Source organism: Dromiciops gliroides, chromosome 4 (genome assembly GCF_019393635.1).
Source record: "Dromiciops gliroides isolate mDroGli1 chromosome 4, mDroGli1.pri, whole genome shotgun sequence".
Lineage (NCBI taxonomy): Eukaryota > Metazoa > Chordata > Mammalia > Microbiotheria > Microbiotheriidae > Dromiciops > Dromiciops gliroides.
In genome coordinates, this window is record NC_057864.1 from 338,924,002 (window position 1) to 339,929,915 (window position 1,005,914).

Below are 1,005,914 nucleotides of genomic sequence, written 5' to 3' on the forward strand. Positions count from 1 at the left end.
CTCAGGTCCTCCTGAATCCAGGGCTGGTGCTTTATCCACTGTGCCACCTAGCTGCCCCTACTTTATATCCTATTGAAAATGTTTTGGGGGTGCTCTGCCAACCTTATTTTCCATAATTTTCAAATTCCACTCGGTGGCCCGGTGGCCCTTCAAAGGAATTTGGAGTGTCCAATCATGGTTCATTTACACTCCACTCATCAGAATGTTTGTTGAGTAAGACAATTCTATGTCAAGGAAACCCTCTAGGCCAGACACTGCCTGGAAGCAACCAGTTAGTTGCAAAGAAGAAATAGTCTTGAAGCCCACCCTAAAGTGGGTGTCTAAACCCTGAATGGACAAAGCTTTGGATTTCTGAAAACCGGATCCAAATGAGTTCTCCTCACAGGCTAGAAGAATAGGAAGAGCTGCCTTCTACAACCCCAGACAGTGCCCCTTCCCAGCCCAGCTGACAGAGATAGAAAGTGTCCATGCCAGCCTCAGGGATGAGGCCTGGTGTCCCGAATCATTGCTGCCACCCCCCCCACCCCCAACCTCCTACACACACACACACACACACACACACACACACACACACACACACACACACACGAGTCATGAAACCCCCAGATGGTACGAACAGAAAGCAAGAGAGAGCTTCACAATTTACACTCTCCACAGGATCCAGAGCCTTCCTGCTGTTCACAGGTGACTGGATTTTATTTTGTCAAACTTGGCTTCCCAGCAGAACTGGGCGCCTCCTTTTGCTTCTCAGCTTTTCTCCGTCATACCCATCTGCCCATCCTATACCCTCTGCCAAGCCCCAAGGACAGCTGCCCTCCTAGACCCTTTGCTGAGATGGAAGGGAGAGGAGAAGGGAAAGAGGGAAAGGTGGTTCAGAAGGGAGGGAAGCTAGAATTACAGGATTTGGGACTTCATGTTTCAAAAAGATAAACTTTTGATCTTAATGAAATATTACTGAGGGGAGAGTGGGCAGGTATTGGAGCCAGGGAGTACCCCTCAGACATATACTGGTTATGTGACTTGGAAAAAGTCACAACCTCACAGGAGGCCAGGCACCTTTCAATTTCATTCTTGCCAGTAACTCCCGGTGAGAAAACTCCCCCTATAAATGGAAGTTGGCATCTTTTCTGCAAGAGAGTTGCTTAGACCAGAAGGGTTGGGCCCAGCATCCCACAGTCAGAATGCGTTAGAGGAGACCAGAACCCAGATCTTACTGTCTTCTGAAACAGAACCTTGTGAGAACTGGGAAGGCTGGCGGAGCAGAGGTCCCCTGAGGGGAGTACGTGGCAGAGAATGTTGTAACTGGCCAGGGAAGCAAAAATGACCTGCTTAATGAACCCAACCCAGTTGCAGAGGTGCCTTAAGTGGGGGGCGGGGATTTATCCAACTGGTGATGCCACATTCAAAAGAGCACTCAGTGGGGTGAATGTTTACAGTAGTTTGAGTGAAATCACCCAAGGGACCAAAGTGATAAAGGGAAATGTGCTCCCTGCTTTGGGGGGGAGGGGAATTTTAAAATATACTTCTGTTCTTGTTATATCATATATATGTGTGTGTGTTGTATATATGACATATACACATGTTATATAACATGTGCATCACATATATGACATATACACATATACATGCTATGTAATATGTGTCCCACACAACAATGCATTATAACACATGTACATACATGTACACTGTGTATGTTCATGTATATGTACACGTTCATGTGTGCATACACACAGAGAAACTTTTTTTAAAAGCTACCTCTACAATCCAGGAAAGAGCTGAGTTTGAATCCCAACTCCTAACATTTTCCAGTTGTGTGACCTTGGCCAAGTCATAGCCTTCCCCAATCATTCGTAATCATTTGTAAAATGGAAGTAATAATAATACTTACTTGACCTACTTCACAGGGTTGCTCAATTAAAACCAAAAATAGTCCCTGTCTTCAAAGAGCTTATGTTCTACTGACCTGAGGAGTAAAAGATGACTATAGATAAGCACACAAAAAAGTACAAAATAATTTCAAAAGAGAGAGAGAGAGAGAGAGAATGTGTGTTAATACTCTCTGGGGGAGGGCTCTGGGATCTGTAAAGGGTTCCTGTAGGATTTAGCCCCTGAACTATATCATAGAGGAAGTGAGGGATCTAAAGAAAGAGAATTAGGAAGGAAGTACACTCCAGACACCAAGATAATGTTATACACAGGCTCTGCAGCCTCTCTTCTGCTTGGTCTGGCTGGGGCCTCCATGTCATGAGTTGCCCAGGTCACACTCGCTTCATTCCTGGATCCACCCGAGTCCCCATCAATAATAGCCTGGATTCACCTTGGGTATCATCCACCACCACCCCTACTTTCCAGCTCCCTTTTATTTGTCTTCTCCCATTAGAATATAAGTTCCTAAGAACTGGAAACTGTCTTTTTAAAAAATTGTATTTGTAACTCCAGTGCTTAGCACATAGGAAAGCATTTAATAAGTGCATTATCTATCAAAACAATGACATTTTCCCCTCTTTCTTTTTTATTTAATTTCAAATTTAATAAACACTAAATAAGATGAGCATTTCCATAAATAATGTAGAACTGAGAGGATTGAGCATGAAACAGCAAATCTCCATTATGTAAAAAGCTTGCTTTTCTTTTTAAAGAACATAATAAATTCAACATGTAATGCTGAACACTGCCCTAATTGTCATTACATAGTGATGATAATGGAGGCACATTCTGAAGAGATTCCCTGGAGACATGAATGCCCACTGACCTTTCACTTGAGGACCCGAATTTCCAATGCACTAGGCTAATGCTGAATGTTCCCCCTTAAGGCTCTCCAGGTGATTCCTCTAGAAAGATATCCCTCCCTCCCTCTCGCTCTCTCTCCCTCTCTTCCTCTCCCTCTATCACCCTCTTTATCCCTCTTCCTCTCCCCCCTCTCTCCCTCCCTCTCCCTCCCTGTCTCCCCTTCTCTCCCTCCCTCTCTCTCCCTGTCCCCACCTCTCTTCCCCCCTTCCCCTCTCTCCCCCTCTCTCCCTCCCTCTCCCTCCCTGTCTCCCCCTCTCTTCCTCCCTCTGCCTCCCTGTCTCCCCCTCCCTCTTCCTCTCTCTTCCTCTCTTTCTCTCCCTCTTCCTCTCTCCTTAACTTTCTCTCCCTCTCTCTCCTTCCCTCCCTCCCTCCCTCCCTGTCTCTCCCTCTCTCCCCCTCTCCCCCCTCTCCCCCTCTCATGCCCCACTAAGCTCAGTAGCTGTTATAGATGGACAGATACCTCTCTGAGTGGACAGCAAAAAAAGCTGAGTCACTTACTGACCAGTCTATCTGGGAACCTGCCAGGAGGAAAAATTGAGAATAAAAGGCACAGACAAGAGTCATCATTTTGCAGCTGTGTGGTCTATGGCAATGCCCCATCCCAATCACTGGCCCTCAGTTTCCCCATCTCCAAAACAAGGGCATTGGACTATTTTATTTTGTAAGTAAATTACTTTGTAAACTGTAGAGTGATATAGAAACATGGGCAGTCGTTAATTTTCCCACTCCTATTTACCATGAAGAAATGGGTCATCCTATCTACACCTGAATATTTACTTGGTCATTCTCCCAAACCTCTTATCTCTATGGGGTAAGAGAGGCTGGTTTCATTATCCTCATTTCATACATTCAATTCAGCATTTATTAATCATCTACCAGGCAAAGACCGCTATGTTAGTGGATAGAGGTCTAGCTTCAGAATCATTTAAGACCCTGGTTCTGGGCTTCTCTGACACATTCTGACTGGGATGCTGGGCCTATCTCTTTACTGCTCAGGCCTTAGTCTGAGTTCAAAAGACATGCTAGCCTACATCTTTAATTTTTAAATTAAAAAAAATTGGGGGGCAGGGCAATGAGGGTTAAGTGACTTGCCCAGGGTCACACTAGCTAGTGTGTCAAGTGTCTAAGGCCAGATTTGGACTCAGGTCCTCCTCAATCCAAGGCCACTGCTTTAATCCACTGAGCCACCTAGCTGCCCTCTAAGTTACATCTTTAAGCAGAATTTTCTCTCTGGGAGTTATCTGTACCAATGAAATCATAAGTTCCCTTCCCCTTTCCAAATAAGAGTGTATCAGATGCTGTAATATGCCCAGGATATACAATGATAAAAAGGACACAGTCCTTGCTCCCAAGGCACCGAAGGGATATGACATGTTCACAGGTGAATAAACAAAAAAGTAATTTGAAGGGTGAGAGAGCTCTCTCTAGCAATGGAGGGAATCAGGGAAGGCTTCATGTAGGAGGTGGCATCAGAGTCTTAAAGGACTCTAAACACAGAGGTGGGGATATAGAGAGGTTTCATTCCATGCCTGGGGAGTGGCTGAGAGAGTTACAGGGATGACATAAACCTTTACTGCCAGCCCACGATGAGTTCACTGGTTTACCAGATTAGAGCTTTTCCCACAAAATTCTCTTTCCAAAAAGGGATGTGCAGGGAGAGGTAAAACTATCTTTCAGGCTCCTTTCTGGTACACGGTGGGAGGAGGCCAGGCTTGTCTATGCTCCCGAAACACAGTCACCTGTCTGGATATTCCAGGGCCTGACTATAGGGCATTTAGTTATCTTATCCGGACATGGATCCTTCTGCCTTTTTCTCTTAACCAAAGAAATTAAAGGGTCATACATACTACCTCACAGCCTCACTTTGAGCCAAAGAAAATTATAGACTCTGGGAACATGGGGACCCACAAGTTTCCTCTGAATCATTTCTAAGGTTTCACATTGCATCTTGGAGGACTGAAAGGGAAAGGCCTGCAGTAGATGTGAACCAAGTCCTCTCAGAACAACCTGAAATACAGGCAACCAGAGAAATGGGGAGGTGGGATCTGCAGTGGAGTTACCTCTTAAAGATCCCATTTGGGAACAGTTTTGAAGGCTGAGTCCAACTCTTTCTTACAGATGAGGAAACTGAGGCAGAGAGAGATTTGACTGACTTGCCCTGGGTCAAAGAGCTAGTAATTACCTACACCACTGTATCAGCTAGCTACACAATTCAAGACATTGCCATTGTGATGTCTTTGGTCCTCTTTGAGAATGAAGGACCAATAACAACTACTACTACCTAGCTACCTGGGGGAGTCATGGATCTAGAACCAAAAGGGACCTCAGAAACTGTCTAGTATAACCTCTATATTTTACAGGTAAGGAAAATGAGGTCTAGGACTAAATAGTTTAAATGACTTGTTTAGGGTCACATAGCAAGCTTCTGAAGCAGGCATTTGAACCCACATTCTTTGACTCTAGAGCCCATGCTCTAGAATAGAGTTTCTTAACTATTCTCATGTCATGGACCCCTTTGGAAGTCTGTGGACCCATTATCTAAATAACGTTTCAATCCATAAAATAAAATACATACATGCATCATATATGTGCACAAAATAAAAGACATAAAAAGGCAAAGATTAGTAAAAAATAAAGATGTAATTTTTCTCTATCAAAATTCACAGACCCCCTTGAGATCTATCCTTGAACCCCGGTTAAGAACCCCTGGTCTAGAGAGTTACCTAGAGCCCAAGGTCACACTGCTAGTATGTGTCAGAGTCAGGACTTCCTAATTCTGAGACTCTCTCTACCCACTACACTACACTGCCTTAATGTCACCTTCTTATAATCATTATTATTATTTTCCATCAAGATGCCTAGGGAAATAAGAGGTTAATGCGGCTGTGGTTTCTGGCACAGCTGGGGATCATTAGTACCAACGGGCAGCTGTGAGGTGGGGCTGTGAGGACTGTGTGTTACTGGAGGAAATGGGAAGGGAACGTTGTTTTTCTTATTTACAACCTTGGTTTGGTTTTCATGCTCCAGAGAGGAGCTGTGAGCTCTTGCCTGAACGTGGCTTCCCAGCCCTGGTACCAGCAGCACCCACAGTAAATCCACTAAATCGCCCGCCACCCCTTGTGTGGCACGACACAGAGCAGGGCTGATGCTGGTTCTTGGCCAATTATCTGGCTTGGGTAGAAGATGGGATTTTCCAGCCTGGGATAGGATGTTTTTGCTTCACTGGGCTGTGTCCCCACAAGCCAAGCAGAGAATTGGGACAAATACCCAGGTGAGCCCTCCACTTTCTCTTCCCCCGGCATTCCTTGGAGCATTGCCTCAACTCTCCCCTTTGTTCTAGACCTAGGGGTGAAGGATTAGATTTGTTATGGCTGGTTGGGCTCAGAAAAGACAAGGGAGGTCTTCAGAACTGGTGCTCTTTAAAAAAGAAAGAAACCCAGAGGACAGATGCCCTTTGGCAAAATCTATCCCTCAACTTCCTGTCTTCCCACCACAAGCACTCATCTCCCCCCCAACCCCCACCCCTCTTATGAGAACTGCCAGGGAGGAGAGAAATAATGAATGGCAGGATCTAGATACTGTCTAGAGAAGAAAAAAATTTGGATAATCCTCTACTCAACTTGCCACATATTTTTTTTAAAACAAAAGGCTCATGTTTTTATTTCAGAACAAAGCACACAGTGTAGAAATTCCATCATCTCCATCATCCCTTCCTCTCCCGCCCTTCCCCCACCCCACCTTCCCCCAAAAGATAACAGCAATACTTTGCTTAACAAATGGAAGACGAATGCATCCTAGATAACAGGTAGTTCTCCAGGGCAGAGTACGAAGCGGAGAGTGAGTAAGCTCTTTGGTTACACGGCTCTCCCCTCATCATTCCTGCTTGGTCCTCTTAAACTAAGCCCCTTCCTCCACTTACTAGCCAGTGTCCTCTCCTGCCCACTTTCCTCTCTCCTCGGGACTGAAAGGGCTCCTCAGCGACTGAGGATGCGATAGGGTACGCTGTGCTTCTTCTGCTTTTGGTATCAGACTTGTCAAGGATGCCAGCTCCTGCCGGCCCCCTTCAGGCAAACAACTTGCCACATATCTTATGCATTTTTTCATGTATTGCCTTTCCCATTAGGATGTGAGCTCCTTGACGTCAGGGACTATTTTTTTCTTCTTTTTTGGATCCTCAGGACTTAGGGTAGTATCTGGTACATTGGAGGGCAATCCAAATTTTTCTCTTCTATGGAAGGTTTCTAGATGCTGCCATTCACCATCTCCTTCCTTCTCCCTGGCATTTCTTTCTTTTTTTTTTTTTTGCCATGGCAATAAGGGTTAAGTGACTTGCCCAGGGTCACACAGCTAGTAAAGTGTCAAGTGTCTGAGGCTAGATTTGAACTCAGATCCTCCTGAATCCAGGGCTGGTGTTTTATCCACTGTGCCACCCTTCCCTGGCATTTCTTACAACTCAGGGATAGAACCATCATTTGTAGTGGAGAGATGATATGCCAAAACACATTCTTAATAAATGTTTGTTGAGGATGATTTCAGAAAGCCCTGGAAGGACTGATATATAGTGAAGTGAACAGAACCAAGAGAACGTTGTGCACAGTGACAGCAATATTGTTCGATAAAGAACTGTGAATGACTTAACTATTCTCAGCCATACAATGATCCAAGACAATCCCAAAGGACTAATGAGGAAGCATACTATCTTCCTCCAAAGAATGAATTGATATAGATTGAACATAGACTGAAGCATGCTATTTTTCACTTTAGTTTTTTCTTTTATTCAAGTTTTCTTATACAAAATGACTAATATGGTAATGTTTTACATAATTGCACATGTATAACCCACATCTGATTGCTTACTGCCTCAGGGAGGCATTAGGGGAGGGAGGGAAGGAGGGATAAAAATTGGAATCCAAAACTAGAAATAAAAAATCTTTATTTAAAAAAAATAAATAAATGTTTGTTGACTGGATGGGAGGTAGACTATTAAATGAAGGGCTTCTGTCAGTAACACCAGTCCACTAACTACAACAATGATAAATGACAATTGTATTATTTATATAGCAATTGCAAATTTACTTGTAGTTTAAGATGCTGGGTATGACAAGTTGGGTTGTAACCTTTGGTTATCTGAGACACACAGAGGTGGAAAAAAGCGGCAATAAAACATTTTTTAAATGTACCCCTCAAAATCCCAAAGGATAAAAATGAATAGAGCAGCTATTTACTACCTTGTTGAATATTTAAAATATATTAAATATATATGGGGCAGCTAGGTGGTGCAGTGGATAAAGCACTGGTCCTAGATTCAGGAGGACCTGAGTTCAAATCTGGCCTCTGACACTTATTAGCTGTGTGACCCTGGGCAAGTTACTTAACCCTCATTGCCCCACAAAAGAAACAAACGAACGAACAAACAAAATATATATGTTAAATATATATATGCATGTGTTTATTGTATATCTATGGCTGTATATATATGTATATTTTGTTGTTGTTTTTGCTCAACTCTTTGTGACCTCATTAGGGATTCCTTAGTAAACATACTAGAGTAGTTTATTTTTTTTCTCCAACTCATTTTACAGATGAGGAATTGAGGAAAACAGGGTTCAGTGACTTGCCCAAGGTCACACAGCTAGGAAGTATCTGAGGCCAGATGTGAACTCATGAAGATGAATCTTCCTGACTCTAGACCCAGTGCTCTGTACATACATATACACATATACATACTTGTACAGAGAGAGAAAGGAAGAGAGGGGGTGGGGTGGGGCAGTGTATATGCATACTTCTTAATAAATTTTACTTAACAAAATTTCATTGTTTCCTATGAAAATTTATCATTCTTTGTTGTACAGTATATCAAAGTGTTTGTATTTGTTGATAGTTGTTAAATTCATAATTTAAAAAGGAAATTATATTTTTTAAAGTTTTTTTTTAAAGGATCCCTTGGCTCTTGCCCATGTTTTTGGTTGTCTTCAGCAGGATGTCTGGTAGATAGAGCATTGGACTTGAAATATGAAGACCTGAGTTCAAATCCTTCCTTTGACAGCTACTAACTGTGCAACCTCTCTAAGTCCCAATTCCTAATCTGTAAAATGGATATAATATTTCTAGAACCTAGCTTATGAGGTGGCTTTGAGGATCAAATGGGATGATCCATGTAAAGCACCTTGCAAACCTCAAAGTGCAGCATACATGTCAATTTTAATTATTGTTATTCCCACCTCACAAAGTTCTTGTGAAAATTGGTCAAGAGAATGTATGTAAGATATTTTACAGAGTGTAGTTATTAGCTATACATCAAAGTATAGGGCCAAAGACCCAAGTGCAAGTCCCCACTTCTACCATTTACTAGCAGTGTCTTCACAGATCACAGAATTTCAGTGTCAGAAGGGTCTTACTGTACATCTAGTCTGTTGTCCTTCGTTTTCAAAGAGGACGGATGACATCATGGGGTGATGCCTTGATTTGTGCATGAATGGGATTGAAACGAGGCAGAGCTGCTCAAATTCCTTAGCTTCACTCTCTCTTCCAGAGTCATCAAAGTCCAGTGGCAAGACAAAAGTCAAGATGACTGGCAATGGATCGAGGTGCAATGGATGGCCTTGGCATCTTTGATGCCTGACATAGCTCTAAGTGCTGCCTTCATGGCCCATTGGAACAAAGTGTTTTCATGGGCCTGTATGATCCTAGAAAAGCCTCAGTTTTCTCACCTCTAAAATAGAAAAATAATTCCTGCCCCAGGACTATTGTGAAGAAAACACCTTGTGAACTGTTAATATTTCATTGAAAATACTTCTTCAGACCAAATTGTACAATTGAAATGACCAATCTTATCCTTGCAGAGGAAGAAATGAGAAAACGTACCTTCTTCCCTTTATTCGTGTGGAATACTGCAGATGTGTATACTGTACAACTAAGTTAATATGTGTGGATTACCTTTTTTGAACTTTCTCTTCTCTCCTTTCCCTTCTTCCCTTTATTTTATTGTAAGAAATAGCCTCTTATGTGATGGGATTGGGAGAATATATTCAGAAATGAATACTGTAAAAAAAATAAATTAAATAAAACAACAAGAAATCACTTCCCTGAACAGGAGGTCATGTTCGTTTATGTGTTTATGATATTTATCTTGCTTCTCAGATTCTGGATGGAGAACCCAAGCCTCACACCAATTCTGCATGATCCCCTCTGGGCTGATGGGGAATGAGATGCAATATCAGCTCATGGTCGATGTGTTCACTGACCTAAAACATCAGTGTGTTACAGATCATGATTGTATGTACTGACCTTCACTCTTCAAGGGTGTCAGACAACTCGGAAAAGTAGAACATGGTATAAGCTGAACAAGGGCTGGTTTGCTGTTATTATGATATAGGATGCTGAAGAAGACTACCCTGGATGACCCAAGCACAGGATCCTCTCTTTCCACAAGTTTATGGTATCTTTTCTCATCATAGAAGGGCACTTACTGTATACCTAAGGGAATCAAGTTGCTATGTGGTGATGTTCGATTCTTTGTTACCCCATTTGGGGTCTTCTTGGCAAAGATACTGGAATGGATTGCCATTTCCTTCTCCAGTGTGTCCCCATTTTATAAATGAGGAGATGAGGCAAATAGGGATTGTGACACATCCAGAGTCACACAGCTAGTAAGTGTCTTGGGTCAGATTTGAATTCTGGACTTTCTGACTCCAGGCCCATTGTTCTATACATTATACCACTTAGCTTCTCCCAGGGCATCAAGTAGAGACTTCCATTGACTGGGTTCTTGCCCACCGGGAGATTATAGTCTAAGAAAAACACCAATGTAGACTTGGGTATGCTGCATCATATCCAAGAATTCAATTCCTAGAGCAAATTAAATTGAGGGGATTGCAGGTAGAGGAAGACGAGGGACTCTGAGAAACTAATAAGAGCAGCTAATATTTATATAGTGCCTACTATGTGCTAGGCACTATGATAAGTGCTTTATAATGATCACATTTAGTCTCATAACAACCCCGAGAGAAAGGTGCTGCTATCATTCCCATTTTACAGATTAGGAAACTGGAGCAAAGAAAGGTAAAGTGACTTGCCCAGGGTCACACAGCTAATCTGAGGTCACATTTTAATTCAGGTCTTCCTGACCCCAAGCCTTTCACTGTGCCACCTAGCCCCTCCAGCCAGGTGGCATGTAATCCCTAGTTGGGTAGTGTCTGCCTAGTATGACCGTGGGAGTGGAGATGGAAACTTTGGGTCACCTGAATCCAATACACCCCAGTATTTCCAACATCTCCCAATCCTGGTGGGGAAGGAGCATGCCACAACTATTGGGAACCCTGGGACAGAATCTTTGGTTGCCCTCATGCCGGTTATGACTTTGTGAAGGGCCCACAGCACAGTAACATAAATGGAATTTGTGAATGGACACTATCCCCCTCTCCCTGTGCAAATGCATTGCCACCCCCTCTCCAAAGCCCATCAGATTCACCCTTGCACCATCCTCTTCTCCAGGTGACAACACTCCTAGTTCCAGAGCTTGAAATAAGGATCACTTGGAGCATCACAAGATCTTTAGAGACCGTGTAGGCCAATCCCCTTCATTTCCTAGGAGGTTGCAAATTGAGGCCCAAAACTTGTCAAAGAGCCCACAACTAGTAAATGCTCTGTACCAAAATGCCTCTCTGAGCTGGAGAAGTTTAGCCTGGAGAAGACTCAGGGGGTCTGTGAGAGTTGTTTTTGAGGTTTTGAAGGGGTGTCACATGAAAAAAGGATTAGATTTAGTCTATTGGGCCCAAAGGGACACAATTAGAGGCCACAGGTAGAAGCTACAGAGGGACAGATTCTTTTTTTGTTTGTTTTAGTGAGGCAATTGGGGTTAAGTGACTTGCCCAGGGTCATACAGCTAGTAAGTGTTAAGTGTCTGAGGCCGGATTTGAACTCAGGTACTCCTGATTCCAGGGCCGGTGCTCTATCCACTGCACCACCTAGCTGCCCCCAGAGGGACAGATTCTTGTCTGACAAGAGGAAACACTTAAAAAAATATTAGAGCCAGGGGCAGCTAGGTGGCGCAGTGGATAGAACACCGGCCCTGGAATCAGGAGTACCTGAGTTCAAATCCGGCCTAAGACACTTAACACTTACTAGCTGTGTGACCCTGGGCAAGTCACTTAACCCCAATTGCCTCACTAAAAAAAAAAAAAAATGAGAGCCATAAAAATATCAAATGGTCTGCCTAATAATAACAGCTAATATTGATAGAAACTTTTAAGAGTTACAAAGCACTTTATCTCATTTGGTTCTCACAAAAATACTGGGAAGCAGGCGCTATTATAATTGCCATTTTACAAATGAGGAAACTGATACTGAGAGGTTAAGTGATTTGCCCAGGATCACACAGCTAAGCCTCTGAGGCAGGATCCAAGTTCAGGGTTTCCTGACTCCTAGTCTAGCCCTCTATTCGCTGCACCACCTAAAAGCAACTTACTAGTGAGGGAGCTGGCTCCCCTTCATGACTGTCTTTGAGTAGAGGCTAGATGATAGTCTCATCCATTAGATTATAATTTCCTTGAGGTAAGGCACTGTCTTTTGCCTTTTTTTTGTATTCCATAGACACCCAAAAGGTAGGTACCTAATAAATGTTTGTTGATTGACCGAAGATAGAGTACAAGGCGTTCCTTCCTAGCTAAGGTTGGACTAAACTGGCTACTGAAGTCTCTTTCAATCCTTAGAAACTGTGAAGTCCTGTGTTAATATTCTCTATAAGAGGACAGCTAGGTGGCGCAGTGGATAAAGCACTGGTCCTGGATTCAGGAGGACCTGAGTTCAAATCCAGCCTCAGACACCTGACACTTGCTGGCTTTGTGACCCTGGGCAAGTCACTTAATCCTCATTGCCCTGCCCCCCCCAAAAAATCTCTATAAGAAAGACAATGTGGTATTATGAAATATGAAACCTGTATAGGTCCTGAAGTCAGAAGAGATCTGGGTTAACTCTAACCCTAGCACTTAATATGTGTGTGACTATGGAGGAATCACTAACCCTCTCTAAGACTCAGTTTCCTCATCTGTATAACAGGTGGAATAACACTACTTACCTCATTAGGTTCCTGTGAAGATTGAATCAGATGATGTATAGAATAATGTATGCAAAGTGCTTTTCAAAATCCTTAACTTATTAATTTAAATGAAGTAACATCCACTCAAGAAGGAACTGATTCTTGGCCTCAGGCTAACCCCCCTGGGAAGGAGAGCCCCCAAAAGGTAGCATCTTTGTTCTTTGGCCACCATGGAATCCTAATCCTGTGTCTGCTATTTCCAGAACAAAAATTAAAAGTTATGGTTTTCTTGGCGCTGAATGTGGCTGCGCTACCTCATGTAGCTGAATTATATTCACCCACAAGCTTTAGGAGAAAACTGGGTAAAGTCCTGACCAGTCTATTTAGAAGTTGACAGTGGGGGCAGCTAGATGGCGCAGTGGATAAAGCACTGGCCCTGGATTCAGGAGCACTTGAGTTCAAATCTGGCCTCAGACACTTGACACTTACTAGCTGTGTGACCTTGGGCAAGTCACTTAACCCCCATTGCCCCACAAAATTAAAAAAAAAAAAAAGAAGTTGACAGTGAACATTCAGACAGACTAAGTCGTAGAGTATTTTTGCCATGTGGGGAGGTCTGGTGAAAGTAATTACTTGACTTGGTTCCAGTTAAACTAAACTTGACTAGGAAAGAAGGGGGAAAGGGAAGCAATCAAAATTATATTAGCTTTCCTTCTTTTGAAGTAGATTTTTTTTGGGGGGAGGTGAGGCAATTGGGGTTAAGTGACTTGCTCAGGGTCACACAGCTAGTAAGTGTCAAGTGTCTGAGGCCAGATTTGAACTCAGGTCCGCCTGACTCCAGAGCTGGTGCTCTATCCACTGCGCCACCTAGCTGCCCCTGCAGTAGATTTTTTTTTTTTTTTTTAGTGAGGCAATTGGGGTTAAGTGACTTGCCCAGGATCACACAGCTAGTAAGTGTTAAGTGTCTGAGGCTGGATTTGAACTCAGGTCCTCCTGACTCCAGGGCCGGTGCTCTATCCACTGCGCCACCTAGCTGCCCCTGCAGTAGATTTTTAATCTATGATGTTGATAAGAAACATGTTGAGGCAAGGAGGAGAGAGGAAACCATGAGTGGAAGCAGTGAGATTATTAGCTGGCATTCCATCAACAAAATTTACCCAAAGACCATTCAACAGCTGGCCTCATATAGGATCGCAGGATTTAGAGCTGGAAGGGACCTTTGAGATTAGCTGGTCTAATTCCCTCATTTTACATGTAATCCTGTGTCAAAGTGCCTGGTGAACCCTTCAGGGGATTTCCCTGCTCATTGCTTCTTTTGCTTATTGCTTCCATCTAGACAATCTAGAAACTTCATACCTACATGCATACCTAGCATGTTGACATTAACTCTCTTCACAAGCACATAATTCACAATGCTCAAAGAATAAACAGGTTTATAAGCAGGTCAGGGGAAACAAACAGAATCACAATAGAGGTCAGAGAAAATAATAACACCCATCTATGAGCAATGCTCCTCCAGTCCTTCAGTCACTAGCAGTCATATCCTGGATAGGACTCCCAGTGAGGTGACATCTGGGTCCATAGTCCTGGCAGTCACTTCCCATTGAAAATCGACATATCTGGGGCATCTGGGTAGCGCAGTGGATAAAGCACCGGCCCTGGATTCAGGAGGACCTGAGTTCAAATCCAGCCTCAGACACTTAAACACTTACTAGCTGTGTGACCCTGGGCAAGTCACTTAACCCTCATTGCCCTGCCAAAAAAAGAAAAAAGAAAAAAGAAAAAGAAAAAGAAAAGAAAGAAAAGGAACAAAAGAAAAGAAAATCTACATATCCCATCTCTCCATCTGCCATCTTGAACAACATCACTCTGTTTGTGGCTCCTCAGCACCATCTCTTCAGAATCAGAATCAGAATCACAGAATCTCGGCATCTGAAGGGAATTCAGAAGTCTAATGTGCTTGCACAGATATCTTCTCTATGACATCTCCACCATTTTGCCTTTGCTTGACAACATTTAGAAAAGAGAAATTCAAGACCTCCAAGGGCAGTGCACCATATATTTGATCTAATTGCTTTAAACAAGCTTTTCCTTATATATATTAAAGTGAAATCAGCTTCTCTGAAGCTTACTTTTACCTATTGCTTAGTTCTGCCACATAGAAACAAGAATGAAGCAAATCCCTCTTCCATACAGCAGCCATCCAGCTATTATATTCCCTGAAAGTCTTCTATTATCCAGGTTCAATATTCCCAGCTCCTTCAACCTGTCATTGTGTAGCTTTGTGTACCTGGTTTCTCACCCGTTTCTTTTTTCCACTCTAGTGCCAATGATTTAATACTCTTTCTTTCTTTTCTTTTTTTTTTTTGGTGAGGCAATTGGGGTTAAGTGACTTGCCCAGGGTCACACAGCTAGGAAGTATTAAGTGTCTGAGGCCAGATTTGAACTCAGGTACTCCTGAATCCAGGGCCGGTGCTCTATCCACTGCGCCATCTAGCTGCCCCCTCTTTCTTTCTTAAAACTAAGATCTCCACGTTTCCCCTTGAACTTCTGTTCTCCTATTCCCTCCAAGAGCTTGTTCCAGTGACCATTCCCTCTCTCTCTCATCTTCAATTCAATCTGTTACCTGTAAATATTCTCAGGTACCCCCATTCTTAAAATAGGGTGACTGTGACTATGGCATTCCTATTTTTTTCCCACTAAACTGCGAGAGGGAATGGTATATACTCAATGTCTCCAATTTCTCATTTGCTCACTCCTCAACCCCTTATAATCTGGCTTCTGGCTCTGTTACCCTAGAGAAAATGTTCTCACAAACATCTTCACATGTGATCTCTTAATGGCTAAACTCAATGACATTTTCCCAGGGCTTGTCTTCCTTGACTTGTCTATAGCTTTTCATACTGTTGACTACTTCCTCCTCCTGAATACTCTCTCTGTCTCATTTTTTCCTGTCATTGAATGAGACAAAAACTGCTGTGATATACTGGTTAAAGGAAAAGGATAACTTTCTTCTCTCCCTCCTAGACATGTTTTTGAGTTCACTTGCTAGTCAAGACATCATCCTCATGATGTCTTTGGTCCTCTGTGAGAACAAAGGACCAAAAATAGCAACAAGAAGCATAAAGTATGTTTCTTCTGTGTTTCATCTTACCTGGTCTTAGGGCACTTGGGGGCACAGTGGATAGAGTGCTGGTTCTGGAATCAGGAAGACTTTAGTCCAAATGTGGCTGCAGATACTTACTAGCTGTGTGACCTTGGGCAAGTCACTTAACCCTGTTTGCCTCAGTTCCTTCATCTGTAAAATGAGCTGGAAAAGGAAATGGCAAACCACTCCAGTGTCTTTGCCAAGAAAACCCTAAAAGGGATCATGCAGACATAAATGAAATGACTAAACAACAACAATGATCTTAAGACCCTCAGTTTCCAGAGATGGAATTGACCAGGTTACAACCCTGAGAACTTCAAAAAGTCAAAAAGAACAAGGAGAAGTCACACTGGCTACCAGAGTTGATACAGAATCCACCAGAAGTGACTGTAGGGGCCATTGGAAGTACTACTCCACTTTTGGATGGGTCTAATAAAAAGGTTTTCCCAATGTGGACAGTGAATTGAATAAAGACATAAATGGCTTCAAGTTTTCAGATATCACAAAGCTGAGAAAGGTAACTAACACACCAATGACGAGTGAGAGAATCCAAAAAAGATCTTGGCAGACTATCAGAGGGATCCATTTCACAGCCTGGCATGTGACCTGCAAAACTCCCCAGTGTGTCCAAACCAGATTAAAATGTGATTGGGAAATATTTAACAAATTAAATAAAAATACAATAAAAGCAGGGGCAGCTAGATGGCGCAGTGGATAGAGCACCGGCCCTGGAGTCAGGAGTACCTGAGTTCAAATCCGGCCTCAGACACTTAATACTTACTAGCTGTGTGACCCTGGGCAAGTCACTTAACCCCAATTGCCTCACTAAAAAAAAAAAAAAAAACGACAACAATAAAACATAAATAATGTTAATTTGTGGTTTTCTAAGTGCATATGCAGCCTTGATGCCACTGGGCCAGAACACTGGATTGAATCTACTGAGATGAAATTCAGTAGGGATAAATGTCAAATCTTACACTTGGGTTCAAAAAATCAGCCACCTATATGTATCTATCAAGGCAAATTCTCCATAGGGCAGCAAAACTGAAACAAACTTCACAAGTAGAAGACCGGAAAAGTATCATCAGACAGCAATTTGTCTGAAAAAAAAAAGATCTAAGGAGTTCAGTGGACTTCAGTCTCAATCTGAGTCAGCAGTGTAATAATTGCTAATGCAATCATGGGCCAAATTAAGAGAGACAGAGAGAGCTTTTAGGAATAAGGAGGTGAGAGTCTCTCTGTACTTTGCCTTGGTCAGATAACAGTTTAAAAACATGGATAACCTGGAGAATATTCAGAAGAGAGTAATTAGGATGGTGAGGGACCTTGAATCTAGGTCATATTAGAATCACTTGAAGAAACTGGAGATGTTTAGGCTGGAGAAGAAAAGACTATCTAGTTGATTGATTGATTGATTAAACTAATGGGGTAGCTAGGTAGCACAGTGGATAACGCACTGGCCCTGGATTCAGGAGGAACTGAGTTCAAATCCAGCCTCAGACACTTGACACTTACTAGCTGTGTGACCCTGGGCAAGTCACTTAACCCCCATTGCCTGAAAAAAAAAAAAAGAAAGGAAGGAAGGAAGAAGACTCTGAAGGCATAATAACTGTCTTCAAATATTTAAAGGGCTATCATGTGGAAGATGGGAATTAATTTTCACCCCAGAAAACAGACCCAATAAGAGGAGGCAAATTTAGGACTGACTTCAGGAAAATCTTCCTAACAATTAGAGCTATCCAAAGGGAAGTTGTCTGACTCAGAAGATAGTGAGTTCTTTGTCATTGAAGGTTTACTTTTTTAAAATAATATTTTATTTTCCCCAATTATAGGTAAAAACCATTTTTAACATTCATTTTGAAAAATGTTGAATTCCAGTTCTCTCCCTCCCTCCCTCCCCTGCACCCCCTGGGGCAGTAAGCTATTTAATATAGGTTATATATGTGCAATTATGCAAAACATATTTCCAGATTCATCATGTTGTGAAAGAAAACACAGAAGAAAAAAAAAAGTGAAAAATTCACTGAAGGTTTTCAAGTAGATGCTCAGTGAGAACTTGTGGGTATGTTATAGGAGAAATCCCTTTCCAGTGTGGGTTAGACGAGATGCCTCACTTAAATCCAATCCACATACAAGTCAAGACATCACCCTGCGATGTTATCGGTCCTCTTCGAAAACAAAGGACCAACAACAACAACAGACTAGATGACCAGTGAGATCCCTTCTGACACTAAAATTGTGTAATTTGTGAAGACACTGCTTTTTACAAATTGTTTCAGATCAGTCTTGTCTAACCAATTTCAGAATGAGTTGAGTCCCATACCAAGTAAGAAATAGATACTAGTCTACCGGGCTAAAATTGTTTCCCTTGATAAATTCCACTTAGTATTGGACAAACAGAATAAATAGCCAGGCTAAAACAGGTTCTCCAGAACTGGAGAATAACCATACGAATCTCAGTCTTACCCCACTGACCATAAAGCTATCCATGATTATGAGCATAAAAACGTTTTCTTTTGTATTTTTTTGCTAAGCAAGTTTGTCCGGTCTCCTGCCCTCTAGTCCATATGGTTCTGTGAAAACAACAGTAAACACAGTGAGTTCCCTTTCCCTTTTCTGTCTAGATAGAGTGTAGTATTTTCCAATCCAGGTTCTGCCTCTGTTGATCTTCACCCAAATGCTTTCCACTTCCAACTTATAGCTCATTAGGTATGCACCATGCTTCCTTTATCCAGTTCCTGAATTTCCTCACAAGGGCATATCTTTTTAATATGCAATGCTACGATTATACCTCAGCCTGTTTTTACTTATCCTTTCCTTTCTGAACAACGCATATCCTGCCACAGCAATACTCCAGCCAACGATCTCATCCTGCCTATGTTTGGTGATTTATGCGGTCAAATTTGCATTTTTGTATTCATGCTGCTTGTGATCCATACCTCGTGCATTTGTGTTTGGACCTCTGAGGCCCGGGATTTTATGATTATGTTCTTTCCAGTATTTTGTCTCCTGTGAATTTCTAGGCATCTTAAATGTTACTCTTTTTGCATTCCAGTTACTCTCTATGGCAGGGGGTCTTAACCTAGGATCCATGAACTTGGTTTGAAAAAAATAGATATTTTGATAATTGTATTTCAAGATAATTGGCTTCCTCTCTCTTTCATTTCATGCATTTAATAATATTATTTGGGGAAGAGGTCCACAGGCTTTACCAGACCCTCAAAGGAATCTATGAAATAAAAAAGTTAAGAACCTTTGCTCTATGGCATATAAATAGGATATATTAACAGACTTAATGTCGTTTAAACAGTCTTAAACTATTAAAGCTTCAAGCAGTACTGAGACTTTCGGGACACCCTGTATTGCTTGGTAGATTTGCGTAGGCAGTTTTTATCTTTCTTCTTCCTTTTCAACATAAAAACTCTTTTGACTAGTTTGCAAATCTCCAAGCAAATATATTCATCCTAACCCTCATTAGGTATGCTCCATCCCTGGCTTGTAGCCTCTCATGTCTATATTTTGATGTTCGATGCAGAAAGCCAAATCTTTTTCTCAGAAACCTTCTTAGCAAGCTGTCCACTTCCCAAATTTGCCTTTCTTTTCTGAAGCACTTTTCTTCAATTAACAGCAGTGATTAAGAGGGGAAAAAAAAAACAACAAAACCAACCCATCCATGTCCCAAAGGTTTTTTGTTTCCTGCCCAAGACTGTGTATCTTTAGCAATGCTTTCCGTATTCCTTCTGGTAGTATCATTGGTGCCCATCTGAATTTCCAGGAGTGGGTGGTAATCATCTGGTTTGACAAGTCTCGGGAGATTTTTTGTAATTTCCTGGATCCATGCCCTGCGGAAGACCAAAGAGGTCCCTATTGTTGTTTGTTATTAGGTCAACCGATAGATACCTCTTCAGAGCTCATCAGAGGGTCATCCACCACCACCATAGGTCAACAGATAGATACCTCTTCAGAGCTCATCAAAGGGTCATCCACCACCACCATTCCACATCCCGTCCTCTGACCTTTACTGGTTTATCTCTCATCTGATAGCACCTGGGGATTCACAGTCATTATTTGGGGGGAGGGTGGGGAGAATAAGCAGTTGTTTCCTCCTCAGAAGGTTGGCTTCTTTCCTCTTCGGGGAGATCTTCATATCTGTCACTTAGCTCCAGTTGCTTGATGGTCTCCTCTTTCTGTCCTTCTTCTATCTTATTGTTGTTGTTCAGAAGCAGCCAACTCTTTGTGACTCCATTTTGTGGTTTTATGGGCAAAGATACTAGACTGTTTTGCCATTTCCTTCTCCAGCTCATTTTATAGATAAGGACACTGAAACAGAGTTAAATGACTTGCTCAGGGTCACACAGCTAGTAAGCGTCTGAGGCTAGATTTGAACTCATGGCTCTCGGCCTTGTACTCCAGCCACTGTACCACCTAACTGCCCTTTTTATCTTCTAATCTGTTGAAAAAGACAAAGAATCCCTTTTTCTCCTATGGACGCTTTTCCTCTTCTGTTAGGAGAAAAGCATGACATGTCTAAAACAGAACTGATTATCTTTCCCCTCCCAAATCCCCTTTTCCTGTTGAGGACACCACCATCCTCCCAGGCACATCAGCTCACCATCTCAATGTGATCTTCAGTTCCTCACTCACACTTTTTCCGTATAGTCAATCTGTTGCCAAGTCTTATCATTTCTTCTTTTTCAACATCTCCCACATATGGCTTCATCTCTCCACTCACACAACCACCACCCTAGCAAGGCTCTTATTACCTCACACCTGGACTATTGCCTTCTGGTTGATCTCTCAGCCTCAAGTATCTCCCTACTGGGGGGCAACTAGGTGGTGTAGTGGATAAGGCACCGGCCTTGGATTCAGGAAAACCTGAGTTCAAATCTGGCCTCAGACACTTTGACACTCACTAGCTGTGTGACCCTGGGCAAGTCACTTAACCCTGATTGCCCTGCCAAAAAAAAAAAAAAGTATCTCCCTACTCCAATCCATTCTCCTTAGCTGACAAAGGAATTTTACTCAAGTTCAGGTCTGCCCATGTAGCCATCCTACTCAATAAACTCCACTGGTTACTTCTTACCTCCAGGATCAAACATTAAATGTTCTGTTTGGCATTTAAAACCCTTTATAAATTGACCTCTTCCCACCTTTCAAACTACTTACCATGAGCCCTGCCATCTAGCTACACAGGTCTATTTGCTATCCCTTCCACATGACATGCTGTCTTCTGTCTCTATTCCTTTCCAATGGTTGGATCCCTCTCCCCTTCCTCATCTTCACCTCCTGTCTTCCTGTAAGTCTCTCTTTTTTTTTTTTTTGGTGGGGCAATGGGGGTTAAGTGACTTGCCCAGGGTCACACAGCTAGTAAGTGTCAAGTTTCTGAGGCCTGATTTGAACTCATGTCCTCCTGAATCCAGGGCTGGTGCTTTATCTACTGTGCCACCTAGCTGCCCTTTCTCTTAAGTCTCAACTCAGATCTTATCTTCTGCAGAACCTCTTTCCAGGTTCCCCACTGCTGGTGCTTTGCCTCTGAGAATACCTTCCACTTATGCTGTCTATATCTTGCATGTAGATAGTTGTTTGCATGTCATCTCCCCCATTCAACTGTGAAATCCTTGAGGGGAGGGACTCTTTTTTTCCTTTCTTTATACTCCCAGGGATTAGCGTAGTGCTTGGTATATAGTAAGAGCTTAAATATTTGCTTACTGATTTTATTTTCACATTCAGACCTTTCTTCCATTTTTGAAAACACTTCATTCTTTCTGATAATGGAAAAGAGAGAAATGTTTTTCAGTTCTCTTCAAGAGAAATTCTTCCAGAAAAGAAACCAACTTGCATAGGCAAGAGCCATTTGGTCGTGGCAAAAATATAAGTATCTTACACTCTAGTTTATCACAAAATTCTCTCTGCTCTCCATACTTGCTAAACAGCTCTCACTTAGCCTGGATAACTTCTTTGCTTTTTTTGGGGGGGGGGGCGGGGCAATGACAGTTAAGTGACTGGCCCAAAGTCACACAGCTGGTAAGGGTCATGTGTCTGAGATCGAATTTGAATTCAGGTCCTCCTGAATCCAGGGCCATTGCTTTATCCACTGCACCACCTAGCTGCCCCTCCTTTACTTTATTTTTACCTTGTACTTTGACTCCATATAGTGTCCACTTATGGGTGTCTTCCTGCTTTTATATCTGTATCACTATAAGTCAGATATTGCTATAGCACAAGAGTATACACAAGACTCATCTTGTACTGCATCATGTTCCTTGCTGGAAACCAGTGAGCCATTGTCTTCTGTTTGGAAATCTTTTTGTTATATGGAGAATGTTGGTGTAACCATATCTGAGCTCTGCATACATTCTTAGAGATGTAAGCCCAGCACCATGGATGACCAGGGTTCTCTAACATGCTATTTCTATTGTCAATTAAGACAATTCAGCCTCTCTGCTCTTCCTACTCCCCCAACATAACAAATAAAAATAAACTACTGTTTGATGGCATCCTAAAGGAAGCCCATGCTTATATTTCTTTAGAAGTGGGGGTGAGATACACAGTACTGAATGTATGGCTCTTTATGCCTATTGAGGAAGTTTTTCTTCCATTGAAAAATCTTTCCCTGAAAGCAATCTAACCTGTAATGAACCTATAATGATGAAGCTATTGCTAGGAATCCATAAGGTCTAGTTTCTCTAAGAGCTGATACAAGATAAAAATATACTTTACTTTGCAAAGAGGCAGTCATGGCACAGTAGAGTGAGCCCTACTCTTGGAATTTGGAAGACCTGGGTTCAAATCCTTTAAAAAAAAATACTTTTTCTTTTTCTAGGCAATGAGGATTAAGTGACTTGCCCAGGGTCACACAGCTAGTAAGTGTCAAGTATCTGAGGCTGAATTTGAACTCAAGTCCTCCTGAATCCAGGGCTGGTACTTTATCTACTGTGCCATCTAGCTGCTCCCTCTAGATTCAAATCTTGGCTCTGATACATATTAAGTGTGACTTTGCTTAAATCACATAAACTTTCTTAGCTTCAATTTCCTGAATTTATGGAGTTCCCATTCTATAAAATGAGAATTTTAATATTGTTACCACCTATTACTCAGGGTTGTTGTGGGAAGTGCTTTGTAAACAGCTATTAGAAGGGAACAGAAAAGTAAACTTGATTTAAAAAAAAATTTTTTTTAATTAATATATTTTTGACATTACCTTCATTTCCAAATATATTCTTCTTCCTCACCTTCACCCAATTAGTTGTTTCTTGTAACAAGGATTTTTTTTTTGTAAGAGAAAAAAAAAGATCAATTCAGCAAAATTAACAAATCAACTCTCTGACCACAGATGCAATATTCTATACCTATAGCCCCTCTCTTTTGCAAAGGGAGGGAGATGCTTCTTCTCAAGAGCCAAACTTGGCCATTATAATTAATTAAATACCATTCACTTTGGTTTTATTGTACTTTTTTACTTGCATTATTGTAGTTATTGTGTGTTTTGTTTTGTTTTTCTGGTTCTATTTTTTTTTATGTAATAAACATTTTAAATTATAGTTTGGAGTTCCAATTTTTATCCCTCCTTCTCTCCCTCTCCTGCCTCCTCCCTGAGGCAGCAAGCAATTATATATGGATTATACATGTATGATTATATAAAACACTAACATTTTTGTTATTTTGTACAAGAAAACTTGATTTAAAGAAAGTGATATAGTATGTTTCATCCATAGTCCTTTAGGATTGTCTTGGATCATTGTATTGTTGAGCATAGTGAAGTCATTCACAGTTCTTCATCAAGCAATATTGTTGTCTCTGTGCACAATGTTCTCTTGGTTCTGCTCACTTCACCATGCATCAGTTCATATAAGTTGTTGTAGGCCTTTCTGAAGTCATCCTGCTTGCCATTTCTTATAGCACAATAATATTCCATTACCATCATATACGACAGTTTGTTTAGCCATTCCCCAATTGATAGGCATTCCTTTGGTGTCCAATTCTTAGCCACCACAAAAAGAGCTGCTATAAATATTTTTGTACAAATATGTATTTTTCTCTTTTGGGGAATGTCTTTGGGATATAAACCTAGCAGTGTTATTGCTGGATCAAAGGGCATGCACAGTTCTATAGCCCTTTGGGCATAGTTCCAAATTGTTCTCTAGAATGGTTCGATCTTTTCACAATTCCATCACCTGTGGATTATCATCCCATCTTTTCCACATCCCATCCAACATCCAATATTTTCCAGTTTTGTTATATTTGCCATTCTTATAGGTGTGAGGTGATATCTCAGAGTTGTTTTAATTTGCATTTCTCTGATCAATAGTGATCTAGAGCATTTTTTCATATGATTATAGATAGCTTTGATTTCTTTGTCTGAAAACTGCATGTTCATATCTTTTGACCATTTATCAATTGGGGAATGACTTGTATTTTTATAAATTTGACTCTTCCTGGTTCTATTTACATCACTTTGTGTCAGTTCATTTAAATCTTTTCATACTTCTCTGTTTTCTTGAAATTCAGCAATTATTACAGCACAGTAATATTCCATCACATTCATATACTACAATTAATTTAGCCATTCCTCAATGAATGGGCATCTACTTTGTTTCCATAAACTGGGTATTTTTGTTATTATTTATTAAGGTATAAATGTATGTATTAAAATAAATTATAGAACATTTAGAGTTTATGGTTTTATGCAGCATCTTTTTTATTGTTTGTTCACTTGAAGGTTTATTTTTGTTGATAGTTCTCAGCTTAGAATTTAGAAAACTAAACATTCAAAAATAAATATAAACTACCGTCATCATCATCATGATTAGGAAGGAAACAGGGCAGCTAGGAGGCGAAGTGGATAAAACACCGACCCTGAATTCAGGAGGACCTGAGCTCAAATCCGACCTCAGACAATTGACACTTACTAGCTGTGTGACCCTGGGCAAGTCACTTAACCCTCACTGCCCCGCAAAAAAAAAAAAAAAAAGGGAAGGAAACAAGCATTTTTTAAGCATTTGTGCCAGACACTGTGTTAAGCGCTTTACAGATATCTCATTTGATCGTTACAACAATCCTGAGTGGTAGGTGCTATTATTATTTCCCTTTTACAGTTGAAGAAACTGAGGCAGACAGAAGTTAAGTGACTTGCTCGGGATCATTCAACTAGTAAGTGTCTGAGGTTGGATTGGAATTCAGTTCTTCCTGACTCTAGGCTGAACATTCTATCCACTGTACCACCTAAACTCATCTATTATTTTCTTATTGATATTTTACAGGATTTATGATTTTATTATTGGCAGTAATCCATTCAGCTAGGTTGCCGCCAGTCATCTTGACATATGTTTTGCCACTGGACTCTGATAACTCTGGAGGAAAGAGTGTAGCTTATGACTTTGTGCAGCTCTGCCTCACTTATTATTTTTTTTATTATTTATTTATTTATTTTTGCGGGGCAATGAGGGTTAAATGACTTGCCCAGGGTCACACAGCTAGTAAGTGTCAAATGTCTGATGTCAATTTTGAACTCAGGTCCTCCTGAATCCAGGGCCAGTGCTTTATCCACTGCGCCACCTAGCTACCCCTGCTCTGCCTCACTTAAATCCAGTTCACTCAAAAGTCACAACACCACCCTCATGATGTCATTGGTTCTCTTTGAGAATGAAACTCCAGGGTTTTTTGTTGTTGTTGTTGTTTGTTTGTTTGTTTGTTTTTAGGGCTATGGGGGCGCAGTGGATAGAGCACCGGCCCTGGAATCAGGAGTACCTGAGTTCAAATCTGGCCTCAGACACTTGACACTTACTAGCTGTGTGACCCTGGGCAAGTCACTTAACCCCAATTTGCCTCACTTAAAAAAAAAAAAAAAGGATGAACAAAAAACAATTTTCCAGCAATCTTTTTTTGAAAAAAGTTATATTGATATCTTCCCTCACTAAAGTCATTTCCCCTTAATGGTACCCTACCATTATAATTGAATCCTCCTTTGTAACAAAGAAAAAACAACAACTTAAGGAAACCCAACCAGTTCAGAAGTCTTGACTGACAACATGTAGCTCTTTCTGCCTCCTTACCCTACAGAGAGAAGGGAAGTGTATGCTTCATCATCAGTCCTCTGGGGAGATATTGGTCATCCCAATTAGTCAGAGTACAATTGCCTTTTCATGTTATTTTCATTTAACAAATGAATTATTCATTCACTAATCCTGCCCTGATACCTCATTTAGCATGGAGGTGACCCTTGATTTTTAAAAACAGTCTGCATAGCAGGAACTCTGGTAGGTCTTATGAGACTGACACAACTTTGAATATGGGCATGGGGATGGTCTGTGCATCTCTAGTCTGAGGGCCAGTCTAACTAATTGTCTTCATCAAGGTTAATCACCACTCTGCTTATGAATTTTTAGATCTCGGCAAATGTTATCAACCATCTCAAGGTTAGTTGAGGACATATTCATGGTATAAAATAAAAAATCCTTGAAGTAGTAGTAGTAGTAGTAGTAGTCGTAGTAGTAGTAGTAGTCGTAGTAGTAGTAGTAGTAGTAACTAGCATTTATATAGATAGCATCTTAAGATTTGCAACAAGTGGGGGCAACTAGGTGGTGCAGTGGATAAAGCACTGGCCCTGGATTCAGGAGGACCTGAATTCAAATCCTGCCTCAGACACTTGACACTTACTAGCTGTGTGACCCTGAGCAAGTCACTTAACCCTCATTGCCCCACCAAAAAAAAAATTAGAAAAAAAATTGTAAAGAGCAAGTTTTTTTTACAAACTTTAAAACAATTTTAACAAAAATTTCTCATTTTTGAACATCACAACAACCCGGGAGGGAGGTGCTATTATTATACTTATTTTACAAATGAGGAAACTAAGGCATAGCTCTAGAGGTTATGTGACTTGCCCAGGGTCACACAGCTGGTAAATGACTGAGGGCAGATTTAAACTCATGTCTTCCTGACTCAAGGTCTAGCATTCTATCCTCTGTGCCTCCTACCTGCCTTGAAGTAATCAAGCTATATGAACTTTAGATCTTATAATATTTTATAATTTTTAATCACTTTCATATGAATGGATTCTTGTGATAGGAAAAAGAGCCTCTGAATCCAGGGTTTTAAAAAAATTTTTCCAAGAAGGTCCAAATTAACCAGAATGGAAAGAATGAGGGTTTCTAGAATTAGGAGGCCAGAGTTCAAATGTCACCTCAGTTCTATTCTCCAAAGATAGAAGAAAAGATCCTATATATGAAAAATATTTATAGAAGCTAATTTTTGTGGTGGCAAAGAACTAGAAACTAAGGAGGTACCCATTATTTGGGAAATGGCTAAACAAATATGGTGTTTGAATAAAATGGGAAACTTTCTAGGCTATTAAAAAAAATGAAGGAAAAGGAAGCTCCTGGAAGACTAGTATGATTTGTTGGAAAGAAAAGTCAGCAGAGCTAAGAGAATAATTTATACTATAAAATTAATATTTAGAAACAAACAATTTTGAAAGAGTTAAGGAACTCTGATAAACTCAATAAAACCCCATAATTTTAGAGAACCTATTGTTGTTTGTCCTTGGTTCTCAAAGAGGACTATGACATCAGTGTGATGTCATGACTTTCGGTGAATTGGATTTAAGTGAGGGGGTGCTGTGCAAGGTCACCAACCTCACTCTCCTCCAGAGCCATCTGGGTCCAGTGGCAAGATATATATCAGGACGCCTGGAGATGGCCCTGGATGTTTAAGGCAATTTGGGTTAAGTGACTTGCCCAGGGTCACATAGCTAGTAAGTATCTGAGGTAAGATTTGAACTCAGGTCCTCCCAACTTCAGGGCCAGTATTCTATCCATTATACCACCTAGCTGCCCCTTTTCAGGAGTCCTATGGTGATGAATGCTACCTATCTCCTAACAGAGGTGATAGACTAATATGCAGAATGTAACACACATTTTGGGGCATGGATAATATGTGAATTTGTTTTGCTTGTGTATGTTTATTAAAAAGGATTTTCTTTTCTTTTTCTTCCAGATGGGAAGATAGAAAGGAGAAAAAGAAATGTTGGATAAGTGAAAAAAAAAATCTGATTGAAAAGAATCCTGCTTCAACCACATATTAACGGTGTGATCTTAGGTAAGTTACTTATTTAATCTTTTAGGGACCCAGTTTTCTCATCTGTAAAAAGAGAATACTAATACTTTCACTACTTGCATCATGAGTTTCTTGTAAGTTATTAATATTATTGTCACCAGGCTTAGCTGGCCTACATCCTGTGGTATTAAAAGAACCAAGCTGAGATGTTGGAGAGATAAATTTTTAAAAACTGTAGAGAGGAGACTTCAGGGTCATGTAACCAAAGGATAGAGGACTACATTTTTTTTTCTCCACTCCTCAGGACCTCTCCTGTGTCTCTCAAATAAGAGTTATGCAAACGAGATAGTGCAATTCCAACTGTCTCCATGGTCTAGGACACCAAGAACTCAAAAGAGGTACAAGTCAATAAACTAACAGGAGAGAAGGCTACTAGCTGACCCCTAATGTGTTCACTTAGCACTCCTTCCCCCAGAACCCACCACACTCAGGGCTATGTAAGCTGGCTTGCAACAGAACTTAAATCTACACCATTCCCCAACTCTCTCCTCCCAGTGACTTGAAAAATCAAAGGTAGAAGGTTGCTCAGAGTACAGCAACCCTCTGTTCTGCAACAGGACTCAGGCAGAGAGAACTAAGGGGACAGAGCAAAGTAGGGCAGGGCACACATGAGTGGGGCTGTATGGGACTCCACTAAGCCTGAGGGAAAGAGTCCAGGCGGCAGCTAGGTGGCACAGTGGATAAAGCACTAGCCCTGGATTTAGGAGGACCTGAGTTCAATTCCGGCTTCAGACGATTGACACTTACTAGCTGTGTGACCCTGGGCAAGTCACTTAACCCTCATTGCCCTGCAAAAAACAAACAAAAAAAAGTAGATTGAACCTTGACCTTTGGGGGCGGCTAGGTGGCACAGTGGATAAAGCACCAGCCCTGGATTCAGGAGGACCTGAGTTCAAATCTGACCTCAGACACTTGACACTTACTAGCTGTATGACCCTGGGCAAGTCACTTAACCTCCATTGCCCCCCCCCCCCCAAAAAGTCCAGCATCTAACTGGGGCCACTTCTGTTACCCAGAAAGTCTCTATGTGCCAGGCACTGTGCTAAGTGCCTTACAAATATTATCTCATTTGATCCTCACAACAACTTTGCTATTAATATCTCCATTTTACAGATGAAAAAACTCAAGTAGACAGAAGTGACTTGCCCAGAGTCACATAGTTAGTATGTGTCAGAAACCAGATTTGAACTCCAGTCTTCTTGACTCCAGGCCCAGTACTCTATTCACCATGCCATCTACTTGTATTTATATATGTAATTTAGAAATTATATGTAATGTATACATTATAATATATAATATATAAATTATATGCATTATACAAATTATATATTTTATGTTTGCTTATTAATATTCATGAATATGTGTTCACATATATTTTAACAGACTGGACAAGCTGTAACAATGAAAGGCAGAAAGTGAATGCTTTGATTTAATTCAAGCACCTAATCTATGAAAGTTACTATTCTAGGTGCTAGTAATACAAAGCCTCTGTCCCTGAGGAGATCATGCAGTCTACTTAGGGAAGGGATGGAAGACACCACAGGGATAGCTAAGAATAAGACAGGATATGATGGGTGCAAAAAGGATCTGTTCTAGGAAAACTGGTTGAAGAAGAGAACACTTTTAGCTGTATAATTGGGGCTGAGGGGAGGGGGCGAAGCAGTAATACTTTGTACACTGGCCTTAAAGGAATTTGGATTTGGACAGGTAGAGATGAGAAGAGGGTGTGTTCCCGGGTACAGAGAGTGTGGGCAAATTCATGAGGCAGGAGATGGTAGGTAGAGATAGGGGAACAGCAAGTAACCCCATTGGCTACTGCAGAGCTCATGGAAGGGAACAACGTGAATTAAGCCTGGAAAGAGAGGCAGTCAGGTGAAGTAGGTAGAGGCTTGGCTGCAGGAGTCCAGCCTTTGAAACCTACTGACTCAGTGACTGGGCAAGTCCCTTAACCTCCTAGTGCCCCAGGTGAGATGAAGACTGTAGGTTGTAATCTGCATTGAATCTTCTTCCTTACAGGGAGCACCCTACACAGGTTCAATAGAACATGTACACACACAAAGCTAGAAAGCCCAAGTTGGATTTGTATTGTAAAGGGATATAAATACTGGACTAGATCATTTCCTTTGGGCTTTGGAAGTTTGAATGAAGTGGATCATGGAAAAAAAAAAAGTCTTATGATGACAGGGCAGCTGACTCACCTTCCTAATTATGTCTCACTTAAGCTAATTACATTTGCATTCTCTTAGCACACTCTGGCCTGGTGGTGGGAGTTAGTTGGCCCAGGTGTTTGCTAGATGGAGGAATAAGCCAACAAAAGATTAAAAATAGCCTTGCATAGTCCACATGCTTTTTACTGAGAGCTGACCAGGTCAGGAAGCTGAAAACCCAAAGCCCTCATTGGTGCTTCTGGTCACACTCTCCACTAAGCCTGTGTGTTACGCACAGATACTTCCATATTATTAGAGAAGTTGTTGGCACAAACCACCAAGTTGGAGGTCATTTCTAAACAGGTTTGGCTGGTTCTTCACACTAGAGTTTCCAGCAGAACCTACACCCATTGAGACTAATAAGGACCAGGGAGCCTAATTGCCTGGAGCCGCCTGTTGGCCTGCCCATTGACTCAGTCTTGATCCCAACAGCTCCTGTAGGCCCAGCTCAAACTTTCTGGCAATTAGTTTCTTGATAGTGATGATCCACCATCAAAGCTTCATATCCAGTTTTACAGGTTGATATGCTCAGACAGCTGGGGATGAGGTCTCCATATTTAGCTGAGTCCTTAGACAGCTGACATGGCTTATCACTGGGACTGCACGTGGGAGCCTGCTTTTATTCCACTCTCTTGGCCTTTGAGAATTCAGAGTCACTCCTATATGGGTTTTCTATATGAAGGTTTCTCTCCCCTGTCTCTAAACTGGAAGCATTTCTCCCCAAGTTCCCTGCAAAGAGAACATTCCAACCCCCAACCCAACATTAAGTGTCCTCCTCCAAAGTAGCAGGATTCATGTTACTCTTTGGTTCTATAATTCTCATAAGTCACTGCAGGCTCTGGAACCTGGTGACATCAGGATTATTGGTCACAGGATTGGCCCAGGATGATAGATTTAAAGTTAGAAGAGAGTTTAGAGGTCATCAAATTCAACCCTTTCATTTTATAGATGAGGAAAATGGAGCCCAGAAAGGATAAGTAACTTGTCCAAAGTTATACAGCTACTAAATGTCTGAGTAGGGATTGAATCCAGGTCTTCATGACTCCAAGTCCAGTATTCTAATACTGGTAGAAGGGGCAGGACCAGAAATTGAATGCAGGTCTTATAAGCCAGTGAGCTTGGGAAAATTCTTGAAAAAAATCATTAAAGGGATGGTGGATAAACATTTAGAAAGGGAACCAACAATTCCAAAGAACCAACATGGATTCATCGAGAACAGATTAACCTCATTTCCTTTTTTGACAAGATTACTAAACTAGAAGATGAGGAGAACACTGGGGATATAATCTGCCTAGATTTTGGCAAAGCTTTTAATAAAGTATTTCATGTTATTATGGAGGAGAAGATGAAGAAATATGAATTAGACAATAATACAATACAGATGTGTAAAGAATTAGCTGTATGGCCAGATTAAAAGAAAAAAATTTAATGGATCAATATCAGTATGGTCTCCAGTGAAGAACCACAGGCATCTCTGCTTGACCCTTTGGTGCTTACCATTCTTATCCATAACTTGGACAAAGGCACACGTGGCATGCTCATCAAATTTACTTATCACACAGTGATAAGCAACAATGAGTGATAGCTCAAAGAATATGGTGGAGTCAGAATCCAAAATAATATTGAAAGGCTAGAAGATTGAGAGAAACCTATTATCATGAAATTTAATAGAAATAAAGCCAAAGTCTCATACTTGAGTACAAAAAAATCATCTTCATAAGTATAAGATGGGAGGTAAATTGGGGGGTGGGAGGAACACATGAATGGAAAGCAGTTGTGCTAAGACAGACCTGGGAGTTTTAGTGGACTGCAAGCTTGACGAATTAACAGTGTAAAGTGACAGCTAAGAAAAGGTAATGTGAGTTTGACCTTCATTAAGAGGGATATAGCTGGGGCAGCTAGGTGGCACAGTGGGTAAAGCACCAGCCTCGAATTCAGGAGGACCTGAGTTCAAATTCTGCCTCAGACACTTGACACTTACTAGCTGTGTGACCCTGGGCAAGTCACTTAACCCTCATTGCCCCCACACACCCCGAAAAAGAGGGCCATAGCTTCCAGAAAAAGAGAAGTAATAATCTCAATGTTCTTACCTGGAGCATTGTGTTCAGTCTAAGATGCACAGTTCAAAAAGATTGTGGGTTCCTTGAGGAGAGGGATTGTCTTTTGCCTCTGTATCCCCAGCCTGGTACATAGTAGGTACTTAATAAATATTGATTGGGAATTGAAGGGATGCCCATCATTTGGGGAATGGCTGAACAAACTGTGGTATATGATGGTGATAGAATATTATTGTGCTATAAGAAATGATAGGCAGGACGATTTCAGAAAAATCTGGAAATACTTACATTAACTGATGTAGAGTGAAGTAAGCAGAACCAGGATAACCTTATACACAGTAACAGTAATATTGCATGTGAACAACTGTGAATGACAGCTATTTTCAGCCATACAATGATCCAAGACAATCTCAAAGGACTCTTGAAATGCTATTCTTCTCTAGACAGAGACCTAATAGCATCTGAATAGACCAAAGCATTCTTTCTTTCTTTCTCCCTTCCTTCCTTCCTTTCTCTCTCTTTCTTTCTTGTTTTCTTCCACAAAATGACTAATATGAAAATGTTTTACATGATTGCACATGTATAACCTATATCAGATTGCTTACCAGCTCTGGAAGGGGATGGGTAGGAAACATAGAATTTGGAACTCAAAACTTGATTAAAAAAAACCACAATGAATGTTAAAAGTTGTTTTTACAGGTAATTTGCAGAACATAAAATACTTTAAAAATGAAATATGAGTCACACTGCTGAAAAACAAATAAATAAATATTGGTTGACTGATTAATTGATAAGTTGGAGAGTGTCCAAAGGAGATCAGGACAGTAAAGAACCTTGAATCCATGTCATATAAGGATCCATTGAAAAAAAAAAGAAAAGATTGTGACTATTTAGCCTGGAGAAGACTTGATACATGGAAACTCTCTCCAAGTGTTTAAAGGGGTGCCGTGTGGAGTCAGTTTGTTCTGTTTGACCTCAGAGAACCAAACCAGGAACAACATGAGGAAGTTGCAAAGAAGCAAAGTTAAGTTTGATGTGAGTAAAAACTTCCTAAGAATTCAACTGTACAAAAGTGGGAAGGGCTGCCTCAAGAGGTGCTTGTTTCCCTGTTGGAGGTTTTCAAGCACAGGTCGGATAAACACCTGTCAGGTATGTTATAGTAGGGATTTCTTTCATGTTTAGGATAGACTGGATGGGTCCTTCTGCCTCTCAGATTCTGTGATTTTCTCCTCTGATTCCAAAGCCTGAATTCTTTATTCTATACTGCTCTGACTCTCAGAGTAAGACTTGTTTGAAGTTGTGTACCAATAAACTTATTTTATTTTATTTTATTTATTTTTGTGTGTGTGAGGCAATTGGGGTTAAGTGACTTGCCCAGGGTCACACAGCTAGTAAGTGTTAAGTGTCTGAGGCCAGATTTGAACTCAGGTCCTCCTGACTCCAGGGCTGGTGCTTTATCCACTGCGCCACCTAGCTGCCCCCATAAACTTATTTTAACATCTAATTCAATTCAGTTTGGTTCAACAAACAAATTTGTGATGCTCCTAACAAAGGCAGCTGGTCCTGGTAAAATGAATAATTAAGTGAAATTTGACTTTGCTACCTCTCCAGACCTTAAAGATGCCCCCAGAAATAGTGATGAGAGTACCCAGGTTATTGGTTGGTTGAACTTATCAATCAATGGGTTGTCCAGGTGGCATTTTCATTGGTTGTGCTGGCTGTTCTGATGTTAATTGATGGTTTCACCAACCAGTGACAGTGAATGTAGGAATATTGGAAGGTGCTAAAAATGTCCCCCTCCTCTCTTGCCCATGTACTGACAATCCAAGAAGGTGGTCCCTGAGTGCAGGCTGAGGTTATGGTGTTTCTGAGACACTGGGGCAACATCAGAAGAATGAATGAATGAATAAAGCATTTATTAAATGCTTACTATATGGAAAACTTTGTACTATTAACAGAACAGTAACTGGATAATAGAATATTAATGTACTAATAGAAAAGTTAGAGAGTCCCTTCTCTTAAGGACCTCAAATTATGATGAAGAGACAACACATTTGGGAGGTTTCAGCTACAAGTCACATCCTAAGCACTCACAGTCCTTAAGGGATAGTGGCAAAACAAGTGGCGATGTCTCTTTTATGTCATTCACTTCCCCTAATAAAATCCTATTGTTTTGTGATGTTGGATTATTGGACACTGGATGGAAAGCCTTGCTGTTCCAAAGGTTCTTGGGTTCAGGGGCCTGTGAGGTCTCAGAGTCCAAGAAGAGACAGCAGTCAAGGTAGCCGTACTGTTGTTTTGATCTGCCCTGCACAAGGTGCCTTCTCAGGCACCTATTCTCTCTCCCAGGTTGCCTTGCTACTTCAGAAGAAGACACATAGTGAAGACATAGTCGAGTGCTCAGGTTACTTCTGGATATTTCCCTTGTTACCTTGTAAGGTGACGTGGACTTCAGACCCAGGCCTTTTTGTCCCTAAATGTTATAATAATTTTATATTATGACCCTGTAGCTTCTAGTCACTCATTCTTAGGGCCCTGGTGCTGGACCCTCAAGCTCCTACTCAGTCTGGTCCACTGTCCTCTATTCTGAACTCTTTACTGTCCTCTCTTTTCCTACAATTAGAGCTACCCCCAAAGTAGAATGGGTTGCTTTTGGAAAGTGGTTTTTGGCAGCCTAGTGACATAGTAGATAGAGTTCTGGGCATAGAGTCAAGAGAACTTGAGTTAAAACCCAGTCTTAATGGGAGCAGCTAGGTGGCACAGTGGATAAAGCACCAGCCCTGGATTCAGGAGGACCTGAGTTCAAATCTGGCCTCAGACACTTGACACTTACTAGCTGTGTGACCCTGGGCAAGTCACTTAACCCCCATTGCCTAGAAAAAAAAAAGGAAAAAAACCCACAGTCTTAGACAATTACTAGCCATGTGACCCTGGGCAAGTCACTTAACCGCTGTCTGCCTCAGTTTCCTCATCTGTAAAATGGGAATAATCATAGCACCTATCTCTCTGGGTTGTTATGAGATAATATCTGTAAAGTGCTCAGCAAGTACTCTGCACATAAAAGGTACTTGTTTCCTTCCTTCCTTCTTTCCTCTCCTTTCTTCCTTCGTTGCTTTCTTCTTTCCTTGCCTCCTCACTTCCTTCTTACCTACCTTCCTTCCTTTGCCTTAGAAGCCATTTGATTCAACCTCTTCATTTACAGACTGAAGCCCAGGGAGATTAAGAGACTTGTTTAAAGTCACGCAGGGAGTAAATGTCAGAAGTAGAATTTGTTTTTATTTTTTTCTTAATAGTCATAAATAGGATTTGAACCCAGATCCTTTGACTCTAGAATCAGTGCTCCTACTGTGACATTCTGCCTGCCCCTGTTCAAGCACAGGCCAATGTATTGAAGAGGGAATTTTTGTTCAGGTACAAGTTGAACTAGGTGGTTTCTGAGGTATCTTTTAACTCTGAAGTTCTTTGATTCTATGACAAATGGGAGTTTGGAGGTAGTACTACTTTACTCCATATCAGAGACTCTAATGAGAGGAATTTCACTTTTTTGGAATAGGGAGGTCATGTTGTTGATGTTGTCATTCAGTTGTTTTCAGTTGTGTCTGACTCTTCATGACCCCATTCTGGGTTTTCTTGGCAAAGATACTGGTGTGGTTTGCCATTTTCTTCTCCAGCTCATTCTACAGATGTGGAAACTGAGGCCAATAGGGTTAAGTGACTGGAGCACAGTTACACAACCATCAAGTCTCAAAGGAAACAAAATTTGAACTCGTCTTCTTGACTCAAAGTATAACATTCTAAGCACTCTTTCTTGCTAACTTTCCCTTTGGCAATCCTCAAATCACTGAAATACTGCCTATTCTGCCAACTGCTAGAATTGATCCTAATGAGAATTTAAGGCAGTCTGGCTTTCATTTAACATGTTTCCAGAAAACTGGAGTTGAAAGAATCCTCACTGAGCCCACCCTATTGTCATTCATTCTCCTTAAAAGAGATTTAAATTGTCAGACATAATGGAAATCTGAGCAAGATTGTTTACCATTTTCTAAAAGTAAGATGTAGGAGGTTGAAACTGCCTCCTGGAATTGAAAAAATATAAAGAATTGCTCCAGTTACCATCTATGAGAATCTCTACTTTCAGCTACTTTAAATCTTTTTATTATTTTTTTTTTTTGCGGGGCAATGAGGGTTAAGTGACTTGCCCAGGGTCACACAGCTAGTAAGTGTCAAGTGTCTGAGGCCAGATTTGAACTCAGGTTCTCCTGAATTTAGGGCCAGTGCTTTATCCACCGTGCCACCTAGCGGCTCCCCAAACCTTTTTATTTTTAATAGTTAAAAAACTCTGAAAGGCTTTCCTCTGGCTTCAAGTTTATATATCAGATGAACTAGGATAGGGGGGGAAAGGAGATAAACTTATTAAGCACTGATTACATGCCAGGTATTATGGTTAATGCTTTTAAAATATTATATTATTTGTGCTTTATTTAACATTTAACAAATGTTATCTTATTTGACCCTCACAACAACCCTAAGAGCTAGGTGTTATTCTTATTATTCCCATTTTATAGATGAGGAAACTGAGGCAAACAGAGATTTGTCCAGGGTCACACACCTAGTGTCTAAGACCATATTTGAACTCAGGGCTTTCTGACTCCAGACCAGTGCTCTAGCCACTAGCCAGCACCTAGCTGCCTAGGAACTACAGAAGACAGAAAAAATAACAATGTGACAAAGTAGAAAGAATATTGGTCTGGAGTCAGAACACCTGGGTTCAAATGCCCCCTCTGATGCTTACTACTTGTGTGGTGTGACCTTGAGTCATCCATTTAATTTCACTAGAACTCAGTTTCCTCATTTATAAAAATGAGTGTTCTATGGATAGAGCACTGGCCCTGGAGTCAGGAGTACCTGAGTTCAAATCTGGCCTCAGAAACTTAACACTTACTAGCTGTATGACCCTGGGCAAGTCACTTAACTCCAATTGCCTCACTAAAAAAACAAAACAAAACAAAAAAGAGTGTTATAATGGGAAGGTTTGACCCCTATTAGTTTAGGTTTGAAATGGGAACAAAGACACTCATAGGTCATATAATAGTAAACAAAAGGTTTACTTTGCTATATCATAGAAATTGATATGGCTATATTGATATATAGCCATCTTAGAAAGAATATTCAGGAAGGATACTGTAGCACTTAGTGGGGGTAGACTCTACCCTCCCACCTCCGTATGGGAAATTGTCTTGTTGTCAGGGTGATTTGCTCACATAGCTCACATAGCCTTGGGACATGTGCCAAGTCTGAAGGGCACCAACTCCAAGTGGGTGAGCCATTTTATGTCCTTAGGTGACAATGAAACCACATTAAAATGGCCAGAAGCCACAAGAAGCTACATCAAGGGAGATAGGACTTGAGCCTTGGTCCCCTGGGCTAATCAAATTATAGGGACAGCTTCCTTACCTTTTTTGTTTTGTTTTGTTTAAGTCCAATAAGTTTATTTTTGAAAATGTACACAAAAATGTTGAACCATTTCATGCATCTTCAGCAGCTGGAGCATCTCCACCCTTGGTGTTCCTAGTATATATCACTTGTGCTCTGTGTTTGGAAACTAGCTTAATCAGACCTTTACTAAGCAGTTCTTGGAGGGCTGCCCAGGCTAGAGAACTTCTAATCTTCAGTCTTTCTGAGACCACTGCAGGGGTGATAAGTTTATAGTTGGGGACCTCCTTGCAGAGTTTATCATATGTTGCTTTGTCAAACAGAACCAGATTGTTGAGCTTGTCTTGCACTTTTCCCTTGGATCACTTCTTCTTCTTAGCTTTGCCCCCAGACTTGTTCACAGGGTCCTTGTCCTTCTTGGCCGACTTGCTAGCATCTTTATTCTTCTTATCGTCCTTGGGCGGCATGGTGAGGCTCCAGGAACTCCTGCTGCTGCCGTCTTCAAGGTAAGATGTCGGACAGAAAGGCCTTACCTTTTAGGGAAAGAACTAATCTAACCTATATTAGTAGGGTGAGAGTGTGATATCCTGGTAAATAGTATTCCCATTGTAAGATGTTTGGACCAGATGTACTCTGAAGTCTCTTCTGCCTCTGATTTATGGGGACCTTTCTACAGTAGAAGCAACACGAAAGCCTAGGAGACAGGAGAATAGTTTGCATGTAGTTGGCATAGCTGATAGAGCACTGAACCCAGAGTCAGGAAACTGTTGTTCAGTTGTTTTTTAGTAGTGGATGACTCTTTGTGACCCCATTTGAAGTTTTCTTGGAAAAGATACTGGAGTATTTTGCTGTTTCCTTCTCCACCACATTTTACAGATGAGGGAACTGAGGCAAACAGGGTTAAGTGACTTGCCCAGGGTCACACAGCTATTAAATGTCTGAGGCCAGATTTATACTCAGGAAGACGAGTCTTCCTGACTCCAGGCCCAGTGGTCTATGTGCTGCATCATCCAGCTGCCAATTTCATCTGGTTCAACTCCTCTCCACAGTTTTATAGTTGAAGAAACTGAGAACCAGAGAGCTTGAGTGACTTGTCCCCAAAGATCTATAGTGTTGGGAAATGTGGGTTTTAGAATTTCTCCCAATGGGCAGTGCTCTTTGGAATCTAAGAGGCATAGGAAATAAAATACTCTGGTCTTTTTCTTTGAACATGCCCCCTACAGAAATATATACTAAACTGAACTTTTCATCCCTTCATATGAAATTAAGACATACCACTTAGAAGTTACAAGTGGGTAGACTTAATTGTCTCAAGGATCTCTAGTGCAATTAAAGACCCCTTCACCATCACCACGGTGATGTCTGAAGTGAGGGCCATCACCAGTCATCCTGACTTAATGTCTGACCACTGGACTCTGATGACTTTGAAGGAGAGAGTGGGGCTGTTGACTTTGCACAACTCTGGCTTACTTAAATCCAATTCACTTGCAAGTCAAGACATCACCTCTTGGTGAACAAAAGACAAACAACAACGTTAGAAGTCCTTCTTCCAAATATTGGAGGCCATTACTGTACCATATTTTGGAAGGGTAACTAAACTATATTTTAGTCTCTAGGATAAAAATCTCTCCTCCCATAGGTGCCAGCACTTCTGTTCCAGAAAACATAACTGAAGCACCTACCACTTGGAGAATAATTTTTATTTGGCACTGGTGATTTTCCATTTTCCCCTTCCCTTTCCTTCCCTTCCCTTCACCTGTTAGTGTCCTCGTTTTCCAGAATTGTATTTTTCTTGTGTCCAACTTGAAATTTGTATTTGATACTAGAAGTTTCAGTCTTATATGTCTGTGGACACAGAGTGATAGCTTCAAAGCCCTGGGGGCCTCCTGAAAATCTTCAATATCCCCAGAAAACAAAGCACCTTTGTCCAGGGATCTCAAAGGTCTTTTAAAGTTTACTCATTAATTCCCTTACTCCTAACTGCGAGGGAGGTAGATTTGCTACTTTCTAGGTGTGACTCACATGCACCTGTTCCTTGTTGGCCCTTTTGGAGAACCCTGCACCTGTCTCTCGCCTTCTGTTTGCCTCTGATGGTCTTGCTGTCTCTAGGTGGATGCATTTATTTTGCTAGTAATAAGGAGAAGCATGGGTAAAAAGAAGGGATTAAGCCACCTTCCTAAACTCCTAACTTTCTATCAGTCAAGGACTGGAGGATCGAGTTCATGTTCTCCATTTCTAGTGCATTTTCCCAGAAGTTTAAAATAATTCAGCCCTTCCACTGGCTTTTCCATATGTTCTTCAAGCTGATTAGATGGAGGTAAGGGGAGAGGGGAGAAGAAGAGGGAGAATGAGGCACAGAGACCTTGTGTGGTCTGTTCAACATGACACAGAAAGACCAGGGCAGGACTGAGATGCAGATCCTAATCTCTTGGCTCCCAGGGAAGTATCCTCATGGCTGGAGAACACCAGTGAACTAACTACCCTAAGGAAAGCTCTTCAAACTTCTTCTGACTCCCCCTTCCACCACCCTCCCAGCTGAGAACTTTGCATCCTATTTCACTGAAAAAATTGAAACCATTCACCAAGAGCTACCTTTTCTCTCCTCCTCCTATCTGCCATCACTCAGATGTCTTTCCTTACTATCTCCCCCTTTATCCCTGTCTCACATGAAGATGTGACCCTTCTCTTTGCCAAGGTAAAACCCTCTACGTTGCCCAAGTGATCCCATCTCATCCCATCAAACAGATTGCCCTTTCTATCTTCCCCATTTCCCCACAATCTTCAATCTCTCCCTACCTGTTAGCTGTTTCTCTACTATCTACAAACATGCCCATGTCTTCCCCCCATCTGCAACATAACCTTACTTGAACCATCCAACCCTACTAGATATTGTCCTATATGTCTCTTCACTCTCACGGCTAAACTCCTTGGGAAGGCCACTTACAACTGGGACCTTCATTTCCTTTCCTCTTTATCTCTTAACTCCCTGCAGTCTGGTTTTCAGCTTCCTCATTCAGGTAAAAGTGTTCTCTTCACAGTTAACAGTGGTGTTTCTTTTTCTCAATTCTCATCCTTCTTGGCTTTCAAATTTTCATACCATTGATCATGTTCTAGATACTTTATTCTCTCTAGACACTCTCTCTAGATAATCTCAGTGATGCTGCTCTGCCCTGGTTCTCCTTCTATCTGTCTGACTGTTCCTTCTCATTAAAATGTCCTTTAATGGCTATTAAAACAAGTCACACCCAGTAATTATGGGTGTCCCACAAGGTTCTGTCCTGGGCCTCTTCTCTTCTGCCTCTATGCTATTTCATTTGGTAATTACATCAGCTCCCATTGATTCAATTTTTTTTTTTTTTGCGGGGCAATGAGGGTTAAGTGACTTGCCCAGGGTCATATAGCTAGTCAGTGTTAAATGTCTGAGGCCGGATTTGAACTCAGGTCCTCCTGAATCCAGGGCTGGTGCTTTAACCACTGTGCCATCTAGCTGCCCCACCATTGATTAAATTTTCATCTCTTTGCAGGTGATTCTCAAACTTGTCAAGTCCTAATCTCTCTCCTGACCTCCAGTCTCTCAGCTCCATCATCTTGAACAGGAATTCCCAGAGACATTTTAAATTCCACATATCCAACACTGTATTCATTATTTTCCCTCCCCCTCCAAAAGAAGAGCCCTTCTTTGTTCTAAATTTCTTTATTACCATCAAGAATCCCATCATCACATAGTTGATCATCATACAATGTTGTTACAGTGTATAACAGTCTCCTGGTTTTGCTCACATCACTCAGCATCAGTTCATGTAAGTCTTTCCAGGGTTTTCTGAAATCTACCTGCTCATCATTTCCCCAGGCTAGATGTCACCCTCAATTCCTCACCCTCTCCCACACTATATCTGTTGACAAGTCTTATTGATTTTCTTCACATTATTTCTCATCTGTACCATTTTCTCTCCTCTGACACCGCCATTACCTTGGTTCAAGCCTTCATCACAGTAGTCTCCTGGTGAGTCTCCCTGCCTCTCTATCTCCTCTCCAATCCATCCTCCCTCAGCTATCATGGTGATCCTCCTAAAAGATAAATTTGATAATAGGACTCCCCTATTCAATAAACTCCAATGGCTGCCTATCATCTTCAGAATCAAATATAAAACCCTCTGTTTGGAATTCAAACCCTTTCACAACTTGACCCCCTCTTACCTTTCCAGTTCTTCACCTTAGTCCTCTCCCTCTACCACATATACTCTGTGATCCAGTGATACTGGTCTTATTATTCTTTGTATGAGACACTCCATCTCCAGACTTAAGGCATTTTCACCTGTCCCCCATATCTGGGATGCTCTCCTTCCTTGCCTACCATTGCTCCTTGGCTTCTCTGGATTTGTTCAAATATCAGCTAAAATCTTTTCTTATGCTCACTGTTAGTGCCGACCCTCTGAAATTATCTCCAATTGATCTTATGTAGCTTGTTTGTACATCATTATTTATATGCTGTCTACCTCCTCTAAATTGTGAGATCTTTGAAGTCTGGCACTGTTTTTGCCTTTCTTTGTATTTCCAGAGACTAGTGCACTGCCTGGCACAGAATAGGCCCTTAAAATCTGGGTAATACATATGTATAACCTAAAAAATATATTTTTTTAAAAATCTGGTTGACTTGATTTAACTTGATAGGAGTCTTTAAAAAAGAGGGATAAAAAAATGAATCTCAATTCCAAAATGAGAATATTTCACAATGCAAATTGAGCCATTGTGTCTAAATTTTCTAGGTTTTGTACCTTTTTGACGGATGTTCAACTACTTAGCATCTAGCAGCTAGGTGGCATAGTAGATAGAACCCTGAGACCTGGAGTCAGGAAGATCTGCATTCAAATCTAGCATCAGACACTTATTAGCTGTGTGATCCTGATCACTGTCTGCCTCAGTTTCCTCATCTGTAAAATGGGGATAAGAATATCACTTACTTCCCAGGGTTGTCATGAGGATCAAATGAGATGATAATTGTAAATTGCTTCATACAATGCCTGTCACACAGTAAGTGCTAGATTAATGTTAGCTCTTACTACTACTGTTGTTGTTGTTATAATTTATCAGCATGGTACAGTGGAGAAACAGCTGGTGTCAGAGGTCCTGGGTTCAAATTCTTGCTCTGCAATTTGGAACTATCCCCAAAGGGCTATAAAACTGTGTATACCCTTTGACCCAGCAAAAAAAGGGAAAAGGACCCACATGTACAAAAAATATTTATAGCTGCTCTTTTTGTGGTGGCAAAGACTTGGAAATTGATGAGATGCCCATCAATTGGGGAATGGCTAAACAAGTTGTGGTATATGAATGTAATGGAATACTATTGTGATGTAAGAAACGACGAGCAGACAGATTTCAAAAAAACCTGGAAAGACTTACATGAACTGATGCTGAGTGAAGTGAATAGAACTGGGAGAACATTGTACATAGTAATAACAACATTGTGTAATGATCAACTATAATAGACTTAGCTCTCCCGGCAAAATAACCATCTAAGATGATTCTAAAAAGCACATGATGGAAAATGCTCTCCACCTCCTGAGAAAGAACTTTCGAATCTGAGAGTGCAGTTAGAAGGATACTATTTTTACTTTTATTTTCTTGTGGTTTTTCCCTTTTGTTCTGATTCTTCTCTCACAACATGACTAATAAAATTCTAAAATACAGTTGCATGTTAGCATTTGAGGTTTTTTTTCTTCCCCCCCCCTTTTTTTTTTGGTGAGACAATGAGGGTTAAGTGATTTGCCCAGGGTCACACAGCTAGTAAGTGTCAAGTGTCTGAGGCCGACTTTGAACTCAGGTCCTCCTGAATCCAGGACCAGTGCTTTATCTACTATGCCACCTAGCTGCCCCAGCATCTGAGTTTAACTAAAAGAAAAATAACTTTCAGATTTGTCTATCTTTTTTTTTTTTAGTGAACAAAAGGTTTGGCTGGGTTGTAGCTTTGGCTTTGCCACCAACTAGTTCTGCGACCTTAGACTAAGATGATTTATAAGGTCCTTTCCAGTTCTGTGAGTCCATGTCTCCTTACCTAACCCTCATCTACCTTACTGATATTCTAAAGGATTAGATTTTATCTGTCTGTTACTTGGGCTGGTCTTTTATGGGGAAAAGAGGTCAAGGATATGATGGATTCACTCATTAAAAAATAAATTCTGGGGGCAGCTAGGTGGCACAGTGGATAAAGCACTGGTCCTGGATTCAGAAGGACCTCAGTCCAAATCCTGCCCTCAGACACTTGACACTTACTAGCTGTGTGACCTTGGACAAGTCATTTAATCCTCATTGCCCCACTCCACCCCCAAAAATCTAAAAAATAGATTCTTCATGATATTCTATAAGGATGAATCCCAGGAAGAGCTGGGAGGTGGGTAAATTCTATCTATATCCATCTGTAAATCTAACCTCACTCTCCCCCACTGTGGGAATCAGGAAAGCTTCATGCAAGGGAGGCAGCATTTGAACTGAGCCTAGAAGGGAGCTAAGAACTCTAAGAGGCTAAGGTGAGGAGAGAGAAGCAAGAAGTGGAGTCCCCTGTCCTGGTAACAAGTTAAGCCAATTTGTTTAGAATGTAGAGGACATGAAAGGGATTAATTCAAAATTAGTCTGGAAAGTTGGATCCAGATTTGAAGGACTTTAAACGCCAGCTTCCTCATCTTCAAAACTAGGATAATAATAGCACCTACCTTTCAGGGTTATTGTAAGGATCAAATGAGATAATATTTATAAAGCACTTGGCACCATGTTTGGTATATAGTAGATACTATAGAAATGCTATTGTTATTTTTATTATTAATATTGTTATTTTTAAACACCGAATCCAGATCAGTCATGCCATTTGTCTCATTTATCTTGTCTTTACAATTTTCTAAACTACTGGGGAAAATCCACTTGTAGAAAGAGGATGTTATAGAAACTCCCCTTCAGTTAAAGGTGGCATGGGTTCCCTGGATCCATTCCAAAAAGGCTGTGATACCTGGGATACTGATGCCACTGCTTAGGGAGGAGGTGCAGGGGAGGGATGGTGTGACATCTCCAGTCTGAACAATACTCTGTTCAGCTACTATTTTGAAAAAAAAAATTAGGTGGCATTTATACAGCCTTTTAAAACACAGTGGGGGGAGTGGCTGACTCTGTCTATTCTAAATATTATTTACATTCCCAAAGGCGATGTCTCTTTCAAACACTTTTAAGTTGTTGGGGGAAACCTACTTAAAGGCTGTCCACTGGAGAGCTCTGACAGAATCTGTTAAATTCGAATAGCTTTAATTTGGTCCAATTAACCTCATACTGGGCTGACTTCTGCCCTCAGTTATGCATTCCCAGCTGCTGTTGACTTCCTCTCCAGTGGTGGGCATGGAACTAACAGGAACCTAACTTGGCTGTATTGAAGAGAAAATGAAATCAAATCAGTGAGCACAAACTATGTGGTTCAAATGTGCAAAAAAAAAAAAAAGGCATATTCAGCTCACCTGGAAGATCTTCTCTTTTTAAAACTTAAGCTGTAATTTCATTGGTATAGAGCATCTCAATGAGGCTTTTCCCTCAGTCAGATCAATCTTAGAGAGCACCTTGGACAGTGAGAGATTCATTTGAGTTACTCAGGCTCACAACCGGCACGTGTCAGAGGGGAGCTTTTGAATTTGAGTTCCCACACCATCTCTCAATTCACTATTCCACATTGCCCCTCCTCAAATATTCACAGGACTTTATTTGTTGTTAATCAAGTCATTTCAGTCCTAACTCTTTATGATCTCTGGGAGTTTTCATGGCAAAAATACTGCGGTAGTTTGCCATTTCCTTCTTCAGGTCATTTGACAGATGAGAAAACTGAGGAAAACAGGGTTAGAAGGATTGCCCAGTTACACAGCTAAGTAGTAAGTGTCTGAGGCCAGATTTGAACTCAGGACAAGACTTTATTATTCACAAGAGGGAAGACAAGTATTTGAAGGGTTGTATGTAGAATTGGGATATGACTTTTGTTTGGCCTTTGCATTGTACCAGGAACACAGGTGAAGAGTATGGAGAAGACTGGTTAGGCTTGATGTCAGAAGAGTGTCTAACAATTAGATCAGCTCCAAAGTGCAATGGACAGTTTCCGGTAGCATGAGTTTTACCCCACACTGGTAGTCTTCAAGCAGAAGCTAAATGACCACTTATTTGGTTTGTTTTTGTGAGGATTCTCTTTTGGAAATGAGTTGGACAGGATAGGATAGCACCAAGGAGCTCTGAAATTGTATTACTCTATGATTACCTACTAAAGAGTTGGAAAATCAATTTAGGGTATGTTTATTTGGTTTGAATGTTGTAAGTTTCCTCTTATCTCCCAAGCCTATTGAATGGGCATCATTTCCAGCTTCCCTATCATCCCCTCATTCACACTTGGGATGGCTTGCCCCAACCAATTGCAATTTAGATGCTAGGATCCTTCTGTTTGTGTTTTTCCCTTGAGTCCTCACTGCGCAGGGTTGGATTAGCCACAAGGGAAACTGGGCAGCAGTTTTTCTGTGACGAATTTTGGCATTATTCATTCCCTTCTCTTTTGTACATCTCCTAAAAAATCACTGCAATGCCCAAGAAATTACTGTCGTCATTATATCTGTTCCCACAATGGCACATAACTTAGAGGTTTAGGGTCAAATTGGGGGAAAATGTTTATGGAATCATGGAATGTCAGGGCTTGAGAGGAACCTCAAGAAATCACAGACTTAGAGATGGAAGGGACCGTAGAGGTCCAGAGAGGAGGAATAACTTGTCCAGGGTCACACAGATAGTAAGTAGAAGAGGTAATATTTGAACCCAGGTCCTCCAACTCTGGAGTCAGAATTCTTTCCTCTGTACCATGTTGCCTCCTAGTCATATGATCATCTAAATCCCTCTGAATATATGGGCAGAATGATAGCTCTTTAACTATAGCTAACAAAAACAGGCAATATACCTTTAGCCCAATATTATGGTGTGTGCTTTTTTCATTTTTAGATGCCTTAGACTTGACAGAGATCGAAGTCCCCTCTTCCAAAGAACTATCTGAATTAGGATTAGGATTAGATGACTCAAATTTAGCAATTTTGTAAATGCATTGGAGCCACAACAAAGAAAAGCTAAGGAGGCAAGATCATCATGCCCAGCACCTATTCTTGCCTTAATTGTTTTGGGGCTGCATTTTAACGGGGGGGGGGGGGGGGACAACAACTCTTTGTGTCTTAAAATCTTTGATTTTGTGATCCCTCTGCAGCCTACTCGTGTATGTTGGCATTCCCTACTAGTCTCTGGGTGATATGCAATCTTTCATTCCTTAGAAACTACACTGCTCCATGATTTATAGTCAAGTAGCATACCTGGAAGAATTTTTTTTTTCTCTTTAGTTGGGACTTGCAATTTTACTGGTAAAAGGATTTTCAGTAAGGAAATCCTGTCTACTAATAATGCACATTGATACCTTTTCTGTACCTTATATACTTAGAAAGTTGCCTAAGAGGTTAAGTAACTTGCCAAGGGTTCCACAGGACTTAAAGGCTGTCCCAACTCTAAGTCCCTTTCTGTATTCACTGTGCCACAATGCCCAGTTGCACTATATGACAACTGTCTTGGAAGAGAAGCTCTGGAAGATATTGGTGTTAAAAAGATGTGTTTTTAAAATTCTTTACAATAAGGTTCTTTATAATAAGGTTCTCTGGGAAAGGCATGAGGGAGGAATACAGGGGAAATCTAGGTCAATAAAGAAAATATCTCCATCAATGTTTATTTTAATAGATTTAAAAAGATGGGTTTTTAGGGGCAGCTAGGTGGCGCAGTGGATAGAACACCGGCCCTGGAGTCAGGAGTACCTGAGTTCAGATACTTGACACTTACTAGCTGTGTGACCCTGGGCAAGTCACTTAACCGCAATTGCCCCCCCCCCCCCCACACACACACACGCACGCACGCACGCGCTAGGTTTTTATATCAAGGAGCAGTTTAAGGTCACCGAAAGTGCCATGGCTATGTCCCAACTTTAATCTATCCTGTTCTCTTCTTCCCATTCAGTCTTGATGAGAATCTAAATTTGGAAAAAATGCCATGGTTCCAGCTTTCAAGGAATTCACAATTGTTAGGGAAAAATCCATCCTCTTCTCAATAATTCTCAGGAACTCAGCAGTGAAGTGACAAAGGCTTTATTTTCTTCTCATGAGAAGGAAACAACTCTAGTGTGCAGCTAGTGGGTGCCCAGAAAGGGGGCTCGAAGGCCCTGTTTTATTCCCTAGTCCCTAACACTAATGGACCCTCCCCCTTTTCATCACTGGTGGGGTTACAATCTACGGGCAAAAACTAGCTAATCGGAAGGCAGTATTCCCACCCCTCTTCCTTCTATGGGCATAACTCAGGAGTGGACCTTATACTTCCTTATATGGACACAACTCTGGAGCAGACCTTATTAAGACCAGGGCTCCTTGAACCATGTGACCTTGCTAACCTGAGGGGGAGGAGGGGATCTGAGACCTTTGTCCTACAAACAGGTCAGGGGGAGTATGACTGACTGTTATATCCACATTGAGAGGAGACAACTACCCATTTCTCACAATCCCTCTTTATTTTTGACTATTTGGCTCCTCTCATTCCATTTATTGAATATCTCCTCTGCGTTTTGGTCTAAATCTGTGAATCCTATGCTCTCTATGCAGATTAGAGCATCAGATGACCCTTTTTGCCCCTCTGGGCTGTGTTTTTTTCTTGATTTAGACTCAGATTTGGAGAAATGCTCAGATGCCATGGTAAAGGGGGTGGCCAGGGATGAAAAATCTACCAGGTTGTTCTCAGTTACTTCCTATGTTTGGACACAACTCATATTACCCAAGACCAGAAAACCTCTCACCCATCTGGAGAGACAGGCAGGATGATTTCCTGGGACTCCAACAAAAGTGGGTATGATCTTTTCTGCTGTCCTTTTTATTACAGGGAAGAGTAGCTCCAAATCCCTGCAACTCTCACCCTTTGCCAACCCGTTCTGGTATAATTGAAGGAGACACCAGAACCCCTCCAGGCTAAAATGTGGCAGCTAGGACAGAAATATAGTCAGTAAGCATTTATTAAGGGTCAGCTAGCTGATGTAGTAGATAGAATACTAGGCCTGGAGTCAGGAAGACTCATCTTCTAAATCTGACCTCAGATACTTACCAGCTGTGTGACCCTGGGCAAGTCACTTAACCCTGTTCGCCTCAGTTTCCTCATCGGTAAAATGAGCTGGAGAAGGAGATGGCAAACCACTCCAGTGACCCAAATGGGGTCACAAAGAGTCAACTGCAAAACAACATAGGAGAGTAAAAGGCAGTGTGAGTTGAGAAGAAGGGGATTTTAGTATGAGTTTTTGTGGAGGTAGAATCAGTAGAAGTCTTAGACTTGGTGATTTGGGGTTTTTGGTTTGTTTTGTTTGTTTGTTTGTGCCTAGTATTGTTTTCCAGATTTGGGGAGGAGGAGTTTTAACATTTTGTTTTCCTTTATGCTCTGGGTGGAGCTTCTCCCACAGGGCTCTGGTTCAAGCAGAGTAAGTAGAAAGAAGCTTGCTTGGTCCTTCAGTCTTGCTTTCTCATTTATAACCTAATTAGGTTTCCTATAAAATTGCCTAGTACACAATAACCAAACTCCTGGGTTCCAGATCCCAGTCCTTCCTGCTGACATCAACAGGGAGTGCTTGCTCCAAGAACATCAGAGGGAGGGACAGAGGAAGAGAAGGTGGTAATCCCTTCTCCTGACTTCCTTGGCCAGACCCAGCCTTTTTGCTCTCCTCCTTCACTGGGCGTGGAGCCCATTTCAAACCCATTTTCAACAGGAGGAAACTCACGTGCTTGCAGTTAACAGGGGTGGAAACAAAAGGTCGGGACAAAAAGCTTGGGAGTAACTGGTTGTACCACTCAGCGGCTGCGGAGGGGTGGGGCTTTCTGCTTATTAGAGGTGAACTATGCACCTTGGATGACAAAAGACAGCCCTCCAGGAGTGTCCTTATTAAATTCAAAGGAATCTGACCTGCTCTTATTACCAGGATGCTTGCTCTGGGCCATTCTCTGCAAGCCTCTGAGTCATCTCCTGGAGAACATTCCAAGAGCTTGCAACCCTCGGAGAGATTGATAAAATCAGGGTGGGGCCAGATTCATCTGGGGGCGTTTGACGGAGACAAATGCTGTCGTTCGGGCTCTGCCCATAGGATGGATTTAGTCTAATCTTTAATTACTTCCCTGACCAGGCCTTTTGCTCAACTGATAAAAACTGGGCAATATATGACTGTCAAAGCTATCAGGTCATGGCTGGGCTATTCTAAGAGGTTTTTTTTTTTTTTAGAAGAGTTTCCCCAGAATCAGCAACTTCCCATAGGGGCATGACCCTTCTTAACCGTTGGGGAGATGTGCCCAATTCATTCCAACAACCAGGTTATGCTACAGACCCTTGAATTCTCTTGATCAGTGAGCTCTTTCTAGTCATCCTTGAAAGTTTAACTCAAAGGACTGCCTTCTCCATCACACCTTCCATGATCCCCTTTGGAGAACAAGATTGTTAAGTGGACTGCCTGTGATCTCACTGCTAATAAGTGTCTGAAGTAGGATTTACACCCTGGCTCCAAGTCTGCCACTCTCCATTCTACAACCCTACCTCTCTCATCAGTCAAATGATGGTGACTAGCTTCCAGAGGTGAAGCTATTGTGATACTGTGAAGCCTGAAGGATAGGAAGTCATTTGGGAAAACAAGTCCCCACCGGAGAGTGGAGTAGTGCATTCACAGAATCTACTCATGGGCTGCCAAATACCCCTGGGCTCAAAATATCTGCCACATCTCCAGGAGTAAGGAAGCTTTCCTTGTAGATGCAACTGCTTCTCAAAGGAAAGTTCACTGCATTCCTAAACCAGCATTTCTCTGGGCATAAACGGAGGAAAGCCTGAAAAGTGTCTAGTCAAGTCAACAAACATTTACTAAGCTCCTACTCCATGCAGAAAACATTACTAGGTATTAAGGAGAGATTAAATTGAATTGATAAAACATAGTCCATGCCCATATGGAACTTAGTCTAACCACCCTCCTGAAGGCAATAACAGCTTTCCTAAAAGGAGACTATGAGCAGAACTGAAATTAACACAGGTTCATCAGGGCTTTGAACCAGGCCACTGAAGATGAAGCACAAAGAAGATTAATCAATATACATTTATTAAAAGCCTACATTTATTAAGTATCAGGCACTGTGCTAAGCACCAATGATACAAAAGAGGCAAAAGACAGTCTCTTTACAAAAAAATAAAAATAAAAAAAGACAAGTCTCTTTCCTGAAGGAGTTTATAATCTGGGGGAGACAATGTGCAAACAAATTTATGTGAAGCAAAGTATATAGAGGATAAATAGAAAATAATTAACCGAGGTAAGGCACTACAATTAAGAGGGGTTGGAGAGGGGCAGCCAGGTGGTGCAGTGGATAGAGCACCGGCCCTGGAGTCAGGAAGACCTGAGTTCAAATCCGGCCTCAGACACTTAGCACTTGCTAGCTGTGTGACCCTGGGCAAGTCACTTAACCCCAATTGCCTCACCAAAAAAAAAAAGAAAGAAAGAAAAAAAAAAGAAATAAAGATGCCATTTTTTTTTTTAAAAGAGGGGTTGGAGAACGCATATGGCAAAAAATGGGATTTTAGTTGGGACTTAAAGGAAGTTTGCCAGAATAAACAACAGAATCTAGCAGCTAGTTAGCAAGGATGAGTTAAAATAGCTACGAGATTGCTGCTTTTCTCCCAACCCCTGACATCTGGCCACATTCCAAGTCAGTTCTTCCCTAACCTGAGTAGGGAGTCCACAGCCCCAAGGCTTCACTGGGGTCTCCTCCCATAAAGGTTGGTGCCGGAGACTGAGAGCATGCCTCATTTTAGTTTTGCTGTCTTAGGCACAAAAGGAGTTATGACTCTGGCAGTGAAAGTGAGCAGTGAGGGCAGCTAGGTGGTGCAGTGGATAGAGCACAGACCCTGGATTCAGGAGGACCTGAGTTCAAATCCATCCTTGGACACTTGACACTTACTAGCTGTGTGACCCTGGGCAAGTCACTTAACCCTCATCGCCCTGTCCTTTCCCTCCCCAAAAAAGTGAGCGGTGCTTCTGGGACAAGGATGTGATCAGAAGAATGAAAGGTAGACACTAAGGAATGCTCCTTATAAAATGCCACATACTAGAATGTGGCGTGGGGCAGCTAGGTGGCACAGTGGATAGAATGTCAGGCCTAGAATCAGGAAAACTCATCTTCCTGAGTTCAAATCTGACCTCAGACACTAGCTGAGTGACCCTGGATAAGTCACTTTGCCTCAGTTTTCTCATCTGTAAAATGAGCTGGAGAAGGAAATGGCCAACCACTCCAGTATCTTTGCCAAGTAAACCCCAAATGGGGTCACATTGAATCAGAGAAAGTGAACAACAACAAAGAATGTGGTGTGTGAAGAAAAGGCTTCCCTGCATTGGGTTTAGTCCTCTTCTTTTTGGAGTACTAGTTAGTGGCCATTATGATTCAATTTTATTCTTTTTTTTGCAGGGCAATGGGGGTTAAGTGACTTGCCCAGGGTCACACAGCTAGTAAGTGTCAAGTGTCTGAGGTCAGATTTGAACTCAGGTCCTCCTGAATCCAGGGCTGGTGCTTTATCCACTGTGCTACCTAGCTGCCCCACAAATTTTTTTCATTTTAATAAACTTTTATTAAATATCTGCTATATTCAGAGCTGTCCATGAAGTATTAATGGAGATACATAGTTTAGTTCAGTCTCTGTCATCATTAGTATTCTACTCTACTTGGGGGAAGTGTAGAGAAGATAAGGCACCTAAACAGATAATAATATGAGCTAAATGAACATTAAATGGTAGGGCTACAAAGGGACCTTAAAAAACATCTAGTTCAGTCCCACTGGCTTTTGTTTTTAATTTTTTTTTTTGATTAGCAAGCTTTTAAAAAACAAAAAAACAGGAGGACCTGAGTTCAAATCCAGCCTCAGACACTTGACTCTTACTAGCTGTGTGACCCTGGGCAAGTCACTTAACCTTCATTGCCCTACAAAAAAACCCCAAAACAAACAAACAAAAAACCCCAATAAAATTAGCAAGCTTTGATTTTCTCTCCCTCTCAGTTTTCCCCTCTGCACTGGAAACCTCCCCCAAATCAAAACCAAAACACAGTAAGTAAGGCATAGTAGAGCACAATACATTTCCATATCTAAAAGTATGTGCCCTGTTCTATATGTTCAATCCTTTACCTCTTCAACAGGAAGAAGTTGGCATCTTTCATCAGTCCCTGGAATCATTGTGTTTATTAGAATTCTTTCAAAATTGTTTTTACAATTAAGTTGTTATAGTATAAATTGTTCCTTTGGTTCTTCACTCTGCATCAGTTTGAAAGCAAGTCTTCCTAGATTTCTCTGAAACTGTCCCTTTCATCATTTCTTACAGTACTATGTTCAGCCACTTCTCAATTGAAGGGACTAGTAATGGCATCACTAGATCAAAGGGTACCTTTGGGCATTGTTCCAAACTGCTTTACAGAATTCGTCTACCAATTCACAGCTCCACCAACACTGAATCAATGTGCATGTTTCCCCACAGCCCCTCCAACATTTGTCATTTTCCTTTTTTTACTAACTTTGCCAATCTGATGAATTTGAGGTAAAACCTTAGAGTCCCTTTAATTTTCATTTCTCTCATTATTAGTGACTTGCAACATTTTTCCCCCACAACTTTTTAACATATAAGTAAACTGATGCTCAGAGAGATGAGTCAACTTGTGGAAGTCTGTACAAGTAATAGGTATTGGAGATGGGATTTAGCCCTAGATTTCTTCTAGTTCTCAAGTCCTGTGCTTTTTCTAATCATGTTCCTTCTCACATATTGGACAACTAGGACATATAGATTGAAGGGACAGTCTAGTTGTTCGTCCCTTTATGTATGTGTATGTAAGTACATATATGTATGGGTACATACACACATCTTGTATAGACAACTTCAGATTGAAAATAAGCTCAGGGGCAGCTAGATGGCGCAGTGGATAGAGCACCGGCCCTGGAGTCAGGAGGACCTGAGTTCAAATTTGGTCTCAGACACTTAACACTTACTGGCTGTGTGACACTGGGCAAGTCACTTAACCCCAATTGCCTTACCAAAAAAAAAGAAAAAGAAAATGAGCTGAATCCAGAGTGAAATAGGAGATCATAGGGCTTGACCAAATTGGGAAAACATCATAGTATTTTCAATTACAAATAACAAAAAAATCCATTTCTTTAACACCAGTATTCTAGCAATAGGTTAGGATTGTGAAACAGAACAATACCATCTTGAAAGTCAGTCATTCAGTCAATCATTTATTAAGGGCTTATTATGTACCATGTGCTGTACATTGGAAGAGTCAAAATTACCAGTGATCCAAGGGACAATGGAAAAGACTCGTGGCATAAGTCATCTATATTTAGCATGAACAGAAGTGACCAAAAAGACATCATTGAGGCCATGTATGACCAGAAAAGGAGTCTGGTCACATAGTAAAGAAGAGAATCAATAGCTCTGAGTATCAAGCTGGCATCCCCAAGACATTCCCACAGAAGAATGAAATTCCTTCAGTGCCTTGGGTTGGTAAAGATATGAACAAAAATTATATGGTAAAATTGAAGCATAATTTTTTTGTTAGTTTCTTTTTCTAAAGGTTTTTTTGTCTGTTTTCTTTCACAACCTGACTAATGTGGAAATGTTTTGCAGGACTATACATGTATCACTTATATTGAATTTCTTCAGTTCTTAAGGGGGGGGAGGGGGAGGGAGGAAGAAAATTTGGAACACAAAGTTTTAAAAATCGATGTTAAAATTTGGTTTTACATGTAGTTTGAGAAAAAAATCTAAATAAATGGGGGAAAATTATATAGTATAAGAAGGAATGAAGGGCAGCCTGTTGTAGCAGAGAGAGGGCTGGCTTTGGTGACAGAGAGACCTGGGTTCAAGTCCAAACTCTGACACATACTGGCTGGGTGACCAGTTCATAGCAAGCCATTTAACCTCTCAGTAGCTCAATTAACTCACCAAGATTCTCAGTCACAGAGCAGATGCATTCATAGAGGAAGTTTCTCATGAGCAGCTCCAGATAAAATCACAGGTGCAGTTAAAAAACACCAAAAAACCCCCCCAAAACCCAACAAGTATGCTGAAGAGGCATCGAGGTGGTACAGTGGATGGAGGGCTAGTCCTGGAGTCAGGAAGACCTGAGTTCAAATCTGCTGTGTTACAGTGGGCAATCATTTAACCCGTCTCAGTTTTCACAACTTTTAAATGAGGCCTGAGAAGTAATACCTACTTCTCAGAGTTGTTGTGAAGATCTGATGAAATAATATTTGTAAAGTACTTAACATAATGCTGGGCATATAGTAGATGCTTAATAAATGCTTGTTTCCTTCCTTCCTAACCAGACTGGGAAGAAGTTTGGACTCAGGGAGCAAGATAGAGGGAAGAAAAGTTCTTGAGACACTGGAAAGGCAGCTTGTCACTGAGAAGTCATGGGGGAAAAAATCTCTATTAAAAGATATATTTTTGGGGCAGCTAGGTGGCACAGTGGATAGAGCACCAGCCCTGGAATCAGGAGGACCTGAGTTCAAATCTGGCCTCAGACATTTGACACTTACTAGCTGTGTGACCCTGGGCAAGTCACTTAACCCCAATTGCCTCACCCCCCCCCCCAAAAAAAAAAGAAGAAAAAGAAAAGATATATTTTTGTTGAGGACATGGAAATCAGTTTCCTCTTCTTGCATATTAACGAATTTTAGGCATAGCTGTTGCAACTCAGCTGTATGGGTGGCAGAGAAAAAGAAATTGAATTTTATAGCCAGGATGTCCATATAGCTTTGAAAATGTCAAAGCCACAATGAAAGGGTTTGCTTCTCCAGCCACAGAAGCATCCCCTATAATAATGTAGTACTGGACTTCTGATTGGTAGGGTCTCTTTGGTTTCTTTCCAGTCATGGATATGCAGAATTATGAGCTCACCTCCATTGTCTAACTATAAAGTAAGCCACATTCTCCTGTAAGGGAGAAATTGAAGACAAAGGCCTTCAGCACTTTCTCTGTCTCTCTTTGTCTCTGTCAGTCACTCTGTCTCTGTCTCTCTGTCTCTGTCTCCTTCCTTCCCCACTTAGCATCCATACAGAAATACATCTGGTCAATAGTATATAGTTACTCATGTGGTTTTTAGAAATCCATCAAGCTGGAGGAGCCTTGTCTTTATCTGGTGGGACTTTTTATGCCCTTAAGTGAATCAAGGAAAACAGAGTGGGGTGTCAGGGTGGGGGAGCAAATCTAAAGAACCTAACTGCCATTGTTTCATCTCATTGCTGTGTCAGAGCAAAGTAACCCTCCTTTTGTTAACTGTTCAATGACTTGCTAATGCCTTATTTCATCCCAATGCCAGATCTGAACTAACAGGGTGCTGTCATTAAGTCTTCCCTTAAAACCATCCAAACCCATCTCTTTTCCTAATGTCCCTATTTCTGTTGAAGTCACAACTATCCAACCATCTGGGTCACAGAGAAAAAAATGTACCCACAACACACTTTTAAGTTTAATTTGTCTTGACAATCAACAAAACCATAAATCAAGCCATTATTTGTAGCATTTCAATGCCATTAAAATGACTTAGTTGTGGCTCTTGCAAAGTTTTCTTTGAACTGGTTTTATTCTCTACTGCTTTATGAGTCAATATTGCTAATAATCTTTTACCATCCTTTTTAAAGACAAATAAATGAACAGTCTAAATAGATTTTAAGTGTATGGATTGTGAAGGCCAAATTTAATATATGGAGAGTTCACTGAGTGGCTCGCTGTAATATCGGGGTCCCGGAAATAATGAGAGACCTCTAGATCCAAAGCTCCCTCCTCTCTGAAACTGCCTTTTTAGATATTTCTCCCAGGCCAATAAGAAAAGAGCCTTACAGCCTCTTTTCCACAAACGGATCAGATTTTATTAATTGGGAATAAAATAAACAGCACAGGTGAAATGAATAAAAATCAAAGCTAAGGGAATAGGGAAAAAGAAATACAGATAATCCTCCTAGTTTTAACCTAAGTCTATACAATCCCCAACCCGCTTCCAGTTCAGCTAATTCAAAAGAAAGCAGGGATTTTATGTTAACTCATCACCTGGGGTGTTTATTCCTGCTGCTTGTACCACTGGAAAGAGAGAAACTCCAGAAGAGACCCAGACTCCCCTCAGTGAGCATTTAATCTTCCTCCCCCAAAAGGGGAGGTCCTTCAAAAACTGCCTATGGAGAGAGGTTTTCTCCTTCTGACATCAGTAGCATAAGTCACTTCAGGGCAGGCCAGTTGTGGCCCCTTCCAATGAGTCAGCCAAATTCCAATAATCTTACCATATTCCCCCCTTTGTTTCTTTGAGGAACTGGCCCTGGATTCAGGAGGACCTGAATTCAAATCCAGCCTCAGACACTTGACACTTACTATCTGTGTGACCCTGGGCAAGTCACTTAATCCTCATTGCCCCACCAAAACCAAAACCAAACCAAACAAAAAAAATTGATGTAGTTCAATTCTTCCAATAGAATGTCTACTGTTTGGTCATTGGACATGGATCCCTCACCTAAATTGCTGGCATTTACATTAATGTTTATGGACAGGCTCAAGACAGTTCAATTCTTAGTATGTTCTCTCCCATTTTCCTCTGTCACCATCTTTGGTGATGAAAGAGGAGGCCACTCAGGACTGAAAGCCATTTTTTTTGTTTATCTCATGGATTGCCAATGGTCTGCCTACTAGTGATTAGCCTTTCTTTGCTTAACTAGGCACTTCCTCAGAGAACAGACACAGGCTGTTCCTCCAGCTGTACTTGAAGCCTTTCCAGCATGGAAGAACATCCTGGGGTTTGCACTTTGCTGATGCAACCTAGGGAAAATCAGGGTCACTTCCATACTAGGATGAGCCATTGGAGCAGGACCATGTAGAAGACTTTGCACATAGTAGGTTTTAAATAAATGCTTACTAAATGCAATTTAAAACGGAGATGAAAGAGATCCCAAGTAGAAATGGAATAAATGAGTCATGATTTTATTAAGTTCATTTTTTAAAAAATAAAAATACAATTTGGATTTTATGATTTTATATTGGATTTCAGAGATATAGGTGTTGTAAATGGATAGAGAACTGGCCTCCAAGTAAGGAAAGAATTAGGAATCAGTTCCATCTTTGGCAAATACTGGCTGCATGGCTCAGGACAAGTCAACCAACTTTATAGTGTCCCAGGCAATTCTACAAAACTATAAATTGCAGAGCATATGTGGATCTGCATTAATGGAGGGAGTTTCCTCACCAGGAGTTCCCTTAGCCAATGAAACCCCAGGTCCAGTGGCCATCCCCCCCCCCAATCTTGCATTTTATTTTTTATTTTGCTTTTTGTTATATTTGTTGTCATGGCTATTAAGATGGCCAATAGATGACTTCTAAGGTTCTTTTAGGCTTTAAGATCTATGATCTAGGTGGCACAGTGGATAGAGTGCCTGGCCTGGAGTCAGAAGGACTCATCTTCATGAGTTCAAATTCTACCTTAGATACTAGCTGTGTGAACCTGGGCAAGTCACTTAACCCTGTTTGCCTCAGTTTCCTCTTCTGTCAAATGATCTGGAGAAGGAAATGGCAATCCACTCCAGTATCTTTGCCAAGAAAACTCCATATGGGGTCAGGAAGAGTTTGGACTTGACCAAAAGGACGAACAACAAAAAAAGGAAGAGTCCAAGCTTTATTGAAGCCACAGTAGCACTTTGTCGATACAACACTGGAGAAGCCAAGGTCACTTCCATGCTAGGATGAGTCTTTGGAGTAGGACATAGTAGGCATGATTTAAAAAAAAGATAAATAATTGTTGAATATAATTTAAATGGAGATGGAAAAGATCCTAAAGAGATACTGAATAAGTGAGTTGTAATTATAAGTTTTTATATTTTTAATAAAAATGTCAACAGTTTGGATTTATACTTTTGCGAGACCCCTGACCAATGCCTTTGCCTGGACGCTTTTAAGATTGTGTCTTAAGGTTCATTTGTAAAGTCCTCATTATTAGAACCCAGAGCTTGGTCCACAGCAAACTTCCGATTTTTAAATATTTAGTGACTAGTATTTTTATTTTTTATTTATATTTTTTTTTGCAGGGCAATGGGGGTTAAGTGACTTGCCCAGGGTCACACAGCTAGTAAGTGTCAAGTGTCTGAGGCCGGATTTGAACTCAGGTACTCCTGAATCCAAGGCCAGTGCTTGATCCATTGCGCCACCTAGCTGCCCCCTATTTTTATTTAAAACATTTTTTTTCATCTACTTTTCTCTCTCCCACTCCCTCCCCCCAAAAAAAAGAAAGAAAAGAAAAAGAAAATCCCCCCCCCTTTTTTTTTTGGTGAGGCAAATGGATTTAAGTGACTTGCCCAGGGTCACACAGCTAGTAAGGTGTTAGGTGTCTGAGCTGGATTTGAACTCAGGTCCTCCTGACTCCAGGGTCGGTGCTCTATCCACTGCGCCACCTAGCTGCCCAGAAAACTCTTTTAACAGACACGCAGAGTCAAGTAAAACACATTTCCAGAGTGGCCATGTCTAAAAAATGTATCTCATTCTGCACAGTGGTTAGTATTTTCAACCCCTACTTTTATCCAATTAGCCAGAGCCTAGGAAGAGAGTGGCCCTCTTCCAACTGACTCTAAAGTGGGTTTTAAAGATGAAGAAACAAAAAGTTCGACCTTTTAAAACCCAGCTTTTAAAGTATCCTCTCTTCCCGGTGATCAGCGCCAGGGATTCTAATTAGCAACTGAATGCTGCTTGCAACAATGGTTAACCTTTGCGGTGAAATTGGGAAAATTAAGCACGAGTGTGTAAGTGGGGAGGGAGAGAGGGAAGGGAAAGTGTGTGGGGGTGGGAAGGGAGGAAGTGTTCCGGACAACTTTTGCACATAATTCCTGCTCGTACATAGTTTCTGCAAATTAATAGAACAAAAGCCTTTATCCCCAAGAAAAGGTTTCTAGAAGAGTGAGGGCCCATAGGGTGAAGAAAGGTAAGTGTGTTCTTTCCTGCAGTCGGAATTCTAAGGAAAAGGGGTGGGGGCCGGGCGAGGTGAGGCCTGCTTGCTTCGGGTCAAAATAAGGCCCCGGGGCATTTTAATCCTTCCGAAGCTACGGGTGCTAAAGGAGGGGAGAGATGTCCCAGAAGAAAATGGTTTAGAAGATGCGGACTGGGTAGGGGTGGTGCTACGGCGCCCCCCACATGAGCCAGTCACAGTTTGCACATTTGGCAGCTTTTTTGCCCAGCTGCTGTTTAGGGGACTTTGATGATAAAGTGAATCAACAAGCATTTCTTAAGCATTCACTGCGTTCCAGGAACTGTGTTTCAGAGCTCTGGGTTGTACCTAGGGCAGAGCGCTGGACGGGGATTAACTGGTATTTGAGCACGCGGGTAAACTAATTCCCTTGTACCGATGTATGGGGAGGCAGCGTGGTTGATGGAGTATAATGAGCCCAAGTTTGGAAGCCAAAGATATGGGATTACATTGCTGCTCTGATACTTAATAGTTCTGCGACTTGAATCAAGTCCACCTCAAGTTTCCTAGCCTGTAAGGTGAGGGGGAAGGCCTAACTCGAAAATCCTATGATTATAGCTATTCATTTATTGTCTTAGTTTGAATTTTGGAAACCTCAGCTGGAACAGGTAAAGGCTTGCCGCCTTTACAGTTATTCCTTCCAAATCACGGGGGAGGGGCGGGGTTAGGGGCGTGGCGCCCCAATCCCTCCCCATCTGGAAAATCAGCATAAAATTTTTTGGTCCTCCCTTCTTACAAGAGAGGTCGGGGGGAGGGGGGAGATAGCTAGGTGGTGCAATGAATAAAGCACCAGCCCTGGATTCAGAAGGACCTGAGTTTAAATTCTAATCTCAGGCATTTGACACTAGCTGTGTGACCATGGGCAAGTCACTTAACCCTCATTGCCTCAGGAAAAAAAAGAGAAGGCTAGGGTTTTTTCTTTTTCTTTTATAGGGTATTTACAATACCTTATTGTAAGATTTGATTAAGTGTTTGGTAGTAGACTATATTATACAATATTATCTGTCTGTCTATGTCTGTCTGTCTATCTATCTTATACATTTCTGAGTTTCTAAACTTTTTCTGTGTTCTCTGCTGGCCTTTGGGGCTTCTGCAAAACTCCAAAAAAAAAATTCCCATTTAATTTCTTATGCCTACCTGCAATATATTGAAACCAAGATAGGGAAAATGGAGATGTGGAAGGGGTAACTACTTATTGGGCCTTAACCATCAATCAGTAATCATGTATTAAGCACCTATGATATGCTAGGTACAATGCAAAGAAAATTAAATCATCCCTTTAAACTCCAAGATTCTATGAATTTTACTTCTATTCATGGACTATGTTGTCTTTTTTTTTTTTAATTCAGTTCAACACACATTTATCAAGGTCCTCCAATGTCGTAGGCAATGGGGATACAAAGACAAAAGTGATACAATCCCTGCCCTCAGTGGGCTTATATCTACCCTTTGGGAATCAAATAGTCTTTGGGAAATAATTCTCCTGAACAAAGCTTTGCCTTTTCCTAAGATCATAGATAGTAGAATTTGAAGAAACCTTAAAGCTCACCTAGAAGCATTTTACATGGGGTTTGGGGAGATTGGTCAACCAGTCAATAAGCATTTCATTAAGTGCCTACTATGTGCCAGGCACTGTGCTAAATTCTAGGGATACAGAGAAAGGCAAAAGATAGTCCCTACTCTCAAAGAGCTCAGTCTAATGGAGGAGACAACATGCAAACTATGTCCAAACAAGATATGCAGGTTAAATTGGAGATGATAGAGGGAAGGCACTAGCATTACTGGGGAATCAGAAAAGGCTTCTTATAGAACATGGGATTTTAAGTGGAACCTAAGAGAAGTTAGGAGGTCTAGATGAGGAAGAAATCTCTTCCAGGCATTGGAAACAGCCAATGAAAAAAGGTCCAGAGCCAAGAGATGGAGTGTTTTGTTCATGGAATAGCAAGGATGCCAGCACCACTGGATGGAAGAGTAGGAAGATGGAGATTAGGAAGGTATAAGAAAACTGGAAAGGTAGGAAGGGAACAGCTTGTGAAAGGATTTAAATGGCAAACCAAGGCTTTTATGTAATAGGTAATAGGGAGCCCCTGGGGGTGGTGGTGGAGGTTTAGGAAGCTCAGTTTGGAGGATGGACTGGAGTGGAGACTTAAGGCAAGGAAACCAGCAGGCTATTTTAATAGTCCAGTTGAAAGGTGATGAGGGTCTGCCCAATGGTGGTAGCAATGTCATCAGAGAGAAGGGGGCATGTTCAAAATCTCACTAGTGGTAAATAGCAAAACCAAGATTTGAACCCAGGTTTCCAACTCCAAACTCAGCACTCTTCTCATTGTACCACCCTGATTCCCTTCACATAATATACAAATGTATATTCATGAAAGGAGCTACAGGAAGGCACGTTCTAGGACAGAAAAAGAACATATTTTTTTGCCAACATGGTGGCCTTGTTATGACTCAATGAGTGCCTCCCAACCCCAATGCCAGGCCATCTGCTGCGATTTACTAACCTGTGTGACCTGAGGCAAATTACTTTACTTGAACCTTAGGTTTTCTCATCTGTAAAAAATACGGGATAGCCAACAATTCAATTCAATAAACATTTATTGAGCATTTTTTATGTATCTGTGTACAAGGCACTGTTGAATTAGCTGATCTCCAAGGTCTCCCTCGATTTAATTTAACTCAGCAAGCAATTATTAAGTCTTCCAGGTCTTAGGCTCTATGTGTGCTAATCCCTGGGGGTACAATGATAAAAATGGAACAGTCTCAGCCTTCAGGAAGTTGATACTCTACTGATAAGATACAAGTCCACAAGTAAATAAAAGTAAATACAAAGTAATTTGAAGAGGAAATGAGTGCTAATAAGGGCAGAGGGAAGGATCTGGAGTAGCCCTTTTCATTTAGAAGGTAGCAGCCAAGTTGTCTTTTTAATCATTTGAAATGACAACCATTTTGACCATTTTTGGACATGTGTCCATCTCTCTCTCTCCTCTCTCTCTCTCTCTCTCTCTCTCTCTCTCTCTCTCTCTCTCTCTCTCTCTCTTTCTCTCTCTCTCTCAGTCAATTAGTCAATAAGCACCTAGTAAACAGCATCTTTGTGCCAGGAGCTATTATTATCACTATTGTACCAATGAGAAAACTCAGGTTGAGAGAGAGAGGTTAAGTGATTCACCCAAGGTCATAAAACTAGTGGGTATCTAAGGTAGGATTTGAACTCAGGTATTTCTTAATAAGTATAGAATGCTGCTTACTCATGATGCTGGCCTGCTCCTTTAGGGGAAATTTTTAGATTGAAGCTGCATTCTTGATTACTATTCCTTAGTGGCCAAGGATTGTTCCAAGCTATATTTCCAAGGTTCCACTCTCTTCCCACCAAATATAATTTATACAGAGACCACACTAGAAAGTAGCAAATAAACACATTTATTCAAGATCATATTAAGTAGAAATCAACAAAGTTAGACGGATGAGATTATGCCCAATGATACATACACAGAGTGAATAAGCTCCCACTGCAAGGGAGATAGCTTAACCAAGAGGGAGAATCCCAGATCTCACACACACTAACTACTCTAGAGTAGTAAGCTGGGGATAAGGACAATGATTGAGGTGTTGCTTCCTCTATGTGTTGGCTTTTTCCCATAGTCTTTTCTTCCTTCAGGGACAGAATCTGGAACGGAGTATATCTTTTCTTTAAACTAGTAGCTTGAAGAATATCTCTTAAGATCTCACCAGCTATGCCCTTCCTACAGGGAGTAATCAATCTCCACCAGTGAGGAGAGTTTATGCAAATTAGCCTTGAGTCTGGTTACAGACAGTATATGCAAAATAAATACAGGTAATTGAAGGGGGGTGGTACTAGAAGTAAGGGGCTCAGGAAAGCTATTTGGGGAAAATGGCACTTGAGCTGAGCCTTTAAGGATATTTGGGATTCCGAGAGTGAGAGGTGACAAAGGAGTATGTTTCAGGGAAGGTAGATAATCTGTGCAAAGGTACACAGATGGGAGGTGAAGTGTCATTTATGATGAACAGCAAATGGGCCAGTTTGGCTGAACTGAGAGCAGTCATGTTGTTGTTGTTGTTGTTTGTCTTTCACTCTCAAAGAGGACCATGACATTGGGGTGATGTCACGACTTGCACTAAATTGGATTTAAGTGAGGGAGGGATGTGCAAGATCACTAACTTCACTCTCCTCCAGAGCCATCTGGGTCCAGTGGCAAGATATATATCAGGACAACTGGAGATGGCCCTGGATGTTTAAAGCAATTGGGGTTAAGTGACTTGCCCAGGGTCATATAGCTAGTAAGTGTCTGAGGTGAGATTTGAACTCAGGTCCTCTTGACTGCAGGGCCAGTTTTCCAGCCACTTCGACAACTAGCTGCCAGAACAGTCATGTATAATAAGACTGGAAAGATAAGTCAGAGCTAAGTTGTAAAAGACTTTAAATGCTAAACAGTGGAATATGTATTTGGTAGTGAGGTAATAGGTGGTGCAGTGGATAGAGTGCCAGGCCTGGAGTCAGACTTATCTTCCTGAGTTCAAATCTGGCCTCAGAAATTTAACAGCTCTGTAACCCTGGGCAAATCACTTTACCTATTTGTCTCAGTTTCCTCATCTGTAAAATGATCTGGAGAAGGAAATGGCAAATCATTCCAGTGTCTCTGCCAGGAAAACCCCAATTGGGATCATGAAGAGTCAGATATAACTGAAAAACTACTGAAGTGAGGTAATAGGGAAGTCATCGACTTTATAGTGGCATTGTCAGACCTGTGCTATGAAAGATCACTTTAGCAACTGGATGGAGGAGGGATTAGAAAGGTAAACGTCTTCAGGCTGGGAGGACAATTTGGATCATGAGATCCTTCTGAGAAGACACAGGGCTGTATGTTCTAATCTGATTTGTGTAACTTCTTTTTTTTTTTTCTTGTGTACTTCCCCCCCCCCCCTTTCAGGGCAGTGGGGGTTAAGTGACTTGCCCAGGGTCACACAGCTAGTGTCAAGTGTCTGAGGTCATATTTGAACTCAGGTCCTTCTGAATCCAGGGCTGGTGCTTTATCCACTGTACCACCTAGCTACCTCTCTTGTGTGCTTAAAAAAAAATCTTTTCTCTCTCTTTTTTTGGTTATATTTTAAGTTCTGAACTGTCTCCCTCCCCTTCTCCCCACCCCAAACTAGAGAAGGCTACCATTTAACACAGATTTATAAATATATGTAAAACCATACTATGCTTTCTTCTATTTATCAGTTCTTTCTCTGGAAATGGATAGCATCTTACTTCATAGGTCCTTTGTAGTTGATTTGAATATTTATAGTACTCAGAATAACTTTGTTATTCACAATCATTCTTCAAACAATATTGCTGTTACTGTATACAACATTATCTTGGTTCTGCTTATTTCACTTTATTCATTATTTCCTGCAAGTCTTTCCATTTTTTTCAAAATTGACTAGTTTATAATTTCTTACAGTGCAGTAAGTATTCCATCATAGTCATATACTACAACTTATTTAGCCATTCCCCAATTGATGGGCATCCCCTCAATTTCCAGTTCTTTGCCACCACAAAGAGAGCTGCTATAAATATTTTAGAACACAAAGGTTATTTTCCTTCCCCTACCCACATCACTTTGGGAAACAGACCTTAAAGTGGTATCACTAGGTCAAAAGGTAGAGAGTTTTATAACTCTTTGGGCATAATTCCGGATTGCTCTCCAGAATGGTTGAATCAGTTTAGAGTTCCACCAACAGTGTACTTATGTCCCAATTTTTCCACACCCCTCCAACATGTCATTTTCCCATTCTTTCATTTTAGCCCAATAGGTGTGAAATGATATCTCAAAGTTGTTTGAATTTGCATTTTTCTAATCAATAATGATCTAGAGCATTTTTTCATACTACTGTATAGTTTTGGTTTCTTCATCAAAAATTTCATGTTCATATCCTTTGACCATTTATCAATTGGGGAATGATTCATATTCTTATAAATTTGACAAAGTCCTCCATATATTTGAGATATGAAACCTTTTAACTGAGAAACTGTCTATAAATCCACCAAACCCCGCCCCCCAACCATTTTCTGCTTTCCTTCCAATCTTGGCTGCATTGGTGTTATTTGTACTAAATCTTTTGTTTTTGTTTTTGTTTTTGTTTTCTTCGGCAGGGCAATGAGGGTTAAGTGACTTGCCCAGGGTCACACAGCTAGTTAAGTGTACTAAATCTTTTAAACTTAATGTAATCAAAATGAATCCATTTTATATTTCACAATACTCTGTATGTCTTGTTTATTCATAAATTCTTCTCCTAACCATAAGTCTGTTGGGTAATATATTCCCTGTTCTTCTAGTTTTCTTATGCTATCTCCTTTTATATCTAGATCATGGATCCATTTTGACTTTATCTTCGGAAATGGTATAAAATATTTATCCATGCACAATTTCTCCCATACTGGTTTCTGGTTTTCCCAACAATTTTTACTGAATAGTATATTCTTATCCCAAAAGCTTAAATCTTTACTTTTGACAAACACAAGGTTACTATAATCATTTACTAATGTGTATTGTATGTATGCTCTGTTCTACTGATCTACCTGTTTCTTAGCCAGTACCAGTAGTTTTGATAATTATGGCCTTATAACATAGCTTAAAATCTGGTATTGCTAAACCTCTTTCTGTTACATTTTTCATTAATTCCTTTGATATTCTTGACCTTTTATTCTTCCAAATGAATTTGATTATTATTTTTTCTAGCTCAATAAAATCATTTTTTGGTAGGATAATTGGGATGGCATTGAATAAGTAGATCAGTTTAGGTAGAATTGTCATTTTTATTATATTGGCAGTGCCCACCCCTGAACAATTAATTTTTCTCTAATTATTTAAATCTGATTTTATTTGTATAAAAAGTGTTTTATGATTATGTTCATTTACTCTCTGGGTTTGTCTTGGCAGATATACTCCCAGGCATTTTATATAGTTTATAGTTAATTTAAATGGGGTATCACTATCTTTTCTTCCAGGCTTTTGTTGGTAATACAGTGTAACTTCTTTATAGGAGAATCTATGCTTTGTTGGTTAGTCTTAGAATTAGGCCTTTATTGAATTGGTATACAATTGGTATACAAAAAAACTCTCTAATCCTTTCTGATTCTGACCTCAGCAGTTAATAGTTATAATAGCTAAGGTCAATTATCTTCAGGTTGAAAGGACTAAAACAGATTCTTTATTATGTAGGTTCTTGACTGCACAAGAAAAGGGTCCTTCTGCCTTGGAGAAGGGGTTAGACCCCCTGTCTTTATTTCCTTTTGTTGTTGTTATGTGAATTTGACAGATATGAACAAACATCATCTTTTCCAGGTAGAAAAAAAGAACCCCCAAATTATATTAAAATTATGTATAATGATATGCACATTTTTTATATATATGTGAATTTCTATTACATATAGCTTTTTGAAAAGTATATGATAAACTCAATGTAGTTAATTGTAACACCATTCTACTTGTCTGTGTCTCTTTCTGAACATCTTTTGCATATTTTATAATTATTTCATTGATCCTACTTTTTTTATTTAGAGGAAGGGTTATTACTATTATTACTCCTTTCAATCGATAATTCTCCCCCAAACCAAAAACACCTTCCCTTAATAATGGTAGTTAGCATTTTTTAAGCATTTCTAATCTTATCCTTACACCAAAACTTTGAGGTAGATGATATTATTCCCATTTTATAAGTAAGGAAACAGAGACTGGTTATGTGACTTGCCCAGGATTATAAGAGTTAGTATCTGAGGTAGATTTTGAACTCATGTCTTCCTGACCCCATATCCAGCCACATCTATTGCTCCATCTAGCTGCCTCCCTTCTAAACTATGAATACTTAAGCAAAACAACCACACTTTGACCACTTCAGAAAAATTTATGTTTTATCCATTACTTCTCTGTCAAAAATATCCATTTTCTGGAGTCATAGCTGTTCATTTTATGGATGAGAGTTCTTGTCTTATAAAGTTGTTTTCTTTATATAGTAGTCATTGTATAAATTGTTTTCCTGATTCTACTTACTTCACTCCATATCAGTTCATACAAGTGTTCCCAGCTTTCTTTATATTCATCCCTTTCATCATTTCTTATGGTATAATAATTTTCCATCATACTCACTCATATACCATACATTCCTTAGCCATAACCCTATTGAAAGACTCCTTCCTTGTTTCTAGTTACTTGCTACAACAAAAATATGGCTCTAAACAATTTTGTTCATGAGTCCTTTCCTTCATTATTTGATTTTTTGGGGGTAATAGCCTAGTAGTAGTATCACTAAATTAAAGAATACAAAGTGCTTAGAAATTTAAGGGGTTCCAAACAGCTTTCCAATCTAATTAGACCAATTTAGAGCTTTACCAGCATCACATGATTGTGCCTATCCTCCCTCAACCCTTCTAACCATTATCATTTCTTTTTTGGTCATCTTTTTCAATCTGACAAACATAAAGTAGAACCTCAGCTTTGTTTTAATAGGGATTTCTGTTACCTTTAGTGATTTGGGATATTTTTTCATTTAGTTGTTGATAACTTACTTTTTTTTCCTTTTGAGACCTGTCTGTTCATATCCTTAGATTATGTATTGTGGAAATATTTTGATTTACTAGCTTAATTTGAGGGGACTAATCTGAACGGAGGACTTAATCTGGGGACTTTTGACTGACTGGCTATGGACTGCTATTAACTTAATGTGGGCCGTTTATAAAGTTCCACCACACTGCTCCCAAATTGATAAGCAAAATATTAAGAAGCCTCTTAACTAAATAATCAAAGCAGAGTTTATTTATGAGATACAATTTAGAATTAAGAATACAGGGAAATAAAATGTACAACCTGACTGCATTCTGGTGCTTCCACCTGCTGCCCCTGGAACTTTTTTAATACAATAAGGGCTGTTGCCACCTCTTACCTTAGGGTACGTTCCACTTTCCCTGCTCAGTTACTTTCTAACTCCATGCCCCTTTCACTTTGTAAATCCCCCTGCTTCTAACTTCCCTCTCCTTACTGCCACCACTGAACCCCTGTGTTTCTCTCTCACCGACCTCTCCTTCCATTCTCCTAGTGCTCCAGTGTCCTTCTGTTCTCTTAATCTTCACTTTCTCCAACCTGTACTCTGTGCTGACTGCTTTTGTGCTCTCCGCTGCCTCCTGTTCTGTCTGTCTGCTCCGTCAGTCTGCCACCTTTGCCGCCCCGACCTTCTCCATTCTTCCAATCTTGTCACTCCTCCTGAGTCTAGTCCTTTGGCCTCCCCCTGTTCTAACTCCCAGGTCGATATGCTATATCTTTCTTTTCTCCACTCAAACCTTGGGGCTTTTTTTGCCCCCACACACCAAGCTAATCCGCCAGCCAGGGCTGCGGCTGGGGGCACTGGGGGATGCTCGAGTGTCTCCTGCATACCACACCCAGGGCTCCAGGGGCTGTGCCCTATGCTGTGCACCCAGGGACCTCTGCATGGGCTATGGCAGAGGCTGGTCTGGAGGAACCCAGGATCTCTCAGATAGATTCTCTCAGGTTGGAGGGAGCTGGGGGCTTCCCCCCCCCCCCAGCTGTCTGACCTGGTGTCTCATACAGCCCATGGGGCTTTTGGGCTCAGCTGAAGTGGGGGGGGAGGGGCACCAGCACCTCCCACACAGAAAAGACCCTGAGGGCCTAAGGCTTTCTAATCTCAGCCCAAAGGTTGGGTCCCCAAATCAAAATAAATTTCCACAGTATCATGGAATAGCTCTTGTTCTAGTTTATTTGAATCAGTTCCCTGCATATCTTGAGAAACTTGCTGCAAATATTTTTTCCAGTTTAACTGCTTCTCTTCTAATTTTAACTTATTTTGTTTGTGCAAAAACTTTAATTTTGTCATCAAATTATCCATTTTATCTCTTGTGGTTATTAATAATACTAATAATGGCTAGCATTTATATAGCACTTTAATATTTTCCAAGCATTATTATTCCCATCTTACAGATGAGAAAATGCAGCAGACAGAAATTAAGTGATTTTTTCCAGGGTCATACAATTAGTAAAATATCTGAGGCTGGATCTGAACTTAGGACTTTCTGACCAGTTCTATTGCACTATCTCTACTCCTTCTTTGGTCAAGAACTTTTCCATTATCCATGGTTGTGAAAGAGATTTCCTTCTTTGTTCTAATTTGTTTATTATATGACCTTTGATGTCTTGGTCCAGTATCTGTTTGGATGTTATTGTGGTATATTGTGTGAGATATTGATCTAAACCTAATTTCTTCCAGCTTTTCTGCTTTCCAGTGTTCCCAGCAGTTTTTGTTAAATATTTAATCTTTAACCCAATATTTGGGGAGCTTGGGTTTATTGAATACTATGCTACTATATCCATTTGCTTCTGGATCTTGTGTATTGAATCTGTTCTACCAATCAATTTTTTCTATTTTTTAATTAATATCAAAATAGTTTTGATAATTGTTGCTTTGTAATATAGCTCAGGTGTAACGATTGGAATGACGCCACCTGCTGGAGACTTACTGTAGAAGAGTTCTGCCCATGAAGCGAAGGTCTTTGAAGGCAAGACCAGGAGTCTTTTCTTTGGCGTCAGGAAGTGACGCAGGCTAGTGGGAGGAAGAAGGAAGAGACTGGCGCTCGCTCGGGGGCTCTTTCCTTTGGACTCTGGTGGAGAGCAGAGCTAGAAATGTGCTCTCCCTTTAATAGTTAGAAATCTAGGCCTTTCTCTCTTTACCAAATTCTTATTCTCCTTAATATATTCTTAAAAGTCTAACTCTTGCTAAAGCTTATAATTTATTGGCGACCACTCATTAGATATTTTAGACAGTTTAGCTAGAATTTTAGCCCTTAACATAGGTCAGTGAGGTGGTATAGTGGGATAGAGAACTGGGCTTGGAATCAGGAAGACTCATCTTTCTGAATTCAAATCCAGTCTCAAGCACTTACTAGCTGTGTAACCCTGGGCAAGGAATTTAGCCCCTTTTGCCTCTGTTCTTCATTTGTAAAATAAGCTGAAGAAGGAAATGGCAAACCACTCTGGTATCTTTACCAAGAAATCCCCAAATGGGATCATGAAAAGTTGGCAACAACTGAAATGCCTGAACAAAGTAGAGTTGAAGATCTGGTGCTGCTAAGCCCCCCTCATTTCCTACCTTTTACATGATTCCCCTTAGGATCCTTGACCCTTTGTTTCTCCATATGAATTTTATTTGGTTTTTTAAAACTTTTATTAAGCAGATAGATACACTAGTAGTTTGATTTTTATAGCCCTGAATACATTAATTTAGGTACTATTATAATTTTTATTATATTGGTAATGCCCAACCATGGTCAACTAAAATTTCCCTATTTGTCCAACTAATAGACTCTGAAAAATAGAATAGAAAAAGTAGAAGTCAGTGACTTCAGGGAGAAAATAAGAAATTTTAGAATAAAATCAAAAGATGAGTGAGGCTTATATATGAATCTCACATAAGTGGATTGACTCCCCCCACCCCCAATTTGATATAGAAATACATTACAATTCAACAATGAAAAAAGCAGAGAAGATGGTTGAAAAGGGAGAGTAGAGAAGGAACAGTGATGAGCAAAACAAACCAGTTTTGGAAAGTAGATCATGGAGGATTTAAAAAGAGAGATTTGTTGCTTTGCTGATATTTCTAATTGTTTCCCCGGTTCATCAGCATACTCTTTCTCTCTTTTGTTGATCAAATGATTTAGAAATAAAAAATTTCCCCCCAAGGGTGGTTCACCAAATTTTCATCATGTTGTATCACTGTTGTCATTTTTTAAAAAATGATATCACTGGGGAAGCTAGGTGGCACAGTGGATAGAGCACTGGCCCTGGAGTCAGGAGGACCTGAGTTCAAATCCGACCTCAGACACTTGACACTTACTAGCTGTGTGACCTTGAGCAAGTCACTTAACCCCAATTGCCTCAAAAAAAACCCCAAAACAAAAAGAAAAAATGAAATCACCTACTGTTCCCTATAATTTGTTGAGGTTTTGGGTTTTTTTTGACCCATCAATTATTTAGGATAAACTAATTTCAGGATCATAGGTTCATAGATTAGAGTTTGAATTATTTTGTCAAATACCTTTTATTGATTATAATTTTATTGCATTGTAGTAGTAAAATACTATTTCTCCTTTTCTACATTTGTATATGAAGTTGTTAGGCACTAATAAGTGATCAATTATTATAAAATCGCCATGCATAGCCGAGGAATATGTATGCGCCTTTATATTCCCATTTCATAATCATCAGAGAGTTACTCTAAGTAGATTCTACTCTGTCATTTTCCTTCTATTTTATCCCCCTATGGAGTTGGTATTTTAATTCCAGTTTTATTTTTTACTTCTTGCTTTATTCCTTTAAGCCACTCTTGTGGTCCTTATGGTCAAGCCATTCTTTTTTCTCAATAGCCCTGCTGATGCGTTTTGTGGAATTACTCTTTTCATCAGGGATTACCTCCTGGGTTTTACTTAATCAACATTGTGTGGTAGAGAGAGAGAGTTCAAGCTCTGGAGTCAAGGTCAAGTCAACAAGCATTTATTAAGGCAAAAGAGTCAAAGGACTTGGGTTCAAAGCCCAGTACTGACGCTTTCTCTCTATCTGACCTTAGGCAACCACTTCACTGTCCTGGACCTCAGTTTCCTCATGTGTAAAAGGAGAGGATTGGACAGGATGGTCTCTAAGGTTCCTTTCAGCTCTAGGTCTATTTATTCTTTGTGCTTGGTGTGGGCTTTTGTTTACTTATATTTTCCCTGGCACAGATCCTTTTTTTTTTTTTTTAAACCACATTCACAGGCTTCAGGTCTGTTTACCTTAGGCTGACTTCCCGGGTGAGAACTCTTTCCCAACCTCTGATAGATTCTGACTGTCTCTTTGTTCAGTTCTTTAATCGAAGGGGGCAACTTAACTCTATCATTCTTTGCCTTTCTTTGGCTGGGGTATTTGTTTGTGAGAACCAGATTTCTTTGCCATTTTAACTCCTCCAATCTCTTAGCCACTTCCCTTCTGGCTCTTCCTCAAGAGGTTAGCGTGTGTGGGGGGCGGCTAGGTGGCGCAGTGGATTAAGCACTGGCCCTGGATTCAGGAGGACCTGAGTTCAAATTCGGCCTCAGCCACTTGACACTTACTAGCTATGTGACCCTGGGCAAGTCACTTAACCCCCATTGCCCCGCAAAAAAAAAAAAAAAAAGAGGTTAGCGTGTGGGACATATCTCATGTCTTCTAGAAAAATATAGAAAGGACTTGGTTAAGGCCCAGTGCAGAAGCATCCCTGTCTAACAATTGATTTTGTAATCAAGTACTTATCTGTGTAGATAAGTCACAAGTAGATAAGATCTGCACATCCACCCAATAGAATGCAGGCTCCTTAAGGGTGGGAACTGTTTCTACCTTGTCTTTGAATATACAGTGTCTGGTACCTAATAGGAACTTAATAAATAATTTTTAAACTTAATTGACTGGGAATAAAAAACAAAGTCCCCCTTAGAGGAGGGCTGTAGCACCTTTGAAAATACATTAAAACACACACACACACACACACACACACACACACACAGACACACACACACCACAAAACAACTTCCTGGGGGTGTCAGCAAGCAAATAAACCCTATTCAGTATAAGAGAAACCATTCATGAGAAAGGAGGTAGTCATGATACTTGCTTTTCCTCACACGTGACAGTCCATCTCTCACCTTTGCCAAAGCTTTCCCTATTATGCTTTCTTTCCTTCCTCATCCCCACCCTCTTAGAATCCCTAGCTCAGGAGTTCCTAAACTATTTTGTTTGTTTGTTTTCTGTATCATGGACCCCTTTGGCCATTGCAGGTACTGATAATAACCCTATGGTTTTTGTGATTGCAGAGGACAAATGATGAAACGTGCTACTCATTTCCTGACAGAGAAGCAAAGGACTCAGAGTGCAGAATAAGACAATGTTTTCCTCCAATGTGGTCAATATGGAAATTTGTTTGAATAATTGTACAGATTTGTCATGGATATTGTTTTTATTTTGTTTTCAGTTGGAGGGGGAGGGGGAGAAGGTGGATATTTGCTCATTGAAATAAATAAAATACATTTTTTAAAATGCTGTGGTTTGTTGCCTACATTCATAATGGAAAGAAATGCCAAATTTCAGTTACAGGTTAGTGAAAATAAAGAGATAATTTCTTTCCCTTCTAAGTACAGGCATCCAATGAAGTCTATTCAAAGGAGAGGTGCTAAGTGACTCAGTAGACAGAGCTCTGGGCCTGGAGTTTGGAAGACCTGAGTTCAAATGTAGCCTCAGACCCTTAGTAGCTATGTGATCCTGGGCAAGTCATTTAAACCTGTTTGCCTTAGTACCTCATCTGTAAAATGAGCTGGAGAAGGAAATGGCAAACCACTCTGGTATCTCTGCCCAAATACGGTCACAAAAAGTCAGACTGAAATGAGTGAACAACTTTTCATGGATCCCTTTGGGGTTTATAGACCTAAGATTAAGAACTCTTTTTTTTTTTTTTTTTTGGTGAGGCAATTGAGGTTAAGTGACTTGCCTAGGGTCACATAGCTAGTAAGTGTTAAGTGTCTGAAGTCGAATTTGAACTCAGGTCCTCCTGAATCCAGGGCTGGTGCTCTATCTACTGCGCCACCTAGCTGGCCCAATTAAGAACTCTTGTACTTCCTCTAGCTAAAGCCGAACTATAGTTTCACCTGCCACAAGGGGCCTTTCCTGTTCCCCAGTTGTTATTGTCCACCCCCCCCCCCAACTACTTTGTATCTATTTACATGCATTGATCCCAACTCCTGCCCTGCTGCAGTCAGGTGGTAGAGATTGCCTCCTTGTTGTATCCCCAGAGTCTAGCACAAATAGAAGCCACTCAGTGAATGCTTATTGAATCGAATAGTGCTTTGAAGGCTACTAGAAAACCAAAGGGGGCCAATAGGAAGTTAAAAAAGTAAATCTGGAACAGTTTCCATTCATTTTTTTTTCCCATTGGTGTGACTTCAGATACGCATTTTTTCATGTGCTTCATATAGAGAATTTGAGCCTTTCCATTTGAATCCAACAAGCAGTTAATTAACACCTCCTCTGTGCCAGACAGGGATACAAAAACAAATTGAGAAACAAAACTTCATTGGCATCATTGATATTTGTATATAAAACCCAAACCTAGTCTGGGGTTTTTGACTCTTCTCGCCCTTTTCTCCTCCTCAGTAAGCTTGTTGCTTTTCCCCCTTCAACAATTCCGGCCTTGTTCTCATTTTTCCTTGGGATCTGTGAAAGCACTCTCAGGAAATAGTCTTGCCATTCAGAAAGTTCTGACTGTGTCCTGGAGCCTCAATTACCCATCAAGGATGCAGTCATTTTCCTTGGAAGCCACCTGAATCTGACTAGAATTTCTTTTTTCTTTTTCTTTTTGCTTTTGACGTTTGCTTTTGCTTGGAGAAAAAGCTTTGGGAAGATGCAATTTTCTGTGCTATTTTTCCAGATTCAGTGTCAGTCAAAACTAGGTTTGTCGTGAAAGGGATTTTAAGACCTCCCCCTTAATTTATTTAGAAAAACAACCCCAAAACCCAAAACAACCACCAACAACAGCCCAGGACCCAAATGCCATGCATCATTTCAATTGCCTTCCACTGTAAGCCTGAAATAGCATTAAGAGATGAAGCCCACAGAACATAAAAAAGACATCCTTTGGCATCCCTTGTAATATTCTGAACAAAACCTCGAAAGACATTCTGACTTTTGGAAACAGGAGCCCTGAATATGCTCGATTTGGGAAGCTCTTTCTACTTTGTGCTGAGAGGCTTTACCAAAGAGAATAGAACCCACAGAAGGGTGCCAATGGAAACAAAAGCAGTGCCGCCCTGAGCACAAAGAGGGGAGCTTGCCGATGGGCTGCTTGCCTGGTATTCTGGAGGACCGAATGACAAAGCTGGCATGTCTGATGATTCCATATGGTGAGGGAGCTTTAATTCGGATCCTTTTCTAGCCCAAGCAATCTGTCTTTGTTCAGGAATGGCACGAGCCGAGCACCACAATTTTTAACAATAAGTGAACGTGTGCTGAAGTCCTACTGTGTGTGTGCTAGACACTTTGCTAGGCACTGAGAGAGATGGAGATTTTTTTTTTAAATGAAGGATTTGCCTGCCCTCCTGGAGTCTACACTACACTGGGGGAACAATATATGTATGACTAAGCAAATAGCAAAATAAATACAAAGTAACGTAAGGAGAGGGGCAGAAAGGAATGCCTGACAGTTGAGGGAATTAGAGGAGGCCTCTTATAGGAGATGGTGCTCCTAAGAGAAGGAGCTCTGAAGGAATCTGCATATTCCAAAAGTGAGAGTTGGCTTCAGGGTTTGGTAATGGTTTCCTAAGGGGTAATACAAGTAAAGGGGGTATTACTCTTTCACATCTTCCTTGAAATATTAGTGTAATTCAAGCATGCACATAGAACGGGTAGAACTAAAATGGATTTTTTTTTTTTTTGGTGAGGCAATTGGGGTTAAGTGACTTGCCCAGAGTCACACAGCTAGTGTCAAGTGTCTGAGGCCGGATTTGAAATCGGGTCCTCCTGAATCCAGGGTTGATGTTCTATCCACTGTGCCACCTAGCTGCCCCTAAAACAGATTAAAAAAAAATAATGGGGCAATTAGGTGGCATGGTACTCCAGCTACTCCTTATGAGGTAGATACAACACGGGATGCGGCAGTTACTGGTTATAAGTCACTCAGGAGCTGCGGCTCTCACATTGGACTGCACAGCCACACTGTAGCCTGTGGCTCTTCAAGGCACTGATCCATGGTCATCCTCGATTGGTGGAGGCCTACTACTACTACCAGAGGTCTAAGCTCAGAGTCAGGAAGGTCTGAGTTTAAATCCTTCCTGAGACACTTACTAGCTGGGTGATCCTAGGCAATTTACTTATCCTATCTTGGCCTCAGCTTACTCTTCTGTAACATGGAGATAATAGTGACACTTACCTTACAGGACTATGGTAAAGATCACATGACATAACATGTAAGTTTGTTTTTTGTTTGAGTCATTTTTCAGTCGTTTCAGACTCCTAGAGTGGTTTGCCATTTCCTTCTCCAGCTCATTTTATAGATGAAGAAACTGAAGCAAACAGGGTTAAGTGACAGGGTAACATAGCTAATCAATGTCTGAGCCTGAATTTGAACTCAGGAAGATGAGTCATCCTGACTTCAGGCCCACTACTCTATCCACTGAGCCTCCTAGCTGCCCCGGTAGAACATATGTAAAGCACTTTGCAAACTTTAAGTCTCCATATAAATAATAATAATTATTATTATACCTTATGAACACAAGAAGGAGCCAGGTCACTTTCTAGATATTAAGGCAGTGGGTCTTAAAAGATGCAGGTTGTCTGTCACAGCCTCTCCTCTGCCATCTTGGCTGTGACTCCCACAAGCTCCAGATAAACCCGTCCATTCACGCCCAAATAATGCGGTAAAACAAAACCCAGAACAGCCTAATGCACATAAGAACAGAGTGAGGCTGTTTCTCCACGAGAGGGCAATTCTGATCACCTACTGATCAGGCTGAACAGCTCAGCGCGCAGTCCGGACCCAGCCAGGGACACTGCTTCCAGTGCATGTCAGAGTCTTCAGCACCAGCAGCTTCTGAGGCTCCAATTACGGACTGGTGAGGGGGTTTGGCGGTAGGCCGGGGTGAAGTGGAGGCAGTATCTACTGGAGTTGGAGCAAAGCTCCTGTAACGATTGGAATGATGCCACCTGCTGGAGACTTACTGTAGAAGAGTTCCGCCCATGAAGGGAAGGTCTTTGAGGGCAAGACCAGGAGTCTTTGGCATGAGGAAGTGACGCGGGCGAGTGGGAGGAGGAAGGAAGAGACTGGCGCTCAGTCTCGCGCTCTTTCCTGGGGACGCTGGCGGAGAAGGGAGCTAAAAATGTGCTCTCCCTTTAATAGATAGAAATCTAGGCCTTTCTCTCTCTCTTTACCAAATTCTTGTTTTCCTTAATAAATGCTTAAAAGCCTAACTCTTGCTAAAGCTTATAATTTATTGGCGACCACTCATTAGATATTTTAGACAGACCAGCTAGAATTTTAACCCTTACACTCCCTGGGTCTGAACCAGTGGGCTGAATCGAGTGGTGGTGGCCCAGTGAGGGAAGGGTAAAAGCATGCCAAGCTTCCGACCATAGAGAATCAGAGTTCAATCAGACTTCTGTTTCCGGGTCAAAGAGAAAGCGGCTGTGATTACTCACAAGCCAGGCAGGCTGAGAAGAAGCCCAATCACCCCCTGGGCCACGCTGTAGCACGAACAGTGTGTCCTGGAAGCAGCGCTACACTTTAAGGAGTAAAAAGCCAAGAAATAGTAAGCTAGGATGAGTAGGCAGAGAAAGCAGAAGACCATCAAAAACTTCTTTGGGGGAAAGGTAGACCACAATACATCCTCAGAAGAAGAAGATAATAATAGGGTCAAAGCTCCAACATCCAAAGCTTCCAAGAAAAATATGAACTGGCCTCAGGCCATGGAAGCTCTCAAAAGGAACTTTGAAGAGAAAGTAGGAAAGATAGATCGAAGATGTAGAGAAAGAGAGGAAGGAATGGAAAGAGAAATGAGAGCAATGCAGGAGAGTCATGAGAAAAAAGTCAACAGTTTGAAAAGCCAAATGGAAAAGGAGATTAAAAAACTGTCTGCTGAAAATAATTGCCTAAGAATTAGGATTGAACAAATGGAAGCTAGTGACCTTATGAGAAACCAAGACACAGTAAAGCAAATCCAATTGAATGAAAAAATAGAGGGCAATGTGAAATATCTCCTTGGAAAAACAGCTGACCTAGAAAATAAATCTAGGAGAGATAATTTGAAAATCATTGGACTACCTGAAAACTATGACCAAAACAAGAGCTTAGACACCATCCTCCAAGAGATTGTGAGGGAAAATTGCCTGGATATTCTAGAAGCAGAAGCTAAAATAGAAATTGAAAGAATCCACCGATCACCTCCTGAAAGAGATCCCAAAAGGAAAACCTCCAGGAATATTATAGCCAAATTCCAGAACTCCCAGGTCAAGGAGAAAATATTGCAAACAGCTAGAAAAAAGGAATTTAAATACTGTGGAGCTCCAATAAGGATAAAGCAAGATCTAGCAGCTTCTACATTAAAGGACCGGAGGGCATGGAATATGATATTCCAGAGGGCAAAGGAACTGGGACTACAGCCAAAAATCACATACCCAGCAAAACTAAGCATCATCTTTCAGAGGCAAACATGGAATGTCAATGAGAAAGAAGACTTTCAGGCATTTGTTATGAAAAGACCTGAACTGAATAGAAAATTTGACTTTCAAATACAAGACCCTGGAGAAGCATAAAAAGATCAACAGGAAAAAGACTTCATGAGGGATATTAAAAGATCAAACTATATTCCTACATGGGAAGATAATACTTCAAACTCATAAGAACTATCTCAGTAAGGATTTAACAGAGGACATGGGTCTGAACTGAATATGAAGGGATGTTATGTTTAGTTCTTTGTGGGGTGTCTTACGTCTGGGGCAGGATTTGGGCTTGGGGCCTCCTGGGTCCAGAGCTGGTACATTGTCCACTGTGCCACCTAACTAACCCATAATGACATCCTTAAAATAGGGTTGAGGTGTAGGAGAAATAGACTGGGGGAGGGGGAAGGGGAGAGATGGTCTGGGGAGAGGTTGTTCACATGAAGGAAACAAGAAAAAAGCTTATGGAGGGGAGGGGAAGAGGGGGAAGGAATTGGGGAGTGAGTGAACCTTAATATCATTAGAATTGACTCAAAGAAGGACTAACATACATACTCAAGTGGGTATAGTAATATATTTTTGCCCTGAGGGGGGGGAAGGGGAAGGAGGGAAGGGCAGATTGGGGAGAGAGTAGTAAAAAGCAAAATACTTTTGAGGAAGGTAAAGATGTTCTGCATAACAGCACAAGTATGACATTGAATTGCTTGATTTCATAGGGAGGGTTAAGGAGAGAGGGAGGAAGAAAATTTGGAACATAGAATTAGCTCAAAGACCTTAACCTCATCAGAGTTGGCTCATGGAGGGAATAACATTAACACCCAGTTGGGAGGAGTAATCTATTTAACCCTACAGGAAAGTATGAGGGGAAGAGGATAAGGAAAAAAAAAAAGGGAGTGCAGAGTAGGGGAGGGGACAGTCAGAAGTAAAACACTTTTGAGGAGGAATAGTTTAAAAGAAGATAGAAAATAGAGTAAATATCATGGGAAGGGAATAGGATGGAGGGAAATAGTTATGATGATTGAATATAATGGCAAAACATATGGTACCTACTTAGCTGGGCTAATATGAAGAAAATTCTTTGTCAAGTTTAAGGTACTTTATTTAGGTTATGATGAACAGGATACTATCAGAAAAACCTGGAAAGACCTACATGAACTGAAGCAGAGTGAAATGTACTGTATACAAAATAACAGCAATAGTGTAAGATGATCTGCTGGGAAGCATGTGATTATTTTCAGCAAGGCAATGGTCCAATAAATCCCGAAGGATTTATGAAAATTGGCAACCCATCTATAGAGAAAGAAGTGATAGTATCTGAAAATAGATGGAAACACATTTTTTTTCTTCTCTCTCTTTCTTTTTTTTTGGTGAGGCAATTGCAGTTGGGTGGCTTGCCTGGGGTCACACAGCTGGTGGGTGTTGGGTGTCTGAGGCCGGATTTGGGCTCGGGTGCTCCTGGTTCCAGGGCTGGTGCTCTGTCCACTGGGCCACCTAGCTTCCCCTGGAAACACATTTAAAAAAAAATTTTTTTTCTCTTTGAATATTCCTCAGTCTGAAGTTTTGGGAGTTTTTTGACTGTTTTCTCTCACAACCTAGCTGATGTGGGAATGTTTTCCATGACTACTCATGTATAACTTATTTTACTTATTTTGAAATGCTTGAGTTCTAGTGGGTGGGGGGTGAGAATGGAGGAGGAAGAGAAGTTGGAACACAATTTTAAAAAAATTGATGTTAAAATTTGTTTTTACATATATTTTGGAAAATAAAATTCTATTCATAGTGGAAAAAAAAAGATGCAGGTTGGGGCAGCTAGGTGGCGCAGTGGATAGAGCACCGGCCCTGGATTCAGGAGGACCTGAGTTCAAATCCAGCCTCAGACACTTGATACTTACTAGCTTTGTGACCCTGGGCAAGTCACTTAACCCCAACTGCCTCACAAAAAAAAAGAAAAGAAAAGAAAAAAAAAGATGTACCTTGAGTTTAACAGGTATGCTATAAATTGTATAGACCTTCCACTTGCAATTGTATAACCAAGTGTCCCAACTCTTCTGCAGCATGCCACAATTCCATGGATAATTAAGAAAAATATTGTACTGTGAGAAAAAGAAAGTTTGAAAACTACTGTATTAAGGAATAATGAGAGGAAAAACTTCATGTGTGTTGAAGCTAAGCTAGGTCTTGATAGTGCAAATAATGAATCCCTTGAAGCACTGGCATTATTTGAATTGACACTGCATGTTTTCATTGTATTGGAACCCATGACTGTACTTGATATCATTATAACTTTGAATAGTGTAAATTTGAATATACAAAACCACTTCAGGGAATTCATTATTCATACTAACTGGGACCTAGCTATATTTGAAAGGTTATTGTTCCCTGAATTGAGCCAATTGACAGGAATTAGGGCCTTTTGCCTACTGAGTCCACTGTAGGAGAATTCTGCTTTGGTGGTAGTAGGTTATTTGGTGTTTATGGTATGGAAACAGAGGTTATTTAAAATCATATGTGTTTATGGTATGGAAACAGAGGTTATTTAAAATCATATGATAATAGACTTAGAAACAGAAGGGACCTTAGAGTGCAATCCTCTTCTTTTGTAGATAAGGTAATGAGTTCCAGAGGAGTTCATTGCCTTTCCTAAGGTCGAACAGGTAGTAATTAGCAGAGATGAGATCTGACTCCCAAGCCAAAACTTTCCTTCCCACCATACTTCTCAAAACTAGAAAGGGACCTGTCAGGTCAGTGGAGAGAATGCCCAGCCTGGAATCAAGAAGACTTAAGTTCAAATCCAGCCTTGGATACTTACTAAGTGTTTAACCCTAGACAAGTTACTTAACCTCTGTCTGCCTTGGTTTTCTCAACCGTAAAATGGAGATGATAATAATAGCACATACCTCACAGGACTGTTGTGAGGATCAAATGAATTATTACATGGAAAGCACTTAACACAGTGCCTGGCACATAGTAGACGCTATACCTCTTCTTCCTCTTCCTCCCTTTCTTCTTCATCTTCTCCTTCCCCTTTTCCCTCCCCCTTCCTCTTTTTCTTCCTCCTCTTTTTCTTCTTCCTCCTCTTCCTCCTCCTCCTTGGCATTGCTGGCTTCCTTCAAGTCCTGGTACATAGTATATGTTATGTAAATACTTCCTCCCTTCCCTTTTGCTGTATTCCCTTCTCCATCCCCAACAAAACCAAACCAAAACAAACAAACCAAAAAACCCCAATAACAACAACAACAAGACAAAACAAAACAAAAAGCTTCGACCCTTTAAAAAATGTTTCATAGTTAGATTCCAGACAAATGTAGTGTGATGCAGAAAGAAAGCTGAGAGTCAGGCCAGTCAGCTTCAGGACTTGGCTGTACCATTGACTTACTGTGGGACCTTGAGCAACTGATTTAATCTCTCTTGCCTCTTATCTATGTTCCAGAGGGTTAATCAGACTTGCCCCTACCTGCCTCAGATAAATTTTATCAGGTCACATGAGAAGACAGATGTGCAAACACTTAGGAGCTCTTCAGGGGGGAAAAAAAGACATGATCTAATATTGAAGTGTGATTTGTGTGTAATAATGTTATTGTTACCAATGGAGCCTGTGGACTCCACTGGTATCCATGCAATTTTCATAAAAGATGAGGAAGGACCGCAGAACATTAGGTGAATTCCTCTATGGCAGATTTATGAGAGAATATGGCAAAGAGGCCAGAATGGGGTGATATAGATGTATTGCAATCTTTATTCTTGAAAGCAGTAACTTCATTGATTCGATGGCACAACCATTGGCCCATTATATTAACATGCTATTATTGGAAGGAGGTGTCAATGTAATCATAAAATGTTAGTACTGGTCTTTAACTCCCTGTTACCTCTACTGAGACACAAATGCCATGCTAATTTTGGAATAGGCAGTTTCAGCCAGAAATCATTCAACTATGTTAGACTCTGGAGTAACTGAGTAACATGCCAGGCCATGAATTCGAAGGCATCCATTTTATGATGTTTGATGCAGATTGCAACCCTTTCATGAACTGCTGTTGCCAAAAACAATCATTATTTGGTGGTCAGCTTATGTAGGTAGAGTATATTTAACATTTACAATCATCTAGGCTGTTTTATACCTTATAGAATAGGCTTCCTTATCCCCATACTTATTTAGGATGATATTACTGCTAGGTATCTCACTTTCTAGGGCAATGGACACCATCTCTAGTAGGTTCCCTGTCACCATCAGCATTTTACAATATTGGGTGAGGTGGCAGTGAGCAGTCAATTTGCCCACTGTCCTTCCTAGAAGCCAGGAGTAACTACAGGTGAGTCTTATGCAGCCCCTCTAATCTTGGGCTCTTACTAACCCATGGCCCAAAGAGGGACTAGTAATCAAGCTCTGGGAGGCATCCTAGAGATGTAGCTATTGAGCTCCTGCTTCAGAGACCCAAAGTAGAGAAATAATAACAATAACATTGATAGCTGATATTTATGTAACTCTGTAAGGTTTGGAAGCTATTTTACATCTATGATCTCACTTGACTCTCCTAACAGCCCTGTGAATTAGGTTCTGTTGTCACTCCCATTTTATAGATGAGGAAACAGACTAAGAGAGGTTAAGTGACTTGCTCGGGGTCACACAGCTAAGAAGTATCTGAGTAAGAATTTGAACCCAGTTCTTTCTGTTCACCCATCTGGTGCTTTCTTTTCTTTTTTCTTTTTTTTTTTGTGAGGCAATTGGGGTTAAGTGACTTGCCCAGGGTCACATGGCTAGTAAGTGTCAAGTGTCTAAGGCTGGATTTGAACTCAGATCCTCCTGACTCCAGGGACGGTGCTCTATCCACTGCGCCACCTAGCTGCCCTTGGTGCTTTCTTATATTTCTTTCTCTGCCTCTTTTTATACAAATTATACTGTGCTCTAGATGTACCAACAAGTACAAGTCACTTGGCTTAGTCTTCTGAGCTTTGTCAAAGCTGGTTTATATCTGGCATTCTAAGAACTGAACTGCTGCGTTATGATGCTCCCACATGAGAAGGAAGAATGTTCTAGTGGGAAGAATACTGAGATTATAGGAAGAAGAACTAGGTTTGAATATTAACTCTGTATGATGTTGGGCCAGTTAGTTTATCTCTCTGGCCCTCAGCTTTCTCAAATGTAAAATTAAGAGGTTGAACCAATTGATCATTCTAACACCTTTTTCAGTTCTATATTCTATAATGTATGATCATACGTACTACAATGATAACATATATAATCTCACAGTGCCTTGCCCAGAGTAGGCATTTAATAAATGCTTGTTACTGGATTGATGCTTATAATGACAGCCTGAAGATGTTGCAAGATCCAAGTGCCTTTTAAGCCATTAACAGTTCAGCTGTTTTCAATATGGGTTTGGTGCCTAACCTATTCTATTGCATTCTAAATATTTGAAGAGTACAATTACATTTTAATACTATGTATATATATTACACACACACACACACACACACACACATAATCTTTGTTATATGTGGCACCTCCCTTTTATTTGAATGCCTTGAAATATCTGTGATTTCATTGTTGTGGGTAAACTCTCCATGATGCAGATTGCAACTCCTTCATGATTTGCTGTTGCCAAAAACAATCATTACTTGGTCAGCTTCTTTAGGTGGCATACACAGTCTATATCCAGACCTATAGTTCACACTCATATCCTTTCCAGCTAGTAACCTGCATTTATGCTAGTTTTTCAAAAGGTTACAAAGTGCATTACAAATATTCTTTACAAGCACTTTACAAATAGCTCCTCTTAAGCTCACAACAAACCCAGGAGGTAGGTACTATTATTACCTCTACTTTACAGATAAGGAAACTGATGAGGTTGAGAGAGGTTAATTAGCTTGCTCAGGGTCACATAGCAATCAAGTTCCTGAGACAGGGTTTGAACTCAGGTCTTCCTGATTCCAAGTCCATCACTGTTCATTTTGCCACCCAGGACCTGTCAGAGCTCATGTACCACTGGCATAGCATTTGGGAGACTTTGTTGCCTCTACCCCATGAGAAGGCATTGAAGTCAGACTTTAGCAGAAAAGGGCATCACTCCATAACCACCATGTTTGACTGAATATATTACTTCATTCCCAAAGAAGCAATGTAATGTAGTAGAAAGAGCATAAGCCTGGGAATTGGTACTAACTTGGGCTTGGTACTTGGGCTTGGTACTAACTCATGATGCGTCCCTAATCAAAAGACTTCAATTCTTTGGGTCTTTTTGTTTCTTTTGTTAACCAATTGGCCTCCAATTTCTCCTTGGAAATGACTTTACATGTTTTGTATTTACTCATATCTACATGTTGTTTCATGCTTCCCCTGCTATAGAACAGAAGCTTTTTTTTTTTTAATGGATGCTTCTTGAGGGTGGGGGCTGGTTTATTTTGTATCCCCAGATTCCACATGATACCAGGCATATATGCAGTGCTTAATAACCATTTTTAGAAGTGAATTGAATTGAATGAGGGTTTTGGACTAGAAGACCTAAGAGGTCTTTTCAATTAGCACTTTGGTCTTGTATTAGGAAGACCAGACCTGGAGTCAAGTCTTAGCTTACAAACCTAGTAATTGTGAGAACCTCAAGCAAGTCAAAAGTCATCCTTATGCTACATATACCACAGAGCTTCAGGGCAGCTAGGTGGTGCAGTGGATATAGATCGTTGGTCCTGGAGTCAGGAGGACCCGAGTTCAAATATCACCCCAGACACTTACTAGCTGTGTGACCCTGGGCAAGTCACTTAACCCCAATTGCCTTAAACATCTGGGGCCATCTCCAGTCGACCTGATATATATCTTGCCACTGGACTTAGATGGCTCTGGAGGAAAGAATGAGGTTGGTGATCTTGCACAGCCCTCCCTCACTTAAATCCAATTCAGTGCAAGTCATGACATCACCCTGATGTCATGTTCCTCTTTGAGAACAAAGGACATACAACAATACCACAGAACTGAAACAAAGTATTTTGTAAATCTTCAAGCCTCATAAAAATGTGATATATTAATTATTAATCATAACTAAGGGAATTTGGGGATGTATTTATCATCCAGTTTATTAGGTGGGATTTCCCAGCCTTTTGTCCCTCTTCCAAAGAAAGAAAGCATGAAAATGGCCACCTCTTCTGGCTAAATTGATAACATTCAACTCGAGTGTTCTCTTTTGATGTTTAACTTTAATGGGGAACACCACACATCTCTTTTTTTCTCCTGATGCCATCCGTTTTCCTGGCTCTGATACTTAAAATGGATTCAATTTAGGATCTTTCTGACTTGTTTCTGAAGTCAGTTTTGAAGCATTTTGGTTTCATGGGGATTTTTTTTTTGTTCACCTAATTAAACTGACAGTGTAGATGAGAAACTTTGATCTCATTTAGGGAAAAGCACCAGGCAATCTTCATTGTTGCCAACTATTATATTAACAACAACAAAAAAAATCCTTCCTTTCTAACCTCAGCTCCCCGATGTAATATATAAATCTCGTTAACCTTATAAATGTGATTATCCAGGAGCAAAAAAACCCTTTCCTTTCTTTATTATGTCTAATTTGCATACTAGCACAGAGTCCAAGTGTTGCTAGATAATAATATTTTAAAGGGCACTGAAGTATGAGAATAGCTACTATACTTGCAGATGTATTAGGGAAGGTATCCTATTAGTCACTTTATATCTGAAAAGCAGGAAAATAGGCACCTAGCAACAGCATGTTCTCATTCAGGATTAAAGAAAAGCCATTTCACAAGCAGTAGATTTTTTTTAAAAAACCTTTTTTCTTCTTCCCTTCTCCTCTGTCTTTCTCTATGTGTTTCTTTTTCTCTTTCTCTGCTTTAGCTGTCAGAATAGAATGCTTAATGGTAGAAAAACCCTAGAAAGGAGCATTTGCTATTGATTGCCTGCGCATTTAGGATGAGTGGTGATAATAGCATCCAAATAGGATGCATTTTGGCAGAGGACAAAATTTGGGATTTATTCAGTCTTACAAACCCATTCAGTGCAAAGAGAGATGTACAGTCTGAACATACTGGACTGAAAATGGAAGATTCAAGACCACTCTTCTCAGATCTCTCATTAAGTTGTTATGAGTTTGGGGAGGTCATTAACTCTCTTCTCCAGCCTCTTTCCTCTCCTCAAAATGGCAGTTACACTGGGTTTCTTCAAAGGGACATTTTCCAGCACTACAGGGATGGAATGAGATACTTAACCATTGTCCTGTGTTCCCTCTAGATATTGTCACCATGCTGCCCAACCCTTTCTTCCTGAAGATTATTTTATCTGCTACTTTACTGAGAAAATTGAGAACATCCACGCATAGCTGACTCAGTACCTTTCCCATCTCTTTCCCTATCCCCCTCCAAATGCCTATGGATCTCACTTTGCCCCTGATCAGAGTAAACGGATCTCCTCCCTAAAGCCCAGATACCTTAGTTGGCATCAGTTTAACAGTTTACCCCTCTAAAAAATACATACCTTTGAAAAGAGTATTTATTTCAAGGAGAACAAGGAATCTCTAGTGATAGCACTTCAGATATTCGTGGGTTGGAAGGACTCTAGAGCAGTAGAAAAGGCCATTAATATGTAAAGAATGTGATCTGGGTGTGCAGCTAATTGGATTCATAGGTAGCTGATTAGGCAACTTTACTCATAGAGTATTGATAAATGGACTAATGTCAACCTGGAGGCTGAGTTCTAGAAGTATATGTCCTTAGCCTCAACCTGTTTACCATTTTTATCAGTGACCTAGATGAAGATTTAAAAGACATCCTAGGGGCAGCTAGATGGTGCAGTGGATAGAGCACTGTCCCCAGATTCAGGAGGACCTGAGTTCAAATCTGACCTCAGACACTTGACACTTAACTAGCTGTGTGACCTTGGGCAAGTCACTTAACCCTAATTGCCTCACACCACACCCCCCAATAAAAAAATAAAAGACATCCTAATCAAATATCTGTATGACTCAATGGGAAGAATAGCTAAAATGGTAGATGATAGACTCAAGATTTAAAATGATCTTAATGGGCTGGAACATGGACTAAAACCAACAAATCAAAATCAACAAAGACAAATTTGAAGTCTAACATTTCTAATACAAAATAGTCACTGTTTTTGACAGCTGTTCAAGTGAAGAAAGCCTGGGGATTTTAGATGATCATAAACTCATTATGAGCCAGTGGTGTGAGATGGCTGTATCAAAAGTAATTTTAGGCTAGCAGTAGTGTCCAGATTATGGGGGGTGGCAGGGACTAATTTGTGCACTGCTCAGAGAGCACAACTGAAATATTGTGTTCACTTCATACACCACATTTTAAGAGGGATGTTGACAAAATAGTGTGATCGGAGGAAGAAAACAAGAATGGTGAGAGTCCTAAAAATAGGATCATTGATGAACAAACACATGAAGGACTTTGGGGTCTGTGGACTGGAGAAGAGAGGGGTGAGAAACAGTCACTATCTTTAAAATAGTTGAACAACTGTATTCTAAAAAAGTAGTAGACATTATGTTATTCAAAAGGGCAGAACCAATGGATAAAAGTTATAGAAAGGTAAATTTTGACTTGATGTGTAGGGCAGAGAATTTTGAATTCAGAGTCAGAAGATCTGGGGTTGGGTATTAGCTCTACCACATACTGTATATGTGAAACGTTTGTCAATTAATGGACTCTCAGTCTCAGTTTCCTTACCTATAAAATGGATATAGTGATACAATGGAGGGAACACTTGGTCTGGAATCAAAGAAGTTGTGTTTAAATTCCTTCCCTGATACTGATTACCTCTGTGACCTTGAGCAAGTGGCTTCATGTTCTAGGTTTTTCCTTTCCTCATCTGTAAAATGAGGGGGTTAGACTAGATTGCTTCTGAGGTGCTACTGTACCTTCCTGTCTGCAGGGTAAGTTCTTGTGAGGATCAAAAGAGACAATGTATGTAAAAAGTTATATAAAATTTAATATAACTTATAAATGCCAGTTATTATAAGGAAGAACTTTCTAACAGAAAGTTTCTTGTCCAACAACAGAGTGTTGACGTGGTGAGATCCTCAACTTCTTGTTGCTTAGTAGATGACCATATTTCAGGGATATAAGTAGAAGGGAATCCCAAATCTAGGGCTCAGTTGGGTTCAGTGGTTCTAAAAGACTCTTCCCATTTTAAGATTATTTGAATATAAGTGGCTTTTCATGTATCATCTCCCTATAATAGAATATAAACAATTTATTCTTGTTTAGGACTTTATGATTCTTTACTCATGCTTATCTTTTTTGTATTTCACTTGACTCCTGTGTTCATATTTCAGAATTTGTACACTGCTCTGGTATTTTCATCAGGAATGCTTGAAAGTCCTCTATCTCATTAAAGATCCATTTGCCCCTTATAGGATTATACTCAATTTTGCTAGGTAAGTTATTCTTGGTTGTATGCATGTCTCTTTTTCTTTCTGGAATATCATTAGCCAAGCTCTCCAATTCTTTATATATAGTGTTGACTGTTAAAATGTATCCTACTGACTGTATCTCCTCAGTACTTAAATGTTTCCTTTCTGGTTGGTTGTAATATATTTTTAGCCTGAAATTTCTGAATTTTGAATATAATATTTTTGATAGTTTTCATTTGAGGGTTTCTTTAAGGAGGTGAACAGTGGATTCTTTGCATTTCTACTTTGCCTTCTGGTCCTTAGAGGTCTGGGAAATTTTATGATTTCTTGAAATGTGTCTAGGGTATTTGTTGGTTATGGTGATTAGGTATTCTGATGATTCGTAAATTATCTTTCCTCAATCTGTTTTCCATATCAGTTGTTTTTGCAATGAGATAAATGTAATTTTTTTTGGTTTTCATTCACTCTTTTGACTTTGTTTAATATTTCTTGTTGTCTCATGGAGTCTTCAATGACCTTTAAAAATTCCTTTGCAACTTTATTTTCATAATCCAAAAAGTATACAGAGTAGAGTTATTAACTATAAACTAGCACAAAACTGCTTGCTAGGAATCTGGAAGTATTCATCTGAGTCCTTATCACAATTCAAGATTTTTTTTTCTTTACAGAGCATTATCACATGGGAAGGAATAATAATCAGAGAGGGAAGTGGTACTACAAGATACCAGAAGGAATACTACCTTCTTAGAAACAAAACAGTTCTCCTATGCTTCCCTGAGCTTGAATCAGCTTAAACTGGTTCTGGGTTAGATCACACTTATCTAGATCTTCAAACCCATTATTTAGGGAAAAGTTGGTATGAAACTCCTGCATGTCACAACATGTAGCTTGTCTTGTAGGATGCTTGGGAGACCTTGGACTTTAGGCATGAGGTCCATGAGGACTGTAATTTCAGGACAACACTATGGGACATGCCCAGAGTCTGGGTTTCTAGGAGTTGTGTATCACCATCTGCATTTCCTGACTGACTTCTATCCCACTTGATCCATAGCTGGTACAAGAGTTCTCTGATGTTGCACCTGGCTCCTTTGATACTTTCTGTTCCCCCCAATTATAATTCCCCCCCCAATTATATATTAAAACAATTTTCAACATTTGTTTTTAAAATTGAGTTCCAAATTCTCTCCCTCCTTCCCCACCCCCCTCATTGAAAAGGCAAGCAATTTGATACAGGTTATACACGTATAGTTATGCAAAACATATTTCCATATTAGTCATATTGCCTACTTTTTTTTTTGCAGGGCAATGAGGGTTAAGTGACTTGCCCAGAGTCACACAGCTGGTAAATGTCAAGTGTCTAAGGCCAGATTTGAACTCAGGTTCTCCTGAACCCAGGGTCGGTGCTTTATTTTATTTTATTTATTTTTTATTTTTTTCCACTTTTTTTTGCGTGTGTGTGAGGCAGTTGAGGTTAAGTGACTTCCCTAGAGTCACACAGCTAATAAGTGTTAAGTGTCTGAGGCCAGATTTGAACTCAGGTCCTCCTGAATCTAGGGCCAGTGCTCTATCCACTGTGCTACCTAGCTGCCCCTCATATTAGTCATGTTGTAAAAGAAAACATAGGCCAAAATAAAACCCCAAGAAAAAAATAAAGAAAGTAAAAACTGTATGCTTTAATCTGTATCAGATTCCATCAGTTCTTCCTCTGGGGAGGGATAGTATTTTTCATTATAAGTCTTTCAGAATTGTCTTGAATCATTATACTGTTGAGAATAGATGAGTCATTCACAGTTGATCATCTTACAATATTGCTGTTCCTATGTACATTGTTCTCCTGGTTCTACTAATTTCAATTTTCATCAATTCGTGTAAGTCTTTCCAGGTTTTTCTGAGAACTTCTAGTTCATCATTTCTTATAGCACAATGGTATTCCATTACAAGCATATACCACAATTTGTTCAGTCATTCTCATATTGACGAGTGGAAAGAGCTGCCAAAAATATTTGGGTATAGTTCAAAATTGCTCTGCATACTGGTTGAATCAGTTAACAACTCTACCAAAAGTGCATTAGTGTTGGGGCAGCTAGGTGGTGCAGTGGATAAAGCACCGGCCCTGGATTCAGGAGGACCTGAGTTCAAATCCGGCCTCAGACACTTATCACTTACTAGCTGTGTGATCCTGGGTAAGCCACTTAACCCTCATTGCCCCACAAAAAACAAAAGCAAACAAAAAATGCATTAGTGTCTCAATTTTCTCATATCCCCTACAATATTTGTCATTTTCCTTTTCTGTCCTATTAGCCAATCTATAGATGTGAGGTTGTACCTCAGACTTGTTTTAATTTGCATTTCTCCAATCAATAGTGATTTAGAGCACTTTTTTTGTTTGTTTTGTTTTGTTTTGTGGGGCAATGAGGGTTAAGTGACTTGCCCAGGGTCACACAGCCAGTAAGTGTCAAGTGTCTGAGGTCAGATTTGAACTCAGGTCCTCCTGAATCCAGGGCTGGTGCTTTATCCACTGCGCCACCTAGCTGCCCCCCTAGAGTACGTTTTTTTTCTTTTTTCTTTCTTTCTTTATATTAATAAAGTATTTAATTTTTTTCCCGTTACATGTAAAGATAGTTCTCAACTTTTGTTTATACAAGCTTTCCAATTTCAGATTTTTCTCCCTCCCTCCCTTTCCTCCCCCTCCCCTAGACAGCAGGTAATCTGATATAGGTTTTATATATATATATATATATATGTATATATATATGTATATATATGTATATATATGTATGTATATGTATGTATGTATGTATGTATGTATACACACACACATAATAACATTAAACATATTTCTGCATTAGTCATGTTATAAGAGAAAAATCAGAGTAATGACAAAACACCTCAAAATAGAAAAACATCAGGACCAAAAACAAAAGAAATAGTATGGTTCATTCAGCATCTACTCCACAGTTCTTTTTTTTTTTTCCTGGATTTGGAGATCCTCTTCTATCATGAGTTCCCTGGAACTCTTCTGTACCATTGCATTGGTGAGAAGAATATAGTCCATCACAGTAGATCAACACTGTACTGTGTACAATGTTCTTCTGGTTCTGCTCATCTCACTCATCATCAGCCCACGCAAGACCCTCCAGGTTTCTCTGAACTTCCCCTGCTCATCGTTTCTTACAGCACAATAGTATTCCATTACATTCATATACCACAATTTGTCCAGCCATTCCCCAATTGATGGGCATCCCCTCAACTTCCAATTCCTTGCCACCACATAAAGAGCAGCTATAAATATTTTTGTACATGTGGGTCCCTTTCCCCTTTCCATAATTTCTTTGGGCAAAAGACCCAAAAGTGGTATTGCTGGGTCAAAAGTAGAGCACTTTTTCATATGGCCATAGATAGCTTTGATTACTTGATCCAAAAACTGACGATGTTTTTTAAAAATCATTTTTCAATTGGAAAATGGCTCTTATTTTGAGAGATGAGGCCTTTATCAGAGAAACTTGCTTCAAAAATTTTTTTCACAGTTATAACTGCTAACTGTATTAGCCTCTATCCTATTTGCCTCCCTGTTAATTCTTTCTCTCCTTTCACCTTGTCCCTCCTCGAAAGTGTTTTGCTTCTGACTACTGCCTCCCACAACCCACCCTCCTTTCTATAAGCACACATCCCTTCTCTTATCCCTTTCCCTTCCTATTTTCCAGTATATTAAGATAGATTTCTATACCCAATTAAGTGTGTATGTTGCTTTCTCTTTGAGCCAGTTTGGATGAGAGTTGCTTTCAAGCTTTCCCTGCTATCTTTTCTATCTACCCCTTCACTATAAAAGCTCTTTCTTGTCTTTTTTACGTGAGATAATTTACCCCATGATACCTTTACCTTTCTCCCTGTGTATTCCTCCTTCTCAACCCTTAATTTTATTTTTTTAGATATCATCTCATCATATTCAACTCATACCTGTGTTATCTATCTATTTATACTCTTCTAACTGTTCCAATACTGAGAAAGTTCTTATGAATTACAAATATCATCTTCCCATGTAGGAATATAAACAGTTTAACCTTGTTTACCTTTTTATGTTTCTCTTGAGTCTTGTTTTTGTAAGTCAAGTTTTCTATTCAGCTCAGGTCTTTTCAACAGGAACACTTGAAAGTCCTCTATTTCATTGAATATCCATTTTTTTCTCCTGAAGTATTAATACTCAGTTTTGCTGGGTGGGTGATTTTTGGTTGTAATCCTAGATCCTTTGCCTTCCACAATATCATATTCCAAGCCCTCAGATCCTTTAATGTGGAAGCTAAAGTGATCATGGCTCCATAATACTTGGATTGTTTCTTTCTGGCTGCTTGCAATGTTTTCTCCTTGACCTGGGAGCTCTGGAATTTGGTTATAATATTTCGGGGAGTTTTCATTTTGGTATCTCTTTCAATTTCTGTTTTACCCTCTGGTTTATAAGGGCAGTTTTCCCTGATCATTTCTTTAAAGATGATGTCAAAAAAAAAAAAAAGCTTAAGGGGGGCAACTAGGTGGCGCAGTGGATAAAGCACCGGTCCTGGATTCAGGAGGACTTGAGTTCAAATTTGGTCTCAGACACTTGACACTTACTAGCTATGTGACCCTGGGCAAGTCACTTAACCCTTATTGCCCTGCCAAAAAAAAAATAGAACAAAAAAAGAGATGATGTCTAGGCTCCTTTTTTTATCCTGGCTCTTAGGAAATCCAACAATTTAAAAATTATTTCTCCTAGATCTATTTTCCAGTTCAGTTGTTTTTCTTTCTTTCTTTCTTTCTTTTTTTTTTTTTGCGGGGCAATGGGGTTAAGTGACTTGCCCAGGGTCACACAGCTGGTAAGTGTCAAGTGTCTGAGGCTGGATTTGAACTCAGGTACTCCTGAATCCAGGGCAGGTGCTTTATCTACTACACCACCTAGCTGCCCCCTCAGTTGTTTTTCTAATGAGATATTTCATAGTCTTTTATTTTTCCATTCCTTTGGTTTTGTTTGGTTGTTTCTTGATGTCTCATAGAGTCACTAGCTTCTACTTACTCAATTCTAATTTTTAAGAAATTATTTTCTTCAGTAAGGTTTTGTACTTACTTTTTCATTTGATCAGTTCTATTTTTTTTTTTTTGGTGGGGCTATGGGCATTAAGTGACTTGCCCAGGGTCACACAACTAGTAAAATGTCAAGTGTCTGAGGCCAGATTTGAACTCAGGTCCTCCTGAATCCAGGGCTGGTGCTTTATCCACTGCACTACCTGGCTGCCCCGGTCAGTTCTATTTTTAAGGAGTTCTTTTCTTTAGTGGATTTTTGTGCATCTTTTACCATTTAGCCAATTCTGCTTTTTAAGGAGTTCTTCTCATTGGATTTTTGTACCATTTGGCCTGCTCTGTTTTTTAAGGTGTTGTTTTCTTCAGTTGTTTTTTTTTATGCCTCCTTTACCAAGCTGTTGGCTCTTTTTTTCATGATTTTCTTTCATTGCTCTCATTTGTCTTCCCAATTTTTCTTCTACCTCTCTTACTTGATTTTTTTTTTTTGCGGGCCAATGAGAGTTAAGCGACTTACCCGGGGCCATGCAGCTAGTAAATGTCAAGTGTCTGAGACCAGATTTGAACTCAGGTCCTCCTGAATTCAGGGCCAGTGCTTTATCCACTGCACCACCTAGCTGCCCCCTCTTATTTGATTTTTAAAATCCTTTTTGAGCTCTTCCATGGTCTGAAACCAATTCATGTTATTCTTGGAGGCATTGGATGTAGGGATTTTGACTTTGCTGTCTTCTTCTGAGTATGTATTTTGATCTTCCTTGTCACCATAGTAACTTTCTGTAGTCATTGTAACTTTCTGTTGCTTGCTCATTTTTCCTTTCTTCTTCTTCTTCTTCTTCTTCTTCTTCTTCTTCTTCTTCTTCTTCTTCTTCTTCTTCTTCTTCTTCTTCTTCTTTGCAGGGCAATTAGGGTTAAGTGACTTGCCCAGGGTCACACAGCTAGTAAGTGTTAAGTGTCTAAGGCTGGATTTGAACTCAGGTCCTCCTGACTCCAGGGCCGGTGCTCTATCCACTGCGCCACCTAGCTGCCCCTGCTTGCTCATTTTTCAAGCCTATTTCTTGACTTTTAACTCTTTACTAAAGTGGGGCTCTTCTTCCAGTGTGGAGGGCACACTGTCCCAAGCTTCAGGAGTTTTATGCAGCTATTTTTAGAGATAGTTCTAAGGACTTGTAAGTTTTCAGTTCTTCTAAGGTAGTATGATCTAAGGAGACATGTATTTACTATCTTCTTGTCTGTATTCTGGTCTGTGAGTGACCACAAATATTATTTTCTGTCCTGGAATTGTAATGAGGGTCCCTGCTTTACTATAGCCACAAACTCTGGTGTGCTGGTGCTATTCCTCATGCTGGGACTGCCACCCAGGACTGTGACCCAGATCTGAATATAGGCAAAGCTGTTAACAGTGTTCTGCCCCCAATTCTAGCAGAGAGACCCCTGTAATCTCTTTCTGACTAGTCGTTCAACTCCCTTATCATCTGTGGACTGATAGCTCCAGAAGCTGCCACTGCTTATTTAGTGACTCCCAAGGCCCTCTCCTGGTTTGCTAATGGCTGGTCTACACTGGTGTGGCCTGCACTGAATTAAACTCCGCTTTCACCCTAGTGTGACTGGACTTTCGTATTGACTTTCTAAGTTGGCTTCATCTGGAAAATTGTTTCAATCCATCCTTTTGTGGGTTCTGCCACTCCAAAATTTGTTTTGGGGCAATATTTAAAGGTCTTCGAAGGGGTTTTGGGAAGAGTTCAGTCAAGTTTTTGCCTTTCCTCTGCCATTTTGGTTGTACCCCTCACCTCTGATATTTTCCATAACATTCTTATATATGCCTGGAGTTGGAGGTTGCTTTACAGAAAACCTAGTTTTGTGAAATAGCCTTTATCTCTTGAAATGTCTTCTCTAAGATAATCTCCATTTTCCTCTGAAGATTCTTGGATATTAGCCACATCTGATGAGATTAGGAGTTAGTTGTCCGTAGTCAGTTTTAATTCTTCTAGTGTTTGTTTCTCCTCTTTGAGTTCAGACAAAGATTTTCTTTTCATCAGACACAGATTTCATACCATTGGTGCTTGTGGCATCCTCCTTGCTTGAGTTACAACTGTTGACATTCATTAATAAATCAGGGGTTTTTTTTGATGGCTGAGCTTTGTCAAGTATAAACTCCATAGATCATACTGTGGTACCTGTGGTTTGCTTATTCTTTCTTGCATTTTAGGCTCACTTGAAGATTTGGAATTGAGCTCAGCTGCAGTCTGTTTTGCATCATTAAGCATCATATCAGAGACAGTCTTCTCCATCTGTGATGGAAAATCTTTTTGCCAATAGTATATGCATGGTCTATGCAAGCCTCCTTTGTGCCAGTGGCAGTTATATGGCTAAGCTATACCCAGTTATTTTTTCTTCCCATTCCAATCCAGTGATAATCCCTGAGGATACAGGCACAGAAGTTACTTTGGCACATTTTAATATTCATGGAATTTGTTGATTGCATAAGGTTTTATACCTCTTGTTCCAATCTACTAATTCCCTTTCCAAATCTTTTTTTCAATAGCTCTCATTTCTTTTCCTATTTTTCCCTCTAGCACTCTCATTTGACTTTAAGAATCATTTTTAGATTTTTAAAAAACTCTTGCTTCATTTCTTCCAGGAATTCATGTTGGATTTGTGCCTAAGCTGAGTTTTTCTTTGAGGTTTTAGATGTTTTTTGAGATGTTTTAGAGTAATTTCCTTCTTCTGGGCTTGTTTCTTGAGCATCCTTGTCACTTTTTTATGTTAGCTTATCCTTGTCAGGGTTTTTATGGGATTTAAAAAATTTACTCATTTGTCCAACTTCCTAGGAATTTCTTTAGAATTTTATTTTAGCCTCTGCACAATTCTAGGGGGTTAATACATCTAGTCTAAGCCTTTGTCTTCTTGTGTCCTTCTGCTATTTTCTTGGACCATTGAGTATTGTGTTATACACTGATATAAGAGAAGCCTTTAGACCTGCTAACTTTCAGAATTCCCAAAGTGGTTTGATCCAGGCCAAAATCTGATTATTACCTTTCTGCTCTGAAAGTTGCACAATACTCATATGGGCTTGTTTCTGGTTAGAAGTTCCAGTATGCTGCTGCTGGACTCTACTACCAGCCAGCTGGAAAGCTTTACAGGTTCAGAGTGACAGAACCACAGGCTCCTCTTTGATCAGGAATTCCTACTCTGATTATTCTGTTGCAGGCTTTGCTCCTCTCTATTTGTTTCTGAACTTTTTCTTCTCTTAGTACATCTCTTATAACCCATAGCTGTCAACCTAGACAGTTACCCATTGGCATAAGTTCCCTCCTGAATCTAACCTGGATGTGTGACCTGGAACTGTGTAGTGAATGAAAGAGATGTTTATTGGTACCTTTCCCCACATTCTAGACAAGGTCAGGGACCTCTTCTATGACTGTAGGACCTCTTCTTGTTCTGTTACCTCTTTTAGTTCCTGTGCACTGAAATGTCCCACATGGCATGCTCCACATCCTCAGTGTCTGCATACTTCTCTGTCTCTCTATGCTGACATGGCTTAGAAATATGATTCACTGATTTCCCCCCCTTAGATTTCCCAATCAAAACTAAGTCTAGTGTGTTTTCTAGATCTTTGTGGAGATGTTGTGTTGGAGAGTTAAGCTGTATTTCCCCTACCCCACCACCACAGTCTCGTTATTCTTGCATATTGCTTCTGCTTCCTTCTTGCTTTTCCTTCCTTCATTCCTTCAACAGGCATTTATTAAGTATCTTCTCTGTGCAAAACATTGTGCCAGGTGTTGGGCATAGGAGACAACATGAAAAACAGTCTCTGACTTCAGGGAGTATATATTCGATCAGAAGATATAACATTTGAACCAATAACTACAATACACTTTGAAAAAGGGGAGAGCTCTAACAAATAGAAGGAATTGGGGGGGGGGCTTTCTGTGGGCATTGGCACCTGAGCTAAGCCTTGAAGAAAGCTAAGGATTCTAAGAGGCCAAGGAAAGGTTGCAGACTTGTTCTCTCTAATCTTCTTTTTTTAATTCTGTTAGCCAATTCTTGTTCTCTCCTTGCGGGTCTGAAGGTTAATCTCCTTAAAAGAGAAAGCGGAAGGAACATAAAAATTCAGCAAATTAGCCTTCTCACCACCCTCATCATTCTCATCCATCCCTAACAGCAGTTGTCCCTTTGATCTTTCCCTTGTTCCTAACCTAGATTTAAAAAACCCCAAAGAACAACAAAGAACAAAGAACAGACATATCCTCCTCTCCCATTTTGTTTTTCTTATTGTTCATGGCTAGCCTCTGCACAGTCTGGATCTTAGCTTTTCTACTACTGTCCTTTAAGGACTCTGGCCCTCTTTTTTTTTTTTTTGGTTTTATTTTTAAACTTTTATCATTCTTCTATTCCCTGTCTTCAATTTTAGCTTCTATGCATAGAGTTATAAATTCAAAGTTAGAAGGGAATTCAAGTCACTGAGTCTGTCCACCCATTTTATGGATGAGAAAGCTGAAGCACTGAGAGGTTACATGACTTTTCCAAGGTAATACATCTAGTAAGTGTCAGGGGCAGGATTCAAACTCGTCTTCCTGACTCTAGTTAGCCCACTATACACTGCACCACCCAGCTGCTTTGAAGTAGAGCACTTTCTAAACTTTGAAATTATGATGGCACTTAAAGACCGGGCCCTTTTGGCAAATCAAATACCTCAACTGGTATAGTGGTCAATGCTACTTTTTTTTTCATGATTGCTAAAATCATGCACTCCTGTGCCAATGTTTGTAGATATTGTAGGTAATCACTGAAAATAGTATGTCTCTGAGCACAGACAATCAACTCCTGATTATTTGGGGACTGGTTATCCAGGTCCTTTGTAGCCCTTTCTCCATCATGTTGTTTGCTTTGGGGCTATTTCCCTGCTTATTAGCATTTTTGTCAGGAGGACAGAGAGGAAATGAACCTGGGTTGATTTTGTTCTCAGCTCTTCTGAACATATCAGGTTGATGTGGGAAGACTGTGAAATTCAGGTTGAAAGTGGTTGCTTATTTGTGTTTGTTTTGTTTATTGGTGGTTTCTAATTAGCTATTCTATTCTTACCCTTCCTGACTGGTGCTATGAGTAATCTAGGGAAAAGGGAAACAGGTTTTTATTCTTTTTTGGTGAGGTTTAGTATGTACAGGATCAAGCCACCTGTGTAGAATAGACAGTTGGTGGCTGCTGGATAGGTAGCTCAATGGATAGAATGGTAGACTTGGAATCAGAAAGACCTGAATTGGAATGTTACCTCAGACACTTTATTAGCTAGGTGACTGAACAAGTCACTTAACTACTCTAAATCTCAGTTTCCTCATCTGTAAAGTGAGGGGCTTAGATTAGGTGACCTCTGAGATCTCTTTGGCTCTAAATCTTTGGTCCTAAATCTTATGATGCTATGTATCATCAATAGACACAGTCTGTGACCTGAAGGAGAATCTAGTTGGATGAACAAAATAATAACAGCAGCTTGTTCTAGAACTGAGTTGCAGTATGTCTCTCAGTTAGGACCATCTGGATGTAAGTTTAATCTCAGCCATATTCTTATTGTGGTACCCAGAACAAGTCACAACTGCTCAGGGCTCCAGGAAATTATCTAAGAATTTGCAGAAGAGTTCCTGATCTCCATTAGTAGAGGGAACTTCCTCACCCAAGATCATAGGATCATAAATTTAGAATAGGAAGAGACATCAGTCCAACACCCTTATTTTAGAGGTGAGCAAACCCAATAAGATTTAAGTGACTTGTCTGAACTCATAGCTGTAGTAAGTGGAACTCCCTACAATGGAAAAAATATATACATTTAAAAAATTCAGATAGAAATGATAATATAAACTGCTCTATATCATACTTTTAAGGCCCATTTCTCAAAATCTCCCTGCTTGATAGGCAGTATTAAGTATTATTATCTTTATTTGACAGATGGGAAAACTAAAATTCTACTGGTTACACAGCTAATAAGCATTGGAGCCCAGGATCTAAATCCAGGTTTTCTTATGTCAAACCATGGAATCATTGATTTAGTGCTGAAAGGTACCTTAAAGGTCTTCTCATCCAACCCTCTAGCTTTACAGAAGAGGAAACTGAACTCCAGAGAGGTCAAGTGATTTGTCCAAGGTCACAAGAGATAGCAATTGGCAGAGCTAGGATTTGAACCCAGGTCCTCTGATGTCAGATCCTGCATGCTACCTTCTCTTTCTGTTGCCTCTTCACTACACCATGCTCACTTGAAAGCTTGAACACTTAGAAAGTTACAGAAAGCAAATACAAGATAGAAACTAGGTAATACTTACTGAGGAAAAAGAAGAGAATGATCAGATTTTGCTACAGAAGAACTTACTACAATTCACATGGCTAAGCTGTATGATTACAGAACAGGGATATTTCTTTTTTTTTAAAGTAATGGGGGTTGGGGTGGGTAGGTGGCGCAGTGGATAAAGCACCGGCCCTGGATTCAGGAGTACCTGAGTTCAAATCCGGCCTCAGACACTTGACACTTACTAGCTGTGTGACCCTGGGCAAGTCACTTAACCCCAATTGCCTCACACACACACACAAACACAACAAAACCAAAAAAAATAAAGAAATGAACATTTTTATTTATAGTTTTGGGTTCCAATTTGTATCCCTCCTTCCCTTCCCCCCTTCCTGAGGCAGTAAGCAATGAGATATGGGTTATACATTACCATATTAGTCATTTTGTACAAGAAAACTCGAATAAAAGAAAAAATGAAATAAAATGAAAAATAGCATGCTTCAGTCAGTGTTCCATCAATATCAGCTCTTTTTTTGGAGGTGGATAGTATATTTCATCAAGAGTCCTTTGGGATTGTCTTGGATCATTATATTGTTGAGAAGAGTTAATTCATTCACAGTTCTTCATCAAACAATATTGCTGTCTCTGTGCACAATGTTCTCTTGGTTTTGCTCACATCCCTATACATCAGTTCATACAAATCTTTCCAGGCCTTTCTGAAATTGTCCTGCTTGTCATTTCTTATAGCACAATAATATTCCACCATCATCATATACCACACCTTGTTTAGCCAATCCCTAATTGATGGGCATTCCCTTGATTTCCAATTCTTAGCCATCACAAAAAGAGCTGCTATAAATATTTTTTTTGTACAAATAGGTCCTTTTCTCTTTTGGGGGATATCTTTGGCATATAAACCTAGCAGTGGTATTGCTGGATCAAAGATCACAGTTCTACAGCCCTTTGGGCATAGTTTCAAATTGTTCTCCAGAATGGTTGGATCTTTTCTCAACTCTACCAATAGTGGATTAGAGTCCCAGCTTTACCACATCCCCTCCCACATCCAATATTTTCCTTTTTTGTTATATTTGCCACTCAGAACGGGGATATTTCAAAAACTTAGCCATAGGAGAAGTGAATTTTGGAGCCAAGAAAATTCCTTGACTTCCTTGAGAGTTAATATAGTAAGAGAACGATTCTGGTGATTTTCTCTGCAAATGTTATTGAGCCCCAGAGTAAAGAATGCATAGTTCATTCTTATCACTGAAATCAAAGATGAAGCCATAACCTTTATTTGTACATTCATTGTTAATCAAGGAACTCCAACTAGATGCACTAGGAAATGAGCAGAGGTGTGAGTTATGGCACATCTAGAAGTGTACAGCAGTGTCAAAATCTGTGAACAGATGGTAGCTGCTGGGAGCATGGAAAAGCAGTGAAAAATGTAGGAAACCTAAAAAAAAAACCCCACCCCTCCTACCTCCCCAGGTTGCTGTCTCTCTTGTCCATGGGCCTAAGAAGGGAAATATCTTGTTGGTCAACATGGCCACATGTCTTTTTCATTTCTAGAATTTCAGGCACATAAATCTTGGCAGAGGCACAAAACTGTCTCCTAGAGTCTTAAAGCAAAATATTCAACCCAATCCAACAAACACCAGGGGGAGAGCATCATGTTTTATATGATATGAAGGGTATGGAAACTTTTTTTCTTTTAATCCTCTCTCCAACTTCCTCCCCACACTCCCAGTTCAATTAAATTTAATTCAAAAAAGCATTTGTTAAATACCTCCTGTATGCCAGGCACTGAGCTAAATGTGGCGCATACAAAGACAAAAATGAAAACAGTTCTGCCCACAAGGACCCCAACACTCTACTGGAAAGAAATATAGTGTACTTAGGGAATAGATGCAAAATACTGTGAGAATCAGGGTGCCACCCCCTTCTGAGAAAGATGTGAGAACCAGGGTGATGGCCCTCTGAAAAGAAAGCTTATGAATAGCCTCCAGAAGCTGCCTGGCATCTAGAAGTTACATCTATTCGTAGACCACCTGTAAGTCATGTCAGTCAATGGACCGGCCAGTTAGCTTGGAGCTTCCACAGGAAGCTTCCACTGGGATGCAGGGAGGATTGGTTCTTTTTGTTTGGGAACTGGCGTGTGGTGGCATGTTCTCTTTGGAAGTGTGGATAGCTAGGTGAAGGTAGATTTCTCTCTCTCTCTTTTTGCTAACCCCTAATATAATTTAATAAATGCTTAAAAGCCTAAATTGTTGCCAAATTTATCAGTAAACTTAGCTAGTTCTACCCCCCACCCCAACACACACACACTGGGGGTGGGGAGGGGCAGATAAGGCAGCACACATTAGGTTTTTTTTGTGTTTTTTTTTTGGTGAGGCAACTGGGGTTAAGTGACTTGCCCAGGGTCACAAAGCTAGTAAGCGTTAAGTGTCTGAGGCCAGATTTGAACCCAGGTCCTCCTGACTCCAGGACTGGTGGGTGCTCTATCCACTGTGCCACCTAGTTGCCCCCACACATTAGATTTTAAACATCACAATATATATGTAGAGATGATGATGGTAACTCTACATATAGCAATGAAGATGGATCCTCATGACATAAGGGAATTAAACCCATCACTTAAAGTAGGTAGGTAGAAGGAACAGAGAGTTTGCTGTCCCACATTTCTTTTTCAGGGTAGGCGGGGAATTTTTCCAACTGCAGCAAATACTTGCACTCCTCACCTGGGTGCAGGTTCATCTAGGTTCTATCTCCTCTGAGTTTTAAAATGGAAAATTTTGATCAATCAGTAAGGTACTAGGCCAGTACTCTGGCAGACACTGTGGCAGAACCCTGAGGGTAGGAAGGAAGGAGGGAGGGAGTGAAGAAGGAAGGAAGGAGGGAGGGAAGAAGGAAGGAAGGAGGGAGGGAGGGAAGAAAATGAAAAAAGAAGGAAGAAGTGAGGGATTAAAAAAGGGAGAAAACAAACATTTGTTACAAAGAAAAAAAATTTTATCAGTCCCTGCTCTATAGGAGCTTGCATTGTAAGGTGGAAGACAATATGTACACATATAAGAATAAATACAAGGCAGTGATGGAGATAGGGCACTAACAGTTAGGGGTAGGGGGATCAGGAGGGACTTCATGTAGAGGGTATTGCTTGAGCTGTATTATTCTCATTTTACAGATGAGGAATAAGAGTCTTGAGAGGTGAAGTGATCATCCAGGATTAAAGAGTCAGGAAATGTCAGAGTCAAGATTTGAGTCCAGATCCTCCAGATCCCAAATTCTACAGGCTCTGCTATTCAGACTCACAATCAGTCGGGAACCAATAGAGGATTATAGAAGGTAGCAGTGAAAAGAACACTGTCTCTGGAGTCAGATGTCCTGTGTTCCAACTCCATTTCTTTCTTTTTTCCCCTAAGGTTTATTTACAAAGTTAATGAGAATATGCACATTGAAAAGTAATATAACAGGGCAAAAGAATTTGAGAAATACAAAACAAACAAAAAAAACCCTCAACCCCAAACAAAACCCAAACCAAAGAACAACAGGGGTGGGTGTTGGGGAGGGAAGATTTGTTCAGTCCCAACTAAGAAACTCAAACAATCTTAGCTACTTTATCTGGCTTTTGTCTCCTACACCCAGTTTGGATGGGTCCAATTGTGTTTCTAGGCTAGAGTGTCTAAAATCCTCCTGATCCTGATATCTTCAATCTCTGGACAGTCTCCAGTAAATTTTGGAATAAATACAAGTAGATGGATTTTATTGGTCCACATGATCATCTCAGGCTCACAAGAGGAAACCGAATCAGGAAGCCTTCTGATAACATTATGAGTTGTGGGTCCTCTACCTTCTTTTCTTTTCTCTTCTTTTCTTTTCTTTTCTTTTCCTTTCTTTTCTTTTCTTTTCTTTTCTTTTCTTTTCTTTTCTTTTCTTTTCTTTTCTTTTCTTTTCTTTTCTTTTCTTTTCTTTTCTTTTCTTTTCTTTTCTTTTCTTTTCTTTTCTTTTCTTTTCTTTTCTTTTCTTTCTTTCTTTCGTCTTTTTCTTTGCCTACTTTTCTTTGGAATAACTTAGCTCACTATTTCTCCACCACCCCACCCCCCAAGAGAAAAATACAAAACAAGTACACTGTTTCCATCACCTTAAAAATGAGAAAAATTTTAAGGGACATTCAGATTGACCCCAAAGCCTACCTACCAGGCATGGGGGATAGCCAGTGTCAGGGCAGGGAAATTGTTGATGGAGTCTTACTTGAAGAACACTCTACTTATGAAGGTGCTGGCCATCATATTATTTGAGGAGGGTGTGATCCAGGTATGGACTATGTGTACCCACTGTTGAACATCTCCACCGTTGAAGATCTGCCAACTTGTCTATAATGTATAGTCTTAGAAAGTTGTTAGGGATGCTGAGAAATTAAGTTACTTGTCCATGGTCACAGTTAGTGTGTGTTAGAGGCAGACCTTGAACACACATCTTCCAGACTCCAATTCTGGTCTGCTATTTACTATCCTGTGCTGCTTCTCACTCAAACAACAAATGTTGATTCAACACCTGCTATGGCCCAGAGAAAGTGTTGGATACAAAGACAAAATTAAAATTATCCCTTCTTTTACTTTGTGAAGAGATCACATTTATATAGAAGTATATACAGAATATATGTATGAAATAACTCCATTTCTAATATCTACTTCCTGTGTGTAAACTCCATTTCTAATATCTACTTCCTGTGTGAGCTTAAGAAAGTCACATCACCTTCTGGGGGCCTCAATTTCCTCATTCTTAAAATGCTAATAGCAAGTATGCCATTTTGTCCCTTTACATACAAGAGAAGGATTAATCTGAAATAACCAAACTAGTCTGAAAAGATAGCTTAGAGCCAAAGTATGAAGGGCTTTAAATGGCAGAGAAGTTTGTTTTGGAAGCCCCTGTAATATAATGGAAAGAGTGCTGGTTCAGGAATCAGGGGACATGGGTTCAAATCTTAGCTCTAGAATTTCCTGTCTGAGGGATCTTGGACAAGTCACTGAATCTTTCTGAGCCTCAGTTTCCTTACCTACAAAATGAGAGGATTGGACCAAATAACCTCTAAGGTCCTTTTCAGCTCTGATTCTCTGAATACCTCTAGAATAAAATAGGAAACTACTGAAGCTTCTTAACGCAGGCCTGTGTTGAAGAGTATCAATTTAGCAGCTATTTGAAGAATGAATTGGAAAGGAGGGGACCTGAAAGTAGGAAAATCAAATGCACAGCCCTAGGAAAGTCCACTGATACTTTGATACTTCCATAGATCTATGAATCTGTGAGCTCATTCTTGTGGGTGTGCCCTCCAGCATTGCAGAACACAAATATCTTTAGAAATGTGCTGTTTTTATCCAGATCTCTCTTCCCTCTCCCTCTCCCCTCCTTTCTCTCTCCTTTTCATTCGTTCTTCAAAAAGAAAGTTATATGCTGCTTATTGTTTTTTAAAATAGAGATTTTTAAAAACCCTCTTCAATAAATAACCTTTACCATCTGATTTCCTTTTATGATTTAGCATCTCACTAGATGCCATGACTGTCCTCTGTTCTCATACTTCCTCTAAGAGCCAATAGAGTAAGGTCAGAATTGTTAAGCTCTGAGGCTGATTCAAAACAGTCCCCTGGTAGTTTAGGTTCAATATTGGAACAAAATGAAACACTCATAGATCACTTAACAGTTAACAAAAAGAGATTTATCCAGCCATTGCTGGAGAAGGATATTCAGCAAGGATAGTCATTGAGGACCTCTTGAATTGATTCAGTTGAACAAAGCTCCCTTACCTGACCCAGCATGATTCACTGGCCAAGCATCAGAGTTCCTTTTGGCGCTTTTTACTCAAGTGATAAGGATGTGAGTCAATTGTCTTTTAGTACCCTGAGCCAAACAAGTCTTGAGGAAGCTGTCAATACCTTTCAAGGAAAATACATTCTGACTTGCATGGGGGAAGGGTTTGGGATATTGTTCCTAGCACAATGTCCAATCCACCTTCATCAAGAAATTATTGAGAAATACTTGCTGTCTTTCCCCAACTACATGACTAAACTCTACCTGGCATCAGTAGTGGTTTATGGCTGTGACAAATGTGGATCTATGGACCTGTAGGCTAGAAAGGGACACTTTAAAGTATATAGCAGGGTAACTAGCTCCCCAGTAGCAAGGGAAAAACATTGTTTCCAACAAGGCTCAACTCTAGCCAGGGAAAGCTCCACAGGGATATAAAGTAACTCATCATGGAAATATTGTGTCTGTGACCTGGAGAACGGATTCCCCGCCCCACCCCCATACTAGCAACAAAGGGTCGTGTTAGAGATGTCCTAAAGGCCCAATTTTATTATAAGGAGTTTTGAAAATATATATAAGGACTTAATAAAGATCTGTGTATGTCACTCTGTATATATATATGTGTGTGTGTGTGTTTAGTATATATGTGTGTATAATACATATAGGTACATGTGTGTATGTGTGCATATATAGAATACATATAGACATATATATGTCTATATATGTGTGTCCTATATATACTTTATATACTGACATAGAAAGAGAGAGAGAGTATGTGAAAATAAGAGAGAGTGACTTAATAAAGATGAGTGTACTTATCAAGTCACCTCAAACCTTTGCTGATCTATATTGAGAAAAGGGTTTTTAAAAATTCACTATTCATTCTAAGGGGAAGGCCAATTCGAGGAGGCCTGGATGAGACCCTGGTGTTAGGAATGAAGTCTTTCTTCTCCCCCTCACCTGGGGAAATCTGGAGTCCCTACCCACCCACTCTGCCTCTTTCTAACAGCCTGATTTTTAAAAGTTCAATCTCTTGAAGAACATTGCTGATAAAGAGATAGGACTAACTTTCTTCTTCAGATCCCACCTGGGTAGGGTAGCTATTGCATCCTGCCCAAACACAGATGGGGCATAAATTCTTTGAATAGATTGCCCAAGGTAGGGATGAATTTAAGAAATAAATGACTTGGGGCAGCTAGGTGGTGCAGTGGATAAAGCACTGGCCCTGGATTTAGTAGTACCTGAGTTCAATCCAGCCTCAGATACTTGATACTTACTAGCTGTGTGACCCTGGGCAAGTCACTTAACCCTCATTGCCCCACAAAAAAAAAAGAAAGAAAGAAATGACTTAATCCAAGTTCAAGTCCAATCCCTCATTGTAATATTTATTCTCTCACTAATTGTTGGTTTGGTGTTTTTTTTTTCAGGGCAATGAGGGTTAAGTAACTTGCCCAGGGTTACACAGCTAGTAAGTGTCAAGTGTCTGAGGCCGAATTTGAACTCAGGTACTCCTGAATCCAGGGCCAGGGCTTTATCCACTGCACCACCTAGCTGCCCCCTCTCTCACTAATTGTTAACCAATCAGGGTTGATTCCCATCCTGGGCAACATGTACTCTTTAAATTTTTTTAAAAAAAATTTCCATTTATTTTATTTTTTCCAGTTACATGTAAAGGTAGTTTTCAACAGTCATTTTCATAAGATTTGGATTTCCAAATTTTTCTCCCTCCCTCCCTTTCCTCCCCGCTCCACAAGACAGCAACCAATCTGACATAGGTTATATATGTACAATCTACAAGTGCTTTTTTTTTCTTAGTCTGTATTCAATCAATATCAGTTCTTTCTCTGGAAGTGGATAGCATGCTTCATCATTAGTCCCTTGGGATTGTCTTGGATCATTGCATTGCTGAGAGTAGTCAAGTCATTCACAATTGCTCATAGAACAATACTGCTCTCACTGTGCACAGTGTCCTCCCAGTTCTGCTCACTTCACTATGCATCAGTTCATATGAATCTCTCCAGGTTTCTCTGAAATCATCCTGCCTGTCACAATAACACTCCATTACAATCATAAACCACAGCTTCTTTAGTCATTTCCCAATTGATGGACATTCCTTCGATTTCCAATTCTTAGCCACCACAAATAGTTGCTATAAATATTTTTTGTACAATTTTCCCCCAATGTGGGCTGGAATTTGGGGTCAAATTGTTCATGACTCATCCCAAAAGAATTACAAGGCTCAGTGACTCAGTTTCCCAAGTTTTATTGCAATATTGTGAGTGATCACAGGGAGAGAACCAGAAATGTGGAAAGGTATCTCTCGAATAGTGAAAGAAAAGACAGTTATATTTATAGTACGGATAAATTGATTTATCAGTCTCATTATAATAATCTCCACCTTAGGGAGGTACAGGGGAGGGCCTATCCTTCTCATTATAATATTCTCCACCTTTGGGAGATATAGAGGAGGGCTTATCCTAATTTGGAGTCCCTGGGGTCCTAAGCCAACCCCCAAGGTGGGTACCTTTTTCAGCGGAGGTGTGTTTTGGGGGTCTACATGTCATAAAGTGAATCTGGGGACAAATTTGGCCTTTTCTGCACATGTCTCTGTTTCCATGGCTAGTTTCATTTTTTTCGTTAGAATTTCTACACCCTGTCTTGTGTCTTATTGTTATATGACCTGACCCTTTATGGTCTTGTTATGGGTACTGATCACTGTGGGTATGATAACCTAGCATCCTGACTTGTAAGTTATCCATTAACTGGGGTCTGACTCCCTTTTGGACCTAATATCTGAATTAGAGCTTGGATCTTAAGTTTTTCTGTTAACCCCTTTTTTTCCTCCTACATCACCCCTTTTCTTTTTTTCACAATTACTATTGTTAACTGTTTCCTTCCATCCTATTCCCTTCCCCATGATATTTACTCTATTATCTATCTTTTTTTACCCTATCCCTCTTCAAACAGGGTTTGCTTCTGACTTTCCCCTCCTCTGATCTACCCTCCCTTCTTTTACCCCTCCCTCTTTATCCCCTTCCCCTTCTATTTTCCTGAAGGGTTAGATAGATTACTCCACCCAATTGAGTGTGTATCTTATTCCCTCCTTGAGCCAATTCTGATGAGATTAAGGTCTTTGAGCCAATTCTGATGAGTGTTAGGCTCATTTACTGCCCAGTTTAAATAGATTACTCCACCCAATTGTGCGTGTGGGTGTCGTGTGTGTATGTGTTAATCCCTCCTTGAGCCAACTCTGATGAGATTAAGGTAGTTGAGTCTATTCTGATGAGTGTAAAATTCATTTACTGCCCTGCTCCTCCCCCATCTCTTCCCCCACTCCATAAACCCTTTCCTATTTCTATCATGTGGGATTTCACCCCATGATACCTCTGCTCTTCCCCCTCTCCCAGTGCATTCCTCTCACCCCTCAATTTTACCCTAAAGATGTCATCATGGGGCAGCTAGGTGACACAGTGGACAGAGCATCTACCCTGGACCCAGGAGGACCCCAGCCAAAACTCAGCCTCAGACACAAGACACCTACCCACTTTACAACCCTAGGCATGTCACCCAACTCCAACTTTTTATGGTTCTCTAGGGACTTGTATTTGAAAGTCAAATTTTCCATTCAGTTCAGGTATTTTCATCACAAATACCTGAAAGTCTTCTTTTTCATTGAAGTACCATTTTTTCCTCTGAAAGATTATACACAGTTTTGCTGAATACATGATTCTTGATTGTAATCCCAATTCCTTTGCCCTTTGGAATATCATATTCCATACCCTCTGATCCTTTAATGTAGAAGCTGCTAGATCTTGTGCTATCCTTACTGGGGCTCCACAGTACTTGAATTCTTTCTTTTTGGCAGCTTGCAATATTTTCTCCTTGACCTGGGAGCTCTGAAATTTGGCTATAATATTCCTGGGAGTTTTCCTTTTTGGATCTCTTTAAGGAGGTGATTGGTGGATTCTTTCAATTTCTATTTTACCTTCTGCTTCTAGGATATCAGGGCAATTTTCCCTGACAATTTCTTGGAAGATGATGTCTAAGCTCTTTCCTTGGTCATGGTTTTCAGGTAGACCAATAATTTTCAAATTATCTCTCCTGGATCTATTTTCCAGGTTAGCAGTTTTTCCAAGAAGATATTTCACATTGCCCTCTATTTTTTTATTCATTTGGATTTGCTTTATTGTGTCTTGGTTTCTCATAAAGTCACTAGCTTCCATTTGTTTAATCCTAATTCTTAGGCAGTTGTTTTCTTCAGAGAACTTGTATCTCCTTTTCCATTTGACTTTTCAAGCTGTTGGCTTTTTTCTCATGTCTTTCCTGCATCACCCTCATTTCTCTTTCCATTTTTTCCTCTACCTCTCTAACTTTATCTTCAAAGTCCTTTTTGAGTGCCTCTATGGTCTGAGATCAATTCATATTTTTCTTGGAAGCTTTAGATATAGGGGCCCTGATGTTGCCATCCTCCTCTGAGGGTATACCTCCATCTTCCCTGTCATTAAAGAAACTTTCTATGGTACTCACCTTTTTCTGTCTGCTCATCTTGCCTTTCTTTTACTTGACTTTTAGCTCCTTAAAGTGGGGCACTGTTTCCAGGCTGCACTGTCCCAAGATTCAGGGGATCCCAGGTGGTATGATTTAAGGAAGGGCAGGTTCTTCACTTGCCTGGCCTGTTCCCATAGATGATCCCAGGATAACTTGCTAATCAACCAGCTTTGTGTGCTGTGGTTGTCAGCTCTGACAAGCCTGTGTCCTTCCCCCACCTGGACCACTGGTACTGAAGCCTACCTCCTGGTTTCTAGCAGGGGTGAAAAACCCAAGTTCTGCCTTAGCACCATCAGAGACCCCTGTAATCTCCCCCCGCCAGGGGCTCAGCCCTCTCACCAGACTGTGAGCTTAGTTCCAGATGACACTGGCACTGCAGCTGTTACAGAGGTTCTGGGGGTCTCTTTCTCTGGCAAGGCCTTCATGGGACTGGATCTGTGTCAGGGTGACTGTGGGGTTGGGCTTCACTCCTTTCTTGGCACCACAGCTCCCACCTTCAGACCTTCCAAGCCGTCCTTAGTTGAAAAATGATCTCAGCATGTTCTTCTGTGGATTTTGCTGCTCCAGGAATTGTCTTATGTCATTATTTGGAGGTTTTTTGGGCCCATACACACACACACACACACACACACACACATATATATATTTAACATTGTCTCTCCCATTAGATTATAATCTCTTTGAGGACAGGGACTGTCTTTTTTTTGGCAACATGTACCTTTTTTTTTTTTTTTGGCAGGGCAATTGGGGTTAAGTGATTTACCCAGGGTCACACAGCTAGTAAGTATTAAGTGTCTGAGGCTGGATTTGAAGTCAGGTCTTCCTGAATCCAGGGCCAGTGCTCTATCCACTGCGCCACCTAGCTGCCCCAACACGTACTCTTTAGAAGGGTATATAAACTGCGAGCCTGTCTACCATGATTATCTTTAATCTAAGAGAGAGATGGTCAAATGACTACCCTTCTATTAAAATGCTAGTATTATTAATAATATGATTAAATTACCTAGAAATTCTGTCTCTTGAACCTTTTTAAACACAAAAGTTATGGCTAACCATGAATGGATTAGAGCTTTGCACTCTAGATTCTTAGCAAAAAAATTCCCCTATCTTTGGCCCACATGGAGAGTTCTCCACAAGGAGAGTTCTTTGTTAGGACTCTGGCTGTGAACTGTCTTTCCCTTTTACCAGTAATTACATTTTATCTGGGTAAATTTATATGCTTTGTGTCTATTTAAGTGTTTTTAATGCTGCAGCTCTCTGATTTTCACTCTCACCAGCATGGGGTCCTCTCAAACATGCTTACAGGGATAAAGTGTGAGCAAATGAAAGCTTCTGCTGAAGAGGAGTTTGAAAAGAAGTCCTACTTTTAAATTGAGTTTTTGGGGTGGGGATAATCCAGCAGAGATGTGGAGAGCCACCTGAGAAAATTTGGTGTCCTCATTTGGATTGGAAGTCTGGCCATTCCAGTTCTCTTATTAATTTTAAAAAGTTAATAAGCAGTGATGATGAGTGAGATGAGCAGAACCAGAAGAACATTGTACACAGTATCATCAACATTTTGTGTTAATCAACTGTGATGGACTGGATTCTTCTCACCAGTGCAATGGTACAGGAGAGTTCCAGGGGACTCATGATGGAAAGGGCTCTCCAAATCCAGAAAAAAAAAAAAAAAGAACTGTGGAATGTGGATGCTGATTGAACCATATTATTTCTTTTGGTTTTGGTGCTGTTGTTTTTCTATTTTGAGGTTTTTCCTTATTGCTCTGATTCTTCTCTTATAGCATGACTGACGCAGAAATATGTTTAATGTTGTTATGTATGTGTGTATATATTTATTTATAACCTGTATTGGATTGCCTGCTGTCTGGGGGGGGGGGGCGGGGAGGGAGGGAGAAAAATTTGAAACTGGAAATCTTATGTAAACAAATGCTGAAAGCTATCTTTACATGTAACTGGAAAATAATAAAATACTTTTGTTTTTTAAAAAAGAACAAAAGTTAATAAGCAGGCATAGCTCCATGTTTCTTGCCCTAAGAGGGCTTGATGAAACAGGCAAGCTGTGAGAGTACCAACTCTTGTTAAAGCTACGAATCTTGGGGAGCAAATTAAAATTCTGTTTTCAGGCAGAGGTGTGTTGAAGGAATTAGGTTAAATGTAGGATTGGGTATGTCAATGGGGGAAAAAAATCTGCTCTGAGCAGAAGCAAGAGGCAGACAGGTAAGTAAAAAAGCAGGGTAGAAAGTTTTTCTAAGCAAGTAGTTTTTATCTCAACTTTGATTTCTATATGTTTTTGTCTGTGTTTTGTCTTTGTCTTTAGGATATGGCCTGTATTTGCTAGGTGTGGGGAAAGTGAAAAAGCAGATTTTACAGTTTGGGAGTTAGAAAAGGAATCTCTCTCTCAGTAATAATTCCAAGTTCTTTTTCCTTTGGATTAAGTAACTGATAAAGATATAGACCAAGCAGTCCAAAGATAGCAAGGACTGATGAGAAAAAGGTAAATTAAGAAGCCACTTGGCAAAATGGGTTGGTTTTTTTTTACTCTAAAATTGGATGAATTTAGTTAAAGTTTGTAGATTATGTTTAAGTTAAATCTAGAGAACTGTCTTTGCCACTATGTCTGACATCGGAGCAATGTGTTTAAAGTGGAAAAAATAAAGTTTTTTGTCTTTTAAGACACATTCGTCGCAGCTTTTCTACCACTTTAGGATTTCAGTAATTTGTTTAACATTTTAAAAGCTGTTTTTATAAGTAATGTTGCTGAAAAGTGTGAGAGAAATAAAGCTCTCTTGATTTCTAAATTATTAATTGTTAACTCTCGCTAGATTCTAAAAGGTGAAGAGTAGTAAAACACAAAGGAAGGTGAGTATGAATTAGAATTTGGAAAACTCTTTCTGTTGTTAAGTAGGCAGTCAAGCCTTTTGTAAGTCAGTTTCTGTTACAGTGAGTTAGGAGGAATAAAAATGGAGGACACCCCTCTTGTTCAGTGTTCTTAAGAAGTAAAGTTAGATAATCATGTAGTTAATCATGTCCGCCCACCTTTCAGGATAAATCTGTAGGAAGCCCTTATTAAATCTAACACCATATAAATGTTGGATATGGTAAAAATATTGGTTATTATGATCTCTCATTATTATATAAAATCTTAAATGTTTCCCTACTGTTCAGTTATTCAATTATTATTTAATCCAACTAATTTGCTCCCTCTGAAAGCTCTTGAAGGTTTCTCCTAGGGAAACTGACCATGCTCTGACAGCATTACATTACATTCCTTAGGTCTCTTTGCCTGGGCCATAAGCCGCAGTTCAACTTAGAATCTTAGGATATTTTAGTCCAGCACACTTTAAGCTAACCTGACCATAACAGGTATGATTTCAAACTGTTTGTAATTGATCCAGCTTTTTAATGAAGTGGAGAAAGAGATTGATTATATGGAGCTATTAATTGTCACCACATATCTTATTTTTTAAAAAGGGCAATATATGAATTTATGGATAATGATCTTTTTTTAAATAATAAAGTATTTTATTTTTTCCTGTTACATGTAAAGATAATTCTCAACTTTTGTTTATACAAGCTTTCCAATTTCAGATTTTTCTCCCTCCCTCCCCTCCCTCCCCCCTCCCCCAGACAGCAGGTAATCTAATATAGGTTTTATATACATGTGTACATATATATACACATGTACATATACATATATGTAATAACACTAAACATATTTCTGTGTTAGTCATGTTATAAGAGAAAAATCAGAGCAATGACGAAAAACCTCAAAATAGAAAAACAACAGCACCAAAACCAAAAGAAATAGTATGGTTCATTCAGCATCTATACTCCACAGTTTTGTTTTGTTTTGTTTTTCCTGGATTTGGAGATCCTCTTCTATCATGAGTTCCCTGGAACTCTTCTGTATCATTGCACTGGTGAGAAGAATATAGTCCATCACAGTAGATCAACACACAATGTTGATGATACTGTGTACAATGTTCTGGTTCTGCTCATCTCACTCATCATCAGCCCACGCAAGACCCTTCAGGTTTCTCTGAACTCCTCCTGCTCATCGTTTCTTACAGCACAATAGTATTCCATTACATTCATATACCACAACTTGTCCAGCCATTCCCCAGTTGATGGGCATCCCCTCAACTTCCAATTCCTTGCCACCATGTAAAGAGCAGCTATAAATATTTTTGTACATGTGGGTCCCTCTCCCCTTTCCATGATCTCTTTGGGAAAAAGACCCAAAAGTGGTATTGCTGGGTCAAAGGGTATGCACAGCTTTATCGCCCTTTGGGGATAATTCCAAATTGTTCTCCAGAATGGTTGGATCAGTTCACAGCTCCACCAAGAATGCATTAGTGTTCCAATTTTTCCACAGCTTCTCCAACATTTATTATTTTCCTTTTTTGTTATTTTAACCAATCTGATAGGTGTCGGGTGGTACCTCAGAGTTGTTTTAATTTGCATCTCTCTAATCATTACAGATTTAGAGCATTTTTTCATATGGGAATAGATAGCTTTGGTTTCTTCATCAGAAAACTGTCTGTTCATATCCTTTGACCATTTCTCAATTGGGGAATGACTTGGATTCTTATAAATTTGATTTAGTTCCCTATATATTTTAGAAATGAGGCCTTTATCAGAAGTACTAGCCGTAAAAATTGTTTCCCAGCTTTCTGCCTCCCTTCTAATTTTGGATGCATTGCTTCTGTTTGTACAGAAATTTTTTAATTTAATGTAATCAAAATCATCCTTTTTGTATTTTATAATATTCTCTATCTCTTGTTTGGTCATAAACTGTTTTCCTTTCCAAAGATCTGAAAGGTAGACTATTCCTTTTTCTCCTAATTTACCTATGGCATCACCTCTTATGTCTAAATCATGTATCCATTTTGACCTTATTTTAGTATAAGGTGTAAGATGTTGGTCTATGCCTAATTTCTGTCATACTGTCTTCCAGTTTTCCCAGCAGTTTTTGTCAAATACTGAATTCCTATCCCAGAAGCTGGAGTCTTTGGGTTTATTAAACACTACATTACTAGTGTTGTTTACTACTGTGTTTCCTGTGCCTAGCCTATTCCATTGATCCTCCACTATTTCTTAGCCAGTACCAGATAGTTTTGGTTTTTTTTGGTTTTTTTTGCTGGGCAATGAGGGTTAAGTGACTTGCCCAGGGTCACACAGCTAGTAAGTGTCAAGTGTCTGAGGCCGGATTTGAACTCAGGTACTCCTGAATCCAGGGCCGGTACTTTATCCACTGTGCCACCTAGCTGCCCCCCAGTACCAGATAGTTTTGATGACTGCCGCTTTATAGTAAAGCTCCAGGTTTGGTACCGCTAACCCACCTTCCTGTGAATTTTTTTTCATTATTTCCCTGGATATTCTTGATTTTTTGTTTTTCCAAATGAATTTTGTTATTATTTTTTCTAGCTCTATAAAATAATTTTTAGGTAGTCTGATTGGTATGGAACTGAATAAGTAAATTAATTTAGGTAGTATTGTCATTTTTACTATATTAGCTCTGCCTAACCATGAGCAATTGATATCTTTCCAATTATTTAGATCTGATTTGATTTGTGTGAAGAGTGTTTGGTAGTTGTTTTCATAGAGTTCCTGGGTTTGTCTTGGCAAGTAGACTCTCAAGTATTTCATATTATCTACTGTTACTTTAAATGGAATTTCTCTTTCTATCTCTTGCTGCTGGACTTTGTTGGTCATGTATAGAAACGCTGATGATTTATGTGGATTTATTTTATATCCTGCTACTTTGCTAAAGTTAATTGTTGCAAGTAATTTTTGAGTTGATTCTCTAGGATTCTTTAAGTATACCATCATATCATCTGCAAAGAGTGATAGTTTTGTGTCCTCCTTGCCTATTCTAATTCCTTTAATTCCTTTTTCTTCTCTGATTGCTGAAGATAACATTTCTAATACAATATTTATAATTTTTTTTTTGCAGGGCAGTGGGGGTTAAGTGACTTGCCCAGGGTCACATAGCTAGTAAGTATCAAGTGTCTGAGGCCGTATTTGAACTCAGGTACTCCTGAATCCAGGGCCGGTGCTTTATCCACTGCACCACCTAGCCACCCCCCTAGTACAATATTAAATAATAGGGGTAATAATGGACATTCCTGTTTCGCCCCTGATCTTATTGGGAAGGCCTCTAATGTATCTCCATTGCATATAATGCTTGCTGATGGTTTTAGGTAGATACTGTGTATTATTTTAAGGAAAGCTCCACCTATTCCTAAACTCTTTAGTGTTTTTATTAGGAATGGGTGCTGTATTTGATAATGATCTTTTTTTCTTTTGAAGTACTAAGGGTCCTGGGCTTGGAAATTCTGGTAAATTATCAGCAATTTCTCTTATGGTCCTCAAGGCCCATACCAGTTTTGAGGCTGTTATTACCATGAATCTCATGGCAAATTTCTATTATCAGGGTAGGTGAACCATAGAAGTTTGTCATTGCTATATTGACTCTCTTAGTTACTAGAGTAATATTAAGGCATCTGACTTACTGTAATAAGCTGCAAGTGGGAAGATCTTGCTATTTTGACCTGAATTTGTAGTTATTCCATGGCCTAAACAAGAATTAAACTAATGCTTGACCTTGGCATATATATAAGATTTAGTTCCTGAAGTATCTCATTCTTTTAGAATAATAGTAGTATAATTAGACAAAGGTAGAGAAGTCTGTGAAACAAAGATTTAAATCTATTAAGTTGTGACATTGAAGCCAGAAACTTCTTTTATTGTTGTTGTTGTTGTTGTTTTTATGGAATAGGATTTCAGTTCAGTCAGTTATATTACTGAAGAGTAGTAACTGATGAGCTATCTTGTGTAACCTTAAGGGGAAATCTGATTTTATTTATGTTTGTTATTTAATCTGGCTTTGGAACATGTGTAGAAATGCATACAAACTACTTAAGAGTTACTTTAAAGATGTTTCCATTGTTTAAAGGGATTCTGAAAGCAGTAGTCTATGTTTATGTCCATTTGAACCTGGTTAATAATAGAATATGTTTTACTGTAGATAACTTTTGATATAATCTGTTCTCTGCATACAGTTTGGGATTATTGTATTTATACATCCCATCACAAGTCTTTTAAAGTTGTTATTAAGCATTGTAAAGCAAAATCATTTGTGTAATGTTGAACTTAGGGATGAGAAAACATCTTTTCAGTATGAGTACTAGTTATATCAAAATAAGTTGTGATTTTTCTGTGATGAATCTTTTATTGTTACCAATGTGAGATGATAGTCAATACTTGCTATCTAGGATATGGGATCCTTGAAAGCTCAATCCACCTGAAATTCTGATTATTGGAACATTTCTATTTAAGACCTTATGGGAATATAACTGATATTATTTTGAGTTCGACTCCAGGTATGACCATTAAGAAATGCTATTCATAGAACTAAAACCTATAAATTACAGTAGAATTGTCATGGGAAAGGCTGGGAGTATGACTCTTGGCATGGGCTAAGATAGGATTATATTGACTCAATTTCCCCAGTATGACATTTCCTCTTGAATGGAAAATATCCCACCTGACTGACCTTTAAGCCTGACTCAATGCAATTGGCTATCTATATTACTTCTTCCTGGAACTGACAAGATAAGGGACCAATTTCCTTTATGTCTCTATTCTTTTATGGCAAATTTCTATAATCATGTCAGATGATCAGTATAAACACAATATTAAATCTTTTATCCTATAGGTTAATACTGGAGCACATCTGAGTCACCATAATAACATGGTGGTAAAAGATTTGAGATATTTGTCCTAGAATTTTAATCCTTTCTATATTCTGAACAACTAAATGAATTAAGTATCTAACTTTGTCATCTGCTGTTACTAATTATATATATTTTTGAATAAAATAAGGTTCTTATATGTTTCAAAATATGTAAGGATGGTAAGGTACTGATTCAACAGTTTATGAGACCAAGCTGTATTCTACTAATTATTAAGACTAAATCTCTTGAAGGACATTGATGATAATGAGATTGGACTTTCTTTTTTCAGACCATACCCAGGTAGGGTAGCTATTGTGTTCTGTTCAGACTTGGGTAGGGAATACATTTTTTAAATAGATTGCCACAGGCTGGGGGTTAATTTAAGAAGTAAATGACAATCCAATTTCAGGTCCAACCCCTTCTTGTAATATTCATTCTCTCAGTAATTGCTGACAAATCAGGGTTGCTTCTCACCCTGGGCAACATCTGTTCTTCAGAAAGGTATATAAACCGTGAGCCTGCTTGCCATGATTGTCTTTAATTTAAGAGAGAAATGACTGGGGCAGCTAGGTGGCACAGTGGATAGAGCACTGGCCTTGGAGTCGGGAGTACCTGAGTTCAAATCCAGCCTCAGACACTTAACACTTACTAGCTGTGTGACCCTGGGCAAGTCACTTAACCCCAATTGCCTCACTAAAAAAATTTTTTTTAAATTAAAAAAAAAAGAGAGAAATGACCAAATGACAAACTTTTATTAAAATGTTGGCATTGTTAATCAAATGATTAAATTATCCAGAAATTATGTCTCTTAAATCTTTTAAAACACCATACTAGTTATATGATCCTGAGAAAGTTAACTTCCCAGAGAACTCCCAAGGATCATGGAATAATGGATTTAGAGCCAAAAGGGACCTCAAGATTTATCTACTAATCTCTTTGTGCTTCTGTTTCCTCATCTGTTTGCAAAATGATGGTGCTAAACTCTAAGGTCCCTTCCAGATCTAAATCTATGATCCTATGAGTTCAATATCACATCATAAGGAGAATATTAGTATTAAAAGATGACCTTTGTGATTGGCAATACTTTGGGATTATTGAAAGTATTCTATACCCATCAGAGCAAGTTTTTCTTTTTTAAAAAATTAAATTTTTTTTCCAAAAAATGATCCACCTTCTCTCCCTCTCACCTCCCCTTTCCCCCATGTAGAAAGTAAGAAAAATAAGATGCCTTTTATTAAAACGTGTATAGTTAAGTAAAACAAATTGCCACATTGGCCATGTTCAAAAATATATGTCTCGTTCTTTCACCTCTCTATCAGGAGTTGGATGGCATGTTTCATCATAAGTCCTCTAGAATTATAGTTGACCCTTGTGTTGATGGGGGAAGGGAGCTAGGTAGCACAGTGGATAGAGTGCCAGGCCTGGAATTAGGAAGATGAGTCTTCCTGAGTTTGAATCTAGCCTATAAGGCTATATATTATACACTTACTAGCTGGGTGACCTTAGGCAACTTAACCCTGTTTGCCTCAGTTTCCTCATCTATAAAATTGGCTGGAGAAGGAAATGGCAAACTACTTCACTATCTTTGCCAAGAAAACACCAAATAGGGTCACAAAGAGTCAGACATGACTGAACCAACTGAACAACAGTAACAAATTGTGTTGATCAGAGTTCCCAAGACATTCAAAATATTTTGTCTTTAAAATACTGTTGTATTTTATCACATTCATATACTATAACTTGTTCAGTTTTTACCCAGTTGATGTGCATTCTCTGTTTCTGATTCTCTGCCACCACAAAAAAGAAAAAGACGTCTTTCTAATTATTTATCAGAAGTTAGCATTTCAGTTCTCAGATGTACTATTTTAATTGACTCTATCATCGAGTCATTTCAGTCATGTCCAACTCTTCATGACCTCATTTTAATGTTTTCTTGACAAAAATATTGGGAAGGCTTGCCATTTCCTTTTCTAGCTCATTTTACAGATGAGAAACTGAGGCAAACAGGGTTAAATGACTTGCCCAGGGGTCACATAGCTAGTAAATGTCTGAGGCCAGATTTAAATTCATGAAGATGAATCTTCCTGGTCCCAAGCCCAGTACTCTATCCACTGTGCCACCCACCTGCCCAGCTTCATCTGTTTAATTCAGTAAACAATTGTTAAGCACCTATGATATACAAAGCACTGTCTTAGGTACTGTGGTAATTCCACATGTGAAGGGAGTGTGTAATAGAAAGGAATGCTGGATTTGGAATCAGAAAACCTGGATCTAAATTCTGATTCTGTTGCAAACTATCTCTGTGACTTTGTACAAGTCACTTCAATTCTCTAAACGTCAATTCTCTTATCCATCAGAGGTTTTAAACTTTTCATATGTCATGGTCCTCCTTTAGCCGTCTGTTAAAGACTATGGACCTCTTCTCAGAATAATGTTTTTAAATGCATAAAATATATAGGATTATAAAATTATGTTGAAGTTACAGTTATCACTAGGTAAAGAACTCTTGGACTACATAATTTCTCCAGTCCCTTCCTGCTCTAAATCCTAAGAATCCTCTGCATGATTCCTGCCCTCTTGTTGCTCACAGTCTAGTAGGAGATGGAACACACACACAATTCTTATATAAGATAGAACTTGCCTAATGTAAAAAAGAAATGTAAATATGTTTAATGTTATTATGTGTGTGTGTGTGTGTGTGTGTGTGTATATATATATATATATGTATATATATATATATATACATATATATACATATATATATATATAAAACCTATATCAGATTACCTGCTGTCTAGGGGAGGGGGGAGGGAGAGAGAAAAATCTGAAATTGTAAAGCTTGTATAAACAAAAGTTGAGAATTATCTTTACATGTAACAGAAAAAAAATACTTTATTAATTAAAAAAATTAGTGTAAAGTTAGGAGAAAGAATAAAAACTAGAAAAATAAAAAAAATTTTAAAAAAAGAAATGTAATTTAGAATAGGAAAACTGTTTCTGACTGGGGAGATCAGGAAAGGCTTCATGGAAGAGGTAGGATTTTAACTTGATCTTGGAGGGTTTCTATTTGGACTGTGTACAATTTCACCTCCCTGAGTAAAGTTGATTACTTTTTGTAATCCTGACCTTATCTTCCCTTATCTATGCAACATTGGGAAAGTCATCAAATCCCTCCATACCTCAGTTTCCACATCTATAAAGTGAAGGGGTTGAATGAAATGACTACTGAGGTCCCTTCCATTCTAAATCCATGATGCTATGACCCTCCGAGGATATACCATCACTTGGGGGCCACCCTCTATTGAAAAGCCTTAGTTGGTAAAGGAAAGGGTAAGGACACAGGTTGCTGAGTTTCAGCCCAACATATGGGCATGTAACGATTGGAATGACGCCACCTGATGGAGACTTACTGTAGAAGAGTTCCGCCCATGAAGCGAAGGTCTTTGAGAGCAAGACCAGGAGTCTTTTATTTGGTATCAGGAAGTGACGTTGGGTAGTGGGAGGAAGAAGGAAGAGACTAGTGCTCTGTCTGGGCTCTTTCCTGGGGACTCTAGCGGAGAAGGGAGCTAGAAATGTGCTCTCCCTTTAATAGATAGGAATCTAGGCCTTTCTCTCTCTCTTTACCAAATTCTTATTCTCCTTAATAAATGCTTAAAAGCCTAACTCTTGCTAAAGCTTATAATTTATTGGCGACCACTCATTAGATATTTTAGACAGACTAGCTAGAATTTTAGCCCTTAACAGGCAGTTCAGTAAAGTTGCTTGAAGCCATCCAGGGAATAGGGCTCAGGGTAAAACTATAGAGATCAGCTCAGCAATCAGCCTTCCCTTGGCAAGCTATTCCTAAGGGATTTTTCTTCACATTAAATAGGGATCTTCTGAGCTTTCCTTAAGTTAAAGTAAAATGTGAAAGCTGCCCAGCTCCCTGCCTAAGAGCAGCTTCTGGAAATCAATTCATTGTTTCCCTTTAAAGCCTGGTCACCTGTACCCACTGCTGCTGATATTGTGGGGATGAGCTAAAGAAAAATGTTCAAATTTCCCTTAACATCTGGCAGCTGGGCAACCTCTTACTATTTTCAAGAGAAAGAAAGAAAAACCAAGCATTCAAATATTCCCAATTTAGCATCTTAAACATTAAGTTGGGTTCCTCCTTTACCTTTGCTAACAGCTGCAAGCATTCCCCCCCCCCTTCCTTCATCCCTCTTCCCTCTATTTTTTCTCTCCATTTCTGTCTCTCTCTTCCTCCATATCTCCCTTTTTGCTCCTTATTTGTCTCTTTTCTTTCATCCATCTCTCCTTTCTCTCTCCCCCTCCTCTTTCTGTTTTTCTTTGTCTTTCTCTTTTCTTCCATGCATCTCCCCTCTCTCCTTTCTTCTTTGTCTCTTTTCTTTTACTCTGTCTCTGTCTCTCTTTTTATTGGACTGGAATGTAGAGTGCATGGGGAAGAATAATATAAAATCATCCTGGAAAGGTAGGCAGAAACTAACTAAGCTTTAAATGCCAAACAGAAGAGTTTTTACTTTATCCCAGAGGCAATGAACAGCCTTTGGAGCAAGTGACATGGTCAGTCCCTAGCTGCTTAGAGATGGGCCCTGTTGTATCTGACTACTGAAAATGGCTTCTCATTTGGGCGCTTCAAGAAATGGAGAAAAGCTGACTGAGGAGCTGGGTCTGGCTCTTACTTATCTGCTCCCTCACTTAATTACACTCCCCCTCCCAGCCTCTTTCCAGAATTTCTTCCAATATGCATTCAAGTCCTGTGTGTACATACTTATTAAATATATAAACGTTTTTATGTGAAAAGGACAATTAAAGCCATAGAAAGAGATGAGAATCATATAGTGCACATTTATATAGCCCGTTTAATTTTTACTGTGTCCATTTTACAGATGAAACAACTGAAGTTAGAGATAAAGTGACTTCCAATGGTAAGTGTCAGAACCAAGTATTTGAATCCAGGTCTCTTAATGCCCTGCCCAGTATACTTTACATAACATCATACCACCTTTTCCCCCAAATCCTTCTGTTCCTCTTCTCCTACTCCAGGCTAAAGCTTATCTTAGACCTTTGCATCCTATGTACATGTTGCAAGTCAAATGAGGAAATGGGGAGGGAAGATCTCCATAAGCAAAACTAGTATTAGACAAAACTATGAAGTGGGTGAGAGTTGTCTTTGGCTCTTTCAAATTCTGTAGTCTACCCTGCCTCCCACAAGCTTCCTCAGTTCATGCAAGCCACTCCACCCATTCATAGACTCTTTTCTTCCCTATTGGTGCTCTTCTCCCTCTCCCTCAGCTTTGGACAATCAAGCCAACCCCTTGGTAGTACCTACCACTCAGTTCTATTGGTAATTAATTAAACTTAATCTGCCCATTTTCCTACGTTTCCTCAGGACTTTTGCCACCTCCTATAGACTTGCTTGTCTCAAGTAAACTGATAACCTTCTAGGAGTCAATACACTTAAGGTTTTTTGGATTCTATTAATAGCTTAGTGACTAAACTACTGAGGAAGGATTTAATGTGCCCTCTCTTAGTAAGATTGTTTAAATTATAAAAGGAAACTCAAAATAATGCTATAGGATAGATACCATCCTCTGATCCCTTAGTTTGTATCAAAGCAAAGAACAGAAACAGATGGTATGAAATCCAAAAGTAGTTCACTTCCGTATTTCTATCAATTGCCCCTTTTCTGTAAAACTCAATTAGAGAGCTTTTGGGTCAATTCAATGAGAAGTCAGAATATTTAGATACTTGGAGATAGAGCCAGCCTTAGAACCATGGGATTTTTGGAATGCTAAAAAGCATATGCATCCTACCCGCCCCCAAACTCCCTTCCCCTAAAGATCCCATGATGCTCTGAGAAGAGTGCTAACTCCAGAGGCAGAGAAGCTTATTTAAAATCCTAGCCCAGCTACTTACTACCTGGGCCTCAGTTTCCTCCTTGGTAAAATAAGGATGTTGGACTACATAATCTCTGAGGTCCCTTCCAACTCTTAGTCTGTGATCCTACCATTCTCACTATTTGGCCTGCTATGGTGCTCTAAAAAACATTTTTTAGAAATTTAATCAGCAAAAATCTGTCCTTTCTCCCTCCCTTCTCATCCTGCTCAACTGAGAATGAAAGAAAAAACCCCTGTTACAGACAGGTATAGTCAAGCAAAACATATTTCCACATTGACCAAGTGTGAAAGGAAAAGAATATATATACACACACACACATCTATGTTTGTTGTTCAGTTGTTTCTGTTGTGTCCAACTCTGTGACCCCATTTGGAATTTTCTTGGCAAAGATACTGGAGTAGTTTGACATTTCCTTCTCCAGCTCATTTTACAGATAAGAAAACAGGGTTAGGGGTAGCTGCCAGGTGGTGCAATAGATAGAGCACCAGTCCTGGAGTCAGAAGGACCTGAGTTCAAATCCAGCATCAGACACTTGACACTAGCTCTGTGACCCTGGGCAAGTCACTTAACCCCAATTGCCTCACCAAAAACAACAACAACAACAACAAACCAAAACAGGGTTAAGTGACTTGCCCAGGGTCACACAGCTAGTAAATGTCTGAGGCTGGATTTGAACTCAGGTCTTCCTGACTCCAGGCCTGGTACTCAATGCATTGCACCACCTAGCTGCCCACACATGTATGTACATATGACTCATTCTACACTCTGAGTATCTCACCTCTCAGGAAATGAACAGCATGGTTCAACATCAATCCTTTGGAATCGTGGTTTGTCACCAAGCTGATTCAAGTTCTTATGTCTTTCAAAGATGTTTGTCTCTACAATTTTGTTGTCCCTGTAAAAAATTGTTCTGGTTCTGTCTATTGCATTATATCTGTTTGTGAAAGTCTTCCCAGGTTTTTTCTGAAACCATACCCATCATCATTTCTTAAAGCACAAGAGCACTTCATCATATCCATATACCAAAACTCATTTGGCCATTTCCCAATTGGTGGCTGCCTCCCCTTAGATTCCAATTCTTTGTCACCTTAAAAAGAGCTGTGTTTACTTTTGTACATTCTTAGTGTTTGTTTTGCATAGAACTAATCTCTCCCTTAATCTGCCCTCTCTCTAACTGCCTTCTGCCTTCTCCCCCTTTCCTCTTGAGTTGCCATACTATTTTGTAAATATATGGAAGAAGCACAGAGCTTGGAGTGAAGAGACATGGTTTTCATCACTTTCCATAACTGTGAGAACATGAGCAAGTAATTTCACTTCTCTCACCATCAATTTCTTCATCTGTGAAATGGGGATAATAGCCTTGTACAACCTACTTCACAGGATGGTTGTGAGGAAAGTATTGTGCAAACCATAAAGTATAATAGAAATATGAATTATCATTACATAAATGTAAGCTTTTGTTATTGGGATCATTGATTTATTCAAGAAGCAGTTATTAAATACATACTATGTGTCATGCAATGTACTCATTGCTAGGCCACAAAGATAAAAATGAAATAGTTCCTGTCTTCAAGTAGTTTATATTCTCTTGGGAGAAAAACAATATGCATATGTACAGAGAAAATTAAATACAAAGTAATTTCTGGGGCAGCCAGGTAGTGCAGTGAATAGAATGCTGAGTGTGAAGCCAAACTCATCTTCCTGAGTTCAAGTCTGACACTTACTAGCTGTGTGACCTTGGGCAAGTCACTTAACCCTATTTACCTTAGTTTCCTCATCTATAAAATGAGCTGGAAAAGGAAATGGCAAACCACTCCAGCATCTTTGCCAAGAAAACCCCAAATGGGGTTACAAAAAGTAGTATACAATTGAAATGACTGAACAAAGGGGGCAAGATGTTAGCTACTGGGAGGATAACGATAGCTTTCCTGTAGGGGGCTACATTTTGGCTGAGATTTGGAGGATGCTAAGTATACTATGAGAGGCAGGTGAGAAGGAAGTGCATTCCAGGGATGGGAGACAGACTGTGCAAAGGCAGAGAGATGGGATGTCATGTACAAGGAAAAAGCAAGCTGTCTGTTTTGGCTGGAACATCGCATGTGTGAAGCAAAATAATGTAAAACAGGGCTGAAAAGGTAGGTTGGAGACAGATTATGAAGGGCTCTGAGAACCAAATAGAAGAGTTTGCCTTTTTGAAATGATTTTTTTCAGTATTTTTCTCCTTTCTCTCCTCCCTTCCCCTCACACTGAGAAAGAGATGAAGGGGGAAAAATTTATGAAAAATTTCATGTAGTCAAGCAAAACACATTCCAGCATTGGCCAAGTTCAGAAACATATGTCTCCTTTACCTTTAGTCCATCACCCCTCTGTCTGGTGAGAGGTAGCATTCTTTATAATTAGTCCTCTGGAATGAATTAGAATTCTTAAAGCTTTCAGAATGATTCATTTTTAAAAGTCAGAACAAGTGATTAATGCATTAATAATGTCTGAAAACAAGTACAACGTAAAAATTTTTTAAAGGCAATAGGGAGCTAATGGAAGTTATTGAGCAGTGGAATGACTTATGTGGTCAGACCTGTGCTTTAGAAATATCAATTTTGCGGGGCAGCTAGGTGGCACAGTGGATAAAGCACCAGCCCTGGATTCAGGAGGACCCGAGTTCAAATCTGGCCTCAGACACTTGATACTTACTAGCTGTGTGACCCTGGGCAAGTCACTTAACCCTCATTGCCCTGCAACCCCCCCCCCCAATTTTTTTTAATTTAAAAAAACATAGAAGAAGCTTCTAAACATAAGTGCCTGTCACATAGTAAGCACTTAATAAATACTTGTTGATGGACAAAAAAATAAGTATTCATTTTTACAGTATTGATGTTATGTACATTGTTCTCCTGATTTTGTTTACTTCACTCTGAATCAGTTCATGCAAGTTTTCCCAGGTCTTTCTGATATACTTTCTGAATTTCTTACAGCACAATAGTATTCCTTTATATTTACTTACCATATTCTGTTCAACCATTTCCCAATTAATGGGCACACCTTTAGTTTCTAGTTCTTTGCCACCATGGAAAGAGCTGGGCAGAGGAGAACTAAATTTTGGTAGGGGAAGAGGAATGAGAGGAAAAGGTCCTGAGATGGAATTACAGTTTGGGAAGGCAGGATTTAGAGGCCCTGAACTTCTGGTAGGCATGAAGGCTGCACGGAAAAGAAACAGGATGTTCCTTCTGCTAAAAAAGGAAAGGCGGGGTAGCTAGGTGGCGTAATGGATAGAACACCAGCCCTGGAGTGAGGAGGAGCTGAGTTTAAATCCTACTAGTCGTGTGCCCCTGGGTAAATCACTTAATCCCAATTGTCTCCCCCCCCCAAAAAAAAAATCAAATAAAGGAAAAGAGAGGAAACCTTGGGAGAGGAACACCAAAGATAGTTTGACTTATTTAACAATTTTGCCTGTTGCTGCCCTGCTTAATAGGTTACTTGTATTGTTATGCAACCCCTGAGATCTTTGAACCTACTGATGGGCTTATAAGCCCCAAACATGCAGTAGTTCACTCTTATAAGGTCAATCCTTCTTTGGCATTCAGTGGGACTGCTTTTATATTTAATATCTCCTGGCACTAGCCTAAGAAAAAATAACCACTCCTGAATTATTCCAAGAGATCATTTTCTATGATCCAGAGGAAATAATAGTGCTGCTATAAAGTCATCCATTAACAAAGTAAATTTGTTCCTCAAGAGTTATCAATATGGTAAAGGCCAGTCTTATGCAATTGATTATAGGCTCAAAGGATCCTTAAAGGATCAACTCACCCTGGTAGGAAGTCATCACCTGCTTGTAAGTGCTCCAGACCTTTCCATTCTCTCCTTGTGACTTCACAAGATGATAGTCAATGATGAGCTCAAACTTTTAGAAGATGTAGAAAAAAATGAGTCTTTCTAGATCACCCCAGTTGTTACTGGTCCCCACTCACTAATTTATCCACCCCCTATTATTTGGTATAGTGTAGTGGATAAACCAGCTTCAAAATCAAGACGATCTGGGTTCCAGGCCTACCTCTGACACACAATCACACAGAGTAGTTAAGTGACCCTGAGCAAGTCACTTAACTACTCTGTGTTCTAGACAATGTTAGAAGATTCTAGGTTGCAGAGAAGGGACCTGACCTGCATTGGTAAAGAGGATTTCCTTGCCTGGGAGTTCCCTATATCAATGAAATCAAAGGTCTAATTCCTATTCCTGTCCCTTAATTTGTATATATTTTATATTATCTATTTCCCCCTCATTTGTCCCCCACCTCTCACCCCCTCAATAGAGTGTAAACTCCTTAAAGAATGGGGTTGTCTCCATGTTGTCAGCCTAATTATCCAGTTCAGTGATTTCTAAAATGGGGCCTATGAGGCTTGTGACCCTAAGGGGTATATGATCAACCAGTGGCAAGGGAGGAAGATGGATTAGTAGTGTGCCCTGGCTGTGATATCATATGTGGGACATATCTCCAATATAAACATATGTTTTCTAATCCTTCAACACCCTCCCACACTGTCTCTCCCTCTGCTATTCATGCTGCTAGCTTTAGACAATATATTGATTAGTTTCCCTGAACTATTGTCTTTTTGAAATTATTCTTTGTTATAAGGGATGGCTCCCTGGTAGGGGAAAGGGGAAGAATACATGGGGAAATGTAGTTGGCATAAAAACAAAAGATATCAACAAAAATTTATTTTTTTTTTAAGATTTTTTTTTTGGTGAGGCAATTGGGGTTAAGTGACTTGCCCAGGGTCACACAGCTAGTAAGTGTCAAGGGTCTGAGGCTGTATTTGAACTCAGGTCCTTCTGAATCCAGGGCTGGTGCTCTATCCACTGTGCCACCTACCTGCCCCAAAAATTTATTTTTTAAAAAAATTATACTTCAAAGGAAAGAGAAGGATCACCAATAGTCTTGCTCTGCAGTTGAAAGCATGACCTTGATAATCCTCCATAGTATTGCTGCAAGTTGTTTGGATGATGCAGATCTGAAGTAAGTGGGAAATATCTATTTGTCAGTCCCACAAAAGGTCTTTACTTTCTGGAGTGGGGGGAGGGAAATCTCATGAGTAGGAAATGCCATTTGAGTCTTTTATGTTTCTAGTTTGTTTATGGATACCTGGGAAAACTTTGAATCTTATGAAATTTTTGTGACAGGTGGAATAAAAGCTGTCCCATACCTGAAACCCATATCATAAACATTAAGAGCCCATGTGTGGGGGTAGCTAGATGTCACAGTGGATAGAGTAGCAGCCCTGAAGTTGGGAGGACCTGAGGTCAAAAGCAGCTTCAGATACTAGCTGTGTGACCCTGGGCAAGTCACTTGACCCTGATTACCAAGAAAGAGAGACAGAGACAGAGAGAGACAGAAACAGAGAGAGAGAGAGCCTATGTAGCAGGGGACCCTGCTACCTACATTAGGAGAAACCTATACCAGATTCATATCTAAGTTTTAGAAATTTCTCTAGAGTTTTCCTCTGGATTGGGGGCATAATGAGCCAAGGAATAGATCCCTTTGGGTCAGCCCCCCAGGATTATATTAGTCTGTGAGCCCAGAGCTTTTGGGAGACCCTGGTGGTATGGGTGATGACATCAATGCCACCACCACCATCATCATTATTCCCACAGAAGGTAGGTTTCTAGATATAACAAGTGTCCTAGTGATTGTTGAAAATATATGGAACCTCTCTGATATTTGCTTATTTGCACTAGACTGTCTTTGCCCTAGACACTGGCTGTGCTACCTATTTCTGCTGATTCCTTTGCTCTCTCATGTTCTGGGGACTTCTGGACTCCACACCCATATTACCTGTTTGGTTCAGCCAAACTTCATCCTACCAATACCTAGTTTGTGACACCAGAGACTAGAAACTAAACCCTTACTAGACATGCCTGAAAGAGAAGCAACCCGTTTCCCTATAAATTTCATGCCCTTTAGCTGCCATAGTGAACTATCTCAGTGTGCGTGTTGCTACTGAATCATTTTCTGTCGTTTCCAATTCTTCATGACCCCATTTGAGGTTTTCTTGGCAGAGATACTGAAGTGGTTTGTCATTCCTTGACAAACAGGGTTAAATGACATGCCCAGGACCACACAGCTAGTAAATGTCTGAGACCAGATTTGAACTCAGAAAGATGAGTCTTCCTGACTCCATGTCCTACACTCTACTACTCACACCCAGCTGATACAGCTTGTGTATTCCATTTGACTGGGAAGGGGTAATAGAAAACTTGTTGGATCTTGGTTTGCTGAGTCCACGAGTGGCATCTCAGAAGAACCAATGCTCATGTCCCCTCTAACCCCCAACTCAAGCCATCATATTTGACCCCTCTGGTGACAACCGACAATCTCTTGTTACCTTTGCCCCATACCCTTTTCCACTGTGATCTGTCACAATCCTGCTCCTAGATGTTTTGTTTTCAACTGCCTTTTGTATGAGCTCATAGGATTGCAGGAACATAGATTGAGAATTGAATAGGGAACAGACACTAAGAAGGCACAAGGATGGGAGACAGAGTTTCTAGTATAAAGAAGAACAAAAGCAAGAACAAGGTTCTTGGAGTAGATGGAGGGCCACAAAATGTAAGAAGATTAGAAAAGTGGGAAGGCATTGGGTTATATAGTTCTTTAAAATGACAGGAACTTATATTTGATTTTGGAGGTATTAGGGATAGGAGAAAAATGCTAAAAAGGCACAGGGATAGGAATAATGCAAGTAGAAAGGAGAGATATTTAAAGGAGAAATGCCGTGAAGGTAAAAATGACCAGATTTGGCAACTGATTGGATATGTAGGGCGGGTGACAGTGAAAAATCAACAATGACACTGAGATTGCAATCCCAGGTCACTGGAGGATGGTATTACCTTCAGCAAAAGCAGGGAAATTTGGAAGAGGGAGAGGTATGTGTGTGCGTGTGTGTGTGTGTGGGGGGGAAGATAATGAATTCTGTGATGGACATGTTAAATGTGAGTGAGATTGCTACAGGACATCCAATTTGAGATGTCCAGTTGGACAATTAGAGTAGAGATCAGGAGAGAGACTAGGGATGGATGTATAGATCTGGGAATTATCCTGCAGAGATGATAATTGAACAGTGGAAGCCGAGGAGATCACTAAGTGAGATAATATAGAGGGAAAAGAGGGCAAGGGAGAGATCTGTGGGGGACACCCAGGATTATTAAGTGTGACATGGGTGAAGGACCATCTAAGGAAATTGAGAAGGAGCAGTGGTACATGTAACGAGAAGAAAGTATTATGAACAACTAGAGAAGAGTTTATCCAGGAGAGGGTGATCAACAGTGACAAACATTGCAGAAAAGCCAAGAGGAATGAGGATTGAGAAAAGTCTATTAGGTTTGTCAAAGTCAATTAAGAGAGCATTGGTGGGGCAGCTAGGTGGCACAGTGAATAGAGCACCGTCCCTGGAGTCAGGAGGACTCGAGTTCAAATCTGGCCTCAGACACTTGACACTTACTGACCCTGGGCAAGTCACTTAACCTCAATTGCCTCACCACCACCTCCTTCCCCTCAAAAAAGTTTAAAAATTGTGTTTAAATGTAATTGAGAAATAAAATTTAAATTACATTTAGGATTTTTTTTTAAACAAGAGAGCATTGGTAACTCTGAAGAAAGCAGTTTCAGTAAGAGGATGATGTCAGAATTTGAGCCTGACAACAAGCCTGCTTTTATTATCCCCATCTTATGGATGAGAAAAATAGGGAGAGAGGTTGAGACTTGCCCAGGGTTAAACAACTAGTAAGTGTTTGAGTCAGGGTTTGAACCTAGATTTCTCTAAGTTCACTATGTGTATGGGGTGTTTAGGGAAGACTAGCACCTCCGGTGTTTGCCTAGTTAGTTCTTTTCAGGGCTGCTCATCCACTTTTGGTGTCTACCTGTCACTCAACCCTCCTCTGTGCCTCCAAGAAGCTGTCACATGTGCAGTGTACTCATCCCAGTAAAACTGTCTCTGTACACTGGCTAACTGACATTTTGAGGGTAACCGATAGGCATCAAACCTATCAGTGAACTAGTGGCTGGGTGTCTACCCTGAACATGTGAAGGCTCTTCTTGGCAGAATGAATGGATGAGAACACTTTGTTCCAATGACCATGAAGGTGGATAAAGCAGGTGCTGTGGAGCACTTAGAGCTTGAGCTTGGTCAGACATCTAAGTTGCCAAGGTTATCCACTGCATCCTGTGCCATCACCAGTCATCCTGATTTTTGTCTTGCCGCTGGACTTTTTGATGACTCTGGAAGAGAGAGTGAAGCTGATGACTTTGTGCAACTCTGCCTCTCTTCAAACCAATTCATATGTGAGTCAAGATGTCCCCAGTGATGTTATTGGTCTTCTCCAAAAGGGAGGACAAATATGTCACATGCTGCTTTGAGTATGCAGCACTACATTTGAGAATTTTCTTGGTGGATTGGGAGAAGGAAAGAATATGTCAGTTAGCCTCCAGCACTCTGCCAGTCTCCCCCTTCCCCCTTATGCTTTTTTATCTATCTATCTATCCATCTATCTATCTATCTATCTATCTATCTATCTATCTATCTATCTATCTATCTATCTATCTATCTATCTATCTCTATTAATTAATCAATTAATCAATCAATTAATTAATTAATTGGTTTGTTTGTTTATTTATTTATTTACCCTTATGCTTTCCCCACCCAGGACTTAGGATCTTAGTTTGAAAGCAGGGAGGAAGCTTAGAGGTTACCTAGTCTAGTTCCATCATTTTTCCAGATGAGGAAAAGGGGGCCCAGAGAAGTTAAACTCGCTCAAGATCACATAGCCTAAATCTTTGAGTCCAGATCATCTGATTCCCAATCCACTGCACAGCATTACCTCCTTACATTTGTAATCACTATTGGCACTAAAAGAAGTGGAGATGTTTGTTTTATTTCTGATATTTTATTGAAGTTCCTATTTTTTCATTCTCACTATAGCCCCACAGAGTACCCTGAGTGGTGAGTTCACATGACACGTTCTGCCTATTTGGCTCAGGGACAAGTCATTTACCTGGTCTAAAGCTCTGCCTGGCTCTTGCACTTCTCACCACTGATGCCCCTTAGGCATTTCATTTAATATCTGTATCTTATATTTAGTCATTCCTCCACTTGGGCATACTAGCTAAAATTAAAATCTGCAAATGTTCTATAAAAGCAACCCACCGCTTTATACACAATTTGCTAATAAGTGAAATCGCTATCGATGGGGCAAGGAGGACAGGCAACCACGGTGGAATAGGGAGTATTTGGAAGTCAGGACACTTGAGTTTTAGACCTGGTTTTTTTTTGTTGTTTCTTTGTTTCATTTAGACCTGGTTTTGTCTCTAATTAGCTCTGTGATCTTTTTTTATTTTATTTTATTCTTTTTGCGCGGGGCAATGGGGGTTAAGTGACTTGCCCAGGGTCACACAGCTAGTAAGTGTCAAGTGTCTGAGGCCAGATTTGAACTCAGGTACTCCTGAATCAGGACTGGTGATTTATCCACCTAGCCGCCCCCAGCTCTGTGATCTTGAGGCCTCAGTTTCCTTAGATGTAAATGAGGGAGGGGGTGAACTCGATAGTCCCTGTGGTTTCTTCCAGTTCCAGATGATGAAATCTGGGATGTGGAGTGGTCATAGGATTATGACCACTGATGACTCATAACAGAAGTTTTCCATCATTTAATTATTGCCCTAAATCCTTTGAATGGAGCAGGAGAAAACAGCTGATAAAAGCAGGCATGACAAATTTTATTCTTTCAAAATCAGATATTTTAAAGTTACCCATCTCTGACATCAGCAGCCTTAACTGCAGAAGAGTGTGTATGTGTTTGTTCATTTTCTTCTGTTTTATGAAAAATGGAAAAGGGCCTTTTGGGGATGTTTTTGCCTTCTGGTCTAGAATTTAAACTTTAGCTGCCCCTCAGTCCTTTTTTCACACTAGGCTCAGTCAAGAGGGTTTGAGAACAGTGTCTGAATGGACTAGCCTCTGTCTCTTAACCCTGGGGAGGAAGCTAATCTTGTCAGATGAGTCCTGTGTTCAGGCTTTATTTCTGGGGATCCCCTTCTTTTCTGGGCAAGACAGAATCCTCTTTGCTATTCCCAATGGATTTCTGTGTGAGGGGTCCTTCCTTCAAAGCCTCCCATTCATCCTCTTTTGGACCCTACTGGGGAACTTGTCCAAGAGAAAAGAGGTGGCCTTTATGAGTGAGGTGTTGGACATGGGCTGACTAGCTTCCTCCATGAGTGTGGGAGAGTTCTGTCTACACAATCGATTCATTCCCTCATTGCCAGGTGCTCCATTGTACAAGAGCTAATAGCTTCTTGCTGCTACATCCTCCCTTGGCAAGGGACTCTCAAGTCCTGGGCAGAGAAAACAAGGGGCAGGTTTGAGCTTTTCTTTTGCAATGATAAGGAAAGTAAATCATGATACTTTGCAAAGACAGGATTATTGGTTTTCAGGGTGCAGGTGCAGCCCAGTGCCTGGCACATAGTTCAGTGCCTAATAAATGTTTGTTGACTTGAGGTAGGGGAGGTCCTGTTACTAATACTAATATTCTGTTAGTATAGATGGGAAATGTAGGAGAGTGAAGAGGCATCATGGTGGAGTGATTAGGACACAGGATTGCAAGTCAAAATCAGGGATATAGAGGTGGAAGGGATCTCAGAGATCATTTTTAACAGATAAGGAAACTGAGGCACAGAGGTTACGTGACTTGCCAAAGGTCACACAGGCAGTAAGTCACAAAACCAAGATTTGAATCCAGGTCCTGTGACTCCAAATCCAGCACTCTTTGTACCATGCCAACAAAGACCTTGGTTCAAATCCACTTCAGACTCTAACTAGCTGTGTGGTACTGTAAATATCACTTCTCCCAGCTTTAGTTTTCTCATCTGCAAAATGGAGTGCTTTCTTTCTCTTCTCTTCTCTCTTCTCTTTTCCCTTATCCCTTCCCCCTTCATTTTGTTATAAGAAATAGCCTCCTGGGTGAGGGGATTGGGAGAATATATCCAGAAATGAAGATACTATAAAAATATCGATGACGATGATGATGATAATGATAACTTACCCAATAGGGTAGTCGTGAGAATATAGTGCTTTGCAAACCTCAAAACATTCTATAGATGTCAACAGTGGGAAGCAAACCGGACTTGGAATCAGAAGACCTGGGTTCAAATCCTGAGTCTGCCACCACCTAGTCATATGCCTATGGGCAAATTGCTACAACCCTCTCTGGGCTTTATTTTCCTTGCCTATAAAATGGGGGTGATAATACCTGCTATACAGGGTTATCATAAGGAAAACACTTTTTTTAAACTGAAAAGGGTGATAGGCAGCTTAGCAATTGTTATTACAACAGAGTTTTAGGAGTTTAATACAAATGGGCAAGGGTTCCATCAAAACTTTCTACTTCATGCCTGGTCCCTGTTGCTCTTGAGAGGGACAAAAAAAGGAGGAGGGAATGGAGGGAGGCATTGTCCATAACTAATACATTTTCACTGGGAAAAAATCGTTGGAACCAGAAGACATGCATGCCTGCTATTGAAGAAAAGCCTGTTTGTTCCTCGCACATTGGGGACATTGTTCACGAATAGTTCATCCTTTTGTAAATATTGCCCCTGTAATGGTGCCAAGGTCACTGCCGGCTCGGGGTTATCAGCTGAGTAAGTGTTCCCTGTGCACAGGACACTTTAATCTGGGTCCCACATTTATCTTTATTCTAAAGAACCTTACTCATTTGTATTCAATGCTCTCCTGGTGGACATTTAAAATATTTTCTAAGTAGGGTTTTTGTTTTTTTTGTTTTTTTCTACCTAACGGTGGAAAAAAGAGAAATCAAGAAATAAACTAAACTATTTGGCTTAGCTTGGGCCAAGCTTGGGCTGACTTACAAAGTTTAAGAATAATAGTTTGGGGTTCTCCAGATGCTGTCCACAACAATTCTATTTGTATGATAGAGAGCCAGAAGGGACCTTGGAGGTCATCTTATCCAACCCTCACATTTTATGCAGGAGGAAACAAGACAGAGCATTTAAGCAACTTCTCCAAGAACACACAACTAGTAGATGGCAAGCCTGGAGTGTGAACTGAGGTCTTCTGGCTCCGAGACTTATGCTTTTCCCATTGAATGGAAGACACTGCTTCTCAGTGCAGCACCTGACTCCTTTCAAAGGGGCACTATGGTTGGGGGTGTGGGGGAGGGCTGTGGGGAAAGAGGGTTGAGTTTGTATTCAAGAGACCTGGGATCAAGTCCAACCTGGGACACTGGCTGTCTATGTGGCCATAGGGAAGTTATTTCGACTTCCCAGAGCCTCAGTTTCCTCATCTGTGAAATAAAACTAATACTACTTCCGTATTGGGTTAAGAGGAAAGTACTTTGTGGACCTTAAAGTGCTCTAGAAATGTGAGTTGCTTTATATACATTATCTCACTTAGTACTCTTAACAACTGTGGAATTGCATGCATTTTATTTTTAAAACTTTATTCATGTCTTTTGCTTTTATATCACTGTCATTTCTGCATATGCCCCACTCCCTTTCTTCTCCCAATGAGCCTTCCCTTGTAACTAAGAAAAATAAGAGTTAAGCAAAGCCAATTGACACATCATCTATATCTAGCAGTATATTTAACATTCTACAGCCACAATCTCCCATGTCTCCATAGGAAGGAGGGAGGAACATGTCCTCATTTCTTTTCCAGCTCCAATTTTGGTCATTATAATTATGCATCATTCTGTTTTATTTTGTTTTTCTCATTTACATTGTCACAGTCATTGTGCAAATTGTTCAGTTCAAACAAGTCTTCCCATATTGCTTTGAATTTCTCATAGTCATTGTTTATGATGATGTAGTAATATTCCATTCCATTCATATTCCATAATTTATCTTGTCAATCTCCAATTGACTTGCACCCAATTTATTTTTAGTTCTTTTCCACCACAAAAAGATGACTCTGAATATTTTCTTGTACATAGGACCATTCTTTCTGTCCCTTATATACATGCTCACATGTGTATATACACACACAATATATTGTAGCCGTGAGAGCTCTTGAGATCAAAGGGTATGGACATTTATTCACTTTTTTTTTTTTCACAGAAATCCATATGTATTGGGAAATGGCTCTTGGTCCTGTATATTTGTGTTGATTTTTTCACATATCTTTTTTATACTAGTGCTTTATCAGAAATTTTTATTTAAATACCTTTTCCTTAATTCAAAGGTTTTTTTTCTAATCCTATGTTCATTGACTTTGCTTGTTTGTTTGCTTTTTTATTTCATGTAATCAAAATTGTCTCTTTTTGGTGATCTCCTCTATCCATATTATAGTTAAGTATTTTCTCCCAAGTCATAGTTGTAAAAGGTAATTATTCCATTTCTCTCTCTGTCTCTCTCTTTAATGATACTAGCATTTATATTTAGGTCTCATTTTCATTTGGAACTTATCCTGGAATATGGTGTGAATTGCTGGTCTAAACTTATTTTTTGACAAAATAGTTTTCTGTTTTCCAAGCAATTCTTATTATTTAAAAGCGCTTTTCCTAAGTTATGTTCTTGAACCATTGAATTTGGTTGTTTCTGATTCTTGTTCATCCTAGTCTGTTCTGCTGATAGACTTTTCCATTTCTTTTTTGTTTTGTTTTGTTTTTTGTTTTTTGTTTTTTGCAGGGCAATGGGGGTTAAGTGACTTGCCCAGGGTCACACAGCTAGTAAGTGTCAAGTGTCTGAGGCCAGATTTGAACTCAGGTCCTCCTGAATCCAGGGCTGGCGCTTTATCCACTGCGCCACCTAGCTGCCCCCTACTTTTCCATTTCTTAACCAGTACCAAATATTTTTCATGACTGCATCTTCATATATAGTTGGGATGGGCAGCTAGGTGGCACAGTGGATAAAGCACCGGCCCTGGATTCAGGAGGACCTGAATTCTAATCCGGCCTCAGACACTTGACACTTACTAGCTGTGTGACCCTGGGCAAGTCACTTAACCCCCATTGCCCTGCAAAAACAAACAAACAAACAAAAACCCCACATATATAATTGGGATTTAGATTCTTACTTTTTTCAATTGTTTCCCTTGGGATTCTGAACTTTTGCTCTCTCAAATGAATTTTGTTTTGTTAAAATCTGTAAAGTAACATACTGATAGTTTGATCACTATAGTGCTGAATTTGTAAATTAACTTAAGTAGTATTGCCATTTTTATTATATTGGAGGAGACGAACCATGAGAAGTAAATATTCTTCCTATTATTTAATTTTTCCTTTATTTCTGTAAAGAGTTATTTAACTGGGCAGCTAGGTGGCCCAGTGGATAAAGCGCCAACCCTGGAATCAGGAGGACCTGAGTTCAAATCCAGCCTCAGACACTTGACACTTATTAGCTGTGTGACCCTGGGCAAGTCACTTAACTCCCGTTGCTTTGAGGGGAAAAAATTATTTAACTGAATTTATATAAGTTTGGAATGTGTCTTGGTAAATTGGCTTCCAGATATTTTGTATATTTTAAAGGTACTTTGAATGATATTTACTTTTTATACTATTTCCTCTTTTTGTTTTCATTTGTATAGAAATGCTGATTATTTTTGTGGATTCATTTTGTACCATTCTGTGTTATTGATGCTATTGTTTCAGTTAGTCTGTTGATTCCCTGGGATTTTTAAGTCAACCAGCTTGTTTCCTGCTTTTAGGATAACACTGATTTCCTTTTGTTGGCATTTATGCTTTTAATTTATTTCTCTTGTCTTACTGACTGCCATTGTTACCATTTCTAAAGCTATGTCAAATAATAGTGGGGAGAAGGGGCATCCATGCTTTACTCCTATATTGCTTGGGAAATTTTCTTGCATTTCTCCATTGCAAACAATGGTAGTTTTTGGTTTAAGATTATATACATGGGGGCAGCTAGGTGGTGCAATGGATAAGGCACCAGCCTTGGATTCAGGAGGACCTGAGTTCAAACCCAGCCTCAGACACTTACTAGCTGTGTGACCCTGGGCAAGTCACTTAAACCCCATTGCCCTGCAAAAAACAAAACAAAACAAGATTATATACACACACAGTCATATATATATGTGTGTGTGTGTGTGTGTGTGTATACATATATGTGTATATATATACACATACATATTTATTAAAAATGGATCTTTGATGTCTATGCTTTTTAACAAATGAGTTCTGTACTTCGTCAGAGATTTTCTGCTTCTGTTGTAGTATCAGGTGTTTAGATTATTTTGATATGATTAAGTATGCAGATTGTTTTCCTAATGTCGAACCATTATTATATCTCAGGTATAAAATCGAACTTGGTTACACTTGTTAATTTAAAAATATGTATTTCTGTAGTCTTTTTTGCTGGGATTTTATTGAAAATTTTTGCATCAATGTTCTCTTTCGCTTTCTCTTTCTCTGATTTCTGGTTTTAGGATCATAGAGCTAGAGCTCAAAGGGACCTTGGAAACCATCTAGTCCAAACCTGTCAGATAGGGAAACTGAGATGCTTCCTTAAGAGACTATAGTTGGATCTCATAAAAGGAGCTTAAGTAAATGCTTTCTTTCTCAATTAATGAGAATAATTTGTGTAACATAGGTATCAAACAGTTGATAAAATTCATATGTAAATATGCCTCAAGTATAGTTTCTTTCTTTGGCAATTCCTTTGTGGCTTGTTCAATTTTACTTAAGGGTAGATAATTTAAGACTGCTACTTTTTGGTTAATTTTGATGTTTTATATTTTTGTATATAATCATCCATTTTCTTTAAAGTCTTAGTTTTACTAGCTTATAATTGTGTATGGTCAGTTCCTTTGTTTTGAAATAACTTTTTCATATGTTAAAAATTTTGGTAATTGGATTTTCCTCTCTTCTCCCTCTTCCCTTCCTCCCCCCTCTCTATCATTACAAAATTTACTTCCTTTTTCAAACAGTCATATTTTCTTTTGTTTCAAGTAACTAGGAGCTCTGAGCTTACTCTCTCTCTTTTTTTTTTTTTACATATAAGGTATTTTATTTTTTCCGTTACATGTAAAGATAGTTCTCAACTTTTGTTTATACAAGCTTTACAATTTCAGATTTTTCTCCCTCCCTCCCCTCCCTCTCCCCTCCCCTAGACAGCATGTAATCTGATATAGGTTATATCTATATATCTATATACATATACATATATACATACACACATATATATATACACATAATAACATGAATCCTATTTCTGCATTAATCCTGTTACAAGAGAAAAAATCAGAGCAGTGATGCAAAACCTCAAAATAGAAAAAAAAAACCCAACAGCACCCAAAACAAAAGAAATAGTATGGTTCAATCAGCATCTATACTCCACAGTTCTTTTTTTTTTTTTCTTGGATTTGGAGATCCTCTTCTATCATGAGTTCCCTGGAACTCTTCTGTACCATTGCATTGGTGAGAAGAATATAGTCCATCACAGTAGGTCAACACTCAATGTTGATGATACTGTGTACAATGTTCTTCTGGTTCTGCTCATCTCACTCATCATCATGAGCTTACTCTTAAACACATGTTCTCTGAGTTTCAGCTCACTCTCTCTGTGGACCTTGTGTATACAAGGGGAGAGTGTGTCCTTGATTTGAGGAAATGTTTCTATAAAACTGTCTCTCTCTCTCCAATATATATACACACACACACACACACACACACATACCTTCTTAGTAAATACACTTTGATTAACTGTGGCTAATTGATAATCAATGGTGAGCATTGGTAAGGGCTCATTTCCAACAGTACTGAAAAATCCTGTGACCCCTCAGGGTTGGAATCCTGAGTGGATTAAGTACTGGTGAGTAGCCCTTTGGGGACTATAATCCTGTCATTATGAGTGAAAGTTTGGAATATGGCTTCAGAAAGGACATCATATATGTCTAAGACAAATGATAACATAATAAGATAGTTGCAAATCCTGCTTTTCTGGAATCACCTGACAAATAGTAAATTTTATTCCAAGATCTCATTTTCATCATATATGTGTATTTTTTTAGATATGTTTCATTCATGCAGTAACTGTTGAATTTTGTTTTCTTCTCTATTCTCTCATTCTCTTAATTTTGTTTTGTTTTTTGTTTTTTTGCTTTTTTGCAGGACAATGAGGGTTAACTAACTTGCTCAGGGTCACACAACTAGTAAGTGTCAAATGTCTGAGGCCAGATTTGAACTCAGGTCCTCCTGAATCCAGGGCTGGTGCTTTATCCACTGTGCCATCTAGCTGCCCCCATCATCTAGCTGTTCCCCCATTTTCTTTTATTAAATTCAATGATCTAATCCATTAATTTTTAAGGTTATGATAGGTTTGTGTTTTCTTCCATTTAATTGGAGTATTTTTGTAATTTTGTTTAAATCACCTTTCTCTTTTAAGTCAGAACTTTGTAATTATTTTTACTTGTACTAATTAGATGCTAGACTTATCCCCACAAACTTCTTCTCTATTCCACCCCATTCATATATTCCTGCCCTAATCTCATTTCCTTCAATGTACTTAAATTGTTAATTTCAATTTATTTATTTGCTTATTTATCGATTTCATCCCCATCTTCCTTTTTGGCCCTTTCACTGACAAGATAAACAGGTAGTTTTTAAGGTTGCCTTACAGCATGAGTTCCTCCTTCTTCCTCCCATTCCATCCAATCTCTTAGCTTATTTTGTGGTGCCCTTTTCCAAGAAGTTTTTGTTTACTTTGGTCTCAGACTTATTTCTATCCCCTGATAGTCTGAATTCTATTCTTCCACTCTGGTCTATAATATTAAGTGTTCCTTTTTTCTTTTCTTTCTATGTCCCTTATAGGAAGGAATTAGACCTTCTGGAATGCAAAATTTGAATTCACTCCTCTACTCTATTTCTGTATTTGTAACTTTGTAGATCTCATCTCATCCTCCCACCTCATTGTTTATTTTATTTTGTTGGATCCTGTTTCTGCACTATTCTCTCCTAGAAGTATCAGTTCATGAAAGAAACAATGACATTTTGGGGGAGTTACTATGAATTCTGATTTATTTAGCCTAATCCTAGCCCTGCCTTTTTCATGATCACAGTTACCCCTTATAAAGCTAATTTATCTCATCTTTGTATCTTTGTTCCCTAGGAATTTAGATATTACATCTTTGGGGGTGGGGGGAAGAAGAGACAACCCTTTCTCAGAGAAAATGACCTGCTAACATGTCCATTACCCCTAGATGAAATCTTTTTAGGAGTCCTGTCTCTCACCACACACACACATCATTCCCATCCCCTCTACTGCTGACTTTGTGAATATCCTATAATATTCTCATTTCATTCCCTGTAATTCTCTTTCCTCAGTCCTTCTTCTCTTCTGCACTTATTCTACTATTTCACACTTGTTAGAGACTGAAGAAATTAATGTCCTTTCTCAGTTCATTTTCAGAATGGATAGGGGTACATCTTTAGTTTTCTTCTATTTGTCTCTCATCTCCCCACTCAATTGGCTGGATACCGTGTTACCATGCCTCCTCCTTCAAAAGATACTGATTAATTTCTGGGGTAGTCCATGGAATTTTGTTTTTTTTTTGTTTTTTGTTTTTTTGGTGGGGCAATGAGGGTTAAGTTACTTGCCCAGGGTCACACAGCTAGTAAGTGTCAAGTGTCTGAGATTGGACTTGAACTCAGGTTCTCTTGAATCCAGGGCCAGTGCTTTATCCACTGTGCTACCTAGCTGCCCCCTAGTCCATGGAATATTAATTCAGTTCTTCCTCCTTCCTGTCTCCTGGTTTTTTTTAAGGTTGCCTTAAAAACATGAGTGGGCAGCTACATGTCTAAGAACGAGGAAGATTCATTTTTTTCTTTTCTTTTTTTTTTTTTTGCGGGGCAATGGGGGTTAAGTAACTTGCCCAGGGTCACACAGCTAGTAAGTGTCAAGTGTCTGAGGCTGGATTTGAACTCAGGTGCTCCTGAATTCAGGGCCGGTGCTTTATCCACTGTGCCACCTACCCGCCCCATGGAAGATTCATTTTTGCTAGTTCAAATCTGGCCCAGACATTTACTAGCTGTGTGACCTGGGCAAGTCACTTAACTCTGCCTCAGTTTCCTCATCTGTAAAATGAGTTGAAGAAGGAAGTGGCAAACCTCTTCAATATCTTTGCCAAGAAAGCCCCAAATGGGGTCATGATGAGTCAGAAATGACTCAACAACAACAAATAAATCATGAGGTCTTTTATGTATTCAGTTTCTTTTTTTGTTTTTAATAATAATAATCTAGAAACATACGATAATTCATTTCATTGCTTAGTCTCATTTTGCTAATTGTACTTATTTACCTTCCCTATGTTCCTCTTTTTTGTAAGTTAAATGCTTCTCTTTTGTTGAAAGTCCATATTTACTCATTGATGAATAGGCTCTGCTTTGCAGTGTCTATTACTTTGACTTTTATCTCATGCTCCTCTGCTTTTTGGAATAGGCTATTTCATTTTTTCCTTTGGTCTTTTTTGGGTGGTTGCAGAATAATCCAAAGTTATCTAAATTAATATTCCTTCATAGTTGATGACCTTTCTTTTGACTGAAAAAGTTGGGGGGGGGGTCGCACCAAAGTTCTGAAATTTAAACAATACATGCATTGTACTGTTTCAATCATAGGTTTTGCTCTACAGAAAACCTGAATTCTATCAATCCTTACTTTTTCATTTTATTTTTCTATTTTTAAAATACTTTTTAAGTTTTTTCATATTATTTTTATGAGGTGGAACATTTACATTTTTTAATTTATCATAATTTTCTAGGACACCTATGATTTGAATGTACCGTTATTGGCTATTCCCACAACTCCAGAGAGACTCAAGGGAGGGAACTGGTCTGCTACACAGGTGGTTACTCAGGCTACTTATATTCACCCCTGATCCTGACCTTGAGGTTAATGGGATCTTAACATGATTTCACAATAATCCTGGGAGTTAGGCAGGGTATGATAACTCCCCAACCCCCAGTTTCATAAACTCTTTAAGATTCTCCTCAAACCCACTTCCTTCATGAAGTCTTCCTTGTTTTCCTCCCTTCCCCACTCCCCCAGGTGGGTATAATGTCTTATGCCTTACACGTTACATAGGTACTTTGTTTTTAATAAGATTCAGGAGATCTGGAGAAGCAGAAATCTAGTACAAGTGAGAAGCAGGTAGGAGTCTTCATAAGCACAAAAAGAGATGTGAAAAAGGAGCTATGGGGAACATACAGCAGATGTTGAGCCAGGATGAGTGGTTGTGGTAATTCATGAGCTGGGTCAGGAGGGACAATCGGAGCATTTAACTATGACCTGAGCAAAATCTGCATTGCTGACCAAGGTTAGGTCAGGGAGTGAGATGATGACATGCATTCCTCCTTTTTCTCTTCTCTTGGATAGATGAATAAATATGTCCTCAGTATTCACTTTAAACTTTGAACTTCCCTCTGGGACTAAAACTCTTGATCAATATAAATCCCAATTGGTTTTGAATGCTTAGATACATAGGTGAAAAGAGAGACAGACAGACAGACACAGAGATAGAGACAGAGATAGATAGAGAGACTAAGACTACTCCCCTGTTTTACAGATGAGACATTTGATTCGGGCATAAGGTTTAACCTGGAGGCCAGAGACAATACAGTAAAGTAGAGAGGAGAATGTTAGACTATCACAAGCATGGAAAAAAATAGAGTATTCAGACACAAGATCATCAGAGAAGTCTTCCTTTTCCTTATATGAGAAAAGCAATGGTAAACTCATGTGATGAAATAATGGGACTTAGCAGATACTCAAAGACCCACCTGGAGATTAATCTAGACTGATTGAATCAAGTGAGAGTGATTGACTGCTGATTAGTTAACTGGATTGTAATCACACCTGGCTATCCCTTAAGAAGGTATTGTTCTCAGAAGCTAGACTGTGAACTCAACTTGAGAACACCTTCAAAACCAATGGATTTGGAGGACAGCAACCAATCACCTTGAAGCAGTGTGTTAGGACCACCTCTGTTCCAGGCCTATAAAAAGCTTCCACAATCAGCTTGCTGGAGAGTTCCTGATTAAAGCAGGCTCGTGGAGGAGGACTTGAGGAAGAACCCAACCAGGCTGGAACTCTAAGATAGGTAGGACTTCTTTTTTTCTTAACTTTCTGAACTCCTTGTGAATATCTGTATGCTTTAATAAATGTTTAATGCCCAAAGACTGGTGCTGAAGCTTTTTTATTTAAGGCGATCACACAATATAGATTTTAAACATCACACTCAGAAGGTCTGTGCGATGGATAGAAGGGAATAGATGTTTTAGGTCTCAGAGTGCTTTGTCCTTTTGCAGATTTCCCAAAATAAAATTGACTTTAGAGGGGAGAGGGAGGATTGGTCACACATGTCTGGTGGACCAGCAGAAAGGACTCCAACACAATATGTGTGGTAGACCTAGTGATAACACTTTAGTGCCCTATTGATATCTCCAATGTCTAACCTCAGCCATAAGCTCCTCATTGTGGCTAGCCTAATATCAAACAATCAATAAATATTTTTAAATGCCTACTATGTGCCAAGTACTGTGCTAAGCACTGAGGAGACAAAAAAGAGGTAAAAGACAGTCCCTGCCCTCAAGGAGCTTACCATCTAAGCAGGGAGACTACATGCATGCAAACAAACACCAAGCAAGCTGCATACATTATAAAAGGAAATAACAAAAGGAAGGCACTGGAATTAACAGCTCTACATTTTTTTTTCTTTAAGACCAATTGCTTTGTTTTATATAGAAGTTCCATTTTTATTGTCTTTCACATTTCTTCTGATAAATTTTCTTCTTCTTCCATATATTTATTTGAGTTCTATATCTATCATCCTTTTCTTTTTCAGTCTCTACTACTTTGAAGATTCTTCATGGTATTTTCCAAGTTGTCTACTCTCTTTTTGTCTTTGTTATTTTAATTTTGAGAGCTCTTCTTTCTAACTTAATTTTCATCCTAATATTGTCTTTTAAATTTTTTATTTTTCTTTTCAGCTATTCTGGAGTCTCTTTCTGTTGTTCTTTGATCTCTGAGGAAACCACTGAATACTCTATTTCACTGGGGATTTGGGGTTTATTTCCTTTCATAATATAATGCTTATTTAATTTTTATGGTATTTAAAATTTTAATTTAAAAATATCTCTATGAACCTCCTTCACTTGAACATGTTTGTCTTTCAGTCTTGTTTGTGTATTCCCAGTAGCTTGTTTCTCTTTTTCCTTACTCTTTGGCTTCTCCTCCTTCTCTGCTGTGACTTGTAGTAGGTACCCTTATCTTCTTTAAATTAGAGACTGTGAAGATCCAGATGGTTCACATTGCCTAGAGTAAACTCTATGGGGAGAGAAAGGATCCCAGGTAAGTTTTGAATACCCTTTCCCTTGGACACAGAAGCTTCTTCCTTTCTAGCCCACTTATGCTGACCACCACCACCACTACCATCTTACTCCTTACTCCCATTCTTTTTTTTTTTCCTTACTCCCATTCTTTTTATGATGGAGTAGAATATTTCCTGCCTTTTACTGGGTAAGGGTTCAGAATGAGTCACTGGCATGGTAAGCAGCTAGGTGGCACAGTGGATAGAGTGCTATGCCTGAATCAGGAAGACCTAAGTTCAAATTCAGCCTCAGACACTTACTAGCTGTGTGACTCTAAACAAGTCACTTAATCTTTGTCTGCCTCAGTATCCTCAACCATAAAATGGGGGTGATAATAGCATCTACCTCCCAGGGTTGTTGTGAGGATCAGATAAGATAATAAGGACTTAATAAGCCCTTCCTTCCTTCCTTTTTCCCATCCTTCCTTCCTTCCTTCCATCCTTCCTACCTTCCTTCTTCTTCACAGTGGGACCCTGAAAATGATTTATACTGTCAGGACCTAGGTGGATGAGTTGGATCTTTAAGTATTTCAATTGTCCAATATTATTCCACAAGAATTTTACCTAGTACATTATTTTTATCTTCTGATCTTCCGTATTCAGGGTTTTTTTTTGGGGGGGGGCGGGTGTTGGCTGGGCAACAGGGGTTAAGTGACTTGCCTAGGGTCACACAGCTAGTGAGTGTCAAGTGTCTGAGTCTGGATTTGAACTCAGGTCTTCCCGAATCCAGGGCCGGTGCTTTATCCACTGTGCCACCTAGCTGACCCCGTATTCAATTTTAATTACTTTAGGCTTACTGAAGATTTCCTTCTTTTAAGCTTATTTTATTGGTGAGTTATAAGGAAACCACTTCACCATCTAACTGATCATGTGACTACCAGTTACCTTCATTTTAACAACCCCATGGAGAATCATACATCTTAGTGTTGGAAAGATGCTCAGAAGTACAAATCCTAGCCCAAATGTATCTTGTCTGCAACAGCCCCAACAAAAGGTCATATACTACCTCTCATTTTGTTTTTGTTTTTTTAATTTAATTTATCTTATTTTCCAGTTACATGTAAGGGTACTTTTCAACATTCATTTTCATAAGATTTAGAGTTCCAAATTTTTCTCCCTCCCTCCCTCCCTCTCTTTCCTCCCCCTTCCACAAGATTGCAACCAGGTTATATATGTACAATCCACAAGTGTTCTTTTTATCAGTTCTTTCTATAGGGGTGCATAGTAAGTTTCCTCATTAGTTCCTTGGGATTGTCTTGGATCATTGCATTGCTGAGAGTAGTTAAGTCATTCACAATTGCTCACTGAACAATACTGCTGTCACTATGCACAATGTCCTCCCAGCTCTGCTCACTTCACTATACATCAATGTTCATTAGGCTTTCAAGGTTTTCCAGGGATCATACTGTTTGTCATTTCCTGTAGCACAATACCATTCCACTACAATCATATAGCACAGCTTTTTCCATCATTCCTCAATTGATGGACATTCCCTTGCTTCTCAGTTCTTAGCTTCCACCAAGAGTTGCTATAAATATTTCTTGTACAATTTTTCTATTGTTAACAGTTTACTTCCCTTCCATCCTATTCCCTTCCCCATGATATTTATTCTATTATCCATCTTCTTTCATCCAATCACTCTTCAAAAGGGATTTGCTTCTGTCTGTCCCCTCCTTCACTCTGCCCTTCCTTCTTTTGCCCCTCTCTCTTTTTTTTTTTTAGTGAGGCAATTAGGGTTAAGTGACTTGCCCAGGGTCACACAGCTAGTAAGTGTTAAGTGTCTGAGGCCGGGTTTGAACTCAGGTACTCCTGACTCCAGGGCCAGTGCTCTATCCACTGCGCCACCTAGCTGCCCCGCCCCTCTCTCTTTATCCCCTTCCCCTCCTATTTTCCTGCAGGGTTAGAGAGATTACTCTACCCAATTCAGTGTGTACATTATTCCCTCCTTGAGCCAATTCTAATGAGATTGAGGTCTTTGAGCCAGTTCTGATGAGTGTTAGGCTTTTTCTGAGGAGTGTAAAATTCATTTACTGCCCTGATCCTCTCCCATCTCTTCCCCCACTCCATAAGCCTTTTCCTGTTTCTTTCATGTAGGATTTCACCTCTGCCCTTCCCCCTCCCCCAGTAAATTCTTTTTACCCCTCAGTTTAACCCTAAAGATGTCATCACCTAGCTAAGTGACACAGTGGACAAAGCATCACCCCTGGACCCACGGGATTCCCAGCCAAAACCCAGCCTTAGACACAAGGCAGTCGCCTGCCGTATGGCCCCAGGTATGTCCCCCAGCTCCAATTTTTTATGGTTCTCTAGGGTCTTGTATTTGAAAGTAAAATTTGCAATTCAGTTCAGGTCTTTTCATCACAAATATCTGAAAGTCTTCTTTTTCATTAAAGTCTCATTTTTTCTGCTGAAAGATTATGCTGAGTTTTGCTGGGTAGGTGATTCTTGGTTGTAATCCCATTTCCTTTGCCCTTTGAAATATCATATTTCATGCCCTCCAGTCCTTTAATATAGAAGCTGCTAGATCTCATGCTATCCTGACTGGGGCTCCACAGTACTTGAATTCTTTCTTTTTGGCAGCTTGCAATATTTTCTCCTTGACCTGAGAGCTCTGGAATTTGGCTATAATATTCCTGGGAGTTTTCCTTTTGGGATCTCTTTCTGGAGGTGATCGGCAGATTCTTTCAATTTCTATTTTAGCTTCTTCTTCTAGAATTTCAGGGCAATTTTACCTGAGAATATCTTGGAAGATGGTGTCTAAGCTCTTTCCTTGATCATGGTTTTCAGGTAGACCAATAATTTTCAAATTATCTCTCCTGGACCTATTTTCCAGGTCAGCAGTTTTTCCAAGAAGATATTTCACATTGCCCTCTATTTTTTTATTCATTTGGATTTGCTTTATTGTGTCTTGGTTTCTCATAAAGTCACTGGCTTCCATTTGTTCAATCCTAATTCTTAGGCAATTATTTTCATCAGAGAGCTTTTGTATCTCCTTTTCCATTTGGCCAATTTGACTTTTCAAGCTGTTGACTTTTTTCTCATGTCTTTCCTGCATCACCCTCGTTTCTCTTTCCATTTTTTCCTTTACCTCTCTAACTTTATCTTCAAAGTCCTTTTTGAGCACCTCTATAGCCTGAGACCAATTCATATTTTTCTTGGAAGCTTTAGATATAGGGGCCCTGATGTTGACATCTTCCTCTGAGGGTGCCCTTTGGTCTTCATTGTTACTGAAGAAACTTTCTATGGTCCTCACCTTTCTCTGTTGGCTCATCTCGGCTTTCTTTTACTAGACTTTTAGCTCCTTAAAGTGGGGCACTGTTTCCAGGCTGCAGTATCCCAAGCTTAAGAAGTCCTAGGTGGTATGATTTAAGGAGAATCAGGTTCTTCACTCACCTGGCCTGTTTCCTGGTCCTAGATGACCCCAGACCAACTTGATAATCAACCAGCTTTGTGTGTTGTGGTTGTTAGCTCCAATGAGCCTGTGCCCGTCCCCCACCTGAGCCACTGCTACTCAAGCCTACCTCCTGTTTCTCAGCAGGGGTATAAAATCCAAGTTCTGCCTCTGCACCAGCATAGACCCCTGTAGTCTCCCCCTCCCCAGGGCTCAGCCCACACACCAGACTGTGAGCTTAGTTCCAGACAACACTGGCGCTTCAGCTGATTCAGAGGCTCTGGGGGTCTCCTTCTCTGGTGAGGCCTTCCTGGGACTGGATCTGTGTCAGGGTGACTGTGGGGTTGGGCTCAACTCCTGTATCAGCACAGCAGCTCCCTCCTTCTCTACCTCTCATTCTTAAAGAGAAATTCTATTATTCTCATTTTCAGATGAGGAAACTGAGTTTCTGAGGGGTTATGTGACTTGCCCAAGGCTGTGGACCTACTAGATGATGGAACCAAGACTAGAACACAGAGTTCTTAAATCCTATTACAAAGCACTATGTAAAGTTCAGGGAGTTAAAAAAAAAAGTTATATCCAACTTGGAGAGTGGGGAAGGGAGGAAATCAAGGAAGACTTCAAGAAGGAAGTGGCTTGTGAGTTAAATCTTAAAGGAGATAGCGAATGAAGAGCTGGGTATTGATCTCTGTCTTGCCTAACTCACAAGGTTGTAGTGGGACCAAATTGTTGATCAATGATTTATGTGAAAACAGAATACATACTTATTAAATTTTCAGATGACATAAAATAATAATAACTGATACTTATATGACACTTTAAGCCCTACCAAATACTTTATAGATATTGTTTCATTTGATCCTTTTAACATCCCTGTGAGGGAAGTATTACAGGTATACATACACCTATATATACACATGTATTTTGTATGTATATATGTATATTTGCAATTATGCGTACATCATCCTTATGTTACAGATGGGGAAAAAAAACCCAAGGCTCAATGACTTGCCCTTTGTCACATAGTTAGAAAGTGTGGAATACATGATTCAAATCCTGATCTTCTCTGACTTTCTTCCCAACATTTTTTTCTACTATGCATGATGCCTTCAAAACCTAGAGGAATAGCAGAGCTAGATAACTGTTTGAATTTTTTAAAATGTTGATAGGACATAAAGATGGTAACATGGCTCAAATTAACAAGATGAAATTCGATAAAAATAAATGTAAGGGGCAGCTAGGTGGCGCAGTGGATAGAGCACCGGCCTTGGATTCAGGAGTACCTGAGTTCAAATCCAGCCTCAGACACTTAACACTTACTAGCTGTGTGACCTTGGGCAAGTCACTTAACCCCAATTGCCTCACCAAAAAACAAAAAAAACCCAACCAAACAAAAATAAATGTAAAATCCTCTACTTGATTTGAAGAGTATTGGACACAGAAGTATAGAGTGGAAGAGACCAATTTAATGAGAAGTCATAAAAAAGACCTCTGAACCAGCAGTGTAAGGGCTTACTAGCTGTGTGATCCTGGGCAGGTCACTTAACCCTGATTGCTTAAAACCCCCCATACGGACATGGACGTGGACATACACATGCAACCTACATGTACATGTATACATACAAATAGATGTACATGTAGACAAACACACATGCACACATACATATACATGCAGAAAGAGAGTTCAGTTAGGTGAAGGCAAATTCTGTATGCACTTTCATGAGGTCACTATATTATTAGTTTAACTCAACTGTTTTACCTTGCTACAAGAGACTTCTAATGAAGTCAGAGTACTCTGTGTATGTGTGTGTGTGTGAGAAGACCAATACCACCTTTTTATTTAAATGACTCTAAAATGTGGCATTTGCTACAGCAAAAAGGACACTCTAGTTACATTGTGTTTTTTTCCAATTTTAAAACATTTTTTAAAAAGTTTTAAGTTTGAAATTCTGTCCTTACCTCCCTCCCTCCCCTCCCCCACTCCCCCTCCCACAGATGGTAAGCAATCAGATATAGGTTATACATGTGCAATTATGAAAAACATTTCCATATAAGAAGACTTGAATAAAAGAAAAAAAAAGAAAGTGAAAACTAGTGTGCTTCATTCTGTATTCAACCAATATCCATTCTTTCTCTGGAGGTGGATAGTATACTTCATCATTAGTCCTTTGGGATTGTCTTGGATCATTGTATTGCTGAAAATAGGTAAGTCATTTACAATTCTTCATCAAATAATATTGCTATTACTGTGTACAATGTTCTCCTGGTTCTGTTCATTTCACTATGTATCAGGTCATGTAAGTCTGTCCAGGTTTTTCTGAAATGATCCTGCTTGTCATTTCTTGTAGAATAATAATATTCCATTACAATCATATACCACAGCTTGTTCAACCATTCCCCAGTTGATGGACATCCCTTTGATTTCCAATTTTTAGCCACCACAAAAAGAGCTGCTATTAATATTTTTGTACAAATAGCCCCTTTCCCCCTTTTTTGGATATCTTTGCAATATAGACCTAGCAGTGGTATGACTGGATCAAAGAGTATGCACTGGTTTATAGCCCTTTGGGCATAATAGTAGGAGTAATTTTTAAGTATTTGTAATATAAAAACAAAACACACCATAAAATAGAAAATGACGGGGTGGCTAGGTGGCACAGTGGATAAAGCACCGGCCCTGGAGCCAGGAGTACCTGAGTTCAAATCCGGTCTCAGACACTTAACACTTATTAGCTGTGTGACCTTGGGCAAGTCACTTAACCCCAATTGCCTCACTAAAAAAAAACAAATAGAAAATGACACCCCCCCCCCACAAAAAAAACTCCAACTGCTCCCTATTATCCCTAGGATCAAATATTAATTCCTCAGTCACTTAATGCCATTGACAACCTGGCCACAACCCACCTTTCCAACCTAATTATACATTACACCCCTTCAGGCATTCTCAGCTTGTGCCAAACTGGCCTTGACGCTATTTCTCCCACACTCTACCTCAAGCCTGCATGCCTTCACACTAGCTGTCTCCCATACCTGTAATATACTCTCTTCCTCACCTCAGCCTCTTAAAATCCTTCATTTCCTTTAAAGCTTAGCTCAAGCAACACCATCTGTATTAGATCATTTTTTATCTCATTTTTTCTTCCACCAAAGATTTTTTTTTTTAAGTTTTTGTTTAGTCGTTCAGTCATGTCCGACCCTTTGTGACCCCACGGACCATACAATGTCAGTACTAATTATGAGGTTGTAAAAATATTTTGATGACTATGCCTAATTTGGGGGGGCTAATGCTGACTGGAGGACTAATCTGGGGACTTTTGACTAACTGGCTATCTGACTGCTATTAATTTAATGTGGGCCGTTTATAAAGTTCCACCACACTATTCCACTCCCAAGTTGATAAGCAAAATATTAAGAAACCTCTTAACTAAATAATCAAAGCAGAGTTTATTTATGGGATACTATTTAAAATTAAGAATACAGGGAAATAAAATGTACAACCTGACTGCTTTCCTGCAGTCTCTTTCCACTGCGTCTCTTTCCCACCTGCTGCACTTCGAACTTTTTTTAATACAATAAGGGCCTTAGCCACTGCTTGCCTTAGGGCACTCAGGTACTGTATTCTAACTCCAAGCCCCTTTCACTTTGTAAATCCCCCTGCTTCTAACTTTCCTCTCCTTACTGCCACCACTGCCACCTGGGTTTCTCTCTCGCCGACCTTCTGTCTATCTGCTCCATCAGTCTGCCCTTCGGCCTCTCTTTTCTCTGCTCCTAGTCCTTCTCGTCTTCTCCTACGTCCTCGTAGCCCTGTCTCGTCTGCCCTGCTCCAACCTTTCTAATCTCATCAGCCACCTCCTGACCTCTTCTCCGCCTCGTCTCATCCCTCCGTCTCTTTGTCCAAACCTCTTCTCAGCCTCTCTCATCCGTCCTTGTCCGACCCGTCCTTGTCCTCCCTCTGAGTCTAACCCCCAGGTCTATATATACCTTTTCTTCTCTCCACTCAAATCTCGGGGCTTCCTGCGCCCCCACAGACCAAGCTAATCTGCCAGCCAGGGCTGTGGCTGAGGGGGGGGGGGGCTGTGCTCGAGCCTCACGTGCCCCAGCACAAGTCCCAGCACAGGCCACGCCAGAGCCCAGAATCTCTCAGATACCTCCGCTCAGGGCGGAGGGAGCTGGGGGCTTCTTCCCCCCAGCTGTCTGACCCAGCTTCTTGCACAGCCCATGGTGCTTTCTGGCTCAGCTGAAGCAGAGGGGGAGGGGCACCAGCCCCTCCCACACAGAAGAGACCCCGAGGGCCTAAGGCTTTCCAATCTGAGCCCAAAGGTAGGGTCCCCAAATCAAAATAAATTTCCACAAGGTTTTCTTGGTAAAGATACTAGAATGGTTTGCCATTTCCTTCTCTAGTGGCTTGAAGCAAACAGAGGTTAAATGATTTGCTGGGGGTCACCCAGGTAGTAAGTGTCTCAGATCAGATTTGAACTCAGGTCTTCCTAACTCCAGGCCCTGCATTCTTTTTTTTTGGTGGGGCAATGAGGGTTAAGTGACTTGCCCAGGGTCATACAGCTAGTAAATATCAAGTGTCTGAGGCTGGGTTTGAACTCAGGTCCTCCTGAATCCAGGGCCAGTGCTTTATCCACTGTGCCACCTAGCTGCCCCAAGGCTCTGCATTCTAAAAAAAGTTACCTTTCATTTATTCTGTATATTTTGGAGATTTTATATGCACATATACATACATACACATATATGCATACATATACACACATACTTACACACATACATGTAATATTGTCCCTATTAAAAAGGTAATCTATTTGGGGGCAAGGATCTGTTTCATTTTTTCCTCTGTATTCCTAGTGATTGGCAATGGAGCAGGCACTCAATATTACTGATTGTTTGAAAGAGTATCTATAGGGGCAGCTAGATGGCACAGTAGATAAAACACTGGCCCTGGATTCAGGAGGACCCAAGTTCAAATCCTATCTCAGACACTTGACACTTACTAGCTGTGTGACCCTGGGCAAGTCACTTAACCCCCATTGCCCTGCCAAAAAAAAAAAAAGAGGATCTATAAAGACTTGCCCAGGCCCCTCCACCCTAGTCACCCCCTTTACCCACTGTCTATGCCTAGAAGATCCTCTTTGGAGACTGGATGGCCTTTTAGGTTCAGCCTCTTTGTTCTCCCTAGCTTTCTGAGAATGTTCAGATACCACTTGATAAGACCGAGAAAAAAGAACAGATGGGGGGAAAAAAACCCTTAAAATTAGCATCCCTTTGTTCTGAGCTTTCTGAATCTGACACATCCATTTTAGAGCTGAGGAAAGCAATGCATAGAGGATTTCTCTACAATGACCCAGTAAATCATTACATCAGTTTAAGAGGTAGATTCCCTTCCAGAAGAAAGGTGGAGAACAACCAGGACAGAACATTGTTTACGCTGCAGATGACGTTTCTATATTAGATGTTTTCGCTTCATTATTTTTCTTATCCACAAGGGAAGGTTTGATTGGGATTAGGGAGATTGGAAAAAAATGTATATATATTGTATAAAGGAAATAACTATGTTATCAAGACAAAAAGCACCAGTAAAAGGGACTTTAAAAAGATAATATCAAATATTTATTAATGTTTCTTTTTAGTTATTTATCAAATTGATTAATTTATGCTATAAATAAATCTAAATGATTAATGTATCCATTTAAACCATTAATTTATTAATTATTCTAATAAACTTATTAATTGGAGGTTCACAAAGCTCTCTCATATTATCTTGTTTGTTTTTGACAACAACCCTGTGGGGCAAGTGCTATAACTCATCCATGGGCTATGTCAACCCCAGAAGAGAACTTGGTGAGAACTCTGCAAAGGGTGTAAAGGAATCTCAAGACAGGGAGGTGCCCCTTGGCCATATGTGTTCCTACATGAATTTTGTTGTTCGGTTGTTTTCAGTGCTGTCCTACTTTTCATGACCAGCCCCATCCATTGGGGGTTTTCTTGGCAAAGATACTGGAGTGGTTTGCCATTTCCTTCTCCAAATCATTTTACAGATGAGGAAATTGAGGCAAACAGAGTTCATAACTTGCCCTGGGTCACACTTAAGTGTCTGAGGTCAGGTTTGAACTCATCAAGATGAGTTTCCCTGACTCCAGGCCCAGCATTCTAGCTACTGGGCTGCCTGGCTGTACCTCCTACATGAATACCTCTCTCATTTTTTGTTTCCTCCTCCTAGGGACATAGGAAAGAGTATGCCCCCATTTTAGGTAGGTGGGAATGTTTTTGTTTTTCTGCCCTTGCTATACCTTCCCAGTAGATATCTCTTTGTAAAAGCAATTAATATTTCAGAGAGTATACCACATCACTCCCAGATCTCTGAGGGAATGTAGTAAGTCAGCTGTCCTCTGGGGACCCAACCTACCTCTGTGGGTAGGGTGGGAGAGGTAAGTCCACAGAATGTGCCATACTTGGTTGGAATATATAGTAGAAGGGCATTGATTGGATGGAACTAACTGAAGGAGAGCTTTCAGACAAAATTACAAAGGAGTGTCCTGTCTAACAAAGCTATGGGGAATGTGATTTCAATCAATGTATTTATTTCTTATAAAATCACGGTTTGGAGGGTCTTAGGATTTCTCTATCTATCTATCTGTCTATCTATTTTTGGGGGGCAGTGAGGGTTAAATGACTTGCCCAGGGTCACACAGCTAGTAAGTGTCAAGTGTCTGAGGCTCGATTTGAACTCAGGTCCTTCTGAATCCAGGGCCGGTGCTATATCCACTGCACCACCTAGCTGCCCCGAGAATTTTTTTTTTTTTACCTTTACCTTAACAGGAAAAACAGTGACCAAAAGCAGTGAGCTAGAAGTTTAATTTCACAAACAGATTTTGACCACTTAAATAACTTCCAATGAGCCACTGAAGAGGACTTGAGATTTGGAGTGAGAGTGCCTTGGTTTGAATCCTGTTTTCACAACTCACTACCTGTGTGATCTTGGGGAAATTACTTCACATCTCTGTGCCTCAGTTTTCTCCTCTGCAAAATGAGAACTTTGTGGTATATAAGTTTCTTTCCAATTCCAAAACCTATGACTCTATGATCTGCTAAGTCATAGGAAGGTTTTGATCCAGGATCTCTACTGTTGGAGGGAGTTTTTATACCAGGAGTTCTCTATGTTTCAGAAATCCCAGCTAGCTTGAGCATTCACACCACAGTTTAAATTCTCATTGATTTTTTTTTGGGGGGGGGGGTCAGGGCAATGAGGGTTAAGTGACTTGCCCAGGGTCACACAGCTAGTAAGTGTCAAGTGTCTGAGGCCGGATTTGAACTCAGGTCTTCCTGAATCCAGGGCAGGTGCTTTATCCACTGCGCCATCTAGCTGCCCCCTCTCATTGATTTTTTTTTTTTTAAATCAGATCTATTAAAAGAGAGTAGGTGGCACAGCAGATAGAGCACTGGGCCAGAAGTCAGGAAAGCTCATATTCTGAGTTCAAATTCTGGCCTTAGACATTCATTAGCTGTGTGATCCTGGGCAAGTCACTTAACCTGTTTGCCTCAATTTCCTCATCTGCAAAATAAGATGGAAAAAGAAATGGCAAACCACTCCAGTATCTTTGCCAAGAAAACCCCAAATGGGTCAGGAAGAGTAGGACCTGACTAAAATGACTGAACAACAATAATAACAAAGAAGTTAAAATTGGAAGTTATAATCTTGGGCTAGGCTAGGGATTGTGACTTTTAATTATATAGTATTTAAGATAGTATGTGAGTTAGACTCATCTTTTTTTCCCTCCTTTTTTTTTTAACAAAATATTTAGAAATTATCTATGGTCTGTATTGGGGAATCATGCCAATTGGCACTACCATCAAGGAACTTGAAAGTAACATTTATGCAAATAGTTATCATGAAAATTAGAATATGATAAGGCCAAAGAAGTGGTTCCAAACTTGTTTGCATATGGGGGCCCACTTTTATTTATGTCTGAACTATTTTAAAGGCATATTGGTGTCTCTAGTTTTTATATCAAAGACCGTCTGGAAATGCCACTATCTCCATCTAACCCTTCAACAACAACAGACATCAACAACAATTGAAACTTCTCATGTAGAAAAAGAAACCAGTTAGACACCAATACCCACCATAGCTACCTTGTCTGACAATGTACACCACATCCTGCCCTAATGTAGTTCATTATCAGTTCTCTGCGATTGTTACTGATATTTCACTTAGTCAGAGTTGTGGTTCCTTTTAGAGATCTCTTCATTCACACTCTTGTAGTCATTGTGTGACTCTTGCTTATTTCACTCTGCATTAGTTTGTACCCATCTTGCCACATTTCTACAAACCGAGGATTCTTGTTACCATTAAAAAATTCATTGGAGCTACACCATAGTAGTCACATCATTAATTCCTTCTATTGATTGAGAAAATAAATAATGCCCCCCAAACTACTCTGAATTCAGTAATGATTTTAAATAGTTTGGATTTTATTAATCACCACAGCCTCTACATACATTTGGGGGTTGGGGGAGAGAATGGGGAAAGTTGTACATATGTGAGCAAGACATATAATTTACACTGAATCACGCCGCATATTTTTCTGGAGCTAAATAAAGATCAAAATGACATGGCTTGGTGCACATGTGGATTATCAAACCCCTTGCTATAATTCTGCAACCTCCCAGGGGTCCATCACCCACCCACCAGTTGGGGACCATTGGTCTAGACAAAATGCTACAAAGAATTTGAAGAGGGAGAGAACCTCCTTTAGGCACTGCTTTTTATAGAAATGCTACCAACTATTATTTTTGCCTTATAATTAAAAGTTTATTTGCATGGGAATGCATGGAGATACAGCTAATTGTTTCATGCTGTAATAGGAATACAGTTATCTCTTCCACATCACAGGGGTTACGGGTTAGGGGCACAGTGCCCCTGTGATCTGGAAAATCCGTATAAAATTTTTTGGCCCTCCCTATCGGAGAAGAATTCTGATTTTTCCTTTTTCTTTTATGTGGTGTTATTGTAAAATTTAGGTTGATATTATACAATGTTACATATAATATTTTATGCATTTTTAAACTTTTTCTGTGTCATCTGCTGGTCTTATTGTCTTGTCTGTGATTTCCACAAAACTCCCAAATAATTCTCATTTTAATTTATTTTTTTATATGTTGTTATCTTTTTTTTTTTTTAATTAGTGAGGCAATTGGGGTTAAGTGACTTGCCCAGTTAGTAAGTGTTAAGTGTCTGAGGCCAAATCTGAACTCAGGTACTCCTGACTCCAGGGCTGGTGCTCTATCCACTGCGCCACCTAGCTGCCCCCTTTTATTTTAAGTAATAGTGGCAAATTCAACAAAGCACATAATGAAAGTCATCTAAATTATGATAACATTGTTAAAATGATACCTCATCCATTTTAATTTCTTATTCTGACCCATGATATATCGAAACCACAGTGGGAAAAGTTGTCATGTGAAAGAGATAACTGGAATAATAATAATAGTAACAGTAACAGCAGTATAACAGTGATAGAGATAGGGACTGGACCTGATTTCATCGGGAATTCCCAGGTGAAGAAACTCCCTCTACCATTTCAGGTTAGCACATTTTCTGCAATTTTTAGCCCAAGAGTTGCCTAAAACAGTGGTGTCAAACTCAAGTAGAAAAGAAGAATCTGCATATAAGGATGCCTAAAAGCACATATTAACTTTTTTAGGGGGGGCAATGAGGGTTAAGTGACTTGCCCAAGGTCACACAGCTAAGTGTCATGTGTCTGAGGCTGGATTTGAACTCAGGTCTTCCTGAATCCAGGGCCGGTGCTTTATCCACTGCACCACCTAGCTGCCCCCTTGACTTAGTTTTAAAATGTATTGTTATCTATGTGTAGCAATGCCCCCATGTGTAGTATGTGGACATCATCCTGTGGCTCTAAGGGAGGCAGAGTAGACAGCTCTATCCTCTTCTCCCTTCATCCCTTGCCAGGAGGGGAAGCAGGAGGTTGGGGCTGCAGGCTGCTCTGTTCTCCTCAGAGAAAGGGGTACTGGGCTAGTATTATATCTGTTTGTTCCCTTAGATAGTTTTAGTCTAGGGGATATGGCTAAAGTTCAATCTAACTTCTGATCACTGTGTCATTATTCAGGAACAAGGAGGATCCCGAGCTTTCTGTCCAAGACTTGACTCCCTTCCCAAGACCAGTTCTACAATGAACACACATAGTGAATAGCAAAGAAATACATTTATCCAAATCATCACCGAACAAAATGGAAAAAATACAGAGAGGAGAATATGTACCAGACAATATAGAGGGAAGGAGCTCTTCCATCAGGAGTGAGAGTCTTAGATTTCAACCAAGCAGAAATTCCCCAAAGTCTCTACTGTAGCAAGTTGGGATAGGGACATGATGTGCCAGCTCCTCTCATGTCTTCCTAAAGTCTTAACCTTCAACATTCTGAAGTGGGGTTGGCCTCTTTCTTCTCCCCTGTTGAAATAGCTGCAGAGTCCCAAAGTAATTTGAAACTTTAAACAAAATTTTGAGGGGGGTGACTGTGCAGTGAGGGTTAAGTGACTTGCTCAGGGTCACACAGCTAGTAAGTGTCAAGTGTCTGAGGCTGGATTTGAACTCAGGTCCCCCTGAATCCAGGGCCCATGCTTTATCCACTGCACCACCTAGCTGCCCTGTAATTTGAAACTTGAAGAGCCTGAAGAAGACTGGAAAGACTGGTCATGGAATAGCCAGGAGGCTAGTGTCCCTGGATTGAAGAGTATAAGATGGGGAGCAAGGTACAAGAAGACGGGGAAAGTAGGAGGGAGCTGGGTTATGAAGGGCTTTGAATGCCATACAGAGCATTTTGTATTTGATCCTGGAGACAACAGGAAGCCATTGGAGTTTATATCAGACCCAAATTTTAGGAAAATAATTTTAGGGGCTGAATCTTGGAGGATGGATTGAAGTGGGGAGAGACTTGGGGCACCAGCAGGTTATTGCAACAATCCAGGCATGAGGTAAAGAGTGAACTAGAGTGGAGGCAGTGTCAGAGGAGTGTTCTGCACCAGACCTGCCCCAAGTCAGTCTAGCAGTTCTGGAATGAGATGGGAATGAAATGAAACCCTTGTAGCTTATCTAACATTTAACAAAAAGTTTACTGAACAATAGCAGGGTGTTCTGGCCTGGACACAGAAAATTTTCCTTTAGGCTAGTTATTCCCCTGGTAGTTTAGGTTTGATACTGGAACAAAATGAGATACTCATAACTCATTTATCCTTCAGCTAAATTACCTAAGTTACCCAGACAAATATCAGAGTGCCCTCAGAGCATCTTATGGTTACCCAGGTGATGAGAAAGTGACTTCAACGGTCTAAGTGCTGAGTTCCCTGAGCCAACCAAGCCTCAAAGATGGTCTCAGTACCTTTTATAGAAAAACTGGCCAAACTTGCACGGGGCAGAGAAGAGTTAGGATATAGCTTTTGCCACACATGGAAAGGATATTCAGCTAGGATACAGCAGGATTCAGTTGGGAATAGCTCCCAAGCCTCCCCTTTTGCTACCTTTAGCCAGCTTGATATATCAGGCTTCTTGAGATCTTTTCTTTCATTTTCATAGAAATATTGAGAAGATTAGGAAGCTACAAGAGTGGTTCAAGTTTGATTTCCCTGGCTGGTAGATCACGATGGGTAACTTAGGTAATTCAACTGAAGGATAAATGAGCTACAAGTTTCTCATTTTGTCCCAGTATTGAACCTTAACTACCAGGGGAATAACTAGCCTGAAGGCAAACTTTCTGTGTCCAGGTCAGAACACCATGCTATTGTTAAGTAAACATTTTGTTAAATGTTAGATAGTCTACAAGGATAGTTTCCATGACTTAAAAATTTTTTTTTGGTGGGGCAATGAGGGTTAAGTGACTTGCCCAGGGTCACACAGCTAGTAAGTGTCAAGTGTCTGAGGTCACATTTGAATTCAGGTCCTCCTGAATCCAGGGTCAGTGCTTTTATCCACTGTGCCACCTAGCTGCCCCTCCATGTCTTTTTAAGGGAAAACTAGAGTAGCCTTTGGGGAACAAATGTTGCTTCTTCCACATCCCCTTTTGGAACTAATTACCAATTCCCATCAATTACTTCTTCCTAATATCTCTTGACTCTATTCATTCCTTTCCATCCCCATGGCTACCACTTAGTCCAGGCATTCATCATCTTGAACCTGAGTTATTGCAATTACCTCTTTTTAAAAGTTTTTAAGATTGCTTTTTAATTTTGTTTTTTATTGTAAATTTAAAAATCATCACTAAGCATAAACCATTTCAAGAGAAAAAGAATGGGGAAGAGGATTGTGGCAGAAATTGCAAACTGTTATGGGCAGTTTTTGGGTAAAGAAATATACATTTATAGCCACATATATAATGGTAAACAAAAAATTGGTCTATTTGAGTCTCCTACAGTGGCTTCTTTTTTTTTTTTTCCGGGGCAATGGGGGTTAAGTGACTTGCCCAGGGCCACATAGCTAGTAAGTATCAAGTGTCTGAGGCCAAATTTGAACTCAGGTCTTCCTGAATCCAGGGCTGGTGCTTTATCCACTGCACCACCTAGCTGCCCCTACAATGTCTTGATTGGTTTCCTGCCTCTGTTTTCTAGCTATCTCCAATCCTTGCATAACATGGCTAGAGTAATCATTCTAAAACATCTTCTTTCATGTTCTCCTCCCCACAAAAAAAATTCACCACATTTTAATGGCTCCCTGTTGCCTATAGTAGGTATTGACAACCTTTTCAAAGTAATATGCCAAAGGTTATTTTTTCTCTTCACTTTGTTTTAAGCTGAAGGATGGAGGCAGGGATAATAGGGGTGTGTGTGTGTGTGTGTGTGTGTGTGTGTGTGTGTAAGAGAGAGAGAGAGAGAGAGAAAGAGAGAGAGAGAGAGAGAGAGAGAGAGAAACAGAAACATCATCAGGTACATTCTTTAAAGACCCTGTTTAATTGCAAGGTGGCTCCTCAATTGAGTCAAGGTTAAGGACATCTAAAGGGTGATGGGGCTCTGAACCTGGTATTTCTGGTAGAGGACTGATCGGTTGATCTGGAGGACGGAGGGGAAGCAGAATGGGGTAGATGTTCCTATAAAATGGCATGGGGTGGGGCTCCTTATTTTTTCCTAAAAGAAAACTTTCAACCACAGACATCAGGTGACACAAGCTAGTTGAGGTGTCGGTGACAGGAAGTGTTTTAGGATCAGCATATTTCTATTCTCAAAAATGTGTTTCTATAAAAACCATACTTCTGGTACTAAAATTGGATCATCTTTGCTACTAGAGTGTTTTTAAACCTCCCTGATGGTAGTTGGGGAGTTAGATCTTTTACTTGCTTGCTTGTGACTGTCTGAAAGTAGGTTTTAGAGTAACATAACCAAAATTTTTCAAGATATTAGGGTCATAGTTCTAGAGCTGGAAGGAACCTTAGAGGTCATCTTGTTCAGCACTCATTTTACAATGAAGAAACTGAGGCACAGAGAATTTAAGTGACTTGTTCAAGGTCATAAGGGTAATAAGTAGCATAGTTAGGTCAAACTCAAGTCTTATGGTAGAAAAGAAGGGAACAAGTATGTAGTAAACGCCTACTATGTGCTCACTATTGTGCCAAGAGCTTTACAAGTACTATTATCTCCTTTGATCCTTATAACAACCCTGGGAGGTAGGCACTATAATTTGCCCTGACAGTTGAAGAAATTGAGATAGACAGAGGTTAAGTGCTTTCCCCAGGGTCATACAGCTGATAACTGTCTGAGGCTAAGTTGGAATTCAGGTCTTCCTGACTGTGTTTTCAAGTGTGACATTCTTTTCTCTGTACCACACTAAATGTAATTTGTTAATAGTATGATTTTTTTTTTTAAATTGTAAAATCTAAGAGTTAGTGGAGGGTGGGCCAGCCTCAAAGTAAGGAAGAAATGTATGTGCTCAAGTCCTGCCTCTGACCGTGTGCCCCTTTCAGTGCCCCCAGGTAACTCTCTAAGACTCTAAGTGACAAATAAGTTTCTGACCTGCTTCAGCAGTAGGAGTTTCCTACAAGGATAAAACATAAGTCGACCAAAGTTTAAAATATATATGTATAGGGGCAGCTAGGTGGCGCAGTAGATAAAACACCAGCCCTGGATTCAGGAAGACCTAAGTTCAAATCTGGCCTCAGACACTTGACAGTTACAAGCTGTCTGACCCTGATCAAGTCACTTAACCCTCATCGCCCCACCAAAAAAAGAAAATGAAAAAGAAATAAAATATATATGTATATAAAATATAAATCTATATAAATATTCAATGTATATGAAAAATATAAACAAAAACATGTGATGATATACTAAAATACAAAAATATAAATATAATATAAACAACACATAATACATAAGAACATATTATATATAAACGTGTAAGATAGAATATATGGGCAGCTAGGTGGTGCAGTGGATAAAGCATTGGCCCTGGATTCAGGAGAACCTGAGTTCAAATGCGGCCTCAGACACTTGACACTTACTAGCTGTGTGAGTCTGGACAAGTCACTTAACTCTCACTGTCCCGCAAAATAAATAAACAAACAAATAAATGAACGAATGAATAAATAAATAAATAAGAAAAAAATGAATAAAAAAATGAGTGAATGAATGAATAAGCAAACAGATAAATAAATGAATGAATAAGTAAGTAAATAAGCAAATAAATAAATAGATAAATAAATAATATAAACTATGATATATGTTCCCTTCCCCCCATTTAAACATTTATTTTTATTGGTTTTGTTGTTGTTGTTTTGGTGAGGCAGTTGGGGTTAAGTGACTTGCCCAGGGTCACACAGCTAGTAAGTGTTAAGTGTCTGAGGTTGGATTTGAACTCAGGTCCTCTTGAATCCAGGGCCGGTGCTCTATCCACTGTACCACCTAGCTGCCCCTAAACATTTATTTTTTAAATAAAATTGGAAGACACTGGTTCCAAAATGGAAACTTAACAAACACCTTGTATACTTGATTTTCATATTTGTATGTGTGTGGTATGGCCACCCCCAATAGATGTCTATGCAGGATCTAATCTAATAGTTTTTCTAATAGAAAGACAAGGAAATTTGTCGAGTCTTTGCCAATACAAAGCACACCTGATTTCCCTGACCAAATTCATGGTGTTTGGTTTGTTTGTTTTTTTCATCATCACAGTTCATGTATCTCAGGCAATTTTACAGAAGTTTGTTCTCTGTGAGGGAAATCTGTTATGCAAATCCATTTGAATCCTGGCATCATTAATAGTTTGATCTTTCTCAGCTCATTTCCTCAGGGCTGAATTAGCAAAGATGCTGATGAAATAATTCTAAATACCTTTATTTTAAAAATAGATTTTAGTGATATCTTTTCTTTTTTACATTGCCCAGATTTTCCCAGTTTATTGTTCCCTCTTCCCTTCCCAAGAACCATCTCAAGTAACAATGAATATTTGTAAAGAAAAAAGGAAGAAGAGAAAAAAAATCAACAAAACATATCAATACATTGGACAAAAATCTGAAAACATACACAATATCACCCACCTGTGGACCTCCTCCCCTCTACAAGGGAATTGGGGGAGATGTCTTCTCATATTTCTTCTTTGGGTCCGTGTGTGTATGGTTTGCTTTGGTTTTGTTTTTATAATTGTGTGTAAAAATAAATTTTTATTGATCGTTTTTTTACTCCACCAAAATTTCTCCCAGTGTCTCTCCTTCCTCCCAAAGCCATCCCATATAACAAATACTCTTGTGAAATAGAAAAAATGAAAATAAGAGAAAAATAAGCAAAACTAATCAATAAAAAGCAAAAAAAATCTGAAAATAGGTGAAATGTACCATACCCACTTACCTCCCACCCCTGCAAAGGAGTAAAGTAGGTGTGTCTTCTCATAGCTCTTCTTGGAGGGCCATCTTTGTTCTTTATAATTTTGTAACATTTGCTTTTGATTTTTGTTGTGGTGGTTCTTTCCATTCCATATTTTGGAGCTAACTCTAATGGAAGGAGAGAGACAATCATTAAATTTTCAGTGTGAGCATTTATCCCCCAGGAATTGGCAAACTACAAACCAGGGCTTGCCAGGGCATATTTTGATTGTCCAGACCAGGAAAATGGAGAAAATGTTAACAATGCAGATTTAAACTTAAAAGTGTGTCTCATGTTTTGGGAGCTGTTTGTTAAATGTTTACCAACATACCTCTGCTTCTCGTTCACTTTAAAGTTGGGGAAACGGAAGCTAGGAAAGGTCGAATGACTTGCTCAGGTCCTCACAGATAAAAAGTGACAAAGCTAGGAGTTGAAACCAGGACCTATAACTCCAAATCCAACACATCTTCTACTTCGCTAGATGATATTATGTGTCAGTCAGCAATAATAGGGCAGCAGTCAGGAAGACCTGAGTTCAAATCCAACCTCAGATACTTCCTAGCTGTGTGATTCTGGGCAAGTCACTTAACCCTGTTTGCCTCAGTTTCCTCATCTGTAGAATGAGTTGGAGAAGGAAATGGCAAAGAACTCCAGTATTTTTGCCAAGAAAACCCCAAATGAAGTCATAAAGAGACAGACATGACTGAAAAATGACTGAATAACAACAATATCAATGTTAAGTAACAAGACAAAGTAAAATTCTGGGCTTCTTTCTAAGGTCTTCTTTGTTGTCTGGGTTCATTAACTCTTTTTAGTTTTCTGGTTTGGAAAAGAAAAAGTGAACTCACCTTAAAATCCCAAAATTATTTATAAAAGACTGTGTGTGAGGTGTGCATATGTATGATCATACATATGTGTATATAGAGAGATATATTTATTTATAATATGTAGTGTCCTAAAGTCAGTATAGTTATGCTTGAAATGGCACTAAGATGTTGAGATATTCTGTATATTTATATTTATTTACATGTATAAACATAGAGGCATATGCAGTTCTATAATACTATTGAATGTATAGATATATGCATACCTATAACACAATGATATGTACAGGTATATTTACATACATGTGAATATAGAGGCATATGCAGTCTATAACATTCACACATACACATATGCATACATGCATAAGTCCACATATAGGTATGATATGTATGTGCACATATGTATACATGAGACATGTGTGCACATACGTGCAGATTTATAACAATATTGTGCGCACATGCATGTGTATGAGTATTATAGTTTACATGGCTTTCTGTGCCTATATGTAAATATATACATTTGTATGTTATAAATGTTATATATATATTTATGTATTATATACACATGTGTGACACACAAATATGTATTGTGAGATATATTGTCATGGATGTGCATACGTTCATGGAGAGGCAGCATGGCGTATTGGATAGATGGCTGGTCTCTGAGTCAGTGAGACCTGTGTTCAAGTCCCACCTCTGATACATAAGTCTCTGTGACCCTGTGTAAGTAACTCAACTCTTCAGTGTTCTAAGACTATACATTTTATATCTGAATTGGTAGAAGGTATTTCTTCACGAGGAGTTCATAGTATCATAGATTTAGAATTGGATGGGACTCCAGCAGCCATTTAGTCCAATCTCTTAATTTTTACAAAACAAGTAACTGAGGCTCAGAGAACTTAATTTGATTTTCTCAGCTTCACGTGATTAGTAAGAGCCTGAAGTAAGAGCTGAACTCAGCTTTTCCTGATTCCAACTCCAATACTCTGCTTACTATACCATGTTGCTTCTCTATATCAATGGAATCACAGGTCTGATCCCTCTTTTGCACTCCCCCCTCCAAAAAATATTGCTTACTGGGCATTGGAAAACTATTGTCCCAGCAAAGATCTGCTATGATAAAATAAGGCTACCATCCATGATTTGGAAAAAGTAACATAATTTTTACATGGTGCTGAAAAGCAAACAGGGAGTGTAGGATTCAGCTTGTCTGACACACTGTTAGGTGGGTCCTTTTGCATCTGGGCTGGTGTTCCCTCTGAAATCCCCCAACTGGGATTCCATGTAGTTTCCTGGACTCCAGCCTGTCTTACTCTGGAGGCACAGTCAGCTTTGCACCATTTGGACTCAAGACCAGTCATCACATAGGTCAATGACCCTCTGGGTAAACAGCTTTCACTGGGCCACTGGGGAGCTAAATTTGTATAGTGCTCCTGGAGGATTGGTCCTTTCAAACACTACTTCATCTATTTGTTGCTACAGTTCACATTGTGCTATCTCTATTGTGCACTATACCCCTGGGCACTGTGCCCAATATTGGTCTTAGGCAAAGCTTGGAGTTAAGTGGCCTCTGCTGAAGTATCAACCCAGGCTCCTGTTTTATTTCATTCCTTTGGACAGTGAAGACTTTTCTGTCTTCAAGTGTTCCCCTCTTAAACACGTATGTAGCCCTGAGACAGGAGACTGGCTTTAAGCCATTATCAGCTAATACTTTAGCTATCAGAGCATATCTTAGCAAGGGATTGACAGCCAGTTCAAAGCTAGAAGAAAATTCTGTCTTGGTAGGTCAGTTTGGCTCATGCCATGCTGATAGAAGAAGGCACCAAAGATACCTGACACCTGAACAATTCTGTCCATGTTTGGCCCCACTCTGAATCATCTTATATGCCACTTATGAACAAAGAATGTCAATGTCTTGTCTGGCCTATAGGATAAAATTCAGATCCATTAGCCTGGATTAAAAGACCCTCCAAAATCTGGCTCCAACCCAATTATTCAACCTTATCTCCCAGTATTTCACAACATGAACTCTCCACTGGTTGAATTTCTCACTTTCATCCATAGGAGTCTTATTCCTTTTTCATTCCACACTGTAAAATCATAGAGTCTAGGAACTAGAGAGAATCTTAGAGGTAATCTAGTCTAGACCAGGGGTACCTAATCTTTTTGTGTGTCATGGACTCCTTTGAAAGTCTGAGGAAGCCTATGGACCCCTTCTCAGAATAACATTTTAAAATAATTTAATGAAATGATCGATTTCATGGGGGGTATTGAAAAAAAGGATGTAATTTTTCTCCATTATAGTTCATTGGCTCCCTGAAATCTTTTCATATACCCCTTGGGAGCTTGAGGATCCCAGGTTAAGAACCCCTGATCTTGAATAACCTCTGCCCAAATAATGAATCCTTTCTGCCATATCTTTGACCACTGGTAATCTAGTTGCCACTTGGGATAGCTACATGGTACAGTGGATAGAGTGCCAGGAAAACTTATCTTCCTGAGTTCAAATTTGGCCCCAGATACTTCTTAGCTGTGTGACTCTTGGCAAGTTGCTTAAACCCATTTGTGTGAGTCTCCTCATCTATAAAATGGGCCAGAGAAGGCAATGGCAAACCACTCTAGTATCTTTGCCAAAAAACCCTAAATGGGGTCATGAAGAGTCAGACAGGACTGAAATGACTGAACAACATGTTACTTAAAAATTTCCAATAATGAGGAACTCACTGCTATTAGTCTTCACCTCTCAGTCCATTCCATTTTGGTACAACTATCTATCTATCTATCTATCTATCTATCTATCTATCTATCTATCTATCTATCTATCTATCTATTTATTAATTTATTCATTTTGGGGGCAGGGCAATGCGGGTTAAGTGACTTGCCCAAGGTCACACAGCTAGTAAGTGTCAAGTGTCTGAGGCCAGATTTGAACTTGGGTCACAACTATTTATTTATTTATTTATTTATTTATTCATTCATTCATTCATTCACTCATTTATTCATTTATTTTTGCGGGGCAATGAACAACTTTATTTTTAAAGGTTTTTTTAAACTTGCATTTTTTTTTCTTATATCTACCTCTCCATAACTTCTATGCATTGCTCTGGGTACCACCCTCTGGGCCCAATCAGAATAAGCCAGATTTCTCTGTCACATAATGATCTGTCAGATATTCGAAGATAGGTATCATGTGCCCTCATAATCTTCCCTCAAGTTCTTCCAGTTCCACGATTCTGTGATCTTAATTGTGGAAGTAGGAAGGAGCAAGGCTTGTATAGGGAAGAGAAAGGAGAACCACTAACATGGAGTGGAGAATTGAGTGTATAGTGGTTTAATTGGAGTATTCTTCATGGAGTGTTAAGCCGGAGTCCTGGCTACTAAGAAAATAGCTTGGTGCTTAAAAGGCTTGAGAGATTCACAATGGTGATGAAATCCGGGATCTTACCAATATAGTGATTGTATTATCATTTCAAAGCATCCAAATCCTTCACTTGAGCTATCTTCCCTTAAGAGGCCAGGATGCAAGCCCCATAGCCATCTAACCCCCATACTGGGGTTGATAACTGGGAGATCAATTTGAATAGTTGTGTTGGGGCCAGATTGTAGAGTCTTACAAATCAGGTAGAAGAGTGCTTCGGTCTTTACTTCATATGGTGTCAAGTCCCTTCATATTTAGTCTCATCTGTTTGTCAATGTCCCCATGATATGTGATGATAAAACCTGGTCACAGTACTCTGGATGTGGTCTTCCTCTCAGCTTTATTTTCCTCATCTGTAAAACAGGGATATTAATATCGCACTGATCTCGAAGGGCTATTGTGAATTCCAGTGACATAGTACAGGTAAGATGCTTTGTAAACCTTAAGGTGCTATGTAACTGTTTGCTACTCTGATAATAGTGATTATTATTCCCATGCTTCTTTGTTTTGTTTTGTTTTGTTTTAGTGAGGCAATTGGGGTTAAGTGACTTGCCCAGGGTCACACAGCTAATAAGTGTTAAGTGTCTGAGGCTGGATTTGAACTCAGGTACTCCTGACTCCAGGGTCGGTGCTCTATCTAATGCGCCACCTAGCTGCCCCTATTCCCATGCTTCTTAATGGCTACAACCCAAGGCCATGTTAACTGTTGGTTGCCACATCAAACTGCTGTTTCCTAGGTTCTTTTTACATGAGCTTCTTTCTGACTTCTTCTTGGCAATATTCCCAATCTGGGTTTGTGTGGTTGATTTTTTTTTATTATTAAGGGAAGGGAATATGTGGGAAGGGAGCAAGCATTTATCAAATGACTACTCTGTGCCAGGCACTGTGCTAAGTGCTTTACAAATATTATCTCATTTGGTCCTCACTCCAACCCTAGGAGGGATTATTTTCCCTCTTTATGGGTGGGGGTTAAGCAACTTTGTCCAGGGTCACACAGCTAGTAAGTATCTGAAACTATATTTGAACTCAGGTCTTCCTAAATCCAGGCCCAGTGCCCAGTGGGCATTGCCTATTTACAAGTTATAACTGAAGCTGGGCAAGGTTTGAAGTCTCTAGCTGCCTCAAGTATAGTACTTCCTATTTACTCCTATTAAATTGCATTATGTCAGGTGTAGCCCACTGATCTAACCTGTCAAGATCTGCTTGGGTCCAAACTCTCCTTTACTCAGACTGGAGATTCTCCCTCTTCCTCTCTCCAGTGCCCACCCATCATATGCTCTTCTATGAGGCCAGTTTAGCTCATTACCAGTCCACAAGGACAGCTTCTTCCTCTGGACTTCTAAAGAACTTCTTAGTACCACTCCCGAAACAGGTGACTACACACCTGACTTAAGTTCTTTAACATGTCAAAAATACATGTCTTCTTTTACCCAGTTGGGTTGTAAGTCAAGGAGCTTGAGTACAGGGATCATATCTTGCTGTGATGGGGGGCAGGGCCAACACATTGCTAGATGTTGAAATGATTAAATTGATTCTATACCTTCTTTTAATTGATCCGATTTATAGTTAATTGATTTTGTTCTGTAACTGCCTAAGTCATTGTTCTTTGTAAGGAGTTAGGTTTAGAAATCCAGTTCTCCTGCTAATCACTGTTCCACTCTTGCCTCAGGGAGATATGTTATCTTTGGGTAATGTTGGTGGACACAGGGGAGTCTGGTCTTATATCTTTACATCACCAAACTATCCTTCAAGGATGTCTGGTTTACTACCCAAAGATAGATGTCTGACCCACTATCTCTAACCTTCCAGGTGGACTCAGTGAAAATTTCTGAATTGGAAGAAGGAAAGAGGGGGTTGTTGCTAACTCCTCATTTTCAATTTCCAACCAGTCATATTGTCACCCATGCCTCAGCTCTGTAACCAGTCATGTTAATTTTGCCATTCATTATGTTGAGCTCTTTTAACCAATCATAACTTGTTTCCTTCTTATGAAATCCCCAAAACTATAACAGAGCTGTCCTCCTCATTTGGGGTCTTACCTTTGCTGAAGAAGCTGAAATCCTATTTATTAGTAAATTCAAGCTTTGTTAATAAATTGATCATGTTTAGAACTTTGTGCCTCGTCTAATTTTTTTTTTTTTTAGTAAGGCAATTGGGGTTAAGTGACTTACCCAGGGTCACACAGCTATTAAGCGTTAAGTGTCTGAAGCCAGATTTTAACTCAGAGACTCCTGACTCCAGGGCCAGTGCTCTATCCACTGAGCCACCTAGCTGCCCCCTCAGTCTAATTTTAACTGCTACAACGTGTAATGGGAACTTAATAGCTTTTGACTGAATTGATGAGTGAGAAAATATGGTGAAAGTAGTGATTAGAATGCTAGTATGAGGGGCAGCTAGGTGGTGCAGTAAGGAAGCCCAGTCAAGGGGACTAAGGAGAGGAAAAAATGCTAAACGAATGTAGGGCAGCCTGTAGCAGAAGGTAAAGTCTTGGTACCAGGATAATTAGCGCCTTCTTCGGGGTTCTAAGGGAAAGGGTATACCTGTGAGTATCATGGTGGATGAAGATGACTTCAGAGTCAGTACGTAGAAAAAAGAACAAGGAAGCCCGTGATGGAGGTGAGGGGTTGGGACACTAAAGAAGAAGCTGACCTAGGGAAGCATGTATGGTGGAAAGAGCCCTCATCATGGAGTCAGAAGGTCTGAGTTTAGATCCTGTCTCACCACTTACTATGTAACTTTTGTCTCCATTTCCTCCCCTGTAAAATGAAGGTGTGGCTAAATGGCTTCTGAGTTCCCTTCTAGCTCAGGCTCTATGATACTCTTAATCTTAGTCAAGTGGGAGGTGACTGGATCATGCCTATTGTAATGGATAAAGATGAGTCGTAGAGATAAGAAAGGAATGTCAGGATTCATGACATGTGTAATGTCATAATATGACTTCCTAATCTATGAAATAGGAGACTTCAGAGGCATAGGATTTATGGGTGAAAAGGATCCTGGAGGTCATTTAGGACAGGGCTTCTTAACCTAGGGTCTCTGAACTTAAAATTTTTTTGGATAATTATTTTTTCAATGAGATTGGTTTCCTTTGAAATCTTATGTATTTTCTTTTTTTTCTTTTTCTTTTTCTTATTTTTGCACAGGGCAATGAGGGTTAAGTGACTTGCCCAGGGTCACACAGCTAGTAAGTGCCAAGTGTCTGAGGCTGGATTTGAACTCAGGTCCTCCTGAATCCAGGGCTGGTGCTTTATCCACTGCACCACCTAGCTGCCCCCTATTTTCTTTTATACATTTTAAAATATTATTCTGAAAAGGGGTTCAAAAGTTTCATCATACTGCCAAGAAGGTCTATGACCAAAAAAAAAAAAAGGCTAAGAACTCCTGATCTTGATGGTTTCAGAAACATCTGGGAACATTTATATGAACTGATGCAGAGTGAAGTGAGCAGAACCAGGAGAACATTATACACAGTAACAGCAATATTGTAATGATGGTCAACTATGAAAGACTTAGCTATTCTGTTTGTTTGGTTTTTTTTTGCAAGGCAACGAGGGTTAAGTGACTTGCCCAGGGTCACATAGCCAGTAAGCGTCAAGTGTCCGAGGCCAGACTTGAACTCAGCTCCTCCTGAATCCAAGGCTAGTGCTTTATCCACTGTGCCACCTAGCTGCCCCCCGACTTAGCTATTCTGATCAAGACAATGATCTAAGACAATTCAAAGGACTCATGATGAAAAATGCTATCCACCTGTAGAGAGAGATTTGATGAATTCTGAGTGAAGATTGAAGCATCCTTTTTTCACTTACTTTATTTTTCCTTACTTTTTTCCCCCAACATAGCTAATATGAAAATTTGTTTTCCATGACTTCACATGTATAATTGATATCATATGATAAATGATAACACTGCTCATGGGTGGGGAAGAGCTGGAGGTAGGGAGACAATTTAGAATTTTAAAATGTTGCAAAATGAATGTTTAAATAAAGAATTTTTTAAAAGAACTGATTTAGGCCAGTATTCCCATTTTCAGTTGTATCATACTGGACTGGGGGTTCAGGGGACTTGGGTTCAAATCTCACCTCTGACATTATCTTTGTGACCTTGGATCTTAACTTTCCTGGGTCCAAGTTTCCTCAGCTATGAAATGAAATTGGACTAGATGATTTCTGGAGTCTCTTTAAGCTTCATATCTATCAACCATATTGAGAGGCAGCTTGGTGTAATGGATAGAATCTTGGACTTGGGCATAGACTCAAGAGACCTGTGTTTGAATCCTACCTCAAGCACTGCATAACCCTGGGAAAGTCACTTAACCTCTCTTAGTCTCATTGTTCTCACCTGTAAAATGGTGATAACATTTATAAAACCTACCTTTACCTCACAGTATTGTTGTGAAGAAAACTACTTGAAAACCCTAACAAGCTATACTAATCTGGGTTATTCTTACAAATAAGAAAACTGAGACCCAGAAAGTGAAGTGATTTGCCCAAATTCATACCAGAACAGAATTATAAATTATGATTTAAAGATGGTTCTGAGGTTTCTTGCTTGTGAGATAGGCAAGAAATGTCAAGGCATCTTTCAATATGAGTATTTGGGGTTTGAAGAGGAAAGTTTTTGGATAAAAAAAAAGGAGTGTTTGGTTTTAACCTATTGATCTTGAGCTTCTGGTTATATATCTAGTCAGAGATCTCTTATGGAATGAGTGATATAGGGATTTGCATGGTTGGGCAAAAGTCAAGCTTGGCCAGGAACGGTTGGGCGTTGCCTGCTTACAAGTTAGAACTGAAGATGGGCAAAGTTTGAGGTCACTAGGACATTGAGCAAAAGGGAAGTCATCCCTGAGCAATGAATTGTATGACAATCCAAGATAGTCTCCTGTGGTTCTTGTCAGATCAGAAAATCACACTTTCTTAATAGAGCTTTATTTGGTTTCCATCCTGAAATCACTGGATCTCTGGGAATGTGATAGAAAGAGAATAGGACCTGGGCTCCAGTCACATACTTAATAGCTTTATGACTCTGGGCAAATCATTCAATCTCTGAGTCTCAGCTTTCTCATCTGCAAAATGAGGAAAATAACACTCACCCCACCCACTTCACAAAGTTATAAGGAAAGCACCTTCTAAACCTTAAAGTACTATCAAAATGTGATTTGAATTATTGTTTAAAAAAATTCTTTTGCCTCCTTCGTTATTTTTGATCTAAAAATAAATTCTAAGAGGGTGGTGACCACATTTGTTTAACTTCCTTTCAAATATTTAGTACAAGGAATATTCTGGAGCCAATTGTTAAATTTTCAATGTGAACATTCACACCTCAGAAATAAACAAAAACTATAAACCAGGGATTGACTTATTGCTTATTGTTAATTCTCTACACCTAAGAAAGTGATAGGAAGAAATGTTAATAATGCAAATTAAACTTAAATATACATTGTGTGTGTATATATGTTTGAAAAGCTGGTTGTTAAATATTTGCTAGCACACCTCTATTCAGCATCATACCAAAAATACATTTAATAGCACTTCTGATTGGGGAAATTAAACTGAATGAATTTGAATTTCACCTCTGACACTTAGTAACCTTTAACATGTTAGCTGTGTGATTATTGGCAGGTCACTTAATTTCCTTGAGATTCAGCTTTCTTTTCTTATAAAATATGGATAATGATACTTTCAGTACTTCACAAAGTTGTCACGAGGTTCAACTGAGATTGTTTAAGTAATGTACTACAAAAACCCTAAAACGTTGTAAATGACAGTGACCATTAACTTGTTCTCATGGTTTTTGCTAGTGCTCAGATATAAACATTCCTAGGACAAGTCATTTTCTTTCTATTACCCTTTAATATTCAGTGTTCTGTGAACTATTATACAGGTGGCTAAAATGTCTACCTTTTGTAATTGAATAAGACTATTGGAATATAAGCTTACTAAGAGTAAGTTGATATCCCAAAGTTGTTCCAGAAGTAGGCGTTTTGAGGAAAATTCCAAAAGCAGATGGAATGAAATATACTTCATCTCGTTTTCATATTGTTTTGATTTCTCCTCTAGGTGACTATATTTTGAAACCCTTTCACACTAGGTGGTTAGGAGATTATGAATATTTGGAATGAGGACATCTTTTAAATAGGGCAGCTAAGTGGATAATGTGCTGGGCCTAGAGTCAGGAAGACTCATATTCCTGGGTTTAAATCTGGCCTTAGACACTTACTAGCTGTGTGACTCTGGGCAAGTCACTTCACCTTGCTTGTCTCAGGTTCCTCATCTGTAAAATGAGCTGGAGAAAGAAATGGCAAGCCATTCCAAAATCTTTGCCAAGAAAACCTCAAATGGGGTCATGAAGAATGGGACTGAAAAACATCTATTAAATACATTGTTCTTTCAAACATCTATTAAATTGTTCTTTTGAACAATTGTTTTATATATTTATATACATATATACTAGTATTTACATTTGAAATATACATATTTCAACTTTGGCAATTTTGCTGATTTTAAGAGACAAAGACAAAAGAGACTTCCATATGAAAATCACTAAGAAAGCATTCCACAGAGACAGTATACTTATCCAGAGCAAAGACTGGCCTTGGTGCTTTGTTTTCTGGATGATCATTTGCATATGACCCATAGGAAAAGTCTAGAATTAATAACTGAGGAACCCTGAACCTTAGGGGTTTTGTGACTGTTGGACATTTCCTGCACATTGCCTGATTATGGCTTAGCCAGCGAAGGTGTGGATTTGGTAATGTACCAGTTAATAATCATAAGCTAGAATGAGGTTTCTCACTGTAAGGACACTGATGAGAAAGGGGAAGGGTTGGCTTAAGAAAAAACCTCAGAGTTGTGTGGAAGAGAGGAGATACTTCTCTGGACTGTTAGCAGCTGCCAAAGATATGGAAGTTCCCCAGAACTCAGCCAAGAGAGCAGTACTTATAGAAGCTTCTGTAATCCTATGTGAAAAGTCTTTCTCTGTCTTTTCTTTTTTCCTTTCCCTTTCCTTTCCTTTCCCTTTCCTTTAATCAGTTCTATGGCAATGTACATTTCATTCCACTTTTTTTGTGTGTGTGTGGGGGGGGCAGTGGGGGTTAAGTGACTTGCCCAGGGTCGAACAGCTAGTGTCAAGTGTCTGAGGTTGGATTTGAACTCAGGTCCTCCTGAGTCCAGGGTCAGTGCCCTATCCACTGCGCCACCTAGCTACCCCCAATTCAATGCATTTTCAATGTGTGCCTTCTACCGTTGAGGTCAAGAGAAAAACTGCAGATATAGGAAGGGAAAAAATGTGGAATTTTAATAGACTGATGAATAATCCAGATAAAAGAAATTTCACTTATATCATATTCTTTTGTGTGGTGTTTTCTTTAACTGAGCCTGTTATTTATAGTATCCTTGCTATGTTGGTTTTAATCATTCAACTCAAAGTCTAATCAAATAGAATAGGTCAGGTGTAGACCAACAGGAGGCCCAGCAGCATGCCTCAGTGGGTTCTGTCTGGATAAAGTAACTGGACTTCATTAACTTTTGTAGAAGTCTGTTAATTTCAGCAATCTCACCCTCCTTAGATATCTTCTGGGGTGTGATCTGAAGCAAGAACCATAAGAAGCCTATACCTTTTAGCATGAGGCAAATGCTAATGTTCATAGAAGGCAAACAATATAAAATTCTAAATGCCCTTGGGGATAGCCTGGCCATGTTAGTTGGGCTCTTCTGTGAGCTCAAAGCTCCCCATAGGATGTTACGATTTAATTATCAAAATTACATTTTGAAGTGGGTTTGTATTTGACCTTCCTTCACCCCCTACCCCTGTGTAAATTATATATTGTATTTATTTTTCATTTATATTTTCATGCACCTCCTCCCCCTCCTGTAAGCTACATAAAGTCAGGAACTGTTTGGTTTAATTCAGAGTCTGGCATACAGAAGGTGGTTAATGAATACTTCTTGAAAGGAATTATTCAAAACAAAACAAAATAAAAAACCTCCTAACCTGTCACTAACACAATACCTCCAAGTACAAATTTGATTCCCTATGGGACAGTGGTTCTCAAACTTTTTGGTCTCAGGACCCCTTTACACTCTTACATTTAAAATTATTGAGGATCCCCTAAAGAGTGTCTTATATGTGTCAGTATTTACCAAATTGGAAATTAAAATGGCTTGGTATTGTTAGAAAAATAGTTTTGAATTTGTAGACCCCCCCCTGAAAGGAACTTAGGATACTTAGACCATACCTTATACTTTGAGAAATACTGAAGGAGACAAGTGGTCACCGAGATCAGTGGTTTCTAAAGTAAAGGCTAAGGGCCCCTGGAGAGTCCTGGCATCAAACCCAGGGATGTGCAACCAGAGGGTGGGAAGACAGCTTGCTGTTATAACCAAATGTGGGGGGCTTGTCTCCAACATGATGGCACCTGGCCTTGTCCCCTAACCCCTCCCCTCACTTCAAACCTTCCCTCAGCCTCTCAGGGCAGTTATAACCTAAAGTAACCATTACCCCAAACAGTTACTTCTGTCCCTAGTCCTTGGCACCTTGTGGCAGTGGCCGATACATCTAGGAAGGCAGGCTCTGCACTTAGAGGCAGTGACCAGTGGTTAAGAGCCCCAATTTTCCCTACATTTTCATTTTGGGTAGGGCAGAGTGAATCCCACAGGATCAGTAAACATGGATGTGTCATGATCTTCTTTAAAGATATAGTTACATTGGGGCAGTTGGGTGGCTCAGTGGATAAAGCACTGGCCCTGGATTCAGAAGGACCTGAGTTCAAATCCGGCCTCAGACACTTGACACTTACTAGCTGTGTGACCCTGGGCAAGTCACTTCACCCACTTTGCCTCAGTTTCCTCGTCTGTAAAATGAGCTGGAGAAGGAAATGGCAAACCACTATAGCATCTTTGCCCCAAAAAAACACTAAATAGGGTCATGGAGAGTCAGTCTGAGTAACAACTTGGATTACTGCAGTAGCACTCATGTTTTTCTTCCTTAGTTTAGTCTCTACCTTTTCCAATCCATCCTCCTCCATACAAATGCCAAAGTGATTTTCCTAAAGTGTAGGTCGGAATATGTCACTCCCCTACTCAATAAACTTCAGTTGTTCCCTGTTGATTTTAGGATCAAATATCATTTCATCTGTATCTCATTCTTTTAAAAAATTATATTTTAGTACAGAAGTATATGTAAGGGATAGTGACTGAACCAATGACTTTATTGATATAATGAACTCCTAGAAAAGGAAACTTTCCACCAGTGCAGGTGAGAATTTGTTTGCTAGTCACAGTTTTAGCAGTTTGCTTAGAGCAGTGGTGTCAAACTCAAATAGAACCTGGGTCTTTAAACTACACAGAAGGAGCCTTGCAGGCCAAATTTCTACTTAGAAAATCACACACTAACATTATCTATGTTTTGTTGTAATTTTATTTATTTTGTTAAATATTTCCCAATTACCTTTTTTTTTTTTTTTGGTGGGGCAATTGGGGTTAAGTGACTTGCCCAGATTCACACAGCTAGTAAGTGTCAAGTGTCTGAGGCTGGATTTGAACTCAGGTACTCCTGAATTTGGGGCTTGTGCTTTACCCACTGTGCCACCTAGCTGCCCCTCCCAATTACATTTTTTTTTTTTAGCGGGGCTATGGGGGTTAAGTGACTTGCCCAGAGTCACACAGCCAGTAAGTGTCAAGTGTCTGAGGCCGGATTTGAACTCAGGTACTCCTGAATCCAGGGCCGGTGCTTTATCCACTGCGCCACCTAGCTGCCCCCCAATTACATTTTTTTTTTAATAATTTTTTTTTTTTGCGGGGCAATGGGGGTTAAGTGACTTGCCCAGGGTCACACAGCTAGTAAGTGTTAAGTGTCTGAGCCCGGGTTTGAACTCAGGTACTCCTGAATCCAGGGCTGGTGCTTTAACCACTGCGCCATCTAGCTGCCCCCCCCCAATTACATTTTAATCTGTTTGGAGCCACTCAGGAGTGTTGGGGGGAAGCATGCAGCCTGCCTGCAATGTTTGACACCTAGAGTGCAGAAATCTTAAGTGATTTGCCCAAAGTCATACAGTATGTGCCAGAGGTGGGACCTAAACCCAGGTCTTCTTGGCTCAAAGATCAACTTTCCATTCATCATGAAACCTTTTCTCCCAATATATGTATATAATTTATAAGTGAATAAATAAACACCCATATCAGAGGAGGTGATTCTATCTCTCTCTGTCTTTTCCTCCCTCTATTTCTGTCTCTGTCTCTGTCTCTCTCCCTTCCTCCTTCTTCCTCTCTCTCATTTGGCTTTTGCTGATGGGGTACAAAAAAGCCCTGAGAAACAATAGGGGGTAACTTTCAGCTCAACGTTTAGATCCTTTTTCTTAAAGCCTGGGTACTCCAGGGGAGGCATCTCCTCAATCTTGGAGCTGAAGGACCATCTTGTACCCAGTCTGCAGAGGTGAAAGCCTGGAACCAGGATGCATCTCTTTTTCTTCATGGACCAGGTTAAACTAGAATGCTCCGCCCCCCCCCCTCCCGCCCCCCCAGCCAATCATCCCTTTAGAGTTGAAGGAGATCTATTATTCTGATGGTAATCCCGGTGGAATAAATAACAATAAAAGAAATAAAACAATAACATTGATTTGTGGAAAGACTTGAGTAGAGATAGTTTTTCTTGAATGCTAATGACCTCCTAGTTTGGGGTATAGAGCACAAATCCTCAGGCATTTTTGACACTTGCTAATGAATTTAAACTCCCTCTGGTTTCTTAAACAGTAGGAGGTCCAGATGCATAGCTCTGGTTTGTTAAAAACCCACCCCAGAGGGTTTTCTCCCTGGGCTGGGGGAGGTGGGGCAGGGCAGGATGACTTTCCCAACTATAGTACCTTTGTCCCATCTTTCTCTCTTCTCTCCAGCTCCTGAAAGGAACCTGGTATATAATGGAAGAGTGTCATTTATATGAATGGGGTGTCCGACTTTTTATTATAAGGTCTCCCCTGGAGTAACCATCTATAACATCTTTCTTCCTCACACTTTCTTTCTCTTAACCAATTTCTTAGATTTTATTTTGCAAACTAAAGTTTCTTCTTTTCAATTTTTAAGCATTTAAATGTTTTTCTCCCCTTCTTCCCACAGGAAAAAAACCTCTTCTAATAAATAAGAATTGTCAAACAAAGCAAATCCCCACACTGTCCGTGTCCTCCGTCAGGAGGTAGGTAGAATTCTTCATCATCAGTTTTCTGGAATCATAATTAATCCTTGTATTATTTCAAAATTCTTCACTTTTTTACAATGTTGATTTTATGGTATAAATTGTTCTTCTGGTTCTGTTCATTCACTCTAATTCTCTTCATACAAGTCTACCTGGATTTCCCTGAATCTGTCTCTTTTTTCATTTCTTATATCACCATAGTATTGCATTATATTCAGATACCGTAATTTGTTTGGCTCTTCCACAACTGATGGACACTCCCTTGGTTTCCACTCCTTTACCATTACAAAATGAACTGATATAAATGATATATACATCTGTGTATGTGTGTATATATAACCATTTAGGACTTCTTTCCTCTTTCTTTGATCTCTTTGGGGCTGTAGGCCTAGTAGTGGTATTGCTAGGTCAAAGGATATAGACAGTTCAGTTACTTTTTGGCATAGCTCCAAATTGCTTTCCAGAATGGCTGTACTGATTCACAGCTCCACCAATGGTACATTGATGTGCCTGTTTTCCTGCAGTTATTTTATTTATTTTTTTTTTTAGTGAGGCAATTGGGGTTAAGTGACTTGCCCAGGGTCACACAGCTAGTAAGTGTTAAGTGTCTGAGGCCAGATTTGAACTCAGGTCCTCCTGAATCCAAGGCCAGTGCTTTATCCACTGTGCCACCTAGCCGCCCCCCTGCAGTTATTTTAACGTGTCATTTTCCTGTTTTGTCAACTTTGCCAGCCTGATGGGTATGTAATGGAATCTCAGAATTTTTTAAATTTGCGTTTCCTAAATTATTATGATTTAGGGCATTTTTTTTTCATATACCTATAGATGGCTTGGTTTTCTTTCTTTGAGAAGTGCCTGTTTGTATCCTTTCACCATTCATCAATTGATAGTTTTCATTCCCATACATTTGTATTACTTCCTTATAACCATTCATTATACAGAAAGCAAAGGCAGCTAAGGAGAATTTTGACAATTCAATGGGGGAGGAGAGGGGCAACAGCCAAGCCGACATTCCGACCATAGGTTAGGGAGCAAAACTAATCCAGAGAGTCTCCCCTAAGTTTTAGGGGAAATATATACTGGAGAAATAGGCAACAAATAGGGTAATGGAGATGCTGGGATGGCTGTTGGTGCATGTCCCTTTTGGAAGGAGTGTGCTTCTCCCTTGTCTACATCTTGGAGCAAAGCCCCTATCTACCTTTGCTAGTTATGACCGACTCCCCCAACCCCAAAGATGACTATAGTGTGCTTTTTGGGGAGGGAGAGGGTAAAATAAGGAGATGGAAGACATGTATAAGCCTGCATTTGTATAAGGTCTTTTCCTTTGAAAAATATAACACTGGGGAAAAAAATTTGTTTTTCAATAAATGTTGATTTAGCACCTATTGTGTGAAAACACATCACTTTTATGTAACAATTTTACAGGTTAGTTTTACTGAACTTTCCCTATAATTGCACATAGCAAAAATGATTTGTTTGGCATTCAAAGCCCTTTGTAACCTTAGCTCCTTCCTACCTCTCCAGTCTTCTTACACATTACCCCTTAACACGCACTCTTCAAACCAGCAATACTGTCTTCTGACTATTTCATGAACAAGACACTCCCTCTCTGCTCCGGGCATTCTCTCTGGCTGTCCCTCATACTTGGAACATTCTCCCTCCTCTGCTCAGACTCCTGACCCCCAGCTTCCTTTAAGTACCAGCTAAAATGCCCCCTTCTACAGGAAGCCTTTTCCTCTGTTAATTATTTCCTATTTATTCTGTATCATGGCTTGCTTTGTGTCTATTTGTTTGTATATCATCTCCCCCATTAGATTGTTATCTCCTTAAGGGCAGGATCTTTTGCTCCAGTGCTTAGCATAGTGCCCAGCACGTTGTAGACACTTAATAAATGTTAATAGATTAATGTAGAAATAACAATGTATTTCTCCTTATAATGTTAATTCTCCAGATTTCAGCCTGTCCCAGAAGTGTCTTTGACGGGTCGCTCAGTTCTGATCTGTCAGCCTTGAAAACCCCAGTATATGAAGTCTAGCCAACAGTCTCCCTCCCTGAGGGCTTGACTGGAGGAGATTGAGTAAGGACGCAGACAAAGAAAGAGAGGACAAAACAAGCCAGTAATGGTTACCCACCCCCACCCCACCCCACCCCACCTCCAAAAAATCACAGTGACCTGTTAGTCTTAGAGCCGTTTCTATAACAGTGAAAGGAGAGTGCCACCTATGGATGAAAGTCTGTATTAACAAGCAAACCGGGACCATGGTTGGATTCCTTTCTTGTCTGAGATTGTATTTAGAGATAACGGCCAGGAAATCACGAATCTGAGAAAACTTGAGATATTGTCTAGTAGTGTCATTTTTTTTAAAAAAACAAACATTCAGGACAGATGAGAATCTAGCCTCTGCAGAAAAAATTCCCCTTTTACTTTTCATGTAGAGAATGGCATTTAATTCCGCCAGTTTTGATTTTATGAGTTTACCATATATTGAACATCATCTAGTATTTTATGGGCACTTGTAAATATCAGTTAATGACATAAAAAACCAATCCAGCAGAATCACAGAATATCCATGTGGAAAGGAGCCTCAGATAGAGAGCATCTAATCAGAATAGTTGATATTTAGATAGGTCTTTAAAGTCTACAAAGCACTTTTTAACGCATTCACTCATTCAAACCTCAAAACAGCCTTGTGAGTTAAGTACTACGTAGAGGTTCTTAACATGGGGGAATGAACTTAAAAATTTTTTTGATGCATTTAAAATAATTGTTTTCCTTTGTAGCCTACATGCTTTATTTTATGTATTTTAAAAACATAATTCTGAGAAGAGATTTATAGGCTTCACCAGACTGGCAAAGGAGTCCATGACATAAGGTTGGGGGCAGCTAGGTGGCACAGTGGATAAAGCACCAGCCCTGGATTCAGAAGGACCTGAGTTCAAATCCGACCTCAGATACTTGACACTAGCTGTGTGACCCAGGGCAAGTCACAACCATCATTGCCCTGCCAAAAATCTAAAGAAAGAAAGAAATAATAAAGTGGAGGTCATAAAAAAAGGTTAAGAATGCATGGACTAGATGGCACAGTAGATAAAGCACCAGCCCTGGTTTTAAGAGGACCTGAGTTCAATTTGAACTCAGACACCTGACACTTACTAGCTGTGTGACCCTGGGCAAGTCACTTAACCCTCATTGCTCCCCCCCCCAAAAAAAAAGAATGCATGGAATAATAGCATTATTATCCCCATTTTTACATATGAGGAAAAATGAGACCAAGGGAGATATTGGTAATACATCTTGTAAGGTTCAGAGTCAGGATTTGAACTCAGTTCTTCCTCCTTCCAGATCATGGTAATCCAATCTATAACTGGAATTTTATTTTATTCATTTAATCTAATTTGATAAATTTATTTAGTTTAAAAATATTTTATTTTTAAGAATATTTTATACAACATCCCTGCCAAATGGTCATCTAGCCTTTACTAAAAACTTACTTTACTAAAAACTTCCTGAGGCAGCTCATTCTACTTTGGGAAGTGTTTCCTGATACCAAACTGAAATAGGCTTCTCTACAATTTCCACTCATTGATTCCAGCTGTGCCTGCTAAAGCCAGTCAGAATAACTCTCACCAGCTTCTATGTGATACTCCCTTGGATACTTGAAGACAATTCTTACATCCATACATCTTCTCTACCCTCAACCCGGACCCTAGTTCTCTTCTCTACTTCCTTTCAAATGTTTCTGTCATCTCATCATCTTGGTTACTGTCCTCAAGATGTACCCTTAGTTTCTTAGTCTTCTTAAATCTGATGGCCCAAGCCAATTGAAATACTACAAATGCAACTTTGTTGTCTGTCAGCTGTCAATATGGCCTCTCTCCTGTCTCTAATATCCCTTTCTCTCTTTGCTCCCATAGCCCTGTGTAGGGATTTATCCCAGGACAGGGCCATCCCTACTGCAGCAGCCCCTAAACCTCCTTCCTCCACTTCTCTTTGCAGTTGTACTTAAGGAGAAGAAGGAGGGGGAGGAAGCAGCTGAGGAAAACTTGATATAAAAGTTGAAAAGAACTGGTCAAGGACAGATGCCTAATGGGATGCTACAGTAGAAAAATAATAGAATATAATTTTGTGTGGTGAATTGTGTCATACTAATAATGTAAAAATCATTGACATAAAGAATATAGTGATGTTTTTGAATATCAAATCCTTTCTTCCTGTTGCCTTTCATTTTTGGTTTTTTGGTTTTTTGCAGGGCAATGAGGGTTAAGTGACTTTCCCAGGGTCACACAGCTAGTAAGTGTCAAGTGTCCAAGGCTGGATTTGAACTCAGGTCCTCCTGAATCCAGGGCTGGTTCTTTATCCACTGCACCACCTAGCTGCCCCGCCCCCCTTGCTTTTCATTATAGAATAACGTATTAATTCTAACTCTGAAGTTTTGTATGTTGGATTACTAGAGGCATCTGGTGGCATAGCAGGTAGACTACTGGGCCTGGAACCAGAAGACCCCAATTCAAATCTGACCTCAGACACTTATTAGCTGTGTGAGCCATGGTAACTCACTTAACTTCTGTTGGCCTCAGTTTCCTTAACTATAAAATTGGGATATAATATCACCTACCTCATGGAATTATTGTAGGGATCAAATGAGATAATATTTGTAAAAGCACTTAATATAGTGCCTGACAAATAGTAGGAGCTCTATAAATGCTTCTTTCTGTTTTCCTTCCTTTGCTATAGCTCATGAGATTGCTGTATTTAGTTTAAATTTTACTGTCATTAATAATGATAATCATTGCCATAAAAATATTTCACATCTGTAGAGTACTTTATAGATTTTCTTATAATAGCTTTCTTAGCTAAGAAGTAGAAGCATGGGTTATTATCCCACTATTTTACAGATTGGGAAACTGGAAGACCAAAAAATTAAATGAGTTATACAAGGTCATACAGCTAGTAAAGGGTGGAACAGGGACTTGAACTTTCACTTCAATTCGATTCAACAAATATATATTTATTAAATGCCTGCAATGCTCACTGCATTAAGTGCTAGGGATAAAGAGAAAAAACAAAACAATTCCTATTGTCAGAGGCAGATAATTTGTAAGCACCTACTATGTGTGAGGCATTATGTTAACCCCTGCAGATACAAAGAAAGGTAAAATTCAGAAGACTTACATGAACTGATGCAAAGTGAAGTAAGCAGAACCAGAACACCCTAACAGCAATATTGTATAATGATCAACTGAATGGCTCAGCTATTCTCAGCAATATAATAATCTTAGACAATTCCAAAGGACTACTGATGAAAAATGCTATCTGCCTCTAGAGAAAGAACTGATGGAGTCTGAATGCAGATTGAAGCATATTATTTTTCACTTTCTTTAGTTTTCTGGTTGTGTGTGTGTGTGTGTTCTCTTTTGCAACATGGCAGATGTCGAAATATGTTTTGCATGACAGTACATGTATATCATGTATATCAAAGTGCTTGCCTTCTCAAGAAGGGGGGAGGTGTGGGAGGGAGGGAGGGAAGGAATTTGGAACCCCCCAATTTTTTTTTTGGTGAGGCGATTGGGATTAAGTGACTTGCCCAGGGTCACACAGCTAGTAAGTGTGTAAAGTGTCTGAGGCCAGATTTGAACTCAGGTCCTCCTGAATCCAGGGCCGGTGCTCTATCCACTGCGCCACCTAGCTGCCCCCCAAAAATTATTTTTAAAGAATGTTAACATTCTTTAAAAAAAAAAAAAGAAAAGGAAAAGACAGTTTCTGCCTTCAAGGAACTAACAGTCTAATGGGGGAGACAACATGTAAACAACTATGTAAAAACAAGCTATATATTGAATAAACAGGAAATATTCACAGAGGGAAGACACTAGAATTAAAAGGGATCAGGAAAGACTTCCTGTAGAAGGTAGGATTTTAGCCAGTACCTGAAGGAAGTCAGGGAAGCCAGGAAGAGGAGATGAGGAGGAAAAGGATTCCATGCTTACATTTTACTGGTGAATTTTGACATTTAAACAGACAAGAGATGTAAGTAATCCATTGTAGTGGACGGATTACTGGATTTAGTCAAGGAGTCTTGGTCCAGTTCTACTGTGTGACTTTGGTCAAGTCACTTATTGGCTTTAGTTTCCTCAGTCCAGAATTAAATTTAAAAGTATTTATTAAAAGCCTACTATATGTCAGGAACTGACTCCCTTCTGGCAGGAATCCATGTCTCCCTTGGCTAAGGTTTGAGGGGAAGAGATTCTAGAGCTATCTAATCCTTAAACCACACAAGCCACATTTAGACAGACCCATGTGGACACACCAATATGGGCAAAACACAACAGTATATGCCACTCCCTAGCTGTGTGACCATGGGCAAGTCACTTAACCCTGTTTCAGTTTCTTTATCTGTAAAATGAGCTAGAAGAGGAAATGGCAAACTACTCCAGTATCTCTGCCAAAAAAACTTCAAAAAGGGGTCACAAAAAATCACACATGACTGAAATGACTAAACAACAACAAAAATACCTAGTATAATACAAGGTAATTTGAATGAATGAAAAAGCATTTATTAAATGCTTGCTATGTGCAAAGTGCCACCATAAATGCTGGAGACACAAATAGAAAAGCAAGACTGCCTCTTCTTCTTTTTTTTTTTTTTGTGAGGCAATTGGGGTTAAGTGACTTGCTCAGGGTCACACAGCTAGTAAGTGTCAACTGTCAGAGGCTTGATTTAAACTCAGGTCCTCCTGACTCCAGGGCTAGTGCTCTATCCACTGCGCCACCTAGCTGCCCAAGACTGCCTCTTCTTAAGGAGCTCATATACTGATGGCAGAGACAACACATATGGAAGGGTTCAGTTACAAGTCAGATGGAAAAGTCCCATGATCCTTATTTAGGGTGCAACACCATAACAGATGGCGATGCCTTCTCTTTCATGTCATTTCCTTTGATAAAATCCTATCAGTTGCAGATGTTGAAGCCTTTGACAGTGGCAAAGTCTTTAGTGGCAAGAACTTTTCTTTGTGGATCTTCAGTAGCTATGGCTCTAGTAGCTGCAGGAGCAGAGGTCGGGCTGCATCTCCACAGGGTTTACTTCCTAGAATGATGGCTGAGGACACTGGGCTATTCCCAAGATCCTTGTTTTCAATGTTCAGGTTCTGAAGGGGGTGGTGATGATTGTGAGGGTTTGGCTTACCTGACACATGCAGCCTCCCGTCTCTCCTTCGGGGTGCCTTCCTGATTCAGTTAGGCTGGTTTGCCTGACGTATGGGTAAGCAGTTGTTGGCTGTAAAATGGGGATGGCTGGCCCCTTCTCCATTAGAGTTGCTTCCCTGTATTATAAACCAAGGAATGGACTTGGGAGGACTAGAGAGATAGAGGACTGACTGGGGGTTGGGGTAGTGCTACCACTGATCTTGTAGTTATCTGTCTATTAGTGGCAGTTGGTTGGCAGTTGTTCCTGGTGTTGCTGAGGAAGGGGGGGGCTCTTTGCCACAATGATTTCTGCCCTTAATGATGGTTCTGGGGGCTGAGGTGGAAGAAGGTCTGATGGTTTGGGTGGGGGAATGGGGGTGGGGGGAGAACTGCTATTTCCAAGGATCTTGGGTTCAGGGTTCTAGGCTCTCTCCATTGGGATCTAAGTGGTCATGATGGTGGTGGTGGTTTGACTTGCCTGACATATGCTACCTCTTTGTCTCTCCCTTAGGGTTCCTTGATCCTTGTTTCTTGACCTCTGACCAGGTTCAGGGGCTCACTACACTACACTGTCAACATAAATTCAATTTTGGGGGTACATTTTTCTACAAAATAAAATAGCCTTCCCATTACTAGGATTAGTTTTAGACTGAATCATGGCCCTAACATTTTGCAATTTTTATATTCAATGTTGTCATGGAAATCTTTGTCTTACTTTTGAATTTCAAATAGCACCTAGTATAGGAACAAAAAAAAGCAAGTGCCAATTTTTCAAATTTGGCTACTGCTGATATTCATTCTCAGTAAACCCAGAGGAAAAGAAATGACTGAAAGACCAGTTTAAATGACAGAGGGGTTGTTCATGAGGCACTTGATTCTGGTGAGAGTTTGTATGAGATGGCTTATGGTTTAAGTTAAAGAATGATGGAAATAGTCAAACTATAGCTTTGTTGCATATTGCAATAAAATGGGAGCCCTAATAAGATGTCTTAGCCCCTAACAGGAACTTCCTGGCAGGGTTTTTAAAAGATGAAATTATGGAAATGAGACACACTAGTGCAATAATGTGTTCATTATAAACATTAAATTTTGTGATGAGCAGGAAAAAGTAGGAAGAAAGTGAATCTCTTAAGAAGAAAAATTTAATATTAAAACAAAACAAAAAAGGCCTAGGTTTGCCAGAGAAGGTAAAAATAAAGTTCTAGATGAAAGGTTTTGTTTCTCTGTCTCTGTTTCTCTGTCTCTGTTTCTCTGTCTCTGTTTCTCTGTCTTTCTCTTAAAAAGACACTTAACTGTGTCTTCTTTAAAAATACATGATTGGTGCTAGGCCTGATAAGAATTCTATTGTTGTTTTTGACATGCATATTTGTTGAATAAATGAATATCACTGAAGAAACATTTCTAAAAATGATGAGGAAAAGATGCAGAATTTCACACTTTTATCACTTTTTTTCTCACCTGACAGCCCATTTCTACCTTTTCTAACTCCTTCTGATACAAGAAATTTCAATCAGAACTGATATCCAGTCATCTTGGGTGTTATCCTCATTTATTATTTGAGAACTTACTGTCAACAGTGTCCTGTCTCAGCTTTGGCTTCTGAATATTATTTGCCTAGAGAATGTTTCCATGTCAGAGAGTGACTCCTAATTAATCCAGATAAAATTGATAATCAATCCAGGTAAATCTAAGAACAATTCCCTGTAGCAGTGTTTGTGTGCCCATGCTATGCTAATGCCATCTCTCCTCCACTGCCTCTTAAGGAGTGACCTTGAACCCTTACCTGAAGGCTGAATTAATAGACTAATAACACACTAAGCCAGACATTCCATGGACTGGAGAATTTTTCATTCCCTGAAAGTCTTTGAAGTATTTAACAGGTAAAGATATTTTTTTAAGTTATTGAGTCTGACAAAAAGAAAGGCTCTAAAAAACATTAAAATATTTGTAGCAGCACTTTGAAAAACGCATAAAATTTTATTAAAACCATTTAACACCCTAAATTTAAGTCTTTAATGTAGCCACACTTTTGATAATTGCCCACCTTCTACAGGAGGGCAGTTAGGTGGCACAGTGGATAGAGTGCCAGGCCTGGAGTCAGAAAGACTCATCTATTTGAGGAGTTCAAATCTGGCTTTGGACACTTCTTAGCTGTGTGACCCTGAGCAAATCACTTAAATCTGTTTGTCTCAGTTTCTTCATCTGTAAAATGAGCTGGAGAAGGAAATGGCAAACCACTCTAGCATCTTTGCCAAAGAAAACCCCAAAGAGGGTCATGAAGAGTCAGACAGGACCAAAAATGACCAAATACACAAAAGAAACCTTCCCAACCTCTACCATCTCTCAGTTAACTATTTCCTATTCATACTATATATAGCTTAAATTAATGCAAATGGAAATAACCATCACAAACCAATCAAAAATTAATGTTGCTGAATTATAAAGAACAAGTTTGGCTTCCTCACCCTTCCTTCCAGAGGTAGAAGTTCCATAGATATGGAACATTGTATATGGTGTCAAATCTTTTCAACGTGTTGATTGGTTTTGCTAATGTTCCCCCTTTCCTCATTATTTATTTTTTTAAAATCTTTTTCTTTTCTTTTTTAAATAAGGGAGTGGATAATAGGAGGAATTCAGAGGGATATCTAGGGTATGTGAAAACAAAAATCTATTTTTGAAAAGTGATTGGATCAAAGCTGACATATTATAAACACATTTTGCTCGGACATTTCCAAACTAATATATTTCATTCTGTTCAATAGATCCTTCTAAACTGAATTAATATTGAGGGCCTGACACTATTATAATGGCAATAGCATGCATAAAGAATAGTATATAATTCTGATGCAGGAATTAAGAGCCCTTTAATTAGGGCTTTCCAAAATCTTTAAGTTGTCTTTTTCTTCAGTAATTATAAAAGGAAAGGGTGTTTTCCAGTGACAATACATTTCAGTAACTAAAATATATTTATGTAGAGTTCACACAGTCCTTTTCTTCAGGTGTACTTAATTATCCTGACATCATGAATGTTGAATAAATGGCCATCCCTATGAGCAAAACAGTTATCAGGGGTTTAAGGAGTGTCTAGAACTCTCCGGGTGCTATGGAGTATTCAAGAAAAGTCATCCTCTTCCTCAAGAGCACACAGTTCCATCGGAAATGCAAGGTGATATACATATATGTGTATAATATAGAAATCAAACAGCACTATTTCTCATTCTGGACCCAGCCCTTTGCACTCTCTCCCAAGCTTTGAACATGCTCCCTCCACACCTAGGAATCCTTGGGAATCCTTTGTTTGCTTGAAGACCTAAATCAAATGTCACCTTCCACTTAAGGCCTTTCCAGGTTCCCACTCTTACTTCCTATCCCTCCTATCCTACCATCCCTACTGCAATGCCTTTCCTGACAAGATTTTTTTTGTATCTGTTTTGTATGTGTTTTATCTAAACCTGTGCTTAGAGCCCTTTAAATAGACTAGTACTTATGTTCTGAGAAAAGTTTAGGATTGTTAAATACATGCAAAGCAGTTGGGGTTTGCTAGAGCTGAGATGTGTTTGCATATCCTTAAGGGAGGAAAACCCCCTTCCAACTGTTAATTTTAGATATGTGAACTAAAAAATATTAAGTAATGATATTGCCCTTCTAAGACTGGCATCAAACAAGCATTATTTATTATTTATTAAGCATTATGAATAATAGGGTTCCTGCAGGGCAAACTGAGATCTGGGAAAAGATGTTAATTTTTTTTTTTTTGCAGGCAATGGGGGTTAAGCGACTTATCCAGGGTCACACAGCTAGTAAGTGTCAAGTGTCTGAGGCCGGATTTGAACTCATTTTAAAAGACCAAGGTCATCACCGCTTCCTGGGCCATTGCCAGTCATCTTGACCTTTTTCTTGCCACTGGACTCCAATGACTCTGGAGGAGAGAGAAGCTGATGATTTCGCACAGCCCTGCCTCAATTAAATCCAATTGATGAGAATATCAAGACATCACCCTCATGATGTCATTGGTCTTCTTCAAGAACAAAGGACAAACAACAACAGCAGGATACAGAGGGACTGTGCCTTCTAAATTTAAAAAAAGTGGAAGGACTTGAATAAAATTAAAAGGAAATTGTGAACATGATATGGAGGGTTTGGGTTTATGAAGAAGTCCAAAGATTAGATTTGGGAGAAACTGAGGAAAAGTTGAAAGAAAATGAGCTTGAGGTCCAGATCCTACTTCTAGCTTCAGTGTGTGAAGTCTGCAGAAGGAAGGGCAGAAGTGGAGACAAAATCTTAAGTTGAATAAAGAGGAAAGAAATTGGGATGGTGAATTTGAGGATTTAGGCTTGTAAAGATGGCCAGAGATTAAATTGGGGAGAGTTGAAATTTAGAAAAACTTGAGGAAGAGCAGAAAGTGAATGACTTGAGCTAAAGAAGGAGCTCAAGAAGGAAGAAAAGAAATAGAGAAGAAGAAAGAAAAGAAAAAAAATGAAAAGGTTTGAGGAGCAAGGGCCTGAAGGAGAAAGTAGTTGGGCAAAGCAAGGCAAGTAAGAAATAATAAGGAAACAAATTAGAAAGGAAAACAAACTGTTGAAACAAATAAATGGCTAGTGAGAGAAAGAACCTAAAGTAGAGTATGACCCTTAAAGTCAAAGGAAGGAAAGGAAGTTAAGTTGTGGCTGTGAAGTTGTTAAAAAATTATGAGGGGGGCAGTGAAGTGGCACAGTGGATAAATCACTGGCCCTGGCTTCAGGAGGACCTGAGTTCAAATCTGGCTTTAGACACTTGACACTTACTAGCTGTGTGACCCTGGACAAGTCACTTAAGTCTCATTGCCCTACCCCAACCCCCCCAAAAAAGAAAGAAAAGAAAGTATTTGGGGGCAGCTAGGTGGTGCAGTAGATAGAGCACCGGCCCTGGATTCAGGAGCACCTGAGTTCAAATCCAGACTCAGACCCTTGACACTTACTAGCTGTGTGACCCTGGGCAAGTCACTTAACCCTCATTGCCCTGCCCCCCCCCCAAATTATAAGAGGTTATAAAGGTCTTGATGGAGTGTCTAGGAAGTGAGGTATAAACACCCACAAGTAGTTAAAAAAAAACATACAACCAAACCAAAACTGAGAATTTCAGTCTACAGTGGTGGCTGGTGACTCCCTTCTCATCAGTACTGAAGCAGCTATTTGTCAGCCACAGTCTGTTCTATTCTAGGGGGAATGTATCTAAGACATAAGGTAGAAGCTATAAGACATGTCAAAATGGATGACTCTCTTCTGGCTATTCACATGGGTGCATAGGATTCTTTCAAAAAGAACCTAGAAACTACTGCAGAATATCACAAAATCTTGTTATGAAGATCATAGGAACATAGACTGAATTGTCTTCACTGCTATGTTTTGAAAGAAAAGTCAATGCAGAATGAGACACATATTTTTGCACAAAGACAATGTGGAAATTTGTTTTGTTTGACTATGCATATTTGTTAATGAGGTTTTGTTCATCTTTGTTTCCAGTGGGGGTAAGGGGGAAGGGATAGTTGATAGGGTTGCCAAAAGCAAAGAGAGTCACTGAAGCATTTTTTAAAATGCACAGAAGAGAATAGAAGAAAAGTCAGAAGAAAACCTAGACAAAGGACAAATTTGAAAGTTACATGTTGGGTTTATGATATACCTAAAAAGAAAAATAAACTACATAACAGGGATTCATGGGTTTAGGTACAATCTTTTTTTTTGCTCTAGTGTATATGGAAATGCTAATTTTATTTGGTATTTGTTAATTTCAGAATAAAAATTTTTTTTGAAGAAAGCAGAAGACAAAAAAGAGAAAAATTGATTTTGGAAGTGAAAAACTAACTGAGAAGAATGGCATCAAAAATAGAATATGGATTTCTGGACTCTGACTCAAAATATAGGAATGACATAGACTTCTGGTGAGGAATCCTGGTGAGATAGTATTTGCTTGATCTAATCAAAAGGGCTTTAAAGTAAAAGGGATAGGATAAAGAAGGAAAAATATGTATACATGCATACTATACACATATATGTATGGGTATATATATATATATACAGGCAGCTACATAATACATGTATATGAGCACACACAGGTACATGTACACATATACATATATGTATGTATATGTATACATATGTATCTATATGCCCACCAAGAAAAACACCACAGTTACCACAGTATAGAAAGAAGAATAGCAATTGAGATGCCCAGAAATTCACAGAAAACAAAATTCAAGTGTAAGGACATTGTTTTTTTTTCACAGACCTAGTCACAGAAAAGGTCTGGATAATGATTTATAGACAGACAGACAGATGAAAAACCTGGATGGATGGATAGATCATAGATATGGAAATAGATAGGTGATAGGGAGACAGAGAGAGCATTTATTAAGTGATTCATTTGTGCCAGGCACTATGCTAAGCACTGAGAATACAAATATAAGAAGCAAGTCAGTCTACTCTCAAAGAACTTCCATTTTAACAGGGGAAGACAACACATAAAGGCAAGGTGGAAAGGGTGAGGGCACACACATGGCTGCATGGTACATAGATAACCAGGAAGCTGCATGGAGGGCTTGAGCTCCCTTGTAAAAATTTAGCCAAGCTAAGGATCCCTTTATGAGATGCAAATTAGTCACTTGAGTGATTCAGAAAGGAAACAACTCAATAGAATAAAGAATGATAGGGGATGCTGCCATGTGATCCCTAAAAGTCAATTCTCTGAGTTCAGCAGATTGACTTGAAGAGGAACTCAGCTTTTGAAAGGATGGGTAGAAAACACATGGAGCTCAAGAATGGGAAGCTGTAAAGAAACAATATAGAGATGGGAGAGAGGAAGCACAGGCAGAGACGACTGTTGCAGACAAAGGGAGCCAGGACCCTGTGAGAGTGAGGCTGCTCTGGCCAATTGGGTACAAGGTATGTGCCAATGGAAGCTGTATTCCTGAAACTCTCCCTGGATTCTTGATCTAAAAGTAGTAATCTTATATTTCCATTCTTCTCTTGAGCTCCTCCATGGGAGCCTGAAGCCTTTTCCTTTAGGCATAGGGAAAATATGTTTACCTTTCTTTGTTTTAAATGTTTACTTTGTCTTTGTAAACATTGTAAACCAACAGTAATTTTCTAATCAAATATAATTACTGGAAATACATTTAAGATGAGGTGGAACAGATCCCCAGAGAATTAACAGAGAAGTATTTTGCCAGAAGGTCTATCTCTGGCTGGGGGCTTGAAGCTAACAAAAAGATAGTTACAAATCCTTTGATAGTATTTCTTAGACTGGGATAATGAATGTTTACATCAGGAAACCTAACTGAGAAATAAGTTAGTAGTAGGACAAGGGGCAGTTAGGAGTGGTTGAACAACTTCAATCTCTACTCCGTCCCCTTAACTTTGCTACTCAAGAAAGGACTCAGTAATAAAATTTATGTCCTCAAGTGTCTATATTTGTGGTTGTAGTTTAGTGACCCTATTTGGGGTTTTCTTGGCAGAGATACTGAAGTAGTTAACCATTTCTTTCTGTAGCTCATTTTACAGAAGAGAAATTGAGACAAACAGGGACAAGTGACTTGGCCAGGGTTACACAGCTAGTAAATATCTAAGGCTTGATTTGAACTCCCAAACAAAGATGAGTCTTCCTGACTCCAGGCCAGGTACTCTATCCACTTCACCACCTAGCTACCCACGAGACAACTTAAGTCTCTTCTAATTCTAAAAAGTTCTGTGAGTCTGTGAGTCTCACTTTCCCAGGGAGTAGTAGGTAAGTGGTAAAGACAGGGAAAAGGATGTATGTTTTTTAGCTCCTAGTCTAACGCTCTAATTCTCTGAAATACATTTTAGAAGGTTGGAAATATAGTTCAGAAAATATGATCTTGGTTTTTACTCATATATTTGCTTTCAAAAAACAAATCACACTTTAGGATTAGGCAATGGCTCTACAGCCTGGAGCACTGTTAAGTAGGTCAAATCGACAAGTATTTTTAAGTATTACTGTGTATTGTGGACAGAAGTATAATTATACTGGGGGCATATAGGGATATTGCCCTATTTGGGGCTGGAAGGTTACCTCTTAATAAATGTTTGTTAACTGACTGACTATTGACTGAGTGCCTACTGTGTGCCAGACACTGCTGAGTGCTTAGGGTACAAAGAAGGACAAAAAACAGCCCCTGCTGTCAAGGAGCTCACAATATAATGGATGGAACAACATGCAAACAACTATACAAACAAGATACATACAGGATAATTTGGACATAAGCAACAGAAGAAAGGCACTAACACTAAGGGGGATATGATACTATATATAATCAAATGCTAACCTGACAGTTATAACCAGAAACATGGTGACATTTTGGAAAGCTCAGAGGTAAGCATTTTAATTTCATCAACTTCTTCCTTCCTTTGTAACTCATCCATATTGCTCCTTGTCAAATTTGTTCTCTCCACCCATCATTCTGACCATGCCATGTCACTCCTTAAGGAATTGAGCCCCAGGTGTTTTGTTTAAATAGGGACCAAAGCCTGCTGATTAAGCTGACATAGAATTTGTACCACTTATGATAAGTAGAGATTCTAGTTCTTAAGTTCCAGAGGGGAAAACAGACAATGCTAATATAAATTTGTTACACAGCTTAGTTCTTTATCAGGGATAGAAATTTTGGACCCAGGTATAAAATGCCTCCTTCCTCCTTGTTTTTGTTAATTGAAAATTAAATAGACCCTTCTTCTCTAAGTGACTACCTCTCTCTTCCCCCCCCCCACTTCAAATGTACCTACATTTGAAAATGCTTCTAGAAAGATGTCTAATGGTAAGATATGTCTCTCTCATCCTCATACTTTTTTCTTTTATTCATTATTGCCTTTTGATATTTCCTTAAACAGACTCCATGTGATTTATTTCTTTCCATTCTTTCTTTCTTTATTATTTACTTTTATTTTTAGAAGTTGAATAGCTAGTCTTACAAAAGTGAGCATCATCTCCTGCAAGGTTGTGGGTTTAGCTGAAGATTTAGTGTCCATAAGAATATTATTTTAGAAAACTTAGAGGGTCTTAATAACTCTCTGCTATTTTATTGAACTTGTTCATTCTTCATTTGGAAGAGGACCAATGACATCATAGGGTAATGTCTTGCAAGGGCACATGAATTGGATTGAAGTGAGGCAGAGCTGTGCAAAGTCATCACCCTCACTCTCTTCTTTGGAGTCGGTGGGAGTCCAGTGGCAAGACGTAAGTTAAGACGACTGATAATGGCTCCAGACATCCTCCTAACTCACTGACAGGTGAGCTGATGACATTCTCAATTAGGTGAGGAAGAGATCCCTAATATTTCTATTTCCAGCTTGAACTTCAGATACTCTTAAACCTTTCTGTGTTGCTTAGAGGGATAATGTCCTTAGACTTTAAAATTTATTGCCCTTTGTTGACAAGAAATAAAATAGAACATCAGTACAATCAGGAGAACAGATGGTTTACATGGAAAAACACAATAAATCAAGGCATTTCATTTATGAAATATTTGGAAGTGCAAAATTACCAATAGAAGAGGTCATTTGGGGTAGTGGGAAGCTGTAATCAATGGCTTTGTTTTTGCATGCTGTCTGGGCACTATGGTGTCCTTTTTATTGAAATGCTGAGAAGACTGTCTTTACCTGTCTCTTATTTGCTTGAGAGGAGACAAGGTTCCATGCTCTGGATTTGGAGTTCAGGGGACCTGGGTTGGAATCCCAACACTGTCACTTACTTACCTTCTCTGTGCCTCAATTTTCTCTTCTGTAAAATGGACAATTATAGATTCGGTGACCTCTAAGTTTCCTTTCTGCTCTAAAATTATGATCCTATGATTCTATGTTTATCTCACTTGGTTGGGGGAGGAGACACTGGAAGATTAGAAGTGCAGGGATTTGGTAGGACTGTGAGTGCAATCAGGCGGCTAATTATTTGACTGAAGGTAAATCTGAGATTGTAGAAAGGTAGTGAGCAAGACCTAGAGGATCCCAAGTTGGCCTGAAGGCATTCTACTGCAGAAGATGCCATTCTCTTTTGGTGGAGAAAGTTAGGAATCATAGACTATACATCTGGGCAAGAGAGTTTCATGAAGGCTTGAGTTTAGGCCTCAGGAATTTTAATTAAAAATGACTGGGGGGGGGAGCAGCTAGGTACTGCAGTGGATAGAGTACCTGGCCTGGAGTCAGGAGGACCTGAGTTCAAATCTGGCCTCAGACACTTAACACTTACTAGCTGTGTGACCCTGGGCAAGTCACTTAACCCCAATTGCCTCAACTAAAAACAAAAAACAAAACAAAACAAAAAACCAAAAATGACTCTGGGAAGCTTAAGTACCACTCAGCCTAGGTAGTTTTCATATGCACATTTCTAATTGTTATTATTTGAAATAGGGCTAAAGGCTGTATCTGTCATTTCACTGGCAGTGAAGACACTCTTGTGTGGTTTGTAGGAGGACATGAATAGATCTCTCTAGCATCACCTTCTCCCCCCTCCCTTTTCTCTTTTTATTTCATTTTTATTCTTTCTCAATTACAAGTAAACAAATTTTTTAAAAATTCGTTTTAAAAAATGTTGAGTTCCAAATTCCCCCTCCCTCTTGCCCCCCTCTTTGAGAAGGCAAGCAATTTAATATAGATTATACATGTGTAGTCTTTTAAATTTAAATTTTATTTTATTTTTTCTCAATTACACATAAACAAAAAATTTTAACATTCCTTTTTTAAGATTTTGAGTTCCAAATTCTCCCCGCCCTTTTTGAAGAGAGACTAATTCTCATTGGAAGGGAAAGCAGGAGGATGAAGCCTGAAGCTGGCCCTTCTACTCTTCTCAGAGAGAGGAGGTACCAGGCTAGCATTATATCTATCTGCTCCCTTAAGTATTATTAGTGTAGAGGAAATATCTTTAAAGTTCAGGCTAAACTCTTGATTGCCATTTCTTTTTTCTTTTTCTTTTTCTTTTCTTTTTTCTTTTTTGGTGGGGCAACGAGGGTTAAGTGACTTGCCTGGAGTCACACAGCTAGTAAGTTTCTGATGCCGGATTTGAACTCAGGTCCACCTGAATAAAGGGTCGGTGCTTTATCCATTGTGCCACCTAGCTGCCCCATTGATTGCCATTTCTAAAAAGAGGAAGGAGGAACACAAACTTTATATCCAATGTGCCCGTTCCACAAAATGAACATACACATAGCAAAGAAACTCATTCATCTAAGTCTATAGCAAAACAGAAATCAGGGAAAAAAATACATATTAGGATACATACCAGACAATACAGACTGAAGAGGCTCTCCCATTGGGAGTGAGGCAACTTCAGTTCATCCAAGAAAGAGAGTCCCAGATCTCACCCAAAGGGAAAAATTCCTCCCTATTTTAAGTCTCTATTTTAACAAGCTAGGGATAAGACCATGATAGGGACTGCCAGCTTTTCTCATATTGGCTTCTTCCCAGAGTCTCTCCCTTCATCAACCTGAGGAGAGCTTGGCATTGCCATCTTCTCTCTTGAAGCTAGAAGCCATGAGGACATAAAAAGACTGAACAGAGCAGATCTTTCTTCTCTGCTATTCTTGCCAATTCCACCCAGCTCCTCATACAGGTATGGGTCATTGATTTCCACCAATGAGAAGAAAGTCCTATACCAATAAGTTTTGGGGCTTGGGTCATAGAGCCTCCCAGTGAAGGAATTCCCTTTACCAAAGCAGGTTAGCACCTTCTCTGCACCTTACAGTCTTAGAGAGTTGACTACAGCATTCAAAGATTAAGCGGCTTGTCCAGGGTCCCATGGCCCCAGTATGTGTCAAGGTCTTCCCAGCTGGGGCTATGGGACCCTGGACAAGAATGTAGGAAGCCTGGTAATTCCAGTTAGAATGAAGAAATCAGGGAAGCTTAGAAAGCAGTGGAAATAGGGAGCTCTGGAGTCAAGTACAAGATCCCCTGGATTGCATCTGAGGAGGAACTGGAGTATCTAAGATCAGCAGGGCCAAATGCCCTAGGCTGGTGTGTCACAGCACCAAGATTTTCTAATTGTGTTTTGAAGATGCAAAGCTTTACATATAGTTAAAAGTATCTTTGTGAAATATATCTTGTGGTCTTACCCATATTCTGAATCTATTTTATCCCTATCCTATAAACACCTATGTGTTATTTAATAATTAAATCTCACACTTTTACAATGCTTTAACATTTGCAAAGTGCCTTCCTTCCCAAAGACCCTATGAGGTAAGGAGTACAGTTTTCTAGCATAATTGAGTGTCTTTGGGAGGGTCAGTCCTGCAAAGACAGTCCATGGGCTGTGAAGGAGATGTTTTTAAGTTCCCAGGCTAATAATGCCTGAGCTGTTCTCTACTGTAATCAGCTCTCCTTGTTGGTGGCTTCATGAGCATTAGTTTTAAAGGAAATTTCATAAAACAAGAATGTGCTTTCTCATTTGCATGTATTTCTTGAATTTATTTTTGGAGGGATGCCTTTGTAAAGCAATTTTTGAGAAAGAAGCAAACCAAGGGCTGCTTCTTTCTAAGGCTTTCAATGGAAAACTTCATCTGGGGGCTGATTTTTCAAACAGGAAATGGAATGGTAGGGCTCTTCCTGTTTTTCCCTTTTCTCCATCACTGTATGTTGGGTCTTTGTAGGTAGCTAACATACTTGTTTCACCTTTTCCTCTAGATGCTGAAAGACATCACAACAGCAACAGCCCCCAGCAACTTTCATCTCATGACATGTTGAGTTGACTCTCCACTGCTGTCAAATTGACTTAATTAAAATCCTGGGATGCTGTGATTCCAATGGGTTAATGAGTATGTTCCTTTTCCTCTTCCCTCTTCTTGCTAGTCATTTTTCCTCACTGTTATTTTCTTTGCTAGAGATTTCCTATTGAAAATGAATCTATCTTAGCAAACTGCTTAACCCACAAGGCATCCATCAAAAAAAAATTGGACAAAAATAATTAAAAGCTCTTGTTGAAGAAGCACAGTGGAGTTAAACTCAGTTTGATATTTATGCCCCAAGGATGTAGCTGCAGTATCCTTAAAAATGAAAGGGAAAGACTGCAGTTTCGACAGATTTACTATAAATCTTTTATTTTTTTTCTTTCCCGGTTCCTGGGTACAGTTTTACAAGAGTCTTGGGAAGTGAAAAGGAAAGAACAAAGAATTTCTACTATCTTTTCAGTTGGTGCCAAAAACCTAGTAAGATTAGCATAAAATAATTCACTGCCCGGGCATGCAAATATTACCATACACACGACAGACCTTTTATGCCTCTATGTATTTCCCTCCCTTAGTGAGAGAGAAGCCGTTGGACTCTAGCAACATCGGAGCCCTTGCATCCATTGGGCAAAAGGAACCAACTTCTTCCTTTTGGTAGGTAGAGGCTAGCTGATGCAATGGCCAATCAGGTGGTTTGTATCTAGGAGAAACATGGCACAGATAGCTATTTAAATCCAACCAGAATGATGTAAGCAAGTGTGGCTGCTGTAACCAAGCTTGAGGAAAAGGGGGTGGGGAGGAATGGGACAGGGAAAGGTTAGTAATAAGGCAAACGGAAAGGAAAAATCTTGTCAGGCTGAATTATTTACAGTATGTTGGGCTGAATCCAAGAGTAGAAAAATCCAAGTGACCCATCATACCTGGAGTCTGATCTAAAATATTAAAGTTTTAAGACTGCCTCCTTCTGTCCAGAAGGGAGAAAGAAATGAAAGACTGCACAGTGTTCTCAAATAATGAAGCCATGTTTTGTGTTTTTAAATAGAATTTCTTTAAAGGAGGGTTGGGTTCTTGTAATGCTAGATTAAATGGAAACCTGCTTTGCTTTTTTCATAGTTAGGATTTTAACTGAAAGCTGGGCAGCCTCTCATATGTAATTATATATGATGATGTTAATATATTATAACAACATATTTACAATATAATAATTATGACATCTCACTATTATTTTCATAGCACTTTAAGGTTTGCAAAGTGCTTTATATAATATCAATCAATTAACAATATCAATATCAATCAATTAACAAGCATTTATCAAGTACCAACTGGGAACTAGGGTCACAAATACAATGAATAAAACAGTCCTTATTTGTAATGAGCATACATTGTAAGGAGGGAGACAAGAAGTAACCATATAAGTTGTGGTTGTTCAGTTGTGTCTGACTCTTCATGACCCCATTTGGGATTTTCTTGCAAAGATTCTGGAGTGGTTTGCCATTTCCTTCTCCAGTTCATTTTACAGATGAGGAAATTGAGGCAAACAGGGTTAAGCCACTTGCCCAGGGTCACACAGCTAGTAAGTGTCTGAGGCTAGATTTCAACTCAGGTCTTTCTGACTCCAGGTCCAGAGCTCTATCCACTGATCCACTAGTTGTTATATAAGTATATACAGTATAAATACAAAGATAATAAATGCAAATAAATAAGAAAGAGTTTAAATGCAAGGTAGTTGGAGCGGGAAAGCACTGGTATTTGAGGGGTTAAAGAAAGGTGGTAACAAGTAGTATTTGGAACTATGTCTTTAAAGGAAGAAAGGGATTTTCTGAGGCATAAGTAAGGAGACAGTGCATTCCAGGCATGGTACAGTCTGTGCAAAGGTACAAGAAAGAAGGAATGTGTTATGTGTGAAGAACAGAGACATCAATTTGACTGGATGACTGGATGCAGGAGGGGGAATAATTTACAATGAGGCTGGAAAGATAGGTTGCAGCAATCTTTAGAAGGGCTTTAATCCAGGAGTTTTCGTTTGATTCACTGGAGTTTAATGACTAGGGGAATAACCTGATCAGATCTGTGCTTAAGGAAAATCATTTGGGCAGAAATGTATTGAAGTAGGGAGAAACTTGAGGTAGGGAATTCTATTAGGATTCCATTGCAACAATCTAGGCAAAAGGTCTATGATCATCTAAGCTAAGGTGGTACCTGTGCGAGGGAAGAAAAATGGCCAGATATGAGAGATGTTGTAGGATTGAAATGGTAGAAATGGCAATAGTTCACAACTTATTGAATATGTGGGACGAAGGAGAGTGAGAAATTGAGGATAATGTTCAAGTTACCAGTCTGGAAGATTAGGAGAAAAGACATGCCTTCAAGAGAAAGTTTAGAAGTAGGTTGGATTGTGGGAGAGAGATAATGAGTTTTGTTTTGTACATGTGGAGTTTGAGATACCTCTGGGACAGCCGGTTTGACATGTCCAAGAGGCAAATGGTAATGAAAATCTTATGCTCAGAGCAGAGATTGGAGCTAGATAAATAGAGAGATAAATCTATATATACAGATATCTACAGCTCTCTATAGATATAGATAAATGAATGCATATATATCCAATATTTAATATCTCATTCCCAATATTTATCCATATAACTATAGAGACAGATATAAATCTATATACAGATCTATCTATATATATTCAGCATATATATGTGTATGTATAAAATTAGATATAGATCTATCTAGAGATCTATATGGAGAAATAGATTTCTCTCTTTTTCCATCCATCCATCCATCTATTCATCCATTTATTCATATCTGGAATAGCTAGGTGGCACAGTAGATAGAATGCTGGTCCTGGGGTCAGAAGGACTCATCTTCCTGAGTTCAAATCTGGCCTCAGACACTTACTATCTGTGTGACCCTGACCAAGTTACTTATCCCCATTTGCTTCAGTTTCTTCATTTGAGTTGAAGAAGGAAATGGAAAACCACTCCAGTATCTTTGTCAGTAATACCCAAAATGGTATTACAAAATGTTGGACATGACTGAAAAGACAACAAAAAATCTATATATTTATATCTATATCCAGCCCCAATCTCTGCTCTGAGCATCTTACCTTTATCACCAATTGCCCATTGGACATGTCAAACTGGCTATCCCAGGGATAACTCAAACTTAACATATACTCCTAGCTAGATCTAGGAATCATTGACATAGAGATGATAATTCAACCCACTTAAAACAACCCTAGGAAGTAAGTACCATTATTAGGATCATTTTTATAGATGAGAAACAAGGCTGAGATGTTTACTGACTTGCCTAGGATCACTTTTTCAGAGCCAAATTTACATCCAGGTGTTCCTGATTCTGATCAATCCATCCACTATGCCATTAGGTAAGAAACTTGCATTTGCCCCAAGTTCTACCTATTGCTTTAGAAATATCAGATGAAATTTGCCAAAAGAAATAAAAACTTAGAACCACTTCTAATAACACATTTTCAGGCTGAAGAAAGTTATTTTAAAGGTACATTCAGTGAAAACCCCCCACTATTAATAGCTTAAAATTCCACTAAGATTTGGGGGACACCCTGAATTACTAGAATCAAGGAGGTAAAAAGTGGTCTGCAGAAACTCATAGGATCATAGATCTGAGCTGAAAGAGACCTTAGAAGTATTTCATTTTATAGATGAGGAAGTGACTCATCCTAAAAACCCTAAGTGGCAGTCTAGGATTCCAACTCAGGGCATCTGGTGCCAGATAGGGGATTTTTCCCTTGCACCATATTGAATGTTCCCTCTATTACAGAAAAGAACTGATGAGAATGAGAAGGCAAATGAATTCTCATTTCATCTTGGTCTGGGCAGGAAGAAGGCTTTTCTCTAACAACTGCTAAATTCTTTGATAAGGTGGGGCAAAGACAGACCTCAGCATCTATGCAACCTGGGCAAACTCTGAAAATAGCACCTTTTATGCATCCACCAGTATTTTAGAACCTTTGTTGTTCAAATGAGATGGTAACTGTAAAGTGCTTAACACAGTGCCCACACACAGTAGGTGCTTACTATATTCTTGTTCCCTCCCTTCCCTTCCCTGTCATAATACATGCAAGTTGAAGAGAGCAGAATTTTCTGGAATTAAAATATGTGCATTTACCAAAAAGCAGTATTAAAATTTTGAACCTACATCATGTTGTGCCTTAGTCTTAGAACCACCTCCAAAAGTAGAATTTGAGGTGCTCGAGATGGGGAGAAGAAATCTTTCACTGAGTAATAGGAAGAAAGTTACACTGCTATGTATCAGGCATTATGCTAAGTGCTGTTCAAAGGATTATGTTAATCAATTCTAGAGTTTTTACCTCTTCCTACTGGAATACACATGTGAATATGTATGTATATAGCTATAGCTATGTATGTATACATACATATGTGTGTATATATATAATATATTGTGTGTAACTCCTTAGTGTCCAGTTTTAAAGAGTGCTAGATATTGAAGGACAAGAGTTGTGTATATGTGTGTGCATTTTAAACTAATTCTGTATAGTTCTTAGTGCAGTGGCTCATATACACATATGCTCAATAAATATAAGATGATGAGAACAATGATGATTTTTATAAGTGATACATAAAAGCTTGATTTCAAGTATGCCCATTCTGAATAGCAAGGACTTACGTACACACACACACACACACACACACACACACACACATCCCGAGGAGAGTTTCTTCAGTATTAATAATAATAAGTGACATTTATGTAGCACGTTAATGTCTTCAAAGGCTTTTATGTGGATTATTTCAGCTAGGCATAGAAAGTTTAAGTGACTTGCCTGTGGTCACTTGAGTGATCTCATTTACTGGGGAACAGAGGTGAGACTTTGGGGCACTGGGTGGGGAAATCAGCCACACAGTTAATATCACCCATCTCATAAATGTGATCTGAGCCCAGTGACAGATCATTGCTTTAGAGCTGGAAGGAACCTTAAAGGCCACCTAGTCCAGTCCCCTAGTTTTACAGGTAAGGAAACTGAGGCCCAGAGAAATTAAGTCACTTGCCCAAGGTCACACAGCTGGTAAATGACAGAGTTGGGATTTGAACCCAGGTCCTCTGATTCCACTTCCACTGCCCTGAACTTCCAAGCTCCAAGCCAGACAAGTTTTTCTGTATACCATTTTGTACTGGACTTACGGCCAAGCAAGTTAGATATGAGTCCAGTTCTACAACTTTTGAGCTGTGTAAACTTGGGCAAGTCATAGCATCTCTACCTCAATTTCCTCATCTGTAAATCGGGGGAAATAATCTGAGGGCTGTGTTTCTCACAGGGTAGAAATGAGGATGGAAAGAGGTAATACATGTAGAGTGCACGAAGCATAAGACCTCATGTGGTTCTTAATAAATACTCTTCAATGGATCAATTGATGCAAAGTGTTCAATCTATTAAAAATCCCAAAGCCACAAAGGAGCAAATACAAACTATTATTAATCCAGATGATCATACTTCTTGGTGTCCAACCAACGAAGGATTCTCCTGACAGTATGGACTCCTCAGTCCTTTTTCTAGATTAAGAATTCATTTTCACTTGTCCTCTTTAAAAATTAGGTTAAACATTAAAAAACTTTCTTTGCGGATACAATGGAGCTTTTCAATAAAATTCTGAGAGTATTTTATGTGTGTGAGGTATGGATGGAAAGTCCTTCTCTAAGATAATTAGCAAGTGCTCCAGGCACCAACTGCATATTTCATACTTTAACCATTGGCATCAATCTGACAGCTGCATTTTTTAAAAAGATGAGCCACTCTTTATTTATTTAGTGACTTTCATGGGGAAAAGGCAGGGGGGAGCCTCAATGATGATATAGTTTTAAAATAATTTTACCACCTCATTTATTTTTCTTCAACATTACCCTTTCAAGGGTAGGAAAGAAGGCTGGACTTAATGTTCATTTACCTTATGGTGGTGGTTATTTTAATGAGTCTATCACCCTAAGAAATTAATCTGACATGAATCCTAATGGGGTCACCAGATTTCAGTAAGATAAATGAGCTGATCTAAGGAGGGATGTGAAATACACTCAGAGTAGAAAGCAGGAGAACTCTATTGTACCCAAGAGTGTGGCATACAGCACCAGTCATCTTCAAAGCAACTCCTGGAGCAGGACTAGCTCAGACCAATCTCCATGGTGCCACACCTTTGGGCACAGTATCCAGATGTAGAGTGTTCCATCATATCAAATTACAATTCTCTTTGGAACTCATCTGAAACCTGGGTCAACTAATGCCACTGTCTGGGTGAATGACTGAATTTAAAGGACTACGGTTTTCCCCATTGTCACTCTGGCTCACTCCCTCTTAACATTGAGGACCTGTAAGTGAACCAGTATGGCTGCTCTCCTCCACCAACACAAATTTTAAACTTTCTTTAATGTTACTACATGGTCTTTGAGAGTCGTGGCTGAAAAATCTGTCACACTATGGCCAATGGTGGTGAACCTCTCCAAATGTCTCTAAGTTGATCCTCCAAAATGTATTAATTCTTTTTGTTTTTGTTTTGTTTTTGTTTTTGGCAAAGCAATTGGGGTTAAGTGACTTGCCCAGGGTCACACAGCTGGTAAGCGTCTGAGACTGGATTTGAACTCAGGTCCTCCTGACTCCAGGGCTGGTGGTCTATCCACTGCGCCACCTAGCTGCCCCAATGTATTCATTCTTGAAGCATCTCTAGTTTGATAGGACCTACTAGAGCTTGTTATCCCCTGGTATAGCCTTTGAGAACTCGTGGTCTCCTTCATGCCAAAAGTGAGGCACCAAGATAGGGCTACAGTGAAGGCCCTTTGTACTTATAAGTATTGATTAAATACCTATTGGTCAGTTTGGTCAGAGGTTAGTCAATCCACTCAGTCAATCATATAGCTCTTTTATTCTTCTTTTCCTACCTGTCTGTCCTCTCTTTCCTAGATTCATCTTATTCCCACCCCCTACCCACCCAAAAGTAGGTATCTCCCAAACTCTGTCCTCAGTTCTTTTCCCTTCTCTTTATACACTTTTTTCCTTGGTAATCTCATTCATTATCATGGCTTCAATTATCAGCTTCCTGCAGATGACTCCCAAATGTATTTATTCAGAATTCATCAACCAGTCAATCAACACACATTTATTATTTGCCAAATCACCTGACTTTTCTCCCAATCCTCAACCTTTTTTAGCCTAGAGGCAATAGGGAGCTACTGGAGTTTGTTTGTTGTCCTTTCTAGAAGAAGACCAATCAATGTCCCTTTTCAATTGTTATACATGATGGCCTTTCCTCAGTCTTGACATTTTTGGAATTTTCTACTCCTTGACAATATCTAATCCTTTGGCTTCAATGATAGGATAACTATCTACCAGGGTCCCCCATTCCTCATGTAAAGCTCAAAGCCAAATCTCTGTATGTTGATCTAGTTTCCTAACGACATAAAAAGGCCCACTCACATGGAATCATAGCTCTTCAGACTTGGCAGATGTCCCAAGGCTCAGGGAGGCACCATACCCTACCCTGCTGACCAATCATATTTCTATATTGAGGTGAGGAGCTCTAAGTACTACAGAATTCTTATTGAATATTCTTTCCATGCAATTGCTAAGTAAACCTCCTTTTGTTAACTGCTAAGCTGGATGACCTGTGAGTGTTTTGTTTCATCCCAGTACCAAACCTAAACTAACGGAGGATTGGCCTGAGTCAGGCCCATTCTTTTTTTTTCTTCAGAGCAATGAGGGTTAAGTGACTTGCTCAGGGTCACACAGCTAGTAAGTGTCAAGTGTCTGAGGCTGGATTTGAACTCAGGCAGGTCCTCCTGAATCCAGGGCCAGTGCTTTATCTACTGCGCCACCTAGCTGCCCTCCAGGCCCATTCTTTATGGCTCTTGAGCCAAGTGGCTCTTTTCTTCTCCTTTTTCTACCTGTCTGACCTCTCCTTCATTGATTCATCTTATTCCCACCCCTCTCCCCCACCCCCTCCCCCCACAAGAGTGGGTTGGTCTCAAACTCTAACTTTGTTCTCAGCTCTTTTCCTTTCTCTTTATACAGTTTCCCCTTGGTAATCTCATCCACTATCATGGATTCAATTATCAGTTCTATGCATATGACTTCCAATTATATTTATACAGAACTCATCAATTAATCAACACACTTATTATTTGCCAAATAAGCTGTTTTCCCCCTTCATTTCTCATCTTTTTTTAGCCTAGAGGCAATAGGGAGCCACTGGATTTTGGTTGTTTTGTTACTGTCCTTCATTTTTTTTTTTTTTTTTGGTGAGGCAATTGGGGTTTAAATGACTTGCCCATGGTCACACAGCTAATAAGTGTCAAGTGTCTGAGTCCACATTTGAACTCAGGTCCTCCTGAATTCAGGGCCGGTGCTTTATCCACTGCGCCACCTAGCTGCCCCTATTGTCCTTCATTCTTGAAGAGGACCAAAATGACATCACTAAATCGGAGTCAAGGTACAGTGTTTCTGACTGTGGCTGATCAGACCCATATAAGGATCTTCCACAGGTTGGACAGAAATGGTCCACATGAACATTTGGAGTGAAAATGTCTCTAAATTTGCACATCTCACATTTCTTTTGAGTTACTGCAATTCTGCTTCACTCATAGAGGACAGTGACTTCTTTGATGCAGGCATGCCATGTAGGGCAGTCCTTTGCTAGTGTCTCCCATGTCTCACAACTGATACCAAGGTTTCTTAAAAAGACCTTGAGAATGTCCTTATAGCACTTCTTTTGACCTCTGTGTGAACTCTTGTCTTGTGTGAATTCTCCATAAAGTAGTATTTTAGGTGAACACATGTTTGGCATTCAAATAATGTGATCAGCCCATTGGAGTTCCACTCTTTGCAGTAGAGTCTGAATGCTTGACAGTTTAGCTTGAGAAAGGCCCTCAGTTTCTGGTACCTTACCAGGTGATCTTCAGCATCTTCCTAAGACAATTCAAATGGAAGTGATTCACTTTCCTGGCACAGCACCGATAGGCTGTCTAGGTTTTACAGATATACAACAATGAAGTCAGCACAACAGCTCTATAGACCTTCAGTTTTGTAGGCAGGCTAATATCTCTTCTCTCCTACACTTTCCTTTAGAAACTGGAGTTTATTGAGTAGAGGAGTGACATGGTCAGAACTTCCCTTTGGGAAAATCACCTTTCCTGTGATTCTTGATCTGTCTGCAATACTTGATAATGCTACCAATCTTCTCTCCTGAATAAAAAGCTTCTTCCTCCTGCTTTCCCTTGGACCCTTCCTTCTCAAGTCTCTTTTACTGGTTCATTGTCAATGCATATCACACTCCCTAACTATGAGTGTACCCCAAAGCTTTGTTCTGAGCCTTCTCCCCCTATACTCTCTCACTTGGAGACCTTGCCAGTTCCCACAAGTTTAATTGTCATATCTATGTAGATGACTCTTAGAAATATATAAATTCCTTGACCTGACATGTTAATAACCTCATCTAGAATTTCTCCTCAGCTCCTGTCCTTGATCCCTAAATGTCGTTTAGACTCATCTAGACACCCATATAAGCATCTCAAACTCAACATTTCCAAAATAGACCTAATTATTTTTCCTCCAAACAAACCCATCTTCTTCCAAACTACCCAATTTCTGTTGAGGACACCACTAGCCCTTCAGTCATCAACCTGGTATCATCCTTGATTCCGCACTCTCCCCTATATATACTATCAGTTGCCAAATCTTGTTTCTATTTCCACAGTTTCTCTCATGCATCCCCTTCTTTACATTCGCACAGCGACTATGCCTTAATCACCTCTTACTTGGACTATTGCAGTAGCCTCCTAATTTTTCTCCACAAGTCTTGCTTTTCTGATCCATCTTTCACAAAGCTGCCAAAGAGATTTTCCCAAAGGTAATGTCTAACCAGGTCACTCTCTTACTCAGTAAACTACAGTGACTTTGTATTGTCTCTAGGATAAAATAGAAATTCCTTTATTTTGGCATTTAAAGCTCTTCACAATCTGGCCCTGACCTATCTTTCCTGCCTTATTACATATTACTTCTTTTCCTATATTCTACAGCCCAAGCCAAATTGACCTTCTTACTGTTCCCCATACATGACACCCTTCCATGTGTCTCTGCCCTAGGTGTCCTCATGCCTGAAATGCTTTCCTTATTTCTGCTTCTTGGAGTCTCTTTTATCTACCAGAACTCAGCCAAATACCACCTTCTCCAGATCCTTTTCCAAGTGTTCCCATCTGCTACCCTACCTGATAAAAATTACCTTCTATTTATTTTGAATATGCTTACATATGCACATCTTATTCCCCATAAATTCCTTGAGGACAAGAATTGTTTCATTTCTCTCTTTGTATCCCCAGTGCTTGGCACAGTTCTTGGCACATGGTAAGCACTAAATAAATGATTACTGGTTGGTATTAAGCACCTATTGTATACTAGGCACAGTGCTATGCTCTTCCCTGCAGCTCTAGGTCCACATTTACAATTGCCTGCTGGATATCTCCATTTGGATATCCAGTTAGTACATCCAACTCAACAAGGCCCAAACTGAATTTATTACTTTGCCCAGCCCTGAAAACCTATCTTCCTCACTGAAGACCTACCATTACTCCCAACTCCCCTGTTTCTTTTCATGGGACCATCATTGTCCTCATCACCCAGTTTTGAAACTTCAAAATAATCTTTAACCTTTCCTTCTTCCTCATTGCTAAGGTGTGCCACATTCATTGTTGTTATCTGTATTAATTTGGTTTCTTGTATCTGTCTCTTCTCCTTACTCATGCTACCACCCTCATTTATGTCGGTATCACTTCTTGTAGACTATCTTAAGAACTGCTTAATTGGTTCCCCTTCCTCCAGGCTTTCCCCTTTGTAATCCATCCTTCATAAGCTGCCAAATGAATCTTCTCCATGAACAAGGTTTACCAGGCCACTGCCCTAACCAAAAACTGCAGGGTTTCCTATTGTCTCTACAAAAAATTCAAACTCCTTGGTCTGACATATTAGACCCCACCTTAGATATTTGCTAGATGTATGATCCTGGACAAGTCACAACTTCTCTGACCCTCAGTTTCTTCACATATAAAACAGGTACAAGAAAATAGGTACTTATTTCCCAGGGTTGTTGTAAAGCTCAAATGAAATAGTATACTTTAAACATTTTGCAAACATCAAAGCATTATACAAATGTTAGTTATATTATTAGATTTTGCCTACCTTCCCAGGCCTTTTTTCCATACTATTCATGTATGTAATCTATGCTCCTTCATGTAATGTATGCTGCAGCCAAACTGGACTGATTGTTCCCCAAGATTGCCATTCCATGCATCCCCTCCACACCTTTTCCCCTTGGCCTCCTTTAAGGCTCAATTCAGGTGTTGGCATCTTCCATAAAGCCTTTCCTGAGTCCTCTGACTGGAGTATGTCTCTGTCTCTCTCCTCAAATTTTTTTTTGTTAAATTATCTGAAAATGGGTTTCCCGTCCCTTCTTCCCATCTCGCCACCCCCATCCTGGTCTGGCACCTGGTAGAATTTAAACTCCTTGAGGGCAAGTTCTCTGTCTCATTTTTGCCTTTGTATACACAGGGCCAATCACTCAGTGCCTTGCACCCAGGTGTTGAATAAATGTTTGTTAAATTATTAAACTCAATGTTCACACTCTGTATTTCAGCAAAACTGGAGTATTAGCTGTTCCCTGATCTCATTTTGCCCCTCCCAACCACGTGCCTTTAGCCAGGATGTCTGGCATGACTGGCACAGACTCCCTCCTCCTCATCACCCATTAAAATTCTTCCCTTTGGGGGCAGCTAGGTGGCACAGTGGATAAAGCCCTGGATTCAGGATGACCTGAGTTCAAATCCGGCCTCAGACACTTGACACTTACTAGCTGTGTGACCTTGAGCAAGTCACTTAACCCCAATTGCCCTGCCTACAAAAAGTAAAATCTTCCCTTCCTTAATGCTCGGCTCAGATGCCACCTCCTTCATGATTGTAACCTTTCTTGGTCTACTTTTCTGTGGGGAAAAAACAATATGAAATCAAGGGTATGGATTTTCAAAGCTATTATGACCCTTTCTACTTGGCAGAGCACCTGCTTCCTAAATGTAAGGGTTGGTGACAAAGTAGAGGATCAAATAAAATCCAATGTAACCAAGCACTTTTATAGGGTCATACATTTAAAACTCAAAGGGGCCTGGGGAGCGGCTAGGTGGTGCAGTGGATAAAGCACCGGCCCTGGATTCAGGAGTACCTGAGTTCAAATCCAGCCTCAGACACTTACTAGCTGTGTGACCCTGGGCAAGTCACTTAACCCCCATTGCCCTGCAAAAAAACAAAAACAAAAACAAAACCTCAAAGGGGCCTGAAAGGTCATCTAGACAAACCTTCTTATACAGATGAGGAAACTAAGGCCCAGAGCCTTACCAAAGACCAAGCAGATAGTCAGTGGCAGAGCCAGGATTTGAACCCAGGATGTCTTATTCCAAATCCAAAGCTTACTACATACTATAGACTACCCTTCCTCCAATGTCATTTTCATGTGCCATTTGTAACTGATGTATTTACCTATTAATTTAGAACACCCTGTGTATCAATGATACATTCTTTAAACCTGGAGAATTTTGCAAATGTTTAAAATACTTCCTGTTGTGAAGCTGCCTGCACATGTACTAATTAATGTGGGTAAAGCAATAGTGTCCTGTCCTGATTAGAGATCTTGGCCTACAGAAAAGTGTTTAGAAGGTACGTCCTTTCCCTGTTTGAACAGGTTTCTTTAAACCCTGGATTTCTATGTCTTCAGTAGACAGTTTGTTTTTGTGCCTTCTGGGTGAACTTACTTCTTTTAAAATGCATCTTTATTTCTGGTAGTTAAACCCAAATCTAACTAAAATATGACCAAGCAGAGGGAAGTTTGGTGCTTGGCCTAAAATACAGCTGGGCATGCCCACATTTAGATGCTAGAGAAACATCCAGCTGGAAGGACTAAATTTTGCCCAGAGCCTCAAATAAAGCCAGCTCATACATGTCACAAACTTCCAATGCTGTCTTCTTGACCCCCCAAATCTGTAAGGAATAAAGAATTGTAATATTTGTACATGATGTTTACTTTTAAAAGCAATTCTCTCGATCTGTTGTTATAAATAATAAGTGAAGAAATAGTTTCCCTATTTCATTTAGATGAGATCATTGGTTATGTAAACAGAGGCCCAGGACCCCAAGCTCTGGGGTTAATGGACTGGGCTGGCCCCTCAAAATCATAATTATTTGGCTTGTTTCCTCCCACTCTGAGTTTTTTTTCTGGGAAATCTCAGAATATAACTCATGTTTAGGTTGCTACAGATGTTGGTCAAAGAATCCCAGATTTTATGTGAGTACTCAAGGTAACAATTTCTATTTGGCCTTTATCTCATCTCATGGAATGTATAAAATTACATAAAACTCACAGAAATTATTCTCCTCCTCAAATGAGTTCCAGCTTCCCTTCAGGGTCCTTATACAGTCCTTCTGACACATAGTACCACCCTGTGGTTTGGACTTCCCTTGAAAGGGAAATGAACTTGGGTTTGCTAGCAGCAATTGCCTTGCTATTCCAATAAATCCCACCTTGACCCCAGAGACCTAGAAAGGCCTTATAGAATCTGTCACCTTTGTCGCCCCGCCCCCCCACATAAGGAACAGAAACTTGGGGTTGCTACTGGGGGCAACCAATATATAGCAGTGAAGGAAATGCTGAATATAGAGTCTCAGAACCCGAGTTCAAATCCCAATGACCATGGTTGGGTCTCAGTCATCCCATTTACCTCAACTATAAAGTCTGGGCCTTTACAGACCAGGCTACCTCATTTACCTCAATTGTAAAATGAGTAAATAGGACTAGAAGACCTCTACATTTCCTGTGAATCTATGTTCCCATTAGACTTGAACCATGTAAATAACTCATGATAGTAGCAAAGGGCAAGGCCCAAGTCTTTTACTCTCAATTATTGTGGCTCAGTCCTTTGTTTCTCCTCCAGGTACAGGGGACTTGTGCATCATCTTTTTCCCCCCCTAAGGGATTACCTCCCCCTAAATCTAAGAAAATGATGGAGGAAATCTTAATAACACAAATTAAATTTAAATTAAAAAAAAATTTTTTTTTTTTGCAGGCAATGGGGGTTAAGTGACTTGCCCAGGGTCACACAGATAGTAAGTGTCAAGTGTCTGAGGCCGGATCCGAACTCAGGGACTCCTGAATCCAGGGCCGGTGCTTTAACCACTGCACCATCTAGCTGCCCCCCACAAATTAAATTTAAAAGGCTGTCATGGATACATTTTAATTTTTCTGGAAGGGCAGTTGTTAAACATTAATCCTCATAGGCCTGGACACAAAACAAATGCATTTTGAGGTATGGAGATACTTAGGAAAGTTCTAGTGCCCTCTGTCTACATTTCTCTTGTTTGCACATAGTTGTTTGCAAGTTGTCTCCTCCTTTAGAGCAGGGGGGTATCTTTTGTCCTTTCTTTGTATCCCTGATGTTTAGGAAAGTGGCCTGGTATATAATAGGGTATACAATAACCTCCATCTACCTCAGTTTTATCATCTGTAAAATGGGGGTGATGATAATAGCACTTAGCTTCCAGATTTTTTTGGTAAGGATCAAATGAGAGAATTGTAAAGTGCTTAGCATAGTGCCTAACACATAGTAAGGGCTATATAGGTGTTAGCGATGATGATGATGATATTAATAAATGAGATCATGTCTGTAAGGAGCTTTGCACACATTTAGGTGCCATAGGTGACATAATGCTCATCCTGGAGTCAGGAAGACCTGAGTTCAAATCCGGCCTCAGACACTTATGAGCTATGTGACCCTGGGCAAGTCACTTCACCCTGTTTGCCTCAGTTTCCTCATCTATAAAATGAGCTAGATAAGGAAATGGCAAACCACTCCAGTATCTCTGTCAAGAAAACCCCAAATGGGGTCACAAAGAATCAGACACAACTGAAAGGACTCAACAACAACAACAACGGCAACATTATTATTTCTCAGAAACAGACTAGAGGGTAGGTATTCCAAATTCAAGGCTTTTGGGACCACTGGTAATTACAATGGCCATGCTGGCCTTGGTGTTATGTGTACCAGAAAACTGACTATATCTATCTGTGGCACTATCTTCCTGGCCAAGCTATCCATCATGGTTACTGGTGAAACAAGATAGACAAACCCCACAGAGTGCCCTGCAGTGTCACTGGAGTTGGAGATTGAATGTGGTGTGCCTGTGATCCTGCTTTTGGATTGGGAATTCTTAACCTTTTTGTGTTCAATAACCTTTAGCAGTCTGGTAAAGTCTATGGGGTCCTCAGAAAAGGAGTTTTAAAATACATTGGTTTCCTATAATCCTATAGGAAGCTGATTATATTGAAATAAAAATGTGTCTTTTTTTCAATCCAGGTTCATAGCTCCCTGAAATCTATCTATAGATTCCTTGGAGGTCCATAGACCCCAGTGAGAGAAATGATGATTAATTACTAATGATTGGGGGGAGATTCAGAGTTTCCCTTTCTTTTCTTTTTTTTTCAAGACCTTAGTCTATGGAGGTGTAGCTAAACTTCTCCTCTATCCAACCCAACCCAATCTTACAAGGAATTTTAAAGTTTCAGATGAATTCCATTCAAGCTTGGGTGGACAGAGATCCTTTTGTATAGATAGTCCAAGTCTAGAGGTAGTCTGGATATAGAGATTGTTGTTTGTCCTTCGTTCTGGAACATTGGGGTGATATCACTTTCAGTGAATTGGATTTAAGTGAGGGACGGTTGCGCAAGGTCACCAACCTCACTCTTTCCTCCAGAGCCATCTGAGTCCAGTAGCAAGATATATATCAGGATGTCTGGAGATGGCCTCAGATGTTTAAGGTGATTAGGGTTAAGTGACTTGCCTAGGGTCACACAGCTAGTAAGTGTCTCAGGTGAGATTTGTAGTTTCTCTGTCTAAGGGTGACATGATGTCACTTTCAGCCCCCCTTTTTTAAATATAACCCACCTCCTATTGTGTTAACCAATCAGAGTTGATTGCTACTCCTTTTCCAAGAGAACACATAAGCCCTTCACCCTTCACCATGATGATCTTTGGTTTAAAAGAGATGGCCAAATGACCATTCTTTTGTTAATAACATTCTGACCTTATTAATAAAATGATTAAATTACCCAGAAACTTTGTCTTTCAAAACTTAAAATCGTCACACCAGATTAATAACTCCTTCCCTAGGGATGTTGGCATTGTCTCAGGTCCTGTGCCTATGAAGCTACTGATAGCCAGAACTGATGTCTCCTACATTTCTGCTAGGGGCTATATTGCTAGTCTGGGCAACTTTGCTAAAGCTACCTTTGATGCCACCTCTAAAACTTACAGTTGCCTAACTCCTGATCTGTGGAAAGAAACTGTGTTCATCATCTCCCTATCAGGAAATCAGTAACAATATTATAAAGTTGCACACTTGAGTGTCTGTCCAGAGAATCCAGGCAGTTGCTATGGCTTCCACACAAATGTTTTTGTATGAACAAGAATAAAGTGAACTAGGCCCAATTAAAAAAAAAAAGCTAAGGAATAACAGCAACTCTTGGTGAGCACATCAATAAACTGATTTCCTGGCTAAGCTAAGAATTCTACTCTTGACCTTCCTTGTATCTTTCTCTGCCATCATGAAGATGGTATAGCCTCATTCTCTCTGGGCATAAACTTTCTCATCTCCATGACACATTGAAATATGATCTAGATAAGGAGGCTGAATCATTTTAAGAACTGTCAAATACAGAATCCTGCCCCCCCCCAGAATGAAGCTCTTTTAATGTGATCTCATCAGAGTTTAAAAACAAAACACCACCACTACCACCAGAAGCTACAAAACAAAGTCATGAAAAACTAAATTCCTTCTTTTGTAGCTGCATAACAAAAATAATTCCGGGGACTACTTCCATTTATTCTGGTTGGTTGTTGAGACATTCTAGTTGTATCTGACTCTGTGACCCCATTTGGGATTTTCCTGGCAAAGATACTGGAGTGTAAACCACTTCTCCAGTTCATTTTACAGATGAGGAAATTGAGTCAGACAGGGTTAAGTGACTTGCCCAGGGTCACACAGCTACTAAGTGTCTGAGACCAGATCTGAACTCAAGAGGAGGAGTCTTCCTGGTTCCAGGCCTGGCACTCTATCCACTGTGCCACATAGCTGCCCCTTAATTCTGGTTCAGTTGAAGGTAAACAGGGGTCACAGCCCTAGAAAAAGTGAAAAAGTATTACAAGTTGGTCCTCTGGCCTCCATCTCCTTTATGTACTATTTTTTTTCACTCACTGGAAACTCCTGCTACCATCTCAGAATCCACAAGCTTGGCTGTTATCATTGTGCCCTCTCCAGAAAGCAAAGGATTTGATGATCAGTTCTTTATGTTTATAGACTGACTACATTTTAACTGGTACTCAAATTTTTACCTCTAGCTTTTTTATTCTGCCATTATAGGAACTTTGGACATTAGCAAGCTTTTTTTCCATTGGGGAGGTAGGGAAAGGGAGTAAGAAAACTTAAAAGAGGACCTACCTCGATGGCCCTGACTTGAGGCACTAGGGCAATTGACTGAAGTTTAAAGCCTAGTGTTGGCTGTATTGGGAAGTATCTCTACTGTTCCTTTTCCTGCTTCACCACAGTATGATAGTTTAACTGAAAATTAGACTTTACCTCTTCTTCCCCCCCCCCACCAAGATGCCTAGATAAACTGGACAGCTTTTCAATCACACCATTTATTAGAATACTGAATGATACGAATAGGGTTTAACACCCAACTCTCTCCATACATACAATTTTTGTCCTTCATTCTTTTTTTTTTTTTTTTGTAAGGCAATTGGGGTTAAGTGACTTGCCCAGGGTCACACAGCTAGTAAGTGTTAAGTGTCTGAGGCCGGATTTGAACTCAGGTCCTCCTGGATCCAGGGCCAGTGCTCTATCCACTGCGCCACCTAGCTGCCCCCATACATACAATTTTAAGTTTAATATGCCTTATTAACCTTTTCTCCATCATTTTCTTAAGTCTAGCCAATCAATAAGAAAATAAATCAAGCCATGATTTGTAGTGTTTATAAACACCTGAAGTGTAAATGCAGTACTGGAAATTTAACATTCAGCTCTTGGGAGCCAGTAGGCTCTGGTTCCAACATACTCCTGATAGGAGTTCCATAAGAAAATACCGATGCAAAAAAAAAAATCAATGCTAGTGCTATTTTTCCCTTGCAAATGATAACTATAAAACCACTGTGTATATATTATACATTATATATATATGTTACATGTATACATTAAAATAACTATAAAACCAAAATGTATACATCATACATTATGTATACAATTTATATCTTATACAACACATATACATCATATACACATGTGTATATAAACACATTACAGGTATATACTATATGTACATATATTTGTATAAACACTTGTGGAAGTGTAGTGTGTATATACTTAAGAGAAGTAGAATGACATAATGGGCAGAGAGTGGACCTGGGATCTAGTCCTACCTCTCACACATATTGTCTATATGACCCTAGCCAGGCAACTTTGTAAAACTCTAAATTACAGAAGGGTTACTTCTCTATATGGACAGCTAGGTGGCACAGTGCATATAGAGTGCTAGGCCTGGAGTTAGGAAGACCTGAATTTGAATCCAGCCTCAGATACTTACTAGATATATGACCCTGGGCAAGTCACTTAACCCTGTTTGCTTCAGTTTTCTCATCTGTAAAATGGGTTGAAAAGGAATTTGGCAAGTCACTCCAATATCTTTGCCAAGAAAACTCCAATGGGGTCATGACTAAAATGACTGCATGTCAAATACTTCTGCATATGTGTCCATGGGGGAAGTTTCTACATCAAAATTTCTCACACTGATAAAATTGTAGGTCTAGACCAGATCTTCTTCCCCGCAAAGTACTTATTGTAAACGACATTTTAAAAAAAGATCAAATAAACTAAATCTCCTCTTTTTTGCTTCAAAATTTCTCCTCTTCTGCCCATGGTTTTCCCATAACTCTAGACCAGCATTTAAAGGGTTCCATTAATACATTTCAAGCCCAGAATTATCCTAAGGGAAATTTTGTTTGGGAAACACTGCTTTAGGGAAAAAAAACAAAACCATACTAAATTCTTTCTAGATATGAAATGTAATATAAATGATAAGGATGGAGCAAATGGTTTAAGTTGCCTTTGAGGCCAGGAAAGAGAACTTGGAAACTCCTGTTTTTTCCCCCTAATTTTATACATTAGAGAAACTATGAAAACAATTTAAAATCTATCCCTGAGAAGGAATAGTGCATGGTCTAGAAAGCAACAGATCACAAGGAGAGCTTGGTAAACAAAAATAAAAAGGAAGCTTATTGTGTAACAATACTACCAAAATGTCAATGCCATTCCTGGAGGTGTACACAGGCAATAACATGTCAAAAGGAGAGAGGTTATCTTCCTTAGCCAAAGGGATCTGCCCTTCTGAATGTGACATTTGATTTCTGTCTATTTATCTGCTGCACACAAGTTGTTTATGTGACATATAGAATGGGACAAGGTCATAAGACAGCAGGAATAGCCATGTTCATTCTTAGGGGTATTGTTTTAGGACTAGTTTAGGAATATAATCAACTTTGGGACTATCCTCATGACTATTTCAATTTTGGAGGAATAAAATTTCTTCCAAAAACATCACTATGTTTTCTCTCTTCCAGTAGTAAATTAATCGCATGTTGTGACTGATAAGTTTTATTTTGTTTTTTTTTTTAAACTATGGTTCCTATTTGTTGGAGTTGGATACCCTATTTTGCTAATGCAATGTTGACATTATTTGACATAACAACTACCATGGAACTACAGAACTGATTTCTAAGAGGTCAAGTAGCACAAAGCCCTGTTGCTAGGACATATTCCAATTAATGAGTCACATCCTATCTACTCTTGACTGTCCAAGACCACACGTAAGTTACATAGTCAGATTTCTTGAAAACCAATTTGACTCTTTTTCCATCATATCATACCTTCATAGGACAAGGACTGAAATAATGCTTTCAGACAGGCAGTGACACACAGGAATCTATTGAGAGCCTGGTGTGATGGAAAGAAAGAATGCTGGACTTGGAGATATGACAGTTGGGTTCCTGGCACTTGGAGATATGACAGTTGGATCTGGCACTGGCTGGCTATGTGACCTTGACCAAAGTCACTTAAGAATAAAACAACAGGGGGCAGCTAGATGGTGCAGTAGATAGAGCACCGGCCCTGGATTCAGGAGTACCTGAGTTCAAATCCGGCCTCAGACACTTAATAGCTCTAGCTGTGTGACCCTGGGCAAGTAGCTTAACCCCAATCGCCTCACTAAAAAAAAAAAAAAAAGAATAAAACAACAGCTCACATTTTTGTAGTGCTCACAACAACCCTTCAGGATTGGTAATATAAGTCTTATACTCATTTTACAGATGAGGAAACTGAGGTTCAGAAAAGTTAAATGACTTGCCCATAGTGAGATGGTACAATATAAAGAGTGTTTCACTTGGAATCAGGAAGACTGGAGTTCAAATCCTGCTTCAGATACTTACTAGCTATGTGACCCAGGAGTCAAATCGCTTTACCTCTCTCAGCCTCAATTTCCTTATCTGTAAAATGGGGATAATAACACCGACTTAACAGGGTTATTGTGAGGATCAAACGACATAACACACGCAAAGTGTTTTTGCAAATCATAAAGTACTATAGAAAAGCTAGCAATAGCTATTATTTAACCTGAATCCCACAGCTAATAAGTACTAGAGATTGGGCTCAAAACTATGTCATCTAACCCCACTCCAATGGTCTTTTCATGACCCCATGCTGAACCACTGCCTTCTCATTTGAAAACTGTGGTTAACAATCCTTTCTTTTTACTATCTACCTCTCGTCAATATTACAAGAATAAAAAGAAATAACATAAGCAACTTTGTCCTTAATAAAACTTAAAGCACTATATAAAATGTAAACTAATATTAAACGTGTCTAATGATCAACCAGTACACACTGCCAAGGCAGTCTGAAGGTTCTGAAACAGTTGTCTCCTTCACCTTGCCTTTTTGGAGCTCAGTTAGTAACGACGACTCGAGTCAATTCAGTTGCACAAATATTTACGGCCTGCTTTGTGCAAAGCATTGCTATGTGCAAAACAAGACCATAAATATATCTGTAGGTTTCTTTGGATTAGCGCCCAGGACTTGCCTTAGTCTGTTCCACAGTTAGCTTCCAGATATATACAGCTCTTGGGTAACTCAGAGGAAAAGTCCAATATAATAAATGCGCGCGCGTGTGCGCGCACGCGCGCACACACACACACACACACACACACACACAAATAATAATAATAAATTCCTTTTGACAACAGCAAGCCCCACTGCATATTACCTAGTATTTTGAATTAGCGGGAGGTTAAAAATTAGGGTATGGGAAAAGAAATTGTAGAGAATCTATCTTTAAATACATTTCTGTTCATTTGTTAAGTGTAGTTTTCATTTATTGCCACATTTAATAATAGACTAGTGAAAAGCAATGTAATATGTGCTCTCAATACAGGGCTCTGCTATTAACTCTTTGCTTTTGAGGAGAGCCTTCTTCACTGAGGTATAACCATAATGGAGCATTTAGAGGTAGTGACCCCATTTGAGGATGCACAGGTCCTAGGTGGAACTTCCACCCCACTCTCTAGCCCTCTCATTTACTTACATTTAATTTTATTCTTTTATTTTATTCTTTTGAGGGGCAATGAGGGTTAAGTGACTTGCCCAGGGTCACAAAGCTAGTGTCAAGTGTCTGAGGTTGGATTTGAACTCAGGTCCTCCTGAATCCAGGGCTGGTGCTTTATCCACTGTGCCCCCTGGCTGCTTCCCCATTACTTACATTTTAAATGCCCCTATCACTATTTGTGAAATTCCAACACAAGATGGAACTTCTACCCCACTATCTAACCTTCTTTTTTACTTAAATTTTAAATGTCCCTAACACTATTTGCAGAATTCCACCAACACAAGATGGCTGCGTAGGGTCCTGTTGCTAAATTTACATGGAAAAAAAACCCTCAACTTTTTCATAAATGAATCCTAAAATTTTCAAGGAGGGCAAATTGTCTCCACTCTACTGTTATATTAGGGTATAATTGCACACTGAAAACATGTTAGGGTGTCTCTTTTTAAATGAAAGAACAAAAACCTTCCAGCAATGTTCGTCTCTCTTCCTACCTTACCCTGGAAAGTCACAGGGTACCCATTATTATAGTTCAGGGAAACGATACACACATTTGAAAATTATTGTTAAAAAACCCCCAAAAACCTTTCTCAAGCTCTTAAAAAGCAAATATCTGTAAAGCCATTACATTCCTCTAAAATATACAAAACCATTCAGCCATGAACACAAGCCTCAAGAACGGTTCGATTCCTTAATAAACATCTCTATTGTTTAATTTAATCATCTTGTCTTGTTTCAGTTACTTGGAATTAGAATTTTTAAAAACTCCTTTCTCTGGGGGCAAGAGGTGGAAAAAAAAACATTCCATCTGCAGAGAACCTGGGTGAAAATTCACTGAGCGGATCCTTGGAGAAAGAGAGAGAATGCCAGAACTGGATTCTCTCAAGGTTTTAATTTGTGTTGCCTTCAGATTTACAAACACAGTCCCTTCAGCCAGGGCTCTTCTTGGGACTGGTTACTAATGGAGGCTGTGCAGGAGGAGCTTTCTCTTGGGGAAGGGTGACTTTTGAAATGGAACAGATCCTTGTTTGCCTGGAAGAGTTTAGATGTGGCTCTTCAGACAGCAAGGGAGTTAGGCAGATTTTCTAAATGTTGGTGTTCTGGAACCCTTCCATTTCGCCTCCTCCATACTCTGGTGTCATATTGGGGTAAGGTCTGGATCATGGTTCTGGCCTACAAAGAGAATATGTCTACTGTCACGAAGACACTTTATGGCATTTCTAGAGCTGACTTTTGGAATAGTTAGGTTCCATGGGCAAACATTCATTCATTCATTCATTCATTCATTCATTCATTCATCCATCCATCCATCCATCCATCCATCCATCCATCCATCCATCCATCCATCCATCCATTTATCCATCTATCCATCGACTTTCCTGCTCATTTATTTATTTATTTGTTAATTTATCTCTTTATTTATTTACATATTCATTCATTCATTTATCTGTTGATTCAGTCATTCACCCATCCATTTATTTATTTATTCACTCATTTATTTATTTATTTATTTAGCTGCCTGTTTGTTCATTTATTTGTTTGTTCATTCAGTCATTCAGTCATTCATTTAACTGGTGTTTTTTTAAAATGACAAAAATACTCACACTGCTAATGATGACTTCTCAAGGTCTCTTTCAGCCGTGCTATTACTATGTTGTATATTACAGGGTTCATTACCTTCAATATTTTTTTTTTTTGGTGAGGCAATTGGGGTTAAGTGATTTGCCCAGGGTCACACAGCTAGTAAGTGTCAAGTGTCTGAGGTCAAATTTGAACTCAGGTCCTCCTGAATCCAGGGCTGGTGCTTTATTCACTGCGCCACCTAGCCACCCCTGGGTTCATTTACTTCAGAAGAAATAAATTTGCTTATAGAGGTTTTGGTGAACCATGGCAAAAACCCATCTGCCCATAATCTGGCAGTACTACCCTACCTATCTGGCCAGCTAGATGGTACAATGAATAGGGTTCCAGACTCATCTTCCTGAGTTCAAATCTGACCTCATAATATTTACTAGCTGTGTGACCCTGGGCAAGTCACTTGACCCTGTTTGCCTCAGTTTTCTCATCTGTCAAAGGAGCTGGAGCAGGAAATGGCAAACTGCTCCAAGTGTTTTTGCCAAGAAAACCCCAAATGGGGTCACAAAGAGTTGGACATGACTGAAAGGACTAAACAAATGTGCTGGGCAAAATTGACTCCTAATTAGCTATCAATGTATCTTTATCTCCTCAGTAGAGTGTAAGCTCTGTGAGGGTAAGAATTTCTGTTTTATTTCTAAGAGTCTTGTTTTCTGGTCCACATATGGATTCCCTGCCTCTGAACATGCCAAATTTTCTTTCCCCTTCCATTCCCTATCTACAGTAAATTCTTCTTATGCTTCAAGGTTAAGTTAGACTTCTCTTCCTCCATGAAGGAGTTAGTTATTCCATCAACCAAAGAGCATTTATTAAAAGTCAGGCACAAAAAAAAAAAAGAAAAAGAAAAAGGAAAAAAAGCCAGGCACTCTGCAAAGTGCTGAGTGTACAAAGAAAAGCAAAACCAAACTTGTCCTCAAGGAGTTCACATTCTAATGGGGGAGACTACACTCAAACAACTATGCATAACACATACACACACACACAGAGTAGATGGAAAGCAATCTCAATGCTATATACACACATGCTAACTATACACATTATATATATATATATATTATAGATATACTCTGCTATCTTGTATATAATACTATATACACTATACCATAGACTACATAATACTATATATAAACTATTTATATACACTATACTATATACTATGCTATATATTATAATGATACTAAAGATTCGATTCTATAGTATACATATATCATACACGTTATAGATACAATACTATGCATGTCATACTTTATACATACCATATACCATACTATTTATTATATACTATAATAGCTATATTCTATCTATGTTATATCATACATGCGACTATATTATATAGTATACTATAAAGTATATCATGCTATATATGCACTATACCATACTATATATATATATATATAGTGTGTGTGTGTGTGTGTATACAGAGTACATGGAAGGTTATCTCAAAGGAAAGACACTGGAGATGGATGGTGATAGAAGGGAGGGCATGTAAGGAATGAGGAACAACTAGGAGAAGCCTCTGGTAAAAGGTGGGATTTGAATCTAGAGGAAGCCTGGAAAGCTAGTACATGGAGGTGAGGAAGGAGAGTTATTCTGGGTATGGAGAGCAGTAATTGAAAATTCATGGAGTCCTGAAATGGAGTGTTGTTAAAGGAACAGAAAGAAGTAGAATGGAATAATGGAATAATCATACTGATTATTTCAGCCCACACTGATGTCCTCCTTCTCTGAACTACACTTATGTAGACTACTATACAGTTTAGCACTATGCAGTTCTCTAAACATTTCAAGATGTTATTTTTATTTCCCTGATTATATTGCAAGCTGTTCAGAATCAGAGACAAATATCCTCCAGTGGGTGTGATGGCCTCCAAACTTATTGATTGCATAACTCTATCAGTAAAATTGTGGGGGCAGTCACCCACATTTATATGCATACACATTTATAAAATTATATACGTGTACCCTGAAACTAATATAAGTGTTATAAAACATACACAAAAGTTATATTTGAAAGGATGAGGTAAGGATGAAGTAAACAATATTTAGATTTTATTTTATGGTACTAAAATTTTTCTTTAACCAAAATATTATTATCAATAATTATCTTTAATGAAAACAATATGATTAAGTAATTATAATTAAATAATTATGAATTATTTCTAAAAATTTTGTTTTATTGCTTTGTGACATAGTAAAATTTTGAAGGCCTAAGTTACTTTATCACTTGCTTTACATTTGTCACCACTGAAATGGGAAGAATTTACAGATAAAAATGTCCAGAACCTACATAATACCATTTTTAAAGGCAACAGAGACAGCTAGTGACATATGAATAGAGTGTTGGGCCTGGAGTTAAGATGACTTGAGTTAAAATCTAGCCTCAGACACTAGTTGAGAAACATTGGGGTAAGTCACTGAACCTTTATTTCCTCAAATGTAAAATTGGGATGATAATAATAGTACCAATCTCCCAGGGTTCATTGTGCGGCTCAACTGTAATAATATTTGTAAAATGCTTAGCATAGTGCCTACCACATAGTATCTATCTATCTATCTATCTATCTATCTATCTATCTATCTATCTATCTATCTATCTATCTATTTTTATTTTTTTGTGGGGCAATGAGGGTTAAGTGATTTGCCCAGGGTCATACAGCTAGTAGGTGTCAAGTGTCTGAGTCTGGATTTGAACTCAGGTTCTCCTGAATCCAGGGCTTTATCCCCTTTGACATCTATCTAGCTGCTCCCCTACCACATAGTATTTAAATGCTTATTCCCTCCCTACTACCTTTCTCCCTCAAGACAATGATTGGTAGGCAAAAACTCATTATTTTTTTTTAACTCTTCATCTCATTACATTGAGATTTCTTTCTTAACCTTGAAAAAATCATAACAAAAAGCCCTTAATTTCTGAAAGTGCCACCTCCCAAAAGAAAGCCTTTATTTAAAAAAGAAAGGAAAGAATAAAAGAAGAGAACAGAACAGAAAAGAAAAAGTTGTTAGTACTCTGGCTCTAAACACCTGCTAAAGGAAACAAAACTACTTTGTATTTCTGTGGGCATATAGGTGGCACAGTGGGTAGAGCTATGGCCCTGCAGTTAGGAAGACTTTCATCTTCCTGAATTCAGGTCTAACTCTAGACACATATTACCTGTCTGACCTTGGGCAAATCAGTAACTCTGTTTGCCTCAGTTTCCTCATCTGTAAAATGAGCTGAAGTAGGAAATGGCAGACCTTTCCAGTATCCTTGCCAAAGAAAACCCCCAAATGGGGTCATGAAAATGGGGGAACGACTGGATTTAAAATTTGTTTTTTTCTATGCAAGCAACAGATGGTGCTGTTTAGGTGGGCTTGGCTGTATAAGTGAGGGAGAAAACCTAATTCGTTAAAATGTGGGGCTTTACCTCAATGTATAATCACTTTTCCCAGAGTACACCTTCCTCCATCTATTGGGAAGGCATGACCCTTCCTTGGTCCATACCCCTCACTCCATGGACCAAAAACTTCCCTGAAATGCCTGAAGCGCCTAGCCACTTGAAACTGACTTTTGAATAATTCAATAACCTAGAGGTGAATGATCCCGAGTCATGTAATTCATCTATCTCTGCTATTTAGGAGCTAATAAAAGCTGTTAATAAAATCAAAACCATGATATTCTTTCTCAATTGGCTTATACCACCCTCTCCCCTTCAGGCAAGGGATGGGAGGAGGGAAGAAAAAAAAAATCTCTCTGCCGGCTGCCACCCCTGATGTTCAGACAAAAGTTTGTCCTCTCCCTTCACTAGTTTCTTCCTTGCAACTCTTATGTTTCCATTTCCCTCCTTATGCAATTAATTAACAGGCATGAGTCACAAAGAAATTGTGATCAATCATAGTTTTATGTGAAACAAATGAAGAGTTAGAAACAGTTTAAGGAAACAGAAAGTGCGGTCCAGCTGCAGACATAAAAGGGTCAGAGGGAGGCGACTTAAACCTTAAAGGTCCTTTCGATGATCTCAAAGGAATGACGACAGCCAGCAGCCTCAGTCCATTGCATACCCCCTCCCCGCCCCTCCCCCTCTTCCCGGCTCCCCCAGGGTTATTTTTCTAACCTTCAGCCAAGCCTGCAAAATGCCCAGACTACAGTCTTCGAGCCCATAATGTATTGCAAAATCTCTGAAGGGGGTTTTCTCTCTCTCTCTCCAACAAACCAATCACTCCTGTCCCCAAACTCAGTCCTCTACAAAACCCAACTCTCACTCAACCTCATCCTCAGCCTCCTCAGCTCAGCCTCCTCCCAACCCGGTATGTCCTTGTACAAAATGACGCTATGGTCCGGAACTACGATTCCCTGAATTCCCACTGTTATATTTTATAGCTTTTCTCTTCCCACAGGGAAAGTCTGAACAACTAGTTACGTTCTTAGTTCATATTTACTTATCTGGGTACATATCGTTTTTCCCCTCCAGAAGATGGAAGTTTCCTGAGGGCAGGTATTATTTTGCTTCTGTCTTTGTAGCCACAGCGCCTAGGCTTAATCCTTAAGTCCTTGATAAATGCCTATTGCCTTGTACATCCCCTTTCTCTTTTGGGCACAGCCCTTACCTGCATTTCCACTTATTGGAAAAGAAGTGACAGCAAGCTTAGTAAAAGAAGGTTCTGTGGGGGCAGCTAGGTGGCACAGTGGATAAGACACTGGCCTTGGATTCAGGAGTACCTGAGTTCAAATCCAGCTTTGGACACTTAACACTTACTAGCTTTGTGACTCTTGGCAAGTCACTTAACCCCCATTGCCCTGCCAAAAAAAAAAAAAAAAAAAAAAAGAAGGTTCTGTGAAGTAGCACAACAATAAAGCCAAATAAACAAAAACCCACCTTAGGCTGAATTCTGGTTCCAAATTTGTTTCTTGAATTTTTTATTTGCTACTCATCGATGTTAATGACTATCCCACTACTATTCCCTATACTCTAACCACAGCCTCTTCAGTTTCCAGTTGTGGCCATCTGATATATGGACCGAATGATGACCATCTGTTTATTAAATATTAGTAAAGCTTAAGTTATTTCTTATTTCTAAAAAGATTATCTATGTCTATATAAATACATCTATGTTTTCTAATATTTTCTTCCTATAACCCAATGGACTATTTTAAACAGCCTACTTTGGAAACCACTACTCTAGGGACCTGATATTGACACCAATTATAAAAGGGCAGCTAGCTGGCACAGTGGATAGAGTATTTGGCTTGGAGTCAAGAAGACTCATCCTCTGAGTTCAAATCTGGCCTCAGACACTTACTAGTTGTGACCCCAGTCAAGTCATTTAACCCTATTTGACTCAGTTTCCTCATCTGTAAAATGAGCTGGAGAAGGAAATGGCAAACTACTCTAGTATCTCTGTCAAGAAAACTCTAAACGGAGGTCATTAAGAGTCGGACACTACTGAAAAATGACTGAACAACAACAAAAAAAGAAGTCAAACTGATAAAAATCAACTACTGTAACGAGGAGACTAAAAAGCCTAGAAATAGTCTTAGCCAACATTTATTTGATCTCGTTGCCAATAGGAGAGATTTGGTAGCTAAGGGCAACTCATTTGGTAAACCTTACAATCAATCAATAAATCAACAAATATTTATTAAGCACCTACTCTGTACCAGGTGCCTCTAGGTGGTGCAGCGGATAGAGCACTGGGCTTGGAATCAGGAAGATTCATCTTCATGAGTTCAAATCCAGCCTCGGATAATTGCTAGCTGTGTGACCTGGGCAGAGTCATTTAACCCTGTTTGCTTCAGTTCCTCAACTGTAAAACGAGCTGGAGACAGAAATGGCAAACCACTCCAGTATCTTTACCAAGAAAACCCCAAATGGGGTCATGAAGAGTTGAACAAGACTGAACAACAACAATGTGCCAGGCATACAACCCCTACTTGCAATAAGTTTATATTCTAATATGCAGACTATAAATATATTTATACACATATACACATACATGCATACACAGATATATAGAATAATTATAAAGTTAAATACATATTTACATTCATATATTTACAGATACATATACACAGAGTAGTTAAATACAAGTAATTCCAGAGGGAGGGCACTAGCACTTGGGTGGAGGTCTGGAAGGAGCTGTAGATCAAGAAAGGTTTTATGCAGAAGATGAACTGAATTTGAGAGACCTTAGAGAAGCAGTGGGTGAGGTTGGATTGGGATCTGGGTGGGGTTGAGTTGAGGGAGATGGTGGTGAGAGAACATCAGTCAGGAGCTGGGGAGAGTTTTCCCTTAACTGGTTGGTGATTAATTATGACAGGGATAGAGAGAATCAGGAAAAACCATAATAGTGGGTAGCATATGAGCAAGGAAGTTCACAGTCTCTGTGGGGAATTGAAGAGAGAGCTAGGCTAGTTTTGGGTCTGTTCCTTTACCCTCATGGTTAGTGGAGGGGGTAAGGCATTGGGGGACAGTGGGCAGAGGGTGCTAGTCAGCAGTCAGATTCGGGTCAGGGTTTGTTTTGGGGTCTGTTGGGTACAGAGAAGCAGTGGAGAGAAAATTTTAAAAAATTTACCTTGGCAATTGACCCAAATAAGCAAAGTCATCAGGAGAGCATTTAAGGATGAAACTAGGAGAAAAACAAACAGATGAAAAATGGAAAAGATCTATATAGTTTTTTCTAACACACTTTTTCTACCATCAAGAACAGTGGAGCCACACGTTTCATCTCTAACAATAACATCCCACTGTGTTATATAAGGAAACAGAAACAGCACTGAAAAAAACCCATAACGATGGGGAAAGCAGCTGGACCAGACCATACAGAGCAGATCTATGTTGCAGGTGGCACAACTTGAAGGCCCTGAGAGCTTGATTCTCAAAGTATATAAAAAAGAAAAAAATACCAAAGGTTATGGGGAAGAGAGGAGAAAGGGAAGAAAGCAAGCATTTATTAAGATAAATATTATATCATTTTACAACAACTCAGAGAGGTAGGTGCTATTATTATCTCCATTTAATGGTTGAGGAAACTGAGGCAGGTTAAGTGACTTGCCCAGGATCATACAGTAGGTATCTCAGGCTAGATTTGAACTCAGGTCTTCTTGACTCTAGGCAAAGTGCTCTATCCACTCTACCACCTGGCTGTCTCTTGGACCTTAATGTTGCCCCAAAAAGGGGGACAGAGAAAATAACATTAATTACTAATCCATGTATTTACTTTCAGATTTATACAAAAATGTCATAAGCATAATTTACATTACTCTATCAAGGGCATCATTGATGAAGGCATTATTAGATGGGAAGATGCAAGCTTTCACAAGGGGCATTCCACAGTAAGTCACATCTTTATGGCCATACAATACAAAAGTGTAGTGAATACAAGATTCCCCTGTGCTTACTGGTTGTTCACTATTTTTTAAAAAGGCATTTGCTTTTGGAAGGCTCTCCTGCAGTAAGGTGTCTCTCAAATCTAGTACTTGTGGCACTACCCAGATGGTGTGATTGGCGAGATGCATGGGGGGCAGAGGTCATTGTGGCTGATTTGTCAGGGAGGATGCAGAGAGCAAATGAGGAGTATTGGCAAAGAATCCTGAGATTAGGGGAGGATTAATGTTGATTAGGCCGAGCCAGCCTGTTCATCCCCTTCACGCTGTTTGCCTATGGAAGGGACTCTATTATCTGGGACAATGCTACCTCCTTGTGGAGAAACCCAACAGAGTTTGTTCCAGTACTGAGGAGAGAAAGGGATTGCTTCATACATAGGTCTGAGTCCTGAGGAGGAGCTGAGCAAAGGTGAAATTGAGGATGGCGCCAGGAAAATGAAATTGCTTCTGGAAATTTTGGCGGCCTGCTTATTCATGACAGCATCAGCAGTGTCTAAGACCCAGCAGATGCCCTGTGGTTTCTGCATTTTTCGTCACAGGCTGAGTGACCGAACTGATCTAAGTGGAAATGAAGTTGATCAGCTCTTGGCTGGAAGCATTCGAGAAACAAATTGACTGGGTTTTGCTCTCCTTGCTGCTCAGGGGGTTGAAGTGGCCACTGAATTAGCATTGGAGGGGATGCCCTCACTGCGTTTTCAGATATTAAAATGGTATTGATTATTTTATCATTTGTTTAAACACTTTCTAGAAATGATGACCTTGGAAGAAAGTGCTTCACAGTGAGACACAGTGCAACAGTATGGAAGGGGAGGGTCCAGTAAATGAGGAGCTGGTGTCTAATGATTTGATTGGTAGAGGGACATGTTCTTAATACGGATGTCAGAAATGCAGGTGCAGCCCTTATAGGGGATGGACCTAATCGGTGAATGAATGACAACCTGCTTGCTTGGAGAATTGGCCAGATTGTGTTGATGCTCACAGTGTCTTCTGGGGTCAAGTAGTCATTATACATGTGCATGCCAGAATCACATAAAATTCCTTGAAATGTGTCAGTTAATCAACAAGCATTTACTATGTGCCAGGTTCCAGGTAAGGCGCTGTTTAACAATAAGGACAAATTTACTTGACAACCCTCTGATTATTAATTCTAAGAGAAGATAAAATAAGGATGTAGGAGGTCCAGTGCAGAGTCATTGAGCTGATTGTATTAAGCCCTACAATATTAGACGATCTCCTAAATGGGATCCCTAATCACTCCAGAAAAAGTTTGGCCTTATTATCTACACAGGAAAAACCAAGTGAATGAAGAATGCCTATTCCTCAAACTACAGTTTGAATTGACAACACTGAGCTCATCCATCAGTGCCTATACCTTTGACAGACACTGGATATAGAAAATGAGCTAAGGCAAGAAATGAATAGAGGGAGGAGAGCAGGCTGAGTTGCCTCTGGGAAACTACCAGTGTCTTTTAATTACCCCAAGTTTCTCTTTTGAAATAAAGGCCTATTACTTTTAAAAATATCAAGCCTTCTGCGGGGCAGCTAGGTGGCGCAGTGGATAAAGCACCAGCCCTGGATTCAGGAGGACCTGGGTTCAAATTCAACCTCAGACACTTGACACTTACTAGCTGTGTGACCCTGGGCAAGTCATTTAACCCTCACTGCTCCATTAAAGATAAATAAATAAATAAAATATCAAGTCTTCTGGTAATGTATGGCTTTGAATCACTGAATGCCAGTCTTCAAAATAATGAAACTGAAGATCCTCAAAAGGGATAATGGAGAGATGTATAGGGATTATGAACAGCTTGTAACACATTACATTTGGGGAATTATGCAAAAGTGATATAAAAGATATATTCAGAGAAATGTATGACTAGAAAATATAACAATCCAACCATGAATCAAGAGGGAACAAATTGGGGGCAACTAGGTGGCACAGTGGATATAGCACCAGACCTGAATTCAGGAGGACCTTAGTTCAAATTTGGCCTCAGACGTGTGATACTTCATAGCTGTGTGACCCTGGGCAAGTCACTTAGCCCTCATTGCCTTACCAAAAACCAAAACCAAAACCAAACCAACAAACAAAAAAAGAGTGAACAAATTGTTTTATTGGTAACCTAGTAATAGTAAGACAATGTAAGGGAAGATTTCTACCACTTTGAGTAGAACCTGAATGGGCATGGATGATTGTTGCATAAAATGAGAAGGTATGGATGATTTGCCATGTGTTGTTTTATTCAATTCAACACATGCTATGTGTAGCACACCGTGCTAGGTGCTGAGGATACAAAGAAAAAAATTGAAACAGTTCCTGCCCACAAGGAGCTTATATTTTACTGAAGGGAATATCCATATCTATTGGAGTAATGGAAGGAGCCTGGTAAAGAGAAGGACACATAATAAATGCTCAATAAATACTGGTTAACTGACTCATCCACAACTAAACTATGCTTCTCTTCTTCCCTTAACCAATTTTCCTTGTGATGACTTGAGAGGTGTCATCAACTACCAGAAGGAAGCCCAGTCCTCCCCCCTCAACCTTATAACCCTTTGAAGATTCTAGCACTCAGCACAATGTCATGTATGTAGCAACCTCTTAATAAATGTTTGTTGAGCTAAATTAAATTGAACTGAATCTAATGGTTTAATATTATGAAGTTATTTTTAATAGTAGTTTGACCATTCCCAGAAAGAATCACAGACCTAACTATTCAATACAAGTGGGTCACAAAACATAAAATCACAATATGAATAGCGAAATACTAGATGTTTGATTTAAACAAAAAACAAACCCCCAAATAAGTAAAAGCTAATGTAGCTTCCACATGACTTTTATACTGACAGAATCCCTTGTTAAGCATTATAAGTTGTCTCTGGACAGAATCAGGGTCATATACTGTAAATATAATAAAGATGTACATATTATCAAGAACCTTTTAGATAAATATAGTGCCATATGTTTTTCCTGCAGGAGCTGGTTTGAGGCAGTTAATCCTTTTAGAGGGTTATTATATTAGATTGTCCTAGTTATGTCAAAAGATGAAGCTGGGGGCTTCTTCATTTGTACAAATATTGTTGAACATTTAATTTTACATTCTCAGTCTAGTGCATAATGAAAAATGACTGTCCACTGAACTTGGAGCAGTAAATATAAACTATATTTTTGGCAGCTGAAAAATCTGAAATAGATTAATGACACCGCTCTGGTTCTCAGTAACATCTCTTCTGGAAAATAACGTTGCAATTCTCTTCCTTCCCCCTCTCTCTTCTGCCTTACTACTTTAACCCAAAATTACATAATCAGTTTTTAAAATAAAATTATTATTAGCTATTAAAATAAATTACATATTTGGCAAATATGGACTACTTTGGAATGAGCAAAAAGTATTTCTCAAAGAAAGCTGAGGTGTTGGGAAATGAAAGATTCATACTTGACTTGAATATTTAAAAAAGGAAAAATACTGAAAACAATTATTTTAAAATGTGCACAGAATGGAAAAATATGGGACTGGGTGAGGGGAAAGCAAGAGTGAAGAAAATTGGGTAGGATGGAAAGTTGGTGAGTGGGGAAGAAGACTATGCCAAACATATTGAAATCACTTCAAAAGCCTGAATGGTTGAAATTCTGCTCAGTGGCATGGAACTCTGAAATTGACCAGTTCTACTCTAAGAAGGTTGTTTAGTTTTGCTTCCCCAGCCCACCAATGTTAACAGTAACTTGACTGTGATTTTTTGCTTTTATGTCAATACTTCAAAGACAGGTGATTTTCACCAACAGAGGCATTCCTTCCATTGATACAGGTTGTTGGGGTGTCTATGGAGGACTAGCACCTCTGGTGTGAAGGCTTCTCAAGCCTTTTCAGGGCTGCTCATCTACCTTTGGGGTCCACTTATCATCCAATTCTCACCTGTGGCACCAAGAAGCTGTAAAATGCGTGCAGCAGCAATAAAATGGTCTCGACAGACAGGCTAAACTAGATGGAGGGTAACTGATAGGACTCAAGCCCGTCAGTGAGTTAGGGGGATGTCTACCCCAAGCATGTGAAGACTTCCTCCAGTGGAAAGGACAGATGAGAACAATTTGTATCAATGGTGAAGAAGGAAGCTGAAGCAGGCACTGTGGAGTGTTTAGAGCTTGGTTAGATATTGAAAACACCAAGGTCATCCATTGCATACTGGGCTATCGCCAGTCATCCTGACTTTTGTCCTGCCACCGGACTTTGATGGCTTTGGAAGAGACAATGAGGCTGATGACTTTGTTCAACTCTGATTCACTTAAATCCAAGTCACTCAAAAGTCAAGACCCCATGATGTCATTGGTACTTTTTGAAAATGAAGGACCAGGGAGACAGCTAGGTGGCACAGTGGATAAAGCACCAGCCCTGGATTCAGGAGAACCTGAGTTCAAATCTGGCCTCAGACACTTGACACTTACTAGCTGGGTGACCCTAGGCAAGTCACTTAACCCTCATTGCCCTGCCCCCCCCCAAAAAAAAAGAAAGAAAGAAAGAAAATAAAGGACCAACAACAATGATAACAACACAAGGTTGTATTCCCTCTCTGACTTATTAGATGATCTATGAGAGTTGCTGGGACTAAAGAATTGGTAACAATTGGTAACATCTGGTCCCTGGACAAGAGGCATAGGGTCCATCAGTGAGACCATAGTTGGACATCTTTCTAGCTTGGAGGATCAGCCAGAACTTTCACTCTTAATTTCAGTTTAAGAACCAAACATTATCTGAAATGGAACAAGGTATTCAGTGGAGATTTGAATATATATATATATATATATATATATATATATATATATATATATATATATATATATAAATTTTAAGAAACTCACAACCTTTATTTTGTTAACAGTATTAACAACTGGTGGTGCTAATTAGGACTAGTGTCTTCTTTGCCTTCATTTATTCCAGAAATAAAGCCAACCATGCTACAGCACTGCTTGGACAGTCATAATGGTTTGTGGACCTTCAATTTCTTCAGAATCTAAGGTAAATCTGTGCTCACGAGTAATTTTTCTCTAAGCCTTGACCCAGAGATTGCAAACTCTTTTAGTTAGCAGATCCAACCTGCAAATGCAGAAGGTAAAGCAGATGGAAAGACTTTGAGCTTATTTCTCTGCCCATGAAGAAACACAAAATGCCTTATTGAAGAAGAGGGCAAAGCTGCTCCTTTTAAACCCGGGCTTTATTACCTGCTATACATTGAGGGACTCTCTCCATGCAGCACCAGCCTCACTTCTCCTGCTGTCTCTGGAATACCTGGCATTTCTAAATATCCAGATGGGCATGGAGCTGAAGCCTAGCTTACGTTGATGATGACAGACACTTGTGGCTTGGGCAGCAGTCAGCTTGACCAAAAGTGCTTTTTCAAAGTTACTGATGATCTCTTAACTGTCCAATTTTTTTTTTTGCAGGGCAATAGGGATTAAGTGACTTGCCCAGGGTCACACAGCTAGTAAGTGTCAAGTGTCTGAGGCCAGATTTGAACTCAGGAACTCCTGAATCCAGGGCCGGTGCTTTATCCACTTCGCCATCTAGCTGCCCCTTAACTGTCCAATTTGATGGCCTTTCTTTTCAGTCCTCATCCTTCTCTTAGCAGCTTTTGATACTACTGTCCATTCTCTCTTCCTGGATACTTAATCTCTCTTGTGTATTGATGAAAATGATACAAGTATATCAACTATAAAAACTCCTATATCTGAAAACTGGGAAAAGGTCCCCTAAAAAGGAATCAAATTTTTAGAATCACTTTTTAATCTATTAGTCACAAACAAGTATGTAACATTATGATCCTCAACAAACATTTATTGGGCATTCACCCATTGTGTGAGACTGCAAGGCACTTTGGGCAATGGAAACATGAGAGCTATCATATTTAAATGTTTGGTAATATCATTAAAATGAAACTATAAATCAGGGACTAATTTTATCTTTTTTTTTTGTGAGGCAATTGGGGTTAAGTGATTTGCCCAGGGTCACACAGCTAGTAAGTGTTAGGTGTCAGACCAGACTTGAACTCAGGTCCTCCTGACTCCAGGGCCGGTGCTCTATCCACTGCGCCACCTAACTGCCCCAGGGACTAATTTTATCCTCTGAATTGTCTGAAAAAAGTATCTTCATGTGTTGGTTTTTTTTCAGTTTGTGAACTGGGCTAAGCACCTGGAATAGTACAATTGCTTGAGAGGTACAACTTAAACAATGTAGGCTTATGGGGTTAGTGAACATTCACAATGGGGGAAAAAAGGAGTGTTCTTTATATAAATTATAGTTCAATATATTCCTATGTAGCAGGTAGTTATCACTCCTTAATCATTTCTTCAACCTTGAGGCAGGACCATTTGACCATTCCTGACCCCATTTTGAGTTTTCTTGGCAGAAATACTGGAGTGGTTTGCCATTTCCTTTTCTAGCTCATTTTACAGATGAAGAAACTGAGGCAAACAGGGTTAAGTGACTTGCCCAGGGTCACACAACTCATAAGTGTCTGAGGCCGGACTTGAACTCAGGAAGATGAGTCTTATCCATTGTGCCACCTGACTCCCCCGCCACCTCCTCCCTGGAGTTGATTAAAAGAGTATAAAGGCTATGACTCCCACAATGCCCTGTGCTGAAGTTCCATGGGAGAACACCTGTAACATCAGCAGGCAGTGCTTGGAGAATGGAAACTGATGGGAGAAAGAGGCAAGCCACACTATGTAAGTAGAGAAAACGTAGCTGAGAATGTAGAAATGGTGAGCACTAGCCATGGGCTACTGGCTCAGTGCTTGAGCTAAAGCGGACTGTGAGAATTGTGGTACCCTCCTTGGTCTGTGTAAATCAGCAATGGGCTAATGGATATAGATCGTGTATATAGAAACAGTTCTAATTCTACCCATACTGTCTGGATTTCCTTGTTGGTGTGGTAAGTTTATCCCTTTTTATTGGACCCTAGCCTGAGCTGTATCTGTTTTGGGAATGAGCACATCAGTGTATCTTAACCTCTGTTTGTCTGTTTCATCAATTATAAAATGGGGATTATTACAGCACTTACCTTCCACACTTGTTGGGAGGATCAATGTGATAGTCTTTGTAAAATTCTTAGCACAGTACCTGGCATATAGTAAATGCTATATAAATGTCAGCAGCTATCCCCATTACTACTATTATTACTATTATTAGCCTAAGAAAGGAAGTGTGTTGTAATGGATTGAGAAGGAGCCTCAGAATCTTGCCTCTGACACATATTGGCTGTGTGACCGTAGGAGGTCACCTCTCAGTGATCCAGGTGATTCTTTATAGCTATAAATAGTGGAGCAGTTGCCCATCTTCAATGGTAGAAGATTCCTCACTGGGGCTTTCCATGGGCATGGTTTAAAAACAAAAATGTATGTTAAAAATGCTTAACTGATTGCCTTAGTCACTAGCAGGTAAATTGACTTAAAGAACATAGCAGTTAGCTAGATTCTGAGGTTCCCAAAGTTAAAACAGAGAGACCCTTTGAGTGGGACCAAGACAAACCGTATGGTTGTCTAATTATGGAGACATGTCCAAGATTGAACCTGGTCCGAACTTCTTCAGTCAACCCACTGGTTTAAAATTAGCAGGCAAAGATAATGTGATCTGATTATTTTAAAACTAATTTCTTACAGGGGATGATTAGGAGAATTAGATGCACCTGGACTGTATATTAACAAAAGCCAAATGCATCTTGAAGTATTCAAATTGTTATTTTAAAATAATTGCATGTTAGAACCACTGTTTCCCCGCCTGTGGAGCCACATCTCTGAAATTATTAAAAAAGACAATGGGGGAAATATGATATACAGCTATTCAGTTTATACATAACTTTTTGAGAATACATAAAAAAGCTATAATTATTGAACACTAAATTTATGTGATGTGGATTGTACAAACTGTAGTTGAGAGGCACAAGGAGAGGGCTGTTTGTGAGCTGATAAGCTGCATTTTTTTGCACTTAACAAGCCTGTGCTTTTTATTTTTATTTTTTTTAACAGTCTATCTTTTACAGCACACTGTGAATGGTAGAAAGAACCTTCAAATGAATATTAAGATTCTCAGGTCCTCAACATATATAATTCCCAAGTGAGGCAGTTAACAAAAAACAAATTAAAAAAAACAAAACAAAAAAAAACCAAAACTTTATCTAATGGAATCCATTCCTGGGGAATCGTAGTATTGATGATATAGGGCAAGTCAAATTTTGGCTAAAAAATTCTTCAACCTAGCTTTCTTCTTGTCTGACCTATGTAATCAATCAACACGGAAATTCTGTGTCAGAAATGTTGCCGCTAACAGAGCGTAACAATAAAGACAATGACATTCTGTTTTAGTCCTCCGGTAACCATGGAGGAAGAAGTACAGTAGGTCAGTATAATTTTCTTTTGCTGTTATGCCCTAATTATTTCCCCACACTGTGTACCCCATTGAGATAGATGGGGTAGTTTAATTGCTTCAAATGTTTTCTGTCACTCATACTTTTCGATTGTTTGGATTTTCCTGATATTTGCTCTCAGAATGAGTTGGCTAGATAAGGTTTCCAGTAATCATGTATTTACCTAATAGGATCCCAGGAAGCTGGGGCTGATTTTGTTTTGTACTCTTGGAATTTGAGAATGTCTTCGTGTTTGGGGGCTGATTGCAGAAGGATGTGATGATATAAGCAGGGCCACCTTGAACTAAAAGGCTTGACTGAAAGTGATAGTTCATTAGGATGTATGATGAAGAACTTCTTAAGTCAGTTAACAAATGTTAAGGGCTTCGTTCAATTAACAATAATTTATAATATGTTATGTACTCAAAACTGTGTGGTCTGTGGAGTTTAAAAAAAAGGAGTTTCTTCTTAAAGAGAGTGCCATTTTAGGAAGACAAGATATACATAAATACACAATACTATTATTCCAAAAGGACTTGGTTGTGCCCATTCTGTTCAGTGGCCAGAACAGATGACTCTACATGAAGGTACTTAAAATATTTAGCTGGTGGCTAAGTCTTTGTAAATGATGACAAAAGGAAGGTCTGTGACATCCACATGACAAAAAGATGATAAGTAAATACAGGCAATTAAGTTTCTTTGGGTAAAGCTGATATGATTTAATGAGTCTTGGTCTAAGTGTAGGGTTTAGGGTTAAATTTTCTAAAGTAAATAAACAGGATTATAGAGATAGGCAGTTAATGATTGAATCTACCAAAGATAATATGCTAAGACCTGTTGCTTTCTACCTACTGTTGCTGACGGTTAGCAGGTCAATGGCTTTTATGATAAAATGGTAATACATACATCTTGTCATTCATCATCAAAAGTGTTACCATCAGAACATGATGAAGACAGAAGAATTTTCTAATAGAATGCCCTAAGTTCCTTCTATTATGTAAGAGATGGATTACAAATTCAAGACATTCTCAGTGATTTCAGAATACCTATTGCCACTAGAGATTTAAAGTTTTCAGAGGCAACACATTTGGGGAGAAGTTATTAAAACTGAATATTAAATCAAGTACCTGCTTTGTACAGAGCACTAAGATAGATATAATCTAAGGATTCAAGATTTTGCTGAAAAATGGCAAACTTGAATGCTTTTTGGGAGACAAATGGTATGCTCTTTTGGGTGCTAGCTAAGTTTCTTTTTTCTTAGCATTCCAAAATGATTTGCTGTTGATCTTTTGATCTAGTAAGTCATTTAGTATCCCTTGGGCTCAGTTGCTTCAACTACAAAATGAAGGTTTTAGATGAGGTGGTTTCTAAAGTTTTTTCCAGGTCTAAATGTAATGATATAGGATTTCTTTCTTGTGGGTATTTCCTCCACCAGTGGATACTGTAAAGTCATCACACTTTTTCAGTCTGGTTGTCTTTTCCATGTTCCAGGACCTATAGATTGTTCCAGTGTTGGAGAGGAGAGGCAACATTTTATCATTGCTTTATTATACTAATAACTATGATTCCAACTCATATAGAGAACTCAAGTTACCAAAGGCCTAGCTTAATGGAACAATGTTAACTTTGTAATTGTTTTCTTAGGAAGATTTTGTGGTTAAAAATCTTCAGCATCTATTTTTACCATATTTTATTTTTCTTTTGTTCTTTAAGTGAGCTATTAATATCCTTACCAATTATCTTCTAATTAATAGTGTATTCCCTTTTGATTTAAACTTTTACTGAGATCCCTTGTCAATCAGCTCTTTTCTTGTTAATGCCTTGTTTCTCCAACTAGCTAAGTTATTGCAGTAGTGACTCCATTTCTTTCTATCCTCCCCGTCCCTAATCCAGTGTTAGTGAGATCTAACACTCAATTAAGTGATAATATTTATACCTGTTGTTTAACACTAAAAATGTTCCTAAATCGTCTAAGTAACATGAGAGGAATATTTTTATTTTCTTTAACCAGAAGACTATAACCGAGTTAGCTTTAACTAACCTTTAACTGAGCTACCAAGGACACTCGTTGGGCACTCAGTAAGTGATGATGATGAAGAAATTATAGTATTCAATTCGGTTCAATTTAACATTTATTCTACTGGGGAGGAACAATATATATCAATATCCTCTAAGTCTATAGATAATACAAAAGGTATACTAAACAAATATAAATTTTCCAACCTTTCTTGTCTTCCTCCCTACGCCTTACCTAGGTGTCCCGATTGCTATAGCCACTTGGCCTATGTTCCCGCCTCCCTCCTCCCTCCTCCCCGCTCCCCCTCCCGCTGAGTCCACGTATGCGCATGCGTCAGGGTCCTCCGCGCATGTCCAGTAGCCCTCCGGCGCTCTAGAGGTCTTCCCCCCTCCGCTCTCTCCAGGCTTCCCCGGCCTGTCTGTGCCCTGGCTTCAGCTGCTGCCTCCGCCTCCGCTGCCGCCGCTTCCGAGAGGCTGGAAAAATGAGCTGAGCCTTAGTCGCCGACGTTTCCAGCGCTGACTACAGGTGCTTCTGGTCAGAGTAGAGCCTCCTCCGTGGCGTCCCTTCCCTCCGCTCGGGCCGTAGCCGCCGTGTACTCCCGGGGACCACGGGCTCCAGAGATGGGGAAGCCGGGCCTGGAGGGCGGGGCGGGCGGGAGGAGGCAGTTTGTGTACGGTTACCATGGAGACGCAGTGCAGGCCTCGCAGCTGCTACCTGCTGCCTGCACAGACTGGGAGCCCGTGAAGGCAGGGAGCGCGGGCCGGGGGGGGGGGGGGGGGGGGGGGGGGCCCCGGGTTAGTGTAAAGCGCTGAGCGACTTTAGAGAGACCTCCTGTCCTGGTGTGCTGGGGATAACCCCATGGACTAATTGATCCCTTCTTTCTACCTGGAGGCTGTCTGGGGTTGGAAGGACTGGGCGGGAGCCTCTGAGGGTTTTCCTGCCCTCTCTTCTCTCTCCGCCCCGCTCTCCCTCTCCCCCCTCCCACCCCCCCCCATCTCGCAGAATACTGGGGAGACTGAGGCAGGAGAGACATGGGCCAGAAGTGGTGCCTTGACTCACCTCCAGGCTTAGGCAGAGGAGGAGACCGAGGCAGAAGCAGGGAAGGACTGTAACTAGGCTTTCCAGCTAGATCATGCCTCCCGCTTCCTTTCATAAGGATCTTTACTAATAGACGAAGAAATCAGAATGTTAGCATGTGGTACTGTCATTCACCAAGAGGTAATAATACTATTACTACTAATTCCTAATAACTCATATTTAAGTAGCACTAGCATTTAAGTAGATTAAGGTTTGCCAAGCACTTTACGTACAGTATCTCATTTGTTCCTCACTTTACCGTTTTTTGGGTGGGATGTGTGTTCATATTGTCTCCATTTTACAGATGAAGAAACAGACTTTGAGAGCATAAGTGACTTGCCCAGTTATATAATATAACGGCATGTCTCTCATCCTTATTGATTTTGTTAGTTTGTTTTGATAAAAACCCTCTATAAAAACTAGCCAGAAAAAGTTTGTTTTGTTTGCTTTGCAAATCTTCCCTTCCACCTTTGCTCCCCCTCATCTTAACGACCACTTAAAAAAAAGAACTACATGAGTCAGGTCCATTTTCTAATAGAGCATTACTAATGATCCCCATAATACTTGATAAAAATTCACTTGCTGCATGAAAACACAAAGCTAAAGACATATGAAATAGATGCATTAAAACCATTCTGAACAAAATAGCAACATCTCCCCTACCTTTTCTGTTTCCTTAAGGTGGTAATTTTTTCATATACATCAACAATTTTTAATGACTGCCTTTTTTTTTTTTTACTTTGTGGGTAATCTATTTCTACACCTTAAAAATATAAAGTTGTTTACTATCACTATAGCCTTTAGGTATTCATTTCAAATAGAAACGAAGAATATGGTACTTTACTAGCCCTTAAATTGAAAAGCAAAATAACTTCATTATATAGAAGGGGATTTCATAGCCACCTGTGGAACTATTCAGCTTTTTCTTTATTGTTAAAAGTATGAAGTTATAAAACTGCATTAGCAAGAGTGTTTTGTCCTGAGCATCTATGTCTAAATTTGGAGAAACAATTTTTTAAATAATTGGAACTTAGGTTGTATAAGATTATAAATTAACACTTTGGATTTCTTCCAAACACCAGTAGGAGATATTTTGACTAATATTGCCCAACCTATAGCATTTTCTGCATTTGGCAGGAGAGTTTGTGAAAGGTTTAAAATTTCAGTCTTTATGTCATCTTATATTAGAGATGTACTTTCCAGGAAATGTGGAAGGCCTTAGAAAACAATTTGAATTTTAAAAAATTCAGTATAAGGCCATAAAAGCAGTGTACCATAAACAAAAATGATTCTATCATGTGCTTCAGTGAATATCCTAAAGTTTCACTGTACTTTGGGTTTTTCTTTTGTTTTGTTTAAGTAAGTACCTCTATGAATATACATGTCTTCCCTGATCTATGTATAATCTGTGCAAACTCATATTATAAAGCAGTTTCTAGTGCATAGTGTAGTAGATACTTAATTCATGCTTGTTGAACTGGATTTGGAGTTACGGAATCCCAATTCAAATTTTATTCCTAATGCATACTAGTCATGTGATCTTGGGCAAGTTTCTTTATCTTTGGACCTTGATTTTTTTTTGTCTGTAAAATGAAGGCATCTTTGAAAGTCTCTTATAGCTCTTAAGTCTTTGCACCTATTCTCTCTCAAAAAGTTGTACTACTTGAGGAGCTATAATAGATCCTTGTGACTGTGTACTGTTCGGTAGTATTTAACCTTTCTAGTACAACTATTGGTAGATGAAGGTGGCTATATTTTAGCAAGGCATTTAACAAAAAACCTCTGATGCTGTATTTCTGACCAAGATGGAAATATGTAGACAGATGAAAGTACAGTTAGGAAAGATCAAAAGTGACTGGACCCAAAGAGCTATCGATGAGTTGATGTTAACTTGGAGCACATCTCTAATTGAGTTTCTCAGGGTAAGGATTTTTTTTCTTGGGCCTGTGGTAATCAACAGTTTTATCAAGGACTTGGAAGGAGTAAATGGCATGCTTTTCATATTTGCAAATGACAATAGTTGGATGACAGAGAGTCTAGAAAGAACCAGCTGTGCTAGACAGTAGACTGAATTTCATACAGTGATGTTTATCAGAGGTAAATGCTGCAATTGGCAGAAAAGATTTAACTTGGTTTAAACAAATTAGCTTCACAGATACAAGACCAATCAATTAACAAGTATTTTCTACTCTGTCAGGTTCTGGAGACTAAAAGACAGAAAGGAAACAGCCCTTGGTCCTCCAAGTAGCCCTCCTCCTTAAAAGATTCAAGAATCCCTTCAAGTCCAAGCATTCCCTTCTTCCAAAGCTGCTAATGTGTTCCCCTCAAATAAATTTACATCATTTTCCCCCCTTAAATATGAAACGTATTGGGTTAAAAGCTAGCCTCGGAGTCAGGAAGTTTAAGACCTACCTCTGACATATACTGGCTTTTTGAACCAGGTCCAATCACTTGACTTGCTAGTGCCCTAGATAACTCTCCCTCTTTTTTAAAATTTGATTTATTATTCATTTTTTAAATGTTCATATTGAAAAAATTTTGAGTTCCAAATTCTCTTTTTCCACTTGCCCTTCCCACGCCCATTGAGAAGACAAGCAATGTGATATCAGTTATACATGTGAATGATGCAGAACATATCTCCATATTATCTATGCTTCAAAAAGAAAAGCAAGAAATATGAAGTGAAAAAATTATGCTTCAATCTGTACTCAGACTTCATCAGTTCTGTCTCAGAAGGTGGATAGTATTTTTTTGTCATGAGTCCTTTGGAATTGTCTTGGATCATTTCTTGATAAGAGTCACTAAGTCTTGTTATAATACTGCTTTTACTGTGTACGGTGATCTTGTTCTCATTTCACTTTGCATCAGTTCACATAAGTTTTCCCAGGTCTTTTCTGAAACCATCCCTTCCATCATGTCTTATAGCATAATAGATAACTCTTTTAGGACCATTAAGTTGTGGAGATACTGACCTTGATTATTAGAGGTAATTACATATTAGTGTCCATTCTTTCTCCCCTGATAGAATGTAACTTCTTTGAGGGTGTGGACAGTTTGTATTTTTGCTTTTTTCATTCCCATCATGTAGCACATGATAGGTGCTTAATGAATGCTTGTTAATTGAATAATTAACATAAGAATATAGAAATATATACAAAGTAAATTCTAGGTAATTTGATAAAGCAGGGAGGTGTTAGTAGCAGCTGGAGGGGAAATCAGCAAATGGTGCACAGGGAAGGTAATACTTGAGCTCTGTTTTGAGGGGAATGAGATTCCAAAAGGCCTTGATTAGGAATTGGTACATTCCAAGAGCTGAGTACAGCCAATGGGGATGCACAGAGACTGGACATGTGAAGCTGGGTGTGAGGAATGACAAGAAGTCTAGTTTGTTTGGATCCTAGAGTATATGAAAGGGAATGATATAAGACTGGAAAGATAGCTTGAGGCCAGGTTGTGAAGGACTTTAAATGCTAAACAGAGGAGTTTGTAGATGGGGGAAGACATGGCTAATTAAGTTTGTGAGAAAATGATCTGAGGTTTTTTTTGGTGAATTGCAAACTCACTGAGTTATTGTGGAGGTAAAGAACATTTTTAAAAAGCTAAGATCTTTGGCTTCCTTTAAGAGAGGTGTCCAGAATGTGGGAAGTGCTTCCCTGATCAGATCAATTCTGTAATATTGCATTCATTTTTGAGAACCGCATTTTGAGAAGGACATTGAGGAGAACATTTAGAAGATGGCAGCCAGAATCACAAAGGGTTTTTGAAACCATGACATGAGAGTTGGTTTGAGCAATTTGAAATGTTTACCTTACAGAAAAGAAGGCCCAGAACAGCTCTCTTAAGGGCTTTTGAATGGAGGATTAAATTTGTTCTGCTTGGCTCTGGAGGGTAGGACTAGATTGGTCTAAGTTTCAGAGAAGCAGATTCAGATTTGACATAAGGAAAAGCTTTCTAAAAAATGTTAGAAATGCTTCTAATGGTGAAATGGGAGGCTTTGGAAGGTTGTGTTTCCCTTTCCTGGAAGTCTTCAAGTACATATTGGATGAGGACCACTTGGTGAGGATGTTGTAGGGGCTATTCCTGGGGTTTTTTGTGTGTGTTTTGTTTTTGTTTTTGTCTTAGAGGCAATTGGGGTTAAGTGACTTGCCCAGGGTCACACAGCTAGTAAGTGTCAAGTGTCTGAGGCCAGATTTGAACTCAGGTACTCCTGGCTCTCCAGGGTCAGTACTCAACCCACTGTGCCACCTAGCTGCTCCTGGTTATTCCTGTTTACCCTTAAACCTTACCGTGGATGTCCTGTGTATCTGTCTCCAAAATACCCCATCCTTTCCATATGAAAAAAAAAACCAACATTTTTTTTGTATTTTTCATATGGTTGTTTTTCCACCTGACACACAAATTAGAAAGTGGGACCTGATGGTAGTTGAAAGCCATATGTTCTGGATGTGGTAGGCAGAACTTAAGTGTTTAGAGTCACATTGTGGCACGTACTTATTTCACCATCCACTGATATCTGCCTCCCTAAGGGAATACAGTAATATGCATTACAAACCATTCATTTTTGTTTCTAAGTAAGTGGGTTTTTTTGGCAGGACAGTGGGGGTTAAGTGACTTGCCCAGGGTCACACAGCTAGTAAGTGTCAAGTGTCTGAGGCTGGATTTGAACTTAGGTACTCCTGAATCCAGGGCCAGTGCTTTATCCACTGTACCACCTAGCTGCCCCTAAGTGTTTTTCTTAAGTTAAAAAAACAAAATGCTGATTAGCTGATACAGTTTTAGTAAGGTCTCCATTTGTTTGCGTATATTTTAGTTCAGAGAAGCTTTTTTTGGTGACCATTTTTTTCTATAGTTTAGAAATTAGTGGTTAATTTTAAAACTTAGAGATTTAATTTTTAAAGTACATAATAAACTTGCCTCTGACATCTAACCTATGCAGTGATAAAAAGTAGAAGTATATTAAGAATCTGCATGGTCATGACCTGATATATTAAACATTATTCTTCAGGGGTTCTTGCCAGGAGCTGTCTAATAAAAATCATAGCAGCTTAGAGCTGGAAGGGATCATAGAAATTGTCTAGTTCAACCCCTTTATTTTATAGATGAGTTATCAGTGTTCTTATACCAGTATTCATAATTGCCTATTGAAATTTGATACATATTTTCTGGAACAGACTTCTAGAACTAAATATGATTTGTAACTCTGCTTAAGCATATTATAGACTGAACTTTGCTCTGAAGTTTGTTGAAAAGATCCATATTTTGGGAAATGTTTCTATCCCTTGTATTTATATTAGTCATTGTTGTAATTTTCAGTACAGGGAGGACAAAGTCAGGTAATGGGGAGGAAAGCAGATGTTAGTTAAGAATCCTTCTTAGCAGAATCCTTGAAGGTTGGAGGAGCAAAGGATTTATGGTATTTGGAAAGCAGCATTCATTAAAATAAACAAATGAATGACAAATCAGATGAATAAATGATAAATATGAAGAGGAGGGAAGAGAATATATCTAAAAACGATTTTTCTTTCTCACATGGCTTATTATGCTGTAATTTCTACTTTTATTTCCTTTAAGACAAGTTAATGTCATATCTTAATTCTCTGTATCTAGTGGAACATAGGATCATGGTGGGATGGAGAAAAGTAGTTGGATTATCCATACATTTAACTGCATCTCTGTCCCTATTATAAGCTGTAGTACTTAAATCCGAATATATCTTGTCCTGTGGAAAGGGGGCCACGGGTTTCTGTTATGCTTGCTATACAGATGGCATGGGGATATGATGCAGTCTCGGTTCTTTTCTACTTTTGTAATGGTAACATTCTAGGATATAGGATAATTATGGTTTGGGTTTTTAAATGTAATATTCATTCAAAATGATGTCTCACTTGAAATGTTTATTGTGATTTTAAATATTCATTAACATTTAGCATTTGAAAGTATGGTATAGAAAAACGTAATATAGATTATTTAAGCATTCACTATTCCTTTAATTATATGTTGCTAACAAATAATTGATGTGCTGCTATCTATCTGCAGTGTGTGGTGTGCTTCCCGAAGGGTACTTTGCCTTAAAAAAGAAAGATGCAGTCTTCACATGATAAAAAGTTAGAAAAACTGGACCCATTTTATAGACGTTCATTATCCAAGCAGAAGACCAGTGCAGAGATCATCAATGAAGCACGAAATGCATTAAGGACAGTTAGAACTCAAAGACCATTTACACCACGTGAAGATCAAAGAAAACTTTTTGGACCTGCATCTTCAAGAACAGCCGATAATAGACCTCCTTCTTCTTTTAGGTACCTGGCACTTTTGTTTCCATGTAGTTTTAAAAACTCATGAAACCAAGTGGCCTTTTTCCTAGTCTTCTCTTTAGGGGTAGGTGTTTATGAGTTTGATTACTGCCGATGAATTCCTTACCATTTCCTTAGTGATCCTTGTCAATGATATTGAGCTTTGTGACTAGGAGAGTCTTGTGCCTTAAAACTGACAATAGTGGTTTTAAAGTCTTTTCTTTTTTCTTTTTTTTTTTTTGGTGGGGCAATGGGGGTTAAGTGACTTGCCCAGGGTCACACAGCGAGTGTCAAGTGTCTGAAGCTGGATTTGAATTCAGGTCCTCCTGAATCCAGGGCTGGTGCTTTATCCATGCGCCACCTAGCTGTCTCCAGTCATATTTATATAATATTTTTTATGCTATGGATGTGTCATTTTGTTAATCAGTGTATTTTATCTCACCTGAAAATTATGAAAAGGAGTTCATCATTGAGTGTTCTCAATTGATTCCAAAAATTAATTTTCATGCTACATATGTATTATTTCATTAGTCCGTGCTCTTTATTTACCTTACCTGAAAATTGAAAGAGTTTATCAATGTTCTTAATTTTTTCCCAATTTTCAAATTATCCTTGTCCCTAAAATGTAAAACCCAAAGTACTTAACACATCTTTTTTTGTTATGTTTACACATGTTAACCTTTAATAGCTGAAAGTAAAATGTATCCTAGAAACAACATAGTTAAGTATGCAGAAGCTAATGTGTCTTCAATGTTTCTTATGCTAGCCTTCATGCTTCCAGCTTTGAATCATCTGATTCAAGACCAATTTCTGGTACTCGTCTCAGTCCACTAGAGCTTGTAAGTATCTTTTTTTTTGGGGGGGGGTGAGGCATTTGGGGTTAAGTGACTTCCCCAGGGTCATACAGCTAGTAATTGTTAAGTGTCTGAGGCCAGATTTGAACTCAGGTCCTCCTGAATCTAGGGCCGGTGCTCTATGCACTGCACCACCTAGCTGTCCCGTGAGTATCTTTTGTTAACAGTGTTGTATAATAGCATTGACACAAAATACTTAGAATCAGCACTTCTCTGTATCTTAGGAGGACTGGTAAAGAGGTAGACAATAACCTAATTATAATTTCATGTCTATGGGTTACATTATATTAACTACAGTGGGGCATTGAGTATGTGACAAGACAAGACATTTTCATGATAATGTTCTTAAAACGTGATAGATCTTTTTTTGTTTTTGTTTTTGTTTTTATTTTTTTTTTTTAGTGAGGCAATTGGGGTTAAGTGACTTGCCTAGGGTCACACAGCTAGTAAGTGTTATGTGTCTGAGGCCGGATTTGAACTCAGGTACTCCTGACTCCAGGGCCGGTGCTCTATCCACTGCGCCATCTAGCTGCCCCCAAAACGTGATAGATCTTAAAGAAAGGAACTTGGTAAAAAAAAAGTTTCTATATAATTATCTAGGCCGATCATAACAATAACCCTGCAAGGAAGATTAGAATTTTTAAAATGTCAATTTATGAAAAAAGTAAGATGCTAAGAGATTAAATATGAGCAAACCTAACAAATATAGGCAAGTTCTTGATAGTATATCACATAACAGTTCCCTAACCCTGGGGGGGGTCATATTGGCTTTGGGCCAGCTACAACAGTCTTAACTAAAGTGAACTTAATGGATCTGCTTTGCTGTAGACTGAGTAGGCCAGGGGAGATTTGATTCTAGCAATCAGTCAATCAATAATCACTGTTTAAGCAACTACAAAGTGCCAGACATTGACAAAGAATGGAATCATCCTGGACTCTCAAGGACCTTACTTTCTGCTGAAGGTCTAAGAGTCTGGGGCCGGAAATGTAGCTTTTGGAGTCATCTGCATAGTGATGGTAATTAAACCCCTGGGAACCAAAGAGGTCACCAAGTGATAATGTGTAAAGAGAGAAAAGAACTTGGCTCAGGACAGAGCCTTGGGGACTGCCGATGGTTAGGGAGTGTGAGAAGGATAGATAATGAACCAGCAAAGCAGATTAAGAAAGTGTAGTCTTATAGGTAGGAGAAGAAGGAAAGAGAGAAGTATTATAAAATCCAGAGAAGATATACTATTCTGGAGGAGATGGCAGTTAGCAGAGTTAAGCATGCAGCAAAGAGGTCTAGGATTGTGACTACTGAGAAAAGAGCATTGGTTTAGTCAATTAAAACAGAGAGAGAGAGAGAGAGAGAGAGAGAGAGAGAGAGAGAGAGAGATATGAGAAAGAAAAAAATACGTGCAGTTTGAGTTGAATGATGGGTTTGGAAGCCAGATTGAGAGGGAGTGGAGAAAATAAGGGTAAGACAACTTTTTCAGGATGTTTGATAAATGGAGGACAAATATAGGACCAGAAGTGCACATGGGACTTAAGGAGATTGAGAAACTAGGTGCTTAGAGTTTTTGAGTGACCATCAACACAAATGTTGAAAGCCCCTGGGAGAGAGAGGAAGGTGGTGGATCTGGTGCTGAACTCTGAGTAAGAAAAGGAGAATAACCAAGGGGCTTGGAGACAGCAGCCACAATAATCTGTATAAAAGGGGAAAAGTTTTAGTAGAGTGAATGTCAAAAGAACTTTACACAATGAATTACAGTAAGTTCTGCAAATATCTTGGGTGCCCTCCCCAAATGACAAAACTAATTTGTAACAGTTTACAACATTTGGGGCTCTAAGCAAAAATTCCCTGTTACCTATTTTTTCCCTCCCTTTTGTCACAGGGGATTTGTGGTGGTCTGTAGGTATTCTTTAATAAAGAATTATACTGTCATACACAGTCCAATTAAAATAGTCTTTTATTTGGTGCTAAGAAGTCAAAGACTTCACCCTTGGGGAGGAGGGCTTAGAAACATTCTCCTTCTTGAATAGAGGGAAGGCAAAAGCTTTTTATAGAGGATAGATGGGGTGTGCACTTGAAAACTGAAAAGTTCCCTTTTGGGGTGGGGGTGGGGAAAACTTGGATGCTTGTCATATTCCTGAGAGTTGAGGGAGATTTTTTTTTGAAATGATGATCCTGCCCTTTGGGGTTATCTCTGTTTCCTAGCTCTGGTCAGGTAGTAGCCATGCCTACTTTCCTGCTATAGAATTTTATCTCCCCATACTTCTTAGGTATGTCTACAGACATTGTAATTTGACTACTTTTAGCTATATTTGTAGATCTAATGAGTAGAAGGTAGCATTTTAAAGTTGTTTTAATTTGAACTCTTATGATTATTAGAGAATTTGAACAACTTTTCAGGTGGCTATTACCAATTTGAATTTTCTCCTTTGAAAAGTGTCTGCCTGAATCCTTTCATTTCTTTCCCAATTAGAGAATGGCTGTTATTCTTACAGATTTATATTGGTTTTGAATGTCAAATTTCTAACCAGATTTATTTACGATAGAGAGGTAGCATGGCAAATGTGTAGAAATCTAGTGTTGGAATCAGGAAGACCTAGGTTCATGTTTTGGCACATACTACTTACAGTCCCAGTGCTCTAGGCAGCTGTGTAAGACTAGAAGTTACAAATGAGTTGTTGATTTGTGTTGGTAGGAGTTTCCTCACTGTCTAGACCAAAAATATGTATCATAAAAATAAACTCTGCAATATGCTATATTCTTTACCTTTTCTTTTTAGACAATTATGTTACAAAGATGTGTGAATTTGTTGCCTAACAAATTGGGACCAGGCCCCTTCAGCTGGCTTTGGACCCCAAATATAGGCGGGGGGTTGACGGATTTTTATGCATTAAAAGCAAACAAGAGGATATTAAAAGCAAACCAGGATATAAGATTAGGTAATATGATTTCTAATTGGAGAAAAGATTAGGGACTTTCTGAGTTGGGAAGGATATGAGGGAGTTTTGGGAATTGGGAATGGGGAGAGTGAACAAGTGGACTTCGCCAGAGGTGAGACAGGATGTCACTTAATTCCCATAATTAGCAAGTAGGTGGAATTTACAAGAACATGAAACTTAAGTCTCAAAATGCAGCTGGCTTTATAGTATGGAGTCAGTTTGGTTCACACAATTCTCTCAGTAGGGAAACTGCAATCATTGATCCTAACCTGCTTCCAGACACAGAAACCCCTTAAATAAAAAATGCTAAAATTCTCCCATTGATGCCATATGGCCTTGACTCTCAGAATGTGAGAATCTCAGAAGAAATCAGAGTTGGGAGTGATCTAAGGGGCAGTGGAAATGTGAGTGCAAGTAGATTGCAGCAAGTTGCCAGTGATGACCACTGTACAAAAAGTGGTGTGAGATAGATCATCTAGTGAAACACCAGGAAAGGAGGTGAGCCGGTCATATATTGGGAGGAAGGGATGATGGACAGGGAGCCTTAAGCTAGCAGCTGTAGAGGACACTTCTAGTCCATTGATTGGATAGAATGTTTATGGAGGATTCCTGGGAGGACACAGACAGAAATGACACAGTGGAGAAAGCTTGAAAGGCATAATTATTATAATTATTGATTAGATCCCAGGTCCCTTGAAGCATAAATATTTAATTATATTTAGTGCACATATTTTTCATCTGTTCCTTTTTATCTTGTGGGTATTGCCCTTTGTTGAACGAATCATATTTTTGCATAATAATTTTCTTTCTGTCATTTTTTCCTGATTTTGTGGGTAATAGAGATTTGCACATGGCACCGGCAGGGTTTTTTTTATAATTTTATACAATGTTAAGATCACTTATTGACTCAGTTTTTTGTTGAATCTACTGGATTTTCTCAATACCATCCCAATAATTTTCCCCGTTGAATGTAAGTTCCTTTGTGTCTCCACATCTAGCACAGTTCTTGGCATAGGCATCTATTTGGAATGGTAGATAGAGGAAAGAAGGAAGCAAGCATTTATTATTTGCCTACTATGGGCTAGGCATCGTGCTAGGCGTCTTGCAAATATTATCTTATTTAATACTCACAGCAACCCTTTGAGGCAGCTGCTATTATTATCATCCCCCTTTTACAGTGGAAGAGATTGAAGTAGAGAGAGGTAAAGTGATTTTCCTACGGTCACACTGGTAGTAGTCAGGATTTGAATTCAGGTATTCCTGACTCTTTTGTTTCAGTCTCCGAGGAAGAGGTGGCCCTTCTTGCCAGCTCAGTGCCCTCTACTTATCCCTTGGTCCCTCACCTTCTGATCTCTTCTGGCAGTTTCCCACTTTGATAATTCTCTCTTCTCTAACTTACAGTTTTGTCTTATCTCTTGATTCCCTGCCTGTTGCCTATAAACATATTCAGGATTGTCCTTATCCTTTCAAAAGTCATCAATTGAACCTTCCATCCCTTCAAGAAGTTGTTGGTTATCTCAGTCACTGAACAAGCATTTGTTAAGCCCTTAAATATCGGGGATATGAAGAAAGGCAAAAGAGTTCTTGCCCTCGAGGAGTCCATGTTCTAATAAGGGAGACAGTGTGTGAAAAACTATGTCTATTCACGATTGTGTTGATATGGAGAGGGAGAGAAGAGAGGGGGACAGGGCAGAGGGAAGAGGATATAAAAGGAAATCTCAGAAGGGAAGGCATAGCAACTGAGGGCCCTGGGAAAGGCCTCCTGAAGAAAATGGGACTTGAGCTAAATCTTGGAGGAGACTAGGGAAACTTTGGTGAGAAAGCACAGGCTTTGGGAATGGGCAGCACACAGGCAAAGCTATTGGGAGGTGGAGTGTTGTGTTTGAGAACAGTAAGTACAGCAATGGAGTTATATGGTAGAGGATATGGAGTAAAGTGTTGGAAAGCCCAGGTTAGGAAGCCCTTTAAATGCCAAACAAAAGACTTTATATTTTATTCTGAAGATAGTAGGGAAACACTGGAGTTTATTGTAGGGAGGTGGGTGATGACTGGTCAAACCTGCACTTTAGAAAAAAAACAAACACTTTGTCAGTTGAGCAGAGAATGATTTTGAGTGGAGAGACACTTGAAGTGGGGAGACCAGTCAGAAAGCTGTTGGCAGTGGTCAGCAGAGAGGTTCTGAGAGCCTGAACTAAGATAATGGCTGTGTGAGTGAAGAGAAGGGGAAATATATGAAGTAGTTGTGAAGGCACATGTGGCCAGCTTTGAGAAGTCTGGGTTCCCGGGAGGATGACATCAACAGTAATCGCCAAACTCCTTCAAAAGGCAGTACAAGGAAAGTGACAGCAAAATTAAAGAAAGGAAGGAAGTAAAGAAAGAAAGAAAGAAACTCATACACTCAATTATATGCTTTACCTTCCCTTTTCCACCTCTTACCTACCTTTAAATCTGGCTCATGACTCTATGGAGACAGCTTTTTCCAAAGTTAACTAAGGCTCTCTTAATAGTAGCTGAAACGAATGGAATTTTCTCAGTCCTCATGATGGCTCAGTCAGTTGAATTGCTGTGAACTAGAAAAATTAGCTGAAGGTTTTCTTGTAGGAATGTCAGTACTTTTATTTTCAGGTAAAAATATTGGAAGATGGAAAATCAACTGTAGTTAAACTGTTTCCTTAGAGATTCCACAGATCAAAGGTGAAACTAAAACTAACACATATTAACTATTTTTCCATGGACATAAAACCTCTCAGTTCCTCATCATCTCATTAAGACTACAGTTGAAGAGGTGCTGATCTGCATGGATGGAGAGAGTTTCCAGGCGTGGAATTCCTTTATATGGATAAAATTACTAGGTCCTAAAATTACTAAAACAATCTTAACAAAACAGTGCTTAACAAAATTCTTATATCTTAAGTGATTACATTGTATTACCTTTGGACCCTGCCTTTGACAAAGATAGAAGCTTTTTGTTAGTATTGAAATTACCCAGAGTTAGTGCCAACTTCTTTCACCCCTTTTCCTTTTTTGTCTTTATCTGTAACATTCTTCTATAATATTAAGTAATTTTAGCCGATAGAATACTGTAGTTATTTTTATCTCTTAATGGAGACACGTTTAGATAACAGCTAGTTAACCTCAGTTAAAAGGATACCTTGTTCTTAGTACTCTGCTCTTCAGCACAAGTGCATCTTTTGTACTTTCCTAAAGGCTATTATGAAATACCTGTTCTTATTTTATAACAACAACAAATGGTATTTGTTGGTAATGCTTGTTTTAAGGTAATGTTATTATGCAAATAGGATGCCTACATCTCTACTTATGGACTGTAAAAACTGGCAAAAAAGAGCCCAACCGTTATATGAATAAATGTGGTATCTTATCTAGTGTCTCAGGTTGTTTTTGTCTAAACTGAATTTTGCTTGATCCTTTTGTACTCACAGAGCCTAATTATCATAAACTCTGGGCATTTTTCAAGGTGAAGCAATATTTAAAATATTAGGGTAGAGAGCAAGGGATTTGAGGAAGGAAGGATCTGGGAATTAAAAAGGAAATATTTTCGGCTTGTAATTAAAATATTAGTTCTCTGCTCTGTCCTTTAACCCACAGAGTTAACCTCTTTTAATGTGAATTGTTTTTGTTTTGTTGTTGACATGATTAAATAACTCCATAGCAGTGCATTTATACTGAGAGTACCACAGCCACACATGTAGTAATGAGAGCACAGAGAATGGCAAGATCTCAAAAGTTTATGTTTGGAAGAAAAGCCTTTGATTTCTGACTTCCACGAGGCCATTTATGTCTTATTAACATCAAATAGTTTTTAGAAGTTCATAAATTCATGAATGATTATTATCCCTTTTTAATGGGACAGTATCGATTTTCTTTTTTCAAATTATTGCCAGTTACACTAAATTAGAGAGTGGATCACTGCTTTATAGTATAGTAGCCCATCTAAGACTTCTTAGACTTGAGTAATGCACATATGCCACTATGTATCATTAGGGTAAATGCATTTGATAGTATAATTTTTAAAAATTCTACTGTGAAATGCTTCATCTTTTTTTCAGGTTTTCCATTAAATAGTCTTTTCGTGTATTAATTGCCCTTGAAAAAAGTCTAGAAGGAAAATCTGCTTTTCTAAAACTTGATTATATTATTTGAGATTATTAGCTAGGATTTCATAAAATGTAAGCTCGTAGGAATGGAGTGGAAAAATATTAAGTGTTTACTATGTACTGAACACTCTTACTAAGTCCAGGGAATACAAACAAGATCAATTATAATCCCTGCTCTCAGGGAGCTCACAGTCTAATTGAGGGAAACAAAACATAAAGGAGGTTCTCATATTCGTTTTCAGTTCATGACAGATGGAAAGGCCACAGACCATCTTGGTTTTCTTTTTGTGTCCTCATTATTTACTCCAGAGCTTTGCATATAGCAGGTGCTTAAATGCTTATTGACCGATAAAACACAAGGGAAATAAGCTTCTTAAGTTAAACATTTAATATGCTTTTTCTTTTTTGCTTTCTCTGAGTTTTAAAATAAAACTAACTTCCATCAGAAAATACATACTGAAATCTGTCCCTCAGATTTAGGAAAAAACTGCTCATGAAATCTGCCTTGTTCTTCAAAGACAGAAGATTTTATAGGACCATCATGATGTTCATTATGATGTCTTATATAGATCCTTTCCCTGGAAGAACTCATCATCTTACATACTTAAAATTGTCTCTTGAGGAAAATAAATAGGGTAAATGGTTTTTTTTTCCCCTTTGTTATGAAGTACCTGGGACAGTTTCTGGCACATAGTAGACTCTTAAATATTCATTGATTGATTACTGAACTACTAAACCAAGGTCGAAAGAGGGTCAGTCACTTGCCAACAGTGGTCTCAGAACACTACATTATTGGTAAGGATGGAATGAAGTTTCTACTGGGCTTCTCACAATTTTAATAATTTTCTAGTTATATCATACTGCCCTGGTATATACACTCTTAATTTCTTAGACCTTATCTTGCTGTTCAGAAGTGACTCAGCTGCTCACTTTTTGAAGGGTTATTACCTTTCCTGGTCACAAGAAGCATCATGGATCAGTAGAAAGAATACTGGATTTGGAACCTAAGAATGTGGGATAGAATCCCGACTCTGGCACCAGTGTAACATTGGGCACGGCCTTTCACTTAAGTTTTCCTTATTTCTAAAATGAGGGGATTGGGCTAGATGAACTTTAAGGTTCTTTCCAACTCTAAATCTTTGATCTTGTTAAGGTTCTATGTAGTATAAGTCTTCATTTAATACACCTGTGTGTGTGTGTGTGTTAGATCATGTGCACTGCTTTAAAATGTATCTTTGTGGTTAATAAGAGTTGATGCTTCTAAAAAAAGTGAAGATTTTAATCAGTACTGTTATTTTACAGAAATTCAGTTTCCCTTTTTGTTGTTAAGTACTGGGTAAAAAAGGAAATCAAGAAAATTAGATTGCTCTTTGGATTGCAAGTCTACTTTCTATCATTAAAATATTTTAAACTACTAACTGGATGAAAACCTCTCTACTAGGCCCTGGGGATACAAAGATAAGACAAACAAAAAAATCCTTCCTAAGAGTTGGAGGTGAGGAGGGAATTCAGTCCATGTATGGGGGAAGAGCCTTCTAAAGGCATTGAGGCTGGAAATGGAATGTCAAATCTGAAAACTGTAAAGTGACTGGAACAAAGATTTTATGAAAGGGAGTAGTTTGAAATAAGTCTTAAAGGGTAGGGCTAGGATGATTGTGGAACTCAACTGTACCATTAACATTACTTTTATAACACTAAAGTTTATAAAATGTCTTCCTTATGATAAGATGCTGAAGTAGGAAGTACAGGTATCCCCAGTTTATATATGAAGAAACAGGATCAGAGTGAGTAAAGGACTTGCCCAGTAACACAGCTTGTAAGTGGCATCGACAATTCATTATTATTTTGGCTCTGCCATAGATAAAACTGTGATACTAGTTATTGGAATAATTTCTTCCGATCTAACGAACACGTATTAAGCACCCACTATATGTATACACATTATATCTGTGATATAGGGCATTAAGATTATCTTTCAATAATATATCATCTTCATTATTATTTATTGAAGCTAGTTCTTTTCCTTAGTGGTTTTTTTTTTATTGTTGTTGTTTTTACCGATTGCTTCAAGGTCTAAGTCACATTTTTATGTATATTGCCCCACATTTTAAGGAGCTAAAATAATAGAACTGATTTTTAAAAAAACTGGCTATACCAGTCTGGTCCCCTTCAAAGTAGACATCTGGGTATGTGTACTGGGGGTGAGGGGTGTGAGGGGAAGGCTGGGTACTTAATCCAATAATGCTTCTGTTTTTCAAAACAATTTTTAAAATTTCTCTTTTGGAATTGTCTTAAAAGCCAACATCACATTCTTTTCTTTTCTTCTTAGTATATACGTTGTTTATTTAAAATTTTTCTTGATTACATGTAAACAAACATTTTTATCACTCATTTTAAAAAAAATTTGAGTTCCAAATTCTCTCCCTCCCTTACCTATCCCTCCTTGAATAGGTAAGCAATTTAATATACATTATACATGACAGCACATTCTTTTAAATATTCTCAGTGGTGCAGAATTTTTGTCCTGTGAGAATAGATTTGCTTTTTTGGGGAAATGATCAGTTCAGAGCCAAGTCTGGTGAATAATGTGGGTGACCAAGGTGGGTGATAAAACTGGATTTTGGAGTCAAAAATAAGATATAATGTAAGTAATGAGACCAAGCCTCTTTTTTCTTATGTGAAAGCCATTCCAAAAGAAGAAACCAGAAATGTTTTGAATAACAGGAGCAATGATTAGATTAAGTTTATCACCTTTGAAGGTTGACCCTCAGTTCACTTGGATATGTAAGTTTTGCTTGGATTTTTTGAGGAAGGAACAGGGAAAACAAGGACAGTTTCAGTACTTTCTGTTCATTCACTGTTATATAACTATTTCTGACAGTGTTCTTAGACTTCAATTTGTGAACTGTAGCTATAATAATTATTGAACTTAATATTGGAGAAAATTCCCCCAAAACTTGGTGATTTGTATTAGCCACTAATATTCATTCAAATAGTGGACTTGAGTATAGAGCAAAAAGGGAAAGAAAAAGTTAAAGACTGGGGCTCAAGGGATTGTGCCCAGACATCCTGGTGCTGCTATTTCCTGGGTTGTGAAACCTGGACTAGGGTTGTGTATTACATATTTTCCAATACAGCTGTCATTTTCTTCTTTTAGAGTGTTAGAGGCTGTTAATTGTTCTCACTGATTTCTGATATTTTGCCAGCAATGTTGCCCTTCCAAAACTTATAAGCATAGAACTTTAGAGACCTAGAAAAATGCTACATGATGCACTTTGATGACTGAAATGCTAGTTAATGGAACTACTTCTTCCTGTTTAACAAGCATTTATTAAGCACCCACTATATATACAAGGCATTCTGCTAAGTGCTGAGAATACAAATATTAAATAATAAGTCATGCCTTGTACTTAAGGAGCTTATAGTCTATTGGGGTAGGAAGGGGAATACAACATTTACACAGATAAATTAGCAAAAGATCATTTGAAGAAGGAGGGAATACTAATAACCAGGGAGATCAGGAAAGGCTTTTTTTTTTTTTTGATGAGGCAACCGGGGTCAAGTGACCTGCCCAGGGTCACACAGCCAGCAAGTGTTAAGTGTCTGAGGCCGGATTTGAACTCGGGTCCTCTCGAATCCAGGGCCAGCGCTCCATCCACTGTGCCACCCAGCTGCCCCAGGAAAGGCTTTTAATAGGACATAAATGCATGAGCTGAGCCTAGAAGGAAACTAAGGATTCCTAGAGGCCATGGTTGGGTACGAATGAATTCTGTATTGGTCTAGAGGAGCAGTAATGAGCATGTCAATTAGACTGGAATCTATTTGAGTGGAGGAAAATTGATGGATGGATATGAGATTTATTGTGGAGGTAGGAGAAACAAGATTTGACATTTAGTTGATTGAATATTGGGGGTAAAGGTGTGGTGAAGATGACTGAATCCAAGTAACTAGAAAGATGGTGGTATCCTCAACAAAAATAGGCAAATTTAGATGAGGATTTGGAGTGTGGGGGGGGTGGAATCCTGAGTTCTTTCTTAGACATGTTGAATTTGAGGTGACAGTTGGAGATGTTTAACAGGTAGTTGGTGCTGGATATATAGATTTAAGAGTCATACATAGAGATAATAATTGACTTCATAGGAACTGATCATCAAGGGAAGGAGGGTACAGAGAGGATCCAGGACCAAGTCTTGGGCAGTCACCCCTTAGGAGGTAGGACATAGAATCAACAAAGACCACTGAGAAGGACAAGTTAGATAGGAGCATCAGGACAGAGCATTGTCACAAAACCCCAGAGGAAGGTATCCAGGTAGAAGATGTGGGTGGTCAAGAGTTTTGAAAAACTACTGAATGGTCAGGAAGGACAAAGATTGATTTGGTAATTAAACGATGTGTAGTAACTTTGATCATATTCCAGTGAATCTTTTCATCTATAACTGAGATATTGTTAAGTATAAAATGTAGATTCTATAAACACCAGCAAAAGTATATAATTAAGTTCTCATGTAGTGCTCATCTGTATTTTCAGATATCCCATGTCTGTATTTGTATCCCATGTTTTATAATTACGATATTTGGTATATGAGTAAAGGTTGACAAAACAATTCAATAAAAAATAAAATATGCAATGTGTCTAGGCAAGAATGGCCTGTGGGTAATAGAATTAAGAAATTAATTCTAGAATTAAGAAATTAGCTCTTTCGGGTAAAAGAGAAAGCATCCATGGTACACAGGTGCCAACCATGTACTTTTAGAGTGTTTTTGGCTACAGGATTGTGACTTGTATTTTGGACAGAGAGACTTTAGTTAGTCTTTTTTTTTAATCTTCTAGAAACCTAAAGTTCTTGCATCTCTATCTAAAGAAGATGAAGCTTCTATTTCCTTTCCTAAACCTCCAGTGGACCCCGTGAAGATTAGAAGAGTAAGCAGTGCCCGTGCACGTTTATTCAAGGCATCCTCTCAGGGAAATCTCCTTCCAGACAAACTATTTCATCTTGATGAGTGTAAGAATATCTAAATATTCTTTAAAACTTAAGGACAGAACTGTTTCTTAAAAAGTACGTGGAATCTGTTTTTAAAATGAGAATTTTCCTAGTCCTAGATGGTGTGGGGAGCCTCAGATTCTGTTTATATGATAGGAAGTTGTGATTTTATTTAGTCTGTGTGTTTTGCACACATGTAGCATAGGCTATTCATAACCCTGAATTTGGCACTGAAAGCTTATAGAATTATAGAAACTTAAGACCTGGAAGAAATTTCAAAGGTTATCTAATATGCCCCCCTCCAAAATCATGAATCTTACCCAGAATTTAGACTCAACATGAAGATCTCTAGTGAAAGGGGACTTGGAACATATCAGAGCCAGCCTGTTACATTTATGGACAAATCTAATTAGTATAATTTTTCCCTTTGTTGAGCTTGATTTCCACCTTTCTATAAGTCCCACACATTGGCTCTCATTCTGTCCTTTGGAAAGGAAGTCTAAACCCTCTACTATGTGAGTCTGGGTCCTTCCTATATTTGAAGATGGCTTTCATGATTGTGTCCTCTTTTCAAACTTAAATATCCATAGTTATTTCAACCCTTCTTATGTGACATCATTTCTAGTCCACTCCCCATCCTAGTATTTAGCCAACACATATTATTCTAGCAGTCAATGACCCTTTCTAAAATTTGGTGCCCAGAATTAAACAGAAGCTGACCAGGGCAGAGTAGAGTGGACATGTCTCTTCCCTTGATCTGAACGTCTTACTTCTGTTAATACAGCCCAGGTTTAGTATTAGTTCTTCTGCCTGTGACATTATTACTAATTCAAATTTAGACCCCTATGTCGTTTTGTTTTTTTTTTTTGAGAGGCAATTAGGGGTTAAGTGACTTGCCCAGGGTCACACAGCCAGTAAGTGTTAAGTGTCTGAGGCCGGCTTTGAACTTGGGTCCTCCTGAATCCAGGGCCGGTGCTTTATCCACTGCGCCACCTAGCTGCCCCCCACCCCCCCTCCCGTGTCTTTTTGATACAAATTATTTTCTAGCTGAGTCTTCCTTCCATCCTCATTTTTGAACCAAGTACAGAACTTGACATTAATCCCTATTCAATTTCATCTTTTCAGAGTCAGCCAAAGTCTTTTAGCTTGTTGAGATTCTTTGTATCCAACTCTCATTTATCATGGTAGCTATCTTTCCTAGCTTTGTTATCTTTAACATTAGCTTTGTCTTTCAGCTTTATGTCATCCACATAGTTAATAAAAATCCATTTATGCCTTAATTAACAAAAAAGTTGAATAGAACATTTCCAAATACAAAGAGTGTTCCATCAGAGGCCTCTTTTGAGGTTGAAAAGATCCATTAAATCAACAATCTGAGTCCAGTCACATAATTTGTTCTCAATCTCCTTAATAGAGCTCTGAATTTAGAGTTAAGAGAGATGTGGGTTCAAATTCTTCCTCTGATACTTTAGAACCATAGGCAAATTACTTGAATTCTGTGATACCAAGTTTCCTTATATACCAAATGGGATTAATTACCCAAATCCTCTGATACCTACACACAAGATTATTGTACTCGTCAAATCAGATAATTCATTCCATGGCATCTGTTAGGTACCCACTATGTGCAAAGCACTGTACTAAGCAATAGGGTTTATGGTATTACTACAGATAAATACACACATGATAATTTGAAGAGAAAGAGAGCACTAACAATTTAGGGAGATGAAGAAAGGCTTGTCCATAGAGGGTGACGCCGGAGTTAAGTCTTTAAAGAAAGCTAAGGATTCTAGGAGGTGAAGGTGAAGTGGGAGTGCATTTTAGGGAGAAGGCACAAAGATGGGAATGAGATGCTAGGTTTGGTGAACAGTGAACAAATCAGTTTGGTTAGAAGGTAATGTGTGTGAAAGGGACTGATGTGAAATAAGTTTATAAAACCATTTAGTCTTTGGTGACTCCGTGTTCAGGAAGGAAAAGGTGAGGGAAATACCTAGAAAAGCATGGTTCAGGAAGGAATGAGAGAGGTTGAAGATGTGTACATTACACAGAAACCTCCTGCCTCTATGCCATAAAAACTTTCCTCGAGAAAAGAATTGGTAGGCTTGGACCATGGGGAATATCAAATAATATCATGAACAATAAAATAGGTTACATTTTAACAAACAGCAAAAGACTTGCTGTGGGTATGGGAGTTATCCCTCAGTCAGCTGTCTTTGTACATTCAGATCATCAACCTGTCAGACTTAACATCAAAATTAGTAAAAAAGAAAAAAAAAGAAAGGACAGTAATGAGAAAACGACATGGCAGACAGTTTAAATAACCCTGAATTATTTACAAAAGTAATCAGAAATGGAAAGTGGACAAGATAAATGTCCAACTATGGTTTTATCCAGCAGTTTAATCAATGTAAATTAGTTGCCACAATACCTTAGTCAGCATATATCTATCTTACTTGCCAAATGGAGACAGATGGTTGTCAAAGGCAGCACCAGGTTAGAATACAAATTCATATGTAGATTTTGTTTTTGTTTTTGTTTTTAGTGAGGCAATTGGGGTTAAGTGACTTGCCCAGGGTCACACAGCTAGTAAATGTTAAGTGTCTGAGGCCGGATTTGTGACTCAGGTACTCCTGACTCCAGGGTCAGTGCTCTATCCACTGCGCCACCTAGCTGCCCCCCATATGTAAATTTTAAATAAATATGATGGTTGTTTTAAAAATTTAATTTAAAAAAATTTTCCCAATTACATGTAAAAACAATTTTAATATATTTTTTTCAAATTTCAAGTTCTGAATTCTCTTCCTCTCTTCCCCCAATTGAAAAGGCAAGCAATTTGACATAGGCTATACATGTGCAGTCATGCAAAACACATTTCCATGTAAGTCATGCTGTGAAAGAAAACACATACCAAAAAAAAAAAAACCCAAGAAAAGAAAAAGGTATCTTCAATTTGCCTTTAGGCCCCACCAGTTCTTTCTCTGGAGATGGATAGCACCTTTCATCATAAGTCCTTCAGAATTGTCATGGATCATTGTATTTCTGAGAATAATTAAGTTATTTATGGTAGATCAAATGATGGTTGATGATGAGCAGGGAAAAACAATGGAGGATAAAACTAATTTTTCAGAAGTTTCGAAAAATAACGAACTAAACAAAGCTATTCAAAGAGTTCAAGGACAAAAATGGAAGGACTACAACCAAAAGAAAAATGGAAAAGATTTGCGACAGTCAATAATCATTTTAATGAACTGTTCTCTCCATTAAGGACAATGGAACTACCACAAGTGAGCCTTAGCATCACATTCCTGCATGTTTCTATAGTAACAGAAATGGCTCTAAGATATGTCAGTAAAAGTACTAAGATTAGGGGCAGCTAGGTGGCGCAGTGGATAGAGCACCAGCCCTAGCTAGATTCAGGAGGACCTGAGTTCAAATCTGGCCTCAGACATTTGACACTTAATAGCTGTGTGACCCTGGGCAAGTCACTTAACCCCAATTGCCTAACACACACACACACACACACACACACACACACACACACACTAAGATTGGATTAAGTGTACATGGAAATCAGTGCTGGAGGTATCTCAATAATGAGGACATTGAATGCTTGGCACACAAGGTATCTGAAGGAAGAGAAGATAGCAAAGATATAGAAAAAATCTTTTACCTAATTAATACTGAAAAATGACAACTAGGATAATATCAGTAACTCCTGACCTATACTTAATTTCCCATCTATATAAAATCTTTAGGAGAGACATCTGTACATGAATTAGGGGTATCCTGGCCAAGGATATTAGTAGCAAACAGACTTATATGAGTGATTTTTCACCAGTGGACTACATCATAAGCATTTCACAATTAGGTGAAAGATGTAAAGATTATAAGAAATCCCATTATGTTCATTGTTTGTTGATTATAAAGGAAGATTTAATTTGGTAGATCAATATGTCATATGCACGCCCTTTTACAAGATGTCTCCCATTTTTACATCAGAATCATTCAACATTTCTTAGACTGTATATTAGCAGAAATAGCCATGTTTAATAATAAATACTAGAAAAGGCATCTATAAAACAGAAAGACATGCTTAACCAAAAATGTTCACTTTGATGGAGGAGATCCAGCATAAACTCCTGATTAAAGAGGGATTCCCTGTGAATAATGAGGGCCTCCTGATGCCCCTGTTAGAGAATGACATCCCACAGAAAACATCAAACACTTGAACATTACAGATTTTCCTATGAGAGATTTATAATCCCTTAAAGGAGTTTGACCTAATCATTCATTTAAGGAAAGATCAAATGGATGAAGAATGCAGTTGCCCAAATTTCTTTTAAAATTTTTTCCTACTTTATTTCTCTGTTTGTTAAGAAATTAGATAATACTAAATAAGCATTTCCATATACAATGTGAAAGAGAAAAGGAGGCTTGTACATTAAAACTGAAAATCTTTATGATGCAGAGCATGTTTTTCTTGTTTATTTTAAGTGAATAAAAAAATCAATATACAGTGTTTAAAATTGCCTTGCTTGTATGATGTTATTCCTCCTGGCCACCTCCATCTTCCAGCCTGAAAAAAGAGGGGAAAAAAATCCCACTTGAAACAAATTTACACTTTTAAGTAAAACAGTATCTCTCATTAGTCATGTCCAAAAATGTATGGCTATTTCTGCCTCCTGAGTCTGTCACCTCTCTTATCAAGAGATAAATGGCCATCTTTGTCACTGGTCCTTTGGAATATTGTTTGATCATTATATTGATCACAGTTCTTTTAAATTTTTTATTATTTATTTGTAACATTCTTTTCTTTTTAAATTTTGAGTTCCAAATTCTCTCCCTTCCACCCACCTCCTTCCCTGTCTACTGAGAAGTCAAGTAATATATCAGTTATACATGTGAAATCATGTAAAATGTATTTCCATATGAGCCATATTTTTTTAAAAAGCAAGAAAAATAAAGTGAGAAAATTATACTTCAGTTTGTGTTCAGAGTTCATTGGTTTTCTCTCTGGAGGTAAATAGCATTTTTTCATTATGAGTTCTTTGGAAGAAATTTGCCTCATGGTATTGATCAGAGTAGCCAAGCTTTTCACAATTGATCATCATTACAACATTGTTGTCACTGTGCCCAGTGATCTCCCAGTTCTTCTCATATCAATTTGCGTTAGTTTATATAGGTCTTGCTATGTTTTTCCTGAAACCACCTCCCCGTGTTATTTCCTAGAGCACAATATTACTCCATCAAAATCATATGCCACAGTTTGTTCAGCCATTCCCCAATTAATGAGCATCCCCTTGATTTCCAATTCTTTGCCATGACCAAAAAAAGCTGCTATAAATATTTTTTGTATGTAAAGGTCATTTTCCTTTATCTTTGATCTCTTTGGGATACAGAGCTAGTAGTGGTATTGCCCAGTAAAAGGTTATGCAGTTTTATAGCCCTTTGGACCTAGTTCTTTTGTTCTATAGCTTGGTTCAACCAGTTCACTACTCCACCAGCAGTTCATTAACATACCTATTTTTAATTCATCCCCTTCAGCATTTGTCATTTGTTTTAGGTGTGAGGTGGTACATCAGAGTTGTTTTAATTTGCCTTTCTTTTCTTTCTTTCCTTTTTTTTTTTTTGCAGGGCAGTGAGGGTTAAGTGACTTGCCCAGGGTCACACAGCTAGTAAGTGTCAAGTGTCTGAGGTCGGATTTGAACTCAGGTCCTCCTGAATCCAGGGCCGGTGCTTTATCCACTGTGCCATCTAGCTGCCCCTGCCTTTCTTTAATCAGTGGTGATTTAGAGCATTTTTCCTCATGACTATAAATAGCTTTGATTTTTTCTGAAAACTGCCTTTTTCTATCCTTTGACCATTTATCAACTGGGGAATGGCTCTTATTTCTACAAATTTGACTCACTTCAATTATTCAATATATATTTGAGAAATGACACCTTTATCAGAGAAACTAAAAAAATTTTATGTTATTCATTGTCTATGGTAGGGCTTCTTAAACTTTTTCCACTCATGATCTCTTTTTGCCCAATAAATTTTTATTTACTCTGGATATGTTGTTATATAAAATAGGCATATAAATCAAACATTTATTGCCAAATTTTATGTGACCCCATATGGGGTCATGACCCACCGTTTAAGAAGCTTTGGTCTTTTAGCAAAATGTAGTTTTCCTAATTATCCCTTTTAATTAGTTCTATTTTTGCTTTTGTTTTTATCTGAGATCATGATTGCTACCTCTGCCTTGCTGAAACATAACAGATTCTGCTCCAGCCCTTTATTTTAGCTCTGTGTATGTATCTTTCTGTTTCAAGTGTGTCTTTTATAAACAACATATTGTTGGATTCTGGTTTCTTCTGTATTCTATCTGCTTCCATTTTATGGATGAGCTCATACCATTCACACTCATCATTATTATCACTGCGTATTTATTTTCCTCCATTCTATTTTCTTCTGTTTATCCATTTTTTCTTATTCTGTTCCTCCTCAAAAGTCTATTTTGCTTCTAACCATTGCCTCCTTTAATATACCCTCCCTTTTATCCTTTCCCCACCCCCTTTTCTTTTATGCCCCTCCCCTCCTATTTTCTGATTGAGTAAGTTACATTTCTATATACAACTGAGTGTGTATATATAGTCTTCCTTCTTTGAACTAGTAAAGTACAAACATTGCCCCTCTTCACTGGAAACATTTGCCCCTTCACTGGAAAAGCTCTTTCTTGCATGTTTCTTATGTGAGAAAAATTTCCCCATTCTACCTTACCTCCCTTTTCCCAGTACATCACTCTTTTTTCATCCCTTAAATTTTTTGTATATCATTCCAACATAATTGACCCACATCTATGCCCTTAAAGTCCAAAAAAATAATAATCATTTTTATTTATAGTTTTAAGTTCCAAATTTCATCCCTCCTTCCCCTCCCTAAGGTGGCAAGCAATCAAATATGGGTTATGCATGTGCAATTATGTAAAACATTAACATATTAGTCAGTTTGTATAAGAAAACTTGAATAAAAGAAAAAAATGAAAGAAAGTAAAACATAGCATGCTTCAATTTGTGCTTAGTCAATATCAGTTCTTTCTTTGGAGGTGGATAGTCTGTTTCATCATTAGACCTTTGGAATTGTCTTAGATCTTTGCATTGCTGAGAATAGTTGTCATTCAGTTCTTCATCAAATAATATTGCTGTCTCTGTACACAATGTTCTCTTGGTTCTGCTCACTTCACTATACATCCTTAAACTCCTTTTAACTGCCCTAATAATGATAAAGTTCTTAGGAGTAACATGTATCATCTTTCTATATAGGAATGTAAACAGTTTATCATTATTGAGGCCCTTATGATTATTTCATGTTTACCTTCACTTGGCTCTTGTGTTTAAATATCACATTTTCTATTCAGCTCTGGTCTTTTCATCAGAAATGCTTGAAAGTCCTCTATTTCATTAAATGTCCATTCCCCCCAAAGGATTATACTTACTTTTGCTGGGTAGGTTATTCTTGGTTATATTCCTAGCTCCTTTGCCTTCCAGAATATAATTTTCCAAGCCTTCTACTTCTTTAATGTGGTAGCTGCTAAATTTTGTGTGATCTTGATTGTGGCTTCATGGTATTTGAGAGGTCTCTTTCTGACACCTTGAAGTATTTTCTCTTTTACCTAGGAGCTCTGGAATTAAATTATAATATTCCTGGGAATTTTCATTTTGGGATCTCTTTCTAAAGATTGGTGGATTCTTTCAATTTCTATTTTACTCTCTGGATCTAAGATATTAGGGCAGTTTTTATGATATTTTCTTGAAATATAATGTCTGGTCTCTTTCTTTGATCATGGCTTTCAGATAGTCCAATAATTATTAAATTATCTCTAGTTGGTATATTTTCCAGATCACTTGTTTTTCTGATGATATATTTCACATTTTCTTCTATTTTTTCATTCTTTTGACTTTTATTGTTTCTTGATACCTCATAGAGTCATTAGCTTCCATTTGCCCAATTCTAATTTTTATGGTATTATTTTCTTTAGTGAGATTTTGCACCTCTTTTTCCATTTGGTCAATTTTGGTTTTTGTTGTTCAGTTGTCCAGTCTGGTCTGACTCTTCATGACCCTTGTGGACCATAACACCCCAGTCTCTTCTTTCCTCCACTTTCTCAAAGTCTGTCCAAGCTTATGTTTATTGCTTCCATGACACTACCTATTCATCTCATCTTCTACTGTTCCCTTCTTTTGCTTTCAATCTTTCCCAATATCATGGTATTTTAAAAGTTTTTTCTTCAATGAATTTTTGTGCCTCTTTTATCTAGCTGTTAATTCTCTTTTCATAATTTTCTTACATCACTCTCACTTCTTGTCCCAATTTTTCCTCTGCTACTCATCTCTTTCTAGGAATTCTTGGTTTTTATTGCCACTATTCCAGGAATTTTTGTTGGGCTTGGGTCCAGTGAGTTTTTTTTCTTTGAGGCTTTCTTTGTTTACAGCTGTTTTCACATTCTTCTGAGTTTATATCTTGGTCTTCTCTGCCACTGTAGTAAGCTTTTTATGGTTAAATTCTCTTTTGTTTTTGTTATTTGCTCATTTTTTTCCAGCTTATTTTTTGACTTTGAACTTTATGTTAAAGTTGGGCTGTGTTTACCTGGGGGTGGGAAGGCAGTGTTCCAAGCTTCAGACTTTTTCTTGCTGCTGTTTTGAGAAGTAATTCTGGGGGTCTACAAGTTTTAGGTGCTTCCAAGGTGGTGTCATCCTGGAAGAATTATGGGCAATGATGTCCTGATCTCTTTTGTGCTATTTACCCACTTGGGCTGGCCTTGGTGCCCTGCAGCCACAAATACTAGTGCCCTTTTTGCCTTGAAACTGTGACCAAGGCCCCTGCTCTTTTGTGACCACTCCCCCTGCATATGGACAATAGGGTTGCCAGCTCTACGCAGTGCTAATCAGGGGGTCCCCTGTAGTCTTTTTTTGACAAGTTGTCCGGTTCCCTTTTCATTTCAGGGCTGACAGCTCCCAAAACTACTGCTGCTGCTGCCACATGCAGTGTTGGAGGGAGCTTCTGAATCAAAGACACCATGAATCTATTTGCATATTATCCAGTCTATACATCTCCATCTTTCCCACAGGGATATCATGAGAGACCTAATCATATATTTTATTGAAATCTATGGCAATGTCACTGTCTACATACCTATATGCATATTCTGGTTATATGTACATATACATACATCTATGCATTATATCTTAGTTACCAAGATGATAAGCCTCTCATTTCTTCTGAGTCAGCTTTTCTTCTGGTGCAGGGATTATTAGCCTTTTTTTGTGTTATAGATTCCTTTGGCATTCTGTTACACCTAATGATATCTTCCGAGAATCATATTTAAAACCATAAAGTAAAAACATATATGATTACAAAGGAAACCAACTATATTAAGTACATTTATCAAATTATTTTTAAAAATTCTCAGTTCCTAGGTTAAGAAACCCCAATCATCTAGTTCAACCTCTTTTTTGGGGGGGGGGGGTGAGGCAGTTGGAGTTAGGTGACTTGCCCAGGGTCACACAGCTAATAAGTGCCAAATGTCTGAGGCTAGATTTGAACTCAGGTCCTCCTGAATCCAGGGCCAGTGCTCTATCCACTGTTTCACCTAGCTGCCCCTTCAACCTCTTTATTTTGTAGAGGAGGAAACGGACTGAAAGAAGGGAAGAGAGTTGCTCAAGATCACACAGGAAATAAACAATTGGGTTGGTGTTTTGAAGATCCAGGTCCCCTAATTCCAAATCAAGGCCTTCTGGTAGTATACCATGCTTTTGCAGCTGTTGTTTCCGCTTTCCTACTCAGAGCCATCACAAACCTTGTAACCTTCCCTGACACCATGATGCTTTCTCCATCTTCTCTAAGCTCTTTGACCCCCTTAAAGTCTAAGCTACAGAACTTGGGCCCCAGCCCTTTCTTTGTCCCTTGCCCCAAGCCTATAAGTGGAGAGAACAAGGATTTTAAAATTTTTGTGTGTGTCATTGACCCCTTTGGCATACTGGTGAAGCCTATGTATCACTAATCAGAAAAATGTTTTTAAATGTACAAAATAAAATGCATAGGATTGCAAAGGAAACCAATCAATCATATTGAAATAAAGATGCAATTTTTTTCCCCATCAAAGTTTATGGAACCCTGAAATCCAACCATGGACTCTCGAATTAACATTCTTTGTTCTATGGGGCAGCTAAGTGGCACAGTAGATAAAGCACCAGCCCTGGATTCAGGAGGACCTGAGTTCAAATCTGGCCTCAGACACTTGACACTAGCTGTTTGACCCTGGGCAAGTCACTTAACCCTCATTGCCCTGCACCAAAAAAAAGGGGGGGGGAGCTAGGTGGCACAGTGGATAGAGCATCAGCCCTGGAGTCAGGAGGACCTGAGTTCAAATCCGGCCTCAGACACTTAACACTTACTAGCTGTGTGACCCTGGGCAAGTCACTTAACCCCAATTGCCGCACTTTAAAAAAAAGTCCTTGTTCTAAAATATTAGTGATGGAATCTTACCTAGGCTATCTCTGAACTCTTTGAAAGTTTTCCTAAAGACTAGGGTACATACAGACTGTGTCCAACATTCCCTTCCTTATATATGCTAACTTCCAAAATGATGTATTCATTGCCTTTTAAGGTTTCTATCATCTCTCCTTCACCAATAAGGTCTTAGTTACTGGTTTGAATCATGTCCAGAGTAGAAGCACCCCATCATTCTCCCCTCTTCTAAAGAATAAACTCATCTGCAAGGCAAGGCAAGCATGTTAAAATTATTCTGTTTTTTTCAGAGAGGGAGAGACCTCTGGAGGACATGCAAATAGTTGCAGTCCCATATCACAACTACTTTCCTTTCTCCTTGCTGTCTGTATCAGGATTCCGCCTTCCAGTTCTTCTGCCCTGGCACCCTCTTGTAAATACCAATAGGTATATTGCCTGTTTCTCCTTGGTTTGATCTTTTTTCGAAATATGGCCTACCACTTCCAGGACCAGTCCATTATGTGCAGAAAAGTAGACTTGTTAATATAATTAGTGCTTAGAAAAGGATCAATTTAATTAAAGATATTTTAGGTTAATTTAATTTACACAGAAACTTATCAAAAATATCTTTCTGAATCTCTTCCATCCACCCCATATATATCTTTGTGTATGTAGTTGTTTGTGTGTTGTTCTTCTATCAAATGAATGTGAGCTTCTTAAAGGCAAGGACAGTGCTTTTGCCTGTTTTTGGTTTTTTTGTATCCCCATCCTAGGGATCTGGCACTGTAATAAGGGCTTAATAAATACTTGTTGAGTGTGCTGTTTTCTACTTCGATATTGATTTCTTTTGTCATGCTTGTTCATTGATACCATCAATCCCTTGTTATTGGAAACAGCACTGCTCTTCGTGTATAAGAGAGATCTAAAAGAATTACTCAGAAGGACTCAGTGTCTTTATGTGATTCTGTAATTGTGAGAAAACCTCGAGGGGGACAGACTTGTGACGGAGCCATCACAGAAGAGATCCTTGGAGTCATGTTTCTATTTTTTAAGAAGCTCTGAGGATAGAATGAGGGGTAAGAAATAATTAAGCAGAGAGAGGAGATTTTAATATGCAAAGAGGATGTAAATAAGAACAGGATATAAGACAGAAAAGGAGAAAAAAAACTTCCTCAGAAGAGGAAGAAATAAGAATGAGAAGGAATGAGGGATAAAGAAGGAAAAAATGTCTAACCCTCACTTCTATATTAATGAACCAGTGCATTCTTGGAGTAATATAAGAAGAATCATAGTGGGGCAAGCCCAGTTTCTTCTTCTGCTTTGGGGTGTGTGGAAATGTTGATTATCAGCACTAGAATGCCATGGTAAAGTTACCAAGAAGAGAAGGTGTTTATTGGGCTCTTTTAACTGGACCAGTGTTGAAATTGAAGCATCCAAAAAATAGGCAGTGATTATGAGAAATTTCTGGGTCCCAGCTAACTAACAATGCTTTGCCTATCCAAATACAGTGAATTTCATGAAACCCATGCCCATTCAGCATTTATTGGCGATATTCACCTTTGAATAAGAAAGGTAGAATATTGCAATAGAAAAAGGATGCATAGTCAAAAAGCCTCTGTGGTACTTAATACTTGTGTGGCTTTGGGCAGGTTATTTTGACTTCCTTGGGTTTCCTCATCTATGCAATGAGAGATTGGACTAGGTAACTTTAAAGGTTCCTTTCAGCCGCAGAGCCTAAAATTCTATTAGTCTGAGAATGTGGCCCAAGAATCAGACTTGCCCAAATTGAAACCTTCATTCCACTTATTAGATGTATAACCCTAAGCAAGTCACTTAACTTTTTCCTGCCTCAGTTTTCTCATTTGCAAAATGTATGTAATGACTGCCCCACCTACCTCAAAGTGCCGTAGTGGAAATGACCTGTGAACCTTGCCTTGATGTCAACCCTGGGAGCATGGAAGGGGACGGGGGCATGGGCATGGGCTTGGGCTTGATGCTCGGCTTTAATCTCATCCCAACCTTAGAGAGCTTCCTTCTTGAGAGTGGGAAGGGAAAGGAGCTTCTCCAGCCCTTGAAAACAGCCTTAACACACTAACATCCATGCTCACGCTCAGCTCCAGGAGGCTCATTGTACAGACTTCATCCTCTGGGAGATATGTTCCTGCTTCTCATTGGACCTCATTCCCTTTTCCATAATTGGAGGAAATCACCATGCTACCCACTGAAATTAAAATCTACTATTGCCACCCCCCAACCAGAGGGAGGGAGGGAGGGAGGGAGAGAGAGAGAGAAAGAGAGAGAGAGAGAGAGAGAGAGAGAGAGGGAGGGAGAGAATATGGAAAATGAGAGAAAGGATGTAGAAGTACCTTTTGGATTATAAGGTCTTAATGAAAAGAGGCAGCAAAGCATTGTGAATAGAACTAGCAGACCTAGGAGCTCAGAAGACGTGGGTTCAGGTCACATTTCTGACATACTTGCTCCGTGACCCTGAACAAGTTACTTAACCTCTTTGTGTACTAGGGACCTAAGACTAGAAGTTGCAGAGCAGGTGCCCATTTGTATTGCTAGAAGCAGTTTCCTCCCCGGGAGTTCCCTATATCAGTGAAATCATAGTTCTCATTGCATATCAATGCAGAACATTATTAAGTGTGCTCTAGGGACTGATAGAATAATGGAGGACTTCCTTTTATGCTGATGCCTGAGTGTGCTGCTTTTTTAAAAATAGGGCTGACGGCGTTTGGCATTCTCCTTACAGGACTGGTGGGAAGATGATTTGGGCTCCTATTATTTTTGATCTCTTCAGATAGCGTGCTGTATAAAGTGCTTATCTCATGTACTCAGAAATGCTCCAGGTGATGGTTAGTACACTTTGTCCGAGTGTGCCTGAAAAGGCACCTGTGTTCCTAACTGACTTTTTTTTTCCAGGAAGCGATTTGTTCTCCGGTTAGTGACTCTGTTGGAAGGGCCTGTTGTTTTGGGTAGCTCTGGTCCTTCATGTCCTATTTTGAGACACCACGGTTGGCTGTACTCCAGGCTGGTCTATTTGCTGCTATGATTTCACAGCCCTTGAAGCTCCCTCTGCCGCATGCCTTGAAGTTATAGGGAGACATGTCATCAGAACCCTTTGACTTTGCAGGGGCCTCCATGTTCTGCATCCACAGGTGCTGTGCTGGCCATCAGCTGGCAGCCCTGACACTGACCTTCTCTGGACTTGCAGTGTGTCAGCACTCAGTAAATAATAGGAGTGAAAAGGAATTGTGATTTTTGTGAGCAGAAGAAAGAGATTACGTTTGAGTAACTAGAGCACAAAAGCCCCTCCTCTTCCCTCTCCCTTCCCCCCATCTCCTTCCTTCTCTTTTCCCCTTCCCTCCTTCTCTTTCCCCCTCCCCTCCTTCTCTTTCCCTTTCCCTCCTCCTTTGCACGAGACTTAACTTTTTTCTTGTACCACCCTTCAGGCATGGCCATGCGTGGGGTCGGGTGGGGGTGGGGGGCACGGTAAATTTGAAACCCCTGGATTAGGAAAACAGGATTGCAGACAGCACTAATTAAAGTAGGGACAGCTGCTTCATGTCTTTGTTTTCAAATATTTTTGTTGGCTGATAGTTGGCTTTAAGTTGCCAAAAAGAAACATGCATAATAGATTGTTCCTAAACTGCTGTGCTCCTAATTATTATTTTCAAGTTCCACCCGGAACTTAAAAAAAAACTTAATCAGCAGCATTGAGAGAAATCTGTGGACGGCGTGGTCGTTCTGAGATCAGGGGCATTTTGTTCAGTGTGACGCCTTGAGTCCATTGAGAATCACATGGATATCGATGGACAGGTTTCTCCTCCCTGTAACAAGTGAAAACCCCCTTGTGATAGAATGCAAAGAACGGCGTCATTGAACCCTTCTTTTCTCTTGCTTCTTTCTGCTTCCTTCCTCAGAACCACCAAGTCTAATGTGACATCTAAACCCAGTATAGTTTAGGGGTTCTTTGGCTGTTCCAAAGCAAAATTTGCCTCTCCTTAGTTAAGTGGCTTAGAAACAGCAGAGTATGACTGAAGAGGCCAGGAAGTCTGATTGTAGTAGTTGTCAGGGGGCATGCTGGTAAAGGGTTCACAACTGGCTTGGGGCTGGGGAAGAGGAGGAGCTGGACAAACTTTTTTTTTTTTTTTTTAGTGAGGCAATTGGGGTTAAGTGACTTGCTCAGGGTCACACAGCTAGTAAGTGTTAAGTGTCTGAGGTCGGATTTGAACTCAGGTACTCCTGACTCCAGGGCCGGTGCTTTATCCACTGCGCCACCTAGCTGCCCCTGGACAAACTTTTAAATTTAATCTGCATTAATACATATTTTCTGTCACTCTAAATCTAGAAATCAACAAAATAATCTAAGTCTAGTCCTGTTCTGTAGCCTTCGCTGAATGGCCAGGGTGTAAGTGCTCACACTGAAAATTGAGCAGTTTACTCACTGGAGCTGGCTCCAGCATATCCCTGCTTATAAAAAGCCTGCTTCTTTGATTACCTTGAGCAAGTCCCTTAAACTCTAAGTTTCCTGACCTAAAAAATGATGTAATCAATGAGCTAAAATGAAAGAAAGGAATTAAAAGTTGTTTTTTTCTCCAGTCTTAGAATTTGATGTTAATAAAATAGTTTTGGGGGGCAGCTAGGTGGCGCAGAGGATAGAGCACTGGCCCTGGAGTCAGGAGGACCTGAGTTCAAATCCGACCTCAGACACTTAACACTTACTAGCTGTGTGACCCTGGGCAAGTCACTTAACCCCAATTGCCTCACTAAAAATAAATTAAAAAAATAAAATAGTTTTGGGTACAGTTTGACATCAGATGTTTCTTTAAAAAAAGAAAGAAACTTGGGACTTTCTGAAGGGGGAAGATGTGGCTAGGTAGCACAGTGACCAAAATACTGGACTTGGAATTAGGAATACCTGCGTTCAAATTCTGCCCTAGTCACTTGCTAGATATTCAACCCAGGGCAAATCATTTAACCTCTCTCTGCCTCAGTTTCCTCTTCTATGTAAAATGGGGATTAAGAATAGCACCTATATATGTCAGGGTTGTTGATGACAAAATGAGAATATTTATAAAGTGCTTTGCAAACCTTACAGAACTGTATAAATGCTAATAGCCATTCTTTAGCTAGCTATTAATTTGAAAATGGTTTAATGGAGAATCATCTATTGCCATTTTTCCTTTAGAAGAAAATTTGGGGATATAACATTTCTCTATGAGTAATAAATACCTATTCCCCTATAACACACAGGTATATTTTTGAAGGGGCTTTGCTTTTCCTTTATCACTTGTGGAATGTATTACCACAAACTGGTATGTAGTGTTTGGTAATTAAAATGTGGGACAGGGGCAGCTAGGTGGTGTAGTAGATAAAGCACCAGACCTGGATTCAGGAGGACCTGAGTTCAAATTTGGTCTCAGACACTTGACATTTACTAGCTGTGTGACCCTGGGCAAGTCACTTAACCCTCATTTCCCTGCAAGAAAAAAATAAAGGGGCGGGGGAGGACTTATTTATACTAGGCATTTTGGAGTCAAGACAACCTGCATTTGAATCTGATCACTACCTGCATGGCATCAGTTAAGTAACTTAATTACTGTGGGCCTCAGTTTTTTTTTTTAACTATAAAACCAGGTCATTGGACTAGATAATCTAAGGTTTCCTCGTACCTCCAAATCTCTGATCCTGAGCTTCCTTATTCCACAGAGGAGGAAAATGGTACCCAGAGAGACACAGAATTTGCCCAAGGTCAAGGAGGTAACAAGTGTCAGGATCAGAATCGAAATCCAGGTCTCCTGATTCTCAGTCCAGTGTTCTTTTTATTATAGCACACTTTAAAAATCAGACTTTTTTCTTCTTCTTTGTTGATTTGAACTCTTTTGGCGAACTCTTTACAAATGTTATGGGAAATATTTTCAGAATAAATATTTTAATGCCTATTATATTTTTCTTTACTTTTGTCACCTGTGACTAATTTCAAGAAGATTTATTAGCAACTGTTAGTTAACATTCAAATGCTTGTTACTTAATGAATTAGGTATGTCACAAAGTTTCAGTAGCTGCCTTCAAGTAGGCTATTAACTGAAGAAAGGACAAATAGCTCGTTTCTATTGGGTAGAATGATGATCTCATACTTTAATAGTGAAGGGGTTATTTTTTTGTACATGCTCAGAGAGGCTTTTGACTTTACAATTTCAGATGTTTCATAAGTAACATAACATTTAAAACCTGTACATCTTTAGACCAAAAAATGTTACTGGTTGATATACTAACATATAATATATATAATATATAACATATTATATATACTATACACACTGTATACTAATATATAGGGGGTTTTTAGTAAATTTTGTAACAAAAATATTTTTGGTTATTTGCAGCAAAGAAGAGACTGAAATCTGAAAACACCATTATCACCGGGGATTCTTCATTTAAAATAAATGGAATTTGTCTGACAGAATTAAATTCCATTGGTCATTTTAACACCCATAACCCTCAATTAACACATGATGGAGACCTAAATGAAACCAATGAACAGGCTATTTTGAAAGGGAAAGCACCATCAACAGCAGCCCATCTCAGAAGTGGAGGGTTAGTATTACTTTTCTATTTGTAGTCCTTTAGCATCACCACTTTGCCTTTAGCCATTGTCTTCTTAAATTTAGTTATTCATCCTATCTCAATGAGTTTGTTAATTAGCTAGTTGATTGATTAGTCTTTGCATTTTTCCCCTTCTATGCCAATAAATGCTAAGGTAATGATTCTTGAGAAAGTATGGGATTTCTTGCTCTGTTTAGTCCATGGGTAGATGTGGGGTTGAATTTACATAATTTCATATTTATTCCCAGTAAAACCTTTATTGACACATACCAAAATAACTCATTTAGTAGTATCAGACAAAGTCAAGTTATTTTAGTTATAGTCTTGGTTCCCTTTGGAGTATTGACTAGTCATCTAGTTTGTGGTTTATCCAGGACTACTGCTGGACTTCCTTTTATCTCCTACTACTTCCTTTTTGGCCAATTCTCTCTTTGTTGGTAGTGCCACAAAAGATTGGGCAGGGGCAGGGAGAAGGGACTGCTGCTTTAATTATTGTATTTCGTTTTGAAATAGAACTTTTGTAAAAACAAAATTATTATTGTAGAAAGTTTTAAACTATTGACTAACGAGTTGGGGATTTGAGAATTGGCTTGAGATTTGGAAAATTCTTTGGATTTCAGTTATCTATGTTATCCCATATTAAAATGAATAATTGAGAGCTCCTTGTATTTTATACCATCTTTCTAGGTAGGGCACCCTTCAGAAGCAACACTCCTATCCACATTAAACATCTGAAGGACAGAAGAGAAGTTAAATTTGGGGACTACATACTGAAACAGCTTTTAATTGAAAAAATAAAAAAGGGTCCTTGTGCTCTTCCGTCTCAGCCATTGTAATATTAAGGCAAACAGGTTCTGGACTGTGTGGTGTCGATTAAAGACACTTTGACAGGGTTTTCCAACGGGTCATTGATGAACAACTGCTTTGTTTGAATTTGCCTAACAAAATTAAATTTCATTGGCCATTTTAAGACCAAGCATGTGTTGAGTTTTCTTTAAACTTCTTGATCTGATTTTGGCTGTGTGTACACACACATGGTTTAACTATTTTGACTCGATTGATTGGCTCATCATTTTGAACTGGTTTTGCCTACTGCTCCAACCTTTGCCAGCATGGCCGCACATAGAATTTATAGTAGCATAAGTAGCCTTCTAAATGTTATTTTTCATTTGGAACATTTTTAGATTAAAACTAGTATAGAGCACTGACCCTGGATTCAGGAGCACCTGAGTTCAAATCCGGCCTCAAACACTTAATACTTACTAGCTGTGTGACTGTGGACAAGTCACTTAACCCCAATTGCCTCACCAAAAAAAAAAAAAAGTAGTAGTTATGTTAAGAGAAGGTACTGGGATTTGGGGAGGTTCTTAGGTTTTCTAAAATCAGAATTTCCAAGGGCACCTTAGTTTACAAATTTTTAATGTTAAGCCACAAAGAACAAATAGAAGAGTTTGTTCATGATATACAATAAGATGTTAACAATTGTTATAATTATTTTCTCTTTATTAGAATTTTTGTATTACATATCGATTAGGTATAGGGGTATACATTGGCAAACTTCACTTTCAACATGACATTTTTTGCTTTATCTTTTTATTTTTGGATTAGGAATGTGTAGAAGAGATGGCAAAAACATTCAGTGCAGTGAAAACAAACAATGGAATAGATAACAATTCTTAACATTTATGAATTAGAAGCATGTTAAGAATACTTGTTGATGGTTTATCTTAAATGTTTAAATGAACAGTTTTGAGAAACAAACATTGCTATATGATGTGACATTTCTAGCTTTGAAAATAACATCATTTAACATATTTTTACATCGAGAACATTAATGGGTAATAAAAAGCATTTTGTTGGAGTGTAGAGGCAAGTAGGCATAAGGGAAGGAAGGAAATTCTGAATTAGGAAAGGGGCAGGCAGAAAATAGAGAAAATAAGATATTTAAAAGTACAGGTTTAGGATAAGTAGTAGGCTAGGCTTCTCAACTAGTTAAAAATAATAGTCATGGGGCAGCTAGGTGGCGCAGTGGATAGAGCACTGACCCTGGAGTCAGGAGTACCTGAGTTCAAATCCGGCCTCAGACACTTAACACTTACTAGCTGTGTGACCCTGGGCAAGTCACTTAACCCCAATTGCCTCACCAAAAAAAAAAAAAAAAATAGCCATGTTAAACAATTCCATTTGCAGAAAACAAGCAATGGCTCTAGTAAAAATCTATTTAATTTGAATTCCAGAAATTTCGTTATCTGATGATTTAGATAGCATATTCCCTATGATTTTTAACCAAATTACTAGTGTAAGTAGGATTTGATGTTTAATCTGCTTAAAGAGAGGAAACTTAAACACAGTATCATTTTCATGTAAAAATAACATACTAATTTCAAAGAATCTTTATTCATTAAAGTAGATCTAGAACCCAGCTCTGTTCAATAAACATTAAGGGCCCAGTAAATGCTACAGTTCACGTTAGGCACTGAAGAAAAGAAAGACAGAAATGAAATAGATCCTGCATTCAGTGAACTTATATTCTGCTGGTCGTGGTACAATATGTACATAAATAAGTAAATAAGAATATACAAAATTATATGCAGTAATTTAAAGAGGGATAGAACACTAACCTGCCTGAAAGATCGAGAAGGATTTGGGGTAGGAGGTGGCACCTGACCTGTGCTTTGATGCAATATTAATTAATATTAATTCTAAGAGGCAAAGGTAAAGAAGGAAGGAGTGCATTCCAAACATGGGAGGTTGAGGGGGACCCTGTACAAAGGCGTGGAGGTAAGAGGTACAGTGATGTAAGAATTACTTAGGACAAACAATCATTTTTCTATGTTTTCCTTCTCTGACAACAATCATCTTGAATATGTGCTTCTGCTGAAACTAGGCAGACGCAAAGCAAAACATCTGACATTGACAAGATGAAGCCAGATTAAGCTGGTTTTTCTTTCTTTAGTTCTCTGTTAGTTGAGTGCTAGATTGTGTGCCATATACAGAGTAGGCCAAAAGTCACGAATATTTAATAATTCTTTTATTTTGTATTTTTTATTTACAATACCATAGCATCAAATACAGTGTATACAGGAAATGAATTTACATTACATGTGAAAAATCAAATCTTGTAGATGGCAAAAAAATGAAGAAAAAATAATTTCCAAAAAGTTTTTAATGCATCAGACCCCTTTGTGACTTTTGTCATACATGTGTTTCATTGCTCTCTTGTGTGTTTTTTTATTTGTTTGTTTTGGGGTTTTTTGGAGGGCAGCGAGGGTTAAGTGACTTGCCCAGGGTCACACAGCTAGTAAGTGTCAAGTGTCTGAGGTCAGATTTGAACTCAGGCCCTCCTGAATCCAGGGCTTTATCCACTGCACCACCTAGCTGCCCCCCATTCTTTAGTTTTTAAGAATGGGTATTACTTCAAAAAAACATGTAAAAGGTGTAGCTATTAAAGAAAACCCTTCAGTGACTTAGAGATATTGCAGTGGCTGTTGGTTTGGGATAGTCGAATGTTTTAAGGATCATTCAATATCGTAATGAAATAGAATCAGTCACACTGAAGCTAAGAAAGTGCAGTAAAAAACAAAAAACAAGAACTTCCAAATCATTGCTATAAAACTGCCTAACTAAACTTCAAAAAAACAAGCAAAGCCCTTCAGAAGGACCTGGCAGCTGTAGGGGTTGTTATTGATTCCTCTACAGTGAGATATATGCTTCTGAAAGTTGGAAAAACAGGAGGGAGACAAATTTTTTTAAAAGCTGCCAACTATTGTTTGAAGAAAAAAAATGTTTGTCATTGGAAAGACAATACAAACACTGGGGACCTGAAGATTATCAAAAGGTAAATTTTATTTGTGAAACGTTTTCATTCAAGACTGTACCAAAACCATTGTCAGAAGAAGACCAGATGAGCCTGTAAGATATGGGCAACTTTATCACACTATAATGCAACCACTTGAAAAAAAATATGTGGGGGATTTTTTATTTCCCATGGGCCTAAAAGTCTTGTCTTTGTCGAAGGAATGATGAATGTTGACAAATCTATTGCTATATTGAGAAAGCAGAATTATTTTAGAATTACAGAAATTCCCAAATGGAAATGCAATCCTACAACATGGCCTTACACCATTCCACATGTCATGAAAAGTTAAGAGATAGAGGCAAACATACTTCTATGGCCTGAGAACTCACCTGATTTAAATTTCATTAAGAACCCATGGGCTGTAATCAAGGCTAGATTCATCAAAAGAACACAGTACCCAATGTAATAAGTGGTTTTGTGATGAAGAATTGGTATATTTCAAAAATCTTATGAACTCAATGCCAAATTGGGTAAAACAAGGAAAAGAAAAGGACATATTGCATATTTAAAATTTTTAAGGGTGTAAAAAGTTGTAAAGTTTATTGTATAAATAAATAAATTTACTCATTTTGTTCCAAGGAATTCACATACCACTGAGGTTTGTGTATGAGGAACAGCTGAAGCAGGTCAATATAACTATGACAGAGACTACTTGAAAGGGAAATAAAAAGGAGATGGCCTTTGAACGTTAGGTGGAATCTAGGTTAAGGGTTTTAAATGTGAAGATGAGGATTTTGTATTTTACCCTAGAAGCAATAGGGAGCCACTGAAGATTTTTGAGGAGAGGAGTGACATAGCCAATCTGTGTTTTAGGAATAGCAGTTTTGTAGCTTCTTAGAGGACAATTTGGAGAGGAAAGAGATTGGAAGCAGGGGAAAACAAATTAGGTTATTGAAGTATTTTAGGTGATGAGGATCTGCCTCTCTGAGAATAGACAAAAGCAAACAGGTGTAAGAAATGTAGTGGAAATGGAATCAGTGACCTTCTGTAACTGATAAGTTTTAGGTGGGGAATGGAAAAGGAAAAAGAAAAAAAACTTCCTAGGAACTCAGGTAATGAGAAAAATGGTAGTGCTCTTGACAGAAATAAGGAAATTTGGGGGATGAATGGATTTAGGGGAGAAATGTGAATAGTCTCTGTACATGTTAAATTTGAAATAAAGGACTTGAAAGGACCCCTATTTGGCAGAACTTTATAAATTATTAATGTTAGCATATGTAATTAATTGAAAGCACTAAAACATTGTTTCTTGAAAAATGTTCTGTTTTATATATTTATAAACCTTATTATATTTGTGTGACATAAATACAATAATCTTTATATACACACATATTTATGTGTATATGTGTGTGTATGTGTTTAAAAACCTTATAAACTTTCTCTTTAAATGTTCTTCAAAATGTAATGGTCTGGCAGAGGGCCTGGCCCTTTTTGGAAGGAGTTTCTATATAAATTTGGATTTGGGTTTCAGAAACAAATATTGATTGCCAAATGGAGTGTCATATCTCCATCTCAAGCAAACCTTCCTTTAATGGGAATAAAGCTGCCTTAAAAGATTTTTTTTAAAAAGCAGAGAAAGTTTCTTTTAATTGGAAAGGATAGTCATTGGGATTGGTTTTTGTCATGTGCTCATTTAATACACTGTTGTGTTGTCCCCATGAATTGTCAAAACATGCCAGAAATTCCAGTATTTCAACAAAGTATATTCGAATGAATCTAGGCAGTAACCATTGTAGTAAAAATAAACACAAGTCAAAAAATAAAGAACCATGAAAAATGAGTAATAGACCTGAAGATGATTTCATTGCCTGCTAGGTAATATTAAACATGTTTATATTATTTGTAGCTCTACATGTAGTATGTTTACATATAGCATGTGCCAACAGAGCAAACGTGGTGATTGAAGTATCTCACTAATAAAGCTTGCAGAAAACCTTATTTTATAGTTGCTAATATAAAAGCCCAGGCAATTATGACCTGATTCTGGGTTTGGAAAATATGGTCACATTACCTGGCACATATTTGGTGCTTAATCAATGTTTATTGATTTGAAAAAAAAGAAAAAGAAAATATGATCACCAAAACTATGTGAATATGAAGTTTTTTATTAATGGGTATGTTTCTAGAAAATCTTCTGCAAACATCTTTAAAAGTACAGTGTGGGGGCAGCTAGGTGGCACAGTGGATAAAGCACTGGCCCTGGATTCCAGAGGACCTGAGTTCAAATGTGGCCTCAGACACTTGACACTAGCTGTGCGACCCTGGGTAAGTCACTTAACCCTCATTGCCCTGCAAAAACAAACAAACAAAAAACCAAAACAAAAAAAAAATAAGTACAGTGTGCTAACCGTTATGATGAATTCTGTTTTTATACCTGAAGATAATTTTGTAGAAAATAGTCCTGATACCTCTCTTCACACCTACATCCCAAGCCTGGCAGAACAAAGGCACTACCCTCTCTCTTGGCATTTAAGTACGGTCCACAAAAGAACTTAAAAGAAATAACCTCTTGAATGGTTAGCTTGTAAACCTAAATCTACAAAATGACAGTATTCCAAAATTTTCACTAATTCAGACTGATCTTCCTTTCATTTAGTTTAAATTAGTGAGTTTTAACAATGTATAGTAAGGTTGAAGGGAAAAAATGTAAAGGAGATAGAGAATCTGAAAAAGAATATTAAGGGAGAATGCTTAGTCCAACTCTCTCATTTTTACATTTGAAGATAAGCCTGAAATGTCTTCTCTAGAGTCTATCCAATGGCAAAGCTAGTAGATGTTAAGAAGGTGAGTTTATCATCTAACACAGAATAATTTTAAAATGTGTGTGTACATATATCCACTTTGAGATCTTGAATAATTCTAAGTCCTCTTCAGACTTCTTTATTGTAAGTGAAATTAAGGATATCTTTTTTGTAGCTTATTTTTATTTTTTGATCTTTGTGTAAAATGAACTGTACATTTTAATAAAGAGGCATTATTCCTTAGGAAAATATTTTAAATTGCTTTAATTTAAATGAAATAATTGTAATTTATATCTTGTAACTTAGCTCAACCATTTGCTTTAAAAACAAGATGTTATTATGTTAATCAATGCCACAAATTGAGTTTAGTTCTAATAAATGAAGTGTCTGTTTTCTGGGGCAGTAGAAAGTTTTGGCCAACATTTTCTACATTTTTTCCATCTAATCCTAAATGATCTCTTTTATTCCCTTTACCCTTTCCTTATTTACATTATTTTATAGTAGTCCTTCTGTTAACATAGTAAAATCTTAGTATTCAGACTTAATTCAGAGGCTAAGAGGCAGTATAGAATTGTGGAAAGAATACTGTATTTGGAACCTTGAGACTTCTATTAGAATTCTTCAACGATTACTAGCCATATGACTGACCACGAGCAAGTAACTTGCCTATACAACTTCCTCACTGGATTGTTGCAAGGAAAGTGTTCTGCAAACATTAAAGTACTATATAAATCTTATTTGTTAGTGACGATTATGGGATTTTTAAAAAAAGAAATCCAGTTTTATTATTTTTAATATATATAACTAGATCTAGACTCTTAACAAAATGTTGCTTCTCACAGGACCTTAAGGAAATAACTATAACTAAGTGGATAACATTAATTAGTTAGTAATTTGGTAAATAGACTCATTGTTTGGATGTAAATATTCACTTCTAAAAGAATTTGAAAGTTTGAAAAAAAAACCGTTTGCCCTTTTCAATTACTTGTATTCCCATAGCAATAATTTACATAATTAATTTACTTAATATAAATCTTTTTGGGTATAAAAGTAAAGTTCAGATCAGCTCCTATCCAAGTTATCAAAAATTCCAAACGGTTCCCATTGAATGAAGCTTTCCTTTTTCCTACATTTTCATCCTTTTACTGGATGTTTCTCTTGGCAGGAATGAGTCACTTCATCTCTGTCCTCAGAGGGTAACTTTATTTTCTAATACAATGTTTACAACTTGCTTTGATGGTACTTTTCCAAGATGGTAATAATCTGTTTATGAGTAAAGAAAATTGGAAAAGCCGTTTTAGGGGTTTGAATATTTGTTACATGTACTCTCAAGTCATGTAGTACACTGAATTAGACCATCTGGTTTGTCTGGGTAGAGTTTCTGTGCCTTCCAAACCATAAATTTCTTTCTAAGTTAACATCTTTGTAACTCCAGTGTCTGGTTCAGGGCATTGTAATTACAAAGAAATTCATGTTTGATTTGTCACTTAGCTAATTGGATTGATTTGAACCTAGAGAAGTCTTTGGTATGGCATATGACTATTTCTGTTCTATTCAGAGACTTTATTAATGAGTTGAATGAATAGAAGCCACAATGATCAGATTTTCAGGTGCTCGAATCAGTACCTTGTGGAATTAAAATTGTTCTGGGTAGCTTTTGAACCAGGGCTAGAGAACTTCTAAGGGCTTTTCCAGCTCCAATAATTTGTAACTTTACATTTCAGCAGACTATCGGGGGAAAAAGTTCTTCACTGAGCTATTGAAATAATGGAATAGGCTGCTTTGTGTCAAAATAAGGTGAGGTTTCTGTCATTGGGAACATTCAAGCAGAAGACAGATGATTATCTCTCAGGGGTGTTGTGTAAGGGACTCCTTCATGGAGTGGGTGGCTTGCCCTAGATGGTGGCCAAAGTCTCTTGTGCTATACTACTCTGTAAGATAAATTTGAAAGACACTAAGGAAGGTGTCATTGAAGAGCTTTCTTTTTAATAGGTGGAAGGGAAGGAGATGCTTTTGCACTGCATGCTATAGCAAAGTGTTTTCTGAAGTATTCATATTTTTCCATGATTTTTAAATTTTTTTGTCAAAGTGGGGCAGGATGAATACCTTTGACCTGGTGATAATTAGGGAGGCCTAATCTTTGTATTTCTGTGCACTCCAGTGTCCCATTCCCTCTAATCTAAACCTGGTTGGAGTATTTAGGATGGGTTCTTAGATGCTTTCTTTGAGCTCTGTTTTAAAACTTGCCCTCTTTTCCTGGTTTGCTAAGCGCAGGAGCCTCATTTGCCCCAGGCCATTCCAAGATAGGCCCTGACTGTACTTTTGTTGAATTTTTTTTTTTTTTTAAACTGGACTGATTTCTTTCTGCCTTCTGGAAGAGTGAATCCCACTTCTCACCAAAGATTACTCGACTCCCTATTTCCTGGGATTTTGATTGGTATTTCTCCTAAGGCAGTAGCTTATTGCTACCAGAACTGTGTTTTAATTTGCACGTTAAAATAAAGTGGTTATTCCTGAGCCAAAACATTTTTTTACAAGATCAGCACAATCTTTTATGTCCCTTGCTAGAAAAGAAAAATGAAGTAGGAAATGATGGTATGTGTGTTTTTATAGAAAGCCTGAGGTTTGAAGGGACATCCTTGCAGACAGAAATTGAGGAAGAGGTCTTTGATAGCCAGGGAACTATCTGGAGATGATCCAAAAACTAGAGCAATTCCTAGTAATATAATTAGGGGGAAGGGAACCAGTATTTATTAAATGCGTGCCATGTACCATTCATTGTGCTAATAAGCATTTTTTATAAATATTCTCAGTTTGATCCTTGCAACCCTGTGAGGTATGTGTTATTATTAACTCCAACTTTATAGTTGAAGAAATTGAGGCAAACAGAGGTTAAATGACTTGCCCAGGGTCACACAAGCTAGGAAGCTTCTAAGGCTGGATTTGAAATTGCCTCTTTCTGACTTCAGACTCAATGCTCCAGCCACTGTGTCACCTAGTGGCCTGATAGTGTTCAGACTTGTGTCTTCTTTTACTAGAAGTCGGGATAAGGGGACAAGATACTACATGTGTTGGGGAAGGGGTATATGCTTGTGAGTATACATCTATATGTTATATTTATACATATATATACACTGCCAGCACCTGTGGCTGGATTCGACTGGCAATATGGGAGGGAATACATAAGAATAAATATATCTTATGTCATTTGGGATAATGAATTTCATGGCACAAATAAGTTTTGTTACAAAATAAAACTTCAAAGAAGATTCTCTTGTTTTTGATTTTCCACTTTTTACATTTGCAGCTGTGGGATGCTGATCTCAAAGCCAGAAAGACCTGAGTTCAAGTCCTTCCTCTGTATGACCCTGGACAAGTCACTCACTTCATCTTTCAGTATTGTAATTAACTCTTTTTTTTTTTTTTTTGAGGGCAATGAGGATTAAGTGACTTGCCCAGGGTCACACAGGTAGTGTCAAGTGTCTGAGGCCACATTTTAACTCAGTTCTTCCTGAATCCAGGGCCAGTGCTTTATCCACTGCCGCCTAGCTGCCCTGTAATTTAACTCTTAAGACTCTAAGTTGTAGAGAAGGTACCAACTGTCTTCTGTAGAAGCAGTGACTACATGCAGGATCTCCTTAACTCAATATAATCACAGATCTAGTTACTATCCCAAGCCTGTCACATTTTTACATAATTTTATTAGTCAATAAACCTTGATTAAATACTTTGTGCCTGGCCTTGGGCCAGTGCTGGGGATACAATGAGAGGCAAAGATCAGTTCTTGCCCTCAAGGACGTAGGCTTTGGAAGCTGCCCCCCCCCCCCCAAAAAAAATCAAAACCCATTAGTTTCTGTATAGGGCACCCACTACCTCAGAACACCTATTTACATTCACCCATATGCACAGAGAATAGTTGCTGCACTTTTCTCAAGAGTCCATAGCCATTGCCTTTGAGGGCTGGTCTCTCTCTATGCCTGTGCCCTGCTGGAAACCACAGGAGCATTCTTGTAGGCCTCACAGGCTCGCCCCAGCTAATCTGTTTTTTGTTTTTGTTTTTTTTTTGTTTTTTTAGTGAGGCAATTGGGGTTAAGTGACTTGCCCAGGGTCACACAGCTAGTTAAGTGTTAAGTGTCTGAGGTCGGATTTGAACCCAGGTACTCCCGACTCCAGGGCTGGTGCTCTATCCACTGTGCCACCTAGCTGCCCCCTGGCTAATCTGTTTTTGATCAATGTTGTCTCCATGGAAAAATGGGCAAGTTCTGGGTTCCAAACAATTTACTTAACAAGTATTTTTGGAATACAACCAACATCTTCATGTGTTGATAACCACACAGTCTGGCATGATTTTTTTTACATTTATAAAAATTTCCTTTTAAAAAATATTAACTTCATTAGTTTTGAATTTTCCTTATCAAAACAAGGAGAAAGTAGGGTCCAATGGGAAGAACATAGGCCTGGGAGTCAGGAGACCTGGCTTTGCTGGTGCCTAAATGTGTGATCTTGAACAAGCTACTGAACTTCTTCTTTGAGCTTCATATGTCTCAAATGAAAAAAGTTGGACTAGATCTGTAGCTCTCTTAAACTTTGTGGTCTCAAGACCCCTTTACACACTTAAAAATTATTGAGGATCCCAAAGACCTTTTATTCATGTGCATTATGTTAATATTCATCATATTAAAAATAAAAACATATATTTAAAATGTTTACATTTTATTTAAAACACATTGATTTTAAGTAAATATTTTAATATTTACATTTTAATTAAAATTTATTTTAAATGGTAAATATACAAAATTATAAACTTATTATATTCTATTTTTATAAAAGATGACTATTTTCCTCTAAAATTAGAAAAGTAGCATTTAAAAAATATGCATATTTTCTCATATACACATATATACATACATATATATTTCAAATCTCTAATTTCTGGCTGGATCGAGACAGCTAGATTTTCATATCTACTTTTGCATAATCTATTGTGATATGTTGTTTTGGTTGAAGTATACGAAAAAAATTTGATCTTACACAGATCAGTTAGAAAGAGAATACTCATATTTTAATAAACAATGTTATAGTATTGTTTCTTTTTTTTCTTTTTTTTTTTAAGTGAGGCAATTGGGGTTAAGTGACTTGCCCAGGGTCACACAGCTAGTAAGCATTAAGTGTCTGAGGCCAGATTTGAACTCAGGTACTCCTGACTCCAGGGCCGGTGCTCTATCCACTGCGCCATCTCGCTGCCCCCTATAGTATTATTATGAAGATTATTTTGACCTCTAGGACCCTCTGAAAAGGTTTCAGGGACCACCAGAGGTCCAGACTATACCTTGAGAACCACTGAACTAGATAATACCAAAGATCACTGGAAACTCTTTAAAGAGGAAAAAAAAAAAAAGCCTGTGCTTCTAAGTGAATTAAGAGTTCTTTCACTGCCATAATAGTGACCTCTTGTGGGGAAGACTGTAATCTCTGAGATTTACTAAATTTGGTTTTATATTTAGTAGCTTCCTACTCCTGTTTGTGGTTTTGACCTGTTGCTTTTCATAATTCATAAAATATAATCTAACATTTATTAAGAACTGTGGAAAGATACTGTTTAGTTGTGATACTGTGTATGGGAATGTGTTGTACTTTACAAGTAACTTTTGTATTCTTTCTTCAGATGCTTCACACCAAAGCATCTACTTTTAAAGAAAGACATTTTTTGGTTTCTGTCCCTGAGTCTTTTTTTTTGTGTGTGTGCCTCTTCTTCTTAGTGACCCTACAAAAAGACGTGCCAGGGCTTCATCATGTCCGGTCAGTACTAACAAGAATACATTGGAATCAAACAAAGGTAGGTATCTTGTATTCCAGAAAATGTATCATTTTCTCATTTGTCATTCACCCACCTACCCCTCAGTTGTGGAGTCATTTAAGTTTTCTTAAGATGAAAGAATGATGTTGAAAGAAGTACTTTAGTTTTAAGAGCCCAGTTGTTGTAATCTGTAAAATGAGAGGGTTAGACTCAAATCATTTCAACAGTTCCCTCTAACTGTAAAACTCTGGTATATGCTTAAAATGGAGATAGCTTTTGATTTTTAGGGTTAGTTTGCTGTTTGGAAATTCTGAGAACTTTGCATACTATTTTCTCAGGCTCAAATTTGCTATACTTCCATTATTTACAAAACAATCTTTTTCTTTTCCTGGATAGGAATTTAATTTCTCCAACCGCTACAATCACTAATCTTGATCATTTTGCAGAAGTGATTTTTGAAAATATAAAAATTGGGAAGAACTTCAATGGTGCCAACTTCGTCATTAGCAACAGAAATTAGAAATTTTTTTATGTGAAAGGAGAATTAGCTAAAGTAAAAGCCAGCTGAATCATAGTCTTTGTATTTTATGGCTATTGAATATAATGTTAAATGAGATAATAATGTAATTGATAATATAAATCACAGGCTAGAAATAGTTAAACTAAAATAACATTAAGCTAAAATAAATATTTTCTTTAAACTTATTTTTCTTTGGGGAAGAAGTCCATTTTTATGATTAACAGGAATTTCACAAAATGTCTAAGAAAATGAGTTGGGGATGATACTGCTTTCTGAAGTCCCATTGTTGCTAAGGTTTATTACACTTGCATGCTAAAAACATCAGCCAATAAGTGTAATATCAATTTTTTGTGTCCAAGATGCAGAATTGTGGTTTAAAACTGTAACCACTGAGACAGCAAAATCATAAAAAACATGCTGAACTTTTTGCTTGACTTACCAGTTTCCTGTTGAATCATAATTGTTATATTTAGAGAACTCTGTACCAAGATGAAAGTATTTTTCTAAAGTACTAGGTTCTTCCCCAAGACTAAAACAAAGATTTAATTTTTGGTGGGTTTTTAAAAACTCTAATGATTGTATATTTCAGTCCTTAGAATGACTATTCCACTTGAAAGGTTATTGTATTGAACATTTTGGGGAGGGAGGGAATTTGCCGCACAGTGGTAAAGCACAAGTCTGACACAAAAGAGTCCTTGGGAGAAGTGAAATAAGCATTGTTATTAGAACACCTTGTTAATGTTCAGACCAAGAAGACAGAAATTTCAGGGAGGGTACACAGAGATAGATCTAATCCCACTCCAATAAGTAACTGCTTTCTAATCTCTTCCTCAACCTACATGAAGTTATTATTTTTAGTACTTAAAGATACTGTTCACAGTGGGGGCACTGAGAGTAATTCATTCATAGCATTTTATGTTGTATTTAGTTTTCCTTGATGAACAGTTCACTTATCCAAGTTTTCCTTGGCATCATTGGATTTACATGGAAGGCAAAAAAAGCTTAACTGACATTTTGGTCTTAAAATCTGTATTTCTGATGATTTTGAGTCATCTCCTCTTACATTTTTGCTCCATTAAAATACTTCTCTGGCTTTTGAACTGTGGTGGTGTGTTTGCTTGGATTTACTTTTTTAAATAGAAGGGATTTTGAAAATGACACTGATCTGTCAAAGTGTACAGCCAAGTTTTTTGTAAAGCTTGATATTTTTATGTTTGTTCTTTGACTCCATTTAAAATCTACTTATAAATTCATAACGTTACGATAAAGTATACATTATGATGTAACAAATAAACAGGTGGCACTTCATTAAGCAGCTTTAAAAAATAAGCTCTAATACCATTGGAAAGAGATTTCCTCCTGAAGGCAACTTCAGTGTAATGTTTTATAGTTAACTCTTGTTTATGGAATGTGTTACCTGGACTATTGCTGTGCAGGTTATTGAAGGTACCTAAACTAAGTATCACTTTTTGACAGCTCCACTCCTGTTTATTTCTGTGGACAAAATGATCCTTGATGCCCGTTAATAACTTTCCCTGCTACTAAGGTTGGAGAAAGTTTATGTCTTGTGTCTGGGAAATGAAGAGAGAAGGTGGTTGGAGGGTAGCAATACGGTAGGATGGGACACTTGTTGAGATTTCTGGCTGCCTCTGATAATAGTATGAATATGCTTTAAAATAAATGGAAGTGTGGGGCAGCTAGGTGGCGCAGTGTATAGAGCACCGGCCTTGGAGTCAGGAGTACCTGAGTTCAGATCCAGCCTCGGACACTTGACACTTACTAGCTGTGTGACCCTGGGCAAGTCGCTTGGCCCCAATTGCCTCACTAAAAATAAAAAAATTTTTAAAAAAATAGGAAGTGAATTCCTAAAACATCAGACCCTCCACATTCATATGTGAGTACAAAACTATAATTCAAATTAATTTTCATAAAGATGCTATTTTGGATTATTCATACTAGAGTTCGATTTCATTCATGTGCATGATTAAGAGTTGACTCAATTTAATTGTTAAAAAAAGTCGGGCAGCTAGATGGCACAGTGGTTAGAGCACCGGCCCTGGATTCAGGAGTACCTGAGTTCAGGTCCGGCCTCAGACACTTAACACTTACTAGCTGTGTGACCCTGGGCAAGTCATTTAACCCCCATTGCCCTGCAAAAAAAAAAAAAAAGTCATTGTAGCTAGGTTAACAAAGCAATATTACATGAGTCATTGATCTCATGGGAATATTTTTGGAATTCTTAGTAGTGAGGTTTGAGATTAGTCTTTCATTGAAAGATTTTCTCTCTTTCTCTCCTCTCACTGTCTCTTTGTCTTTCTTACTACACACACACACAGACTGTGCGTGCGCGGCGCAAGCGCCCGTATATTTGTGTGTTTGAGTCATTCTACATAAAAAATGGTAGTTAAACACTTGGGAACTGATATGGTTTTCAAAAGAATGTATAGAGTAGGGGTTCTTACCCTTTTATTTATGTCACAGATATCTTTAATAGTCTGGTGAAGTCTATATATCCCTTCTCAGAATAATATTTTAAAAGGATATCATATAATACTTAGAATTAAAAGGAAACCAATTATATTGAAATGTGTTCAGTTGTTTCAGTTGTGTCCGACTCTTTGTGACTCCATTTGGGGTTTTCTTGGCAAAGATACTGGATGGTTTCCATTTCCTTTTCACAGCTCATTTTATAGATGAGGAAATTGAAGTAAATAACAGTAAGTGACTTGCCCAGATTCACAAAGCTAGTAGATCTTTCTGACTCCAGAACTGGTGCTCTATCCACTGTGCCACCTAGTTGCCCATATTGAAATACTAAATGTTTTTTTTTTTGTTTGTTTTGTTTTTTTTTGCGGGGCAATGAGGGTTAAGTGACTTGCCTGGGGTCAGCTAGTAATCCAGGGCTGGTGCTTTATCCACTGCACCACCTAGCTGTTCCTAAATGGTTTTAAAAGGCAAGTCAGGGTCCCCAGAGTTAATCTTTCTTATAGAGAGAATCGAGGGTTTAGGACAGAATCTTGGGAACAAGCTACCCTTAGGAGACATGATATGGACGATGAGCCAGAAAAGGAGACTGAGAAGGAGAAGGTCAGGGAGGAGAACCAGAAGAGAGGAGTGATATAAAAACCAGGGAGACAGTAGGCATCTCAGTCAAATGCAGCACATGATCAAAGGGGGATGACCATCCTTCTTGAAAAAAGACCATCTAGGGGCAGTTAGGTGGCACAGTGGCTAAAGCACTGGCCCTGGATTCAGGAGGACCTGAGTTCAAATCCAACCTCAGACACTTGACACTTACTAGCTGTGTGACCCTGGGCAAATCACTTAACCCTCATTGCCAAGGAAGGAAAAAAAAGACCATCTGATTTTGGCAAGTAGGACATCAGCAATAATTTTGGAGTGAACAGGTCAATTGAATTATGAGGTGGAAGCAAAATGTAGGGGTCATGGAGTAGTCAGAAGAAGGGAAGTGAGAGCAAGTGTGGACAGCTTTTTCTAGGAGTTTGCTGAGAAAGGCAGGGACAATACAAGATACTAACCTTGATGAGATGTAAGGTCTAGTGATGGTCTCTTAGAGATGGGGAAGACTTGTGGTGTTTGAATGGCAGTATGGAAGGAGTTAATAGATAGTGAAAGACTGAACATTTGAGAGTGAGGGGGAGATGATTGAGAATGCCTACATGTAGAGAGGGTCACCTTGACCAGGAGAAGGGCCTGCCTCTTTGTTAGACATGGGGAAAGGAAAGTAGGAAATGGTGTCACCTATAATATGTAGGACAATTGCTGATCTGTATCGGTAGAGGGAGTTTCCTACCAAAAATTCCGTATGCAAATTAAATCACATGTCCACAAAAAACAAAAACAAAACCAAAATAACCCCAACCCAGACCTCTGGCTACTCACTGTTCATGTTCATAATGCTTTGCACAGCATCACAGAATTGGAAAGGATTTATTTCCACCTGTAACTAAACCAAAAACACTTCCATAACAAATCCATGTAGACAACTTGTCCAACCTCTAGTGAAAGGGAACCTACCTCACTTATTACCATTCCACTCTTTCTTTTAGAATTTTTCTTTTTATTATGAACTTGACAATAACAAACATGAACAGTTCCATATGGAAAAGAGAGAAACTCTGAATTTCTATTCATAACATAAGAAAATAGGATATTAAATAACACCCCCCTCCCCAGATCATCAGCTTTTCTGGATATTACCAACAAAACCCAGCCGAAAAATGTAGACAAGAAAATTACATTCAAAATCACTATAGAATGTACTGGCTATCTGAGGGTCCAGTTACCAATACACATACAGGAATTATATGAATACAACACGAGAGGCAGACTTAAATAATTTTAAAAGATTTTAAAAGTATATTTTAATACAGTAGTACCAACATTGCCCTGCTTATCTATGACCCTTTTTGAATTCCTTCCTGCTCTCTTCTGAATATTCTTTCTTTTTTTTTTTTTTAGCATCTAAGTTATTTTTATTAGTGAGACTTTAAAAAATGGGGGTGGGTTGCAGAGTCGGCAGGCCTGCTGCCCCTACTGATAATAAAGCTCCAGGTTCATTCTATCATGGATCTCATAGTCACCCAGGGAAACATGGTCCTTGAAGATTGTGTACCATTTCTTAAGGACAATCTTGTTCCAGCAGGTGCCTGTCTGAGCCGCAGTCAGTTTCTTCAGGTCTCCTATAGTGTCATCCGTGTTGCATTTCACACGGACCTTTTTGCCCAGCTGGTCGTTACACACAACCTCAATCATGGCTTCAAGGATTCCCTGCCTGGGCCCCTTGACTTCCCTGAATATTCTTAAAATGTTTCTTTATGACATTCTTTTCTTCAAATCACTCTCCCCTATCCTCCCCCTTTCCAGAACACTAATACACCCCAATCCATTGATCAGTTTTTCTGTTTCTTATAGTCAGTACCAAGTTGTTTTGATTATAGATTTGTAGTATAGCTTGAAATCTGATAATCCTATAGCCCCCTCCTTTCATTCCCCCCTTTAAAATCTTTTTTCATTTCCTTTTCTTGGCCTTTTGCTGTCAAGTAATCCTTGGTAGTTCGATTAATATGACACTGAATCTGTAAATTATTTTAGGTAATTTTTTTTTGTTTTGTTTTATTTTGTTTTTTTTTTGCAAGGCAATGAGAGTTGAGTGACTTGCCCAGGGTCACACAGCTAGTTAAGTGTCAAGTGTCTGAGACCAGATTTGAACTCAGGTCTTCCTGAATCCAGGGCTGGTGCTTTATCCACTGTGCCACCTAGCTGCCCCCTATTTTAGGTAATTTTACTATAGCAAGGCTCAACTATAAATAAGTAATGTCTAGTTATTTGTTTTTCTTTATCTCTGAAAAATATTTTATAGTTTTATTCTTTTAAAATGTGTATATTGGTAAATGGATTTCCAAATTGTTTCTAAATTGTGTCATAATTTTAAATGGGTAAAGGGAAAGGAGGAGGGAATAAGCACTGTGTTAAACATTTTTTTAAACCAATATCATCACGTGGGATTTTCTTTCTGGATTTTATTGGTAATATCCATAAAGGCTAATGATTTTTATAGTTTTGCTATCCTGCTATTTTACCAAAGTTTTATTTTAATTAATTTTATTTTAATCCCTATCTTTATTTACTCTTTGACTATGATTATTCCCTCAATTACTTTTTCTTGTATTACTGATATAGCTAACATTTCTAGAACTCTATTGAATAATAGTGATGATGAACATTCTTGCTTTAGCCCAATCTCATTGGAAAGGCTTCTAGCATTTATTCTTTACAGATATTACTACTTTTTGTTTATAGACAGATACTGTTTGCCATATTGAGGAAAAGTCCATTTATTCTTAGGCTTAAAAAAATTTTTTTTAATTTTTTTTTTTTTTGGTGGGGCAATGAAGGTTAAGTGACTTGCCCAGAATCACACAGCTAGTGAGTGTCAAGTATCTGAGGTCGGATTTGAACTCAGGTCTTCCTGAATCCAGGGCCAGTGCTTTATCCACTGTGCCACCTAGTAGCCCCCTCTTATGCTTTTTAATATTTTCATATAAATGGGTATTGTATTTTGTCAAAAGCTTTGTTTGTATCTATTGGTATAGTTATATGATTTGTAAGGGCCAAATTCAGTATGGGAGAGTTAATTTGGCGACTCGCCATAATATTGGGGTTCAGAAAATAATGGGGGCCCTCCAAGTTCAGAGTTTCCCCTTGTCCAAACTGTCTCTTTTTCAGTTATATCTCCCAGACTAATAAGAAAGGAGGTTAACAGCCTCTTTCCCACAAACAAATCAGGTTTTATTAATGGGAACACATTTTAAAACACAAGTGAAGTTAATAAAGCCAGGTACAATGAGAAAGGGGATAGAGAAAGGGAAAAAAATGTCCCACTTCCCACATAGTTAGAATTTAAACCTCCAGGGTAAAAAGGCCCCCACGTACCTCAAATAAGCTGTACTTCCTTCAGCTACTCAGAACAGCTTGGGTCTGGCAAAAACTAATTCAAAACCTAAACTTGTTTCCAGCTCAGCTGGCCTAATGAGCCAGCCTTGCTTCAACAACACAAACTCACCACCACCTGAAATCTGTAGTTCTAAGGAGAATCAGCTTTGCAGTCTCTCCTGGTTAGTTCTGAAGATCAAACACCACTAGCTCCTCTCTCTCTCTCTCAACCTCCCTTCCCCATCCCTCTCTGAGAGTACTCTCTCTCCCCCTTCCTGCCTTTCTCAAGGAAGGGTGGTTCTATAGCTAGGCTGAGTCTCCAATTGGTTTAACATACCCCCTGGGCTGTCTCCAATATAATTTGACCAGGCCCATGTGGGTGTGGGGGAACTCCTAGGTGGGGGTTAGGTACTTTGACTTAATAAATGCTCTTTGTGTTGTTTTTTCTATAATTTCTTAAAGTACACACCCATCTTCTTTTAGGCTTTTAAAGGTTGCATATTTTCAGTCTGACCATAATAAAAGCAAAAATCCAAAATCACAATTAATTTCTTACAGATTTAAAAAATCTTAATGCCACCACAAAAAGAGCAGCTATAAATATTTTTGTGCATGTGGGTCCTTTTCCCTTTTTTATGATCTTTGAGATATAGACCTAGTACTGGTAATGCTGGGTTAGAGGATATGTATGATTTTATAGCCTTTTGGGCATGGTTCCAAATTGTTCTCCAGAATGGTTGGATCAAATCACAAATCCACCAACGGTTTTCCCCTATCTTCTCCAATGTTTCTCCTTTTCCTTTTTTAGTCAATCTGATAGGTATGAGATGGTACCTCAGAGTAGTTTTAATTTGCATATCTGTAATCAGTAGTGATAGAGAACATTTTTTGTATGTCTGTAGATAGCTTTAATTTCTTCATCTGAAAACTGCCGGTTCATATCCTTTGACCATTTCTCAATTGGGGAATGATTTGTATTCTTATAAATTTGATTCAGTTCTCTATATATTTTAGAAATAAGTTGAGGCCTTTGTTCTGGCAATAACTAAATTTTGTAGCATCAGTGCGGATCTCCAAGTTGACACCTCATGACTGATAGAGCAATACCAAAACAGAGGTAGAGAGAAGAAAATCACAGACACAGAGGAAAAATCAGTTGTCTGCTGTCCCAAAGACAACTCTTTACACAAGAAACTATATGTATATATAATCTCTGATAATGTACATTACTTAGAGAAGTGGGTTTTAAAAAATAATTACTGTTGCCATAGATATCAGTGTTGGGTAAGCACATTATTATTTATTAATATTATACCAGTAAAGGATTGACCACATGTCTCCCTAACTTCTCAAGGTCTCAGGCCATATGGTAGAGAAAGCATGCCAGTTAGCATGAGCAGTAGAAAAGCCCCAAAAGACCCATGCTGTCTCCTAGAGACCTAGGAGATCTCAGAAGACTTCTAAAACGCAAAAGAATCTTCCAAAGGTTTTTACCTTCTTTTGATAGAGGCGGGTCATTATACATTGATCCAAGCTAATTGGTTAGCATCATTCAATTCCATTGGTTGACATGACTCGAAAGTGGTCTACATTAAAATGAACTCTACAAGGGAAAGAATGCAAAAAGCCCTCACTTAAGTTGCTCAAGGCAAAGTCCATTATCTAGGTATGGTTTACTTCCATCAGTCCTTCATTGAGCTAGACAAAAGAATCTATCTCCATTTCTTTTGTCCCCTTGGGTTTGTCCCAGAGGAAGGAGAATTGACTTTATGGACTGAGGGGTGAGGGAAAGAAAGGGTTGAGAAAATGATCTCTGGGTTCCCCCCAAGAAATCCATTAAATTTTTCTATTTTGTTTGCTATTGGGTCAAACAAGACTTGTTCTATCTTCTTTGTCTCATTAGCCTTAATGCTTACAGGTGTAATGATTGGAATGATGCCACCTGCTGGAGACTTACTGTAGAAAAGCTCCGCATGAGGTGAAGGTCTCTGAGGGCAAGACCATGAGTCTTTTCTTTGGTGCCAGGAGGTGACATTTGCTTGTGGGAGGAAGAAGGGGGAGCCTGGCACCCTGACTCTCTCTCTTTTGTGTGGACTCTGGCAGAGAGCAGAGCTAGGAATGCTCTCTCCCTTTAATAGATAGATGAATCAGGCCTTTCTCCCATTACCAAATTCTTATTCTCCTTCATAAATGCTTAAAAGTCTAACTCTTGCTAAAGCTTATAATTTATTGGCTACCACTCATTGGATATTTTAAACAGTATAGCTAGAATTTTAGCCTTTACACAGGGAAGCCCATATGGCCCTTATATAGGGAGAATAAAGTGAGCCAAATTCTCAGTTCTCCAAGGAAACCCATGTCTGAGAATATGAATAAAAGGCATCTTTGAGAGACTTTAAGGTCACAGGATAATGGCATGAGAGTTGGAAAGGAACTTTGATTTCTTCACATTTAGCCCCCTTGATATTAGGTGAGTAAATTGAGGCCCAGAGGGGTCACATGGCCTACTTCAAGGTCATACGAGTAGTAAATGGTAGAGCTGAAATTTGAATCCCACATCCTCTGACAACAAATTCAAATGTTTTTCTTTCTCACTGTCACTTCTACCCCCAGTACTCAGGTCTGCAGGGATATTGGTGAAGACAATACTGCAAGTATGTACTGACTAGGGGACTATATAGTGTGAGACTATGTCATTGTGTCCTTTTAAATCATCCTGCATCTTAACTATCTACCTTCGTTTGTGCCACATGCATATTTGATAAGCTTAAACTGTGGAGAGTCAGAAGGACTTAAGTTCAAATCCAGCTCCATGTGACCTTGGGCAAGCGACAACTTTTATTTTCCTCTGTTTCCTGAATTATAAAATGGGCATAATAGGGGGGCAGCTAGGTGGCTCAGTGGATAGAGCACTGGCCCTGGATTCAGGAGGACCTGAGTTCAAATCCAGCCTCAGACACTTGACACTTAACTAGCTGTGTGACCCTGGGCAAGTCACTTAAACCTCATTGCCCCTCAAAAAAAAATGGGCATAATAATAACATTTATCTCCTAGGTTAATTGCAAGGATCAAATATAAAAAATTATAAAGTGCTTAGCACAGTGCCCGAGAGCCATGACCAAAAAAGAATGTAGGTATTATATTTCAAGAAATCATAAGAGAAAAATGCCTAGATCTCTTTGAACCAGGGGCAAGGTCCTAAAAGAATTCCCAAAGTAAAAACTCCCAGTAACATTTTAGCCAAATTCTAGAGTTTCCAGGTTATATTATATTGCATACAGCCAGAATGAAGGGTCAACGGTCAGGGAGCTACAGTCAGGAACACACATCATTTAGCAGCCATGACTACAAAGGAGCAGAGAGCTTGGAATACCATATTCCAGAAGGCAAAGTGTATAGGTTTACAGCCAAGAACAATTTACTCGGAAAAACTAAGTATGATTCTATGGACTAGGGGTGAGGGAGTAGGAGGATGGGAATGGATCTTTAATTAGATAAAGAACTTCCAAGTATTCTTGATGGATTGAGTAGAGACTGAAATATAAACATAGAAGTCAAGAGTAAAAATAAACATGAGCAAAGCAGTCATAAGGAACCAAATAAATTGAACTGTTATATTCTAATAGGAGATGATTTGTGTATTCTCTCAGGTTTATCACCATCAGGGATCATTGAGGGATCCTAATTAGAGAGGCTGAAAGTAGGTCTTTTATGTTTAATGATCATAAAATAAAGAATGGAAAAGGGAAGAGAAAGAAAGGATAATTACCTCGCATAGTTATGATTAGCAAATAGAAGTCTCTACAAACAAGGAAGGAAGGAGTGAAGTGGGGAGAACTGGAGACACCTGACTCATTTTCATCTGAACTGGTCAGAAGGATATACACACACAAACAGATGGGGAAAGAAATACATTTCACTCAATTGGGAAACAGGAGAAAAAGAGAGAAGGAGCAAGGGGCATAAAAGGCAGAGTAGATTAAGGGAGGGATTAGTTTCAAGTGAAAGGCACCTGCAGGAACTACATAAATACAACTATAAAACACTCTCTATGCAAATAAAGATAAATTTAAATAATTCAAGAAGTATTAATTGCTTATGGGGAGGCCAAGTCATTTAAAATGACAATACAACTTAAACTACCAAATTTAATAAGGTAAACTAAAAAAGGGTAAATGTGGAGTTGGGGCTAAAAAAAATTTTTACATTTACAAAGTGATGAGGGTATACCTAGATGGCATTACATCTGAAGAAACTCTGAGGACTTTAGTGGCTATAAATACATTAGTCAATAGTGTGGCACGAGAGCCAAAAAGACTAATGTGAAATTGGGTGGGATTAAAATGGTATAGTTTTGTAGATTAGAGAGGTGACAGTTGCATTGTTCTCTTCCTTTATCAAACCACATCTATTGAACATTATGTTCAATTTTGAGTAATACATTTTAGAAAGGATATTGATAAATTGGAGAATTGTCCAGTTGATAAGTTAAAAGAGGGTGGACAGAATGAGCCTTGAGATCACTCCATATAAGCATTGAAAGGAACTATGAGGATGTTTAGTTTGGGGAAGGAAGGATTTATAAGTGATAGCTGTCTTTAAGTATCCAATGACCTGTTATGTAGAAGAAGGAGCGGGTATAAATGGCCCTGGAGGGCAGAACCAGGAACTTGGTGTGAAAATTGCAAAGAGGCATTTTTTGGGATTGATAGCAAAAGAACTTCCTTATATATGGTATAGTAGTAGTTGCGTCATAGTCATCGTCATCTAAAAGCTGACTGGTCTGCCTTTGGAGAGAGACCTCACTAGAGGTCCGTAGTGACAACATAGTTTTGTGGTTGGGGGAGGGATTTATGTTCAGGTAAGGGATTAGATGGGTTAATTTGTAACCGTGAAATTCTGTGATGCTGTGACATTTTGATTGGTATCATTAAATTTTAAGTAAATTTGTGAAATATTGCCAGTTCTACTATGTGGCAACACTCACCTATTTAAATATTGTTCTAATTAATTGTTTTTTAGATTGTCCTGTATGGTATTTCTTTGAATTGTAGTTGGTGTAGTTATCTAAAGGTTATCTGTTAGTTTTGTAGTCATCTAAGGTTTATCTGTGTTAGTTCCTAAATTTTATTTAATGGTGGAATTTTTGGTTATTGTATATGTTGTAATTGGAGGGACATAGTGTTCTTTTTACTATATATTCTTTGTCTTCATTGGCAAAATAGTGCAGATATTTTTATAGGTTTATATTGTATCCTGCAACTTTGCTGAATTAAATTCTTTGCTTCTGTTAATTTTGTGTTTTGTTTATTCATTGAGTCTCCTGGCTGCAGAATTACCTACATTTTCTAATATTTTATTTTGATCTCTTCCTTAGGATGGTGATCTTATATCATGATGAAGTTGCTCACATTTTCTATACTGTGAGAAATGATTTGTTGAAAGTGGGTACCTTTGTTTTCTACTTTTTTTTTAGTTGAAATGTGTCTGTCTTTTCATTGTATTTAATATTGACTTGATTTCAAGAAGAAACTTTTTGTTTTGAAGAAGCATCATTTTTTTGAGCCTTGGTTTTCTAGTTCTTTTTTAGTTGTCCTTTTTTTTATTAAGAACTTGACAAACATTTACAAAAATAAACATTTACAAAGAAAAGGAAAAAGGATTATATAGCAACCTTGAATCTCTATTATGTATAGCTTGTGTTTTAAAAGTACATATTAAAACTGGAAAGACTAATGAACATCGATGTATAGTGAAGCGAGCAGAGCTGGGAGGACATTGTGCATAGTGACAGAGTATTGTTCAATGAGCAATTGTGAATGACTTAACTACTTCAAGCAATGCAATGATCCAAGACAATCCCAAGGAACTAATGAGGAAGCTTACTAGGCACCGCCCATAGAAAAGAACTGATAAAAAGAACACTTGATGATTGTAAAATATATAACCAGGTTGTGATCTTGTGGGAGGGGGGGGAAGAAAGGGAGGGGAAGGGAAGGAAGAAAAATTTGGAACTCTAAATCTTATGAAAATGAATGTTGAAAACTACCCTTAACACATAACTGGAGAAAAAATTAAAATAAAATGAGGGTGGCTGCTAGGTGGGCGCAGTGGATAAAGCACCAGCCCTGGATTCAGGAGTACCTAGTTCAAATCCGGCTTCAGACACTGGACACTTACTAGCTGTGTACCCTGGGCAAGTCACTTAATCCCCATTGCCCCTGCAAAAATAAAAATAAAAATAAATGTTTGTTGCTAAAAAAAAGTATATATAAAATTTTATATAGTAGTTCCAAAGCTTTTGTACTCTGAACTCTTCTGTGCTTTTAAAAACATTTCATTGACGTGCTGACTCCTCTCCTCCCCCCAACTCTGCTTCAAAAAGGCCCTCCTTTATAACAAATAAGCATAGTCAATGAGACATCTAATCATTCCCTATGTCTGAAAGAGATGTTTCACTCTGTACCTCTAGTCTGGGTCACCTCTCAGTTAAGAGGTAGGCCCTGATTCATCTTTGGTCTTCTGGAGTAATGCCTCTTTCACTGATCAGAATTCTTAAGTCTTTCAGGGTTGTTTTCCTTTACAACTTTGTGGTCATTGTTGTTTATGTTGTTTTTCTGATTCTTTCCAATTCACAAAGTTGTCCCAGGTTTCTTTGATTCCATCCTTTTCATCATTTCTTATGGTGTAATAATATGCTATTCCATTCACCATTCCTTTCATTGGAGTATTTTTTTTTATGTATAAGGTATTTTATTTTTTTCCGTTACATGTAAGATAGTCTCAACTTTTGTTTATACAAGTTTTACATTTCAGATTTTTCTCCCTCCTTCCCTTCCCTCCCCCCTCCCCTAGACAGCAGGTAATCTGATATAGGTTATATCTATATATCTATATACATATACATATGGATATATATATACACACACACACATATATATATTACACTAATAACATTAATACTATTTCTGCATTAATCCTGTTACAAGAGAAAAAATCAGAGCAGTGATGCAAAACCTCAAAATAGAAAAAAAAAAAACCAACAGCACCCAAAACAAATGGAGTATTTTTTTTAATATAATGAATGGAGGTTGTATTTTATCAAAGTCATTGTGCTATCACACTTTATGTTTTTAAAAGTGGGTTCTTTTCAGTTAGACTGTTAACCGTGAAAAATATGTGGAAGATGGAAAAAGGTAATTCTGTTTATTAAGCTTAGTTCTGGCCACAAAATACTTGTGATTACCAAAGCTGTGCTTATAACTTATATCTAACAGATTTTTCCTCCGAATTTCTTTCTTTCTTTTTTTTTTTTTTTAAGTTTCAGAGGTTCAGAGGAGCTTGGAAGAAATTGAGACAGAAACAGAAACGGAAGAGGAAGAAGCCTTTTGGAGTACAAGAATCTTCCAGATCTTACATGAATTAGAGAAGGGTAGGAAACAGTTAAAATTTTGTTATGTACCGTATTTGTCAAAGGGAAAATTTTGTGCCCTCCCCATTGTCATGCTATTTTTAATACACTCTGCCCATCAACCAATACTTGTGCCTTTCTTCAATATCTCACCACAGTGTGGAGGTGACCCTACATACCTTCTCAGAATGTATTCTAGCAAAATGCAAATTCTCAAGGGTCCAACCAAGCTGGAAATCCCATGAGTATGGACCTGTTCACAGACTTCATCTTTTTTTTTTATTTTAAAAGAACCATTTCTGAGAGGCCTAATTGTTAGATGGGTAGGTTGGCTTCAGATTGATGGAATTTTCAGACAGGGCAGCTCTTGAGGACCTTCTGATATGTTATAGAGGTTTGGGATAAGTGTCAGTAGAGAGAGGGATTACCTCCATGAGCAAAATCAGAGATCTTGTGAAATGAGTATTCATCAGAAACATCAGTAAACATGTACAAACATATGTAGGAACTCACTTCATTTTAACCAATAGCTTTGTTTCTGTAAGTTGCATATAAATTAAATTCTTGGTAAATAAAGGCTCACTTGAACTATACTACGGGGGCCTACTATTAAAAAGATTCCTGTGGCGAATCATTTTGTAAAAAGCAAATAACCCTTTCCTACTGTGAATAATAATCCTTTAATTTGTTGGTTTTGTAAATTAAGATTTTTCATATTTTAGATTTTCATAGAGTTGTTCATGCTATGATGTCTCACACTGCCACATTCCATATCATAAAAGGGCCTTTAAATGTATTTAGCTCCTTGTTCTTTGTTTTTTTTTTTTTAATTCTAAAAACAAATTTGTTTTAGTTTTTCTATTTGACATATTCAAATAGAAAAAAGATTCAAAGTAATTTTTAAAATAAGCAGGCAGTTAAGAGATTGATAATTAAGGGATCTTAACCATTCAGACTTATTAAAGTATAGTGGTTTAGGTATTTCAAGGTAAATAGCATGCAGATTGCTCAGGGTATCTTCCCCCCGCCCCTCCCCCCCATGCGCGCGCGTGCGCGCGCGCGCGCGCGCACACACACAGAATCATACTGAACCAGGAGAAATGACAAGAACCTGGCTGTGACCTGAGTGTGCCAGGGAAGAGTAACCTTTTGTAGGATCAATGAATTCCCTTTCTCCTCTTGCTGTGGCCAAAGTTCATTATATCTGAAGCCCCAGCAGTGTTCCTGTGTCAACTGAGACAAGGATTCTTGTGTCTCTCATCACTGAGATGAAGGTGTTGTATCCTTTGGCGTGAACCTCTCTTTTTAAATTAAAAAAAATTATTGTTATTATTATTATATTTTGCAGGGCAGTGGGGCTTAAGTGACTTGCCCAGGGTCACACGGCTAGTGTCAAGTGTCTGAGGCCGGATTTGAACTCAGGTCTTCCTGAATCCAGGGCCAGAACCACCTAGCTGCCCCCTGGCCTGAACCTCTCTTTCATTCTCCATCCCCCTGCCCTGGGAGAATCTCATTTTGGGGTTATATTCTTTTCTTTGTTGAGTTAAAACATGCCTGTGTTATAGAGCTGTAGTTTTTAGCATCACTGGCCCATTTACCTTTTCTGTGAAATCATCTTAAATCCCCAAATTTGCTGTAGTGGATTGGGACAGATAGGCATTAACAGTTCTTTGTCTCCACTGAGGATAATCCAAGAGGAAAAAGGCTTTAAAATTTAACAAGACAAAGTGAGGTTTTTACATCCTTGTCCCCTGTCAAGGATGGGGTATTAAATACTAGAACCAGTTGCCAATAGAGAATGTTGCATCTACACACATACATATCATCAACACATAGATATCTTGAGTGACTGACTACCATTTAGAGGCAGGGAATGTGTTAGAAGATGTTTTTAGGTTTCTCTTAGCTCCTGGATTCTATGATATGATGAAGAGCAACCCTTGGAGGTGAGATGGATGCTCCTTGATAGTTTGAGGATTTATTTTTTTACAATCTTTTTTTTTGAACAATGACTCTCAGGACTTATTTTTTCCCCTTTGGGTAAAATTATGATTCTTTGAAGGTAGCAAATAAAAAAAATGTGTATGTGAAATATCTGGGGAAGAAACCTACTGAAGACAACCAAGAGTGGGCAGATACGTAGGGTTTCAGGAGAAATTGCCAATCACAGAAGAATCAGATAACAAAAACATTTCTCATAATAGAATGTATATCCCCCCTTTAAATATAGTCTCAGCCATTTCCCACCAATTCTTTTATTTAAGTGCATAACTGTTAGGCATTGAAGGTTACTTAGCTATTGAGGTTTAAATGTTTTTTCTCGATGTTATTGTTGAAAAGAGCTAAAAATGGACTTAGTCATTTCCTTCTGCAGTTGCATACTTCCTTTATGTGGGCTTTTAAGGGTACATTATATTTATTTCAGATTGGTTTCATACCTTTTAATTTAATGATGAGATTTATTAGTAATGCTATTTATTTACAACTGAAGAGCTCATGCTTTGGATTCTTTTAGGTTACTCCTTGGGCTCAGTTTTATGTGCTCCATTTTTTTTCCCATTACTTAGATAAGATGCCACTTTCAAAAATTGTACTTCCTGAAGAGTCTAAGAGTAAAATAAAACCTTTTCTTAGCTTTCCTGTCAACCAAAATATTTTTCGATCCTCATTTATCCTATCTCACCCCCAAATGTTATTACATCAGGTAAGTTAAGGCCCACCACAGAAGTGATAATATTTTGAGATTCTTGTTCTGCTTAAGCCATGTTTCTCCCAGGTGATGAGCATTTTTTTTTATAGTGGAATAGTGTGATATGGCATTCAAAAAAGCAAATGCAATTTTAGACTGCATTAAGAAAGGCAGTGTCTAGATTTTGAAAAAAAATCTTAAACCTAGGCAAGAAGTGGACAATTCTTTCTCTCTAGAGATGAGGAAGACTTCTAGAAAAGGCTAGATGACCACTTGATGAGTGAGTTCTAGAAGTGATTCTTGGTCAGATTACAGGTAAGGCAAAATAGTCTCTTAAGCCCTTGAAAATTTTGAGATTCTCAGACTCATATGCCACTAGTAAATTTGTTAAACATATGGCCTACACACAAAAAAAAATGAACATACCACAAAGGGGCAGCTAGATGGCACAGTGGATAGAGCACCGGCCCCTGGATTCAGGAGGACCTGAGTTCAATCCGCCTCAGACACTTAACACTTACTAGCTATGTGACCCTGGGCAAGTCACTTAGCCCCAGTTGCCTCACCAAAACAAAACAAAACAAAACAAAGTTTTATAGGCCTCATGTGGAGGTTTTACTGTATTGTTTGTGTTGACATACTAAAAGATTGGTCTTTGATGGTAAGTGATGCTTTCTTCTCTTTGCTCTCCTAACAGAAGACAATATTGAAAATTTTTGTGCCGCCTGCACCCAGCTTCATCAAGCTTTAGAGGAAGGAAGCATGCTTGGAAAGAGATTTAAGAAAAGGAGTGTACTTCTGAAGACCTTATATAAACTAGTTGACGTTGGTTCAGACCTTACTCAGCCCTAAAACTTGCGAAAATTATTCTAGCTGTAAAGTTTTCTTTCTTGTGAATCAGTAGGTTGCTTTAAAAAGAGGTCATTTTTCCTATATATTTACGAATGCCACAGTGTTAGAAGCAAATTTGGAGTCTTAGATAAATAGTTATACAAGAGTGACTTCTACGGCTATGGAGCAAATCTAACATTAAAGAGATAAAATTTTAAGACTGATACTTGATTAAGTTTTATTCATTCTGGAACATTCTGATTAGTATTCAATTCTCATATATTCTGATCTGCCTTCTGATTAATATCAGTAAGATTCAGTAAAAAGAATTCTGCCTTGTGATTTCATCAATGACAAGATTTTCTGGTCCAGTAAGAAATACAGCAACTTGCTTTATGATATAGTTGTAAAACAGTGACAGTAGACATACATGTGAACTTGGAAATATGAATTCCATTACGGTTTTGTAAGGTGCTTAGATCCTAGAACAGTTTGTAAGTAGAAGGAAAAGACAGACATCAGGATAGAAACCCTAGCTTAAATAAAATGATATGAATGCTGGAAAGGAACACTATATTATAAGAATAATTTGATCAAAAGATGACATATTTTATCAGCTAGCCCTTTAAGAGAATCATTAAAACGAACAGAGTTGTATTCACTTATAAAGGTAAAAACTTATAGTTAGCACCCTAAAATTAACATCATTTTAAATCTGAGTATATACAGAGTGATTGTTAATATGGCTATTAAAATGAATTTCAACACATCCCATCGGTCTCATCTATTTTACATTGTCTTAATTGGAAGCAACAGTTACTACATGTTTCTTCTTTAATTTTTGATGTGATACTTAATATTCTAATCTAGAATGTATACCAAATTTCAATTTTATTCAAAAGAGATATGCAACATACAAAAGAAATATTTGTTAAATTCATGTTCTCTATGTTGGTATTTTTGTTATGAATATGAGAAAAGAAGAGGGGGCAGTTCTTAACATAGAAAGTTTAAAAAGCATTTTTGAAAAAAATTCTTTATCTTTGAAAGTTTTCATGAGGCAAATAGTCTAAACTTAATTTTATAGGTAAATTTTAGAGGAATTATATTCTTAATTATGTGCTATCTAAAATATCCAACCTACTTTTGGTTGTATGCTGCCTGTAGTCAGGAAGACTCATTTTACTTATTTCAAATCTGGCCGAAGACACTTATCAGCTCTGTGACCCTGGGCAAGTCTCTTAAACCCTGTTTGTCTCAGTATCCTTTTCTGTAAAATGAGCTGGAGAAGGAAATGGCAAACTACTCCATTATTTTTGCCAAAGAAAACTCCAAATGGGATCACAAAGAGTCAAACACTGAAACACTGAAAAACAACTGAACAACAACAAACAAAATGGTTACCCTGTGAAATCAAAATATTCCCGGAGTTCTTAACTTGGGGCTCTCATGACCTTGATTTCTAAAAATATTTTGATAATTATATTTTGATATAATTGGTTTCCTTTGTAATGCTACCTATTTTATTTCATGTATTTAAAAGCATTATTCTAAAAAAGAGGTCCATGAAATTTCACCAAATTGCCAGAGGTTCATTTCATACCTTCTTTTTCTAGAAGAATGCTTATAAAAATGTTTTTTTTCTCTTACTAATTTGAAAAATAAAAATGCCACTAAGAGTTGTAATGGTACATTCCTGACTAACTGGAAGCAATGCAACTTGAATTTCCTTAACTAAAGGAGATCCTTTCACCTAACAATCTTCCCACTTTAAACTGAAAGTAGCAAAAGATAAGAAAATAAGGTAGAATTGAGAATTCAGTTAAAAATCAAAAAGTCAAGAAAGTATCTTCCAGGGTGTGCCTACTGGGCAATATGTGTTTAATCCAGTGTCCTATAACTTTTTAAATTATTTATTTGTTTATTTATTTATTCATTCATTCATTCATTTATTTATTTAATTTTTGCAGGGCAATGAGGGTTAAGTGACTTGCCCAGGGTCACACAGCTAGTAAGGGTCATGTGTCTGAGATCGGACTTGAACTCAGGTCCTCAAAAGCATAAAGGCGTTATTAAATATTGAAACTCCTTCATGACTGTGATCTTTGGCCCACCCTATAGATCATAGATTGAGACCCAGAATGGAACTTGGAGGTCATCTGATCTGATCCCTTCATTTTGAGGAAATTGAGGGCACATTTCTAAATATTTATTGTCAGATATTTGGTGTCAGAGCCAGGATACAATCTTCAGAGTCTCTGAATCTGAAACCATTATTATTTCTGCTGTACCAGACAGGGAGATTTCTCTTGCAAGAGCTTAGATTAAGTTCATTTAGATAGGTATAGACTTTTTGAGAATTATTTTTTCTTTATTTTCTCTTTATTTCATATATATGTGTATATATATCCTATATATACTGTATATGATGCTATGGTATTGTAAATTAAAAACAGAAAATAAAGGCTCTTGTGCACTAGGGAGAGGGGTTAGACCATATGGTGTCTAAGGTTCCTTCCAGCATAAAAATGGTCATGCCTCTGTTTATCAAAATTGCCTCCTAGAATTTTGAAGTGTGGCTGATTCATTTTCAGGACTCTCAATTTCACCTTTAAAAATAACCTTTGCAGCACTATTTTTAATGTTGTTTTCTATATTGTTTTTCCCTAAAAGTATAACGTGTTTTAATTTTCCACCAAAGTAGATGTGTGAATTTTTTTTTCTCGGCAGCTTAAAGTAAGTGGAAAGAATCTTCTCAATGTCTGCAAACTCATATTTAAAATTAGCAGGAGTGAGAAGAATGATTCTCTCATCCAAAACGATAGTATTCTTGGTAAGTGTCATTCAGCATTACCATTTGTCATGTACTTTTCTTAACTAAGTATTGAATTTCTTTTGAGGGAAGGGGGTGAAAGTTTTGGTTAGTGGTTGCCAGAATGAAGCAAATATATAATATATATATTGTTTGCTTTGTCTTCTGCTTGTGCACATTTAACTTAATATTTCCCTTGCTGAGTTCCTTTCAGAGGGCACTATACCATTTAGATGCTTATGGGGACTATTTGAGACCACAAAAATGTATACATTTGTAAATGTTCATTTTTTTTTTTTAACTTGGATGATCAGTTTAGTTTGAGGGTAGTTCACTTTTTAGAACATGAGTACTTGAATCTTAAATCTTTTTTATATCATGCCAAAAATTATGGAAAAGTAGATGGTAGCATGAATAGGTTAAAAAATAGTTATGGTTTCAGAATGTATTTTACTGTGTTTTTGCCAAACATGGAGAAAGCCAACAAGTGATTATTATCTGCTTTAAAAATCTCTTTGGAACAATCAGAGAAAAGAAAATTCTTGAAGTGATGGCTCTCCCCCCAAGTAATTTGAGTTGCAGTTTTGTGGTTATTATATGAATTGGGTTAATGTAAACTATGTTGGAACAACACAAGAAAATGGAAAACAATTCAAAAGTCTCTTTTGAAAAGAAGGGGAAAGTTTATCTTTTCCCTGCAATGGACAAATAAAAATAAAAAATGTTTAACTTTTAATCAATTAAGAATGTAGGGGTCATGGGGCAGCTAGGTGGCATAGTGGATAGAGTACTGGCTCTGGAGTCAAGAGGACCTGAGTTCAAATCCAGCCTCAGACCCTTGACACTTGCTAGCTGTGTGACCCTGGGCAAGTCACTTAACCCCGATTGCCTCAAAAAAAAATGTAGGGGTCAAAATGTTGGAAGTTAAAAGCAACTTTAAACAAAATAGGAAATTAAAATAGCATTATTTTATTGTGGACTTCCTCCCCCCCCAAAAAATCTAGCTTTCTTACAGTTACAGGATCATAGAGTCAGAGCTAGAAGGGACTTTCCTGGGGACCTAGCTCAACCCCCTAATTTTCTAGATTGTGGTTAAACGATTTGTCCAAGTCCACATAGACAGGATGTCACAGAGCTGGGATTCAGACTCCTCTGTGTTCTTTGTAGTCCCCCACATATCACTGGTCCTGTACTTGAGACTTTGCTAGCTTTGGCAGGAAGGACCTGCTTCGTATTGGAGAGTACAGGATCACCTCTATTCTATGATGAAGAATTGCTTAGGCGTACTGAAGCTATAATCCAGTACAATAATGCTTTTTGAAAAAAGTGTCTTTTCGTCCCCTTGTCCCTGGGCTACACTTAACTACTTCCTACTTCAGCCTCTCATTACCTTGTCCTTCTTAGGCCATAAGCCGTTCAGTTTACTACATGGACAAGGTCATTGTTTCCCCAGATGCCCTCCTGACCTTGGCTCAGCTAAGGATGGATCTGTTCTCTTTGATGGTGACCGTAGGAACTTGAGGCTGACTTTTGGAATCCAGGATCGTCATCCATTTATTTACTCAGACTGGTGAACCCCAATTTTCCTCACCCCAGGGAGATCTCTGAATCCTTTTTAGATCAGGACTTCCTTGGAGAGAGACTTCCTTGGGAAATGGAAGAGCATTTCCAAACCCTCAGAATTTAGAAAGGCGTGGTGCAGGCACACAATTGTAGTAACTGACCCTACCATATTATTCTTTCTTACCATTTTCTATCATGTTTCTGGCCTTTGCTGCCTTGATTAGGAACAAGGTTCTACTTGCTTTAATCCTTGATTCAAGAACATCTTCTATCCTGAAACCTTTTTGTCTCCTCAATCAACAAGCATTTGTTAAGCACCCACTAGGTGGCAGGTGCTGTTCTTGGTTTTGCTGATAGAAAATAAATAAAACAGCCTCTGCCTTTAAGGAACTTAGGCTGTTGGAGGAGACAAAATGCTATACTATCCATTTAAAGAAGTATTTCAAAGCATATACAAAAGAAATGCAAGGACATTTTGGTTGAAGGGAGAGGTGGAAGGGGCCCTCATGTCTTAAATGATGTTTCTTTCTTTAGATCCTGGGTCTGTGGCTGATGGAAATACTGTTCTTAAATTTTGGGTTTACAACAATGCCCTCCAGTTTGCTACCCATGGCCAGTTGGGGAATAAGAGGCAGCTGAAAATTTCCTTTTCATAGTGATATCTCTTCCGTGTATCCTCTGTGCATGTTAGGGCTCCCCTTGTTCAGCATTGCCCATTTGCTCATGAAAAATACTCATGACCCAAAGAGATTTTCCCCTGCCTTTAAAGCTGTACCAATATGACCAAATGCAAAAAGGTTTCAGCTTAGCATTTGTCAAATACTACTCCTAATTAATTCTTACTCGCTCATCTGAATGAATTCCAGTGTAAATCCTGGTACCTAACCCAATTCTGAAAATATTATCCAAATTCTGCTTCCATTTTTGTAGTTATCAGCCTGTTTTTCTTCTTGACTATGTTTTTGTGCCTAGAAGGATTTCTGCTTAGTAACAAATAAGTTTTGTTGTTGTTGTTTTTTAAAGAAGGGATTGAAATTTAATTCTGAAATTAGCTTTGATGTTAGATATTCTCTGTAACCCCCAAACTAGATGAATTTTGGAAAGATCATTAAGAATGGCATTTAATAGCCATTTAAAAAATACATGAGTTAATGGGGTCAGCTTTTTCCTTAGCATGTTACTAGCTTGAATAATCGGTTTAGCTGGGCAGGTAGAAATAAATTTGTTTTTGTTTTGTTTTTCTTTGCACTGTATGAATAACAACATCAAAAGCATTTGCCTGTGGACTCTGACTCATCACTAATAAGTTTTATTCTTAGTATGCATATGCAAAAGTACATCCATGTGCTTCAAAGTAGTTATATTTTTTCAGAATTTGGAATGTGTTAAAACAAATTTGAATGATACAAAATGAATCATATTCCTTCTAATTAGATCTCTTTTCTCCAGATTCGTTGTTGGAGGTGCTGCGAGTGGAAGACCTTCAAACTAATAATGAGGCCTTTTTGTACTGCATGGGAGCTATTAAATTCATTTCTGGGAATCCAAGATTTCTTAATGAAATGATCAACAAAGGTGCTGTTGAAATACTGTTACATTTGATGAAACAGATAAATGAGAACATGAGGAAAACTGGGACATGTTCCTCCAACTCAGGACACTTGTTAGTGCAGGTAAGTGTTTTAACCTCTAAAACAGGAACAGTAAATACATATAGTTATTACATTAAGATATATAAACTATGTTATTAAAACATACATTTTTATTAATTACTCATTTTTAAAATATAACTTTTTTCAACTTCGTGGTAGTTACTAGAATATTCTGTCCAATCCCAGGATTCTCTTCTTTGTTTTAGAGAGTACTTGTCTTGATGTTTAATAAATCACTATTTAGGTTAGAGGTTCCCAATGGTAAACCATTCTGAACTTTACAGGTGACCAGCCAATCATCGTATTCCTCCTGGGAACCCCTGATACACATCTGGTAGGACAAAACAGCATATACGCAATATATAAAAGTAATTTTTATGACATACACATACATACATACACACACACACACACACACACACACACAGAGGCACATTCACATCCTTGCTTGGAGTCTTGAAATTCCCTATAAAAAAATGGAAACCGAATGCTATGTAATTATAATGACCAACCATGGCCCTAGAGAAGAGATGAGAAAATGCATCTCCTACCTTCTCTGCAGAGGTGGAGGACTATGGGTGTGGACTGTGGCATATATTATCAGATTTTACTGAGTTTTTAGTTTTGCTGAACTGCTATTTTCTCTATGTCTTATTTTTTATTACTAGGGATGATTTTGGGTAGGATGGCACTAGTTAAAAACACAAAAGACTAGTAAAGTAAGCAAAAACAGTAATATAGGGCTTGATAAAATTAAGAACATAAATTATTGGGAAAATGCTAGGAAAACTAGAAAGCATGCAGAATTCAAATTTAGGTCACCATCTTAAGCCATATATGTATGTATGTATATGTATATATGTATACATATGTATTGTGTGTGTGCATATATCTATAATAATAATAATAATAATAATATCTGAAAATAAAAGGTCACACCATGAAATTTTTGACATACAATCAAGTACTTTTCTTAACAATGCTAGAATTCTTAACCGACCACAGGATAAAGATTGTGGACAACTTTGACAATGTAGAATTAGAAAGTTTTTTCATGAATAAAATTCGTAAAGACAGAATTAAAAGATAAATAGAGAAGTGGAAAAATATTTGCATCAAGTATCATTGGCAAAAGTTGTTGTCCAGAATATGCAGGTAACTGATGACAGTAAGAGCCATTCCCAAATAAGGAACTGGTTAAAGGATATAAAAAGTTTTCAAAAGAAGATTAGCAAACTATAAATGACCACATGAAAACATGCTCCAGATCACTAATAGTAAGAGAAATTTCAATTAAAACAAGCTTAATGTTTTTACTTTACTCCATGCATACTGTCAAAGATTGGGCGGGGAGATGGAAATGGTCAATGATGGAGGAGCTGTAGAAAGGCAGGAACACTAATGCCCTCTTGATGCAACTATGAAGTGATCCTGCTGGTCTGAATTTCAGTATGGAATTATGGAAGAAAGGTGACTAATCTGCACCATACCCTTTGACCTCACAATCCCACTACTGTCCTAAAATTGTCAAAAGCAGAAACTGCAGTCCAATATATATCACAATATTCAAAGCAATATTCTTTGTGGTAACAAAGAATTGGGAACAAAATGGGTGCCTATTTATTGGGAAATGGCTGGAAAAACCTGTGGTATGTGATTGTAATGGAATATCACACAATAAGAAATGTTGAATATGAAGAAATGAAAGAAACATGAGAACATTTGTATGAATTTATGTACATAAATAAATACATTTCATGTACATAAAAGTAAGCAGAACTGAAGGAATATGTTAATATGTGATGAAAACAACAGTGTAAATGAAATGATCATAAAAGGGAAGTTAAGCTCTAAGAATTGGGTTGGGGGGACAGGGTCCCAGAGAAGACATAATGAAACTACCCTTCTTCCTCATGGCAGAGAATTGGAGGGCTACTAACTAAAAGGGATGTTGTCTAAATTGTCAGTCTCTATCAGATGTATTTTGCTTAATTTTTTTCTTTGTTGCAACAAAGGAAGATTCAGTCTTAAATTGGGGTGGGAGGGTGGGGGAATTGACTGTGCTGTAAGTACATAAAAGGCTTCGACAAAATGTGTGGTTTTTTCTTAAGTAAAATCTAGGTAAACTCTATCTATAGAATTTACCTGATCTACCAGCTTAATAATCCTGTCAAAAAAAGAAATGTTAAACCTTCTGTTGATGAAGACTTGCTGAATCATGTTAACTAACCATCCCCATAATACATTTTAGAATTTTATCAGGAACCAAAGTCATCACTTTCACTGGCTTATAGTTTTTAGGCTGGGTGGTTTTTTTTGTTTTGTTTTGTCTAAGGTATATCACTTGTCTTTCTTCAATATTGCAGTTCATTCTACATAGCCCTTGAAAGACTCTTGACAATAGTTCAGGAGTCACATCAGCCAGTTTTTGTTTGTTTGTTTGTTTGTTTTTTAGTGAGGCAATTGGGGTTAGGTGACTTGCCCAGGGTCACACAGCTAGTGTTAAGTGCCTGAGGCTGGATTTGAACTCAGGTACTCCTGACTCCAGGGCCGGTGCTCTATCCACTGCGCCACCTAGCTGCCCCCAGCCAGTTTTTTAATCCCTGATAGAGTTTATATGGACCTGGTGGTGAGTTGAATTCATCCAGGGCAGGTGGGAAAATATCTCATCCATCTTTAGTAGAGGTCTTAGCTCCAAGTTTCGTCTTTTCCCTAGTGTGGCTAAAACCCCCCTTATTATTAATTTTTGAGGGTCCTCAGATTTCTTTGCCAGCCTGATCTCATCTTTAGTTTTTATACTCCTGATACTATTTTTTTTTTTCAGAGGGTTAAGTGACTTGCCCAGGGTCACACAGCTAGTAAATGTCAAATGTCTGAGGTCAGATTTGAACTCGGGTCCTCCTGAATCCAGGGCCGGTGCTTTATCCATTTCACCACCTAGCTGCCTCCTCCTGATACTATTCTTATAGAACTCTGCTATGATTTTATATATCTCATGTTTCCTGGCCTTGCTTCCCCTGCCTTTGCACGTTGGTTTAAGTTGGTCAGTGATTTTCCTGTGTATCAACATCAGTCTCTTTTCACAACTTCTCCTTTTCCTTCTTGCTGCTGTCGTTTCTTGAAAGTTTCTCCCCTTTCCTGGGTTGCCTTCTTTAGAATTTTAGGCCATGGGATTCCACCCATCTTTGAACCTTTTGAAATCTCTTCTCCATAAAACTAATGTATATGTCAGACTGTGCCTAACTTTCTTTTTCCTGTCTCTGTCATCATTTCTGAGATGGAGTGGTCATTTTCACCCCCAAAGATCAGATATAGAAGTTCTCATTTCCTTCACCTTTTGAAATGAACTTATCATTAAGCCCAATACAGACAATATTAGCTCTTCTGCTTTTGTCTTTGAGGAAGAGCCAGCTGGTATCTAGATAACTGAAGTCTCCTACCTCTACTCTATGGACAGCTAAGGTGTTACAGTGAATAGAGTGCTGGTCCTATAGTCAGGAAGACTTGAGTTCAAATCCGACCTCATATACTTCCTAGCTGTGTGATCCAAGGCAAAATCACTTAACCCTGTTTGCCTCAGTTTCCTCATCTATAAAATGGCAAACTAGTCCACTATCTTTGCCAAAAAAAAACCCCAAAACCCAAAAGGGGTCACACAGAGATGGATACGGGCAGCTAGATGGCACAGTGGTAAAGCACCAGCCCTGGATTCAGGAGTACCTGAGTTCAAATCCGGCCTCAGACACTTGACACTTACTAGCTATGTGACCATGGGCAAGTCACTTAACCTTCATTTCCCTGCAAACAAACAAACAAACAGAAAAGCCAACAACAAAGAGATGGATACAACTGAAAACAATTCAACAACAAGCAACAAACCTCTGCTCTAGCATGAGTCTGTACTGGGTTTCTGGTGTGTTTCTTGAAAGCATCTGTTTCCCCCTTTCTAGCCAGGTGATCTTTAGCATATTACAATGACTGATTCTGTTGATCTGTGTCAAATGTATCACAATTGGGGCAGCTGGATGGAGCAGTGGATAGAGCACCGGCCCTGGAGTCAGAAGTACCTGAGTTCAAATCCGGCCTCAGACACTTAACACTTACTATCTGTGTGACCCTGGGCAAGTCACTTAACCCCAATTGCCTCACTTAAAAAAAAAAATGTATCACGATTCCTTCTTTTGGTTCTTCACATGAGTTTAGCATCTTAATAGACAGTGCTATTACCCCCACCTCCTTTTTTTTTTTTTAACCTTTCCTACTTCTGTTGAATAAGGTATGTTTTTTCAAGTTACATCCCAGCCGTGGGTTCTGTCTTAGGAATAACTGAGTCTTAGGAATAACTTTTTTTTTTTTTAGTGAGGCAATTGGGGTCAAGTGACTTGCCTAAGGTCACACAAACTAGTAAGTGTTAAGTGTCTGAGGCCGGATCTGAACTCAGGTCCTCCTGACTCCAGGGCCGGTGCTCTATCCACTGCGCCACCTAGCCGCCCCAACTTAGGAATAACTTTGAGGTCAAATTGCATCTTTCTGGTAGAGCATCTAGTTCTTCTTGATTGTCATTAACATATTGTGAATTTTTACATAGCTCTCTGAGCTAAGTATCATTGGCTTCTTTGTTGGATTTTTCTTCCTGTTAACATCCGAGTATCCTCATTGCTTCCCCTACCTGTGTGGCTAGCCTAATACACACACACACACACACACACACACACACACACACACACACACACACAATTTTCTCCTTTCCACTTTCTTTTCTATTTAAAACTTTTTTGATTAGATTTGCAACATTCTAGTCTTCCTCCTCTGAACTGTAGTCCCAGGGCTGAGCTTAAATTTTGAGCAAATAGACCTAGGACATTTCATTTATGCTTTAACTGGAGTCGTTTGATTTGAAATAAATAGAACCTAAAAATTTTTTTTAAAAATTTTACTTTTTGGAGGACTTTGCTTTATTCGCTTAGAGCAAAAGTCAGTTTAACTCCTTTTATTTTACTCCTTTATAGTTAGAAAGAGGAAGAAATTATAGTTCTTTCTCAGCATCATTGGAAGTTCTATTGACCAATACGGTTAATAATTTTTAAGATTGTATTCATTTAACAACAGATATTTATTGAGAGCCATATTACGTATGTATAAGGTATTCTTTTGAGTTACACATTAAAATATAATACCTGAATGTCAGTTAATGACTTAAAATTTATTGGCTCTAAATATGAGAAACTTTTCCATATTTATATTATTTCTCTGCCTAGGCTTCTCCTTTTAATGGACCATGTAGAATTCATAGCTATAGTGTAAAAAGATCAGTTTGTACAGGATGGGCCAAAAGTTACAAAGGGGTCTGATGTTTTAATCACTTTTTGAAAATTATATTTTATTTCCTATGTATACTGTATATGATGCTATGGTATTGTAAATTAAAGACAGAAAGTAAAGGAATTATTAAATGTTGAAACCCCTTCATGATTTTGTGACTTTTGGCCCACCTTGTACATGTAGCTTTGAGAATCATTCTCATTACTTTATAACAACAACAACAACAAGGATATCTAGCATATGTATAATGCAAAGTGCTTTCTATGTTATCGCCTGTGGTCCTCTCAGTTACGATGTGACATGGGTGCTGTTTACACCTGCATTTATTAATGCATTATCTTTGGGACTCTTCATGTCATTTTCCCTTTCACCATATTTTGTTGAATTGGCTTTGCAGATCACATTGCTACTCCATATGTCTACCACTCATTCTCAAAAATCACAATTTGGGAAATTCTATTATTTATTTATTTATTTATTTATTTTGCTGGGCAATGAGGGTTAAGTGACTTGCCCAGGGTCACACAGCTAGTAAGTGTCAAGTGTCTGAGGCTGGCTTTGAACTTAGGTCCTCCTGAATCCAGGGCTGCTGCTTTATCCGCTATACCACCTAGCTGCCCCTAATTTGGGAAATTCTAGACAGAAATGTTTCACTAAAACACTGTGAAAACTGAAAGCATAGAAACAATGTTAATTTAGGTCAAGATTTCAGGCAGTCTCCATGTAGTACATTTGGTGGCATTCAAAGTAATAAGCATTTCAGGTTCAGAGATGACAAAGGACAGCAGATTTTAAGTTAAGTAAAATTGAAAGTACAATAGATTGGGAACTATAGGTAGGTATCTGGTTTCGATTTGTATGGCTCAACCATAAAGCATTATGGCAGAATTGTGAATGAATGCATACTTTTTATTTGCCTACCAGTACTCTCTAGTAAGCTGCTTAGAAATCATAATAATGAGGGTTTCATATGTATAGTGGGATCTTGTCATTTCTATTTTGTTGGCCAGAATTGTGCTAATTATGTCAGACGTTATGAAACTCTTTGGGTTGCCACATAGGTCTATGATTTGGCATATACATGGTCTCAGTTGGGCGCTGATCCAAAATATACATATGGTTTTGTGAATAGAAAGAGATGATTTTGCCGAGGTTGAAAAATGATGTGGCTTTCATCTTTCAGTCTTATGACACTACACTGTTTGTGGTCTCTGGCAATTGTGTTTATTTTTTCATATCACCAGCAGGAAGTAAAGTATTTTGCAGTTGGCAGTAAAGCATTAGGGAATATGGTTATGGATTCTTCAGCTGATTGAGAAATAGAATCAGTGTTTTTAATGTAGTGTGATTGCTTGATGTTTCTGAAACTTCCATTTTCGTCATCATCTTCATCTTCTTCTTCTTCATCATCATGCTGACGACGATGATGATAATCTTTTCATGATTGCTTAACCAGGAGTCTGTTTTCAAATGTTTGACTCTTGTGAAATTATTTTTTGCCTTTTCTTTTAGAAAGAAGGAGAAGTGAGGGACTGTAATAGATTTTCAGATATTTATGCTAATATGATACAGCCACTGACCAATGGATGAATGTGTTATGCTCCAAAAGTTCATTTGTTAATTGGTTAACTGAAGCTGACAGTGGTTTTTCCATAGAAATAATGTTACATTAAAAGTGATCATGAAGTTCTTAGGCCAGCCCACAAAAGCCTGCTTAGCCCCAAACACTGGAAGTAGATAGTTCTAAGGAAAGCCTGAGCCCTTTTGAGCCTTAGATCATTAGATAGACCCCAAACCCTTTGAGGATCTCTGAGCCTGGTGCTGAGAGAATTGGTTTCTGGGTAGTTCCTGTAATTGTGTTGGTAGGGATGAATGGGGAAGTTGTAAATTCTGTGTCAGCAGCTCCAATAGAGCCAGACTCCCAGCTGGCAGGCTGAATTCTCTTTGTTTTCTGCTGCCAGTGTTTGTGCCCCTTAGAGGTTCAACCACTGACCATCTCTTTGACCTACTCCCTGCTAGGTTCAGTGTCTGCTCCAGAGCATGAACCTCTGTTTTCAGGATGCCAAGTCTTCTAGTAAAGGCACTTAGGAGAAGGCAAAGAGCAGTCCCCTCTCGAGCTCTGTTCTTTCTCTTCCTTCTCTCCCTTCCTCCTTTTCTTTTCCTTTCTCCTCTTCCTCCCCTCCTTCTCTTCCCCCCCCACCCCCGCTATAAAGTCTCATGCTCCACAGTTTACTCTTGCCTCTGCTGTCTCCAGAGCTAGCACTTTTAGTCGATTTTTAATTTAATCGATTTAATTTAATCAAATTTTAAAGGCCACCCAGGTGAAATTGATCTTTGGTCAATTCATAACAATGACAAGTTCTCCAAGCTCTCCTTAACATTTTAGTTCTAGCTGAACTCTGGGCAAAAGCAACATTAAATGTGGTCGGGTCTTATGTTATAACAAGACAGACTCTGGTATAACATCTTCATGATTCATGAACTTTCTTATAATACTTCTTTATTTTTTTAGAGGCCAATAGGTAGTGTGGTAAATGGAGCACTGGATCTGCAGTCAGGAAAACCTGAATCCAAAAGCCTCACTCACCACTTTAGTTGTGTGACCCTGGGCTAATCATTTTAACTTGTTTGCCTCAGTTTCCTCAACTATAAAATGGGGATAATAATAACCTTCCCAGAATTGTTGTATGGATCAAATGAAATCGTATTTGTAAAGCGCTTAGCACCATGCCTAATATATAGTGGGCGCTATTTAAATGCTAGCTATTATTATTTTTATTATCTTTAATTTCATATCTGGTACAGTCCCTTGGCACATAAATTGAATCAGTGGAGTAACATACTAGTAGCTGGGAAGATGGCATAAATATTACCAGATATTTTGTTTTACTATAGTGAGTGCCACAATTGTTTGGCAACAAAACAGCTTTGTTCTCTTTCTGTTTGTCAATTGCATGGTCAATATGGAATTAATAATAATATATATGTAAATACAGGCATGTATTACAAATAAAAATGTATTCATGGAGACATATTCAGGAAATAAATTTCTGAAAAATTCACAATAATTGTATTTTTCTGTAGTTTTACAATTAGTTAATTTTTGTTGGTTAGCTATTTCTAACTTTCTGGAGACTCCCTTAGTTTGACACTCTCCTGTGGTTCTCTTACCTGTATAATAGATCTTTCTCTAAGATAATCATTCTCCTATGCATGAGCGTACCTCAGGTGCTAGAGCCTTTTCTCTTCTCTCTGTACTCTCTCATCAGCTCCCCTAAGTTCAACTATCATCTTCAGACAGAAGATTCCTAAATCTCCTTATCTAGCCCTCTCAGTTCTCTTCTGCACTGCGGTCCCACATCTCCAAATACCCCCAGGACATCTTGATCTGGATGTCCCAGAGGCATCACAAACTCAGCATGTCCAAAACCGATCTCTCTTTTTGTGTCAAGGGCACTAAAGTATGCTTCTGAACACTTAGATACCCAACCTAAGATTCTTAACTCTTCACTCTCGGTCACCTCTGTAGGGAGGCTTAATAAATGCTTGTTCATTGGTTGGTCAGTTAAAAGGCTTGTCGATCCCAATTCTACAACTTCCATCACATTCTTTTCCTTGTCTAGTTCTTTCTTTCTTCTTTCCTTCCCTCTTTCTTTTTTCTTCCTTTTTTCCTTCTTTCTTCCTCTTTGTTTCCTTCCTTCCTTCCTTCCTTCCATCCATTCATCCATCTCAAATATGGCATGAATTTAGATGATCTGAAACCTTGGACTGGCATCACAAGCCAGAGAATATGATAATGGAGAAGTGCCCACTTTTGAATCCAATCTTTCTAAGCCCAGAACTTTGATTGTGTACCACAGCTTATAGATATATGTGCCTACTTGTTACGCTTTTCTCAAATTAGAAACTCAAATTTTCAATGACTCCTTTTTGGCTATAGGATAAAATGTAACTTCCTTTCCCTGGCCAGTATTTAAAACCCTTGACAGGCTCTAATCTGGCTCTCCAGCTTGATTTTACATGATTCCCCTTCAGGCCCTCTTTGTTCTAGCCAATCTGGACAACTCACTGGACTCTGGGCTCATCTTTATACTCTTCTACCTCGGTGTATTTAGGCAGACTGTTCCTCCTGCCTGAAATGCACTTCTGTTCCAAATATGATTCTTGAAATCCTTCTTTTCTTTCAATGTTAAGCTTAGAAAACCATAAAGCATTTGTCCTCTTCACATTTTCTTATAGTACTTTGTTTTTTTCCCTTTGTCCATGTCATACTCTTGTCTTATACCATATTTACTCAGTCCCTATTTTCCAATTAAATTGTAAGCTCATGAAAGGACTGTAATTTTTCAGTTTTCATCTTTCTCTTTCCATGACAGTGCCTTGAATATAGTAGGTGCTTAATAAATGCTTGTTGAATTGTATTGAATTTACAGCATGAACAACTCAATTCATTTCCTACAAAATGAAACCATTAAATAAAAAACTTAATTTGGCTAATCTTTTACTTTCATCTATAAATAATATTAATATACCAGTTGGCATCAGGGTCAGAGTAATATAGAGTAATAGTAATACCTACTGTACAAGGATCTGTACAAGTCAATTATGCTTGTCGCTAAATGTTGCTGTTACTAAACCATATATGATTATACATTTCTCTCACTTACCATATTAATTTCTCTTTGCAAAAGAAGAACGTGGTCTGCTGTTCTGAGTTCCCTCCACCCCCTCTCCTACTATCTCTCTTGTGGCTCACAGCAAAGGTTCTCAAAATGAGACACTTCATGTCCACATTTGCAGGATGACTTCCTCATGATCTTTCTCTAATCAAAGGTTTCATCTCCATTGAGATAACCAGCCTCTGTAGGTCATCTCTAGTTTCTTGCCAGAACTTTTCTCCAGAGGCCAAAGCTTTAAAAAATGTTAAAAACCACAACAGAACATTTATTGAACCTGTAACTTAATAGTCTCTTCACATTTAACAAGTTTGATAGATTGAAAACGTTGAGACCCTCGACAAGAATGAAGTTTTTGAATTCTTCATCAATTTCATTTACAACTAGTGCTATGCAGTGGCCATAATGACTGACTTAAGTGGAGTTAAGTGGTGGCTAGGGTAAGGGAGTTAGAGGATTTAATTCAATTCAACAGTGCAGCAAATGTTCAGTAAGTTCAGAATGTTGTGCTAGCTCCTGAGGGAGAGATACAAAGTATAGATAAGCTACTCCACTCCAATGGAGAATTCATTTTAGTGGGAGGTTATGACATATGCGTAATTACATTCAACAAATTCAATTTACCAAACATTTTAAGTTTCTATGGGCAAGGAAGGTAATGTGATAGGCATAGAGAATACAGCCCCTTGCCATCCTGTTCATATAAGTTTGACATGAAGTAGAATATGGTAAAGGTAAAAGAGTGATATGGACAAAATGCATGTCTTTGCCTCTCGCTTTATCTAATATGGACAAAATCCTATAAGAAGATTTGGAGATAGCTGGGGGCCTCCAGGAAGCCTTCATGGAATAGATTGCACATTTTCTTGGTCTTAAAGGGTAGAATTTCAGCAGGTAGAAATGTGGAAGGAGTACCTTACAGGCATATGGGATGTTGCACAGGCATGAATGCCAGAAAGTACAGTAAGAGATTGGGAATAATTAGCAATCTAGTTTGGCTAGATTGTAGAATGAAAAGAGGCAGTGTGGTATAGTGGAGAGAGAGCTAACTTTGAAGCCAGGAGGACATGGGTGCAGATGTCACCTCTGCAACATACAAGCTATGTGACCTTGGGTAAGTCACAACCTCTTAGTGCTGTAGACAACTCTCGGAGACTAGATGTTGGTAAAGAAAGTGCCAACTAGCAATGACAGGGAATTTCCTTACCTTGGAGTCCTCTGTAATAATGAAATCATTGTTTCTGTCTCTGTAGAATACATGAATGGTAGTAGTTGGAAGTAGTATTAGAAGGATAGATCTAAATCAAATTGCAGAGGGACTTAAATGGCAAGTATTAGCAAGGTGTTTGTATTTTTATTAGAGACCCTTGAAAATTGGGGGTTGGGGGACTAATGTTAGATCCATGCTTTAGGAAGGTTTAACTTGATAGCTATGTTAAGACTGAACTGGACAGGAGAGGTACAGGAAACAAAAATTTAGGAATCTATTAAAATAGTCCTGGCAAGTATTAATAAAGGCCTGAATTAGGAGTGGAAAGAATAGTGCAAGGGAGTGTTGGTCTTAGAATTGACAGTCCAGGAGAACTGATTATATATGGGGGAAGGAGGGAGGGAGGGAGAGGGGGGAGGGCAAGGAAGACGAGTCAAAAATGATTCTTAGTTTTTGAGCTTAGATTTATCACTTGTGTTATTTTGGGCAAATCACTTAACCCTCTTGGGACTCAATTTCCTCATCTGTAAAATGGAACTAGATGGGCTTCTAAGATCCTTTCTAGCTCTAGCTCTATAACCCTACAATCCTGTGATTTAGAAGAATGGCTGTGCTTCACTTTTATAGAAATAGGGAAGATTAGGGAAAGGTACAGATTTTGAAGAGAAAGTAATGAGCTCCAGTTGGAGGATTTGAGGCCCTTCCAGGACAGTGAGGAGATGTCTAGCAAACAGTTAGGGAGGAGCATGATTCTGGGTTATCATTATATATACATATACATATATGCACATATATGTGTGTTGGTGTGTATACAATACATTTAATATATACGTATATGTCTGTATATTTATTATCAGAATATTAATGGTAATTCAAGTCATAGAAGTAGAGGATGTGCCAAGGCAGGGGGTGTGGCAACCAAAGAGAAGAGGGCCCTGGATAGAACCTTGTGAGGATGCCATCCATAAAAGTAGTTATTATATAAGATAAATGTCGAAGTCCTAAGTTTGAGGGGTTGAAGGTTATTATTTCACGTCAAATACATTAGGTTCCTATTACATATAAAGCCCTTGTTTCTGACACACACTGGCTGTACCACCCTAGACAAATCACTTACCCTTTCAGTTCTCTAGGCAATTTGGGGCAGCTAGGTGGTGCAGTGGATAAAGCACTGGCCCTGGATTCAGGAGGACCTGAGTTCAAATCTGGCCTCAGATACTTGACACTTACTAGCTGTGTGACCCTGGGCAAGTCACTTAACCCTCATGACCCCACCAAAAATAAATAATAATTTAAAAAACGTTCTCTAGGCAACTTTCTAAGAATATCATTGCCCAGAACAGGACTTGTTAAACTTTTTCCACTTGTGACTCCTTTTTGCGTGAGAAATTTTTATGCAACCCTGGGTATATAAATATATAAAGTAGGTATACAATTCAAACATCTACTGCCAGATTTTCCTGACCCCCCCAATCAGTTGCGAGACCTGTAGTTTAAGAAACAGGGGCCTAGAAGATGCTGACCTGCATTGGTAGAGGGAGATTTGAGGAGATTCATGTGGAAAATCATTATACCATTGAAATCACAGGTTCAATTTACATTCATATCCTTAACCCTGTTCTTTGTACCTAGAACACTGTCCTGGGAGGGGAGATGTAAATTTAGGTAAAATCCAGTTTCTGCCCACATGCAGCATATAGTCTAGTAAGAGGATAGAACACCAACAAAGATAATTACTCACACAATATGACATAATAAATATAGGAAAGTTGCAAAATGAAATCCTATGTGACTTCTGAGGGGGATGGTTCTTACCCTTCCTGGAGAATTAGGGAAGGGTTAATGGAGGAATATTTGAGTTGGACCCTAAAAGGCAAGAATTCAATAGGCAGAGAAAAGGGAAAACATTCTGGGCTTAGGGAACAGTGTAACATGGAGATATGAGACACTGTGTGCGTTTCGGTGAACAGACAGTAGTTTGATTTGGCTGAAGCATAGAGTGTGAAGAGTAGAGTAATATGAAATAAGGCTGGGAAGGCAGGCTGGTGCCAAACTGTGGAGGAACTTTAATGCTCAGCAGAGGAAGTTGAATTTTACTCAGTGAGCAATAGAAAGGCATCGAAAATTTTTGAACAAAGGACTAATTTGACCAGCTCCATACATAAGAAAAAAAAAATTTTCTGGTAGTAGTATGGAGAACAGAACGTAAGGGGAGAAAGAATGTAGAAGTGGGAGAGTCTGTTAATTATGGCCATTACAATAATTAAGATAGATGATAATGAGGGTCTATATTAGAGATGGTTTTGAATATAGAGAAGATGGAGTGGATACAAGAAATATAGAAGTGGGATCACCAGGAATCAGTCAGGTACAGAAGAAAGAGCACCAACTCTGGTATCAGCCTGGATTCAAATCCCATTTTTGATGCTTATGTGTGAATCTGGGCAAGTCAACTCTCCTGGGATTCAGCCCTTGCGGTCCTGTCCAGCTCTGGATCTGTGATCCTGTAGTTCTGATAATCATGATATAGGGTTATAATTATGACTTGGTAATTGATTGGATACAAAAAGTGAGGGGGAAGGGAAAGTCAACAATAAAACCAAGGTTATGAACATGGGAAATAGGGAGCCTTGAATGGTGGTGCTGCCAACAGAAGGATGAACGAGGATAAATAGAGATATATAATAGGCTTGGTTCTGTACATCTTTAATTTGAGGAGCCCTGTGGATAGTTGATGCAACAGGTCCTCGGTTTAGGAGAGAGAACATAGTAGTTCAGGAAAGACAGATCTTTGGTGAACACTCACAAGAGGAGCTTGGAAAAAGGCAGGGTCAGGAACAGTTAGAGAGGTAGGAAAAGAGTCAGGATAGATAGGGAGTCTCTGAAGGCAAGGGAGGAGAAAGCATAAAGCAATAGGGAGTGGACAACAGTTTCAGAATCTGCAGAGAGGGCAAGGAGGATGAGGAACAATAAAAGACTCTTAGAATTGATAATTAGGACAGCATTGATGAGAGAACAATTTCAATGGAATACTGGGGTTGGATGCCCGTTTGCAAAGAGCTGTGGAGAGAGGAGATAATGAGAAAACAGAGGTGTTGGGCATGGACAGCTTTTTCAAATTTAGGAGAGAAATAGAGGAGGTGAATGGAATAATAACTGAATGTGCCAGAAAGCATTAAGGGAAGGCTTTTTCCCCCCCTTTCTTTTTAGGACTGAAGAAACCAAGCATAATTATAGGCAAAGGAAAGAGATTGATTAAAGATAAATATAAGAGAACAGAATTACTGCCTGAGAAAGTACCTAGAGAAGAGTCAGTGTATTAAAGATACAGGCAGAGGGATTCCTTAGTGTTGTTGTGTGGTCATTCAGTCCTCTCCAACTCTTTGTGATGTCATATGGGGTTTTCTTGGCAAAGATACTGGAGTAGTTTGCTATTGCCTTCTCCAGCAGATTAAGATGAATAGATGTTAAGTGACTTGTCCAGAAATACACAGCTAGTGAGTGTCTGAGGTCAAATTCGGACCCACATCTTCCTGACTCCAGGCCCAGCACTCCATCCACTATCCATTAGCCTTAATGAGACATTAAGTTAGAAGGAGAAAAAGTATTTGATTGGAGCTGAGAAAATTTGAGGAATGAAGGTGTTTAAGGGAACTCAAGATTAGATGGCCTCCATCACTGAATTAAGAGGCAGGGTTAGCTTGAAGCGTGGGACTGGAAAATGGACATTAGCTTGGAGAAAAGAAGCAATTTGAAACAGGCAGGGAATAAGAGCATTAATAAGAATGGAGTGGGATTATTGAGCAGCAACATGAACCCAACTGAAGCGATATACAGTAAATATGTAGTAAGGTTAACTCTATTTCATGGTGGTTTTTAAAAATTTTTGTTTTTGCTTTTTAAAGCAACATTCCACAGCCTTAGAACAGAAACTTAATCAATCAGATACTGTGAGTTACATAGGGATTAGGATTTTCAGGTAGATAATGGTTGAGAGCTCAAGGGGCAAGGAATAAAATTAGAGGTTTGGGTAGAGGGATTAGTTTAGCTTTAATAAAGAGTAAAGATAGTTCTTGTGTGAGGAGAAAGAAGGAGAAAAAAGTATGAAATGATCCTGAGAAGTTATGAGGAATGAAGGAGGGTGTTGAGGGAGTTCTAATTGAATGGTATGGGTCTCTGAAGCTGGAGATTTGGTCAACTGTTGTAAGTGTAGGGGAGGAGATTGAGAAAACATTTAAAAATACACACAGAAAGTACATAAGAAGGGTGATTTTGTTACTACACTGACAAATATAATATATACTTTAAAATAATCCAGAAAAGGTAGAGATTGGGGTTGGAGGTTTGAAATAGATGTTACTAAGGTTAAACATTACAGTGGCCAGAATGGAGGAGATAGGAAAGAAGAGGTCATGAGAAGTAGGTTTGTGTAGGTGAAAGAACGGCAGAGGTGGGAGGATTTGTGGGAGACTGTGGTCTAAGAATTTCAAAATTCTGTGCTCTTTGAGGAGGTATAATCTGAGTGTTTATAAAGCCCAATATGTGATCTCACTGGTGTGTAGCTGCAGTGGGCTGGAATTAGGAGGCAGCTGGGAGGTGAGGAATTGATGGGGAAGAGAGGGCATCGTTATGAATATAGAAGTCCTCCAGGATAATGGTAGAAAGGAAGACAGTGAGATGGTACTGGAGTTGTTGAGGAAGTTGGGAAAGGAACTAAAGGTCTGTAAGTTATAATAGCTAACATTTATATAGTGCTAATTATGTGCCATTATGTTAAGCTCTTTACAGTTATGTCTTTTGATCCTCATAACAGCCCTTGGAGTTAGGTGCTGTTATGATTCCCCTTTTACAGATAAGGAAACTGAGGTTAAATGACTTGCCCAGAGTCATTAGTCAACACAAGTGTCGGAGGCTGGATTTGAACTCAGGTCTTCTTGACTCCAGGCCCAGAACTCTTTCCACTTTGCCATTTAGCTGCCCAAAGATGGGGAAGAGGGTAGTAGTTGATGAATTGCCCAGACCTCAAAAGGGAAAAGGTCAGTGGTAGTGGTATCACCTGTCTCAGACATTTGTGTTCACCCCTGACCCTGTGAGTATAGAGAAGTGAGAGGAATGTATTTCTGTACAGAGGGTTGAAAGGGATATGGTCTCCTCTGGGAAAAGATGACTTTCTGTGAAAGTAAGGAGGTGGAAATGTTATTGGTAGAAAAGACAGAATGACAGCTCCAGAGGGTACAATATAATGTTTCAGAAGATACATAAATTATACTAGAGTGGGCCTGGGGAGAAGCCATGCTGATAAAATTGAAATAAAGTCAGCATTAGAATTACCAGATTAAATTTGAATTTAAAAAAAAACAACCAACAACTGAGACACACTACTACCCTAAAATGTACTTAATATGGGGAAAAATGTACATGGCAGAAGTTTATAATCATATGCAATACTCTTTTTGTTTTTCATTGTATTATTTCAATATTTGTGTTGGTTTATATTTATTAAGCTCATACTGAAAAATAATGTAGAAGAATTGACATATGTGTTCTGTGTTGGAGGCAAATACAGTTTTGAGGGCACAGAAGGATCAATTCTCAAGGTATCTAGGAAAGATACCAAAAACAAAGGGCAAGAAAAACCCTAAAAATCCAATTGCCTGAAAAAAGGTATTGTGAACACCCATATTTTTATTGGAATTTTCAGGATTGGGGAGATCTTTGATAGAAGGTTGAATAGTATAGCTTGCTCCATCCACAAAATTTAAAGAACATAAGCCTAAAAAAGTTTGCAACAAAATTCATAGTGGAATTTGAAGTTCCAGGTGTTTTTTGTTTTGTTTTGTTTTGTTTTGCTTTTGGAGAGTGCCTACATGTAGCCTTCCTTTGGGTGAGATCTGAAGGTTAAATATTCTCTCCAGACAGTCCAGGTTTCAGGTTTTAGTGGGAGATTTGGATTTATGTGGGTGGATATGTTCTCTTGCAGCTCAGGAAGCGCATGAGTCATTACTGGTGCTGATATAAGCCAGTAACACTTGCTTGCCTGTCCTATATCTCTGTAGAAAGGCTACAAGCTGAACTAGTGTCAGCTGATGCAAACTTTCCATTTTAGAAAAAGTGAAACCCTGGTGTACATTGGATGGCATGTTAGTCTAAGAGCTGCTTTTTATTCTCTTGCCTGTATGGCAGTATTGTAAGTGTAGGGTTGTGGTATAGGAATGTAATGGAATACTATAGTGCTGTAAGAAATAATGAGCAGGAGTTCAGAGAAACCTGGAAGGACCTACATGTACTGATGCTGACTGAGAGGAGCAGAACCAGGAGAACATTGTACACAGTAATAGCAAAATTGTGTAATGAACAATGATGATAGATTTGGCTCCTCTCAGCAGTGCAACAATCCAAGACAATTTCAAAGAACTCATGATAGTGTTCTCCACATCCAGAAAAAAGAACTGTGGATTATGAATGCAGATTGAACCATACTGTTTCTACTTTTGGACTGGTTTTTTTCCTTCTTTTTTGAGGTTTTTCCCTTGTGCTCTTATTCTTCTTTCACAAGATGACTAATGCAGAAATATGTTCAATGTGATTGTACATATATAACCTATATCAGATTGCTTGCTGTCTTGGGGAGTGGGGAGGGAAGAGAGGGTGGGAGAAAACTTTGGAATTAAACACCCTATGAAAACAAATGTTGAAAGCTATCCTTACATGTAACTGGAAAATAATAAAATACTTTAAAAAAAAGTAAGTGTAGGGTCTGCACTCCCCCTCCCCCCAAAGTCTGGATGCCAGCCCAGTTTTACTAGAACTTAAAGCAAACCAGATATTTGAAACTATTTTAAAAATCGAAGGAGTGAAAACCTATCAAAAACAACATGTCTCACGTCTGTCTGGTTTATGTGATACATCTGGGTGTTCTTAATTTGTTTGCTAAATAGCTGATTTTGCTGAGCCCAAAGCCCCTCATACTGTATGTTGAAATTATCGGATAAGAAATGTGGTAGCGTTTGTGGTTTGTACTTCTGCATTCTGATGAATCTGTGATCTCATTGATGTAGTGGTACACTCCAGTGATGCAGGTTGTAACCCATCTGTGCTTGTCCTTCTATGTGTCTCTAATCCATGTTCTCCAGGAAACCCAGCAGAAGGGTTCCACCCTCACATTGTCTGGATATCAGTGATGCGTGCTGGCTGTCCACTATCTTTTACTCTTCCTATGTCACCAGGCCATTTCTCCCCTCACCCTGCCCCATTCATACATTTCCCTTAATACATCCTTTACATGGTTTCTCTTAGTATAATTCCTCAATAGTAATGTGTCACAGCCTACCCAGAGCCACCATGCTCTTCTCCACCACCATTTTGGTAATCCTCAGTTTCAGTTCAAAGATGAACCTTTGTTTCAGGGAGGATTTAGTTCATTAAAAGTACATCACATCATCCCCAAAGTAGTTTGGCCTGGTTTATTTCTCCTATTCACCTCTAGGGCTAGCTCAGTTTATCTTCAAGATGGATGTACTGATAGGTGAGCTGCCCAATGCCAATAGGCATTCTTCATCCTCTTGATTTATTTGGTGCTTTTATAGATGGATTAAGCTCTTGTGAATGATTATTGATTTAATTTAGAGGGTTTACAGGATTCTGGGCCAGTGTCACCTCTAAATAGGAGTATGGAGAAGACCTCTTCTTCAGTAGGGAATACCTCTTCAAGTTGTATGCTGCCCCAGACATCACCTCTGACAGTGGCAAAGACCTTTGGTGAAAATATGACCTCCCTGTTTTATGCATCACCTAATATTGATAGTCAGCTAATACTGAGTAAAATTATGTTTTTTCTTCCAAGGGAATCATGTATAATTTTGACATTTATGGGAGACTTCTTGTAGGAGGAGAAACTTTAAAGTGCCATTTTTTCCCATAACAGTATAATTTTTTTTTTGTTTTTGGGTGAGGCAATTGGGGTTAAGTGACTTTCCCAGGGTCACACAGCCAGTGTCAAGTGTCTGAGGTCAGATTTGAACTCAGGTCCTCCTGAATCCAGGGCTGGTGTTCTATCCACTGCGCCACCTAGCTGCCCCCATTTTTTTCTACAAAACCCAAATCAAGTATCATGACTTTTTCATAGTCAGTGAGCAATAAGCATGGTGGGATCTTACATTCTCTACACAACTGTGCAAATATAAGTCAATACAATATAATCGATATAAATAGTCACTTGTGCAACAATAAGGATAGGTGTGTAAATGTGAAGATGTGGTCTGCTGTAGAATGTTACATACGGAAGCCTTGTTCCCTTACTTTGATGGAGATTTTTCTTAAAAAGATTTTGTAAGGGTAAAAGAATTGACATATAAATCGCCAGTTATTAACATGCTCTTGATTGCCTTTTTTTGGTGATAAGATTTGTGTTTTTCCCCCTTGCATTTATTTGGTATCCTTCCTTCTTGCACATAACTTGAGAGCTGAACCCTCAAGTGCCCTCAAAATTGTATTATCTCCAATGTGGACCTCCTTTGTGTATATTTGTTCTAGTCCCTCTGCCTCTCGCCATTTTCCCCCCTTTAGCGCCATTTTCTCTTGCTGATGTAGCACGCATGAGACTGTGGTTTTAGAGTCTAAATGTAGTGGCTCCACTGTTCTTGAAGGGGAAAAAGTTATGTATAAAATGGTTTTATATATCCTTTCCATTTATCATCCATTTGTTGTCTTTTTGGTTTTATCCTTTTGTTCAGTCATTTCAGTAGTGTCCAACTTTTTGTGACCCCATTTGGGATTTTCTAGGCAAAAGTACTGGAGTGGCTTGTCATTTCCTCTTCCAGTTCATTTTACAAATGAGGCAATTGAGGCATACAGAGGTAAGTGCCTTGCCCAGGATCATGCAGCTAGTAAGTATCTGGGGCTAGATTTGAACTCAGAAACAAAAGTCTTTCTGAGGGCAGCTAGGTGGCACAGTGGATAAAGCACCAGCCCTGGATTCAGGAGGACCTGAGTTCAAACCCGGCCTCAGACACATGACACTTACTAGCTGTGTGACCCTGGGCAAGTCACTTGACCCTCATTGCCCCACAAAAAACCAAACCAAACCAAACCAAACCAAACCAAACCAACAAATGAAACAAAATAAAACAAAAAACATTAAAAAAAAAAAAAAGAGTCTTTCTGACTTCAGGCCCTGTGCTTTATCCACTGCACCATCTCCTTTCATTCCCTCACAATGATGTTGCTTAGCTACTTTCATATAGGTTTTGCTTTCATTGCTTTTCTTTGTTTTATTAGTGATACTGTTTGTCTTCTACCATCTTATTCCAGACTGGCATTGCCCTTGGAGCATTGATTTCTAGGCTACTCTAGTTTCTTCATTATGGTAGCTGGTTTACATTGTTATATTACATAATTTCTTTAGGAAATAGTTAAAGTATATGTAAATCGTTATTCATTCATCAGTTTCCATAAATTCCTACTGTGATGCCATACCATGATATGGAGATGACCCAGAATTCTTAAAGAATGCAAACCTAGAAGGTTCTACCATGCCAAAAGGGCTTTGAGTACAATCCTGGCAAAAGACCATGGGTTCTTAGACTTTTTAGTCTCAGGACCCTTTACACTATGAAAAACTGAGTACCCCAATACCTTTTTGAGTATATCTGTTATGTCCATCTATATTTACTATATTTTAAATTATTAGAAATGTACTATGTTAGAAATTAAAACTGATAAACTTATTTTAATTAACTTTATTAATACTTGTTAATTCATTTAGAAACAATAAACCCATTGCATGTTAACATTTTTAATTTAAAAAAAATTTCTGAAATAACTTCATGAAATAAGTAGCATTGTCTTGCATAAGTTTTTGCAAATTGCTTTAATGTCTGGCATAATAGAAGACAGCTGGATCTTCATATCTGTTTCTGCGTTCATTATGTTGCAATATGTTGTTTTCGTTGAAGTATATGAAGAAAATCTGGCCTCACACAGATATTTAGTTGAAAAAGGGAGAATTATTTTAATGGGTAAATAACATCTTGGTATTATTATGAAAACAGTTTTGACCTCAAAGACTCTTGTACTGATTTCTGCAACACTCAGGGATCCACAGACCACACTTTGGACCAACCTACCTAAGTACTGAGATACTTAGTACTAATAGGCTCATCATTTAGTAAAGAAGTCTTTGGCACAGACAGACTTTCAAACAAACAAAAAAAGAACTACAAAATAACCCTTGGTCCTGTGGGATCATTTTCCATTTCTGTAATAGTGATGACAGCAACTTCAGAAAAGGAAACAAAAGACAGTTTCTTAAAGTGTCTATAAACATTAACTTAATTCTTGGTACTCATGAGCGTGAGACTCTTGTCCAATTAAGAGTGAACACACTTGGGGCAGCTAGGTGGCGCAGTGGATAAAGCACTGGCCTTGGATTCAGGAGGACCTGAGTTCAAATCTAGCCTCAGACACTTGACACTAGCTGTGTGACCCTGGGCAAGTCACTTAACCCTCATTGTCCTGCCCCCCCCCCAAAAAAAAGAGTGAACACACTTGACATTCTTGCTATAAATGAAACCAGAAGACAAAAAGACTTTTTCAGCTAAATGCATAGTTACTTCTTAGAGAGGCAGATAAAGGAGTTGGTACATCCAAAGGCAGGAAAGAACATCTTTAGTGTACTATTTAGTCATCTTATATTGTAGTACACATGATATCTTTGCCAAAAGACCATTCTAAAATATTTGTACCTTTTGCACCAACGTCTGTTACAGAGGATAAATAGATAAGTAAATTTAATGAACAACTCAATAAGACCTCTAAATTAATTAGCATATTATTTGCTTTGTGGTGACTGAAGTGCAAAGAAGAATTAGGAAGGATGACAAAAAAGATGCTGGAAAATATGGACTCAGGAGAAAGATATATTACAGTCGAAGTTGTATAGAAGACATAGATGATCTCATGCTTATACATTCTGAATACTATCTTTGAGTAAACAGTGGATATGGTAAATACCAAAAATATGACAAATGATTAAATAGATTTTAACAGACAGGAAATAACTCAATACTAATATAGCTACATATTGGTAACAAAGATAACCAGGAAGCATGGTTTTTCTAGTTAAAGCAAGAAATGGAAAGATCATGGGAGGGTGGGAATAAAAATCTAGGGAGTTTTCCCAAAGAGGGATTACATATGTAGGTTTGTGACTGTGGTGGAAGCTAATTGCAGGTGAAGGGTTCTGCTAACCACATATATGAACTATAGCATCAGTTATTGTGAATAGTTAGAATCTTGTCTTCCTCACTCGTGCTCATGAAGTGATCTTTCTCTATGAAAACTTGCCATTTGCTTGAATATACTTGCCTTGTGGCCCTGCTGGGATCTGATGAATTTATCTACTGTCTACTTCCTCCTCCCTTGTTGGTAAAGACACCAATTCCCCTCCCCAAGTTGAAGGGTGGATTCGTTCTCTTTCCTTCATCCTATTTAGGTCAACCTGGGAAAAAGACCCAATATTGTCCTATTATTCTATCTCTCCTGGCTGAAGGTGATTTGTAAACCTGAGTCTCTTTTTATAAATGTTTGTTCCCCTTGTCTGTGGGCTTTGGTCTGTTGAGATCAGAATGTACATGAGGGGCTGGGGGTGGTGATGAGAGGTGGGTAGGAGGAGATGACCCTGAGGGATTTTGTATTTTACTGACTCTCTAAGTCAGGATCCTGCAGTTCTGGTGTGGGATGTTAAAAGACTTTCCTGGGGACTGTAGAATGATGATTTAGTGTTATGAATGATCCTATAACTTTCCCAAGCCAAACTCTAAAAGTAAAACTCAGGGTTCACTTAGATTTCCCTAAAAGAATGAGCTGATTGGGTGGATTTCAGAGAAACCTGGAGGGACTTGTATGAACTGATGCTGAGCGAGATGAGCCGAACCAGGAGAACATTGTACACAGAATCAACAACATTGTGTGTTGATCAACTGTGGTAGACTTGACTCTTCTCAGCAATGCAGTGGTCCAAGAGAGTTCCAGGGGACTCATGATGGAAAATGCTCTCCAAATCCAGAAAAAAAAAGAAATGTGGGATCTAGATGCAGATTGAACCATACTATTTCTACTTTTTTTTTTCTTTTTTGAGGATTTTTTCCCTTTTGCTTTGATTCTTCTTTCACAGCATGACTAATGTAGAAATATGTTTAATGTGATTGTACATATATAACCTATATCAGATTGCTTGCTGTCTTGGGGAGGGTGGAGGGAAGGAGAAAAATTTGAAACTAGAAATCTTATGAAAACAAATCGAAAACTATCTCTACATGTAACTAGAAAATAATAAAATAATTTTATGATTTAAAAAAAAAAAAGAAGAAAAAAGAATGAGCTGATTGGAGGGAGTCATGGCTCCTCTAAGTGTGTGAGCACTGGCCTTGGAGACAAAGCTCAATCCATTTGTCTAAAATGAGCAGAGACTAGCAGAAAAAGTCCCACCCAAATGCCAACCCAGCAGGTATGGTCTTTATGAATTTCAACTCCACTCCTTTCTGGTTGGGATGGGAAGAAAGAAGGAGAACACTTAGTCCTTGTGATCCAAAGTGCTACTTAGTATTATCTGATATGGAAGTCATTCCTGAATCTGCTATCTCTGTACGTTCAGACCAACTACTTGTTTGGGGCAAAGATCAAAATTGATACAAACTGGAATAAATAAAAATGAGAAAAAGATGTAATAAACAATTAAACAATTCTGCCTTGCCTATTTAAACAAACCGTTGATGCTGAAAAAATTGGCTTATGATTTATAAAATTATTTTTAGTCTGAGCTTTTTCTTTGAACAAAGGCAGAAAGGAGGTGGCCTTTCTGCATTTTCTCAAATTTGGAGACATGAAATTTAAGCACGTTAATAAGGGCATGGAATCTGGAGTCAGAAGACCAGGGTTCAAATCTTGGCGCTGCTGCTTAATTTCTGTTTCACCTTGGACAAGTTACTTAATATTTCTGGGCTTCAGATTCCTTATCTCTAAAATAATGGAATTTGACAAGATGATCCCCAAGATCAGAGGTATGCTAGAGCTGGCTCATGCTGGCTCATAAGGGCAAATTGTTTAGTTTTCATTGTGAACATTCACACTTTGGAAATCGGCAGATGCTGTATAAATCAGGGCTTGATTTTTTTGTTGATTGTATATATTTAAGAAAGTGATAGCGGAAATTATAATAATGCAGATCAAATTTAAAAGTGTGTGGTGGAGGGGGCAGCTAGGTGGTGCAGTGGATAAAGCACTGGCCCTGGATTCAGGAGTACCTGAGTTCAAATCCAGCCTCAGACACTTGACACTTACTAGCTGTGTGACCATGGGCAAGTCACTTAACCCCCATTGCCCTGCAAAAAAAAGAAAAAAGAAAAAAAAAGTGTGTGGTGGCCACATTTTTCTTTTTGAACATTTACCAATACACAATTGCCCATTGTCCTTTCCATCTATGATGGTCCTCTGATGATGAAATTTGATTGAGCAAAAGTGCTTTTGTGACTGTAACAGCTCGGTTTTTACCTTACAAGAAAATTAAGCCAAATTTCAAATATTAATTTCCCAAATCATTATTTTATTGCTACTTATTATAGCTGTACAAAAGTGAGGCTGCTCAACTCTGTGAGCTTATGTTATTTGATAGATCCAACTGAAGCTATTATTGACTATTCACAGATATGCTAGGCAATGGTTTCTCTTTTTCTGCTTTCTTTCATATACAGATACATCATATTTCATCTTTGAGATTTTCTTCTTCCTGTTGTAAATGCTTCCATTCATCTTCATTCACTATTCTTGATTCTCATATTTCCTATAACAATATGATCTAACATTGAAAGCCTGGCATCATTTATTTTCTGTTATTTTATATTCTGTTATTTATTTTCTGTTATTTTATATTCTGTTATTTTACATTCTGTTATTTATTTTCTGTTCATTGGGGAGAGATGTGCTGTATGGCGGGGCTAAATTTGACTTTCATGGAATTGTGAGATGCTTTATGATGGGATTTGTATGGTTTTACCTACTTAACCCACAAATGGGTTTTTTTGTTTGTTTTTTTGGTCACAGATGACTGCTACCATGAGAAATTTGGTTGATTTACCACTGGCAAGGTGTAAATTGTTGAACAACAGTGCCCTCCCAGAGCTCTGTGGGGTGATGGAACAGTATGCAAATGATAAGGATGTCTGCACCAATGTTGCTAGAATATTAAGGTATGTAGGGTTAAGGGGGGAAAATACTACATATGAATGTTAATCTTAGTATATTGTATTGCTTTAGGTTTTTAGATGTCTGAAAAGGATAATTTTTTGTTATTTTTGTGATATTGCCTTCCAATAATGCAGTGATGTCCTAACGATTCATATTTCGGGCACCCACCCTTACTAATAACCAGTATTCATTTTGCAGATGGTATTTTGAGTTCATAAAGTGTTTTTCAGAGGATCTCAGCACATTCTATAAATATGTTAAAAGTTCTCCTCTGAGGGAGATCTAGTTAATCCCATTTTACAGAGGAGACAGAATTACAGGAAGTTTAAATGACTTATACAAAGTCGGGAGCAGAGCCAGGCCTAAAGCACAAGCCTTTTGAAGTCCAGTTCTGTGTTTTTTCTCCTAGGCTTTATGCTGCATCCCTGTGCATCCCCTGAATGTCAGTGTGGTTTAAAGAAATCCTATTATTTATCTCATTGTATCTACCCAGATGTCATGAATATCTTTCAAAATGTGAGTTTGGAAATGAAGTCTTTTTAGACATGTGATATTTGAAACCTGTACCTCAGTGTTAGCTGGCTCAGATTTTGACTCTTTTAATTCTCAAAAATCTCAATGGGGCTGGGTTACATTTATAATGCTCTCTTTTCTCTGTGTGCACATTCCTTCTGTTATTTCAAGGAAGCTTGCACCAAGCCAACTACCAGGTTCCTGTAGACTAAGTTCATTCTTTTACTGTGTTGGCCAATGATCAGGTTTGAGCCATTGCGGGAAACACTGGAGTCAAAAGTTTAAACAAAAAAATAAAAACCAAAAAAAAGTAAAATTATGGGAAAAGGCGTATGGCAGGATCTCAGGCTTCTTTGGGTCTCCTTCCTGAGAAATATTTCCAGAATCCCCCAAATCCCAAAGTGGTTAAGGACACTTGAGAAAGAACTTCATGTATTTAAAAAAAATAAGATAAACAATCATGACAGAAAGAATATGGAGCTCAGAAAAAGTGTATGTAATAACCAAAATGGATAGTTCTGTTTGGCACAATCTTAAATGTAGTGACAACTGGTGGAATTTTTATGATTCTATGTTAAGTAGGCACAGGGCTTGTGTGGTGACTCTAAATGACATATTCAGGATGCTTCCTGATGGAAGACACAGAGAAATAGTAAATGTGGCCTCCCATGCTGCGTAAGGCATATAACAAATACAAGAAATGACTAAAATGATGTGTCAGAGCCATGATTCAGACCCATAGTTTGTCTTCAGCAATGACCTGTGGGGGAGTTGTCTTCCAAAACATCATTTTCATAGGTTACAAGATATATTTCCAACATCCCTTATTATATCTCTTTAAATACTCTAAATATGGATCTACTAATTTAGCTACACCTTTCTTGAAACCTTGTGGATTTCAGCTTGGACAGCATCTTGGGGAATGGTGTCTGTGTATCAAATCGTGAAGCTAACTGTCTTGAGTGTCATTTGGTAGGAATCATGTTAGTACTGACTACTCTCAAATTATGGCAGGTTTAAAACTACTTTTTAAAACTATTACTGTGATATTACTGCATTGCACACTTTATAGAGTGCCTGTCCTTCTTAGTCATAGAGAATGTACTTTGGGTAACTTCTTCAAGAAGTTCAGTTGCTTTTTTTTAATCTTTTATTTTTTTTAATAAACATTTTTATTTAAAGTTTTGAGTTTGAGTTCCAAATTCTATGGCTCTTTCCCCCCATCCTGAGGTGGTAAGCAATTAGATATAGGTTATCTATGTGCAATTATGTAAAACATTACAATATTAGTCATTTTGTACAAGTAAACTCAAATTTTAAAAAATGAAAGAAAGTGAAAAATAGCATGCTTCAGTCTGTGTTTAGTCAGTATCACTTCTTTCTTTGGAGGTGGATAGTATGCTTCATCATTAGTCCTTTGGGATTATCTTGGATCATTGAGAATAGTTGTCATTCACAGTTCTTCATCAAACAATATTGTTGTCACTGTACAACATTCTCCTGGTTCTGCTCACTTCACTATACATCAGTTCATATAAGTCTTTACAGGCCCCTCTGAAATCATCCTGCTTGCCATTTCTTACAGCACAATAATATTCCATTACAATCATATACCACAGCTTATTCAGCCACTCCCCAATAGGTGGGCATTCTAGTTCTTATGGTCTATCTTTTCTAATGTCGTAGCTCATGATCCTCCACCAGTGTCCTTCTCCTCATGATTATCAGTATAGATAGATTTAATAATCTTTTTGACAGCTACAGTAACCTCTCTTCCCCTCCTACTACCCTCCCAGCAAACAGAGGGCACAACCTTCACTGAGCACATACAGAATTCAGGAAAAGGTAAGGTGAAGCTTAGGGTATTTGTGGCAAAGTGAGATGATAGTTACCGAAAGTCATTTTACAGGAAGCCCTTCATGGAGTATTCATGCCACAAATAAACAGAAATGTGGAGAGTCTTCTTGTAAATACCTGAAAATTGACGTGATTGCTAGTAGCTTTAAATGGCTGAGTGACATCTCATTGCCAATATCCCAGGCTCAAAGTTAAGTTTGGATTAATGAATCTAGCCCTTTCTGAGAATCTGATTCATTGTATAATATGTAGAATACTGTAATGTTCTTCCTCTGCTACTTGTGATTAGATTAGCAGATGGGACTTGCATTCATGTATGTTCAAGCTTACTGTAAAAAAGGGTGATTTCTGTCAAATTTCAAATCCTTTTAGTTTCCTTTGTACAGCTAAATGTCCCATGCCTATTGCTGATTAATTATCAAGATTGGTTTGGGGTTATAATAGAATGCAAATCGACATAGCACTTTAAGGTTTACAGAGCATTTCCTTTTACAGCAGCCCTGTGAGTCAAGTAGTGTAAGTATCACCTTTTTAACAGATGAGGAAACGACATCTTAAAAAGGTCAAGTGATTTAATCATATTCACCCAAATAGTAAATATAGAATCCTGGATATTAACCTAGGTTTTCTGCCTTTTAGACCAGTGCTTTCCCCATTATCTAAATCTTTAAATTTCCCCACATACTAAATCTCTAAAAAATAATAATAATAAATTTACTGCTTTGTAATGGAATCACTTTAATTTCATAAATTTCTCACCCATCTAAAAATTATTAAGAAGCTCAGAAATACTCCCTCACTTAGACAGTGAGCTAGCCACTTGATTCCATGGACCTTGGTTTACATATAGTCTAGACAGTGGGGGCCAGCATCTTTTGACTTCAAATCTCAGATCAATTGAACAAACATTCGATTAGTGCCTCAAGTGCAAAGTATAGACCTAGGCACTTGGGATACAAAGATAAAAAAGAAATACTCAGGGGCAGCTAGGTGGCTTAGTAGATAAAGTACTGGCCCTGGATTCAGGAGGACCTGAGTTCAAATGCGGACTCAGACACTTGACACTTACTAGCTGTGTGACCCTGGGCAAGTCACTTAAGCCCCATTGCCCTGCAAAAAAAGAAAAAAGAAATACTCTCTGACCTAAAGGAGCTTCCATTCTATTTGGGGCTCAGTCCACAGGTTGACATACAACTTCTAAGGTGCCGTAGAAAGCTGCTAATTGGCTCAGTGCAACACAACTACATTAGATGCATGATGCACATGTGGCAGGAGTATGGGGACACCTGGCTAACATCGCATGTAGGGACCTGGATCTTGAATTGATATCACATTGTTGTTGCCCCCTCTTACCTATAAGAATACAGCTCTTAAATGATACCCCTATGTGCTCCCGCCTTCTCTAGCCCTCCAAAGGCTGTGGACACAAATAAAGTTTGAATGGTAATATGCAGACAGAAGGTAACATCTATTGTAATAAAACTCTGTTGTGGCTTATTTGTCAGAAGACTAAAAAATATTAATCTAATGTACAAGTACACCCCAATTTATGGACACCTGACTTTTAAAAGATGTTTATGGGAGCAGCTAGGTGGCTCAGTGGATAAAGTACTGGCCCTGGATTCAGGAGGACCTGAGTTCAAATTCTGCCTCAGACACTTACTAGCTGTGTGACCCTGGGCAAGTCACTTAACCCTCATTGTCCCCACCCCCCATCCCCAAAAGATGTTTACTTTCAAATTGTTGCTTCTCTTCCCTACATTCTTTCTAACACTGTCCCCCCCCCCCCCCCCCCCCGGTTCAAGGGGAAGCTGGAGCTGCTCCTGCCTTAAGAACCCCCTACTCTTCCTTCTGGTCAATGTCAAGTATCTTCATACTATGCAAAGTAAAATTTCCTGTCGTTAAAAATATGTGTTTACCAAAAAAAAAAAAAATAGAAACTGTCCCCTCATTGCACCCTCTGTCTGTTATCCTCATGTGGCTACCTGTCCTGCCTTTTCTCAGGCCTACTCTCCTCCACAAGTGTTCAGCTTTCCTCCAAAGACTTTCCCTGCAAAGATATTGTGGGTATACAAATTAGAAACAGTAAAGAAAAACACTCTTAATTCCTGTCTGATTATGTAGTGTTTATGGGATAAAATATCTTATGAGTCAAATCTTATCTTTGGCCAAAAAAAACCCCAACAACTTTCGTCTCGAATTATTTTTTTTAGAGGTATAAAGCCAGTGTTTTTTACAACGATATATTAAAGTAGAATGTTAAATGAAAAAGTATAGCAATTTGACCTTTTGTAGATGTAAATTTTACTTGACAGATATGGGTACAAATCGATTTCATAGCTGCCTTTTAGTCTCTAAATGTTTCCACGTGGCATTGGCAATGTATACTCTTTAGAATGTTACATGTTGGGGCTGGACTAGATGATCTTTTAACTCTAAAAATGAATCTATTAGAATCTTGATCTCTCAGTGGACAGAGCACAAATTTGAGTTTCACAGAAAAATAAAATATATGTTTTTTCATTTTTGTTTCCCCATTTGGTGTGTATACAGCAAACTTTCTTCCTATCACGACTGCTGTGCAGCCTTGGCTGACTATTCCAGATGTTATTCCTTATTTTTGAGCCTGATAAACCAATATGAGAAGAAGCAGGTTAGTTTGCTATTTCTGACTTTTCTGTATTTCCCTGATGTGTCTTTGTATTTGTGTAAGTTTATAAGCCCATGTGGAGTGACCTACTTTTGTGAACATGCAAGAAAATGTTAACTGGATAATAATAGTGTGAAGGAAAATTTTGGTTCAGTGGGAGAGGATCAACCAAATAATATTCAGATGATAAAATCACCCTGTTAAACTTCCCTTGAACTAAAATTTTGTCACTCAATAAGCTGGTTAAGATTTTTCCTTACAGATTTAAAGCCATAGGTATATGTATGGTGATTTAAAAAAATGTGGGAGCATATGCTTTTCTTGACTGTGGGGTAAATATAACTAAACTCAATCCATATTTGCCATCAGTTGAAAATGTAGAAATTATTTTACCTATCATAATAAAAGAAAAAGTATGAGTATTTATCCTATATACTTATGTTTTTAAAGTAATTTATTATTTTCCAGTTACATGTAAGGATAGTTTTCAACATTTGTTTAGTTCCACATTTTTCTCCCACCTTCCCTTCCCTCCCCCCTCCCCAAGACAGCAAGCAATCCAATATAGGTTATTATATGTACAATCACATTAAACATATTTCTGTATTAGTCATATTGTGAAAGAAGAATCAGAGCACAAGGGAGAAACCTCAAAAAAGAAGGGAAAAAAACCAGCCCCAAAGTAGAAACGGTATGGTTCAATCTGCATTCAGAATCCACAGTTCTTTTTTCTGAATGTAGAGAACATTTTCTATCATGAGTTCTTTGAAATTGTTTTGGATCATTGCACTGCTGAAAAGAGCCAAGTGTATCACAGTTGATCATCAGACAATGTTGCTGTTACTGTGTACAAAGTTCTCCTCGTTCTGCTCCTCTTAGTCAGCATCAGTTCATGTAAGTCCTTCCAGGTTACTCTGAAATCTTTCTGCTTATCGTTTCTTACAGCACAATAGTATTCCATTACATTCATATACCACAACTTGTTTAGCCATTCCCCAATTGATGGGCATTCCCTCAATTTCCAATTCTTTGCCACCACAAAGAGAGCTGCTATAAATATTTTTGTATATGTGGGTCCTTTTCCCTCTTCTATGATCTCTTTGAGATACAGACCTAGTAGTAGTATTACTGGGTCAAGGAGTATGAACAGTCCCATAGCCCTTTGGGCATAGTTCCAAATTGCTCTCCAGAATGGTTGGATCAGTTCACAGCTCCACCAACAATGCATTAGTGTTCCAATTTTTCCACAGATTCTCCAACATTTATTATTTTCCCATACATACTTGTTTATAAATGAAAACTTATACCCTGAAAACTTGAGAGTTTAATGTTAAAATCCCACTTAATTCTCTCTGATATATATGTATATGTGTTTGTATATATGTAAACTTTCTTCATTTTACCATCTCTCATATATATATTTATTATAAATATTTAAGATGAGTGTTGGTCACCTATAGAAATAATATTTCTTTTACTGTACTTAAAAATATACTTTATAAATGTTCCCTGAACTTTTGCTTCTGGGTTTTTCAGTTTTCAAATGCTCTTATATCTTTGAACAACCAGTCACCCCTTTGGTATTTATTGTAGTTAAATTAATTTACCATTATACTTGAGTTGTTCACTGATGTTGCTTTAATGGTTGAAACCTTCTCATAAAGAAAAACATGTCTAAGAAGATGAAGTGTGAATATGTTGAATAAACTTTCAAATCTTCATGGTCCTTTTGTTCACCCAAGGAGCAATTTAAATATTTATGGATTTTTTGGGGGGAGCAGTATGTTATCAGTTTTTGAATCTTCTGATTCAGATAAACACTAAAGATACAAAACTGGATAATTCCCTTTCTTCTCCTGATTTGGAGCAGGGGGAGAGATATTCATAAATTTTTATTGTTTGTTTTTGTGTGTGTGTGTGTGTGATCAGAAGTATTATAGTGGGGTTTTACTTCATGTGATTTGCCCTAGAATTTGTGAGTATTTCAAAACAAAACTTAATTGTTTCAAAGCAAAATGTGCCTGCATCTTTGACCTATAATTATAAAGGATATTGTAATTATGGATTAAAAACAAACAAAAAACCGAGTGCAACATAACCAACCTCCAAACCTAATTCTGGTGGACTATCAAATTAAGCTGTTGTTTATAGATTTAATTCAAGGAGTTTGCAGGCTCTCTGATCCTTGTAATTGGTGACAGATATTTTAAATAAATAGAAGAATATTATTTTATTATCAATTTGCCAATGTGGAGCATATGAGAAAAGACTGGAGACAATGGTTTTCAGGACAGATATAGCTGGTTCAATTAACACTACACCAGTTTTTCTTAATAAGCAAGAGATTCACTGTTAAATCTAATGATTTACTGATAGTTAAGGATAATCAGTCATACCTTTGCATTTAAGAACAAATCAGAGACTTCTGTTTTCTGAGCTGTCTGTTTCCCCATGTGTCCATTTTAGTTAGGGAGTTGTTAGGATCCTTCAGTGTGGTGAGTTTGTTTGTTTTGGTTTTGGTTTTTGTTAGTGTGTTTTTTTGTGGGGCAATGAGGGTTAAGTGCCTTGCCCAGGGTCCCACAGCTACTAGGTGTCAAGTGTCTGAGGTCAGATTTCAACTCAGGTCCTCCTGAATCCAGGGCCAGTGCTTTACCACTGCACCATCTAGCTGCCTCCTCTATGCCTCCTCAGTGTGGTTTTAATGCAGATAGGTGGTTCAATGAATAGATGTGGAATCAGGAAGAGTTAGGTTCAAATCTTGCCTTAGACACTTGTTACTTATGTGACCCTAGGCAAGTCATTTAATTTCTCTCTGCCCCAGTTTCTTCATCTGTATAATGGATGTCTCAGGGTTGTTTTGAGATAATATTTGTAAAGTGCTTCAGAAGCTTTAAAGTGCTTTATTTATAGCTATTATCATGACATTAGTACCCTCATCCAGAATCTCATTGATGTGAGTATTCTTTCTGTTATCTCTGTACAATCTCACCCTGTGTAATTCTTTTCTTTTCTTTTTTTTTAATTTAATTTTTTTGGGGGGGGCAGGGCAATGAGGGTTAAGTGACTTGCCCAGGGTCACACAGCTAGTAAGTGTCCTCCTGAATCCAGGGCTGGTCCTTTATCCACTGTGCCACCTAGCTGCCCCTATTATTTTCTAGTTACATGTGGAGATAGTTTTTGACATTTGTTTTCGTAAGATTTTTAGTTCCAAATTTTTCTCCCTCCCTCCCCCCTCCCCAAGGCAGCAAGTAATCGGATATAGATTATTTATGGACAATCATATTAAACATATTTCTACATTAGTCATGCTGTGAAAGAAGAATCAGAACAAAAGGGAAAAACCTCAAAAAAGAAAAACAAAAAAAGCAGAAATAGTATGGTTCAGTCTGCATCTAGATTCCACAGTTCTTTTTTCTGGATTTGGGGAGCTGTGTAATTCTTATTAATATTCCTCCTTAAACCCTCAGTGGACTGCTTGGTGGCTTTTTCTAGGTCCTTCATGATTTCATTAATGCCGCTATCCATTTATTATTCCTGCTTCTCACTACACAAATGGCCCACCTCCTCCTCTGGGCTCTGATGGCTTTCATTCCACTTCTTGTAAGTCATCTTGGCTAATTTCTTGTAGTCTACTTATGTCCACAGTGAATCTTTCCATTGCCCGTCAGGTCCCCTGTGATTCTGAGTCCTTAGAACCTGTGGCATTTCATGATTTTCAGCCGTACAGTGCTGTTGAAAGTCTTTCTGATGAAAATGCAGACTTGTTTCAGGGAGGAGCTTGGATACTATCTATCCTATTCTTTTCCTCCTTTTCAATTCTAGACTCAGCTCATCGTCTGTCTGCAATTCTTGACTTAGTGGACTGCCCCTCCTGTTGCAAGTTATTATCTGGGCAAAATACATTAATTATCCACTTGGTTTTTCTGCTGTAGATTGCTAGGCTTACCTCTTTTGATTGGTCATAGTTCTCACTTAATAGACTCTGTGGAATGCTGGGGTTTGATGCAGACTTTATTTTTATAGTCACACAAGTGGCTTGAAGACGTAGAGAAAACAAGATTCTACTTTGCATGTTGTTTGTTGACTATTAAAAAGCATTTAATTTGGTAGCACAGAGTGCTCCCTTAAAGGCTTTCCTTCAACAAGATGCATGACAGAATCTTAAAAGATTTTTTGAAAAACATAACAATGGGGGCAGCGAAGTGGTGCAGTAGATAAAGCACTGGCCCTGGATTCAGGAGGACCTGAGTTCAAATCCGACTTCAGACACTTGCTACTTACTAGCCGTGTGACCCTGGGGAACTTACTTAACCCCCATTGTCCCGCAAAAACAAAAACAACAACAAAAAAAGAAAAACATAACAATGGGGATAACTACGTTTGGAGATCCTTTGGTTATTAATATCAAGTAATGTATAAAACAGAGAGATGAATGGTCCCCTACGTATTTGTTCTAGGCATGTAAAATGTTCAGCACAGTATCCAAATAGAAGAGATAGTGTAGACAGTGAGGTTCTCCAATAAGTCCTATTTATGGATGACATTGTATTGATTATATTACAGAACAGTGCAGATAACACAAAATAATTTTTTTGTATTATCCACACAGGAATAACCAAGTGAAATAATTATACCTGTGATCCAGATTATCAATCAACAAGCATTTATTAAGTATTGCTTATTGCACCAGGCCCTATAATAGGTGCTCAGGATACTGGTAAAAGTAAGACCATCTCCACCGTCAAAGAGTTTATTACCTGCAGCCCATAGTTCTGGTCCAGCAGTACCTGTATCTTGAACAGATAGTTCATATGAACACTGAGCCAGGCTCAGAGTTAAGCAGAAGGAAATCATACTGTGTTTTTAATGCCCTCAAGATTCTTCCTGAAACCACCTCCTTTTAGTATCATATTCTTCCTGAGAATTTTCTTCCTTCAGTCTTCTTCCTGAGATGTTGCATGACTGTGAGTTAGGAAATACAATCTTTAAAGACTCAAAGTTAAGGTTTACCCAATGGGCAGTGGGGAAGTAAGTAGGTTTCAGCATATTACCAGTGATTATTTGAGTTCAAGAAGTAGCACTAGGAATATTATCCAGAAAAATTGTTATTGGGAAAAGAGATGGATTTTCTGAGAGTAGGAAATAGTCTGGGTGTGGCTATACCATGACCCAGCTATTGTCAAGAGACTTAGAAAGTTATCTCTGGCTTCCAGTATGTCAGAGGATATGGATGAGAATTTGAAAGTTCCAAAGGTGTGGATAGATTGGGGTTTGTACATCAGTGTAAGGAATGCCTTCATCGATGAGATCATGGATCAGTTTTGCAAAACTTTTATAACTTTCAGGCCACATTTGACACTTTTCTTAAGCAAGAAAACAAATAATTTCTCTTTTTCTCTATGAAATCTTAAACTAGCATTTAATAATATGAAAAAAGAAAATGTACTAAGAAGCATTCACCATATTTATCCTATTGTTTACTTCAGGTATTTCCCTCCCTGCCACCCTTTCTGAGGAAGTACAAGATTTTTTCTCTGTATAATTTTCCCTTTCATGGGCTGATTTTATCATCAGCAAATCAAAGACTTAAAATGACCCCTCTGTGGTTTCTTTTTTTTTTTCTGAGACCACATTAACACCACAAGCACCTGAAAATAATTTTTCTCTTTTCTGCAGAAATGAAATCCATTTAAAAAAACTATAAAGCAGGATATGAATGTGTTAATACAAAGTAAATTGCTTCCATAAAGCAGGATATGAATGTGTTAATATAAAGCAAACTGCTTTTTATTATACTCTGCTTTTCACTTGGATTCTGGGACCAAAGCTTGAGTTATCGCTGCCCTTAAAAACAATCATTAGTTCTCCAGCAACTTGTGTCAACAGAACTAACCTTTTCTGTACTGCCTCAGGATTATATTATCAGAATAATTTTTATTCTCTTGTGTATCTCATTTTCAGTCTTAGAGATTTATCTTTGGAGTGCCCTTTTATTCATGGAATTTTAGAAATTGTGCCCATCTGAAGGAATGTTTTAGATTTTAGACATTTGTTTCTCAACTTTAGCTGTGCCTATCAATTTACATACCTCTTTTTTCTGTTTAGTATTTTATTTTCCAAATTACATGTAAAAACAAATTTTGACATCATTTTTTAAAAACTTTGTGTTTTAACTTCTCTTCCTCCCTCCCTTCCCACCCCCTACCCCCAAGAACTCAAGCAATTCAATATAAGTTATACATGAGTAGTCATGAAAAACATCTCCACATTAGCCAGGTTGTGAGAGAAAACAGACAAAAACAAAACTTCAGATTAAGGAACTATAAAAAAAATACACTTCAATGTGTTTTCTATCTTTTACCCTATTTCTCCTCAAAAGTGTTTTGCTTCTGACTGCCCCCTCCCCTGCTCTGCCCTCCCTTCTTTCACCCTTCCCTCCTTATCCTCTTCCCCTCCTACTTTCCTCCAGGGTTAGATAGATTACTCCTCCCAATTGGGTGTGTATGTTATTCCCTCTTTGAGCCAACTCTGATGAGATTAAGGTCTTTGAGCTAATTCTTTGTTCTAAATTTTCTTCCTTCTTCCCTCCTCAACCCTCCCTATGAAATCAAGCAATTCAATATAAGTCATCTTCACCTTCCTCGAAAGTATTTTGCTTTTTACTGCTCCGTCCCCAAATCTGCCCTTCCTTCCTTCCCTCTCCCCCCCCCCTCGCCCATCTCCTTCCCCTCCCACTTTCCCTCAGGGCAAAATATATTACTATACCCACTTGAGTATGTATGTTATTCCCTCTTTGAGCCAATTCTGATGATAGTGAGGTTCACTCACTCCCCCTTTCCTTCCCCTTTTCCCCCTCCCCTCCATAAGCTTTTTCTTGTTTCTTTTATGTGAGCTACTTTCCCCCAGTCTACCTCTCCCATTCCCTTTCTTCCAGTGCATTCCCCTTACTCCTTAACTTTATTTTAAAGATGTCATAATGCGTTAGCTAGGTGGCCCAGTAGACAGAGCACCAGCCCTGGACCCAGGAGACCCCGAGCTCAAATCCAGCCCCAGACATAAGCCACCCCACCCTGCCCCGCAAAAAACAAGGATAAATGCTTTACAGATATTATCCCTTCATATTCAGTCCACACCTGTGCCCTCTGTCTAAGTATATTCCTTTCAGCTGCCCTAATACTGAGAAAGTTCTTATGAGTTGGAAGTATTATCTTCTCACATAAGAATGTAAACAATTTAACCTTTTAATGTCCCTCATGATTTCTTTTTCTTATTTACCTTTTTTTTTTAATTTAATTTTTTTTTTTTAGTGAGGCAATTGGGGTTAAGTGACTTGCCCAGGGTCACACAGCTAGTAAGTGTTAAGTGTCTGAGGCTGGATTTGAACTCAGGTACTCCTGAATCCAGGGCCAGTGCTCTATCCACTGTGCCACCTAGCTGACCCCTTATATACTTTTTTATGCTTCTCTAGGGTCTTGTATTTGAAAGACAAATTTTCTATTCAGCTCAGGTCTTTTCAACACAATAGCCTGAAAGTCCTCTTTTTTATTGAAGTCCCATTTTCCCCCTGAAAGATTATAATCAGTTTTTCTGGGTAGGTGATTTTTGTCTGTAGTCCCAGTTCCTTTGCCCTCTGAAATATCATATTCCATGCCCTCTGGTCCTTTAATGTAGATGCTTTTGGATCTTGTTTTATCCTTACTGTAGCTCCACAGTATTTTAATTCCTTTTTTCTAGTTGCTTACAATATTTTCTCCTTGACTTGGGAACTCTCGTATTTGGCTATAATATTCCTGGAGATTTCAATTTCTATTTTACCTTCTGCTTCTAGAATATCAGGGCAATTTTCCCTGACAATTTCTTGGAAGATGCTGTCCAAACTCTTATTTTGGTCATGGTTTTCAGGTAGTCCAGTGATTTTCAAATTATCTCTCTTGGATCTATTTTCCAGGTCAGCCGTTTTTCCAAGGAGATATTTCATATTGCCCTCTATTTTTTTATTCATTTGGATTTGCTTTACTGTGTCTTGGTTTCTCATAAAGTCCCTAGCTTCCATTTGTCCAATCCTAGTTCTTAGGCAATAATTTTCTTTGTAGAATTTTTTTATCTCCTTTTCCATTTGGCTTTTCAAGCTGCTGACTTTTTTCTCATGACTCTCCTGCATCACTCTCATTTCTCTTTCTATTCTTTCTTCCCCCTCTCTAAATCTTCCTTCTATCTCTCCTACTTTCTCTTCAAAGTCCCTTTTGAGCACTTGCTTCCATGGCCTGAGACCAATTCATATTTTTCTTGGAAGCTTTAGATGTAGGGGCCCCGAGGTTGCTATCCTCTTTTGAGGGTGCACCTTGATCTTCCTTGTTGCTAAAGAAACTTTCTATAGTTCTCAACTTTCTTTGCTTGCTCATCTTGCTGTCTTTTACTTGACTTTTAACTCCCTCTTACAGTGGGGCCCTACTTCCAAGCTACACTGTCCCAAGCTTCAGAGGGTCCCAGGTGTTTGGGTTTGAGGAAGGGCAGGTTTTTCTCTCACCTGGCCTGTTCTTTGGCCCGAAGATAACCTCAAGCCAACTTGCTAATTAACCAGCCAGCAGAGCTTTGTGTGCCGTGGTTCTTAGCTTCGAGGAGCCTGCATCCCTTCCCCACCTGGGCCCTCCTCCATTCAAGATTTCTTCCTAGTTCCCCACTGGGGTGGGACAGCCAAATACTTCCTTAGGTCCCACAGACACCCCTGTATTCCTCCCCACTCCCTGCCAGCCTTTTCACCTTCTCACCTGACCATAAGCTTAATTCCAGAAGACACTGGTGCTGCAACTGATTCAGAGGCTCTGGGGTAAGTTTCTCTGGCGCAGCCTGCCGAGGACCGTATTGGCATGATCATGGGGTTGGACTTTTCTTGCAGCCCAGCACAGCCCCCTCTAATCTTTCTTTGGCTGGAAAATAATCTCAGCCAGTCTTTTTGTGGGTTTTGCTGCTCCAGGGGTTGTTTTATGGCTTTTTTGGGGGGGAGGGTAATTGTGTCAGGAGCTCTGTGTGTTTAATGTCTTTCCTCTGCCATCTTGGCTCCACCCCAACAACCTTACATACTTCTTACTAAAAAGTTTTCTTGATATTTAGAAGCTGTGGAATTGTTTTCACTTTATTTTTTGAGAGAATAGAGTTACCTCATTACTTTATGAAAGATCATGTTTGGGACCAACATTATTTAATTTGTTCTGATTATTTTTCCCATTGGATAATATCCTGCTTCATCATCATTTTTCCCTTTGGATAACATCCTGCTTTATGGCCTGGTAGTATGGGAAATGTACCTAGAGAGAAAGCAAGAGGAACTTTTGGGCAAAGTACTTGAGTAGCCAATGCACAATGCTCCTCCCTTCAGAGGCCTATTTAAAGAGGACAGTAGGCCACCAAGGGCCATGGCTGTACCTTAGCTGTGGCATTACCAGAGTTCACCATTGTTGAAAGAGTATACAAGAATTACTTCAGCATTTTCCATGTGAGGAATTAGAGAAGTAAATATGGTAGTTAAATCATACAAGACTCCTTGAAAGATATAACTAGTGAGATAATTTTGTTCAGTGATCTTCTAATTATCAATATGAAACATAGAATAGGGAAATGCATGCTTGCCCATGGTGTTTGTTTCCATCATAATGGACATCCTGCCCAGATTTCAAACCGAAGAAGGATTTCCAATAGATGATGAGTTACTTTAGTTCCTGTTTGCAGATGACATTTTGCTGATTGCATCAGTGTTCTGGAAAGTTTCTGCTACAAATCAGATGAAAATGCATGAGCCTTAGGGTGCAGATATTTGTGTCTCCTTTTAAATGTCATTATTTAGTGTCCCTATTCCCAGGGCTCGGGGTCTTGGGCTTTCTCTGTATGGGCTTAAGGTGAAATGGTGCCACTCTCCCAGCTGACAGTGATGGTTTGACTTGCCTGGCACAAACTTCTGATGCTTGTCTCTCTCTTAGGGGGCCATGGAATTTGGGATGGAATTCGTGAGTCATCCCAAAAGAATTACAAGACTCAGTTTCCCAAGTTTTATTGCAATACTGTGAGTGACCACAGGGAGAGAACCAGAATAGTGGAAAGGTATCTGTCTTGGTTAAGTCTGAGCTGGAACTACACAAAGGCCTCACCCTAGTGAAAGGAAAGACAGTTATATTTATAGTATGGATAAATTGATTATCAGTCTCATTATAATAATCTCTACCTTGGGGTGTTTCAGGGGAGGGCTTATCCTAATTTGGAGTTCCTGGTGTCCTAAGCCAACCCCCGAGGTGGGTACCTTTTTCAGTGGAGGTGTGTTTTGGGGGTTTACATGTCACAAGGTGAATCTGGGGACAAATTTGGCCTTTTCTGCGCATTTCTTTTTCTGATTCCCATGGCTAGTTTCAAAATATAATCATTTTTCTTTAGAATTTTTATACTCTTGTCATTTCTTCATTGTTATAGTCTTCAGGTCTCCTCGACCTAGGTCCTTCTGTTCCAGTTATGGGTACTGATTTATGTGGGTACGAAAACCCAGCATCCTACTTGTAAGTTATCCATTAACTGGGGTCTGACTCCCTTTTAGAGCTAATATCTGAATTAGAGCTTGGGTCTTAGGTTTTCCTGTTAACCCTTTTTTCACCTCCTACATCAAATCAATAAACATTAAGTGCCTTCTATGTGCCAGGCACTGACTGTGTTTACAGAGAACACAAGACAGATTTATTATAGCATAAAACAAATACTACAGGAAGGACTTGAATTTGATTTCATAGTCAAGAAAAACTTTCCTGGGTAGTACCTTTACAGCTTCTCCAGACTTAAAGTGTCACCATGGAATAGAAGCTTCTTTCTGGGAAAGGAATTTAAGGATGATAGCAAATCAAAGTTATGATCACCTTGTAGACAAGCAGCTTTACACTCATCAGAATTGGCTCAAGGAGGGAATAATACACACACTCAATTGGGTGGAGTAATCTATCTAACCCTGCAGTAAAATAGGAGGGGAAAGGGATAAGGAGGGAGGGGTAAAAGAAGGGAGGGCAGATTGGGGGAGGGGCTAGTCAGAAGCAAATCCCTTTTGAAGAGGGATAGGGTGAAAGAAGTTAAATAATAGAGTAAGTATCATGGGGAAGGGAATAGGATGGAGGGAAACAGTGAACAATAGTAACTGTGAAAAAGAGAAAAGGGGAAAAAATTGTACAAAAAATATAGCAATTCTTTGTGGTGGCTAAGAATTGGAAATTGAAGGAATGTCCATCAATTGGGGAATGACTGAAGAAGCTGTGGTATATGATTGTAATGGAATATTATTGTGCCATAAGAAATGACAAGCAGGATGATTTCAGAAAAACATGGAAAGACTCATGAACTCTGATGTATAGTGAAGTGAGCAGAACCAGGAGAACATTGAGCACAGTGACAGCATTATTGTTCTGTGAGCAATTGTGAATAACCTTGTAGATGAGCAAGTGTTGATATTTCGGATTTTGTTCAGACAGCAGTCACCTTTATAGAGAAAACTGAGAGATCCTTTTTTTTCTCCTTGATATTTCCATTTTAAGTCTTCTACAAATTTCTTATCCCCTGCAAGCTCTTAAAATGAGATGGCCAGGGCTAGTATGCCTTTGGACTAGTTCAGGGCTTCTTAAATTTTTTTCCCGCTTGTGACCCCTTTTCACCTGAGAAATTTTTACACGACCCCAGTTATATAGATATAAAGCAGGTATACATAACCTTTTACTGTTGATTTGGTCTAGTTAACATTCTTTAGTTATGGCCATATCTATTCCCAGCTATTACAAAAGGGGATTGTTGGGGAGCTCTGAAAACCTCCCAACTTGTTATCAGCTGATGGTGCCCAGTCCTTGCTTCCAGCAGCTTAGGGCAAATGAATTCTAATCATCTCTTCCTCACCTCATGGTGTAGGTAAGGAAAACAGAGAGTACATCCTCCTGAGTCTTTTTAAAACTTGGGGAAAATCTTTTCCATTTACCTGTCCAACTCTCTTTACTCCCTTACCTTTTCCTCCCCCTGTACCTGGAACTAATGACAAGCCCTACAAAGTACCAGGCAAAGGAATATAGAAACACCAGAGTGAAAACCAGTAAAATGAATTGACTGCAGCCATCAACTCTACCAATCATAGTAATGGTCCATCATCATCATATGCATATTTAATTGTAAAAACTTTAGACAAATCTAAAGTCGGTATATTGAAGTTTACAGAGAATGGTTGACAAGATGATAAGAACTTGAAGACATGTTCCTGAATCTTAATATAGTGGAAGAGCTCTTGGAAAAGCTGAAGTTGCTCTCTCCAAAGTTACTAGTCATATCCTAATTGCCAGATCCAAAGACCTTATGTCAATTCTCTCTCTCTCTCTCTCTCTCTCTCTCTTTTTTTTTTTTTGCGGGGCAATGGGGGTTAAGTGACTTGCCCAGGGTCACACAGCCAGTATGTGTCAAGTGTCTGAGGCCGGATTTGAACTCAGGTACTCCTGAATCCAGGGCCGGTGCTTTATCCACTGCGACACCTAGCCGCCCCTGTTTTTACAGAATTGTAGGTAAATTGTGCCCACTTTATACTCCAGATCTATCAAGCTCTCAAGTGGTTACTTCTCCCAGGAGCTGTTGGTCGTTTCTAGTTCAATAATTTATTGACTAATTTACTTTTAACACAGAGGCTTTTGGCAAATGTTCTGATAGCTGAGGTTCCTCCCTATCATAACACAGCCAGTATGTGTCAAGTGTCTGAGGCCAGATTTGAACTCAGGTCCTCCTGAATCCAGGGCTGGTGCTTTATCCACTTCGCCACCTAGCTGCCCCCAATTCTCATTTTTCTTCACCACTCCTCGGTCTTTGGGCACTGTCAATCACTCTCTTCTCCTCAATACTCTCTTCTGTCTAGGTTTTCAGGACACCACTCTCTCAGTTTTCTTCCTCCCTCTCTGACTAATCCTTTCCCATTCTCCTTTGCTGCATCCTTATTCATGTAATGCCCACTAAGTATGAGTGTCCCATAGGACTCTGACCTGGGTCCTCTTCCCTTCTCTCTCTGTATTATTTCACTCAGTGATCTCATCAACTTCCATGGATTTAATGATGATTCTCAAATCTGGCCTAACCTCTCAGCTAGTCTCCATTCTTGCATCTACAACTGTCTTTCAGATATCTTGAACTGGGGCAGCGAGGTGGCACAGTGGATAAAGCACTGACCTTGGATTCAGGAGGACCTGAGTTCAAATCCAGCCTTAGACACTTGACACTTAACTAGCTGTGTGACCCTGGGCAAGTCACTTAACCCTCATTGCCCTGCAAAAAAACAAAAACAGATATCTTGAACTGGATGTCCAGTAGACATCTTAAAATCAGCATGTCCAAAACTGAACTCATTATCTTTTCCCATCCTCCTGCTGTCCAAGCTTATCCATTACAGTTGTGGGTACCACCATTGTCCCAGCCCCCCAGGCTCATAACCTAGGTGTCATCCTGGACTCCTCACCTCTCATTCCTCTCTGTCCAATTTGTTTCAAAGCCTGTTGATTTCACCATTGCAACATCTCTCAAATATGCCCCCTTCTCTGCTTTGACACTGCCACCACCCTGGTGCAGGCTCTTATCAGCTCATGCCTGAACTGTTGTAATAGCCTGCTTGCTGGTGGGTCTGTCTGCCTTAAGTCTTTCCTCATTCCATTCTATCCTCCATTCAGCTACAAAAATGATTTTCCTAAAACTCAGGTCTGACCATGTTACCCCCACCCTACTCAGTAAACTCCAGTGTCTCCTTACCACCAAATACAAAGGCTTCTGTTTGTCATTCAAGGACCTTCATAATCTAGTTCCTCTTACCCACCTTTTGAGTCTTCTAAACACTTCACACCCCCTGCCCCGAGTACTCTTAGATCCAGTGACACCGTCCTCATTACTATTCTACAATGAAGATATTTCATCTCTCTACTCTTGGCACTTTCACTAGCTATCTCTATGCTTTGAATGCTCTTCCTGCTTATCTCTTACCTCTTGGCTTCCTTCAAGTCTCAACTAAAATCCCACCTTCTGAAGAAAAGTTTTCCTAATCTCTCTTAACTTTTGTGTCTTTTTCTCTGTTAACCATTTCCTGTTTGTTCTGTTATAGATTGTACATAGTTGTTTTCTTTTCTCCCCCATTAGTTTGTGAGCTCTGTGATAGCAAGGCCTGTCTTTTGCCTTTCTTTGTAACCCTGGTGCTTAGCACAGTACCTGATGGATAGTGGGCGCTTAACAAATGCTTATTGACTAGAAGTGTTTGATCTTTCTCCTGTCATGACAGTAGATTTTTCTGGAAAATCTCAAGGGAATTTGCAAGTGATTAAACAAGTCAGCCACACAGGGTCAGTCTTTCTCTATCTTAGAGTGGTTGAAAAGGTTGATATACTCTATGAACCAAATTACCAAGAATTTCCAAATGTTTTGGAAAAGATCTTTACATGTAATTTTGACAAACAAGTCCTGAAGCTCATAGATCTTTATGGAACCTCATGTTTCCCAAAAGGACTTACACCTAATAACCAATCATGGACTTCCTTCCCAGAGAAAAATATAAAGGGATGATGTTAGACTATCGCCTACATCCTCTGCCAGTGTAGTGTCAGAGCAAGCCTTCCTATAGCCAATGCAATAGCTGCTCTACACTTGATTAGTGATACTCTGGATGCTGATTTAAACAAACAAAACAAAAAACCCATTTAACTTGGACCCAAGGTGATTTCTTTCTCCGTGATCTGTACCTACAGAGCTAGTAGTCCCAGGGCCCCTTTGCTTAGAGAACATCACCTCTGGGTTTCCTGGGTTCTGTGAGGCATGTCTCACATGAATTAGCTAACCAAGCTCATGAACTCATTATAATGTTCTTTTTTTCTTTTCCTTTTAGAAGGTTCCACAGGTATAATTTGCTGTAAAAAAACCCAGTACATAAAAATGGAAATGTTGTGAGTTTTTATTTTTAATGTGTTGCTCCAGACTGATCTGTGTTCTCATCAGAGAAGAAGTGAAGATGGTTACTGCTCTATACCCTCTCATTCTGTGCAATTCTCATTCCCCCAGAGAGCCTCCACAGCAGACCCCAGCCCCAGCATCCTGGGGGGCTTCCTCTAGGTTTTCTCTTTGTACTCCATGAGCACGAGTTCTCTCAGACCCTCCGCCTGTTATCCTATACATTCACCACATGAGGAACCCACTTCTTTTTGTAATAGGTGACCTTTACATCATTCACTGACCATTATAAGAAATGTTCTGCAGCCTGCATGTGCCTGGCACGTGTTTCTCCACTGTCGTTTGGGTCATCCCTAACTGATTTCTCAGGGACTGGATTGTTCCAAGTGTGTACACATATAGCATTTCTGAGAGACTGTTTTTTGTTGAGAAGGTGAGTCATTGTTGCAGGGAATAGCTTGAGAGCATTAAAAGCATTGCATAGTTTCACAGATGGAAGCCTGTCTCCTCTCTTCCTCCTGCTTAGTTCTGGGTCCAACACATGGTTCATCTACATTGCCTGTGCCGAACATAATCACTCTCCTCTCTATACTCACTCTCACTTGGTGACTTCATCAGATCTCATGGCTTTAATCATCACCTCTATGCAGATGACTCCCAGATCTATATATCTAGTCCTGTCCTCTCTCTCTCTCTCTCTCTCTTGTTCCAGTTCAATATCACTGGCTCCCTGTTGAGTGTTTCAAACTCAAAGTCAACATGTCTAAAACAAAACTGCTTATTTCTCCTTCAAACCCACCCTTCTTGTGAACTTCCTTATTTATGCTGATGTGATAGCCCCAGCATCCTTTTAGTTGTTCAGATTCTCAATCACAGTCATTTTTGACTCTTCGTTCTCCCTTGTCCCAACATATCCAATCATTTGTCAGATTTTGTTGTTTCTACCATATCTCTATAACATCTCTAAAATATCTCCCCTTCTCTCCAATCAAACAGCTACCACCCTAGTTCAAGTCCCTTATCACCTCTTACTAGGGCTGTTTAAATAGTCTCTTAATTTTTCTCCCCATCTCAAGTCCCTTCAGATCCTAATCCATCCTCTATCTGGCTGCTACTCATTGAGAAAGGACTTTGAGACTTAATCAAGTATTGTGTCTGCTATGTGTTAGGCACTATGCCAGATCCTGGCAATACAAATAATAAAGAATGAAACAGTTCCTCATCTTGAAACTCACATTTTAGTGAGGGAGACAAGGGCATATATAAACACGTAGTTAAAACTGAATAGAGGATAAATAACATACGAATAAAATAGAATAAATACATAGTTAAAATAAGATAGTGTGGAAGGGAAGGTCCTAGTATTTGAAAAGATCAGAAAAATCTTCATATAGAAAATGGTGTTTAAGCTGCATCTTGGAAGAAAAGAGAGATTCTAATAGGTGGAGGTGAGGAGAGAGTGTAGTTCTGTGCATGGCTAGTGGAGAGGTGTAGCATTGTGAGATGGTGTGCTGTTTGTGAGGAACAGAGAAAAGGATAGTTGGCTTAGGTCACAGTATGTGAAGGAGAAGGTGATATATATATATATATATATATATATATATATTTCAGGAGGACCTGAGTTCAAATTTGGCCTCAGACACTTGACACTTACTAGCTGTATGACCCTGGGCAAGTCACTTAACCCCAGTTGCCTCTCACACACACACACACACACACACACACACACAAAGGCTAAACAGAAGGGGCAGCTAGGTGGTGTAGTGGATAAAACACTGGCTCTGGATTCAGGAGGTCCTGAGTTCAAATCTGGCCTCAGACACTTAACACTTACTAGCTGTATGACCTTGGTCAAGTCACTTAACCCTCATTACACCCCCCCCCAAAAAAAAGCTAAACAGAGGAATTTGTATTTCATCCTTGAAGCAGTAGGAAGGCAGTGTAAGTATGCTATCACCTAAAAATAGGAATACCCCAGAGGATCTCACCATCTACAACAAATCTTTGTCTTCTGTTTATCTTCTTGGTGAAAGGTCCCCTATGACTGTGGCAAGTACCTCTGGTGAACATATGTCTCTTTGTTTTATACTTCTCTTGATGGTAATTATAGTTATTGAACACAATTATCTCTTGTCCTTATATTTATTAAGGAATTTTGTATAATCTTAATGTAAGTGCATAAAGAGACTTCATTTTGGAGTACAGCCTTTAAATATGTTTTACTTAACTGAATCCTTTTTTTTCACTGATTTTATTGTGTGTGGCTATCATCAAGTACAGTTGAGATTCTATTTTCTGTGTATATTTTGTCAATTGTGTGACTATAAATATACAGTGAGCTTCCTGTAAAGAAGCATTTTTAAAAGATTGCTGATTTCCTCCTAATGTTTCCAGCAGTGATACCCATAACACAAGAGGAGATCATTCTCCTAAAGATTTTATAAGGATGAGAAAGTAGGCAAAGGCTTAGGGATTGGTAGTTTTAAAAAATATTCCTGAAGGCCACTTTTCCTAGTATTGTCTGTTTTTTTCAGTTCTTCTGATCTCATCATCTTCCTGAGGTATCTTATAAAGGCCACCTCCTGTGCTCTAGCACTGACTTCCTTGCTGTACTGTTGATTGGTCATGCTATTCTTCCAGACTGTGCTATCTTTACTTCTTCCCAGAGTACTTAGACATTGAGGTTTTCAGGTCCAAATGTGGCCATTTGTATGCTGTAGCTGAGAAAGATCATTATAGAAGCGATGACAGATTAATTTATTTGTTATTCTCCGCCAGTTTTGTTTGCAAATGCTCTTTGAGTGAGGTGACTTAATTAAATTTCATGCCTAGCCTTTGAAATACTTGTTTTGGTTTCCATGCCTTAAAAAAAATAAGCAAACTGTTATAAAAGGTGAAACTGCTCATAATTTTCTGTTTAAAACAAAATTTTGCAATGTTGACCTGGCCTGCAATCTGTCTTTATTAGACAAGGAAATCATTGTATTTTGGCCCAGGCAGTTTCTGGACTCCTTTGGCCTCTATGTTGTGGCCTCTATTTCATATCAGTTAAGCTTTTTGTTTGTTTGTTTGTTTTTTGCAGGGCAATGGAGGTTAAGTGACTTGCCCAGGGTCACACAGCTAGTAAGTGTCAAGTGTCTGAGGCTGGATTTGAACTCAGGTACTCCTGAATCCAGGGCCTGTGCTTTATCCACTGCGCCACCTAGCTGCCCCCTCAGTTAAGCTTTTGAAGGATTTGGTGGTAATAAAATATGATACCTGTCTTCTTCCACTTACCAGTTTCAGGCTTCAATAGCTTTTCATCCTCTACACTATATATTGGAACATATGCTGTAGCTGTCTTTGTAATGGTTTTTTGCTCCTGTTTATCACAATCATTGTAATATAAGATGTTCCAGGAAATGAAATTTGTTGTTTCCTTTGGACATATGAAACCAACTCTACTAATTTCTGTTTGTCTGTCCAAGGAAGAAATTCTTCCATTTGGCTGCAACTTCCTTTTGTTTACTGATTTATTTTATTATAAGAATATCAATATTGCTATGGTTAATTTCTCCCAATAGTGTATCATTTCATGGGTCATTGGACAGAGTGTGGGGGTAGGGTTGGTCACAGCGGTGCAAAGGAATGTCTAATCATTGGTACTTTTGTGTTGGGAAAGGACCCATCCTTAAAAGAGTCCCCATGCCTTTTTTGCTGGTGGCTGTTGTTGTCATCATAGTTGTTTGTCCTTATTGGGTGGAGAAGGAAGCCCAGGACAGGGCGACTACAGCGACAGGACCTTGGGGTAGCAGCCAGGTGCTGGGCAAAGGATTAGAATACAATATACAGCAGAGAACTGCAAGAAGTTGGATGCATGAAAATGGCAGGGAGGAAATGATCTCTATCTTGGTGTCTTGGGACAAAGCTCTGTTGATTTTCCTTCACTGTGGAGGTTCTTTAGTCTCTTTCAAACAGCCATGTCCCCAACTTTGTTTAAAGTATGATTTGATTTGCAAATGAAACCAAAAACCCCGTCAGCTTTTCAGATCCATGTGTTTTTTGTTTTGCTTTGTTTTTTGCAGGGCAGTGGGGGTTAAGTGACTTGCCCAAGGTCACACAGCTAGTAAGTGTCAACTGTCTGAGGCTGGATTTGAACTCAGGAATTCCTGAATCCAGGGCCGGTGCTTTATCCACTGCGCCACCTAGCGGCCCCTCATCCATGCGTTTTTTAAACAGCCTTAAAAGCGTTTGTTTCAGAACTAAACCTTGGCCTTTGGTCAAATGTCTTGACAGTGAATGAAAGGCAATGGGGTAGCGCAGATCCCTTTCGTTTACAAATATGAATATATTGCTTGATTTTTATGATCTAAATGTGCATTTGCTACAGACACAAATATGCTGACAGACAGGCTTGATAACTGCTGGGATGAGCAGAATCAAAGCTGTTACTTTTGACTCCTGCCAAGTGACTATGACATCAGCATTTCTGCACTTAGCATTTCATATGTTGCACCTGTAAACTGGGTTCATTTCTTGAATTTGTGCCCCCCTTTTATGACTGCTTACTGTAAAAAAGGATTTAAGTAAAATACATGAAATGAATCTTCTTAAAACTTGCTATTTTTTTTAAAGGTTACAAGCCACAATGTGAAGGTGCTTATTTGCACTTTATCTGGTTTTCTGAAATTACATTATGCTCCTTGATCACTTTCATGTTATGAGCTTTGCATGTGAAATCAGAAAAGTTGAGGTTAATTTCCAGTGCTGCCACTTTTTACCTTGGGCTAATCACTTCTAAGTGCTCTAGTTTTCTGCTCTGTAAAGTGGGTAAAATGCAGATTTGGAGAGGACACAGAGAGAGAGGAGTGAGATTGTGAGGTAGAGGAATAATTTTTTTTTTTGGCTGGGGGGGGAACAATTCCACAATGATTCTGAAAAAAAAAATGGGTGTTTTTTGTTTTGTTTTGTTGTGTTTTGTTTTGTTGGTAAATCAAATCATACTGTAGACGTACTTGGGCGTTTGGTTGTTTTAGTACCAATAGTAGAGGCCGATCCTCTGAAAAGAGTTGTTATAAGGACAAAAGAGACCATATAAAGTGCTTTAGAAAATATTAAAAAACCCACACTGTATAAAGTCAGTTCTCCCATCACTAATGTGCATTTTGTAAGGTATCAATCATAGGAGGCAATAGTCTCTGTATTGCATTCAGGAATTGTTTTTTTGTTTGTTTTTTGCATGGCAATAAGGGTTAAATGACTTGCCCAAGGTCACACAGCTAGTAAGTGTCAAGTGTCTGAGGCCGGATTTGAACTCAGGTCCTTCTGAATCCAGGGCTGGTGCTTTATCCACTATGCCTCCTAGCTGCCCCCAAAGATTGGTTTTGTCCTTACTTGTAATCTCCTCTACTTCAGCACAATGCTTGGCACATGTTAAGTACTTAATAAATTCTGGTTGACTTGACTTGACATGCCCTGGTTAGACTACATCTTAATTATCCAGTTCTCAGAGCCACATTTCAGGAAGGACAATGACCAGGTAGTGAATGATGAGACCGGATGGAGGTGGGCGGGGGGAGGATGGCAATAGTAAGGGATTTGAGATTCGATCTTATGAGCTTGAGTTAAGGGAACTGGGTGTGTGTATTGGAGATGATGTCAGAAAAGTTAAGAATTGGAAGAGACTTCATCATTATCTTTAAATATCTGAAGGGATGTCATGCGTAGATTTTTTTTTACTTGACCCCAGATGGCATAATTAGGAATAATTTTTTTGGAAGAGGAGGGAACTACAGAGAAACAGATTTATTCTTTTTTTTTTTTTTTTTTTTTTTAGTGAGGCAATTGGGGTTAAGTGACTTGCCCAGGGTCACACAGCTAGTAAGTGTTAAGTGTCTGAGGCCGGATTTGAACTCAGGTACTCCTGACTCCAGGGCCGGTGCTCTATCCATTGCACCACCTAGCTGCCCCGAAACAGATTTATTCTTTAATGTAAGGAGAAACTTTGTAACATATAAAGAGATGAAATGGGCTGCCCCAGGTAATAGTAGGAACCTCCTCACTGGAAGTGTTCAGAGGATGAAGGACCACTTGTCAGGCGATTTGGAGGAGATTCATATACAAGTGTGGTTTGCATTGGTGACTCTTCTAAGGCCCCTTGACAATCTGGAGATTCCGTTATTCTGTCTATAAATCCAGACTACTGCCTAAGAGCTCTTCCTGTCCTCCCTGTGAAGAGTTAGAATGTCATAAGATGTACTTTATTTTTAAGTCTTAATTAACAACCCAGTGTGACAGGTGATAGTTTATTTAGCTTATTTTAAAATTCTATCTTTAGTTTTAATTAATTTATTTTCATTTTAGAACTGCTGCCCTATGAAAGCCCTTCTCAAATGGCAGGCTCCTGTTGTCATGCCCAGCTTTGAGTGTCATATTTAACTAATTCCAAGTGTGACCCCCTTTTAAGAGAATTAATCTTTCTTTGGTCCTCTTTAGACTTTGATTAGCCTTGCAAAACCTTTTTAAAATCTGGATTAATGAATGGTCAGGTAAAGGGTTTGTGGGTAGAAATCTTGGTGATTTGAAAACGAATAGTGGGATATCTGAATAACCCATCAACTGAAAGGAACAGAAACTGTTTTTTAATCTAGCTAGCTGATCCTTCCCTAATGACACTAGTCAATTGACAACCATTCAATTAGTGCCTACTTTTGTGGTGGTTACCATGCTAGACCCGGGAATACAATGTTAGAAGTGAAATGGTCCCTTCCCTCAAGGATCTTACATTCTGTTGGGTGGAAATAGTACACATGTATCTATCTCCCTGTGTCTGTCTGTATCTCTCTGTATCTCTCTCTCCCCCTCTCCCTCTCCTCATTTCCTTCCCTCCCCCTCTTAAGGTTAACAGGTTGTAGAATCATAAAGCCTAACTTTGATGATGACCTTGATCTCCCCCCTCATGCTCTTTAGTTCTAATGAATAGTGTTGGGGAGGGTTTCTTTGTCTCTTCTGTAGAACCTTTGTAGACTAGGTCCATCTCTTTTCTCCTTCTCTTCATGTTGCTTTGCAGAAGAAAAAAATGGCTTTTTTCCCTCTCAGGCTTCTATCTGGTTGGTAGATGCTCCCATCTGGCTAAATTCTTTGCTTTCTGATTAGGGCCCCTGCCTTGGCATTCTTTTTTGTCTTTCAGTGTTACTCCTTTGTCAAAACATGCTGCAGTTCTTGGCTCCTTTCCCCCACCTCCATTTCGAGCATTACTGCTGGCTTTTTGATAGTAGCCACTGGTTTGACCTTGAGGAACTGCCTCCAATATCATTCAGCCAAGAGGTGTGGCAGTGATGTTAGATACAAACACATCAGGGACAAACTGTTTGCTTAAATGAGAACAGACTTCAGAGTCTTCCCCTGATACTTTCGTATTTAACATTATTGCTTAGGCTTTGGTGTTCTTTGGTGCTCTTTGGTGCTTAACTGTGTTTTTTAAAAAAATGATATTTATGGGGGCAGCTAGGTGGCACAGTAGATAAAGCACCAGCCCTGGATTCAGGAGGACCTGAGTTCAAATCTGGCCTCAGACACTTAACACTTACTAGCTGTGTGACCCTGGGCAAGTCACTTAACCCTCATTGCCCCACCCCCCAAAAATAATAAAATAAAATAAAAATGATATTTACCTGCATGCCTGTTATTCTGAATCACAGAGATGCTTAGTGGGACCCTAGAGTAGTAGACTGGCATGCCCCTTACTATAGCAGAGATAATGTTGAATTGATTATCAGTCAGAAGGATGTGAAAGGGGGGAGTACATATGATGTGGCAGAAGAGATGTACAGTCCCTAGTCCTGCCTGAAGGTGTAAGGGTTATGGGTGTTCTGGGGACCAGGCTGGTCATAGAAGGGAGAGATATCTCCCATATTTCCAGCTGGCATAACTTAATATCTGTGTTCTTATTTACCCATAAAGGAAGGATTAATTTAGCTATTTCATAATGGAGCATGTTATTGGTTAAATTTTATGCTTCCATTTATGAACACTGCTACTAGGTGATGTAGTAGATAGAGTAGCCAAGCCCGGAGTCAGGAAAACTCATCTTCCTGAGTTCAAATTTGGCCTGAGACATTTACTAGCTGTGTGGCCCTGGGCAAGTCACCTAACCCTGTTTGCCTTGGTTTCCTCATCTGTAAAATGAGCAAACCACTCTAGTATCTTTGCCAAGAAAACCCCAAATGGGGTCATGGAGTGTTGACGGGACTGAAAATCAACTGATCAGCAACAACCTGCTGAGGACATTCGTAGTTTATATGTATTTTATAAAGTGATGTTAAGGGGTTACAAATCATATCTTGATTCTCAATTCACAACTTCAAACTACACAACCCATTTCTCAATATTAATTAATTAATTTACAAGGCATTCTGAGGAATTGAATTTTCTGGTTAACTGGAATGGGAGAAATGTGTGTCTTTTTAGTCCTTATTGTGTGTGTGTGTGTGTGTGTGTGTGTGTGTGTGTGTGCGCGCGTGTGTGCGCAGCAATGAGGATTAAGTGATTTGCCCAGGGTCACACAGCTAGTTAGTGTCAGGTGTCTGAGGTCGGATTTGAACTCAGGTCCTCCTGAATCCAGGGCTGGTGCTTTATGAACTGTCCCACCTAGCTGCCCCCTAGTCCTTAGTCCCGAAAAGTATTTTCAAATACATTGGTCTTCTTTTCTGCTTTAGTAAATCTAGAGGACCAAACATAATCTACTTTCCCTGACTACTAAGCTAGAAGAAATCATACCCTTCTCATAACTAATAACTATAATAATAGCAATTATTATTATGATAGTGAAAAGACCTTAATTTATATAGCAAGTCTGTCAGGGGCAAACAGAACGTGCAATATTATTTCAATTTTAGAGTCAGGAAACAGTTTTCAGGGGTCCTTTCCTGGGTCCCACAACTAGTGACTGTTTGAAACAAGACTTGAAGACAGGTCTGTTTTGACCCCAAGTGCAGCAGCCTTTTCACTATATCAACTGCTTCAGCAACAAGGGGACCTGAAACAGAAACATTTGCAAGGAGGACAGGTTTAGAGGGTCAGATGAGAGGGTCCCAGTATGGAAGTGTGTAGCAGGCAGCCAGTGATGTGAACCTGGAGTTCAGGTAAAACATGAGGTTGAAATATTTAGATTTGGCAATTATTTGCAGAGGGATGATAATTAAATCCACAGGAACAGGTGACATCACCATGAGAAAGAACATTGAGCAGAGAAGATGGCCAGGATGAAGCCTTCATGAACACTTATGTTTTGAAGGTGGGAGATACCTGATGATTTAGCAAAAGAGACTCAATGGGATAAGTAGGAGGAAGCATAAGCTTAGCCAAGAGTGTAGGAGGAGAACCAAGGGAGAAAATCCGGGAAGTGGGCTTGGCCAACAATTTCAGTTGCTGAATGTAGGTCAGGGAGTCTGAGAATTGAGGAAAAGGCCTTTGGAGTTAGCCAATCAGAGATCTCAGGTCACCTTGGAAAACTTGGTTTCTGTAGAATGGCACTGTAAAAAGGTGGATTCCAAAAGGTTGAGAAATCAATGGGTGAAGAGAAAATTAGCCTAGTCTGGGAATTTGGTCGTGAAAGGGAGGAAAGATGGAGGAGGAGAAGTAGAGTTAAAAGTTACTTTAAAATGGGGAGACCTGTGCATGTTTGTAAGCCTCATAGAAGGATCTAGGAGGTAGATAGGGAGATATAGATTGACAATATGTATGTATGTATATGTCTGAGACAGATACAGAGACAAAGAGTTAGAGACAGATACAAGGACAGAATGAGGATGATCTGTGAAATTCCTATAGGGGAAGGAATGTATGGGGTTATATAGAATCAAGGACCCAAGGGGAGGTGTTAGCCTTTAAAGGAGGAAGGCTTGTCTCTTGCTCAGACACTGGAGAAAATAGGGGAGGCTAAGACAAGATGAGAGTCATGTGATAAGTTCCTGTTCCCAGACTGTTCCAAATAGATCTAGAAAAATGTACCAGACTGCATCTTTTTTTTTTTTGGTGGGGCAATGAGGGTTAAGTGACTTGCCCAGTGTCACACAGCTAGTAAGTGTCAAGTGTTCAAGGCCGGCTTTGAACTCAGGTCCTCCTGAATCCAGGGCCGGTGCTTTATCCACTATTCCACCTAGCTGCCCCCCAGACTGCATCTTGATGGGGAAATTCCAGCAAAATGAGCCCATTAGCCCAGATTGGCATAGAGAACCAGATAGGGGAGATCTTTGGACACTGGGGATGGGCCAGGAGCACACAGTGCAAGAGCATTACAGTGCCTAGGGAGAGGATGTGCACCAGAACAAGAGGGGGTTGCAGTCTGGGCCACCTCAGACCTAGACAAGAGCACTGCTAAGGAGACAAGTGCTGCCTAGTAACTTTGTCTCCCACTACCCAGTTCTGGGTCATAGAACCAGGGTGGAGTGAAAAGTACGAGGAAGAGATATTTGCAGGTAAGGGTGCCATAGGTAGCTTACAGAGAAAGGAAGAAGTTTGGAAGTAAGTAGCAGCAATGTGGCTCAGACCCCAGAATGAGAGTGAGCTGTTACGTCCAGCATCTAGCTCAGCCTGCAGAGGAATAACCAAGACAGGAATCTCAGGCCAAAAGGGAGCTGACAGTTCTATACTTGGCTGATAAGACTGAGTCCAGCAGCAGTTTATTATCTTTCCTCAGACCCAAACTCAAGGTCAGGAACTTGGAGAGCTCAGACCAGGGAAACAGTAATCAAATTTTGCCTTGGGTCACACCACTTTGTGAGTGCTGAAAGCTTTCAGGTCCCTGTCCTATCCCTGAGATCCCAGAAAAAACAAAATGCTCAGTATCCCAAGAAAGCAACAAGAGGACCATCCTGGACCTTTTCTCCAGAAGTAAGGCAAAACCCAGCCTTAACCTCAAGTCTGAAGTCAGGAAGTAGGTTGAAAGAATGGGCAAACAACAAAAAAAAGAACCCCACCATAATGAGCTATTGTGGTGGCAGGGATGCTCAAGATACAAACACAGATGAAGAGAATGACTCCAAAATATCTACAAGCGATGCCTCAGAGTACACAGATTGGGCACAAACTCTATTAGAATTCCTGGAAGAGATGAAGTAAGAGTTAAAAAAAAGAATTTAAAATGTTTTTATAAATAAAATTAGAACACTTGAGGGGTAAAATGGAAAAGAAATGAGAATTATGGAAAAGGGAATTGGAAAGGGAATTAACTGCTTGGAACAAGAGGTATAAAATCTTACCCAAGCAACAAACTCCCTGAAAATTAGAATGGCCCAAGTTAAAGCCAACTGACCCCATGAGGCAACAAGAAATATTAAAATCAAAAGGTTGAAAAAAAGGAGAGAGAATGTAATGTTCTTATAAGAAAAACAACTGACCTGGAAAATAGATTAAGGAGAAAAAAATTAAGAATTATTGGCCATGACCAAAAAAAGAATCTAGATATCCTATTTTAAGAAATCTTAAAAGAAAACTATCCAGATCTCTTAGAACCAGATGGCAAAGTAAAAATAGAAAGATCCACTGATCACATCCTAAAAGAAACCCTAAAATGAAAACTTCCAGGAACATCATAGTAAAAATTCTGAGTTTGCATATGAGAGGAAACTATTGTAATCAGCCATAAAGAAAAAATTCAAGTACCAAGCTGCCACAGTCAGTATCACACATAATTTAGCTGCCGCCACTTTATAGGAGCAGAGAGCTTGGAATATGTTATTCCAGAAGGCAAAGGATAAGGTCTTATAGCTAAGAATAACTTATCCAGCAAAATTGAGTATAAAGCTACTGGGGGGGGAGGGGAATTGATTTTTAATGAAATAGAGGACTTCCAAGTATCCCTCATGAAAATACCAGAGCTGCAGAGAAACTTTAAAGTTCAAAAACAGGAGTAAAGAGGAACATAAAAAGGTAAATGTGAATGAACATGATAAAGGACTAAAAAAGGATAAATTGCTTACATATGAAGATGGGAGTATGTCTTCTCCAAAGCCTATCATCATTGTTTCCTAAAGGAAGTTCATTTTAATAAAGTAAAGGAAAGGTTCTGTTACGTCTTGATACTTTTTTAAAAAGAATGGAAAACAGGGAGAAGGGAATACACTGGGTGGGGGGGGCAGAGCTTGGAAAGGGAAAGGAAGGTTAGGGGAAATTTTTTTACAAAATCAAGGTGGACAAGTAGACATTTATTCAAATGAAGAGAAGGGGGTAGAGGGAAGCAATTGACATTTGAACCTGGCTCTAATCTGAATTGGTCAAAAAAAGAAAGAACACACACACACACACACACACACACACACACACAGTCAGAAATAAATTATTAACTCAACAGGAAAATAGGGAAGGGAGAAGGGAGAGGAAGGGGAATCAAAGGGAGGTTAGACTTAAAAGAAGGATTAGTCCTAAGCAAAAGAAACTCTAAGGATGTATAAAGACACTTATAACTGTTTTTTTAAGGTGGCAAAGAATATGAATGTGAGGAGTACCCATAAATTGGGTAATGAACAAACAAGTTATAGCATATAAATGTTTTAGAATACTATTGTGCTAAACACATCACCTTAATGACTAATTAGGACTCCAGAGGACTAATGAGGAAATATGCTACCCAGCTCCTGATAGAGAGGTGAAGAACTTTGAAGGTAGAATGAAAGATTTTTTGGACATGGTCAATGTGGAATTTTGTTTTGTTAAACTAAACATTTATAATGGCATTTGTTTTTCTTCTTAGTGGGGAAGTGGATTTGAAGTGGCAGGGTGAGAAGGCAAATTTTGGCTGATTAAAACAAAAGATTTTTTAAAAAGAAAAGAATGAAGGGAGATGTAGACAGGTTTTGATATCTGGGGTTAAGTGGAGGTAATCTCAGAGGGAAGGCACTGTGTTAAGGGAGACTAGGTCAAGCTTCTTGCAAAAAGTAAGATTTTAGCTTGGACTTTTAGCAATCCAGGAAAGCAAGGAAGCAGAAATGAGGAGGAAGAGAATTTCAGGCATGGGGGACAGCTGGCAAAAATGCCTTAAGTCAGGAGATGGAGTGTCCAGTGTGAGGAACAGCAACAAAGCCAGCGTCACTGTTGAAGAGTATTGTAGTAAAGTGTAAGAAGACTGGAAAGGTCACAAAGGGTTTTAGAGGTGGTATGGAGACATTGGAATTAATCATACTTGTACTTCAGGAAAATGATTTTGATAGCTGAATGGAAGATAGTCTGAAGTGAGGAGAGACTTGTGGCAGGGAGACCAACTCCTAGGTTATTGCAATAGTGCATCCATGAAGCAATGAGGGTGATGACAGTGTCAGAGGAGAGAAGGGGGCATATATATGAGAAATGTTATGAAGGTAAAATCAAAAGGTCTTGGTAAACAGATTGGATATGGGAGAGGTCGGGAGAGAGAGTCAGGAGTTGAGGATAACACCAAGGTTTTAAGCTTGGATAGTTGGGAGGGTGGTGGTATCGTTGACAGTAAGAGGAAAGTTAGGAAGATGGAAGGATTTGGGGAGAAAGAGAATGAGTTCAGTTCTGTAAAGTTGTTTAGTAGACTGCTGGAGATGTGATACTCATCAGCAGAAGAGGTTAAGGCTGGATGAGTAGGTTTGAGAATCATCAGCATAGAGATGATAATTGAATCTGTGGGTGTTTGATTAGAATATTAAGTATAAAGGAAGAAGAGGAAAATTTGGTTAGCAAATGTTACTTGGATGAAGATGTGGCAAAAAAAAAAAAAACAACCAACAACAATAATAATAAAAAAATAACCAGCCAAGTCACCTGGCGTTTAATAAACACTTCCTCTGTGGCAGGCATCGTGCTAAATGCTAGCCAGATAGGTAGGAGGAGAACCAGGATAGAGATGTGTCATGAAAATTTAGAGAGAAGACAGCGTAACGGAGAAGAGGGCAATCTATAATGGCTGCAGAGAAGTCAAGAAGGGTGATGAGGATTGAAAAGAGTCCATTATATTTGGCCACGAAGGAATCATTGTGACATTGGAGAGAGCAGTTTCTGTTGAATGATGAAATCAAAAGTCATACTGCAGAAAGAAGAGAAGGGGAGACTTCAGTGTAGATGGCTGTCTCAAGTTTAGCCACAAAAGGGAGAAAGAGAATTGGAAACCTAGCTAGAGAGATGAATAGGTCAAGGTGTTTATTTATTTATTTATTTATTCATTCATTCATTTATTCATTTATTTATTCATTTATTCATTCATTTATTTATTTGTTTGTTTGTTTGTATAGGCAGCAGGGAAGCAGCTAGTAGGCAGGGCAAGATTGAAGATAATAGAGGGCGCAGTCTCCTGGAGAAGTCAGGATGGAATTTTCTCAGTGAAGTGGGAAGCAAAGTCATTTTCTGTGTCCTTGGAGGCTTGAGGATGGAGGTTGGAATGGGAATCTGAAAGGTAGCAAATGAAGAATAAAAGGATTGCTGTACATTAGTGAGAGCCCAGTCAAGATTAAGTAACACAAGTATGTGATAGTCCCAGTGGTCACAGTTTCATGACTTTTCCCAACAGGGCTCGCTAGTTTGGGAGTAGGATGGAGAAGGTGGATTGTGAGAGTGATCCACTATTTTTTTTTTTTTGGTGCAGGGCAATGAGGGTTAAGTGACTTGCCCAGGGTCACACAGCTAGTAAGTGTCAAGTGTCTGAGGTCAGATTTGAACTCAGGTCCTCCTGAATTCAGGGCCAGTACTTTATGCACTGCACCACCTAACTGTCCCTGAGAGCGATCCACTATTGAGGATTAGCAGGTTAACAGCAACAGGACAAGAAGTAAAGAATCCCAGGGTGAAGGACAATATATAGTTCAGTTGATTACCTATAGGATCAAGACTGTCAAGGGAGGAAGATGAGGTTGGAACAAGGATAATGGACAAAAAATAGGAAGAGATGGAGAGACTGAAGGTCATGGTGAGAAAGTTTAGAAGAAGTGAGTTAGAGGAGAGAAAGAAGGACAGGAGATTATGATCAGAGAACAGAATTTAAGAGTTCAAGTTATTGAGTTTCCAGTGATGGGGTGAGTTCTAAGGCGTAACCATCCCTTTGGGTGGCCAAAGGGTCATTAGAGATGAGGATCATGACAATTAAAGTGTTTGATGTGGAACAGCTAGGTGGCTCAGTGGGTAGAGCACCGGCCTGGGGTCAGGAGGACCTGAGTTCAAATCCAGCCTCAGACACTTGACACTTACTAGCTGTGTGACCCTGGGCAAGTCACTTAACCCCAATTGCCTCACCAAAAAAACAAAAAACCCAAGAGTATTTGATAATCAGGGAGACTAAGAGTTCTGAGAGGACATCAGTGTGAATGTTGAAATCCCTATGTTGGAGAGCATACATAGGTGGGAATGGAAAGGAAGACTTCTTAGCCAGGTACTGAACTCCTTGAGAAAGGAAGGAGGGTTACCTAGAGGCTTGTGGATTATAGGAGCAAGGGTCTTCAGGGGGTCATGTAAGGTGGGTGGCGTGAGGCTAAATGAGTGAATAAAGTCCCTGATGGCATATTCTCTCATAAACAGAATACACCAACAAAACACCCAAGTATTTAGAATTTCCTCTGGTTAACCCCAATCTATAAACTTTTTAGAAAGGGTGTTTTGTTTCTGAGCCTCTTTTCCCCTAGATCCTTTTTTAAAAAAAAATTTTAATTTTTTGTTTTGTTTTTTCTTTTTCTGTGGGGGCAATGAGGGTTAAATGACTTGCCCAGGGTCACATAGCTAGTAAGTGACAAGTATCTGAGGCCGAATTTGAACTCAGGTCCTCCTGAATACAAGGCTGGTGCTTTATCCACTGCGCCACCTAGCTGCTTCCCCGCCAGATCCTTTAGAAAAAAAAAAACAGTACATCCCTGTATGATGATGTTTGTTTGTTTAAGTTGTGTCTGGCTGTTCATGATTCCATTTGAAGTTTTCTTAGCAGAGATCCTGGAGTGGTTTGCCGTTTTCTTCTCCAGCTTATTTTACAGGTAAGGAAATGAGGTAAACCGGGTTAAAGTGACTTGCTCAGGATCACAGAGATAGTGTCTGAATCCAGATTTGAACGCAGAAAGATGAGTCTTCCTGATTCCTGGCAAGGTACTCTATTCACTGTACCACATAGTCACCATATCCCTGTATGTGTTTAGGCAAAGCTTGCTCAATCAGCCTGCCTTTGGAATCTTCTAGAATTATCAGCTTGCCTCATTCTTTGAGAGTACATCTCCTGGAACTAGTTGTGGGGACCCTCTGTCCACCCTGGGCAGTCCCAGTGCCCTGAATGTGGGCCTAAGCCTTCTTGACTATCAGAGAAAGGGAGTGCTTTTGTTCCAGGCTCCTGGGGCCACAGGCCATTTTGGTGATGAAAAACACGATAATGAAAACTGTCAGCATTCTCTTAAGGGCTTTTCTGTATCATGCTGAAAATCTTCTCAGAGCTGAAGGGGCCCCTGGAAATGATTTTTCCCAACCCCCACTTTTCAGATGAAGAACCTGAGACCCAGAGGACTTTAAATGACTTACCCAAGGTCATCGAGTGAGTCATCAGTTGTTTTGTACCACTTCAATAATATTTTTTAAAGCCTGTTAGTGCCTGGTCATATTGAGTAACGTGTTTGCTCATTAACAACACAGCATATGCTTAACTAAAGAGAATATCTGATAGACTGTAACTGGAATACACAGTTGAGGTCAGACTTCTTAAAATATAAGTGTAACTGTTTGCCTAAACTCTGATTGGCTATGGCTGTTGCTAGGCTGATACTGTTTTAACCCAAATCGCAAAGTCAATATAAACTGGTTAGACAAGACTGTCTGCTTTTCACCCTTCTCTCTCCTGGATTCATTGGCATGTTGTTGTTGTTTCAATGGTCATTCTAGATTTAATTTAATTTTAAGATCCTTGTGAAATTTGTGTGTTGACTTAGACAAGTAATTTGAAAAGGTTTTGGGAAAAGCTGTAGAATTTGTAGTCTGCTGGGGAATTGCTTCCTTCACAAAGGATGAAAGAAGCAACTTTAATTGTTTTGGGTGTGGCATCCATGGTCTTGCAGAAAAAGTCTTTCTGGCCTTTTGTAAGGGTTCTTGGTTAGGGAAGGATAAAAACCAATAGGATTTTGTAGGATTCTCTTGTATTCATTCATCCATTTAATAAACATTCAACAAGCCACTGCAGTGTAAAAGGGAAAGGTGGAAAGACAGACAAGAGATTATGGTCAGAGAAAGGAATTTAAGAATTAAAGATTAGGAGTTGAGGGTGGTAGAGAGGTCTAAGGTGGAGGGGAATAGTGAGGGGTTCATTAAGACAAGTAAGTCCCTGCCCTGGAGGAAATTGCAGTCTTTTATGAGAGATAAAACCTATACATAAATGACTAATGCATATTAAAATATGACAAGCAACTTAAATAATTTGATTCAGATGGGGAAATCAGCTGGGGGAGAGATCACTGCCTCTGGGGAAATCAAGGAAAGTTTCTTGGATGTTGCTGGGGTAGAGCAAAGGCCTGGAGGTGACAAGTCTGGGATGTGCTCAGGAGATGACACTGAGGTAAGGTTCTAAAAAAATAGGATTGAGCCAGATTTGGAGCCCCTTGATTATGAAGATAAGGAGTCTGGATGGTATTTGGTAGGCAGTAAGGAAGGAATCATTAAACATGTTGGGTTAAAGGAGTGATGTGAACCCAACATTGGAAAAGATAACATTAATGGCCTCTGAAGTTCTTTCCTCCTATAATGCTGTGATCTTTCTGGAAATAGAATCTTCTGACATTAAAAATACATACATTTACAGGGGGGCAGCTAGGTGGTGGAGTGGATAAAGCACCAGCCCTGGATTCAGGAGGACCTGAGTTCAAATGTGGCCTCAGACGCTTAACACTTACTAGCTGTGTGACCCTGGGCAAGTCACTTAACCCTCATTGCCCTGCAGCTCCCCCCCCCCCCCATACATTTGTAGAAAGTAACATTTTTTAATAGACAGAACTTGTCACTGAAGCAAGTTATTTTTTGCGGGGGGGAAGGGGGGGATGTTTGTTTTTGCAGGGCAGTGAGGGTTAAGTGACTTGCCCAGGGTCACACAGCTAGTAAGTGTCAAGTGTCTGAGACCAAATTTGAACTCAGGTCCTCCTGAATCCAGGGCGGGTGCTTTATCTACTGTGCCACCCAGTTGCCCTGAAAGTAACATTTTTAAAATGTCTCTTGTGTTTTAGGGGATGTACGATGTTACCCATCTGTAGTATGCCCTTGATCAGCATGGTGCTTTTTTTTTTTTTTAATCTAGAGTTGATATGCAAGACAATTTGAGCTCCTAGTACACTTAAGCCTTTCTCTTTCCCTTTGTACTATGTCTGGTGATCTAGGCTGAGGAGGAAGCTGAAATTATCAAAGAACTATAGCATCATAAAATGTCAGAGCTGTGGAGCTAATGGACTGCCCCTCCTTAGAGACGTTCTTGTTTATTTACCTTATCATATGAATGCCCAGAGTACTTAAATGATGATGTGCCCAGAGTTCTTTTGTAGAAAAAGGAAAGAACTATTTAGTCTCTTCTCATTTAATTAACCATGGCATTGAATAGAAAGACATTCTGATCTCATCAGCTCCCAGGTATTTTTTGTTTTTGTATTGCGGGGCAGTGAGGGTTAAATGACTTGCCCATGGTCACACAGCTTGTAAATGTCAAGTGTCTAAGGCTGGCTTTGAACTCAGGTCCTCCTGAATACAGAGCTGGTGCTTTATCCCCTATCCCCTGCGCCACCTAGCTGCCCCCTCCCAGGTTTTTAATGCTCATCTTTATGCCCATGATTCTCAGATCTCCTTACCCAGCCCTAACCTTCAGTCTTGCATCACTACCTGCCTATTGGACATCTCAAACTGGATTGTTCTTCTGGCTGTCCAGCAGAATTAGTAGTAGCTCAGAAGAAACATGAGTTATGCAAATTTACAGTCATCTTCACTCTAAATGTTCATATGGACTATTTTGCCTGACCTGTGGTGGAGCCTCCCAAGCTCTTATTTGTCTGATCAGCGACAGTCAGATCCATTGTACATTAACCCTGACATAGCAGTGTCATTTTTGGTCCTCTTCGATTATGAAGGACAACAAGGAACCAGACATCTTAAATTCAATGTGTCCAAAATTGAACTTCTCTTCCTTCACCTCCCTCCACTCCCTACCTATTATCTTCCCAGTCATCCAGGCTCAGAACCTAGATATCATCCTTGACTCTTCACTCTCTCTTATCCTCATTCCCATATCCAATCTCTTGCCAAGGCCTGTCAATTTTACCTTCTTTTTTTTTTTTGGCCAGACAATGAGGGTCAAGTGACTTGCCCAGGGTCACACAGCTAGTAAGTGTCAAGTGTCTGAGGCCGGATTTGAACTCAGGTCCTCCTGAATCCAGGGCCGGTGCTTTATCCACTGCACCATCTAACTGCCCCTTTACCTTCTTAACATATCTCATATAAGCGCCCTTCTCTCCTTTGACATTGTCACCTCCCTGGTTCAGGCTCTCATCACCTCATGGATGCACTATTGCAATAGCCTGGAGGTTGGTCTACCTGCCACAAATCTCCCCATTCCGTTCTCTACCTAGTTGTGGACATGATCTTCCTGAACTTTGGGCCTAACCATGTCACCCCTCTATTCAATAAATTCTAGTAGCTCCCTATCATTTTCATGATGAGATGTTTCATGTCCAAAGGACATCATAACCTGCTCCACCTTCTCCCCATACCCTGCTGATCCAGTGGTGCTGGTTCCCTTGCTGTTCCTCACACGAGATTCTTTATCTCCTGACTGGGTGTTTTCATCGGCTACCCCGCATGCCTGCAACTCTCTTCCTGCTCATCTCTGCCTCCTAGCTGCCCTTGTTTGTTTCAAGATCCAGCCAAAATCCCATCTTCTACAAGAAGTCATTCTAGTGCCTCTTTTCCTCTGTTGATTATTTCCAGTTTCTCTAGTACGTAGCTCGTTTGTGTATGTTTGCATGTTGTCTTTCCCATTAGACTGGGAACTCCTTGAGGGCACGGACTGTCTTCAGCCTTTCTCTGTATTCCCTAGTGCTTAGTGCAGAATCTGGCACGTAGGTAGGTGCATAATAAATATTTATTGACTAACTAACTGATGGGAAGGCTTTGGGACTTTGACAAAAATAGCTAAGTTGTGTGTTTTGGTGATGTGGTAATCAGGAGAAAGAAACCAATTTGGGCTAAAAGAGAAAAGGTAGCCCGAGATGAAACATTATGGGGCAAGAAGATGGAAAGAGGAAAAAAGAAAAACAGAATCTTTTAGAATATAAATTAGACCTTTAGGGAAGTATAGTGATTTTTCTTTGTCTGTGATTTTAGTCCTCTGGATATAGCAGTATACTGAATATTTCATTCTTAAATCAGTTGTTTAAAATTACTAGTATTTTCTTTTTGGCCTAGTTTTTAATATATTTTATTTTGTTTTGTTTTGTTTTTCTGCTGGGCAATGAGGGTTAAGTGACTTGCCCAGAGTCACACAGCTAGTAAGTGTCAAGTGTCTGAGGTCAGATTTGAACTCAGGTCCTCCTGAATCCCAGGGCTGGTGCTTTATTCACTGCAACACCTAGCTGCCCCCACTTTTAATATATATCTATTTTTTTTGGGGGGGAGAGACTATAGGATTGCTTAAGTAACACTGATTTTTGTCTACTAGGAATAGCACAGCTGTCATACATATTAAGGTAATTAACATCTGAATTGTTGAATCATGAAGAAAAGGCGGTTGTTTTAAGTGAATTTGTTCTTCACAGAGAGGAGCTGGAATCAGAAGTCTTGTCTTCTAGACATGGCTTCACTGTATTCTCGTTCATAAAATGTGCATCATTTTCCTTTCTAATACATTTGGATAGAGACTCCTCATGAGAGAATAGTGGAAGGGAGATTGTTTTCATTTAGCTTATTTCTCTACAGAGAGAATTAGTAAGTGTACATATTGGTGTCTTAAGGGCATATGCCCCATATACAGTCTGCACAGTTCAGTATCAGTTTTATTTTTAAAACTGAAACATTATCTAATGGCCCACATTTCATTTTGCCTGTATGTGTGGTGCTATCTGGAAGAAGGTTCCATTGAAATGGAATCAGGTGTTGACCTCATCTAAGTTGTGTACCCAACATGGCCTAAAATAGTTAAATAAACAAACAAATAAATAAATGGGGTGATAGATAAGTAAATAAATAGACAAATAAATGAATAAACCTTGTATGTATTTATGCATGCATGCATGTATAAAATTCCAGATACATTTCAGGGCTGATTTGAATATCCGATCATATAAATATATATTTATAAAAGTGCGTGTACATGTATATGTATGTAAAGACACACATACACACCTATGGCATGAGCTGGACTGGCAAGAATCCATGCCACTGGTAGCTTCTTAGAGGAGACCCTTGTATTTTTGTCCATTAATCTTATGCTTAATGGAGTCCCAGGGCATGCTACATAAACATGCATGCTTCACACACGTGTGTAAGTGGATATCTTGTATGTATCTGTATATTGTGTAACACATGCACATGTGTACATGCACACACATATATACAAATTTATAAACTTGCTTGTTTATATAGCCCTATCAAGCCCAGTTAAGTCCCCAGGACTGTAAATTTGAAGATAGTCTTTTCTTTCAGAGGAACACAATCTGAAAGAGCTCTGGTTTGTTGATCTGTGTGACTTGCACCATACTATATCTCTTTGTTAGATCTGGCCAGTAGGTAGCCTCTTAGTCATACAATCAGAACATTCTGGATACAAAGTCCTACAAGAGGGAAAACAGATAGAGACGCTACCTGGCTGGAGGTGAGGCAGATTCAGCCATCACCTGTTCTAACTAAGATCACTTTACTGATACCATATACACAATGAACACAGTGTAACTTGGAAAAAGGCTCAAGGGTGAGCTACACTGGCAAGAGTCCGTATCATCTGCGTCTCCTTAAAGGAACCCATGGTAGTTTTGCACCACTACTGGTCTTACCCTTAATGGAGTCGTAGGGTGATTTCTGGGTGTAAATTGCCACCAGCAACCTTTTAGAATTCCCCAGTGCTGTCATGATGGTGGCCACACTGAATAAGCATGGAGAAAGTCCCCTGGCACTCCTTGGGTGGTGCTGTCAACTACTCACAGAAGGACTTGAGCAAATAAATAGATGTTTAGTGTTCCCTAGGGAACATTGAGTTTTGTCAATAATTGTAATCTGGATCAGCATTTGAACTATTGAGTTGTGAGATTGTAAATAACTTAGACTAGAGAAATAGTCATTTAGGTTTAGGTCATTATAAATTAATTCAAGTGAATTTTAAGTGAACAGCTTATGTTATTTAGGTCTGGCTTTGCTCCTTTCCTGCCTCCCCTCTCCTTCATATCCCCCTCTAAGTCTTGCCCCCTCCCTTTCCTGCCACTCCCATGGATCCAGTGCTCTCATATGGCCCTTCTTTAAGTGGACCCCATTGAGGAAACTCACTTGGATCAACTCTCCCCCAAGTAGCTTCCTCTACTTTGGCTCTTTCCTCATTTCCAGTCACAGTTTACCCATACTGTGTCCCATTTGCTCCAGTTAAAGCTTTCAGGTAGATTTACAGTGGGGGATCAACTATTCAAATACACATTAATACATGCAGACGATTACATATTACTCCCCATTCTAAATAGCACACATGTTCTTTAATAAATGCCTTTAAGATCCAGTCCCTTAAGAGGCTATGTGTTATAATGAATAGGGTACCAAGAAGAACTCAAATCCTGCTAGGTTTGTGTCCCTGGTTCAAGTCACTTAAATCCTCTAAGCTTTGGTTTTTAAATCTTTTTTTTTTGTTTGTTTTGGTGAGGCAATTGGGGTTAAGTGACTTGCCCAGGGTCACACAGCTAGTAAGTGTTAAGTGTCTGAGGCCGGATTTGAACTCAGGTACTCCTGAATCCAGGGCCAGTGCTCTATCCACTGTGCCACCTAGCTGCCCCGGTTTTAAAATCTTTTAAATGAGGGGGTTGGACTTGACCTCTTAGCTCTCATTCAGCTCTAAATTTGTGATCTTATGATCCTATCCATAAAAGTGACCTAATGTTAAAAAAAAATTTAGATACCTTGGCAGGAAAATAAGAGGAGTATACCTTGTAAGTGACTTCCCACTCCACCTACATGTAGCCTGTCATTGTAGTCATATCCAGTGTTTTTCATTATTTGTAAAGTTTGGCAAATGTATTTATTGATGGTTTGAAACAGCATATGCATTTTTATGAACACTTATTATGTCCATTAACTCAATAGTGTGGGAAATTCCTTATTTCAGATACATGAAACTTCAGGAGGGACATTTTGATTTTTATAAAGGAACTTAGATACTAAAGAAATATATTAGAAATGAGTTTAGAAACAAAGTGCCAATTTACATGACTATTAGTAACCAAATCCTGCTCCTCTGGCTGCTTTCTGAGAGAAAAAGAAGATTGTTGGTAACTTTTTCTCAGTTCGATTAATCTTTGCTTGACTTTTTTAATGGCATCAGTCGATTTGTTCTTTTTCACAACTTGTCAGGTGCTTTTTTTTTTTTTTTTTAGTGAGGCAATTGGGGTTAAGTGACTTGCCCAGGGTCACACAGCTAGTAAGTGTTAAGTGTCTGAGGCCAGATTTGAACTCAGGTACTCCTGACTCCAAGGCCAGTGCTCTATCCACTGCTCCATCTAGCTGCCCCGTCAGGTGCTTTTAATCTCATCCACCAATGGACCCTTAACTTTGGGGATCAATTCTGTTTTACAACAAGAAATCAAGGAAATACTGTATTTTCTCCTGATACATTTTCCAAGTTTCTTTCTACTTATATAATCCTTGGTATTTGTTTTTCTTGTAGGATTTAGTTGTTCGTATTGTTTTCATTCTTGGCAACCTAACTGCAAAAAATAATCAAGCCCGTGAACAGTTTTCTAAGGAGAAAGGCTGCATCAAAACCCTATTATCACTATTCAATACTTACTATGAAATGGATTTGAATTCTATGAAAAGGATGGACGAAGGAGAAGAACAGAACAAGAAACACAAACAGCCCTCGGAGGTGGAAGATGTCCTCATAAAGGTGATCCGAGTCCTGGCCAACATATCCATTCATCCCAGCATAGGAGCGGCTTTGGCTGCGAACCAGCAAGTAGTGGCGTTACTGGTCACGACACTGGGTAAGGGCCACCCTTTGGGCCAGGCTTTCTTTTGTTATCTTTATTCCGTCGTTTAGGCAGGCTGGATGGTCTACATGGTTAGAGCATTGTCTGGCTCTGGCATGCTTACTGTTTGAGCTGCATGGTTGCGGTGGGCTCCAATTAGGATGACCGCTTCACTTTAATACAGCTCCATCTGTCTGTCTGTGGGCTGCAGTATTTTCAAATGACAACCCCAACCTTCTCAGGCTGCATGACAGAAAGTTTCCTACTGCATAGTCAGAGTTGTCTCATAAATACCATAATAGGGATTGAGTGATCGATGACTAGCCAAATTAAACAAAAAGTTTGAAAGTTCAGACTTGTCCTCCGAATTCCACAATGGTGAATTCCACACGGTTAAAGTTTATGGAGCAAAAGTTATGTTCCTGGATATACGATTTATTTTTAATTTCTAGAGCAATACTTATATCAACAGCTAACATGTAGCACTTTGTTGTCAGTGTGCCTTTTACACGGACCGTCTCAGTTACATATTACATATAAACAAAGCACTCACATTTATCATTGTTTATCCTAATCTAGAGCCCCAGGTATACGAGGAAAATGATAACAAAGGTAACTCAGATTTATATAGGGCTTTCCACCTGACAGTCCTCTGACATAAGTAGTGTATCCTTATACCTGTTTTACATATGTGAAAGGCCACTTGGCTATTAAGTGTTAGGTCTGAGATGCAAGCACTTGGCTCTCAACTATACTTCTGGTGTTTCTTCCAGTCTACCACGAAGCTTCTCCTTGATTTAAAAGAAGTCGGTCCAAGATAGTTAGCGTGGCTGTTACTCTGAACCCCAGTAAAAGATTATGTTTAAATGATTGGAATGAAACTAAGATGTGGTTTGCAGATCATCTGTAAAGTTAGTTTAGTTTAATTCAGTTTGGTTATTCCTGCCTCCCATTAGTACACAGGATAAGATCCCAGATCTTAGAGTTAGAAGGTACTTCAGAAGTCACGTATTCTCATACAGCCCTTGGTTTTATTTGTTTTGTTTTTTTCAGTTAATAAAAATCTGTTTTCTCTCACTCCCACCCCTTTCCCCAACATGGAAAAATAAAGAAAAGCAGAACTCTCAAATATAGAGTCAAAATAAATTTTTTCATTGGTCATCTAATATGTATATGTATAGGTGTATATGTAGATATATACATGTATGTGTATACATATGGATATATACATGTATGTATATACGTGTATCTGTCTCACTCTGCACTCTAATCCAACAACTTTCTTTCAGGAGGCAGGTAGCATGTTTCATCATGAATTCTCTAGAATTGTGGTTGGTCATTCTATGGATCAGAGTTCTGAAGTCTTATGGATTGTTAATTATTACATTATTATTATTGTTATTACAGAAAGTGTTCTGGTTCTGTTCACTTGACTGCATCAGTTCACTCATGGTTTCTCAGAAACTATCTCCTTCATCATTCCTTGCGATACTATATCATAATTTGTTCAGTCATTCTCCATGTATAAAATGGGAATGATACTTCCACTCCCTGTAGTGTTATTGTGAAGAAATGCTTTTGTGGACCTTAAAGTACTCTAGCAGTAGGAACTATTATCGAGGGGTAATCAATGGGACATTTATAGGGCTAGTGGAGGTCTGACCTCTGGGTAGAGGAAAATGGAAACGAGTCAATGGGCAGAAAAGGTTAAAGATTTGTGGTATGGTGGAAAGTCCACTGGCTCTGATGGCCGAGAACCGTACTGCCTTTTACACTTACTACCCAAGTGACCTTGGGCAACTCCCTGAATCTCATCTGTAAGAATGAAGGGGTTGAACTAGAATGACCTCTTAGGTACCTTCCAGTTCTAGACTGATAACCCTATAACTGATAGAACAAAGCCCTCGAGGAGGCAGGAGAGGACAGAGTCAGGAGGATTGTGGAGTGGTTGGGCTGACTAGGATCAGGGATGCATCCTCAGAGATAAAGGAAGAAAAGGCAGAGTGAAGACAGTGTGGGGTTTTTTTTAAGATGGAGAAGAAGGAGCTTGAGAAAGTTCTCAATGGATTGCTTCAATCTCAGCAAGGTAGAAGGGGGGAGGAGTTGACCTACTGAGAAGGGTGACTATGGTGGGCTTAGAATAGCTTTCATGGTGAATTTCATTTGGAATGAACAGGAAACAGATAAAAGGGTTGCAGAGCTTCTCTTTAGAATTTGATTTCAAAAGCCAATTTGAGAGGGAGTACAAATTTGCATCAGAATAAAGGGTCTAATAAATACACTCCTCTTGTATTTCCAAAGCTTAACTCTGTGCTCAAATTAGTTACATGTCTGCTGCTTCCTTCTATTATTCCTGTTCCATTACTTTTTAGCGCTTCCAATGAAGAAATGTATAAGCAAACTAGTTTAGGGAAGAAAGTGATATTTAACTTATGTGATGGGGAAAAATGGTCTTCTATCTGCTAGTAGTGAGCTGCAGGCCTCAAAGGTGGGAGAGACCTCAGAGGGCCAGGGATCTCAGACAAACAGAGGTTAAGTTAAAGAGCCCTGTGTGTTAGTAAGGACCTGGCTTCAGAGTCTGCACCTGAACCAAAAAGAAAAAAAAGAAAGAAAATTGGGGCAGGGCGCAGCTAGGTGGTGCAGTGGATAAAGCACTGGGCCCTGGATTCAGGAGGACTTGAGTTCAAATCCGGCCTCAGACACTTGACACTTACTAGCTGTGTGACCCTGGGCAGGTCACTTAAACCTCATTGTCCCACCAAAAAAAAAAAAACACAAAAAACCCCGATTCTACACCTGCTGTTTACCTTCTGCATGGTCTTGGGTAAGTCACTTGACTTTGAGGGCCTCAGTTTCCTCATCTGTAGAACGATGAGGTTTATGCTAGATGGTTTGTGAGGTACTCTCTAGCTCAAGATATAAGAACCCATGATAATATGAATCTGAACCCCAATTCCTCAACTTTAAAATGGGGGGGTTGTCAGATCATAGTGACATAGAATTTTGGATCTGAAAAATAATAATGCCCATCCTACCTACCTCATAGGATTGGTGTTAAGATTCATATGGGGGGGGGCGGCTAGATAGCACAGTGGATAAAGCACCGGCCCTGGATTCAGGAGTACCTGAGTTCAAATCCGGCCTCGGACACTTGACACTTGCTAGCTGTGTGACCCTGGGCAAGTCACTTAACCCCCATTGCCCCACAAAAAAAAAAAGATTCATATGGGGGGGGGCACAGCTAGGTGGCCTAGTGGATAAAGCACCAGCCCTGGATTCAGGAGGACCTGAGTTCAAATCCAGCCACAGCCACTTGACACTTACTAGCTGTGTGACCCTGGGCAAGTCACTTAACCCTCATTGCCCTGCAAAAAACAAACCCCCCAAAAAAAGACATATGGGACAACCCATAAAATACCATACAAATGTAAGGAGTTATTTATTAAAGTCTTTATTGTTTTTTTTAATGTGTGGGTTTTTTTTCTAGTGCCTAAGAATGGTACCTGGCACAGAGTAAACAATTAAAAAGAAAACATGCTTATTAACTGATTGATTCTAGCCATAGAAAAACTGTCAGAGGGCAGATTATGGCTGGTATTGATGACCTCTCTCACTGTGGTGAGTGGTTTCCTCTGTCTTACTTCCATTATTTTTTCCCAGAATATAAATCGATTGATGAATGTGAGGAACTGGTCATTAATGCTACAGCAACAATCAACAATTTGTCTTTCTACCAAGTGAAGAATTCCATTATTCAGGACCGAAAGCTGCGCATCGCCGAATGTAAAGTTATGGGTCACCTGGGGTTAATCAGTTATGCTTTAATATTTTGAATCATTATTTAGACACAAGCCATTAGTATTGTTTTCCAATTGAGATGCAAAAAAGGAGCCTAATTCATTCCCAAGAGCAAAACCAAAAATCCATTTGCCAAAGTAATTCCCTATTTGGTCTTATAAATATTATTTTATACTTTCTAGTTATCTGTATTTAGTATATCATTGTTTAAGGGCTACAGAAGTGAAGCATTTCTTAACTACCTCTACTTTACTTCCTTAAAAAAAATTACAATCAGTGCTCTTAAAGCTTCTAATGAGCAGCAACATGGATGGAATCCTGGAGGCTGTGCGAGTCTTTGGCAATCTTTCCCAATATGATGAGATTTGTGACTTCATTGTACAGAAAAATGGTGAGTACATGGCCCACATTCATTAGTAAGCCCCTCTTGCTGATTGACTTCTGCATTAGTCAGGTGGTTTCTGGGCTAGATTTAGCATTCCGTGACCCTCCTTTTGTTTTAAGTACAAGGCTTTACAGCTGACTTCTCCCAGTAAGGGCTAGGCAGGTCTGACCTCATCATCTCCCCTTTCCCCCACCTCCCCAACACAAACTCATTCAACACCAGTAGATGCTCCCTGGCCCCTCTAGGATCAAATATAAAATCCTCTGTTTGGCATTCAAAGCTCTTCATAACCTAGCTTTCCCCACCCCCACCCTATCCAGTCATTCCCACCACATTCTCTTTGATGTAGTGACCCTGGTCTCTTTGCTCCTCTATTTCTGAGGCATTTTTCCGTGGCTGACCTTCACGCCTGCTTGGAGCACTTTCTCTCATCTTTGCCTTCTAGTTTCCTTGTTTTCCTTCAAGTCCTGGCTAACATCCCACCCTCTACCAGAAGCCTCTCCCAATTCCTGTTCGTTCTAGTTCTGCTTTCCTTCTATTGAATGTATCCAGTTTAGAATGTTTCTAACGTGTTTGTACATAGTCGTTTGTCTGTTAGATTAGGACTTCCTCGAGAGCAGGGGCTGGCATTGACCTTTGTCTCTCTAGGACTTGGCACAAGTGCCTGGTGCATAGTAGGGGATTAGTAAATGTTTATCGACTGGCTGACCGCTGGTCTCTGTATTATGCCTTAGTCCAAGCTGTGTTCTGAGTGCATTCCTTTCACTAATAGTTATCACGCTTCTTTCATCTCTTGAGTTGATTTTTCAGGGGTTAGGTCAGAGCTTGGCACATTCTTGCTTACTGTTGAAACCTCCAAGGGCCATAGCTTGAAGTAGAGATTTTCTTCTGACCCTTGAAAATCAAACTGTGGTCAGGGCAGAATTCTTAGAGGTGGGGAGTTGCAGAGATATCATCCTCTTTTTTTTTTTTTTTTTAAATCAGTATTTTCCTTTCTTCTTCTTCTTCTTTCCCCTGGGAGATGTGGATGGGATGAGGGTCAAGCATCCAGAAGGTCAGAGAGTGGTGATTCTGCCAGAACTCCCCCTCCCCCTCTTCCTGGCTCTAGGCTGGGCACCTTGGGCCCAGAGACTTCCCATCTCTATTCCTTTACACTAGTTCTCTCCAATGTGGAGTTTTGGCTCAGGCCTGAAGTATACTGGCAGGTGGGACCACAGAAGATGCTCCACCATGTTGTGTTTATGTACAGCAAGAATAACAGTGACAATAGCTCACGTTTATATAGCACCTTGAGGTTTACAAAAACAGTTCCCTCACAACAGCCCTAGGCGATATCCGACTCAAGGGTTGTCATATTGGGCCATATTGGTCCAAACACTAACCTAAAGAATGAGGTTTCTTTGAAAGCATTCCTATTAGGGGACCTCACCATATGTGTTGATATTTTCTCAAGCACCCTAACTTTTCAGTAACTCGTCTTAATCATTTTGCAAGCCCTGCTACTCTACCCCAACCACAGCCTTGTACAAAGAAGGTCTGATTCTTGATCTTGAAGTCACCCACAGATGTGCCACTTACATGTTAATGAACTATGAAATTCCCTTATCTGATCACTCTGCCTCTCCTTTTGCCTTCACTTCAAACACTGTTGTTTGTCTGCATTATGACTTCTGATACCTGGATCTCTAAACTCTCTACCAGGCCATCACCCCTGCACTGGCTTCTGTCCCCATCTTGACCCATTGGTGAACCCAGTTCAGCTCTACACTGTTCTCTTGAGTCTCTTTTGCCTCCTTCTGTCACTGATCTTGCCCTGCCAAGCCTCCGCTTGCATCATTCCTAACGTCTGCTACCTTTGAAGCCTCCAGTACACACGTTGTTGAACAAAGGTGGAGAAAATCATGAAACTGTGTTGACTGGGTCCACTACAGATTTATTATATAACCTCAACTAGGCCTTCATTATGGTGAAGCAATCCTTTTATACCTCCCTAATTAATTCACTATCTCACTAATCGTGGTGGTTCTTTTAAACCTTTTCATTCCTCCCCAAATTTCCCATGACTCTTCCTCCTCCTCTCTCAGCTAAGAGCCTTGCCTCATATTTTACTGAAAAAACTAAAGCCAGGGGCAGCTGGATGGTGCAGTGGTTAAAGCACTGGCCCTGGATTCAGGAGTACCTGAATTCAAATCCTGCCTCAGACACTTGACACTTACTAGCTGTGTGACCCTGGACAAGTCACTTAACCCCCATTGCCTGCAAAAAAAAAAAAAGACAAAAAAAAAGACAAAACTAAAGCCATTCATCAAGATCTTTGTTCTCTATACTCTCCATCTCTCATCACTCAGATGCTTTCTGCCACTATTTCCTTTATTCCTGTCTCACATGAAGAGGTGACCCTTCTCCTTACTAAAGCTAACCTCTCTCTATGCACAGGTGATCCAGTCCTCTCCAACAGATTGCCTTCCTGTTATTCCTCCTCTCTCATTTATCTTCAATCTCTCCTTGTCTGTGTTCTGCTTCCTTATTGCCTACAGACATGCCTATGTCTTCCCCATCCTCAAAAAACCCTCACTTGATCCATCCATCCCTGCTAACTATTGTCAAATATCTCTATCTCTCCTGCATTTTGTTCCTAAAGTCTTTGAGAAGCCCATAGGTAGCTTGCCTTCCTTTCTTACAGTCTCATCATTCAACTGAAACTGCTCTCTCCAAAGTTACTAATGATCCCTTAAGTGTAAAATCTAATGGCCTTTTCTCCGTCCTCATCCTTCTTGACCTCTCTACAGCCTTTGGCACTGTTGATCACCTTTTTTTCTCTGATTCTCTCTTTCTGGGCTTTCATGAAACTATTTTCTCCTGGTTCTCCCATCTGTCAGACCACTCCTCATTCTGCTTTGCTGGATGGTCATCCAGGTCATGCCCACTAACCCAGAATGTCCCACAGGGCTTTGCCCCGGGCTTTCTTCTCTTCTTTTCTCTGGGTGATCTTATCACTTCCCATGGATTCAGTTATCTCTGTGTTGATAATTCTCAAATCTGCTTATCCAATTCTAACCTCTTTGTTGACCTCCAGTTTTGTATCTCCAACCATCTTGAACTGGATGTCCAGTGGATAGCTTAAACTCAACATGTCCTAACCTGAATTCATTATCTCTACCTCCCAAATCCTCTCTTCTTCCTAACTGCCTTATTATTGTTGAGAGTGCCACCATCATTTCAGGCTCAAAGCTTAAGTGTTAGCCTTACTCCTTCACACACACACACACACACACACACACAATCTATTGCCAGTGCTCTCTGATTTACCTTGATAACATCTCTCAAATATGTCCCCTTCTCCTGACACTGTCACCACCCTGGTACAACCCCTTCTTACTTCATGTCTGTACTGTTGCAACAGCCTAATGATAGGTCTTTCCCCAATCCAATCCATCCTCCGTTCAGCCTATTCAGTAAAGTCCATGGCTCTGTGTCACTTTCAGGGTTAAAAAAAACAAACAACTTCTTGTTTTGGCATTCACATCCATTCCCAACCCTCCCTTTTCTTTTCTTTTGTTTTCTTTTTGTTGTTTTTGTTTTTGTTAGTTTTTGTGGGGCAATGGGGGTTAAGTGACTTACCCAGGGTCACACAGCTAGTAAGTGTCAAGTGTCTGAGGTCGGATTTGAACTCAGGTCCTCCTGAATCCAGGGCCAGTGCTTTATCCACTGGGCTACCTAGCTGCCCCCTGTTTCCTTTTTAAAAAAATTAAGTAATTAATTATTTTTAGTTTTCAACATTTGTTTAGATAAGTTTTCAAATTTCAAATTTTTCTCCCTCCCTCCCCCCTCCCCTAGACAGCAGGTAATCTGATATAGGTTATATATATATATAATAACATTAAACATATTTCTGCATTAGTCATGTTATAAGAGAAGAATCAGAGCAAAAAGGAAAAACCTCAAAAAAGAAAAACAACAGCACCAAAAACAAAAGAAATAGTATTGTCCACTCAGCATCCATATTCCACAGTTGCTTTTTTTTTTTTTTACTGGATTTGGAGAGCCTTTTCCATCATGAGTCCTTTGGAACTTTCTTGTACCATTGGATTGGTGAGAAGAATCAAGTCTATCACAGTTGATTGACACATAATGTTGATGATACTGTGTATAATGTTCTTCTGCCAACCCTCCCTTTTCAGTCTTCCTTTACCCTACTTGCCCTTACTTACTCCGTGATCCAGAATGACACTGGCCTCCTTATTGTTCCTCACACAAGACATTTCCTCTATATGGACTCTGGGCATTTTCACTGGTGACATGTCCTTGGTGCCTGCAATTTTCTCCCTCATCTCTGCCTTCTGGATTTCCTGACTTCTTTCAAGTTCCAGCTAAAATCTCATCTTCCACAGGAAACCTTTCCTGATCTCCCCTAATTCCAGCGTCTTCCTTCTGTTGATTATTTCTAATTTATCTTGTTTCTAGCTTGTTGTTACATGGTTGTTTGCTTGTTCTCTCTCACATTAGACTGGGAGCCCCTTGAAAGCAGGCACTGTCTTTTACTTTTCTTTGTATCCCAGGATTTACTCCAGCTCTTGGTTCAGATTAGGTCCTTGATATCCTTTTCTTTCTTTCTTTCTTTCTTTTTTTTTCAGTGAGGCAATTGGGGTTAAGTGACTTGCCCAGGGTCACACAGCTAGTAAGTGTTAAGTGTCTGAGGCCGGATTTGAACTCAGGTCCTCCTGACTCCAGGGCTGGTGCTCTATCCACTGTGCCACCTAGCTGCCCCTTATCCTTTTCTTAACCAATTGACTGACAGACAAATTGAAGCTCAGAGAGGTTTTGACTTGACCACAGTCACAACAACTAATAAGGGTTGGAATAAGGATTCCAAGTTCAATGCTTTTTCTACTGATCTACTGATCCATCTGTCTTCCTACAAGTATACCTTTAGAGGACCATGTATATAAAGTGCTTTATACAGAAATGTGCTATGCAATTGTAAGTAGTCTTTGTTGTTGTTATTATTATCAATTACTTTTATTCTATTAATGCCCTATTAGGAAAAATGTTCAAAGTTAGTAGACTTGGATTCTGTGTTTCACTCCATTGCTGACTCTAAGCAAGGCATTTCTCCTTCCCACTGGCCTTTTTGAAAAAATGAGACTAACCGTGTGTCCTCTTGAATTTCATTCACTATTATGTTTTTCTTCTCTTCACTCTGCCCTTTATTTTTTTCTGTTCAGTCTACAAATTTATGATTGCATTGCTGGATGCTAAGCACCAAGATGTTTGCTTTTCTGCCTGTGGAGTTCTCCTAAACCTCACTGTCGACAAAGACAAGCGTGTAATCCTAAAAGAAGGGGGTGGAATTAAAAAGTGAGTTAAAAGACATGGTTCAAAACATATTAGGAACCTTTTCAATGTCTTTAAGATCCAGAGGACTTTGCAGTTAGGGGACATGGCATTTTCTGTCATTCTGCACTAATTAAAGGAGACTAATTCCAGATTGGGAGGTCCCAATTTCTATATGAGGAAGAGCTATTCATCATAATTACACCATATCACATGCCCTGGTGGGAGAAAGAGTCTATGTGAAGCAGTAGAGTGATGGTGTGTGTGGGTGTGTGTGTGTGTGTGTGTGTGTGTGTGTGTGTGTGTTGGGGGTGGGGGTAGGGACCTAAATGAAGCTCAGCCAAAAAGTCAAGCTTTAGGGCCAAGGGCCCAATTGCCCAGGTCTTCTTGGGGAACCCTTTGAAGCAGGGTGTGGGGTAGGAGGAGGATACACATTAGTTTGGTATCGGTCACTTGTACATAAAAGGCCCAAAAGAACCGTTGTTCCGTTTGTTCTTTCAGAACCTCCAGGAGAAGGGATCACTCATAGACAAAGATCATAAGTATTGTTTTGGAAGTGAATTATTCAATAGAACATGATTGAATGTGACATGTATTCTATATGTTTAAAATATAACTGAACATTAAATAGGACCATTTTTTTAAAATGCAGAATTTTAAAATGGCTCTTGCCCTTATTACTCTATATTGTTTACCTCTCCTCCTTCCCCCACCATCTTTATATAGCAAGTTCCTGGAGGGATAAGTAAGGTCTGAGTGTCAGTTTTAATTTTTTTTAATCTCCCCTAGAACCTATCAGTGTACTCAGCAGATGGCATATTGTTGTTGAATGGAATTGAATTGAATCCTATTTCTTTACCAAAACAGGTTAGTGGATTGTTTAAGAGACTTTGGACCTACGGATTGGCAGCTGGCCTGCTTGGTTTGTAAAACATTATGGAATTATAGTGAAAATGTCCCGAATCCTTCGTCATGTTTTGGAGATGAGGACACCAGTGCACTCTTAGTCTTATTGTCATCATTTTTAGGTAAGAATTAGGAGGATTTTATGGTGAATGAGCCAAAAATTCCTGTGTATCTGTGCTGAAAATGATCCTTTTGACACACTCTGGTATATGAAATGAGGTGTTTTAAGATATGCAAATGTATTTCTATGAGAATGTTGGAAACAGTAACATAATCACGGCCATCACTTAGCATTTCTGTAGCATTGTATAGTTTTCAAAGTGGTTTCACATACATTATTTCATTTGATCTGCAAAACTCTGAGAGACCTAGTACGGGTAATTGTTACTCATTTGACAGATGAGGAGACTCTTCTTGCAGTCTCTTGAAATTAAGCCATTTTTTAAAGACAAACAGAGGCAGAGTTGGGACTCAGCTAATATAATTCAGATCATGTCATTTCTGGTCCAGTATCCCTTGTTTATACTTCTTTGAAGGTCTCTAGAAGGCAGCCAAAGATTGTAAACTGATTTTTGTAATACCATATATTTTAACTTTTAGTCTAAGTAGACCAGATTCGCAGTCTTGTGTTGGAGGAAAGGATAAATGATGGCACACTGTATAGTTTTTAAAGGGTTTTTTACTTATTTCTTAAGAAATTTTTCTCACATCTTAAGTATTTTTTTCACTACATTTAAATTATAAAATATATTTTTATATCCTATCTGTTTGTATATGTATGTATCTATGGTTTGATTTTTTTATCTGAGTGCTTTATATACTCAGTTGGAGTATTATGTATTTTAATGGAGAAGTTATATATATATTAATATCATCCAACCAGAACTTATGATAAAATAGATTGAAGACTGGAGTGATTTTGGAAAATCACATTTGTAAGATCAGTATTAAACTTGCTATGTCCAGGAAAAAGACATCAAGGTAATTTTTAAACTGTTGGAGTTCTCAGAGTATTTCCCCAACCAAACTTTCCCCTACACTTAGGGCTTTACATCCCATCCAACCATTAACCAGGACATCAGGACCAGTCAGGGATTCTTGCTATTTGCCTTTCCATCCACCTCCCCTGTTTTCTACTTCTTGCTCTGGAAATCATAATCAAATGAATATTTGCTACTGGAATTTTCTTAACAAAATGCAGGGGACAGCTAGGTGATACAGTGGATAAAGCACTGGCCCTGGATTCAGAAGGACCTGAGTTCAAATCTGGACCCAGATACTTGACACTAGCTGTGTGACCCTGGGCAAGTCACTTAACCCTCATTGGCCCCCCCCCCAAATTAACTGCACCATCACTCTGCTTACCATCGCTATGTCTCCTCAAACCAAAACTCCCTTTCCTGGCCACCGTTCTCCTGAATGTGTTATCTCCAGCCACTAAAATGTCAGCCTTTGGGTGGACAGGGACAGTCTTACTTTTGTATTTGTATCCCCAGTGTCTAGACATCTGTAGTCACCAAAATACAGCAATACTTTTTTTTCCACTTCTTTACTAGACAAAAAGTGCTGCTGTAAAATATTTTGGTGTCTACAAAGACCCCTCCTCATTTTTAAAAAATGTAAATCAATCACGTCTTTGGGGTTTATACCTAACAGTAGATCCTTTGGGTCAAAAGATATGGATAGTTTAGTTACCTTCCTCACATAATTTCACGTTGCTTTCCAGAATGGTTTTGCCCATTCACAACTCCACCAAAAATGAATTACTGTACCTCTTTCCATAAACCTCCTAACACTGATAATTTCTAGGGATTTAAAAAATTATTTTTGCCAGCTTTTTCTTGGTGTGTGGTGAAATTTCAAAAATTGTGTTGATTATCATTATTAGTCATTTGGCACAATGTTTCCTGTAGTACCCAATAGTTTGCAGTTTTTATTTTGAGAAATGTTTTTCATATCTTTTAAAAAAATCACTTTTGAGGAATGACTTTGGGTCTTACATATTTCTGTTAGTGGCTTTTATATCTTGACTCTCAGACTTCTATCAGAATTTTAGAAATATTTGTTACAAGGATTTCCCCCCTAGTATATTGCATCACTTTTTCTTCTAGTTTCATTAATTTTGTTCGTGCAAAAATTTTTAAGTCTTATAAAATAAAAATTTTCTATTATATTTTGAAAAATGGACTCTATCCTTTGGTTTTTACACCCTAATATAATAATAATAAATATTATAATAATATAAAAAATAAATATAATAAAATGGGTTTTATACCATAGATGTGAAAAAGTACCTGATTTGGTTAGACCCTATTTTTAATGGTATAACCTTTAATAGTTAATATATTAGTATTAATATTTTAAATTTAATGTATTTGTATTTAATAATATTTATTATTCAGATCACTATCCCATTTTGAGTTTATTGTAGCATATTGTATAAGATGTTGGTCTACACCTGATTTCTACTACACTACTTTTCAGCTTTCCCAGCGATTCTTTCCAAATGGGTAAGAATCCTTGGGTATTTTATATTTGTGGTTTATTATTATACACAGAGTTAATGAGTTCTTTCTGATTTTTCCTGTCTATTCTGTTTCATTATTGCACTTTTGTATTTTTGACTAGAATCAGATTAACTTGTCTAATATTCATTCCTTGTTTTAGTCAATAGATAAATTGCCTCAAGGAGCTTACGTTCTATTCTAGTGAAAAACATGAACATGAATAAATAACTATGAAATATGCACAAAGTAAATATAAAATAATATCGGGGCAGGGGAGGCTTCTCTGCACTAAGCTGGGTAAAGCATAAGGGCTTCCAATAATGTGTAACACCTGAACTGAGCTTGTAAGGGATGTGGGAATTTTAAGAGGAAGTAATGAGTGCATTGCAGGCATGGTGGACTTGTGCAAAGGCAGGAAGACCAGAGGTGAAATGTAATTTGTAAGGAACAGCAGGCAGGCTCGTTTACCTAGAAGGCAGTTTGTGAAAAGGAGTAATGTGTAATAATCCTGGAAAAGTAGACTAGAACCAGATGGTGAAGGGCTTTAAATGCCACACCGAAGAACTTGTATATTTGATCATCAAGGTAAGGTAGTGGAAGCCCATGAACAGCACAGTCATATTTCTACTTTGGTAACATCAATTTGGAAGCCCTGTGGATGCTGGATTGGAGAGGAAATGACAGGGTCCAAAAATATCCTAAGCTAGAGCATTGGCCTCAATCTCAAAATAGCAAATTCAGTCGGGATCAATATAGTCTTACACTTGGATTCAGAAGTCAGCTTCATAAAGAAGTGATGGATGAGGAATGGTCAGTCAACAGTCTGTTTGAAAAAGATCTGGGGTTTTAATGGACTGCCCCTTCAATTTGAATCACTGTTATGACATGGCAGCCAAAAAAGGTCTGTACTGCCTTGGACTGCATGAAGAGAAGCATCGCTTCAGGAATAAAGAGGCAACAGTCCTTCTGTACTCTGGATGGATCACAGGAAGAATGTTGTTCTTAGTTCTGGGCACCACAGGTGGGAATGGTATCGATGGGATCATGGGCATCAAGAGAAGAGCAACCAGAATGGCAATGGGCCTTGAGGTGGAGGAACTGGGGATGCTTAACGCCATGTGGAAGAGAAGGCAATAGGGGTGACATGATACTCTCATTCAGGTATTCTGAAGTGCTATTGTGTGGAAGAGGGATGAGGCTGGTTCTGTTTGGTCCAGAAGGTAGAATCAAAAGTCATAAGTGGACATTGCAAAGAAGAAATCTAGTCTTGATGTCAGTAAAACTCCATAACAGTTAGAGCCATCCCAGAGTGGAGTGAGCTGCCTTGCATTTTCTCTCATTAGACAGCATCAAGAAGGGGCTGGAGGATCATTTGTCAGGTACATTATAGTGGGGATGATGTTTATGGGTTATACTAGATCAAAGCTTCTTAAACTGTGTGTCACAACCCCATATGGGGTCATGTAACAGAATGTGGGCATTGCAAAAAATTTGGTGGTAAATGTTTGACTTGTATGCCTATATGCTCAGGGTTGTGTAAAAATTTCTTGGATAAAAAGGGGTCACAAGTGGAAAAAGTTTAAGAAGCCCTGGACTAGATGGCTGAGAGAGGTTCCTTCTAACTCTAAATCTTGTGATTCTTGAGAGACTAGAAGCAGGGGGGCCAATAATGAGGACATTGCAGTAGTCCAGGTGAAAGGTGATAGATGAGGGCCTTTTCTGCTGGATAGCCATATGAGTAGGGAGAAGGGCATCAATGAAAGGGGTGTAGAAGTAGAATTTGATTTGGTCACTAGTAAGATTTGGTGAGATGATGGAGAGGAGTTGAGGATGACTCTTGTGACTAGAAAGATGATGGTACCTTTGATGTTCACTCTGACCCTGTGACTCCACAGAGCATAGCATGCCAGGCCTTTCTGTCCTCTACTATCTCTTGAAGTCTGCCCAAATTCATTGCTTCCATGACATTATCTATCCATCTCATCCTCTGCTTTTTCCTTCTGCCTTCAGTCTTTCCCAACATCAGGATCTTTTCCAGTGAGTCCTGTCTTCTCATAATGTGACCAGAATATGGAAGCTTCAGCTATAATGTTTGACTTTACAGTCTTTGACTGACATTGGGGAAATTGGGGAGAGAAGTGGGTTGGGGGAGGGTGAAGTAATGAGCCCCAGTTTAGACATGTTGAGTGTGATGTTTTTAGTCATATTTTTTATCATTGTTGAGTTGTTTTTCAGTCATGTTTAACTCTTCATGATCTCATTTGGGGTTTTCTTCGCAAAGATCCAGGAGTGGTTTGTTATTTCCTTCTTCAGCTCATTTTATGGGCAAGGAAACTGAGGCAAACAGGGTTAAGTGACTTGTTCAGGGTCACACAACTAGGAAGTGTCAGAGGCCAAATTTCAACTCAGGAAGATGAGTCTTCCTGACTTCAGACCTGGCACTCTATCTACTGCACTACTTAGCTGCTCCTGTGAGAGGCTCAAAGAACATCTGTTTGGAAATATCTAATGAAATGATCTGAGACTGGAGTTCAAGGGAGAGACAAGGACTCTATATAGTTCTGGATGCTCTCTGCTTGAGAATTGGCAAACTGACCATGAGAAAGAATGTAGAAGAAAGAAGAGGTTTCAGGACAGAAATCCAAGGAACCACCCAGAGGGGTTCAGTATGGATGATGATCCATCAAAGAAAATTAAGGAGCAGCCAGCCAGGGAGGAAGTGAACTAAGAAGGGTCATGTCAAAAAAACAAAAACAAACAAACAAATAAAAAAAAAACGGGGCAGCTAGGTGGTGCAGTGGATAAAGCACCAGCCCTGGATTCAGGAGGACCTGAGTTCAAATCCAGCCTCAGACACTTGACACTTACTAGTTGTGTGACCCTGGGCAAATCACTTAACCCCCATTGCTCTGCAAAAACAAAACAAAACAAAACAAACAAACAAACAAAACAAAACAAAAAAAACCGTGGAGGGAAGAGGATCCAGGAGAAGGGAGTGGTCATGCCCATTGCTGCAGATTGATCAGAAAGGGTGAGGACTGAGAAAAGACGATTGTTTTTAGCAATTAAGTTAGCATTGGTAACTTTGCAGAGAGAAATTCTAGTTGAGAGATGAGAGACCATATTGCAAGGGGTTGAGAAGTAAGAAAGATAAAGAGAAGTTGTACAACAGAATAGATTACTCAAGATACAGAAGCAAATGAACCTCATAGTATATACATTGAGTGCTCATTGTATTTGGTGTTTCAGTTCAGAATACAAAGAAAATTAAAAAAAATAAAATGAATGGGGTGTAAGGAGGGAGAGGCAGTGAATAGTGAAGATTTTAAATCCCAAGGTATTTGGCACTGAAAGGGAGAAATATAGGATAGCATAAAGGGATAATTTTATTGAAAATGGAAGAATTTTAGGTATTTTTTGTCAGCAGCAGGAGTAGAAATAGCCATATTAAAGATGGTGGATGGGTGAGTATAAAGTGACTGAAGAGAAAAGCTACCAGGGGAGATGGGAAGGGACAGGGAGATGAGGGGGACAAGTAGGGCAACTGACCCAGACAAGAAGGGCTGACTTTTTTCAGAGATTAGCAAAGGAGAGAATAAGGAATGACACATTCACGATTTTGAGATGTAGAATGGTGGAGAAGAGGGAGAAACATATGGAAAAGGTGGCCATCCTGTTGTTTCACATTTTTTTTTTTTTGGTCCTGATTTCATCTGTAAATACTTGCAGGACAGTCTGGTTTGGGTGGATCTCACATCAACCTTGTCGTAGGCTCCTTTTTTCTTCAAGTGCTTTCCTCCCCATTTTATGAGGTGATACTATTTGTAACCTTTAAACCTCTTCCATGATGTTTTACATAATGTCTATTCCGGATTGGTGACTGGTCTTTTTTTTTTTTGGTCACGTCACCCTGCTTGACAAGATTAGATATCTGTCTGTTTGCCTGCCTCTTTGCTGAGATAGCTTTTAGGCAGTTTCAGCTTCCTTATTGTAAGTAGTATTTTTGTATTGGCTAAATTTGTCTTAGAAATAGTGATAGTGTGAGATTTAAAATTGGATACTAGAGCATTAACCTCCCCTTCTAACTGTTTCCCTTATTTATATCCCAGACTAGTAAATGAAAGAAGCTTCTGATCTCTAGTTAGAGCTTTTATTGTTTGAAAATTACAAGGTGATGTTGATTAGAGGGATAGGAAAGTAGAAATACAAAACAAATAGTCTTATCTAAGATTAGTCCATATTCCGTATAAAACTCACCAAAAACCCAAGGCCACCTTTGAGGAGGAGAGCAGCGTCAAGCACATGCTGCTACGGCGAGCCGGGCCGAGTCTAACCTCCGTCAGCCTCTGTGTGTGCAGTGCAGCCAGTTTGGATGTTTCTCAATAGAATAAATGTTTTTACACTTTTCCATTTCCCACTTTTCAGAGTTGAAAGCATATTCAAACACGTCAAGTTAGACCATCTCTAATCCCATCATTGTCTTCTGGTCTTTAACCTTTCTTCAGATTTGGTATTTACTTTGCCCTTGACTCTAATCCATCGAAGATCTGATTGAACACAAGAGAACTGATTCTAAAGTGAACACTGATCTGTAGTAATTTTTAGAGATAGTTTTATAAATTTGTTTAATATTGGCTGCATATTTCATCTTCTAGTAACTTTTTTTTTAAAGAATGCTAGAGTGAGCCATCTGAATAGTCAACAAACTTTTAGTTTCTTTCACTTAAGAGGGAAATGGAAAGTTACTGCAGTATCTTTGCCAAAAAAACCCCATGGTCCATGGGGTCATAAAGAATCAGACATATTGTTGAACAGCAACAACAAAAATCCAGCAATCTGTATATCCCCTGAATGTCAGTGTTTAAAATGTTACTATCTTAATTGTGGTCTGTTTACTTTTTCTCATCTTGAGTATTTCAGGGCAAGAAGACCAAGTGATATTTCTTGTTGCTTTTGGTTAAATAAAAAATCAACTCTCCAAAGTCCTTAGGAATATTTGAAATTGCTTTGTCTTGTGAAATCTAAGGTAGACGACTCTTCAGTCCAGACTGGTATCCCCAGGAATTTACACTGGCAGGAGACCCTGGTCCGGTAGCTCCTTACCTCATTCCCCAAAGCAACTAACCAACCCAACCTCTTCCTTCCTTTCTGTCTCCACCCCCACTCTAACTCCTACTTTACTATAAGTCACCTGGAATTTAAAGATGGAGGTGGGGGCATGTGTTTCTGGTGTTCCAAATTGGAATCGAAATACATTTTTCCATAGAAATGTTACATTGTCTCACATGTACAATTTTTTACATTTGGCTAGTTTCTGTAGTACTAATTATTAGTACATTATTGTACTTGAAGTAAATTATGTGTTAAATGAGCTGACCAAAAAAGTCTAAGCACCATTTAATGTTCTTTCAGTGAGAAAATGCATTCTGACTTTTAAACCCATTTACACATACACTTTAGAAGACAAATCATGAAAGTTGGGGCTGTCTTAATTTAAACAACAACAAAAAAGTGATGTGTGGAAAGATGAATGGTCACTCATCCTTCAGGAAAGAAGAAACAGACTTAATGTATGTGGCAATTAGAGAAAATTTAAGGTCTTGAACAATAGGAAATTAGTGCAATAAGAAATCAAAGGAGAAAAAGATTAGTCTTGGCCAGAGGACAGGTCCCAAAGAAAAAGGGGTAGGATTTAGATGAGCAGAAGGGAGGACAAAAGGAATTAAGAACCTTTCATTCTGACTGAATTACCATTCAGTCTGCTTTTTTGTTGTTCAGTCAATTCAGTTGTGTTTGATTCTTTGTGACCAGGTGGAAAATACTGTCCATGGGATTTCCTTGGCAAAAAATACTGGAATGGTTTGCCAATTCCTTCTCTAGTGGATTAAGACAAACAGAAGTTCAGTGACTTGCCTAGGGTCACACAGCTAGTAAGTGTCTGATGCCAAATTTGAACTCAGGTCTTCCTGAGTCTAGGCCCAGAGCCCTATCCACTGAGCCACTTAGTCTATGTTAGTGAAATTTTATTGTATTAATTTTAAGTCACTCTCCCCAGGAAATGAAAATTTATAAAAAAACATTTTTAAAAGAATTTTTCTCAAAGTCTTCCAAAATAGAGATTACAAAGAGAGGCTTCCTTTACACAGGTGGAAATGCCAGTGTGGAAGGTAGGCAGAAAACTGTTTTTGTTTACCTCGTCTGAGGAACTGTATTTATCTTTTCATCACTACTTGGATGTTTTAAGCTCCCAGCATTCCTTGATCCTAGATTAACTAAGCAAAGGCATACATTGGTATTTTAAAAATGATTATTTTTCTGTATGACATATGGATTAGATAGATCTCAATGCCATCCCAGAATTTCAGCCAGTGTACACTAGAAGCATTGTCTTTTGTGTTGAAACCTGGGAAAGGTTTGGTTTCAGAGAATTCTGTAAAATTTGAGCTTTCTCCTGAGGGATTCTTTGTCTGTACAGGTACAGTATTCTTTATTGAGGAAAGTGAAGAAGCAGCATGTTGGATTTGGTAGGCGAGAGAGACCTACCCACAGTCACTGGTTCGATCACCAAGTCACTCACCCCCTCTGAGACCCTCCTCAGCTGTGAAATTCAGGATGATAATGCCTATGGTAGCCCAGGATAATGATGCATGTTTGTGGTTGTTGGAGTCACTTTTCAGTCACATCTGACTCTTGTTACCCCATTTGGGGTTTTCTTAGCAAAGATACTGGAATGGTTTGCCATTTTCTTCTCTAATGATGCACAAAGTAAGTACCTAACTGGTTGAGTTGTTATGAGGATCGAATGAGATCACATATCCAAACCCTAGCCTCTGCAAATAGCAGCAGCTCTTATTATTATGTGAATTTGGTTAGTGAGTGATATGCATTGATACTCTCCAAGCTTCATTCCTTTTGCCTGGAGCTTTCTGGATGGGTCCTTAACAGGGAAAAGTCAGAAGCAGGTAGGAAGAAGAAAAGGATCATCAGTTCCTCATTTTTAAGTCCAAATATGAAAAACCTGGACAACAGCAATGCTATTGTTATAGATTTCCAAAGCAAGTAATAAATCGACATGAACTTGTCATGGCTGCTACTTTTTTGTTTTTTTCTGTTTGCAGATGAAGAACTAGCATTGGATTATAGTTTTGACAGAGACTTAAGAGACTATCACAAACTTTATTGGGAAACAGAATTCAAACCTGTGGCACAGCAACTTCTTAAACGTATTCAGAGCCATCACACCTTCCTTGAACCTCTACCTATTCCTTCTTTTTAATATGGTAAAAGTCTGGTAGGTGATTAACAATATAAAGATGAATTCAAGTCGGGTCTTTTCATAAAAAGTAATAAATTCAAAGACTTTTTCATTAATAAATATTGAACAATTCATTTATCATCAGGTACTGATTTGTAGAGAGTAGATGTAAATGCAATGAGCAGTTCCCACTGTAATTGATATATTATGAAAAATGAATGTAAGCTGTCATAAACTTTCTACTCTAAGAAATTTAAGATAAAATGCTTTCATTATTTTTCTAATGAAATGATTCTTCTGTTAAAAGACTTAATAGTTCCAGTCTCTCAAAATTCTTCTAAATCTAAATTCTTGACAGTTTGATTTGTTCATTACTAAATGAGGTGGGCATTGTAGACTAAATCCTTTAAATCTGGATGTAGTACTAAAATGGCAATACATTTTTAAACAAACACGTCAGCTAATTTACACTTTATCTGCAAGGAATCCATTTTCTGATACAGTGGCTTGGGGGGGGGGGGGAGGCGTGCAAAATCATGTTAGGGTTAAAGCAAGGTCCATAAGGAAAAAGGCTTTAAGTTTTGCTATTGCTCCATCCAAATCATTAAATATCCATAATGGGGCTGGGTGAACAAAGCCAACTGCCTTTCCTTTTGGTCACTTTGTTTACTCCCATGCTGCTTTATGTGGGGTGGGTTTGCTCTTTTGCTAAATGCTAAAAACAGAAGAACCAAGACTAATGTCTTTCCCTGTCTTTGTAATACTAGTCAGGGGCAGCTAGGTGGTGCAGTGGATAGTGCACCAGCCCTGGAGTCAGGAGGGCCTGAGTTCAAATCCGGCCTCAGACACTTGACACTTACTAGCTGTGTGACCGTGGGCAAGTCACTTAACCCCAATTGCCTCACAAAAACAAAAACAAAAAAAAAGTAACTGAGGGAAAAGAAAGTAACTATCATACTAGTCAACGAAAAGGTCCTAGAAAGAGGAAAAGCCACTTTATCAAACTGCTTTGAAAATGAAGCTTGATTCTAGCTTTTATTGGTCATTCTGTCCACAACTCTGTTTTTAACAAATCACCAGAGTAGTGGCCTGGTTAACAAACTCCAGTTTGTATGGGGCCATCTTCTCTCAGACTAAACTGGAACATGAGACCTGTTAGAAGGAACCCAAGTCCTAGAGTTCCTCTAGATAGGGTAAGATACCAGACTTGGATCCCAGGGACTGAATGGGCTTTTGTGGAATGTGGAGAAGAGACCATGAAGAGTTCTGGAAGTGTATTGGTCTTATTATGTGGAACTTCAAGTAATGGAAGAATATTTAGTCAGTGCCTAACCTATGGAGGCAGCCATGGCTCTACCAATAATCTGGATGATGTTGGACATGTTTCTGGGTCTTAGCTTCCCTATCTAAAAAAAAAAAAAGATGCATGTGTATAGTGGGGGGGGGGGGAGTTAAAATAGATCATTTTAAAGATCCCTCCAGTTCTGTGACTGACATTTTACTCAGTGTAACTTAGATATCAGATTCTGAGCCTTACCGTACTCTTAGTAGAATTACTTGGCCAAAGTCTGAGCAGTCAGTTTGTCCCTTCCAAAACATTCCCAAGGCCAGAATCTTCACGTGAGGAAATCTCCTTTAACAAAGGCGAACTATTAAAATGGCATATAATTTTCAGACTTTTTTTTTCTAAAATAGATTCCATAATAAGATTCTTACATAATCATTTTTACTGCTAAGAATATCTTCCTAGGTTCATAAATCTCAAGGGAAAAAACATTAAATTCATATGAGTGTTGGGCTTATGCTCGAGAAACGGGGCGGAGGGGATGAAGTCACTTCTGCCCTCCATTGACCCTTTCCCCTGGTGCCATTTGTAGGCAAACTGACAAGAACTGTGATGATGGAGGAAGGCATTTCTATTTACCAGCTTGATCTGTTTTCAGTAATTTTCCTGTGATGTCTAAACAACCGGAAGAATTAAATTCCATTGGAATTTTAAAATTGGCTTAGGTGAAACCAAGGACAGGACTGTCATTGCCATTTATACTGAAACGTTTAACTTAGTCACTAGCACCTGGTTTTGGCCTTATGACAAATGGAAAATTAAAGAGGTTTTTTCTCATCTCTTTTCCTGAAAAACCTTAGAAATGCTCTTTCCATGGTTACCTTGGAAGAAAACCTTTTTCTTCATACAGAATATTCTCTAGGGTGGAAAGCCATTATTCCCTTTCCCAGTTTTGTCTGTTAACTATTAGATTAGAGTAACATTAGAAATCGTGTGTTTGGTTTAGGGAAAAACTATTACTGTGTAACAGGAAGCACCTGGGACAGCTTTTTTTTTTTTTAATTCATATTGCACATACTGTTCAGGTACTGAAAACGTTTTGATATTAATGGTGAGAGAGAAATTCCAATAATCAGTTTTTCAAGTAAGCTGCTTAAAGCAAAGTGGATAAAAGTTGTAGCAGTTGACCCCTCTATTATTCAGCCTTGTGTCCTTTTGTTGCATAAGCTTAGGCCCAAAAATGTTCTGTCTCTTCACTAGTTATTTTGGGGCACGAGACAGATAACATATAAACTGCTAAAACAAACTAGCTAGCTAGTTTGTCTCACCACAAATGTTTTACTTGCAATTACCAAGTAGCTGATTGAAGGAAGGATAAATGGGTAGGACCTACTGAAAATGAGCTTACCTGGAAAAGAGGGATCTTTCTGCCGCTAAGTGTAAAAAGATGATCTTTATACTTAAAACCCAATTCTCTGATAATAATGTACCTGTATATTTATTTTTTTTACACTTTGTGCCATCAGTGTATTTTCCTAATTTAATCTATTTACTACTTTCTCAAATCTCTTCCTTCGCTAGTGTGTAAGCTCCATTGAGGGCATGGACGTCTGCCCCAGACTATACCGCATTTCTATATGGACACTCTGAACATAAAATAAGTTGTTTCTTGATGGAGGGCTACAATATAACTGAATTTCAACTCTGTTGCACAGATCTGATTGATGTTGGCTTTATTTTTGCTCCTAACAGTTTTATTTTTAGCTTTTAAAAATATAATGCAAGCAAGGGTTCATTTCAGACAACCCAAGAATAATTCCCAAAGAAAGAATTTTAACATCATCAGAAAGGTGCACACATCTCTGATTTCACTAGAATGGCTACAGCTTTTTATTCCAGGCCTGGTTTACTACTATCAGAGAGGAAAAATTCATCTGCAACTGGCTGTTTAGCAGAGATGTGCACGGTGCCACTGAAGGAGTAATTTTGTTTACCATATGAATATTGAAAGACTCAAAACAATGGTTTTAAGGAAATGAAATGTGAAAAATAAAAGTCAGTGCCCGTTGTCTACCAAGTAGTTCTCAAACTCCTTTGCCTGACATTCAAGGTCCTCAGTATGGCTTCACCTCCTGATTCCCTTCCTATACTCTGCACTCCAGCTCAGATGGGCTCCAAATCCCCATCCCTCCATTCCTTTTGACCTACTGCATTCCTGCTCTTCCTTTCAAGTGCACATTCCCTTTAGACCTCTAGAGTACTTTGTTTTGCAACTCTCCGATGCACTGATGTCTTATTATGTATGATAAGTGGTGTGTTTGTGCCTTATCCTAGTATTAGACTGGAAGCTCCAAGAGAGCAGGGCCTTTGTCTTAACTCAGCTTTGTATCTTTCCCTAGCAAAGTGCTCTGCACACAGTGGGTATTTAATACATTTCTGTTAAATGAATGAATAAAGTGAGATAAAAATGGAGAAAAAAGTTATCCTTTATTTAAAAAGACCAATAATACTGACAGACTTAAAAGCAGTTCACGCTTCCATAATACAAAGTTCTCAATACATTTTCCAAACCAGTTTGCATTTCAAAGTTAGCATTTTTTTTTTGTAAATGAATTTTTTTCCCACACTACAACAGGTTTTTACAGCTTTCTTGTTATCTAACTAGCTGCACCACTCTCAGCATGGGGGCTATGGGTGTAATACCCCTAGAACTGCTCACACTCGAGGTGCCAGACACAACTCCAGCACGATGACTGTCCTCCAGTGTCAGAAACTACTCAAGGAAAGCTGTCCTGCGGCTGTCAGCAGCACTTTCCCAGAAGACTGCACTGGGAAGGCCTGAATCGTCTTCGGAAGGCCATCATAACTGGTGTCACACAGTAACTAAATGTTTAAAATAAAACTTGTCCTATATAGTATTTTCAAAAGCAAAACTAGAGTGAAGAAAATTAACTGTTAACTTTAAAACGGTCATTGTTGAGATGTGAGGCTTGTCTAGGTTTTTAAATTTTTAATTCAAAATTAACAGATGCAAATTCTGTTTTAAACCACACAAATTACAGAGGCTCAGATAGTAGCAGTGTTCACTGTATTCTAATAGCTTAACGGGGGCAGCCAGTCTAATTCTTTCCACCGGCAGGAAGAGCAGCACCAGAATCTCCTAAAATTCCTTATGTATCACTAAGCTTTAGTCATTATCCAAGTCCCATTGTTGCATGCTCCAAGTCTGGTTATCTTATTTTATCATAAAAGCAATGGGATCTGGAGAGTTACACAGCTTCTTACACTGTCATAGAGGCAGAAGCCTGTGAATCACAGCCCTTCTTCACAGCTCTAACCTTGGAGGAGGAGCCAAGCACCCCCTGATTGGTGCCCAGAGTGGTTTTCCCACAGTAAAAGAGCAGAAACTAAAAGGATCATGGCACAATGGAGGTGTGAATGCTGGATCTACCATTGGTCCTGGGGCTCCATTCCTCCCCGCCCCGTAGATACCATCTTCTGATCATTCCGTCATCTTTTTGAACTGAGGAAAGACATCAGGTCATATAGCGGGTAATGGCTCTCAGAGCATAAAGTAGTTCAGCTTGCATCCGAGCTTCTATAAGAAGCAAATTAACATGAACCTGAAAGTGAAAGAGAGAAATGCCACATTAACTAACCTTTTGGATATCTGGATACTTCTGTTAAATGAACACAGACTACTAAGTGGAATATAGTATTATCATCATTCTCCTAGAGATCAAAAAAGCTGTTAAGTTGTATTCCTTTGGAAAGCTTTTCTGAACTTCAATTTATGTTTAATGAAATCTCTAGAGATTTAACACAGCTTTGGATGCAAGTACATACTACTTTATCAAAATACCAGCATTCAATGTAAACCAGTGTTCTGCACTTTCCATTGAGACAATTTCAGGAGTGGAAGGGTCCCCCAAGCCCCACCCCAGCTCCGTTCCTGTTTACTTCCCTAAAAGTTAAGGCTATTTTTTATACTTTATACTAAGTCTTCTTGTCATGTAAAATCATACTAGCACTAAACCATCTCCCTTCTGTCTCTTAGTTCTGTGGTCATCTTTCCTGACAAGGCCACAGCCTACTCAACCCCACTGCCATCATCCCTGAACACTTCGCTGGCCCTAATCTGCTCTCTCCTGAGAAGCCCCGTCACCTTTTCTTTTGCTACATAGAAGGGTGCTGAGAGCTCAATTGCTAAGTGAAAATCACTGAGAATCTGTCAACAGAACAAGAGAACATGTACACAGACCTTCTCAGAGTGCTTGAATTGCCTCCAGAAGCTATCATACATTCTTTTGGTGGCCTTCTCAGGAGTGCAGACTACAGTTTTGATGTAAACTTTAAAGCTACGATCCAAAAGCTGATTAATTTCCCCATAGTCATAGTCATCATATCTGTTTCGAATGGAAAAAATGTGTTAGGTACTTACTTGAATATACAATGGAAAAAGCCATGCTATGTGCCAGGGCACTGTGCTAAAGTGCCTGTGTTTTCCCTTCAAAACAATCGTATCATTATGGCTTTCTTGCCACTACATGGATAGGTGAGTAGCAGAGAGGAAAAGCAATTCTGGAACGCTGGGCACAATGGTTTTAAGGCAGGTTGAGTGGAGGGCTACACTCTCTACAAGCTTCTATTATAGCTAGGGGAAGCTTAGAGACTGACCTCCTGGGGCTAGAGAAGAGGCAGTACCAGGAAGTGGAAGAAGTCACCAAAAGAAAAACTTCATCCGTCTGGAAATTCTGCCTTGAGGTCCTGCCCTCTCAAAAGCTGAAGGCCTTGTCTGGTTCCCATTCCTGCCTTGCTCTGCCTATGGCATATACTATAAATCTTTCTCATTTAAGAGGACCTGACAGTTCATTCTTGGCTGTGTACCATTTTTGACACATCACCCTTTGATGACGGATTGGAGTCAGATTTTGATAGAATAATGGCATGTAGTCAAAAAAGTTTATTCTGAGGGATGGCCTGATTCCAATTTAAGGGGTTGGGATGGCTACTGTACGTGCACTCAAAGGAGCTCAGAAGAAGCCAAATATGAGTTAAAAGTGGCGACAGTGTACTTTATACTATAAAGGTATAATTTATTACTGTGAAAACTTATTTTCACTTTAATAATGAATGTAACTATTGTATTGTTATCACCTCATTTACTCTAAGACTATGTTAATCTGAATAAAGTAATTTTTAGGGGCAGCTAGGTAGCACAGTGGATAAAGCACTGGCCCTGAATTCAGGAGGACCTGAGTTCAAATTCGACCTCAGACACTTGACATGTACTAGTTGTGTAACCCTGGGCAAGTCACTTAACCCTCACTGCCCACCCCACCCCCACAAAGTAATTTTTCCTTCTATTTAGTACCATAGTTTAAATATGAAATACATTAAAACACCCATGTGACTTTGAATAAAATTCAAGAGGAGATTTTAAGAGGCATTTAGGTCAGTGATGCTTAATGTATAACCTTATATTTAAATAAGGACTAAAAAATAGAAGCTGTAAAAGGAGGTATTTAAAGCAACTTAGAGGGAAGGATAGTCTGAGTGGTAACAAATTTTTTAAAATGAAGAACATTTTAATAGACTAACCTTATTCCAAACATGCAGTGAATATAGTTCCAAATTGCACGCCTAAGTGTTGACGTATCTACATCTTTATGCATTGCCATTGTATTATAGGTCAGATTGTAAGCAATGTGAAATTTCTCATCAATCAACTGTCCCACGTCTGGATAAAGACGATTAACCAAAGAGTAACCATGGTCTTCCCAGCAATAGTCCTATATATAGCAAAAGATAGGTCAAGAACATTACAAAGTCGGTCATCCTACTTTTACATTGCCAGTTTAAATCAGAATATGGGATTATCAACAAAATCATTAGTTAGTAAAATCCAGTTGTCTTTATGTTGTTGATTTTGAAATCCCCATCTCTAGCTCTGACCTTTCGGCAATTGGTTTTCCAATGTCCACTGCACCTCTCCCATTAAAATTCTAAAAATCAACATTCTACGGACTGAACTGAGAATCATTATCTGCCCTTCTTCCTATACTCTTCCTCAGATTCACTCATTACTCTTTATCTTTTCTGTCACCACCCAAATCTTGGTTCTCATTACATTATTCTGAAATTTCTCTAAACGTCTACTAAATGGTGTTTTGCATATAATCTCCCATCTCCTTCTAATCTACCTATCACACAGTGATGTCAGTCATGTGCTGCCAAGGCCAAAGAATTCATCTTCTACTGATCAGTCTTCCTTCCCTTAACTAGACTAATTCTTAGACAGCACATCCAGAATTATTGTCAGGAATATTACTGTCGTTCAGTTGTGTCTGACTCTTCGCGACCCCTTTTGGGGTTTTCTTGGTAAAGATAATGGAATGGTTTGCTATTTCATCCTCCAGCTCATTTGACAGATGAGAAATTGAGGCAGACAGGGTTAAGTGATTTGCCCAGGGTCACACAAGTAGTGTCTGAGGCAGGATTTAAACTCAGGTCTTCCTGACCCTAGATGCAGCAAGCTATCCCCTGTACCACCTAACCACCCTTGTCGGGACTATACAGAAAGATTTTTCAGCTTGATAGAACTTGCCAGACCTTTATACTCTGATGGTATAGCTTTGAGAACCCATGCTCACTTCTAAATCAAAATGAGGCATCAGAAAAGTGGCTTAATTATCCCCAAATTCCTCTTTTATCATGTATAAGAACTTATACCCTCTTTTGCTTGCTGTATCAAATCTTAAGTCCTCTACTTAATGTGGCACTACTCTGGCTTCTCACAGCTGCTCAACAGGGATTTTTTGCTACATTTAAAATATATACAATTCCATTTTTTTCCTTGTGTCCTCCACTGATGCCAAAGACTGCTAGATTAACTTTCCCCTTCCCTCTCTAACCCCTATGAAGTCTTGGAAAAACATTTGCTGCTTATGAGGTGAGGTTGAGTTAGTTCCCTTTCCTATTATTAGTGCTGCAAGAGAGGAGATATATTCCTGACATCCCAAGTAGGAACCTCAACTTTTTATAGAGAAACAGTGCTGTTAAGGGGTACCAGATTCTGAAATACTATTATCATTATACTTCACTTATATTAGGAGTTAAATATCAATTTTCATTGGCTATTGTGAAAACCTTTATAATAGGCTTGAATGAGAAAATATATTCTGAGCTCCAAACAATAATCTTACAAACTTTTAGAATAAGATCTATGCCCTATTTTGGAAAATTATTTTCTCTTTACTAATTTTTAAGTTCTCAAAAACCAGCTTCTATTCCTCTCAAGCTACAACAATATGGCTTTTTAGATATAGTATATACAATACGAACTTCAATTTTACCTGAACTCGAAATGTTGGCACATGCATCCCATGTCTAGAGAAATCTTTATAACCATAACTAGTGTCCTCAAAGTGTCGTGATACATCTCTTGCTGGTGCAACTTCTTCATCATCTGTAATAATGAAAATGCCATTACCAGTTTTTTAAAAAGGACCCTTGATAATTATATTTTAGCCACATGGATTTCCTTCTCTTTAACTCAAATAAAAGCCTAATGTGTTCACCTGGAAAAGTAGGTTACTTCTTGTTGTTTGTCCTTTGTTCTCAAAGAAGACCATGACATTGGGATGATGTCATGACTTGAACTGAATTGGATTTAAGTGAGGGAGGGCTGTGCAAAGTCACCAACTTCACTCCTTCAGAGACATCTGCATCCAGTCAGGATGACTGGGAATGGCCCTAGATGTTTAAGGCAATTGGGGTTAAGTGACTTGCCCAGGATCACACAGCTAGTAAGTGTCTGAGGTGATATTTGAATTCAGGTCCTCTTGACTCCAGGGTCAGTGCTCTATCCACTATGCTCCCGAGGGAGTGGAAATGCACCGAAGGTAGTAGCATGGCCACAAAAAGATATTCTGATGCACATAATTTTCTAAAACTTTTCTGACTCATTTCCCATAAAAAAATTCAAAAAAAGATGAAAGATTTTAGAAGTATTATTTTCATGCTTGAGTATACAAGGTTTGAAGACACTTGTGGCTAAAACTTGAAGATAGAAACATGAATGAAATACCTAACTGTGGTACTATGCTATAAGATGTTACATAGTTTGTGGTGTAATCAGGTTTAATGTACAATTTGAAAATGTACCATGTATAAGTTACACAGTGAAAATAATCTAGTGGCCCTAAGTGGTCCTGGAAGAATAGGTGAGGGGGAAAATACTGTATAAGTATTTTCATCATCATCACTACTTCCTGCTGTACTGACTTCAGTTTTTTACAGGAAGAATCATCAAGAATTAGCTTGTAAGACCTGATTAAAAATGACAGGCAAAAGTGATTCTTGTCTGATAACTCCCATAACTTAACAGTACATTTTTTTTAAAGTCACTTAAAAAAAAATCACTCGACTTTGCTCTAGTTTTTAAAAAAGTGCATATGTTTTGCTTTTCTATTATCAAATTACACCTTAAAAGGTATTTTATGGAACATTTCCCCCACATATCCTTAGTTTATAGTCTGAATTATATGGCTAGAATAAAGTAACAGCTAAACAGAAAGGATTTCTTGTAAGATAAAACAAAAAATCTTTTTTCATGGATTCAACTCAGTTTCATTTCAACAATTCAATTTAACAAATAATTAGAAAGTGCCTACTATATGAAAGGTACTTCTGCTACAAAGAGAAAAATGTAAGTTACAACTGTAGTATATAATGCTGTAAAAATTATGACCCCCTGAGATGGGAAGACTCTGGGTGGGGAACACCTGATATCAGGTTTGCTTGATACACTGGTCAATTCTGCTGACTTCCTTTTTTCCCCTCTTGTGATTCTTTGTTCTAAGGGAGGATTCTCTCTGGGAAGGAGGGAGGGAGGAATACAAAAGCAGACTATGTCAATAAAAAAGTTCTTGAGCTTACATTCCCCAGGGTGGGAAGGGAAGCAGGTGGCAGTAGGGAAAGGGGTGGCTAGAGATACAACAGAGAGAGAAGAAAACAGTCTATACAAAATAACACAAAAACAATTCAAGAGAAAGCACTAACTAGGGGAATAGGGGAGGGATGCTACGAGGCAAAGGTGAGGAGGGAGACTTATTGCAGACATGGAGGAACATCTGTACAACGGCACAGAGGTGAGAGATGAATGTCAATTATGGTGGCAATTGTGAGAGTATGTGAAAGAGAACTACAAAATAATAACGGGAAATTCGCTGAAAGCCATATTAAGGACATTAATTAACATGTTGCCATCTTTCTATATTATCCTAAAGAAAAGAGACCCTGCAAGGCTTTGGTGTAGGGGAGTAGCATGGCCAGATCTGCAGTAGGTCTAGTCAAAAGAGAATGCCAGAGCTGGAGGGAACTTCAAAATCCTGTCACTTCGCTCTCTTCTTTCATAGCCAAGGTAAGGGTACCATAGAGGGCTTTATCTAGTTTGCTGTTACCCACTTTTATTTCATTAAAGCCACACCACCACCTTGCATCTATACAGTCCTTTACAAAGTGTGCTCACAAAAACTCTGGTAACTGGGCAACAATGACCTACAAGAACTCCAAAGGACTTGTGAGGAAACATGGGATCCTCCTTTGGACAGAGAACTGATGGATGCAAGAGTATGAATGAAGCAGATTTTTTCTTCTTCCTTGCCCCCCCCCCCAATATGGGTAATGTGGAAATATGTTTTGTCTGACTTCATACATATAATGGGCATTTATGTCTTGCATTCTCAATGGGTGGGGGAGGGGGGAAAGGGAAGAGAATTTGGAACTGAAAACAAAAATAAAACATTTTATTTTTAAAGAGTGCTTTCACATTAAAAATAAGGCTGAAGAAACAAAGGAACACACTTTCTAAAATACTGAGGAAATCTGAAAATCTTTAATTATTTCATTAAGATAATAGGTACTTTAAGATCCTGTTTTAGATACATCACATTAATACATCTCCATGAAATCATCACTTGAGCCAAACTCATCCATTAGCCATTCATTTCCCGAACTTAGGACTGAAATTCCCACCTCTGTGTGTGTGCCTTTGCACAGACATGCTTGGATGTACCCTCTTCCTTATTTTTGCCCCTTAGAATCCTTTGCTTTTTTCAAGGCTAGCTCAGCACTATAAGAAGTTTTCCCTTAACTTAAGCTTTCCCTAGCTATGTTTTCCCCTCAACCCCCCAATTATCTTGTTTATGTATTTTTTTTATTGCTCCCTCCCCCAATAACATATAAGGTCCTTGAGGGCAAAGGCTTTTTTTAGATGCTAAATAAATGCTTATTTGGTTGAATCATCCTATTTATAAATGACATTAAAGTTCATTTTCAAATATTAAGTCTATTTGTAATAAGGGATAGTTATCTAAAATAGTATGATTCTTAACATTTGTCGAGCTAGTTTATAAACTATATCTCCAAATGAAACTATGTTTAAAGGAAAAGAAAATATTCTGACTATATAAAAATTATATTTACCTGATGAAAAAACAAACATGCTCTCTCTTTTTTCAATCTCAAAACGTGAAGCCATCTCTTCCTGACTTGCTTCTTCTTCGTCACGACATTCCTGTAACTGTTTCATTTTCTCCATGAGGGCTTCAACCTCACAAAAAGAATCCGTTATCTGAAAATAACACATAATTAGTGCTAAACATGCACCACATAAGTAGAGATTATTCAGGAACTTTAAGTTAAAATTGGAATTCAGTTCTTTTTATTTTATACAAGTGTCATGGGAATATTATTTTTGGTTTTGTTATTGAAGTGTATTGAATAAATGAATTCAGAGATCTGCCAATATATTTTGTTTACAAGAATGAATATATGACAATTTAAACACTCTCCTTTTATAATCTCTCTTCACTCCCATTTTTTCAATTAACAATGCCAAGAAACTACTTCCAACATCTCCCCATGCTCCAGACCCTTCTTTTTGTTTGTTACATACATCTCCCTCTCTACCTGAGTATATCTCAAAATCAACACATTCAAAACTCAATCATTTTATCCCCTAGTCTGTCCCCATCAAATTCCTTCTAACTACTGATGGCATCATCCGTTTCCCAACCTGAAATTTTTGGGTTTTCTTTGACTCTTCCCTTTCTTTCACTTCCATACCCAAATCAGTGCCCAGTCCACCATTTCTATCTCAACATGTCTCATAATCATTCCCTCCAACTACCTAAGATGAAGTCTTATGATTACCCTGTTTGTAGACTATTATAATTCCCTTTGTTGTTATACAAAAGATGTAGTTCAATGAAGTCTGGCTGCCACATAAAATGATGTACATCAAATACAATGTTGCTATTTCTGAGATGTGTTTTGGAAAGGCTGGTGCCTGCTATCCATTTTCCATATTTTAGTCTTACAAGGGGACAAAGCAGTGGCAGCCAGCCATGACTGCCACAGCACTGAACCAATCCTGTCAACTCTACTGCAGAGGGGGGTTAACCCATGAGGTTTGGGCAAGTGGATATATGCCAACTGAGCACAGGAGGAGGGATCTTACATCTACCACCTGCTTGGTCCCCACCAAGTAGCCAGCTGGGTCTGATATTTGGAATTTCTCTATTATGAAACTAATGAAGTAAGGAACCTTAAAGCTAACTATAAGTCAAGGTTAGACATACCCAAGTGACTCCCCGCTTCAGCATTTCCTTAAGACTCAAAAGCCACATATTAGGTATCAGCATATTATAGGATACCTATTGTTTGCAAAAAAAAAAAAAGTTTTGTGGATCACACTTTAACATGATCCTGATAGTTGGTGCCAAAATAATGTTAAATATTTACTATAATGATATCATCAAGGAAATCAACTCACTGATGAGGCTCAAAGAACTATTACTGATCATATCACCTTCACTAACATTTCTAGTACAAAGGTATGTAGGTATGAAAGGTTAGGCTGGTCAGGAATTCATGTTGGCTTAGGGTTACATACATCACTGTTTGCTGGGGCAAGATAGCCCATGTTGCTTTTAATGGTACCGAGGATGTTTCCCTACTTAAAGACAAGGGAGGCCACAGTTAAGTATAGCTGAATTAAGTAATATTAAAAAAAAAATAAAACCCTGGGCATAGAAACAGAGTCTATTTCCCAGTTGTACACTTATGCCCCAATACTGTAAGTTCTCATTTGCTTGAACAAAAAGGCCAACTGGAAAAATAAAACAAAATGGAAGTATGAAAACCTAATGGTGTTATTTCTTGGAATTTCAGATGCATGGTATTAGGGAAAAATTCACATTCTTCACCTTTTTTTTTTGTATTAACTGGTTAATCTTAAGGAGCTATTTGGAATGGATTGCTATCCAAACTGCTTATCTAATGCACTGAAAACAATTTATCAAATGGTGGCTTGGTATGGACTCCAAGAATGCCCAACCAACAACCACTATGAATTGGGGGAATTGCTTGGTTCATTAACCACTGCTCATTATGCTTTCATTTTACACAAGGATGTTTGGAGGTTTAAGTAATTTTTTTTCTTGGTCATACCCCATATGTCACTAACTGGCAGTGACAAGACAACAAACTTATTCCTATTGTCTTAGCACTTACTTGGTCTCCCTTTTAATCAGAACAAATTGGCAAAATAGCTGGCTGGGGTTAAGAGTAGAAGAGAACAAAGCTAATAGGCCCAACAGAGGCCTGAATCCATACCTGTAACTTTGGGTGTCATTAACATAGTCTTGGAATAATTACTCAAAAGTTTTATGATCTGTAAGAAGGCAGCAACATTAACTTACTCCTACTTATTTTAGGGGAATAATATTTGCAATAACAACTCAGAAAATGTCTATGAAAAACCTAGGAATTCTTTAGTAGGTAGACATATTTGTGTGATTTTTTAAAATGTAGAATATTCTCGCCCATAGGAACACAATTTTAGGGCTGGAAGGGTCTTATAAATAAATTATCTAGTCTAACCCTCCCATTTTACAGATAAGGAAAGTGAGGCCCAGAGAGGCAGAGAGACCTGCCCAAGGTCACAGAGCCAGAACTTAAAGCCATGTCCTCTGACACATGTCACAGGAGGTAGGTGACTCCTGGAGGGCAATGACTGTACTTGCTCTAGTACATGGTACATACCTAGTTACAGTGCCAAGTGTCTACTCTATAAGTAGTCATTCAGAGTGTCAATGCCTAGTTTTCCTTTTTGTTCTAATTCTGAGGATTTCTCACATTGGAAATGTCAAATCCGATTTCTGAAATAGTTTCTTATGGTCCAAAATGAAAATGTAATGAACAAAAAGCACAAACTAAACAAACAAAATGGCTATGATGCGATTATTTTTTATGACAACTCCGTCACACTTGATACTTACTGAAACACTTCCTGCAGGGCTAACATGCATGTCCTCCACACTGTGATTGCCATTGGTAATATCGCAGATGCAGTAGTTACTGACAGAAGGAGGCCGAAAGGTGTGACCACCATCACAATGAATTTCTGGACTGATTCCACAGCCAAATGTGAAAGAGGCAAGAGAATGATAGTGTGTGAGTAGAACCACTGCATGTACCAATTCAGCAAGGGACCAACTATGCTCTTCAGCCTTCAAAAGTTGCTAAAGAAATAAAATGAAACAGTTTGTTTACACTAATGTAACATCCAACACATCAAAAGCAGGGCCAGATACTACATAAAACCTATAGTTAAAATGATAGTTGTGGGATGACAAAAAGCTAAAATTTCAGAATCTGCTGATATTGTCTTTAGAAATACAGCCTAACATAACTTGTTAGGTGTCATGCTATTCTGAATTGAAGGAATGCTGCTGGGTACTGGAAAACATTGTTACTTTAGCCACTGCCATGTCAAAATGTCTTACAGGATTGCAATATTTCACAATGTTGAATTACGAGTGGTTTGCCTATACTACACATTCAAGACCTCTCAAAATAATTATAGGAAACTTTAGATGTTCCAACTATATGTTCCAAAATGGTAGTGGCAAGAGCTTGGACATGAAGATATTTATTTATATAATGTGTGTGTACAGAGATATATCTATCTATAGATATATTGGCCTCCTTTACTTATTCTCATATTCCTATTTAATTCAGCAACACTGCAAACTATATTGCAGAACAGATTCCAATCTTGTGTGTGTGTGTGTGTGTGTGTGTGTGTGTGTGTGTGTGTGTGTGTGTATTTTGCCTTGATTTTCTTAACTATATACATTAAAATATTTGTTTTGCAGGAAAAAAACCCAGTAATTAGCAACAGTCTGGAATTTATTCTTTTCAGTAGTTCTCTTTACATACTCTTAACCTATAAAGACTATCACGATTCACACTCACTTGATGCTTATTCATTAATTATAATAGTATCTTATGCTAAAATTGAGATGGTATATGCTCACTGACTTACCTCAATGTGTTCTTTGGTAATAAGCCAAGGCCTATGGGCTAACACTTTGTTTAGTTCTCCCAAATTCTGTAGTTTTTGAGGTGCATTCTCTAGACCATTGAGCCATTTGGGGTCTCCTCCAACATGAAGAAAATCATTTACATGAAGGTTCACTAGGTAGGAGCACTGGTGTCTTGCTGCAGCCTTAACAGAAAGAAAAAAGCCCACTTTTCTGAATTACCAGAAAAATGAGACTCATGTAAAACACTACAAAAAAGTACTCTCAGACTATACCAAAAAAGCAAATTAAGTTACTCTTACGATTAAGAAATTAAGAAAAAATTTTCTGTATAACATTATAACTCAAACATTTTATTTAAAAACAACATTAAAAAACCTTAAGGCCAACAACATCTCTCTGAAACTCCTTTTTAGAATCAAAAGGGACTTTAAGTGAAGTACTAAGTTAAAAATATTTATGGGATCACGAATATACATATACACACGAAAAAAAGGGATGGTGCTCAAGTCACTTAAAAATTGGCACATATGCAGAGTGCCAAGGTTCCATTATGATGGCAATTCCAAATATAACCAGAATTTCTGGTGCCATAAGACAATTTCAAAATTTTAAGTAATGAGAAAGGTTGCATTACATTTTATTTGCTTAATTTCAGAGAAAATACATTTTTCAGTGAAAGAAACCACTACTTATACACCATCACCATTTGTTTAAGGGTTATAAGAGATAAAATAATGTAGATTTTATCCCCAATGGAAATCCACTGAAATGGGTAGTATGGGGCAGAGCTGGGATTTGAACCCAGGTCCTTTGATGGACATTTGCTTTTCTCTCTGGCACCATGCTACTGTAAAAGCCTAATGATAAAAGTCCAGATATAAAAATATGTCACTTTTAAGGCATTAGCATTCCCTATAAGGGAGATGGCATTGATTCATTTTCATTAAACCTTCACGCACCATTATTCCAATGTAGTGTCGGTAATGAAGAGGGAGTGGCCCATCCATCTGTAGTAGATAGTGTTGGGTTTTTAAGAAACTTTCTAGATACTGTGGATGAAAAACCATCACTAAGGTAATGTTATCCAAACGACCCAAAGCAGCAAAAGAATCTGCAAACAAAGTGTGCATCTGGGCATCTTCATTACCCACTTGAAGAATCTGTATAAATCAAAGAGGAAAAAAAAATCATAGTTTTGCACATTGTTAATACACGTTTTAAAAGCTATACTTTTTGATCTTAACTCCAGTTACTAAGAAGCAATTAAGCATAACACTGTAGTTCCAGAAGCCATCTAAGCCCTCTGACCATAAATTTATCTGTTAATGCTAAAAGGAAAAAAAAAAAATTGAAGGTCATTTAGATAAGACAGTTTACAAATTTGGCAGCAATTTGTATAGAGAATTAAAATTAGGAAACACATTGGATACAAGACCTCAGGGGTATATTCCTGAAGCCTCTCATAAAAACAATTCCTCCTGCCATTCAATGAAAGTAAGACTAATGAAGGGATCTTAGTACCGAGCATGAACAATGAACATTTTAAAGGTGAAAAAAATGAAGTCCAGGGAGGTAAAGTGACTTGCCCAAAGTCACACAGTCAATAAGTGGCGATTCCCAGCTCCCTGGCTATTAGTCCTCTGTTCTTTCCACTATACCACCACACCAAAGTCATTAGATAAACCATTAAAACATTTTTAAAAGCACCTCAAGTTTTGTAAATTACTTTATGAATATTATTTCATTTGAGTCACACACACAAAAAGTTAAGCACCAGTGACCAACTGTGACTTGAGCAGTCTGACCCCCTACATCATCATCACCCCCTATATTTCACATAAGAAAGGTGGCAGATTCTAGGTATGGACACTGTCAGACAAGGCTTGGGAAGAGGGATGGCAGGGGAGGGAGGGGTCATTCAAAAGTGATAGCAATGTGGGAAAAAACAAACAAAATTTTTAGAGAATATTAAGTACAGTTGCTTTTGGGTACTGATGATCTACTACAGGGATAGCACAGATTATTACTGTATACCCTCCACTGCTAAGTAACTAAAAGCCTGGGAAAAGTTGGCCATTGTCTGAATGTGAAGGGGTGGAGTATCATTACTGAAAAACAAGTCCTGGCTTTCTCTATGTGATTGCTAAAAAGTGTCACAAAATAGTATAAATCACAGCCTTATACTACTATAGATTTACTGCCAAAATATGATGATGAACTGTGGTGAGCTCTGCATAAAACATTTTGTTGACCAATACTTGCTCTGATGCCCAAAAGTAGGTCCTGAAAAATCTTTCCTTAAAAGCACACAGTTCACTATGTACCTTTACAAACAACATACCTCCTTCTCTGGGATGAATCTGCTCGGTCCGTGTCCTAGTGGTCGAGGAATTCTAATTCCAAGTTCCTAGAAAAGAAAATTACACCATCTCAGATCTTGAGCAGTAAACAACATGAACTGGAGCTCTGGGAATGGAAAAAAACAGCCAACCAGTCAGACAGAGACAGACTTGTTTGGGCAGTGAGCTGGTATTCATGCCTAGATCCACACTCTTCATTTTTTCTGTTTGCATCTCAAAGCTAACCACAGATCAGAGTGCCATTCTGACTAAAAACAAGAAAACCTGTTTTACTAAAACCATAGTTTTGCATAAGGTACTTAGTTGGCAGAGAGTCTAGAACAAAACGTTCAGCACACAGCAGTCAACCGTGTGGATCGTCAGTGATACAAAATAAGACCCATGTGTTTGCACATTCAAAACCAACATGTGAATCCTTAGACATCTTTTCTGAAAATAAAAAAGCTGTAACCTTAACTTAGATTTATTAAAAACCAGAAGGTTTTAAAGGGAATTATGGCAGATGACACCTGTAACAATACTTTATAACTAAAGGGGAAATCTTAAGGAAAAAATGCTGGTTATTTAACAAGAAAAAAAAAGTAACAGATGTTTTCTACAGGATCCAAGAAAACAAATTTAGAGAAACTTTCACTTGCAGAGTTTTTCAGTTTATATTGATGCTCCTTATTCTTTATTGTTTCAGAAGGTAATACTTCCATTACATATTAATAGCTGAAAATTTGATGTTTGTCCTTTAACATGTAAGATGAGAGAGAATTCATGTACCAGCCTGCACCCTAAATGACTTCAGTCTACTGGAGTTGACAAAAGCTGCCAAGATATGAATAGGAGCCCCCTTTTCCATGTAATGTGTTCTTTGTTTTTGTTTTTTTGAGAGCAATGAGGGTTAAGTGACTTGCCCAGGGTCACCCAACTAGTAAGTGTCAATTGTCTGAGGCTGAATTTGAACTCAGGCCCTCATGAATCCAAGGCTGGTGCTTTATCCACTGCGCCACCTAGCTGCCCCCCATGTAAAGTGTTCTTAAGACCTACTCCAATACCGCATTAACATTAACCCTTGCTTACATAATTACATAAAATATAATCTCCACCCTCTCCCCTGTGTTTTCAAATGTTCTTTGTGATTCAAACCAGATGTTTTCCTTTTTAAAAAAAGAAAGAGAAAAACTTGGCTACGACCCAAAAAATTTGGTCCAAGTTAGTGAAAGCTTCTTACCACTAAAGATTGTTAGAATGGGGCACATAGGAAAAAATCAAGGAGCATCTTTTCTAGGGCAGGCCAACATGTTCACACACAGAGTTCATGTGTGCCAAATGAGTCTATAAAATAAATGAAAATATAACTTCAAGTCTAAATTAAGAAAGAAAGACTTGATTTTCCTGCCAGGGATGGCGTGGCCTACAGTAACTATTATGTTCTAATGTCAACCTTGGTGGTAGATGCCCTAAATATCATCTGCTGGTCAAACCTGGTCACAATTTTGAATCTCAATTTTATCCTTTCCCACAACAAACTGTCAGAAGAAAACATTTCTCAAGTTCTACACATCATTTGGACAAGAATACAGTCATTTCCACAAATCACGAAACCCAAGAGATGCAAAATGAGGAACAGTGACAGCCTCGGCTCTACTTTCCTCATTCAGCTTTTACAATAATCCTGTATCAGTAGGGAAGCAGCATGGTGCCACAGAGAAGAGCAAAGGTCTGTCAAAGGATCTGGGTTCAAATCCCAGCTCTGCCCCATACTACCCATTTCAGTGGCAGGCAAGTTACTGAACCTACTTGGGTTTCTTTATCTGTACAATGAAGGGGTTGGGCTTGATAACCTCTAAGGTGCTTCCTGGCTCTCCAGCTCTCCTCTAATCCTGCTGTGTGTGTGTGTGTGTGTGTGAGAGAGAGAGAGAGTGTGAGTGAGAACTTTATCTCCTAAGATTTATAACTCTTTTGAAGTTGAGGACTGTCATTTTTTTTTTCTGTCTTTTTCTCCCCAACTATGCCCCACCCCTTTCCTCCAACCCAGCATGGGGCTCAGAATTTTAGTAAATGCTTGTTGGCTAAATGATATTTCTTTCACAAACTGGTGGGCCCATATTTTTTTTCAGGGAAACTGCTTTGTCTAGGAGTAAATTTCTCCCTCTGGTTCCCTCAGTTAGGAATAAAGAGTACTAGATCTCATGCAACAGACAGCATTCTAAATATGGAATCAGAGAACCCCCTTTAGAATTCCCTTGACTATGACACTTAACTTCCCATGGCCTCAGTTTCCCTAACAGTAAAAAGAAGGTGTTAGGCTAGAAGACAGCTTCTTAAATTTTTCCCACTTGCAACCCCTTTTCACCTGAGAAATTTTTATGTAACCCCAGGTATACAGGTATATAAAATAGGTATACAAAACCTTTTACTGTTGCCAAATTTTTCGTGACCCCTACATTCAGTTATGTGACCCCATATGGTGTTGCAACCCATAGTTTAATAAGCTAGGGACTAGAAGATATATCTTCAATCTTTCATAACTATCTTGGTTATTCACATAAGCCTTGCCTTTTTTTCAGTGTGGGTCTCTTTAAAGAGAATACCCCTTTTCTTTTTACTCTAAATTTTAAAATGCACATATTGTATATTCATAAACCAAAAGTTAACTTAAATTTTTTTTGGAGGGGGGGCAGGGGCAATGAGGGTTAAGTGACTTGCCCAGGGTCACATAGCTAATGTCAAGTGTCTGAGGCTACATTTGAACTCAGGTGCTCCTGAATCCAGGGCTGATGCTTTATCCATGGCACCACCTAGTTGCCCCCTAACTTAAATATTTAACAAGGAGTAATTCCCAGTTCTCTTTTTTGTTTTGCTCCTGGCCACTGTATTACCCATTATTTCAAATGTTGTTCTGAAATGTACTTATCTCCTCCTCTTGAGAAGTCAGAATTAATTCACCTTAATTGTTAAAGGAAACATGTCAGAGATCACTTTTAGGAAGTCAAGATGAGGGGATGTCACAAAAATAAACAACAGAATGCAGCCATTCCAAAAAGGCTGAGAATCAATTTATTCCATGGGTATCCATCTCTACCAAGAATTTTATGAGATTCTCAAATTTTCTATTTTTAACCTTCCTGTCAAATGTTGGTAGCCAACTGTTATCAAGCAGCAATCCTATTTTCTGAGGCTCTACCAGCAATTCCCCCATGACCTGGCTTCTGTAACACCTGGAATTTTACCACTTGGCATTCCTTTGAGTTAAATCAAGGTATTGCCAGGAAGTGATTGGGTAGTGACCTATAACTTTACTGTAATAATAATAATAATAATAACATAGCACTTAAAATAGAGCACTTTAAAGTTGGAAAAGTCCTTTATATGTTAACTCACTTGACCCTCACAACCCTTGTGAGACAGGTTCTATTTCTCATTTCCATTTTAAAGATGAGGAAACAGGTACAACAAAGAGGTCAAGTGACTTGGCCAGATTAGTGTCTGAGGCAGGATTCAAACTCAGGTCTTCCTGACTCCAATTCCCATGTCTATATACTTCTCTACCTAGCTGCCTTAATAGGAGTCATCACATTTTTTCCCCTTAGAAAGCAACAGGACAATTTCAAGTTGGAGGAAGGGGAAATCTGAGAAAAGCCAGGAAAATAGGGACCCCTTAAGACTAGGTTCCACCTTCACAATTCTGCTCAAGGCAAACCTTGGGCCCACAATCAGCTTCTGGGGCTTCCTTGTTTCACCTCCCTCCCCTATAGCAAACCTTCCTGACCCTAAAGCATGTGAGGTATTTGTTTAATAGTATAAAACCAAGGGGGAAAGGCAGAAAAGAAGAAAAGGGGGGAAAGAAGGGATTTTTCCCCCCTCCACCATCTTCCCAATACTCTGTCCTTTGCTGAAGCAATGGGAGTATGACAAATGTTTATCTAGAGTCATACCTGTTAGGGCTTCTAAACCTTGGGTAAGCTACATAAAATGTCTTGTTACATGCCTTAAAAGCTAAAGCAAACTTAGGTATTGAATAATCCCAAAGGACAGATATTTGAAATAAGAAAATGGATTTTTCCTTGTTACTAACTAAACGGTAAAGAAATAGTTTCATATATTCCACAAATGACGCAATGTATTCTTGGTGAATTTATATGATACAGGACAAACAAGGAATCCAATTTTAAAACAATTGACATTATACCTCTAAGCAAAACTTAATCTTTCTTCTTTTCAGGCAGAATATCAAGTCCTGCTTCCTTTTTACTCTTCTCTGTAGGCAGTACTTGATTCAATTTGTGAGAAGAAAAACAAGCAATAACTTCTATGTTACCTTCCCAACTTTAAAACCAACCTTCTATCTCATTTAACATAATAAAACAGGCTGTTACCAAAGAAAGTTTTATGTGTAGCCCAAAGTAAAAGGGAGTATAACTGGAGATAACTAGGCTATGTCTTACTTAGGTTTGTAGCAGTTTAACTCCAGTTAGAGGAACGGCAGTATTTATAAGCTTTTGGAAATGCTGTTTAGACAGACATGAGAGGGGCAGCCAAAACTCCCCCACTACTGACAAAGACCCCCAAGATGTACAGAAAAATGTCATTTAGCCCCCAACTTCATTACTTGAGAGTCCAGCTCAAAATCAGGGAGGAAGGAGAAAAGAAAAACTTTTGAACAACCATACTAGGTGTCAAAAGGTCTTAATACAATTCTAACAACTTAGATTATCACCTGGTATTCACAGACAGCAATTCAAGCTTTGTAAAAGTGCAGAGGTCGTTAGTCTGAGTATAATTATTATTCTCCCCTTTACAGCTGGGGAAACTAAAGCAAAGCAAAGGGAGGGTTCTGCTAGACACAGGCACATGAACAGCAGAGATAGAGGAAGTGAAGAGACTGAAAAACTATAAAACTATCAAAAACAGACACAATAACTAAAAACACCCAGTGGTCTAAGGATAGTTATTATGATGACAATGAGATCTATGTATCACAGTGGTTTCTGAGAGTCTGACAGTATTACCAGTAATTTCTATACAATAGTAATAGTAACTTAAAGTCATAAAAAGGTAAAATTATGTTCATTATGCCATTTAAGAAGGCAAGGAAAAAAATACATGATAGAAAGATTTCCATCAAAAACAGTTACAACAGTATAAGTTACAGGTGCCTAAAAGTGCATTTTGGCTATTTATTCCCTTATGTTGAATACTTTTTCCCTTTAATATCTGATAAAGGTGGTTTCCATCAGTTATTGACCAAACACTACCACTAAGGTCCTACCAATGCCTCAAAGCCGTGTAAATTAAATCCTGGGTCCTCAAAGGCTCTGCCAGTAGACAACAAGCTGTGGCTGGTTCTACACCAAGTCAGAAAAGTTTCACATGCAGGCAGGACTGATGCCAGGCTGCAGGTTGGGCGGCTGAAGGCTTCCCTAAGCTAAGTTCACAAAGATGTCCCATAACCAGAGGGCTGGTTTCATAAATGATAAATTATTTTGACCACAGCAACTCATGAAGACCGAACACCAAGACTCAGAAAAGGATGAGCAGCAGTGGAGAGATAAAAAGATCCAAGATGTCATCAGTATTTTAACTATTAAGCAAACAACTCTAAAATGCATTATGTGCCTAAAGGGACAAGACTTTAAAAGAGCAATAGCTGGTAATGGGAATGTAAATTACACATGCTCTCTGTGTTTGTGTATAAAAAAAGGGAACTGGGGGAGGATCGATCAATAGATCTTTCTACACGGAATTGTTAATAACCACAGGTAGCATCATCTTGGGAAAAAGCAACAACATAGCCAAGCACGATATAACACTAAGATACTAATTTTCAGAATTGCTTTCATCATTATGTATATTCCCTCTCCCTATGCAGAGGCAGCCCCACCACAACCTGGTAGAGGATCTAACTTTCAGAATGAAGAATGTAAATTCTTAGGAAATGATGACAATACAAATCTACAAACTACCCTGTCATATTATAAATCAGTGTCCAATTACTTGAAGTCCTGTTCTAATCAAACGTTTTTGTGTTTGTTAAAGATTTATCTATGAAACTGCATAAATATTTTAAAATTAAAAACCTACCATGTATAATAAATGCCAGAGGACAGAATCATTAAGACCATTTACAGCATGCCACAAGTAGTTGAAAGTTGGGTGTTTTTTTTTAAATCCAACAAACTTAACAACTTTGATTTTTTTACCCACAACTTGCCTAAATATTTTGGCCCCAGTGGAATCACAACAATTCATGCAGGCCCTTTAGCATTTCATTTGAAAATAATTTAAAATGCAATCAATAGAAGTAGTACTGATTTAAAAGAAAAACTTCTTTCATAATAAATGTGTTAATGTTCCCTTCAGAATTTAGTCTTTCACATTATTTCATATTATAGAAATAATGAAACTACACTTATCTGTTTATTAAGGCTCCATTCAGGAAAACTTCACTCATTTCAAAACAATGTAGCATGGTCTAATGAAAAGAGTCTAGATTAGGGGGTCTGGAGATCTGGGTCCTAGAACAGGCTCTACCACAAACAAGCTGTGTGACCCTGGACAAGTCATTTCACCTTGGTGCCATCTCACTCTAAGATTACATAAAGGAATATGAATTGGTTCTCACTGAGAACCATGGAGGCAGGAAAAATTCATGGATTAGAATCACTGTGTGTCATTTTATAAACAAGTATGTTCTTAAAGATAGTGTAAATGCTTGGCATTATGCTTAATAAATGCTCTATCAAAATAAATTCATTTTACAAATATGTTAAGGAAGCTTAAAGTAATTTAATTATTAATCCTTTCATAAATCAAAGTTTTATGTAAACCAAAAATCACTACCCCCTAATTTGTCAGAGGACCTGGGTTTGAATCTTGGCTGATACATAATAAGCTGCCTGACTTTTGGTAATTCACGATTTCTCCCCAATTTGGTTCCTTAGCTGTAAAATGAGGGGGATGCCCTCGCTAACTACAGGCATCTCTCATTTCTAAAACTATGAACCTATAATTTTTTTTTGGTATAAATCCAGGTTACAAAATTGGGCTCTGCTTACAGTGAGGTACACCGGCAAAAGAGTCCGGTTTTCTTAAAACACAATTCCATAGGCAAGCTAATCAACTCAGAATCTAAAATTTTTCCTTTTAGATTCCTGTTCACAAGGCTAAATAAAAAAAACAACAACAACTTTGTTAGGTAATTCATTCAGTATTCTGTACACAAACACCACTAAAATGAAAACCAAGATCTAATTGGGCACCATGAAGGCTCACTTCTTTCTATTCAAATGATAAACACCACATAACACCATTAATCAGAAGTTACAAATATTAATGCAATACTTTTCCAATTATTTGTTTCTTCGTTTTGGAAAAACTCCTAAAAATTGAACATCCGAAGAAAATGTTTTAAAGTTTTTCTATCGTCCAACAAAAGTCACGTTTGGTCGAGTAGTCATAAAGATCTGGCTGAAAGTATTCGGTTCTCTCCTACAATTCTCGGAGAAAACAAAATTTTCTAACACTTACAGTGTTTAGTACTATTCATTTAAGCAAATACTTCAATGGATCCATAATCTTATAGGTATTTGCCTTCAAATTATGTCCCTTTATTTGACAAAGGTGCATGGAAAAGATTGATTCAAACAATTTTCTTAGACTAGGTAGGTTCAGATCTTAAGATGAGAATAAAAAAGCATTCTGATTTCAACTCAAATTTATAACTGCATTTTCTCCCCAGTCGAATCTCTCTCTCTCCCCTCTATCTTCGATTCTGTCAATGGTGATTTGGCTCATGTTCTGTGGTTACTTCCAAAAAGAATTAACCAATACACCCACTCTAGTTTCATCTGTAACCACTTAAGGCCAAAACAGAATTTCTGAATTTACCAGCCTATTCTAAACACCCCCTCAGGCACAGGAGAGAGAGTTTAGATAAACAAGTGATAGCCAAAACTGATAGTATATTATTATATCGAGCAAGTAATTCAAAGGTATCCATGGGGGGGAGGGGACCCACAAATAAAGGGAAAAAGGCAAGGGAGGAGTCAACACTCAAGAAACCCATCTAAGTGTTTTAGTAAGATGAAGAGTTTTCCGTCTGCAGACTTGTGGGGGCTTGTTCGACAGCGTCGATGGTTTTGACATCTTAGGAGGCTTGCTTCGATTAAGCACTCTACAGCAACATCCCTTTCCAGTTTGCCAGAGGAGGGCATAAGTATATGATCACAGCTTGGGCAAAGAGCTCTTTACCTGGACCGGTGGGGCCAGGTCGGAGAAAGAAGCCAGCTGTGCCGCTGGCCCTGAGGAAGGGGGCGCGGGCAGGGCCGGGGCCGGGACCCGGCCGCCCAGGGCTCACCGGCCGGCAGCCCTTTCCTTCTCCGGGCGCTCCATGAGCTAGCTCCTGAGTCAGATGCGGGTTAGGCAGCGGGGTGGGTTTTAACAGCCAGGGCTAAGGAGCCTGACGGGACTGCCAGCAGAGAAGTCGGTTCCACACAAACACCCCCTCTCGCCGAACTCCATCCCCAGCTCCCCGGGTCCTCTCCGCACCGCCCGCCCGCCCGGTCCGCTCGGCTCGGCCAGGTACCTCTCCGGCTCCGCCGCCGCCGCCGCCGTTGCACTGCTTGCAGCCCAGCAGCTCCGTGACGGCCAGGGTGGCCGTGTACGCCGCGTTCGCGGCCGTCGCCAGGCGCATCTCCGCTCCTCGGCTGCTGTCCGTGTAGAAGAGGCTCCCGGGAGCCCAACCTGCCGATGGCAGCAGCGGGGAGGGCGTGCGGCAGGCAGCGCGGCCGCGGCTCCTGCTGCTACAGCTGCTCCGGCTTCGGGCCCGTACCGCCACCCAGCCCAGATCTCTGGGCTGCAGCGGCCCGAGTCAGCGCAGAGGATTCACCAGCGCCAGGCGTGGGGGCGGGGCCTGGCATCCAGCGGCCGCGAACAAACAAGATGAGCAGCCCCCGCCTCTGTCTCCGGGCGCTGACAGCCCCATTCTCCAATGCAGGGGCGGCTGCCGGGGCGCCCCGCCCCCTGGTGCAAAGAGGGGCCGGCTGGTCGAGGAGTGTCTGACACCACCAGGGCAAAAACAACTCAGGAGGGAGGGGCGGGAAGCGGCGAGGGGGAGCAGATTTTCCAGTCCTGGGAACGGGCTCAGTCAAACTGAAGGTTAGCGTTCAAAGTGGTCCCATGCGGCAGCGAGCCCACCCCCAAGCCCTTCTCTTCATCCTAGCACATTCTTGCGCTTTCTTTAGTGGGGCAAAACCCAACGCTTCCATATGCATCTGGCCCGACCCGCAAATGCCAAGGATGAATCATTTTCAATTTCTTTTTTTGTAAACCAGAAATTTCCCTTCTTTACCACTTCTGCAGCAGGGCTGACATGTGGGCCAGTGAATGCAGGAAAAAGTGGGGTACAAGATGGCCTAAATTCCACTAAAAATTTATTTTTGGTAGGCCTTGGAGGAGCTATTAATATCGCCTTCCCTAATAGATGATGGACATTTGCAGATTTCTGAATTTTCTGGTTTTTCTAGTGGATACAAAGCTTTACGAGATCAATTTACTCTCACAAGATCTCTGATTAATAAGGAAGTGCTCCTATGATGAATTTAGGAAGATATAAAAACCTAACCTAGTGCAAGTTACTGATATTTTAAAATCTGGAACCCAAATATTTTGATTCCTTTCCCCTGCTATACTACTGCTGCAATGGGGTCGAAATGACTGCCAGTACAGGAGGTCCTGTCAGACTGAAAAAATTTAGAAGCAATGGCAGGAATCAGACCAGTTAAGTTCTGGCAAAATCATCACCAGGCTACCCAAAGGGGAATGATTTTTAAAATTTGTTTAGCCTAGAAAATTAAAGACTACCTACCAAGTTAGAGAGGACTACACTGACAAAAATGAAATATGGAGATAAACTTTTAAGGTAGGTTTGGGAGTTTTTTTTGGTGGTTGTTTCTGAAGCCACTGTGTTTTCAATACTTAGGAGGCCAGGTGAAAAGTGGGTGTAAAGGATTACCATGCCGGAGAAGAAAAAACGGTTTAAAAAAGTAAGTTAGGGACCAGAATGGTAGAAGGACTCAAAAATGTGAGTATGTTTTAGGCTTAGTAAATGGCATTTTTAGTGTCTCTCACTCAGAGGCAGATTAAGTAACTCAGCCCTTTATGAATCTGTAAACTATCTAAAGGAATAGGTGAAAAAATGAAGGTATGGGGCAGCTAGGTGGCACAGTGGATAGACCACTGGCTCTGGAGTCAGGAGGACTTGAGTTCAAATTTGGCCTCAGACACTTGACACTAGCTGTGTGACCCTGGGCAAGTCACTAAACCCCAATTGCCTCACCAAAAAAAAAAAAAAGCATATTATAAATGAAGAAGCAAATTCAAATACATTCCCAAGGTATTGTATTTTGTCCATATATCTTTCTCTAAATGAATACACATATGTATTGCTTCTACTTTAAAATTCTGTTACTTAGTATATTCATATACTGCTGTGGGCACTGAGAGCATAAATAACAGACATTCAATAATTACTCACTGAATAAAGATAGAATGACAGTATGTCAATAATAAGGTCTATATATTTTTGAGAAAGGTCCAATTTATTAGTTTTGAGGTTGACAATGAAACATCCACAAATGAAAATGAATAAATAGGCTACAGCATAATTATGGGGAAGGGGGAGTAAACAGGAAAAAAACCCAAAATCTTACTGAAGCTTATGTATGAATAGAGTTTGGATGAGAAGAGAGAAAAGAATTCCATTCTCTCCAGTAATGGGAAACCATATAAATACCAGTTTCTTAGGGCAGAGCTAAGAATATGGCTACTCACAGAATCTAACCAAAAAATGTAGAATAAAACAAGTGAATTAACATGACTAATGCAGAAATATGTTTAATGTAATTGTACATATATAACCTATATTAGATTGCTTTCTGTCTTGGGGAGAGGGGAGGGAAGGGAGGGAGAAAAATTTGGAACTAAAAATCTTATGAAAACAAATGTTGAAAACTATCTTTACATGGAACTGGAAATAATAAAATACGTTTTTTGATTAAAAAACAACAATAAGCGAATTGCTCCTTATTAGAAGATAGATCTGAACCTCTCTGATTAGGATGTTATAACATGTATGCATCAATTCACCTAACCCTAAGAATCTTCATTAGAGAAAAAGTGAGAAGCCTCATAGGAGTTGTGGTTTTTCTTATGCTTTGTTCATCATCTTCTTTTACTTGGTCATCAGCTACCAAAAGAGGAGGTCCGTGCTGCAAATACTTTTCAGACTTACTTAGAGTACTTTCTTACAAGAATTACATGTTGGAAATGGAAGGAACAGATTTTTATTTGCCATCTTTATTACCTCAAATTATACCACATCTTTGTTTGACCTTACCTACATTTCCATGTTCAAAAACAGTACACACAAACATATATGGCAAAGAGAAATGTATTCCATATTGTACCCATGTTAAAACATCGATAAAGAGCTTGATTTTCTTCCAGATTCTTCCTCAAACTTGTTAATAAACATAAGCAACAGATAATAATCCCTGGAAATGAACGTCACCAAGTTAACAAGTATTTATTGCTTATGGTTTACCAGTGCTATGCTAGGCTTATAGACAATAAAAGAGCAGAAAACATAATTCTCAAGGAACTTATAATTTAGAACTAGTCTTTTGGTGGGACTCCAGACCTAGGATTTAATGGCATAGAGAATAACTCCCCTTGATGAAATTCTGGCTTAAAGGGTTACCTTTGACACATAATGGCTCTATTATGAAAGAAGGTACCACCATTCTCTCAGGCTCATGACCTAGGTATCATCCTCCACTCTTCACTATTTCTCCCCCCAGCCAATCTGTTGCCAAGTCCTGTTGATTTTTACCTTTGTGACATCTCTGGAATACACACCTTCTCTTTTTGGTTACTATGGCCACCACAATGATGGAGGCCCTTGTCATCTAAGGCCACAACAGCTACAATAGCTTACTGGTTGGAATGCCTGCCTTGTACAAGCCTCTCCACTCAAGCCTATCCTCCATTCAGCTGCCAAAGTGATTTTCCTAAAACACAGGTCTCCATGCATATCAACCCAATACTCAATAAACTCCAATGGCTCCTTATCCCCTGGCCCACATACAAAATCCTTTGTAGTGTTCCAAGTCTTCATAAGCAAACTGCTCCCTCCCTCCTCCCACTCTTTCCAGTTTCTTTCTTTCTTTCTCTCTTTCTTTCTCTTTTCTTTCTTTCTTTTCTTTTTCTCTATCTTTTCTTTCTCTCTCTCTCTCTCTTTCTTTCTTTCTTTCTTGTGAGGCAATTAGAGTTAAGTGACTTGCCCAGGGTCACACAGCTAGTAAGTGTTTAGTGTCTGAGGCTGGATTTGAACTCAGGTCCTCCTGATTCCAGGGCCGGTGCTCTATCCACTGCACTACTTAGCAGCCCCCTCCAGTTTTCTTACACCTTTCTTTCTTCCATATACTCTTTGATTCAATGACACTGGCTCTCTCTCATGGCTGGACTGCTCTCCCTCCTCATCTATGTCTGTTGGCTTCCTTTAAGTCCCAACTAAAATCCCACTTTCCACGGGAAGCCTTGCCCAGTCCTTCTTAATTTTAGTGCCTTCCCTCTGTCCATTATTTCCAGTTACTCTCATACATAACTTTCTGGTACCTATTTGTTCGCTGGCTGTCTCCCTTCTTAGATTTCGAGCTTGTTGAGGACAGATTACCTTTTGCCTTCCAGTATCCCCAGCATTCAGCACAATGCCTGGTACAGAGCAGGTGCTTAACATAATGCTAATTAACAGACAGGCTGAATCAGACCCTGGGCAAGTCACTTCACATCTTAGTGCCCAAGACAATTTTCTAACAGTATGTACCCATGGGTGAGGAGGGGTATATCTGCACTGGTGGAGGGAGTTCCCTGTGGAGGAGTTCACCAGTCTAAACACAAACAAAATATACACAGAAACATGTTTTCCGACAAATAAATAATAATAGCTCCCTCAGAGCATCACCTATGCTATCATACGTAAGAAAGGGAAATTTCAAAGTAGGGGAATAGCAGAGTACTAGGCCCTTCTTGTGCTGCGAGGTGACTATGGTAGTAGCTGTGAAGGTGTGGCAGAAACCCTGATATTCTGGTGAACTGGGCTCTGGCCATTTCCCTGATTGGCTTAGTAACCTGGTCAGTGTCCTTCCACTGCTTCTAAGAGCCAAAGAAATTGATCAGGTATCATAGGGTTGCATGTTCTAAAGCATCAAGATGATCAGCTTGACACAGTATAGCAGATCAAGCGATACGATACTCCTTTGCATTCTAGAATCAAAAGAAGTTAAAATATACCAGAACAAATCAGAAATACCCATAACCCACCCGCTAGAAATGCTTCAGTACAGAAAATGCTGACTATTATATTGGGAAACTATGAGTAGGTGTGAAATGGATTGAAGACATGAATACTTTCATTATGTGCCATTACTAAATCATAATAAAACTGGAAACATATCTCAAAGTGATAGCCAAAAACTTTTTTGGCTTTTTTTTTTTTTGGTCAACAGCACTCCCAGCTTTGATGCAAACCAATTCAGAGCAATCATAGAAAAATAAGTCCATCCCTAAGCCTAGATTAGGCTGGCCAAGATAAGAGATAGAATTACATGGTTCCTAAAAAACGGAAGAAACTAAGATCTTTGAAAGTTTTTACTGAATGCAAACTTCATAAATTAATCCTAATAATGAAATGCAAGGCAAAAACAGTACTAAAGTTTCAAATGATTTTGAAAAGGAAATGGGTATACTTAGGCTAAAATTTTAAAAGCTTTTTGAGTTTAATGACACAAGCAGAATAATTTTAAAAAGGTGGCATCTCCTATAAGCCATCATGGAAGATATTATCCCACAATTTTAAAGAGAAAGTATAAAAATATTTCAGGACTTGCACACAACAGTATAATAGCTGCTTCTACCAGTATATGCTGGTTCTTTTGCCAGAACTATAGGAAGAAAGGTGAAACTATCAAGGAGCTTCCCATAAGGCTAGGTTTTAGATTACCAACATGGCCAAAATGACTTGGGAGCTAAAATGGAAATGCAAAAAGATAATGAAAGAATTTATCAATATCTAACTAGTGGGGGCAACAGAACATATGAATTGACATACCGTCCAAATGAGGCAACATAAAAGAAAAAGGAAGGCAGAAAACAAAAATGTTCTAAAGCAAAAGTCAAAAGGTAAAAGCAATAGTTGGAGGCAAAGCAGCACAAAGAACAAAATAAACAACTGAACGCTAGTCAGAAAGGTTACTACAAAGAATTGAAAAACAAATCATAGGCCACCATGAACCCACAAAAGGAGGAGAATGTAGAGAATTTCTGGTTGTTTATATCATCATAAGTTCAACATAAGAAAAATACAAGTTGGATCAGATGAGGAACATAAGCTTCTGCACTCCAAATAAATGAAGAACACTGTTTTGTCAAAAGAGCTGACATGACTTTTCTGTGAAACAAGAAGGAGGCAGGGCAGAACAAATTCATAATTTTCAGCTCAAAAGCTTCACAATAGTACATGCATGGATTACTAGTGAGGCAATTATCGTCTCAGCTATCTATAAAGGCTGATCTCACCTTTCTTTACAGAAGGGATTATCTATTTATTACTAAAAGATGATTCCTCCAACTATTGTCCAATTACATTTGTATGTGCTTTATCCAAATAATTTCAAAGTATGTATCACTGAAACATATACACCAACAAGAAAACCAATATTTTGGCTGGGAAACAAAAAGGGTGTGCCAGAAAGTCCTAGGAGTATTCAAGTTTCTCCAAAGCATCAGGACGTTTATACTTCTTTTGGGGGTGGGGGGTGGGGTAGGGCAATGAGGGTTAAGTGACTTGCCCAGGGTCACACAGCTAGTGTCAAGTGTCTGAGGCCGAATTTAAACTCAGGTCCTTCTGAATCCAGGGCAGATGCTTTATCCACTGCGCCACCTAGCTGCCCCAAGGACATTTATACTTCTGTTGATTATTCCAAAGCCCTCACCCAACATTAGTGCCTTATTTATGTCCTGAAAATTTTTAAGACCCAAGTACAGAGTGACTCAAAACTGTTTGGGGACATCCTGTACAGTGAGAATGCTGGAACATAGGAAATCTCTGTCTAAAACATATCACTAATACCAGGACTGCCCCAGGGTGTTCAGGGACCCAGGCAAATATTTTTGGCAGGTCACCTGTCTATAGAAATAATTTGATTTAAAATGTATTATAAAATTCACAGACTCATGTGAGATATTCTGATTTATTTATAAAGGCTTAGAAAAATTAGTTTGCAACATTCATCTTTTCAGAGAAAGTACTGTGATTTAAATGAACTATACAGGCCAAAATGACTACTGTCTATATTTGGTTCACAGGACAACTAACATTATGATTCTGAGCAGTGGTGCTAGACCACTGACAGTTAAAGAGTGATTCCTTTCACCCTAATCTCCTTGTTATTTTGAAACACTATTTATCAGATATTCCAGGACAATGGTTCATACTATCTGATGTCTTACCTTACTCCTGTGCTGCCCAGGATCCTTCCAAAGACCATAAATATCGATAACATCATTTATAGAAAGGGTTTTCAAGCCCATTCTGTAGTTGATATCCACAAGTTTGAATATATTGAAGTTTAAATATATTGGAGAACTAGCTCTCTTCAATAATATGCATTCCAAGAAAAGATGAAAATGTTGCACTTTTGCAATAGTGTATGTCAAAGAATAAAATAGTGAATAAAAACTTTATTGTGTTTTTAAAAATTAAACTGCTACTGTGTTTTTTTTAGACATTAATTGTTATGTTTTAAAAATTAATTAGTTTCTACTGATACCAGTTTTGGCGGTAAGCATTTATTATTATTATTATTATTACAAAACATTTTTATTTATAGTTTTGGGTTCCAAATTTTAACCCTCCAAAGATGACCATATTAGTCATTTTGTATAAGAAAACTTGAATAAAAGAAAAAATGAAAGAATTGAAAAATAGCATGCTTCAGTCTCTGTTCAGTCAATATCAGTTTTTTCTTTGGAGGTGGATAGTATGTTTCATTAATAGTTCTTTGGGATTATCTTGGATCATTGTATTGTTGAGAATAGTTACATCTTGCACAGTTCTTCATCAAACAATATTGCTGTCTCGGTGTACAATGTTCTCTTGGTTCTGCTCACTTCACTATACATCAGTTCATACAAGTCTTTCCAGGCCTTTCTGAAATCATCCTGCTTGTCATTTCTTAGAGCACAATAATATTCCATCACCATCATATACCACAGTTTGTTTAGCCATTTCCCAATTGACGGACATTCCTTTGATTTCCAATTCTTAGCCACCACAAAAAGAGCTGTTAGCAAGAGCAGGAGAAAAGCCCCAAATCCAAGCTGTCTCTCAGAGAGATAGCATGTGGTCTGAAGGAGAGGTCAGAAGACCTACAAAACCTACACTGTCCTAAAAGGAAGAACGCACACCAAGAGAGAGTAAGGCCCTGGGGTGGCCAAAGGTTTTATTCTCTTTTGATGGAGGAGGATCATTATACATTGATCAAAGCTAATTGGTTAGCATCATTCAATCCCATGGGTTGACATGACTTGTGGGTAGTCTACATTGAAATGAACTCTACAGATGACCCTCTTCACGTTGCCTAAGGCAAAGTCCATTATGCACTCAGAAGTTTTCAGCAGCCAATGCAGGACAGATTAGAAATTCTAAGTGAATATAAGGCATTAAAAGCAGTTAACTTCTCAGAATATGAAGTTTGCTACTAATATCAATAAACATTTTTAAAGTTAATAGTTTAGTAAGAGCAAAAGGGGTTTTGTACCATTAAGAAAAGTTTGTTTCAAAATGTAACATATTAGCTTAATAGTATATGCACACAATTTATTAACTAAACAATTTTTATTTATATTTTTATGAATAGGGATGTATTATCAAAATAGTTTTGAGAACATTGAGAGTTTTAGTGGTTTTGAGGGCACCAAGAGTTTAAGTGACTTGTCCAAAGTTATACAAAAAGCACGTGTTAGACTGGGCAGCTGCTCTAAGACAAGATGCTTCTCAGCAGTTCCTTATATGAAGCTGAAAGCTGTCTGTCTCCTTGAAGATCTAGTGCCTTTCCTGGGAAGCAAAAGAGAACAAAGCACTACTTCTCCAAATCCAAATTTATTAATTCCAAAGTTTCAAAAACAATAATTGAGGTATCTAGTCTGGGTGGCTCAATGGAGAGAGGGCTGGACGTGGAATCAGAAAGATCTTAGTTCAAATCTAGGCCCATACCTGTTCTACTTTGGGAAAGTCACTTAACTTCTGTTTGCCCAGAAGGCAGCTAGGTGGTTCAGCAGATAGAACACTGGGCCTGGAGTCAGGAAGATGTAACTTCAGATCTGGCCTCAGGCACTTATTAAATGTGTGACCCTGGGAAAGTCATTTAACTCTGCCACAGTTTCCTGATCTGTAAAATGAGCTGGAGAAGTACAGTGGCAAACCACTCCATTATCTTTGCCAAGAAAATCCCAAATGGGGTCCAAGAGTCAGATATGACCGAAACAACTCAACAACAACAACAACCTCCCAAGTTTGTTGTAAGGATCAAAATAAATATTGCTTAGCATAGAGTCTGGCATATAGTAGGTGCTTAATAAATGCTTGTTTCTTTCATCCATATATTCTATATCATATGAATAAGATAACATTTCCTTGGTTATACAAGTCATCTATAATTATTGTTTTATAGTGCACGTCATTTTATCTTAATAATTTTGTATGTCTATGATGAGCAAGGTAATAAAAGCACAAGGTCTCCCAAGGCACCAGGAAGGCTACCACAGACTCCTTCCTCTTTGCCTGAGTCTGAGGGCAGTACTGACCAAAATAATGAATCAGCATATCAAACACTGTGCTTTGTTCTAGAGATACAAATAAAAAAGCAAAGACAGTCCCTATCCTCAAGACACTTACATTCTAAATAAGGAAATAACATTAAAAGGATGTAAAGTTACAAGGATAATGAGAAGGGACTAGAGGAATAGAATGACATGCCCCTTCTAGGAACAATGTTAGTATTGATTTGATCATAATGTCAAGAACAATTTCCATAAATTTAATAAATAAACAATTTCAGGTAGGCAGTTTAAGCTCATTACGGTTTTGCCTAGTCTTAAATCCATTATCGTATCTCCTAAATAGAACTAAATAAAATTTTAAATTAAAGAAGTCAAAGAAAAATACCTTACTAATCTGCTGATCTACATGAATGACATCAGACTATGTGGCTCCACTGGGAGGAAAAAAAAACATTAAATAGATCCTTTCATCTGTTGGAATTTTTCACCAACAACATAAAAATGTCTTTTTGACTTGATAAGCTTAAAATTCTTAAGGTACACCAATGAAATATAGAGACTGAAGGCTAAGAGATTTGCTTGTTCAGTCATTTCAGATGTGTCAAACTCTTCAGGATCCCATTTGGGTTTGTTTGTTTGTTTGTTTTAAGTGAGGCAATTGGGGTTAAGTGACTTGCCCAGGGTCACACAGCTAGTAAGTGTTAAGTGTCTGAGGCCGGATTCGACTCCAGGGTCAGTGCTCTATCCACTTCGACACTTAGCTGTCCCATTTGGGGTTTTCTTGGCAGAGATAACTGGAGTGGTTTGCTATTTCCTTTTCCAGCTCATTTCACAGATGAGGAAACTGAGACAAAGAGGGTAAAATGATTTGCCTAGTGTCACACAGCTAATAAGTGTCTGAGGCCAGATTTGAACTCATGCAGATGAGTCTTCCTGATTCTAGGTCCAGCACTCTATCCACTAGACCACCTAGCTGCCCCCCTTTTTGAGATTTGTACATTACCTTAAACCAACAGATGAATCAATCAATAAACAATTATTAAGCATCTACTATTTGTAGGCACTGTGCTAAGTGCTAGGGATACAAAAAGAGGCAAAAGACAGTCCCTGTCCTCAAGGAGATCACAATTTAATGGGGGAGACAATAAGCAAACAAATATATACAAACAAGTTAGCTACAAGAGAAATGGGAAATAACTAAGAGAAGATGCTAGAGTTAAGAAGGTTTGAGAAAGGCTTTCTGTAAAAGATGCGATTTTAAATGGAACTTAAAGTAAGTGAGGGAAATCAATAGGTAGAAATGAAGAAGGAGAACATTACAGGCATAGGGGACACATGGGAAAATGCTGGAAGCTGAGAGATGGAGTGACTTATTCATATAATAGCAAGGCAGCCAGTGTCACTGGATGGAAGGGTACATATCTGGGCATAAGGTCTACGAAGACTGGAGAAATAGGAGGGAGCTAGGTTAAGAAGAACTTTGAAGGCCAAGCTGAGGATTTTGTATTTAATCTTGGAGTTTGGGTGGTGTTGGTGGGAATGTGTAAGCCATGAACAGATGTGCACTTTGGGAAACTTACATCAGTGGCTAAATGGAGGATGGACTGGAGCGAGGAGAGACTTGAAGCAGACCGACCTACCAGCCTACACCAGGGTGGTGCCAGTAACAGAAGAGAGAAGGGAGCTTATGTGAAAGATGCTGCAAAGGTGATATTGACAGTCCTTGACCACAGACTGGATATTGGTGGGTAAGACATAGTGTGAAATACAGGAGGATTCTTAGGTGAAGAGCCTGAGACACTGGGAGGATGGTGTTGCCCTCTACAGTAAAAGGCAAGGTACAATGAGGGGAGGGTTTATAAGGAAGGATGAGTTCTGTTTTGGACATTTTTAGTTTAAGATGTCTATTGGACTTCAGTTTGAGATGTCCGAAAGGCAGTCGGAGATGAAAAATTGGAGGTTGGCAGAGATGCTGGAGCAGGACAGGTAGATAAGAATCATTAATATAGAGATGATAATTATATCCATAGGTGCTGATGAGGGGACCAAGGTCATATAGGCAGTGACTATCAAAGCTAGGATTTGAACTCAGATCCTGACTCCAAAATTCAACACCTTAGTTGCCTTGGATAGAATATGTCATTTGGGAAACCTACACCTGTCAAACTCAGTGACTCCTATTGGAATTCCCTAGTTATAGTAGGTATGTATGTAAGCAATCATGCCATGCTGGAGAATTAAAAAGTACATAAATTATACTTGGCATAATGACTCACTGCTAAAGAAAGAAGACATTGGTATTGTCTGAGTGGCACAAGCCAGCATTTGCAGAGGCTCATTGGACCAAAGGATCATTTCATTTAGGTTTAGAGCTGCAAGGAGCCCCAAAAGCCATCTAGTCTTAACTTCATTTTACAACTGAGGCCCAGAAAGGCTGTAACCTGTTCTTATTTACACAGGTAATGATAGTGAGTGGCAGAACTGTGACTGAACCCAGATGCCTTTATTTCCAAATACAGTGCTCTATCCATTGTATTTAGCTCCTCCTTAAGGGAAGAGACCATATATCTTATGCCATACTTCATTAGTATTAATTCTCCACATAGCATTTAGAACAGTGCTAGCACATAGGGAAATATATACAGTATTTATTGAAGGCCTTTCATTTCTTGGAAAGACAGAGGTCTCCAATCTATAAAGACTTATGAGAGTAAGAATTTTTATCTTATTGTTCTTCTTAATGAGAGACTTGGCTGAAATCTTTATATTCAGTTTCATAATTACCATAATTATATGAACTACCATTAGGTGCTGGGTTTTCTCAAAAAAATTTCCAAAGGAATTTTCATACCGAAACACTACATACTTGGAGATAAGTTAGTTCAGTATTATGTTCAATAATGGATGGAAAATCCACGGAGGAATCACTTTAAATGAAAAAAAAATACTCCTTTAAGGTTTTAAGAGTAACTGGGAGTTGAATTTGTTAGATTCATGTAGAACTTATCATTTCTTGTAGAAATTCTATCATATAAAATATTTCATTTAGCATTAATGCTGGCTCATAAGGTTACTTCTGCTTACTAATTTTGTACAGATTTTTCTTCCTCCACTCATATCTTCCTGTTTTTATATATATAGTTTGTCTGCTAAGCACTTTTCCCATTTTCAACACTAAAATCTTGGTACATTTTGATCCTTCAGCACTTTGACCTTAGTTTAATATTGTTTTCTCAGTCACTACCCTTTTTTTGCCTTTTGTTGTTTCCTTTGCATTGTTGTTGAGTACATTACCACTTGTCTTCTGCTCACTGCTTACATTTTTTTCTTCCTAAGTTCATAAACATGTAACATATAGCACTAAAAAATTTCTTAACAGGTTTTAGAAATGTAGGGAGTCTCCCAAACTTGTGTTCCAAATTTCAATGTCAGTTGTTTAGAACTTCAGAATGCTTTTCTCTTTCTTTTTTTTAGAATGTTTTTTTCTCATAGTAGTCATATGAAAAAATGATTGTTAAGAGTCCCAGACTAGATCACAAAAAGCCACTCAATCCATAACATAGGTGAAGTATAACTTTAATAGCGTTATGAGTCCTAAGATCTTATTCTTTATCTTTATTAAAACAAAAAGGAATAAACTCAATCTGTAATAAGAGAAATTTAATACAGAGAGAATGTCTCCATATATGAAAATAGATTCCTAAGTAAGGTTCTTTCCTAAAAACAAATATCCAGTTATTTTAATCACTCTCTTATCTACCTGGGTATATACAACTTCTTGAGGTCTCTTCAGGCTACCTGATTTTTTGGCCATTTAAAAAAAATTCACTTTTAACAATATAACTAATAACAAGTTCTTATATTGGGAAGAAGGTCCAACAAATCAGTCATTTATTAAGTGTTTACAATGTGCCCAGCAAAAGGCTGAACTAACAAATTATATGCTCTTTGATAGCTGGGAACATGTCTTAATTGTCTTAAAACATTTTTTACTGCGATGCCTCATCTTCATTTGGAGGTGACCCAGCAGTCTCAGAGGCTACACTAGCTTTGTGAAAGATTTCCTGGACCCTATCATGCTGAAAAGGCTTCAAGTAAGATTTCTACTAACCAAGGTTCAGCCTAGCTAAGAACATAGAGGCTCAGCCATTAGAAAAGAGATTTGTGCTTATGGCAACCCCATGAACTAAAGAAAAACACTAAATATTCCTCAGAATTCTTATCACTTCTGCAGACAGAGTGACAGAATGATAGAAAAGGCCATAGGGGATGCTAAGAATCACACAGTTTTTATACCCTTTTACAAATATTAGCCTAGCTGTGAGTACTCTAAATATGAAACCTTATTATTTAGTGACCAATTATCTTAATAGAAGAACTAAATTATGCCAATATTTACACTTTCCCTATGAATGAAAACATTTACATAATGCTTTAAGACATACAAAGTGCTTTCCTCAGTACTCAGAAAAACCTGGTGACATAATAATGCAAATAATTCTTTACCAATGAAGAAACAGGCTCCTAAATTTAAGAAACTTGCCCAACATCACACAGTTACTGATAGAAGTAGTACTACCATCCAGGTCTCCTAATTTCATACAGTCCTCTTCCTAATATGTGTCATTTTATGAATCATATCTTAAAATTTCACAACGACTTCAGAGATTTTTTAGCCTTAGGTATTCTGGGCAGACTTGGAGGACCCATTCCAACTTGTGTTTGATTTACTCTGGATTTGGACCAGATTTAAAGGCCCAGAGAACACCTGAGGGATGAATAGTTCTGGGGCCTCCTTGATACTTCAAATGTTAACAAGAGATTCCAGAGAGAATCCTTTGGCCTGAACAAGAAACATAACAACAATAATAGCTAGCATTTATATAGAGCTTTAAGGTTGGCAAAGTGCTTTACAAATATCATCTCATTTGATCCTAACAGCTAGCCCAAGAGGTAAGTGCTATTATTATCCCCACTTTATAGAAACTGAGGCTCAGAGAGGTTAAGTTGCCTGCCCATAGTCACACATTTAGTATCTGAGCCCAGATTTGAACTCAAGTTTTCATGGAATATCTGCCTTAAACAAAACTAAGAAAATGATGCAATACTCAGGGGGTACTATTTTTGGAACTCCAAAACTCCGTGAAGGATCCTACAGATTACAAACCAAAGATGTTTTTCAGAACTCACACTTGCCTCTGTGACCTACTCAAAATGAACAAGGAACAACACTGGTAATCACCAAATGTGCTGGGGTATAAACTGTGTGAAAAACATCTTACATCTCAGATTGTAATCATTTTACAAGCAAATAAACACCTGCACACTACTAAAAAAACCCCAAAAAATCCCAATATAGAAGGATTTCAAAAATTATTCAATATTCATCATCTTAAGAAGATTTTTATGAATTCATAAATTCATAAAACTTAATTTATAAGCCAAGCTTTTTCAATGTGTTGTCCTGACAATTTAGGCTTACTTTATTGTCAATAGATTCAAAGGCTTGTAAAGATTCATCAGATAAAATCAAAACATGTAACTGTGCAATATAGAAAAAGTGTTTACACACGTTATACAAATTAAAACCTAAAACCACTGCAAAATGAATTCACAAACAAAATGGTTTTTTAAAAAGATATACTGAAACTATGTGAAATACAATAAAAAAGAATCACAGTATATAGATGAGACAGAGCAGAGCACAGTCAAGGCTAGCAGGATGCAATTCAAATAGGTCACACTCAACTTTTAACTTTGCCCAAGAACAAAGAAACAAGCTTAGCAACAGCTTCAGCCAATCACAGATCAGACAAACAGGTACAAGACTCAACCACTCCAAATACCAATGAAGTCCAACCTTAAGTGTGTTTTCTAATTATACAGTGTCAAAACAGAACAGGGCAAGTTTTAAAACAGGATATACTGTACTGGGTTAAAAGTAATTCAAAAAGATATAATCTTCACTAACCTTTAACAAAATAGATCAGAATTTGAAAAAAGATGTAGTGATAATTCTATTTTCACCTTTCTTGTGCTGGGAACTCTTATACTGATTAAAACTACCTTTAAAATGCATGTCTTTTAAATGAAAATAATGAACATAATGGGTATTTTCTCTTTTTACTTGTGGGCTCAGAAAGAACAAAGAGCCATGGGGAAGTGTAGGAAAGAAGGGAAGGAAGTACAAATTAAGGCCTGCTGCTGCTTTCATATTAATTTGATGCTTTTCATGAACTACAATGATTTTTTTCTCTTCAGTTAACCTTTTTGCTACTGTTGGTTCTTTTTTTTCTTTTTCATTCTATTTCATTCTATGAAAGTCAGATCTCTTTAAATCTTAATTCCCTAAATCCTTAATAGCAAGCATCTGCTTTTTTTTGGTCACACCCCCTAGAACCCTGTTCACCAAACAAAATGTTCTTTTTGAAACTCCCAATTTTTTCCTTTGGTCAAATATCAAACAACTAGGTACTATCTTAAGTAACTTCTGCTTTTTTGTTTCAGACATTATTTTATATACATTCCCTTCTTTTGAAAGGGCAGCGATTTAATAGTTTGGTTTCGAGACCTAAGGATCTGGATAGGGCTTTTAGAAGAGTGGTGAAGCATCATAAACACCGTCCTTTTCATTTTATAAAGCTGGCAAACCACAGAAAGCTTGCTAGGTAGTTGGATAATATTCATTTTGCTACTAGTTACAAAACTATTTTTAAAAAGGCAGTTTCTAATATTTTCAGTTAAAACTTTAAAAGCACCCCCCCTTCTAAGTCTTGCCTTAACCACTGGTTTTGGTTCCTTAAAAATTATTTTAAGTGGAACATCTTGACTTGTCATTGTAGTCAAACCACCTACTGAGCTCAACATGGTATGTCATTTTAAAAAGTCATGTGCATCAAAGATTTGCCAAAAATGCACCTGAAGATGTTCTATGAAAGGTATTCTGTATTTCATCATTTCATGGCATGCCACCTCCACTGACAAGGTATGGAAAGAAAAGAAGTTTGTTGCATTAAATAACCTTTGCTGATGAACAATCCCGGGTCTTCATTTCTTCACAATATCCTTGTCTCATTCCCTCCCCTCCTTGGTCCTTGCTGCCACAAATAACTAGGATTCAGACTGCTGGCTCTAAAAATTGTAGATGGCAATTTCCATTTAAATTTGGAATGGTGACAAAAATTACATCAATGGCACCTAATACCCATGTTTTTCCTATGCTACTAAGCCTTAACCTTACCATTTCTCACTGCCAGACCATTTCTTAATAATTTTTTAAATCCTGAAAGACTGATCTCCTCCATTGCTCTTAGCCACATGAATCCCATTTCACTTCATTTCACCATGCTGTCATTAGGGTCCACTCCAAAATTATCAGAAACTTTCATCTCTCCAATCTTCCCATAGGCTTGCATCTGCACAGTCAGTCGATAAGCATTTATTAAGCACCTACTACATTCCAGGTACTGTGCCAAGTGTAGAGGAGACAAAGAAAGGTAAAAAACAGAAGCTCTCAAGAAGCTCATAATTTAATGGAGAAGAAAACATGCAAATGACTATGTAAAAATAACCTATGGGTAGGATAAATTGGAAACCATCAACAGAGGGAAGGCATTAGAATTAAGAGGGATTAGAAAAGGATCCCTGTAGAAGGTGGGATTTCAGCTGTTTCTTAAAGGAAACCAGAAGGCAGAGATGAAGAGGGAAATATTCCAGACATGGGGTGTAAGGGCCTAAAATTCTAGCTATGATATCTAAAATCTAATGAGTGGTCACCTTAAATTAGAAAAAGTATAGCACCAATCTTTGGGCATTAAATATTTATTAAAGTATATTGGGGTAAGTCAAGAGAAACAATTGGATCAAGTATGAAATTTGCTCGCTCTCCCTATCCTGCCTGTCTCTTGCTCCCCTGCCAAACAAAGTCTCCCACTGAAAGCCCCCACTCGCTCCTCTCAAAAGCCTCCTGAGAAACTGGAAACAGGGCCATCCATACACACAGCTCCAAGCCAATTGGCTGGTAGCTCTGATTGACAGGTCCCATTGGTGGTTCTATAGATGTAACTTCTAGACGCTAAAGTCACATGGTTTCTAAATCACATGTTTTCTCCTCATGGCGGAGCTTCCCTGCAATATCTCTCTCAGCAGGAGGTGTCATCCCAATTTTCACAGGGGATAGCAAGTTAAGAAGCCTGGAGTCAGGGGATGGTATGTCTTGTTTGAGGAACAGGAGCAGGAAGGCCAGTGTCCCTGGATCATAAGCGATGTTGGAGAGGAGTAAGGTTTAAGAAGAACAGAAAGGTGGAAAGGAGGGCAAGTTATGAAGGGCTCTGAACACAAAACAAAGGATTTTATGTTTGATCCTCTAGGTTATAAGGAACCATTGGAGTTTACTGAGGAGGAGGGAGGGGAGGTAACATGGCCAGACCAGCTGTCTCTGAATTGACAGCTAAGTGGAGGATAGACTAGGGAAAGGAGATTTCTGGCAGGAGGATCAGCCCCAAAGCTACTCCAATAGTCCAGGCATGAGGTGATAAGGGCTTATATCAGGGTGGTGGCAGTGTCCAAGGAGAGAAGGGGACTGGCACGTGCATATTCAAGAGGAGATATAAAGTTGTAAAAAGCAGGCCTTGGCAACAAACTAGATATGGGGGGCTATAACTTGATGTATTTCTATTATATTCATAAGTCTTTCTCTGGACACATTTATTATCTCTCTCTTATTGGACTGTAAATTCTATGAGGACAGAGACTCTGTTTTTCTTTTGCATAACAAATCTCTTGGTATGCAGTACTATTTTGTGGACTTAATAGATGGAAGAAGCTTTCCTAGGCTTCCTTCAAGATGCAATTCTGTTCCCCTCTACCCCCCAATACTGCTACAGCTTTCTTTTCTAAAGTTACCTCCCATTTACTACACATACACGCATACACACAATACACACATACATATACATACATGTATAGGCACACACATACCTTCTTTGTACCCATTTACAAACAAGTTGTCTCCGCAATTAGAATGTAAGCTCCTTGATGGCAGGGGATGTACAGAAAGCATTTAACAAATGCTGGTTGATGAGATCATTAATTGACATGAGGGCGAAAAGAGAGGTCAAACTCGCAGAGGATAGCAAATGGAGTTGAGAGGCTAACTGCACTGGAGGTGGTAAGAGAGAAATAATGTTGGAAAACTTGAAAGCCAATGATAAAAGATAATTCATTCAAAAAGGAAGTGACTTCAGGGTATTCAAATGAAGACAGAAACAAATATAGGATAAGAAAGGCTAGCTTCCTACTCTGCCAACATATTTTAAACTCCAGCCATAAATTACTTTATATTATGTCATAAGAATGAACATACTCTACAAATTGGCTTCATGACACTGTGACAGTCTTATGCCACATGCTCAAAAATAAGGCAAGTGAAAGAAAATTGCTTCAAAAAGTGAATTAATCTTCATGGTGATAATGGATTTTCAGTCATATACAGACTCTCTTTCTGCATAACTGTAAGGGTAATGTAACAAAGGGATCTTCCTTCACATTCATAAGGTACTGCTTTGAGAACTGGTTATTTTGGTTTTCTTTTCAATATTAAAATTCCAATGAGTACTGCTCCACTAGAACTGAGAGCAAATGACCATAAATTCTCTTGCTGACTTTTCCTACAATCTGGTCAGGGTGGCCCTGTTACCCTCTTAAGGACCCTATACCCTAGTCCCATGCTTGCTCCTTCCTCATTCATAATACCATTCATTCTGTTTATCTGCATCAGGCATTGCTTTTCACCTGTCCAATTTGTTGCCTGCTGCAACCAAATATACTATTTGCTCTCTCCCCTTTAATGGGTATATATAGTTTCTTCCTTCACAGACCTTCTAAGTATTTTATCTTCTGCATACAACCTGACCATGTCAAAGAAATAAGGACAACCTCACCACTTATCATTTCAACTCTCTCATCCCTACTCAATCCATACATATACAAAGGCAGAAACACCAAGAACAGAGTTTTATGCACAGTGGATCCATTATTGTTATGGCTCTATTGTACTTTCATTTTTATGGTATAGTCTCTATGAGTTTCCCCTTCTTCTCTCTCCATATTGACTGCATGGATGTCTGTTTTAGATTACAAGTGCCTAGAAGGTAGAACTGTGCCTAACTTGCTTTGAATAACACTGAGCTTAGTACCACCACAGATGGGCACTTAAAAATAGCATTTGATTAGGAAAAACCAAATTTGCACAGAACACCAAACAGATGGCAATACATTTGAGTCAACAAGAACAATGGTAATGAGTCAACTAAAATTATATCTTGTCAGCTTTAACAAAACCTGACATTTTGTGATTAAAAGAAAAATATAATACTCTCTAAAGAACAAAATTAGTAGTGCATCACTAGAAATTGAAATCATTTAGTGACTCGAAGGACATTAGAAAGTATAGCAGATATTTACTAGTCACTAAATATGGCGGTTTATGATGCTTTCCAGATGTTAGCATAAATTGGCCAAAAATTTTTTTAGAGCAAAGTTAAATGTGTTTTATTACAGAATAGAAACATACAAAAAATGAATAGGATTGAATCCAGTGTCATAAAAAGTAGCACCCTTGCAATAATTTTTCCACTTCAAAAACAATAACTGTTGAACATTATGCCACTAGCATATTAGGAAATATGAACAGTTTCTTACATAAAAGAGAGAGGGAGGAAGGGAATACGCATTTATACAGCTCCTACTATGTGTCAGGCACTGTGCTAAGTACTTTATCTCATTTGATCTTCATAATCCTGTGAGTTAGATGCTGTTATTATCCCCATTCTATAACTGAGGAAACCAAGGCAAACAGCTGTTAAGTGACTTGCCTAGAGTCACAAAGCCAGTGAATGTCTGAGGCTGAATTTGGACTCAGGAGTTCCTGACTTAAGGCCACTTTACCATCTTGCTTATCATTATCGTACTTACCATGTTCTAGGAACTATGCTAAATATTTTTACAATTTTTGTTTCATTTGATACTCACAACAAACCTGAAACATGGGTGCTATTATTATCCCAATTTTATAGATGAGGAAACTGAAGCAAACAGAGGTTCAATGACTTGAATAGGATCACATAGCTGTTAAATTTCCAAGGATGGATTTAAATTCAGGTCTTCCTGACTCTAGGTCTGGTACTCTATCCCAATGCCACTTAGCTACCTCTAACAATATACGGTAATGTGCAGAATATTGCAAGCTTCCAAATATCGTTGTATATAGTCTTCTCACCCTTAGGTACTTCCACCCCTGAAATTCCCTCCTTTGATTGTTGAGTTCTTCCCTAGAACCATCAAATGAGAAAGTGCCTAGGCTAGCCATGCTCACTTCTTTCCTGGCTGTCCTCCAGACTCCCAGGATACTGTAACCTCTACCCTACCTGCCTTCTCAGTATGGAGATAGTTCTGCATCTGGGGCACCCTCCTCAGATTTTATAATTTCTGCCAGGAGCCTCCATTTGAGGAAGTAATCATCACTTCTCTCCAGTCTCCTGATTCTGCAGACTTCACATCTGCAGGTACTGTCTTTCCACTTCCATTTCCTCCCTTCTATTTTCCCCACTCCTACTTTAAAACTCCATTTTGTGTCCTGTCTCTCCCACTATATTGTAAGCTCCTTGAGGATAAGGACTTTCTTTTTTACTTGTATCTGTATTCTTGGCACTTAATACAGTGCCTAGCATATGGTAAGTGATTACTTAATAAATGCTCTATTTCTCAGAGAGGTTAAGCAGTTGTCCAAGGCTACACAGGTAGTGCTCTGACTCCAAATGCTGCCTCTATCTAGTGCCCAAATCCTGACTCTTGGTTGTCAGAGCTACAATCTGGGGTCTGTGGTAGAGAGAAGGAACAAGGCTACAGTCCCTATATAAGGTCCAAAAAGTCATAAAATATGATTTATTCCCAATACAAGCATGCAAAGGCACAGAGTGAAACTTAGAGTAATTTCTGCACATGTAAAACGTAATAAAAAGGGAATGGGGAATATGCCCAACATAGTTGGAACTGATAAATGTGACTGCTAAGCCACTGTTGATGATTTTTGAAAGAATGTGAAGAACAGGAGAGGTGCTAGGAGATTATAACCCAGCAAATATTGTCATGATATTCAAAAAAGACAAGACAGTAAAGTATGCTAAGTATGAGTATGAATTTAACTTCATTTCCTGGCAAAATTCTAGAACATATTGTTAAAGAAACTAGAGAATTCTAGAAGAGAAAATGATGATCACAAAGAGAATGTGCTAGCATGGCTTCATCAACATAGGCTGTGCCAGACTACATTTATTTCCACTACTTTTAAAAGGGAAATTAGATGGGTAGATGAGGGGAATGTTGTAGAAATAGTTTATCTTGATTTAAGAAAAGTATATGGCAAAGTCTCTCATGCTATTATTGTGGACCAGGTGGAGAGATGTTAGATAGACAATAGTATGGTTAGAAAGATTTGGAAATGGTTGAATAACTGGACACACAAAAAAAGGCATTAATGGCTTAATGTAATCTTGGAAGATGGGGTCTTTAATGAAATGTCAGGGATCAATCCTTGGCCTTGTGCCATTTAATGTTTTTGTAAATTACCTAGACAAAGAAGATGATTATCAAATTTTCAGATGATACAAAGTTGGAAAGGATAACTAATAATGCTCTTGATGGTATAGTCAGGATCCAAAAGAGGCACTGAGCTAAAATATTAGACTGAATCTATTAAGATAAAATATAACAGGGAAAAATGTCATCTTACACTTGGGTTAAAAAATAAGTTTTATAACTATAAGAAAGGGAAAGTATGGATAGACAGAAGTTCATCTGATAAAAATCTTGAGAGTTTTAGTGAAATGTAAACTCAATCAGAGTAAACAGTATGATATGGAAACCAAAAACTTTATTATAAACTTAAATTGTATTAAGAAGGGAATGGTGTCCTGAATGAGGGAGATAATGATCCCAGTGTAATCTACTTGGGTCAGATCAGATCTGGATATTGTGTAGAGTTCTCGGCACCAATTTTTATGAAGAGCATCGATATATTGGGAATCATACACAGGAGGGCAACCAGGATGGTGATTATGCCAAAAGAGAATTCTTTGAAGAAAATGGGTATTTGGGGCCTGACAAAGAAAAAATAGCAAGTTCATGATAAAAGATTACTGTCCTCAAGTAGCTGAATAGCACCTGGAAGGATAAAGGGGCACCAACTGGTTACAGAGGTTATTAACAGGAAGATAGGTCCCTGATTATTCTTAGAGCCAGAAAGAGAAATAGGGAGAGGAAGTTGCTAGGAGGCAGCTTTAGACTCAATGTAAGGAAGAACTTCTTAACAATTAATGATAATGAAAAGTAGACTGGGTTTCCTTGGCAAGTGTGGCAGGCTCCCTTTCTATAGAGGTTAAAGGTTTAAACAGAGGTTAAAATCTATGGATTTATATTTGGCAGGGGTTTCAGAGGCCATCTAGTTCAGTGATACTGAAGTAAAATTTAGACTATTAATTTACAATAGGGCCACTAATCTGTATATAAGGATCTCTTCAACTACCATACTGATTTAGTTTTACAGTATGTAATTACATTTTAATTTGATTTAGCAGTGCTCTTGCAGGCCTCTGGTATGCCAGTAAGATGTACGTTTGACACCTCTGACCTAGTTAACCCCTCCCTAGTTTTACAGAAGAGGAAACGGAGGTTAAGTTGCTTGCTTAAGGTCACAAAGGCAGCAAGTGGTAGACCTGGGATTCAAACTCAAGTTCTCTGATTCCAAATCTAAAAGTTCTTTCACTACATCTTTTTTTTAAAATAAAGTATTTTATTTTTTCCCATTACATGTAAAGATAGTTCTCAACTTTTGCTTATACAAGCTTTCCAATTTCAGATTTTTCTCCCTCCCTCCCCTCCCTCTCCCCTCCCCTAGACAGCAGGTAATCTGATATAGGATATATAGATATATATATAGAGAGAGATATGTATGTATATATATATATATATGTATACACACACACACATAATAACATTAAACATATTTCTGCATTAGTCATGTTATAAGAGAAAAATCAGAGCAATGATGAAAAACCTCAAAATAGAAAAACAATAGCACCAAAAACAAAAGAAATAGTATGGTTCATTCAGCATCTATACTACACAGTTCTTTTTTTTCCCCCTGGATTTGGAGATCCTCTTCTATCATGAGTTCCCTGAAACTCTTCTGTACCATTGCATTGGTGAGAAGAATATAGTCCATCACAGTAGATCAACATTCGATGTTGATGATACTGTGTACAATGTTCTTCTGGTTCTGCTCATCTCACTCATCATCAGCCCACGCAAGACCCTCCAGGTTTCTCTGAACTCTTCCTGCTCATTGTTTCTTACAGCACAATAGTATTCCATTCCATTCCATTCATATACCACAACTTGTCCAGCCATTCCCCAATTGATGGGCATCCCCTCAACTTCCAATTCCTTGCCACCACATAAAGAGCAGCTATAAATATTTTTGTACACGTGGGTCCTTTTCCCCTTTCCATGATCTCTTTGGGAAAAAGACCCAAAAGTGGTATTCCTGCGTCAAAGGGTATGCACAGCTTTATAGCCCTTTGGACATAGTTCCAAACTGCTCTCCAGAATGGTTGGATCAGTTCACAGCTCCACCTACAATGCATTAGTGTTCCAATTTTTCCACAGCTTCTCCAACATTTATTTTCCTTTTTTGTCATTTTAGCCAATCTGATAGGTGTCAGGTGGTACCTCAGAGTTGTTTTAATTTGCATCTCTCTAATCATTACAGATTTAGAGCATTTTTTCATATGGGAATAGATAGCTTTGGTTTCTTCATCAGAAAACTGTCTGTTCATATCCTTTGACCATTTCTCAATTGGGGAATGACTTGGATTCTTATAAATTTGATTTAGTTCCCTATATATTTTAGAAATGAGGCCTTTATCAGAAGTACTGGCCATAAAAATTATTTCCCAGATTTCTGCCTCCCTTCTAATTTTGGATGCTTTGCTTCTGTTTGTACAAAAATTTTTTAATTTAATGTAATCAAAATCATCCATTTTGCATTTTATAATACTCTCTATCTCTTGTTTGGTCATAAACTGTTTTCCTTTCCAAAGATCTGAAAGGTAGACTATTCCTTTCTCTCCTAATTTACCTATGGTATCACCTCTTATGTCTAAATCATGTATCCATTTTGACCTTACTTTAGTATAAGGTGTAAGACGTTGGTCTATGCCTAATTTCTGCCATACTATCTTCCAGTGTTCCCAGCAGTTTTTGTCAAATACTGAATTCCTATCCCAGAAGCTGGAGTCTTTGGGTTTATTAAACACTACATTACTAGTGTTGTTTACTACTGTGTTTTCTGTGCCTAGCCTATTCCATTGATCCTCCACTCTATTTCTTAGCCAGTACCAGATAGTTTTGATGACTTCCACTTTATAGTAAAGCTCCAGATTTGGTACCGCTAACCCACCTTCCTGTGTATTTTTTCCATTATTTCCCTAGATATTCTTGATTTTTTGTTTTTCCAGATGAATTTTATTATTTTTTCTAGCTCTATAAAATAATTTTTAGGTAGTCTGATTGGTATGGAACTGAATAAGTAAATTAATTTAGGTAGTATTGTCATTTTTACTATATTAGCTCTGCCTATCCATGAGCAATTGATATCTTTCCAATTATTTAGATCTGATTTGATTTGTGTGAAGAGTGTTTGGTAATTGTGTTCATAGAGTTCCTGGGTTTGTCTTGGCAAGTAGACTCCCAAGTATTTTATATTATTTACTGTTACTTTAAATGGAATTTCTCTTTCTATCTCTTGCTGCTGGACTTTGTTGGTCATGTATAGAAACACTGATGATTTATGTGGATTTATTTTATATCCTGCTACTTTGCTAAAGTTGTTAATTGTTTCAAGTAATTTTTGAGTTGATTCTCTAGGATTCTTTAAGTATACCATCATATCATCTGCAAGGAGTGATAGTTTTGTTTCCTCCTTGCCTATTTTAATTCCTTTTTCTTCTCTGATTGCTAAAACTAACATTTCTAGTACAATATTAAATAATAGGGGTGATAATGGATATCCCTGTTTCACCCCTGATCTTATTGGGAAGGCTTCTAATTTAGCTCCATTGCATATAAAGCTTGCTGATGGTTTTAGGTAGACACGGTTTATTATTTTAAGGAACGCTCCACCTATTCCTAAACTCTCTAGTGTTTTTATTAGGAATGGGTGCTGTATTTTGTCAAAAGCTTTCTCTGCATCTATTGAGATAATCATATGATTTTGGTTAGTTTTCTTATTGATGTGGTTGATTATGTTAATAGTCTTCCTAATGTTGAACTAGCCCTGCATTCCGGGTATAAATCCCACCTGGTCATAGTGTATTATCCTGGTGATCACTTGCTGTAATCTCCTTGCTAATATCTTATTTAAGATTTTAGCATCAATATTCATTAGGGAAATTGGTCTATAATTTTCTTTCTCTGTTTTTGCTTTGCCTGGTTTTGGTATCACCACCATATTTGTGTCATAAAACGAATTTGGTAGAACTCCTTCACCTATTTTTCCAAATAATTTGTATAATATTGGAATTAATTGTTCTTTAAATGTTTGGTAAAATTCACCCATAAACCCATCTGGCCCTGGGGATTTTTTCTTAGGGAGTTCATTAATGGCTTGTTCAATTTCTTTTTCTGATATGGGTTTATTTAAGGATTTTATTTCCTCTTCAGTTAACCTGGGCACTTTGTATTTTTGTAAATATTCATCCATTTCATTTAGATTGTAAAATTTATTGGCATACAGTTGGGCAAAATAATTCCCAATTATTGATTTAATTTCCACTTCATTGGTGGTAACATCACCCTTTTCATTTTTGATACTGGTAATTTGGTTTTCTTCTTTCTTTTTTTAAAATCAAACTAACCAATATTTTATCTATTTTATTGTTTTTTTTTATAAAACCAGCTCTTAGTTTTATTGATTAATTCTATAGTTTTCTTGCTTTCAATCTTATTAATTTCTCCTTTAATCTTTCACTACATCTTGATGAAACAAATCTGGATCATCACTTCTGGATATTACTCCATTACAAGATAGCCTTTTAGGTCCCTTCCAACAATTAACTAAATTTCCTTTTCAGACAATGGTCTTTTCTTAAACTCTGAAATTCACCTTATCCTTTGAGAATGGATGAAGCAAAGCCAGAATATTGGTTGGTCAAAAACAAGTCAGTATAGAGGAGTATTGTGCTCTTATTCCTTTCTCCTTAGAACTTAAGGTCTGGGAAGAAATAGTGAAGTTCCCTACCAAATTACTCATGTTATTGGGCATCTATTAAGATACAGCCTTAGTCTTCAATGAATTTTTAATCTATTTAGGGAAACAAGGTTGACATAAGTAAAACATTTAGGGTATAATATAAGACAGTGTGTAATTCATTCTCTCATACTACGTTGTTTCATATTTTGCCATGAAACAAGAGAGATCATGCAGGAACTCTACAAGTGGAAAAGAATTTTTATGTCCTGATGTCTTCAGTGGATACAGAACAAATAGGTAAGATAAACAGAAAGCCTGCAGGTAGTTGTGTTTTGTTTTGATGGTCTTAAGAGAGGAAAGAAAAAGGGAAGAAATGAAGAAGGGGATAAAATTTACTACACCTCATAATTGGGATACATGAGAATAATATACCAACATGAAGGAAGGTATGAACCACATTTGTCTGAATTGAACAAAGAAGGGCTGAACACACATACACAGAGGTTTGGTGTATAAATAGAGTAAACTTAATGGAAATAGTAGGCATAGAGGGAGCTGGGATTAAAAAGGAAGAGTAGAATAAGGGCAGAAATAGTCACAAGCAAAGTAGCTTCAGAGAGATTATAAAGTGTGAATTAAGAGGAAAAAAATAAAGTGTAAGAACTAGCTATTCTTGGCAATTATTTATCATTTATAGCATATACCAAAATTGTCTCTTCTCCATAATAGTTGTTGCCAAGTCTTGTGTGATATTAACAATGGTTCCTTGGTAGTTGATAGTTTTCTTTCTGGCTGCATGTAGTATTTTAGTCTTTACTTTATAAGCTCTAGATTTTGGCTACATCATTTCTTGGAGTTTTCATTTTGGGGTTTCTTTCAGGAGAAAGATCCTTTCTATTTTCACTTTGTCCATTGTCCTAAAAGATCTGAGCAAGCCAAAACTTCTGGTTCATCTATAAAAATGATGAGGGAGTAAGGAAGAGGGGGTTGAACTAGGTGTGCATTCTATGAAACTAGTGAATGTATATAGGCACAAAATCAATGAACAATTAGTATTAAGTTAAACATTGCAGGCCTTACACCATTCTTTGTATTTATATCCCCATTGTCAAGCACAATACCTAGCAAATGGATTAATGGATGGATATATATATATATATATATATATATATATATATATATATATAGAGAGAGAGAGAGAGAGAGAGAGAGAGAGAGAGAGAGAGACAGACAGACAGACAGACAGACAGGTAACCAGACCAGCAGATAGAGTGAGAGAGCATTTATTAAGCATTTACTATTTGCCAGACATGGTACTAAACCCTGTGAATATAAATACTGGCAAAAATTTTAACAATATGTAACATTGTTCCTATGTAGCTTGGGACCCATGTGACCTCGGAACTCCTTACTACCCCAAATGCAGTATGGGATGTTTTGGGTAATCAAAATTATGTAAATATGGCTTGAGCCATGGATCTAGGGCATTCTTTACCAGTAGATTAAGCATAAATCAAATGCAAAGATTTCATTTGGGACAGTGTAGCTGGGGGGGGGGAGCAAGAAAACAGAATTCGTTAAAGCCTGTTGTCTTATGCCAAAACATGAAGGGTTAATCTTCCCACAGATTCCCTGTCAGTGAAGAACGTAATACTCTAAAAAACTCATGTTCTGAGAAAAGGAAGCATTGCTTCCGGGCTAGGACAACTCCATCTTTGTGTTAAATATCTAAAAAAATCCTCTACTATATAGGCTTGGCCAGTTTTTTTCTTTAAAAGATACTGAAATCGTGTTGACCTTGCTTTGTCACAAAGGCATGGGGAGCTCCAGCTTCTCACTAATGCTAGACTATGTTAGATTATCAAAGGACAGCTCAGATGCAGGGGAGCTTTGCTCAGCTGAATTAACATGTGTCTTTGAAAAATATCTTTGTTGAATAGCCTTCCCTGCTATGACTAAGCAAATCTATGTTATTAATATTAAATGGAACATGAGTGTTTCATTTCATTCTAATAGTGAAACTACTAGGGGACTGAACAGGTCAGTTCTGGCCTGCAACAATCTCTCATCAATAGGCTATGTCTTGCTGCTTCTCAGCTCTATCTCTTTCTTGTGGTCCTGGAACTCCCCCTTGGAATTCAATTCCACCTCCATAGTTATTATCTGCTTTAGCTTTGCCCTCCCCAATGGTTCTTTGAAGTTAAAGTTCTCTGCTCATTCTCCAAGCTTCTGTTGCAGTCTACTAGACCATTATTTGCGTATACAGCTTCTTCCTGTGGTATGAAGGTAGGAGGAAAGCAGTGTTTTCTCTTTTGTGAGACTACCCTTGTTTTCTGAAGATGACTTAAAAGCTAATCAGTAGGTTTTCAGTATTTTTTCTACTTAATTTCCATCAGAGAAACTTCCCAGTTCTCATTCCTAGATGGGTGAATAAATTGAGTAAATCTTTTTCACCTCCCCTTCCCAACCCAAAGTGCATTTTACATTTTTACTTAAAATTTTTGTCATGTTCCATGGTAACTAATTCCAGGCCATGCAAATTGCCTTGAAGTTTCAGCCAGCCTTAAGAAGATACTTAGTAATATAGTAGAGGAAGGGCTAGAACAGAAAACCTTTGCCTTACTTTCCTGGGATTGTGATAAAAGTCCCTTTCCCCTTTACATGTGAGAAAATATTATTCTATTCTCATAGATTGAGGGGAGCTTTGAGTCCATCTTACAGCCTTCTCACTTTATAGCTGTGGAAACAGGCAGAAAGGGAGTAGTCTTGGCCAAGTCAGTTATACCTAGCTAGGCCTTAGTTTCCTCATCAGTAGATTAAGCATAAATCAAATGCAAAGATTTCATTTGGGACAGTGTACCTGGGGGGGGGGTAGATGGGGTAGATGAGAAGGCATCTGGTGTGCACGCTTTCTTTCCAATTCTAGATCTGTGATCTGATACTATGATTTTATGACGCCCATTGAGAGGAAGACCCTAGGACACATAGTAGCATGTGCCTAGAGGCAATGTCACAGTCCCAGAGGATAGAGTTTTTGAATTGGAATCAGGAAGATTTGGGTTCAAAACTTACCCCTGGCATTTACAAGTCATGTGATCCTGGACAAATTAATTTCTTTAAGACATAGTTTCCTAATTTGTAAAATGAGGGGGGTTGGAAGAGATGACCTCTAAAGTTCCTTCTAGCTCTAATTCTGCAATCCTGTGATCAGATATATTGCCTTCAGTCCTTAAGAGACTATGGTACTCCATGATTTCCAAGCCACACAGCATCCTCAGTACTCATCAGCACTCTAATTTATCTGTGATCACATCAATGTAGGCATTCCTTTCAGTAATGTAGCTTGTAACCTATGCATGTCTGTCTCTCCTGTATAACTTTAGTCTCCATACTCCTCCCACAAGTTTGTCAAAGGGTCCATCAATGAACTGGAGGCCTTCTTCAAATTCTCCAAACACTAAGCGCATACCAGTGAAACATGAGGGCTGTCCATCTTTTCTTCTCATTTCTACTATGTAACCTACTATGACTGCTAGGTGGCACAGTGGATAGAAAGCCAGGCCTTGACTCAGGAAGACTGTGTTCCTAAATTCAAATCTAGCTTCAGACACTTACTAGCTGAGTGGCCCTGGGCAAGTCACTTAACCCTGTTTTTGCTGGAGAAGGAAATGGCAAGCCGCTCCAGTATCTTTGCCAAGAAAACCTCAAATGGGGTTATGAAGAGTTGGATATGACTGAAATGATTTAACAACAGCACTATGTAACTAGATAATTTCCTTTTTTGCTATTTTCTCCAGCATTATACAACCTGCCTGTATAATTCCTTATTTGTAATGTGTTGCTGCTTGCACATACCTTCCATGTGTCTCTCCAATGCCAATGTTCTTTGGGGGACCTTATACTTTAGTTTTTAAGAAATTGCACTATTGCTCAAGTCCCATCCACACATTATTATAATACTGGTGGTTTTTTGAAATTGGAATTTTGTTTCAGGGAGAAGCTTGGGGGTCAGTAAAACCATCCCACAATTTCCCAAAACCAATGAAGTTCATGTTCTTCCTCCTCTACATTTAAAGGCCCAAACTGCAGTGGATCCATTTGTACTATTTGCACAGGCTATATAAACCAATCTGATGGTCTCATTGTCTAGAATTTCCATCTAACTGTGTATCATATACTTGCTTTTTCCTGTACAGATAATTAAGCCAAATTCTTTTGGGAAAGGATCTTGTGCTGGAGTCCCCACAATATTCCAGGGCCAGAAACTATAAACACAACCGTGTTTGCAAAAAGGAGCACCTAGAAACCTTAACTGTCTATTGAGCTTCCTCCATGACAATGACTAGACTTGTATCTGTTTTATGCTTTGTTTGTTAATAAACAAACCAGATTCTCTCTGTGGTTACATTTTTAAAAAGAATCTTAAATGATTCTGATAGCTGTATTAGAATCACCCTGTTGGAAAAGAGCCGTGAACGTGGCATTTGGCTCTTCCAAAGCAAGTGCTTTTAAAGAGTCACCACACAAGCACAAGAGGATTTCCTTTTCCTCTACGTCTCTGAGGCAATTGTTTGAATCAATTCTTTCCTGCCTCCCCTTCTGATTCACTCTCTCTAGAATCTTCAGCTTCTATCCTAGCAGTCTGCTGCTGAAGATACCTCTGTCCCTGTATCTCCATCCATTGGCAAGTTCCTGCCAACAACTTCCATTTGAGAAAGTTCCCAGAGCAGTCATTCTCATGTATCTGACAAAATAATCTTCCTCAGGCACAGGTCTGACCTGTCACTCTACTGCTAAAAATTCTGTTATTGATACTACTCCACTCAAGAAATTCTAGGTTGCAGTCAAACTGGACTACTAGCTCTTATCCAAACTCGAGTTCATTTTCCACTTCTTTGCATTTTCATAAGGTATCCCTAATGGCTGGATCAAGGCTTTATCTCCACCTCTCTGACTCATTGTCATCTTTCAAGACTCAGCAGTTCAGGAATCATCTCCATGAAATCCTCCCTGATCTTTGCTGTTGCTACTATTCTCTCCCTCCTTAATTTTCTATATACTATGCTTATTTGTAAACATGTTGTATTGCTCTCTTAGCTCTTTGAGGATCTCTGTACTATTTTCTTTGGTGATCTGATCAGCTCCCATGAATTTAATTATCATCTCCATGCAAATGATTCTCAGCTCTATTAATCCAGCCCTAACTTCTCTCCTGACCTTCTGCCTTAAATCACCAACTGCTTTTTGAACATCTTGACCTGGATGTCCCATAGATATCTTAAAAACTCAGCATGTCAAAAACTGAACTCATTATGTTTTCCACATTAGAGGCAACTGGTGGAGACAATAGAGCACTGGGCCCAGAATCAGGAAGACCTGACACTTATTAGGCAGCCTCAGACACATTAGCTATATGACCTTGGGTCACACTTTTCCTTAACTGTAAAATGGTGATAAAAATGATGCCTATCTTACAGGGTTCTTGTGAGGATCAAACGAAAATTTTTTCCCCTTCCTCCCCCCCTTTTTTGTGGGGCAATGAGGTTTAAGTGACTTTCCCAGGGTCACACAGCTAGTAAGTGTCCAGTATCTGAGACTGGATTTGAACTCAGGTCCTCCTGAATCCAGGGCTGGTGCTTTATCCACTGTGCCACCTAGCTGCCCCCCAGATGAAATATTTGTAAAAGCATTAGCACAGTGCGTGGTACATAGTAAATGCTATATAAATGCTTACCCCATCTCTTCCCTTTTTCTCCAAACCCTTCCTTCTTCAAATTTTCCCTATTACTGTAGAGAACACCACTAATTTTCTAGTCACCCCCAGGTTCACCACCTAGATGTTATCTTCTCCCCCACCCCAATCACAATCCAATCTCTTGCCAAATTCTGTCAATTCTACCTTTGTAATATCTCTCCAATGAGATATTTCATACTGCCACCACCCTAGTACAGGCCCTCATCACCTCATGCCTAAACTATAGCAATAGGTTTCTGGTTGGTCTCTGTGCTTCAGATGCTCCCCACTTTCACCTTTTAAAAAATTTATTTGGAATTTCATTTCCCCCCAATTACATGTAAAAATAATTTTTAGCATCCATTTAAAAAACTTTGTGTTCCAAATTTTCTTCCTTTCTTCCTCCCCACACGCCCCTCCCCCTCGCCCTTAAGAAGGAAAGCAATTCAATATAAGTTATACATGTGTAATCATGCAAAATATTTCTTTATCAGTCAGGTTGTAAAAGAAAACAGACCAAATAAACTCAAGAAAAATAAAGTTTTTAAAAAAAGCTTCAATCTGTATTCAGACACCATCAGTTCTTTCTTTGGGGCTGGATAGCATTTTTCATCTTAAGTCCTTCAGAGTTTTCTTGGATCATTGTATTGCTGCAAATAGCCAAGTTATTCACATCTTACAATATTACTGTTACTTTGTACACAGTACATTTCACTTTGCATCAGCTCATGTAAATCTTTCCAGGTTTTTCTGAGAGCATCCTTATAATACAGGAAGGTTCCACCATAATCACATACCACACAATTTGTTCAGCCATTTCCCAATTAATGGGCATCCCATCAATCCTGAATTCTTTGCCACCAGAAAAGAGCTGCTATATTTTTGTACATATAGGACCTTTTCCTTTTTTTTTTTATCTCTTTTTGGATAGAGGCCTAGTAGTGGTATTGCTAGGTCAAAGAGCACACATGGTTTTTGTTTGTTTTGTTTTGTTTTTCCATATAAATATTTTATTATTTTCCAGTTACATTTAGAGATAGTTTTCAACATTTTTGTTTGTTTGTTTGTTTTGTTTTGTGGGACAATGAGGGTGAAGTGACTTGTCCAAGGTCACACAGCTAGTAAGTGTCAAGTGTCTGAGGCTGGATTTGAACTGAGGTCCTCCTGAATCCAGGGCTGGTGCTTTATCCACTGCGCCACCTAGCTGCCCCCTCAAGGTTTGTTCTTATAAGATTTCTAGTTTCAAATTTTTCTCCCTCCCTGCACTCCCTCCCCCTCCCAAAGACAGCAAGTAATCTGATATAGGTTATATATGTACAATCATATTAAACATATTTCTGCATTAGTCATGTTATGAGAGAAGAATCAGAGCAGAAGGGAAAAACCTCAAAAAAGAAAAACAACAACAACAAAAACAATAGAAATAGTATGGTTCAATCTGCATCCAGATTCAAAATTCTTTTTTTCCTGGATTTGGAGAGCATTTTCCATCATGGGTCCTTTGAAACTATCTTGGACCATTGTATTGCTGAGAAGAATCAAGTCTATCACAGTTGATCAACATACAATGTTGTTGATACTGTGTACAATGTTCTTCTGGTTCTGCTCATCTCACTCATCATCAGTTCATGCAAGTCCTTCCAGGTTTCTCTGAACTCTGCTTGCCCATTGTTTCTTACAGCACAATAGTATTCCATTACATTCATATGCCAGAACTTGTTCAGTCATTTCCCAATTAATGGGCAACCCCTCAATTTACAAATTCTTTGTGACCACAAAAAGAGCAGCTATAAATATTTTTGTACATGTAGGTCCTTTTCCCTTTTTTATGATCTCTTTGGGAAAAAGTCCTAATAGTGGTATTGCTGGGTCAAAGGGTATACACAGCTTTATAGCCCTTTAGACATAGTGCCAAACTGCTCTCCAGAATGGTTGGATCAGTTCACAGCTCCACCAACAATGCATTAGTGTTCCAATTTTTCCATAGCTTCTCCAACATTTATTATTTTCCTTTTTTGTCATATTAGCTAATCTGATAGGTGTCAGGTGGTACCTCAGAGTTGTTTTAATTTGCATCTCTCTAATCAATAGTGGTTTAGAGCATTTTTTTCATATGGCAATAGATTTCTTCATCAGAAAACTGCCTGTTCATATCCTTTGACCATTTCTCAATTGGGGAATGACTTGGATTCTTATAAATTCAATTTAGTTCCCTATATATTTTAGAAATGAGACCTTTATCAGAAGTACTGACTATAAAAATTATTTCCCAGTTTTCTGTCTCCCTTTTAATTTTGGATTCCTTGCTTCTGTTTGGAGTACACATAGTTTTATAGCCCTTTGGCCATAGTTCCAAATTGCTCTATAGAAAGTTTGAATAAGTTTACAACTCCACCAACAGTACATTAATGTCTCATTTTCCCCATATCCCCTAAAAATTTGTAATTTTCCTCTACTGTTCTATTATTCAATCCAATAGGTATGAGGTAGTACCCCAGAATTGTTTTGACTTGCATCTTTCTAAACAATAGTGAGTTAGAGGGGCAGCTAGGTGGTGCAGTGGATAAAGCACCAGCCCTGGATTCAGGAGGACCTGAGTTCAAATTGGGTCTCAGACACTTGACACTTACTAGCTGTGTGACCCTGGGCAAGTCACTTAGCCCTCATTGCCCTGCAAAACAAACAAACAAAAACAAAAATAGTGAGTTAGAGCATTTTTTTTATATGGCTAATGATAGCTTGGGTTATTTCATCTGAAAGCTGTTCATATCTTTTGATCATTTATCAGTTGGGGAATGGCTTTTATTTTAATAAATTTGACTCAATTCTCTATTATGTTTGAGAAATGAAGCCTTTACCAGACAAACTTGCTTCAAAAATTCTTTCACAATTATTATTGCTAACTGTATTTCCCCCATCCTATTCTCTATCTCCTTTCACTGTGACCCTCCTCAAAAGTGTTTTGCTTCTGACTGCCTCTCCCCAATCTGCCCTCCCTTCTATCACACACCCCCCTTTTTTCTTCCCCTCCTACTTTCCTGTAGGGAAAGATAGATTTCTGTACCCAATGGAGTGTGTTTGTTATTCCCTCTTTGAGCCAATTCTGATGAGAATAAGGTTCACTTACTCCCTAGCACCTCCCCCATCTTCCTCTTCACTGCATTAACTTTTTCTTGCTTTTTTAATGTGATATAATTTACCCCATTCCACCTCTCCCTTTCCCTTTCTCCCAGTGAATTCCTCTCCCACTCTTAAATTTTATTTTTAAAAAATATCATCCCTTCATATTCAACTTACACCTCTGTCTAAAAATACTCCATCCAACTGCCCTAATAATGAGAAAGTTCTTATGAGTTACAAGTATCATCTTCCCATGTAGGAAATGTAAACAGTTTAACCTTTTAATATCCTTTATGATTTTTTTTCCTGTTTACCTTTTTATGCTTCTCTTAGTCTTGTATTTGAAAGTAAAATTTTCTATTGAGCTCAAGTCTTTTTTATCAAGAGTTCCTGAAAGTTCTCTCACTGAATGTCCATTTTCCCCCGAAGGATAATACTCAGTTTTGCTGGGTAGGTGATTCATGGTTGTAATCCCAGTTCCTTTGCCCACTGGAATATCATATTCCAGGCCCTCTGCTCCTTTAATGTAGAAGCTGCTAAATCTTGTGTTATCCTGACTGTGTCTGCACAATACTTGAATTGCTTCTTTCTGGCTATTTGCAATATTTTCTCCTTGACTTGGGAGCTCTGGAATTTGGCTTTAATGTTCCTAAGAGTTTTCATTTTGGGATCTCATTCAGAAAGTGATCAGTGGATTCTTCCAATTTCTATTTTACCCTCTGGTTCTAGAGGGCTGCTTTTTCTGACAATTTCTTGGAAGATGATGTCTAGGCTCTTCTTTTGATCATGGCTTTCAGGTAGTCCAGTAATTTTCAAATAATCTCTCCTGGATCTATTTTCCAGATCAGTTGTTTTTCCAATGTCTTCTATTTTTTCATTCTTTTGGTTTTGTCTTATTGTTTCTCGATTTCTCATAAAGTCATTAGCTTCCATTTGCTCAAACCTAATTTTTAGGAAATCATTTTCTTTAGTGAGTTTTTGTACCTCCTTTTTTCCCACTGGGCCAATTCAGCTTTTCAAGGCATTCTTTTCCTCATTGGTTTTTTGTACCTCTTTTACCATTTGGCCTAGTCTGTTTTTAAGGTGTTATTTTCTTCAGTACTTTTTGTGTCTCCTTTACCAGCTGTTGACTTTTTTTCATTATTTTCTTGCATCACTCTTATTTATCTTCCCATTTTTTCCTCTACCTGTCTTACTTTATTTTCAAAGTTCTTTCTGAGTGCTTCTATGGCCTGAGATCAATTCATATTTTTCTTGAAAGCTTTGGATATAGGAGCTTTGACTTTGTTATCTTATTCTGAGGGTGTATTTTGATCTTACTTGTCACCATATAAACTTTCTATGATCAAAATTTTTTTTTGCTCATTTTCCAAGACTATTTCTTGACTTTTAACTCTTTGTTAAAATGAGGCACTGCTTCTAGGGTAGAGGGTGCACTGTCTCAAGCTTCAGGGGGTTTGTGCATCTGTCTTCAGAGATACTTCTAGGGATTTGTAAGTTTTCAGTTCTTCCAAGTTCGCATGATTTAAGGAGAGATATGTTTACTATTCTCCTGGCCTGTACTCTGGTCTGCAAGCCTTCTTTTCTTCCCTGGAACTATGAGGCACATTCTGCTCCACTGTGGCTGCAAACTCTGGTGTGCTAGTCCTCTTCCCCAGCCTGGGACTGCCACCCAAGACTGCTATCTGGATCTGAGTATGGGCAAAACAACAGAGCCCTGCCTTAGTGCTAGCAAAAAGATCCCAGTAGTCTCCTTCTGGTCAATTGTTCAACCTCCTTACCCTCTGTGGGCTAAGAGTTCCAGAAGCAGTTGCTGCTGCTGCTGATTCAGTTGCTCAAAAACCTTACTCCTGGTTTGCTGGGGCTGGGTCTGCACTGGTACAACCCCTCTCACCCCGGTGTGGCTGAACTTTCCTACTGACCTTCTAAACTGTTTTTGGTTGGAAAATTATTTCACCCTGTCCTTTTGTGGGTTCTGCTGCTCCAGAATTGTCTTATGGCATTATCTGAAGTATTTATAAGGATCTTGGGGAGAACTCAGGTGAGTCACAGCCTTTCTTCTGCCATCTTGGGTCCAACCCCTTCTCCCACTTTCACCTTTTTAACAACCATCAACACACTAAACAAAAGACTACTCACAAATACCCTCCCCCCTTACAAAATTGTATAAGTGTACATGTTAATAGTGGCTACTATCTCTATCTGTCCAAAGAAGATATAGCTAATGATGCCAAAGAAACTGAAGAGGGACTCCTACAATCTAAATCCTAATCTGCTTCATGAGGGACCGCAACTGTGTTCGTTTTACTCATGGCTGTGCATCCTGGCATCCCCAGTGAAACATTTGCCCATAGAAACAACATAATAAGTGGTAGTTAGGTTCCATGATGTGATTAGTTCAGCTATATTATGGGTTGAACACATTTTTGTGTGCTAGCCAGGGAAACCAAACTCTTATGTTTTAAACATTTCTATGGGAAAATGTATTCTGAGTTACAAAAAAAAAAAAAAATGACCTGTAAATGAACTTTAGGAACACAATCTATTTGTAAGATCATTGCTTTACAGCCAGAAGGAACCCTAGATTTTTGAATGGTAAAGTTGTTCAGTCGTTTTTCAGTCATGTCTGACTCTTCATGACCCCATTTGGGGTTTTCTTGGCAAAGAGACTTGCCCAAAGACACAAAGATAATAAGCAACAAAATCATGATTTGAATTCAGGTCCTTTACTTACAAGTCAAACAATCATTCCACCTTTTTTCTACATCATGCCACTTCTATGGAGACTTCTGTATAGGCCTAATGCATAAATATGATAATGATAATGATAGTAGCTGATAATTATTTGTTGTTGCTGTTCAGTTGTTTTTGAGTTGTGTCTGACTCTTCATGACCCCATTTGGGATTTTCTTGGCAAAGATATTGGAGTGTTTTATGTTTTACCATTTCCTTTTCTGGCTCATTTTACAGGTGAGGAAACTAAAGCAAATAAGGTTAAGTGACTTGCCCAGGATCTAAGGCCAGATTTGAACTCAGTAAGATGAGTCTGACTCCAGGCCTGGCACTCTATCCACACTACCACCTAGTTGTCCCTGGTATTTATAGAGCCATTCAAAGCTTACAAAGCACTACATTTGGTTGTTGCAACAACAACTAAAATGTATATATATTTCAAGGTTTGTAAAATTCTATGCATATATTGTCCCATATGATCCTCAGATAAATCCTGGAAGGTAGGTACCATAGGCAATGTTATCACATTTCACAAATGAGTACATAGAAGTTCAATGACTTGCCCATGGTCAATATCTAGTGATGATAGGAGTTAGGGTAGGCTTGAATTAATTCACTTTTCACATGGTTTCAGGTCCAGCGCAATACTCTGTAGGAAAAATAAAACCAGCAAATATTTTCCCTATTCCATTGGATTTAAATTTTTAAAAAAGGAATAAAGGGTAAAGTAATAGGGCAAATTTTAAATGGAACTAACATTTTCTTTTGTACTTTATTTTTGTTTAAAGTAAGAAAGAGGCTGTGGTATTTAGTTCTCAGATCATTATAATATGGTCTTATGCATAATTTTTCTCAGGTTGTGGTTTTAACACATCACAAACCAGTTTCTTTTCCGGTGAACTTTCAGACAATACTGGCTAAGGCTGAACCAAAAAACATAAAGGAAGTGCTACAAGGCCCAGTTTTAGCTTTTTTTTTTTTTTTTCCAGTTGAGCTATCACAGCACATCACAGCTTTTCTCTTTTTTAAACTTCTATTAATTTACAGTTTTTTTTCTAACTTGTAAAAAATATTAAAAATTTATAAATCCAATTCAGAGATAAGAATTAAGTTGACAGTATGACTAGTTATATATCATTAGCAAATCCTAGGAATAATTATAGCTTGTGTTTATATTGTTCCTTAAGTTTTATAAAGCAATTTACCTATATTATGCTAATTTTAGAGGAAAAAACAGGCTCTGAAAGGGTCTCCTCTACAGCCAGAATGCAAAGCAATGGCAGAGCTGGAACAGGAACTCTAAATCTAGTGCTCTTTCCACTCCACCTCTCTGCTGCCTCCCACTGGTCAGTGGTTTATCTGGATATGATTCAGTACTTGAGCCAAGAAACTCATCAAATCCATCTGTTTCTTTTAAGAGTTCCTGCTTCTTACACTTGGTATAAGAACAACATTAAAGTAGTTTTAATTGGAGGAAAGCACTTCTTTCCTTCTTTCTTATAATGGATCCTTAGTTCAAAAATAATAACAAATTATCTCATTTTACTACTATCTTCAAGGAACTTGACTACAGCAAAATGTCTTCTTTAGTGTTAATGAAATTGTACTGATTCTTTCAAACTATTGTGTCCAGTTGCATCTTTGCCTATTTACTTAAAGAAAAATGCTAAGAATATGATTTACTCCCTCTGGACCAGTTTGACCACTTTAATAGTCTGATGAAGCCGATGAACCCCTTCTCAGAATAAGGTTTTTAAATGCCTACAAAATACACAAAACTGGAAAGGGAATCAATGATATTAGGATGAAATATAGTTACCAAAATTCTTTTTAAAAATTTCACAGACTCAGGGAGATGGAACCAAGATGGCTGATTAAAGGCTGTGGCTCACCTGTGCTTTCCCAAATTCCACTCCAAACAAGTTTACAATAACACCTCAAATCAAATTCTTCAATGTAAGAACCAATAAAAGGTCAGGGTAAAAAAAACTTTCCAGCCCAGGACAACTTAGGAGGTCAGCAAGAAAGGTCTGTCTCAGCAGGGTGGTGGTTATACCTAAAGTCTAATGTAGACCAAAAAGTGCAGGCCACACAGGCTGCTAGAAGTAGGTCTTCAAGGCAGTTCATTAGTGGCAGCAGAAACTTTGTGAACTCTCATATATTATCTCATATGACCACAGACAGTAAGGTGGTCTGATAATTGGTCAGAAGATTACAAAGGATACTCTGCTGGCACTGGGTGCAGGACTCTGTCACATTGTCCATACATAGTTCTGGGTTGCAGTCCCAGAGTAAAGAGGAGTACTAGCCCCTTGTGGCCACAGGGGTATAGGTGCCCTGGTCACAGTTCCAGGACAGAGAAGAGTGCTTGTGGTTGCTCAAAGACCAGAGCACAGGACAGAAGAACACTGACCACACCTCCCCTTGCATTATTCCATGTCAGAAGAACTAAAAACTTAAAGACTCCCAGAAATAGCCCTGAAAATAGCAACACTAAAAAACTGAAGCTTGGGACAGTACCCCCTCCACTCTGGGAGCAGAACTGAACTTTAATATAAAGGCATATGTCAAGAAATAGGCTGGAAAATGAGCAAATAACAAAAGAAGAACCTGACTATAAAAATTACTATGGCAACAGGGAAGTTCAAGTCACAAAACCAGAAGAGAATGAAGTCAAAATAGCTCTATGCAAATGTACAACGAAAAAAAATGTGAATTGGTCACAGACCCCAAAAAGAATTCCTGGAAAAGCTAAGAAAGAAAGAAAGAAAGAAAGAAAGAAAGAAAGAAAGAAAGAAAGAAAGAAAGAAAGAAAGAAAGAAAGGAAGGAAGGAAGGAAGGAAGGAAGGAAGGAAGGAAGGAAGGAAGGAAGGAAGGAAGGAAGGAAGGAAGGAAGGAAGGAAGGAAGGAAGGAAGGAAGGAAGGGGGACAGATAGGTAACACAGTGGATAAAACACAATCTCTGGATTCAGGAGGATCTGAGTTCAAATCCAGCCTCAGCCACTTGACACTTACTAGCTGTGTGACCCTGGGCAAATCACTTAACCCTCATTGCCCCCCCCCTCCCCCGCAAGAAAGATTTTTTAAAAACAAATAAGAAAGATGGAGGAAAAATTGGGAAAAGAAATGAGAGCCATGCAAGAAAATTATGAAAAGGGATGTAACAGCTTGGTAAAGCAGCTTAAAAAAAATACTGAAGAAAATTCAGCTAACCAAATGGTAAATGAAACACAAAAATCCACTGAAGAGAACAACTCCTCAAAAAGCAGATTTGGCCAAATGCAAAAAAAGTAGTATAAAATTAATTGATGAAAGAAATCCTTAAAAAGTAGAATTGGCCAAATGGAAAAGGAGGTACAAAAGCTAACTGAAGAAAATAATTTCTTAAAAATTAGAACTGGGCAAGTAGAAGTTAATGACTCCATGGGACATGAAGAAACAATAAAACAAAATCAAAAGAATAAAAAAGTAGAAGAAAATGTGAAATATCTTATTGGAAAAACAACTGATTTGGAAAACTGATTAAGGGAAATAATCTAAGAATTATTAGACTACCCATGATCAAAAAAGAGCCTAGACATGATCTTTCAAGAAATTATCAAAGAAAACTACCCTTATATCCTATAAGCAAAGCATAAAAGAGAAATTGAAAAAACCCACCAATCACTTTCTTAAAGAGATCGGTGGGGGGAGCACAGCTAGGTGGCACAGTGGATAAAGCACCGGCCCTGGATTCAGGAGTGCCTGAGCTCAAATCTTGCCTCAGACACTTGACACTAGCTGTGTGACCCTGGGCAAGTCACTTAACCCTCATTGCCCGGCAAAAAAAAGAGAGAGATCTGAAAATGAAAACTCTTAGGAACCTAATAGCCAAATTCCAGAGTTCCCTGGTCAAGGAGAAAATATTGCAAGCAGCCAGAAAGAAACAATTCAAATATTGTGGAGTTACATTCAGGATAACACAAGATTTAGCAGCTTCTACAGTAAAGAATCAGAGGGCTTGGAATGTGATATTCTGGAGGGCAAGGGAGCTTTGTACAAGACTTGTACAAAGTTCTCCTGGTTCTGCTTACTTCACCTAGCATCAGTTTATGTAAGTCTTTCCAGGTTTCTCTGAAATCAGACTGCTTATCATTTCTTATAAGACAATAGTCTTCCATTACATTCATATACCACAACTTATTCAACCATTGCAAGGGAGCTTGTATTAACACCAAGGATTATCTTCCCAGAAAAATTAAGTATAATCCTTCAGGGAGAAAAATACAGACATTTAATTAGGGAAGCACAGAAAAATTTATTTGTCAGATCTATGGATAAGGGAAGAGTTTATGACCAAATGAGAAAAAGAGGATTTGGGGAAGTAAATGTATAATTTTGATAACATGAAATTTAAAAGTTTTAGCACAAACAAAACCAGTGTAGCCAAAATTAGAAGGAAAGCAGGGAATTGAAGGGAAATTATAGCAAGTTTTTTTAATAACGGTCTCATTTCTCAAATATGTAGGAAACTGAGCCTAATTTATAAAAGAGTCAATACCAAATTGGTCAAAAGATATGAACAGAAAGTTTTCGGAAGAAGAAATCAAAGCTATGTATAGTCACATGATAAAATGCTCTAAATCACTATCAATTAGACAAATGGCAAATTAAAACAACTCTGAGGTTTCACCTCACACCTATCAGATTGGCTAACATGACAGAAAAGGAAAACAACAAATGCTGGAGGGGATGTGTAAAAAGAAGGACCTTAATACAGTACTGGGAGTTATGAACTGATCCAACCATTCTGGACCACAATTTGGAACTATGCCCAAAAGGCTAGAAAACTGCATGACCTTTGACCCAGCAATGCCACTACTAGGTCTGTATCTCAAATAGATCACAGAAAAGAGAAAAGAATTTATACATACAGAAATATTTATAGCAGCTCTTTTTGTAGTAGCAAAGAATTAGAAATTGAGGGGGTGCCCATCAATTGCAAATTGTGGTATATGATTGCAGTGGAATACTATTGTCCTACAAGAAATAATAAGCAGGTTGGTTTCAAAAAACCTTGGAAGACGTATATGAACTGATGTAAAATGGAAAAAGCAGAACCAGGAAAACATCGTACACATTAACGGCTTTATTGTAATGATGATCAATCGTAAAAAACTTAGCTACTCTGACCAGAACAATGATCCAAGACAATTTCAAAGGACCCATGATGAAAAATACTATATCTGCATTCTGAGAGAGAACCTATGAACTCAGAGTGCATATTGAAGCATAATTTTTTTAAACTTTTATTATTTTTTTGCAACATGGCTAATATGGAATTAAGTTTTGAATGATTTCATACCCGTAGCTTATATTGTATTGTTTACCTTCTAAATGAGCAGGGGAGAGGCTGAAGGGAGAGAATCTGGAACTCAAATTTTAAAAAAAAGATAAATATTAAAAATAAAAAGAAATTTAAGAAAAAATAGGAAAATAGAAATTTAATTAAAAATAAATTTAAAAACAGAAATTTAATAGTGGTTTAAGGTTTACAAACATTTTACAAATATTATCTCATTTTATTCTCACAACAATCCTGGGAGATAGGTGCTATTATTACTCTTTTCATTTTATAGAAGAAGAGACTGAAATAGAGGTTAAGCCTGATTTCAAGTCCACTGTACTATCAAATAATTTAAGAATGAAGTTTCAACTATCTTCTCTATATAAATAATTCATACACACACACACACACACACACACACACACACACACACATATCCCCTGAGTCCTATTCCCACATCTTCAAATGCCTGTGGAACTTCTAGATATCCCTTAAATATCTCAAACCCTATGCCAGACTTATTATCTCTTCCCCTTTCCTTTTTCTGTCAAGGGCATCATCATCCTTCCAGCCAGCCAAGTTTGCAACCTAAGTAATCCTTATTCTTCACTTTCTCTTGTTCTCTAATAACAACCACCCCAGTTCAAGCCCTTATTGCCTTTCAACTGAAGAAGTTTTGAATATCATTATGCTCCTCTCACGTGGCACAGTGCCTGGTACTGATTCTAGACCAACAAGGCAAAGGGTTCAGTGATCATACAAAAGCTGATTGAAATTTTCCAGGTTATATGGCAAGAGGAGGTTATCCCCCAGGAAGTTCAAGGATGCCTCCATTGTCTATCTCTATAAAAGAAAGGGAAATAGGTTGTCCTGTGACAATCATGGCAGGGGTTTGGGGGGGGGTAACTGATTTAAAATAGAAAATAATTCGTAAAATATTAAAGAAGATGGTAGATATGTAGTGCCTATATCTGACAGCTTGCCACCCCAGGGAGGGAGGAGGGGAGGGAAGGATAGAATTTGGAGCTCAAAACTTTAAATAAGAAGGTATAATTTTTAAAAAGATGGTACATGATTGTACTTAATACTATCTCACAAAACAGTACGAAGCAAAGAAAGGCAAAACAAGTTTACAGAAAGCTTTGCCAGAGATCCTTGTAAGCAAAATCATCTCAACTGAAGAATGAAACTGGAAGTCAGACAGCATAAATTAAAAAATGAAGAAAAAACTCCACAATTTTATAGATGTTTGTAACAAACCCCTTTTCACCATAAACAACAGTGGAGGGGGCAGCTAGGTGGCACAGTGGATAAAGCACCGGCCCTGGATTCAGGAGGACCTGAGTTCAAATCCGGCCTCAGACACTAGCTCAAACACTCAAATACTTACTAGCTGTGTGACCTTGGGCAAGTCACTTAACCCCAATTGCCTCAACAAAACAAAAAAACAAAAACAAACAACAGTGGAGCCACCTTTGGACAATTTTTTTGGGGGGGCAATGAGGGTTAAGTGGCTTGCCCAGGGTTACACAGCTAGTAAGTGTCAAGTATCTGAGGCCATATTTGAACTCAGGTCCTCCTGAATACAAGGCAGGTGCTTTATCCACTGAACCACCTAGCTGCCCCTGGACTCTTAACATTATAGAGTCCCTGATGTTCTACTTGGAGAAACAGAAATGACATTGAGGAAAATAAATATGGGAGAGGCAGATAGAATATAAAAAGTATACACAGAAATGAAGATACAACATTTTGGGTCCATTCTCAAGCCACCTGAAGAGATAATATAAAAAATTTGGAAAAAATATGAGACCTTATTATCATTACCAGAAAAAAAAAGAGACTGCAAGAACACCAAAAAATACTCAGCTACACACTATTTTTCCATCTCTACAAAAATTTTATGATAATGATAAACAAATACACCAAACATATGCTTGAATGCCTACTGAAGGTATGAGATGGGAATAAGCAACTTTTGCAAACAATATTTTTACAGAAAATTACCTCTTTATAACCACACAATTGATGAGAAGGTGTAGAAAATACAAAATCTTGCTGTGCTTGCTATTTCTTGACTATAAAAATGCATTTAGGGGCAGCTAGGTGGCACAGTGGATAGAGCATCGGCCCTGGAGTCAGGAGGACCTGAGTTCAAATCCAGCCTCAGACACTTAACACTCATCAGTTGTGTGACCCTGGGCAAGTCACTTAACCCCCAATTGCCTCACCAAAAAAAAAAAAAAGCATTTAATTCTGTGAAGTACAATACTACCTTTAAAATTTTAGTATCTTTTGTTTTCACATAACCTTCACTTCCAAATATAATCCTACTCTCCTCTCCCAAGAGAATCATTGCTTGCACCATGAAAATAAACAACAACAACAAAAAACTTCAGCAAAACTAACCAACACATCAACCAAATCTAACAGCAGATACTAAGTTCCATACCCCACATCTCTGTAAAGAAGAAAGAGGGAACATTTTCTCATCTCTTCTTCAGGTTCAAGTTTGGCCACTGTAATTATACACCAGTAAGTTTCAAATTTTGTTGCTACTGTTCTTTCCATTTATAATGCAGTTATTTTTTTGTTTGTTTTTTCTTTAATTACCTCTTGATCAGTTCTTAGAAGTCTTCTCATACTTTTCTAAATTTCCTCAACTTTGTGACCAATCATACCTTGTCAAATCCTGACCCTGAATTTGTCCTACCATCTATTTCCTTCATTCTTAATTCATGTGTTGCTGAGCAGTGCTAGAGAAAAACACAAAACTATACTGAGTCCACTACAACTTTATGTTATCCGATCTCAACTGAGTCCTTACTACATCAATGCACTTACACCTCCCTAGTCAAGTGGCTTTCCCATTCACATCAGTTAAACCTCTTTATCCTTCCATAAGCATCCCATAGAACTCCCTCTCCACCATTCTCTCTGCTAAGGACTGCTTCACACACAACTAAAAAAAACTGAGGCCATTTGTCAAGAGCTCCCTTTTCTTCCTTCCTCATATCACTATGACACCTTTCTCCACTAAATCCTTCATCCATATCTCTCGTGAAAAAGTTTGTCAAGGCAAACCCCTAGACAAAGACAAATCATTCTACATGCAAATCTAAGTCTATATGCCCAAACAGATTTACATGGGGGGGCCTTTACCTGACCCCCCCCAAAATATTATATAAACTTATATGAAAAGCAAAGGTAGCAGTCACTCCCTCTAGGGATCCAACTGAAAAAGGGAGATTTGGGGTGTATCCCTGCCAGGGGAGAACACACATATAACTGATATTGTTTCATTATATATGGTAACTTTAAATATAGTTTCCCTGCTGTGATTGTGATTGCCACTGCAGCTTTTTTTTGACTTAAGTAAGGTATAAGGAATTCTGCTGCAAACTCACATTTTAAACTCTATATGAATCTTCAGGTTTTATATGTCATATAGACAACAACTTGTAGGATTTTGTTTTCTAATTCATTTTATGAGCAAGCTCATTCCATCCACGCAGGAATGTTTTGGTTTTCTCTCTATCAAATCCTGTTATAATATTATTTTTATGTAAGAATAAGCACCAGGCATAAGCTGTTCTGTACAACGAAGAATACAAAGTTGGAAGGGACCTGCAAGACCATTTAGAACAACCAAAATCTGAATAGTAATAATTTTTTCCAATATTCCTTATAAGTGATCCTATATATGCTTCAAATGAAGACTTCTACTGAGGCGAATATTATTGACTCCATCATTCTATCATAATTTTTTACTTTTTTTTTCTAGTATCAACTAATAAGTTTATATAACTGAAAACAGAGTATATTAAATTGTGCTATTGTAATGGGTATGATTGATACAATTATCAGAAAACAGAAAGGAATAACTTAGGAAATAGGGTAGAATAACAGGTAAAATTCCCTATATTGCATCTTAAATATTGAGTTCAAGGATGTGTGACTGCACATGCCAGCTTATATGTGGACACACATCTGCTTCCTACCCGTTTCTGCTGAGTAGGCAAAGGCTTTGGGGGTTTTTATAAATATTTTCAATTTTTAGATATTTTACAGATATTTTCAATAAATATTGTATAGATATTTGCTATAATCAATCCTCAACTTTTGCAGGGGTAATGTTTCCAGAAAATGGAGCAGATACAAAAAACACAAATATAGATACATTGAACCTTTGAGAAATAGGGGGTTAGGTTCCTGTGACCATTAAAATTTATAATCTTTTGCCAGAGATTGCTGAAAATACACTTTTCTGCATATAATTCTTTATAACGAAACAATGATTCTAATAATATGCATGTTTCCTAACATAGCATCCATGAAATAATCCATAAAATACAGGGGAGAGGAGAGGTAATGTGGGGCAGGATTGGGAGGTTCAGGGGCAGAAAAGGGAAAAGAGCAACTTGCTATCTCTAATATCCCTTTCTACTCCTTTGCTGAACTGTTCTCAGATGAAAAAAAATGTACATGCCTTGGGGTAAGCCCTGGGCCAGGTTGGAGCTTGGAGGCAGGATGCTTGCTCCAGGAAGAGTGTGATGTGGGCTCTCATTTTTTTCTCTATTGCACATAGCCAGGAATGTGTGGGTTGCCAATATGAAAGTGAAAATGAGGTTACTAATAAAACCTTGGGAATGCTTGAACTCACAAAAGTTAAACTTGCAAATGTTGAGGATTTATTGAGTTTTACTACATTAAAAAGTATGTTGAAAGTACTCAACTATAGAATAACTAATGAAATTCTAAATAAGCAACAAATGAATGTAACAGAAACATCAGCATGAAGAAACTCTTGGCATATAACAAGAACAAAGATGGCATATCCTGATAGAAGAAGCAGGTAGAAAATGGGCCAAATTCAGTGGAAGAAATCCAACAGATAAATGCAAATCTAAGGAGGAGGCTACTAAAAAACACTATTAGGTTACTGAGAACATTTTTCTTTCTTGTGCAGACCTTTCCCATGGCCCTCTTTTGCTCTTTAAGGCACATCATGTAAATAGAGGTCAAAAAATCCTTTTGAGAAGGAATGTCAAAAAACATCAAGTAGTTTGGCATATCCTGGAAGAGACAAAAATGGAAAGGGGGTGGGTGGGAAAGAAACTTGTAATACAGTTATCCCTTCCACATCGTGACTTTCCCCATTGGTTTTGATACATTGTGGGTTGGCATAAGAAATTAAATTGGAATTTGGGGGGAGTTTTGTGGAAGCAGCAGATGACACACAAAGGCCAGCAGATGGTACAGAGCCTATGACCAAATACTTAACCCAAATTTCACATTAAGGTACTATGAGCAACCCATAAAAGAAAAAGAAAAAAAATCAGATTTCTTCCCTGGTATGAATGGAAGGCAAAAATTTTTACACAGATTTTCCAAATCACAGGGGTACCGGCACCCCTAATTCTTGTGCTGTGGAAGGAATAACTATATACTTATACAAAGGATATGGCAACACAGATGATAGAATTTAAGGTGGGATGTATTATTAGAAATTATCTTTAAAATGATGTTGGATTAGATGAGGAAACTGAGGTATGAAGGGTTAAGTGACTAGACCATGTAACAGAGACAAAATTTAAATTCAGATTTGCATTCTAAATCCTGTGGTTTTATTAGTAACCTTATTTTCATTTTCAAGTTGGCAACCCATACATTTTTGGCTATTGGGGAAATTTATTTTGATTTGGGGACCCTACCTTTAGGATGAGATTAGAAAGCCTTAGGCCCTCAGGGTCTCTCTCCCTCCTCCTTAGCTTCAGCTGAGTGAAAAAGCCCTGTGGGCTATACAAGACGCCAGGTCAGACAGCTGGGGGAAAAAAAGCCCCCAGCTCCCTCCGACCTGAGCAGAGCTATCTGAAAGACAGCCTGTGCTGAGGCACATGAAGTGGGTGTGCACCCCCTCCCCCCAACCAGCCGCAGCCCTGGCTGGCTGGCAGATTAGCTTGGTCTGTGGGGGTGAAGGAAGCTCCAAGATTTGAGTGGAGAGAAGAAAAGGTATATATAGACCTGGGAGTGAGACAGGAGGGGGGCTGATGAGAGGAAGACTGACTAGATGGACTAGGAGGAGAAGGGCCGCCTAGGGAAGACGGACAAAAAGAAGGAACGAGGACGGAGTAGATAGACAAGATTAAGGAGAGAGACGGACTAGAGGACGGACTAGAAGGGGGGCTGACTAGAGGGAGACGGACTAGAGGAAGGAGAGAGGACGTACTAGGAGGGGGGCTGACTAGAGGGGAGCACGGACAAGGACAAGGACGGAGGAAAGTTCGGTTTGGAAAAGGAGAGATGGGGCTGACAAGGTTACAGGCCTTAATACAAACCAGGGAAAGTGTAACGTGCCCTGAGGCTGGAGGCGGCTAAGGCCCTTATTGTGAATCGCAGCAGGTGGGAAAGAGAAGCAGTAGAAAGAGACTGCAGGAAAGCAGTCAGGTTGTACATTTTATTTCCCTGTATTCTTAATTTTCAACAGTATCTCATAAATAAACTCTGCTTTGATTATTTGGTTAAGAGGCTTCTTGGTCTTTGGTCTGTCAGTTTGGGAGCAGTGTGGTAGAACTTTATCAACGGCCCATATTAAATTAAACGAAGTCAGATAGCCAGTTAGTCAACAGTCCCCAGTTTAGTCATCCATAGCATCAGTCCCCCAAAATTAGCCCTAGTCAATTCAAAAATATTTCACACTATGCACAGTATACGATGCTGTTTGGACAGTGAGTCCATTTTACAAAGAAAGATTAAAGGACCCAAAAAAAGACTGCCACTTATTAATGGTCATGAAATAAATTAGGAATGATATCAATAGATGGACCTAATTCTCCTTACTCCTTTAAAAAAATTTCATTAACAAAAATGTATTTTCTCTCTTTCCCTCCCACTCCAAATTAGGAAAAGAAAAAGAAAAACAAAGGCCTGGTAACAAACAGGCATTATTAAACAAAACAAATTCCCAGATGTCCAAAAATATGTCTCATTTTGCATCTTGAGTCCATCACCTGTCAGGAGGTAGGTAGCATGCTTGATTACTGGGCCTTGGGAATCATGGTTGCTCATTGCACTGACCAGAATTCTTAAGTCTTTCAAAGCTGTCTGTCTTCACAAGTTGTTATTGCATAAACTGTTCTTTTGGCTCAGTTCGCTTCACTCTGAATCAGTTCATACAAATCTTACCAGATTTCTCTAAAAATATCTCTTATCATGAAATTATGTAAATTTCTCACAGAACAATGCATTCCATTACATTCATATGTCCTAAATTGTTCAGCTATTCTTCAATTGATGAGCATCCTCCTTTTTCATTTGTTCTTTCTTGTTCTCTTTGTTAGAGCTGTCAACACTGTTTGAAAAGGGAGTTCTTAACCTTTCTTGGATATAATGAAGCTTTGGCAGTCTGGTGAAGCAATGCATAAAATACCTAAGATTACAAAAGAAGTCAATTATATTGAAATACAGTTATCAAAATATACTTTAAAACATTTTAACAGTATTTTCCCCAATTATATGTAAAGACAGTTTTCAACATTGATTTTTGTAAGATTTTGAGTTCCAAATTTTTCTCCCTCTTTCCTCCCTAAGACAGCATGAAATCTAATATAGGGTATATAGTACAATCATGTTAAACATATTTCTACACTGGTCATGTTGTGAAAGAACAATCAGAAAAGAGAAAAAAAACATAAGAAAGAAAAAAATGAAAATAGTATGCTTTAATCTGCATTCAGACTTCAAAATTCTTTTCCATCATGCATCTTTTGGAACTGCCTTGGACCATTGCATTGCTGTGAGGTGCAAAGTCCATCATAGTTGATCACTGAACAATGTTGCTGTTGTGTAAAATGTTCTCCAGGTTCTGCTCACTTCACTTAGCATCAGGTCATGTAAGTCTTTCCAGGTTTTTCTGAAGTCTGCCTGCTCATCATGTCTTATAGGACAATAGTCTTCCATTACATTCATATACCACAGTTTGTTTAGTCATTCCCCAATTGATGGGCACCCCCTCAATTCCCAATTCTTTGCCACAACAAAATGAACTGCTATAAATATTTTTGTACAATGTGGGTCCTTTTCCCTTTTTTATGATCTCTTTGGGATACAGACCTAGTAGTGGTATTGCAGGATCAAAGGATATGCAATTCTATAGCCCTTTGGGAATAGTTTCAAATTGCTCTCCAGAATGGTTGGAATAGTTCACAACTCCACCAACAATGCATTAGTGTTCCAATTTTCCCACATCTCCCAACATTTATCATTTTCCTTTTCTGTCATATTAGCCAATCTGATAGGTGTGAGGTGACACCTCAGAGTTGTTTGTATTTGCATTTCTCTAATCAATAGTGATTGAGAACATTTTTTTGTATGACTATAGATAAATTTAATTTTTTCATCTGAAAACAGCTTTTCATATCCTTTGACCATTTTTCAGTTGGGGAAAGACTTGTATTCTTATAAATTTGACTCATTTCTCTATATATTTTAGAAATGAGTGAGGCCTTTATTAGAAAGACTGGCTGTAAAAATTGTTTCTCAGCTTTCTGCTTTCTCAAAATGTACTTTTAAAAGTTCATGGACCCACGATTAAGAATTCCTGGCTTTAAATTCTAAAAAGCAATTTGGAACTATGCCCCAAATGCTATTAAGTTGTATATAGTATTTAACCCAACAATACAGCTGCTAGTTTTATACTCTAAAGAGAGCAAAGAAAAAGTATCTTCCTCTTTTAGATTATTTTCTTGGGTATGGTTTTATATCTTTTATTCAAACTTGTTTATTTTCTTTTCATCTCTTTCTTCCATAGATCTCATTTCTTTTCCCATTATTTCTCATTTGATATTTAAAGTAATTTTTAGCTCCAGATTTTTTTTAACTCTTGCTCTAACTCAGGAATTCTGGTTATCCTTGTGTCCAAGCTGTATTTTTATTTTAAGGCTTTGTTTGTAGATATTTTTGTCATTCTTTTCTAGGTTTGTGTCTTGAGCTTCCTTATCACCATAATATCTCTCCGTAGTGGGATTCTTTTTTGTTTGTTCATTCTTCCAGTTTCTTAAGTCTTTATTTCAGGCTTCATGTTATTGTAGGGCTCTGCATGCTTTCTGGGGGGAAGGTTTAGACTGCATTTCTGTTCTCTCACATCCTTCTGCTGCTTTATCAGCTCGGAGGGATAGAATTCAAGAAGTCTGCTCACTGCCATCCTAGTCTGAGCTCTGCAAGTTTCTGACCCAGGTTTGGATTTGTCAGCTTGTACCTGGTCAGGAATTTCAGTAGCCTGCTGCTAGACTCTGATACTACTAGCCTGTTGGCAGCTCTGCAGGTTCAAAGTGACTGAACAGCAGGCTCCCCTTTGGTCTGAGACTCCTGCCCTGGTTATTCCATTGTAAGCTTCTATCCTGGGCTAGAGGCTAGAACCAAATTCCTGCTGCTCTGGGATCTGAGCCATATAGCTACTGTTTGCTTCCAAACTTGTACTCTGCTCAGTACATAGCTAGGACCTATTAGCAACCACTCCTCCATCATGCCTATGTGGGGATCCCCTTGCCCCAACCAGTCTGGCCTAGAACTGTATAGTGGGAGACGATGTTACCTGATGGCACCTGTTCTTGTACCCTAAATTGTAGTTCAGGGATCTCCTGGTAATCACTTCCTGCTCTAGTGCTTCCTTCCTTGGTACCCAGTCTCTATTCTCTTCCAAGACAGACAATTTAGGTAGACAATAAGCTGGGCCCTATGATGAAGAGGAGGTGAGTGGGCTGGATTGCTTTCAGGAAACTCTGAAACATTTTTGTTGATCCCAAATTTCCCATACCAGGAACAGCCCATCTTTTCAATAAAAAGATTTTACTTGTGTTGCTTCATGAGAGAGAGAGAGAGAGAGAGAGAGAGGGAGGGAGGGAAGGAGAAAAACCGACCTGAACAACAGTGCCTCTAAAGAAATAAAGATAAGTACCACACAATAAAAAGGTACACTTTGGGTGTGAGCAAGATGCAATATATAAACTAGGGAATTCAAAGAAGTATGTTAGTAAGGAACCATGTGACAAAAAGAGATGGGCTAGTTATATGATGAGTGGGAAATAACAGGTAGATGGCCCAAGGATTCTTCTAGGATCCTTGCCACATAAGAAGAAATCTAAAAAGGTCCTGAGTAAGTTGGGTGGACTTTTGGAAGGATGTGAAAGTCACCTGTCATGGACAAGCATGGTTAGATTCTGTTGCAGGAAACTCCCAAATTAATGAGATCTCATTGCCATTTGAGTTTTTCAATATCACCTCCCAAAACAGAAAAAAACAATGTAGAGGAAAGCACTGATCCAAGAGATAATAAATACCATGATATATGTATCAAATTTAGACATAAACAATTCTCTAAAAACGACCAACCAAACTATGATAATCATTAAAATAACTAAACATAAAGTGGGTGATACCAAAATATGTTCTAGTGCATTTTGAGGGAAAGTAACCTACTCTAGGAGTAAAAAAGTCAGAAAATAGTGCTTAAAAGGCAACCAATATTTAATATTTCAGTGATTAGTAGATGCTCTTTTTTATTCTAATGTTTAATTACAGACAATCAGCTTCAATGAAACAAACTTTTTAGCCTGGCACCATTTCCTGATACAGATACATTACCTCTTTTCATATTCATATCCACACTATGAGGCAGGTACTAACAGGTATCATAAACCTTATTTTGCAAATGAGGAAACTAAGATCCAGAAAAGTTAACTGACTTGCCCATACAATGCTGTCCAGTTCATTCTACTATTTCACACTGGCTCTTTAGCATATGATAATATAAGCATTTCTTTTTTTCTTTTTTTTATAACAAAAGCATTTCAGCAAAAGTTTGTTTGAAAGGCAGAATAAGCTAGTTCATAATCTTTAGGGTTAAAATTTCTTTTTTTTTTAAATAAAGTATTTTTCCAGTTATGTGTAAAGTCAATTTTTAGTAGTCATCTTTACAAAATTTTTAATTCCAAATTTTTCTCCCTCCCCTCCCCTCTTTCCTAAAACAGTAAGCAATTTGATGTAGGTTATATATGTGCAGTCATGTAAAACATATTTCCACATTGGTCATTTTGTGAAAAAAGAAAACAAGATAAAGGGGGAAAAAGTAATAAAGTAAAGATATCATGCTTTGATCTTCATTCAGAGTCCATCAGTTCTTTCTCTAGATGTGGATAACATTTCTCATCATGAGTCCTTTGGAATTGCCTTGGATCATTTTATTGCTGTGAGATGCTAAGTCTTTCCTAAGTGATCACACAGTCTTTTCAGTTTTTTTCTGAAATTTGCCTGCTCATCATTTCTTATAGGATATAGTTTTCCATTACATGCATAGACCACAGCTTGCTTATTTAGTCATTCCCCAATTGATGGGCATCCCTTCAATTTCCAATTCTTTGCCACCCCCCCCCACACCTGCTATGAATGTATTTGTACATGTAGGTTCTTTCCCCCTTTTTATCATCTCTTAGGGGTACATACCTGGATCAAAGGGTATTCAGGGTTTTAAAGCCCTTTGGGCATAATTTTAAATTATAAATTTATATTATAAAATTATAAAAAATAATTTTAAATTGTATTCTGCATTGCTCTGCAGAATGGTTAGATCAGTTCACAACTCCACCAACAGTATATTAATGTCCCAATTTTCCCATATCCTCTCCAATATTTATCTTTTTCCTTTTGTGTCACATTAGCCAATCTAAGTGTGAGGTAATACCTCAGGATTGTTTTAAATTTGCATTTATTAATCAAAAGTTATTTAGAGCACTTCATATGACTATTTATAACTTTGATTTTTTTCCTCTGAAAACTGCCTGTTTCATATCCTTTGACTATTTCTCAATTGGGGAATGGTTTATATTCTTATAAGTTTGACTCAGTTCTCTATATATTTGAGAAATGAGGTATTTATCAGAGATACTTGCTATAAAGATTGTTTCCCAGCTTTCTATTTTCCTTCTAATCTTGGTTGCATTGGTTTTGTGCAAAATCTTAATTTAATATAATAAAAATTATCTACTTTACATCTCATAATGTTCTCTATCTCTTGTTTGCTCATAAGATCTTCCTTTTTTCTATATATCTAACAGGTGAACTATTCCTCACTCTTCTAATATACTTATGTTATCACTTTTTATGTCAAACCAAGTACCCATTTTGACCTTATCTTGGTATACAATGCAAGACATTGGTCTATACCTAGTTTCTGCCATATTATTTTCCAGTTTTCCCAGCAGTTTTTGTCAAATGTTGAGTTTTTATCCCAGAGGCTAGGGTCTTTGGGTTTATCAAATACTAGATTATTCTGGTCGTTTACTGCTGTGTCTTGTGTACCTAATCCATTCCACTAATCCACCATTATATTTCTTAGCCATTATCAGATAGTTTTGATGATTGCTGCTTTTTAATATAGTTTGAGATGTGGTATAGCCAGTCCACCTTCCTTTGCATTTTATTTCATTAACTCCCTTGAATATTCCTAACTTTTTGCTCTTCCAGATGGATTTTGTTATTTTTTTCTAGCTCTATTAAATAATTTCTGGTAGGTTGATTGGTATGGCACTGAATAAGTAAATTAGTTTAGGCAGAATTGCCATTTTTATTATATTGGCTCGGCCTACCCATAAGCACTTGATATTTTTCCAATTGTATAGATATGACTTTATTTATGTGAAAAGTATTTTGTAATTGTGTTGATATAGTTCCCGGGTTTATCTTGGCAGGTAGACTCCCAAGTATTTCATATTGTTAACAGTTATTTTAAATTAGATTAATATTTCTATCTCTTGCTGCTGGGCTTTGTTGGTAATATAGACAACTGCTAATGATTTATGTGGGTTTACTTTGTATACTGAAACTTTACTAAAGTTGTTAATTATTTCAAGTAGATTTTTAGTTTTCTACTAGATTTTATTCTATCTTTCCACTGTCTTTTGTTGAATGTAATTTTTATTTCATCATGACCTGATAGGGATGCATTTATTATTTTTCCTTTCCACATTTGATTTTGAGACTTTTATGCCCTAATACATGGTCAATTTTTGTGCAGGTGGAATATACCACTGGAAAAAAAAAGGTATATTCTATTCCCATCCAATTTTCTCTAGAGATATATCATATTTAATTTTTCTAAGATTCTAGTCACCTGTTTAGTTTCTTTCCTGCTTATTTTTTTGGTTGGATTTATCAAGTAATGAGAGGGAACATTTGAGATCCCCCCGTAGTATACTTTTGCTGTTTATTTCCTCATGTAAATTAATTTATGCTATTCTACCTCTCCCTTCCTTCTGCTCCCCTCCTTGTCATCCCTTAATTTTTTGTCATTCGGTTAAATTCACTTCATACCTGTTTCCTCTATATATACTCCTTCCTACTGCACTATTATTGATACAGTTCTTAAGAATTACAAGTATTAATTCCATGCTCCCTAATTTGCTTATGGTATGATCCTTTATGTGTAAATCATGAACCCATTTTGACCTTACTTCAGTATATGGTATGAGATGTTGGTCTATACCTGGGTTCTGTCACAGTGTTTTCCAGTTTTCCCAGCAGTTTTTGTTAAACAATGAGTTTTTGTTCCAAAAGCTTAGATCTTTGGGTTTATCGTATACTATATTACTATAGTAATTTACTATAGTTTAATTTCTATCTATTCTATTCTACTGATCTACCTTTCTATTTCTTAGCCAGTATCAGATTGTTTTGATAATTATCCCTTTATAATACAGTTTGAGATCTCATACTGCTAGACCACCTTCTTTCATATTTTTTAACTGATTTCCATGATATCCTTGAACTTTTGTTTTTTCAGATGCATTTTGTTATTATTTTTTCTAGCTCTATATAATATTTTTTGACCGTTTGACTGGTATAGTACTAAATAAATTTGAATTTGAATTTGAATTCTCTCACACTATTTTATGACAACTCTCCTAGAAGTAAAAGTAGGAATTTTAAAAAGCATTTTATATAAGATACTTGCTTACATACTTTAGACATTTTCTGCAATTTCAATAATTTGATAGTTCACAGGTAGACAAGCATAGATCATAACAATGAAAGTGAACTCTACCAGACTCAAGACAATATATGTCAAACTGAGGGATTTCCCCTTTACTACTTTGACCTACTTTGATTCTCTATAATCCACCTTATTACTTTTGAATCTGAAAGCAAAGTCAGAACCCTACTGAGATGTTTGTGTCAAAAAACAAATGAAATAGCTTATAACATATGCATATATACACATGTGGATAACATAAATATACTTAAATATGTAAAAAAAAATGCCATCCCAAAATGAAGAGTAAAGTCAGTCTTTTTGACAAAGATATTTATAGTTTCTTTTTTCTTTTTTTTTTTGGTGAGGCAATTGGGGTTAAATGACTTGCCCAGGGTCACACAGCTAGTAAGTGTCAAGTGTCTGAGATTGGATTTGAACTCAGGTCCTCCTCAATCCAGGGCTAGTGCTCTATCCACTGCGCTACCTAGTTGCCCCTAAAGATATTTATAGTTTCAAAGAAAATTATTGGGTTAAAGCAACTATGTCTATATACACACACACATATATATTCTGAAAGATAGATTAAATATGATTTTGAATATCTAAGTCTTTGTAGTCTGTTATTGAACAACCTGCTAATGAAATTAATCACTTTGCTTCCATTTTGGGGAGAAAGGGAGCTCTGATCCATAAGCCTTTTTCCTTTGGGAGAAGAATAAATCCTACTATGAGTTATTATGGTTCCTGTTCATTAATATTGTATAGCTGTTTTTAGAGACTAGAAGAATTTAATGTGAAAAATTCAACAGTGACAGTGAACTAATCTCTTCTTCAGGGAAAATCCCCTCAAAGGCGAAAACAATTCCCTTCCTAATTTACCTTTTTAGGTCAAAAAAGTGGGACACTAATGAATACAACTGGGCTAAAGAATCTACAATGTGCAGAACTCTAGTTCGCTTTATGTATTCTCATCCAGACTAACATTTAGAGAGAATACAGGTCACAACATCATATATGCATTACTAGGGTAAAAAAAAACAACAAAAACCAAATAGTGATTAGTTTATGACTCGAAGCCAAGAGGTAAAGAAATCAAAACCTGAACTTCCTATTGTCTCTAATTTTCTCCAAATGCCTTCCACTGTCCCAAGAAGAGACATTCAGAAATCATGACCTTTTTCCCAAAATTTACCCGTTTCCTAATTCTCTATTTTGTCAAAGGGACAAATTGTCAAATTTGTCCCACAAGTTTGCAACCTTGTGGTCATATTCCAATCTTCCCTTTCTCTTGTGCATATCTAATAAGTTGCCTAGTTTTGTGAATTCAGCTTCTAATATATCTCTCTATCCATTCCCTTCTTGCTAATCAAATGAATTAACATACTAGTTTAGGTCTTTAACACTGTTTCTCCGCACTATTATAAAAACCATCTAATTGGTGTCCCTGTCTCCATTCTGATCCATCCTTCATACAGTGATATCCCCATTCCATTCCAGCCAAACCTGCCCAATTGCTGTACATTCTATCTCCAGTTTCCATTTCTTTGCCTACGTTGCCTTCTAGGCCTGGAAAATACTTGTAATTTCAACCTCTTGGAATTCCAAAGTTTCTTTCAAAGTTTAACTCAAGGGCAGCTTCAAGTAGCTTTCCTGATTCCTCTCACTTAATAATACCCTTCCTATATCCAATCTGTTTTACATATATTTTGGGTTTGTTTATATAGCTGGATTTGTCCCCAAAGAATTGAAGTTTCTTATAGTCATGGACTGTTTAATTTTTGTCTTTGTATACTCAGCATCTAACATACATAGCTGGTTTTTTTTGTTTTGTTTTGGTTTTTGCAGGTCAATGAGGGTTAAGTGACTTGCCCAGGGTCATACAGCTAGTAAGTGTTAAGTGTCCAAGGCTGGATTTGAACTCAGGTCCTCCTGAATCCAGGGCCAGTGCTTTATCCACTGCACCACCTAGCTGCCCCCCATATAGTTTAATAATTATGTTTCTACCCCAATCTTACCATTGTGAGGTGGATTAAATTTAAATAATATACATTTTAAATGGTTCAATTTTCCTCATATGCTATCTGTATATTATACATGTTATTCTGGTTATTTGGCATAATTAACAAATTCTTTTAAAATCTGAAAGCTGCATGTTTTGTTTGGTAAATTGATATACTATATGTGGTCAAATCAGTAAATTACTTTTTTCTAATTAACTCTTTAAAGCTGTATTAGAGAAAATGTGAGGTAATTTGATTATTTTACTTATCAAACCTAATTACTATAAATCATATAGTTGTGAACCTGTTCTAAGGCATTAACCTTACCCTAGATGTTTGGAAAAGATATTTATGTATTAAATAATAAACAACCACCAAAATATAACTTTAAATGTTTTATTTCACCAAAACCACCAGTTTATAATTCCAAATATTTTCTATAATAATATAGTTTAATAAGAAATATTTTTGAATTTTAAATTATTTTCTTATAAAATATGAAAACCATTTTAAAAACAAGTTAACTATTTCTTAAGTCAAGATCTGAACCTTGATATACTTAGCTATATAATTCAGTCTTCCACCTACCTCTTTCTGTATATTTCTTAGAAAAAAGGAAATTTCTCATTTTTGCAAGTCCTAGATATTTTCTTATTATTAGAATGCCACTGACACTTAACACGAGTATGTCCTTTGGGCTACCTGCAATTTGTATTCTTTTGAGATAATGGTTTTCTCTGCTTAAAAGATTTTGTCACTTTGGGAATACTGGTGTTAAAAAATGAGATTCTTGCTTGAGATAACTAAAAGCACTATATAATTTTTCAAAGAAGAATGTGCAAGATTATAGATGACCCCCCCCAAGGGCAATGGAAAGATGCATGCTTACGAGATCATAGATATTTAATCATAACTTTGGAGCTGGAAAGCCCTCTGAAATAATCTATTCAAACTCCTCACTTTATAGGGGAGAAACTGAGGACCATAGCGGTTACATAATTTGTCTAAAAAGGACATAGCTAGTAAACAGCAGAAATAAAATTTTAATTTTGTTAAGAAGGTGGCAGTACCATTTCACCTCCACTCAACAAACATTTATCCATTTATTACTGAGCACAAGGCACTGTTCTAGGAACCAGGAATAAAAGAGTTGGAGATGGGGGAGAAGGTCATGTAATAATTTAAATGGAATAAGGAAAAGTGGCTAAATCTGACTAAATGTATATAGAAGAATTTTGTACAAAGACATTCAGGCATCAATTCTTAAGTTACCTCAAAGAAGGTTATATAAGCTCAGGGGAAAAAAAAAAGCTAGGATTTGTAAGATGTCACATAAAAAGATTCACTCAGCTCTCATCTGTCTATAACCTTCATTCAGAAATTCTACCTCAGAACCTCCATCTCATGAGAGATATAAAAAACATCTTCCAATTAATGCAGAACAACAGTTGAAACTTCTTGCAAGAGAAGATTCTTCCACAAGTATCTGAAAGAATACCCATAAATAAAATATTTTTTGTTGTTGTAAAAAAAAATAGATATTCACCCATCTAATTTCAGGCACAGAGATAACTGGAAGGACTAGCTAACCTTATAGAATAGATGACAATTTTCAGATTTTAACAAGTATTAATAAATCATTTCTCTGTGTCATTCCATGGACACATTAGCACTCCACTCCTCTTCCTCCACTACCAAGCACTTGGAGACTTGCATCACTCGTGCTCCTTATTGAATGTTCCCTGCTACATCTTGCCTTTGGGAATGGAGAGGCACAGATTGAGAAAAAAGAAAACTCAATTTTGAAGTAGATCTCATGCTAAAAGCAGCATGGAATCAAATGCAAGCCCCAGGAGGGCAAGATTGAATACTCAGGGTCATTTAACTACATGGCCTAGGAAGAAAAGAGGGTCCGTATGCTAACTAGTCCAGGCATTAGTTTATCAGTAGGCACAGAATCTATTGGCCATTGGAATCTAGCTAGGGAATTTTCTTCACATGAAGCAACTGAAACAGAGAGGATAGGTTAAGGATTGTAGAGTTTCCAGCAAGGGAACGAGCATCAAGACCTTGGATTGGGGAAGCAGATTTTAGGACAAAGCGAACAAGTTGCCTTCCCAAACTCAGTTCATCGGAAAGAAACCTATATTCAACCTAGGCTGGCAGATTCTGAACCTATCAGAAAAGGGTTTGGCCAAGAAGGAAGGAGAGACTAAGAACTAGGTTTCATTCCGTTTAAAGCTTGCATGTTGAACACAATTAATAAAACCAGTGACATGTTAACTTTTCCCCTTAGATTTTTTATTGTAACCCAGAAAAGTTTTGTGCTTTTTTTCAGCGAAAGGGAGAAGGGCTTGCATCTTCTCCCACTAGCCCCCAGGCAGATGTAAAGTATGTAAACATCTACATTTTAAAACAATGATTAAGAATGTCAGAACTGAGCTCTATAGAGTTAAACCATTTTTTGGTCAAAATTATCTTTAAATTTTTTTAGGGCATAAAAACTTTCAATGTTATAGTATTCTTACATTACATGGTGTTCATTTTGAAGGGGATATAAATAAAGTTTATCTTCAAGAAAATAAGGGGCAGCTAAGTGGCCCAGTGGATAAAGCACTGGCCCTGGATTCAGGAGGACCCGAGTTTAAATCCAGCCTCAGATACTTGACACTAGCTGTGTGACCCTGGGCAAGTCACTTAACCCTCATTGCCCTGCCCCCCCCAAAAGTTAAAGATATATAGACACAATTATAACAACTTGAATTGCCTTAAAATTCTTAAATGTGGGGTCTGATTATATGCTACCATTAAACTAAATTTTAAAACAGTATACTAATGGCTCAATTGCAAAAGTTCTAGACCATATCTACTGTTCTCTGAAATGAAACTGAATCATCATGGATTGGTTGAATACAATAATGCATTTGCCTTGATAAGAAAAAAAACTGAAAGACCATTTTTAGGCTATCATACTTAATACTATCTTTCAGGTTCCTTATATTGCCAGAAAAAATAAAATTAATAAAATTGAACTTATAATACAACACTGCTTCACTAAACTAATGACAGGAAATGTGTCAAAATTATCAAAACAGATATGGTATTACAGTGAAAAGCATACTGGAATAGGGACTGAGTTCCTTAGTCATTCCTTTAATAATGTTCTTGAATTTTGCCAGGAAGTGAAGTCAAGCTCAATAATCTATATAATTTGCAGACTTCCCTCTCTTCTCTTCTTTGAAAATTTAGAAACCATTTGCCCACATGTAGTCTACCAGCATCATTGTTGTTCTTGAAATCTGGTTGGCTATGAGGGAATAGCTGAAAAAATTAAGATATATGAATGTAAAGGACTGTGGAATAAGAAATAACAAGAAATTCAAAGAAATATAGGATGATTCTATGAACTGACACTACTTGAAATTTTAAAACAATAACAACAGCAAAGAATAAAGGAACCACAATAATTACAACAATGTAACTGAAAAGATCCCTTAAAGGAAGCTAAATTCCGGATAACCAAAAAAGCCAATGATGGTCCTAGAGAACAGATCATGGAACATGCTCTCCTCTATATGGCATAGAAGTGGGGGCCTACTAGGACAGAAGCTGTCTACGCTCTGTCCTCTGTAAATGTTATAAATCCTTTTTACAGTCATTTCTTCACAAATACAGCCTAAGCATCAAGTCCAGGATAATAGTACATGAAAATATAAATAATGACTTAATATCAAAAAAATAGCAACAACAACAAAAAACAAACTCAAGCCTGCAATCACCAAAACACAGTTTTACATTTGGTGAGATGAATTCATTATTAGTGCAGTGTCTGACAAATAGTAATAGTTTAATAAATGCATGTTTCCTTCTGTCTTACTATATGGCAAGTACTATGCTAAACACTGGAAATATAAAGAAAGGTAAAAACAGTCCCTGTCCTCAAGGAACTTCCATTCTAAAGGGGAAACAACATATAAATAAGTAGGTACATACAAGCTAGATATAGATTAGATGGAAGAGAAAGTGGCTCTAGGGTGTTGGGGAAATGCAGGGAAAGAGACTGGGGGTCGGGTAGCGGGGAGGCTCCTGCAGAAGAGGTAGTTTGAGCTGAGCTTTGTGAGAAGCCAGGCAGAAATGAGTATGAAAAATATACACACTCTACCTTTCTCCCTTACCCCCATTATTTTGCAACTTTAATCCACCAATTAGGACAGTTAGGTGGCACTGTGGATAGAGTACAGGGCTTGAAGTCAGGAAGACTCTTCTTCCTGAGTTCAAATCTGGCCTCAGACACTTACCAGCTATTTGACCCTAGGCAAATCACCTACCTTAGTTTCCTTATCTGTAAAATGAGCTGGAGAGGGAAACAACAAACTACTCCAGCATCTTTGCCAAGAAAACCCCAAATGGAGTCCTGAAGAGTTGGACATTAGTGAAATGACTCAACAACAACAACAAATCAACCAACTGAAGTTTTTAATTTCCATGCATAATATTGCAATTTTAGAAGATTTGAAGAAGAAACCAAACATTGTACCTCCAACTTTTATCAATGTGTTAGATAACTTGGCTTCACTGTAACAAATCTTTATGTCTGAACCAAACCTCTATCAAAGATGATCTGCCCCCAACACTCCCATCTATTCCCACCACTATCTACTATTTACACCAATAGTGTAAGCTCCTTGAAGGCAGGGGCTATCATTTTTATGTTTGTATCCCTAGTGCTTAATGCTTTTGAATGAATGAATCAATAAAATAACAAGTTCCTTGTGGTTTATAACAATTCAGATTTTACTTTAAAATTTGCAAAGTATATTTCTTACAACCAAAGTATATTTCTTACAACTACCACCAGGTAGTTCAAGTATTACTAATTTCATTTTACAATTAAGGAAACTCAGGTTTAAGAGATAAAACCTGGTCCCATTGTCACATACATACCCACACTTAAGAGCTTATACAGGAAACAATAAATCACTCATTTGTTAAGAACCTACTATGTGCCAACACTGTGCTAAGCACTGGGGATACAAACACAAAAATGAACAAAAAAACCTGTTCCTTCACCCTCTCTCCCCTTCCCCAATACTTTCCACCTCTTATTCTGGATGAAATCAACACTACCATTCCTAGAAAGGGCCACCCTTGTGATTTCTCAGGCCAAAATATTTCTCTCTACCACTCTCCTAAATATGTGGTCTTCCCCTATTGGGATGTAAGCTCTTGTGGACATGGATTGTCTTGCTTTTTTCATTTGTATCCCTAGCACTTAGCAAAATACTAGGCATAAAGCAAACAATAAATAATAATTCGTTCATAATTATCATATGAGGCAGCATGGCATAGCAGAGAGAACTCTGGATTCTGGAGTCAAGATGACCAGAAATTTATTATGACAAGGGGCAAGTCACAACCTGTTATTATCCTTTTTCTCCTTCTGAAAATTGGGATAACAATAGCACCTAGCTCACAAGGTGGTTGTGAGAATCAAATTAAATAATATATGTAAAGCACTTTGCAAACTTAAAGTACTATATACATGTTATTAAAAATTTAACAACTTTCTTCTTCAGGCCTTACCTAACCAATAACACATCTTTTGTATGGTGTTTGGGTTTTTTTCCCCCCCTTTGATGAGGTCCTTCTACAAACAGCACTCTAGGGCAAGCCCAGAACTTTCTTAGTAACAGTCACATCTGAGTAGCATTAACTTTTTCATGAACTCATCATAAAAAAAGATTAAAAAAATTTTAAGTGCATGATTGAGTTTTTTATATTTACTTTAAAAAATCTTTATGCCCACTTTATCTTGAATGCTTTTTAAGTAAATAACGGCTTATAAGAATATGTTCTTACTGAATCTATCCCTTTTCAATTTCCCTTTCTTGATTTCCTCTCCATTTTCCATTTCTTTTCTATTCAAAAGGAGAGTAGGGGGCAGCTAGGTGGTGCAGCAGATAAAGCACCAGCCCTGGATTCAGGAAGACCTGAGTTCAAATCCAGCCTCAGACACTTGACACTTACAGGCGGTGGGCAAGTCACTTAACCCTCATTGCCCTGCCCCCCCACCCCCCCATTATACTAGTATCTAAATTTAAATAAAATATTATTTAGTTGTCCTGACAGATTTTTTAATTAAAATGGAAGATTAAGAATTTAGTGATTCATTTTATGGCCACACCCCTAGCAGGAGAGAGGCTCCAAACTTCTGTCTGAATAAGAGCCTCAAGGGTAGGGTGAGGAAAAGAGTGTTTAAAAAAAAAAAGGATCAAGCTTTTAACAGTAATGGGAAATAAAAGTCAAAGAATAGAATACATGTATATTCAGGCTTAGAAAGGTTTATGGATCATTATATACCAGTATTCTCAGACACAGTGAGAACAGTCTCAGCAGTTATCTTCAAACACTAAATAAGTAAAGTAACCAGGAGAAATTTTTTTTAAAAAAGAAATCTAAAAACTAAGTTTACTGCCTTAGAAACAGGATGATAATGTTTTTTCTGCTATAACATAAATCTCTTCCCCTAAAATATATCTGATGCTTCACATAATATAAAGTGACCCTGGGTTCTTCAATGTCATGCTAACAGAGGGCAAGCTTTAGCAGATCCCTACTCAATGAGAAAGGCTGAAAGCATGGCACCAGATATGCTACCTGGTTTGTAACTAAGAGTCTTAGAGAGAGTTCCGTGTGGCTCAGAAAGGCTAAGTGAATCACTCATGATCAAAAAGTAAACGTCAGAGACACTATGACACACTGTCTCATTTTAAATAATGGAACTCTTATACATATATGCATATAAGAAATCTGGATAAGGAGTTGAATCAGGCATATCTCTGCCACTTAATGTGTGACCTTCAGTAAGTCATTAACTTCTCTGGGCCTCAGTTTCCTCATAAGTAAAATGAATCTTCAATTAAATGCCTTCAGTGTACTCTGATCTCTAGATCTGATTCTTTTATCTTTAACCTCTGAGTCTAAATTCTCACACATATAAAATGAATGGGTGAGATTAGAGGATCTAAAGTCCTTTCTATTATTATCCCATCACCCTTAACCCTACTTAGATTTTAAAAATATTTATATAAACAAGTGACCCACAAATGGTTAATAAGAGAAATTACAGAATGTAGAAGTATATCACGAAGCTCTGAGGTTAACACAGAGAATGAAAATCATGAGGTTCCACAATAAGTCTTCTGGTGCCTCTGTCAAAGACCAAATGCAGGTCATAACCTACTTGAATATTGATTCCAATGTTCTTAAGTTATTTTGAACTTTGAAGGGTCAATATTTTGTTTCATATGGTTCAGGCTGTCCTGAAATCTTAGTTTGGGTAAACAAGTACACAGGAAAACAAGGTCCAAATTTTATTCATTCATTTTAATCCCTCAAAAAAAAAAGGGATTATTACTAATTTACAAAATAACTTACTTGTTTTAAAAACCTATTAGAAGACCTATTACACTTTGCTTACTATCAATATAAACTAAAAATAGTTTTTCTAACCCTCTATATAGGATCATAGGTCTAGCCAGAAAGGCCCTCAGACACCATCTAATTGTAAGGAATTAATTGTGATTTGGGGTTTCTATGACCCCATCTTTGGCTAAAATTAGAAACCCCTGTGCGCACCAGTGCAGGCTGACCTCATGCCGGACACCCGCAGGGCTACATGGGCCTGGCCAAATTATAATGGGGACAGCCCAGGGGGTATATTGAACCAATTGGAGACCCAGCATGGCTAAGAACCTAGCTTCCTATGGGAGAGGCAGGAAGGGGAAGAGAGAACTCCAGGGGGATCAAGAAAGAAAGGGGGAGGGGAAGAGAGAGGGAGAGAGGGAGGGAGAGAGAGAGAGAGAGAGAGAGAGAGAGAGAGAGAGTTTTCTCACTTCCTGCTCGCTTTCCAGGGCCTCCTCCGGTCCACCCAGGTCACACTCTCTGTCATCCTCTTCTTTGCTGCCCCCGCTGCCCTCTCCACTGCCACCCTCTGCCAACTCTGCCTTTCTCTTCTTGGGCGGCAACATATTCCCTCAGCCAGAGCCCCTCCGTGGGGCCACAGGGTGAACTAGAAGACACCGTACAGCTGATTCTCCTTAGAACTACAGATTCCAGGTGGTGGTGAGTTTGTGTTTTTGAAGTGAGGCTAGCTTTTTAGCTGAGCTGGAAGCAAGTTTAGGGTTCGAGGTACATGGGGGCCTTTTTATCCTAGAGATTAAGATTCTAACCATCTGGGAAGTGGGTCATATTTTTCCCTTTCTCTAACCCCTTTCTCAGTGTCCCTGGCTCTATTAACTTCACCGGTGTTGTATATTTGTGCCCATTAATAAAACCTGATTTGTTTGTGGAAAAGAGGCTGTTAATTTCCTTTCTTATGAGTCTGGGAGAAATAACTTAAAAAAGGCAGTTTGGAAGGGAGGAAACTCTGGGACCTAGAGGTCTCTCATTATTTTCTGAACCCCAATATTACAGTAAGCCACCCAATTAACTCTCCCCATACTAAATTTGGCCCTTACACAATCCAACCCCTTCATTTTACAGATGAAGAAACTAAGGTTGAGTAAAGTTAGGTGACTTGCCTGGGTCATACAGTGGGGAGGGCAAAGGGAATTCAGAGAGGAGGAGAATGGGAAGGGGAGGTAGGGAGGAACAGTGAAGTTTAGGATGAAAAAAGTTAAACACCAGAAGTTTCCCAATTAAAAATGGTTATTTTCCCCTAAAGTTTGTGAGTGAACTATATGTAATACCAAACCACTTTTCTCAAAGAAGCAATGTTTTAATTGATGTCAGAGATTTCTGGCTAACCTATAAAAGTTCAATTTCATAACTATATAGTTACACTGTGGGTTAAATAGATGTTGGTGATGACACTGAGTTTAGGATAAATCAGAAGAAGTTTCTCCTGTGAGAAGCAAAACCAAAGATGACCAGATAACAGGAAAGACATATAAAGCAATAAAGTTTAGACTGACCAACTAGATATCAGGACAGACACACCTAAGAAGTAAGGGAAGATAAAATTCTATAGCAGGAAAGTCAATTAGATGTGGCTACTACCTGACCTGAGCTAGGGGACAGAGATAACCCCAAAGGTTGGGACCATCATTTCTTTCTTTATTTTTTTTAAGTGAGGCAATTGGGGTTAAGTGACTTGCCCAGGGTCACACAGCTAGTAAGTGTTAAGTGTCTGAGGCTGAATTTGAACTCAGGTCCTCCTGAATCCAGGGCTGGTGCTCTATCCACTGCGCCACCTAGCTGCCCCCGGGACCATCATTTCAAAAAAATCCCCCTCAACTCTCAGGAGCTGACAAGCATTCAAGTTTTCCCCACCCCCACCCCAAAAGGGAACTTTCCAGTTTTCAAGTGGATACCCCATCTATCCCCTATAAAAGCTTTTGCCTTCCTTCTATTCTAGGAGGAGAATGTTTCTAAACCCTCTTCCCCAAGGGTGAAATCATTGACTTCCCACTCAGTCACTTTTCCTAGCACCAAATAAAAGACCACTTTAATTCTAATTGGACTGTGTGAGAGAGTGTAATTTTTTATTGAGGAATACCTAGGACACCACAAATTTTGGTTCCCCTACCTGGAAGTGGGACATTCCTCTTTCCTCTCTCCACAAAATCCTGAGATAAGAACCCCTTTTCATTTATTCTCTCTCTCATGCCTGCCTCTATCTGTTGCCAGTGGTGAGGAAGGGTAGAGATGGGGTCAGCTTTTCCACTGGACAGGCAGGGGCATCTGGCTTGTGAAAAGCTTGGCCTAGTGCCTGAACTAGGTTTGGACCCTCTGATCCAATGTCTCCTTGAATGAAAGGATGATATCTGGGTAAAGATTTAAACAGCCTTATGCCCATGGGTCAGGGAGAGAATAATACAAGGGATTCCCCTTTGAGTATCACATTCTGGACAATTGGGCTAAATTCGACCTTATAAACTTGGAAAAGCAAATGGACTGGTCTACAGGTGCTAGGGAAAGAAAGCCCTCATGGCCTTAAGCCAGATCAGCCCCTTACCACACCTGGAGAGTGTGCTCTATAGGATGGTAGACAGGAAGAAGTAACCTTTAAGGTTGATCGGGCTATCTCACAGTTCTTAGTTTGTTTCTGTGTCTTATGTATTTATGTGTCTATCAAGCACCGTACTTGTGTGTCTGGACAGAAAGTTTTTGATTGTAGTTGATAAAGTTAATTCTAAGATTTCTCTGCCTTCCCAAGTTTGGCCAGGCTGGCAAGGTGGGTGAAGGCCAGACTCTGACTGCATAATGTCTTTACATTGTTAACTACTCAGAATTTGAATCTGGCACTGGAATGTAAATTCTCTGCTAAGCCTTAGATGAACTTTGTAGAAGCTGGTTTTATTTTGTTAAGTAATTAATGTTGGGGAAGACCACAAGAAGGGTGAGTATATGGATTTTTTAATTTCCAAAACTTTTACAGAGGGCTAGAATCAAAATGGAGGATGTCACATGTCCTAAGCCCCCTTCTTTCCACGTGATGGTTCTGTTATGGGGGAGGGGAGCAATCTGATGGCAACTAGTGCCTAAGGATTTAGTATGGTTGAAATCTGTGTGTACTGCCACTTTTGGAATCTTTTATAGTAGAATAGTTTAAAATTAGGTAGTTAAGAGCTAGAAATTGCAAAGAAAAAGATTTTTTTAAAAAAAGTTTCTAACCATGGAACCATACTGTTCTAAGAATAGCTTTTAGCTTTGATTTAATTATTTAACTCCAGTGAAATGGCCATGCCCTATTGTTAAGCCAAAATTCCTCAAGTCTCTTAACCTGTGAGCCACAAAAGCCTTGACAAAAAAAAAGCCATAGCAACAGAAGAAAAAGGGGGGAAAAGCAGCTATATTTTAACTCCCCTAGTTATCGGATAAGTTTCTAATGTAAGGATGGAGGTCCTAGATCCTTAGAGAAGAGGCAGAAACAAATTTTTACATAGCTGGGAAACTGTCACCACATTATCAAATGTACAATGTGAATTTATGGATAATAATCTTTTTCTTTTAAAGTGCTAAAAGTATTAGATCTTAGAAATGAAAATGTCCCATTTATAGTCTCATAAGGCATAATGACAGAACCTACTCCTCAGTTCCAGGGACCATGTAATTGTAAGGTCCTTGCATAGGGGAAATGTTATAGGAAGGATTTTCTGTGTAAAGTATAGAGGAAAAGCACATGCAACTGAATTAAGAACACATGATTGGTAATTAATTGGTTTTGTTTCAAGTTTTGTTTTAAGGTATTATGTTTCTAAATTTTCTTATAATGTATAAATTGATAAGCAATTGTATCAACTATGGCAGAAAAGCAATTTCTATTATAATCGAGATGTTAAATTCTAAGAAGTTACTGTTAAAAAGGGAATGAATGGATTAGGAAGCTGTTGGTCTGTTGACCATGTGTTCTGAAGTACTGTGATTAAGAATTTTTACTGTTAGCTAAGCTATTTTGGAGTTATTGTTTTAATCAAGTATTTACATGATATGTTTAAAAGGGAAAATAGGTAATTGTATTAAAAAAAAGTACCTTGTAAAAATCTCCTTTGTAAACCTACTGTGATTTGTGAGGCTTTCCTAATTGAAGGGAAAGATTTTCTGGGACCTTGAATATTGTCTTTTGAGTTTCATTCTTAGGATTGCTGTGCCCTGCTTCTAGAATTCTCATAGCATATTTCTATTATCAGGGTAGGCAAAGTAGAAGTTTGTTATTGCAATACTGAATAAATTAATTATTAAATGAATACTAAAGCATCTAAATTACTGTAATAAGCTGAGAAATATCTTGCTGTTTTTACCTGAATTTGTTAGTATTAAGCAATAGTTAAATTAGTGCCTGAACTTGTCATATGTATAAGATAATATGAACAATTGTAACTTATGAGCTATCTTATATCACCTGAATGTGAAATCTGAGTTTATCTGTTTGTTATTTAATCTGGAATTAGAACATGTGTAGAAATGCATACAAACTAGTTGAGTCGCCTTAAAGATGTTCCACATTGTTTTAAGGAATTCTGAGGACAGTATCCTATGTTTATGCCCACATGGTCAATAACTGAAACTATATACTGTTATGTGAAACATTTTCTAGTATGTTCTCTGTATGCAATTTGGGATTATTTACACGTATCCCAATTCTTTTGTTGTTTGTTATTAAGCATCTTAAAATTCATTTGTGTAATACTAACTTAGGGAAGAAAAGCATCTGCTTAACATAAATGCAAGTCTAGTTAATGCTTCCTATCTAAGATATGTGATCCTTGAGAAGTGAATTCACTTGAAGTACTGATTATTGGAACTTGCTAGGACATTATGGTACTGTTAACTGTTATTATTCTGAGTCTGACTCCAGGAATGATCATTGAGGAATACTATTGAGTCAATGAGCCATGGTGCCATCAACACTAAAGGGTTCATATACACGAATTTCAGGTGGTGGAATTGTCATGGGAAAGTCTGGAAGATAGACTTCCAGCAAAGGCTGTAGGATTAAAATCTTTAGGATTCTCCTGACTCAATTTCCCCAATATGACACATGGAATGGAAACTACCCCACCTGGCTGATTTTAAACCTGGCCCTCTGCAATTGGCTATCTATACAACTTCTTCCTGGAGTGGACATGAAGTTTAAGGAAGCATTATTCTCTGAGAGCTCTGTCCCTCTTCTTTTATGGCAAATTCCTATAATGATGTCATGTGATCAGCATGAACACAATATTGGATCTTCAACCCTTAGGTTAATGTTACAATATTTGGGTTTCTACAGTGAGAAGCAAGTATAAGGTTTAAACTATTTAATCTAGAAATTCTAGTCCTTTTAATATAATAAACAACTAAAGGGGGGCAGCTAGGTGGCGCAGTGGATAGAGCACCAGCCCTGGAGTCAGGAGTACCTGAGTTCAAATCTGGCCTCAGACACTTAACACTTACTAGCTGTGTGACCCTGGGCAAGTCACTTAACCCCAATTGCCTCACTAAAAAAAAAAAAACCCAACTAAAGGGTATAAGCATCTGGCTTTGTCATCTGTTATTAGTTATGCATTTTAAAACTGAATCAGAAATACCTTAAATCTGCTTTGGGAAAAAGAATTTTAAGGCAACCAGTTTTCTTAGAGGAGGGTAACTTATAGAATATTTTGTTACACTTATGGAAAGGTCAACTTTATTTAAATTTATTATGAAATGTGAAAATAACACCTATCTGTAGAGCATGTCCTATAGTACAAACATGGTTTATTATGAACAACTTTTTTGACAAGCACTCTTTTGAAATTAATTACTTAAGTGTCATCTTAAGTCCTTTACTACAATTGAAGTTAACTTGGTAACTTTTATGTAAGTTTATTTGTGGACATCTTCTTATAAAAGTATTCTGTAACCTAAGTTTTATGTGAGGATTACATCTTTATCTGTCTCTGCTCCTCCTGAGGAGGGGACTGATTAATTTAATTAAATTACAATTACTTTAAATCAAGGGGTATTTAGATTGGACTTCCAAAATGAAGTCATCTGAAACCAGGGAAGTAAATCCAGCGAAGATGTGCCCTGAAGCCTCTGCAAAACTATGGGCAATGCACAGTAGGTTGTTTTTGTTTTTGTTTTTTATGTTGAAGGACACTTGTAAACAGCTCTTCACTCCTAATTCAGGATCCTGAGGTGCTTGGCTTTTTTCTTGGTGGACTCCTTATCTCCCTATTGTGATATTGGTTCTTGTCCTTTTGATTTTTGCCCCTTGTCTTTTTTTTTTTTTTAAGTGAGGCAATTGGGGTTAAGTGACTTGCCCAGGGTCACACAGCTAGTAAGTGTTAAGTGTCTGAGGCCGGATTTGAACTCAGGTACTCCTGACTCCAGGGCTGCTGCTCTATCCACTGCACCACGTAGCTGCCCCTCCCCTTGTCTTTTTAAGCTCTTCATAAAAAATTTGTTTGAACTAGGATCAAGGCTTGCCTATACATCTCCTCACCCTCTGAACCAGGCCCCTCTTCCCCCTGTGATTTCTGCAACCCTGTTCAGCTTGAAGCAGTTACAGAAGAAGAATCTTCACCCCCTTTTCTCTTAGATATAAAAGAAGGAGGGAGATGAAATGGGGCTTAGGAAAAATCAGAAGAAGTTTCTTCTGTGAGAAGCAAAACCAAAGATGTCCAGATAATAGGACAGACATACTGAGGAATCAAGGGACTATTACAGTTTAGATTGGCCAACCTGATATCAGGACAGACATACCTAAGAAGTATGGGGAGATAAAATTCTATAGCAGGAAAGTCAATTAGATACGGCTACTACCTGACCTGAGCCAGGGGACAGAGATAACCCCAAAGGTCAGGACCATCATTTCAAAAAATATTCCCCTCAAATCTCAGGAATATGACAAGTATCCAAGATTTTGCCACCCCACCCCAAAAGGGAACTTTCCAGTTTTCAAGTGGACACTTAATCTATCCTCTAGAAAAGCTTTTGCCTTCCCTCTGTTCTAGAAGAAGAATGTTTGGTTTCTAAGCCCTCTTCCCTGAGGGGTAAAGTCTTTGACTTCCCACTCAGTCACATTCCTAGTGCCAAATAAAAGACCACTTTAATTCTAATTGGACTATGTGAGAGAGTGTAATTCTTTATTGAGGAATACCTAAGGACCACCATGAATCCCTTGTGACAGTGGCCTAGGCTGAAAATGTAACTAACTTTAGAGGCTACCTAGTCCAAGGGCTGCCTTGGGAGGTTTGCATTAGTGGAGGTCTTTAAGAAAGGCTGGATACCAACTTATTTAGTAGCAGTAGAAGGGATTCTTGTTCAGGGAAGAGAGGCTAGATGGACTTGAATGAAAAGTTCCTTTCAACCCAAAGTTTATGTGGAAGAAGCATAGGGAACACTAATTGGTCTCCAGAAAGGGTTTTTCCCCTCCACTCCTATCAAGACCCCACTAGCCAAGCAAATAAGGCAGGTAACTTAGAGGGAACTTCTATCCATCTAGCTTACAGGAAGGAGAATGAAAAGTTGTGTTGTCTCTTTGTACTCAATTTAGAAGATTTTTTAAAAATAGAATTTTCAGTTATAATGACGACTACAATTCTACTGCTACAAATCTAGAACTTTAAAGACTACAAAAAAATGCTACTTTATCTTAGGATAAAAACAACATCACAGAGCAGTCTTTTAAACCCCTTTGCAAGAAGATGCTTTCCTAAGACTAGTTAGAATAATATTTTTCCTCCTCAATTCTTTCTTTCTATGTCTTTTTAAAATACGTTATATTTGTATTACATAATTGTACATGTATAACCTATATGTGATTGCTTATCGCTTCAGGGAGGGGGGAGGAAAGGAGGGATAAAAATTGAAACCCCAAACTATAAATAAAAATGTTTATTACTCTAAAAAATAAAATAAAATACATTATATTTATTATTACTTTATTTCTTCTACTTTCTCTTTTAATATTTTCTTCCAAAAAGTTTAACCCACTTTACAAGTATTCTATCAGTGGTATGTGCAAACCTAGTAATGGAATAATGGAAGTAGCACTCAATTTGGAGATAGTGATCCAGGGTTTGATTCCTAGCTTATACTACTTTTTATCTGTGTGATTACTTAATCTCTTTCCTCATTAGTAAAACAAAGGAGCTTTAACAAATTAATCTTTAAGGTCCTTCCCAACTTTAAATCCTATGACCTAGGCCTCAGGACCCTCATAAGACACATATGTGCCCAAATGAATTCATTGTTTAAAAAAATAAGCATCTATTTAGCACCTGCAATGTGTCAAGAACTGTGCTAAGAAGTGGGGATTAAAAAAAAAAAAGAAACAAAAGGCAATCTCTACCCCCAAGAAGTGGGGACAGCATGTAAATAAATCATACAAAGCAAGCTATATATAGGATAAATAGGAAATAATTAACAGAAGGAAGACACTGGAATTAAGAGGGGCTGGGGAAGGCTTTCTGTAGAGGATAGGACTTTGGCTGGGACTTAAAGGAAACTGGGAAGGTCAGTAGTTGAAGTGCAGGAGAAGAGCATTCCAGGCATGGGAGGACAGCCAGAGAGAATGCCAGGAGCCAAGAGATGGAGTTTTTGCTCATGGGACAACTAGGAGTGTCATTGGATCAAAGAGGACATGTTGGGGAGTAAGGTGTAAGAAGCCTGGTAATGTAGGAGTGGGCTAGGTTATATGAAGGGCTTTCAATGTCAAACAAAGCATTTTGTAATAGTTCCTAGAGGCAATGGGAAGTCACTGGAATTTACTGAGAATGGGAGTGACAGGATCAGCCACTCTGTAGAGAAGGAAATGCATTCTAAGGGTTTCATAGCCAACTATAAGCCATGTAGTAGATCAGTGAAAAGAATAACACCAAATAAGTTTGGCACCCTGTAGCTAAAAAGGGATCACAGGAATACTGACTAGGCTATGTTTAAATGAATTCAAAGGAGCACAGAACTAGGCATAGAAGAGGCCATAACAGACATGTTATCCAACTCCTCATTTTACAGATGAGGGCAGGAGAGGTTAAGTGTCTTGCCCAAAGTCACACACAAAGTAAGAGGGGAAACTCTGGTCCTATGCCTCCAAGTTCAGAACTTCTTTCCTCTTACTACCCTGGGAAAATGCAAGCAAGAACCCAAATACATCTAAAACATAGATGTATTAGATGTGTTACCTTCTTACCTCCAATTTCCTGAATTCAAAAAGTATTCAGTACCTACTATTCATTCAGTACTGTGGAAGAAAAAAAAAGAACTTCAATCCAACAAAGCCAAAAATTTTGACAGAGCTAAAAAAGAAGAATGGGGGAATTGAAAATCAAACACCTATAGGCACGTCCATAATTTCAGAGCATTCCAGAGTTAGAAAATTTAGAAATTAACCAGTCCATTAGAAATGAGAAAATTGAGGCCCAGAGAGGTTATATGATAGTCATCCAGTTAGTTAATGGTTGAGCTGGGTCCAGAATCCAAAACTCCTAAATTCCTAATCCAAGGATACTTGCTTCCCTGATACACTAAATTTGCTAAATGAATCAAATAGTGGTTCATGCTCAGGACAGTCTGAGACAAACTAACAAAATTAATATAGATAAATCACCAGGAATATATGACATTCATCCTAGAGGTTTAAGGAAAAATACTTTTTCATTGTTGGCCAAAACCTGAAAGCTGGCACGAATACCACTATGCTGGCAGACTGGTAAATGAACAGCAAAATGCGCCTTTCAACATAAATGCGTTGGATGGAACTGAGAAATTTAGAGACCAAGGAGTTTCATCTTCATACCAAGTAAATTGGTGAAGTCTATAATAAAGGACAGGATCAAAGCACACAAACCAAATTAACTTACAGAGGCAAAGGCAACAGTTTTCACAAGGAAAACTCATATTTGACTGAATTAAACTAGCATTTAGATAAAAAGATATAATATTAGACTTTTGATGAACTTCTGACAAGATTATAAAAAAGGCATGGTGGAAAGGGCATTGGATTTGTAGTCAAAAGGCCCTGCTGTGTATTATTTGTGTGACCTTGGAAAAGACACATAGTTTCAGTTTACTCATTTGTTAAATGAGAGGGGTTAAATGGATTAAAGAACCTCTAAGACCTTCCAGCTCCAACATTCTATTACTCATGAAGCAGGATGTCCTATGATGTAGAAGTTTATCATGAATGATAAATGTATGAGACAGACTAACAACATTACTATAGATAAATCGCCCAGAATATAAGGCATATGTATTTATGTAGACTGTTAAGATTCACAAACACACCTTCCATATATTATATCATTTGATCCTTACAACAACCCCTAAAGTAGGTACTATAATTATAATTATCTCGTTTTGTAGATGAGGGTAAGAGAGAGGCTAAGTGACTTACCCATGACCACATGGCTAGTGTCAGAGCCATGATTCAAACCCAAGAGAGAACTGACTTGAAGTTCAAAGATTTTTCCATTATACCAAGATGCCTCTAAATGATAAATAAAAGTGGCATTACTTCACAAAGCAGGTAATAAACTTCAGGAACTCATTACTCCCTATAAAGGATGGTACAAATAGAACACAGAAATGAACTAAAGAAACATTAGGACAAAATTATGAAGAGCCATAAATGAGAGAAGAGAAGCTGGTACATACTCAACCTGCCAGAGATTTTCTTCCTGAAAAAATGTCCCTCAGAGATTCCATTTTTAAGAGAATGTTGGACTGAGTAGATTCTGGTCTAGCACAATAGGTCGACTAAGGTATTTTTCATCATTTGTACTTATATATAGTTCAACATTATAAACAGACACACCATATATTTAATATGTGGGATGATACGAATATTTTCTAAACTCTGACAACTTAGATGCTTAATAAATATGCATAGTAGGAAAACAGTGTGGTAGAAAGTAGAGTACTAGATCTGGAAAGAAGAGAACTGTTTTCTAGTCCGCTTTTTCACTATGTAAGCATGGACAAGCAACTTTCTCTGTTGGGGCACTGGTTTATCTGCGAATCAGATACAGAACATTAGACCAGATGATCTCTATGGTCCCTTTAAAGCATAACCACTATAATTCTGTGGTTTTCCAGGCAGAACCCCCCCCCTCCGCCCCCACAAACAACAATTATATTCTAGGAACTTTTCAAGTAATATGCATCATTTCATACATGTAGACAAAGCCAAAGTATAGTAAAACTGTGGAATGACTCTGTATTGTTGAGGACTTAGTCCTATTAGCACCGGCACTTCTTATTTTAATTAGTTTGTATGGAATTCTTCTAAAGGTTACTATGAATTTTCCTAACTTGTAAAACAAAGTATAATGGCAATGACTTAACTTTTTCTTGTTTATCATGGATATCATTTTATTGGGCTATAACAGTGACAATTGATATTTTTCCCCACTTCCAACAGATACTTTTTAAATTTTGTCTTTATAACTATAGAACTTAGTGTAAATTCTGGCATGTACTAGGTATTTAATAAATGCCTGTGACCAAGTTAAGATGACATTATTGCTAAACTGGCTACTTTATTCATGTATGCTATGTGTATAGGTAAAAAATGCATATACTTTTCTAAGTTATTCTTAAAACCCTAGACTTTTAGAGCTAGGCAACAAGTCTGAAGCCATGTAGTCTAAAAAATTCATTTTATACCTTAGGAAAGTGAAGCATAATAACCTTTATCATAATAATGGAATGACTGGTATAAATAACCAAGTGGCAGAATTTGTCAGAATTCCACAGTTTATCACAGGAGAGCAAAGTGCTTAATTTCATAGAGATTGTAGGTCCATGAACTGTCTTTCCCCCCTTTAAATAGTGGATACAATAAAATAATTTGATTTACCAATGATGAGGTCTAAATAAATCACAACCTGTGGCTCAGGTTATTTAACAACTCAAACAGAAACAGTATTTATCATAGACCTTATAAAAGCTATATAAATTATTACATCATCTAGTTTCACATCATGGATTAAATAAGCACAATTTATTAAACTAATGCATTGTTTTTTTAAGCCAGTTATGATCAACAAGCAATAAAAAATGCAGTTCCAATGAGTGTAATATTGTCATCTCAAAATTATCTGTATATAAATTATTCATAAATGAGTTGATAATAGCTAGTTTTCTTCTCACAATAAATATAGTGCTCTTTAAGAATGTAAGCAGGGGGCAGCTAGCAGTGGATGGAGTACTGGCTGTGGATTCAGGAGTACCTGAGTTCAAATTCAGCCTCAGACACTAGATGTGTGACTCATGGCAAGTCACTTAACCCCGATTACCCCCCCCCCCAAAAAAAAAGAATGTAAGGAGATTTTAAAATTAAAGTGTCAAAAACAGCATAACTGTTTTCTAAAAAGTAGATAAATCTGGGAAAAGTCATGTAATATCTTCCTAAGTTAAATAGAAGTGACATGGTTTGGGGGTTGTGAGTACCACTGTTCTACTACATTGGTACAGATAACATATTTACATATAACTATCAAGGAGTCTTAAATATGATAAATATGGTAGAGTTATGTTGATGAAAGATTACTTTTAAGCAAATATTAACATCGGTACTTAAGGTTCCTATGTGTACAATTATAAAAATAACAGCATTTTGATTCTCCGATAGCTCTTAATAGTTCATCCAAATAGTGTTATTAGATACAGTGAATTTTTAAATGAGTAAGGTAAAACTTAAAAGCATATTTTAATGAAGAAAGCCATCATTATTTATGGCTTAATCAATATCAGCTTAATGTAACCTTAAAAGGCAAGCTAAAAGCTGACAAGATACTTGACTGCAGAAGCAACCATATCATATGCATTGTGTTTATATAATTTTCTGCCCTTCTCTCACCCCAACACATGAAGTAAACATTTTCAAATTCAAAAGATCTAGACAATAAATTTTAATTTAAATAGGATAAGTTATAAAATGGTATTCAGTTTAATTAGTACATTCACCAAATAAACCAGTTAAACCTCCAAGAATTACTTAGAAATTCTTACAAAAAAACCACACCCTCAAAAAAATTAAAATTCTAAACTGGAAATTCAGTCAATCTTCGAATACCCAATGAACCAAAATATGCACTCTAAATTTCATTTCTACTGAGCAATAGTGACATCCAGTGTTCATATAAGCTATTACATGCTAAACATTCTTGGTGAATATCTCCATTAGCTGTCATCTATCCCCTAAGAAAATGAAGACTGTTCAATAAAATACAAATGCAAAGTTATTTTCAAAAATCTCAGGCATCAATCACCAAGTATCAGAAACAAGAAATAAGTCATAAAGAAACAAAAGGATCAATATTTCACTTGGGAAATTATAAAGAACAATACATGAGTTGAACCTAGATAACCTCTCTGTGATCTGTTCAAACTCAGAAGCCCTTGTGGATTATTTTCAACCACCACAGAACTGATCTCTTATTTCTAAAAATCATTCTAGTTTATGTATTTTATTTCCACTGACAAAAAAATGGTCACTACAGATGAAATAGAATTGTGGTATTTCTAATGGATGTGTTTTAAAAAATGATAAACCCTATAAAGACCAACTTTGAGAGTTTTGTTTTTGTTTCTATATAATCCAGAAAGCTAAAATTATTTTATATTTTTAAGTATATGTGAAAAAATTAGCTTTATCCTATTGATGTCCTTTTATAAACTGGGTGATTGATACCAAAAATAAACATAAGTACATTTTCATAAGAATGGATTAATTTTAATTCTATGTACAATTATAGAAGTCTCTATAGATGAAAGCAATCTAATTTTCCTGATCTTAATATCTTATCTATTTATATACTTAACTTTCATATTGCTTAGAGAGATAGATAGTATGGTGTAATTGGAAGATTTAGGATACCTAGGTTCAAACACTTCCTCTGACACCTGCTAGCTATGTGACCAGCTTTAACAAAACTGATTCTCTCAACCTCAGGCAATACTTACAGACTGGTTGTTATGTATTACTTCTCACAGTGATAAAAGCAGAGGTCCTTGACATATTGAAAATATAACCCTGGGTTCTCAAAGTCTATGCTAGAAGGAATACAAACTCTGCACAAGTTCTACCAAGTTGCAAAGGATTTATGTATGCCTGGTGATGGACCAGTCTAGTTAAATATGGAAAGGCTCTACATCAGATTGGGCATGGGGTGATAATTGTTTTGGCAGAAGAAACTCTTGAAGTGCCTCTGCTATTGGCAAAGACTTGAAATTTGCATCTGTGGAAGTAGTGAGGAGAGCACAGACCACTGAAGTTAACTTCTATCTTTATATGTCAAAGTACAAAAGCATTAAAGATCCATAAGAAATTGAACTTTGAAAATAAAATGACCGAAATGATTCTGTTTCATCTTTCTTCTCCCAGATAAAGCAAGACTTAAATAATAAAAAATTATCAATCCTAAATTGGGACTATTTGATAATACTTTTGATAATTTCTTTATTATTCTCATTTATTATTCATTTAAGAATCTTTATGAAGCAGGGTTTTTTTCTTCTGGTTACTGTTGTTGATTTACCCCTTCTTGCAAGGTTAAAGTACCGCTGGTTATTTGAGCTCAGAGCCCTAAACTGATTATCAGAGTGTGAAGCAAGTTTCCTACTATCTCTTGTGACCATAGCTTTTGCTGTTTAACAAATTTTAGAAATAATGCTATAAAACATAACAAGCGCAAAGCCGAAAAATGTCCTGGAAAAAGAAAAGAGGACCATAAAGCCTGAAGAACATATGGTACATAATCTTTAAAAAGTCATAAACTGCAACTGTGCACTTTGGAATGTCTAAGCTACAAGACTAGAAGCCCTTTATCATTCTCATACTGAACCACCACAAACAAACTCCCCTTTAAGATTCATATCTGAGTAAAACAATCAAATAGCTGAACAGATTACAAAAGGCAAGTATACAAGCCATCAAAGAAAGAACAAGCTAGAGCGCTAATTGTAAAACCTCAACACTACAAGTTATGAGATGATTTGATTTTTAAAAAAACAAATAGCATTTCTTCAAGAATTTCTTTTAACCTAAAGCTATAGATATTTGAAGAGGGTAAAGACTTATTCTTCAAACAGATTTCAATGATTATTCTAGAAAAATGTAAAAGGAAGTGCCGTATAAACTGCTACATTATTAAGCATAAAAAATTTTTAGTTACATGAAAGTTTTTAGCCTAATTTCTCAATCTTTGAATTATGTGATCAGTGCATGGAAATTCCAAAGCTACAACTTTATTATTTCAATAACACTTAGCACTGTGGCGCTTATCACTTTTGTCAAAGCTCAAACAGCAGGCTCACACATGCACAAGCAGATGGAGCAAAGAAGATAGAAGGGGCCCACAAGAGACAACAAAAAATTCACCCTAAAGCTAGACTGCAGAAAAGTACAACTGCCTATTTATCTTTTCCAAACATTCACCAAATGTTTTTAATCTGAGAATGTGTTAAGGCACTCTATATTTCCATAAAAGAAAAGATAAGCTAAAAGGTATAATTAATTAATCTCTACAGTAATTTCCCTTACTACTCTAAACCCAATTTGATATTTTCTTTCCAAATTTCTTATAAGCTATGTCACGTTTTATTTGATTATATACTATCTTGATTTAATTATTTAGTTATTTCATGTGTGAAAAACCCATAATAAGCATAAATAGGCTATAGCATGTTGCCAAGGTTAATTGTGGGGGGCAGAGGAACCCCAACAAACCATGGCAGAAAAGTCATCATTGAGAACATGTATGAGAGAAGGAGTTGGGCTAGCCATGTTATGAGAAAGATAACAGATGACTAGACCAAGTGATATACTGGTAACCACAAGACCTTTAGAAGAGAAAGTCTTTCAGCATGTTTGGGGGGATGCCTTTTGGTAACTTTATGGAAAGGAAGAGGAGCTATGAAAGCTCATACCAAAGAAGGCACAGATCCTTCAAAGTATTTTATGTACTATATGTAAATCATGTCTTCCCAACTAAATTATAAGATTTCTCCACAGTGAAGATACCTGTGTGTGTATGTTCCCCACAGTGCCAGGCACAGAATAAGGTACTAAATAAATATTTATTGCCTAGTCAAATAACCATTTCAGCCCAGAGATGGAAGGGAAGATCATATAAAGAAGTGTTCGACAAGTTCTGGGAAAGCACAATCATACAGGCTAAAAAGACAACTGTTTGTCATGTTTTCACCACATTAGCAACGCGATTTTTGATAAAAATTCTTATATTTTTTCCTTACTAAAGCTTCTTTAATATTGATTATTAGAACCTTAAGGAGTTTGACTAAAGTTAAAAAATGCAAGTATTAACCACTTCAAACATGTCTTACAATAACATTCTATGTACAACTAATAGAATTTTGCAAATGAAATCATGTTAATAGTAAAGAAAGAGGAGCCCAGAAAAGTGATAAATGACTTATTCCAGATTAAATAAAGAGTTAGGGGCAGAGGACTAAGATCAGGTTTTCCTGACCACCAACCCAGAGTGTTTTTTATTATACCACACTGAGATGGTCTCTTGCTAAGTATACTGACAAAAGACAAAGAATAAATTACAATTCAGTTTCACTTCAACCTTTTGTTTAAAACTTCTTTTAAGACAATTAAAGTAAATGACACCTGTTTGAAAGGATGTCATTTCAAAGTTAAATAAATTCAGATTATTTCCTATGATCAAAGGAAAGCATATTTGTGCTAAATTAGGAAAAGAATGAGAAAAAAAGGGTTCTATATTATTCCATCCAAAATGTAATGGGAATATAATAGTATCCCATATACTTGAATAAAATAATTCAAACTTTATAATTATTAAATATATTTTTAAATGGCATTTACTTTCTATTCAGAAAATTATAACATCCATATTTGGCTTCAATTATGGAAACATAGCTGAAGGCCAATTTCTTAATTTGCTATAAACAAGTTGCTAGATGACATGTAATGCAATACCATATTTTGGGAAATTTTGAACATTCATGATCCACAGGAAAAATACTCAAAACTCCTACACTAATTTTTTTTAGCCTACAATGGTGCAGTCTTTCAGCTATAAAGTCAGAACCACCAGTGTTTTTCCACTGGAGTCACTAGAGTGGGGAGTGGGGAGGGGGAGACAGGGAAGGGGACTCGAGCCATTCTCAATTCACTACGAACATTAGGGTCTAAAAATAAGTTTACTACAAAAAGTTACTACTCTTGCTGCCAGTATTGTCATGGTAACAATGAAATAATGGGGCAAATGTTCTTTTTTTTTTTAACTTAAGAGTTTTTCTTGAGATTTTTACTTGTGGAAATATACTAAAACACTATTCTAAGCAAAGCACCATAATAAAGAAACTAAACTTAAGACTAACTGCATTCAAAAGTAGGCCTTATTACACAAACTCCAGCTTCCAGTCTAGTTAGCTTTAATTTTGGTCTGCCAAAAATTGGCAGAGACAACATAATTATAATTCAAACATTATACCTCTATAACAAAAGACTCCATCTTTTCTGCTGAAGTTCAAAAACTACCAAGAAATGATCCGATGTTAAATATGGATATGATATGTTATTTATTAACATCTGAGGATCTGGGTTTCCCTTAATAGGCACTAATAAAACTGGGGCAGCTAGCTGGCACAGTGGATAGAGCACTGACCCTGAAGTTAGGAGGACCTGAGTTCAAATTTCACCTCAGACACTTACTAGCTATGTGACCCTGGGCAAGTCACTAACCCAACTGTCTTAAAACATCCAGGACCATCTCCAGTCTTCCTGATATATATCTTGCCACTGCACCCAGATGGCTCTGGAGAAGAGAGTGAGATTAATGACCTTGCATAGCCTTCTCTCACATAATTCCAATTCATTGCGACTCATGACATCACTCATCTGATGTCATGGTCCTCTTTGAGAACAAAGGACAGACAACAACAACAAAACTAAGTCTCTAAATAAGGAGGAAATAATGCAGGTAAAGAGTCATTACACTTTTATTCTCAAGTACCTTCCTTAAAATTTAAAAAATTCTATTCAGTCAACTTATATTCTACAAATAAGAAAGATAAAAAACATACAAGATATTACAGCCACCAAAACTTTTATCAGATTTAATTAACACAGGGACAAGTTGGAGAGGATATGGAAGGGGAGTGGGTTATGAAATCCCTACAAATATTAGTCATATTTGAATAGCAAAAGCACACTCATTGATTAAAAAATGACAGCCCACCCACATCTTTCTTACCTGTAAGACTATTGGCTACATTATCCCATCAGTTTACAGAAAGGGAATCTACTCAATATCCTGGGGGTTTTAGGGCTTTCTCTCTATTTTTTGACATCATGAGAATACCAATGGAACTCAAATATTGTCCATTAGTTATTTCTCTATCTTAACAACAAAACAACAAATCATTTTTGATCAGACATCCCCTTAACGACCAGCAAGTTAGCAAGGTGAGAGGCTATTTTACAATACTCTCCACTATAATTCTTTATTTGCAATGTTTTCCATCTGACTACCTTTCCGTTGCCCTTTGGATAATCATCAGTTTCAGTTCTTTGGAGACTATAGTATTCCATGCCTCGCAACCATATAACAGCATGAGAAAAATACTAATTAAGGAAATGGTTCTTTATTTCAAAGAGAAGCTTAGAGACCTATGCAATCCTAAGTCAAAAGCAATCCAACATACTTTCCTCCTTCTGCTCTATAATGTACCCAACTCCATTAGAAGTAGACTGTCCAAGATATATAGATATATAGATATATAGATATAGATAGGTAGATAGATAGATAGGTAGATAGATAGATAGATAGATAGATAGATAGATAGATAGATAGATAGATAGATAGATAGATAGGGATGAACTAACTCCACAGGTTGTCTATTCAACTGAATATCATGACCTAAACAATAAGAATTTATTATTCACACATTTTTCCCTGGGTAGAAAGTCTTAAATGATTACAGATTTCATTTAGAAAGCTCTGAGGTTTTTCAAAAGTTGATACAGTCAGCAAACATTTGCATTCAATAGAATCTAAAAGACCTCATTATAAAGAATCTCTCTTCAACTTGAACTCTGTATTAAACAGTTTCTACCTAGACAATGATCAACACCTTTGGGGAATATGCATTTCCCTGTTTTATGCCTCATTTGATGTTAATGATCACAGTCATGCTATTATTCTATTTTTCAAGGAAGCATGTATAATTTTGACATATGCAGGGAAGACACTACTGAAAGAGAATCTTTAAGGCAGAACCAAATGGTTTTATAAAATAGTAATTGCTCACATTTATATATGACTTTAAGGTTTGCTAAGTGTTTTATATACATTATCTGATTTGAAGATATATTTTACATATATTATCTCATTCCTCCCAAGAAGACAAGTGATATCATTATCTCCATTTTACAGAAAAAGAAACTGAGGCACAGGGAGAATAAATGATTTGCCCAAAGTCCTAGAGCTAGTAAGTGGCTGAGGCAAGATCCAAATCCATGTCATGTCTTGGCAAAGAGTAGTGCTCACACAACTAACAATAATAATGGGATTTTGTGTTCTTTACATATTGCAGTCAATTATGTGATGGCAAATTATTATTATATTATATAATCCTTGCCCGTTCATTTTTAACACCCTCATCAAGGATGCTCTCCTCTATAGAGTATTCTCATAAAAACATTATAGTGATGGGAAATATAAGCGCACACACACGTGCGCGCGTGTGTGTGTGTGTGTGTGTGTGTGTGTGTGTGTGTGTGTATAGCTATTATTGCTTTGTATTTTTTAAAATTCTAATAATGTTCAAGATTTTCCACACCTTTGGAATTTCAGTCAGATAACCTCAGGATAGATAGATACCATATCACCCTCAAACTTGTGTCACTTCTTGTGTGCACTTATTCTGCACATAGTTGATCTAGTTCTACTGCTTCTCCCCTCTGTTTTTCTAGCACTATTTCTACTTCTTAGAGAAACATAACATCTAGGAGTGTGATATGCAAGTGGTGTGGTTCCACTGTCCTTGAAAAGGTAAATGGTACAAATCTTTATTGATCATTACAATCTTGGATATATTTGTTGCTCTCCTTCAAGTTTCATCCTTAAGTGATCTCTGGACAACTTTGCATTTTAATTGGGTCTCTTACCAAACTTTCTTTAAACGTTTTTCCCTCACTGCTTCTGATTTATGAGGTAATGTTTCTTACAATGTCCCACCCTTCGCCTCTGTAAGACTTTACAAATTTATATTCTAAATGGGTGCTGCTCTTGGCTACCATGTTGCTTTATTTGGAAGTAAGTCAAATATTTATGGACAAAAGCAGTTTGTATGGTCTTTTAGTGTCCCTGTTATAGCAACTGATTTTCAGTGGTTAAATTTTTTAATGAAATTTTGATAATGAATGTTGTAGATCTTTCCTCCACCCATTTCCCATATTTTGTAGTAACAACTAATTTAAATATGCAAAACTGGAATTGTTTTAATTGTACACCCTTTTTGTTATTTTTTTATTCTTTTAGCTTTATAGTAGTTTTTGTCTTTTTTTCTAACAAGTCTGAGGTCTGATTATATAGAAGGCTAATTTAGAAATGACAGTAACAAGTTATTTCCTATTATCAAAGAATATGTTTATTTAATTTTGAGGGTCTTTACAAGTTATTTATAGAAATTCTGTACTTTATCCCCTACAACAGATGCTGGAATTTTCTTTTCTTTTTTTTCTGCAAATACTAATCATAAACTCTGCAATACAAGATAACTAAATGGCATTCTTATTGCCTTTGGAGGCACAATAAAATCAACTCCACTCACTTCTTCATTCACCTCTACAAGAAAAATCTATAAGCCATCTTCTTTCCATTTACCTACCTATAATTTCCTTTTATTTTCTAGATTTGCATTTAGCAAAAATGTCAAGATTATTATGACTTAAATTCCTCCTGTTGTATATCTACTCACCGGTCATCAGACAAGGATCCCATACTTGGAGTAGAGTACCAACAACTAAGTTAATGTTTTATAGATGTTCTAAAAACTGAGTGATTCTTAGCACCCTATATGCTATTTTCTTTGCTCCTATCACTGAAGAAGCAGAAGGGAGCCATATGGGACTGAGGGCTATTTTGCATTTTTCTTTGTTTCATGGTTTGCATGACCAAAGAATTAATCCCGAAGTAATGAACCTCTGTATTTAGCTAGGAAAGTCCTTGGAAAGCAGACAGTCTAATCCTGAAGTGATATAAGGAAACACAGGGGTACAAAATACCTCAATGCATATGCTGTGAATACTTCTATGTTACTATATAAGTAAGTTAAACCTCATTTTCACTGGTTTTCTCTAAATCTTCAGCTCATATGACATTGCTTCATGTATAGAAAGTAGTATCACACTGCCTACCAGTGGGCAAGTGAATTTTCCATGCATCTCCTCCACATGGATAATATTTCTAATTAAGCAGGCAGGCTTCTGCAGTGGCTGCCTGCCTTGAGCAAAAGGAACTCTTCCTTCAGTGTCCAAAATGGCCATCTGTTATTCACTGCAACAGTACACCTTTTTGCTCCAAGTAAGACTGACCCATTTAGTAGAAAGTGAAGTAACTCAGTCTTCTCACCCTTGGGAGATGAATACTCCACAGCACCTAGACAGCAAATGACTAAAAACAAAAATAATTCAACACCACACATATCTATTGGACTACCACTGCTTCAGCCTGGTTCTGTATGTTTCTCTGTTTATTTGGAAAAAAAAGTAATCCAAGAATAGGAAGACAGAGGTAGTGACAAAACAGGTCAAGTGTTTGGCTATCTCAAACTGTTTCATGGATATATAAGTAAAAGATGAAAAGGATGCTTGAAAAAGGTGAAAATAGAGTTTATAAGGAAGATTCAGTATAGAGAATGAGTAGCTTTATTTCCATATTTGACCTACACATATCATTTTCAAAGATGAGGCAGCTAGGTGGCATAGTAAATAGAGTACCAGGCATCTTCCTCAGTTCAAATCTGGCTGGAGACACTTAGCTATGTGATCTTGGGCAAGTTGTTTAATCTTGTTTGTCTCAATTTCCTCCTCTGTTAAAAGAACTAGAGAAGGAAATGGCAAACTACTCCAGTATTTTTGCCAAGAAAACTCTAAATGGGGTCAACGAAGAGTTAGACATGACTGAAACAACAATTTTCAAAAATATTCTCATTTGATCATCAAAAAACCCCGTGAGGGGGCAGCTAGGTGGTGCAGTGGATAGGGCACTGGCCCTGGAGTCAGGAGTACCTGAGTTCAAATCCGGCCTTAGACACTTAACACTTACTAGCTGTGTGACCCTGGGCAAGTCACTTAACCCCAATTGCCTCACTAAAAAAAAAGAAAAGAAAAAGAAAAAAAAAACCGTGAGAAAAGCAAGGCAGGTAATATTTTCTGCACTTTACACTAGGAAACAGGTTCTCAGAGATGTGAAATGCCCAGTATCACAGGCCTTTGAACAGATGAGCAACAATTTGAAGCCAGGACATCTGGCTCCTGGTTCTACTCTACCTATGACTGGTATGCTGCCTTTCCTATAGTCCACTAAATAAAAAATAATTTGAGTGTCCGAGATGAAGGAGCTTGTTTTTCCCCTTATAAGCCAGTTCCTGTCAGTAAACTGAGCACAAATTAGGCACTCAAAACAAATGAATGCTTTCAAACAATTGGAACTATTATTTCACAAATTATTTTTCCCCTATTGGCCTGAAAGAATTCATTTCTTGAAAGCCTTATACTTAATTCCCAATAGCTTAGGATGCTAAAAGTATAAAAACTTGCTATGAGACTAAAATTCTATAGTATTGATACTTTTCTAACCTGGAAAAAATTATATATACATACATACATATGTAATAAACACATACGCATGTACACACATACACATCCTTTCTGGAAACAACACACTCATCTGAAGGAAGTTTCTATTAATAGATGGCCACAAGCCCAAATGGAAATATGAATACAACTGAAGTGATAAGATCTTTTAAACAGATCTTGTAAATTAGTGACAGCTTGATACAATTACAAGTTAGACAAAAGAAAATTATTTAAGGTATTAGTCAATAATTTCATTTAAAAAGCTGGAATTTCATAAAATGGAACTAAGTAAACTCCTGATTAACTCAAATTTATGCAGTTTATGGTATATACTAATTTATTTTGTATCCCTTTCTTATCAGAACTTTAAAGTAGTAAAAAGTAATTATAGGCATAAATATTGTTTTCAGTGAATTAGATATCATCAAATAGTAGCAAACTTTTTTCACTGGAAGATTAATATTTAATACATTTTGGGACCTTATAAAATTCTGATATTTAACACTCTTAAAATTAAGCCAACACTTACTGTGAGTATTAGTTTTCACAAAGATATTTACCCAATTTAAAGCTGAGAGAGCAAATAACCACCTACACTAATTGATGATGTAAGTCAGAATACTCTTCACATTCATTCAAATAGTTCCAATCAAATTGGTCAATGAAATATAGATTTTTAAAAAGATAAACTTTAAAAGCCTCTCATACTGGATTTCCCATTAAAATCAATGAAACTAACAGTCTATTACTTGGTGAATCAAAACCATCTATCCACAAGGAGAAATTTTAATTAGTATTCATTTACAACTTTTTTTTGTCACCGATATAAAGAAATTTGAGATTTATTTTGGAATTTAAGGATAGTACAGTAGTAAGGATACTGAATTTGGATCCAGAGGACTTGGGTTGAAATCCTGTTTCTACCATGTATTACCGATGTGACTTTAACTAAGGCACTACGAAATCTTTCTGGACCTCAGTTTCATCATCGGTAAAATGAGAAGGCTTAACTCTAAGGTCTCCTCCAACCCTAACTCTGTGAGCCAAAATTGGTGGATTATATATTAGAATAGAATAATACAAGGGAACACTTTTGTCAGTTAAGTCAGAATCAAAAACTTTAAGCTTGTTTTCGGAGATTAATTTTTTCCTATTAAGACACTTTAAAATTGTTAAATGTTTCTTTTTAATACATGTCTCATCTACCCCTTTGTACACTCCACCCCCACCTGGCCTCAATCTACTCTGCATGCCTTAAACTTCTGCATGTTCACATGATGGCAAGAATGTCTTGCTATGTTTAGGCTATGAGTAGCATTTAAAAATTACTCAGTTACAATTTTAGATAGCTAACACCTATCAACTTGCCAGAAAGTGAAATCATTTATAAAATTAAAATGCTTCTATATAATACTTATAGAAAATAAAATAAAAACAAGTGTTTAAATAAAATAATAGACTCATTTGGATTTATTGAATATTATTATCTTAACCTTATGGATCAAAGGAATTAGAACTGAAGACACCACACAAAAAAGAATCCTAATGTGGAACAGCCAGAAAATTTACAAATGTTTTTAAACTCTTATTTAAGATAATTAGCTATATGTAATACTTTTATGTAAAACTGAAAAATATATATCAGTTGGGGAATGGATGAAAATACTGTGGTAAGCAAATGAAATATAACATTATTAATCCATAGAAAACAATGAATATGAAGAATATAAAGAATCACAGGAAGAATATATAAATTGATGCAAAACAGACCAATGAAGAAATATGCATGACAACAATGCAAATTGAAAAAAAAACTAAACAAAAACTAAATTGGAATGCCAGTGATCACACTTGGCCCTAAAGAAAAAATGAGAAAATGCAAAATGGAGTATTGCATATTCTTTGTTATGAAAGATGGCACAGATTAAGGTGATATGAAAATAAAAGATATTAGTTAGATAATAGCTATAGTATAAAATGTGGTTTAGGTAGCATGATCCATGTCACAAATTTAATATATCCTTTAATGAAGGTTAAGGTATAAGGTTTTTGGGATTTTTTTAAGAGACAATTTTTATTATCCAAATAATGTTAATCTAATAAAAATATTTTTCCCGTTTACTACTAAAAATGGCAGCAAGTTAGAAATATAACACCTAAGAGTATCTTTATTCTACTGGCATGTTTTCTACAGCAATTTCATATATCCTTTCAAATTCAATTTAATCCTATCAACATTAGAAATAATTTGAAAAGTAATTTACAGGTAGGACTGTATATCTAAGATTTAACAAGTATGAAAAGAAAAACATTAGCTATAATGTGTAGTTTCTAAAACCTTCATCTGTTTTATCTCATTGGGCTTTGCATCTAACAGGATGCCACATTATACTTTGTCACGAAATATTATTGTCTAAAATCTTATAATTTTACAGTTTCAGGGTCTGGGGACTACTTGTCAATTCTTTCAATCAAGAACTATGTTAATATTTGGTGGTTGGAATAATTAAGATTGCTTCAAAATTTTTTCAAATTGGCTTGCAACAGACAGAGGCAGTTGGGATAGAAAGTTATTTGCATATTACCTTCACAATGATCAAGAAATAACTAACAAATTTCTAGTGATTAAACACAGAGAATACATCTAACTTTTAAAAAAAGGGGAAAACACAATTTAGCAATGGAATAAATCCTTTATCCTGTTAGTGTTCAAGAGATTAAACTGGTACAAAGTGTTTTCAAGATCAGAAAAGAATCTAAATAAAAACCAAACTATTCTCTACAGACTACAGCAAACTGTATGCAATTGGGACAGTTGGAAGAATAGCATGTAATTAGAATTTGGGAACCAAGTTTTTAATATGTCACCTTCACCCATAACCACTAATTCTTGGTAGAAGTAATATAAAGTCAGAATGATTAATAATGAATGCATATTACTCTCAATATCCATAGTATTGCCAATGCCATTCCAAATATTCATGTAAACCATAAAAAGAATTAAATATAAGAAACTTAAGAAAGCACAGTATAAGTGGGGAAAGCACTGAATCTGGAGTCAAAAGAACCTAGATTCAGATGCCAATCCTACTTATGGAATCCTGGGCAAGTCACAATCTCTGGGACCCTCATTTTTTCATTTATAAAATGAAGGAATTAGACCAGATGATCTCTAATTTCCCTTTTGATTCTATATCTATAATCCAGTGATCCTGTGAAGTATGTTTCAACATCTCTTGTATGGAGTAGAATGGGAGAGAGGATGTAAGAAGATAATGACCTTTTGCATCTTGTAACCTATTATCCAATAAGTTGTGACACTTTTTAGCTTGGAAAATAAAGAACTGCTGTCATTTTAAAAAGTAAATAAATAGGGGGCAGCTAGGTGGCGCAGGGCCGACCCTGGATTCAGGAGGACCTGAGTTCAAATCTCTCCTCAGATACTTGACACTTACTAGCTGTGTGACCCTGGGCAAGTCACTTAACCCTCATTGCCCTGCAAAAACAAACAAACAAACAAAAAGTAAATAGATGCACCCTCAAATGTTCTGGGCTTACAAGAAAGAAAAACTTTTTTCTCCAATTAATTTTTGAAAAATTAAAATTTCTTCCATTTCCTTTTTCTCCTTCCTCAAAGCATGACCTACCTAAAAAAAGATGAATAGAGTGTTCTCCTGAGGCCAGAAAAAGGAAGGATAAAAGACAGGATGGAATAACAAAGAACACTTAAGAGTGGTTAAGAAAAGAGAAAGTGCTGATTTATTTGTATATCATACCCTAAAAGATCAAAGATGAAAAAATTGTTGGTTTGAAAATCTGATGAGGCTCTCAAGTGAGCACCAAAGAATCCTTTGCAGTGAATTTGCGAAGTATCACAAATATGAGCTTTGCCTCACCAAAACTGGTGGAGACAGCAAAAAATACCAGTTTAAGGGAAGTCCAAAATATCTCTAATATACAACAAGGTATTTTTACAGTGTACAATACATTTTATGGGTTCTGCTTTTAATCTGCTGAAGAAAACCTACTCATTAAGATGTTAAGAACAAAGTTATATACATGACCCACTGGGACTTTATGGCTGCAGTTTTAACAACTTGACAGTTGGGGCAGCTAGGTGGCACAGTGGATAGAGCATCAGCCCTGGATTCAGGAGGACCTGAGTTCAAATCCCGACCTCAGACACTTGACACTTACTAGCTGTGTGACCCTGGGCAAGTCACTTAACCCCAATTGCCTCACAAAAAACAAAAACAAAACAAAAACAAACCAACAACTTGACAGTTGACTCAGACCTGAATAAGTGGAATTTGCAGTTTTCTTAGGGGTATCTGGTGGGGGACAAAATCATTTTGCTATATGAAAACATTTTTAAAAAACGGTCAATAATAAGCACTTTTTAATGTAAGACTTTTTGTCCAGAATGAAATCACTTTCAGACAGTAGTAAAGTCAGAATCACAGAATTTTTGAGTTGGCAGGGACCTTAGTGATGTTCTAACCTTTCACTTTACAGTTAAACAAAATAAGGCCAAGAGCTTAAGTGACTAGTCCAAAGTAATAACAAAGTTGGGACTGGAGTACAGGTTTTGCCACATACTAGCTATGTGTCTTTGGGCAGGTCAGTACCTCTCTGAGTCTGTTTCCCTAACTTTTAAAAGGGGAAAAACAACTTACCTGAGTTGTTGTGTTAATCAATGATGTATGTTTAGTACTCTGCCAATGGATGGGTGGCTTATATCATTAGGTAGAAAAAAAAAATGTGGAGAATCACAAGATACTAAATATGCAGTTCATTCAATGACTTCAGTTGATTATAACTGATGGACTTTAAATTAAAAATTAAAAAATAAATTAATTTAAAAATTAACAAAAATAAGAGCTTACTTAGCAGGTGCTAAGCTGAACTCAGGGGATAAAAAGAAAGATAAAAAAGTTACTACCCTCAAGGAACTCACATTTTAATGAGGCTTACAAGAAGTAACTAACTGGGTAAGTGCAAGGTATCTACAGAGTGGATGGAATGGAATCTCAGAGTAGGAAGGAACTAGTAACTAAGGGGACTATCCCAGGACAGGATTTTGAGCCAAGACTTGACAGAATCCAGAGAAGTCAAGATGAGGAGAGAGAGGATTCCAGGCATGGAGGACACCCAGTTCAAAGGCACAGAGACTGGACATGGGGTGTTGTTTTAGGATCAGTAAGTAGGCCAGTGTAGCTAGACTACAGAGTGCAGGGAGAGAAGTATAAAAGCTTCGAAAAACTGAAAGAACCTAGGTTATGAAGATCTTTAAATGCCAAAGAGACAACTTTATATTTGATCCTGGGGGTAAAAAATAGACAGTCATTAGAGTTTAGTGAGTATGGGGATGATATAGTCTGACCTACACTTTAGAAAAATCATCTTGTCAAATGCATGAAGGACAGATTAGAGTCGGATAAGAGCTGTAGAGGCAGTGAGATCAATTAGGTTATTGCAACAGTCCAGATAAGAAGTGATTGAGGAACTGAACTAAAGTGATGGCTGGGTGAAATGGTGAGAAGGGGATTTGTACAAGATGTTGTGAAGGTGGAAATGACAAGATTTGTCAATGGACTGGCTCTGTGAGAGATTAAAAAATAGCACCAGGGTTGTGAGCTTTCATCACTAGGAGGATAGTGGTGCCTTTTACATAAATAGGGAGGTTTGGAAGAGAGAAGGGGGTGCTTTTGAGGTGGGGTGAGGGTGGCAGGAAAGAAAGTGAATTATTCTAGACATGTTGAGTTTGAGATGCCAATGGAGCAACTAGTTTGAGTGATCAAAAGACAATCAGTCATGTCTGATTGTAGCTAAGGAGAGCGAAGAAGGCTAGGTATAAAAGTCCAGGAATCATCTGCATAGAGATAATAAATGGGGGCTAATGAGATGAATAAGTGAGACAGTATGGAAGATAAAACAGAAAAGAACCTAGCATTTTCTGGTCTTTTTCTACTATGTTACAGAAGTCTCTTTGAAAGTTCATTCTACTCCTAGACGTTATACTCTAGAAGAGACCTCTGCAGCCCTTACTTAGCAAGCTCTTCCCAGTACTTCCATTTTAAGGAAAATTCTCATTCCTCTCCAGGTTCCACTCCCAATTCTCCTGACATTATCATCGCTCCTCCAGGGATACCTTTTCCTCCCAATGCCCTTTTCAGTTTCCTTTAATGTGTTCTTCCCCCATTAGAATGTAAGCTACTTTAGGGCAGGGACTGACTGTCTTTCTTTCTGCTTGTATTTGTAGTCCCAAGTCTTAGCACAGTGTCTGGCACATAGTGAGATTTAATAAATACTTTTCAAATTGACTTAACTTCACACAGTTTTGGAGAACAGCCAGGGTTCATGGGCATGACTTGGATAAAGATTCAGAAAAGAAGACTGAGAAGAACAGTCAGATAGAAAGAAGACTTTATTTAATGTCTGGGTGTTCATTACCAGAAAGACTTAAGGAGAAATGGTCAGTACCGGGAGTGTGTAAGTTATTGGGGAGAACTGCTTGGGTACTTAAACACCAGTAAAATGCAGCTCTGAATGGAAGCTTGAACTACACTAAGAAATCTGAGTAGATGTACAGCAAGAAGGAAGCCACCCCTAGAAGGAAAACTTTTTCTCTTTATGTGCATACAAATATTCAAAATAAGGGCAGCTAGGTGGCATAGTGGATAGAGCATGGGCCCTGGATTCAGGAGGACCTGAGTTCAAATCCCGACCTCAGACACTTAACACTTACTAGCTGTGTGACCCTGGGCAAGTCACTTAACCCCAATTGCCTCATCAAAAAAAAAAACAAACCAAACCAATATTAAAAATAATGCAGTGCCACATGACCCTTTACAGGAGAAAGTAAAAACAAATATCACCTTTTCCCTGAATTATCTTGCCCAGAGGTAATATTGACTTGGAATCAGGAGACCTAACCTCTTGCACATAGCAGCTATGTAACCATGAGAAAGTCACTTAATCTCAGGCAACTCTTAGGACTATAAATTATAGAGAAGTTACCATCTGCATCGATAGAGGGACATGTGGGATTAAAGTGTGAAATTTGTAGAAAGGAAGACTTAAACTGGGAGGAAGATCATCCTAAGAATTAGAGCTATGCAAAAGTGGAATTGGCTGCTTGGGAAGTGGTAGGTTCTCCTTCACAGGAGATGTTCAAATAGAAAGAGGGCGAGTACTTGTTAGGAGATGTTTCAGATTAAAATTTTGGTCAAATACAAGTTGGAATAGATGGCTTCTCATCTGTAAATTTGTACTAGTGAATACGTGCTCTATAGAGTTATCTTCTGACAAGTACTTTGCAATGCACAAAAATCCACAAGTTGCTATTCTTCTTGTTTTGATGCTTATGTCACATTACTACTGACTACAAACACTACTTTCCAAACAAATGGATCTACTTGCTGTTCCTGGTATAGATCTCCATGACTTTTGGCCCAGTGACTAGAATGCACTCCCACCTCACCTCTGCCTCTTAGAATCCCTAGTTTCCTTCCAGGTTTACCTTGAGTTCTACTTCCTATATAAAGCCAGTCCTCATTTCACCCCTTGAGGCTTCATACTCCACATCCATGAAATGAGGGTGATTGCAAAGGATGACTTCTAGGGTCCTTACCAGCTCTAAATTCAAGATCCTATGATCTCCCAAATTGCTCTTCCCTCTTGAAATTACTTTTCATTTGCTTTGAATTGTATTTATTTCTATACAAGCTGCTTCCCCCCAACTGAAGGTTAAGTTCTCAGAGAGAAGGAACTTGTTTATGTCTTGAATCCCCAGCACCTATTCAGTGCCTAGAAGATAGTAGGTACTTAATAAATACTCATTAGGGGAAAAGGGTGCCACAGTGGACAGAAAATGGGGCTCAAGGCCAGAAAGATCTAAGCTAAAATCCTGACTTGGATACTTAGTAGCTATGTGACCCTGGGCAAGTCACTTAAGCTCTCTGAGCTTCAGTTTCCTTATCTGTAAAAAGGAAACAATAATAGCACCTCACAGAATTGTGTTGTGATAAACAAATGAGATCTGTGTAAAGTGATTTACAAATCTTAAATTAATATAAATATTCATCATCATTATTGTTGATGTTGAGTAAGATCCCTCTACTAATACACATATACATATGAGTATTTATGTGTATATACATACAAGCATACATACATACATATATTTCTGAGAAAACAGAATATATCACAAAAAACCCTACATGGTAAAGCTTTTCTGCACCTAATTCTTAGGAAAGCCTTTCAAACTTGCTTATCTGATATCACAGCCTACAAGAAATTTTTGTTGTTCAGTCGTGTCTGACTCTTCGTGATCCCATTTGGAGTTTTCTTGGCAAAGATACTGGACTGGTTTGCCATTTACTTCTCTAGCTCATTTTACAGATGAGGAAACTGAGGCAAACAAGGTTAAGTGACTTGCTCAGGGTCACACAGCTAGTAAGTACCTGCAGCTGGATTAGAACCCAGGAAGGTAAGACTTCCAGATTCCTAACCCAGTGCTCAATTCACTGCACCAGGAACAAAATGAGAAGAGAATAATAAAGGCATAAGTTGACGACGATAATTAAAACTGAAGAAAAAGAGAAAAATTACTAAAAAGCAGACAGTAATTCCTACCTGCATCAGAGCATTTAACAATAAGGCAAATAGCTGCTATGGACATCATATTATAATAGTACAATAACTTCATCTTGTGTTGTTCATAAAGATATCCCTTTGTCATAAAGTGACCATTGATTGTCCAATGTTCTGTGCATACCCTTTGATCTAGCAATACTACTGCTAGGTTTATATCCCAAAGACATCCCAAAAAAGGGAGAAAGGACCTATTTGTAAAAAAAATATTTATAGCATCTCTTTTTGTGGCTAAAAGAATTGGAAATCAAATGAATGCCTATCAACTGGGGAATGGCTAAAACAAGCTATAAGAAATGACAAGTAGAAGGATTTCAGAAAAACCTGGACTTTACATGAACTGACATATAATGAAGTGTACAGAACCAGGAGAATGTTGCACATAGTAAGAGCTATATGTGTTGTCCTTCGTTCTTGAAGAGGACCATGACATTGGGGTGATGCTATGACTTGCAGTGAATTGGAATTAAGTGAGGGAGGACTGTGCAAGGTCACCAACCTCTTTTTCCTCCAGAGCCATCTGGGTCCAGTGGCAAGATATATACATCAAGACAACTGGAAATGGCCTTGGATGTTTAAGGCAATTGGGGTTCAGTGACTTGCCCAGGGTCACACAGCTAGTAAGTATCTGAGGTCAGATACTGTTCAGTGAAGAATTGTGAATGACTTAGCTATTCTCAGCAATACAGTGATGCAAGAAGCATACTATCCACCTCCAGAGAAAAAATACTGATATTGATTGAGTACAGACTGAAGCATGCTATTTTTCACTTTTTTCCCCCATTTTTTCTTTTGAGTCTTCTTATACAAAAGGAGTAATATGGAAATGCTTTACATGATTGTACATGTATAACCTATATCTGATTGCCTATTGCCTGAGGGAAGGAGGAGGGAAAAGAGGGAGGAAGGGATAGAATTTGGAACTCAAAACTTTAAATTAAAATGTTGATCAAAGCTCAATAAATAAATAAATGATAGAACCTTTGGGGGGAAAAGGGAAAGATTTCCATAAAAACAGCTAAGATGATACATTTGAGGCAGCTAGGTGGCATAGTAAGTAGGATCATTAGACTTGTAGTCAATAACACCCGAGTTCAAATGTGGCTTCAGACACTAGCTGTGTGACCCTAGGCAGTTCACATAGCTTCTGTCTACCTCAGTTTCCTCATCTGTAAAGTAGGAATAATACAGACAGCTCTCCCTTTATCATTGCCTTCCAATTTGGAGAAGGGGAGGAGGAGGCCACTGGAGCAGAGAAGGGGTCAGCCCATGGTTCAAAAACACATGGGTGGCTGGGGACAGAGAGGGAAGAGCAGGAGGGCGAATAGTGGGGCACAGACACCTGGGGGTGAAAAAGAGAAAGAAGACGAAAAGACATGTATCCAAATGCTGACAGACGGAAGACTTGGGATAGACAGACACGTGGGCACAGCAGGGCAAAGGTCTCTTTCAGTAGGAAGTCTCTAGCCAAGCCCCCTGTCCAGTGGTAACATACTTTCCTCCAATTCTCCTTTCACTTGGAGGGTTTGCTTGTTTATTGTTTTTGATGGGGGTTGTGGGAGGGGGAGAGAAAACACAGAATGGGGCAGGATCAAGAGCACAACACTGTATAGTGAAGTTAACAGGATTTTTTTGGAATGCAGATTTCTTTCAGAATTTACATAATGAGAATTAATGTAAAACAAGAACAATTAGTAATATCACCTATTTCTTAGGGATATTGCAAAACCTTAAAGTGCTATGTATATAAAAGCTAGATTTTATTTTATTTAGAAAACGGTATAAAAGGGGTATTGCATACAACTTAGAAAGTACTCTTCAATACAAATGACTAGCATACACATACCCATTACATACGTATTAATTTGCATTCTGAATAGAAAATAGCCTTTTAAGCACTTTCTCAGAAAATAAGGAAAACCACATTAAAATTGGATAGAAAATAGCATTATCTACTGAACTTCCAACTAATTTAAGAACAAAGTATATTATTTGAAAAAGAGAACAGCACAAAACATAGTATTCAGAATAGCCAATAATTCGGTTTTATATAGTTAAAAAGTTGAGCCTCCTTATCACAATGAATACTTTGCTGCTTGTTTAGTTATGTTTGTTTTTAATTTTGGGGGGAAAAAAGGAAATGAACTGTTTTCTGACCTTGCAACCTTTAATTTGGAGGAAAATTAATTTCCTTTGAGAACAGAAAAAAATTGGTACTATTTCACATACTATTTAAAGTTTTAAAAAATGGTTAATTAGGAAAGGGTGAATCTATCATTTTATAGGCTTTTAAATGAAGTTACAGTATTCAAAAATATTTAAAGCAAGTTGGATAGGTTTCATTAACAAAGGTGGAATATAAATTCAAAATGGATATAAGTGAAAGCACGTATTTATTTGTAATTATCAATAAGTAACTTTTACATATACTTCCAGATGGAAAACAATTTCATCATTATGTGTTTAAATACACACATATGTAACACCTTACTTAAAGTTCAGAAGAGACGTTTTCTATTTTAACCCGGGCAATCCAACTACAGGTTTGTTTGTTTTGTTGTTTGTTTGTTTCACAGAATAATCTCTCAAAACAGGGGTTCTTAACCTTTTTTGTCATAGACCCCAATTGGCAATCTGATGAAGCCTTATGGATCCCTTCTCTGTTTTTAAATGCACTAAGAAATACATAGGATTACAAAGGGAACCAATTCTATTGAAATAATTATAAAAATATTTTTAAAAACAAGTTTACGGACACCAAATTAAAAAAACAAAACAAAACTCCTGCCCCTAAACAAAAATTGGGATATGGATTTAATTAATAGAAACTGCACCCCCTCCCATCCCCATCCCATCCCCGTTAACCAGCGAAAAACAATAGTACGAATAGTGCTCTTTCTTACCTGGACACATTTCAAAATAGATTGACTTTTCTCTCTTACGTCTTTAAAGGGACACCGCTTTGAAAGCATGAGCAGACGAGCAAGGATTTTATTGAGTCCATCCCAAGAGACGGCATTTAAAAGCTGTTCAGATGAACGATAAGGCGGCTCTTTCACAGAACGAAGAGACTCAGTTTTCCTCAAGATTGCTTGTTTAACGTTTTCCAGCGCTGTGTCTCTAGTAGCTGAATCTCTGCTGCACAATCCCTCCCACCTAAGTTCATTCTCCCCCTCAGCCATCGCGTCCTTGGATTTCTCGCCCCCCCTCCACTTTTAATCTTCAGTCTCCTTTCACCATGTCGCCAAAAACACCTTGAGAGCTACACCCAGAGATGAATCGGTTTCGGCCTGGGCTCTAGTTGGGAGCCAATCATAGGATTTCAATCGTCAATTGCAGACTCGCGTAGTGCGGAGGACTGGGAAAAGCAGACGGCAGCGTCTCTGAAACCGATGCTGAGGGTCCTCTACCGTACAAAGTTCACTCCAACAAGAGGCAGCCTTGGAAGGAAGGTCTTTTTTCTGAAGACGGTTAAAAATAATGGGCATGGGGCAACCAGCCAGACCACTTAATATCTCACCGGGGTTGGAGGTCTTTGCGAGGAGCCAGGAAACCTCACTAGCATGCCCAGCGGGGTCAGCATCGGTCCTCACGCCTGGGAGCTGTCAAATCCGTGCTCTTCCCACGAGGGTGGCCAACGAACAGAGCTCGTCTGTCAGTTGGGAGTTGTTGGGTTGTTTTTTTTTTTTTTTACCCCCCGGGGGAGGGGGGTGTCTCTTCTTCCACCACCACCACCACCGCCCCCACCCCCCCCCCTAGTTGTTCAGTCCTCTCTGCTGGTCCCGCCTTCTCCCAAGGCCCCGCCTTCTCGCAACCCCTCCCTCCCGCTCCTGGTCTGGTGAAGAGCGGCCGGCTGGAGGGCCGGGCAAGGTGGGAAGAAGAACGGTGTGCGCCTCCCTCTGACCCCAGGCTCCTGGTTTGAATTCCGGAGAAGCAGAGAAAGCAGCAGTTCTGGCGAGGGGGGTGGGGGGCGGCGGCCCGTCTCTCTCTCTCTCTCTGTGTTGTCTCTCCACCGAAATGGTGCTGCTGTTGGCAGGCTGGCGATAGTCCTAATCCGAATCGCCTAAATTCTCACCTACCCCACCCCCTGACGAGGTCAGAGCCGAATGCCCGCGGCTCCAGGAGGCACCCGGAGACCCCGACAGAGCCTGGGGAGCCGAAGTTGCTGCTGGGCCCGAGGCGCAAAACCCGCCCCCTCGCCCTGCCCCATCGGCGGGGACCGGCCCAGAGGGCGGGAGTGGGGAGGGGAGAAGAGGGGGTCCTCCACGGCGGTCCGGTCCCTCCCCTTTCTCCGCCCGGCACAAACTGGGAGCCGCCCCTACGGCCCAGCTCCCTCTTCCCCGCCCCGGCGGACCGGACCCGCCGAGGCAAAGCCATTGGAGAAGGCCCCGCCCTTCCAGCCGCCGCGGACTAGACCACCTAAGCTAATTGATGCGAGCCACCGCGCATGGGTAGTCTTGAAAATGAAGAAGAGGGACGCATGCGTACTAAGCCCTTAAATTTTTCCCGCCTTCGAGAGAATATTTACCCGGGCCTTAGAGGCACCTTCTGGTTAAAAAAAGAAGAAAAACGTATCTACTCTAAGAGTTTGGCAGAGCACAGGAAAAGGCAATGTACAAAGGAAGTGAGACTCTAGGATAATTCCTAAACGGCGACTGGTGTTCAATTTTTAAATAACACTAGGCTTCTGAGCAGGCTCCCTCATAATGACTTCTGGGAAGTGTAGTCCTCGTGAAGCTACGAGAGGGTTGCCTTACGCGACCGGAACTACATCCTCCAGAAGGAAGCGCGGCGTTGCCTAGGAAGCCGACTGCCTAGCGTTCCAACGGCTCTCAGGAAGCGAAACGAGTTGTGGCTGGCGGCGAGGAACCAGGTGAGCTTCCAGAGGCTTCGCCGGACTCTTTAATGAAGAGGTTCGGGGGCAAGGGGTGGCGACCTTGGTCTTGACAGTGCTTCTCGGTGCTCTTCTTGAACGTTGTTCGGAGAATGGAAACGGCCCCATCTGAGGGAGCTGGATGTGGGGGGAAAGGGAAGGGTGCAGGGTTCAGGCAGCAGTGAGAGCCCATCTGGCTGGGAGGGCTCGGGCCGGAGACATTCTGGAAGCCGCCCTCCCAGGGAAAGAGAAAGGAGATAGATGACCTCCACACTGGCTCTCAACCGGGTATCTCCTATTTGAGTTCCTCTTTTTTCATGATCGCCAGGCTACTCTAACACTTTTCCCCCAGCACCTCTACTTATGTCGTCCTTGATTACTACTGAGAGAGAAATCCCTGGGGATGGTGAACTGCATTTGTTATATCTAATTTAAGGATCTCAAGGAAAAAAAAACCTAGCTGATCTTAGGCCCTAAGGAAATAAAAGCATTATTCCGAGCGAGCCCTTATATACTGTATCTCAAAATTTTAGTACAAAAGGAAACTGCGTTTAAAATATGTATATATGTACATATGCACACATAAAAGTATACAAGTACATAAATGTGCATGTCGATAGTACAAATAGATATGTAATATACATTATATAATACATGCACTTAATAGTGCTTATTTACTGTTGATGGGGAAACAAACGAATTACATGTATCTACTCTTTATAGATAGTGTAACTATATACTATATATATGTAGTTGCATAGTGTATAATTATACTATTTGTATATTATGTATTAATTCGGTCTACTTAATGCCAAGCACTGCTAAGCACTGAGGACCCAATAATAATAGCTAGCATTTATATTGCTCCTACTATGAGCCAGTACTGGCTAAGTGCTTTCTTTACAAATGTAAAGAATCATTTGATTAAAAAGGGGCAAAAGACAGTCCCTACTTTGAAGGAAGCTCACAATCTAATGGAAAACAAAAAAATAGCCAGTGAAAACTGATATTTAGCATATTACTAATCAGAAAATTCTAGAAACCAAATAATATTCCCTGACTTATTGAGTAGTTGTCTCTACTGCCAAAGTTAAATATAATTGATTCCAAAAGTGTTCTGGATCTTAATATACCTTAAAAAAAATAATCTGTTCTCCAGTATTACCATTGGTTTTTCATTTACTCAGATTGCCTTTCACCTGGTGATCTTTTCACTTATTTGTTGTAATCATAATGAATGAGGACAGCCTACTTCTCAGACTCAGGAAGACCTGGGAGTCCTACTGCTGATATTTATTGACTTTGTGATCCTAGGCAAGAGATTTAACCTCTCAACTCTAACTCAGATCTGCCTTAGTAGAGGGAATTTCCTCTTTGAGTTCCATATAGCAGTGAACTATTGAACATGCCAAACTAAGGAACATAACAAAACCCAAATCATTGTGTATATCTTTTTTTGGTTCTGCTAATTTCACTCTACAACAATTCATACAAGTATCCCTGTTTCTCTAAATTTATCATAGTATTTCTTAGTACACAATAATTAATATTCCATTATGTACCATAATTTATTAAATCTTCAATCAATGAGCATCCATTTTGTTTCCAGTTCTTTAGTACCACAAAAGATTGCTATGAATGTTTTGGGGGTACCTTGAATCTTTGTGTCTCTCTGAATATATTCCCAGGAATAATGGGATTAGTGACTCAAACAGTATAGATAATTACTTTTCTTGCTAAATTCCAATTTGAAAGCCAGAATGGCTATGCCAATTCACCACTTAGCTGCCTGCTATATTAATTATTACAATTTTTTATAACCTTTCCCAATTTGCATAGTAAAAATACTCTATTTTAATTTGCATTTCTCTTATTAATAATTTGAAGAATATTTTAAAATTATTATTGTTTGCAATTCTTCTTTTGAAACTTCATTCTTATTCTTTGATAACTTATCTATCAGGTAATGATTCTTGGAGTTACAGGTTTATCTCAGTTCCCTGTATATATTGGATATCAGTTTTTTGTCAATCAGTGATACCTGATGCAAATATATTCCCAGTTAACAGTTTTTCTGTTTATTGTATCTTTTTATTTTGCCTATGTTTTTGTGATCTCTAGCTCTTATTTGCTTAAAAAATTCTCCATCTAATCCTTACTTGTGAGCAATACTCATATTTTTCTTTTCTGAATTTTTTTCTAATGATGGGACCTTTGTCAAGTTGCTTACCCTTTTACGCTTATTATACTATGTGGTATAAGTGCTAGTCTAAATCTAATTTCTGTCACACTACTTTCTCATTTTCTCAGCAGTTTTTGCTTGAGAGTCCTCCAGTTAATTTCAGTTCTTGGCTTTATGAAATGTCAGACTGCTATTCTTAGTTGCTTCTATTTACTTTTCAAATCTCCTCCACTAATCTACTTTTATGTTTTCTAAAACCAGGCTTGAGGTCTACTGTTTTATAATATTGAGGTCTGATTATGCTATCCCACCCCTTTATTCCTTCTTTTCTACATTATGCCCCTTGATATTCTAGACCTTTTTCCCCATACAAATGAATTGTCTTATTGTTTTGGCTAGTTCTATTTCTGGGTAGCACTAAAATTGTAATTTAGGTGATATTGTCATTTATATTATATTGGCATGGCTTATCCATGGCAAGGACTGTTCCTTTGGTTATTTACATTTTTAAAAAATGTTTTATAGTTGTAGTGCTACAGGGTGTCTCAAAAGTTTTAGTGCACTTTTGAATTTTAATAGCCTAGAACTGCACTAAGATTTTTGTGACAATTTGTGTACATATCATGAGTGTATTAGTAGATTAACTATGGAATGATTTTGCATTTTGTAGTTATTTTGGATGATTTTTTTAACCATTCCTTCCCAATTTTATTACTATTTAGAAATGCTGAAAATTTCTTGTGGATTAATTTTGTGGCTTGTTACCTGACTGAAACCATGAATCAATCAACAAACATTTATCAAGCCCTTAATATGTGTCAACCACTGTCCTTGGTGCTGAGGATACAGACCAAAAAGAAAGCTACCCTCAAGAGTTTTATATTCTAATAGGGAAACAACATGTACACAGCTAAGTATATGTGAAGTAGATATAAAATAAATACAAGATAATTTAGAAGAGAGCCATTAGCAAACTAGCAGGGGATCAGAAGCCTCGGAAAAGTCACATTTTACATGAGGTTTGAAGAGAGCTGTGAATTCTAAGAAGCAGAGGTGAAAAAGGATTGTATTCCACACATGAGGGGATATCTTATACAAGGGTACAGAGATAGGCAATGGAATGTTAGCTGTGAGGAAAGAACAAGGAGATCAGTTTAGCTGGAGATGATAGAGTTCATGAAGACAGGTAATATGCAATAATCCTCAAAAACTAAATTGGTGCCAGGTTGTGAAAGGAATTAAATGGCAGAGAGGAAATTTTATTTGATCCTAGAGATAATGAGGAGCTTATTGAACAGAGAAGTGACATGGTTAGATGTGCTTTAATACACACTTTGGCACCTATGTTGAGGGTAGAGAGAGGAGGGGTTGTAGACAGGAAGAACAATTAAGAGGTAAAGAGGCAATAAGAACCTGAATTAGGATGTTTTTGGAATAAGTGAAGTGAATGGATGCAAGAGATGTGTTGGGGGAGTGGCAATTCCATAGTAGAGCTACTGATTGAACCTTTGGGATGAGATGAAGAAAGAGAAACTGAGAATGACTCCAAATTTATAACCCTAGATGATTAGAAAAAATGGTGAAGCAGAAGTGGAAGAAGTATGGGTTTTTTAAGGAAACATAATGAGTTCTGTTTTGGACATGTTGAGTTTTAGGTGACTACAGGATATTCAAGTCAGGAACTATCTTGCTTTACTGTTTCTCTAGGGTTTTCTAAGTATACCATTATCATATTCAATTAAGGATAATTTTACCTTCTTATATTCCATCATTAAGCATTTATTAAGCACCTATTATGTATGCACTAAGAGCTGGGGATTCAAAAAAGAGGCAAAAGAAAGCCCTTGCCTTTGAGGTACTTACAGTGTAATGAAATAGATAACAACCACGTAAATAGGCAGAAGCAAGCTACATACAAAAATAAATGGGAGGGCGGCATCTAGGTGGCTCAGTGGATAAAGCACCAGCCTTGGATTCAGGAGGACCTGAGTTCAAATTTGACCTCAGACACTTGACACTTACTAGTTGTATGACCCTGGGCAAGTCACTTAACCCTCATTGCCCCTCCCCTGCCCCCAAAACCCAACAAAAACAAAATAAATGGGAAATAATTAACAGAGAGAAGGAACTAGAATTAAGAGGGGCTAGAGATTTTATTTGGGACTTGAATGAAGCCAGGAGGTAAAGATGAGAACAGAGTAGTACATTCCAGGAATGGGGGACAGCCAGAGAAAATTCTCAGAGCCAAGAGATGGAGGGTCTTGTTAGTGAAACAGCAAGGGGACCAGTGTCCCTAAATCAAAGGGTACATGACAAGGAGTAAGGTGTAAGACCAGAAAGGTAGGAGGGGAACTTGGATTATGAAAGGCTTTTAATGTCAAGCAGAGGATTTTGTATATGATCCTGGAGGGAATGGGGAGTCACTGGGATTTACTGAGTGGGGTGAAACTACTCTATCATTTTTATGCATTTTAATCTATAAAAGACATTTACTTTAATTGCCTTTTTACATTTGTTTATAATTCCTTTATGCCATAACACATGGTCAATTTTTATAACAGTGAACTGGGTACTGAGGAATGTCTGTTCCTTCAGAAGATTCAGAAGAAATTAATGGTCAACATAAGTATTTGTAAGAGCATTTGGAATGGGTTGACTAGCTGAGAACAGTTGAATGCTTTTCTGTTTATATCTAGCTTTGGGATGAGTCATTTAGTAATCAGTTACTCTGCATATTTTCCCCTGTTTATTGTAAAATATTGATGGTAGTTTACCATTATGACAATCATCCAGAATATGAGTGAAAATGATGAGAATTATGAGTTGTTGTGAAATTAAGATAGAAAATAGATCATTGGCATCTTGAAGATAATGAAAATAGGAGTCATAGGAATGTAAATTTGGAGCTCTAAGTGACCCTAGAGGCCAACAAATCCAACCATCTCATCATAGACAAGTGTTCTGATGCCAGATACAGTGTTGACTCATAGATACTATGTGACATAGAGTTGGAAAGGACAATTGCTCCAACTCTTTGGTAGTTCGGTGTCAAAGAGAGTTTTTAAGCAACAGTGTCCTTGTGCATAAATTTAAATGTTTTTTGCTAAAATGATCAGAAGGCACCTCTGTCTTTGGCCTAAGCTTTTGTGAGAAGGCAAAAGATTTTTATAAGTAAATACAGTTGACTGAGTGAACCATTCATATGCATTTTCTGACAGTTGGTTTTCAGGTTTCACATTTTATTGTGCTATTAGAAATTCAATTCATTGAGCATTTAGCACCTCTTATGTGTCAAGCACTGTGCAAAGGACTGAAGATAGAAAAACAAAAATGAGACAGTTCCTGCCATCAACCAGTTTCCATTCTGCTGAGGACAGTTTGGAGTATAAAGCTACTGACAAACATAAAATTTACTGGTCCTGTTGTTTTGAGTTGAGCCTTGAGAGTCGTTAAGAGTTTTATGAGGCAGAAATAAGGAAAGCATTTCAGACATGAAGAGATGCAATGTAGTGTATGGGGAGCAGCATCAAATTGGCTGGAGGATACTGAGGCAATGAGGAATTTCTAAAGCTTCCTTAGTAGGAGAATGGCATGGTCAAATTTGTGCTTTGGTATTACTGAGTACTTTGGCAATTTGGTAGATTGGATGGATTGAATGCTGTGAAACTGGAGTGAGGGGAGCCATTTAAATGGTTATTGCAATAGTCTAGGTAAAAGGTGATGAGGACCTGGATTAGGGTAGTTGTGGGATGAATGAAGAGGAGCGAAGGAAAGTGAGGGAAGTTGTAGAATTAGGATCAATAAGACCTGTAATTTACCAACCAGTGAACAAGCATTTATTAAGCACCCACAGTGCTTAATAAAAGAAGAGTCAAGAATCTTAGCTTGGGTATCTAGATGCCTAGAAGAATACTAATGCCCTTGACAGAAATAGAGGAGTCGGTTTTGGACATACTGAGTCTGTGAGGCCTCTGACATGTCCAGAGGGCATTTGGAAATGTAGGCCTGAAGCACAGAAGAGAACTGAGGGCTATGTGGAGGTTTAGGAGTCTTGTGTAGAGATGATAGTTTAACCTAGGAAAGCCAATGAGAGAACCAAAAGAAAGAGTTCAGAGAAAAAAGAAGAGGCCCCAGCACCAAGCCCTGAGGTTAATTATCCTAGAAAGGAGACTAAAAGGGATTAATTATACAGGTTAAAAGAGAACTACAGTAGGAGAGTGTCAAAACAGAGAGGAGAAAGTGTCATTAATTTATTTCCTGAACATATCTCCATTGAACAAATTTTTATTTGTAATCTGGATATGTATACACACACACACACACACACACACACACACACATACCATGTTTGTTATTCTACAATTCCATATTGGCCATGAAATTGACTAACATAATTGTAGCACTCACTATTGTGAAACAACATTAATATCTGTTAATATTTTTGCCATCTTCCCAGCTACTAATTTTACTTTGTTGATTCAGTTTATGTACCAAGGCATTGTACAGGGTTTTAAAAAAATTATATTAATCATAGCTAGCATTTTTATAGCACTTACTATGTGCCAAGCACTGTGCTAAGCACTTTACAGATATAATCTCATTTGATCTTCACAACAACCCTGGAAGGGTTATTATCCCCATGTTACAGTTGAGGTGATTGAGGCAAACAGAGGTTAAGTAACTTGCTCTTGGGTCAGAAAGCTAGTAAGTGTCTTGAGACAGGCCCTGAACTTAGGTTCTGCTGGTCCAGCACTCTACTTCACCACCTCGATGCCTCTAAAAAATAAATAAAAGAGGGGGCAGCTAGGTGACACACTGGATAAAGCACCAGCCCTGGATTCAGGAGGACCTGAGCTCAAATCGGCCCTCAGACATTTGGCACTAGCTGTGTGACCCTGGGCAAGTCACTTAACCCTCATTGCCTCAAAAAAAACAAACAAACAAATAAATAAAGATATCCTGAGAAAAATGGTGAATCATGAAGATACTCTACTGAATTTTTTCTTGTTATGATACCAAATCTACAATATTTAACATAGCTTTTGCCTGGACTTCTATTAAAACTGAAATATTAAGGAAAGCTTGGAGAACTTGTGGTGCATGTTTTATTTGCAGACATATTTTCTGATGAAGAGGAATTTAAAGGTTTTGATGTAAGACTTAGGAAAAAATATATTGGCATAAATTATTGAAATGATGGTATATGTCATATTTTAAGCAAACTCAAAAGGGATAAAGAATCATAGAAGAGTGAATTGGAGTTGTCCTATTAAAGTGACACATTTGTAGAAATAGTAAATGGTTTTTATCCTTAAAAAGTGAAAAGGGACAGCTAGGTGGCGCAGTGGATGGAGCACCGGCCCTGGAGTCAGGAGTACCTGAGTTCAAATCCGGCCTCGGACACTTAACACTTACTGGCTGTGTGACCCTGGGCAAGTCACTTAACCCCAATTGCCTCACTTAAAAAAAAAAAGTGAAAAAAAAAAAGTGAAAAGACTTTATTATCTTTAATAAAAATAGTAAAATGATCTTTGTAAAGATGTTTTCTCTTAATTTGGGAAAAGTTCTTAGTAAATTGCATTTGGAGAGGGGGAAAGTCATATTATATTACCAGATGATTAAAAAAGATGCAAGTTCTCTACTCTGCTTTTGTACAGAATAGGCTGACAAGTAAGCAAACATGTAAGCAGTTTATTTTTAAAAACAGATACCATGATTTCTCATACATTCGATACAGAATCCACTTAATATTTCTACAAATCTAAAATCACTTATGTTGCTACTAATGCCCAAGGAACCATTAGAATGAAACTTTTTTTGAATCATTGAAAAAAGTTATTTTATGGATACACGATTTAGACATAAGAGGTGATACCATAGGTAAATTAGGAAAGAAAGGAATAGTCTACCTATCAGATCTTTGGAAAGGAAAACAGTTTTTGACCAAACAAGAGATAGAGTATATTATAAAATGCAAAATGGATGATTTTGATTACATTAAATTAAAAAATTTTTGTACAAACAGAAGCAATGCATCCAAAATTAGAAGGGAGGCAGAAATCTGGGAAACAATTTTTGAGGCCAGTACTTCTGATAAAGGCCTCATCTCTAAAATATATAGGGAACTAAATCAAATTTATAAGAACCCAAGTCATTCCCCAATTGGGAAATGGTCAAAGGATATGAACAGGCAGTTTTCTGATGAAGAAACCAAAGCTATCTATTCCCATATGAAAAAATGCTCTAAATCTCTAATGATTAGAGAGATGCAAATTAAAACAACTCTGAGGTACCACCTTCTCAGATTGGCTAAAATGACAAAAAAGGAAAATAATAAATGTTGGAGAAGCTGTGGGAAAATTGGAACACTAATCCATTGTTGGTGGAGCTGTGAACTGATCCAACCATCCTGGAGAGCAATTTGGAATTATGCCCAAAGGGTGATAAAGCTGTGCATACCCTTTGACCCAGCAATACCACTTTTGGGTCTTATTCCCAAAGAGATCATGGAAGGGGGAAAGGGACCCACATGTACAAAAATATTTATAGCTGCTCTTTACGTGGTGGCAAAGAATTGGAAGTTGAGGGGGTGCCCATCAATTGGGGAATGGTTGGACAAGTTGTGGTATATGAATGGAATGGAATGGAATACTATTGTGCTATAAGAAACGATGAGCAGGAGGAGTTCAGAGAAACCTGGAGGGTCTTGCGTGGGCTGATGATGAGTGAGATGAGCAGAACTAGAAGAACATTGTACGCAGTAACATCAACATTGAATGTTGATCTACTGTGATGGACTATATTCTTCTCACCAATGCAATGGCACAGAAGAGTTCCAGGGAACACATGATGGAAGAGGATCTCCAAATCCAGGAAAAAAAAAAAAGAACTGCCGAGTATAGATGCTAAATGAACCATACTATTTCTTTTGTTTTTGATGCTGTTGTTTTTTTTCTATTTTGAGGTTTTCCATCATTGCTCTGATTTTTTTCTCTTATAACATGACTAATGCAGAAATAGGATTAATGTTATTATTATGTGTGTGCGTGTGTGTGTGTGTGTGTGTGTGTGTGTGTATATATATATATATATAAAACCTATATCAGATTACCTGCTGTCTAGGGGAGGGGAGAGGGAGGGGAGGGAGGGAGAAAAATCTGAAATTGTAAAGCTTGTATAAACAAAGGTTGAGAACTATCTTTACATGTAACGGAAAAAAATAAAATACTTTATTAATTTTTTTAAAAAGTTATTTTAAATTTACTGTTAGGTTTTAAACATATTTTAAAATACAAGTCAATGCTTTTCCTGGACATAGTGATATTATAGTATGACAAAAAACAATCCAATGTATATAAAATTTAACTTGTAAACAGCTTAGATCTCTATTCATTTTTTCCTTATTAAAAAGATAAAATAGGGGCAGCTAGGTGGTGCAGTGGATAAAGCACTGGCCTTGGATTCAGGAGTACCTGAGTTCAAATCCAGCCTCAGACACTTGACAGTTACTAGCTGTGTGACCCTGGGCAAGTCACTTAACCCTCATTGCCCTCCAGAAAAAAAAAAATGAAAAAGATAAAATAATATAGTATTTTATAAAAATGGTCAAACTTGTGTGCTACTGATTAATGAATCACTCGCGTCCAGTTTAATGCTATAATGTAAAAATTACTGTACCTAACAAGTTGGAAAGAAGATGGTTCGTAATAAAGCACACATGAAACTCATGCTTCTATTTCAAAAGCTCCAATTAAGCCTTATTAGAGCTTCAGAATTCATACTATGGCAAAAGCCTTGGTCTAAGCTTATGCATTCAGATCTCTCAACTGAAGTGTAGACTTTCAAAACCAAAAGAGAACTTAGTGGTATAATATTATAGGATTTCTAGGATTTCGATCTGAAAAGACTTCAAGAGATCATCTAGACCAGAGGTGTCAAATATGTGGCCTGCACAACATTGCTGAGTACTACCCAAAGAGATCCATATGTAATTGGGAAATTTTGAACAAAATAAACAAAAATACAATAAAACATAAATAATATTACATTTAAAAACTGAGTCAGTATGCAGCCCACAGAGATCTTTATCTATGGATTGATGGCCCCTGCTAGTATTTGAGTTTGGCGCCACTGAGCTACACTAATCCTTATCTTCTCTTCACTCCCATTTTATAGATAAAACACCTGAGGCCTAGTGAGGTTGCCTGAGATCACACAGTCTAGAACTCCTTGTCGCATCACACACTTGCCTGACCTGTTGCTCAGACACCTGTCTGTTTCCAGAATGGCATAGCTCTATACTCGGGCATGCTTGCATAAGCAAAAATAATACAAAAGGACATTGCCTTAACTTGGTTCTTGGGGATGCCATCTAAGAACTTCAGAAGAACCAGACCTTTTGGAACCATTTAACAACAAAGTTCTGTTGAAAACTTTCTGAACAAGTCTTAGTGTGGCCAGTTGGATTGGCCTTTAATGGCCTTGTACTCACTGGTTTATCCCATAATAATGGTCACAACAACAGATCAGCATAATAGATTTGAAGTCAGACTAGCCCTGATGGTACTCTGGGCAAGCCACTTAACATCTCTGAAGCTCAGTTTCTTATCTGTAAAATGAGCATGTCCTCCTCATGGGGTGTTGTGAAGATCAAATAAGCCCATATGTATAAAGTGCTTTGGAAACTTTAAAAAGAGGTATATGAATAATATTTTATATTATGCTTCTAATAATAGCTCTGAGCAATATTTTTTTGCGGGGCAATGGGGGTTAAGTGACTTGCCCAGGGTCACACAGCTAGTAAGTGTTAAGTGTCTGAGGCCGGATTTGAACTCGGGTACTCCTGAATCCAGGGCCGGTGCTTTAACCACTATGCCATCTAGCTGCCCCGAAACATTTACTTTTAAAAGTGACAGACTGAGGGAGAGCTAGAAAGCTACCTTAGATCCTTCACTCTGCTCCTTTGAATTCCTCTACAGGTTTCTGTTAGATGCTTGCAATAGACTTCATAAACCTCTGTGATGAAAGGTAACCCTATAGCAGAACTGGCCTCTCCCTCTAAAAACTTTCTGGGACAGGTAGAAATAATCGATTTACTGGTTCACACTTTCCCTAGGGCAAGGAAGTAAATGTTTTGACTCTTCCAGCATTTGTCACCACCACTAGCATGTAAACTTTTAAATGGGGGCCTAATATTCTCTGGCCAACCCCATATCGCCAATTTTTAAACTACCTACTGACGAGCAGGCCAGAGGTGTTTGGCTACTGGTGAAGGATCCAGTTCTTAGGAAGGTGCTTTATCCTTCACATAAGCTGAATCATTAGTATCTTCACCTTCCCTGACAGGAAGGGCTGCTTCATTGTCACCATAGGCTTCTGAGGTCATGCTCCACATTATTCATCATGATGCAGATCTTGTCCATGTTGCTGCCCACCATCATCTCCCAGACAGTGACAATGTTGGGGTGCTAAGCTTTCCATACGGTATGATTTCCAATAATCAGGAAGCCTTCTTTCTCCTTTTCCATTTTCAACCATTTTAGGGACACAGTTTCATCAGTCTTTATATCCTCTGGTTTGTATACCATGGCATATGTGACTCCTTCATTCCTGTTCAGACTCTGGGATTCTTGCACGTTGACAACCCTGGAGGGCAGGCAGGTATTTGGGGAGCGCCTGCTTCAGCTTAATGAGAGAAAAGGCTAAAGAGTTGGAATGTTATCTCCTTCTACCATGGTATTGGATTGCAGCATTCCCTCCCTTATTTCTCTCTCTCTCTCTCCCCCAAATCTCAGTCAAACCTTGACTCTGTAACAACTTAGATATAGTTTCCATTCTCTTCCTCTTCACCTATTTCTTCTTCACTCACTTCTTCAGCAGACTGCTTAGATAACTTCCTCAGAATTACTTCCCATCTCCTCTTCCTTTTCTCATTCCTCACTGCTTCTTTCTCCTTCCTCCTCAGAGCCAGATCTTCACTCTGCTGATGAGGACTCGGCTGAACTGGGCATCTTCTTGTGGTTGCTGATATCTTGGAAATCAGAAAGGGGATCCTTCTCTTGCAGTTTCTCCCCTTTGATGGACTTCCTGTCATGTCCTTCCACAGTCTTCTTACACTGTTCTGTGAAGAGCAGAGACTCTTTTTGCCTGTTCTCAGAGGTCTCTTCCATTCTGTCTGTTCCCTTCCTTCTTCTGGTTCTCTCTTTAGCTCCAGCTCTTCAAGATGATCCTTCTCCCTCCTGGAATGTTCTCATGCCATCTCCCTCCTTTTCTGCCTTTCCCATTACCACCAAGCTTTATCCTGCCCCTCCCAATGCCTTTTTCACAGCTCATATACTCCTTCTCTTTCACTGACTGTGATGCCCACCTTTCTCTTTCCTTTTCTCATCTTTCCTGTGATGAGCTTTTTTACTTATGTGACATTTGCTGGAGTAGTGAGTGTTTTGATGGTCAAGGAGTCACCTTCTACACCTCCGTCTTCCATAGAATCTGTCTTCCTATTAAGTGAATTCCTGATTGTTATCTCCATGTAGTGATCTCTTGGCTTCCCCTCTTCAAGGAAGTCCCATTAGGAATCCCAGTCATCAGAATTTTTAATGTGCTTTACCTCTACCTTCTTTTCTTTTTCCTTCCCTTCTTTTCCTGAAGCATTTCATCTAAAGTTTTCACTTTCCAAGAATCTTTTTCATCACCCACTTAAGACACACACTGCACCTGCCACCACAAACACCACAGCTGCTGCCCACACAGAGACAGCAGAAGCAGCACTGAGTGCAGGAGAAGGGTGTCACTGCCAGTTTGGCATGACCTGTTGATATCAGATTTAAGCTTTTCATAGAAGCTTTTTAAAAACTTTCTCTCACATGAAGTTTTGAACATTGAAATTGTCCATTTTTAATAAATATTTTAGTCTTTAGCAAAAAAAAAATTTTTTTGTAGAAAGGGCCAAAGTGCAGCCTCCTAGACAAATATAAGAAGACACACTAAAAAAAAGACTAGTCAGTCTGGAAGAATTCTTTTCCACAAATTGCCCATTTGTCCTCTAGTGAACTCTAAACTAGTACTTGCCATCTTCCTGTGAACTGACCAATCATTACCCCACAGGAGGCAGAGTCAGTCTTTTAATCTTATCAGAGTCTTTTTAACTCACTAGAAGCCAGTGGTCTTGATTCTATTCCTCAGCTACCAGGCCCTTCTTTTTCTGCTGAGAAGTTAAATGGCTTACCTAAGGTAGCTCAAATTGTTAGGAAGAGATTCTTCAGATTCCTAGGTCAGTTCTCTTTCTCCTTCACCAAGAAATCTAAGTATCTTGTTCTGTCCTTGAGTGAGCTCTGTGCTAATAACTGTAGGCAAAATATAATCAACCTTCACTTTTCTTGTTCTATAGATAGATCGGCAATGTATAATGGAAAGAACCTGGATTTTTGAAGTCAAGCAAATCCTGGTTTAGATTCTAACCCTCCACATTAGAGTTGTGTGACCATGGGCAAGTCACTTAGTGTCTGATCATAACTTTCTTCCTCTTCTTGTAAAGTTGGCAACAGTAACAACTATGATAATTACCTCTGGGGGTTATTGGGAAGATCAGATAGGATTGTGTATTTAAAGCGCTTGGCAAACCTTTAAACTCTTATTTTTTTTAATTAATTAATTAATTTTTTGCATATAAGGTATTTTATTTTTTCCGTTACATGTAAAGATAAAAATATGGAACGCTTCACGAATTTGCGTGTCATCCTTGCGCAGGGGCCATGCTAATTTTCTCTGTATCGTTCCAATTTTAGTATATATGCTGCCGAAGCGAGCACCCTTTAAACTCTTAAAACTGACTTTTAGGTAACTTTTTTTTTGCGGGGCAATTGGGGTTAAGTGACTTGCCCAGAGTCACACAGCTAGTAAGTATCAAGTGTCTGAGGTCGGATTTGAACTCAGGTCCTCCTGAATCCAGGGCCGGTGCTTTATCCACTGCACCACCTAGCTGCCCCTAGGTAACTTTTTGCGTTGACATATTTTTCTATGTGCAAAGTTTAGTCAAGAGTTGACAATAAGAATTTCTTGAACTGATTTCTTTGGTGTTCATTTGGTGTACCTGTTTAAAATTTGAAGAAAAATAATTGTTCATCTAAACCAGAGGTTCTTCACCATTTTTGTGTCTTGGACCTTTTTGACAGTCTGGTAATCTTATGGTCTCCTTAGAATAATAGTTTTATATGTATAAAATAAAATGCATACAATTACAAAAGAAACCCGTTATACAGTTAACAAAATATTAACATGTTTATGGGACCCCACAATTAAGAACCTCTGCTCTAAACAATAGACTCATCAGGTAGTTTGGGAAAAATAGAGATTTAATTCTATTAACTTTCCTACAAAATATAGTATAATTTTGAACATATTGCTCAAACTCTCATTTATTTTTATCATCTATTACTTAAAGAATAATATCTCTGTCTTCTTTATTTTGTGAGATAACTACTTGGCAGAAATAATTCCAAAGGTTATGCTGCTCCATGGCTCCATGAATCCATTTTTTGAGGCTGCTATTTGTTGTTTGTCCTTCATTCTCAGAGATCCATGAAATCAAGTTGATGTTATGATTTGGCCTGAATTGCATTTTTTTTTTTTTTTTGCAGGGCAATGAGGGTTAAGTGACTTGCCCAGGGTCACATAGCTACTAAGTGTCTGAGGTCACATTTGAATTCAGGTCCTCCCAATTTCAGGGCCAGCAGTCCATCCACTGTGCCATCTAGCTGCCCCAATATTTTGAGGCACATTCTTTTAGATTACTGGAGTAACATTTAATCATATGCTCTACACTAAGTCACTCAAATAGTGAAAACTATTTGTACTAGCAGTAAGTCAAGTAATTGTATAGATTCTTATCACTAGAACCTCAGCAAATCCCTCATTGACTAAGAAGTCTAAGACTGGAGATTCAGGTATGCTGCTCCTTGACCCCCTTCTTTTCCATTTATCTTCCACTACTTTTTCTTTTAATCATAAAAGTATTTTATTATTTTCTAGTTACATGTAGAAATAGTTTTTGACATTTGTTTTTATAAGATTTCTAGTTCTGTAAAGAATTAATTGTTGGGGCAGCTAGGTGGCGCAGTGGATAGAGCACTGGCCCTGGATTCAGAAGTACCTGAGTTCAAATCCGGCCCCAGACACTTAACACTTACTAGCTGTGTGACCCTGGGCAAGTCACTTAACCCCAATTGCCCTGAAAAAAAAAAAAAAAGAATTAATTGTTATTTGAGGTTTTTATGCCTCAGCGTGCACTGGCCTGGGGCTCCGCAAACCGCATGGTGCTCCACCCACTGGTTGTAGCTGTTGCCATGGCGCTGGCACCTCTCGCTGATGCCTACACGGGACTGGCAAAATTATAATGATTAGAAGCCTAGTCAGGGCAGTCATGTGACTGTCAGAGCGGCCAAACAATTGGTTGGGGGCTGTGTGGGGTTTCAGGAAACAGGGAGAAGTTGCCATTCTAGCTGGAAGCTGGAAGGCAACAGGAGCTCTGCTGTGTATTCTCAGCTGGTTCCTGGGCGGTGGTATTTCTTCAGGTTGTATAATTTCCCTTTCCCCATTTTATTTCCTTTCCTGTTTGTGGTTTTTTTTTTAAGTTCATTCTTGTTAAAATAAATCCTGTTCTGTTTTGAGGGAGGCTGCCAGTCTCCTTCCTTGCCCCAATATTGCAGCGAGCCCCTTAGCTAACACTCCCCAATTAAAAATTGGTCCCCACAGTTCCAAATTTTTCTCCCTCCTTCCTCCCCCAAGACAGCAAGCAATCTGATATAAGTTTTATATATATAATCACATTAAACATATTTCTGCATTAGTCGTGCTGTGAAAGAAGAATCAGAACAAAAGGGAAAAACCTCAAAAAAGAAAAAGAAAAAAGTAGAAATAGTATGGTTCAATCTGCATCTAGATTTTACAATTCTTTTTTTCTGGATTTGGAGAGCATTTGCCATCGTGAGTCCTTTGGAACTATCTTGGACCATTGTATTTCTGAGAAGAGTAAAGTCTGTCAAAGTTGATCAAAACACAGTGTTGTTGATACTGCTTACAATGTTCTCCTGGTTCTGCTTATCTCACTCAGCATCAGTTCATGTAAGTCCTTCCAGGTTTCTCTGAAATCTGCCTGCTCATCATTTCTTACAGCACAATAGTATTCCATTATATTCATATACCACAACTTGTTTAGCTATTCCCCAATTGATGGGCATTCCCTCAATTTCCAATTCCTTGCCACCACAAAAAGAGCAGCTATAAATATTTTTTGTACATGTGGGTCCTTTTTCCCTTTTTTATGATCTCTTTGGGGAAAAGACCTAATAGTGGTATTGCTGGGTCAAAGGACATGCACAGCTTTATAGCCCTTTCCAAATTGTTCTCCAGAATGGTTGGATCAGTTCACAGCCCCACCAGCAGTGCATTAGTGTTCCAATTTCCCCACATCTCCTCCAACATTTATTATTTTCCTTTTTTGTCATATTACCCAATCTAATCAATAGTCATTTAGAGCATTTTTTTTCATATGGCAATAGATAGCTTTGATTTCTTCATCTAAAAACTGCCTGTTCATATCCTTTGACTATATCTCAATTTGTCCTCCACTACTTTTAGAAATCTGTTTCTCTTTCTAAAAAGTTTTATTTTTTCAGTTAACAAGCATTTAATTTCTCTAACTATCTCCCACTGGGGAGAAAACTCCATTAAATAAATTTGCATAGTCAAAACAAATTTCAATGTTGGCTATGTTCAAAAATATCTTTCTCATTCTTCATCTTGAGTCCATCAACTTTCTTTCAAGAAGAGGGTAACTTGTATCATCTTTGGTACCCTGAAATCAGTTGGTCATTACATTGATCAGTACTTAAGTCTTTCAAAGTTTCTTGTCTTTGTAGTGTTGTTCTTATTCTGGTATTAATCACTTTACTCTGCAATTCACACAAGTCTTTCAAAGTTTCTCTGCAAGGGAAGGGTAAAGGGCACAAGCATTTGTTAAATTCCACTATGCTGTAAGCACTGTGCTAAGTGCTTCACAAAGATTATCATATTTGTTGCTCTCAGTAACCCTAGGAAGTAGATGCTATTTATTCCTATTTTAGAATTGAGAAAACTGAAGTAGATAGAAGTTGTGACTTGCCCTGGGTTATACAGTTAGTGTCTAAGGGCAGATTTCAATAAGTCTTCCTGACACCAGGCCTAGTTCTCTAGCCACTGTGCCACCTAGCAGTCTATAACCACTGTCAGGAAACCACCATCCCTTTTATCATGTCTTGGGGCATAATAATATTCCTATATATCTATTCTATATATATGTATATATCATATATATTTCATATATTTGTATATATCATTCTATCTGTCTGTCTGTCTATCTATCTATCTATCTATCTATCTATCTATCTATATCATAATTTCCTCAGCCATTCCCCAATTGATGGGCACTTCCTTATTTCCCAGTTCCTCACCTCAGACACTTAATAGCTGTGTGACCCTGGGCAAGTCACTTAACCCCAATTGCCTTAGACATCTGGGGCCATCTTCAGTCATCCTGATGTATATCTTGCCACTGGACCCAGATGGATCCAGAGGAGAGAATGAGGTTGGCGACCTTGCACAGCCCTCACTTAAATCCAATTCATTGCAAGTCATGACATCACCCTGATGTCATGGTCCTCTTTGAGAATGAAGGATACACACACACACACACACACATTTGCAGCTACAAAAAAGGAGTCTACTTTTATTCCTATAACTAATATTTCTAGTGCAATATCAAGTAATAGTGATGATGATGGGCATTCTTGCTTCACTCCTGATTTTACTGGGAAAGCTTCTAGCTTATTTCCATTACAGATAATGCTTGCTGGTGATTTTAGATAAATATTGCTTATCATTTTAAGGAAAGTTCCACTTATTCCTATGTTCCCTAGTGTTTTTAATAGGAATGGGTTCTATATTTTGTCAAAAGCTTTTTCTACATCGGTTGAGATAATTATATAATTTCTGCTGGTTTTCTTATTGATGTGGTCAATGATGCTGATAGTTTTACTAATATTGAACCAGCCCTGAATTCCTAGTATAAATCCCACCTGGTCATATAGTGTATTATCCTTGTGGTATATTGCTGTAGTCTTCTTACTAGTATTTTATTTTATTTTATTTTATTTTTTGGCTAGTATTTTGTTTAAAATTTTTGCATCAATATTCATTAGGAAAATTGGTCTATAGTTTTCTTTCTCTGTTTTTCCTCTTCCTTGTTTAGGTGTCAGCACCATATTTGTGTTGTAAAAGGAATTTGAGAGGACTCCTTCTTTGCCTGTTTTACCAGGGAGCTTGTATAGTATTGGAATGAATTGTTCTTTAAATGTCTGGTAGAATTCACTTGTGAATCCAGCAGGCCCTCGGGAGTTTGTCTTAGGGAGTTCATCGATGGCATATTCAATTTGTTTTTCTGAGCTAGGGTTATTTAAGTATTCTATTTCCTCTTGGGCAGTTTGTATTTTTATAAAGATTCTTCCATTTTACTTAGGTTGTCAGATTTATCAGCATATAATTGGTTAAAATAGCTCCTAATGATTGCTTTAATCTTCTTCATTGGTGGTGAATACACCTTTTTCATTTTTGCTAGTAATTTCTTTTTTTAATCAAATTAGCCAATGGTTTATCTATTTTATTGTTGTTGTTTTCATAAAACTAGCACCTAGTTTTATTTATTAGTTTAATGGTTTTCTTTCAATTTTATTCATCTCTTTTTTTGATTTTCAGAATTTCTAATTTGGTATTAATTGGGGATTGATCCATTTTTTTCTTTTTCTAGAATTTTTAGTTGCATTCTCAATTTATTGATCTGTTCTTTCTCTATTTTATTGATGTAAGCCTTTAGAGAGATACATTTTCCCCAAAGTACTGCTTTGGCTGCATTCCATAAATTTTGACATATTGTCTCATTTTTGTCATTCTCTTTAATAAAATTATTGATTGTTTCTATGTATGATTTGGTCTTTGACCCACTCATTCTTTAGGATTAGATGATTTTAGTTTCCAATTAATTTTGAGTCTTATCTTTCCATGTCCCTTTATAGAATGTAATTTTTTTATTGCATTATGATCTGAAAAGGATGCATTTAATAATACTGCCTTTCTAACCTGGAAAGACTTACATGAACTGATGTATAGTGAAGTGAACAGAATCAGGAGAACATTGTATACAATAACAGCGATATTGTTGGATGAAGAACTGTGAATGACTTGGCTATTCTCAGCAATTACAATGATCCGAGACAATCTCAAAGGACTAATGATGAAGCATACTATCCACCTCCAGAGAAATAACTGATATTGATTGAACACAGACTGAAGCATGTTGTTTTTCACTTTTTTTTTTTCTTTTGAGTCTTCTTATATGGAAATGTTTTATGTAATTGCACATGTATAGCCTATATGATTACTTGTCACATAAGGGAAGGAGAGGGTAAGGAGGGATAGAATTTGAGTCTCAAAACTTTAAATAAAAATGTTTATTTAAATAAATAATAATACTGCCTTTCTGCATCTTGTAAGCAAAAAGATATTTTATAAATATTTTTGTACATATGGGTTCTTTTCCCCTTTCTTTGATCTCTGTTAGGTATAAGCTTAGTAGTGGTATCACTAGGTGAAAGGGTATGCAGTTAAATGACTTTGGGGGCATAAGTCCAAATTGCTTTCCACAATGTCTAGACCAATTCAGAGTTCCACTAATAGTACATTAGTGTTTCTTTTTCTCCATAACCCCTTCAACAATTGTCATTTTCCTTCTTTTCTTTTCTTTTTTGTCAACTTTGCCAATCTAATAGATGAGAGGTGGAACCTCAGCTGCATTTAAATTGTATTTATCTAATTATTGGCCATTTGGAGCACTTTTTTCATATGTTTTTTAATAACTTGGATTTTTTCCATTGAAAACTGGTTGTTCATGTCTTATATTAATTGGGGAATGGCTCTTATTTTTATAACTTTGAATCAGTTCCTTATATATCTTGGAAATGAGAGTATCTGCAAAATTTGTTGCAAAGATTGTTTTTTTTCCCCAGTTAGCTTAACTTTCTGATTATTAAAAACTTTCCCCTCCATTTCCTTTAATACCCAATGAATTCAACATATATTAGACTAGTCTTTGAATTTTATCAGGATTTAAAATAAGTAATCTCTTTTTTAAAATATTCTATGTGATAGGTTCATCAGAATTGTTGTTATATGGCTATATACAAATAAAGGACCAAAGTATACAGGTTTCTATACCCTAAAGTTGGGCAACATTATTCATGGTTCTACTATGAAATACTTTGAAAGCATTTTTAAAATCATATAATTCTGTTGACTTGTTTGGTAATATTTAGATATTATAGCATTTAAGGCACATCTTTAAGTGATTCACCTGTTTTAAACTGATCTGGCCTTTGCCACTTATTAGCTATGTGACCCTGGGCAAGTCACCTAACCTCTGTTTAAGTTTCCTCAGCTATAAAATGGGGATTACCTGCCAGGATTGTTGTGAGAATCAAATGATATAATATTTGTAAAGTGCTTAGCACAGAGCCTGGCACATAGTAAGAACTTAATAAATGCTTGTTCTCTTCCCCCTAGTTTAATTTCAGTGAATGGTTCTTAGTTGTTGTTTTCTTCTATCCTGTGATCTGAGAGCTTTCTGCCAACATCCATCTCTCATCAATACCCCTTCCCCATTATAGCAGAAGTCCTGGGAGAAAAAGAGAGATGGAATCATAGAGAGTAAATCAAAATGATTTCATATAGTACTTTGGTAGAGAAAAAGGTCTGCATGTCTCTGGTACTGGTGAGAGGTAAAAAATTATTTTTAAAACAAAATTTTGTTAAACCTATATCTCAGCTACTTAGGAAAAGAAGATTTTATTTTTTTGTTTTCTGTGGCCAAATTATCTGTCTTACTTGACTATATCTGTGCCCTTGGCTCTTATTTGCAAAAAAGTGAGGACTGAATAATGTTTATGCATCGTTACTTGTAGATTAGCCTGGAAGCATCTATGGACAGGGATAAATTACTTCAACCTCTTACGGAATAGTTGTTCATTTCAGATTTTAGTCAGTGCTTATGACAGTGAGGCTTACTAATGGGAGTAAGGGCTAGAATTATACAGGGCATCCCAAAAGCCTTAGTGATGTTTTATATATAATAGCTTTTGGTATTTTTAGGGCACTGCATGTCAGCAGTAAGAAAAACTTGAGTATTAGTGTGTCTCTTCCACAGATTTTCTGAAGGATTCCTGCTACCTATGTAGACTGTAGATGATATTCCAGATCAGGGCTTCTTAAACTTTTTCTACTTGAGACCCCTTTTTGCCCAAGAAATTTTTATGTGACTCTGGGTATTTGGTATATAAAATAGGTATATATAACCTTTTACTGTTCCAAATTTTTCATGACCCCCACATTCAGTTTCTTGACCCACAGTTTAAGAAGCTTTGTTCTAGATAAGAGATAACTAGAAGAAATCTTGTATGTATGAAATAAAATACTAATAAATTTTCCCTCAAAAAAGGATGGGTCCTATGGACTGTTTTAGGATACAGAAAAACCTTTGTTTTATCCCTCAGTAAAGGCAAGTCCCTTCAAATGTCCTTCTTGACCCTTCTCTTGGCTGTAACAGTAAACATCAAAGACATCTAAAATGTAGAACATAGAAAATTATGGGAATGTGCATTTCATATAAGAAAATATTGTTCCCAGGGGCAGCTAGGTGGCGCAGTGGATAAAGCACTGGCCCTGGATTCAGGAGGACCTGTGTTCAAATCCGACCTCAGACACTTGATGTTTAGTTGTATGACCCTGGGCAAGTTACTTAACCCTCATTGCCCTTCAAAAAAGAAGTAGAAGAAGAAGAAGAAAATATTGTTCCCTGCTTGTTTTTTGGAATAAGAACAACTGAACTTTTAGATGTTGTAGTCCTTTATTTAGCTAGGAGTGGGGTGTAGCTAATTGGAGAAGAATAATTATATGTACCTTTTGTAACTGAAAGGAGTTCATTTGAAAGATTCAAAGAATCAGAGGCTTGTTTGTGATGAACTGGTAACCTTAAAGGAACTGTGAAGAATAGAAGCTATTCCACAAAATTACAAATAAGCAAATATTTCAGTTTTGAAAAACATGGAAGAAGGAATATTTCACATTTAAGTTGGACAGCTTGACATTAATCCTTAGCAAGATTCTAGACTATTAAACCTATCACTTGTGACACTGAAAAATAAAGTAGTAATCACCACAAGACAACATGAATTGATACAGGACTAACTTGACAGGTAGATCAGGAAAATATAATAAATATTACCATGAATAAATTTCATCAAAACATTCAACAAGTTCTCCCACAAAATCCTTGTGAACAAATTGTGGAGATATAGGCTGGATGATGCCTCTAGCCTGAATTTATTTTATTTTATCTATCGGGACAATGAGGGTTAAGTGACTTGCCCAGGGTCACACAGCTAATGTCACATGTCTGAGGCTGGATTTGAACTCAGGTCTTCCTGAATTCAAGGCCAGTGCTTTATCCACTGCACTACCTAGTTGCCCCCTCTAGTCTGAATTTATTGAAACACCTCTGCCCAAAGAAGACTTAATGGGACCATCATCAATCTTGAGGTAGATGTCTATGGTAGACCGCAAAGCTCTGTTCTTAGCCCTCATTTTTATCAGTGATTTAGATGAATTTGTGCTAATGAGATTGACTGAGGGAAAGATAAAGAGTGCTTTGTGATGGAAAGATGACTAGGCTTGAAATCTGGTCATACCTTGGTTCACAGCCTGCCTTATATATGTACTAGTACTGTAACCTTGAGCAAGTAATTTGACCTCTGAGCATCAGTTTCCTCAGTCTTTAAAATGGAAATAATGAGATCTGTGATATCTCCCAAGGCTATTGTGAGGATCAGATGAGATCATGCATTAAAAATTATTTGTAAGCCATTAAGTGCTATAGAAATGTCAGCAATTATTGTAGTAACTGGAATGAAATAATTGGATTAAAAAAATTATTGGCAGGTTGGAATAGTAAACCAAATCTAATAATAATTAAAATTTATATAGCACTTTAAAGTTACAAAGTACTTTCTATATATTATCTCATTTGATCTCACAACCCTCTGAGGCAGGAAGGTGGTATTATTATCCCCATTTTACAAGTAAGGATACTGAGGCACAGATAGGTTAAGTGACTAGGCCAGGTTGTACAGCTAGTAAGTGTCTGAAGTAGGACTCAAACTCAGGTCTTCCTGACTCCAGCTTCAGTGCTTTCCACTATGCCACTGAGCTATCTCATATAAAATTTTATAAGGATAAATATAAAGCTTACTATTTAAATTAATAGAAAGTCAAATATATGAGAAAAGTGTGTCTGGATAATGTTTTCATAATGAAAAAGGCATGGGAATTTAAATGAACATGTATATTCAGTCTAAGACAATAGTGTGATATGGAAACCTAAATAGCTTAAGTCTATGTTAATAGAAGCATTGTGCCCAGAACAAGGGAAATATGAGCCCTGTCCCACACTGCCAAGATCAGACCACATATGCCATATTATGTTCCTTTCAGGATGTTTTATCGTCGGAAAGCTGTTTACAGGCTAAAAGCTCAATCAGTTGAGGGTAGCCAACAGGGTGAAGAGACTCAAACCCTCATCATTTGAGACTGAGTTGGAGGAAAGTGGGGCTGCTTAGCAGGGAACATGATCTCTATCTTCAACTGTTTGAAGGGTGGTTATGTCAGAAGGGGATTTAGAGTGGTTTTATTTGATTACAGCAGGCAGAACTGGAACTAAGGTGTAAAAGTTACAGATTTTAGCTCAGTATAAGGAAGAATTGCCTAATGATAAGAACTGCCCTAAAAATAAAATGTAGTTTTCTTATCACGTAAGGTCTTCAAAGGAAATGCTGGATTGAAAAGATCACTTGTTGGCAATGCCATCAATTTCTGATGTGATGGTACTGTCCCTTTTCCACCCTGAGGCTTAGTCTTAACTAGGCTGCTGAGAAATCTGGCTATTTTGATTTATTGCTTCAGTGATATTAGCATTGGAAGCCTAGTCCTACTTAATACAGGAAATTGAAGGTCTCTCTTCCCTTTAAAATTTAGAGTCTTAATTTTTTGATTTAGGGGAATAAGGTATGTGCAACAGGCATAGTCTTAGGCAAGCCACTGCCAGGAAGTAAGGAAATGGGTAGGAAAAAGTCTTGTAAATAATAAAGATTTTATAGACAGGCTAAATTATCTACTTCTGCTTGCATTTCAGCTAGCGTGGATACATTGGGAAACTCCAAGAATTTCTGCATCTGGCTTGGGCAACTTTTAGGAGAGGTTCAGGATATACACAGAAAACTGGAAGTAAGAACTAATCATGAGATAACAAGCATTCTTGGGAATGCTTTAAAGAATGAAGAAGTAGAAAAATTACATCAAGAATTTTCAGCACCCCCTTCACACCCTGTGAAGTTATGCAAAACAGATTTCTGTATTAGCCATGTTACAAAAGAAAACAGCCCCCCACAAAAAAAAATAATAATTTTTTTTTAGTGTGCTTCTATCTGCATTCAGACTCTATTGGTTCTTTCTCTGGAGGCCAATAGGTATTTTTTTTATCATAAGTCCTTCAGAATTATCTTGTATAAAATGAGATAATATTTGTAAAAAGTGCTTAACACAGTGCTTGGTACATGGTAGGTCCCATATAAACACTTAGCCCTTTCCTCTTACCCCAATACTTCCTCACAAAACAGAAAAAGGCATTGAAGGGGAAAATCTTGCAGAAAGCTTGGTGTGACTTGAAAGGAAGATAACAAATAGTTATAAGATGGAACAGATCTGCCAGTGTGCCCATAGCAACTTATTGGCTAGGACAATGTAACTACTACATCGGTATCTTTAGTATCTGATGTGTGTTCTATGTGGGAAGTAGAAATGACATGACAGTAATATGAAATCTGAAAAAAATAACTGAATCTAACCAAATGACAGAACTATAAATGGGATGGTTTGACTGGTGCTTTACCCTATAGCACAAGAATTTAATACTTGTACTTTTTAAAAATAAGAATTACAAGAAAAGGTGAATTGTGTCAGTGTATACAGTATATTAAAAGTGAATTTGGCTCATTAGAATGGATATATAAGTAAAAGTTTAAAGGCACTTCTCAGATTAAAAATGAGTTTCCCAAATTTCTTTTATACTTGTTTGAAACTTACACATTTTCTCATAGAAAAAAAAATGCTCTAAGGCAGCAATTATATTCTAAAATTCTATTTAGGTCCCCTTAATGTATTTTAAGTACTTGGATGCAATATTCTTTGGTATATTTATGTCAAATGATTATATAATTTCATTGACTCTGACATCTTTAAAAATAATGTAATTTCCCTATTTACTTTTGGTGGGGAGGGCAATGGGGGTTAAGTGACTTGCCCAGGGTCACAGTAATTGTCACGTGTCTGAGGCTGGATTTTAACTCAGGTCCTCCTGAATCCAGGGCCGGTGCTTTATCCATTGTCTCACCTATTTACCCTCTATTTAGTTTTTTGTTGTTTTTTTTTTAGTGAGGCAATTGGGGTTAAGTGACTTGCCCAGGGTCACACAGCTAGTAAGTGTTAAGTGTCTGAGGCCGGATTTGAACTCAGGTACTCCTGACTCCAGGGCCGGTGCTCTATCCACCTCTATTTAGTTTTTAACTATATTTTTGCCAGTTTTCTTTGAGATTACTCTTGGTTTTTTTAGTTTCCTGAAAGCAAAATTAATTCTGTGATATTCATTCATTCTCATATTGGCAATATTCAAAAGTCAAATGTACAAACGTCAGAAACTTTCTCTGTGAACTGGTGGCCAAATCTGCTCTAAAATATATTCTTGAATTCCAACAGTGTTTGGAGGTTGTATGCTACAGCTTTATATGTATTGTGTATCTCTCTATATATTATATGTACACATATTTGTGAGCGTGTGATAAATGAATTGAAGAATTTCTGCAGTGTTTAGTCCAAATTTGGTCAAAAATAGTCCCTTCCATCAAGGTGCTCATATTCTAATGGAGGGAGACAACATGCACACAATCGTGATCTATACAGGGTAAACTGGAGGTAATCTCAGGGGTAAGGCCTAGGAAAGACTTATTGTAGAAGGTGGGATTTTAGTTGAATCTTGAAGGAAGCCAGAGAATTCAGGAGGCAGAGATTAGGAAAGAGAACATTCCAGGCATGGGAGACAAACAGCTGGTGAAAAGGTTTAGAATCCAAAGAGTATGTATTGTGTGGGGACAACAAGGATTTTAGCAGAATTATAGTGTCTATTGAGGAGAGTAGAAGTGTAGGAAAGGGCCAGATTGTAAAGGCTTTAAAAGCCAAGCAGAAGGGGGCAGCTAGGTAGCACAGTGGATAAAGCACCGGTCCTGGATTCAGGAGGACTTGAGTTCAAATCCAGACTCAGACATTTGACACTTACTAGCTGTGTGACCCTGGGCAAATCACTTAACCCTCATTTCCCTGCAAAAACAAAACAAAATGCAAAAAAAAAAAAAAAAAAGCCAAGCAGGTTTTATATTTGATCCTGTTGGTAATAGGAAGCCACTGGAGTTTTAAACGCGTAGGGGGTGGGGAGGGGGGAAGGAATGGTGAAATGTTTAAACCTGAGGTTTAGAAAAGATCACTTAGACAATTGAATGGAGGACTTATTGGATTGTAAGGGAGAGCAAGTATAAAGCTATTGTAATAATCCAAGATAGGACAACTAGGTGGTGCATTAAATAAAGTGCCAAGCCTGGAGTCACACTCATCTTTCTGAGTTCAAATCTGGTCTCAGCCACTTACTAGCTGTGTGACCCTGGGCAAGTCACTTAACCCTGATTGCCTTAAACATCCAGGGCCATCTCTAGTCATCCTGATACACACACACACACATGCACACTCATACACACACATGCGCATCTTTGTCTATATCTTGCCACTGGACTCAGATGGCTCTGGAGGAGAAAGTGAGGCTGTTGACTTTGCAAAGCCCTCCCTCACTTAAATCCAATTCACTTGAAGTTATGACATCGCCCAGTGTCACGGTCCTCTTTGAGAATGATGGACAAACAACAACAGTAATCTAATGTTTTTTGCAATACTCACTTATTCCTACTTTTGCTTCAAAGTCACCAAGTATCAAAATATATTTTGATTTCATTTGGAAAGTCTTAATGAAATTTGTTGAATTTTTTACCTCTTTATCCGCTGCAACAAATATTGGTCCATTGCTTATTGAGTACTACCCACAGCTATGTTAGAATTGATTTGAAACCTTTGTGAGTCTTAGCATCTTGAAATTCCTTTTCTACCACTTTGCTCTCATCACTGCAGAGATAGAAGGTAGAGAGGGATGGAAAACTCGAGGGAAGGAGGACCATTTTGTATTTTTCTTTGTTTTATGAGTTGCCATGGCCAAATATTTTGTCACCAAATGACGATGCCTACTGCTAGTCCTGAAAAAGCAGACTGTTGACAGCATGATTGTCATGGCATGCAAAAGACCCCACTCTAAGTTAGCACATAGGTTGTTCAGAATTATTGAATATAGTTATATGTCTGGGAAAATCACTCCTTTGGAGATGAATTTGTGACTATGCATGAGAACAAATAAGGGAGAGAATTATTTGTGTTTAGGTGACATGTAGTTCTCATCTTGTAGAATACATCTGGAAGTCACTTAAGAGACAGACAAGTGGCCTCTGTCCATGGTTTTCTTGGAACAAATTTGACTGTGGTTTTGCAGAATTGGCAAATTACAAAAAGTTGGGTTTTTAGTATAAACCAAGCCAAACAATAATAGCCCTAGTTTCTTCTGGAAGAAAAACATTTGTGTTCATTAGAATATAAGATCCTTGAGATCAGTGTCCTATTTTTACTTTTTCTTTGTATCTTTAGCACAGTGCCTGATACATAGTAATTATTAATGAGTACTTGTTGAGAGATTGTAGTTTTCAGGGTAGACTATGATGCTGCATAGGTTCACTTAAGTTTCTGTTCAGCCAGTCAACAACCATGAAGTACTTACTATGTGTCAGCACTTTGCTAGACGTTAGGAATACAAATATAAAGAATGAAACAATTCATACTCTAAAAAGAGAGTATTTATAAACTAAATGTAAAGAGAGAAAATACAAAGTAGTTAAAAGGCACTTTAGGAGAGAGAACACTAGCCAATGCTAGTAAGGAAGAATGGCTTTGTGTAGAAGGTGGTATTTGAACTACAATTTGAAGAGAAATCTATAATTAAGCAGGCAACACAGATCTAAGTTCACATTTAGAATTATTCCACGACAGATTACTCAAAGCATTTCCATCACAGAAAGCTAGAACTTGTGTTTTCCTGTCATGGCCTTCAAGAACCCAGGATTACCTTCACACCACAAAGAGGCATTAGAATTTGACTCCATGGAAAAATTTTGTAATATTTATATACACAATGGTGGTTTCCTTGATGACAATAGTAGAAGGAAATAGGTAGTCTTCTTCAAGTGCTAATGCAAAGTAGATATCACACAATTGGCTGAAAGATATAGAAAATGCAAGGTTTCGTTGTGTTGATTTGTTGATTATGAAAAACACTTGATTCGATAGAACAAAACATCTTACAAAGTCTTTCTTGCAATAAAGTGTCTCCCAGTCATGCATCAGAATTATCCAAGGTTCCTTGGAAAATGTAATTGTAGAGATTATTTACCTTGTTCAACAGTATTTCTGATTATAAATATCAGGTGAAGTATAAAGCAGGGAGATGTCACAGAAGAGATCCAGCTCAGAGTTCAAGGTGGAGAAGGGCTTCCCTTTGGATGGTGAGGTCCTCCAGACACACTCCTGCTTTCAGATGATATCACACTGATTCTGTCAAGCAGGATACCATGAATAATGAATTCCACCGGCACATCAAATATATCTCCTGTGGCGAATTTATTGGATAATATAGATGGTCACACTGGATGGGCAGGGATGGGGTCTTATTAAATCAATGGGATCACAGATCCATTTGAGTAGATCCATGTTGGTTCCACAGCAGGCAGTACTACTACAAGCTATATAGCAGGTTTGCCAGGCTTCTCAGCTACCTCAGATGTGTATGCATGTGTGTTTGTGTTTACGTAGAATGATCAGTTATAATTCTTTTACCTTTTTTGGTATTTTTTACCACTTTTTCCCTTTATACATATGTCCTTCCTCTTTTCTAGAAATGTTTGCCAAACGGCACCCATACAGTTCATAATGGTATGCTTTTTAAAAAAAAGGAAATTGCAGTACATGAAGCTAAAAATTAAAATATTCTTGTTTAGCAGTATCAAGGCTTATACTATTATATGATGGGACATGTAGTTGTCTAGCAACAGGCCTCCTCCCCACCCCCCAGCCATGAAACCTCTATTAATTGTTCTGTTCTCCATCTAATTGTTTATTTAATTGATGGCTAGTGACTTCATTAGAGGCTTTTAGCACATGGTGTTAATTGAGCCAGGAAAAGTACTGATTTTTGTCAGAGTTTAGCCGCAAACAGCATAAGTTAAGCACACGAGAAGAGACAAGCCTCAGGATAAGATGATGACCATATGGACAGTGTATTATAGTGACAAGAGCACTGAACTAGCTATCAGGAGTCCTGTCTTCTAATCCTTGCACAGGAATCATCTCTGAAACCTTGTCATTAAGCTATGTAACCTTGAATCTTTAACTTCACATAGCCTTAGGTTCCCTATCTCTAAAATGAAGGGTTGTTCTAGAAGATGGTCAAGTCCCTTACAAAGAATTAAATAGTGTATCCTCCCAAAAGGCTTACATTCTATTGGAAGAAACAATATGTATAAATATATGTATGTACAGATTAAGAACAACAAGGCAGTTTAATACAACAGGGTAGTGCTTGAGCTGTGTCTTGAAGGAAGTGAGGAATTCTGTAAGAAAGGAATGCATTGCAAGCATTCAGGACAGCCAGTGGAAAAAAGCAAAGAGATGTAAGCTATGGAGTACTTTGTGTGAAGAGTAGAGAGAACTAGTTTGAGCCAAAGTATGTAGAAAGGGGAGAAATGTACGGTGAGGCTGGAAAGATAGATTGGGGCCCTGTTGTGAAGTGCTTTAAAGGCTAAAAAGAACAGTATATATGGATGTATATATGTGTATGTGTATGTGTATATGTATATTTGAACCTAAGGAGAATGGAGAACTACTGTGAGGTTTGTTGAGTTGTGGAGTGCCATGGTCAGATCTGTGCTTAAGGAGAGTTCAGGTGCTGGATATATTAATTTGTGAATCATTTTCATAGAGATGATAACTGAAACCATAGGAGCTAGTGAGCTCACCAGATGAGATGATATAGATATAAAAGAGAAGGCCCAGAACAGAATCTTGAGGGACATTTGTGGTTAATCGGCGGGCAACACTTAGGTGAAAAATCAGCAAGAGACTGAGAAGGGAAGAACAGACAGGAGGACCAGGAGAGAGAAGCGACATGGAAATTTAGAAAAGAGAGTATCTAGGTGGAAAAGGTGACCAGCAGTTAATTGCTGCAAAGGTGTCAAAAAGGATCCAGATTTGATGTAGTGGGCAGAATTTGGGGTCAAATTGATCATGAGTCATCCCAAAAGAATTACAAGACTCAGTGACTCAGTCTCCCAAGTTTTATTGCAATACTGTGAGTGACCACAGGGAGAGAACCAGAATAGTGGAAAGGTAACTCTCAAATTAGGAAAGGAAAGAGTTATATTTATAGTATGGATAAAGTGATTATCAGTCTCATTATAATAATCTCTACCTTAGGGAGGTAGAGGGGAGGGCCTGTCCTCATTATAATAATCTCCACCTTGGGGAGGTACAGGGGAGGGCTTATCCTAATTTGGAGTTCCTGGGGTCCTAAGCCAACCCCCGAGGGGGATACCTTTTTCTGTGGAGGTATGTTTTGGGGGTTTACACAACATAAGGTGAATCTGAGGACAAATTTGGTCTTTTCTGCAAGTCTCTTTCTGTTTCCCATGGCTAGTTTCACATTTTTCATTAGAATTTCTATAGCCTTGTCATTTCCTTTATTGTTATATGACTTGACCCTTTATGAGTACTGATTTCTGTGGGTACAAGAACCTAGCATCCTGACTTGTAAGTTATCCATTAACTGGGGTCTGAATCCCTTTTAGAGCTAATATCTGAATTAAAGTTTGGGTCTTAGGTTTTTCTGTTAACCTCTTTTTTCCCCCTACATCAGATTGAGAAAAGGACATTAGATCTGGCAGTTAAGAGATCATTTTGAATAAGCCGTTTTATAGTCATCCGAAACTCACCATGTCCAGAACTGAACTCAAGTTTCCTACCCAAATTATCACTCTTCCAAACTTTTTATTATTTATTTAAAGTTTTGAGTTCCAAATTCTATCCTTCTCTCATACTCTCCCCCCTCCCCAAGGTTGCAAGCAATCAGTATATGTTATACATGTGCAATTATGTAAAACATTACCATATTAGTCAGCTCTTCCAAACTTTTATCTTTATATCAAGGATACCACTATTCTTCCAGGATCCTCAGTTCTCAACTTCAGTGTCAGTCTCAACTCCTCATTCTCATTTCTATCCCACATATTTGATAAGTTCTCATTTTTTTGATTCTCTCCCTATACTGTTTCTTCCATTTATCTTCTTTCAACTCATACCACCATTACTGTAGTTCAAAGTCTTCATTGTCTGGTCTATTTAAATAGCACTCAAAATTGTCTGGCTCCTTGAAATCATCACCTCTCTTTAACCTGTACTTCACACAACTGCCAGAGTGATTTTCCCTAAAGAACAGATCTGATTGTACTAATCTGCTGCTCAATACACTTCATTGATTTCCTGCTAACTCCAGGCCCAAATACAAACTCTTCCATTTGTCATTTAGATCCCTTTATGTCCTTATTTCCACTTACCTTTCGAGGCTTCTCACACATTTCTAAATACTCCTTCACATACCCAATGGTCTAATCACACTGGCTTTCTTGGTGTACCTTAACAACCATCTTTTTTTTCTCTTTACACAAACCATTCCCCATACTTGGAATTTGTTCTCTCCTCACCTCTGCCTCTTTAAATGCCCAGTTTCCTTAAAAGATCAGCTCAGGTGCCACTTTCTGCATGATGCTTTTTCTGGTTCCCCCATGGCTGCTAGTGCTACCTTCCCCTCTTCCCAAAATGACTTTGTATATATTTTATATACGTATATGTGCATCTTATCTCTTCCAAAGCTCCTTCAGGGTAAGAATTATTTCATTTTTGTCTTTTTATCTCCAACACTTAGGATGGTACTTGGCATATGGTAAGTGCTTAATAAATGATGAATGAGGGGGCAGCTAGGTGGTGCAGTGGATGGAGCACTGACCCTGGATTCAGGAGGACCTGGGTTCAAATCCGGCCTCAGACACTTGACACTTACTAGCTGTGTGACCCTGGGCAAGTCACTTAACCCCAATTGCTCCCCCCCCAAAAAATGCTGAATGATTGATTGATAGCATGAAGGTGAACCCTAAATCCTTGAAGAGCAAGTTCTGTGTACCAAACAGGAAAAGCTTTGGGCACAACCCAGATTATACTGTATATCTGTTTTTTGATTTTTGGGTAAGTTCAAAGAGGTTCAACCCCAAATTGGCCTCAGGGTGATGAATTTTTCAGCCATAGCAAGTCTTTAAGACCATCTACTAAGATGTAAAGGAATTGCAATCTAAGTCAGAGGACAAAGGGCTCACACCTTCAAAATTATGTATCCTTGACATATTTGAGTGCTGTCATAGGAATTATCAACAAAATCTTGTTTCTGCCTCCTTGTCTTTCCTCTTTCATGTCATTAAGTTTTTTAGCTGGTGATATTCAATGATACTTCTTTAGGCTTAGAATACCTGGCATCTTTTTTTAGCTTTTTTAGCTTCATTTCTTATCTGCCTTGAGGTGTGGACCTCCCAGGGCACAGTATCAGCCCCTACCTTGAGGTAGGACCTTGAACAATCTAATCACCTGCCTCCCTCAACTGACCTTGTTCTAGCTACAGATAATCTTCCAGTACTCATTCCTCAATGTTTAACATACTCCACCCTCTCAGACTCTCTCCATCCTAGTGATTTTTGAACCTCCAAACTACCAGTGTGAAAACCCTCTTCTCTGTTCTTCTTTGAAGGTGCTTATTCTCTTACTCACATCACCATCTCAAACCTCCCCCCCCCCATGTCCTTCTCCATCTGCCTTTCTCTTCCACTGTTCTCACTCCTGCCATCTTCTGAACTCTCCTAATGTCATTGTATCCATAGTCACCCTTTTCCTATAGAGATTGGACTTCTCCCCACCCCCACCCTCCGAGATCACTGATTGTGGTGAAGGAGTTGTATGTACTCTACTTTCCATAGCCTCTCCCACCATCATTTAGCAGATGCTGCTGTTTGGGACAAACTGCCTCAGTTTACCCAAATAACTTGAGACCACCAAGTCAAGCAGAGACAGATTTATTACATTCTCATGAGAACGGACGACCTCATTGAGTCTGCAATAGGAGGCTCATGCTTTGGATTTTTATAGGAATTTTTTTTGGGGGGGGGGGACGTCCTCAAGTGCACTGGGTGAGCTCACAATCTAACATCCAATCCTATCTCACCCAGGGTGCGTGCTTAGCTCATGATCAATGTATAGAGACGTATACATGTGAGGGGAAAGGGGGAGGGGGAAACAAGGTCAAACCGAGGGAAGAGGGAAGGGGGGGGATAACCAGTACCAGGGGCTGATAAGGTTGAGAGATGTTGAGGAAAAAGGGGAGGCAGGAAACCCCTATCTGATCGCCATTAATCCATGACAGGAACTGGGGGTCTGACATGTGATGGGTACCAGGCCGGCCAGCCCGAGACACAATTTTTATTACAGGCAGTAAAACTAAGATGTAGCTGACAAGGATAAGGCTAAGCAGGGGTAAATGGTGTTAATGAGCAATAAAACTTAAACAGAGACAGTAAGAACTGACAAGCAATAAAACTTAGGCAAAGACAGAGAAATTAACAATACTGGGGGGCTGGGTATCTTCCAGACCCCATCCTCAGAGTTTACTTTGATTTAAATCCATCATCATTACATACAACACTATTCAAATGTATCTCCCAATTCAGATCCTGGTAGTTGTCATCTGTAGATCCTTCAAGATGTTCTCCTTTCCTCATTGAGTTCAGTGCCTGGCTCACAGTCTTTCTCCCCATATTGGGAGACTTCACATAAAGTCAGTTCTGTTATAACTTGTGGTTTTAAAATGTGATTTTGTTCCAGTGCAACTGATAAGGGAATATTTTGACATAATTTGAATTTCGAGTTTACTTCTGTGGCATTTATTCTCCAAGAAACAGTGAGAAAACTCAGAAAACTGCACCACTTCACAGTAACTCACAAAGCTATAACCCTTCCAATACTCACCATTAAATTGCAGGGTTTTTTCAAGGTAAAATGCTGTATTTATGGTATATCTTCTAGTGCAATAGGAGCCATGATTAAAGAAAGTTTGATCTGTACTTCCCTTCCCTGCCTTTTGCCATGACCTCCAACTTGATTTTGCAGCCTTCAGTACAGGCCCAGCGATAGTGAGGAGGCAGCCATTATTTGTTGCAGTATTTTTGTATTTCTTTTTTTTGGGGGGGGGGCAATGGGGGTTAAGTGACTTGCCCAAGGTCACACAGCTAGTAAGTGTCAAGTGTCCGAGGCCGGATTTGAACTCAGGACCTCCTGAATCCAGGGCTGGTGCTTTATCCACTGCGCCACCTAGCCGCCCCTATATTTTTGTATTTCTTAACCATTTAACATGTATAAAACTGTGTGCTATCGCTTTTATTAGGTTTCTTTTCTTTTTTTTTTTTAATGTGTCTCTCACTATTGAAGATTTTAAGCATTGAGCTGCTAATACCATCTTCCCCACAAGCTTTGTGGTTCTTATTATGAGATTTTTCATAGCACAGTGCTTTTCGGTAAGGCATATGTTGTTTTATCAGAACTGACTGTGATGTGGGATGGAATTAGGGTCAAATTGATCATGAGTCGTCCCAAAAGTCCCACAAGACTCAGTGATTCAGTTTCCCAAGTTTTATTGCAATACTGTGGGTGACCACAGGGAGAGAACCAGAATAGTGGAAAGGTATCTCTCCAATAAGGAAAGGAAAGGCAGTTATATTAATAGAATGGATAAATTGATTATCAGTCTCATTATAATAATCTCCACCTTTGGGAGGTACAGGGGAGGGCTTATCCTAATTTGGAATTCCTGTGGTCCTAAACCAACCCCCGAGGCAGGAACCTTTTTCAGTGGAGGTGTGTTTTGGGGGTTTACACATCATAAGGTGAATCTGGGGACAAATTTGGCCTTTTCTGCACATTTCTCTTTCTGATTCCCATGGCTAGTTTAAAAATACCTTCATTTTTCATTTATTCTTAGTTTGAATTTCTATAGCCTGTCAATGTATCATTGTTATAGTCTAAGGTCTTCATGGCCCGCCTCCCTCTGTTCCCGTTATGGGTACTAATTTATGTGGGTAAGAGAACCTAGCATCCTGACTTGTAAGTTATCCATTAACTGGGGTCTGAATGCCTCTTAGAGCTCATATCTGAATTAGAGCTTGGGTCTTAGGTTTTTCTGTTAACCCCTTTTTTGCCTCCTACATCAACTGTACATACTGATAACTTCCACAAATACCCCAATTCCCTAGTTCCTAGGTCTACTCAATTCCCATGACCTTTTCCACCCCAACTTAACTACTAACAAGCCATACCCTTGATTTTTGGCATCTCCCAAGAGTATTTCCATGTTTGTGAAACATGAAATTCCTTTATCTACTTATAATTATCACTCCATCTTTCTCTATATTTTAGACCCCATTAACCCTGTTTTTCACCCTTACTGTGATTATTAACCCCTCCATCCCTCATTTCTTTCTCAGGCTATGACTGCTGTACTAACTATGCTCTTCTTCCTTTCCTTTCTTGACCTTTTGGTGAATCAGTTCAGCTCTATTTATCCTCTATACAAATCCCTCACCCCCTTGTCTAGTTGCCAGTTACACCTTGCCAAACCCCAGCCTTGAATTTCTCCTATCATCTTCTATCCCAGTCTCATTAAGAGATGACCACACACAGTTCCTGGTACATAATAAATGTTTAATAAATGTTTACTGCATGATTGGCCTACCTCTCTTCTTCTGGGCCTAATGAAGAAAAAATGTTGTTATTCCATAGTGATGTTAAGTAGCATGAATGTGATGATAGTTAATTTTACAAGAGCCAAAAACTTTCAAAGTTGTGCCCAAGGGGCAGCTAGGTAGCACTGGCCCCGGATTCAGGAGGACCTGAGTTCAAATACAGCCTCAGACACTTAACACTTACTAGCTGTGTGACCCTGGGCAAGTCACTTAACCCCCATTGCGCCGTCAAAAACAAAAAAAGAATACAAAGTTATGCCCAAATCATGCATATCTATATAATTGCTATAATTCTGGTAAGGTGTGTTTCTTTAGGTCAATAATAACATGGACAATATATGACTAACAAATTTCTATCATTAGTACAGTAAAACAGTTTTGACATAGATTGTTTTTGCTGTTTTGGATATATACTGCAGGTCAAACAATGTCCTCTAAGAAAAGAAGAGCCTTATAGAATAAACATAATGCAATTAGGCTATTCAGCAAATTTGACAAACATTCATTAACCATTGTACTAGGCACTGGAGATACAAGAATGAACATGAAAAACAATCCCTGCCCTTAAGGTGCTTGCATTCTATTGAATCATCAAGTTGTTTATAGGATCAGAGGCATCACCATCTCATCCAGTGATAACATTCTTCCAAGCACAGGCTCTGATCTAGGCCATCCGAAAGGTCTCTTCCTTGGCTTTGGGGCCATAATTCTCTACCTCTCCCCCCACGTCGTGACCCTTCTGGAGTCAGTTGCAGATAGAAGAGAAGGAAACAGTCGCCTCTATTCTGGTCTTCTTGGTCTAAGGGCTGTTCCAGTTAGAACATATGTTAGTCAATAAACATTTATTAAGTGCCTACTGTGTGTTAAATTCTGGGGATAAAAAGAAAGACAAAAGAGTCCTTACTCTCACAATCTAATGAGAGGATAGAACACAAGAAAGAAACTGGGAAAAGAGGAGGGGTGTGTACCCTTCATGAATCCAGGTGAACAGCCAGATGGAAAACAATGAGATGTCTCCACTGGGTTCCTACCTTAAAAAGAGAATCTGGGAAGCGCTCTTCAAGACTCACCCTCTATCTTCTCCAGTCAGAGGGAGGTAGGGTTCCGAATGGGAAGGTGATAGGGAGGTAGTGTGAGTTTCAGAGTTGATGTGGTCTTTCAGAAGAATGAGTGTTGGAGGCAATGATGATGTCCAGGTGAACAGCCAGGTGAGAAATGATCTTCTAGTAGCAGGGTGACTAGGGGACACTTAACAAAAAGGAGAGGACCAAAGGCAGGTATTTTATCTGATTTGGGCAATATCCAAGATAGCTATGTTCATGCTCTTTACTAACTCAAAATCTGGAAGTAGGGAGAAGAGAAGTGTCTTTACTAGATAGAAAAGAAAGTTGGGAGGGAGAAAAACAACAACAACTTTACTGGGATCCAGGTGGTTACATTTTGAAATATCAATTGTAGCAAAAAATGTAGGTTTAGGGAGCCAGGGACAAGCATCCCTAATTAGGGCATGCTTTCCTGCCTTGTAGAGCTGAGGTCTGTTTAAGTCCTATATTACAACATCAGTATTATGAAGGGGTTATACTGTATTTTAAAATTGATTGTTTTTCTACTATTTGCAACCATACAACATTATTGGAAGCAGCTGGGGATCATTAAAAACACAACTCAATTTCCAAAATAAAACCTAGTCTATTCTCATTCTTTTATTAATTTTGGGTCCAGCTCATCGTCTACCTGTGATTCGTATCCCAGATTTACTAGTCCAGGGGTCCTGGGCTTTTCAACTGCCTGTTATAGTCTAGACAACATACATTTTTCATTAATGCAATTTTTCTTATATGTGTTGTTAGCCTTATCATAGCTTTCATTAAGCAGGCCCTGTGATGTTCTAGAATTTGATACAACTAGCCACGGTATCATTTGTTACTGACTCTAGAGTGATACTTCTCAGTTGTGAAAGAAGCAAAGTTGTGAGTATCCTACAGTCACTGAAGTAAGTACATGTTGGTCACAAGTAGACTATAATAGATTTGCAAAAATTACATTAAAAAAAGTTTGTTGACAAAAATATATGACCAAAAGAGGAGGTGGGCAGGTCTTGTAGTTTGTAGTAAGAGTTGAGAGATCACAGAGGTATAGTCTATATATTACACTGGTACCCCCAAAATGCCAAAAGGAAGAACTTCATCATTTTGATAGATTCTTTGTGGAGGCCTATGGGAAAATGAGGAAAAGAATCACATGGAATGAGAAGGAATGTATGGGTTACAGTCTGCACTGCTGGTGCAAATACTCATATCAGTGAGTAACATCTCACTGACATCATGGATCCTTTGATGTGTTTGAAGAAATTATTTTAGCATGAAGTTTAGAAATAGTACATGTATACATGATTACTTAAAGTCCATAAAAGAACATTACTGTTAAGATTTAATTTTATTTAATTCTGAAGGGTTTATTTTAAAAGATTGTTATAAATTCAAAAAACCTGTTAAATCATTGTTAAATCAATTAATTAAAATTTTAAAAATCAAAACATTTCACTCAATAGGTTTCTTTTGATTTACACTGCAAATAACTTAAAATGTTATATTGTCTGTGGCAATTCCTACAAAGTCATTATTTTTTCCCCTCAAGTTCAGTGCACAAATGCTTTTTTGGATATAGTTGGTCTGATGTTTTTTCTTACTCTTGCTCTACAGATTTTTCAACAGATGCTCTATTATCTCTACCCTGGCAGTGGATTCACCAGTAAGTTAATCACTTACTAGATGATATGTACTTGCTTCTGCTGAAGAAGAGCAAACTTTATAGTCAGACAGAAGTGTTGCTGGAGGGACGGGTAGAGAGAGAAGGGTCTAAACTACTGTGAAGCAAAGAAGTGTGTTCATTAGCTTTTCGTTTAATTATGTGTGAACACAGTATATGTGTCTCCAAAGCTTTTGTAGCAAGCACCATCATAGGGCTCTCGAGTAATTTATTTAAAGCCTTCACTAACGTCACTCACAGACAGTTATCTGTATTAGGAACTATGGGAGGCAGCCAGAGTAGAGGAAAGAGCACTGAACTTAGGTCCCAAAGACCTTGCATTTGAGATCTGGGTCTTCCACTTTCTTTCTTTCTTTCTTTCTTTCTTTTTTTTTTTAAAGTGAGGCAATTGGGGTTAAGTGACTTGTCCAGGGTCACACAGCTAGTAAGTGTTAAGTGTCTGAGGCTGGATTTGAACTCAGGTACTCCTGACTCTAGGGCCAGTGCTCTATCCACTGCACCACCTAGCTGCCCCTTCCACTTACTTTCTAGGTGATGTTCGGGAAGTCTGGCAGCGTTGATTACCTTGTCATGAAAATGGGGATAGCATAATAGCTAGATCATGTGGTTGTTTTGAGGATGTAAATGAATAATTCATGTAAAATGTTTGGTAACCCTAAAGTGCCATGTAAGTGTAAGCTATTGCTATTATTACTGTGGTATTGTTGGTGGTCAGGTAAGATCCTCCTCTGGAAAGGGGAATGAGCTTTTTGTCTAAAGATTTCAGCTTCTGGAGTAAACATAGGCAAGGTATACAAACATCATAAGACAGATTTTGAACTAGCTTTTGTGTGTTTCTCTACCCTGTCAATAGCGAAAATGATCAGTGTTACTATTTATGGTGTTACTGTACAGCAAGGAGTTGACCAAATTGGAGGCTCATCTAATGAACCTCCTCAATTTTTCATACACTATCCCCATACATAGGCATACAAGCTTATGCCCTATTTATCTAACATAGGGAACATGCAGTATCATTATCCTTTCTCTCCCTTCCCCCCCTTTTTTTGTTGTTCCTTTCAGGATTATTGGACTAGTAACATAGATCCTTCTTACTTCTCTCCCCATGACCCCATAAAATTGTCTGAACAATTCTCCACCTTTCCCTGGCACATCTTCCCTTCAACAGTAATTTGAAATTTTTCCCCAAAAGAGTGGTAGAGACCATGCCATATACCAGGGTTTCTTAAACTTTTTCCACTCATGATCCCTTGGAAGGGGAGAAGATTGGTGGAAAGTGTGGGGGGGGGGGCCTAAAAGACTCAGTGCAACCTGTTACACAGCAAAACAACTAAATCTTTTTACCTGATAAGGGTTTTTTTGTTTGTTTGCTTGATTTTTGGTTTTTGTTTCTCTTTTTTTGCAGGGCAATGAGGGTTAGTGACTTACCCAGGGTTACATAGCTAGTAAGTGTCAAGTGTCTGAGGCCAGATTTGAACTTGGGTCCTCCTGAATCCAGAGCCAGTGCTTTATCCACTGTGCCACCTAGCTGCCCCTACCTGATAAGTTTTTATGTAACCCTGAGTATATAGGGGTGTGTGTGTGTGTGTGTGTGTGTGTGTATGTGTGTATATCACATTTCACACACACACACACACACACACACACACATATAATAGGCATACATAACCTTTTACTGTTACCAAATCTTTCGCAACACCCACATTCAGTTACATGACCCTATATCAGGTCATGACCCACAGTTTAAGAAACTTTGCCATATACCATGTGGCATATGAAACTAATAATCAACAAGTATTTAGCAAATCCAGTAAATTTTAGCTTTTATTTCCATCTAACAAGCTCTAGGGCATACAAATAAAGAAAAAATAAACTCAGGTTCTAATGAGGGAGGCAACATGCAAACAAAGCAGGTGGAAGGTCAGCTCAGAGGGGAAGACACCAGCAGTACAGGGATGAGGGAAGGGTAGACCATGAAAGGCTTCCTACAGAAGGTAGAATTTGAGCTGAGTCTTTAAAGAAGACAGGAGGTAAAATTGAAGAAGGAAAACATTCCAGACATGGGAGAAAGCCAGTAAAAAGTCATGGAATCAGGAGAGAGGTCAGTACTGCTAGATCAGAGTATGTGAAGGGAACTAAAGTGTAAGGCTAGAGATAGGAAGAGACCAGATTCTGAAAGGGCTTTAAATGCCAAGGGAGTTTATATTTGAACCTGGAGGTAATAAGGAGGCACTAGAGATTTGGATGAATGTTTGTCCTTTTTTCTTGAAGAGGATCATGGCATTGAGGTGATGTCATGACTTGCAGTGAATTGGATTTAAATGAGGGAGGACTGTGCAAGATCACTAACCTCACACTCTCCTCCAGAGCCATCTGGGTCCAGTGGCAAGATATATGTATCAAGACGACTGGAGATGGTCCCAATTGTTTAAGACAATTGGGGTTAAGTGACTTGCCCAGGGTCACACAGCTAGTAAGTGTCTGAAGTGAGACAGGTAGGTGGTGCAGTGGATAAAGCACCTGAGTTCACTAGAGCTTTATTGAATAAGGGGAGGAAGTGACATGAGGTGCACTAGGAAAATCACTTAGGCATCTCATTGGAGAATGCACTTGAGGTTGGAAGACTAACGGAAAAGGCTTTTGCATTAGCCTGGTCATGAAGTGATGAGAGCCTGCACCAGGGTGGTAGCTTTGTGAGTGGAGAGAAGGTGACTTACATGAGAGATTTTGTAATAATAACAACTGTGTGGCAACAAATCACCTGTGTGGAATGAATGCCAGAGGGAAGTCAAGAATGACACTGAGGTTGTAAGCCTTAGTAACCTGGAAGGACGGTAGTGCCCTGGATAATAACAGGGAAATTTGGAAGGGGAGAAGATTGGTGGAAAGTGGGGGGGGGGGGGCCTAAAAGACTCAGTGCAACCTGTTACACAGCAAAACAACTAAATCTTCAAGAGAAATGAAGTCCCTCATGAAATTGAGCATGCTTTTTATCTTCAGAGTTAGTAATGGACTGACTTGATGTGGTGATCACAAACAAAACTATATTGTATATATACAGTGAATTTGATAACTTTCTGATTTATCCATTTTTGTCTTTAACCAATGGACAGGATTTAAATTCATGGTTATTTTGCAGACAATGCAGGTACAACTAACAGTGAATTTTGAGGTTTTTGAAACTGCCCTTAAATTCTTCAGTTGGATCAGTGAATACTTTGAAACTTTAGGAATAAGTTGCACTCAGTTTATTTACTTTGTATTACTTTAGATATCACAGTTAATATTTGACTATATTAAACAGTGAGTTTAGAGTTAATCATTCTTGATTCTTTAAATGCAAAATTTATAAACTGTGTAAACTCATAGTATACACCATCAGCACTGAAAGGGCCCTTAGAGAGCATCTAGTCCAATACCCTCATTTTACAGATAAGGAAACTGAGGCCCCAAACTAGGATTCCAAACCAGCCTGCTAACTTTTAGTTTAGTGGTCTTTATACTGTATCTTACTGCCTTTCTTAATTGTCTTGAACTGCTATTTACCATGCTGAATGTGAGAGACAAAATAGTATAGGAGAAATAATAGATTGTTGTATGTTATTGTTTTTGTTGTTGAATCATTTCAGTTGTGTCCAATTCTTTGTGATCCTGTCTGGGATTGCACAGTCCTCCCTCACTTAAATCCAATATCACCACAACATCATGGTCCTCTTCAAGAATGGAGAACAAAGGGGCAGGTAGGTGGTGCAGTGGATAAAGCACCGGCCCTGGATTCAGGAGAACTTGAGTTCAAATCTGGCCTCAGACACTTGACATTTAGTAGCTGTGTGACCCTGGGCAAGTCACTTAACCCTCATTGTCATGCACAAAAACAAAACAAAAAGAATGGAGGACAAGCATATTTCTGGGGTTTTCTTGGCAAAGATACTAGAGTGGTTTGCCATTTTCGTCTCCAGCTCATTTTTCAGCTGAGGAAATTGAGTCACACAGGGTCTAGTGATTTGCCCAGGATCACACAGCTAAGTAAGTGTCTGAGGCCAGATTTGAACTCAGGAAGATGAATCTTCCTGATTACAAGTCCAGCACTCTCTCCACTGTGCTACCTACCTTCCCCTAAACAATATGTTACTTAATACCAGAGCTCAAACTCTGGTTTGAGCTGTAATTATCAAAACCATTTGTTACTGGCTAAGAAATAAAGAGGTGGAATAGCAGAATAGAATAGGTAGAAATTATACTATAGTAAATGACTGTCTATAATCATTTAGTATATGATAAACCCAAAGATCCAAGCTTTTGGAACAAAAACTCATAATTTGATAAAAACTGCTGGGAAAATTATAAAATGGTACAGCAGAAACTAGGAATAGACCAATATCTCACACTGTATACTAAAATAAGGTCAATATGGGTACAGGATTTACACATAAAGGATGATACCATAAGCAAATTAAGATAGCATGGAATAGTTTATCTGTCAGATTTATGAACAAAGGAAAAATTTAGGACCAAAGAAGATACAGAGAGCAATGAACAATGTAAAATAGATAATTTTGATTATATACAATTAAAAAGCTTTTGCACAAAAACAGCTAATGTAACTGAAATTATAAGGCAAGAAAACTGGGAAGGAATTTTTGAAACAAGTATCTCTGATAAAGGGTTCATTTCTCAATTATATAGAGAACAGAGTCAAATTTATAAAAATACAAGTCATTCCCCAATTGATAAATTGTCAGAGGATATGAATAGGCAGTTTTCAGACAAAGAAATCAAAGCTATCTATAATCATATGAAAAACTGCTTTAGATCACTATTGATCAAAGAAATGCAAATTAAAACAACTCTGTGGTATCACTTCACACCTATCAGAGTGGCAAATATAACAGAAATGAAAAATATTGGATGTTGGAAGAGATATGGGAAAACTGGGATGCTAATTCACTGTTAGAGGAGTTGTGAATGAATCTAACCATTCTGGAGAGCAATTTAGAACTATGCCCAAAGGGCTATAGAACTGTGTACACCCTTTGATCCAGCAATACCACTGTTTGGTTTATATCCCAAAGACATTCCAAAAATGAAAAAGAGACCTATTTGTACATAAATATTTATAGTAGCTCTTTTTGTGGTGACTAAGAATTGGAAATCAAAGGATTGCCCATCATTTGGGGAATGACTAAATAAACTGTGGTATATGATTGTGATGGAATACTATTATGCTATAAGAAATGACAAACAGGACGATTTCAGAAAGGCCTGGAAAGACTTATATGAACTGATGTATAGTGAAGTGAGCAGAACTGGGATAACATTGTGCACAGTGACAGCAATATTGTTTGATGAAGATCTGTGAATGACAAATGGTCCAAGACAATCCTAAAGGACTACTGATGAAACACACTATCCACCTTCAAAGAACTGATATTGCTTGAACACAAACTGAATCATGCAATTTTTTACTTTCTTTAATTTTTTCTTTTATTTAAGTTTTCTTATACAAAATGACTAATATGGTAGTATTTTATATAATTGCACATGTATAACCCATATCTGATTGCTTCCCCCCTCAGGGAGGGGGGAAGGGAAGGAGGGATAGAATTCGGAACTCAAAACTTTAAATAAAAATATTTATTGTTATTATTTTGTTTAAAAAAAGAATATGTTACTTAGAGTCAAAAGACTGACCTGGATTTCAGTCCTGGCTCTCATGATCACTAGCTGGGGGACTTTGTGCAATTCGTCTAACTGCTCAGACCCTCAGCTTTTTCTTCTGTAATTCAACAAGCATTTTATTAATCACTTACTACATACGAGGCTCTGTACTGATCACAGGGAATACCAATGTTAGCTGAAAGACAGTCTCTGCCCTCAAGGAGTTTACAATCTAACTGAAGAATACAACACATTAAAGTTCACTATGTGGGGTCATGATAAAGAAAGTTCAGTGAAGTATCAGTGAAGTCTGGGGATGAATGAAAACATAGTAGGCTTGGACCTCCTCCTTAAAATGGAGGTTCTGGGAAGAACCTCCCAATCAGAGAGGACAGGGTAAAGGAGAGGGAGAGACAAAAGCCTGTGAGTAACGATGCTCTAAAATGAAGATACTTACTACTTTAAAGTATCTACCTACCTCACAGAGTTGTAAGAAAAGTATTTTTTCAGTAATAAAGTAATACATAAATTTAAATGATTACCATTAGGGCTAATGATTTCTTGAAAAATATTGGAAAAATATTCTTCTGTATGGACTTAAATGTGTCTCACATGTTCTCTCCCCTTCACTCCTTAGAAGTATTCATCTTGATAACTGTTCCACAGGATCTTCTATCACAATGAAAAAAAAGTACAGCATTTGGCTTTATTACTTACTGGTTTTAACACTTACTACCTACAAGTACAAATAACTTTTACTTCTCTTGTCCTTGATTTCTTCATCACTAAAGTATCAGGGACAGGACTAGGTTCTTTTCAACTCTTAAATCCTATGATCTGATGGGGAAAAAAAGTCCAGTTCAATTAAATTAAACAAGGGCTAAATATCTTCCTCCATATAAATATGGGAGTCATGCAGTCTGGTCAGGAAATATTTATTAAGTATCTGCTATGTGGCAGACACCCTGCTAAGTGCTGGGGATACAAAGACAGGCAAAAACCAGCTTCTACCCTTAAGGACCTCACAGTCTAATGAGAGGGACAAGCGATAGACAGAATAAATAGGATATAATCAACAGGGGGAAGGAACATGAAGGAGAATTGAGAAAGATTTCCTGGGGAAGGTAGGATTTTACTTGGGAGAGCATTCCGGGCACGGAGGGCACCAGTCATAATGTTTGGACTCAGGAGAGGAAAACTTGTTGTGCAAGGAACAACTAGGAGGCTGTTGTCATTGGAATGCAGAGTACAAGGCGGAGTATGATGGGTAAAAAAGACTGGAAAAGGGCTTTGAACACCAAACAGAATTTTGTATCTGATCCTAGAGACAATAGGGAGCCACTGGAGTTGATCATTTTGATCAGTTTGACAACTGAATGGAAGATGAACTGGAGAGGGAAGAGACTTGAATCAGGGAGACTAACCACCAGACTACTGCAGTAGTCCAGGCATGAGGTGATGAGGTCCTGCACCTTAGTAGTGGCAGTGTCAGAGAAAAGAAGCAGGTTTATACAAGAAATGTTATAATGGTAGAAATGACAGGATTTGGCAATTTTTTGGAAGAGATGTGTGAGTGAAGGTTTGGGATGATAACATGTTGTAAGCCTGAGTAACTGGAGAATGTACAGTATCCTCTATAGTATGAGGAAAGTTGGCAAGTGGGGAATTATAGGGAAATGTAAGCTACAAAAATATCCCAAACACATTTGTAACTGTTTCAACAAAGTTATTATGTATCCACTATGTACAGCATTCTGGGAATAAAGTGTTAGAAAAACAACATAGTTCCTATTGTGAAGGAACATACAAGTCTCATGGGGGGATAAGGCACGTTAACTATATAATAAGTTGACATATAATTGTGTATTAAATAGAAATAATCAAGTAGTGTAATGAGGGAAAGATTGCTTGTCGCCCATTAATCTGAACAGGATGGGAGGCATGGACATTAAAAGATCTTGAACAAAAGGAACACTTGTGATTTGAGAATTTCTTTAAGGTATGGTGGCAAGAGTGAACAAGGTGAAATGAGGGAACTGCTACAAATGGGTTGTAGTACAAGTAGTCCAGTTTTGCTTCAGCACCAAAGTGGAATGCACTGAGTTCAAACACAACTTTTGTGGTGTCTTTCTTCATCTGTCTGCTATCAAATTAAACCACCCACAAGATGTTAGAACTTCATCTTACTTTCCAGGCTTTCCTGGGTATGTGACCCTTAAGCCCACAATAGGCGAGTTTGCATTTTGGGTTAAATTATTTGCCTGATGCTCTAGGAATAATCCTCCCCCCCCCCCATATGGAAAAAGGAATGAGAAGTCAACTGTCCTACTAAAATGTCAATTGCCAGGTACACACAAATTTTAAAGTATATGTTGGTTAATCAAAAAGAATCAAACTTATCAGCTTGCTAGTTTACTAGTCATGATAGATCTAACCTAATATCAATTTACAGCCATTTACTCTTAGATGTGATTAATGTTTTGCATTTCCTTCACCAAGGATCCCTTATATTTCAAATTTACATAATGGTACAAATGGAATTTCTGTTCTATTAAGTTATGTATTACATTATTTTCTGATTATTTTAACTACATAATGATTTTGTTACAAAAGAGGTGAGGTTTTATATTTGAAATTTTCCTATAGCCTCCCAAGTTTGCCACTGGTTCTGTTTTCAGCTTACTCACATGTGACCACCATTTTCAGATTGTGACAATTAAAATTATATGGGGTCCTCTATAATTGTCCCAGGTGCAGGGAAAATTAGCTGGGATTTATAATATTTTTCTTACTTAGAAATGTACCAGTTTGGGGCATTAAACATTTATTAAAGCATATTAAATATTAGTAAAGAGAGCGCACATGGCTCTGAAAGATAGGAAAGCCTAGGATAGAGGGGAAAGAGAGAACAGCATGGGAGAGGGAAGAACATGCCAAGAGAGATCAAGACCTCTCTCCAGGGCTTTTTAACCTGTCTCAGGTGGAGGTGGGTCACTCCACCTTGATGCAAGCTAATTGGCTGATAGCATTCAAGTCCATTGATTGACATGACTTGAAGGTGGTCTTAAGTTAGTTAACTTCCTTTACCTAGTTCGGAAGGTTGATCTACATTTCCTATGAAATTCTCCTGACTCTGGACTGGCCCTGCAAAACCAGCCAGAGTTTCTGTCTGTGTGTGTGTTGGGGTGGGGGGAGTCTCAGAGTCTCCAAACCCCATCATTGTCTCACAAGATCTTTGGGGGTTATGTTTCTTGTCACACAGCTGTATAACACCACCAGTCAAATACTGGTATTAAAGAGCTTGACCTTGGTTTCTGGAAGAAGCTTGGGAGTGGACATCATTAAGGAGCTTCAAAATTTCCTAGAGGCTGTCCAACCTTTTCTTCTTCTGTTTAATTCTGGCCTTGATATGTCATATAGTTTGTCCATACTGCATGTGATAATCTGATCAAAGCAATCTTAATCCACTTGGTCTTTCCAGTATAAACCATCATATCAAACTCTTTAGTGCTCACATACCTCTTCCAGGACACTGATTTTCTTTAATTGACGATGTTCTCTACAAACAGGAACATCCAGAGGACTTCAACACCCCTAGGAAACACTTCTTCAATGTAGAATCTATACTGGATATACTTGAAGTGGTTAATATCTTTGAAGAACATCTGTCTCTCAATCTTATGCCCTACCTCATATTTATGATAAGGTCATTGACTAGGGTTATTTCTGTTTTATCTTTCAAGGAATCTGAAATGAGTTTGATATATGAATGGGAAACATCTTATTGGAAAGAGAACCTTTAGGGCAGCAATTTGGCTCTACCAAGTCAAATGCTTTTCCACAATCAACAAATGAAAAGTACAATGTGATCTTGTATTCTCTACTTATTTGAGCCAGTTGCCTTTGCTTTGTAGAATGCCTCTTGCAAAAGCCTACCTCTTCCAAACTAATACCCATATTGTAGATACCATTGTTGCTTTTCTTGATGGCTGTAACTGAGAATGTAGGCCTATAGATTATTGTTGACTGTTCTCTTAGTAACTTTTTTCTCTTTTAGTAAATTAATAAGACTTTTTAAAAAAATCTTTGATAGGCTCCCCTGCCTGATTCACCTTGTGAATCAATCCCAGGATACTCTCACAATTTCATTTTCTGCAGTACAGATTTCCTCTAAAGATAACTTAGTCCAGTTCAGCTGCTTTTCCTGTCTTTGTTCTCCTTAAAGCCATTTCAACCCATTTGGAGGTGACCCTTGAGTAGGAAATTTCTACTGGATGAGCTATAGATGAACTCAGTATAATTTGTAAGGAAAAAAAATTAAATCAAGAAAAACCTAATACCTTGCTGCAGCAAAAATATTGAGACAAATGCATTTGTGATACCTGTTTTAACATTTTAAAAATTGAGTTTTATTTTATTTTCAGTTCTAAATCCCCTCTCACCTCTCTTTTACCCATTCATTGAGAAAGCAAGCAAAAAAATCCATTAAATGTATGTATAGTCAAGCAAAACAAATTCCACCATTAGCCACACCATACATACATACATACATACATACATACATACATACATAAACCACACTCACATACACATACTTCAGTCTGCACTGTGAATCCCATCACCTCTATCTGGAGATAAATAGTGTTAACATTTTTAGTAGTCCAGCATATACCTACAAGTTATATATAATGGAGTGTTAATAACAAATCAATATATAACATTTGACAATTTCAATGAAAAGAGTGATATAATCACATGAGAAAAGTGAAAAAGGAATAATACTTATCAGCCATTTATCTTGCTCCTAAATTATAAAATTGAAGGATTATTCAGTGATAATTGAAAATTAGTTTTACAGTTAAAACAAAAGTTAACTGAGGGAAACATTCTTATCAAATATTTTTTACTAATTTGGGGATTGGGTCTTCATTTATTAATCAGTCAATGATCAAACATTGAATAGGTACCAATTATGTAACAAACAAAAGCACTAGGCACTAGGGAGACAGACAAAAATATCACAGTCCCTGTCCACAGAGAGTTTATACTCTATAGGGAGAGGCAATGTGTAAAATGATGGGGAGAGAGTTAAGACACTAGTAGTCAGGGAGGATTAGGAAGGACCTTGTATAGGACCTTGCACTTGAGCTGAACTGTAAAGAACCAAGGGATTCTGAGAGGCAGGGAGAGGGGAGGAGGAAGAACACTGTGGTTATCGGAAGACAGCCTTTGCAAAGACGTGGAGATGGGAGATGAATTATTATCCATCTCAGTGCTATTGTGATGTACAGAAAGGCCAGTCTGATGACCGAAGAGTGCAGAGAGAGTAATAGGAAATCAAGTTGGAATGATAGGTAGGAGCCAGTTTGGGAAGGACTTTAAATGCTAAGCAGAGGACTTTGTATTTGATCCAAGAGGTAATAGGGAACCTTTTGAGTTTATTATTGAACAGGGAGGTGACATGATCATACCTGTGCTTTAGTAATATCACTTTTCCAACTACTTGGGGAGGATGGGTTAGAAAGGGAAGAAACTTGAAAGTGAGACAAATTTATAGGTTTTTAATTTTTTTGGGGGGGTGGGGCAATGAGGGTTAAGTGAGTTGCCCAAGGTCACACAGCTAGTAAGTGTCAAGTGTCTGAGGCCGGATTTGAACTCAGGTCCTCCTGAATCCAGGGCTGGTGCTTTATCCACTGTGCCACCTAGCTGCCCAAAATTTATAGGCTTTTACAGTAGAACAGGCAAGGTGTGATAAGGACGTGAAATAGGCTGGTATGAATGTAGAGAAGGGAATGAATGGGAGAGATGTTGTGAGGATATAAGTAAATAAGATATGGCAACTTGGCTAACTAGGTGGCACAATGGTTTGAGCACTGGCCCCGGAATCAGGAGGGCCCAGTTAAAATCTGACTTCTGAGGGACTTTGGGCAAGCCACTTAACCCTTATTGCCTCAAAACAAAAAAACAACAAGATATAGCAAGTGATTGGACATGTGAGGTAAGAATGAGAGTGAAAAGTCAAGGATTACATTCCCCTCAACAGAAAGGGGCCATTCAGAAGAGGAGTGGGACTATGTGGAGAGATTAAAAAGTTCTTTTTGTATATGTTGAGTTTGAGATCCAGTTTAAGAGTTCAGCGGTCAATCGTTGATATAGGACTATAGCTTGTGAGAGAAAACTTGAACTAGTTATCTAGATGTGGTGGTCATCTGCATATATATGTGTGTGTATATGTGTATGTATATACATATACATGAGATGACTTAAACCTATGAGAGTTGATGATGTCATGAAGAGAGAGAGAATATAGACAATAAAAGAGAAGAGAGCCCAGGAGAGAACCTCAAGGTATGGCTATGATGATATATGGGAGTGAGGTATGGAAGGTAATCTGGTAAAGGAGTCTAAGATCTTTCAGACAGAAGAAAATACCCAGGAAGAGAAAGTAGTCAACTGTGTAAAATCCTGAAGAGGAGGTCAAGGAGAAGGCTTGAGAATAGATCAGAAAGTTTGGCATCATATAGTGTATATGCTTCCTCATTTCAAAGTCATTTCTGCTTATAAACTTAGGAAATTAATAGCATCTTTGTAAGTTCCAACTACCAACATTTACATCCCTTTTCCAGTTGAGTCCCCTACTGTCCAGTAGTTGACAGAAAGACCTCATTAAGGGGCGGCTAGATGGCGCAGTGGATAAAGCACCAGCCCTGGATTCAGGAGTTCCTGAGTTCAAATCCAGCCTCAGACACTTGACACTTACTAGCTGTGTGACCTTGAGCAAGGCACTTAAGCCCCATTACCCTGAAAAAAAAAAAGAAAGAAAGAAAGACCTCATTAGTCTTTTCTTTGTATGGCCATGTGTGTTTGAAGACCATTTCACTCAGCTTAGCTATTGCTTTTTCATAAAACTCAGTTTTAAAGAACTAGTACCATCTTTCTTTATAACATTTAGTGTTCATATTGGGTTTTGTTTGTATTCATCACATTTGTTAATGTCTTGATTTTCTTCCTGTGGTATTAAAACACAACCTAAGTTTCCATGGTTATTTTGTTCTCTTGCTCTTATGACTGGTTTCCATAACTAGTATAGAAGGTATAAACAAGATGATAAAATTCCAAGGTAGCACAAGAATTTTGAGTTCAGTTATCCCACATTTCATGCAGTATCCAGGGTACTGTTTGGCAATTGATTTTCCTTTCTATATAGTGACTATCAACCATAGAAATAATAATTAAAAAATATTTTTCTGGCACATTAGAGCAGGCTAGGGTACAATTAGGAAGTGTTCAGTACTCAATATGTTATTTTCATGAAAGTTCTATATCGGCCAGATGCTAATGTTGGGCATAATTGATATTTCTGAAACTTGCTATTTCAATATATTTTATTAAATAATTTCAAATTCATCATCTCTTGACTGGTTAGATGAAAGGGTAAGTTGGATGACAATTCTAGAATATTCTTATCTATAAAAATACTTTTTCTAATTAAGAACCTGACCTCTCAAATCAGATACTTAAAATATTTATTGAAATGTCGTTAAGAATTGAGGTTGTTGGGGGCAGCTAGGTGGCACAGTGGATAAAGCACTGGCCCTGGATTCAGGAGTACCTGAGTCCAAATCCAGCCTCAGACACTTGACACTTACTAGCTGTGTGAACCTGAGCAAGTCACTTAACCCCCATTGCCCCAGCAAAAAAAGAGAGAGAGAGAGAGAGAGAGAGAGAGAGAGAGAGAGAGAGAGAGAGAGAGAGAGAGAGAGAGAGAGAGAGAGAGAAAGAGAATTGAGGCTGTTTGTTGTCATAGCTGGATCCGCCAGCATGGCAGGCAGGAAAACCATGGGCAAGTGTCTCAGTTCTCCAAGCAGTCCTCTGAGATTACAACAGATGAGTTGCCATCTCTATTGGTTGAAGGAGTTTCTATACAAGTTTTTTATGCAATCATTGATCTAGGCCAAAAATAATTATTAAGGATCATTATGAATTATTTTTAAAATTATAAAACAGTTTTCAATTACAAGAATGCTCTTTAAAAAGATATTTTAGGGGCAGCTAGATGGCATAGTGGTTAAAGCACCGGCCCTGGATTCAGGAGTACCTGGGTTCAAATCCGGCCTCAGATGCTTGACACTTACTAGCTGTGTGACCCTGGGCAAGTCACTTAACCCCCATTGCCTTAAAAAAAAAAAAAAGAAAGAAAAAGATATTTTAGTCAAAGGCTATGAACGAATAATCCTCCAAAAAAGTATTGCAAACTATTAACAACCATGTAGAAGATTGTTCCAAATCACTAATAATTAGAGAAATTAAAATCAAAACAACTCTGAATATTCACCTTAGACCCCTCAATTTAGCAAAAATGACAAGATACGGAATTAGTCAATATTGGAAGGATTGTGAAAAGACAGGCACGATAATAATCTGTTAGACAGGCTATGAATTGATTCAACCATTCTGGAAAGCAGTTTGGAATCATGGTAAGAAAGGGACTAAATGTCCATACCCTAAATATCTAATGAGTGGTCACTAATAAATTATAAGCTTTAGCAAGAGTTTAGACTTTTAAGCATTTATTAAGGAGAATAAGAATTTGGCGAAGAGAGAGAAAGAGGCCTAGATTTAGCTATCTCAGGGAGCCCTGTTTCCTTGATGAAACGGGGGAGGAGGGGGGGAATGTGGTGTCACGAAAAAATTTTAAGTCTGACGGAAGAATGAAAATAACAAAGTTTCCAGGTTGTAGCAAATAGGTTTATTGAGAGAGGGCCCGTCCCTCAACAAAACCGGTCATCCAGGCTTTAGGCCTGAAAGACCCAGAAGTACAAAATACACGAGTTTATATACCCTTGGGGGAACATTTCTAAAATTAGAACATATTCTTGAGAAATAACAGCGGATCAGCATTTTGATATCAATAGGGTGGATCATTGGTAGGCCAGTGGACAGCAGCGTGAACAGTATTGCTGACCACCACCAGACCCTGTGATATTTCCTAATGCAGATATCACAAGATCAACCACACTATGTCATAGGAAAATTGAGAAATATGGGAAAAGACTTGACCTTCTAACCTTATGCAATCTATATGAATTACAATTTTTTTTGTTAATATATTGATTATTATTTTAATCAAATCACTTAAAACTATAGTAAATCTCATCTCACTAAGGGATGGGGAAAATCTCACTCACAGTGGGAAATAATGGAATTTGGCAGACTGATTGGGATGGGCAACACCTGACCTGTCTTGAGTGACGTATGCTGCTGATGTCAGCAGGAGAAACCACTTTCCACAGGCAGTTTGAAGGACCTCCCCTTTTGGGCAAGTGAGAGGAAATGCTCGCTCAGGGGAGCTCATTCTCTTTCCCATGGTGCAAGCTGCAGGAGCGGGCAAAAAGAGGTTTTATCCTGGCAGTTTGTCCTATGGGCCCTGACTACTCATTGAAGTTACAGACCCCAGGTGGTGAGTTAACATTCAAGCCCTCCTCTTTTGAATTAGCTGAACTGGAAGCAAATTTGGGGATTGTATAGACTTAGGTTAGAGTTAGGGGAATTATCCATTTTTCTTTTTCCCTATTCCCTTGTCTTTGATTTTATTAATTTCACCTTTGCTGTTTATTTTATTCCCATTAATAAAACCTGATTCGTTTGTGGAAAAGAGGCTGTTGGACTCCTTTCTAATTGGCCTGGGAGAAATATCTAAAAAGGCAGTTCAGACGGGAGGGAGCTTTGGGCCTAGAGGCTCCTCATTATTTCCAGGACCCCAATATTACGGTGAGCCACTCAATTAACTCTCCATATATCAAATTTGGCCCTAACACATCAAAACATTTATAGCAGCATTTTTTGGTAGTAGCAAAAAACTAAAAGCAGTAGATGCCTATTAATTAATAGTTGGTGAAACAAATGGTGGAACATGAATGTAATGGAATATTAATTCACCATAAGAAATTATGAGTATGAAAAAAGAGGGAGAAGACTTATATGCACTTAAGTAAAGTAAAATCAGGAGAACCAGAAAAAAAGAATATAAACAATGACTATAAATAAGGTAAATAAAATGTAAAAACAATAAAAATGGAAATTGAACACTATATAATTATGACCAAGTTTGACTCTGAAGTATAGAGATGTATATAAGAATGTACATCCCTCCTTTCTGTGCAAAGGTGTGCCCCTCTGGTTATGATGGAATTCTGTATGAGTTATTGGACTTGAATGATGTGTTGATTACTTTTGCTGAAGTACTTTTCCCCCTCCTTAATTCAGAAAGGCTCTCTGGGTGGGCGAGCCATATATTGGGAAATGAAGTGATGTAAAACCAAAAGATATTACCAAAAATAAAATACAATATATTACTTTAAATACTCCTGTTTTTGTTTTATTTAGATAAAATTAAAATAATATACTGCCTTAGTTCTGGATAAAACCTTTCTCAGTTCAGAAAAGGCTTCAACATGGTCCTGTCAACAAACTGAAACTACTTTCTGAGGACCAGTCTAGCAAAATATGAATAGACTCATCACAAGCAGCCTTCTTTGGCCATGGCAACCCATGAAATAAAAACAATATACTGTTTCTAGTCAGACTCCCTCCTGATTCTTCAGAGTAGTGGAAAAATACTAAGAGGATTTTGAGAATCACACAGCTTTTAGATCAGTGATACATTTTTAACTTGTCTTTTGGCATTCTAAATGTGAGACCAAATTTATGAGAGAACATGTATGAGAGTTGTGTAAGAATTGGTTAAAATCTGCATTGTTGGAAAGAACATTCAAATGGATGGTTTCACAGCTCCCTTTGAGTATTTAAAAAAAGTCTTGGCATGAAAGTCCTGGCCGTCTATCAGTGCAGATCTTAGCTCAGCAACTTATTTATCATCTTAGAGAGTTCTTGGGGCATCAAGAGGTAAAATCATTTGCCAGTGGGCACATAGCAAGATCTTTCTGAATGCAGGCCAGCTTTTCTGTCCATTAAGCCATGCTGCTTATCAAAAAAAGAAATCTCTTACAAAATATTTAATAAATCTTTTAAGTAATGAAATTTGAATGTAAACATGAAGAAAATTACTTTCCCATTGCTTTTTAATTGAACAATTTACAAAGTTATTTTACTTTTACCAAAAGAAGGTATTTCACAGATAATTTGGAACTCTTTATTCTTCTGTTTAAAAAAGAGAGGTTAAACTAGGTTATGGTTTATTAACTTCTTTGTATGTCATAGGCCCCTTGGGCAGTCTGGTGAAGCCTATGGACTCCTTATCAAATAATGTTTTTAAATGTATAAAATAAAAATACATAGGATTAAAAAGTAAACTAATGATATTTAAATACAGTTATCAAAATATTTTTTTAAATTCATGTATTCCAGATTAAGAATCCTTGTATTAGTTCTCTAGTAGGTCCCATCTAATGCTAAGTCCTCTGATATCATGTATATTTTACATAAATTTTCATATATGTTATATATAAAATATACCCATGTATATTATTAATTGATGCTAATTTGGGAATACATTTAAATTTTGCTATTTAAAAATAGACTGTAATTTTTTTCTATTTTATGTTGCTTGGTCATATTTAATAATTGGATCCAGTAAAACATTTATTCATGCAAGAAATTTCATATCATTTATTATGTATCATTTAAAATGTTTTAGTGTCTGTTGTCAGAGAAAAATCAAAAGTTAGAGTTGTGAACTTGACTCATTTCTTATTCAAAAAAACTGTTGAAACTAAAAATAAACGTTTCCTCTGTTTCTAATAAGTTAGCACAAGCCCAAAATATTCATAGTTACATCCTTACTACTTTAAACTTCACTCACAATTAAAGAAATGGGTGCATACATTGCAGCTAATCAGATTTTGAGATTGTGTGGTTGGTTGCCTTTCCTGGAACAAAAGACAATATTTCTTTCATGGAGGGGAGACTATTCTGTAGAGGTAATTTGTCTGGTGGTTGTTAGTATGACAGGTTGACTTTGAGTTACCTATTAGATATCTGATTTGAAATGTCCAATAGGCAGTTGGTGATATGGGGTTGGAATTTAAGGGAGAGACCAGGCTGCATGTATAGATCTGGAAATCATCTATAGAGATCATAATTGAACCTGTAAGAGACTAGGAGATGAACAAGACAGATTTTAGAGAAAAAAGAAAAGAGTGTCTAGGATAGAGCCTTTGAGGATTACACACAAGTAATGGGTATAACATGGTTGAAGATCCAGCAAATGAGATTGAGAACTTCTTGTACAAAATGATTAATATGGAAATGTTTTGCATAATTGCATATGTATAACCTATATCTGATCGTTTGCCTTGGGCGGGGGAGGTGGAAGGGAGGGAGGGATAGATTTTGGAACTCAAAACTTTATTATTTTTTTTAATAAAAAAAAAAAGAAACTGAAAAGAAGATCTTTAGACAGGTAGGAGGAAAACCAATAAAGTACTATCACAAAAACCCAGAGAAGGGGCAGCTAGGTGGTACAGTAGATAAAGCACCGGCCCTGAATTCAGGAGGACCTGAGTTCAAATTTGGCCTCAGACACTTGATACTTATTAGCTGTGTGACCCTGGGCATGTCACTTAACCCTCATTGCCCTGCCCCCCCCCAAAAAAAAAAACCAGAGAAGAAAGCATATCCAGAAAAAGGTTGTCAAAAGTATTTTGAATGAAATGTTTCAAATTTAGAAGTCCCTTTTAAACCAGATGATTCTAGCATACCTGTAATATTGGAAACCAACATAAAGTCTTACCTGGGGCAGTTAGGTTGTTCAGTGAATAGAGAACTGCCCTGAAGTTGGGAGGACCTGAGTTCAAATGTTACCTCAAACATTTACTAGCTGTGTGTCCCTGGGCAAGTCACTTAACCCCAATTGCCTTAAACATTTGGGGCCATCTCCAGTCGTTCTGATGTCTATCTTGCCACTGGACCCAGATGGCTCTGGAGGAGAGAGTGAGGTTGGTGACCTTGCACAGCCCTCCCTCACTTAAATCCAATTCCCTGCAAGTCATGATATTACCTTGATGTCATGGTCCTCTTCAAGAAGGAAGGACAAACAACAACAACAAAGTCTTACCTGAAGCCTCATATACTATCCATTTAAAAAAGAGTGATCATATATAATATTTTCTCTATTCCTTTTTTAGATAATGTATGCCGAATTGAAGCACAGTATGATAGGAAGCTATCGTGAACCTCCAGATAAAATAACTGACCCTTCATTTGCATACTGTGAAGCAGCCACTCAGAATCATCTGCCTAAGAAGTCACAACCCCTTTCTACTCCAAACAGCCATGGTAAGGCTAATGTAATTCCTCATTTTATATTATTTTAATGTCTTACTTCTTGAATGAAATAAAATATTATGTGTACTTGATAAACTAGTATTTCCAGATTCCTGGATACTAAACTTAAATTCAGAAACAAGAAGTTGAATTTCCCAAAATCACGTTATTCTGTATTTTCCATAGCATTTTATTTATGTGTTTTTAAATAATCACGAGTCAATATAATAATAAATAATGAATCATTTTTATATCACAGGGTTATACTAAAAGTTTCAGAAGTTTAATGTAAAAGCACCATAAGAAATACATGGTTATCTGGTTGCTTACCACCCCAGGGAGGGAAGAAGGAATAAAAATTGAACTCAAAGCTATAAATAAAAATGTTTATTATTTTTTTTAAAAGAAATGCATGAAGGGGCAGCTAGGTGGTGCAGTGGATAGAGCACCGGCCCTGGATTCAGGATGACCTGAGTTCAAATCCGGCCTCAGACACTTATCACTTACTGGCTGTGTGACCCTGGGCAAGTCACTTAACCCCAATTGCCTCACAAAAAAACCAAAACAAAACAACAAAAAAGAAATGCATGAGGGGGCAGCTAGGTGGCACAGTGGATAGAGCACCAGCCCTGGAGTCAGGAGGACCTGAGTTCAAATCCGGCCTCAGACACTTATCACTTACTGGCTGTGTGACCCTGGGCAAGTCACTTAACCCCAATTGCCTCACATACACACACAAAAAGAAATTCATGGTTTATTATTATTAAACAATGTATTTTGACAGTGATTCTGACTTTATCTTTCTTTAAAATATTTCTGGGGCAGCTAGGTGGTGCAGTGGATAAAGCATTGCCCTTGGATTCAGGAGGACCTGAGTTCAAATCCAGCCTCAAGACACTTGACACTTACTAGTTGTGTGACCCTGGGCAAGTCACTTAACCCTCATTGCCCTGCCCAAAAAAAAAATTAAATAAATAAAATAAAATATTTCCAACATTCTTCAGACTCTTTGCTTATTGTTATGTATTTCTTTTTTTGGTGAGGCAATTGGGGTTAAGTGACTTGCCCAGGGTCACACAGCTAGTAAGTGTTAAGTGTCTGAGGCCGGATTTGAACTCAGGTCCTCTTGACTCCAGGGCCGGTGCTCTATCCACTGCGCCACCTAGCTTCCCCTGTTATGTATATCTTAAAATAAAGTTTAATAAATATGAAATATTTAGTGGCATTTACCAAGAACTGTAGTCTATAGCTGGAAAACACTAATGAACATTAGTGGGTAGTATTCAAATAACATGACGTTCATATCTCCTAACAAGGTTAATAACACTACATAGAACCACAGGTAGGGATTGCTGATTTTAGGACCCCCTGTCATAGAAAGGGAGTTTGAATGGCATAAGAAAGAGGAATGGGAGAGTGCTGGGAGAAAAGGGTCATTGTACTTGTACTGGAAACTGCTGTAGGGAAGGTGGAATGTAACCCATCTTCCAGCCCTCTTAATGGTTGATCACACACCTTCTGAAGTCAGTTCAACTCATCCATGGGGTCAGATTACTTTTGGAAACCACAGCTCTGGAGGGTAGGGACTATGCTTTTTTGTTTTGTTTTGTTTTTTGCTTTTAGAAACTCTGCTTTGGAAAAAGAGTACATTACAGTTATACATACAAACATTGAGTCCTAAGCGTGTCGTAGGAGCTTCAGTTTCTTCATCTATAAAATGGAAGTGATAATTCTTAGACTATCTATCTCATAGAAGGGTTACGAGGATAAAATAAAGTCGTATATGTAAAGTGATGAACCAAAAAGTCACATATAAATGTGAGCTATTATTATATTTTCAGTACAATATTTCTCCACAAAGGCAGCATGGAATAATGACCTAGCAGGCAGGAAGAACCAGAGTTCAGGTTCCACCTTTAACACATTCTGGTTGTGTGCCTTTCAAAGCACCTCTTTAAATTGCAAATAAAGGGCAGATCTGCATTGGCTGGGGAAGTTCCTCTGTGAATTTTGCATTCCAATGAAATCATAATTCCAGCTTCTATCCTCCATTTCTCCAATTCTTCTTTTATGTACCTAGATAAACTTTCTGTTCTACTATAGTAGTACAAGGAGAGACAGAGACAGTGAGAGTGTTATTTTCTAAACTATAGAATAGTATAAACTATATACTATATAAACTATAGTATAGTAGTTGTTGGAAGCTCATATAATGTATTTATGGGCTATGAACATTCCTGAACTGAAAAAGTCAAAATCTACTTCAAGGAGATCACTTTTATTTTATTTTATTTTTAAATTTTTGACATTTTTATTTAAAGTTTTGAATGTCAAATCTTACCCTCCCCTCCCCCTCCCTGAGAGTGCAAGCAATCACATATAGGTTATACATGTGCAATTATGTAAAACATTTCCATATAAGAAAACTTGAATAAAAGGGAAAAAAATGAAAAAAAGTGAAAATGGCATGCTTCAGTCTGTGATCAATCAATATCAATTCTTTCTCTGGAGTTTGGATAGTATGATTCATCATTAGTCCTTTAGGATTATCTTGGATCGTTGTATTGCTGAGAATAACTTAAGTCATTTACATTTCTTCATTGAACAATATTCCTGTTACTATGTATAATGTTCTCATGGTTCTGTTCACTATGCATCAGTTCATGTAAGTCTTTCTAGGTCTTTCTGAAAGCATCTTGCTTATCATTTCTTATAGCACATTAATATTCCATTACAGTCATATGACACCACTTGTTTAGCCATGCCCCAATTGATAGGCATCCCTTTGATTTCCAATTCTTAGCCACCACAAAAAGCGCTGCTAGAAATATTTTTGTACAAATAGGTCCTTCTCAAAGAGAGCACTTTTAAATGAATAACCAAGCATTTATAAAATATCTACTATGTTCCAGGTACCCTGCAAGGCATTGGGATCATAAATACAAAAGTGAAACAGTCCCTGGCCTCAGTGAGCTTACATTCCAATCATGTAATGATACTTGTTACTTTTCCCCAAAACCAAAACGTGGCATCAAGTTCCCATTCTATTAAAAACTTCTCATAGCAGGCAGAATGTCATAAATGCCTTTTTGTACACAAGTCTGGTGGCTTAGTAAGGCACCTTGCATGTTAGGTACTCAACAAATGTTTATTGGTTGATTGGTTGACATTCTCTTCAAATACTTGGGAATTACTCAGACTCTTGCCAAGGCCTGTCAATTTTACCTTCGTAGCATCTCTCACATATGTCTGCTCCTCTTGTCTGATATTGCCATCACTTGTCTGACACTGCTGGCCGTCATCACCTCATCATGCTTGTGGGTCTGCCTGCCTCAAGTCTCTTCCCACTCAACTCCTTACTCCATTCAGTCACTAAAATGATTTTCCTAAAGCTCAGGTCTAACCATGTCACCTCCCACCCTTGCCTAACAAGCTGCAGTAGCTTTCTCTTGCCTCCAGATTCAAATACAAAAATCCTGTTTGGCATTCAAAACCCTTCATAACCTAGCCCCTTCTTACCTTTCTTTTCAATCTTCTTGTATCTTACTCTCTGCCGTGTATTCTTTGATCTAGTGACACTAGCCTCCTTCAATCAGTAAATATTTATTAAGTGCCTACTATGTGCCAGGCATTATGCTAGAAATAGGGGGATACAAAAAGAGGCAAAAGACAGTCCCTGTCCTAAAGGAGCTCACAATCCAATAAAAGAGACAGCATGCAAAACAAGCTATATACAGGATAAGTAAGAACAGCAGGGGAAGACACTAGAATTAAGAAGAATTGGAAAAGGCTTTCTGTAAAAAATGGGAAGTAAGAAAAGTCAGTATTTGGAGTTAAGAAGGAAGAGCATTCTAAGTATAGGGGACAGCCAGAGAAACTACCTGGAACCAAAAGATGGGGGATCTTGTTCATGGGACATCTAGGAGGCCAGTGTCACTGGATCAAGAGTATGTGGGGAGGGGGAGAGGGGAGTAAGGCATAAGAATTCCTTGCTATTGTTCCCCCTGCCTGGAATGTTCTCTCTCATTCTTTAAGCTCCAACTAAAATCTCATCTTCTACAGGAGCCTTTCCCAACCTGTCTTAATTCTAGTGTCTTCCCTCTGTTAATTATTTCCAATTTATCCTGTATCTAACTTCTTTTGTACTTTTTTGTTAATTGTCTTCCCCATTAGATTTTGAGCTCCTTGAAGGCAGGGACTGTCTTTCACCTCTTTTTGTATCCGCAGTGGTTAATTAGAACAATGCCTGGCAAATAGCAGCCACTTAACAAATTTTCATTGATTAAAAACTGAGTTTGTAGAATCTCAGCAGGTGTCTGCTATTTCAACTTTTTCCTTCCTGGGCTTCATAGCATATTTTCTAAATTTGCTTATTTATGCATTATAAAGTAAGCCTTAAAATTACTAATATGTATGATCTTAGAGATAAGGTTTTTATATATTGTTATAAATAAGCAATTCACACTGTTTATACTTATTCATATTTTAAACTTTGTTTGTTTGTGGGGCAGTGAAGGTTAAGTGACTTGCCCAGGGTCACACAACTAGTAAGTGTCAAGTCTCCTAGGCCGGATTTCAACTCAGATACTCCTGAATCCAGGGCTAGTGCTTTATCCACTGTGCCACCTAGCTGCCCCCTAACTTGTTTTAACATTTGAAATCTTTTGTTAACTTGGTAATTACTAATAGTATGGTACTCTTTTTTTTATAATAGCACAATACCGCCATTAAAAAAAAATTCTCACTTCGAGGGTTAGGTTTTATGGTGTGTTTTTTTTTCCAATAGCTCTTTTGTTGGCCCTGAAAACTCTTCAGGATAAGATTCATCGACTAGAGTTAGAAAGGACACAAGCTGAAGATAATCTGAACACCCTTTCCCAAGAAGCTGCATTGTATAAAAAAGCCTTGCAGAATGAAAATAATGAGCGAGACTTGGTACATCAGGAACTGATAAAGCAGAGAAAAGGTGAGGTAATCCAATAATTCTCAGAAACGGAAAAGTTATTAGTGTTTCACTTATTTTGTCTTTCCACCCCATTCTTATCAACAGTGATAACAGCCCATGGCAGGTTAGTGAGTTGCTCAGAAGTCATACTGCTCATTAGTAGTAGAGGGAGAACTAAAATTTAGGAGTTTTCAATCCAATATTCTTCATTATACCCAGATGTTATATAGCATCATAGTTTGTTTTTTGTGTGTGTAGCTTACTTGATTAAAGTATAGTCCTTGGACCAGAGTCATTATTATCAGTATTAATTAGCTTTCATGCATTCCATGGTCATGGGCTAGAAATTGTAACCCTTAAGAGGCATGTAGATATAGTTCAAAAGTGGTATGGAGCAAAATAACCTGTAAATAATTGTAGATTAATCACATCACTCAGGGAACATCTAATTAATGGCTCATAAGCAGCATCTTCATTATGTCCCAAAGACAACACATACTCCTACAGTAAACTGCACTACTTAATGGTTTCCATAGTACACCCAAGGAGAAATAATCCATTTCTTATTTAAGTCTGCCATTTTCATTTAAAATTACTGATAGTCACACGATTCCACTTATACGGAAAGTTGAAATCTCTGAAGTTAAATGTGAAAATGGAGTACCAACAACTCATTTGCTGCTTTCTCTTTTTTATAGATATAAGTGCACAGCTCAGTGCTGCCCAGACTCGTTGTTCTATTCTGGAGAAACAACTGGAGCTCACAAAGAAAATGGTTTTGAACGCGGAACAAGAAAAGAACCTCACCGTAGAACAACAAGTACATCTATTTTATATAAGCAATGATAACAGAAAAGAATTAAGACTATTAAAACTATAGCTCATTCCAAAACCATTTTGGTACATTACCAGAGTCACATCATTTAAAGGGACTGAAAGGTCATCTAATCCAACTCATACCTGAAAGGAATCCCTCCTATGATACCCCTACAAATGGGCTTCCCAGCCTCAAACAAAGACTTCCAATGAGACCTACTATTTCTGAAGATGGGCCAACCGTACCTCCCCTTTCTTAGGCTTGTGAAGCTTATTTTTTTCTTAATACCAGTGTCAGCCTTTACATTAATCTCTATTGAATTACATCTTACTAAATTCAGCCTAATGTTCTAGCCTGTCTAGATCTTTTTGGGTACCTGACTGTCATCCTGCATGTTAACTTCCCTTCTCAAATTTGTGACATCTGCAAATTTGATGAGTATGCTACCTCTTCCTTTATCCAAGTCATTGGTAAAAGTGTTAAACATCATAGGGTCAAGGACACATCCTGGGGAGTACTCCACTGAAACCCATTTGTGCAGCTGACATTGAACCACTAATGGTTTTTTGTTTTTTTTAACATATAAGGTATTTTATTTTTTCTGTTACATGTAAAGATAGTTCTCAACTTTTGTTTATACAAGCTTTACAATTTCAGATTTTTCTCCCTCCCTCCCCCTCCCCTAGACAGCAGGTAATCTCATATAGGTTATATCTATATATCTATATACATAGACATATATATATATACACACACACACACACATATATATATATATATACACACATAATAACATTAATCCTATTTCTGCATTAATCCTGTTATAAGAGAAAAAATCAGAGCAGTAATGCAAAACCTCAAAATAGAAAAAAAAACAACAGCACCCAAAACAAAAGAAATAGTATGGTTCAATCAGCATCTATACTCCACAGTTCTTTTTTTTTTTGACAAGCAAGATGATTTGGAGATCCTCTTCTATCACGAGTTCCCTGGAACTCTTCTGTGCCATTGCATTGGTGAGAAGAATATAGTCTAATGTTTTTTTTTTTTAAAGAGTCTAGCTCATACCAACCGATTCTGAATCTACCTAATTGTGATAGCATTTAGTCCATCTTTTCCATAAGAATAATATGAGATACTTTATCAAATGCTTTGCCATTCCACTCATCTGTAAGTTTAGTTGCCCTATCTAATGCTAGTTTAGCATTTCATCTGTTATTTTTATTCATTTCTTTTAAGTTTACATAAGTTTCATTTCTCAGTATACACCTCCTTCCTCTTTCTCTCTCCCAGAGAACTATTCCTTATAATCAAGATTTTTACAAATGAAAAAAAAAATTCAGTTCAGCAAAACTAACAAAAATATCAGTCAAGTCCAACATTATACAGTTATCCCTTCTACATCGTCGGGGTTAGGAGTGCAGTGCTCCACAATCTGGAAAATTTGCTTAAAATTTTGTGGCCTGGGGCAGCTAGGTGGCGAAGTGGATAGAGCACCGGCCCTGGAGTCAGGAGTCCCTGAGTTCAAATTCGGCCTCAGACACTTAACACTTACTAGGTGTGTGACCCTGGGAAAGTCACTTAACCCCAATTGCCTCACCAAAAAAAAAAAAAATTTTGTGGCCCTCCCTTCAAACCAGAAGAAAATGTCTGAATTAATATGGTATTAAAAGGTAAAATATGTTGATATTATACAATACTATACATATATTTCATGCATTTCTGGATTTCTAAACTTTTTCTGTGTCATCTGCTGGCCTTTGCTTGTTGTCTGTCGCTTCCACAAAGCTCCCCCCAAATTCCTATTTAATGTCTCATGCTGAAAAACAATAGATATATCAAACAATGATATATCAGAACTGTGAAGGGGAAAGACACGATGTGGAAGAGATAACTGTGTACAGTATTTCATTTCCTTAGTGTCCTACTTCTGCAAAAAAAAAAAAAAAGGAGGGAAAGGAGGTACAATCTAATATCTATCTCTTCTTTGGGGTCAGGCTTGATCATTATAATTTCATAGCATTCCATTTTTATTGTTTTTGTTATTCTTTCCATTTCCATTGTGATCATTGTGCATATTGTGTCTCCTTATGTTTCTCTTCTTTATTTTCATATGCCACAATTTGTTTATCCATAGCCTTCAGTGAAGATGCATTTATGTTGTTTCTACCTCTTTGCTACTACTCAGAGTAGTAAAAGTCTTGCTGGCTCTTTGTAGCCCCTTTTTTGTTATGCAGACTTTGTTTTCTTCCATGTTTTGGAAACCGGAATATTTGCCTTTCTCCTGTCCCACTGTACCTCTTCTCCCTTTTCCTATGATCTTTCAGATACCATTGACAGTGTCTTAGGAGTCACATTTTCCAGTTCTTCCTGGGGATGTAGTTCATCAGGACCAGATGGCTTGAATTTATTAAGAGTAACTAGGTGCTCTTACTTATTTATCCTTGCTATAAGCAGAATTCTGTTAGCCATTTCTGTTCTCTTGTATCTTGTGCAGAGAAAACAGAAGTAGATCAAGATTGAGAAATGCTGTGTTTTCATTATTGTCAGGTTTCCCTGTCACATCCATCCCAAGTAGCAGCACCTCCTCCTTGTAGATCTTCTTTTCCTCAGTATAGATTGTTGGGGGTTTTTGTGTTTTGTTTTGATGAATCCTTTCTTGTTCTTATCATCAGCCTCAGATCATTGTGAGCTTTAGTATTCTTGATACTGTTCTTATAGGACTATCTTTGTTCTCAATGCTATTGAGCTTTCTTTCTATCTTTTCTACTTACTTTTTATATTTATTTTATTCTGTATGTACCAGACACCAAAGGGGGGGGGGGGAGAAGAGCATTTCTGTATACATAGTACAACAGAAAAGATTGTGTATGAATATGTGAATCTTTTATATACAGCTTGCTTTTTTTAGGTTTATGACAGATTCACTGTTATTTTCAAAATTATCCTGCCTGTCTGAGTTTTCTTCTGAATTTCCTTCTGTGTTCTTGAGTTCATTTTATTTTAAATGTTTCAGCCATTCTCTTCTTTTATGTTTGGCAACCTTTTACCATTTTTTAAGGCACAATGTTATATTATATTTATATACCACAATTTCTTTAGCCATTCTCCAGTTGATGGGCACCCACTTTATTTTTTATTCTTTCCCACAACAAAATAAGCTGATATAAATATTTTTATACATATTAGCTCTTTTTCCCTCTTTAATCCCTTTTGGTTATAGGACTAGTGGTGGTATCACAGGGCCAAAGGGTAAGCATAGTTTACTGACTTCTTGTGTATAGTTTCTTTAATTGTTAATGAATTGGAGAATTTTTTTTTATATGGCCCTTGATAGCTTAGATTTCTTTCTTTGATGACTGCCTCTTCATATCTTTTATCTACTGTGAAAGGCTCTTATTCTTATATATTTGAAGCAGTTTTTTATATATCTTAGATAGAGACTTTTATCAGAGAAGCTTGCTGCAAAGATTTTTTTTCCTAGGTAACTGTTTCCTTTCCAATTTTAACTGCATTGGTTTTGTTTGTCCAATAACTTTTTAATTTTATGTAATTAGGGTTCATTTTGTTTTCTATAGTCCTCTCTATCTCTTGTTTGGTTGTGAACTCTTCTCTCATCCATAATTGTGAAATATATTTCCTTCCTTGTTCTCTAATTTATTACATGATTTTTTGTATAAAGTTTCCATTTGGAGCTTATCTTGGTATAGAGTATGAGATAATGATCTAAAGCTAATTTCTTTCAGACTACTTTCGATTCTTCCTAGGAGGTTTTGTAAAGGTGGCGTATTTGGGCCTATTGATTGAACTTTAGTGCTATCATGTTCAGTTTCTTCCAAATTTTATTTATCTGACCTGTTCATAAATCAATTTTTCTAGTTTTTAACAGGTAGCAGATCTTTTTGATGATTACTGTCATTTTAGATCCAGTAAACCATCTTCCTTCCCACTTTCTTTCATCATATTCCTTTTAATGTTTGACTTTTTGTTCCTCCAAATGAATTTCTTTGGTAGCATGACTAGCATGACACGATATTGAATAAGTGCATTGCTTTGGATAGCATTGTCATTTTATTAGCACCGTCCAACTATTAGCAATATCTTTCAACACCTTTCCTATTATTAAGACATATCATAATTTCTACAAAGGGCACTTTGTAGTTGTAGTCATATAGTACCTGTGTGTGTTTTAGTAGGTAGACTCCCAGCTGTTTCATATATTCTCTAGTTATTTTGAATGGAATTTCTCTTTCTAAATCTTGCTACTAAGTTTCATAGGTAACATAAAGAAAAGCTGATTGCTTATGTGAATTTATTTTCTACCCTACTTCTTTGCTGAAGTTATTGTCTCATGTAAGGAATTGGTTGTGATTTGGGGTTTCTGTGACCCCAAGGGGCTGGGAGGGTAGAATGTATGACCAAGTTCTCTATTTCCTACAAGAAGTAATAATTTTGTTTCAACTTTACCTATTGTTCTTTCCTCAATTTCTTTTTCTTGTCTTACTGCACTGAATAGCATTTCTATCAATGTACCATATCATACTAGTGATGACAGACATCTTAGCTTTGCTCCTGATCTGATTGGAAAGGTCTCTAGAGTTTCTCAATTACATACAATACTGGGTTTTGTTTTTAGGTAGATGCAATTTATTATAATAAAGAAATTTCCTTTTATTTTGGTAGGTTTTTTAAGAAATTTTAACAGAAATGGATGTTGTATTTTATCACAAGCTTTATATTTATATATTGATATAACCATTTTATATTTGTTGTTTTATTACTTGTATGGTCTAATATTACATTTATGGTTTTCCTAATATTGAACCATCTTTGCATTTCTCTTACAAAAAGAACTTGGTAATAGTATATAATCCTTAGTATTTTGCTGTAGCCTCATTGCTAATATTTTATTTAAATGTTTTGGTTTGCTATTTATTACAGATATTGCTATGTATAATTTTCTTTCTCTGTTTTGTCCCTACCCTAGTTTAAGTATCAAAAACATTTGTATCATTGAAGTGATTTGGCAGTATCTCTTCTTTTCCTCTTTATTTGAGGAACAATTTATGTAACGTTAGAATTGTTTTTATAGTTTTTTAGAATTCACCCGTTTAGCCCTAAGGATTTTTATCTCTTTGAGAGTTCAGTTATGTCTTGTTCAATTGTAGTAGTCTAGGAGTGAAGTGATGAGGGCCTGCCACAAAATGATAATAGTGTCATAGGAGAGAAGGGAGTGTATCTGAGAGATGTTACAAAGATGAAATTGATAAGCCTTGGCAATAGCTTGGATATGGAGGGGTGAGAGATAATGAGATGTCAAGGATTTCTTCTAGGCTGTGAGCCTGAGCAATTGGAAGGATGGTGTTGCCTCATTCAACCACTAAAGTGATTTTCCTAAAGCACACGTCTGACCATGTCACTTAATAAACTTCGGTGGCTCCCTATTGCCTCTAGGATCAAATTCAAAATGCCCTTTTGGCATTCAAAGCCCTTTATAACCTAGCCCACTCCTCCCTTTCCAGTCTTCTTACACCTTACTCCCCACCATATACTCTTTGATCCAGTGGCACTGGCCTCCTGGCTGTTCCGTGAACAAGACATTCCATCTCTTGGCTCCAGGCTTTTTCTCTGGCTGATCCCCATTCCTGGAACACTATCCCTCCTCTGCTCTGACTACTGACTTCCCTGCCTTCCTTTATGTCCCAACTAAAATCTACTAGCAGCTTTTCCTAACCTCAATTAACTCTAGTACCTTCCCTTTTAAAATTATTTCCTATTTATCCTGTCAATAGTTTTCTTTGTATCTGTTTGCTTGCATATCTTCTATCCCATTAGATTGTGAACTCCTTGAGGGGAAAAAACTGTCTTTTGCCTCTTTTTGTATACTTAGCAGAGTGCCTGGTATGTAGTAGTTTCTTAATATTTATTGATTGGGGGCAACTGGGTGGCACAGTGGATAAAGCACTGGCCCTGGATTCAGGAGGACCTGAGTTCAAATCTGTCCTCAGACACTTGACACTTATTAGCTTTGTGACCCTGGGCAAGTCATTTAACCTTCATTGCCCCATACCCCCCCAAAAAACAAGCCAACGCCCTCCCCCAAAAATTACTAATTGATTTTATTAAGTATCTGAGGCAGGATTTAAACTCCAGTCTTCCTTACTTCCAGCTCAGTGCATTCTACTGCACTGGTCAGCTGCCCCTCATTACTGCTTGCCTGGATTATTGCAGCTGTCTCCTAATTTTGTCTCTCCTTTCTCTGATCTCTCTTCATCACAGCCACCAAAGTGATTTATGTAAATCTGACCATACCACTCTCAGTACTACTCAGTAAACTCCAGTGACTTTCACAGTTTGGCCCCAACTTGCCTTTTCAACCCTATTCCCCTTTACTTTCCTTCCTGCACTCTCTCGTCCAGCCTTCTTTCTGTTCCTCATATAAGATACCCCATCTTATACCAATAATATACTCCCACCTTCACTCCTCTGCTTGTTCCATACCTTCAATATGAAGCCTTTCCTGACCAGCCCCAGCTGCTCACTCCCAGAATTGATCTTATTTATTTTGTAAGTATTGTTGGTGGGTGGGTGGATGAGTGTAGGCCAAATATGGCCTGCTACCTATTTTTGTATTAAAAAAAAATGTTTTAGCTCAGTGGCTGTATGAACAATCAGGTTGTTTGGCCCCATGTCATAGTTTGCCAACCCCTCGACTAGGGCAGGGCAGGACTTCTTCTTTCCACCCCCCCACCCCCCTCACCCCCTGGCAATGAGGGTTAAGTGACTTGCCCAGGGTCACACAGCTAGTAAGTGTGAAGTGTCTGAGGCCAGATTTGAACTCAGCTTCTCCTGAATCCAGGGCCAGTGCTCTATCCACTGCACCACCTAGCTGCCCCTAGGGCAGGGCTTCTTAAACTTTTTCCACTCGAAACCCCTTTGGGCCCAACAAATTTTTATGTGACCCCAGTATATAGGTATGTAAAATAGGTATACATAACCTTTAACTGTTGCCAAATTTTTCATGACCCCCACATTCAGTTATGCCACCTCATATGGGGTCACAACCCACAGTTTAAGAAGCTTTGGGGGCAACTAGATGGTGTGGTGGATAGAGCACTGGCCCTGGAGTCAGGAGGACCTGAGTTTAAATCCAGCCTCAGGCACTTAACACTTACTAGCTGTGTGACCCTGGGCAAGTCATTTAACTCCAATTGCCTCGCCAAAAAAAAAAAAAAAAAAGAAGCAGCTTTGGCCTGGGGAATGAGGTCTGCATGAAAAATCGTTACACAGGTGGAAGCAACAGGACCTGACAGGAAACTGATTTGCTATGAGGTAAAGAATAGGGAAAAATCAAACAACCATTAGCGGTCAAATATATGAAAATGTGTAAGTGATCTTCTGACAAATAGAAATAGTTAAGTCAGAAGGAGGAGCAGGTTTACTGTGACATAGAATAAATGTGTTTTTGAGCAGGCTGATTTTAAGATATGAATGGGATATCTAAGTAGAAATGCCTGAATTGATGACTAAAGAATAGTGGGGCCCCTTATCTTCCTCTGAAGGTGAGGAAAGCCCAAGATGGCTATAGTAATGCGTAAAAAGTGGACATGAGGGATGGAGCTCTCAAGTGCTGTGATTCAAACCTGTTTGAATCCAAGTTAAATGAATGAATGAATGAATAAATAGATAGATAGACAGACAAATAAATAAAAGCAGGTTCTTAAAACACATGAACTTTCAGCACAGGAGTTGACCCTAACATTTCAAACATCTGACCTTATGGAAAAGAAAATTCTGCCTTCTGAATCCAGTATTCTTTCATCTCACCTTCCTTCTTAAAATACTCCTTTCTATACATCCCTCCTCTGGCAATTATATTGAGGCTTCTTGGTTTGGGGGAAGCAGTTTGGCCATTGTTAAGGACTGGGTGAATGAATGTGTGCGGTACCACCTAAGACAAGAGTTATTAATTTGATATGAATAATGACTGTGTTTCTATGATAACATAGCTTACCTTTTTGTGCTACCTTCACTAAAGTGAACACATGATTTAAAAAAAATAAGTTATTATTGGTATCTCTTATTTTTTATATCATCATAGTTTTCCTCTGTATCCTTTCCCTTTCCTTTCCCAGAGACCCATCCCATATAACAAATATTTTTATTTAATTTTTTTTTTGTGGGGCAATGAGGGTTAAGTGACTTGCCCAGGGTCACACAGCCAGTGTCAAGTGTCTGAGGCTGGATTTGAACTCAGGTCCTCCTGAATCCAAGGCCAGTGCTTTATCCACTGTGCCACCTAGCTGCCCCTAACAAATATTTTTAAAGAAGAAAAAGAAGAGGGATTCGGGGGTCTCCTCATATCTCTTCTTTTAAGTCATACTTGATCTTTATAATTTTGTCACATTCACTTTTGATTTTTTTGTGTGTGGTTCTTTCTATTTACATTGTTGTAGTAATTATATACTTTGTTTTGTTTTGTTTTGTTTTTTGGTTCTGCTTACTCCAGTCTGTATTATTTCATGTAGCCTTTTCGGTGTTTCTCTGTATTCATGACATTGATTATTTCTTACAATGTAGTAATATTCTATTACATTTATGTAACCGTTTGTTTAGGAATTCCCCAGTCAATATGCTTTGGCTCCTCCAAAATTATATAATTCCTGAATTATCACCATCAAATTACAAATTTCAGGTTTTTGTTTTTATTTTTATTTTTTTAGCTTCAGTGGGAAAAGGGTCAGGATCAGATGAAGCTGAATGCAAAACTTGAAAAACTTGAGGTCTTAGAAAAAGAATGTGTCAGACTAACAAGTACTCAGAAGACAGCCGAGGTAAGCTTCTACTTGTTTCTTTGAAGTGTCAGTGTGAAGAGTAAATCTTGGTGTTTAACATAATTGGTATTGAAAGTAAATGTGCAGTAAGGATTATATTAAATTTATCAAACTCCATTTGTAACTTTCGGTAATCCACATAGGAATTCTGTCTGCAAAGATAAAAGGCTAATGTGCTCTGTGTTTACATGAGCATGGAATTTTAATTTTGGCATTTGTTCCTCCTAAGATGGCAAGGTATTTCCATTTGATAGCTAATGCGATTAAGAATTCTGAAGAGTGTTTATCATATCTTTTTCACTGGAAGTAAAGTCAAACGTATCAACATAATACTCACTTCTCCCCATCTATCCAAATCCCACTCCTCCTTCAAGATCCTGGTCAGGCCGTACTTTTCCTCCATGAAGACCTTCTCTAACCCACAATGGTCTCTTCCTTTTTAAAATGTTCATTGTACTTAATTTGTCACTATAGCACTTCATTCTATACTAAGGTGTTCCCACACACTTCTTGCATTTTATTGCCTTTGCCCATACCTTTCCCAAAACCAGTATGCCTTCTCCTACCTTTTAAGTCCAATTCAAATACTACCTTGTTTATAAAACTTTCTTCTGGGATGTCTTTTCCACCTCCTCAAATTTCACAAAGTCCCTCATTTGTTATTTTTATCCTATATTATTTGGTTTGTTTGTAATTTGTACATTTCATATTCCCCTTGCTAGACTATAAGCTCTATGAAGGAAATAATCATATTTAGTCTTAAAGTTTTTATCTCTTCAAATACCTACCTTCATATTTGAATGTAAGAGTTTTTAACATTTTAATTATTTCATTGTCCTTCAGCTCTTTCATGTCTTTAGTTCTTGTCTCTCCAAGTAAAAGGAAAGGACTCAGGGGCAGCTAAGTGGCACAGTGGATAAAACACAGCCCTTGGATTCAGGAGGACCTGAATTCAAATGCGACCTCAGACACTTGACACTTACTAGCTGTGTGACCCTGGGCAAGTCACTTAACCCTCATTGCCCCACAAAAAAAAAAAAGGAAAGGAAAGGACTCTATATTATACTTCTCTTATATCCCCCACTATCCAATGCCAGGCAATGTACATGCTTGATTAATTGACTATAACGGTTTGTTGGGGCCCTGACTGAAACAGTGAGGTGCTAAGATAGTTACACTTGATCAGTCATTCATAGTTTGAATACTCCAGAGATTTTCAGCATTATAGTTGGTAGCTGGAAATCAGTAAGTTTGAGTCTGTCTGTTCATCTGTGTCTTTTAACCCTTTTCTGCATTTGTAATAACCAGTAAAGAAGGCACAGGATCAACAGGAAGAAAGCCAACAAAAATAATCTTGACAACTCTTTTCATTCCTTTTTCTTACTCTTTGCTTTAACTTGATATAATTGGGAAGATCCCATGTCCTTGGAATTGATTTAGTTTAATTTGAATAAAGAACAAAAAATATGTGATTCTTCTATGTAACTCAATCAATTTCTTTTATAGGAAAAGATTAAACATTTAGAGCAAAAACTTATTGAAGAAGAACATCAACGTAAGCTAATTCAAGACCGAGCTGCTCAGGTAAAACAAATAGTTATACATTATGACCCTCAAACATGTAATGTATTTGATTATATTCCATTATTAAGATAAAATAAAAATACTAATTTCTTCCTCTTCTTTCAAAAATAATAGTCTTTGTGTAACAACGAAATAATCAACAAAGAATTTATAACATAATACAGATGTTTCTATTGAGGACATTACCCAGAATAGCTCTTAGGGTAGATAATTTCCTTTTTGTTTTTTTGACAAATAAATGTTAATAATAGTGTGTTGTCTTATAAGCTCAGAATGTTAGAGATTAACAAGAAATGTAATGTCTTTTTTAAAGTAATGAAGAGTATCTTAGATACTTTTCATTCCTATTTCTAAAAACAATTTAATCATTTTGAATTGTGATAAAGCAGTTTAGTGATATCCACCTTTATAAATATAAAATAGGATCTGATCTCATAATATTTTTGAAGGAACTTGTAGCAAATCATTATTATGATTATTGATACAGCTTCAAACTGGACTTGAGATCAATAGAATTTTAATGTCTTCAGTTCTACCTTCACAACAAACCAAGAAAAAGAAAGCTGCAAAGGTAATAGTATAAACATTTACCTAAAAAATGTAGGGGTATAATTGGCAACATGGTTGTATTTGATGTTTCTATGTTTATACCTTTATAGTTCTCAAGTCATGGGATATTTTGTCTAATTAAGAAATACTTGGTAGGCATTTAGTTGTCATTTTGTACAGCTTAAGTGAAGTTAAAAGAAAAAATATAATTTCCTTTAATCATATGAATTTACAATGGCACTTTTCCTTTCCATTATTATTCTCTTTACTACTTTACTTAGGTCTAACATGTATATAGGTCTGGTGTAAATGAATAATTATTTATTTTTACTTGACTTCCCTCTTATCAGACTTTTTTCCCAAAAAATTACAGTTTGGTACCTTATTGGATTTTCTTCCCTTTTTTGAACATATTTTAATTGATTTTTTTTTCTGACACAGAGGATACTTCTTCAGTAAACATTCAAACTCCTGAAAAGTACATTCACAAAAAAATGTTAAGCAAAACAGCCTCATAGATCAAATGTGATTCATTGTACATGCCATTTCCATTTTTATAGCCTGCTACTTAAACAGAAATATATGCTTTATCTTTAATAATTTGCTGCCAACATTATCCATTGTATTCTTTTCTAAGTTTATTGCCTTTTAGAGTTCTTTCCATTCAACAGATTTTATATACCTACTATGTGCAAGGCAAGAAACACTATGATATAGTAGTTAGAAAGCCAATCTTGGAGTCAGCAATCCAGCAACAAATATTTATTAAACACAAACTTTGTCCTGGGTGTTGTTCCCAGTGTACTAGGTGCTAAAGATACAAATACCCTGAATGAAACAATCTGTAGCTTACATTATAAGCCATAAGTAGCTTACATTCTAACAAGGGAGACAATATGCACATTTGTATATTTATATATAAAGACTAAATATAAAAAGAATGCGAGGTGATTTTTGAGAAGTAGGGCACTGTTAGTTGAGGTCAGAAAAAGCATAGAAGGTGATCCTTGAGATATGTATGTAAGGAAGAGAAGAATGATGTGAGATGAAGGTGAAGAGCAAGTGCATTCCAGGCATGGGGGTCAGCCGTCACAAAGGCCCAGAGTCAGAGGGAGTGTCAGATATGAGGAACACCATATCAGCATATAGGTGAGGAAATCATACACTTTGAGCCTGGAAAGATGGGTTAGTGATAGGTTATGAAGGGCTTTAAAAGCTAAACAGAAGAGTTTATATATTTTCATTCATACATTAGACCCCTCAGAGATTGTAGTATTCCACAAGTCTCAGTCATATAGCATCCTCGGAAGAATATTGCTATTAAAAAGATAAAGTTGTATTTCAAAAAGCAGCTTGGGATAGTTGAAAGTACTGGCAATTTTCCAAATGCAGTTCAGCCTACTGTACTACTGCTCCATTCAGCATGCATGTCATTGTTCTTGCCATTGTAGATCATTCTCATAAAGATTTTATAGAGATTACAAAGTCGGCATATAAATCCTTAGTTATTGATGCCCTCTCAATCACCTTTTCATAGGTGTAATGGCACCCCTTTTTTTTCAATTGTTCAATAACTTCTCTTTCAGATTGAAAACTGATTTCTCAACATCTTCAAAATAGTGTTGCCTCCACAGCATGGGTTTCTTACATGTGTACTTGGTCTGGTCCAGCTGATCTTCCTGTCTTAGTTTTCCTTAGTACCATTTCTAGTTCATAATTTTTCATGTACCAGATTCCTGGTGTAATAGTGTTCCATTGTCATCAGGTAGAAAAGTTTATTTTAGAAATAATGTAGGGGCAGCTAGGTGGCGCAGTGGATAAAGCACCGGCCCTGGATTCAGGAGTACCTGAGTTCAAATCCGGCCTCAGACACTTAACACTTACTAGCTGTGTGACCCTGGGCAAGTCACTTAACCCCAATTGACTCACTTAAAAAAAAAAAAAAAGAAATAATGTAAAGGGCAGCTAGGTGTCGCAGTGGATAAAGCACTGGCCCTGGATTCAGGAGGACCTGAGTTCAAATCCAGCCGCAGACACTCGACACTTACTAGCTGTGTGACCCTGGGCAAGTCACTTAATCCTCTTTGCCCCAGCAAAAAGAAAAAAAGACAAGAAAAGAAATAATGTAAAAACCTCCTTTTTTCATTTTTTGGTTGTCCTTCCAGTTTCATCCTTAAAAAATCTAGCTTAATTGGGCCTCACACTAAGCTTTATGCTAATTCCTTATTCTTCCTCCCACTCGGCAGTGTTTTTATAAGGTAGCACTGTTAATTAGCTTCCATCTTCTTCAATAAAACTTTAAAACTGAGTTCTATTTTGAACAAGAATTCCCCTTGGCTTTGTCTCTCTGCTTGGTAAGAGGTTAGATGTTTGCTGGCTGCAGTGGTTACAATGCTTTTTGACCTCCTTGTTATGACAGTTTACTTCATATTGGTTAAACTTCCATAAGAAATTATTACAGTCCATGCTGACAATAATAGCTAGCATTTATATAACATACCTTCAAATTTGCATATATTTTACATAGATTATCTGTGCTATTGTTATTGTTATTATTATTATTCTCAGTTTTCCAGATAAGGAAACTGGCTCAAGTGATTTGCTCAGAGTTAAATAAGACAGGATTCAAACTCAGGTCTTCCTAACTTGCAAGTCTAGAATAATTTTTTTTGGCATTAACAGATCATTTTAATATATCAGGTAGCAGTTCTATCAATTGTATACCATGACCTATCTTTATCCTTTCATCCTATTTGTTTATTTACAGTTTTTAATCTTCACCGTAACAAGTCAGTAGTCAATGCAGACAATTCAGAAATGATTCCCATGTTGGTAACTGGTTCTTTCCTATGTTAAGGTTCATTCAGTTTCCATTTTAAAATGCTGTTTAAGGCTTCTCCTATCTAATATCTTCTGGCTTTTTTCTTGAAGACAGTATTCAGAGCCTAGTGAGAGGTTTATGAGCTTTTGATCTCTTTTGCTTCTTGATCCTTAACTAAATCCAACTGTTTTTACTCCCCTTCCTTATGTCTGCTTTCAAGAATTTCCCTACCTCATCTTCCTCTGCACCTGACGTTGATACACAAGCTGAAATTATTTTGATGGTAGTCTTTTTGCTTAGGTTCTTTGTGAGTCTTGCAAGGCATCATTACCAAGACACCCATGAAATGATATCACATAGCCTTTGGATGTACAATGAAGTCAGCTCTGCTATTTCCTTTATTTGCTTCTCCAAGGAAAACTTGTGAGCTGCCATTTCATTTGGCTGCAGCTGCTTTTTCTCTCCTGGTTCCATTTGTCCCAAGAACGTCAGCATTAATAGAATTCAGTTCTTTTAGTAAAATGTTGACTCCATTGGTTGTTGTCAAAAATCTCACATTTAATGATGTTTGCAGACATTGAAAAACTCTATGAGTCTTACTTTTTGTTCTTCCCACTTCACTGCCACTCCTGAAGAGAGAGGACCTTGCAGAAGTCAGGACCATTTGTAGTTTTTCTTTCTTGGTTATCATGGCCAAAGAATCAATCATTTATAGCTATAGCTAGCATTTATATAGTGCTTTAAGTTTTGCAGATTGTTTTACATGTTATCTTTTTTGTTTCTCACAATAACCCTATGAAGTAGTTGCTATTATTATCCCCATATTGCAGATGAGGGTCACACAGTAAGTATCTGAGATGACATTTGCACTCAAGTCCCCTTGACTCCAAATCCTGCACTTCTTCCATCCTTCTGTTTATGGGCCTATCCATACCATTTTGTCACTGAGACTATACTGGAAGCATTTCCAGGGTAAAAGAATCTATCAGAACTTATACTCCACTAGCTTGGCTTTGGAGAACCAGTGGACTGGTGACCATGCCATAATGAAGCGTCAAAGTAGGAATTTTGTGGAGGTTCTTAAACATTTAAGGTAACAAATTAGGATCGGAAATACTTGGCTGTGTTTTTATTACAAAACAGGTATTTTGTGAGATGGCCTCTTGCCAAAGTGCAGTGTCTATGGGGGGGAAAAAGTTCTGTCAGTGGAATATACATAAGCAATATTTTTAAATGATTCCTATTTATACTTTACTATTATTCTTCAGGGCAAAAAATGTTCAAAGAGAGGACTTCAGCAGACTCATTCAAAGTTTGGTGCTGTTGGAAAGGTGAGGGGAAAAAATGAAGATACTAATTTTTTTTAAAGACTGTCCTAGCAGGGCAGCTAGGTGGTACAGTGGATAAAGCACCAGCCCTGGATTCAGGAGGACCTGAGTTCAAATCCAGCCTCAGACACTTGACCCTTACTAGTTGTGTGACCCTGGGCAAGTCACTTAACCCTCATTGTCCTGGCCCCCCCAAAAAAAGACTGTCTCAATATAGTCAGATAAATGCTATTTTAAAGTATCAGTCATTTGCAGTTATCTTTAGCTTTGTTTTCCTTTTCAAGTCTCCCAGTGAAAGTCATTTTGTGAATGCAAGCATGCAAAGCATCTTGAATATGATGAAACATGGCAACTCGCCTTCCCTTCAGGGATGCCCTGAAGCAACTGAACGAAGGGCTATCAGTAAGAGAACTGTCCGATGCAGACCCACATCCTCTTACTCTAGTAAATCCACTTCAGTTGGTGATGGTTTGACTGACCTAGTGATGGCTATGCAAGATGAACTGGACCAAATGAGCATGTAAGTATGTTCTGGAGTTTATTTTCTGAAAATGAGGTGACAAAATATTTAGATACTTTGCTTCCCTGTGGATAATGTCCCTTATAGATTTCTTACATTCCCTCTTTGGCCTTAATGTAGAATTTAAAGAATTACTTATTTTTGGAGAGCTACATCTAAGATATTTTTTCACAGAGTCTAATAATGTTTTATTAGACTTATCTGACAGTAGCTTTCTTAAAATTATTAATTGAATATGACTACTCTAAATCTTTATCTTGTTTTTTCTTAAATGAATGCTCATAGCTTAGTCTAACATATTTCTTTATTCCATTGTTTGGACTAATAGCTAAAATTTTCTTTATAAATATCAGGTGATACTTTATAATCTTTTGTTTTATCCCTTGAAAGACACTATAAAGAATACTTCCCTTTCAGAATTGTGATTTCGTTAGGCACCCAAGAGTGCACATGCTTGTTATAGACTGTGGTTCATCTGTTATCAGAGTTTCAGACTGAGAAGTACCCAAAGTATATAAGGTGCTATAATTGACAAATTTTTATTTGTCCAGAATTGATACTCCAACTGGGACTGATCTACCACAGCTCTTTGAGAGCTAGCAAGTCACTTACAAGCTTGGTTCTGTACATAAGCTTAAAATAGAACCTGAAACTAGTCCCTCTGTCAACATTTGAAATCACATGTTCAAAGTGTTCTATAATTTTCCTAGACAAACAATTCTAGAGCTCAGAGCTTAGTTGTCACTATAGCAGGAATTCCTAACCTAAGCTTAGTTGTCACTTTATTGGGAATTCCTAATCTACGGGTTTTTATGAAACATTTAAATATAAAGGATTTTTTGAAGGCAGAGCAAGAGATTGATAGGGCAGTAAAATTCAGAAACCTCAAAAGCCAAGCTTTGTACATTAGTGTTGAAGAAACATCAATGCCAAAGAGAAAATCTTGGCTTTTAAAAATATTAATATGTAACTCTTGGGAGTTATGTGACTCGTATGAAAATACTGTTTTGAGAAATACACCAAAAACATATGTTATGAGCATAGACATTTCTAATATTTGCTTTTCTCTCCTAGTGAACACCAAGAACTTTTGAAGCAAGTACAGGGAAGCCCAAGACTTTCAGTCAATGAAGAAATAGAATATGAACTGGAATGTTTAGCTAGAAAAATGGAGATGAAAGGGGAGCAAATATGCAAACTGAAGAAATATCAAGACCATGTAAGTTTTTCTTCAATGGTTTTATTAAAAAGTCTGTGTAAGTAGATTCAGTGACATTTCTGGTGATACCTATGAAAGCACTATATCAAAAAGAAATGTCAAACAATACTCTTTAAAGAAAACGAGCAGGAGACATTTGCCATTATGAACTACTAGATAAGAATCTAATTACAATATTTAGCAGGTAGTGAAAGTGGAAAAGAGTCAAGAAGTTTTTCATCTTTTTCTTTCATGAGAATTTAATACTCTGTATAAAATTTTCATGAGAATTTAATATTCTGTATAAAATACTCTATACAACTTTAAGATTATATAAATAAAACTCCTATTTTATATGTATTGTACTTAAAACTTTTTTCAAGAAAGGTTTACTTATATATTCACTTTTGCTAAAGCTGTATTAGGATAAAATTTTTTCACATGGTTGTCCTACTTTCCCTTTTAGGATTCTTCTCTCACTTTATTCTTCCTTTCTTCCTCCCTAGTTTTCCAACACTACTTCTTCCCTATTAATCTAGCTTCTATATGCCTCAATTCCCTTACCATAAGGCTAAACCAAGCTTTACCACCATGGGTAGTAAACCTACTACCACCAAAAAAATACCAGTTATGTCTTCTTCTCTAAGAAAAATCTGGCAAATATGTTTTAAGGACTTAATAACTGATAAAGTCTTCATGCATTTTTACCTTGTGATGTATTTGTATTTTAAGAGAATTCCTGGAATGCTTTGTGTGCCTTAACCCAAGAGTTGTCAGCAGAGTCCAGTGATATAGTGAAAATAGCATTAGGCAGGGAATCCTTGAGCATGTGATTTCTAGTCCCAATTGGTATCTCACTTATTCTATACTCTTAGGAATATCACTCTCCTGGGCCTCAGTTTCCTTAGCTATAAAAAAAGAGGGAATTGGTCTATGTCTCTAAGATCCTTTCTGTCTCTAATGATCTATGACTCCGTGACTAATAGAGACAGATGGAATTTCAAAAACCATGACACTTTGGGGGCAAATACTTTTATATCAGTTGGGTATTCCCAGGGTTGCTTAAAATGTTTGGCAGGTTGGCATCTGTCTACACAACTTTTATAGATATCATTTGCTTATAGACTCTTTAACTAATAAAGAGAATTGAGAGCTCCTTAAGTAAACTGATTTTTCCAATACTGTTAAAATCAGAACTGAGAAATGCCATCATCCTTTAGGTAAAAAACCATAGTCGATTCTGTCAGTAACTGTGTCACTCAACCTAAGGGAATACATTTTTTAACTTGTTCAGTATGCTTACTGTCTCCCAGAAACATGGATACTCATTTCCACTTCTGGACCTTTACTCATACTTTTCCCCAAATGTTAAATGCCCTTCTCCCCATTTATCCAAATCCTATCCAACCTATTCAAACAAAAACCTTTACTCCTCAATGAAATGCTCCTTAGCTAATCCGTCCTCCATTGACCTCTTGCAATTTGGACTTCATATTGTGCTTACTACTTCCTTTACATGATGCCATTTAGTCACTTTGATGGAGTCATAATTTTTTTTTTTTTTTTTTTTTTTTGGTGTGAGGCTTCCTTTTCTGAAATAGATCACAGCCTCTTCACTTTGGGCAGTTCTTAACCTTGTCCTTCCATAAATTCTCTGAATGAGATCCACCATGCATGCTGGAGGCCTTTCTCTTTTTTTTTTCTTCCATACTTTAGAAATATCTGTGTACAATCTTATAAAAACAAATGTTGAAAACCATCTCTACATGTAACTAGAAAATAATAAAATACTTTTATGATAAAAAAAGAAATATCTGTGTACTTGAAATCTCTTCTCTCTCTGTAATTGACTGTTCCATTCCCTTTCTGATCATACATACCCTGGATAATAGCTCTTATATCACTTATGCATTTAAGTCACCGCTAGTAACATGCTGTAGTCTATGCCCATCAAGCATCTTTATATTGTCCTTTTAGCTATTTGTAATTTTAATTCTTTTAAGATCATGCTTTGCAGCCAGCTGAAAATAGGCTTCTTGGGCATCTGACTGTTAGCTTATTGACATTCTAACCTTTTTCCCCTGCTTAATTCTGGTGCCAGCTCCTACACAGTACCTGTCCAAGGCACATATATTTGTGGCCTAACTTGACAGGTTACCTAATCAGCCCTATCAAAATCTGGATAATAAGCATTTTTCATGTATTTAAGTCTAGATGATTAGCCTGATGTCTTGCAGTGGACTCACTGAGGAAGATCTGTAGTATTCCAGGATTCAGTGCAAATATCATTTGAGGCATCCTTGTGGTCAGTGGAGAAGCGTTCTTTTCTTAGGACTTCTTCCATGAGATTAGTCATGACCTTACATAAGTATATCCATTTCCCTATTTTACACCCCACTTGGCGTCAATACTTGGCATGTTGTTGGTCAAAGTTATCTCTATAGTTAAGTTTCTCATAAACTTGTATGATTTTAACATTTGCATGAGAGATATCTTATTTGAAAAGACCTTGTAAGGCTATTTCATTCTACCAAGTCAAATGCTTTTGAAAAATCTATTAGTGAGAGGCAGAACTGTATCTTTTATCCTCATCACCTCTCAGTTGTGTATCCATAAATATATGGTCTTCTATAGAAAATCACCTGTGAAAGCCTGCTTGATTCCTTCTCATATTTTCATCAAAGTACCCTTAAAAATACATAAGCTATTCTCATAAATACTTTTTAGACATGACAAAGCCTTGCATATGGTCTGATAGCTGCTCATGTCTTCCTGGTTGCCTTTTGTAAAACCATTTGTTTATAATATTTTCCATTCTTTTGGACTCTTACTTTCTTTGAAATACGTTGAAAATTGATCCCTAAATGCCCTAAATATCATGTCACCTCCAATATAAAGTTCTTCAGCACATTTTTTTTTGCCAGTGATAGGTGTTCTTAACAATTTCATCTTCTTTAGTACCATTACCACTTCTTCAGATAGGTAGTAGATTGTTTTAATCTAAATTTGGTGGTTTAGAGTAGAACTGTTATGGAGAGTCCCACTTGTTGATAATGAATTACATCTTGTTTTGTGGTATTCTTTGTTTGATGTTTATATGTCTCAGCTCCTTTAATAAGATTGTTAGAAGTTGTTGTTTTTATAGCTCACAGTACTAGGCAGAGAGTAAGCACTTAACCAATTCAAATAAACTATCAATATACTTTCCTTTTTATTTCATATATTGACTTGTCAAAGAAAAAGCCTAATCCTACTTACTATTTTAGGATTTCTTTCTTGTTAACTACAATATTGAAAAGTTTATGGGTGTTTTTTTTCCTCCCAAGGTAAATAAACTACAACAAAAATCTCAAAACTCAGAGAGTGAAGAATTCAGCATTCAGCCAGAAAATGAAAACCATAAAGGAACAAAGACGGTGCCAGTCATGGTGGTCACCAGAAAGGGCACAAATAAGACTAAAGCTCCTCCGAAAAACTGCAGCTGTCAAATGCCACAAAAGTGTTTCCAAAAGATACGAATGACATTGAGGAAAGATGACGTCAAGTGGGAACAGTAGAGCAATGGTGTAAAATTCAATTTCAATGAACCTTGCTGATCATTGGGAATTTTTAATTGTCTGAAGTAATTTTAATGTAACTTTTAAGAATTTTCTAATTATGTTTCATGCCCATAAAGTATTAAATCGTAATATTTTTAAAAGTGAATACTGAGTGACTTGCTAGGAGTTCTCCAGACTAAATGGTTTCTTATTGAATACCATCACATGATTTCATCACATCTTAGAAAAATTATTTTCTTTTTGGACACGTCTAGAATGAAATTTTAGAAACAAGTATTGGCAAAATTCATTCTTAAATAGACCTCACAAAATTTAAGATAAGGAATTTAAAAATCTCTAACCTTGAGGGAAATGGAATTAGTGCTTCTCTTCAACTTCATATTAGATCTATGAATTCATCTGTTTTGGAGAAGAAGAAACTTTAGATTAAAATGTAATGATCTCCAAAAACAACCCCCGATCACCTCTTCACTGTTTTTACAACATAACATGCTTCACCTCATAACATCCTACATCCTTAATTTTGCTTGTGTTATTCCATAATCTTGGAATGTTCCTCTTTCGTCTCTGACTGTCCAAATCCTACCCAGTCTTCAAAGCTCAACCCAAATCACATCTCCTACTTGAAATCTTTCCCAGTCACTTCAATGGTTTGAATGTCATTTTTGCCCCTTTTAGTATCTATTGTCCTAAGTACCTGAGTACACTTAGTGTCTTTGAGCCTTTTTCTTCATCTCTAAAATTAGAGGACTGCTAACCTATGAGACTCCTTATAGCTCCAAATTTGTGGTCTCTCCTTTCTTAAACTCCTTACTCTACCCAGTGTCTTCCAAAATTGACAATTGTCCAGGCTTGGGACAGTATTATGATTCCACTGTAGAAGCTTCCTTTCTCCACCTCTGTTTCTACTTTACAAATATCTTTGCTCTGATCCTCCTTGGCAACTTTTATTACTTTAAATGAATGTTTTATTTAACACTTAAGGTGGAACATCAGTATAACCAAATAAACTTGCTGGAGTAATTTTATTTCACTATAACAAGTATCCATTTTTAAGTCATTCATTCTCAGTCTTCATCGGGGTATTTTTTGTCTAGTCCCACATAGTTTTCCTCTTATATGGGAATACTTAGTAAGCACTCATCTGCTTCTGATTTTCATTTGTTTTGCATTATGTCATAAAGCTGAGACTGCATTGGGTAGTGGATAGAGAGCCAGAAAGATATGCGTTCAGGTCTCACCTCTGACATTCTGACTGTCATTCTGCATAAGTCACTTAACCTCTCAGTACTCTGGGCAAACCTCTCAGACTATAAGTTGCAGAAAAGGTGCTCCAGGAGTTTCCTCATCCAGGAGTTCCCTATTAAATTATTGCTCTAGTTCCTGTCCCTATTATTTCATGAACATCACCCTTTTATTTACTGTTCCTGTTCTTTCAAAATATTAATTTTTTTTGAGTCCACATCCTGCAAGTACATCGGTTGGGGTTATATGAGCTTCAGAACTAAGGGGGTAGGGAAAGTGATTCCCAAAAGGAAGATGAATAATATCCAGGGTAAAGAGGAATTAGAATTCACTCTGGCTATGGCAAAAGAATTTGCCATACATTGTCTTTTTTTGTTGTTTGTTTTGTTTTGTTTGTTTTTTGTTTTTTTGTGTGTGAAGCAATTGGGGTTAAGTGACTTGCCCAGGGTCACACGGCTAGTAAGTGTTAAGTGTCTGAGGCTGGATTTGAACTCAGGTACTCCTGACTCCAGGGCCGGTGCTCTATCTACTGCGTGACCTAGCTGCCCCCATACATTGTCATGAGAGCTAAGAATGAGAAATCTGGGGGCAGCTAGGTGGCGCAGTGGATAGAGCACCGGCCCTGGAGTCAGGAGTACCTGAGTTCAAATCCGGCCTCAGACACTTAACACTTACTAGCCGTGTGACCCTGGGCAAGTCACTTAACCCCAATTGCCTCACTAAAAGAAAAAAAAAAGAAAAGAAAAAAAAGAAAAAAGAATGAGAAATCTGTTATATGGAATTGCACTGGGTAATATTTTCCTGTAGGTAAATAAAGAGGGTAGTTTTTTCCTGTAGTTGTCAATAGTTCCCAACAGGTCACGTCCCTTTGAAGATCCAAGAGACAACATGCATTAGTGGCTAGAGTTTGGACTTAGAGTCAGGAGGCAAGTCACTTAAGCTCTCTAGCCTCAGGTTCCTCATAAATGAGGAGGTTAGATTTTATGACCTAAAGTCCTTTCTATCTCTACATCATCTTATGATCCTATAACCCCTCACCTCCACTGTTATCACATCAGAACATTGTCTGGCATATAGTAAGCACTTTATGAATCCTGTTCATATTCACATTGTCCATACCAGAATGCCCTCTCTTCTCTTTTCCCTTCCTTTTTTCAAGGGTCCAGGCTTTTGTTCAAACTTTACTCATAGATCCCATGGATTTAGAGCCGGAAGGGACCTCAGAAGTCATATAGTTCAGCCTCCTTTATTTTATAGATAAGATAAGTGATGTCAGAGAGACTGAGTCCCTAAGATAGCATGTGTGATAAGTGTTAGCATCAAGACTTGAACTCTGTTCATGACTCCAGATATAATGTTCTTTTCCACTAAGTGATCCTGCCTCTCCAGATAAACCCATATGTAAGTGGTAGTTCTCAGTCTTTGTTTTCTGATTGTATGATTTAACTGAAGGGCATAGGACTAAGTATGTTCCAACCACAATAATAATAACAGCCAGCATTTATATAACACTTGAAGGTCTTCAAAGTGCTTTACATGTGTTACTTCAGCTATAAGTAAATAAACAAATAAATGAATGAATAGATGAATAAATAGATAAATAGTGGGAGTTTTCAAAAGAAATTTAAAAATCAGACTGCTTGTCCTAATATATATATATATATATATATATATATATATATATATATATATATATATATATATATATGTTATTTCATTTGATTTTCCCAGTAACCCTGTGAGGAAGGTACAGTTATTATGCCCATTTTTACAGATGGTGAAAACTGAGACTGAAAGAGGGTGACCCACTCAGTGTTACACAACCCATAAGTTTCTGGAGCAGCAAGACCTGAATTTGGATCCAGCCCTCTATGAACTATGCCATCTAACTACAGCATTCCATGTTGTGTGTATGTTTGTGGCAATGTGAATTTGATTAATGTACAATCATTCTAATCATAAAGTGCAGATCTACAAGTTATAGCTTATGGATAAACATAGCAATTCTCTTCCTTCAACAGGAAAAAAGAGAAATGTTGGATCTTGTTGCTTTAGGGTCTTTTCTAGAACTAATATTCTGTGATCCTCTGGAAATGCCTTATGTGTCTGATAGTTACCTAAGAGTTACTCCACCCTTATGAGGGAGTAGCAAATTTCCTTCTCCGCCCAAGAGCAGTAAATGTTAAGTGTACAAGTATTGCTATAGCAACTTCTCAGCTGAGCTTGTCTGCCCAGTGGAAATTCACAAGTAGTAGGTGAGTGAATGGATTCACAGAATCTCCATTCACCTGAATAAAATGCTAGGTTGAATTTAGGGGGGTTTCCCCCCTTTTCCTTTTTTTTTCCTTTTTCCCAAAGCAGATTAAAAAAAAGAAAAAAAGAACAAAGAACTTGTCCGCTCAAGGAAGCCTCATCTTTGTTACTAAGACAAGAAAACTCCAGTCTTTCAGGAGGCAGGTAATAGTGTATATTCTGACACTGGGCTTTTAAAAATTGCACTTTTTGAATTGGATTGTAAATCAGTCTTTAGTCTCAGCCCTTTATATTGGCTTAGAACTCAAAGTTGGAGGGTCTTAGGCAACTATTCACTTTACACTCATCATGGGGGGAAAGAGTAGACGTTTTATAGAATTTATTGAATTTGGGTACTTTACTTGAACGTTATTTTTGAGATCTTTTAATTCTGTTTTCTTAGAGAATATCATTTTAATTGGAGAGAGATTCTCCGGGAGTTTTTGGTAGTAAACCTTGATAAATTAAAAATGCTAAATAAGAAATGTTCCTGTGCTGTTGTTTATTTATTTGTTTTTGATGTACTGAAAGAATCCAGAGTGGGGTTGGGGGAAAAAAGAGGCATGGTGGCCATGACAGAATAGGAGGGCTCACCTTGGCTCAGTATGTACCAGCTTGCTATTGTTAATACAGTGTAAATATTCTACTAATGGATCTTCCAGGAACACTATTCAGCTGTAAGTAAAGAAGTACCATCTAAGGGCGATTAATAACAGGTAAGCTGAGACTATGGCAGATCCACAATGATCCGCCAGATGAGTGCCGTATCTTCGGAGTGTAATAGTTTCTATGAAATAAAAAAAAAAGCTTTTAAGGGTACCATTGCACCTTTAGCATCTATTTAGCATATAATGAAAATAAAAATAAAACGCCCACCACTCACAAGCACCAGAAAAGTGAGAAAAACAATTTTATTTCTCCCTACCCCTTAAATGGATCCTTAGTTCCCTCCACCTAATCTTTTAGCCTTTTTCACTTAACTGTCCCCTTCTCATTTCTTTTTTGTTATGTAATAGTCAAAATAGGATGTAATTGCCCTAAAATATTAGTTATGTTATGGTTATTTATTTTTCGAAAATATATCCATTGATGTTTAACGTGAATACAATTTGGTATTTATATGTATTCTTTTAAACAGATTGCTATGGAATTTAGAATTGGGAAGGAACTTTAGAGATTATCTACATAAAAAAGCTACCAGTTGAAAACCTAGGGAATTCAGTGAAGACCTTCCCCTCCCCTCCCCAGATTTGTCAGCACCACCTGTTGCCACCCAGGGAAACCTCAAACCTTTGCCTTCCCTAACCCAGCCCCCATTACCCCACAGCCAAGTTCCCATCAGGCAGCACTCAAACTAGCTCAAGCACCCAAACAACCTCTAATTGTCCTTCACCATCTTTGCCATAGGATGACAGTTCTAGAGTTGGAAGAAACCTTCCATACCCCACCTCCCCCCAAAATAATGAACTGTCTATGTGTCTGTGTGTGTATATATATATATATCACCTCCATGCATTTTAAAATTTCCATGACTAAATGTGTGTGTGTGTGTATTCTACATTGCTTGAATATTTTTAGTTTTGTGTGTGCCTTTTGTTTTAAACATCATAGTTATTTTCCAATCCATCCTATCTCCTTATTAAATCCTTCCCTGTAAAGAAGATGGCTAAGCAAAGCTGACCTACTAGATGTTACAGTGGATGAAGTGCTGGGCCTGGAGTCAGGAAGACCTGACAACCTCAGACACTTCTTCAGCCCTGGGCAAATCACTTACCCTCCGCCTCAGATTCCTCAACCGTAAAATGGGAATAATAGCACCTACTTCTTCTGGTTGTTGTGAGAGTCAAATGATATATTTGTAAAGCTCTAAGTGCAGTGTATTGTACATAGGCACTTAATTGATGCTTGTTTTCTTCCCTACCCACTACAGAATCATTTTGCATGTAATATTACTCATCTACCGTCCCCTCCCTCCCCCCCAATCTCTCTTTTTTTTTAAAGTGAGGCATTTGGGGTTAAGTGACTTGCCCAGGGTCACACAGCTAGTAAGTGTTAAGTGTCTGAGGCCGGATTTGAACTCAGGTACTCCTGACTCCAGGGCTGGTGCTCTATTCACTGTGCCACCTAGCTGTGCCCCCCACCCCCGCCCCCACCCCATCTCTTTTTGCAGGACAGTGAGGGTTAAGTGACTTGCCCAGGGCCACACAGTAAGGGTCAAGTGTCTGAGGCCCAATTCGAACTCAGGTCTCCTGAATCCAGAGCTGGTGCTTTATCCACTGCACCACCTAGTTGCCCCCTCCCACCTCTCTTCCAAAGAGAACATTGACCTGTTTCCTAGGACCAAAGTTGGTCATCATGATAGGAGTTTGACTAATTTTTAGTGTTATTTTCGTTTGGCTTCTTTGTAGTCACATATATTTTTATTTGGATTCTGTTTATTTTATTCACTCTGCATCCATTTGTACAAGTCTTCCATTGTTTCTTTGAACTCATACACAAGGCACCTTAAGTGAGGAAACAGCCCAGATAGTTTAAGTGATCTCCTGAAGATCACACAGTAAGTAGCAAAGCCAGGATTTGAAGGTAGGTTCTCTGACTCCAAATCCATTGTTCTTTCCACCATACCACTATATTTCTTATCAGATATCTGTTGTTTATCACACTGAAATATTCCATTACGTTCATATAGCACAATTTTTCACTTGCACTGTTTTGTTTCCATTTTTTTCCTCCTACAGAAAAGTACTACTTGGAGTATTCTAGTAAATATGGGGCCTTTTTTCTTTCTATCTTTAAGCTTTTGGGGAATATACAGTAATACATTAAGTGCCACACATAAATATCTTACCAAAACATCTTCATTAAAGCAGAAAGGAATAAGCATTTATTAAGCATCTACTATGTGCCATTGTGCTAAGCCCTTTAGAAATTACTATCTCATTTAATTAAATTTTATTAAAGAGCTTAAACATAATGAACAGATTTGTGAATGCAGCTGTCATATAAGCTTTCTTGTTCCATAAGATTCTTTCCAGCTACATCATCATAATAACAAGAGTACAGGATGTGACCAAAACACAGAATTAGCCTTATTATAGAGAGCTAACCATTATAATGGTATTTATTAAATTTCTGCTGCCCAAAGTAGTAAAGGGTTACTCGTGTTCTTTTTCCTAGTTGCTAGGCAAGGGTCTGTGAAACCACTGTGTCCCTCTAAACTCTAAAAGTGAATAAAGATCTCAGGCTTCATGAAAAGAAGGATTGTAAAGAAAGCCAAATCTTCGGTGCATTGCTGGAGGTGTGTACACTTGTGATCTTCCTCCAGCTGACCTGGATGAAGAAGTTTCAGGCTAGATTATCAAGCTTCAAAAGGTGTTTTGTTAGTGATCTTTTTCCAGAACAGCATTGATTTGTAGTCTGTTTCTAGGAAAAGCCTATTACTGAACAAGGACAGAATGTGAATTATTTCTTGTCTCCAAAGCAGGGGCAGGATTGATGTTTGTAGGGCAGTCATCCAGAGTCTTCTGGCCTAATAGTGGAGAACTTCAGTTTTTCTCACTGCCAGTCCCTTACACTTTATAAGTGTGGTGTTTGTGAACATAAATCATTGGTACAGAGGAAATTCATGCAAAATTAAATATAACAGTTTTCAGGAGCAAAAGGAACAAGGATTGCAAAATAGCCACTAATATTTTTTAAATTCATCCAATTTTCCAGACATATTAATCAGACATATATTATGTATGTCTGTATGTCTGTATATACTGTATATGAAAGAAAACTACTGTGGTATGGTGTCTTGAATAGAATGCTTTTTAGAGAAGCATTATTATCCCTATTTTTCCCATAAGGATATTTAATCACAAAAGTTAGACCTTGTATTCAATGTCAGAACTGATAAAAGTGCTACTGTTCTTAAGTTTAAAGTCTACTGACTTTCTGTGCAGAAAAAGAAGATTGTTCTTTATGAAAATATGCTGTATAATTATTTGTAAGTCTATGTGGATGCTTTGTGTGCTAAGAAGGATTAATCAGCACCACAGATTGTTGTGGTTAGTTTTAATTCTTTCCAGTGGCATAATTTAAATTCTAGGCCTCCAAACCAATTTTAGAAAGGGCTCTTTGCCATTTAAAAAATAGATTTCTGACACCGAGGGCCCCTCAACTTTCATTTGGGGTAGTAGTTGTGCTTATGATTCTTGTAATTCGCAGTGCTTTGTACCCAAGCAGACATCATGACCAAAAAAAAAAAAGAAATTTAAACGATCATCCTAAATGCAGATCTGAACATGTCATGCCCCTATTGAATAAACTGCAGTGTCTCCAATGGCCTCCAGCACCAAATGCCAAATCTCTAGTTGGCTTTTAAAGCTTTTCATAGCCTGACTCCTTCCTACCTTTTCAGTCCTCTTACACCTTACTCCCATTCACATATCCCAACATCTAGTGACAATGGCCTCCTTGCTATTCCCCAAATAGGACATTCTATTGCCTTACTCTGGGCATTTTCACTGTCTATTCCTCATGGCTGGAATGCTTTTTCTCCTCATCTTTGCCTCCTGGTTTCCCTGGCTTTTTTCAAGTTTCAGTTAAAATCCCACCTCCTTCAAGATGCCATCCTGACCCCCCTAATGTCAGTGCTTTCCCTCTCAAATTAGCTCCAGTATATCTCGTATATGCCTTGTCTTGTTTGGACAGAGTTGTTGGCATGTTGTGTCTCATGTTGTGAGCTCCTTGAGGGCAGGGAGTGTCCTGTCTTTTGCCTGTCCTTATATCCCCACACATAGTAGGACCTTGATAAGTGCTCATTGACTTGATTGGATTCAACTAAAAGATAGAGAAGGATTTCCTCATGCAAGGAAATCAGGAATGAAAAGATGAGTTACACAATGTGCCTGAGTAATAAGCAAATTATCTCTTCTTATAAAGTAAGGGCCTGCCATGGACAAGATGTCCCATGAGGGTTTGTTTATTCCTTAAGACTTTAGCATTGTAATCTAGCAAGCAAACCTCTAGGAGGCGTTGTGCTTGGTGCGAAGATGCAGACAAAATCAAAAGGGGTGGGGGGAAAGGGGTGATATGGTCAGACCCATTCCCAACATTCGTTCATGAGTGCATATATGCCAATAAGGTAGATTAACACAATGGCATTCTTGAGTTCCAGTGGATGGGTACCAGGATCACACACACAGGCTCTAAGATTGGATCTCCTAAAGACACAGTACAAGTTTTAATGATGAGAAATGGAATGGCCTGCTTTGTGACAGACTGAATATAGAGCATCCTAGTCTCATTAATAACACATTTACAAATCATCTTTTAGGGTGGACCACCTCTGCAGCTGGCTAATGCAATCTACTATATCTTAGGTTTTTATTAATTTCTATTCTAAGGGGTAAATTTTCCAGGACTATTTCAAATTCTGGGGATATACTTTGCTTCGGTCCATCAGCACTTTATGTGCTGACTACAGCGTTCATTTAATGGTAAACCCTTAAATGGAAGTTTTGGGGGAAGCCATCCAATAAGGAGGAGAGGCTGAAGGGGTGAAGGGTACTCCCAATGTATGAATTCCAGGGCTGGACTGAGCTTTCAATAAGAAGAGGATTCTGGGGCATGTTAGAAAATGTCTGGAGGGGGCACTTAAAAAAATCATTTTAAGAAAACAACAGAGGGTTCTGAGAAAAGCACCCAATGATTAAAAGAATGGAAAAATAAATCCTATGGAGAGAGGTCAAAGCAATAGAGACTGTTTAGTCTAGAAAAAAGAAAGCTAAGATTAACTGTCTCCAAGTATGTGAAGGGTTTCTGTGATTGGGATGCCAACCAGTTGTTTCCCATGTCCTTGGAGGATCAAACTGAAGGACATGGGTTTAAAGTTGGAGAGATTTCATTTGGACAGAAAGAAAACCTTGTAGGTCAGCATGACAAAACAATCAAATGGACTTATGGGGAAGCTATGGGGGTCTCCATTTCTGGAAAGTCTCAAGAATAGAAGAGTCAAGCTCCAATGGAGTAAGCCTCTTGCCTGGTCATTGGAAAGTCTGGCATTCACTTAAGTGAAAATTATCGTGCCATTCTTTGTGCAATTTGAAAGTGCTTCCTGAGCAGTTTCTGAGAATATACTCTTTGAAGGGTGGTGTGCTAACTTTCTAAGCAAAGCTAAAAGGCTAGACAGTCATTGATCCTTCTCTGATGGCTTCCATTCTGACTTGAATGCTCTCAACTCTGGGTTCAGAAATCCGTGAGTAGAGAGTTTGGTTAGAAAGCCCTGTTTGTCCTCCAGAAAGGGAACTGACCAGTGTCTTGCCACAGTTCATTTTGACTGACTGTTAGAATGCAGCTGTTAAAGTAGCTGCCTGACTGTTCTCCCAACTGAAAGGACAGCACCAAGTGGCAAATGGTGGTCTCAACAATATCTTACTTCCAGTAGCAATAACAATAAACATTTATTAAGCCCCAGAAGGGCCCTGGGCATCTGCTGGGCACATTTGTCTTCCCAGGAAGTAATACAAGCTGCATGTGTGAATTAATCTTCATTTTAAGCATCTGGGAAACACATGTCTGACATTCATTGAAATGAAGTTAGATAAACTTGAGAAATTAACTTTATGTGGGAATGAGAATAACAAGAAAGAATTTATATTGATTTTGTTATGTAATATTTGTGGAGAGTTTTGATAATGCTCCTCAAGAATAATTTACCCACATTTGTTTAAGAATAGAATTAGCAGTGTGGAAAATATGTTTGGGGATAAAAAGTACTTTAGCACCTGAAATTGTTGGGGGAATCATGGAGAGGAATATCTTTTTATGGGTCATATATCATAGAATCACAGGATTTTTTGAACGCTGTACTTAGACTCAGAAAGACTTGAGTTTGGATCCTGTCTCAGACACTTATTAGTTGTGAAATTCCACTGGGCAAGTCACTTAAACTCTCTCAGCCTCAGTTTCCTCATCTATAAAATGGAGATAATAATGGCACCCACCTCACAGGGTTGTTGTGAGGAAATCAAATAAGATGACATGTAAACCTTAAAGTACATAAATGTTAGCTATTGTAACTATTCATTTTAGAGCCTGATTTAGAGCCCTACTAACCCATACCCTATAGGAACTTAAAGGAACCTCCACCATGACATCTCTGACAATTGGTCTTCCATCCTCTGCTGGAAGGCAACAATCAGGGAAGATCCTCCACCTTCTGAGGCAGACCATTCCACTTTTCGACAACTCTAGTTGTTAGAGAGTTTGGTTTTCTTTTTTTTTGTTTTTTGTTTTCCTTATAGTCTAAATTTGCCTCTTTGTAGCTTCTACCTCTTTGATCTAGTTTTGTCCTCTGGTGCCAAAGAAAACTAATCTAACACCTCTTCCATGTGACAGGCCTTCCAGTATTTGAAGATAATTATCATGTCCCCTCTTAGTCTTCTCTTCTTCAGAATAAACATACCCAGGATGTGGACAAATGAATAACCGAAAGGAGGGGGCAGGTTTTCAGATAAAGGCCCTGACAGGCAGATGTCATGTCTCTGTTCAACATGAGGCAATAGTGTCAAACCAAGAAGGCCTACTTAGTATGAGAAAGGTAGATTTCTAACTGTGCCACATCAGCAAGTTCGTGGGAGAGTTTTAGCCAGTTCTAACTAGAATGGGCATGGAGTTAAGCCTGAAGCATTAGCATTGTGTGACAGTGGTCAGCCCTGGGAGAGAAGGGCAAGACTCCTCTGGCTATTCAGAGACGTTATCACTTCTTTCCTCATCCCTATGTCAGTACATCAGTACAGGGATCTGTAATTTCCTTGTTGTGAGAACTATTTCCACCAGCAGAGATCACAGCCTACCTATAGTTTACAGGGAATTGTGGAAAGCAATTGAAGTTCATTTAAAATGTATCACGGGGCGGCTAGGTGGTGCAGTGGATAGAGCACCAGCCCTGGAGTCAGGAGTACCTGAGTTCAAATCTTGCCTCAGACACATAACACTTACTAGTTGTGTGACCCTGGGCAAGTCACTTAACCCCAATTGCCTCACTTAAAAAAAAATTAGGGGCGGCTAGGTGGCGCAGTGGATAAAGCACCGGCCCTGGATTCAGGAGTTCCTGAGTTCAAATCCGGCCTCAGACACTTGACACTTACTAGCTGTGTGACCCTGGGCAAGTCACTTAACCCCATTGCCCCGTAAAAAAAAAAAATTAAATTAAAATGTATCACTAGAAGGAATTTGTTCTAAAAAGTTGAACAGCATGAGCACAGGAAAAAATTGGCATTATTATAATTAGCAAACCCATCTCATTTGGAAGGCAGCACGCCATAAATGGGTAGAACACTGGTCTGAAAGCCAAGAAGACCTGGGTTCAAATCTAGTTGCTGACACATAGTGGTCATGTGACTGTGGGCAGGTTACTCTCTGTGTCCTAAGCATACTCAGTAAAACTAAATTGTGGAGCAATTGTTAATCTACATTGGTAGAGGGAATTTCTTCACCGGGGCTTCCCTATATGAAATTACAAATCTGGACCCCCCCCAAAAAATGCTTACCCAGAAACAAGACTCAGTGTGGCAGGAACCAAATGTGGTGATACGTGCATTTTTGTTTTCAGTAAGTGACAAATTGCCAAGTTCTAGGAGCTCAGAATAGAGGAGGCGAATCAGAATGAATCTGTGTGATTTTCTTCCAACTCCTAGAGTTCAGGGGACACATTCTAGCTTGGCTTGTCCCTTATGTTGGGCATGCCCAGGCTGGCCACACTTCTCCCTCTCTCCAAGATGAAGCAGGTTAGAAGGAAACACCCCGGGTGTGTGATGGCAGATCTTGTACACAGTTTGCTCCAACCAGAGAGAAGGTTACAAACTGGTACTGGTTCTGAGCCAACAACTGATTGTCACAGCTGAGCTGAAGAAAACCCTCCTCAAGCAACTCAACTTTCACGAAGCCTTACCAGGGAAAGAAGTTAATTTCTCTTTAAATAAACCCGAGGACACATTATTACTCCAGCCGGTGAATGGCACTGGGCATGTTTAGTGGTGGTCCTAGACTGTCTTGTTAGGATGGCAAATCATGCATACTATAAATTACATTTGTCAATAATAATTGTGATAGAGAGCTAGTAGAGTGGATATAGTGCTGGGCCTAGGCCTGGGTTCAAATCCTACTTCTGCACTTCCTAGCTGAAGGACCTCAGGTAAGTCTTTATGCCTCAGATAACAATTCCTTAGGAAGACTTTTATAGAAGGCTTTCAGATCTGCTCTGGACTATATAAATTTCCCTCCTATTGGGAGTTTCCCATTCTAATGGAATCACATCTTCTTTCTCATACATAAACATGCTGATGATGATGAAGAAGATGAAGATAGATGAAGAAGATGATGATAAAAAAGATGAAGATGAAGATGAAGATGAAGATGAAGATTGATGAAGAAGATAGATGAAGATGATGAAGAAGATGAAGATGAATATGAAGATAGATGATGAAGAAGATGAAGATGAATATGAAGATAGATGATGAAGAAGATGAAGATGAAGATAGATGAAGATGATGATGAAGATAGATGAAGAAGAAGAAGTTGAAGAAGAAAGAGGTTTGGAAACTACCTGGCATCCTGGGATTGTAGTTTAGAGGAGAAGCATTTCTATCTCAGCACTGAGAGGGATTTGAGAGTGTTTGTCCCGCTGCGCTGCAAATCCCAAAATGCCATGTAGTTCTCAAACTCTTGTTATAATTTACCCCCAGTCTATGATGGAGAAGCATATGGAATCATCCTGGATCTTAGAATCATGCTACATCTCTAAAAAGAGAGAATTACATTAAATGATCTCTGTGTTCTTTTCTGTATTGTTTAACCTATGAACTTTTAAGAAATGCTTTCCTAGTTCCCTAGCTTACCTTTATGCATTGGAGTAGAGTGCATTGTCTACATTTTCTGTTGAGGTTTTATTTAAATAATTTCATGAAAATAACACAGATAGAGTTTTCTAAACTCTGGTAGTCATGAGACATGCAAGGGTGTATAGGTAAAATAGATGGGAAAAAATAATGATGGTGGGGTACATATCTTCTGATTATAAAGAATGTTTATTGGTTAAGAAATAATAAAAGTTTTCCCAAAGTCACTTAGGGAAACATTTTCCCACCTCTTCTTCAATGTTCAACAATAAATGAATATATATATATATATGTGTGTGTGTGTGTGTGTGTGTATAGTATGTATAGAAATATAATTATATATATCTAGTATAAAATAAATTAATATATAGTGCATATATACAATCAAATAATATATATACACACTACCTTATACAATAAATGTATATATGTGTATTTAGACATATGCATTTATTGTATATGTGTACTGTAAAGTGAATTAAATAAACAAATTCATTTCTGCACATATTATATGGCTGTAGGTATATACACATGTATTTATTGTACATATGTACTGCAAATTATATATACACATACATATTCATTTGTTACATATATATACACAGTATATATATCACACACACACATATATATTATATATGTTTAACTCTTATTATAATACCTGATATTAATAAAACATTTTACATGGATTATTTTAGTCGCACAGAGGTAACCTGGTAGATTAGTTTGAGCTGACTTTGAAGTCAGTCCAATTTCTGCCTTGGATACATCCTGGCTATATGACCCAAAGTCACTTAATTGCTCATTGCACCAAGTAACTCACTCTATCAGACTAGAAGTTGCAGAGAAAATGGTGATCTCCATAGAGGGAATTTTTGACCCAGAGCTCCTAACATTCGATGAAATCACAAATCCGGGGATGGGGGGGTGAGAATCAATCATAATTGTCTAGTCTGATTCTTTTCTTAAATTGTTATGTACACATTTCCACTTATCTGGGGGTTTTTCTTGTAAGGGTGTGTGTAGAAAGACTCCTACTTAGGGGCTAACAGTCAATGATCAAAGAAAACGTTAGCTATCAGCTTTGTACTGCATTCCCAACAGAGACAGCAGATAAGACACAGAACATGGATGAAATTTATAAGACCACCTCCACCGAGAGGATCCAGCAGTTGGAAAAAGAACTGGAGGTTCAGTTGGCTAAACTTAAGACAGAAATACAAGAACACGGAGCTCTTAAGAGATCACCTCACCGGACTTACAGGTAAAGGCAAGGTCTTACCAAAACAGACTGGAAAATGACTCCTAAGTGTAATCAATTGTGCCATCATTAGGCATACAAGAGAGGTCAGTGGCATGTCATAGAGACAAGAATGCAGGTCTTGAAACCAAAAGACCTCAGATACAAGTTCCAGTTCAAGACAAGGCAAGACACAAGCATTTATCAAGCATTCTTTAAGAGCCTGGTGATCTGCTTAAGAGCTGGGGACGCCTCACTACCCATAAGGAGTTTATATTCTAAAGAGGAAAGACAATACCCAAAAGGGAGCTGAAAAGGGAGGTGGGAGGTAGGTAGCTGTGCCATAGCAAAATCCTGCAAGTCAGAAGCAGAGCAGAGATAGGAATGAAGGATGGCTGGCCTGGACCCTATCCCCAAAATGGAGATCCCAGAAGGAACTCACCAATGGGACAAGAGAGCTGGAGGGATGGTTCGTGATGATGGTCCCAGGCACTGAGAGAAGTTTTAGGCTGAGAATATCATGGCGGCAAAGTTGTGAGAATCAGAAGCCAAGCTGGAGGAGGAATGAAGCATGGTGAACCTGGGATCATCTCCAAAATGGAGCTCCACCTATTCTAGTTGTATATGGTATAGTGAAAAGAGTACTGGATCTGGAATTTTAACATCTGGGTTCAAATCCCAACTCTTCTACTTAATACGTGTATGGTCTTAAGTCATTTCCCTGAGATATCCCCAGTTGCCTCATGTGCCAAACAAAAAAAGAGTAGCTGATCCTTTCTAGTTCTAAATCTATGATCTACTAGGAATCATGTAACATTTCTGAACTGCCATGTCTTCATCTGTAAAATGACATTCATACTCCTCCTAACTGCCTCACAGGATTGCTGGGAAGATCAAATGAGAGAATGATTTGCAACTATAAGTCGTTATGTAAATGTAAGCCACAGTGATTGTGCTCCTTGAGAAAACTTATTATTTTATCCTACAGTATTTTAATTTGATTTGATCGTGATTCTCCTAAGTTTGAAAAGCATAAACAATAAAGAATTTGTACAGCAAGGTAGTTTGTCGCTAACTTCTGTATAAAGTGAATTACACTTAAGGAAATAGGATAGTAAAACAACATTTATATAGGCTTTAAGGTTTGCAAAGCACTTTACATAAATAATCTCATTTGATCCTCACAACAACACTGTGAGGCAGGGGCTACAATTTATCCATACAAAGAGCTTGGCAGCTATGTCTCAATAGAATGCCACACAAGGGGCTCATTCCGACATTATCTGCTATCATAGTATCTGTAACAGTTTTGGTTTACATATATCTTTCTACAGCTCTATCCGGTTACCAAAGGATGTTTCTTACTTTAGAAAAGAGAGAGAACTGGCATTAAGGAAAAGTTTACAGGTAAGTGAGTAGGTGAAGAACATTGCTATTGAAAGCTGCTTAATAAAAATTGTTGGCACACCGGCCCTGGAGTCAGGAGTACCTGAGTTCAAATCTGGCCTCAGACATTTGACACTTACTAGCTGTGTGACCCTGGGCAAGTCACTTAACCCTAATTGCCTCACCCCCAAAAAAACTGTTGGCAGAACCTGCCTGTGCCCAGGGGTTCAAGGATGCAGGAGGCAGTGATTGCGAGCTGACCTTATATAACCCTAACAAAACTTGCACCCAAGAACTCTTCACAGACCATCTCCTCCAAAACTTGAATCCATCAGTGTCTCAAATCAGGAGAACACTTCTCCACCCCTAACACCCTAAATCTACTCCCCTCTCCTGCCAGCCATGTTGATCACAAAGGCAAAATTTATAACCTGTTTCTCATGGAAAAGGAAGGTGTTATCTACCTTTCCCAGACAGGACATAATCATATCATGTGCTAGGATATGATATTTAAAAGGGCAAATAACAATGAAAGATACTTGTATGATATTATATTATGAAATAAATGTTTGATTCAGAATATCTGCTTCCAAGCTAGTGCAATTCATCCATTATTCTAACAATGCTTTAGTCCTCTTTAATTTATCATCATTATATTTTCCCCTTTTAATACAAAAAAGGTATTAAACATTTCAAAAAATGAGAGAAGAGAACCTTTAGCAAGCAAAGGATTTGATTTTGCTTCTAAATAAGTAAAATGAAAAATAAAGAAATTAGTCCGGTCTGGGTTGGTGTGGACTTTTGTTTTCCTGAAAACACATTTTGGGGGGATTTTTTTACAGTTTTGTGATTCCAGTTATAGTTAGCCATTTGGAAACTTTTACATGGTAGTATAATGTGTTTGAAAAAGAAGGAAGGAAGGAAGGATAATGAATAATGAACTTGATAAATTTTCCTATTATATCACATTAAAATTGTATATCCTCTCCTTTTTACCCTTCTTGGTATTATGTTTTGAGGTGGGTTACCTTTGTCTCTGATGTTCAGGTGGCTGAATCAAAGCCCCTTGTTATTCAAGCAGATGTCCTGCAGAGGGAGCTAGAAAGCTGTTTAAGGAAAGAGTACACAGTTGAAAACTTACCTTTGCTTCTGCATCAGGTAAGTGTCTATTTCCTTCTGCAGGGCTAAGCCTGGTTTTCACCTTTAGTCTGCTCAAAGCCAGACATCTGGCTTCTCTCCAAGCCAGAGAGGAATTTTCCTTAGATGATTAGCTTACTCATTTGAGAGCCTGGTTTGTATACAGCTTTTCTTTTAGTGCCCTTTACCATCACAGCTGGCTACCATGATTGTATAGCTAAAACGTCAGACCTAAGGTTAATAGCTGTAATCTTACCTTTGAAATGCCCATAATAACTTCATTTTTAAAAGAAGGTTTCAGGGCAGAAGTTAATTATAGAGTTTGTCAAACTTTTAAGTCACTGATAAAACTTTAGAACAGGAAATTATTTGGCACTTAGAACAGCCTAAATTTTCCCTGGGGCAAACAGCATGAAATGCCTTCTCAAACCAGAATACCCAGCCACAAGAGGAAAGAGCTTAGGAAGTGAAGAGGTGGAGGGATAGAAGACTGAAAAAAGGGAGAGGAGGGCCAGGCTGAATGAGGCAGGCAGGCCAAGCCAGGGAGGTACTTGCTTACTTGGGGTGGGAAAGGGAAGGAAGGGGAGGGGCAGGGAGAGAAGGAATATATATGTTAGGCATTGTGCTCAGCACTTTAAAAATATTCTTATTTGATCTTCACAACAACCCTGGGAGGTAGTTATGATTTCCGTTTTACAGTTGAGGAAACTGAGACAAATAGAGGTTAAGTGACCTGCCTAAGGTCTTATAGCTACTAAGTGTCAGGTAATATCTGAACCCAGGACTTCCATACTCTAGGCTCATCTCTCTATACACTAAGTCACCTAGCTACCTAAACGAAGCAAGCAGTCATCTGGTAGCCTCCCACTTTGTTGTCTTGCTAACTTTCAAGGTGAGGTGTGAGGTGGCTAGTGGATAGAGGTCCAGCCTCAGAGTCAGGACAATCTGGGGTTCAAGGGCTATCACTACTACATATCAGTTATGTAACCATGGGCAAATCACTTAATATTTCAATACTTTAAGCAAGTCTCTAAGACTACAAGTTACCAAAAAAAAAAAAAAAGACTACAAGTTACAGAGAGGTATCTCTATCCGTGGAACCAGTTTCAATACTGGTAGTTGCCAAAACTGATGAAATCATTGGTCTAGAACAACTGCAACAACATTTTACTGTCTACTCTTCCTTCTGCTAAAGCACCGCAAGTGCTTTCAGTGTCTTCTAAAATCAGTACTCTGGGATAAAGCCCTGATTGCCCTGCTGTAGTTTTGTCTCTGTTTGCTATTTTAGCAAGTCATGGAGACAAGAAGTGCCAATTGGCTTTTGAAAAGGCAACTTGGCTTGAGCTGGGTTTTAATGTTACAGGAGAGAAAAGAAATACAGTGAAAAGAACACTGGATTTGGAGGTAGAGGACCTGAATTCAAATCCCACGTGTGCCTCTTGTGTGACCTTGGGCAAATCACTTCACCTCCCTAGGACTCAGTTTCCTTGCCTATAAAGAGAGGGAATTGGACTAAATGCTCTCTAAGATCTCTTCCAGCTCAAAATGTAGGATGCTATGATCTTCTTCACATTATACAAAAGTAGGTGGCCCAGTGGATAGAGCAGTGGGCCAGGAGGAAGGAAGACCTGAGTTCAAATCTAACATCAGTCACTTACTTAGGTGTGTGACTCTGGGCAAATCCTCCATCTGCATCAATTCTCTTATCTGAAAAATGAGGACAATAATAGCACCTACCTCCCAGGGTTGTTGTGAGGATCAAATGAGATAGTAATTATAAAGTGTTTTACACAGTGCCTGGCACATAGTAAGTGCTATATAAACGTTAGCTATCATTATTGTTGTTTTCAGGACCGATTAATCAATTATACAATCAGCAAGTACTGTATGCTAGACATTATGCCAGGCACTGGAGTTACTAAGGCAGTTACACCTGTTTTCCTTGCTCTCAGGATTCTGATCAATCTTCCTAAGATGAACATAGACTGCTGGTCAATGTTAATATGTGGTTGTTGTTTAAAGTTTTACACAGAGAGAATCACCCAGTTGGTCCAGAGCAAATACTTATACATGCTAAGGTGGAAGAGATTCTGCCAGCATAGCAGCATCATGGAACAACTTTATCCTCTTTACCAGGTAGGAAGCCTCAGGACCAGATAAGCCTTGGTGTCATTCCATGGGATGTGAGGTTCTCTTTAAAATTCAAATGGCAAATCCAAAAGAAGGTTGTCAAATTTTAAAGTCAAGGCTAGAAATGTATAGATGCTCTTGGCTGATGTGGCAGCAAATCTTGGTGTCCTAAGACTGCCTATTTACATTTAAAGAAATGCATCTCAGAGTAGGATTTGCCACCCATGGAACAAGCTGAGAAATGCTTTTTCTCTGCAGAAACTGTCTGTTCAGCTGAGCACAATTCATTCAGTGCTAAAGTAAGCCCAGCAGTAGATTCTTGCTACCAAAGCCAATAGCAGGAGAATGAAGCCAAAAAAAGTTAACTCTTTCCTGGTGTTCTCTTCCCCACTCCACCCCCAAGATGTTAAGAATGTGACCTTTTCCTTTTTCCCAGGCTCTTACAGAATGTGGCAGAACCTCTGGGGAAAAGATTCCCTTGTTAACTACTGACACACAGTGATGGTATTGTAGGGAGAGTACTGAACTTAAGAAAGAAAGACTGGGTTTCAAATCGCAGTGTTGACACTAGCAATATGACCTTGGACAAATTAAATTCTCTGAGCCAGTTTCCTCACCTATAAAAACATGTGATACCTGACTTACAGGATAATCGGGAGATCACTCATAAACCTTAAAGTGCTGTATAAATGAAAGTTGTTCTCTCTTTGTGTACATGTGTTGAGTGAAATTGCAAAGAAAATTATATACTAGAGGGAAGAGTCCAGTTCTGTCTGTATAATCTTTTTCTTAAACAGGAGCAAGTTGGCCACATTATGCAGGAGTACAATGATGCTGTTCAGAGAGCTGAGAGGCTGGCGGTTGCCCGAGAAAACTTACTCACGGGAAAGATTAATCCTGGGCACTTGGTAACACAAGAAGATCTGGTTATCTATACCAAGTGGCTAGTGTGTCACCTACATTCACTTAGAAACATTCACAGCTACCTGAGGGTAAGAGAAGTGACTAAAATACCCATTTATGCAAATCAACAAACATTTATTAAACTCCTTCTATGTACAAGACACCCAGGATACAAAAGACAGAAAGGAAACAGTTCTTGCCTTCAAGAAGCTTACATTTTACTTGTTGGAAATATGTTGTACAGAAATAAGTAAATGCAACTTAGAGATAAAATAATTTCAGGGGCAGGGGAGTAACAACTGGGAGAGTCATCTCTTGTAGGAAGTGGCCCTTGAGCTAAATCCTGAGAAAAAAAGAAAGATTTGAAGAGGGAGGGTCTGTGCAGAGAGGAGGAGGTGGAAATTGATAGGTTATGTACAAGAAACAAGTAGGTAAGTTTGCTTAGCATTGTCAGGAAGGGTAATGCAAAATCATGCTGTAGAATTGCAGGTTGGAGGAAGATTGTAACTGTAACACACCTATGAGAATTGTCTATGAAATTTTTATCACTTCTGTCACCGTTGGATTTGGTTTGACAATGTATCTCTGTTCCATTTATCCTTTTCAGGAAGGTGATAATGAATGCCATATCTCTCACCTCCTCCATGAGGCCTTTCAAAACTAATTCTCATTGTCTTTTGTCACTCTAGCAATTCTCATCCTTTGTTTTTCCTTTCTGGGCTCCTCAAATATGTGTATATGTAACCTTATATTAGACAAGACCAGAAAAATACATAAGAATGAATGAGCTCTTTAGATGGGAGTGAAATATCTCAGTTCAACCAAGATAGAGACGCTCATCTCACTCAAAGGAAAATTCCCTGAAGTCTTTATGGAATCAAACTGGAAATAAGGAAAATATTGAGGTGCTAGCTCCTCTACATGTCTGCTCCTTCTGAAAATCTTCCCCCTACCCCAGTCCCTCCTTAAAGAGAGTCTGGAATCATTTGTATATATATGCCTTTCTCTCAAAGCAAGAATGAAAAGTGTCTTTCTTCTCCAAAGTTCTTCATGTAGGCACTCAGTATTGTTATCATCCTTTCCACCAATGAGGAAAATCACACCTAAGCAGAAACTCAAAATGCCTCAGTCTTGAAACCCAACTTACACATATGAGAGATACTGTACTGTATTGGTCTATTACCATCACCCATAACCACCCCACCTCTATGATCCTAAACGCTGAAATACCTGTCTTTGATCTTAACTCCCTAAAGTTCTGCCTCACTCCTCCTAAATTTATTCTTAGTGCTTACTGGGACATCCAATCTCTCTGCTACTCCTTTTCTACAAGTCCTTCAGCACTATGCTAGCCCAGCTTCTCAGCTTTCACAGTCTTAATCAAATGGTCAAGTAGTCTTTGAGCTCCTTTTTCTGGCGTTCTTTCTCTTACTCCCTCCTTCCCTCCCTTCCTTCCTTCCTCCTTCCCTCCCTCCCTCCCTCCCTCCCTCCCTCTCTCTCTCTCTCTCTCTCTCTGTCTCTGTCTCTGTCTCTGTCTCACTCTCTCTCATCCTCAGAGCTAAGTACAATGCCTCTACATTTGTTGTTTAGTTGTTTCACTCATGTCCAACTTGTTGCAACCTCATTTGGGATTTTCTTGGCAAAGGCATTGGAGTGGTTTGCCATTTCCTTTTACAGTTCATTTTACAGATGAGGAAACTGAGGTCAGCAGTGGCTTGTCCAGAGTCACACATTTTCCGAGGCCAGATTTGAACTTAGGAAGATGAGTCTTCCTGACTTTTGGCCTTGTGCTCTATGTACTCTATCTACCACACCACCTAGCCTCTACATAGTAGATGCTTAATTAATACTAGTCAACTGACTAACCAGTTCACCACTTCACATTACTATGCCATCTACCTTTGAATTGCTTGCCCTCTTTTCCTTTCATTCCTAGTACCTTCCCAAACCCCAGACTTGGCTTACTCTTACCATTTGCCTTCTCCACCACTTACTTCAGTTCATGCTATTGAATACTAATGGGAGAAAGTCATACAACCCAACTATGTTGATTGGGTCCACTCCAAATTAATGATAACTATTCTCATTTGAGCTCTCAATGGTGCGCAGAAAACCTCCCTTTCTTAGCTGATTGCCCCTGAAACACTCCCTAATAATGTTACAAGAAACTGTTAAAGAATTGTATGTCTGCAAAACTGAGAATTCAAAGTAGATGAGTATCTACAAAAATATAAAATGCCCAAATTAATAAAAGAAGAACTAGAGATACTGAACGATCCAACTCAAAGAAGGAATTCAAGTAAACCATAAATGAACTGACAAAACAAAATAAAACAAACTAATCATAGGCCAAGTGATCTTACAAGTGAATTCTTTAATACATTTAAAAAGCAATCAATACCTATGGTATAAATCTTCTCCGGAATAGAGAAAGAAGGCAATCTACTGAACTCCATTTATGAACCCAGGATGGTCCTGATACCAAAACCATGGGGATACAAAGAAGAGGTGGAAAACTATAGACCAATTTCACTTTGCTTTAATGCTTATTGATGAAAATTTTTAAATAAAATTATTGTAAAGAGACTATGGCAACATATCCAGGAATAAGTCATTATGACTAAGTTGGATTCATACCAAGGATAGTTTAACACTAGGAAAACAATTAGTATAATGAAATCATATGAACAAAACAAAAATAGCAAAACTCACATCAATTAATCACCAAATATTTTTCAAGCGCTCACATGTGTTAGACATTGTGCCCAGTGCTGAGGATACAAAGAAAATTTGAAAAACATGGTCTGTGCCCTTAAGGTAGACTGGAATGAGATAGACCAGCCAGAAGGCTATTGCAATAATCTAGTCATGGGGTAATGTGAGCCTTCGTGAAGGTAGTAGGTAGGTGTGTGAGTGGAGAGAAGAGGATGTATATGAGAGATGCTATGCTACGTGGCACAGTGGATAGAATGCCAGGTCTAGAGCAAGGAAGACTCATTTTCATGAGTTCAAATCTGGCCTGAAATGGGTACTAGCTGCGTGGTCCTGGACAAGTCACTTAACCCTGTTTGCCTTGTGTGGGGACCAATTTCTAATTGGGGAGTGCTAGCTAAGCGGCTCGCCACAATATTGGGGCAAGGAAGGAGACTGGCAGCCTCCCTCAAAACAGAACAGGATTTTTTTTAACAAGAACGAACTTAAAAAAAAAAAAAAACAGGATCAGTAGGATCAAGGGAAAGGAAATAAAATGGGGGAAGGGAAATTATACAACCTGAAAAGATACCACCGCCCGGGTATCAGCTGAGAATACGCAGCAGAATTCCTGTCGCCTTCCAGCATCCAGCTAGAATGCCCAATTCTCCTCCCCCAATCCCCCAAAAAAACCCACACAGCCCCAGCCCATTGGATAGCTCTGACAGTCACATGACTGCCCTCACTAGGCTTCTGATCCTTATAATTTTGCCAGGCCCATGTAGGCATTGGGTGAGTGGTGATGATGTGAGGTGCCAGTGCCATGGCAACGGCTACAACCAGTGGGTGGAGCACCATGCGGTTTGCAGAGCCCCAGGCCAGTGCAAACCGAGGCATAAAAACCTCAAATAACAATTAATTCTTTACACTCGGTTTCCTCATCTGTAAAATGAGCTGGAGAAGGAAATGGCAAATCACTCCAAGAAAACCCCAGAAGGGGTCACAAAGCATCAGACAATTGAAATGATTGAAAAGCAGCAAATGAAGATAGAAACAAGAGTTGAAAATGGATTGGGCAAAAAAAAAAAAAAAGGGGGGGCAGCTAGGTGGCACAGTGGATAGGGCACCGGCCCTGGAGTCAGGAGGACCTGAGTTCAAATCTGGCCTCAGACACTTGACACTTACTAGCTGTGTGACCCTGGGCAAGTCACTTAACCCCAATTGCCACACACACACACACACAATGGATTGGGAAGGTGGGTAAATGTGAGAGAGGAGTTGAGGATGACACTGAATTTTCAAGCCCTGTGATTAGGAAGATGATAGTGCCCTTAGCACAAAGAGGGAAGTTACTAAGAGTTTGGGGAGGAAAGATGATTGCGTTTTGGATCTGCTGAATTTGAGATGTCTACACCCATTAGATGCATAAAAAGCCTTTGTCAAAATACTGCACTCATTTTTAACATAAATGCCTAGAAGGCATAGGCATGAAAAGGCTTTTGTTTACTGTGATTAAAAGCATTTATCTAAAAAACTAAGAGCTAGCATTATTGGCTAAGCAGGAGATGAAACAAGAATACCGTCTCTCCTCACTATTATTTGGTATAGCCTAAGAATGCTGGCTGAACAAGGCTAGCAAAATGCAAAGAAGAAATAAAATTATCCCTATTTGCCCATGACATGATGGTATATTTAAAAAAACCCCAAAGAATCAAAGAAACTAAAGGAACAGGATGCAAAATAAATCCACAAAAACTATTAGCATTAGAACTAACAAAAATCATGAAGAAATAATAAATGAAATTTCATTCAAAATAACTACAAATGCATAGAGTATTTGGAAGTTAACCCACCAATGTTCCTATAAATACAACTATAAAATGTTTTTCAAAAATAGGGAAGATTTAAATAACTGGAGTTATGTTCAGTGTTCATTATTGAGCCATGCAAATATAAAGAAAAATGACAATACAGTTAAATTAATTTATATAATTAGTGCTATAGCAATCAAATTAACAAGAGGATACTTTATAAAAATCTGATAAAATGTCTAGAATTTCAAGGAAAATATGAAAAAGTACAAACAAAAGGGATATATTACCCAACCTCAAACTCTATTATAAAGAAATAATCATAAAAACTATTTGGTATTGGTTAAAAAAAAAACAACAGAAAAATAGAACACCTAGACAGATAGAAACAAGAAACAGAAGCAACTGAAAATAGCCCAGTAAATTACTTGGCAAAAACCTAGCTATTTGATAAGAACTGCTAGGAAAACAAGAATGCAGTTCAGCAAAAATTAAGTTTGGACCAACATCTTACAGCATCTACCAATAATAAACTCAAAATGTACATCCTTCCTGAATATAAAAAGCCACACACAAAAAAAAGAATTTGAGGAGAACAGAATAAAGTACCTTTTACAAGAGTGGCTAGGGAAAGAATTCCTAACCTACCACCCCTCCAAATGGCAATCATAAAATAGATCATTTCAATTACATAAAATGTAAAACCTTTTACAGAAATAAAATCAATAAAGATAGAATAAAAAGAACATATGTTTATTTAGAAGATATTTGCAAAAAATATCACTGATAAAAGCCTGATACCTAAGACATGTAAGGAATTGACATAAACATATGATACCAAGAGCAATTCCCCAATAGATAAATGGTCAAAGGACATAAATGAGTAAGTTTTCAAAAGAAAAGCAAACTATAAATTACCTTTTGGAAACATTATCCAAATCACTAATAGTAGAAGAAATAGAAATTAAGATGATTCTGAGGTTTTATTTTGCATACTGCAAATTTGCAAATATGACAAAAATGTTTAAAGTCAGTGTTGAAGAGGCTGGGGAAGACAAGTATATGAATATGCTACTGACGCAGCTCTGAATTGGCCTAGCCCCTCTGGATATCTATTTGGAATTAAGCAACAAAAATGACTAGACTTTTTATACTCTGGCCCAGCAGTCCCACTACTGGACATATACCCCAAGGAGATCAAAGACAGAATCAAAGGTCCAATATATACCAAAATGTTGACATCAAAACTTCTTTGTGGTAAAAAAAGAGCTGGAAACAAAGTGGATGCCCAGACCTTGTCTTGGGGTAAGAAATAGTGAAGATGAGTAATTCATAGAAACGTAGGAAAATCTAGATGAATTGATGCAAAGTGGAATAAGCAAAACCAAGAGAGCAATACAACTATAACAATGTAAATTAAATTGTCAGGAAAAGGAAACAGAATTTTGAGTAAATGAAAACCAATCACTGCCCTGGAGAACAGAGAATGATGAACCACACCTCCCTATGCTTGCTAGTGGCAAGGGCCTAGTAGGATAGAATATTATATATACCCTAGTACTTCATCATATTATTTGGAAATTTTGCTTAATTATTTTTTTTACATGAGAGTATTCAGTCAGGAGAAGGGAAAGGAAGAATGGATAATTTCAGAAAGGAGTAATGGGCAAAAAGCAAAAAGTGTCAATACATTTATTTTTTGAAGACAAAAAAAAAACCGCATCCAAAAAAAAAAAGAAATAAGGTTCATTTATTTTTTACTAGAGTAGCCATCACCACCGATGTTGTGAACAAACTTAACCTAGCCACAGAAATCAGTGAAAGGTGCATCAATGGGAAGACACCTTCCTTCTGTGTCTTGAGAAGCACTGTGGTCAAGTTCAAAGAAAACAGAATTTGGAGTTAGAGAACCTGAGTTCAAAACCTGGTGACTAAGACAGTGCCTAACACGGTACCTGGTCCATAGAAGGCACTATACAAATGTTTATTCCATCTCCCTTCCCTTCCATTATGTGTGATATGTACTTATGGAAAATCAGACATATTCCCAGCAGGCATTGGTTTGCCACCTACTAATCTATGTGACTTTAGGCAAATCATTTAACCTCTCTGGGCCTCCATTTTCTCATCTATAAATTCAGGAGTTGGAGTAAATGACCTCTAAGGTCCCTTCCGGCTCTAATTCTACAATCCCAAAATCTCTTTTTGGAAGCTTGTAAAGCTATAAAGCATAGATTTAGCTTAATGCTATGTATGTTTATTAAATGCTTATGAGAGAAAAGCAAGCCAAAGAACAAGGAAGTCCTTCATATTTGTCCTACCTAGTGAAGTTCATTTTTCATTCTCATCCTCCTGTATGATGTGTACATATGTATGTGTATATACACACATTTGTATATAGATTTTCATAAACAGGCACATATATATGTGTGTCTATATATGATATATGTGTGTCTATAAATATATAGACACACATATATATTTTTATAAACAAAGTAGTAAGGGACATATTTATGTCTGCCTATATATCTTTATCCATGTATATGTGTGTGTTTATCAATTTTTATAAACAGGTACATATGTGTGTGTCTATGTATCTATATTTGTGTATGTGTGTATAAAATAAAGTCAAGTCTCTAAGCCTCACTCTGGAACTTTCTTATATTTTCCCCTTCAACATTCAGTTCAGTTCTTTGTCCACAGGTGTTACAGTACCTGCCCATATCTGACAGGTTGGAAGTAGCTGTACGGGAACACCCTGAGCTGGGCCAAGAAAATGGAGATCTATACACTGGACTTATAGACTCCGAGTCTCTGTCTGCTGACAACCACTCTTCTGGATATCCAACTTCTTCAGTTACCAGCTCTTCAGGTGAAAAATTACTCACCTTTTACCTTTAAAAATAAAGGTGAGGGGCAGCTAGGTGGCGCAGTAGATAGAGCACCAACCCTGGAGTCAGGAGGACCTGAGTTCAAATCCGAACTCAGACACTTAACACATACTAGCTGTGTGACCCTGGGCAAGTCACTCAACCCCAATTGCCTCACATAAAGAAAGAAAGAAAGAAAGAAAGAAAGAAAGAAAGAAAGAAAGAAAGAAAGAAAGAAAGAAAGAAAGAAAGAAAGAAAGAAAGAAAGAAAGAAAGAAAGAAGAAAGAAAGGTGAGGTTTGTGTATGAAGGTAAAAGGTTGGTAAGTCAAGGTTGAACCTGCCCTTCGTACTGTCAAGTTACATTTCAATTATGTTAGAATTATAGTAGCTTAATGGGCTAATCAGGATGCCCTGGAAGCTAATGTCCAACAAGAGAATCATAAGTAATATGTCTTCTATAAGACATCAGGGTTTACTAGGAAAATGTAAGATGTAAGATAATATTTATAAAAGCAGGGGGCATCTAGGTGGCACAGTGGATAAAGCACTGGCTCTGGATTCAGGAGGACCTGAGTTCAAATCCTGCCTCAGACACTTGACACTAGCTGTGTGACCCTGGGCAAGTCACTTAACCCTCATTGTCCCACCCCCCAAAAAATATTTGTAAAAGCACTTAATGCAATACCTAGTCCGTGGGAGGCACTCTATAAATGTTTATCCCATTCCCCTTCTCTTATATGTGAAATATGGACAGTCAGACACATTCCTATTCACCAACAGGCAATGATCATCAGTGCTGAAGATAGTAGACATTAGAAAAAGTGATTAGAGAAAATCTTTCTAATTGTCAGAATCATTTCTAAGGTAGCATCTAAATTTTCATTTAATATAGACTCTCTAAAGATGCAGAGAAGGGTACTCCATGAAGCTGAGGGGCCATTATATTGCCCCCTAAGCCTAAAATAGGCTAATTATTTTAACAGGGTGTGGCTGATTACATCACTGGAGATAAAGCCAATAGGGAGGAAAGGGTGGGGTTGATGCTGAAGAAATACCTTTTTCTAGTTGGATGTTACACCAAGAAAACAATAATGGCAAGAAGATGGGCTTTTGTGGGAGCAGCTTGGGATTGTTGAAAGCTCTGTCTAGTTTTGCAAATGTTAGTCAATAAATATTTATTAAATGCATTATGTGCCAGGCATTGGGATACATAAAGAGACAAAAGAGAGTCCCTACCCTGAAAGAGTTACCATCTAATTAATAGGATCCAGCCGAAACTCCTTCTCCTAGTCAGTTCTAGGTCTAACTCTATAGTTTAAGTATAATATCCATCCAAGATTAATGACTGTATTAATGAAAAGATTTTACAGACTGCCGTTGTAGCTGCATGTCACGGTATGGGTAAAATATGTTTTCTGTGTGAGTATTTAGAACACTATCTTTGACGTTATTATAAATTTTGGTGAAGAAGGCATTATGTTTCTCTAGGACTCAATGCAATTAGCATAAAGCCACCTGGGAATTTAGACAACTTCAATGCTGAGAGTGAATCCTTCTTTTGTTTATACTGCATGCAGGACATCTTCTATAGTTTAAACAAGCTTAAGTGCCCTTTACATGATTTCCCATCTCTTTTCTCCGTACCTTTGCACGGACTATCCTCCATACCTGAAATGCCCTTGCTCCTGATTAATTGGCAATTTGATTAATTGAGGCACAGCATCCGCCTGAACAAAGGAAACAAAAGCACAGACTCATAATTCATTCCGTTTCTATGTTCCTCAGCTTTGCCTCTTGGAAACCCTGATTTCCTTTAAACTTCAGTTCAAATGTCATCTCTTTTAAGAGGCCTTTCCTGATTCCCCAAGTTGTTAGTGCCACCTCCCAAATACCGCACATTTACTCTGTGTGTGTATACTGTTTTTACATACCTGTTACTGTAATCTGTCCTTTGAGTGAAATAGAAACTCTTTGAGGGCCAGGACTGTCTTCCTTTAATTTCTGTGTCACTTGCACATAGAACAGTGCCTGACACATAGTAAGCACTTAATAAGTGCGTGTTGATTAACTGATTATTGATCTCCCAAGTTCAATGTCAGTGTCAAGCACATTATGGAACAAAGCTATTTCTGTAGCCATACCTGCCCCAGATTTCTGCATTTTCTTTTCATATTTATGGATAACGCTTTGTTGAAGGAGAGACTCCAGTGCTATATTTTGTACATCAATGCTATATATATATATATATAGTAAAAAATTAATTATTAGCTAACTAATCTAACCTGGAAAAATTATATAATTGGACTTATGAAAAATTATAAGATTATGAAAAATGATAGGTTTAGGAAAATTATATTTGGGCTGTAAGTCCTGCCACGGTCGCCATTCAAATGTAGAAATATTTTAAATGACTAGGGCTAATTTGGGAGCTAAAGCTGACTGGAGTACTTAATCTGGGACTGTTGACTATTAGGCTGACTGCTATTAACTTAGCATGGGCTGTTTATAAAGTTCCACCACACTGCTCCACTCCCAAATTGGTAAGCAAAATATTAAGAAGTCTCTTAACTAAATAATCAAAGCAGAATTTATTTATGAGATACTATTTAAAATTAAGAATACAGGGAAATAAAATGTACAACCTGACTGCATTCTGTTCCCGTGCTTCCACCTGCTGCCCCTGGAACTTTTTTAATACAATAAGGGCCTTAGCCGCCTCTTGCCTCAGGGTGTGTTCCACTTTTCTCTAACTTTCACTCTTTTTCTCCTTCACTTTCACTTCTAACTCCACCTGCCTTAATCTTCACTTTCTCCAACCTGTACCCTGTGCTGACCGCTTCTGTGCTCTCCACTGCCTCCTGTTCTGTCTGTCTGTCTGTCTGCTCTGTCCTCTGCCTCCTTTGCCGCCCTTCAAATCTTGTCGGCTGGCCTCCAGTCCTCTTGTCCCCCTCTCTTAATTTTGTCAGTCTCCTTCCTGTTCTAAGTCCCAGGTCTATATATACCTTTTCTTCTCTACACTCAAATCTCGGGGCTTTTTGTTGCACCCCAACAGACCAAGCTAATCTGCCAGCCAGAGCTAGGGCTGGGGCTGGGGCTGGGGCTGGGGGGACGCTTGAGCATCACGTGCCTCAGCACAGGCTATGCCAGAGCCCTGGCCTGGATGAGCCCAGGATCTTTCAGATAGCTCCCCTCAGGGTGGAGGGAGCTAGTGCTCCCTCCCCCCAGCTGTCTGACCTGGCTACAGCCCACGGGGCTTTTTGGGTCAGCTGAAGGGGAGGGGGAGGGGCACCAGCACCTCCCACACATAAGAGACCCTGAGGGCTTAAGGCTTTTTAATCTCAGCCCAAAGGTAGGGTCCCCAAATAAAAATAAATTTCCACAATATGTGTGTGTGTGTGTGTGTGTGTGTGTATACCATAGTAGCAGTGAAATCTTGTATTCTCTCTCTCTTTTTTTTTTTGGTGAGGCAACTGGGGCTAAGTGACTTGCCTAGGGTCACACAGCTAGTAAGTGTTAAGTGTCTGAGGCTGGATTTGAACTCAGGTCCTCCTGACTCCAGGGCCAGTGAGCCATCTAGCTGCCCCCTATATCTCTTAATCAATTGTATAACTGTAATTGATTTAGCATGTTATAGAAAATGGTCTACAAGGACTTGCCTGTTTCTTTCTTAGGTTTTCATCAAGAATTTCCTTGATAGATACATAGATTATGTTCATAAAATTTTTAGAAATATATGAAAGTAGCCTTATGGATTGGTAATTACTGATTTAATATTGGTTACTTTTATTTTTAAAAAGTACTCTCTATCATCTTTTCCATTTTTTTTGGAATTGTCTGCTCTTTGAGATTTTGTGGAAATTGATCCTTGGGTGCCTTTGAAATGATAGCATCTTTAACACAAATTCATTTTTCATGTATTCGGTCGGGTCCAGTCACAATCCCTGATTTTACCTTTTTAAGTGCCATTTCTTATTTTTCCTATATCCTATCAATTGGTAGGATCGAAATGTGGCAATTACAATACCATTACTGTTGTAATGTAAATGTTGGCAGCTCTGTTCCATTTCATAGATACTTATTTTCCTTTCGAGTTCATTTTCAAAGGCTTTTGGGATAATCTGATTTAGCCAGGTCTCAAAATGAGTCCTCTATAGGCTCGTTTTTTTTCTTTATCTGCTTGGCATGGCTTCGTGAGGTGATACGGCTCATAGTCTTCCAACCTGGCTCTCCTTTCCTTCCACTAAATAAAATCTAATATTTGCAGTATGATAATCGTTTCTGATTTCTTTTAACATCCTAATTGTGTTGACTATTTTGCTCTGGTTAATTTCTAAGAAATGATGATAGAGTCAGTGCCTTTATGTTTGTTCTCTTCCCATTTCTTAGAATCAGTATGTTTAAAGAGATTGGATGAGAGCTACAATGGTCATACAGTTTATCTTTTTCAAAAATTCTATATGCATTATTTTATTTTTTTAACATTCATTTTAAATTTTGAGTTCCAAATTTTCTCTCTCCCTCCTATTTTCAGCCTACTCATTGAGAAGGCAAGCAATATCAGTCTTATCTTTATGCTTTCCTCTAATTTGTTATTTGCCCCAGCCAGCAGATGATCTGACTACCCATAGACAACTAGCTCTGAAATGACTACCACATCCATAATCATTTGCTCTCTGACTTAAGATATAATCAGTTTCATTTTATAATAAAATTTTATAGTGTTTATTATGAACATTGCTTTCTGGGGCAGCTAGATGGTGCAGTGGATAGAGCACCAGCCCTGGAGTCAGGAGTACCTGAGTTCAAATCCGGCCTCAGACACTTAACACTTAACTAGCTGTGTGACCCTGGGCAAGTCACTTAACCCCAATTGCCTCACTAAAAAAAAAAAAACAACAACAAAAAACCATTGCTTTCTGACTCTCTTCTTGAAGAAATCTATACAGTGACACAGTTTCAATGCCTCTAAAGAATCAATTTCCATGATATCCCAAGAAGATTCCAAAAGAATGGAAAAGATGGCTAATAGTACCTTTGTCCAAAAAAGTAACCAGAAGAAATTAGTAACTTACTGACCCATAAACCATACTTTCATATCTCTATAAAATCTATATGAGAATTGTCTATGGTTGTTTTGTTTTTTCATCCAGGGAATGCTGGTGGGAGATTTCTAGAAAGTATCCAGATGTTATATCTCTACTTTCCAACATAGTTTCCACTGTTCCCCATGGGCCCATTTTCACATTGAAATCAGGATCATCATAAAATTGTCTTCATCTTTTGTATAAATTACAATTGCTTTCTTGGTGGTTTCTTAGTTTAGGATTATGAGAACCACAAGTGAGAAGGCCAGCTATCCATGAAATCACTTTCTTTGTTGCCTTTTGACAGCTAGTTCAACCAGCTTCACCAATTGCTTCTCTGAAGAGAGCCTGGGAGATACTCTTCCATTTTATCTGTAGCTTCTTTACATTTTCTGGTTTCATTTATAGTGAGAATGACAATACAGGTACCCTACAGTAGTGTGTCAATTCATTGGTCAGAGATCACTTATAAAGACAACCAACAGTTAAACTAATGTTTGTAGATAGTTTAAGAATTATGTTATTCTTTAGAACCTTCTGCCACTATTATTTAGGGAGAGGGTTAAGGATAGGGATAGGAACTAAACCCATACTTTCATTGACGTCAGAAACTCCCTTTACCAATGCAATCCAGAGCCTTCTTTGCAACTTAAATAGCTATAGAGTTGCCTAGAATATGATGAGTTTAAGTACCTAGCCTGGGGTCACATGAACCATGTGTCAGAAGTAGGACTGCCACTTTATCATATTTTATTTTATTTGCTTCTGCGTTGTCCTTTTAAAATTGATTTCTATACACTTGAGGAAGCTTTATGCTAAATATGATAATATCTTGGCATGTTATAATAATAATTCTCAGTTATAGTCAGGAACGTGCTGGTAAATGTTTGATGACTAGGCCTTAGCCAGGGCAGGGTCGGGTGGGTGGGGAGGAAAATATACATGACACACTTTTCAGGTTAATCTCCATTATTAACGTTTTCTCCATCAACAAAACAATAGTAGCGTTTGCCAATTCCCAAGGTGTAAATGTTTATGCTGAAAATTTAACAAAATCAGCAAACTACTTCAGACTCCAATATGCTCCTAGTTACATGGTACTTTACTGTTTACAAAGTACTTTCCTCAGAACACCCTGAGTTGGTACCTGTATTATCATCCCCATTTGATGAATGAGGGAACTGACTCAGAGAATTTAAGTGACTTGCTCATACTCACATAATATCAGTGACATCTTAAACCCGGTTTCCCGACTCTAAGTCTGGTGTTCTTTCTACTATACTGTGAATGTCACCTGAAGGCAATTAAAACATGGGTGTTCCCTTAAAAAGCTGAGATCATCAGTTCCTTATCAGAAGTGTAACTCTCTTTTATAGCTTTGTTTCTATAGGACAATCAGATCATACTTTCAACTTGGAACAGTTTCTAGAACTTAACATGCTGTGGTATGAGAATTACTTAGCATCTCTGAGGTCCTTTTTGTAATTAAGTGGCCTGACTCCCTGAATCCCGCCCTCCTCCAGTTCCCATTTGGCCTCATCATCTGCAGACTTGACATTACCCCAGGTTCTGGGGCAGGAAATCTGGCTCCTAGGAAGGAGAAAAAGAAGGAACCAAGGATGCGCGTTTATGGCATAATTAATAATTATTATTTTTTTTAATGTATGAGGTATTTTATTTTTTCCATTACATGTAAAGATAGTTCTCAACTTTTGTTTATACATGCTTTACAATTTCAGATAATTAATATTAATATTATTAATGTGAGTTTTAACTGATTGTGGTATTATTAATTATTAATAACCTTTGAATCCCCCTTGATGCTTTCCATGATGCTTCGTACATACTGTACTCTAAATAAATATTGAATGAATGGGTGAATGCACAGCCCTCTATGTGAGCATGGTCTAATCAAATATTTGCTGTGGCAGATACAGATATGTAAAAGTGGTTTTGTTGGAGGGGGTTTTCTGCCAAATTCAGGCAAGGAAAAAAAATCTAAGATCTGGCAAATTCAATGGGCAGAACTCTTATTCTATTTCCCAGTAATCAAAATGTATGGTGGGTGAGAATACTATTATTATTATTACTATCATTAATAATAATAATAATAACCAACATTTACAAAGCACTTTTTTTGCAATAGCCTTGTGAGAAAGGTACTACAATTATTATGATCCTCATTTCATATACGAAAAAACTGAGGCTTAAAAAGTTTCAGAGGCTTGTCCAGGATTACACAACTAATAATTCTCAGAGGCAGATTTTGAACCCAGGCTTTCTCATTCCAAGTCCATTGTTCTTTCCACCTCTCCACTGCATATAAGTGGAGGAGAAGCCTCTACCCATTGCTTATACCAGCTTCTCCATTTCTCCTCCTAGACATGTATTAGTGGAGTTTTAGTAATATTTGATTTTTGGTTTCTTTTGTAGGGTCGGTCAGAAAAGAAACTACCTCTCTTCTGCCCCACCATAAAACAGAAGCTGCAGAACTGAAGCCTCAGCTAGAACTCCTTCTGGCTCATTTCAACATCTGCTACAACACAGAGAATCTAAAGAATTCTGCTGATGAGATGGAGCTCTTTTTCCTGGTACTTGAAAAATTCCGAATGCAAATGCAGGTGTTTCTGAAAGAGAAGTGTGGAAGCAAGACTGGAGTCCAAGGAAGAGAAAGTGCTCAAAGAGAATTCCTCCTCCCCCATCCACAGAAGGGTCGAAAGGGAGAGCTGTTTCCACTCCAGTTGTAGACCCCAGAAGGGGAGGTTCCTCCAATAAGGAGCCTTTACACACTGACACTGTCACTCCCAATCATCTTCAGCATAGCCTTAGTTAGTGGGAACCAATCAGAAATTTCCTCTGCCATCCCAGCAAGATGCATGTCTCTTTGGAAGGGGCCACATTTCCATTATCACTCTGTTAAACAGGAAAAATGTGTGTGTATGTGTGCATGTATATATGTGTATGTATGTACGTGTGTGTATGTGTGTATGTATGTGTATATAAGCATATGTATATAAATTAAAAGCTTAACATTGAACATCAATGCTAACAACAAATTTGGTTAGCTACTATTTAAATTTAAATGATTTTCAGGCATAAAATATTCTAACACTATTCATCATTCCCTGTAAGTCCTCATTAGGATTTTTAAGGATTCCTGCTCTCCCTCCTTTTACTTGGTATAAAACGAGGACGTTCTAGCAACTGCAATGAGACTGGAGAAATATATTAACAGAATTAACTTTAGAAATGAAGAAGTCAAAATATCATTTGCAGATGATATGAAAAAATCAACCCCAGCTTCAAGGCATTTTAGAATATAATGTTTCCTGTTATCCAGAAACCTGGTAAACCAATGGCCACTTTTCAATTACCAAATTCCTGACAGTTCCTCTGGGACTCTCACTTTCCTTTCCCCGTCCCTTTTAGGTTGTTCAGAAGTTTCAGAGTATCTTCCGTGAACAACAGAGATTGAAAATATTCCCAGCCTATGATGTCAAGGTGGCTAAAGTTGAACACCAGGATTTATTAAAACCCAGCAGAGCCTTAAAAAAGACAGCCAACTGGATTCCCTTCATAAAGGTAAGGACAGCTAGCTATCTGCTCTTGGTCTTCTGTCTCTTTTTTGTGGGTTGTGTTGGGGAAAGTAAGAGTAGCTTCATTAGCATCAGAGACTCTCCCTAAAGCAGGTTCAAGGTAAACTTTCAGGATGTCACACTACTAAGCAGTTTTCAGAGCTAACAGGTCACTGCTCCCCATTCCGGGAGTGGAGTCCTAGAGGACGTGGGGAGAATCTAACCCAGATTCTAGGTAAGCACGTAGTCTTCCATCTTGGGCCGATAGGCTTATAGATCCAGAGCTGGAAGGACTTCAGAGAATATGTAGTTCAATCCCTTTATTTTACAGATAAGGTGACTAAGTCTCGGAGAAGTTAAGGGATTTTCCCAAGGTCACACAGGTAGTAAGCAACAGAATTGGGATTCGAACCCTACATATGTGTATTCATGTATCATAATGTACATGTGTCTGCACTAATTAATGCATCTGTTAGCATGTTATAGATACATACATGTCATTAAATGCCGGTGTATGTGTTGTTGATGGGCCTAATATGTGTATATTGGTCTATGTCATTACATTCATGTTTTAGTATATGTGAGTGTACATAAAAGTGTAAGTTTATGTTAATAATACCTGTATCAGTATTTGTTAACACAAGTCAAGTAATCCAACTAGCCTTATATGTCACTGTCAGCTACATTAGTATGAATTTTCCAGGGCCATTTACATTTTGGGAGAATAAATAATTTGTTCAAATAGAATCTAGAGGGGTTGCTTTCTTTCCTTTTTTTGTTTTTTTGCGGGACAATGAGGGTTAAGTGACTTGCCCAGAGTCACACAGCTAGTAAGTGTCAAGTGTCTGAGGCTGGATTTGAACTCAGGTCCTCCTGAATTCAAGGCCAGTGCTCTATCCACTGTACCACCTAGCTGTCCCCGGGGCTTACTTTCTAATGGTAGAATTTCAAAGAAATCTTTTGGAGCAAGGGAACATTTCCTGAATCTTCATATTACATTTTCTGCCCATGCACTTACTTGATTGTGATATATTTAATCTCTAAAGATGTTGCAGTACTGTGTTTGTCCCAAACTGAGAAGCTGCATTTGTGAGAGTTATGCCCCAATGGTCAGTGCCAGCTATCAGCTACAGCATCTACATGTCTATCAACTTATTATTCCCACTGTCACCATATCTTAGCTCTCTGACAAAAATTCCTCATCCCAGCCTCTACCTTCAATCGTGCATTTCATTATAGTCTTTGGGGAACAATACTTGAGAATTATTGTTATGTCACGGTGATGATGTTGACAGGATGATGATAGTTATGGTGGTGGTGAGGATGATGAAATTGTTTCACAGATTAAGCCAAAACATGATCCGTGGCAGCAGAAGCTTTTGACCAAACTAAAGGAACGAAATAGAATCGATGCATTGATGCAACTGTACACCAAGTTTTTGAAGGTGAGGTTTGTTCATTTTAAAATACTTTCTGTCTATCTTGCTGGAATGATGTCCAAGAGATCTTAACTTTATTACTTAAACATGAATTCAATGAGTTGTATAAGAGATGTTTCTAACCAGGATGGCAAATTCAGTCTCATGGGGAGTAAGTATGGTCTAGTCCATCCACAGAAAACCCTGTGGATGGAGGGTCAGAAGACTTGGGTTCTCTCGCTATTCCTTGCTTTCCCACTACTTAGGTGACTTATGGACCTTGTGATATCATAGGTATTAGAGGGGAAAGGGCTCTAGATATGATCTAATCTGACCCCTTCTGTTCACAAATAAAGAAACTGTGAAATTAAATGGCTTTCCCCAGGTTAGATGAGTAGTAAGGAAGGAAATTGGGATCAAAAACTTGTTTTCTGACTCCCATGCCAGCCCTCTTTTCATTACTTGATGTTGTTTTGTGCTTTCCTTAGCTGCCAGATGATCTTCAATATGCCTTCTGGGCAGCTAGGTGGCCAAGACAGCAGAGAACAAACCTTCTTAAAATAGCTTGAAGTAACACCACATCATGCGATTGCTTCTCCTGACTATTTGTCCTCTTCTCTGCTCCCTTTGAGGTTTCCAGTCCACTGCCAGTGATGGAGGCATTGCAGGCTCATGCATCAGCAACCCTGGAGCCAGCTTCAGGGCTTCATTCCTTTGTGAATCCCCAGGGTTTGGACCAGCATGCCTATGATCAAATCTGGGAGGAAATTTATAGCCACATGAACCTTTACCAGGTATTACAGCTAGAAGTAATGGGCAAGCACCTGGGGCTGTATATGTAGGAGATATGCAATGTTAGCATTTTGCTTTGACGTTTTTGAGTGATCCTAGCAGAGCTAGGTTCATCATCAACATCATACAAAACAAGAAACCATCATTTGTTCGGCACCGACTCTACTGGATGTCTGGATACAAAGAGACTCTTGCCCTCAAGGGGATTAAACTCTGCTTGGGAAGAAAGGACCTGTGTTTTAAAAGACTGACAATAATTAAAGGGAACATAGATTATGTGCCAGTAAAAGGGAGTGGGAGAGGCAGAAGAAAAATAAGTTGTGGTCAGAGGGAAAGTTCCAAGTTTTAAATCTTGGAGATAGAACAGCTCGCAGTAGCAGCAATCAGCATGGTAATGCCAGTGGGTGGTGCTGTGGTCCATGGGGTCATGAAGAGTTGGGTGTGACTGAATGGATGAGCAACAACAACAACCATGCCATTGGGTAGCTAACTATCGAAGAGGCAGTTTCACATAGCAGATAGAGCTCTGGACTTTGAGTCAAAGAGAGCTATGTTCAAATCCTGCCTCAGATATTTTCATGCTAAATTACTGGGCATCATCTATAAAAATAAAGGTATTGGTCTTGAATCTCATAAGGTCCCTTCCAGCTCTAAATCTATGATACTGTTAGATTAAAAAGATTGGAATGAAGCTGGGACCACTGTAATAAAGAGGGGCTGTAGCAACAGAATTGAAGCGCCTCTATACAGATGACTGCAAAGCAATATAGTCATCCTTATGCTTTCCTGAACTCTCATCTTGCATTGCCACTACTGACTGGTTACCTCCACCTAGATGTCCTCCTGGAACCTCAGATTCTTCCCCTCCTTCCTAACACTGCCCTGACTCTATAATTTCCATTATTTCCCCACCATGCTCCTAGTCATTTAGACTTGAAATAGTCGTGTCATCTTTGACTCTTCTTCCTCCCTTCACCCCCATCCTTTTGATTATATCTCTACAGTACTTCTCATATCTTGTCTTTCTTTTCTATTCACATCACCACTGTGCTGGTTTAGGCTGTCATTACATTTTATCTCATCTTCATAAATGGTTTCCCAACTTTTAATCTCTCCTCTTTCTAGTCCATTCTTCACATAGCTGCCAAAAATAATCCTATTAAAGCACGGGTTTGGCCTTGTCACTCTCCTGCTCAACACTCTTCATTAGTTCCCTGTTGCCTCTAGAATATGATATAAACTCTCCCCCCACCCCCTTAGGGCAATGAGGGTTAAGTGACTTGCCCAGGGTCACACAGCTACTAAGTGTCAAGTATCTGAGGCTGGATTTGAACTCAGGTCCTCCTGAATCCAGGGTCGGTGCTTTATCCACTGTGCCACCTAGTTGCCCCCATGATATAAACTCTTTAGCCAGACTTTTTTCATATTATTCTCTTTCACACACTCCATGTTCCACTCTACAAATGCATGCCATTTGTTCCCTAATCCTTTCCTGCCTCCATATATTTGCATAAACCACCTCTTGTCCCTTCTTATATCTCTCTGTTGGAATCCTTCTCTTTCTTTAATCAGTCAACAAGCATTTAATAAGCAGTTACTATGTGTCCGTAACCATGCTAGGCACCATACAAATATAAAAACTAAATAGACCTGGCCCTCAAGGAGTTTACATTCTACTGAGGGAAACAACGTGTGTGTGTGTGTGTGTGTGTGTGTGTGTACACACATATATATGTGTATGTATAATGTGTGTTTATGTATATAGATTTGTATAGATATAGTATGTATATATTCATACATATACACATGACATTTGTATATGCATATAAATATAGAGTATATATTTATTTAAACTTTTTATTGGATATGTGATTTTACAGGAATAGAGATTCCCAGAGAAGAATTTCCTCCAGCAATGCAGAACCTTGCCTTTTCAACCTGTGATTTTAGGAAGTTGCCTGAGGCACTAAAGGGTTAAATGCTTTGGTGGAAGGAAGGAAGGAAGGGAGGGAGGGAGTGAAGAAGGGAAGAAGGAAGGAAGGAGGGAGGAAGGAAGGAAGGAAGGATGGAAGGAAGGAAGGAAGGAAGGAGGGAGGAAAGAAATATTTGTTAAGTGCTTGCTATGTACCAGGCACTGTGCTAAGTATTTTACAAGTATTATCTCATTCAGTCTTTGCAATAAGCCTGAGAGGTGATAGGTGCTATTATTATACTCCTTTTACAGTTGAGGAAACTGAGAGAAACAGAGATTAAGAGACTTGCCCAGGGTCCCACAGCTACCGTGTAAGGCCAAATTTGAACTCAGGTCTTCATGACTCTAGGCCCACGACTTTATCCACTGTGCTACCTAGCTGCCTCTCTGTATCAGAGTAAAACCTTCACTCTATGTAGCTAGGACAGACACTGGAGAGGGACAATGAGCTGGGCCCAGGATTGAATAGCCGAAAGAGAACACTTACTTAGAAGAAGCTTGCACTTGGGAAAGCTGTAAAGGATACTTCTATTATCTACTCACATGTGATTTCACTGATAAGAGGAACTCCCTCTATCAAAGCAGGGCAACACCTTCCCTGTAGCTTATCCTCTTAGATATATCATCTGGTGATCTAGATTTCCTTCTCAGAATAATGTTTCTAAATGCATTTAATAAAATATGCAGAATACAAAGAACACTAATCATATTGAATATAGTTATCAAGATATTTTTAGAAACAAATGTGTGAGGACTCCAGGTTAAGAACTCCTGACCTAGACAATAAATGTTTGTTGAATTTAATTGAAAGTAGGAGATGATGGGTCTAGGGAGCAGTTACCATAGTGGAAGGTGGAAATCAGGGCAGTAGTGAGTGAGCTAGGAAAGGGTTCCTTCTCCTTTCCACGTCTCTACTGGCTGTGCCCACTGAGGGGGAAAATCAGTTAGCCATTGTTTTCTCTTTATCTCTGCTACGGCTCTCCTGCATTTGCAAAGGTAACAGTGTTGCTTGTAGCAAAAAAAGAAATAGAACTTTGGCAAAGGTGTGGGTTGTATAAAACTGCCCAAACGTTGAAAAAGTAAGAAAACCACTTCCTCTGGCCCTTCACTGACTCACAAATGTTGTTCTTGGAACTGGCCAAGGGGAAAACACAGCTCTGAATACTGGACACATAAAATATTTGAGAGTAAGAAGGCTTTAAGTAGTCGTAGGTACCCTCCAGACTCTCAGAGTCCTGAGGGGAAAATCAACATCTTCACATCTTGGAAGCCCCTCAAGCTTTGAAAGAGGAAAGAGTGTTGGGTGCTAAACCTGGGATCCTATGAGCTGAGGAGAGGGAAATGCTTAGGAGCATCTGCATAACTTCAAGTCATTTTACATTTTACCTAGACAGCAATATCTACCTTCCTATACATACTGGTTCATAGGAACTCCAGTGTTTCAATTCACTGAAGTCATTGGGTAATAGAGTGGGGCCTTCTCTGCACTCCCTGACTTCTAGAAAAACAGCCCCACACGGCCTTTGGCTTGGAGATCAAGGTCAATGCTGGTCTCAATAAGGAGTTTCAGGGATGTGAATCTTTTCACTAAGTGCTCTGCCATCCCCATAAAGTCCTGAACGAATTTTAACAACTGCATAATTTTTTTTTAACAACTGCATCCTGACACATATACCTTGGAGATGTCAGAAAACACTTCTGAGGTTGTCTGGTTAACACTGATTTAAATGGGGGCAGCTAGGTGGTGAAGTGGATAAAGCACCAGCCCTGGATTCAGGAAGACCCAAGTTCAAATCTAGCCTCAGACACTTGACACTTAACTAGCTGTGTGACCCTGGGCAAGTCACTTAACCCTCATTGCCCTGAAAAAAAAAAACCACAAAACCAAAAAAAACTCCACTGATTTAAAGGAAGAGAGCAAACATTTATGAAGCTCCTACCTGCAGGCACTGTACTAAGTGATTTACAGATGCCATCTCTTTGCCACAATGCTATCATTATCTCCATTTTACAATTGAGGAAACTGAAACAAGTAGAGGTGAAATCACTTGCCCAGGGTCATGTAGCCAGTAAGTGTCTGAGAGCCAAGATTTGAACTCAAGACTCCAGTCCCAATACTCTATCCACTGGGCCAACCTGACTACCCTAGAAGGAAAACTTTGCCTCATTAGGTAATCTAGTGAGCATCTATCAGGAGCAGCTAACTGGACCCGTATTTGCATATGAGCCACTTCTCCTTCTATCTTTGTCTGAGTAAGCTAAATAAATTGTCAGGGTTCCTTCTAATTGTCTGGTTCTCATCTGCTTTGTTAAACCAAGCAAGGAAAGCAATTATAAACTGGCTCTTAAAAAAAATAGCATGCTGGGGGGCAGCTAGGTGGCACAGTGGATAAAACATGGTCCCTGGATTCAGGAGGACCTGAGTTCAAATCCAGTTTCAGACACTTGACACTTAATAGCTGTATGACCCTGGGCAAGTCACTTAACCCTCATTGCCCCACCCCACAAAAAATAGCATGCTAAGAAATGGGGCTGGGTAAATATTCTCCAAAAAGACCCTATTTTGATGCTTGTTTGGAAGGTAAGGTCTCTGAGGTTCGGGCCAGTTTTATTTTCCTCTTTATATCAATCATACAAACTCTTGAAGTAAAGGATTGTTTGGCTGATGGATAAGTAATTTCATCCACACACATTTCTCCACCAATACAAATCATCCTGTGTGTTTTTTTGCCATGCTCCATAAAGAATCCCTCCAATGACCTCTATTATCTGTCATGCCTTGCTACAAGGCCTCAAAACTGTTTTTACATCAATTCTTGCATGCACTGTTAATATGCTGAAGCTGACTTATATACCGACCTTGTCTTTCCCTTTGGAACATCTGAATTTTTCATTCTTCCAAGATTGTTGTGTTCCTTGATTCCTAGCCAAATGACAACATGGGGAGAATATAGATATTAAAGAAATAGGCTTTTGTGGAAATAAGCATTTGGGGATTATTTAAAGAAATATCCTCAATGTGGTCCAGCCCAATCTCCTCTGCTCAGTTCTGGACCCAAACCATCACCATCTATATAGTCCAAGATTCATGGACTACAGGCTGCCCCTATAACTGAATGTCACAGTCCGGACAAAGTTCATTTTTCATCCATTTTGGGTTTTTGGGTGTCGGTGATTAGACCAATCTCTTTGATTGAGATTAATCTAATAATAATATTTTAAAACTTCACCTTACTACTAAGTATGTAGTTTCATCTCATGTAATATTCTGTGAGTGAAAATATTCTCTGCCTACTGTTCTTGGGGTGCTAAACTTTCACATTTAAAAAAATGAGTGAATACTTGCTTGGGCACTACTTCCTTGGTTCTGTTCAAAGTAGCTGCCTTGCTAAGGTGATCTGAACTAATAGTCCTTGAAGACAATCAATCTTGTAATGCTCATTTTAACATGCAGCAATTTAACATGCCAGGGAAATTTTGTCTCCAAACAAAGTGTATAGTTGGAATCTCAGCTCCCTGCTCCTCTTTCTTTCATTCTCTAGGGAATAGCTAGATGGTGCAATAGTTAAAGCTCTGGGCTTAGAGTGGGAAAGACCCAAATTCAAATTTTACTTCAGACACCTACTATGTGACTCTGGACAACTCACTTAATCTTATTTTCTCAGTTTCCTCATCAGTAAAATGGAGATAATAATAGCACTTACCTCCCAGGATTGTTATGAGGATAAAATGATATTATCATTCTAAAGTGCTTAGCATAATGTCTAGCAATTTAAGTGCTAAATAAATGATTTTTGTTGTTCAGTCATTTCCAACTCTTCATGATATCATTTCGGTTTTGGTTTTGGTTTTTTTGGCAAAGATGCTAGAGTGGTTTGCCATTTCCTTTTCCAGCTCATTTTACAGATGAGAAAACTGAGGCAAACAAAGTTAAATGACTTGCCCAGGGTCACAGCTAGTAAGTGAGGCCAGATTTGAACTCAGGAAGATGAGTCACCCTGACTCCAGGCCCAGCACTATATTCACTATGCCACCTAATTATGATGAAGACTATGACAATGATGATGATGTTGCAGACTTTATCATTGACCCTAGAAAAATATATATGTATTATATAAAGATAGATAAAATGTTATAATTCTTTTTTGGTGAGGCAATTGGGGTCAAGTGACTTGCCCAGGGTCACACAGCTAGTACATGTCAAGTGTCTAAGGCTGGATTTCAACTCAGGTCTTCCTGACTCCAGGGCCGGTGCTCTATCCACTGTGCCACCTAGGTGCCCCCTAAAATGTTATAATTCTTTTAGATTCTAGTCAATACTTCTTTTACATTATATCTTGTTCTAAGTAGTCTAAGTTTTGTCATCTTTAAAATATTTCAGTAGACATTTGATTTTTTTTCCTGTGCAATTTATTTCTATGAGCTGTGGTCCACCCTCTTTCCCCTGAGTCTGTGTCTCTCTCTTTTCTTCCATCATATCCAGTAAATGACATCTCTCCCTCACTCTTGGCATAGACTAGCTATCCAGCAGGACTTTCATGTTTTCCAGTCATTTCATGTAAATCTCTTCTATCGTAACCTGAGTTCACCATTATATTTCTACCCCCAAGTAGTTCTCTATAATTTTAGGACCCACTGAAATGGCTTCTCTGTGATGGGAGAAAGATCATGGCCAATAGCTTTCATCATGAGACCACATCAGCCATCCCTGAGACAGGAGCCCAAGGGAACCACAAGCCACTGAGCTGATGATATGCTTTGCTGATCTCTTCCCCTCTCCCCTGTTACCTACCCACTCCATGTGTTTTTTTCTTTTGGTACACCCAGAGAAACAGCATGGTATAGTGAAAAGATCATTGGACTTGGATCCAGAAGAAATCTAGGTTTGAATCCTACCTCTGACCCTGATGAGTTTTGTGTTCATGAGTCTCAGTTACCTTAACCATAAAATATGGATAATAATATCTGTTTTACTTCCTTTATAGGTCATTATGAGGGATCAAATGAGATCCTCATAAACACTTTGTAAACTTTAAAGTGCTATACAAATGTCAGCTAGGTGACATAGGAGATAGAGTACCAGACATGGAATCAGGAAGACCTGAGTTCAAATCCTGCCACGGAAACTAATAAGAACCTGAGGCAGACAGAGGTTAAGGACTTGCCCAAGTTTACATAGCTAGTAAATATCTGAGGCTGGATTTGAACTCAAATCTTCCTGGTTCCAGGCCCAGCATATGTCCTAGCTTCCTTGGACATAAGGCTTACATGTGCAAAAGACCTAGGAATTTTAGTGCACCACAAGCTCAATATGAATCAACAGTGTGACAGGGCAATAAAAAAATAGATACTGCATCCCTTAGGTTTCATTAAGAGGAGCTTTATTGGGGCAGCTAGGTGGTGCAGTGGATAGAGCACCGGCCCTAGAGTCAGGAGTATCTGGGTTCAAATCCAGCCTCAGACACTTAACACTTACTAGCTGTGTGACCCTAAGCAAGACACTTAACCCCAATTGCCCAGCAAAAACAAACAAACAAACAAACGAAAAAGAGGAGCTTTATTTCAAGGAGAAAAATAGTAGATCCAGGGTATGCTTTCCTGGTTAAACCCCCTTTGGAGTATTGCATGCAATTCTAGATGCCATATTTTAGGAAGGAAATTGACAAACTGGAACATGCCCAGAAGAGACTGACCAGTTTGGTAAGGAGACTCAAAGTCACTTCATATGAAAATCAATTGAAGGAACTATGCATATTTAATTTAGAAGACTTATAGGGGACATGATAGCTGCCTTTAATGTTTGAAGGGCTATCCTGTGGAAGAGAGACTAGCCTTACTTTGACCCCAAGGGACAGAGCTGAGAGTAGTCAGTGGTCTTGTAGAGGGAGATTATAATTCCATATGAGGAAAGGGCTCCCAACAAATAGAACTGTCTGGAAATGGAATGTACTACCTCAACAGGAAGTGAGTTCTCCATCACTCAGTGTCTTAAGGTAGAACCTGGAAGATGATTTCTTAGGATTGTTATTCCCTGGGGAAGTTGATCCATTTATCTTTGGAGCTCCCACACAGATGATGGATAACTAAGTGTGTGCTCAGTAGCCCAACTAGTTTCCAATATTTACTGGCTGGCCTTATACACCAGACTGTGTATCAGCTTCACACCCCATCCACCCTGGCCACATAACTATTATCTGTCTTCCAACACTGACCTGATTCTCACCACTTGGATCAGCATCCTCCATACCAAACCTGCTCCTCTAGAATCCAGGCTCCATTCTCTAGGAAAATTAATCCATTCATCTGTGGAGTAGTGCCATGGAGGGAACATGGATTCACCAAAAAAAAAAAAAAAAAAAGGAAAAAATAGCTAACAACATATCTACTAAGGCAAATACTATATGCAGTAGTCAACACCCTTAAGGCCCCCACTTCTGCAAAGAAGGGAAAGAGCTTAATTCTTATCCCTTCTGAACTGCTCCCAATCAACCCTGGGAGATGGGATAGACGGATCAGATATCCTCCCCATTTTATATAACATCGGGGGCAAGTTTTGTCAAACAACTTTCTAACAGTCAGTTTTGATTTACTGTTCTTTCTGTTCACATTATTGTCGACATTGCATATGTTGTTTTCCTGGCTTTGTGCTTCATTCATTTTTCATCAATTCAAGTCTTTCTGTGCTTTATTTTTTTTTATTTTTTTTAGTGAGGCAATTGGGGTTAAGTGACTTGCCCAGGGTCACACAGCTAGTAAGTGTTAAGTGTCTGAGGCCGGATTTGAACTCAGGTACTCCTGACTCCAGGGCCGGTGCTCTATCCACTGCGCCATCTAGCTGCCCCTGTGCTTTATTTTCAAGTTAAGGATAGAGACAGAGGAGAGAGAGAGAGAAAGAGAAAGAGAGAGGGAGACACGTACGTACGCATATACATAGGTAGGTAGAGCATGTATTAAATGCTTACCATGTGCCAAGCACCATGCTTGAGATACAAATACAAGCAAACATGATAGTCCCTGCCTTAAAGGAGCTCACATTCTAACTGGAAGGGCAGTACATAAAAGGAAACTGAAATGTTAGGAAGGAGGAACCTTTAGGGCAGCAAGGCATCGTTCTCAGAGGCCCAGTTCCTAGGAAGATGGAGGCTAATGTTGACCTATCAGAGCTGAAGGACCTAGGAGCAGAGTCCAGGTTACAGGTGGGAAGGAGATGGGGGTGATAGTCTAAGTAGAAACAACATGGAGAAAAACCTAATCACTTCATAGACAGTATTATAGTCACATAATTCCAATTAAGCTTTTTTTCTTTCCTCTTATTCCTCCTATCCCCTCAGGGAGAAAATGCTGAGGAGGAAGATCTTTCCATGGAAGGCAGTGACAGTGATGGACCCCAAATCAGTCTCAGCCAGTATGCTGGGGGATCTTTGAGGAAGAAGAAACAAACAGGGTACAGGGTAAAATTAGATCATCTCGTGCATGATTCAAAGTCCTTTTTGGAAACACACAATGCTGATTAATAGCTGGCTTTTGTGTTAATTCAAAATATTTGATGCAGGGGAAAAAACCCCAAATCCATTGAAGGAAAGATGGAAGCAGTCAGTAAGTAGAGTTTGTGACCTTAATAAATATGATTCTTGGGGGCAGCTAGGTGGAGCAGTGGATAAAGCACCGGCCCTGGATTCAGGAGTACCTGAGTTCAAATCCGGCCTCAGACACTTGACACTTACTAGCTGTGTGACCCTGGGCAAGTCACTTAACCCCCATTGCCCCGCAAAAAAAAAAAAAAAAAAACCAAAAATAAATAAATAAATAAATATGATTCTTAGGAGAAATTTCTGTTAGCACTGTTGTTATTCTTCACACACACACACACACACACACACACACACACACACACACACACCAGTGAAATTTCCAAGAGAAGTAATTTACAAAAACCCTTTGATTAAAGACAAATCTGTGTGGTACAGGGGACAAGTTCTAGGCTTGAAGTTGTGAGCCCTGGGTCTCAACCCCACTTACTAGATGAAGCTCCATATCTCTGAGCCTGAGTTTCTCCATTTAAAAAATGAGAATGATAATAGTTGTAGTGTTTACCTGCCTCACAGAGTTGTTAGTCAACAAGCATTTATTAAACACTTAGCTTGGTGCCTGGCACATAGTAGGGGCTTAATGAATGATTATTGATTACTGATTAAGCACCTACTATGTGCCAGGCACTGTGCTAAATGCTGAAGATGCAAAGAAAGGCAAAAACAACCACTGCCCTCAAGGTGCTTATATTCTAATAGAAGAAACAACATGTAGAATAGAGGAAATATATACAGACTAGATGGAAGGTAATACCAGAAAAAGAAGCACTACCAGCTAGGGAGAAGTAGGAAAAGCCTTCTTTTTCTAGCATCATAGATTTCTTTGTTTTTGTTTGGAGGCCATTGGGGTTAAGTGATTTACTGAATTTGAACTCAGGTCCTCCTGACTCCAGGGTGGGTGCTTTATCCATTGTGCCATTTAGCTGCCCCTCCCTTTCCCCCATTTCATAAATTTAGAACTAGGAGGGAGCTTGAATCAAATAACACATGAAAGATGTTTTACAAACTTCAAATACTATATAAATCTTATTAATTTAGTGTCAATGAAATTTCCAAGTCACTTTGAGGAAAAACCAATATTCCATTGCTTTTGCCTTTAAAAGGTACAGTTACCTTGGGACCCTACAACTGCTAGGATTGGGTGAAGCTGATGAGACTGGTGATAAAAACCCCATCATGATGAGAGGAGCCTATCTGTCCTTCCTCTATCTCCGACACTTGAGAATCAGAGAACTCCAGGTATGTCTAAGAGACTTGGTAGGTCCAAAGTCATACAATTAGTCCATGGTATAGCTTCTTAAACCCCCCCACCTCCTGTTCTGTTTTTGTTTCAGCATACCTGCTTAGGAATTCTGAATTATTTCAGATCTGTCGAGCGAACCTTAACAATCCACACCTCCGGCCTTACATCAAATACAGGGAATCTAGTCTATAGTGGTGAAGATGCCTCTTGGGTAAATACTGCAAAAGGAGCAGGTTGTGGTGCTGTTCAGGGCCTGGGATCTCACCACTATGTGCATTATACACCAGCAGACTACAAGGTGAGATGTTTTATAACTATTCCTTTTAAAACACAGTATTATGAGCATTCTTTGGTTAGAGAGGCAACTTGGCACAGTGTTTAGAGAGCAGACCTCAAAGCCAGAAAGACCTGGGTTCAAATCCTGCCTCTGACACATACTAGCTATGTGACCATGGGCAAGTTATTTGATCTCTCAGCACTCCAGGCAACTTTCTAACATAGGGGTTCTGAGCCTTTTCTGTGTCATAAATCTCTCCGGCAGTCCAGTGAGGCTTATGGGCCCTTTCTAAGAATTATATTTTTAAATGCATAAAGAAAATACATTGAGTTACAAAGGAAATTGATGATATTGAAATAACAGTTATCAAAACATTTTTAAAAAACAAATTAATGAACCCCAGATTAAGAACTCTTTTTTTTTGGAGACAATGAGTTGCAGAGCAAATGCTGATTTGCATTAGTAGAAGCTTTGGGAAATTCCTTTTACCAGTGAAATAAGAGATCCACTTCAAAGTATACACACATACACACCCACACACACATTCTCACTCTCTTAATACAACATATTAGGGCTGAAAATGATCACAGAGATCATCTAGTATAACACCCTCTTTTTTTTACAAATAATTATAATAATAATAGCTAGCATTTAAGTATCATTTTAAGGTTTGCAAAGCACTTTACAAACATTACCTCGTTTCAGCCTCACAACCACCCTGGGAGGCAGATGCTATTATGATCCTATTTTACAGATGAGAAAACTGAGGCAGCTAGAAGTTAAGTGACTTTGCCTGGGACACACAGATGGTGTCAGAAGCAGAATTTTAATTCGGGTATCCCTGACTCCAAGTCCAGAACTCTGTCCACTGAAGAGTTTGAGGCCTGGTAAAGTGGGCAAATGGTCAAGATCACACAGCTAATGAACAAAAGAACAGGGATTCAAACCCATGTCCCCTAACTCTGAATCTAATACCCTTTCCACTCTACTCTTTTATGGAAAGTTCTCACTCCTGGGACCCCAAGTAAGGTTTTGACAACAAGAAAAAATCTACATGTACAAAAATGTTCATAATATCATTATCTGGGATAATAAAACACGGGGTCAGCAATTGGGGTGATGGCAAAATGGTGCAGGAGGAAGATTAGAATCAAAGGACCTGGGTTCAGCTTCAAGCCTGTCACTCCTTGTGTGATCCTGAACAAGCCACAACCTCTCTGGGCTTCTTCTGAGGTGCCTCTCGGTTCTAGAACTCTAGAACCTTCTGACCTTCCTTTCCACTGGTTCCTCCTTCTGAAATGGGGGCCTGTTTCTGCAAGTCGGACTCCCACACACCACATGAACAAGATGTATCCCAGCATCTACAGCTCAGTTGCTCCCATGAAGCTTATTTCCCCTTGACTTAAATTTTGTGCTAATGACCCACTTCTGACCTTCCTTCAGAGGGTTTTGTGGTCTTCAGAGTTGTTCCTCCAATATTGTGTTTGGAGAAGTAAGAGGAAGGCTGCAAGCAGAAGTGCTCGCCGGCCTTAGAAAATAACCCGATGTCCCAGGAATGAAGATGGAAGGCCACAAATCCACTCGTGCCAAGAGAAATGTTTGCTGGCTTTACTCACCAGTGCAGAGCTGGGACCACAGTCTTGATTTAGACTTTGTATCCTTGAGATCCCGTCTGAATTGTTAGAACGGATCCGAAGCCATTTTCTTGGTTCGTAGTTTCACAGTCAAGTAAAAAAGAAATGACTGAGCATTTAGTGAATCATGTGCCAGATACTATGTCTGGGCCACAGGAGCATAGATTTGGAGCTGGAAGATACCATAGAATGGGCAAGTCATTAAGCATTTATTAAGCACTTCCTGTGTTGCAGGCAATGTGCTGAGTGCCAGAAATGCAAATGCAAACAGAAAAGACAGTCACTATGCTCAGGGTGCTTATTCCCCCCCCCCCCCATGACTTTTCTTTATTAAACTCCTAGGGAATTTCTATGCTGTTATCATTACCATGTACATCTGTATTCTAAACATGATATCTAAGGTGGCAGCTAGGTGATACAGTGGAGAGAGCTCTGGGTGTGGAGTATTTGTTGTTCAGTCAATCATGTCCAACTCTTAGTGACCCCATGGACAATGGCACACCAAGCCCTTTTATCTTCTACTATCTCACAAAGTCTGTCCAAGCTCATGTTTGTTGCTTCCATGACACCATCTATCCATTTCATCCTCTGCCATCCCCTTCTCCTTTTTACCAAAATCTTTTCCACATCAGGGTCTTTTCTAATGAGTTCTGTTTAATCATTATGTGGCCAAAGTATTTAAGCTCCAGCTTCAGCATTTGCCATTTCAATGATTAGTCTAAATTAATTTTTTAAAGTGTTGACTGATTTGATCTCTTTCCTATCTAAGGAACTCTCAAAAGTCTCCAGCACCACAATTTGTAAACATCAGTTCTGTGGTGTTCAGCTTTCCTTTTAGTTCAACTCTCATGGACATACATTACTACCGGAAAAACCATAGCTTAGATAGTATGGATGTTTGTCAGCCAGATGATGTCTCTGCTTTTTAATAGGCTGTCTACATTTGCCATAGCTTTCCTTCCAAGGAACAAGGGTCTTTTAATTTCATGGGCATAGTTGTCTGCAGTGATCTTTGAGCCCAAGAATATAAAATATGACACTGCTTACATTTCTTCTCTCTCTATTTTCCAGGAAGTAATGGGAGGGTTTTTTTAACGTTAAGCTTCAAGCCAGCTTTTGCACTTTCCTCTTTCACTCTCATAAAGAAGCTTCTTAATTCTTCTTCACTTTTTGCCATTAGAGTGGTATCATCTGCATATGTACGGTTGTTGATATTTCTCCTGGCAACTTTAATTTCAGCTTTTGATTCATCCAACCTGGCAATTTTTATGATGTACTCTGTATATAAGTTAAATAAGGTAACAATATGTAGCCTTAAACTAGTCAATTCTTCTATGTTTGATTCTAGCTATTGCTTCTTGCCCTGCATACAGGTTCCTCAGGAGACAAAATGATCCAGTACTAACATCTTGTTGAGAACTTGTCACATATTGTTGTAATCCACACAATCAAATGCTTTAGTGTAGTCATTGAAGCAGAAGTAATGTTTTTTATGGATTTCCTATGCTTTCTCCATAATCCAGTGAATGTTGGCAATTTGGTCTCTAGTTCTTCTGCTTCTTTGAAAACCAGCCTGTACTTCTGGTAATTACCAGTTCACATATTGCTGAAGCCTAGCTTGTAGAATCTTTTTTTAAAAAAATTTTAATAGTATTTTATTTTTCCAGTTACATGTAAAGATTCATTTTTATAAGATTTTGAGTTCCAAATTTTTCTTCTTCTCTCCCTTCCCTCCCTCCTCCCCAAGACAACAAGCAATCTGCAATCTGATATAGGTTATATATGTACAATCACATTAAACATATTTCCACATTAGTCATGTTGTAAAAGAAAAATTAGAACAAAAGGGGAAAATCTCAAAAAAGAAAAAAACCACAAAAAGTAAAAATAATGTGGTTTAATCTTCATTCAGATCCCATAGTTCTTTTTCTAGATGTGGAGAATATTTTCCATCATGAGTTCTTTGGAATTGTCTTGGATCATTGTATTGCTGAGAAGTAGCTTGTAGAATTTTAAGTAAAACCTTGCTGGCATATGAATGAGTATAATTATTCGGTAATTTGGTGCTTACTTTTTAGTGGAAGTAAGACAATACAAGAAGCAGTTAGGTTGCTCAGTGGCTGAAGTACTGGGCCTGGACTCAGGAGCACCTGAGTTCAAATCTGGCTTCAGACACTCACTAGCTGTGTGACCCTGGGTAAGTCACTTAACAACCTGTTTGCCTTAATGCACTAGAGAAGGAAATGGAAAACTACTCTAGTATCTTTGTCAAGAAGATGGACAATATGGTTCATAGGGTCACAAAGAGTTGCACACAACTGAACAACAACAAGAAGACAGTACATAAAAGCGAGCCAAAAAGGAGAGGAAGGTACCTGGGGCAGGAATTGGGGGGTGGAGTGGTGGTAGAGAAAGTCCATAAAGTGAGATGTTGAGCCTGGAAAGAAAGGAAGGAAAGAAACAAGCATTTATTAATCATCTACTACATTCCAGTCATTGTGCTAAGCACTTTACAAATTTGATCTTCACTGTAACCCTAGTAGGTGCTATCATTATTCCCATTTTATAGATGAGGAAACTGAGGCAAGCAGAGATTAGGTGACTTGTCCAGAGTCACACAGCTAGTATCTGATGCTGGATTTGAAGTCAGGTCTTTCTGACTCCAAGCCTAAGGCTCTATCCACTGAACCCCTTAGTTGCCTTTAGGGGAGAGGAATGAAGTCATGGCTGTTCAGAGTGGTTTCCTTAGAATGGAGTTCCAGGATTCAGTCAGTCAGAGGAAAGGACCCTGCAGGGGGTAGAGATGAGGAAATTGAGGCCTAGAGAAGTTAATATGATCTTCCTAAGGTCACACAGCTAGTATGTGGCAGAGTAAGAATTTGAACTCTCGGGTCCACTTCTGTTCTGTTCTGTTCTGTTCTCGTCTTTTTTTTTTTTTTTTTTTTTTTTTTTTTGGTGGGTCAGTGAGGGTTAAGTGGCTTGCCCAGGGTCACACAGCTAGTGTCAGGTGTCTGAGGTCGGATTTGAACTCAGGTCCTCCGAAATCTAGGGCCAGTGCTTTATCCACTGTCCACTTCTCTTTTCATTGCATGGTGGTTCCTCTGCTTCTCCAACTTCAGAATCATAGCACCACTGGTTTGTTGAGCCTAAAAAGAATTTGGAGATGAAGAGGAGGGGGAGGAGAAAGACAGAGAAGAACAGAAGGAGCAGCATAGGGACAATTTCATAGCATTTTAAGATTTGCAAAGCAGTTTCCATACATTCTCATTTGAGCCTCACAACCACTCATGGAGGCAGACACTGTAGATGTTGTTGTCCCTGTTTTATATAGTCCAGGTATTCCTGACTCCAGGGCCCTTTCCTCTGCATCACGACCCCATTCATGCAAAATTATGCTTGGCAAAACGCAGCCTACCTTAAGAACACTGTGAAAGATTTGTTGAATGAATGAATAAATAGAACGAATGAATCATTCAGTCCTTTGGACAAAATCAGGCACATTTTAGTTTTTCAGAAGTAAAGTGCCATGGGAATCAAAGGTGCCTTTCACCCCAATTCTCCTTCTCCAGCACTGCCAAGCACAACACGATCACTACTATTTTTGAAGTGGCCAAGCATTAATAAGTCTTTCAAAGTTATATGTGTGGCTCCGTTAAGACCTTGGCATACCTTATTTTCAGTATTGTTCCAGAGCAAATTTTGGTGAAAACAGCCCCCAGAAACTTCTGGCATGGTTTCAATTAAATAGAGAAAAACAAAAGCTAATTCACAGGGTCCCTTGAATTGAGGGCTCTTGCCCAAAGGCTCCAATAAGATATGTTTGCTGAGCAAGGGGAGTCCAACGACGTCTGCCTTCGATTGTGAACAGTGGGCATGGTTTAGAAATAGACAAGGAGTAAAACCTCAAGCAGGGGCTCTTAACCTTGAGGGTCCACACATTTGGAAAGGGAAAAAAAACCCTGTATTTTTATTTTCACTAACCTTTAACTGAAATTTAGCATTTCTTTCAATTTAGTATTTAAAACAATGACAATCCAGTATTCTGAAAAGGGGTCCATGGGCTTCACCAGACTGCCAAAGGTTCCATGATACAAAAAAGGTTAAGGAAATTTCTAGAGGAAATGTGGCATAAGGGATAGAGCGCTGGCTTTGGAGTCAGGAAGACTTAGGTTCAAGCCCTGCTTCTGATCCATATTAGTTGGGTGACTCTGGGCAAATGACTAAACTTCTGTGCCTCAGTCTCCTCATCTGTGAAGTGAGAGGGGTGGCCTCAGTGGCCTCTACAACCCCTTCCAGTTTTAAATCTATGACTGTCATCATTTAGAATCTGTTTTATTTATTTTAACTATGTATTAGTTTTAAATTTTATTCTATTAGTTTTAGTCATTTTAAATTTTGATGGATTCCTCTTGTTTTTTCATGATCATTTATAATTATCAGAGAGACAAGAGGAAGAAAATAGGATTTGGGCTTAGTGAGGCCTTGGGTTTGAATCCCAGCTCTGCTACTTACAACCTGTATGATCTTGACACTTAACTTTTCTGGGTCTCAGTTTCCTTACTTGATTATAAATATAAATATAATATATATATATGTGTATCTATATCTATCTATCCATCCGTCCATCCGTCCATCTATCTATCTATCTATCTATCTATCTATCTATCTATCTATCTATCTATCTATCTATCTATCTATCTATCCATACTTGATGATCTGTACATGCTATCTCTCCTGACTAGGTTATAAGCTCCTTGAGGATATATTGTTATTTCATTGTATCACTAGCACCTAGCACAGTCCCTGACATGAAATAATATTAACAATAACAAAAGCATTTATATGGCACGTTCAGGTTGGCAAAGCACTGTAATTTGTAATTTCATTGGATCTTTACAACAACTCTATGAGATAGCTGTTGTTATTTTTCTGTTTTACAAATGAGGAAGCTGAGACTAAGAAAGCTTGAGGGACTTTCTTGGGGTCACAAAGCTAATGGGTGACTAAGGGCAAGATTTTTTTGGGGGGGGTGAGGCAATTGGGGTTAAGTGACTTGCCCAGGGTCACACAGCTAGTAAGTGTCAAGTGTCTGAGATCGGATTTGGACTCAGGTTCTCCTGAATCCAGGGCCGGTGCTCTATCCACCTGCACCACCTAGCTGCCCCTAAGTGCAAGATTTTAACTAATGGTCTTTTTTACTCTAAGTCCCAAACTCTATATGTTGTGCCACCTCCATGAATTACAAGCATTTAAGAAATGCTTGTTGATAGATAGGTTAATTCCAGATCTAAATTCTAAGCTCCACTGGGGAAATATTTCTTCTTAAAATAGCCACCATTGTCAGAACACAGTAATTTGTTAGCAGTCATATAGGTTAATGACTATTCTGAGAAAGATATAGGGAGACCATGGAGATGGAGTAGAAGAGAATGATGCTGTAGTACTTGACAAATTCAATCATTGCTATTTTATTGCTACATATAATAGAATAGCCCAACTTTGACACATTATAGGATCATAGATTCAGAATAAGAAAGGATTTTTGTCGTTGAGTCATTTCAGTCATGTCTGACTCTTCATGACCCCATTTGGAGTTTTCTTGGCAAGGTTCCTGGATTAGTTTGCCATCTCCTTCTCCAGTTCATTTTACAGATGAGGAAAGTGACGCAAACAGGATTAAGTGACTTGCTTAGGGTCACATAACTAGTAAGTGTCTGAGACTGGATTTCAACCTTAAGCCTGGCACTCACTGCTTCCAACATACCACTTGAATATTATTAAGTCACTTAACTTTTCAGGGACTTTACTAATGTGTAAAATAAGTGTGTTGAACTAGATAATCTCTCAAGTTCCTCCCAGTTCTACATCCTGTGACAAATCCTGAATAGATGAGCTAGTTTATCTTCATTTCTTTGGCAAGAGCACAAGACCATACCAGACAGAAAAGAATCCATTTTGTTTTTGTTGTGGTTTTTTTAAAGACTTCTAGACAAGTTTCCACAGCCCCACACCATGTAATTCTCCTAACATAAATCAATCAGCAAGCCCATTCACATCCAAAAAATAATGATTGCTTAAAATTTCAGATGTAATGGGATTCCATCCAAACAATATACTGCTTCACTTAGCTAAGCTTTCCATGTAGTAAGAATTATTGCACGAGAAACTGTAGATTATGAGACATTGGACAAAAATAATGTTTATGTTTTTCTTTAAATCATGGCACTAAACTCTAGCAAAAACGAGACCAGATGTCTATGGAGAGCAAAGTAAATTTGTGTAGTACATAATGCTATATATTATGTAATGTAATGCATTGTGTAAAGATAGATTTCATCAGATCCTAGGATTTAGAGCTGGAAGGGATCTTAGAAATGTGTTAAATTTGGTCCAAATGAACGCTCCTCAAGCTCTAAGTCCTGTTCTGACAGTCTCATAAGACAGGTAATGAAATGGAGGCTCAGAGAGTTTAATCAGTTTGCACCAGACACACAGGTAGAACTGCAACCTTGAATCCAAGTCCTCTTATTCCAAATTTAGTTTTCTTTTTATTGCACTAAAAAATGCAAGAACCTAAAATGCAGGTAAAATATATATGTAGCAAACACACACACATACACATACATACATAGATACATATACATACACACATAAACACACACACACACACACACATATATATGTTTGGTACATATATATTTTACCTGCATTTTAGGTTTTTATGTAGTAGTTGTTATGGGTTTGCAACTATCCCAAACCCATAAAAAGTACTACAGAAAGAGCCTATGGTCTTACAGGCAGCTAGATGGCACAGTAGATAGTGTGTTGGGCCTAGAGTCAGTAAGACTCATCTTTGTAAGTTCAAATCTGGCTTCAGACACTAGCTGGGTGACCCTGGGCAAGTCACTTAACCCTATTTGCCCCAGTTTCTCCATCTGTAAAATGAGCTGGAGAAGGAAATGGCAAACCATTCCACTATCTTTGCCAAGAAAACCCCAAATGGGGTCACAAAAGAGTCAGACAGGACTGAAATGACTAAACAACAACAACATGGTCAGTATATAATTGTATTTATCTTCCCACCCATTCCAGAACTAGAGTACTGTACAAGGAGATCTGGAATTCAGGTCAACAAGCATTTGTGCTATGTGCTGGAGAGGCAAAGGAGGGCAAACCCAAAAAACTAGACCCTACTCTTAAGAAGCTCAGTCTAATGGGGGAGATGGCAGGCAAACAATGATGAACAAACAAGACATAGAGATGATCAACAAAGGCACTGGCGCCGCTACCAAGAATCAAAAGAAACTGACAAAAAGAGAAATGATAATCCTTTTGAAATGATGACCTTTAGTCAAAATGATCCTCAGCGCTCAAACAAAAATACAGATATGTTCAGGGTATTATATTTCCTGAGGCAGAAAAAAAAGCGTTCTAGTGCATTTCAGGACAATGTTTCAATAAAAGTTGAAAATAAAATAATTTTCTTGGTTAACTAGAATATTAATTTCAACACTCCCACTCCTAAGCGCTCACAAGATCTTAGTTTTTGAGCTGGAAGAGACCTGTAAGTCATCTATTCCAACCCTCTCATTTTTTAGATTAGGAAATTAGACCCAGAGAGAAAAAGTGATTTATACAAATCACACAACCGGGATTAAAACTCGAGTCCATGGGGGCAGCTAGGTGGCGCAGTGGATAGAGCACCGGCCCTGGAGTAAGGAGTACCTGGGTTCAAATCCGGCCTCAGACACTTAACACTTACTAGCTGTGTGACCCTGGCCAAGTCACTTAACCCCAATTGCCTCACTAAAAAACCCAAAAAAAACAAAAACAAAAACAACTTGAGTCCTCTGACTCCAAATCCAGCACTCTTTGCACTATACAAAAATGCCTCCCTCGTTTATATTAAGATCTCCCCATTTCTTACACATGATACTTTTGGGGTCTGACAATACATCCCGACATATCAACTGAACACAAAGTCCTGGAATTAGGTCCACCGGGGGGCACCCTGGTCCTAGCTTGAAATAGATGGCTGTCCTTTTGCTGATGACTTCAAGGGTTGGCTGTCCCTCAGGTCCAGAGCACGCAATTCATGGAATTCTCAGACGTGGAGAATCAGGATGACTTCTACACTGTGGGAGATGGATACATCCATGTCCAGGACCAGCAGGGGGCTTACGTGATGTACGACTGTGCCTTACAAGATCTGGAGGAACTCGAGAGCCAGCTGCTTCTCCTAGTGAGCCATTACATTGAGAGAGAGAAAAGTAAGATGTTTGCTCAAAAGCAACACCTACCATTTTCCCTAAAGAGAAGGATGTTGCATCTCTTCCCTCTGGTGCAATCCCTTCAGAGGTTAAATAATAGGGAGAGAAGGGGGAGGAGGAGGAGGAGGAGGAGAGGTGGGGTGCTGTTTCCAACTTATTAAGTTACTATGTGCCCCCAAGCAATGCTTTTAGAATATGTTATAGAAAAGATGCGAATCTACATTGGGAATTCCTATACCAATGAAACCATGGTTCCAGCCCAAAATAAATATTTAAGGCAAAGCGCTAAGTGTTGGGATGCAAGTGAGAAACAAAAAACAGTCTGCTTACATTCTACTGGGGGTAATACAACACGTAAACAGGTTAGTAACTATAGAAACTCTAGGTGTCCTTACAGGGCTCCCAATGGCCCATCTTCCCATTAAATTACACATGTGGACTTAAAATGTGCAAGCATAGAAGCCACACCCTTTATATACATGACAATTTGGAGATGTGCAAGAGAACTCTGTGGTGACGAGACCTGGTGATCAGAAAAGGCTCCCTTCCGGAAGGTGGCACATGGAGCTAGAGATGCTCAGAGAGCAGGGGTGAGGAGAGAGTGCATTCTAGACATGGGGGAAGTCGACATGAAGGCAAGGAGGTGAGGGAGGACGGGAAGGGAAGAGAACACACATTTATTAAGTGCCTAATATGTGCCAGGCACTATACTAAGTGCTTTGTAGCAATACTACCTCATTTGGTAATGAGGGGGGTAGAATATTGAGTTTGCAGTAGGCCATTTGGGGTAGGTTATAGAATACACGAGGAGGAATAATATGAAATTAGTCTAGAAAGGTAGATGAAGGATACCTTGCAATGGGATAAATTTGAGACTGGAGAGTTTGCATTTTATCTTAGAAGCAATAATGAGCCACTGAAGGTTTTTGAGCAGTGACATAGATCGATCAGTTGGTTCAAAATATTAATTTGGCAGCTTTGGGAGCATGAGTTGGAGAGAGGGGTAACTAGAAGCAGGGAGGTCATAGCAATAGTTCTGGTGAAAGATGATGAATGAGGGCTTAAAACAGAGCAATGACTATGTGCCTGATGGGAAAAGACATATGAGCAATGTTATGGATGTAGAATTAAAAATACTTAGCACCTAATTAGATATGGGAGAAAAAGATTTAAATTTAAGGCTGACCCCAAGATTATGAAGCTGAGGGACTGGAAGGATCCTGGTAGACTCAATAGAAATCCAGGGGATTTTTAAAGGAATGGGTTTGGGGGAAAAGATAGTGACTTTCCTTTTGGACATGTTATGTTTGAGATGCCTACTGGAATACAGAGATGTCTGATATTCAGTTTATAATGAAGAACTGGAACCCAGAACACAGACAAAGCCAAGATACATAAACGTGGGAGTCATCAGCATAGAGGTCATAATTGGTCCTATAGGAATTGAGAAAGAATACAAAGAGAGAAGGGAAGAGACTGTGAGTGCTCACAACTAGAATGAGTCTGTCAATTAATTAGTAAAAAATATTTTTGGATCATTCTCTGAATATGGAAGTTGCTATATTAATGAATAGAGAAGACTGGGTGGGGAAGAAAGAGGAAGATAGGGGAAGCAGGTGGAAGGGAGCGAGCTAAACTCTATCCAAATGGGGCCAAAAACATGAGATTGAAGAGGAAGTGGACTCAGGGATCCCCAGAAGGTAAAAATATTTGAAGGAGAAAAAAATTTTCTGTTTAGAAGGGGAAACAATCTCTCACACAACAGCATCCATGTTCCTAATTGGAAAGAACTTAATGCCACATATTATAACAGCTAAAGAGAAAGTAGGTACCAGGTAAGTAAGTGGGTACAAGGTCTGTTTTTATTTTCTTTTGGTTTTGGAGGGCAATGGGGGTTAAGTGACTTGCCCAGGGTCACACAGCTAGTAAGTGTTAAGTGTCTGAGGCCAGATTTGAACTCAGGTCCTCCTGAATCCAGGGCCAGTGCTTTATCCACTGAGCAACCTAGCTGCCCCTAACTGTTGATTTTTTAAATGAAGGTTTGCTTAGAGAATTTTAAGCTAGAAAGGAGCTTAACAGTCATCTCCCCAGTCCTCAAATTCTAGAAATGAGGAAACTGAAGCCAAATGGAATTCTTCCTGTTAGAAAATTCTTCCCAAAGAAAATTTCCTTGCCACAAGTGCTCATTTTTGTCGACATAACTACAATATGTGACTCTATTGATCACCTCTGGCTGAATACTCCTCTCTGGGTTTTTGCGACACTGCTCCCTCTCATTCTTCTTATCTACTCTTTATTAGTTTCTACTACTAACTAACTAACTACTCTTTATTAGTTTCCTTGGTTGGTTGTTAATCTATGTCATGTCCATAACTGAGTCTCCCCTTGGGCTCGGTCCTGGGCCCTCTTTTCTTCACCCTCTGTACTCTCACCTGGTATTCTCACCAACTCCCATAGGTTCAATGACCATCTCTAAATGATTCCCAGCTCTATATGTAGCTCTTTATTCATTCTCCCAGCTCCTACTCATACTTCAGCTGCACAGACAGGTAGGGTCCCTAGAGGGAAATGACTACTTCTTCTCTCATGGTTCTAGGGGTAATCCTGAAGATTTGTGGTTAATAACATAGTTCAGCCCCCATCTGGTAAATTCCCCCAGTATCACTTAAACAATTGATCCTTCTCCAATATTAATCAACCAGTTAATATCCGTTAACTTTTACAAAAAGGATATTTACTGAAATTAGAAGTAGCTAGGTGGTGCAGTAGACAGTATTCTGGGCTTGGAGTCAGGAAGACTCATCTTCTCGTTCAAATCTGGCCTCAGATGCTTACTAGCTATGTGACTCTGGGCAAGTCACTTAACCTTGTTTGCCTCAATTTCCTCATCTATAAAAAGGAAATAACAAATCACTCCAGTATATCTGTCAAGAAAACTCCAAATGGGGTCACAAAGAGTTAGTCACTACTGAAACAACTGAACAACAAATTTAGTGAAAACTCATAATAAAGACAGAAGTTACTAAAACATCCCCTCAAAATGAGGACACACTTTCTACTCTTCACAAACTCAGACCCTAGTGGGGAATGGGTTCAAACATGAAGAAAACAAAACTATAAGGAACACCCAAGGATACCTCCTAGCTCCAAAAGCTCTTTTTGCTTTGAGGAATCCCCACTGTGTTTGCACTGGGTAAGGTATAATTAATGAATGGGTTGCCCTTTTGCTTAGCTGTCTTAGCTGCCAGATTGATTAACTGCTGGTCTAGTGTAAGCAGATCACTGCTCAGTGATACACTATCTCAACAGGGTATTGCTGATGCCAACTCTGGATGTTGGTAGGACCTTGGATTGCCTTGATGGATCTCTGGTCTAGTGTTCAGCTGAGTAATCCCATTTCAGGCTCCCAATTGATCTATGATTATAGAACACAAAAGAAGCAAAAGAAACAGGCACCATGCATTCATGGACACATGGTGGCTTGGTGGGAGATAAAGCAGTCTGCCCCTTCTCCACCTGGTAGTGTACAACAATAAATATCTACTTGTTGACTTGACTTGGAACAGCTCTTCAAAGCCCACACCACACTTTATTCAGAATGAAACTGAAAACTTTAATCTATCTTTGGCAGTAATCTTTGAAATCTGAATTTCAAATTTCAAAATTAGAAGGGAATGTTTTGGATCATATAATTCAGTTGTTTGGTTAGAGATGGGGGTTGGGGGTGATCAGCAACTATTATACCTTTTTTTTTTGGACTGAATTGTGATTTTATTGGTATAAAGAATTCCCAGTGAGAAAACTCCCTCTACCTATACAGATCAGTATTTTCTTTTTACCTTCTCATCTTTAAAAGCTGCTTGGGGGCAGCTAGGTGGCACAGTGGATAAAGCACAAGCACTGGATTCAGGAGGACCTGAGTTCAAATCTGGCCTTAGACATTTGACATTTACTAGCTGTGTGACCCTGGGCAAGTCACTTAACCCTCATTGCCCCAGAAAAAAAAAGCTGCTTGTGATGCTAAGAGATTAAATGACTTGTTGAAGGTTATACAACCACTATGCATCAGAGATGGAACCCCTGGTGTTTGTTTTTTAAATAACACTACTCCACACTGACTCTCATGTTACATATTAATATAACATTTTAATGATGACATGAATTCATTATGAGTAGCCATGTAACCTTGGCCAAGCTGTACAACTTTGGGGGGCTGTATTTTTTTCATCTGTAAAATGAGGGGATTAGAGTAGGTGACCTGTAAACTAACTTCCAACTCTAATAATCTATTATTTTTAGTAGGCTTCAAGAGGAAAGCTCTCATAGTTCATAAAAAGTGACCCTCGGAGTCAGGAAGGCCCAGGTTCAAGTCTTACTTCAGGCATGTCTTAGCTTTGTGACTCGAAAACTTTCTTAATCCTTTGAAGCCTTACTCATCTCTTAAAGAGTATAAATTGCAGAATAGGTGCTGATCTCCACTAAAAGGCATTTCCTATACACCATCAAATCATAGACATCTGATTTCATTGGTATAGGAAACTAATGAGTTAGGCAAATTATATTCTGAGAGAATTACATGAGAAATTAAAATGACTTGCCCAGGGTCACACAGCCAATGCATGTCAGAGGCAGAAAAGTTATTAATGAAAGATTCTCCTGCACTCCTATGTAGTTAGTGTTCACTGGCTCATGTGTCTTCCCTGATTTACTCTGGGTCTCTACTGATCTTGTTTGTGTAGAGGTCCTTCCTCTAATAAAAAGTTCCCTTTTACCAGGTGTTGCATTGAAAATAATTACTATACACACCACTTTTGGGTAAGTGTATTATTAATCTATCAATATTGACCACGTATCTCCCTAACTTCTCATGGTCTCGGGCCATGTGGTAGAGAAATCAGGAAGAAATCTTCATCATGCCAGTTAACACAAACAAGAGAAAAGCCACAAAAGACCCATGTGGTCTCCTAGAGAAACAGCATGTGGTCTCAAGGAGACCCAAGAAAGAGAGAGAGAGACCGAGACCAATACTGAGACCGAGACCAAGACTGAGGGCAGGTGGTCTCAGAGAACCAAGAGAAACCCAGAAGATGCCCCAGAAGTCCTCATGTGGCATTTTCCAAGGGTTTTTATCCTCTTTTGATAGAGGTGAGTCATTATACATTGATCCAAATTCACTGGGTCATATAGTACATCAAGTGAATCTAATTGGTTACCATCACTCAACTCTATTAGTTGACATGAAGGTGATCTACATCAAAATGAACTCTAGGGATGACATTAGGGAAAAGAATGGAAAAAAATACTTAAGTTGCTTAGGGTCAAAGTCCATTATCTACCTGTGGTTTAGTCCTATCAGTCCTTCAACAATCTAGACAAAAGAATCTGTCTCCATTCCCAGATGAGATTTGATGAAGTTTCTCAAGAACCCAACTTTCTGGAGTTGGGGGGAGAAAGGACTGATCCCTAGGTCCCCCAAGGAATCAGTGATTAATAATTAATTATTTTCTCACACAGGACTAGGAATGATGGAACTAAGGAAGATATATGTAGTTTTAATTTCTGACCAAACTGGTTAATGTAATTTTTCCTAATTAAGCAATATAATTAATCTTAGAAATTCCTCTGAGAAATACTGACTGGGCTTGTTGAAAGAATGGATTAAATTGGATGTTTTGAAACCACCTTGTGGCCTGTTTTTGACCAAGAAAGGCCCTCTTACCCTCATCTCGAGAGTCCTTTGGCAACATACTAGTCAAAACCAATTCAATATGGCTAGGTGGCAGGTGCCTTACTCCTTGATTTTCCCCTTTGTAACCTCCCTTGGTATGGGTTACTCAGAATCCATCCTAGCTGCTTGACTACTCACATATTTGGATGAGATGTGAGCTAATTCTATTCCTTCTGAGACAAAAAACTACCAGGCCTTAATACCTGCTCTGCTACTGCACCTGAGGTCCTCCAGGTCTTGCTATCTGTCCTGCTTCTACACCAAGAAGATTCCAGGCACCATCATCTACCTACTTGTGTCATCTAGGATTCCCTGGGCCTTTCCATCTGCCCTTATGCTGAATGTTTAGGATTTCTGGGCTTTCTAAACACTTCTTCTCTTCTCTTCTCTTCTCTTTTCTTCTTTTTTTCGATGTGAGAATGTGAGCTTCTTGAAGGCAGAGACTATCTGTCTCTTTGTATATGCCCATGTGATGCTTAGCCTAGTACTTGGCACATAGTAAGTGCTTAATAAATACTTTTTTAATTCACTCAGATGATTTGTGTTTAAACCTTGGCTTTAGGGGACTTCAAATAAAGGGACATCAGTTTCTCAAGAACTTGATTTCAATAAACTTAAAACAAATACTTATCAAGTGCCTCCCGGACATAGGTCATTTTGTTGAAAGTAAAACATAATTTTTAAAAAATCATACTTCTGAACAATAATTCCATTCAACAAGAATGACTCTTTTTTTTTTTTTTTTTTAGTGAGGCAATTGGGGTTAAGCGATTTGCCCAGGGTCACACAGCTAGTAAGTGTTAAGAGTCTGAGGCCAGATTTGAACTCAGGTACTCCTGAATCCAGGGCTGGTGCTCTATCTACTGTGCCATCTAGCTGCCCCACAAGAGTGACTCTTATTTGTCCACTGCTTTTTCCTCTGTAAATGACCATAGCTATGTTTATGGAATCTTTGTTGTCTGGTTCATTGTTTTAGCCATGTAAAGAACAGTCAAGGACCTGTGTTCAAATCCTGCCTTACTACTTACAGTATGACCATGGGAAAGTCAATTACTTCTCTGGCCCTCAGTTTTCTCATCTACAAAATGAGACAGTTGAAAGAAATGGTCTCTAAGGTCCCTTAGCTCTAAATCTGCCATCTTATCATCTTAAGTGTTTATATCTCATGATACAGTTGGAGACCCTTTGTCACCAAGACAGAACTGAAAAGCAGATGGGTGTTCAACTACAATTATCACTACCTCCGGACTCCTCTACACATTCCTACCTATCTTCTTTTCTCTCCTAGGCCACAAAGTGGGCAGCAAATCCAGGGGCAGCAGCCTCTCAGCATGGGCCCATGCAAGCGTGGATCGATTTGCAATACTATTTGACGTATGGACTTGGGAAGCTACTCTTCTAGAAAACAAACGCCAGGTATCTCCCCTTTTCTCTAAAAACAAGGAAATTGTAAAAGCCACCGTTATACCCAGGGGTCTTTGTTGTCATCATTGTTTTCAAAATCCAGTGAGTTTTTAGGAACTTTTCTTTATATTTTTCTTTAAAAAAAAATCTTTGCAAAATTCAGAGTTGAACAACTTAGCTTATATTCTTAGGGACTCATTGTCACAGAGAATAAAACTTCAAAAATGGTATGTAAGGCTGTTCCCTTTGGAGATTTTGGCAAGTTGATGTGTGGTAAGAGGAATGGGTAGAGACTGTGTCAGGCTTTCGTCATTAAAGAAAGAATCTTCCTGTAGAAAGTGGGGTTAGCTGGGACTTGAAGGAAGTTAGGGAAGTCAGGAGACAGAGATGAGGAGGGAGAGCACTCCAGGCTCAGGTGACTCAGCCCTCAGCCAGGAAGGAGCATCAAAGAAAAACAAATAAAGGGGGCAGCCAGGTGGCACAGTGGATAGAGCACCGGCCCTGGAGTCAGGAGGACCTGAGTTCAAATTCGGCCTCAGACACTTGACACTTACTAACTGTGTGACCCTGGGCAAGTCACTTAACCCCAATTGCCTCACCAAAAAAAAAAAGAAAGAAAAAGAAAAACAAATGAGATGCTTTTTCTCCCTGCACTGTCCACAGCTGTCAGTCCCCTGGAAGGTAAAAAGAATGTAGAGTCTCATTCATGAGAACAGAATAAGATAGGCTTCTCCCTAATGAATCTTTGCCCTTTCTGAAGAAGCATGCCGCTGCCCCTGCTGAGGACTGTAGCCAAATCTGAAATGGGAAGTGGTGGAGACCGCAGAAGTCATCGAGAAGAGATCCTAGTGGATCCTTAGCCCAGCAAACACAGACTAAGCAAAGGCTCCCATCCTTGTTTTTTGTTTGTTTGTTTTTTTGTGAGGCAGTTGGGGTTAAGTGACTTGCCCAGGGTCACACAGCTAGTAAGTGTTAAGTGTCTGAGGCCAGATTTGAACTCAGGTCCTCCTGAATCCAGGGCCAGTACTCTATCCACTGCGTCACCTAGCTGCCCCGGCTCCCATCCTTGTTGAAACGAAAAAGCAGAGACAATGACAGAGACATAGAGAATCTATGTCCTGTGGAGGACTGAGCTCCTTTTTAGGCATGTTCAGTTTTAAAGATCATTGATTCCATCAAGCCACTAGGCCACGATTTAATTCAACAAAGACCATTTACTAAATCATAGTTATTAAGTACTATCGATCCCTTAATGGATTCAAAACACCCTAGTAAATGAAAGGCTGTAAAGGCGCTGGCTCACTCAGTGGCTCAATGAATGTCTGCTGGGGGCCAAAAGAGTCTGTTTGCACTAAATCATCTGCTTTCTTGCCCACTGCTCCGTGTTGGTGACCCAGCTTCCTCATTTTGAAGACAGCTGGTTAATATGAAAGGTTAATGATCTTCAGCTTTAGAAAGGTACTTACTTTCTCATCTGTGTAAAATACTTATGATGATAGTCTGTGCATAGGAGACAGTATGAAGTGGAAAGAGCTCTGCCCTGGGTACCCATCCTGGTTCTGCCACTATCTGTGACTTTTTCCTTTTTATTTTTTTTGGGTTTTTTTTACGGGGCAATGAGGGTTAAGTGACTTGCCCAGGGTCACGGAGCTAGTGAGTGTCAAGTGTCTGAGTCTGGATTTGAACTCAGGTCCTCCTGAATCCAGAGCCAGTGCTTTATCCACTGTGCCACCTAGCTGTAACCCACCCCCTACTGTCTTTAAACAAAACCTGGATGACCCATTGTCTAGCATGTGATAGAAGGGATTCTCGTTCAGTCACAGGTTGGACTGGATGGCCTCTGAGGTACCATTCAGGCCTGAAACAGGGATTCTGTGTTCCTCCAGGACTGGCTTATTCAGGGATTTAACCCATAACCTCGGTCTTCCTAAACCCTGGCCACAAACAGCAGAGCTAACTGCCAGACTAGTCAATAGTTAGGGACAGTGGGGTTATTAAATGCAAATTAAACTTGATCCAAGTTCAGAAATCTTGGGAGCTAAATAATGCCAGTTCAAGACCCCATTTAGGGTTTTCTTTTCTTTTTTTTTTTTTTTTGTTGTTGTTTTTTTGGTGAGGCAATTGGGGTTAAGTGACTTGCCCAGGGTCACATAGCTAGTAAGTGAGGCTGGATTTGAACTCAGGTCCTCCTGAATCCAGGGCCAGTGGTCTATTCACTGCGCCACCTAGCTGCCCCTAGGGTTTTCTTGGCAAAGATACTGGAGTGGTTTGCCCTTTGCTTCTTCAGCCATTTTACAGATGAGGAAACTGACACAAATGGGGTTAAGTGACTTGCCCAGGGTCACACAGCTAGTAAATATTGGGGACCAGACTTGAACTTAGGTCTTCCTGACTCCAGGCTCACTGTTCTATCCACTATGCCACCTAGCTGCCCCATGAATCCTTTAATGCCAATGGAGGTAAAAGGCTGCTCCAAACTACCTTCCCTATTTGTGATTGTCAAAGATATTTGTGTAAGCAGCACGGTGTCATAGTGTGACTTCTTTGGAAAGAGTGCTGGACCTGGAGTCCAGAAAACTTGGATTGGAATCCTGCCTGCCACAATTATTAGCTATACAACCAGAGACAAGTGACATAACCGCAAGCCTCAGTGTCCTCACATGTAAAGTAGGGATTATCATACTGCCACTACTCACCTCAAAAGTTTATTTTGAGGAAAGCACAGGAGCAAACCTTAAAGTGCTTGATTAATGTAAATTATCATTATAAACAGGATTTAGATTCCCTGAGCCTGATGAGTTTTCTCTTAAAGCAATCTGACTGGGGCAGCTAGGTGGCCCAGTGGATAGAGCACCAGCCCTGGAGTCAGGAGGACCTGAGTTCGAATCCGGCCTCAGACACTTGACACTAGCTGTGTGACCCTGGACAAGTCACTTAACCCCAATTGCCTCACACACAAAAAAGATAGTTTTAGTTTTAAAGCAATCTGACCATGTGTATCTGTTAATGAGGTAAGAGAATGTGACTTGACACTGAAGAAATTCAACTTGTAGAAATGGCTCATTTATTTTTTCTGAGTAGTCAGGTGCTTCTGAGAACCACACCATATTTGAGCAAGCACAGATGATTATGTATAGACACCCTCACTTTGGAGGGAATTACAAGCACCAATATAGGTAGGTAGTGCTGGGGAGATTTTTCACCTAATAAGAGCCCATTTGGATGTTGTTCAGTGACTGGGCACTGCCTGGAAGTTTATTATTTCTGGGTTTTGCTTTTTCTTCACTTAGACCTGAGATATTATTTTGTAATATTTTTTTACAATAAATTTTAAAAAGGAACTTACTGTAAAAGAAATATGAATGACTTTGAAAGTATCTACTTTAATTTACATAAACTGATGCTAAGAGGTTAACAGAGCCAAGAAAACAAGATACACAGTGACTACAACTATGCAAATGAAAAAAAAAAAAAAAACAACCAACTGCCACAAAACAATTGAAGATTTCTGTGGCAAAAGTATTTATGACCAAGAGATATGAGGAGATGCCTCCCTCACTCCTCTGCAAAGGTAGGGGTCCATGGATATGTAACATTGCACATGTCAGATTTTTTTTAAAGTATTGAGCATTTTATTGGGCACTTTATTGAGTACTAAGAAATTCAGTGTTGTTTTTATAAGATATCTCTCTGAGGAGAGGAGGTAGGGATATAGGCAGAAAACTAGGCAAAGTAAAAACAACAGCTATAAATAAAATCTATTTTAAAAAAGGAACTATCCACTTTAACAAACTCTCCCCTGGGTATGTGCTGTACTAGGTAATTTTGCCTGAGTGCTGGCCCTTGACCAGGCAGCCTGCACATACAGGTGACATTTGACATGCTGTGAAGTCTCCTTAGACAAATACCAGACCACAGGGAAAAACAGAAATGTTCCAGTTGGCAAATATGTATTAGAGGCTCTGGAATAGAACTTCCCTGCGGTTTTTATAAAACCTCAGGCCTGTCAGGACAGAGTCCACAAAGAGGTTATGCAAGGGCCCATCTCAGACTCTCTTTAAGTTGCGGTTAAAGTGTTGAGAAAGCCCATGTCATTTTGAGAAAGAGCAGGATCTCCCTTCTCTGATAGAAAGGGTGAGCTATGCAGCCTGGCCTAGGGACCACTGGCACCAAGGACAGAACCCCAGTCACCCCTCTGCCACAGTAATAGAACAATGGAGCCTCTTGTATAAAAGGCGGTCAAGGAAATTGAGTAGCCAATAAAACCAGCTCCTGGGATTGTATTCAATCTGTGCTCTGGCTTCAGGCAAATATGTTCAGGTTGGTGCAGTCTGAATTGGAGGAGGAAGTGCTTCTTTCCTAATTGCGTCCTGGTGCTACTGAGTGACACCCTTCCTTTCTCAATCCCACCCTCCTTTCCCTCTGTTCCTATTCTATGCTCTCACATTTGGAAATCATCTGATTACCAAAGAATTAAATGTGTTGTAACTAGGTAATGTAACATAGTCTGCTGATTTCATGGTTCAGAGTCTGACTTGGACGCCTGGGTTGCTTCCATCACGATTACATTTCATTGTGAATGGGATGGTAGGATAATTATCAAAGTAGTATTGGGGCAGCTAGGTGGCACAATGGATAAAGCACCAGCCCTAGATTCAGGAGGACCTGAGTTAAAATCTAGCCTCAGAAACTTGACACTAGCTGTGTGACCCTGGGCTTAACCCTCATTGCCCTGCCCCCCCCCCCAAAAAAAAGTAGTATTAGCCAACACTTACATGGCACTTTAGATCTAGTGACACTGGCCTGCCTCCTAGCTGTCCCATGAACAAGACACTCCATCTCTCAGCTTCAGGAATTCTCTTTGGTTGTCCCCCATGCTTGGAACATTCTCCCTCCTCCAGTCCAACTACTGACCTCCCTGGCTTCCTTTAAGTCCCAACTTCTACAGGCTTCTACAGGAAGCCTTTCCCAACCCCTGTTAATTCCAGTGCCTTCCCCTCTGTTAATTATTTCATCTATAGTTTGCTTTGCATATATTTGTATGCATGTTGTCTCTACTGTTAAATTGTAAACTTCTTGAGGACAGGGACTGTCTTTTCCCTTTTTTTCATATCTTCAGAGCTTAGCATGATACCTGGCACATAGTAGGTGCTTAATAAGTGTTGATTGTTATATTATCTCATTTGATACTGACAACAACCTTGCTGGAGTTGACACTATTATCTTCATTTTAGATAAGAGGGAGGTTTCAGTGACTTGCTGAGGGTCACAAAGCTGTTAAGTGACGGAGGCAGAATTGAAACTCTGGTCTGTGTTCTACATCAGAGGTGTCAAATTCTCGGTGGGAGTCCACCTGTCCAGCCTATCTTCACACTGATTAAATAATTAAATAATGACAGAGAAGAAATTCAAACACAGATCCTATGACTCCAAAAAGCAGGGCTCCTCCTAACATTTCAGACAACTTGACGTGAACTGGTGTACAACAACATATATAGCCTGAACCTTTGGCTTTATGGTGCTTTTGTTGTTTTTTGTTCAGTCATTTTTCAGTTGTGTCCAACTCTTCTTGACCCCATTTGAGTTGTGGTGGTGGTGTGGTGTTTTTTTGGTTTTTTTGTTTTTTTCAGTTTCCCAAGTTTTATTGCAATACTATGAGTGACCACAGGGTGACCACCAGAATAATGGAAAGGTATCTCTCCGGTGTGGAGATTTTTTTTTGCCAAAGATACTGGAGCGGTTTGCCATTTCTATCTCCAGCTCATTTTACAGATGAGGAAACTGAGGCAAAAAGGATGAAGTGACTTGCCCAGGGTCAAGACACTAGTAAGTGTCTGAGGCCAGATTTGAACTCAGGTGCTTCTAATTCTAGGATAAAACTTTGGGGAAGAAGAAAGAGTCCTGTTGATGGGTAGATGGGGAAGAGGAGGAAAATACCAGTGCACCTGAATGGTTAAGGGTACTAAAAATGCCTTCATTCCACATTCAGCGAGCACACATCAAGCACTTAATGTATCATCAATCGGTATTAGGTGTTACAAGGGACACAGAAGAACCAGAGCGGGCCCTTCCTTTGAAAGAGCTTCTCATCAACCTATTGTGACAATGGTTGGTTAGTTGGTTGGTTGTTGTCCTTCATTCTCTAAGAGGATCAAAATGATATCAGTATATTGGAGTCAAGGTACAGCGTGTCCAACTGGGGCTTATCAGACCAATACTGAGCTCAGAAGGCTCTACCATGGGTCAGGCACAGATAGTCCCTATGGTGACAATAAAGACATGTTAGGTTGTAATGTTCTTCAAGACAGGAGTTGCGTTTAATTTAACCAGGGTATCTCTTCCCTGACTCTCCTCCTCACTGCCCCAGTGCCAGCTTCAAATAGTACTCCACATATAGCAGTAACAACTCACATTGGTGTAGCACTTTAAGGCTCACAATCCCTTTCTTCAAAGCAACCCTATAAGAGAGGTAAATTAAAGTGTATTCATCACCATCTTAAATTTAAGGAAACTAAGATCCAGACAGGATTAGCTTCCCACAACACATAAGTGTCAGAGCCAGGATTCAAGGACAGGTCCAATTAGCCAGAGAACATCTAAAGCAGTGAGCCTCAAACGCTGTTGATGATGTACCCTATCAGTAAAGCACTTCTAAGCTAATTTATAAATTCATTTATAAATTAAATAAATGTAATTTATAAATTCATTTATAAATTATATGCACATAGGCATATGTATATAATTTATATACAGATTGCATATGCATATTACTGTACTAATAATTATGTAGCATTATAAAGCCCATGCCAAAAAAAGATATTTAACAAAAATGAGGTAAAGATAAAATAATATTTGATCTTAGAATTTATTGAGCAGGGCAGTGACATGGTCAAACTTGAACTTTGGGAAAATCACTTTGGCAGCTGTGTGGAGAATAGATTGGAGGAGGTGAAACTGGAGTTAGGGAAACCAATTAAGAAGCTATTACAGTAGTTCAGGTGAGAGGACCAAAGCCAAGTTGGTGACTTTAGAGAGAAGGGGGTCACATGGGAGAAATGAGATGGTAGAAATGACAAGATTTGGCAACAGATTGGATATGTGGGCTGAAGGAGCTGAATATGACACCAGTGTTGTGAAACTGAATGATTGGGGAGGATAGCCATACTCCCCCAAATAACAGATATTCAGAAGAAGGTTGGGTTTGGCAGGAAAGAGGATTTAATGAAATCTGTGATCTGTCACAACCTGTCTATGCCTGATCATTCTGCGGGATTTACTCTGTCTCACTCAAAATGAAACTCATCAGTCACTGCCATCAGCATGATGAGCTCGGCTCTGCTGTAGGCAGAAGGTGATCTGGGGACAGGGACTGAGCATGCTTCTGGGAGAGGTCTGAATTTTCTTCATGCTACCTGCACAGCTGCTGCTTTGGCTGACAAGATAAGTTAAGTGAATGCTGTCCTGAGGGACTGATGCCCAGCCCAGAAGGTGTGTGTGGGGGTGATTATATGGCAGAAGAAGGAGTCCACCTGAAATAGTGCTAGAGTTCAATGGTGAATGGGATGTGTTGGAGACAATTCCTCTCATTGTCTATCATGGGGAGAGTGGGACTCAATCTGTCCTCCTCCCCACTTATTGGTTCATCAGGTATCCCTTGTGTTTAGGCCAAAGTTCCTTTGTGGAAGTTACACCATAGAAAACCCAGAGCACCCAGCTTCTACCTTGGAGACCAGTAGTCTAGAACAAGGCTTCTTAAACTTTTCCCACTCACAATCCCTTTTCATCCAAGAAAGTTTTATGTAGCCCCAGGTATATAGGTATGTGAAATAGGTATACACAACCTTTTATTGTTGCCAATTTTTTCATGACCCCCACATTCAGTTACTTATACACATTGAAATAGGAGGGAAGGGGCGGCTAGGTGGCGCAGTGGATAAAGCACCGGCCCTGGATTCAGGAGTACCTGAGTTCAAATCCGGCCTCAGACACTTGACACTTACTAGCTGTATGACCCTGAGCAAGTCACTTAACCCCCATTGCCCCGCAAAAACAAAAACAAAAACAAAAAAACAAAAAACAAACAAACAAAAAGAAATAGGAGGGATTATGGACCTGACAAAAAACAGTCATGTACATGAGTGTAATGAGGGGTAGGGGATGTGCTGTGTTCCTTTTACCCCTGGAACACTTGTTATAAGTGAAATCTAGTTCAAATGAACACCAAAAGCAGAGGTTACCTTCCTTGCACTGGTGATGGTGGAAGTGGAGTGGGGAAGGGCGTGAGAAGTTCCTATTGGTGCAAATTATAATCTATGGCATTGGAATTACATTCCTGTAGAATAAGAGCTCCTTGAGGCCTGGGACTCTTTTTTTCTTTGCTTTGCACAGAGTAGGTGCTTCATAAATCTTTGTTGAATTGAATTAAATTGAGGCCTACTGATCTTCCTCTGCTTTTATGTCCTGAAGTGCCCATCTCCATTCTAGTCTTACTGCATGGGACAACTGTGTGATAAAGACTTTCTGCCCACTCTCTTTCCAGCTCCTTGACAGTTATTTTGAAGCTTATCAACATGTCTTTGATCAGGAAGAGAGAACTGCCTTGGCACAGGTGATGACGGACATCATGCACCGACGCCCCCGGTTCGATTTTAGCCACCCTTATTTCAGGAAGACCTACAGGGATGAGTGCATCAGCCTGAGGCTTCATCTGCAGCTGGTGAGGGACATATTCAACAGGCATGTGAGTAGAACCCATTTATTAGACATTAGTAGGAACAAGGAAGTCAGCATTGGGAATGGCCTTTTCTGCTTATTGGCGGACCATATTACTGCCCTGATCAGTAAATTCTAGGATCAAATATTATTTTATCTAAACTTCATTCTTGTTGAATATCTATTTTTTGCATAGGCTTTATAATACTACGTAATTATTATATCCCCAGAAGAACAGAGAATCCCCTACACTTATTCTTAGTGCTCATTGGCAAAGCTTAATTTCAAGCATCATGGCTTAATGGATAGAAAGCTGGCCTTGGAATCAGGAAGACTTAGGTTCAAGTCCCCCCTACCTGGGCAAGTTACTTAACCTCTTATTGCCCCAGGCAATTTTCCCCTAACTACAGGTGGTCTTCTTTTTCTATATTCTTTCTCTTTGTGACTTCATCAGCTTTTGTGGCTTTAACTATCATCTCTATCCTGGTGATTTCCAGATCTGTGTATCTACCCTAGGATCTCCCTAAGGCTCCAATACCATATCAGCAATTGCTTACTGGATATTTCAAACTGAATGTCTGGAAGCCTTTCAAATTCAGCAAGTCTAAACCAGAATGTCTCATCTTTTCCTCAAAATGCATGACTCTTTGGGGCAGCTGGGTGGCGCAGTGGATAAAGCACCGTCCCTGGATTCAGGAGGACCTGAGTTCAAATTCAGTCTCAGACACTTGACACTTATTAGCTCTGTGACTCTGGGCAAGTCACTTAACCCTCATTGCCCTGCAAAACAACAACAACAACAACAATGCAAACAAAAATTCATCACTCTTCTCAAGCTTTCCTATCCCTGCTGAAAGCACCATCATTCTTCCAAATCTCCCAGGTTTACAACCTTGATGTTATCTGAAACTCCTCATTCTCATCCTATATATCCAATCAGTTGCCAAATCTTGCTATTTCTACTTCCATAACTTCTCACTTGAATACAATCCTTTCTCTACTCACAAAATTACCACCTTAGCTCAAGCCCTTCTCACTCTCTCCTAGATTATTTCAACAGGTTTCTAATTGATCTCCCCAACTCAAGTTTCCTGCCTCCGCCATACCCCCACCACCAATACCTTTAGTCCACAATGCTGTCAAAGCGATTTTCATTAAGCTCCCCTACTCAAATTCCTAGGGCCTCTTATTGGCCCTAAAATCAAATATAGACTCTTCAGTTTAGCTTTCTTTTTTTTGCAGGGCAATGAGGGTTACTTGCCCAGGGTCATACAGCTAGTAAGTGTCAAGTGTCTGAGGCTGGATTTGAACTCAGGTCCTCCTGAATCCAGGACTGGTGCTTTATCCACTGCGCCACCTAGGTGCCCCTTCGGTTTAGCTTTTAAAGCCCTTCACAGCTCTGTCCAGTCTCCTTTTTCACTTTCATTGAACATTATTTTCCCTCTCTTACTCTTTGATCCAACCAAATTGTCCCAATTCCTCACACTTGACACTTCTCCCATCTTGGTGCCTTTGTACTTATAGTCCTCCATGCTTGGAATATGCTGCCTTATCACCTCCACCCCACAAAATCCCTCTCTTCCTTTTTAAATCACTGTCTTCTTTGGGAAGCCTTTCCTGATGCCCTCCCCAGCTAGCACTCTCCCTCTTAAACTACCTTGTCTATTACTACTTTGTATGTCCAGTTATCTCTTCATCATCACAGGGGTTAGGGGTATGACACCCCCACAATCTATAAAATCCACTTAAAACTTGTTGGCTCACCCTTCATTACCAGAGAAGAAAAATGGAGTATTATGGTATTAAAAGGTAAAGTATGTTGATACTAGGCAATGCTGTACATATATTTTATGTATTTCTGAGTTTCTAAACTTTTTCTGTGTCATCTTCTGGCCTTCAGGTATCATCTGCAGCTTCTGCAAAACTCCCCCCAAATTCCCATTTAATTTCTTATGCTGACCCACAATATATCAAAATTGCAATGGGAAAAGTTACAATGTGGGAGGATTAACTGTATTTTCTTTCTGTTTCTTTTGTATATATGTAGGTATGTCCTTGTATCCAGCTCTAGAATGTAGACTCCTCACAAGTAGGGATTGTGTCATTTATTACGTTTGTATTCCATTTCCTAGCACAGTGTCTGGCAAGTAGTATTAATTATTGCTTGTTGATTGATTGATTGATTCTCTAAGAATCAGAATAGGTTCTGATATGCATTGATAGTGATATTGAGGTATGATGATGATGGTGGTGATGGTGATGGTGATAATTCAAGCAGCACTGTGGATTCAAAATCCAGTGTTCTATATGTGTTGTCCCTCCCCATTAGAATGTGAGCAGGGACTGTCTTTTCCACATGTATCCCCAGCACTTTAACACAGACCTTTGCACATAATAAGTGTTTGATAAAACTTCATTCACTCATTCAAATATAGGTAACTTCAGCACATTTATTGGCTCACAAAACACAGGCTTAAAGCAAAAAGTAAGCCCCATTCACATTTTCATTTAGACCACAGAGCTTATGGTATTAGTAGTATTAGAAAAAATAAAGAGAAATCATTTCAAAATGTGGATTATAAATTTATGCTATGACTGTGTATATAAGAGGTTCAGTGGATAGAGAGCTAGACTTGGAGTCAGGATAGATCTAGGGTTCAAATCTTGCTTTGGATGCTAACTATGTGACTCTGAGTGAGTCACTTAACTGTAGGATGAAGATAATAGTACCTACCTCATAGAATTGTTCTAAAGATACAGAAGCCATGTAAAAATGAGCTCACTATGAATGAAAGATACTAATGGGATGTACATTCTGTTATAAAAATTCTTTTCTAGTTTTCTGCTTTCCTTATAATTTTGGTAACATTTGTTTTGTTTGTGCAAAAGCATTTTAATTTTATATAATCAAAATTATCTATTTTACATTCTGAAATGAATGCTCTCTATATCTTCTTCGATCCTAAGTTTTTCCCCTGTCCATAAATCTGACAGATATGGAATGTATATTATCACTTTAGAGCTTCACAACAAACAACCCTGTAGTAAGAAGTTAGAAATATCAATTGCAGATAAGAGGTTTAGAAGAGAGAAGACTGAGAAAATGATTGGATTTGCATGGCAGAACTCTCAAAGGGAATACTTTTAGTCTTCAAGCCGAGGTATAAGGACTACTTTTTGAGAATATTGTGTTGGGAGCTCTTTTTTTCAGTCAGTGGAGTTGGACTTATTCTGAGATTCTATATGGGAAGCACTTTACAAATCTTAAATCACTACATAAATGCAAGCTGCTATCATCATCACCTTCTTCATCATCATCAGTCATCTCTGTGACTTTGGAGACAGTATTTTTTAGATTTTCATGACTTTCTAGATTAATCAGGGCACAACCTATAGCCACATGGATTGAACATGAGAACATTACTAAACCAGTGGCAGATTATAGAATTGCGGTTAGTATAGCTCTATCTCGACAAGCTTGATAGGAAACTTTTTTCCATCTAGACAAATATCTGAAAGAAGGAATTTTCTTCCTTTGCTTCTTGAAATGGATTTCAGTTTGTAACTCTTGTTTTTCTTGGTTGAGAATCAACACAGTCCCAGTGGGAACAGATCCTCAGAACTCTATCTATGTAAAAAATTTGCCAAGTGCAGAACTGAGGCAAAGGGCACACTGTCCTCCTCATGCCAAATCATGTGTGCAGTGTTTGTGGGACAGGTTTATTTTTTTCTCCTAATTTTACAATTATATTTGCATTTCTAGATAGAGTCACAACGGGAATATGTCCAAAGAATATGGCGAGATGGTCAGAAAGGTAGTATCAATACATTTGGACTTCCTCCAGACATAATTTGCAAGCAACTTATCTCTATTAACAATAGCTGGTGAGTCCATGATTGGGGATGGGGAGGAAATGAATTTGTTTAATTAATTCTCCTAGAAAACTTAGCCACAGGCCTAAATACTTTCCAATTTGTCCTAAATTGTGGAGATACTGTCATGTACAGAGCACTGAACTAGGAGTCAGAAGACCTGACCAGAGTCCCATCCTTGCTACAAACTCCCTGCATGATTTGGGGTCATGACAGCCTTTCTAGTCTTTAGTTTCTTTATCAGTAAAAGGAAGAAGTTGGATTAAATAATCATCAAGGTCCATTTCTGGTCTAAAATTTTGTGATTTTTTTTTGGTACAAATTCTACAACCAGAGAGCTCCATAGAATGCTCCTGCCTCCTTTTGAGCAGTTGCCCAAATTCCAATTTATTTGGAAGCTTACAATGGGTAAGATACTTCTTTCTGAACATTTTTGGGGGTCAGGTCTAGAATTTTAATTTATGCTATTGAATCTAAAGGATTTTGGTCTCCTAAGAAGTTCTATTTTTTTTAAAAAGTGGCTCTGACAGGTCTGAGTATATCACTTCCAGTGGCTCCCTATTGCCTCTAGTATCAAAAATGAACTCCAATATTGGGCATTTACAATCTAGGTCCAGGAATCTACCTTTCTACTTTCCAGAAAAACTGGCCTGCTGACTCTTCCTTGTCCATGACATGGGGTGGCTAGGTGGTACAGTGGATAAAGCACTGACCCTGGAGTCAGGAGGACCTGAATTCAAATCTCACCTCAGACTCTTGCTGGCTGTGTGACCTTGGGCAAGTCACTTTTAACCCAAGTTGTCTTAAGACATAAAGGTCTATCTCCAGTCATCCTCATATCTCTCTGGAGGAGAGAGTGATATTGGTGACCTTGCACAGCCCTCCCTCACTTCAATTCAGTGCAAGTCATGACATCACTCAATGCCATGGTCCTCTTTGAGACTGCAGGACAAACAGCAACATGACTTTGGATCTCCTGTTTCCATGTGTTTGTATTGATGGTCCCCCATACATGGAATACTGGCCTCCTCACCTCCATCTCTTAGAATTTGTAGCTACCTTTTTGGTTCTTCTTAAGGGTCTAGTTGCTGAAAGGATTTTACTGATTCCTGTAAGTTGCTAGTGATTTCCAAATTTACTTAGTATTTATTTACTTATCTGTGCACACATTGCTTCTCCAAAATTATTTAGCACAGTATTTATTTACATATAGTTTTATTTACTTAACTGTGTACACATTGCTTCTCCACAATAAAATGAAGGCTTCTTGAGAACAGAGATTCTTGGGGCAGCTAGGCGGCACAGTGGATAAAGCACTGGCCCTCGATTCAGGAGGACCTGAGTTCAAATCCAGCCTCAGACACTTGACACTTATTAGCTGTGTGACCCTGGGCAAGTCACTTGATCCTCATTGCCCCACAAAAACAAAACAAAACCCACAGAAAAACAGAAAGAGAGAGAGAGAGAGAGAGAGAGAGAGAGAGAGAGAGAGAGAGAGAGAGAACAGAGCTTCTTGTTTTTTGTCTTTGCACACAGAAAACACTTAATAAATGCAGATTGAACCGAATTACTGCTGAGGTTCTTTCTGCCATGCTGTGGAATGAAGCAGGACCTATATAAGCCTGCAATTTGGGAAAAGGTGAATAAAATGAGACTGGATACAGGGAAGGAGAAAAAAGACATGATCCAAAAGGCTGTGCTTGCTTTGGGTTTTATGTCTCCAGTGCTTAGCGTGATGCTGGACACATAGGAATCACTTAATCAGTGCTTTTACATTCATGCATTCCATTACCAGAGAGACTGGAGGGGGCTGAACAATGAATGGGTAGGTCAGAGTTTAAAGCCAGCAGGATCTTGCAAGGATTATGGAGCACAAGAGAAAGCAATACTTTGTCTAATTCAAGTAATTTCCCAGAAGCTTGGGGCTTTTCTTAGCGTGTACCTCACTCTGCCTGGCCCATGAGCAGGTTCCCCCCCCTGCCCTCCACCATCTCCTGCTGACCTGGACACCCCTGCTGAATCATGGTCCCCCCCAAGTGTCAGACAGTATCATCACATGAAAAGCTGGACATGCTGAAAATAGCTTTTTAAAGACCAGTTTCTTTGCCCACAGCAAATTTCAGACACCATGAGTTCCTTGAGTTTACCATGGCAGGAAACCAATTTCCTTGTGTTTTGCCATTTTGACACATAATTTCATTCCCTGGAATCGTTCAAGGACCGAGGTAACTAAGTTACCCTCTGTGTTACCCTCTTTAGCTTGATCTGGTCCATTCATTCCCCTTCCCCAGGGGACAGGGAGAGAGAACATAACAGGGAGGTTGGAAACACGATCCTACCCGACCAGGTCAGTCTGCCTGACAAAAAAGTCATGTTTTCTTTTTTTATTTCCTCCCACGCCAAAGGGTAGGATACCTATGGGTGTCCAGGACATACAATCCTGTGCATTTTTCATGCCACAGACCTCTCTGATAAAAGGATTTCTTCACTGCAACCAGGTTGAGGTACCAGCTTTGAAAGAAGGTTGCCTTGGCATAAAATCTGTTTGTTTGTTTTTTAAGGAAATGACATGGGGCAGCTAGGTGCGGTGCAATGGATAAAGCACTGGTCCTGGATTCAGGAGGGCCTGAGTTCAAATCCAGATTCAGACACTTGACACTTACTAGCTGTGTGACCCTGGGCAAGTCACTTAACCTTCATTGCCCCCCCCTCCCCCGAAAGAGCAGGGGGCGAGATAAAAGTCCCCCAAATATAGTGCAAATTAAGGAAATGACTATCAGAAAGGATCTTGCCATGGACTTTAAACCTAGAAAGAAACATCCCGGGAACAAATGCCATTTGGTTGGCGAGATGCTCTCTTTGGGCCTAAGGCACTTGACCGTGATTAAAAATCTAGTTTTTAAGAATATTAGAGCTCCAATCTGCTATTATCTACTAAAGAGATAATTTGGGGGCAGTCAGAACCCTTTGAGGGACCCTTAGTTATATGAGGTATAAACCTACCTTCATCACCTACAGATTAGGAATAGACTTAATCACAGTAGCCTCATGACTAATGACTTAAGGGGCTGGGGTGGGGGAGGATATATATCCTTGAGTGTAGAGATAGAGAGGATCCTGGTCACATTTTTCATTGAGTCAGTTTAATTCAGTTCAGTGAACATTTATTAAATATCTATCACATGCTAAGTATAGTGTTAGTAATTGGGGTTACAAAGTTGGAAAATTACATAGTCCCTAAAAGACAGCATGGCCAAGTGGAGAGAGCGATGGAGTTAACAACTAGTAATAGCTAGCATGTCTATAGTTCTCTAAGGTTTGCAGAACATTTACAAATATTATCTCATTTTATTCTCAAAAATTCCTGGGAAGTATGTCCTATTATTATCCACATTTTACAGATGAGGAAACTGAGGCAGACAGTGGTTAAGTGATTTGCCCTGGGTTACACAGCTAATGAGTACATCTAAGGCATGATTTGAACCCAGGTCTTCCTGATTTCCAAGTTCAGTGCTTAAACATTATGCTACCCTGCCTCCCCAAAATAAGCCACACTCAAACATTTTTGCCTTTATAGCCTCATTGTCAGTGCCTGACACAAGTAGCCATTTAATAAATGATTGTTGATTGTTTTATTTCTCCATAAATTAAAATAATAATAGTAGTAGTATTTATATGGTGGTTTTAAAATTTTCAAAGCACTTTACAAATAGTATATCATTTGATCCTAACAACAAGATGGGGAAATAGGTGTTGCTATTATCTCCGTTTTTACAGATAAGGGAACTGAGGCAGACAGAGGTTATATGGGTTGCACAGGCACACGCAGCTTTTGAATGCAGGTCTCCTGATTCCAGCTCTACTATCCAATTCACCACCTAGTTGCCTTTAAAGCAGATGCCTATAAAGTTTCAGCAGTTGTCTAGGGGCTTGACAGAGTAATTTTGTCCATTAGTCTTTGAAAAATGACCTAAGGGCTTATATGAATCTAACTGTTAACCTGGAAAATTATTTACCTAATTGTATTTTGTTATTTTTAAATAATAATAAATGTTTTAATTTAAAGTTTTGAATTCCAAATTCTCTCTCTCCTTCCCTCCCTCCCTCCTCTCCTCCCTGAGGTGGTAAGCAACCAGATACAGGTTATGCACATGCAATACCTAAGTGTATTTACTGTTGCCAACAATGCTGTTTTATATTCAACCACTCTTTCTTTTATGCAAATGATTCTGGTTTTAGTGGGACTACAGTTAATCCCACAGTTTGCACTCTATCTCCATTAGTCAACAGAAATTTCTAGAAGGCCTTGTTGTACCAAAGCACTGTGCCTGTGTGGCTGAGACCTGGGCTGTGCCTTATGGCTGTTTTCAGAGTGCATTCTTTCTGCTTCTTAGGATTCACTTCAAAATTAGAAAGTACATTATTTACTGGGATCCTATTAGCAAAGTAGAGTTTCAAGTGGCAAACCCAGGCTATTTTTCAAGAAATGAAAAGAATTCTGTGGTTAGTACATTGCTTAATTGTGTAGGCTTGTCATTAATCTGCCTTATTCTTCAAGCCCAGCTTTAAAAAGCATTTACCTGTTGGAGTTCCATCCTTCCCTCGGCCTGGCCTCCCTCATCCCTACAGCTCTACAGCACCTTTTCCAAGAGTTTTGCCACATCTACAGGCCCCACACAGCTCACGGCATCACCATTCTGGAGAAACAGGTGCTCCAACTGGCTCTGGACACTTGGCAGTCTGTGAGAAAGCCTGAGTCTCTCTACAGTGCTCAGCTTCAGAAAGACGTAGGTTGATCTCAAAAGTGGAGTCCAGGTTGTGGTTGGTTACTTAGAAATGAGATCCTCACTGTTTCAGAGCTCTGGCTCTTTTGAAATGATTTCCTTTTGTGTATCCAAAACAGAACTGATAAAATCCTGGGCTGTCCTCTTCCTTATCAGTGATTATTTTTTCCCAGTGGTCAAAGAGGACACAAGCAAGATTTGAGTAAAAACATTAATGTTTGGATATATGCATAGACATTTACTTTCTGGTTTATGACTAGATTTTTGATGATTGAAATTAAAAATGATATTTAAAGTAGTTTTCTACTCAAGGGGTTCCTAGAGTTTACTATTTTTGTCATTTTGTTTTTCTCAGTTAAAGGCAGTGAGATGTGACTTAGAAATTTGCCTAGTTTTTGTAGGTGATTTGAAATCATGTTTTTTTTTTCTGAGCATGATCAATTTATTAGCAAGAGTAGCAATTTCCAATAAAAGGGATCCAAGGCCCCTTAATGGTCAAGGATCCATCTGACAAAGCAGTTCTTTTTTGTAGTTGGTTACATGTTACCAGAAGTGGTCCAGTGATGTCAAACTAAACTAAGACTATGATCACACAGAGATAAAAGTCAGGCTTGGCTTGGTTGATTTGACTCAGAGGGGTGGTTCCTATAACCCAGACTCATATTTCCTGGAAAGTGTTGTAGTAGGCAAACATACTATCACCAGGTTGACTCATCTTTCCTTTCCCCTTCCTCCCTTCCAAAAACTTACAGATTTTGATTCGTTGTGGTCAGGCTATAGCCCATAGGAATAGGGAAGTTAAACCTTTACAAACTCCATTACTGAGGCCTATACCATCAAGTCCAGATTTGATCCATAAATGTTGATATAGTGATTAGATACAATCCTCAATCAATAATTAAAATAATTTTTAATGTCCTATTTTGATGATATTGTGATTAACTCATAGACAATGAAGCTGGGTTCCTACTCTATGTGATTAAGGGGCCCTGCCTGGACCCCAAGTGATCTTTTCCACTGGTCAGTCACAATACTATTCTCCTCTCCTGAATGGCCTGAATTTTTTAGTCATTAGAACTACTTCTCTGGGTTAGACATCAAGGGGAGGGAGCTGGAGAAAGGAGGAAGAGGATGATTATTTCTAATAGAGCACTGTTAAAATGTCCTGAGGACTTATCCCATGAACACTGATTAGTTAATGTCCATTTTGGAAGGCTTAAAAGATATTAAAAAAAAAAAAGATACTACTACCTAGAATGGACAGATAAGATAGAGATCCATCAAGCAATTAATCAATTAACATTTATTAAGTGTCTATTATGTGACAAGCACTATTCTAGATATACTTAAGTGGTCTTCTGGGAAAAATAAGGAAGTTACAGTCCTTAGATGAGGCAAGCATGTATTATAGCACAATAGTGGTGGGTCTCCTAGATTACCAGAAGGATAGAGAAGATACTGAGAACTGGGACACCAAATGGATACTTGGCCTGTTTCACAGCTTTGCCCAAGATAAGCCTTGAGTAGAAGCAAAGCCACAGCTAGCAGTTTTATGACATGACAAGCTTCACAAAATGTATTGCAGTATTGATTTTTTAAGACAAATTAGATGGTGAGGGGTTCTGGGACACCCTAGGGAACCTCAAGAGTATTTCTGGGAATGTCCCCAGAAGAGGAAGTGATAAGGAGCCTACCCTGGGGTTCAGCCACCAAGAAAAAGAAGCATACCATCTGGTACCTGCCTGCTTTAACTTAGTACTTTTGTTAATTAGGTTAAGCTCATCTGTATCTATGCTGCTGGAGGATTATAAGAGCTATAAGTGTCCTCTAAATTTTGATGTCCTGGGCTGAACCCCCAGTTTCCCTGCCCTAGTTATGGCTTTGAGTAGAGGACGGTTGCATTTCCAGTTACTAAAAGGTTAAATTTTCTTGAAACTTTTGAAAATATCAGAAACATATTCCTACCAAATTATTTTTTGTATCTCCTATGCTCTTTTTTCTATTTTTGTTTCTCAAACCATTAATACTATGGTTGAAAGAGCCCTGAACCAGAAGTTGGGAGAGTTTGAGTCATGCTCCCAAAGATGTGTAACAATGAGCAAGTCACTTTTCCTCTCTGAGCCTGTTACCTTATATGTAATATGGGGGCAATAATACCTACCTTGTTGTTGTAAGGGCCTAGTGAAATTAAATGGAGGTTAAAATGCTTTGTAACCAATAAAGTGCTAGAAAAATGTAAGTTATTTTCATAGCACATTTACTATTAAAAGAATTGGGGGGGTTATACATGTATGATTATGCAAAACATTACCATATTTTTCATTTTGTACAAGGAAACTTGATTAAAAGAAAAAAATGAAAGAAAGTGAAAAATAGCATGTTTCAGTCTGTTCCATCAATATCAATTCTTGAAAACATTTTTTAAAAATTGGTTTTGTATTACTTATGTTTTTAAAAGCACTTTCCCTTCACAGTTATTTTCAGATGCAGTGATGGGAGATCCCTTTCTCGTAGTTGACATAGGCATGCTGGTTCTAGAGTCTGAAGCAGGGGAAGGAAAGAAACAAAGTAGAGATTCTCAAGCTTTTCTTCTGGAGACCTTCTCCAGACTTTTGGAACTCTTGACTCTCCGCTACCGACTGATAGAAATGAGTGTGGAAACTGCACACTTAGCCCGGTAGGTATAGTGGGTTATCTATCCTTCAGATATAGGGCAAGCTTTGCAGTAGGGCATATGAGAGATAGCCAGAAGAAAGAGCTGTTTTCTTTTTTTAAACTTTATTGATACTACAGTCACTTCCCAAAATGTTGGCTTCTCCACTCAACTCTCTTGTGTAACAAAGAAAAATAGTTAAGCAAACCCAAATAAACAACAGATCCTCATCTGGTTGTATATGCAACATTCTTCACTTGAAGCCTCCAACCTCCCTTCATAGAGGAAAAAAGTGTTTCATCATCTGTCTTCCAGGTCCAAGATTAGTCATTGTAGTTAATCTGAGTTTGACTGTCTTTTAGTGTTGTCGATGTGCATATGATTGTCTTGGCTGGTCTCTCTTCACTTTGCATCTGTTTGCATCTTACCATGTTTCTTCAAATTTTTCATATTCATCATTTCTTATGGTGCAATGAGAGAGGCCTATTACATTTAGCTGTTCCTCGATCAATGGGTACCTGTTCTTTTCAAGTCAGTATTTTACTAAGAGCCTACTATGCAGGCACTGTGCTAAATTTTGAGGATATAAAGAAAAGAACAGAACAAAACAAAACAAAAACAAGTCTGTACTCTCAAGGGGCTCACAATTTAATGGGGAAGACAACACGTAAACTCCTGTGTACAAATGAGATAATAGATATAGAAATAAGTATAGATATATAGATGATAGGGATAGGGAGAGGGATAGGGAGAGGGATAGGCATGTGGGTCTGGATGTGATATAGATATATACATATCTGTGTATGTATGTGTATATATGGGTATGTATATAGCTATACGTGTATAGTTATATGTATATTTTATATACAATATACAAACATTATTATTCACATATACAAACAAAATACATGCATGTATCTTGTCATATATGTGCACATAAAACACACATATAACAAGCTATATCTTGTACATATATGTATAATAGTTTGTACATATGTGCATGTTATACTATTTACAAACAAGATAGTTGCATCATGCTTGTACACGTATGTCTATATCTATAGTTTTACCTATTATATATTTATATATCTGCATCATACAAATAATATATATAAACCTATCTAAATACATACATGTACACAGGTATCATAGACCTGTATGCATAAATATATGTATTTACATGTATATTTATCATGTGTATGCATATTGATATATAAGATAAAGTAGAGATAATCACAGAAAGAAAACATTAAGGGGGTCTGGGGAAAGATTCTTATCGACGGTAGGATTTAAGCTGAGACTTGAAAGAAGTGAGGGAGGCCAAGAGGCTGAGGGTTCTAGGCATGGAGGATAATCAATGAACATGCAGAGTTGGGAGATGGAGTGTGTTGTGACAAAAACAGCAAAGAGGGCAGCTAGGTGGTGCAGTGGATAGAGCACCGGCCCTGGATTCAGGAGTACCTGAGTTCAAATCTGACCTCAGACACTTAACACTTACTAGCTGTGTGACCCTGGGCAAGTCACTTAACCCCAATTGCCTCACCAAAAAAAAAAAAAAAAAAAACAGCAAAGAGACCAGTGTCACTGGATCATGCTATTTTGGTTTAATGAAAAGGTCCAAGCCAAACTGCGGAGACTTAAGAAGAGAATGAAAAGAAGGGAAGTGGAAGTACCAATTGTACAAGGCCTTTTCAAGGACTTGAGTATGAAAAGGAAGAGAGATATAGAACAATGGTTGGTGGTGATGGATGGATCAGGCGAAGGGTTTCTGATGATGGAAAAGACATATGTGTAGGTAATATGGAAGCAGTCAGGAGACAGGGAGAGATTGAAAGTGAGTGAGACTGTGGGGATGATACATGCTTTCAATTTTTTTGCTACAAGCAGTTCAGCTATGAATATTTTGTGTGTTTGAGACTTCCTTTGAGGTTTAGTGTGGGGAACAAGAGGCAAGAAGAGTTAGGAAGGAAAGGCATCGAGGGTAAAAATACCTTGGCACTGAGAAAAGGCTCACTCTTCATTAGAGACTGAAGCAAATAAAAAGAGGATAGAGGATTATGTCAAGGGGCTTTGCAATTTAAAATAGGAGAAAAGATACTCTATTTTCAGTAAAGTATGAGGAGACGTTCTCTACTGAAAGAGAGCAGGGAAAATGGTAGTATGAGAGGCTTGAGGAGATAAGAAAAGATTAAAACACTCTAAAAGGTACAATAGAAAGTCAGGGAAAAGTAAAAGGATTCCTTTACTGAACTGAGGACACAATTGAGATTAGAGAGAACATAAATGTGTAATGGACCCACTTAGCACAGTGATTTTCTTCTGCTTCTTTGGGTATATATCACACAAGAATGGAGGTGGATGATAGGGGTAAACCAAAATTAGGCTTAGCAAGTAATGAGGGGTGAATGTTAGGACAAGGGGCAAAAGATTTCAAATACAGAAAAAAGTATGTAATTGAATGGTTATGATAGAGTAAAAAGCACACCAGTCAGAGGACCTGGGTTCAAATATTGCCTCTGACATTTACAAGGTTTCAGTTTTTTCACTTATAAAATGAATAGTTTGGATGACCTGATAATAGTTTTAGATGACCTGAGTTCTCTTTCAGCTTTAGATCTATAGGGTCAAGATTAGGAAGGAAGAAAAGTAAAGCCAAAGCAGGGGTGAGGATCTGGGAGAGTACTGAGGGGATGGAAGGCCTGGCAGTAGAAACAAGAAAGAATTATAGGAAGAATGAGGTACAGGAAGAAATGGGACATACTTTATTAGGGGGATTGCTGGGTCAGAGGCTATCATTCTCACAAAATTTGAAATTTTTTCTAGAATAGTTGGACCTAGTTATCAAGTATACCAATAATATATTAGCATTTCTATTTTCCCATAGATCTCTAAAATTAACTATTTTCCATATTTTTATTACTTTTGCCAGTTTTATGACCATAAAGCAAAACCTCAGATTTGTTTTAATTTTCTTTATTATTAGCAATTTGAAGCATTGAAAAAGATCTTTTTAAAAAAAAAATTAGGGAGATTAGATGTCCTTGTTCAGTAGGTAGATTTTGTACATTTCATTCACTCATCCATCAACCCCTTAATAATCATCCATTATGTGCAAAGCACCATGATAAGCACAGGAGAAGATATAAAAATATCCAAGATATGGTCTCTGCACTAATGATCCTGACAAACTAGCAGGCATATGTACCTTTTGTACAACTATGCAAAAATGACATAATCACTATAATGAAGAACAGAATACTAAGTGAATGAGAGAAATACAAAGTGCCATCTGAGATCAGAGCAAGGAAAGATGATTTCTATCTGGGAGGTTTGATCAATAAATTTATTGGTATAGTGATACCAGCCTGAACACCCATTTATTCTTCAATCCCTTGTAATGTGATTTCCAACCCTACCATTACCTGAACCTACTCTCTCAAAAGTCATCAGCAATCTCTTGTCATATTCTACAAACATTTAGAAAAATACTAGAGAATAGAATTTTTTTTTAATTTTAATTTTAGGTTGTACAAGATATTTGCCCAAGAGATGGGCTTTGATGAATTCCATTTGTACTTGAGGCCAGTCTACTTTGAATTCGCATCACATAAGGAGAAGGCAGACCAGCCACCTCCAATGTTCATTACAGCTCTGCTGGAAGATAATAGACGGGCAGACAGGTAAGTCTGCATATATTATTTGTCTTCTTTGGGGTGGAACAAGATCAGAGGAAATGCAACCATGACTCATACTCTGTTCCCCTCGTGAGTGATCTCCTGAATAGAAAAAAAAATTCTAACATTATTTATAACCTGAATTGAATCATGTAGCTAAACTTAATCCTCAGAGCACTGGGCCTGCAGTCAGGAAGACCTGAATTCAGATCCAGCGTCAGATAACTTTCTAGTTGTGTAACCATAGGCAAGTCACTTAATCTCTGTCTACATTTCCTCAACTCTAAAATGGGAAGAATAATAGCACTTATCTCCCAGGATTGTTGTGAACTTCAAATGAGATAATATGTGTAAAGTGCTTAACACAGTGCCTGGTGTGTAATAGACACTATAGAAATACTAGTTATTGTTGTTATTGTTATTACCTATCTAGATTTTGATATTTTGAAATTTAGGAGAAAAAAAATGAATGAGTGCTAGCTAATAAAAAAATATATATCAATATGAATTTTAAATGAAAATAAAACACACTGACTCACAGAATTTGAGAGTGGGCCTCAGTGGTCATCAACACAGAGCCGTACATGAAAGAAAAGCTCACTATCAAATCCTTCACAACTGGCCACACAGCCACCCCGTGGAGACTCAATAAAGTGGAACTCGCTGCCTCCTGAGGCATTCCACTCTTGGAAAGCTCCAGTTGGGAGGAAGCTTTTCTGACAGTCTAATCTTCTGTCTTGGTTCTTTCCCTTGGTTTCCTATAGAACAATCTCTCTACCACATGACTGGCCTTTAAAAATGTGACAGTTGTCTTGTCCTCCATTAATTACCATCATGGTAACTATGAAATAAAAGAAATAAGGCAAACTGGTAGGATAGGATGAAGAAATAGGTGTGGCAACCAATGTAGTTAACACAGTGTTGGGAATGTAAGAGGCTAAAATTCTAGCTCGTCTGTCTAAAACATCTAATGAGTGGTCGCCAATAAAGTATAAGCTTTAGCAAGAGTTTAGACTTTTAAGCATTTATTAAAGAGAATAAGAATTTGGTGAAGAGAGAGAGGCCTAGATTCATCTATCTATCTCGAGAGAGCCAGCCTCACCCCTTCTTCCTCCCACAAGCAAACGTCACTTCCTGACGCCAAAGAAAAGCCACATGTCTTGCCCTCAGACGCCTTCTCCTCATGGCAGAGCTTTCCTACGGTAGCTCTCCAGCAGGTGAGGTCATTACAATCGTTACAGGAAGGAGCTGGCAAAAGGCATGGGGTGAGCGAAGGATAAGTGGCTAGGAGCCTCAGGCCCTGGCTGGGGTGAATTCCAGGGTAACACACTGTAAAGCCTAAATTGGACAGGAGGTCTCGAGGGCCTTTGTTCTACACTTATCAATCCATGAAATTCTACCCAAGGCTCCTTAAGCTTGGTCTTGGCAGCCATGGTTCAGAAGAAAATAAGTGAGACCTGACCAGAAGTCTGAAGGCCATCCAAGTAATAGGGTTGCTCCCCCCCACACACACACACACAAGAGGAGTTTCTAAGAAGAAAGAGCTAACCCAGAAAGAAGGTAAAGATGGAGGATAGGCAGTGGGCATTGGAGGGAGTAGGCTCAGAAAATTTTGGCCTAGGAGTTGACTTTCTAATTATGCTGTTAGATAAAGTTAATAATGATCAAGGAACAAATAAACAATGCATGGAATCCAGTGTCATGTCCAGGAAGCAAGGCCTATTTTGACTTTTAAAAGGAGATGAACAAGAAGAATGCTATCAGTGCTACCCAAGAAGAAAGCATGAAAGAACTAGAGAGAATACCAGCCTGCAAGGAAATTTCAAAGTCTTCATGGTGTAGAATGCAAAAGCAGGGTGATAAGTATATTTAAGTTGTTGGTTCTCCCTCTCCCCCAATAAAATATACTAGGTTCCCTGTTGGAAGCTATCCAGAAGCAAATCTGGTCTTGCCTAGAGAGTCCTCCTTTGGAAAGGGTAAGAATTTGAGGAAAAAGCATTTGAGATTTCTCATACTTTATGAAATAGTTGTTTTCTTGAAGTCAGGTGTCCTGAATCTTCAAATATCAATTTAAATGTCATAAAGGCACTGGTCTATTAAAGGAACCCTGCACTTCATATTTTTGCAAAATAAGTAATATTTTGTAATATAAGTGACCTCCAAGTGAGCTGCTGCTTTATAAGTTTGGATCTTTTCTCTATTGAGTGTTTGATAAAGACAGCACACATGCACAACAATTATCCATAAATGTCTATAAACTGATAGTGTCCATCTTTTGCTTTGAGACATTGAGGGACCACTGATACAGATATTCCCTTCAATAATGCAGATCTCAGGGTGAATGTGTCCTTCCATCCTGTGAAGCTCTTGTCTTGTCCAACTCTTCCTATGAGTCACACTACAAGGGATCCATGTCACATGCAAGGGACCTTCTTTTAGATCTTTTAACATCGTGTGGATCCCAATGGAGCATACAGGTTGTTTGCTGCTTATCCCTGGTTCTTGTTGCATGACTGGCCCACATTCTTTTCCATTCATAAATTTCTCTGATCGAATACTTCATTTCATTTTTCTTGTGCAGTTCTTTATTACTAATATATTGAGGCTTACCCACACCTACTAATGTACTTCACCATTGCCCTTTGGTTGACCTTCAACTTTAATTCTTCAGAGATTGTGGTATCCTATGACTTGAATTCAGGCATACCACATCACTGGAAGAATGTTATTATTAAAAAGATAGGCATTTGTATCAGGGAGAAACTGGCTTCTGGAGTAGACTTTTGTGCAAGACTTTATATGGAAATATAGGTTGAACAAAGAGTCTCTCGCTCTCTCTTTTTCTTTCCCTTTCTCTCCATCATTTCCAGCTTAGTGACCACAGTCTGAACCCAGACAGTAGAACTATATTAAATAACTGCTCATCTAGGTAGTAACTCCTGAACCCACCAAATGTTATTCTTTTGTTTATAATGTCCAAGGTTGGGGGCAGCTAGGTGGTGCAGTGGATAAACACTGGCCCTAGATTCAGGAGGACCTGAGTTCAGATCCGGCCTCAGACACTTGACACTTGCTAGCTGTGTGACCCTGGGCAAGTCACTTAACCCTCATTGCCCCCCCCCAAAAAAAAAATCGAAAACAAAGGTGTAATGTCCAAGGTCCTAAGCCATCAGATAAGGGTTATCAATGAACAATCGCTGAGCCTTTGAGTAACTAACTGCCTATGTGATCTACAACAGTAGTGTCAAACTCAAATAGAAACAGGGCCATTAAACCATACATAAGGACTTAGAGAACTACATATTAACATGATATATGTTTTATTATATTTTCATTTATTTTGCTAAATATTTCCCAATTACATTTTAATCTGGTTTGGGATCACTTGAGAATGTTGTGATCCACATACAGGTGGGCATATGTTGACACTTCTGATCAACACAGTGGTCTATGTACCATACCAGTGAATAGTCTAAGTAAAAAGCATCGCTCTGGTTGGCTCAGTGAAGCAAGTGATTCACAGAGACCTTATCAGGAAGCATTTAATGAAGACCTTCATAAAATATTCAAATACAATTTACCTTTAATAAAATTTATTTTGCCCCCACACGGCAGTTCTAGTCCTGGTGCTGCCATGATTCAAATCCAGGTCTTCCATAGGCAACAGCCTCCATAGGTTTAAACAAAAGATCAGCATTCTTTTTGGTTTTTGGATTTTTTTTTGAGGGGCAGTGAGGGCTAAGTGACTTGCCCAGGGTCACACAGCTAGTAAGTGTCAAGTGTCTGAGGCTGGATTTGAACTCAGGTCCTTCTGAATCCAGGGCCGGTACTCTATTCACTGTGCCACCTAGCTGCCCCCAAAAGATCAGCATTCTTGACTTTAAATGTCCCAATTGCCACATATTTTGGTACAGAATTATTATAGAGTGCTTTGTTACTTTCTGTTGTTGTTGCTGAATCTTTTTTTCTGTTGACAAAAATGAATCAAAAAGAATCACAGTACCATTGAGAGAGCTTTTGTTTGCTATTGCTTGATTGGCATTGGTTTGGGAGAGTAGGCTATTGCCTTAAGTTTGAAAAACAAAAAGACCCTGAAGTAAAATCATAATTTTCCTTATGGATCATGGAATATTCATGAGAATGAAAAAGTAGGGAAGGGATTTAATGTAAGTGGACCCTGGGCAATCAGACATTGTTTGGAAGAGAGTAAGGCCTTGCTTTCCACAGATGCCATGGAGCCCAAGGACTGATTGGAGGAGAGGGAAACTGCTGGGAGCCAGAAGGAGGAGGTACACTGGGATGAATGCCATCAAAGGTTATGGTAGTAAGTGGAAGTGGTCATAGCAGAGGTAATCAGGACCAGACCCTAAAAGGATATAGACTGTGTGGAGAAATCAGAGCAAGGGAGAAAGGGGTCAAGACTAGCAAACTGGCAGGCAATGATATAGGATGCAGATGTTGTCTTCATGAATTTCCAACTCTACCCATGCCGTTGAGAAACCCCCCTATTGATGGTGTGAGTTTATGTGAGACCAGGCACTGATGCTTTGGGCATGAAGAAAAGATAGCACTATTTCCTTGCTAAATGGGTTGTTATTGTTGTTATTGTTCAGCTGTTTTAGTCATGTGCAACTCTTCGTGACACCATTTAGGATTTTCTTGGCAAAGATACTGGAATGGTTTGCCATTTCCTTCTGCAGCTCATTTTACAGATGAGGAAACTGAGGCAAACAGGGTTAAGTGATTTGCCCAAGGTCACAAAGTAAATGTCTAAGGCTGGATTTGAACTCAGCCCAGCACTCTATACTTCACTATCTCGATACACCTACTAAATGGGATTTGAAGGCAAACCCCACCCAAAAGGGGGGAAAAAAATCAACCCACCCCTTAACTTATTTACAAAGATCCTTCCCTCATTGCAGAGTTTGTTTAGAGTTCCACTTGCACAGGTTTTTGGTGACTTAGAATGTTCTGTTATTTCTTTGAGAGAGGATTGAAATATATTCCTCCCTTTGTGCCCCATCACCCTTGCCCTTCAATCCTGCCTATGTTTATGTGGCTCCCCTGTAACTAAAGCCAAGCTGTTGAGATTGATGTACTGTCTATGAACCCCTTAATAACTGTTGAGAGTCTTGCTGCAGATTTTGGATTTTTCTGTGTAAAATGCAAAATAAACCTTTATATCAAAAAAGAAATTCAAAAGTATAAGGTAATATGCTTTATGTAAAAATGTTTATCAGGAGCATGTTACTTGCAAGTGAATTGACATAAATACTCCTAGATGAGAGCTAGAAACAAGTAAAATTCATGTATCCCCAGTAGTCACTGGATGTATCAGAACACTAGCCACAGAGATGAGTTATTCTAAGGAATCACTCAAATTAAACCCAGTCCAGAAGCCAAGGGCAGTGAACTCTAGCAACTCTCATTAATATAGGGATCTCCCTCTACCAATGCTGGTTGGCAGTTTTTCTGCAACTTAGAATCTTAGAGAATTACCTGGAGATTTTGGGGGAAATGAAAGTAAATCTGATTTCATTATAGAAAGCATTTGACACATAGTCAGAAAACCTGAGACCTTTTTTTAAAATCTGTTCTGGATTCAGTATTTACCTTGGCCAGATCACTTCACCAACATCTGCTTTACTCTTCCTGTCAATAACCATGGAATATCAACATTCAGTTTTGTAAAGCATTAGAATTGGTTTCCTCCCTCATATATTATTGATTTGCTTCCCCTGAAGTTCTGTGATTGCCATGAGAATGGCCTGGTGGAGGGGGGGAGAAAGAAAGAAAGGGGGGGGGGAGAAGAAGAAGAAGAAGACGATCAGGATCAAGACGACAGGATCTTGCAACATAAATCAATGGTAAAGATCAAAGGATTTAGAATTTAGAATCAGAAGAGAACTCAGAATTCATCTACTCCTAAGGTCCACAGTGTATGAGTCATTTGCCCAAGGCTTCAAAGAGTAAGCAAGCATCAAAATGGGGATTTGAATCCAAATCCTTGGACTCCAGATCCTGTGTTCTGTCCATTGTCTCATACAGCAAGCCAGTAAAGATCAACTGATAAGATTGTTATGACTTGTTGGGAATTCCTGCATTACAGTAGGGAATTTGTAGATTCACATGATATTTGGTCATTTGACTATATTATATTGAAATTGATATGATTTCAAAGCACTAAATTGGGCTGAATACAGACCCTGGGCCATACTTTACCTGAAAATCTGACTTCAATAAAATCTGAGTGCTGGTAGTAATATAGAGCTCCCATTTCCGAAGAGTTTGAACTTTGTCTTAGGGTTAGAACTCTACTTCCCACTTATAGATATGTAGTAAGTATGTTTGGGGCTACTCTCTCAGAGACAGACAGGCTACATCTGCCTTCAGGGTACCAGGAGTATCCCTAGGTTTCGAGGGTTGTTTCTTCTCTATTGTCATCATCTAGAGACCATACTAGCTGTGTTCCCACCACTGATAAATGCCAGCAACTAGCACCCCAGTGTGGTGTTTACAAAGGCTAAAGAGACATAGTTTCTGGTTATTTTCATCATTTTATTAATAATGCCACCATTTTGGAGACAGCTAGGTGGTGCTTTGGATAAAGCACGGGTCCTGGATTCAGGAGGACCTGAGTTCAAATCCAGCCTCAGACACTTGACACTTAATAGCTGTGTGACCCTGGGCAAGTCATTTAACCCTCATTGCCCTGCAAAAACAAAAACAAAAACAAAATAATGCCAACATTTTAATAAAAGGATGGTGATTTGGCCATCTCTCTCTTAGACCAAAGACAATCATGGAAGTGACTTACTTCTTGTATGTCCTTTTGGAAGAGGAGTGTTCCCAAGAGTAGCAATCAACTCTGCTTGTTTACCAATTAATGAGAGAATGAATATTACAATGAAGGGCTGGACCTGAACTTTACAGCATTTACATATAAGTTAGCCCCAGCCTTGGGCTAATTTCTCCCACTTTGATTGCTTGGGAAATCAATTCAAAGAATTTATCCCCGGGGTGGCTAGGTGGCACAGTGGATAAAGCACTGGCCCTGGATTCTGGAGTACCTGAGTTCAAATCCGGCCTCAGACACTTAACACTTACTAGCTGTGTGACCCTGGGCAAGTCACTTAACCCCAATTGCCTCACTTTAGAAAGAAAGAAAGAAAGAAAGAAAGAAAGAAAGAAAGAAAGAAAGAAAGAAAGAAAGAAAGGAAGGAAGGAAGGAAGGAAGGAAGGAAGGAAGGAAGGAAGGAAGGAAGGAAGGAAGGAAGGAAGGAAGGAAGGAAGGAAGGAAGGAAGGAAGGAAGGAAGGAAGGAAGGAAGGAAGGAAGGAAGGAAGGAAGGAAGGAAGGAAGAAAGGAAGAAGCTTCTCCTAATCCCATGGTTAGCATACAGGAACCAATTATAGGGTGTCAATGCATGCTCCACAGTCTCTTAAAAATATTTCCATTCCATGTTATCCCAAGTCTCCCAGAAGTAGGTTTCTTGGCCTCTTCACACTTGGAGACACTTTCAGAGATACCCCAAGCATACCGCAGACCTCCATTACTGTCGGTAATTGTTATATGGTGGCTCCACAGAATTCACTGTCATAGAATGAAAAAGTAGATAAGGGAATGAGTCAACTAACACATATTAAATACTTACTTATTAAGTACTTACTTTTTCCATAGAGAAGTGAGCGTCTCAAGTTTTGCAAATGAATATAATTTTCCCAAAAACAAAGTGTAAGGAAAGGATGGATAAGAGAAGTAAAGTTAATCTATTTTCATTTCTTCATCTTTGAAAAGCTTACTGAAGATCTGGGATCAAAATGTTTTCTGTCTTCCAAATGGGATTGTAGTAGGGAGTAGTTAATCTTTCTGGGGACTGGAGAAAATTGGTACTTATAGCTTAGAGTCCCCAAGGAACCTGAATCCTCAGCCAAGCTGTTAGGGAGCAGGGAAGGATTGTGACACACATTTGGGAGAAGAAGGGATACGATTTCATTTGTTTTTAGCATGAAGGTATCTGCTAAGCACATACTGGAGACGGTAGATTAAAGGTGACAGAACAGGGTAGAACATACTACAGGAATATGACAAGGGAAGGGGAGATACTTGTCACTTGCTTCACAGCCATCACACTTGGAACTTACAGAACCAGGGATTCTTAACCTTTTTTGCATCATGGACTCCTCTGGCATGCTGGTGAAGCCTGTGGACTTCTCAGAATAAAGTTTTTAAATGCATGAAATTAGTACACAGGAATACAAAGGAAACCAAAAGTTAAGGAAAATTGAGCTGAATCTTTTTTTTTTCCTTCTAAGTTCATGGACTTCATGGGTTCATGGACACCAAGTTAAGAAACCCTGCATTAGAGGGAGAGAAGCCTTATGAAAATAAGACTTTTGGGGGCAGCTAGGTAGCACAGTGGATAAAGCACTGGCCCTGGAGTCAGGAGGACCTGAGTTCAAATCTGGCCTCAGACACTTAACACTTACTGCTGTGTAACCCTGGGCAAGTCACTTAACCCCAATTGGCAATTGGGATTTGAACTCAGATCCAGAGCCAGTGCTTTATCCACTGTGCTACCTTGCTGCCACCCCCCCACACTTGACACTAGCTGTGTGACCTTGGGCAAGTCACTTAATCCTCATTACCCCATGAAGGAGAAGGGGGAGCAGCTAGGTGGTGCAATGGATAAAGCACCAGTCTTGGATTCAGGAGGACCTGAGTTCAAATCCAGCCTCAGATACTTGACACTTACTAGCTGTGTGACCCCAGACAAGTCACTTAACCCTCATTGCCCTACCAAAAAAAAAAAAAAAAAAGGAGGAGGAGGAGGAGAAGAAAATAAGCCTTTCTCAAAATATATCTCTCAGATCTTAAAATAAAACCAAGTTCCTACCTCACAGGTTTGACATGAGGACACAATGAGATCATATATGTGAAGAACTTTGCTTTTACCTCAAAACAAATAAATATTAGCCATTATTGTATTATTACTCAAACTATTTCTACAAGTAATTTGGATAGGATTTTCCTGGAATAGAAGCATTGAGTGCTGTGGTAGACAGGCCAGCATACAAATTAGAAAATAGTGGGTAACAAGGGTCCCCACTTCTATTTTTTAAAAACTTAACACTTTCCTTTAGGGAAAAAATAGTGGGTTTCTCCAAAGTAGAACTATGCTTTTAAAAATAAATTATGGGGCAGCTAGGTGGCGCAGTGAATAGAGCACCGGCCCTGGATTCAGGAGGACCTGAGTTCAAATACGGCCTCAGACATTTAATACTTACTAGCTGTGTGACCCTGGGCAAGTCACTTAACCCCAATTGCCTCACTAAAAAAAAAAAATTATAATTTTTTAGAAATATTTTTCAGTATTATTTATTTTACAGTGAGATCTTCTTTGGGGGTACAGCACATATTCAGGGCAATATATATTAGAAGCAGCTGGATGGCTCAGTGGGTAGAATGCTGGGTCTGGAGTCAGAAAAACCTGAGTTCAAATCCAGCCTCAGACATGTTTCATTTTACCTCCATTAGCCTTAATCCACTGGAGAAGAAAATGGCAAACCACTACAGTTTCTTTGCCAAGAAAACCCTATAGACAGTATTGGTGTGCTATTGTCCACCGGGGGTTACAAAGAGTCAGACATGACTGAATGATTGAACAACAACAGCAACAACATATATTTAGGAATGTCCTATATTTGGACTGATATGGTATATTTTAGTTCTCTAAAGCCTTTTGGGAAAAGATATCAGTAATAAACCCAATAAATATAAAAATAAATATAATGATATTGTCATTCCAGATAAGGAAATTAAAGCATTTATTCTACCCTTTAGACTACCGTATATATTTCCCATTAATGACATAAGTCATATCACTGGCACTACTTTATTTTTTTTTTCTTGTAGATATACTCCCTCTACACTTCAATTGGCCATCTCTGAGGTGGATGATAATCATATTGGAAAATTTAGTTTTCACAAAAAAGAAAGCATTTCTCAGGTAAACTGTTTGTTTTTCTCCCAAAGGAAGTCAAAGTAAACTAACCAACCATATGCATATTGCCCATGACTGGAATCCTGTTATTTTGGGTCTAGAATTTTAATTCCTTCTTGTAATCACAGTTCCCAAAAGTTCAACAAGAATAATTATGTTTTGTTTTTATATTTCTTGTAGTTTGGCATAATTTCTCCCATACATATTGTAATAAGTGTGACAGGAATCCCTGTTAGGCATTAAAATTAATCTAAGTTTCCAAGCACCTTTTTTTTTAAACTGCCTTTTTAAAAATGCACTTCTTTGGGGAGACTTTTTTTTGTCGGGGACGGGGACGGGGTGTGGGGGGGTGGCAATGGGGGTTAAGTGACTTGCCCAAGGTCACACAGGTAATAAGTGTCAAGTGTCTGAGGTCAGATTTGAATTCAGGTCCTCCTGAATCCAGGGCCGGTGCTTTATCCACTGCATCATCTAGCTGCCCCCTCTGGGGAGACTTTTAACTGAGTTTTGTTAAGTCATACAGTAGAATGTAAGCTCTTTGAGAGCAGGTTCTGATTTTCATTTTTGTTCTCTACATCCCCATCAACTTGTACAAAGCTGGACATACAGCAGATACTTCATAAGTATTTGTTAAACTGAGTTGAATACAAGAAATGTACTGCTGTTCATTCCTCTCTGGCTCTTCAGGAGATTTTTCTTTGAGGGGCAGTGGGAGAGGGAAGAAGAAATAAACACTGACACAATGTGGATTGCTTTATTCTGCATGGCAGCCTATTTCTGGGTATAAGTCTTTCAGAATTTGTCCAGTATCCCCAAAGGAAGCTGAGTAAAATTTGTAGCTTCGGGGAAAAATTAGACCTGGGTGACTTCGATGAACTGAAATCAGTGCTCAAGGCTACCCGAGAGACCATTCGCTCCAAATATTGCCCTGGGGCTCTGAGGCCTGGGCCAGCATTGTTTCCAAAGGTCAGGGGATGTTTCCCACCCAGTGAACTGGATGGCACACATCATCCTACCTTTCCCTTTGTGAATGAAGAACAACTTGCCAGTGTTTCTCATCCTTTCTCCCTTCAGCTCTTGTTCCATTCAGGAGTGGAAAACATGCAAGTGACTCTCGCTTGCCAGACTACTCATAAAAATGCTCTGATGGTCACTGCCCAGCAGGCCGCCTTTTGCCACAGCCCACATTCGCTCTGCCCCGTGGACAGACAGGTCAGTCCACAGGATTAGACAAACCAAAGAATTGCTGTGCTGTCACTAGCTGAAGCCAACTAATTGCAGCTGGGGAAATTGGCTATTTGTGATCAGGGTTTTTCTCTTTCAGGAAATGTGAATCTATGACCACATCCTTTACTATATTACTAGTCTGTCTTTTTATTTCTTTTTTCTCTTTCTCCACTTTAATGGGCTGGTTATTGATTTATTTTCTATAAGTCACTTTAGGAGGCTGGCCAAATGTGAGCAATGCACAAGAAAATGTGAGAATTAACCTAGGCCTAAGGAGATGAATTTTCCTCCTGGCCCATAAAGCTTGAGTTAAGGCTTATTATTGCTTATTACTCATGCAAGTTCCCTGAAGAAGAAAGCAGACAAATTTGAACAAACTATAAAAGAATGATCTAGTGAGCAAAGGAAGGTCAGGTCCCTGGGATAAGGAAGTCTGGTCCCTCACAGGATGGTAACCTGATTGGTCAGTGCCGACCTTTCCTACTATGACTAACACATGAGTTCTTGGTACTGAGGTGGAATGAAAGGAATGCTATAGAGAGGGGAAAGGATGAAAGGACATAAGTGTTTCTGGAAGGGACCTAGAGAGGGAATCTTTACACAAAGTATAAGCAGAGAGATTAAACATTAGATTTTTAAAAATTATTTTCTTAAATCATTCTTGTAAATAGACTCTGAAGCTCATCTGGTTGTCAGGGATTCTTTTCAGTTCATTAACTAAGGAATCCTCCCTCCTACCTTGGTCAACTCCACCCTTTTCCCTTTGGCTTCTTTCCATTTCATTTGAATAAAAGAATATAGGCTCCTTCTTTATATACTAAGAGCCTCCTGCCTCACCCCCAGCCCTGATGGGGTGAACTGTTTTAGCACAGATAACTATGAAAGCTAAATAAGCGATTAGACATGGACATTGATTTTTAAGACCCACTGACTGCCTTTTTTCAAGGACCTAATCTCATGATTCAAGGCATACATACATAGACACACAATATACACACATATATACATACTTACACACATACATGTTTTTTATTATACTGAAATGCCTAAAGAGCTTTTGGAAGAAATGTTTGAGAACCACTAACAGGACTTTCCCTCTTAGGTCACCTTCTTTCCTTCACTGTAGGTTGTCCTGGTGTGGCTCTTACTCAGTCCTTTACTGCCAGACTAATGTTTTTTGCCTTGTGAAGGATGAGGGGGAGGAGAACTTTTCTTTACAAAAATGTCTTTTTAAGATGTGAGTTTCCTCACCAAAGTTGAGTAGTACAAGTGTAACAATGACTACCCTTGACCCGCACTGCCTCAAGACCAGGTGTCTTACATTTTATTTCTCCCCCAGGGCTCTCCCATACTTTTAGGGGGTTGAAAGTCCTAGGCTTCAAGGTTGCCATGGCTTGAGCCTCCAGGTCCCAGACTCCATTCTCTGCACCTACAACTGGAAAAGGACACATCTGACCAAAATGCCAAGACCATTTCTCAAGATCACAGGATTTAAGGGGAAAAGGAAAGTGGCCCTTCCCTCGCCCCATTTAGTGCATGGTGCCACGATGTGGGTGAATGAGACCTTCACCCTTGGACACCACCAGAGAGAGACGGGGAGAGAGAGAGAGACAGAGAGACAGAGAGACAGAGAGACAGAGAGAGACAGAGAAACAGAGAGAGACACAGAGACGGACAGAGACAGAGAGAGAGACAGAGAGAATCAGAAAGAGACAGAGAGACAGAGACAGAGGCACAGAGAGGCACAGAGAAAGAGACAGAGACAGAGACACAGAAACACACAGAAAGAGAGAGAGAGAGAGAGAGAGAGAGAGAGAGAGAAACCGTTTCTAGTCTTATAGTTTTAAAGAATCACCTCAGATACTCATTAACCTTGTGATTCTAGACAATTCATTTAATCTCTCTGGTCCTCAGTTTCATCACCTGCAAAGGGAGAGTCACACTCAAATGACCTCAACTGCCCCTTTGATTCTTTTGTCTTAAAAGTGTTCAGTCTAGGAATAGAACCCTGACTGTCTGCTTGCTAAAGAAGTATAATACTCCTTATTTGACTTCTTTCTTTCAAAACGATGACTTTCCCTTTCAGATAACATGTCCATAATCAAGGATTGCCGCCCATCAGCAATTTACAATCTAGAGTTAGGTGGCTCAGACAGGTTATCTCATCTGCCCATGATCACACAATTGGTAAGATTCAGAGGTAGATTTAAACCCATTTCTTCCTGACTCCAAGTCCAGAGCAATGTTCCCTCCCTGCTTGATAGTCATTTAGAAAAATGTAAAGACTGTATTTATTCAAACACTTTTCAGCCCACATTTCAGTTTATAACTTTGAAGATGTCATTTTCCATATTGCTCTTTGCCAAAGTTCAAATCCAGCTTTAGACACATCCTACTTGTTATGACCATGGGTAAGTAACTTAATCTCTCTCAGCCTCAGTTTCCTGGTCTAAAAAATGGGGATGATAATAGCAGTTACCTCCCAGGGTTGTTGTGAGGATCAATGGAGATAATATTTGTAAATGGCTTTGAAACACCATAAAGCACTATATAAATAGGCTATCTGCTATTTGTCATTATCATCTTCTTCTCTTTCTCCTCCTCCTCCTTCCTATTAATATTATTATTATTATTATTATTCCTTGCACATGATAATGTACAGGTATAGGTCGCCTTCATTTGTATAGTGTGTATATTCTGAAGATATTTTCCAGTTCTTGGATAACGGCTAAGTAAGTCAGTAGTATTTACTGAGTGAGTGTCTCACCATGCCTGAGTCTCTCAGAGAGACCTTGGTTTAGCCATACTTACTCTGGGGAAAAGCTTCTTTCCTTCACTTCTCTGTCCTTTCTTTGTGTGGCTAAGGAGCTGGGTGGCTAGTGTTTGTACTTTAATCTAATCTTTGGCAGCATGACCAGGCACAGCCTGAGCTATGCTAATAGATGTTTGAGGTCAAATATAACTAGGAGATTTTTCCAGGACTCCTGGTCCCAATTCCAATAAGACTTTCTAATGAAATCTAGTCCTTACAACATTCTAGGAAGGAAATTCTCATCTGAGGAGCCATGATGGGGCAGGTTCAACTCATAGATATGCCAGCCCTGGGAACGGCAGAGAAAGTGCATCATTGGCCACAGCCCGCAAAGTCTCAGGCTCACTCATCCACCCTACCCCAGGAGCCCTGCCTACTAAAAGGTATTACCATCAAAGTTAAGGAAAATGTTCCTAATAAGTCCTTTTAATTAATGAAAAACACTTTCTCTAGGAGTCAGCATTGTACAGTAGGAAGAGCACTGTTCTGGGGAGGGTGGGGGTGGAGGACAAAAGGAAAGAAGGCTGTTCTGGCTAGTGATGCCCATGATGAGAGCCACCTAGCTCTGGCACCCTGGGAGCTAGGGTAGAGTCCACAACCCTCTGCCATGTTTCCTGAGGACTAGAGTGGAGTTCCTCTGGGACAGAGGGAGAGAGGGTGTCAGGGTGGGTGGGCTGCCTGGAGGAGGAGGAGGAACAGGATGAGAAAAAAGAAAGGAGGGAGAAGAGTCAAAGGACTTCCCCTCAAATCCCACTGCTGACATGACCAACTGTGTGACCTTGGATAAGCCACTTAACCTCCTTGGGTCTCTGTTTCCTGATGTATAAATTTAGGAGCTTCGTTTAGATGGCCTCTGAGGCCCCTTTTGGCTGTAGATCTCTGACCCTATGATCCAATCATAAGAGGTTATGAACCCGGCACACATCTCCCCACCTATTGCCCCAGATTGAGCAGGGTTTAGGGCCTTGGGCCTAACGTGTCTGGTCTTGGGAAATCAGATCAGTTTAGAGCACCACCTAAGCTTCAGAGATAGATGAAAGGGTCGGACCAGAGGACCTCTAAAGAACCCTCAGCGCTAAACCTGTGATCCTGTGAGTCTCTCTGGGCCTGTTTCTTCATCTATAAAATGAGGGAGTTGGACTAAGTAGCCTCAAAGGTCCCTTCCAGGTCTAAACCTGTGATCCTCTGACTTTCTGGTGGTTTTTTAAGGAAGGGATGAGGGTTCCCAGTAAGCAAAGCTTCCTCGAAGTAGCTACACAACCAGGGAGAGACAGACAGACAGGCAGGCAGACAGACAGCTGTTTGAGAATTGACCCATTACCTGCTTCTGGGTGCTCCTGGGTACTTCTCAACTGGTATCCAGTCCCTTCACGTGCAGAGCTCAGAGGTTTCTGTTTATTTGATAGGACCCCAGAGGCTTTTGTGTCCATTCAGCTGGAAAAGCTGGGGCTACGTGACATGATGCTGAACACCTTCCTCCAAAGAAAGGAGACCATGAGCAAGCGAGGGAAGAAGGCTGTGAGTTAGCAATGGAAAGGAGGGGAGCTTTTATTTGTTTGGGGTTTTTAACAACAAAAAGAGGGTTTGTATCTGAGGAACGGAAGGAAATAAGCATTTATATAGTGCTAACTATGCGCTAAGAATGTTTTATTACAAATGTTGTCTCCTTTGATCCTCATAAGAACCCTGGAAGGTGGGTGCTATTATTATCTCCATTTTACAGTGAAGGAAACTCAGGCCAAAGGACATTATGTGACTTGCCCAAGGTGACACAGCTAGTATCTGGGACTAGATTTGAACCCAGGTATTCCTGACTCTAGGCCTAGCCCTGTATCCACCAAATTAGCAGCTTTCAGCCTGAAGACACTGATTGCTAAAATTTATAATGCTTCATAGATTATCAGCCAATTTACACATGATATTAGTTTACTTATTGAACTCATTGCCATAAATACAGCTTGTTACATATCTGTTTATTTACCAGCAGGTACTGGACTTGAAAAATTAGTAACATATGGAGCGAATAAACAAATTGTGGTATCTGAATGAAGAAGAATATTGTTGTACTATTAAAAAAAAAACACCATGGGTTAACTTATATGAACTGATTAAGAGTAAAGTAGGCTGAACCAGGAAAGCAATAACTATAATAATGTTGATAATACAGAGTCAACTAAACTAACCCAAAGGTGTATCCTGTGTAATTCTAATGACTAATGTGGGCCTGAAAAACTTATGAGGACAGACACCTCTTTCCTTCTTTAGGAGCAGAGGGGAATTAGACATGCAGAATATTGTATACACTGCCAAATGTGGGTCCTTTTTTTCATTGGCTTCTTTACAAAGGAAGGCTTACTAGGGGAAGGAAATATAACTGGCAATTACTGTGATGTAAAAATGAACAACATCAAAATAATTTTAATTCAAAAATTATTTAAAATCTGAATTTATAGCAATGAATCTAAGTCTACTCTGAATAAAGCCTAATAAATTCAAGTTAAAGCATGAAATGGGATATTGGAGACTGTAAGAAATATATACAGCCTCTTTAATTTGATTACCAACAATTATAGAAAAGTATTTTACAAAATGGTTTAAATGACATTATATTGATCACTCCCATAAATGTTTTGGGGGCAGCCAAGTGGCCCAATGGATAGAGCATTGGGCTTAGAATCAGGAAGACTCATCTTCATGAGTTCAAATCCAGCCTCACATACTTAGTAGGTGTATGACCCTGGACAAGTCACTTAAACCTGTTTGCTGCTATTCCTCATCTGTAAAGTGAGCTGGAGAAGTAAATGGCAAACCACTCCAGTATCTTTGCCAAAAAAACCCCACCCAAAATAGAGTCACTGAGAGTTGGATATGACTTGAAACAACTGAACAACAATATTAAATGTTATGGCTTGCAAAGAAAAGGAAAATGGGGCAGCTATGTGGCACAGTGAATAAAGCACCAGCCCTGGAATCAAGAGGACCTGAATTCAAATCTGGTCTCAGACACTTGACACTTACTAGCTGTGTGACCCTGGGCAAGTCACTTAACCCCCATTGCCTCACCAAAAACAAAAACAAAGAAAAGGAAAATGGGAGAACTGATAAAATAACCACTTTAACCAGAAGTCAAGAAAACAGAGTTCTAGTCTTGAATCTGCCATTAATTGTTTGATACTAAGCAGTCTTTATACTTCTCTGAGCCTCAGTTTCTTCATCTGCAAAATGAAAGGGGGTCTGGAATATTTGGGGTTTTCTAAGATTTTTTTTTTCATTTCATCTTTGGCAATGAAATGAGATACTGAACTGCATTTTTATGTGTCTTATGGGACCTTCTAGCACTGACATTCTATGATCCATATAATTAAGGTGCTTCCTTTGTTCTCAGTTTTAATTATTTTTCAGATTGAACTGGGGAGCAGCCAGGATGGCATAGTAGATAGAGGAGCAGCCTTGGAGCAAGGAAGAACTGATTTCAAGCCCTACCTCTGAAACATACTAGCTGCATGACTATGGACAAGTCACTTAATTTTTTCAGTCCTTCAAACAATTCTCTAGTAAAATGTATCCAATGACTTTTGGATCTATATCCTTGGAGAGAATTTACATACTGGGATTCCCCTACACAGATGAAATCATTCCCAGCCCTCCAAACCAACAAAAACATAGAAATCACTGGAATCCAATTAATTTATGAAACATTTTCTTTGGAAGAAGAATATACGCACACATTGAATTATGTATGTATGTGCATATACATACATAAATACACAGACATGCAATAATGTGTATATGTGCATTGTGTTTATATACATATACATATATATGTGTATATGTGTGTATCAATATAGTGTACACCATGCTGCTGCCTTCACTCCAGCCATTCTCTTCCACCCCCTCCCACCAGAACCACACGGACTCTGCCCTGGGGTTACTGGTCTCTGATAGATGACATTTTACCTTGTCTTGCTCATGACCAAGAGCTGATGTCACTTTCTGGCTATTTCCATACCATGCTGCCTTGCACATTTTTTCTCCCCTTCAACCTCTTTTCTAGCTCCTCTTTGTTTCATAATGTTCCTCTGTTAACCCATATCTTATTGTTTTCCACCTCAGGAAGGGGGGAGGGGAGGGAGGGAAAGAGGGATAAAAATTGGAACCCAAAACTATATATAAAAACGTTTATTGTTTAAAAAAAAAAAGAAAAGAAACGTTCCCGCTGTCTTGCTTGCATATATTGGTATCCCTAGTGCTTTGTATAGTGCCTGGAGTGCAGAAAGCAATTAGTATTTTACCATTCATCATTCATTTATTCTTGGTCAGTGATAATCTATAAAAGGAGGCAAAGGAGGGGCAGCTAGGTGGTGCAGTGGATAGAGCACCAGCGGCCCTAGAATCAGGAGGACCTGAGTGAGTGTAAACGAGAGAGGGGGTAGAGGAGAGAAAGAGAGACAGACAGAGACAGAGACAGAGACACACAGAGAGACAGAGACACACAGACAGAGACAGAGACAGAGAGAGAAGAGGCGGAGGATTTATATAGGCAAAAGCTTTTTCCCCGAGTGAAAAATGCCATGGACTTATTAAATAACCTCCCACAACATACAATACCACGGTTATAGCAGAAAGAATCACTCCTCAAATGATTATCAATGTTATTGTCTTGTGAAAGAGGAAATCAGCATTCCTGTGAGTTTTTTAATCTGTGTATGAATACAGGCAGTTGCAGGTGACAAGTACAGTTGACTAATACAGGAAATATTTTCTTTTATCACAGGATGAAATTGGGAAAGTCAAGCGGGAAGTGATTGTAGAATACTGTGAGAAGTAAGTGCCTTATTTGAAAGTAAGGTTCACATTGGGTTTAGCCCTGTGGAATTTGATAGAAGGCAGCACAGAAAACCTGACTTCTGCATTGTACTTGCAATTGATAGCATTTGGATGCAAGCAGGAATAATCTGCTAAATGTTTAACAACCATCTCTCAAAAAAAAAAAAAGTACATCATACATTTAAGTTTAATCCACATTATTAACATTTCTCCATCACTTTCTTAAGTTTAGACAATCAATAAAACAATAAGTCAAGCCTTGATTTATAGCATTTGCTGCTTTCTGAGATATAAATGCTCATGTTGAAAATTTAACAATCAACTCTCCCTAGAACTCCACCACACTTCTGGTGGTACTCCTAAAATACAAGAATTTACATTTAACTAGACTGCTGGTTTTATCACCTGTGTATTCTCTCCCTCCTGCTCTAAGATTCCAGTTCTGAGGAATCATCAAAATACACCTTCTTGCCCTTCATTTTCTTATACATTTTGTCTTTCACTATTAGAATGTAAACTCTTTAAGGTCAGGTATCATCTTGCTTTCTTGTATTTACATCCCCAGTACTTAGAACTTTTGGGGTGTTACTTCATTACCTTGTCACCTTTAGATTAATATATAAAGATACTCTGGTTACATGGAGGGGAATGATGACAATTACCAATCTTTAGACTTTTTTTTCACTAACTACAAATAAAAAAATATTTTTTTCCATATTGCAAAGCATTAACCATCTTATTCTGTAAGACACACAGTAAGCACTTAATTCATGCTATTCTTTCTGGTCTATCCCATGAATCCAGTTAAATTAATCATCTGAATAGTTCCTGTTAAAATTCAAAGATTCATTCATTTAACAGCCCCCTTCCTCTAAGAAATAGTTGCATCACTGTGTACCTATTCTCCTTTTTTTTTTTTTTTTTTTTTTAGTGAGGCAATTGGGGTTAAGTGACTTGCCCAGGGTCACACAGCTAGTAAGTATTAAATGTCGGAGGCCGGATTTGAACTCAGGTAGTCCTGAATCCAGGGCCGGTGCTCTATCCACTGCACCACCTAGCTGCCCCCTATTCTCCTTTAAAAGATAGAAAGGGGATTCCTTTATATTTTCTAGGGTAACCTACAGGTTGTATTTTGATACAGGATTTTTTCTTATTTAATTTTAGATCTTATGATTGCTTGCTGCCTCAGGAAGAGGGGAAGGGAGGGAGACAAGGAGGGATAGAATTTGGAACTTAAAACTTTAAATTAAAATGTTTATTATGATTATTTTTAAAAGAAGTTATAACTTATGGAGAATAACAATTAAAGACATTTATTTTAAAATATCTTAGTTTAGATATAAACTAAATTTAATATCAGCCAAGCCCATTTTCTCTTCATCCTTCTTTCATTACAGAGGGGTAACTCTGAGTCTATATTTGTGTGTGTGTGCATGTGTGCATGCGCACATGTATCCCTTTAGTTTTCTAAGTGTTGCTGCTTTGATATGTATGGATATGGATCTATATCCCTTTAGCCTTCTAAGTGCTGATGGTTTGATATATATGTATACATATACATATATGTGTATGTGTGTGTGTATATATATGTATGTATGTACATATATGTGTGTACAAGGCTGCTAGGTGGCACAGTGGATAAAGTGCCAGACCTGAAGTCAGGAAGACTCACCTTCTTTAGTTCAAATCTGGCCTTAGACACTTACTTAGCTGTGTGACCCTGGGCAGGTCACTTAACCCTCAGTTTCTTCATCTATAAAATGATCTGAAGAAGAAAATGGCAAATTTCTCCAGTATTTCTGCCGAAAACAAAACAAAACAAAACCCAAGTTGGGTCATGAAGAGTTGGCCATGACTGAAAAATGACAGAACAATTACTTATATATGTGTGTGCATGTATGTATATGTATATATGTATGTATATCCTTTTAGCCTTCTATGTGTTGATGTTTAGAGGTGTGTATATCTAGATATCTAGATATATCTGTGTATCCCTTTAGCCTTTGAGTGTTGATGCTTTGTGGACCTTAGCCTCATGCTTTGGTGGCTGCCAGTTGCAAGAGGTGTGCCCAGAGAGGTAAAGGTTGGCTTGTGATTTTTGACAGTAGAAGCTGCATTAAGGTGTTTATTGAAGGAAGTGCACAAGCTTCCTTGAACTGTGGTTTGCTTATAGCTCATGGCACTTGACAGCCTGGCACAGTCAAAAGAGATTTGGCTTGGGCATTCAGAGGAACCGGGTTCGAATCCCACTTTTGACCTTACTATCTATGTGACCTTGGGCGAGTACTTCACCTCTCTGGGCTTAGTGCCTTCATCTATACAATGGGGATGTTAAACTAGAGGCCCTCTGAGGTCCCTTAGACAGGACCTCTTCTTTTGAACTTTCTTTGCAGGCTGAATCATCGCATGTCTCAGTACTCTCTCAGGGGGCAGATCATTGCCTACTGTAACAGCCTAAGAGCCCTGTTGGAGGAATTCCCTACCATCAGAAATACCTTCTTCATGGTTGGGCAGCCACAAGAGAGAACGAAAGAGAAGGACTCCAAGGAAAGCATCCAAGCTAACCCCCAGTGAGTAATTTCTTTCTAGCCCAGTTTTTCTGTCTTTAAGTCTGGGATGCATCTTGGAGTTTGTCCTGAAAATCCTCCTTCCTGAACCCATTCATCAAGGCAGTTGGACTCTAGTTAGAAGGTTTTTTGAGGGTCTCTTTGCAGTATCAGATCACCAGGGACTTTCCCTCCCCATCCCTATCCAGTGTTGGTCTGCCAGTAATGCCTTAAGACACAATTGCTGGTTGTTTGGTTGCTGGTGGTTGGTCTAGAAGGTCCAATGAAAGATGGAACTCTAAAAGCAAAAGCATCTCTTTAGTTCCAAGCCCTGAAGGTTTTCTCCATCTGTGGGCAGTTTTGTTGCTTTCCTAATGTACACAGTTTCCTTTTCCCTCTGGTGAGCCAAGAGATTTTCAACAATGGACAGTTTTATTAAAGCCAGCAAGTCAAATGTGCAGATCTATCATTCAATAATAACAATAATAGCTGACATTTGCACAAGACTTCAGAGTGTGCAGAGAACTTTGTAGACATTTCCTCATCTGACACCCCCCCCCCAGTAGCCCTGTGGGATGGCTACAATTGACGTGGCTGAAGGCCACCCTAGTGTTCCTTCCACAAGATAGAAAAAAAAAAGGGGTGAGGGGAGGTGGGGAAGGGAACTAATATTTAGAAATAGTAATGACTATCCTGAAAGACAGCATGTTATAACGGATTGAGAGTTAGGCTGAGAGTGAGGAAGTCATGAGTTCAACCTCTGCTGGCCTTGTCACCCTGGGCTAAGCTTTTAAGTGCCTCTGGTAACTGAGATTCTTAGTTGCTAACCTGCATTAGTAGGATGAAATCACAGGTCTGAACTTTTGCTCCTCCCTCCTCCAAAAAGATGACTATACTGGTAATTAGCAGAGGACATTTCCTTACTAGAAGTTCCCTACAGCTATGAAATCACAGGTTTGGACCAAAAAAAAAAAGAAAAAGAGAGAGAGAGAGAGAGAGAGAGAGAGAGAGAGAGAGAGAGAGAGAGAGAGAGAGAGAGAAAAGAGGGAGGGAGATAGAGAGGGAGAAAGGGTGGGAGGGAGGAAGGAAGGAAGTATGACGTGTAAAATTTAATGTGGCCACCTATTTCTGTCCCAAGTGTAGGGAAAATTAGCTGGGGTTTCTAATATAGTTGTTACTTATAAATTAGAAGCTTTAGCACCAGTTTTAGGGCATTAAGCATTTATTAAAGTATATTAGATATTAGTAAAGAGAACGCACATGGCTCTGAAAGATAGGAAAGCCTAGCTAGGATCTACGGGAGAGAGCAGAGAAAAAGGCGCCTTCACCTATGAGTCTCAGACCCAAAATAGCAAGATCCTGTCCCTGTCAGAGCAGAAGCTAGGTCCAGAAGAGAGGTGGTCCCTACACACCACTCCAAGCTAATTGGCCAGCATCACCCAAAGCCATTGGTTCACTTGATTTGAGGGCGGTCTATGAGTGCTGAGGTCAGAGTTCAGATCCTCTGGCGAGAACAAGGCTTTCAAGGTAGGTGTGGTTTTGAGTGAGGTAACTTCCTGACTCTGGGCTGACCTGAAGAAAGGTCAGCCAGGCTCTATTATTTACAGATTGGGGCAGGGGGTGGGGGGTGGGGGCAGGCAATGAGGGTTAAGTGACTTGACCAGGGTCACACAGCTAGTAAGTGTTGAGTGTCTGAGGCAGGATTTGAACTCAGGTCCTCCTGAACTCAGGGCCAGTGCTTTATCCACTGCACCACCTAGCTGCCCTCCAGGCTCTATTATTAATAATTTTTTTCACAGAAGGAAGGAAGGTATTCATTCTAGTAATCTAAATTAATCCTTAGATTATTAATAGTTCCTAGTTTTCTAAAGAGTTCATTATGCATATCCTGAGCTGTGTATTATCCACTACTAAATGGCAGAGTAGATAGTGTTGGACTTGGAGTCAGGAAGACATGTATTCAAATTTGGCCTCAGACACTTACTAGCTGTGTGACCCTGGGCAAGTCACTTAACTACCTTGTATCCCAGTTTCCTCATCTGTAAAATAAGAAGAGTAATAGCACCTACCTCTCAAGGTTTCTGTGAGGGTCAAACAAGATATATTTATAAAATGCTTTACACATCTTAGAGTGCTACTATACAAACACAGACTGTTATTATTATTCCCATTTTCTGATGGGCAAAAAATGAGTCACAATGGGAGTAAATTACTTATTGAGACTACATAGCAAACCACTGACAGAGCAAGATTTCCAACCTTTGGTCTTACAACTAGTAAGATGTTGCTCTGTCCACCTTCCTAGACCTTTTTAACTTGGCTCTCCTATGATTCATTGAAGTGGATGGAGAGTTAGCAGTATAGCAACAGCTTAACATAGCTAGAGCAAGAACACTGGATTTAGAATCAAGAGAACCAGGTCTATATATTTGTTCCCAGCAATTACCAGTTGTGTAATTGTGGGCAATTCATCTAACCTCTCTGAGCCTCAGACATCTGTCAAATGGGGATATGTATTTCATCTTGTCCCCACATAATTTTGCTTTCTTTTAGTAGGTCCCTATATTTGGGGAGCCCTTCATTATTGTTGTTGTTATCTCTTCTTCTCATCTTGTTCAATGGAGTTCATATAGAAAATCATCTTAGGACCAGTTACTGTCTTGACATTATTCTTTCATATTTAGTGCTCTACAGCCTATTGCCCAAGTGAATAAAGAAACTCTTGTTTTTGTATAGAAGCATGAGGGTAGGGTTGATTGTAAGTTAATGGAACAAATCATGGTGATGTGAATGTAAGGGATTACTGTTGTACCATAAAAAAATAATAAAAGAGACAGTTTCAGAGAAAACAAGGAAGACCTGTATGAACTGATGCAAAGTGAAATCAGTAGAACAGGGAGAACGATTTATACAGCGATGACAATGTTATAAAGACAGGCAACTTCAAAAGACTCAAATCTGATCAGTGATGACCAATTATCATTCCAGAGACCAACTTCCTCGTGGAGAAGTGATGGGCCCCAGGTGTAGATGAGACATACTTTTTTTTTTTAACGTGGCCATTTTTTTGCATGATTATACATATTTGTTAAAAGAGTTCTGTTTTTCTTTTTTTTCACTGGAAAAGGTTGTGGGAGGGAGAAAAATACATTTTTTTAATTGAAAAAATGTTTAAGAAAATAAGAGCATAAAATAATGCTCCCAAAAAAGTATTAGGATTTAAGCTTCATCTTCTTCAATACAACCCCAACCACAAGCATGACAATGGGGATGTTATTTGTCTCATCTTGCTTCCACATAAATCATACAGTTAATCAACATGCATTTATTAATACTGGAAGAACAAGGCTCATTAACACAAAAATTTGCTTGACACTTCTAGTGTTTCTTATCTAGTGTTTTCTATGTGCCGGGCCCTGTGCTAGGCACTGGGGATACAACAAAAATGAATGAAACAAACCCTAGGCATAAGGAGCTTACCCTCAAATGGGAAAGATACCAATTCACAAGTAAGTATACATAGAATAAATACAAGGTACTTTGGGAGTGAATGCACCAGCAGTTAGAAATAGGAAAGGCTTCTTGTCAAAGATAGTTTTTGAGCTGAATCTTAAAGGAAGGGGGTTTTCTATGAAGTAGAGCTTAATGTATCCTAGGAATGGGGGTGGAAGATGAAGTGCTTTTTCTGAGGAATGGAGAGAGATCAGAGGATGTGGGAGGGGGAGCAATGCTCAATGAGGCTGGAAAGATAGCTTGGGTACACATTGCTAAGGGCTTAAAGGCTAAGCAGAAGAGGTTATTCTCAACTCTAGAAGCAATAGGGAGCCACCAGAGTTGATTGAATAGGGGAATGACTTGGTCAGATCTGCCCATAAGGAAAATCATATTAGCAATAGTGTTATTAATATTATTATCCTGTTCTTATCTTTTTAGTGGAGTTCAGATAGAAATGGCAGTCTTATCATTCTTATTCTTCTTATTATTCTTATTAACAGACCTATGGTGTTGATACTTTGTTTCCTTCAAACAATTTGGATGGAACAGAATGTGGAATGTTAACTACACAGCTGTACAGATAAGCTATTTGCTTATTGCCAAAGAGAAGGCAAGAGTACCCCAATGAGAAGTGTCTATCTTACTGCTTGTTCTACCAAATAGGTTCAAAGTTCTTTGAGGGTAGTCCTCCATGAAACCAGAAAGAAAACTTTTTTTTTTTTTCACGGAGAGCCTTAGGATCCTATCATCTATTATAGGGTGTTGGCCTTTGGGAATCATTGGCTGTCAGCCATTTCTGACACCAAGGTGTTGTCAATTATTCTAGTCTTTAAAAGGTTGACATGTAGGGACAGCTAGATGGCGCAGTGGATAAAGCACTGGCCCTGGATTCAGGAGGACCTGAGTTCAAATCCAGCCACAGACACTCGACACTTCCTAGCTGTGTGACTCTGGGCAAGTCACTTAACCCTCATTGCCCCACCAAAAAAAAAAAAAAAAAGGTTGACATGTGGAACTGATACCTTCCACAGTCCTCAAACTGCCTCATCCTACAATTCCAGGCTATTATAGGGACTATAGCTCATGTGAAATGGAGGTGGGGGGAAAGGGAGGAGAGGGGCTAAAGTGGATCCCTTGTCTCTTATAGGAGGCCCATTTCTGCTTCCACTTCCTCCATTAGCTCCTTGTACTTCGTGGGATAGTAGAGAAAGGGCTCCCAAGGCAGAGACCCACCCCCATCCATCTTCTGGGAGAAGCAACTCTGGGAACCTAACAGTCATATAACTTGTTCCAAATAGCAGCTGCACGGGTGCCTCAGCTGAGCCTAAAGTGCTCTCTTGGGTTTCCCCCAGGACTATGGATTTTTAGTAAATTCTGACATCTGCTGCCAAACTTCTTGGCTGCTTGGGGAAGGGGCAGTAGGCGTCATAGCCAGCCCTTCCAAAGTAGACAGAAATCCAGAGCAAGGTTGGGGGTGGGGGAAAGGAAACTCAATTGGCAAAAAAGCAAATGGTACCACTTGGAAATATGTCCTCTGTACAGGGAGCATTTGTGCTCTTCATTCCTGACATTAGCCAAAAGCTTCTTCCATCTACTGTTTAGAAAAGCAAGTAGAGTACAGATGTCATTCCCTCATCCTGTAGCCTGGCTGTAGTCAGATATTCGTTCTTCCAAAGGGATATATTTCTGCTTTTTTGGACGTTCAGTTTATTTCTCTTGGGCTCTATCCATATTACAGTCGAACCCAACAAACTAAGGCCTCAGCACGAGCCTGAGAACAAGACTAGATGAGTCCAGCTTAGGTCTGCTGCAGGACAGGGATAGCAGGACTCTAGAACAGCTAAGAAGAGAACCTCATCCAGCTGAAACTCCATAGAATTATCTGATGAGAACTCCAGCAAAATGGAGGCTGGGCAGAAGTTGTTCTGTTTCCAGGGCTCTCCTGGTTTTGAAAAAAGAGGAAACATAATGGGTTGGCATTTAGGGATCCCTAGGAGATTGATAATCATACATATAATTGTTTTTTTGTTTTTGTGGGGAGTTTTTTTGGGGGGGGGCAATGGGGGTTAAGTGACTTGCCCAGGGTCACACAGCTAGTGTCAAGTGTCTGCAGCTGGATTTGAACTCAGGTCCTCCTGAATCCAGGGCCAGTGCTTTATCCACTGCGCCACCTAGCTGACCCCATACATATAATTCTTAATAAAATATCATTTATAAAATATATTAGTTATTAATGGCACCGTTAAATCTTGTATCAACTCTTATTAATAATCATGATTTATTAATCAACTATTGTGTTATTGATCAATAACATCATTGATATATTAATGATTGAGTAAATCAGTACCAACCTAGCTATCGGTGTGGCATATGGTTATTGCTGGTGGTAGACATCTAAATGAAAGCTGATATTGCCTTAGGGAGGAGGGAGGGGAGGGAGGGAAGGAGGGATAAACATTGGAATCCAAAACTATAAATAAAAATACTTATTACTTAAAAAAACATATAAGCAAATAAGCAAACAAATAAATGAATGAATGAATGGGTGGATAAATAAAATAACTAAATGAAAATGGAAGCTGACCCATCCTATGACATGAAGAGCTATTCTGAAGACATTGAAAATAAAAAAAGAAGCAAATGTCACAGGGCTCCCCAGAATCCCTCACTTCTGCTAAATAAAGAAACTTCCAATATGACTTCTGGATAAACTTGTTAGCTTCCCACATCCTTGATGTAGGAGGGCCCTGGGATAATTTCTTCCACTTGGAGGCCCCTCCAATGTTGTTCTCTCCTAGTCAAGCTTCCTCTCCTTAGTAATACAGTGGCGTCTAATGGAATGAGAGACTGACTGATAGAATTCTCTTTCCTCCTGGTTGATGAGAAGAGGAAGATTAGTAGCAAGTGTTCAGGTTTTTGGAGCAAGTCTGTTTCAGTGCATTTCCTTGTGTCTGGGTGAGAGGGGAAAATGTTTGAATGATAGAGGCTTATAAAGTTCACTTAAGAACACATCTTTATTGGTTTGTTTTTAAATAACTCTTACACTTCCCAATATGTCCCTCCCTTCCACACCTTCCAGAAAGGAATATAACAACAACAAAAACAACAATAATGATATATAGAGCTTTAAGGTTTGCACAATGCTTTGCAAATATCTCATTTTATCCCAGCAACCCTGGGAGGCAGGTGCTATATTATTCTCATTTTACAGATAAGGAAAATGAGGCAAATAAAGGTTAAATGACTTGACCAAGATTTACACAGCTAGTAAGTGTCTCTAGTAAGTGAGATTTGAACCTACTGCCTCCATCTATTGCCTTATATTAAATGTAACACTATTTTGGCTCCTATTGCCTAATGGCCAAGTATGTTATATTTCATTTTTATCCCCAAGGGTTCTCTGGTACTTTTAAGGGAAATTGGGCAGGAGAAGGTATCTGAAAGTCAAGAATGTTACATAAAGAATTTTTTTAAAAGGAGAGGGAAGAAACAGTTTTGTAAAACTAACCAATAAATTGAAAAAGTCTGACCGTGTATGTTGTGTAGTATAACTATAGGCCCCACCTCTGCAAAGAAGGGTGTGGAGGTACCTCCTCATAATGCTTTTGGAGCCAACCTTCATCTTTATACTCTTACATCATTCAGTTTGGATTGTTTTATTCTTATTGTTTCCTTTTATATCACTGCAGTCACTATGGATATTATTTTCCTGGCTTGGCTTACTTTACTTGGCTAATTCCATTTCTAATGATAATAATCTACTCCAAACATTAAAAAAAATTATTTTGAATAGTATCATAATTTTGAATAATAATTATTTAAGGCAGCATGGGGTAGTGGAAAGAGTCCTGGATCTGGAGTCTGGGGTCCAAGTCATACCCTAGCTATGCCACCTACTACCTTTGGGTGAATCATTTAGCTTCTCTGTTCCTCAATTTCATCTATAAAGTAAGGGAGCGTTTGTGACCGGGTTCGGGAGGCTAGCTCACCCGAAGAATTGGAGGCTCATCACAAATCTTGTAAAATCAAAAGAGATTTATTAGGAGAGAAGAAAGTATGGCCAGGGAACAGATCACCATGGTGACTGTCCTGCTGGAGTAAGAGAAGACCTGGTCTTTTGAGTCTTTACAAAACAAAGAATGTGGAGAGAAGGGCATTACAAAGCACTGGGAGGGAAATACAACCACCAGGAGGGGATTTGGGAATAATGGGGCATCAGTAAGATATCCATACCTTGCATATCATCTTGCCAACCTTGGTATTACTTATCAGCATACTGAGATCATGATCTTCCACACCTCATAAGGGGTTGGAATCTTTTGGATTTCTTGCGGTCCCACTGCATTCCTACAACAGAAGTAGATGGCTTCTGAGAGCCCTTCTGCCTCTGAGTCTAGGATCCTCTCTTTAGGATCCTATTTAGCGTCGTCATCTTTCATCCCTCAGCTAATGAGACAATGTAAATGGGGATAGACCTGGATCTGTGACTTCCTTGTTTTGGGGAACTCTCTCCACCAATACAGACGGGCACATTCCCAGTAACTTAGGATCCAAGAAAGTTGCCCAGGGCATCGAAAAGTGAAGGAAGGGGCTTGCCTTTGATCACCCAGCCAGTGCATGAGGAAAGGTAGGCCTTGAACTTAGATCTTCTTCCCTCCAAAGCTAGCTCTCTCAATCCACTACACCATGCTGTCTCTCAGTTAAAATGTCGGTTTTGCTTTTTTAAAATGGAAAAAGGGGGGCAGCTAGGTGGCGCAGTGGTTAAAGCACTGGCCCTGGATTCAGGAGGACCTGAGTTCAAATCCAGCCTCAGACACTTGACACTTACTTGCTGTGTGACCCTGGGCTAGTCACTTAACCCCAATTGCCTCACTTAAAAAAAATGGAAAAGGCTTGATTTCTTCCAGTTCCTGGGAAATCCTTTTATCCTTTGTAAGCAATGCACTCCTATACAATAGTCACAACTCATATTTCTCTAGCACATCTATTTGCTTACATAGCACTCCCTCTAAGAACATAATCCTGCCTTTGGCCTTCCCATTCCTGGAGCTATTAGTGAAGGAAACAAAGCCCTCTCTCTCTCTCTCTCTCCCTTCTTCTTTCTCACAATACTATTATTAATTATTTATTCTTTGTTAGTAACAGAAGCAGTTCATCCATATTGTTTCCAATAATCCCTTTGGAACAGTCCCTGGGTCTACTGTTTATATATTTTTTCATGGTTCTTCCCAGTTATGATCATCTCTGCATAGCAGAAGCCGCCACCTTTTTTTTGCCCATAATCCTCTCCAGTTCTTGCAATATCCTTCCCACTAGCTCATGCCCATTTCCTATTATGCTGCCCAAATGGTAAGTGGCCACTCTTCTCTTTTCCAATGTGGACCTTCTACTTAGAGTCAGAGACTATTAGCACTTAATCTGACCTTAAAAACAATCAAGTCCACCCCAGCCTTTAGATGAGGAAACTGAGGGCTATAGAGGCTCACACTATTTCTTCTACCATGCCTTCTCAGCAATGTTAAGGTTTATGGGGCTCAACATTTCATACAACTCAATGACTTCCATGAATTGGTTCTCTGGGAGCTCGCCTTGAATCCATTGGAATGAGAAGCACCTCTCCATGGACCCTTTTGTTGAAGATTTTTCAGCTAAAGGAAGCTGAAAGGTCTGTGTGCTTCATTCAGTCCCTGTCCTATTCCTAACATTGCCGGAGTTTTATATCTAAATGGATCTTCCACCAATTAGCAGCAAGTTGGGCTATTTATAACTGGGGAATGTAGAAGGATGGCCAGTGGAGATCTCATCTCTCACTTTGGGGCTTAAGGGAAAGGCAACAACATAGTTAAGTGAGAGATTGTGACTAAACCTACCGGATCCCCATCACCTCAAAATTATAAGAAATGCAGCAAATAAAAGAAAAGAACCATTGAGAGTTAGATTCTTTAAAATTGCAAACACAGCATACAAAAGACATTGAAGAAAGGTAAACAAATTTGAATAGTTTAAAAAGGGACAAATGTTGATATAACTATGGATGGCTGATTAAACACACACACACACACACACACACACACACAGGGAGGAAGAACAAGATCCAGTGATTTGTGTTTAGGCTGGAAGAGGAAGAAGAAACATGAGGAAGAGACTGAGCCTGGATTTTTCTAGGAAACCTAAAAAAGATATATAATGTTGCTTTAAAAAAAAGAAAGAAAGAAAGAAAAAATATTATGACAACACTTGGTAGAGGGGAAAAATGAACTTAATAATCAGAACCATGACTCTTAATGGAATGAATACACTCATAAAACTAGAAAGGGTAGCAGAATAGATTTAAAGCAAATGCCAACAATTTGCTGTATACACAGAAATACAAGTAAAGCAAAGATTTATACTGTTTTAAAATCAAGAGATGGAGCTGAATTTATTATATTTCAGCTGAATCCAAAAAAGCAAGAGTGAAAATTATAATAAGACAATAATAAAAATAGATATAGTCAAAAGAAACTTTGAGGCCAAAATCAATATATAATAATATAATAATAAGTAAGTAGGGGGCAGCTAGGTGGGGCAGTGGATAAAGCACTGGCCTTGGATTCAGGAGTACCTGAGTTCAAATCCAGCCTCAGACACTTGACACTTAACTAGCTGCGTGACCCTGGGCAAGTCACTTAACCCTCATTGCCCTGCAAAAATTAAAAAAAATTTAAAAATAATAAAAATAATAATAAGTAAGTAGCCTCTGTGTCCAAATCTAGTGCTTTTTCTATTATACCATGAATAGTTTTAATACCTGCTTTACAAGGTTGTTGTGAGGAAAGTACTTTGTAAAACTTAACGGACTATATTAGTTGTGATTATCATCATACAACCATAAGGTACTTTTATTGTTTAAATAGTATATGCTTTGAGACCTGAGGTTTCCTTCTAATGTCACAGGAAATTTCAGCCCCGGCCACGATGCTTGCTGTCTTCAGACGGAAGAACCTTCCTCAATTTATGGTTCATACCCCATCACTTGGAGGTGCTGATCATGTTCAAAACTCTGCCAGAAAAGGTTTGTATTTTCTAAAAGACTATGAGGAAAATAATTTATTTTTAATCTTACTATTCACTGTACTAGTAAACAGACCACATTCCCTAGTTCTGTCAAGCTCCAATTTCCAACAAGCATCAGAGATGCCCAATGATAACTTTTCCCTAATTTAACTGGCATTTTCTCACAGATCCCAATATTATTTGTTTGCTTTATTATAGTTCTTCTCATGCCTCTTTATTTCTTTTGCTCTTTCCAAGACATTAATGTTCCCTTCTCAGGCTTCCAACATTCTTCAGTAATCCTTGGTTTCCTACCAGACCGGTTTTTTGAAAAGAAAAGAAAAGAAAAGAAAACCCAGACCCCACCCTCGAGTCCCAGAGGATCCTTGTAAGCTGGGACTGCATACAGAACTCAGCTGTGTACTACTTTGGCAGGGTTGATCTGTGACTTTGAGAAACTATGTCATTGGATGTCTATAAAAGGATGGATGCAGATATAGAAGTGCTCAACTGTGCTGGATCATAGATAGCAAACTCAAACTTGAAAATGTGCTATTGTAAACTAATTATCTACATGAAACCTTTCTTTACCACTCCCCCCATACCCCACAAGTGCTAGTGTTCTCCTTCCCAAATTACCTTGTTTTCCATGACTTTGTATTTATTCTCTTTATATTTATTCTTTATATGCTTGTTGTCTCTCCCCTGTTAAAATGCAAGGTCCTTAGAGTAGAGACTATTGTATTTTTATTGTATCGGTATTTCTAGCATCTAGCACAGTACCTGACACATAGAAGGTGCCTGACAAATGTTTGTTGGTTGGTTTTCGCTCCTCTCCTACCTTTTCCCATAATTCTGAATTTCCATTGATGGAACCACCATCTTCCCAATGACACAGGATCAATAGCTTAAAGTCCCCTGTGACACATTCTCCTTTGTATCCCACATTCAGCCAAATACCATGTCTGTCAGCTCTATGTTCACAGTATCTTTCCTATTTGACTTATCCTTTCTTCTCCTGCTTCTACTCTCCAAGTTCAAACCCATATTGCCTGTTATTTGGTCTATTTTAATAACTTCCTAACTGTCCTCCCTCCCTCTCATCTCTTTCCTTTCCAGTTCATCCTTACCACAGATGTCTAAGTAATCTTCCCGGTGTAGCTACTCTGATCATGTAAAAAAAAAATTAACTAACCCCACAATGTTCAGTGGCTCCTCATTGCCTACTAAATAAAATAGAAGCAGCTGGTGGTACAGTGGACAGAGCACTGGGCCTGGAATCAGGAAGACCTGAGTTTGAATCCAGCCTTAGACCTTTAGCAGATGGACAGGTCACTTAATCGCTATTTGCTTCAGTTCCTTCATCTGTAAAATGGGAATAATAATAGCCCCTACTGGGGGAAGCTAGGTGGTACAGTGGATAAAGCACTGGCCCTGGATTCAGGAGGACCTGAGTTCAAATGTGACCTCAGAAACTTGACACTTACTAGCTGTGTGACCCTGAGCAAGTCACTTAACCCCAATTGCCTGGCAAAAAAAAAAAAAAAGCCCCTACCTCATAGGCTTGTTATGAGGATCAAATGAGATAATATTTGTAAAGTGCCTGGTACATCATAGGTGCTATGTAAATGTTTATTCCCTTACCTTCTTTCCTTATCCTGACATTCAAAGCTATGTTCCACAATCTGGTTCCAGTCTCCTTTCTAGCTCCCCCCCCTCCCCACAACACTATCATTCCTATTTTCTAAGTTCCAGACAGTTCCAGCTTTTTTTTTTTCATTCTCCCCTCTCTCATCTTTATACATTTGCTCACAAGGTCTTCCATTCCCAGAATGAACTCCCTCCCACCAATGCCAAGGATTGAAGTCCTTCCCTTTCTTCAAGGTGCTGTCTCCTCCATGAAACCTTCATTGACTGACCCTTATCCCTACCCCATTCCCACCTTCCATTTGAACTGATTTCTACCACGTCATATTTCTCATAGTACTTTGCCTGGGCCTCTCCTTTGTACCTTGTCACACTCCCATAACCACAGTTATTCATATTAATGTTTTCTTCTCCCATGAAATTATAAACTTCTTGAGAATTACATCTGTATCATAGCTGTTTTTATGGCCCTGGTGCCTAGCTGAGTGTCTTGTACCCGGTAAGAACTTTTGTCATATGATACCCATTTAGATAAATATGTACTTCCCAAAATGCTGACTTTAGAATGTTCTTATCCTCTAATCTGAATGAAGTCTATTTGACCTAGTTGTGTTTATTGAAAACACAATAATATTATGTTATAATACTATAATTAGTTGTTCTTTTTGTTGGCTTGTTCTTCACTTAAATATTAACATTAACTAACCAGTATTTAGTGTTTATTTGTGATGTAAATGCCTATAGAAATATTTAAAACTAAGCCACCTTATGCCTTGACTATGCAAGCCTAGGTCCCCACTGTGAAATATTAACTGCATAAAATTCAAACACACATGTGCACCCTCAAGTGCATTTTTATTTGCTCATGGCTACCAGTGACCTTAATTGAGACAGAGCATCTTACTTTAAAACCAGTGAATGAGAAGCAAAGGACACACTTGAAAAAAGACACACTAAACAGAACACTGATACTCTGACAGATCAGTCAACAAGCATTTTAGTAAGGTGCTATAGATACAAATACAGAGAATGGAAACATCTCGACTTTCAAGGAGCTTACCTTCAAATGACAGATCCATTCATTACATTATTGATAATCAGTGATTTCATTGATGTATATACTATTTCTAGATGATGGTGGTGATGATGGTGATGACAGCTAACATATGTGTATATATGTGTGTGTGTGTGTGTGTACGTATATATATATATATATATATTGCTTACCATGTGCCAGGCATACTAAGTGCTTTACAGATATTACCTTACTTGATGCTCACAACAATCCTGGGAGGCAGGAGCTAGCATAATCTTCATTTAACAGAAGAGACAGCTGAGGTAGACAGAGGGTAGGTGACTTCCCCAGGGTCACACAGTTAGTCAGTATCTGAGGCACATCCTGAGCTCAGGTCTTCCTGACTCTAGATCCTACCCTATGTTCATTATGCCACCTTGCAACAGATGGCTAACCTGTCTACACCCACCTATTCAGACCTTGTTCATATCCTCCTACAGGAACCTTGTCTGAATACTCCTTCGGATCCACTTTGGGGATCCACCAAATGTTTCAGAGACCCACGTGACCAACCCAATTTCTTTTCCAGTGATCTAGAATCCTAATTTAGTAATTGGACAGTCGTTTTCTCCTGAGGATATTACCCAATACATACTATGATCAATATTTAACTGGACGTTCTTAGGGAGTTTACAATTGCTTTTATTCACACATAATTGCTTAGGTTTTTGCAGATGATGTTAAGCCTTCCTAAAGTGTCTCTCTGTGTATTGGTCTTACTCTTAGGAAGCCTGTAGAGCCCTTAAGCTCACTCTGAGGATTATAGCCTCCCTGCATGACATCGTTGCCTATCTCTTCAGCTTTGCTAAACTTGGAAGTGGCGAGGAACGTTTTGATTTTCCTCTAAGTCCCAAACCTCTAAAAGCTGACTGGGGAGGAATTGAAGGCATTGGTAAGTGGTAAATGTGTCATCTTTCCTTTTTGTTTTTTAAGCATGCCTTTGATCTCAATGACATATGGGCCTCCTGGTGAGGAAATTCCTCTGGCAGGACTGCTTGGCACCTTTTCTGCAAATTATAATGGTAGAGAAAAATTATAGGGGACATTGAGAGGTTGCATGACTTGCCGAGAGTCACAAAGATCATATGTATCAGCGACAGGACTTGAACCCACATCTTCCTGGCTCAGTGACCATCTCTCTATCTGCCATGCCACATTGTCTCTCTTAGTTTTTAAAATTTTGAACTAATTAAGAACCAATAAGTGAAGTTCTTAATAGCTGGGAAAGAACCAGAAAGAAAATTGTTATTTTCCATAGGCATGGTGACGGCCACTGAACCATCTGTCTTCTAGCTTCATAGAGAAATTGTTTATAAAATAAATTCAATTCTATAACACTCATTAAATAGTTCTGTGTTTTCCTAACTTTGTAGTGTTCTACCCTGGGAAGAATTCTTCTTCTGGAGTTAGAGGTGCAGGATTTATGCTTCTGATGCTCTCTGACCTTGCATAAGTCACTTAACGCCACAGGCCTCAGTTTCCTCACCTGTAAAATGAAGTTGGACCATATAGTGTCTGAGGACCCTCACAGCTCTTTATCGATGATCTTGTTTTATAGTTTCTAGAAAATACAGTCAAATCCTGAGACTCAAAATTGATTTGCTCTCATTGTAAAGAAGGTAGAGATACTCTTAGTTAACAAATAATGGATGTCTTCTTATCAAGAATTCCTTTTAGAGGGGCAGCTAAGAGGTGCAGTGGATAGAGCACCAGCCCTGGAGTCAGGAGGACCTGAGTTCAAATTCGGCCTCAGACAGTTAACACTTACTAGCTGTGTGACCCTGGGCAAGTCACTTAACACCCATTGCCTCACCAAAAAAAGAAAAGAAGAATTACTTTTAGAAAACCAAGCTGGAGGTCTATGATTCTATGGTAGAAGTTCAGACTGACCTATAAAGGACACAGAACAAAATCTTTTTAGGCTTGTTTGCTATTTTTGAAATTAATTTGATCCTATTATATTATTTGTTTTTGCTGATGGTTAAGTTCATAATAAAATATTTTAATAGAATTACCTTTAGTTTTCAGTATTCTACCAAGGATCCATTCTGAGAGCTAAATCATAGATGATTTGGCCCTTACAAGCCATAAGTTTTCCATTTCCATGATTTAGAGATCTGAAATTCCTAATCCAATCACAGTCTGCTATCATCCATCCCAAACCCATTCTTTGTCCATAATGCAATTTCTCCAACATTTCAGAATTTTCCCAAACATCACCCATCTTTGCTCTATCTGAAGTGCCCTTTATTCCCTTCCCCAAACTAAGCCAATAGTTAACCAGTTTAACTCTTTTATTGTTGTTCAGTTGTTTACAGTCATGTCCTAAATGTCACCAGTTTAAAGTTTTCTTGGCAAAGATATTGGTGTGGTTTGCCCTTTCCTTCTGCAGCTCATTTTACAGATGAAGAAACTGAGGTAAACAGAATGAAGTGACTTGCCCAGGTTCACACAGCTAGTAAGTGTCTGGGGCCAGATTTGAACTCAGGAAGATAAGTCTTCCTGACTTCAGGTCTGACACTCTATCCACTGTGCCACCTAGTTGCCTGCTAACTTCTACACTATCCTTTATTCTCAAATCCCCTAGTCCCTTGCCCCATTGCCATTTACTATCTGTGAAACCCCCAACCATGGATTACTCCTACTATCTTTTTCCTCCTATACTCTACAACAGAAGGAAGTCATGTAACAGCACTGACTGGGCCCACTACAGATTTTTTTTTTCTAATTTCACTTGGGCCCTGACTATAGCAAGACAATTTTTTTGTTACTCCCAAATTATTTTCTACCTCACTCTACCCAATGGTTATTCCAGGCCTTTTCTTCTCTGTGTAGCTTCCCATAACACCCCTTCCTGCTATCTTCTCACCTAAAGTCCTTGCCTGAAAATCTTTCAAATACATTGAGACCATTCAATGTGAGCATCCTCTTCTCTCCATCCTCATTTTCTCATAATCTTTCATCATCATCATTCTCCAGCATATCCTTCTTTCCTCTAGTGACTGATGAATAGCCCTTCTCCTTGCCAAGACCAAGCCCTCTACGTGTCATCTTGCTCTTATCCCCTTCCATCTTTGCCAGCAGATTTAATCTCTCTCTCTCTCTCTCTCTCTCTCTCTCTCTCTCTCTCCTTATCTACTGGTTTTGTCCCTTCTGCTTACAAACATACCCAAGGATTCCCCAAGTCCCTGAGAAGTCCCCAAGGAGAAAAAAATCCTCACTAGATCCCACTATCCCTGCTGACTATCATCCTGTATTTCTCCTTATCTAAAATGAGAATTTTCTCATATGGATATATTAATTTGATTGTTGTCCAAATTATTGTTAGCATTATTATTTTTACCACATAGCAGTCAGGGAAATAGAATTGGGGTTGGAGGGGGTGGGATAGCTCAGAGGAAATGAGGGAGCATTTAAATTGAGGTAATGGTCAATTTAAATGTATTTTCCTTCTATTCCCCTTTGACTAGACATTCATGAAATATCTATTTATGGAAGAACTCTGAGTTGGCTGCAGAATACAGTTCTTGTATTCTGCTAGCTTAGCATTGTGGGGAGTCATAAATGGGAGTACAGATGTGGAGAAGAGGCAAAAGCATGAGTATATGTGGAATAGGAGAAAAAGAAATCTTGTGGTACGGAGGAGGCATTGGTAACAGAACAGAATCAGCAGAGATCCAAAAACTTTAAAAAACTATTATCATCCTGTGTTGCAACACACACACAAAAACCTCAAATTCAGTCTGCTTTTAGATCTTTTTCCCTTGATTAATTTTGCAGCCTGATTACTGTGTTTGCCACTGAGACTCAGAAAGGTTTAATAATTCGCCCATGGTCACACAGATAACAAATGGAAAATCAAGATTTGAACCCAGATCCTCTGAGTCACATTTTCCAACTGAACCAGACTGGAGCCCAGAGTAAGATACACTCTGACTCTAAGCACTTTTCCTATTACATAACACCGCTTCTGAAGATAAAAATATCATGCATATGATTTCAAATAGCTCCGAGGTTGATAAAAAGAGACATATGTATGCATAGATTACTGTGCTTGTATGCCTCTAGTGACTGGTTGAGGCCAGTAGAAACATCACTGGTAATACTGCAGGTAGTTTAAGGGAAAAGTATTGGAGGCAGGCCCAAGCTTGGTACAGAAGGTTAATAGTGGAAGTCTAGATAAAGTCTGGGTAAGGAGGCAACCCAGCCTGTCTTTCATCCTCACCTTCTCTGGGGATATGTGAACAGGACTAGAACAGAACAGGACAAATATATAACAAGATAAGCAACAACCTGGGCAGCTAGGTGGCACAGTGGATAAAGCACCAGCCCTGGATTCAGGAGGACCTGAGTTCAAATCCGACCTCACTTGACACCCACTAGCTGTGTGACCCTGGGCAAGTCACTCAACCCTCATTGCCCCGCCCCCCCCCCAAAGATAAGCAAAACCCCAAACTAGCCCATGGTACAATCCAAATGACTCTACAGGTAGTAAGTAAATGCTATAGAAATTCAGGAGGAGAGATCATGGTGGGCTTAGGGTGCTGAGGGAAGTGTTCATCAAGGAAGCTCTATCATAGGGGTTCTTAACCTTTTTTGTGTCATGGACCTTTCTGGCAGTCTGGCGAAGCCCATGCACCATCTTCTCAGAATGTTTTTAGATGGATAAAATTACAAAGGAAATCAATTTAGCAACTATCAAATTTTTTTTCAAAAGTTTCTGGACCTTTGCTCATGCTTCTCCACCTGCCTCTACTTCCTAAGTTACCTTAGAGGTGATCTAGTCTCATCCTCACACTTTACAGATGAGAAAACTGAAGTACAGGGAAGCTAATCTATTCAAAGTCACAGGCAGTAAATGTCCAAGATGACATTTGAAGTAAGATCCTTTGGCTCCAGAGCCACTGAATCCTGACCTGATATTTCTGGCCTATTCACATATACTCACTGCTCTCACTCTTCAAACTCAGTTTGGTGACTCACTCCCCATAGAAGGACTCCTGGGGGCTCAGACTTGTGCCATTTGAAGAGAGCCTATATTAAGGCTGTCTCATCATGATCACCCATATGCTGCTATCACTGCATATGAGGGCATCAGGGTCTCCCAGAGGAGCCCGAAGTCTCAGAGCTCAAAGCACCATATATGTGACAGCTTCCACCCAGTTCCAATAACCATTTACTTTAAACTCCTATAAATCAAGATCTGCCCAAAAGGTAAAACCAGCACACTGAGTTCACTGTAGGACTCAACTACTAACTTCCCACAGTCAAACTTACTTTCTGACTCACAGGTTCATAGATTTACTGGGACCTTAAAGACAGGGGTATGTCAATAAATGTTTAATAACTGTCTCTGGGGGGGGGAACCCATGTATACTTTTAATCTGCATAATTAATAGTTTCTTAAGTCTAGACAATCAATAAAACAATCAATCAAGCCCTGATTTGATTTCTGAGGTGAGAATGCTCACACACTTAAAATTTAGCCACCAATTTACAAGCCAGTTTGAGCTGGCTCCAACACCCCCATCCCCATCCCCTGTATAGAGGCCACTTAATCCAGCTCCCTCGTTTTTCAGATGAGGAAACTGAGACCCAGGGAGATTATACTTGCCTAAGGCCACACAGGTAGTAACTATCAGAAATGGGATTTTGAAGAGCCAAGTGCTCTTTCCACTGAACTTCAGTGCCTTCCCACCAAAACTCACTGCATTAACTCAGTCACTCTGACCACACTTCTAATTTTCTGCACATTCTTTACTCTGTCCTTAACATACACCACCACAAATACCTAGGGATTAGAGCTAGTAATACCATACCAGCCAATGAGCACCGGTCAAGAAAACACCTCAAAGCTCTTTTAGAGCCTAAACAACAATGAACAATTACAGGCAGGTGTGAAACTTTCTTGACTTCCTTTTTTAGCTCTTTACTGTCCAACTTTCAAGACCTCAGAATCTCAGTAATACATTGGAAGACAGGTAGAATTGAGATAAGTGGAGAGGAAGTAGAGGCAGGTGGAGAAGCATGAGCAAAGGTCAAGGTCAAATGAGTAGACTAGTTTGGCTAGAGTGGAGAATTTATATGGAAGTGTAGAAGGGAGTGAGTTTTGGGTGAATGAGGTCTCTACTGACAATTTAAATGACTATAGACATGTCACCTTAGTCTCTCCAAACCTCAGTTTTCTCACTGGTAAAATGAATTTTAAATTTATGACTATTTATTTCATAGGGGTCTTGTGAGAATCAAATTAGAGAATGTAGATGAAAGTACTCCATCACTTATTAAGATCTATGCAAATATCAAGTATTGTTGTAATTATAATTAATGACTTTGGGGGGGGCAGTGAGGATTAAGTGACTTGCCCAGGGTCACACAGCTAGTGTCAAGTGTCTGAGGCAGGATTTGAACTCAGGTCCTCCCGAATCCAGAGCCAGTGCTTTATCCACTGTGCCACCTAGCTGCCCCCTAATTAATGACATTTTGAAAATCTGTGCACTTCAATAGTATTTCGGTTTGGAGATTCCACCTACCTTACAAATTCTTCAACCTAGCATTCAACCTACATTGCCCAGTCTCATTTCACACTTTTTCTCTTCACATGTTCTATGTTTCAGCCAAATTGTAAAGCTAATTGTCTACTGAATTTGGTATTCTGTCCTGCCTCTATGAAGTCATCTCTGCTTCTCAGAATTCATCGTCTTCTCTCAATGCTCTTTTCAGCATTCAGTCAGTCAACAAGAACGGACTAAGCATCAGACCATCGGCCAAGTATTGGGCTCATGGTCTGTTTGGGATGCAAAAACAAAAATGAAACAGCTCCCTACCCTCAAGGAGCTTACACTCTATCCCAGGTGCTACCTCCTCTGGGGAAGTCTTTCTTGACTCCCTACCCGCCACCCCAATCTTTGATTGTTGGTGTTTTCTCCCTCCTCAAATTACCCTGTATTTACTTATCCATGTACAAGGAGATCCTGGTATCTCCTCAGTATAACATAAGCTATTTGGGGGCTGGGTCTTTGTATCTCCACAGTGCCTGTCATAGAACTGGCATTTAATAAATGCTTAACATTGAATTCAAAGCAGTTCTTAGAAGATATGACAAACTTCCTCTCTTTGTTTGAGGCTCTGGAAAGAGAGTGAATGGGTGATATCCATTTATTATTATTACTTTTTAAAATTTATATAATTTCTTCCTGCCCATTTACATGTCAAAATTATTTTTAACATTTAAAAAACTGTTTTGAGTTCCAAATTCTATCCTTCCCACCCTCCCCTCCCTGAGACAGTCAGCAATCTGATATAGGTTATACATGTGCAATGTGATATCCATGTAAAGAAACTAGGAGGCTATTGGAAGCTAAACTGCTAACAAGTCATGCTTATGATTTTGGAACACTACAAGACAAATGAAGCATAGAGTGCATTGGCTGCATATGCGAAGATAGACTTTCTTTTAGAGGCCTGCTTGATGAGAAGGATTTCCATCATCCCCCACCCCCATGCATGTAGCTCAATATCACTTCCCTATTTGTAGAAATATCTCTTAGAGCTAGTGAATCATGAAAAGAATTAACAATGTGGCCAAATTATTTTGAGTCTCCTGGAAAACCATGTTTGTTTTCCAGCGGTGAGGAAAAAGAAACCATATTCACATTAAGTTCTGGCTACTGACTTTCCTCGAATCAAAATGGTACACTGACGGATTATTGCATTCATGTTTGGTATGTATGCCAAATGGAGGGAAGGAAAAAAAAGAAGAAAGGTCCTGATATGGGCAGCCCATTTGTGCTGGTGCTCTGGTCCTAAAGCAGAGACAATGTTGTCATGACTGCAGGAAGCCCAGATGGAGGCCAGAATGATGCCTAGGAAAGAATAGGCCATAACTGAAGGACAGGGCATAGGGGACCTCCACATGATGATTAGTTTCCACAATCCTCTTCCTCTCTCAAGAAACTAGGTTAAGAAGACTTTAACCTCACTTTTGGTTAGCTGATGAAAATGTGGAGCACTACTACAATTTTGTTCCAGCCTCAGAATATGCCTCAGCTACTGGTTCCCCTAGCACTACTCCAACTCTATCACGACCACTCAGACACCAGTTTCTTTCCCATTTTCTTCTTCCACAGCTTTTTTTTTTTTTAGTGAGGCAATTGGGGTTAAGTGACTTGCCTAGGGTCACACAGCTAGTAAGTGTTAAGTGTCTGAGGCCGGATTTGAACTCAGGTACTCCTGACTCCAGGGCCGGTGCTCTATCCACTGTGCCATCTAGCTGCCCCTTCCACAGCTTTTACACTCTCTGCCTCATCCCCCTCATCCCCCAACACAGACACACACATACCTGCTCCCTTTATTTCTTCCTCTAACATAGGGTGAATGGGTAGCCTTAATGATGATAGCAAATTGACACTAGGGCAGGGTTTTGTAGCATGGTAAAATCTGCTAAAGCCTATGGGCCCCTTCTCAGAATATTTTTAAAAATTCATAATTGAAGGAAATGCTAAATTTTAGTTAGAGGATAGTTAAAATAAAAATATATATGTATATATGTGTGTATACATACATAAATATATATACACATATTCAGTCCTCAGCTTTTATAGGGGTAACATTCCTAGAAAATGGCACGAGTCAAAAATGTGAATGTTGATACACTGAACCTATGAGAAATAGAGGGTTAGGTTCTTGCAACCACTAAAAACTATAATCTTTTGCTAGAGATTGCTTAAAATACATTTTTATGTATATAATTCTGATAATATGTGCTTTTCCTTATACAGTATACAAAATACAATTTATAATATGCAAAACATGTTTCTCTCTAGTAATTCCCTAGAATTCTGTGGCTAACATCTCAATTTTTATGCTAACATCTCAATTTTTAAAAAAATTATTTCAAGCAATATTTATTTTTCATAATACATGAAATCTACAGTATCATAAATACCATACAGCAAAACTAAAACATTTGTTAACCTGAATCTACTCTTCCACTGTGTCAGATGCGGTGGTATGAGAGCATTGTACTATATACTGTATTGCTGTAAACCTCTCTACCTTGGGAGAGGTTGCTGGGACTTTAATCACTGACTATAGACTTTAGTCTGAAGCTAAGACCAGTGAGGTTTTAATATCATCTTAGAGCCCAAAGGACTTGCACTATGCTTTGAAGGCATAATTACAAAAACAAAACTTGAGTTTTAAAGGAAAACAGTGAAAATATGTAATGAATACACAGGGAACTCTTTCCAACAGGGGGTGAGCAAGACCAGTGAAGCGCCAAGTAGGATACCAGTGTCTCCACAAACTTGCTTGCATAGTCTCATTTTTTTCTCTACCACACATAGCTGTGAATATGCATGGTTGCCGACACGAAAGTGAAAATTAGGTTACTAATAAAATCATGTGAATGCTTGAATTCACACAAGAGCATTGACTGTATGTGTGTATGTATTTTCCCATTTGAGTTCACTGACCTCATGAAATCTATCCATGGGCTTAAGGCTAAGAACCTTTGCATTAGTCTATTCCATACCCTTCATATTCCCAAGACTTTCATAGACTTAAAAGGCTTGTAAGAGGTATTTATAGATATTTTCTAGGCCAACTCCCTCACTTTACAGCTGAGGAAACTTCCCAGCGAGGTAAGGGACTTACCCAAGGCCATGCATGTAATGAGTGTTAGATATGGGATTTGCACTCACTTCTACCTCTCTGAGTCAGTTTTCTTTCCACTGTATCTTTTATTTCTTTCCACTTCCTCTTTTATCATCTGGAAACAGAAGGCTCTTACAAAATTTACTGGCAGAAACCTGCTTATCCCACCATTTACCCAGGGTAGGAGCGGATAAATTGAGTCTCTTTTGCAATAGCACCTTTTCATGGTCAGGCGCCATCCAGAAAGAGAAGCAATAATGGTGCGCTCTTCAATTTTGAGATACTCTTTTGAAATTTGCTCACGGGAGCTGTCTTTCTTCTTTGGCCCTTGAGGATGGATCAGAAAATTTGGATGGCCTGGCACTGAAAATCGAATGCTAGTTCTTAAGGCTGTTTCTCATCTCGATTTTCTTATTGGCATTACCCTGAGAAAGCAGCAAAGTCAATAGAAGTGATGATAAATTAAAAGTCCCCAGAGACTTTCAGAAAGGAGGCGGGTAACCACAAGTTCCTTAGGTTTCTCTTTTTTCCCCAGGCACAGGGCTAGAGCCTCATAAATCCTCCAGTTGTAATTTTCTCTCTACAGCTTGTTCCTGTTGTAGCATAAAGGGAAGCAAGTTTCTATCTCACAGGAGGTGGAAGGAAGGAAAAGAGAAATCAGGCTCTGCCTTCTGGAACACACAGTTTTGCTGGCCTGGCACAAAATGTGATTAATGCAAGTTGGGGAGATTTTTTTGTTTGTTTGTCTTAAAGACAGTTTGAGGTTAGGGGTAGGAGGGAAGGCAGTTGAGAGAGGGAAAAAAAACTAACAGAAAAAGAATGACCCTCTAGGGAGAAATAAGTATTGGGGATAGGGGCAAGTTGAGTCAGCGCACAGAGAGTAAGCAGAATTCATTAAAGAGCCCCCAGACTCAGAATCAGAAGGTCTGAACTGTAGTCCTTGCCCCGCAGTTTATAAGCTCTTTGACCTTGGACAGGTTCTTTCACCTCCCTGGAGCCTTTCTTTCCCCTATTCTGTAAAATGAGCAGGACATGGGGCAGTTAGGTGGCACAGTGGATAGAGCACGGGCCCTGGATTCAGGAGGACCTGAGTTCAAATCCAGCCTCAGACACTTGACACTTACTAGCTGGGTGACCCTGGGCAAGTCACTTAACCCCAACTGCCCCACAAAAAAAAAAATTAGCAAGTCACTACTTATACATCATAATGTGGCTTTGGAGAATGAAGGGGGAAGGGGAGTTGTTAAAACATGAAGTTCTAGGGGTTTATGAAACACTAGCTACATGTGAGTCTTACTTGTGTGTTGTGGGTTCTTCAGGGGCTGAACTTAGAGATGTGCAAAGAATGATAGACAGCCTTCAGAACCCCCAGGATCCTAACCAAGTGGCCCAGTCACTAATGACCCGAAGAGAAGTTATGTTTCTACAGTTTGATGTGGCGGTGAGACACCTTATTCGGTAAGAGCTGTCAATGCTGTTCTGGTGAATTCTGCTTCTGGAAAGGTCCTTGCTGAGTGACCATCCAAGAAGGACCTCTCCTGGCAGGACTGGGAAAGAATGATGTTAAAGTAGGTGTGTTTGAAGCAGATTGACCCCCAAAAGTTTCCTCTGCCAAATAATCTCTTATGAGAACAGTCCCTGATTTCTCCTCCTCTCCTATGATAAGAATTATTCTTTCCTTATTTGTTGCAACAGAAGTGATTTCGGGGGGGCAGCTAGGTGGCACAGTGGAAAGAGCACTGGCCTTGGATTCAGGAGGACCTGAGTTCAAATTTGACTTCAGACACTTAACACTAGCCATGTGACCCTGGGCAAGTCACTTAACCCCAATTGCCTCACCAAAAAAAAAAGAAGTGATTTCAGCTGCCTTCTCTGTCCACCCTTGCAGACTCTTTTCCCCACTGGTGAGTTTTTCCAGGAACCTTCATTTTGAGGAAGGGCCCAGACCAACCAGCCTTCATTGTGACTTGGCACAGATGCCTCTAGACCCACCCAGTACAACTTCCCCTTTTCTGGTCCTTTTTATGTGTTGTCTTCCACCATTAGAATAGGAGTTCCTGGCTTTGGGGGTTTGATTTTGGGTTTTTTGCTTGTAGTTCTGTCTCCATTGCTTAGCACAATGCCTGGCAGATAGTCAGCTCTTAATAAACTCTGTTGACTTGTTGGTTTAAGCTACATGGTGAAGGGATTTGAAATCATGCTATATGTGAATCAGATGAAGGAACCGAGGGTATTTATACTGAATAAGAGCAGCCTGGGAACCGGGGATTACATGCCTCTTGTTTCAAGTGTTTGAAAGACTGTCAAGTAGGAAAGGGATTAGAAGGCAAAACAATGACCATTGGGTCAGTGTCTGACCTGGAAGGGATAAGGGAAAGGGGAAATTGGCAGAAGGGGGTGGCACCCAATGGCATCTGCTCTAACAGCTCCTCCACTTGGGTTGTGGGAGGCCAAGGTGGGAAAGGAGGGAAGGAAGTCCCATCCTAGGCCTGGATAGCTTCAAATGCCACCTTGGATATGTATCCTACTTGTGAAGATCATGAATTTTGGATAAATACTTCTTTCAGCTTTCTCTTCCTTTTTTTTTTCCACCTTCAAAAAGGACAGTAGCACTTCACAAAACAGCTGAATGTACTGTTCAATTTTTTTTTCTTAATGTAAATCAAAGACTTATGCCTATGTAAGCACCAGACAAATAACGCAATTTCCTTACAACTTCATGAATATTGTATTTGACTAGTGTAATCATGGCCTTAAAGAGAAAATTTTATTTAAATGAGAACTCACTGAGCTTTAGCCTCAGCTGGAATAAGTGTGGGAAGGATGGGGGGGGGGCGGCGCTGCTGGGGTAGTGCCTGTGGATTTCTGCTTATCCTCCGGTTGCTGGAATAAGCATGATTCATTTTGATTAACCACAGCATAAATACCCAGCCAAGGACAAGCTCTCTCAATGAGGTGCCCTTAACTTTAGCTTTGAAGCATGTCATCAATGCCAATCCAGGGTTCCAGAGCAGGAATGTAAAGGGTTGGGTTCTATTTAAATGTTGTTTTTATTATATTTTCATTTTTGGCAGAGGTCAGTTCTGTGAACTTAGAATATAAACTAAGTTCCATGGGTGGTTAATTCCAACTCAGAAAGGAGGATGCTTTGAAAACAAGACAGAAAGCAAAAATGGAGGGGGAAAAATGTTGATAATTAGCATCCTTTTAATTGACAAAATGTTTTGTTAAAAAAAAAAAGGGGGCAGCTAGATGGCGCAGTGGATAGAGCACCGGCCCTGGAGTCAGGAGTACCTGAGTTCAAATCCGGCCTCAGACACTTAACACTTACTAGCTGTGTGACCCTGGGCAAGTCACTTAACCCCAATTGCCTCACTGGAAAAAAAAAAAAAGAAAAGAAAAGAAAAGAAAAAAAAAAAGGTAGCTTAGTCGAGTTAAGGATGATAAGGGAAGAACTATAGTACAGTGGAAAGAACACTAGACCCAGAGGCCCTGAGTTCAAATGCCCCTCTGACACTTGATACAACCTTTTTATTCTACAGTTAGTGGAAAATGAAGTCCAATGAGGCAATCATTGTGACTTGCCCAAGGTCACTCAGATAGTAAGTGGCAAAACTAGATCTTCTGACTCCAAATCCATGGTACTCTACTTACCATTATTTTGGGAAACAGAGAACAAAGGCCCTGTGTGTACAGTATACAGGACTGATAAATTTTGATAAAGGAGTGGAAGTTAGTAAAGGCCAGAGACATGCAGTTCTATTACAGGAATGAAAGTAAGAAGGTAGGCAGCTCTAAGAGAGCAGGAGTGCTCTGGGCCCCTGCAGGAAGGGACAGGGTATCAAAGGTGTGGGTAGGCAGGAATGGGAACAAGAGGACAACTTTTCCCTGTTTCATCATCTTAATTAGTGCTGTCCTTGCCCAAAAGAAAAACTCAGAAGGAAGAAAATAAAGAACCAGGAAAAACAAACCGCCCTTGAAGATTTCGGATGTCATCTGACTGCAGATATAGGTACTTACCTTACAGTGGCCCTCTGGATAACCTAACAGAGTTCTCTTAGGTTAAGAAAGAGAAACATCTTTGTGAGGGGCTCTGAATGAGAACAGTGTGTTTCTCTCAAGTTGATGTGGGGGTAAAGGAAGGAAATTGAATGAGGAAAACAGGCCCCATAGAGTCCATTTACTTTTGGCCATAGATGAACCCATGGAAATCATAGATCATAGGGTTGAGAGCTAGAATTTTAAGTGACCTCACTCCCCTTTTTCAGCTGAAGACACTGAATCCTAGGGAAATGAAGCAAGCCTACCAAGGGTCACATAGAAAAGGCTTCATCTGAACCCACGTCCTATAGCTCCTAATTCATCTCTCTTTACTGCCCCAACACTGCTTCCTGGGCCTGGAACATCCCTCTCTGGGCTCATAAGCAGCCAGTCGCAGGCTTAGCTCAGAGCCACAGAGAATGGAAAGCCCTGACCTGAAGCTTCAGGGTGTGGGACATGGCTCCCTCAACTATGGAAGAGAAATCATTCACATCAGTGCCTCCCTTAGTTCCAGCTGGAGTCATTCCCTTAATAAAGACTAAGGATGTGAGAAGCACCTGAAGACTGAGGCTTATCTATTGCTCCCAAGTGAATAGTTCTCAGCCTTTGAGATAAAAGCTTAAGGGACACCACACAATGGCTTTTCATCAGTCAAAGCTGTTAGAAGATTTTTAAGGCTTCTTAGAGTTACACTAGCCCCAAACCTCACCTAGGAAGTAAAAAAAAAAGTTCTGAAAAGGAGACTGGTGAAAAAATATGAAGAACTTTTTGCAGGAGCTCTATTTCCAAGGGCCTGGAATCAGAAAGATCTGAGTTCAAATCTAATCTCAGACACTTATTAGCTGTGTGAACCCTGGAGGAGTCACTTAATGTCCATTTACCTCAGTTTCCTCATCTGCCAAGTGGGGATAATAATGACCTCTACCTCCCACGGTTGTTGTAAGGATCAAATGAGATAATATTTGTGAAGCACTTGGCACAGTACCCAGCACATAGCACTCTATAAATTTAGCTAATTATTATTATGAATTGTTATAAAACAATCTCTAAGATCCCTTCTGCCTCACTCTGAAATAGGAAGAAACAGCACTTAAGGGGCAGAGTATGGAATTGTAGATGGAGCAACAGTGTTGGAATCTAGAATATCTAGATTCCAGTCACCCCCTTATAGGCACATAACAGCTGTGTGACCCCAGGCAAGTCACTTAACCTAGCTGAGGGTCAGTTTCCTCATCTGTAAAATAGGGGTAGTGCCTATTTCCTAGTGCTATTGGCCATGAGGATTAAGTGAGAGGAGGAATGTACAATGCTTTGTAAACTTTAAGGTGCTAGTCTAATGTGATGTTATTAAAAAGTGTCTCATGTTCAAGAACTCTGAAAGAAACAGTGAATACACCAGATCACCCATGACTGGTAAAAATAAACCACAATAAAGATCCCTGAAGCTTTGATTCACTTCAAGGCTGTTGTTCTCCTGGTTTCATCCACAAGTCCTCTCAGGATTATCAGGCTAAACTCTCTACAGTCTTATTTTTCTACCTAACCATTATTCAGTTTTGTGAGGATATATCACTTTTATTTTTCCACCATCTTATTCCATGATGTTTTGTACATGGGCTTGTAATCTAACCAGGCATTGGTTGTTGTCTGCCATGTTTCTCTGATGTACAAGATTAAATTGCTAGAAGAAGCTTGGCTTCTTCATTTTGCTGGCTGTTTTGTAACTTCACTAAAGAAACGCTGATAGATTTATTTTTTTTTTTTACTTTTGTCTATTTCCCATGTCTTGGAGTTGACAGATTGTTTAAACAGGTTGGGTTTGAGCTCCTAGGACTGTATCCAATGTCTGCTTCTCATCTTTGTCCTTTCTCCTAATTCAATATGTACATTGACCTTTGCTCTAGCCAGTCAATAATCCGACTACACACAAACAGCTGATTCTGAAATGGCAGCTGTGCATGTAATCAGTGATTTCCTGTCTGAGAGTCAATTTCCTTTTTCTCTCTCTCATATTGTTAAGTTCTCATCATGTCCAACACCTTATGACTCTTTTTGTGAAGAAATCTTTTATGGTGTACAGAGGTGAAACTTCCGAGTAGTTTATGAGTTTTTGATCTCTCCCATTTTTCATCCCGAATCTCCTGTTTTCAACATCATTTTTGCCATTTTCCTCTGTCTACTTTTACATTGCAGTCACAATGTCATAGTGGATGTTAGTTTAGTTTAGAGGATCTTCTCAGAATCTTCAGATGATTTATTTACTTCATTCTCTGCAGCAACAGATGGTGGGGTGTAAGCCACACTTATCTCCATGGATTTTGGCTTGCTTGTGAACATCATAATCAAGCAGAATCATGTATCAAAATCAACAAGCATGTATCAGGTACCAATTATGTGCCAGTTACTGTACTAGGTGCCAATGATAGAAAGATAAAAATTAAACTGCCCCTACCCTCAAAGGAATTTATGTTTTAATATTTGATAAATTATTGTTGCTATTTATTATTTTTATTATACCTTTAAGCATCATGAGCATTTCAAGGCAAGATAACCAAGTCTTGTTTTGTCCCATCAGGCTTCAAGAAACAAAACTCAGAACAGAACTCAATGAAGTGCTCAATCCATGCCATAGTTGATCCTTACACTCTCTGCTAGACACTGCCCTTTTCTGAACACTCAGATGCTACAGAATTGCTATCACCTCTGCTGCTTTTCACTGTTTTCAAGTATTGTTCATAATCTCCCACCATCCTCCTCAATAGACTTTTATAAAAGTTTGTATCATAAACCCATGTTGCTCTTGACTGGCACATCTTTCTGCTTGGCAAAATGATACCTGGCCAGGGTAGGAAGGGGGCTCTTTTGGCAAGACGTCCTGATTGAGATGATGTTTTTATGTTGGTTAAATTTATGTAAGAAATGGTAAAAATTAGGATTAATAAATATCTTTTCCTTTTTTTCTCATTTCTCATTTGTGTGATTCATGGCTTGTTTGAATAGGTTAGTTTGAAGGAATGGCTATTCACAAGCAACGAAAGGCAAAATGACCAAATGTCCCATGAAATGATGTTCCTTGTTGCCTTCGGGCACACCTATAATGAAGCTTACTCTGCCAACTCTTGTTCACTTCAAGGAAAACTATGCAGTCTCATTTATGGCCAGAATGTTCATACAGATGTAACTCAGTTCTTCCTGTGTTATGTCAGTGCACTGATCATTGTACACAGATCTCACCTTTAGAGTAATAGCAGCTGAGTTAATATTTATAGATGGTCTGAAAAGTGGGTGAATCTTAGCATTTCCACTATTCAATCATCATTGCTGAAGGCAGGGGCTGCACGGGGCTGTCTTTTTCTTTTTCTTTTTTTAAATTTTTCTTCATGGATCTCTTTGTTTCATGGGTTTGGCCAGAGCCAAAAAAATTCATCATCTCCTGGTAATGAGCCCCTTAGTAGTTAGCTTGTTTGGTCCTCGGACAGCTGATTTGATCTGTCTCTGGGGCTAACCTCAAAGCTGTTTCAAGAAGTAAAAGCTGTTAGAGCTTATTCCTTGCAGTCATGAACTTCAAGAACTGCACAGAATGAGGAAGCATCAGAGGATCTTGTAGAGTTAAATTGTTTAGCACTTGCAAAAGCCCAACTTCTAATTTAAGAAAATATGATGAATAAAAATCTCAAACCAGGCATCCGCAGAAGTTATAGCGCTCTATGCTTCATTGTGTATGCCTGTGTTCTGGATGTGTGTATGTGTTTGTCTTTCTGTCTAGTTGGATAATGTCTTTCATATTGCTCTGGATTTCCCTTAGAAAACTTTGTAGTAGGGGCAGCTAGGTGGTGCAGTGGTTAGAGCACCGGCCCTGGATTCAGGAGGACCTGAGTTCAAATCCAGCCTCAGACACTTAGCAATTACTAGCTGTGTGACCCTGGGCAAGTCTCTTAACTCCAATTGCCTCACCAAAAAAAAAGAAAGAAAGAAAGCTTTGTAGTGTTTCAAGTTTCAATGTAATTAGGACAATGATAAAATAAGGATAATAATGATAATACCTGCAGTGCATATTTTACAAGGTTATTTTGAGACTTAAATGAGATAATCTATGTCAAGCACTTTGCAACCTTTCAAGCACCAGATAAATAACATTTATTATAATTATCCTATTATTTGTGCTTTTGATTAAAATAAATCATCTAGGGCAGCTAGCTGGCACAGTGATAGATCACTAGCCTAGAGTCGGAAGGCCTGAGTCCAAATCAGAACACAGACACTTACTGTGTGAACCTGGGCAAATTACTGAACCTCTGTTTTCCTCAGTTTCCTCATCTGTAAAATATAGATGAGAAAATAATTGTCAAGTGCTTAGCACAATGCTTCGCACATGGTAAATACTATGTAAATGCTAGCTATTATTATTATTATCTAAGTGACTGATTTTGTAGTTTAGATATGATTGGAATAGCATTCAGGATTCAGACTTGGAATTTAATTTGAATCTTCCTCAGAGGTATTCTGAGCTCAACAGTCCAAAGATATTTATAAAGATGATGCTGACATAGGGAAATAGTCAGGATCGTGTTTTCAGTGGCTTGGTGTGTGCTTGAGACTTTTCTTAAACTTGCCAAGACAAGAACATGTCATGGTACTGAACAAGGCCAAGGTGAAGAAAACCAGTGATGTGAAGACAAAAGAGAAGTCATAGATAAGAAGGGGGGAGAATGACTGGAAATGTGAGTAGAAATGAAGCTGAGGCAACAAACCAAGGAGAGGGGTCTTCCCATCAAAAATCATCTGTCAGAAGATGTTGTTTATATGTTCTTAGGTTTTTCACTGAGATAAAAAAGAATGCTACAGGGAGAAATTTTGCTGAAGCAGCTCTACTTCTGGAACTACTGGACCGCAAACAACATAGAGGGAATATGACAGTCCAACGTAGGTGAGAAAACAATGATTCTTCCAAGGGGCTTTGAATGAACAGAATACAAGCCTCTAGGTCTAGGTGATTTACATGTCAAGTGATGAAGGAACTTACTGATATCATCTTGGAGCTGCTGTCAACAATCCTCAGAAAACATGGGAAACAGGAAAGATGACAGAAGACTGAAGGTGAGAAAACATCCTGATTTTTGAAAAGTGAAAAAAGTGGAATTCTGAAAGCTATAGACCAATAAGCTTGATGCCAATCCTTCAGTAAAAATTGTTGAACAGATTACTAAGTGTAGTTTATAAATTTTAACAGAGAATTCAATATTTGCTAGATGCTAGCCTTGGTCCACTGAGAAAAAGCCACAGCAAATTAGTCACATATTACTAAGTGGGCAGATTGAGGAAATGTCCTGGAGATAATGTCTCCTAATATAAAAAAACAGTCTTTAAGTTTAAGATTAACTATAACACCTACTTAAACAAGCTTTTGGCACAAAAGGGTGGAAACTGATAAAAGAATAAGCATCAGTACTGACTATCACTATTCCCTAAGGAAGTTTAACCCATGTAAATCAGATTCCATAAAGATACTTGAGAGCCAAAATGACTTTGTCAAATTGTTCAATCAACTAGCATTTATTAAGCACCTACTATGTACCAAACACTGTGAGATAAAGAAAGGCAAAAGACAGATCCTACTCTTAAGGAGTTTATAGTCTAGTGGATGAGATAATATGCAAACAAGAAGATATACATAGAAAAAAATGGAGATAATTGACCTAGGGAAGGTACTAGATGATACAGTAGATAGAGTGCTAAGCCTGGAGTCAGGAAGAGTAGTTCAAATCTGGCCTCAGATACTAGCTATGCATCACTGAGCAAATCACTTAATCTCTGTTTACCTCAGTTTCCTAATCTATTAAATGGAGATAATAGCACCAACCTCAGAGGATTTTTGTGAGAATCAAATGAGAAAATAATTGTAAAGCACTTAGCACAATGCCCAGCACACAGTAAGTGCTCTATAAATGTTACTTGTTGTTGTTGTTATTATTATTATTATTATTATCTCATGCAAATCTAACTTTATTTCCTTTTTTGAAGACTTACTAAACTGGCAAACTAGAGGATTACCCAAACAATGGGAACTGAATGCTGTGAAAGTATCTTGACCAAGATTGGTCTGAAGAAAGAGATATAAGAAAGTACTTCCCCTTGCTTCTTTTCAGGGGAACAATAGGTGTAGAATAGAGAAGACTTTTTAGAAAGTAGAAATAATTTAATTAAATTTTAATAGAAGATTTGATAACATCCCATGCTATTCTTATGGAAAAGATGGAGGGATGTGGACTAGATTATGGAACAATTTAGTGGTTTCAGAATTTGCTAAATGGCTAGACCCAAAGAATGCTCATTATTGGTTCACTATCAGCTTTGAAGAACATCTCTGATGGATCTCTGAGTCACAGGATCATAAATTTGGAGCTAGAAGGGCATGTGCTGATGATCTGGAAGGAAGACAGGAAACAGACAAAAATTGAGATCTATACAGATTTCTATAATAAACTGTTTTCTCTAGCAATATCCATGGAGCCACCTTATTTGGACTCAACACCATGGTCCTTTATCAGCTGTACAAGACATTAAAGAAATAATGACAGGAGGAGCGAGTGGAACAGATCACCTATAAAGAGAGGGAAGTACTGGAGGAGACCCAGTTCTGAGGGTATTGAGGGTTGTATTTCCAAGATAACTGAAAGAAAAGAGATTCATTTGAAAAGATTCATGGACCTTATTACCAAAAAGTACATATCAAGGGCATCCTTCCAAATTTATTGCACATTATTCTCCCATTCCAGCTATATTGACCTACTTCCTGTTCCCTGTATGCAACAAGAGAATGACAAGGCCAGATCTGTGTTTTAGGAATATCACCCCAGATTGGAGAGGGGAGGCTGTGAGAAATGAGAGAGGAACAGATACAAGAAAAATGACAGAGGGAGAGTCAACACAACTTGGAATCTTATTTGCACATGTGGGATGAGGCAGGGGAAAGAGTTGGTCTTGACTCTGAGGTTGTGGACCTAAGTGAATGGAAGGATCATGATACCCTGAACAGAAATAGGTTTGCACGTTATCTGCTGCATCAGATTGTAAGCTCCTTGAGGACAGGGACAGACTTTTGCCTCTTTTCATATTCCCAGTGCTTAGCACAGTGCCTGGCACATAGTAAGTGATTAACAAATGTTTATTGATTGATATGAAATTATGAAGTTGGCTGTGTTTTGGCAGGGAAGATAGATTTTTTTTTTTTTTGGTGAGGCAGTTGGGGTTAAGTGACTTGCCTAGGGTCACACGGCTAATAATTGTTAAGTGTCTGAGGCCGGATTTGAACTCAGGTCCTCCTGAATCCAGGGCTGGTACTCTATCCACTGCACCATCTAGCTGCCCTGAAGATAGATAACTTTACTTGATGATCTTCTAATTATTCATATTAAATGAGGCAGGTAACAGGGATATGTAAGCATATCAGAGATGCTCACCACTGTAATAGAGAATGTACAATGCAGAACCTAAATGTCAGAAGGATGCCCCTGCATGGTGAGTTCCTCCAGATGTTTCTGTTTGTGGATGACACTGTGCTGATTTCATCAAGCCCTGGAACATTGCAAAGCCTCCTGAAGAAGAACTCCTAAAAGAGTCTGGCCTAATTATGAACACAAGAAAAACAAAGAAACAAAGGTGAAAGTGAATGAAGAGAATGAAGACTGGCTTATTGTGCAGATGATGAAATACAATTGAATGGACAACCTACAGAGCTTGGTCTATCAGTACAGAAAACTTTGACCCAGCAGTTGGACACTGAGCTACAGTCAGAATTGGATGGAGAGAGTTGCCATGTCTCTGTGAAATTGTGCAGTGCTTTTAGTGACACCCAAGCTTTTCCTTAAAACAAAGACAAGAATAGAACACTGAATTCTCCAAACAGTGAAAGGGGCAGGTCTCCTACAAAGGTCATAGGGAGGCTCATGATCATTGCGATTAAGCTGTGATATATTACCAACAATCAGTTGAACAGTACAATCATCATAAAGTCTATCTGTCAGAGAGATTTATGACTATATAAAAAGAGATGGGTTGGTCATGTAGCAAGATGTAAAGGTAATTTGGATTTTGTATTTGCTCCACTGGTAGCCACATGTCAAAAGATCTAGAACAGAGATTCTTAACCTGGAGTCTGTGGATTTAAAAAAAAATAAACTGTTTTGATTGTATTTCAGTATTATTGGTTTCCTCTATAATCCTATGCATTTTATTTTGTGGATTTATAGCCATTATTCTGAGAATGGGTTCATAGACTTCAAGCAACAAAGGGATTCATGAAGGTCTCCGGAATGTTGGATGGATCTGCAAGATATAAAGGAGGATATGGACAAGATTGGTATGGGATGAGAAGCTTAGAAAGGGTATGATATGTATTGGAAGGAATACCCACACATATCTATTGAAGTAATCATAACAATAATAGCTCACATTTGTATAGTGCTTTAAGGATGACAAAATCCTTTACGTACATTATCTCATTTGATCTTTACAACAATTTTGTGAATTAAGTGATATTATCCCTACTTTACAAGTGAAGAAACTGAGGCTGAGAACAGTTGTGACTTACCAATGGTCAACCATACAACTATTAAGGATCTGAGGCAAGATTTGAACTCAAGTCTTCCTGATTCCAAGTCTATCACCCAGTACACCATGTTATTAGGTGTGTTTATAGATCAATTGCAATCAAAAAGTGTTGATGACTTCATGTCAACCTGGAGAGATTTTTCTAAAGCTATGTATTTGGGCTTATAGAAGAGAATCTTGCAATGAGTGGAAGGTTAGACTGGATGACATTTGGAGGTCTCTCCCAAATGTGAGATTCTATAATTATTGTAAATCAGGCAATAGCTTCCTGTTTTGTAAAAAAAAAAAAAATACTCAACACTTTATTGGCACAACTTCCCTTTGGCAGCACAGTTAATTGAGGGATGCCAAGTGGATAGTCATATCAACAAGTATCAATTAATGTGCCTCAAGCTATATCAGGAACAGTAGGAAATACAAGGAAAGTATCAAACAAACACATCTCCCACTCTTGTAGTCTGGTTGAGAAAAAGATCTATATATGAGAAAGGATTAGAGAACCATAGAAATCATAGAATCTTAGAGTTGTGTAATGATTAGAATGACGCCAACTGCTGGACACTTACTGTAGGAAAGCTCCACCATGAGGGAGAAGGTCTCTGAGGGCAAGACCATGTGTCTTTTCTTTGGCATCAGGAAGTGACGTTTGCTTATGAGAGGAAGAAGGGGGAGGCTATAGAGAATGGAGCTAGGAATGCTCTCTCCCTTTAATAGATAGATGAATCAGGCCTTTCTCTTTCTCTTCACCAAATTCTTATTCTCCTTAATAAATGCTTAAAAGTCTAACTCTTGCTAAAGCTTATAATTTATTGGTGACCACTCATTAGATATTTTAGACAGACTAGCTAGAATTTTAGCCCCTTACAGTTGAAGGAGACCTGAAATGTCATTTAGTTAAAACCTCAATTCAAAGGTCAACAAATATGGTTCAGGATCCTCATTCACTGGTTTTTTCATTAGCCTAGGGATGTATCATTAGCCAGGTCTTCATGATTCCCAAGTCCATCGCTACCCCATTACATTATGTCATTAGGTAACTGTCACCAGACAGTGTTGAGAGTTTGGTGTCAACCTGGAGAGATTTCTCCAAGGAAATATTCTGAGCCTATGTATTTAATAGCCCTGTAATAGAATGGGATTTTGTACTTGGTGGAAGGTTAGACTGGATAATATGTGAGGTCATGAATGAGAGTTTGGCTGGGCCTATTTTGATCTTTCAGGCTCCGTTGCTGAACCGCATTTGTTGATCTTTGAAAAGCCATGGAAAATAGGAGGGGTGCTATACTACTTGAAACAAAAAAAATGTGGTCCTGATTGTCAAAAAAGGGAAGTGAGGGTAGATTGTTCAAACTCTATACCTGTTATCTTGAATTTGATTCCTGGAAAAATGATTTAGTATTAAAGGGAGAGTGCATAAGCATTTACAGAAGGAAACAGATTACTCCAGGTCCCCACAGTTTCAGCAAGACCAGGTCAAACCTTTCCTTCCTAACAGTATTACTAGATGGATTCATCAAGGGAAGCCTATAGGTAGCATATACCTAGATTTCAGCAAGGCATTTAATAAAGTCCATTCTGCGCTTCATCAATTCACAAACATTTATTAATTTCCAAACATGCGCCCTTGTGAATAAGATGAAGAGCTGTGGGCTAGAAAAGAGTGCAATTAGATGATTCCAGAACTAATTGAATGATTGAAGCCAAAGAAAATTGTCATTTATTGAGCAATGTCAACTTGAAAGGAGGTCATTTGTGGAGTATGATCATATTATTTCCTACATACAAGTCTTACAGTACAACATAAGATGAATGGTCTCGTCCATGGCAGAGAAGAGTGGGAAGTTGTTTTCCTAATTGGAAAAAACAACATATGAGAGTTATAGGTTACTGTAACGTATTTGTCAAAGTATACTAAAAGTCATTTGTGTTTGAACCATCTGTTAAATAAATAGTGCTCCCATACTTATTCTAAAAACAAAACAAAACAAAACAAACAAACCAAAAAAACAACATATGAAAGGGAGCTGAGAAGGATTTGCAGGGGAGTAGTGGGGAGAAGGTACCTGTGCAGGGGCATGGTGCAGAAGTCCTGAGAATCAGAAGCATAGCCAAGAAGGGGAATGAAGCATGGCCAGCCTAGGCCTGTCCCCAAAATGGAGGTTCTGGAAGGAACTCAGCAATGGGAGGACTATAGTGGAGGCATGCTTCAGGGTGAGAAAGCCTCAGGCATTTCAGTGTGAAGAGGCATCTGAGGCATAGTAGCAAAATCTGGAGAATAAGAAGCCTGTCTAGGAAGAGAGTGAAGCCTGGCTAGCCTGGGCCTGTCCCCAGAATGACGGCCCCTGAAGGAACTCGGAGGGTTATTGAATGGGTTATCTCTTATATTTTTCAAGAAATCTTTAATGATTTACATACATAGAAGAGTGGTGTCTTACCAAGTTTTCTTTCCTTTTTTTTTTTTTTTGTGAGGCAATTGGGGTTAAGTAACTTGCCCAGGGTCACACAGCTAGTAAGTGTCAAGTGTCTGAGGCCAGATTTGAACTCAGGTACTCCTGAATCCAGGGCCGGTGCTTTATCCACTGCATCACCTAGCTGTCCCCGCCCCGCCACCCAGTTTTCTTTAAACTGATTTTACCTTTCACTGCTTCTCTCTGCTTTATGAAATAAAACTTTTCATAATTGTCCATCATCCTTTGAGATTTCACAGACACGTTTATTTTCTAATCTGGTGTTGCTCTTGCCAGTCATTTTGGTCTGGCAAGTAAGTCAGATGTTTACTGACTGAAGTGTTTCTGGAGTCTTTTGGTCTCCATATTTTGGAAATTAATTTGCATGAGTTAAATTTTATATAAATTATTATAATTGGTTGTCAGTGTCATTTATGTTGTCCATTTCCAATTTTTGGTTATCAGTTAATTCTTTAGAATGTATGCTCTAACCCAAAGAAATCAAAGAAAGAGGAAAAGGATAGATACATACATGCATATTTATAGTGGCTCTTCCCAAAATGGAAACTAATTGGAGGCTGACCTGTTGGGGAATAAATGAACAAATTATGATATATTTTAGAAGAATGTAAGCTCCCCAAGGGCAGATACTATTTCACTTTTGTCTTTGTGTTTCCACCCCTTATCACAGTACCTGGCGCATAAGAAGTGTTCCCTAAATGTCTAGTGATTGTTTGTTTAAACTCTACATGGTTGAATTTTTTCACTTTCACACCAAGCATTTTCTTTATTATCATTCTTTCCTTTTGCTTTTTACTAATTCTGATCTTAGCTCTTTGGTCACCCAGGTAGAATCAGGTAGAGTTAATATTTAATCCCAGGACTTCTACCTCCAAATCAAGCACTTTCAACTACAACAAATTCCATGTATAGGATTTCTGTTTCATTTAGTCATTCATTCAAAAAACATTTATTAACTATCTCCTGTATGGAAGAAACTGTCCCAGGCACTGGAGGAAATATGAAGAGAACTAGAACACAAAACTTATCATCAGGATGCTTATAAACTGAGAGAGGGAACAGTATAGATAGATAAATGATGGATAGAGAGATAGATTAGATGATAGATATTGTATAATGGAAAGAGCTCTGGGTTTAAAGTTAGGAGTCCTGAGTTCAAATCTTGCCTCAGATACTTAACTACTTGTTTTACCCTGAACAAACCACTTGCCTTCTTGGGACCTCAGTTTTCTCATCTATAAAATGAAAGAGTTGGACTGAATGAATATATGACTATCAGAGATAGTTCCTTCAGCTGTAAAAAAGAGAGTGCTTCAACTACCCTTACATACCCTGTCAGGGTTCCTCTGAGGAAAGCACTTTAAAATCCTTAAGGTACTATACAAATCCTGCCTCTAACACATAGCAGCTGTGATAATGAGAACCTCAGGCACCTCTGACTATAAGTTATATAAGATAGCTTGCATTCTGCACTAAGGGAAGGAGTTTGAACACCAAGAAAATCACAGGTGTTTGACTTATTGACAAAAAAATAATAAATGTGTGTGATGTGAGGGCAAAGGGAGGGGATGTAGTAGACAGAGTGTTGGACTTGGAACCTGGGAGACTTAGGGTGAAAACCTACTTCTGATGATAGCTAGCTGTTTGACCCTGGACAAATCACTTAAACTTTCTGAGGAGATGGAGATGAGTTTGTAGATCAGCCTGTTCTAGGCATTTGGGAATAACATGAACAAAGACATGGACGTGGGTCATAAACCTGAATGAGGTCACCAGGGCAGTACTAGGCTGCTAGTTTTAATTGCCCCTTACACAACTTGGATTGCTTTGCTGGCTATTGAACACATACCCAAATACCCTACGGGTGCCTCCAGCCCTGATGCTTCACTGTGGTATACTAATAAGTAATAGGATAGGGAATAGAGCCTGGACCTATAATTTCATTGATTATGGGGAACTCCCAGATGAGGAAACTCCCTCCACCTATGCAAGTCAGCACTGTTTCTCCCCCTTATAGTTTGCCTAGAAGAGGCTTAACTGGAGTGGCCAGGGTCATACAACCAATATCTATGACATAAACCCAGCTCTTTATCCATTACGCCATAGTTCCTCTCTTAGGCAATAATACATCTAAATATGCTTGTGCATGTCCTAGTCAAGAACTCAAAGACTCATTAGACTACTTGAGTTACCTCTAAAAGTGAATCTACCTACCTCTTCCATACCTGCAACAGAAAATCCTCTCTTCAGAATTACCAATAGGCTAACACTCAGCAGCCACTTTGAAGCCCTGAGCAGTATCAGTGGTGAAAGGTACCTCAGAGGGGGTTTTCTATTGATCCAGCCAGTCAACGATTTGCCAGGCAATGTGCTAAGCACCAGGGATACAAAAAAAGACCCCAAAATGGTCTGTAGCCTCAAGGAGCATTAGAACATAAGTTCTAATGGGGAGACAACATGCAACAAAAAGTGTCCATACATGATATTGTTGAATATTAAAATATAGCTTTTGTATCTGCCTGTCTCCTACAAACAAGTCAGAGAAATGATCTTTAATCTCTCCTATAAAATTAATAAACAGATCAGAGAACATGGTTAAGAACCAGATCAGAGAATTTAATATCTCCTACAAGACAAACCAGGTCAGAGAACAGAGAAAAAAACCCATAATATTAACTTAATATTTAGTCCCAAGGAGAAAGATATAACACATGATGATGCATGGAGTCTCTCCTCCTAAGAGAGAAGCTCAAAGACCCCTTCTTTCTAAAGATTTTTAGGGTTTCTTGGCTCACAGTTTACAGAATAACTTCATTGGCATGATACAGATCAACCCATTACAAATGTAAATTAGTTAAACAATACAAATCAGTTTAACAGCTCAACTTAAAGCAGATGCTAAGGATAGACAGGTGGAAACAGGAGCTATATTGTCAGAGACAAGGAGGTCTCTCTTTACTTCCTGGGGAAAGAAGATAGTGAATGGGAATTTTTTTTTTTTTACATATAAGGTATTTTATTTTTTCCGTTACATGTAAAGATAGTTCTCAACTTTTGTTTATACAAGCTTTACAATTTCAGATTTTTCTCCCTCCCTCCCCTCCCTCCCCCCTCCCCTAGACAGCAGGTAATCTGATATAGGTTATATCTATATATCTTTATACATATACATATATATATATCCATAATAACATTAATCCTATTTCTGCATTAATCCTGTTATAAAAGAAAAAATCAGGGCAGTAATGCAAAACCTCAAAATAGAAAAAAAAAAAACACAACAGCACCCAAAACAAAAGAAATAATATGGTTCAATCAGCATCTATACGCCACAGTTTTTTCTTTCTTTTTTTTTCTTGGATTTGGAGATCCTCTTCTATCATGAGTTCCCTGGAACTCTTCTGTACCATTGCATTGGTGAGAAGAATATAGTCCATCACAGTAGGTCAACACTCAATGTTGATGATACTGTGTACAATGTTCTTCTGGTTCTGCTCATCTCACTCATCATCAGCTCACGTAAGACCCTCCAGGTTTCTCTGAACTCCTCCTGCTCATCATTTCTTACAGCACAATAGTATTCCATTGTATTCATATACCACAACTTGTCCAGCCATTCCCCAATTGATGGGCACCCCCTCAACTTCCAATTCCTTGCTACCACGTAAAGAGCAGCTATAAATATTTCTGTACATGTGGGTCCCTTTCCCCTTTCCATGATTTCTTTGGGAAAAAGACCTAAAAGTGGAATTGCTGGGTCAAAGGGTATGCACAGCTTTATCGCCCTTTGGGCATAATTCCAAATTGCTCTACAGAATGGTTGGATCAGTTCACAGCTCCACCAACAATGAATTAGTGTTCCAATTTTCCCACAGCTTCTCCAACATTTATTATCTTCTTTTTTTGTCATTTTAGCCAATCTGATAGGTGTCAGGTGGTACCTCAGAGTTGTTTTAATTTGCATCTCTCTAATCATTAGAGATTTAGAGCATTTTTTCATATGGGAATAGATAGCTTTGGTTTCTTCATCAGAAAACTGCCTGTTCATATCCTTTGACCATTTCTCAATTGGGGAATTACTTGGATTGTTATAAATTTGATTTAGTTCCCTATATATTTTAGAGATGAGACCTTTATCAGAAGTACTGGCCTCAAAAATTGTTTCCCAGCGTTCTGCCTCCCTTCTAATTTTGGATGCATTGCTTCTGTTTGTACAGAAATTTTTTAATTTAATATAATCAAAATCATCCATTTTGCATTTTATAATATACTCTATCTCTTGTTTGGTCAAAAACTGTTTTCCTCTCCAAAGATCTGATAGGTAGACTATTCCTTTCTCTCCTAATTTACCTATGGTATCACCTCTTATGTCTAAATCGTGTATCCATTTTTACCTTATTTTAGTATAAGGTGTAAGATGTTGGTCTATGCCTGTGAATGGGAATTTCAAAGGGGCATTTGAATTTGTTTATTCTCTTGGGGAAAGTAAATAGGGACTGTCCAGTTCACTTTGAAGTCTCTGAGCAAAGGATATTTTGCTCCTATTAATCCAGGGTCTCATAAAATCCATTTGAATACTAAGGTACCTCCATCAAATCCCTGTGATCCATATATTCATATTAACAATATGTACAATGAAAATGAAAGGTAGTCTTAGAAAAAAGACTCAGGAGAGGGCTAAGGAAACTAAGGGGGGGGGAATGGGGAACTGGGAAAGGTCTCCTAGAGAATATGGAATTTGAGTTCAAACTTGAAGGAAGCCAGGGAAACCAGGGGATAATAGAGATGGGGAGGAATTACATTCCAGGCTCAGGGGCAGCAAATGAAAAGTCACAGAGTTGGAAGACATTGTCTGAGAGACCATTACTGGAGAGGAATCAAGTGTAAGAAGACTATAAAGGTGTGGGAAAGGGTCAGGTTCTGAAGGGCTTTAAAAGCCAAACAGGATTTTTTTTTTTTTAGTGAGGCAATTGGGGTTAAGTGACTTGCCCAGGGTCACACAGCTAGTAAGTGTCAAGTATCTGAGGCTGGATTTGAACTTGGGTAGTCCTAACTCCAGGGCTGGTGCTCTATCCACTGTGCCACCTAGCTGCCCCTGCCAAACAGGATTTTATATGTGTTCCTAGAGGTAAAAGAGCATTGGAGTTTATTGAATTGGGGTTGACATGGTCAGACCTATATTTTATCAAGGTCACTATGGCATCTGAATGGAGGATGGTTGGGGTGAGGAGAGATAAAGTAGGTATACCAGAAGGCTATTGCAATAGGCCAGGCTAATGGGGTAAATTGATGGGGCACCAAGGTGGTAGCTATGTGAGTAGAAAGAAGGGAGTATAAAAGAGAGATGTTGTGAAGGTAGAAAGGATAGGACTTGGCAACAGATTGGATATGGAAGACGAAAGAGAATGATGAGTTGAGATGAAACAAAAGCTTTTGAACATAGGTGACTGGGAGGAGGATGGTGCTGTCAGACAGTAATTGAGGAACTTAGAAGAGGGGAGAGTTTGAGAGGGAAGATAAAGAGTTCTGTTTGGGACATTTTGAGTTTGAGATGCCTGTGAAATATCCAGTTTGAGATGTCTCAAAGGCAATTGGGAATTTGAGACTGGAGCTCAGGAGAGAGATTAGGACTTGATAAATAGAACTGGGAATCATCTGCATAAAAATGATAATTGAACCTTTGGGAGCTGATGAGATCACCAAGTGAGACAATGGAGAGAAAAGAAAAGAAGGCCCCAAAAAGAGTCTTGTTTAGAAACCTGCGGGTTAATGCAGGTGAAGATTCAGCAAAAGGAAATGAGAAGGCATTATCTAGTGGGTAAAAGAGCAAGGAGAGAGAGCAGTATTTTAAAAACCTATAGAGGAGAACCCAGGTGGGGAAAAGGGTGATCAACCTGTCAAAGACTACCAAGAGATTCTGAAGAATGAGGATTGAGAAAAGACCTTTAGATTTGTCAATTAAGAGATTGTTGGAGGGGCAGCTAGATGGCGCAGTGGATAGAGCACCAGCCCTGGATTCAGGAGTACCTGAGTTCAAATCTGACCTCAGACACTTAACATTTACTAGCTGTGTGACCCTGGGCAAGTCACTTAATTCCAATTGCCTCACCAAAAAAAGAAAAAAAAAAAGAGATTGTTGGAAATTTTGGAGTATTTCCAGTTGAATGGTGAGATTGGAAACCACCCTGCAGGGGGGTTTAAAAGTGAGAGGAGGTTAAAGCACCGGCCCTGGACTCAGGAGTACCTGAGTTCAAATCTGACCTCAGACACTTGACATTTACTAGCTGTGTGACCGTGGGCAAGTCACTTAACCCCCGTTGCCTAAAAAAAAACCAAAAAAAAAAAAAAAAGTGAGAGGAGAGGAATTGTAGACACCAGTTGTAGATGGCCTTCTCAAGGAGCTTAGCTTGTGAGAATTCACTTTAAAATGTGACTTGGAAGAATACTTGAGGACTGTGGAAAAGTAAAAGTTGTTGATTTTAACAAATTACGTCCATATTTTGTTAGAGGAACATTTTTGCTCGCTGGAAACGTTTCTGCTTACCAGGCTGTCACAGATTCCTTGTTCCACGGGTTACAACCAATGAGCAACAATCTTGTGAAGTCTGTATTTGCTTCACAACCCTGTCTTCCCCAGCCAGTTGATCCAAAGAGCCACCAGGTGAGTGAGGCACACTTAAAAAGGGCATATACCTCTCTAGAGAAAGTGAGCACAAAGTAGCAACATTATAGCTTTAAAAAATTTTTTTGAATTTTCTTGCCATGGGTGTAGGAAACTTTTAGTATGGTGAGATTCACTCTCTTCACCTCCTACCTCTTTTCTCTCCCTCACCTTTCTCTCTTCTCTCCCCTCTCTCTTTTCCCTGTCTTCCCCACTCTTTCCTCTCTCCTTACCTCCCCCCTTTTTATCCATCTTTTTCCCTTTCTCTTCTCCCTTTTGATTGCCCTTTCTCCCTCTCTCCCTCTTTTCCCCTCCTTTTTGCTTCCTTTCCTCCCTTCCTCTTCTTCCCTCTGTCTTCATCCCTTCTCTCTCTCTCTCTCTCTCTCTCTCTCTCTCTCTCTCTCTCTCTCTCTCTCTCTCTCTCTCTCTTTCTCTCTCTCTCTCTCTCTCTCTCTCTCTCTCTCTCTCTCTCTCTCTCTCTCTCTCTCTCTCTCTCTCTCTCTCTCTCTCTCTCTCTCTCTCTCTTCCCTTTCTCCCCCCATCTTTGCTAAAGGATCTATAAAATAATTAGATTTCCCAATGTATGTTTATCACTGTACACATATACGCATACTCATTCATGTATACAGTATGGGTTTATTGTTACAGAACTATGTCATTAGGTTTTTAATTTGTCTCCCTTAGGCATTCGTGCTATTTCCTTGGAGGGCATTCCTATCAGATGGAGGACCATTTCCAGTTATCCTCAGCAGCCCAGACCCCCTAGAATATAATATGCAGGTAAGTCACTGTGAGAGTTCCAAGGTTATCATTGGAGCATCCCAGACAAGTCTGCTGGTCGAATACATAGATCAGGTCCTGTGTTCTTGCTGGAGTATGAGTCACCCACAAGATAAGTCACATGTTTGATGACAAAGCTTTAGTTTGTATAAAACAAAGTGAGTCATGGTTGCTTAATACAGATGGGAACTGCACTCCCATTGGTGTCTTATTTGTCTTGCTTCAGACTTAGCTGGGCTTTCTTAGAACTCCTCAGATAGCCTAGGGACAAGGGTGTCACTTGGCAGATAAACCAGCACAGCTGCTTTTAGAGAAGTTTTTAAAGAGTTCTTTAAAAGCACTGAAATATTCTAGAAATTGTCCTTTCATGAAAATTTTTTTTCTCCAAGTTTTGTGGGGGGGGGGCGGGGGGGGGGGTAATTTTTGGGTTGGTCGGTTGGTTTGAATACTACTACAGATTTGAAAGTTAGCAACTCTATCGAATGTGACTCCACACAGAAGCCATTTCTGAGCACTCTTGAGGAAATCATCCTCTCAAGTTTCAGGAAGGATTTTTCAAGCAGTTTTGCCTTTCGACCAGTATTCTCATGTCTTGTTTCTTTTATGTTCCCGTTCTGTTACGCCTTGCACGACGTTCGATGTGATTGTGGTTTGTGCACTTACATTTCTCAGACGCTATGATCCAGTTCTGTTTGCCCAACCTAAAGTGCAAGAGAGGAGGCAGGGGCGGCTGGCCATAGTCTCCACAGTTACAAAGGACTCACATCCTCTGGAACACTTTTCAGTTTAAGAGTAAAAGGAGGGGGCAGCTAGGTGGCGCAGTGGATAGAGCACTGGCCCTGGAGTCAGGAGTGCCTGAGTTCAAATCCGGCCTCAGACACTTAACACTTACTAGCTGTGTGACCCTGGGCAAGTCACTTAACCCCAATTGCCTCACTTAAAAAAAAAAAAAGTAAAAGGAGGGGCAGCTAGTTGGTACAGTGGATAAAGCACTGGCCCTGGATTCAGGAAGACCTGAGTTCAAATTTGGCCTCAGACATTTGACACTTACTAGCTGTGTGACCCTGGGCAAGTCACTTAACCCCAATTGCCTCACCAAAAAAACAAATGAACAAAAAAAGGAGTAAAAGGAGGGGGCAGCTAGGTGGCGCAGTGGATAAAACACCAGCCCTGGAGTCAGGAGGACCTGAGTTCAAATCCCGTCTCAGACACTTGACATTTAATTAGCTGTGTGACCCTGGGCAAGTCACTTAACCCTTATTTATTGCCCCCCCACACGCAATTTTTTTTTTTAAAGAGTAAAAGGAGACTTGAAATGCGGGTGCTTAGGGGGAAGTATCAAGATAGGTATGATCATAGAATTATAGATTTAGAGCTAGAAAGGACCTTAGAGGCCAATGAGTCCATCCATCCATCTCATTGTATAGGTAAGAAAACTGAGTCAGAGGTGTTAAGATCCTGACTTGACGGGGAGTCTTCTTGACTTCCAGCCCACTGCTCTATGCACTACACCATCCTGCCTCTCATGAGAATTCAGAGAGGACAATAGGATGCTAAAATCTATAGGAGGCCCCTGAACAGTGAGAGAGGCTTCACCAAGAGTCTCTTGTTTTATTCTATCTCTTGGGCCATGAACTGGCCACATTTAGGTGAGCAGAACGATCCTTTTCACAAGGCCATGTCTGGCATCTCGTGCTATTTATGGTAACAGCATTTTTTATATTGTTAGAACAACCAAAGCATTGTTTGATGTGTCAGAAGACTCTGGCTCTGGCCTGTGATCAGAGAATTAAGATGGGCCCTCCTCCAAGATAGCCTAACTAAGAGATTACATAATGTGTAAAAAATATAAATATGACCAAAAAACCCTCGCCAAACCCAACACCTCTGGACACAAGCAACACAGTGGAACCCCACCATACTGCCTGCAATTAGAATATCAGCTGAAAAAAGTCAGGTTTCTACTACATGTATCATTTTTTAAAATTATATTTAAATTTTTTTCTAATTATATGTAAAAACAATATTTGTGTTTTTTTAAATTTTGAGTTCCAAATTCTCTCCTTCCCTGCTACCCCTTCCTAAGAGCAAGCAATTTGATATAGGTTATACATGTGCAGTCATGTAAAACACACATCCATACTAGTCATGTTTACATGTAACATTGACAAGTGGGTTGGGGAACATAATTTGACTTCGGATTTATCTGAATCTATAGAATAAGAACTGGTATAATGGGGCTTTAATATATAATAATAACAACAACTAACATTTATATAGGGCTTACTATGTGCTAGGCACAGCGCTAAGCAATTTATAATTATTACCTCATTTGATCCTTACAGAAACCCTGAGAGGTAGGTGATGTTATTATTTCCATTTTACAGATGAAGAAACTGAGCTTGAGTTAGCTGTACTTAGGGCAACCTTGGGCAGCTAGGTGGCACAGTGAATAGAGTACTGGGCCTGGAGTCTAGTCACTGTACCACCAGCTGGCAGGTACCTCAGAAGTCATCTTGTCCAGCCACCCCATTTAACATATGCAGGAATCTGAAGTCTAGAATATGGCCATACAGGTAGTAAGTATCAGAAGTGAGCCTTGAACATGGTTCCTTTGACTCAAAAAGCCAATGCTTCTTGCGTCATGCCACACTAACTCTTGGGATTGTCTTTCTTCAGTTATGCCTGTGTGGACTGAATGACCAAGATCGAAAAGTTGCCCACGGGGAGCTGGTGTCCGTGCAGGTAGCGATGGAGGATGTGCTCCTGAGCAGCTACGACAGGATGATGGAAAATCCCCAAGGACAGCATACCTCACGGGAGAAAAACAAGCAGGTACTCCTGGCATGTGGTTCTCCTATACTCATGTGATTGTTTCCCCTGGGCTAATTCATAGGAGACCTGATCCAAAGCTACTCCTTGGTCCCTCCCCAAGGCACCTGTTTGTGTGTCTGGTTTAGCTCTTGCTTAAAAGGTCCTAGTCAGGGACTGGTCAGCTTTTGTTCTCTTGACAAATGAACAAGGATTATAAAAGGTCAGGGAGATCCCATTCATAGATTTAGAGCTGAGACTTTGAAGTCCAACCCCCTCCTTTTACTGAGGGGGAAACTGAGACACACATAGGTTATATGACTTTCCCCGGGTCACAAAATTCCTAAGTGTCCGACGTAAGATTTGAATCCAAAGATCTTCTTGCCTCTGAGTCCTGTGCCCTGTACATTACGCTATTCATTAAAATTAAACAAAAGAAAATATTTAATGTAATTTTTAAAAGGTAAAATATTTGTTAAAATTACATTTGTTGGCGGGGGGGGGGGGGGGCAGCTAGGTGGCGCAGTAGATAGAGCACCAGCCCTGGAGTCAGGAGGACATGAGTTCAAATCTGACCTCAGACACTTAACACTTACTAGCTGTGTGACCCTGGACAAGTCACTTAACCCCAATTGCCTCACTTAAGAAAAAAAAATTACATGTAGGGGCAGCTAGGTAGTGCAGTGGATAAAGCACCGGCCCTGGATTCAGGAGGACCTGAGTTCAAATCCAGCCTCAGACACTTGACACTTACTAGCTGTGTGACCCTGGGCAAGTCACTTAACCCTCATTGGCCCACCCCCCCCCAAAAAAGTAAAATTATATGTAACTAGAAAATATTTAGTGAAATGAATAAAAAAAATTTAAACCCTAAGCAAGACAAAAAACCTCAATTTGATTTTTTTTTTGCCTTGCATTTTTGCATGTATCGAATTTACCTTTACAAACAAAGATCTTATGGAGATACTCTGGATGGAAGTCTTTTTTTTTTTAACTTAACAGTATTTTTTCCCAATTACATGTAAAAGAAAATTTTCAACATTGTTTTCTCATAAGTTTTTTAATTCCAAATTTTTCTCCTTTCCACCCTCCTCTCCTTCCTCCCTAAGACAGCAAGCAATCTGATATAGGTTATATATATACAGTCATGTTAAACAAATTTCCACATTAGTCATGTTGTAAAAGAAGAATCAGAACAAAAGGGGGAAGCCACAAGAAAGAAAAAATAACGAAAACAACAAAAAAGTGAAAATAGTATGCTTCAATCTGCAGTTAGACTCCATAGTTCTTTATCTGGATGTGGATACCATTTTCCATCATGAGTCTTTTGGAATTATCTTGGATCATTGTATTGCTGAGAAGAGCTAAGTCTATCATAGTTGATCATGGCACAATGTTGCTGTTACTGTATAGAATGTTCTCCTGGTTCTGCTCACTTCACTCAGCATCAGTTCATGTAAATCTTTCCAGGTTTTTCGGAAATCTGCCTGCTTATCATTTCTTATAACACAATAGTATTCCATTACATTCATATGCCACAACTTGTTCAGCCATTCCCAATTAATGGGCATTCCCTCAATTTCCAATTCTTTGCCACCACAAAGAGAGATGCTATAAATATTTTTGTGGGTCCTTTTCCCTTTTTTATGATCCTGATGGAATATAAACTTAATAGTGATATTGCTGTGTCAAAGAGTATGCACAGTTTTGCACAGTTTTATAGGCTTTGATTAGTTCCAAATTATTCTTGACTCCACTAACAATGTATGTGTTTGGATGGAAGTCTTAAGACCTAACTTTTATTCTATATTCTACAACTAGTTCACTGAATTTACCTGGTTGACTTACTTATTTCTAGAGCCATAACTAGAAACTCTGGAATAAAGAGGAAGACTGGGACCTAGAGAAGATTCTGGAGGATGGGGTGAGAGAGGAACCCATGTCTCAGGAAAAAACTACAGGGTCTCTCTCACAGGACACTATGGGAGGGGGTGGGAGGCTCCCTCTCCCCCAACCTCAAACCTCCCTTCAGAGCCTTCCCTGGGAAAGGGAACAAGTTAGAACCAGGTCATAGAGAAATTCGCCTGGTATTCATCTTCTAGAGAGAGGAAGTTTCCCGTCTTTTTTTCCCCCCACATCCAACAAGAAGCCACAATTTTATTGATAGAAACAGTACAGATTTCAAGTCAGGTTGCATTTGATCTTCTCTGAAACACTGAAAAAAATGTCTTTGTCTTCAGATTTTTACATTGTTAATTCCATAATCGCATTCACAACGTCATTACTGTTGTTCTTTACATTTGCTTGGGACATGGCCAATTCTATGTCCTTAACTTCCACTCCTGTTTCATCCACCTCTTCCTCTTCACTTTCTTCTTATACAACTGGAGTTTGTGTGTTTTCCTGTATGTTTGAAACAGCTTCACCCTGAACTTTGAATTTTTCAGCAGTAGCTTAGCCATGCCTGCTGAGAGACAGCCTAAATCTTGGCTTCCCCCAAGACTATGGGGGGATCTGAAGCTGGGCTCTTATACACATCTCGCTTTGTGATGACCAAGAGGATATTCTTAGATTTCCGGATGGTGACTCTAGTAACCCCTGTCACTCGCTGGAGTCCCAGTTTGGACATAGCCTTTCACATACTTTCTTTTCGCTTAGACCCTGTTTTGCTTTCCTCGATCTCAATGGCCGGTGTTGTCAGCTGGGCCTGTTGCGTGGTTGCCTGTGTAGAATCCTGTTCCTCAAGTTCTGGTACTGATTCGTCACTGTCAGATTCTGTTTCAGACCCTGTCTCAGCACTGGGGCTGTGGCAATTCTTGCTCTGTGACTGGGAGGGTTTCTGTTGCTTCGCCAGGCATTTTGTGAGGGGAACATGGATCCAAGACATCTGCAGAAAGAGCAAGCTTCCCATCTTCATTCATTATTCTTGCTAAATAGATGCTAAGTCCGGTTTTTCTGCTAAAGGAGCATGAGTGTTGTCAGTGCCCTACAAGGTGTTTTTTGTTTGTTTGTTTTTCTTTGTTTGTTTTTTGAGTGAGGCAATTGGGGTTAAGTGACTTGCCCAGGGTCACACAACTAGTAAGTGTCAAGTATCTGAGGCTGGATTTGAACTCAGGTACTCCTGAATCCAGGGCCAGTGCTCTATCCACTGCGCCACCTAGCTGCCCCGACCTACAAGTTTTGGTACCCTCAGACGAAATGCTAGTCACCCCACTCTAGTTCTGTTTCTGTCTTTCTCTGTGCCTCATTTGTCCCCTTCTGCTCTTTCCCTTCAGAAATATTAACTTACAGAGTAATGCTCCTATCGCCACCTCCCTCTGAGCCACCCCTTTTAGTTAAGTATCATGCCTTTATATGGGTCACAGGTGTCCCTATTTAAGTAACCTTTGATGATGTTAAAAGCTGAAGGAAATTCAGAGGGGTGTTTGTCATAGCCCATAGGCTGTGCCTAGTAAAACCATTCACCAATAGTTATGGGATACAGAAATTCTTCCCCTCCCACCTCTTCCTACCACCTTACAGTCAAGAATACAATTTAGCCCAAAGACTTCCAGGCCTGAATCCAAAGATGATGCTGAGGACTTCCTGAGTGTCTCTACCATCCCACAGGCAAGAAACAAATACTGAATACTACCTGTGTGGAGAACACTGCATTTGACAGAATGAGAATGGCCTGTGGGGCAGCTAGGTGGCAAAGTGGATAGAGCACCAGCCCTGGATTCAGGAGGACCTGAGTTCAAATCCAGCTGGGCAAGTCAATTAACCCCAACTGCCTCACCAAAAAAAAAAAAAAAAAAAAAAGAATGACCTGTGTTCATTTCCTGCTGAGCACAATGATATCCATGAAGCTTTTCTGGTAGATTGTAAGCTCCTTAATGACAGGACTGTGCTATTAAAAAAAAAAATCTTTGCATGCCCAGAGCCCTTACATGTAGGAAGTGCTTTATAAACGTTTGTTGTTCAGTGCCGCATCCCTAGTAGATTAAATATTTACCGACTGACTGATAGAACCAATCTCAGTGTAAATGCCAAGACAAGGCCTCCATCTTGCTGCTTTCCCATCTCAACAGCAAGGATTCCTTGCCAAGAAGTAATTACCTAATTCATTTACAACCCTTATATACTAGAATTTATTTGTGTTTGTTGATGATTAAGTTAATAATACAAAAAGTAAAAAATTACCTAACACAAGAATGAGATGTTTTGCACAGAGTTGATAGCTATAGCATGTCTATAACTCATATATATATATAACTATATGCTATAACTATAGCATGTTGTTATAACTCAGTCCACCAGCAGCTCTATGCTGTTTCCATCAATAGCCTCTGATATTTAATTTCCCTTACACCTGCACTGTCCTTGGTCATTCTATTCCTTCATCTTGCCTCCTGCTTCTCTAATCCTCAAAAAAAGTCATGGAAAATGATATGTTTCTGCTGGAGAGAGAGGTGACTTCCTTTAATTTGAACCTGTAGTTCAGTATTTTTTTTTAATTTCAAACTATAATTTATTTGAACAATTATAGTTTTACATGCAATGGTAGATTTACTATAAGGAGGACAAGTACTGTCAGCACCCTTTAAGATTTGGTGCCCTGGGGCAAAGGACTAGTCACTCTACTTCTGGCTCTGCTCTTTTTTCCCAGGGATACTGAGTAATGGAGGAGCTGGAAAGAATATCTAAGATCTTCACATTCTACTCCTACTCACGCTAGCTGGTGATTGATGCGTTGGGTCTTAACTATGATCTGTTATGTTGCCCAGAATGGTTTAGTCCTTTGTGGGGTTTTTTTTCCTTATTGCAGAGGCTAAGCTGGTGTTCTGACCTTTTCAAAGGCAGACTCTAAAGCTCAAGTAAGATCATTTAAATATTCAATGCCTGGGAGGATCTTAGATCTAGAACGGAGGGGAACCCAGAAGTCATCTAACCCAACCCCCTCAGGTTGTGGAGGAGAAAGCTGAAGCTCAGAGGGAACAAGGGTCTTGCCCAAGGTCACATAATTAGGTTCTCTGACCCCTGATCCAGAATTCTTTCCCCTGCAGCATGATGCTTTTCCTTGGAGGAAAAGCTCTATTTCTGAAAACAAATATTAAGGGGCAGCTAGGTGGCGCAGTGGATAGAGCACAGGTCCTGAATTCAGGGGAACCTGAGTTCAAATCCAACCTCAGACACTTGACACTTATTAGCTGTGTTATCCTGGGCAAGTCACTTAACCCCAATTGCCTCACAAAAAACAAACAACAACAAAAAATCCTACAAACAAACATATATTAAGCTGTTTTACATGATTGCACATTGTCAACCAGACCAAACCAGCCTCTAACCTGAGGTTGGATGGAGCCCAACAGAGCAGGTGAATCAGGAATCAAACAGAAGTTTAATTTCAAAGTGAGGGAACCGGCTTGCAAGCAAGGAGAGGCTATAGACCCATGTGCTGGGGCCCTGCCTTTAGTGGGGGGCACCCCCTTTAGTGTGGCCAAACCTTGATTTATATACTTGTGGCTAGACAGTCAGACAGTGTAATTGGTGTAGCAACAGTAGTGAGGCACAACAGCAACAGTAAGACAAGGTGGTCTGTGACAAAAAAGTTTGTTCATGGGGGGGGGGGGGGGCTTCTTGTCTGGGCCTATTGGTGCTGGCTTCAACTCAGAGACCATCAGTTCCAGAAGGTGAGCACAAAGGATTGTTGTTATGCTGAGCTCAGGGCGCAGCTTGCTTGCTGGGCCTTGGTTCTGGGGTCTCCTAATAGCTTCACAATATTTATAACCTATATCAGATTGCTTACCATCTCAGGAAGGGGGGAGGGAAAGAGGAATAGAACTTGGAACTCAAAACTTTTTAAAAAAATGTTAAAAATTGTTTTAACATGTAATTGGGGGAAAATAAAGTTTTATATAAAATAATAAATTATTTATATAAATTATATAAATAAAAATAAATTTACATAAAATAAAAATAAATGGGGAAATATTATTTGTTTTTGTGGGGCAATGAGGGTTAAGTGACTTGCCCAGAGTCACACAACTAGTAAGTATCAAGTATCTGGGGTAGGATTTGAACTCAAGTCCTCCTGAATCCAGGGCCAGTGCTTTATCCACTGTGCTACCTAGCTGCCCCGGGAAATATTATTAAAGAAAAAACAAACAAACAAACAAACAAAAAAACAACCCAGCACTTTGTTCTGTAAAAAACAAAAACAAAGAATCCACATATATTAACCAAATAGACCCTAGGCCAATACAATAAACTTAGAGATTGAACTAAATCTTTCTACAAACATCCATAAAAAGCACATGGAGCAGAAAGGATGGTTTGACCTCCGAAAATATAAATATAAACCACACCCCAGTAGTATTGAACTTAAAATCTGCTCATCCAGGCACCCAAGAATATTATGGATGCTGGGGTACATGTGAAAGCCAGCTCGAAAACCTTCCTGATTTTTCTCTTCCCCATAAGCTAGAAGTAATCTTTCCTTGCTCAGATTCTATGTGGCAGTGTTTATACCTTTTAATGGAACTTTTACCTCCCATAATAACTCTCTGTGTACTTGTATTATTTCATGGTGTTGGGATGACAGCTCTACACTTGAAGCCACAAGAGATGAGTTCAAAACTTGCTTCTAAGTGGATAGAGTACTGGCCTTGGATTCAGGAGTACCTGAGTTCAAATCCAGCCTCAGACACTTGACACTTACTAGCTGTGTGACCCTGGGCAAGTTACTTAACCCCCATTGCCCCGGAAAAAAAAAAACAAACAAACAAACAAACAAAACCAAAAAACTTGCTTCTAACACTAGCGCTGTAAAAATGGACAAAATTTTTCATGTCCCTGAGTTTCAGTTTCTTTATCTGTAAAGTAGGATAATAAAAGCCCTGGTGCTTATCTCACAGGGTTGTTATACTAATATATGTAAATGTTTTTAAAACTTTAAAATGCTCTGTAAGTGTTCACCTCTCACTCCACTCTTACCTGTGAAGAAGCTGTAATGGCTGTGGCAGCCACACAGACGGGCTAAACCAGGTTGAGGGTAACCAATGGGGCCCCAAACCCATGGGCGAATTAGGGGGGTGTCCACCCCAAACATGTAAAGACATCCCCCAGTGGAATAGGCAGATGAGAACAATTTGTTCCAACAGCAGCGAAGGTAGCCAAAGAAGGCTCTGTGGGCAGTTTAGAGCTCGGTCAGACATCAGAGATGTCAAGGTCAGGGAGGGAGGAGGGAAGGGATAGAAAGAAGGATAAAAATTGGGACCCAAAACTATAAATAAAAATGATGATTATTATTTTTTTAAAAAAGATGCCAAGGTCATCCACTACATCCAGGGTCATCTCCAGTCATATTAACTTTTGTCCTGTCACTGGACTTTGATGACTCTGGGAGAGAGTGAGGTTGATGACTGTGCAACTCTGCCTCACTTAAACCCAGTTTACCCACTAAGCAAGACATCACTTGGTCATATCATCAGTCCTCTTCAAAAAACAAAGAACAGACAAGAACAACAAACCCCACCTATTACTATTATTAGATAGCAATATTTCATTTATTTGTTTACTTATTCTCTGGTAACATATTGTACTATATTACTATGATGGTAGAGTTAGCTAGGTGATACAGTGGCTAGAACACTGGGTTTGTATTCAGGAAGATGTGGCGAGTAAAATTAAACATGGCCTCCCTATAATTGTCCCGAGTTCAGGGAACGTAGCTGGGGTTTATCATATATACGTTATTTAGAAATCAGAGGCTACTGCACCAGTTTGGGGCATTAAGGATTTATTAAAGCATATTAAATATTAGTAAAGAGAGTGCACATGGCTCTGAAAGATAGAAAAGCCTAGCTAGGATCTACAGGAGAGAGAGATAATGGGGAAAGCTAGTGGGCTGCATCTGTTCTCACCAGGAGAGCAATCAGCCAGTACAAGCTCCCTGAGGGAAGGATGGGAGGCAGCCCTTACACACTGCTTATGGGCTAGCCTCATTCAAATCTATTGGTTCTTTGGCTTTGAGGGTGGTTTGGTGCAGTCATGCTGATATCAGAGCCCAGAGAACAGATCCTCTGGTGGGAACAAGGCTTTCAGGTGGGTGTGGTTTTGAGTGAGGTAATTTTCTGACTCTGGGTTGGCCTTGAGAAAGGTCAGGCCAGGCTCTCTCAGCCTGAGGGCCTCTGGGAGTCCCCAAACCCCTATGATTGATAATTTTCTCACAAAGGCCTGAATTCAAATTCATCCTCGGGTACTTACTAGCTGTGTGACCCTGGGCAAATCATTTAATTTTGTCTGTCTCACTTTTCTCATCTATAAAACTGAGATAATGATAGCACCCACCATGAAAGGTTGTTGTGAGAATCAAATGAGATAATATTTGTAAAGAGCTTAGCACAATGCCTGGCACTTAGTAAGCACTTAATAAATGTTTACTGATTGATTTTCTTCCCCTATAATAATTTCAGTCCAAAGTGAACAAAATGGCTGAATTAAATGGAAGCCAATCATGGGGCAGCCCAAAGACCCCCAGAACACTTGAGAAGCAGCGGGATCCATTGGTGGCCTCTGCTTTCCTGAGATCCTTTCTTATTATCTGGAAACAGCTTGAAGAGCTAAAGGAGGCATGGGGCCGACTCAAACTGAGGGTGGCGGACATCAACACAGTTGCTCTGTATCAACAGTTTTTGGAGCTCTATGGGTAAGTTTTTCTGATAGAACAATATTTTGGATTAAAATCAGTGGACTGGGGAAGATCACAAATACTCCTCTCTCTGTGGCCACCAGCACTCTCTCTGTCTTTTGTCTCCCGGCCTAGAATAGACTTATTGTGCTGCCCAGTAATCGTAGCCTCCCTCTGGGTTCAGTGGAAGTCATTATACAACTTCTCTCTACAATCAGGGCTTTATCATGAAAATGCTGAGTTGTATGAACAGTATGTTCCCAAGGGCATCTCAAACTCAACATGTCCAAAGATCAAATTCATTATCTTTCCCCCCAAAACCCAACCCTCCTCCAGGCTTCCCTATTTCTGTTGAGGGAATCGCCATTCTTTTAGTTAACCCGCTTCACGATCTTAGAATCACCCTTAAATCTTCTACTCCTTTACCTCTCCACCCCAATCCAATTACTTGTCAAGCCTTGTTTGCACTTCCATGACATCTCTCCCATCCATCCCTTTATCTCTTCCCCACACAGTGATTCTTCTAGATAGATTCCTCACATCTTGCTGACCAATAGCCTCCTAATTGACCCTCTATGCCTCTAGTCTATCTCCTCCCCAATTATCCCTTATAAGCAGTCACATTACTATTCCTAAAATACACATGGGACTCCATCAGTGTTCTGCTCAGAAATCTCCATTGGCTTCCTATAGCCCCTAGAATAAGATGTAAACTCCTATCCTAGCATTTAATGCCCTCTACAATCTCTTTCTCGTCTTTTTAGATTTATTTTATTATTCTTTGTAGACTGCTCATTTCACCCAAAATGGCCTAATAGCTGTTCCCCAACCTAAACCTTTCATCTCCTTTCCTTAGTCTTTGGACAGATCATCCCCCATGCCTGAAATGCACTTGCTCTTCATCTCTGCCTCTTAGAACTTATTTCCTTCAAAGCTCAGATCAAGTGCCATGTCCCACCAGAAGCCTTTCCTATTCTCTTCCCCCCTCCCCCAAGTCCTTAGTGCTCTCTCTCTCCTCAAATTATCTTCTATTTGCTTATCTGTATATACCTGTTGTACCCCTAAGTGGAATATAAACTCTTTGAAGGTAGGACTTATTTAATTTTTGTCTTTGTATCTCTAGTGCCCAGTACAATGCCTTACTCATAAGTAAGTGCTTTGAAAATATTTGTTGACTTGAGTTGGATTGAATAGTAGGGTTTTGAATAAATAATTATTGGTCAATAATGCACATGTGTTACAGTGATCTCTCCCAGAGCTTTTTAGTTACTCTTGTTGTTGTTGGGTCATTACAGTCCCAACTCTTTGTGACTACTTTTTGGGGTTTTCTTGGCAAAAATACTGGAGTGGTTTACCATTTTCTTCTCCAGTTTGTTTTATAGATGAGCAGCTGAGACAAACAGGGTTAAGTGACTTGTCCAGGGTCACACAGCTAGTAAGTGTCTGAGGCCGGATTTGAACTCATGAAAATGATTCTTAGTCTTTGGTTACTGGAGGAGGGGGGGGTCTCAGTATAGAGCCTTCCACCTACCTGTTTATAGAGAATCAGTGGACATAAAAAGAGCTGGAAATGCTTATTCCCTTCCCTCCTTCTCTGTTGGGAATCCCCTTCATCTTCTCCCAGCCCCCTTCCCACATACATACATCTCCAGGATTAGAATGAAGATTATGTCTTCTATGCGTTTTAGTCACAGTATATACATAAGGATCGAATCAGCATTATTCAAGACAGTAAGTTTCTTTGGGCCCGCAAGAATAACTGGAAAGAGAGCCACACTGGGAGAATGTTATTAATACAATGATAATGCCAGTGAGAATATTACCCCTTTGAAGGTCATTTTTAAGTATTCCACACGTTGTCAATTCCCCACCCCCAGGAAAGGACATTTCTGAGTCTGGACAGGGGGTAGATAGAATATTCTCAGTGATTCTCCTTTGTGAAGTTCTAATTTCTTCTCTCCTGTTGTAAAATAGGAGGGGGGAAAAAGAAATAAGGCAAGTCTGAATTCTTCTGTGTCAATATTGTAATGAATGAAAGGCTGAAATTTCCTCCTCAGGGAAAATGTCACGAAATACAAGTGAAGTAAGAGTGGGACCTTGGAGAATGAAATAATCATATGAATCTGTCGTTGGGGGTGTCTTCAAGGAAGGGAAATCTCAGAGTAGGAAAAAAAAAACAAACAACCTTAATACATGAATGGATCAAGATTTCATTGTGGTGAGTCCTCCCTCCGAGGATGAAATTCAGTTCAATTCAGCAAGAATTTATGAAGTGTTTAATATATATGGAATATGATTAAAGACTAGGGGCAAGGGAAGGGACAAAGTAAAACATGAAAACAGTCCTTCCCTCAAGGAATTTACATTCTATGAAATACAGGTTACAATATCTCCAAAGCTCTTGACCTGTGAAAGAAAATAATATTCGAAGAAATTTAATGAGAAAGATCAGATCGTGGTTTATTCCTGTCTCTATCCATTTCTAGAGCTGATATTCTTTACCCTACCATGAAAACCATAGCCAGGGAGATGGGTAAAGAAGATGAATTCGAAGGAGTTGTAATAAGTTGTCGGTCTATACTTCCTCCCAAAGGAGCTTCAGAAGTTGAAATCAAAACCCACCAGGTTATCTTTTTTGTTTGTCTTTTTGTTTATTTGTAATTCCTAGTGTCTCTAGTATTTCATCATGCAGATGAAGGTGCTGACTTTTCACATTAAATATTGTGTGTAAACCAAATTTTCCTAAACTGAATCATTTTAATGCCCCAGGAGACCTGTCTATTTAAAATCAGCGTATAGCTTTCCTTTTGAAAAAGCAAATAAGAGTTCCTGGATTTTTCCATTTTTTGGAATTCTGAAGTTTCAAATTAAACTTGCTTAAAGGGAGCTACATCAATTTCTATCCCAAAACCTAAGATAAAGAAACCTCCCCCACCCAAAAAAAAAAAAAAAACAGTGGAAGATTTTGTCTTCCATTTAAAAGCCAGCATGTGAAGACCACCACCACCTCCCCACAAAGTAAAAATAAAAATCAGGAGGGGGGAAAAAATGAAAGTCTCCCTTTAGAATTGCTCTGTTGTAGTGCTGATATATTCTCATAGCCCCACACTGTTTACATGTCCATAGTGAGAACATCATATCTGAAGCAGACAGAACTTGCTTCCCTAAGTAATTTCCTGCCTAAGCCCTGTTCCAGAGGGACAAACATTGCTGTCCCTATTTGACAGGTAAGCAAAGCCAAGCATCTGGTAGTTCATCAGCTTTAGGCAGGGTTGCCTAGCAATAAGCTGAAATGATAACTTGCACCTGTGAGGCCTGACATTATTGTTTTTCTCCTAAGCGACACTCCCTTTATAAGGCATCTGTAGCACTATAAAGAGAGCAGTTTGAACCATTGAAAATAAAAGATGGGAGGGCGCCCACCACTTTTATTGGCGGTGTCTCCTGGCAAGGTACTGATAAGTGCTGGTGAATAGGACAGCCCCTTCCAACGGGAGGGGGAAAATCCCCTCCTGGAGAAAGATGAACAGGATTTGAATCAGGAGTCAAAGTGAGGGTAAAATGGAGGCCAGAAACCAGGGTAAGAGTGCTGGTCCAGGGGGACAGCTAGATGGCACAGTGGTTAAAGCACTGGCCCTGGATTCAGGAGTACCTGAGTTCAAATCCGGCCTCAGACACTTGACACTTACTAGCTGTGTGACCCTGGGCAAGTCACTTAACCCCCATTGCCTGCAAAAACAAAAAGAAGAAAAAAAAGAGTGCTGGTCCAGGGGCTGAGACCAAATTGGGAAAATGGAAAACCACAGGGAAGTTTTCAGGTCATGGAAGTCTGCATGGAAATCTGGAAGTTCTCTTCAGGAATCATGGCAAAGTGAATGTTTGCCTCCTTTTATTTTATCATTTATTTATTTTGTTGTGTCCCCCTCTTTTATTACAGTAATGTATGCTTTACCCCTGTCTTGTTCTAAGCCCAAACCCATGTTCCTGCACAAGCTAGCATCAACCCCTTACCCACTCTGACCCTGTGGAGGAGGACAGTTGGCCCAGTTTATAACTGCAACGTATGGATTTTTAAATCATCATATGAAAATGTTGAGTCCATTTCACAGTCTCATTCAGGATCTGTTTTCCTCTGTATGACAAATTGCTCAGACATTTCTGTCTGTATTAAGGTCCCAAAGGAAATAGCCTCAGGTTATAAATACTGAATTTAACTGAATTCTGTCTCTCACAATCTCTCTCTCTCTCTCTCTCTCTCTCTCTCTCTCTCTCTCTCTCTCTCTCTCCTCTCTCTCTCTCTTTCCCTCCCTCCCTCCCTCCCTCTTTCCCTGTCTCTCCCTCTCTCTCCAGTAAACCACTATTTCTTTTACACACTTGCTTTAGATTCAATATTTACTGCCCAAGTAGTCCTTGTAGTGATTGAGTGATTGGTAACTACTATAGGAAGACCTTTTCCCTCTCTTTACAAGAATGTAAGGGGGAAATGTAGCAGGAGGGGGGGGGGAGGGGGGAAGTGCTTCAAGGGCCTAAAATATAAAACCAAAATTTATACTGACTCTCAAATTCTGTTTACTTTAGCTTCAAAAACTTCTGGAAAATCTAGAAAGCCATATGATCCATGAGGTGTTAAGAAAAGTTAACAAGGAAATAGCCTTAGTTATGTCAGAAAAGACTAAAGAAGACTGTGTCCTCCCTACAGGTAAGGTACATTTAAATTCATGGTATTGGTTCGTACAGGTCTTCCCAAGTTTCTGTAAATACCTCATATTTGTCATTTTTTAAAAAAAGTCTTAATATTCCATTCCATTCACATACCACAATTTGTTCAGCCTTTGTTTTCTGCTTTGTTTTGTTTTTACTACATAAAATACTGCTGTGAATATTTTGGTACATATGAGGCCTTTCTTTATGTCTTTGACTGCCTTGGAGTATGTGCCATGAGTAGAAATGCTAGATCAAAGGATTTAATTTTTAAATATTTTTTGAGGAATAATTCCATATTATTTTCAGAAGGGATAAACCAATTCACAAGTCCACCAACAATGTTTTAGTGTATCTGTCTTCCCATAATGCCTCCAACATCAGCTATTTTCATAATTTATCTTTGCATGATAGAGGCAAAGTTGGCATGATAGATAGAAAGCTGTCCTTAAAGCCAGGTAGAGGGGCAGCTAGGTAGCGCAGTGGATAGAGCACCGGCCCTGGAGTCAGGAGTGCCTGAGTTCAAATCCGGCCTCAGACACTTAATACTTACTAGCTGTGTGACCCTGGGCAAGTCACTTAACCCCAATTGCCTCACACACACACACACACAAAAGCCAGGTAGACCCAGCAAAGTGTACTGGCTGTGTGACTCTGTGCATGTGACAACCTCTCAGTACCCTAGACAACTAAGACTTTTGGGGAAGACCTCTATCACTTGACCTTCCCTTTCACAGGACAGAAGTCTCCCCACCGACATGGAACTAAAATGCAATTAAAGCAAGTGATTTTCCAATGCTAGTATTTATTGACTAATATGCATTAGGGCTAGCTTTCTATTCACATCAGACTTTTTGTTTTAGGAATATATGTTTATATTTTCATACGTGTGTATCTGTGTGTATATTCAATTCATACTATTCACTAGAAGATCAAATACTGAGACTAAAGCTTAAATACTTTGGCCACATAATGAGAAGACAGGACTCCTTAGAAAAGATCCTGATTCTGGGAAAGACTGAAGGCAAAAAGGAGAAGGGGAGAGCAGAGGGTGAAACGGATAGTCTTGGAAACAATGAACATGAGCTTGGACAGAGTCCAAGAGATAGTGGAGGATAGAAGGGCCTGGCAGGCTATGGGCAATGGGGTCACAAAGAATTGAATACAACTGAACAACAACAAACAACAACTAGATAGATAGGTAGGTAGAATAATAGATGATAGATAGATAGATAGATAGATAGATAGATAGATAGATAGATAGATAGATAGATAGATAGATAGATAGATAGATAAAGTATGTATGTATGTACACATCTATGAGTCTCAGTTTCCTCATCTACAAGGTGGGGATAATATCTGTAACACAGCTCACAGAATTGTGAGAATCAAATGAGATAATATATGTCATATATATACTTGGCAAGCTTTAAACTATACACGTGTTTACATATTATGTATATGTACAGGTGTGCTTATACATATAAAAATCTCTATAAACACACACTACGTACATATATGTATGTGAATGCACATGTGTTTGTATGTGTGTGCATATGTACATATATACACATACATACCTGCATATATATACACACACATATATATATATATGTATATATCAGATTCTTATTTTCCATTAGTGAGTAGACCTGAACGTTGACACCCTTCTGAGGCAGCCTATTATAATAGAATGAGCACCAGATGGGGAGACAGAAGACCTAAATTTGAAGACTTGTTCTGTCATTTCATAGATTGACCTCTCTGGGCTTCAATTTCTTCTTCTATACAATGAGGAAATTGGACCAGATATGCTCTTGGACTCTTCCCAGCCCTGAATCCATGATGCACAGTAATTCATGGGAGAAAAATAATCCACCATCTTTCAGGTTAATTGCATTCTCTTTGAAGGGCAAAAAAAATTATAGCTTTCCTTTTTAAAAGATGAATATGGTCAATAAAGATTAATCAGCAACCACTGGTCTCACCCTTCCTGCACTGTTGTTTGATCAGCTTTCATAGAATCTGAGCTCAGGAAACAAGGCTTTCTGCTAAGCCCCGAAGTGAAAGGCTGGGCTCGCAATGTCACTGGAGAGTTGTGTAAGGGTGAGTTCACATTACAGGATATTAAAGAAATGACAAAGCAATTAGCTGCTGGTGCTGGATTTGCCTCTTCCCAGAAGAAGCCTTGGAGGTTAAATAGCCGGAGAACTCCATGGATGCACCTTCTCTAAATAGTTATGGATCATGTCTTTTAGGAGACTGCCTGTCTTTTCATGCATTTTTGAAGGAAATAATAAAAACAAAAATTGTAGTGGGCTACTTCTTGGGAGGTGGTTGGTTCCTCTCCACTAGAGATTGGTGGTGGTGGTTGTTTGCCAATTAAACAAGCCTGTTTTAATCTTTAGAGGCAGCATCCCACGGGGGTAGAGAGCTAGCCTCAAAGCTAGAAAGATTTTGTTCAAATCCTTCCACTGACACCCTGGTTGTGGGATCTTGAGCAAATCATTCTGAGCCCTCAAGGTAACTCTCTAAGATCATAACTGGCAGGTGCGCACTAGCCTGTATTGGTAGAGGGATTTTTCAGGGCTGTTCATTTTCCTCCCTGGGAGTTCCTCACGCCAACAAAATCCCAACCTCCTTCCTTGTCCTTAATTTCAATCTTAGGTCAGTGTTCTTTTCATTTGCATTGTGATAGAGTAGTCCTTGTGTATATTGTTTTCCTGGTCCTGCTTTTTATTTGGTTCCCCCCACCTCCCTTTGAACCCTTGTCAGTGCCTGTGCTAAGATGTGCCTAGAATGAAACACATTACTCTAGATGTGACATGATCTGGGCAGAGCTTAATGGAACAACTGCCTCACCCATCTGGAATTTTTGTCTCTCTTCATGCAAGCTAGAAGAACATTGGTGTGTTGGGCTTCCACATTATATTGCTGGTTCATCATGAACCATCTAAACCCCTGCATGGTCCCCGCACTAGAGGTCTTCATGGGGTCGAGTAACTGAAAGGGGGGTTGTGAAAATTTTGGCAACAGTAAAAGGTTACATATGCCTATTTTATATACCTATATACCTGGGGTCCTGTAAAAATTTCTCAGGTGAAAAGGGGGTCGCAAGTGGAAAAAGTTTAAGAATCCCTGGTCAAGGCAACACTAAGACAGCAAAGGTTGCAAGGTACTTTACATACACCATCGGCACACATTCCATTTTATATACATTTTCTCTGCATTCGTGACAGGGAAGGTGCCAATCTGCATTGGTAAATGCTCCTTTATTTGGGATTCCCTCTGCCAGTGAAATAATAGGTCCTGTTCTTATATCTAACCTGCGTAGTTATATATAGTATGAGTTATTATTATTATTATTATTAATTTTTTTCCTTAATTCTCTTCCTTCCCTCCTTTGGCAATCTCATTTGCTTCAGTGATTTCACTTGCCACCTCTATGCAAATAATTGTCAAATCTATTCTTTCCAGTCCCCCAAGTTCCATCTATGCCGATGTCCCACCAGCACCTCAAACTCAGCATGCCCAAAACTGAGCTCAGTTTGCTACTCTGACATAATTCTTTCTGTTCATAATGTCACCATTCACTGAGTCTTCCATATCCCACCATTCACCAAGTCTCTCTTATCTGCCTCTCCTGCATTACTCATTTTCAACAAATTACCAAATCTTGTTGCTCTTACCCCTTCAACATCTCATGCATCTATTCTCTCATCCAATAAGCATTTTGTAGTCACGTGTCTTCTATGCATCAGGCACTGTGCTAGGCACTGGGCAAATTAAGACAAAGGATGACACAGTCCTTGTCCTCTTGTAGATAACATTCTGACAGGGGAGATAACAGATACATATATAAATAGATACCAAAAAATGGGGGTAGAGGGACCAAACCTGTGATTTCATTGGAATGGAGAAATCCCTGTGAGGAAACTCCTAAAATACCAATACAGAGAGGCACTACCTGTTCTTTATTTAGTCTAAGAAAGTTGCCTGTAGCACTGAGAGGGTCAAAATTTGATATATGGAGCGTTATTTGGGTGACGCCTTAATATTGGGGTCCCGGAAATAATGAGGGACCTTTTAGGTTCACCCTCCCCTCTGAACTACACTTTTTAGATATTTCTCTCAGGCCAATAAGAAAGGAGCCTTTAAGCTTTAATTCACAAAAGGATCAGATTTTATTACTTGGGAATTAATTAAACAACAAAGGTAAAACTAATAAAAATCAAAGATAAGGAAATAGGAAAAAAAGAAATACAGATAAATACTCTTAACTCTAAACTTAACCTATGTAATCCCCAGATCGTTTCCAATTAAGCTAGTTCAAAGGAATTTAGGGTTTTCCATAATTAACTCCCTAAAACCTCAACAGTCTACAGTTGCTCGCGCCACCGGGACAGCAAACGCCAGAGAGACAGCACATTCCGGAAGAACCTAGCATTCCAGAAGAACCCTCCACCTCCATTCAGGGAGCGTTCAATCTTTCCTCCCCCAAAAGGGGAGGTCCTTCAAAAAACTGCTTATGGAGAGTTCTCCTTCTGACCTCAGTAGCATATGTAACTTCAGGGTGGGCCAGGTATGGTCCCTCCCAAATATGTCAGCTAAAAACTGCAATAATCATTTTATCACAAATAATTTTTACCACATTTGTATAATGAGAGGTCCTTGGTCACACAATTGTGTGTATGTCAGAAACAGGCCTTGAACTCAGGTCTATGTGATTCTAAGTGATATATGGGTGTTCAAGGAAGACTAGCACCTCTGGTGTGAGGGCTTGCCAAGCCCTTTTCAGGGCTGTTCATCTACCTTAGGTGTCCACCTGTTACCCAACTCTCTCCCAGCTCCAAGAAGTGTGTGCATCAGTCACACCCCAGTAAATCATCTCACCAGACAGGCTAAACCAGGTGGAGGGTAATCAATTGGCCACAGACCTACTACTCTAAGCATGGGAAGACTTCTTGCAATGGAATGGGCAGATGAGAACAATCTGTTCCAGCGGCCAGGAAGATGCCAAGGTGATCCACTGCACCCTGGGCCATCACCAGCCATCCTGACTTTTGTCTTACCACTGCATTTTGATGACTCTGGAAGACAGAGTGAGACTGACAACTGTGTGCAACTCTGTCTCACTTAAATCCAATTCACCCAAAAGTCAAGACATTGTCCTATGATGTCATTGTTCCTCTTCAAAAATGAAGGACAAAAACCATCTGATTCTGAACATAACTCTAGTGACTATGACACACAGTTTATCATATAAAATGTATGCAAAAGAAATACAAGGTAATTGGGGATAGGGACATAGGTTAGGACATTAGTAGCTAGAAGGATTAGGACAATCTGCTAACTATCTTTGTTCATTTTATTCTCTATTCTTAGGGTGTTTTCCTTCCCTTTATTTACCTTTTAACTCCTACTCATCCTTCGAAGTCCAACTCAAATGCTTTCCTCTTTCATAGCAGCACTTCCCTGACCACCACTACCCCATCTGTCCTGCTACTGCCAACAAGTTTTGATAACAACTTCTCCCCTTAGACCTCAAATCACACTTTGATGTATACAACTCCAATGCCCTTAACCATTATTTTTGCTTCTGATGTCACACACAGGGTCCTTTCTTTACTTTGGAGCCCTTTGTGGCGAAAATCCTTGAGAAGGCCACCTACAACGGGTGGATTTCTTTCCTTCCTTTCTATTTCCTTTACTCTCTCCTGGTTTTCCTCCTACCTCTCTGACCACTTTTCTGTCTTCTTTGTTGGATCTTCCTCCAGACCTCTCACCATAGGCATCCCTCAGGATTCTGTCCTGGGTCCCTTTCTCTTTTCCATCTATACTTCTTCACTTGGTGATCTCATCAGCTCCCATAGGTTTAATTACCATCTCTATACTGATGATTCTCATATCTACGTTTTTTGCCCCAGTCTCTCTGCTTACCTCCAATCCTGCTTCTCCAAATGCTTTTCAAAAATCTTGAACTGGATGACCCGTAGATATCTTAAAAATAGGTCCCAAAACAACCCAAAACAGAAGTCATTGCCTTTACCCCTCAACTCTCCCCAAACCTACTACATTTCCTGTTACTGTAGATGGCAACACTAGCCTCCCAGTCCCCCAGGCTCACAACCTAGTCGTCATCCTGGATTCCTCACTATCTCTCACTCCCCAAATCCAAGCCCTTGCCAAGTCCTGCCAATTGCACTTTTTCAATCTCTTGAATATGCCCCCTTCTCTCCTCCGACACTGCCATGACTCTAGTACAGGGCCTCATTTCCTCATGCCTGGATCATTGCAATATTCTGCTGGTGGGGCTGCCTGCCTCAATCGATCCCTACTCCAATCCATGCTCCATTCAGCTACTAAAGGGATTTTTCTTAGGCACAGGACTGATCATGTCAATCATCTACTGGCTTCCAATTACCTCCATGAACAAATAAAAAAACGGTTTGGCATTCAAAGCCCTTCATAATCTAGATCCCTCCTACCTTTCCAGTTTTCCATGAACAATATAGTCCCCCCTTCTCAGCTCCAGGCATTCTCTCATGCCTGAATTGCTCTCCCTCCTCCTCTCCAACAACTGATCTCTCTAGATTCCTTAAAAGTCCCAACTAAAAATCCCCACTTTATAGGGAAACTCCTCAACTCCTCATAATCCCAGTACTTTTCTTTCTGTTAACCTATCTCCCATTTATCCTGTCTGTAGCTTGCTTTGCATATATTTGTTTGCATGTTGTCTCCCCATTTCAGACTGTAAGCTCCTTGAGAGCAGGACCTGTTTTTTCTGATAAAATATATTTTTATTTATTGCAATAAATACTTTCCCGATTATATGTAAGAAATTTTAAAAAACATTTATTCTTGGAAAAATTCGAGTTCCAAATTCTTTCCTCCCTTCTACCCCCACTTTGAGAAGGAAAGCATATGATATCAATTATACATGTGAAGTCATACAAAACATATCCACATTGGCCAGGCTGCAACATAGACACACACATACACAAAAAAGAAAGTTTAAAAAATATGCTTGAATCTGTACTCAGATTTTATCAGTTCTCTCTCTCTAAAGGAGGAAAGCTTTTTTTCATTATAAATCCCTTGGAATTGTGTTGGATAATTGTATTGATTAGAGTAGTGAAGTCTCTTACAGTTGATGATCCTTACAATATTGCTGTTACTGTGTACAATATTCTCTTATTTCTGCTCACTATATTTTGAATCAGTTCATATAGGTCTTTTCAGGTTTTTCTGAAACCATCCTGCTCATTGTTTCTCTTTTAAAATTTTTTTAATCATAAAAGTATTTTATTATTTTCCAGTACCATGTAAAGATAGATTTCAACATTTGTTTTCATAGGATTTTTAGTTGCAAATTTTTCTCCTACTCCTTTGCCCCTCCCCAAGATGGAAAGCAATCTGATATAGGTTATATATGTACAATCACATTAAAAATATTTCTGCAATAGTCATATTGTGAAAGAAGAAGCAGAACACAAGGGAAAAACCTCAAAAAAGAAAAAAAACAGTCAAAAAGTAGAAACAGTATGGTTCAATCTGCATTCAGAATCCACAGTTCTTTTTTCTGGATGTGGAGAATATTTTCTATCATGAGTTATTTGAAATTGTTTGGATCATTACACTGCTGAGAAGAGCCAAGTCTATCACAGTTGATCATCACACAATGTTGCTGTTACTATGTACAATGTTCTCCTGGTTCTGCTCATCTTGCTCAGCATCAGTTCATGTAAGTCCTTCCAGATTTCTCTGAAATCTTCCTCCTCATCGTTATATACCACAACTTATTTAGCCATTCCTCAATTGATGGACATTCCCTCGATTTCCAATTCTTTGCCACCACAAAGAGAGCTGCTTTAAATATTTTTGTATACTGCTCATTGTTTCTTATAGTACAATAGTATTCCATCACAATCATATACCAGGACTTGTTTAGCCATTCTCCACTTGAATGGGCATCCTCTCAATGTCCAATTCTTTACTACCATTAAAGTAGCTGCTAGAAAAAGTTCCCTTTTTCTTTGATCTCTTTTGGATACAGACCTAGTGGTGGTATTGCTAGATCAAAGGGTGTGCATAGTTTTATAGCCCTTTAGGCATAGTTCCAAATTGTTTTTCCAGAATGGTTGGACCAGTTCACAACTCCACCAACAATCTTTTAGTGGCCCAATTTTTCCACAGCCCTCTCAGCATCTGACATTTTCCTTTTTTGTCATATTGGTCAATCTGATAGGTGTGAGGTATTTTAATTCACATTTCTCTAATCAATAGTGATTTAGAGCATTTTTTTCATGTGACTATTGATAGCTTTGATTTCCTCTTCTGAAAAATGCCTGTTAATATCCTTTGACTATTTATCATTTGGGGAATGGCTTATATTTTTATAAAGTTGACTCAGTCCCCTATATATTTGAAAAATGAAGCCTTTATCAGAGAAACTTGATGTAAAATTTTTTTCCAGTTTCCTGTTTTCCTTCTAATTTTGGTTGTATTAGTTTTGTTTGTGCGAAACCTTTTTCATTTCATGTAGTCAAAATTATCTATTTTGTTTCCTGTGATCCTCTCTATCTTTTATTTGGTCATAAACATTTTTAGGGACCATATTTTGCCTCTCTTTGAATTCCTATCACTTAGCACAGTGCTTGGCATATAGTAGGCACTTAATAAATATTTATTAATTGATTAATGATAATAACTAGCATCTGTATATCACTTTAAGGGGTTGCAAAGCACTTTACAGATTATTATCTCATTTTATCCCTCACAACCACCCTGAGAAATAGATGCTTTTGTAATCATTTTACAGTGGAGGAAATTGAGGCAGGCAGCCATTTGTTGTTATTATTATCTCATTCTCATCTTTTTTGAAGGAATTCAGATAGAAATGATCCTGAAGCAAGGTACTATCCTGCTATTATCCTTTTATATTTTCTACATTTAACCGAGGATGGCCCAGGTAGACAAAATAACTGCTTTTTGTAGTTGAATAAAAGTATTAGGCTATAAGTTTATGTTTTGTAGGCTTACTGAAAGGATCTGAAGCTTCGTTCCAGTAGCAGACAGGATGATACATATGTCATCCACTTTTTCCATGGCAGCTAGGTGATGTACCTGGACTCAGCAAGACCTGAGTTCAAATCCACATCAGATACTACCTAGGACAGTAACTTAACCTCTGTTTACCCCAGTTTCCTAAATTGCAAAATAGAGATAATGATAGTACCTACCTCCCAGGGCTGCAAGAATAAAAGGAGGTAATAATTGTAAAACACTCAGCACAGTGCCTGGCACGGAGTAGGCACAATATAAATGGTTATCATCATCATTGTTGTTTTTATTTCTTTTGTTAAATCTCTATATTTTGAAAATGTTTCATTCCACGTAGTTAGGAGATTATGCCTGCACAAGTATTTAGTAAAGTAACATTTATTTAAAATGTCCTCCATGTTATAGCTGAATGATTGTGGTCAACAGTTCAGTCTATAACAATGCTCAGGTTCCAGTACAGTTTATTGGTTGAGTTCTCAAGAACTTTTTTGGTTCTGTATTTGTAGAATGGAATTTATCTATGCAGTTACCTTTCTGATCAGTAATGCTAGGCACCAGGCTTTGTCTTACTAAGTATGGGAAGGAATTAAAATTTTTTCAGCCTATAGTACAAAATCATCATCATTGATTAGCAACCAGAAATTAACTTTGGTTTATTTTTATTTGTTCTTTAGTTTTTAATTCTGTCTTGATTTGGGCTATGCAACTGCTACAGGAGAGAGAGGAGGAAAGTGCCAGCTATCAACCAAAGCAGACTTCCTGGAGGGGCTAGGGCCTGGGTAATTTTCAGAAAGATATGAGGTGGTTTTGCATTCAGGAAGTAGAAAACTTCCAAGCATACAGTTGACATGGAAAACAAAAAAGACACTGAGACAGGAGAGAAAGAGAAGGGTAACAGTCCAACTACAACCCACCAGTATGTCTGTCACCCCTTCTGCCAAAAATGGATACTTCATCTCCAAAGAAGAATGGCCACACACACTGATAATGTCCTATTTTGCCAAGAATTGCTTTTGTTGGATCAATGCCCCCCCCCTTTTCTTGGCCTTCCTAGACCCCCGATTCCAGCTGCTGATAGATTTTTGAGCTTTACATCATGATGAGGGAGCATCGTATTGGGAAATAGTCCTGGGGCTATGTTCAATTGCATCCCCTCCAACCTCACCCAGAACCAAACCCTGAACAGCCAACCTCTGCTGGACCCCAGCCAGGCTATATTCAGCACAACTTACTGACAACAGATGTGGCTGGTAGGCAGATCTAGTCACTCATCAGGCTTTTTGAATGTATGCATCGGCCTGTCTGAAAACTTATCCTGTTAAAGGCATTCAACTACATAACAGAAAAGTTTGGCCGCTTTCAAAAACTGTATTGTCTACGAGTAAAAATCATCCAAATATCAGGGAAATATATAAACTGTGTGTAGTACACAGAGTAAAGATTAACCATGGGTAGAAACCCAGTGTCTTTATGTAGCATGTGTTTAATAATTCTTTGTGGAGTTGATTTATCAAATGGGAGTGGATTGAAGGGCTGCAGACAAGTGTTTACAAAAACAGGGGATTTCACTGGGAAGTACCAGGACGCACAAACACTGGGGTTTTGTTTTGCTTTGTTATTTGATGCTCCTTGAACAGAGAGCATGTTCACCTAATGAATACTATACCTTGTTTTTTCCAAGTTGGGCAGGGGATTATACTGAAGTGGTAGCTTTACTCTCTACTGCAAAAAAAAAAAAAATCTGCTGCTGGAAAATACATGAATATGAAATCTAGTAAAATGTCATTCCAAATCAGAAACATTGATGCCTATGGCCTGCAGGAAAAGAAGGGGGCTTAACTTCTGTTAATGGTGGTGACCTTTAGAGAATTTCTCTATCACTATCTCCTCTCACTTTCCAAGTTTCAGTCTCTCTATCTCTATCTGTTGGTCAGTCAGTCAATAAACATTTATTAAATGCCCACTATGTGCCAGGCACTGTGCTAAGCACTGGGGATACAAAAAAGAGGCAAAAGACAGTCACTACCTTCAGGGAATTTACAATCTAATCGGGGAAACAACCTGCAAACAAATACAAAGTAAGATATATACAGAATGAATAGAAATTTTTTTTTCAGGGCAATAAGGGTTAAGTGACTTGCCCAGGGTCACACAGCTAATAAGTGTAAAGTGTCTGAGGCTGGATTTGAATGAATAGAAAATAATTAACAGAAAAGAGGCACTATAATTAAGAAGTAGTGGGTTAGGGGCAGCTAGGTGGCACAGTGGATAGAGAACCAGCCCTGGAGTCAGGAGTACCCGAGTTCAAACCCGGCCTCAGACACTTAACGCTTACTAGCTGTGTGACCTTGGGCAAGTCACTTAACCCCAATTGCCTCACCAAAAAAACCAAAAAAACCAAACAAACAAACAAAAGAAGTAGTGGGTTGTAGAAGGATAGATTTTAGTTGGGACTGAAAGGAAGCCAGGGAAAGCATGCTGCCTACAGACATGTGCAAGTCTCCCCATCCTTAAAAACAAAACAAAACAAAACCTTACTTAATCCTACTGTTCCCTCTAGTCATCCTCCTATTTCTCTCCTCCCTTTCTTAGATGATTCCCTTGAAAAAACTGTCTACACTTCTCTCCTCTTCTTGTTGTTGTTTGGCCATGTCTAATTCTTTGTGGGATTTTCTTGACAAAGATACCTGAGTGGGTTTGCCATTTCCTCCTCCAGCTCATTTTACAGATGAGGAAATTAAGGCAAATAGGGTGAAGTGACTTGCCCATAGTCATACAGCTAGTAAGTGTTTGAGGCTGGCTTTGAACTCATCAAGATGAGTCTTCCTGACTCCAAGGCTAGTGCTCTTTCCCCTGCACCACTTAGCTGCCCTTTGCCATCTACCTGCCCGTAGGCAGCTTTTCTCCCCTCTTATTCTCTTCTAAACCTGCTGATTGAAACCTCATAATTAAACTGGAACTGTTAACTGGTGATCTCTTCGGTGCTAGATCCAGTGACCTTTTCTCCGTCTTCATCCTTCTGGATCCTCTCTGCTCACAATATTGGATCATGTTGACCACTTTCTCCACCTAGATACTTTCTCCTCTCTGGGTTTTTATGACACTGCTCTTAGAGTTCTGTTCTCAACTGTTGTGAACATTCCTCAGTCTCTTTTGCTAGATCATCATCATCCATGTCACACCTCCTAACTGGGGAGGGGGGGGTTCATCCGTGGGTCCTCTTCTCTCTCCATCCTTCTGGTGACCTCATAATCTCCGATGTGTTCAGTTATCTCTATGTAGATGACTCCCAGAACCACCCATAAAAATCCTCTTCCTCTCTCCTGAGCTTCAGTTTCTCATTACAAAGTGGGCCAAATCATCTGGTCATTGTGTACTGCATTCATTACCTTTGAGAAGACAGTGCCTGCATTGTTATTATTTAATAGAGAAATGTTTGTTTGATTTTTATTAACCATTAATGACTTTCTTGGGGGGCTGTTATATTTTTCCTCCCTAGAGCTCTGGAAACACCAAGTTATGAAAGAAAATGTGTCCATTGTAAGGCCACAAATAGTTGAAATTTTTATACAGCGGTTAATGGAAGGTAACCAAGAGGGTGAGCTCGAGGTACGTATTCTCGATTAACCAGATTCTGTTTAACCTTTTTAAAGACCATCACTGCCCCTCTTCTCTACTTCTTTCCTTGAATTAGCATTAAGTTTCTCTTAGAATGACAGTGTTGATAATGAGGTCAATCTGTAACAAAAATAATCAAAAGGCCCTCATTCTGGTGGGGTTCCCCCCGCCCCCGTTTTAAATATTTCATTTCTAACCAAAAAAAAATGGGAGAAAACTGAGGATATGTGTTGGCCAGTTTCATATCTGATTCACTTTCCTTTGAAATTCCATGTAATTTAACTCACTTAGCAAAACATATTCTGGCTACCAAGAACTATTACCATTAATAGATGATAACTGGTCAAACATAGAGGTCTGCTCTCCTCTCAGGGACTTCCCTAGAGTTGTGAAACTTAACAATCCATATCAACTTTTGATAATTCACATCAGAACAAATGATTTGATCCGATGAAAAAATGTAGAAATTGTGGGTTAGGATTTTAAACAGCATTTTTCATAGGGAGGAAAGGCTGGGCTAGGCATCAAGGGAGCCAGGGGTCCAAATCTTGCCTCTGGCACTTAATAGTTATGTGACCATGTGCAAATCACTTATTCTCTCAGCCTCAGTTTCTCATCTGTAAAATGGGAATAATATCTGTATGTATTAAGTCCCAAGCAAAACAGAAGACTTTGTGGTCACAGGTAGCATTTTCATCACCACTACCTAATGAATTGGACTCAGATGAGAAAGGCAGATTTGGGAAGTAACTTCTGGACTAAGAAGATAGTGTTAGGATGGGTTAGAACTACAGCTTAAAATACAGGTCTTAGAACAGTTTCAAAGAACTCGAAAGTGCTCTAAGACTTTCCTGTATAAGGATCTTAGCACTTAACAAGGGAAGAAGTACACTTCAGAGAGGCTAGTAGAAATATACTTTCCTGGAGGTTGGTCAATCCAGGTAAGAGGAAGTAATGGTGAGGGAGAAAACTGCCCTCTTCTACTTGACCCGTGTGGTACAACAGAGAACAATGGGTCCAGCATGAAAAGGGAGAAAAGCTAAAGAATGGATAGGTAATTCCCAGGAGACTATATTCAAGGACTGAGTTAGCAATAAACCTGTAGCCACAGACGTCTATAAATACATACTCACAAAGTATCTGTGATACAGTGGACTCTCACACAGCTCTCATTTATTCTCCATTATTAGACCTGGATGAAAGGCTTTTTTTTTTTTTTTAGGAAAAAGTGAAATGTATCTTCCTACTCAAGATTCCTTGTAACTGCATTGCTGGGGGGTGATGTAGAGAGGCCTGAATCTTGCCACATTCCGTGGTAGTAGTTGCAGCAGCTTGCTGCTGCTTTTATATAGCACTCAGCCTAGATCACCACACCTAATTAGATTTCCAGAAATACTAAGACATCTTGATTTCAAAAGTTGAAAGTGGGGCTTGTCATAAACATGCCTATTAGACTGTGAGCTCTTAGAGGGCAGGGACTCTCTTTTGCTTCCTTTTGGATCCCCAAGAGCTTAGCACAATGGGTGGCATATAGTAAGCCTTAATAAATGTTTATTTATTCAAGAGACTTATTAATTGTCCTAGCTTAGGGTGGGCTCAGACACATTTCACTGCTGTGGTTCCCATTTAGAACAGCTAAAGCTGCTTTTGAAGGATTGGCCCTCCTTCTACGGGTTAATGTCTTTTTCTTTTCTTTTCTTTTCTTTTCTTTCTTTCTTTCTTTCTTTCTTTCTCTCTTTCTTTCTCTCTTTCTTTCTTTTTTTCTTTCTTCCTTTCTTTTTGTTGTTTTCAATCTTAATAGTTTTTTCCCCAGTTACATGTAAAGATAGTTTTCAATATTTGTCTTCATAAGATTTTGAGTTCCAAATTTTTCTCCTTCCTTCCCTTCCCTCCCCCTCCCCAAGACAGAAAGCAATCTGATATAGGTTATATATGTACAATCACATTAGACATATTGGGTTAATGTCTTTTTCAGAGGCACTACAGATTTCACAGAGAAAGAGAGTGTGAAAGGAAAAGTGTGGAGGGAGGTGAAGCTTGGAGGGCCAGATCTGAGTCTAGAAGCTTCTAGAAGGGAAACAGGACCAAGAGTAAATGCCACCAGCTTCATTCCACAGTGAGACTTGGGTTCATAGATGCTGATTATCATTTTTCTTTTACAGATCACTTTTAAGAAAGACCACTTAGAGACATGTCTCCTTTCTCTGGGTTGTGATGTGATGGCCAGAGAACGCAGCAACTTCGAGTCTTATTCCATGTTTTATGAAAATTTGTTGCAGCAGGCCCATCAGATGCTCTACCAGAAGGAACAAGTATATTCATGGGAGTGGAAGGGCCAAGTCTTGGGAAGAGGCTTGAAGAAGGGTACCCCATATTAGCTTGAAAAAGTCAAGAAATCTGAGTGACTGTTCTCTAGGGAAATGACTAGGGCCGAACCCCACTTCTGTACTGCTTCTATGTGGATCTGTTTTCTATAAATCCTGGGGTTCTTAGCTGCACAGTCAATACCGCTTACCATTAATACCAGGGTCACTTGGAGTGGACTCATAGGAAAATGTACAGCATGTCAAAAGAAAGTACTGGATTGTAAGAATAGCAGAAGTGAGAGGTAGAATTGTTATCCCTGCCTGACATCAGAAAGTACAGAACACCTCAGATAACTGCCCACATTCTTCTGAACTGGGGTCAGAAGTCTTGGGATAAAGTCCCAGTTGAGCTGCTTAATCCCTATGATCACCTCTTAGGTCACTCCCAGCTGCAGACCTAAGATCCTATGAACTTTGGTATTGCTCTACTCTTAAGGTTCATGCTCTGAAACCTCTTATGGTTGTTTTTTTTCCCCAGTGTTTTTCAGTCGTGTCTGACTCTTCATGACCCCATTTGGGGTTTTCTTGGCAAAGATGCTGGAGGACTTTGCCATCTCCTTCTCTAGTTTGTTTTACAGAGGAGGAAGCTAAGGCAAACAGGGTGAAGTGACTTGTCCAGGGTCATACAGCTAGTAAGTGTCTGAGGCTGAATTTGAACTCATGAAGATGTCTTTCTAATTCCAAGCCCAGTGCTCTATCCATTAGGCCACCTAGCTACCCTCTTATAAATGAAACTGACTTATAATAGTGGAGTTCTAGGAAAGCTCACTTTACCTCAAACAGAAATATGTTCCAAAAAGCATCACAAGATGCCAGTAAAATTTTAATATTCTCTCAAGAAAAATAAATAATTAGGAAAGTGACTCTATAACAGAAAAAAACATTCAGATGAATGACTTTTGCTTTGCCTTCCATATTGGATGATCATGTTTGTTCCCCTCCACATGGAAAGGACTCTTGGAAATGATCTTTTGTGCTGGGTCAGGCTAAAGACCTTTGCACAGTGTCTTGGGCTCTTTGAATCAGCCATAATGAATGAAAAGGTGACCTGCTTTGTTTGTTTCAATTCCATTCAACAAGCACTTACTGAGTGGTCACTATAGGTTAAGCATTATCGGTTAGGCTCCCTCAAGGAGCTTACATTTTCCTGAGGTTCCTTGTAGTTAGTGAAGCTTATGGGAAGGACCTGTTTGGTATAATGATAAGAGAATAGAACTGGGAGTTAGGAGACATGAGTTCTAGTCCTAGCTCAGCTGCTAACTAGCTGTGGAGCCTTGGTTATTTGATTTTCTTTCTCTGAGCCTCAGGTTAGGTTCATAGGCTTAGAGATTTGAAGGTGGAAGAGGCCTTTGGAGTCATTAGGCAACTAGCGGGCAACTAGATGGCACAGTGCAGATAGAGAGTCCTGGACTTGGAGTCAGGAAGACCTTAGTTTAAATCGAGCCTCAGATACTAGCTTTGTGACCCTGGGTGATTCATTCAGCCTCAGTTTGCCTCGGTTTCTTCATCTCTAGAATAAGGATAATATTAGTGTCTCCCTCCCAGGGTTATTGTAAAAATACAATGAGTAATATTTGTACAGTGCTTTTTAAACCTTAAAGTATTAGGCAAGTGCTAGTACTTAAGGTTGGCCCTTAAGAACAACTCTTATGTTTTACAGCTTCTTCCTCTTAAAGATGGTTGCACTCAGTGACCTTTGAGGCCCCTTCTTTTTTTTTTTGGTGAGGCAATTGCGGTTAAGTGACTTGCCCACTGTCACACAGCTAGTAAGTGTCAAGTGTCTGAGGCCGGATTTGAACTCAGGTCCTCCTGAATCCAGCCACCCCTTTGAGGCCCCTTCCAAACCTTACATTCTTGCTCTGATGTTTTACTTTGTTATTGTTTGGTTTCCAGGAACTAAATGCTGTAAGAACAGGTCAAAGTCCTCCTGAAGAAAATATTCATCAGGTTGGTTAGTTGCCACTCACTTAACTCCATTTCTCCCATTCTCTTCTCTTTGGGTTGTCCTGTAATGGGGTTTTTTTTGAGTAGGGTTGCACCACTTTGCACTGTAGACTCCCCAGTGACCACCAGAAAATGATGCAATAGCATCCGGTAACTCAGAAATTTTGTAGAAATGCTCACAGCAGGTCATATTTTGCTTCTGCAAGTGACGTTGATGGGAGGCCACTGAAAGCAGGCTTCCTAACCACGTAGGTTAGTGTACATTTGACCCGAGGAGTTGAAAAACAATTTAGGGATGCATAGACTAAAAAAGAAAGACAAAGTCACAGCTACTATTTTACAAGAGTGAAAACAAATCACTGAAGATTTGGCATCTTACACAACTGGAAATTCTCCCTGCTCATTCAAGGTTCAAAAGATGGTTTTCATTATGCTATTTAGTCTCAGGTCTCTGGTTTCTGTGGTTCACAAAACAGCTCTGTGTAAACTCTTCAGTAACTGCTATAGGGCATTTCTAAGCTGTCATCCATTCTTGAAATGTCCTGTGCTAGGTAGCAGGGTTCGTGCAGGACATGATCTTGGAAATCACTGCTCTCAGAGCCAGACTCACGGATCTAGAAGGTGAGAGTCTCAACCTCAAGGAAAAGATAAGAAAAGAAGTCCAAGAGGAATATGAAGCATTAGTTCGAGCCTTATTTACAACCTGTTTGCACATCAAAGTAGGTATCCTAGATCCTAGATAATTTTTTAGTGGTTTCCTTGTGTCAGTGGAACCCCAGGTATAGTTAGTGCCCAAATTATCTACAGTGAGAGGTTCTAAACAAATAGGATTTTAGGCCTAATAACACACTATCCCCTAAATCTGTTTGCCAGAGAGAAAGAGAGAGAGAATCAACAATACTATTTCTTATAATGAGCCTTTTTGTTTTAAAACACAGAAGTCCCTTTCTTTAGATCAATAAGTATTTATTAAGCACCTACTTTGGGCTGGGCAGTGGGCATAAAAATATCCCCCAAAATTATGTTTTGTGGGGTGTTTTTTTAATGCTTTTTGCACTACCAATCTGCTATGAAGGGGTGGGCCACTCTGCTATCTGATTGCTAAGGGGGCCAATGTATGCTGGCCTCAGTCTAGTCTAGCACAATCGGTCCACAGAAGTACTTTTGAATGGGTCAGACTCCAGCATGTGAACAAAGCCTACCTTCAAGTTAAATGGCCAGTCTTGCAGACTCAAAATACCAGGCAACCTTCAGTAGTCATAAGCAGCCTTCTCAACTGATTCTTCTGAACCAGGGAGGCACCATTTGCCAAAAGGAAATTGCAGTGGTTCAGTGGAAAGAGCCCTTGATGCAGTCAGTATTAGGGGACTTGAATCCTCACTGTCACTTATTCTCTATTTAACATTAGGCACTTCTGATTCTGGGTTCTCTCTTCTGCAAAATGAAGGGGTTTGATTAGACAGTCTTTAAGGTCCTTGCCAACTCAGCCTAAATCTGATAAATTCCAAAGCTCCAAGCTCTCTGGCTCCTGCAAGACCATACAAAATACAATTATGCCTTTTGGATGAAATCATTGTTTAAAGTTCAGTCTAGGGAAGGCTAGATCCCCATCCTACCCCACCCCCAAATCCCCAACTGCAACACATTATTAACCACTCTTTGCTCGGCAGGAGAAATTGGATGAGCATCAGTTTAAAATGAGACAGAGAGTGTGCGATCTCATCAGTGAAGTGAGAAAAGAAGGGGTTGACAGTATGATTGATTTAAAGAAAAAGATGGGCTTCCGCAAAGTTGTTAATGGATCGAAAGAAAACTTAGTCCAAGTAAGTGATTTCATTTAGTGCCAAGGATCCAAATATTTCAGCCTAGTGGCTGTCTCTGCAGCTCACCCAGTTTGTCCCACTTGGATTTCTTTCCCCTGCATTTCCTCCAAAAGCATGGATGGCACTGCTTGTTTACTCGGCCCTCTGTCTTGAACGCATGACTGCGACGGTCCTCTTGGGGAAGGTCCGTGTCTGCTACTGAAAAGTCAGTCTTGACTTTTCCTGAAAGTAAATAGGGATCCTATCCCTTCATTTGCAGGAGCAGCTTCAAGCCTTACAGGAGGAAAACAGTCGCCTGGAGGAGCTGGTGTGCAAAGTGAAGACCATAAGCCACTGGAAACTCAGTGTACAGCAGCAGCAGCTCCAGAGACAGCTGAGAAATGCAGAGAAGGTGAGCAAAAAGCTTAAAAAATATACAGCCCATGAGGCATTAACTGACTTTTTGGTTCACAACTGCCATAGGTATTGTGCTACCTACCCAACATAGGCAAAGCTTCTCTCTGGAGAAATCAGTAGTCTTGGTGAAGGACATCTGATGGCTGCAAAAGTGATCTGCTGGCCTCGAATCATGGAGGGAAGGAACTTGACATCATCTTGGGAGAAATGGGAAAGGAACAATAGGCAGCACATAATAGAGAAGACTGGAGAGTTAGCCAATAGAGTGTGAAGAGGATGAATGGAAATGATAAGAAAAGAAGAAATTCATGGAGAGATTGTAGCAGTGGTTTAGCGGGTTACTTGTTCAAAAAGTTGTCAACACGTGCATACCTTCTCAAGTGGCTTCATATGTGTCCTTTTATGTAGAAAGTAAAATTACAAAAAATAAAAAACAAAAAAAACCCCAAACCCTAACTTCTATAAGACACTGAATTTGAAACAAAAATGGATAGTGACTTGGGGGTATTTCCATTTACTATTTTGACACATTTCTCATTGATCCTTATCTGCCTCATTATTCACACACTCTGGAAACAGGTTCTGAGAGTAAATCTTGAGAACTGCGGACATGAGTCAGTTTTAGAGACCCACCAAGAGACAAAGATTAAGTAAGTTGTGAAAAATAAAAATACTGAAGTGAAATTTCCTTACTATCTGTTTGGTGATTCATAGGAAGCTACACAAAGTAAAAAAAAATATTTGCGAATCAAGATATTGGCAGAACACAAGAGTATTTTACTACAACAACAATTACTGACTTTAAGGAAAGCTCTGGCCAGATCTCAAGCAGGAAATTTGAAGATGGAGAAGCAGCTTGACAAGCAGGTACCTGGACCTCTGTCTCCTCATCTATAAAATTGGGGGGGGGGGGTTTTGAGTAAGTGACTTCTAAGGTATCTTCCAATTCTGACATTTTAGGATACTTATGATTTATCCAGAAAGCATCCCACCAAATCAACTAGAACCACACAGTATACTAAGGTTCTCTAACAACACGATCAATGACAGCATTAGGCATTAGCGATACAGCTCGAAGGAGGAATACCCAGCTCCTCTCGTTCCTTCATCCCTTTCCTTTTCTACTTCTGACCCAGAGAGGACTTATGGGTGCAAGGTACTTGTCCCTTGCTCCAACTATTTGGCCAGAAAGTATTAATGTACAGAGATCTTCCTTCCCTTCCACTTCCCACCTTCTGCTCCCCCACTAAAAAAAAAAAAAAAAGCCCAGGGAAGGAATAATAAACAAGATTGAAAACAAGCTTAGAGAGAGCGTTCTGTCTGAGAAGTGATTCTATCCATCCTAGGCATGAAGCTGAGTGGGATAAGATAAGGAGTTGGGTAACTTTATGGCCCCTTCATTCAGTGCCTTGTAGAACGGTTTCAGTATTTTCTTTCAAGTGACAAGTAGAATAGTGGAAAGAATGATGCCCTTTAAGTCAGGAGCCCTAGACCCAAATCCCTGCTCTGACACCTACTAGCCTTGTGACTTTGAGAAAGTCACTTGACCTTTGAATCACAGTTTACTTCTCTGTCAAACAATGATACTATAACTTACAGGCCTATGTCACAGTGTCATTGTGAGGAAAATACTTTGTAAACCTTAAAAGTGTTTATATATATATGAGCTAGTGAATGTTAAAAACAAAACAAACAAAAACCCTTCTGCTACACTAGGCATACTTGAAAAACACAGCCAAAGAGAAGTAGCCATTTTTTTTGTGTCTGACATTTTGGATATCCTTTTAAACTATGGGAATTGAGTTGACTATATATGGTACTTAAGCATTGCCAGTGACAAAATTTTGCAGAGGTAGATTTTCCCTCTTTTTCTTAGTATAAGAACAAGAACATGACTTACCCAAAGTTCTTAAGAGACTCAGAAGCAGAGCCAAGATTAGCACTCCCTGTCCTTTATGCTATCTTTCTCTAAGAACAGTGAGTGCATCATCCTGATTTCCATAAAATCCTGCATTCTTTGTGTTATCTGTGATTGAGTTTCTTAGCCATTTTCTGCACTTTTCAGGTCAGCCAAACTAGCATTCTTTCTGTTCTTCACACAAGACATTCCACTTCCCGTTTCTGTATTTTTGCACGTACCCCATACCTACATACTTCTCAAAACCCCACATGTCCTCTGACATGCTCTTCTCCTCCAACTCTCAGAATCTCAAGTTTCCTCCAAAGTGCAGCTCAAAAATTACCTTGCGTTTACTGTGTATATTTTTATTTTTGCTCTTATATGTCTACATGTTGTCTCCAACTGTTCCATTTGGTTTTTTATTCCCCCATACCTATCACAATGCCTGATATATGCCTAATAAATGGTTGTTAATTGATGACTGAAAATGGAAGCATTATTCATTATAGAGTGTAAGCTCTAATTTCACCTACATAGAGCTGTAGATTCTGGAATTTTAAAGGTAGGTTTGATGCTATTAAATCCTACATATTTGCTATTCTAGTGTCTGATTGATGGGCAGCTAGGTGGTGAAATGGATAGAGTGCCTGGCCTGAAGTCAGGAAGATTCTTCTTTCTGAATTCAAATCTGGTCTCACAAGCTTCCCAGCTGTGTGACCCTTGGCAAGTCATTTAACCATGTTTGCCTCAGTTTCCTCCGTAAAATGAGCTGGAAAAGGAAATGGCAAACCATTCCAGTATCTTTGCTAAGAAAACCCCAACAACAACAAAAAACAAACAAAAACAACCACCAAAAAAACCCAAAAGGGGATATGGAAAGTCAGACACAGCTGAAATGACCAAACAGGTGTTTTATTTGCCGTGACATACTTTTTGCTTTATTTTTCATAACATTCTTATTCAGAGCCAATATTACTGAATGACAAAATTAATAATTGTGTTGCCCTCCTCATAATGTCTGAATGAAATGACAAGACCAGAGAAAGGTACAATTTGTGAACTGGAAAGATAAAATTCCTTCACCGTACACCTTGCATTTTGAGTGCAACAGTGTATCCTTATTCAGCGGCCAACATAAAAATGCAGGCATGCACCAGCTCTGGGTTCTCTGCTGAGTTGGCAAAGGTTACTATTTTTACAGCCATTTTCAATCATGCTTTGTGTTTCCCTGATTTAGAAACAGATGTTGAAAGAATTTGAATACAAAATGACCCATGAAACTCTAAATAGGCAGAAGTTGGATGTAATGAAAACATCCAGAATGGAGAAACTCTTGGAAGACATGGAGAAGAAAGAACAAAGGCTCTGTCTTCTAACAGAGGAAGCAGAAAGGTCTTCTAAGATGGGCCAACTCCAACAAAAGAAAATTAAGAAAGAAATGCAACAGGTAACCTCCAATCAGAGGAGAGGACCACTAAAAAGAGCCTGAAGGTGTATGATCAAGAGCATTTTTCTTTGCTCTTTGGACTTTTCTCATAACCCTCTTTTGCTTCTGGACACATTAAATGATTAAAAAAAAGATTTCATAGGAGCCTTTGATCGTGGGTCTAGAGCTGAAAGGGCTGGCCTTCAAAGAGCATCTAGTTCAACTCACTTGGTTCTGTAGATGAAGAAATTGAGGTCAAATAGCATCAGAGGCAAGATATAAACCCAGGTCCTATAACCCCTGAATCACAATAAGTAGTTTTGGAGATCCCATAAAAGTATAGAACATATAGAGGCAAAAAGAAAAGAAAAGGCAGCAGGGGTGCAGTGGGGAGAAGAGAATTGTGATATCCTTGTGCAAAACGCATTGTGCCCCAAAAAGCTCACAGATCTTATAAATCTGGGGTCTAAAAGGATCATTGTTCTTGAGAAATTAAGGGGTTAGTTAGACTAGATAATTAAACAGACATGGGGAGTTTTTGAGAGATTTGTCCAAGATCACACTAATTGGTGACAAAACAAGGAGGAGTAGGATATGATAGAAGACCATAGGTATAAATTTATGGGGAACCTATAGGGAGACCAAAGAGTTTAAGCTGACAAGGAAATAAGAAGTGAGAGACCATAAAAGGAAAAGCACAATAAAGTGAAATTAGTAGCCGTGATTTTAAAGCATCCATGAAAATAATCGGAAGGAAAATAGTGCTAAAGACAAGAAATCATCAAGATATAGAAATAAAGATAGTGAATTTTAGGAATAAAACTAATGAACAGTTAGAAAGAAAAAGTCTTTAAAAAGAGGTATCCCCAAATAGGAGGCAATAGATCATTGATAAAAATTGTATGAGGGGGCAGCTAGGTGGCGCAGTGGATAAAGCACTGGCCCTGGAGTCAGGAAAACCTGAGTTCAAATCCAGCCTCAGACACTTGACAAACTTACTAGCTGTGTGACCCTAGGCAAGTCACTTAACCCCACCTGGCTCACCAAAAATAAATAAATAAATAAAATTTGTATGAAGAAAAAAATAGAATTTTCTTGTTTGCTTTATTAAAACTAAGATATTGGGGCAGCTAGATAGTGCAGTGGATAAAGCACCGGCCCTGGATTCAGGAGTACCTGAGTTCAAATCCAACCTCAGACACTTAACACTTACTAGCTGTGTGACCCTGGGCAAGTCACTTAACCCAAATTGCCTCACCAAAAAAAAACCAAAAACCTAAGATATTATGAGAGTAAATATTAATAAGAAAACTTAAGAACCAGATCTTCAAAGTCTTTGTTATAAGTTGAACTACAGAATCCTAAGAGGGAGAGTGATGACAATTTCAAAGCTTTCTCTAGTTTATATTGACACAGATTATTTAGATAGCAAAATAGATAAACTTTTCTCAATGGGTACAATCAAAAGGGGAATTTTTAATAAGAATTCCCAGCTTTCAACCCACTTTTTCAACCCACTTTTCTAATATAGGCACAAATTACAATAGATACAAACATTCCATTAATTCACTCAAAGACCATTTATTAACTGTCCAATCATGGCACACTTGAAATGGAGAGCTGATCTCAGAGTCAGGAAAACCTGAATTCAAAGACCACCTCTGGGTGACTCCCCTAATCTCTCAGCGATTTAATGTTTGTTGAACCAAATTACTTCTGGGGTTAGCTGCAAACCTTGCCCGTGAGATAGTTTGTGATGATGGAAGAACACTTAGCATATCTATAAATACACAGCTCACCTTACTGCATGTACCTAAATGAGATCATGCTGGGATTGGATGGAGTGTCTTATTTAGGCAGGTAAATTCAGTGGAGTCTTAAGGAAGGTAGGAACAAAAATAGGGCAAGTTATTCTGCCTGTGTACAAGTGTTTGAGCAAGACTACAGGTGGAAAAAGGCAACATGAGCCTGTGGTTCATTCAGCCAGGGCATGGGCTGCATGAAAATGGCAGAAGAAATATTCCCAGATAATTCTGGCAACAGAACCCACTGAGTCGTGATTAAAAAAAAAAGACATCAAACTCTATGGCCTATGTCCACAGGATGCCTTCCTCTTGGGTACAGCTATATTTTGTTAATGCTATTCAGTCTGTCATTGTCCAGAAATGACAAAAGCTGGAATAGAACCAGAAATTTAAAATACCTATAAGCCATTTCAAATAATGCCTCACAAAAATGGAAGGAGCAATAGGATTTTTTGATACTACCAAGTTTCCAAAAGGACTTTGAATATGGGGTAAGGGGAAGAGTTGCTAGCTTGTTTGGTCAGTCTGGGAAGGATATAGTAAGGTGATGATCTCTTTCCAGTCCTTAACCCCTTCTCTGTCAGGGAGACTCACACTTAGCAGCTCCATACAAGGAAAAGCAACTGAAGCTATAAAGGCAACGCTATGGTTTACACCAGGTAAAAAAGTAGATGAAGTTAAAAGGACAGGGAAGGATGGTGTTGTTAGTAATCAGTTTGGAGCTGCAGCAGAGTGCAGAGTCCTTGACCATAATTTCCTTTGATTTTATATATTAAATGAAAACTTGCATTGTTGAAAAAAAAGGGCTTCTTTGTTTCTCTGGACAAGTCTCTTCAAGAGATGCATCAAGTTCCTCATAATGAATGTAAAATTGTAAACCTAAACCCTGGAATCTAGTAGGGAAAAGGTAAACCATTTTTTTCCAAGGACAAGTATTACTTATTTTCATTAACGTTTTCATTTATTTCTCACCCTCATTACTACATCCATTGGCATCAGAATTGTTTGCTTAATGTAGTTAAACAGGGAAGGGAATAACATAAGAACATTTTACCAGAATATTTGGCATAAATGTATCCTTTAGGTAACCTAATGCTCCACTTATTCTGGAGAAAAAGCCATTAACTTGTCATGGTCCTTTCAATCCTATGACTATGAATGGTCAAGCTGGGTACCCAGGACTTCCCACTACAGTGCCAGGCACATAACAGAAATCGCTAAACATTTTCTGATGGTGACTGTCTCTAGTAGTTCAAGCATTTTTGAGGCACAACTAAAAAAAAATCCCAACCCCATCTTCTCTGCAGTCAAATAGCCAATTGCAACCACAGAAATGAGCAGATACCAGTGGTTTTATCCATTCCATTGTATCTACTCCAACTGTGGCATACCTATCCCAACCACTGCATTATAAGGACATTCCACTGCTCCTCTTCATGCCCATGAGAACTTACTCACTGAAAGGCCTAGGTGTGGATTCCAGTCCAAATAGTTTTCATGAACACTTGCTTACTAGCTAAATGAAAACTGTGAAGTGAAAAAATGTAGTCCTGTGAACCTTATTTCCCATAAAACATATATTTACGTGGTTTATCTCATCTTATTAGATAAGAAGTCAGCTTGCCCAAGAACAAAGTCTAAAGTTGGATGCGTTCCATCGTGTGGATGAACTGCAGAGTCAACTTTATGATATAGAAAGCATATCAACCCAAATAAACTCACTGGGAGGTAAGAAATAGCATTTTTTCCTCTACCAGAAAAACCTGACTTTGAGATTCTAAAGTAAAGGGAGTTAACTATCTGAGCAGGAAATCTAGCATATAGCTTTCCCATTATACAACACACTTGGGTTTTTGTTTTTGGTTGAGGTTCCTTCACCCAGGTTTGGCGCCAATATTGTGTAAAATAGCATTTAAAGAAGATTTGGTTTTATAAAATCAAATTTGCATCCTTGGCAGGTTGGAATTGAAATGAATGTCTAGCTCTACTGAGGGACTAAACCAATCAGATTAATGGAAGGTTGCTTTCCAAATCCATTAAGATTCTTGAATTTAAGAACACAGAATTATAGATCTAGAACTGTAAGGTACCTCAGAGAATATCTGGGGGGAAAATCCTCTTATTTTACAGATGAAGAAAATGAAGTTCAGGGAGATGATATGCCAGCCATGTCAAAACAATAGGCAAAATGACAATTATAACACTTTTAGGGGCTATCCAAAAAAGTAGGCAAATGTATGTTAGTAACACTGCTAGGGAATACACATTGGACAGAACACTGCTGGGCAGTCCAGGGATCTGGTCGGTCTAGTTCTGTGTGACCTCAGACAAATCACTTAAACCCTTAGGTCCTGTTACTTCATTCATACAATAGGGTGGAAGGGGTGTCCTAGAGAATCTGTTAAAGTCTCTTCCTAATTCTGTGACCTCTCTGACCCTCAATTACCCCACCTATAACAATGAAAAGATTATAATACTAAATGATTTCTAAGCACTAATATTTTGTGACTATGAATATGCTAGATAAATGTACTAAACATATGCCTATTTTAAAGACAAATATAGAACATTGGTGAGGCATCATGGTCTAAGTGGCTAGGAAAGCTGAACATGGCAAGAGGAAGACCTGAGTTCAAGTCCAGCCTTTGACACATGGGCCTTACCTTCTTAGTGCCAGAGTTACCTCACAAGACTATAAATTGTAGAACAGTTGATGATCTATATTGGTAGAAGGAATTCCCTCAGTAACAGCTCCCCTACATATATGAAATCAGACACTCACCACTGTCCCTCCCTCAAAACAGAAAGCTCAGGTTCAGTTTTACTTCTGGATGTTATATAAATATGCACTTAGGGCTTTATCTATGTACATTTTCACTTCTTAAAACCTACTATGGGATCATTCAGTGAAGAGTTAAGAGGGACAGAAAGAAAATAAGAAATTCTAATCTCTCTTTCTATAATTTCCAGTAGCACTTGGGGATTGAAAGGAATTCACCCATGGAGTAATTTTGCTTTGAGGCCTTAAGGGTGCTTGAGGAAAAAGCTGGTTAGAGACCACGGATCTGACTTGTGCCTGAGTATCTATCTGAATGTCTGGGGTAATAGTAGCCTTTTGATCTGCCAGGTATTCTTTGAAAAATATGGACAAAACCAGTTACATGTCTATAGGAGAATGTGCCACTTGGTCCACATAGGTTGGGAGAGAGAAGACTTAACCACCATGTGGCCCTTCAAGAGCAAACAGCTGAGGAAGTTGAAAAACATTATCTGTAAAACAAACTTAGGGGATAAAAATGAGATAGAAATAATAGGTGGTTATTTTCAATTGAATCCAAACACTGACACAACCTTTGCTTTTACCTCTTCCCAAAAGGACGGAAAAGCTGTTAATTCCTTTCTAATTTGTCTTTAGTGCCTTTCCCATGGTACATTCAGGTCCTGGTTCCCCCTCCCCCTCCAGGAGTCATCATCACTGCTAACAGCCAGGACAAAAAGGGACCGTTACCAGCTGTCTGAGCACTGCATCACTCTTAGACCTTCCCTTTCCCCAGCACCTGCCTCTGTTGTCTTCTTTTTTTCTTACTTCCATACCAACCATAGCTCTTAGTGCTGTTTTCTGTCAATTGACACAACCTGGTCTATTTAATGGAGCAAGAGTTAGTTAACACCTGTCCTTTATAAGAGCCTTATCATGAAAAAAGTGCATCATGAGCTGAGATTTGTTTATGAAATTTAAGTAGCTAGAAATTTAAGTAGAAATTTAAATTAAAAAGCCTTAGGCCCTCAGGGTCTTTTCTGTGTGAAGGGCTGGTGCCCCTCCCCCTCTGCTTCAGTTTAGCCAAAAAGCCCCGTGGGCTGAGATGCGAGGTCAGACGGCTGTGGGGAGGGATCCCCAGCTCCCTCCACCCTGAGAGAATCTACCCCAGAGATCCTGGGCTCATCCAGGCCAGGCTCTGGCATAGCCCCTGCCGAGGTCCCTGGGCGCACAGCAGGGGGAACTGCCCCTGGAGCCCTGGGTGTGGTACACTTGGGGAGGCTTGAGCATACCCTCCCCCCAGCCGCAGACCAAGGGCATCTGGTGGATTAGCTTGCTGTGGGGGGGGGGAGGGGTGCAAAAAGCCCTGAGATTTGAGTGGAGAGAAGGAAGATATATATATATATATATATATATATATATATATATATATATACACACACCTGGGAGTTAGACAGCAAAAGAGGGCCTGACAAGATTAGAGGGATGGAGAAGGGGGGATGATGAGATTAAGGGAATGAAGAAGGACGAAGGAGAAGGCTAAAGGACTAGAGCAAGAGGCAGATGTATGGAGCTTGGGAGAGGCCAGAAGATTAAGAGAACAAAAGGACACTGGAGCCCTAGGAGCACTAGGAGAACAGAAGGAGAGGTCGGTGAGAGAGAAGCGCAGGGGTTCAGTGGTGGCAGTACGGATGGAGAAGAAAGTTAGACACAGGGGGATGACAAAGTGAAAGGGGCTTGGAGTTAGTGAAAGGAGCTGAGCAGTGAAAGTGGAACATACTCTAAGGCAAGAGGCAGCATCGGCCCTTATTGTATTAAAAAAGTCCCAGGCGCAGCACATGGAAAGAGACATGAGGGAACACAGTCAGGATGTGCATTTTATTTCCCTGTATTCTTAATTTTAAATAGTAGCTCATAAATAAACTCTGCTTTGAGTATTTAGTTAAGAAGCTTCTTAATCTTTTGCTTATCAATTTTGGGGGTGGAACAGTGTGGTGGAACTTTTTAAACAGCCCGTACTAAGTTAATAGCAATCAGACAGCCAGTCAGTCAAAAGCCCCCAGATTAGTCACTCAGATAGATTAGTCCCCCCAAATTAGGCCAGTTACTTAAAATATTTTTACACTATTCTAATGTAAATTGGTTTCCTTTCTATTCCTATGTATTTCATTTTGTGCATTTTAAAAACTATTCTCAGGGGCAGCTAGGTGGCACAGTGGATAGAGCACTGGCCCTGGATTTAGGAGGACCTGAGTTCAAATCCAGCCTCAGACACTTAACACTTACTAGCTGTGTGACCCTGGGCAAGTCACTTAACCCCAACTGCCTCACCAAAAAAACCCACTATTCTCCCATGGGGTCCATAGGAGTGCATGACACACACAAAAAGCTCAGGAATCCCTGGTCTTGAGGGCTTGGGTGTATAAGCTGTGAGATAAAGCAGGTTTTTTTTCCCAAAAGTGGAAATCACACCTATCCACACTTCAGCTAAAACTCCGAACACCCAACGGTTTGAGGATTTCCCAGTTTTTAGAAGAAAGGGCTTCTTATATATGTTTCTATTACCCAACAAAACTGTGGGCATCCAATGAGTAGTAGAGATCCAAATACCAATTACTGAAGTCAACTCTAGAGCCCCAAAGCAGGACTTTGTTTTTAGGACGGCCGCGCATCACTCCCCTTCAGGACTGTGGCCCGACTTACCACCACGAAATGAAGTCGGTTCTTGAGGGAAGGGCTCGCTCTCCCAACCTAAGTGGTGAACAGCCAAAGATGCTGCCCTATAGATGTCACCACTTTGGACGATTCCATTCTTAGCATTACATATTCAGAAGAGTGATGTGATCAAAGAGGGAGCTGAGAAAAGTAAGCACCGCAAGTATTTGTTCCGGAACAAGTCACCGAAGTGGTTGACAATGGGTTCCTAGCAGATCCATATGCTGGCCCAATACATACAACGTGGATTCAATTCAGCAATTCTTATTAAGAATCTGTCATATACTAGGTATTGGGGATACAAAGACAAAACCAAAATAACCTTGGCCCTCAAGGGGTATACATTGTACAAAGGGTATATAAGATGTGAATAAGCAGAAACAAAGTAATTTTGAGAGGGAGAAAATGCTAATAATTGTGGGGCGGGGTCAAAGAAGGCTTCTTGTGAGGGGCAGGCCATACCAGAGCCCTGCACTGAAGAAAGCTGAGGATTCTACCAGGAGGAGGCGAGGAGGGAATGAGGTAGCGATGGTAGGACAAGTAATGTCTTCCATGAGAAACAGCTAGCACACGTTTGCCCCCATTGAAGATCAAGGGTATTAATATAAAATAAGTCTGGGAAGTCAAGGAAAAGCCAAACTTTGTGGGGCTTTAAATAACAAGGTGAGGATTTTATATTTGATCCCTGAGGCATTCGAAGTCATGGAAGCTTTCAGGGGTTGGGGGACAGGAGGGAATAGAATTGAAATGGGATGTGCTGGTATCTTACTGAGTTCCTGACTGTTACAAAGGAAGGAAGAAAATTAAGGGCTATTATTCTCACTTTATTTGCAAAACACTGGTATAAGGTGCCCAGTTTTGTAACTGGGCTGAGTTTCATCATCAATTCTCTGCAGATAACTTCCAGATCCACATTTCCATTGTCTCTCCCTTGATCCCCACTCCTGCATGCCCAACTGACTACTGGACTTGTTTCAAACTGGATGAACCCGTTTGATATCTACTTAAATTCAAGAAACAAAACTCATTCTCTTCCCCCCAACTGCCCCACCCTTTCCATACTTTATTATTTTTGAGCACTGCTGTGGCTCTAGTTGTCCTGGTTCACAATCACAGTTAACAGTACTCCAGACCTCACTACTCCCCCTTACCCTGCATAGCCAATTAGTTGCCTGCCAAATTTTTACCTCTCTATCTCATACCTAGTTCCCATTTCCCTAGCACATAGCCACCACCTTAGTTCAGACCCTCATCTCTCACCTGAGCTATTGCAACAGTCTCCTATTTTAGTTTCTTTGTCTCAGGACTTTCAGCACTTCAATCCATACTTCACAGTTTGCAAAATGATATTCCTTACATACAGATCTGACCATGTCACCCCCTCCCCCCCCTTCAATACACTCCAGTGGCTTCCTACTGCTTCTAGGATCAAATTTAAACTCTTCTGTTATTTAAAGCCCAACACACCTTTGCAGCCTCTGTGCCAAAAGTCATAGTACACATTTAAAATATTAAAGCTTTAACAAAGATAATGTTATTAAAAAGCTATTGGGGGGGGCAGCTAGGTGGCGCAGTGGATAAAAGCATTGGCCTTGGATTCAGGAGTACCTGAGTTCAAACCTGGCCTCAGACACTTGACACTTACTAGCTGTGTGACCCCGGGCAAGTCACTTAACCCCCATTGCCCAGCAAAAAAAAAACCAAAAAAACAAAAAAGCTATTGGGGGTGGGGGGCAGCTAGATGGTGCAGTGGATAGAGCACCAGCCCTGGAGTCAGGAGTAACTGAGTTCAAATTCGGCCTCAGACACTTAACACTTACTAGCTGTGTGACCCTGGGCAAGTCACTTAACCCCAATTGCCTCACTAAAAAACAAACAAACAAAAAGCTATTAGGGGCAGCTAGTTGGTGCAGTGGATAAAGCACTGGCCCTGGATTCAGGAAGACCTGAGTTCAAATCCGGAATCAGACACTTAACACTTACTAGCTGTGTGACCCTGGGCAAGTCACTGAATCCTCACTGCCCTGCAAAAAAAAAAAAACAAAAAACAAAACAAAAAGCTATTAAAGCTTTTTGGGACATCTCTACATCTGTAGTGTCAAAACTTAAGAAGAAACAGCAGTCACTAAAACCATACCTAAAGATCTCTGTGGGCTTCCTATTGACTTAGAAAACCACAAATTAACATTATCTATGTTTTAGTTTATGTTTTTTGCTGCTGTTGTTGTTGTTGGGTGTGTTGGGGGGGGGGGAACACAATGAGGGTTAAATGACTTGCCCGGGGTCACACAGCTAGTAAGTGTCAAGTGTTTGAGACTGGATTTGAACTCAGGTCCTCCTGAATCCAGGGCTGGTGCTTTATCCATTGCACCACCTAGCTGCCCTGTTTTAGTGTATTTTTTATTTTGTTAAGTACTTCCCAATTGCATTTTAACCTGGTTCAAGCTGCACTGGGGAGTGGGATCTGTGGGCCCCATACATTTGGCCCTCCAACACTCTAGACAAATGGGTCTCCTCTTACATAACATTCCATTTCCATGAATGGAATGCACCCCCTCTTCACCTCTACCTCTTAGAATCTCTTACCTCCTTCCAGAATCAGTACAAACACCTTCTACATGAAGCCTTTTCTGGGTCCCCATAGCCACTAATTCCTTTCCTCTCAAAACCACCTTGTCTATATATTCTGCATCTATGCACATTGACCTTCTCAATGACCTTGAGATCAGAGATTGTTTTAATTTTTACTTTGTATCCCCAGCATCAATAAATCCTAATGATTTGACTGATAACCAACCCATGGCAAGTCAAAACCTATAGTTAACCTATAAAATGATGAGGGGGAAAGGGAAAGGTTTCCCCCTTGGTTGATTTAATGTGTTTTGTATGAAACTGGAAAATCTTAAGAAGCTGAGGTCAGTTTATAATCAGTGTTACATTAAACATTGCAGGTTTATCATCATGGACGAAATATACTCGAAGTTCTGTCTCCACTCCATGCAGATATTCCCAGCAATGGCCTTTAAAGTCTGATCCTAAAAGCAGTGAAATGAAAAGGATTCGAAGGCCAAGGACTGTAAGTAATGAACATGGCAATGGAGAGAGATATAATGAAAAAAACAAGAACAAAACTTAGCGGTATGACTTGTTTTTCAACTCATTAACTACAAACATATATTTTAATAAGAATTTTTATATATTTTAATGTATAATGTTAATATATATTTAACAATAAAATTTATACAATAATGAAATTACCTGTGTCCCTAGGCTTAAGGCCAGGGTCCTAAGTAATTAATCTTCCTAAAGTGCAGGTCTGACCTCATCTCCCTACATCCCCTTAAGAAAATCCTGTTTGTCTTTTAAAACTCTTCATAACCTGGCCTTGTCCTACCCTTCAAATCTTCTTATACTTCACTCCTTTCCATGTGTTCTGCACTCAACTGACAGGGACCTCCTTGTTCCTGGCACACAACGCTCCATCTTGCAACTCTGAGCATTTTCATTGGCTGTCCCCTCCTCCCCTCCCCGTGGCTAGACAATCTTGCCTCACCTCTGCCTCCTGACTCCCATGAGGTCCCAGTCCTTTCCTGAATCCCCCTTCATACTAGTTCCCTCCATCTGAGATTCTCTCTAAATCCTTAGATAGATCTTGCTTGTTTACATAGTATCTCCCTCATTAGACCAAGTTCCTTTAGAGGAGAGGTTATCCTTTGTCTTTCTTTGTATTCTCAGTGCTTGGCAGTGCCTGACAGTTAATAGATACCTGACTAAACTTTGTTGTTTGTACTCTATCCTGAGCAGCCAGGAAAATAGTAGGCACCTAAGTAAGTTTGGCCAAATTAAACTGCTTTTTCTCCCTTTTAAAAGCCCTAACCAAATACACTTTACTTTGGGGCAGGAAGTACAAAAGGCAAGAAAATAACCAAATTATATCTGGGTTGGTGAGTTTCTGGTTATTATAATGTACAAATAATTTGTGAAAACATTTTAAGGCAACATTAACTCAAATGGGGAGGTCTTTTAAAAATGTGGAACAGATCACGTATTCCCTCTGCTAATCTAAGTGACAACTTAAAATATTCAATTTGGGAGTACAATATGGGTGGGGCTTTTTGAGGCAACAGATTTCATCACACAACTAAGGTCTCAGATGCACACTGAGGAGCAGCAGGAGTAAAATTTTGTGGATACTCCATAAACATAATAAGCTTTATATTTCTATTGCTACTTGTCTTCAAAATGTACAATGGCACTAGTTTCTCCAGGAATTGTGTTTATTTTCTTACATTAGTTCATCTACATTCTTTGCCTGATCCTCCTTATGACCAGTGTGAATGCATTTATATTACTAGCTGGGGTTAGAGACAGAATTGAAGCTAAGAACCAAAGCCAAGTTAAGTGGCCCAGAGAGGAACTGAACCCTGGACTTCTTAGCAAAGGAACTAAACCACAAGGCTTATGATAATGCTGGCTTAAAAATGGTCCAAGAACTTTCCTGAAGAAAAACACTAATACCTAGTTAATATTTATAGGTACCCACTAAATGCAGAAGAGGAGAGACTTGCTTACCCAATGTGACCGATAACTTTCAGCCAGCAGCTTTTCAAATTCCTACTGCTCAGCAACCAACATCCCTGCTCTGGCCTACACAATGGTAGTCACAGCTACTTTTTTCAGGTTCTTCCAAGAGGAACTACTCTCCTGCTTCAAAGTTATTGAATGTCTATAAAACATCAATAAAGTAAACCCTTCAACTGTGTCCAGTATTGTTGCAACCAGTTATAAAACAACAAATTTTAAAAAATATTTTGGCCTACAGCCAGACAACAAAAAAGTATTTGGCACCGAGATTTAAGATGTGGTGAAGTTACTTCTTCCCTGGTAGTAACCTGCCAACACTGGAGACAGGTATAACCAATCTATTGACTGCCATTAACAAACAGCAGCAATGTGTTCTACAGAACAATGTTTATGAACACATAAGCATATGACCGCAGAATGAAGATTACTGGGATTGTTAACTTGAACCTTGCAAAAATTGCTACTTGTCCCCTGGGTTCTGGGAACTTTAATTAGGGCATAAAGAACAATTTAGAAGTTTTGCAAATTTCTAGAAATGAAAAAGGCAGCAGAGTCTAAGTGAAAGGTGAAAATACCTACTCGGTGAGTGTATAGCTCTTGATCTTCAATCACAAGCACTTGATACAAAGCATTTATTACATTTGCTTCATTTAGTGCTGCCTCCTTGGCTCATCTGTCACTTCCAAAAACTGGTACAGTACAAGCCTCCCAATGGAACCTGTGATTAGCCGTGGCATTCCAAAAAATGTCTTCCTCCCCCAAAAAACCTATACTGAAGCCATCTCATCTACAAAAATCATCTTCTGAATGCAGTGTTTTTAGAGAATCTTACTTCTTTAGTGATGTAATAGCAGATCTGTACAATGTTAGGAAAACTGGCCATAGCCAAGCTCAGTAGGAAACTCAAATCCTTATCCAAAATTTCAGGCATTCAGGACATAGACTCTTTTCTTAAATAGGGGATGCTTAACCAATGCTAGTTTCTTTTTTCTCAGAGTTCTTTGACTAAAGTTGGACCATTTTGAGGTTGTTTTTTTTTAAAAAAAAAAAACAGAAAATTGGCTTATGCAAAGTAATAGTTTAGTTTCCTCCAAAAGGGGGGGAAAACCTATTAAATTTCATAGGTGAAGTATACAAGCAAAGACTACTATGTGCTACTATTTTTATATCCAAAGCAACAATTCTCAGAAATGAAAGCCCAATTTCACTTCAAATCTTATCCTGAAATGGGCCCGATAAAAGTAGCTGATAAATTCAATTTAATGTTTGTTTGCCAAAAAGCAAAATCATTCTTGGAAATCCTTATCTTGTGACCCTCTAAATACAGAGCTATAGTTTCCCGGAGAATGTTTCACCACCCTTATTTAGAAAATTAATGAGGATTTTAGTATTAGTGAAAAATAGATTTAATTGAGGTATACAACTCATCAAAAAGTCAAAAATGAAAATCACATAAGCACTGACTACCATGTGATGGACCTGTGATTTCAATGGCACCTGAACTCTGTGGGTTTTTTGTCTATAACTTAAAAGCTACCTGAGGCTCAGACAGGTTAAGTATAGACAACCAGATCTGAACCCGGGTCCTTCTGACTCCACATCTAGCACTTAACTGGTCATTCCATTCTATCTGGCTTTAATTCCACAATCAAATCATAAAAGCCAATTAATTCAACATGTAAATTTATTTTAAGTCAGTCTGGTTGTGATTACAGATTGATTTATCATTGTCTTCACCAAAAACATGAAATCGAAATTCAAAATACAGCAATCTGCCTATGCAACAAACAACTGTAAAGTACAAGGTCTGATGGGAAAGAAAACAATTGTCTGAGTTGGCTTTAGGAACAAAACCAAAGTTTGAAAAGGTCACTGCATATCTTATAAATTAAAAAAAATTACAAAGTCTTGATGACTCAAGAATATTGAACTGTTAGGGAGGGAAATGGGTTTAGAAAGGCAAAGCTCTATACTAAGAGCTATTTTGTAAACTAATTTTTGCATGGTTTCTTACTAATCAAAGCAGTACCCAGAATAAGAGTTCAAGTCCTTCAAACCAAGCTGGTTTTATTAAGCTACTACATTTCGCGTGGATAACTTATGTGGCAAAGTCAAAATTTCTAGGCAAGAGCATTAAGAGGTTTTAGAAATAACAAGTACCCATGGTTCCTGCTAGTTTTTACTCCCTTCTCCAGTGTAAACATGGAATTATATCACATTTTCTTATCAAGTCTTATAGCACTTACATAAAATCCTGACACTCACGGACTCCCAAACCCAGATTTTCCCAAAATATTGTTTCCACTCATGACAACAAAACCACAATAGTCATGTAAATCATCCTAACCTTTCCCTTCAAAAAAAACTTTGAAGCCAGAGATTTCAAATGATTAAGGCACTTGATAAAGTTAGGTATACAAATGTGCAAGTAAAACAAACTTATCTGTACCAGCAAGTAACACAGAAAACAGTAAAACTTCATTTTAGAAACCTTTAATGTAATTCAATTAATTGGAGCAAGGGTTTTCAGGTGTTCAACCACCCCCACCAAAAAAATAAATCAATGCAATGCCATCTGCTGCTGCAGGTCGTACTAGAAACAAGCCATCAAGGTCTAAATGACAAATATAAGAATGAACTAAAAAAAATAATAATAAAATCTGTTTTAAGCCTCTTATTGGCTAAATCCAATTGAGTATCGATGGAGAAAAAAGACGAAGGAAAACCTTTATTAAAAATGCTAATTTGTTCTGAGACTGGAAAAATTAGTATTTGATGTATTCCAAAGCATGTGTTCCCTTATAGGTACAGGGATTTAAAAAAAAATAATCTTAAAGGGAATCACCATCAAACAATTCTAAGACCTATAGGAATCTGCTCCAATTAAAAAAAAAACCTGTTATTTCCTGAAATTTCACCAGTCATATCTGCCATCTGAAAACTCTGATTGTCTCTTTTTAATAAGGAATGAACTTGTGAATGATTCTCAAACTTCAGTCCTTGTTTCCTCCTTGCCCTATAAAGCAAATTTAAAAATTCTATGAAAGCTTAATTGGAATGCTTAAAAGGTACAGCAGCTACATACAAACAATTTTTAGAAAATAAATGTAAAGCAAGATATGCTTAATATTTTCCCTAAAATGATCCTGTACCTTTAAAAATAAAATCTCATAAAAATGTTTTAGCAGATACACACAAAAAGATTGAAGAATTTAACTTATGAATGTTTTCAAGTTCCTATAACATTCTTTAGTTTCAAAATGTAAGTAGCTGAGACTTTAAAAGAACATAATAGTATATGGCTGAGTTTCTACCAAATTTGAGTGCATGTTGCTACTGTTCAGAAAGTGACAGCTCACAGAAACATTTAAAGTCACAGTCTACCTTGTTTTTGTCTTGTCTTTAAGGCACTGTTCTTTGTTTTCCCAATGATAAGGTGCTTTTCAAGAATGGACAATAACCTGCTATATATTATTTATGATTTGTACCCTTTGCATTAAATCTGGAATGTAACTTCCTGTATGGCATCTTATTTCTAATGTAGAAAAAAAAAATACAGGTTTGTCAAGCACTAAATTCCACTTCAAGGATATACAGTTAAAGAGTATTGTTCTCCCACAAATTGACTCCACTTTTGGACCAATAGTCAAAAATCCACCAACTGATCATTTGGCACATTCTTCTCACAATTTAGTCTATGAACTGACATCCTGAGTGAAAATGGGAATAATGCAGCTTTCAGGCTTTAAAATGACTAAATTTAAACTGCTGGCAGTTAGGAAACTGTCAACTCAGGACAGTGAGTCCTCCAAATTAAAAAACTAAAACGAAACTGCAATAGGCATGGTAAGAGGAAAAAACAAAAATCCCACAGCAGCAGCAGCCACTTAAAATATAAGCCAGCCAGCCACAAGGATTCATGAAGAATATTTTAAGTATTCCTGTTGAGTACAAGTGATTGAACTGCTTTTTCTTCAAGGAAGATGCTCCAAAATATCCTATATGCATCCTTTGGAGATTTAAAGATTTTGAAACACTGTCTTCCATGTAGGACATCTCAAAAGGTAATATTTTGGTTTCAATAAACTACACAAATAAACTATGTGTCCATGTTATGATGTTGTGTCTTAAAGAGTATGGTAGTTTCGTTCTTTGGACTTGCAGAATTTATAGAGAAAGAAAACTACAGCCTGCACACTCAGCACAAGAACAATTCCTCCAATGAAACTAGCTGCATCAAAAGTAGATTTTCTTGGAGAAGAGGTGGGAAGCACAGTAGTGTTTGGTGCACCTGTTAGGTAAGACAGAAAAGAAATAAATATCTTTAATGGAAAGTTACCAAGATTTAGAGTCTTTGATGCAACTTCCTCTATCTACAACATACTATAATGTGTTTTTAGCCAAATATATTACAGAATTTTGGCACTGATAGATACCTTAGCAGGTCAGGTTAGCTAGTTCAACCTCCCTCCCAACAGCAGGAATCCCATCTACATTAGCATGATACTACAATTAAAATCCATCTGAAAATTCTTTCTCCTATCAAGTTCTTCATAAGCATTTCACATCAGGTCAACTTTCTGGTAGCTCAAGTAAATCACTGAAGTGAGAAAATAAAGTCTATTATTCAACCTTCTTTAAATCTACCCAGAGATTTTTCAGGTGTCATATTTTATGGGAGACGAGAATAAGATTTCTCAAGTTATTAAATGAGGACCTTCTGGCAGCTTCATTAATTTTTTATGTAATTACATTGAATCTTAGTTAATTGCTTCTTACTCATTCATTCAACAAGTATTTATCAAACCCTTATATGTCATGCACTGGGTACCAAATGCTATTCCAAGGGCTTGGAAAAGTTCAAGAACAGGAAATACTAGCAAAAACACTAAGGGGAAAATAATCACATCTACACTCAATGATACTAAATTTTACTGGGTTATCAGATAAGTGAATTAAAATACATTTTAAATTATTTCATTAGTTATAATAATTTTGAGAAGAGTCTGTAGCTAATGTTAACTTAAATACTCTCAAATTCTAGGTACATTTAATATCATGTGATAGTAAAATGAAGATGTTTATAAGTTTTCCTCCCTCTGATCACCCAAAAGAACTGTCTCCCTTGGTCTGCCAAAAAATTTGGTGACAAGAGAGAGCAGTAATGGAAAGCTACATACAGGTTTTAAAATTTGTAATCTGAGGTTCCTTTCAGAGATTTAGAACTTTTACCTGAAAATCAAGGTCATATGTAAAAGAGATCCCATCCCCAGCCACTATAACGAGTGCTGCTCTTATACCAAAGATTGCTTTATTTATATATGAGAAGAAACACTAATTGCTCTACTATGCCACCTAGATTTTAAATTGGTGGCACGATACTTGAGGTCCTTTTGGTAAAGATGGAAAGTAACTTTTCAACAGGTTTTAGACAAGACAGAAGTAATGTCCAGTAGACAAACTATGGGGTCACAAAAAATTTGATTAACATAGTTCTCAATTTCAAAACAAAACATTTAAATTGACCAGCCCAAGAATCTAATGCTTTATCACTCTCTCACTTCACTAACATGTTTCCAAATGTAGAGCTGGGCTTTCATTTGGAGTCCTGTAGTAATCAAGCCCTCACCTAGTTAGGGATGTACAGGGATGCCCCTCAAATATTTTAAAGTTTCCCAGAGGCAATGTTACATAGTAACAAAAGGCTATCTTATAGCAGCCTTAATGTGTTGTACACAGTCTGATTTATCTCTAAGTCTATCGTCTCAGTAAGAATGAAAAGAATGTATTCACGATTGAGTTTTTTTAGTGGTCAGAATGAGTGCTGAAATTAAAAATATTCATTGAAACTTTTAAGTTGCTACAATTAGACATTAACTACAAAATTCTATTCAGGGGATCATGAATATTCAATTTAATAATAATTCATTATTTGAACTGTCTGCCTGCCAATTCTGATGATATTAAAAAACAAGACAAAACTCTGTGGCAAGACCTATTACACTAAAGCCAGTCCTCAAGAATGGAAGATGACTCTTAATTCACAACCATACCAGGATACATATGGAAAAAAGTCATTCATCCTCTCTCATTCTTACAATTTTAACAATGAGTTACTTTACCTGATGTGACAACTGTGGTGACAGCTGGGATGGTTGAGGTTGCAGGTGAAGGTTTAGCTGGATCAAAGAAAAGGTAAAACTTTAAAATTAACTGCCCCCAAATGTCACAGAACCACCCAAGCTCTGGCACAAATGCTATTAACTGCAAAATATTTCTTGTACTGAGAGCTCAGTTGTTAAATTCTGGCCAGACAACAATGATCAATATTAATATCTCCTCTTTGTAAAGAGCCAAAGATAGCACTTCCAGCCTCCTCTATCAAATCTACTTTCATTAAGTTGTTATCACTATTTGTTTTGTTTGTATTTTCATAGTTAGCTTGTATGTAACACCTAGAATTCTACAATATTAAGGCTCCAGGGTGAGGATATATGCCCTTTGAGTTTAGCAGCAGGTGTTCAACTATCATTTGATGGTAAAGTCAAGGCAACAAACATTTATCGCATGGCTACTCTGTGCCAGGCACTGTGCTAAAGGATACAAAGAAAGGCCAAAGACACAGCCCCTACTCTTGAGGAGCTCACGGTCTGATATGCAAACAACCATATACAAAAGAGATCTATCCAGGATAAATAGAAGATAATCTCATAGGGGAAGGGGCATTAAGGAGCATGGAGAAAGACTTCTTGAAGATGGTAAGCCTTCAGATTAGACTTGAAGGAAGCCAGGAAACCGAAATGAGGAGGGGGAAACAGCCAGTGAAAACAGTCAAGAGATGGAATTTCATGTGCCAGAAAAGCAAGAAAGCCAGTGCTACTGGATTGCAGAGTAGATGAAGAGGAAAATAAAGCATAAGAATATAGGACAGGGTCAGGTTGCCAAGGGCTTTATAAGACAAAAAAGGGAGAGGGAGCCAATGGAGTTTTACTGAATGGGAAAGAGGGAGTGCCAAAACTGACTTCAACTTCACAGCTCAATTGAGGATGGACTGGAATGGGGAGAGATTTGAGGATGACCGACCAGAAGGCTATTACAACAGTCTAGGCATGAGGAGATGAGGGCCTGCACCAGAACTGTGGCATTATTGAGGAAAGGAGACATTTACAAGACATGGTGTGAAAGTAAAATCAACAGGTTTTGGTACCTGATTGCATATGGGGAGTGAGTTGCAACACTTAAGTTGCAAGCCTGGGTGACTAGGAGAATGGTGGTGCCACTGACCATAAGAGAGAAGTAAAGAAGAGGGGAGGGTTTGGGAAGAAAGATAATGAACCCAGTTTTGGATGTATTGAATTTAAGATGTCTATGAGACATCCAGTTTGAGATGGTCAAAAGGCAATTGGCAATATAAGACTGGAGGTCTGGAGAGAGGTTAGGATTAGACAAATTAGACCAAGAATCTTCTAAACGGAAATGAATAGTTGAATCCAACTGAGGTGATGAGATCACCAAGTGAAACAGTATTAGAGGGAGAAGAGGGGCCCAAGACAAGAGCCTTAAGGGACTCCCATGGTCAGCAGGCATGACATCGATAAAGACCCACCAAAGGACTCTGAGGACTACACAGGGAAGAGAATCAGGAGATAACACAATCATGAAAATCCAGAGAGAAATTGGAGAAGCATATATCAAGGAGAAGAGAGTGACTAACACTGTCAAAAGCTGCAGAGAAAGGTCAAGAAAGAGAAATGTAGAAAAGGCCATTAGATTTGGCAACTGGTAACTTTGGAGAGAATAGTTTCAGTCAAATGAGGTCAGAAGCCAAACTACAGGGAGTTAAGAGCTTGGGAGAAAAGAAGTAGAAGCAGCTAAACCAGATAGCCTTTCAAGAAGTTTAGTCACAAAAGGTTAGGGAGACAGAGGACAATAGCTAGCATGGATGGACAGATCAAGTGAGGGGTTTCTGAAGATCAGAGACACATGGACATGTTTGTAGGCATTAGGGAGGCAGCTAACAGACACAGACAAACAAGTTATCTAGATAGATAGATATATGTAGAGATAACAGAGGAAACAACGTTGGAGAAGATGGCATGCACTGGGATCACTTGTGCCTATAGAAGGGGATTTGCCTTAGCAAGAATGGTCAACTCTTCATTTGAGACCAAGGTGAAGTAGCAAATAGAAGGCATCTGAATGAGATGAGTAAGAGAGGTTTTAACAACTTATGAGGCAAGATTCTCAGTTGAGAGGGTAAGAGAACCATGGGAAGTATTAGGGATAAAAAAGTATGGGAAAAGAGCTATGGTAAATGAGACAGTGAATCAATAATAAGGGAAATATAAAAAAGACTGTCTCACCACACTGAGGGCCCAGTTAAGATTATGTAATAAAAATTTGTATTGGACTCAGTCAGCATGTTTTCATGATTTTCTCCAGCAGCACATGAACAGGAGCGAAGGCAGATGACTAGAGTAACTCAAGACCAAAGTTTGGCAGGGTAAGAGCCAGCAACAATGTGAATGGATAAGAACTTGAGAGGACAGTGTAGAGTTAAAAATCAAGGGGTCAATATAGGGAAGGAAGGAGTCAGTGCAGGGGTGATGGCTCTGGAAAGAAGTGAGGGGAGGAAGAACTAGAGTTTACATGAAGACAAAGAACAAAGTTAAAGGATGCTAGACAGAAGGACTATTAATATAACCGTAATCCACATCATTGTTAAGAAATATATGTTGGGTGCCTACTATACACAAAAAGACCACGCTATCTTTCAAAGATAAAAGGAGACAGCTTCTGGACTTCAGGACCCAACAATCTAACTGGAGATGTAATAGCCCTAGTAGCAATACAAGGTAGCACTCGTGAATAGTGCCACTATGACTCTACTGTTAAATTATCTTGGGCATTTGTAAAGGCTAAGTAAATACAGTGTTCTGCTAAAAGTTTACCTTCCTCCATGGGTATTTGTTTTGCCTCATCTCTCCTCCTCCCTTTCCAAGTACAGAATTCTAACAGTGGAACTTGATACTTTTATGAAAATAGTTTAAGTGATAGACCCAGAGTTATGTGCAAACTTGGAACTGCAGTAAGTAGTTTGTCCTTTTCACATTGCTTAGGATTTTAGCAGGCCATGATTATTTTATTTGGATGAGATCACAAACAACAGTTTTATTCAACTCAATAAACATTTATTAATTAAAACCTGCTTTCTGCTAGATCTGCTCTAAAGTTCACCCACTAAAAGAAGAATATTTGGAACTAAACCTTCATATATTTAGTTTTTTGCTGCTTATTAAGATGTGTTTTCTTAATGAATATAAATGGTACAATTTACAAATTTGTGACATATTTAATGACAAAAGTAATTATAGATATTACTTTTAAAAATAAAAAAATCAATAGGGTACTATTAAATAATTTAATCCACACCTACTACAATTAATTTCACTTTTGGTTGATAATATTTGGAAGAAGAGCATCACTAAATACTAATTACTCCACCTGTTTCCAGTACTCAAGTATAGCACAGAAGGAATGACTCCAGCTTTTGTTCATTTACAAAAATAATGAATTTCTTAAATCATTCTGAAACATGACCCTTTCTCTCCATTCTCTCTTTTACTTTGCTTCTTTATTCCTCTCCCTTAATTTCTCACATTTTTCTATTAAAAGTTAAGAAAAATTTGACTTACATCAGTGGCAGGGCTCAGGGCCACAGGAGACCACCTCAATGTTTTTATCATATACTGAATAGCACATGTTTCCTAACTATACTTTCCCCCAAATTAACTACAGTAGAAAAGAGATATCCTCTATCTAATACAGTAAATTCCTTCTTAATATAACTGGCTCAAATGTTCCATGAAGAGTCTATGGTAGGGAAAAGTAGTAGATAGCACAGCCATAAAATAGACTGTTGCTTGGTAGAAGGGTTCCCTTCTCAGCCATATAGTCAAATTGAAATTGTCTCTACATTTTAGTTACTAAACTAATATTAAAAGAAAATGACTGGGGCGGCTAGGTGGTGCAGTGGATAGAGCACCGGCCCTGGAGTCAGGAGTACCTGAGTTCAAATCCAGCCTCAGACACTTAACACTAGCTGTGTGACCCTGGGCAAGTCACTTAACCCCAATTGCCTCACTTTAAAAAAAAAAAAAGAAAATGACTAAATTTTTAAAAATAAAAAAAAGTGTCTATACAGATACTTCAATACTTCAAAAACCAAAGATCTTACCTATGTGGTTACTCCCTCACTACTGTAAAGACCCTCTATGATTTCACAAAATGTCATCAACAGATTCTGTGACTAAGCAATTTATCACCCTGTGGCTAAGTAGAGACGAGCCACTCCAAACTTAGCTAGAATATTATACAGTAAAAGTTGCAAGTACCACATATGATATTCATTGATATTTTTAAAAAACCCAACACTTATTAAATGCCTACTATATAACAATGAACTCTTCTACAGAAGATATACAAAGATTAAAAAAGGATAGTCCCTACTTCCCAAGTAGCATATTATTTTGTGCCCAACATAAATTATTACTTCCACTCAAATCTAAGATGCTTCATTGTTGTGTGTAGATGCTAATGGATTTCTTAAAGGCTATACCAGCAGAGCACAATGTGTAACAATTCCTATACCTACTGAAAAGACTAGAGGAGCCTAGCTAAATTCACTGCAGCTCATGACCAGTTAATAAAATACTGTGGGAGGGGCAGCTAGGTGGCACAGTGGATAAAGCACCAGCCCTGGATTCAGGAGGATCCAAGTTCAAATACGGCCTCAAACACTTGACACTTACTAAGCTGTGTGATGCTGGGCAAGTCACTTAACCCTCAATGCCCTGCAAAAAAACCCAAAACCAAAAACACAACAAGAAGAAATAAAATAAAATATTGTGGGCCATAGTAATTCATGTCTAAGGGGTTGCAATTGTCATTGGAGAAGGGATAATACATACCAGTGAAATCATAGATACTTGCAAGTATTAAGGTATGACTGAGCAATCTTTTCTTTATACTATTTTAATTAAATCTAGAACTTTTAAGATATTCAAATGTCAGAAAGTTACCCTAAGAAAATAGTAATAAAAACAAAACCTTGAAATACCATACTTAAATTACCTGTAGAATTAGTTGGAGATGGACCAGCAGTAGGTTCCACTGAAAACAAAAGCAGAAACATACATCAACAAAATTATATAAAAGCTATTCAAAATATTAAGATCCAAACTAATATATTTTCTTGGTCCGGACTTAAGAATTCACTAAAGTGGTGGTACTCTTGATGTCAAAATTCCCTCCATCAACACAGATTAGCAATTCATATGCAACTTACACTCTTTTTAGAATTGTATAAGACACTGAAAACTTTAAGTGAATTGCTCCTGCTTATACAGCTAGTATATGTCAGAAGTAGGATTTGAATCCAGGTTTCTTGTTTCCAAAGGTAACCCTATACTCCTCAATGTCTCTTGAGTAGCATAATACTCCATATCTTACAGATGGGTAAACTGAGACTGAAGTCAAATGACTTGCCCAAGGGTAACATAACAAAAGTTAAAGTCATAATTTAGACAAAGGATTTAATCCCAATTTACATGACATCAGAATAATCAGTTTGGTTTTGAAACACTTTGTCTTCATTTGAGGTAAAGGCCTCAACCCCAACCACCTGTCCCCAGCTGTGGTTTCTCAAAAGCAATGAACTAAAACCAGATTTCGTTGCTATCAGTTACTTACCTAAACAGTTACTTGAGTTGTTAATAACAGTACAATTTGGAGTTGTTGCATTTTCTGAACAGTAGCCACCACCTACTAAAAAAGTAAAAGTTGAAATAAATACTCTGAAACCAAGCAGCCTCAATGTTGTTATATACACCAGAATGAATGCATAGAACAAATGTCTGGTGAAATGATATCAATACGGGCCAAGACAAAGAGAAAAGAAACCAGTAACTCCTAAAAACTGAGCATCAGAAACACTAAAACCCATATATCAGCACAGTAGCCCCCACCACTATAATCCTTTCATGTTGTACTGGAGGAATAGCAGATAAATTTCTAGCCCAAGAAGCAGTCATATCACCTCCAACCCTATCTTCATAAAGGCTATATCATTTAGATAGTCATTTAGTCATCAAAAATTACCATCCCCATCTCTACTTTATGCCACATCTGATCATCTTAAAAAACCTGTTGCACTTCTCTTAAAAATAGTATATACTGGGGCAGCTAGGTGGCGCAGTGGATGGAGCACCAGCCCTGGAGTCAGGAGTACCTGAGTTCAAATCCGGCCTCAGACACTTAACACTTACTAGCTATGTGACCTTGGGCAAGTCACTTAACCCCGATTGCCTCACTAAAAAAAAAAAAGTATATACTATAGTATAGTATATACTTAGTATATATACTAAGTGTCATAATTAGAGAATATTACATTTCATTTAGTTAGTTAATACACAGTACTAATATAGCAGTTTTCTTTTAACTTTTAGAGGCTAATAAAAATTAAGAGAATCTTCATTTAATTATTGTTTTTTCCCTTACATGTCTTTTGGGTTAAAACTCAAATTTATAATCCAAAGCATGTAAGAAAAAAAACCTGACTGATCCTACTTTCCTAATCTTATCCCCTGAAGGGAAAGGGGCCTATAGAAATGATACTACCAACTCTCAATCTACAGACATGCTAATCTTCCTTAGATAGTCTAGCTATTTATCTATAGCAGAAACACTTCACACCTCTCTGGACCTCTGCTTTCTCATCAATAACTTACCTTTCCTTACCTTTAAGGCCCCTTTCAGTTCTAATGTTCTATGTACAAAGAGTCCACAACTTCCCTCTGGGGCCCAATTTAGTATTTTATAACCTGAAAGTTGAAGGTTTTCCTTATTCTGCCCAAATTTCTGTAACTTTACAAGCCTATGGGCTAACTAAAGGGAATAATCCAGGAAAGAGAAACAAGGAAAGTTAAAATTAATCCTTCAAACCTCAAAGTTTCCAAATGAATAGAACACTAGAGCAAGAGGGTCTTAATCCCTAGAATTTGCAGCTCTTTTAAAATGTTGATAATTGAATTTCAATACAATTGGTTTCTTTTGAAATCTTCAGGGGCTTTACAAGTAGAGTCCAGACAGAAAAAAAGGAAAACCACCCCCCCAAAAAAACGTTCAACAACACCCTCTAGAATGCTCTCTTTACAATACTTACTTCATTTTTTATTGTCATTAATATTCTTTCAGTGGCATATATATTCAGTATATGTTAGATAATATTGTTTATTTAACACAAGTTAAAATTCTTACCATTACAAACTGTCCAGAAGCATGAGCCATTTTTGCTCTCAACACAGGAACTGCAATTAGTGTGTACTTCACAGCTTTCTGAAATAAAATGTTTAAATCAACAACTTGAGTTGTATTCTTAATGTATATTCAGTTCTGTTTATCTTTCCAAAACAACATTTGACAAGCAAAAGTAGTCATTTTCCTTGGTGCTAAAAACTGTGTAGTAGGCAAGGATCTACCTGGAATGGGAATCAAAGGATAAGTAATGAGTTTATGTAGTTTATTCTTATTACTTTTGTTTTTGTTTTTTTTTGTTTTGTGGGGCAATGAGGGCCAAGTGACTTGCCCAGGGTCACACAACCAGTGTCAAGTGTCTGAGGTCGGATCTGAACTCAGGTCCTCCTGAATCCAAGGCCAGTGCTTTATCCACTGCGCCACCTAGCTGCCCCTATTCTTATTACTTTAAACAAAAGCCAAACTGATTTGGTCAAGTCATCTCTAAAAATATAAGATCCTTTTATAGAAAAGCAGAGTATTATTTTAGAATACGCTCAATATAGTTATCTTTTTTCCCCCAAAGGAAGAGTTTTCAAATGAATTCATAAAATCTCAGGGTTATCATGAGGAATCTCTAGGCATTTCATGAAAGAAAACCAAGCTCATGGTATTTGCTTTCTGTTTTATCCTATAAACAGAAGAAAGCCAAATAGAAACCAGGCTCACTAACCCATACCTATCAGTACCTGTCCACCTGTCCCTGTGCATACTTAGAAAGCCATAAATATAAAAACATCATCTGTTTGATTTTGTTAAATATTTCCAAATTACATTTTAATTTGGTTCAATGGCACTTGATGTTTCATAGCTCTGCCAGAGTTAAGGCATGAATATACATTATTTTAAAACTTCAAAAGTTTGGAAACTACTGCCATGGAAGCCTAATGGTCAGGACAATAATTTTTAATAGTAACTCAGGTTTCCATGGAGTGAGCTAAATAACCATCCTGAAAATGACTTTGGGTGAGCAAGCATAAGACTTTTAACTCACTCCTTATTAATGACTCACCTGTTTTGGAGGCCTTTGTGATTAGAAACCAGATAAGCCTACAAAGGGGCCCTTTGGTCACTAAGTAGTTTGTCAAAGTCAAATGAACGGTTTAATCATATGGCGAAAGCAAATGAAAAAAAATTGATTAGAGCTAAATGCTTCCAGCCACATCTGGAATCAAGGTATTCCTGAAAATGCAATCTTGGGCAAATAATGGTGTTATGGTAGCATAATTAGTACTAGACTTAGGAGTCAGGAAGACCAGGGTTCAAATTTCCCTTAGACATTTATTTATTATTTCTGTGACCCTGGGAAAAGTCCTCTCTCTCTGAGCCTCCATTCCTGTTCTGTGAAATGAGACAATGGGACCTGCTGGTCTCAGAGACTCACTCCAGCTTTAAATATGTTCTATGACTATAATTTTCTTTAACCTTTGACCAAGACCTGTGCCTTCAGCTGTGTATGGAACTGCCTTGCACCAGACCAGAGGAGTAATTCATATGTAACTTAAAACAGTGCTGTCAAACTCAAATAGAAATGGATCCCTATGGGTGATGTATTGACTTAGAAAACTAAAAATTAACATTATCTATCTTTTATTGTATTTTTATTTTACTTTTTGTTGTTTAAAAAAACCAAGTAGTTTAATCTGTTCCACCACTCCTACAGTTTTTGGAGATGAGAGTTTAATACTTTGAGGACAGCCTAAGGCACTGAGAGATTGTAGCTTACAAATAGTCATATAACTAGTATTTGTCAGAAGCAAGATTAGAACTTGGGAATTCCTTGACTCCAAGGTTAGTTGTCCACCTATTATGAAATTCTGCCTTTAAATAAATAAATAAATAGATAGATAAATAAATATTACCACCTATCCAGTAACATCTCAAAATAACGGTTGAAAAGATAAAACACTGATAAACATTGATGTTTAGTGAATACCAGGCTATAAGGCACAAGGGGGTTCCTATAATAGACATTCCTCCCTTCCAGGAGGTTAATAAGATTACAGATTTAGAGCATATCTTAGTTATTACTTAGTCCTACTGTTATTTTACAGATAAAGAAAATAAGGCCCAGAAACCTGAAGTGTCTAAGGTCCTAGGAAGAAAGTGACATTCAATTCAGGTTGTTGAGTCATTTTTCAGTCATGCCCAACTCTTCCTGAACCCATTTGGGGTTTTCTTGGCAAAGATACTGAAGTGTTTTGCCTTTTCCTTCTCTAGCTCATTTTACAGATGAAATGGAGGCAGATGGGGTTAAGTCACTTGCCCACAGTCACATAGCTAGAAAGTGTCTGAGGACAAATTTGAACTCAGGTCTTGATTCTAGGCTTGGTGCTCTATCTACTTCCACAATTTATTTTAAACAGAAATCTACCTAACAAGCACAGGGCATCTTATGGGAGAAAGGAGTCAAGAATAATTTCAGGTACTTCACTTTCTTGCCTAGATGTTTCAACAACTATCACAATGGGACAACTCATTTTGATCTATTTATTTCATAATTAATGTAGATATGAGTACTGTGCACTCCAGTTCTCATGCTTGTAACAGAATTTTTACTGAAATTTCTGAAATGTCATTTGATACCAAATCCAGTGTCCTTTCAATTATAACATATCACTTTCCCCAGTAGTATTCTTTCTTTCTTTCTTTATTTTTGGTGACGCAATTGGGGTTAAGTGACTTGCCCAGGGTCACACAGCTAGTAAGTGTCAAGTGTCTGAGGCTGGATTTGAACTCAGGTCCTCCAGACTCCAGGGCCGGTGCTCTATCCACTGCCCCACCTAGCTGCCCCCCCAGTATTATTCTTTAAAATTTCCAAATGAAAATTAATATTTCAATTCCCAGAGCTTTCATTAATATCATTACCTATATTTTTCCTAGTTTTATTCTGAAAGTCATTCAGACTTTAAATTTAAGGAAAATTATTAACAATACAAATGTACTAAAGAATTTTGAGTAAAATCAAATCAAGGTTCTTAATTCAGCCTGGGAATTAGTTCACCAGACAGCAAATTGAGAACTCTTCCACTACACATTACTTCTCCAGTTAACATTCTATGGTAGCATAGTATTGGGGGGAAAGCAATAGATTTGGAGTCACAAGACTTCACATTCCAAAACTGCTACTTAATAGTTTTGTGACTGAGCAAGTGATTCATCTTTCAGTCACCTAAAACGACTCTGCTATTCTGTGATTAACTAACTACTTTTATGTGGCTCCATGCTTTAGCACATATTTCTGTAAAGAACTGAAAGAGATAGGGGGAAAAAGAACAGTTATGGTCCTGGATTCAACACCATTTATTCAGAATATGCAGGCCTTAGTTCCCCAGACTGAAACTTATCCATGTAATAGTTTCTACAAACAGAAACTGAACTCAATTTCTGTACCTTCAAGTTACATGTATCGAGTCACATCTTTAAAGGTAATGAACTTGGCGCTTCTAAACTTTTCCAGAAAAAAGTTTTTCAACAATTTAGCACTGACAATTTAACAAAGGATACAATGCCCATTAACAGTGCCTTCCTGGAAAGGAGGTTAAACTTTTCTATTCTAGTTTTCTGATTTTAAGGGTGTTTAACAGGTCCATTTCCTGCACCTGGAGAACACGGTGTAAACCTATGGGCAGTTTGGAGGCAGGCCCGCATACACTCACACATCGTAAGGTGTATTCTGGAGCAAGAACTTGGTTAACCTTTAGCCAACATTTTCGTGCCCTTTTCTCCTGATCGGTTAATAAGCATCTATTCAGCGCCTACTCAGCGCTAGGCCAGAAAGCCAAAGATGACAACCTTAAAAATGACTTTTCCCCCTATCCCAACCTTCAGATGGCTCCAAAAACCTCACACGGGGCTGTCTCATCTACCCCAGGAACCAAAACAAATGCTGGGGGAATCAGCTTGGTCTGTTTCCACATCTCGGCAAACCCCAGAGGTCAAAGCCCCTCCAGGCGAAGTAGGCGTATTTAGTCCTAGTTATAGTAGCACTTCCCGGGAGCTGAGTCTCCTAAGTCTTGGCTGTCCGCATCTACAGGTGGAGGGAGTCGCGTTTCACCCCCGACTTTCATGGGGCTGTAGGCGACTCCACCTGGGATCCCCCGGAGGGGGGTGGGGTGTGGAGTCCGTGGGGGAAAGGAAGTCGGGCAACCAAGCAAGGACACATACGCGCTGTCCCGCCGGCCTGGGGGGGAGCCACGTCGGCTCTCTCTGGGCCTCTGCACAGAGAGGTCAGGGCTTCTACCTCCATCTGGATAAAGTTAATTGGGGGAGAGGAGGAGAGGGAGAAGAGGAACGGGTCACGGGGCCCAATCTTCCCGGGCATCGGATATACATATATACATATGTACACACATATATATGTACACACACACACATATATATATGTGTATGTGTGTGTGTGTGTGTACACATGTTTCACAAGCTCGTCCCGTCCTGGTCCCAGAAATCGAGCTGGCCGGACTTTCACTCCCCGGGATGATCCGCCATGTTGCCGGAAGAGTTAACCACCTCCCCCGCCCCGCCGGCCACACACGCGCACGCGACCCAGCGCCCGAGGAGAAACCGCCGCCCCGCCCCCACCTGGTGCTGGAGCCTGGGTCGGGGCGGACTCTGTCGTGGGTTCGGAAGTGGGCTTCTTCGTGGGCTCAGGAGAGGGCTTCTCCGTGGGTTGTGCGGTAGTGGGCTTCGGCGTGGGCGGCGCCGACGAGGAATCGTTTAAGTTGGCCGTAGGCATTGTGGTTTGGGCAGCGCTGAGCACGCACAGCGCGGCCAGGCAGGCGGCGGCGGCCCAGAAGAGCGGCCCGGAGGGCCCCCGCATCCCGTTCATGGCGCTGATGCTCAGGCAATGGACTGCCGCTGCGGAAGAAACTCCGTCCCCCTACGGCGCCGCCTCGGAGACTCCACTTCCCGCTGGCTCACCCAGGGGTCACGTGAGGGGCCACGGCGAGGGGGGGGCTCGGCACGAGGGGGCGGGGCGACCAACCAGGACCTGGCGGGGCGGAGCCAGGGAGAGAAAGCTGGGGCAGGGCGCGCGGTGGAGGTAGCTGGCAGGGGAGCGACCTAGCTGGGAGTTCGGTCTGCCGAGTGTCCTCTCTCTCTCCGTCCGCCCCGTGGTGGCCACACCTCCTCCCGGAATAGGGGAAGCGCGGCCCACCTGGACCCGTATCCCAACAGCCCACGTGACCTCTGGGGCGCCTGCCTCCTTGCCCGGACCCGCCCTCTGCCGCTCGAGACCCCGCCCCTTTTGAAGTTGAAACAACTTTGTCCCGCGTGGGGCGGTCATGGAGTTTATACTGAGTAACTGTCCACCCACCCCCAGCCCCCCGCAATTCCGAGAGAACTGAGCCGAGCTAGCATGTCCCGGGCCCTCTCCTTTTTCCTGAGTGCCCTGCCCAGGGCGGGAAACCTGAGTCACGCAGCTGGGGGGGAAGGGTTTGCTGCCGGCCAGCTGGTCCGACCGTATGAGTCAGGCTGAGCCCAAAATAGAAAGCGGGTGCTCGGCCTCCTTCACACCGCGCCCCAGCGGGCCGACCAGCCGCGGCCCCGGGCTTCAGGCTTGGCTGCCTCTGCACGCCCTCGCCCCACCCCACTCCGACTCACAGGATGTCTTAGAATCTCGAAACACCCCGGGAGACGGGCTCCTTAAGGGGGGCACCGTTTGCGTCCCCAGCTCGTGATAAGCACATAATAAGCGCTTAATTTAAAAAAAACGTTATTTTTGGTTTTGTTTGGGCTGACGTAGTAATGCGAGACTAGATTTGAATTCAGGCCTCTCCTGTCTCCAAATCCAGCTGCTTTTCTTAAATGCTTCTAGATTTGTCTTGACCTAACCCTAATCACACCTCCCTCCACCAGAGCAGTGCTCCCACTCCCTTCCAAGTCTTGCTATCTTAGATCTGGAAAGGGAGACGCGACACAGTGGAAAAGTGAGAGAGGAGCCGTTCAGTCCTTACCAGTATGACCTTGGCAAGTGACCCTACCCTCTTTAAATTTCAATTTCCTCAAGTGTGAAATGTGAGAAGGTTTGGACCTTAGGACCTCTCAAGTTCCTCCCAGTTCTACATCTGTAAAGTTAAAGGAACTTGTCTTCCCAACTTGCACCCTGAGTTAGTGGCAGAGCAGGGATTTTAAAAACCAAAATGGCCAAGTATTGCCTTGGTTGTTTTAAATTCACCGTTTCCTTGTTGCTGACAGTTTTAGCTGCCATCTGATTCATTTCCACGGATATTCAAGAATCATAGCTCCTACCATTTCAGAAATCATCTACTTAAGTTTGGGATTTTTATTATTTGCTTAACACTGTAAAAGTAGATAAATAGATCTACTTTTTATATATAGTCTAGCTTAATTTTATTGCCAGTGCTTTTAAAGAAGCCATAATCATGTTAACATACAACTTAAATGAATATTCATACAACTTGAATGAATCCTCCCATTTCCTTCCAGTATTTGAAAGCTTTTTTTTTAATATATGGTACTACTTTTTAAAAAAATGTATTTATTTTGGGGTGAGGCAGTTGGGGTTAAGTGACTTGCCCAAGGTCACACAGCTAGTTAAGTGTCAAGTGTCTGAAGCTGGATTTGAACTCAGGTCCTTCTTAATCCAGGGCCAGTGCTCTATCCACTGCCACCTAGCTGCCCCTCCTTCCAATATTTGAATACAACAAAACACATTTGATTTAACCTTGTTAGAAAGAAGTCACTGCGCTCCTTCTGGATACCTCATTCTGATATTCTCCACAAAGACAACCTAAGACTGTTCAGTTTTGGAGCTTCTTTATACTAGTTAATTCATCCTCATCAAACCTAGAATCCACTAAAAATACCCATCATTTTCACGTTAATTGTTGTTCAACTATGTCTCCCTCCAAACTTTTGCAGTTGATTTTTTAAGATTCAAGTGTAGGACTTTATTGCTAGATCATAGATTTAGAGTTGGAAGGAACCTGAGAGGTAATCTATTCCAACCTCCTCAATTTACAAATGAGACCAAGGGAATTGAAGTGACTTGACTAAGAGATTTGAACCGAGATCCTTTGGCTCTAAATCTCTTTCCAATGAACCTCCTATCTGCCTCTCATACATTTCATCATATTCAATTTTAACCCATCAGCTTCTTTCAATTCTTTTGGATCCCAATTCTGTCCTCCAGTGTAGTGGTATCCCAGCTTCAGGTAGTTCAAAAATTTGACAATCATGACATTTGTGTCCTCATCTAAGTCTGACAGAAACACTGACTAGAAGAGAGGCATGGATCTTCAAACAAAGGCATGATTTCCACCTGTCCAAAATGTTGTAAAAAGGATTCCTCGTTAAATGCAAATTAGACTACATTTCACAGAATCTCAGTTAGAGAGTAATTGGATGTGTCTCTCAGGGTTGAAACTCAGAGATTCTGTGACTAAATAAAGAACCTTAGGCAACAACTATTTCCCACAAAAAACTTACTGGAATTCACTGGTGTGGATGTTATAATCTAACAACTAGACCAGACCAGTTGTACTTGTTCAGTTAATGATGCTATAAGTTTTAAATTATAGGCTTGCGTATAGACATAAAAGCACTGTAGTTATACTAGTAGTGGCTCCATCATTCTTTGTAAAGATTGTTGCATCTACCCCCAATGAAAACTTGAAATCAACCATTTATCCCCAAGGTTTAGATGCTGCCTTCCAACATCTTTTATAATTGCTGCAGTTGGTAGATTTCCTGTCATCAGTAGTCTGTCAATGGAGGCTATTTGGCCACTTGCTAGGGATGTCTTCAGTCTCTCCCTATCCACTGGTTCCTTCCCTATGGACTACAAAGTCTCCCCATCCTTAAAAAGAAAAAAAACAAAATCTCCCTAGGTCCAGCCTCCGCTGCTGTCACTCTAAATCTATTTTTTTAGTCAAACTCCTTTAAAAATCCATCTAAACTCAATGCCTTTGCTTTCTTCTTATTCCCCTTATAACACTATGCAGTTTACCTCTGACCCCATCACTTAACTGAAATTGCTTTTTCCAAAATTACCAGTGATTTCCTGATCACCAAATCTAATGACTTTTTCTCATCCTCCTTTACCTTTCTATAGTATGTGATGCTGTTCATCACTTTCCCCTCTTGAACACTCTGACTACTCAGTCTCCTTTGCTGATTCATGTCCAGTTCACTCATTGTGATGTACCCCAAGTCTCTCTTCTGGGTCCTCTTCCCTTTTCTCTTTAACTGTTAAGGTACCTCACCAGCTCCCATAGATTTAGTTACCATCTTTTTTTAGATTATTCCTAGATCTATGTATTCAACCTCAATCTCTTGAGCCCCCATCTCACATAATATGTGTTTACATGTCAGACTTTTCCAACCGGATGTCCTCTCAGTGTCAAATTTGACATGTCAGAAACAATTCATTGTCTTTTAGTTCTTTGCTTTTCATTTTTTTTTGTTTTCCTTGTTCTAGGTTCTCATCAACAGAATTCCCCAAAATTTGATCTCCCACCTCTTGTCCCTCATATGAGCTAAGATCTAATCAAGTCTGAAGTAATTTATTATGTGTATGTTCTGTGCTCAACTCTACGCTAGGTACAGGAATAAATTCAGAAAAGCTTAGAATATGTAAACTTATAATCGTGAAGTAAGCAGAATCAAGAAAGCAGTAAACATAATGACTACGTTGTAAATGTAAAGAATGAAAATATGAAACTAAGTGCTGTGTGATTATAATGATCAAACTTTACCTTGGAGGAGAAAAGAGAAAATGCACTTTGCAGAGGTAGGGGTTTAGGTGTGTAGAACATAGAATATTGATAAGGTGGCTAATTTTTCTGACCTACTTTTTTTCCCCTTAAAAAAAAATCTTTGGGGCAGCTAGGTGGCACAGTGGATAGAGCACTGGCCCTGGAGTCAGGACTACCTGAGTTCAAATCCGGCCTCAGACACTCAACACTTACTAGCTGTGTGACCCTGGACAAGTCACTTAACCCCAATTGCCTCACCAAAAAACAAAAACAAAACAAAATTAATTAATTAATTGATCGATTGATTTTTTTAAAAAATCTTTGTTATAAGGGATGGCTTGCTGGGGAGGAGAGGGAAGAGGGACATGAAGGTCAGAAATAAAAGTGACCAAAACAAAAGATATAAATTTTTAAACCCTTTAAATTGCTTTCTTCATTCCTCTGTTTTCTTTACTGCTGATCACAACATAACTAGGAAAAAAGATCTTCTTGGTATCTTCATAACTCTATCATCATTATCATCACCATCATGTTCATGATGGATCTGGGCTACATTACAGATTTCATAAATGTTTGTCAATCAATGCCTTGTTGCCAAATGGATCATACTATCCACTGGCCAATAAGAAAAGGAAATAAAGAAGCACCCAATTTTGTTCTGTAATTTCTGTTACCTCAGTGTATTTTATCGAATCACAATAATGAGAGAGTCCATGCCTTCTCAAGTAGACCTTACTTTTTAGAATGTGCATGGCACTTTGTTTTGTCACTCTCTAATGTATTTATCATGTAATACTGTGTCATCTAGATGTTTGTGCTAGAGTGTCACCTGTCTCCAAGACTGTAAGCTTCTTAAAGACAGGGACCCTATCTTAACTAATCTTTAAAAACACAATTCTCCCTGGTTTCTAGAATATTAGCACTTAATGTTCATTGTTGTATCTGTATCTACCTACCATACATAGTAGATGCCGTTAAAATTGCCCAAATTGTTGCATTTATACCCTTCAATAAATGGAATACAAAGTATCCCCAAAGCCTTGGTGCAGTTATGAGCTTTAATAGCTTACATCTATTAAAATTAAACTTTAATTTTAAGTTTGAATAGCTTTTAAAATGCACTAAGACTTTTAGGACACCCAAAAACTTAGGGAGGGTTGACTAAGACTGGTTCCTGTCTGCAAGAGTACAGTTTAATAGGGAGTAAAATAGATACACATGAGAGGGAAACTCTCATTGTAAGTGACAAATTATTGGTCTTAGGACTGGACTTCAGAGACAAGAGAGATCACTTTGAATTGAAGTAGGTGGTATGGGGAAGTTCCACAAAAGACTTGAGTTGAGCTTTTTGCTATTATAACACTATGGGCTCCCCCCTTTCAAGAGTCCCCAAAGAACTACACAGGTTCAAGGCACTTTGTGGGTCAGTAATAAAAAAAATAGTTCTTTAGCACTCCTTGGTATATTAACTTTTAACTAGAGACAGCTAGATGGACCAGTGGATTTAGTACTTGGGTTTAGAATGAGGAAAACCCCAGTTCAAATCTAGCCTAAGACACTTACTAGCTGTGTGACCTTGGGCAAGTTACTTAACCTCAGTTTCCTCAACCATGAAATAGGGATAATATGAGTACCTACCAATTGGGTAGATGCTATTTTGTAATGAAAACCCCACCTACTTCCTAGGTGGGTGCTATCATTATCCCCATTTGTTGTGAGAATGAAATGAGATAATATTGTAAATAGCACAGTACCTGGCACATAGTAGGTGCTATATAAATGTTAGCTATTATTATTTTATTATTAACTAGACCAAGCACAACCAAATAAGTGACAAGAAATGCTTTCTCTTATCTACTGGAGGGGATACTTTTCCATAGATTGTCAAACCATCAGTGGGAGGAAAGGATACCTGCTTGGAGGGAACATCTGTGAAGAAGCATAGGTATGGCTAGGTCACACGTTTCAAGGTAACTCACACCTCTAATGCTGAAGAAGCACCAGTATCTTTTGGTAATGTCATCAAGTGACTGTTTTTTTCCACTGAGCAGAGGTCCCTTGCTGTTCTCTTCTTTTTACCATACTGCCTTCTTTGTTGGGCATCCCCACAGCTCAGCTGAGCATAGGGCAAGTGCTTTACTAGCCAAAAGAGTTTATCACCCTAGAGTTCTCTTTAGCTCTTTTGTGATGAAAGCCCAGCCATCCATATCCATGTGTGACTCTTAATCATTTTAAATTCCATCCTTTAAATTTCTTCTATTGCTTTTCCTGGTCCCTTAGTCTAATGTCTGAACTGAGTTATCATTTGGATGAGATTCCTTTGAACTCCTATTATATCCTTCAATGAACAGTGCACATATAAAACTAATTTACTACTTTATATGCTTATTAGGGCTGACAATACTCAAATAAGACTTAGAGTCATCGATCCATGCAATCAAAAATCAAATTTTATTGACTCTTCCAAAATATCAACATTAGGAACACACCACCAACCTGATTCCTAAACTTCCTGGTTAGTGTGTTTCACACCAGTGCTCACATTAAGGTTCCATTTCTGCTTGGCTAGTAATCATTTGTCTTCCTCCAAGCTGGCATTGTGTCTCTGTCAATCAGCATTGCTCTCAAGAGAATGTGGGATGGGGGGGCAGCTAGGTGGCGCAGTGGATAGAGCACTGGCCCTGGAGTCAGGAGTACCTGAGTTCAAATCTGGCCTCAGACACTTAACACTTACTAGCTGTGTGACCCTGGGCAAGTCACTTAACCCCAATTGCCTCACTAAAAAAAAAAAAAAGAGAGAGAGAGAGAGAGAGAGAGAGAGAGAGAGAGAGAATGTGGGATGCTCAAATTTCCAAGTTTGGAGAAAGCAGGAATCTGTCTTAGTCCTAACCCAGGAGCAACAAGCAGGCTGATGACTGGGAGCACTGGTGGGTTTATGTGGTTCTAACTGAATGTTTACAAGTTATAGCTAACTTCTAATTGGTGATCAGTTACCTAAGCTAATAAAGAAAAAACTATCAAAGCTTTAATTCTGTCATTAACAAGTTTTTGTCAGTTGTTTACCAGATTTTTTGGTGTTTGTGTGGGAACATATCGTTAGTAATTGTTTACCAGATTTGGGGGACATTCAAGTCATTGCAAAACTTTATCACTCATGCTTGTTACAGAGGAAAAAACCAGCTTACATAAGAACTATTTAGTTACAAAATGGAAACTTAAGATGATGAAGTTGCTTATTCTAAATTAGCATACTTATTCCCACTCCTATCCCTGGATCAAGAGCCTAGGTTCCTTTTAGATCATACTCCCTGGCATGTAGTAGGCATTTAATAAATGTTTATTGAATAAATAATGGGTACTCCACTTAGCAAACTTGCAAAGAAACTAGAAGGAGCTTCACTGAGGAAATTCTTTCCAACTCCATATAATGTTCCTGGTTACCATGAAAATCAGGAGAAAAACTGGAAGAAATAAAAAAGGAGCCAGCTAGGCCCTGTGAAGCTACTGTCCTTTGTCCCACTTCTAACTAGTAGTGAAAACTTTTGTAGTTCCTGAACTATGTAACATATTACCAAATAGCCCATTTACTTTTTAATATCTTCAATCATGTAAAACATTTCCATATTAGTCATATTGTGAAAGAAACACGAAAAAAATAAAGTGAAAAACAGTATGCTTTAATCTGCATTCAGACTCTGGGGATGGGTAGCATTTTCATCATGAGTCCTTTGGAATTTAGACAGCCCATTTCCTGAGGGAAGGCTACCACAATCTAGCCAGAAAGGATCAGAGATTGTGACCAAAACAATTCTGATCTATTCTCAGGGGAGACGAAGGGCCACCCTGATGACTATATCATCATCATCATGATACTCAATTTTAGAACCATTTCCTTTTTCTAGACTCCTTGCAGGTGAGATCAAAGGCCCCTGCACCTGGGCTTTTTTTGGTCTCCCTCAATGTGAGTATGAAGTCTTTAAAGCCAGGTTCTGTCTCCATTTCTCTTTCTATTCTCCTAGCTTGGCATAGTGCCTGTCACATAGAGAGCACTTACTACATGCTTCTTCATTGATGTGTTCAAATCATGAGCCCACCTGACAAAGGATGCACTAGTTCCATTGGGCTTTTTAAAGACAACTGAACTTTCTAATTTGGGATTCAACATGCTGATTGTATAGCCATCAAGTCCAAAAGTCACTTAATCCCATTTCCATTTTGGTTCCTTCCATTTTCACAAGACTTAAAGAACATTTTGTCATCTGACTATTATATACATATGTTTTCTAAGCCTTGAGAAGAGTGAGTTGATCCTGTATCCTTTCCTTATTGGTCCTTTTTAGAATTAATTCCTTTTGTCCTGTAACTGTTTAAGTCATGGCGCTCAGCCTCAGAACTTGGTTCAGAATTTAGCTGGTCTGCAATGGGTTAAGCTTAAAAATCCACCTCTCGCTCTAAATGCTTACATGAATAAGAAAGAGAAAGAGGAGATTAATGAATTGGGCATGCAACTTAAAAAGCTAGAAAAAGAACAAATTAGAAATCCCCAATTAGACACTAAATTAGAGATCCTGAAAATTAAAGGAGAAATTAATAAGATTGAAAGCAAAAAAACTATAGAATTAATAAAACTAAGAGCTGGTTTTATGAAAAAACCAATAAAATAGATAAAACATTGGTTAATTTGATTAAAAAAAAAAAAGAAGAAAACCAAATTACCAGTATCAAGAATGAAAAGGGTGATGTTACCACCAATGAAGTGGAAATTAAAGCAATAATTAGGAAATATTTTGCCCAACTGTATGCCAATAAATTTGACAATCTAAATGAAATGGATGAATATTTACAAAAATACAAACTGCCCAGGTTAACTGAAGAGGAAATAAAATCCTTAAATAAACCCATATTAGAAAAAGAAATTGAACAAGCTATTAATGAACTCCCTAAGAAAAAATCCCCAGGGCCAGATGGGTTTACGGGTGAATTTTACCAAACATTTAAAGAACAATTAATTCCAATATTATACAAATTGTTTGGAAAAATAGGTGAAGAAGGAGTTCTACCAAATTTGTTTTATGACACAAATATGGTGGTGATACCAAAACCAGGCAAAGCAAAAACAGAGAAAGAAAATTATAGACCAATTTCCCTAATGAATATTGATGCTAAAATCTTAAATAAGATATTAGCAAGGAGATTACAGCAAGTGATCACCAGGATAATACACTATGACCAGGTGGGATTTATACCAGGAATGCAGGGCTGGTTCAACATTAGGAAAACTATTAACATAATCAACCACATCAATAAGAAAACCAACCAAAATCATATGATTATCTCAATAGATGCAGAGAAAGCTTTTGACAAAGTACAGCACCCATTCCTAATAAAAACACTAGAGAGTTTAGGAATAGGGGGAGCTTTCCTTAGAATAATAAACAGTATCTACCTAAAGCCATCAGCAAGTATTATATGCAATGGAGATAAATTAGAGGCCTTCCCAATAAGATCAGGGGTGAAACAGGGGTGTCCATTATCACCCCTATTATTTAATATTGTTCTAGAAATGTTAGCTTTAGCAATCAGAGAAGAGAAAGGAATTAAAGGAATTAGAATAGGCAAGGAGGAAACAAAACTATCACTCTTTGCAGATGATATGATGGTATACTTAAGGAATCCTCGAGAATCAAGTCAAAAATTACTTGAAACAATTAACAACTTTAGCAAAGTAGCAGGATATAAAATAAATCCACATAAATCATCAGCATTTCTATACATGACCAACAAAGTCCAGCAGCAAGAGATAGAAAGAGAAATTCCATTTAAAGTAATGGTAGATAATATAAAATACTTGGGAGTCTACTTGCCAAGACAAACCCAGGAACTCTATGAACACAACTACCAAACACTCTTCACACAAATCAAATCAGATCTAAATAATTGGAAAGATATCAATTGCTCATGGATAGGCAGAGCTAATATAGTAAAAATGACAATACTGCCTAAATTAATTTACTTATTCAGTGCCATACCAATCAGACTACCTAAAAATTATTTTATACAGCTAGAAAAAATAATAACAAAATTCATCTGGAAAAACAAAAAATCAAGAATATCCAGGGAAATAATGAAAAAAAATTCACAGGAAGGTGGGTTAGCGGTACCAAACCTGGAGCTTTACTATAAAGCGGCAGTCATCAAAACTATCTGGTACTGGCTAAAAAATAGAGTGGTAGATCAATGGAATAGGCTAGGCTCAGGAAATGCAGTAGTAAATGACATTAGTAATGTAGTGTTTGATAAACCCAAAGACTCCAGCTTCTGGGATAGGAACTCAGTATTTGACAAAAACTGCTGGGAAAACTGGAAGATAGTATGGCAGAAATTAGGCATAGACCAACATCTTACACCTTATACTAAAATAAGGTCAAAATGGATACATGATTTAGACATAAGAGGTGATACCATAGGTAAATTAGGAGAGAAAGGAATAGTGTACCTATCAGATCTTTGGAAAGGAAAACAGTTTTTGACCAAACAAGAGATAGAGTATATTATAAAATGCAAAATGGATGATTTTGATTATATTAAATTAAAAAATTTTTGTACAAACAGAAGCAATGCATCCAAAATTGGAAGGGAGGCAGAAAGCTGGGAAACAATTTTTGAGGCCAGTGCTTCTGATAAAGGCCTCATCTCTAAAATATATAGGGAATTAAATCAAATTTATAACAATCCAAGTCATTCCCCAATTGAGAAATGGTCAAAGGATATGAACAGGCAGTTTTCTGATGAAGAAACCAAAGCTATCTATTCCCATATGAAAAAATGCTCTAAATCTCTAATGATTAGAGAGATGCAAATTAAAACAACTCTGAGGTACCACCTGACACCTATCAGATTGGCTAAAATGACAAAAAAGGAAGATAATAAATGTTGGAGAGGCTGTGGGAAAATTGGAACACTAATGCATTGTTGGTGGAGCTGTGAGCTGATCCAACCATTCTGGAGAGCAATTTGGAATTATGCCCAAAGGGCAATAAAGCTGTGCATACCCTTTGACCCAGCAATTCCACTTTTAGGTCTTTTTCCCAAAGAAATCATGGAAAGGGGAAAGGGACCCACATGTACAGAAATATTTATAGCTGCTCTTTACGTGGTAGCAAGGAATTGGAAGTTGAGGGGGTGCCCATCAATTGGGGAATGGCTGGACAAGTTGTGGTATATGAATACAATGGAATACTATTGTGCTGTAAGAAATGATGAGCAGGAAGAGTTCAGAGAAACCTGGAGGGTCTTACGTGAGCTGATGATGAGTGAGATGAGCAGAACCAGAAGAACATTGTACACAGTATCATCAACATTGAGTGTTGACCTACTGTGATGGACTATATTCTTCTCACCAATGCAATGGTACAGAAGAGTTCCAGGGAACTCATGATAGAAGAGGATCTCCAAATCCAAGAAAAAAAAAAGAAAGAAAAAACTGTGGCGTATAGATGCTGATTGAACCATATTATTTCTTTTGTTTTGGGTGCTGTTGTGTTTTTTTTCTATTTTGAGGTTTTGCATCACTGCTCTGATTCTTTCTCTTGTAACAGGATTAATGCAGAAATAGGATTAATGTTATTATGTGTATATATATGTGTGTGTGTATATATATATATGTATATGTATAAAGATATATAGATATAACCTATATCAGATTACCTGCTGTCTAGGGGAGGGGGGAGGGAGGGGAGGGAGGGAGAAAAATCTGAAATTGTAAAGCATGTATAAACAAAAGTTGAGAACTATCTTTACATGTAACGGAAAAAATAAAATACCTCATACATTAAAAAAAAAAAATCCATCTCTCTGGCTAATCACTGATCTATTCTTGCCTCAAGGAATTTAACTGACCTTGGGGGATGTGTGTGAAAGCAAGGGAGTCAGGCCTAGTATCTTTACACTACCAAGCTATCCTTCAAGGATGTCCGGTTTCTTGTCCAAAAAGATCTTCTTTTATCTTTAGACCTTGCATTTGCTCTTGAATAATGAGCACTTCCTCTTCATCTCATGAGAAAAGAAGGGAGAGCATTGCTAGTCTCCATTACCAAACTTCCAAGCAATTATTGTCCCCTGTGCCTCAGCTCTGTAACGAGTCATGTTGCCCTCAATCCTGTGATGTCAAATAACTCAGTTCTGTTCTTTGTTCTGTACTCTCCAAAACCTGTATTAGGGTAACTGTCCTTTTGCTTGGGGTCTTTGGCATGGATGAAGGTAATCTATTGGCCCATTTATTGGCAGGCAACACGCCCCTATTAATAAATGTTAACGTGTTCTAAGAATTGCCTTAATTTACCTTTTTGTTAAATTTAAATTGCTACAGCCTCCAGTGTGGTCTTAATTCTGGGAAGGAAGAGAACATGGATTACTATATCCAGAAAAGAGGCAACTTAGTGGCCTTAAAGGAGCCCAAATTTAGGTGCAGGAGGTAATTTACTGTAAACTTCCAACCTTCCAGTACAGGTTAAATCATATTTGTTGTTGCTAGAGTTGGGACTCCTACACATTACCAAGTCATTTGGGTTCCTACCTTTCTTCTCTTCACTCCAACCCCTTCAGCGGTAGCAGTTTCTATTTTAGCAGTGGTTAAAGCCACAGTCATGCCAGTGGTTTGGACAGCAATTACATACAGGCAGATTCTTCAATGGACAATAATAACCATAACCCTAGTGGTTTTTCCTTCTATGAACCTATAACAGTCAATCCAACTGTTTCACCCAGTAACATTAAAGTAGATTTTTCCACATTCTCAATTTCTCTGTGGAATATGAAGGAAGGGACTGCCATAGGGGAAGGCTTTTGATTCTGTCACTTGTGTATGTTTTAGATCAACTTCTATAAATCTAGACGGAATTGAAAAGGATCTAATTGGCCCCTGGAGTTGCAGCCAACTGCTCTCTCCCTATTGAAAAAAGACTATAATCGATATCAGGAAATTCACACAGTTCTCTCTCTCTCTCTGATGGTCTTTCTGCTTCCAGTTTCTCCTTTCTCCAACCCATCACTTACACAGTTATCCACATCATTTTCCCAAAGCACATATTTCCTAGCACATATCATTCCTCTGCTCAAGAACCTTCAGTGGCTACATGTTGCCTCTAAGATAAAATACAAACTTTTCGACTTGCTTTTTTTCTTTTTCTTTCTTTCTTTTTTTTTTTTTTGCAGGGCAATGACAGCTAATGACAATAAGTGTCAAGTGTTTGATGCCGGATTTGAACTCAGGTCCTCCTGAATCCATGGCCAGCACTTTATCCACTGTGCCATCTAACTGCCCCCTCAACTTGCTTTTTAAAGCCAATCACAGTCTGGTACTTGTTTGCCTTTCCAAAGATTTTATATTACTTCCTTTCCAAAGATTTCCTATCACTTCCTTTCTCATACTTTTAAATTCCAGATGAATTGGTTTGCTTGAATTCCTTCTCTCACCCTCACTGTGTCTTTGCACAGGTTGTCACCCATGCTTCAAATACATCCCTTTATCATTTCTTCCTATTAAAATCCTGTCCTTCCTCCAAGGATTTTCTTAGTTATCGCCTCCTGGAGGAATTCTTTCTTGATTCCTCAGTTGTCAGTGCTCCTTCCTCAAAGTATCTTTTTCCACACCTGTGTAAATGTTGTATGCCTTCCCTTCTACCTGTAGAACATAAACTACTTGAAGCCAGAAACTGGTTCATTTTTGTCTTCGTACCCCCAGTGCCTGGTGTAGTGCCTTGAATGGATCTAACAAATACGATTATTATAATGGTGTCGCTATAACCAGATCTAATTTATTGAGTGTAAACACACCAAATCCTTCTATGAACCAACAATTTAATCAAAGAATCCCCAAGCAATCATCTGGCCAATTCTGTCTTACTACAGAAACCAATAGCAATAATAGCTCATTTTAAAGTTTGCAAAATTCATCTGATCTTCACAACACCCCCTCCATTTTGCAGATGAAGAAACTGAGGCACAGAAAGTTTAAAGAATTTGTCATGTGTCACAAAGCTGGAGGCAGGCAGGATTCAAAATCAGGTCTTCCTGATTCTCACCCTATCTTTTGCTCAGTCACTGCCTTAACTGCTGTTCACTATGCTGATCTTTAATTGGCTCCACTTGTACTTAAGGGGACCCATACACTAATTTGTTCTTTTCTACTTAATTCATTAATCCCTTCAGGTCTCAGAATGTCCATCTCCATCTCCATCACCACACAAGATTTCACCATTCCCTGAAACTTCCATTTCTAAGATTCTGAACTCTGAAGTTCCCATCAAAATTTCTTGTCCTTCCATCTCTCCCAATTTGAGTGAGAACCTGTTCTTTGTTTTCATTATGATTTCTCCTCCCTTATCCCTCCCTGTTCTCTCATTGCATCATCTCATTTCTGGTTTCATTTCCCTCCCTATGCAGTCATAGCACAAACAACAAAGCGTTGTTTTCTATGCTTGAACTCACACTGCTGCTGTGTCCCCTTTACACTCTGCTAATCCTCAACTTCAAATCATTCCCTTCCCCCAATCTCTACCTCTTACCTTCATTCCTTTTTCTGAAGTGCTTCATGCTGGTAGAGGAAGTTCTGAAACCCAACAGAGTGGATCCACTACAGACATAAGACCTAATTTCAACAGGGACTTGACTGTTGCACAGTAATCCACTTATTCATCTCTAATTGACTCCCTATCACACTTAACATAGCATCTATTTCCAATCTTTTCTTTCCTTAAACTTTAATTCTCTGTTCCCTGCTCCCTTTCCCCCTTAGCAGATGCCCTCACCTCCTAATTTTCTGAGAAGCCACCCAATACAAGCTTCCTTAATTCCCTGATATATTGCAAAACCTCTCCACATATTCACTCATTCTCTCCCTTCAGTCTCAGGATGACATACCCCTTTTCCTTGCCAAGGCTGATTCCTCCACAAGTATCCTTGACTTTATCCCTTCTCATTTCCTATGAGAACTTGTACAACTGATCATTCCCCAGAACTATCCCCTCCCTAGATTACATCTTATGCCTCCCTTATTCAAGTAATTGTCATATCATATTGATTCTCCCTTCACATTTGTCACGTTTATCCAGTTCTTTCCACTCTTTAGCCAGAACCTTAGTTCTTGCCTGTATCACTTCTTACAACTAGACTACTGTCATAACTTTTTAACTGACCACTGTAACGATTGGAATGACGCCACCTACTGGAGACTTACTGTAGAAAAGCTCCCCATGAAGTGAAGGTCTTTGAGGGCAAGACCAGGAGTCTTTTCTTTGGCATCAGGAAGTGACGTCTACTTGTGGGAGGAAGAAGGGAGGAGCCTGGCGCTCTGACTGGGGGCTCTTTTCCTGAGGATGCTGGTGGAGAAGGGAGCTAGAAATGTGCTCTCCCTTTAATAGATAGGAATCTAGGCCTTTCTCTCTCTCTTTACCAAATTCTTATTCTCCTTAATAAATGCTTAAAAGTCTAACTCTTGCTAAAGCTTATAATTTATTGGTGACCACTCATTAGATATTTTAGACAGTTTAGCTAGAATTTTAGCCCTTAACACCTCCCCGTCTCCAATTTTACCCCTCTCTATTCCACCCTTCATGTACTGCCCAAATAATCTTCCTAAGGTGCAGGTCTGACCATATTACTGCCCTGTCCAAAAATCTTCATTAGCTTTCTGTTGTGTAAAGAAAATATAAACTCTTGGAACCGCTAGGTGGCGCCGTGGATAAAGCACCGGCCCTGGATTCAGGAGGACCTGAGTTCAAATGCGAACTTAGATACTTGATCCTAACTAGCTGTGTGACCCTGGGCAAGTCACTTAACCCTCATTTGCCCCACAAAAAACAAAAACAAAACCTATAGATATATAGATTTAGTGTTAGATATAGATATAGATAGATAAACTCTTTACCATGTCTGGCAGTATGCAGTAACCCATACCCACAGTCCCCCACTTCTGCAAAGAAGGTAAGCTGGTGAGTTTTCTCTTTTCTTTTCCAAGGTCAGCCTCCGTCATTATAATTACACCTTATTCAATTGGTTTTTGCCCTTTTCGCTGCTGTTGTTCTTTCCATTTACATTATTATAGTTTTTGGGGGGCAGCTAGGTGGCACAGTGGATAGAGCACCGGCCCTGGAGTCAGGAGTACCTGAGTTCAAATCGGGCCTCAGACAATTAACACTTACTAGCTGTGTGACCCTGGGCAAGTCACTTAACCCCAATTGCCTCACTTAAAAAAAAACAAAAACAAAAACATTATTATAGTTTTTGCATATATTGTTTTCCTGGTTCTTCTTACCATCAGTTCACATAAAGTCTTCCTATGCTTCTCTAAATTTTTCATATCCTTTCCAGTACCTAACACAATGTCTGGGATGTAGTAGGCAAGTATTAAATGCTTGCTGATTGATTGTAGCAATAGCCCATTAAATTAATGGACCACTATTTGTTTTGCACCTACTTTTGTCTCCTCCTGCCCCATTTCTGGTTCTTTGCTACTACAAAAAGTACTGTTACTTTTTTGATATCTATGGGACCTTTATTTTGGTCTTTGACCTCCTTGGAGTATATGAATGCCATTGGGATCTCTGAGTCAAATGGTATAGACATTTTATTAACTTAAAAAAATCAAAACCCTAAATCACTTTCCAGAATGATTGGACCAATTCAAAACTCCACCCCATTAATACAGAAGAATGCCTGGTTCAGCTTATTCTTGTTGAGGTCATGATGGGTCTGAAGTCAGGTTGCCATGCCTATTAATTACAGAAATCACTCTGCTCCCTTTTTTTGTCTTGTTTTGTTTTGTTTTGGGTTTGTTTTGGGGTTTTTTTTTTGAGAAATGAAACATTTGTGCCAGTCTTGCAGAACTCTTTATCTTCTGATGACCTATCAGAGATCACTGAGAGTGACCAAGCAATTGCATCTGACCATTATTTGAGGACCCTATAATATTTGTCTGATCTTGCCGATGACAACTGGGACTTTCTTATTGTACTGTTAGAGAAACTGATACAATGGATACAGCTCAGGATTTGAAGTCAGGAAGACCTGGCTTTGAATTCTGTCTTAGATATTTATTAGATGTATGACCCTGGGCAAATCACTTAACCTCTCAGCCTCAGTTTCCTCATCTGTAAATATAGGACAATAATAACTATAGCTTTTTAAGGTTGTTTTTAAACACTTTTTTGAGGATATGTGTGTATAGTACTTTGTAACTAGATAAACATCAGTTATTATTATTATTCTCTTCATACAATCACAGAATCAAAGAATTTGTGAGTCAGAAGGACCCTTAGCAGCCACCTATTCCAATTCATGCACCAAAGGATAGACCCAACAAGAGGCCCAATCTCTGCTTAATAACCTTCAAGGGCTGGGGAAGGGGAGCAACACCACCTCTGGAGGCAACTTTTAGACAGCTTTAATTGTTGGGAAGTCGTGATGATATCAAGATTAAGTTGTCTGTTCTCTGGGGCCAAACATCATAAATCTCCAGGGGAGAGTCCTTCAAATACCTCTCATTGCCCCTTACACGCTCAGTTATTGCAACCAATCCTGTTTGCTCATGAATTCTAGGCCCTTTCACTGTTCTGAGTATCCCCCAGATGATCAATTTCCTTCTTAATCCATGATGGCCAGAATGAACACAATAGCCCTGATGAGGTCTATCAAAGGCAGAGCACAGTGGGATGATCCTCTCCCCTTTCCTGAAAGCCATGCCGGTCTTAATTCAGCCCAAGACCACATTTACTTTTTTGTGCACCACAGCACCACTGCTGACTCATGTTGAGCTTTCACTCACTAAAACCACTTAGGGTTTCAACACCAAATCAGCCATTTTTGTTCTGCCCCTTTCACTCCAGAGATTATTCTCCTGGGAAGAAAAAGCAGAGACAAAATAAGAGTGAAATAATTTTGCCAAGACCTGTTCATTCTCCCTTAGAAACATCACTTATATATACCTTATTCTGACAGTGCCATCACCCTGATGCAGGTGTTCATCACTTCATGCCAGAACTATGGACATGGCCTGCTAGTGGGTCTACCTGCCTCAAGTCTCTCTCCACCTCAGTCAATCCACCACTCGACTGTCAAATGGATCCTCCTAAACTGTAGTTTACACCCCTCCCCTTAACTCCAGTGGCTCCTCTAGTACCAAATATAAAATCTTGCATTTGGCTTCGGGGGTGGGGGTTTGGCTTGAGGCATTTGGGGTTAAGTGACTTGCCCAGGGTCACACAGGTAGTAAGGACACTCTGTATCTCCTGACTGGTCATCTTCACCAGCTGTCCCCCATACCTGCAACTCTTTCCATCTTTATCTCTTGGCTTTTCTAGCTTCCTTCAGCTCCCAGCTAAAGTCTCACCTTCTACAAGAAGACTTTCCGAATCCCTCTGGATGCTAATGCCTCTCTTTTGGGATTATCTCCAATTAAACTGTATATATCCTATGAGTATAGAGTTGTTTACATGTTGTCTCCCCCATTAGGCTCTAAGCCCAATGAAAGCAGGGACTGGTTTTTGCCTTTCTTTGTATCCCCAGCACTTAGCATAGTGCTAGGCACATAGTAGGTGCTTAATAAATGTTTGCTGACTGTTGACTGACTAACTCCTCATCTTTAGTTACCATCATCCTATTCACCCTAAACAGTGGCCCTAGAGATTCTTTAATCCTCTTTTCCTAATATAGGTAAAATCAACAACAGTAGCAATAATAACAAAACCTTTTTTTTCCTTTTTCCTCCTTCTTAGCATTCCTAGCCTGCCTCAGCTCATTCTCTACTTTAGCTTTCTTGACCTGCCCTGGAATCACCCTGGCCAACTTTGGACTTATTCAGACCAGCTCCTTGGCTTCATAGCATTTCCCCTCCATCTCTAAGCCATGTGGTATACAGCTCCTTGCCCTCTCCCCTCACCCTCCCTTTGTTTCTTCGCCCATCAGAATGTTAACTACTTGGGGCAGACCTGGTCTTTCTTGCTTTTGTTTCCATCTCCAAAACCCTAGTGTTTATTACAGTGCCTGTTACATAAGACACTTAATAAATACTTTATCTATCTATAGGTAGTCAATTCAGGTTTTGTCAATCTAGTCTACAACAGAATGTGAGGGGAGAGGAACTCAGTCAGGTTTTGCTATTTAGTTTGCAACAAAAGGGGGAGTTAATTTAATCAAATACCGTTGGGGTTTTTCCCTCCACAGTTTTAAAGGGTGAAATTAATCATCAAGTTGAGAAATTATTGTCTTCCCTGCTTTTGTCAGATGTCTGAATTCAAATAAATTGAAATTCCCTTTTATTGCTCTATCAAGCCATGTCAGGCGGGTCATCTGTTTTCCTTACTCTTCATCTATTTCCTCTTTCTGCCTAGGAAGGCCTATAGTATAATTTGATAATATTATCACTTCTGTTTCTGTCTCCATAAGATCTTCACCCCAATACTCCCCCATGCTAGATTTTTTTTTTAAGTGAGGCAATTGGGGTTAAGTGACTTGCCCAGGGTCACACAGCTAGTAAGTGTTAAGTGTCTGAGGTCGGATTTGAACTCAGGTACTCCTGAATCCACGGCCGGTGCTTTATCCACTGCGCCATCTAGCCGCCCCCCCATGCTAGATTTTTAAAATTTATGATATATAATTAAATTTTATACATATATCATTTATAGATATAATATACACATACACACATAAATGACATATAATGTATATTTTCTATGTTATTACATTTAGATATACCTAGATATATTCTAGTACATATAACTTCGTATTTTAAATCCTTCCTCTTTTTTTTATAAACAGGCAGTTTTCTTTTTTATATAGATAAATAACCGTTTCAAAAATAATGTATACATATCAATTTATATAAATAATATATATGACAAATTAGTTTAAATACAATTACTATATAAATGAGACCTAAATAACTCATATATACACAACATATATATTTATGTGTATATATAGATACATATATACATCCTGTACCCTTCCAGCACACTAACTTTTTTTTTTCAGGTTAAACATTTTTATTTATATTTTTCTGTTCCAATCTCTATCTCTCCTTCCCTCTATCCCCTCCTCCCTTCCCAAGGTGGCAAACAATCCAATATGGGCTATATGTATATGATCATGCGAAACATCACCATATTTGTCACTTAATGAAAGAATGTGAAAAATAGCATGCTTCAGTCTGTTCCATCTATCAGTTCTTTCTTTGGAGGTGGATAGTATGTTTCATCAATACTCTTTTGGGATTGTCTTGGATTATTTATTGTATTGTTGAGAATAGTCAAGTCATTCACAGTTCTTCATTGAACAATATTGCTATCTCTGTGTACAGTGTTCCCTTGGTTCTGCTCACTTCCCAATACATCATTTCATATGTGTCTTTCCAAGCTTTTTTGAAGTCATCCTATTTATCATTTCTTACTGTAGAGTAATATTCCATTACCATCATATATCACAGTTTGTTTAGCCATTCCCCAATTGATGGGCATTCCTTTGATTTCCAATTTTTAGCCACCACAAAAAGAGCTGTTATAAATATTTTTGTACAAATAGGTCTTTTTCTCTTTTGGGGGATGTCTTTGGGATATAAACCAAATAGTGGTATTGCTGGATCAAAGGGCATGCACAATTCTATAGCCTTTTGGGCATTGTTCCAAATTGCTCTCCAGAATGGTTGAATCCACAACAACAGTGGATTAGCATACTAGTTTTCCCACAAGTGACTTGCTCAGGGTCACACAGCTAGTAAGTGTCAAGTGTCTGAGATCAAATTTGAACTCAGGTCCTTCTGAATCCAGGGCCGGTGCTTTATCCACTGTACCACCTAGCTGCCCCCACAGTTTTTGTTAAATAATGAGTTTTTGTTCCAAAAGCTTGGATCTTTGGGTTTATAATACACTAAATTACTATAGTCATTTACTATAGTATTGTTGCTATCCTATTCCACTGATCTACCTATTTCTTATCCAGTACCAGATTGTTTTGATAATTACCACTTTATAGTAAAGACAGACTAGCTTCTTAATATACACAATGGTTCTCTAACCCTAACATATATGCCTTCCATTTTCTTACCCACACTTCCCTTTCCAAGTATAAAGTAATTGGACGGTTCCAAACGATCCAGAGAGTTCTTCGTAACAACCTTCTTAAATGCCCTGATAAGACCTCAGACCTCTTAATCAATTAGTCAGTCACTGCCTTGGTGCCCATTACAGGGCATCATCAACCACCTACTACTATTCTGCTCGTCTTCCTTACTGGATATTCACCTGTCAGCACCTGTGGATCCGTGACATAATTCGCTGGAGGACAAGCAGCTGGCTTTTCTTCTTCAGAGAGTCAAGGGTTCTAGACTTTTTTTTTTCTTTTAATGTCATGGACCCCTTTGACAAGTCTGGTAAGGCTTATGGACCCCCTCTCAGAATCATGTTTTTATGCCTAGAATAAAATACATAGGAAATAAATTATATTGAAATACAGTTATCAAAGTATTAAAAAAAAAAAAGTTCAAGGACCCCACCCCCAGGAAAAGATGTTCATTCCTCTTTGGGAAGTATTCTTCGGGAAGTATTTCTAGTATTCAAGGTCCTTTCTTCCCTCTCTCCTTTGTCCCATTCTATCTTTTAGCTTCCTGTCATATATCGGTCTTCCCTCTGCCTCTTCAAAGTATTTTTTTTACATTTGTTTTTATCTTGAAGCCCTTCTTTCGCTTTTTTTGTTAAAGAAATGTTTCTGGGGCAGCTAGGTGGTGCAGTGGATAGAGCACTGGCCTTGGAGTCGGGAGTACCTGAGTTCAAATCCAGCCTCAGACACTTAACACTTAACTAGCTGTGTGACCCTGGGCAAATCACTTAACCCCAATTGCCTCACTAAACAAACTTTAACTGCAGCTTAAAAATTATTTTAAAAAGGGAAACTATAATAAAAAAAAAGAAATGTTTCTGATAAAGAACATGTTCTTATTAAAACTATAGATTCTTCACAGCTCAGAGAAATGTGTGTTGTACTTGCATATTTCTTTCAGGAAATCGGGCTTAGCATTTTGTTGCTTTAAAAAGTCATCTTTACTGACATCATTTGTTGTTGTTGTTATTGTTGTTAAAATAACACTTATGTATCTCTTTGAAACTTGCAAAGCTCTATAGATGTTATCACACCTCACAATCCTGTGAGGAAGGTGCTATTTTGATCCCCATTTTACAGATGAGGAAACTGAGGTTGAGAGAGGTTAAATGACCTGCCCAGGGTCAAACACTCTAGTAAAGTATCTAAGGGAGGAGGTGAATTGAGTTGTTCTTGACTATAAATCTAGCAGTCTTTCCCCACTACGCCAGCTTGCTGCGTTATCAAATGAGGTAATATCTGCATAATGCATAGGACGGTGTCTGGCACATAGGTGGTATATAAATGCTTGTTTCCTTCCTTTCCCCTTCATTTCTGAATGTGTCCTGCCCACTGTGCTGCTAGAAAAGAAAGAGGAAAGAAACTCAGCAGTTCAATAAAACTAACCACTACATTAACTGCAGTTGACAGTATATGCAATATTTTAGGTCCATAGTCCTCAGCCTCTGACATGAAAGGAAGATCTTGCCTTGCTTTTTTCTGCAGTGCTTATATTTTGCATTCAGACTTTACTTACTCAGAGATAGGCTGGCTTTACTAAAATATTCTTGAACACGGCTAGGTTTTTTTTTCCTTTTTATTATATAACATTCCCTCACCAGATCTCAGATCAATGAAAATGATGCTCAGAAACTTATTCCTGAAAACTTCAGGAACACTATCTTTTACAAAGGGAAAGGATCCCTATGTGCAAAAAATATTTATGGTAGCACTTTCTATTGTAGTAGAGAACAGGAAAAAAAAAAGTTGGTGGGAAGATGATTAACGAATGAATTCTAGATTATGAATCTAATGGAATATTATTGTACCACAAGAAAGGACCAAAGGAACAGATTCAGAGAAACTTTAAAAGGTGTCTATGACCTGATGATGCAGAGTGAAGTGAGCAGAACTAGGAGAACAATTTATACAGTGACTACAATAATATAAAAAGAAAATAGCTGTGAAAGACTTTGGAAATCTGATCTATGAAATGATCAGTCATGTCCTCAGAAGGCTGAAGCAGGCTTCCCACCCCTTAATAAAGAGGTTATGGACCACAGATGCAGAAATTTGCATTATCAGATGTAGTTAATGGAGCCTTTGTCTTCCATAATAAGCTTATTTGTTATAAGTTAAGGCTTTTGGGAGAAGTAGGTGGGTAGTGATAGTATTATCAAGAAAGGAAAGAACATCAGTAAAATATTTTTAAAACACAGAAGAGAGCAGGAGGAAATTCAGAAGAAGACATAGATAAGTAGGACAGGTTTGACCTTATTGTTTTAAATTTAACATGTAGGTAGTTTAGTGAACAGAGTATTGGCCTTGTAGTCAAAAAGGCATGTTTTCAAATCCCAGCTCAGGTCTCTTGACTCTACAGCCAGTGTTCTTTGCTCCAAATTCCACTGACTCTGAGATAGGTTAGAAAATTAGAATTAGTTAATAATAAATGATTACTGCCAAAAATGGTGCAATAGCCATTAATTTATAAGTAGCAATATTTTATAAAACCCCAGCCTAGCCCCCCCAAATTTAATTAACACAAAGAACTAAGAAGAATGGAGCTAATGGATAAACTAATCCAAATGGTTAGCCCTGAGAAATATACAACTTTTTTTAGCCTCTGTTTCCTCATCTGTTAAATGGGATAACAATCATACCTACCTCAAAGTGGTTTTTTGAGGATCAAATAAGATAATGAAAAATGCTTTGTAAACCTTAAAATATTATATAAATGCTAACTATTACTATTTTAAAAACTGTTATGGTTCACAGTTTCACACATAATCTTTTTTCTGTTTATATGTTGAAATGTTCATATTTATTGGTTTTAAAGTTTATAATAAATATTTTTAAAACATATCTTTTGTTTCTGCTGCTTCCTTCCCTTCTTACATTTCTCCCCAGACTCCTCCTTGCCTAAATCTATGCCAACCCTAACAATCAGCTGTAGTTTATTAGATTTATGCACTGTAAAAAAGAGGTCAGGGCTTGTTTTTCTGTGCAAAGCAACTACAGTCAATAAGACTGAACATCAAATCTGTTACCTATCTACTAAGGCAGACAGCTGGAAAGGGAAGTCAGCCTTCATGCAGCACTCAGGAATCAATAATTATCTTCCTAGCCATTGATACAAAAATGCCAAGACTTCTCTAATAGTGGACAACTGTTGTTTGACATGGTGGTGAGAAATCTGCTCTCTCTCTTTGTGGTGGAGCTTAAAATAAGTATCAAATGATAATAAAAAATGACAGTAATGAAAGCTAGCACTTATATAATGATTTAATTTTTTATGAAGTGCTGTCCAAACATTACCTCTTTTATTTGTTCCTCACAAGAACCCTGAGAGATGGATGCCATGATGATCCTCATTTTATAGCCGAGGAAGGTGAGGCAGGCAGAGGTTAAATGACTTGCCCAAGGTCCTTCTTCCTTCCTCTTTCTTTCTTTCTTTCTTTCTTTCTTTCTTTCTTTCTTTCTTTCTTTCTTTCTTTCTTTCTTTCTTTCTTTCTTTCTTTCTTTCTTTCTTTCTTTCTTTCTTTCCTTCCTTCCTTCCTTCCTTCCTTCTTTCCTTCCTTCCTTCCTTCTTTCCTTCCTTCCTTCCTTCCCTCCTTCCTTCCTTCCTTCCTTCCCTCCTACCTTCCTTCCCTCCTTCTCTCCCTCCCTCCCTCCCTCCTCCTTCCTTCCTTCCTTCCTTCCTTCCTTCCTTCCTTCCTTCCTTCCTTCCTTCCTTCCTTCCTTCCTTCCTTCCTTCCTTCCTTCCTTCCTTCTTTCTTTCTTTGCTAGTAAATTTCTGAGGTTGGATTTGAGTGATTTAGAAGGGAGATGGATGATCCAGTGCCATGGAAGCTAATGGGCTGTTGGGTAGTGCAATGGATAAGAGACCTGGACCTCGAGTCAGGAAGACCTGGGCAAGTCACTTCACCTTTGTCTGCCTCGGTTTCCTCATTGACAAAATAGGGATCATAATATCACCTACCTCAAAAGATTGTCATGAATAAAAAATGATATGTTGTTAAAATGCTTTATAAACTTTAAAGCACTATATAAATGCTTGTTATTATACTTAAGATTTAGAACTGGAGGGTATCTTAGAAATCATTCAAGTCATGTGGTTCTGAAAATAGTTCAAAGACCTCTGGATGTCCCTAAGACCCTTTCAGAGGTTCTATGAGATTACAACTATTTTCATAATAATACTCAGACATTTTAATTTCTAATATGGTAAATATCAGTAGATATAACTCACATAAACAAAAGATCTTGGAGGGGTATGATTCTAAATACTTTTTATGAGTATAAAAGGATCCTGAGACCAAATAAGTTTGAGAACTTTTCTAGTCTCTTCTCCTAGTACTAGAACTTTTCTAGTCTATATGCCTCCTTTTGCGAAGGAGGAAACCGAGGCCCAGAGAATTTAAATGATTTACCCAAGTCCATGTAGGTAGTATGGCTGTGGGTCCTTTTTGCCACCAGCTCTTCAAGGCCTTTGTCGAAGATCTGTGAGTTTAGGGGGACAAAAATTGTATCTCCAACCCTTAGCTGGGTTGGCCCAAGGATGATAGCTATATAGTCTAAGACCAGGCCCATTCATACTCAGACCCTTTCAGTATACAACTGGAAATAAGCCTTGATCATATTCAATTTAATTCAACTCAACAAATATGTTTTAAGTGCAGCTATCTTTTTCACATTGTAGGGGTTAGGGGGATGGAAAATCCTTGCAACATTTTTTGGCCCTCCATTCCAGAGAAGTCCGATTTTTTTTTCTCTGTCTTTTAAGTGGTAGTACCTTACTGTAAAATTTGGGATAATTATTTGGTCATAGGTTTTGTGTCTTCTGACCCTCAAGTATTATCTGCAGCTTCCACAAAACTCCCCCCAAATTCCCATTTAATTTCTTCTGCCCACCCTCAATATGTCAAAACTGAGATGGGGAAGGTCTCGCTGTGGAAGGGATAACTGTACCTACCATGAGTCAGACTCTGTGAAGACAAAAATGAAAGAATTCCCGGCCTCAATGAGTGTACATTCTATTGGGGAAAATAACACATATACCTACAAGTAACTACAAAATATATGCAAATAATGGCGGGGAGGGGAAGACACAGGTTTATTACCATCTTAATGCAGTCTGATATTTCATATTCCAAGGTACAGTACAAGGAAGGGCAGAGCACCTTCAGGCAGAACACGGCCTGTCATGGGTTTCAGCAGAAAGTTAAAGCAAGCCATCTTCATTTAGGGGAAATAAAAAAGATTGTCAGGAAGGATGGAAACAAGTCAGGTCCTCAAAGACTGGTGCCACAAAGCAATAAAGCCCAGTGCCTTTGTGTAGGGTCCTTATCTGAGTTAAGCAGGACCAGCCATTGAAGGAGGAAGCCTGGAACCCACACCTGGTGTTCCCCTCATTTAGCAGGGCTGGAAGGCTGCTGAAATCCTTACAAATATGAAGGACGATGTGTTTATCACTAGAACAGAGGTTCCAGAAGGTGTGCTTCTGAAGGGTTAAGGAAGAATAAGAAGGGCTGGAGCTGACAAAGATAGGCAGGAGGAAGCTGCGAATGGCTATTAAGTGCCAAGTTAACCTACAACTCAGACTCACAGGAATCCAACCCAGTGTGTACTGAGGTAGAAAAACCTTCCAGAAGCCAGGCTAAGTGACATACTGTGATTTGTAGAACTTGAGCAGAAGGTGGGAAAAAACCCTATTTTTTCTAACATTCAACCAAATAGAAAGATATATAGATATAGATACACACACATACATATATATATATGTATGTATGTATATATGTATGTGTATATTAATTTTTAGTTAAAAGGATCAGGAAGAAATTGGCCTGCCAGTTAAATAGTTTTATTTTCTCTGAGCATATTTCCTTCAAGAATAATGGGCATGTGGGCAGCTAGATGGCGCAGTGGATAAAGCACTGGCCTTGGATTCAGGAGGACCTGAGTTCAAATCCAGCTTCAGACACTTGACACTTACTAGCTGTGTGACCCAGGGCAAGTCACTTAACCCTCATTGCCTCGCAACAAACAAACAAAAAAGAAAAAAAGAATAATGGTCATGTAATAGAAAAGAGAATCACAATTTCTTTGAATTTTCTGCATTTTGAATAAATTAATATTCATTTGCTTGCGTTTTACCATTATAGTAAACACATTTCAATTTAATTTCACTGATTGGGATTTATTTGCATGAATTGGAATTTATTTCCTCATTGGGGACAGTGCTATGTATCATTTGGAGAATAGGGAAACCATCTGCTAAGTTTATTGGCTGGGCATGGCAGAAATTAATCACTACAGAATTTACTGGAACAAAATGGAATCTTGGTGATGCCAGGCAATATCCTAGTCTCTATTAAATAAATGAAAAGTGAAATGTATACAAAATGACTTAAAAATCAATTTCAGAAATATTTTGGACAGCCTAGCAAGACAATTCTACTAAACTTTTCCTAGAAAAAAGATGAAACGTCAGCAGCAGTGTTTCGGGAAACACTCTCTGGGTGATCATCCTTAATAGGAGTGTACATCCTAATAATAACAGACACTGAGAATCTGACAGCTGATATAAGAGGGTATCCCTTAAATATCTAGCTGACATCTGCTGATGCAAGCTATAATATAACATAAGGGGTCTCTTAAATAACAAGTAAAGTATCCCACGTCTTAAAAGCACCAGTTCTTAGTTTCTAGATGAGAATTTTTGAAATCTGGGGCTTGCATATATATATATATACATTTTGAACCGTCATGCACAATTAAGTCTGTCATTTTAAGTGAAATATTAGCCCTATTCTTACCTTTCATTCACAGGAGCAAGAAAGGCTTGCTTTCGTGTCCTCCTGGGCTGCTTACTATTTGGGGTAGTTTATCCACTAGCCCCATTCTTCTTAGCCTCACTAACTCTAATTTCCAGTTTTTTGCAGGGGAATGAGGGTTAAATGACTTGTCCAGGGTCACACAGCTAGTAAGTGTCAAGTGTCTGAGGCCTGATTTGAACTCAGGACCTCCTGAATCCAGGGCCAGTGTTTTAATCCATTGCACCACCTAGCTGCCCCACTAACTCTAATTTTCTAACCTACCTCTGAGTCAGTGGGATTTGGGGCAAAGAACATAAGGGCTTCAGCTTGAATCTTACTTTTTTAATGCTTATTGCCTATATGATCTTGAACAATCTACTTAGCCACACTGCATCTCAGTTTCTTTATCTGTAACAAGGGGCCAACAAGGGGCAATTATTTTCAGGAGGCAGTAACCTCTTATTTTTTTCAGGGATTGGGTAGATATGAATTTTCTCTATATAAAAAGAAATGTTTATTTCAACACACACAAAACCCACAAACATGCACTGAACAAAAAATTTAACCAAGTAAAAGTAATGTAACTAATCTCCCAGAGTAATGTTATATTCTCCCAAGAGGATGTGGTTTGCAGAACTGCAGAAGAGGTAATCTACATTTTACCTCAGCATTGCCCTGTCCAAAGAATTCCTTCCAGGTCCATGCATGCTGACAAGACTGACTAGTCCTTGAGCTCCTGTGGTCATTTTTTTCATCCAAGAAGGATTATAATAGATATAGGAGACACCTCCCATGGTGCAGCCATCATCAACTGAGGAACTCAAATGCTTTGACCTCTCAAAGTCAGAAAGCCATTTCCAAGGCTGTATGCATCTATATCAGGATTGCTGTTTAGTCACATAAGTTCAGGAAAGAAAACTAAGAAGAAAAGGCATTTAGGGGCCCCAAGATTCAGGTTCAATAATTAACTAATGCTTTTTCTGCTCTAGCTAATAAATGGGAACAGGCAATGTGCTGCCAGGATGGGGGGCACTTTTTCTTTCCCTTCCTCTCATAGAGTCTAAAAAATTACATAATGCCCTTTGAAGAGTCGAAGAAAGTACCAGGAGTTTACAGTTTGATCACAGTGAAAGACATCTACTGGAATTTAAGCCAGAAGAGTAGAAAAGGATTAGTATTTATTCTTTCTTTTTTTCTCTCTGAGGTCTATATACCACATATTTCCCCTTGATCTTCAGGCTGGCATGCTTCTGTTTCACTTAAATTGACTTGAATAGACAACATCTGGTCACTTAACATCTTCAGTAACAAAATTACATCTCTCTGAAATTAGACCAAGGACTATACTTCAAAAGAAATTCAAAGTGATTTTTGATGTTCTAGAGAAATAGGTTTATTTTCAGTGACTAAACCAGTAGGTTGCACCAACTTACCACTCAAAAGACTTTTTCCTTAGTTTCTTTGCTTTCAATTATGGCACACAGTTTCTAGAGAAACTATGGTTAGGGCCAGGGGGATGCTGGTAAATATTTAATAACCAACTCTCTAGTGGGAAAAACACAGTAGGGCACAGGTATAGATTTAATCTGTATCATTAACATTTTCTCCATCATTCTTTTAAATATATATATATATTACTTATTTCATAAAATATTTCTCAATTAAATTTAAAACATTTTAAACATTCTTTTTTAAAAAGTTTGAGTTCCAAATTCTCTCCTACCCTCCCCTCCCCTATCCCTTAAGAAGGCAAGCAATATGATACTGATTATATATATGAAATAATGCAAAACATATTTCCATATTAGCCATATTGCAAAAGAAAACACACACACACACCAAGAAAAATAAAGTGAAAAAAAGTATGCTTTGTTCTTTACTCAGAAGTGTCAGTTCTACAGCATTTTTCATCATGGGTCCTCTGGAATTGTCGTAAATCATTGTCTTGATCAGAGTAACTATGTCTTTCACAGTTGATCATTGTTACAATATTTCCATTACTGTGTACAATGTTCTCCTGGTTCTGCTCATTTCACTTTGCATCAGTTTATGTGAGTCTTTCCAGGTTTTTCTGAAACCATCCTGCTCAACATTTCTTATAGGTCAATTGTATTCTAACACAATCATATACCAGGACTTGTTTATCCATTCTCCAATTGATGGGCATTCCTTCAATTTCCAATTCTTTGCCACCACAAAAACAACTGCTATAAATATTTTAATGTGTATAGGTTCTTTTCCCTTTTCTATGATCTCTTTGGGATACAGAGTTAGTCGTGGTATTGCTGGGTCAAAAGATATGCACAGTTTTATAGCACTTTGGGCATAGTTCCAAATTGTTCTCCAGAATGGTTGGGCCAGTTCACAATTTCACCAACAGTGCATTGTTGTTGAGACATTTTTCAGTCATATCTGGCTCTTTATGACCTCATTTGGGGTTTTCTTGTCAAAGATACTGGAGTGATTTGCCATTTCCTTCTCCAGCTCATTTTACAGATGAAGAAACTGAGGCAAACAGGGTTAAGTGACTCACCCAGAGTCACACAGCTAGTTAAGTGTGTGAGGCCAGATTGTAACTCAAGGAAGATGAGTCTTCCTGACGTTAGACCCACTACTCTATCCACTCAGCCACTTAACTGACCTTAACAATGCATTCATGTATCTATTTTTCCACACCCCCTCCAGCATCTGTTATTTTTTTTTCTGTCATGTTAGGCAATCTGAGAGGCATGAGGTGGTATCTCAGAGTTGTTTTAATTTGCATTTTTCTAATCAATAATGACTTGCAGCATTTTTTTTTGTCTCCATCACTTTCTTAAGTCTATACAATCCCAATTTGCTGATTTCTGTGGTATAAATGCTCATACTAAAAATTTAACAATCAGCTCTTAGGAGCTGGTTTGAGCTATCTGTAGCACACCCCTAGTTAGGTCTTAACTTTTAGTGCTTGGTTGTTAGAGCTCATTAAGGTTGTGAAACTTCTCCCCTCTGGTGTCTGTGCTCTCTACGCTTGCTTTTCAACAAGCTGTGGAACGAAGAGACCCTGCTTATACCCAGGGAAGGTATGTCTATGAATGAACCTTGGTGACAGTCTTTTTCCACATAAGGAGGCTATCACTTTCCCTTCTTGAAGAAAAAAGAAATCTTTCTTCCTCTGTATAAACATCCATTTTTTGCCTATCATGTTTACTAATTAGGGTTAAATAAGGTGGTATTCCTTAGTGGGAGGCAGCATGGCATAATGGAGAAAACACTAACTTGAAGTGGGAATAATTGGATTTCAGGTTTGGCTCAAATATTACTATTAATCAACAATCTATCACTGTGATGGACTATATTCTTCTCACCAATGCAATGGTACAGAAGAGTTCCAGGCAACTCATGATAGAAAAGGATCTCCAAATCCAAGAAAAAAAAAGAAAGAAAGAACTGTGGAGTATAGATGCTGATTGAACCATATTATTTCTTTTGTTTTGGGTGCTGTTGTTTTTTTTTTTCTATTTTGAGGTTTTGCATCACTGCTCTGATTTTTTCTCTTGTAACAGGATTAATGCAGAAATAGGATTAATGTTATTATGTGTATATATATGTGTGTGTATATATCTATATGTATATGTATAGAGATATATAGATATAACCTATATCAGATTACCTGCTGTCTAGGGGAGGGGGGAGGGAGGGGAGGGAGGGAGAAAAATCTGAAATTGTAAAGCTTGTATAAACAAAAGTTGAGAACTATCTTTACATGTAACGGAAAAAATAAAATACCATATACATTAAAAAAAAATCAACAATCTATAAAAAAAAAACAACACTTAAGTTCTTGCTATGTTCCAGGCACTGTGCTAGGCAGCAAGAAACAAAAACTAAAGGAAAACAGTCCTTGCCTTCAAGGAGTTTACATTCTATTAGTAGGCATGTGGCCACAGGTAACACAACTTTTCTGAGCCTGTTTCCTCAGCAGAGATAATACCAGACCTATCTTACTGGGATGTTGATAGAAAAGGGAGACACAGATTAGAATTCAACCTCAGATACTTCCTAAATGTGTGACTATGAGTAAGTCACAATTACCTCCCTTCCTCCTAATCTTCCTCCCTCCTTTTCCTTCCTTTTTTCCTTTCTCCCTCCCTCCCTCCCTCCCTTCTTCCTTCCTTCCTTCCTTCCTTCCTTCCTTCCTTCCTTCCTTCCTTCCTTCCTTCCTTCCTTCCTTCCTTCCTTCCTTCCTTCCTTCCTTCCTTTCTATCTCCATACCCATTGCTTTGCCCAGATTCACCACATCATCGGAAGTCTTACCCACGCTGCTTATTTGCTTATTTGCCTCCTGGTAGGCTCTGTGGTCTGCTCCAGTTCCACACCCACTGACATCGTTGGCTTCATATCTGCCCTTCATAATCCATCCCGTTCTTGACTTTTCTAGTGCTTAGTGTCACTGGCCTCCTTGCTGTTCCTCTCATGTAACATTCCATCATCTAACTCTGGGCATTTTCATTGGCTGTCCCCCATACCTAGAACATTTTCTTTCCTCATCTCCTCTTCCTCCTCACTTCTATCTTCTAGTTTCCTTGACTTCCTTCAAGTCTTCGCCAAAGTCTCACCTTCTACAAGGAAGCCCTTCCCAGTCATGTTAGTGTACTCCTCTGAGACTACCCTCAATTCTCTCTGTCTCTTTCTGTCTGTCTCTGTCTCTATTCTCTCTGTCTCTCTCTTGTCTATATATTATGTAATATATTATCATTATATATTTAATTTTAGATCACGATAGCTCTATCTATCTATCTATCTATCTATCTATCTATCTATCTATCTATCTATCTTGTTTTTACCTAGTAGTTTTCCTACTCTCTTCCCCATTCAACTTCAAGCTCCTTCAGAACAGGGTCTGTTTTTTTAAATTTTTCTTTGTGTCCCCATCCTTTACTACACTCCCTGACACACAGGAGATGCTTAATAAATGCTGGCTGGCTGAAAATGTATATGGGCAAATACCCTACAACTTCTAATCTCAAAGAGCTGCTTGAGGTCACTGCTAAAGTGACTTGCCCATTAACCTATATGTGGTATGTGTCAGAAATGGGTCTTGAACGTGAGTATTCCTAATTTCTCGTTCAGCCCTATAGGTGCCATCTCTCTATTGTATATGTAGTAATAAAGACTGGGAGTTGGGGCCCTTCACAAATTCATCAAATAAGATAAGCCCTTGGGGCAGCTAGGTGGTGCAGTGGATAGAGCACAGGCCCTGGAGTCAGGAGTACCTGAGTTCAAATCCGGCCTCAGACACTTAACACTTACTAGCTGTGTGACCCTGGGCAAGTCACTTAACCCCAATTGCCTCACTGAAAAAAAAAAAAGTCCATTTGAATAAATCATTAGTAAATTAGATAAAGATGCACAAATGGGTTGTAAGAATCAGTTTTTAGGCCAATGTATTCTTGTTATTCTAGATGTTTCTGTCTCTGGGCTCCCTCCTCCCTCTGGGAACTTAGTTTAACCAAACTGATTCAGTTTCTCTTTCTCAATTTCGGATGCTACGAATTAGTTTCTATTTCCTCTGCCTCCACACCCAGAGATCTTCCTGAAGGACCCAACTTTCAGTTACAAAATATTTTCCTGCCTTGACTGAATTCTAAGTTTCTCAGTTTAAAGAAAACCACCTTTAAAATTTTCTTTTTACTCATACTTCTATGTTTCCTTGATTACCTCTGCCCTGACATTCTCACTCATGGTTGAATTTCTTGGCCATCCATAGTCAGACCATTTCAAATTGACACAAATTCCCTTATCATGATCCTCTAATTAAAAACAAAAATACTATAATTTCTAAAAGTTTAAAGCTTTTTGTTTTACTACTAGTGTACTATGCATGAAATGTGTAAGAGAAATAGAGGCCAGTCCTAGAAAAGGATTTCTGGATTTAGAATGGTATTCGTATTTGTTCAGAGGGCAGTTTGTAGGAAAGATAGTCAGAAGCTATGTTGAGAATCAAGGGGACTATCTTTTCCTTTTCTTTTTATTTATTTATTTTTTTTTTAAATGAGGCAATTGGGGTTAAGTGACTTGCCCAGGGTCACACAGCTAGTAAGTGTTAAGTGTCTGAGGCAGGATTTGAACTCAGTTCCTCCTGACTCCAGGGCCGGTGCTCTATCCACTGCGCCACCTAGCTGCCCCTTTTCCTTTTCTTTTTATCCCCAAGGGTTTAGTATGATGTCTCCTCAGTAGTAGGTGGGTAATAAACACTTGCCTTGAGCACAGTAACTCTCAAAGACTAGATTGCTTCTGAATCAGTGATGAGACCCAGCCACTACGTGAAATCATAAATCCTTGAAATATTGAAGTAGAGAGGAATTAACTGAGAGAAAGAAACAAAAAAAAGAATGTGAAACTAGCTAACCCAGAGCCTCATTTCCAGCACAATAGCTCTCATTTCTATAGCCCTTTATAACTTACAAAGTGCTTTACTTCACATAGATGAATCCATTTGAGCCTTGAATTCTGTAAAGGAAACTGAGGCTCAGACAGCTGAAAAGACTTGTCCAAGGTCTCATAGTTCAAGTGGGGCAAAGTTGGGGTTTGAGCCCAGGGGCTTTGACTCTACTTTCTGCGATTTTCCCACTCTACAAGGATATGTATACCAAGAACCATTGGAGGGGATGGGGTGGTGGGAGGGAGGAAAGAGGTCTCAGTTAATGTTTACTGATGACACTTTTCTGATAGAGGGGTCACAGCTGGGATTGTAGTCATTCTGGGCTGGTTCCTGAGGTCATTTATTTGCATTAATATTCTAAATTTGCTCTAATATGCAAGTACTAATCATTTGACAGGTGGACTCCATATCTTGGCTGATTCCGGCTCATAAAATCTCTGGGGGTGGGGGTATACACAAAAGGAAAGAGCCAAAGGCAGCTCAAGCCTCAGAAATGACAGAGTGCATGGGGTGAAGCTGGCAGGTGCTGTGAGTTTTCAGGGACACAGGCACTGAGGAGGCTGGGAGAGGAACAGCATTTGGGAACTGAACACTTTTGTTTACTCTCAAGATAGAAGAAGAGTGGAGGGCAGCTACGCGGTGCAGTGGAAAAAGCACTGGCCCTGGATTCAGGAGAACCTGAGTTCAAATCTGGCATCAGACACTTGATACTTACTAGCTGTGTGACCCTGGGCAAGTCACTTAACCCTCATTGCTCTGCATAAAAAATAAAAAGGATAGGGGAAGAGTGGTCAGGCAATGCAGTGGATAGAATATTGGGCTGGAAATCAGGAAGACCTAAGGTAAAATCTGGCCTCGGACACTTTCTGTGTAACCCTAGGCAGGTCACTTAACCTCAATTTCCTCAACTGTAAAATAGCACTTACCTCCCACAGTTGTTATGAGGATCAAATGAGATATCTGTAAAGAGCTTAGCACAGTTCCCAGCACATAGTAGTTGCTTAATAAAGGCTTATTTTTTTGATTATATAAATACAATATTAGTCATTTTGTACAAAAAAAACTTGAGTAAAAGAAAAAAAATTAAAGTGAAAAATAGCATGCTTCAGTCTGTGTTCCATCAGTATCAGTTCTTTTTTTGGAAGTAGATAGGATATAATCCTCCTATATTAATCACAGGATTTAGAAACAGCTGATGAGGTTTTTTTGTTTTTGTTTTTTGCAGGGCAATGAGGGTTAAGTGACTCGCCCAGGGTCACACAACTAGTAAGTGTCAAGTGTCTGAGACAGAATTTGAACTCAGTTCTTCCTGAATCCAGGGCTGGTGCTCTATCCACTGTACCACCTAGCTGCCCCATGATGAGGTTTTCACAAAAAGTGTTCAACTAACTGTAAAATTGCTCCTTTACCTAGTAATCCCTTACAAGGTGTGAGCACCTCTGATTGATCGAGAAGGGAACTGATTGGTTAAGCAAAAATCAACCACACCCCTGGAAGCTTTAAATAGCTAAACTCTCAGGAATTCATGGAGGTAAAGGCTGGGAGTGGTTGAATGGTGAGATTGTTTGGGTGGGGCTTTGAGGATGGAATTTTCTTCTCCTTCCCCATCAGCCATGGTGTCAACAAGTACTTACCAAAAGGGAGATAGATACATCATCTAGAAATCAGAGAATTTGTTACTTTCAGAGAGTTCAAGAAGCAATTGAGAGAGCAGATACACAGTCTAGATAAATGTAGAAAAGTTGGTTGGTTGAGGAAGGAAGCAGCTTTCAGGAATTTGGAAGCAGAGAAGAGAGTCAATAGTCTCTACCTTGGTCAGTCAAGAATTGAGCTATGGAGAGAAGCAGACCCTGGAACCCAGCTGAGCAACCTGCATAGCCAAGACACTGTATCTAAGGAAAGCTGGGTGAAGACCCTATGAAGAAAAGACTTCTAGGCTCTGCAGTAGGAGCTGTGAGTTGTCTCTTCTCATTCACATATACTATACTTCTACCGCACTACCACTGTTTTCTATACCCGCTCTTTCCATGTATGCTCTATGTAGTTGTGAGAGTACACCACAGGATTATGGAGGGAATGTTGTTGAAGTTCCTTTGAGAAAGAGGGAGGAGGAGGGAGGGGGAGAGAGAGAGAGAGAGAGAAAAGAAAAGAAAAGAAAAGAAAAGAAAAGAAAAGAAAAGAAAACTCTTGCGAGCACTCTCGAGTGGGGTAATTATGTCTACTGGCTGATTATTAATGGGAAAGAGACCAGTTGGGGTTTATGAAATATATAGTTTTAGAAGTATAAACCCAAGGGATTACATCTAGAACCTTGAGATAGTCACCCTACTGGGGAATCAATTTGAAAACCCATGAATCCTATGTTGGACAGAGTATCCCAGAGGAGATATTACCTGGATTTTATTTCTTTTGTGGATTTTTTGCCTCTGACTGAAAACTGTTTATAGTGAAACAAGATTCTGCTTCATGTGTGGCTGATTTCATTATACCCTATTCAGGTTACTAAGGTTCAATGAAATTCAGCAGATTCATCTAGGAGGGAGAAGTTTTGCTGGGACTGAGAGTTATTCTGATTGGCTAAAACTGCAATGACTATATTCCTTACAGCAGCGTTTCCCATTTGGTGGTTCATGACCTCTTTAGATGTTCACAATGATGGTTCAAGAGCCAAGATAAAAGTTCTTTAATGACACCTTAAGCAGTAAATAATTTCCTAATTATGTTGCAAATATATTTTTCCTCTGTGGCAAATAGCAGATTCATATTTGCAGCATCATTTGATGCTCCTGCAGCAATTTGGAGTGAGTAGGCATGCAAAAATTATCATTGTAGTTATTGTAAGCAACTAATGAATACATCTAAAAGTGTTCTTAATAGTATATTAAATTACTCTGGGGATTCACAACACATCTTGATATTGTTTGATATTGAACAACAAAAAAAAACACATTGGGAATTATTACCTTGGACTGAGTGGAGACAAGTGCCAACCATTCAAAAAGAGGCAAAGTTGGAAGAAAGAGGTTATCAGTGCCAAAGGATTCATAGGGACTATACATCCCTATGGCAAACATGGACATCATAAAAATTGACAGTCTCTGAGAGCTCCCTCTGGGGGAGCCCATCATGCTATTTAGCATGGGACTTCTGGTATTTGGTTCTTAGATTAAATACTATCATATTGAGGCATCATTGCCCCCTGGTGGTTACAATGGGACTTAATTCCATTATGTGTTAATGGATAACCTGTTGTTTAAAAGTTAAAAGACTATAAAATATTAGTTAAGAAATAGAAATCTTTGGGGGCAGCTAGGTGGCACAGTGGATAGAGCACCAGCCCTGGAGTCAGGAGTACCTGAGTTCAAAACCAGCCTCAGACACTTAACACTTGCTAGCTGTGTGACCCTGGGCAAGTCACTTAACCCCAATTGCCTCACTGAAAAAAAAAAGAAAAGAAAAGAAATAGAAATCTTTGAATCTAAAGGGATGCAATTTTCAGTCATTTTTGTGATTGCTCAGTCATTGCCACAAGGTATTTTGTATTTGGTGGCAGCAAAACTGGAAGAAGGGGGAGGTGGAAGAATTGAGCTGGAATCTTAAACATTTATTTGAGAATTATCTTAAATCCTCAAAAAAAATTAGTGACAGTTAAGATGCCACAAGTCTTCATTAACATAGCACGGAAGTACAATGGAAAGAGCACCTGCCCTTGAGTCAGAAGACACCAGTCTTAATCTTATCACTTATTTTCCTCATCTGTAAAATAGGGTCTCTGTGATCCTTTCCAAAACTAGATCTTATAGTCTTCTAACTTTGCCCAGTAACATATAAGCCACCAGAAAGGAGTACACAATATATCACTGAGGGAGGGAAAAGTCTCTTCCTTCCCCCCCTCCTCCTGCAATACAGTAACCAAACCATTCATTAGAATTTGAGACACTCGAAATCATCTTTATGTCATTAGAATCCTTTTCTTCTCATATTTATAGATTTTTTTTCTCCAGAATTAGCCTTGAAATATTTGGGTGTTTAGGGAAATTATAGGACCTTTTTATCTGAAGATATATTGCTTTCATAAGAATATTTTCTTATCAATAAAACATTCTTTAGCAGGTGCTTTTGAGTTCAAGATTTTGTGTTTTAAAAATAATTTCTCCAAATTACATAGAAAAATCATCACTTGGGGAAGCTAGGTGGTGCAGGGATAAAGCACTGGCCTTGTATTCAGGAAGACCTGAGTTCAAATCCAGCCTCAGACACTTGACACTTACTAGCTGTGTGACCCTGGGCAAGTCACAACCCTCATTGCCCCGCCCCACCAAAACCATTACTAGACAGAAATTTTACTGTGGGTGCTTCATGTGAACTGTTTTTCACTCATAATAACCAGTAGCTAAAGGTTCTATACAGAGAGAAAAGACAAAACTGGGACTGATACTAAGGAATATGAGACTGTCACCGCTTATACTGCATATTTGGGATAACTGGCTATTGTGTCAAGACTGCCAAGTGTAAGGGCCTAAAATTCTAGCTATGATGTCTAAAATCTAATGAGTGGTCGCTTTAAATTAGAAAATGTACAGTACCAATCTTTAGGCATTAAGTATTTATTAAAGTATATTAGGAGTTAGTAAAGAGAAACACGTGGATAAAGTATGAGATTTGCCTGCTCTCCCTATCCTGCCTGTCTCTGCCGCCAAGCCCCCATCCAGCAACGAAAAGGCCTTGCTCCTTCCAGAAGTCTCCTGTGAAACAGGAAACAGGGACACACACACACACACACACACACACACACACACACACACACACACACACACACACCTCCAAGCTAATTGGTTGGTAGCTCTGATTGACAGGACCCATGGGGCAGCAAACGTCATTTCCTGATGCTGATCTTCAAAACCCCAGAAAGGTCACTTCCGGACACTAAGTCACATGGTTTCTTTTCAGGCCAGAGCTCACAATGTCCCTCCCAGCAGGGGAGTGTCATTCTAATTCTCACACAAGTAATTAGCTTCAAATGTCCTTTTACCTGGGCAAGTTCATTAGTCCATTCATAGTAACAGAAAATATGTTTAATGCCAGGTACATTCTCCAGTGACAAGTTTTTTCTGCTGTTGATGAATCATACCAGGAGTGCCTGAAATTTTTTTTTTTATGTAGGGCACTACAAAATATCAATTTTTATAACATACTTTTTTTTTTAGGGATAGCTTAGAGACTTCCTCTTAATCAAGTTAATTTTAAGTATAAGCAAATATTCAAAGACTCTCCCCTAGAACTAAAGGAGCAATTAACAATGTACTTCTTCCACATGGTTGTATACTGCCCTGTTTCTCTTTCATTTAGGCTTAATAAAGGTAAGCTCAATGTGGACACAAATGACAGAATGCCATATTTACTTAGGGTGAACATTCTGGGATTCCAAAATAAATTGGACCCCCAGTTGTTTTTTTCAAAAATCATTTATTGAAATCTAGAAAACAATAATAAAAGTAATAGTAAACTAGAGGAAGAAATGTCAGTCTTTATGTTATCAGCGATAATTACCACAGTCGGTAATTCTACAAGTAAGCACTGGTCTTTCATTCATTGTGTCTACTACTTCCAGTATCTGAAGAACTCTTGTCCCTTCAATCAGTTGTCTATAGAGGAAAAAAAATGGTAAAAATCAGTTAAACCACAAAGATTACACCTTTCCTTTATTTTATTTAATTTTTTTTGGTGAGGCAATTGGGATTAAGTGACTTGCCCAGGGTCGCACAGCTAGTAAGTGTTAAGTGTCTGAGGTCACATTTGAACTCAGGTCCTCCTGAATCTAGGGTCAATGCTTTAGCCACTGTGCCACCCAGCTGCCCCTCATTTATTCTTACAGTCCTTTACCATTGCCATCCAACTTACTTAGTTCAATTCGGTTAGCATTATACTGCCACCATGTGCTAGAGACACAAAAACAAAACCAGGCCTATTCTCAAGGAGCTTATGTCCCCTTTGAGGGGATATAACATGTACAGAGATAAGTAAATTAAAATATATATACAAAGTTAATAGAAAGCAATTTCTCCAGTGCAAAGCAGGGCTTGGGGGGGGGAGGGAGGGGGGGGGGGGGAGGGAGGGAGGGAGAGAGAGAGAGAGAGAGAGAGAGAGAGAGAGAGAGAGAGAGAGAGAGAGAGAGAGAGAGAGAGAGAGTGAGAATGAGAGTGAGAATGAGAGTGAGAATGAGAGTGAGAATGAGAGTGAGAATGAGAATGAGAATGAGAATGAGAATGAGAATGAGAATGAGAATGAGAATGAGAATGAGAATGAGAATGAGAATGAGAATGAGAATCCCAGTATAAGAGTTGGTAGTTCAGCTAAGCCTTAAAGGAAGTTAGGGAGTCTAAGAGGTAGAAGGAAGGAAGAAAGAATCCTAGGGATAGAAGACAGACAGCTTGTGCAAAAACAAGGAGGGAGGAGATAGAATGTTGTGCATGGGGAACAGCCAGTAGGCCAGGGTTGTTGTGGGGTTTTTTTGGTGGTGGTGGTTGTTTTTAAAGAGAATTTATATTTTAATTAGCCAATTATATGGTTACATCACGACTTTCCCCATTGCAGTTTTTTTTTTAATTTTTTTTTTTGCGGGGCAATGGTGGTTAAGTGACTTGCCCAGGGTCACACAGCTAGTAAGTGTCAAGTGTCTGAGGCCAGATTTGAACTCAGGTACTCCTGAATCCAGGGCCAGTGCTTTATCCACTGAGCCACCTAGCCACCCCCAACCCATTGCAGTTTTGATATATCACAGGTGGGCATTAGAAATTAAATGGGAATTTGGAGGGAGCTTTATGGAAGCCCCAGAAGACATGAGGTCAGCAGATGACGGAAAAAATTAGAAACTCAAGAAATGCATACAATATGTATATAGTATTGTACCATATCAACATTTTATCTTTTAATACCACAATAATTCAGACTTCTTATCTGGTAAAAAGAAAGGATAAAAAAATCTTACATAGATTTTCCAGACAGTGGGGACATCATGGCCCTAACCCCTGAAATGTGGAAGGGATAACTGTACAAGTTTAATTTCTTGAGCATGTTTTGCCCAGGCCTTTACCAATAAATGAAGGTTTTTCTTTAAGCAGAAGATATGGTTAAAATGTACAACAGACTTAGTTTGAGGGGAGGGAAGAAATGGGAAGAAAGCAGAAAAGAGGGATGGAATGGGAGGCAGCTAGGTGGTGCAGTGGATAAAAGCACCAGCCCTGGATTCAGGAGGACCTGAGTTCAAATCCGGCCTCAGACACTTGACATTTAACTAACTGTGTGACCCTGGGCAAGTCACTTAACCCTCATTGCCCCACAAAAAAAAAGAGAAAGAAAAGAAAAAAAAAAGAGGGATGGAATGAATGAGGGCCACCCATCCAGGAACACACATAAGAACAGGCTCCCAGATGTTTATTACTATGCTCAGACTGCTCAGATTTCAGGAGGAAAAATGCAGATGAGTGCCCTGTCAGTACAGACCTGGGATTTTCATTAAGATCTTTCTGAGGGGGAGTGATAGAAAATTAGCTGAGAAAGGTAGGCTGGAGCTAAAAAGTGAAAGGTTTTTTTAAATGAGTACCTTGTATTTCATCCTAGAGGCAAGAGGGAATCACATAAAGTTATAGAGCAGAGGAGTAACATGGTCTGACCTGCGTTTGAGTACTGTCTGAGACATAGAGTAGGTGTAATGGATACCTTTCTGAATTTGGGATTTGAACCCTGGTTTTCCTGGTTCCCATCTTACACACCTACTACCTGTGTGACTATAGGCAAGTCACTTAATTTGCCTGGGGTTTTTCTTTGTTTTAAATTTTTTATTTTTAATTTGTGGAATAAAACAAGCATTTCCATAACATAGTATAATAAAAAAGCTGATTACACATGAAACTGCAAATTTATTATGCAAAACTTAATATTCTTTTTAAATATATAATAAAATTATCATGTAAATTTTTTTCTTTAGACACAAAAATATATATGTAAAATTATTCTATACATACTTCTATTTGTCAGTTCTTTCTCTAGATGCAGATAGCATCTTATGTCTTTTATAGTTACTTTGGGTATTTATAATAGTCAAAATGACTTATTTGCTGAAAGTCATCCTTAGAACAATATTGCTATTACAGTATACAATGTTTTCTTGGTTCTGCTCATTTCACTCTTCATTATTTCGTGCAAGTCTTTCCATGTTTTTCTAAGATCATTAAACCCATCATTTCTTATAACACAGTAGTATTCCATAATAATCATATACCACAACTTATTCAGCCATTCCCCACTTGATGGACATCCCTGCAGTTTCCATTTCTTTTCCATGACAAAGAGAGCTGCTATAAACATTTTTGAACCTATAAGTTCTTTTCTTTTCCCCCAATCATCTTTGGAAATTGACTTAGTAGGGGGCAGCTAGGTGGCACAGTGGATAAAGCACCAGCCCTGGATTCAGGAGGACCTGAGTTCAAATCTGACCTCAGACACTTGACGCTTACTAGCTGTGTGACCCTGGGCAAGTCACTTAACCCTCATTTGATGACCATTAAGACCTCTTCCAGCTCTAAATCTATAATCTTATAACATCAAGTTGGCAACCATGTATAGAATGCATTGGAGGGGGAGAGAATGGAAAGCAAGGAGAACTATTAGTAGGTTATTGCAATAGTCCAGGTGAAAGTTGATTAAGCCCTAGAGTAATGGTTGAATGAGTGGAGAGAAGAGACTGGATGTGGGAGATGTAGAGGCTGACAAAACTTAGTAACTGGCTATGAAGAAGGTGAGAGAAGCTGAGTCAAAGGTGTCTCCACAGCCTGGGTGATGAGAAAGATTGATCCATCAATCAATGAACATCTAAAGATGAAGCAATAATTCCTACTCTCAGGGAGCCAGCATTCTTTCTTGAGATACAGTATATTTCTATGTGAGTAACTAGTGAATAAACACAAAATGAGTATAATAGTTAGCTGGATCGAGAAGAGCTTTCTGTAGCGGTTGGTGCTTTGCTTCATTTTGAAGGAAAAGAGGGAGTATATGAAGCAAGGATGAGGAGGGAGGGAGTACATTCCAAGCATGAGTGAGAGATGGAATGTGATAAAGTCAAGGCCAGCTCGTCCAAATGACAGTGTGCAGAGAGGGAAGCAATCAAGAAAGCTGTGGGAACAATGGATCAGAGTAGGGAGAAACTGGAGGTATGATTAGTTGTTGAGTTGTTTTTCAGTTGTGTTTGACTCTTCGTGACCACATTTGGGGTTTTTATGGCAAAGATACTGGAGTGGTTTGTCATTTCTTTCTCCACCTCATTTTACAGATGGGGAAACTGAGGCAAACAGGGCTAAGTGACTTACCCAGGGTCACACAGCTAGTAAGTGTCTGAGGCTGGGATTTTAATGAGTCCATGCAGACAGCTAGGTGGCACAGTGCATAGAGTGCCAAGTCTGCGAGACTCATCTTCCTAAGTTCAAATCTGGCCCCAGGCACTTACTAGCTGTGTGACCCTAGGCAAGTCACTTAACCTTTGTTGCCTTAGTTTCCTCATCTGTAAAATAAACTGGAGAAAGGAAGCAGCAAACCACTCCAGTATCTTTGTCAAGAAAACTCCAAATGGGGTCGTGAAGAATCAGACACAAATGAAGACGGTTGGTAGTCATTAAAATCCTCTCAGCAAGAGGATTTTAGGGATTGTGCTAAGGTGGTGGTTTATGTGAATAGAAAGAGAGAGAGGGTTAGAAGTGAGAGATGGAGGTGTAGAAATGGAAAGATCTGGTAGCTTATTGGATATGTGGGGTGGTGTCAATTTGTAGAATGAGAAAAACCTTTTTGGAAATGGCCAATGTATGGGTTTGTTATGCTTAAAACAAGTTTTTAAAAAAGTTTTCTTTCCTTTAAAAAAAACTGGGGTCAAGCAATAATGTTATTTTTTTAGAAAAACAAACAGGGTCATTGAAGTATTTAAAATGCACAGATAGCGGAAGGAAGTTTAGAAGGAAATAGCAGGACAATTTTGAGTATAAGATATTGAAATTATCATACACTTAAAAGAAAGGCAAACTATATGTAATAGAGATTCATACCACATATACAATCTGTATTATCTGGTCTGCTTTGCATATGGAATTCTCATTTTATTTGTTGTTAAATTCAAAATAAAAAATTAAAGGCCATATGAGATGGTCAATTAGAAGTAGAGATTAACACCAAAGTTATGAACCTGGAGTACTAGAAGAACAGGGAGGGGGGAGGAGAAGGCAAATTTGGCAGATGGGTGGGCATTGGAGAAAAGATCATAAATTCTGCTTTTGACATGTTGAGTGTGAGTTGCCTCTAGGACAGCTGGTCTGAAATATTCAATAGGCAGTTGGTGAATTGGGATTGAAGCTCAGGGGAGAAACTGGGGTTAGATATATTGATTTGGGAATCACCTGCATAGACATGATAATTAAACCCATGGAAGCTGAGAGAATATAAGGAGAGAACAGAAGAGGATGGTGGTACCCTCAAAAGGAACAGGGAATTTAGAAAGAAGGGTTGACTTGAAGGAAAGGATAATGAATTGTTTGGGACTTATTGAACTTGGGATGTCTGTGAGACATGCAAATTGGAGGTGTCTAGCAGGCAGCTGATGTTATGAGCCTGGATCTCACTAGATCCAAGGCCTATTCCTCACACCAAAAATTGGTCAGCATTAGTCACAAAAACCCAAGACCAAAGTGATGTTCACTTCCCTGACTCTACAACCCCAAAAGAGCAGGGGGGTCTTTGAAGAGTGACTGGAAGTTTCTCCATTGCAAAGATTTCACACTAATCCTAAGGTGCGCCAATGACCATCATTAGTGAAGGTTGTTTAGATTAATGGGGCTAAATTTTTAGAATAGCTAAGGCTATAAAGACAAAGCCTAAAGATGAGGCTGGTGCCAGGCAGTCTGTTTTCCTGTGGAAATGTTTACTGGCTGCTCATCTTCTCCTAACCTCTTAATCTCTGAGGCTCCTGATAAAGATTGAGTAGCATCCATGACTAAGAATGGGGCAGGAGGGGGGCGGCTAGGTGGCGCAGTGGATAAAGCACCGGCCCTGGATTCAGGAGTTCCTGAGTTCAAATCCGGCCTCAGACACTTGACACTTACTAGCTGTGTGACCCTGGGCAAGTCACTTAACCCCACTGCCCCGTAAAAAAAAGAAAAAAAAAAAGAATGGGGCAGGAGGAAAAGAGACCACTAACCCATGTCTCCACTACTTTGTTAATGAGATGAGAGTCTCAGATGCTGATCTTTCTTAAGAGGTAACTGCTGGCTCAGTGGATAGAGCACTGGGCCTGGAGTCAAGAAGATTTGAGTTCAAATATGGCCTCACACACTTACTTGTAGTAGGACAGTGGACAAGTCACTTCACCTGTTTGTCTCAGTTTCCTCAAACATAAAATGAGAATAATAATAGGACCTACCTCCTAGGGTTGTTATGAGGATTAAATGAGATATTTGTTTTAAATGTTATTACAGTGCCTGGTACATAGTAGGTATTATGGGAAAATTTATTCCCTTTCCTCCCTTGCCTGACCTTTATTACAGCATGGTGCTTACATAGGTCACATCTACTGAAACAAAGTAAAACAGAACATTTTGCCAACTTTTGGATTCTGGCTTTACACGCCACACCAGAAATGTCTATGGTCCACAGGAACATGGTATTTAGCAAGTTTTACTTAAAAAGCTTTTTAGTGTTTAACATTAGCTGTTTAGGCACCCAAGCCAATATGGACATGTATTTTCAAATATCTGGAATATCTTAGGAGCAGGTATGTTCAGAGACAACAAATACCCAGTAAAGCACATGACTATTGGTTATAAATTAAAATAAAATGTATTGGGGGGCAGCTAGGTGGTGCAGTGGATAAAGCACTGGCCCTGGATTCAGGAGGACCTGATTTCAAATCCAGCCTCAGACACTTGACACTTACTAACTGTGTGACCCTAGGCAAGTTACTTAACCCTGATTGCCGCCCCCCTCCAAAAAAATGTTCGTTTTTGCCTGCAATCATGGTAGATGTGGAAGAAGAAGCTGCTATTTGCTCCAGAATCTCTTCTGAAAAGATGAAAGGTCATTGCAGAACTGAAGGACAAATATCTGAAGGAAGTGACTATTATTTTTAAAAAATCTTTGGAAGATACAGAGGAAGGTTATCCATGAAAGAGCTAAGGTCCACACACCATAAGGGATACAGGTAGATGTACATTAGTGAAGTCTGACTGAAGAGAAGTGGATGAAGGGGGCAGCTGGGTGGCACAATGTATAAAGCTCTGGCCCTGGATTCAGGAGGACCTGCGTTTAAATTCAGTCTCAGACACTTGACATTTACTAGCTGTGTGACCCTGGGCAAGTCACTTAACACTCATTGCCCTGCCCCCCCCCCAAAAAAAAGAATGGCTAGAGGAAGAGAATGGGATGAAAACATGGCAACTACCGTGTACTTGCTGAACCCATGTCATGGATTCACGATTATAATTAGAGGCATCAATGGTGACAGCCCCAAAGTCCATAAAGTATTGCAGGGTCTTTGCCAAGTCTTCAGTGATACTTTTGTCAAACTCAAAGTTTCAATTAACACTGAGGATTTTGGAACCTTAACCTTGGGTAGTTAACCAAATCTGAAGTCTGTGAATAAAGAGGTACTGTGGTAAGTGCTCTTTGTAAATATTATTTCATATGATCCTCAAAACAGCCTTGAAGATAGGTGCTATTATTATCTCCATTTTAGTTGAGAAAACTGAGGCAAACAGAGGTGAAATGATTCACCCATGGACAGTATCTGAGGCTGGATTTGAATTTGCGTCTTCCTAATTCCTAGTCCAAGGCTCTATCCACTATGACACTACCTGTCTGACTTGAACTGAAGTAGTTACAAATAAAAAAAAAAAAGAGAGAGAGGGTTGCCCTGCCTGGTAATGCCTTTATTGCAAAACCTCTTAGTAAATATGGAATTATTTGCATGGAGGACTTGATCCAGGAGAACTAGGCAGTTGGCAAATGCTTCAAAGTTGACAACAACTTCCTGTAGCCTTCCTCTTCCCTCCCTTCAATTATCTTTTCTGTGTAGTAGAAGGAAGATAAAAAAAGACTCATATTTTGTGGAAGGTGGAGGTTATGGGAACAGGGACAACCAGATCAACAGGTTTATTAGAACAATAAACTAAAGGTGTCTACTATGATTACTTTTTTCTAATGATCTGTTCATGAAAAATGCCTGTGATTTTAGGAAAAGGTTAGAAGTGCTCTCAAGCTGGGAAAGTCCTTCTCAATTAGTTTCATCCTTGTCAAGTATCACAGCAGCCTTGGGAATTTTGCAAGAAGATCTATGACCAGTCTCAGGAATGAAAGAGAAATACCTTCAAATGCAGAAGAATTATGTTATAGATATTTTTTTACAATGGACTCCAAGATTCCACTAGTTATTCAGCAAAATCTTACCATTTTGCATCTCACCATTTATTGAGTACCTACTATGTTCAAGACATTTTTAGGAAGTAGGCAAAAAAAATTAAAGATCATACTTTCCTCGGGTAGTTGATAATTTAACCAGGGAAGAAGATAAGATCCACATAAATAAATGACATGAATTTAGAATCTGAAAGTTACATAGGGAAGGAAATAAGTGCCAGGAAAACTCGGAGGAGGAAGACTTCACTGTGGGGTAAGGCATCAGGGGAGAGTTTATGGAAGGAGTAATACCTGAGAAAAGCAAGGGCATGGAAGTGGGAAAGGGTAGGACAAGTTAACTTTTACTACATACAAGGTCTATAACTACATATATTTATAAAAACCTCAACGAATGTTGTAAAATATACTAACAATATGTTTTATGTCTAAGTGCCTATAACTATGTTGCTATTGAACTGCTAAAAATTGCCATTTGAGATATTTGAGTAGTTATCATCACCCTTCGGTAACCTAATGTAACCAGCAACTGGATAATTTGATCTTTTTATTAAAGCAAATGAGTCAAACATTGTATACAGTAACAGCAACATTGTGTGATGACTTAGCTCTTCTCAGCAATATAAAGATCCAAGATGATTCTGAAAGACTCATGATGGAAAATGTTCTCCACATCCAGAAAAAGAACTGATTGGAGTCTGAATGCAGATGGAAGCATACTATTTTCATTTTCTTTGGGTTTTTTTTCATGATTTTTTCTTTTTGTTCTGTTTCTTTTCACAACATGACGAATATAGAAATATGTTTTACATGATTGCATATATATATATATATATATATATATATATATATATAATATATATATATATATATATATATATTATATATATATATATATAACCTTTATCAAATTGCTTACCATTTCAGGGAAGAGGGGGTAAAGAGAGAAAATTTAGAACATAAAATTTTGTTTAAAAATAATGTTAAAAACTGTGTTTACATGTAATTAGCAAAAAATAAAATGCTTTTTAAAAGAAAAAAAAGACTTCATTTTAAGGATTTTGCCTTCACAAATGTCTGGATTTAGTGATTCTAATCTAAACAATAGTTATTATAGAGCATTTCACAGTAATTTAGGATTGAATATTCACAGTGGCCGGTTAAAATGGGCCTTAGGTACATTGCAAAAGCAGTGATCAAATGGTTTTAATAGTTTAAAAAATACAATTATACAAGAGACCTTTAGAAATTTGTTTCCTTCATTACTTTTTTTTCCCAAATGTCAGTTTTTAATCTACAGGTCATCACTGACTTTTTGATCCTTCACTTTACATTTTTAAAATGTAACTAGACACTAGGTGGCGCAGTGGATAAAGCACTGGCCCTGGATTCAGGAGTACCTGAGTTCAAATGCGGCCTCAGACACTTGACACTTACTAGCTGTGTGACCCTGGGCAAGTCACTTAACCCCCATTGCCCTGCCACCCCCCCAAAAAATGTAACTAGACAAACCTGTTGTACATACCCAAAAGCAACATATTTTCGATCCAGATAAGGAGCTTTCTGTAGTGTGATATAGAACTGTGACCCATTCGTGTGCCGTCCCTTGTTGACCATACCAAGAATTCCTCTTTTATCATGTGGCATTGAAAAGTTTTCATCTAGGAAAGATCAGTAGATCATGTAAATGCTGCTTTTTAATTTTACTCCATTGTCTTAATTGGTAATGTCGAATATTAAAATATAGCTTTTGTATCTGCCTGCCTCCTACAAACAGATCAGAGAAATAATGTTTAATCTCTCCTACAAATTAATAAACAGATCAGAGAAGTTACAACATCTTTTATTTCCTACAATGAACCAGATCAGAGAACATGATATATCTGCCTGTCTCCTATAAACAGATCAGAGAAATAATGTTTAATTTCTCCTACAAATCAGAAACAGACAGAAAAAACATACCTGTCCTACAAAAACAGACAGAAAAAACCATAAATATCAATTTAATATTTTCTTGTCCCAAGAAGAAAGATAACAAAACACATGATCATGTGGAGACTTCCCTCCTAAGAGAGAAGCTCAGTTTCAATAGTATGATACAGAAATCAAGCCAGAAGCAAAAAGTAGTTTAACAATTTCAGTTATAACAAGTATGGAGGAAATACAGAAGCATCATGATGAGACTACAGGATTCCAAAAAAGGGTTTGGCAAGGATGAGGACACCCAGATATTACCATAAGGTAGGGACATACTATCCTGAGGGAAAAGAAGTCACCAGGTAAGGTCTTTATCTGGGTTAAATTTGGAGTTCAGTTGAAGGACATTTTGCTCCTATTAATCCTATTAATCCAGGGTTTCATAAAACTCCTTTTGTATAATAAGGTACCTCCATCAAATCCAGGTGATCCATATATTTATATTAACAGTAGTAACATGTAATGAACAAAAAGAACATTTAATATAGTCTTTTTTTGTTGTTTTTTTTGAGGGCAATGAGGGTTAAGTGACTTGCCCAGGGTCATACAGCTAGTTAAGTGTCAAGTGTCTGAGGCTGGATTTGAACTCAGGTCCTCCTGAATCCAAGGCCAGTGCTTTATCCACTGCGCCACCTAGCTGCCCCTAAAAAGTGTTTGTGAATATATTGCCAAACTTTTAACATTTGATTTGTTTCCATATTACTTCCTATTTTTCCAAATAGCCTCTAAGAAAAAGAGGTATAAAATTGCATTAATATGGACTCTACTATTTTTCCTATAAGGCGAAGATAACCTAAGTGTTAATAATAAAGATAGGTTTACTCATAAAATTAATAGTGAAAAGAGAAAAGCTTAAGCTACTTAAAAATGAAAGTCAACAAACTTTATTTTCCCAGCACCACTTTGGTGGCAGTGTTGAAATTCAACCAGTTAGCCTGCCGGTTAAACATGATTCTTATCTATGAAAGTATTTACAAGCTAAGTAAAGACTTATAATTGGTTCTTCCCTTCCCTCTCCCCACACTGCAGTGTTTTTATATGCAGTTTAAAGAAATATAACTTCATTTCCTTGGAGAATGTTTTATAAATCATATGTTTTTTGTTGTTTTTACAATCAAACTATCCTTCCATCCATTTAAAAAACAAAACAAATAAAAAGCCTTTTAGGGACTATCCAACAGCCATTCTTCTAAAAATGTGGTTTGATCCTAAGCATTTATGGTAAAAAATCAACTTATTTCTTTGGTTTGGGCATTCCCTCCACTGATTACAGTCATCTTTTTTTTTTTTTTTTGAATAGAATTTTATTTTCCAAAATATATGTAGAAACAAATTTTAACATCAATTTTAAAAAAAAAATTGTTCCAACTTCTCTTCTTCCTCCATTCCCACCCCCACCCACTAGACCTCAAGCATTTCAAAATAAGTTATACATGAGTAGTCATGGAAAACATTCCCACATCAGCTAGGTTGTGAGAGAAAACAGTCAAAAAACTCCCAAAACTTCAGACTGAGGAACTGTCAAAGAGAAAAAAAAAATTTTTTTTTAAAATGTGTTTCCAGGGGCAGCTAGGTGGCGCAGTGGACAGAGCACCGGCCCTGGAACCAGGAGCACCTGAGCCCAAATCCGGCCCCAGACACCCAACACCCACCAGCTGCATGACCCCGGGCAAGCCACCCAACCCCAATTGCCTCACCAAAAAAAAAAAAAAAAAGAAAAGAAAAAAAATGTGTTTCCATCTATTTTCAGATACTATCACTTCTTTCTCTGTAGATGGGTTGCCATTTTCATAAGTCCTTCAGGGTTATATTGGACCATTGCCTCGCTGAAAATAACCACATGCTTCCCGGCAGATCATCTTACACTAATTGCTGTTATTTTGTATGCAGTGCATTTCACTCTGCTTCATGTAGGTCTTTCCAGGTTTTTCTAATAGTATCCTGTTCATCATAACCTAAATAAAGTACCTTAAACTTGACAAAGAATTTTCTTCATATTAGCCCAGCAAAGTCATCATAACTATTTCCCTCCATCCTATTCTCTTCCCATGATATTTACTCTATTTTCTATCTTCTTTTAAACTATTCCTCCTCAAAAGTGTTTTACTTCTGACTGTCCCCTCCCCTACTCTGCACTCCCTTTTTTTTCACCCTTCCTTCCTTATCCTCTTCCCCTCATACTTTCCTTTAGGGTTAAATAGATTACTCCTCCCAACTGGGTGTGAATGTTATTCCCTCCATGAGCCAACTCTGATGAGGTTAAGGTCTTTGAGCTAATTCTATGTTCCAAATTTTCTTCCTCCCTCTCTCCTCAACCCTCCCTATAAAATCAAGCAATATGTCATACTTGTGCTGTTATGCAGAACATCTTTACCTTCCTCGAAAGTATTTTGCTTTTTACTACTCTCTCCCTGAATCAGCCCTTCCCTTCCCCCCCCCCTTATCTCCCTCCCCTCCCTCAGGGCAAAAATATATTACTATACCCACTTGGGTATGTATGCTAGTCCTTCTTTGAGTCAATTCTGATGATATTAAGGTTCAATCACTCCCCAATTCCTTCCCCCTCTTCCCCTCCCCTCCATAAGCTTTTTTCTTGTTTCCTTTATGTGGACAACCTCTCCCCAGACCATCTCTCCCCTTCCCCCTCCCCCAGTCTATTTCTCCTACACCTCAACCCTATTTTAAGGATGTCATTATGGGTTAGTTAGGTGGCACAGTGGACAATGCACCAGCCCTGGACCCAGGAGGCCCCAAGCCCAAATCCGGCCTCAGACATAAGACACCCCACACAGAACAAAACATAACATCCCTTCGTATTCGGTTCAGACCTGTGTCCTCTATTAAATCCTTACTGATATAGTTCTTATGAGTTTGAAGTATTATCTTCCCATGCAGGAATATAAATAGTTTGATCTTTTAATATCCCTCATGAAGTCTTTTTCCTGTTGATCTTTTTATGCTTCTCCAGGGTCTTGTATTTGAAAGTCAAATTTTCTATTCAATTCAGGTCTTTTCATAACAAATGCCTGAAAGTCTTCTTTCTCCTTGAAGTTCCATGTTTGCCTCTGAAAGATGACGCTTAGTTTTGCTGGGTACGTAATTTTTGGCTGTAGTCCCAGTTCCTTTGCCCTCTGGAATATCCTATTCCATGCCCTCCGGTCCTTTAATGTAGAAACTGCTAGATCTTGCTTTATCCTTATTGGAGCTCCACAGTATTTAAATTCCTTTTTTCTAGCTGCTTGCAATATTTTCTCCTTGACCTGGGAGTTCTGGAATTTGGTTATAATATTCCTGGAGGTTTTCCTTTTGGGATCTCTTTCAGGAGGTGATTAGTGGATTCTTTCAATTTCCATTTTAGCTTCTGCTTCTAAAATATCAGGGCAATTTTCCCTCACAATCTCTTGAAGGATGGTGTCTAAGCTTTTGTTTTGGTCATGGTTTTCAGGTAGTCCAATGATTTTCAAATTATCTCTCCTAGATTTATTTTCTAGGTCAGCTGTTTTTCCAAGGAGATATTTCACATTGCCCTCTATTTTTTCATTCAATTGGATTTGCTTTACTGTGTCTTGGTTTCTCATAAGGTCACTAGCTTCCATTTGTTCCATCCTAATTCTTAGGCAATTATTTTCAGCAGACAGTTTTTTAACCTCCTTTTCCATTTGGCTTTTCAAACTGTTGAATTTTTTCTCATGACTCTCCTGCATTGCTCTCATTTCTCTTTCTATTCCTTCCTCTCTTTCTCTACATCTTCGTTCTATCTCTCCTACTTTCTCTTCAAAGTCCCTTTTGAGAGCTTTCATGGCCTGAGACCAGTTCATATTTTTCTTGGAAGCTTTGGATGTTGGAGCTTTGATCCTATTATTATCTTCTTCTTCTGAGGATGTATTGTGGTCTACTTTTCCCCCAAAGAAGTTTTTGATGGTCTTCTGCTTTCTCTGCCTACTCATCCTGGCTTACTGTTTCTTGGCTTCTTACTCTTTAAAGTGTAGCGCTGCTTCCAGGACACACTGTTCATGCTACAGCGTGGCCCAGGGGGTGATTGGGCTTCTTCTCAGCCTGCCTGGCTTGTGAGTAATCACAGCCGCTTTCTCTTTGACCCGGAAACAGAAGTCTGATTGAACTCTGATTCTCTATGGTCAGAAGCTTGGCGTGCTTTTACCCCTCCCCCACTGGGCCACCACCACTTGATTCAGCCCACTGGTTCAGACCCAGGGCACTTTGCCCCAACTCCAGTAGACACTGCCTCCACTTTACCCTGGCATACCGCCGAACCCCCTCACCAGTCTAATCGGAGCCTCAGAAGCTGCTGGTGCTGAAGACTCTGACATGCGCTGGAAGCAGTGTCCCTGGCTGGGTCCGGACCACGCGCTGAGCTGTTCAGCCTGATCAGTAGGTGATCAGAATTGCCCTCTTTTGCGGAGAAACAGTCTCACTCTGTTCTTATATGCATTAGGCTGTTCTGGGTTTTGATTTTTACCGCATTATTTGGGCGTGAATGGACGGGTTTATCTGGAGCTTGTGGGAGTCACAGCCTCTCCTCTGCCATTTTGGTTCCACCCCTATAGTCATCTTAATAAAGTAAAAATGGTGATAACAACAGCAATGACAATGACCACACAACAGTAACTTGCTGGCCAGACTTTGGGCTGAGCCTCTTGGAATTTAGCTAAGCTAGTCTCCCCACTGCCTATATCTGTTCCTTGGACTATACTCCAAAGCCTTTTCCAATTTTAGGAGGCCTGACAGCCCTTGACACTCTATTGGTTTACCTTTAAGAACTCCAAACCACAATGGGGCAGTAGAGGAGGACTTTAGCTGAGGATGCTTTATTTTAGTGGTTTTTTAAAAGCTTTTTTTTTTTAAAGGTCATGATCGCATGGTCAGGCTGAGATCTCATGCTTCTGGTGTGTGGGTTAAGAAGTGAAGAGCAATGTCTTATGTCCATCAGACTTCTGTATGTAATACAAGTTCTTGCCATTAAGTAATTGCTAACTGAAATGAGGTGACTCCAGATGAACCAAAACAGGGGCCTGGCAGAAGACTGAGGCTGGCAGGGAATGCAGAGATGTCTAAAGGTCAGAAATGGGTAGATGGGAAGTGAAGGTAAGACCTACACAAATTAATCCTAGTCACACACTTAGAAGAAAAGGGGAAGATTAAAAACTATCAAAAATAAAAATGCTTGCCTTAAATTAAATGGGTGAAAGCTCAAATATTTGGGTCAAGAACAACTGGGTGGCTGTCCACATACAATTTTAAAATGTAAAATGAAGATTTCGAAAGATAATCCTAATTTGTGATAAATGTAAAATAGCTTTTGAAAAAAATGAAAGAAATAAAACTTCTAACAATGCTAGATATTACACTAATTGCATCAGACTCCAGGACATTATACAGCAGTGGACTTCAAACTTCCTTTGCTCAAGGCGGTATTATTATTATTATTATTATTTTGTTATTATTAATTTTCTCATGAGGACATTATAGGAAAATACTTAGAATGCTCATTAACAGAGCAATTTGAAACCATGCCCAAACCTTTGATCCAGCAATACCACTACTAGGCCTATATCCCAAAGAGATCATAAAAAAGGGAAAAGGACCCCACATGTACAAAAATATTTATAGCTGCTCTTTTTGTGGTGGCAAAGAATTGGAAATTGAAGGGATGCCCATCAACTGGGGAATAAGTTGTGGTATGTGAATGTAATGGAATACTATGGTGCTGTAAGAAATGATAAACAGGCAGATTTCAGAAAAAAAACCTGGACTTACATGAATTGGTGCTTAATGAAATGAGCAGAACCAAAACATTGTACACAGTATCAGCAACCTTGTGTGATGATCAACTGGGACAGACTTAGCTTTTCTCAGAAATCCAATGATTCAAGACAATGCCAAAAGACTTACAATGGAAAATACTCTTCACATGCAGGAAAAGAACTATGGAGTCTGAATGCAGAACGAAGCATACTATTTTTACTTTTGTTGTTGCTTTTTTGTTGTTTCTTCTTTCTCGTGTTTTTCCCCCTTTTGTTCTGATTCTTCTCTTACAACATGACTAATGAGGAAATATATTTAACAAGACTGAAATGTATAACCTAAATTGGATTGCTTGGGGATTGAGGAAGGGGGAAAGAGAGGGGGAGGCAAGGGAGGGTGGGAGAAAAATTTGGAACTCAAAATATTATAAAAGTGAATGTTGAAAACTATCTCTACATGTAATTGGTTTGGTTTGGTTTGGTTTTTGGTGAGGCAATTGGGATTAAGTGACTTGCCTAGGGTCACACAGCTAGTAAGTATAAAAGTGTCTGAGGGGGCAGCTAGGTGGCGCAATGGATAGAGCACTGGCCCTGGATCAAGAGGACCCGAGTTCAAGTCCGACCTCAGACACTTAACACTTACTAGCTGTGTGACCCTGGGCAAGTCACTTAACCCCCAATTGCCTCACCAAAAAAAAAAGTGTCTGAGGCTGGATTTGAACTCAGGTCCTCCAGAATCCAGGGCCAGTGCTCTATCCACTGTGCCAAATAGCTGCCCCTTTATGTGTAATTGGAAAAAAAAGGATACTCATTAATACAAATGCAAGTGTAAATTCTGTAGCCTCTTATTAGCAAAGGGGAATGATAGAATGCGGTTTCCTCATCTGGGAGTCAGGGAAGGGGGTCAGAAGCTCATAGGAAGTGTGGAAAGAGGGGAGGGAGCAGGGGGCTCTGTGAATGTGCCAACTGATTTCAAGTGAAGGACACTGCTACCCTAAAATGAATATGATTATGAGCAGATGAAACCTTGCCTAGCTCACTGACTTGCATAAGAAGTGATCTTCCTGGACAGACTTTTGTGGTTTCCCTGGTTGTTGCTGCTACTGGGACCCCATGAATTTATCCCATCTCTGCTTCTTCTCCTTGACTGGTGAACAGGCACATGCTGTCCTTAGGAATTTCTTGCTTTAGAAAAAAAAACACCTTTGTCTACTTGCTGTATATATTTTTATAATGGGTTTGTCTCCAGACTCCAGATGAAAATGAGCTGATTTCTATTTCATTGAGTCAGTGGTTTCTATAAAGGAGTGTACCACAGAATGAGGAAGGAAAGGGGGGGGAACCCATGGATAGATTTAACCTTGAGCATATATTGAAGTCTCTCTGGAGACACAAAGAGGACCTTTCAGTCCATACAGTTCATGGTATACAAAGATAAGGTACAATCTGAACCTCCTCAATTAATTTTATGTTTATCTAAAAGACACCAGAAGAAATCACCTTATAATCCACACAAGAAACGCTAAATGGATGAAAATACACTGTCTAGTGTATGACTTACAGTTAGAGTTTGTTTTGAGGGAGATAAAATGTACAGTAAGCATATACATAGTATAGGCAGAGGAATTGGGACCTGACTCATGATTTCATTTGTATAGGGAACTCTCGAGTGAGGAAACATCCTCCACCAACTCGGGTTGGCACATTCTCTGCAAGTTACAGTTTTGGATGGTTGCCTAAAGTAATGAGACATTAAATGTTCGACTTCCTCGAATATCCGGGGCCGTTTCCAGTCGTTCTGATATTTATCTTGCCGCTGGACAAGATGACTCTTGAGGAGAGTGTGAGGTGGGTGACCTTGTACAAGCCCTCCCTCACTTAAATCCACTTCAGTGCAAATCATGATATCACCCCAATGTCATGGTCCTCTTGGAGAACGAAGGACAAACAACAACACTCGCATTTGGTGACTTCATCAGCTACCATGGGTTTAATTATGGTCTCAATGTAGAAGACTCTCATACCGACATAACCAGCTGTATACTCTCATCTGGACTCTAGGCTTGCTTTATCAACTGGCTATTCAACATCTAAAACTGGGTGTCTCATAGGCATGTCCAACTCAACATTTCCAAAAAAAACTCATTATATTTCTCCTAAGACCTACCCCTCTTTGATACTTCACAATTTCTACTGAGGATACCACCATGCCTCCAGTCTTCTGGTTTCACAACCTCAGATCACAGTCTTTGACCCCTTCCTATTCCTCACTTCATATATAACCTGTCAAAAGTCAAATCTGTTTCCTATTTCCACAAAATCACTTGCATTCTCTTAACTGTTTTACTATTCCTATAGTCACCACCTTGATTTAGGACCTCATTGTCTCTAGACTATTTCAACAGCTTCCTTTTTGGTTTTCTGGGCTCAAGTCTCTCCCAATTCCAATCCATCCTTTATTCAGTTGACAAAGTGATTGTCCTTAAGTGCTGATCTGACTATGTCATTCCCCTATACAATAAATTCCCTGCTGTCTCTAGAAGAAGACAAACTTCTGCTTGGCTTTTATAGCTCTTCACAGACTGGCCCTAACCTACCTTTTCTGCCTTATTATATAGTAATTATGCTCTTGGCTCAATGGTCCAGCCAAAATGGACTTACTGTTCTTTCTAAAGGGCATTGCCTCTCTTTGGCTTAGCACTGGCTGTTCTCTGAATCTGGAACATTCTTTCTTGTCTCTAAGTTTTCATATCTCTACATGAAGCTTTTCGGATCTCCCCAATTTCTAGTGCTCTTGCTCCCTAAACTACCTTGTATTGATTTTATATCATGTATATTTTATATGTCACAGAACATGTTGTCTCTCAGGTAAAATACATGCTTCTTGAGAGCAGAGAAACATATATCATGTTTTTTATCCCCTACCTATTGTACTCCCCTCCCCAATGTCTTTCAAGGTAATATGCAGAATAATATAATAAACATGTAGAAGAGAGGGCAACAGAGCATAGTGAATTTTAGGAATGATTCCAGATTGTTTTCCAGAAGGACAAGACCACTTCACAGCTCCACCAGGTATGTTGCTATGCTAGTCTTCCCATAGTTCTCCATGCTGCATGATAGCAGCAAAGTAGTATACTGAATAGAGAGCTGGTTCTGAAGCCAGGAAGATCTGGAAGGGTTCAGCTTCTGCCTCTTGACACATAATGACTGTGTGACCCTGGGCAAGTCACTTACTTAACCTGGGCAACTCTGTAAGACCAAAAATTGCAGAGAAGGTTCCAACCTGCATTGATAGAGTAAGTTTCCTCACTGGGAAGTTTCCTATACCAATAAAAACACAGGTTCAGCCCCTATCTTTACCATTAATTCAAGTATATGATCATTTGAAGTTTAAAGATAAGTATCCTTTATTATATAGAATGAAAGAATTCTGATCAACAAGTTTCTACATTGTCAATCAATAAGCATGTATCAAGCACCTCTATTCAACCATATTTTAATGTTTGTAACCTTTGGTTAATTCCCTATTCCCTAAATTCTATCTTATAATTTTTTTAATGTTGACAAATTATCTTTGAATTGTTCAATCTGGTAAATAATTTGAGGTACATGTCGAAAATGAATATTAAGATACTGGGATAAATCGACACAATAATGATAATTCCATTTTGTAATCATGGTAAGTAGTGAAAGTGAAAAGTGAAAGAAATTTCAAGGACATTTATAAGCTATGGTAGAAATTCAAAACCCTATTATTACATTTTCCATGATTCATAAGTTCCTACCAGCATCTGCTACTTTACAAGTGGATGTTAATGTGGTAGTTATTACTCTCTGGTTAAAACTGGTGGTATTTCTAACATGCAACTCTGTGTAAAAATGTAACCTTTTTGGCTTCAGTCAGAAACCTTCATTTACAAGATGAAAAAAATCATTTTTGATTTTCACAAGAACTATCTTTATTCCTGTATCTTGATGAACTTCACATGTTCATTTGATACATGTATGTAGATTGAACCAAAATGGCATGAATATCCAGTGACACATTATAATAAGACAATTTGGATAATTTCCATATAATTTTCTCCATGTGGTTACATAAAATGAATAACACATGAATGAAAAAAAATGTATTGAGCAATAACTATGTGCAAAGTATAACTTTTATTTTCTTAACCTCTTAACCTTAGTCCTCAGAAAGGTATGACTAAATCAATTCCTAGTTGCTGTTCCCTGTTAGTTATTTGCTATTTTTACATGATCTAATAATTCACAGAATATTGATTAGGATTAGACTCTTTTGGTCTGGACTTACTGTAAATTCTTTGAGCTTTTTTTTCAGTATTTTTATGTCTTTATTTGTTTGGTCTATTCCAAAAATTACAGTTCGAAAACATTACAATAAATATTCAGTTCAATTGTCTTTTCAATTGTGTCTCTTTTTGACTCCATTTGGGGTTTTCTTGGCATAGATACGGAGTAATTTACTATTTCTTACATCAAATCATTTTATAAATGAGAAAACTGAGTCAAACAGGGTTAAGTGACTTGACCAGGGTCACACAAATAGTAAGGTTTGAGGCTGGATTTGACTCAGGAAGATGCCTTCCTGACTTCAGGTTTAGCATTCTATTCACTGGGGCACCTAGCTGCCCCACAATAAAGATTAAATATATCAAACTTCATTTTTAAAGTAGGGAAAACATAAATTTATATTTAGCAAATCAATAAGGGTAAATTAAATAATCTAATCTAAACCTGAAATATCCATGTGTCTTGGGGGGGGGCAGGGCAATGAGGGTTAAGTGACTTGCCCAAGGTCACACAGCTAGTAAGCATCAAGTATCTGAGGTCAAATTTGAACTCAGGTCCTCCTGAATCCAGGGCTGGTGCTTTTATCTACTGTGCTACCTAGCTGCACCCCCCCTTATCCATGTATTTGGGGGGGGGCGGGGCAATGAGGGTTAAGTGACTTACCCAGGGTCACACAGCTAGTAAGTGTCAAGTGTCTGAGGCCAGATTTGAACTCAGGTCCTCCTGAATGGAGGACCAGTGCTTTATCCACTACGCCACATAGCTGCCCCCTCCATGTACCTTTTAAAGATCTTGGTCACCATATTGAAAAGCAACATTGTTTATACTAATTAAAAAAAAAAATCAGTTGCTATGCAAATAAAACAAAAACTATTTTAGATTTGCTGTTTTAGTAAAATAAATATTAGAAATTAAGATGCTAAAAAAGGGGAAAGGACATACATGTACAAAAATATTTATAGAAGCTCTTTTTGTAGTGGTAAAAAATTAGAAATTGAGGGAATGTCCATCAATTGGGGAATGGCTGAACAAGCTGTGGTATATGAATGTAATGGAATACTAATGTGCTATGAGAAATGATGAACAGGATTATTTCTGAAAAACCTGGAAAGACTTACATGAACTGATGGCAAAATAAAATGAGCAGAACCAGGAGAACATTATACACAGTAACAACATTGTGTGATGATTAACTGATTGACTTAGCTCTTCTCAGCAATACAATGATCCAACAAAATTCCAAAGGACTCACAATGGAAAATGCTATCCACACCCAGAGAAAGAACTGATGGCATCTGAATGCAGATCAAAGCATAGTATTTTCACTGTCTTTATTTTTTTCATGTTTTTTTTTCTTTTTGGTCTGTTTCTTCTTTTATAACATGACATATAGAAATATGTTTTGCACAATTGCACATATATAATTGCTCAGTGTTTTGGGGAGGGAATAGGGAAGAGGAGGGAGAAAAATTTGAAACTCAAATTTTTTTTAAAAAAATGAATGTTGAGGGGCAGCTAGGTGGCGCAGTGGATAAAGCACCGGCCCTGGATTCAGGAGTACTTGAGTTCAAATCCGTCCTCAGACACTTGACACTTACTAGCTGTGTGACCCTGGGCAAGTCACTTAACCCCCATTGCCCCCCCCCCAAAAAAAAAGAATGTTAAAAACTGTCTTTACGTGTAATTGGAAAAAAACACTATTACCAATGAAGTTAAGATTTTCAATAGTTTAATAACTACTAAAAATAAATAGCTATGTTTATGTTTAAAGGAGAGGCAACAGGATAGAGTACCAGCTGTGGAGTCAGGAGGACCTGAGTTCAAATCCAACCTCAGACACTTAACACTTATTAGCTGTGTGACCCTGGGCAAGTCACTTAACCCCAACTGCCTTGCCAAAAAAAGAAAAAAAATTAAAAAAAAATTAAAATTAAAAGGAGAGGCAACAATTTGAGAGGTGAAATTTAGATACCTGAAATACTAGTAAATTAATTTTGCATTCCACATGGTGAAACTGGCCAATTTGAGACTGAGTCAGTCCACTTGCAAATTGGCATGGGGGCAAAAAGAGAAGCTTGAGTCAGAACTTTAAAAATGATTGAATTTGTTTTAAAAAAATATGAGTTGAAAAATCATTATAAAGAAACTTCTAAAATCTCATTTTTAGTTATGTTAAAATTGAGGTTGTTTAACAATTATTCTGAACATAAATTTTCAGTTTAATAGGAATAGGGACTATTTCATTCATGTGATTTCATTAGTATAGGGAATTATGGGGTGAAGAAACTCCCTCTACCAATGAAAATCAATACTTTGCTCCTAATAGTCCTAGAGAAGTTGCCAAGAACAAAGTTTAAATGACACTTGTACAGAGTCACATGGCCAGTCCTTCTGGCTTTGAGGACTGTTCTCTATCTACTACAACACACTTCCTCTCATTTCAACTTAATAAGTGTCTCAAATTACGTCCATTTAAAAATGGCCAATTTCTGGATACAGTCTACAGTGTAACCATAAAGAACTTAAGTACCCCACTGTGGTCAATTATAGATCACTGCTAAACTATAAAATACTAAAGCTAATTGCCATTTCCTAATTGTGGGTGTGCACCCTATTTCTGGGCAAATAGATGGTAGATAGAGTGCAGAGACTAAAGTCAAAAAGTCAGAAAGACTCATTTTTTTCTGAGTTCAAAGCCATCCTCAGACATTTACTAGCTGTACGACCCTGGACAAGTCACTTAACCCTGTTTGCCTCAGTTTCCTCATCTGTAAAATGAACTGGAGAAGGAAGTGGCAAGCCACTCCAGTATCTATGCCAAGAAAACCCCAAATGGGATCATAAAAAGATGGACACAACTGAAATGATTGAACAAGGGTAACACACTATTTCTAGATGCAAAATAAAGACACTGTAGAAAATCAGCATCTGTTTGTTGATTGTGAGTTTGGTTTATACCTAATTATGTCTGATATTTACTTTTGCTAATATCAAAATTTCAATATAATAGATTGTGATGTAGGTTGATATTGGTGCTAAGTAGACTGTTAATGTTTTAAAGCTATATAATATACCTTCAAATGTTGGTCCGTAAATTGACTCACCACCATTTCCTTTTCCCAAGTCGATATCTGAATAATGGAGACAAATAAAAGATTATGTGAATATCAATCAAGAGGAATTCTTAAATGCCTATTCTCTACAAGGCACTATGCTAAATACTGAGATTACAAAAACAAAAATGAAACAGACTTTGTGCTTACATTTTATCAGTGGAAATAATATGTACTCTTATAAGTGAAAACAAAATATTTACAAAGTAAATCCAAGGTGACTTTTTTTTTATGAGGATGAGGGGAGGTACTAGCAGATGTGGGGTAGGGGAGAATAAGATTAGGCCTCATTTAGGAAGTGGCATTTATTTTGAAAGAAACCAGGGATTCTAAGATTTGGAGGTGAGGAGAGGATACATTGTAAGCATGGGGATGAGCTTTGGCAAGGACACTGAGATAGGAGGAGATGGAAGGTTGTGTATGAGGAACATCAGAAATAACAATTTGGTTGGACTGTCCAGGGGCTGAAAGGGATGAGTGTGTAACAAATGTGGAAAGGCAGGTTGAAGCCAGGTTGAAAAGGGCTTTCAATGACAGAGGAGTTTGTCTTTGGTCCTAGAAATAGCAGAGTACCATGGAATTTACCAAGCATGGGAATAACATGCTTCAATACTGTCACCTTGGAAGCTGTGTGGAGAATGAATTGGAGAGAGAAGAGATGGAGAAGGGGAAATAGTGCAGGCTAGGGGGCAGCTAGGTGGTGCAGTGTATAAAGCATCGGCCCTGGATTCAGGAGGACCTGAATTTAAATCCGGCCTCAGACAATTGACACTTACTAGCTGTGTGACCCTGGGCAAGTCACTTAACTGTCATTGCCCCACAAAAAAAGAAAAGAAATAGTTCAGGGAGAAGTGACAAGGCCCTGTAGTAAGTAAAGTAGTGTGGAAAGGAGGTAGATGCATGTGGTCCCGTGTGGGTATAAATGACAAGAGCCTGCAAGACCTGGGTATGTGCCTTGATGGACAAGGATGCCAGCCCTGGGAGCTCCCTCCACCAAGATAGTCTGTGACTTAGTAGCTAAATCCTAGGGATTTGGTTGGATCATGTACCAGTTGCCAAGTATCATACAATAACTCTCAGAACTGGAACTGAACGGAGGTTTTCTTGACTCCAAGCCCAGAACTAGAGTCACTATGCCATCTTTATCATTGTGCCTCTTTTCAAATAATAGAGTAGGATACAGAATTTTAAAATACAAATAAAAGATTGGGATATAGAAAATGAATGTATACTATATAGGTCACAATATAATAATGACAGGTGAGAAGTTTCTTATAAATTCTATTGTAGCTGTGACTGTAATGCCATCATCATCACCATTGTCACTAACATTTATATAGTGCCTATTATATGCCAGGAACATATCCAAGTCATATTTTACAAATTATTTACAAATACTTTACAAATATTAGCTTATTTGATCCTTATAACTACCCTGGGAGGTAGCTCTTGTTATTATTCCCCATTTTACAGAGGAAGAAACTAAGGCAAACAGAGATTAGGTGATTTTCCCAGGGTCATACGACTAGTAAGTGTCTATTTAACACCAAATCAGTTACAATGTTAGAAAGAGCTGCTAGGCTTATCAAAATTCAGGTTGAAACAAAATTGGGAGAAATAGCTAAATATGTAGGGTAACAGAAGTGGGAGAGAAAAAGAAAACAGCATAAATGAAGGACTGACTCTAATAATAAGAAATTGAATAAAGCACTACCATTTTTTAAAAACCAGATTTGTGATTTCATTGATTAAAGAGAAATCTCAGTGAGGAAACACCCTCTTATAAACACAAGTCAGTACCTGTTCTGCAACCTGTAGTTTTAGTAACTATAAGTTTTAGAGTTGCCTGTACAAGTATAGGTTGGGAAAACATGGCTAGATAGCAGTTTATATGAAAAAGAATCAGGGTGGGGTGGTTCATATGAATTGACACATATGGCAAAGAAGCCAATCCAATTTTAGGTTGCATTAGTAGAAACAGAGTGCCTAGAAATGTGATAGTTCAGTTATATTCTGTACTGGTCAGACCGCATCTGAAAAATTGTATCCAATTCTGGTTACCACCACATCTTAGGATATTGTTCCAAAGAAGCTCAATCGGGATGATAAAAAAATCTTAAAGTCCTTTCACAACCAAGATTAGTTGAAGAAACTGAAGATATTTAACCTTGGAAAGAAGATTTGGGTGACTTGGGATGGGAAGAAGAAACATGATCCCTATTGGAAGGGTTATTTGTTATTATAATGATAAAACAGAAAAGGAGCCAGACTTTGTTTGGTTACACCAAACAGAACTAGGACCTGTGAATGGAAGTTACAGGAAGTAGTTGCTTGACTCAACATAAAGCTGAGTTTCCTGACAAGAACAAGAGTTCTGAAATCAAATGGACTACCTTGGTAAGTGGTAAACTCCCTGTTACTAGAGGTATTCAAATGGATGACTTGATGATTGCTTGTCAGATAAAGGACATTAAAGGAGAGATTAAAGGAGAGATTAATTCTTTAGGAAGACATTGAAATAAATGGTCTCCAGGTTCCTTCAGAGTCTGAAATTCTATGATTTAGTTCAGTTCAATATGTACTAAGAGCTTACTACATGAATATTGCTACCCACTGTTTTATACTTTTTGAAAGTAATTTTGGGACTCCCAGATGGCGCAGTGGATAGAGCACTAGTCCTGGACTCAGAAGCACCTGAGTTTAAATCTGACCTCAGATACTTACTAGCTCTGTGACCCTAGGCAAGTCACTTAACCCTGATTGCCTAAAAAATAAAAAGTAATTTCACAGAATCATAGACTATCATGTTATAGAGTGGGATATCATTTGGTGCAAGCCCTTCATTTAACAGGTAGGGAAACTGAGGCCCTGAGAATTGAAATGTCTTTATCCTTGTCCATTAATAAGAGGCAGTGCCCTTCATCATGCTAGTCCCCCTTCTCTGGGTTTTCTCCCATTCCTGATGTCCTTCCTAAAATGTACTTTCCACAAATAAACACAATTTTTTAGATGTAGTTTGAAGAGGGCAGAGTCCAGAAGGATGGTCACCTCCCTTGTCCTGGGGAATATGATTCCCCAGTTGATGCAGTGTATGACTGTGTTATTTTGGGGGTTCTGATGACCTGCTGTTGCTTACTAGTCAGCCAAAACCAACATGGCCTTGTCCCTCACATTTCATCTAGTCAAATGTCGTGGCTTGTAATTGAGAAGCGGTTTCCCAAGCCCATGTGTAAGATTTTACATTTTTCTCTGCTGGATTTTATTTTATTAGATTTGGTCCACTGACTTAGCGTATCAAGACTTTTGGGGGATCCTAGCTGTCATATGACATGCTATCACTATTAAATTTGGGTCATCTGTAAATTTGATAAGTATACCATTTATATTTTCACCCTAATCATTCATTTTTCTTTTGGTGGGGGCAATGAGGGTTAAGTCCAGGGTCACACAGCCAGTAAGTGTCAAGTGTCTGAGGCCACATTTGAACTCAGGTCCTCCTGAATCCAGGGCCAGTGCTTTATCCACTGTGCCACCTAGCTGCCCCACCCTAATCATTAATAAAGATATTGAACAGCATGGAAACAAGAACAAATCCCTGAGTTACTCCCCTACCTAGAGACTTAGTGTATGCTTTTGACATATTTCCCACTGATAATTAAAGAATTTTTTAAAAAAAGAAAACCTCTTCTTTCATCACTAATTTAAAAAAGTCTTATCACACAATTCAAATATTAATTTCACATGGTTCAATAAAATACTATCTTGGATAGGCTGATTTATTGATACAATTCAAATTTATTTAAGGACAACTTACCTCCTCCTTGTAACCAACCATTTTTTACTAATCTATGGAAAATGGTATTTTTGTAATGCAATTTTAAACCACTTCGAGAAAACCCTGCATTCCCAGTGCATAAGGCCTGAAAATTCGCACAAGTTTTGGGGCAAAGATCAGCATAGAGCTAAAAAACAGAAAAAGATATTTTGCAAAATTAAATTCTCAAATTTCAGATTGGGGGGGGAGGGGAATGGGTAATTAAAAAAAAAATCTCCTACCTCAAATATCATTCTTCCAATTTGCCGTTTATTCATTGTAACTTCCAAGAAGACCATGGGACGCTATTGATTCAGGAAATAAATAATTAAATAATTAAATAATTAAATAATCAAATAATCAAAGAAAGAAAGAAAGAAAGAAAGAAAGAAAGAAAGAAAGAAAGAAAGAAAGAAAGAAAGAAAGAAAGATCAAAGTCAAATAAGGCAGTCATAGCAGACAAAACAGCATAAATTCTGAACTTATCTGGAAGGAAAATTGATCAGGATGCTGAAGACTTAGCTATACTTTACCAAAACTATTTCTTGAGGCAGCATGGCTTCAAATACTGTTGCCTCCATCTTGACCTAAATTTGACACCTTTTTTTTTTCTTCTTATGTAGACAATACTCATTTGAGGGAAATTGTCTGAGCTCTTAGAAGGACATCCAAAACCAGAAGAATACTACAGTGGGTTTTTGTTTTGTTTTGTTTTTTAAGGAAAGAACCTATTAAAGAACATTTTAATCAACAAGCATTTTTAAAGTACTTACTATGAACCAAGTACTATAAGAGTACAAATATACAAATATACAAAACCAAAAAGTAAAGCACAGTCCATGTCCTCAAGGTGTTTGCATTCTATTGAATTTCAAATTCAATTTTCAAATTCATTTCAAATCAGTTATTATTCTCATTTTAAAAAAATAAATATTTGCCGATTAGCACAAAGTGAAGCAAAACATAAATTATTGTTCGAAAATATCTATTTTTATTTTTATAAATCAAATACTAATTGTTACTATCCAGTAGCCTTAAATGAAAATTATTATATGAATACAAGTTACAAATGAATTTATATGCCTCCAAAATCATATAAATCCTTAATTATAAAACTTAAGAGTAATGATATCACTCAAGAGAAAACATTGTAAACAGTATAGGAAAGAGCAATGGGTTTTCTTTATGTAATCAATTTATTAATTAAGTAAATGACTTGGAGCAAATCACTTAACCTTCTGTGCTTCATAGATTATAACTCTGTATATGTATATGTACACATTTGTATTTGTAAAATTTATTCATCCTTATATGTATTACCTACATATTTTGAAGGATAATTGAATTTCCTCAGAAAAAGAAACCAACTAAGGACAAAGTTGTTAGAAAAACACATACTTAAATATAAACTTTTTAGGACACAGATCATTTAGCTTTTGTCCTTGAATTCCTAGCTCTGAGAAGGGTGCTTTCCAAATGGTAAATGCTTAATACATTTAAAAAAATGAATTGGAGAAAGTATGAATGGGTTTAGTTTCTTAAAACTTTTAGGCAAGGGTTCCTAACCAATAATCTGTGAATTTGTTTTTTCAAATATTTTGATAACTATATTTCAACAGGTTTCTTGGCAATCCTATTTATTTTATTTTAGGCTTTTAAAAAACATTATTCTGATAAACAATACATAGAGGAAGCTTCATTAGGCCTCCAAGGGAGCCCATGACATACAATAAAGTTAAGAACTCCTGCTTCAGGTTAATGATTTAACAATCTTCATCTATCTATTTTCTCCTGGACATTTTGTTTTTCCTAACTTACAGTGGACAGTAGGGCTATTATAAAATCTCACTGAGAAGTAAGCAATAAAGACCAGAAAAACTAGAAAGCCAAGAATTGTCTAGGGTCACTAGTTTTTATGGAGGTCAAGGGCCCATGCAAATACAACACTCTATTATAGATGCTCAAGTCCTACCACCAAATGAGACCTCTATGTGCCCTGAGCATATAGCATTGTTCCCTCCCACACCCCTACTAATGACTAGGGAAAATTTTGAGTAGGATAGCAAAAATACACTATTCTAAAAGAGCTCAATCCCCCTCAAATCAATTCAACAAACATTAAGCATCTACTATATGCACAGCACTGTGCTGGGGTAAGATAGAAAACCCTGACAAAATGCATTCCTAACTTGATGGAGCAAGTAAAATGGTAAGGGACCAAGACACAGAAAACTATAAAACATTCTATTTTAAGATAAATGCAAAGTGGCGTGGGTGATGTAATCTGCTGGAGACTCAAGAAGGATTTCAGGGAGAAGGTGATTTTGGAGTTGGGCTTTGAGGAATAGGTAGGAATTCAATAAACACAATGTGGAAAAGGACATTTCAGATATACATAGATCCAGAAGTTGCATTATGTTAGAGATTAGAAGTAGTCTAGTTGGACTGGTGTAGAGATTTTTGGACAGAGGAAGGACTCATGCCCTAAGATCAGTGCATAAGGAAGATGAGTGGGGTAGTGGTGAAGGAGGATGGATGGAGACCTGTATGCTGATTGTGGTAATGAGGGCCTGTATACTAGGATCTTGGCCAGGGGACTCAAGATGAGGTAGATGTAAGCAGTACTTGATTGGATGCTGTTCTTATTGTTTGTCCTTCTCTAAGAGGACCAATGACATCAGGAGAGTGATGTTTTCCCTTGCTTATGAATTGGATTTAAGTGAGGCACTGCTGAGAAAAGATGTCAGCCTCATTCTCTCCTCCAGAGTCATTGAAGTGCAGTGGCAAGACATAAGTAAGATGACTGGCGGTGGCCCAGGATGCAGTGGGTGAGAGATGCCAGAGAGGAATGAGTCAAACCACCACCGTTGACCTTTAAGACAATAGATTCAGGGAGAGAGGGGAGAGAAAGAAGGAAATGGAAGCCAAAATATAAAAGGCTGGTGAAAATGTGACTAATGAGTCAGAAGGCATTGGATGGAGACAATGTTTTAAATTAATTTAGTAGTGAAGGAGAGGAGAGATGGGATGGCAACTAAATAGGGTCAATGGAAAGCTTTGAGGAAGGTCTGACTGTGTAAGCAGGTAAAAATGGCCTGTTTATGTATGCTTTATTTACATTCTCTCATTTGATAGGCATATGGAAAGGAGTTGGAAGGGGGCAGCTAGATAGCGCAGTGGATAGAGCACTGGCCCTGGATTCAGAAGTACCTGAGTTCAAATCCGGCCTCAGACACTTAACACTTACTAGCTGTGTGACCCTGGGCAAGTCACTTAACCCCAATTGCTTTACTTAAAAACAAAAACAAAAACAAACAAACAAAAAAATAGATGGAAGGGGGCAGCTAGGTGGCACAGTAGATAAAGCACTGGCCCTGTATTCAGGAGGACCTGAGTTCAAATCCAGCCTCAGACACTTGACACTTACTAGCTGTGTGACCCTGGGCAAGTCACTTAACCCTCATTGCCCTGTAAAACAAACAAACAAACAAACAAAAATAGATGGAAGGGCACAAAAATACATTGGGGAGATGTTGGAGGCAAGGTTCTGATGCAAAGAGGGTATGGAATCAAAAATACAAGTAGAGGGCAGCTAGGTGGTGCAGTGGATAGAGCAGTGGCGCTGGAGTCAGAAGGACATGAGTTCAAATCTGGCCTCAGTCACTTGACACTAGCTGTGTGACTCTGGGCAAGTCACTTAACCCCAATTGCCTCACCAAAAAAAAAAAATACAAGTAGAGATTAGGTTTAGTGAAGAGTAGGAATAAGTCCTCTGTGAATAGAGGGAAGGAAGAGTGGAGGAGGCCAGGAGTCTGGCCTTCAGGTCTGCAACAGTGTGTCTCAAGCAATCAGTTTTTAAACATTTATTAAGTGCCTACTATGTGCCAGGTGCCTTGTTAGGTGCCAGGGGTGTGAATGGGGCAAGGGAGGGGAAAGACAGTTCTTACCCTTGAGGGGCTTACAATCTAACAGGGAAAGACAACACACACAAAAATCAAATAAGAAAAGTAGAGGAAAACCTGGGAAAAGAAATTATAATGTTGCAAGAAAATTATGAAAAAACAATCATTAGCTTCATAAAGGAGACACAAAAAATATTGAAGACAATAGCACCTTAAAAAACAGAATAGGCTAAATGGTAAAAGAGGCACAAAAAATCCAATGAAAAGAAGAATGCTGGGGGCAGCTAGGTGGCGCAGTGGATAATGCTCCTGCCCTGGATTCAGGAGAACCTGAGTTCAAATTTGGCCTCAGACACTTGACACTTACTAGCTGTGTGACCCTGGGCAAATCACTTAACCCTCACTGCCCTGCAGAAGAAGAAGAAGAAGAAGAAGAAGAAGAAGAAGAAGAAGAAGAAGAAGAAGAAGAAGAAGAAGAAGAAGAAGAAGAGGAGGAGGAGGAGGAGGAGGAGGAGGAGGAGGAGGAGTCAGTACTTTTGGGCAGCTAGGTGGTGCAGTGGATAAAACATCAGCCCTGGATACAGGAGGACCTGAGTTCAAATCCAGCCTCAGATGCTTGACACTTACTAGCTGTGTGACCCTGGGAAAGTCACTTAACCCTCACTGACCCCCCCCCCCAAAAAAAAAATCTCTAAAAATTAGAATCGGGCAAATGGAAACTTCTTGAGACATCAAGAAGCAATCAAACAAAATCAAAAGAATAAAAAAATAGAAGAAAATGAGAAATATCTCATTGGAAAAATAACTAACCTAGAAAACATTGAGGAGAGATGATTTAAGGATTTTTGGACAAACCTGAAAGCCATGATCAAAAAAATAACCTACACGTCATCTTTCAAGAAAACTGACCTGGGGGGGCAGCTAGGTGGCGCAGTGGATAAGCACAGGCCCTGGATTCAGGAGTACCTGAGTTCAAATCCGGCCTCAGACACTTAACACTTACTAGCTGTGTGACCCTGGGCAAGTCACTTAACCCCCATTGCCCCACAAAAACAAACAAACAAACAAACAAAAAGAAAACTGACCTGATGTCCTAGAACCAGAAGGTAAAATAAAAATAAAAGTAATCTACCAGTAACTTCCTGAAAGAGATCACAAAATTTTGGAAAACTCCAAGGAATATTATGGCTAAATTCCAGAGTTCCCAGGTCAGGGGAAATATGTTGCAAGCAGCCCAAAAGAAATAATTCAAGCCCTGATTTATAGTGTATGACAAAGTTTCCAAGGTACAAATGCTGGCACTTCCCTGGGCAAATCCATTAAGATAGCAGGAAATGATTTAAACTTTACTTATCCTTTGGTAGTTTGAGTTCATCTTAGTAGGACTTCCATTTTAGGTAACAATATTTGTATATTTTAAAATGTTTGCTCATTTAAGACTCAGTCTCCCCATTTTTTCCCTAGGCTGTAAGTGCAGTAACCACCAGCTTCAGGCATTCCAAGAGCATACCATCAAACTGGTGATTTGGTTAAGAGAAATTCTAGATTACATTAAATGGAAGTAACAGTAGTAGAGAAGATGGCAAAGATAGCGTGGTGATATACACTTGTAATTCCTGCCAAGGGGAAAGGGGAATGGGAAGAGGTTAATGTATTGCTCCTAGAGTTCTAAGCCATAGTTGACTACATGGACGTCTGGGATCCACATTAAGTACAATAGGGTGAGTCCCCAGGAATGGGGATCACCAGGCTGCCTAAGAAGGAGCAAACTATTCTAAGCTGGAAACGGAGCAAGTCAAAGCTTCTTTGACCATCAGCCATAAGACTGGGCTTTGTGTGCTTCCAGCCTGGGTAAGATAGGGAGACTCGGTCTCAAAAAAAAAAAAAAAAAAGATCAGTCAAAGATGCATCTAAACTTTTGTTTTCTTAAATGAATAAAGGAAAAGAAAAAGGAAAAACACTGACTTTTTAAATATTCCATCACTGTACAGGGAAAAGTAGATAAAATATGAAGAATTCTATAAAAACAGAGCAATGTATGCTATAATTTTAAAGGCAAAGAGTAACACTTTCCTTCCTCCCAACTCCCCAAATCCACCTCTTATGGGATTTTATTTGGCTCCATCCTATCTGGTAAAAATGGGGTTTTACTGTGAATTTCTATATAGTATACTGCAAGCATTAGAGAGGATTTTTAGAAGTTGCTACCAGCAGGGCCCTAAGTAATGCTGTTAAGTGGGTGGCTTGACTTGGTTGTCTTCCCACACCCCTTCTGCATTTCTTTCTCCGATACCCCCTGTTTTCTTGTCTCAGGTTGTCCACAGACCCTCACAGAAGGCTTCTGTCTGTCCAGGCAGTCTGCAACGTTCCAAAAGTGCCCCTCCTTTTTCCCTACCTCCAATCATTCACTCATTTATTTAATAAGTATTTATTAAGTGCCTTTATAAATCATCCATTCTCTGTGTTTTTGACTTCAGATAAATGTTAGGAGGAAAGCAATTAAAGTAACTCATACTCGAATGGCTGATAGGCCTAATCTGGCCCTTTGGGATATTTGACTCTCATTCTAACATGGCAGAAGAATAGGAGCCAGGAGTTTGACGTTCCAATTCTGAAAGGCTGGATGAGGCAGTGTGATGGCAGCTCTATCACTTATAGCCAAAGTGACCTTGGAAAATAATAATAACAACAACAACCACAACCACCACAACAAACACATTTATGTGGCACTTACTATGTGCCTGGCACTGTGCTAAAGACTTTATGATTATTGTCTCATTTGATCCTCACGATAATCCTGGGAGGTAGGTGCTATTATTTACCCCCATTTTACAAATGAGGAAACTGAGGCAAACAGAGGTTAAGTGACTTAACCCAGGGTCATTTAGTAAGTATCTGAAGTCAAATTTGAACTCAGATCTTCCTGACTCCAGGCTTAGTGAAAAAGTTAGTAACCTCCTTCTGCCTCAGTTTCTTCATCTGCAAAATGGGGGGGGGGGTTGAATTAGATGATCTTGAAAGTTCCTTCTAAATCTATGACTTAGCTATTTTACAGCTCACTTTCAAGCTTTTCAAGGGTGGGGGTTGTCGTCTATCTATGCTCTTCTCTTCTCTAAAGTACCTAGTACAGCTAATGTGCATATAGCAGGCATTCAATAAATGTTTCTACATTAATGATGAATGAATAGCAGTGATCCAGGACTCCATTATTCCCTTTAAAAAATAAGCATAAACTACCTTGGAATTTTTCACGTAATCGGCCACATAATCCGAAGTAAGAGCTTCATAAAGGGGTATGGGCTTAAAATCCTTAAGACCCCATTTTTTATAAGCCCATTTCTGCAGACAGCCTTCATTGCCCAAAAGCTGATCATTAATAAAACACATCACAGTGGAAGGGTATCGCCATGTTTCACCCTTGAGTTCCTGTAAAGGAAAAGAAAAAGAAAAAATATTCAGAGCAGAAAAATTGTTATTAGATCCTTAAACTATAATCTGTGATTAGCTAAGAGAAATGTCCAAAGTGGCATGGCCCACCCATGTCCTTGTCCATGTCCATTGTTCATCTCTCCTTCAGGAGTTAAGGTAAATATATAGGAATATTGAATAAAGAAAAGGTCATATGTTAAAATGCCTCTGGGGGCCAATATTCTAGAATGGTAACTACCCAGTTCCTTCCTTTACCATTCCCCTCAAGGATTGCAGGGCCCCTACAGAAAGAGACTTTCTTACTGGAGATGATGAGTCATGGCCCATTCTCTTTAGGGAGATGTTGGAAGGCTAGGGTCTTAACCAGACTAGAGTTATTCTTTTTTCAAAGTTTAGTTTCTACCCTTAATACCTATTTCCTTAAGAAAGGTCTTTCTTCTTTTTTTGTCCTGGACTTATCAGTTATCTCTCTAAGGAGTGAAAGGAGGGACTCCCTTCTGGAAAGGGCTTTTAGACCAGAAAAATATTATTATTTTTAGGTAAAATACAGAGGAGGTTTTTACCATGCTTATACAACTCCTGCAATACTTTAAAAAATACTGTCAAGAGTTTTGACTAAAAGGATTAAAGATTTAAAAACATAGCGAGACGTTTTAATTACCTTCTGTAATGCCACATAAGATTGACGTTTGGGTGGGATATCTAGTCCACACATAACATTATTGTTATATTGACTTTTTTTCTTAAATAAAAGGTTTATTCACTCCAGGATCAGGGTGGTTGCTCAGTCAAAGAAACCAATGTAAATATTGACTATTTACATTTTATTCATCATGTTATTTTGAGAACCAAATGAAGTCACTAACAATTTCTGAAGTCAATGATTTTAACGATTTCATACTTTGGGAAGGGTTAAAAGGTAGTACCTTTGATAAGGGCAGGAAACAGACAGGCCCAGGGAAAGGAGTTCCCATTTTAGAAGAAAGCTTATTACAGTCTCTGTTGTCATTGTGTTAAGGAAAAGAATGAACACTGGTGACTAAAACATTTCTTGAGGACAATACTATACGAATCCAAAATGTCAGTGAATGATCTCTTAGAAGTGCCAAAGACAGACCCTTGTGATTAATTAGAGGCAGCTAGGTGGTACAGAGGATAGAGTGCCAGGCCTGGAGTCAGGAAGACTCCTCTTCCTGAGTTCAAATCCAGCCTCAAACACTTACCAGCTGTGTGATCCTGAGTAAGTCACTTTACCCCCGTTGCCCCGCCAAAAAAAAAGGAGCCGGGGGATTCTTGTTGCAAAGGGGGTAGTGCCAGGGATGGAGGAGTGGGTTTTCTCTGTGTGCGCTCTCCCGAGGCTCTGTTCTTCTAAGAAGGAGAACCAGTTGGGGCAGGAAAGGGAATGAGCATTTATTTATAGAGGGCCCACTAAGTGCCAGACACTGTGCTAAGCTCTTTATATAAATATTGTTTGATCTGAACCACACAACAACCCGGCAAGAGAGGTGGGGTATGTAGGCTGATTCTGTGAGCCCTCAGAGTGGGTTTCTTCCCTCCTATCAGGGTAAGGGAATGTGGGTAGGGAAAACAAAGGGCATGATGTAAACTACCATCCAAACTAGTGAATGGAAAAGCCACCGGCTCCCAAATGCAACCAATGAAAAGTGCTTACTAGTCAGAGAGCCTTAAAGAGGGAGTCCTTGCTTCTCCATGCTTTTCCCCATGTGACTCCATGCTAGGAAAGTGCTCTTTCCTCTCCTCCACCTTTAATCTCTAATTTCCTTGGAGGCTCTCCACAAGTACCACCTTCTTCTACATGAAGTCTTTCCCAATTACCCCCAGATGCTTGTACTTCCTTCTCTCCTCCCCCAACTTCCTGACTCACAATCACCTTGCCCTTTGTAAATGCTTGTGCGTTTCAGGCAAGTCATCTCCTCTGATCAGAATGGACATTTTGTGAGAGGAGAGACTGTCTAATCTTTGTCCTCATTTCCCCGGTACTTGGCACAGCCCTTTGTGCAGAGCAGGCACTGGGAAAATGCTTGACTGATAAAAAGTACAGAAGTCTCACACCCAGGGAGTCAGGAAGACCTTGTAAATGAAAGCTCCTCTGGCCAGTGGTGGTATACTAGCCAAGTCCCTTTCTCACTCATCTGCATAGGAGGCTTGCTACCATATTTATCAAGTGTTTCACAGGCCTGGCACAGCTAACAACCTAGGATACTGTGGAACTAAGGCCTATAAGACATGATGAGAGCATTCAGACGGAGTGGAAGCTGTAGACCAGACTCAGGCCTTCTCAGTGCACACTCATCCTGGCAGGGTTCAAAAAGCAGCTAATGACTACTGTGCCTTCTTTGATGTAGGCACCCCATGCTGGACAGTCCTGTGTCAGTGTCTCCCATGTCTCCCAATCCGTACCCAAGTCCTCTATGAGCAAAGCAGAATTGTAGTAGCTCAAAAGAAATGGGAAATGGGAAAAATCAAGAGACGCTTCCATCCCAAATGTTCATACAGACGTTTTGTAGAGGCTTCCGAGTTTGTATTGGTCTGACCAGACACAGGTAGACACAACTATACAACGCCCCTGACATTGTGATGTCATTTTGGTCCTCTTTGAGTGTGAAGGACAGCAACAAATGAACAAGTTAATTATAATTCCTATCAAAGAAGTATGATTATTATTGTAAACAAGTATCATCATCATCATTAATTAGCATTCACTGACATCTCATTGCTGTAGTGAGAAATACTAGACAGAACACAAAGCCATTAAGTCTTACCTTTATTAGGCTCTCCCCAGAACAAAGGCCTATAAATATTTTACTTCTGGACACCAGCCTGATGGAAATAACTTGGAAAGCATATGAATTAACAAATAACATGCAAATTTTAAAAGGGTTACCCTTTCAGTCTTTTTAAAGTCAACTCGAAATAGAAATAATTAAGATAAAACTTCATTGTTTGAAAAAGTTTTAAAAAATACCCTTTTTTTCTCTCGTAGAAATTCATGCCATGCAAATTCATGAAGAGGAACCATTATAGGATCTTTAAATTTGTCAGGATAAGTCCTCTTCAGACACTAGATTTTAAAATGAAAGAAATATTTTTTCAGTGACTTTGCTCTTAAGACAAAACTATTCCACCTGTATTTTAGACCTTACTTTATTTTTCAGGGCAGTGAGGGTTAAGTGACTTGCCCAGGGTCACACAGCTAGTAAGTGTCAAGTGTCTGAGGACAGATTTGAACTCAGGTCCTCCTGAATCCAGGACAGGTGCACCATGTAGCTGCCCCCTCTACCTGTATTTTAAACTATTTCAGGTAGGTCTTGCATAATTTATAGTCTGCCTAAAGCATATGCGTTAACAGGTTCATTTCAGTAGTTTTATGATCTGTTCATGTTCTTTAGTACAAATTTCCCCTTAATTCCCACTGAACTTATTCTATAGGCACCTGTAACAAGACAATATCAAAGAAAAAAATTTAAAGTTATCAAACGAGACAGATCAAAATTTATTTCTAGTGGTTTTTCATTGATGATTTCCATCCAGAGATATAAAATGTTTTAAAAATATAAAATATTTTAAAGTTGGGTGTAAAAAACAAAACAAAACAAAACAAAACAAAACACACCACAACCATTTTTATCCCTACAACCTTTTTCTTCTCCCAGCAAAAACTGGAAGCTGGGAGATGGGGGGTAAAAATTGAAATATAATAATTACTTTAGATGTTTTTTGAAATTTCTCTTTAGAGATCATCAGTTTTGTTAGTTGATAAACACATAAATTTATTACTTGCAACTTGATTTACTTATAAACAGATATAGTTGAGTTCAACAAACATTTATGAAGCACATATATGTATGGCACTATGTGAGCCTCTAGGAGTACGAAGTTGAAATAAATCACAGTGCCTGATTTCAAGAAGCTTACAGTCTAAGAGAAGAGAGGAAAGACATTAAGAGACAATTAGGGGGCAGCAAGGTGGCGCAGTGGATGAAGCACTGGCCTTGAATTCAGGAGGACCTGAGTTCAAATCCAGCCTCAGACACTTGACACTCACTAGCTGTGTGACCCTGGGCAAGTCACAACCCCAATTGCCTCACTTTAAAAAAAAAAAAAAGAATGGTGGTAGACTACATTGTACTACTCCAGGACACCCAGGCTCACAACCTACATGTCATCCTGACTTCTCATTCTCACCGCCGCCCCCCCCCATATCCAATCTGCTGCCAAGTCCTGCCAAATCCTGCAGATTTTACTTTCACAACATTTCTGTATATGCCCCTTCTCTTCTCTGATAATGTCAGGATCCCAGTGCAAGCCTGGACTATTAAACGAGCCTAATACCATGGGAGAGAATGTGATAATTTCCTGCTGGTTGGTTTCCTAGCCTCAACTCGGGGACCAGGAAATTCTATGATTTGCTATGTTGGTAAGACAGTTGATCAATGACCAAGGAGGAATTTGAACCCACATCCTACACACTCCAAGAGCAACACTCTTATCCACACACAATGTTGCCCCCTTTAAACAATTGTCTAAGTCCAATGTTGCCATTTACTTAATAAGTACTTCAACCCAACTACATCCACCAAAATTGGTCCCTTAGCACCAAATCTACTAGCATCTTTGACTTCTCAGCATTATCAGATGCTGCCAAGGACCACCCTAGGAAATGGCTGTTCTCCTACTAGATAATGTCTCACTCTTTTTTGCAGAACCACTGTACTTGGCTGGTTCTCCTCCTAATTCCTCCATACTCTCCTCTGTCTTCCCCTCATTTTCACAAACTCTTCATGTGACTCTTCGCCAAAGTTCTAACCCAGATCCTCCTCTCTTCCTACTCTACTGTTGTACCCCAATAAACTCATCCACTCCCATCACTTCAACAATACCTCTATTCAAAGGGCTCTCAGATCCATAATTTAATGATATTCCTCTACAGTACTCCACTAAAGGCCTACTCCTATGACTTCTCCTAGGGCAGAAGTGACCCAGGATTCTCAAAGGCTATGGTGGCAAAGTACAAATTTTGGCTAGAAAGTCTTGGAAGCATAGGTGTAATATGTCTATTGTTTGAGGATGAATCTAAGATAAATTCATAGAGGCTCATCACCAGGTTGGCTATGAGGGTAATAAATTATTTTTGGACATAGTAACTCTCCAAGATGATCAGCTAAATTATAAGGGAGGGAGTACCTCCACTAATGAAATTACAGATCCTTTAAGTGCTAAATAATAATAATGATAGATAATATTTACCTTAAAGCTTATAAAGCCCGTTACATACACCATTCCATTTCATCATCACAACAACCCATTAGGTACCATAAGTATTATTTCCACCTTATTGATAAAGGAAGGGATTCAAGGAAGTTGAGTGTCTTGATGAATTAAGGTATTGTCCATCTCGGTTTACACATTTGGTTTTGAATAATTGTTTAACAAAATAGAAAGTCTTTATTGCCCTACAGATAAGCTTTATTCTAACACCCATGATATCTCTTAAATAAGGTGGCTAATTCTTGGTTTTTTCTTGGATACAATTTGCCTCAATTTACAGCACACTGCTTATGATGATTAATGGATCTCAGGCTAGTTGATCCATTAACCTTTTAAAAGAGCTCTAGGAGGACTTAAGGAGACTTGGAGGGGCAGGCTGCTTGGTTCTCTAGCAAATATGAAGATGTAGAGAGTTAGTAGTATCAGCAATGAATTCTTCCAGGTCTCTGGGGAAGACAGAAACCCACATGAAAAGGAAGGGAAGGTTTTTTAAAATCATTTATGGGTTTATATATGAGTTGTTGTTGTGTTTTTTCCCTGTGGGTAACCTGTTTTTTCAGGTTAAATTAAACCTGTCCTATATTTGATGTTGCGATAACTTGACCCCCGACCTTTTCTTTTCTATGGAGACCTAGACTCTAATATTCCCAGAGGGAATCCTACATATAGACATGAGCCAGGTTCAGCAGAAGCTGACTCCTCTCTGCTTAAACTCAGAACTTCAGTCGGAGGTATAGTCCATTGGCAAAGATCAGGCATTGCAAATGATTTGGGACCAAACAGCAAAGGAGTTGCTATGTGCCTGAAACTTATGGGTACAAAGCTGACTGCTTGCTATCTCTTGGGATGATTCAAGAGTGTCAGGAGGTAGCAATGAGGCTGGAGTTGGTTGCTTTTGGATGTTGGAAAGTGCCTGGGGGTATAATGAGAGAAGGCATTTATGCTGAATGTTTAGTAGTTTGTGAGTTGGCATCAGAGTGGGAGTAACCTTCAGAAGCTGTACAGGAGAAATGACTTTTGTCTTGTGGGGGCTTGGAATGAATGAAGAGAGTATTTGTCATAAACAAGAGAAAGAAAAAGTGAGATAAGTGGGATGGCATGTGTCCAAGCTTGGCTGTATATTGACCTCAATCTGAAAGTGGCTGAATGCAGAAGCTTCAGGCACATAGCAACTCTTGCTGTTTGGTCCTGCTGTACTCCCTATTTAAATGAAATAAACCAGCTGGAAAGCAGAGTAAGAGCTAGTTTGTCACATTTAGCCTTGGGCCATTTAATCAAACCGTGCATTTCTGAACTCCTTCTGGCTCCTCCCACCCCAAATTATCAAGCATTTCCCCCCTCTCTTCTACCTCACCTCCCTACCATGGGAAAAGTGAAGCAAAACAAAAACCCTTGTAACAAATATTCATAGTTAAGGAAAACAAATATCTATATTGGTCATGTCCAAAAAGGTTGACTCATTCTGCAAATTCATCCACCTACTACTACCTGAAGATAGGTAGCATTCTTTATCAGTCCTCTGGAATTATGGCTGGTCATTTTGTTAAACAGAAATCTTAAGTCTTTCTAAGTTCTTTGTTTTTACAGTGCTGACTTTATGGTACTAATTGTTCTCTGCTCATTTCACTGGGGATCATAAGGAGTCTTTCTCTAAAACTCTTCACTATTTATAGGACGATGGTATCATTCATATACCATTTTGTTTATCTGTTTGTTCTCCAATGGATTGACACTCCTTTCATTTTCAGTTCTCTACCACTACAGAAAGATTTGCTATAAATTGTTTTATCTATAGGATTTTTTACCTTTTCTTTGATCACTTTGGGGTATAAGACTCATTGGTATTGTTGTATCAAAGGATATGTGTAGTTAGTAACTTTTGAGGCATAATTCATATTTGAAGCATAAAGTTGCTTTCTAAAAATTGCTGTACCATCTCAAGCTCCACTCACATGTTCATCAATATGCCTGTTTTCAGATAGTCTCTCCATGACACTTGTCATTTTTCTTTTTTTGTCAACTTTGCCATTTTGATGGGGCTGAGATAGAACTGCTGCTTTCATTTGCATTTCTCAAGTCATTAGTGATTTGGACCATTTTTTAAATATGGCTACAAACAGCTTGATTTCTTCCACTAAGAATAGCCTGTTAATATCATAAATTGGGGAATGGCTCTTACTCTTTTAAATTTGAATCAGTTCCTTAGATATCTTAGAAATGAGGTCTTTATCAGAGACAGTTACAGAAAAACGGTTTTCCTCAGTTTAGTCTTTCCATTCTCACATTAGTTTCATTGGATTCATTTGTGGAAAAAATTTTGCCATATATATTAAAAACTATGATCTCCTTTATCATAAGCTCTTCCTCTATCCATAGCTTTTAAAGATAATCACTTCCTTGTTTCTCTCATTTGTTTATGATGCAAATTTCTGTATCTAGCTAATTCTTTGGGCTTTTATCCTGATTAAGGAAGCAAAACTCAGGACAAAGAGAACTTAAAATAGTTAATTGTAAGTACATCAAGGTAGCAACCCCTTGATGGGCAGATCACCAGAGATCAGAGATGGCTTCAAGGTGGGGCTATCTTTTATTGGTAATTTCCATAATGAGAAAAAAAACAAACCAGTTCAGTCAGCAAAGGAGATTGGGTCCTTGCATCTCAGTTCCCCCCCCCCCCCAAGGTGGCAAAGAGAAGGTAAAGCAAAAACTGCAGACTTGGTGTCGCCTCCCCCAACACTGACTGACAAACGGGAACAATGGGTCACTGAATCAACATAACCTTTCATAGGGTCCTATATCTATTTGGAACTTATCTTGGTATATGGTGAAAGGTATTTCTATGAACTTAATTTCTGCCAATCTGCTATACATTTTTCTTGGCAGTTTTTGTAAAATGTTCACTATGATCTTGGGGTTTACAGAACACTAGGCTACCAGGTCTATTCCCTTCTGTGTGTCATGTACATAGTCTATTCCACTGATCAACTTCTCTATTTTTTTAAACTTGTACCAAACATTCTGATGGTTACTGCTATAGTATAGTTTGAGATACGGTGCTACCAGGCCTCTTTCTTTCACAATATTTTTTCATTATTTTCCTTGAATCAGTCAATTAACATTATGTTCTTACCATGTGCCAAAGCACTGTGCTGAGCACGGGGATAAAGAGGGAGACAGAAGACAGTCCTTAACCCTCAAGGATCTTACAATATGACCTTTTGTTCTCTCTGACAAATTTATTTTATACTTCATATAGTTACTTTAATAGAATAATGTACTTTCTATCTTTTCCTGCTGGGCTTTGTTGGTGATATACAGAAATGGTGATGACTCCTGGAGATTTATTTTATATCCTACAACTTTGTTGAAGTTATTGTTTCCATTAATTTTTAGGTTGAGTCTCTCAGGTTTTCTAAGTATACACAGCCATAGAATCTGCAAAACAGGATTTTAATTTCTTTTTTGCCTATGCTTATTTCCTTAATTTCTTTTTCTTGTCTTCTTGCTATTGCTAGACTTTCTAGTACTATATGATGCAGTGATGGCAACAACAGACATCTTCCCTTTATCCCTATTCTTACTGGAAAGGACTCTAGTTTATCCCCATTGCATATGCTAGCTTTTGGTTTTGGATGTATACTATTATTTATCATGTTAAAGAAGGATCATTTATTTATGTTTTCTAGTGTTTATCAGAAATGGACATTATATTTGGTCAAAGCCTTTTTCTATTATCTATTGATATAATCATATATTTATTGTGGTTATTAACATGGTGAATTATGTTTTCAGTTGTTTCCTACTCTTTACGACCCCGTTTGGGATTTTCTTGGCAAAGCTACTGGGATGGTTTGCCATTTTCCTTCTCTAGCTCATTTAACATACAAAGAAACTGAGGCAAACAGGGAAAAGTGATTTGCCCTGGGTCACACAACCAGTAAATGTCTGAGGCCAGATTTGAACTCAGGTCTTCCTGACACCAGACCTGTGACTCTATCCATTTCATCACTTAGCTGCCCAATTATGTTTACGCTTTTCTTCAGATTGAACCAACTCTGCATTCTTAGTACAAATTCAACCCAGCCATAGTGTGTAATCTTTGTGGTATATCACTGTGGCCTCTTGGATAATATTTTATTTAAAATTTTTTGTATCAGTGTCCATTAGGCATATTAATCTATATTTTTAATTTCTGTTTTCACTTGCCCTAGTTTAGGTATAAAGAAAATGTTTTATTTTAGAATTTGGTAGGAACTCTTCTTTAATACTTTTACAGTTTGTGTAACAGAGTTGTTCTTTGAATGTTTGATCCAATACATGTGTAAATCCATCTGTTCCTTGGATTTTTACTTTGAGAATTCATTTATGGCTTATCAGGGTTTTTTTGAGACAATATTGTTTAAATGTTCTATTTCTTGTTCTGTTAATCTGGGTACTTTGTATTTTTGTAAATATTTGTCCATTTCACTTAAGTTGTTGGGGGTTTGGGGCATATAATTGAGCACTGTAGTTTTTTAATTCCTTGACTTCATTTTTAATAAATTCTACTTTTCCATTTTTGATACTGGTAATTTGGTTTTCCTTTTAAAAAATGAAATTACCTGATGGCTTATTTTATTTTTTAAACAGCACTTGGTTTTATTTATTAATTAAAGGATTAGATTAATAAAAGGTTATTCTTTGATTTTAAAGGATTTTTTTAAAAAGGATTTTCTATTTCAAGCATGAGCTCCTTGACAGCAGAGACTGTCTTTTGCCTTTTAATATATTGCCAGGGGACAGCTAGGTGGCACAATGGATAGAGCACTGGCCCTGGATTCAGGAGGACCTGAGTTCAAATTCGGCCTCAGAACTTGATACTTACTAGCTGTGTGACTCTGGGCAAGTCACTTAACCCCAATTGTCTCACCAAACCCCCCCCCCCCCCCAAAACCCAAATATATTGCCAGGTACTTTGCACAGTACCTAGCACACAGTAGCCAGTTAATAAATGCTTAATGACTGGCTGAATATTTGGAATTTTAAAAAATTTGTTGACTTTCTATTTCTTTTGTTGCATGGCAAATGCATTATTCCTTTCATTCATAAAAGTGTTCAGAGATATAAAATTTTCCCCTAGCTTTCATTACATTGCAAAAATCTTAGCATGTCTCATTGTTGTCATTATCCTTAATGTAATTATCTGCTGTTTCTATTATTTATTCTTTGATCCACCAATTCTTTGGGATGAAGTTGTTTTGTCTTCAGTTAATGTTTAATAATCTCTTCAATGGCTTGTTATTGAATATAATTTTTTATTGCATTTTGGCCAGCAATGGATGTGTTTAGTATTTCTTCTTTTCTGCATTTGAGAAGTTTGTATGCCCTAATACATGGTCTTTTTGTTGCTATTGTTGTAAAAACATGATGCATAGCTAAGAAATACATACACTCTTTTTTATTCCTATTCAATAATGGCCAGAAATCTATCATATTTAACTTTTTCTAAAATTCTACTCAGTTTCTTAATTTCTTTGTTGTTTGATTATATTTCTCTGAAAGAATAAAATTGAGAAAGCCTTGGATTCTACTTTCTATTTTGCTATCCTCTTCTATTTTATGGGTTAGTTCATTACATTCACTTGTATGATTTAATTATGCATTTCTCTTCATCCTATTATCTTAGACCTTTTCCCTTTTTTGCTCCTCACCCTCTCTTCTGACACGAATACACTCAGCACCAATGCTCTGTAATCCACTCCTCTACCCCTCCTTTCTTCCCCTAACCTAGGTCCAAGAACAAGTTCTTGCCCTTTCACAGGGCATTTTAGGCCAGGGAGCTGCAACTTTTAGTGGCTCCTATATGATCAGATCCAGGGCATGGTCTGATTGCTGTCCTCCTGTGATTGCTAGGCTACAGACCCAGTTTGGTATATAGCTGCACACTTGCCCATGGGAAGAACTCTAGTAGTAGCTTTTGCCATACTTCCTCTGTCTGGCAGCCGGGAGGCTCAGAAGATTCAGAGACAGTGCTGCCTGCTTATACCTGTTCTGAGCCTGGGGGGTCTAAGTCCCCCATCAGCTTTGGGGTCAGAGCAACAGCACTACCGGCCTAATCCTATTATGGTCCCAGAGCTGAGTCCCTGTTCTGGGGTGAGAGGGACAACACTGCTGGCCTAGCCTTGTTCTAAGTTTGGGGACTGAGATCTTAAGAGTGACCAGCTCTAAGTTGATCTCTTAATTGCTGAATCTCATGGTCTTCTGTGGCTTCTTCTTGGTGATCTCAACAGTTCCTAGGGGTTCAATGACCTCCACATAGATGATTCACAAATCTGTATGTCCAACCTTAATTTCTCTCCTGAACACCAAAAGTAAATCACCAATTTCCTGCTGGACGCTTTCACTTAGATTATTCCACTATCATCTCAAACTCTACGTATCATCTTTTCCCCTAAATCACCCTTCTTTGAGACTTCCCCATCTGTGGAGGGCATTAGCATCTTCCCCAGTCAGGCAGGTCATAATTTTGGTCATTGATCCTTACCTCTCCCTCATACCTCATATCCAATTGGTTGACAAATCTTGTTAATTCTGCCTTACCATCTCATCCATTCATCTCCTCACTACTTACATGGCCACCACCCTAGCTTGGGCTGTAGACTATTATAAGAACCTCCTAATTGGTCTTACTGCTTCCATTCTCTTCCTTTTCTTTCTTTCTTTCTTTTTTTTTGGGTGAGGCAATTGGGGTTAAGTGACTTGCCCAGGGTCACACAGCTAGTAAGTGTAAAGTGTCTGAGGCTGGATTTGAACTCAGGTCCTCCTGACTCCAGGGCCGGTGCTCTATCCATTGTGCCACCTAGCTGTCCCTATTCTCTTCCTTTTCTAATTCATCTATCAGATAGCTGCCAAAATAATCTTACTAAGCCACAAGTCTGACCATATGTATCACTGTGCTACTGCTGCTATAAAACCATCAATGGCTCCCTATTGCCTTTAGGATAAAATTTAATTTCCTTGGCCTAGTATTTAAGGCTTTCTACAATATACCTCCCACCTACCTTCCCAGTTGTTATTTCATACTACCACCCTTTGTATACAATACATTTAAACAAAACTAGACCATAATTACTACTATCTGTTCTTCAGACATATAGTCCATCCAACACCATACTTCTGCATAAGCCACTCCCCAGTGACTAGAAGGTACTTAAAGCTGTTTCATCTTCCTTCCAGGCTTCCTTCCACTCATGTGCTTCTTCCTCTGTGAAATCTCCCCTCATACCCCAGTAAAGTAATGCCTCTTCCTCCTCAAATCACTTTGCATTTACTTATATACATACATGTTATTTCTCTCAGTAGAACGTAAGCACCTTGAAGGCAGTGACTTGTAGTTTTCTCATATGTTCAGTATCTTGCACATTTTGGGTGGGGGGGGGAGGAATGCAGGGGTCCTAGAACCATGATTTCATTAGTGCAGAAAACTTCTAATGAAGAAACTTCCTCTACCAATGCAACTTGACCACTATTCTGCAACTTTCAGGCAAAATAGAGGCCTAAGGCATTAAGCTGTTAAATGACTTGTCCAGAGCCCCACAGCTAGGGTTGGGTGGGAGGACTAGGACCAAGGTCTTCCTGACTTGGAGACCAGCTCTCTACTACTCCCTCACTTGCACAGATAGCATGAAAGGAACTTAGTGTGGATTGTACTGAATTTCTCCCTAAAACCTTTGCTCTTCCCTTTATTTTCTCTTGCAGTTTCACATTTCCAAAATTTTGGTGGTCTCTTTGGCTCCACCCTCACTTCTCACATTCAATCTCTTATCAAGTGGTACTGATTTGGTGGCCACTGCATAGCTTACATCTAGTCCCTCTCCTCTATTTCCCTGGTCACCTCTATAGTGCAGGCTCTTACACATGGATTATTAAAACAGTCTCCTAATAATCAACGTGCGTTTATTAAGCACCTATTACGTGCCAGGCACTGTGCTGGGAAAGACAAAATGAAACAGCATTCATTCTATCTGGGGATATATCTATATCTATATCTACACACACATACATACATACATATATAAATATATATATATATATATATACACACATATATCCCAAATATACACAAAATAAATGTCATTTCCAATTAACTGAGGAAAAGGCACCAGCAGCTGGGGATCAGCATAGGCTTCATATCAAAGAAAGGCAATTTTCTACAGTGGAAACAGGAGGACTTTGGTTCAAATCCTATCTCTTTCATTTATTACCCTTGTGATCCTAGTTAAGTCACTTAATCTTGGGACTCAGTTTCTTTCAGTGTAAAATAGGGGGTTGGACTAGATGGGTTAAGGTCCCTTAGAGCTCTAAATCTATGATTCTACTCCTCACTTGCATTCTCCTTCCCAACCCTCTCCCTCCGCCCCCATATCCTTTATAAACACACCAGGCTAATGCACCTCATACATTTATTTGATCAGGACACTTTGGTCAAACAATCTTCAACAGCTCCCTATTAGCCACTGGATACCACCCACTCAAATGCTTCTTCTTGGCACTGGAGGCCCTCAATGAGCTGGCCTTGTCTCATTACCCTCTGGACTTATCTGATATTACTTCCCTCCGATGTTCTCTACATTGCAGCCCAAGTGTACCCTAAATATACCCCATACTTTTCCACATGCATGACTTTGTTCAAGCTTATTTCCTATGCCTGTAATGTCTTCCTTCAACCCTCTTCACCGGTGAATTATCATACTTCCTTTAAAAGTCTTTTTCAGGGGCAGCTAGATGATGCAGTGAATAAAGCATTGGCCCTGGATTCAGGAGGATCTGAGTTCAAATCCGACCTCAGATACTTGACACTTACTAGCTGTGTGACCCTGGGCAAGTCACTTAACCCTCATTGCCGTGGGGAAAAAAAGTCTTTCTTCTTTTTGTCCTAGGCTTATTAGTCATCTCTCTAAAGAGTGGAAGGAGGAAGTCCTTTTCGTATGATTCTTCTTGTGATACAGCCTTTGATCCACCCCATTCACACATCCACATACACCCCTTCATAACAATCTTGCCCTGGGCTTCACATATCACTTTGGTTTGCACCCCTCTAATGCACTTATAACTGTGATACACAACAATATAAGAAATGTATTATCCCACAACAGTCTATAAATTAATTCCATGTCACTCAAAACAAATACCTGCATTGGCCTATTAAAAAATGTATCTCATGCTATATGTTAAGTCCCTCGCTGGCTTTGCCATTGGTCCCACTGCACTAATCAGATATAGTCTTTCTAGTTGTACCTTTTTTTCCCTTTTTTTTTTTTTTTGGTGGGGCAATGAGGGTTAAGTGACTTGCCCAGGGTCACACAGCTAGTAAGTGTCAAGTGTCTGAGGTTGAATTTGAACTCAGGTCCTCCTGAATCCAGGGCCAGTGCTTTATCCACTGCACCACCTAGCTGCCCTCTACAGTCTTTCAAAATAGGTGTGATTGGACAAATTGCTCTCTTGCCTCTTTGCTCCTTCACTCTATATCATTTCATAAAAGTTTCTCAGGTTTTTCCAAAACTATCCTTTTGACATTTCGTACATTGCAATAGTATTTTATAACATTCATCCTTTATTTTCCAGTCCTTTTCCACTACATTTTAGAAAAAGAGCTCCTATAAATCTTGTACAAAAGCAGTTAAGATGACGAAGGGGATGGAGCGATGGACTTGGAGTTAGGAAAATCCTCCCTCAACTGCTAGCTTTGTGATCATGGACATGTCGTTTAACCTCTGTGAGTCCCAGTTTCTTCATCTGTAAATGGGGATAATACTTTATAGGATTGTCGTGAGGACCAAAGAATAAACATAAAGCAGTTTCCAAACTTAAAACTAGCTGTTATATAGGTCCTTTGACATATAGATAGGCCTAGTAGGGTTATCAGGGCAAGCACAATTTAGCAACCTTTTGGTGGGCATTGTTGTCAAGTGCTTTCCAGAACACCTGGACCAATTCACAGCTCCACCAATATCAACGGCCTTATTTTCTTTAAGTCCCTCTGACATTTGCCATTTTCTTTTTTTGTCAACTTTGCCAACGTGATGGCTTATGAGGTAGAAGCCCAGAGTTGCTTAATCTGATCATTAGCAATTGGGAGCATTTTTCCTGCCTTTAAAACTCATCTCAAATCCCACCCACTGGGATTTCCTTTTCCTCACACTGCTAGTCACTTCCCTCTGGCATTTACCTGAAGTCTTTTGAGTATTTACCTCCTACTTATTTCTATCTTGTCTCCCCCATTAGATTATGAGCTCTTTGAAGGGAGGAACTGTTTTTTTGCCTTTCTTTGTATCTGTAGGCCTTAGCCCACCACAGCTTTGCAAGTAGGAAGTGCTTGAGAGATGTCTATTGACTGTATGTCTTGTCTCCTCCCTAGGACAGTGCTCTGCACACAGGTGCTTAATAAATATTTGAACTGAATGTCTATTCAATGCAACTTGATATGGTTTATTTACTGCTCCTTCTGATGCTTCATTTTTATTATTTTCACAAACGTCTGAAAACAGTAACTTTGCCAGATTTGGTCTGTTTTCAAATATGCATCTCCCACTCCCCTCTATGTACCACAAAGACAGGAATTTGAACAAAGTCAAAAGTAGGTGGAACCTGAGACTACGTAATGTAACATAATGCACAGCAGACATAGCCAAAGCACTTGACATATTTGGGTCCCCACAGCAACCCTTTGAGGTTCCACAGGCTAATTAAAATCTGTTACCTCTATGATATAAGGATGGACAGGTTTTAAAGACCTGATTGAACCTTGGGCTTGCTTTGTATTCTGCCATACATCAAATACCTTTCTAATAACAGATCCCAGTAATCTATTCAAATTTGGGGCAGTGCTAGCCTTACATTTTGCTTTTGAATTTTGGATCCAAGAGAGTTTTATTTCTTAATTGTCTTTCTCTTTATTTTCTTCTGTCCTCATCAGTGAAAATGTGCTTTGTCTCAAAAACAGCTTATTTTAATTGATTTTGTTTTTTGTTTCAGTAAAAGTGTTTGCTAAAATATTAATGTTTGATTCAGAAGCAGTGATTGACATAGATTTCTTCACATAAAATTGCTCCCCAAGTCAGTTTTAAGGAACTATTTGGGAGACAGAAAGCTAAGTATTTCTACATGAATAGTTTACCTTTAACATTTCTCTTTTTCAATTTTTTGGAAAACGGGTCTGGTTTAAAACTAAACCCAATCCACTACCATTCTCATCTTCTTTGATCCTTAATACCCCTACTTCAATTCCTTTTAACTAGAGAAAAAAGAACTAGACTGCCAATAGTAGTGGTGGTGAAGGAATGTTGTAATCCCACTTTCGTTTCTTCATCTGTAAAATGAATGATTATAGAGATCACTATAGTTAAATTTAGCTGGAAAGGAGAGGTTTAGTTCAAATCTTCCCTTTCCCCAGAAATTAAGTGACTTGCCTAAGGTCACACAAAGTAGCAGTATCTGGGTAGGATTTGAACTTGGATCTTCTGACTCCAAATTAAAGATTCTCTAGAATATTACACAGCCCAACACATACTATTAGATTCATGTTTCATGAAAAAGACCCTTTATCTCTCTGCTCCTGGCATTCTCTCTGGCTGTTTCCCATGCCTGGAACATCCTCTTTCTTCCATTCCAAGTATTGACTTCACTGGCTTCCACTGAGTCCCTACTAAAATCCCAGTTTCTACAGGAAACCTTCCCCAACCCCTCTTAATTCTAGTGCTTTCCCTGTGTTATCTCCCATTTATCCTGTCTATAGCTTGCTTTGTGTATGTTTTATGTTGTCTCTCCCATTAGATTGTAAATTAATTGAGGACAGGGACTGTCTTTTGCCTCTTTTTGTATCCCCATAGATTAGCATAGTTCCTAGCACATAGTAGGTGCTTAATAAATATTTGCTGATCAACAACTGACTGCCTCCTGAATGCTCTAGTTCCAAAAAGCAGGAGTCTGCTCAGACTAGCTGGGGTAGTGATGATAAAACTTGCACTGTGAACATTTTTATGCCTCAAAAGCTACAAATTGGGGCTTAATTTATTGTTAATTGTCTAGATTTAAGAAAATTATGGAGAAAATGTTAATAATTCAGGTTAAACTTTTAAGGGTGTTGTGCATATGACTTTTTTTCTTGTAGAGCTGGTAGTTAAACATTTACCAGCACACTCAGTTACTCAAACATTCTATGATTCTTAACAAGACAGGAGCTAGCAGGTCACTGCTTCCACAGCTGACGAAAGCCTGAGGCTGTTTGCTTGGCACATTGGCTACTCCCGGTTCTTTACTAAGGACACTGTGAACCACCGAAGGATGAAGGTAAAGAGTGAGCCAGAAAATCTCCCCACATCCCCAAGAAATCTGCTGCTCTTTGAATTTCAAATCCTGGCTCCTATCCTTTCCTCAAACACTCCTCCAGTGTGGAGTAGGGGAAGGAAATATCAGTTGGCATTTGTTACCTGTGTCCAGTGAGAGGGTCATAATAACACCACAATGTTAGAGCTGGAAGGGGCTTTAGTCAAGTTAACAATCATTTTATTAAGCACCTACTGTGTACCAGGAACTAAGCTAAGTGCTAGGGATACATAGAAAGGCAAAACCAGTCCCTGCCCTCAAGAAACTCACAATCAAACACAAGCAACCATATCTAAACAATATATACAGAATGTTGTTGTTTGGTTGTGTCAGATTCTTCTTGACTCCATGGACCATGGCTCGAAGGCCCTTTTATCCTCCACCATCTCTCAGTCTGTCCAAGTTCATGCCTGTTGTTTCCATTACACCATCTATCCATCTCATCCTCTGCCTGCCCCTTTTCCTTTTGTCTTTAATCTTTCCCAACATCCGGTATTTTTCGAAGGAGTTCTGTTTTCTCAGTATGTGGCCAAAGTATTTAAGCTTCAGCTTCAAAATATATACAGGACAATGACCCTCAAGTCCAAATCCATTTTACACACGAGGAAACTGGGACCTGGGAGGTGATGGGCCTCTGTTTCTCTCCTCTGCAAAATGGCAATTTCTGATTCAGAAGCAGTTTTTGCTCTGGATGTCTTCACAGCAAACATTTCCCAACTTCATAGCTTTTAATAACAGCACCCTAGCCCCCCTCCCCATCAAAATGAGATATTTATAAAGCGCTTAGCACAGTGCCTGGCACGTCTGTAGATGCTATAGAAACACTATTATATTATTAGGCTTTTATTATTGTTGTTGCTGTTAATATGTTATTTAATCATTCCGAAGGATTAAAGCTGCTCGGGTGGCTCTCCAAGACTACTCTTATCTTAAGCATTAATTTTTATCCTAAAAGAAAAATTGATGGTCCAAGTGCCAGGTTGCTATCATTCTGCTCCGGGTATGGGATGTTCCCTTGAGGTCACTCCTAGCCCCGGGTTCCCTAGTTTTGTGGATCTGGAAGTTGGGGTTCGGATCGCAGGCGCTCTGCCCCTTGCACCTCCTTCCTCAGGCCCCCCCAGCTACAGGTACCCCCCCACCCCCCGCCAGTGCCTGGTGTCTTTTACCTCCGCTGTGCACTTCGCGATCTGAAATGGGACACCCTTGAACAGCCCCACCACCTTCAGCTGGAGTACTACATCTGGTGGCTTCTTCAAACTGGGGCAGGGAAAGGGGGCCGAGAGCTGGCAGGGGGGGCGGCTGTCCATGACACCCCTCCCTGTCTCGTGCCCTCGCCTGGCTCCCCAGGGCCCGGAGCTCGCCTCTCTCGCTCTCTAGGCCGAGAGACCAAACAGAGGGCCGTCCCCATGGTAACCGCAGCGCCCGGAGGAGCCCCCCCCTCCCCTCGGAGGGAGGGGGCAGCCCCGGAGGGGAGGCAGATTGTGAGTTCTTTTCAGACGCTCCCATCCCACCCCTCAGTGGTCTGAGGCGCCCCGCCCACGCACCCTCACATGACACTTAGGAAGGTCTCCAAGGGGCGTTTATTCACACCGCCGACTTCCCATTTTGCTCTGCCAGGCTCCCTTCCGGCCTGACCGCCGCGGATCGGTTTCCTCGCCCGGCTTAGCTGAGACCCGCACTCCCTTCCACGAGAGCGTGCGGGGAGAGAAGGTTCGATAGACGGTTGCCTAGGTAATGAGGGGAGGCGAGGGGGCGGGGCCGAGAGGGCGGCGCGCGCCCCCGTGGCGGGGGGGGGGGGAGGAAGGAGAATTCGGGGGAGCGAGAGCGCAGAGTGGGGGCGGGGGGAACCCGGGGCGCGCGCGCTCGGTTCCTCCCTCTCAGGGGCTGGGCTGGGGGCGCCCCCTGCGCGCGCGCCGACGTCTCCTCCACGCCCCCCCCTCCCCAAGTCTGCGGCAACTCGGCGCGGCCCCGACAAGGCACCGGGTGCGGTGCAGACGAGGAAGGAGGCTCGAGGGCTCCGGCAGAAAGGGGTTCTCTCCTGTCGCCCCCCCTGCCCCCGTGCTCGTCTAGGAGCTGCCAGAGGTCGCTCCTCGGAGGAGATCAGGCTGGGGAGGGAGCATTTCAGTCTTTAGAGGGAGGTGGGTGGGGGAGGGCGGGCAGGGTCCCGCAGGGAGCCGTGCGGGTGGGGGGTGGGGCACCTGTATCCTACTCCCTCCTTCGCCCTCCTCCGCAGGCTTGGCCGGCTCCTCCAGCGAAGGAAGTGTCCGTCCGAAGGGAGGTCCAGGGAGATCGAGGCAGCGAAGGTCCTGGGTCCTGGGCACTCAGTCCTGCCAACCATGGAGTCCGAGTCTGGCTCCTCCGTGCGCCTGAAGGTCTTCAACCTCAACTGCTGGTGAGGGACCCGGGGAAGGGGATAGATGCCCTTTGTCTTTGCCTCTACGAGGTGCAAAAGCCTGGATTGGGGGGAGGGGGGAACCGAGGAGGAAAACCTGACGGATGGAAAGCCTTTGTCTCTGCTGGGTGCAAAAGTCTGGAAGGGGTGGGGGGAGGGGGGTGGGGCAGCCATAGGTAGACCTGCCCGATGTATAGCCTTAATAGGCGGGGGGGGGTGCGGGGGGGGGCACACAAAAAGACCTGTCCGATGTAAATCCTTTGTTTCTTCGAGGTGGAAAAGCCTGGATGGAAAGGGGGGTATAGGAAGATCTGACAGATGTATGTTCTTTGACTCTTCGGGGTGCAGAAGCCTGCATGAGGGGGGCGGGGTGCATAGGAAGACCTGACAGATGTAAATCCCTTGTCACTTTGAGGTGCAAAAGCCTGGATGGGGGGGGCGGGGTGCATAGGAAGACCTGACAGATGTATATCCTTTGTCTCTGTGGAAAGCCTGGATGGGGAGGGTGTGTTGGGGGGGGGGGGTAATGTGGAATAGGAGGATTTGACAGATGTAAATCCTTTGTCTTTGCTCTGTGCAAAAGCCTGGATTGGGGGGGGGGAGGACCTGACAGATGCAAATCCTTTGTCTCTGCAATACAAAAGCCTGGTGGGGTGGGGTACATAGGAAGACCTGATAAGATGTAGGTCCTTTGTCTCTGCTTGGCGCAAAATCCTGAATGGGGGGAGATAGGGGGCAAAGATGTATACCTGACATGTATATCCATTGCTTCTGCATGGTACCAAAGCCTGGATTGGGGTGGGGGGAGTTAGGTGGGAGGGCACAGGAAGAGATGTATATTCATTATGCCTTCCGAGGTGCAAAAACCTGGCTGGGGGGGGGGTAGTGGTGGGATGTGGGCACAATGAAAAAGCCTGGATGGAAGGGGGGCACAAAAGAAAGAGGGGGGACCTGACTGATGGATATCCTTTGTCTCTGCGTAGTGCAAAAACCTGGATGAGTGGGGGGAGGTGGGGCTTTCTCTGTCTTTCAAGGATGACGTCCTGTCTCCACACACACCCCCCTCCCATTACCAAGGAGAGGACCTCAAACAGGGGTGCTTGGCTTTGGTAATAATAACAGCAGGTAGCATTTATGTAGTGCTTTAAGGTTGCAAAGCTCCTTAGATATAATCTCATTTGATCTTTATACATTGGACTTTTTTGACAGACTGGTGAAACTTAGGGACTCCCGTCTTGGATGAGAAGGACTAAGCAGATCAATTAATGCAATAAATTATAATTTTACTTTGAAAAAAAAATTTTCACCCCACTCTTTAAAAATTTTTTTTTTTGCCTTGTGGTTAAAAAAAATTGTACTAGAGCCATTGATGAAGCTTGGTCCTTTGGAGGTATTCTTAAATTCTGATCCTTTTATAATATCAAATAATTGAATACCTAAAATTTCAGTTAGATTAGTGAAAATAAAGATAAAAAGTTTGGGTTTTTTCCTTCCATCCAAGTTCAGAGACCTTCTGAAATTATCCACAGACTCCAGGCCCCAGATCTAATCCTAATACCCTGCTTTTGGCTTGTATCATTTTGGGGAAAATGGACCACTGCACAGGAGAAAAAGATTAAAAGCCCCAAATTCACAAACATGTTCTTATCTTTCCCAGGGCTATCCCCTACATGAGCAAGCATCGTCAGGTTAGGGTGCAGCACCTGGGGGACTTACTCAACCAGAAAAACTTTGACCTGGCCCTCTTGCAGGAGGTAGGAGTGTGAAGTGGTTGAAGGGAACCTGAGGGCCTGGGGAAAACTGTGGCCATCTGTGTTACTGCAACCATCATACTGTCATCCTCAGGTGTGGAGTGAACGGGACTTTGAGTCTCTGAGACAGAAACTGCTGCCCAACTACACTTGGGCCCACTATTTCCGAAGGTGAGAGGCCCCCATGGACCTCCCAAGTCCACCCTCTGCTTCCTGCCCCTTTTCTCTCATCTTCACAACTTGGTGTGGCAGAAAGTGGAGGGAAACTGTTCTCTGCTCTGGCTCATCTCTGCTATCCTATCAGGCCTTATCACCACTTTTTTTTTTTTTTTTGGGTGAGGCAATTGGGGTTAAGTGACTTGCCCAGAGTCACACAGCTAGTAAGTGTTAAGTGTCTGAGGCTGGATTTGAACTCAGGTGCTCCTGAATCCAGGGCCGGTGCTCTATCCACTGTGCCACCTAGATGCTCCTCTTATCACTACTTCTGTCTTCCTTCCATCCCCAAGCACAGATCATGCATGGCCTTGAGCTTTGTCCAGGGGATGTGGCGGCACAATATATTCTAATACTAGAGGGAGAAGGGGGTGGAAATGGGGGCGGGGCCCCTTTTCCCTGGTCACTGAGCAGAATCTGGCTTTCAGCGGATTCATTGGAAGTGGCCTCTGTGTCTTCTCCAAACATCCAATCCAGGAAATATTCCAGCATACCTACAGCCTCAATGGCTATCCCTACAAGGTAAGCCTCTTTGATCACTGCACCTGCACCTTTCCCTCCCACTCTTCCCAAGTTTGGCGTTTGGAAGGCAGCTAAGATGGTTTTTATGGCCCTGGGCAAGCCCCTTATATTGCTTCTACCCCATATTTTGTTCCCCCTGCAGGGGATAATGGGATATATAGAATAGGATGTCTTAAATTTTGGGGGGGAGGGGCCAGGAAGGGGGGAGTAGGGAAGTGGGAAGGGGGGGCAGAGAAGGAAAGTGACTATGTCCTGGATTTAATTAGCCTAATTTTTAAATTATGGGAACTGTTCTTACATTTTTTTTTTGGTATTTTCTTGTTACTTGGTAGGAAGGGATAAAAGTTGATTATCTAGTTAATTGATTACATCTAACTATGGAGAGAACACCACAAGCCCCACTATGCCACTCCTGGTTGGCTGAGAGTGAACTTGGGATTGGAAGAATGGACCGAAATCCTTGGTCTAGAGAGTCCAGGTGTATCATTTGAAAATGCCACTAGAAAGAAGTAATTATGGGCAGTATCAGTAGAAGGAAGGGGCAATTTAATCAGGGATCCATGGGACCTCAGAGGAAAGTTTAATAAGGAGTAAAAGTGGTATAATGGAGGGGGTGCTGGATGGAGACTCAGTTACAAAACCTGGGTTCAGATGTGAGTGCTTCCCTTACTATCTGTGTGATCCTTCTTTTGCCTGGAGTTCTTTACTTTACAAAATGAGACTTAATTATCTCTATGGTAAGGAACCCCAGAGCAGGAACTCTGAAGTCATAGGGACAGGCCCTAGGAAATCTATCCATGGCTAACAGGTTCCAGATCTAACCCTAATTCCCTGCTCTCAGCTTGTGTCATTTTGGGGAAAATGGGACTGGTTCTGGGATGAAGTGGAATATTGGGCAGGGAGCGACACTGCATTTCAGATTGCCCTTTTTTCTCCTCCTCCTTCCTCCAGATACATCATGGAGACTGGTTCTGTGGGAAAGCTGTTGGCATGCTGGTCCTGGAGATCTGTGGGATCCTCGTCAATGTCTACGTGACTCATGTGAGTAACAAGCCCAGAGCAAGGCAGGGCAAGGCCAATAATGAAATGAAGTGAGTGGCTCCTGCTCTCATGTAGCAGGTTCAGTGACAGAACCTCCTGGGGAGGAGGCCATCCTACGGGTTTCTTGGAAAGCTTGTGGGGAGAAGGGTGCTAGCCACATATTTTCCTGTATTTCCTACTCTCCCAAGAGGACATAGAAGAGCTAGACATGGTCTCTCTCTCTCTCTCTTTTTCTCTGACCCTCAGCTCCACGCTGAGTACAATCGAGAACATGACTACTACCTTGCCCATCGTGTGGCCCAGGCCTGGGAACTGGCTCAGTTCATCCAGTGTGTGAGCTGTGGTACTTGGACTGAGCAGGATAGGGGAAGCAAGGGTGGAGCATAGAGGGGGTTGGGCTAATGGGCTTACTTGCACCCTGAGTTGGGGGGATGGGTAGCCCCAGGGAGTGCTAATTAGTGGACCCTCTTAAGCTCCCACCCACGTACTGCAGGGTTGTCTGAGTCTAGAACCTGAGAAGGCTGAAGCATGTCTGGGGGCTCTGAGCTGTAGGGAAGAGAAGTGGAAAGAAGTTCCTACTTCTCACCATGCTTGGGTTCTCCTAGTCATACTTCCAGAAGGGCCGACATGGTTCTGTTGTGTGGGGACCTCAACTCACACCCGGGAGACATAGGCTACCGTCTCATAAAGGAGTGGATAGGCCTGGATGATTGCTACGTGGAGACCCAAGACTTCCAGGTCAGTACTTTGTCCTGATTTTTCACTCTGCTGGATTCCAAATTCTTTTCCTAATCATTCTTCCCCATCCTGAGCCAGCTACACCCCTACTCCATGAGCATCACATTGAATACACTCTTTCTCTAGGGCTGTGAGGATGGCAGCACCATGGTGCCCAAGAACTGCTTTGTCAACCCTCGTGAGATGGAGCACTTTCCCAGAGGGGTCCGCATTGACTACATCCTCTTCAAGGTCAGGCCTCCCTTTCGGCTGCCAGCATTCTCCAGGGCCCCATCACCCCCAGATTTCTCAGCACCCTTCAGATTGCCTGTCTGTTGTTGTGGGTCTGAAGGGGCACTACCTTGCAAGTGCATGGCTTTGCTGGGGGACTCTGAGCAGTTTCTCTGTGGCTCTTGATTTTCTAGGCTACTTCTGGGTTCCGCATCACTTGTGAAACCCTCACAACCACCACAGGCAGTGGCCCTAATGATACGACTGGCCGAAGCATTCCCCTTTCTGATCATGAGGCCCTGATGGCCACGCTGGCCATAAGGCCTGCTGTCAGCGAGCAGAAGCGCAACCCAGCACGTGGTGAGTCACTCCTGTCCCTTTTGAGTCGAGCACTGCCACTGGGACCCATCTCCAGACCCAAGAGCTCCCTCTCTACCTCTCCCTCCTTGTACGGCTCACTCATCGTATTCACCTTATTTCAGATGCGGAAGCACAGGCATCGTTGATGGGCGTGCTGCATGAGGCCTGGACAGAGATGGGGCTGGGCCTGGCTGGAGCCCGCCAGTGGGTTTACTCTACTGGTCACCTGTTTAGCCTGGGGCTGCTGCTGTTGTTTCTGGGAGTGGGGGCGATGTTGTTTGAAGAAATACCCTGGGTGGCTGAGGCCCTCTTCATGATCCTTGGAGCAATAGTGCTTCTGGGGTCAGGTGGGCTCTATCTTACATCTCTCCATGAAAGTAAGGCCTTGTATGAGGCCCAGGCGGAGATAGAACTGGCCATGGAAATGGCAAAAGAGGTTCAGCCTGAAGCTGTGGAGGTGAGCTCCACCTCTTCCCTTCTACGTACCTCTGTCCAGTCCGAATCAAAATAAAACAATAAAGAGTTATTATCTGCACCTCCGGCTCTTCCTTTTTTACTGGAGGGGGCAGGAGGGTAGAGTGGGAGGCTTTTTCTATAACCCCAAGCCGAACACTAGAGCCAGCCTGAATCCAATGCATCTTTTTTATTGCTGGCATGTGGCGGGTCTCCCAGGGGCCCAGTTGAACATGGCCAAGAACGCCCGTGGAATCCAGAGCCAGGGCCCAGCTAAGCTGCACGGAGGAGCCCAGGTAGTACCTTGGGGAAGTTTGGCAGTGAAAGCAGCAACAGCAGGGACCCCCTCATCCTTGGTCCCCAGCCCCCTGTGCTAGCTCACTGAGCCGACACTCCTCACGGAAGCGGATCAGGGCGTCTCTCTGTTTCACCACGTCTAGTAGCTGCTTCAACATTTGTTCTTCAGCCTGCTTCTCTGTGGCTGTCTTCAGGGCCTCTGAAGGAAGCAAAGGGAGGTCTTAGAGAAGGTGGGCATGAATCACTGCCACCCTCACAACTAGGGCTCCTTCATCCACCAGAAAGAAGCAGCGCCTGGCTTGGGATGCCTCCCCTCCCCGCTTCCTCACCTTCCCTGTCCATGTAGCTTCTCAGCTCCTGGTCCAGCTGCCATTGCTTCTCTTCTAGGCCCAACTCCTGGACCCTATATTGAGGGAGGAGTGAGAGGAAGACAATGAGCTACAGATGCACCAATTGCTTAGGACAGACCCAGAGCCCACCAGTGTCTCTGCGCTTACGTGATCATGAGATCAGCTTCCTCTGCCACCAAACTGTTCTTCTTTTGAACGAGGTCAAGCAGTTTTTCTACCCACAGTTTCTTCTCCTGTTCTGGAGAGCCTGTTTTATGGAGCAGGGCAGGTTAGAAGACATGGAGAATAATGGGACATGACAGAAACAAGATCATCTCAAGAGAAACAGACGGCTCTTGCCTGGAGCCTGGAAGGGGCAGGCAGAGGAGGCAGGAAACACTCCCCGGACCCCCCTCCCCTGGTCTCTACTTACTGCTTTGGCTCCTCAAAGATAACTCCAGCCTCTTGCCCTCTGCCTCGAATTCTCGAAGTGTAGCTTCAATCTCATTAAGACGTCGCTGAATGGCCTAAGGTGAAAGACATGGGAGTTATGGAAGTGCAGGGGGAGAGGATGGGAGGCCCAGGGGGGCCAGACCAGGCCCCAAGGAATGGGGTAGGAATCTGTTCTCTTCCTGTTCCCTTCCCTGCCCCGCTTCTTTCAGGGTCTTGAAAGAGGTCCCATTCCTCTCCTTTGTTCCTTCTATGTGGGTCTCACCTGGGCCTTGCAGAATCTTTTCATCTCTTCCTCTTTGGCTCTGCGCAGCAATGTCCGCCGCCATGTTGGGTACTTCTCCATGGTGCCCGAATTCTTGGCAATGTTCAGTAGGGTCTGTGACAGGGCCAAGCAGGTCAGGAATGGGGCCAGGGGCCGCCCCAGGACCTGTGCCAGATATCCCTAGTGAATGGGTTCTTAGAAGGGGGTAAGGGAAGAGGAGGACGGAGTTTGGGATGGTGAGGGTATAAGATCTGGACTGGACCTTGGGAAGGGGGAGAGGCAGGACTTTTGGGTTAGGGCTTAGTAGGGAAGTCTGAGGGTTGAAAGGAATAAGAAGATATTCTCTCTCCAGTGAGATTGTCAGCTCTTTGAAGAGCTCATTCATGCCTCATTCTTTTCCCACAGACCCACAATATGTCTGTCACAGAGGCTGTGGGTATAGAGGATAGGAAAACCCGAGTTCAAGTGCTGCTTCCAACATATATGCTGGCTGGATGACCTCAGACAAGTCACCTAACTTCTTCCTTCCCCACTAACTTACTAGGACTCTAAATTGCAAAGAAGATGGCAAAAGGCCTTGGGAGTAGAAGTCCCTACATTGACAAAGTCAGGTTCATTCCTATGTCACAAGGCTAGGCACTTCTTAGTCCTTTCACTGCTCCCCACTCACCTGTTCTACAGAGAAGGTTAAAACCAGGTCTTCTTCCTCTCCTTCTTCTTCCTCACTGGAGGAGGCACCCTCATCTTCCTCCTCCTCCATATTTGAAGCAACTGTGCTAAGGAGTTCTGTACGGGGGAGGAGCAGACGAGGCCCCAGAGCCTCACTTTTACCCTCGTTCCCCACGCCCCACTCCTGCCCTAGAGCTTTCACTTTTAGGAATTCCAGCCCTTCCCCACTGTGGTTAGCCAGGTACCTGATGAGGGAGAAAGCAAGGTTTGTGGTAACCTCTGGACAGGCGCTCCCCAACCTGCAAAGCTGCCCTCTAGGGCCTGACGTGCCAAGACAGAACAACTTCGAGGAGGTTTGGGGGGTCCTTCCACCTCAGCATCCTGGTTAAGGTTAAGTGACGACAGCCACTGGCGTTCAGGGCTGGAGAGTCTGATCAGTTTTCTTGAAGGCTTCTTAGGAGGACCTTCCATCTCCTGGGGAGTCGTGGGTGCCACGGGGGACACTGCCGTGCCTTCTTTTTCTTCATTCTTACCAGGAGGTTCCTGGAAGAGCCAAGATACACAGTTGTTGCCTTAAGACTGGCCTTTCACTCTTTCCAAGCATTAAACTAACCTGGGATAGACAATCTGCTGGAAATGTCATATATTCACCACTTAAAGTTCATCAAAATGCTATCTACCTCCAGGGAGAGAACTGATGAACTCTGAAGCATTCTCTTTTACTTTATTTTTCTTGGGGTTTTTTGGGTCTGTGTTTTGCAACATGGTTCATATGGAAACATATTTTGCATGACTTCACATGTATAATTTTTTTTTTTTTTTAGTGAGGCAATGGGGGTTAAGTGACTTGCCAAGGGTCACACAGCTAGTAAGTGTTAAGTGTCTGAGGCCAGATTTGAACCTAGGTACTCCTGACTCCAGGGCCGGTGCTCTATCCACTGCGCCACCTAGCTGCCCCCCCACATGTATAATTGATATAAAATCGCTTGCCTTCTCAAGGACAAAGGGGGAAGGAGAGAATTTGGACCTCAAATTAAAAAAAAAATGTTAAAATTTGTATTATTGCGAAATATTTAACAAAATAAAAATATGCTGGGGAAAAAAAAATCAACCTTCATCCATTCATTCAAACCCATCCCCTGCCCTGAGGCACCTGCTACTCTTACCTGTTCTTTGGGGGCCTGATCATCACAGACATTTATGCTGTCAGACTGAGGGAAATGTAGGAGGCAGTAGAAGTGGCCTGAGGATGAGAAAGGTTATGGGGAGGTGACCTGACAGAAGCTTGGTTCCATCAGTCCCGTTCCCCACCATTCCCATGGTGGGCAAGGACCCATAGTAGGTCAGAGACCTACTAAGAGCCCAAACTTGGGAGTCTTAGTAGGGGGTAGAGAGAAGGTATTGAGAAAAAAAAATGAGATGGAACCAGTGTTGACTTAGCTCATAACTGGGAAGCTCCCTCTTTCTGAACCTCGGTTTCTCCAAATAAGAAACAGAGAATCCTGGCCTAGTGCCCCAATTCCTCCAGCTTCCTGGAAATCCCCTCACCATCTTCAGGGTGCTGCCGGTAACCTTCTGGCCACAGAGGGGCCTCACAGCTGTGGCAGTGGAAGCAGCTCCGGTGGAAGAAGCGGCCATCCGCACAGATTCGCTCCAGGATGTAGAGACGCTCCCCACACAAGGAGCACAAGTCACTAGCCTCCGCCTACCTCCCAAGGAAGCCAGAAGAACAAAGGGGACAAAGAATGATGGCTTCAAACCTGGTTCTCCTAGCAACTGGAGGTTGGTTCTTCCTACGCCTTTCTTCTGATCCTCCCCTTCTACCTCCCACCCCCGAACCTGCTTCAGGCTCTTATCTGGGCCCAGTTACATATGCTATTTTTTTTTTTTTTGCGGGGCAATGAGGGTTAAGTGACTTGCCCAGGGTCACACAGCTAGTAAGTGTTAAGCGTCTGAGGCCGGATTTGAACTCAGGTACTCTTGAATTCAAGGCTGGTGCTTTATCCACTGTGCAACCTAGCTGCCCCTTACATATGCTATTAATTCTGTTCTTGTTCAGTCATTTCAGTCCCATCTGATTCTTTGTGATCCCATTTGAGGTTTTCTTGGCCGAGATACTAGAATGGTCTGCTATTCCCTTCTCCAGTTCATTTTACAGATGAGGAAACTGAGGCAAAATAGGGTTGTTTTTTTTGTTTGTTTTGTTTTTTGGTTTTTTTGTGGGGCAGTGGGAGTTAAGTGACTTGCCCAGAGCCACACAGCTAGTTAAGTGTCAAGTGTCTGAGGCCGGATTTGAACTCAGGTACTCCTGAATCCAGAGCCGGTGCTTTATCCACTGTGCCACCTAGCTGCCCCCCAAAATAGGGTTTTAAAAGACTTGCCCAGGGTCACCCAGCTAGCAAGTGTCTGAGGCCAGATTTGGAGTCTCCCTGATTCCAGGCCGGACACTCTCTACCCACCTCGTGCTCCCTATTAGTTCTATTATTCACTTTGAGGCCACCACAGATGTTCCTTGTCTTTCCAGCCCTGTCCAGAAGCCACAGTGCTCACCTCTTGGTCTGCTGGCAGAGGATTCAGTGGAGTTATTGGCTGCAGGAGGGTGGGTTCAGTGGGACTTGGCATCTTGGCCTCGGACTAAAAGACCATTCAGACATTAGGGTCGGAAGGGAGACACAACCGGGCATGAGTGAGTGGCATGAGAGGATGGTGAACAGAAAGGATAAGGTTAAAAAACGAAAGAGGAGAGAGGGGAGGAGGTTGGCTATTGCCCTACTGTGGTGCTTACCTCTATCCGAGGCTTCTTGCCACCGCTGTCCTCTCCATTCTCCTGGAAAAACCCACAACCAGCTTAGAACTGGGCTTTACTATCCCTCCATTCCCAGCGTTTTTGGTCCTTTTACCATCCCCCACTGTCCTCAACCACCTTGGCCAAACATGTGGCCTTGGGCAGGCTATTTTTCTTCTCTGCCTCAGTTTCCCATTTATAACTGAGGGCTCTGGTTTGCATGATCTGTAAGGTTCTTGGGGGTTTTTGTTTGTTTGTTTGTTTGTTTTTGTTTTGCAGGCAATGGGGGTTAAGTGACTTGCCCAGGGTCACACAGCTAGGAAGTGTTAAGTGTCTGAGGCCGGATTTGAACTCAGGTACTCCTGGATCTAGGGCTGGTGCTTTAACCACTGCGCCATCTAGCTGCCCGGATCTGTAAGGTTCTAACTATCACTCAGCTATCACTCTTGAAGCTCCCTATTACAGGAAACCCCTGATAGGAGCTAACAGGAGAGGATGACTGTACGGAGCCCCCCAGTCCCTTTTAACTCTGCCCTACCCCAACACTTCCATAATCCCCACCTGGGAATGGTTCCTCTGCAGTGTCCTCTGCAGCTTGCTCAGGAACAGGACAGCACTGGCAGTCCCGGAAGAGAGGGGACAAACGGGACCTGAGGAAAAAGACAGACACTTTGGCCACTGGCACGGAGAACCTACACACTCCCTCCCAGATTGGACCTTCCACCTTGGTGCCTGAAATAGTCTGGAGAAGGTTAAGTGACTTGCCCAGGGTCACACAGCTAGTAAGTGCCAAGTGTTTGAGGCCGCATTTGAACTCAAGTCCTCCTGAATCCAGGGCCCGTGCTTTATCCACTGCGCCACCTAGCTGCCCCAAGGATTCTTTTTTTTTTTTTTAGTGAGGCAATTGGGGTTAAGTGACTTGCCCAGGGTCACACAGCTAATAAGTGTTAAGTGTCTGAGGCCAGATTTGAACTCAGGTACTCCTGACTCCAGGGCTGGTGCTCTATCCACTGCGCCACCTAGCAGCCCAGGATTCATTCTTAATATCTTGCCTTGACTCCCTCTTTCTCTAGGGTCCCCTAAAAAGGAAGCATTTACTTAGAATCATTTAAAATAAAGTATTTCTTTACAAGGGCAACTAGGTGGCATATCAGATAGAGAGTATCTGGCCTGGAGTCAGGAACTCATCTTTCTGAGTTCAAATCTGGCCTCAGACACTTACTAGCTGTGTGACCCCGGGCAAGTCACTTAATTCTGTTTACCTCAGTTTCCTCATCTATAAAATGAGCTAGAGAAGAAAATGGCAAACCACTGAAGTATCTTTGCCATGACAACCCTAAATGGGGTCACAAAGAGTCAGACATGATCGTACAACAACAATAATTTCTTTACAAGGGCAGCAAGGTGGTACAGTGGATAGAGTGCCAGGCCTAGAGTCAGAAAGAACTGAGTTCAAAGATGACCTCAGACAGGTTCTAGCTGTGTCACCCTGAACAAGTCATTTCACCTCTGCCTCAGTTTATTAATCTATAAAGTAGAGATAATAATAGCATCTACCTCCCAAGGTAGTTGTGAGGACCCAGTGCAATAGTAGAGGTAAAGTGCTTTGCAAACCTTAAAGCACTATATAAATGCTAACTGCTATCATCATTTTCTTCATCCTTCTCCTCATCACCACAATGAGTTCTACCAGGCTTGTGTGAAAGCATTATTCTTTGGTGGCTTAGAGGCTGGTAGTACTAACTCATATCTGAATGGCTACAAAGTGTCATACAAGAATAATTACCCCCATTTTACAGATGAAGAAACTGAGGCTCAGCAGGGATCAAATAGCTGGGCTGTTCATTCCCATTACCAGAGGCCCTATAGAGAGATACCTGGGCTATGAGGAGTCCTTCCAAAGGCACTGTAGAAATGGGTGAGGTAGGCAATGAGACCCAGTGGATTACTTCCAGCCACCAGCACTTGTGGAGAGATCACCGGTGCGATGCCCAACTCTTGTTCGGCCAGCTTGACTGCCAAGGCTGTGGTCTCTAGAGCTCCAGCCCCTTGCAGGGTAGAGAAGTCACTAGGGACAAGGGTGAAAGAGAAGGCCTACATAGTAAGGGAATGGAATCATCGGGGTAGAAGGGAAGGGAGAGGAAAGGAGTCATGGGAAGGCAATGATCGGTTGTGGAGCTGGGGGAGAATCGGGTCAGTGGGAGAGGGGATCACACTAAGGGTAGAAAGAGAAGGGGACAGGAAGTTAACAGGGGAAGTCTCGTTCCCCATTTGGCAACCCTTACAGACATAAACTCTGGGCAGAATTATGCATAACTGTGGGGGGTGGGGGGGGCAGCTAGGTGGCACAGTGGATAAAGCACCGGCCCTGGATTCAGGAGGATCTGAGTTCAAATCCGGCCTCAGACACTTGACACTTACTAGCTGTGTGACCCAGGGCAAGTCACTTAACCCTCATTGCCTTGCCAAAACAACCCCCAAAAAACCACACAAACAAAAAAATGAATTAAACATAACTGGGACCTAAGTGGGGGGGATCTCAATTATTAAACAAGATCACTGACTATCCCCTTCCCCAGGGGTTTATAGCATCTCCCACCAATTCCTCTCCACATCCTCCTCCCCCATGACCAGCCCTCACCCCCGTCACTCACAGCAAACTGGGTCGGAGCCGGTGCACCAAAGCACAAAGTGCCCGCCCATCAGCCCAAGAGGACGAGAAGTCTGTGACCTGAACACCTGGGTATCCAGCTGTCTGCTTCTGGCACCAGAGAAGCAGCTCCTCCTGGGTGCCTGCCTGTCCTGGAAGGCAGGGGGAAAGGTCATCTGTGCTCCTAGAAATCGCACCCGACAGAGATCTAGAGGGTCCTAGCACTGATCTGATTGTAGGGCAGGCGGCAGGGAGGCAGAGGAGACCTAGCATCACCACCGTCACCACTCATGTCTGTGCAGCACTTTGTGTTACAACTGCTCTCTTACATGAGGTCTTGTTTCCCAGTTTACAGATGACAAAACTAAGGTAGCGAATAGGGAAGTGATTTGCTCAGAGTCATACCTAGGCAGCCAGCTGCTATGGTGGAGAGATCGCTGGACTTGGAGATGGGAGGACCTCAGACACTTACTAGCGGGGTGCCCCTGGATTAAGACCCTTAATGTGTCCAAGCCTGAGTTCCTCATCTGTAAGGTGAGGACAATAACAGCACCTATTTCACTGGGTTGCTACCGGGATCAAACAAGATAACGTAAATTGATTTGCAAATGGTAAAGCGCCTTATGAATGAATGCTACCTATTGTGATTCTCATCATTGTTTTTCACACATTCAATAAGTTGGTCTCCTGACTCCAAATTCACTGGTATTTTTATTCCACCACATGCTCTCTCTTCTCGATGGCATTATTGGCAGTGGTAAGCCCTGACACTGGGTCAGTAGGAGCTCTTCCTTGGGGTAGGCTGAGGATCCCCCTTCGTGGGGAGCATGGACCATTTTCCTGGTACCACAAGAGGAACCAGGGCATAAGGAGGGCAAGAATACCCATCCATCTGAACTACCTTTGCCACCTGGACTCTCTGAGCCCCTCCCCACTGGTGGTGGGGGAAGAAAGAGGGGCACAGGGAAGACTTAACTCAGGGGCCTATCAGGGACAGCGGCTGATCTGGCTGGGCACACAAGGCATCAGGATGTAGACAGAAAAGGAAGCTGGCCTGGAGAAGGAAAGGGATTTTTTTTGAGAGGGGCAAGGGGTAGTTTCTTAAGACAGGCAGGGCCAGGAGAGGTCTCTGTGCCACTCACTATTCTTCAGAATCGGGGTGGATCACACAGGGGTCGAGGTAGGGGCAGAATGCATGGCATCAGAGACAGACAAGAGAGGGCCGGGCCCACTCACCAGCAGCAGGCAGCTTTGTCGAATCTGTCTTGTCACTCCTCCTCCGCTCTAGCTGCTTGCCCTCTGTATCATAAAGATCTCGGACCTAGAATTGGACCGTGCTCGTTTCAGATTATTAAATGATCCTCCTTCCCCCCACCAACCCAGGTCCACCTAAATCCATTTCTGTCCACAGCTCAGTCCATCATGAACTCAAGCCGATCCATACTGGGAGAGCGAAAGGGCAGGGGATAGGCAGGAAGGGGAGGAGGATGACTGACCTGTTGGGGAGTCACAGAGCGGAGATTCAGGTTGGGATATCGAGAAGCCGGGTCTAGGGTATACTGGGCTATGTTGCGATGCATGTTTTCAGGGGAGGTCTGTGATAAGAGCTGGTACAGGCTCTCCCTGAAGGTAAGAAAGGGGAGGGGGAGGGTTGGGGGGGATGTCGGTAAGCGGCAGAATGATGCCTATGGAGGAGGTTGGTGAGTTTCCATCATCATGGAGAGCCCGTCACCATTGTTCCCTCCATTCATCAAAAACTCGCTGCCAATGAGTGCCCTGCTGTACAATCTCACACATCCTCTCCATCTCCTCCTCCTCCAGTGTGGTCCTTGGCCCTGGTGCTCACCTCTGCGCCAGAACTTCGAGGGGCTGAGTACCCCCTGCCCACTGCTTCACCATCCAGGCTGCGTCAAAGGCTGCTAAGAAGCCACGGGCCACCCCAGTGCCCAACGGCCAAAAGGGCTGGAGGAACATTGAAGTAATAAGGAACAAAGCACACCTGGGAAGGGGGGCATTCACTCCCTCCACATGCCCTCCATCTGGTCAGGTCCATGTTCGAAGTTACAAATGCTAAGAACCAGAGAGAGCATCTTCTCTCCTCTTCCCTCGTTCTTCCCTATCCCATAATCACCAGGCAGCCCTCCCGCTGCCCCCTCACCTCCACCAGGTGGCCCTCCCGCTGCCCCCTCACCTCCACCAGACAGTCTCCCACTAGCTCCAGCAGCACTCGGGACCCATGCTTCTCTTGCACCCGTGCAGCGCTCTCCGCTCTTGTCATGCTTGTGAAGTCGAAGGCGGCAACATCGGGCCGGCCACGAGCGTCACAGGCAAACTCTGGGTTGCCTAGCTTGCCATGGGTGGCAAAGTCAGCAGCAGCACGGGCAAAGCGGTGTAGGGCCTCCGGTACTATGTTGTCCCGGCCCAGAAGCTGATCTGTGTCTGCAAAGTCCTGGAGGCCACCAGGGACAGAATCAAAGACCCAGAAAATCAGCCAGAAAGTGAGATTTGGGAGGAATCTTAGAAGCCACCTCGGCCACTGCTCACTGGCCACGGAAGGAAATGGATTAGGGTGCAGAGGCTTGGAGGGAGCTGGTGGAGATCAGATCACCAGCATGGCAGAGTTGGGATCTGAACCCAAGCCTCTGTCTGTCTCCCAGGCTTACGCTCTTTGGGGGACTTCAGCTGCTGTGCTGGGGGACCCCTGCTTCCTGCACATTTGCTGTCCAGCCTCAGGACCCCAAAGGTACCACTGTCACCCACTAAAAATCACTCATGGGCATCTGTTGTGGAAGTGGGGTGGGAAACCACTGTGAACAATTGTTGAACCCTGTCCAATCACACCTACCAGGCAGGTACATAAGCTTAGAGTTAAGAGGATCTGAGTTCGAACCCTGACACGGATACTTATTGGTTATCTGGACAAACCACTTTACCTTTCTCAGCCTCAGTTCCCTCTTCTGCAAAAATGGGCATAATAACAGCACCCCCTCCCAAAACTCCAGGGTGAGGATTAAGTGAGACAATATATCTCACAAACTTTGCAAATATCCAAGTGACCCATAAATGCTGGCTGTTATTACAATGAAGTGTGTCTCCCGTTTTTTGGCAAAGAGGCAGGGGTGGGGAAGGTGGGGGAAGGGATCAGACAAGCCATTTTTCAGTGCCCATCACCCGACACAATTATGCTAAGTGCTTTACAAATAATTGCTAAGATTTCTATAGCACTCACCATTTGCTAGACACTGTTTATAAATATTCCCTCACTTGATCCTCACAAGAACCCTGGGAGGGAGATGGTATTATTACTCCCGTTTTACAGATGATACCCAGACAAACAGAGGTTAGATGATTTGCTCAGGGTCACACAGGTAGTAAGTACCTGAGGCAGGATTTAAATTCAAGTCTTCCTGAGTCCTGGCCCAGCACTCTTTCCACTGCGCCCTCTAGCGGCCTACCAGAGAGGTATAATACACCCATTTTTAGAACTGGGCAATATGCTGATTGGTTTTTGCCTGCCTATATTTACTTCTTGGGGAATCCGGCTTCTATTCATTAGGAGAAATTAAGTGACCAAAAAAAAAAAAAAAAAAAAGGGAAAAAAAGCTTACCCATAGAACATGAAATAAATACACAGAAGAAAACTAAAAGAATCTCATCGGGGACCTAAGCACGCAGCACAACTTTGTTAATACCTGTTAAGTTTAATATGCACTTCTTTAAAAATGTACATGAAAAACTCATGATAGAAGAGGATCTCCAAATCCAAGGGAAAAAAAAAAAGAACTGTGGAGTATAGATGCTGAATGAACCATACTATTTCTTTCGTTTTTGGTGCTGTTGGGGTTTTTTTCTATTTTGAGGTTTTTCATCATTGCTCTGATTTTTTCTCTTATAACAGGACTAATGCAGAAATAGGATTAATGTTATTATGTGTTTATATATGTGTGTATAGATATATATCTCTCTATATATGTATATAGATATATAGATATAACCTATATCAGATTACCTGCTGTCTAGGGGAGGGGAAAGGGGGGGGAGGGAGAAAAATCTGAAATTGTAAAGTTCGTATAAACAAAAGTTGAGAACTATCTTTACATGTAACAGAAAAAATAAAATACCTTATATGTAAAGAAAAAAAATGTACATGAAAAGCCCATGGTTTTGCACACAAGCCGTTTTTGCATCTTCTGGAAGTAATGGAATGTTGGTTTTATTGATGATTAAGTTCATAATAAAAAAAAATAGAGGCAGCTAAGTAGCACAGTGGTTATAGTCAGGAAGTCAGGAAGACTCTGAGTACACCCAGCCAAGTCATTTAACCTTTGTCTGCTTCTACTGTTGTTCTGCAGTTGTTTCAGTGATGTCTGACTCGACCCCTTTTGGAGGTTTTTTTGGCAAAGATATTGGAGTGGTTTACCATTTCCTTCTCCAGACAGATGAGGAAACTGAGGCGAACAGGGTTAAGTGACTTACCCAGGGTCACACAGCTAGTAAGTACCTGAGGCTAGATTTGAACTCAGGAAGATGAGTTTTCCTGACTCTGGTCCTGCCACGCTAGCCACTGTACCCTGCATCAGTTATCCTCATTTCTCTTTGGGCTGTCCTTTGGAACTCTTCTCCACCCTGCCCCACCCCACAAGCTCATTACTGAGATAATCTCATCATCCTGAAAACTCTCATCAGCCTTGGCACTCCACCTTATCACTATCCTCGGGGTCCCTCTGATAGGAAGGTGGGACTATAAACTCTAAATACCCATTTAAGGAGAGACCCCAGCTCAAGTATTCCCTCATTTCTCACCTGGTGGCACGACTGTAGGACTTCTCTCACTGACTTCTCCACCATCCTCTCTACTCCCTCTGTCCCCTTACCCATCACAGCTTTTCAGCTTCCTTTGTCTTTCCAGGTTGATTAGATTGTAAACCCTGGCATAAAGTAGGTGCTTAATAAATGGTGACTGAATGATTGACTTATAAAATGTAGCAATAGGGGGAAGCTAGGTGGGGCAGTGAATAAAGCACCGGCCCTGGATTCAGGAGGACCTGAGTTCAAATCCAGGCTTAGACACTTGATACTTACTAGTTGTGAGACCCTGTGCAAGTCATTTAACCCTCATTGCTCTGCCCCCCCCAATAATAAAATAAAATAAAATGTAGCTATAATAATGGCAACTACCTCCCCAGGTTGTCATGTGGACCAAATAAGATATTTGTAAAGCACTTTGAAAACCTTAAAGCACTATATAAATGCTAGCTATTATTAGTAGGAAAGGAAAAAAATTTTTAAAAGAAATGTTTGGAGCCTGGAGAACTGGTGGGGTTGGTAGGGAAAGACAAGAAAAGTCAGGAGCTGGAAAGGATACCTCTAAGAGTCCATGTGTGCCAACATCCCAGCATGCTGTGCCTCTGCAGCTCTATTCACTGACCTCTCCCCTCCTCTACCAGCCCCTTCTTCGGTCCCATACTTCCCCTCCACATCCAGGCCTGGTTCCCATGCATGCTCCTACCTGACGAAGCACTCCCAGACGAAGGAGACTCTGTTTCTTGGCAGTCATCACGAAGTAATGGGTGTCATCCTTGTAGTAAACAATGTTTTCCAGATCAATGCCTGTTGGGGAAAGAGGGGGCAAGGAAGAAGAAGAGGAGGAGGAAAAAGACAACTTCTGAGTAGAGGGAGTCTCAGGATTGAGGCTTCCTATCATCAGATATCTCCTCAACTCATCACCAGTTGGGATTAAAGGAGAACTGATTTTGGAAAAGGGTGTATGCTGTTGTCTTGTTTTAAAAAAATAATCTAGTACAAGTCTTGGTCTTATCTCAGCAGCCAGACTGGGAGAGATCAGTAGAGGGGGAAGAACCAGGTACTAAAGGGGGAGAGACCAATCACAAGAACTAGACTCCAAGACCCATAAGAGCAGGGGCTATGCTGGGCCCAAAGAGGGGCTCATGTTTATACAGTTCCTGTTTATATAAAGTTTGCAGTGTTTTACATACTCTATGCCCTTTGATTCTTATAACACCCCTATGAAGAAGGTGCTATTAGAATTCTCAATTTTGCAGATGAAGAAACTGAGTCTGAGAGAGTCAAGCGATTTCTGTCCAGGGTCACACTGCTAGTATGTGCCTGAGACAGGATTAGAACTCAGAACATACTGATTCCCAGGCCTAGGGCTCTATCTGTTGTGTTCCCTGAATTACTGACCACTGTTAGACCTCAGGGAGGCGGAGAAAAATAGAGAAAGGGTCTGCTACCTCAATTGTTGCATGCGTGTGTGCACGCACACACAGCCATGTGCCAGGGGATAGAACTTGGGAGTAGGAGGGCTAGGGAAGAGCTGAGACAAGACAGGTAGTGGGATGGAGGGAGCACTCTAAGGGGATGGAAGGGCCCTGACCTGTGGCTTTGAACAGGTTCTGGAAGAAGCTCTGATTGTAGATTCTAGCCACACCGCTGATCTCTGGCACCTGGGTTTCAGCCACTGTGCGTCCATTCACAAAGTTGGCCGTGATGCCAATGGCCAGTTTGCCTCTCATTTCTCTGACTGAGAAACCTGGAGATCAGAGAGATATGGGGAGAATGGGAAGAGATGTGGGGAAAGAAAAATGAATAGGAGTGACCCTGTTGTTGTTTAGGCATTTTTTATTTGTATCTGACTCTTCATGATCCCATTTGGGGGTTTTCTTTTTTTTTCCCTTTTTTTGGAGGACAATGAGGGTTAAGTGACTTGCCCAGGGTCACACAGCTAGTAAGTGTCAAGTGTCTGATTCTGGATTTGAACTCAGGTCCTTCTGAATCCAGGGCCGGTGCTATATCTACTGGGAGTTTTCTTGACAAAGATACTGGAGTGGGTTTCCATTTCTTCCTCATAATATAAATGAAGAAACTGAGGCAAAATAGGGTTAAGTGACTTGCCCAGGGTCACACAGCCTCAAATCTGAGGCCAGATTTGAACTGAGACCCTCCTGACTTCAGGGCTGGTACTCTATCCACAGCACCACCCAGATGCCCTATAGAGTGACCCTGTAAGGTCAGTGGGAGTGGTCTGTGCGTGAAGAGCAAAATCAGCTTGGGAGAGGCTGGCCGAGACATACTCAGGGTAAGGGAGTTACTCACCCTCAGGAATGAATTTACTGCCAGCAGCAGAGATGAGAACATCAAATTCATACTGGGCCAGTTGGTCAGGGGGGCTGGGCTGGAGCTGTGCTCTCCAGCCAATCCCTGAGGGAGAAGGGAGGATGAGAGATGAGAGGAAAATAAGGGATGGGAGCTAGAAGCTGAGAACCAAGAAGGGAGAAGGTAGCATTGAACCCCTCCCCCTCCTCTGAGGCCACAGCCACGGCATCCACTGAATGGGGGGAAAGGGGACAGTTCAGAGAGGTACTTACCCTTGTGAGATGGGGGCAGGAGGCCTGTGAAGGTGACCCCCCAATGAATCTCCACTCCTAGAAGTAATGCCACCTTCAGGAGGAGCAGCTGAAGCTGACGAATACCTGGAGAACAAGAGGATGAAAGTACACAATGAATGCTTTAAAAATGGAAATCAAATTGAGGACGTCCCAGGGGACAAAAGCCCTCCCTCCGACACAGCCCCTATAGTGCCAACCAGGGAGGAGCCATGGCTACCAAACCTCAACCCAGTCACCAGGGGTACCCCGGTTGCCCCCTGCTCCCCCAACTCACTGATGTGGTCCAGGGTGCCCGTGCAGAAGCGCCCATAGAACTTCTTGGCACCAAGCCCCCTCAGGTCTTGGATAGTAAAGGGCCAGAGGTGGAGTACGTTGTGGCGGGAGAACTTGGTACGCTTCTCCACAAGTACCACTCGGGCCCCCAGCAGGGCCAGCTCCACAGCTGTTCGAAGTCCACAGGGCCCTGCTCCTACCACCAGGCACTGCCAGGAAGGGGAGGAGGGAAGAAGGGGAACAGTGTGGGGACAGCAGCCCACCCAGACTCTCTGCCCCCTGAGACCAAATCTCTCCTCCCCCAACTCTGGGGCTCTCCCAGCTTCCATGTCCTGACCCAGGCACCCCCACTCTATCCCCATCTGCCCACCTGAGTGTTGGCACAGGCCTTCCCCTGCTCATAAACAGGATGGGAGGCCCGCTTATCCAGCTTGGCCCACAGGCTCTTAGCATTCCAGTAGTTGAGCTCAGCCTTGAGCTTGTGATACAAGGACAGCCTCCCACCAGGCTCCAGGCCCAGACACATACAGAGGTCTTGGAAACTGCTGAGCACATCCTTGCACAGCTGGGCCTGCAGAAAGTTCTCAAAGAGTCCATGGGCAGGATTCTGGGAAGCAGTGGCTGCCATGGGGGCAGCCAATAGGGGACCTAGGGGAGGGGAAACAACTGGTGAGTGAAAGAGAGAGAGACAGACAGACAGACAGACAGACAGACACGGAGGGAGACAGAGAGATACACAGATACACACACACACACACACACACACACACACACACAGAGGCGCTTCTGGAGGAGGGGAGGAACAGAATGGGAGGAGAGGGGATAGAGGAGTGAGCCCAGCCCTGATTGGCCCCATGGAGCCTGTCAATATCATCAGTTCCCTTTCCCCTCCTCTCACAGCTTTCCAGATCTCTAGAAACAGCTCAGCTTCCTGTGATTCTAAGTGGGATACCAAATTTGGAAATGAAAAATCAGTAGTCCTGGGCACAGTGGGCACTACTTGCACTACTCATCCCTAGGCTCAAAAGAGCCTGCTTGTGTTTCACACCCACTCCCCAAATAAGGCCCCAAGATCAGGACTCTGTCTCAAGGATTCCCAAGGACCTGACAAATACAATCCTAAGTATGTGTGTAGATTCTATGGAATAAGAGTTCTAGGTTCTTCTTCATAAGGAGACTGTGGAAAATAGGTTTACATTTCCAAGGATGGTAAAAGGATCTGGGGCAGAGGAAATAGGGCTAAGAGCGACAAAGGATAAGGAGTGGGAAGCCAAATTCCCAGGCATCACGACTTTCCAAGTCTGCATATCTATCCAGCCTCCAGAGTACTCAGACATCACAGCATCACAGATGCCCCAGCACTATTCTGGGTAATGGACCCCCAGTAACCTAGGGGAAGGAAGTCAGGTTCAAACTGCCTCTGTAATAGATACTTCTCTGCATCAGGCTCCACCTACAACCCCCCAAACCACCTCAAGAATCTAGCAGCCCAGAGGAAGTGGGGGGGGGGCGGAGAGAAGAGACAGGGTAATCATCAGGCAGCCTGGGTCTGTTTTTTGACACACTGTGGTCATGATACTTCCCTCCTGTTAACTTGAGGCTCTTTTGAGGGGCCCTGGAGGAGGACAGGAATGGAAGTCTTTTGCCCTTTCTAACCAGTTTTCTTCTCCTCTGCTCTGTCCCTCCAGTGTGAACCCCCACCTCTGGAATCTCCCCAGCACAAGACCTTCCTTTATTTCTCCAGTCACTAGGGGGGGCAGAGGATAGAAACAGAACTGGGCTGAGACCTTAACTCTCCCCTGGCTGTACCACCATCAGACTCTTTGGGCATAAATGTCCTAATCTGTAAAGTGAGGAAATTGGATTACGATCTCTCATGTCCGTTCAAGCTCTGACAGTCCCTGATCCCATCTAGGGGCATCCAGCCCCTTCTAGTAGTTGAGGGGATGGGCTTGGAGAAGGAAGTCCATGTAGAAGAAATCCCCGGTATCTACTCCTCCCTATCTCAGAAACTGTGTCCACAATGGGGGGGTGGGCAGTAGCAAGGCCGGCAGCAGGTAGATAGAAGCAAAGTGCTCCTGCCTCCGGACACCTGGGCTCACAGCTGTCACTGAGTTGAGCTAGGAAGGCCAAAGGTCGCTGTCAGGGTGGAGATAAAGGAGGGCAAAGGAGAGATACTGGTAGGTAGAGAGGAATATAAAGCACCAGGAACCCTCCAACGTGGCCATCCGTGGGTTCACTTGGGGGAGGGAGAGGAGACTAAACTGGGGGAGAATAAGTCAAAGTCCTAACAGGGATGGGGACACTTAGTGGAAATGATCCCCTTTAACCCTTTGGGAGAGGGGGGGCCTGCTCTGTGGCCTCTTACAGCCCAAAGACCCTCCTTTTTCACTGGGGTCACAGCTGGCAGAGGAAAAGGCTGAGTCTATGCATACCCACGTAGCCCGGGCCCCGGGGGCTCGATGACTCAAGCACATCTCCTGAGGTACAGTCGCCTTGTGGGCGCAGCTCCGGTGCAGGGCACGTACCGGGAGCCGCCTAGCCCTCCTCCCTCACCTGGGGGCCCTTGGTCTGTCCCATAGAGGAGATGCAGAGGAGCAGGGCCAGGGGCAGCGGGGGAGGCACGCGCGTCTGGCACCGCCGGTGCACTTACCGGAGCAGAGGCGCCCAGGACCTGGGATGCAGGGGCGCAGGCCGGCTGGGGAGGGACCAGACGAAAGAGCAGAAAGAGCCGCTTCCTGCTGGGGCCGGGGCAGCAGAGCCGGGGCGGGGTTGGGGGGAGGTGGGGCCCAGAGGGAAGGGAAAGGCGGAGGAAGTGGAGAGGAAGCAGCGTGGAAGCCGGCGAACTGAGCAAAGCCAGCAAAGCAGCCTGGGGCTCCGCCTCGCCCCGCTCCAACCCGGCAGAGTTGTGTGTGGGGCCGGGGACTCCGGGTCCTAACCCAGAGAGGGGCCGCCCCCAGAAGCAGCTGCCTTTATTATCACCGCATGAAGCATCTCATGACTTAAAAGGGCCGGGCCGGCCGATCTCAGGGTCCGCCCCCACTCCACGCGGGGAGCTGCCAGGGCTGGGCTGGGTGGGGTGGGAGAGGGCTCGGGGACTTGCACTCCCCCTGAAGCGGGGGAAGGCCGAGGATGGCTTTGCGCTCAGGGTCCCTGGAGGGTGGGGTAGGGGTTGGCATTTGGTCCCGGAGAGGAAATAGCTCACACTTGGAGCTTAAGAAACTTTTTCACGCCACAAATCCCGTGATGTTGGAAGGGAAAATATTAGTTGCTTCGGCTGATTGAAGGACATTGGGAGTTAAAGAGTGGAGGGGCCCTTGACAGCTCAGCTTGGCCTCCTTCCCCTTCCCACCCCACCCCATCCTCAAAGGTTCCTTTCAGTTGGAAATTTTTAAAAGGGTTATTACCGACTCACATTTTTCTTTCCTTAAAAAGACCATATTGAGGTAAGTCCAAGTGGTACACCCATTTTTGAAGATGAGGAAACCGATTTTCAGTAACTCCCTTGTCCCTGGTCACACAGCTAAGAAGCATCTGAAATGTTATGTGAACCTACGCCAGGATACCCCAAATAAACAAACAAATAAATAAAAACAAAAACAACTAGGTGTCCGAAAAGTCTCAGTGTAGCTTTAAGCTTTCATAGCTTAATCTTAGATCTGGTACCAACAGAGCAAATTATCAAGCCGAGTCCCGGTTTCCTCACCTCTAAAATGGGTGTGATAATATTTGCACTATCTTACCTCATGGGATTTGTCATGAGAAAAGCAAAATGTGACTTATTACAACAAACTGTTTCCTCTCTCCGAACCATTATGGGATCTTTCCTACCAGGATATTTGGACAACTTTATATCCCCTAGCCCAGGCTGGGCGGGGCCTCCTCATGGTTTCTTCGGCCCTTACGGGTGGGCTGAACCAAGAAGAGCAATCTCATCCCCCGAAGCCTTGGGCACAGTTGCTCCCTAGTTAGGTCTGCTATCATGGACCTAAAGAGTAAGCATCTCCTTACTGCTTCAGGAAAGGTGGGCTTTAAGAGACACCCACCCCACAAGGATAAAAGAACAAAGACTCCATTTTTTTTTTCAGTGAGGCAATTGGGGTTAAGTGACTTGCCCAGGGTCACACAGCTAGTAAGTGTCAAGTGTCTGAGGCTGGATTTGAACTCAGATACTCCTGACTTCTGGGCTGGTGCTCTATCCACTGTCCCACCCAGCTGCCCCCCAAAGACTCCAATTTGGAGTTTGACGATGGAGTCCCAGCTTTGCTGTGAAACCTTGGGCAAGTTAACAACCTGAATTTCAGTTTCCTTGTTTGTAAAATTAGAATATTACTGTGTGTACTATTATGAAAATCAAATAAGATAACAAATGTGAAGGGTTTTGTAAACCTTAACATGATCTACCAATGAAATCTATATTTACAAGTAAGGTGGATGTCCCACCTTTGAATGTCAGGTGGAGTTTGGTTTTAGTGTCTTGGGGTGTTATTGCTGGGAAAAATGATCTAGGTCTGTTTCCCTATTTTATAGAGGTCCCTGAAAGACCCAGAAAGGTCTGATATCTTATTTAAGGTGTAAGGCAGGACAATGCTCTTTGCATTCTGACAATAGGGGCCATAAAATCTCTTGCATCTTTATCTACAAGTGTGGACACTGTCATATGATAAATATGCATATCATAAGGCCAGTGGGCCATGATTCACACTTTGAGAGCCTGGACTTCGTGGGAGTCACTTGTTTTGTGGCTCTCACAAAGCACACTCTCTTTGCTCTGCCAAGTGAAGGCAGCTTTGCTTAATTTTGTGTTGAAGGGAAAGGAGCAGGGGAGGGGGAGAAGGAAAGAGGCTGGGAAAAGAGGGAGTGGAAAAGCCCCATTATACCAGTATGGAGGATGTTCAAGGAGGAGTTAAGCAGGGGCCCAAGTGGGGAAAAACTAGATAGCTTTCCTGGCTCCTCCAGAAAGGCTATTAATCCTTTATAGTTTCATTACTTAGTTTGAAATGAATTCCCAGGGCATTAGGCACACCCATATTCAAATATGAGGTTTAAAAGTGTTATCCATCTCTCAGAACTGATTATTCAGCAGTAGCAGTTAAGTGAATAACACAAGAGTTTTTGGCTCATGACTCAGTTTGCCCAACATGTCTTGTGGACCAGTACATATGGGGTAGTGAGAATAGTTTAACAGTGAAATCATCTCCAAATGACTTCATTATTTTCAGTGGCCACTGACTCTAAGGATGAAAACAAAACCAAACCAACTACAGGTGTCTTGTCATTTAAAGCCCTCCGAAGGTCTGACTCCAACCTGTCTTTCTAGGCTGATTTCATGCTACTTTTCCCTCACATAACTCAATGCTTCTCCAACCAAACTGGCCCACTGGCTGTTTCCTGGCCATGACACCCAATCTCCCTGCTCCTGTTCTGCTTGGCACATAGTAGATGATTTAATAAATGCTCGATTGACTGACAGAACAAATTGAGGCAGCCAGGTGTGAGGGAGGGGTGGGAATAAGTATTTTATAGAATCTGCTCTGTCAGGCACTGTGCTAAGGGCTTTGCAAACATGATTTCATTTGATCCTCACAACAACCTTGCATGGCAGGTGCTATTATATTCCCATTTTACAGATGAGGAAATGTGCAGGTAGAGGTTGTGACTTGCCCAGGGTCTCATCAGTCGTGAGTGAGTGTGTCAAGCCAAATATGAACTCAGGTTTTCTTGACTCCAGGCCCAGTGCTTTATCCACTGTGCTCACTAGCTGCCTAGCTGTGCCAGGTGGCACAATACATAGAGTGTTGGGGTCAGGAAGACCTGAGTTCAGATTCTTTCAAGACACTGGCTGTGACCCATACAAGTGTCATCATCTGTAAAATGAGGATAGTAACAAGACCTACTTCACAGTTGTTGCGGGGATCAAATGAGATCATACCCACTGCACTTTACAATTAAAGCACAGTATAAATGCTAGCTATCGTTTTACTTATCCCAATTTGTGAAAGATCTCCAAAGCTGACCTAACAAATGTGTATAAGTGGCATTCAAACAGCACCTTAAATTTGCAAAGCACTTTCAGTTCAGAAATCAGTTCAGAGATTTACAACTAGATGAACCTTAGAGAGTCTAGTCCAATCCCTCATTTTATATATGCGGATAAAAATTAAGTTCTCTCTCAGAGTTATACAAAAAGAAACTGTTCTCCATTCAAGACTCTGCATTTCATTTTCTGGTATGAAGCATTGCATGGCAATTGTAGAGTTAGGTCCCCTGGGTGTCCATCAGTTGGGGAATAGCTGAAAAAAAATTGTAGTATTGAAATGTAACAGAATAATAGTGTGCCCTAAGAAATGAAGGAGGGGATGGTTTTAGAGCAACCTGGGAGGAGTTGTGGGAACTGCTGCAAAATGAAGTCAATAGGACTAGAACATTTTACACAGGAACAACTTTCTAAAGAAGGATGGCTGTGAAAGACTTTAGAATTCTGATCAATGTAATGACCAACCATGACGCCAGAGAACTGATAAGGAAGCATGCCACCAACATCTTGATAGAGGTGATAGACTAGATGCAAAATGAGATACTTTTTGGAGCAAAGCCAATGTGGGAATTTGTTTTGTTTGAATACTACATATTTGTCACAATTTTTTTTTCTCCCTTCCTTTTTTTCCAGTGGGGGGATGGGAAGGTGGGAGGGAAAGAAAATAAATGCTTGCTAAATGAAAACTAAATTTTTTTTTAACAGAAAGAATTATAAGTCCCTACAAGGAACCTTAAGGGTCATCTAAGTCCAATCCCTTCCTTTTATAGAGGAAAATGAGAACCAGCCCTTTTTCTTTCCTAGTATCCAGAGTAGGACAATTGCTGTGAAGGAGAGGCCTCTAGCCCTCTCTGATCTATAACTGGGTAGTTGGAGTTGGCACAAGGCTGCTAGTGAGCGACCCTATTGTTGCTGAGAGAGGTTCTACCAGTGCCAGAGACCTACTCTCCCCACTTAGGTCCACATGAAGTCATGAATTTGTATTACATGTGGAGTAGACCAGGCCCCATAACCTGTGAGCTTTAAAAGATTGAGAGCCACTAGAACCCCAAGAGCTAAAGTCAAGGCCAGAGTTGGTGGCCAGCCAACACAGTCCTAAGGAGCACCCAGGACTCGGCCCAACTGACCTGAAATTATATCTAGTCCTACCAAGAAATAGAGATTTCCCTATGGCTATGTTAGATTTCTGAAGTCAACTTCACTGAGCAAATGCATTGTAGAAACTGCATTAAGTTGAGCCCCAAAGTGGTAAAGAGGAGACTGGGTGTTGAAGAGAATAGTCTGAACTCCTGTTCTTGCTCTACCTTCTTAGTAAATATAAGAAAGAGAGAGAGAGAGAGAGAGAGAGAGAGAGAGAGAGAGAGAGAGAGAGAGAGAGAGAGAGAGAGGAAATGCGGGCCAGAGAGAATGACCTGTCAAGGTCATAAAAATATTGCAGTAAGAGACAAGAGCCAAGATCTGCACCCAGATCCTCTGACTCCAAGGACAGCATTCTTTCCACTACACTTCTGCTTGTTCACTCACCCAAGAATCAGATGCATCTATTTCTCTTTCAAGCAATAAAGCAAAATGAGTACATTTAGTATTTGTAAACATCTACTTAACTTTCATCAAATCTGGGTGCTTCTTGTCCACAATATACCAGAAAAAATTTATAAAAGTAATAAAATACAGTATTTGTGATACTTTGCAACATATTTCTATTCATTCAAGCACTATGTTTTGTAAACATCACACTTACCTATGCCAACAGTAGCCAGCATGAAACATCTGGGGCCATCAGAAAAAGAGTCAAAACCCCTTTCTCCTCTGTCCCTCTCACTTCCAAAGCCATTCCTCTGTCCAACAACCTCTTTTTACTATTGGAATCAGTATACATTCCAGGTAACTTTTAAGCTCCACTTCTGATAAGCTCTTCTATTTTTCAATCCCAAATTACAATTTGGGGCTCTCATTTTTTCGGGTATCTTTTCTTTGTATTCCTCTCTTCCCCATTCAAGATTAGCTTCTGGAAAACTTACCTTAGTACATGACAGTGCAGTAAAATATCATTTGAACAGGTGCCACCAAGCTCTCTTCCCTGAAAACAGAGCTGAATCACTTCTTGATAATGAATCCATGGATCCAAAATGGAAAAAGGAATTCAAAGTGGATTCTTTTATGCCACCAATAATCTTTTCATGTGGGGGGGGGGGGAGGGGGGGTGCAATTGGGGTTAAGTGACTTGCCCAGGGTCACACAGCTAGTAAGTGTTAAGTATCTGAGGCCAGATTTGAACTCAGGTCCTTCTGAATCCAGGGCCAGTGCTCTATCCACTTCGACATCTAGCTGCCCCCACCAGTAATCTTTTAAAAAGTTCCTGCTTTGTGAGGATGCTTCCATGCTGCCAGCACTGTGACTGGGGGAATAAATAAACACAGGCAACATAACCTCAGCTATATGGAAACTAACTATGTGATCAGACTTAAAAAAAAACAAAACAAACAAAATATCTCGCAATTATTTATTTATTTATTTTTAAGTGAGGCAATTGGGGTTAAGTGACTTGCCCAGGGTCACACAGCTGGTAAGTGTCTGAAGTCGGATTTGAACTCAGGTCCTCCTGACTCCAGGGCCGGTGCTCTATCCACTGCGCCACTGAGCTGCCCCTCTCAATTATTTTAAAATCTGGAATTAGCAAAAGAACCTCAATCTGTGAAAGGGAACTAAAATGAGCAGTTTTCCTCACCTGTTTTATTTACTAGTCATTCATTGTTAAGGAAAAGAGGCACAACCAAAATCCTATTAAGGCATGATAATGTTTAGGGGGGAGGGGACAGGGTAATGAAGGTTAAGTGACTTGCCCAGGGAAACACAGCTAGTAAGCGTCAAGTGTCTGAGTCTGGATTTGAACTCAGGTCCTCCTGAATCCAGGGCTGGTGCTTTATCCACTGTGCCAACTAGGTGCCCCCGTAATAAATATTTCTAAGCAATTAAAATGCTACCTTGTATTTCAGCTGGGGTCAGCAATTGAAAATAGTCTATGAATGCCATTAAGATAGTACTTTGTTAGTCATTTTTCATTCGTGTCCTACTCTTTGTGATCCCATTTGGGGTTTTCTTAACAAAGATACCAGAGTGATTTGCTATTTCCTTTTCCAGCTCATTTGACAGATGAGGAAACTTCAGCAAACAGGGTTAAGTGACTTGCCCAGGGTCACACAGCCAGGAAGTGCCAGAGGTCAAATTTGATCTTAGGAAGATGCTGTAGGCCCAGCAATCCAACCGCTGTGCCACCTAGCTGCCCCTGATAGTACTACTATATGATAAAAGAAGATATAAAAATCCATCCTCAAACTGTCTACAAACATATGGTGTTCCAAAAGTTTGTAAGTTAGGTTCTTTGAATTTGGAATGCATTTTTCCCCGTAGACAGTAGTCGAACTTTCTAGCTGTAAGGCTAGTCCATAAAAGCTGATTTAATCTGTAATGTAGTTTACACAGTGCTACTACTACTCACTCACACTTATGTAGTGTTTTAGTTTCCCAAGGGCTTTATACACAAAAACCTTGAAGTCCTGAATTATCTCCACTTGACAAATGAGTGAACTGAGGCAGAAAGACTCACTCAATCATGTATTTAATAAATAGTATGTTCAAAATACTGATGATACAAATAAAAAGCTGAAGCAGGTATGTCCTAGGTCACATGACCATTAAGTCAGAGCCAGGACTCAGTCTTCTGACCTCTGTACATTATTAAGAATAACAGCACAAATAACCTAATCATGATGACTAACATCTCTATGGGAACATGTTTGCTAACACAGTCCATTAGAATCTAAGATCCTTGAGGCCAGGGATTGTTTCAGTCCTTGTACTTGTATTCCCCATGTCTTAAAACACTTGATTGATATTAGCAGGACTGAGGGCATCCTATGCCATTTCCAAGCTCCTGCCAATGTTCAGAAGCATGGACAAAAATATTGCCAAATTTATACTTTAGAAACTACCAGTACTTATTTTCAGACATGGCTTTTTGTAATGCCTACATTCTAGGCAAATAACACCTATGGAAAGTAAAATTTCTTCCGTTATTAGCTATACCTTATAAAAAGGGAAGAAACCTTTTACTTCACAACAAATGCAATGAAAGGAAATAAGCATTAAAACCAAAAATAGCTCAAAGTGTCACATCACTTGGCTTGAGACACTTCTAATCAACTTTTTTTTTTCTTCTACTTTTGCAAAAGCAATGGCGCTTAGTGGAGAATAGAGACCGATTCCAGGTCTAGCTCTGCCATGAACTAGCTAGGTGACTTCATGTAGATCACTTCAACCCTCTGGGCATCAGTTTCCTTATCTGTCAAATAAAGAGGCTGGACTAGATGACCTCTAAGGTCCTCTTCCTAGCTTTGAAATTCTATGATTTTTGTACCAGTCTTATTTGGAAAAACCAAACCAAACCAAACCAAACCACAGAAGTGTAAATGGAAAAACTTTTAGGCTTTTCATAGGCAAAACCCTTTATAACTAAGTCATTTTTAAAGGAGCTTGTCTTTCTAGTCATTAGCCCTTTAAGATAATCTTTTAGTTTAATCTTATAAATGATAAAGACTAGTAGACTTCCTCATAAAAGGTAACAACACACTGACTCAACCATGAACCTTAAGGATAAAAAAGTCAAGACCTTATCCTCCCCAAGAAGGCTCCTTACATTCAAGAATACTTAAGAAAGCTATTACCATAAAATTCATCACAAATTCAAGACTTATTTCAAAATGAAATCAGGCTGAAATCGTTTCTGTGAAACACTACAATCAATACCATGACGTATACAATACCATTGTAAATTTCATCAGAAAATTTTTATCCTGCCTATAACTAGACGTTTTGCATCAGTTACAGCTTTCTTTTTCTGGATGAGTCACTTCACTTTTTTTTTTTTTAAGTGGGGGAGCGGTATGCTTAAATTAAGAATTTTAACTTTAAAAATGATAGAATATGTATAGGGGCAAAGGGGAAGCTAGAGTTAGAAAGAGCAGGTTTTTTTTCCCATTAGTCTCATAACATCAGAAGGCACTTGTGTTGAATCTATTCAGAAAGTTAAAAAAACTCACCTTCCCCACCCCCACCCATGGGGAACTCACTACCTTGGTTCATTCTACTTTTAGAGAACTTTTAACAGAAAAGTTGTTCTGCTTGTTGCACTGAGGGCTGTATCCTTCTCACTTCCACCCAATAGTCTTAGCTTTAAAGATATGAAGACAGCTAGCATGTATCCTCCCAGGTCTTCTCTTTTCCAGACAAAAAAATAAGGGGAAATACCTTTTCTAAATATAGGACAAAGGTTCTCAGGCTGCTTGCAAGCATTTTCATCAAGTTTGTGAAACTGGACTTATAAATTACCATCACTTTCTCGTTTCCCTCCAAGAAGTAACTATGCCAGAAGAAGTTATAAACAGAATTCTGATTTTACTATTTATAGAACTTCTGGAGAAAATGAAAGCTTGAAAATGGTTATGAGTTAATAAATATTTCACATTTATTTACAAGGTCAAGTTAATGTAGGGCAGAACACAAAATACTACTTTGGCTACAACTCTGATTATAAAACTTTAGCTTCTACCTTTGGCCTATTTAGAATTCATGTAATGTTGCTCTTCTTGTTATATATAAAATAGATTACTTTGGAATTGAATTCCATATAATAAAAATACAGAACATCAAATATGTAAGAAGGAGCTGTGATTCTTCAACGAACCTGAAGAACAGTATTACTTCAACTTACAAAACACATATTTGAAGGCCAGAAATCAGGAATACCTAAAAAGCAGGAACTAATACAAAACCCACCTCCAATGAACTATGCCTAATATTTTAGTGTCTGGTTCTCCTATTCTATCCCACAATTATATAAATTGTAAACAATCAAATTATGTCCTTGGATTTTCTCAAGAACACTTAATCAGTTATCTGACAGAAAAGTATACCCAAAATACACAGCACTAAAAATTATACTCAACACAATTTAATATTTTTATGATGACTCAAATCATAGAATGATTAAAATACAAAGTGGTTACTAATCCTGTAAGGCCTAGTAGGGGTCCAAAAGAAAGGAAATCTCTTTGAATCATTAAAAGCCATTTTAAAAATTATGTCTGACTTTTGTGTTAATTTTCCTTTCATCTAGATTGATTGGGGTTAGTATTGACTTACTGTACACTCAGTTTTTAGAGAATTAGAATGTAATAACATACACTGGATTTAATATCACCTTTCTAATGATTTGGAAGACCTAGTGTCAAGAATATCAAGTATCATTTTGAAGTAATGCAGATGAAAAACATTAGGCTGAAATCTGTATGCACCTCATGGTATTCTCAAAATAGTAATTTTTAAGAAATTCATCCTGCATATAAGGTTGTTTGCTTATACATTTGCTTTTCTCACATAAGCAGAGAGTCTGTATACTTATATACATATGTTCTTTCAGTTTTCTGATTGGATTCTGAAGAAAGGGTTTATCATATATTCTTACCTCTCACATATAATGTAGTAGACTTACAGAATCAGTAAATAATTCAAGTACAAGACTATTACTAATTCTTTGGTGTCGAGGAGGGGAAAGTGTCAAAGAATGTACTCCTTAACATATTATGAAGGCTTGGCATACATAACAAGTTTTTTGTTGTTTTGTTTTTAGCTTTTAGTGGCAATTCCGTATTTATCAGTAACGAGGAAGCAAAACCAACAAATATGTGAAATTTAAACTAACACACAACTGACTTTTGTAGTTCAGCAAACACCCAAAATACAGCAGAACTGTCATCCTGAAGATTAAAAATACAACACAAGGGTGTGAATTTCAATTCCTACATACAAGTCACAATTGCCTTCATTATAGTAGAGCACCTGAGTGAAAATCCAAGACCTAAGAGAAGGAATAAAAGTGAAAGTTTTTCCACCAATATTACCAAACAGGTCGGTTCAAGTCACATGATAGGTTCAAATCAGACAAGTTCAAGCCACTTTACAGCTTTGAATGTAAAGCATTATAAATATTAGTTTACTAGTATCTGAAAGGGTGAAAACAGCTCTGCAGTTTAGAACCAATATCAGAAAGCCCGACTTCAAATGTCATTAATCATGGCATGGTCAGCTGATGGACAAATATCAGATAATATAATTCCCACAGAATTAAACTTTTGCTGAACTGTTCATTAAGCTATGTGGGCTGGGTCACACAGCGTCTCCTGGCCTGTCAGCTCCATCCCTGGGTCGGCTGCATGTGCTGAGCTGAGCAGGAAGTGGCCCTTCACTTCTAAGTGCCTCAGCTGGTTCTCAGTGAGCATGAAGATGCTCCAGAGTTTCCTTGGACAGGGTGATTATATGCACCTGTTCGGTCGGTGAGGTTTCTATCTGGCTGTCCATCATATTGAGACTCTGGATGTGCTCTGTTTGGTCATGCTGAGCTGAAAGAATCAAACCCTGCAGGTGTTCCGGCTGCTGGGTGAGCACTGTAAGGTCGGCAGCTTGGTCAGCTGCCATGTTCTGGGTGCCTTCTGCCGTGACAATGCTGATTCCTTGACTATGACTAGGCATGAAATTGATGTTATGGACTGAGTCTGTTACCAGGAGTTGAATTTCTTGCTCTCCAGAGGTGGAAAGTTGATACTGCTGGAGATGCAGAATATTCCTAACTTCCTCTGGGTTGCTGCTGCTGGGAGCACTAGGAGCTTCTGGAAAGGGTTTTTCTTTGCTATGGATTTTTAAGTGGGCCTTCAAGTTGTCCAAGCGTGCAAACTGCAAATTACACTCAGGGCAGGAAAAAGGTTTTTTGCCTGTGTGTAATATACAGTGTCTCCTCTTAGCACTGGAATCAGAGAAGGATTTCCCACATATTCCACAAGAATATGGCTTTTCTCCTCTGTAAAAACAAACAAACAACAACAAACAAAATTGACATTTTAAAAAATGTTTCTCATAACAGAGTTTGAATTTCTGGGGTGGCAACCTTGCTGTAGCCCCAACAGTACTTGACTAGGAGGCAGGAAGCAAAGGTTCTAGTCTCGGCTCTGCCACCATGTGGTCTTAGACAAGTCTCTTAACTTCTTCTCATTTCTAAAAAATAAGGGCGATGGATGGCATTTTCTTCTTACTGCTAAAATGTCAAGATTGTAGGAAATGCATCATCGTGTCCTTAATTCATAGAGAAAAATCCATGTGTTTATATTAAAACTGCATAAATATGATTGTTATTATAATAAAAAAGCATTTGGGCCATCCCCAAATATATATATTCAAAAAATGACAGTGATCCAGTCTAATACTAATTTGGATAAATAAAAATATTCCATGCACCCTTAATTTTTTTTATTATAGGCTTAAGTTTTGAACTAACTAGCATTATTTCTGCAAACAAAATTTAGAATTTCATTGTTAAAAAGACAAAACATGATATTAAAATGCTTGAGGAAAAATCCTATTGGAGTAATATTTTTAGGAGAAGGTTTTTATATATGATAAATATCTGAAAAACCATACCGATGTATTCTGATGTGTGTCTGAAGAGAACTTTTTGCTGTAAAAGACTTGCCACAGATTTCGCAAGTAAATGGCTTTTCACCTTTAAGAAAAAAGAGAAATATTGTGAAATACACTTATATCCCAACGAATTACCTCTATTATCAAGAATAAAAAGATTTTGCAAAAGGCAAACAAGTTTCAACAAGCATTCATTAAAAAACATTCATTAAGTATTTTTTTTACATATAAGGTATTTTATTTTTTCCGTTACATGTAAAGATAGTTCTCAACTTTTGTTTATACAAGCTTTACAATTTCAGATTTTTCTCCTTCCCTCCCCTCCCTCCCCCCTCCCCTAGACAGCAGGTAATCTGATATAGGTTATATCTATATATCTATATACATATATATAGATATAGATATATCTATACACACATATGTATATATACACATAATAACATTAATCCTATTTCTGCATTAGTCCTGTTATAAGAGAAAAAATCAGAGCAATGATGAAAAACCTCAAAATAGAAAAAAAAACAACAGCACCAAAAAACAAAAGGAATAGTATGGTTCATTCAGCATCTATACTCCACAGTTCTTTTTTTTTTCCCTTGGATTTGGAGATCCTCTTCTATCAACATTCATTAAGTATTAAAGGTGCTGTGGAGGATACAAGACAATGAGAACATATAGATATGATTTGTGCCCATGGAACTGAGTTGAAGAGACTAGTATGTACATGACAACTCATGTCAATATACAGTGTTCCAAAATTCTCAGTGTAGTTAAGTTTAATAGCTTAAAATTGTATAGTATACTTGATTCCTATATTTTCATCTCTCCCTTCACACTTGATTACAAATAGGAACAATATTTACCCCCTCTTTGTTTGGGTGCTTTTGTTAATTATCACAGCACTGAATATCTGAAGGTAGTAAAATCTAAGCAGGGATAGTCTGGTATCCATAATCTCATGTCTAACACTTGAACAAATTCTGAAAATATTTACTCACTTGTATTATCAAAAGGGTCATTTGTTGTTTCTTCTGTTTTGGAGGACAAAAAGTTAATCCTGTTTCATATGGGCTTTGTTAATAATGGCAATGTATTCCCCGCCCCCCATAACGTTTTCTTTTTAAAATACATTTTCATTGACATGTTTTGTTTTTACATCACCTGTATTTGCCAGTGTATATATCCTTCTCCTCCCCCCTCCCAGAGGACTATCCTTTATAACAAAGAAAAAAGAGAAGAAAAAAGCAGCTCAGCAAAACTATCAAGTAAAAAGAATCTGACATTATATGCAGCCTTCCTTCCCCATTCATTCTTCCACCCTCACAAAAAAGGTGGGCACAGGGAGAGAAAGTACCTCCTTATTTCTCTTCTTTGGGGCCAAACTTGGTCATCAAAGTTTCATGGCATTCAGTTTCAATGATCTTGTTGCTATGGTGCTTTAGATTTATGTTACTGTAATCATTGTTCATAATATTTTCCTGGTTCTGCTTACTTTATTTTGTATCCATTCATATAAGTTTCTCTAAATATTAACCAAGTAGTAATATTGAATAAACATCCATGCATCATAACTTGTTTAGCTATTACCAAACAGATGGTACATCTACTCTGTTTTCAATTCTTTGCTATAACAAAAAGTGCTGCCATAAAGAGGTCTTTCTTTGATTCACCGACCTCCTTTAGGGTATGTAGGATGTGAGTCAAATGGTTTGAACCTGTTAGTCATTTAATTTGCATAATTCCAAATAGCTTTCCATAAGGGTGGCAAAATAGTTTGCATTAGTGTTTCTGTTTTTACACATCCCCACCAATGTGGACTATTCCCATCTTTGGTCATCGGTTAGGTGTAAATCTCAGTTGTTTGATTTTAATTTCTATTATTATTTCCTGTCACTGATACACAAATCTATGTATATAGATATTTAATTAAATAAAATTTAAAAATAAAATAATGGAAATTGAATTTTGTGAACCTCAATTTCAGGGAGGTTGGGCTACATCAAAACAATCCCTTCCAGGGGCAGCTAGGTGGCGCAGTGGATAGAGCACCGGCCCTGGAGTCAGGAGTACCTGAATTCAAATGCGGCCTCAGACACATAACACTTACTGGCTGTGTGACCCTGGGCAAGTCACTTAACCCCAATTGCTTCACTAAAAAAACAAAACAAAACAAACCCAATCCCTTCCAGCTCCTAAATACACTTACTGTGGACCACTCACAATGATACATTTCATTACTTTAGAATTACTTCATGGAGGTGCTCCAAGATTTGGAGTAAACAAGATTGTGAGCTGCAGTTAATAGGCTTCTTAAACCGTTAACAACCGACAAAGGTTCCCTCACTTACAAACCTGAAAAAACAGGTTCACCTCAGGAAGCATTCTACCACTTTCTTAATACACACACTCTCTCTCCCCACCCCTTATCACTTTTTTCTATCATTTCATTTCCTTTGACAGCTTTTTTCTCTGTCTTGCTTACACTTTAAAACTGCTAGTGGCATCTCAAACTATATCATAAAGCAGCAATCATCAAAACCAATTGGCAGCTACGGGGTACAGTAGATAGAGCACTGGGCCTGGAGTTAGGAAGACCTGAGCTGAAATCTGCCTCAGACACTTGCTAGCTGTGTGACCCTGTGCAAATCACTTAACCCTGCTTGCCTCAGTTTCCTCATGTATAAAAATAAGCTTCGAGAAGGAAATGGCAAACCATTCCAGTTATCTTTGCCAAGAAAACCTTAAATGGGGTCATGAAGAATCCTACATGACTGAAAACAAAACTACAACAAGCAGCAGATCAATGAAATGTATCAGATAAGGGAGAATCAGAAAAAATGGAACTCAATAATCAACTGATCAATAAACCTGAAAACATGCTTAGGAAAAAAACATTTTTGATAAAAACTGCAGAAGAATTAGAAAGCAATTTGGCAGAAATTAGGCTGAAGCAAAAATCTTATACCACATTTCACACCAAATTCAAAATGGACATACAATCTGAATATTAAAGATCATACCATAAAAAATTTGAAAGAGAAACAGACCATATCTTTTATAGTTATGGGTAGGAGATAATTTCCTAACAAAAGAGAGACAGAGGCAATTACAAAAGATAAAATAGTTTTGATTATATGAAACTGAAAGGTTTTGCCAATTTGCTGGGTGAGACTTCCTGGATGTTTTCATTTGGGGATTTGGAGCATTTTTTCATTATGGATATTAAGAGTGTGCAATTCTTTTAAGAATTCTTTGTATCCTTTATCCACTTAACTATTTGGAAATCGATTTTAGTCATACACATTTCTGTTAGTTTTCTGTATTTTAGATACTAAACCCTTATCCAAAATTTTTTTCCCCAATTATTTCCCAAATGTTTTTCCCAATTAACCATTTCCTTTCTTATCTTACAAAAGATTACTATGTTGTAAAAAATTATGACTCTGATGACTACAGAGCAGCATGGAAAGACTTATACCAAAAGTGAAATAAGCAGAGCCAAGAGAGCAATATACACGATGAATAAAGCAATGTAAATGAAAGAACCACTCCCATAAAACAATAAAAATTAATGCTGCAGAATTTCAAAGAACAAGTTTGCCTTTAAAGAAGAGCTATGAGAAGATATCTCCCCTTACTCCTTTGAAAAGGAAAGGGAGGGGGAGGCTAGGTGGCGCAGTGGATAAAGCACCAGCCCTGGATTCAGGAGTACCTGAGTTCAAAACCCGGTCTCAGTCACTTGACACTTAACTAGCTGTGTGACCCTCAGCAAGTCACTTAACCCTCATTGCCCCACAAAAAAAAGAAAAAAAGAAAAAAAAAGAAAAGGAAAGGGAGAGGGGCATACAGCTGTGAAACACTGTATATGAGGTCATAATTTTTCAATATATTGATTGGTTTTGTTGAATAATCTTTTTTCTCTTTCTTTTAAAAAATTCTTTGTTATAAGAGATGATGGGGAAAGGTGGGAAGAAAAAGGGGAAAATTAGGATACAAAAATAAAATGTAGCAAGCAAAATTTATTTTAAAATTAAGAAAAATGGATTGGCTTCACCAGGCTATTTTGATAACATTATTTTTTTTAATTGATTTCCAAATTCTCTCCTTCCCTCTTCCCTTCCCCACCCCCCCTGAAAAAAAATTAGAAAGCATTTTGGCTTTCTATTTAAAAAACAAACACCTGAAAGCAACAAAAAGGGGGTGGAAGCCTCAGTGTCATTGAGAATACTGCTTGATCTTGCTAGTGGCATAGTAAATTATTATAAAGGTCAAGTCAATTACTGACTGCTATTGTTGACCAAAGCCAAAACCTAAATTTTTATAGACAAGAATGGCATCAACAGGGTAGAGAAAATCATTCAATTGTCTATCAAGTACCTCCAGTGTGCAAAATATTGCCCTAGACACTTGGGGATGGGGAAAGAGGGGATAATAAATAGCACAGAGCTTACACTCCAGCAGCATTATTAGTACCAGTTCATACAATGAACTAAACAAAGGCTTTCTCTGCTCTTTAAGAATTTTGATCTTCAGGAAACAATTCTGATGTTTCCTTCATTATCCGTAGAATAACAAAATTTAAGTAACTGAAAATAAAATATTTGGGACAAAATAGTTAATGCTTAACATTTGCAATTTCAGTCAAGGTGAAGAGCAGGAACAGCTGGCTAATCTTTCTTTTCAATACATTTCTGTGGTTTTGCATGGTTTCACATGTATAATTGATATCACACTGCTTGTCTTTTCACTGGGTGGGGAGAGGCAAGAGGGAGGGAGAGAATTTGGAACTAAAAAAAGGGCGCTAGAAATAAATAATACATTTAAAAAATAACATTTCTGTGAAGATTCAGGCTAACCATTTTTCCATGTGGCCAAGGCAGAGAAGGTTCTTCCTGATTAAGTATGCATTATCCATTCATTACTCCCTTGGCTCATGCCAGTGTCCTGCTCCTTTCACCATTCAGTTCCATAGGACCAGAACGGAATGTCATTTGGGGTTACCCATGATTTCTAGTTTCCTTCCACCTAGGTCCTCATACAGATTCTGAGACTGAATTCTTTCTCAGTCTCTTAAACAAAGAAAGCAACCTTTCCCTAGTCCATTCATATGATCTGTGAATCGCAGTTATAACTATTTAAAAATTCTATTCAGTTTTTGAGATATTTTTTCTTTCCTACAGGTGTTTTATCTAGTCAGGTCAATTTGGATGCAAATATGTGAGAAGAGAATCTTCTATTACACAATGGAACTAGAAGAAGAAAAATGTTTAGACAGTGAATAAAGCACCAGCCCTGGATTCAGGAGGACCTGAGTTCAAATCCAGTCTCAGACACTTGACACTTACTAACTTTGTGACCCTGGGCAAGTCACTTAACCCTCATTGCCCCACAAAAAAATGTTTAGAATATAAGAAAACTAGTTGATTTTTTTCCCTTTTTAGTGGCTGAGAGCTAATTGCATGAGAGCTCACTTGCTAACCAAATCATGTAGTGAGGAATGCCTTTCAGATGGTGCTTTTTTTTTAATTAAGAAGAGGAAGGAGAAAAGAGAAATATGAAAATGAAATTATTCTACTCTCATGTAAAATCATGAAGGATTTCCCTCCACCATAACATACAAGAATGCATTGAATACGTTTGTTTCAGAGAACGGGGTTAAATAATGCCATTGCCTTGAATTCACTGATATGTGAATTAATTTAGCAAGTAATTTCTGGTCAACTACTTTGTGCATGAGACTGTATTGGGTGTTATAGGGCTGTAAATGAACTCAGATCCTTGGTTTTCAGTTTTTATTTTTGCTGGAAAGAGAAGATACACACATGAAACAGCTGAGTAATAACACAAGAGAGCATATGACAAAATGTAGGTGTAGTGTAGGCACTATATGAGTTCAGGAGAGAAAGAGCAAAGTAAGCTGAAAATGATTTGAAGAAGAAAAAAAGCTTGACATCAGAAATAAGCAGGAGGTCTGGAGGATTGTGGAAGAGAACAAGAGGAATCATATGAGGATTGACAATAAGTCAATATGTGTTTATTAAGTGCTTATTATATGCCAGTCACTGTATTCAGCACTGGGGATGATAGTACCAAGCATGAAACAATCCTTACTCAAAATAAGCATGTACTCCCATGGAAGAGATCATAGGTACACATAAAACACACATCATAAATATAAGTTAATAAATAAAAACATATACTCTGTAGTTAAATAAAAGGCAGTTTGGGAGGAAGGGTGGTAGCTGGAGGTGGGAGGTAGAAATCAAGAAAGATGCTGCCTGAGCTCTCTTTTAAAGGAAGAAAAACAAAAGACTATGAGGTGGAAGCAAGGAGAGTGCATTCCAAAGATGGGGGCAGTTGGTGCAAATGCATGAAGACAGGAGACAGAGTGTTGTGAGGAGAGACAAAGCCAGTTTGGCTGGATTTCGGTGTGGGAGGATGAGGAATGGCTAATGAGGCTGGAAAGATAGGCTGGGCCAGGTTGTATAAGGCTTTAAAAACTAAACAGGAGTTTATATTTTATCTGAGACAAAAGGAAGCCACTGGAACTTGGTGAATAGGGGAAATCACGCGATTAGATGTATACTTAAAAAAAAAAAATTACTTTGGTAGTAGTACATAGAAAAAACCAGAGTAGGGAGAGGCTTGAAGGGGAAGGACCAATTAGGAGGCAGCTGCAATGATCTAGGTGAGAACAGAAGAGGGCCTGAAGTACAGTAGTAGATGCATGAGGAGAGAGAAAAGGTTCTATTTAAGAAATGTTATGAAGGTAGAAATGGCAACAGTCAGCAACTGATGGAATATGTGGGGGAAGGGAGAGCAAGATGTGTAAGACAATGCCAAGATTATGAACCCGAGACACTGGAGTGATAGTGGTGCCTGTGACAGAAATAAGGAAGTTTGGAAGCGAGTTCAGGCAGAAAGATGAGTTAATTTTCGATAACAAATATAGTGAAATAAAGGTAGATGGAGAAGCTTAAGTCTGATTATAAAGGTGCAAACAGTATATAAGCACTTAAAAAGAGAAGTGGTAACCATCAGGAGCCAGAAGAGGTTCAGCAAGAACATGGCAGGCCAAACAATAATGAACTGAAGGAATTAGGAATGTTTAGGATGTGGAAGAGAAAACTCAGGGTACAAATGACAGCTATGGTACAATGAAAAGGGTGCCACCTTTGGAAACAATTAACATGGTACTGAGTGTTTATACTGGTTCTACTACTTAATGTATAACCATGGGAAAATCACCGAACTTCTCCAGGCCAGTTTTCTCATCTGTAAAATTAGGGGTAGGACTAGACAATGCTTAAGATTTCTGCCAGCTCTAGATCTGTTATCCTATAGTCTATTATCTATTGAATTCTAATAACTATTCAATATTTGAAGGTCTGTCATGTGGAAGAAGAATTATACTTGTTCTTCGTGGTCTTAGAAGAGAGAACAAGAAGCCACGGGCCAAAGCTGTAGAGACAGGTTTGGGTTTCATATAAACAGTCACTCATTAAGCATGTTTTATAGGGAATTCTTGTTCAGGTCTTAGTTATAGCAGACAACTCCCAAAGTCCCTTCCAACTCAGATTCTGAGAATTCCAGGCTAAATCTGGACTTTACCCTGTAAGGAATTGGGAGCCACTGCTAGTTTATTTTAATTTTAATTTTTTTTTAAAGCAAGGAAGTGACAACAAATGACATTTATATAGCACTAAATTTTACAAAGCACTTAATTCACAACTCTGGGATTACCCCTCCCTCCCAATTTTATAGATTAAGAAAAGAAGGCTCAGAGAGGATGGATTAGTTGCTTAGGGTGGCACAGCTTATAAAACATTAGAATTAGAAGAGAGGCTTGAGATCATCAGATCCAAACTCATCATTTTAAAGATAATGAAACTGAAGGGGATCCAGAGAGCTGATTTGTTCAAAGTCATACAAGTGTTTGAGTGAGGATTAAGACCTAGCAAAGACTACTGCTCCCCAAACCACACATATACAACCCCCCCCCAAAAAAAGCCAACAACAAACAAGCAAACCAAAAATCCCAGTGTCTCAGGAAGATCAATATGATGTCAGTATGCTGTATGAATCAAAGAGTAAAAAGCTGTAAGCAGAATTCAAGTCAGGAGGCTACTGTGGTAGTACAAGTTTGAGATGAGGTAAACCTGTGCTAGAGTTGCAGAAGTAGGAAGAGAAAGGATGGAGACATGAGGCATTTTCAAAGTTGAACAGGACCCGGGATCAAATTAAGATCCAAAATCTGTTTGTTTGTTTTTTTTAAAAGGTCAGTCCATGCCAACAACAAAAACATTTCAGATTTAAACTAACTACAAAAAGTCATTATTAGAAATGAGCAATATCCCAGAGAAAAATATCTATTAGAAATCCAATATGAATACATCATAGATATCGTTACCCTGCCCCAAAAGTTATGAAGCCCAACACTTCGACTTTGCTTACCTTAACATAAAAGGTTTTGAGTTTCCTTTATCACTCCTATCTCCTTTCGCTGCCCAAAGCTGACTTTCCTGGAGGTGGTAGTGCTCAACTATTGAGTAACAAGGAAGTGGTGTTTCTAGGGGAAAAATTATTTGATCGATTCTTACTACCTATGCTAACTTTGATAGTCAGCTGTACTTTCCCTCTTCTCTCCCAAATATCTTGGTAACCATGTCACATGTGGAAAGTACTCTCAGTGGGACAATGACTTGGCTATGATTTATACTATCATGTGGCCCTCGGGCCTCCATCAAAGTCCTATTTTCAACACCTCATCTGGGTGTTGAGGAGTCTTGACCATGAGCCTCTGAAAGGCTATACAGCACAAAACAAGTTCTGGCAGGTCTTAAGGGGCTGAAAAGACGCAGAACAGGAGCCTTTGAAAAAGGGCTTTGAACATTCCTATCTGCTGCCAAAGAACCAGCTTAACTAGATTTAAAGATGCTCATCTACTAGAAAACTGGCCATGAATTTTTTTGACTGGAGGATATCACAAAGATCATCTACTAAGAGTCGCTTTTCTGGATGAAGAGAATTATAATCTGTCAGTACCCAAACAGATGAAATCACAAATCCATAAAGGAGGCAGTCTAATCTCAACATGTGTATTAAAAGAAACTACTCAATAAAAATAATGATTAAAGTAAATATATTCTTAGGGGACTACTAACTTTACAAATAACCTTACATTAAAACAAACAAAACCCCCACCCTTTTCTATAGACAGATGCTGCCAGAATTTGGGCATTTTGTCAAGGCTGGATGTCTGAACCCTGTAAGATAGGTAGTACAAGTATTATGCCTATTTTAGGGATGGGGAAACTGGGGATTAGCAAGATTAAGTGGTTTACCCCTTGGTCACACTACATCAGAGGAAAGATTTGAACCTAAGTCTTCCGGACTCCAAGTCCAGTGCTCTATCCACTAGACAAGCTGATTATCTATTCCAACAAAGCATATAATATGTTCACATTACCTGTGTGTGTTCTCAGATGTTTCTTTAACTGAGATACATCCATGAATTTGCGATGACAGTGGTTACATTCCGGTAATGAATGGCCTTGTCGCAATAATAAAAAAAGTGTCAGTGCATGAATGTTTCCCCTGTATTTCTTCAGTGATCTGTGTTAAAGCAATTCCCTGCAAAACAACCACTTTAATATAATACTTTAACAAAACAATGATTTCATTGATTATTTCTGCAATAATTTCTATTTATTTATCTTCACTCTTTATTTCAGTTAAGTCATGCTGAGTCCACTAATATTCCAAGTTGAGCTGCTCTTTACTCGCCTTAAATGAACTTCTTCCACCTTTCGTCTCTGAAACCTGGGAGAGGCCAAGGCCAGTGATCTCACCATTCTCAACCAACCCTTTCCTTTCTCTGCTATTGGAAGATGAATGCAGGTAGGAATAAGAAACAAATAAATCAAGGACAGAAACAATAGGGCTACAGGGGACTCCTTTGGAAGTTACTATTTGTCTGTCTCTGCCCCATGATTCAGATAATATGTTATACTGAATTAATAAAAGAGACAAGCTACACAAAGTTAATTAAGGCCTAAATAGTGAACAAGTTTATGGTACCCCTTAAAGCAGGAAGGGCTCAAAATGTAGAAGAGGAATGATATAGCATACTAAAGTACAGAATCCTACTATTATGGGAGCTAACAGATTTATTTGGGAACAAATACCAATTCTATTTTACTATTTACTTAGTTCTGTTTTAGATACCAGAACTGTGTTATTTTTCCTCATTTCACCAATCCAGATTTTCCCCAAAATCCTTGTACCTGTATGTACTCGGTAATGACTCTTTAGCTGTCTTTTCTGGCTGAAATACTTTCCACACTGATCACAGGTAAAAGACTTCTGTCCTGGGTAGGGAAGGGGAAGGGAGGTAAAAAAAGGAAAATTAACTTTGTCTAAGCAATAACATTCAGGAAGGAAAAGGAAAACATACAATCTCATCACTGGGAAAAGCCCATTTCATCTAATAGGAAAAGCAATTCTCAATTATACCATCATACTCAATGTCATGCAGAATTTATGGAGGCTTAAAACTAAAAATGTTTTTTGGAGGGGTGCATGAAGGAACAGTCTTAAAGACATTATTAGATCTTCAAAAGACATAAAGACATTATGGTAAAGCTTGGGGTTGGAGAATCCAGGTAGTTTAAATCCTAACTAAAGAAATGGTGGCTTCTTGGTATCAGTTTGACTTGTCCTGAGTACAGTTAGTTACCTGTGTGTAGGCTCATGTGTTCCAGTAGAGAATGCTTTGTAGTTAAAGCCTTACTGCAAACAGTACAGGTATATGGCCGTTCCCCTGTGTGCATCCTTGTGTGAACTTGCAATGAGTGCTTCTGTGCAAAACCTTTTCCACACTCATTACATTTGAAAGGTCGTTCCCCTAGAGCAAGTACAAAAATAGGAGAATGTAAAAAATTCACTCCAAACATGTATGTAAATACCCATCAGGTACAAGACACTAAGCATTTGGAATACAAAAACTGGAGGAAAGCAAAGAAAAAACCAAACCAAACCCAGACCAAGCCTCAAGGAGCATAGTCTAGTAGGCTGATGAAACACAAATATGATACTAACTATAAAAGGTTGAAGGGGCCAGGAAATGTCAAACACAGTTGTGAGAGATAGAGGGAAGCAGAGACCACCTGTAGCTGAGGGCTATAGGAAGGTATGCAGACAGTACCTATGCGGGGCCTTGAAGGACAAGAATAGCAATTGTCAAAGAAGGGGTGGGCAGTGTTTGGTCTCAGGCAATAGGAATGGGGAGGCAGCATTGTAGTGGAAAGATTTTTCAATTTGGGCCTATTATGTTTTGAAATGAAGAATAGTGAGAGGAAAAGGCAAGATGACTGAAAAGCTAGTAATACAGTAGGTGAGCACATATGAGTGTGCAAGGGGAACAAAGGCAGAGTGGAGTAGAACCTGAAACCAATTTTTCTAATGATAACAATAATGTACAATAATACAATTTTGAAAGACTTCAAAACTTTGATCTGCGCAGGAACCAATTATGCTGTCGAAGGGGAAGAGGGTTCATTAAGAGATGCAGTTATAAGTCCCTGGATCTCAAAGGTCCTATCCTACTTTGATCCCAAGTGATAACTAAAGCTATGGAAACTGATAAAATTGTTGAGGGAGAGAATACATACAGAGATGAGGGCTTAGTATACAGCATTGAGAGAAGCCCTAAGAAGGAACTATCTCCATGATAGTATAAGGGAAAAAAACTAATAGGATTCAGCTAAGAGTGATTAATAGGGTGATTAATAGGGTTAAGAGTATAGAAAGATCAAGGAGGATGAGGACTAAGAAGTGTTTCCTGGAACTCACTGGTTATTTTTGTCAGAACGATTTACATAGAATAGGAGTAATTGAGGAATGGGTAGGTGCTAATGTGGTAGAAGCAGTAAATACTGCTTTCACTTAGCAGTGAAAGGGAAGAGACAATAGTAGCTTGAGTGGTTGGCAGGGTCAAACAACAAAAAACATATCGTGGGCCTAGTGTCCATACTATGCCCTCAAGAAGCTTATATCCTACTGAAGATCAAAGGATGAATCTTTTAAGATAGAGAGACTTAAGCATGTTGCTTAATATTGGAGATACTGAAGGTGTCAAACAGGCTGACTGATATAACATGATCCCAGAGGTAGTCTTTGCTGCAAAGGGGTTAGCTTTGGCAAAAACAAGGTTTCTAACATTCTCAACTAATCAGAAATGCAGAGTCTAAGGAATTAAACAAACAAACAATTCCAACATACCAAGAAAGCATTATACCTGTATGACTTCTCTGATGGATGGCTAAAAAGTGATTGTACTTAAACACTTTGCCACATTCTTTACAGCGAGCCTCAGAACCAGGGCGTTTTCTTCTTCCAGATACTCTCTTAGCTGAATACTGATCCTCTTCATCTCCAACAAGTTTATAATCTTTCAGTTTAACAGATCTCTGAATCCTGCGCTTGCTGTAGCGACTCTGATTGCCTTGTACATCCTGGGACTTAGGATCACAGTTCTCATCTTCTTCTGTGGGCATTTCCACAGCGCCTGACCCACAAGCACGCTCAGATTCTTCCACTTCTCTCACTGGGATCTGTTCGTTTGTTATACTATTGCTTCCTTCTACTATTTTTACCATAGAGTTTTGCTTATTTTGAACGGAATTATTCTCTCGGAGTTGGATGTCTTCAAGTGAAGCCATTTCTGGTTTTACTGCTTGCACATTTTTGACTTTTCTTGGTCTCCCTCGTTTTCGCTTTGGAGGATCATCATTTTTCTTGTTAGAAATAACCACTACTGGAGCTCCACCAGCGGCCAAAGAGGTTGGATTTGTTGAGCTATGATTACTTTGATAGTCGGTGTAAGCATTTACTAAGTCATATACTTTTAAAAACTGAGCAGTAGCCAATATTTGTTCTGTACTTTTTTCACTGGCATGAAGATAACCTGTATAGATGAATTCTAGCAGTATACCAAACGTGTCTGCTAACATACCTTCCAGCATATAAATTGACTGGCCTATTTCCCCTTCTTCTGCAAACATCATTGAGAAATACTCACTACTGGCAGCAAGTAAAGCTTTGTGGGCCCGGAAATGTACGTTTTCTACTATTAGAGTGATATCACAGAGAAAGCCTCTTTTCCTTTGTTCCTCAAAATTAGCCAGAATAGTACCACTATGAGCCTCTGAATGTACAACGAGCTTCTCAGAAGCCACTGGAGTTTCTTCTGCCATTTTTGTTCTAAGCCAAAAAGGTTTAAAACCTATAGAAGGAAAAAGATGCTTTAAAAAAAAACATAGGATTTAGTAAACTTACCAATGGCAAAAATGAAATGGTCATATTTTCTCTGTAAATCAGCATGAAGGGCATCTAGGTGGTGCAGTGGATAAAGCACCAGCCCTGGATTCAGGAGGACCCAAGTTCCAAATCCAGCCTCAGACACTTGACACTTACTAGCTGTGTGACCCTGGGCAAGTCACTTAACCCTCATTGCCCCACAAAAGATAATAAAACAGCATGAAGCAAGACTATGTAAACATGCAGATCTGTGATTTTGTCATCCTGAGGAATTCCCAGGGTGAAAATTTCCTTCATTAATGGAGATTACAATTCGGCTTACATAGATCAAGTTTGCTCTTGGGGACATCTCAAAAATCATCTCATTTGCTTATTTAGCCCCAATCTGGTGTTTCTTCTGGGAACCTTAGAATATAGCTTAATGTAAGTCTTCACTGATGTAGGTAAAAGGGACTCCCATTCCTGTGCAACAGTTCAATATAACAAAGCAAAATGAAAACAGGACAGACTTTATTTTGCCCCACAGAAAGAATGTAAAAACTCAAAGGTGCTCATGAATAACCAACACAATTTTTGCTCAAACACTGACATTCTGGTGACAGACACCAGGTTTCCAGTCTTATATTACTACCTTAACAATTTGGATTCTTATGGAAGGGAAATGAACTTGATATTTCTAAAGAGGCCCCCCCAATCCCTAAATGTCATAACGAATTACACCATAGTAGGTAAATCCTAGGAAATTGCCTGGCACTCATAAGTCAATAGCTCAGGGTTACCTATCTAGTAAGTTAGAAGCAGTAAAATGACCCCAAATGATCCTGGCTCTAAACTCAATACTCTTAACTCATAAGAGGTAGTTTATAACACAGTGGATGGAAAACTGGATTTGAAATCAGGAGACTTGAGTTAAAATGTTTTTGTAGATTCTTATCTAGCAACATAGTTATTGACAAATTGTAACTGCTTAATCTTAAATTTCTTCATGTGTAAAATGGGCATAACACTTAAGTTACCTACCACATAGGGTTGTGAGGAAAGTGCTTTGCAAACATTTTAAAAAGCATTAGCATTAATGCAGAAATATGTTTAATGTTATTGTACATATATAACCTATATCAGATTACTTGCTGTCTTGGGGAAGGGGAGAGGGAGGGGAAAAAAATCTGAAACTAGAAATCTCATAAAAACAAATGTTGAAAACTATTTCTACATGTAACTGGAAAATAATAAAATACTTTCATAATTTTAAAAAAAGGATTAGCATTTCATTTTAAAATGTCTATTTATAAAGAACACTAAAAGTCAGAGGGTAGTGTCCTGGTCTAGTCCTGGCTCTGCCCTTAACTTAGCTGGGTAACTTTGGAGAAATCATTTAATCCTTGTGCTTCAGTTTCCATAGCAAAATTAAAGGATTGAGTAAGATGCCATCAAGATCTCTTCTGACTCTATCAATCACTGGAATAAGGGTATTTATATACTCTAGTTTTTCATTTCCCTTTTATAAACATGACAATCACTTTACTTACAGGATAACGGTCTGGTAGGGCATGGATAAGGAGTTCAAAGAGTACACAATTTCACTTTATAAACGAATTAAAAAAAATCAGGATTGCCTGTTTAACTTCACCTATGATTTCATCAGTATAGGACGTCCTCTACCAATGCAGATACATCCCTGCTCTGTATCTTAAGGATCATTTAATAGAGGCCTGAAGCACTGAGAGATTAGCAATTTAGCCAAGGTCACAGAGCTGGTGGTCAGTCAGAATTTGAATTTAGGTCTTTCTTTTTAACGAGCTGAATTGTGGGACATAATATAATATTAAGATCTGTAGATGATGCTAAAGAACATCTAGTCCAAGGGTTCTTAACTTTATTTTTGTATCATGGACTCCTTCAGCAGTCTAATAGTCCAGAGGACCCCCTTCTTAGAATGTCATCTCATTCTCTCAGAATCTTTGTTAAATGCATGAAATAGAATACACTGATTACAAAGAAAGCCAATTATGGTGAAATAGTTATTAATATACATATATATTTTTTTAAGTTCAGGGACCTCAAGTTAGGAAAACAGTACAACTCTATAATTTTATAGTTGAAAATGACAGGGTAGTTGGTACAGTGGAAAGAGTCAGTGGTCTTGGGTTCAACTGCTACTTTAGCCCCTGTGTGATCTAAATGAATTTCTCGGCCTCAGTTTCTTCATTTGTAAAACGAGACGCCTTTTTTATGTCCCTTGCGACTCTGGCTTTATGACCCCAAGAAGTTATCTGGGTACCTGATGGCAGCGCCTGCTACTTTATACAAATAACTAAGGATTTCCATTAATTAGAAGACTCAAAAAATGGGTGGGGGGGTGGAGGAGAGAGAGGGTCAGGCTGACGTCACCCGCGCTGGGCCCCGCTCACTGACAGCTTCCAAGCCCCGGGTGCAGGCATCGGTCGCCGGAGACTCGGGCGCCCGAAGGGGACGGAGGAGTAGGAGGCGGCCGGGGCGATCAGGTTACCTTGGCTGGGGCAGCGGGGCTGCCGCGGATCACCCGGACGAGGCCCGAGGCCGAGCCGGGGTGGAGGCCGTTGCCTCCCCGAGAAGGAGGAGGGGAAGGCTAGTCCAGCCCGGGCCCACCCTTCCCCGCCCTGCGGCGGGGACCCCGGCCAAAGGACAGCCAGGGCAGGCCCCGACTCCGGGGCACCCCGAGCCTCAAGCTCTCCGCCTGCCCGACAGCTGCCAGCTCAGCCGGCCAGAGAACCAGCGTCCCGGCTTCAAAATCCCGGAAGTAGAGGCGCCTCCTCCCTCGAGCGTGCGTGCGTCATGACGCTCCCAGCGCGAGGACGTGGCCCACCCCCACTAGAAAAGGCATGAATCTCTCGGGACTGGCTCTTCCTCTGGCTCCGAGAGGGGTGGGGCCGGCGACGGGCGCGCGCTCTGGGTTCCCAGGGCGCAGGCGCGACAGCCCTTAGAAGCCTGTTGCGTGTGTTTGCTAAGGATGCTAAGGAGCTAGAGAGCCGGGCACCTGTGGAGTGACCGGGGTAGAGATCATCATAGACTTGGGGTAGTCCTGTGACTTCATTAATATAAGGTATTCCCAGGTAAGGAAACTCCCTCTACCCATTCAGACAGGTGGGCATCTCTGTTATAGCCCTGGAGAGTTTAAGTGACTTGGCTAAGGTCACCCAGACGGGACTTGAATTCACGAACAACACAGTCAGTGCAATATACATGTATTAAGCGCCTACTATGTGCCAGGCATAGTTCCAACTAAGCACGTGGCAGGGAAGCCATCTTAGCTGAATCAGCAAGACACCCTGAAGGAGAGACGTGGGGGTAGCGTGGGTTCGTCTAGGCAAACCACCGTCACCACCATGACCTCCCACTCCTCTCAGACCCAGAGGGAGACAACTCAGGACTCTGTACCCAAAAGCCCTGGGAATAGCCCTGCTTCCAGCCCAGTGCCCTCAGCTGTCTCCTGGAGAAGCAGCTCCCGTAGGTGGTACAGCCACAGTTACTGAAGACCCAGAGAGGAAAGTTCTTGCCACCCAAAGCCTTGGCGCTGTCAAATGGCTCAGCATAGAAACTGATTTAAGTCGTTGAAATGTCATTAAAGAAGAAGCATTAATATCTGCTTTGCCGCTGCATCTTAAGGACTGTGGGGCCTTTCCATCTGCGTGGCAGCAGATGGATTGTCTCCCCCATTAGAATGGGAATTTCTTGAGAAATTGTTCTACTGTTCTATCATATCCCCTAATGCTTAGCACAATGCTTGGCGGTGCTATACAAATTCTCATTCCCTCTCCCTCCCCTCCAGTACTTTGTAATTGCCACTCAGATCTTACAGGTGAGGAAATGCAGGTTTTTGTTTTTTGCGGGGAGGGTGGGGGGAAATTGATTTCTTCAAGCACAGAAAAGTAGTTCAGGGAGCAGCACCCCAAGACCAGTGTTTTTTCCATAATGGAATGCTGCCGGCCTCCTTTTGGTGAATTTAAGGAGAAAAAGAACAGCATCAGAAACTTTTTTGTTTATAGAGAACTTTTCCAGCAAGGAGCTCAAAGTAGGCATTGGTTAATTAGCCTCTGTGACTTGGGGGAGCCCTCCCCTATGGTAGGAAGACTGAAGGAAAAAGCTACCTCTTTTACTTCCCAAAATGTGGTAACACTTTGAACCATACTGTGGATGGAGCTACTTACAGGAATTTACTTATTACTCAAGCTAGATAAAATATATAAAATAAGATGAACCAATTTAGTCATTTTTGAAAGTCTCACTGTAGCCAAAATATGTATTTGTAACACAGATAACACCATGCTTTTTAAAACACTTTGATCACATCACAAATTAAAATAAATGAAGGTAAAGGGGCATAAAACACACACCCTATTTTCCCAGTTTCCTATTCCTCCCCCCTCCCCCCACTTAACTCCTTCCCCATAATTTTGTTCATCTATTAAGTTAGAGGATCTTGCCTCTAGAGGCCACCCATCATTCCATAAAGGCTTGAAAGTGACAGACTTCCACATGGCCAGGAGCAGAAGATACTTTGATAGAGTGGTCAGTAGTGTGGCCCTGCCTTCAACCCATCAATTAGCAATGAGTCCCTGACTTCTCATCTTATCCCATTCTTTCCTTTGTCCTCCTTTTCTGGAGGGCTACCTTAAGATCTTTCAACATTCCTTCCATGCTACTGGCTGCCCCTACCATGATTATTTTTTTTAGGGGCAATGAGGGTTAAGTGACTTGCCCAGGGTCACACAGCTAGTAAGTGTCAAGTGTCTGATGCTGGATTTGAACTCAGGTCCTCCTGAATCCAGGGCTAGTGCTTTATCCATTGCGCCACCTAGATGCCCCTCCTACCATTAATTTTAACATTCATCTTTAAAAATTTGGGGTTGCAAATTCTCTCCCTCTCTTCCCTACACCGAGAAGGCAAGCAATTTGATATAGATTATACTATGCGGTCACGCAAAATGTATTTCCATATTAGCATTCTTGTGAAAGAAAACAATTTAAAAAGCAAGAACAAATTTTAAAAGTAAAGAAAAAGTATGCTTCGGTCTGCATTCAGGTTTCATCAGTTCTTTCTCTGGAGATGGATAGCATTTTTCATCACAAGTCTTTTGGAATTGTCTTGGATCTTTGTATTGCTAAGAATAGCTAAGTCTTATGATATTGCTGTTACTGTGTGTAATGCTCTCCTGGTTCTGCTCATTTCACCTTGCATCAGTTAATGTAAGTCTTTCTATGTTTTTCTGAGAGCATCCTGCTCACTGTTTCTTATAAAATAATAGTATTCCATAATAATCATGTACTATAACTTGTTTAGTCATTCCCCAATTAATGGATATCCCTGCAATTTCCAGTTCTTTGCCACCATTAGTACTTATAAGTCCTTTCCTTTTTGTTTTTTATCTCTTTGGGATACAGACCTTGTAGTGGTAATTACTTGTTCAAAGGGTATGCATAGTTTTATAGCCTTTTGAGCATAGTTCCAAATTGTTCTCCAGAATGGTTGAATCAATATACAACTTTACCATGTGAGATTAAAATTGGATATTAGATCATAAATCTCCCCTACTTAACCTTTCCCTTGTGAGATTAAAATTGGATATTAGATCATAAATCTCCCCTACTTAACCTTTCCTTTAATTTATCTCCCAGACTAGTAAATGGAAGAAGCTTCTGGTTTTCTAGATAGAGCCTTTATTGTATGGTAGTCACAAGGTGATGTTGATTAGAAGGATAGGAAAGTAGAAATACAATACAGGGGGGCGGAGCCAAGATGGTGGAGGAGAGGCTGTGACTCCCACAAGCTCCAGATAAACCCGTCCATTCATGCCCAAATAATGCAGTAAAAATCAAAACCCAGAACAGCCTAATGCACATAAGAACAGAGTGAGACTGTTTCTCCGCAAAAGAGGGCAATTCTGATCACCTACTGATCAGGCTGAACAGCTCAGCGCGCGGTCCGGACCCAGCCAGGGACAGGGCCTCCAACACATCAGAGTCTTCAGCACCAGCAGCTTCTGAGGCTCTGATCACGGACTGGTGAGGGGGTTCGGAGGTAGGCCGGGGTGAAGTGGAGGCAGTATCTGCTGGAGTTGGGGCAAAGCGCCCTGGGTCTGAACCAGTGGGCTGAATCGAGTGGTGGTGGCCCAGTGGGGGAGGGGTAAAAGCACGCCAAGCTTCTGACCATAGAGAATCAGAGTTCAATCAGACTTCTGTTTCCGGGTCAAAGAGAAAGCAGCTGTGATTACTCACAAGCCAGGCAGGCTGAGAAGAAGCCCAATCACCCCCTGGGCCACGCTGTAGCACGAACAGTGTGTCCGGGAAGCAGTGCTACACTTTAAGGAGTAAAAAGCCAAGAAACAGTAAGCCAGGATGAGTAGGCAGAGAAAGCAGAAGACCATCGAAAACTTCTTTGGGGGAAAGGTAGACCACAATACATCCTCAGAAGAAGAAGATAATAATAGGGTCAAAGCTCCAACATCCAAAGCTTCCAAGAAAAATATGAACTGGTCTCAGGCCATGGAAGCTCTCAAAAGGGACTTTGAAGAGAAAGTAGGAGAGATAGAATGAAGATGTAGAGAAAGAGAGGAAGGAATGGAAAGAGAAATGAGAGCAATGCAGGAGAGTCATGAGAAAAAAGTCAACAGTTTGAAAAGCCAAATGGAAAAGGAGATTAAAAAACTGTCTGCTGAAAATAATTGCCTAAGAATTAGGATTGAACAAATGGAAGCTAGTGAGCTTATGAGAAACCAAGACACAGTAAAGCAAATCCAATTGAATGAAAAAATAGAAGGCAATGTGAAATATCTCCTTGGAAAAACAGCTGACCTAGAAAATAAATCTAGGAGAGATAATTTGAAAATCATTGGACTACCTGAAAACCATGACCAAAACAAGAGTTTAGACACCATCCTCCAAGAGATTGTGAGGGAAAATTGCCCTGATATTCTAGAAGCAGAAGCTAAAATAGAAATTGAAAGAATCCACCGATCACCTCCTGAAAGAGATCCCAAAAGGAAAACCTCCAGGAATATTATAGCCAAATTCCAGAACTCCCAGGTCAAGGAGAAAATATTGCAAGCAGCTAGAAAAAAGGAATTTAAATACTGTGGAGCTCCAATAAGGATAAAGCAAGATCTAGGAGCTTCTACATTAAAGGACCGGAGGGCATGGAATATGATATTCCAGAGGGCAAAGGAACTGGGACTACAGCCAAAAATCACATACCCAGCAAAACTAAGCATCATCTTTCAGAGGCAAACATGGAACTTCAAGGAGAAAGAAGACTTTCAGGCATTTGTTATGAAAAGACCTGAACTGAATAGAAAATTTGACTTTCAAATACAAGACCCTGGAGAAGCATAAAAAGATAAACAGGAAAAAGACTTCATGAGGGATATTAAAAGATCAAACTGTTAACATTCCTATATGGGAAGATAATACAGAGGACACAGGTCTGAACTGAATACGAAGGGAAGTTATGTTTTGTTCTTTGTGGGGTGTCTTATGTATGGGGCCGGATTTGGGCTTGGGGACTCCTGGGTCCAGGGCTGGTGCATTGTCCACTGTGCCACCTAACTAACCCATAATAACATCCTTAAAATAGGGTTGAGGTGTAGGAGAAATAGACTGGGGGAGGGGGAAGGGGAGCGATGGTCTGGGGAGAGGTTGTTCATATGAAGGAAACAAGAAAAAAGCTTATGGAGGGGAGGGGAAGAGGGGGAAGGAATTGGGGAGTGTTTGAACCTTAATATCATCAGAATTGACTCAAAGAAGGACTAACATACATACTCAAGTGGGTATAGTAATATATTTTGCCCTGAGGGAGGGGAGGGATATAAGGGGGGGGAGGGGAAGGAGGGAAGGGCAGATTCTGGGAGAGAGTAGTAAAAAGCAAAATACTTTCAAGGAAGGTGAAGATGTTCTGCATAACGGCACAAGTATGAAATATTGAATTGCTTGATTTCATAGGGAGGGTTGAGGAGAGAGGGAGGAAGAAAATTTGGAACATAGAATTAGCTCAAAGACCTTAAACTCATCAGAGTTGGCTCATGGAGGGAATAACATTCACACCCAGTTGGGAGGAGTAATCTATTTAACCTTACAGGAAAGTATGAGGGGAAGAGGATAAGGAAGGAAGGGTGAAAAAAAAGGGAGTGCAGAGTAGGGGAGGGGACAGTCAGAAGTAAAATACTTTTGAGGAGGAATAGTTTAAAAGAAGATGGAAAATAGAGTAAATATCATGGGAAGGGAATAGGATGGAGGGAAATAGTTATGATGACTTTGCTGGGCTAATACGAAGAAAATTCTTTGTCAAGTTTAAGGTACATTATTTAGGGTATGATGAACAGGATACTATTAGAAAAACCTGGAAAGACCTACATGAACTGAAGCAGAGTGAAATGCACTGTATACAAAATAACAGCAATAGTGTAAAATGATCTGCTGGGAAGCATGTGGTTATTTTCAGCAAGGCAATGGTCCAATATAACCCTGAAGGACTATGAAAATGGCAACCCATCTACAGAGAAAGAAGTGATAGTATCTGAAATAGATGGAAACACATTTAAAAAAAAAAATCTTCAATTTGCATTTAGTCAGCCTGCTGGTCAATAAATAATTTTTAAGTGCCTACTATGTGTCTGGCATTGTGGTAAAAGGTAGGGATACAAAAAAAAACCAAAAAGAAATGTCTCTGCCTTCGTGGAGTTTCCAGTCTAATGGAGGAGATAATATGAAAACTACTATGTACAAATACGCTATAGACAGAATACAATGGAGATAGTCAATGGAAAGAAGACACTAGCATTAAGGGGTGGAGAGGAAGTGTTTACTGGTTTGTTTCATTGTTTTTCAGTCATATATGACTCTTTGTAATTCCATTTGGAGTTTTCTTGGCAAAGATGCTGGAGCGGTTTGGCATTTCCTTCTCCCACTCATTTTTCCAGATGAGGAAACTGAAGCAAATGGCATTAAGTGAATTATCCAGGGTCATACATCTAGGAAGTATTTGAGGCCAGATTTGAACTCATGAGAGGAGTATTCTTGATTCCAGGCCTGACTGTCTATCCACTGTGCCACCTGGCTACCCTGTGGAAGGTGGTGTTTTAACTGAATCTTGATGGAAGTGAGGAGGCAGATATGAGGTTGGAGAGAATTCCAGACATAGGGGACAGCCAATGAGTATGCCCAGATTTAAGCAATGACATCTCTTGTCTTCAGACCTTCATGTAGGTGAAGTAAGTTGTCTGCAGTCAAAGGGCTTTTAAATGTCCAGGCCAGTGCGTGCCAAGGCATAAAAACCTCAAATAACAATAAATTCTTTACAGTTGGGATTCAAACCCAGAACCTACTGATTTCAAACACAGTGATGTTCCCTCTGTACTGTGTTACTCTTAAATAATCTCATATTACTTTGTAGAAAGTAACTTAACCAATAGGCAATACTTTATTATTATTTTTTTGTGGGACAGTGAGGATTAATTGACTTGCCCAGGGTCACACAGCTAGTAAGTTACAAGTGTCTGAGGCTGGATTTGCACTCAGGTCCTCCTGAATCCACGGCCGGTGCTTTATTCACTGGACCACCTAGCTGACCCGCATTTTTATCTTTATCTACAAATAATGAGAGTTTGTGTGTGTGTGTGTGTCTGTGTCTGTGTTTCTGAGTATAGGGGATGAGTCTCTTGTTCCCACGTGAGAAGGTTAGTTCCAAGTAGAATATAAGCTTACTGAGGGCAGGAACTATTTAATTTTTGCCTCTCTGTCTTCTGAACCTGACAAATATAGTTTAATAAATATGTGTTGTGTTGTTAGACAGAAAAAAAAAAAAAGAAATACAATACAAATCGTCTTTAGTCTAGGCTTAGTCTATATTCTGTATAAAAACTCACCAAACCGAAGGCCACCTTTGGAGAGAGAGAGAGACCGTCTGTGCCGCACCGTCAGGAGACCAGCCGAGCAGGAAAAAAACCCCACTTACGTTCTCTCCTTGCCTTTTCAGCTCGCACCCCGGAAGTCGAGTGCATAGCAGGCAGTCTGACATGCGCAGCAGGCGCACTGGCGTGCGTAGCTCATGCCATTGGTCTCCTCCCCGAAAGGGTGGTCCTTAAAGAAAAACTGGCGTCTTTCAGTTATCCTAACTGACTGTTAAAAAACTTTCATATTTTTTTTACCACATTTCCCCCCTTTGCTTCCTCAAGAAACGGAATGTTTCCTTGATGGAACAGTAAAAAGAATATAATAACTATTGCTAACTAATAATATGTGAACAACAATATAGAAAAGGAAGAGAGGAAAGTTTTGTCCAGAGGGGCGATTTTTTTTGTCCTCATGAACCGACGCTTTGACATTAGTCTTGCAAAGGGAGAGCCTCTGCAGAGAGTACATGTTACAGATAGTATATATTATAACAGAAAGGAGATAGTAAAACTAATAAAGCAAAACAGTTCATATAAAGTCTCTTGAGTTCTCTTGTCTTCTTGAAGTGGTAAGATGTCATCAGGAGGAAACTGGATTCTGGTCTGGAAAACTGGATTCTGGACTCTGGTCTGGAAAGCTGGATTATCTTCTTTAACTGTTTGAATTGCTGTATTTTTTACTAAACCTTAGCATAGCATTGTCAATGATCAAATTAATAAATTCCATTACATTCCCTCCTTTATATCCTTAGACTTCTAATAGAGGGTTGAGGTAGTTATGCAATCTGTAACACTTTTTACCACCATGTGTCTGGATCAAAGCCAAATTTAGTATGTGTTCATGACACCTGAAAATGTTATGGAAAGGTTATCATACCATATCTCATGGTTCCGAGACAGCCAGTGATTGTGCTAGGCCACAGGTGAGTTCAATTGAGTGAGATAAAAAGATAAATAAGTTCAGTTAAATTAGGTTAAATTAGGAAGGAGAGACCCTTAATTTATCTCCCAGACTAGTAAATGGAAGAAGCTTCTGATTTTTTAGTTAGAGCTTTTATTGTATGGTAGTCACAAGGTGATGTTGATTAGAAGGATAGGAAAGTAGAAATACAATACAATACAAATCGTCTTAAGTCTAGGCTTAGTCTATATTCCATATAAAACTCACCAAAACCCAAGGCCACCTTTGGGTTTTGTCCTGGGGCTCACAGTGCTCCACCCACTGGTTGTAGCTGTCACCATGGCGCTGGCACCTCACATCATCACCACTCACTGAAGCCTACATGGGCCTGGCAAAATTATAATGACTGGAAGCCCAGTGAGGGCAGTCATGTGACTGTCAGAGTGGCCAGCCAATTGGCTTGGGGCTATGTGTGGTCAACCTGGGGTTTGCTGGGAACAAGGGAGGTTTTTTGTCATTCTAGCTTGAAGCTGGAAGGTGACGGGACACTGCTGTGTGTTCTCAGCTGATTCCTGGGTGGTGGTGTTGTTCAGGTTGTATGATTTCCCTTTCCCCATTTTATTTCCTTTCCCTTAATCCTACTGATCCTGTTTGTGTTTTGTTTTGTTTTGGTTTTAGTTCGTTCTTGTTAAATAAATCCTGCTCTGTTTTGAGGGAGGCTGTCGGTCTCCTTCCTTGCCCCAATATTGTGGCAAGCTGCCTAGCTAACACTCCCCAATTAAAAATTGGTTCCTACACTATCCTCCTCTGTCCCCCCACCCCATTTATCCTACATCTCTCTCTACTGTTCATCCTTATTCCTGATGGGACATGTCATCCTGTCCATCCTCAAAAGTGTTTTGCTTTTGTCTTTTCCCTACTCTAATCCACCCTCTCTTCTATCACCACCCTATCACCCTCCTCTTATGCCCTTCCCCTCCTACTTTCCTGTAGGGTAAGATCAATTTCTATATCCAACTGAATGTGTATGTTATTCCCCCTTTGAGCCAATTCTGATGAGAGAGAGGTTCACTAGCTCACCTCCACCTCCTCCATCTTCCCCACCACTGTAAAAGTTTTTTCACCCCTCTTTTATGTGAAATAAATTTACCTCATTCTACCTCTCCCTTTCCCCTTCTTCCAGTGCATTCTTCTTTCTCACTCCTTAATTTTATTTTTAAATCATCCTATCATATTCAGCTCATACCTGTGCTCTCTGTTTATATATGCTCCTAACAGCCCTAATAATGAGAACATTTTTGGGAATTACAAGTATCATTTTTCCCATGTAGGAATGTAAAATTTAACTTTATTGAGACCCTTATGATTTCTCTCTCCTGTTTACTTTTTAAATGTTTCTTTTGAGTTTTTTATTTGAAAGACAAAATTTCTACTCAGCTCTGATCTTTTCATCAGGAATGCATGAAAGTCCTCTGTTTCACTAAATATCCATTTTTTTTCTACCTGAAAGATTACACTCAGTTTTACTGGATAGGTGATTCTTGGTTGTAATCCTAGCTCTTTTGCCTTCTAAAACATCATATTTAAGCCCTTTGATTCTTTAAAAGAGAAACTGCTAAATCTTGTGTCATTCTGATTGTGGCTCCTCAATATTTGAATTATTTCTTTCTGGTTGCTTACAATATTTTCTTCTTGACCTAGGAGCTCTGGAACTTGGTTATTATATTCCTGGGAGTTTTCGTTTTGAGATGTCTTTCAGGAGATGATCTGTGTATTCTTTCAATTTTGATTTTGCCTTCTGCTTCTAGAATATCAGGGTAATTTTCCTTGATAATTTCTTGAAAGATGATGTCTAGACTCTTCTTTTGATCATGGCTTTCAGATAGTCCAATAATTCTTAAATTATCTCTCCTTGATATGTTTTCCAGACATTTCATATTTTTTAATCCTTTGATTTTATTTTGTTTCTTTATGTCTCATAAAGTTATTAACTTCTCCTTGCCCAATTCTAATTTTTAAGGAATTGTTTTCTTCATTGAGCTTTTATATTTATTCCATTTGGCCAGTTCTACTTCTTAAGGAGTTCTTTTCTTCAGTAAATTTTTGTACCTCTTTTTCTATTTGGCCAATTCTATTTTTCAAGACATTCTTCTCCTCATTGGATTTTTGTACCTCTTTTACCATTTAGCCCTATTCTGTTTTTAAGGTGTCATTTTCTTCGGTATTTTTGTGCCTCCTTTACCAAGCTGTTGACTCTTTTTTCATGATTTCCTCGCATCACTCTCATTTCTCTCCCATTTTCCCTCTACTTCTCTAACTTGATTTTTAAAATCCTTTTTGAGATCTTCCATTACTTGAGCCCAATTCATATTTTCTTTGAGCCTTTGAGTATAGCAGTTTTAATTTTGTTGTCTTCTGAGTGTGTTTTGATCTTTTTTGTCACCATGGTAACTTTCTATAGACAGATTTTTTTCTGTTATTTACTCATTTTGCAGTCTATTTCTTGACCTTTAACTCTATGATAAAGTGAGGCTCTGCTCCTGGAGTGCTTGGCAATTTTTCCACACTTCAGGGTTTTTGTGCAGCTGTTTTCAGAAATAATTCTAGGGACCTGTAAGTTTTCAGTTCTTCCAAGGTGATATCATCTAAGGAGAGGTGTGTTTATTTCTCTCGTGGTCTGTGCTTGGTCTGTGAGTGCCCACAAACACTCTTTTCTGCCCCAGAACTGTGACTAGGTTTCTGTGACCACAAGCTCTGGTGTGCTAGTGCTTCTCCTTGCCCTGGGATAAAGATCCAGATCCAAGTATGGGCAATGCAACAGAGTCCTGCCCCCAGTGCCAGCAAAGAGATGCCTGTAATCTCCTTTTAACCAGTTGTCCAACCCCCTTACTGTCTGTGGACTGAGAGCTCTGGAATCAGCCATTGCTGGTGCTGATTCAGTTGCCCCCAAGGCCTGCTCCTTGTTTGGTGGGGCCAAGTCTGCTTTGGCATGGCCTGTACTAGACTGCACTCCACTCTCACTCTGGTGTGACAAACTTTTCCTGACAACCTTCTAAGTTGTCTTGGGCTGGAAAATTGAGTTCTGATATTCCAGAATTTGTATTGAAGCATTACTTAAAGTTATTTGGAGGTAAATTTGGGAAAGCTCAGGCAAGACCCTTCCTTTTCTCTGCCATCTTGGCTTTGCCCCCTCCTCCCATCACTTCTTATAGTACAATAGCCTTCCATCATATTTATATGCCATAACTTGTTCAGCTACTCCCCAAATGATGGACAACTCCTCAATTTCCAGTTCTTTGCCACTTATAGTGAAAGAATTGCTATACTTTTGTACATTCTTAAAGTTTGTTTTGCTTAGAACTAAGCTTTCCTTTAATCTATCTTTCCTTTTTCTTATTAGCCCCTCTCCCTGTTTCCTTTCCTTCTTGTTTTCCTGTTGAGTGTTTTCTCCTCAATCCATTTTCCAAGTCAGCTGTTTTTGCTATGAGATACCTTATATTTTCCTTGATTTTTGGCTGTCTTTAATATATGTATATATACGTGTATGTGTATATATGTATATATATCTATATCTCTCTCTATATATATATTGTTACCTTAGGGAATCATTAGCTTCTTTAGTTCCATTCTAATTTTTAGAGAGTTTGTTGATTGGGAAAACTTTTGTACCACTTGTACTATGTTAATAATTCCCTTTCCAATTCTCTTGCACAGCTGTAATTTCTTTGCCATTTTTCTCCAGTGCTTTAATTTCATTTATTTAAAAAAAACCCTTCTTTTAAATCCTTACTTTATCCCATCCTGGAATTCTATTTAAACTTGTGCCCAAGTTGTACTTTTCTTCAATCTTTTTTTTTCTTTTTTTTAGTGAGGCAATTGGGGTTAAGTGACTTGCCCAAGGTCACACAGCTAGTAAGTACTTGTTAAGTGTCTGAGGCCGGATTTGAACTCAGGTACTCCTGACTCCAGAGCCGGTGCTCTATCCACTGTGCCACCTAGCTGCCCCCAAGTTGTACTTTTCTTTAAGGCTTTACTTGTAGATGTTTTAGGGTCATGCTCTTCTGAGTTTGTTCTTGAGGATCATTGCCACCATAATAACTTTTTTTTTTATTCTTTTTTTTTTTTTTTGTGGGGCAATGGGGGTTAAGTGACTTGCCCAGGGTCACACAACTAGTAAGTATCAAGTGTCTGAGGCCGGATTTGAACTCAGGTACTCCTGAATCCAAGGCTGGTGCTCTATCCACTGCGCCACCTAGCCACCCCCACCATAATAACTTTTTATGGTGGGACTCTTTTTTTTTCCTTTTTTTTTCTTTTTTTCTTTTTTTGCAGGGCAATAAGAGTTAAGCTAGTGTCAAATGTCTGAGGTCGCATTTGAACTCAGGTCCTCCTGAATTCAGGACTGGTGTTTTATCCACTGTGCCACCTAGCTGCTCATGGATTCTTTTTTATTTGCTCTTCCAGACTACTTCCTGACTTTTGACTTTATATTAGGGCTGAGCTCTGAGCACTTCTGTTGGGAGTATCTGGGCTGGTCCTATTAATGATTTCTTGGAGTATCAAGTATTGAGTTTTTTCAGGATTTAAGGGATAGTTCATTCTTGGGGACTTGAAAGCTTTCAGTGTTCCCAAAGTCTTCCCATCCAGGGACAAGTGTGATGTCTAACCTCCTGATCTGAGTTCTACAAGTTTCTGCCCTGGGTTTGGGTCTGAGCAACATGTCTGTGGGTCTGCTCCATTTGGAATTATGTAGACTACTGCTGGATTTGGTCACTATCATCCAGCTGGAAAGCCCTCAGGATTCAGAATGACAGAACTAAAGGCTCCCCTTTGGTCTGGCATTCCTGATTTGGTTATTCTGCTTTAGAGGCAGTTAGGTGGCGCAGTGGATAGAGCACTAGCCCTGAAATTGGGAGGACCTGAGTTCAAATCTCACCTCAGACACTTACTAGCTGTGTGACCCTGGGCAAGTGACTTAACCCCAATTGCCTTAAAACGTCTGGAGCCATCTCCAGTTGTCCCCTGATATCTATCTATCTATCTATCTATCTATCTATCTATCTATCTATCTATCTATCTATCTATCTATCTATCTATCTTGCCACTAGATACAGATGGCTCTGGAGGAGAGAGTGCTTTGCACAGCCCTCCCTCACTTAAATCCAATTTACTGCAAATCATGACATCATCACAATGTCACGGTCCTCTTCTAGAACAAAGGACAAACAACAACGATGACATTCTCCTTTTGACTTCATACTGGGCTAGAAGCTGGAACTGAGGCACTATTCTGCTTTTGGGGATTGAGTCACACAGCTGCTGCATGCATCTTGCTCAGTACATAGCCTGGGGCATGCAAATGTTCATCACCCTGGAATGCCAGTTTCTAGACACAGGTCCCATCCCAGAGCTCTGGGGTCCAAATCTCAAGTCCCAGGGCTGCCAGGCTGGAATATCAGAGTAAGGTTAAAGCCAGTTCAAAAAGGGGAGTTGCTGGCAATCTCTGTCTGCCTGGTACTGAGTGACCAGGGGGAAGACATATGTCTGTCAGGTTGATCAGGGTTCCAAGTCCAAGTTGTTGCAGGAATCAGTGTGTGCAAAGTTAATTGTCAAGAGGTCAGGGGTTTCCTCAAGTGACCTCTGTTTGTCTGGGGAGGGATAAGAAGGTTGTTGGGTGCCCAATTCATGCTTAGGTGGCTAAAGTGGCAGATTCCTGGGATTCCTGTGGGTGGGGAGGACTCTTAGTGTTTCTGAGGAGCAGTGTGGTGCTAAATATCTGTGTGGTGGGAGCAGTTTTGGATTGTTGTGCCTGGGTCCAGTTCCCATTCAGAAGGGTGGGAGGTGATGGGAGTGGATGCTTTATAGTGAGTCCCAGCTGCTGTGCTGAGATGCTGGGTCACGTCAGCAGGTAGGCATATGGTAGGTCTTTAATAAATGCTTATTATTTAATCAGTTGTTTTCCTTTAGGTAGCATAGTCACTGAGTATTGAAGATAAGTTGATAATTGTCCCAATCATCCCACGTATAAAGATGGTCCTTGTCAAATT

The 1,005,914-nt window shown here is 39.1% G+C and overlaps 10 protein-coding genes, 1 non-coding gene and 3 pseudogenes across 26 annotated transcripts; 4 read left to right on the forward strand and 10 right to left on the reverse strand.

The window, feature by feature from the left end:
• Positions 1 to 37,821: 37,821 nt before the first annotated feature.
• On the reverse strand, positions 37,822 to 38,249 carry LOC122726765 (annotated as a pseudogene).
• A 205,072-nt stretch (positions 38,250 to 243,321) lies between these two features.
• On the forward strand, positions 243,322 to 410,159 carry ARMC2 (armadillo repeat containing 2). The gene is given in 19 exon segments (XM_043999711.1): positions 243,322 to 243,478; positions 250,067 to 250,329; positions 251,090 to 251,162; positions 263,055 to 263,226; positions 280,089 to 280,299; positions 292,668 to 292,744; positions 307,004 to 307,114; positions 310,480 to 310,625; positions 310,628 to 310,657; positions 313,344 to 313,446; positions 316,438 to 316,661; positions 341,946 to 342,091; positions 347,013 to 347,112; positions 385,919 to 386,237; positions 389,883 to 390,005; positions 390,298 to 390,411; positions 395,631 to 395,763; positions 396,607 to 396,767; positions 406,271 to 410,159. Coding segments are annotated over 18 exon segments (2,619 nt in total). The 5' UTR covers positions 243,322 to 243,478; positions 250,067 to 250,111; the 3' UTR covers positions 406,429 to 410,159.
• LOC122752801 (ubiquitin-like protein 5) lies at positions 297,692 to 298,001 on the reverse strand. The gene has a single exon (XM_043999723.1). It carries the CDS (start codon positions 297,999 to 298,001, stop codon positions 297,780 to 297,782), a length of 222 nt encoding a protein of 73 aa, XP_043855658.1. The 3' UTR covers positions 297,692 to 297,779.
• A 302-nt stretch (positions 410,160 to 410,461) lies between the features above and the next one.
• SESN1 (sestrin 1) lies at positions 410,462 to 535,696 on the reverse strand. Of its 3 annotated transcripts, none has more exons than XM_043999712.1 (10): positions 534,474 to 535,696; positions 424,430 to 424,495; positions 423,048 to 423,248; positions 422,088 to 422,270; positions 421,039 to 421,281; positions 418,181 to 418,328; positions 415,048 to 415,160; positions 413,294 to 413,484; positions 411,954 to 412,098; positions 410,462 to 411,315 (listed from the first exon to the last, which is right to left on the reverse strand). In XM_043999712.1, exons 1-10 carry the CDS (start codon positions 534,750 to 534,752, stop codon positions 411,229 to 411,231), a joined length of 1,656 nt encoding a protein of 551 aa, XP_043855647.1. In that variant the 5' UTR covers positions 534,753 to 535,696; the 3' UTR covers positions 410,462 to 411,228. The 3 variants fall into 3 exon arrangements, with proteins under 3 accessions (XP_043855647.1, XP_043855648.1, XP_043855649.1); XM_043999713.1 differs by lacking the exon at positions 534,474 to 535,696 and adding an exon at positions 433,024 to 433,665; XM_043999714.1 differs by lacking the exon at positions 534,474 to 535,696 and adding an exon at positions 432,690 to 432,713.
• Positions 535,697 to 536,300: 604 nt separating this feature from the next.
• CEP57L1 (centrosomal protein 57 like 1) lies at positions 536,301 to 622,457 on the forward strand. 7 transcript variants are annotated; one of them, XM_043999716.1, is made up of 11 exons: positions 536,305 to 536,443; positions 594,469 to 594,619; positions 599,394 to 599,573; positions 600,251 to 600,372; positions 609,093 to 609,203; positions 610,710 to 610,787; positions 611,275 to 611,358; positions 615,426 to 615,488; positions 615,770 to 616,005; positions 617,080 to 617,224; positions 620,530 to 622,457. In XM_043999716.1, the coding sequence occupies exons 2-11, from the start codon at positions 594,472 to 594,474 to the stop codon at positions 620,758 to 620,760; spliced, it is 1,398 nt and encodes a 465-aa protein (XP_043855651.1). In that variant the 5' UTR covers positions 536,305 to 536,443; positions 594,469 to 594,471; the 3' UTR covers positions 620,761 to 622,457. The 7 variants fall into 7 exon arrangements, with proteins under 7 accessions (XP_043855657.1, XP_043855651.1, XP_043855654.1 ...); XM_043999719.1 differs by having other exon boundaries at positions 615,854 to 616,005; XM_043999717.1 differs by lacking the exon at positions 536,305 to 536,443 and adding an exon at positions 575,602 to 575,647.
• On the reverse strand, positions 547,802 to 557,656 carry LOC122755106 (annotated as a pseudogene).
• On the reverse strand, positions 550,326 to 550,432 carry LOC122726869. Its single transcript, XR_006352862.1, has one exon. It is a non-coding gene; the product is annotated as a U6 spliceosomal RNA (small nuclear RNA).
• Positions 622,458 to 623,754: 1,297 nt separating the features above from the next.
• LOC122753467 lies at positions 623,755 to 828,593 on the forward strand. Its single transcript, XM_044000859.1, has 47 exons — positions 623,755 to 624,465; positions 635,292 to 635,451; positions 636,762 to 636,834; positions 637,861 to 637,971; positions 639,973 to 640,086; positions 640,878 to 641,072; positions 648,189 to 648,357; positions 655,874 to 656,031; positions 656,870 to 657,022; positions 658,359 to 658,460; positions 659,066 to 659,227; positions 668,529 to 668,641; positions 669,890 to 670,025; positions 670,121 to 670,327; positions 680,018 to 680,210; positions 687,227 to 687,354; positions 695,882 to 696,082; positions 699,818 to 699,939; positions 704,486 to 704,714; positions 707,186 to 707,388; positions 710,889 to 711,044; positions 720,953 to 721,046; positions 722,115 to 722,252; positions 725,308 to 725,462; positions 726,486 to 726,597; positions 729,854 to 729,903; positions 732,300 to 732,476; positions 742,884 to 743,001; positions 746,431 to 746,596; positions 756,681 to 756,819; positions 776,988 to 777,141; positions 777,826 to 777,921; positions 780,601 to 780,756; positions 789,189 to 789,421; positions 791,890 to 792,028; positions 793,982 to 794,102; positions 806,667 to 806,776; positions 808,948 to 809,097; positions 811,045 to 811,098; positions 811,647 to 811,814; positions 812,766 to 812,918; positions 813,178 to 813,309; positions 814,029 to 814,181; positions 816,452 to 816,661; positions 820,053 to 820,173; positions 826,870 to 826,994; positions 828,454 to 828,593. The coding sequence occupies exons 2-47, from the start codon at positions 635,315 to 635,317 to the stop codon at positions 828,577 to 828,579; spliced, it is 6,612 nt and encodes a 2,203-aa protein (XP_043856794.1). The 5' UTR covers positions 623,755 to 624,465; positions 635,292 to 635,314; the 3' UTR covers positions 828,580 to 828,593.
• Positions 782,977 to 783,590, reverse strand: LOC122753469 (annotated as a pseudogene).
• A 2,386-nt stretch (positions 828,594 to 830,979) lies between the features above and the next one.
• On the reverse strand, positions 830,980 to 846,968 carry CD164 (CD164 molecule). Its single transcript, XM_044000860.1, has 6 exons — positions 846,437 to 846,968; positions 841,820 to 841,897; positions 840,254 to 840,328; positions 839,636 to 839,674; positions 834,625 to 834,681; positions 830,980 to 832,793 (listed from the first exon to the last, which is right to left on the reverse strand). Exons 1-6 carry the CDS (start codon positions 846,681 to 846,683, stop codon positions 832,630 to 832,632), a joined length of 660 nt encoding a protein of 219 aa, XP_043856795.1. The 5' UTR covers positions 846,684 to 846,968; the 3' UTR covers positions 830,980 to 832,629.
• Positions 846,969 to 886,449: 39,481 nt separating this feature from the next.
• PPIL6 (peptidylprolyl isomerase like 6) lies at positions 886,450 to 939,786 on the reverse strand. 4 transcript variants are annotated; one of them, XM_044003566.1, is made up of 8 exons: positions 939,517 to 939,786; positions 923,685 to 923,780; positions 920,507 to 920,695; positions 913,610 to 913,672; positions 913,368 to 913,515; positions 909,515 to 909,571; positions 895,910 to 896,045; positions 886,450 to 886,583 (listed from the first exon to the last, which is right to left on the reverse strand). In XM_044003566.1, the coding sequence occupies exons 1-8, from the start codon at positions 939,655 to 939,657 to the stop codon at positions 886,475 to 886,477; spliced, it is 939 nt and encodes a 312-aa protein (XP_043859501.1). In that variant the 5' UTR covers positions 939,658 to 939,786; the 3' UTR covers positions 886,450 to 886,474. The 4 variants fall into 4 exon arrangements, with proteins under 4 accessions (XP_043859501.1, XP_043859502.1, XP_043859503.1 ...); XM_044003567.1 differs by having other exon boundaries at positions 895,897 to 896,045; XM_044003568.1 differs by lacking the exon at positions 923,685 to 923,780.
• Positions 939,787 to 939,942: 156 nt separating this feature from the next.
• SMPD2 (sphingomyelin phosphodiesterase 2) lies at positions 939,943 to 946,112 on the forward strand. Its single transcript, XM_044003565.1, has 11 exons — positions 939,943 to 940,081; positions 940,584 to 940,742; positions 942,400 to 942,496; positions 942,588 to 942,664; positions 943,135 to 943,228; positions 944,180 to 944,269; positions 944,516 to 944,598; positions 944,875 to 945,007; positions 945,134 to 945,238; positions 945,412 to 945,577; positions 945,700 to 946,112. The coding sequence occupies exons 2-11, from the start codon at positions 940,687 to 940,689 to the stop codon at positions 946,086 to 946,088; spliced, it is 1,290 nt and encodes a 429-aa protein (XP_043859500.1). The 5' UTR covers positions 939,943 to 940,081; positions 940,584 to 940,686; the 3' UTR covers positions 946,089 to 946,112.
• Positions 946,113 to 946,219: 107 nt separating this feature from the next.
• MICAL1 (microtubule associated monooxygenase, calponin and LIM domain containing 1) lies at positions 946,220 to 964,094 on the reverse strand. The gene is made up of 25 exons (XM_044003564.1): positions 963,811 to 964,094; positions 961,528 to 961,805; positions 961,159 to 961,366; positions 960,864 to 960,968; positions 960,592 to 960,696; positions 959,873 to 960,028; positions 958,985 to 959,085; positions 955,667 to 955,924; positions 955,322 to 955,437; positions 954,972 to 955,098; positions 954,712 to 954,796; positions 953,480 to 953,627; positions 952,703 to 952,893; positions 951,387 to 951,475; positions 950,826 to 950,867; positions 950,591 to 950,674; positions 949,589 to 949,745; positions 949,207 to 949,283; positions 948,286 to 948,583; positions 948,042 to 948,157; positions 947,372 to 947,485; positions 947,090 to 947,183; positions 946,825 to 946,924; positions 946,657 to 946,730; positions 946,220 to 946,526 (listed from the first exon to the last, which is right to left on the reverse strand). Exons 2-25 carry the CDS (start codon positions 961,783 to 961,785, stop codon positions 946,378 to 946,380), a joined length of 3,252 nt encoding a protein of 1,083 aa, XP_043859499.1. The 5' UTR covers positions 961,786 to 961,805; positions 963,811 to 964,094; the 3' UTR covers positions 946,220 to 946,377.
• Positions 964,095 to 973,188: 9,094 nt separating this feature from the next.
• ZBTB24 (zinc finger and BTB domain containing 24) lies at positions 973,189 to 991,804 on the reverse strand. Of its 5 annotated transcripts, none has more exons than XM_043963224.1 (8): positions 991,553 to 991,804; positions 988,022 to 989,008; positions 986,462 to 986,629; positions 986,010 to 986,093; positions 985,193 to 985,276; positions 976,722 to 976,754; positions 975,724 to 975,805; positions 973,189 to 975,106 (listed from the first exon to the last, which is right to left on the reverse strand). In XM_043963224.1, the coding sequence occupies exons 2-8, from the start codon at positions 988,977 to 988,979 to the stop codon at positions 974,521 to 974,523; spliced, it is 1,995 nt and encodes a 664-aa protein (XP_043819159.1). In that variant the 5' UTR covers positions 988,980 to 989,008; positions 991,553 to 991,804; the 3' UTR covers positions 973,189 to 974,520. The 5 variants fall into 5 exon arrangements, 4 of the variants coding, with proteins under 4 accessions (XP_043819159.1, XP_043819162.1, XP_043819161.1 ...); XR_006352761.1 differs by lacking the exon at positions 976,722 to 976,754 and adding an exon at positions 984,178 to 984,292 and having other exon boundaries at positions 975,089 to 975,106; XM_043963227.1 differs by lacking the exon at positions 976,722 to 976,754.
• Positions 991,805 to 1,005,914: the final 14,110 nt, after the last annotated feature.

Excerpts from the sequence above, each read along its gene's own strand:
- LOC122752801 (XM_043999723.1), bottom strand. The coding sequence starts at position 298,001 with ATGATTGAGGTTGTGTGTAACGACCAGCTGGGCAAAAAGGTCCGTGTG.
- SESN1 (XM_043999712.1), bottom strand. The coding sequence starts at position 534,752 with ATGGCTGAGGGGGAGAATGAACTTAGGTGGGAGGGATTGTGCAGCAGA. Across the intron at positions 418,329-421,038 it reads GCCCTGCAGGAAGTGTTTCA|ATAACGGATTCTTTTTGTGA; the intron begins GTAAGTATCAAG and ends TGTTATTTTCAG. Across the intron at positions 411,316-411,953 it reads AATTCAAGCACTCTGAGAAG|GTTCATGTTAATTTGCTTCT; the intron begins GTCTGTGTACAT and ends TTTCACTTTCAG.
- CEP57L1 (XM_043999716.1), top strand. The coding sequence starts at position 594,472 with ATGTATGCCGAATTGAAGCACAGTATGATAGGAAGCTATCGTGAACCT. Across the intron at positions 594,620-599,393 it reads TTCTACTCCAAACAGCCATG|CTCTTTTGTTGGCCCTGAAA; the intron begins GTAAGGCTAATG and ends TTTTTCCAATAG. Across the intron at positions 600,373-609,092 it reads ACCTCACCGTAGAACAACAA|CTTCAGTGGGAAAAGGGTCA; the intron begins GTACATCTATTT and ends TTATTTTTTTAG.
- LOC122753467 (XM_044000859.1), top strand. The coding sequence starts at position 635,315 with ATGGATGAAATTTATAAGACCACCTCCACCGAGAGGATCCAGCAGTTG. Across the intron at positions 637,972-639,972 it reads TACCTTTGCTTCTGCATCAG|TTTTACACAGAGAGAATCAC; the intron begins GTAAGTGTCTAT and ends TGTTGTTTAAAG. Across the intron at positions 726,598-729,853 it reads GCAAGCGAGGGAAGAAGGCT|GATGAAATTGGGAAAGTCAA; the intron begins GTGAGTTAGCAA and ends CTTTTATCACAG.
- CD164 (XM_044000860.1), bottom strand. The coding sequence starts at position 846,683 with ATGAACGGGATGCGGGGGCCCTCCGGGCCGCTCTTCTGGGCCGCCGCC. Across the intron at positions 839,675-840,253 it reads CAACTCAAGTAACTGTTTAG|TGGAACCTACTGCTGGTCCA; the intron begins GTAAGTAACTGA and ends TTTTGTTTTCAG. Across the intron at positions 832,794-834,624 it reads CACCACAGTTGTCACATCAG|GTGCACCAAACACTACTGTG; the intron begins GTAAAGTAACTC and ends CTTACCTAACAG.
- PPIL6 (XM_044003566.1), bottom strand. The coding sequence starts at position 939,657 with ATGGACAGCCGCCCCCCCTGCCAGCTCTCGGCCCCCTTTCCCTGCCCC. Across the intron at positions 923,781-939,516 it reads TCGCGAAGTGCACAGCGGAG|TGTCTGAAGAGGACTTATCC; the intron begins GTAAAAGACACC and ends TTTAAAATCTAG. Across the intron at positions 896,046-909,514 it reads TTACGGACCAACATTTGAAG|ATGAAAACTTTTCAATGCCA; the intron begins GTATATTATATA and ends GATCTTTCCTAG.
- SMPD2 (XM_044003565.1), top strand. The coding sequence starts at position 940,687 with ATGGAGTCCGAGTCTGGCTCCTCCGTGCGCCTGAAGGTCTTCAACCTC. Across the intron at positions 945,008-945,133 it reads TGGAGACCCAAGACTTCCAG|GGCTGTGAGGATGGCAGCAC; the intron begins GTCAGTACTTTG and ends CTCTTTCTCTAG. Across the intron at positions 945,578-945,699 it reads GAAGCGCAACCCAGCACGTG|ATGCGGAAGCACAGGCATCG; the intron begins GTGAGTCACTCC and ends ACCTTATTTCAG.
- MICAL1 (XM_044003564.1), bottom strand. The coding sequence starts at position 961,785 with ATGGCAGCCACTGCTTCCCAGAATCCTGCCCATGGACTCTTTGAGAAC. Across the intron at positions 955,099-955,321 it reads CTCGAAGTTCTGGCGCAGAG|GGAGAGCCTGTACCAGCTCT; the intron begins GTGAGCACCAGG and ends TCTTACCTTCAG. Across the intron at positions 947,184-947,371 it reads AAAGATTCTGCAAGGCCCAG|GCCATTCAGCGACGTCTTAA; the intron begins GTGAGACCCACA and ends CTTTCACCTTAG.
- ZBTB24 (XM_043963224.1), bottom strand. The coding sequence starts at position 988,979 with ATGGCAGAAGAAACTCCAGTGGCTTCTGAGAAGCTCGTTGTACATTCA. Across the intron at positions 986,094-986,461 it reads ACACATGAGCCTACACACAG|GACAGAAGTCTTTTACCTGT; the intron begins GTAACTAACTGT and ends TTCCCTACCCAG. Across the intron at positions 975,806-976,721 it reads TGACCCTTTTGATAATACAA|GTGAAAAGCCATTTACTTGC; the intron begins GTGAGTAAATAT and ends TTTTTCTTAAAG.